The sequence below is a fragment of the Phyllostomus discolor genome, chromosome 10, assembly GCF_004126475.2.
Source record: "Phyllostomus discolor isolate MPI-MPIP mPhyDis1 chromosome 10, mPhyDis1.pri.v3, whole genome shotgun sequence".
NCBI lineage: Eukaryota > Metazoa > Chordata > Mammalia > Chiroptera > Phyllostomidae > Phyllostomus > Phyllostomus discolor.
In genome coordinates this window covers 23,956,965-25,110,397 of record NC_040912.2, presented here as the reverse complement: position 1 = coordinate 25,110,397, position 1,153,433 = coordinate 23,956,965, and the positions used below count along the sequence as shown (strand labels likewise).

General features: G+C 35.6%; 1 pseudogene; it reads right to left on the bottom strand.

Annotated features, from left to right (window-relative positions):
• Window positions 1-692,501: 692,501 nt before the first annotated feature.
• Window positions 692,502-693,091, bottom strand: LOC114507280 (annotated as a pseudogene).
• Window positions 693,092-1,153,433: the final 460,342 nt, after the last annotated feature.

Genomic DNA, 1,153,433 nt, shown 5'->3' with positions numbered 1-1,153,433 from the left:
GCAACGATGAACTTATCTTATGGCTTTTTCATGTATTTGGACATTAACATGTTTGTTCTTTATCACAGAAAATGACATGCAGGTACATTTATGTATAAAATATATGTGTGTACTCACAAAGAGAAAAGAAGTCTTGCAAATGTATAGGTCAGTGCTTGACTGTGCTGAGAATATCTCACAACATAAGTAAACTTTATAATGAAAAATAAGGCATAGAATGAGCAGAGCTGGTGACTGGCAAGGTGATGCAAGACTACCATTGGCAGGGGGCGACAGGAACAAGCAAGCGCTCAGGAACAGAAAAGTAATGGAGACTGCAAAAAGGCTGGGAACTGAAGTATCCTGAGATGTTTTGGAGTGGTTGTATCCAGAAAGCACTAAAAATGTAGAACTAGACTTTCATACTTTTTAATGACAAAACACTTGGAAAACTTTTGAAATGCTCCTATAGATAAAAGTCCTCAAACATTAGTAAAAATAATGAGTAATGGGTTGTAGCACAATGACTAATTTCTCTCATGCTGTATATATCCGAACATGCCTATCTATGCTAAACTTGTTGGAAATAAAACAATAGCATGGATGGCCCATGCTTTTATCTGGTCTGTATGTATTTAATAATTACACACTCATAACTTTCCAATAAAAATGTGTCCTTTCACAGCAATTATTTAACAATTACAAATTTAGGCCTTTTGATAATGAATTAAGGAAACGTGACTGATTTACTTTATAATATTAAAAGAAAGAACTTCATTGGTCTGATTTTTAATCCTCTAAGGGAGGAGGAAACCCTTGAGTGTAGCATATCATCTAGCACATAAATACTTGTTGAATTGAAATATTCAGCAGAAGAACAAGGCTGATTCGATGGTGATACTTAGCTTCCAGCTGGGATCAGAATCCATCATTTTGAGGAAGGTTCTCTCTGTTATAACAAATGTTAAGATGGGTTTGCTTATTCAGCAGAGTACACAGTGTTAACTGTTTTTGCTTCAATACACTTATTCTTATTAAAGCTCCAATTATTGTGGAGAGCCCTTTTTTGATTAATGTTGCTATTTCTGTTTGATGGGTTTTCCTCAAAGTTATTACTGTTTTGTGGAACATAATGCAGTTTAAGCTTGTTAGATCAATCAATTCCCATATCAGATAGTCATAAACATTTATAAATATCTTTTAATCTAAAAGTTAAATGATAATGTATTTCAGAGGTCTTTAGTATAACTCATACTAACCAGCCATGCATGTATCTGAAATGGTTTATTTTTTATAAAATATTTGAATGTGAAAAGTGATATAGCAGCTTATAGGATGTTAAAAATCACATGGTGGATGGATTAGTATATTATTGAATTCTGTGTGAGGCCTTTCATGATTTGGGGGAAATAAAAGGTACTGAATAGTAAACATCCTCAAAACATTATTATTTTGTGGTACAATATAGATAATACATGGCTAGTGTTCAAAAATAAGTATGAACACAATCAAACACAGACAACTGAAGGTCATTAGCAATCTGTACATATTTATGCAGCTAGCGCTTCCTGGAACCTGAAGAGGGACTGATATATGGTGAGGTACATTTTGGGGTCCAAGCAGCTATATTTTTCGGATGGATGATTTTATTTCGCTCATGGCTGAGGAAGATGTCAGAAATCCAAAGGGGAACTGTGAGCACTATCAATACTGGCTTGTTCAAATCAGTATAAATACTCTGTAATTAATGCAGAAATTGACTGATAGAAACAAAAATGTAGCCAAATATGAATGATCAACTATCCCCGCATAGAAACTTTGTCAGTATACATAGTACTTCTTGTATCATATTAATCAAATGAGTCAGATTGTCAATAAATAAAGCATTACCATATTTCACAAAGGATATAAAAGATGGATCTAAGATTGTACATCTTCCAGAAAGGAAAAACAAGACAAAAGTTTAATATGCTTTCTGGGTGCAGAACCCTCTGTTGACTTGGGAAAATCAGTGTAATTATTATTTTCTGTTAGTGTCCCATGGTTTAATTGGTAGTATATGTTAGACAGCAAAGAAAAAGAGACTCTTTTGGAAGAGCCACATGACTTGATAGAAGAATGTTCATGTTGATTTTAAGTATGACTGGCTATTTCCTCACACAATGGTGATTTTGAAAATATCAGGGCTGAACAATACAGATGAACTCAGTAGGGGTTCAACAGTCATTGTAGTAGGATCAATCCAAACTCCATGATTTTTTGTCCATAATACACAGAATAATACTCTTCAGAGAACTGGACATACAGTTCTATACAGCTGGACTGGGGCGAGAGAATCCTGGAGCTGCATATCTGATAATTAAGCCTTTGTGTGAAATGAAAGGAAGTGTCATCGTCTGAACAACATTAACTATTTATTCTCGTATTGTCAACTGATAGAAAATATAGCAAAGCAATAGCATATTAAAATAGCTTTCTTCTGTTTTTCTTAAATATTTTCTTCTTTATGCTATTATTGTTGTCCTAATTTTTTGCTCTTTGCCCCTCTCCACCCAGCCTGCCTCCTCTCCCACAGTCAGTACCCTCCCTGTTGTCACTGTCATGGGTCCTTCCTACTTTTTCTTTGACTAATGCCTCCGCCTTCTAGTTTCTTAAATTCTTATACCTCTTGAAATATTTATGGCACTTGAGATAATTTACATGAAATGAGGATAGTGTAATTAAATATAAGAAGTTATAGGCCACATTAAATGTAGGTATTAATATTTTATCACAAATTACTCATATATGTATATAGGAATGCACATACCTATAATATTATGCATCCTTCTTTTTACATTTGTGAATATATATGTATATATATACATGTACAAAGCAGTTATAAATTATTAGCTATTGTTTTGAAATAATTTTGCATTTATAATTATTTCTAATATAAAGTACTGTTTTAAGTAGAAACTTACAATTTAATATATACGATATACACATATCACATATGTTTCAATTTGATCACTTTCACATCAAAATGTGTGATTCATCCCAGGTGTTCCTGTTGCAGTCAGGGCTTTGGCCTGAATCAAGGGTTCTAATACTAAATGCACCATTATCTTGTTGGACTGCAATTACAAATGATTTTAAATGTTTTTCAAATTATTTAGGGAAACAATAATTCTTGCATCTCTCTCCTGCATCATTAATTTTTTTTCATCAAAGTGATTATCACATTAGTAATGAAATATCATGTTATATCTCCTGTTATAAACAATAACAATCACAACAAACATCTTTAGATTGTACTTTTTTCATTCACCTGCTGTTTCAATACTGTACTTCCCTTTATTCCAAAAGTTCTCTAATAATTTATCTATATTGGTGATCTCCAGTTATTTTCTACCTATCTTAAATCTATGCATATCTGCCCTTCTCTCAAAACCATTGTGGAAATTACTATTGCCAAGGCCGCAGTGACTCACACAGGATGGCTCATTCTCAGCTCGTACCTTATGTGACCTATCAATTTCTTCACTTGGATTTTCATGTGCTTTCTGTCCTTCTCCTATTTTGTTGTCACCCTTTTTTCAGACCCATTGCTTAAGTCTTCCTCTCAGTTCAATCCCTAAGTGTTGGAGGGCCCAGAACTCAATCATTGCACCTCTTTTCTTACAACCACCCTCTACTTCTTTTAGATTTATGTCTTTAAATACCATTGTATCACTCAAAATCAAATTAGGATACATAACCATATAGTGATTTGAAGTGTGAAAGGTTAATATAAATGATTATGCAGAACAGAGGATTGCCTATTGAGGGGAAAGGAGAAATCTAGAGAATACAGGAATGCAAATGTGAGCAGTAGGCACTATCCCTAGGGCTAAGACAGAAACTAATGTGGAAAATAATTCCTTTCCCCCAGGGATGAGGTCCCAATATTTTTGGAGAGGTTGTATATCACTTCTCGGCCTTTTGGCTAAGATCAAGTGTTATTGGAGAGGGTGTGGACATGCCACTGGGATGGTGGAACAGCCACTGAGATACTTCACCATGGAACTCTCTGGGAAGCTGTCTGTGGGGACAGTGGTCTGGAAAGCTAATTTCTGGGGTCCCAGAGAAACCTTCTCATGAAAAGGTGCTGCATGTTCCTGATTGCCTCACTGCAGAAGCCTGCCAAGAGCTGCACATTTCCAGGGAGGAAAATTCCTCCTCCTCTATTGTCCCTCCGGAACCTGCTACTTAGGAAGTATTTCCTGGTTCTAGCTGGCAAGGGGCAAGTACGCTAGTGTCACAAGCAGAATAAATAAACATAGCTGTGAAGGCAAGAGGTAATAGAGAGTGCGCTTTTTTGGATGCTGTGTATTATAATATGTGTTTCTGGCCAGGCTCCATGTCAAATAAACCATACTCATAAATAAATTGGTGTTTTAAAGTAGAGAAAATTATTTTGTGCATCTTTTAAGATTTTTATTTAGTTTCATTTCTCTAACTCTGACACTGTCCCTGATGTATCTTTAATAATTAAAAAAAATAGGACTCTATTATAGGTATAAATCTACCATGCTCATTACACTGATTATAAAAAGTGATTAAATACTATTGTTACAAAGTATACATAAAGAACATAAAGTTAATATTGTTTCATATATAATGATTTAATTTTAAACTTATTATAATTTTGTTCACCTTTATTTAGAATAACTTTCTATAGCCTAATTTAGATGCCATAGATCTTTTTAAAGTCACAACAATTAAAATCTTATCCCTTTTCCTTCCTGATGTGTTTCTTCAAAGAAAGCTAAGGGATTCCAGTCACCCCAGTGACCACAACACAAAAATTCATTGTAGCATGCACAAAAATTGTAGTCAATGGTGACATTATTTCTGCCACTACGAGTAATTTAAGAAAATAAGATCTAAAGTATTACTTAGCTATATTATCTTCTACCTCCTGTAGGTGCATCTATTCATAAGCAATGCTGCAAAACCCCCTGAGTTTGGTTAAATTGCTCCCAGCTTTGACTGAGTCGGTACAACAGGAGCATTTCACACACCATTGCAAAGCCACAGAAAGTATTTTCAGATCATTATTACAAACTGAAAGACGGCTCCCAGGATTGCTTGCTTAGCATTAATATTATCTTCTCTGAGAAGGCTCCAGTGACCAGCTTATTACCAACCCTCCCAGAGAACTCTTGGGCAACCACCCTTCAGTGTTAACACAACGCTGTGTGTAGTCCTCTATTGACACTTTCCATCTTTTATAGCACATGCTATAATTATAGCACGGTCTCTGGCTTATAGCTACCGTGCTATAGCTATAAAATTTCTCATTGAATATATATGGATGTGAATTCATATATGAGTCAATGGGCATATTATCGTAGAAACCAATTGTCTTTCTATATTTTCAAATATCTTACCAGTACACCTTAAAATGTTCAGATTTAGGTAGTTTTCAGTATTATGAAATACAATTAATTAGGCAGTTTTGATTTCTTCTTAGTCTATGCTTTGTGTCATACAAAACACAAAATCTAAATAATGACAAAATATCTTGTGTATCTTTGTTATTCATGGTTTATAAAAGTGAGCGCTTGCAGTTCAAAGAATATGAGTCCATTGTTCTGAGAAAAGATGCTGATCCCAAAGTGAGTCCTCAATTACCAACATTCACATGTGCTGCATGGGTCACAAATGTGCATCTTCTGCAACCTCATGTGTGTTTCCATGTGTGCCACCCAACAACCTATCATGTCCAGTTCGTCCCTGCCACTCTACAGCCTGTCATGCTGACTGATACAGGAGAGACAGTTAAACGCTGATTTAACTCATTCAAAACACAGTTTATTTGGAGTTTTTGTTTCAGATGTAAAAAAGTAGCTTTTTAAAAAAGATTTTACTTATTCATTTTTAGAGAAAGGGGAAAGGAGGGAGGAAGAGAGAAACATCCAATGTGTGAAAAATACATAAATCAGTTGCCTCTCACATGCCTCCAACTGGGAGTCTGGCCCTCAACCCAGGCATCTGCCTTGACTGGGAACTGAACCAGTGACTTTTTGGTTTGCAGGCCGGAACTCAATCCATTGAGCCACACGAACCAGGGCAAAGAGTAGCTTTTAATGAGGCTATTTCATCTAGAGGTAACAAGTATAATCTCTGGTAAAAATATTAAATAGCAATGTAGCCCTGGCTGGCGTAGCTCAGTGGATTGAACGCGGGCTGGGAACCAAAGCATCCCAGGTTCGATTCCCAGCCAGGGTATATTCCTGGGTTGCAGGCCATAACCCCCAGCAACCGCACTTTGATGTTTCTCTCTCTCTCTCTCTCCCTCCCTTCCCTCTCTAAAAAATAAATAAATAAAATATTAAAAAAAGAAAATGTATAAAGTTATAGAAAAAGAATTTTTTCAAAATATTAAATAGCAATGTGAAGACATTGAAAAGTAACTAAAGCAAGAAGAAACTAGAACATATATAACCTTTGGAGTAAGGAAAGACCATTGAGTGAGATATATGCTGATGTGGCTTTCTGTCAGAGATGTTCCCAATGTTGTGCACATGGAAAGCTAGAACTTAAGGAAAAAACCTGACATAGTAGAGTATGAAGGTCAGGGATGCAAAGGAACCTATCAATTAAGAGAGAAACTTAGGAAAAGGAAGAATTCACAGAAGGGGACACCAAATAGCTGTAATATCCTCTTTTCAAATCCTACACACAACCAGTGGGGACATCAAAACTCCAAGGAAAAACAAGAGCTGAACTCAAAAGTTGAACATGAATTTGACTATCTTCCCACTGTAAGGTAGACAGAATCTGCAGTTTGAATTTTCCTATGTATGAGGTATTTGGTAATGAATACTGTGGGTTTTGCATTGAAACCCAAGAATGCTTTAGGATTAGTGATTAAATTTTATAACTAAAAAATTGCCCCAGAATAAGACCAAAACAAAAACAGATGTCTTCTAAAAAATTATGAAGGCAAGATGCATCACTAATTGCTCTGGTTGCCAGAAGGAAAATCCATACACTTCAGAGAAAGATAAGAACCCCAAGCCCCTATAATGTTTTATTTACAATCTAGTACCCAATAAACAACTCGACACACACCAATGTTCCATGCAAAGACGTGGGAAAGAATGACTTATGCCTTAGGGAACAAGTAGACAAAGAGTCTGATCACAAGGTGACTCAAATGTTGGAATTAGTATTGAAACACTATTACATGCATTAACTTACATATTGTTTATGGCTATTTTTGTGCTTTATCTATTTATCTATATGATTATGCTGAAGGACTTAATGAAAGGATAGTCATAATGAGTAAATATATGGGTCATATGCAAATAATAGAAACTATAAACATGGACATTCTAAAATTAAAAACTGCAATTTTTGAAATAGAAAATTTAATAGTTAGACCTAATAATGAATTTAAGATTACAAAGAATGGGTCAGTGAATACAAAAACAGATTGATATATATTACCCAATCTGAAGACAAAAGGATAAAATTAAAAATAATAACAGTACCCCAGTAACCTATGTGGTGGTACCAAGATGTTTAAAATATGTTTAATTGGAGTCCCAGGGGGATAGAAGGGAGGAAATTATACACAGAACTTTTGGAAGAACTAGTGGTTAAATTTTTCTAAATTTCGATGAAAAACATTAAAATATAGATCCAAGTATATTAGCAAAGAGCAAGCAGGATAAATACAAACAACAATTCACCTAGTTTATGATTATATATTCAGCGAAAATAATCTTCAAAACTAAAGGTAAAATAAAACCTATTTCAGAGAGAAAAAAAACAAGACAACATTTTATCAGCAGATGTCCAGTGTATCAAATGTTGAAAGAAGTTCTTTAGGCTAAAGGGAAATGACCAAAGATAAAAATTTCAATTTACCAAAAGGTATGAAGGCACCATAATTGGTAAATATATGAGAAAAGATGAGAGGTTTTCATTTTTTTTACCTTTGCTTAACTACTTTAAAAGACAACAGATTATTTAACAAAAAATATGACTTTTTATGTTTAAAATATGTGTATAGTTAAAATATGTCATTCAATATCACAAGGAATGGATTTAGGTGGCATAAATAAAACTGCATTGCTTCAAAGTTCTTATATTTTGTGTGAAATGATACAATAATAACTCTCAGTAGCTATGATAACTTGAAAATGTACACTTAATCCTTAGCTCTAAATAATACAAAGAGGTATGAAGTAAAAACTAACAGAGCATAGGCTGCCTACAAGAGACCCACCTCAGAACAAAAGACTACACAGACTGAAAGCTAAGGGTTGGAAAAAAATATTCCAAGGAAATGGACAGGAAAACAAAGCCAGGGTAGCAATACTTATATTGGACAAAATACACTTCAAAACAAAGGCCATAAAAAGAGACACAGAAGAACACTTCATAATACTCAAGAATCCATCAAGAAGACATAAACATTATAAGCATATATGTACCCAACATAGGAGCACCCAAATATATAAGGAAAATATTGGAGGACATCAAGAAAGATATAGACAGCAACACAGTTATACCAGGGATTTTAACACCTCCTGTCAAAAATGGATAGATCTTCCAAAAAAATATCAACAAGCATATTGTGGCATTGAACAATGCCCTAGATCAAATGGACTTCACTGATATACATATAGAACCTTTCATCCCAAAGAATCAAAATGTACATCCTTTTCTAACAGAGCAATTTAAATAGAATATTAAAAGATACTCAGTTGACCCAAAGGAAAGCAAGATAAGAAAAAGAAAAAAACAGGTGGTATAAGTAGTAGAAAAATAACAAAATGGTGAACTGAGCATTGCAACATTCATAATTACATGAAACGTCAATGGACTAAATAATTAGAAGACAGAGATTGTAGGGCCAGATCTGAAGTTGGCAAACTATGGTCTACAGGCTGGTCACCTGTTTTGATAAATCAAGTTTTACTGGAATACTATTGTAACTGTTAACTTACATATTGTCAATGGCTATTTATGTCTTGTAATAGCAGAATTGAGTGTTTGTAACATATGACTCTTAAGAAAACTTAAATATTAGGTAGGTGAACTTTTAAGAATATGTTTGCCAACCATGGACTAGATAAAATACTCTTTGGCTATTTTTTATAAATTTGAATCTACCTAATGTATTTGAATTATATACTCAAGAACAATAAAAACATATATTCAGTAGTATTACTTAATGGTAGTCTTAAACTGTAAACACATCATATATCTATCAACTGGGCAATGGAGAAGCAAACTTGTTATATTCACAGAGTGAAATGCTACTCACTGATGCAAAGGGTGAGGCAACCACATGGGTGAATCTTAGAAACTTTGTGTTGAGTATAAAACCAGAGAGGGGAAAAGTACATACTGAGTAAGTCCATCTATATGAAGTTTAAAAGGGCGCAAAAGTAATCTGTGTTTAATGAAATTAGAATAGTGGTCATCTACTTTTTTGGTAATTGAGACAACTCTGCTGTGATGGAAATATTAGGTATTTTGATTGTGTGGTTGTGTAGTGTATATATACACACATCAAAACTCAGACAGTTCTGTAATTATGATCTATGTATTGAGCACAATTATATGAAAGGACAATTAAATATATTTTTTGTTTGTAGATTGCAAAAAACCCTCACAAAAACAAAAAGCCAATGGGAAAATATTTTATTCCTGAAATTTGAAATCCATACTAATTTTGACTAATTTGGGGGGTTCAGTGCAACGTTAATTTTTATGAATACTGATATAAAAGGAGCTGATAAATTCCCCTGTAGCCAATTACCTGAATGATTTTTTATTTAATTTTAGAAAGTATTTTTCTGTTAATAGTTTTATTTGCTGACTTCAAAATAATATAAATTAAATGAGAAAGGATAGTATAACCCACTCATCTGCTGGCCAGTTGCACTGAATCCAGATTTTTTTGTTGTTTTGATATTCAATCCATACAAACTGTTAAGCCTTTAGAGGAGCCTTTTAGGATACACATTTATTTCATTACCAAGCATGTATTTGATCTTTGTTTCTAAATTTTCTCAATAGCCTTGCAAAGTGTTATTTAAATTTTAAACATTTGTGAGTAAATTGTAGGATGCTATGAACTTTGTAGAATTTAATTATATCTATAATAAAGAACTGCTAATAAAGCTTATAACATAGAATTATAATAATGTTGTACTATGAAAAAATAATAATTACTCTTGGAGAGTTGGGGATGATTTGAAACAAAACACTGAGGAAAGTGAAAAATCTCTAACAGTATTCGTGAGTGAGAAAGAGAAAAAGAGATCATTTTATTTGTATATAAAGACTTAAGGTAACTTTGTATTAAGGACTTCCCAAAAGCTAGAGTTGAAGAAAAAAACTGCCAAATAAAATAAATGATAATGCCATGAAAGAGGTACTTGTACAACTTCTGGATTGTTTAAAAAAGACTTGTTTCCAATTTAAACTGTACTTTACTTCTCTTTCTACCAGAGCTAGTGACTTTGAGTAAGTATGGACCACTTGTGCATTAGTGGGAATATGCCTATGTTTATTTCCCTGCTTCACCTTAGCATTGCACTGCTGATCAAACTCTAGCCACAGTTCTAAGATAAACACATCAGGAAAAAACAGGGCTGGCAGGTGGGGAAATGTGGACCTGGCATGTTTCTTGCATAACTGGCTCCGTGTATACATTTGCTGCTCTCCCTTAAGATTACATGCAGCTCTACACTATAAAAAGAAAAGCAACCTACTGTTTAAAATGCATTTAGAGGCTACCAAGATCACAACTGAAGTGTGAATTTATTTTAGTTGGTTTGAGTTTCAGTTCTAAATGCTTTTACTTCACTGTGTAAAATCTCCCTCTTGCTGTTTTGAAAATTGCACCTGTATAGAGAAAGGTCTCATTTAATTCAATATTACTTTACTTTTATATATAGTGTTTCTTTAAAATCATGTTCCACAGGCTAAGTTAAAATAATACTGCTTCAAAGTGAAAATTAAAAATATAAAGCCAGGAAGAGGAAAAGCTGGTGTCCAGGAAAATGGTGAAATATGAAGATTAATAATTTTGTTATCCTTGTCCACATGGCCATATACTTGGAGGATTTTTTCGTATTGTTGTACCAGTGCAGGAAGAGCCATAGCTAAAGAAATACCTGCAGTGTTGGTATAGAATGTTTCCTCTGTCCTTTCCCCCAAACTTTCGGGCCCCTTCTCTGGAGTTGCCATATTTAGCAAAAACAAACAAACAAAAAAACCCCCCAAAACCCAACATGATATCAAGTAAAATTTGAATTTCAGATATACAGTGAATGTTTTGTTTATATAAGTATTTCCCATGCAACATCTAAGACATACTCATCCTTAAAAGCATATTTATTTATTTTAACCTGATGTCCTATGTTTTATTGGCATCCTACCTTTCTCACATGCACATAGTCAAGAGGAAATCATGGGCACTGTTTTTACGGGTGAAGGGCTAGAAGAGACACTAATGTAAAGCTTTGCTTAAGACCCTGATCTTTAAATACACTCATGGCATCATTATAATTTTATAAAGGGGCAATAAATACACATTAGAGGACAATGATGGCTTTACATTCTAGAACTTTTTCTGCATGACAAATTCCTTAGAGGGAGGTTGCAATAACACCCATGCGTGTGCACATTTGCCTTTGTCTCCCAAGATTCTAGGTACTTCCAAGGTCCATAGCTCTTCGGTGTTGGCTGCAGTCTCATTGTGCAGACATGTGCCTTCATTCTGCGGCTCCCGAACTCCTCATCCGACCACAGACTCCAGTCCCCAGAACCTTTATAACCACAGAACTCCACCTATTTGCCCTTTCATGAAACACAATAACATCACTGACAACAATGTTGTTTTTGTTTTATAAATATACTTGTTCAGATTTTTTTAAATAAAAGAAGTACCATTGCCAATACATTTCACTGGATTAAAAAAAAAAAAACTCTTCTCTTTAGCCACTCATCAGACTAAAATTGATGATAAGGTATCATAGTTTTTCAGGCTGATGATAGTTTCAGCTTTCATACGAGGTGATTAATTCAATAAAGAATGTACTTCCCTTAACAAGTAGGCTTATCATCCAGGACAGATTTACCCATCCTATTAGGGGATTAATGGTACTGTGAATATATCAGGAACTCAAAATGCAGACCTTTCTGTAGAATACTTTATCTACTCTTGATAAATCCTACTTAATTCTGCCATATACCATACACTTTATTTACCTTACAACAGGATTTTCTCTCTAAATATATTACATTTCATCTTGTGAATTTATTTACCATTGAGAAAGATCAAAATAATATGTATGGTAATGACATTTAGAAAAACTGACATTTTCCAAAACCTAGTGTCAGCTCACAGATAGCTGTGGGAAAGAAAAGCTCTGAACCCCACTGAATACAATTAGTACAATGAGAAGCTTATAATTAAGAATAGGAGAGTGAATACATGTGTAATCATCCTTAATATGGGTGTGTGGCAAGCAGGCTTTTCAGGATTCATTAAAGAATTTCACTGATACTCTGTAATAGGATGTGAATAATAGGATTAATATAGCTATGGGCAGTGTTAGGCCAGCTGGCAATAGATCAATCCAGAAAGCAGAGCATATTAAAAGGATTATAGATTAGCAATTAGATGGCTTCACAAAAAAAGAATAGTTCCTTGAGCATCTCTAAAGGTTAACAGAGATAGAATGTCAATTTCTTCAGTTTATAATCCAGTAGTGCCTGAAGATGAGAAAAGAGATGGGATTTAGGCTATGATCCGGACTGACACAATCAAACAAAATGATCTTTTAGCCTCAGCATCTGGATTTCAAAGGGAAGAGATCTTAGTATAAGGTGAAAAGAACCCCTGTGATATATTAATGAAGTAGTCTGAAGGACAAACGTCTAGGTGTTAGAAATCTGAGAGACATATCATAGTCATTCAGATCTTATATTCAGCATTAGGCTTCCAAGCATCTGTGAGACCCTGTGATATATGTAAGACGATTCTCAATATCTGTGGATAAAAATCAACACCGTGCATTACGACTACCACATTCTATTGGAATTTCAGCTTGACATATGCTTTAAATTTATCAATAATATATTGCTATCTGAGTTTCTCTCTGCTTTATTGTTTTCTACTGATATATTTCCAAGTGGTGGTATTATATTGCTTTTGATTATACCATTAAAAAGTCTGGGTAAGAACCTGCTCATCTTTAAGATTTGATTTTTGTTGATTTATAAGTTCATGACTAAGGAATTTGCACCAGTGAGCTACTGTAACTAAACTGTTTCCAGAAAAAAAAATTTTGAATACTCTCATAAAATGATATAAAATCACTACCATCCAGGACTATAGAGAATATACCACTATTTATTTGGCTTAAAAATCAGTGTGAAAACCTGGTACATATGCTGCTGTGTTGCATTAAACAAGAGTGTGTGGAATGGACCTGGTGTCTCTGGCATGTTAACCCCACTGTTCTGACCTCCAGCTCCTCTGAAGTCTTTGACCTTCTTGATTAGGTAATTTGGTGCTATAAAGAGAAAAGTTTAAGAGCCAAGTTTATGTAGTGGTGCTTTTTTCATGGGTAAGCTTCTCTATGGCCTTCTGAGTTCTAATCATTGATTTCAGCTGGAATTGAGCTCGTGAATTTCCACGCACAGTTGACTCTCATATTTAGGTGCATAGTCCTCATGTCTGATTTACTACATATAATTGATAAAGGAATGCAGCCTATAGGTAAGTAATACAGGACAACATAAACACTTGTAGTCTTAGAGTCCTAGTCCAAGTTCATTGACCAATTTAAAAAATATGTATAGATACATACATATATGTATTGAATCAACCTTTGTCCAAATTGGCACATTTTGTTTTGATGTTCAGTGATGCTAGCACAAATCTTATGTTAGGCAATTACCTGAGAATCTGAAATTATCTGAGAATTATCTGCTCATTTTGAAAGGCTAGATTTTCAGACTTTCGTGGACTCTTGGTAAAAGGACTTTTATGAAGAAGATGCTTGGCTTTCCAAAAGAAAGAAGAGGGACTGTGGGCTTGTTTGCCTCAAAAGGTCCAGATCTCATTCCCATGTGCACACTGTTAGCTACCTGCCACCCAGGGACTTTTCTGACAGTTTATTCTTTTTATAAACATTAAAATGGGGCTCTATAATGCTACAATCCCTCAAAACAATAAGTAAATAAATGAATAAAGAAAACAAACATCAATATAGGGAGGGGCAAAAGTAGGTTTACAGTTGTTCATAGAGAAAATAATACAATAATTAATAAATAATAATACAAGAATAAACCATTTTGCATACTCAAAAGTAAACCTACTTTTGTTCTACCCTGTAAATTTATAACTATTTATTATGCCACTCAAGTGGTTGGGTATTTTAGAGTTTGGAAACTATCACAGAGATGGTGTGGCTTAAATAATAGCCATCTTTGCAGATGTGGAATTTCCCTGTGGGAGCCCAGAAGACTCCTGAAGACTCAGGCGGTCCTGCTCCAGGTGGCTGGGAGGGAGGGAGGGAGGGAGGGAGGAAGCTGCTGACAGGACTCACTGAGCAGAGCAAGGCCCCATGCGGACGGGTGCAAACTTCGAAAGTCAGAGGATCAAATGGCAGTCATGGGTTTGCCGTTAAGCTGTTATTTTCAGCTGGACAAAGGGGTTTTTGTGTGTAAAACCATAAGACAGGGTAAGCTGGTCTGTATTTATGCTACAGAACAGGGCTTGTCATGGATAATCCTATTTTTTTTAGAAAGAGTTTATAAAATAAGGAAATAACCTGTTCCTTTTTTTAATTACTAGAAATTTTTAGGATAATTTTCTCACTTTGTATTTTCTTTATCTTTTTAGATGTACTTTTCCTGGGTTAATTTTCTGTTAAGTTTTTATATGAATAACATTGATTTCATAGAGATTTTCAGGTTTAGCTAGAGTATAACTTCACTTAATATTCTTTGGTTGTTTTTATAATAATTCACTTTACTGTTATTTTCTTTTTATAATTTCTTATTTTACAAATAATTTATAACTTACCTGGTTTCATTTTAGCTTCAATTTTTTGTATTAAATTTATGATTGATTTCTTATAATGAACACACTTAAAATTTTTGGTTTATGACTACTTCAAATATAGTTGTAAATTTTAATTATTATATTTCTATGTAGTTTTATGTTTTATTATAGATTTTATCTTTAAATTATTTTTATTTGGGGTAGCCTTTTAAAAAATCAGTGGTTGGTTTTTTGTTCATATTCTGAAGGTTAGTGTCTTGTTTTATTGTATTATGAGGGGAGAAGATAGACTACATAATTATATTAATTTGACTTTTAAGTTTTTCTTTAATAGGGTTATGAATTGTTAACAATAAGAGGTTAATTATTTTTACCTCTCACACTTAACTATCAGTTTTGTTATCTGCTTAAAAATGCCATTTAAAAGGTAGTTTTTATCTTATGTCAATGAGCATAATAGAAAAGGAATTCCAGGGAAATGATTTAAAAATCACCCAAATTTCCGCTTATCTACTCTTACTGGAATGTCCTAAGTAACATGTTTCTCAGAGGAGAAGCTTCATAATTCAGTTGTAGAGTGAACTGCTTTAGTTAGCGTCAGAAGCGAGAGGAGGGAAGGCCTGGCCATGGGAGAGCACACAAAGGCACTCTGGATAGAGAGCCCCTGGGAAAGGAAGGGTCTAGTGGAACCCCAGGTTTCTGGATTGGGTGACTCTGTGAATGCTGATGCCCCTTATCAAGGTACAAATATAGACACAATGGAAGAATGAAGACATCAGGTCCACACTTAGCTACACAAACATGCATTCATACCATTATTTATATTTTCCAAAGCAATTTTAGTATAATATCCACTTTTCTCCTCATAGCAAAATAGGGCAAGAAATAAGACAGTTGATATCACCATTTTACAGATGGGGAGATTAATTAAATTCAGTGATTTGCTGAAGGTCACAGAGCAACTTAGAAGTGGGCCCAGGAATCAAATTCTGGTCCTTAATTTACAAGTCTAATGGTTTTTCTGCTATGCTGCTAGAAATCCACATTCTAACTATTTAACATTCCCTTATGCAAATGAATTGTATACATTATTTTGAAGTGAATTAGATGCTTATTCATAGCTTTTTAACATGTATTCATATCTCTATCTAAAAGGGTTGAGTTCCTGATGTAATATTAATTATGTAACTTCTTTTTATAGATCCCTAATGTGTTAAAAATTTCTCATTTTCAACTCCAGGAAATACTACAAATGATGGTACAAAGCAAAAAAAAAAAAAAACGTGAAGTTTTCACATCATGACACTAGTTATGGAGAAAAGTTATTTCTAAAGGCAAGAATTTATCTTAACTGGTGAAATGAAATCCATTCCTTTCATTACAAATAGCTTAAATCTGTGGTCTCATAACTCCCCCTAGCCATGAACTTCAAAGCCCTCCCAGAGCAGTCCTGAAACAGGTTTCCTATTTTTCATTTGAACTTCTTAATTGATCTTTTCCACTAGGTACTATTCATGCTTTGGAACCAGAAGGAAATGCAAATCTGAATTTTAGCTGAATCAGACATAAACAAAAGCCAGGAGCTAGAATGAGATTTGCCGTTCAGTCTAGCTGATTTCTAACTAACTCTGGAAAACTTTCTGTGCTCCATCTTCTTCATAATAAACCAGTTTGGGTTAGTCGCTTGTGCTTGCTAAGAAGTCTAAACTTAAAAAAATGGATGTATTTGTGAAAAATACAGTAGCAATTTCATCTGGAACATTAAAAACTAGGTAGTGGGCTGCCATGCTGGATACATAAACTTCGTTCTATCTAGTTCATCTATATGTATGATTTCAAGAAAATACACACTTGTGATAGAGCCCAATTTATAGCAGCAGCTTGTTTACTTTTATTTACACGAGGAACAATACACAGGAGCTAGGATTGTAAAGAGGGCAGAAAGTGGCACAGGGTAAAATTAGTTGCTAACCTGAGATACGAGGATGAATATATTTTTTAAAAATGGTTACAGTAAATATTTCTGGTCCTACATATTCTTCTAGGACCTTGTCAAACAACAAAAGGGATGGAGTCAATTTTCCCTCCTTTTGGGACGGGGTGGAGCTTTGTGACTGCCTTGATGAACAGATTGTAGTGAAAGTAACACTACGTAGAACATCTGAAGGTTATGTCATAAAGCAGGATTGAGCTTTCTGGCTTTCTCAGGAAATAAGCCTGGGGAGCTATAAGGCTGTAATGCAAAAATCAGGATCCCTGAAGCCTGATGCTAGGAAGACCACGCAGAGATAAAGTGAAATGCCTGAAGACCCCCAGCTGTTCAAGCCCCCGCCTATTTGAGTCTTCCCACATCACCTGCCAGGTGTATGAGTGAGCAGCCTTCATATGATTCCATGCTCGGTTTTCAAGCTGTTCCAGCTGGCACGGAGTAGAACACAGACAAGCTGTCCCTGCTAAGCTCTGCTCAAACCACAGATTTGTGTGGAAGCCAGATATTCTTACCATTTAAGCTGCTAAATGTTGGACTGGTTTGTTACTCAGAATTTGGTAACATGAAAAAGATGTTATGTACACTTTAAGTTACATGGTATCAATATTTTGCATCCTTGATTGTTTAGGAAATAGTATCAGTTTATGTATCCCCAAGTAAAAAACTTCCCAAGGTTTTTACACACTTTTTATTCTTCATATCCCTTCTTCAGCTCATCTGTTGGGTATTGCATCCCTGTTAATGCTATACTGGGGATGTGAAAAATAACAGTAATACCAGGTTGTATTGGAGTCTTTTTAAAAGCAGTAGCTGGGAAGCAGATGTGGAAAAGCTTTTTACAGTAGTAGGATAAAGTCAGTTATAGGGAGGACTTTACTGTGATTTTCCATGGGAGTCAGTATTACTTCAGGCAACAGTAGCTACATTAGAATCTTCCCAGAATCTTCGGAGTTTCATTAAATTTATTGTACTGACATTTGTCAATAAAATTATATAGGTTTCAAGTTACAATTCTTTAATACATCATCTGTATATTTAATTGTGAATTCACCACCTTAAGTGAAGTCTTCTTGTGTCACCATTTATTTGACCCCTTTTATCCTTCTCGACCCCTCTACCCTCTTCCCTCTGGTAACCCACATGCTGTGGTCTGTGTCCATGAGTTTCAGTTTGTTTTGTTCGCTTGTCTTTTTTTTAGTTATAGATCACACATGAATGAAACCACATGGTTGTCCCATCTTGCTTAGCATAATATTCTCAAGATCCATCCATGTTTTTGCAAATGGCAGTATTTCTTTTCTTATGGCTGAGTAGTATGCCATTGTATATATGTATCACATTTTCTTTACCTAGTCATCTATCAACATGACACTTTGGTTGTTTCCATGTCTTGGTCACCATGAATAATGCTGCAGTGAACACAGGGATACATATATGTTTACAAATAAATTTTTAAAAATTGGGGTGATATCCAGAGGAGGGATTGCTAGTTCATATGGTAACTCTATTTGTCATTTTTTGAGGAACCTCCATACTATTTTCCATAGTGGCTCTACCAGTTTACATTTCCACCAGCAGTGGATGAGGGTTCCTTTATTTCCACCGTCTCCCCACTTGGACCACAATCTGTCATTTTCCTGAATTAGATTAGAGGCATAATTCAACCAAACAATTCTCCATGTTTCAAAGAAGTCTTAAACACAAGCCCATGCAATGAGAAGATGGGATTATACTATAACAATACGTGCAAAGAGTGAATTGGGCTTGATACCCAGCATGGACACCACTAAAGCCCACTAAGCCACAGAAATGCCTTTCGTTGCTCGATCTAATGGGACAAAGGCTCTACATTTTTCAGCTTTCTCCTTCCAAGATGTAACAGTTTTCAAGGGGATGGAGTCAGCTGCCTTCAGACTTCAATAGCTCTTTCCATATCTTGGCTAATGAGCAAGGATTGGGCTTCAGAACACAGGTTCATTTCTTTAAAATCAAAGTCCTAATTTTATCCTTGTTAGGGAAATTCAATTGTTTTATAATTATAGTTATCAAGTACTTCCACCAACTTCATTGTACATTTCTGGGTTGTCTCTGTGGTCTTTCTTTCTCTGTTTCTCTCTCTCTGTCTCTTTCTCTCTCTCTGACACACACACACACACACACACACACAGCTACTTCTTGACCCCTTGGACAAGGCATAGGTATTGGTAACATTTATAGGAATGCACAACTACTTTGGAGCAAGAGTATAAGGAAAAAGGTGGGTTGAGGAAGGAGACAAAGTTCAATATTCTTAAGTGAGACTGTAGCCTGAAAGAAAAAAACTATGATATATATAATTAAGTACTAGTTTTTTATTTTACAGAACCACTAAGCCACTAAGAAATGCATTGTTTAGAGAAAACAATATTGATATTTTATTTCTAAGGCCTGGATTATGCCTAGTTGCTAATTTCCTGGAAAAAATACAAATGGCTATTAAACATATGAAAAAAACACTCAATCTTACTAAAATGAAGAATAGGAAAAATACTACAAGTTATGATTTTGCTACCTATCAAATTGGCAGAAATAAAAACCTGGTATGTAAGCGAGTGGAGAAAGGGGCACACTCATGCCTCGTGCTGGTGAGCATATAAACGGATACCATATTCATGGAGAGCCCATTAGTTTTCTGCTCTGACGAAGTAGTGAACAAGTGGGGATTTTAACAACAGAAATTAATCTCTCACAACTCTGGATGCCAGAAGTCCAAAGTCAAGGTGTTGGCAGGCCCCTGCCCTTCCTGCTGTTGGCGGTTCATTGGCATTATCAGACAACCGTGGCAGCACCACTCCCGTCTTCGCATGGCCGTGTGCGAGTGTGTGTCTGTTCCCAAATTTCCCTCTTTTAAAAGGGACACCAGTCACGTTAGACTAGGAACTCAATCTGTCCTGGCAAGACTTCATCTCAACTCAATAAAACTATGGTGACCCCATTATCAAAAAGGTCACATCCTGAGGTACTGAGGGTACTGAATTTGTGGGGGAGGACAACAGTTTAACCCACAACAGAGAGCAATTTACAAATATATGTTAGAATTTAAATTTTACATGGCCAGTAAGTCAGTGCTGGGAATTTATTCTATAGATATGTTCATATATGTGGAAATGCAATAAACATGACTGGAGAATAGAGAACATCTATTCATAGAAATATTGCCAACTTATATGTTATGTAGAAAAGGCAAGATGTTCCACAGTTGTAGGGCATTTTACTATTTATGTGAGTATGCATTGTGTGCATACACACATATACACCTATGAAAGTATGTCCACATTTTACAGCTTTTCCTATGAAAAGTATGGCTATTCAGCATCCTTCAACCTGAGCTGCCTTTGTGACATGCTTTGACTAATAACATGCAGCTGAATTGACTTTGTAAGAACTCCAGGTCCAGGATTCAAAGATTTTGTATCTTCTGCTCTTGCCCTGTGGCTGTCCTGAGCCCACCGTATAAAGAAGCCAGGCTTGGTCCTTCTGGGATGAGAGACCATAGAGAGACAAAGTCCAGCTGCACCGCCGGCACCGACTGTCAGAAACGGAGTGAGGTCATAATGGACTTTTCAGCCCCATTTGAGCTCCTGATGACTGCAGTATATGAGTGATCCCCAAAGACATCTGCCCACATTGCCAAAGTGCAGAATCATGGTTAAAGTAGAGGGTAGTTATTTCAAGCTACTAACTTTTGGGTGTTGCATACCATGGTAACAGGTAACCGATGCACACAAATATATAAATGGACTTGTCTGGATGCATCTGTGCATATGCAGACACACACACACACACTCTCATTGTATGTTTGTAAATAAGTAGAATATTCTGGATGCCAATGCAGGAAATACATAACAGAGACTGTCTCCAGGAAAGGGAAAAGCTGTCCAAGGGACAGGAGAAAGAGTGAGGCTACCTACCATATTTGTCATGTATAATGTGCTCCCATGGTTTTTGTGCATATCATACATGGAATTATTAAACACATTATTATACCCATGGTATGTCATAATTATATATGTATAATGCTCATCCTTATTTTTCCCTCAAATATTTGGGCAAAAGAGTGCACATTATATATGGCAAAATGCAGTATATTATTTCTTTTAATATGCACAATTTTTAACTTTTAAATCTTGTGTCATGTGGGGATATCTATTCAAAAATAAAATTATATTTAAAAACTCAGTACTACATTACTATCAAGCAATAGCATATATTGGCAGGCTATTTGTGGATTCTGGTACAATACATGCCTCTTATAAGGAAAAAGGAGCTTGCAGAGCCAGTATCGGAGAGCGAACACTGCAGAATGGCTTTGCGGTGGAGATAGTAGGATTAATTTCTGAAGTCTTTTAATCCCCAAAACTGACACAATATTATCAGAAACTAAGTCAGGAGTGTGGCTTATTAATTAGGACCCAAGCAGTTTCTACAGAACTCATTGATATTTTGAGCATGAAATGATCATCAAAATGGATGGAAAAATGTGAAAACATCTTCTACAGTCATTTAGCAGTCCTCATCAAAAAAAAAAAAAAGCAACCCAAAATAAAGCCACAAATTCAAAACCACAAAAGCCAGACTTTTAGTTTGTTATTTTCCTATATTGTTTATTAAATTATACACATGTACATTTTGGCACAGAGTGAATAATTTCACATGAAAAAGCACAAAGAGTGAGCTTGAGTGTGTGTATTTCTCTCAGACTGTTCCAGTTATAAAATTATTAATTAAAAAATGTATGTATCTAAGACTTTCTTTGTGAGATGCTGCCTGATAAGGGCTGGAAAAAATAGAAACTACCACTTTTGGAAAAGTTCAAATTACTGGTGATTAGTGGAAGAGGAATAGAGAATAATTCCAAGTGCAGCGAGTGAAGTATATCTGAATAACTCAATTAATTAGGTAAGTTCTATTTGAAATGACACAACTGAATTTTTAAAATCCTTCTCTAAAATCTTCTTTACAGAGGAAAACTTAATAACACACACATAGAGACACATGCACACAGCACCTTAGTTTTGTTATAAAAATAGTAAATTGTTACCTAAGAGCATATTTTTTCCAGGGAGGCATGCTTTATTATTTGAAATTCTATGCTTAACAGTCATAGATCTATAAATTGTGCCAGTCAATGAAAAACATAATTTTAACAAATCACAGGAATTATATTGCTGCATTTTTTTTGTGTTAAAAACCTCACAAAATTGAAATTATAATTATAAAAAGGAACATAGTGAATTGAAAATAATGAAACTATAAAACTAATGGCTTAAGTACCTACTATGTGCCATATATTCTGTATTCATTATCTTCCATCCTCAAGCCTGCCATCCTTCCAATTGTTTTGATCCTCGTCTTTCCTGACTTCAGTAATTACCGATATTTCTCCTTCAGGCATATACCACAAATTGATCTCTTTCTTTCCATTACTATTGCTTCCACCCCTGTCTGAGTCAGTGAGCCTACCACAGCCCCCAACTCCCTGTTTCTCCGTATCTTCCCTGCCATTGACTCTCCATATAGCTACAAGCTGATTAATTACAATTAATTAAAATTCTTTAATGGCTAACCATAATCCTTTGAATAATATACAAGGTCCTCACTATGGGGTATACAGTTCTGCAGGATCTGATTCTGCTCCTCCCACCTCATCTCAGCCCACTCTCTCCCAGTGCCTGGACTACAGATACCCTGTACTTTTGTATTTTCCTAAAATGTCTCCTCCAAACACAAAGCCTGCGTTAGTGTTCTTTGCCTGGTTTACAAAGACACTTCCATTATTCTTTGGGTTTCAGTTCCTGAACTCTGTTCCAATGACCCCATAATGGATGGTTCTTCCCTAAGCACAAAATGTAATGTATCCAACAAATAGTACCCCACCCCTATATTATTCTCTCTCAGTTACCAGTGGGTAATCTCCACGGCACTGCTTACAATTGCATTTATTTTTTCCATTTGTTTATTGTTTATATCTTTCTTTTTTGTTTCTTGTTTTTCATAGAATTTTTTAATGGTAAAATAAGGCATAAGATTCCCTCACTTAGAAATGCTTAAAGGTGTTTTTTAATTAAATTTAGTGGGGAGACATTGGTTAAATAGATTTCAAGTGTACAATTCTATGATACGTGATCTGCATCGTGCATTGTGGGCTCACCATCCAAAGTTAGATCATCCCCTGTCACCATGTATTTGACCCCCTTTACTGTTTCCTACCCCCTCACTCCCCTTTCTTTTGGAAGCTACCAAACTGTTGTCTGTGTCTATGAGTTTTTGTTTGTTTTCTTGTTTGTTCATTTGTTGCTTCCAGTTTTATATTCCATATATGAGTGAAATAATATGGTTCTTAACTTTTTCTGTCTGGCCTATTTTGCTCCTGAGGAAATACTAAAAATATATACCAAAAAAGAGGTATTAAGGTAGTAAACCCAGAATACAGGAGTGGTATCAAAATTAAATTAAATAAAAATGCTATATTCATCTAATAGTAATCCATTACACTTAAAGTATTTAAAATAACTAAAAAGGGTACAGATTGTCATCTGTAAGATGAAAGATTGAGGATCTTATGTACAACATAATGTCTATAGTTGATAACACTGTCTTGTATAACTGAAATTTGTGAAGAGAACTTATTAAATGTTCTCACACATAAAAAGCATATGTGATGTAATGAATGTGTTAACTAGATGGAGGAATCTTTTTACAATGTATACATATATCAAATCACCACAATAGATAATTTGAACAGTTTTCAGCTTTGTCAATTATACCTAAAGCTGAAATTTAAAAAAGGGGGAAAGGCAATGGTTTCTTTGAAAACCCAGATTGAATGGACAATTTCCCAGGAGAAGAAAATCTCCCTTTTCATAACATTAAGCCAACTCAAATGGAAGAGTATGCTTTTAATTGGTAAAATGTATTTAATCATAGCCAGTTAATCATGACTTCTAGAGGCATTTCAACAAAATCAGAAACAAGACAAAGATGCCTGTTTTTACTCCTTTCATTCAATGTTGTAACGAAGGTCCTGGATGGTGAAAGCAGCTAAAGAAAGATGAGAGAGAGGTGAGAAGGAAGAGGGAGGGGAAGAGAAGGGGTAAGACAGTTGATTCTTGTGGACATGATAATGTGTACATGGAAAATCCATAAGAATCTACACTTACAATTAAAATAAGTTAATTAGGAAATTGTGATGTGCAATAGGAATAACACAAAATATTTCATCACTTGCAATTTTAACAAGAAAGTACAAAAAATATATTCAAGTAATCATAAAACTAATATGATTTACAGAAATAATTTTTCATGATGTGCAAAACATCAGTGAAAGAAGGTTAAAATCCTACTGAAGGATATGTAAGGCAATGTAAAACAAAACTCAGTAATGGGAAGGCTCAGTTTTATAAAGAGGTCATTTTTCCCAATTTATACTAAGTTTTCACTATAATTCCCATCAAAACTCAACATCATTTGGTATGGAACTTGATTAGCTGAAATTGAAGTTTATATAGAATAGTAAATATTTAAGAAGAAGCAAGATCATAACCAAAAGAAGGAATGAGAAAGGGAAAGGGGTGTTGTATGATACACCCATTTAGTGATCAAGACATATACTCTGGTGGATAATAGAGTACACACTGGTGAAGGGATGGAGAAATAGACCTTTGGAAAAGAAAAGATACTCCCAAGGGAGACCTGATTCTGCATGTGTTTTAGAATATGATAAGAGAAACCCAGGTCAGTAGAAAAGCAATTACCTGTTCAACAAATAGTGTCAGGATAATTGGCTTTTCACCATAATGTAATATAAAATGCACTTTTTTGGCATTTAAACATCTTTGAAACCACAGTGTGTCCCAAAGGCAATGGTACCTTATAATTGCCACCTATTGGGTGACAGTTGTCACCTAAACACAGGAATGTGCTTTTTAAAATTTTTACTCAGGTTGCTGCTAATCATCAAGTAATGCAAATCAAGGCAGGAGAAATTGGCTTATCCCCTGGAGTAGATGAAAATGTAATGAGTGTCTAGAGTGACTAGTTTGAATAGAACTAGTTACTCTAGTGTTAAAACATCAGACATTACCAGCTATTTTCTTCTTTTCTTTGAAGAGAATCTGCTTAACTTCTAGCAATGTGTGATTCAGTCAAAGAAAGAAACAAAAACGAGGGTCTAGTCAAAAAGTAAGACGAACTGAAATTTGCAGAAAAGGCTTCAGCTGATTGAAAGGAAATCCCAGATATGACATGTCACACACTTTTAAGGAAATATGTATCACAATACTAAGTATTGGTAAAAAGCCAGGGAGGGGGTGAAATTCTCTTAAACATCTGTTAGTAACAAAAATAGTTCAAATTCTTTCTAGGACACATGACGAATACTTGGTAAAAGTGTGAATGCACACATGCAGTAACTAGAAGTCCTTTTTCCTTTTTCTAGTTACACGCTTCACTTGTAACTTCATGTGAGGTCCTTGGGCCAGTAGCAGCATCACCTGGAGGGTTGTCAGAAATGCAGCCTCTCAGACTCACCCTTGAACTTGAATCAGAACCTGAAGTGTAGCAAGATCCCCTGGTAACTCCTATTAAGATTAACATTTATGAAACATTACTCTAGAGCAGGGGTGTCAAACTCATTTTCACGGGGGGCCACATCAGCCTCGTGGTTGCTTTCAAAGGGCTGAATGTAGTTTCAGGACTGGATAAATGTACGTGCTCCTTAACAGTTAAGCAAGGGCTCCGTGCTGCTGCCGGTTAGAAACAAGGTGCCAGGCTGGATAAAACAAGGTGGAGGGCTGGATTCAACCCACAGACCTTGTGTTTGCCACCTGGGATCTAGGAAATCTCTCACATACCTTTCAAGGAAAAAAGTATTAAAAATGTTCACTTCTTCTTAAGGAGACAAATAGAAAAACAACACAATTGTCATTTTGTCAGAAAACATGAATGAAATGAGATGTATGATGAAATTTATAGCAGTTAAATACTTCAACTAGATCTGTTGTTGCAACATAAATGGATTATAATATTGAATGAAACATGAAGTTAGAGGACAATAAATATTGTAAAACAGCATTTATATAAATTAATACAATAAAACCCTGTGTATATCACATATAAGTAGAAATATATAGATAGAAAATATACATTCAAATATGTGTCCATGAATTTATGTCTGGGACAGAAACCCGAATGAGAAACTGAGGAACTTCAATGCTATCACTGATGTTTTTAGTTCTTAAATATAAGGGAATAGTGAGAGATGTCACCATTATTTTTGCTTGTTTGTTTGTTTACTGGGAACAGTATTGTTACATTTTTCACTTTCCTAAATGTAGTTTTAGCTAAAAATAAAATAAAAAAAACTGGAAAAGGAATATAAGACAACTCACATAAGAAGAAATATGAAGACTGCTAAGCATATTTTTAAAAAGTGCTTAGTCTCCTTAGTTAAATAGATGTATAACAATGAAATAGTTTTTCAAAAAATATTGTTAACCATCTTAGCAAAAAAGAGAATACTTTTGATAGTTTCTAGCAAATGAAAAAGACTCTTACATACTGTTTGTGGCAATATAAAGTTAAATTTTATTTTTAGTTTACATATATCAAGATTTTGTAATGTGCGAATCTCATAGACTTAGCTATTCCACTTCCAGGGATTCAGTGTTTGCAAGCTAACACTTGTGTGTAAAGATTGTGTTCACTCATGTTGATTACAACATTACTAATAATAAGAAAAACCAGAATAAAAATGGTATACATCATAGGGGATTCATTAAAATATAGTAGGTATATTCATTCCATGAAATGTAAGAGTGGTCAAAAATATTGGAGACTTTAATTTTTACTTTATGAGACTGTTTCGTTCAACAAGAATAGTTTTATTGCTTTTGTGGTTAGAAAAATTACCATTTGTTAAAATATTAAAGTCCTTTTCATTTCTGCTCATGTAATATAAAGAATATTTTCATAATACACTACTTTAAGCCAGTGCCTCATTCTCTCATTTCTCCTCAGGTGAGTGATCACAGAATAGCTCATTGTTGCTGTCACAGAAAAATACCATGAAAAAAAGAAGGATGTTTTATTTGATATGTATTCGTTTCTGAGAATGTAGTTAATTAACAATTCTACTATTTGTTTGTAATTCTTCTCCATTCAAAATAAAATGTGTAACATTATTATGGATCCTGCTCATTCTTCATTGTTGACAGTGAGGGAAATAAGACCGTGGCCACGGTACAGAGTTTCAAGTGGGTCATGCACTTTGGTATTGTTTTATGAGAAAATACAGTCATCATCTTAAGGAATTCAATAGATTGTGCAGTTTTAGCCATTAACATGAAATTTTATGATTTATTTAACTTTAGAATCCTCACTAATAGTTAAGCATTATGATTTATTTAAATTGATAAAATTTCATTAGATTTTAAAATTTAACATTAATCAAATTAAATCTAAGTCATTAAATCTAGTGTCACTAGAGAAGGATCTTGCTGTGTAAGGAAGATGAGGAATGAGTACATTCCAGAATATATTTACATATTTTTTACAAAAGAGCACTGACTATAATGATTAATTCCTTCATACAAGTGTACTTGAAATGATCAAATTCTAGAATGCAGAGGCTGGGTTTTCATTTTTTAAGTTTATCTGCCACTGTCCCAAAATTTTATAATCGAGTGCTAAATTATTTTATTGATAACTGCTACATTTAGGTAAGGTGTAATATACATATCTCCACATTTACATCAGTATATAAAATTGCCTTTTAAAAATTATGGTGTTATGATATGATCATATTTATCTCTGTTGTGTGTGGTCATTACATGGTTTTGTGCTCCATAATACTGCATAGCTGCAGTTTGTTTATAGCCCAAATTCTTTTCTTTCACAGGGTAGAGAATGAAATGAAATAGTAGTTATTCTAGTTTCCTGACAAGTAAAAAAGTGTTACCATCTTCAGTTTCAGGTTCTTAGCAACGATGATTTCGTGTAATAAATATAATTTTGGTGAGTTTATCTCTTTTATTCTGTAGTCACTGACCTGGCCACAAAAACACAATTTCATAGAGCATTTTCTTAGACAGTACTTCAAGAAATGTCATTACAGCACTAGAGACTTGGCATTTTCCGTGCCAAGATGTCATTCCTAATAATACTGTGTCTGAGGAAGTGAGGCTGGGAGAAGTAGCTAGCGGGGTGGTGAAGGACAGCTTTGCCTCATGTGTAAATAACAGTGTTTTCTGGGGGGATGATCTCACTGATGGAGCTTCTCTCCTCCCCTTCATTAGGATATTCCACAGGGCAGAGTGAGGCCATCAAGCATCCCAATGAGACCTAATGATCGAAAACTTCTTGTTCCGTTCCCCATTTTAAAGTCATTCATGAAAGTACCCTTGCACTCTCCATTGCAGAGATGGGGTTGTGATGGAATGCCTCAGCTCTGTCTTTGCTGCTAAGTACTGTGCTTTGTGCTTACTCTGTAATTCAATAGAAGACTATTTAAGGGCCTATGGTTATGGTTTTAACGGGGTAGGTAATGCTGGAAGTGTCAGGGCCTATAACTCAGGGGAAGATTCAGTAACTTACATTATGGTTGCAACTGTCAAGTGCTCTGGAAACAGAGAAGAATTAATGAGTTGAAGTTTTCTCTAGGTAGAATTGTTGAAAGGACAGCATCTATATTCCTTTGGAATCACATTGCATAGAACTTGCAATAGCACCACACGGGTAATCCCCTAACAATTTCTGAAGAGAAGGAACTGCATATTGAGAATATATTACAAAATATAGCAGCACAATTTACAATAGCCAAGTGCTGGAAGCAACCTAAGTGCCCATCAGTAAATGAGTGGATCCAAAAACTAGGGTACATTTACACAATGGCATACACAGCAGAGAGAAAGAAGGATCTCCTACCCCTTGTGACAGCATGGATGGAACTGGAGAGCATTATGCTAAGTGAAATAAGCCAGGCAGTGAGGGACAAATACCATATGATCTCACCTTTAACTGGAACCTAATCAACAAAACAAACAAGCAAGCAAAATATAACCAGAGACACTGAAATTAAGAACAATCAGACAGTAACCAGAGGGGAGGTGGAAGGGGATAATGGGGGGAAGGGAGAAGGGTTTTCAGGAACTACTATAAAGGACACATGGACAAAAGCAAGCAGAGGTGGAAGCAGAGGAGGGAGGTGGGGATGGCTGGGGTGGGGTGTAGTGGTGGGGGGTAAATGCAGACAACTGTACTTGAACAACAATAAAGTAATTTTTTGAAAAAGGGAATATACTATAAAAGAATGATTCACTCTAGACCGAAAGGCAGGGACCTGCCTCAAGAAAAGCAGCTTTCCCCCTGGCTGGTATAGCTCGGTGGATTGAGCGCGGGCTGAGAACCAAAGCGTCGCAGGTTCGATTCCCAGCCAGGGCACATGCCTGGGTTGCAGGCCACGACCCCCAGCAACTGCACATTAACATTTCTCTCTCTCCCTCTCTCTCTCTCTCCCTCCCTTCCCTCTCTAAAAATAAATAAATGAAATCTTAAAAAAAAAGAAAAGAAAAGCAGCTTTCACTGGGGACCAAAATGTGTAATTTCAGCAGACTTAGGGATAGATAGCAAAAGAGGCCCACTACATAGTTATTTCTATAGTTCTCATTAGAAATAATGTCAGTTATATAAAAGGTTTTGCTAAGGTAGATGTGACACGCCCCCCCCAATACACTGTCCTAAGTCTCTTTCTACCTCTTATAATTCAGATTTTTTCATCCCCTCCTTAGATAAGTAAAGTTACTTCATATCTTCTATTTGGAATCAAGCATGATCCTTCCAAATGCCCCCCCCCCCTTTTTTTTCAGATAAAGAAATTAGGAAGGCTAGTTAAATTTGTTTTTTAAGTAACAAATCCTGGACATAATTCAGTAACATTTGGTGTCAAACCTGTTCTTTGTTAACACTGTTATATGGCCCCTCATTTTTTTCAATTGAAACTACCAGGAAATCAAATTAAACTTAAACGAGGCTTGTTTTCTAGTTTAGAATGACTGAAAACTCCAGAGGCAGTATGCTAGGCAGTTAGGCATTACTACTAGTGTAATATTCAGTCCTGCTCTCCCACGCCCCCCTTCACTCCACTGTTTCTAGCTGTGTTCAAAACCTACCTACAGCGACCAGACTGTGCCCTACGTGGAACTCCACTGCAAGAGTCCTAAGTGTTGTATAATTGGATTGGTCTTAATGGTCTTGAACTATTTGCCTTTTCTGCTAAAACTAGCAGAGTAGGTGTTGGTCCAGGAGCACACACCCTGTGTCCATATGTCTTTACTTAAAAACACCTGGCATTGCTCTGTCCTTAATTCTACTAGTCCTTAGCATCTGCTTCAAGATTAATGTTTCTGTCAAAGCTTTATATGCTTACCCTTAGTCCATTTGGATGAATTCTTATAGATTTGTGGATTATGTGTTATTTATGTCTCAAAAGTTATATCAGAGCTTAGACTACAGTAAATAAAATTAGCAATGAGTGTGGCAATTGTCCTGTCTCACCTAACTCTTCTACGAATTTATCAAGGATAACGATGATGCTAGCTAACATTTAATGAGCAGGATCTGACAGCCAATTTAAAGTTTTTGCATGTATGAACATATTTAATTCACATAAAAACTTTATGAGATGTCAAAATCAGTATTTTGCAAGTGAAGAAATTGAGGCAATAAGGGGTGAGTTACTTCCAAAGTTCATGGAGTTAGTGCCAGATCCAAATTTTTATAACCATCATATTGTATTTACCAAAAGATATGGTTCTTTAGTATGGCTGCTGTCTAATGGTTGCTTACCCAACAGGTAAAACTCGGGAAAGAAAAAGAACTTACAATAACTTTAAAGCCATTTTAGAATGAAGTGGGACAAGAAGACAGAGGACAAACGTGATAAGGAGAAAATGTAGCGTTGATATGTTTCCTGTCTTTAAGTATTATCCAAGCTGCCAAATAAGACAGGAATTAACTTATCTTGAATAGCTCCCCCAAGACTAGAATTAAAAGCATTAGGCACATATTCACTTAAATTTGCAAAAGCTATTTCTCCCTGTCAGATGAGTCTAAAAATAGTTTCCAAGAACCTTTTATGAGAGAGCAAATTTCTCATACCTGGAAGTTTTTCCATGTTAGTTTGGTTGACATCTTCCGGTAAAAATTTGTTGATGGGATTCAAGTATCAGAAACTAATTAAAAGACACATGTTTTAAGGGCCTACATATTCCATGAACGCTCAGAAGAGTGTTCTTTAGCAGCTGGGACTAGGAGGTAATAAAATACCATTGATATATAGGGATGGGAAGCAGAGAAGAAGTGAAATAGGAAAATAGGAAGTAAAAAGGGAAATGAGGTTACTGGGGTGATGCCTAGGGCATGAGTGAAGGTGTAAAGCTTGTCCCCTAGGTCTGTGCCAGTGAGGCCCCGCTGGGCAGAGGCGCTGACGCAGAGAGCTAAGTCACCAGATGGCCTTTCCTCTGACCTTTCAAACGTTCACACGTTTCATGGTGGTTTAGGGCTGGCTTTAGCTTGGCTGGTATTTTTTTCCCCTCTGAGGCAGCTTTTTCCTCTATAGTTAGGAAAGAAGAACTCTGTTGTGGAGCAAAAGCTATTAAAATAAGTGTGGTGTATAAAATGGAGACACTTTTTCGATCATATTTCAAAGGATTTTAAGAAAAAGACAAGAAAATCAATAAATACATGGATTCCTTTACACTTTAAAAAGACAATTCTTTCCTTTCTAAAGTCTGGTTCTGGGTGTTCCTGCTGTGAAATCAGTGCATAACACCCAGACTTAATGGAAATTTACTTGGTAAAAAATAAAATAGTAAACAGAATGGTGAAGAGTTCATCTGCTTCTTTCCCTAAACCTTTTGACAAGTGATAATACTTGCAATGTAAACCATGTAATTTTATTTATTTATTTATTTATTTATTTATTTATTTCTATTTCTTTTGTGAGAGGAAGCATAGAATCAAGTCCTCTTCATTTATCATAGTACCCAATAATATTTGGCAGATTTTTATCTATGACAATACAATTGTCTATGACACTGGAACTTCTTTCTCAATGTTGCTCTGACCTACAAAACTATAAAATAAATGCTGTAACATGAAATATTTTAGCAAAGAGAAGGTTACAATAACAATAAAATTCTTGGCAATTTGTGAGGACGGAACTCCATTTTAGATGCTTAGATGGGTTACTCACAAAAGTAATCCACCTTGAAAATGAAGAATATTCTTAGCTCAAGGGGACTTTCTCCAAACCAAATCTCTTCCAAATCTACTCTCTTCACTAAATATAAAAGACATAACTCTGCCTCTTGTAATTACTCTCTGAAATGAACTTTTGTCTTCATTTATCCACATCTTCATTTTTTTTATTCTTGCTGGGAATATTAGAACCTGTTATCCTTCCCCCCCCGCCGAGACTTATAGCTAGACTTAATTACACATTTTTATTTTGAGATATAGTAGCTTTACATTTACTGGTAAGACATAAGGTAGAGAGATCCCATGTATGATTTACTCTGTTTACTCCAATAACAACATTTTGTAAAACTCTAATACAATAACTAGTTGGTTTATCAACATTGATGGAACGGAGATGCAAAAGCTTTTCCTTACCATAGCTGTCATTTTGGGCCACATCCCCTTTTATCTTGCCCCCACCCATTCCTTAATCAGTTCTCCATTTCCATAATTTTGCCATTTCAAGAATATTAAATAAATGGAATCATACGGCATTTTAGTTTCTCATGTTTCCATAACAAAATATAATAAATTGGGTAGATTAAACAACACAAATTGATTTTCTCAGCATTCTGGAGACAAGGTGTTGGCCAGGTTGGTTCCTGGAGCCACCTGAGAGCCCTCTTCCTGGAGGATACCACCTTCTGTGTCCTCATGCTGCAGAGAGAGAGTGAGAGCAAGATCTCTGGTGTCTCTTCTTAGAAGGTCACTATTCCTATTATGAAATCACCAGCATCATGACCTTATTTAATCCTAATCACCTCTCTAAAGCACCCTATGCAAACACCATTCAATTGGGGTTTTGAGCTTCAACCCATGGATTTTGGATGGACACTAACATTCAGTCTATAATATATAGTATAAAAGTCTGGGGATTTTCCTTATTCATTTGTCATAATTTTCTGAGTCATTTAAGTGTACACCAACAGTTTGTGCATTTTTCTTGCTGAATAGTATTCTTTGTGGTGTATTTCCCACAGTTTAATCATGCCCCTGTGTACTGATATTTTATTTGTTTATATGAATGTAACTTTTCTTTCCTCTGGAATAAATGCCCAGGAGTGCAATTGCTGGGTCATATGGAATGCATGTTTAGTTTCTACAGAAACTGTTGAATTGTTTTCCAGAGGAGCTATACCTTTTCAGATTCACCCAGTGATTTCTCCATTCTGTAACTGGAGTTTTTTAAATTGTTGAGTTATGGGAGTGATATATTCTATATCCTCATCTTTGTTGGATATGTGAGCTACAAATATTGTCTACCAGTTTGTAGATTGTGCTTGTGTGTCTTTATCATCTTAACAGGACCTTTAAGCAAAGAATAAGTTGATAATGTTTTCTTTATTAATTTATGTCTTTGTTGTATTTTTTCCCATTACCAATTAGTCCCCTTACATTCCCCCCTCCCAGCAATCACCCCAAACTGTTAAAACAACTATGGGCATTATGCAATGGAATTCTACTTGACTGAAAAAAGAAGAAAATTTTACCATTTGCAACAGTATGAATGGACCTAGAGAACATTATGCTACTTGAAATAAGCCAGTCAGAGAAAGACAAATACCATATGATCTTCACTCATATGTGGAATCTAACAAACTGATCTAACCAGCAAAATAGAGATATACAGAGAGCAGATTACAGCTAGTAGGGAGGGTAAGGGGGTGGAGGTATTGAACAAGAAGGAGAAGGAACTCATGGACATGGACAAAAGCTGATAATGTTATTGATGTCTGGTTTATCAAACATTTGCTTTATTGATCATGCCCTTAGTGTCATAGCTAAGAATTCTTTGCTTAGCTCTAAATCCCAAAGATTATCCTTTATGTTTTTTCTTAAAGTTGTATAGTTCACATTTTACATCTGGACCTGTGATCCATTTAGAGTTGTATTTGTATAATATGGGTCTTAAATTGAGGTTTGTTTCTTTGTTTGTTTACTTATCGTCTAAGGATACCCCATTGCTCATCACCTTTTGTTGAAAAGGCTCTTGCATTTAATTGCACAGTCTATTTTTTTTCCAAACAGAAAGAGAAGTCCAAATAAAGTATAGAATTTAGTTTCCCATCCCAAACTTATTTTATATTTTGGGTTATTTTTTTTGGTCAAAACCTCCCAAACTCTACATGCCATCATATGCCTTTATAATGATACAGAAGTATGTACAAATTGTTGACATTTTTTTAATTTTTCCAATAAGTTACCTAAGTTATCACTTGTATAATTAACAGGGACATTAACAACTTTCCCCTTTATACTTGCATGTCTTTTATATTCTAAAAGAACCAGAATCATTTGCACAGTTCAAATGGGGTCATTTGGGCTCTTCTAAGCCAATTGGCAAATGATTGGTTTATTAATACTATTTTATTTTACTGCCAAACAATGGCATTGGCCTGACCTATGAAACCTATGCCCTGTTATACAGACTTTTTGCAAGTTTAGATCCCTGCTGGATTCATAGTGGTTTTTAGAAGAGGGCGGCCTCCCTTCTTCAGTGGTCACTTAGTTAACAGAGCTGCATGAAGACATCCTGAAGCTGAAGGCCCAATCTTAAGCTCTTCCAGTTAATATACAAATTACCTAACTATGTACAAGGTAAACGTGAGAGTAATAAATCAGCCCTGGTTAGGGCACCTGCCACCTCGCATTCTCAGAGACACTGTCTCCCCTACCCTCTCAACTCTATCCTAATCTGAGTTTACCCAAACAGTTGGTGAATTATCTTTTAAATTCCCAAAACACAGAGGTCTCCTGAACTCCTTTTCTAGAGAATTGAGCTACTTACTCTCAATCTGATCTTCCAAGAAAGGCTACTCTCACAGATATCAACATGATTTACTTCAGATCCACCAGGGGGAATTCATGGTCCTGCTCTCATCAAATAAAAAAGGAATGAGGAGGCTGGGGCGACTGGGAGAGATAAGCCAAAGGACATATCTGCGCATGTGCATGGTTCACGGCCCTGGGGGGTGGAGGAGAGGCTGAGTGGGGGGAGGGGGGATGTAGGGGACATTTATAATAGTGTCCACACTAAAAGTTAAATTGAAAAGGAAAAAATGAATATTTGACAAATACATCAAATGAAAGCCACTTTAATCTCTGAGAAAGGCATAAAATAAACATGGTTTTCATATTTATTTGATCTTATAATCAGTTTTCACAATATTTCTTGAGGCTTATGTATTCTTAATATCTGTATCATGTATTTTTTTCTAAAGCTTAAGTTAAAAAAAGAGTTGGGAATAAAAAAACAATTTCTAAAGCAAAGAAATATAGAGTTAGAAAGGTAGAAATGACCCTCTAAAAGTCATTTTAAAAGTTCTGGCCCAGTTCTATTTGCAATTTATCTTTAAACTGTGTTACAGACAGAGACCTACAAAATAACAACTATATTCTCAGAATCATTACACCAATCAAAAGCTTTAAGGAGATCTGTAAATTTATTTTCTTTTAGATTTCATGTTCAAAATTTTTATTTGAAGAATAGTGAAAGAAAAAAGAAATACAAACTTGTGTTTCATAAATATACAATATATACAGCCTGGTCCCCGAGGTTTGTCTTATTTGCAAGGTCACTTTCCCGCTCTGAGTTATCTAGGCTCACTCTTCTCAATCACTGAAATGAATGTCTGTGAGATACCCAGTAATTTTGGTACTGAAAGGAGTAACGCATTGTTCTAAGGATAGAAAAGTTATAAGGATAAAAGGCTTCATTTTTTTATGGCTGATATCTGAGGTGGCCTTTAGTGGAGGGAAAAAAATGCCTTTTGCTCCATAGAATGGGAAGTTAATGTCATAATAGTGTTACCAACTTTTTGAGTTGTTCCTTTTTCAAAGTCACATCTTAAAAAAAACAACAGAAGGGTAGAGCAAAACTATTTTGGGGGTGAAAATATATTCATTTTCTAGTCTAAATTTCTGGCTGTTATCTGTGTAATTACTGGTTTGACTTAACATCAATATACAGGAAATTCTTTAAAACAGTTTTTTTTTTAGTTAAATTGTGACAGCTGCTTTGATTTTGACAGACATCCAGTGAAGTGTTTCTGATGCAATGTGACAGTGCCAGCCATGACATTAATTGCATCTTTTGTTGGAAAATGCCACATGTAACATTTCAAACAGAATCCAATTCAAACAGAATCCAAACACCAGGATAAGTATTCATTTATTTCACTTGGCAATAGGACTCTGAAATATTAGCCTTCATTTCGTCTTTTTCAGTTTCATAATTGACTATTTCAACCATATTCACTGATCACAATCGCTGGCATGATCAGTTAACTAGACAGTCTAATCAAGCATGTCTGTTATCAACAACATATTGTACCCCGTCCACTTGAAAAGATGTTCAAGTTATAAATTGTGTTTTATTTTAAGGGTAAAATAATTTTATAAACCAAAAAGTCAGTATCATTTTCCCTAGAAAGTTGTAAAATCTGAAGCATAACTTCAGGTTTAGAAACATGGATATGAATGTATATATGAATGTATAGAAAAGAATGTAAATTAATTGCTTCAATTGAAAGTAGAGTTTCCTATGTTCTCTTTTGCCTCTTATTTTTTGATAGGAATATTTTACTTAGCGTGAGTTGCACTAGTGCTATGGCTAAATTATTGCACTGTACACATTCCCATATTTATTCATATGTCAATTTAATAAATACTACAAAATCTGTTCACTGCCCAGTAGTGAGCAAAACAATAACTGGTTGCTGCCTTCACGAGGGTTGCATGATATCAACTATTGCTGTAAAATAACACATAGTTAGTATGATCCAGTGACCCACATTTTCTTGTATCTGTAATCAGTTTTACCATTTTGGACCTTGGTCTGGGATCAGAGGTCCAAATTTTACCATGGAAGCACTGCAATAATTCTTATCCTAATTCTACTTGTTCTGGCTTCAGGTTGCTCTTCTTGTTCACCTATTGCTTGAGAGGTATTTTTTTTTAAATGTATATCCATTTACAAGATCACAGTGCCAACCTGTGGAAAGTTTTTTAAAATTTTAAATATTTAAAATTTAGGAAATTAAAATATCCCTGTCCATTTTCTAATTTGTTAATGTAATGCAATGCACAGAAAACAAATAATGGACATGATATAATTTAGGCCGATAACAAGAAATACTTCCCCTGAATCTACCATTGTTTTTTGGGTTCAGTAGTGATGCTCACTGGCTATTTCATAATAGCTATTTCTACACTGATAACAACAGTGCCTTTATCAGGGTTGTATGTATACTGTTGCGGTTTATAAAAATTTGCTTCCAGCAGTGGATGCCATTCAATGATCTTAGAAGCATTAGCCCAAATAGAAAAGTCCAATCTCCATTATTGATGAGGCACCTGAAGAAAGAGACATTTAGGAATGATTAAGAATTATTGATTATCAGATGTTATTAAGATACCAAAGAGGCTAAATGTCCTCAATTTGCTATTTAGAATTTTAAGACACTAATCAGGACTGAATCAAATGATGCATTATTTACTTGATTGCATAAGACGTTATCACAGGCTGTTCAGAAAGCATGCTTTCAGTTTTGACCCATCCCTTAAGTCTTTAAGTGACTTCAAGGTTCTATCACCAACCCTTTTATGTTTCATTTTTATACTTGCCTTGAGTGAACGTCTGTTCTTATGACTTTAAGTATTTTAATGACTCTCCATCTAGACAACTTTCCTAAAGATACTTTTTAACAGTTTGTTCTACATTTTTATATTTTATTATAGAATCTTCACATTTTAACAGAGTGGTGCTCCATATTCTATTTCATATTTTATGTTTCTCACATCGTTGTCTCCTTCAGTTAGCTGGTTTTAAATATCAGTAATGACTTTATTTATCCCCTCATCCTAATGTCTATCTCTAAGTTACCAAAATGGATACATTTTTCAATCTCCTCTCATACAGGTGTTCTATGTTTCATTCCTACTACCATTTCTCTACCTCAGGCCATATTGATTTCACACACGCATACACACATTTACCTATTACAGTAGCTTCCCAACATACATTTGCTCAGAGTTCTCATTAGAAAATCGAGAATTGGGCCTATCCATTAATTGCTAGCAAATCTTTGTTACCTCTTCACTCCAGGCTCTTAAACCTGATATTCAAGGCCCTTCACACATGAATCTCATTGGTTTTCCTGCTTCTACTCACCCCACTTCCAAAGCAGTCTAAAAATATAAATCACTTAGCATAATACTCTATAGGTCCATCCATGCTGTTGCAAAGGGAAGATTTCGTTCATTTTTCATGGCCAAATAGTATTTCATTGTGTATATGTACCATTTCTTTTTTATCCACTCATCTACTAACAGGCACGTGGGTTGCTTCTATATCTTGCCTATTGTAAATAATGCCACAATGAACATAGGGGGCTTACATTCTTTTGGATTAGTACTTAGAGTTTCTTCAGATATATCCCCAAAAGTAGAATCAGTGGGTCATAAGGCAATTCCATTTTTTAATTTTTGAGGAACCTCCATTGTTTTCCATAGAGGTTATACCAGTCTGCATTCCCACCAATAGGGCACTAGGCTCCCCCTTTCTGTACATGCTCACCAATACTTGTTGTTTGTTTATTGATGGTAGCTATTCTGACAGGTGTGAGGTGATATCTCATTGTGGTTTTGATTCGCATTCTCTGATGATTAGTGACGTTGAAGATCTTTTCATATGTCTATTGACCATCTATATGTCTTCTGTGGAGAAGTGTCTATTCAAGTCTTTTGCCCACTCCTTAATGGGGTTATTTGCATTTTGCTATTGAGTTGTCTAAGTTGTTTATCCATTTTGTATAGTAACCCCTTATCAGTTGTATTCTTGGCAAGTATCTTCTTCCATTCAGCTGGATACCTTTTTCCTTTTGTGATGGTTTTCCTTTTTAAAAAAAATTGTTGTTCAATTATAGTTGTCTCCGTTTTCCCCTCACCACTCCCCCCACCCCGCCCCATCCATCCTCACCTCCCACCATCGGTCCTACCCCACTTTGGCTTTGTCCCTGTGTCCTTTATATGTGTTCCTTGATGATGGTTTCCCCTTTTTGTGCAAAACCTTTTTAGTTTAATGTAGTCCCATTTGTCTGCTTATGTATTTTTTTGTGTTTCCCTTTCCTGAGAAGATATGTTGGAAAAAAATATTGCTAAGAGAAATGTATAAGATTTTACTGCCTGTTTTCTTCTAGGAGTTTTATGGCTTTCAGTATTGTGTTTAAGTGTTTGATTCATTTGAGCTTATTCTTGTATATGGTGTAAGATGGTGAAAAAGAAAGACAATACCATATGATTTCACTTATATGTGGAGTCTAAGAAACAAAACAAATAAAATAGAAACAGGCTCATGGATATAAAGAACAAACTGACAGTAGACAGAAAGGAGGGGAGTTGAGGAACAGGGCAAAAAAGGTAAAGGGATTAAGAAGTACAAACTGGTAGTTACAGAGTAGTCACAGAGATATAAATTACAGCATAGGAAATATAATATCATAATTACTATTTATGGAGACAGGTAGATACTTGAAATATTGGGGAACAACTCTGTGAAGTACACTATTTTCTAACCACTATGCTGTACATCTGAAACTAGTACAGACTATCAAATGTAAATTGTAATTGAAAAATGAAAATAAAAAACAAATTAGAGAAAGCCCAATGCTGCCTATAACAAATGTTGTAAGCTTCCCATTGCTCCTAGAACACAATCCAACCTCCATACCCCAGCTGAAAGGCTGTTTGTGATCTGACCCTGACTTCCTACCTTCCCAAATTCTATTTGTGCCACTTTATCTTTTGCTTGCTATGTTCTGGAAACGTTGTCCTCAATAATCAAGAATGCATGTTTAATAAGGTATTTTTAAGTACTAATCAGGATGGCAGAGAAAATAATGTGGCTTGCTGATTTTGAAAAAATGGTAGGAGAGAATTACATGGAGAATAATTGCTATAGATCACTTCACATTACCACTAACAAAAATTGAAAATAGTTTTTATCACTAGACATTTTTATTAGTATGCTCTTATTTTATCATAGAAGTCTGAGAATACTGAGTTGGGATTTTTTTACACAATTGATGAGTTTGTATGGATGCATTTATATGAATACACAACTTTGTTCACATGACCATAGTCATCCACAGACATTACAATTATACAGCTTGTTTTCATACCAAGTGTTATGTTTCTATGAAAAAGACAGACTTTTCACAATCTCAGCGGATTTTAAAATAGTCATCCCAAGTTTTCCACAGTTTTAGTTTTCTTACTCAAGAATAGTTATCCTACTCAAGTTACACTTAGCACTTTTTCTTGGTACTGTTTTTATCTGTTTCACCAATAAACGGATATCAGTCTCATTAACTTATGTTCATAGACACAATTTCTTGTTTCATAATTTAACATTCATGGAAGACCTGCTGTCAATGGAAGAACTGTGCATTGTGTGCTACAGGGAGAGAAGGAAGGAAGGTTGAGTTGCTGCAACCAAGTTGGAAGACTCCAAAAACGTTAGTAACCATCTTCTCCTGTATACTCATATTTTTCCCTTAACTCTTTTATTTCCTTCTCCTGCCCCAAAGGTAAAACTCTTAATGAGCTTAAATAGAATCAAAAGATAATAGGTGAATTAAATTGGGAGTTTGAAGAAAATCTTTTGTGGGAAGTAGATCAACCCTTAATACATTTTTGTTGCATTATTTTGTGTGTGTGTGTGTTTGTTTTACTAGTTGTTATAGCACTCTATGTGTTTGAAAAATTATTAAAAGGTTTATCATTTTTATGTGGGAAAAAGACTGAAATTAAAGGCCTGGCTAGCTATGACTTGATGCATTAATGAAGGATACACAGAACAATGTTCACTTGTCCACTAGATCCGGGAGTTGTCCTATCATGGTATAATATTTTTTAAGACATATTTTAAAATTAAGTAAACATATCTTTGGATTACATCAAGAATCAAAATTTACTCAAATTTTTGTAAACTGAGTTGCCAGATGACAATTTGTGTTACTTATGGGAAGACTGGAAACTCTGTGTCAAAATTAAATTAGGAATTTGCCATTGGGGAATTGTATTTGATTTGAAATAATTTTTAACATAAATTCATACTTTTGGAGAGATTTCTTCAAGATAATATGTAATCATTCATTTGGTTTTCTAGGATTGACTCTTCTAACTTCCAAACTTCTCTATTTCACCTGTTTATTCATTTTTATAATTACAATGCTGAAGATTTTACAGAGAGCTGTCTGTTTTTACACTGGTGAACTATGTTTGTGGATGGTTTAGAAACAGAGAATTAAATCTGCATGAAATCATCACATTTCCCTAGATGTTACCATGAAATTGGTACTTTTCCCTGAAAATTTCCATGAAATTACAAAAATTATTGCATCTTAGTCTCTGGAGAACTTGCTTGGAAATAAATATAAAGGAGACCAAGTCAATCTTTCTTGCACCTCAGTTCCTGGTATTTATGAATAGATATTTATTCATAAATCAGTTAGTTAAGCAATAGGAGTAAAATGTATCTTGTTTACATACAACTTTTTTTAGAATGTGAGTCTTATTAAATGTCTAAATCTAGTAATCAGAGATCCACAATTCCTGTTTCTTTCCAAGGAATGCAGAATATGGCATACACAAATTGTTCATTTTTGCCAGTTTCACAATTAATGGTGATCACTGCAACCAAATAATTCATTTTATTTTATGCATTATTGACTAAATTCATAATTTAACCATAATGAAGTATATTGTTTTTATTGCCTATGCAAATGCTCTTTCAAGTATGATTTGAAGTAAATACTTGTGACACACACACATCTTCTTTTGAAGTTGATATAGGAGATTTTCAAATATAATTAATGTAAGTCTCCCTATCTATGGTGGGATTACACCCCTCCACGTTTTTAATGTCTTCTTTGGACATGTGACTTGTGTTATCCATCTTGAAAAGATGACTATTGCTTCCTTCTCTATTGTCACCACACTTGATGTATGATTGGCTAGCCCATAGAATGTGAGTACAGGGCCGTTGTGTGCCTTCTACATACGTACCTTAAGAGTCACTGTATGGTTCTGCCATAGTGCTCTTTGTTCTTTTGTACCACTGGCAGTTGTGTAGATAAGGGCCGCTCCTTTCTAGACTGCCTGGGTCCTGAAATGAAGAGGAAAGAAGCTGAGTTGCAGCCAGCAGAAATGAATCTTGCAGCCAGCACAAATGAATATGACATGAGTGAGAAGCAATTCTTTTTATTCTTTTAAGGTAAATCCACTGAGAATGTGAATTTGCTGGTCCTTGCAGCACAACCTACCGGAGAGTGGACTAATGGAGTGAGCAAGTCAAATTCTTTCAACTTCTTTATATAGAAGGACATTTATGGATATATATGTTCTCACTTTTTGAATGAAAATAAAAGACCTGTTACTATAATGATAATAACATATTATTTGATATATATGGCATATCCTGATGTGTGTGCATATATATGTGTATATATATGTATCTTCAAAATTTATATATTCCTTCATATCATGGCTTTCAATCTATGAGTAGTATGCTATTATTTATTATTCCCTTTGTGCAGAAGATGAAATTACGACTTAGCAAGGTGAATCAACTTGCCCAACTCACTACACATTTAGTGTGCAGTGGATTCAGGATATAAGGGTAGCACCTTCCTTACAGAGCCAGCACTCTTCACTACTGCATCACACTGCCTCCCATGGAGTAGCCGCTCCATAAATGTCATTGAAAGCAGATTAAGTGCATTTAATTGAGGGAAAAATGTGTGCAACACAATATAATACTGGGTTGGAGCAAAAGTCGGCTCACAGTTGTTTCTATGGAAAATAAGAAAATAATTAATAAGTAAAAATATAAGAATACACTGTTTCACCTACTCATAACTGTAAACCTACTTTTGTCCTGCCCTCTATAATGCCATAGACTTATATAGAACACTAAATGCAAGTTATACTGTATGATTTTTTACTAATTATGTACTATATACACTTGAGGTAGTCAGACAATGTTCAAAGAACAATAATATTTTGACTGAAACTTATGCTACTATTTTAAGAAAAAATTTAGTTCAAATGAAATATATTTTCTTGTATCTCCCTTAGAATAATTCTTCTTAGGCTCTTTTTCCCCCTTTGGATCTTATTCTGTTTTACCAATTTATTTAGTTAGGAATTAGGAAAATATATTATAAATCACCCTTAAACATGTGACATGAATCCCGTTTATTTGCATTTATCTGTATCTTCAGCTCTACTTCTGTTGTGGAAAGTGAATGCAGATCAGAATGAATCACCACCTCTTCTGGTTGCTAGGAGTGAAGTATCCTATTGTTTTGTTTGTTTGTTTGTTTCTTTTTACATAATTTGTTAAACTTCCCATCCTTGAATTAATAGCATTTGGTTTAACAGAGTAGGCTTTTAGAAAAAGATATACTGTTTTTTTCTTTATCAAACTATGGAATTTGATGCCACTGATGTATACTTTATATTTTCAAGATTTAATATAAACTGGTGAGATAATGGAATCTTATATGCTTATCTATGAAATAATTAATGTTAAAGCAAAGCTTCTCAAATAATTATTTTTGGGGGTAAAACTTACAATCTTCATAATGGAACTAAATTTACTGATTTTAATTTTAAAAAGACATTATCAAGGTTCTTTCATTCAATTTTTAATTTTTTTTATAGTCACTAATGTTTGTGCTGCCTAACCCACACCTCCCCACCTCTTCCACTAACTTGGAATTAAAGTATAAAATAACATTTAAACATTTCAATTAAGGGAATGGTCAATGCTAAAATGAAACAATACCTCAAAAACATATTCTTTTGGGGCAGATACACTATTTCTGTGTTTAAGTGTTCTGCTATAGAGAGAAACATTTATACAGGTTTTGTGGGTTGTCAAATTATTGAAATGTAAGGTTTAAATTTCCCTAGGGTTTCACACTGCTCCCCATTCCTATTATATGTGCCTAGCCCTTGCATGTCTCATTTTAATGTTAAATCTTCATCCCTGCACTTAATTTTTAGTATACTACTGACGAAAAGGTCATCAAAAGGTCATTTGAGAAGGGGTTTCAAGAGCTATCTTGGATTTTTCTGGCGTAAACCTGTTTGTTAGTGGTGGTCCTTGGGTTCCTTACTGGATTCCTGCAGGCAGGTGTAGCTCGTCTGGAATTTCCACCTTCTCTGGACAAGTGCATCTGAGTTCATCCTGTATCTCTTAGGATATGTATTGGAGATAACAGAAGAATGTTAGTGGTTTAAAGATTAGCTGATGAAGTTGTGTCTAGCCCAAGGACAGAACCTCTTTTCCCGTTGAGAACGATTCACCAGCTTCTTTAAGTTAATATAGACATTTTCCTTCATTCTCTTCTTGATTGAATTTGGGATGACCCCAGGACACCACTTTCCCTGCCGGTTTCTTAAGCAGTCTTTTTACACGTCTATATGGCATGTGTTTCCAAAGGTCAGAAATGAACTCATTTACACTTTTCCTGACATTAAGAATGACTCATTTGAAATATGATGGGTAAAAAATATTTAATGTTAATATTTATGTGTTTTGTAGTCATTCCTTCCTCCCTTCCCCCCTTCTATCAATGAAAAATATATATTCTGTATTTTCTACATGTGAGGTACCTAAATTCTGTTTTAAGTACGCCAGACTCCCTCTTCTAATGAATTTTACATTTGTATCAGTTTTCTATTGCTGTGCAACAATTTATACGCGTAATACAACACATGTTTATTATCTCGTAAATTCTGTGGGCTGGGAACCTGGGCATACTTTAAGCCCTGGCCATACTCAAGAGAAGGGAATTACAAAAAAGCAAGAGTATATGAAGTGAGGATGAGTGAGGGGCATCTTTTTGAAATCTGCCTACAACAACCTTCCTGCAGGGAGCCTCACACTGGAACTTCTCTGTGTGTACCACCTACTCTGTGCCTCCGGGGCTTTGCATGCCTTGTGCCTCTGCGTGAAATGTGCTTCTGCAGCTGCCTCTTCAAGATACAGACCAGAGTCCTCTCTCTGGTAATGCTGTTCTTTATTTGTGCTTAAAATTTCATCACCAGATAACAAGGTACCAGAGATAACTTAAAAAATATTTTTACAATCATAGAATGCCGAAACTCAGAAACTTAAGGAAACATCTACTTGCTTTTTAGGGGCACTGAGTAGATAAATTTACTTTCCCAGAGCTATATAATAATCAAAACAAGTCTCTTTGTCCTGGAACCTTCCTGCCAATCTTACTGCTTCTCTAAAGCCAAGTGATATCCTATTTGTGCTCATTAAACTCAAACGACTGTCTTAATTTATACTAATGGCTTTGTTTTTTCCTTGAATGGTAGCCATATCTGGATAATTATCACTAGGTATTTCAACATGAAATTATATTACCATAGAGACAGGTGTATAATCAAAGCCTTTTTCCCACAGATGACCTATAATATTTTTCTAGGGTAGAAATAATTTTATAAAGGGGAAAGTGATTATTTTTAGGTTATTCATTACATAAAATGTGCTAAATTTACAGAATTAACTTTGTGAGATATGAAATAAGTTAAAAATCCTTACGAGTAATGCATTGAATAAAGAGACCAATTTCAGTTCAGAGTAGGTTTATGTTATCCAATATGAGTTAATGTAAAATATACTGATTTCTTTAAGATGCACATTGTTTGGGAAACTTCATGCAAGTGTGTATGTACATACTCACATACATGATGTTTATGAAAACCCACACATCCACAGCATTTAAAAAGGCATTTAGAAAATAACTGAAGATAGTGAACTAAGCTTCTTATCCATTAACCCATTAGGAACTGACAGAAAAGAAACCCTTGAAAAAACAAGATTACATAACTTCCAGAGTTTGAAGATCCAAGCTACATAATCAGGTGGTGAAGGGGGATATTGAAATCTGCGTCTACAAATAAAGTGACAAACATAATTTTCTCTGCTTGATTTGTGGTAATAAATAAACACAGGAACTTGACTGTAGGCCTTTTTCTGAAAGAACGGGAATTATAGCACCTAATTTTCTTTTTCAGGCATGATTTGTAATGCGACCACATTCATGTAATCCAAATATAGATGACCACAAAAAAGTTTTCTATTTATTTCTTGAATTGCCATAAAGATCAATTACTAGGAAATGAGATTATTTCAAAACTAATCTTGACTTCATCCAACAGATTAATTTTGGAACTATCTTCTCACATTGAATTTCTTTTTGTTTTAAGCTTTTATTTATTTACTTTTAGAGAGAGTGAGAGGGATAGAGACAGAGAGGGAAAGGAACATCAATGTGTGGTTGCCTCTCCTGTGCCCCCCACTGGGGACCTGGCCCACAACCCAGGCATGTGCCCTGGCTGGGAATCAACCCTGAGACCCTTCGGTTCGAAGGCCGATACTCTATCCACTGAGCCACACCAGCCAGGGCTGCACTGAATTTCTTTTTCACTAAAATTGGGAGCAATGTGTGCTAACACTTGGCAATTTAGGTGGGTAGAGGGAACTTCAGTGGCTCTGCAAGCTAGGGCATGAATGCCATGAAGCGCAGCCTGTTTTCTATTGTGTCAGCCATTGTTGTGACCGTGCTTAAACTGGCAGCGGAGTGATTTGAATTATGATGAAAAGATGTCATGGCTCATGGGAGATGGAGGATAATGATAATGAGCCAAGGCTCATAGGCTCTCTGTGCTGGCTGCCTGATTTGTCCTGATAGGCTTGCTCTTCTGTGCCTGGAGGGTTAGCATTAGTATTTGACAGCATCCCCATTAAACCTCACTTTGTGAAGAGCTGGGGCCTGGAAAACCATCTCTTGTGCTTATGTGATGTGTGACAGTAAGGGACTCCCATCATCTTCGGATATTCTAGGGACTCCACTGAAAACTTGTGCTCCTGAAAGCAGTCAAACCAGAAGGCACAAACATTTCCACTTGAAAATAGGATTTTTTTTTGAAAAAAAGTGCCATTATTAAACTCAGCATGGGAGAGAATCTGAACCAGGATCTTCATCAATCAGATTAACTACTTTTCGAGATGAAAACAGACGAGGCACAGTGTGAGGTTGAACAGATATTTATCAAAAGCCATATTAATAACCACATTCAGCTTTTTCCTGACAGTTTCATCTGAGGTTCCATGTTTAACATTTGAGTATCATATGTTTTTGTCAGGATGAAGCTGCTAAGAGCATCAATTAATTAATTCCTTTGAAGTACAGTTCAGAAAGGTAATAAAGTAACTGTCCCTAAGGCCACAACCAGTAATGGTAAGCAACATTCTGGAGCTAGATAATTTGTTACTTCAGAGGGAAATTAAAAGCAAAATGTCTTCTTGGGCCCACCTAAGAATAAATGTAGGTATATTTTTGCAAAGTAGCAGCAAGGTCTATGTGCATTTATCTATGCATAGACACAAATACATAGTCAGTATTCCTAATTGCCCACCTAGCTGAGATGTCCCTCATTTGCATGCTAGTGTACAGTCTAGCAAACAACACAAACAAAAGAATGGCCTCTTTAATTTGCTTTATCTACATGGGCTGTAAAGAGGCCAAAATTAAACTTGGAAAAATAATGAGGAGAGTTTTATATTAAGATTATCAACTGTACTTTAGTATTTGAGAAAATTAATTTGGTGGGTTCAAAAAAACCTCAGTTCATGAAAATTAACACTTCAACCAATGCAACTCAGAATGTAGAAGGAATTTGTACCTTGTCTCAGCCACATGTAGGGTCCATATACTCAGGGACGCATCCTGCCATCTCCATTCTATGCAGGGCCCATCAAGTGCATGGCTAATGTAGATTTCATCTCAACGATGTAATAACAATTGGCAATCAACCAAACCCCAGTAATCTCAGAGAGACTTTGTGTATGTAAGGCAGCAAGCCAGAGTGGGAAATAAAAATAGGGCAGGTGTATGCCGCTGTGGGTTGATCACACGTGATATATTTTTTCAGTCCAGAGGCGTATTTCCCATGAATAATTTAGAATAAGTTCACTCACTGTTACTTGAAGATCCCCATTACCCTGTCTGCTTATGTGATCCAACCTTATGACAAAAAATTGCTTTATAATATACTGGATGAGATGAAGCCCTTTGTAAAACACTCAGCCTGACAAACGCAGAGACTAATGGGAAGTGGCATGACATGGGGGCATGGACATGAGTCTGGGAGTTGGAAGGCTGGCTTATGCAAAGTAAGTAAAGTGCCTTCTCCCTCTGATCACCTTCTCCTGACCACTCTCACTCACTGTGCTCCTGCCTCAGAGGCTTGGATTATAGCCTTCTTGCTGTTGTGATGTGGGTCTATGTTTTGCTTCCCTTTTCTTTTTTTCCCCATTCCTATTCCAAGGTAATTAGTTTTTTCTTCCAATTGACTAGACAAAAACTTAGGAGACTTTGGTGCTTGATCAATTTACTGTCTAGAAGGTATCTAGCCATGTAATATGAAAAATAGAGACCTTTTTTTGAAGAAGATACAAGATTACAAAAACATCATGCATCATGTATAAGACAACAATGCCTCAGTCCCTTTCAAAGTAGGTACCTTGAAACCTCACACATTTCTCCCAGTCACCATCAGCTGCCCTGTTGTATCTTCCTGAACCTCATCAATGGTCTTAAAACTCTTCCCTTTGAAAGGTGATTTAGTTTTGGGAAAAGGCAGAAGTTGCAGGGTGCTATATCTGGGCTGTATAAGGACTGAGTCACCTGGGTAATTTGATGTTTGCCAAAAAAATAATTCTTCCCTGGACATGATGCATGAGCAAGTGCATTGTTGTGATGAAGCTTCCAATCACCAGTTGTCAATAGCTGTGGGCCTTCTGAATCATCTGAACAGTGTCTTCAGAGGAGGTCAAACTTAATGTAAAGTTTGATGCAGATTCATTGTTCTACTCGCTCAGTCATTTTGAATGCTATGGCCACACAGTGCACATGCTCACTCAGTGGTGTCTACCACCCCCACTGACTAGTACAGTGAAGTCATCATTGTTCACTCATGTAAATTCCAGTCCACTCTCCTTGGCTGACAGGTTACATTGATGTCACGCAAACCTACTCATTATATTAACAATGGTTGAACTTTTTCTGGACAGACCTCATATACTTAATCTTCAGATAGGAATATTAGCAGTTTTGTGGTCTCATTATTCTTTTTTTTGTCAGCTGGGATCCATCATAGATCCTTGAACTTGCTAGTCTCTCTGTGGAAGGCTAGTATCAAAGTTCTCCAGATACATGCACGGGGAGTAATGATAATACATTGCTGGGGAACAAATGATGAGCTTGAATGTCAGCAGTAGTATACAAGTTTGAGTCAGAAACAGGCTTTCAGACCTCAGTGGTCAGATGTTTTCTGAATCACTCCTCCAAAGCAGATATTTATAAAGTTAACATATCCAATTGCTTTGTACTTTTAAAGTGGATTCACAAATGGTATCTAATTTCCTTCTCACAATAAACCAAGGCAGGACAATTTTTGAGCAAATGAAGGAGGAGCTTGTCATAGTGGAAGGAGAGCCTGGAGAAAGGCTGTCCGTGCTTCCACCAATGACACAGGTGGCTCTATTTCAGGTGTAGAGCGGCTGCACCTGTGATGACAACAGGTGCTGAAAAGAGAATAAATGATGGAGAAAGGTGAGTGAGTGAGGGGAAAGTAGATGACATTCTCCATCTGAGAGTGGGACCTACCAAAACATAAGACTTTAAAATGTGAAACGACCTCATTCTAATTATATGGGTGATTGGTGCCAACGAATTCTTCCTTTCCCCGGACCACCCGGAGTTTCTGTTATCAATATTCAGGTTATGGGGACTGGAAGTGGTTATGCACACTACTGCCTTGATTTGTGCTTTTTCTTTAAAGTTCCTTTAAATCCTGTTTTGTCATTTGGTTTATTCATTTACTCCCTTTAAAATTACTTTTCTTTTAATCTTGTTTATTCTCATGGTTAATTCTATTTTCTTAACTTCTGAAACATTAATATGACTGAAATTTATCACCTATTATTATGAAAGTAAGAACAATTGATTCCAGACTTATTCATTGAATACTTATCATATACTAGACATTATCTATGAATAATATGTAAACTAGGTTCAATTTTGGACCATTGGTAAGACACTGTGCAGGTCTGTTATTCTGAGTGTGAGACTGAATATTGTTTCTGTTGGTTTTTACCATTTGCATTAATTTACTAGATTTTCTGTTTATGTCTGATAACTTTTCCTTGAGGTATTTGTTTTTTATATTAATTTTCAAAAAGGACCCCATAAAATCATGTAAATTAATACTAATATTTAATCTTTGCTTTACAAATCAATATTTATTCACTCACATTATGTGCCACTCATTATACTTTTAAATATATAATCCTTTATAATTTTCTTGATAACCCTGTTTAATAGTATTGCAGTCCCTATTTTATGTATTATGTATTCTTTTTGTGACTTTTTTTAGTTTTCAAAATTATTGATTTTAGAGAGAATGAAAGGGAAAGAGAAGGAGAGAGAGAGAAAAGCATTGATTTGTTGTTCCTTTTATTTGTGCATTCATTGGTTGATTCTTGTATGTGCCCTGAGGATCAAACACACAACCGTGGCATGTTGGGATGATGCTCTAACCAACTGAGCCACCCAGCCATGGCTACTATAATCCCTATTTTAAAGATGAAGAAAGAATGAGAGAAGTTTACGCATTCTGTAGATAGTCACATAACCAGTAATAGATAGGCTGGTATTAAAGATTTGTGTATATAAAATTGCAAACCCATGTTTTTAACTCCATTTTATGCTCCCTTCCTATCTATGCTGTAATTATTTCCTCAGGCTTTTACTTTTAACTTTGTTAACAGTTTCTTTCTCAAAAAATATTTAATATTTATGTAGTCAAATCCATCCATATTTCCCTTTAGGGTGTGTGCTTTTGCTTTTGCTGTTAAGCTTTAGGGAGTCTTTACCTGCTTCAGTATTACATAAATATCATTTATATGTTTCCCTACCTTAGTGTTCTAAGCTTTAAAATAATTTCAATTACAGATCCTTTCATAAAGCTTATGAAATATAAAGCCTCTCACTCAGAAACATGCACAAATGGCCATATGTAGAAAATTTTGCCTGTTATTTTGGGGAGTTCATAGAATCTGTGAAACCTGTACATTGAGATAAAAAGGTCATATTTTAGTTCTTTTTTTTAGAAAAGGTAATTTTTTAAAAATGCATTTTTATAAGTGTTATGGGCTACATTGTATCCCCCCACCACCAAAATTCTACATTGAAACCCTAACCCCCAGTGCCTCAGCATGTGCCTGCATTTGGAGCCAGGGCCTCTTTGAAAGATAATTAGGGCAAAAAGAGGACACATAGGCGGGCCCTATTCCAATTACCTGGTGTTCTTATAAGGAGAGATTAGGACACAGACACATGCAGAGGGAAGATCGTGTGAAAACATGGGAATTGCATGGTCATCTTCAAGCCAGGAGAGACCTCAGAAGGAACCGGCACCATCTACACCCTGCTCTCACTTCTAGCCCCCAGGATGGTGTAAAATTGTGTGGTGCTTAATCCACCCAGTCTGTGCTACTTTGCTGCAAAAGCCCCAGCAAACTGATACAATGAGAAAAGGATCTATTTTTTTTGTTTTGTTTTTTGCAAATAAGTTTATTATCTCAACACTATCTATTCAATAATATATACACATTGGAAAGTCACTTCAATTATATTCCAAATCCTTGCTATGTTTATATTGACCCATAGTGTGTGTGTGTGTGTGTGTGTGTGTGTGCATGTGAAGGTTTTTTTCCATTTTTATTCATAGGCTAAAATTATATGCCTTTAATTAAGCTTGTTTTTAAATATTAAAATTTTAAAAAGACAAGTCCTCCCACATATTTTATTTATTTATTTTCTCTTCCTGTATATGTCAAAGGAAACATAGAACTGTTTTTCATAGTCAGAGAAATTCAGGGTTTAGTTAGAGGTGAATTAGATTAAGTTTATTGTTTCATTTGAAGAGAATCAATGTTGTTTGCAATATTTAGCTTTAAACTGAGGGTAACATATATGGCTCTCTATTTGTTGTGCTGCTTTTTTGTTCCTCGGTATGCCTTTCTAGTCTTCTTCCCAGGCTTTTTGCATATCTCATATTTTGTTTATTCCTAGATATTTCATTTTTCTGGTGTTATTATGAACAGAATTTTCTTCAAATTTTATTTCCTCCCAGTTTTTAGTTAGTCCCAGAAAAGCCGGTGATGCTGACAAACATGAAGGAGACTAGGCATGTGGGAGAGTCCCAGTTTGGTCCGTTACCACCCCTTATTTTGTTTCCCTTCTCCTTTTTCCTTGCCTCTTCCTTATGATATTTATTTTTGCCTTTAAATATATGAGAGAGGTACTAACGTGTTCAGAGAGGTGGTCCCAAATGGTTTCACTCTTGGAGTATGGGAAGAATACTGCTTCGGGATTTTCAAAGATCCTGTGAAGACCCCTTCCTTCATGGCATCTTCGTGTCTGTGCTGAGAGCCAGCGATACCTCTGCCTCACACTTCCATGGGGGGCCTTCAGATGCCCCCGCCAGACCCTGGCACTCAGCCTTTTCTTCTTTTAAGCCAAATAACTAGAAGGAGCAAAGAATGGCAAATTTCTTGTCTGCCTCTGACCCTTATGTTTACTTGTGAGTCCAATGCATTGCCTTGGTCCATTTTATTGTATGAGGGGGACCCCCAGAAAACTGGAACTATCTTCTGGAGGCTGGGCCCCTTGTAGCACACGTTGCCCGTGAGTGTGAGTGTTCTAGGAACCCTTTGGCTTCAGTGAATTTTTTTTGTAGACTCTTTCAACACATTTGCCCATTTCATGGTGGGTGATTTGCAAGCACATCTGCCCACACTGTGCTGCATGTTCCTCAATTTTTGACCAGAAATGGTATAAGTCCCATACTCCACCCTCCCTATTCACTGGGTCTTGCCAAGAGTGACTTTATTTTGTTTCCTTGATGAAAAAAGTCCTCAAGGGGAAACATTTTACTGATGTGGAAGAGGTGAAACAAAAAATGTCAGAAGCACTAAAAGGTATCCAAATCAACAAGTTCAAAACTGTTCTGAGCAGTGGAAAAAATGTCTTAATAGGTATATTGCATTGAATGGAGAGTACTTAGAAGGCAATTGTAGTTTAAATATGTAAGAATAAATATACAATTGTTTTATAAATAAATTCTAGTTTTTGGGGAGTCCCCCTCATATTTTAATTTTTTTAATCCTCACTCAAGGACAGATTTTTCATTGCTTTTAGAGAGAGATAAAGGGAGAGGGAGAGGAGGAGTTAGGAGAACTGTTGAAGTGAGAGAAAAACATCCATCAGTTGGGTTGCCTCCATATACACCCTAACCAGGGATAAAACCCTCAACCTATGCAAGTGCCTTGATTGGGAATAGAACATGAAACCTTTTGGTCTTGTAGACTGAAAAAAAAAATGTTCTATGAAAGTTAACCTAACAGAGTGATCTGGTTATAAATTCCTAACTGGGCAGGTCATGGTGGGCTAGTCATGGCCCAGGCACATCACATTACTGAAAGGGTTATCTTTGCCTTAAGCATGCCCTGCCCATTGTTTCTGGGCATCTTGGTTAATACACCTTTGAAGTGCCCCCTTTTCACCTCTCCGTATCACAAGCACCCTTTCAGACCCCTCCCTCTAACGTGTGAGAACACATAATCTTAATGAATTTCTAATCTGGTCTTGGCCTTGCTTTCCCACCTTCATGTAATTGTCCCTTGTTTCTCCTTAATCTCAAATGCATAACTTTTCTGAAACCGCAAAACTTTTATTCTCTGGAGCATTTGAGATCTTGCTCTCAGCACATGTCACCATTTTTAGTTCAAATACTCATGAAAATTGTTTACATGTTTAAATGATTTTTATATAGACACTATTCTATCCTTCCTCCCTCTTCTATCTTCACCACATAGATATTTAAGCTACAAATGAAAGGCCAAAGTGTGAAGCAACAAGCATTTAGTTGAGATCAAAAAGAATGGCTATCTGGAAGCACTGATTCAGGCAGAAGCCCAAATAGTGTTCTGGATTAAGAAGTCAAGGCAAGTGGTATTGAGGAGAAAAGGAAAGGGAATGGTTACGTGACTAGAAGGAATGTCTGTGCTTATTAATAAGATAAGGAAGGAATTTATATAGGTGCTGATAAACTAACACAAATGATGCTGATTTGAAAGAATGCCTTTAATTTTTAGTCTGTGGTCAGGGTGTCTGCCTTCCCTTTGGCTTTGCTAACAGTCGTTTGGAATGCAGTGCTGCTTTAGGCTCAACCCAAAGGCTATTTTACCAGTTTTAACATCCCACGTGTTTGGGGCAGAAGAATTCAAGGCAGGCTCTCCAGGCGGCTGCCCTAACTCCAGATCACAGTGGGCCCCTTTAGAATATTTTCCACCATAGGCACTCACAGACTTTCACACATTTTTTAAGCTATAGCTATCAATCAAAAACTTAACTTTTTACAAGCTATTTTTCCCCTACTTAATGAACAATATACCTTTGCATTCTGTCTACTGGGCACTGCTACATGAGATCAGGTGAGAGACCTAGTTGGGAAGACTGTGGAGCCAGGGGTCTTTGTTTACTAGACAGGAATAGGAACCAAAACAAGCTGACTGTTTACCTGGGAAGGAACTTGAAAAGCATCTGGAAATCAGCTTGTTTCATAATGCTAATGCTGAATTGTGTGGGAGGCTTCCGAGAGTGGGTATTGGAAATAAAAAGTAAAGCTTAGGAAAAAGATTTTCTGATGGGCAGTACTGGGAAGTCATTCTCATTTTTGTGGCTTCCCTCATTTTCATAAAAGCCACGTAGAGTCACAAAATATACCTTTGTACTGTTTGCAAAGTTTTAAAAATTTACACCCCATTTTTAGTGCCTTGTGACAATTGGTTTAAAAAACACAGCAACATTGCAACTATTTTCAAACTCGTCTTCCTCTCTGACGTCTCTCAGGCCTTCTCCACACTTGGATCAGCATATTCACTTGTCAAAAAAAACTTGCTATAAATTGTTTGCAGAATAAAGCCTATGCCTTTTAGCAAGACATAGGAGCTTTCTGAATTCTTTCCTTTCTGTGCATGTTAACTGGGCTCCTATGATGTATCAGGTGATTCTGGGCTTGCAGCTGTGAATAAGACAGGGTCTTTCCCTTCACATCATGCGGGGTATAATGGAGATGTCAGGTTAACAAAGCTACTTTTGTAGTCAGATAAGCTATGGCACCTTAGTTTGAACCTTGCACAGCAGACACTCTCTATCCACAGCAGTTGCTCTTTCCAGAGCACATATGTCCTTGTCTTTGCAAATGGTCTTCTTCGACTACAATGCTCTGTTTTCTTCCTATTATATAAAGTGTTACATTGTGTTGGTAAATGTTTATCAACACAAATCTTATTGAAACTTATAATGGGCTTTCAACTGATTTCCTTTAAAGGCTGTTTAGCTCAGAAGTCCTGTTTGTAAGTTAAACAAAGGCTTCTCTTCAGATCTTCCCAGAAGTGCTTCTCTTCTGCACCCCCATGCCATGCAGAGTTCCCATGCAGAGTTCTTCCGTTTACTAACTGCAAGCTACAGTAAGGTGCTACCTCTGAAATCATTTGTTTCCAGTGGGTTTAGGCAAGTTACCACCATCACACAGGTTTTGTTTATAAATAAGGAATGTTTTTATTTGCCTAGCAAAGAGTATACACAAATCTGTTTAATAAGAAAAGAAAATACTATATCAAACATGTACTTGGAACTGGTATATAGTTTCCAAGAAAGACTTCTGGGGTTAATTGTGACTTATTGATACAATAGAACAGATTTTTATCAATGCTATTATCTGTGTTTGCTTTGGTCTTATAGTTTGTATTTTTCTTTTAATGTCAGAATTATTCTGCTTTCATCAATATTGCCTGATTTCTGAAAGTTCTTTTTTTATTTTAAATCTAATTGTATTACTTTACTTCTCTGTTACATAATTTTAGTGATAAAATAACCCCAAGTGCATTAATTCTGATACATTTTAAATAAATTGAGACTACCATGGTAAAAAGCTGTGGTCAGTATATGAAAGGTAGGCTTTAAACAGCATGCACAAAATAGACTATAATATAAGCAGATAGACTATATCAAATGACATATCTATTCATTTTAATTAATAGGGCAATATATTTAATTATTATCCTCTCCACTGCATATATATAGGTTCAGCTTGTGACCAAACATTGAACTCATAGTTTGGCTAACAAACACCAGAGCCAACAAATGTTTTATTTATAGTACTTGTGAAAATGTTTTATTTCTAATAATTATGAAAATGTTTTATTTCTAATAAATAAATTATTTCACATTTGTGAAAATGTTTTTTTCTTTAAAATTCCTACTTTTTCATTCTACCTGTAGCAAGAAAAATGCTTATAGATATGGATGCAGGATACACAGAAACAGTGAAAAGTCGGGCAGTGTTTATTGCCCAGTTCTTTGCGGGCACAGTCTTTGTGGTGAGAAATAAAGGTCAATATGCAACTTCGTGTTTGTGAGTGAGCAGGGGGACATTTGAAAAAGACATCTCCTGCTCGCTTTATTTGTCAAGAAACTATAATAACACAGTATGACAAGAGGCAATGAAAAGAAACAGTATTTAATGAAAAAAGTTGCTGTGGTGAAAGCATTGTAAAATGACTCAAACACACACAAATGCCCTCAGCCTGGCTGGCAGCAGCTCTGCGTGGATCGTCCTGCGTTCTGACCGAGAGACCTTCAGTGAGCCTCTTACTCTTTTCACACATCACACATCGGTTTCTCATTTGTAAAATGGACGTAACAGTAAGGCCTGCACATAGAATCATTAGGAGGAAGGGAGATACTGCATATAAAACATTGAGACCCTCGCATCTTTATTTTTTCTTTGTTAAATTTAAATTCATTGGGGAGACACCGGTTAAGGAATGTACATAGGTTTCAAGTGTACATTTCTGTGATACATGTTCTGCGCTTTGTCCTGTGTGCCCAACACCCAAAGTAGAAGCCATGGCATCTTTAAAAGTCAGCCCTGTTGCTGTTTTTGTTCCTGACGGGAATCACAGTGATAGGCTTCAGATGCACCAGCTTCACTGCAGTGCTGCTATTTTGAGGTGCAGTGAGTGTTAGTGCTGGAGAGAGGCAGTATGATGGTGGGAGGGAACGGGCACGGGGTTTGGAGGTAGCAGGTCAGTTTTAATTGGGATTTCCCCACATATAAATATGTGGTCTTGGACATGTTTCTTAACTTTTTGAGTGTGAATTCCTCAAGAGTAAAATGGGGATAAAAACAATTACCTTTCAGGGTTGTGTGAGAAATAAATCATAAACTAAAGTTTATTGCTCAGCAACATCACAAACATAAGTCTCAAATATTAGGGTTTCCTTTTTCTTTAAATCATATGGACTCATTTAGGTCAATCACCTGGGTTCAATTCGTTGTCCCTATTGACGTGAATTTATTGAGCTGATGTTATTTAGTTAAGAGGACTTGAAACCACGTACCAAGCAGTGGGTTGAACTACTTACTGCTCAGCTATTGCATATCAATTAAAAAGGCTACAGTTGCCAGCCAGTCACCCATGGCATGTCCTGACGGACCAGAAACACCCTATCAAAACGTATCAGTTTTTGTGCAGCTGGTGCTTTATGATGGTTGTTCTCCGGTCACATTTCTGTGGGGTGAGTAGAGATAACACAGTGAGAAAAATACTGAAGTAAATGGCTTTACTTATGCCAGTGCCTTAGCATACATTTGAACTTCCATGGCTTTGGCTTAGAGAGTGTATTTCTGACTATGAGATGCAGTTTCATCAAGGGGGAATGGAAAACTTTAGAACATCCATGGCTAACAACGTCCGTGCTCACTACCATCTCGGTGGTCTCCCTGTGCCTGGACTCATCTGCAGGCCATCCAATACTGGACCTGCATGTTCCTGGAAAAGTTAATAAAGTTGAAACTATTTCTCTTTGGCCTTTGACTCAAGTTTATTTAGAAAAGTATGTTAAGGTAGTGTGTCTTCACCTGGAAGGTAGGGCTTCCATCAGTATAAAGATTTCATAGAAACCACAGGAAAAACTCTAAAGATTTCAGAGTTTTGTGGAAGAGACAAATACAGTGCCAATGTATGGCAAAGGAAGGTGATGTTCGTGGCTCATTCTCTTGTCGGTCCAGAACTGAAAACTAGCAGACCGGATGGAGGCTGGGGTGGGAGGCAGTACCTATCACACAAATACTTATTTTGTCTTTTATCACTTCTGGTTTTGGTTTCTTATTGTATGGGTAGTACTAATAGCCACAGTAGTAATAGTAGTAGTATTTTTTCAACAGTATTTTCTTGGTCTTCTATATTAAAACAGTTTTTTTAGAACAAATTTTTAATCAAAGTCCCAATTATCCCTGCACGGACATTTTCTGGGTTTATGAGTATGGGGATAGCATCTCTTATACAGGTTACATCTGCTTATGTAGGGAGTGTCCCTGGGAAGAAGCCGGTGGAGCTGCTGTGGCAGAGCAGGAGTGGTCAGATGAAAGATGTGCTCCCTCTCTTCAGGGTGCAGGATGTAACCCCGGAGCCTTGTAGCCTGAGGCAGGAGCGGCACTGATGGATCATTGCAAGCTTCACTGGCATTGATGCAATCCAGACAGCAGAACATATTGTTGCATTTTCCTCAACAAGTAACATAATTAGATTGTTTTGTTTCTCTTTTTATAACTGTGCTACATTCCATTAGGCCTCAGGGCATATATTTGAACATGCCAACCATTAAGTATTTTAAATCACTTAAAAATCAGCAAAATCAAATTCACATGCTTTTTACTAATATACTATCAACAATTTCAATTTAGATTATTTTTGAAGGAGTGAGTGAGGCTGGTTACATTTACAGAAAAATACAATTTTGAAAACATAAGGAACTACTGTGTTCCTGATAGCTTGATCTGAAGATTAGGCAAGCACAAGCTAAAATATGTTAGCCGATTCTTGGTAGAGCACTCACACCAGGCCTATGAAAGTTCAGTATTTCTCATTGGTTTCAATTCTTTCCCCTAAGCGAGAGAATTTGAAGTCAGATTTTTAGTTCATTATTTCTAGAATTTTCTCTGACAGTAAGACCAAGGAAAATCAGAAAAACCTGTGTCCGATGTTATCTTTTAAAACTTAAAGATATCTTCACACTTCAAACATATCCTTTTAAATTTAATATTTTAAAAATTTGTATTTTAGGATTTCCATTTTAGTATATATATTAAATATTATGTTCTATTTTTGTCATTTGGATGATATCTCATTGCAAGGAGTTTCCATAGTATACTATTTTCTAATACTGGAAATGTAGATGGTGTTTGCTATTATAAAAGATTCTGAAACATCTTTTTCACTAAATGTATGGATTTCTGATGATTTTTTAGGAATATTAATATAAAATATCAGAATTTTTTGTTGTTGAATAATAAAATACACTTTTTTATTGCATAAATACTCACTGGACAGAGCAATATAACATTGAGACATAAGTAAAAATTTTTTTAAAAAGTTCTTGTGAGACACAAATAAGTAAAGTCAGAGATCAAAGTGGGACATTACTAATGACCTTCCAAAATAGGATTATAAGCAAGTTCCATAAAGATTATATGTAAACAAATTAGATGACTTAGATGAAATGGGCAGATTCTTAGACACAAACAAATAAAACTGGCAAATGCAATCTAAACTGACTCGGAATCAAAACGAAAATCTCAACAGTGTTATAACAAGTAAAGAGATTGAGTTAGTAACAGAATGCCCCTTAATAAATAAAAGCCTAGATCAGATGTTTTTCTTCATGAGTTCTACAAAATATTTATATTTTTAGTATTGTATTTAAAAGAAGAGGGGATACTTCCTGATTCTTTATATAAGATCAGTATTTCCTTGACATCAAGCCAGTTAAAAACATCATAAGAAAATTATAGAGTAGCATCTCTTATAAATATAGATTCAAAAGTCCTTATGAAAATGCTAGTGAACCCAATCTAACAACATGTTGAAGAATTATATACTATGATCAAATGGGATTTTTTCCAGGAATGCAAGATTGGTTCAACATAAGAAAATGAGCCAGTGTAATACCATATGTTACTCACATGAAGTAATAAACATGTGATCACTTCAATTAATGCATAAATGGCACTTAAGATAGTCCAATGCCCTCTCATGATAAAAAACACTCAATAAACTAGGAATAAAGGAATTCTCTCAACATAATAAAGATACAGCTAACATCATACTCAATTGAAAGACTGAAAATGTTCATCTATGATGAGAAATGAACTTCTTTTTGTGTAAATGGTAAAGCTGATTTTCAAACTCATATGGAATTGTAAGAATCCCCAAATAGCCAAAACACTATTTTAAAAAGAACAAAGTTGGAAGATTCATACATACTTCCCAATTTCAAAATTAACTACAAAGCTTCAGTAATCACAGTTGTGTGGTATGGGCATACATCTACTATATATGTCTAAAGAGCCCAGAAATAAACCCTTATATCTGAGGCCAATTGTGGATTTTTTTTGTACATGGTGCCATGTACATTGAATAAAAGAAAAAAAAGAATCTCATCAACACATGTTTCTAGGACTACTAGATTTTCACAAGCAAAAGAAATGGAATTGACCCAAACCTATATTATATACAGAAATGAACTCAAAATGGGTAAATGATTTACATAAAACAGCTAAACACTTAGAAGAACATATAGGGCTAATCTTCACGACCTTGGGTTTGGCAGTGGATACTTGGATATGACTCCAAGCAAGCATGAGCAACAACAACAACAAAATAGACAAATTGAACTTTCTCAAAATTAAAAAAAATTTTGTGCATTAAAGGATATTATCAACAAAGTGAAAACCTACAGAATGGGAGAAAATATTTTCCAATCATATATCTGATAAGGGTTTAATATCCAGAAAATATAAATAAATATATTTAAAAGAATTCTTACAACTCAAAAATAATTTTTAAACGGGCAAAGGTCTTGAATACACAGTTCTCCAAAGATGACCAACAAATGACCAATAAGCACATGAAGAGAGGCTCCACATCACTAGTCATTAGGTAAATGCAAATCAAAACCACAATGAAATAGTGCTTCATACCTACTAGGATGGCTAAAATAAAGAAAACCTGAAAAATAGCAAGTGTTGGCAAAGATGTGGAGAACTGGAACCCTTATACCTTGCTGATGGGAATGTAAAATGAGGTGACCACTTTTTAAAACAATTTGTGATTGCTCAAAAGGCTAAACATAGTATTATCACATGACCTAGCAATTCCACTCCTAAGTATATACCCCAGATAATTGGGAAGAGATTCAAACAGGTACATGTATCCCAGTGTTTACAATAACCAGAGGTGACAACAACCCTTCACCAAGGCTTCACCAACAGATTAATGAACACATGAAATGTGCTATATACATAAAATGGACTATTATTCAGACATCGTAAGTAATAGAGTCCTGATACATGTCACAACATAGATGGACCTTGAAGACATTAGGCTAAGTGAAATAAGCCAGACACAGAAAGACAATTATAAAATTCTACTTATATGAAGTGTTTAGAATAGGTAAAATTGTAGAGAATGAAAGTAGAATAGATGGTACCAGGGCTGGGGAAAGAGGGCGATGGGAAGTTAATGTTTAATGGTTACAGAGTTCTGTCTGGGGTGATGTGAACATTTAGGAAACCATCATGTTGCTGTTACACCATTGTGAATGTCATTAAGACCCTGAACTCTACACTTAAAAGTGGTTACAACAGCAAATTTTATGTTATACATATTTCACCATGATAAAAGTATTTTTAAAACAGTTCTTATGAGTATTCAGAAGACAATCTATAGTTAGATCCATCAGTGGCTAACCTTTATCTAGAGCTAAATACGTTTCATTGCCAGTTCTGAATGCTTAAAACCACTAATTCATTGTACACTTAGAGAAACCTTATGAGGAAAATACCCTTGCTATTCCCATTTTACAAATGTGGAAAGTCAGACTGAAAGATGTTGAGTGATTTCCCAAGATCACATAGTTACTAGTGGCAGATGCAGGATTTAGCCAGGCGATTTGTTTCCAGAGGCCACACTTACCCATGACATGGTGCTGCTTGTATTCCATCACCTGTTCTGCAGTCATCACGTCTCAGAATATTCTTTGTAATATTTCAAATATTTTACATAAAACATACATCATAAGTCAGGTGTTATTAGATAGTATATGGGGTTAAATACTGTAACCCCAAAATTCATATTCCTGCAAACCCAGGAACATGACCTTATTTGTGAATGGTGACAACACTAGGAAGAGGCAAGGAGGGGTCCTCCCTAAGGACCTTGAGAGGGAGCATGGCTCTGCTGACACCTTGATTTCTGACTTCTAGCCTCCAGAATCATGAGAAAATAAATTTCTCTTAAGTCACTCAAGATTGTGGTGATTTGTTAGAGCAGCTCAAGGTAACTAATATAGATAACATGCAACTATTGTCTTGTTAAATTTTGCAGATATGATTCTGCTAGATATCTGTAGATATGTTTTATTAAGATTCAAAACCCTTTTGACTGATCTTTCATTGTGGTATATTTGTAACTATTTATAAGGAAAGAAAATTTGCTTGTGGCTTTAAATAAACATCTCTGTGTCATAAAATTTGTAAAATTCTAGTAGTACTACGCTACTGGCATTATATTTGATGATAATAAGCCTTGTGTTCTATAGCTTTGTCCTAGCAGGTGGTGGATAGCATAAAGAATAACCTGATAAAAGAGATCTATTATTAAAATTCATTTGAATAAAAAAAGGTCAGCCATGGAGAATTTGTGATTATATATTGAAAATGAAAGAAGTAAACAAATTGCACAGTAATCTTTCTGAAGTATCAATGTTGAACACATTTAATAATCATCTGCTCTTGTTTCTGCCCCCACTCCCATTGGCATAATAATTTCAGGCCCAGTTTATTTGAAATAAACTCTGGAAAGGATATCTCATGCAGCCTGGCTCTTCTTTCCATGGCTAGAATTTACAACAAAAGAAAATTCAAACCCAACATGCACATAATTTAAAAAACTTGAACAAATATTTGAAAACAAAAAGGATAGTTATTTATGTAAATGAGATTCACACAAACATTAAGGCATAAATGTATTCAATGGATCTACTGTGACAGAGCATAGTATCAAAACAGTGGAAAACAATGCCAGAGCTTGCCCACTATTTTACTGACATTTCAAAACATGTGAACACATATATCATATTCCTTTTTTAAATGGAGTTTCCTTCTGAATAATGAACTCCCGGAGTAATTTTCAAAGCTTATTTGTGACTATTAATCTTGAGATTGCTCTTCCTTACTGAAAATGAGACTCGGACCAGTTGGCTTGGTCAGAAAATCTAATCAAGGCTTGACATTCTGTTTTAGGTTCTGGTCCCTATATTGGGAATTGAGATAATTTATTACCAAAAAAATCTGAGAGGCAGTTTACCATCACCATTACTCGAAATGTTCAGTACAGAATTTGAAATAGAATTTCCCAGGTATTTTAAAGTTCATTGGAAACTGATTCAACTGTTGACTCATTTTGACCCTCTGCTGGGACTGAGGGAGAGCAGGAAGCAAGGTAGATATGATTCCTACCTGCATGGAGTTCTTAGCCTAGAAAGGGTGACAATCATCAATCAAATACTTACAAACAATAATTTTATTGATAACTACTATATGATGAAACAATTACTTAGTTATAATTGTAAGAAATATAATGAAAAATAGTGTGCTGTATTAGATTCTTGGTTGTAAGCCCTAGAAACCCAACTTGAACTATTTTTAACAGTGTCAACTCGCTGGCTAATCTACTTGAAGAGTCCAGCGGTATCCAGCTTCAGGCATAGCTGGATTTAGGTGTTCCATCCAGCTTATTGAAAATCAGTCTCTCTCTATGATTCGACTTTGTTTTCTGTACCAACAAACTAAAGGCAAAGTCTTTCATTTCAGGCAGAAGAAGTGGCTAGGTTCACAACCAGCAATTCTAGGCTTACATTCTTCTTGTTGAATAACAAAAAGAGAGTGCAGCTTACCTGGTGGCCTTTAAATATTGTGCTTCTTGAGATGGAAGTGGCATCATTACATCTTGATATTCTGAAAAGATTATGTGAGTGTATTTAGAGCTATTCTATGCTGCATGCTGCACGATAGAAAAGATTCAATAGCAACATATGTTTCCCTTCCACTTCTGTTCCTAAGCCACATTTCTATTTTCATAGATGCAACCTAGTGTGATGACATTTTCATACATTTTATATAGATATATGTGCATGTATGTCTTTAAGATGTAAATGATGTTGTGCTCCAGGGCATGGACATGAGGATTGGTAAGTCTTAGAATAGCCAGTAAAGGTGACAGTTTCCATCAAGAATGCAGTAAGTTACTTCAGATAATGAAGACCATTGTGTACTAGGTGACAATGTGGGGAATTTGTTCTCAGAGAAACTAAAGCGTTTTGGACAGAAAATTAAGAAGTTATCTACAGTTAATAAGTCAACAATGTGTAAAGTGAACTGAAGAAGAGATTTTAAATCGGTGGGACCTGTAAGATAGATAGAAATGGAAGTATGTGAGGTAGAATGGGGGTATAGAAATGAAGAGTTTAAGATGAATGAGAGAGGTTTTAGATGTGAACATCAAAAAGGCTTGCCGACTAATTTGACAGAAGAAGTGAGAGAAAGAAGATAAAATAAGTCTGTGGTTTTGACTGTAGTACCTGTGGGGTGAGTAGTACTATCCATGGAAACAAGAATAATGAATGGCCAAATTTTGGCTAGGAATAAATCCTCCAAGAAAACTCCATATGGGAAACAATCAGAGATGAGAGAAGTATGAGCAGCCAAGGGAACCTATTAATAGCTACAGAGAACACCAAGAAGGAGCGCCAATAAATAATTGTTGGTTCTGGAGAAAAACTATCATTAAGGGCCTATCATAAACTCCGCTGGGTTTGCAGTGAGGATGGAAGCTGCACACAGGAGGATAGGAGGTGTTTTTGCTTTGCTGCTGGGCATCAGTGTTCACTCATTCTCGCTAGGCTTAATCCTTGGCATTATGCTCAGTACGCTTTTCACCACTTTTCACATTCAATCCACAAACACTTTCTATTGATTTTTCTCCCCCAGTGTCTCTCAAATCTGTCCGCTCCATTCTTTTCCATTCTCACATCATCTTTTCTCCAGTCAGGTTCACCAATGTCTTTCTATTTAACCACTGCAATAAACTCACTCACTTGGTCTATTTTCTGTATAGCAACTAAGGTGATCCTTCAAAATGTACATATTTGATTTTGGCACTATGCAGTTGAATATTGTTTAATATAATTTCATTGCCCTTTACATAAAGACCAAACTTTTCAATATGGCTCCCTTAGCTGTGAATGATTTGGGTGTGACATATCTCTCCAACTTCATTTAGCATTATTCTTCTCCAAACATTTCAAACCAGTTATACTGGCTTCCTTCTGTGTTTTTCAAATTTGTTAGTCTCCATTGCCTAATGGATTGAAATATCTGTTGGGCAGGAAGATCTATCATTTTCTCCATTATTTCCTTTTTCCTCCCTCAACACATGGGGCATAATGAAGTAGTTGGATTTTAATAAATATTTTGGAGAAATATTTTTGAAAAACATTGTATGTTCCCTCTCATGAACATCATAGTGTTCAGCATCATAGTGTTCAGCATCATAGAATGATAGTGTTCAACATCCTAGAATGATAGTGTTCAGCATCACAGTGTTCAGCATTACAGAATGATAATTTGGAAGATATTCAAGGTCAGTAATAACTGCTTTCAGAGTGTCTTTTGTGAGCAGGATGAAATCTTTTTGGATAATACAAATGAACAGGAAAACAGTTGATTTTAGATATTTAAATTACAGAGCTGCCTATTCAGAAGCATGACTTGAATCATTTTCTGAAGATATTTACTCTCTCATGGATTTAAACTAGTGAAACCACATAGTGTCTCATGCTTCCTCTTGACCTACAGTGATTAGATTTAAATTTCTGTGTTAGTTCTGTTTATAATCTCTAGGGCACACACTGGTTGGGTCAACCTGTGTCAACTTTGGTGATATCATGTACACAAATGTACATTGTCATTGGAGTGATTTTTAAATGTTTCTTAATATTTCTACTTCTTTAATGGAACTTTAAAAGACATAGGTTTCAAATGAACACCATTAAAACTAATGATTGATTTGCTAGTAATCTATGTTAACTGTTTAGTATTTTACAAAACTTTTTTCTAGAAAGTCACAGAGGTTGGAGTGAGCAGTGGAAGAAATGGGTTCAGGAAGCAAGTAGCAGAGGCACAAGGAGAGCTGGTGGAGCTTTAGGAGAGGGATGGCGGGGGGAGGGGAAAGACAGGGGCATGCTCCTGGGAGAGTGCTATTTTCTATATAATTTTTATAGCAAAAATATTTGCCTTGTTTAGGTTATTTGTTATTTAACTTTCTTTGCCTTTTCTGCCCGTCCATCCCCCTTTTGCTGTGACTGTGGGTTTCTGGTCCACTACAGTATTAGTGGGAGTACAGATTTTTACTTTCCTGAAAGGTAGGGGTGAGTGTGTTTTTTTTACTATGGCATATGCAGTAAATGGCTACTCCACTCTCTTGGTTAGGTGAGCCAGAGTTTTCCCTTTCCTTAATCCCCACACAACCCAAAAACCCCAAGAGGTGTTGTGGGTCCTGGATAATATGACTTTCTCTTTTGCTTCTCCTGACCTAGAGGTAGTAAGTCGTTTCTTGAGTTAATAAAACAACAAATGAATGATCTCATTTCCACCCTTTTTTCCAGCCCCTCCAGTACTTGATTGCTATATTAAATCCCCTGGTTGAATGGGTGTGGAAGGAGGGACTATGCTGGTTATTCTCCCTCTAGCCTCTCTGCCATATTACAAGGAGCTAGAAGTAAGATTAAACAGACTTCTCTGACAGGTTTCTGGTTAATTTCTTCAAATGGAAAGACCAGACATGCTATTAAACTGGAGAAAGGGAGAAGTACATTCTATCTGTTCCTGGTAAAGTCTGAGGCAACAGTAGCTGGGAAGGGGTAAGTGCAGGCATCTGGCTGTCAGCTTGGGCGGCATGTTTCCAGTAGTGCGAGTGGAGCGGCATCAGTGCATCTGGCAGTCCCAGCAACTCGACGCCCCACACGGAGCACACAGCAGCAGTGAGCTCTCCCTTGGTCTTAATGCAGAGTGTGTGAGGCTCTGGTTCCAGCAGCAGGCGCCACATTGATGGGCTTCTGCTGGCTTCTGCAGTGCTGTGGTTGCTGGGCATTTTGGCTTCCAGTAGAGCATCCACAGCGGTGGTTCCTAGAGCAGACTCATCAGCACAGCAGTCCTGGACTCGCAGTTACGTTGTTTTTCTTTTTTTTAATTCTGAAGAATGTGTCACCTTTCTGCATTGACTATTCTCTGAGTACCCTGGTTGTCCTTTCGTTTCTTAGCTTTTTCATAAACTTGTGTATTTAATTCTCTTTATTAAAAAATACTTTGTATGGAAAACCTAGGAGAGTTTCAGTTTTGTTTTTTAAATGGACACTAATGGGATACTTTTTTCATACTTTGAAATTATATTGTATATACTTCTTTATGGCTAGCTTTCATTTTTGTGATAGAATTAAGCATGTTGATAAATGTTAATAAAAATAATCTTTATTTTATATTACTGTATAGTAACATTACCTTATAATATATGAATTACATTGTATTGTTTGAATAAATCACCATTTATTTATCCATTCTAGCTTTTAGATTATTTCTAGTTTCTAGATATTATAATGCTATAAATATTCTTATGTATTTCAGTTATATATAAATATACATATACATGCATAATGTATATTATATATATATAAAATGTGCACATTTCATTTGGATATACAATTAGAATTGAAATACTGGTCTGTAGATTTTTGTATTTGTATGTTCATTTTTGTCATATATGACCACCAGTTTTCATAGTAGATGTACCAGTTTATATTTTCACTAGAAGTCTTTGAGAGTTCCATTTTTTTCATATTTGTTTCATCTTCATTTAGTGCTTTAAAAACAAAACACTGATTTTTCTTAGAAATCAGGAATGTAGAGAAGATGAGGTAGGACAAATTGCCTTTGCCCCACATAGCATTATCTGGGCCAACTTGAAGGCTTATGACTAGAATCACCTGAAGTTTTACTAATTTATATATTCAGTGCCTGATGCTGAGATCCCATTGGTTGCGATCTCAACTAGGAATATGGCAGAAACACATGTATACATAGGGATGTGTATATCACTCTGCGGCTTCCCACAGCACAATGCCTGGATTTCTAGGGAAAGTACCCAGAGACAGAGAGAGATTATATATATAATATTTCTCTATATATACATAGATATATATATATACACAAACTATACATATAGTTTGTCCAGAAAGTATGCAACCATGTAATATGAAGTATAGAGACATTTATTGAAGATGATACACAATACAAGAAACATTTCCTCAGTCCCCTTCGAAGGAGGCACCTTAGGACCTCATGTAGTTCTCCCAATTGCCATCAGCTGACCTATTATATTTTCCTGAATCTCATCAATGGTCTGAAATCTCTTCCCTTTCAAAGGTGATTTTAGTTTTGGGAAAAGCCAGAAATCTCAGGGTACCAAATCTGGGCTATAGCAGGGCTGAGTCACCTGGGTGATCTGGCGTTTCATTGAAAAATTCTGTACAAGATGTGATGCTTGAGTGGGTACATTGTTGTGATGAAGCTACCAGTCACCAGTTGCCCATAGCTGCAGCCTTCTGAATCACCCAAATAGTTTCCACAGAGGAATGTTCAAGCTTAATGCTTTGTTCACTCAGTCATTTTGAATGTGACAGCCACCAGTAGACGTGCTCACTCAATGGGGTCTACCACTTCCACTGACTAGTATAGTGAAGTTGTCATTGTTTACTCATGAACATTCCAGTCCACTTCCCTTGACTGCCAGGTTGCATTGATGACATGCAAACCAGTCTTGTTATATTAACAATGGTTGGGCTTTTTCCAGACGGACATCGTATATATAAAGAGAGATAAAGGAATAGACACCAACAAAAACCTGCCAACTATTATGACCAAGGGTCAGACATCCCACAGTGTCAATTTCACTGCATATTACTTGTTGTACGTAACTAAATGTAGAGATTACAACATCCATCATTATAAGAATGTATTTTAAATACTTCTACCACTTCTCTGATACTGTAAATATCGCTATGACTTTTTCTTTATTCACCCTTTCTGCTTGTTTTTGTTGTTTTCATGCATCTCATTCCTCCACATATTTTAAATAATGAGACATCACTATTATTGTTTTAAACAGTCAATATTTATTTAGATTTACATGCAGATTTATTCTTATTGGTCATCTTTGTTTATATCTGTATTATAATACCATCATTTGGAATTGTATTTCTTCTACCTGAAAAAATCTTTTGAAGATCCCACAAGTCTCCTGTCAACACATTTTCTTATTTTTTAATGAAAAAGTATTTACGCATAGTCATTTAAAAGAGCACTTTTACTGAATATAGATTGTCATTTGACAATTATTTATTTTCTGCCCTTTAAAGCTGTCATTCTGTTGTCTTTGGCTTTCAATGCTTTTGTTTAAAAGCCAGGTATCAGTCTTTCTGTTAACCCTTTGAAAATAATCCTCCCTCTCCTCATTTTTTATTGCTGTTACTACCATTTTTCTCTTTGGTTTTGGTTTACAGCAGTTTTACTATCGTATGCCTGAGTGGATTTTTTTTGTATTGATCATGTTTGGATGTCAAAGAGCTTCTAATTTTTGTAACAGAATATGATTTATCAATTTGACCAATGCCTACAATTTTGACTAACACCTACTTTAATATTGATTCTGCCTCATATTCTGTCACATGTTTACACTCTAATTAAAGCTTATATTTCAGCTTTTCATTATGTCCCATATGTCTTTTTAACTCCTTAATATTTTCCATTTTTTTACACATGCATTTGTTTATATCTAGATGTTTTCTATTTGCTACTTGTTCTGTTTTCTAATTCTTCTGCTGCCTAGTCTGCTCTTAAACATATCAGTTTATCATTATTTATTTATTTTACAATTCCAAAATTCATATTTAATTGATACCTATAGACTCTACCCTTCAGTCTTATTTTATATCTATTTATTTATAAGGACATATTAGTAATAATTATTCACCTAAACTGCCAAGTGAAGAGTCATTAAAACACAGCTATAGATATTGGGGGTGTTATTTTTTTTATTGTGTTTATTATCTTTATCATAGTAAAAGTCAATATTCACAACAGAATTCAAACTACCTTTCCTGGTAATCCCAATACTTGGACCACTGATGGTGTCATTCTATCATGTGTTTGTATTTTATTATTGTGACTTTTAGTGTCTTGGTCCTTTTCCTGCTACAACTTACAGTTTTTGAATAAGTGCTTAATATTTTATATAGAATAATGTTAGATGTTCTGGATCTTGGTATAATAACTTCTCACTATTTTGGGTAGTTATGTAATATAAAGTCACTAAATCAGTGAGACTTGAACTAGTGTTCCTAGGGGAAACATAAGGTTAGATTCCTGAGGGCCTCTGGCTACGATATTCCCATCAATCAGTTACTATGTAAGTTTGTTTTATGTGGGTTTCTCTTTGAAGAGACCTCATTTGATATACGTTGTTGATTCATTAACATTGAACACACAGCCAGCAGGATTGTAAGGTAACTTATCTAATGTGTATATGTTCTCCATGAGGCAAGTATAGCCTTCGTACACTTCAGAACACTAGATGACACTTCAGCACGACTTCATAAAACAATGAAATCACAAAAAGAGAAAAACACTGAGCGCTAAAAGGATGTTTGTTTTATGGTACGAGGCCTGAAACAAGAAAGCAGAGTGCCACCTGTTCGACCTTAGCGGAGAACGTGAGTGCTGAGCAACTCAAAATTTTCATCCCTTCGTGCATGTCCACAAATAGCCATGACAACACTTGAAGTATTGATTTTAAGGGGCTACAAAAACTTTAATGAATAAGCAAAATTGCAGACATGGAATACTTGAATAATGAGGATTGGCTATAGCTCTCCAGGAGAGAATTTAATCTTCCCCTCACAGGCATGTTATCTTTGTTCAACCAATGTGATTGAGATGATGCTAGGATCTTGGTTAAAAGCATTTAGAAATGTTCTTATTCTTTGGTGGACTTTAAACCCCCAATTTCTGTCTTAGTAACAGCATAGTATTTCCAAAATTTCATTCTAACCTATTATCAGCTGTCTTTGAAATGCTTGTCCACTGTACGCACTGCTTTAGGAATACCCGCATGCCTTCAGAAGAAACTGTGTCAAATATTGAACTCTTATTTTTATTGTCTCTGTATCTCTAGGATGATTTCAGTGCCTACCTTCCTTCTTGCTTCATTGGAGCCTCACACTCCAATTTTTAACTTCCTAATTCAGTAAGATTTTCATGTCCTCTAAACCACAACTTTCTGTTTGAACTCTGTGCCCTGCAATGCAAATTTGCAGGAAAAAAATGTCATGAGGAAAAAAGTGGTGAATATAGGGCTCTCTTCAATCCATTCTTTTATTCTTTCTTTAGAATCTTTGCCTTCAAATCCTGGTTGCCTTAGTTGCTCTTCTATGCTTCTAAAAATGGTTTTATATTGTTTATGATTTATATTTGTTATTGTAGGAAGGTTATTCTGATAAAGCTATTTCTTCCCTCTGATTTTGTGGCTGATAGAGCAAGTCTGATATAATATTTATTAGTGAATAGACATTCAGTTCACTTACCAAATGGTTTAATGAGTATTAAATAAACATTTATTTATCACCTACTATGTGCCAAGAATTTGGGGTATAACTTTGAATAAAGTGTATATAATGGTTTTCCTCAGTATTCTTAATATCTAATGAAGAATAACTCTGTATTGTAAGGATGATAAGAGTAAAGATTCATTGTACTATAGAAACACATATGAGAAGCCCTTAATTGGGACTTCTGAATTCAGGAAATATTTAATAGAAGAAAGGACATTTAAGCACAATCCTGGATATTGAAGAAAAGTTAGTCAGGTAGGAAGTAGTGGGATTTGGAAGAACAGAGAAAGAGAAGTTTTATCAATTAAAAGAAGTTCATTAAGTGTCAGAGGAGAAAAAGCTTGACTTTAAAAGAATTTAAAAAATTCCTGGGAGCCTTTAGTCACAATAGATTAAAGGGGAGAAAAGGTAGCAGCAGTTCATAAGAGGCATAAATTCTGTTAATATTAATTTTTACCCTAAGATTAAACTAATTTTGGAGTATAAGTATGAGCAATAGTGTAACTTTTGCATTTTAAAATAATCACATAGATTACATTATTAACAATATATCAGAAAAGATCAGAGGTAGGATCCCAGATAGGGAAGAGTAGCACAGATGAGTGAGGATGGTGGATTGAAATATTTATTTTATATAAAAACATATAAATAGTTTATTTTCATTGTAAAATATTGGACCAAGTCAGGCCTGTATGAGCAGACAGCTTATGAGTCTTCTTGCTCTCAGCCTTACTCCTCAGAGTTAGTTACTGTAGCTGCCATCAACAGCTTGGTGTGTACCATCTAATAATGTTTTAAACATATGTATATATATACACAAAAGAGTATGATGCAATTTTATTTTTCCCAGGAAGATGGCCATTTATGAAACATAAACTCTTCATATCCATTGAACCTAAAAATGAAAGAATTCAAAGAAAGCAAAATTGTATTAAATATAATGATTAAAAGACTAATATGAAGACAGGAATAAGGGCCTGGAAAGGAAAGTGGGGAGGAGGGAGGGAGACGGCGGGGTGAACAGAATGAGAGAGAGAGAGAGAGAGAGAGATTGAAGTTAGGATGAGAAGGAAGATGTAGAATTTATCAAGAGACAGAAGCATCTTTGAGGGTTATTAAAATATTTTTCTGTGCTCTATGTAATGTTTTCTTTTCTTCTATTTCCCTGCAAAATTTAAGTACAAAGTTATTAAAACTTTATGGAATGGATTTAATTCAGAGCAAAAGTTAAATGTTTTAGATATTGTTTCATCCTTGACGGAGACAGAAAAGCAGTGTGCAGAAGACAAGTCCTCATATGGATAATTTCTACTTATCTATTTATCCTATTGTAAGCACACATATCTATACCTATACTCAGAAAATATATACAACCTATGCACATAACATGTGCATACACATGTATATAAATTCATATGTGTACATCATGTGAATATGTGTGCAATCACATACAAAAAAGTTGTGCCCTTTGCCTTTTTCACCATATATGACAGCCATCTTTATCTGTATATGTATCAATACACTGGAGTTTTTTGAAAGAGTTGTCATGATTCCATGGTCCTACCACAATTAATTTAGCCAATTTCCTTTTGTCAACTTTTTAGTTTTTCTACATATAATAATATCTGGTCAATACTCCCAAAGAAAACTCTTTTCTGTATATTTATATTGTCTCTAAAGATTAATATGGGATAATCATCATATATCGTCTTGTTTATTTGAAGATTTTGTTATGTGTTGTGAATTTGATGTTTAACATTTTTTAGATTTATTGATTTTAGAGGAAAGGAGAGAGAGAAACATCAATTGGTTGTTCCACTTATTTATGCATTCACTGGTTGATTTTTGTTTGTACCTGATGGGAGGTTGAACTTGCAACCTTGGCCTATTGGGATGTCACTCTAATTAACTGAGCTCCCTGGCCTGGGGAATTTGATGTTTAGAAAGCCTTTACCTATCTGTATTCCTACCAGAGGCATTTGAGAGTGCTGAGTCTTTACTAGTCTGATCTTATCCTGTGGGTACAAATGCCAGAGCAGTGAAAACATTTCCTTCTGGTGGCAGTAAATTCGCTTCCAAAGCAATTTGTACATCCTGCTTTCCTTTCTAGTAGCTGCATCTGTATTTCAGTTGGAGCAGTTTATGAAGGCTCCCTTTAGAAATCCTATTGTGGGTTTAGTCCTCACTGTATTCATCTGGTGTGACAAGACATTCCACTCTTGGCTTTGTATGTTCCTGATTCTCTGTTCACCTAACAGCATTTTAGTTTATACTCATTTACCCAATTCAAACATTTCTTGGCTAACCAAGGGGAATATACATTTCCCATAATGACTTAGAGTCACATTTTGACTACAACAAGTTTTATCATTCTGATAAAATTACTCTCAAGAGTGAACTTATTTCACTGGGGTAATACTTAGCAGAATTAGTCTATGCATTTTATATTTATAAGCATACTCAATAATACTCACTCAACACCAAACAATATAGTAGAGAATTATAATTATAAAAATTAACACCATTTCCCTAAATTGCTAGTAATATAGTAAAGCATTTGTGTGCATCATGAATAATATAAAGCTGGAAAATTATTATTGTTAAATATTTAATACTTAAACATTGAAAACAATTTTCTTACTGTACGTATGAAAGTATGCAAATATTAAGCTTAAGTAGTCAAGTTTTTATCTAAAGAATTTTTTGAAGATAATTTAAAATTTGGCCCTTAAAAAGACTATGGTATATTATATCATTATTTGTACTCATTATAAGAGAGATAATTCCTAGAAAATGTGTTCATTATTGGAATTAATATGTTGACATTATAAATTTGATAATTTATTATTTTAAGAGCCAGCGTGTTATAATGTGCTTTTAGTAAAAAAAAATGCAGTCTTAATTAAAATAATTTATTAATGTAAGAAAAGCCAAGAGATTTGTCTAAAAGTTATAATGAAGGTGTAATAAGAGTACACAATAGTTTCTATTGGTAAATCAGTGATTGTCAGGCAATGAGGGTCTGTTGACCTGACAATGACTTTTTCTTTAGAATGGCCTCATAGCCTTCTGAATGAAAATATCTGAACATAGGTGGATTTAGGTTAAAACCCCAATTTGAATCAGTATTAAATGTTAAAAACTTATTGAACCTTTCAATAACTCATGGCTATGATGATATTACAATTAAACATATGGATACAAATAAAACTGTAGTTAAAGCATTTAAAGCATTTAAACTCTTCATGAACACCCTTGAATCAATTGTGTTCACCACTGTGTCTAGTATAATACTTTAGCCACAGCAGATCTTTCACTAAAATGAGTAAAATGTGGTGTTATAAAAGAGTGAATCAGTTAGAGAATAAGCCTAGACAGCCATCTAGTATCTGTATTTAAAGTAATGATTTTTAAAATCTTCATAATAATACTTCAGTACATATTATTTTCATTTTCCAGAAGAAAACATATTAATATTAGTATTAATATTAATCAGTTGTTAACATTTGGGCAATATTTTTCCAGACTCATCTCTATAAAAATATAAAGGCAGAAATAGAAGTAATTTTAAAACCTGGGATTATAGTATACATGATTTTAACATAAACCATTGGATAAAATATATCCTACAAAATGGAAAATTAGAGTCAAACTGAAGGGAACTGCCAAATGTCTGATAAATGTGTCTTTATAATAACTGACATAAGAATCTAAAGAAATTCCCTAACTTATGAGAGAAATATTATGAAGACCTTTAAGGTTATGAGTTCATTGTGTGTGCTTCTTTTAATATTACATTTCTATTTGAATCTGTATTGAATTCTTGACAAATCATCTCATATATTTCCCTTCCATCTTTATATCATTTAATTATTTTTATATCATGAAGGTACATGCCACTTATTTGCACTTATGAAACATTTATTCTCTCCTTTGTTGAGTATTAGCTATATAGTTATGTAGCTCCAAAATCTATTCACCACAATATCTACAATCTGGGATTATTCATTTTAACTAATCTGATAGTCTAATACAATTTATCATCAAATATAATTTTCATATATGCTATATTCTGAGCATCCAGGCTTACTATGCTTTTGAAAGACAAATTGCCTACATATCAATTTTTAATGCCACCATTCTTTCTGTCAGAAATTTTTAGATATTACTGTACTGTAACCCTAAAGTGTTATTATGGAAGAAGTTAAAGAAAATATTTTAAAGCATACCTGTATAAGATTTACTTGATATTTTTCTTTCAAATTCAACTCTTTAGTTTCAGAAATTTTCTTTAATTATGTTTTAAATATTTTGGCTCGTTTATTCCATCTGTCTATTTTTCCCTCCAGAGTCACTCATTATGCACTTGGTCTTTCATATAAAATTTATTTTTTGTGATGTCTTTCAGAAAATTGTACTTTTATATGACATTAAGTTAGATAAGTAGGATAAAGTTTGTAGATGGACTTGAATAATTAGTTAACTTCAGTGTTGCTACATGAATAGATATTTTTAATTTGGTCAACATCATTTGCTTTATAAAGAAAAATGTAGCCATGGCTGGCATAGCTCAGTGGATTGAGCACGGGCTGCGAACCAAAGTGTCGCAAGTTCGATTCCCAGCCAGGGTACATGCCTGGGTTGCAGGCTATAACCCCCAGCAACCGCACATTGATATTTTTCTCTCTCACTCTTTCTCCCTCCCTTCCCTCTCTAAAAATAAGTAAATAAAATCTTTAAAAAAAAAGATTGATAAAAAAAGAAAAATGTATAGGTTCTTGATGGCATAAATCAAGCTAAGAGCAATGTTATTTCTTGTATTTTGTCTTGCTTGTTTTATGCTTTTTTATATTTTATTTAAAAATCATATCTCCTTAAAATGCTGATAGAACTCTGGGTTAGTCCATTTTAACACTAACTTTCCAAAGCTTTATTTCTACTCAGTATAATTTAAAAATTAGAACAAATCCTTAGAACATTGAACCATCTTGGCTAACCATGCTTATTTTGGTACTATTTGTATGAAATAAATCTTTTTCTTTGTCATGTATCTAGTGCTTTCAATAATCTAAACAATGGTTTATTGTACAGTATTTCATTAAGATATTTTGTTTTCTCATCCTCCTGCCATAAACCTTTGCAATATCTTAACATTATCTAGTAATATCTAGGAAAGTCCAAATTTAGTAGCATTTTTGCTCTCTGTACAACTCAATTTCAAAGAGATTAAACTCTTCAGAACTACCATGATTTGTGTTTTATTTTTTAGAACTTATTGCTAAACTCTTTCTTCTGTTCTGTGAACTGCACAGTGTCTTCTAAACAGTTTCTTTTTAGTTTGTTTCTAGTACTTGCAACCAAATAAGCAATTGCAAGTCAGAAAATGAAAGGATTCTCTTTCCCTTCACAAAAAAGTCTCTGATTTTTTGGGGGAAAATCTGTATATTTACAAAATCATATTCAGAATGAATTATTTGTTTTGAAACATTTATGATAATTGTTTAAATCCTTCTACATAAAACCTAACCTTGATCTTCATTCTTGGAATGAGATTTTTCCTTTTAAATGTTTTATGGTAAATATTGTTGAGAGTTAGGAAAATTATAAAATAGATTTAAATTGGGATGTACTGTAAAACAGCAGAATTGAGGTTCAAGTTTTGCAGTGTGCCTTGGGAAAGGCAAAGAACTCTCTTGTTGTCTTTGACAGAATGGAATCCGGACTTGCCTGAAGGGGAACCCATGAGGACATGCGGTGTCCTGTCGCATCCTAATGTGCTGTAGAAGGAAGTCACAGTCATAGCATCAGGCTGTAACTAGTATATCCAGATAATTGAAGAAACACTTTGAGTCCATGTGAAACTCCCCTTATGGCTGTGCTCAGCCAAGATAACAGAGACAAGTTAAAGAGTTTGCCCTACATGTAACATCCCAACTGTGTTTCCTCCAAAGATAGCAAATACTGTAGAAGTTCCTTAAAGCCTATTCTTTGCTTATTAGCAAAAAAGAATTAGAGAAATTTAGGTTTTAAGGTTCATAATTATAGAGAATTAAATGAATGTACTATTCAGTATACCAGTTTTATATTTCAAAATATGACATAATTTATTTAAAGTAAAACCTATAGAGAAATAGGTTACCACCTAAAGATTCAATTACAATTCTATTACAACAGGTCTAATTCCATCATTTGATTTGGAAAAGAGTTACTGCACTGTGTGAATCTGGCAGTTTGTCCCAGTGAAAATTTTATTTTATTTTTTAAAGATTTTATCTATCTATCTATCTATCTATCTATCTATTTTAGGGAGAGGGGAAGGGAGGGAGAAACATCAAGGCATTGTCCCCTCTAGTACACCCCCTATTAGGGACCCAGCGTGCAACCCAGGCATGATCCTGACTGGGAATCTGATCTGCAACCCATTGGTTCGAAGGCCGGCACTCAATCCACTGAGCCACACCAGCCAGGGCCCAATGAAAAGGAGACTCAGATGCCAAGTTTGTTGTTTTGTCTTATACTCAGCTATCAACTCCGGTCCGACTCTAAGAGTTTTATAAAAATCTTAGACACAATAAAAAACACCCAACAAAAATATCATGTGCTGTCAATAGCCAATGCAAAGAACTACAAGAGAGAAAATGGAATGATAGATATGTAACAAAACACCCAAGAACTTTCTAATTGACTGTTTCACGAGAGGAAATCAATTTCATAGTAGTAAAATCAATGCAGAAACCATAACCTGGATGCATGCAGATACATTCCTGTTATGGGCTGAATTATGTCATCCCGAATTAATGTGTTGAAATTCCAACCCTCAGCACCACAGAATAGAACCAATAGAAGATAGGATGTTTTAAGTGGTGGTAGCGAAGGTTAAGTGAGTTTATATGGGTGGCCCCAACCCATGTAATTGTAGATGAGACTTACGAAAAGGTGATTAAGTGAAAATGAAGACAGTAGGTCAGGACCCTAATCTAATATGACTGGTGTCCTTAGAAGAAGAGCAAGAAAAGTGGGTTTGCTTGCATATGGGGACAAGGCCACCTGAGGACACACCAAGAAGACTGCCATCTGCTAACAAGGAAAGAGGTCCCAGGGAAAACCAGGTCTGCTGACACCTTAATTGTAGACTTCCAGCCTTTGAAACTATGAGAAATAAATTTCTGTTATTTAAGCCATACAATCTGTGGCATTTTATTATGGTAGCTTTAGCAAACTAATACGATTTCCATCTTTTCTAATGTTTCTTTTCATGGTAGTGGGTTTTTTCTTACCCTCTTAGTATGAATTAGATAATTTTTTTCTTCATGTTGAACAAACCACAGTACAATCAAACCACTATTTATGGTGTAGCTAATTTTTAAAGCTTCTAAGTGTCTGATGTAACACAGGCATCACACATGCTCAATTCACACAGTGGCATAACTATTGCTGTGTTCTTTAAGACCCCAATCCTTAATTCTATAGCATATGCTTTGACTTTTGTGGTTTGCTAAAAATTCAAGTGCACCCAGTTGAAACTCTCTCAGCAGATAGTAAATCTAGCAAAAGAAAAATGTTTTACTAAATTAAATTCATGGTGTCTACACAGCCTGGCAACATACTCCCAAAGATCTCAGTATGTATCTATCCAACTCTTCTAGTAGGCTACCAAGTTCCTCAGAATGAACCGTTGACTGAATCATTATTCTAAAGCCTCTATTGACCAAAAACATAAATTCAATACTATATTCTCCTAGCTCATTTAAGTGAAAAACAGGTGTATTAAGTAGAAAGATGGCTGAGTTAAGTCTTGGAGGATTTGCTTTTGTTTATCTACATTTACCAGGTTTTTAATTGAGACGATTGGTGACCACAGGAAAATTACAAGTAGTTTGCACTTCCGAAGTCTGATATTTTCTATTGAGAAAGCAATTGGCCACTGCTTTCATATGCACAATCCCTGGTCAGGATATGAGCTCTCGTAATCATTTACTCTTTGCAATTAAAATTCTTAAATTCAAATTTCTGGCATTCTTTAGACTGAATTCTAAACATATTTACACACACAGAGCTAGACATAAACAGCAGGTGCTGTCCTCCCAAAGGCCACCAATCTTGTGGCAGTTTTGCCCATTACAGGACTGATCCTCTCTTGATATGTAAATTAGCTTGGACTGAATGGACGTTGTCAAATTCTCTAGCTTTACTGTTTTAGGAGCATGCACAAGAAGTCCCCAGACCTGCATATGAAAAGGATGAAGGAAATCAGCAACACTGTATATCTAACTTGGGTCAGGAGCTTGCTAGAAACCTTTTCTAAAGCATCACATTAATCCCTTCCAGGGATCTCCTAAAGTGGTTGTTTGTATCCCAAATTTAGAAAAGAAAATGAGGGTAAGATGAGGTTAAAATATGTATCGAAGGGCTATTTAATGCTGTCTGAAATCTATCCCACTGAAACCGTCTGAGACAGAGTATCTGTCTGTCTCTTGTAAATACACAGTAACCCACTGTGCCTGCATTGTTCTTATGACATTTGAGGTCACTGTGGGCACTGAGATACAGCAGTTCCAACAGCAAGTGGCCATACCAAAGAAGACATGCTTATATAATAAAACATTTGGCCAGAAAAACAGTGTCAGATGGACCATGAGTCAGCACAGTTTTTTTTTTCTCCCACTACACAATCTGAATTGACTCATTGGGTTCCTCTGTTAAAGCTGTTTGTGCCCAACTGACATTATTCCACAATTTATACGTAACCATAATTATATGTAGAATTATGTAATGCTTTCTCTTCTGAAGGTGTTAACTGGCCTTAAAAATTCAACTTTAATAACTTGGGGAGAATGTTTATGTTATGGTTTCTGGTTTATCAAAACAACAATATTTATTTAGAAACCCCTGTGTTAGGCACTTGGCTGAGTGATTTTACACATGTCAGGGAGGAGAGGCAGAATAGCTGCAGCTATTTGAGAAACGAATCCTGTATGAGTGGATCATCATTAGCATGTAAATTTACTGTATTATTGCTTTCCTAGCACTTTTTTTTCCTTATTTGTCCTTTTCACAACTCAAAAGGGAATCATTCAAGTCTCAGTTACTTGTCATTCCTTTTTGGCGAGACAAAAAAGCCAAGAAAGAAATGAAGGAAGGCATTTGCTCGTGCTAAGAAAGCCTCCTTTAGGAAGCTGAAAAAGACTGTAATTAGTTCTAAAATACCATCTTATATCCACTGTGCATATATTTTTCACACACACAAAAATGAACATTGGGTACCAAAGGGCTTGAAATGTAAGACAATGCAGCTAAACTTGATTTGGAAATAGTTGTAATGCAATCCCCAGGTGCTGGGTTGATTTGATAGTCTTATCCTGGGATGAAACTGAACCCTGCCAGATCACCAATATTTTCTAACTCCTCTCTGATTATTGTTATAAACTGACAGTGATTGATTTTGAGTAATTATCCTGAAAAAATGAATTAGATTATAAAATAATCTTCCTGATTATAGAGGAGTCTAGTTCATTTTTGTAATTAGTCCTTTTTTTAGAAGAATGATGATTTGACTAACAAAATGAATTTCTTATATGCTACACTACTTGACTTTGTTTTGAAAAGAGCTACCTAAGTTAAAGGCCAAATTTTAGTGAAATCCCAGCTGTGTGTAGAGTTCTGAAAAGAAGCAGCTTATAAAGAAAGTAACCAGGACACTGGAATCCGAAGACCTAAGTACATTCTTAGCTTAGCAATTAGTTATCTTTGTGAGCCCAGACGACCTCTCTGGGTGGGATTTTCTGTATCTGTAAAATGCAGGAGTTCAAAGAGATGTTCTCCAAGGGCCTTTTCTCTTCTAAAATTCTGGGTTTTTTAATATTATATAATTCCATTTTATGTAAAGCAATGTCCATTTTCTAAAGCGATTGAGGGAGAGTCTGAAGAAAGACTACCTGATAGGAGAAACAATTGTTTCTTTATGTTTCATTGCTTATAGGAAGATGCTCTCAAGAGTAGTGCTTCTTCAACTTTAATTTGTATTCACATCACCCTGGGATCTTGTTAAAATGCAGACTTGGACTCCGTAGGTTTGAGTAGAGGCCTGAGAACTAGCACATTCCTGAGTGATATGCTTGCTGCTGGTTCCAGAGCACAGTGTGAGTGGCAAAGTTCTAGCTGTAAAACTAAAGAGTACAGAAGAATCTGGGAAACAGTGAAGCCAAATGCAGATTCCGGGGTTAGTTCCAGATTCAGAGATTGGCATGCGGTTACAAACTCTGAAATCTTAACAGCTTGTGTGGTACTGATGTCGGTGTTGCAGGAATCAAAGCTTAATACTTTTTTTTTAAAAGATTTTATTTATTTATTTTTAGGGAGGGAAGGGAGGGGGAGAGAGAGAGAGAGATATCAACATGTGGTTGGTGGGGGTTATGGCCTGCAACCCAGGCATGTACCCTACCTGGGAATCGAACCTGGGACACTTTGGTTCCGAGCCCGCGCTCAATCCACTGAGCTACGCCAGCCAGGGCATAAAGCTTAGTACTTTTTAAAACTACTACCATAGTATCATGGGAGGGATTTTCCCTACCAGCCCTTCTTTATTCTGACCAGGTTGTTCTCTATTCAAACCTAACACTCACTTACTTATTACTGCCTTTGTTTTCAAAATAACCTTGCAAAACCAATTCTCTGGTTTGCTTGTGCTGGTCTTTTCACCTCTTGAATTATCTGTTGCCTTGTTAGAATGGCAGTTGGGTGTGGGAGGTGTTTATTTGTTTGTCTTTGTTTTATGAACTTGATTCTAGGGACCTTTCTACTACTGTAGTGAATATTTGTGAAGTCACAATAAAAAAAGCTGTACTGGATGGTAGACCTTACTAGAAGAGAAACCAATCCCTGATTCTCACAGCTAACTATTCATTTGTTGCTTTTGTCATACCTGAAGCTGAGAGATTTGGGGCATTGCCAGTTAAATGCATTACCAAAATGCTTGTATAGTCATTTATACCTTCTCAATAGGTATAACTAATTATACCTGGGGGTCACTAATGACAAAAATAATGAGAGTTTGGAGAGATGACTGCTATAATTCACAGAATGCTTTAAGTAGTTGCTAAAGTTTTTTAAATTCTGAGTAAAATATTTGACCTATCTATTTCATTTGTAAGCATAGTGGAAAACATGAGATTAATATGTAAAGTGGAAATGGTATACATATGAGTATATATGTATAGTTATGTTGGGTATAATATTGAAAGCTTGTTAAATAAACAGTTGTTTTCATTTTGAAGGCTGTATCAGATGAGGTTCTCCAGAGAAGCAGAACTGATAGTAGGTAAATACAGATATAGATACCTAAGAGATTTATTATAGAAATTGGCTCATGCAGTTAAAGAAGCTAAAATATCTGGCATTGTGCTGTCTGCAAGCTAGAAAACCAGGAAAGCCAGTGGTGGAGTTTAATTTGAGCTTGGAAGCCTGAGAACAGTGAGACAAATGTTGTAAACCTGGTCTGAGTCAGAAAGTCTGAGAACCAGGAGCTGTTATGTAAAAGGGCAACGGAAGATGTATGTCCCCAGTCAACCAGAGAGCATTTGAACTTGCCCTTCCTCTGCCTCTTTGCATAGTGCAGGCCCTCAGTGGGTTCACTGATGCCAGCCCACACTGGGGAGGGCCAACTGCTTTACTCAGTTCAAGAATTCAAATGCTAACCTCTTCTGGAAACTCCTTCTCAAACACCCCAAATTATGTTTTACCAGCTACCTATGTGCCCTTAGTTCAATCAAACTGATATGAAATTAACCATCATAGAGAGAGGGGAAAAAGGGCATCAAAACTTCATGTAAAAAATATAGAGATAAAGCTGGACTATTATATTAAATATCTTAAATACTTTCTTTCATGTGATACAATAATTTATCTTCTGTGCATCTGGGCCATGAACCCCCCCCCCCCCCCCCGCCGTTGCCCTTCCCATGTTCATCTACAATGTTTCATTCAACTAATATCTACTGGTTCTTAGCCACGTACCGGAAACTGTTCTAAACTTTCTGGATAAAGTAAGGAACAGTAAAAACAAAATTACCTTCAAGTAAGTTCCAATATCCTAACTGGATATAGGAGGTCTGTCCAGAAAAATTCCAGCTATTGTTAATATAACAAGAATAGTTTGTGTGACATCAGTGTAACCTGGTAGCCAAGGAGAGTGGGCTGGAATGTACATATACAAACAATGACAGCCTCACGGTACTAGTCAGTGGGGGTGGTAGACACCATTTAGTGGTCATGTGTGCTGTGTGACCATCTCATTCAAAATGACCGAGCAAGTAGAGTAACAAATCTGCATCAAATTTTGCAGTAAGCTTGAGTGTTCCTCCCAGAAGCTATTTGGGTGATTCAGAAGGCCACAACTATGGGCAACTGGTGATTGGCAGCTTCAACATGGCAATGTGCCTGATCATGCATCGTGTCTCATGCAGAGTTTTTTGATGAAACATTAAATCACCCAGGTAGCTCAGCCCCCCTGCAGCCCCAATTTGGTGCCCTGTGACTTCTTGCTTTTTCCCAAAGTTAAAACCACTCCTGAAAGGGAAGAGATTTCAGACTGTCATTGAGATTCAGGAAAATACAACAGGGCAGCTGATGGTGATTGAGAGAACTGTGTGAGCTCCCAAGGTACCTACTTTGAAAGGGACAGGCATCATTGTTCTATGTACAATGTTTCTTGTATTTTGTATCTTCTTTAGTAAATATCTCTATTTTTCATATTACATGGCTGGATACCTTCAGGACAGACCTCATATTCCAAGGAAAGTGTAAACAAATAAGGAAATTAAATTTTTTTAGTGTGCCAGCTGCTGGTGGTGAAAATTTCGATGGAAAAAATAAAGTAGGAAAAGGAAATGGGAACTGTGGGGAGGAGGGTGATTACAATTTCTTAGAAGGGGAAGGCTTCACTGAGAATGTGGCGTTTGATCAGGGACCTGAAGAATGTGGAGAGTGAGCTCTGAGTGAGCTCTGGGTTCCATCTGCTTCTCCTGACAGTGAACAGAAAGGACAGATGCCCTTGTGCATGCGGCAAGTTCAAACAACAGCAGAAAGATCAGTGTGGCTGGATGACAGGGAGCAAAATTGGGGGAAATACTGTGTAGACACTCTGTATGTGGCATTAGGAATTTTGGCTTTGATGGTGAGTGAAGTGGGACATAGGAGCAATTTTGAGCAGAGGCATCACATGTTGTGATTTTCTTTTTTTTAAAGATTTTATTTATTTATTTTTAGAGAGGGAATGGAGGGAGATAGAGAAAGAGAGAGAAACATCAATGTGCAGTTGCTGGGGCTCATGGCCTGCATCCCAGGCATGTACCCTGACTGGGAATAGAACCTGCAACACTTTGGTTCGCAACCCGAGCTGAACCCACTGAGCTATGCCAGCCAGGGCTTACGTGCTGTGATTTTCATTTCAGAAGGATCACTGTGGCTCTAGTGTTCAGAGAGATACTAGGAAGACAGGTGAGAGTCAGAAAGATGCACTAGAATAGGTGTTGACACACTACAGCTCATAGTTTAAATCTGACCAGGTTATTGTTTTAGCAAATAAAGCTTTATTAGAACACAGCCACTCTTGCTCAGTTGCACATTGTAAGGCTGCTTTCACACTGTGGTGGGGTTAAGTTGTTGCAACGGGGACCTTATGGCCTGTAGCACCTAAAATGCTTACTATCTGATCCTTCCAGGCAAGAAGTTTGCATGCTCTTGAACTGGAATGTTATTGCAAAAATCCGAGTGAACATAATAGTTGCTAGTCTCAGAACAGAAGTAGTGAGGACAAAGAGGAATGCTCAGAAACAAATGGATGTACTGACAGAGGAAAGGTATAAGAGAAAAAGAGTAATCATGAATGACTTTTTGTTCCCCTGAGCAATGGGAAAGACAGAGTAGCCATTTAATCGATTTTAGAAAAACTGTGGGAAGGGCAGGTTTGGAGGTACAGATCATGAGATTAGTCTTTGAAATACCTTAGACATCCCAACGGACATGTCTGCTAGGCAATTGCACATCTAAGTTTAGAGTTCATCAGAGAGATCTGGGCTGGAAGTTTCCAGCATATTAGTGGTATTTAAATTCACGGATGAGATCACAGGGAAGTAATGAGACAGAAGGAAAAAGTTTTAAGATTAGAACTGAGGCTTGGGGTTTTCAGTTTTGGGAGGTCAGGTAGATATTGTAAAACCAGCAAATCAGAGTGAGAGAGAGCAGCTAGTAAAATAGGACAGGAAGCGGAGCACAAGAAATCCTTGATGCTGAGTGGAGAGGGTGTATCAAGGAGACCATCATCAACCATATTAGTCACTGCTGCTCCTTTAGATAAGATGGAGACAGAGAATTTATTATCAGCTTTGAACAATGTGGAGATCGTGATAACCTTGAGCGAAGTTTTCGTGGCATATGGGGTGAAATCCTGACTGGACTGTATTCAAGAGAAAATGAGAAGGAAGAAAGACAGCTTGTAAAAAAAACTGTCTAGAAGTTTTCTTCTAAAGAAGAGCAGATAAAGATGTATTGAGGAATTTTTTTCCCAATTTTTTAAATATGGGAGATAGCAGAAGGCTTTTATGCTTTTAGGATTATTTAGTCAAGAGGGAAAAATAACATCCAAAAGACAGAAAATTGTGCAGTGATGTATTTGAGCAGGTGTACAAGTGGAGGGGATGTCCTTCCATGAAAGCACAGGCTGTTCGTTCAAAGTAACAGAAGGGAAGGCAGAGTGTATAGGCACAGGTACAAATAGGTGAATAGATACAATTGTGGCTCCTTCCAACATTTTCTTCTGTTAGCTTTTTTTTTTTCCAGGACAGGTCAACAGCCTGAGGGTCAAAGTACAGGAGAGGTCTTGAAAGTAGGACAAGAGACTAGAGGAACAGAGGGTATGGAAATATCTAAGAGAGGGATTAAGTGAATAGACTTGGGGCGCTGGAACTTCTATGTGGTACCAAGGTTCACAAAAAAACCTAAATTATAACAACGACTTAAGATGAAAATAAATGTACAACAAGAGTATAATAAAATAAACAGTAGTTTAGCACTTTCAGTAAATGGACTATTGAAACCATTAAAATAATTTTCTGATATGTTTAATAACTTGGAAAATCCCCTCCAACAATGTTCTAAACTATTATTATCATAATTTGCATAGATACTAAGTCTCCAAAGTCACTAGCTGGGAGGTGATAGCCAGGTCTATCTGCTTTTAACCGGATTACCACACAGGGTAGATTTGCATTTTATTGAAGTACCTGAATTACATGGTCAATTGAAAGTCAGCCTTTTTTTAAACCTAAAATGTTTAAAAAATAAATAGTATTACAGAGGTGAGTATCCCTCACCTTCTACTTGAATAATTGTTTCAACTGCAATACAAAACTTTTTATATAAACTAACTTCATTTCTTTTTAATATTCTAGGTCATGTCACTCTGAACTACTGAGTTTTTGTTTCTGTCATTTAGTACCTGAGCCATACCTTTGTCAACACATTCATGACCAGCTCTTTGTCATTCATATGTTTAATTTTTTCAATGAAGTATTTAAATTACCAATATCTTTAATATGCTGATTTGTTCTTCAAAAATAGTATATAAAGTGATAGAATTACAAGAGTTCCCTTGAGCAATGTGAGAGGGGATGTATAACTCAATAAAATAAAGTTTAGGTATAGATAAGTTAAAAATTAAAACCCAAATTTAGTGTGCCATAGTGTGGGTCACTCATCTGTGATGAATTTTTTAAGCAAAAATGGTTTCAAGTTTTAGCTTTAGCCTCAAAAGATATTTTAGTTGTTCTCCAAATGTGCAACTTCTCTCTGGCCTCTGACAGCTGGCACTTGGATGATCTTCCTTCGTTCCATGGCCATAGATAATAATCACCTATACGCTGATGACTCCTACCCATGTCATGTCTTCCCCAAGCTTCAGTCACATATGCCCACCCATCTTCCTGGTATCTCCCCCGGGGTGACTCAAACCTAATACATTCAGAACAGGTCATTGGAGCTTTGTGCATATGAGAATAAAGACTAAAGACCTTTCTTAGCAATCAGGTCACTCGTGTTCCAGAAAATGTCAACATTGCTCTGGAAGAATGCAGTTACTTTCGAGCAGAGCAGAGCAGAGGAACTGTGGGAGGGACTTCAGTCACATCAAGGTAGAATTTGGTCTCCCTGGAATGGAAAGAAGAGGCTTCGTGTTGACCCTGGCTACTGTTCGCACACTCTGTGGTCACGTATGGAAGATGATCGAGCGTGTCACATTGGGCTCCTCTTACAAAGTGTGATTTGTGTCACTTCCCCATCCACTTCATAATTTAGAATGGGTCTCCTGTTGAAGTTAGACATTTCTTGGTGAAAAATATTCACAGGGTTTGGATGAGATGAGGCATTACTTGTTCAATTTCTCAGGTCCAGAAGGATGAACTAATTCTTGAAGGAAATGACACTGAACTTGTATTGACTCAGCAAAGCCACAATTGTTAACAGCTGAAACCTTTAGGATGGTATCTACGTCTCCAAAGGAGATGAGTCTGTCAGGCTTATGAATAATGTCCAAGAGTCGTCTAGCTATGGGACCAACAATATGCCAGATGGATCTTAAGATCCATTTATGACATTTTAAAGATGCAATGAAAGCCCTCTATCAAGAAAACAACACACAACAGCCAGATCATCTGACTTCCTTCTCCAGCCCCAGCTATTTTCAGTTTCTGTAAAGGAATCGTCAGTTGCTCACACCAAGAATCATCCTTCATTTCTACCTTCCTCTCTAAACCATATTTTCTCATTGAAGAAGTTTGCTAGTTCTGCCTTCAAAATACATGTCTTTCCAACTACTCTTTTTCTCCTTGCCATTTCTTAGTCCCATTTCTTCTTACTATATACTGCACAAACATCTTTTTGATAGATCCTTCAGATCACAACAGCTTCTTATGTAAAGCCTCTCAATGACTTCCTGTTGCACTAGACTAAAAGTGAAACTCCTTATTCTGATCCATGAGACACTACATGAATTGGTTCCTATCTGGATTTCTATCCATCATGCTCCCTCTAGATTTTTCTTTAGTTGCTAGTCTTTCTCCTCTTTGGAGACATGGAGCTTTTCTAGTCTTAGATCCTTTGTACCCATTCTTACCTCTACCTGGACCACTTTTCCAGTTCTTATTTAGATCTCAGATAAAATGTCACACACTGAAGAGAAGTTTCCTGGCTGTCCTTTCTGGAATAGATTTCCCAGTTTTAATTTGTTATCTCTGTGAAAACGTCTGCTTATTTCTCCAACAGAACCTATTAGAACCTTCGGGTATCTTGTTTATTGATGTATTTGATTTCTTATTTGTGTATCACCCATTTCTCATAGTGGGTCACTGAAACCCCAATGCCTGCCACATGCCATGTTCTTTATAAATACTTTTTGAATGAATGCATCCATGTACTATTTTCACTCCTTGAAGAAGCTGTAGTTCATTTTCATAGTTTATAAACCCATTAGTTTCCACGTACAGTCAATTGATATTTAGATTACAGGTGATAATTGGCTTCTCAACACTTCATTATTCCCCACTTTTAGGATAAAAGGATTCTGTTTTAAGCAATTTCTAGAGCCCCTTAATATATTAAACTTTCAAATCTTTTTGTTCTTTCTCCCTGAATAATTCCAGTGGATATTTATAGGGAAAGCATTTAGCTGGATACCCCCAGCTGTTTCTCATTTTCACTCAGGTTCCTACCTCTGGGTAGATGCTTTCCCTATTTTAACCATCTCTGAACAATTTTAACATCACACAAATCAAAATGCAAATTTAAAGAGCAAAGCGGTTTCTTTATACTCCTTCCACCATTTGCATGGGCTGGGCTTCTGCATAAATTTGTAGAAGTTAGTAAAGATAAAACAAAACAGAACTTTGAATGGGGGGGTGGGGAGCTAATCCAATACACTCATCTCAAGTGACTGAAAGCACAGCATGAATCAATGCATTTATTAAGATGCTGCATAGCCAGCTGAAATAGGTCCTATTTTTATATCACCAACCATGCCTTTGGCAAATAAACATGACTGTAGCCATTCAGTTTTAATTTTAGAGATGCCAGTTCCAAACTTGCAGCGATCTTTAACACAAATTCCAGGATCACAGAAAAATATAATCAGAAATTATATCATCTCATATCTCAAATTTGGTGTCTTTAAAACTAAATTGTCTTTGGAGATTCATGAATGTATACCTAAAATATCTACTTGGTTATCCTGTGTGTCATAAAGAGCATTAGCAATGTTTTCTTTCATATTCTATGCTACAGGATGCTGGACCAAGTGGACAAAGTTAAAGCCCACTGTTGCTGATCAATATACTGGCAAAATACCCCGTCTAATACTTCCCTAGAATTAGAAGACATGTTCAAGTTCATTATCACATTTAACCTTTTATGTATCAATAGGCACTTAAGGACCTATGACTTTGTAGTAGTCAGGGTTCTCCAGAGAAATAGAACCAATCAGATATAGATATGGGTATTAATTTGGATCTATGTCCATATAGATATATGAATATATAGATATGTAGATACATAGACATAGATATAAACACAGATATTTTGGCCCCAAGAAAGGGAAGAGCAAATTATAAGCTCAAGAAAGTAAAAATGAATGCAGCCACTCCCATTGCCAGAGAACAGCTGGTTAGGCAAAGACAGAAAGTGAAGGATAAAACATACTCTTAATCCTCCCCTTCTCCTCGGTCCACAATATCATTCCAGCAACAGAAATAACCAGATAAATTTTCCAGAATATGTAGCTAGAATAGTGTTCCTCACTATTCTGGCTACGTGTTAGAAATGATTCAAGGTTTCTTTGGAGGGAATGCCAGTACAACATGTGGCCACCTCGGTGGTATGAAAGGCAGTAGCATAACCAGTTGAGAAAGGGCAAGGACAGACTATTTTCTGCAGGATGTTCAGTTTTTCTTTAAGCCTAGAGAAGGAGGCAGCAGATAGCTGGGATGTGGTCTGGCATGCTACTTTACACCAAAGTCATCCAGTTGGGCGAAGTGGTCCCAGAGAAGAGGAAGAAAAGAGAGCATTTATGCCTCTGCAGTATCCACAATGTCATGAGGCTGCAGAGAACTTGCCCAGTTAGGTGTCTGAAGAACACTGAATGTACCACATGGCAAAGCAGTAGCCCACCTGGGCAGCCTCACTGAGAGCAGCATTGGCCTGACAGATCAGGAAACAGGCCATAGCTTTCACTTGCTGTGTACATTTGCAGCTGATGCCAGCTAGGCCTTAGGGCAAGGGATAATGCACTGGAGCCCAGAATATTTCACAAGGAACTGCACACAAGGAAACTGCAGTCAGACTAGTGGTTACTATTGTTGTGTAGTACGAGAAAAGGGAGGCATAGAAAGAGCCCTGAATTCTGAAAAGAAAAGAGTGTTCTTAATGAGCATTCAACTGTACTGACTGTTTCAACTAAGGCTGAATGTCTTCCTTTGGAATTTGGAAGTCATTAATGACCATAATAAGAAGAGATTTTATACAGAAGAGAAGAATCAAAGACAAAGTGGAGCAAGTAAGTTGCCGAGTGAGAGAGTAAGGAGTAGATGAGGAAACAGAGGCCGCAATGATGGCCCTTTTAATAAATTTATCAATGGGAGAGAAATCAGGTAATTCTTGAAGAACAAATGGAGTAAGACAAGATTGTTTTCTGTTTGTTGTAGCATTAATTTACTTTAAGGAAGAATCCTGAGCATATTCTGCTGTTTTGAGGAAGTTCCCTGCGCACAGGGAGGGTAGCTGGTACTCCCCATAGACTCTGAGGTGAGGGGGAAAGACATCAAGGCCTCTACTTTGCAAAGAAGAAAACTGAGACTTTAGATTGGCTAGCTTATTGAAGGTCACAGAAATGGATGATTTATTTGGCTAAGAAGCAAGACTGGTTTGTTAGCAGTCTTTTCCTCATCTTTCTTTACACTGAGCATCTTCATATGTCTCAGAACACTGGCGGTTGCTGTGACTGCTTAAATCACCTGTGGTATCCCATTCTACTTACATTGTTTGATAAACCCCTGGAATTTTTTGTCCTTTGCATATGAGGGAGTCATAGTTGTAATTCATTTCTGTCTGTGAGTTTTTCAGTGCTGTTTACTTCAAGCACAGAGGGCTTGGTCAACAAGCTGCATCAACGGGAGATGAGAGGGAGAGAGGAGAGTGATCTGGGCTATTTATTTCTCTGGTATTTCTTCCAGCTTGTGATCAGTTGACTGTGTCCCTTTTGGTTGTAACTTCCATCAGGAGGCCCTCTCCATTAGCTATCCTTTTTTACGTTCCAGCTGTAGATTTCTCCCATTGGTCCTTTAGACCTAGAGGGTACCTCTAGACCTGCAGTGTATTATACTATCTATCGATAATGTCTTTAAACCTTGGTCCACCCTTGGGAATAATTTCTTATTAAAGTTTTCCTCAAATTATCCTCAAATGAGTGATTGGTTTCTTGGCTAATACGTTATACTATAGAAAACAGATTCCCCAAGAGCACTGAGTTTGGGGTAATACTCTTCAATGCCAACATCATCTCTTGCCTGATTTGTTATAATAACCTCTTATTGGTCTCCCTACTTGTACCCTCGTTCCACTAAAGCCTATCTTCAACATAGTAACCAGAGTGAGTTTTTTTAAAATTGAAGAAAGATCAGATTATATCTCTTCTTAAAGCTCTTAGAGCTCTGGCTGTATGGCTCAGTTGGTTGGAGCAACATCTCATGTACCAAAAGGTTGTAGGTTCAATTTCCAGTCAGGGCAGGTACCGGAGGTAACCAATTGATCTCTCTCTCTCTCTTTGTCTCTCTCTCTCTCTCTCTCCCTCCTCTTTCTTCCCCCTCTCCGTCTTCCTGTCTCTATAAAATCAATAAACATATACTTGGGTGAGGATTAATAAAAATGCTTTTGGAGGGTTTCAAGTTGAAAAGCCCAAGACATCTTTGCAGATCCTAACAACTTTCCCTAGTCCAGTCCCCTTCCCTCTGCTCTCTGAACTCTACAAGCGTGCCCCTCACATACCCAGTGTGGAGCCCCTCACTGCTCCACACCTTTTGCTGTATTCCAGGCATTCCCCCACAGGCGGCCCTAGCACCTGCTATTCCTGCTGCCAGTTATGTTCTTCCTCATGGCCTTTTCACTCACCAGTCCAATTTTAGCTCCCAAATTAGGGCTTTAAATGAAACCCCCACATGCCTTAGTCTTCCTTACCTAATGTTTTTCCCCCTTCAAAGTTCTTATCACGTACTAACACAGGTATTTTGTACCATCTTATTGTAAAAAAAAAATAGTTCATAGCAATTTGTTTGCTGCTATACTCTGTATGTCTACCAAAGTACCAGGCACTTACTAGGATGAATGAATGTACGCTGATTATTCACTGGAGTTCAGTTATGCTTTATTAAGGTCACAGCGACTTAATTTGCAGTATAGTGTTGATTAAATTAATTGAATCAAACATCTAAGAAATTACTGACACTCTTAGTTTTATGCTGAAATTTTCGTTGTTCCCTGATACTCATATCTTTTTCACATGAACAAATGGGCAAATTGAGTCTTAATTTTTCTTAAATCAATGAGTGAGAATAAAGTAAGTAAAGCAAATTAGTAGACCTAGATGTTTGAACTAGCTCTACTAGTAACTTTTACTGCATAACCTCAGGCAAGGTTACTTTAATTTCTGTAATCTACTTTTCTTGGCTGTAAAATTAGGGAGAGAATTAGATGATTCCTAAGGTTCATTCTTCCTCTGAAATTTTGAGAGGTGGTTGTTATATAAAATATCTTTTGAATATATGATTATATTATTTAAAATGTCAAAAAAAGAAAATGTCATCTACAATTATACTGTTATCAATGCTAAGTATCACTGGTAAATGATATCTGTAGGACACACATAGATTATTAATTGTCTTTCATCTTATTTGCTAACAATATATCACTAAGTCTCCTTCTGGAGGATAAGAATGGGTAAAAATAACTACAAATGACTCATTGACTGGGATGAAAGTATAATTTTTAGTTGATCATGTTTTACCAGCATATTGGAATATACTAAAATATATATAAAATATGTAATGACAGATGAAATATGTCAGACTTTTAGATTGTATTGCAATACATATTTTTGTCTTTTATTTTTCTAGAAATTGAGTACCATATCACAGATGTTCAAATCTAAGCAAAAACTTTAAATTGTCTCAAATGAGTACTTTAAATTGAAGATGAACCTTTTATAGTTCCCATATTTTCCACCTTTAGGATTCAAAATAGACTCCTGAAAAATTTATGTAAAATTTATAGAGGTCTTCAGATGGTTCTCTTTATCTATTTATGGATCTGAAAACATGGAGCCACAAATTTCTGAATTTCTCCCAGTGCCTGTATTGTGGCAACACAGCAAAAATCAGATGCTATTTATCACTTTTGAATTTTCACCACCAGAAATATCATTAATTTTAATGATAAAATCCTGTTATAATACCTTGCATGGACTTGACCTTTTGAGCTCTTGGAATGTACATTATAACCAGAAGATGGTATTACTGTTATTTGAAAATGAAATAGAATTTCTTACCCTTTCATAACAGCATGACAGACAAAATTGTATGTATCTCTTATAATTATTTTGTGAAAAATAGTAAGTGCAATATTCATTTTGAGAATAAGTATTTCCTGTATGTGTATATGTACATCTTCTTTGAAATTACTGAAAGTAAAAACAAATAAATATCCACAATTTTTTACATGCTTCTAGCAGGTAGCTGGGAATCATGGTTTTTTTTTTTACCTTTATTGTTTTATCTGCCTCAATTGTTTTCAATAAAATCAGAATTCAAATCATTAGTTATTAATATACGAAACCTCATAAATGCTTTTCTGCCTATGAAATAATTTTCTTAGCCTGCATCAATTCATCTTGATTATGAAATTGAAACAAATTCTCAACTGAGTAAAAGATTCAGTGTCTGCCAGCCATTTGGACAGTGGAAAATTCTTTCATTTAGAAAACAAAGAAGTAACAATTTCTGGCCTCTTATAGCTTGATGATATTTGTTTCCATCATGTCATTTTACTTAGTGTACAATCCATAAGAGAATCCTTTTCACCAGCTTCAAACATGGTCTCATAACAGGCATCGTTCAAAGAAAAGGCTCTCTACATGCATCACAATTTCTTCCTTGCTGCTGCCATTTCGTATGCACTTAGGTGATACATCCATCCTCATTAGGAACTAGACTTCCTTATGGACAGTCTATTCCAGCAATCAAGCAAGCCAGTTCTTCTCTTGGTTTTAAAATATCCTCACAACATCCATTCTCATTGCTTTTTTTCCTGCGGTCTCCAATTAACATCATTTAAAAATAGTATCTCCTATACTTATTTATGCCAATATTATGTAGCAGACCTTATGTATAGGAGGAAGCATGCAATGAAAAAGGTAACATTAAGGCAGGGCATTGCCAAGCACTGGATCTAAAGTGGGTAGAATCCCCAAAGAGCAGCTCTGAAAAAGTATGTTTAATTATTGCTAGAAGCTTAGAGCATAACTATTTTATACTTCTACTCACTTATCATTTAATATTTATAAAGCACATTTCTACATTTCATGGACCATCCCAGTTCTATGATTATTATTTTTGTAATTTCACAAGTCACCCTCAGAGGAAGTGCACTGCAAGTTGGAAAATTATCTGATATGGAAAAGGCAACACCGACACATGTATTTGAGAGATGGTGTGATATAGTGGGGTACAAACAATTAACTGGGAGATAGGAGATATGGGTTGCCTTTCTGTGTCTGTCATTTGCTACATTGTACAGAACAAAACCTATGATTCCTATGTTACTTAGTTTTCATACCCAGTGAGGAAAGAAATGGGTGTCCTGTTCTACCTTTCATGTATTTGAGAGTTTATTGATAATGGGTATGAAAGTACTTTAAAAGATAAAATGTTTTCAAAGATTTAAACATCACTTAAGATTGTATATTCCTGTCCATATACCAGTACAGAATCAACATTCCTTTTCCTCCACACACACACACACTCACACACAATTGCTTCCCCCATTATATGATAAATGGCTACAAACTCCTCCACATGGACCTCCATAATTCCAGACTCTGTCTTCTTTGAACTATTGACTTTCTGTCAGAGCCCATGCAACTGTCTCATGCCACTTTTAAAAATCCTCACATGATACCGTCATCAATAAGTAATAATAACAAAACTACACATATTTGGCTGTCAGTTTGAAGATGCACTAATTCCACTATATCTTAACACAGATGTATTTCAAAACAGTTTTTTCTGAACCATGTGATCCACCAAGCTTAAGCTCAATGCTCATTCCCTAGGCAAAGATATATATATTTTTTTCCTCTGGTCAAAACATTGATGAATAGGCCCATTTCTTCACTGTACTAGCTCCTGCTTTCTCGATCACACACTTTAGGTGACATCATATCTTGTTTGCTAGACTACAGCAAATACTACTACTAATCATACTTATTATGACTGTGTCTTGTTTTCTGACCTATAATAAAGAGATGGTAATAATAGTACCTAGAATTTTTATTTGGACTAAGTTAGTAAATAAAATATAATGCACTTATAAAATCCTTGAAGGAAGTTACCATGTGGTATTTATGTATATTTGTATATTCTTCATAATATTTAACACAAAAGCCCTTTTCTGCCCATGCATATAATAGTTATCCTTTGCCATAGTGAGTGCCAGGTAGCTAATGTATATAAGTGTGTGTTCATCAATATTATATGTACATGTATATGTATAGTATTTATCCATATTTTTTCAATTTATTTTTTAGCAAGTAGTATCAAGTACTTATTAGTACTCAGAGGAACTCTGAGAGGTAGATGTTACATTCTCATTTCCCAGATGAAGACACTGTGACTCTAAAAAGTTGCAACTTTCTTGGAATTCTTCTGCTAAATAGTGCAGAACAGGATTCAAAGTTGAAGGGTTTTTTCCTTGTAAGTAAATGCTGCTTATATTACTTGATCTAATTACCAGACACTACTTTAGTCAAAGAAAACAGCATCGTAATTTAGAGCAGCCAACTGCTTCCAGTCTCCTTCGCATTCCCAAGCCTGAGGAGAGCCTCCCCATCAGTGGGTGATGCAGGACATCATTTTCCCACTTTGTAGACTTGAGCAGAGAGCAGCCAATTCAAGTCTCCACTCTGAGAACATGCGTGACTTCCACCACGTTAAATCTTATCATCAAATGATTTGGAAACACCCCTTGCCCCGCCCAAGCATGGTTAGCTTTAAGTATGTAAGTTTTCTCCTTCATGACTTGAATCAAGAATATGCTCCTTAAGAATTCAAGAATCTATCCATATAAGTTCAGATGTGCTGTAACAAAATTAGTGAAATTCTATTATCCTGTTGTATTACAACATAAAACTGGCACAAAGGACCACAAGTGAACTGAACATTTTGATGAGCTGATTGGTTTCCCTGGCCCATGATACTCTCAGTATTTTAGAAGTGAGTGTATTTCTCAAGATTATCTATGTATTATTATATCATTGCATTAACATTTTCTTAGATATTTCTGAAATATACTTTATAATGTACTTAAAGTAGAAAGTTCTTGTATTTCTGGCTGCCCATGTCCTGAAACTTAATAGTTATTCACCTTAATTCTCTAAGTTCAATGTTCTATAAAGTAAATTTACTCTAAATGAAGAAGTTTTCTATAAACATCCATGTGTAGCATTTTTATTCTCTAGTGAGTCTGACTTTATTGCTCTAAGCAAATATTCCTTGATTTCATTTGTAAACTATTTCTGAAGAAACAAAGATGGCTTTGAACATATTTTCATTTTTTCCCTTTTACTGAGATTATGATGCCTTTGAACAGTCCTCAGATGAATTTCACCTTGCCTTTCTGTCTATTTCAAAGAGAGGGAGCCTTTGAAGAGCCTTTTTTCCTTTTTTAAAAATATATCTAAAGCTTCTCTTACACATAAAATAATTTCCATTTAATGTTTTGGGTTTTCACTGAGAATATGCTATGCTCAGTGGAGACAGAGGAAAACAAACCTATTTGTAACTATTCCTAGTCTCCATGGGGACCCACGTCCCGGTCACTTGTCACTCCTGCTGCTCTGCACACAACAGGAACACGGCAGAGCCCGGTTTATCATGGGTATGGAGACTCAGGGTGTATAACGTTGGTGCCATTTGCCCTTGATTTTCATGAGTCATGGCTGGTGAAGAAAGTACTATGAGAGGAAAATGTGGGGACCATGAGAAGTCAAGTTCTCCTTCACCTCTTCTGTGCCCTTTCTAACATACCTGACCAGAAAGACAGAGAGAACGCTTCCAATTTCACGGTGGTGGTTACCAAAAGTCCTAGTCTGCTTCCTCATTCTTAATTTTTACAACAAAAGAAACTGATATAATATAAGAACTATTTTTCATGAGATGCCATATTTATGCTATGGCTCCCATATACTTTTTGGGAGTAGCTTTCTATTTCTCCTGTTTGATAAAAAAGTGAGTTCTTGTTCAGTGGCAATTCTATTTTAGGATGCTTAGGTGCCAGATGACTATACAAACTATGGTTTGATTTTAAAAATTAAAACAGGATGGGCTATTGATTTCTATCTTTGAAAAAAAGAAATTACAACTTGCATGGGAGTAGATTTTTATAAAAAGAACTCTTGGCACTAAGTTTCAGGAGATCTATTAATTAATTTAAAACTTCAGTTGAATAATGTCAGTAGTTCACAAAAATGCATGGCAATGTAAAGGTAAGAGGTTTTAATTGTCCTTCTTTTCAATATTTAAATAATCCAAAATTTACATTCATAGAACTAAAGTTCAAAAAGTAGATGCTGCAGGTCTGTGGCAATGGCCAAGACAGAAAGACCAGATGACCTTCTAAAGTCATGCCCCTGGCAGTGGCTTCTTCCTACTCTTCTCCATTCTTTTTGCTTTGAAATAAATAAGAACATTTTAATCGTATATCTTCCTGCCAAGAGAACTTTCTGTATGTCTCCATTTATCCTGAAAAAAGAAATGAGTCTCTAAACTTCTTTAATTATTTACGCTTCTGGATCATTTATCCTTGATTTACCTTTTTAGTAATTTTGACTTATTTATAAAAAAAACTTTTATGCTATCAAATGATTCTATTTGTTACCACTCAGTATTTTCACTTCATTTCAGCTTCACGTATGCCAGAAATACAATGCCTTAATGCACACTTCTGTGCCATATATATGCACCCTCATCCCATGTCCTCAGTCAAAGCCCCACTCTCTCTGTTCAAATCCAGCCTCAGACATACAGCCTTTCCTGATCAACTCACCCAGTTCATTCTTCTAATTACTTGTTTTGTCCCATTTCTGATACATTTTCTATTCTATTTAATATATTTCAGTTTATATATTTACTCAATTACACTTTCAATTTCAGGGAAAGGGCCACCAAGGTTTAATGTCTCTGAATTTCCCCAGCACTTATAGTAAAGCCCTCTGGAAAAGACATGGATCAAATAAGGAATTGCTCTTGAATGCCTCTGAAGAAAAAGCTTGATTTCCTTGATTATGAATGAAAGACTTCATGAGTTTATAGACTACAATTTACAATATTTGTATGCTATTAAAATCCATTTAGAAATTTAACCTTTTCTAAAAAATAACCGTAGCTTATATTTATTAGGTTCTTTTTCTCCCTTGTTAGTCTGCATCTCCATTCACCTTTCATACAATCTTTACCTGTTTTTAAACCACCTCACTCCATTTATCCATTAACAGACCACTAATAGATTCTGGTGTTCTTTATACAATGTACAGTTGCCTCAACCTGCCCTTTCCTTTAGTCTGGTCATTACCCTTAGGAGCTCTCCTTCTCCCCCAGCTCTTACCATTCTGGCCTAGTTTGTCTTTTCACCTTGACAAAATAATTATTTTTATAACATACATATTTCACTTTAAGATGAGGAAAAAGACAAGATGTTCTTTATACCTTTATTACTTAACATTGCTTCAAGTGACTAGCTAATGTGATTAGCAAAGAGAAAAAAAAAAGACAGAAATTGGTGAGTCAAATACAAAATGATCATTACCTGAACATAATATGAGTGTTTACCTGAAAAAAAAAACAAAACAAGAAAATCAACTGAATTTTTATGAAAAATAAACAGAATTCTGTAAGGAGCACAGAATGACATAAGTTGCCTTTGTATATTGGGACAATAAACTATAAAATGTAACAAAAGAAGCAACTTTTTATAATAGCAACAGAAAAAATGAAACACCTGATGCTAAAAAAAGGAATAATCAAAACCTAGATCAAGAAAACTTTAGAACACTATAGAGACTCATGAAAAGATATTTTAACAAATGGAAATCATACCACGTTCTTGCAGAGAGAGACAGAAACCCATAAAGATGTCTATTCACCCTTAATTAATCTATTCATTTAATGTGCTCTCAATAAGAATAGGAGCAGGACAAATTTATGAAACTAAAAGGACTGGTTTAGAAATGGATGTAGAAAAAGAAGATACACTTCCCGGTGTCACCGAGGTGCCCTTGCTTGTTTTGCAGCCTCGTCCACCCAAGCCAAACTCATCGTTCTGCAGAACCAGGCACAGCCTCACCTGCTTTGGGAAGCTTTGTTTGAAACTTGACTTCTTGCTGTTCCTAAGCATGCTTTCTTGTGACTATACATCAATTCTCCACCTAAATATTAAGTCTGTGTGCATCGTCTTATGTGTTTCTGTATGTCTCCAAGTGCCAATCCTGGTATCTGAGTAGGTATTAGTAGTTAGGAAAGGGCACTTTTATCCTACATAATTTTGTATTGTTTCCTCAATTTGTTTTAAGGTCTCACACATGGGCAGAGTTGTTCCTTACAAAATTAAGCCATGGATTTAGATTTGGTACTCTGTTCCAGGTGTTCTGGAATGTCATGCTGGGTAACGTTGGGCCTAAGAAGGTGGGCAGATGATGTGTAAGTCTGTAGCTCAAACAAACCCCAGCATTCCATGGAAATGGGTCCTTATTTCAGTTCTGTCCCATGACGAGATAGATGCAAAGTATAGGCTTTTTAAATAAAGCCAGCCTTCAGTGGCTCCACGTTCCCTGGTACAATCTGGAAGTTGGAAGATGAGGAGAGAAGGTAGATGCTGAATCTAATAAATACATAAACTTAGCTGCATGGGAGAGCGATGAAGACCTAAAAATACAGAAAGGGGAGGCTGAACAGTGTTACTCTAGCCTTGGTGTTGAAGGCAGTTCAGTCTCCATCTGCATTATGAAATGAGAGAGCACAGAAGCAAAGATCAGTTACTGTTACCATTCCCTGTTAGTATTTAGTCATAAGGAGTCCTGGAAATACCCTTTCCTTTTGGTATTGTTAATTTTTACTTAATCTGGAGCATGTAGAGTAGTGTAGTTTTATGCTTTAAATGAAAAATATTAAAGAAAATAAAGGTATTAATGAGTGGTGATTTCAGAAACCTGCGCTTTGTGAAATGGGTAGACTTAAACTTGAATTCTGGCTTTGCCACTTGCTGAGTGGATGACTGTAGGAAGTTTACTTAACCTCTCCAAGTCTCATTTTTCCATCTAATAAAGAAAAAAAGTCTACCATAAAATGATAAAGATTAGAATTTCTTTGTGAAATGCTGAACACTTGGACTAACCTACTGCATATTCAATAAATATTAGTTTAAAAATGCCACCTTTAGTTTTATAAAGTTCAAAAATATTCTTATTTTGTTAAAAATAAAACAAACTACCTGGCTGGTGTAGCTCAGTGGATTGAGCGCGGGCTGGGAACCAAAGTGTCCCAGGTTGGATTCCCAGCCAGGGTACATTCCTGGGTTGCAGGCCAGAACCCCCAGCAACCGCACATTGATGTTTCTCTCTCTCTCTCCCCCTCCCCCCCCTCTCTAAAAATAAATAAATAAAATCTTTTAAAAAATAAAATAAATAAAATAAAATAAAACAAACTAATCCCTGATAGAAAATTCTAAGAATGGGCCACTTGCTTTTACATGTCCATAAAATATATCAAAATCTCCTGTCAATGCTCATAGCATTCCATGTAGTAGAAAATTTATTTCAGGGTCAAGAGAAATGTTACTATCTCACTATTTATTTAGAGTATCACCAGAATTAAAATTTGTGGGTTATTAAAACCTTTGAATTAAACTCAGCAGAATATTAGTTTTATTGCTCTATTGTGGCAGTGAAATGACAAACATTTATTCAGGGTGGTACTTAAAACAAAACAAAAACTATCCTGAAAACTGAATCCCTTTCCAAATCTTGTACAAATCTTATAGGTGCAGAGTATTCTCCCAGCTTCTCTGCTACGGTGCAGACAACCTTATGAATGTAGTGTCTGGGGAAAGTCGCAGGTGTTGTCTGCAACCCATGCTGTTTATCTATAAAAAAGGAATAATTAAAGCTGGTTGTCAAATTATGATAGTGGCTAATTGGATGTTTATAAAAGTCTTTAAAAATACACAAATACTATAAGTCCTAAGTGTTTCTTTGTTTGTTAAGTTGGTCATTAAATGAGGAGATTTTTTAGGAGTAGTATTTAAACTATTGGAATATTATTGCTCAATTTTAGGAGATAATTAAAATACATGATGCACTGGCTAGGTAGCTCAGTTGGTTGGAGCGGTCATCCTGTACACCAGAAAGCTGTGAGTTCAATCCCTGGTCAGGGCACATACCTAGGTTTTGGGTTGGGGCATGTGCAGGAGGGAACCAATCAATGTTTCTCACATTGATATTTCTGTCTCTTTCTTTCTCCTCTTCTTTCTTTCTCTGTAAAAACAAATGAACATATCCTTAGGTGAGAATTTAAAAAAATATGCAGCACCATTATTATACAATTCCTTGATAAGAATCATAGCTCATTTAATTAGAAGATGCGGAGAGGTTAAAATCAAGTTTCTATTGATCATTAACTATCACATAGCAGAGGTGTTTCTTTATGAAGGTTATTGCAAATGAGGAATGAGGAATCCAGAAAATATGTGCATTAGCATCCCCTTTATCTTATCAAAGGAGCTTTGAGTGGATGAAAGAACTGGCCATTCTCTTTCCCACCCCTAACCTGTGATACCCTATTTCCAACACTGTTCTCCTTGGGACACCTTATTAGTTTTCATTTGATACAAAATTCTTAGCAAATTTAATTATTTTTTCCCAGTCCACACAGAAGCTCTTGTAGCCAGCACAGTGAGAACAGGAGAAATGTTATTTAATGGTAGAAGGTAGGGTAAGACAGAAATATAAGTTTCAGTCCATGAGGTGATGGTCCTGCTGCCTTGTTCAATGGCCTGTCTCAGGAAGCAGGGACATTAATGAAAATTTTAGTAGGCATATTCATCAGCAGTAATTGAAAATAAAACACGCTGGAAAGCTGTAGCCTTTGAAGGATTTAGTATCAGACTCTGGAACATTTTGAATAAGGAAGATCTTTCTGTTTTATGATGCTACATACCAGGAGACTCTGTTACATATAAAATATGCTGTAAAATAACTCTGTGTTTTGTTCTATAAGAGCAGAAATAGCAAAGTATTTTTAGAACATTGCTGTGGTAGCATAAACCTGAGCATGGGCAGGGCCCATGAACAGTCCTCTCCGGCTCTGTAGAGCTAGCAAGTCCCTAATGAGCAGAGCAGAAATTGGAGGAACAAAGAGAATGTGTGTGTCACATATTCAGGTAGTGAGAGAGGTTTTTACGAGGTCATGGCAGAGGGTGTTCTTGGATTCATGAAAAGGCCATATTACAAGTAGATGTAAGGCCTTTTGAGTTTGAATTCAGGTTGACCTGGCTTTAAATCTCAGATCCACCGTTCAGTTGGTAAAGATCTTGGGTAAATAACACCGAAACTCTCTTATGTAAAATGGAGGTCACAGGAGTGCATATTAGGAAGTGTTGGTTAATAGGAAGTGTTGTATTTATGTTAAAATGATTAACAGAATCTCTAGCAAACACAGGGTAAAGACTTAAAAAATATTGCCTATTATTATTATATCTCATTGTTAGCACAATAGTTGTAGTAATGACCTTATAAACAATGAGTTTATATTTGAGCAGTATAGAACAAAAATTACTCTTCATGCTCTCCACACCTATCTCTAACTGGTTAAACCACTGATTTTTATCTTTACTTCAAAGCAGAGCAGCCAATGGGGTAGAACATACCTTCCAGGAATTGGACTCACTTACTCATACTAACAGAAACGTTTTTAAGGAGGGAGTAGGAGGAGGCAGGTTGAGTTAGAGAGACCTGTGTAATGAATGCTCAGAAACCTTTCAGGATTTCTGATATTCATTCACTCTTCTTAGAAAGTCTCTAAGCACAATACTGAGGGAGGCAGTCATGGGAATGTGACTGCCAGTTGCCTGCAAGCTGGACCTGGACAATCAAAGGCTTGTCACCTCTTTCACTGTCCTTGGACTATACCTCCCACCACCTTCCGCACACTAGGAGCTTTCAAGAGCAGAGCCCTGAGAGAGGAAGGTATTGTTGAGACCATCTGGACTGAGCACGTGACTGAACGCCATTAAGGCCTCTGTATAAACTTAAGATTTTAGTGGACACATGCAGTGATCTACTTGTCTTACGTGACCCAAGCCTCATCTATAACTTCCCTTGCTTATTGATACTACCACCTACCGACCAGTAGCCCACCTCTTTCTTTAGTCTCTCCTTGCCCCCTAGGTCTGGGGGTTAGTTTGCAAATCAAGAAATATACAATAAAGACTTTGGGAAAGTAAGAAACAATCTCAGACTAAACTCAGACAAAACTAAACATGATTCCAGACCAAGCTCCATTTGCAGGAAGGATTCCACAGGGTCTATAATTGCAGAGTTATGTGTGGGTTGCCCTGTGAGAGACCTGCAGCGGCTGGGTCTGGAGCTAGATACCCTCTTCCAAAGACCTTTGATCCCTACTGGATTGGGTTCTTGAGCAAGTTACTTAATCTCTCTGTATCTTGGTTTACTCATTGCAAAACAAAGATAAGAATAATAGTGACCTCACAGGATTTTGGAATGAAGACCTGAAATAAAAAGTGCAAAGAACTTAGAATTGTGGAATGGTTTGAGGCTCATAATAACTGTTCAGAAGTATAAATTATTATTATTGTTATTATATTGCCCTGTGGAGAGGGTCTACTCAAGTACTATATTAACAACCATTTCATTGAATAAAGGGACTGCAGATGCTTCCAGATTTCTGGCAATTCAACTTACAGTTTTTCAGCTTTACTATGTATGAAAGCAGTGTGCATTCAGTAGAAATAATACTTTGAATTTTGATCTTTTCCTAGGCTAACGATATGCATGCACTCTGTCTCATGATACTGTGCAGCCATGCGATCATGAGGGTAAACAGCCCATAAACTACAGTGTGTGCATTGTGGTAGATGATTTTGCTCACTGTAGGCTAATGTTAAGTGTTCTGAGCACATTAAAGCTAGGTGAGGCTAACCTATGATGTTCGGTATGTTAGGTAGATAAGTGCATTTCTGAGTTACAATATTTTCAACTTAGGATAGATTTATCAGGATGTAACCCCAACATCGTTGAAGAACATCTGTATATACACTTAAAAGTGACCCTCAATTTCCTTATATCCGATATGCTATGGGTGGAGGGGTAGCCAGAGCAAAACCATTAGTTGTGCAGTTAAGTTTAGAGAAGTCAGTAACTTAAAATAATAGTAATATGTTGTATGTCTTTGGGGCTTTATAGATTACACATTTCTGTGTATCATGCTTGGCAATTTGCAGAGAACTCCACAATTATTGTGTCATTTAGCCTTGGCTACAATTAGCAACTCTGGTTATTATTTTCATTTTTAAAAAATGAGCCCCAAAGCGGTTGTCATTTCACCCCAGGCAAACACTAGTGCCAGTTAGTGTAAGTCTAATAAAACAAACAGAAAGGTTATAAACCACACAGTGCACTGCTCGTTCCTCCTTGTTTTCCCCGTTTCCATTCCTGCCCTTCCCCTCCCCCACCTTCACTTCCTTCCTCCCTCCCTTTCCTCCCCTGCCCTCCTCTCTCTTCCCCTGCCCTCCCCTCTCACCCCCCTCCCAGTCCTCCCCTCTCCCACCTACCACTCCCTCCCTCCCCTCCCTTCTTTTTTGTGTATTTCTTTTCTTACTCCCTTCCAACATATGGGCTAAGCCTGACCACAAGTCATGCCTCATGTGAGACAATGCTATGGAGTCAGGGGAGGGAGCCATGATGCCCTCCTGTTTGCAGCTAATATTCAGGTGTCATAGTCCAAAACCAGTAGTCAAGGAAACATATCTCTAAACCCAATGACTATAGATTTTGATACGAAAAGGAAGCAAATGAGGCAATTAATAAAAATGGAATGAGTTGGGAGTGGCGACCACTGTAGGCAAGATGGTCAAAACAGACTGCCCTGAGGAGGAGGCAGATGTGAGGGCTGAAGGAAGAGGAGAGCCTGTCAAGTGAGGCGCCTGGCGAGGGCGTAGGTGTGTTGCGGGCAGACGGCCATGAGTGGTTTCAGGCCTCTCAGGTCTTTCGGGTTGGAGTACCAGAATTGAATCTGTAGTACAAACCCTCCAGGGAGCTGAGCGATGCTGAGTGTGGTGCTTATCAGTCTCACCCTGAATGTCTGTCTGCTAGCACTTTATTACCCGATTCGAGAAGGGCTACCAGAAAGTTTCCATTCCGGGGGCAGCATCAGCTGTGACAAATGGGGCTTCACCTGTATTAATTCACCCCATCCTCAAATGCATCTTTACAGACCCTTGCTTGTAACTGCTATGTTCAAGGAGCATTTTAAATTTTTCTTAATGATTGTTACCGGGAAATTTAATTTTTTTTCCTGATTTTAATTCTAGAGCTCTTTGGAAATTACCAATAAAATTTTAGCTCAGCATTGTCAATGTTGAAATTGAGAATTTTCATTCTGGTCTAGTATAGGAGATATAAATCTTTTTAAAAAAAAGTAATACTGCTCTAGACAGGATTACAAAGAAATCTTATCCCCCAAAGGATGTAGTGTAAATAGAGGAGCACATGGCAAGCTGTCAAAGGAAATCTTTTTGGCTTTATTCTCCCCCCAGCAGCGCAGTGAGCAGGCCCTTTTAGTATATATGTACCAGGATACTAATAAACTGCTAAATGAAAACACTTTTAAAATATCTGTATCTGTCCATAAATCCTCAGGCTTATGAATCCAGTGGACATGACACAGGGTTGTGCTGTGGCTTGCACGGAGTGTTTGTTTTGCATCTCCTAAGTCAAGCTCTTTAGCATCAGGCACAGAACGCTGTTATGTTACCTTTATGGTTTCCTGCAGCATCTCTGGCATTTCCCATGAGACATCATCGTGTACACAGCTTTGAAGGCAGAGTGATGTAATAAAGTGGGATAAAATATGGCTGCAAAACACAGTGATGGCACGGCGACAGGCCTCCTTAGCTTTTTCCATATTGAAAATTCAGCAGGACTATTAAAGTGTAATGGCACAGAACATCTTGTTAAAAAAAAGAGCCACAACCCTGTATGGTATTCTTGTTTGTGGATGATATTTATTGCTTTTGTATTCTTATTGTGTGCTTTCAAAGTCAATTGAAATGCAAGGGCTAATGAAACTTCCACCAAACACATTTATTCTTCCCTACCCCAAATGAGTCTACAAGATGTAAATGACTTACATATATCAACCACTCAGGTTTTATTGTTTTGGGTTAATTTATTCATTGTAATATTCTTAATGAAAGTAATGACTCTTACACTAGTTTGTATATTCTCATACTACAGTTTTTATTAAATCATGCAGGGAAAGTTCACAATGAAGCCCTGAAAATAAAATTCTATGTTTAGTTAAATATACAAATGTAATCCACTTACCAGATACCAAAAATACAGTTTTTATTTGTTGTTCTCCTTAATTGCAGTTCATTAAAATTTTAAGGCAGTTTAGGTACTAACATATTAGTCATATTACATTACATTATTTTAGAAAGTATATTTGTCAGATTTACCAACTTTTCTTATACCTAGTGTTCATTGTACATATTATTGATCATGAAGACCTAAAACAATCACTTTAAACTTTTATCCTCAATGTTTACACTTATGTGAACATTTGAATTTCAGGCAAAAACAAACTTTTTGTAGGATTATGGAAATTACAGACTGGGTGAAAACAAAAGCTTTCAATGTATTGTTAATTCCAAACTATATGCCAGAAAAATAACAATAATCAGTAAATGATATTATTGTGTGATATGATTTGATAAAGTAACCTAAACTATTTTTCTTTATGTTCAACCCTTTTCATATACTGTATTTTGCCATGTATAATGCACACTCATGGTTTTGGCCCAAACCTTTAGGAAAAAATCTTTTGTTTTAATTTTTAATTCAATTTAAAAAGTTCAACAGAACTGATAAGCGTAGTCCAGGGTCTTATTTTTCATATGAATATCATTATTGATTTCCAGAATTACACTTTTAATGCACAAGCATAAATAAAAGAACTTAAAAAATAAAAATATTTATATATATACAGAATTAGTACTACCCATGTATAATGCACATCCTTATTTTTCTCTCAAAAATTTCAGCAAAAAAGCACACATCATACACAGCAAAATACGGAAGCCTGGTGCCTGCCACTGCCATGCCATCCAGGAGGCTCTCCCAAAATTTTGCTGACAGAGTGAACAACGTACTAATACTTAAACTCTTGTTGCCACCAATCTCAATCTGTCCAAAACCTGGTCCTGTTATTCCCGCTTTCTTTCCTAATTATTTATAAGAAATTACTTCTCTTGCAGGAACTTAGTCTTATCTACTTCCAGTCAGTCCCTATGCAGCAGTCTATCTGTCTTCCTAAGCTGTAACTCTGATCATGTAGCTTCACTGCTTCAAAATTCTAAGGCTCCTGAAAATCCAAATCCCCTAGCCTAGCATGTAAATCTCATGCCAAACCGTCTCTTTAGATCTTCTCCCCCCCTTCTCGTTTACCTGAGGCTGCTACTGGTCTTGAAATCTCAGTGTCCTCAGACTTCATTACCTGTAATCATCGTCCCAATTTAGATTGCCTTCTGGACCCTTGAGGTCCCGCTGCAGAGACTCCCTTCAAAGATACGCGTTTCTGACAACACTGGCCCTTCCCCCTGACAATAATCTGTCTGAAATTCCTTTAGATCTCTTATAGCATTAACAACAAACTGCAAATAATCGCCATACTTTAAAATATTTGCCTTCTCCATTAAATCCTCTGGAAGGTCAATTTCTTGTTTGTTTGTTTTTTCATATTAGGTTTTGATGCCTTATACAAAACCATGCACGTGTTCGGTGTTCAACAAACATTTGTTGAGTTAAATTGAATCAACCATAAAATACTTCACACTTTTAAAAACTTCAATTCTCCATCTAATGTCTGCCAAGTAACCCCTAGCTCATTTAATCTCCACTCAAAGCCTTGTTTTCTAACGAACAAGTTATTCTAATTGTTCTTTCATAAAGCAGAAGAATAAAGGCAGTGGAAAGATGAAGGAGAGAAATGGAAGGCAGAGGTGCTCTGAAGGCACCTAGTAAAGTGAAGTTTTGAATGTGATCTGAAGAAAAAAAATCTGAGAGCTGCAGGTCTCAGAGGGTTTGTGCATGCTTCTAGAGGTAGAGAGTGGTTTTATCCATTATATGAAAAGCATTTATCACATGGTCAGCCTTTCCATTTTAAAGAAAATATGTTTTCTGAGTTTACAAAGGCACTTTCTTCCTGGGACTGATTTTCCATCCATGTGGCAGCAATTTAAGTTCATCTCTGAGTGACAGCTAATGTTACATCAATGCGAACCAGTGAATGATAGCTTCCTAAGAAACAGCCAAGAAACCCTTCAAGGTATCAAAAAGCTTTTGGTGAATAATCTGTTTTTGATTTAGAACCCTGTATGAAAAGGGCTTTTTAAAGATGTCATGAGTTTCGCTGTCCTTTTCCTTCTCTATCCCCTGATTCAGCCTGGGGTATTTATAGCACAGTAATGGTTGCATTCTTTGTGCTCAAGGCAGAAGAGTTTCATTTCTTTATAAAATTAATCATTCATTCATAAGATAGAAAGAAATGTTTTTGTCAGACTTTGCATTTTGGTCTGCTACTTCGTTTGACATCAACACTTTTTTGTTTTTATTTCCTAGGTGACAACACTAAGAATTGATGGAAATCTTTTGTTTTTGTTTTTGTTTTTCTTTTGGCCAACTCAATGCACCCAAGAGAACCTGGGAGGACTGTCTGTTATGGAAATGCAGGTAGGAGGCGATCTTTAAATGTGATGTTATACCCCTCATTTTAGTGCTGAAGTGTTTAATTGACCATGTGATTTTGAAAGCTTTTCCTTATTTTCTGACTTTTCCATAAACAGTGACCATTCATTTTTTATGTATGTAAGTCCCGTGGTAAGTAGCTTACATACACTGCTGATAAATATATATTGGTATTTTGATCTTACAGAAGACAATAACTTAACGTTTAGGTTAAGTAAGTTGCCTAATGTTACACGGACAGAACTGAAATTGGTATCAAGGTCTATCTGACTATGAAATCCATGCTTTTAAGTACTCCATTCTGCTGACTCCCAGTATACTTTCAAGTATTTAAACCAGGATGATGTAAACAACTCTCTCTTCTCATTCTTTTAGTTTCGCCCATGGGAACATTGCCTGTTATTTGTTTATGGTCTATGGCAGTACTCTTCTTAGAGCAGTAATGCCAACTGCTAACTACCTTTTGGGTTCCCATTTGATGATGCTGATAGTTAATTGGCCTGACAACACCCATTACAACCACACAGGTTTCACCACTGTAAGGCATTAGTCTGTTGGTTTGTGTGGATTTTATTTTCCTCAAGACTCCTTTCTAATTTTAAATGCATGATTCCAGGGTTGGTTTTTATTTTCAATGCTTTGTTTTGCCCAGATGCCCATTTTGGAAGCAGACTAAGATTGTTCATTTTTAATGAAGTGCTCTGTGATGTAAAAATTGAAAGCTAGATGGAGATTTTGCATGATGGCAAATCTGTTGTTCTCAGAAGACTTGAATTTGGCATTATCCCATTATCTTTTTCTCAGTTAATTAGTCTTACTATCTTGTTCATACTACTATCTAGCTACTTGAAAGAGAGTTTTTCTTCTTCAGCTTCCTACTCTTATTACTTTTAGGGGAATCTCTCTATAAATCAGGAAATATAATTAAAATCATGTTAAGGAATATGCATTTTTTAAATCAGAGTTTATTTATGTGTTACATAATGTGGGCCATCAGTAGCTACTAAGACATAACCTTAGCCTCCATGCTAGGATAGTAGAGAGAAATTTATAGGACTATTATGTGAATTGAATGTGAAAAGGGTTATAAAAAAGTTCCAAAAATGGGTTATGGAATTTTAGAGAAAAAAATAAATCGATTTTGCCTAAGGGATGACAGGGGGATTTCTTGGAATAAGTAGCATGTTGTTTGTTTTCTGTTTTCATTTCCTTATGAGACTATGCTAATTTGATAGTTAAGCTAAATTCTATACTTTAGAACAGAGCAGATAGCATTTTGACAAGTGGATGGAAGCACCAAGGTGAAAAGTATATATTCTATACATTTTAAATACAAAACATACATTTTTCCCTTGAAAAATAAAATACATGAGCTTTGCTACTGACTTTTCTAATATCATGATAGTCAAAGAAGAAAGAGAGCAAGGAAGGTAAGGATGAAAGGAGGGAAGAATGAAGAAAATGCTCATTGGAGGAAGGAAAGCCAAATATTTTGGAAAGTTCTTCATCACAACTAAAAGCTGGCGTAAGTAGCTGAAGCATAGGAATATCTATGATTTCACACAATGTCTCAATGTTTTTTCCTCCAGTCGGTATCTACATATAAAATTCAAATTTATATTTGCAGGCATTTCCAAGTTGATAATTCTTTTAAGTATGTGAATCTGATTCTCCCCTTCAGTAAGGCAGAGAGAGTTGGAGAATTTTCTTTCTAAGAAGTTCTTGGTCATTTAACTCTAAATGTACTCCATTCCAGAGAACAATCCAATCCCTATTTCAGACAATATTAGCTTGCTCCCAGGTGTCTAACAATTTTCTATGGAGCAATTTTATCATGTCATAGCACTGTGTTGTACAAGTGATAGTTAGCTTATAAATGACAAGTAGTAACATTACGGCATTTCCAGTGCTACTCGGATTATAAAGTCAGACATCACAGAGCTTGTCTGCTGCTGAAATAGTAGAATAAATATTTTTATTCAAATGTGTTAAGTGGTTGGGGAGTCATAAATTGAAATAAAATAGAAAAGGAGCACTTACTTAGAGATAAATTTGACAGGGGAATCTCAGAGCTACTTCCTACATAATAGTACAGGAATGAGGGATCCTGTGATTGAATTTACAGCAACAGTTTGCCATGGAATGACTGTAATAAAGAAAGTATGGAGGCTGAACATTTTATCAATTATTGAAAGATACTTGAAGCTGCTCGGGCTGTCTGGATATAAGTCAGTCTCTTCAATTACAAATGTGACCCAACCCAATGCCAGAGACCTGAAACCATGAGGGGCTTTTCCCTGTCCATGTGCTGACCCACAAAGTAAATGTGCAAGGTGAAGTATAAATTCACTCTAATGTGTGTGGGGGGCTGTAGTGGTGATTATTTTCACTTGTAAATGTAGTGAAGAAACAGGAAATAAAGAGAAAAGGGCCAAAATGTGAAATGAATTGTAGACGGTCTTGTGGATTTCTTTTGAATGGAGAATGGTGTTTGTCTCTGAAATAAGAAGCAGGGTTGGAATGTGTAACATCCGTATGAACAGGAAACAGTACATGATGTGTGATGATCATTCAAAGAATGTGTAATTATCAATAACATCATAATAATTTAATGTTTTTGGTAGTTTCTGTATTATTGCTGTATTGGATCAGAAATAATACAAATGCAAGCTTGTTGACCATTTATTTTGTCCATAAGCAGAGAGTGAAAGAAAATGCAGGTAGATGCTAATATGACAAGTATTTAGGATAATTTCCAGTTCTGCTAAAAGCAAAAATACAGTACTTATTTTGCAACTTTTATAGAAGGTTTCCAATAAAATGCAAACCTTCAAACCTATCAAAATTCTATTAGTAAGACTCTAGCATTATTAACTCATGGAAATATTGATTCATAAAATCCTAATATATAGGATTTCTAATCTTTTGAGAAACCTACAAGTCTCCAAAGGCCTTTAGACTTCCCAACAAAAATGTTTAATTTTAATCAATTAGTATCTATTTATTTATTTTAATCCTCACCTGTGGATATGTTTATTGACTTTAGAGAGAGGGGAAGAGAGAGGGGGAGAAACATCAGTCAGTTGCCTCCCATTGCACCCTGGCTGGGGATCAAACCCACAACCTAGGTATATGCCCTGACCCAGAATCAAATCTGCAAACTTGTGGTGTATGGGACAATACTCCAACCACCTGAGTAACCAGGCCAGGGCTAATCGTTCAACAGTTAATGGATAAAATAATTCTTTTAAAATTTTTTAAAAAGTCATTTATTTTTATTGGGCTGGAAACCTTGTAAAACTTAAGTGATTATTACAAATCAATAGTCTTAACGAATCAAATGTTAACACACATATCCACTTGATGTGACATCATAGAACATTTAATCTTCACTTCTTTAGGTGTAAAGTAAAAGAAGTTTCCAGATAAGCAAAGGGAAGACAGCTGATACATGTTAACTTTTCCTTTCAAGTAGTACATGTTTATTCCTTTCCATGCCAGTCATACATGATGAGGTCTGTTCAGAAAAAGTCCAACCAATGTTAATATAATGAGAATGGTTTGCACAATATTGATGTAACTTGGCAGCCAATGAGAGTGGACTGGAATGTGCGTGTGTGAACAATGACTTCACTGTACCATTCAGTGGGGAGGTAGATACTGTTGAGTGTGAGCACGTGTACTGTGTGGTCAACACATTCAAAATGACTGAGCAAGTAGAGCTGCATCAAATTTTGTGTTAAGCTTGAATATTCCTCCATGGAAACTATTCAGATGACTGAGAAGGCCACAGGTATTGGCAGCTGGTGATTGGCAGCTTCATCATGACAATGTGCCCATTCATGCATCACATCTTGTGCAGTTTTTTGTGAGACATCAAATCACCCAAGTGACTCAGTCCCCCTACAGCCCAGATTTGATGCCTGTGACTTCTGGCTTTTCCCAAAACTAAAATCACCTTTGAAACAGAAGAGAGTTCAGACCATTGATGAGATTCAGGAAGATTCGACAGGGCATCTGATGATGATTGGAAGAACTGTGTGAGGTCCTAAGATACTTACCTTGAAGGGGAGTGAGGTGTCATTGTCCTACGTATAATGTTTCTTGTAACTTGTATCTTCAGTAAATGTCTCTGTTCTTCATAGCACATGATACTTTCTGGACAGACTGCATATGTTTTCAGATTTACTATCTACAATAAATTTCCATACAATTATGCTCCAGCAATACTGATTATTAACCATTCCCTTAAAAAAGTAGCACTTTCAGCCTTCATGATGTCCCTTTATTCTTGACATGCTCCTGTGTTTATGAAACTTTTTCAGCCTTAAACTCTTTCAGATTTGATGCTAGGTATAAACTTTCACTGGTCTGCTATTAATTCCATCACAGTTGCCATAGCAATTGGTTCAGAGATAAGCACATGATTTAAGATGATTTACTCAGAAGGAAGCCTGGTTCTTTTGGTCAGAAAGTTAAGAAAGAGATAAGCTTTTTCCTCTGTTGGATGTGAGTAAGGAATAATAAATTTTAGGTTATTGCAGATACTTTGCCTGTGGTATTGAAGAAATTTCTAAAGTCAGTTTGAAGTCTTTTTTTTAACATGCAACCAAATAATTTAAGTTGGTATTAGGAGCTTTTAATTTAATGTAGTCCCATTTATTTATATATATTTTGAATTATGAATATTTATATAATAGCATATTAAAGCAATAGAAATTAACAAATTGTAGCATGAATGTTATCTCTCAAACATAATATCATGCAAAAGCAAACAGGCACAGAAAAGTATACATAGTATGAGCTGCTAATATAAAGACTGAAATCAATCAAAAGTAATCCTAGCTGTTAAACATCAGGATTGTGGTTACTTTTGCTGGAGGAAAGAAAGAAGTAGTGATTGATAGGACTTCTGACAATATAAATACTATTCTTTTTCCTAAACTGATGGTGTTTGCATGAGCAGATTTACTTTGTGATAATTCACTGAGCTAAATGCTTAAATTTTGTGATTTTTCTGTATTAGTTAAATTCCAATTAAGAATGTTTTTAAAAGAAATCTATGTATTTACATGTGAAGATGTCTAAAGTGGATTGTTAAGTAAAAAGAGAAAGATGAATAAAACCATCTTTTATATTATTTTATTTTTATCACTTTATTGTTTGAACACATTTGTTTCCATTTTCCCACCACCACTTTCCCTGCCCCACCCACCCCCACCTCCCACCCTCCATCCTTCCCCCCTTTGGCTTTGTCCATGGGTCCTTTATTCATGTTCCTTGAATTTTCTTTTATTTCCCTTGACATAGGAGATACATCAGCAAAAATATTGCTACTCGAGATATCTGAAATCATATTGCCGATGTTTTTCTCTAGTATTTTTATGGTATTATGACTTATCTCTAACTATATTATCCATTTTGAGTTTATTGTGGTGTATGATGTAAGATGGTGGTCTAGTTTCATTTTTTTTGCATGTACTAGTCCAGTTATCACAAGACCACTTTTGAAGAGATTGTTTTTACTCCTTTGTATGATTTCGCCTCCTTTGTCAAATATTAATTGACCACAGGGAAATGGGTGTATTTCTGGGTTCTCTATCTGTTCCATTGATCTATGTGTCAGTTCTTATGCCAGTACTAGAGTGTTTTCATTCCCAACTTTGCCAGAAGTGAAAATACAGTATATATTTTGCAACTTTCATTAAGAGTTTCAAATAAAATGCAAAGCTTCAAAATTATCAAAATTCTATTAGTAAGACATTAGTTTTATTAACTGATGACCCTGTAGTATAGTTTGATATCAGGTATTATGATCTCTCCAACTTTGTTCTTCTTTTTCAAGATAGCCAAGGCTGTTCAGGGTCTTTTTTTTTACTCCATATAAATTTTTAGAATATTTGTTCTAGGTCTGTGAAATATACCACTGATATTTTAATAGAAATTGCATTGAATCTATAGATGGATTTGGGTAGAATGGATATTTTAATGGTGCTAATTCTTTCAATCCATGAACACAGTATATAATTCTACTTATTTGTACCTTTCTCAACTTCTTTCTTCAGCATCCTATAGTTTTCTGAGTACAAGTCTTTTATGTCCTTAGTTAAATTTATTTCTAGGTACTTTGTTTTGCTGTTGTTGCAATAGGAAATAGGATTGCTTTCTTAGTTTCTTTTTCTGATAGTTTATTATTGGTGTATAAAATGTCATAAATTTCTGATTGTTGACTTACCTGATGAGAATGGACATTATTTCACTGCCTATTTGCTATCTGTATAAACAAAACATTCATCTGGATCAAGCCAAGATGATCCAAGGAATTTCTCTAATTTTTAAAGTTCAAGTCATAAATCAAATAATGTTATATATGTACTCCTTTTATTATCACTGTTCAGAAAAGATATCATATCGAATTGACTGGCTTAATATAAAACATCTCATATTCTTTGGTTATTTTATTTTTAACCTGAAGGCCAGACAGATTTCATGGAAATTCAAAGGGACTTTGTACTTACTTCTTCTCCATAGGAATGGAGAAGCTTCTCCATGGTAAAGCTGTTCAAATAAATGCACTAATGACATGTTCATATACTCTCTCTGCAGCTACTTCATATTTTCTAATATTTTATACATTTTTGAATAAGTAATGAGAAAGCAAAAATTCTTTAAAAGTTTTTTTAATTTATTAGGGTATACTGGTTAACAAAATCACATAGGTTTCAAGTGCACGGGACTATAATATATTCTCTGCATATTGCATTGTGTATTTACTACCCAAAGGAAGTCTCCTTTCACCACCATATATTTGGCCACTTTGCTACCTCCCCATAGCCCCTTTTCCCTCTGGTAACTGCCATACTGTTGTCTGCGCCTATGAGATTTTGTTTGTTTTTTTTTGTTCATTTGTCGTTTTTAATTTTACATTCCACAGATTAGTAAAACCATATGGTTCTTTACTTTTTTTGTCTGACATTTCACTTAGTGTGCTAATCTTAAGATTCATCCATGTTATCACAAATGGCAGTATTTCATCTTTTCTTATGGCTGAGTATTATTCCATTGTACACATATACCATATCTTTATATAGTCATCTATCAGAGAGCACTGTGCTTGTCTCCATGTCTTGACCACCATGAATCATACTGCAATGAACATAGGGATACATATATCTTTACAAATAAGTGTTTTCAAAATTTGGGGGTAAACACCCAAAAGAGCCAAAGATCTGAACAGACACTTTTCCCAAGAAGACATAGAAATGGCCAAAAGACATATGAAAATATGCTCAAATCACTATTGGAGGAGTGTAAATCAAAACTACAATGAGACACCAGCCTGCACTGTTAGAATGGCTATTATCAACAGGACAAGTAATAATAAGTGTTGGAAAGGTGGTGCTTTCTTCATGTTTGTTTTTAAACATTGGCCTAAATCCACATATTCCATCTCCTGAATCTATTTGTCTAACCCAGAGGCCAATTCATAAATTTACCATCATGAAAATGTAATAGTCAAAATCTATAATATTTGCTCTTTTGTATTTACCCAAATGAATTAAAAACTTATGTTCACACAAAAACCTGTGCATAGATGTTTTTATGGCAGCTTTACTCAGAATTGCACAAATGGAAACAATCAAAAAGACTTGACTGGCTGAATAAATTGTGGCACATCCAGAGAATGGGATATTAGCCCTAAAAATGAAATGGTCCATCAAAGCATGAGCAGACATGGAGTAAACTTAAATGCATATTACTGTGGGAAGAAGCCAGTCTGAAAGGCTGTATGATTCCTTCTGTGTGAGGGAGAACTACAGAGGTATCAGAAAGATCAGGGGTTGACAGGGGGTGGGCTATGATAACATGATGGTGCATAGATGTCATTGTACATTTGTCAAAACTGAAAGAATGTATAACAGCACAAGTGAACCCTAACATGAATTATGGGCTGGGATGATTATGATGAGTCAGTGTAGAGTAATTGACTGTAACAACTGTACCTCTGTGGTATGGGATGTTGGGAATGAGGGAGGTTGTGTGCGTGCAGGGCCCGGGGTGGGGATAGTATATGTGGGAGCTCTCTGTACTTTCTGATACATTATATTGTGAACCTAAAACTTCTTTAAGACATGAAGTATATGAATTAAACAATAAGCAACAAAAACAAATATATATTATATTATATATAGTATGTAATATTATATATATATTTTTTTGTTTGTTTGTTTTGTTTTGTTTTTGGTGCTTGACTGTGACTCATTTTTTCTCTAATGGGTTGTATTGAATTTCATTTGGAAGATTATTTTTTTCTCCACAACCAAGGACATTTTTTTTTTCATTGCTTTGAGAGAAGGAGGAAGGAAAGAGAAAAACATTGATACAAGAGAGAAGCATCGACTGGTTGCCTTCTGCACACGCACAAACCGGGAATCAAACCTGCAACCTTTTTGTTACAGGACGATGTTCCAACCAACTGAGCCATACTGACCAGGGCTAATTTCATTTGAAAGATGGAAAAAAAAAACCCAACCTGTGTTCTCAAAACAGTTTCAGATGGTTAATTCATATAATTGCATAAAGCTGAATTTTACTGATTTATTTTCATTTTGCATGTGCCTATATTTCCTCAGCTATTTCAAGAACACAAGATTTTCAATGTATATTTGTGTGCCACCAACTCTTACCACAAACCCGACTTTTGATTAAGAAAGGCCCTCCATTTACAATGAGTTGCGTGAGTGAAGGTCACACTGAGTATAATCAAATCATAGGTATGTAAAGGGAGGTTCCATGTGGGCTGTGCTTATGACCATGAGATGCGGTTCTCAATGTAGACAGTGTGAGTCAGTATCTTCATCGGGGCTATCTGATGTGTCTTCCTGGGTGATATAAAAGAACGGGGTTGTACTTTCTTTGGTATTTGGGGAAATAAATGGACGGGGATGTGAGATAATGAGGAAAAAATTTGATATCAGTAGATCTAATACTCCCCCAAACCTCCTCTGCTATAAATGTACTTTACTGTTGGACCCTGTTCACATTGGTGGAGTATGGACTTAACAACTGCTTGGGATATGCCTACAGAGCTGCAGAGTTTTGGCTGTGTTTTATTCCTATTCTTTCAGAAAACATGAAATAATTATAATTTTAAAAAATCAACGCAGCAAGGATTCTTAAGAATCATCTTTTTACTCCCACTCCCAGGCTTCTCAAATCACTGAAAATTATTTGAGAACTTTGTTACCCAGTTTTAAATTACTGGTCATGTCATTTTAGCACAATAGCAGTAAACAGTAGTTACATAGCCTCCCTGGGATTAACAAGATCAGAATTTAAAAAAAAATCTGGCTGCAAAGGCCTTGGTGTTTTCCTGAGTGAAAGGAAAAAAGGCTTTCAAATGAAGCCAAATGAAGGCATTGAAAGTTGAAAATAAACAATTACTTACCTTGTATTTTTGCTTTCTCTTATAATTTTATTTTCAGTTAATAAAGAACAATCTATTTGTACCTGCTCTTGCCTTAGGAGTTAAAGGAAGATAATGAAAGTATTTTACTATCTATTTTCAAATTATAAGCTGCTGTTTCCAAAGAAAGTCAAACCTCATGTATATTATCACATTATTGTTCTCAGGGGACTGCAGTCACCATAGTGATTGTAATTACATGGCATCATTAACTTTATACATTTTACCTGATATGGGGGTTCACATTAAGAAAATTTGCATATTCAGGAAATGAATGTCGTTTGCAGGGAGCTAATGTCATTTTACATTTAGGCAGTCCCTGCCCAGCAAAGGGGTTTCCATTGGGACATACTTTTTCACATGTCCTTCATGGTCATTGTGGGCACAGGCCTCTATTTCCAAGCCCCCAAAAAAAACATTTTGTAGAGAAAAATATTAGAAAGCAACAGCTATTTGAACACATCTGGCATATGACTGGAATTTAAAATTTCTGACACCAAGATTATTAGAACCCACAATAAAGCATAATGTTACTCTGAAAAATGCAAACACTTTTAATATTTTGGACTCCGACACAGCATGTGAGTGCGTGTGCACATGTACACCCAGATTATAGCTCAAAGGGACCGAGATTTTAAAATGCTTATTGTTATATGTTGGTAGTTTTCCATTTTTATTGAACAATTTAATCTATTCACCATTAAATTTTTAAAAAATCTAATATAATTTCAGGTGAAGAAATCATGATAATCAAATAATAGACAAGAAAGAAAAACAGAAGGGAAGTGAATATCTTGAATAATAAATTCAGGCTCAAGATTTTTATAATGAATATATTTCAAACATTTTGAAGGGCAGATTAATATAAAGGAGCTTCATATACTTTTTGTTTGTTTGTTTGGAGTAGAGTCCCTGGCCTTCTTGTGACATCAGAGTTCTGTTAGTGTTTGAGGACACCTGCCAGAGGAAGCAGCTGATGAATGGTCACTCCACCTCATACTTCTGCCCTCCCTCCCTGAAAGAAAGGCTCAGACGTTCTTGATGTTCATCAGGGATATTGATGTATAATTTTCTTTCATTGTAGTGTCTTTATTGGTTTTGGAGTTAGAATAATGTTGGCCGTGTAAAGTGAGCTTGGGAGTCTTCTTTTCTTTTGAATTTTGTGGAATATTTTGAGAAGCATAAGTTATATTTTTCTTTGAATATTTGGTAAAACTTACCTGTGAAGCCATCTGGTCTAGGACTTTTGTTTGTTGGGAGTTTTTGATTACTGATTCAATTTCATTTGTTGTAATCAGTCTACTTAGATTTTCTGAGTCTTCCCGATTCAGTTTGGGAAGATTGCATGTTTCTAGGAATTTATCCATTTCATTTGGATTGTCCAGTTTCTTGGCCCCTAGTAGTTCATAATATTTTCTTACAATGCTTTGTATTTCTTTGGTGTCAGTTGTTACTTCTCCACTTTCATTTATTATTTTATTTATTTTGGTTCTCTCTCTTTATTTTTTCTTGACGAATCTGGTTAAAGATTTGTCGATGTTTTCAAAGAACTAGAGCTTGATTTCATTGATCTTTTGTATTTTTTAGATTCTATTTTGTTTATTTTTGCTCTGATTTTTATTATTTCCTTCCTTGTACTCACTTTGGGCTTTGTTGTTTGTTCTTTTTCTAGTTCCCTCAAGTGTTAAATTAGATTGTTCATTTGCTATTTTCCTTGTTTCTTGAGGTAGGCCTGAAATGCTGTGAATTTCCCTCTTATGACAGTGCCCCTGTGTCCTGTAAATGTGGGGTTGTTGTGTCTTCATTTTCATTGTTAACCCATTCATTGTTTATTCGAGTTATTTAGCCTCCATGTCTTTGTGCATTTTTATTTCTTGTGATTGACTTCTAGTTCCATACCATTATGGTCAGAGAAGACGCTTGATATGATTTTAGTCTTCTTAAATTTATTGATACTTGTTTTGTGTCCTGACATGTTGTCTCTCCCAGAAAATGTCCCATGTGCCCTTGAAAAGAGTGTATATTTTGTTGCTTTGGGATGAGATATTCTGAAAATATCATTTAAATCCACCTGATCTAGTATGCCATTTTAGGCTGCTGTTTCCTTGTTGATTTTCTGTCTGGAAGATCTAAGCACTGATGTCAATAGGGTGTGAAAATCCTCTACTGTGACTGTATTTCTGTCGATCTCCCCTTTTACGTCTGTCAAGATTTGCTTTATACATTTAGATGCTCCTACCCTGAGTGTATAAATGTTTACAAGGGTTATATTCTCTTGTTGGATTGTTCCACTTATCATTAGGTAGTGTTCTTCTGTCTCTTACTGTAGTCTTTGTTTTAAAGTATATTTTGTCAGATATAAGTATTGCTACCCTAACTTTTTTCTTTCTTGTATTTGCATTTGCTTAAAATATCTTTTTTTATCCTTTTACTTTTAGTTGGTGAATATCTTTCATTCATTCTGAGGTGGGTCCCTTGTAGATAGCATATGTATGGGTCTTGTTTTCTTATACATTTAGCTACCCTATGTTTTTTCCTCCTTTCTTAAAGGAGAACCTTTAACATTTCTTGTAGTACTAGTTCGGTGGTAGCAAACTCCTCTAGCTTTTTCTTGTATAGGAAGCTCTTTATTTCTCCTTCAATTTAAAATAATAGCCTAGCTTGGTAAAGTAGTAATGGTTGTATGTCCTTATTTTTCATCACTTTGAATATTTCATGCAAAACTCTTAAGGCTTGAAATATTTATGTTGAGAAATCAGCTGACATTTGCATGGGAGCTATCTTGTAGGTAACTGTCTATCTCTTGCTACTTTTAAGATTATCTCATTGTCTTTAACCTTTGCCATTTTAGTTACCATTTGTCTTGTTGTGGGCATCTTTCAGTTCATCTTGTTTGGGACTCTGCACTTCCTGGGCCTGTGTGTTTTCTTTCTTTACCAGGTTAGGGAAGTTTCCCATCATTATTTCTGTAAATAGGTTCTTGATCCCTTGCTTTTTCTCTTTTTCTTCCTGATATCCCAATTGTATGGATGTTATTATGCTTCAAGTCATCCCAAAGGTCCCTTGAACTATCCTAATTACATTTTTTCGTTTTGTCGGCTCTGGCTGGGTGTTTTCTGCTACCTTGTCTTCTAAATCACATATTTTATGCTCTGCTTCATCCAACGTACTGTTTACTCCTTCTCGTGTGGCCTTATGTAGTAAGTGTTTTGTGGGACTCAGCAGCACTGTTCACTTGATCACCTCAACTGGATGCTCTAGAAATACCCCTTGTGTGGGTTATGTGGCCCATCCTATTGTAAATGAGTCTTGATTTCTATTAGCTGTCTATGATGATTGATTATGATCGCAGTGTATAAGGTGCTATGCAGGTTAAGACCACAAAAAGCAGATTTTGGCTCAGTGGAGTCTCATGTCTGCTGAGATGTCCCTTTGGATATGCCACTTGTGAAGCCTATAGAATCCTGCTTTGGCGTTGTCTGAAGCTAGCTAGTGGGTGTTTTGGATTTGGGGCCTCTTGGGAGGGATGCTGGTGAAGACCAATATCGGACACTGCATGTAACTGATTCTGGGCAACCTGTTTGGAGCTACAAAGCAATCCATAGTTTGTGGCTGCTTCTGCTGGGCCTGGGTGTGCATGCAAAGGACCAAACTGTGCACTGAGGCCAGCCTTTTACAGCACCAGGCCCAGGGGCAGGTCAGTAAAAGTCCCAAGGTCCATCATTGCCTGCTGGCTGCCTGTTAGGCTCAGTCACTGGATAAAAATCACATGATTATAACAATAGATGCATAAAAAAACAATAAGATAAAATACAGCAATTATTTATGATAAAAACTCTTAGCTAATGGGAATAAAAGGAATATAACTCCACATAAAAATGTCATATATGACAACACACATCTAATACCATACTCAATGGACAAAAACTAAAAGTGTTCGCCTTAATATTGAAAACAAGACAAGTATGTCTTCTTTCACCCATCTTATTCAACATAGTACTAGAAGTCCTAACCACAGCAATAAAAAAAGAAGAAATAACAGGCCTCCATATTGGAAAGAAAAAAGTAAAATTGTCATTATTTGCAGATGGCATGATGTTTTGTATAGAGAATCTTAAAGATTCCACCAAAAAACTACTAGAACTGATAAATAAATTAAATAAAGTAGCAGCATACAATACAAATATCCAGAAATCAGTTGCATTTATATAAATTAATAATGAACTGTCAGAATTGTAAACTAAGAGAACAATCCCATTTACAGTTGCAATAAAAAATGAAACTAGACCACTCTTAAGCCACTCAAAATGGCCAAGAATAAACTCAAAATGGATTAGAGACTTAAATGTTAGATTTGAAACCATAAAAATTCTAGAAAACATAGGCAGTAAAAATCAGATACTTCTCATGGTATTGATAACATTTTTTTGTGATATATCTCCTCAGGAAAAGGAAACAAAAAAAATAAACAAATGGGAGTACATCAAACTAAAAAGTTTTTGCACAGTAAATGAAACCATCAACAAAATGAAAAGGCAATCCACTGAATGGGAAAACATATTTGCCCTTGCCAATGATACATCTCATAAGGGATTAATATCCAAAATTAATAAAGAACTTATAAAACTCAACACCAAAAAGCAAACAACCTACTTAAAAATGGGCAAAGGACCTCAATAGACACTTTTCAAAAGAGGACATACAGATGGACAATAGATATATGAAAAAATACTCAATGAATCATCAGAGAAATGCATATTAAAACCTCACACTTGTCAAAATAGATATCATCAATAAATCAACAAACAGCAAGTACTGATGAGGATGTGGAGAAAGTGGACCTCTCATGCACTCTTGGTGGAAATGCAGATTGGTGCAGCCACTGTGGAAAGCAGCATGGAGATACATCAGAAAATTAAAAATGGAACTATCGTATGACCCAGTGATTCCGTTACTGAGAATTTATCTAGAGAAACCCAAAACAGTAATTCAAAAGAATATGCAGCCCTATGTTCACAGCAGGGTTATTTACAATAGCTAATATTTGCAAGCAGCCCAAGTGTCCATCATTAGATGAGTAGATAAAATTACTGTGGTGCATTTATACAATGGAATACTACTCAACCATAAAAAAGAGAAAAATTTACCCTTTGCTACAGCAAAGATGACCCAGAGAACATTATGCTAAGTGACATAAGCCAGTCATAGAAGAAAATTCTGTATGATTTCACTTATATATGGAATCTAATGAACACAATAAACTCAAAAACAAAATAGAAACAGATTCACAGATACAGAGAACAGAAAGACAGCTGTCCCAAGGAAGGATGGTTGCATAGGGCTGAGGGTAAAAAGGTGAAGGGAGTAAGAAAAAACAAGATTCATAGACACTGACAACAGTATAGTGATCGCCAGAGGGAAAGGGGGGTGGGAGGAGCTAGAAGAGGTTAAAGGGGGAATAAATGCTGCTAGAAGAAGACTTGGTGTGGCAAACACATAATACAATGTAGAGGTGATGTATTATAGAGTTATGCACCTAAAACCTATATAGTTTTATTAGCCAATGTCACCCCAATAAATTCCATAAAAATTAAAAAATTGTTTGTAAGCAAAAAACAGACAATAGTAAAGCACTCATGTATACAGGGAAACGTAGTGACATTTGGCATATGGCACATATGGCAGAGCTGTAATAATTCCTGGGGAGCTGTTTTCCAAGTCAGATTCCAAACAACTCATGATTTCTTTGTAGCTATTAAAATTTGTAGTATTTCACAATAATAGGAAAATTACCTATTTTCTGGTATAAAATTATATCCTAGGAAATTACATTACACATGTAAATTGTGATGGTTTCTTTTCAGTCTGTATCTTTTGGGTTAATTAATTCTCCAAGAGAGGTGATATATGTCAGTATTGAATGAATTAAAAATCACTTTATACAGTCAGTTCATATAGATCTCTTCAATTAAGATTGAAAGCAACAGAGTTAACAATAACAGTTCAGAAGTAGCTGAGAAAAATCTTTTTTAATCAAATTATTCCCCTATCTTCTGAAAATTTCTCTATCTGATTAAGAAGTTTATCAAATTCATATTAAATATTTTATAAGAATGCATACACTGAATAAATGAATTAGGGTATACTTTTCCTTTTCTTCCACCCAACTAATTTTGTTCTCCTTTTTCAGGGTAAGCTTCCCTATGGTAAGGGTGATCATCTTTTGGGTCAAAATCACATCCTATTTGTGGGGACAACATCATTTAATTTATGTCTGCCTCTAAATGAAGAGGACTCAAAATCAATTGGTCTCCTATTAAATGGATTATGTACTTCCTGTTAATTTTAGATACTGCCAACCTTACCTGTTTAGATTTTTTTTTAAATCACAAAGGCTTTGCCTCTCTTCCTCTCTCTCTCTCTCTTTCAAAATAGAGCTGAGGTCTGTGGTCTCTTGCCAAATCCATCAACAATTGTTTATCTTTTACTTTGAAAGCAAGGCAACTCTTTAAATAATAATAATATTACTGTTTTTTTTTACTGGGACTACTGAAAAATATCAGCTGGTTTATTCAGCACATGTTTTTGAGTATTTACTGTTCTACTTCAGTGCTTGACAGCCCTGGCTATTCCCTGAATCATCTAGGAAACTAGCTGTGGTGGTTATTGTATTGATTGTGGTGATTATTTACATGTATATGTAATCAACACAATCAAGCAAATTAACATATGCATCACCTCACATAATTACCATTTTCTTTATTTTGTGTGTGCATAGTGAGAACATTTAAGATCTACCCTCTTAGCAAATTTCAAGTATACAATACAGTATTAACTATAGTCATATTGCTGTACATTAGATCCTCAGAACTTACTTATCTAGTATAACTTAATCTTTGTTTTCATTCACCAGCATCTTCTCATTTCACTAGCCCTAGCACCTGGCAACCAGCATTCTATGCTCTGCTTCTGTAAGTTTGACTATTTTAGATTCTTTATATAAGTGAAACCATTTGGGGTTTTTTTGTGTCTGGCTTATTTCCCTTAACATATTGTCCTCCAGATTTATTCCTGTTTTCACAAATGGATAGATTGCCATCTGCCATCTTTATTTTAAGGCTGAGTGATACTTCATTGTTTTCTTGATCCATTTATTCATCAGTGGACATTTAGGAGGAAACTTAAAAAATAGAGATGCATCAGTATCAATTTAGACCTATTACATCAGAGTTTTGGGGGAGTATGATCAGGTTTAATTTTTTTTAAGATTTTACTTATTTATTTATTTATTTATTTTTAGAGAGAGGGAAGAAGGGAGAAAGAGAGGGAGAGAAATATCAATGTGTGGTTGCCTCTTGAGCATCCCCTACTAGGGACCTGGCCTGCAACCCAGGCATGTGCCCTGACTGGGAGTTCAACTGGTGACCCTTTGGTTTGCAGGCCGGCACTCAGTCCACTGAGCCACACCAGCCAAGACAGGCTCTAAATTTTTTTTTGATGCTCCACAGGATTTCTAGTATTCAAAAAGAGCTAAGAACCACTTTTCTAGATATTGTAGAGCATATAGAAAGCATGAATGTGGATGACAAATATTCCCCGATATTGTGGACCTTCAAGAAGAGTAACTGATTGCAAAAAGTTAACTATGCGAAAAGCCATCTATAAAAATATGAACAGCAGAGACAAACTGCAGATTGGGGTGAGGAGTGTAATTTAGCGCAGTCCTCACTAGTTTCTACACATGTGTCTTGCCGATCTCTTTGAAACCTTACATTGTGTCAGCACAAGGGGAGTGGGGCCGTCTTCACCAGGAGCAGGGCAGGTGGCACTGACAACCATGGAAGGTGGGAACAGTCTTTTCACTTGCCATGTCCTCAATTACTTGGACATGGGATACTGGAAGTCAGAGGACAGGACTTGCCTAGAGATATACATTTTGAATATAAATTTAGGACATACAGATTTTACTTTAAAACCACAGAACTGATTTTACCTATGGAGAATGTGTAAATGAAGAAAGAAGAGCAAATGAGGTGGATCACTAAATACATAAAATGTTTTGAGAATTAGCCGAGGGAAGACAGGGAGGTGGAAGGGAAATGTGGCCAATCAGAAGATTAGAGAGAAGACTTGTTTTCAAAGAAAATGACCAAATATGTTCAATGCTAATGATTTTAAGTTAGATTTACATAGAAGAGTATCCATTAAATCTTGCAAAATGAAGATCAATGACAGGCATAAAACCTAGAGTAGAGTGGGTTATAAAGAAATTGGAAGTGAGGAAATGATGATGTCAAGTGTAATACACCTTTTTGAGCATTTTGACTGTTAAAAATACTAAAGCATTAAATAGTAGTCATTAGGCTCAGCATGCTGCTTACTTGTATGCCCCTTTGGACAAATCTAGAAACAGGTTCTTTGTAGATAAATTAGTAAAAATGTGTTTTCTGGTCAGATGCCATTGCATCTGCATATATTGGAGAGCAGAATACAGACAAGATTCCAACTCCTGTGTCTTTTTTTTTTTAGTCAGGTACCTTTGAATAGTACAATCCTGTATTGTATAGGAGAATGAAACTTTGTTTAAGATAAGTGACAATTATTCCATTGTTAGCTTTTTTTTTTACCAGTTTTATAACATAGCCTCTAAGTATTATGCCCATGCCCACTAGTTGGGTAAAAGAATCTTAATATTTCAAGCTCCAGCACAGAGAATTGGCTCTGGAAATACTCAAGATAGGAGTCTGGAATTGCTTTCCTGGAAGTTGAATCATATGTTGGTTATTTACCATAGCAAGTGTAAATTTACTACTGTTTGGGATAGCAAAAGTGATTGCCCAGATTGACAGAGCAGGAAGTAAGTTAATTCCAGATTTCAGGTAGTGTCCATAGGTGACAACCTTTGCAGAATCAGGGACAGTGTTTTCATCTTTGTATTTCCAGCACTTAGGGTGGTGCCTGCACATGGTAGGTGTCCAATCAGTGTTTGTTGAATTCTACTGAAATTTCAAAGGTATAGTTTAATAGCTAAAAATCAAGTTAGTGCAGGTGAGCATCTAGACAATGGGATAGATGCCAGGAATGGTGGTTAATAGTCAAAATCTGGTGTTGGCATGGGTAAACTGCAGGGAAATCTACTTTCCAGGAGAGCAGATACTATTTAACAATGTCAAGTGTGGTGTTCTCATTGAAACTCCCTTTATCTCAAGAGGTTTTTCTTCATGTCCTGTCTTGGGGGAAAGCACTGAAGGATAACACATTAGAGGGAATATACTTTAGCTTGTCCTTTTCAGATAAGTTGATAGTGTGATGGATGAAAACAAACACATACTGTGGAGAATGAGTCATACACATTAGAGACTTTTATTGGTAGTAAGTCAAGTAGGTTTGACATTCAACCAGGAAAAAGACATCAGTAAGCAGTAAACAAACATCCAAGTGGATTAGAAGGTGTAAGGAAATATGGCAAGAAAGCAGATAAGAATCCTGACAAGCGAGAAGAATGCTGAAGCAGGCAGGCAGGGGTTTGCTATTAACATGGCTGTATATGAGATAGAAATGTGTCTGCCTGAACAAGATTAAGGTCAAGACCAGTGAAAGTGTGGTTAAAAGCAACTTCAGAACTCAAGTAAATAAAAGTCCATCAAGGTTGGACTCCAATGCCGAAGGGAACAACAGGGAGCCAGTCAGAGTGTGACTATTGTCAAGGCGGACTTGATTCTTAGTTGCTTTGAACTGTCCTAGGACTCTCACTGTTGCATGAGCTAAGATCGCAGAAGCTAAGAGAACCCAGCCTGGCATGCCATTGTATCTGCACGCCCTCAGCTACATAATGCCCCATGAATTGGGCATTATGTGATATTTTTGTGTATATTTATATTTCTGTGCATTTATGTTTCATAGCACAGCGTTACCAATTTAACAAGACCTCAATAAGACCTATTTAACAAGACCTAACAAGAGACCACTTGTTGAATTGACGTGTTAACTTATTCCTATCACGAAGGTATGTTTGACTAGTCTAAATCACAAGGTTGGAATAAATATGTGGCCATGTCATCTTTAAGGGAAATTAACTCAGTGAAATAAGTCAAAGCCCGCAAACAGTTTTAATTTTGAATATAGAACATGAGTTTAAAAGAGACACTATAACTACTCTTCATCTTTGCTGCCACACTTGGCGGCTACTATCTTGACTGGTTCAAGATGTTTTGTGAAATCTACACCTTTACATTTTATAAAGGGGGAATAAAGCTCCTCTCAATTGACTTGATGCATTGAAGAGAATTGCATGGGCAATCTCCCTTCATTACACTCAATGGTCCAAGGCACAGAGTAGCTTAAAATTTTCTCTCCGAAATGATACTCTTCAGGAAAGTGCATGAATGTGGCATTATTAGATATCTTTTTAATATCTTTTCACTGAAAAAAAAACTTTTAAAGAAAACTGAGTACTTCCATTATATGAACTTTGGTAGCAATTAAATGACCATATGGGGTTTGTTCCCCATGCCCTTCCTCATAATAATTGTCCACATAGTACCTCAAAATGGAAAGGGTGGTACCCCAGGAAGCTACACCTAGAGCCAGCATATATTATGATGAATTGCGTTCCTATACAATGCCATCTCCTTATTAACATTAATTATGTGGCAAAGAAAATTGGATGATTCATAAAGGCAGAAAACATTTGGTTTGACCACACTATACAGCAGTGCAAATAAGAATTCTTAATGCTGTTTAACAAATGCCTTTTTCACTCTTCATTAAAGCCTCTTGTTGCCATCCAATCTTGATTTTAGAAATTAAAGCTAACAACCAGATTGAGAGAATCAGGAAAGTGACAGCATGGGGCAGAGTCTCTAAGCCACAACTAACAGCATGAAGCAAAGTGAACCTCAAGCTATTGCCGCTCTCCGAGAAGGCTGGGGAGGGAGGGCTGCATTTGTAGGGAAACTCAATTATAGTAACCCTCAGCTATAGGAAAGTGCTTGCGAATGTTGACACAAAAGCTTTTTCCCTTAATGTTTTAATTAAATACCTAGAAGCCAACGCTTCTTCTCAGTAAGTGTCAGAACGCTGCTTCTATGTGGATAAATGTTTACAGCAAAAGCTCAGCCGAGGGTTTCTACAAACATGACTCCAAGAACTGAGGAGGCTTTTGCTGAGGCACTTGAGATTGAGAAGGCGGTAGTGATTATGAGCTAGCTGCGCAATAGCAGGATGGCTTAATCCACCCAAATGTCAGTCATTGGTTTGCAAGTTGGCACTCCCACCTTCATCTTCAGACAAAAGGGCACTGGTTAGTCATCTGTTTAATTCTCTAGCTTCAGTGTGTCATTTGGACGTTGAAGGAAAATCCCTTGATTCACTCTGCCATTTCTGACAGCCTCCCTCTAGACCCCATTAATAAGCCTTGCAGAGAACAGAATGCGGAGCAGGCAGCAGGCAGCCCACAATCAAGATGGTGATAGAATAGTCAGTGGAAGTGTCTTCCCTTTGTGAAGATGGTGCTTAGGTGACCTTTGTTGAAGAGATGTTTTTCATTTAAAAATTGTGTCTTTCAAGGTATTAAAGCAGCATGTGCAGTGTGGTAGATTTGGGAGGTCATTTGGAATTTGGGGGTTTATGATAGGATACAGAAAAACTCAAGTGATATTTACAAAATGTGCAAACAATGGCACAGAGAGGAAGCCAGCCTGGCTTTGGGCATGCCTGGGGAATATCCTTCAGAAAACAAATATGCCACTCTTTCATGTTGAATCTCATTATAAAATCGCAAGTGAAATGAGACACACTTTGCCTCTGAAACAGTTATTCTGGAAGCAAAGCAACTGTTCTCTAATAAAGCAGTCCTGTTAAGAGTTGTAGATTTTGATGTGCTTTGAATGTACATCATTTGTTCATTCTATTGAAGCTATGTTCTATTTGTCATGCATTAATAATTTCTAGTTGACTCTGTGTGTGTGTGTGTGCATGTGCGTGCATGTGTGCACACATTCTGAACAGTATTGCTTAATGTGTCACATCCAAATTGATGTATCAGGTCTCTCGAGTAGAAGTTCTGTTCCAAATGGCTTTTCCCTAGCCATTGCCTGGTCCAAGGAAGCATTCCAAAATGTGCAATTTCCAGAGACTCAAGTTCAACCAGGAGTGTGAACTTGAGAGTGAATAAAACAACTACACAATTTCCTATGTAACTACCCCATTAAATAGGCAAGGTCTTTTGGAGACAGAGGTTGGACCAAAACCTGTGTTGACCTGATTGCGTTGCAATGTCATGTATTCTGATTTAATCAAAGATGGAGAAGCGAGTCCACAAAAGAAGTGGAGAGAGTGTTATTACCAGAGAGATCACTTTTATTTCTAGAGCAGCACTAGGGAAGTCACTTATTTTTTATGTACCTCATCCCTTAATAAAACACTAATAAAGCTTTTATGTACTTTCATATTTCAGTGAGCCATTCAGGCATGCCTTTTAGAATATACAAAGGGAAAAAAAGCTGTTTTCTGCTAGGAATTTGTTTATAAGCTGTCCTTTTATTAGATAACTTGAATTCATTTAAGTAAAACAGCAGAAGCATGTATTCTAAGAGGGCATAAAATGTGCATACCCCGTGGGTACTTCAATGTGATATGGCATGTTTATAATGCTTAGTGGGTACTGGAGATTAGGCTATTTGCATAGAAGAGATGAATTATACACATGTGTGTTCCAACAAGTCAATTTATTTTCAAAAGTAATAAATTAGGATATTGATAGCCTAAGGTTCACCCAGATTTCTGTGGGATGCTGGGTATGGCTCCCTGTTCGCTTGTCCTGGAACAAGGAGAGGTTTGAGAACTTCCTTCAAACTGCATTTTCTAGAAACATCTGTTAATTGTAAAACGATGTTTAGGCTAATGAGACTGGGAAGTCATCTAGTCATGTCCTATTACACTGTTGTAGAAGGTTTTATCAAAATATTTGGTTGGAGCCCTGGCTGGCGTAGCTCAGTGGATTGAGCGCAGGCTGGGAACCAAAGTGTCCCAGGTTCGATTCCCAGCCAGGGTACATTCCTGGGTTGCAGGCCATAACCCCCAGCAACCGCACATTGATGTTTCTGTTTCTTTCTCCCTCTCTCTCTCTCTCCCTCCCTTCCCTCCCTAAAAATAAATAAATAAAATCTTTAAAAAAATATTTGGTTGGTAACTCCAAAGACACTAATTTTTTCAACATTTTTCATTTATATCAGGTTTTTAGGGTTTTAAAGGCTGTTTATCTCATTAAAAGGGGTCCTCAGTAAATGTTCAGAGGAGAGTTAGTTGCTATATCAACTTTAATAGAACTCAAGAAAAACATCTTACATTCTTATTGTGTGCTGAATGACTCAGAAGAGAACTTATTTATTTGTAACAGCTTTTAAATAATAAATATATTTTGTTATTAAATGTAATACATTTAATATTACATGTATTAATATTACACGTATTAAATGTAGTACATTTAATAACATCACTAGGCTTTTAGTGGCATCCTTTGTAGAAAAATACATTTCAAAAAACCCTAGGTTAACTTTGCATTTGAAAGTCTAAATTCATATAAGAGGTGGAAATCATATGTTTCTTTGACATCCCATGGTTTCCTCGGGGTGGTCTCATGCCTCCTTGGAGCCTTTAAGTGGGGAGACAAAATTAAACAATTAGTAAGCTGTCTGTCATTCACCGTGAATCGCATGCACTTCCAGTAGAGCGAACCCTGCCATCTCCCAGTGTAAAGACCATTCCTTGCAGAGGGTTGATAGCAGAGGACATCAAGTAACAAGAATCTCCTACTATACTGACATTTACAGAGTAGCAAAGGAATGATGGAGAGAAACAACCAGTGTGCAATGGGGCAGGATTTCCTAAATTTGTAAGCTTGCACTTACATATGTGTTCAAACCACCACCACCAACAACAAATCCTTGTGTTGAACCATCATTGTTACAAAGGAGCACTCTGGTCTTAAACCAGTAGTCTTCAAATTAGGGCATTTGTAACTATGATGGGAATACACTGTTTTTGGTGAGAGAGGGCTAACTAGGCAAATATAGAATTGGAAGGTATTATTTTTCAGATCCTCAAATTCCATGGGTACCTTTTCCAAAATTAATCTGACCTTGCAGAGGATCTCTGTGGCTTTCCACGCCCATCTCTCTTCAAAAACCTCCTGCTACAGCTTTAGAGCAGAAAAGGGTTGCTCTTACCAACGAACTCCACATCCTGTTGTGGCACCACCCCAGGGTATAAAAACCTCTGGGGCACCTAAAAGGAAGAAAAATGAAAATAGCAATGTCTTCCCTACCCATCTGTGTGCCTGCCTGCTTCTCTAGCTAGCAATTCCCTGCCCATCTGACCACCTCCCATCTGTATATCTGCCTACTGACCCATTGATTTACCTACCCTTTTGTTGGAATTAAAAATCAGAACTGAGGTGGGTTTAATGGGGCTGCTTCTTAACATGATACTTGAAATGGAAAGTAGTCATTTTTTTCTTTTGTGAAATGAGCCTGAATTTGAAAAAAAAAATGACAAGCTTTGTCATTTGGATTATTAGACATACATTTTCCATAAACTGAATAAACTAAACCTGTTGCTCTAAATTTTAAATAAAAGTATACTTTAAGACTTTTTATAATAGCATTTTGGCTGTGAGTACATCCTTTATAACTACTAACATTAAAATAAAAACTTAAGGTGTCATCTTAAACATGTACAAAGGAAAAAAGTTTTTCGTAATTCTTTTAAGGGTACACAAAATTGTAAACAACACTCTCATAAACTGCACTGTCTCACACTTGTCAGGGTTCAGCCCACAGTCTGGACTGGGCCAACTGTCTGTCTGTCTTCTTTCTCTTCTACTTCTGCTGCTGCCACAACAACAGCTTCTCCCTCCTCCCTTCTTCTTCCTCTTCCTTTTCTTCTCCTCCTTTTCCTTATTCTTCCCTTTGCCTTCTCTTTCTCCACCTCTCCTTCTATTCTGCCTTCTCCGTCTACTCCTCTTCTTTCCTGGAGCTAGATTGATTTTTATGTTTTAAAATGGTTACATTTTAAATAACTTTATATGTGCTTATGTACACTCTTGTGCCTGGCAGAAGATAAATAAAATATTTACTATCTAGTCCTTTTTTTAAAAAAAAAGTTAGCCACCCTCTGACACAAGTGATGATATCTGTGAGAGCTGGTTTTCTTCCACAAATATTCAAGTCATATCATGCTTTCATGATTCATATATAGATATATATTTCCTTTCAGTTCTTATAGACAAAAGTTGATATTAAATTCATTTTTTTCACTCTCCTGTACTTCAGATTTTATTTCTTGGAGTTTGCCGACATGTGTCAGTGCCTTGTCCTTGAGAATAAGACACAAAGGTGACATTAACTATGCAAGAGGAGAAAACACACGTGAGGAAAAACTGGGCAGAGACAGAAGAGACCGTCCAACCTGGATGCAGGTTGAGTCTGGAGGAAGTAACAGGGAGATAAGAAAGGCTGAGTAGGAAAAGGATTACAGCAATCCTGTGGAGCAATTTTAGCCCAAATGGTGGGAGGACCTCTAGTTAAATGAGTTGTCACTGGAATCCATTGTCTCCCAGAATGCACTGTCTCTGAGAACATATGAGCCCTAGTACCCAGCTGCACTGTCATCTGGTGGGAGAAGCCAGAGGGAAGTGAGCCTCATCCTGCATTAGAGTACAGCATCTGGGGTTGTTGGTCAGTTACATTTCCTGCCATTTATAATTTCAGATATATTTTCATACTCTGTAGCAATGGACTATCAAGCCTTCTTTTTATTAAAATAATATCTGAATGTGAATACTAATATGCCTACCTCTCATCATTTTTTTGTATTTTTTTATTGTTGTTCAAGTACAGTTGTCTCCTTTTCTCCCCACCACTCCCTGCAACCCCAACCATCCCCACCTCCCACCCTCTATATAGTCAGTTTACTCTACTTTTTATATTTTGCTTTAGAAATCTTGCTCAACCCTGAAGATAGTTTACTGTATTAGTTTCGAATAGTTTTAATACTATGTAAGATTGAGTTTCCAAAATTAAGTAGAAAAAGAGAGGAGAGAGAAGAAGAAAAGAAGAGAGAATAGAGATAAAAATATTACTTTAGTTTATTTGTAACGAAAAGGCCATTTTCCAACACCATTTATCAGATAGAGTCTGTCCTCTCCTGTAATTTTAAGGTTTATTCAATTATAATCAAAAAGCCTCTTATATACTTCTATCTTTTTCTTCTTGTGGCTATTTTATTCCTTTGATCTCTTTCTTTTTCTCTTTAAAAATACCATGTTATCTTCAATTAGTATGATTTCAGTTTTAGTAAGGAAAATTCTCCCTTTTTTCTCCTTTTTTCATAACTTTCTTCACTGTCATTGACTCTTAATTATATCACATGAATTTTTATGGTCAGTTTGTTACCTTTATAAAAAAATCTTATTGGAATTTGAATAAAAGTGCATTATATATTAATTTAAAGAAAACCTCTACTGTAATACCAAATCTTCCAATCCACAAATATGGTAAACTCTCATTTTCCAGGCTTTATTTTATTTTGTGTTTTAGTAATGTTTCCTAATTTTCTCTATAAATGTCTTCCATATATTGTGTGATGCTTATTCCTAGGGCCCTTATTGCTTGTGTTACTTGTGTGATCGTATCCATTTAAAAGCCACATTTTCTAATTAGTTATTGCTGGATTGTAGAAGTTTTTGCATGTTAATCTCCTAAACCCAATTTTGCCATGCTCTGTTATTCTAAAATATTTTCTATAGGTGCTCTTAAATGTTTTATGAGTTAAAATTTTCAAATACTGGCAGTTATTACACATTTTTCCAATCTTTATTTATCTTATTACCTTTATATATATAGTTACATTGGTTAGAACCTTCCAAATATTTTTTGATGTTAGTTATTCTTATTTTTTTCCTGACTTTACATGAGATTCTTCTAATGTTTTATCAATAGGTCTAATAATTGTTTATAGATATTTTTCTTCAGGATAAGGAAATTACTTCCTATACTAGTAGTTGATCATTACATTAGTAGTTTAGATCCCTTAGACACCTGACTTACAGTGGGGGGCGGGGCTCTAGATAATCTGTGAGATCTCCCTCAGTAGGGAGAGAGTAAGCCATGCCTGAAGTTACCTTTACTGCAAGAGACACTGGTACTGAAAAGCGATTCTTCATTTCAGCAATATCCCAGCTTCAATGCTCAGCTTAACATTCTCCTGAGGTCCTCTTTTTCTCTGTTATCCCATGATTCTTACTGGCTTATCTATGCTTACATGCTTAAGACATATTTCACTCATTATTTTTGTTTCAAACAATAACATAAGTATAGTAACAAGTCCACCATGCAGGTTTTTTTTATAAAAATTATATTTCAATAATTTCAATAATTTTAAAGAGTTGTCATCAGAACAGTTGCTTGCAGTACCTTTGGGTGTATTTTCCTGTATTTGTGGGTGGGAATTTGTACAAGATTAAGTTGATGTTCCCATAGTTTCTGATATAAACATTGCATACATTGTATAATATCTAATTATTTCAATAACCCAGTAGGAATAACATCGGGATAGCTGGAGGGCATTTTGAACATTGTCTGAAGGAAGGGGCTTTGTTTTCGAGCCTGCGTTATCAACCCTTTGCAAAGTCCTTTTACAGCACCATGGAAAACAAGCTTTAAAGAAAAAATTACTTATTGTAAGTTTTAAGCAAGAGGACTTATCTGTAGTAAATTTGCCCTATTAAAATATTGGGGTGGATAATATATAGCAAAAAAAATAATTGTCAAAAATAAACATTCAAAAAAATCTGAGAGCTGAAATCAGTTCTTGATGTTAACCTACTCAATGGTACGCGCTTGTTCTAAAAATCTGCAGTATATTTTATTAAGTCCTTATGTTTCCTTTCTGCTGACACTTTAAGAGAGGACATCTGGCTAATCAAACACTGCAGGCAAATAGAGCACCATTGGACTGATTGTGAAACATGAAATGTCATTTAGTGTGTAAGAGCTGACAGTTCTTTCCTAATGAAATGTTGTGCATGACTAGTTTCTCCTGGATAATTCATTGCATCCATTCAAAATAAATAGGAATTTTTAAGGAAGACATGTTATTTTTAGTAGAATAACAGAAAAAAGGTCAGCACTGGGAAAATAAAATGAATTATTTTGATAACCTGCACATCAAACCTTGGCTTTGTTTTGATAGCAGAACAAGATCCTGTCTTTTTTAGGTGATGCTGTGATCCCAGCACTGAAGATGGGCAAGGCACAAAGTAGGTCCCAAGAAACCTTCATTACATGAGTTACTAAGATTCAATAGGTGCTAAGATTCCTTAGCACCTTGAAGCTGCTAAGGAAAATTAATCCCTCCTATAAAATTAATATTCTAGTTCTGTTTTCATAATGTTTTGCCCTTTACTCCACTGGAAAGCTCTCAGGAAATAGTCATATGGCTATAAAACTACCAATTAATTGGCTAAATTAAATCAAATTTGCTGAAATTGAAAAATCTAAAAATTAAAAGATTTAAATACTTAAAAGTAAAAAAACACAAAAGCTAAATAATGAAACATGGCAGTAATGAAACAAGCTTGTCCAACACCTCAGTTTACTATTTAGAAAATTGTTCTCATTTTACTATATATACTTGTTGGTTGCTTTCATATCTCTAAGTATTATATTTACACTAGGCTTGCTTGAGCTATTGTTATAAATAGTATTGAAATCTGTGATGCATCAGAATACTTTAGATTCTTGCATTGCCCCTACCAACTATTTTTCAAAATTATATTTCAATTTTTAATCTATTTGTTTCTTTTTGTTCCTATCTATCAAATTCTACACATTCTTCTTGTCCACCATCCATGCACAACTATTTAAAGGGCTTAATGCTAATTTTTTTATTTGTTTAAGTTCCTAAGAAAATAAAATGCATACTTTTGTCTTCATATGTTCTTCATTTAAATAGTATTGCACTATATCTCAATTTATTTCCTACATTTTACTAGTCAGCAATATATTTTAACAGCCATCTCTGTTGCTATACTTACAAGTTGCAAATGTAGTAACTATTGCTACTTACTGCTCATTCATCATACCCGTGAATGAAGATGATCACCAAGTGATATAAAGGACAATCAGCTAATGCCAAAAATAAGATGACAGGGATGTTAATATTGTCTGAAAAACTCTGAAGCAGCTGTCATAAACATGTGTCAACAATTACAAGCATGCCTGAAACAAATGAAAAAACATCTTAGCAAATGAACAAAAAGCCTCATTGAAGAAACAGAAGATATGGAGAAGAGCCATTTTTTTTTCTAGTTCTGTGAAAAATGCCATTTGTATTTTGATAGAGATTGCATTGTCTCTATACAGTGCTTTGCATGATATGGACATTTTAACACTGTCAATTCTTTCTATCCATGGGGATGCTATACGCTTCCATTTAATTATATCTTTTTCAGTTTCTTTCTTCAGTGTCTTATAATTTTTCAAGCAGAGGTATTTTACCTCCTTGGTTAAATTTATTCCCAAGAATTTTATTTTTGTGACATAATTGTAAGTGGAGTTGTCTTCTTAATTTTTCCGATAGTTGGTTATTGTTGTATAAAATGCATCCTCTTTGTGAATATGAATTTTGTATCATGCTACTTTACTGAACTCATTAATTCATTCTAGTAGTTTTTATTTGGTGGAATCTTTAGGGTTCTCTATATATAGGATTGTCATCTGCAAATCGTGACAATTTTACTTTTTCCTTTCCAATTTGGATGCCTTTTATTTCTTTTTCTTGTCTACCTTCTGTAGCGAGGATTTTCAATACTGTGTTGAATAAAAGTGGTCAAAGTGGACAACACTGTCTTGTTCCTGATCTTAGGGAAAATGCTTTATGGTTTTTCTTGTTGAATATGGTTTTAGGTGTGGGTTTGTCATATATGGCCTTTTTATGTTGAGGTATGTTCCCTATATTCCCATTTTGCTGAGAATTTTTATCATAAATGGATGTTGCATTTTGTTAAATACTTTCTCAGCATCTGCACTGGTTGGTGTGGCTCAGTGGATTGAGTGCTGGCCTGTAAACCAAAGGGTCACTGGTTCGATTCCCAATCAGGGCACATGCTTGGGTTGTGGGCCAGGTCCCAGTAGGGGGTACACAAGAGGCAACCACACCTTGATGTTTCTCTCCATCTCTTTCGTCCTCCCTTCCTCCTCTCTAAAAATAAATAAACAAAATCTTTTAAAATATAAACACTTTCTCAGCACCTATTAATACAATTATAAGATTTTTATCTTTCATTTTATTTATGTGGTATACTGGTGTACCACATTAATTGATTTGTGGATATTGAACCAATCTTGTATTCCAGTAATAAATTTCACTTGATCATAATGAGTGATCTTTTTAATGTATTGCTAAAGTCGGTTGCAAATATTTTGTTTAACATTTTTGGACCTATGTTCACCAGGGATATTGAACTCCATTTTTTTGTATTGCCTTTGAATGGTTTCAGAATCAGGATAGTGGTGCCCTTGTAAAATAAGCTTGGGAGTCTTTCTTCCTCTTAAATATTGTGGAAAACTTTGGAAGACATGTGTTAATTCTTCTTTGAATGTTTGGTAAAATTCACCTGCGAAGCCATCTGGTCCAGGACTTTTGTTTGTTTTGAGTTTTTCAATTACTGGTTCAATTTTACTTGTAGTAATCAATCTGTTCAGATTTTCTGATTCATCTTGATTCAGTCTTGGAAGATTGTATGTTTCTAGGAATTTATCCATTTCTTCCAGGTTGTCCAATTTGTTTGCATAAAATTGTTCATAGTATTTTCTTATAATCCTTTGTATTTCTGTCATGTCAGTTGTGACTTCTTTTGTTCTGATTTTATTTATTTGAGTCCTCTTTTTTTCTTGATGAATCTTGTTAAAAGTTTATCAATTTTTAAAATCTTTTCAAAGAATGATCTCTTGGTTTTATTGATCATTTGTATTGAATTTTTAGAGTTCTCTTGGTTGTAGGTTCTTGCTTTTCATCATTTTGAATATTTCCTGCCAGTCCCTTCTGGCCTGCAAAATTTCTGTTGGTAAAGGCAGTCTTATGTGAGCTATCTTGTAGGTAACTGCCCTCTCTTGCTGCTTTTAAGATTCTCTCTTTGTGTTTAACCTTTGGCATTGACTGTGATGTGTCTTTGTGTGGCATTTTTAAGTTTATCTTGTTTGGGACTCTGTGCTGTCAGCCTGCTCTCTATCAATCAGTCTGTCTCTTTTGCCTGTTAGTTCAGTTTGTTCCTAAGATTTCACATATGAGTGAAATCATATGGGATTTCTCTTTCTCCGATTGGCTTAGGTGACTTAGCATAATGTCCTCCAGGTCCATTCATGCTGTTGCAATGCGTAAAATTCCTGTGTTTTTTTCTTTTTAATGGACAAGTAGTATTTCATTGTGTAAATGTCCCATAGTTGTTTTATCTGCTCATCTACTGATGAACACTCAGGGTTCTTCCATATCTTGGTGATTGTAAATAATGCTGCAGTGAACATAGGGGTATTTATGTTCTTTTAAATTAGTGTTTCAGGTTTCTTTAGACAAATTTCCAAAGGTGGAATCACTGGATTATAAGGTAGTTCCACATTTAATTTTTTGAAGTAACTCCAAACTGCTTTCCATAGTGGCTGCACCAGTTTGCATTCCCCCGAAGAATGCAAAAGGGTTTCTCTTTTTCCACATCATCACCACTTGTTGTTTGTTGATTCATTGACAACAGCCATTCTGACTGGTGTGAGGTGACATCTTACCATGGTTTAAGAGAGCTTGCACTGACAGGCTATCCCTAAGGCACAGCCACTGAAAGAGCAAAGTCTGGGTGAGAGTTGGGTGGAGCAGGGTCTCAGGGAGTCACCAGGGTGGGGCCAGCAGCCTTTTCCAGGTTAATGCAGATTCATATTTGGCACCAACCTGCCCCTACATGCTGTATGGGGGGAGGGCACAACACTGGGACAACCGTGGACCTCATGCTAAAGAGGCACAGTTAATTCCTCTTTTGTTTCTGGTGACTTTCAAGCTGCTGTTCCCCTTTGATGGAGTTCAGGGTGAGTGTCTGCAAGTGACTAAGGCTGTGTGCAGGCCCTTTAAGAGGATGGGTTTCCAGCAGCCCTCTTTCTCCCAGTGTTGGGATGGATTTGCCAGTGACCTCCACTGCTCACTTTTGTAGGGACTACTTTTCCCAATGGATCCCTGGGATGGGGAGTCCTGAGTGGAGACTGGACACCTCACTCCTCTGTGGGGACTACTGCAGGCAAGTAGTGTGGGGGAGCTTTGTCCAGTAGAGCTCTCCCAGCCACCACGGATGGGAACAAGTCTACCAAGACATGATCTGCTTGGGGAAGAAAGGCTGACCAGTCTCTCAGAAGAGAAAGGTGTTAAGCCTCCCTCTCAATAGGCTCTGTTGAGTTTAGCTTGTATAGGGATGCATATTAAAGAAAGGATGTATGGTTTACAGATAACATTTTTGGGATCACAGGGTCCTTTTGAGGCAGGGTCTGGTAGACAGGGTGATGCCAGTTGGCTGTAAAACCTTGGGAAACAAATTTATTTTGTGCTTGAACCCTTAACATTTAAATTGAGGGCATTCTTAGCAAAGCAGGTTTCACAGGATTTAATGCATTCTTTCTTAGGCCTGATCAGCCCCCTGCCTGGAACCACTGGTTGCAGTACAGGGCCACACCCCTCTTTGGCATTGTAACAGACCTGAATCACGTGGGGGAAGCAAGGCAATCAAGAGATAAAGAGACTTTTTACAGGTAGAATGAGGACTCAGGCTATGATAAAGCCCAGGATCTGTTGTCCTTCCTCCATAATCCCCTAAGTTCTTCCCTGATGTCCACCTCACAACTGTGCCTGTCTTAGATAGTACCTTCCTTAAGGAATCTCACCCATCATTGACTATCCAGCCATCCTCCAGGGGCCAAGCAGGGTGAAGTAAAGGGAGCAGAGGCTGCATCCCTGACAGAAGGATAAGTTTTGTCTCCTTAGTGACTTATGGTCCCAGGGTCCCCTAGCCATGGGGTCGTTTTGCTTGTCGGCAGTCAGTCTGCAACAAAGTAGTAGTTCAGATTCTGATTCTCAGCCACCACACATGGGTATTGGACTAGCCTGTCTCATGTTTCTGCCTCTCCTATAGATCTGAACATGGCCTCTTCTTTCTATCTTTACTTTTAGGAGTTTTGTTCAGCTAAACTCAGGGGGTTCTTTCAATTGATTGTTCCATATTTTCATTGTAATTTTGGAGGGTGCATGGAAAGCAGGGAGGACAGTGCTTGCCTGCTGCACCACCTTGACCAGAAGCCTCTGCCATTCCTACCATGATTTTAGATCCCTTAAAACAAATCATTCATGGACTATGATTTAATCACAGCTATTAATAAGGTAGCTTTAGCAATAATTATTTGATTCAAGTCTGTATGCATTTTTATTTTATCTTTTTTTAACCTCAAACTTATTTATTGAACAGTTGTCCCATTTAAGTGCATGTTCTGTGTTGATTAGTTTGAACTACCTACATACAGAGCTCAGACTTGGGACATTACAGGGTTTCCCCTGAGAATGTCCCTTCACTATTTGCTCAGCAATAGAGGGCTATGATTCCATTGCTCTTGTGCTTAACTCTTGGCTGATTCATAGCCATAGTCTTGTGGTCAAAGCCAATGTCAATTATATGTCCTTTGGCAACTATAATAGAAAAGATACTTGCTTTAAGAAATGTTTGCCATAATACTAACATTGTGTTTTAGGGATTGCATTTAGACTTCAAATGTTTTCTAAGGAAACATTTGTGAGGAAAACATGTGTAACATTATTTACAACACCCTCTTCCTTGCTTCTAACGTTATAAATTACATTCTTCTCTTCATACCTAGCTACCTTTCCTGGAAGCCTATGGAACACTGCTGAACCGTGGTAATAGTCATTGTCACAGGGATGGTTCTGTGTCCCACACACAAACCTCTTTCATCAAAAAGTGGACTACTCTTTGGACAGCGTATGAATAGGGCAGCAGAAGGCGATTAAACAAGTTATACTTAGTAACATTGTTTCAAAAAAGTTAGGGAGTGTTTCTGTTCCAAATTCCCCAAGGAGAGAATAAACAAACCACACCTAAATTCCTGCAGAAAATGTTTCACTGGGAATGAAGAAAATTTACTTGATTTAAGTATTTACAAAGAAACCTAAATTTTGATTAAAGGTGATACATTTCTCTAACTAAAATCTTAGCATCTAGTAGAAAATTCGAAATTTTATAGTCACCTTCCTTTAGATTGGTGTTTCTCAATTTGGCACAGTTCACATTCTTTGCATCCTCGTTTGGTGTCAGAGGGCAGCATGTTCATTGCAGGGTATTTAGCACCATCCCTGCACTCTGTCCTCCAGATGCCAATGGGATTCTCCCAGTCATGAAAACAAATAGCCTGCCGACATTTCCACATGTAGCCTATGGGAGGAGGTGAGATCGCCTCCAATGAAAACTACAGCTGTAGGTTATTGGCCTATCCTGTGTTAGAATGAAATGTCTAAGAATCTGGGCACCTTATTTTCCATCCTCAGCAGTGACTATTTCTGACCATCTTTATGCCATTGCAACATGAGCTCTTTTCCTTTACCATCCCTCTCTCAGCTAATGTTCTCATCTCATACTTCCGTCAAAGTGCTCTGGTGGGTTTCCTCCCCTGTTTTAACATGGCCCTTCTCTGCATCCCCTTCGTTTCTCAAGTCCCGCACTCCTCTTTCCTCCTGCCACACTGTCACTAATTTGTTTTTCTCATTCTTGATTTTAAAAGTTACATTAGGCAAAAATATTCTACTGCCTGTTTTTAAACCACATTTACATTCTCTGTTTTCTCATATGCTGAGTGTTGACCCTGATGTAAGCAGAGAGCAGTGCCTCCAGCACAGTCGGGGTTCCACCTGCCCTCACATTCTACCTCCAGACCTGCAGAGATCACCCGGGACAATGCCCACTTTTTTCAGCTGTATGTGGTTTGTGTCACTGGAAATCGCTGGAGTCAGAAACCATAGGCATTTTCTGATAGCAAAACAGAGTTCAAGCATAAGATAAACCCAAGAAAACAACCAACAAAGTACAGAGGTAGCTGCAGTAGACTATATTATTTATTTTAATGGAGTGAACTGATTTTAATCGGATGGCCATTATTTACCTCCTAGTCCAGAGAAAATTTGTATTTCTGAGCTGTGTTGCTGGACGGAAGGGACAATGGAAACAAACAGGACTTTACATGCTGCATGGGGCTGGGCTTATGGACAGCTGCTTGTACATTAGAGACAGCAAAGTCTCATCTGTACTCCAGAATGGGAGTGCGGGGGCCGGGGGGCGGGGCACCCATACTCTCTGGATCAGCCTTTAGGGCAAGGATTATTGATATCTTGGTACCCGTCTACTTACTTTTCTTTACCACTCCTCCCTTTAAACTAGTGGCATTTAACCCTTGCTGCATATTAAAAGTCACCTGGAGAACTTCAAAAGAAAATGCAGGTGCCAGAGAGTCATCTCTGCAGATTATAACTTAATTGTTCCAATAGAGGTCTGAGCATCTCTGTGTTTTAAAAATGTTCTGTAGGTGGTTTTCATATGCAGCTGATATTGAAAACCATTGAATAAAGAGCTCTTGTATGGTTGGGGAAATTCTTTTGGTTTGTACCAAAAGAATCATTGAACATGTCTTATTTCAATTATTATAATAAATTAATCCAAATGTATATATTTATATAAATGAGAAGCATCCTACATTTTTAGAATAGGTTTTTAGACACAGGTACAGCTCTTCCCCTAGATTGTTTTTTTTTTTCTTGGTAATGTGTTAGATGTAAGTGAAATCTGGTGTGAGGATCACAATACTTTTTTACAGCTAAAAATTACTCTGATTTTCAAATGTGAAGAAATGCATTCTAAGATAATGATGTCGAGTATACCAATTTTTAAAAAGGTAGAAACTATAAGAAAGATATAAAAAATACTAGACAGTTGCTGCTCTGAAGAAATAAGTTTAAAGATATTATGTATAAGCATACGATTATATAATAGTAAATGATATATATATACACACACACACACATAATTAATATATACTATAACAATAATCATTTAAAGAGGTCCACAGCATTGGCTTCTAGAGGAAGAGAAGAGTGAGGCATGTGCAGGTGCACACAGAATGGAAGCCTCTTTGCAGGTGACCGTAGTCCGGGAGCCTGCAATGGTGAGAATTCATGAACAGTGAAGGCCATGAGTCAGGGGCAGGTCTGGGATGCCTTCCTAGGCAGAGAAGGCTCAGGGCTAGGTATAGCAGCTGAAAAAGAAGGAGTGGGGAAACGAATGCAAAAATGAGACAGTGCCAGGTGCACTCGAGGAAAAATAAACAGTTCATTTTCAATAAGAGAAGGATTTTAAAATGTTCCTTGGGATTTGTTTCAAGCACATATTAGAGCCAGTGTATGAAAGATTTTAGACATCAAAAAAAAAAGAAGTTGAAAATTATCTCTAATTAAAGGGGTAATTTGAGGAGTTTTTTAAAATTTGAACACATTAAAATAAAACTCTCAAGTCTCTTATTGATCCCATTGGCTGCAGTCACTCCCTTCTTTCATTGACATAAACTGCGCCAGGGATCCTGGCAATATGTGCCCTTTGAAAACTCTATCAAACCTGGCCGCGTGGTTTATTGTCCGTCTAAAGGAAGCGTTATTACATTGTATATTTAAAGGTCATAAAATGCTGTCAATGAAGTTTGTGATTTTTTTCTCAGATGAATGTAGTCATGAAAGCAATATGCAGGCAGATGTTTAGTATAAAATATCCTTCACATTTCAGAATAAGCAACATATGGAATAAGTCGCCATTTGACTTGATGTGCTGCAGTTGAAAATAATTCAGAACAGATCTGCTTTGATTTGGTTTATATTTGTCATAGCACAATGCCAGCCAATGCGTTTCAGCAGATTACAGCTAATAAGGGCACATATTGTTAATTTCTTCAACTTTAAAGCTGATTTTTAAGTATCTTACTTTATTCATTGTTATGGCAGCGAGAAATATATTCACAGCTAGTGGAATTTTAAAAAATTTCTCCTTTTTTCCAGTTTTATTGAGAAATAATTGGTATAGTTTAAGACATACAATATAATCATTTGAGCTACATATACTCTGAAAAAATTACCACAATAGATTCAGCTAACATCCATCTTCTCTTACAGATACAATAAAAAGAAAGAAGGAAAAAAATTTCTCCTTGTGATGAGAACTCTTAGCATTTACTCTCTTAACAACTTTCTTGTATATTATAGAGGAGTGTCAGGCATGGTCACCATGTCATACATCACATATCACATCCCCAGTACGTACTTATCTTATAACTGGAAGTCTGTAACTTTTGACCACCTTCCTCCAATTCCCCCTTCCTCTCCCCACCTCTGGTAACCACAAGTCTAATCTCTTTTTCTATGATTTTTCAAAAAAAATCATTTCAAAAAACTTTTTAATTAGTAATGTGATATGTGGGAGTTTTATTTTATGAATAAACACAGGAAGACATTCTAACCTGGGAAATGTTGGAATTGGAAAATACTATAAATAGGTTTGATCTCTTTAATTGCTCAGATCTTGTCCAGAGAAATAAATTGAGCTCAACTAATCCATTCTGTTCCTTTTTAGCATACTTGTGGAAAAGCAGGCAATTAAATGATGAAAGAGGGAAAAAATAACTGATGAATGCATTTTATAGTCACACAGACTTTATTTTTAGATAGAACTTTCAGTGTCATTTTACTGCTATAAGAAGTATTTCATATCAACTAAAGGAAATTTAACATTTAAGTTGCATGTTAAAAATAAAATATATTATTTTCTCCAAATTTAAAGCTGCTATTTTAGACAACAAGAATGCTAAGTATGTATAATGAACATTTTGACATTGAATGGGTGGGTATCATATATGGGAAGGTTGTTTTTCTTACTCATATCATGTTTTGTCCTAAATAAAAAAAGTTCATAAAGATTTAACATTTAAATTAGAATGACTTAATCCCAGAAATGAAAGGTCCCAGAAGTCCAACCATCTGAAGAGTCCCCAGTTCCAAAGTGCCTCTGACAGATGGAAACCAGCCTTGACTTTCACGAACACCATGTTGATATGGACAGGCTGCTGCCTATATCTGTAGCCTATTGTTTAATAAATGCTGATTTAGGAAAAAAAGGTGTCTTGTATTTGTTTTTCCTGTCAAATGAAGAACCAAATTGTTAAATCAGGAGTGTTTCATTGCTTATTAGTCTTGTTCATTTCCTCTTTACCTCTCTTACATATTGGGCTGACCAAAAGGTCTGCTTAGATTTTTTTGTAAAATAAAAGACACACTTTTCATTTTCATCAATAACTTCATTGATTAGGATATTTTGAGTATGTTGGCTATCTCCTGCATAGCATAATGTTGATTTTTCTCAATTCATATCTCAATTTTATCACTATCAACTTCAACTGGTCTACTCAACATTGGAGCATCATCCAGTGAGAAATCTCCAGCATGAAATTTCTCAAACAACTTTTGATACTGTCCATCAGTCACAGCACCTTCTCCATACACTGCACAAATCTTTTTTGTGTGTTTCAGTTGCATTTTTACCTTTCTTGAGATAGTAAAGCATAATATGCTGAAATGTTATATATTTTCTTCCATCTTCAATATTAGAATGGCTGCACAAAAATTTACCAATTTGATAATTCTTTAAAATGCACACTGATATGACAGCTGTCACAATACAGTCTAACACAATTCTTTCTAATGAAGTCAGAGACAACAAAGTACTACTAGTGGCATCTTACGGAAAAAAACAAAACAACTTTTTGGCCAACAGGTGTTGCTGGCCACATCTGAGGAATCTGCACATGCAACCCTGAGTTACCTAGACAGAAGGGACTTCCTCAGAGGTCGCTCCAGCCAAACAGGGTGCTGCAGCTGGTAAACTTCTGGGAACGTGAGATATTAAAGCCTTTCCAGGCAGAAGTGGGCCTGTCAATTTCAAAACCTAGCGTTTGTCACCTGTAAGAGGTCTTTTTCTTTCTTTGCTGTACCTCTTTACAAAAAGGAACTTTCTTAACTGGGAAGAAGCCTTCTAAGAAAAAAAGTGGGGGCTCTCTTACCAGACAGATGGAAATTCAAATCAATGTCTCATAACTTATGTAACTTTCTTCAACCTGTTTCTTTTTTTGTGGAGAATAATAAATAAGTTCTAAAATGTAATTGCCCGGTCTGTGGTGACTGTTACTATATTTCTATACCTGTGTAGAATAAAGCCCTGCTCTACCTCAGTCCCAGTCTAGGATGCTGAACTGGTAGACAAAGAGCTGCTGCTCTCATATGGGAAAATGAGGATGAATTGAGTTGTGAGCATGGGCTGACTGACCTACAACTGCCGTACCTGCGTACATCAATTTCTTGTTATGTCACCTGTTACTTATAAAAGTGCCTCATGTTCATTTTAGTACAACTAAAGCATCCATGAAAACATAAAAGTCTGTGACATACATTTTATTTTAAGAGAATAACATATCATCCCTGCCTATGTGACAGTATCTCTATTTTCTTAGTCTTATGTAAAAATAATTTATTTTGTTTTCATTAACCCATCCTTAGTTCATAACTATATACTCCGAAATTATGAATACAAAGCAAAACAAAAGCTTTAAAATTTAGTGACTTCATATAGGTTTCAGAGACATAAGGGAACTGAGGTGTGAGTGACTATTCAATAACTTCTAACTGACTACACGTGAACTGCAGCATTTAAATAATGTTTTCAGAAACAAGTAAGTTACATCCAAACAATCTATCAAACCATCCTTAAAAAACAGTTTAAAGGGTTCTACAATTAGTCCATTGATTTTTAGGAATCAGAAAGGAAATTAAGATGGTCATAAAGATGTAAAAATTAGTTAATTTCTAATATTCTTATGAATTTCTAAGTTTCTTATACACTGAAATCTCTCTCTCTTTCTTTCCAAATTGCACAGATACTGAAGCTTCTTCTGGGCCCCTATTTTGGATTAGTTCCTTGAGGGCATTTTAAGTAAAAAATCAAGTCACAGAAATGATATATATATTTCAAACACAGTAAGAAATGTTCTCTTTAGTGTCACATCGAATGCATGCATAACATAAATTTCTCTAATGCATAGAACCATTTTCAGAGGTGTTTTAATTTTATGCTTATAGTTTTCAGAAAAAAGACTGTCAGACAAGATGAAATTCATTTTTAAGAAAAATGTGACATTCAAGTGTTATGAAAGGCTCTATATCATGCAGTTTCTGGTATATAGAATCCATCGAGGCATCACACAGAGAGTTTGAAAATAGATACACCAAATAATCAAAATAATTTTTACAGATAAAAACACTAAAATGAAAGACACTATACCTAGGATTATTTTTAGTTGGCCTTTATTTATAACTGGTCATAACTTCATTTCTATAGGCAAACCTTAAAAAGCAAGATTTACACACATAAATTAAAAATACTAGGGCTGGAAACAATGTAATAAGTTGCCTAATTTTTAAACAAATTTTAGACAAAGTGCTAGAGTGATTGGAGGAAGGCCCTTATAGATTAAAAAGCTGTGTTCTGTGTATTGTAGTATCCTGAATTTCCATGCTCTCCTTCCACAGTAGGTCTTTAATATGCTTTGACTGGATTCTCAGCAATAGGTGGCTGCCCTTCCTGAGATCGTATTAGAAACCACAACAGTGCAATATTCCGAGCCAGTCTTGGCCTGTGGCCTCTAGGCCACATAGGTCCATGACATCACATTGGTTATATTTGGCAGGTACTTACAAAGTTTGAGTTTGGGACACAATGAGGCAAGAATACACACACAGGGAAAAGCTTATAATTTTCCCATTTTTGATCTCAGGCAGATATTATGGAAAATGTTGTTGCCATTAATTTACTTATAATAATGTGTATGAGAGTATTTCCCCTGCTCTACATATCTACACAAAAATAAGAAGAATGGAGAACTTTAGATTTATGTTAAGATTCTAAGTTGTTCTGACTCAGCTATTGACCTCAGCCAAATTCAGGGAGTTCTGCTTCTGCATTCATCGATACGGTGCGATGGATAACCAAATTTAAAACAGAAAAACTTGATGTCTTATTTCTAACTCTTCTATTTATTAATTATAAGGTCTGTGGCAATTACTCATCTGAAAATTTTTTCACATAAAACTACAGTGATAATAATAACAATTACAGTAAATTTCTACTCATCCTTCACAAATCAGTTCGGTTGTCACCGCTCTGTGTATCATAACTCCACCATCATTTACCCTCTATCCAGGCAAAGACAACCATCCCTGTGTGCTTTCATAGTAGCGCTTCCACATTGGTTCATAATTATTTGCTTGTTTCTCCCCTACTATACAGTGAAATTGTAGAAGAAAAAGGTCACTTTGTTCATTGCTGTATTCTGGTAATAGTACAGCATATGATACACGGTATGTACTCCACTAATGTTGACCAGTGAATGGATTAATGAATCCTCCTTCTCTTCACTCCATGTTTAATAAATGTTTACTTCATGCCTAGGGTATTCTAGATTTCATTTTATAATGTTAATTAACTAAATTGGTGAACTAACATTCATCAAGACTCAAATCATGCATGTCTCCAATTGTCTTACTAGTGCATCTTCAATATGGACAGAGAATGAGAGACACAATAGGTATGTCTTCTATAAATAAGTTATGATATGTCTCTATATTCCACAACTAATGTATGTATTGTGATTAAGTAGTAAATTGTTTCTCTTATTGAAGTTCTTATTTTCATTGGTCAATGTAATCACTTATATCTCATAACAATATATACATTTTTTCCCTACTTATCTTTTGATCATCATTTTTAAGTCAAGAGATCCATGGCGAAAAGGGAGGCCTACAGTATATAATAAGTTCTAAAGTATAACACTTCTTTTTTTTGCAGAGCTGTAGCACTTAGTGCTAGCAGCAAGTTGATGATAAGCACCGAATAGCAGCAGAAAGGATTTAAATAAAGTGTATGGAAAAAAAGTGTTGATACGTATCCTTTGAAAATTGTTCATTCCTTTGTGGGGCTTATCTTTTCTGTATCCATTGTAAATTAAGTTGTCTATAGAAAAAAATGTCAAAGCTGATGCTTTGAAATATTAAGAGCAGTAATCTCTGGAATGGTTTAGAATGATTTTTACTTTTATGCCTCACAATCTTCCTTAATCTATGATTTATTTTCATAATAAACAAGTATTACTTACCAACAAGATAAAACAACCATTAATTCTCTTTTACAAGAACAATTAAAACCTTTTGAGAATGATGCAGAAATGAAAATGAAAGATTAGGGGACCAGAACAGGGAAGTCAGAAACAGACATCCTCACTTATAAAATTTTCAAAATTTCTAAAAAGGTATTATTGAAAAGGTGATTTATCAAAATTAAGCTTGAAAAAATAGAAAGTCAGTTATAAAAATTTTCTTTTTGCCCTCATGACCACAACCCAAGCTCTGGAGTCATTAAGCCAATGAAATTTGTTACCTTTCAGGACAGATCAGAGTCTGAGCAGGGTTTTCCCGATTTGTGACCAGATAACTTTATCATTTTAGCAGAGTTTGGCTCTGCGGTTTCTCCTCTTCACAGTCATTACTCCTCACCATCTGCAAGCTTTCATCCAGCTGATCCTAAATATACTAAACAACTTCCTTCTCCTTAATTGCTGCCCAGTGTTCTTCCCTTTTAAATTGTAGATTGGGCCCACTTCCTTGATTTAATACCACTAATTTTCTAAACCTACTATTTAATTCTTGAATCATCACATTCAGCAAACTCTTGCATTTCTGTAAATATATTTACTTCAATTTTATATTTATCAGCCTTTGACTCACTGAAGAGGTTGGCCTTGAAGTCAGACTGAATCCTAGTTTTACTACTTATCTGAAGACTGACCATACGTAGAGTGGAGCATTATGCAAATATCAAAGTCCTTTAAAAATGTTAATAAGAGTTGGTGTGGGAATAGGTAAGCATGTTGCAAAGCTATATAAGGCAGTAGGCTATCAGTATATGACATTTGCTATTTTGTTTAAGGACAGACTTATTCCCAGATACGTGCTAGATATTGCCACCTGTTGTTTGTTTAAAACCAAACTAAATTTCATTCCGATTTCTTGATCTTACTCTTTTGTCATTAGACTAAAAAAGTTAGTGACATCCAGAGTCACTTGCCCTTTCCCAGTCAGGTGAAAACAGTTTTTGCTTCTTGTTCTAGAATGGGTCTTCCATGATCAAATTTATGACCTTTGGACCTCATGCTTCGTTGAGATGGCTTGTGGTTTCGAATCCTTCTTGACTTCAAAGAGTTCCCCTTACACGTTATATTTTCATATCATTTTCCATCTCAAAAAACTCAGAAGGCTATCCTTAGCATTTAATTGGACTCTGAGACCAAATTATTTGGTCATGTGAACCCATCCTCCTGCACACCGAACATCTGCTTTCTTCCCGTTGCAGCCTCAAGCCTCTGCGCCGGCTCTGAGACCCTCCTGCCCCACCGTAGCCTTGCTGACTGACGCACTTTCCTACGCTCCAGACTTTTCCCCATGTCCTGTCCTTATCCCAAGCCTGCCATTCCTCAAGTTAATATATTATCTATTTATGAAGACTCACTAGGGTATACTTGACCTTCCGTGATCTTCTCTTGCTCTGAACTGAAGCCCCCACTGCCAGCCCCACTTCAGGACCTTGTTTTAAACCATGTGCAGAGTCTCTCTCTTTCTTCTCCATCCCTACTCTCCTCTTCAAGGCAGGCCCCAACACATAAACATCGATCCCTTACCCACTGCCTCTGTCACACTAACTGTTCGGGAGAGAAGGTCAACCACTCTCCCGAATTCCCCATTTATGTAATGTATGGGGGGGGGGGTGAAATTTTAGAGTAACTCCAGCATTATTTTTTGACACAGGGAACTCAGAGTTTTTTGGACTCATTCAGAAATCGTAGAGTTGTTTGGTATCACAATTGGTACTAATTCCAATTGTTTTTAATTTATATCCACCAACTACATACTTTGTATTCATTATGGATGCATAATAAATATTTATTGATTAAATAATTTGCCAATATTAGGGCAAAGGAAATAGATATATGTAATATCTCTCAAATTATTAAACACATACATATATACCTCACCATGTTTGTCCTGAAACTACATTTGTGGTATAACTTACTTTATTTTGGTTCTTACAGCTTTCTCAGCATGCTAGGCCCAGTCTCACCCAGGGCCTCTGTCCATGCTAATGCTCTGCTTGTTGAACTCTTCCCCCCAAACCTTCTTTAGCTGATAGATGTCATTCTCCTGTGCAGCCTGCCATGACTCCTCTATTTAACATTTTATCTATTCTCCCCGACATTGACCACTATCCCCAGTTTTATTTCCCCATAAAATTAATACCACGCAAATACATTGCATTTATTTGCTTATTGTTTGTTACTCCTATCTGGAATGTAACTGCTAGGAGGATGAAGATTCTTTTGTCCAATTGTTTACTATTCCGTCTCCAATGCCTGGAACACAGTAGGAGTTTAGCACATGTACATTAAATGACACCATGGCAAAAGAGAATTCTAGGCCGTGTACATCACATACTTTTAAGCTTTATAAGCATCTCTTTGTTCCTTTAAATAGAAACTTAAATGGCATTTCCCATTGTAGAAACGTGGTCTCTGGATTTTAAAATTTTCCATTGTCATATTTGTTGGCCCACATATTAAATAAAAGATGACAAAATGTGGCAAGTGAATAAAAGTATAGAGATTCTGAACCCACTTAATTAAAAATAGAGCTTTCTGATTTTCTCTGTCTGTGTGTGTAAGTTAGAGTCGAACTTGATTCATTAAAAAGGCATTTTCTTGAGAAACCTTTGGAAGGTGTTTTAACTGAAAACTCAAACTCTAGCCAGTAGCGGTTTGTCCTATGACTTGCTGCGGTTAGTTTTTAAAGAGAACACATTTAAATTCCAAGTCAAGTACCTGTAAGCAAATCATTAATCTTTTAATTTTGACACAGACTTGGGGAGAGAGACAATTTGTCATGTGTAGAAACCTTATTCAGTCAATGATACAGTTTTATTACTAAATAGAAAACAGAATAAAGCAAGATGATCACTTTCTAAAGAAAAGGAAAAAATATTCAGCATATCTATGTTGTTTTTGAGCAACAATGTTAGATACAAGCACAATGACTACATATATTCTGATTTCTCATTAAATATAGCTGAGAAATAAATAAAAAGTTCCATAGTGAGCAGTAAAAGCAAGTTTAAATGACATCTAGGATGATTTTGTTTATGATACATACAAATGAAAAATAGGTGAGAAACAATAATCATTCCAATAACTGGGGTTCCATCTGCCTCGTGGGTCAGATGTTTTAGTTGTTATTTAAAATTTTTTAACATTTTAACATCATGCATAAATGTTCTTTTATAAAATAGTCATTTATCTTTAAAAGTATTTATTTCTTAAATCTATTTTAGTTGCAGAAAGAAATTATTTAATATAAGTAGAAGAATATTTTGTGCTCGATCCTGTTCTTCTTTTTAAGACTCTAGGGCTTTGAAAAGAATGCTTGCATTGTTCAGGAACTTTTTATTTAAGTCCTTGAAATTCTGTTCCCCTAGTGGTTTTGATGATTATGAAATTGATAAAAATTTCTGACTCACCTGCAAAAGGAGGCCAGCTTCCCCAAATGCCTTGATCTAAACTATTCTAAAAATACTTATATATTCTTATGATATACTTTAACCATTCAAATACAGAGATCTATTTCTAACCAGCATCATCTTATCACAGCTTAGTACCTTGGCTTATTATTGTTATGTGCAACCATTAATGTTGTCTAGTGTTGGAACATTAACATTACCCCCACGCTCATCAGCATCACTTCCAATCCTCCCTCTCCTCAGGCCCTGAACCCCTCAGGCTCATCTCAGGTAGTTTCTGTTCCTAAAGGATTCCCTATAAAAACCTTTTTAAGTAAAGAGACATATGAAATACACTATGTGAATTTTTGTGACTAGCTTCTTTTAATTACAGGAATACCTTGGTGATATTGCAGGTTTGGTTCCAGATGGCCACAGTCAAGTGAATATCACAATGAAGCCAGTCACATGAAGTTATTTCTTTCCCAGTGCACATAAAGATTATGTTTACATGATACTGTAGTCTATTAAGTAAGAGTAATATGTCTAAAAACATCCATATGTTAATTTAAAATACTTTATTGCTAAAAAATGCTAACCATCATCCACACCTTCAGCAAGTTGTCACCTTTTTGCTGGGGGAGGGTCTTGGCTCGATGGTGATGGCTCCTGGCTGGTCTGTGTGCTGGTAGCGGAGGGTTGGGGTGCAGTGCAGTTTCTTAAAATAAAACAATGAAGAAGTTTGCCATATGGGTTGACTCTTTCACAATCAATTATTCTGTAGCACACAAGGCTGTTTGATAGCATTTTACCCACAGAACTTCTTTCAAAATTGGAGTCAATCCTCACAAACCCTGCTGCTGTTTTATCAACTTAGTTTATGTAATATTATAAATCTTCCCTTGTAATTTCAACAATCTTTATAGCATCTTACCAGGAGGAGATATCTTCTCAAGAAATCACTTTCTTTGTTCATCCTTAAGAAGCAACTTCTCATCCATTAAAGTTTTATCATAAAATTGCAGCAGTTCAGTTACATCTTCATGCTCCATTTATAATTCTAGTTCTCTTACTTTTTCCAGTACGTTTGCTATTACTTCTTCCCCTAACGTCTTGAGCCCCTCAATGTCATCCATGAAAGCTGTAATCAACTTTTTTTAAACTCCTGTTCATGGTGATGTTTGACCTCTTCCTGTGAATCATGAGTGTTCTTAGTGGTATCTAGAATGGTGAATCTTTTCTAGATGGTTTTAAAGTTACTTTGCCCAGATCCATCACAGGAATGGAATTTCTGGGTCATATGGTCATTCTATGTTGAATATTCTGAGTACTCTCCAATCTGTTTTCAGAGGGACTGCACCATTTTACAATCACTCCAGCCAGATATGAGGGCACCAATTTCTGCACATCATCACCAACACCTGTTACTTTCTGATTTTCTATTATAGTCATTATAATAATACAATGTAAAATATGTTCATTATCCTGATTGTGGGGAAGGTTGCATGGGTATATATACTCCTAAACTTATCAAAATATACACCTTGGTTATACCTCAGTTAAGTTTTTGAAAAATAAAAGAGATATTAATACATTCAGTAAAACAAACAACAACAGAGAATTCCTTGCTGGCAGATCTATCTTATAAGAAATCTTTAAGGAGTTCTTATTATACACACTAATATAAAGAATCCTATTCTGAGTTACACACAATGATATAAAAAGCCAATCTCAAATATAAGTATACCAGGCAGCATAAATGTAGTATATTGCTTTTAAGTCATTTATTCTCCTAGATAACTATAAACACATTTGAAACTTACAGCAGAACCTCAAAATATATGAAGTAAAATGCAGAGTTGAAGAAAAATAAACACAATTCAAAAATAATAGTTGCAGACTATAACACCTCACTTTCAGCAATGGGCATAAAAACTAACAAAAAGACAAGAAAATGTAATGCTTGAACAATATTCTGACCCAATGGGCATTTATTCACAAAGTAATCTACCTGCTAACTGCAGAATACACATTCTTTTCAAGTTCACATGGAACAGTTCCAGAATAGAACATATAAAGTCTCAAACCACTTAAAATGATTGAAGTCACAAAAAAAATGTGTTCTTAAATAAACCACACTATAATAAAATTAGAAATTAATCATACAAGGAAATTGGGAATATTTTTAAATATTTGAAAGTTAAATAATGCACCACTAAACATAAAATGGGTCAAATATGAAATTGCACTGGAATTAAGAAAATACATTGAGATAAATGAAAATCAAAGCATAATATACCAAATCCATGGGATATAGATAAAAAGTGTTAAGAGGAAACACTATAGTTGTAAAAGCCTGTATTAAAGATAACTGATCTCACATCAATTGCTAAGTTTTCCACCTTAAAAAACTAGAGGAGAGAGAAGAGGGAATTTCAGGGGAGATTGGGAAGGGTTTACAGGAACAAATTTAAAGGACACATGGACAAAAACTAGGGGGAGGGTGGTAATGGGTGGGAAGTGGGGAGGGATGGGTGGGCGGGTTGGAATGGGAGTAAAAGGCAGAAAACTGTATTTGAACAGTGATTAATAAAAAAAAAACAAGCTAGACTAAAAGCAAATTTGTTAAAAGCAAGAAGTAAGGAAATAATAAAGCAAATATAAATGCCCTATAGATAGGAAAATATAAAAATTGAGCAAAACTAAAAGTCAGTTCTTGGAAAAGACCAACAAAGTTTATAGCCTTTAGCTTGACTCACCAAGATAGAGAACACTAAAAACTAAAGTCGCTAATAAAAGAGATCATTGATAGTGTCCTTAGAGAAATTTTGAAGAATGGAATAGAATACAATAAGCAATTGGATGCCAACAACTTACACAAATTTGATGAAGTGGAGAAATACCTAGGAAAACACAAACTACCAAAACTGATTCAAGAAAAAAAAAAAAAAGTGGAATAGATATATGTATAACAAAGAGATTGAAAAATTAATGAAAATTTTTCCATAAAAATAAGCTCAGGACAACCTTGCTTCAGTGCTGTTTAAGGAAAAAATAACACCAATCCTTCACTAACTGGTCTAAAAAATAGAGAAAAGAACAGTTTCCTACTCATTCCATGAGGTCGATATTACCCCAATACCAAAATCAAAGCCATCACTAGAAGGCTACAAACCAATGTCCATTATAAATATAGATGCAATAATCTTCAACAAAACACTAAGAATTTGAGTTCTGCAACATATTAAAATGATTTTACTCCACGACCAAGTTGGATTTATCCCAGAATGTAAGGTTATTTTCTCATAAATTTTCCAGCCAATACATCCTTCAGCTCAGGTTTAAATACGAATGCCATATTTTCTGTGTGAGTCCTGAAGTATATGTTACTTCACTTTTAAGGCAATTTATTTCATGCCATATGCCATAATGAAATCTCTTGCACTAAAGTCAGACAGGACAAGACATAAATCATGGATATTTCCTGGATTCCACACGGAAACTCAGAGATACCAGCAATGCTTCATTGGTTTGAATATTTTAGTTATCTCACAATAAGGAAGGTTGCTGACATTAAACAATTGTCTACACCTTCTCTTAGAATGAAAAATTATTTTTAAAGTGCCCCCAAATGGAAAGCATTGCCTCTTAAAGATGGCATTGTGAAAATGAAATGAGAACCATATTTCTATGCCAAAGTGAATAGCAACAAAGGCAAATGCCTGTGTGTGTCTGTAGGAGGAAGAAACGGAAGCTCACACATTGAGAGTTAACCTGTACCCCATCAAGACTCAGGCTTCGTGCCAGAAAAACCAGTTTCATCATTTGTGGCAGCTGTGCATCACACATATACCTGCATTGTTTCAAACTGGATTGTTTTGCAGCCTTCTTAGAAAAACTATTAGTATTTTAATAGAGAGACAATATCTGTTTTATCAATTCTGTATCCTAATTATACTCGCCTTTAATGAAGGGTACAGGCTGTGAATCTGTAAGTGCCAGATGCTGAAGTAATCCTGTATAATCTCAGGTACTGACCAGCGACTTCACTAAGAAACTGAAAACAGATTGGGGTGCAAATTGCAGGGCTTTATATCTAGATTTTTCTGCATAATTATCAAATATTCCACTCTTGAACTTCAAGGGACTTCTAGGAATGAAGAAATTGAAGCAATGACTCACTTCTTCAAAAATTTAGTTGCTTTGGAATACGTATACTGTAATTGTTAAAACAGAGGATGAAGAAAGAGCCTAAAAAGGGTTTTTTTGGTCTACGTGGCCATTGGTAGATGAACATTATCTTCTATCTTATACTGATATTTAGAAGAATAAGAGTAGTTTGGGTTTACGGTATATTTTGATTTGATGCAAGTGACTTTAATGCACTAAAAATGGAAACAAATAATGCTAAAAAGGTCAGAAAAATAAACATCCAACAAATATTTAGCAAAACCTAGCTTTTACAAGATGAAGAAGTATGGCATAATTCCTATCTTTGGAGAATTTAGAGAGTAATAAACATATGAATCATTGCCACTCCAAGGCAGTCCTGGAGTTAACACTTCATTGGTAGAATGGCCACCAATCTATCAGTCATTACCTCCTCCTTCCTCTCTGAATGCTCCACCTGAGACTTGTACATATCCATTTGTTTGTTGTCTAGGGATGATCGTAAACTACTTTAATTTTAAAAAAAAATGAAAACCAAAAAAACCAAATACCTATGAGTACCAACTACTTTAAAAATCATCAAAAAGTGTATAATAAAAATAAACTTAAATTTATTAATTGTAACATCTGTGATAAATTTGATGAAGTAATTTCAGTGAAATTGTGAGAGTAGATGTTAGATTTGTATTTTCAAAGCAGTATAGAGAACATGTAAACATGATTATTTCAGAAAGTTTGCCTAATAGAAATAAAACTAACATGATAACTGCAGTAAGTAAAGGAGACAGTGACAGACAACCCAGGCGGTCCAAACTGTAAAGAAGATAGCAATGTGCTACACAAAATAAGTCTTCGAGGAAGGGTTGATATGTTTGTTACTCTTGGCTGTTATATGAAATGCTTTAGGTTGCTCCATAGTGGAGAATCAGGTCAATAGATTCGTGCGCATATAAAAGCATACTGGAATCTATTCCAGTGTGAACTTGAGCAATTCAAACTATTCAGAAACAAATGTGGCATTGTATAAGGAATTTTGGCTTTAGAAGGGAATGACATGGGCCCAGGATCATCCCCTGTAATTTTGGGTAGGTAATGCAAACTTCTTGGACCTCAGATTTATCATTTGTTAAATTAGGGTGGCTTTTAAAAAGTTTTAATTGTAATGTAAAATGTCAGCAAACTGACTGGCCCATAGTGGGCAATTGATAAATATAGGCAGCTTATACTTTGCTCTTGCAGGGTAGAGAGATCTTCACTGAGAGGGACTGAGTTGAGATAAGTTGTCATGGATATTGGAGAAAAGGTTAAGATGGATGACTTAAATATGTGCTTGACATTTTAACATTTTAGGATCCCTTAATCAAGTGCCTGGGTTACCTAAGGTTCTCTCACTGGCAAAAGATAGTAAGAGATGAGATTAGGGCTGAGAAATATTGATTCTGAATGCATGCTCCTTTCAAGTCATGTCTATGTTGTACAAAAAGATATTCACAGCAAATGTGGATTCATTCAAAAATATCATAATATTACTTATTAGAAAAGTAATGTCAGCTTAATAGAAAGGATATTTTTGTTGAACTCAAACAGCTTCTTTTCTCTTCTTTGAGCACAATTTTCAGAAATTCAAATGGCAAAACATCACCGATTACATATTATTATTATTTTTATTTTTATTTAAAAAAATTTAATGTATTTTTCTATTGCCTTTTAGTTCCCTTACACACTCCTCCCCACAACAATAACCATATTGTTGTCCATGTCCACGATTCCTTTTTTCTTTTTGCTCAATCCCTTTACCCCATGACCTACTCTCTCCTTTCCCCGACTTAGCTGTCTGTCAGCCTGTTCTCTATCTATGAGTGTGTTTCTATTTTGCTTGTTAGTTCAGTTTGTTCATTAGATTGTACATCTGAGTGAAATCATATGGTATTTGTCTTTCTCTGACTGGCTTATTTCACTTCTCATGTTCTCCAGTGCATACTGTCACAAAAGGTAAAATTTTCTTTTTTACAGCTGAGTAGTACTGCATTTTGTAAATGTCCCATAGTTGTTTTATCCACTCATCTGCTGATGGACACTTGGGCTGCTTCCATATCTTGGCAATTGTAAATAATGCTGCAATGAACATAGGGGTGCTTATGTTATTTCAAATTAGTGTTTTGGGTTCCTTTGGATATAGTCCTAGAAGTGGGATTGTTGGATCAAAGGCAGGTATATTTTTAATTTTTTAAGGTAACTCTATACTGCTTTCCTCAGTGGCTACACCAATGTGCATTCCCATCAGCAGTGCATGAGGGTTTCCATTTCTCCTCATCTTGGCCAGTACTTATTGTCTGTTGATTAATTGATGATGGCCATTCTAACAGGTGTAAGATGATATCTCATTGTGATTTTAATTTGAATTTCTCTGAGTAGTGGTGTTGAGCATCTTTTCATATGTCTGTTGGCCATCTGTATGTCCTCTTCAGAAAAATGTCTATTCAGGTGTTTTGCCCATTTTTTAATTGAGTTGTTTAGTTTTTGGTGTTGAGTTTTGGAAATTAACCCCTTATCAGATGTAAGGGCAGATATGTTCTCTCATTCTGTGGGTTGTCTTTTTATTTTGTTGATGTTTTTATTTGCTGTGCAACAACTTTTTAGTTTGTTGTATTCCCATTTCTTATTTTTCCTTTTGATTCCTTTGCCTTGGAAGATATATATGCTATAAAATATTGCTACAAGCAGTGTCCAAGATTTTGTTGCCTATGTTTTATTCTTGGATTTTTATGGTTTGGGATCTAAGATTTTAGTCTTTAATTCATTTTGAATTTATTCTTGTGTGCAGTGTAAGAAGGTGGCCTAGTTTCATTTTTTCTGCATATATCTGTCCAGTTTTCCCAATACCATTTTTTGAATAAACTATCATTAGTCCATTGTATGTGCCTGCTTCCTCTGTCAAACATCAGTTGACTAAAAGTGAGGCTCTCTATTTTCCATTGATCTACGTATTTGTTTATATGTGAGTACCATGCTGTTTTTATTACTATGGGCTTATAGTATAGTTTCACATTAAGTGTGTGATTTCTCCAGCTTTGTTCATCTTTCTCATGATCCCTGTTGCTATGTGGGGCATTCTGTGGCTCCGTATAAATTTTTGAAATATTTGTTCTAGTTCTGTGAAATACATCATTGGAATCTTGATTGGAATTACACTGCCTCTGTAAATTGCTTTGGGAAGTATGGACATTTTAATGATGTCAGTTCTTTCTATCCATGAACACCGTATGTGCTTCCACTTATTTGTATTTTCTTCCATTTCTTTCATCAGCATCTTTTAATTTTCTGAGTATAGGTCTTTTATATCCTTGGTTAGGCTTTTTCCTAGGTATTTCATTCTTTTTGAAGCAATTTTTGAATGGGACTGCTTTTTTAAATTTCCCTTTCTATTAGTTCATTGTTGGCATATAAAAATGCTACTGATTTCTGGATATTAATTTTGTATCCTACTTTATTTAATTCATTTATCAGTTCTAGTAGTTTCTTGGTGGAATTGTTGGATCTCTATGTACAGTATCATGTCATTTGCAAATAAAGATAGTTTTACTTCTTCCTTTCCAATTCTGATGCCTTTTACTTTTTCTTCTTGTATGATTGCTATGGCTAGGACTTCCAGTACTATGTTGAATAAGAAAGATGAAAGCAGACATCCCTGTTTTGTTCCCAGTCTTTTTTTTTATTTTATTTATTTTTTTTTTAGAGAGGGAATGGAGGGAGAGAGAGGGAGAGAAACATCAATGTGTGGTTGCTGGGGGCCATGGTCTGCAACCCAGGCATGTGTCCTGCCTGGGAATCGAACCTGCGACACTTTGGTTTGCAGCCCGAACTCAATCCACTGAGCTATGCCAGCCAGGGTTGTTCCCAGTCTTAAGGGGAATGCCTGTAGTTTTTGCCCATTGAGTATGATGGTGGCTGTGGTTTTGTCATACATGACCTTTATTATCTTTAGGTGTATTCCCTCTATTCCCATTTTGCTGAGAGGTTTTTTTAATCATAAATGAGTGCTGGAGTTTATCAAATGGTTTTGCTGCATCTATTGATTTGATCATATGGTTTTTATCCTCATTTTGTGTAAGTAGTGAATCACATTTATTGATTTGCGAATGTTGTACCAATCTTACATTCCTGAATAAATCCTCCTTGATCATGGTATATGATCTTTTTGATGCATTGCTGTTTTTGGTTTGCTAATATTTTGTTGAGGGTTTTAGTGTTGACTTTCATCATGGATATTGGCCTACATTTTTTGTAGTGTTTTTATCTGCTTTTTGGAATTAGGATAATACTGGCTTTGTAAAATGAACTTGGGAGCCTTTCCCCCTCCTGAAGTTTTTGCAATACTTTGAGAAGGAGAGGTCTTAGTTCTTCTCAAAGACAAGCCAGTTGCAGTCACCAAGATATAAAGGATTGCACGGAAATGTCATTCACTGGACAACTTAGATGAAAAGGTCAAATTCCAAGAAACATACAATCTTCCAAAACTAAATCAGGAAGGATCAGAGAATCTGAATAGACTGATTATATCTAGTGAAATTGAAGCAGCAATCAAAAACCTGCCAACAAACCAAAGCCCTGGACTTGATGGCTTCACAGGTGAATTTTACCAATTATTGATTATTTTTAAATGCATATTTTAAAATTCATATTTCCTTTCTTGAAAAATGGGAGTCATTGAATGTTATATAATTATGTTCAAACTTTATTGGATTCTCTAAGTATCTGAGCCATTCATTAATTTGAATAATATAGATTTTTTAATAATTACAAATGTGGGACAAAAAGCATTTTTAAAGAAGCAGGATTGAAAGTTGCCTGTTTATACCCATCTTTCTCCTACTGTATGTATATATACATTAGTATTAAATTTATTTTTAAGGTTTCATGCAGTTTTCCAGATTTTACCAGTCAGAAAGCTGGATGGTTATGATAATCTTTAGGTATTTGATGATCTCTAGGTCCTTATGTTATTGAGCACAATAAGATACCTTTATCCCCAGGATGGCTTTGAAGCATATTCTACTGTTTGGGAATTTTTAAAATCTTATTTGAAAAGTAGATTTAGAGCTTTTACCTCGTAAACCCAAATATGAGATCACATTTAATGTTCAGGGAAAGATTTAATAAATGCAAATACCTCACAGCAGTGAACCATTCTAAAAGTGCAGTGCTTAGCTGTGTTTGAATCCCTCTGCAGGAGCAGCTTTTAGTTTGGGGGCTTTGATTCTTCCCCTTCAACCCTAGAACCTACAGCCTACAACCGTTATCTATTCACGGAGTCTAGTTTCTGGCTACTAGTAGGGGATGAATGCGATTACATAGGAAATAATACAGACTGAAAAAAGAGGAGGGCTAGGACAATGAATCACCAACATTCAGATATTTGGTAAAGGGGGAGATAGTTATGAAATGGCCAAAGGAGGCAAAGGCAACAGGAAGAGATTTTTAGTAAAGAAAAAGTGAGAGGGTGAGCAGGTCTGTCAAATGCTCATAAAAAAGTCACATTAGGTCAGAACTGAAATATATATATTATATATAATTATATAAGTATATGTAATACAATGTATAATTGTGTGTGTATATATATATTTATATATATAATTATATTTTATATATATATAATATTTTAAAGTGAAGGGAATGTGGAATGATTTTTTTGATGTTAGGGATTGGAAGCTGATGTGGAATTAGGAGTGGAGCCTGGAAAACAGCTAAGGAAGTTTAAGGATTCTGCTAAGTAAATAATTAATGTGAATATTTGGGCTGTAAAATCTGGTAGAAAGAAGATTAGAAAGAAGATGTTGACTTAAAGAGAGTTTTTGTTTTATTTTGTTTTAGAGGTGACAATGGATAAAATGAGACCACATTTAAATACGAATGGAAAGTGTTCAATATAAAGACAAGGTTGGTGGTTGGGCAAAGGAAGTCTATAATTCATGAAGCAAGATTCCTAAGAAGGTGGCAATTGAAGAAATATTGATTTCACTCTAAAAATGTAGTTACTGAGAAATGGAGGCAGGGGGAGGCTTTTCCTCATTAAAAAAGACAGAGGAGAAGATTGGTGCAGATATGTGCGAACTTGGAGGTGGGCAGTAAGGAGTGGAAGAAGAAGCCAATTCAATGTCCTTGTTTTCTCAATGAGTTATGAAGTGGGGACAATACATTGAAACTGACATAGTGCAGGAGAGTAGAAGAAAGTATGAAGTTTTGAAGAGAGTAACAGAGAAATTGATAGACAAGGACTGTGAAAGATTCAGACATCTAGAAAAAGCCGGCAAAGTGGCTGGCAGCTTTGAGGAGTCACTTGTGGTTGGTGACCATAAATTTATAATGAAAACAATCTGCCCCATTGTGATTTCCCCACCAAGTCTCAATCTGGGATTGTGAGATGAGGCTGCAGGTGTAGGACACAGGCATCAGAGAGTTATGGGTGTTTGCAAGAGAGTGGCAGTGGTGATGGACCGTGGGGTGCATGATAAATAAGGAAGAAAATAAAGCCAGGAACAGGCTACATGACTCAATGTAACCGAGAGCTAATATAAATTCAAGACATTAATGAATTTCAGTAATTTTTTTTACGTAAAGCATTGGAAGCTCCTTCTGTGAGAGAAATAGGAGAGTTGTTGATTTCAGGAGTGGGGTCAGGATGTGACAACTTTTGAGTGAAGTGGAGTGGATAAGAGTGTCATTAAAAACAAATAGGCTGAATTGTTGACAGTAAAAACCTTCGGAAAATTCAAGTCTCTCACCATAGTGGAAGAGGATGGCAACGGTGCTAAGGTAGAGAGTTGCTTATTGTGAGCCAGATGTATTGCAGGTATGATGTTTTCCTCTCACAGCAGCATTTGCAGGGGGTTATTTGTGCCTCACATTTACAGAGAAGGAAGCTAAAGCTCAGAGAGTTTAGGTACTTTCCCTGAAGTCACCCAGCAAGCAAGTGCTACTTTTGAGGTTCAAACTTAGTTGTATTGAACAGAATTTAATCTCAAATCAGTCTAACTGCTGGGCCTTGGTTTCCTCATCTGTAAATTAGGACAGTATTAACACCTATCTCACAGGGTGAACTAAATATGTAAATTATTGGGAACTCTAAGAAGCATATTAAATGGTGAATGCATGTTAGCACAAATATTAGCTGCTTCTATGCATTTATTATTTGTACTTGGTTGTATAGATACAGACTAATAATCTCATTTCAGAAATATAAAACACAGCATACTCTCTACAGAAACTTATTTTTTAAAATAAAAGTTACATATATGTAAGGTGTGTGGCATGATGTTTTAATATACATATACACTGTTAAATGATTAGTACAATCAAGCTAGTCAACATATCCATCGCCTCACCAAATTGCCATTTGTGTGCGTGTGTGTGTGTCTTTTTAAGAACATTTAAGATCTGCTCTCTGTATTTGCAACAGCATGGATGGACCTGGAAGAGACTGTGCTAAATGAAATAAGCCTGTCACAGAAAGACAAGCTTCATACTGCATCATCTTGCTTATATGTGGAATCTAAAAGACCTAAACTTATAAAAGCACTGAGTTGAATGGTGATTGCCAAGGGCTGGAAGATGGAGGAAATGGGTAGATACTAGTCTAGGGGCACAAAGTTTCTGTTACACAGGATGAACTCTGAAGATCTAATTACAGCAATATGAGTAGAGTTAAGCATACTGCATTGTATACTTGAGATTCCTTATTTCTGATAATTAGGAAGGTGGTCCTAAAACCATAGCTAAGTCAAGATAAAGGCCACATAACACTTTCTACACAGATTTATTTTAAAAAATATTGGAAAGAACCATATATTCAATCAATAAATAATAAGAAGTAATTTGATGATACTATTATGATGGAAGATCCTTACCACATAAAAAAGTCTGAAATTTCAGATCTTCCTTATAAATAAAAATAACTCAGCCATCTGTGCTAAGAAAAAAATTGACCGTCATTAATGGCATCCTTGCATCTACTACATTTATGAGTGTGAAGGTATTCGGACAAGAGCAAAAATGGGTAGGCCTGACTGACAATGATTAAGGAAAGTTCTGGCAAAATAGAGTATGATGGAGTATAACCACAGTGAATCCCTATGCCTGAGCAGACTTTCCTGTAGCCGATGAAGGCGACATGCATTTTGACATGGAGGAGAGCTGAACGCCTTTGAGGAGAAATGGAACGTACTTCACATGACTCTGTCAACCGTCTGTGCCAAATGCATGATTAGTGTGGGCTAGACTAGGAGCACACAATGACTAGGTTGACCTTGATAAAAGTAAATAATGTTGAATGGAACAAGTATTTTCTGCTAATGTGAACCCACCGCTTGAAATTTAATTAGCTATTTTTCTCTGGATGTCACACAATTGTTTTGAACCATAGAGTCTTTCTACATGTTTCTGATGCAGCTTCTATGAGCCCATAGGTAGCGGGGAGCTGAGGTCATGCTAAGAGAGGTATGTGTGTCCCATTTAATCTTGTGTGATGCATGTTATTTTATTACTGTTTCATCCACTTGGCTGTAGGCCTGTGATACAGCAGCTTTCCCTTCCTGTGTCAGATATGTCCTGCCTTTTGTTATACCTGACAGGCTGGATGTCATGAAGTCAGAATGCTCAGTGTTCTAGGGGATGGAAAAATATGATAAAATTCCTACTTTCCCTGGATAATTGTCTAAAACTTCCTCAGCAGCTGAGAACTGAAACCTGAATAGGGAGGGTGGTACCCAGAAGTGGAGCCGCCTCTCCTTCCCTGCCTCCACATCCTCTTCTACTCGCAGATGGAAAGTGAACTAGTAACCAGAAGGGATGGAGGGGTGGGGCATTGCTCAGAAGCAGAGCTGGCCAGGGCTGTCCCCTCGGACCCTCTTACACATTGTTTGCGGTTGTGTCTTCAAAAAGCCACACAGATAAGTCACATGGGTTAAGGAGGCATACACCAGGGGAAAACAAAAACAAAACAGACAAATAAACAACAATTTCTCCTAGGAGAGCCACTCTGGCTTTGCCTTTATTATAAGACTTAGATCAATGCATAATGATACTTTTTTTATGAGACATTTATTACAAGTGGCCTTATGTAAGTGGAATCTCACTAAAAATATCACAGAAATTGTCATGAAGGGAGGTGACAATTTATGAACTGGTTGTGGAAGAAATATAAAATACCACAGTTTCTTAGGAAGTTTTTGAGAGTGGTGAGGAAAACACAAAATCATTATTACTGAGCTAGATTGGTTTGGAGATGTTTAAAGGTATCTTTCTAAAATGAACATAAATTATAACAATGGGGCATTTAATCAATGGAATCCAAAATTCAATTTTAGGTAAAGGAAATGAAATGTTGAAAAAAGAGAAAGGGAGGTGGATTGTGTGCGTGTGTTAGTGTGTGTGTGCCGAGGGGTCAAAATGGGCACTGCATTATTTGTTGTTATTATTTCCCTGTCACTGTCCTTTCTCAAAAGCTGACACTATATTCTACAGGACCTAGTCTGTGGTTGATAAGGAAGTTATTTAAGATGAGCAAGCATTGTAAGCAGTGTTTTTGAGTTAGAGATTAAGTCATCAATCAAGAAGCCCTTCTTCAATGTTGCCTAAATTCCCAATTTCATCAAAGTATTTTTGATTTTAAATGCCTACTCATTTACTGTTTTCTGCAAAGGGCATGAGTTATAACAATTGTTAACATTTAAAAAATGCTTACTTTATAGCTAGCCATGTTTTTTAAAAACTTCACATGCATTCACTCCTTTTATTCTCTTAATGTCCCTGTGATTTAGACACTATCGTTACATCCATGTGAAAGATGTAGAATGTGATGTTTAGAAATGCTGACTTACTTGTTTGAGGCTTCATAGAAACTCAGGCAGGTGCTTCTAAAACCTTTGTCTAGAATATATTCCTCTGAATATAATGGATAGTAGAAGGTTTCCCTCCCCACTACCCCTTGTATTAAGCAGATCTTTCCCTTCATTACTGTTGGGTCATGGTTGGCAACTGAGTCAACCTCTTGACTCCATAGGAAAGATTCACATTTGAGTTGGCGCTTTCCTCTTGCTCTTTCCAACAGCAGCTGCGGAGGGCTCTAATAGACAGTCTTTCCTCTAAAAGACTTCTGTTTTTACAATCAAAGAAAAGAAATGGGGAGCTTTCTCCTCTCATTTCCACCAAGCACTGAGCATGGGAAGAATTCCTTTTCTTGTCTGTGAAAAGGCTTCTTCCCCCACAGGACTAATTAGCCTATTATTTTTACGCTGGCCTTGTGCCTTGGCTTTTTCAAGGGCTCTCAGAGTCATCGCGGGTCTTTGGGTGCAGTAACTCCCACTGATTTTGCTTTTGTCTGGCAGCAAATGTTCTGGAACATTTCAGTGTGTCCTTACACTGTGTCTCTTCCCCAGCTATGGCATGCTAACCATTACCACAATCAGCCATTCTTTCCATGACTACATTTTAGCAGCCACAGCAATACTCATCTCACATGTGCTGACAGTTGTATCAGTTCCTTATATTTGGTCAGCGATCATTAGGGATCCCCTGTCATGTTTGCACTCAACACAAAACTCCTAAGGAGGCTGATGTGAACAGTGGAGGCATCCGGTGGTGTATGATTTACAGAATCATTTGATGTTTCTTTTGACAGATGAGTTTGGTGCAGCAAATCTGCTCCAGCTTCACTGGATTATCCTGCCACCATCCTTATTATTGACTCTCACAGCTCCATGTAATTCATAGGCTTGGTAATAGTTCCTGGTACCTAGGGAAAGAGTGAATTTTGTGTTTGTCATACTCTATTTAAACTTAAATACAGTAAGTCAATCATATAAATTAAAATATGCCTATGCTTATAACTAAAATTGTCACTTACATTCAGAATCTGAATGTTCCATACCTCAGTCCTAATTAAAATAAAAAATTTTAAATGAAAATTTTAAAAGCCATAGACTTCACAAAATCTAGAGAAGGCTTTGTCTGTATATCTTTTTGCATATATGTATACACACATATAAACACAGAGCCATGCATATGTCTTTTCTTGTGCATATGCACAAATGTGTGAACACTTATTACATGCATTTGCTAGCATATAAATTATATGTTCTTCCTCTTTGTCTCTTTGTCTTCTCATTTGGGGATGAAAGCTCAATATTTCCAGATCTTTAAGCAAATTATCAACTGAGTTTTCATTTTCATTATTCAGTTGTTGGGCTTTTAACAGATACTGTCAGCCAACGCAAAATATAGATGAATTGGAATAGCTTTATAATTAAATAAATTGCAATGCATGTAATCTATACAATAAGTCATGTTTTCCAGTCTGTGGTGCCCTTTCAATTCCCTGCATGATATTTCTGTCTAAAAGGCACTAATAGAGACATTCTGATCTTGAAAGGAAAAGTGAGGAAAATCAACATCTAAAACTCAGAAAAGTCCTGGGTAGTAAAAGGTCTTTGTTCTGTGGAGTGTTCTCCCACAGAGAAACAGAATTTTCTTTTAGCTTTTACATTTGACTCCCAGGCTCTGAAATATAATAATCAAAGCTTGTTGCTACCTTATGTTGAATCTCCTGTACATGAAATCTTTTTATTCAGGAAGAAATGGAATTCTTGCCCCCAAATAATTTGATGAAAGCTTGAACATTTGCCAGTTAAAAATATCTTTTTTATTATGATGTTGCAAAAAAAAACTCCCAGTAGGCCACTGGGATAATTAGAGAAGACTGGAAGATATTTAATGAGTTTTCCAGGGTGCATGTGAGAAGGCATCGTACATTATCAGGTGTTCCTGATAATTTTATCTTTTTCTCTCTAGATGTCATGGTATCCTGTTGTTAGTTAGAATGCTTGAATTAGAGACTCAAGGTAATACTGAAACCTAAAAATGTCTAACTTTTTTCAGACATTTTTGTAAGAAGGTATGAGCCTTCATTCTCTGTCAGCTGCTGTGGCCCTTACATCCTTCCTCATGGGCAGATTAGTATGAACCAGTAATGGCTCTGCTCAAGGGAAGATGTGTTTTGCCTTTTCAGGGATTGAAAATAGCATTGCCTTGTGGTTTAATGAAAAGAGACATAACTTATGTCCTTGGATATTGTTTTGTATTCATTAGATACCTTAATGATTTATTCTGGTTTCTGTGCGGACAGGGCAGGAGTTTCAAGCTCGATCTCTTAGGCTAGATTCCCCTAATGTAGATCTCTCCACAACTCAAACAGAGCTAAAAAAATGATACTATCCAGCCAAAGCTTTGACATAAAATCTGTCCAATGAACTCTGAGGGAAGATGCTGAACTAGAAGCAAAAGCAGTAGGAAAGTGAATAGAAGATATTGGTGTTCTCTGCCCTATTACTGATAGGGTAAAGGAAAGGGATAAGAAGGCTTAATTTTTAATTCTTAGAATAAATAAAAGATGCTACAAAACCAAAAGCACTACAAGTAAAGAAGCAGTCTGTCCTGGAATCTAAACTGTAGAGGACTTTAAACGTTTGAGTAGGATTTCAGCGTAGGAGCGATCAGAACAGAATGAAAACAGCTGAACCGGGAGTGAGATGAGAAGTGGATACGCACTGCTGTGATCAGCTCCCTGTAGCTCGTGCGAGGGCCACCTGCCTCCGAAACAGCAGTCCCGGGTAACAGCGTCCATGTCCGCAAGCTGCGAAAGCTTCAGCAAGTGTTGGAGTAAAGTGAGCAATGCTCTCAGGCAGGTGGTGCCTCCAGAAGCAGGATGCTTCAGACCAAGGGCCAGCAAACTATGGACCACAAGCCAAATCTGTCAAGTTATTTGTGTAAATAAAGTTTTATTGGGACTCAGCTTCACTCTTTCCTTCAAATAGTCAAACTCATAAAAGTAGATGGTAGAATATTGGTTGGAATATATATATATATATATATATATGTAAATGAAGACAATTTGAAGAGGCTACATACGGTATAATTCTAATCATATGACATTTGGAAAAGGCAAAACTTTGCAGGTGATAAAAAATCAGTAGTTTCCAGGGATGGGGGGGGGTCAAATGAATAGATGGGCAGAGCACAAAGGATTTTTAGGCCAGTGAGACTGTTCTCTATGATAGACCCTGGATGGTGGATACATGCAATGATGCATCTCTCCAAGCCCATACAATGTACAACACCAAGAGTGAATCCTACTGTAATAGGCTTTGGGTGATAACAATGTATCAAGGTAGGTTCATCTTTTGTATCAAATGTCCCTTTCTAATGGGGAATGTTGATGGTGGGGGAGACGGCATATGTAGAAACAATCTATAGTTTTTGTTCAGTTTTCCTGTTAATATAAAAGTTCTCTAACAATTTAAAACCATTAAAACTTTTAAAAAGAAACAAGCTACAAAAAATAATGCTGACAGGTATAAATAATTTAAAACTTGGGCTATAAAAAAAAGTAGAGCTCCTTATCATTGCTAAGACCACGGCCACGACCCCGTGGAAGGTGCAGAAGCAGATATAAGGCAGTGGGAGAGGCAAAGTAAGATTCCACTAAAAGCTCTTCTTTACACCTGGGTTTCTCCACCTCTACTGTTGACATTTGTAGCTGGATAATTATTTTATCAAATATGTGTCTAGGTGTTGATAAATATCCCCTGGAGAGCAAAATTGCTCCCTGACAAAAACAACTGTGTAGACCTTGCATTTTTAAATAGCCTTATTGAGATACAATTTACACAGCATAAAAGTGACTCATTTAAAATGATAGAATTTGATGTATTTTATTTGTATTTACAGAGTTGTGTGCCCACACCACGATCTAGGTATAGAACATTTTCGTTGCCCCCAAGTAAACCGGGAACCCCCACTGACAATCCCTTCCCCATCCTCCCCAGCTCTAGAAAGCCACCCACCTACTTTCCACAGACCTGCTTCCCGTAGACCTGCTTCCCGTGGAGTTGCCCGGTCTGAACATCTTTGAGACGGAAGTCCAACCCTAAAAGAGACAACCATGGCCTTCAGTGTTGAGGCCTGTTGCATATTTGGGGGAAGAAGATATTGGCAGAAAGTAATCCTATTAGAAGATCAATGCAGAAAGAAAGCCTACCATTTGAAATAAGCCTGAAAAAGCTTCAAAGTTTTCCAAGATCACAAAATGGCCACATAAAAAGCCAGCTCCGCTCCTTAGCTTTTGTGTATGTAACACATTTAAATTCATCTTCCACTTCCGGAGTGGAAAAGCCATTATTTTACTTCTGTATTCTCTCCTTTATTCTTTCTTCTCCTTTCAACAAACTACTAAACCAGAAAAAATATTATTTTTTGTACTTCCTTCTAATTTCTACCCAGTCCTCCTCTTTGAGACTTATAGCAGGGTCTACATGACATACAAAGGGTTTTCTTTCTTTCCTTTCAAAGAGCAAGTTATGGTGTGAGTTCTCCAGGCCGAATTTTTGATATATTTAAAGGAAGAGGAATATATTTAGAAGCCTTTAGCTCTAGTTAATGGCCTGGTTTGCACGCCTATTTTGTCTAGAGCTTGCTTCTCTTTTGAGGGTCAGAGGCTAATTATTAATTGCTTTTTTGCTCTTTGTAACAAATCTTAATCCCCTCCCACGGCTCTCTTCACCCCTGCCTTGTGCTGCTTCAGCAGATGAATACTTTGGGTTAATTAACCTGACTATCTGAACTCAGACGCTAAAAAAGAAAAGTGCATTTGTTTTCCACTCTCTCACCACCTCCCTTAGAAAAAGTAAGGACTAGTCTGTAAGCTCTTTCATCTCGCTTGTGTCCTGCTTGAACACTGTATCCAGAAACATACGCTCATAACCTAAACAATTTGGTCCCCACCTATAAGAGATTTTCCAACCGTCCTGTGACAAGAGAAAGGCTTCAAGCAGAAAGACACAGGTGCTTGAAGTAGGAAGCCACCACCATGTACAGACAGCATAGCTCCTGCAGCCACAGGTAATTCCAGGTGGGTTGACAAGATGTAGGCTGGGCACCACAGCATAGGCTACAGCATATACTACTTCAGTGACACAGTTTGCTATTTGTTCCAAACAGAGAAATAAGGAAAGTTCCAGACTATCCAAAACAACAACAACAAACAACAAACCCCAGCATGCACTTGGAAACATGTACAACATTTTTGTAGCACAGTCAGTTGAGATTTATGCTAGTCTTTTTTTTTAAGATTTTTTTCTTTATTTTTTTTGTTGACACAGTTACAGATATCCCCTTTCTCCCCCTAACTTTGCCCCCCACCACCGAGCCCCGAACCCCCTTCCCTCTGGCCATCACCACACTGTTGTCTGTGTCCGTGAGTTATGCATATATGTGCTTTGGCTGAGCCCTGTACCTTCTTTACACCAGTCTTATACCAGCTTCTCGTAGATGTGCTGATTATGGGAACAAAATAGTGCATTCTAGTTCGGGATCCCTATCTCATCTTCCTGTACCCTGTGCCCTGCATCAGTGATTCACCAAGTGTCCTGGTCCTTTCAGGACTGTCGCTAGATTGTATCCTGTCTCTCTGATCTCCCAGAAACTACAACATGGATCCAAGCCCAGAAATTATTGTCCTGCTTGCCATGTGCTTGCTCAAGAAGATTTTCACTTTTTTTGGCTCCCAGGCAATAACCAGCTGTAAACAAAGTAGAGGGAGAGAGCGCACAGAACTTTTTAATAACCTGAGCTGATTAAATGTAACAAGAGATTGTCTGTTGGTCTGTCTGTCTCTCTCATCTATCTTCACATGTATCTAGACACATCTCTGTGCATGTATGCATTTACGGGTTCTGTGTAATGAAAGCATAATTTCTGTATCTGGCATTCATAAAGTATTTAGATATAGACTGGCTTATTTTTCTCCAGGCATCCTATACAAGTCGATTGCCCAAATTCTAAGCAGGAAAAAAAAAAAGCTTACCTTGGCTAATCTGAATTTCCCCTCATTAATTAAGGAATGGCGGGCAGTGAGCAGAGATGGAGGAAACAAATATCACTAAAGGCAAGTCAGTCAATTTGTTGGCCTTTTAGAAATTATAAATATTTATATACAAGCAAGTAACATATTCTAGAGTGTCCCTACTTTAGGTAAAAAAATACAATAAAGACCCAAAAGAGGCAGTTCTGCAAGCTGTGGGGTTTGCTGAAATGTGGCGCCAGCACAATGCCATGCTTTCTCAACAGCTGAAATCAATCAAGGAAGTGAAATGTGAAGTTTGACATTTTTAATAAATTACACTATTTACCTCAGTACAAGTACATAATTGAGGTAAATTAAATAGAGGGAAGGAACAACTGAGCTGTAGCTAAATCAAGTTTTAGGTGGTGTTCAAAGTTTTCTTTATGTTCAGAATTTTTTCATTTCTGGAATGATTAGAAGTTGGATTTTTTTTAGATAAGAAAGCCTGTCATTCATTTCCAGTTAATGAATTATGATATTCTGTCATTAATCTATATTCCCATGACAATAACAGATAGTGTATACTTTTAGATGAATAATGTTAACATTTACAAAAATAATTATGGTTGTAGACAGAATTGTCCTGACAAAAAAAGTTACTGAAAAATAGGCTGAAATCCTGAGAATAGAGAATGTAATATGCATTCTGATGTTAATGTTTTCCTAGAACTTTATTCAAGGTCCACTACTGACATTCTAGTCAAGTATATTAAGGAGGGATAAAAGTGAAATACATCTGAAAACATGATCACTTCTTTGTACAAAAGGTTTTTTCTTTTTTTACTTCATTGTGTGATTAAGAGATACTTTCAAGCCCACACAAAGTACAAATTGTAATGAAAGGAAAATATATGCAACTGAAAATGTTCTATGCACTATGTAATAATTTTCTTTTTTCTTCTTAGTTTTAGAAGTTACTAAAAAATCAAATTAAACAATAGAAAGGCAAAAAATAATGCAAAGATATTGACCACCAGCAGGCAAACATTTGTATTAGGGGAAATACAAGCAATAACAAGCAATGTGAAACAATGCTCGATTTCAGTTGTTTTTTTTTAAGTTAATTAAAATAACATTTTAAGATTATATAACTCCAAAAATATTTTGGAAAACATATAATCCAGATTAATAGAGTAAATGTCATGAAATTGGCACTTTCATGCTGATTACGATAATCAAAATGGGAATACTTTTATAAAGACACTTAAGCATATATTATATTGTTGTTCCTTTAACAATTTACAATAGAAAATTATTGGAAAATTCAAAAAAGAATTTGAGCTCAGTGATGTGAAGCAAAGCATTCATTTATTCATCATTCATTCATTCAATAATATGTGCCAGCCACACTTTTAGGCACCAGGGATACACTGGTGAACAATAGGAAGACTATAAAAATTATCAGTGTTTGTATCTAGCCAGAATGGAATATAGGTAATTTTTCCTTTTTCCTCTGTGTGTGTGTATACATATATACTCTTCACAATTCTCTTTTAAAAATCATAACTTAGAAAAACAATTTTTAAAATGATAATTTATGCTTCTTTGTTTTGTTTTTATTTTTGTTGCCTGCCTTTCATTCCAAATTGAAATTTCTATATAACTTTTAGTAGCTAATATGCCCCTGTAGTCACAAATATCTTGTCCTAAGTCTCCTTCCAGGGATGTCATAGAGTTGCTGTTAACTTCTCTTGTGAATTCAGACATGACTATGTGACTTGTTTGGTCCATTAGTTGTAAGTGGAATAGGCATGTGTATATGACACCAAAGAGCACCAATTGTTATATAAGATACAGACACAACAGGCAAAATAAACACAATGAAATGTATGTGTTTGTCAAGACTTCCAACATTTAGAGCAAGATTACCCTTAAAATGCTGATGAAAGTACTTGTGTAGCAAGATTTCTGATGTTTATTCACATTGACTTATGTATTTTTCCCCATAACAATTATACAAACATCCTCTCTTTAGGATTAAAGGTGTATAATCCTGTATTATAAGAATTTCGTGTTTCCAAGAAGCTGAGTAATGGCACATCCTACTAATTCAGTTTGTCATTTTTGTTTCCCACCTGCCTTCCTTTTTCATCTCTGCAAAGTTCCAGCATGACCCCATGTTTCAGGCATCAGTCAGTAAGAAAAGCATTCCTGGGAGGATGTAACTTTGAACTTACATCAAGGGTCTGTCTCAGGAGGCTCAAGTCGTCCCTGCATCTCTGACCTTACAGGCTGGGACTCCCTGTGTTCGCAAACCTCCCCTTCTGCATGCCATTCCCAGTTAACAGGCATCCTGTTTGCTCTGTCTGTGACAGAGTAATGCTTCCTGTAACTCACGTTGGTGGTAATTCATCTTCCAGATTCTTCCTAAGATTTTTAATATATGTTATCTCAAAAATAGTTTAAGTATAGATCTGAAGATCTGGATGTAAGGTTACTGCAGATAAAAGAGAGAAGTTTGTATTATTTCTACTTTGAGTACACAAAATATCTGTGTAAAGAGAGGTTTTATAATTTGGGAAGTCATGGTGCCCCACACCCCCACAAATGCACATAAGCCCATGGACACATAACTCACAGCCCTTAACTTAACAAAATTGAAGAACCAATGCTCCTCAATCTTAAGTCCATGGATTTTCTTCATTAAAAAAGCCCCTTTCTTCAAGTTTTATATTACAGAAATTAAATAACTATATGTAAAATTGCAACAATTCGACATCAATACAAGTTCAAAGTACAAAAATTTGGGAGCTGTCTCTTCCTCTCAATTTCATTATTTGGAATCAATCCACTCTTTGGGCTACCGCCTTCACCACCAGGCTGGCCTTCTGCTCCCAACTCTCCAACTTTTCCTGACACCCAGGTTTAACACATTCATTTAGATTCTCACTTTACTTATCTTTGAGGTGGTGTAATAGTACAAAATAATACTTGCTCCAGGAAAAAGAATTTATGGAACAGAATTTTGAGGTAGCAGGTAACCAGGTGGGAAAGCTATTTCTGATATTACTTTGAATCTTAAATTAGAATACTAATTATGAAGTACTAATATTTATTCATAATGAGCATTAATAGAATTAATAACACAATACCAATTAACTAATTTAAAAAGAAACCTTTGGAATCATCTTTTATTTGAGGCACTTTATGTTATAATGCAGAAGTGGCTGCCTCTGCGCCTTGAAAGTGTTGCTGTCTTGGTTTACACATTTGGCTTGATTGCTCAGAGAAGTGTTGGAATCTTGTGCAAAGGCTGCTATCCACGCAGCCTTTGAAGTGTATGTGTACTACACTTGAAGTACACGTATAGATGACTACAAGCCAGTGCAATGCCTGGCATATTGACCCACTTGCCAGATAGTTGCTGGCTGAAAGAACGAGTGAATGAATGAACAGCTAATATTACTGTGTAGGCTTGTGTTCAGTTCTTATATATTTTTAGATAGTGTCATCTGTGCAGCAGGTTACCTCTCAGTAAGTATTGAATTTCAATTCGGACTAGCTTCCACACATTACTTGATCTGAGAAATTTTGCACTGGGCCCAAGATTGAAAACAAAAGCAAGATGTACAATGTAAAGATCACAAACCTCTTCATTTGACAATATCAGAATGTACAACAGACAGCCTCCCCTTCACCCATCATCAGGGTCTCAGAATCTCTCCAGCTCATTGTTCACCATTATTCACTGGATGATATCTATGTTCACAGTTCACTGGGGTTGCTGGAGGTAGCTCTTGTTGTCACATTCAAGTTCCAGTAAACTATACAGAGAGGGCTTATATGAGCACACTTCCTTCTTTTTAAGGACATGCCTTGAAAGAATCATATAATATTTCCATTTTCATATCCCTAGCCAAATATGACCATACCTAACTGTAAGACAGTCTGGATGTTACCATGAGCTGTGAGTGAGCAGCACTGTGCTAAGGTTCTGTATGAACCAGCTGAATAAAAAAATTCTTACTCAAATGTGGACAATTTTACCTTCTAGTTACATATAAAAGTTAAAAAGTTGGCCCATGAAATAAAAATTTTTTTCTGAATAATAATTTACCTTTAAAAAAGACATAATAAATACTATGTCAAGATGTGAATGAAGTTTCTTATTACTGGTTACACAATTATATTACTTGTAATTACTTACATATAAGTAACTATATATTACTTATATATTATATACTATAATATATTAATATATTATAGTATATAAATATATCACATATATTATATAAATATAGAATATATGTTATAGAAATAAAATATATAATATATTATAAATTATTATATCATATTATATATTATATTAATTACATATTATATATTACTTATATATTATAAATAATATAATTGTGTAACCAGAAAAAATAAAACATCAGAATTTGGAATATAAAATATTAGTATTTTACAGTTATGGATAAAGTTTAATTTTTAATTCAAAGCATCCTACATATGCCTTCTTGGCACTTGTCACTTTCTTCTATGTGCCCTCCTGTGCTGCAGAGATTGAATGCTTAGAAAATAGGACTAGATCAACCAAATTGTCTTGTAGCTAAAGGTCTGGGCCCAGGTTTAATTCTTCAAAATTAGATGTGGTTGCAGCAGGTTGGAGGGTGAAAATGAGGAAGCCACATCTTGAATTTTGTTAAACAGTAAATAGTCTCCTTTACTTCTACAAATTTCTCTCCTATTCACTACCTCCAACATGCATGGGTTCACACACACACACACACACACACACACCTTAGTGGGCTCCTGGTGCCCTGTACACTCCTTGACAAAGGAGCGAGTTGAGCTGTCTATGAAAATGGGCATCTAAATGAAAGAGATCACCAGACCACCCCAATGACAGCGCTGTTATTCACCACCTTGCCCCACATACTTCAAACTGATGAGTGGTTTTGAAGGGAGCTCCAATCTTCATGCTTTATGAGAACAATTTCAAAAATTAAGTCCTTTTCTTGCCTTCTTCCCACTCCAACATTTCACTATCTGAAATAAAAATTGTGTTTCTGTAAGTGTAATTGCATACCAAAGTAATTCTGAAAAGTCACATTTAAGTTTTAGAATGGAAAACAGGAAAAAAAATGTTTCTACCTTCCATTTTGGTACAAAGATTAAAATGTGTCTAAATATTACTCTTTCAGAAATGGTTCATTAAGTGATCTCCACACTTTCAGTTCAATTCACCGATTCCTTTTCCATTTAGGAAGGGATTAGAAACGCTGTCTCTCCACTCCTCTCCCCACTCTCAGCCCACACATACCTCGAGTCCTCATCTGCTGAGCGCTTATTATAAGTCACACACTGTGCTAGGTGCTGTGGACATAAAGAAACATAAAATAAGCTTCCTGCCAGGAGGGAGCTCACATTTTTGTAGGTATGCAGATATGTAAGTGGATTAATTTTAACACATTACCTTAAAGGTTCTAATGCAGGTACTACTAAGTCATTTGAATGCCATAAAGAATAAAGGGTCCACCTCTTCCCAGGGGAATCACTGAAGGCCTATATGCATACTTTTTACTTCATTAAAATAGGAGTAATAGTGTCTACTGAGTATCATCTAGTGGCCCACGTTTTTGCTGCCTTATTACTGTCCAGTTTTACATTATGTTCTCTCAGTGAATATTAGGGAGGGGTATTAGGCAGGATCAAGTTAAGAAAGCAGAAAACACTCTAGGTATGAGACCATGACAGGGCGAGAGAGAATGGGGGGATTGAGAGAGATTTTTAAAATGTTGGAAGGACTGTAAGAACAGGAGGGAGAAGACTGGTAGCCAGCTTCTAATCAGTCTCCAGTGATTCCTGTTTCCTGGTATTTATGCCCTAGAGTGGGCTTTTCTCACATCACATCATGATGGCTGGTCTGTGTGACCACAATTTATTGCAAAAGTGATGATATATATCCGAGCGATATGTCACTTTCTGTGCTAAAATATAGAAGATATGATGGCTTCTGCCTGCAGCCCCCCAGCCTCTCCCTCTCCCCTCTCTCCATGCCTCACCCTCTTGTGCTCTCTCTCTCTCTCATCACTCTCTGGGGGAGTGCCAGCTCCTACATTGTGGTGATGCAGGCAGCCATGTGGAAAGGTTCATATGTTGAGGGACTGAGGTGTTCTGTCGAAGGCCAGAGAGAAACTGAGACTCCTGATCAACAATCATGTGAGGGAGGGAGTCATCCTGGAATTGGATTCCCCAATCTAAGTGAAGCCTTCAGGAGATGAGTCTGGTCATCAGCTGGACTGCAGTTTCATGGGTGACACTGAAGCAGGACTGCCGATCAGCTGAAGGACTTCCAGATTCCCGATCCTCAGACACTGTGTGAGATGATATTATATGTTAACATTACATATTATCTATTATGTTATCTATGATCTATTATATTATTATATTATATAATATTTATTTATTTATTTTTAGCTGCTAAAACAGTTTTGGGGACCTTGTTACATACCAATAAATAAATAATGAAAATAATTCCACAGGTGCCTGTTACTTTGCAGTTGGAGCTACTGTTTCAATTGTCCCTGGATGTTCTAAAAATATGCTTCCTGAAAATGGCTGGAATCTTTGTAAAGCTGCTGCCTTTTTGTCTGGGTAGCTAGGTTCTGGAATTACCCCAGCTCTGCTGCCATCACAGTTAAAACTGTGTTAAACTCAGATGCAAGATTTTTCCTCCTATTCCTGCATCTTGCTAATATTAGTAAAACTTAATGGAACCTGGACGGCTGCTTGGAAGGGAAAGCTACAGGCTTCTCGGGAATGTGTGCAGACTCCCAGCTCCAACAACAAAGGACAGAGGAGACTTCAGACTGATTGTATCACGGAGAGAAAATAACTAAAGGAACTATGCAGAATGCATTACTAGCTCTATTTTATGGATGAGGATCCTGTGGCTCAGGGTATATAACTTGTCTAAGGTCACATAGTTATACAGTGGAAGGATCTTTAGGAGGAATAGAAGAATCTTTCCAAATCCTCTTTCTATGAATCATTTTAAACAGTGAGAAAACAGAGAACAAAATATTCTCTTTCTTACTTTCGTTTATTATACAACTTTGTCTCAGACCACTCCTGACCTCCAGAAGCACATGGGGAGGAAGCTGAGCCAGAGGCATCTCCTAAACATGTCACCTGTGGACTGTTTCCTATTACCTTGAACTCACTTACACGACTTTGTACAGATACAACATGTTCCCTAGAAAAGGATATATTGTCATTCTGGCAAGAACCTCCATGCAAGGAGTGGTAATTTTTCTCTCCCTCTCACCATAAGTAACCTGTGAAAGTACTAGGAAGAGATGGAAGAAAAAAAAGGATTTATTTATCTTTTCTAGTATAGTAAAAAAAAGGGCAAATGGGATGAAATGTATCTTGAACATTATTTTCATAGTTAAAAACAGCCTGTTTGCCACCTGGCTGGTCCTATTGATAAAACTCAGACTGGCTACTCTCCTCTGCTCCGAGAAAGGTGAATGGGAGAAGTCGCTCTCTTTCTGCCCTGCTGCTGTTAGCAGAATGAGCGAGACAGGGTGAAAGTCAGGAGTGGGATCGTGGTAGTGCTTCCTCTACAATCAGTCCAGTGCTGATGCAGTCCATGAAGTGAAAGGGGCACCGCAGATGATGGACACACACGGGGGTAACTGTGAGTTTTCAGTAATCACCGGAATGCTCACGACTTCCTGTGGGCGACGCAATCTCTGGAAAAGCTTGTATTGCCACTGCCATGCTATTCATTATTTTAACAAATTGTGTGTTCTACAAAGGAATTTTATTTCTAAAAGATGAATGTACATTAAACCAATTCCTTAATTCAAAGTCTGTGGAGGAACAATTTTAATTCCTTAGATACTTTGATTGTCTTTTAAAATTTTCTATTGAATTAACTAACTAAAGTTTCAAAAAATATTGCCACAGTATTATCATATGGGATCATGTCATTCTCAGATTTTTATTGTGTACCCTCTCGAATGTGGTCAACAGATTATAACCTCTAGGCCAAACAGGGCCTGCCACTTGTTTGACAAATAAAAGTCCATATCTGATTAAAAAATGGGCCAAAGACCTTAACAGATGCCTTGACAAAGAAGATATGCCAATGGTCAATAGCCACATGAAAAGATGTTCCACATCATGTCATCAGGGAAATGTAAATCAAAGGGACAGTGAGATACCACTATGCACCTGTTAGAATGGCCAAATCCAGACACCGACCACACCAAATACTGACAAGGATGTGGGGCAACAAGAACTTGTGTTCTTTCCTGATGTGGATGAAAAATGGTGTAGCCACACTGGCAGTCATTTTGACAATTTCTTAAAAAATTAAGCATACTCTTACCATATGATCTGGTAATTGCTCTCTTTATTAGTTGGTCAAAGAATTTGAAAACATGTATACACACACAGAGAGACAAATAAAACTCTGCACATGAATGTTTATTGCAGCTTTTTAAGTAATTGCCAGAACTTTGAAGCAACCAATGTCCTTTAGTAGGTGAATGGATACATCAACTGTGGTATGTCTAAACTGTGGAATATTACTCAGCACTAAAGAGATGTCAAACCTAGAAAAGACATAGAGGAAACTTAAATGCATATTATTAATTGAAAGAAGATAATCCGAAAAGGCTACAAAATGTATGATTTAACTGTTTACATAGTGGAAGAGTCAAAGCTATGAAGACTAAAATTAAAAGTTCATTGGTTACCGGGGCTGGGGGAAGGAAGAATGAATAGACAGAAGACAGAGGATTTTTAGATTAGTAAAACTACTCTGTATGATACTGCCATATTTTGCAGTGTAAATTGCACAATATTTTGCCCAAATTTTTGAGGGAAAAATAAGGATGTTGATTATACATGAGTAGTACTAAGCCCATCTCTATACAATGTTTTCAATTCTTCTATTTATGCTTATTCATTAAAAGTATAACTCTAGAAAGCAGTAATGATATCCACATACAAAATAATTCTGTGGGATATAATTGGTTTTGTTTCTAAATATAAATAAATAAGAAATTGAATTAAAAAATTAAAATATTTTTTCCTGAAAGTTTGGGACAAAAACGTGGATGTGCACTATACACGAGAGTGCATTATGCATGGCAACATATGGTAAAATTTTGGAAACAGTTCATTACACATTTGCCCAAAACCCAAAATGAACTGTCAAGTGTGAACCCAAGGCAAACCATGTGTCAGTGTAAACTCATCAGTTACAAAGAATGCGCCTCTCTGGTGCAGGACGTTGATGGCGGGACAGGCCGTGCACGTGTCGCGGCAGGTGAATGCAGCGAATCTCTGCGCCTTCCTCTCCGTTTTAAGGTGAATGGTAAACCTTCCCTAAAAATTGGGTGATTGTAACCACCTTTTCATACTTTCTTGAGAATATTTTCTCTCTCCTCGTGGTTTTAAAAAATGCACATATATCATTAGTTTCCTAAATGTGGCCTTAACTGAAGTATGCATTTTTTGGAGGCTGAGCCATTTCACAAGGTTATGCAGTGTAACCGTGTTGGGGAGCTCCTCGTCCGGTCCTCATGTCGAGAGCAGAGCATTGTAACCAGTGAAGCAGCAGCGCCGTCAAGTCTGGATCTGCAAATGCCTAACAGTGGGGCGCGGGGCAACTTAGTTAACCTCTCTATGCAGCTGCCTCAGTGTTTCTATGTTAGTATAACTGTGTGTGTGTACATATATATGCACATATACATACATACATACATATATTTAGAACAAGGGCTTTAGTTTATCTTTTTCATCACACTTTGGCCAATCACTAGAATGATGGCTGATTCAAAATGGGAGCTCAAAAACATGGGTTTTGAAGATTGAGTTTTGAATATAAGTTAAAAACTTACCACAATATCCAAGCACATAGTAAAAGTGCCGTATTATTAGATATTGATGATTTACTTTATGTATTATTTCCTATATATTCTTTTTTCTTTATATGCAATATCTTATTTTGTTAAATATATGAAAAAATGTCCATTCAAAGATACAACATTGATATCAAAGGCACAAATCAAATGTGGCTAGATGTGTTCTTTGTACAGGCTTGCTCTTTCTGCTGTTCTGTTTTTCAAGTACTTTTATTCACTCTTTCAAGCGATTCGTCTGGTAATGCTGCACCCTGTTATGTTTTTGTAACTTAGGCAGTAGAAAGTGACATTGGGCTGATGTGAAAGAAAACAGCATTAGTATCACAGCCTCTGACAACTTGTTTAACCACATGGCTTTAGGCAAACCCCTTCCGTTACCTAAGGGGTTGGTTTTCTCTCCATTGTTAATGGGATTTCAAAGACCCTCTTAAATAACCTTTATTGAAGGATTCCAGAGATAATGCCTGTGAAAGTACCTAGTTCACTGAACAGAACAAAACCAATACTTGTTAGAATTTATTATTAAAATCAAATAATTCTAAGTACCATATCTATATATTTTTTCCAATTTTCATTATGAATGATTAAAATACTATTATTAGGAGGTTGTTACATATACTTTAAAAAGACTGCTATGGAAAAATGACATAGGACAAAAAAACCTGTTTTCACCCTGGATGTACTCTACCAAATTCATAAAATCTAGTCACAGCATTCTTCACTCTCAAGTAGCTTTCAGCCACTGACATGCTGGTAGATGTGTGGAAACTGATTCCCTGGGAAACAAACAAGCAAGAAAACTAGAGCAGTTAAAAAAAAAACTGGTTTGATTGGTAACATGTGTCTATTCCCATGTTGCAAATTGTTGATATCATTGAATGTGAAGTTAGGAAGAGATGCTCACAGATTTCACGTTGTATAAGCTCCAGCACACTGCTTTCAACTCTAATATTCTACAGTTCATTCCAGTAGACTCTCTATACTTTCATTATTTCTACTGCTGCCAAGAATTAGCAGAGAACTATAGACTTTATAGACTCTCTCTGGTGCCAGCTGACAAATCCCATAAATCACGTCCGGCCAATGCTGATTTATTGGTAGCGGGCACCTGGGATTCTGTACTGAGAACGTTTCTGAGGCCACATTTCAGTTCAATAAGAAAGAACTGTAATTACTTAGTGCTATTTGCCATGGCCATGAGAGGACAGACTCTTCATCAGTATTTGGAGTTTGCTTAAACAAACGTGTCATCATGCGATGACCCGAAGGCCTTTCCACTTTCCTCGGGTCTCCTGTAACTGGTGGGGCCTTCTGGAGACAATGCTCCTTTGCATACAACCTCCTCCCACCCCTGTGGACCAGTCATTTGATGCAGGTTGTGCTCAGGGAGAGGGGTCCCCTGGGGCATGGCAGCTTCCTTAGGCTGAGGGCACTTTCTGGAGTGCGATTCAGCCTAAGGAATGAATTGCACATTGACCAGTTTGGGAAGTTTTAGACTGGCTAGGAAGGAAAATAGCACCGTGGTGGATAGGCCAGCAGCCTCAGGTTAGTCCATGTCTATAATACCTAAAGGACTTCATGTAGCCAGTTCTCTCCTTCAGGTATACTGTGTTTTTAGACCATACGATACACCTAGGTTTTAGAGGAGGAAAATAGGGAAAAAATGTTTGAAGCAAAAAATAAGGTAAAATATTTAACAACACAAATAACATAATAGTTCACCGATGTAAATGTAAACAGAACTCAACAGCAGCATTAACAACCATTATTCCTCCCAAATTGGGAGGGGGAGGGTTGTGTCTTATAGTCCAAAAATATGGTATTATTGGAGAAATATAATTAAAAACAGTTTCCTCAACCTAGATAGCCTCTCCACAGAGGTAGAAGAGACAGAGAACAATTTTATTACTGGGTAATCATAGGCCAGAATGTGTTGCACATCACAAGCAATCTGTCCAGAACCTCACCCTTTTGTATATTGCGAAGCCAATACAGCTCATGTTCTCAAGATAAGCAATAACCAGTCCTCAAGGAAGGTGCCTTCATAGCATAGAGCTCATCCTAAATTCTCTTGGTAATAGGGTTAATATCAGTGTTAGATAATTGGGTTTATCGAAAGGAAAAATAAACTCCTCACATCATTATGACTGAAGGTAGCTCTGTATCCTGGAACAGGGGCACTCTGGAGTTAGCTTCCTGCCCTTCCACAGAACCTGGGAAATACAATTGCATTTTCAAAATGATGACTCCAGGTCTTTAAGAAAGACAATCCTGGGTATTAAGACAGGCAGAAGGCTAATTTATCTTTGGAAAAGTTTGCATACATTTCAAAGAGACAGAGAAAAAAATTACAATTAAACGGTTTCTAAAGTAAATGCTATAAGAAAAGGGAGGGGGTAAAGTCTTCCTTTTTTTTGAACAGTGAGAATTAAGGCTCCAGTATTTTAAATTTGTTTTGCCCCTACAATCTTACAGAGGTAACACATCTTAAATACACTTAAACACACAAGTAATTTTATCTTAAGTAAAGGTATGAGGTTACAAACATGTATTTGGGAAATGACCAGCCATAGGTTTGATTTTTCAGTAACAGGCTCTGAGATGTGCATGCAAGAGTTTTGCTGGAAAATGATCTTGGGAGTGTAGAAGGGCAGGCCTGTGGCGCTCCACAGTGTGTCCATTCGCATGGGGATTATTCTAGGCTGATTATGTCTAAGAAATAAAAGACTCAGAAAGGAAGGGTTCACCTTTCCAGGTACTGCCTAAAAGAATTTTAATGCAGGGCCTGGTCCAGGAAGAGCATTATGACCAGAGATATCTACAAAGAAAATGGGCTAGGTTTGCTAGGGAGAACTCAGCGGGCCTTAGAGACCAGAGTCCTTTCTGTGTCCCTTTGTCTCTGCATTGCATGGCTAACATTTGTTTGCTAAACATTTGTTTTCACATAAATGGCCTTCCTGCCCTTTGAAGTCCCAACTCACCCCTCCTCCTTAGTTCCTAATGGTGTGTGAGTCCCAACTGCCTGACTGCCTGTGGGACCCCATATTCTTATAGAGCCCCATATGTGTGTAATTAAATTTGATTTTCTTAGTCCAGCCAGAAGAATCGAGAAGAGTAGAGTAAGATTTTTTTCCTCCCTGACAGGAAAACATCTGTGAGCAGTGAGCGAAGCAGAATTGAACAGAGGGAAGAAATAATTACCTATACGGTGGCAGCACAGGCTTCCAGCACAGACTTCAGACAATCCCATCGGGATCTGACACCAGGGGTAGCTTTTGGAGTTGTCCCGGATGAGGCAAAAGGGCTTAGGCTTTTGCATATCACCCTTTCCCATCTCTATGGAGGACACAGCCTTGGGCAAGGTAGCTTCCTTAGGCTGAGGGCACTTGCTGGAGTGATTCAGGTATGTGTTTCCAACTCCAGCACTTCGGGAAGCAGAGGGCATGAGAGCCTCTGAGTCCTGAGTGAGGGACCCGTGACACACCCCCGTGGTGTCCACTCTGCTGCCTTGTACATCTTTTAACTGAATTGGCAGTGGAAACCCTTACTCATCTACCTGATGAGCACCGGAAACGTCCTTTGGGAAGAATCAATAAATAGAAATAATAATCCTAAAAGATTAAGAAAGTGATTTTCCAAATATAGGAAATAAGAACAAAAGTATATAATGTAATTCACTTACTCAAGTTTCACCAGTCAAGAAGTTAGATTTTTTTAATTCACACATTTCTTTAACTCCATCATCAAATGTTCATTCAGGAATTTTGTACTGCATGCTCTCCCTATTCTGTCCCATTCTGGGTTTGTGTCCTCTGGTATTCGGCATTAGTTGGCATAAGATTTGGATTTATTCTCTTTTTAAAAGAATTTATTTATTTATTTTTAGAGAGGGAAGGGATGGAGAAAAGAGAGAAACATCAATGTATGGTTGCTGGGGACTGTGGCCTGCAACCCAGGCATGTACCCTGACTGGGAATTGAACCTGCGGCATTTTGGTTCACTGCGCTCAATCCACTGAGCTACACCAACCAGGGTGTGGATGTATTCTTATAGCAAATTCTACCCATCCCTATTTACGTTCTTGCACAGGTTCCCTTATTTCCATCTGAAAACCTTTTAATCAACAATACAGGAAAGACTAGAAAATGACGACATTAACGACAGTGAAGACAATAATGATGGTAGATATGCAAATTTCACTATGTGTTATTAGACAAAATGGGTTATTACCATTATCTCTTGACAATCCTCTAAGGTACTGATCAGAATCCCATTTTATAGACACAGAAACTGAGCCCCAGATAAGTTAATATCGTAGAGTTGGTAAGTAGCAGAACTTGAATAAAGTTGGGTTGACGTGAATCTGCAGAGTCTGTTGTCTCAATGTGTGTGTTACCATCTCACCCAACCCCCACCACTCCCCACTTTTATTTCCCCATGCCTTACCATCTCCTTGCACCCCTTTACTGCTAACTCTCTGGCTAAGAGGATATGTCATGCAATGAAGTTAGCATAAGCTTTAAACTCACGCATCTATGTTTGAAACAACTCTGCTGTTTGGTAGCTGATTTAAGTGGGAAAGTTATTTATCTTCTCTGAATCCCGGTTTTTTATCTGAAAAAAAAATGATGATACTAAAAGCTACATCATAGGAAATAGCTGTAAATTTTCTGGTACGTTAATGAACACTCAATAAATAAACAACAGTTGCTGTTAACCATGAGGCTATTGACAATTATTTTGTAAATGTTAAGTAGATGCATTGACACCACCAAATCCTGAACTAGCAAGGAAGTGTACTCACGTGGAAATTATTTACAGAATGAAGATGAGCAAAATATTGGGTTAGAATACTTAAAAGTGATAGCAGCTATGGAATTCAGAATCCATATAGCTGAGCTCTTTAAAAAAATCCAGACGAATAAATTTTTTTAAATGGAGAAAATATGTAGAATTCTATATGAGGAAATGATTAGAACCAAGTAAAGAATGTGAGTCCAGAAAGTTGTGTTTCTTTTAACTTTTGTGTTTGAAAGGAATTAAACAAGTGTTAAGTTTTTTCTTTTTGGATTTACCTGTAGGAAATAATCATAAATATAAAATGATTTTGAAATCCTAAAGCACCAGTTATTCATAATGCCAAAAAATAAATTAAAATTATTACTAATAATTGACTATTAAAATACATTGTACATGTTAAAGAAAATTACATTTCCTCTGGACATACCTCTTAAACTATTAAACATGAAATATTTAGGAAGTATATCTATAGACTGTGTATATTGTTAAAATGTAACACTAGAATGTGATATCCTTTAAAAATCCATAAGCACATACATGAGACACATAATATTTCTTCCCCAAATATATATGGAAAAAATCAATGAAAATATTATTGGTGATTCTCTTTTTATGGTAGAAACATTGGTGATTTTTTTCCTTCTGCGTGTGTGCGTGTGATTGTACTTGTGTTGTGCACGTGTGTTTCCGATTTCTGTAAAAAGCAAGTAGAATCTGCCCTATACTCCCGGGCACTTGCCGCCCATGCTCCTCTTTCCCCTCGTAAGATCAGCTAATGTTTACCGCTGTGGCACAAAAAGATGCAAATATTTACTTCCTAAACAGTAGGAAGGCCTTTCAAGGCACTCGACTAACAGTTACAGCCACTCTTACAGTTTGCTGATTAAGATTTGTGCACCCATAAAAAAGCACAGAGATTAAAGGAGAGGCCTGAAAATGTATTCATAATTAGAGAAGGGACCGGGGTTTGTTTGGGACATGATTAACTGGTAGTCAGTAAAGAACAAACTGATTATTAGCCGTTCAATTTTTGCTGGTCTTAGGGGATTCCACTCAGTGGCCTAATTAAACTGAGCTTGAAGTCTTCCTATCTTCCATTCAGTGGCAATTTCATTATACTATTCAGTTCTTTGCATGAGATTTGCCTTCCCCCTCTTTAATCATATATTTTGCATTTGTGTAACACCTTCGTTGATTAGTTTCTCTATAGGATTAGCTCTTGGTAACTGCATGGTTTATGAAAGCAAATGGCATATATAAGACAATCTGGATATTAAGAGTTATTGTCAGTATTGGAATTTTTCAAAAGGGAAAAATAAACAAAAGACATGCACTTGTTTCAATTAAAATGGATTTATTTTCTTTCTAAACTGTATATTTGTTTGGCCCTGAATACTTTGTACAGATAAGATTTCAGAGGAAAAGAATCTCAAGGACTCCAGAGGAATAGAAAAATATTTTACATTTTCAACTCAAGGGATTTTTTTATTAATTGCATTATTCTCAGCACACAGATCACCTCGAAGGCAGCAGCGGGTCTTTCTGGCTCTAGCGTGCCTCTCAGATTAGAAATGCACTCAGTGCTTGGAAATAAGCAGCAGAGGCACGCTATGTGTGTTTTGTAGCTCAAAGCAAAGTTGCGGTTTAGCAATTACCCAATTAATTTGATCACTATTGATGGTTAAACTGGAATTAATTTGAATAATGTAGTCCTTCACATAAACTTTTGGTAACAAAGCATCTGGGTTGGCTATATGATTCATTGATAACCTAACTGTGTTACCAAACACCAAATCCCAAATCTCAATTTTATACTGTTTAAGATAATCATAGGTACCCAAAGTTCACCTGACTCCAACATGTGAAAAGAGAACAATTTCAAAATATGGCTTACTATAAGAGATAAACATATCTGTTATAAACAAAATAATACCATTATATTTTTTGTTCCAGATCCTTAGATTAAACTCACAAATTTATATTTATATGGGGGGACGCCCCCCCAAAACTGGAATTATCTTCTGGAGGGAGGGCACCTTGTGCTATAGGCTTCCACCACTAGGTGAGTGTTCTAGGAACCCATCTGTATCAGTGTACCAGCTGGCATTGTTGTGAGAGGCTATGTTTGGCTTCAGTCATATTTTTTTTTGAAAATTCTTTCAACATGTTTGCCTATTCCATTTTGGGTGATTTACAAGTGCACCTGCTCATACCGCACTGAGTATTCAGCAGTTTTTGACCCAAAATGGCATGACCCCAGTGCCCTACCCTCCCTATTCACTGGATCTTGCCCCCAAAACTTTTTTGTTTGTTGGTTTCACTGATGAAAAAATATCCTCAAAGGGAAATGCTTTGCTGATGTGGAAGAGGTGAAACAAAAAACATGAGAAGCTCTAAAAGGCATCAAAATCAAAGAGTTCAAAAACTGTTTTGAGCAGTAGAAAAAACATATTGATAGGCATATTGCATCCAATGGAGAATAGTTTGAAGGTGACTAATGTTTAAACATGTAAGAATAAATACACAATTTTTAATAAATAAATTTCTTTCTTGGGTCCTCCCTTATATTAGCATTTGAATTTCAAAATGTAATATATCTTAATAATGCCTTCTATGAGCTGATCAGTAGCTATCATGGATAAAATTCAGAACCGCTTTCAAAATTACTTTCATTTAAAAAATCTAGTATGTGTGTAGAATTGCTTCATAACCAAGTGATATTTATTCAATGCCTACAGTATACAGTCTACACTTTAAAACAATTTTGTTTTACAAGATTACAGTTTTATTCATAGACATTGGTAATAAATTCTCATTTATCTTCGATAAACTATTTTGCAAAATTAAAGACTCGTAGTTAAAATTTATTCAAAAACTCTATTTTCAATATAACATATTTGCACAAAAGTGATAACGAGGTAAATAAGTGCATACTCAATGATTCAGAAGTGACTTCAATCTGCAGAATATATGCTACCATTGAGAAAAATGTGAAAATAATTGAAGTTGCTGTTATATTAGAGAATTTTTTTTTGGATTTTGAATCCATTGGGTTATAATTAGCTAGTCCAGCCATAGAATAAAACTATTTTGTAAATTCTGAAACTAAAATGAATCTTATGTGACATAACACATACTAGAACGAGCTCATTATTTCATGAAGATGGGGACTTCGCCAGCCTTGCTCATGTCTATACTTCCAGCAGTTAGTGTTATGAGTGCACACAGCTGGCACTTGTGCAATTTTTGTTGAATGAATAAGCCTATGAGTTGATGCCATGGAAGGCAGAAAAATTCTAAAGAATAATCAGATCAGATTGAAATTGTTCTATATTTTTATTATTGACACTATTACATATATTCCCATTCCCACCCCCCTTTGTCCACCTCCACCCAGCTCCCACTCCTCCCTGGCCGTCACCACACTGTTGTTAGTGTCCATGGGTTGTGCATGTTTGTTCTTTGGTTAATCTCTTCCTTGTCTTTCATTTAGTTCCCCCTTCCCCCAGGTAGCTGTCAGTATGTTTTCTGTATCTATGAGTCTGTTTCTGTTTTGTTTGTTAGTTTATTTTGTTCTTTAGATTCCACATATAAGTGAGATCATATGGTATTTGTCTTACTCTGACTGGCTTATTTCACTTAGCATAATAGTCTCCAATTCCATTCACACTATCGAAAAATATAAATTCTTTCTTTTTTATGACCTTGTAGTATCCCATTGCTTAATCAAGTGTTTTCTCTTAGCTGGGGGAATAACCCTGCTATATCCTGCCAGTTTCTTAGGAATATTTTTATTTTCTGAGCCACCTCTCTAAGTTGTCACCCTATGATAGGATCAACCTTCTTCTTTGATTCTGGCCCCAATTCTTCCACCATACCATATGGATTTGAAGCAGAAGCCAAGGTTAAAAAGAGAAAAGCTATCCAACACTCAGTAAAATGACTTACATTTTAAAGGCAACTTCACTTACCAGCTGCCTGTATGAGGACAGTGTACTTACAGAACTCTGAATTCCAGGGAAACAAGCAAGGTAACATTAGGTAGCCACTGGTGCACTTAATCACAAATATGTTGAAGTACCACCCACTAGAGCTTACTAAAAATTCACTAAATAGATAGCTGTCACTACCATCATCTGTGTAATAGTAGCCATCATCATTATAGCTTCTGTTGTCATTGTTATACTTCTTAGTCCTCGATCTGTAATAACAGGTTCCCATTTCTCGTTGTGTCACTAAATTTTACATCCTTCAAAGGCATATTCAACTACCCTCCCAGACACATACTCAAATTTTAGGAATTTCTTTCTATTCTCAATTGTGCAACATAAATGCAATTCCAATAATTTTAGTAGTAGTTACATACTTCTTTGAAAAATACTTTGTGTGTCTAAGTGTAATAGCACTAGGGAATATTCCCTTTATATTGATAAATTGTACATTTTTATAGGTGCCTACTATGAATTGAATTCTTTTAAATTTCTACCAATTTTCTAACTCTGAAAAATAGGATTTTTTGAAATTTGTCAAATATTGAATTGTTAAATATTGAAACTTGCTAAATACTATTAAAGCTGATAAGTTCTGTGGTAATATGTGTTCTACTAAATATGTGCATTGGGACTACCCTACTTCTGGATGTGTCTACAACTGACAGCATTTTGAGAACATTCACCGTATACAACTGGAGATAAAAAAGCAGCTTAGTGAAAACCTGAAATGCCTGATTGGTATACTCTGATGCTTAATTCTGAATCTTGGCATTTCAACTTGGCGTACTGGTTGTTTCAAGGTTACTCTAAGTTTGATTTATTCACCTCAATCTATTTTGAAACATTATACTGTTAAACATGAAATGCAAGAACCTTACAACACTGTACCTGTATTTAGCTCCTCTGCACTCTTTGTGCCAGTGTTTCCCCCATGTTTCTAGAATGTGTTGTGATTCCCACAATCCATTGATGTTACTCATAGTTTAAATAGCCATTTTTTTCTTTTCTGTGCTTTGTCTAATTTCTATTGACTAGTATAAGTTTGCTTATACTTTTTTATTGTGTCCAATCATCTGCTAAGCTTATCTAATACATTTTTGAATTCAGATATTATAATTTTTAGTTCTACAGCTTGTTTTGTTCTTTTACACAGAGTTTTAATTTCACATGTTATACATTATGTGTTGATGTATAGAAATACAGTTTATTTTACTATGTTAATTATGTATCCTGCAATATTGCTAAACTTGTATAATACTTCTAGGAGCTTCTTCTACATAGATGATTATATCATTTATAAGCAAAGACAGTTTTATTTGTTTCTTTACAATGTGAATGCAGGGTTGTTGTTTTTTTACAGCTTAATATGACTTCCTCTTATTTTTTTATGTTTTTTAATTGTTCAACTACATTTGTCTCCATTTCCCTCCACCACTCCCCCCCTACCCCAGCCATCCCCACTTCTCCCCTTTGGCTTTGTCCATGTGTCCTTTATACATGTTCCTGAAAACCCTTCCCCCTTTCTTCCACATTATCCACTCCCACCTCCCCTCTGGTTACTGTCAGTTTGTTCTTAATTTCAATGTCTCTGGTTCTATTTTGCTTGCTTGTTTGTTTTATTGGTCAGGTTCCACTTATTGGTGAGATCATATGGTATTTGTCATTCACTGCCTAGCTTATTTCACTTAGCAGTTCCTTTTTCTTGCCTACTTGCATTGTCTAAGACCTCCAGTACAATATTATATAGATGTGGTAAGAGTAGATATTTTTGCCATGTTCCTAATTTTAGGGATAAAGCATGTAATTTTTCACCATTAAATATGATGTTAGCTGTAGAATGTCAAACATGCCATTCATTAGGTTGAACATTTCCCTTTTTTGATAGAGCTTTTATCAGGAATGGGTGTTGGATTTTAAAAAACATTTTTTCCTATGTATACAGAGGTAATTACATTTTGGTTGTTTATAACATGGTTAATTACATTGATTAATTTTGAACTTTAACCCATATTTGCATTTCTTTGATAAACTCCCCTTGAAATGTATTTTCTTTTCTATATGTTGTTAAATTTAATTTGCTAAATTATTTTTAGAATTTGGCATTCATATTGATGAATATCAGTTGGTATGTTTTAGTGTTTTGCCACTCTTTTGTCTGATTTTAGTTTCAGGACTTTTGAGTGTCAGGCAACTTCTAGTTCTTGACCTGCCAGGAAAAATTTCAAGATTGAGAACAAAGCTAATTTTATTTAGGCAGAGATATAGAAGAGACCAGGGTGCAAGCTCACTGTGAAAAAGGCAAAAAAATATGTATCCAAGTGGACGCAAGCCAACTGGCAAGTGAGCTGTCGATGTGGGCAGTTAGTTGTTGGAGTTTTCTGTGTTTCCGAAATGGTGTTGTCTCCAAGCTTTGTGGCCTCAAATTCCGACTCTACCTTCTGGTTGAGAGGGGCCTTGTTGTGATTTTAAAGACTACCATAGTGGTTTCCTGCCATCAACTATTTCCCTATGGTCATTCATGGCTGGCGGGGGCTCTGGTGAGAGGATGTCTACTTCTACATCCTTGCTCCCCTTGTTTGGATTTTTCTCTATGTTCTCTCCTGCCTCAGGATTATTATTTATCTTAAGTAGGATATTAAGAAAGTTATTAGAGCCTCTTATATTGCTTGTATTTAAATAAGTTTAGCTTCTTTAACATTCTGAGTGTTTAATATATTACTTATGTTTTCTTAAGACTTTAAAGACAGAATACCTTAGAATTGTTAAACCAAGGGCAAGAAAGTTGGTAGTAAAGTGGATAATTATAGAGATAATATCTAGTGAAAAGACTGTGATAGAGTCACAGAATCTTTACTGATGCTGCTTGCTATAAACGGCAAATTGCTTTTCAATTATTATTTAAATGATGCTACTCTTAAATATAGTCACGTTTACTGATTGAGCAACATCTGGAACTTTTGGGGAGAAAGTAACTACGAATCTTCTTTTTATTTTTTAATTAGCATTTAGTCTGAGTTATACTTATGACTCCATTTGTATTAAATATTTATAGGTCATAGCTATTGCTGAATATTTACAACATTGGACATCACAAATTGGGTTTCAAAGGGAAAGGACAAAAACGCCTGCCCTTTCTTTGACACTGATGTAACTTTAGAATTGCTTTATGGGGAGATATATTAACTATTTTTTCTTGCCTCAGTAACTAATACCAAAGTTGTGTTTCATCTTTTTATAGTTTTCTGTTTCCTTGTTTTGCTAAGTTCTCTTGTATACATCCTCTTTAATAGCATTCCTCAAGGGGCAGTGTACTGCTGGGCACAGGACATACTAAGGAGCCAGCTTCCTGTATTTGACTCCGCTCTGCACCAGTGATGGGTAGTCAGTGAAATCTCTATACTTCACTGTCCTTATTGCATAATGGCATAATAGGCTTTCTATTCAGAATATGTACACATGCATGCATGCACTTGCACAAACACAAATAAGCCTGTGACACTGCCTGACATGAGGTGAGCACTACATAGGTATTTACTATCAATAATTTTTCCTTCTTTTATCATTCACTGTTTCTCTTTTTCCTTTGACTCTACTTTGTTGCTAATGTGCAGAACCTTCTGTAGTTTTATGTATAGCTGTTTGACTCCATATCCTACCCAGGTTTCTATTAGACAAATCATTTTTAGTTCTATCTATCATATTTTCTGGACCATATGATGCATCTAGGTTTTGGAGATGGAAAATAGGGAGAAAAATGAAGCAAAAAATATGGTAAAATATTTAATAACATAAATAACATAATATTTCACCATCATAAATATAAACAGAACAAACAGCAGCATTAACAACCATTATTCCTCCCAAATTTGGGGGTGGGGTGGAAAAATGCACCTTATAGTCTAATAAATACCATAGCTATAAATTTTTGTTTCTTAAAGTGTAAATTTTCCCCTTCAGACTAAAATTAAAAACATTGTATAAAACCTAACATGTCTAAAATAGCAAGTGCTAAATATTGTTAGCTATTTACTTTTCATACTGTATTTATTTGTTTTTATGTAATCAACATATCAAGATCTATGCAAATAATCAATTAATGCACACTTCTGTCACTGCTAATGATTTAGCAGTTATTTGCTTAATTTTTGTCTCAAAATTTTTACCTGTATAATGAAATCTTAATAACTTTTCTTGTTTACTAGTTCTGATTGGGTTATAGTACATAAGAAGATATACAAGAAAGTGTCCAGAAAACCATTGAAAACTTGTGATGATGGGTAGTACTATTTTTGACCTTCCTTGACACTTGGAATTTGGTCCACATCTCTTTGAGCAGAGTGTTTATGTTAAAAATAATGAAACATTTAATACTTCACAAAATGTAATGACACGTTTTCCCTTCTACATGTACCGGAAAGTGTAGTTAGTTACGTATAAATGTATGTTTTATATCTTGTTTGTACAAATTAATGACATTAAATGTTTTTCTTTCAAAATTTCCAACCCACAGCAACACTGTGCTCAGTGGAAACACATGCAGTGGTAGGGTCTGAATGCAGTGAGTGCTGGTAGCTAAGGAAGGGAGCACTGTCTTGAGGTTGTCTGAACATTACTACTTGGTGCTGTGTGCTTGCTCTGAGCCACGTGACCAATGAGGTTAAGATGATATTCAAAGATATTTAGATGATCTTGGTGACCTTCACAACTCATTTAAATCTATCAGAACAATGTCTCCTTTCCCTCTTAAAAACATGATGAGTTTGCACGCTTTTGGATGTATCTTGTGTTTCTGGATGGCAAAGCTTCCTCCTAGGAGGGTACATTTATATTGCTACTCTTTTGTATTTTGTTCAGATAGCCCTGCGTCTGCTTTCATTACTCAGTAATTCAATTAATTCTAATTGTTTTTGTCTTTATTATTACCTCCTCCCATGGGATGCTTTCTATTATAATATATTGGATGATTTAAATTTTTTCATTGCCTCTTTAGTAGGAACAATTTAAGGTATTTTACTGAGATGCAAATTTTATACTTTTAAAATGTCATGTACCTGAATATATATGTTTAATTAAAAGGTGTGGGTGGGAGAAGGAAGAGACTTCAGAGCAATTATGCTATCTTTTTCTGAAATCATTTTCAGCAAACAGGGCCTTCCACATCAGCAAAATCACTTTTATTATATTAGTTAAATATAAAAACAAAACTCAAGATAAACTGGAAACTAGGAAGCTAAAACTTCCTATTGCAATTATTCAAGGCACAGATTAGAATTCATTCTTTTTTTCTTTTTCAGTCTCCCCCTCTTTGTTAGTGTGTGCCTATCTACAACCAAGAATGCAGGACAAATATTGATAGGGAATTTACAAGTTAGCCTCAGGTAGTTCAGTTTTATTTCTGAGGCTTTGTCCACCATTTGAAAATTAAAACATTACTCACACCTCTACTAATAATACAATAATTTGGGGGAAGATGAGACACTTTGTGCAGACTCCTGCCAATGACCATAACTCACAGCCTGTTCTAAAGCTTTGTAGGACACTCCCTCCAAAATGTATAAGGTAGTAGCGTATCGGTCATTTAAACAGTCAGAGAGCACGAAAGACCAGCTGGGTATTTTCTGGTATACAGGATCAAAGAGCTGGGAGGTGGGGATGCACAGAAGGGAATGGAGGCTTGAGTAGCGCTTGGTGATTCCACAGCAGGATAAGTGGAGGAGAAACAAAGACTGAAAAAGATAAAACAGGGACATAAGAATATATATATATTTCCTCCCCCCAAGGAGCCAGGATTCAGGGCTTTTTTTCTTAATAAATCTGCAGTCCAATAGTCAATAGTTGGTCAAGATTCACACAAATGGGTAACTCATTCGTTAATGTAGGAAAGTGGAGAACTGGCAATTTCTATTTAATTTGTAAATTCATATATGTATATATATTTTAAGTTTTCTTTTATACTTATTCTAGTGAGTTATTGTTAGGTAAAATGCACATTTGCTTTAAAATACACAAAAATGGTTTCAGGTAGCAATCATATTTTTCCCTCCCTGGAAATATCACTAAAAGAGCAGATGCACACTTTAACTGTTACACAGAAATTACAGGTTCCCAAACCAAAAATAGTTCCCTTAATATGTATGTATTGTGTCTTTATATTCATTTCTTCCTAAAATATTGAGTCTGACAGCTGCTATTAACAGGGGCGTTGATTGTGGTTGTCTTCTTCATTCAACTGAAAGACCTCTCGCTGCTCGTGGAAGAGTGAGATATTCCTCCGTATGGGGAACCCAGAGCATGAAGTTCACCATATTCTTTATAATTCACCCTTGAGCTTTGGGTACATTTTCTTTCACCAATTTACAGGATGTTTGAGTTGTCTGTGTGGCTCCTGCCTTTTCAAGGTAAACTCATTGTCCCTGTGGCAAAATGAAATGAAGAAATAAAGAATTTCATGCAAATAATTCTAGTCCACTCCCCAAAGAAATAATTTTTTTTCTGTTGTGAAGGGCAGAAACGACTCTGTGAATTTACATAGAGTAAATCAGTTTTCAAACAGCCACCATAGGAACATTAAAATAAATATTTCTGTCTCTGCCATATATTTTTTTCTCGTGGGCTCTGTTTAAAAGTAAAAATGATTTAAAATACTTTCTTATTGTAAAGGGCAAGTAGCAATTAATGGTTTGGACTTGACTATAAGTTTCATGAAGGAGGTGGCTTGTTTTCGCTTCTTGCTGAATTCCCACAAGCCAGAGTTGTGTCTGGCTTGGAGTAGCAGATAATCACTAATAAATCAGTAAATCACTTAAAATTACTTGGTATCACTTTGTATCATATTATGATTATTTTTGGGGGAGAATAAGAAATTTTCCCATATACATACATATAAATTGAAGAGACATTAGTCATTCCATCGAGCTGTTAAAAATCAATATTCACAATACTGTACCATTGATTCAATTGTGATTTAATACTCAAATAAATAAATCAGTTAGGACTATTGTAGGTGAAGCTTTAAATGTTGATTTTTATCTGTTCTCTCTTTTCATTGAAGTGATATATTTAAGATCGCTTTATTAAAATATATTAAAATATTTTCAAATTATGTTTAGGCATTATACCTTTAAAATCATCTTAGAAAAAGAGTCAGAGTTAGTGGCTCTTGTTTCTAAAACTTTTTAAAACTTAAATATAAGAGTGGAAATTTGCTACAATTCCCTTACTACATCTTTTTCATATTAACAATACAAAAGTAACCAATGTAGTTTTCTTACTAAAAATATGAGGGGAAAAGCCTCTTTTTAAGTTATTTTTATCTTTGTTTCCAAAAATTGTCAATTTATTCGTTCTACATTTTACTATAAAATGTTCATGTCATTATTTAGTATAAGGTAATTATTGATGAACATACTGAATTAAAGACTTCTCTCTTTTATGCTTCTTTAATTACATTAAGTTTATACACTTTAATAAAGCACACTATCCATTACCCATTTGGTTTATTTTTACCCTCAAATGTTAAATTCATTTAATATTGGAATTAATTAATCATCGTGATAGAAAAATTCTGAGATGTCCTAAATCAAATTACAGCTGTCCGAAGAGTGAGAGAAAGAGACAAGAGTAATTAACCAGACAATGGCTGTGGTCCGCCTCACAAGGACTGTTGGCATTCCCGCGAGTGCCCAGGAGCTTTGAATCGGCCTCCTGCTGGCTGCCTAAAAAGAAGTAGGCAGGACCACCAAATGCCACTGCCTCCTACTTGTGCATGTCCCTTTGAGGACATTTTCTACAACCAATCAAAAGTAGTAGTAAATATTTTTTCTTAGGGAATGAGCAACTTTCCTAAAACTGCTCCTGCTTTATATTCCTCCCTGCCCCCCTTTTTATCTGTAGCCAATGTAAACTGTTTCAAAACAATGTATCTCTCTAAAACATAATGTGCTAGGAATGACAAAAAAAAGGCTTACAGGTGTTCATGTGGAAAATAATACAATAATGAGTGAAAATACGAGAATAAACTCTGTGTTCAGCCTTCTCAGGACTGTAAACATACTTTTAGCCCACCCTGTATAAAGTACATCCCAGAGGGCAGATGTGTTGCCCCCCCCCCCCCATCTGGGGCTGCCGTGGGTGGTGCAGACTGCAGCCCCAGGGGCCTGGTCCTTTTCTGGCTCAATAGACTCTTCCTTTTACAAAAGCTTTCAAGTATGAAAGAATTTGTTTGCTTGTTTAACAATTGAAATTAATACTTAAAAAACCTTTTGCATTTTTAATTGTGTCCTATTTCTTGCAGGGTAAACAATTGTTCAGTCTGATAAAATTACATTAAGTTCAAAAGTCTACTTTTATATGAAAAGAAATGGGGTATAGGTTTCTTTAAGGTAAATTTCCATGATTATTGTTAGGGTGGTTGGTGACGAGGGATGAGAAAGGACTCACAAAGAGAACGTGCAGAACACAGTTTTATTTTACTTTTCCAAGAGATGGAAAGGGCCAGGTATGCAGCTGTGCTCCAGCCCTGAGGGGTTAGAGCTTTGGGCCTTTATAGGGTAATGGGGAGATTGTAGAGTAAGCAGGATGTTTCCGTGTTATCTGTGGGTGCGGGGTCTGGTCAGGGTCTCATCTCTGTGGCCTGGTATGTCCTGTGGTTACAGAACAAACAAGGGGGGCCTGGGATGATATACTATTATTGAAAGAAGGCCCCGGGTCCGTTATGTCCGCCGCCAGAGGAAAGATGTCTCTCAATGCCAGAGATTCGTGATAAGGAAAGGAAATGTTTATTTAATGCTATACAAACTTCAAGTAGTGACCTAATGTCTTTATCAAAAATCCTAAAGTCCCTAAAAACACCCACAAACACAGTCCTTCTTTCCTTCCCCCTTTGCCCAGTCCAGAGTACCGTATCTCAGGAAAGGAAATAGAAGTCCATGGCTCAGGCAGTCCTCTGGTTCTTCCCAGTTAGTCCTCCACCTTGACTGGGAGACCTCCCTGGGTTCCTGGCATCCTCTGCTGAGTCACCGGGATCTCTGCTAAAACCAGGCGGTGGTTCCCCCTTCTAAAGCTACGGGGGTCCCCACTCTGCCAGGCATGTGGTCCTCTCTCTCTCAGGGCTGCAATCTTCTCTGCACTTCCACAGCTGCATGGTTCTCCCTCTCAGGGCTGCCGCATGGTTCTGGGTCCCCGCACCTGTCTTCCTCTGCAGCCCCATATCCGACTCCTCCCACACTCGGCTTCACATGCCAGAACTCGTGTCCTTCCAGCTTTACTGGGCTACCATCATGAGTCTGGGCAGGTGTGGCCCCATGTCCTGGAGCCAATCTTCTCCAAGCTCCCACACAGGCACTGTAACTCAGGGGACCTGCCCCCCCAGTTACATCTTGGGGGGGAAGTTACTTCCATTCCCCTGGCTCAGAGCATGTCCACAGCTATTTAACATATCTAAGTGACCAGCCAAAGGCTATAGATATGTTAAATGACCACGCCAGAGGTTAGCTGCAAGGCTGTTGCTATGCAAAACAGCTCTCAATGGCCTGGCTCCATTTGTCCCTTCCCCCCAACCCACACCCTGGGGGTGGGGTTAGAGCATCCTAAAATCTCCTGGACACCTTGAGTTCTGGACCCCATTTCAAATGCCCATCTGGGGTCCCCCCTCTTGGCTGCACCCTGTAACAGTGTTTCACATGTGTCCGGAGCCTCTGTGCCTTCAAGATGCTTCCAGTAATTTTTTAGTGCTGAGTATAAAGGCTCATTAAAACAATTAGGATCAGTCATGTTTTATGGGGTCCAGCCAGCTTGGGGAAAGAGGGCCTGACAAAGTGGCTTTTGTCCTATTAATTATCACCCATAGTTTTGTTTTTCAGAATGTTGTCTAAATGCCAGTGTATTTGTTAATGCCAATGTGCTATTTTCTTTCATGCACCCCATAGAAATTTCTGCCAACCCATCTGATTTAGAAGCTACAGCTTGATTTTAACAAGGCAACATTATTTACTGTACTCGGTCCTGCAGATTTTCCAATGTTTGCCCTGACTTTCTAATTCTGCCTGTGAATGGGTCAAATTACCATTGACTTTCTGAAGAACTTGAAATAGGTGTTGGCAATCAGTGAGGCTGGGGTTGTGAAGATTAGTGTTTACAAGTCTAAAGTGGTGGCTCTAGATTTTAAACAAGGGTCCCAATTATTTAGTCCTCCAGGATACCTTTTGAAGATAGTAAAATGAGCTTCTTTTGAAGTTCTATTACCTCCTTCAGGTTTCTGAGACTTTCCTTTAAAGAAGCAGCAATACATTAAATAGCAGGCCTGTGGGCTCTAAAGACTTAGTTCAAGCCCATAGTGGGAGCATCACAATTACATTGGAAGATAACAATGTGAAATATGTTTACTTGGTAAACATTACCTGCACCTCCTTCAGGTCTGTTCTGCTGATTTGTTTGGTTATATTGAGTCCTGTTAGGAAAAAAGCATAATCTGGATATTTAAAATTAGTATTTACCTTGTAATATGGGAGTTGAGAGAATATTTTCTAACCTGTAAAGATAATGATATTGTTTTCATTCAGTTAAATATTCATTTTATTTGAGAGGCAGAAAGGTTAGCACTTGACTGGAGATTATCAGAAGAGGAGTGCCGTCCCTAGGGACTTCCCTCTGCAAGTAAACAATCCCACCGAGCTCAAGTCATTAAGTAAAATGAGTACATTTCCAGAATGATATAGATTTTCAGAGGTCTTAATTAAAGTTCACAGAACTTTAGAAAATTGAGAAATGCCCTCTCGTGACACTTCATCTACTGCATTTTTTAATGGCCTGATTTAAACTGTTTAATTGGTTAGTATTAGTATGCAACAGTGTAGGGAGAACTGGAGAAAATGCCCTCTGTCTGTGAGGGGAATGGGTGCTTTTCAGACAAAGGGAAATGAAAGGTCACTGACTAAAGGGTTCTGGCCTCTTCTAAAGATTCTGTTCTCCATGACCCCACCCAGGATTTTCACTAGTTTCCAGAATCACCGAGACCAGACAGCAGGAACCACATGTTACCTTCCCAGGAGTTAATAGCTCTTCAATATACCATAGATATGTTGTGTAGTTTCCTGTAAGTAAAACATCTAGTCCTGAGTGGATTTCCTAAACCAAGAGTGGACAGGAAGCTAATGCCAAGAAGCCAATGTAAAAGCTAGTGAGTAAATTAGTGGAGGAATCAGAGCTTTCCATCTGTAGGTCTTGAAGTCTCTGACCGCTCTGTTCTTTGCTTATGAAGGTGATGTTTTTTCTGGCACCACACTAGAGATGTCCAGGTTGCCTTCCAAACCAGCTGAAACCTTTGTCTCTTTGTACTGTTGAGGAAAGCATCCTCTACTTGTTCCCCAGGGTATTTGGGGAAAATATTTAGTAACACTACTTAGTTAAGGGATATAAACATTTAAACACTGATGAGTTAGTTTAATCAGCCTCTTGGCTCCAAACACTTAAAATAAAACATATTTCATTAATATAGGGTTTAGAGTCTAGAAACATTTTTTAAATAGAGTCTTGCACTATTCTTTGAAATTGAGGCTGTTCTTTCAGGCATGCACTGTAAAGGTGGCATTTTGGATCAATAATATTCCATCTCACAGAAAAGGGCTCATATGTTGATCTGTTCCTATGGGGAAAGATTACTTTGGAGTTTCGATTTACTGCTTGGTTTTACTTTTTTTTTCCCCACAGAACTTCCTTTAGTTGTGACTCAGGATGTCCCTGCTAGTGCTTTTAAAACCTGACAATTACCGTTTCGGCTCATAGGCTCAGCAGGATTTTACAAGTTATAGGTCAATGAATAGGCGCAGGGATCTCTGTAATGAGAACCCACCGTCCTGTGCAGAAGTAGTGCAATCCCTTTCTCCCGCCTCTGCCCAAGTCCCAGAGAGCGAGAGTCTATTCCATAAACACTTTGAGCCAAATTGTGTTTTGGGGTGGGCCAAATAATTCGGAGTCATATAACACCTTGACAAATTGTTGCTGAAATCAAGCCACAGTCAGTTCAATCTCAGTTTCTATGTTATAGGAATATAAATCTTTTAGTAATGAAACTTTCCCCCACTAGAAATATAGTGCAAGGCAAGGAGCTTTATTTTAAATCTCTATTCATAATCACTGGAGAAGACCTACCAAAACCTCTTCTTTGTTTTGTGTTATTCACAGGTTACAAAGGATTAGCTGCTTGGGGGTGTTCTATTCAAGAACAAGATGTGGTTGTGGCAAGGTAGTTTTATTTACTTGTAGCAAGTAAAGGAGACTGGTATATATTTCCAAAGCTCTGTTTCCCAAAAGATGAGGCTTAGCCATTGCTTATCTACATTATATGGTTAATTACACGTGGATTTCTTCTTCAGTTACCTGGTTAGGTTCCTGTGAAGCTCATCTTGTTTGTAGCTCCATCTGCAAAACACTGTGTTACATTTGAACATTTAGCACAAAGAGCATTTAGTAAGAATGGCCCAGACCTTGAGACCCTTGTCCTACCTAACATTAGCAACTACTAAAAGGCATATAGAGTTCAGTTTCATGAAACCATTTTCCTTAGAAGGGTCACTTGTGGAGATACAAGTCATTTCATTTAGGAGGAAATTGAAATTAGGCCCAAATTTTCCTATGGAATGGACTTTCTCATGAAAGGAAAAAGCCAATCAAGGAGAAACCTTACTGGTCACTGATGAAAACTTGAAAAATTTAATAATTAAATTTTGAATCAGTAGAAAAGAACTTTAATCTCTAATGTAACTAACTGTAAACATTTCTTTGGGGTCATGAGGTTTGTTTGAGAATTTGTTTTTCATTGTTGTTTATGTTTTAAGGAGACAGACATAAATTGCTGGTCCTTTTTCCATTAAAGATTATTTATTCTTAGGGAAAGGGAAGGGAAAGGGAGTGGAGGGACGAGAAGGGAAAGAGAGGGAAAGGAGGGGGAGGGGAGATAGAAGGAAGAGAAGAAAGAAGGCATGGCTGAAGGAAGTTTAGGCTGAACAGACTGCAGTGAGTAAATAGAACATATGTTAGAATGTGTCAAATGCTTAACATATTTAATTCATAAGCATACACAGATTACCTATATAATCTAAAGTCTTGTTTTTTTTTTTTAACAGAAGCCATTCAATTAGACCATAATCCCGAAAATTCACTTCAAAATTTTACTCTTGAATCCAAATGAAATTAATCTAATTTTTCTCTGGTTACATGTAGCACATCAGACACAAAATAAATGTTTAACACTTTTTCTTGTTGTTGAATAAATAAGGTGTCATTTTTATTTATTTTGAGGATGTACCTCCTACTAAACAAATATAATTAATATAAAATATTATAGGAAGAAGTAATGAAAATATCTTTGTTCCAATGTTAAGGAAGCTAGATGAACTCTTGGTCTATTTTGTTGTTGTTGTTGTTGGTTTTCACTTTTTCAACCAATAATAAAAGCTTCTTTTCTCTCATGTTTTTTAAAAGTAAAAAAAAAAAGTAGGAAGAATTACAAAGAAAATATTAATAATGCTGGTAGAAGGATGGTACATGGATTATTATATGTCTTTAATAATGTGGCAACAATTAAAAGCTTTGGGGTTATAATTCTAGGGTTTTAAAAAAATAAAGTAAAATGAACTCCAGTAGCCACAAACAGAAGTCCGGTATAATTTTTATCAATGAGAAACAAATTTCCAAGATCTCTATTCCCTCCCCTGTCATAAAAATCAGCCCAAACTTGCAGTATTATTTTCAAAGGAAGATTTCCTTACTGAATCATGTTCCTGTTTTACAGGAGGCCGGGTCCCAAATGGACTCAGCATATACTTTGCTTACAAAACTCCCTGCAGATTCATTGCACCTTAAGAATGCATTGGTTTGTGGAAAAACTAGTTTTCAAGAGGTAGATAGCTAACCCAGAAATAGATGGCTTTTAAAGAAATTGCATCAAGGGTGATTGAGTACATAGAGAATATTTAAAATTTGTATTTAGAATCCGTAAAATAATTCCTGAAGAATCATAGGTAGGACTTCTTCATTAATCTCTTGTGAGAGCGAAGAGAATTTCTTTAAACACCCCACAACATTGATGTATGTCTCACTACTAATTGCAATAAATTCTTACCTTCCCAGTTTTGAGTCAGTGCTGTTCAAGGTTCCTTTCTGATAATGTGGCAAGAGCAGCCTTACTTTTTCATCTACTCATGTCATATCTTGTGTGCCCGCAAAATTTGCCAGAACTGATTAGAGCAGATATTAAGTGATAATTGGACATTTAGTGCTCGTCAAACGGAAAGTGACAGATGGGGCACTAATTAAATTACAGTTCTGACATTATTCACAATGGTTTATGACTCTCCAGTGATGACCTTCATGCAGCTCTTCCCCACATTTCCCCCCCTTTGGCAGAGAAATAAGGAGAGGAGGTTGATTGATGCAAAGAAAAACTCTTAAGAACACTAAGTAAAACTAAAGGATGTATAAAATGTCGACTTTTTAAAGCTATCAAGAGAAAATATGTTTCCTGTGGTGAAATGAATAACCATAAAAGAAAAAGAAAACTTACTTTGAAGCTAATGAACTGGCAAGAAAATATCTAGGTAATCCTAAAAAATATACAAAGACATGTTATAATGACTATCTCTGGGAAGAGTGAAAACCTTTGTTCTGATTTTGAATAAAGAAAAAAAGAACTCTGCTCCTGGAAATAAGGATGCAGTGATTTTTTTCATTAATGCCTCTTTTTTGCTTGTTGACTCCAGCTTGCATTACTACCTGTCTCCACCAGCAAATGGAGAATCTCGTTTAAAGGGGTAGGGAGAGGAAGTGAAAGAAATTCTGAGCTACAGTTGCTGAACCAGAACTGCATTTTCTTTTTCAATTAAAAAAGAAAACACAGTGTTAATTACCTTCTAACTTTAGTTGCATTAATTTTACTCCAGTGTTTAGTAGTCTTAAAAAAAAACTATAAGTCCCAGACTTTTATGCTTAGTTTTATGTTTCAGCAGTGAACAAACTTTCATCTAGTGACTGAGCACAGTTTAAATTTAAAAATATATAATTTTTGCCTTGTCTCTTTTGCATTATTTTCTAAGCATTTTTCCTGCTTATTTATATATACAGCTTCTGTTACCATTAATGGTGAAACTTAGGTCTGATGGCTAATTTTAACATTTCACCTCCTCTTCCCCACCCCAGCACACACTATTATTTATATTAATGATATGGTCTCTTCAACATGTAAATGTATGGGAAAGAAAGTGAATGAATACAGAATTCATTTAGATTATTTCGCCTAAACATGTTCTTTAGTTTAGAAGTGATAACCAACTAACAAATTCAATATAAAGAATTAAATGGAATTAAACGTAGAGACGGAGTTCAAATTGGCTTGTTCTCTGTGGACATTTGGAGAATTTCTTTACCGTATAAAGTTTTAATTTGGCTTCAGTAAGTGTTTTGTAACCCTTTCACCCTTTTAAAAGTCTTACATTTGTTGCGGATGACTTTTACGTTTCAAGTCAGTAGAATCAATGCACGTCAATAGCAGTTTATTTTTAAAGACGTTTTAATAGAATGGATTACTAATAGCGTAACATTTTTGTGTTACTTGAAATGCAAAACTATTCACTAACATAGCTGAAGGGTAGTATTTAGAAAAGTTTCTGGTTCACAGCAGGCTATTCAGCTATTCAAAACCTTTACAATATTTCTAGTTCTCATGTTTTCTGTTGGATGTAAAAACTGCAGCTGTGGGTGTGGTGACGTTTGCGTATGTCTATGGAAGGCTTTTTGTTGCCTCTAATATATTGCTCTGTGTCTTTCTGAATACAAGTAGCCTAATGAGCTTTGCTCTCCTGTTTTGATAAGTCTACTAGAGAAGAATATGAGGGGTTTTTTTTGGCTGTGACGTATTCTCGACAGAGATTACGATTTCCTTCATCCTTTCTGAAGTGCACAGAGGAACACAGAATACAAGTACAGAATTTTGTTTGTGGTTTGTTTAGTTAACTAACACTTTTTGTCAGGTGGAAACAACTATGATGAATTCTATGATCTGGGATTTCCAGAATTTTCTTTTTTTCTCCTTTGCTTACGAGAACATGTAAACTTCTCCCATCTTCTTTCCCCTTCCCATTTCCCATGGTATGTGAGAAATCCCCCTCACTGCCAGTGTTTCTATGGTTCCACCGGGAAGCGTGGAATGTCGGTAATGAAGTCTGGTGTTTAGCTGAAATGCTAGGTGCTTGCTTTCTGTCATCCCAATTATTGTTGGACACCTTTCATGTAAACATTCCACTTTCAGTTTAAATACCATTCTTCTTTGTAGAAAACATGAAAATAAAATCATAGCCAATAATTTCCAGTTTTCTATTTATTTAATATTTTTTTTGCCCTGTATCTGCTCCTAACAGTAATAGTGTCCCCTTCCTACTCTGCTTCTTACTTTACTCATTGTTGAGAGGCTCTTTTGTTGTTTTCACCACGTTTCGTATTTATTAGCTTACTGAATCCAGACCCGTGTGGTTCCAGCTGACCCAGAGCAAGGGTGATAATATGAAGTATGTCTGAGCCTTGGATATGCCAAATCTTTTGTTTTCACCTACAACAGCATTTGAGTAGAGAGCTGAGCTGCCAGATGCATAGTGATACACTTATGATCAGCTTGTTATTTTAAATTTAGCTAATTACAGAATATGAACATTTTAACATTATGTATTTAGTGCATCGGTATTGTAAACTTCAGTGAATATTCAGATGTCAGGAGTTTGCATTATGAACTCTTCATTTGTGAATACATATTCAATATCTAAGAGACTTGAGGAACAAAGAATGTAGATGCTCTCAGTGGACTCAGAAGTATTCTCTACATCCCCCAGGCATTAAATGTTTTAGTAAAGACATGTTCAGGTTAGGAGGGGTCATGGGAATTATTTAATCAGTGTGAGGAGACTAGGAGCCTCAACGTGACAGAACGTGTCAATGGTCACGATCACTTCCTGGCAGGCCTGGCTCAAGATCCTGAGCCTGGACTGTCAATGCAGCAATCTGCTGGTTTTGTTAAGTGACAGTAGTGATCTATTTACCTAAGACTAAGGGAGGGAAAGTTGTTTTTGTCTTTTTGGTTTTTTTCTAGGCACATGACGGGTGTTGCAACAACTTGACTGTGCAGCCACAGGCAATAGGTAAACTAAGCATGACTGTGTTCCAATGCAAGTATATTTTTGAAAAAATCCTAATCTGTATGCTTAAAAATGGTTAAAATCATACATTTTATGTTATGTGTATTGTTTCTACAATAAACAACAAAGAACAATTCTAAGCAGATTACTTTACATTTCACTTATCCATATTGCAACAGAGAGTTGATCCATTGGGTACCTACTCTTACAATGTTAATGCACTGTGGCCAGCAGATAGTTTGCATTAATAAAATTATTTGTCAGATGATTGGGACATGATAATGAGAAGTCAAGAGAAACCAAATAATTACAGCAGAGATTTGGGGAGACTACCGCCTGGAAATCTGAAGTCTGTGCCTCAAGAACCCTGTAACTATCACATACCTGTTTTTAGCAAGAAAAAGTTATAGGAAAACACATCCGCTGGAGAGCTTTGTGTTAATATATTGTCTAGATTACTCAGTTCAAAATGAAATACCTGTAATATTTAGCATAGATGAATTGTTGGTGGAAAACAGATAAGATCCTTAAAGAAGCCAAGTATTTTCCCATATTTTTCTCATTTTTTTTATGTAAAGCCTCCAAAATATATTTTTTAATGTAAACCATCTGTAAACAGATGGTTTCTTAAAAAATTGATCATGTTCACTTTTGCTTTATTTTCTCTCCCAACATAATTTAAAATTTGGTGAGAGCTGGCTAGATAAAAATTACCTTCTTAAAATTTCCTGTTTTGATGTACAAAATCATAATCATATGATTTTCCAAAAGTCAAACATCTGATTGTGACCCCAGGATGACAAGTAGGGTCTGCAGAGAGCGACCCAGGCCACTCTGATACCCATCTTAGATGACTGGTCTAGAGAAACATGGCAAAAGGGCAAATTTCCTAATGTTTTTTCATATATCTACTGAGACACAATTGAGATACAATATTTAAATATCATATTTTACATCTTTAAAATACATTAAAGATTTACATATTATACATATTTGAAATACATAATTGGTTTTGACTTGTGCACCCATTTATGAAACTGTCACCACAATTAAGACAAGGACCATATATATCATCTCTAAACTTTCCAACAGTTGAGTCACTCTGAAATCCCCCCCTCCTACTCCTTCCAGCTTCCCTCTCATCCCATCTTCAGGGGGTCCTAATCTAGTTTATTTCACTGTACATTAATTTTCATCTTCTAGAATGTTTTTAATATATAGGTTCTCATTGTATATGCTGTTCCTGACTAGCTTTTTAAAATGGAGTCTAACTATCTTGTGATTAATCCATGCCATTAGGTGTAGCAATAGTTCATTTATTTTTATTGCCATCCTAGTTCATATTATAGCTATTCTACAAGTTTTTATCCATTTAAGTAATTATGAGTATTTGAGTTTTTTGTATGTTAGTTATAAATGATGTTTTTACTAACATTTATAGATAAGTTTTATATGAATATATACCCCATTTCTCATGGTTAAATGCCTGGGAGTGAACTGACTAGATCATATGCTGACCCGTATTAGGTAAATGTTGTTGTCTCCTAATATTTTTGATCCAAGTTATCCATTAAATAAAGGAAATCCCAAGGAATTCCAACTCACTGGTTTAAAAATGCATTAGCTTTTCATGCCCGTTATTTCTGGGCAGCTGCAGGAGAGGGCTTTGTGCACATGATGGAGACCCACAGCATCTATGTTCTATAGCTTCTCTCTACTTTTCTGTCTCAGAGCTTCCTCCATAGTTCAGAAATTGTGTCCTTCCAAATTCAGGATCAGCATCCAAAAGAATGGTAGTTCACTCTGCCAGCCTGCCTTACAGATTTCAGGCTTATCAGCTCTTAGAATCAGATGAGACAATTTACCTTATATCTCTTCCTCTCCTCTCTCTGTCTCTCCTGTTGATTCTCTTTCTCTGAGGATATTGACGGATACCCACACATGCACACATATACACAAATCACACAGTGTAAATATACATAGATGAACACAAGAAGGGGGTTGGGGTAGAAAAATGGAAGTGTTTCTTGAGAGGTATTGTCTTCCATGGAGAAGCTCACTGACTTTCAGTAAAGTTGGTATGATTGCCTATTCCATATCATGTAAAAAATGCTTTGTACGAGTTATTATTGTTTCCCTCTGTTGGAGAAATCACAGTGTATAAGATGAGAAACTACCAACATACTCTCGGGCAACTGGAGAATTTTAGTGTTCATGATGAAGTTTCTATTTCAAACAAAAGAGCTTTAAAAACTGAAAAAAGAAATTAGTTTATGAAATTGAAAGTTTTAGTCTTCATAGAACACTCATGAGATTTAAGTACTACAAGTCCATTCTTCAAAGTAGAATCCCGGTGATAAGACTGCATTCAATTCATTTCCAAATTAGGTGCCACTTACAACACTGCGGATAGGAAAAAAGAAAGGAAACTGTGTGGTTTAATTTAAGAACTTCAGCCTTGACACTGTGGAAACCTCTAGTATTCTCAGAAACAAGAGGCAAAAATGAAACAAAAGAAAAAAATACTACAAGCTCAAGACACAAAGCTTAGATAGAACTCTATTTAAATTCTGATTATAACAATTTATTGTTTATTAACTGTGTATACACTCAGTTGACTCAATCAAGAAGACAGGTTTCACTCACAGTACAGGGCGGGGCAAAAGTAGGTTTACAGTTGTGAGCATGCAAAACACAGTTTATTCTTATGTTATTATTTATTAATGTATTATTTTCCATGCAAACAACTGTAAACTTACCTTTGCCTCACCCTGTACATATAATTTATAATGAAAGCTGTGATGATTAAACTAATCATTTCCATTATTTTAGCTGATTTCACTATTTATCGTGGTTGAATTAATTGGACATAGACTGGTTTCAGTGATTAAAAAGACCAAGCAAATAAAATTGTCTTTTGTTTAGCCATTTCATACCCAGTTGCAGATTGTCTTACTTTGGCAAATTCCACATCACAGCTCTAGTGGAGGATAAAATAACAAACAAGGCAAAAATATGAAAAGAGATTATTAATGCAAATCTGGTGTAAAGTATTGAAAATAATGAGTTTGTATTTTTAAGAGGTAAATATATTTTATTACTAAAACATCAATTGATTTATTTAGGAACATGCTTATCCTGATTAACCAAAGTTTATAATAGAAAAAAGAACTTATTAAAGTTTATAAGGAGCCAAGTACTATTCTCTGTACTTAATGAAACAAGGCTTAACACTCATAAGAACTCTCTGAGGTCAGCATGTTTATTACTCCCATGTTCTTGGTAATGACCCAGAGTCAGAGATTGGTTAAGCATCTTCCACAAAGTCTTACAGCCAGAAAGTGGCAGAATCAGGCTTGGAACCTGCGCCCACTAACTACTGAGTCCAGCTGTTAAGCACTACACTATATATATTACCTCACTAGCTGAATTTTATGCATACATGCAAAGATCAGTGCCAGCTTTATTTTCATTTTTAATGAAGATGAGAATGCTTAGGGTTTAACTCATGTTCCTGTGGAATTTAAAAAAATTGTATGGAAAGCAACAGTACGGCAAAGTCATTCCTTCCTCAATAATGAGCCAGACTTCTAGTTAGTTAGCCTTTCATTTAAACACCTTTTAAAAAACGAATAATCACCACAGGATGACAACAAATGTACCATTTCATGTGAACTGCATGAGGCATGCCCAGTCCACTCATTGTGAAATAGTTCGTGCTATGTCATGGAGCTAAGCATGACTCTGTTGAGCAGTGACTTGGGTCCCATTGAAGAACATCTTTCACAGTGCCTCCCACATTTGGTTGAATTGAGCCATCAACCCCAAATAGGAAATTACTTCTAGTAGTCAGATACTCTTCTCACAAATAAATTTTGTTTTTTTCTTCAAGCCTCATTTTCTTTTTTTTAACATTTTATTATGTATTTTTAGAGAGGGGGGAAGGGGGGAGAGAAACATCCATGTGAGAGAGAAATATCGATTGGTTGCCTCTCTATGTAACTCAATAGGGGACCGAACCCACAACCCAAGCAGATGCTCTGACTGGGAATTGAACCCACTCCTTTTTGCTTTGTTGGACGATGTACAACCAACTGAGCCACACTAGTCAGGCAAAGCCTCACTTTCATTTCTAGTTCTAAACATTTATTTATTTTTCCCTTTTATGGAGAGATTGCATGGCATAGCTGACATGCTATACAATTTATGGTTTGCTTAGTTTCTTTTAGTTAGTAGGACAAGAGGTCAACCTCTGTCATGGTGTGAAATAGATTAAAAACTTAGATACCTTGATCTTCTCCCTTTGATTATGAAAATAAAAGACTTATTTAAAAGTTCCTGAAGTGATGGTAACACATTCACTTAAAATTAAAGGAGCATCAAACAACAACAGTGAACATGATTTTGTGCATCTCATTCCACGTGATGCTTTCTCACGGAATGAAAAGATGTTCTCCAGCAGCTGATGGGTGAGAGATAGTATCAGTGTCTAAGACAGTTTTGGGGGGTATGAGGTTATCTTGACAATTAATGACAATTTCTAGGGAAACTAACATTGCAAACATCTCAGAACAATAAGACAATCGGTTTCCAATGAGAACCAAATTAGTTCATGAAAATTATACATGAGTTTTACTAATATTTCAATAGGGTAAAGCCATTAACTGTATGCCCATAATATTCCAGGCATTTTGTACACTAGATTATTGCATTAACTATGCACACATTTTCTGCAGTTTAAATGCAATTATTTCCATTTTCAGAAGAAACTGGGGTTTCAGAAGGGCTTAGTTAAAATTGCCTGAAATTACAGAGCTCATAAGAGGCAGAACCTTATTAGCCTGTCTAGTAGATTGGGAAAGGAAGAAAAAGAGGGTGATTTGCCATGTGTCTGTATGCTTTGAAGACTGTTCTTCACTAGAAAGTATCTGCAAATGAGCTGCAACAAGATCATTTATCTCTCATTCTTCAGGTCTTTCACTTATTCTTTATTTTTGTTCTCTCCCTCTTTTCCTATTGCCTGAGGATCACATACATCATCCACATAAAAAAAGACCATTTTTATTTTATGATAGAATTAAATATATGGAGATATTTATTAAAAATGGTCTGATAATATGCCCTGGACAATGTTGCTCAGTGGTTGGAGTGTCATCCTGTAACTTAGAGTTTGCAGGTTCAGTTCTCAGTCAGGGCACATAGCTAGGTTACAAGTTCGATCCCTGATTCATGGTCTGGGTCTGGGCATGTATGATCCTCATTCCAGTCAATCGTTCTCTCTTGCATCGGTGTTTCTCTCTCTCCCTTCTTTGCTCTCTGAAAACAATGAAAAAAATATGTCTTTGGGTGAGGATAAAAAGAAATACCTGATGATAGTGACAATTAGAGCCAAAGATTGGAAATACTGAGGGAATTATGTGTGAGTCTGTAACTGAATTTTGACTTGAGGAATATTTTATACAGGAGAAAGAATTATTTCTCTCCATCATATCTCTATAAGGTTGATTGACTCTGTGGTTTTCTATTTTAAGATTCCTTGGAAACTGAAGCGGGAAGAAAGTTTCAAGTTAATGTAACCTGTATTATGGACTGAATTGTGCCTACCCCAAATTCATATTTAAGTCCTAATTTCCAAAGTGACTCTGTGTGGAGATAAGACCTATGAAGCAGTAATTAATGTTAAATGAGGTCAGATGTGTGGAGTTCTAATGTGGTATCACTGGTGTCCTTACAAGAAGAAAGACACCAAGGAGGCATGCATACAGATCCAAGGCTCTTTGAGGACACAGCAAAAAGGCAGCCATCTGCAAGCTGCAGACAGAGGTCTTAGGAAAAACTACTCTGCTGGCACTAACCTTAGGCTTCAGCCCACAGAACTGTGAGAAAGTAAATTTGTAGTCTGTGGAATTTTGTTATGGCAGCCCTAGCAAACTAAAACTGTTTCTTCACATCTTACTAAAATTGGAATTATCGCTAAATGGGCACAACTTGCTCAAAGACTGTGAGTTAATTTAAATAACAACAACAACATACATTGTGTGTAGTATATACCATGCATCATACTTGGTGACTTTATATTTATTTTATTATTTTATTCTCTGCAAGACCCCTTGTTGAGGTAACTTTGCCAACATATCTCCTAGGGCAAGGGAAACAAAGAAAAAATAAACAAATGAGACTACATTTATGGTACTTATAACACTTATAGAAGTAAAATAAATAATAATAACAAAAACAAAGAGAGGTTTAATATTATACTGTTATAAGTTATTTATAATTTACCTGAAGTATTATAATACAAAATACAAACTGTGACAGTGATAGTATGCACTTGTAATGTCTAATACAAGCACTCAAAGAGGGTAGAGAAGTATACTTAAAGAACCAAGAGAAATAAAATACAATATTAAAATACAATATTAAAATAAAATACAATATTAATACAATATTCAAAAATATTTGAATAATTTGAAGAGAGATACAAAAAGTGGGGCAAAGGGATAATACCAAAAGAAATAAAAATAGATAATGGAAATAAAAAAGCACTATGATAGACATACACTCCAGTTATGAGGGAGAATGGTCACGTTGGTGGAAGTGAGGTCCTGGATATACTGTCTATAAGAGAAGCACTTTGGATACAAATACACAGGCAGATGGAATGTAAAAGTTGAGATAAGGTGTTCTAATGAAAACATGTATGTATGTAGGAAATACAATGTGGCTATGAAATATGAGAAACAGCAGATCTCAGGCTAAAAAAAATTACAGAGGTAAGATGGAACATCTCATGATAAACAAACAAGTCAATTAATAAGGAAGAAATAAAAATCATACATGTGTACATAACTTTAGAGCTTTCAAGTATGGGAGGCAACACTAACAAACCTAAGAAGTGATTAGACAAAACCACAGTTACAGTGGAGGATTTTAACACTCACCTCTCAGATATAACCCTAGACTCGGATTGGTACCCTGTCCTCTCAGTAACACAGATCTACTCCATCTTTACATTCCACAGTTTGAACAACCGTAGGGATTCAGAACCAGCCTCTGTGTATGCAGATTATTTCAAGCTAAAGGCAACTGAGACCCTGTGAGCTCAAGAGAAACTTCTCCTCTCGCCTTAATTATCTAGAATTTACATAGGAGCCCAGCACATGATGAACTTTAAAACCAGTAATGGCTTTTTACCTATTTACACGGTAGGGCAAAGTGTTAATTACTGAACGTGTGCTGTTCCTGCAATTACCTTCCGAAGTCCCATGGTGCTATCTTATCTCTAGCTTTGAATGCCTTATATACCCATTTGCTCTCTCTGTGTCTGAGCCTCTCAGGCGTGTGGGGTCTCTGGCTCTCATATATGCAGGGCTCCCACACTCGTGTAAGTATTAAATTTGGTTATTTTCTCTTGCTAATCTCTCTGGTGTTTATTTGTTTATTAGACCAGCTGAAAGAACCTTGAGGGTGGAGAAAAGTTTCTCTTTCCCTCATACAACAACCTGTCAGCTACTCCTAATAAAAGACATTTCATTAATCTTTATAGCAGATCACCCTCCTCCTGTATCTACTATTATATGTCTATGAAGCCTCACTGAGATTTTAGCTCTGGCCCAGTGAGAAAAACCATCTCCATGGCTTAAAGGTCTAAATTCAAAGATTACTAGATAGATTGAATATCTTGAAATTTGAGATAGTGACCACTCATTTCCCATTTCTAGAGTACTGAGAAATTACCCTAAGGGGTGTGTGTATGTGAGAGAGAGAGAGAGAGAGAGAGAGAGAGAGAGTGTGTGTGTGTGTGTGTGTGTGTGTCTTGGAAGGGTCTATGAAGGAAAATAATAAACAGATCGTGGCCAGAAATTAGGGAGCAATTTTGATCTGGTTGCAGAGTGTTGTTGCTCAAGCCCTACTGTAGCGTTCTGAATTCAGTTTCGGAAGCAGGGGTGCAAGTTACAATCAGACAAGGCAAGTAAATCTTTTTATTAGGACACGCAAAGCACAAAAACAATTGGTAATGTCTTCCCTGACAGATACAGCAACAGTCATGGAGGCTGCAGTGCGCTGCTCAAGTGTTTATTTGACATTTATTAAAGAGAGTTTAATGGTAGTGACATTTTAATCTAATTCATCAGTTTAATAGTTTTCATGAAAATGCTCCATTTGTTTAGGCGCTCTGTGTATCTTTCTGATTCTCACTAATCATTTTTGTTCATTTGCTATTGAAGTAGGTCGTCTTGAGTTAGTGCAGTTGAATCAGAAGAATGTAGCTTCATAAAGCATTATCATTAAAAACCTATCTAGATTAAGAAGTAGTAACTAATTATAATTTTACAGGATTATTATTTTTTCATTTGTTTCAATGACGGTAAATCATTAGGCCTGAGAAGCCATCCATATGAATCTACAGATACATGCCAGAGGTCATCTCTGGTAACGTGATCATACATTATTATAAAGCCCCAATTTATAATGGTTTTAATTCTAAAAGAATCTTTAGTAGTAATCTCTGCTAATGAACACGATAAATCTGCCATTATCCAGGGAGATTTCGCTCCACATTTCTTTACCAAATCAGTGGACCCCTAGGATAAAATAGTAAGTAGACAAATGGTGTTGTTTGGCTCCTTTAGGGTACATGTTTTGTACCTAAGATATTTCTAGTGCCAACTTTATAAATTCAAGTTTCCAAAGTTATAAATAATCAGTAAGGTCCTAGCAGTGCGAATATGTGGGCTCACATGGACTTTTATTTCTGTTGATTGTGTTGTCACTGCCTGGACGTAGAATGGGTGCAGACTTACATCCGTGTTCCCTTTGCCCGCAAGCACCTAAGAATGGCCATAAAAAGACGAGATGATACTGAAATGTGAATTTCCTTGATATGGATATTACATGATGAAAGGAACATTTGTGGCATTGCTAACTTCTGACTGCTTTTTGGGAAGTTGGCCTAGTACAGATAGTCAGAGGAAGTACTGCTCTCTAAACATGCCAGATGGGTTACTTCTGAAAGACGTTGTGTTTTGAGGGTAATGTCTCTTCCAAGAAGATCAGCTGGCTGGATAGGAATATGTCAGCTTTGACCATTGCGTCACTCTGCAGAAAGCTAATACTGTCTGTACTTAGGACTTATAGGACTTAAATTGATGATAATGATCCCTAAGTTCATAATACATAGACATGTATTATGAATGAAAATAGCAACTTATTCATTCACACTGAGGAGCATTGCCATGAGGAAGAACAGATATAAGATGATCCAATGCCCCTCCTGTTTAAACAGAACTTTGCATGTGAAGCTGAATAATCAGAATTTGAAAACAGAGCAAGAAAAATTATTTATAAGAATATTGAAGGTCTTCATTGTTTTATGTATAGATTTACATTTGTTTCCACAACAAGGATAAATGTTTTTGGTTGATATATATCTCATCTTGCTTCCTGGGAAATTTCTTTTCTCAATCATGTTTTGGTAGCTTTCCCCAATATCCAGTGGTCTGCTAATACATGCTTATCAAATGGCTCTTCAAGGAAAAAGTGTCCTGACTTGTACTGATTGCCAATTTCTGTGATGTACACATTTTCCTTGGACCCACACTCAGTTTACCAATACTAGTAAACGTCCATCTGGGAAGAAATGCACCCGCCCCACTCTCACACCCAGCGCCAGCTGACCCTGTCACACGGCTGCAACGCCACCTGCCTTTCACACACTATTTCTAAGCCTCCACTATGGAACACTTATTATTTTTGAGGTATATTTAAAAATGTATTAAATACATCAGATTATAATCATAACTCAATCTTTTGAACCTAGATATGACATATTTTTTCTGACCTATTATACCCGATTTTATGGTTTGATTTTCAGAAGTACTTCAATGTTCAAGTTCTTGGGGAGCTCATGGTCATTGCTTTCATGTAATTTCTTCTCCAGACTTTCATATGATTTCCTGGTGCCACCTGCATGAAAGTCTATTTTAACATAAAATTGATCTTCAGTAAAAACCAAATGCAGTCAAAACAGAAGGAGGGAATTGGGAGTAAGCAATGAATGGCAGTTAGTTTTAAGAGCTCATGAAACTGTAATCTTGATGGATTTCACTTTGGAATGAGGACTTTTTTTTTAATTGATCTTGGAGAGAAAGGGAGAGAGAAAGAGAATTGAGAGAGAGAGAAAAAAACATGAATTTGTTGTTTCACTTACCCATTCTTTGGCTGCTTTTGGCACGTGCGTGGCATGGTTGGGGATCAATCCGCAACCCTGGGGTATTGGGTCGCTCTAACCAACTGAGTGAGCTACTCGATCAGGGCCAGGATTTATTTCTTAAAGGAGCTTTTCTTTTCTCTAGTTTTGTCATCTAGTAAACAGATTATTTATTGCGTTAGTTCTCTATCATCATATATAGGAGAATTCCCTGGTGAGGTTAAATTTTATGTAGCTACTCCACATGGTGCTAATAAGCAGGCAGAATTGAGAATCGTCCTCAGCAGGGGTCCCAAATTCCCTTGGTTCATGACACCCGCGGTCATTTATTTCCTTAAATCCCCTAGGTCAATAAACAAAACAAAACAGAACAGACCATGTAAGAGTTCTGTTTGAGCATTAGTTCCAAGCGTTTGAATACATGTGTATGTCAACAACTTAGCTGTGGTTTGAACAGCTAATTTACAGGACTGGAATTATCCAGAACGGGATGTGAGCAGGCCATTGCTCCTCAGAACATGAATTTGGGTTGGAGACCTCAATCCTTATTTCCTGTTCCACATTGATTTTCTCACAGCAACTGATGAACTTGGGACTTTGAACACAAATGATGTCATTGAAAAAAACAAAATACAATCATGGAATGATAGTTTCTGTTTCTCTTGAAAACACAAATATCTCAGAATGCCTATGTAAGGTCTCTGCAGCAATCTGGGGCACCTTGGCACACAATTTGAGAACCAGACTTAAAGAGCAAACTTTGTGTTATGGCCAAAGCAATGAAAGCAATCTCAAAACTGAAAGATGAAAGGAAAAACGCCTTGATGGGAGATAGGATTGTTCATTAAGTTTTCATTTTCTCAATTTTTCAATGATTAGGAAGATGATGACAATCATGGTGATGATAAAAATAACTGGTATTTAATAGAATCTGTATGTTAATTGCTACATTTTACAGGGGTATGCATACTCCCAATTACTTTTCAGTAACAAATCTAAGAAGTAGGTACTATTACCTTAATTTTTAGGTATGGAAAGTGGAAGCTTAGAGTTTCTGGTACTTCCCTGGTAGGTTCTAGGCATAGCTGGATAGTGAAGGTGGTTTGCTTGAAATCAGTCCGTGAGTTCTTCCTGACAGAAACTTGCCACAATCATGAGGAATAGAATTCATGGAGAATCGGTGGTGTCATACAAGTGAGCAGATCAAGAAGTGTTCCAGTGAGAACAAAAAGGACTCCTAACATAAATATGTGTCCTATAGGACTGAAGGAGGAAACCAATCGCAAAATCCTTGCAATATGGTGGAGCGGAACCCAGGGGTGTGTGTGTGTGTGTGTGTGTGTGTGTGTGTACATGAAAATACATACATACATTTGCAATCCCAGGTGTTACTTGGCTCAGATTACGTCCAGTTGCAAATGAGAATGAGAAGAAGAGGCAAAACTAAAGGTTACAATGTAATAGGGGAAAGGGTGGGTCATGGTAATAAAAGGGAAGGACACAGAAATGACTGCAGCTCCTGTCATTTTGTACCTTGCTGAACCTATCAGTATTGCCCTTTACTTGCAACATGAAAATGCTTTAAAATTTACATTTTAAGCACACTGCTAAATTTAAACACAGTTTGGACTGAGGGCTTTTTGCTTTGAAATATCCTTTTATTTTATTTTAATTTTTTTGAGCTGCATATTGTTTCAAGCATATCAGGTTGGGTTCCTACCTGACTGGGACAAAAAGACAAAGTGCTCGAGCTGTCTGTGTCCTGCTGAAAGCCTGGAGTGACAAAGTGCTCATTTGGATTTATGAGGGAATGATAGAAAATGTAAAAAAAAGACAGGTATGCCAAAAATATGAGCACATACATTAATTAAATCAGTAAACACACCCAGAGCCTTTGTTTTCATGCTTCTCTATCTGTCATTAGACTGGAAAGGGACACAAAGAAGTTACATGTTGCCAACTCTCCCCTCCTTTCCTTCCCTGCCTTCCCCCTTGCCCCTCAAACAAGTTGTTATCATAGTCACTAGGCTCCTGGGGCATGTTCTGCGAGGCTGCATTTGTACGGGAAATCAGCCCCTGCAAGGAATCATGAGCTCCTTCTTCTGTCTCTTCCCTGTGTTCGCTCCAGTGCGCACCCCCTCCTTACTGCCGGACTGGCAGGTCGTTGGAGGTCTTTGGCACTTCTCTATACCCTGATTAATATCTGCACAGCCCTGGCTCATGCAGCCATTGAATAAATATGTTTTGGTTGAGTTAATACAATCCATCCCATATATATTTATACTATTGTCTAAATAGTTTACCTAGTGTATTTAAGTTACGCCTGTCTAATTGAGCATCTTCAGGGTCAGAATTGCTTTACTTGGAGAGAACGATCTAATGACTATTTAAAAAATCACCTTACCAGACTCCTTGCTTACAAAATGTTGGCCTCTCTGGTCTTCCTGCTTCTATCAATGTATCTCCAGAGACAAGTGCTAAATGACTCAGTCCACTCCGCACTCCAGTAACAAGTGACTACTTATTCTGCTGTTTTTCAGTCTGGGAATCTCTCCTCACAACTCTTTAATTCTTCCTCTGTTGGCTTCATGTTACTACTTGTCACACTCCTCTTCCTCCAGGAAGGGCAGCACGGGCATGCTCTCTTTCTCACACATAGCCTCCACTGATTTATGTACTTTTACTCCTCCCTTTCTCTACCAGGAGGCCTTTACTTTGTTATTTCACATAGGCTTTATTTAGCCTTTTGCTATGAATGGATTTGTACATGGGAGTTAAAATGTTTGTTGAATAAGCGAATGAATGGTCTATTGCTCACTTAAAAGTAGAGTTTGTACATATATGAAAAGTAGTACATACATAACAGTAGGGCAATACATATATTAATATCTATTTCATCATGTAAACCTCGACTTTTTCACTTAATAGTTTGTGGATAAATAGCTGCTTGAAGTTGTTACTGTGGCAACTCTCTGTGGTCTAACTGAGGTATAATGAAGAGAACATTGTCTGACACCATAGTCCCAGCGCTAATGCTAGATTCTCCTTTTCTCTGGCCTAGTCACGTCTACGGTCCCTTGTTCTGGGAGGTTGTGTTACCCCCTTCTTCATATACACATGGTGACTAAATGTTGGTAAATGAATTGGAGCCCCTTCAACCTGTGTGGTATGGCATCCGGACCTGATGTAGAAGTGTATAAACTTATTTGTTTAGCCCTGAAAAATTATATATATAATTTTTAAAGAAAAAAATTATGTATGTGTAGGTGAGTTCCACAATTCTTTTTTACTCTTTCCTATTCTCCTTTTCTTCTTCCGTAATATTGTTGCTCCCAGCACCTCATGCATTGTTCAAATGTTATTTCTCATGTCAGGTAATGTTTATAATATCAGCAAGCTTCTTGAATATATTGAGTCTCTGTTTTTTTTTAAAGTAGTTATAGCAATAGCACTTTGTAAATAAGAGAAAATTGGAAGAGGAAATTCAATATATTGCTAGATGTGACCCAAATAGTAAAATGTGTTTTAATGTAGATTGAAGTCAATTGTGTCACCTGATGTGTCTTTCCACACATTCCTTTTGTGTATGATAATGCCACTCTTAGGCAGCGGAGGCAGATGGGGCCGTATAGGTAATGATGCTAATTTGCTTCACTGCAGGAACGGTGCAAAAGCGCCCTTCGGCATTTACCACGTGGAGGGGGAAAGTGATGTGCAGTTCGCTTTAGAAATACACGGTGAAAAGGAAAATTGATCTTTGTCTGTGTTTGTCCTCTTTTGTTGATATGGGAACAATATCGAGTGGTTTCTGGCAACTACTAATCAATCTCTATCTTCCTCCTGACAATCTTTGCTGTCTTTGTTTGATACTCTTTGATCTCTTTTCTCAGTACATGCTATATTAGTGCTATTCATTCCCTCAAATGTTTATTGAGCGCTTACCTTGTGGTCCACACTGCGCAAGGCGATATGGGCAGTAAATATAAATACAGAAGAAGAAAAAAGATAGTTTTTGCCTTAAAGACGGCATTAGTCTTTCTACCCCCAACAATATGACTGTTGATAGGACTTTAATGTACTCATGAAGAATGAAATGAATATATCTCTTGTTATCCAAATAGAATACATGTAAAATCTCTACTTGAAAGTATACTGTAAACTCATCTTCCATGATTTCTCTACTTTTTGGCAAATTATTTCCAATTTCTTTAAAATATAACAGATATTCTTTATGATAAGGTAACATTTTTACCACATCAATTCCATTACCATTAATCCATCTGAAATGATGTATTACATTACAATAAATTTTTTATCTTCTTTTGGAAAGTATCGTCCATTTTACTAAGCGTGCCACCTATAATAGTGATGGAAATGAAATAATTACTTTTTGTTTTTACTCCTCCTGCTCTCAGACCCTGAGGAGGTTTTGAGGTTCCCTGTTCTCCTCTGATTTCTTACGAGGTAATTGCGGGATCTGAAAGAATCTTTGACAGTGATCTGTATGACAAAGAACTGAACCAGGAGAAAGGAAGCAGGGCAAAATTTGGGCCTGGTGATATTTTTTTAAAGATTTTATTTATTTATTTTTAGAGGGGGAAGGGGGGGGAGAGAGAGAGAGAGACAGACAGAGAGAGAGAGAGAGAGAGAAACACCAATGTGCAGTTGTGCAGTTGCTGGGGGCCGTGGCCTGCAACCCAGGCATGTGTCCTGACTGGGAATCGAACCTGCGATACTTTGGTTCACAGCCCACACTCAATCCACTGAGCTACACCAGCTAGGTGTGGCTGGTGAGGTTTTAATAACTTAATGAACGAATATTATGAACAGGGAAAGGAAGTAGTTGAAGTCAACTGCTATACAGACATTGAAAAGCTAGGTAAGTAGAGTGGAATTTTATAATATATTTAGAATGCATGCAATATACTGACCCTGTTCCTTCTCTCTTCCATCCACACTTCAGTGATCCTTTGAAAGACATCAATAAATGAATATATATTTAAGTCATTCTAAATACGTTTCAGATGAAAATGAGCACAATCAATTACAAGGTGGAACTGCAAAGTATTCAAGTTAATTGGATGCCAAAAATGGAAAAACATTTTACCCATATAACGCAAGTATTTGCAGCTTCTGTGACTATTTAGTAATCAAGTGATGACCTTTTTACTTCTCTAAAAGTGTTTAAGAAAAATTCAGCCAACAGTCATGAAAATACTTTTAAACAAATATGGAAGATACTTTGGTCTCACCTCCAGGGATTCCAAGGTAATAGTCGGTGTGTGGTCCAAGCAGCTATAATTCGACAGCTTTCTGTCAGGGAGAATTGCTCTCAAAGATGACATGGTGACATGGAGTGACTGTACTGGAACTACCTGGTGGTGGGAGAGGTTGGCCCATGTTTAGTAAATATATGCACTCTTTTACACATACTAAAACTAATTTGATGAATTTTCATTTGTGTTTTTTAAAAAAAACTACACAGATGCTTTATTCCCTAAATTTCATATTCCGTCTTCATGGATCATTTTAGAAATCAGTCTTCTCCCCCAAAATTATATGGCTAGGAGCGTATGTTCACTGTGGTGTTTTCTGTGTGACATCAGTGTGTAGTTTTGTGTGTGAGTTGTGAGAAGAAAACAGGGTGAAGAAATGAGTGCTAATAATCACAAGATTTTGATATCAGTGTCATGCTAGTTTTACAAAATGAACTGATGGGATTTGTAAATATTTCTGTTTCATAGAATGATTTAAAAAGAGCATAAGTGTTTTATTTTTCTTTTTTTGAAAGTTTGAAAGAATTATCTAGTAAGCCAGATGGACTAGTGTTTGTGCTATGCTTCTGACCATTTTTAAAAATTTGACTCTTGGGGTAATAAAATATTCTGTCTTTTCATTAATTATTTTATTATTTATTTATTTATTTGGTGGGGGAAGAGAGAGAGAGATCAATTCATCATTGCACTTTTTAATGCATTTATTGTTTGAGTCTTATATGTGCGAATCAAACCCTCAACGTTGGCATATCGGTACAGGGATCTAACCAACTGAGTTACCCAGCCAGGACCTTCTTAATTATTTTCAATTAACTATATCATAAAATTATCCATTTTATACATATTTTCAAAATACTGTTTTATGTGTAGTATTTTCTTATAACATCTTTATTCCGAATCTAAAGCCATATTTTTGTGGATTTTAAATGTAATGTACTCTTATTTTTTCTTTTCTTTCTAAAAACATTTTACATTTTATTCTAGAGAGAAAGAAAGGGAGGGAGAAAAGGAGGGAGAGAAACACTGATGTGACAGAGAAACATCGACTGGCTTCCTTCTGCAGAGCCCCAACTGGGGACTGAGCATAGAGCCCACAACCCAGGCATGTACCCTGACCAGGAATTGAACTGGTGGCCTTTTGGTTTGCCTGTTGACGCCCAACTAACTGAGCCACACTGGTCAGGGCTTATTTCTATTTCTTTATAATTTTCTTTGCTGGCAGTCTTCCACCACTTTATTTATTTATTTTTTTTTTGCAGAGAAATAGCTTTTTCAAACTTTTTTTAATGGCATTTCCCCCTATATACTAATTGATTCTTTAAAAAAAGGGTCACTGAAGTATTCATTTTAAGATATGAAAATGAAAATAAATATGCTATAAGTAGTATTGAGAATTACTGCATAACATTTTTATTTTTATATATTTTTATTTTACCACAGTTGACATTACTACCAAATTTATACTTACATACACTTCATTAGGTTGTTGTAGTGTTTTTGATTGGTTGGTTTTACTTTCTCTTTCTTTTTGTGTTTTAACCTTAATGGTTTTTATTATCACTCAAGTGTTTTTAAATTTAAAAAATATTTTTCTGTGTGTATATATACAGATGTATTAATTTTCATGTAGATAAATTCCAACAATGCTTCTTGAATAAGTTGACCAATACTAATATGAAATTACAGTTATGTAGTGTGACTCCAAACAATAAAAACCAGGGAATTAAAAAAGTTTAGTCATTAATTCTTCCCTTTGAAATCCATATACCTTGTACTGTATATACTTAATAAAGCACCAGTGAATAATTTGCGTGTGTGTACTTGTGAATTTGTTATTCTGTTATCATATCATGTTTTTCCCTTCATCACACTGTGATTAACCATTATTTATTTAATGACATATCACTCACTTCAAATCACTCCACCTAAATTCATTACTTACAAGTGCCTTGTTACATAAAATATCTGTTTGTTCATAAATGCACACAAACATTCACACTTGAATTCAGGTAGGTACTCACTGGGTACAGTTTTGAATATTGGGAACATGAAAAATGTATAGTTAAATACTTGTTTTAGAGTTGAGAATGCTGGGTCTTAAAGATTTTGATGACCTACTAAATATGACACAGTGGGATGGGTCATAGGAAAAGAGCAAACTGTCTCTAGCTTACAGTTGTACAACTTACCATGCAGAGTCAGGTGTAAATAAAGTGTACATAGTGGGAAGCATTTAAAAGCAAGAGATTCCCCAAAGTTCCTAAAGACATCGTATTAGTGATAACACCAAATTAGAAATACAACTTCAAGTTAAACAGTGACCTTTATCTATTCATGGTATATGATCATTATAGTTCTAATCAAATCTTACTTAAATAAAATTATCCTCACGTTCACTTTTACCTGCTGTTGTCTTATAATTTCATTGATTTTGTTGTCTGGTACTTTGGCATGCAATTTTTATTCAGTTGACAATTTATTGACCAATGGGAACCCTCTTTTAAAACTGTAACATTTTATCAATAAACTGAAAATATCACAGTTCTATATCATGTCTTCAGCTACTATCAGTGTTAAACTGAATTAGTACATGTGAAGTTGGTTTCCTAAGCACAGAGTTCCAAGTGAGACCATATGAAAGAGTATGTTAGAATATATATAATATGTAAGAGAATTTTAAAATGTCACTGGCTGTGTCTGTGTCCTTTTAAGATTGACTAATCAATAAGTTAAATATGCCACCGCTCCTTTATACAGACTAGCCTTCATAAATAGATATTGGGTGACATTTTCTATTACTTGATGTTTAATTAAAGTCTTTTGAATTGAAATTTACTTATAAAATATAATCTTAATTTCCTGGATAAACTCCCTCTCTCTCTCTCATTCTCTTTGCCTATTTAGTGTTTAAGCTTACTTCCAAAAACTCCCACATAAAGGCATGGATGATTCTTTTCCAATAAATCATTGAAACCTCACAGTATAGAACACTGAAAAGGAAGAGTAAATGTGAAGTCAAGGTCCACAGTATCACTGTTCGACTTCATATAAAGGTCAACTGTATTAATTGGTGTTTTCCAGAATGCTGGATTACATTCACCTTAAGCTGTACATGAAGTTAAAATTGTTTAGTTGTCATGTAATTTCTAGTATTGCTGTCAGAGATTTTAGCAATAATATAGCAAGCCATAGCTTTAATCAGTATAGCAAATGTAGTTAGATATTGAGAGGTCCCAGCCATGGATGTGTTAATTCTTGGTCAAATTCTTCTGAGTGCAAAATAGGACTCCAGAGCTTTATTTGCTAGGTTTTTTTTAAACAACTTGTATAGATACACATTTTGATTGGCAAGGACTGACTGTATTTCCCAATTGCCAAAGTTATTTACAGTTGACAGTCTCACACAAATACAGAGTAAATAAAACTTTCAACAGCATTCAGATTCACAAAATTAGTTCTTCCTTTCTTCTCAGCCAGTTAGTAGTCACATAAAAACTACTTTTTGTCAAAGATAACAGACTTGAATATGGCTACAATGAGGAGCTTTTAACTTGGGTAATTGCACAAGTGCATGAAGACCATCCATCAGACCTAAATGCCTGCCATTATTTAGGTGGATTCTGATTTACTCTTTGATTCATTACTTTTCAAATGCAAAATAATGGTAGGTTTCCAAACTTTTGACCTTTACAAAATGTCAGAAGAGTAGGAAAATGCTTTCTCCAATATCAATAGGTGGTTTTTCTCCAAATTATGGAGTGATTTGTTTCTTTACCTCAGTTCATAATATTTGTGGTTAACTAATTAGATTCCCTTAAGAATAAAACAAAAACAGAGACGCCTCTTTTCTCAATTGGATTACATTGATAGCTCTGGGTGGATAAGATTTATTTTACCCAGGGGAACCCTCTATCATGGCAAAGCTCTGCTTTATGCCCGTTTCCTGGCATAATTATTAATAGTGCCCCTTTCACACTCAAAAGTCTATCAGTTTGAATGATAAATTATATGATCACTCTATTATAAATTCTATTAGTCAAGGTTCTCCAGAGAAACAGAACAGGAAGATATATAGATAGATATAAAGACTTATTTCAAAGAAATGCTTTAAGCTATTGCGGGGGCTGGCAAGTTTGAAATCTGTAGACAAACAGTCTTGAAATGCTGGGGCAGGAGCTGAAGCTGCACCTTGAAAGAAGAATTTCTTCTTTCTCAGGACAACCTCAGTTTTGCTCTTCAGGCCCTTCAACTGATTGAATGAGGCCCACCAACATTATGGAGAACAGTTTTCTCCACCTGAAGTCAACTAAGTGTTGATTTTTACCCTACCTACCAACTGCTTCATAGCGACACTCATAGTAGTGCTTGATTGCAATACTTAGGAACTAAGCTGACACATAAAACTCACCATTACACCAATTAATCTGGTTTATGAATTTTTTTTCTGTGCACTAACAACAAACTACCAGAAACTAAAATTAAGAAAAATAATCTCTTTTGCAATAGCACCAAAAATGATAGAATACATAGATGTAAATTTAACCATGGAGTGAAAAAGATCTGTTGACCATTTGGAACAGTAGTCCAGAAATTAGTTAAAATAAGCTAACAGGAGGAAAACCTGGGCCCTTCGTGCCATCTATTTCTGTTTTCATTAGATAACGTACAACTTCTTTTTTTTTTTAAGATTTTATTTATTTTTTTAGAGAGTGGGAAGGGAAGGAGAAAGAGAAGGAGAGAAACATCCATGTGTACTTGCCTGCTGGGGATCTGGCCCACAACCCAGGCATGTGCCCTGACTGGGAATCCAACTGGCGACCCTTTGCTTCCCAGGTCCACGCTCAGTCCACTGAGCTACACCAGCCAGGGCACAGCTTCTTTTAGAGTAGGTAGTTCACGTTCCCTTGGGCAAATGCCTTGGCGCTCTACCTGTAATTGTATGTTAAAATCGGTCTTGTTTCAGGTGGCCTGACACCAAAGGAGGTTGGCAGTTTTCCCATGCGGTGAATGGACAGAGACAATCTCTCTAGAGAAATTTTGCAGTAGGCTACACTTAGCCTGTTTTTTGTTTGTTTGTTTTGTTTTTGTTTTATTAGCATTATAATCCAAGCTAGGATGCTTGCCAGAAAAAAAAAAAAAACACATTCACAAATGTGTCTGACTTTGATGCTGGTGGACTGGCTGTTTTCCTTGCTCTGTTTTTACTTGTGTCTAATAATTCCATTTGAGCTGTGAATTGAAAGAAGACCTACGGGTAAAACCCTTAAGAAGCTGGATGTAAAAATCAGTGTAAATGCCTCATCTGGCTTCTTGTACTTTAGTAAACTTTTTATTTTGTCCCTGGGGGCCACACAAGGCAATGCTTATGATGACAAGCATTCTGGTCTGGCTCATGCTTGCCCTTCTTCCAGGCTGGTCATTCCAGGAGCTGAAAAAAGTCACTGCTCTCTAGAAAAAAAGTTAGGCTTCTCCTCTGGGTGGGAGTGTAGAGCTGTTGTCTCACCTGTATACCATTCTCTATAAAACAGTATCCATAGGAGATGTCTGGCTAGCCTGAGGCCACCATAAAAGGAGAACCATAGTGAGACCACATGGAGAAAGAAAGAGATGGCTGAGGAGCCACATCTATTTGAATCTCCTTAGCCCAATCACCAGCAGTGCTAGTGAATGATGAAGCAGTCATTCCCAACAAGAAGCCTTCAAAGAAGACCCTGCCCCTACAACCATGTGATTAAAACTGAGTGCAATCCCAAGAAAGGATTGCCTATCTTAGCCCTATAATCTTGGATTTAAGAGCAAAATAGATGTTATTGTTTTAAGCCACTATTGTGGGTGATTTTGTATACAACGGTATGACCAGAGCTATAAGCCGAATAAAAACCAATAAAGTCTAAACTAAGGTAGTGGCTCTTGGAATGAATCCAAATGGGCACCTTCAAATTATTGAGAAGGAGGAGCCATCTGTGGACAGTCCTAAAGGCAAACACTCCCAGCCTTGGAGTCAACCTGCATCAGCATCCACAAGTTTTATGGGTGGCAGCTTATTTAAAAATGTGAACAAAATAACTAACTCCCTTGTTTAAATTCCAAGCTTATCAAGCACACTTAACAAATGGTTCCAAATAGCTGAACTTATAGCTACTATATTTCTCCTGGAGATGGATAGGTTGAAGTTCTGTTTTTATATCCCAGTTTAAATAAGAATATTTTTAAAAATTGCATAAAAATCAGGCCCCTCGATGTGGTCAACTCTACTTGTGTTCAAATTCTAATTCTCGATTGGGACAACAATGAGGACCACAATTAAGAATGAAAGACTTTTAAAAAAATGGTTAGTAGCAAACTGCAGAGTCAGAAACCCAGAACATTCTACAGTGTAAAGGCCCTGAAGTTGTAAAGCAATTCCAGCCAAGTGATGGAGTTAGCTATTCACAGGATAGGGTGAAAGACAACCAAAATAACCCACTGAAAATGAAGGAAGGAATTAGCATAAAGAGAGCTGATCATTGATTATGTTTTACTTGTAATGTAAACTAAGTATAAGTTTTGACCAGTGTGCCAGGCATTTCTTTGATAAAGGAAAAAGCTACAGGAACGTGGAATCAGCCCCTCTCTACCCTTGCATTAATCTTTACAATACCCCTAGATTCTGTGCTCTATTTTCACAATTTGCTAAACTTCCAAGAGACAGCCCACTAGATAAAATTATTTCCATTTACCAAAAAGGGAAAAAGTTAAACAGACATATTTGTTTCTGTCTTCTTTGAAAAACTGGAGTTGGTTCATGAAAAGAGCATGAAAACCAGCTTTTGATCATAGTGTGTGAACCGTTCCCTCACAGACAGAATGTGAACAAAGTTAACAGCAATACTTAGTTGTCACATCCTGCTACTTCCTCTGTCTTCTGAGATTGGCCCTCCTTCCCATGGCTCAACCAAAGGTATCTAAAGAAGGTCTTAACATTATTTCAAAGCCCACATTTATTGCAAGACAACAATCAAATTTGAGATGATCACATTAAGAAAACCCGCAGTCACCATCAACTTTGTGAGGTTTGCCTGCTCCCAGATCCAATACTCTTCCTTGAGTTTCCATTTGTTTCTCTATGCCCAGCAGTCCTAGCCTTTTAGATAGGCTTTCATTTTATCCATGCAGCAGTGAAGGCTTGAGTCTTTCTTCCCCGGAGGGATGGTTCTCCAGTTTATATAAAGTCTAAATAACACTGCTTTTCTGAAAGCCGTTCCAGCTTGATATTTGTATTTGAATTTTATAGAAAGCGTGGGAAAAAAGCACTGCGACCTGAGGCAGACTGCACAGTTTATTTCCATAATGAGGCATCCTGTGTTTCCTGTGCTGGTGGTGTAGCTCTTGCTGAGTGATGGCTAATTTGTATTCATTTTCTACTGTCTATGACATAAGGAACTTTTATAAATCTTAATTTCTTTGGTCACTTTTGCTCAGAAAAATAGCACAAGAGGAAATTAAGGGTTTTCTCTGGAAGGATGTAAATCCAGTAACTGACTTAGATATGTAACCGAGGATCCCAAGCTGTGTCCCAGAGCTCTCAGAAATCCTGGACCAGATGAAACATATAAGTTCTTGGTCAAAGAGGATCGAACGCTTGTGTTGAACTTTGAATTTACAAGGGAGAGCAAAAGGGGTTGCCACTTCTTTAAAGCACAGTGTTTTAAAATTCCTTGAAAATCTTTCTTCAGTGTAATCTAAAAGAATGTCATCTCTAACTTTTGTTCTTTGGAGTTCAGTTTGCCCTTAAAATTACAATTGTTTTTGATGAAAGAACCTGTCTACTTGACAACCTTGGTAGGAAAATAAAAAGAAAATAGAAAACAGAGATAAGGATGACAAAGAGAGAGAAGCAAGAAAAACAAAGTGAGTACTGCTGAATTTATGTTTTGAAGTCTTAGCTCAAGACTACCAAATGCCAATTAAGCCAGATAATATTTATAATTTAAAGTGCAAATACAAACGATGGTTTTCACCTTCGCTTCAGCCGTCATTCTCAACAAGATATAAGGAATGGGCTAAGGTTATAACTTAACAAGGTCAGATGTACTTGGGCATGTTTCCTTCTGAAAAAGATTCTTCTTTGGGAAATGAGGACACACATCTTAACGAGAAAAACAGGATTTGGTCAATGGAAGCCCTTATTCTACACACATACCTTGTAATTAGGTCTCTCTTCTTCAACTAGGATTCTAGGGTTCTTTCTGTTCTCACCTAAATACTTTCTTTGCCACCATGTTTAAATTCCTAACTAGTCCTATACTCTTTCTATATTTTTAAAATATCTTTATCCTTTATATATTTTTAAAGACTTATTTATGTATTTATTTTTAGACAGAATGGAAGGAAGAGAGAAAGAGAAGGAGAGAAACATCAATGTGTGGTTGAATCTTGCACACCCCCTACTAGATACCCAGCCTGCAATCCAGGCATGTGCCCTGACTGGGAATCCAACTGGCGACCCTTTGGTTCACAGACCGGCACGCAATCCACTGAGCCATACCAGCCAGTACTGTTTTTATATTGTTTTTTTTTTTTCACATTTAAATTATTTAGTTCAATAATCACTACGTTATCTTCCTAAAGTCTGCTCTAGTCATGTGGTCTTCTGCTCTGAAAGCTGCAATGGCTTCACATTGCCTATAACATGAAGAGCCCTCCTTCATGGGAATCCCTATTTCATAGGCCCAGCCCTCAGCATACGTCCTGCTCTCTATTCCTGTGGCTCAAAGCTGGACTAGCAGTTTAGCATCCCCTGGGAACTTTTTAGGAAGGGAAATTCTGAGACCCAGCTTCAGACCACTGACTCAGAAACTCTGTGGATGGAGCCTAGCAACCAGTGTTTAGTAAGCCTTTTCAGGAGATCCTGATATGTGCTCATGCACAACAAAGCATGAGAACCACTGTTGACCTAATGCCTAAGTGCATATCGTGTGCTCTGACTCCAGTCATTTTCCCATCATAGGTCACCCATTATCTTCATATTATCACCAATTCCAGCATTTTCTAAACTTCATAGATTTTTAAAAATGTATATGTTTTCTATATTACCATACTTTCCTTGTAATTTTAAACATTTTTTTTAAATCTGTGCCTATTTTATGCAAATTTATATTAAATTATTAAAAATGAAGCTACACCCTGGCTGGCGTAGCTCAGTGGATTGAGCGCGGGCTGGGAACCAAAGTGTCCCAGGTTCGATTCCCAGCCAGGGTATATTTCTGGGTTGCAGGCCATAACCCCCAGCAACCACACATTGATGTTTCTCTCTCTCTCTCTCTCTCTCTCCCCCCTCCCTTCCCTCTCTAAAAAATAAATAAATAAATAAATAAAATCTTAAAAAAAAAACCTTGCACTTACTTTAAAAAAAAATGAAGCTACACCAGTAATAGTATTAAAATCAGTAGTTCTGACCACAAATAAATTTGATTATGGAAATAAATACAGTAGCCTAGGCTTATGAATGTGGGGTGGAGCTAAAGAAGGGAGGTGGGTGTAGTGGTCATACGGCAAAAGCAAGAACCTTTGTTTTGAAAGAACTGTTCTTGTCTTGACTGTGCTGGGAGACACACAGGCCTACAAATGTGCTACTATTGCACAAAGTAAATACACCTGCATAGACATATGAGTCCAAGTAAAACTGGGGAAAAGTTTCAATGAAACTGATGGATTGCATCAAAGTCAGTATCCTGGTTGTGAGATTGTATTATACTTTTGTAAAATATTACCATTGGGGGAACTGAGTAAAGGATTTCTGTATTATTGAAATTAAAATAGCAGATATTTCAGTAACAATGCTTGCATGTGTGTGGTTTAGAACGATCCACCCAAAGATGTGCTTCAGTGCCATGCAGATTGCTGTGAACTAAAGGCAACTTTAGCCACAAGCTGATGAGAAATCTCTGCCCCTCCCTACAACCTAGAAGAATTCGTTAGGGGCCTCGCCCATAAGAGATGATCAGAGATAACTTCTTCTGACCCATCTATAGGGCGGGACAAACTTGTATTTACTAAACATCTGTTCTTATCATCCTGTAATGACTCCTTGAAGCCTCCAAGGTAACATTACTTCATCCTTAGCTGAGAATTGTCTTGTGTACCTCAGTCCTCCTTTATATTTCTGAACCTGTCTTCTCTGTGGGTTTTGACTCTCTCGTGTATGTGGGGTCCCCTATGTATGTATTAAATTTCATTATTTTTTCTTGTTAATCTGTCTCTTGTCCATTTGATTATTACACTCACCAAAAGAATCTTGAGGGTAAAGTTTGTTTCTCCCTCACATATGTCAATAACACCAATGTCACATCAAAATGCATGGGTCAGATAATGATTGAGCTATCAGTCTATAGACATTAAAAAGGCTCAAATGAGGGAGGATCTCTGGGAAGAAAGAGCAGATTAGGTAGATGATTCCAACACATGCATATATATGCACATAGCTCACCAGCATTTTTGTGGTGAGTCGATAAAAATAATCAAATCTGATTAAAGGTGGAAGGTATAATTTATCCTGAACAGTACATTTGCTAATTATCTTTTCTCTTCCTCAAGTATAGCCAACAGAGACCAATAGAGCCAATATCTTGTGGCATATATCTATAGGCTAATGAAAAGGGGAAATTAAGTGAAGTATGTTGTATTTTGTACAGTTTAAAAAGCAGGAAGACATTAACTTCACTGAAATCTGAAGGGAAAACATTCATTGATCTCTGGTCTCTGGAAGGTTTATGGATAGGTAGTGTGTGGTGGAGATGAGGCAACTGTGCAAAGCCAAGAATCCCTGTGTGTTTCCTGCATTTGGCTGCCTCTCTAGTGGCAGCCCCCACAAACGCTGCCAGGAAAGAAAGCAGCATAGATTTTTCTAATTAAAAGAGCCCCTTGTTTTAGGAAGCATATCAATGAAGCCCTTGGTTTAAATTCTGTTTGAACAACTACCTTGTAATTTGGAATGCTCATCAGGAACCATGTGTCATTAAGCAGCACAATGTGACTTTGTCAAGGATCCATTTTAGAAATTACATTCCATTCTCTACTTGTCTTTTCCAGGAGGAGAACCCATTATTTAGGGGGAAAGTTACTTTACCCCTTGAATTCTGCTCCTGTATTTATTAGTAGGCATGGGGACAAGTTTCCTTTCTGCCTTTTTAAGACTTGGAATTACATTTAAAAGTTTCTAGATGTACTAATTAAAATTTAGATTCTGTGTTTCAAGCCAACATTTACTAATTATTGGAAAGAGAATTAACTGATTTAAGTGGAATCAGGAACTTAGATTAATTTATTATATTTTCGAGTTTAGTAAAACATGGTAAATGTGACCTACATGACTATTTTTGATGCACACCAGTGCACACACACAGTCAGATCCGTGCCTATACTTTTGTCTTCATCCTCAGATTTAGATACCTCATTGCTCTGCATTTCCTTTTTTTTAGTTAAAGTAAACAAATAATAATAGTTTTTCTAAGAGTATACAGAAAATTGGCAAAACTAGTTTTTTCAGCCATAGTCATTACTTATTCTTTTATTGACCTAGACAAGCCATTCTATTTCTGATTACCTATGCCCCTATTCCAGTATCATCATGTTCTGAAAATCAGAACGTAGTATATATGTTCAGTATTATTGAGTATATATTGTGTTTTAAGGCTTTGCTGAGGCAAGAAGAATGGAATAATATGAACAGAGAAAAAGTATAGTATTTGCCCTCAAAATAGACTTTGGTCTTAGAATCAGGCCACACTGCCTTGTAGCGATAGGGCTTAGCAGGGAGCAGGGGCCAGATAGTGTATCATGACTCTCCTTCCCCTTGTCTGAATCCTCAGCACAAGTCCTGATGTCACACAGAAACTAGGTCCTCTTCTGATCATCTTATTAAATTCCTTGCATCCCACAACTATAGAAATTGTTAGAATACCCTAAAAGCACTAGTTTCATAAACACTGATTCTACTATCAAATAGGGAAAAAAATCATTTCATCTAAAACCTGAACATCAAGAAATTTTAAATACTTGCTACTAATTAAATATATACCAAATGAAATATTTACATCTTCCTGATTCTTTTGCAAATAACCACAAGTTATTCCTTTATTCAGAATGCTACTTGTTTAGAAAATTCACAAATTTATCTTTGGCATTTCTAAAACAACAAAGTCATATATCATCTGCAGATAAAATAAGCAGAGCAAGGGAAAGGATAAGTCATTTGTTATAAAGTTTGAATATTTTGATAAAATTAATAGCTAGCTTACTATCCCTTGACCTATATGAATAGCCTTAAGAGAAAGGGAGTAGCAATGAGTGTGTATTCAGAGGAGCTCAATAATACTTGCTATAAGAATATAATTGTGATTTTATGTTTTTACTCTTCAGATGAAAGGATCCTTATCCATCCTTTCATTTTTAAGTGAAATGAACCATAGGTGTTGTGTATTTATGTTTTCTGTACTACTGATTCTTGTCAAGGCATTATGAAATTGTTTCTCTTTGGGACAGTGGGGAGAGGGGATATCCAAATGTTGGAGTGATTTGCTTAAATAATAATGTACTCAATATAAGTATTATGCTTAAAATGAAACTTCTAAAAATTAAACTTTAAGATTGGAAATAGGCTCAAGTAGAATTAGGAATAATACCAAAACTCTGCCCCCAAAAGTTAGCTAACACAAACATGTAATATTAACATAAATGAGAGTATAGATAAGATAGTACATAGTTTTATCTATTAATATGTATCATAATGGATATATATGATATAAACAGTATGTGTAATACTATAAGTACTTACAGTAAGCAGCAAGAAAGAATGTAAAACCCAGGCTAACAATGGCTCTAATCCAGAAAATTACTGAAAAGAAATTCTAAAATAAAAGTCAAGCAGTACCATTAGGTAGTAAGCAGTTGAGACAGAGAAAGAGAAAAGAAATCGCTAAGAGGAAGTTTTCCAAAACAACAATTCAAGTTATAACTGTTTAGAGTACAAGAAAGCACAGATATCAAGCAAGAGAAGAAAAGCTACTAGAAATTGCTACCCTCACTCCCTCACTACTCCCAGCTCCTCCCCTGCCTCCAGGTCCCGTAAAATAAAGCTGTGGTCCAAGTTTGAAGCCAGTGATTTTAATAGAAACAGTTAAGACAAACCAGAATTCTGCAGCTGGGTTTCACATGTGGCACAAAATGACTTTCTCAAACAATTTATCTTTTATGACTATTATTTATGTAAATAACTTATATGAATACTATCTCTATATTCTAGTGTTAATTGACTATCCAATATATATATACTAAACATATATATACTAAACATATTATGTTTACTTTTACAGTAATACTGAAATGTAGACCTCACCCCCAATTTGTAAATAAAAAAAATAAAAACAGTGGTTACTTGTAGCAAATTATGTAACTAATCAGCAAAACACTCAAAAAGAGCTAGATCTACTTAGCACCAAAAAGTTTTGATCTTTCCTTACTTTCATCTTTTATGTTTATTTAGAAAGTTTTCAGTTGCTAGTAGATCCCTCACGGCTTGGGTCGTGTCTGTATTTTCACAAACTCTTCTCCAATAATGCATTTCTTTACCTAGTACAGTCCTAATCCTATAGGAAATGACCATTACATCCCCGGCAAATAAAGTTACAAAATATTTATTATTTGTGACTATTATGTATTATAAACATTAGTTATTTTTATTCCCTGAAAATAAGAAGGTCTTTATGTGTATCTTCAAAAAGAAATGGTTATGCAGATAGACTTATTTGCTACATATTTTGAACTTGAAACTTAAAATTTTCTTCAAATGGTTTTTAAAAAGGTCAAATTCGGCATCTAGCACAGGTCATTTTAGAGTTAATTAGCTGAGGTTGTGAACTGTGGGTAGAGGGTAATCATTTTGCCAAAATATCAGTGTTCCCTACAACTTCAGTCCTGATTTTGCAAATATTCTTTTATATTTGACTATTGAATTCTTTCTAGCTTAAACCTGAGTAATATTGTTTGCAAGGGCAAGACAGCATAATTGCATGTAAGTAATACAAAGATTAATAGCATCTCCTTTCTCCTGATAATTCTCTCACTACAGTGGGATTCAAGGATTGTTTTCATTTTTAAAGTGAACTAGACCCAGGTTATTTATAACAACAATGACAATAATAACACAAATCTCTTTGTATGTAATAAGAAATCTTCAAATCTCATCTTATTAACTGAAAACTGGAATCACTTGAAGAAGAGATTTAAGGATTAATTTTTAAATCAGTTTTTAATCTGCTTTTTTATTTTTCATTATGGTACAATGCAAATTTATTATGGAAAATCCTTAACCTTTAATAATGTTTCTCATTTCAATATATTTAATTCTAAGAAATCAAAGTACTATATGCCAGAGACACAAAACGCAAAATAATTTACTGCCCACTAGTTTTTAAACTATACATTACACAATTAAACTTTTAAAAACTATCAAGTTCAAGACAATGTTATCTACACAAACACCTGTGAAATTATGCATTATGGTAGAAACTCCATTGGATATAGAATGAGAGGATTTTACTTTGAAAACATACTTGACCAACCTAGATTGTGCCGGTGTAAAATGTGTGAGACAAAATAAGCATCTTTTTTTGGGTTGTATCTTAATAATTGTTGAAACTGTGCTGAGGTATAAGTGCACATGTAAGGATTTATTGAACTATTTTCTTGGCTTTTGTATATATTAATATTTTTATAAAATTTATAAAAAGAAAATGTGTTTAAAAACTGATATGTTTATAGTCACTTCAGTAATAATGGAAGAAATGGATAATGGATGATGAAGTAAGTCATATTTTGACAGTAACTTTCTAGGTTTTCTGAAATTTTTTTTGATCTGGAAAAGAGTGCCTTAACTTATGACAAGCTGAGAGCTTAGTACAGGCTCACTGGTTGCAACACAATATGCTGGGTTCTCTGGAGAGTTAACCAAACAGAAATTTGATTTGACTCAAGAAGTAGACAGTTGAGAAATGCAATGTGACAGAGTCAACTAGTGAATACTCCAAGTATGAATAATGTTAAGTGTGACCAGTGTCTTCTGAAAAGCCCACTTCTGTGGCTTTTTGTGTCATCTAATTCACACAGGCACTTTCCTGACTGCTTTAGCATGTGTGTGTAGGTGCATTTTTATTAGGTCTTCAAAAAGCGACATCTTTAATGATATGCAGTTAAAATAGTTAATGGTTATCATGAGTTTTCAGACATGTCATGAGGCTTGCTCAGTCTGCACATTCTTCTGCTGGCCTCTCTAACATAGGCCTTGACTGTGGTTGTGAAGCATTTACATGCTCCCATTGAATTTTAGACTCAGATGGGACCCAGTAGGGAACCCAGGCTACTAACAGTGGATTTGACTAAACCATAATCAAAAGAAATAATGTGAGAAGAAAATCGTTTTGTTAGATTGTTCAGCACTGTGATTTCAGCCAGACGGTTTTATAAAACCCTTCTATTACTGCATTTGGATGGAGCCCACCAGACATAGATAGTCTCTAGTTGCAGATTTTTAATTTTTATTTTTTCATAGTGTGTGTTTAACACAGAGTAAATACAGTTTAGCAAATTTATTTTGAGGATGAGATTGGAAACATACTTTTTTATACATAGACTGACGAGAAAATATGTGTAACCTTCATTCCCACTATACTGAAACAAAAGTAAGAACTAACATATTTTATAATAAAAAAGTCCTAACCTTTTCACCTCTTCTTAAGAATTTATTTATAAGCCCGAAAGGTGATGAATGGGCAGAAAAACCACAATTGATTGATTTAATTAGAAGCTTCATTTCCATGCCTCACCCCTCATTCCCAGTCTGATCCCTCCCCCTTCCTGGTGGCCAGCCTGTGGTACGAATACCAGAGTGTTAAGTGCTTTCTAAGGCAATTGTTGAAGACAACCCATTTCAAAAATTAAACCCAAATGAACCTGTTTAATTCTCTTTTCCTTTTCTACTTCGTTTTTTCTTTCTTAGTTATTCCTTTTCCACTTTAATTGCAGGTAACTTAGTTGTGTTGGTGGCAGTTACCAAAGAAGTTATGTGAGGCATTACAATGGAAATACCACATAGCAGCTGAGCTCTCAGGCTCTGGAGTTTGACTGCTGCTTCTCAGCCTCTAAATGAGAATAGTCACTTGACTTCTCTAAGCTTCAGAGTCCTTAGATATTGTCAATAGTACCTCGTGTGTAAATTGTCCTGAGAAATAAATGAAATGGTGCTTATAAAAATTCCTTGCACAGTGCTTGGCATATAATGAGCACTTGATAAGTGTTAGCTGTTGCTGTTATTACTATTAAGTGAAGAAAATTAGATTCAGAATATTAATAGTGCTTGAACTGTTGTCGCTGCAGCTTTAAGGAATTCTGAGGATGGAAAGGAAAAAAGTCGTATGCAGTGTAACCGCATGTCTCAGATGCTTTAATAGTTAATGTACTGTCATGGCTATTTATGACATCCCTTTCACTAAATGTGCCCGGGACTTGTGGGATTCTAGGGCCAGCCCTATGTATGAGTATAATAAAGAAGTCTTGCTGTTTCCTACACTGAGACTTTCCTTCCTGTGGGAGGATCCTGAGCAGAGGCTGTACATAAAATATTTGACACAATTGGTGCCTTGAAATTTATGTTTTATCCCTTTTCTGCATCTCTGTGTGTCTTCCTAAAGTTGTAGGTATACAGCTTTCAAAGAAAACAAAATATCTAGGTATTTTTTAACACATGAGAGATGAGTTCAGAGTTGGAACTTGTTGGCGGTAATGGTGACAGGGCATATCTCCCTTACCCAACATCTAAGTAAAGCAAGCAGTCTCACAGTTAGCCAGTGTCAGAGCTAGTCCTAACTAAATACCAGTCCTAATGTCTGTGGGATTGGTAAAATCACTCTGCTTTACTGGAGCCTCAGGATAAACTTTGCAGTGTGTTTCCTCGCGGAAACAATGGGCTTTGCTCTGCGATGGTAGATTTGAAAATCAAGCTAAAGTATTAGAGAATGATAATAACAGTAATGATGCTTTCATGTACTAAATATATTGACTGCCTCCCTGGGTGCTAGATACCATGTAACAATGATTTTATGGAACTTTCACAACAAATTTCTTTTTCTTTTTCTTTTAATTGTTGTTCAAGTACAGTTTTCTTTTCAAAGGTAAGTAAACTAACTCTTAAGTTTTCTGATGATGAAATTGGGGCACAAAGAAAGTGAGGCTGTCAACAGAGAACACAAAGTCTGCCACTGGGGGAACCAGGCTCCACACCCTGGAGGTGATGACTTTATTAGAACCAACACAATTTCCATGCTGAACCAATATTATGCACCACATAGTCCAAGTCAAGTCTGCATTGGTAACTGACCCGGAACTGCTACTGTAAACATTACACGTATGTGCACACACACACACATCCTGTTTAAATGGGACAATGTATTTGGAATAAAATCACATAATTTCTTGTTAAGATTTTATTTATATTTTTAGAGAGGGGAAGGGAGGGAGAAAGTGAAGGAGAGAAACATCAATGTGTGGTTGCCTCTTGTGTGCTCCCTATTGGGGCCCTGGCCCACATCCCAGGTGTGTGCCTAAGAATGGGGATCAAACCAGTGACCCTTTAATCCACAGGACAGCACTTAAACCACTGAGTCACACCAGCCAGGGCTCAACACATAATTTCTAAAGCATAAATCCAATTGAATTCTCTTGAAAAAATTAGTAAATATTATTTTTAATGTTCAATATGGTAGATAATATACACTAGGATATGCATAGGGCTTTTAGCCTTAGAAACAGTTGCCACTGGTTTCAATAGGCAACACTGACACTCTACCTTTTTCCTTATTATCATTTCCTCTTTGGTTCTAAAACAAGCATTAAAGACCTAGAGGTCAGTGAAGCAATCTGTCCATTCGTCTACAGTGCACATCAGCACATCAGTAGAGTTCCTTGATGTTTGAGTGCAGACGTTCTCCTAGATACAGAAATGTGAAGGACAAAAGTCTTTTTTTTTTACTTGCTTTCATTGGGGTCATGAGATATCAAGAAGTACAGAGTATAATCAAATATAGTGATAGTATTGGTGAACTCAGGAAACAGTTATAAGGGATTTATAGTTAAGAATAAACTAGTTTACTGTTTATTAACTTCTACATATTTCTTTGTTTAAATTATTTTATTTATTTTTAGAGAGTGGGGAAGGGAGGGAGAAAGAGAGGGAGAGAAGCATCAATGTGTGTATTCTCTCACACGCCCCCTACTGGGGACCTGGCCTGAACCCCAGGCACGTGCCCTGACTGGGAATCAAACTGGAGGCCCTTTGGTTAGGAGGCTGGCACTCAATCCACTGAGCCACACTAGCAATGGCTTACTTCTACATATTTCTAACTGAGCTTTTTTTAAAAACCCTGGGCCCCTCTTAATCAATTGGCTCTTCCATAAATGTTTAGATGGAACTTGGTTTCTTTTCACAGGTCAAAGAAGATTGGATATTGAAGCATCACTATTAATTCAGATTATAGATTACTTCATTTTTCTTTATACTTCACCAAATTGCTCATATTTAAAAAAAATAAATATTTCCTTAAATCTGGAAAAGTAAAACAGTAAAGAAAAAACATTTCAAACAGAAAGTTATAGAAGTTATACTCATCCTCATCTGTTATTACAATTACTTCTTACTGACCTTTTGGTTGCCATTTTGTGAGTCTGTTTTTCACTTAGGACTCTGTAAATTCTTATGTAGTGCAGTGGTGTGATCTAAAAGTTATCAGAAACTTGTACTTTCCATGATTCTTCTTGAAGATTAAACACTTTTTCAGAAACACTTTTATAAAAGCCTCAGAGTAAAATAGGAACTGTCCGTAAATGTCAACTATCACAAATTTTACTTTTTTGTGATGCATTATCTTGTTTTTTTGTTTGCTTCAGTCAATATTCTCAAAAAGTTCTCTGGGACACAGTTAAGTTACTTTGAAAGACTTTGATCCAAATATGTGGAATAGACCAAGGAATTGAAATGAAGAGGGGTTTTTCCTTTCAGCCTCAAAAGAGAAATCTCTATATAAACAAATATGAAGCAATAAATGTGTATTGGTGGTACTTAGAAGTTGGTTTTGGAGAGTTCTGGCCAAGATGGAGGTAGGTAGAAGCCCTTCGCTTCCTCGCACAACCAAAAGGGGGATAACAACCAATCTAAAATGAATAAACAACCAGAAGTGCCAGATTATCAAACTGCATGGAACTCTGACAACCAAGGATTAAAGAAACAGTCAACTAGAACAACCAGACCAGTGCCCTGAGGCAAAGAAATAGGGCCCAAATGAAAGAACAGGGCAAAACTGCAGAAAGAGAATGAAGCAATGAGGAGATAGCCAACCTATCTGATGGAGAATTTAAAGCTCTGGTAATCAAAATGCTCACAGAACTGATTGAGCTTGGTCAAAAAATAAAAAAAAAAACAAAAACAAATGAAAGATACCCAAAATGAAATGAATTAAAATATTCAGGGAACCAGCAGTGACAGGAAGGAAACCAAGACTCAAAGCAACGATTTGGAACAAAAGGAAGAAATAAACATCCAACCAGAACAGAACAAAGAAACAAGAATCCAAAAAACTGAAGAGGGCCTGAGGAATCTCTGGGACAACCTAAATGTTCCAATGTCTGAATTATAGGGGTGCCAGAAGAAGAAGCAAGATATTGATAACTTATTAGAACAAATAATGAATGAAAACTTCCCCAATCTGGTGAAGGAAATAGACTTTCAGGAAGTCCAGGAAACTCAGAGTCCCAAAGAAGGTGGACACAAAAAGGAACACACCAAGGCACATCATCATTAAGTTACCCAAGACTACAGATAAGGAGACAATCTTAAAAGCAGCAAAAGAAAAGGAGAGAGTTACCTACAAAGGAATGCCTTTAAGACTATCAGCTGATTTCTCAAAAGAAACCTCACAGGGAAGAAGGGGCTGGAAAAAAGTATTTGAAGTCATGAAAGACAAGGACCTACATCCAAGATTATTCATCCAGCAAAGCTATCATTTAGAATGGAAGTGTAGATGAAGTGCTTCCCAGATAAGGTCAAGTTAAAGGAGTTCATCATCACCAAGCCCTTATTATATGAAATCGTAAAGGGACTTATCTAAGAAAAGGAAGATAAAAAATATGAACAGTATAATGACAAACTCACAACTATCAACAAATGAACCTAAAAGAAAAGAAAAACAATGAAAACAAAAGCTAAGCAAACAATTAGAACAGGAACAGAATCAGAGAAATGGAGATCACATGGAGGGATTTCAGTGGGGAGGGGAAAGGGGGGAATATGGGAGAGAAGGTACAGGGAAGAAGAAGCATAATTAGTAGGCATAAAATAGACAGGGAGAGGTCAAAAATGGTATAAGAAATAGAGAACTCAAAGAACTTGTATGTACAACCCATGGACATGAACTAAGTGGTGGTAGGGGGGAATACTGGAGGGTTGGAGAGTACAGGGAAGAGGGGGAATAAAGGAGGAAAAATTGAGAAAACTGTAATAGCATAATCAATAAAATATACTTAAAACAAAAGAAGTTGGTTTCATCTCTCAAACCTCAGTATGTGAATCCTGGGGGAGTGAAGTAGATATTTGCTTGAGAACAGTGGAATGTAAGCAGTCCTGTTGGGGGTGACCAGAGCAAGAAGTCATTCAAAGCCAGAAGTGCAGGAAAAATTTGGAGAAGAGATTTTTGAAAGATTCAACAAGGAATTTAATGTAAATCAGTAAAACAAATAAATGGAAAACATGAAAAAGTAGAATTAAAAGAATAAATAGAACTAAAAGTAGAACTAAATAGAATAATGAAATTATATTTTCTTCAGCTAATATTTTGTTTTGCTAATATTTTTGAAGTATTAAAACAATTAGTCTAAGTTTATATTTTATTTCATCAATAATTTAATATAATTTTATATAATTTTGTGGAGTCATCTTTTCATATATTTAGGATTTAAACATGAATGTTACATATTTTTAATTTCTAGTTTACCTTATGTTTTATAAGCAATAATATATATGTCATAAATATATATTAATATTTAATTATCCTTTTTGAAAATAGAATTAAATATTATAGATCATATATATGTTAGAATTTTTGGATCTTCCTCCCAATTTTTCTATTAGTTTAGTCAGGAAGGAAAACCTTATAAACATAACATATTAGACTGAGTATATTGCACTGCATCAGCCAAACCCAGGGAATCAATCACACATATTGCCAGCTTAGGGAGTGGAGGTAAAGCAAGCACAAAACAATGTGAAGAAATGAAAATGGCCTATGATGAACCTTTAAAGGATAAAATAACTATCAAAAATAATTCTTCTGTTTTAAGAAAACATATTAATGATTAAATTTGTCAAAGTGGCTGTTAAATGGGTTTTTAAAACTTTATTTCTCATGAAAGAATTTCCCCAGGGAATGCACTCCAGGGCCCCCGCTAGCAATGTGGCCCAGAAGTGTTCTAATTAACTGTACCAGAGGGTCTCCTGTGCTGTCTAGTTAATGCTTTCTATCTGCTTCTTCACTGGCCATCATGCATCATCGTTCTGCGAGTGACAGCAGTCAGGTTATTAAAGGTGTAGATATTAAATTAACAACAGTAGTAAACATTGTAGCTGTACTTCACGTCGCAGCAGAACCAATGAAGTGGATGACACTGAATCCATGCTGATATGCTGCAGTGACAGATGGGCATCATTTAACACAATACATCAGTGGGCAACCCACGTACCACAGCTGTCCTCCTCTAAATGAATTAGATCAGGGTAATTAATCTAAGGCAGAAAGTATTACTAATGTGGATCCTAAGCAGAATTAGAGAAGAATAAAATATCCTGCTTAAAAATTGAAAGGGATTTATGCATTAACATTGTAGTGCTGACATGAAGGTTTTAGATGTTATTTTACTTCTTACAAAATTATAAAGATTTCCCCTTTGTTGAGAAACAAACTTACCATGTAGGGTTAAAATGGATAATATGTATTCCTTTATTTCTCTACTAAAAATAGATGCTGCTATGAAGCTCAATCTTGTAACTTTCTAAATAAAAAAAAATCTCACTATCTTTTATCATACATATTTGCACCAGGTTAACAGAGGACTATGGATTATAGTGATAATAATTTACATATTAAATTCTCATTTTAGGTATATTTTATAGAGTTAGGTGGATGAATGAATAGATAGATAGATGATAGGTAATTTTTTCTTCTTGATATCAATTTCCTATCAGACCAAAGATAATTTAGTTTTAAAAAGTTAGTTTTACAATAAAACAAGGTACACATTCTTAACAATTTGGAAGAACTTCTTAAATATCTCATTTGTTTTAAGAATCTACTTAAGGTGAATTTCCAAAGTGATACTTAATAAATTATTATTATTAACTCTATTGCTTATTTACAATAATTCACATTTAAGACCCATACACTTAACATTAATATAGAAAATTGTCTTTTTAAATGGTTGTTTATTTTTATGATCTTAAAGTACTGATTTTGTGATATATATCTTTAAACAAGTAAATGTGCTAGATTTTATAGTTAAAATTTCCAATAAATCAAACTCATGGTTTGGATAAAAGTCAGAAACTATGTTTAAATAAATCCCCAAATAAACAAATACACTATCTCTCATATTTAGCATTAAATCAATGTGTGTCTAACTGTACTTACATTTTTTAAACACAAAGTACCCATAGCTGAGATGTTGTTTTCTCATTCATGAATACCTACAAATTTACTTTTTAACATTTCACTGTACGAAGTTCCGGTGTCTTCCTGTAAAGCATGTTTATGCCAGTTGTGGCCATTGATTAAGCAGCACGTCAGCAGCTCCATTGTTACACTTCTCTTGTCTGTGTTTTCTGTCCACTCTCCTTTCCAGAGGCTCTTTTCTTCTACCTCTCACGAAAACGAGAAAGCCTGCTGTTAATTACTACAGTTAACATTTTTACCCCAGCAGGAGATTTCCAAACACTGATCCTCTTTTTTAAAGAATTTGCTAGCTTCTTTTTAGTTAGTACTTCTTAGTTGGAGGCCTGCAACAGCCATACCAAAGTGTTGTGTATTTATTATGGATGCTTAGCAAGCTGCAGCTGGAGGAAGCTACCACATGTACAGTATTGGATTTTTAAACTTCATTATCTTGATCATCCACGATTAGAGAAAATTGTGGACTAACTGCTGGTCACATTTAAGTATTAAAATTATAAGGATGTTTGAAGGGCAGGAAAACACACCTCAGTATGCAAGGATACTCAGTCTCTCTCCTTGAATTCTCAAACTTAAAAAATGTCCACATACTTTGAATTACTTAATTATTATAATCAATCTTGTATGTATTATGTATTTTAACTGAAAACATAAATGATTAAATAAAAAGAGGAAAAGAACTATATTTAATTCAATTCCATTGAACAAAGGCTGTGTTAACTTCAAGTTTAGCTTGCAATGGTCTCCATATCTTGACCAAAGTAATGAGCTTGGGTTATTTTTAGAATATTAATAAGGCTAAATTTTCATGGATTTGAACTTTTTTAAGAGGACAGTTGTCTGCGAGATTATGAGTTCATTTTTAATGGTCATTGAGCAGAAACAATTCAAAAACTGACTTTAATTGTTGCCCACTTAGATTTTGCATTATATTCAGAAGCAATCCTCCTGTAGCTCCATATAGTTTAAGCTTTATGCTGTGATGCATGAGCAATAATAAAATACTGCTATAAATTAATTTTATTGCTATGAACTGTGATACGACAATATAGAGTGACAAAAATATACTGTCCTTCACATATAAACCTGACATTACTGAGTCACCAGTATTAAAATGTACATTTTTTTAGTCATATTCACATCCTGATTTTTCTCTTTAAGAGCTTTTTAATTCTTTAATCTGGTGAGTATTATTTTAAATATCTAAACTTGAGTCTTTTTATCTCAAGAATAACCTCAAATTGTTTAGATGCTCAAACAAGAGAAAAAAAGCATATTTCCATATTTAATATTTTAGTTGTTTATGACCAAGCAATCTCACAGATATTTTTCACTGATCAACATACAAGGACTGGCACAATGTAGTTATGAAATGGTATTGTCATGGAAAATACACATACGTATTTATAAGACAAGAATTTCTTTTTTTTAAAATTTTATGTGTCAGTTAGACTTGATACTTCATATTATTTTACGTTAGTTTCAGGAGAAGACAAGAATTTCTTTGTGCAAAGGTGATTTCTTAGTGACCAAACTGCAGCCTTTTAAAAGATGCTCTCATTCCCTGAACAGAACAAACTACCTCCTAGACAAAACCAAACCCAAACCAAACTTGCTTGGAAGTGATTGTTACCCATCAGCGCACCATTTCAAGGACCAGTGGGTTGGACTTCAGATTCCAGTCATGCAGACATAATCTTTCATCTCGAATACCAGCCATTAGCATGGTGCTTAACCATAAAGCTGATGAATGCAATTTCATTATGATACGATTTTCTATAGAACAGAGTTCACAATTCAGCATGTAAGTCTTGAATTTTAAGTCAAGGTATGAAAAAGACTATTTTTAAACTGGTGCCTCCTACAGTTCAGTTTCCCCAAACTAAATGAGAACATAGTGCCAGTCATGCACTTGAAGTCTCCAAGGACCCTGAATCATTGTTCTAGAGGCTATAGTTGACATACATAATATAGAGGTAGGAAGACAGTCTTTAGAAGCAAACAGAATTTTACTTGAAAACTACCTGTATGAATATTGACTAGATTATTAGCTATGCTTGGTTCAGTTTCCTCACCCAGGAGAATATCCAACTTGCAAATTCACTGTGAAGATTAAATAGCAATATGTCGAAGTAACATGGTCAGGAGGATATCTGACACATAATAGAGCCTCAGTGATTGTTTACTATTATCTTTAAATTCAAAGCTAAAGCAAAGGTAAAGTTACCACGTCGGAAAAGCTTCTGAATTTCTCTATCCCTTCCATACATTATCAATGATTCATTTCCCCACTTCCAAAAAGAAACAGTCTCAAGGACACTTTTATTATGCAATGTGGGAGGGGCTCTTCTGGGACAGTGGCTACTGCCTGACTTAAGAGACCAGATAGATGGTGTCAACATTAATTTAGGTAAGTAACCCCAATAAAAAATCTGATGTGGAGGGATACAGAGAAGGAGCCCACTATTAAAATCACAATTTTAATAGTGGAAAATAGAGGACATTTAGATACAGTTATTAAACATTTGTGAATGAAGTTGCAGGGCATTAGCATACATGTAGCACCTTTTAGGCCTTAAGAATAGATACAATCATTCAGAGAAGGAAACTACACAACATAGAGAAGTAAGGAACAAATTTGAAATCTGGAGAATTTGTTAATAAAGAGGAAAACAATTGTGTGCGTGTGCCTGTGCACGTGCATGCATCGGTGGCGAGGATGATTAAAGACTGGCGTCGTGAAGAGGAGAAATTACTGGTCTCCTTGGACTGTGGAAGGAAATAGAAAAGTAGCCTGGATATGTCCATTATAACATTAGAATTAGAGAAGAAAATCTCAGGGTTTCTACACAGGACAGCGATTTTGAACCTTTTTTAACAAGAATTTCTAAAACATGTAATACCTGACTATTTACGTAGAGGCACTGACCACTTTTCCCTTAGATTGTCAAATAAAAAAATAACAGCTGACTCTAGAGCTTCATCCAGTGTGAATGAGCCAAAATTATACCTTTTTTCCCCCAGATGGGTAAACTAATTTAGTAATTTCTTTATGTGTGCTATGAAATGAAAAAGATATAATCAAAATCATACCTTTTCAGTCAGATTGGCAAACTAATTTTAGTAATTAGTTAATGTGTGCCATGAGATGAAAATGTTGAAAATTGCTGGCATAGAGGATTAAGACACAGTTGAGTGTAAGAACCTGAGGGGTACTGAGAGACTAAAAAAGGGAAAGAATGAAATCAGGCTCTGGGAGGAGGAACCAGAACAGCAACTGAGGTCTTCCTGCAGGGAAGATAGGTCGGGGTGGGGTGGGGTGCAATATAATGAACTGAGTTTATTAAAGGAAGGAAGGCACTGACATTTATTTTTCCAATAATTTTAATGAGAGACCAGAAGCAATAGAAAAAATGGGTTATCTATCAAAACTAAGGTATATGCCACTCCTATAATATATCATTCAATTTATTCTTGGATTAAAAGATTTGATTATTTAATTTTGGTTTATGCTAAGCCCAAGAGATTTTGAAGGAAATTCTCTTTTTATTGAAGACATGGTTCATCAGTTTTTAAATTTGCCAAAATATAATCTTCAACCACTATAAACATCTTTATTATGAAAGTAATGCATCCCTGCAGTTTTGATAAGAGTTAAAGTTATAAATATAACAGATACATTTTTATTAGAATGATGTATGTGAAGATTAAATGCACTATTTTAATTACTTGGGCTTTGCTACCTATTCAATCCTTTTTCTTTAAGTGTCCATTTGCTCTTGCTGTGAAACAGTAATAAGATTATAAAATGCAGATGTTTGGTGAAGGCAGATGTGAACAAGCACCCAGCATTTTCTCCCTCTGCATACATCACATTTCTCACAGCGATTCCCTTCTTTTGAGTCAGAATGAATTCCCTGGTGATTATTGACGAAAAGAGTGAGCTATTTATTGGTGCTGGAATCAGTGGCCTGTGGATCCAGTCCTGGCCCTTAGTATATGCTTTGTCTTCCTGTACCATGGATCAGGGTTGTGAGGCCTTATCTTCCCCTTACCCAAGTCTTTATAATCATTTTTATTTAGTTATGATTCACATTCAAATGTTATTTATACCTTGGTATTTGCACCGTATTTCTATTAAAAAGCAAGGATTCAGGAATGCTTGTTGAAATGAAATCAAATCCTTAATACATATCCTAAGAAAAAGTGCTAACATTATGTCTTTAAGTGATTTCTAACTGAAGAATAAAAGAACTGTAATTTGGTAATGCCTTACTTGAATAGGATGTTTTGAAATCTTTTATTTATCTAACCATTAACACTTCAGCTGAAAGGTAGGTCATTGATAAATTAAAATAACTCTATTTCCAACTTTTTTTAAGAATGTGATAAAGACAAAAGAAAAATATTATTTGAGACTGATACTAAGGTGAGCTGGACTTTCATGTTCCTCTAGTTGTCTGTCAAATCAGCTAACCAAAGAAAGGCCTACACAATACAAAGTAAAAGATAACTGTATATGTATGTGCAATCATACATATACATACATACACATGTATATGTAAATAGAGGGATGCATGCACATATATGTATGCATATTATATGTCTGTGTGTGTATTCCTTGTAGGTGTCAGAAGAATATGCATAGGAGCATATATTTTCTTCATGAAAATGGCTGATTCAATTCAACCGACTCCATTTTTCTCTGAGAAAAATTTAGAACATGAAAGGTCAGAATAGGATCATTAAACAAATTTATATAGAGCATCAATGAATGTGCCACAGTGAGAGTTTCATCTATAGAATATTTCCTGGCATTGCCAGCCTTGCAACATAGTGGAGGGCAAACCCAGACTGAAGCAAATTTAGGAGGCTTGATTAGCTCAACGAAGCTTATGGAGGCGTGTGCAATTTTATAGCTATAAGGGTTATTGAGGTTGTTAATAGATGTCATCCAAACTAATGTTCCATGTTTAGGACATCTCAGTCACCGTTGTTCACTAATTCCAACCAATGAATGTATTTTCGACTCTAGTTAAACTGGTAGGTTTTAATTCATACATGTCTATTATGTAATATGCATGCTTAGATGTCAAAATGGCTTGCATTTACATGATTTACATATCAGCTTTGCTATTTGCTAGCTCTGTGGCCTTAAAGTATAATTTTACCACATATGCCCTGAGTTTCCTCACTGTCAAGTGAGTTTGACCTATGTAATTCCTTTTGCGAGGAATAAACTTGATTGTGTACATAATGCCTCTAGCATAAGGCCTAGCATGTAATGGGTACTCTGTAAAAGTTAATTCTTTTCTGCTTTTGTTCTTTCCCTAAGTGGCAGTAAAGACACAAAGGGTCTTTAAATCTTAAAAGCACAGTTCCAAATAGAAATTGAGCTTTGAACATAATTGGAGATAATGGGATCTTTGGTTATCAGAGATGTGCTGCCTGTAAGCCTTAATAAATTTACAGGCAATTCCAATTTCCAATATATATATTTAATATACATATATGACTTTTAACCATTATGTGAAAGGTTTCTCCCATTAGGACCCATCCTGATGACTTCTGATCTGTCTCATTGTAGTTGTTTAGACTGGACACCCTCAGAGTAGACATCATGTTATTGCTTATTACTGTATTATGGATGAATGACTTAGGTGAAAGTCATTAAATCTTTTTCAGTAGGACATTTTGTCTCCATTTGGACATAATGATGGAGAATTTGTCTTCTATTTCTGTTGCCGTTCTATCCACGGAAAGCCAAAGCAACAAAAAAAGGTATTTTAAATCTGTTGTCTGACATGTTCTTCTATATACATGTCTTAATGGGAAACTTATTATTATTGAATGCTTCTTAATGAAAATTAAACACGAATGTATTGGCTACCTTCCATGTGCTTGGCAGTTGGCTAGGTCCTTTACTTTGAGGGTCTCTCAGTCTAGAATAATTTTCTTTCTAATTCTCATAATGTTAACTAATTTACTACCTTAATATAATTTAGATAGTTGCCTACAGAGTGCATGCTATGTACAAAGATTTTTACTGTCTGAAAGAGGGCATTGATAGGGAATTAGCGCAGGTGGTGGATCACACACACACAGAGATCTATCATGTAGTATTTAATTCTTTTCTTCCAAGGTAACCTAAAGGCACTATATTTTTACAGACACATGAACTTGTTTGAGAACAGAAGCTATTAATCTTTCCCATAACAGGCTGCTGAATCATTCTCATTCATTCTGTCAATGTTGCTTTACAACTGAGTTTCAGACAATTTTGCAAAAATAAGACGTAAATGTTCAAAAATGCTAATAATATTCTCAGCAGAGTATTCCTAATTATGTCTTCAGTTTATATTTGCTTAAGGCTTCTATGTTGCAATAATCCCCTCTTCAGTTCCTTCTGTTTTCATCACATCACCCTTAGCTGGTGCTAAAATGATGGCATTCTTTGGCTGATAAGACTCTACTTACCCTCCCTAACAGATGCTACGTGGACACATAGAACTTTTCTATGAAACCCAAAGAATATCTTTTAAGTGATGGAAGGGACAGTGATTATTTTATCAATCCATGTAGGAGAAAATACTTCCTCATAAATACATTTTCTTTTCTATATTTTTGAACACGCAGAATCCACTATATTTTAAGAATTTTTAAATGAGCAAAGTTACCTTTCCACTTGGTATGTCAAATTAATAATAATTCCAGAAATTGAAGAATAATTACATTGAAAATAAAATTACTCCACTCTCCACAGGCTTTTATGTTGTAAGTTTCTGTGATACCTATGCTTTTTTGTAAATAAACATTTTATTTTAGAATGGACTTAGATGTTCCAAAAAATGTGTGAAGATAACACAGAGTCTTTTAATATATCTCTCACCCTATTTCCTCTGTCATCAACATTTTACATTAGTCTGGTATATTTTTTCACAAATAAAGAATGAGTTTGATCTACTGTTATTAACTAAAATCCATACTTTATTCATATGTCTTTAATTTTCACCTGTGGTCCCTTTTATATTCAAAGATCCCATTCAGGATATCATGCCCCATTTAGTCACTATGTCTCCTTGGACTCCAGTACGCCATGACAGTTGCCTATTTTTACCTTGTTTTGCTGTCATTTACAGTTTTGAGAAGAACTGATTTGGTGTTTTATAGAATGTGCTTGAACTGGGATTTGTGTAATGTTTTTCTTTTTTTTTTTATTCATGAATAAACAGGAATTATTGTTTTGTGAGCAAACCTGTAGAAGCTAAATGTCAGTCTCATATCATATCAAGGGTATAGACTCTCAACATTATTTATCTCTATTGATGTTAATCTTAATCTGGCTAAGATAGTATTTATCAGGCTGCTCCACTGTAAAGTTATATTCTCCTTCCATACTGTGCTATTTGGAAAGAAAGCAGGCACTGACAGGGGAGGGAATTATATCTACCCCCAACGGGGTAAATTGAGGTATAACCTCAATTTATTTATTTTAATAATTTCTGTTATCAGTATAGCTTCATGTGTATTTATTTATAGTTTGAGTTATAAATTGTTGTTCATTTTTTGCTCAAATTATTCCAGATTTGACCATCGGGAGGTGTTTCAGGTGACTTGTGGCCCTTTGACATATCCTTATCTTTGTAATTTTTTTAGTGGTTTCTTATTTCTGATACTGTAAGATATTCTAAATTCATATATTTCCTGCCCTGGTCTTAAAATTGCAGTTTTGCTAGAAGTTCTGGTTTCTGTTAGTAGATATTAGTGTTATAAACCAAGACCTGGAACTAACCATGCTCATTTCTATTGGGGTGTCATTGGTTCTAGGCCCTCGAAGCTGACACAGAGAGGAAATATATGTGCATATCCTAGCTGGGGTACAAACTGATATCTACATATATTTATACTGTGTGTATATATATGTTATACATGCATATATGTTATACTGTGTATTTTTAAAGCTAAACATGAGTTTATACTGATGTCTCTGACTTTCTCTTTTTGTCTGTTAGTAACATCTCATTCTGACAATGAAAACCCTGTTTCCCTCCATGCATCGCCATTCACTTCATTAATCAAAACCAGTACACATGTGTATTTTTTTCAGAATTGTTAATGACATCTCTCATTGCAAATGACTTGATCATCTACAGTATATGGATTAAATTAACCTTGGAAAATAGCTGTCTTATTCATTGTTATATTGTCAATGTGTAATCTATTGCCTGGAACATTGAGGCACTCAAGAAATATTTATGAATGAATGAAGATCAGATATAATTATTACTTAGAATGGAATCATAGCTTCAAGGATAGGAACTTGGGAAATTCAGAATGATTATGGAATAAAGTAGAAGGTTTTAGCTATTTTAAATCTAGAGATAATAAAATAAATAACATAGAAATGACTTTTAAAAGGAAGTTTTGGCATTGGATGGATGATGATACCACTGAGAAGTTCCCTCATGATTTGATAGAATTATTAACTATTAACATCACCTATCACCATGCTACTGTTACTTTTTATAACTGATAAACACACCATTGCAATATTTTGTATGGTTAGCACAAGAAGCTATATATTATCTTATAGAATCTTCACCTGCTTTACTAGTAATATTTTCCTACCACAATTCACTTCATTTGATCTATGAAGTGGGCAGATAAAATACAGTATTCTCTTTTATAACTGGGACTATTGAAAGGCAGTAAGATAAACTTACTTCCATAGTTGGGGGTATGGCAAATTATTAACTAGAAAATGAAATTTGAAAAAATATAGAATAATTTTACCAGATATTGATTGGATAAACTTAGTGGTCCTAAGTCTCTGTTATGGCACTATTGCTAAGTAAAGGTGTAACTATAATGGATATTAGTACCAATATTTATTACTAATTTTTTGTCCATTATTTTAAGTATGTTATTTGAAATAATTATCCTACTATTTGGTATCTGTATAACTATGGCTCCCTTAAACTTAAAAGGAAAGGTAAACATAAAATGAATAAAAGACACTTGATCAATTCCATGAATCTGTTTGTTGTAGCAGAAACATCTATTGATCATGTATAACTAATAAAATGATTCTTATAAACAAAATTTAATTAAATATCTTGAGGTTTACATCCCCTTATATTTGCAAAGGGAAATGCAGGCATTGTCTATGTAAAGAATGCCATTTTTCTCATCATTCCTAAATAGTACTACATTACCTCTGAACAATGATCCCTGCAAATAGATTAAGTGCTTCTTTTATAAAGATATGCAAATTACTGATGTACATTTTAATAAGTGTATACAGACTTAATTAAGTTTAGGCCTAAAACTATTTGTCTACAAATAACTGAATTGGTCTCTTAAAATCCCGGCATTTTAACACCATTCTCAACTCATCCTGTGCTGAGTGCTTGCTATAACCAGGTCTTTTCCAAAAGGGAGAAAGAAAGCAACTAAGGAACTGTCTACAAAGTATTATAACAGTAAAGTGAATATTTGATGCTCTTTACATTCTTCCTAAGGACAGTTCATACGAACTGTTATTTTAATAATGACAGGAAGAGCAATGAGTGGACTCAAAGGAACAAGAGCTTTGCACTTAGACCCTGGTTCCAAACCGAACTCCACCTCTTGCTAGCCCTGTGACCTTGAACGAAGTGTTTGATATCTCTGAGCTTATTTATGCATCCATTAAAAAATAATGATATAGGGCATATAGGGTTTTTAGAAATGTTATGGAATTTCTATAACAGAATTAAAAGAATAACTCCGTCTTTGAAACAAAGGGGATACTTCATTTATGTATCAATGTTAGTTACTACCCTTTTTAGAAATGTTGTATTTTTATGTCTTTTTACCACAAATGTTATAGAATATGAAATAATTACCACATATGAACCTACCGAATCCAAGAATGAAACAATTGTGCAGCTATGTGTTTCTTCTTCACACCAAATTATGCAGATCTGACTGTCCTACTTTACCCTAAGACAGGAGGTAATTACAATCCCAAAATTTGTGTTTTTCATTGCCTTTTCTCTATTCTTTTTTCTACACAGTTCTTGATTTTTTCTTTTTAAAACTGAAAAAAAAAGTTTGTAAAGCTTCTATGCATCTATTTGCAAGCATAATGAATTATTGTTTTCTAGACCACATCCAGTCTACTGACGGGCTTATCAGAAAAGTATTTTTTATAACATGTCCTTTTGATTCCTTTCTTTCTCTCTCTTCCTTTTCTCCTCTCTTCCTTCTTTCCCTTTCTTCCTTTCTTCCTCCCTCCCTCCTTCCCTTTCTCCTTCCCTCCCTCCCCTTTTCCTCATGTTCCAGCCTTTGGAAAACACCACTGTATTCTGTTATTATGAGTTCAGCTTTATTCTTTCTTATAATCTCTGTCTTTCTGCTTAAATTACACATCTATTCTTGTATTTTGTCCATTTTCCCCATTATAGCCCTTAACATGTTAATCATAGTTATTTTTATTTACCTGTATGGTAATTCCATCTTCTGTGTCATATTTGAGTCTGGTTCTGATGCTTGACTTTTATGTTCAAACTGGGTTTTATTGTTGTTGTGTTTTTTGTGTGTCTTTCATAGTTTTTTTTAACACACCTTTTAATTTTTTGTTGAAAGCCAGACTTTTTGTATTGCATGGTAGAAATTGACGTTCATAGGCCTCTATTATAAGAATTCCTGCTAATCTGGCTAGTAGCTGTGTTTTTAAAGATGCTTGCTGTTGCTGTAGGCACCAGATGGCTCATGTTCCTATAGTATCTTTGGTTTTGTGTCCTTGATTTAGTTTGACTAACTAAGCATTGATCTCACAGTCAGTATTTTACATTTTTGAAATTCTCACCCAAGGACATGTTTGCATGGATTTTAGAGAGAGAAAAAAGGTGGGGGGGGGGGAGAAAGACAGAGACAAAGAGAGACAGACATTGATCGGTTGCCTTCCATGCATTATACAAATTGGGATCAAACCGCAAACTTGGTATGTGCCCTGACTAGGGTCCAAGGATTTTATGAGTATTTAAGCTGTATTCCATTATTATTATACTGGACTTCTGACTGTGTGGTGACAAAGTATATATGATGGTGGGGCCATTCTATAATCTTCAATTAAATCCTGGTGTTTTAGTGGGCCATGTGTTTGGTCCAGGCCTGTCACAAGTATTTCTTCTCATATAGTTGTCCCCAGCCTTTGGTGAAACATGACTATAGGAGGCTGGAGTGAGCATAATGCCCTTAGCCACACTTCTGAGACAAGGCCAGTGGAGAGTATGCCTTTGTTATAGAGAATGCTCTGGGCATATTTCAAAGTGATTATTTCTCCTCTCCTCTCCTTTGCCTGAGACACTATAGAATCTTTCTTGCAGAATGTAAAAGAGTTAGCTTCTTTTTGGAAGCTTCAAATCGTGCATAAGTGGGTCAATCAAAACGTATCCTTGTTCTGAAGTTTAAAGGAAATATTGAAACTTGGGTTTATTACTTAAAATTTAGGAGCAGTGTAGAGAAATTTGCTATGCTAATAATTATGGTGGCTTACAAAGGAAATCATAGTTATGGCTTAGTATTGTGATCTATTGGGAAGCAAGGTTATGTAGTAAAAGTCTGCATTCTCCATTATTTTCCTACATTCTTCTGTCTTTTCTTCTTTTCTTTCTTGAAGATCATACTTTTATCGAACAAAGAATGCTGTATTTCTTTTCAAATAAGACATTTTTAAAAACTCCATTTATAATGAAGGGGAAATGAGGCTTATAGTATTTGTCATCTTAGTTGTTCTTGGATTTGGGGGAGGATACTATATAAATTATGAACTTGGTACCAGGGTATGAGTGATTCTCAAATCAATTCGAGAACATTTTCAAAGCTAATGAAAAGGATGCTAAGTCACAGGTTTGTAGGAACACACAGAGATGATACCCCAACAGAAAAATAGTTTATCAAAATTGGTAGGATGCAAATAAAGCAGTGCTCAGAGGGATATTTATAACTTTAAATACTTTATTAGAGAGGAAGTAGGATTTAAATCATAATAAAGCTTCCATCTAAAATATGTACAGAAAAAAAAACAGCAAATGTAATATCTGTAAAAGTAAAGAAATAATAAAGATCAGAATAAAAATCAATTAAATTTAAAAAATAAAAAGAATATCACTAAAGTGCCTAAACAATTTATAATAATTAGGAAATAATAGTATAAATAATTTTATACCAACAAATTAGATAAATGAAATATATAAAGATCATGAAGATAGAAACTGACTCAAGAAGAAACAGAAATCTGGATATACAAATAAAAGACAAAACCATTGAATTAGTAATTAAAAATCTTTCAGCCCTGGCTGGTGTAGCTAAGTGGATTGAGCACGGGCTGCTAACCAAAGCATCACAGGTTTGATTCCCAGGCAGGGCACATGCCTCGGTTGCAGGCCATAGCCCCCAGCAACTGCACATTGATGTTTTTCTTTCTCTCTCTTTCTCCCTCCCTTCCCTCTCTAAAAATAAATAAAATCTTTAAAAAATTCAGTTCTAAGTGAAAATAATTCTTAAACACTGTATTTGTCTTGACTAACGTCATTGAAAAAAAAATCTTTCCATAAAGAAAAGCCTAGGCTTACATACCTTTACTCGGGGAATTTATCAAGCACTTTAAAAGAAGAAATAAAAGGGAAAATTATAATAAGGTTACAGCAAAAAACAAATAAATGAGCCCATACACAAATGTTCAGACTCAATTTCATTAAAGATGTAAACTCAACAAGACAACATTTTGCATACCAAATTTAATTTCACAAATTATTAATGGATTTCTGTGTTCTAAAGTACAGGGAAGTAGACACTGCAAAGGCCTAACTCACTGCAAAACTAATAGATCCCCAGGAAAACAATTTTTATTGCAATTTTCACTTTTAGGAAATAAGAAAAATATCTAAACTATCTTTTTGCCAAAAACCAGAAAAATGTGAATAAAATTTAATATGTAGATCTCTAATTACATAAAAATGTTACTGACATAAATGGTGAGAGATAATAACAAAAATGAAATGTAAACTTACAAAACCCCCATAAGTTTTCATTCATTTAGAAAGTTACAAAACCTATTTCTAAATAACTTATGAATCAAAGGAGAAATTAAAATGGAAAAACCAACTCATTATACTTGATGGCAATCCAAATAATGCATATAAAATTTATGAAATGTAGTTAAAGTGAATATAGTTTAATGCTTACACATATAAAATAATATTTGAGGTTATTTTATGAGCTGTGTCCCAGTTATGATGCTATTAATAAATACATCACAGAATAACCCCCCAAAATGATAGATGTAAAGGCATAAAAAACACAAAATCATAACTTACTGAAAGAGAAAAAATAATATATAGAAGTACACAAAAAAGGCTTGTTGAGTTGAAGAAGAAAATAAAACAGAAGGCATGCATACATTAGAAATTTGAAAGGAGATATAAATCCAAATTCAGTTAAACTAAAAATAATGTGGGAATACTATCACCATTTTATACTTAAACAAAATAAATAAATGATAAGGCTAGGGTTTAAGCTTTTGTTTGACTCTTGGGTGTGTACTCTTCAGCATAGTGTTATAACTGCTATATCACTTGAATATGTTATCTTCCAGGTCTTTACTTCCATCTAAGTATGTATCCATGTATATCACCTATGTCTGGAAAATAGCACACAGAAGTCTGGACAGTTTGTGGTCCATGTGAAGTGGCAGGTGCTTGCCTGTAATTGTAAGTAATGTAGACATGAACAAGTGCCATATGAATTACACTCTGGTATTTCAGAGCAGAGAACAGTTACTGTGAGTTTAGGATGGGCATGAGGATGAAGTGAGAATTAGAAGAGCATAGATGAAAAAGCTTTGGGCTTTGGGGAAGAGATGTCTATAAAAGAGCCTATGTGAGGTTGAAAGAATGAGCAAAAGCAAGAAGACAGGAAATCTCATGTTGTGGTGAATTCATAGCATTTGTGATATGAAAAGAAATGTCTTTTAAAACAACTGGCTATTTGGATGCATAGTTCATGGTATTAAAAAAAAGCATTAGTATATTCCTAGTCTTAGATAATACACAGTTATAACCGTAGAGAAAATAATTAATTATTTCTAACACCTTATGAGGAATTTGGAGACAAATCTTCATGAATCTCAACTTTGTGCGCATCTTGGCTTTATTATTCCATTGGCTCTAAAATCATCTTTTCAAGAATTGTTTAATAAGGTGTCTTTGGAAAGGTAGAGATAAGGACTCTCTCTGGATAAAATTTTTTACATTGCATGCTAACAAACAGGGGACTTCCCATTTCTTGAGGACACCCAGGGTAATGAAGATGTCTCCTTTCCAGAGATAATATTTGATTACATTCCAATATAATAAAGTCTCTCCCCAAGGGGACACAATACAGTTTTGCCAGCATCTCCTACATAATATCAGGGTTTTCTAGTCTCAGGGTTCCTCTTTTTAATGAACACCCACAGTATATACTGGCAATACCTAAGTCTTACCACATCATTCTGTGTTAATTAGGGATCAGGGAAATGACACTAATGGGTACCATTGCTCTAAGTAAGTAATAAAACTGTCTAAATCCATTTGTGCTCTTTGTCTCCTTGCCAGCTGCATCTATGGCAGTGCGATAGCAGTTGCCATCATGCTGCTGCTTAGGAACAACTTGTCTGATTGACATCAGGTTCATTTTCCTAAAATCTGCAATATCTGGGAAATAACTGACATAGAGCTGCCGAGAGAACTACAGACAAACACTCGAAAGACTACACTGTATAATTAGGTCATTCTTAATAATAGTTAACTTTAGGTTTCATTTTTATTCTTCCTAAAAATCAGATGTATTAACATTCATTAGGTCTCAGCTCCTATCTTGTGGAATGAATAGTTACTTGGATATCGTTAAAATTAAAAAAGAGATTTGTGTTAACACATGAAGCTGATGGCTCACATTCCATGGCTTAATTTCACTTTTTTCTACAGGGCATCAGCTTTGAAATTATAAAGCTGAATTTTACAAAGACATGGAAAATATAGTGGATCATTTTGGCTTTACGGTTATGTAGTTTTTGTTGTTGTCTTACAGTTTAAATATCAAATGAAAATTTGATTGTCAGTGACTTGTGTGCTTTTTAGTTCTTACATGGATGAGGTTTAAATTTTTAAAGGAGATTAAATTTTTTTTCTAAATGTATTCAAAACTAGTAACTATATTACTATATACCTTATACTGAGAACAAAATAAATAATCTCTAATTAAATATTTTGAATATAATAAGTTAAGGGGGCCCCACAAAACTGAAATTTATTTATAAAAATTGTGTGTTTGTTTTTACATGTTAAATTTCAGTCACCATGAAAGCACTCTCCATTTAATATAATACAACTATTGAAATGTTTTTCCACTACTCAAATCTGTTTTTGAACTCATTGACTATGACGTCTTTTAGCATTTCTGCTATTTTTTGTTGCACCTCTTCCCTATCTGGCAAAACATTTCCCTTTGGGGAATTTATTCATCTGTGGAAACAAAAAAAGTTGCTTTCAGTGAGATCAGGACAATAGTCAGGATGGAGTCTGTTTTTGGTCAAGAATTGCTGAACACTCAGCACATGTGGGCAGGTGCACTCCTAAGTCACCCATCACGAAACGGGCACATGTGCAGAGAGAGTCTTCAAAAAACTCAGTGAAGCCAACGCAACCACTCACAACACCAGCTGAGACGCTGATACAGTTGGGCTCCTAGAACACTCACCTAGTGGTGGAAGCCTATACTACAAGGGCCCAGCTCTCCAGAAGGTAATTTTGTTTTGGGGGAGTTTCCTCCTTATATGGTTCTCTTGTGAGATTAAATAATCGCAGAATACATTTTTGTAGAATACAGAGACTTGTCCTTCAGGTCTGATTTCTTAAAGTTTTTCAAAAGCTTAGCTCTGCTTTTTGGGTAAAGGACAGGTGGAAGAAGTAATCTTTAGAAGGATATACTTGCGAAAGGCATTGTAAATTAAAATATTTTTTGAAAAAATTATAAATTCAATATTATATAATCACTATACCAAAATAGGAGAGAAAAGTGGCATTTTAGTAAATAAATAGAAAACAGAGGTCCATTCTAATAGCTGCTAGTGTGAAATCTGGAAATCTGGATGGTTTAAGCTAATACAAATATTTATTTTAAATGGAAATTATAAAATTTCAATGAAGCTTATTGCTAAACAGAACTATAAAAGCAAATCCCTGTTCACTGCCAAACATGCACATTGGCACAAAGGACCACATCTTTAGAAACTACTGCTACTGCTGAAATTTTCCTCTGTAGTCTCTAATGGTAGAAACAAAACTATGTGAATATGTACTTAATAGGTGTTATGGGTTTAATATTGTGGTGAAGTAGAAACCTGATACTATAAACATTTAAAATGAAGTTCTTGGTTTTAAAGTAGTTATTAGATATTTGATCTAATCCCCATAAAGCAATAATTTATAATACAATAAATAATGCAGATTGAAAGTATTAGACATGGTTTCAGTTTTGTTAATCACAATTTGTGTTGTCATGATTGAGTCAAGGTTTTTTGATTTATCATTTATTTAATTGTCCAGATTGTCATTTGTGAGTTTAAAAACTCATTCATATATTTACTTCTTCAGCAAATTTTTTAGTGGCTACTCATAGAACATGTATTAAAGTAGGTTGAAACAGAAACTCTGTATATGAACAAATACTTATATGTCAACTGATAGCAAATACCATGAAGAAAAACAGAGTATAATAGGTGAGTGGGATAATGGAGCCAGTGTCAGCAGCTCAAACTTACCATGCTTTTCTTCTGTCTTGAATATACAGTTACCAAGAGTTATTAATTCAATGGCATTGCCTGTGATATACTATCACACATTCATTCATCAATGCATTCTATGGATATTTAGGAAAAAAACTACTATGTGTAAGACATTATAGCAGTTACTTTTTTTAAAAAAGATTTTATTTATTTATTTTTAGAGAGGGAAGGGGATGGAGAAAGAGAGAGAGAGAGAAACATCAATGTGCGGTTGCTGGGGGTCATGGCCCGCAACCAAGGCATGTACCCTGACTGGGAATCGAACCTGTGACACTTTGGTTCACAGCCCGTGCTCAATCCATTCAGCTACACCAGCCAGGGCTTAGCAGTTACTATTTTTATGTGAATGAGTTCAATTAGTCTATATTGAATAGATTTTAAAATAATGATTCTCTGGTTTATAACAATATACATGGATTTTGTATACATAGTTATAATAAGTGGAATAAAATTACTTGTGAAATGTATTAAGTGTGACACATAGCAGAAAATAAGTCTCATATATTTATGCAAAATTAAATAAAATATTTCTTTTATGAGTTGGTACAAAGTGGTATCAGTTAGGATAACCATAATACTTTTGCAACCAGGAAAATCTTCCCATCACTTGAGAGTTGACTGTATGTCATGTTGTCTTTATTTGTTTTTTTATGTTTCACCACAGCTCCCTGTAAGTAAAAGCCTTCCTTTGCCATTGCTAGAAAAATCAGTCAACTAGAGCTTTCCCAGAGTTCATTGTACTGGGAAGGAGAAAATTTGATAGTCTAGTCTAGGGACAAATCTAGTACTCCGCCTGCACATAGTAAGTGCTCAACAAATATTTCTTGAATCAGTGAATAATTCTGTGTAAATAATTCTGTTTGATGGCATAACTCAGAAACTGGCAATAGTAGCATTGTTATGGATAAATTAGTTGCTTACTACTGATTTATGAACTTTGAGTTCAATATAATCATAATCTAAAGTTAATCTTTCAATAAGTGACAAATACAATGATGACACAACATATGAAAATCTCACTGATATTGCAGACATATCAGCATTAATAAGAAGGAGAAAAAGGAAGTTGTCATCAGTAGATATATGTCCTGTGGCTTGGTTTGTCTGACCAGCGCACTAAGGAGTCTTGGGAGAAGGTAGGCAACTGTGATGGGTATTTTGTACATCATCATGGACATATTTGGGGGTGGGGGGTTCTAACACAAAATGGTATTCAAAGAGCTTAAAGATCTGTTGTCTCCTGCCTACATGCCTCTTTTCTGCTTAGCTCTCTGTTGTACCAAATTTATGTATTTCCTCTAACAAGCCTTACTGTGGCATGACCCTGTGCCCTATACACATCTTCTTTCCATCATTATCATGATCTTCTATGCAATCTTAAAAACCTGGTTCCTATGTGTATTTCTAGAAAGCCTATCTTGGTCCTATTCTTAAAACGGTTAACAATTTTGTTATCTTTATGGCATTTATATGTTTAATATAAGTCCTTATTCTATTAATCAAACTATTATGTGGGGGGGGGCTCTGCCTGCAGGCCGCCCCCCCACCCCCCGCCCGGCTGCCACGGATAAGAATAAGTCTACCAAGACATGATCTTCTTGGGGAAGAAAGGTGGCCAGTCTCTCAGAGGAGAAAGGCCAGAAGCCTGTTCCTCAATGGGCTTTTATTGGGTTCATTTGCACAGGAATATAGATAAAGCTCATTAATCATTGTCAGGCAGTAAGGATCAAACAACGGACAACAAAGAACTCTGAGGGCCTATTTTGAGTCTGGGTCAGATAGCTAAAGAGCTGTAAAACTTTGAGGAACAAACTTACTTCTTGCTTGGACCCTTATCATCTAATAGAGAGCATTCTAAACAAAGCAGGTTTCACAGGATTTTACATATTCTTTCTTAGGTCTGATCACTCAGGGAACCCACCCTTTCCAGTACAGGGCTGCACCACCCTCTGTCATTGTTTCAGGCTTAAGTCAGGCAGGGGAAGTAAGGCAGCCAAGAGATTAGGAAACTTCTTGCAGACAGAATGAGGACTCAGGGTTTGACAAAGCTGAGGGGCAAGTGTCCATCACCTCCTTTTGCTGTAGCCCCCAAAGTCCTTCCTTGGGGGCCTCCCACGTGATCGTGCCTGTCTTAGATTGTTCCCCTTTTGGGAATCTTACCCATCATTGGCTAACAGACCAAGCATTGGGGGCCAGTTATGGATGAAGTAAAAGGAGCAGAAGCGGTGCTCCTTCCAGGGAGATAAGCTTTGTCTCCTTAGTGGCTTACGGCCCAAGGTCACTCCCTCAGCCTTAGCCTTGGTGGGGGTTATGGCTTCTGAAACCAGGCAGGGCAGTTCCCAGCACTGTTATCTTTCTCCTCAGGCCATGTGCTTTTTGGTCCTTTTGTGGTTGAAGTATATGAAACTGCCATTTTGTAATAAATCAATTTCCTATGGTTTAAAAATAATATTAATATAGCAACATAATTAGTTATATAACTATAACATAATACATACATAAAATTTTACATAATACAGTATGGATAAATACAAGGCTGGTATAGAAAGTATCCAGCCATGAAACAGAGATATTTGTTGAAGAAGACACAAGATACAAAAATCATTGTACATAGGACAATGATGCTTCAGTCCCCTTCAAAGTAGACACCTTGGGACCTCACAATTCTCCCACTCACCATCAGCTGCCCTGTAGTAGTAACTTCCTGAATCTCATCAGCAGTCTGAAATCTCTTCCATTTCAATGGCGATTTTAGTTTTGGGAAAAGCCAGAAATCTCAGGGTACCAAATCTTGGCTTTAGGGTCACTGAATCACCTAGGTGATTTAATGTTTCACCAAAGACTCTGCATGAGACATGATACATGAACAAGCATGTTGTTGTGATGAAGCTGCCAATCATCAGTTGCCAATAGCTGCAGCCTTCTGACTCATCCAAATAGTTTCTTCAGAGGAATGTTCAAACTTAACACAAAATTGGCTGCAGGTTCATTTCTCTTCCCTCTCAGTCATTTTGAATGTGACAGACACACAGTACATATGTTCATGCAAGGGTGTCTACCACCTCCACTGACTAGTAAGTGAAGTCAACATTGTTCATGCATGCACATTCCAGCCCACTCTCCTTGACCGTCAGGTTACACAAATGTCATGCAAATCATTTTTGTTATATTAACAATGGTTGGACTTTTTCCAAACTGACCTTATATATATCAAGGGTACTGCCATCATCATCAGCCTAACACAGTCTCTGGCACATAGTAAGTACTCAGTAAATGTTTCTAATTGAAACAAAGGTAGTGAGATTAGTCTTAAATGCTGAAGCACTTACAGCTTTTCCCCGAATTTGTGAACTGAAAGAGGTTTTGATCTCCGTCTCTGGGATACATGTTGTTGAGGCTGGCATTGGATGCCTCCTTATATTATTCCAGGTAGGACAGCAGAACATGAAATGAAGTGCCAAGAACTGCTTTCCTAGACCTATGAATATTGCAATTTGTTGCCTGTTGGAGGATTGGTACAAAAAATTATAACTCTCATCCAAAGTACTAGTCTAAAATCTAGTCCTTAAAAATCCTTCATTTATATCTTGAGTTCACTCCATTAATTTATATCTTGGCTTGTTGAGGTTTTACAGCCTGCAGATGCCCTGAGCAGCACAGGTGATATTGTTTAAGTGTGGTAGATACTGGGTGGTAGAAAAGATTAGAAAACACTCAGTGAGGTATATTTAGCAACAGTTTAAATAAAAATATCTTCTAGTGACCTTTCCCCCTCACCAGTTCCCTGACACTAGAAAGGTCATGACAGAGTACGATTTTATTTTTTTATAATATTTTTTGACACCAGATATGCCCTATGGAAGATAACAAGCACTAAAGATTAAAATAAAAACAACTGAAAGGTCTACAAAATCATAAAAATCTTAAGATAAGTTTTAACTTATAAAGATATCAGAAGTTTTTTGTTTACATGGGTATTTGCAGAACAAGGGTTGATAATACTTTCTCAAAATGGCTTATTCTTATGTCTTGACACAAGGAGGTAGTAAATATCCCATGATCTAAGCCTTTGGTAGTCACTGAAAAACCAGGCCTTAAAAGAGAAGAAAAACAAACGAACAAAAAAGGACTTGTGTTTGCACTTACTAAGTTGCTTTTATTACAAGGAGGGTGAGTGTGGTTGATATAGAAGCTACCAAATAATAACCAGGTGCTTTTCAATTGATATGAGCTATCCTTAAAAATCAAATTACTAGGTATTTAATTTCTTATTCATTCACTTTTTTCCAATATCATGTATAGGTGCTTTTCTCCACCTCTGATGAATAACAGAGATGAGATATACCTTCCACTTGAAACTATCAGAAACTGGAAACGATATATAAAAAATGATTTTCAATACACTTGTATACCATGCATTTCTTCTGACACTTCCAATCCCCAGTTGAAACTCCCAAATTAAAAAGGTCATTGTAATGGTAAATTTGTAATACACAGAAATACTTTCTCAGCCATAAATGGAAGTTTGTAGAAGCCTACTATTATAAGATTCAGCACTAAAGAGATAATCAAAGTACACAAAAGAACTGGAAAATAATTAATTTAATCAGCCAACTTCAAAACCATCACTATTTTTGCCAAGCATCCTTAGTAGGACACCTTTCTCAATATGCAGAACTGGATTTCTCATGAGAGTTTCTGTTGGTAACTGAATTCAACATCCCTTTGCCACAAAGATGCTGATCTGAGAGAGAGAGAAAGCTAAAAAGCAGTAAAATATGTATATGTACATGTAAATAAATAAATGGCTATTTTGACTTTAGGGATGAAAGCTGTTTTAAAACATGTGAGGTCATAATCGGCTAATTGATGCTGGTAATTTATTCAGGCAGCTATGAACTGAGAGTGTTTTGAAGGTCCTACCTACTCAGGGACTCATCTTGCATACATAAGGGAGAGTGGCCATGAACTAAGAGAAAGCTACAGTGTTCTTTCTCCTCTGACTTAGTCTGAGCATTTTGTGGAAGCTGCATAAAGAATCAAGAATCAAAAGAAAAATGACTTGGTTGCTTATTTTTGTAGAGAGGGGTGGCTTAGTCGAAGCTTTGACTGGAATACAGTGGCCTTGTGTTAAGCCCTATAACAGAGGCATCACTAATTATTTATATCCTGCTGTTAAGCGTAAAACAGGCTTGACTGCCCTTACAACAGCTGCAGTCTCGCCACGTGTGCAGCACCATGAACTTTGTGTGAGCTCTCCTGAAGAGCTTGCGGGGGCACGAGGCACTACAAGCAGGTAGAATCATTGTCAGAAGAGTCTTCTGAAGAGTCCTGGTGCATCAGCAGCAATTAATGCAGGTGGTATTTTAGACAAGGGAGCTAATGAGCTTTAATATGCATGCAGGTGAGGGAGTGCTGAATCAGTAGAGCCATTAATGAACCTATGACAGCCTAATTAGCTACAATTTAAAATCTATGGAATCTAATCAGAGAAGCTGAACACTGCTGCAAATCTGTGTATGAATGAGTCTTTCTAAATACTCCAATCTGTTGCTTAGTCACTGATTGATAGTAATTGCTTTTTTTCCTCTATTGTGTATAGGAAAATGCCCAATTTTTCTCTGATAGGGGAGGACACAACATTGAAGTTAAATGCCTAAGATATTTAGCTGCTTAAGTTTAATCAGTGGATGTTTAAAAAAATCAAAGTAAAATTAATTCTTAAATCTGAATATAGATGAATAAAAATATAATGCCAACTTCTTATATATTGGATTGGCAAAGACTTCATAATTGTTAATCAACTCCAAATAGCATATCTGAAAAGCAAGCAAGGACAATATAACATGCACATGTATAAATTGCATTTATTAATCCATAATTTATTTTAAAAGGACTTATTTATATTAGTTATCAGAGATAACAGGGCAAAAATAGTTTTGCTGAAGGCTTCAAATAAGAAATAGTTCTCTGAGTTAAAACAATATGTTAAAACTTTTATTTACAAGTGGCTGAAATAAGTGTGTTTTTAGAAATTGAGAATCATTTGCTAAGGTGTGAGGTAATACTGTTTTGTAGTGCCCATTTGGTAATAACTGATGTGTAAAAGGTACAAGCAGTTTTTCTAATCTGACATTTCACCCTTATATCACACAATTCATCTGAAACCTTAAAGAACTTTGTAGGCTCTGATTTATTGAGCCTTATAACACCACTGGAAGACAGGTCAGTGTGGCTGTCCTCGTTTCACAGTCAGCTCAGCTCAGCTCCATTTGTCGAAGGTCACAAGTGAGTCAATGAAAGAAAAATAAAAGGAGACCCAAGAAAGCTCAGAGTGCTACTCCCTTATTTTTCCCATTTGATAAATGATGTACCCAAAATTTTGACTTTTCAGATAAATATCTATGTCTCTAATTTTTGAATATAAACTTAGAAAAATACCTTGGAATTCAGGCTTGTAATTGTGTTATTTTTAAATGTTGATACAGATATCACCAGAGTGCATAAGTATGATGTTATCCATTAACCAAATGACGATAACTGCCACATTTCCTCACTGGTGGCAGTGGAAGTGACCTTGAAGTGTTGTTTCTGTTATATTAACCACCAGCTATTGAGGCTGAAACCTAGAGAAGATAAAATTGAAAGTTTTCTGTAGTTAGAAACATGTGAAATGAAAGAAAGAAAGAAAGAAAGAAAGAAAGCAAGAAAGACATGGATGAAGGTAAGTGGGGAAGGGAGATAAACAGAAAACACAACCACACAAACATAAGTGCATCTACCAAAGACTTCAAATGCAGTGGTTTACTAAAAAGATTCTGAGAATGAAGAAAATATGTATATAACCCATTAGATTTGATTTTAGTGGAATCTCTACATAAAAAAAGGGAAAGAAGGATGTGAATGAATGAACGTAGAAAACTCAAATGATATGTTAGAACCATTTTTTAAAAAGATTTTATTTATTTATTTTTAGAGAATGGGGAAGGGAGGGAGAAAGAGAGAGAAAAATATCAGTGTGTGGTTGACTCTCATTTGGCCCCTACTGGAGACCTGGCCTGCAACCCAGGCATGTGCCCTGACTGGGAATCGAACTAGTGACACTTTGGTTCGCAGCCTGTGCTCAATCCACTGAGCTACACCAGCCAGGGCTAGAACCATTTTTGACTATGTGCTAATATTTCTGCGAATCTTTATTGCTAGTTTAAAAAATATATTGCACAGATAATTTTATGAAATGTATTTAATTGATACTCAGTTCATCTTTGTTCTAAAGAATTCTTTCTTTCAAGTTTGACACCATTATGGCAATATTATATTTACTCTTATGTCAACCATTATGCCTTAAATCCATGAACAAAGTAAACTCTAAAGGAAATATTTTGTAAACCCTGCTGATGTGAAAGTGTTTGCTGAAGTGTCCATTTTCTTGCAAAACCTCTATTTAGAATGGTGTCAAAACGTCGGCATATCAACTGCTAAAATTTTATTCCACCCAACATGATACATCTTATTCTTAAATGCATGAAATTTGATCATTTCTCTTGATTTAATTAGCAGGAGTAAGCAGTCCCTGCATACTGTTTTGTTTTCATATGCTGTCATATAATAACCAACTAATTGGAAAATGGTCTAGTATGTTTTGGGATTGATCTTTCCTTTTATATTTTTGTGCATATAATGTGAGTAATTTTTCTTGACTAGTTCTCTTAATAGCTTCTTTAATGAGGCATTATGTGTATTATTAAATGTGATTATGTATATAGTATTGGACTTGGTCTATTTAAATTTGATAGATAAAACTGCCATATGCATTGCAATGGTCTGGCAAGCTAGAATCAGGAGATTACATTTAAAACACTATAAAATCATGTTTTGTGTTATTTATATAATTTTCATTACATAATTTTGCATACAAAAATCATCCTGTTCCTCTAGACCCAGAGTGAACTATCAGGAAGAGAAATTAAGAAAACCATCTCATTTATGATTGCACTTAAATGTCCCTGGGGATAAATCTAACCAAGGAGGTGAAAGACCTGAGCACTAAAACTACAAGACATTGATAAGAAACTTAAAAAGACATAAATAATCAAAGATATTCTTTGTTTATACATTGGAAGAATTAATATTGTTAAAATGTCCATACTACCCAAAGTGATCTACAGATTCAGTGCAATATCTATGAAAATTACAATGGCATTTTTTTACAGAAGTAGAACGACTATTCTAAAATTTGTATGGAACTACAAAAAACCCAAGTTGCCAAAGGAATCTTGAGAAATAACAAAATTGGAAGCATCACAGTTCTTAGTTTCAAACTATATCACAAAGGTATAGTTATTAAACAGTATGACATTGGCATAAAAACAGACATGTAGATCAATGGAAGAAAATAGAATCTGTAAATATGTGGTCAATTAATTTATGAAAAAAGAACCAAACATATAAAATATAGGAAAGAATAGTCAGTCACTTTAATAAATGGTGGGAAAACCATCTACTTGTGAATTATTTTGTCTTACAATAGAATATGGAAAAAGGGATTAAGTGAAAAACATGACAGCCACTTGCATGAGAATGGCAATAGAATCTTTTCTTATGCCATACAAAAAAATCAAGTCAAATGAATTAAAGACTTGAACATAAAACCAGAAATCATAAAAATCCTAGAAGAAAATATGGGAGATAAGTTCTTTGACATTGGTCTTGGCAATGATTTTTTTTTTTTTTTTTTGGATTTGACCCAAGTAGCAAAAGCAAGAAAAACAAAAAATAAACAAATGGGACTGCATTAAATGAAAACAACTTCTTCACAGCAAAGGACACCATCCATAATATGAGAAGGCAGTATGTCAAAAAAACCCTAAAGTAGCAAAGCAGGATATTTTTAGAAATCTTTAATTTTATAAAAACGTAAGTTGAAAGCATTTTTATACACAATTTTGTTTTTAAATATTCTCATGGTATCTGTCTCTAACACACTTCACACTTCTAGCTATTAGATGGAGGTATTGGACCCATACTGAAGGCTAAATCCAAAAAGATGAGGAAACTTTACCAAAGTCAAATGGACATTCACCGACCAAGGTGGGTGATCTAAGTCTTGGCCCAAGTCCTTTTGTTAGTGATCAAAATAAGACAAAGACGCAGATGTTCTCACAAACAATGGTATCTTAGATCATTGGTGAAGATCTATTGATAGTGGCGATTTTTTTTTCATTCAATGCACAGCATTTCAATCTTACAATATCACGATTGGTTTATAAATCAGACCAATAAAAATTGGCAAATTGAGAAACTGTCTTTTTACCAGAATTACTGAGGTCAGAAGCCATAGATGTTATAAAAATTCGATTCAAAGTATCTAACTTTTCAAAGATGCAGCAGTGCCCTTTTCTAACAAAAATGAAACCAAAGACAAACCAGATTGCTGCTGCATGGACTTCATTCCTTTTTTTAATTTTTGCTTCGCTTGGATGTGAAGATATCCTGTGTGACTGAGCCATCTCATACTGAAGAGTCAGCACGGCTGTTGCCGTTGAAAGAGCTATATTGAGAACTTTATTATGCTCATCTGAAAAGCAAAATCAGTGATAATGAACAACTTACAGGACAGCTGAAAGTAGTTAAATCATTTACTTGTAATACTCCCAAGATCTTAAAATGCTCCAATATATAAAACATGTTCAGTCACTGCAGCACTTTTACACTCAGATGAACCCTTTAGAATCTATGGGAGTTTTTCATTTACTCTTTCTCCTTATTCTGTTGTAAGACAATAGTATTCACAAGTAGACAGTTTTCCTACTTTTTCCTTTGGCTTAGATGTTTAAATCCATATAGTGTTTTCAATCCAGAGAAATGGCACGTTTTAACCAGGGGTCCTCTTATGAGTTATTGTTTATTTAGCATAGTAAAAGCCCCAGTTTACAGGTCTTGGGCAATGTGTTCCAACATGGCTGGGTCACTTATTAGCTGTGTGACTAGGAAATTCACTTACCCAAAACTGGCTCAGCTTTCATGTCTGGAAAATGGAACATAACAGTCAAATATACTTTACTTAATTACTGGCAGATTCCTGCAGGTCAAAGGTGAGATCCAAAGAGAAACAATTTATATGATCGTTAAAAAGATGAGTTTTAATTCTGGACTTGCCACCAATTGTTGAGTACTTTGGGCAGGATTTTCTCTTTTCTTTTAAGCCACAGTTTCATTCTCTATAAAAATAAGTAGTTAAGTATTTACTTGATAAATCTATGAATGTTGAAATGATAACACATATTTAAACCTACAGACCTTCAGAGACTCCTGAGTCCTATGGCTTTCTCATGGGATTAAAGATTGAAGGTCAATGCAGTCAAAGGAACAATGTGACTTAATCATCTTGGCTTTTACTTCATACTTCAAGATATCTGTCACCTTTTGGTTTGAACTCATACCCAGTATCCCTGTAGTAGATTAGAGGTAGTTTCTGTGTCATATCTCTCTTTATGAGAGAGACCATCAGAATTCCCCACCTGCTATATTTGTCATATACATCATCATCATTATTGTCATCGTCATCACCCTTGGTCTCTGTACACTCACTGATTAGACCCAGTTGCTAGGTCTTCTACGCCCTTGCAAACCTTTCCGATGTGTCTAAAGTGCACCATGTGTCATTAGGCTGAGCTATAGTGATAGCAGCCCTTCTTTTTTACAACAGCATTTCCAAAAATTTTTCTCCCTCCTACTTTGTAAACCCCTACCTCCCAAATTCTTTATCTTTACCATAATCTCCATCTCACTGAACTAACTGTATTTTCATTAATCATTACCCCTACTCTCTCTGTGTATTCCTTCACATCTAGCTGTATTTCCATGGTCTGTTACAGTGAATACCTTCTTACCTTCATCCTCCTGCCCTACTCTCCCTGTCTGATACCCCTTGGGTTCATCTACCTGTGCAGCTGCAGAAAGCCAGTTAAGAGAAAAAGGTGTATTGATGGGTCTCATTTTAAAATAATTGCCATGAATCTCAAATAGGCACCCAACATTGTCCTATCTGCCCATTAAAGCTTTCTGTTTGTACTTTTACCCCCCAAAATGATCATTTCAGACCTCCTAGGTCATTAAATTTCTGTCTCCCTCATTCTCATTCATATCACTCACATATCCCAATCCTCTTGAGCACACATATGCTTTGAGCCAAAGAACTGGTTTTCATTTTCCTTCAGGAAGGAGAGGTATTACTATATAAATTCCTTCACCCTTCCACTTTCAAATCTATCAGTCTCCCAATATCCTTATTTACTTTCTTTTTCCTCCCTTCAATTATGTTAGATAAAATGTTCTTACTCCTATAAAAACCTCTCAATTTTCAAGGTCTTCCTTCATTCTTACACTTAAATTTCAGGTTGATAACCTCAGTTGTTTATCTCCAGACCTGGCTAATGCCTTGTGAGCATCGCACTTGAATTGGGTGGCTTTGCCCCTTTTAGGCTTGTCATAGTCCAATGCATGTGCATAAACCGCCTGATAGAAGTCTCTGCTATGCCCACTAATAGGCCAACAGACTTGTGCTTAAAAAAAGGATGCACCCTGACCAGTGGCTCATTTGGTTGGGTGTCATTCCACAAAGTGAAAGGTCTCCATTTCAATTCCCAGCAGGGCATTTGCCGAAGTTGTGGGTTCTGTCCTGGGCCGGGGCACTCTCACACCGATGTTTTTCTACCTCTCTCTCTTGCTTCCTTCCCCTCTCTCTAAATATAAATAAATAAATCTTTTTTAAAAGGTTCCATGTTTAGTTTAACGTTCTGCTGTTGCTGTTTTGCAATTCTTAATAATTTATGAACCAGAGCCTCCCATTTTCATTTTACACTTGGCCCCCTGCAAGATAAGAGGCCAGTCCCACTACTGTATATCATATTTTTATACAGCCAAGACAGAAGACTTCATTTTCACCTTCCAAATCAATTTTTCTCCTACTTATCCCATTCATATCAATTTAGCTGCTCAGGAGAAAATCTAGAAGTCACATTAGATGCTTTCCACTTCTCACCGTTCAATATGTTAAAAGTTCTATATATTCTGCATCCACATTTTATCCTCCTGTTCTGTACAATATACCCAATTTCTCTATTACCACAATCAACAAAGAGAAATTGGTTGTACTGGATATTGCAATGGCTCCACTTGACTCCCTTTCCACTCTGAAATTCTATACTCTGTTCATCACAAAATAGCCAGAAACATCCGTATGAGATGTCAATCAGATAATACAACCTCGCTTTCCTAATTGGAGTTCTCCTGTTCTCCCAGTGTATTTAAAATTAAAATAAAATTACATTTTAATTATATTTTATTTATTATGCTATTAAGTTTTCCTGATTTTTCCCCCTTTGCCCTGCTCCGCCCAGAACTCCTCTCTCCCTCAGGCAATTCCCGCACCTTGTTCCTGTTTGTGGGTCATGTCCATAAGTTCTCTGGCCACATTTTACTACTGTGCACGATTTGTCAGTGACTGAGTTTCTGTCCTCATTGATCTCTATTCTTGTTTTCTTCCACCACGCACCAGCCACAAAGACTATCTTTCTATTTTGTGAGCGTAGCTAACTTGTTTCTGGCTTAGAGCTTCATTTATTTGCTGGGTTGTTGCTGTGAAATGTTCTGTCCCTGATACACGCGTGTTTGTCTCTGCCTTGTCCGTCACATCTCACTTCGAATGATGCTCATTCAAAGAGATCTTCCCTGGCCACACAGTCTAAGTTAGTATCTGTTCTACCGCTTTTTAAAGGATACTTTTGTTCCTTTAAAAAATGTTATTTACTATATTCCAATTCATCTTGGTCATATATGTACTTATTTATTTTACTGTCTCCATAAGAGAGAAAGCTACACATATGTGAAATATCTACATGCCTATGGTTAAATACCTATTGAATTTGTTGAAATTAGGGCACTTAGAACAATGCCTACCATATATTAAATGGTCAGTAAATGCCATGTATTATTGTATTACTTGTTTTTATGATGTATAAAAAAGTTTCTTTTTTTTTAAAGATTTTATTTATTTATTTTTAGAGAGGGAAGGGAGGAAGATAGAGAGAGAGAGAGAGAGAAACATCAATGTGCGGTTGCTGGGGGTCATGGCCTGCAACCCAGGCATGTGCCCTGACTGGGAATCAAACTTGAGACACTTTGGTTCACAGCCCACACTCAATCCACTGAGCTACGCCAGCCAGGGCTAAAAAAGTTTCTTTTTTAAAAAGATTTTATTTTATTTATTTTTAGACAGAGGGGAAGGGAGGGAGAAAGAGAGGGAGAGAAACATCAATGTGTGGTTGCCTCTTGTGCACCCCTAAATGGTAACATGGCCTGCAAGCCAGGCATGTGCCCTTACTGGAATCGAACTGGTGACCCTTTGGTTTCCAGGCCAGTGCTCAATCCACTGAGCCACACCAGCCAGGGCTAAAAAAATTTCTTAACTCAAAAACACTATAAAAATTATATTCAAATTGACTGTTTATGTGTAAAATTAGTAGGCCATTTGTGTTTCTTAATCTGTATATTAGGCTCCTATAGTCTAATTTTTACAAAGGAAGACATTGTTCTGTTTTTATATAGGACATCCTTTGTTTAATAAAGTAAAATAGTAATTAAAGGCATTAATGTGAAAAAAAAAAACACTTTCAGAATAGTCAAGTAAGGACTTCCAAAAATCTGCTATTCAAAACAACAAGATCACTGGCAAAATATGTCCAAATCAACTTCTTTGGAATTCAGAAAATTAACCAAAGGCTTAGAAATGTGCAGGAGTGTTAGTCAAGGACACACAGATCTGTCTTAAAAAGAACAGTGAGACTTGGGCTGTTTGAACCTGCCTTGCTCCTATAACCCTTTCCCAGCAACAAGTGCCCTTGAAAACGGGCAGCCTCACAGCAGCCGTTGTGAAAAACAGTAGCCTGGCAGCAAAAGAGGGTGAAAATTGTGATTGGACCTCCCCAAAAGATAAAAAATATAGACTTTTGACCTTTGTCATAGCTTCTTGAAGCTTTACCTGACATGTCATGGAGCTCCGTTTGTAAGAACAGAGTACATACAAGACGATTGTCCTAAAAAGGGGGAGGGAGATGGTTTAAGTTTGTAGCTGCCCAAGGCAGCAACATCAGTTGAGGCAAATAAGAGATAGGCCAATAATATTAAAAGGGAAATATGTAAAAGGGAAGTTCATAGGGGACTTTTTAAGAAAGCTCTGATAGATCCCTAGGAATATAGAAGGCCATATTCATGTACAGGGCTGTGCACATGGCCAGGAAAGCCTTGAGGAGGCTCACCACTAGCTGACCTTGAGGCACTACAGAAGGAGGAAGTGATGCTAATGAGCTTAAGAAATACTGAAGCATATATGTCATGCCATAGCCTAAATGCACAGATCCCCTGACTACAGACTGAGAGATTTACTGGCTTAAGGAATTTAAGAAAATTTGTGACCAGTTACTGGCTAACTACTCAGCTAAGTAAGCAAGACATCAGTCACCACATATGAGAAAGAATATAGTCTTTACAGAATAGGGCCAGAAAAATCACTAAACAAATAATAGAAACAATAAATCTAGGAGGGGAAGACCTGATTTCTATAGTTGTCACATTACATTATTTAAAATATGCATTTTTTGACAAAGATAAATATGTGACACCTGTAGAAACAGGAAATCTGGTATTTTTATACTCAAGAAAATTGTTATAATTTATACAGGAACAAAAAGCAGTAACTGACACCAAGGAAGTCAAGACATAGTACTTACTGAAGAAAGACTTTAAGTAAGCTATTATAATTATATTCTGAGACTAAAGAAAAGCATCATTAAATAGCAAAAAGAAAGAATGAAGATGATAACTTATAAAACAGAGAATATCACTACTCTTTATTGAAATTATTATTGAAAATTACCATAAATAAAAAGTTTACTATAGGAGCTGAACAACAGATTTAAAGCAGCAGAAAAAAGAATCAGCAAACTCTTAGGTGTCAATTGATATAAAATCTGAGGAACAAAAAGAAAACAAGAATAAAGGAAAATGAACAAATGCTAACCTATGGGATACCACTAAGCATACAAAAACATGCATAATGGGATTACCAGAAGGATAGAAAAGAAAGAAAAGGGAAGAAAGAATATTTGAAGAAATAATGTCTGAAAACTCCCAAATTTGCTGAAAAACATAACTCTACACATCCAAGAAGTTCACCAAACCCCAAGTCTGATAAACTCTAAGAGATTCACACTCAGATACATCACAACTAACCTGGCAAAAGTCAAAGACAAAGAGACAATTGTGAAAGCAGCAAGATAAAATTATTCACATTTAAGAGCTCTTCAATAAGATTAACAACTAACTTCTCATTAAAAACCACAGAGGCCAGAAGGCAGTGGGATGACATAGATAGAATAATTAGTCTGTCCTCTGGACCTGAGTGTCCCTCACTGCCCTCATCTCCACTGGCACCTCCCAGTCTTCCACCCTGACCCATGCCTGCATTCTGGCACAGCACTGCAGGCCCCACTTGCAGGGCCTGCTCCCTGTTTAAGATCCCTGGGCCACTCTGTGGCCTGTGGCAGCAGTGGTCCCTGCACCTCTCCTCTTCTCCAGGAACCCACTCATATACCTGGACATGGGCAGGAATTGCATGGGCATGAATTGGCAGCCAGAAAAAAATGAATACGTGTTAAGTGCTTAAATAAAAATTACCATCAAAGACCAATAGAAAATCTATCTTTCTTTTTTTTTAATTTTACTTATTTATTTTTAGAGAGGGAAGGGATGGAGATAGAGAGAGAGAGAAACATCAATGTGCGGTTGCTGGGAGTCATGGCCTGCAACTCAGGCGTGTACCCTGGCTGGGAACTGAACCTGCGACACTTTGGTTCACAGCCTGCGCTCAATCCACTGAGCTACTCCAGCCAGGACTGAAAATCGATCTTTCAAATATATCTTTCTAAAAAGATATTTCTAGATAAATAAAAACTGAGGGAAATCATATCTAGCAGACCTAACCAATGAGAATATTAAAAAATGTCCTTCAGAAGTTTTATTTCAATTTTTTTTCAAATGCATTTCCAATTTCTTGCTCTTTCTTTTCTCCTTCTGGCATCCCTATGATGGGAATGTTGGACCTCTTGAAGTTGTCCCAGAGGTTGCTTATACTATCCTCATTTTTTTTCTTCTTTTTGTTTGATTGGTTGTTTTCTGCTTCCTTAAATTTCAAATCATTGCTTTGATTCTCAGCTTTATTCAGTCTACTGTTGTTTCCCTGTAAATTGCTCTTTATTTCAATTAGTGTATCCTTTGTTCCTAACTGGATCTTTTTTGTGCTATTGAGGTCCTCACTGAGTTCTTTGAGCATCCTTATAACCAGTGTTTTGAACTCTGTATCTGACAGATTGCTTACCTCCATTTTGATTAGTTCTTTTTTTTGTAGTTTGACATTTTTTTTCATTTTGGTCATCTTTTCTTTGTCTCCTCATTTTGGCAGCCTACTCATGTGTTGTTTCTATGTAGAGCTGCTTTGAATCCATGTCTTGGTAGTGTGGCCTAATGTAGTAGGTGTCCTGCAGGGTCCAGTGGCACAGCCTCCCCTATCGCCCATTCTGAGTACTCAAGGTGTGCCCTTAGTATGGTCTGAGTACATCCTCCCCTTGTAGTTGAGACTTGGTTGCTGTTGAGACATCAATGGGAGGGATTTACCTAGGCCAATCAGCTGCAAAGATTAACCATGACCACTTACCACCGGCCTCCACCCTCCAAGGAGGATCAGCTGTGCCAGGACAGGGAGGTGGTGCTCTGACATGGTCTGTAGCTGTCCACTGAGTGCACTGGCCCTGGGGATTCCTGGGCGGCGCCGGCCAAGGTCAGCCCTCATGTGTGTTTTTCCTGGGGCCACCTTGCCTGGCTGTTGCTTGCGCTGTGCTTAGAGTCCCAGGTGAAGCCAAGTTGTGAAGATAGGCTGGCTGCTGTTAGTGCTAGGCCTGGGCTCACTGAGGCTAGCTGTTGCTTGTTTGGGAGGTTTCAGGAAATTGTGAAGCATGAGCCAAGACTACCTATTCATAGGGAAAAGCATCCTGGGTAGGCAAGTGTGTTGCGTGGGGAGGAATCCCTGGGGATCTCCAAGGTGGGTCAAACAGTGTTAAACAGATCGAAGGGGTCTCGGATATAACACCACCTTGCCAGCTCAGTCTGGATGGATATGGTTTTATTAATTCCATTGTCAGACTTCCATTCAACTCAATTTCTGATGGTTCTGAGTGATGGTGGTTGTAATTTTGATCTGGTTGTGTGAAGAGGAGAGCCACGCCTGCCTACACCGCTACTGGAAGTCCGAATGTGGTTACTCTTAACATTTATCACTCATAGCCTCTACAGAGAGGTTCTGGAATATTTTGCCTAGTGTATTGCTCATATTGAAAAAGCTCATTTTAAGGTTAGTAGGAAAACAGAATTGAAGAATAAATTCATGACGCATTATTTCTTTTTCTTTCTTAAATTTGATGGTATTTTACTAGTTTAATTTTAAAATCCAGGCTCTGAAACAAATTAAACTTCAAAATGGAATTTTCATCAAAAGTTGAGTAAAATATGCTATAGTCTTTGAGTTGCTTTGAGATTTAAATCTCCTAACCTTGAGCAGATTTCCAAATGTGCTTTTCGGCTAGGAAAGTCTTCTAAAGTAGGACAATACTGCAAGGGCCTTATCAGCTGCAAATGCAATCTTGGTGTGTAGCTCAGCTGTTCTGTCCTTCTTCACTAGTTACCTGGCTACGGGAAATGATTGTCAAAGTGGATTCCTGGCCCATCTCTTACTCTTGAGAACTCCCAAACTATTCCTGATTAAAATATATGACAGTATGCCACGTTCACTTTCACATTTTAATGAAAAAAAAATTATTAGTAGCCATTGGTACATAAGAAGTATAGGTACTAAAAAGAAATTTAATGTTCTGAATGGTTTTGTTTGCCCCAATTTTACAATTGTAACCCTCCAAACATAAATTATGCATCTATTCTGAAAAGATGGAATACTTTAAATAATCAACCACTTTTCTTCCATATTTTACTAATAACATACTCTATCTTATATTTCCTCTTTTAGTTATCACAATGCATATTACATGAAAATAGTTATCTTGCTTTTTAAATTTTCAAAAAACATGCCTGACAATATACATTCTATAAATTGTTATCATTACCTTCTTTTCACTTTGCTTAGTATTATAATCTGAAAGTCTTTTAAACTGGGAATAATAATTATGACAGTGTTTATCTCAAACCATGTATTGTCAGTCACTAAAGAGGGAAGATCATGCAAGATGTAGAGTCTCTACTAAGGTTACAGGACATGGTATTAGAACACTCCCCTGTCCACTGTCTTCTGGGCCATGTGGGCCTCAGTATCCTCATTTTTAAAAGTGGATAGATAAGAAGAAACATGTGAAAATGTTTAGCATAGTCAAATGTCATATAAAATGTGATGAACTTAGTAAACAATAAAGCACTCTGTAATGTCCAATTGTTACTACTATTTATATTGTTGCAGGAAAAATAAAGCAGAAAAACAGAAATGTCCTGGATCTTTATAATAATCTACCACCATAATTATTATCCTCAAAGATTCTTTCTTCCCCCAGTTTTGATCTTTGTTATGAAAGGACTCATATACATGAACCTTATAGGAAATGGGTGAAGGTTTAGCCATTTCTAATACGTAGATGCTTTTGAAATAATATCTGCCATAAGTGGTTTTTACAATGAATAATTTGATTAATGTTATCATGTCTCCTTATATAAAATGTCTTTTCATTTTCATATCTGTATTTTTGCAATTTATAAAAATAAGCAGCTCATATAAAACTTTTTAGCATTTATTTTTGGTTGAAGTAACAGTGCATATTTATTGTATAGAAAACACCAGTGAGGAAGGCATATACCATGTTGATAGGAAATAAACAATTCTACAAACTGAGTGTTTAAACAAGTTAACTTCATCACCCATGGTTGTTTCCCCCCTCAAATTTACTTTCTCATATAGAGACAAAAAGGAAATTTTCTTGCCAATCTAGATTCAAAAGGTACTTGTCATTTTCTTTGTTTCCATATAGCAAATAAGAAAAATCTTACATAGGAGCAATTTTTTAAAATATTCAACTTATACAGCTCCAATTGAAATAAATATTCACAAATGTTATAATCAGCCTGACACAATGACCAGGAGGCACAATTCTACTTTTATTTTAGCATGTCTACTGTTCTTTGGTGTGTATGTTATTCTCAGTCTGGTCAATGCTTCAAGAGAGTATTTCATTTTTGATGTTATATCTAGTAGTCTTTTACATTTCCATTTCTATTTTTCTTTCCTATGTAAGAATATATTAAAAATGTAGAGCATACTATCTATTGAAGGTCTACTCATAGCATCAAGATTTTAAATTATGCATTTTCAATATATGTGAGACTTCACTAGTATATCTATAACTTAAATCACTCTAACTGTTCTGAAAATCAGATGCTCACTAACAAAAGGTCAAGGGTCTGGTCACTCTTTTAAAAAGACACGTACAACTAGGTTCATCTGTGTTAAATCTTCTAGGCAAGGACTTTACTGTTGTTTTGAATGACACTTGCCCAGTCAGAAATGAAATCAGTACGGGCAACATCAGAAGAAAGCAACAGGAGATGATGACCTAGAACTAGGCTCATATTCCAAAGGCTGCAAGGCCTGGGGTTGTCCATAAAAAGGAGTGGGTCACCATGTGGTGCTGTTGTAACACAGCAGGCCTGGATCTTTTTGCAAAATGAAAAATAATATTATGCTTGTAGGAAGCATTAGCTGAAATGTAAAATCTTTTCTAAAAACACATCCATAATAGCAAAGGAAATGAAACAAGCCAGTGGTAATATTGTCAATAATACATCAAATTAATTTTCTAATGTTGATGTTTCTGAGTTCTTTAAGATTGATCTTGACAACATATTTAAAAATTCATAAAAATCGACAGTGCTAATTTTGCATACACTCTCCATCTTTCTTTCTCAGACATGCACACAGACACTTACACACAGAAACACCTATGCAGACACACATACACAACCAATTAATTGCTAGAGCACATCTCCTTGCTAAGAGTTTGCAAGGCAGACTCAGCAGCATCCCTTGAACTCTGAAGATGAATGCAGTATGACCACATCAGTGGCAATGAATATATCTTAGTAAATTGGAGATACAAGTAAAATACATTTAGAATTACTTTTGATATAAGATGAAACAAAATGTCTACTAGTAATCAGAAGAACATTTTTTGACAATTTAGATATTGCTTTTCAGGAATGTACAGTTTATGGTTTTCCCCATGTGAAATTATAGTCTAATCTAGTATTAAGTGAGTAATTTTTGTATTATCAAAAGAGGACTCACATTGCTGGGCTAAAACGATTTGGCAGCAAGTTGCAATCTGGTGACTATAATTTTTAATACCTCATTATAAATAGCCAAATTTTAGAGGCTTTTCAAGTTTTCTTATAATTTCCTGAAGACTAGTATCTTGTATGTATGATAACAGAAATGATACATCACTGAATGTATATCATTATTTGTGGTAAAGAAAACAAATAATTTTGTGTTCTTAGCCACCTTCTTTGTGACTTGAGGAAAAAATTGCCAGCAATAATACAAAGAAACAGACACTGGAATAAAATATTTTATGTTCAGGATCATCTGAACATCTTGACTATTTTTTTCTTCTTTCGGTACACCCAGGTTCTTTTGATCATAATTCTTGTTTACTTGTGCCAATGGGAAATCATTTGTTAACACCAGTTTTCATGTTTAATAAATCAGGTGTGTATCATGAGAGGTGAGCATCTGATTGCACTTAGGATAAAGCAGCCACACAATTGCAGTACTAGGCTAGGGTGTAAAACAAATTCCCCACGTTCTTACATGAAATGGATGTATAAACAAGGAGTCAGGTGGCCCTCCACAATCACTTCTGTGTCTCAGAGTCTGCGATGGGGTCATAGAATCTCTATGGGAACTTCAAAATTAAAATGTTTTAAAAAGAGATATTCAGGAGATAGCTGTGAGTGGAAAAATAATGGCCCACTGGAGGAGGAGTACGTGACATTTATAGTTTTGTTTCCTCTAGAGCTTGACCATGGTTTTCCTTCTGAATTAATGGCAAGGATAAAAAAAAGTATGGTTGTGAACTATGAAAGTATTCTTAGCAGCTGTGTCAAAAGTACCTTTCTCATGTTGCTGTTACTGATGCAATAGTTCCCAGTGGGAAAAGAGAGAAAACAGCCAGAGATAAGTCTTTCCTCCTGGCTTCCGAAATGGGAAATCTCTTTTCAATAAAGTGGGATTAGGCGCCATTTGCATGACTACTTCCAGGAGTTTTGAGATTAATTAGAAACCGTCAACATTAAAATTAGACTACAAAGGTTAGTGAGCAGCAAATGAATTTTATTTGGGAATGGCAGGGGAGGAATTGCAATTTGGGACATGCAAACTACGGCAAGTCTAAAGAGACAAAAGAGAGGTCAACTTTTACTGTATTCAAGGAGGAAACTAGAGAGAGATTATTTTGAACAGGAGTCCGTTAGTGGGGAACCAGCTTGTGAGGCTGGGGACGTTTCTTTTCTTTCTTTCTTTTTTTTTTAAATTTTATTTTAATCATTGTTCAAGTACAGTTTTCTCCCATTTACTCCCATTCCAGCCCGCCTACCCAACCCTCCCCACTTCCCTCCCATTACCACTCTCCCTCTAGCTTTTGTCCATGTGTCCTTTAAATTTGTTCCTGTAAACCCTTCCCATTCTCCCCTGAAATTCTCTCTTCTCTCCCCTCTGGTCACCTTCAGACTGTCCCCTATTTCAGTGACTTTGGTTATATTTTGCTTGTTTCTTTGTTTTGTTGTTTAGGTTCCTGTTAAAGGTGAGATCATATGGTATTGGTCTTTCACTGCCTGGCTTATTTCACTTAGCATAATGCATTCCAGCTCCATCCATGCTGTTGCAAAGGGTAGGAACTCCTTTCTTTCTGCTGCATAGAATTCCATTGTGTAAATGTACCATAGTTTTTTGATCCATTCATTTACTGATGGGCATCTAGGTTGCTTCCAGCACCTAGCTATTGTAAATTGTGCTGCTATGAACATCGGGGTGCAAAGGTTCTTTTGTATTGGTGTTTTAGTGCTCTTAGGATATAGACCCAGCAGTGGAATTGCAGGGTCAAAAGGCAGATTCATTTTTAGTTTTCTGAGGAAGTTCCATGCTGCTTTCCATAGTGGTTGTACCAGTCTGCAGTCCCACCAACAGTGCACTAGGGTCCCCTTTTCTCTACAACCTCTCCAACACTTGTTGTTTGTTGCTTTGTTTATGATGGCCATCTGGACTGGTGTGAAGTGGTATCTCATTGTGGTTTTAATTTGCATCTCTCTGATAGCTAGCAATATTGAACATTGTTTCATGTGTCTTTGGATCTTCTGTATGTCCTCCTTGGAGAAGTGTCTGTTCAAGTCCTTTGCCCATTTTTTAATTGGGTTACTTGTCTTCTTAGAGTGGAGTCATGTAAGTTCTTCATATATTTTGGAGATTAAATCCTTGTCTGAGGTATCATTGGCAAATATGTTTTCCCATACAGTTGGTTCTCTTTTTATTTTGATACTGTTTCCTTTAGCTGTGCAAAAGCTTTTTATTTTGATGAAGTCCCATTTGTTTATTCTTACCTTTATGTCCCTTGCTCTAGGAGACATGTCAGTAAAAAAGTTTCTGTGTGAAATATCTGAGATTTTCCTACCTACGTTCTCTTCTAGGACTTTAATGGTGTCACGGTTTATATTTAAGTCTTTTATCCACCTTGAATTTATTTTTGTATAAGGTGTAAGTTGGTGCTCGAGTTTCATTTTTTTGCACGTAGCTGTCCAGTCCTCCTAACACCATTTGTTGAAGAGGATATTTTTATTCCATTTTATGTTGTAGCTTCCTTTGTCAAATATTAATTGTCTGTAGAGACTTGAGTTTATTTCTGGGCTCTCTGTTCTGTTCCATTGGTCCGTGTGCCTGTTTTTATGCCAATACCAGGCTGTTTTGATTACAGTGGCCTTGTAGTATAGTTTAGTGTCAGGTATTGTGATCCCTCCTACTTTACTCTTCTTTCTCAATATTGCAGCAGCTATTCGGGGTCATTTATGGTTCCATATAAATTTTTGAAGTGTTCGTTCTATGTCTATGAAATAAGCCATTGGTACTTTAGTAGGTATTGCATTGAATGTGTAAATTGCTTTTGGTAGTATGGACATTTTGATGATATTAATTCCAAAACCAGATAAAGACACAAAAAAGAAAGAAAACTTCAGGCCAATATCGCTGATGAATATTGATGCTAAAATCCTCTATGAAATACTGGCAAATCACATCCAACAGTATTAAAAAGATCATACACCATGACCAAGTGGGATTCATTCCAGGCATGCAAGGATGGTACAATATTCACAAATCAGTAAATGTAATACATCATGTAAACAAAAACAAAGACAAAAAACACATGATCATATCAATAGATGCAGAAAAAGCATTTGATAAGGTACAGTACCCATTTATGATAAAAACAGTCAGCAAAGTGGGAATAGAGGGAGCGTTCCTCAACATAATAAAGGCCATATATGAGAGACCTACAGCCAACATCATACTCAATGGGCAAAAATTAAAATCTTTTCCACTAAGATCAGGAACAAGACAAGGATGTCCACTTTCACCACTTCTATTCAATATACTACTGGAAGTTTTAGCCACAGTGATCAGACAAGAAAAAGAAATAAAAGGCATCCAAATTGGAAAGGAGGAAACAAAACTGTCACCGTTTGCAGATGACATGATAGTATACATAGAAAATCCTATAGACTCCACCAGAAATCTGCTTGACCTAATAAATGAATTTGGCAAAACTGCGGGATACAAAGTCAATATCAAGAAATCAAAGGCATTTCTGTACACCAACAATGAAACAGCAGAAGCAGAAATCAAGAAAAAAAATCCCATTTGAAATAGCAAAAAGAAAAATAAAATACCTAGGAATAAACCTAACCAAAGAGGTAAAAGACCTGTATTCAGAAAACTACATAACACTGAGGAAAGAAATCAAGGAAGACACAAACAAATGGAAACATATACCGTGTTCATGGACTGGAAGTTTCTTATTGGTACCAAGCAGAGGGCAGTTGCTGTTGCTGGGGTAAGCAGGGAGGAGAGCTTCCTTCCTCCTGCCAGTTATGCAAATTACCAGGAGTGGGTAGTAGTATGTGAGTGTTCTTTGTTCATAGCTTCCTGGTACCATTTTGAATGAGATTTCATTTATTCATTTCCACAAAATGCAAGCCAAAAAAACCTCACATACCCTATATTACAGTAAATATGATTCATGTTTATTTGAACTTTGTAAAGACCTCTGGAAAAAAAAGAAAGAGAATTTACTCTCCAGTTAGAAAAAAAAAACTGATTACAGATCCATCCCCAGCAAATGATATATCAATTCAACATTTTTTCAGTTAAGCCAGATATTGGATAATCACCAGTGAGCCAGAGACTAATCAAAAGTGAGGCTGAAGGTCCATAGCAACGATGCAACACCCTCCCCAAACTGCTAGGAAAACATTTCAAATGTCTTCCTAAGACATTGCGTGTGTGTGCATTTTGACAATGGAAATACCTCAATTGCTGAAAGAAGGGCACTGAAAAATATTGAATAGAGAGAGATCTGAATAAGAATAATTCACTGAGGATTGCTAGGATCCCTACATAAGGATATGCAGAATGCACACTGCATATATGCAGCCTCACAGGATTTTTTCAGTAAACAACTTGTACACATGCAGCGGTGCTGTGTCCTTTAGGATATGATAAGTGGATGTAAGAACTAAGTGCTGGTTCTTTTCCTGCTTTAATGGTTGTAGTATTTGACATGCATCACCCTTCCTGAACTTTTTCTCTCTACCATCTGACTCTGTGCAAAATACAAACTGATATGTTACAATAATTTTCAGTTTTAAAATAAAGGATCCATGCACTTTGGGGCAGATTTTTTCCCAGTCCCCTCTGCTCATTTACAGACTCACTAATCTTGGACATATTATTTAAGCTCTGTGTCTTCAGATCTTAAATGATACTGTAATACTTTACTTCTTTGCAAGGTTTCTATGAGAATCTCTTGGGATTTTATGCAAATTAGGTAAACAGCTATGAGCTATCTGGTCATTTAAGCAGGGCTTCATTATTTTAAATTGGCAAAATCTAAGCATCTATGATACAAAAGTTAGCATGAGTTTTTATCTGTTTATATTATCTATGAAATTGATTACCTCAAGAATGTCTGATTGAACCCAACTGGTTTGCATGTGCTGAGGAATTCTAACCTTGGTTTAGAAATACTTTGCATAGATTCCTTTCTCAGTGGGCAGTGGGAGTAATAAGCAAACTTAGCATCGACTTAAACATGTTTGTAAAGATAGCATTTAAGGTTTTAAATGCAATAGTCCATTCGAATGAATACTTATTGAAAACTATAGTTTCTTTTGTATCATTTTTATTAAACATATGACTAATATTTTAAATGAGGGAATTTCAAATCCAAAACTCACTTCTCTAACCATCATAGAGGTATTTTACATATATTTTATAAATGTCTACATACATATAATGTTTATGAAACTACTGAATATCAGACCGTTGCTTCCCTGAAATCATGAGAGTATAAACTTTGAAAGCTGACAGCTTTTGATGGTAATTGTGCAAGCTCCAGTTCTATGAGTTTCATAGTAGAATAAATAAAAGGCAGTTGGTGTTTGTGCTGGATATTATATTTCCATCTGAAACACTAAGCTCCCACTTCAAGGTACACAAAATGAAACAGCAGTTCAAAAAGGGGGCCTAGAGCAAAACTCTTAAGATTGTGTATCATTTTGGAGGAACAGAATTTTATCACCAGCATATTTGTGCTGTTGCAAAATAAAGGTTCATTTGTTAATTTGAAACATGACACTGTCAGATCCTTGATTTGAGTGGAGAAAAAGATGAATATTACATAATGGAAGTGGTCTTCCTCTCTCTCTCCTCTCCTTCAGTCATCATCATCACCACCATCATCATCATCCTCTTTCTCTCCTTTCTCTCTAATAATAACTATACTACCTACCTTTCACATATATGCAGATTATTTATCTCATACTGGTGTTATACTTAAAATATATTATATACTTTCATATATATATATATATATATATATATATATATATACACACAAACACACCATCAAGACAAATGCAAGATACAGATCTTTTGTATTTCTTTTGTGTTTGTCTTGGTATCTATTGAATTTCTCCTGTGTTACTAGGCTTCTGTTCCTTAATCTCCTCTGAGAGAGAGTTTGGAGAATGTTGGAATTGTTTTCTTTGATGGTTTCTTTTAAGGCTTTCCACAACACACTTAAAATGCTATTTTTATTATTTGTTAGTTTTGGAAATGCAACAGCAACCATTGACTATTGCCAAAAATGATGGGGCAATTAGTATTTTTAATATTCCTTTTTATATTTTAGCTTCTCTCCACCTTCATGCCCAGGTGGGATGTAAATAATCTGAGCAACAGACACAATGGCCAAGTTCTCCATGTTCTGAATTTTGTTTTTGTATCTCTTTCTTTTTATTGCAGGCAACCATGCTTATATATTGTGGGCTTTCTGTCATTTTTAAAAATACATTTATTTCATTCTCAGAACTACAACAACAATTTAGCTTTGGTACTTCATCTATGTGGATTCAATGCTCCATGAAATTTCTTTTATAGTATACCATCTTTATTCCTGAGTTTCTTATTTTGATAAATCTCATGGTTGGTTAAATTCTAGCCACAAGTAGCAGTAATTGTTTTTCTTTCCATTGTTGGTTGTTATATTTTTGAGTCTATAAACATTGCATGACATTTAAAAAATTTATTTGTACATGAGGGACAATTTAGCTAGGTATCATATATTGGGGACTAAATATCATAAATTACTTGAATCACCTTCTAATATTGAATGCTGTTGCCATATTTTGCTATTTAAATGCCATGCCATGTTCTTTCTAATTTATCTATTTATTTATTCTGTAATAATGCAGCTGTATCATTAAGTTTTTCACAACTCTGAAATATTTTCTCATTCACATATGTTTAACTCCTACTATATTTACTTATTTTACTCATTTTTGTTTTTACTTTCATTGACATTATTACATTCCATTTGATTTTATAATGGTACATGTTTCATAAAAAGGTGTTCCTAATTTTCTTGTGCAAAAGATTTCCTAAATACAGTCTCCATCTACTTTTGTGTATTGCTTTCTTTAGGGGAAGGAGGTTCTTACAAATTTAGATCATGTTGCAAACATGCAGCTATAGTTTTAAAAAGCTGTATTTTGTGAACTTTAAACATACTTAGAATTGATGTCTTCTTTTCTTTATAAACTCCTCTGGTTAATGTCATGGATGTGGTAGGGATGTAAGAACAAAAGTGGAATCTGGGTCTCCTGACTGTCAGGCAAGCACAGATGCCAGGTTGTTGTAAAGTATGGTACCCAGGGACTGAAGATAAGTAGCGTAGTCAGTTTAAGAAAGACTTTTACAGTATAGAAGGATGGTGTTTTTACACTTATCTAATAATATTTTAAGACTGAATATATAGATAATGTAAGAACTGTACCAAACATTTGATATCAAGTTTTGCTCTTTTTATGTTGCATTTTAATTTGTACAAATATAATAGTAATAAACAAGAAAATGAAACTAAAATAAGATTGAAAACGGCAGTCAAAAGTAATCTCGACACTGTATGTATGTTTTACTTTTATTTTATTTTTTTTTAAAGATTTTATTTATTTATTTTTAGAGAGAGGAGAAGGGAAGGAGAGAGGGAGAGAAACATCAATGTGTGGTTGCACTCCCTTCTGGGGACCTGGCCTGTAGCCCAGGTGCCCTGACTGGGAATCGAACTGGTAACGCTTTATTTTTTAAAATTATATATGCTTTATATTACTCTGAAACTTGTTTTTCACTCTGCCATGTCACTTTCTCTTCGAGTTGCACTCATTACCTTTAATGTCTTCAACAGCATGGGGTAGAATGTCTGCGACGTAAATCACTCAACTACTGATTCATTGGTTTATATTCAATTACCTGTATGTACACAATTTTTACATTTCAAGCATTGCTGAAGTAAATATTTTTTTATTCACATGTTTAGACTTAAAATACCCAAAAGTTTACCAATATTTTCCCTAGTCTTTGATTTTTATTTTGTGTAGGGTGAATTTTATCATATAAAATATTTATTTTGTATGGTGAATTATAATATTTCAATATTTTCTCATATGGCATCTGGGTCTCTATACTTCCTTAACTCAATGACATATTCTTGTGCAATTCCACATTTTTATATTCTTCAGTGTATACTTTTCATAATTTATTTTGTTTATTTTATAATATACCTATTATCTATTATGTGTTATATATCTGTTCATCTCTATTATGTCACTCTTAGATATATAAAGCATATTTAAAATATATATGTTATTAATATCTCATATATGCATGTATGTATAAAAATTTATGCATGTGAAATTTATTTTTATATGGTATTTTACATGATAGCATATGTATTCTTCTGAATTAATATCCAGTCATGCCAGCAGCATTTATAACCATTCACCTTTTGGTTTAAATTGCACATCTATCATATATCAATTCCTCATCCTAAATTTGCTGAATAGTTTTTATATTACTCTGCCAATATATGGTTTGATCCCTGTGCCATTATAATGAGTTTTGTTATCTAGCAGGGCAAGTTCTTTATAAATATTATTTTATTTTTAAGAAACAGCGTATTATCCTATTATATAGTTGTGTAATAGTCCCACTTGATGGCAATTTAGGTTATCTTCCATTTTTCTTTCCTATTGCAAATTTCCTTTCTGTTGTTTATTCTTTAGTTCTGATGTTTTTAGTTTTCTTGTCGTCTTATTTGCTTTCTTTGAGAGCTTTGTTTATCCCTTCTTTTATAGCAGGTCTTCTGGCAACAGGCTCAACATAGCTTTCTGTTGCTGAGAATGTCTATTTAACCTTCATTCTCAATGGATGTTTTTGCCAGTTATAGAATTCTAGGTTGATAATTATTTTCTTTTAGCACTCAAAAAATGTACACATCCTTCTGACCTACTTAGTTCTTGATGAGAAATCCACTATGTTTCAACTTTTTCCTCCCCTTTTCATTGCTTTTCTGAATGCTTCAAAGACTTTTTTATTTGCCTTAAGTTTTTAGGAGCATGATTATATGTATCCACACATGGATTGCTCTTGATTTATTCTCTTTGGAGTTTTATGAGCTTCCTGGATCTGTATGTTTATGCCTTTCACCAATTAGAAGTTTTCAACCTTATTTTTTAAATAACATTTTCACATCATTTTCTTTCTCCTCTCCTACTGAAATTCTGATGACGTGTATATTAGATGTATATTATTGTTCCAGTGGTCCCTGGAGTTCAGTTTAATTTTTCTCAATTTATTTTCTCTCTGTGGTTCAATTTGGGTAACTCTCTTTATTTTGAAGTTCACTGATTGCTTTCTTGGTCAACTGAGTTCTGCTATTGAGTCCATCAAATGTAGTTTTTATTTTGGTGTAGTGTTAGTTCTAAAAATTTCCACTTGTTTCTTATTTATGTATATATATGTATGTTTGTATATATTTCTACACATATTACACATACATACACACAATCACACCACTTGATTTTATGAATGGACTTCTCAGGGATGTGGCCAGTTCATACTCGGATTTAATTGATTTCTTTCTCCAGATATTTTCTCTTTGTTTTCCTCCCCTTTCTCTATAGTTGGGAAAGGGAGGTGGTCCTTTTTTTTTTTGTACATTTATATGCCTAATGCAGAGAAGAGATCGTCAACATGATTCCATCAACATTTTCTGTCCCACCTTAGTGGGGTGGGAGAAGAACACCACCTCTACTTGAGTTAGAAAAGGCAGTGATGTTTCAATATTTTGTTAAAAGGGAATTAAAGAAAATCAATTAAAAAGGTAAGATTTATTTATTTATTTATCTAAATTTATTGGGCTAACATTAGTTAGTAAGATCATATAGGTTTCAAGTGTACATTTCTATGATATAGTCTATCTATTGCACTGTGTGTCTACCACCCAAAGTCAAATCATCTTCTGTCACCATATATTTGGCCCCCTTTACGCTTTACTAATCCCCCACCCCTTCCCTCTGGTAGCCTCCATACTGTTTCTGTATCTATGAATTTCAGTTTTATATCCCACATATGAGTGACATCATGGGGTTCTTAGCTTTTTATGACTGATTTATTTTGCTTAGCATAATACTGTCGAGGTCCATTCGCATTGTTGCAAATGGTAGTATTTCATTCTTTCTTATGGGTGGGTAGTATTTCATAGTATATATGTACCACCATCTTCTTTATCTAATCCTCTTTTGAAGGACAGTTCTATTGTCTCCGTGTCTTGGCCAACATGAATAATGCTGCAATGAATATAGAGGCCTTTTATTTTTTTCTCTTGCCTGATTGCTTTGGCTAGGATTTCCAGAACTATGTTGAATAAGAGAGGTAAAAGCAAGAATCCTGATTTAATCCTCATTTTAGAGAAAAAGCTTTCAGTTTTTCACCATTGAGTATGATATTAGGTAATGATTTGTCATATATGGCCTTTTTTTATATTGAGGCAATTTCCTTCGATAACCATTTTATTGAATGTTTTAATTTTAAATGTTTATCTTATCAAATGATTTCTCGGCATCTATTGGTAAGATCATATGATTTTTATTTTTTGTTTTGTTAATGTGGTTAGTTGCATTGATCAAGCTGCATATGTTGACCCATCCTTGTGCCCCTGAAATGAACCCAACTTGGTCATGATGTATTATTTTTTAAATGTATTAATTTAAATGTATTTGATTTGCTGGCATTTTGTTTAGGATTTTTGCATCTGTATTCATCAGAGACATTGGTCTATGGTTTTCTTTCTTTGTGTTATCTTTGATAGGTTTTGGTATCAGGGTTATGCTGGCCTCATTAAATGTGTTACGAAGTACTGACTCTTCTTAATTTTGGGGGGAAGAGTTTGAGAAGAGTTTGAGAGGTTAATTATCAAATCTGCTGTCATTGTTTGGTAGACTTCACTAGTGAAACCATTTGGTCCTGGATTTTTATTTTTGGGAAGGTGTTAGATGATTGTTTCAATCTCCTCACTGTTGCCAGTCTGTTTAAATTTACCAGTTCTTCATGATTCAGTCTAGGAAGGTTATGTATTTCTAGGAACTTCTCCATTTCTTCTAGGTTATTGAATTTTGCAGCATATAGTCTTCCATAGTATTTTAGTATGATCCTTTGTATATCTGTGATGTCTGGGGTAACTTCTCCCCTTTCATTTCTGACTTTGCTTACATGAGTCTTTTCTCTTTTTTCCTCAATGAGTCTAACCAGGGGTTTGACAATTTTACTAAAGTTTTCAAAAAGAACCAGCTCTTTGTTTCATTACTTTTTTTGTATAGTCTTTATGTTCTGTATTTTATTCAATTCTGCTCTTATTTTTGTTATTTCCTTTCTTCTGCTAACTTTGGGTTGCTTTTGTTCTTCTTTTTCTAGATCTTTAAGATATTATATTAGGTTGTTTACTTAGGATTTCTCTTATTTCTTGAGATACGCCTAAAATGATATGAATGTGTCACATGGGGACAAGGATTTTTGGAGCCCAGCTGAATTCTTTCATCCATGTGATTATGTACTCATACTACGGGTTAACTGCATTTGGCCCCTGGATTCAGAATTATCTTTGGTGGAAATAATACCTGAGCATATTGCAGCTGGTTCAGTTCTTCATGACCATTAGGCATACAGCACTGTCTCTTTATACTGATTGTCCCTTCTAAAAATGGATGCACTGAGCTCTAATTGCCTACACAATCAACTTCATATTTCTCTTTCTCAACTTCTACATTCAGACATACAATGAGCATAAGAAATCAAAAACTGGAAAAACAGCTGTGAGTGGTATTTCAGCCAATGTTGTAAACAAATCAGAAAAACTATTGATAAAAAGTGGAAAAAAGCAGAAAAATGGAAAAGAAAAGGAGAGTAAATTGAAACTGGGTCTTATCTTGTTGTTGACAATGAGGAAGCTCCCATTTCATATAAAAATTCATGAAAAACAGAAGCAAATGAGGGCTTAAGGTTAGGGAGAAAAAGTTAAATATACTCCTATGTATTAGTACCCTTCAGATTGAGTTAAGTGTGAAATAAGGTACCAGATGTTTTATTTATGAAGTTTTTATTTTACACATTTTTCTTCCCTTTGATGTTATCTAGATGAAAGCAATTTTGTGTGACTTTGGAGGCTCTCATCCATTTCTCTAAAGCATGTATCTTAGATGCAGTCATTCTTCAGTCCGATGATCACAGAAACACAGTCTTTATGAGGGTTTTTTTTTTTTTTTGCTAAATTACTAATTACCTACTGATTAAAATCAGTTACCTTACATTTTCTGGTCCAAACCTGGAAATGCAGATACTTTAAAATTTGCACATTTGCATTCATTTGCTACTAGGAATGGTTCAATCCTTCCCCTTCTTGTCTGAATATACCCTTTTGGCTGTAATTAAATTTTAAAAATCTGATGATCATTGTAGACTTTTAGAGGCTTGATAGTGATGGTGTTGGTGAAAATAAAAAAGAATTACAGTAAAATCCTGTCTGGTAACCCAAAGGTCACCATGACCTTTGGCACAGATCACTGTGGTAAAGGTTTTGTGAACAAAATGCAGCCATTCAATACTTCTATTACTATCAGAAATATATTAAGGAAATTAAGATTATTATATGATTAAAACTTGAAAAAACTCGTCTTTGTTGGTAACATCATAAAATAATTACATTAATGTGCTGCTAGAAGACAGTAGGTTGATTTTTATCAGAATTTTAATGCTTTGATTTGTGGCTGTTACTGATTTTTCATATATGGAAATATACCTACCTCTTCTGTTATAAAGCACATTTAAAAATAAATGAATTGTATTAAAATTAAAAGAGGCTTTATTAAATATAAGTGTTGAGATGTATCCATCAACAAATGTTTATTAATCATCCACCATTGGTTAGGAATATTCTAGGCACTGGGAATATCATACCAGGCAAAGCAGAACAGTGTCAGTCTCAATGAATCATACACGCTAAGAAAGTAAATATAAACATAGAAATGTCTAACAATGAATTGATGCTAAGAATTGCAAAGAGATAGACAAAGCTAGGAAGATTAAGGAGTTGCAGTGTTGAGGGAGGTGTGTTCATTTTTATAGTGTGTGTCCAGGGACGTTAACATTTTCCCACTGGAGAAAGTAGGAGAATAAGCTGTGTAGTCCTTGAGGGACAGCTGGTAGAACAAGCACAAGGGTTTAGAAACAGCAACATATCTCACCTATATAAGGACAGTGAGATTTCACTGTAGCAAGGAAACATGGTAAAAGACAAAGTCAGTCACATAGGAGGGAGGCTGCTCATCTAGGGATGGAAAACTCATACCAAGTCTGTGTTTTTCACTGAGTAATCTGGACTACACTGGACTATGTTAAGCAGAAGAGTGACATTACGTAGCTTAGCTGATGGGATGCTCTAGAATATAAAAGTATCTTGTATTTTACCCAGTGATTGGAGGTGGAGGTGGTGAGAAATGATCAAATTTTGGATACAATTTAGATATAGAACTGATAAAATATGTTTATGAAATGCATGTGGAATGGGAAGAAAAAATAGAGAAAGTCAAGGGTGACCTTCATTTAATCTGTATGAACAAGTAGAAGAATGGAATTGATATTTACTGAGATGGGTAGGCTGCAGGAACAGATTCACTGACAGAAATCAGGAGGGTTTTTTTGAAATAGTTAATTGGGTATACTAGCATCAAGGGAAAAACTAAAGCTAAAAATTTAGGGTTGTCAGTATAAAAAAGTTGTTTAAAGCCATGAGATTGGACATATTTACTTTAGGAAGAAATAGGTTAAGAAAATGTCACCTCTCAAGATTGCCAGAGCACCCTAACATTCAAATTTCGGCGGGGGGGGGGGGGGAAGAGTCTTTGAAGAGGTAGCCTATAAAACAAGGAAAGAAAGCAAGAAAGGAAATGTGGTGTTCTGCAAGCCAAACTGAAGAAAGTATTTTAGGAAAGAGGGAGTGTTAATGACAACAAATGTGCTTTTATCCAAGTCACAAGGGGACTTAGATTTGAGAATTGTGTTTGGTAAAATAGGAGCCACTGTTTACCTTGATTGTATCTATTTTAGGGGTGAAACAGTCTGATTAGAATAGGATTATTTTTAAAGCATTCTGCCTGGGTCAAGATGATGCCATAACATCGTATTTGAATATAGCAGTCCTGAAGGGAACTAGAAGAGCTGAACCAAACAAGCAAATAAAACTTCAAGGAGAACATCCTCAGGAACCGGGGAGACCAATTAATTTACTACTAAAATAGTTGAAGGTAAGAAATTTTGGTGGTTGGACTCTGAGCAGTAGCCAAGGAGATGGTTTGCTTCTTTAAGAGGAACCAACAAAATTTCCTGAAATATAGGATGTAGAATATGAGAGAAAGACAGGGCACTAAGGTGACAAAATTTTGTTTTACAAAGCATCTGGAATGGTGTAGTTGCCTTAATTGAAGTGACAGTGATTTTTTTCAGGTAACAATATCATATTTCATTGTGTTTATTAACTTTATGTATTTTTTCAACTACAGTTTATATTCAGTATTATTTTATATTAGTTTCAGGTGTGCAGCATAGTGATTAGATAACCATATACTTTTCAGAGTGTTCCTCCCCTGATATTTTCAGTACCCACTTGGTAGCATACCTAGTTATTAGAATATTATTCATCATATTTCCCATGATGTACTTTGTATCCCCATGACTGTTTTGTAACTATAAATCTGTACTTTTCAATCCCCTTCACCTTTTTCACTTAGTGTCCCAACACCCTCCCTCTGGTGACCATTTTTTTTTAAAGCAACTCAAGTCATGGCACACAGCTACTTAAAATGTTTCAATAGTTTTCTCAATTCACTGAGAATAAAATCTGAAGTTCTTATTATGATATAAACCATCACACCACATTAACAGACCTCCTCTTCAGTAATATTAATAGTCCAAACCTCTTATCTGTTAGTTAATTTTATATGATCATGTAATATTACTTATAATTTTTATTTGCATATCTCTACATAAAGGGTTTGTAGGCTACCTAAAATTAAAGATGGTATCTTGTTCAGAACTTATGCCTATGTATGTATGTAGAATATATCTTTTTAGTAGATAAAGGAAGTAATGTAACAGAAACTCTTGCTTGTATATAATTTGCATAAGTATAATATGAAATAACAAGTTCTGAGTGTTCTGAAGTGTGGAGATTTCTCCCTGGATATCTAATGGTAGCTAAGAGGCTGTTTAGGTTTTCAGGAGTATAGTAGCCAATCTTTTATTTTTTTTCTGCCTACAAAATTCATATGATATTTTATATTTCAACTTGACATGCAAAGTTGATGGGAAACTAAAATTAATAATAATAATAATAATAATAATGTGTTTCTTTTGTTAGAAGCCACTTATAGAATAAACAGCCATGATCCTATACAAGGTTTCAGTGCAAAATAGAATGAACTGACTCTTTGGAAGTATTTCCCTAAAAATCTAAACCATTTGTACTTTATGGGACAAAATCTAGTTGGAGGAGCTTGTTGGTATAGAAAAAAGCAAATTCTTGATTTACCATTCATTCCAAATCACTTACAGATTCATGAAATTGTTTTTAAAAAAGAATTTGAAACAAAGGGAAAATAGATGGGACAGTTCATAACAAAGGTTCAAAAATCTTATATATAGAGTTGTCAAGTGTTTTAAACATAACATCTTGAACAATTGAGCTAAGAGTTGTTAAAAGCATGTGTTTGTTCTAAAACTAGACTACCAGAACAATGAAAAATTCCAAGATAAAAATTAATGAAAAGAAAACTCATACATGTGTCACAAACAGATAATAGTTATCTCAAATAAAAGCCAGATGCTCTCCTGCAAATTATTAATATTCACAGATAGAGGGTTCTGTTTAGACAAAAAGGTTCTATTTGATGGGTTATATATGTAGCAGGTAGAAAAGATGGTTTATGAATGATGATATTGGATGATATCTGAACCATCAGTTTCAGATCTGAATATTTATTTGGAGATTTTTATTCATCTGGTCATAGAACTTGCTATTTTTAATCATTAATGCTTAGTCACAGTTTTGTTACTTTTGTAACTTGTAGTTTTATAGAAGTCTTTTTACCTATTAAATTCCCTTTTAAAAATAAATTACAACATGAAAATAATATGTACATATTTTATATGGCCTTGCAATTTAAGGGTAAATAAACTATTAATTTTTTGGACTTAGGTAAGGTCTTCAAGAAACAAAATTTCATTCAATTAAATAGCTCTTTAAATTTCTTAATATGTGGACTGAGAAAATGTTGAATAACAGTTGCTCTAGATCAAGGTAACTGATCAGTGATCCTAGGCAAATTAACCCATCAAAAATGAACAAGCTCCCGAATACTGACCAACTGGATGAACATGACTCAATCAACATCAAAATCAATGAGGTGAAAACAGTCTGCCTTCAGTGAAAATCAATGGTGGTGAAAATGGACTTCCTTGAACTTGACTTTTACAGATTTGGAGCCTGCCTTGAATAACAGAAATATATTTCAATCATGATAGACTTCTGCCTCTTTCTAGTTTCTTATAATACCCTAGAATTTAACAAAAATTGCATGTTATGGGACATGGAATTTCGTACTTTAAAACTCAGCCAAGGCCAGAAATTTCAAGTATAAGAAATAAGAGAATCACATGTTAGCTCTGGAGGTTGATATCATCTAAATAGGCACACCATTAAAGAGTCCTTAGATAAGGCCTCCTTATCATTTAATCTGCCCAGTCACTTCCAATCTCTTATTAGTTCTGAGAAAATACAGCAGATCGTATTTTTGCAAGGTAGCTCAAAGAAGAGTCATTAGATGACAAGTTCTCGTATTCTGTCTTTGCCCCAGAACAAAACAACTTCATCTTGTGCAATTATAGTCCTGCTTTTCAATCTGGATTCTTGAGGAAGCCTTGTGGTGGAAATGGACCAGAAGCTTTGTGTCCATTACTCAGTTTTGCAGTCTGATCTGTCAGAAATACAGGACCATTCACTTAACCTTTTCCCATCAAGTCAAACAGCACAGTCTCCAAATTCCTAATATTAAAACCCTGATCTGAGTGGGAAAGCTTTTCATTTTTGCCCATTGAGTATGATGCTGGCTGTAGGGTTCTCATATATGGACTTTATTATGTGGAGGTGTGCTCCCTCTACTCCTACTTTGTAATATTTCTCCACATTCTGTAGATCATCTTACCTTTTTGTTTTGACTGTGTATTTTAAAGGACAAATGTTTTTAATTTTGATGAAATTCAAATTATATATTTTTTCTTCTGTTGTAGATGCTTCTGGTGTCATTTTAAACTATTTGTAGCTTATAAAAATAAATTCTATGTCCATCTTTACCATGCTTTATGTTTTTATCCACCATGCTTGTTATTGAACTATAGTCAATAGTACATTAGTAAACTCAGTGTATATCATAGGAATAAGAAATATTTTTGAAAGAATCAATTTATACAACTTGGTATAGATATTACTTCACAACTGTATCAGTGAGCTTACCCCACTAAACATTTAAAAGGTAAGCAGGTGTTAGTATCCCAATAGAGGATATTATGGGCAAAAGACTTATTAAGGCTAATCAAGATGTCCATCTGCAAAGATTAGAGACCTAGGCCATACCTAGTTCAAGACAATTAAATATATATTAAGGGTTAATTCACAACCTGTTCACCTTGTACTCCTACTTAGATAACTTGTTTATATCTTTAAATTTCCCTATGAGAGATATACTAGGAAACAAGAAGAAATCTAGGCAAAAAATATAGTAATGTTAAAATTAAGGGGCTTTTCTTTATCTGAATTCAGTAAATTGAATATAATCATATTTTTGTTGAGTTAAATAATGGATGTCATCACTGAAATCATAGAGGAAGTTAAGAAATATATGTCTAAGAATAATTTTTCAAAATTGTGATGTGGTTGATTCCTGTGGATATAGATAGATGAAGTGGAGAATTTGACTGACTAATATACCAGTCCATCCATATTATGGGCAATGGCTACGGAAAAGAGGTAGGTTGATTGAGATAACCTTTAGTGCAAGCAAGGATAATAATTTTAAAACTGTACAAATTTCAGTTAATGTAGACCAAAGCTACTTAAATCATCTACTCACTGACATAGTTGTTTCATATTTGCATCACTACCACCACACATTTAAAATTCTAGAATGATGCAGTGTTGGAACACAATAGCGTTTGCTCTGACCACCCTGCAGTTACAACCCAGAACCCCGCCCCCGTGCCTTAGGCCAAGTGTAGTTGTGATACAAAAAGACCACTGATGTCACACACACACACAAAATGCAATGGAAATATTTATTGTTTACATAACTGAGATCTTTAGGTAGATCAGGGCACATCTCCCAATTAGATTCAAAGTGGCTGGATGCACAGGGAAAGGAAAGTTGCTTGGGGTTTTTACTGTGGCTAGAGATGGGGTTGGGATATGAGTTTCCACGCTGGGGCAGGGGCTTGAGTGTTTACAATCTCCTGCTGGCACTCATGGAGAAAACACCCTGGCTTTCCTATCATTTTGCAGGAAATGAAGAGGGAGGAGTGGACCTTAAAATCTGTTCGGAGTCAAATATCAGAAATGGAGTCAGCCTTGTTAGAGAGTTCATATTAAATTATATGCTAGATGTTAGACCTTGGGAAAATTACATCATAATTTTGTATCTCAGGATACTCATCTGTGTAATTCTTATAATTATAGTCTCTATCTACACTTAGAATTTTGTACTGTGTAAGGAGTTAATACTTGTAATTTGCTTGGATGAATGTGTGGGTCCTAGTAAGTGTTCAATAAATGTTATTATTTCCTGAGGCCCAGAAGGGCTAAGTTACTTACTTGCCTGGGGAATATAGTGGCAGAGTTAGGTTGAAAATCAAATACATGTATGGAATTCCCATCTTTCCTATTTTCACTATGTGGGCAACAGCTTCCATTAACCATTATCACCCTCAAACTCAGTACTCTCTTCAGAGTTAAAGTATACTACATATATGTGAATATAAAGAACTTGGGCTAAATTATAGGTATTATTGTCTACTGTAAGCCTCACCTTCTTACCTCATGTGCCACACAGACTTTAATCTTAATAGGTCTTAAACTGACTACATCATCTTTATCCCTTTGCCATTTCCTTTACACGTGTATTTGTGCCTTATCATCAAAGTCAGAAATTGGGGAATTCTCTTAGGTAACTCACTTTCTGGCATCAGTACATATTTTATGCCTACATTATTTTCTCACAAACTTTGGCTTAATTTTAAAAATTATATTCTCATTAACCTGATCAATATGATGATAGCTATCATTTATTAATTACATGTCCTTGTTAAAGTGTTTTTAAATACTTTACCTCACACAAATCTCTTAATATCCACATGGAGTACATATTTCAAATACCTGCACATGACAGATGAAAACTGACCCAGCAGCTGTTCCATTTTGTGGCAGGAGTGACAGAAAAGCCACATGGTACAGCTAGGATTTGAAACCAGTTCCATCTAATTTCAAAAACAGTTCACATGTTATTCTGCTTCTCCCTGTACGTTTTCCTGTTTAACCACTCTTCAAAATTTCATAGTTCCTATGGGATCAGGCAGAAATTTCTTGGTATGAGTTATATGCAAGGCTCTTTAAGGTATGGCTACATCTGAACATTAGGCTTATTTTTGGCCTACGTACCGTCACAGGCTATGTGTTAGTTATGTTGATCTTTCCCATCTCCAGATCCTGGCCTTTGCTTCCTCTCTTTTCAATCAGATGGCTGCCTACAGGGCCAGCTGCCGAATCTGTGGAGCCCAGTTAAAATATGAAAATGCAAGGTACCTTGTTAAAAAAGAAAAGAAAAAGACAAGAACAAAGTGCTGTTACTAAAAAAATAAAGTGCCTTTCTTTCTTCCTTGGTCTCTCTCTAGACTTGTCAAGTTGCTTTTACCACTATTTGATGTCACTCTAAGTAAAGAAATATTAAAAATAAAAGAATTTTACCATTCATCTTTACAGTGTGTCACTTTTAGAAGCAAATATAACAGCAGCATGTGGAATCACTGAAATTATACAATCCATATTTGGTAGCTCATATATGCATATATATTTTGTTCTAACAGAATAGTGGAAATGATGAACAAAATTAACTCAACAGTCTTTATTTTACTTTTTGATATGTGTGTATGCTACCAACACTCTACCTTCAGCCCACATGAGTCAGGAAGGACTGAGAGGAAGTATGGGTTGCCCTGTTGTTTCTTTCTCTTTATGTCATCATTCGCAGTATAAGTGGTTGGCTAATATAGGAAAACAACACATGAATTACAGAGTATAGGAGTATAGGAGTGTCTTTGGCCATTTGTGTCTCTGGGACACGACCCACTGTCTGCATTTGAATTAAGTTCTGGTTGGGAGTGAAAGCAGGGTCATCAACATGACACTCTCATCTCACACTCACTACTCTGTTTCATCCTTGTCTCCAGAACTTTTGGTTTACTAATGTTTTAATATGTTATCATTTCTTTAGCCTCATAGATATAGCATAATAATATATGATGATAGTATTTTCAAATAATAAAATATACATATTATGTGTATAATAACATGCATAATATAAAAATAATATACATTGGTGAAAATAAATGTCTTATCAGATAGATATTTCTCTGTATACACTTGGTGACAAATTATTTTAAAAGAGCTCAATCATTCTTCCTAAAAGCCTAGTCCACCTTGAGTGACACCTGTATTCCATGCAGTTTTCCATTTATAGGCTAAATGTAAGTATGTGGTCTTTTACCAGATTGAATTCATTTTTTCATCTAAAACATTTCTTTTAACAGGAAAACCTATTTAGGGTCAGAGAAAATCTCACCATATGGTGGGAACATTTTTAAACAGTGTCATATAAATATTTTCAAAACACATCAGGGTGTAATTTAAAATTAGGCCTGGCCTGCAAAACAGTTAAGAAAGCACAGCACATCATCTAACTCATGGCATGTTTGGCCGTGAAATGGGCTGCTGTCAGGCCGGCCACCTCGCCATCCCAGCCAGGGCCTCGCCACCTGCCTGCACTGGCATGGGACAGGTCCCTCTGCTCAAATGGAACTCATGTCTGGTTTCTCCTAAATGCAGGTTCAAACCCTAATGCAAAATCAAGTGAACATTCCTTTACCTGGGTTGATCAGTAATTGAAGTAATTTTCTCAAGGAGTTGCTACCATGTTACTACAGGAGCAGGTACCAAAGGGTTATTGGTTGACTCTCCTCCAACCAGGAAAAGGACTAGCTCTAACCTAGAAAGAAAGTTGGAAAAGGATTTACTTCTTGTTCATGAGACAGGGAAATAAGTCCTTCTGGTGGAGGGGCAGGAATGATAAAGACACATACAATCCTACCAATATTATACAGACATGTAAAAGTATAATTGGTGTTTTGGTACTAACATAATGAAATAAAGCAGGAGTTTTAAAACCAAGTAGCTGAAAAGAAAAAGGAATTGGACATGGCAAGCTGCGTCAGACTCGAGACTACAAAAACAAGCATCCTATGACATATGCCGATGGATGTCAGGGACTATAAGTCTAACGCCATGACACCTTGGACTCTTTCCCAATCTTCTTTCGCTGTTACATCAGTGCAAGGCCCTCCCTAAGGCCCCATTTCCCTTGGGTGTTCAGATTCTGGCAGTCACCTGACCATGTTGCTGTGTGCCCTCATCAGTGTAACCTCACCTCGCTGAACGGCTGCACATGCAGAACTGCAGTCAGAGCGTGTTAACGAAGCCATCCATATTTGGCAAGATGAGTGACTCCAGGTGATATAGGATTAGCTGAGAGTACCATAAAGTTATCCTCAACCTAACGAAAGTTTATACTGTCCTATAAATAGTGAATATAAAAGGTTGAAAACCATGAATTAACTAAAAAAACCAAACAAATGCTGGCTACACTTCAAAGTATGCTTAAATTATATCCAATGTAGTTTTGGTGTGAACTTCATTCTTTGCAATTTGTTGCAGTATGAATACAGGGAATTATCAAAGATTCTTGCATTAAGGTGGATGTTTCTTGCATCTTTCTACATTAAAAAATATGTACATGGTATATAGAACAGTTAGTAATATTCCAAACATTAAACATGTCCAAGTTAAATGAAATATAACTAATACTAAATATTAAGACTGTCCAAGTACATTGAAATATAATGTTAACAGATATGGAAAAAAGTAGCTTCATATGATGATATGTATTATTAAAATGAAATGTCAAATCTTTATGTGATTACCATTCAAAGCCTTTGGAAAATTATAGATTTCCAATGGTATTTTTAGTTCATTTTCAGTAGAAATATATCTTTACACCCACACATCATATTTCTTGTATCTAAATGTTTCTTGAAATTATATGGTACAATGAAATTATAATGCTAAAATCTCAGGTTCATGTTCCAACAGAAATAAAACCATAATATAACCCATATGTGAGAAAAAAATTTTATATAAAGTGCTAAAAATTATGGCTCAGAGTTCAAGAAATTCTGTGGATTTAAAAAATTAATTATGCCATCTGTGTATTCAAATCAGATTTTAGCTCATTCAAAATTAATATTTACTAAATGATCTTAAGATATTTTTTCTCCAACAGAACAAAACACTTATATTTTGCCATCTGTAATATACACCTTTTTGTCCAAATTTTTTAGGGTAAAATAGAATTCACATTATACATATGTACCATGGGCATAATAATGGGTATAATAAATACCATGTATAACATACACAAAAATGTGGTTGTGCATTTTACTAGACAAAATAAGGCAATAATCTTGATTAAGAAATATTGTTTGATAAAGTAGTAAAGAACAGTCTTAATGTATTATATAAAAATTTGCATTGCAAAAAACAATATAATATGGTATTGCAGAATTTTGCATGTTATTTGTCTTTTATTATAGGGTTTTCAACTGGTGAACAAGGGAAAGCTTCTTAAAAATTTTCTTTAGATAACATGCAGGGAAAATATTATTTGTTCATAATACATTTTACACCACCTGCTTTGCACCATGGCATTCTTCTTTTAGGAATGAAACCATTCTGCATTTGCTTTAAATTATTCTGGGGGCAAATGCTCTTTTCATGAAAACCAGCTGTGCTAAGTAAATGCAAATATGTGTCATATCACAATTTACTGAAGGGACAGAGCCAAAAGCAAAGCCTTTTGCAGTACTGATTAATTGTGCATCAAAGCATCGTCAGAGGCTATTGTCTGTTGCTGTATGAAAATCTTCTAGGGACAAGGAACAGTTTAACAACATGCCAATTATATGAATCTAGGGATACCCAAGAGTTCATAAAGCACCAGTAAACTACAACCAACTTAAAAAATGGTAATTTTCTATGAGTGACAATACTTCAAATTAAGAGCTTGCATAGGGGTGGATTATAGATTAGTTGCATACCAATACAGCTTTGAGTTGAGTGGTGACATCATTAGGAGTACACATTTATGTGAATGGCTGGTAAGCACACTTCCTTGTATCTGTAAGTCATTTCAGCAGAAATTGGTTCCAGGTAATTTAATGTAGGCAGATTTCACAAATGGACAAGACATAATTTCTTTCCATGTTGGTTTCACATTTTGTGAGGAAATAATAATATCAAGGTTGCCATGGTACACTGATTCACCATTTATATAGGTTAGGATGATCACTTCTTTAATTATAACATAGACTCTTATGGGAATGGAGCCCCCTGGGGCTGGGCAGTATACAGTTTGTGTAACCATATGTGGTAGTCTTTCACAGCAGGAACAAATTACTGCCTAGAGAGGACACTGAAAATTCAGGGGTAGGAAATGGAGGAGCTAACTGTTTCTGGAAAAGTCAGAAATCTCTACAGAGTTTATCTTTTTGCTGGTATTTGAGCTATAAGGAGGATTTTTTTTTTTCAGGGTGATAGGGGACAGGCATTTTAGGCAGAAAGTACATTAGATACAAAAAAAGAGCAAAGGAACTGGATTATTGTATGTTTAACAAGTGACAAGGTATTAGGCATGACTCTAGTAGGGAAGAATGAGGGTAGATACTAGAATAAGATAGGCAGGGGTTAATTTTGAGGGGCTTTTGTGGAATACAGTTGGGAGAATGAGGTCATCATTTTTGTGTTCTGGAAATAAATCAATTTAGGCACAGTGTTAAAAGAGAATGGAGACACTAGACACAATGAAACAGATCAGAAGGTTTGTCATAGTTGCAAGAAATGATAAGGGCAGAAACCTTGTCTGTCTTTTTCATCATTATATTCCCAGTGACAAGGATAGTACTTGAGACATAAAGTTGAAATAATGAGCAGACAGGAGGAGGGATCCAAAATGTCCTTAGAAAATAGAACTGACAGGACTTAAAGTTCCAAAGGATAGGATCAGAATGTTTCAAACTGCATTTTATATCAAGCAATATTAAGTACAACTGAGATGTTGCCAAGAGTCCAGTTACAATGTTTTTGGTCAAATTGCAATGGTCTGAAGACACAAACTGCTCAAGCTAGCTTATTTTATACAAATATTTACTATGTATGTCTGAGTAACCAAAGAGTGTACTCTGCATCTCCCTGTTTGCCACTGGCTCACTAGGAATTACCACATGCACCTCTGTCCTTGAGCCAGCTTGTATTCTGTGGGTATCTCGTCCAAACTCTCTATGTTAAGCTATTTCATGTAGGTAATTGGAAATTGCCCATGTCAGGGTTTCTAACCTTTTGGTGACTCTGTTCCTCACTGGAAGAGGAAGAGTTGCTGTGGGCCACACATTAAATGTATTGTGACACATAATCACAAACAAAGATCTCTTAAATCTCAGATAATATTCTAGATATTTGCATTTACATTGAATTTTTACTAATGTGGCTTGTGCACACATTAGTAAAACACAATTCCTGGGCATCAGGTTTTGGAAAAGGAAAATATGAAAAATGGCACAACTTGATTAATGTAAGCAGTATCTTTCATCTTTGGAACCTCTACATTTTTTTCTCCAGAGAATCATACACTATTGAATTTTGGAATAATATAGTTTATGAGAGAAATACAAATAACTTTCTTTTGTATAATTGTTGGGTTGGTAGCAGATTCAGATTATGACAATAAAAGGTTGAGGCCAGAAACAAATATAATTAATAATTTTTTTAATAATAAATTTCACTCAATGCATTAAGATTTTATAGAATAATTTTATAACTTGTATTTATTTATATTGCTCTTAAAATGATTGATTGTTACATAAGTTTAACTTGCCAACTATTTGTTTGTTTTTAGAATTGAGAATGTGGACTTTATTGGGTATTGAATAAAAAGCAACCCCATCTAAATGAGGATGCAGCAAGTTCCCTTTATTCTTCTAGGCTTTCCAACCACTACCCTGTTAAAACATTTTACATGCCCACAATGCCTTGAGCAGAGTTAAAAGTTGCAAGGATTCTAAACATGTCAGATGCTCAATCTCAGGAGAGTGTTGACCAGATCAGATGATCCCATTCCTGGAGGAGCCCACTGTTTGCTTCAAAACAGAACACAAACCATTTATAACACACACACATACACAGACACACACTAAAAGAAAAAATAGAAAGCACTCTTAATTTCACTACAAGGAGACAAAACTATTTTTATTTTGTGTATTTCTTTTTAATGCTTTCCATTAATTTTTTAAAATTTGTTAACATTGTATAGTGCACTTATATTTTAAAATGATATTTATTATAATTATTTGCTTTTTGATATTTATTTTTTACTTAAAATTGTAATTCATTTTACTGTTACAAATGAGCTCATTCATGTTACTATCACCTGTGTCAAGGAAAAGAGTATCTATAGCACCAGAAAATACGCTTGTATCCCCACCTAATCACTAATCTGCTTCTCCACAAAGTTAATTCATCCAATTTGATATAAGCAACAGTACAAATTTTCATCACATTCTTTCATAATAAGAATGTACCTCAATCTATTAATGCATTCCCAAATATTGGCATGGTATTTCATGTGTTCATTTATTAAGGTCTCCTTTAATTTAAAAAAAATATTATACAATAATCTCTGTAAAGATCTTACCGTCTTCATTAGATATATTCCTTGTTTTTTTATTCTAGTGTAAAATCTATTTCAAAAAATTTACCAATGATCTGTGCCCATTATAGGTTTTTTATATACTGAACTTATATCTAGTAAAGTTGTTTCAGTCAATTGTTAATTCTAATAGTTTACCCGTAGATTCAATAAATTTTCTACATAAACTCTAAGTTGTCTGCTTATTATGACAGTTAAATCTCTTTATTTCCAGTGTGTATAAAGTTTATTTATTTTGATTGCCTCATTACACTATGCACACTTTTAAGTAAAATATAAAATATAAATGATGATAAACCAATTATTTTTCATTATTATTATTTGTATTTTACTTTTAGGTATGAAGTTTATTGTAGGTTTTTTAAATAGTGCTTCATCAGATTAAGAATTTCATTGTATTCCTGATTTGGTGATTTTTATGATACATAGGAGTTTGTTAAATGCTTGTCTGAATCTGTTGAGATAGATATATATATTTTCTTTTTTTGTTTTGTTAATCTAATTATTTTAAAAATAAACCAAGTGCATCTTCCTAAAATATAAATTTGTCAAATTGACACAAGAGGTTTTAAAAACATTGATAGCATTGAAGTATTTATATTTTCAATGTGAAGTCTTAGTACTTATTTATACTAACAGTGTTAAATATTACTAGTATTAATAAAATTAACATAATGTTATAGCCCAAAGCAAGAATTGCAAAATCTGGTGAAACATAATTCAGAACAAAAAAATATTTTGAAAGGGAGACTATGCTTTTTAATTGTTCTGCATCAAATACAATGCTAATATATAACACCATTCTAGGATTAGGCATTTGAGAGATGCTAAGTAAATCTGAGATATTTAGCTATATGTATCTGTAGAAATTGGTGATTAATTACATGCTAAGCATAAGCAGAAATAAGAAATTTGGGATATCAGTAGCTGTTCAGTAGCTATGTGGGAAATGGAGATATGGGCTGTGAAGGAGAAAGAAAGAAAAGAAGGATACTGAGTTCTAGTTTGGATATTTTGAAATTAAGCTGGATATGAGATGTTAAACAAACTATATTTTAGTGACCAACATTCAGATAATTTTTTATTGTTTTTTATTTTCCACTACATTTCAGAATTGTGTAATGAGTATATGTTATTTTTACACTTAGAAAAAAGTGATAAAATGAGCATATTAATAGATTATAACATATTTATAATCACTAAAATAATTTTGAAGTAGTTAAGTGAATAGCACATAAAATATTACTAAATAAAGGAATATTACTAAATAAAAGAAAAATGTCTCCATGACTTACTAGCTATGTTGAAAAGACAAACTTCTTGGGCCCTGGCTGGCATAGCTCAGTGGATTGAGCTCAGGCTGCGAACCAAAGTGTCACAGGTTTGATTCCCAGTCAGGGTACATGCCTGGGTTGCAGGCCATGACCCCCAGCAACCGCACATTGATGTTTCTCTCTCTCTCTTTCTCCCTCCCTTCCCTCTCTAAAAAATAAATAAATAAAATCTTAAAAAAAAAAAAAAGAAAAGACAAACTTCTCGAAACTTTCTCCTCTTTAATATTGGAAAAAATAATGATTACATTGCCTGTGTCTGATGGTGATTATGAAGGCCATACCTGTGGCACCCATAATAAAAGGTAACTGTTTAATTATTATCACATATTTTTAATGAGAAGAATTATAGAGAAAATAATCAAAAGGTATATTCTTGTTTTCCTAAGAAGTACTAAAAGTTTTGAGGTATTACCTTAAATGTTCTATAAGTCCTGGATATTTTCTTTTCTTAGTAGCATTCAAGATGCTGATATTCTATTTACTTTTTCTTCTTTTCTTTAACTTTAACAAATCTATCTAATCTAAAAATAATTAATAAGGTAGGCATTCTCAGTTTCCTTGGTGTAAGGGAAACTGTATACCAACTTCTGGCTATTATAGTACATACTGTAAATTGGGGGTGTCAAACTCATTTTCACCGTGGACCACATCAGCCTCCTGGTTGCCTTCAAAGGGCCAAATGTAATTTTGGGACTGTGTAAATGTAACTACGCCTTAACAGTTAAGTGAGAACTTGGTGCTGCCATTAGGTAGAAACAAGGTGCCCGGCTGGATAAAACAAGGTGGAGGGCCAGATTCAGCCTGCAGGCCTTGTGTTTGCTACCTGTGCTCTAAATGATGATTTCAAATCCTGTGTGGTATTTCTCAGCCAGAGGTTTAAAACCCAGTGAGCATAATTTCAGTTGGCAGTATGTACTATCCTTGTAGTTGTCACATTGAAACAAAACATCTCTGTCTTTCATAACCTGGAGGGGCATATGTTGCTTCCAAATCCTCCTTGGGAGCTTTCCAGGTGTAATCTGAGAGCAGCTCCTGAAAGTGCAGGGCAGAGAGAGAGAGAGACAGAAGAAAGGGGCAGACCACTCCAGAGTGGTAGGTGGCGGATTTAATAAACAAAGGAACTTACTTATGAGGCTTGTCTTGGGCAGCTGCAAGAGGAGTCGATCTCTGCACCCGCCCACCCGAATTTTAAAGTTCGTATAGAAGCATGAAGGGAGCTCAGCCATGAACCCAGTTTAGATAATATCAACACCGTATTCTTACCTCAAGGCTGCATCTTTGGAGCTGCGAATGGGAGCTAGGAAAGCAAGGAGAGGCTCATTCCAAGGACACAGGAGAGGGTGAAGAGCTTCCAGTTGCTGGGGTCCCGCATATGGGTCAACTGACAATCATGTGTCCTTGATGACCACTCCGACAGAATGTACCGTTATAAAACATAATCGAGGAATGCATGTTCCATTTAAACAAATATTATAAATACTGGGAAATTACTTTAATTCAAGTGTGGATTAATACTTTTCAGAGAATTAGGATATTAAAACATTTATTCCCATAACTACACTGACTATACTGTAATTATTGGCCTTCAGAGGGGTAATGCTAAACCTTGGAGTTATAAAAATAATTGTAATTATTCTGCTGTAATTGAAAAAATACTAAGTTAAGAATACTTTATAAAATACTACACATTGTAGGTCTGCCATATTTTGTGATTTATGGAATATTTTTTCATCCTAATTTTGGAATCCTATAAAATGTAAATTGTAGCACTGATTTTGGGACAAAGGATAACATAGTGGTTGAGGTGGTAGGTTTTGGAGTTGTAGTCTGGCCTTCAATTCTAGGTTCACCAGCTTTATTACAAAGGTATGTAATGTATCTCCTAAATATTTTCATATGTAAAACATTAATTAATCCAAGGTATGAGCTTAGCACATTTCATGGCACAAAATGAAAATTAATATTGGTTGAAAGGTAAATGAAGTATGATCTTACTTTGGGGTCTACCCTTAATCTTCTTACCTGAAATGGAGAGAGTATTATAAGAGCTTCCAGAAGCCAGTTTTTCCTAAATGTTTCTCATGCTATACCATAAATGAAAATGTTTTCATTAAAATTTTCAAAATTTATACATTTTACAAGTTTGGCATCATTGACTAAAGCATTTTATATGCATTTTACTCTTTAAAAGTTCCCTAACATAAAATGTGTTTAGGTTAAAGTTGTTGTATGCACGTCAGTTAAGACTGCAATAGTGTAAGAATGTTGGAAGCCAAATTAGCTATTACATTAAAAAAGATCTCCAAAACCTACCGCATTCTTGAAATTTAGAAGTGGAAAAATCAAAACTCTGTTCATGCATCCCGTGGAATTATAACATATATTAATAGAACCCATGTCAATACTAATATTTAAGTTTACATTACATTTATTGACTAATCCTAATGCCAATATCATAGTGTTATTTTGAGTACATAGTAAATACTTTAAAAGTAGTCCATGCATGGAAATGATTAGGAGATAATACTCTATGAAAAATAACAGTGATTTGATAATTTTGTCATATATAGTGAGATACATCAATTAGAAAGTACTTTATTAATTTTAAGAACATATTTTTTTGCTGTTATATTTCTAGGTATAGTTCTCACAGCAGTTTTGAGTTTTATTCTTTATTTTAAGATGATGTTAAAGATTACAATATACAATGTGGATTAAACTTGTGCATTCCTGCCACTAAATATTGTTTGAAAATTTTATATATTTTATATGCTTTTGTGTTTTGAGCAGAATTAAAAACCAATAAAATTCTATATAGCCACTAATAGTGTTTTTTTCATATATATATTTATATATATAAAATAAAGATATTTATATCTTTATTTTTTATTCTAAGTTACCTGAATTATTTGGCCGATAAAAGATAAAAATAATTCTGGGTGCTATTTATTTCATGCCTACCATTTCCCAGGTGCTTTGTGTGCACTTTTCTTCTGACAACATCTTTACAGGTAGATGTTATTAGACATAGTTGCAGATGAAGAAACAAGTTAAATGGTATTAATTTGACTAGAAAGCATAGCTTATAAATGGCATGGTCTGTGCTGTTTCTAGGTGGCATGTTTTCTTTCTGAGAGGGGGCATCAGTCAAGGTCATGGCAAGAAACATATGACATTCATATGAGGTGATTTGGGGACACTTTAATAAAGGGATTATTTACAAATATGTGGGTGGGTTTAAGAAAATGACACGGGATAGTGTAATAACCTCAGGTTCATAACACAAGACAGAGCTGTGTGGTATAGGTCATTGGATAGAAGCTTTATCAGTTAAAGGAGGTTTGTTGTAAATGCATAGTTACCTGGAAGGCAGCTGAGAAAATAAATACTCTGAATTCCATCTTCCATTGGCCTCAGCACCTCCTCCTGGTGCCTCATATTTGCCAAGCTGGAGAATAAGGCAGCCCAGTGATGCAGTCCAAGGGTGGCATGTGGTCCTGGAGGGAGACACGATAGCTATTAAATATGTGGGCCATATTTAATAAACCCTGGAGATTTATATATTTTAATGAAAAGAAATTATATTCTTTTATGCAAATTATCAACCATGGCTAATTAAATCTAATTATATAAAATAGAAGACTTGCCAGTAAATAAATACAATTGAAATGCAGTAGTATTGATGGAAGGAAAAAAAAAAGACAACAGAAATCAATAGATTTTAAACCATACTCTATGGAAACCAAGAGATGTGCCTTTCGCTTCTCTCCACTGGCTGCCCCTTCTGTTCGATTTTCATTTTCTCCATTTGTTCAAAACTATAAATCCGGACTTCTGGCCAAGATGGAGGCGTAGGTAGACACACTGTGACTCCTCACACAACCAAATTAAGAAAAACAAAAATTTAGAAACAACAACAAAAACCAACCAGAACTGACAGAAAATTGAACTTTATGGAAGTCCGACAAGCAAGGAGTTAGACACACTCATCCAGTCTGGTAGGAGGGGTGGAGTCAGGCACCGGGCAGAAAGGGGTCACAGCAACAACAACAACAACAACAACAACAGCAACAACAACAACAACAAAGGGGTGGCTTGCAGACCCTGGGGCAAAAGGCAGTGGCTGAAGACCCGGGCATGCAAGTGGCGGCTGGCAGACGCAGTGAGGCACACAGGGCAGCTGGTGGATTGGGTGGCCCCACATTCTTGCAGAGACAAACCAGGCAAAGCTGGGGAGCAAGACAGATCTCGCAGCCCAGGGCCCCAGCTCAGGGAACTAAAGCCTCAAAACACCCATTGAAAACACCGATTGAAAACACCTGTGGAGGTTGAGGCAGAGGGAGAGACTCCCATCCTCATGGGCGAGTTCATTGGAGAGACCCACAGGGTCCCAGAACATACACAAGCCCACCCACCCAGGAATCAGCACCAGATGGGCCCAACTTGCTTGGGGGAAGCAGCAGAAGAGACTGAAATCCGACAGAAAGTGGTATAAACCTGTTCATATAGGAATGGTGGACACATGCGAAAATGTGCATTCTTTCATGTACTATGTTGCACAATGAAGATACCCACCCTTAATCTGAGTCTTATGAGTTATTAAACAGATGACGGAGTGATCTTATCATACTTTTGCAGCTGCACACTACATGACTATATCAACATAGTATATGAAAGATTGCACATCAGCTATCTTTTTGTTTTGGTAGTTTACTTTGCTGTGCAAAAGCTTTTTAGTTTGATGTAATTCTGTTTATTTTTGCTCTTGTTGCCCTTGTCTGAGGAGACTTTCAAAATATAATAGATATTGCCAAGACCAATGTCAAAGAGCCTACTGCCTACGGTTTTGTTTGAAAGTTCTATGGTTTCACCTTTCACCATGAAGTCTTTAATCCATTTTAAATTTAATTTTGTACATGGTATAAGACAGTGGTGTGATTTTTATTCTTTTGCATGTAGCTGTCCAGTTTTTCAACACCAGTTATTGAAGGGACTCTCTTTTTCCTAATGTATATTCTTGCCTCTTTTGTCACAGATTATTTAAGCATATATGTGTGGATTTATTTCTGAGCTCTTTGATAATCCCATTAATCCCTGTCTGTTTTCATGCCAGTACCACACTGTTTCAGCTACTACAGACTTGCAGCATAGTTTGAAATTAGGAAGTGTAATACCTTCAGCTTTGTTCTCCTTTCTCAAGACTGTTTGGCTGTTCAGAGTCTTTTGTGATTCCATACAACTGTTAGGATTCTTTGTTTGGGGACTGTGAAAACTGCCGCTGGTATTTTGATGATGATTGCATGAATATGTAGATTGTTTGGGATAATATGGACATTTTAACAATATTAATTATTCTAATCCAGGAGCATGGTATTCCTTTCCATTTATTTGTGTCATCTTCAATTTCTTTCATCAATGTATTGTAGTTTTCAGAGAAGAGGTCTTTCACTTCCTTGATTAAATTTATTCCTAGGTACATTTTAAAGTAATTAGAAACGAGATTATTTTTCATTCTCTTTCTAATAATTGTTACTAGTGTATAGAAACACAACCAATTTCTACATTTGATCTCGTATCCTGTGACTTTACTTAATTTATATAATTGTCCTAATAGTTTTCTTTGACAGAGTCCTTAGGGAATTCAATAGGCAGTATCATGTAATCTGCAAACAGCAACAGTTTTACTTCTTTGTTTATATCTTGATGTCTTTCTTTTCTCTTTTATTTTTTTAATTTAATTTTTACTAATTACTGTGGCTAGAACTTCTAATACTATGTTGACTGCAAGTGACAATAATGGGCATCCTTGCTTTGTACCTGATCTTCCAGGAAAAGCTTTCAGCTTTTCACCACTGTATATGAGGTTATCTGTGAGTCTGTCATTTACAGCTTTTACTATATTGAGGAACATTTCTTCTAGGCCCACTTGTTGAAAGTTCTTATCAAAAATGATGTTGATTTTTTGTCACATGCATTTTGTGCATCCATTTTACTCCTTGTTTTGTTAATGAGGTATATTATATTGACTAATGTGCAGATATACCATTTTTGCATTCCTGAAAAAATAAGACTTTTAACTTTATTTTAGTTTGCTTTTTTATTTGAAAGTCATTTTATTTAAAAATATTTCAATAATACAGCTAAACTAAGTAATAGGGGTCTAGCCTAAAAATTATAGGTGTGGCTGAGAAATATATATTAAAATATTATGAATTTAAAAATAGTATATAAAACAACTCTAAGCAGAATAATAGCTTCAATGAATCACATTATTTAAATATATGCAGATTTACTTACAGTTTTTAAGCTAATGCTAAAGCTTGAGTGCAAATATCTGGAAAGAAAACATTTGGATTGACTAGAAAATAAACAGAGTCAGTTGATTCTCCAGTATTGTAAAAAAAAGAAGATAGACTACAGTTTTTTAAGGATACAGATTTTGACTAAAGAATTCTGAACCTGGATACATTTTCACAAAAAAAAGGTATTATATAACAATGAAGAATTCAGAAAACTAGTAGTATTCTTTTTTTTAAAGAGAGAAGTTGGCATTTATTTATTTATTTATTTATTAAGATTTTATTTATTTATTTTTAGAGTGGGAAGGGAGGGAGATAGAGAGAGAAACATCAATGTGCAGTTGCTGGGGGTTATAGCCTGCAACCCAGGCATTTACCCTGGCTGGGAATCGAACCTGTGACACTTTGATTCACAGCCCGCGCTCAATCCACTGAGCTACACCAGTCAGGGCTATAGTATTCTTTTTATAAAACATGTTTGTAGATCATAAAAATAAATAATATTCCAGAATTCAAAATAACAAAATAAATAAAAGTCGTAAGTGTTGCTACAAGAATTGAAATCAATTAAGTACATTTTAAAATATTTATAATATTGATAAATATGACTAAAATTAGGTACATATCTAAAATATTGTAAAAGCCTATAAAATATGTGTAAAGAACAAATAATTGCTGAAAACATTTGTAGGCTTAAATGTAATAATTATATAATTAAAATTTAGCCTATATTCCAAATTAAAATTTTAAATTCCAGGAATTTTGATAGGTGATAGATACCTAACTCTTGCTTAGCTTAGAGAAGTGTAAAATTATGTTTTAATCCAAGAGTATATACTCACATTTAGACACATATCTAATACATATAATAAAACATTAGAAATGAATAAAAATAAGTTTTGTTTCACAATAATTTTATAAGAGAACAAACCAAACTAAACATAATTTATATGACTAACAAAAAACCCCAGGAAACATTAAATAGCATAAAAATAAATACATGTATAAGAAAAAAACTGTCAAGTAATTAAAATATAAAAACTATTAAAGTGTTTTAACTTTATTTAAAAAGATATTCTGATTGCATTAAAAGTAAAGTTTAAATTGATGGCACCTATAAAAACACAGATTAAAGTAAAATAGTAAAGAAATACTATAAAGCATTAAAAATGATCTCTCACAGAAGAGTGACATAAAATATCATGGAGGACAAATGCAAGCCTCAGAAAATTATGCTTAATATCATACCACCATCCTTACCATTTTAACTAAAGCAGGAACAACCATATTGGCTTGTGTGTGTATATGTGTGTGTATGTGTTTATAATTCATGTGCAAATGAAAAAATAGACAAACAGAAAAGTAGGAAGCAATACTGACAGCAAATAATGAAGAAGAAGTTTACTGAGGCAAATTAGCCAACTTTTAATTGGTGAAAATTAAAATCTATAACAAAGTAGAAATACTTATCAGTCTCCATTTATCTATACTATAATCCCAGAATGTGATTTAAAGTTTACATGAATAAATTCATAAAAACATACTTTACTGACACAAATATATTGCCATTAATATAGGATTTATAAAGTATTTCATAGTGAATACATAATTTTAACATAGACAGACATACTAAATCTAAGATAAACCTAAGAGAGAGAGAAAAAAGGAGTCTGTTCCCCATGCCACTGGTTCCCTTTATTCTTAGAAAACAGCTCAGTTAAAATTACTACCCTTTATTAAATTATTTTAATTCTAGATATCTATAGATTCACTGAAAATGTAGCAAACATTGTGCACACAGAGTTGTTTGTCTCAGTGTTTTTCACATGACGGAAATTGGAGGCACCCTAAAATTTAACATTAGAAGAACAAATTATAATATACATATACAGTATAATATTATTATTAAAATTATATATAGAAACATAAATATTCAATGGCCTGATACCACGTGAAAAATAATACAAAGTGAAAAATAAGGATATAACAGAATAATCTCAGCTACATTAAAATAAACTTATAATTAGTGTAGAAAATCTAGACTGGAAAGACATTATAGCAGCCTATTCATAATATTATCTAGATGTTGAGATTTTGACTTTATACTTTCTTAAGTTATTTCCTAATTTTCTGTAATATGTGAATCTTTTCCTACAATCAAATGGAAAACTCACTGCAATGAAGTAATATAGTTACTTTATTTTAAATAATTATATTTATATACATATATATGAACTTTTCATATACATATATACTTTTATATACATGCATGTGTTTTATATTTAATATTTGTATAAAAACAAATATATTTATAAATATAAAATGTATTGAAAGACATTATATATTCAAGAAATAAAATATATGAATATAAATATAAATGTATATTTATACAATATACATTTATATAATATAATTATATAAGTTATATATACACATATTAATATACCTTATACATTAATATATTTACATATAAATATATTATACATGAAGACATATGAGATATATGTTTATATAAATATATAAATATAAATGTATTTATTTAATTTTATTAAATTTATATTTATTTATTGAATATATTTATACTATATAAAATATATACATTTTATGAATATGTGAAATGTATAAAATATAAAGTATATAAATAATTATAAATATATAAAATATATAAATGTAATTATATTTATATGATATATATTTATATAATACAATTAAAATCAAGCTTTCAAGATCTACTTATGTGATACATGAAGGGCCAAAATCACCTCCTCTGGTTATGTGTTAAAAAAACAGGTTAGTTTAGTAGCTTATTTCTTACCTTGTGATGATGAACAATAGCATCTCATTATGTGTTTCAAAGGTGGAATCTCATTAAATACATCAGCAACACTTTTATTGACAACTTCTTAAGAATTACTTCTAAAATATCCTTTAAAACAATACTCTGAAATTTTTTTAAGGAAAGCTCCATGTATTGCAGCAAAAGAAATAAAACTTTATAAAAATTTTTATTCAGTTCTTATCACTGACTGTTCATCAGAATCATGTGATAAGCTTAAACAATACATTAATGCCTGGTCTGTGCACCTGACCAATTAAACCCATATCTGAGTCAGCTTTGCCTGGGCAAACTTTTAGCTTATGAACTCTCAGCAATTTAGCTCCCAAAATGTGCATTGAGAAATTATTTATTGATTTATTCTCATAAGAAGTAGAATTATGAAAATTGCCTGAATGATAATCAAATATCCCTAAGCATGACCACTGAATTCTTGAAATTCACAGATCACAAATGGGGACCGAAAGGAGATAACAAAACTCATGTGTTTCCACATTAAAAAGGATTCAAGCTCAGAGCAATATAGAAATCTAATAAAATAAAAACACATTTTATCTAGATTGAAATACAGGCTGATTCCAGAAGACAATAAATAAAATACAGTAAAATGTAAATAAAATAAATAATACATAAAATGAAACTAAGTAATAAAATGCAAATAAATTTCCTTTCCTTCTACTATTCTAAACATAGAATGGAGAATCTAGAAAATTATTTATTCAAAAACTTGTGTTTCTCTATCCTCTTTGCAAGTCTTTAATTAGTCATTTTATTCATTTTTTCCAAAGAAGTTTAGCTACTTTCAGTTTATCCTTTTAATCCACATGGGAAGAATTGCTAGTCATCAATTGCATTTTAAAGCTGAAATTGCATATATTAGCTAGAATTAGTTATTTCATTATAATTGTCAAATGTTTCCTTTCTCTATTCTACTGTATTTTCAGTTGCTATGTCAGGCATAAAACTCAAATTTTTCAACCTTTAAGAACACGTAAGGATTAGAAATGTTAGTGTTGATGGGAGTTGTCAGTCTACGCACATAAAGTGCTTCACTGACCTTTATCATTGATATAAATACAGTTTGTTGTCATGTTTGTAAAGATTAAGAGGTTTGCACTGTTGGAAATGGAAGTTTTGTATTGATGTATAACATTTGGCTTTCTTATACTGTTAAAAACCACACTTTTTTAATTTAAAACTTAATTTATATTGTACAATAAAAATGATTGACCCTTATTTCTAGCAACTCAGAATCCATATCAAACTTGACTAAGACTTAAATACCTTAACCGTTGTTTAATTTCCTGGTAAAAAATTTTCTTGGCAAATTTTAAAAGGTTTCAATAGCCCAACAATAACATTGAGGAAATCTTAAAACAATTACTGTTATTAATCATTCATTCTGGAAAAGCTGAGGACTATTAGGAAGCCTGGTCATGAAACAGCCCCAAGTGGCAGGAGCATCTTCCACAATGCCACACAAATTTGTTTTCTCTTTATAATCTTTTTCTTCCTGACTCTAACCCACACTATGATACCAAATAGTGTTTCTTCTTCTACCCACTCTTTTTTAAAACCTACATAGAGTCTTACATAATAAGTCTTTTTAAGAAAATTTATTTTGTATGCTATTACAGTTGTCCCCACTGTTTCCTCCTTTGCCCACCTCGACCAAGCCCCCCGCTTCCGGCAATCCCCACACCATTCCATGTCTATGGGTCATGCATATATGTTCTTTGGCTAATCCCATCACCTTCTTTCATCTGGTACCTCCCCTCCCCCTGGACAGCTGTCAGTATGTTCCATGTATTTATGTCCCATTTCTATTTTGTCCATTAATTTATTTTGTTCTTTATAGTCTGCATATGAGTGAGATTATTTGGTATTTGTTTTTCACTGACTGGATTATTTCACTTAGCATGGTAGCCTCCAGGTCCATCCATGCTGTTGCAAAAGGGGAGTTCCTTCTTTTTACTGCTGTCTAGTATTCCATTGTATAAATGTACCACACAGCTTTTGTATCCACTCATCTACTAAGCATTGTCCTGATATACCAACTTAGGTAGGATTTCATTCCATTAAAATCACAATTTGAGGTCTGTCTAGAAAATGTCCAGTCATTGTTAAGATAATGAAAATGGTTTGCCCAACATTGATGTGAGCTGGCACCCAAGGAGAGTAGACTGAAATGACAGCTGCACTATACTAGTCATTGGGGGTGGTAGATGCCACTGAGTGAACGTGTGTACGGTGTGGCCATTGCATTCAAAATAAGTGAGTAGAGTGACAAATCTGCATCAATTTTTGTGTTAAGCTTGGACATTCCTCTATGGAAACTATTCGGATGATTCAGAAGGCTACAGTTATGGGCAACTGGTGATTGGAAGCTTCATCACGACAACCTGCCGTTGCATCACCTCTTGTGGAGAGATTTTTGGCAAAACCTCAAATCATCCAGGTGACTCAGACCCCCTACAGCCCAGATTTGACATCCTTCAACTTCTGGCTTTTCCCAAAACTAAAAGCACCTTTGAAAGGAAAGAAGAGATTTCAGACTTTCAAGGAGATTCAGGAGAATACAACGAGAAAGCCGATGGTGACTAGAACTGTGTGAGGTCCCAAGTTGCTTACTTTGGTGGGGATTGAGGCATCATTGTCCTAGGTACAATGTTTCTTGTATATTGTATCTCCTTCAATAAATGTCTCCATTTTTCATATTACATGGCTGGATACCTTCTGGACAGACCTTGTATTTGCACTACAGCTAATACCAGTATTTATCGCATGGCCTAAATACACTTAGTGTAGAACTGCATATTGTCAATAGATTAAAATATTTCCCAATTTTATCTCCCAGGATCCCCAGAGCAAAAAATTTATGACAGATGTATGGAAATCATCTTTAATTTTTAGTTTTACTTCTCAAGATCTGGGGTAAGAGAAAGCACACAAGCAAATGAGCCTACAGTAGTATTATAGAACTTTTCCACATGCCAATAGGTGAAAATTACTTTAATGAACATCTGAAACACAATAATAACAACAAATTATTTTCTGAAATGAATACAAGTGGAGAGACAGTTAAGAGTAAAAGCAGATACTTCAGAACAATAGGAAAAGGTGAATCAAAGATTAGTACATGATTTATAGCTTTTAAACCTGAATGCAGGAAATAGAACACTGACTGAATAATAATGCTGTCTAGAATCTTAAACTATCTAATTGTGAACTCCAGTTAAAATAAATATGAATGCATACAAAGGCCTCACTTCCCTTCAAAGAAAAAGTCCTGCTTGTGATTAAAGTTACCATTATATAAGCCTATAACTCCTGGGTATTTATTTTTATAGCTGCTACAGATAGATAATATTTATACTAATAATTACTCAGACTTTATAAAGAGGTTGCTATCATCATATGTTTTCACCTTTTAATTTGATTGTGCTAATCATATAAAATTAGAGAATAAATCCGTTAATGATAACAGGTGTGCTTGTTAGCATGCTTAATGGGTATTTTGATTAGCTCATATCCAAAGTATGCAAACATTTTTGATTACTGTATACAGTGCAGCATTATAGCAAAACTCCAAGATGAAGTCATAAAAAATTACTTAATTGCAATCTGCAAAATATCCTTCAGGTTAAAGCAATGCCTCAAAGGAAAAGAGAAAAATGAGATCTCTACTCTATGCTATACAGAGTTTAAATTAGAAGACCAGTTACCTATCTACAAAACCTGTCCATGAGCTCAGCGAGCAGCTATAGATGGGAGTTTGGGATTCTAATGTTTTGTCTTGTTTTGTAATAAAAGTGCTCACAATGCTCTTTATGTTTAACTTCATATTAAATGGTGAATTCAACAGCATTTCAGAGTCACATAATTAGGTAATACCATTAATCCTGGTGGCAGTCAAAATTCTACCATAATCAGCTTTTCACTATGTTATTTGAATAAACACTACAGGATAATAAATACTCTATTCTTGAATTTATTTCTATTTTTATTAAATAATACACTTTAGACATTAATGTTTCTAAGCAATTTCCAGTCTTTAGAAATATTTGTTTTTATGGCTTATGTGGTTATAAAGTAGTCTCCAGAGAGAAGGGACAGGCTCACTGTTATTATAAAGCTCTGCATTTATTGCTATATTAAACAAAAAAGCTTTGCTTATTCTAAGACATTAATCCATTAAAATCAGAGGCAAATTTTTGGTGAAAAGTTACTTTTTCCTTCCTTAAAAATAACATAGTCAAAGAAGGATTTAAGAATATACCACAAAAGCTAAAGTTTGCTACACTGACCTTGACCATAAAAGAGACATTTCTATTTCTACTGATCTTTATGGAAATCATAGGGGAACAGTTATTATGAGACTTAGTTTTAGATTTCACTTAATTATTTGAAAATTAAGGTCCAAAGAACTTACCCAATGAAATACTAATAAAGAGAAAAATAGTGTTTTGAAATCCTCGTTATGTCTTTGCAGTACTTTCTTTGTGACATATAAAACTTCTCTCCCACATAAACTTTATCATGTAAACTTTTTTCATATATAAAATAGGTGCAGATCCACTTACCTCACATAGGCAAAGACTAGCAACTACCTGGGACTAAAATCCCTGGCATGCTCACCAAGCTGAAGTCATCATTTATTACTATCTTCACTGAGAGAATTTTCATGGTAATGGGATGAAGTCCCCAAGACGTCAACACTATCATGGTGAAATTTGGGGATTTAGCCAGCTAGTGGAAAGGGATGTGGTGATTATTGGCCTTGCCAAGTTTCTAAAAACACGCCAGGTAGGAAGTCATTTCTCCTGATTCCCTGAGTGTACTAGCAGATCTGCTTCTAAGTAAAAGCAGTAAGTTCTTCATGGCCGTCATGCATCCACATGTAAGTTTGAAGTGAGAATGTATGTTTTTATTATTGAGGTATTTTTTGCCCTGATATGATAAGTTATCCAACTGAACATGTGCTTACCAATATCAACTCATATTTCAATCCTGCTAAGAAATCTCTCAATAGGGCATATTTTAAAATAATTAAGCAAACCAGCCAATAAAACTTGCCTGCGTTTGCTGGTTGTACGTAGCAAACCTCTAAACTACTTAAAAGGCCATCTGAGATTTCCATCTGGAAGACCTTTATGCCCCTTGCCACAACTTAGAAATTTTATCCCTCATCCCGTACTATCTTCCCAGGTTCACAGTCCCCTATAACCCAGGCTTCCTTCCCCCAAATCCTAGGGCTGGCCGCTCACGTCAACTACCCGCTGACTGGCCTGCAAGAGAGCCTGTAATGATAGTGCCAGTCTGCAGACCCTTCCAATCTCTCATCCTCAAAGAAACTCAGTCAGGGTCTCATGAGGGCATTTTCCTCAGAAAAGGCTGTGTGTTTTCCTGATTATATTATGTGGTATTTTTGTGTCTAGAAGTTATTACTGCTGTCCCAAATTTTATTTTATTTTTTTTTTAAGATTTAAGTGAATAATCCCTGGCTGGCATAGCTCAGTGGATTGAGCACGGGCTGGGAACCAAAGTGTCCCAGGTTCGATTCCCAGCTAGGATACATTCCTGGGTTGCAGGCCATAACCCCCAGCAGCCGCACATTGATGTTTCTCTTCTCTCTCTCTCCCTCCCTCTCTCTCTCCCTCTCTCTCTCTCTCTCTCTCTCTGCCCCCCTTCCCTCCCTAAAAGTAAATAAATAAAATCTTTAAAAAAAAAGATTTAAGTGAATAATACAAGATAAAGGGTATCTATTTTAGGGAAGATATTCACATATACCACCTCTTGTAATTTTTTGTGGTTTTATAGGGCTAGGAGTGGTAGGCAGTAAAATTTCAAAGCCCAGTTTTGTGGTGAAATGTTCAGAAAGGAAACATGTTGTCCTTTCCAAGTTAACACACTTAACCAAAGTTGTCTGATTACCTCAGTTAATTCTTATCCATTCTTCTCTTAGCGCACACGTTTCCCCATACCCTACCCAGCTATTAGTAACTCCCGAGCCAGGTAGAGCCCATACTCCTGGAAAATGGAATTTTACTGGTGGCTTATCACCAGGAAGGGAGTACTGGATTACTCTGTGAGTGCAACAGGTCCAAAAATCACCGGATCAGTTTTATAACACTGAAACTCACAGACCAGACAACTGTGTGGTGGCTACCAGAGGGAAGTGGGTGGAGGGGAGTGAAGTGTTTAGAGGGCCAAATATATGGTGACAAATGACAATTTGACTGTGAGTGGTGGGCACACAATGCAGTATATAGATCATGTATCATAAAAATGTGCACTTGAAACCTCTATGATCTTATTAACCCATGTCACCCCAAAACACTTAATTAAAAAAACAAAAACATGAGATCAGTTCTTGATCACCTGGGCAGGGATCCTGAAGCATTTTGTCAGAATAAGAGAATCACTATTATTTTTGAAGCCTCAATTTTGTAGTCTTTTTGTGGGAGGCTGCATTTAATGAATCATTCATTCCCTCTTCCTATGAGAATTATAATTTATATAATATAATGACATCTAGGGATCTGTGTTATTAAAGAGTTTACATTCTAGTAAGAAGATGAGCATGTGATATGCATAGCACATGATTGAATATAATATGCCAAGTAATACTAGAGGTAATATGTCCAGTTTAGGAAATTTATATAAGAAAGAAACACATGAGCTGACTTTTAAAAGTTTTGTGTAAGAAAAGGCAATCCAATTCCAAGCAACAAACTAGAAAAGTAACTTTTTAAAAATACTTTGTATATTGGAAATTTCAAATCCTGGTTTCTGCCCAACTATTATTTTTCAATTGCAATAAGTAAATTAAATTAAGAAGTTATGCAAATACCTGTTCTTTATTATTTTAATTATCTACACTTTTGTAACTCAGTTAAGAAAAAACATTATGTAGATATATTGAGATAGAAAGAATGAGAACAATAGAACTATTATGCTCTGCCATTTCTCTAATCTACATAAGACAAAAGAGTAAAAATAGAAGAAGTGAACTTTTCAAATGATTAATTTGTTTAGCAGAAGTAACTTTTTACAAACTTTTAAATAAACACAAATCTTGGTAATTGAAAGTCATTACAAATGAAGGTGGGATTTGAAGATGCCCAGATGGTTGCATATACTCTCTCACTTTCACATTAGCATCCGCCTCTGATGTTACATCCACAGGTTTCTCAAAGCCATTCTCACTATTCCTATCAGTATGCATATCTGTTAACACGTATAGTATAGTTTAAAAGCTCACTAAACTTTCATAAATATTGAAAAATCATGCAAATAAGGGTGCTTGGTTTATCTGAAAATATTTCTATTTTGAAAGTTATGTCAAGCACACATAAATTTATATATTGCATATATGTGTATTTACATGAATAAAATACACCTAAGACTGCACACACATCCCATTAAAGTTTACAGAGACCTACTTTCCTTTTATTTCTTATTTGTCACTGTAGCTTATTGATACTTCTTTATGTGTGAAATAAATAATAACCTAGATATTAAAACTGAAGTGAAGTGATGTTAAGTGAAAGCTTTCCCAGGATAATAGTCATCTAACTGGTCATTCTGGCAATTGCTCGAAATAATCTTGTTTCAATAGAACATTTACTAAGTTATTTTGTGACACTGTAAACAGCTTATCTACTCTATTAACATGCAACTTGTTGTTGTTTGTTGAAATGGATAATATCTGTCTGAATAACTTCTATAATGTTTTCATTTTAAAAATGAAACTCTTCCTTTTGCTGACTCAGTTAATGTGGAAGTTTCTAAAAGTGTTATAAGCATTTGGGAGAAGAGTAAATATAAATTTGGGATATAAGAATGTCATTAGGTTCATTTTTGTTGACATGCATCTAATCATTGTAAATTATACATAATTTATATATAATAATATATAGAATCAATAGTCTATTAATATATAATCATATATTATATTGCATATACATATATAATTTATGAGGCAACTGGTTTCTATTAACTGTCAATGAAATGAGTAGTACAAATTAAATTATGCACTTAATATAATTTAGTTTATATATATTAATATATCGCTTTATTTAATAGAATACAAAATAACATAATATATAATATATAACACTATATGACAAATTACAATGTGAATATATATTAAATAACCATTTATATAGTATATTAATATACCAATATAATCTTTAAATAGTAATGATTAGCATTTACATATATAAATATATGCAATTATATTTCTTAAATATTATGAATAATTATGGCTTATTATCTATATAATTTATAATGTATTCCATAATATAACATAAACTGATATGTGTTTTATTACAAAAATAGGCATATTTATTATGACAGGTCTATTCCTTACATATTTTTAGTAAATATCGGGGTTAGATCATTGAAATAATTTTGAGATGCTTGTCACTTAGCCTGCCCAGTCAACCGCCTGCCTCCCTCTTTTAGCTCGACCTTCTTTCCAGCAGGACGTGGCTATCTACTTCCATTCACACCGACACACTGTTCAGGTGAGTGCTGGATGCTTGCCCGGTCGTGCACGTGCACTCACTAGGTGAAGTAATCATGTAAAAACTACACCTAACTGAATCATGGGAAAGCATTCCTTAGTGCTTTAGATTAATAAATTCTAGGGGTACTTAAATGACTAGACTAAGAAAATACTGGATGGATCTTATTAACCTCAGGAAGGCAGGCTGGTCCACTCAAATGCTAATGTCCTTTTCACATATGCAATATGATAATTTGTGGCTTTAATATAATAATTGTCATCTCTACCTCTATATTTTATTCTAGAAGATTCCCTTTATTGTTCCTGGTTAGAAAAACAATTTGGTCTACTTATAACCTCAACCTTTAGGAACAGTTTCATGCTATTCATAAATTTAGTCAATGAGTCATTAACATGTTCTGCCTAATCACGGACAAAAATATGTGTTAGGAAGAAACCAGAGAGACAATCTCTTTAAATTAAAAACAATGTATAAATTAATAAGAAAAATAATGTTTTATGTTATTATAATGTGCCAAAACCATATGAAGTCCTCTAGATACACTCACAAATTCTCACAATAACCCCTGTGGTTAATATTATTCAACATTAGAATTCTTTTTTATAAGTGGGACACTGAGATAAAGGAAAGTGAGGTACTTTGTCCTAGATCATATGTTTAGGTGGCAGAGCGAGGATTCAACTCCCAGCAACTGGATACCAAAGTCAGGACTCCTAATTTTATGCTAGTTTACATGTCCATCAATAATGCTCCTAATTACACCATCATTAATGGTACATTTCTACTTCTTGTCTGAAAGAATATTATGAGAAATTTGTCAGATCATGTGTTGAAGTGTAGAAAAATATATACATGACTAAGTATGTCTTTTAAACATTAACTTGCATGTGCTATATATTTAGAATGTGCTTAGTAATCACTTTGGGAACATATAGTGAATTGATGAATACATGAATCACTGAATCCAAAGCAAAGTGCTTTGATACATGACTGAGTCAGATAACTTGGTTAAGAAGTTAATCTGATGTGTTTTATTTTTCAGGGACTTATGATGGATCCTTGTCTTCCTTTTTTATTCTTAAACCATGCTTTTATTATCCTGGTCATGCATACTTACTGATATTGATATATATGATTTAAATCTGTAGTTCCCTTGATCTTTTTCTTAAAACTGGTGTATTTATCTATCTTCAGTTTTTCAGCAACCCTTCCATTCTCTATAACTCCAGATATCATGAAGAACAGTGTAATGATCTTAACTTGAATCTTTTCTGCACTCTGGGAAATAACTCATTTGGTCCAGGAGACAAACTCATTTAGAGCAGTTACCTGGCCTCTTGCTATCTCCTCACTTACCTCTGGCTTCAATTCCTTTTTTCGAAAGTTGGATCTGTGCTTTCAGCCTGATGCTCATTCCACTTGACAGAAAAGACAGAGGCAAAATAGAAGTTCTGTAATTCTGCTTTCTATTATCTTCCAACCTCACAGTATGAGCAATGAATAGCAGGCTTGATCTTTTCATTAACTTTTTCTTTTTCGCTTTTGTATTCCTAATATCACTTTAAACATTGTTTATGCCACTAATTCATCCAATAATGTATAGTAAATACTAGGCACTGGATGTTATAGGCAGATAATCGTTATGATTGACTGACATCACAGAGCATATCTAGAATAATATAATGCAAGCTGAAAAGTTCAATTAAGAATGAATGAAATTTGAACATAGCATCACATAAGTTCTTTTGAATTGGTGATTTGATATTCCTAGGGTATATTTCCAGCAACAGACTCGTTGGGTCAAAAGGCAATTCCATTTTTAGTTTTTTTGGGGGAAGTTTAATACCATTTTCCACAGTGGCTGCACCAGTTTGCCTTCCTACCAACAATGCTCTAGGGTTTCCTTTTCTCCCCATCCTTGACAGCACTTGTTTGTTGATTTATTAATGATCGCCATTCTGACAGATGTGACATGATATCTCAATGTGGTTTTAATTTGCATCGCTCTGAAGGCTAGTAATGTTGAGCATCTTTTCATATATCTATGGGCCCTCTGTGTGCCCTCCTTAGAGAAGTATTTATTCAGATCCTTTGCCCATTTTTTAAATTGGATTATTTGTCTCTTGATGTTGAGACATATGAGCTCTTTATATATTTTGCAGATCAAACCCTTGCCTGATGTACCATTGTCAAATACGTTCTCCCATACAGTCTGTTCCCTTTTCATTTTCATAATGGTTTCTTTAGCCGTGAAGAAGCTTTTTAGTTTGATGTTGTCCCAGTTATTTATTTTTCCCTTTATTTCCCTTGCCCAAGGAGATGTATCAGCAAAAATATTACTATGTGGGATATCTGAACTTTTACTGCTTATGTTTTTCTCCAGAACTTTTATAGTGTCACATTTATATTTAAGTATTTTGTCCATTTTGAATTTATTCTGGTAATTGTGTAAGTTGGTGGTCTAGTTTCATTTTTGTTGCATGGAGTGCTGGAAGCAGCCTAAGTGCCCATCAGGAGATGAGTGGATCAAAAAGCTGTGGAACATTTACACAATGGAATACTACACTACAGAGAGAAAGAAGGAACTCCTATATTTTGTTGTAGCATGGATGGAACTGGAGAGTATTATGCTAAGTGACATAAGCCAGTTCATGAAAGACAAATACCATATGATCTCAGGAGAAAGAAGGAGAAGGTTTGTCAAGAAACAGGTATAAAGGATCCATGGACAAAGACAACAGGAAGGAGAAATGAATGTGAGAAGTGGGGATGGGTGGGTAGGGCAGAGGAGAGTAATGGGAGAAAATAGGGACAACTGTAATTGAACAACAATAAAAAATTTTTTAAAAGAGGATTCTAATGAAAAAAAATAGGACTACAGGCATGAAAACATGGAACAGAATAAAAGTGACCTGAAGGGAGGGGGATAGTGATGGAAAAAAGGGGAAGGGACTAGACAAAGAACATGTATGAATGACCCATGGACATGGACAACAGTGTGGGGATTTCCTGTTGGAGCAGGGGGTGGGAAGGGCAGAGAAAGGCAAATGGAGAAAAAATGGGAAAACTGTAATTGAATAACAATAAAAGTAATTTAATTAGAAAGTAAATTTATACTTAATTTTTAATATTTAGTTTTATAACTTAATGTTTCAATATACTCAAATAATCTAATGGAAAAATATCAAATTAAGAAAATGAATGAAATTCAAGAACATTCAAGTACACAGGAAGTGTTCCCCATGACTCCACTTAAGGAATCAGGATGGCTTTAAAGAGTAGGTGACTTTTCAATTGGATTTGAAGAGTTGTTTCTATATTTTCCTCTCTTTATGTGTGCTTTGACCCTTCAGACATTCTATTTTTTTGCTCCAGATTTTATATTTACACTTGACTATGACTTGTAATCATCATCTCTCTTTCAACAATGGTTCTTTTGACCTCATTAGGGCTTAATGTATCTGTATTTTTCAAGGACTCTTGACTCTACTTTCTTCCTCTTCAGTTTAGATCCATGACTCACAACAATGGTGATTCACTGCTAACAATACTCTCAATGTTCTAGTCCTTCTGTCAATTTGCTGCAACCTATTAGCAAGTCTCACACTCTGGAGGAATATAAAATGTACACCTCCTAGTGCCCTGTGGAAAAATTCCTACCATTGGGCAGATTGGTGATAACGAATCCAGGCACACCAACTGCATTAGCTTGTTAGGGTTGCCTTAATAAAGTGCCACAAACTTGGCGACTTCAACAACAGAAACTTACTGTCTTACAGCTCTGGGGTCTGGAACCGAAATCATGCTGTCAACAGGATTGGTTCCTTCTGGGGACTGTGAAGTCCGGATCAGTTCCAGCCTGTGCTCCTTGCTTTGTAGATGACCCTCTGTTTATGCTGTCACTTCATGTGCTCTTCCTTCCAGGTGTCTGTCTCTTTGTCCAAATTTTTCCTTTTTATAAGGACACTGAATGTGTAGGGGGAGAGCCCACACTAAAGACCTCATTTTAATGTGATTCCCTCTCTAAAAACCCTACCTCCAAATAAGGGCACATTCTGAAGTACTGAGGTTGAGGGCTAAAATGTATCTTTTTGGGGGGAAGATAAAATTCAATCCATAACACCAAATTTAACATTTTCCTGTTAATTTTGTTTACCTGTATTCAGATTGCCCCCCATTTTCTCTATCAAAAGTATTTTAAATATTTCTCCTTTTCTCTGAATTCAAGACCCTAAGTCACTGAAACATTTTAGCAGATTCCCTTTATTTGTGCTTAGAAATAATAATATCACAAAAACAGACCAGACCCACTTATTTATATCTATAAACAAACTCTTTTATATATTATATTAAAAATAAGAAATACAGCTTTTCTCTTTATAAATAACCTGTTCATTCAAACCCTAAATGGCATCTCTTTCCACTTTTCAGAAACTCAGTGCCATTGACTACTCTCTCTCATTTTTATTTTCTCCTTCTTTTTAAAAGATTTTATCTGTTATTTATTTTTAGAGAGGGAAGGGAAGGAGAAAGAGAGAGAGAGAGAGAAACATCAATGTGTGGTTGCTGGGGGCCATGGCCTGCAACCCAGGCATGTACTCTGACTGGGAATCGAACCTGTGATGCCTGGTTCACAGCCTGCGCTCAATCCACTGAGCTATACCAGCCAGGGCTCATTTTTATTTTCAACATCTTTCTCTTGGCCTTTCCCTGTTCGCATGTAAACATGCTCTGGTTTCTCCCATAGTAAAACAAACTCTGTTAGTCATCCACTTGTCTTTGGTCCATTTTAAAATTTCATTATCTTTAATTTGTTACTCATACAATTACAGTTTGTATTACATACTCAGTCCTCCTCACAACCTCCTAAAATTTACAGTGATTTACTGAAAATCACTAAAATTTTCAGTGATTTACTGAAAATTTTACTAAATTTTCTAAAACCTAGAAAATTTAGCTGTTTTACTAAAATCTTGCTCTCAGTTTACTTAATATCTGGATAGTGTTTGGCCATTTATCACCTAATCATTGTAACACCCTTACACTTTTTTTTTATCAGACACAGTTATGATTTTTTTCCAATTTTCATTTCTATTTTCAAATTCACTTTTAACTAATCATGAATAAGTGCTTTCTTTCCAGTGTGTTTTTCTTGATATTTTGGCTTCTTACTGTAGATCCTCTTATTGAGGGTGAGAGTGGGTGGTGAATCCTAATCACTCCACAGCTTTGATTGTTAACATTCTGTGAACTCAGTCCTGAACTTTGAAGCTTCTTAACCCCTCCTCTTGACACCTTCTATCTGTTTTATAGGTATGTAAAACCTCGCATATGTAGAACTTGAGCTACTTCTTAAAACATAAACTTTACCCCTATTCCTCATCACAGTAATTGGCATGCTCATGGACCCCACTCGTCAAATAGAATTTATTGATTAAGGCTGTATTTGTCATAACTATTTTGCATCTCCTCCAATTTTTGTGGTATCACAGGGGGAACTTCATTCCAAGTTGAGAGGATTTTGACCATTGTGAAACAAACACATAAAAGTATAAAAGTAGGCAAATAAACTCCCCTTCGTTCTTACTCTTATGAAATACTTTTAAGCAGATTCTCTTTGTAACCCAGTTGGAGAAGTTTTACCAGGCAAGTGGTCATATCTAGAACAGACTCCTGTCTCTTCAGAGAAGGCACCTACACTTTGCAGTGGTTCAGATCTTTCCTCACATTGTTCCTTTTGGTTATTTTCATTGCCTTGCAGTTGTACTTTCAAAAATAAAAACTTAGCACTTCACTCCTCAGACTGTTTTCTAAAGACACTGGGGTATAGCATGCCCTTATCCTTTAATACCAAACTGTATTCTTTGGCCTCCAAAGTGACTGCATACATTCTCTCCTTTGCCATCCCACAGCCACTTAGTCAAAACCATCACTTTTGCTGTCTCACTGTTCTTTCAACACACTTTCAACATTCTCTCCTTTCAACTGTTTCCCAGAATTCAGTTTGGATACTCTCAGTAAACTTCAGATTTGATCTTGCTAGTCCTCTGTCTGAAATTTGTCAAAGAGTTTCCATTGTGCTCAGAATAAAGTCCAAACATTTTTAGAACCGCCTATACCAAGGCTTTGATCAGTCTGGCCTCTGCCAGCCTTGCTTCCCCACTTTTGTGTCATTTTTTTCTGTTTTCAGCTAAACTCCAGCCATACTGGTCCTCTGTAGGTTCTTCCAAAACAATATGTTCTTGTACTGTTTTCTATTTTGAGACTTTCTCCCTGGAACACCTCTCTCCCCTCATTTCCCTCATCATAACACACCTAATTCTTACTCATCCTTCATAGTATAATTCTGATAGTGCTTCTGCAGGGTTGTCTTTCCTAATATATCATTCTAATTTTTGCTGGTGTTCTAGAAAGACTGTTAAACCTCAAGATTTTCCAAGCTCATGGGAGAGTTTTCTAAGTATCTGTATCTACATCCCTTTCTTTTTGGACTATGTTTTTCTTTATAAGTTTGAATTTTATATTGCCCTGACTATTACATATAGCTTTGGGAAAGTATCAGAATTTACCAGTGCTCAAAGTGTCTTTTGTTTCCACGGGCTCTAAGATGGCATAGTCATAAGAAATTCTTCTTTGTTGTTAACAATAAGTCAACAGAAGTATCTTGGTTTAATGCCATCTCTGCCTTCTGAGAAATGAAATGAACTATTGTTAAATACCTTAGATTCATGTTTAAAAGTTTCTATTTTTTCTCAGTTAGAATACAGCATCATAAAATCCAGTTTATAGTGATTTTAAAATCACTTTGTTCCATGTCAATGTGATGGCACCAGGAAACCCTAAAACATTTATTAGGACACCCTGTACTTTTCAGTTCTTAAAAAGTCAGATAAAGAAAGTGCATATCAAATATGCTAATATGTTACAAAGCTGACAAAAGAGTACAGTAGCAAGCAAGTGAAAGATTTAAAACAGCTTTAGTTTGGAACGGCAATCCCTAGGTGGTCTAACTCGAGCAGAACATTGCCACAAGGCACAGGACCCTGGCATCGTGAGAACCCACTCAAGTCATCTGCCATCTTGTCAGATGGAGGAGCTTCCCCACCTCGTAGATGAAGCTCATCACTGTCTTGACAACGTTGGGTTCCACATCATTAGTTTCCATTTGATTCTATAGCAACAAAATAAGAGAAAATTAATTATAGTAGATGCTGGAAACCAAATAGTGGAATTAAAAATCCCAGCATTCTCATTTAATGGCCAAGGAACAAATTACACTATTACAGCGGAACAGCTTTTTTAACCTCCTGTGCTGGTTTCTGCATTTTGCACAAATGTGGAGCTTATACTCTGAAATAAACAATTTTATTAAAAATGAATCCTGGAACATTGCTGTGAAGAGTTCGGTCAGCGATTCTTTCCAATATGTGAACTCTTATGAAAAAACTACTCCTACATTTTGTGCAAGAAAACTACTTACCTCCCTCTGTTGCTTAGTAAACAGAGTAACATTTTTACTTCAAAATCATCTCTTAGATGGACTCAAGCTGGTGAGACAGACTGGCAAACAGTGGCTCCATCAAACGATTATACATTCCATTCCAATTCCACTAGAAGGCTGATTAAAACAAGGAAGTGTAAACAGATCCAGTTTTAAATGGAGCTGATCTAAATTGCTGGCTCATACTAAGGTCAAAATCAGACAGCGCTCTTTCATTGGAGATGACTCCTATTTCTGCCATCATAACTATGAGACTGCAAAAGTACAACTCTTTCCAGAAAATGCTTTATATAAATGACTTCTTGTTTTTATTTCCTTCTCTTCCCTCTCTCATAACACTCCACATTAAGAAACTGCATCGTGAGCTTTATTGACAATTTGAACGCAAGGGTATGCTACATGGCTAATAATATCTTTAGAAATGCTTTCAAGCCTGTGACATTCTTTTCTAATTTTACATTTTTTAAGAAAATATAATACTTTCCAAGTGACTGAAATCAACACAATTTTTGTTGCTCTTCTTACCTGTGGTGTGTGTATATATAGCTTGGTATATGGACAGGCAGATAGATAGGGGGATGTGGTTTTCAGATGCTGTATTGTAAAGCACCACATGATAACCTGGAAAAAAGTATCCAATTGCTATAGTCTCTTTTATTTTGTCATTTTCTACCATCTTTGTATTTCTTTTTGATTTCTTTACTTTTCTTGTTTCTCTTTTATACTACTTACCTCCCAGATGCCTATCTACTTATATAGCCTCATTGTATTGGTGATTGGATTGGCGAAACTACTGCTCTGTGACTTTGCGAAGAGTTATTTCTGTTGAAGATCAATTCTCAAATATTTGCTTCTCTTTTTTCAGCCATGTAATAAAAATGTGCTTATTTTTCTTGCCTGGTGTTGAGCAAACAAGGAAAATCCTAAGAAGGACTTTATTTATTTCTCATAGTCACTGTATTAATTGCTTATTTAATTCACAAATGATTCTAAGATGTGTCTTTTAACTGAGCCCAAGACACACATGACTTGACAACTCACACAGACAGTAATCCAAAGCCAAGCATTTTTGGTTAGTTGTAAATGTATTAACATAGTAATGATTAGACTTTGAAACAAAAGACTCATAAATATGCAAATACTGCAGAAACCATGGTTAGGTTACCAGTATGGGGAAAAAAAGTGTATGATTTAAGGGAAATGGGTTTGAGAGGGTGCAGAAATTAGAAATTAAATCATAATGAAATAGGTATTGTATTCATAATGTCATATCCACTAAACAATTTTTACAATCATCCACAAGGTAGGTATGATTATTCCCATATTAAAGCCAGAGAAGTTAAACAATCTGTCAATTTTCAATTATTATCTATTTTATATTACTATATCATCACTAGACAATAATATTGATGCCAAATTGTTTTATGGGATAACTCTCCTAATATCCCCCTTTTCAGAATCCTTTTGGACTTATTTTACCCCCCAAGACATAGAAATGTGTTTGAGCTATGGCTAAAAAAATGGCATTGTCAAGATTCATATTCATGTTTGGCCAAATACCCTTGATGCATTTTTGCTGACTCTCTGCTTCTAAACAAGAAAGCAATTTAGGCAGAAGAAATATATTGGAGTACTTAGGAGACAAATATTAGAAATACTTATTGAGAAATTTACAGTTTTTCATCAGATACATGATTATTGAATGAAACAATAAAACTTACAATGTGATGTTTAAATACAATTACCTGCCTTAGTTTCTGATGTTTAAAAATGGCTGTAGACTAAGTTTAGCTTAGAATATTCTTTTGTGGGTCTTTGTTAATTTGAACCTCCTTAGTTGTGTACTTCTTTACTCCCCATTATACTACTTCCTTAGTTATTATTCCTTAGGTCTTTTTCTTGATAAACAGGAGATTTCTCTAATGAAAGTTGCTGTTTGGGCACAATTTAATTTTGACCATAGAATATAGTGATTAGTCTTTGGAAGACACCACATTCCCAAAGTAATATGGGATAAAATTCTGCATAGCCACAAAAGTTTTACTTTGATGAGGGTTTCAGACAGGGAAAGGGACTGACCTGCAATAAACACTAATGTTTTCATATTCCTTTTTGTTTTGGGGGGGGACTATTTATGTTTTAGTTTTTCATTGTGTTTTTTTCCATTACCATTTAGTCCCCTTATACTCTCCCTTTCGCCTTCCCCAATCACCACACTGTTGTCCATGTCCATAAGTCTTTTTTCCTTGTGCATACAGAATATACTGATAGACCATATGGTTACACATATTTTCAATCAAGCCATGTGTGTTTTAAAATCTGCTTACATGCTTTCATCTACCTTCCCTTACTGCTTATCCTCCCCCTTTATAAAAAGAGATGCAAGAAAAGAGTAAAAACCTTTATTGTCTTATTTTTTAAAATCAACTCATAGTTTATTTGGCTTTTGAAAATTTGTATCTAGGGTTGCTTACAATGAACTGTCAATCTAGGTTTCAAAAATATTTTTGTAGTATTTAAGGCATATAAAATAAAATATCTACACAGGTAAAGCCACCTGTATAACCTATTTGATCACATGCCCTTCTCTCCCCACCAGAGGCAACCATGCTGTTGAACTTGTCTATCATCTTCACAGGTCTTTAGTATATATATTTTTAGTTTATTTTTACTTTAAAAATTTGTATCTTATTAATTATGCTATTACAGTTGTCTCAATTTTTCCCCCATGCCCTCCTTTACCTAGCACTCTCTACTCTGTCAGGCAATCTCCCCACCATTGTTCATGTCCACAGGTCATATGTATAAGTTACCTTTGGCTATGCCATTTCCTGTTCTGTACTTTACAATCCCAAGGCTATTCTGTAACTCCCTATTTGTACTTCTTAATCCCCTTGCCTTTTCACCCATTCCCCCACATTTCCCTCCCATCTGGCAACCAACAAAATGCTCTTACTGTCCCTGATTTTGTTTCTCTGTCCTTCATGTTTTGTTTGTTTGTTTTAGATTCAGTTGTTGATAGATAGTATTTATTGCCATTTTATTGTTCAGAGTTTTTATCTTCTTTTTCTTAAATAAGTCCCTTTAACATTTCATATAATAATTGTTTGGTGGTGATGAACTCCTTTAGTTTTTTCTGGTCTGGGATGATCTTTGTCTGCCCTACAATTATAAATGATATCTTTGCTGGGTAGACCAGTTGTGGCTGTAGGTCCCTGCTTTTCATGACTGAATATTTCTTGCCAATCCCTTCTAGCCTGCAAAGTTTCTTTTGAGAAATCAGCTGACAGTCTTATGGGAACTCCCCTGTAAGGTAACTAACTAATTTTCTCTTGCTGCTTTTAAGATTCCCTCTTTATCTTTAACCTTTGCATTTTAATTATGATGTGTCTTGGAGTGGGCCTCTTTGTATCCATCTTGTTTGAGACACTCTGTGCTTCTAGGACTTGTATGTCTATTTCCTTCAGCAAATTAGATGAGTTTTCCTCCATTATTTTTTCAAATACATTTCCAATTCCTTGCTATTTCTCTTTTCCTTCTGGCACCCCTGCGATGTGAGTTTTGGAAAGCTTGAACATGTCCCAGAGGCTGCTTACACTTTCCTCATTTGGGGGGATTATTTTTTCTTCTTGTTCTGATTGTTTTTTTTTTTTTTACTTCTTTATGTTCCAAATCACTGTTTTGATTCTTGGCTTCATCCCCTCTGCTGTTGTTTCCTTATAAATTGTTCTTTATTTCAACTAGTGTATCTTTGTTAGTGGATCTTTTTTATTCTGTTGAAGTCCTCACTAAGTCTCTTGACCAGTGTTTTGAACTTTGCATCTGATAGATTGTTTATCTCCATTTTGTGAAGTTCTTTTTATGGAATTTTGATCTGTTCTTTCATTTGGGTCATATTTCTTTGTCTCTTCATTTTGTCAGCCTCCCTGTGTTTGTTTCTATCCTTTAGGTAGAGCGTCTATGATTCTCTGTCTTGGTAGCATGGCCATAGTAGGGTCCAATGGCACAGCCTCCCCATCACCCATATCTGTCTTATTTTTAGATGCTGGCAGTTTTCTGAGATGGGAGATTTCTTTCTATTTCAGTAGCCATTCTTCCATATTGAGATAGTTCCTTGCCTTCACATGCAATTCTTTGGAATAAAGGTCTCTCCTCATTAAGTCTTCATTTGTTTTCCTTTGACCTCTGTATTATTTCTGTATCCTTGACCTTATTGCTAAGCTCCAACCCATGTGTATCCAACTGTTTACTTAAGATAGCTACTTAAACCATTCAGAGACAACTGAAATTCAACATGAAAAATCCAAACTGATGCTCTCGATCCTGAAACATTTTTTTACTCTACCAGTGAGTCTTAGATAATTTAATAACACCAACTTTTACCTAGTGATACAGGGTAGAGCACGTGGGGTTCCTACCAGATGCAGAGGTTGCCATCACCCACACATGCATTCTATCTCCACATTGTGTTGATACTTCTCTTAAATATTATTTGAATCCTACCTTTTTCCTTCAGATTGTATTCACCCCGAGTTACATTTTTCTTCATATTATATTCATTTATATTTATAACATTTTCTTCACTTTCTGGTTTATTTTTCCATTACCACTTATCCTGGGCCACTTTAGTGGTCCTTTCCTAATATTTCTATTTCATATTTCACCCTTTACCTAAAACCCTCTAATGAGCCAGTCACATGACTCACAGAGTCAAGATCAATGTATTAATAAAAATGAGACTTGGCATAATCTGACTACCATTCCTCTTTCTAGTCACATCTTGTACATTCTTTTTCTCCCTGACTGACTTCCTTTTAGTTGTTTCAGATGGGTACTTGTTATTTGACTCAGGGGCTTCATGTAAGTTTTTGCCTCTATGGAGGATGTTTGCATTCTCTTCTTTAAATAAAAAAAGAAAAATAACTATTTTTTATTTTAATTGTTCAAGTACATTTTTCTGCCTTTTACTTTCATCCTGGCCCACCTTCCAGCCCTGCCCACCTCCCTCCCATTTCCACGCCCCATTGTTTTTGTCCATGTGTCCTTTACACTTATTTCTGCAAACCCTTCCCCTTTTCCCCTGAAATGCCCTCCCCTTTCCCCTCTGGTCACTGTCTCTGCGTTCTCTTCTTTTAATCTAAATAATTGCACCTCTACCATTAGATCTCAGTTCAAATATAATTTTCTTAAAGGATTTTTTCCTTACATTCCAGGCCAGATCAGGTTCTTTGGTTATGAGCTTTCATAGCAAATAAATGATAAATTTATGTCATAATTCTTATAATCTTAATTTTAATGTATGGCTAGCTTATTAATATTTCCCAGCTTCAAAATAAACCACTACTGTCTGCATTAACTATAACTTCCATGAGGGCAACAGCATATGCTATCTAATTTATTTTACTCCTGGTATTTATCAATATATGCTGCTTGGGACATAATAGATTCCCAACAAATGGGTTGATTGAATGAATTAGAGAATGAGTAAAAGGAAAATCAGAGGGATAAACAAAAATTGTTAAAGTTGGCCATTGAAGAAAAGCAACATTTTTATAAATGGGTAACAACAAATGAGATAAATGTCTAGTATTAATTAAAAGATCCGTGCCAAAAGAAAAGGATACTTGTCCATGTCCTTCGTAGCTGAAATTTACTCTTAAAAGTAAATATATGGAGAGTTTACTCTCAGAATATACTGAAATAATATTTTACTCATATACAAGGCTGCAGTTTTCATTCTTTTAAAATTCTAGAGGAACATAATGTCTCAGTAATAATACCTTATTAGGTAATATGGCTGAATATGCTAATGCATTTTTTATATTCTTAAAGAACATCATAATACATCCTTTTGCCCTTGAGTTATAACTAAGTATGTTAAACCCAGAATATACATAATACAAAACTACTAGAGTTTTATAGCATAAAACATAGTTATAATGTAGTATTACACATCTACATAATACAAAGTACCAAAATAAAATTACCTCAGGGACAACATATCAAGCATGTTTTCAATAGGGAGATCTCAGAGAACAGAAACATCTAAAGTCAAATATGTATCCATTTGAAAACTCTATTAAAATAATACAATATAACATTTAATTTTCAAGTGTAGAGTTTCAAAGTGAGAGTTCCTATCATTATATCTGAAGAATATTTTTAAAACTTCATGCAATAATTAGAACTTTGAAATAAAGAAAGAAACAGGGGTAATTGGAGGAAGTGTAAATGTCCAATTTATTAACATCTGCCAGAACAAATATTGTGAGCTTCTTTACAAATAATGCATTCATGATTATATTGCATATTCTTTAACTTGGTTAAAACGATAAACATCAATGTCTACTTCAGAGGCAGTGTGGAAACTGGCTAATAAGACAAACTAAAACACTGGATCTCTACTTCATCCAGTAAAAGGCAACACGATAAAGGATCATTTTAATGATAGAGGACAGATGCTATTTCCAATGCTCTTTTCTTCTGAGCTTCTGGGTTTGCAATTAGGCACAGCTCTGGGATGGTTTTAGATAATCCAGTAAAGGTACAAATGGTACTCTAGAACACAATCATCATAGCATATGTTACTTTTAAATTAATTTATTTTCCAATTAGAGTTGATATTCATTATTATATTAGTTTCAGGTGTACAAAATAGTGATTAGACATTTATACATCTTATGAAGTGATCACTCCAGTAAGTCTAGTATCCGTCTGACACCATATATAGTTAATTACAATATTATTATGATCTATTATTAACTATATTCCCTATGCCGTGGCATCTGTTCTTGATATAACCTCATAATTTATTTTTCTTAGTTCCCTGGATTCCTGTGCCCACATCCAAGCTGTGATTCTAGAATCATAGGACTTGCACTTGATGTCTGTGTCTCTATTGATGTCTGAGTTGAATTGATGTTGTGTCTGATCAGAGCACAAAATTACTCTTATTCTTTCCTCTTATTGGTAGTTTTCTTACACTGAAATTATACCAGACAAATTTTATCCATGGATGAGAGTTCCTTAGATCCACAAGTGCTTCAATCACCTGTAACTGAATCTAAAAGCTGATCTCCATGTTCAAAGTTTTGGTATGATGCTTAACTAAAACATTTGAGCCGCTAGAGTCTCAAAATCTGATTGTAAATCTTGCCAAGAGTGAATTACACTATTTCAGTTCTTACCTGTATTCGTTCTTTTTGGAAGCTAGAATTGCAAAGGCAAGCACAATTTTTTAATTAAAAAGTCTACTGGATACTTTCAAATGTTCTAAAAGGTTCTGTCAGCTTCTGTTCTATAAATGTACAAGTCTATGTTTTTCCTTTAGTGGCAGCTGTTCCCCTGCCTGTAATTCAGCACAGAATCTCACAAGCATCTGGATTCCTATAAATCCGTATGAAGAATCACAGCATGTGTAAACAGATGTCTGTAGGAGATATTCCCTAATGGATGAATATTATGGTGAGGTTTTTTTAAGTCATAAATTGTCATATTACCATATGGATAAACCTGTATATTGAAATAGGTGAATGAAAACCACTTACATGCTTTTCCATACTAAATCTTAAAGATAAAGATTAATAAGCAACTATTTGTGACAGGAGGGGGAAGGAATTAAAGTACATGTAGTGAATGTGTTGCAGTGAAGGAAATCCCCTTTTTACCTAATAGGCTCCGGTTTTCATAAGTTAGGTTGACTTTAGGCTGACTTTTCATCTTGTTGGAAGATCCAATAGTAGCCAAAACCATGTTCAACTTTCTCACTACTGTGATTAACTTGTGGATCTCTCCACTCTCCTTCTCTTCCCCATGCTTAACAGTTTTATCACACAGTGAATACCAATATACCAACAAATAAGTTAAAAAATGGAACATTGACAGACCAAAAGTTCCTTCATGTAACATACTCTACTCCCACCTTCCCCAAAATATGGTCATGATCTTAATTGTTACAATCATTTTCTGGCTTTTCATTATTAGATTTACTATAGAAACATGAATCCTAATTACTACAAATCAATTTTATGTTTTTGAAAAAAAACTATGTAACAAAATAAAACATCATGTATCTTTCATTCACTCAGGATTACTTTTATAAGATCATGTTGTATGTGAATGCATTTCCTTCATTTTTTTAAATTTTTATTTATTTATTTTTAGAGAGGGAAGGGAGGGGGGAGAGAGAGAGAGAGAGACAGAGACATCAATGTGCGGTTGCTGGGGGTTCTGGCCTGTAACCCAGGAATGTACCCTGGCTAGGAATCGAACCTGGGACACTTTGGTTCCCAGCCCGCGCTCAATCCACTGAGCTATGCCAGCCAGGGCTTGCATTTCCTTCATTTTACCGATCTTTGGTATTCTATTAGTTGAATAAAGCCCAGTTTAGCTGTCCATTCTCCTCTTTTCCACTGCTCTTGAAACCATAATTTACTGTGTTTGAATGTGTGCTGGAGAGCTAATGGTAATGACATTCAAGTAATGTCACTTCTCCAAGCCTGGATATATCTAGCTTGCTCAGTTGCCTACCTCTTTATTATAAGAAACCTGTCACTACCCCATCCCAGGTTAACTGTAGTCTCCCTCTGCATTGATTTTTTTTTTTAGAAATTGACTGTGGAATTTGGTTTTAAACACTATATTCTAAGATATTTTGAAGTAGTAAAATTCAAGTAGGACCAGATACCTGCCAGTTTTATAAAAACATAGAGTATTATGATATATATAGATATTAAAATTTTGGAGGCGACTCATAATAAAATAACTTTTTTAAAATTTAATTGTAATCGTTGTTCAAGTACAGTTTCCTGTCCTTTACTTCCATCCCAGCTCACCCTCCCATGCCTCCCCACCTCCCTCCTATTTCCACCCCCTCTAGTTTTTGTCCATGTGTCCTTTATACTTGTTTCTGTAAACCCTTCCCCTTTTCCCCTAAAATTCCCTCCCTTCTCCCCTCTGGTCACTGTCAGCCTGTTCTCTATTTCAGTATCTTCGGTTATATTTTGCTTGTTTGTTTGTTTTGTTGTTTAGGATCCTGTGAAAGGTGAGATCATATGGTATTTGTCTTTCACTGCCTGGCTTATTTTGCTTAGCATAATGCTTTCCAGTTCCATCCATGCTGTCACAAATGGTAGGAGCTCCTTCTTTCTTTCTGCTGCATAGAATTCCATTCTGTAAATGTACCATAGTTTTTTTGATTCTTTCATTTACTGATGGGCACCTAGGATGCTTCCAGCACTTGGCTATCATAAATTGTGCTGCTATGAACATTGGGTTGCATAGGTTGTTTTGGATTGGTGTTTCAGGGTTCTTAGGATATAATCCTAGCAGTGGAATTGCTGGGTCAAAAGGCAGATTCATTTTTAGTTTTCTTAGAAAATTCCATACTGTTTTCCATAGTGATTGTACCAGTCTGCAATCCCACCAACAGTGCACTAGGGTTCCCTTTTCTCCACAACCTCTCCAACACTTGTTGTTTGTTGCTTTGTTTATGATGGCCATTCTGACTGGTGTGAAGTGGTATCTCATTGTGGTTTTAATTTATATCTCTCTGATAGCTAGCGATATTGAGCATCTTTTCATGTATAAAAAAACTTTTTAATTTAGAAATTCTTATAATGGTTAAGTCTTAACCAATGAAACAACTGATTCTGAAAGTATTTGATTACTTTTGTATTTTTATTTCTATCTAAGGCTAATAGTTTCACCCCATTTTAGAGCAATATCATCTTACCACTCCTCCTCTCAATGGTATCCAATAGTCTCTGGAACAGATCACTTTTCTATGACATAGTAGATCACTTGGATACTGGGCTTCTGCTTCTCTAATAGAAACCCATCTGTCTCCAACAGCAATTCCATTTCACCAATCTCAAGTAAAAACATTTTTTTCAACCGCTTTTTGTGATTCATGAGTCAAAGATCGAAAAGAGGTTAGCATTTTTGTTTGTTTTCACTGCCAGTCTCAGACCATTGTTAATCCACTATTATTTATGATCATATATTTATTTATATTATTGCATTTTTCCATTAACATTTCATCCTCTTATACCTCCCTCTTCCCTGCAATCACTGCACTGTTGTCCATGTCCATGAGTCCTTTTTCCTTTTTGCTCAATCCACCCACCCCCTAAATTCACCCCCCTTAGCTGTCATCCTGCTCTCCATCTATGAGTCTGTCTCTATTTTGTTCATTAGTTCAGTTTCTTCATTAATTTCCACATGTGAGTGGAGATTGGATTGCACTTATCTTTGTGTTTGCTTTGTTTTTGTTTGTTTTTTTTGTTTACATTCTGCATATAAGTGAAACCATGCCATGTTTGTCTTTCTCTGCTTGACTTATTTCACTTAGCATAATACCCTCTAGATCCATCCATTGATTTTAGCATCATATTCACATGAAAAAAATAGGAATAAATTCTTCTGAATTCACTCTTGTAACCTATCTTTGCTTCAAAATATAAAATAGTAACTAATATCATTATAAAAGCTAATTCAAAAACCATAAAAAGCTTTTGAACTAAGTATTGATGAATGATGTGCAGACTGTTTATTCCAGCATCCTCTGTCACGTGAGAATAATTAATTTTTAGCTTTAACTGTAGGGATAGGAAGAGTTCTTTAAACAAAGGGAATCAAAAACAGCTACTGGGATCATCACCTTCACAGTTTATGAAACTTTAATAATTAGTTGATTGCTGCTGCCTGCTTCCATAGTTCCAAAAACAGTAGCACTGATAGCTGTAGCAAAATTTTCACAACTTAAATTAATTAATTACTGGAATATGACTGACAGAATGAAGAGAGAGTATTGTCTACATTGGTTTTTATTGCCAGGCAAAAAGCCAGTGATCCTGGGCCTAAACAAAAGAAGAGGATATAAGGAAAAATAGATAAAAATAGTTTTAATTAGGTTATGGATATATTCTCCTTCTAATAAATTCTGCCAAACCCCTCCCTCCAAAAACAAACTCTCTCACTGGAGAAAATATAATAAGCATAGGAGGAAACTCATAGTGAATCTCAGAGATTTAAAAAAGCTATTTAGGATGCCATCTCTCTCTCTGTCCCTTATAAGTTCATTGTATACTAGTATAATATCTATCAATGTAATACAATATTTAAAATTTTTGATAAGTATGCTGCCTAAAGCAGATTTGGGAGGTAAGAAGAAGAGGAAGTAAGAAGATTAGAAAAAAAATGAATTCTCATTTTAAATTTTATTTGCTGAGTAATAATGAGATATTTTATTCTAATTAATTATGAAAGATAGAGTGAATTATTGTTATTATTGAAATTTTATAGTAAGTGCATATTTAATGTCATCTTGGTGTTCTGTGGGTAAGATACTCTTTAAGGGCTTTAGTGACTTTCATAATCTGATTTCTGTGCAAAAAAGCAGACCTTAAAAAAGGAAGGCTATACATCATCTGTCTGACTTTCCCTCAAGCAAACAACCCCTGGGTCCAGAAGTGCATGGCCTTCCCTCTGTGCATGTGTATAAAGTGGGAGAGAGACAACAAGCTTTCTGATGTCTCTTCTTATAAGAGCATAATCTCATCAGAACCTTATCTAAACCTAATTATTCCCCCACTGCCCCATCCCCAAACACCATTATCCATTGTCGTTTGGGGCTTCAGCTAAGGATTTTAAAGGGACACAATCCTGTCCACAGCACTATGATTCTATTTGTGAGTATGTATTTATTTTCAAATTGAATCACCAGTAATATATTGAAAATTTTAGATATTCTGTAATGTCATAGAGGTATATGTCTACATGACCAATAAATAATGCTCAAAATATGGTAATACAAAGAGGACAATCTCTTTCAGTTCTGACAAAAGTCCAATTAATATTTTAATATAATAGTGGATATTTCATCTCTGCATCAGTGGATATAAACAGGGTTTACACCATCCCTAAATGGATTTATCATGGAAGCCACAAAATTACTGTGATTCTTACTATCTAGTAATTTAGAAATATCTACATTTGGGTTTTGATGCCAGCATATCTCATTACAGTAAGTTAGCAGTTTTCTTGAGCTTCTCCAGATACATATATCAGAGAGTAAAGTAATGAAGGTAAAGCAGAGGAAGAAGTTGGGCTCCATGACAAGTACAACAGGGGCCTCGGTCAATTCTTAAGGAGCTTTGAATCTGCAATGTTATTTTACTTTATTTTGTCAATTTTATTTTATAATTTTATTTTATTTTTACTGGGTTGCATCTTTATTCATCAACAACACATATTGCTAAACTTTTAGAGCTTTTCTAAATTAGGAAAGGGATCCCAGCCTATGGGACTATGGGGTTCTTACACTGACCAGCTGTGGAATGCTGGCTTTCTTTAGGGTGGGAACATAACTCTAAGCAAACCATATCCCTTCAGTGGAGGTCAGCTCTTAGAGAGTGAGAGTGATCCAGCTGTGAGTTTTCAGCAACCAACACTCGAAGTAGATGGAAAAATGATTCCTATGTCTAATGGGGGGAACAGACTGTGGAACCACAGTTTCCACAGTTGCCATTCCAGAGGATGCCCTCTGAGCACCAGCTAAGTTCTGGAGTGCTGCTACAGTATTAAGCCCTATCCTTATAGCTCTAGCTAGTCCAGCTTCTCCTTGGACAGAAACTGGCTTTTCTTTGGGTTGGAAATTCTTTTAGTAAAAGGAAAGGATTTTAAACCAACTTGTATTGCTAAGAAACAGAATTTTACTATGGGAAGAGCTCTGTGTTTGGGGCCAGAAAACTGTCTAAGTTTTTCACTTAATTTTTGAAAAAGGTGTCAATCTGTAGATGTAAAAATAATTATTTGGTAAAATTATCGAAGTATAAGGAAATACATTTAAAAAATATAGTTCTGATAAGATAATTAGGATGAAAATATAAGGTAGCTGCACATAAAGTCAACCAACCAGCTAAACAAACAAGTAAAACAAATGCAAGAGTTCTCCAACACAACAGAAATAATCAATCCCCCCCCCAAAAAAAAATTGAATGGAAGGGATCTATTCACAATAGCAGCAAAAGCTATCATCTAAGAAAAGCTGATAATACATGTGCAGAACCTAAAGAGGGCAACTATGAAACTTTGCTGCAAAACATAAATAAAAACCTGAATAAATGGGGAGGCATCTTGTATTCCTGGACATAGTATGTTGAAAAGGTGCCAATAATTTATATATAAATATATATATATATAGTTATACAACTAAATTTAGTTGTATAACTACATATAAATATAGTGTGTGTGTGTGTATATATATATATATATATATAAAATATGAACTGAAGTTTCTATCTCTGTCATTCATGGTATCTCAAAAAAATATCGAATCAGACTTTAGTCAAATATGGTGGTTAATCTGGGATCATCATATATAAAATATAAGCATACATGCAAGTGTGCATGAAGGGAGCAACCATTAAAGTTACTCCAAAGAAAAATCTGACACAGAGGTTAAAGGTACTTTTCTAAAGTAAATGGCATGAGAAATGCTATGTGTGTGCTATGATAAAATAGAGAATATAGACAGTGGTTTCAAAATATGTACCCTGAAGAAAACATTGCCAGGGGAAAAAATTAAAATTGTTCTACCTGGAGATTGTATTGGGGGAAACATGAGTTAAAACTCATTCTTCAGGGAAAAAGAATATGCTGCTGTTTATAATAAATGAATAATGCTAATCAAATGAAAAGAGGGATTCATTTGAGAATAAACTTTTGTGATCAAATATGAAGGATCAGGCTCACATTGCCTGCCGTCATCAATTGCATGACTGTTTCCATGTGTGCCCATGACTCATTTTCCTCTGGACTCTTCATTCTGAAGGCCTGCAGCTACTCCGTTCAAGGCTTATATCTGCCATGCACAGATGAATGAATATACTTTATTTTATTATATTATTTGATAAAGAGTTTCTTGTTAAATTAGGCATTTATTTGTGGACCACTTTATTTTTATCCTTCTTATATCGTATGGCTTAGATCCATTCCTATCGGATCTAATAGGAAAGAGTCCTATTAGATAGGACTTAGGTTAGATCCTTAGATTCCTTCCTATTTTATGACAGTAAATTAAAGGATATTTTTCTATAATACTTTAAATATTCAAGAGAGTTGTTTGAGTACAAAGCACAAGAAAAAATCCCAGATTTTTCATGGAACATTTCTGGTACATTGTAGTTAGGCCTTGAAGAAATTAGCTAATTGACTGATAATCTCATGACCCTTTTATTTTTTGCTCATATCACTGAATCTTTATGAGTGCAATTTACTCTCAAGCAATTATTAAGCTATAATTAAACTATAACGTTATCAAAATATAAAGCTTGACAGAATAGCTATTGTTTCTCTACAAAGTCAACATGACTGACTTTATTATTCAGTAGGAAACACTTCCTACAAAATAATAAAATCCCATGGAGCATCTTTTCAAAAATATTCTATAAATACAAATTTCTCATTAGTTTTATGAATTCATTAAGTACTTATTAGTCCCACTGATCACTATATCCCAGTCAATCTAACATGAGCACACACTCTCCTCTCTCAACAATATACTTTCACACCCACTCACTCTCTCATATTCAATATACATATACCCTTTCACTTACAATACAATTGTCCACATACAAGCATGCTCGCACATACTCAGACTGTCATCTTTTTAAAAATGTAATTGAAACGAAGCAAAGATATACAAATCTGAGGCAAGAATATTCTTTGTAACTAAAAGCCCAGCTGTAAATGGCTCTGTTACTAGTAGAAGAAGAAATCAAGTTTTTAAAAAGGCACATAAGTATTGAGGTTACTACCTTTTGCAAAACAGACTGGCTTCATCTCTGTGCATCCAATTATCTACTTGTCTTTAAAACTTCTCAAACTGAAAATAAAGAAAAACAAAGCCACTGAGGGTAAAACCTTGCTTGTCATCCATGGACTGCACAAATTAGACACAAAAGATCATTTCAAATATATCAGAGCTTTCGAAAGCATTCCATCACAAAAATATTTAGAAATCAGCATTGAATTAAATCAATCGTACTCCCCTTTCACACTGATGAAGGGATTGTATGCTCTGTTTTCATGACAAGCACATCATTAGTGTACATACTTTTAAACTGATTATTTCATTCAGCACAAGGGACATTAGGGTTAGAGTTATATAAAAACTCAAATCACACTTGATGTTTCTCAAATATCATGCTTTGTGTGGCCTAATCAAGATTTCATCAAATGTTTTATTAAGCTCTGTCACAGGAACCAAGCTAAAGCCAGATGATCCCTTATTATTAAGCAAAAGTAAATTGCATTCTGTTTTGGTCTGAATTTCAATGAAATGGTTCCTAATATACATGGGGAGTATTTGGAAGCCCATGTAATACCACCGAAATGCTGTAGTACATTCATGTAGCAGGGGGACTGAAAGTAATGATGAACTCTAAAACTGGGAGTTTAGCCAAAGAATCAGAACTATTATGTGTATATAAACATCTGCACATCACTGAAGTTGAGAATTATTAGGCAAAGATGGATGAATGCTTACTTTTACTACAGTTTGTATTTATCACATTTCTGGTACATACCACAAAATCAAGAAAATACTGGCTTGATTAATTGTCATTAAAAGTAACTGTTTTAAAAGGTAAATTCAATTATTATTTATGATATGAAACAGACTGAAAATTAAAAACCACCTTTCAATATAAAAGTATATTCTAATGATGTGAAACAGGTAAATTTTAACTCAATCATTCTAAATGCTAGAGAATGATCAGAATCAAAGCAAAGTTGTGCTATATATAAAATCTTGTAAGTCAGAATCATCTCTAACCATGTAACCTATTTTACCTCGGACAACACTGTTACTAAAAGTATTCCCTTTTACCTTCTAAATGTTCTTGTTTAGTTTATACTGAATTAGGTGGCCATTCCCCCCTCAATTTCCAATACAGAGAAGCTAAAACAAGGCTCTTTCAACTGAGCATGAGAGCAATGTCTTCATTGTCTTACCTCAAGATTATGTCTCCTTCCTTCTTTCTCTCATAACCTAGAGCAAGCTCAAAAACTCTGATACCCCAGAACAGTATTATTGTTTTCATAGAGAAGGTGTGTTAATTATATCCAATAAGCTAGAAGTTACATGTCTCTAGGTTCTTTTATAAAAAGCACACATACTGTACAGTGAGATACAAGCAAACCCACCAAGGCCTTCCACATTAGTGAAATTTCTAGGAGTAAATGATTTAAGGCCATATTTTGCAGGATTCCCTCTGACATGAAATATAAATTTCTTTACCTTCATTTGTTCATGTAAAATGATGCACAATGCCTGGTGGATCTGTTTGGGTTTTGAGGGCCCATTGGCCACATTAGGTTGTGAATCTCAGATTACTGTGTTGAGTAATGTGAAAGCTTTTCTGAGAGAGGATCAGAGCAAGAAAGGCCTCTCCTGAAGATCCATGCTGTGGAACAGGCAACCCTGCTGGTTAGTCATATGACAGAGAATCGTGTGCTGAAGGCTCATGTACAGGGACTCCTGGGAGGTAAGCACTTCATGAACTGGGTACTGTCCACAAGCGATAATGTATACTTTAAACCAGTGACCAATATGTGGTACAATTTCCTTGAGAGCCAGAATTTATATCTAAGCACCTAAACAGATAGACACTGTAGATATTGTCTCACTATACATATAATAGTTCACTTAGGAAATTTTCTCTGCCCATTCCTGCGATTGGTCCTTGTTCTCAAGGGAGACAGACTCCCTTCAAGGAACAAAGCTATAATTCTACTAAATTGGAAGATAAGATGTCCTACTGGCCTATTAGGTCTTCTTAGACTAGTGAACCAATAAGCATAGAAGGGGGCTAATCTACTGTCTGTGGTGATTATCCCTGATTACTGAGGGGAAATTTGGTTGGCATGACATAATGGATTCAGAAGAACCATGTCCAGAGTATCTCTAAACTCACATACTCAATAATAAACATCGATAGAGCAATATGATAAAGACAGAAGCAGTAAGGACACAAATTCTTATGGAAAGATTTATCTGATCAACCCACCAGATAAAGAGTTTCAACCAAAGTGCTGGTAGAAGCTAAAGATACATTGAATGGAAATGAAAAGACCCTCCTGCCTAGCTATAAAGGTAGTGAGCGCAGCTGCTGTGTGTATTCTCTTGGACAGTTTTGTCTCCTTGCTGGCACATACAAAGTATGCTAAGTACAATTACAGTTTCAGTTGGAAGTTATACTGAATTGACATCACAGCTGTTGCAGGGTAGTTGACCTCTATGTCCTCTGTACTAGTTGTATGGTTTCTTCTGAACGAAGGATAAGAATGGAGGCTGAGTGGCATAAACAATAAACTCTGCATGATATTCTCATTGTACAGCTCACCTCCATCATCTCTCCATGCTTCTCTGTTATGCTGAGTCCCTAGAAACTGATCTCTTTAGTTGCATCACCCAGGTTCTGCTGATGCTTGTAAGTGGTGGACTTGGTTAATAGTAGACATCAAAAGGAGACTGGAAATTGAGAGATAACAGAATGTTGAGGTATTTTTTTCCTGCTCCTGAATCCCCCCTAACCCCAGCTATGTGAGTTATGTCCTCCCGTTGCCAGCTCCTACTATATGATTTCTCCTCATGATGATTCCAGTTCTCACTGAATTATGATACTTATTTTCACCCTCCACCCTGACCTCATTCTTTCAGCCTTATGGGTAACCAGAACTTTTATCATCCTTCATTTATTTATTTAACCTTGGTCACACCTCCATAAGTAGCCCCTTTTTAAAAGTTTCTGCGTATTAACTATTTGGAGTGAATTCTATTTTCTACTCTCACTGACACTGATTCAAATGAATTCTCAGTTTATTTTACGTAAGAACACACAACTATTTTTTTTTTTAGTTTCCATTGAACTAGCATAATGCCTGGTGGCTTATCACAAAAAAAAATGTATGAATGTTGAATGATTTACTAAATAAGTGAATGAAGTACTTTATTAGGCTATTCCAACACAACCAAGATACTACATTTTGCTGTAAATAGTGAGAGCATGGATAGAAGAATATGCTGTAAGAGATTATTAGACTTCTTCATAGAAGTATTCCTCTGGCCATAAGGGAAACCAGATAATTGGTACATGGGCAGTCACAAATCCCTATGTGACCTCTACTGACATAGCCAAAGTAAAAGAAAGTCTGAATTAGTGAATTATTTGATGGTCAGAGAAATATGAGATAGAATGACCATTATATTTTAAGTATCTTCTATTTATTTAACTATATATTTTAATATGTGAGGAATAAAATATATGTATTGAGGTAATTTTACAGGTTGAAACTTAATTGAATTGTCCAATATAACACTCTTACTGTGGTTAAAACCAAGACTAATATGTAGATCTTTTGTCAATTATTCTGTGCCATTTCCTGAAAAACACATTTGACACACATAGTAGCCTATACATTCTGTTACATTTTGATTAATTTTATTAGAAGCAATTGCTATTTAATGAGGTTTATAGTAAGTGAAAATATATGTACAGATTTCTCATTTATATATGATAGGGGTATAGGAGAGATAAATTGGCTCTAAATTGAGAATGCATCAGAAAGTAGTGGGAAGAACACCAACCAGGCCAGACACGTATCTGAGTTATTTTCTATCCTACAACTATATTTTGGGTACTCAAAGTCACAACATGTATGATTGTTTAATTATGAGCATTTCAAGGTGAAATACTGTTATCCCCTTGTATAATAGCATAGAACAAAGGTTATAGATGCTTTATGATGAGATATTTTAGGAAATATTTTCATAGCTATGCTGATAAAGAATATGCTAGTACTTTCAACTGGAGGAATCAGTTGGGTTCTTGACTTGTACAATAGCGACATAAATTGTAATTAGTCATGTCTGACCACTGTCACTGGTATATCAACTAGTTTTATCATAGTAGTTACAGATACATAATATAATTGCATAGCATGGCTATATTAACTCTTTGCGTTAGTGGTTTTAAATTTTAACTACTCATATACAAAATTTAAGAAACTTAGAAACTAAAAAAATCTGTGGTACTTAATTTAATGTGTAATAATATACTCAATTGTAATTCAATTTATTTTCACATTTTCTTCATTTTTGTGTGTGTGCTCTGGCACCTTTAAAGTCATTGTTTTATCTCATGCAGTTGTCTGTCTGAGACACTTTTTAAGCATAATGCTTTGCCTGTGATGTTTTCAATATTTAGCCCATTATGTTCAGCTGGGTATATAAAATTCATTATATTTTTATGGCAGTTATACATTAATTCATGTAGAGAGCTTCATCAAAAGCAGGGAATAAAACTATATTGTTGGATTAATTATTAGCACCACTCTGCTGGAATTGGCCTTATGCAAAGGATTTGTAAAAAAAAAAAAAAAAAGAAAAATCAACATGAGGTAGATTGTGCATTCTAAATTGTATCTAGGACCACACTCATTTGCTCATTAAAACACATCTTTATAATCATATTTTAATTCTTTTCCCCATATTTAAAAATTTGACATAAAATGAAAATTAATAGACTTCATACAGCAAAGGCAGCAATATTTTAATTTTAATAGAAACACTGTTCAGTATATCACTTTAATATCATATTAAAATGAAGAATTTCTTTTTTTGTTTTTAAATGTTTATTTAGTTAATTTATTTTTATTATTGTTCAAGTACAGTTGTCTCCATTTTTCCCACCACTCCCTCCACCCCAGCCATCCCCTCTTCACCCTCAATCCTACCCTCTTTGGTTTTGTCCATGTGTCCTCTATAGATATTCCTAAAAACCCTTCCCTCTCCCCCTCACCCATTATCCCCTCCCACCTCCCCTCTGGTTACTGTCACTTTGTTCTTAATTTCAGTGTCTTTGGTTATATTTTGCTTGCTTATTTGTTTTGTTGATTAGGGTCCACTTATAGACTTATAAGTCTAAGTCTATATGGTATAGACTTAGACCATATGGTATTTGTCTTTCACTGCCTGGCTTATTTCACTTAGCATAATGCACTCCCTGTGTATATTTTCAGGAATCATTCAATGAATGGGAAGAAATGATGTGAAAACAAAATTATAGTAACAAATGATAGAATTACTGAAAATTTCCTAATATGTCAGTCAATTTTTTAAGAACTCTTCTGTACACATATATTGATTGCATTTGTTTTATGTGATCAATCTGAAGAACTCCTTGGTTGTGCCTCCATTTTAAATGATCTTCATTTCTGCTACTTTCCAGAATCTGATAAATAAGGTCACTACTGGCACTATCTGCAGAAGAGCAACTACCTTACTCGTTTGATTCTTTTGAGGGTCATCTTCTTGTATACCCATCCACACATTTCTTGATAATCATCCATTTATTTGACAGGAAGTAACTAACAATCAAAACGGTGGACATCATTGTTTATGAATAAGTATAATTTACATGGCTACCTTATATTTCATCACGTAACACTAAGATAGATGTTCTCATTTCTTTTTTTTTTACTAGGTGCTTTTTCTTTTTTATTGTTATTGTTATTCTATTACAGTTACACCAACTTTTCCCCCTTTGCCCTCCTATGCCCAACCCACTCCCTGCTCCCACAGCCCATCCCCCACTGTCGTCCATGTTCATGGGCCATTCAAACATGATAAGTGCTATTATTTACAAAGAATAAGTCAGTATATAGGTAAATTTTATTTTTATAATAATGTATTTACTTTTATTTATTAAAAATACCACAGCAAATGAAAATATATTTTAGATGTGATTTGATTATTCCCTTTCTATCTAAATTGGTGTTAGATCTTAAAGCATAAAATTCTGGGTTGAGCTTCCTGAGTCTACAATCTATATACAATATGTATGGTTACTAGATCAAATCCCAAATCTTTAATTTACCATTATATTTTATTACCCAATTCCTTCTTATCTATATAATTTTATCTCTCATTATGTCCCAAGATATGTTCTTTTCTTCAATCATGTAATTCTTCTACAAATGATTACTCTAGTCTCAATGAATGTCTCCTTATTCTTTTCTCTTACCTAAATGGCTTACAATTTCATTTCCCATATTGCAAATTTCACCGATGAACCTTCCTTATAGAATCACCCTTTCAATGAAGTTTCCTATAGTAAAATCTTTTTTCTTTATTGTTGTTCTCATGCAGTTGTCCCAATTTTCCCCATTGCTCTCCCTTGCTCTGCCTACCCTGTACTCCAACAGTCAATCCCCACCCGGTGTCCATGTCCATGAGTCATTCATACCTGTTAATTAAGTCTTTCAAGTGTCACAAAATGACTGCTATCAAACCACTGACTTACCTCTGACTTCTGGCCTTCTGACTTCTACATTCTGACTGCAGTAGCAGCTGCATTAGGAGCCTCTAAATGAAATATTCAGGTTCATAATACTACATCCAATTGCTCACTTCCTTTGGAATAAGGAAAAAGCCATGGTACTTATCCACCAACTACTACTGGGCCGAGCCCAGGTACATAAACATCCTGGTACTTCCTGCCTTTTTTGGCCTGAGCATGCTGCTCTAGTAAGGCGAAGTCCTCCAGGAAAGAATTGCAGGTGCTGGGGTAGGATGCTGTCCAGTAGGTGTGCAAACTGGACATGAGGTGGATCCTCACATCGGCCTACTCTGAGGCACCTTTTATACCGTCTCACCAAGCCCCCAGTGGGACTGAGTCAAATTGATCAAAAATAGCTTTTGAAATCAAATGAATCTGTTTCCATTTCTATTCTAATACTTGTGAGCTGCACTCTGGTTGTCATTTATATTAATAGAAATATTTATCATATTACAGGGATGTTTTTGGAATGAAGTACAGAAGTAAACCTTGATTTATGATAACTGCTTCATGATTTGGCCAATAGGTCAACTGTTAATGAGTCTTCAGCCTGGTCCCTGAGACTGTTCTTTTCACTATCTGATTACTCTGGGTGAGAAACTAGTAAATTTAAAGCATAACTTGTAGTGTTTTAACCTGAGGTGTGATTATGAACTGAGTCTTCATAAGAGGACTATGTGACACAAATTGAATCTCAAGCAGTCATTGAAGGTCAGGGGAGAAAGTCCAGGTCTCTCCCAGCTGAGCTGCTAAAGGAACCTTCAGTAAGCAACTCAACCTTTTTGTTCATTAGTTTCTCCCTTGTCAAAGTAAGCAGCTAAGAATATATGACTACCAGTAGTGCATGGCCATAGTGAAGAGAAATGGAAAGATTAGATCCCTTAAATATAAAGATTTGCTGGGGAAATAAACTATGTATGTGGAAATTTTAATTGGCTACAGTGTTTGCTTTGTTATTGTGCTTGAATGGGTGATGTTCAGGTGTATTATCAATATTGGTTTGTTGCTTGTTTTAGCCTCATGCAAGTTTCACAAAATAGATTAGATTTTATGATATTTTTCCACTTAAAGGGAGCAGATAGTTACATGGCTTGTTTCACCTAATGGAGAGATTTCACTTCATGCTGAAGTGAAAATGTGATAAATGTATTTCCTAAATCAACATTTTCCTAATCTGCATATTTCACATTTCAATCAAAACTTGAAACTACATCAGAATGGTAGAAATATAAATATTAAGGAGATCAAACTGTAAGTAAAATGGTTCTTATTAATTCTGAGATCCAACTACTTGACTTTTGTATTATTACCTTGAAATTTTTTAAAAACATAAGAAACTGACAATTATTTCAGAAGTGAAATCTAACATGTATCATCTCTAAACAAGTAAAAAAAAAAGATAACACAAGTTTAGAGAGTAAGGGAAGAGATTCCATAGGTTCAAATATAAAATTATTGTATTACTTCTTTACTATTTTGTTCTTTACCCTGATCTACTAGTCACTGATTCCATAATTATTGTTCACAACTTGTGTTATTGATTTTCCATAAAAAGTTTATTCTTCTGATGGGGGGTTTGGACACAAAGTAATGCAGTAGTGTCAATAGTATAATAAAGAAGAATGAAGTTAATGTACCTTCTGTAGAACTGAGGAAGAATCTATACATAAAATTATTAATTAGCATGTATATAATAATGCTACAGGATACTGAATTAGAAAACTAGGAAGTTGGGTAATTGCCAAATGATGTTAATAGTAAGGTCCTGGTTTCATTTCCTTATTATTTAAAGATTGGGAATTAGATGGTCTGTAAGGTTCCTTCTAGCACTAAGATTCCGTGATTCTTCAATATCGTTATTCATTTGCTGTGGCAAATTCATAAACTCTTGGTAATTTAGTATTGAGAGGAGGCCACCAATCTGTCTAGATTTATGGAGGCTAAATTAGTGAAAATAGGCTCCTTTTGTAGTCCTCTCAAGGCCTAAGGATTTAAATCTTCTTCACAAGATACATGGTTGATTTCCTCATAGGAAAAGTAGGTATTCACAAGGACATTGTCTCCTGGGATTTTACTATGTTATTACTCACTGTTTGAAATCCTCACAGAATTTAGAAAGAGTCTTCATCCTAGAAGCTTGTGGCTAAATGGGTTCACTTTCAATGCTATCTGAAATTTGTAACTCCTATTCTGAGAAAATTTCTTCTAGCCAACTTCTTATTAACACTTCCCTTAGCAGATCTATTTTAGTGTTTATTTTTAGAAAAAAAACCCTAGACTACAGCATGTATAAAGTTATTTGTTAATATAAATATTTTAAGAGCTTAAAATGATAGGAATTATTCTATTTGAATTTCTTGTTATATACTAATAAGTTTATTCAGTAATTGTGAAACTCCTTACTTCTACTGTGTAAACACAGAAAGAAATAAAATTTCACTTACTTCACTTCACTTTAACATCTTGGATATTAAACTTTCACCTCTTAATAATAAGATTCAAAATTATCCAAATGATATTGACAGAAACTGAACACTTCATAATGTTCCATGTAAAATCAACAATTATGACATCTTGTGGCTTTCATTTTAAATGAAACAATGAAATCATCTAAATTTTATCTGAGTATGTCTGCAAAAGATGACTATACTTGTTCACAGATTGAAAAGGGTCCAAAGATAAAAGATAAAGCATTGTGTACATTTAGAAGTTATCACTAAAAAGAACATTAAATTATGTTTTTAAACCCTAAAGTGAATAGGGACAAAACAAAATAAAAGTCATCTAGTTGGAAAAATATATATAGCATCAATTCTTTGCCCCTTCTAATTTTATTATTATCAGTATTAAATACAATGAATTCTGTGAAATATGCTTAATGAAAAATGCTGATTTGGTAAAGTTACTGAGGAGTTTTCAGCCACTTTAAAAAGGAGTCCCCATGCTCCTCCCCAGTTTATTACTTATTTATCGTTTATACAACTGGTCACTTACTTCCACTAACCACAAGCATAATAGGAAAAAAAAAAACAAATTAAGCTCCTCCTAAATCAGCTTTAAAAACTTCTGTGAACCATTAAGTGTATGAGTATAAAGGTACAGAAATCCAGAAATTATGAATTAAAAGATAAAAGTATATAATTTTACTTTTTATCTCAGGATTAATACAAGCATAAACTAGGGAGCAATTCTTAAAAAATATTGAATTAAATTTCTTTATTTAAAGTCTATAATTACCAAGAAAGAGATACTGAGATACCAAGAGTTTTACAACAAAATGCTTTCACTTATATAGTGAGTCCATACATACATATACATATATAAGAACATATACAGAGATATATCTCACTCTAAATTTAATAAATTAAGCAATAACAGGTTTTTCCAAACTACCATTGGTGATTGAAAAATTAGAGTCTGTTAAATAATTTACATGTTTCTTTATAAATGCATATATTAATTACATGGGGGGCAGACAATAAAACCTAGAGCAAAACAGGACAAGAAAGAAATGAGATTTTTGATACTTCAAATGTTACTTTCTAAAACCATATTGGAACCTTATGCTTATTACTAAGAAGAACAAGAAAGAAAAGAAGCCTAAAAGACTTCCTCAGATGTCAATGCCCCTAGGTATCAGCAAAGATTGCTTAAAATAAATAAATGAGAGGAGGCAAGTTTTGTGATGGTCAGCCCTCTGTTTTTGACTATACACACGGTTTGAATTATGATAAATTATTTCATCAACTAGCATCACTTAGTTTATATTTACTGTTAAATAAAACAATGCCATCAGCGTTGCTTACATCTATTTACTCCAAATGGATTTAAACTTCATGGCAATGCTGTGACTCTCCTATTAAAATTGTCCAGAGTTTTGCTGCAGGATCTGTTGGAATAGTACTGAAGACAATTATGATAAAAATAGTGGTAATTTACCGTGACTGAAAGCTTAGTTAAATGCTAGTTTTGGGAACTCTTAGTTCACTGTTGCAGAGAATGCATACTAACCACAATACCTGGGCCTTTAGTGCAATATGTGTGGAAATATAAAATGGTACAGAACAGTTTGGTAAAACAGTCTGGTAATTTTTTAAAAGGTTAAAGGTATCTTTACGACTTGGTCCTGCAATGCAACTTCTGGTTTCTTACCCAGAGAAATAAAAACATATGCTCAGAGAAAGGTTTGAGTGTGAATTTTCATAGTAGTTTTATTTGTAATACCCCCAAACTTGAAACAACTCAAATGGCCATCAAGCGGTGAATCCACCCAATGGCAGAGGGAGGAACAATAAAAAGAATGGACTGGTGTTATAAACAACAAAACGAGTGAATCCCCAAAACATCACACTGAGCAGGAGCTAGTAGGCACAAAAGAATTTATATTCTAGTATTCCATTAATTTCAAACTTTAGAATAGAAAAACTAATTAATGGTGACAGAAAGCAGATCTGTGGTTGTCTGGGGTCAGTGATCTAGGGAAGGATTTACTGCAAAAGTGCCACGTGGGCCCTTTGAGATTGATGACCATGTTCTGTAGCTGCAGTTGGCCGGGGCTGCATAGGTGTGCACAGCTGCTGAAGCTCATGGAAAAGCTCTGCACTTAAAATAGGCATGATTATTATGTGTAAAATATACCTCAGTAAAGTTAGTTTTTAAATATGGACCTAAACCTTTCCTTTTTTAAAAAATAAGAGAAAACATGACTTTCAATGTGAGCTCATCACTATAGTTAGTGATTCTGAGATCTGTAGGTTACACTGAAATCACATCTGATTAATCATCTCCATACAGAAAAAAATTATAGAAGATCTATAAATAGTATGCTTTTCACCATTTTAATGCTTCAAGAAAATTGACAGATCTACAAAGTAAACATGAAAAATATCTTTAAATCTTTGACAGGATATTTAATTTAGTTAGAATTAATATAGAAGTTAATATTAAAAACAAAAGAGAAAATTCACAAAATTCTGTAGAATAGGGTTGTTATACACCCTCTTTGGTCAATTAACAATCTTTTATTGCCACTTAAATTTGCAATTACAAAACTATACATGTTACAAAGCCACTACATTTAAGATATTTTGATACAGAAATGACATCACTGTGTATATCTTGTGATTTCTGATGCATAATGCCAGGAATTTAAGTCAACAATAGTTATTATAGAGTGTATAATGGTTCTAAACTTTATAGATGATTACATTAATTCAAAATATGAATTAAGAAAATGTGCAATTTTCCCTGACTGGTGCACTCAGTTGGTTGGGAATCTTCTCACAAAGCAAAAGGTCACTGGGTTCAGCGCCTGGTCAGGGCATGTACCTGGGTTGCCGCTTCAGTCCCCAGAAGTGGCATGTGTGAGAACAACCAACTGATGGGTGTTTTCCTCCCTCTCTTTCTCCCTCCCTTCTCCTCCTTCTAAAAATAAATAATTAAAAAAAAAATTCTGAGCCTGGCTGGCATAGCTCAGTGGATTGAGCGTGAGCTGTGAACCAAAGTGTTGCAGGTTCGATTCCCAGCCAGGGTACATGTCTGAGTTGCAGGCCATAACCCCCAGCAACCGCACATTGATGTTTCTCTGTCTCTCTCTATCTCCCTCCCTTCCCTCTCTAAAAATAAATGAATAAAATCCTTAAAAAAATTTGAAAAGGAAGTGCACAATTTTCTTAATGCCGATGTTTTCTTCATTATATCCCAATATTTGAAGTGAAAAGTACATATCAGAATCACTACAAAACTTCTCTTGAGGGACCTACTATTAAAGCAGACTACCCCGCATTTCAACAATAAAAGTCATATATTACATGAGTTCAAATCTCAAGATGACTAAACATAAAAAGAATGTTATTGTTAGTCAATGAGTGCAGAAAAAATAACACACAAAGACTGTTCAAAACCACAGATAATTGAACTACCATATTTATTATATTTTAACATCCATGAAATTAGGATGTGTCATAACTGATATCACACTCCCTAACAGTCAGATGGCAGTAGTGGTGAGAAAGCATAGAGAAAACAAGATGAGCATTAAGCATAGTGCAAGATGACTAAGTTAATTAATGAATATATAGATATATATGTATATATTCTCTTGTAGTATATACATGGAATATCATTTAATATAGATTTTATGGTATAAAAGAAACATAAGGGATGAATACATAATGTCAAAAGTTCAATTTCTTTAATAAATTATAGTGATCTTAAATATCTCAAACTATATAAATCAAAATGACAATATTTACAAAAAGTAGAGAAATATGTAATCACAATGGGAGGAGTTAAACATAACTCCTTCTAAAATTACCTACTAAAGTAAAGGGAACATCAGGAATGATATAAAAAATTTGAACAGGGAAATTAACAGGCTTAATCTAACATATTTTATGTAGAAGTTTGCATTTAGTATATAATGCAGCTTCTTCCAAATACATATAGAGTATTTTATAAAATATTATAGCATAGTATCTGTATTATATAGGTTATATTTTCTGAATATAAATATGAAAACATACTACAAATAAATTTAAAACTTTATACAGTAAAACTAAACAATTCATAAGTAAAAGAGTGAAAAGAGTAAAAATGATAATAGAAATTTAAAAAAACTAAAAGCAAATGAAAACAAAACATATCAAATTATTAAAAATTAAGTTAAATTAGAACTTTGAGAAGTATAGCTTTAAATATTAATATTTGGAAAGAGAATAACACCAATTATTAGGCTACATGTACAACATGAATATAGAGAGAACAATAAAATCAGGGAAAGGTAATATGATATAAAGAGAACAAAAATTAATGAGATATGAAATTTAGCAATAATGTCACCAGGAATTAGAAATTTTTCAGCTCTATTATCATTTTATGGGACCACCATTATAAATGAGGTCCACCCTTGACCAAAACATTGTTATGTGATGCATGACATGTAAACATCTTATCTAAATAGGTTTTTTTTTAAATAGTTCAGTGCCCAGCACAGGGCAAATTCATGCAAATCATATAATTGACGTTAACACCAATATAAGAAACATCATTTTTGGTTTTTCATTGAACAATGCAAATTTGAAGTATGCCTCGGGATTTTCCTATCACTTAATCACTCAGAGAGTGAAACACAGATTGCAGCTTTAGGGTCCTAGAAATGCTATAAAAACCCTAGTAGAAACATACTTTAATTATATTATTTTTAATAATTAAAATATAATATTTGGGTATAACATCCACTTGTAGTTTTTGTGTTTTCAGTTTCCTTCCTCCATGTAGCTGAAGTGCTCCTAAACTAGGCAGCCCGGTCCTAAGGAGTATTTCCTTCCCGGCATGCAATAATAGGCTGAGGTAGACTGTTTTGACCACTTGTGTTCTCAGATTTAGCACATCAGTGACAAAAAATATGGAAAAAAGAATAAAAATATCAGTACAGCTCTTTGGACTATTGCTAGACCAGGACTCTGGCCAAAGAACAACATCCCTTATGACTTACAGGTAGTTACCTATGGCTCCTTGAGTTATGGGTTCCACTGAGGGGTCTGGGGGCAAATTGTCCTAGCATTAGAAAGTCTGCATTTGCTAACTGAGTCTTCTTTATAAAGATTCTGGGATCTAGGTTTTTGGGGCTTATGCAATGTATCTCTCAACCTCATCATGGTGAAAGTTTTAATATCATTGTTGCTGTTAGTAGCAGCAGGAGAAAAAGCCCAGAAGAAAATGAGTAATGTATGATTAGGGGAGGTGTTGGGCCAAATCTTGGGGCTCTGACAATAAGAACATCATCAGGTCTAGGCACTGGAGATAGGCTGGGGACACGTGATGCTGACCTAAGGTGGAGCTGGAGGAAGGCACGTGGCACTGATGTGCTTGATTCTACATTCCTCAGGTGGTCTCTACAGAAGATCGATCTTTGACATTTAAGTCCTGGCTCTAGAGTTTTCTGCACACCAATTATATCTAAAAGTAAAACTAAACATATGTAATGTTGAGTTAATGAAGGGTAGATAATATGTTACCATTTCCCTCTGACTTTAATCAAATATTTAAATAAAGTAGGTAAAAATAATATATAATATTTTGGAATGTGTTTCCACTTACAAATTGTCTGGGAAATGATATGGTTATCACTTCATTAATTGGCATTTTTCATTTTTTTTAAATGTGATAGCAATTTTATTTATTTTAATTTTTTAATATTTTCATTGTTGTTCAAATATAGTTGCCTCCATTTTCTCCCCACCACTCTCCCCCACCCCACCCACACCCACCTCCCACCCTCAATCCTACCCTTCTTTGGCTTTGTCCATGTGTCCTTCATACATGTTCCTTGAGGACTCTTCCCCTTCTTTTCCCGATTATCCCCCTCCCCGCTTCTCTGGTTACTGAGAGTTTGTTCTTTATTTCCATGTCTCTGGTCCTATTTTGCTTGCTTGTTTGTTTTGTCGATTAATTTCCACTTGTAAGTAAGATCATATGGTATTTGTCTTTCACTGCCTGGCTTATTTCACTTAGCATAATGTTCTCCGTTTCTGTATTTTTAGCACACATGCTTTTCAAAAGGCATTTAGGAATAGTAAAAAAAGAACAAAGATTTTACTTTATCTCAATAAAAACTAACCCCTTTTCTCGACAGAAAACACTGGTAAACAGGCTGATATATGTGTATGTTTTAAAGCTTCACAAGCTTTAAAGCTTTCAAAGGTACACTCAACTGAGATAAAATCATTTTTGGGGTGAAAAATAGCAGGTCTGACCCAGAAGTAAAGTTCTCAATACAAAATAAAAAAAGTATTTTATAAAGTAAACATGACTACTGTGAATTAAATACAAGGTCTTCCTGAAAAAACACACTCTGTTCTTAAAAATCACTGTAACGCTGCAATGATTTCACCATAAATTCCATTTTTATTTTACATTGTTGTTGTAATTCATGATCTTTGAGATAAACTGTATGTTCCTTTGAAAACTGATTTCATCCTCATATGTAATAGATGAATTTGCTTCTGGGTGTAATTCACATTTAAAAATAAAAGCCATTAATATGTCAGTAGAAGCTTTACTTTTTGTAACGCAGAACAATTCTGATCATGTATTTCAGCTGAGGGACATTTTCCCGCATAATACGGGAGAGAATACAGTCTGCCAGGCGATTTGGCTGTGCTACCATCTTTAAGAGCAGATCACAGCAATGCGCGGCACTCCCAGGAGGATCAGGGTTAGCCGTGCATTTGCCACTTTGATTCCCACAACTTAACTATAAGCAATCTGACAAGTTTTCCAGGTCTATCAGTCCAATGTTTCCATTTACAAAGGCACATATTTCAAATAATTTCAAAATAAAAAATAGACATGTAATTGTCATGTCTAGGAAAAAAAGGAGCAATGCTAGAAAGATAAACTTTCGGGGAAAAAGGGGTTACCAACAGAAGGTCATAAACTTGAAACTTTCGTAAAAAAAATAAAGTCTTTAAAAATATTACATAAAAAAATACCACCTTCAGGTAGGAGATACTATAATCTTTGATACTTTCGACTATTATGTCAGAGAGGAAATGTAATTTGTTTTTAGAAATTTTTGGAAATAAGCTGCAACAGAAAGCCAATGTTTTCAGGAATTTAAACCAAATATCTATGCATTTTGTATTTTATATATAAGGAAATGCTATTACTCATGATTAATTTTAATATTTAATAATTAATTAAAATATCAATATTTTAAATAGTCAATATCTTTTGACAACACTGCTTTATTTGTTGTGTAATATATTATCTTCCTCCATCACTTTTGTTTTTGAGTATTCCTTTATGTACCACAATTTTACATCAGCATCTCACATCTAGTCACAAAATTTTATATACATTTTCAGGTGGGTTACAGATGACCTGGGGGAGCTTACAACCCATGAAAGTAAGTCCTGTCATCAAGGAATGGTATTATAATCTTTGGGTGGCATAATAATGTTTGGTCAATGATAATAAGAAAGCATACATGTTTTAATTATTGTTTGTTTAATGCATGCATGTAAAAAATAGCATAGAATGTTAAGGATATCTCTCAGAGAACCAGTTTTTGCTATTGATTTCATACTGATATGCTGTGTTTGGATGCTGTAGTCAATTACATGCTTTTGAGACAAGCACTAGCCAGAAAAATTTTATCATCTGATTCTATGGCCCAATAAAGTATATGAATGGGTTTATTAATTAAAATATAATAGAGTTAGAGATGTTTAAGTAATCACTGAAATTCATGAGGTTACTTAAAATATTCTGTACACATTTCTAGGCTAATAACAATTATAAAAAAGAAATTATTAGACAGATGTATATTGACCTACTGATAAAACAGAACACTGGGGAAAATATTAGAAAAATAAGATCAGCTTATGAATCCTTTCATTTAACATGCTTTGACTTCATATAGTTAGTATTGTTTTCTTTTAATATCTAACATAATGCATTTGGTAACATTACATATTTAGAAATGCATATTATTTTGTTCTCTTGGATTATTAGAAAACCAAAAATGACTTCTCTTCAAAATATCCTGAGCCTATTTTTTTAAGATTCCCTGATGGAAAATTAAATGTATTTATATACCAGTGGTAAATATACTATCAGAGTCAAATTGTGAATATTATAGGATGCCATTTCTAGATTCTGACAATGCTGCATGAAGCCTCAACTTCCCCAAGTACTAGTTAAATGATATTGAGCAAGTTACTTAACAATTTCAAGTTCCAATGTTTTCATAGGTCTATTGTGGACAATGGATAATGAATGTAAATCATTTAGCATGGTGCTTGGAACATGATAAATACTCCATAACTTTAAGCTTTCATAATTATTATCATAATCATCTTCATAAATATTGTAGTTCTTGTCTTCACTGCAGTTGCATTTGGTGAAGTATTTTCAAAGAATTAAAAGGGGATTTTCTTTGTTTATAATGATGCTTAAAAAAAGATCAGATACTTCGGGATTGGTTCTCGATGACACAAGGGTAGATCAGTGAAGGATGAAATATGAAACTGGAAGGGAAAGAAATTCAGAGCATTTTTTAAACATAATCCCCTTCAGGAATATTTATTAGTATGGATTCTTGATTTCATTAATTTTGATTGACAGCTGTTTATATACTAAAGAAAAGATATTTAAAGTGGCCTAGTTAAAATTATACTACAGAAAATTTTCTAAAGGAAAAAAAGCTTTAGATAGTATATTGTTACTTTGTTATATGAAATTTTCAGTCACATAAATTTAATATTTTCTTCCTTAAAAATAATTTTATTATGCAAAATGAAGTGTATGAATTTTCTTTTTAGATATTAATATTTCAAAACAAATTTATATGACCTACAAACATTTATTGAACACTTCTTTGCATATTGATATCTAAGCTTGACTTATGGAAAGCTTAAATGCATTACATTAATAAAAACATCATCAATCTTAGTTTTAAGCAGTAAGAAATTATCCATGTAATTTTTGGAGTATTTGCACATCTATGCAGAAGCATTGTTGTTGTGGCTTTCCTGTACCATTTTTTCCCTCAGTCTATACTCTATTGTAAAGGAACAGTTTTATTTTTGTCTATATAGATTTCTTTATCTTCTTTACATGAGTAGTTCCATTTTAAAATTATGACAAATTCATAGAAACTGAGTTTATTGACTTTCATATGAAAGAGATACCTTATGATTTGTTTTACTTAACTATCAGTTAATTTGTATTGACTTAGACATTTTTCTTTTGCTTCAGATCATTCTTGCCCGTGCTCTTTGTCTATAACCCAAGAAATCTATATTCAGTGCTGCTCTCTTTATAACATAATCAACTTGAGACTAGAATTGGCATTAGGATGAGTAGGTGAGTGTTTTCACACGATTATGTCCATAGGAGTAATATAAGCAACAAAACTTTCTTGAGCAAAAAATGAGTCCTCTGGTGATTACTCCCATGGATCTTATTATATAGCATTATCAAAACTTCTGAATGAAAAAGAAACGATAAATATTAAAAGTCAGTAAATTGAGAGATCTTAAATGTTTTCACCACATACACACAAGTATTCATGTGAGGCAACGGGTGTGTTAACTAACCTTATTGTGTAATCATTTTGCTATGTGTGTATCAAATTATTACATTGCACACCTTTAACTTATACAATGTTATATTTCAGTTACATCGAATAAGCTGAAAAAATAAAAATATTATTAATATGTAAAATAATAATTCACAAGGTGAGATTAAAAAACCATAATCTATGAAATAATCAATTAGAACATAACTATAATATTTCAAAACTAAAGAATTCAAGAGATGGTTATAAAATATCAGACATAGTGTAAAAGATATTTAAATAAAAATAAGTGTTCTTTGAAAATATTCAATCAGAAAATATGCCAAATTAAGGACATACAAGAAAAAGGATATTAAAAAATAGAAAAGATATATGAGAATCAGAAAGAAAATCCCAGAATGCAAATAATTTTAGTCTTAAAATTATAGTCTCTAATTATGGAAGAATATAACAGGGACAATAATAGAAGACATGTAAGTGTGTGAAAGACAAGTGCCACATGATCTGGCCTATAAGTGGAACCTAATCAACAAAACAAGCAAACAAAATAGAACCGGAGACACTGAAATAAAGAACAAACTGACAGTAACCAGAGGGAAGAGGGGAAGGGGATAATGGGGACAAGAAGCAGAAGGATGGTCAAGGAACATGTATAAAGGTCCTCAGGACAAAGCCAAAAGGGGGTAGGATTGAAGGTGGAAAGTGGGGATCAGTGGGACAGGGGAGAGTGATAGGGGAAAATGGAGACAATTATACTTAAACAACAATAAAAAAAATAAACTCGTAACAGGCAAAAAAGACATTTCACAGCTCATGAAAGAAAGGAACCTCTGCAAATTACTAAAAAAGAAAATCACGTATAAAAAGTATTATTTAGCCCCTACTGGTGTTGCTCAGGTGGTTGGGCCTTGTTCGATTACTGGTCAGGGTACATGCCTGGGTTATGGGCCAGGTCCCTGGTTACGGACATGTGAGCAACAGCCACAGATGCTTCTCTCACACGTTGATGTTCCTCTCCCTCCCTTTCTCCCTCCCTTGCCCTCTCTCTAAAAATAAATAAAATCTTTCAAAAAATGTATTATTCAAAAATACCTGAAAACCAAAGAGAAAAAATTTAGGAGAAAACAGATATAATCATGCACCACATAAGGACATTTCAGTCAACGATGGACCACACATGTGACAGTAATGGGGCTGAAAAATTCCTATTATTGTTGTAGCCATTACATTTTGGTTAAAATGAAAAAATATCACTTGAGAGTAAGGCCTATATGTGTCCTCATAGAAAATTATGCTGAGTAAGTTATGGTGGTATCCTTTTTAAAAAATTCAATATAAAATATTTTTAATTCTAGTATTCAAATGGATAAAAAAATTTTAAAAGGCTTCACTCTTCTTGATAAACCTCACACACTGGTGTGTTCTGGGCCTACTGAAGATTTTATACTGATAACACAGGTGTAATAAATTCTAGCTCACAGATGTAACCTTGAGGTTTTTTTGACACATTCCTGAATAGATCACTAGATATTATGCAGGTAATAATGTAATAATTCACTACTTTAATGTCTTAATCTTAGAAGCTCAGGACCTACCCCTATCTGTCTAAAGCAGGGGTGTCAAACTCATTTTCACCAGGGGCCACATCAGCCTTGCGGTTGCCTTCAAAGAGCAGAATGTAATTTTAGGACTGTATAAATGTAACTACTTGTCTACTTTAAGAGTAATCTTAAAAATCCCAAGACCAACCTTTGGTTTAGACACAAGTGGTAGTAATGGGGCTTCATGAACAAATAATACTGCATAGCATTTTGGAAATAATACATTTAAAATTATGAGACTTAGAGAGTGTTTTCATAAGCCCAGCAGTTGAGGGTAGTTATGTTGGCACTCACCAATGAAGCTTACCTACCTCAGATCAGGCTTTGAATAGCATTGGATTCATGTTTATATTCCATTGAACTGTCTTATTTTTTATAATGATAATATTTAATCACAATATTTTCTGTAAATGCTTTAAAACAAGGTTATTATCAGTTACTTTTACTGCCAAACAAGCATGTTTATACTTTAGGAATAAGGGTGAATAACATTTTTGAAATAAATATTCTGTGATCAATGATAGTTACTGGTAGGGATGAAAAATTTGATAAATTTCTAGATTAAAGGTAATTCTATCTCAGCTCTAGGTATACATATTGCTCAAAATGAAGAGATGGAAAAAGAGGTTCCACACAAGTGGAAAGAGAGCAGGGGTAGCGATATTTGTGTTAGAGAAAATAAGTCATTACATAATGATAAAGGGAAAAACTCATCAATCAGATATAACAGCATTAAATATACATGCACCCAATATCAAGCACTGAATACAGGGTGGGGTGAAAGTAAGGTTACAGTTGTTTGTAAGGAAAATAATAAATAATTAATAAATAATATAGCAATGAACTCTTTTACATACAGTTGTAAATCTATTTTGTCCTTCTTTGTATATTATACAAATATGAACAGATCTGAAGGAAGAAATAGACAACAACAATAATAATAGAGGACTTTAATACCCTATATTCAGCAAAAGACAGATAATCCAGACAGAATTAATAAGGAACCATTGAACTTGTACCATGTTATAGAGAAAATGGACCTAACAGATACATGAAAATTCAATCCAACAGCAGAATACACACACAGTTTCTCAAGCATGCATGGAACATTCTCCAGAGAGATCATATAACAGCTTACAAAACAAGTCTCACTAAATTTAAGAAGATTGAAATCATACCCAACTATATTTTTCAATCACAATGGTATGAAATAAAAAAAAAATTGCTCAATGTTCCTGATGCATGTAGGTGCAAAAACTCTCAACAAAATGTTAACCAATGGAATTCAGTGCTACATTAGAGGGATAAAACCTAACCCCTATTTATAAAGCTTCCACTCAGCAGAAGAATCAATCATTGTAGGAGAAACAATAAAACGAAGGCAACTGCAGAATGGGAGAAAATATTTGCAAATCATATATTTGGTTAAGGGTTAAATACCCAAAATATATTATGAACTCATACACCTCAATAACAAAAAAGGAGACCATTTTATTTAAAATTAGGCAGAGAAACAAAACAGACATTTTTCCAAAGAAAGCATACAAATGGCTAACTGGTAAACAGATGCTCAACATCACTAATCCTGAGTATGTGAAACAAAAGCACAATAAGATGGTTGAAATCTGTCACAGTGGCTGTCAACAAAAGAACAAGCAGTAACAGTCATCGGTGAGGACATGGAGTAAAGGGAGCTGTGTGCACTGTTGGTAGGCATCTAAACTGATATAGCCACCATGGAGAACATTGTGGAGGTTTGTCAAAAAGTTAAAAGTAGAGTTACCATATGACTCAGCAATCCCTCTTCCTTATACAAAGGACATAAAAACATCTCAAAAGGATATCTGTACTCCCATGTTTTTGCTGTATTATTCACAATAACAAAGACATGGAAACAACCTAAGTGCTTATCAACATAGGAATGAATCAAGATGATGTTACATATATGAATATTATTTAACCACGAGAAAGTAAAAAATCCTGCCATTTGACAATTCAGTTGGCATGCTTGAGTACATTACACTAAGGAAGATGAGTCAGAGAAAGACAAATTTTCTATAGTATCACTTACACGTAGAGCCCAGAAAAGTCAAACTTGTAGAAACAGGTAATAGAATGGTGGTTACCCGAGGCTTGAGGGTGCAGGGTCCAAATGGGGAGATACTCATCAAAGGGTAGAAACTTTCAGTCAGAAAGTAACTTCTGGTGATCTAACGCACAACATTGTACATATGGTAAACAATACTATATTTTATACTTGAAAGTTGCTAAGAAAGCACATTTCAAATGTTCTCACCACACAACAAAGGAATCATATGATTTGAAGACAGTGTTAGCTAATGCTATGAGAGTAATTGTATTAAAGTATATGTGTATCAAATGAACACACTGTGTACCTTAAACTTACATGATGTTATACATCAATCATACCTCAGTGAAGCTGGGGTAAAATGAATGAAAACAAACAACAGAGTTTTGGGGCACATGGTTTTTATTTTTGTTCTTAACATATTCTGTGTGAAAGAAAATTATATATCCTTTACCTTCCTTTTAACAGTAGAAATATTCTTAAGTTTAGGAAAAACTCATTTTAATGGTAAACTGAATTATAACCTCAATGTATTAAAGGTGCTCACTACAGGAAGCATACCATAAATATCATGAACACTGATCATCTATTGTGAACATTTCCATTTATATACTCTGAGTTTCTCAAAGCAGAACACATCTGTATTTCTATTAATCATTCATTAAGTATAAAATTACTTCTATGCTAGTGAAAAGGAATACCTAGGGGGTAACCGTTTGAAGATTCAGGTTTTCCTGACTTTACTTCCATGCTCCCATGGCCCCTAGGAGAGGAAGTCATAATCACTGAAATGGTGACACATGCTGTCAACTTCTCATTCATTAAGAAATTGATAAATTGTGATATATAGGACTTTGGGGCATTTTAGAGAAAAGATTAATACTGTGTCAGAAGTGACTTGCGATTTTTTAAAATCTGATTCTTAAGAAAGGTAAAATGAAGAACACTTCGAAGTCAGAAATATTTTAATTGGTTAAAGGGTTGTGGGTTAGTAATCAGGGAAAACCTTGGAGTGAGACGAGTGGTTGGGGGATTTAAATGGGGGTGGGAGCAGGTGGGCAGAAGTTCTTCTCTTTGTGGGGTAAGTGCTTTGGAAGTTACTGGGAATTTTATAGCTGGCAGTTTTGAGCTACAATTTCAAGAGGACATATTTGTAACTGAAGAGAACAAAAAATAGGAACTGATTCCTATGCTTAATATGATTCCTCCCCATCCTTCTTTCTGTATTGGCAATTGAATAGCAAATGACACAAGGCTGGATCACACAATGCACATGTTCTCTGTCTGGCAGGTTAGATCATTAGGAATCCATCAATATTACAATAATGCATTCTTTACTTTGCTCCTGCTTCCCTCCTTCTTCCCCCACTCCCTTTCATTTTACTCATCATTCGACCTCTGCAAATGGTCATCGATGATCTATGACGAGGTGGTGTTTGAAGATGGCCCCCTCTTCTGTAGACCACCCTGGTTCAGTTCTAGAGGTGTTAGTTTGCTCCCAGCCATGCGCTATCAAATGCCCCATGACCTGCTCATGTCTGTACCTCCTTCTCCTTTGAGCCTGGGTTTACATTGGAGATTTCCTACACTTACATCTCATGAGGTTCTGATGTCCATCCAGCTTAGACTTGAAACCTGAGCTAGGCAGTCTTGCTTCTTCTTGCATGACAATCCCTTCTACTCCATACACAGAAGGTCCTTAGAGAGACAGGCACTTTGATTTGACCATTTCTTATTTTTCAGGACCGAACATTTCTTTTGGTGTTACTTTCAAATTTCTCTCATCATTTTAATGGAATTTTGGAAAAGACTGGAGTAAGTATATGAACTTAAATCTCCCTACTCGATTTTTAGGATAAAATTCAAATCATAAGTAGGGCTTACCAGGTTCTTCATGCCCGACTCTCATTTCACCTGCCCTCTGTTATGGCCCGCCTGGAAAGCATGGATTTTAAAGATTTATTCATAAATGCTTTTGTAAGATACTTACTGACCTTTAAGACTGAGTTGATGCCTTACTCTTTTCTGCCCCATACATAGAGTATTATTGTATTGTCTATTCCATTTTATTATACTTTTTTCCATTCATCTGTCTGTATCAATTTTACTCTAGAAAAATGAGGGCTGGAGTACTGTCTCATGCATTTAGCATTTCTAGCACAGTTCCTAACACAAATTAGAAGGCAATAGATTCTAGGTTCATGCATGAGCAAGTGAGTGAATGTATGTGTGATGCATACGTTAGGGGCACTGTCACTGGGACATAATAGAATGCCTCAGTGTGCAAACACAAAACACGGAGTATTAATGGTACCCGCCCTAGCTTGGTTGAAAATGGTGGACCCCAGTGATGTTATTCATGCTGCCAGCGCTCAAGCAGTTTTACAATCCATTTTTGTTAGAAAGGCTCTTTTACCAGGGCAAGATAATGGTTGCAATGATAATTGTTACCTGCTTGTAGTACTTTGGGCTCAGAGGACAGGGACAGTCACTTCTCTCACTGCTTTGGCAATCACCCTTCCTCATTACTGGACACTGACACTACCAGGAGAAAGGCAAAGCTAATTTTACAATCTACTCCCACTCTCATTCTTTTAAAATCCTGGGCAAAAGCAGCATAATAAAGGAAGTTTCTTAGAGTCAAGAAACTGACTTGGTTCTGCTCAAAGAGTGCATTAGTCTTGCTCCAGCTAAATTCAATTAGAACCCCTGTGTTAAGTTCTAACTATTAGAAAACTCTTCCCACAAAATTAATTTTTGGTAGGTTGCTTCTTCTAACAAGGTGAAAATCAGTACATGGTAGTGTGCTCAGTAAATTTAGGTGGTTTTTAATAAAAGCAATAGGTACGCAATAGACTCTAATATAAAATTGTTAAATATAAAATTACTCATTTGGAAAATTTTAATGGAATTTTAGCTTAATGGTTATAATGTAAAATTTTACATGCTCACATTTCTTGATCAAAACAAAACATAAAACTGGGAACTTAGATTTCATGATAAAATAAAATTCTCAGAACTGTTTTCATACAAATAAAAGTGTTAAGTGTTTTGGAGAAACACCAATGTAGTTAATCATATTCTGCTTTTCTAAATTCTTGTGGTCATTAAAAGTGAGGTGCTGTAGAAAAACTACTTTTTATTAAATAACGATTCCTGAGACTTTGCACTAAATTTTGAACTAAATAATAACCTCTAAATGCTAGAATTTCAAAATCCATGTGAAACTAATTTCTTATTACCTTTCTTTTGTTAGTGAAATGCTTCTTACTTTCCCATATGAAAGTTGAGGGTATAATTTTCAACCTGCCATCACAGAATATTAGTGATTTTGAATAACATAATGATTATAATGATGGCATTTTAAATAACATAACTATCTCAAAGCATTTAGAAAATCCCTCTCTCCAACCTGAACAAAATTTAACTGAACAAAATTTTGAATCTAACTCACTTTGCCTCACCTCCTACCATTGCTTTTTCTTCAGTTGACCATAGAACATTTGAAAGAACAGTTTGTGATTACTTCTTTTTCTCCTTTTATTCCACAAAGAACAACATTCGGGCTTCAGCTCTGAGCGTCATGGGAACATCAACACTAACATCACCAATTCCCCCATAATTGTTGACTGCAGTAGCTGCACAGTGGACTTTATTTTGTTTAATTTATATGTATATGATAATTTCCTTTTTCCAAAATCCACTTTTCTCTAGTTTCATGACGTTGCCAATTCCTTCCATTTTAAACAGGTTGGAATAGGCCATGTTTCAGTAAGAAATAAATCCTGAAATCTTAGTAGATCAACATAATCAGACCTATTTTTGCTTATATCAATTTCAATATGGATTGTTTGGGGAATTTTCTCCAACTTGGCTCTGTGCCATGTGGAGCATTTGGTCTCTCAAGCTGTGGTGACAAGGGAAGAGAGCAAAGGAGGAGACATATTGGCTCCTGATTTCCTCATGTCACTATTCGCCAGAGTCTGTCGGCCAGCATTATTCATATGGCCCTAATCCAATGGCAGAGATTCTGTGGCGACGTATTTGGAGGGCACTAATTGTCTCTGCTAACACACCTGGTTTTTACCCTAGCACACTGACCACCCTTTTTTCTACCTTCCGGACCTCCATTCACGCTAGAGTCCATTTTGAGCCATCTTTTTCAGACTGAAAATATTTGCTAACATACTTCCTTTATCTGACTTAATATCTGTAGTCTAATGAATCCCAATTATTCATCCTTGACTTTTGCAATGTTTCTAATGCTTTGACAGCTATTCCCATGTCTTGCCATTGTCCTGAAAATTCCACAAACAGCTCGACAAAGTCAACATGTCTGAGACTGAACTTACCTTCTCTCATCTCCAACTTTCTCCTCCCTTTTGTGCACACCCAATCACCCAGATAAACTTTTGCAGTCATAGCAAACTCCCCTTGCTCTCTCACACCCCACAGGCCTGGCCAATCATAACTTCCAAGTTGCATGTAAACTTTTAATCTCTGTTCCCAATGTCATAGTTTAGGTCACTATCTCTTATATAGGCTATTGAAAAAGTCTCTTTAAATGGCCTTTTTTGTGTGTGCTTGCCTTCATATTCAGCTTCAGTTATTTCAATTTAATATCTATCTTGTTTTTATTAATTTTCTTAAATTTTATCAGACTAAGCAATGGAGTTTAAAGGTAGAGATGACAGGTTTCAATGGGCTTTTTGCTTATGTTAAGGGATGTGTATTTTGTCCTGTCAGACTGACTATTTTTAAGGAATAAGCATGGGCAGATTTTGTTTTTAAAAGCATCATGTTGACGGAAAGAAAGAAGCTATTTTAAGATGAGAGAAAAGGGAAAGAAAAGTTAGGTGACTATTTCAAAAGACCAGGAGATATAGAGAGATTGTTATTATTTTTCAATAAACACATAGGTTGAAGTTCAGTATAATGTCAATGTTCTAAAAGTTAAAGATTATTATTACAAGACAATTCTTTATTACTTGTATTCATGTATTAAAAATATACCTTCCAGAACAGAATGACTTTTAAAAGAAAAACTCAACAACAGTTAACCTCTATGGCAGGAGGTAATATTATCTTTTAAATCTAACATAATGATAAAGTTCCCGTGAAATAAGTATATTTACTATAGTTGTTCTTTATAAAAACAACTTATCTCTTTCTTTCAAGAAACTAAACAAGTCAGCTGAACTTGGCTATTCTTATAACATTTACTTTATGGGAAACATGGTAACTAATCATGAAGTCACAAAAAATCTGAAGAAATTATTTCTAATTGAAATTTTGAGGAGAAACTCAAAAACTTTTATGTTTTTTCCTTGCCATATATACATTCATTATTAATTCATGTTTTTTCTCTTTTAGAAAATGAATTTAGTTAAGTGTCAAAATTCTTGTCCTTTTATAAAATTAATATAGATTTAAATTTGTTTAGTCACTGTATGTATAATAGGTAAAGTTAGGGAATACGCTAAAAGGTTAAACTCTTCTGGCATAGCAGAGCCTAGAAAAACCAATGTATCTTTGGAAGGGCAAAGTCTTAAAATTTGAAATCCAATTTCTCATTTTTGTTTCAATTATGAATCATTCTTTTGGTCGCACCTCTAAACAATCTTCACCTAATTCAGCATTGTTACCAGAAATGTTAACAGTAAAAGTTTTATAGTTGTTTATAGTTGTATGGTTTATATTTGTGATCCCTTTGAGTGCATTTCTGTATGTGGTTTAAGATATGAATCAAATATATTTTTATTTAATAGAAATATTCAATTATTTTAGCATCATTTGCTGAGAAGGCTATTGTTTCTCCACCTAATTGTATTAGAACATTGTTGAAAATTATTTGTACATACAAAAATAAAGATTATTTGTACATATGTGTCTGGGCCTCCTTCTGGAGTCATTTTTATGTTCTATTGTATTGATCTATGTATCTTAACATTAATACTATATTCTCTGTAAACTGTTGCATTAAGGATGTCTTAAAAGTAAGTGGTATTATTCCTAAAATTTTGTTCTTCAAAGTTATTTCAGCTGTTCCTGGACCTTTTAATTTCTATCTGAATTTTAGAGTCAGCTTTATAATTTGAACAGAAAAGCTTGCTAAATATATTGATTTGTTTCACAGTGAATCTATGGATCAAATCATATTGAGTCTTCCTACTCAGATACTTGACCTGTCTTCCCAGTTATATAGGTTTTTAAAATATATCTAAACAATTGTATTATACTTTACTGTATACAGGTATCAAACATCTTTCGTCAGTTTTATTCCTAAATATTTAATACATTTTATGTGATAGTAGGGTACTTTTAATTTTATTTATCATTATTTGTTGCTAGTATATAGGAACACAATTACTTTTCATGTGATCCTGAAAACTTGGTAAACTCATGCATTCACTGAAGTGGCTTTAAAGATGTATCCCCATAGATTTTCTACATAGACAAATATGTCATATTTGAATGAAAACAGTTTTACTTCTTCTTTCCTAATCTTTCATGTGTATTGTTTCCTAATTTGTATTTTACTGATTTTCTTTTTTTCTTTTTTTTTAAGATTTTATTTATATATTTTTAGAGAGGGAAGGGAGAGAGATAGAGAGAGAGAGAAACATCAATGTGTGGTTGCTGGGGGTCATGGCCTGCAACCCAGGCATGTACCCTGACTGGGAATCGAACCTGCGACACTTTGGTTCGCAGCCCATGCTCAATCCACTGAGCTACGCCAGCCAGGGCTGTATTTTACTGATTTTCAATATGATCTTATTATTTCTTCTCTTTTGTGCTTGGGGTATAATTTACCCTTTAATTTTCATTACTGAAGGTTAAAGCTGAGGTTACAATTTTGAGAACTTTCTTCTTTTTTAATAGAGTACAATAATGTTATGAATTTTCCATATGCATTATGTTGTTGACATTGCACAAAGTTTTATATGGTGTGTTTTTATTTTTGTATAATTCAAAACATTTCTAATTTCAACTTTGATTTCTTTTTGGCCTATTTTTTTTTAAAGAATGTATCATCTAATTTCAAAGTATTTAGGTATTTTCATTTCTTTATATTTACTTTAAGTCATTTGTGATCAGGAAACATAATTTTATAGACTTGAATTTCTTTAAGTTTGTTGTGTTTACTTATATAGACTAGAATGTCATGAATCGTGTTGGGTGTTCCACTGCACTTGCAGAGAATGTGCAGCCTGCTGTTTTCACAGTGGAGTGATTTACAAAGGTCAAATGGGTCAGGCTGGTGGATAGTTTTATGGCAGACTTACTTATGTTTGATTGTTCAATCAACACTCAATAGAAAGAGATTACAATCTCTGAATTGTAAACATTTTTCATTCTCTCAATTTTTAATTCACTTATTTTGAAAACTTGTTACTACATGCATTAATGTTACAGATCATTATGTCATCTTGCTGAATTAACCTTCTTAACATTATGTAATAACCTTTATTACTGGTAATATTCTTGTTCTCACACTTACTTTGATATCAATATAACTGTTCTGACTCTCGATTTGTGCTAGTACAATATATATTTTTCATTTTTACCCAATTTTCATTTTAATTTAAAGTATGTCTTTTATGGGCAGTATATGCCACTGGATCTTGCTTTTTTATCCAATTCTGGCAATCTCTGCCTTTTAAGTGTGGTGTTTAAAATGTTTACACTTAATGTGAGTATTGATAGAGTCAGATTTAAGTCTGTCATCTTGTTCTTTGTTTCTTATTCATTGCAACCATTTTGTTCCCCTTTTCTTCTTTTTCTGTCTTCTTTGGTATTGGTTAGTTTTATAATTATACTTATGATTAGTGAGTCTTTGTTGTCTTAGTTAAAACTCTGTTGTGTTAGTTTGGGGCTACTTTAGGGTTCATTTTACACAACTTTAAATTGTCACAGTTTTCCTTCAAATCATAATAAGCTACTTCGCATTTAGTATATGAACCTCAAATTATGTACTTCATTTTTTACTATCCAAGATGTTATTGTATTGCTGTTAATATTTTAATCACACAGTGACACCAAATGTCATCCCAGTTTCACCAGACAGCACGCTTAGAGTAATGCATAAACATTGAGGACTTGAACAAAGCTAGAGATCCAACAGTCAGCCATTTATCAAGTCTGGGAGCAGACACAAAAATCCACAAAAAACCTTGATTTGGAGCCAAAATGGATCTTTTTTTCATCCAAACCTTGCCTCCTTGAGGTGCTCATCACCATTTTTTTCCTCCCCTTCCCTTCCTTTTCTTCCTCATTTATTTTTAAATTAATTCAAAAGTATGTGAGTATATTTTAGTTTCAAAAAAGATAAAATAATTGATCTTAACACTTATTCTCTCTTTATAAATTAAAATTTATAACATCACAAATATGACCATTTAATTATAGTTTTATGACCTTTGAATGATTTTAACACTGAGTTCATGTAAAACCATTATCAAATGGAAATTTTAAAAAGTGTTTGAAAAAGTAAAAAATTAAAGAAAACTTGATCACTAACATGCTAGTTTAATGGCATTATAGGCACATTAGATTACTGCACTGAACACATGAATTTCAAATGAAGCAAAGTAGAATCTCAATTGCATAGATTTAAAATTCTAGAATTCCTATTAGACATATGATATTAAATATATAATTATATGTTACACTATAACCTACATACTTGGCATTTTCTGAGTTGTAAGAAAATAAAATATGATAATAGATTAAAATATATTTTAGAAAGATAAGTTTTATTTCTGTTTGCACGAAGCTATTACCAGACTTAAAGAAACTGTAGTTGCAGATTGTTTACAAAAGTGCCATCTCTGAGAATTGAAAGAAATGAATGATTTAAAAACAAACCCTTAGTATTGTATATTGATTTGCACCTGTTTAAAAGTGATAGTCTGCCTAATGCTTTGCAAAAACTAGTAGGAATGTAATTTAAATAAATGAATACAAAATGTGTCTATTAAATTTTTAAGAAATGAAATTGTAGCTTTGGTTTTTGCTTTCTCTTTTCTCCATGCCTCTACCTGCAAAGACCCCTGTGGTTTAAATAACCAGTGTGTGTACACTAATAAAAATCCCATTAAATTAAATGGCCGGTAGGCATGTAGAATGTCCTGTCGCAATTTCAGGAGACAATTTCTTACCAGACACCCTGCTATGAACATTTTATTTTATAGGGGTTAAGAAAAACATTTATAAAATCTATTTATTTCCCTTTTAAAAGTTTAGAGGATCCTGAAAGTTGTGGCTCTTTGATTTTTCTGTCAAGAATGAAATGGTTGGGTGAATTCCACATCAGGCACTATGCAGAATATCCTATAACAAATGTATATAATCAACACAATTGGTCAGTAATATTCATCCCCTCACTATTATTTCTTTTTTCCCTCTGTGAGCAATAAAAGTGGCAATTTCATGCATATTGTACTATGGGAAAGTGCTTACAACACACACCGTACCTGTGCTCTGGTGGAAATAATTTCAGAAACAAGAAATATTTTTTCTCACAAATGTTCTCTGCCTTACTTTAACATTCTTATCTTTAAAATACCAGCATGGATTCATGTTTTGCAAAGGTTGATTCTTCCTTAACAGTTTAAGGTAGTACTTGTGCAATTGATTGAAACTGGGTAATAATTAATAGGAAAAAGTTGTGAGCCTTGTATAGGGGGTGTACAAGGGTTCCCTTTCCACCATATCTTGTCAACATTTGTCTTTCATCTTTTTGATAACAACCTTTCTCACAAGTGTGAGGTGATATTATCTTTTATTTATTAAATATATAAAGTTCCTAATATGTACAAATTCACATTAAGGCCAATTGCCACTTACAAAGTAAATAAAACAGACATGTCTCCTCATAACACTTACAGTCTGAGGATATTGAAAAAATAAGCACTTAAAAATATTAAGTGATGGGCAGTAGAGGGCATGTTTTATTCTAGATACAACCAAAAGGGACTACATGACTGGGATTAATTTTTTCTTTATTTTTTTAAAGATTTTATTTATTTATTTATTTATTTATTTATTTAGTAGAGAGGGGAAGGGAGGGAGAAAGAGAGAGAGAGAAACATCAATGTATGGTTGCTTCTCATGTGGCCCCCACTGGGGACCTGGCCTGCAACCCAGGAATGTGCCCTGACTGGGAATCGAACCTGCAATTCTTTGGCTCGCAGCCCATGCTCAATCCATTGAGCTATGCCAGTCAGGGCTAAATTGTTTTCTTTAAAAGAAAATATTGAGGTCAAACCCTTGTCCGAGGTGTCATTGTTTGGCACCCATACAGTTGGTTCCCTTTTCATTTTGCTGATGCTTTCTTTAGCCATGCAGAAGCTTTTTAATTTGATGTAGTCCCATTTGTTTATTCTTTCCTTTATACCCTGCCATAGGAGATATATTGGCAAAGATATTGCTGTGTGGGATGTCTGAAAATTTACTGCCTATTTTTCTCCAGGACTTTTATGGTATCATGACTTATATTTCAGTCTTTTATCCATCTTGAGTTTATTCTGATGTATGGTGTGAGTTGGTGGTCTCGTATAAAGGACTCATATGCCTCAACAAAAGGAAGACAAACAATACAATTTAAAAAATGGGCAAAGGGCAAAGGGTGTGAACAGACACTTCTCCAAGGAGCATGTACAGACAGCACATAGACATATGCAAAGAGCTCAACATCACTAACCATCAGGGAGATGCAAATTAAAACCACAATGAGATACCACTTCACATCAGTTAGAATGGCCAAAATTAACAAATCAATAAACAACAAGTACTGGTAAGGAGAAAAGGGAACACTAGCACACTGTTGGTGGGAATGCAGACTGGTGCAGCCACTGTGGAAAACAGTATGGAATTTCCTCAGAAAACTAAAGATGGAACTGTTTTTTGATCCAATGATCCCACTGCTGGGATTATACCCTAAGAACCCTGAAACACCAATTCTAAAAAGAATCTATGCACCCCAATCTCATAGCAGCACAATTTACAATAGCCAAGTGCTGGAAACAGCCTAAGGGCCCATCAGTAAATGAATGGGTCAAAAAACAGTGGAGGCACATTTACATAATGGAATACTATGAAACAGAAAGAAAGAAGGAACTCACACCCTTCATGACAACATGAATGGAACTGGACAGCATGATGCTAAGTGAAGTAAACCAAGCAGCGAAAGACAAATACATATGATCTCATCTATAAGTAGAATCTAATGAACAAAACAAACAAATGAGCAAAATAGAACCAGAGACATGGAAATAAGGAACAAGCTGACAATGACCAGAAGGGATGGGGAAGACAGAAAACAGGGGAAAGAAGGGGAAAGGTCTAGTCAAGGAACATGTATAAAGGACCCATGGTAATGGATGACAGGGTGGGGAATGACTGAGGGAGGAGGGGTGGGACAGGGGGGAGGAATGGGGAAAATGAGGAAAACTGTAATTGAACAACAATAAAAATAATCAAAATGCAATGTGTGCTGGCTGGAACACTGATCTGGTAAAGTTAGAACACTCCAAAATCCACCTGTGGAGTCAGGTGCATTTCAGTTATTATCTGCGCATAATGGAACCCAAGTCTAATACTACCACTACCTCACTGCATGGCCTTGGGTAAGAAACTTAAGTGTTTTCGTGCCTCTGTTTCATTATTGTGAAAATGAACTTCAAAATGTCTGAAAATAGGTTTTTAACTTGCTTGGAGAATATTAGGCTCCATTGCTGAGTGGCTAAGTCCAGCGGGGGGTGAGTAAACTGGGCATAAAGAAATGGACCTGTGAGTTTGTGTCAGGTTGGAGGAGATGGCTCCGTCAGATGCAGAGGGATATCCCTATGCTGTGCATAGCCGCCTTTCCAGCCTTATCTAATGCTGGCTGAACTGCAGTCCATTTTTCTTCCAAAGGTTGAATGTACCTTGGAAACCTCACACACACCTCTGGTTTACTCTGCCACAATTATCGTTTCCTCATTTGCTTCACAGTAGAGAATGAGTCACTTTTTTGAGTATCTGACCCTTGTCCACTCCTTTGCCATTGCCTCTTGATTAATTTTGTCCTAGAAGCTCAGAAGTCATGATGGAGCCATTTTCCTGATACAGAACTTCATACAGCTCTCATGTAGCCAGAAAAAAACATAACTAGTAAAGAAGTGCCAGCTCTTCTCTTAAAAAGTTAATGTGGAGAAGGGGAATCTATAAATGTATGTGACGTTTGCAATTAGTGAAATATATACTGCATTAGATATCACAACAATGCTTTTATTTATAATAATGAAAACATGTTATGAGCAAAGATGTGATTGTTGCCATAATAATAATGGCATCGATTACTTATAGTCTATGCTGTATTTTTATGGAATTCATGTAATTCACTGGAATGTATATTTTTTATGTTTTCAAGCACTTACACTTATGCCATATTAAGGAACATGACACAAACCAACTTTGAACACTGGTGAGAGGCTGGGTGTGTCTCTCATAGAACAGTGGGCCCAGAAATCTGATGTTTCACCTTTAGCCAATATTGCAAATTTGTGTAGGTTACTTAAATTTCCTGGGCTGCTATTTTCATAACAGAAACAAGTGATAATGTTGAGTTAGGTTATAAGTAAAATCTCTACAGTTCTGCCATTGTCACCATACTTCTGCTATTATTGTGTAAATCTTTTCTTTACTCTAAAGGATTTGGTTCAACAAAGCCAGATAGAGAGCTAGCAAGAGAAATTTCTGTTAGTACTGTGATTCAAAGCACGTCAGGAACTGCCAAGGAAGCTAATTTGCTCTCTAGAGATCTATTAATAAATCAAATGGATGCTTCTCACTGATGAAGCATATAAATTAATTAAGGATGATTGACCCTGTTGTAGGTAGATGGGCTATATGAGCTGCTTTAAGCTGAGACTCATTGCAGAAGATATAGAGCCAGTTACACACTTTGACAACAGTGTAAGTCCCTCTACCAGCTGAGATTTTTTTAGACGAGTGAATAATGAATTGTTTATATAGAAGACGGATCAATAGGTACTTTTTTTTTCTTTTGATTACAGATATTTATATAATTTCTGAAGTATATATATTGTGAAGAACTGGTTTTGGGGGCTCATTTTTAATTTAAGATAGTAATTTTCGTTTTTTAAAAACAGCTCATAAAAAACACCGAGTTAACTTGGTGATGTTTTTCCTGTAGCCATGCATTCCTTGTTCCGGTCAGTGGTCTGTGTGTGGTGACTGAATGCTCTGTTACCATCTGGTGGGTGCAGCCCAAATCACAGGTCTCTAGCAAGGGGGAAAACGGCTTTTGAATTTTTTCAACTACATGTATCCTTTAAGGATAGAGAAATATGTATACACACAAAGCTTGGTATTTGTGAGATTTGTTTAAAGTATCTTACCACAAGTATTTTAACCTGTATCTTTAAATTAACACAGATATTGTTATAAATCCTTGCTACTCAAAGTATAATTTTGGACCTGCAGTATCAGCATCATCTGGGAGCTTATTAGAAATAAAAACCTCACCCCTGGCTGGCATAGCTCAGTGGATTGAGCTCGGGCTGCGAACCAAAGTGTCGCAGGTTCAATTCCCAGCCAGGGCATATGCCTGGGTTGCAGGCCACGGCCCCCAGCAACAGCACATTGCTGTTTTTCTCTCTCTCTTTCTCCCTCCATTCCCTCTCTAAAAAAATAAATAAATAAAATATTTTTAAAAAGAAATAAAAACCTCACAATTATTGGATCCTACTCTCTATTTTAATGTGTTCAGGTGATTTGAAAAGTATTGACAAATATATGTAGTATTCTGATTACTAAACCTTTAATCACATGGCATCCTAAGGCGACAGCACATCTTTAGCCTGTGATTTTTCAATCCCTTTGTCCAGCCAAGTTTCCCACAGTGAGCATGCATAGTACAGATAATCACAACTAAAAGATGTAGTAGTAGGACGTTGGTACATCACTTTAATTCCCTAACTTTAACAAGTCTAACCTAGGATCTCCTTCTATCTCCTCACTAATCTTGCTCACTCTATTCCAGGCCCACTAACCTCCACGCTTAGGGCCTCTGCTGTGGAGCCCTTACACATGTTAGTCCTCTGTCTGAACGTTTCCTTCTCCCAATGTGCATGTAGCAAACTCCCCCCTTTCCACCACTTCTCTTCTAAAATATGATTTAATCATAGAGGATTACTTCATCCAACATCTAACTACTCTACCTCTAAATTCTTAGAGATGAAGAAGTGAAACTTGCTCATTTTTTATCTTTATCAGTGCTTGCCATGGAGTAGGTATCAGTCATTATTTCTTGCCATAATGAGAAGAATCATCACTTTAATGACAAGAGTCAGAAACTTGTGATATGAGATAATATGGGAGGAATCTGAGTTGTGCAATCTAGAAAAGAGAGTAATTGGGTGGTAGGAAAGATTTTTGGCCAGTAGCATAAAATCCATTTCACAATTTGCTAGGAAGAGAAAGAGATTTACCTCTAGGTAATACTAAGAATCTTTTGGCCTGTATTATGTATGCCACAACACATTTCAAATTCTAGTTATGCCTATGGGACTCTCTCCCATATGTATGTCATCTGTCCGGAATGCCCCAGCCAAAGCAGGCAAAGAAAGAACACAGAAGACAAATTCTAATTATGGTGTGCAGTTTTAGAAAACAGAATACATAGTAGTATTATAAAGTTATAAATAGGCATATTTTATCAATTAAAAAATTTTGATAATTACAGCTCATCAATTGGATGCACTTCTCTAAGGGGTAGAAAACTAATTGTCTGGATTGATTTAAGAGATTTCCATGTTCAATATATGTTTTTCAGTGTTGTGTCTAAGACACCTGCGAAATTTGAAATACATGAATATGCTTCCATTTAAGTGGGAAATATTTTATAGAGGTAGGCCAGGATATTAATTAAAAATTATTATAGTTTTCTGTTTTATACCTTACTGCTATGACATTTTAAAAATGTATGATTTATAGTATTTTTTGCATTCTAATTAAATATTCAAATTTACACCTAGTTTTTATTCATAATTTGGTGTCATTTTCCTTAAGGAAGGATCTCCAAATTGTTTAAATTTCATTCATCACAAATCCCAGGTTTATTCCTCTGTACTCAGTGGATTCTGACAAGAATTGCTTCCTGAGGGATAAGTGACAAGCTCAGAGGAAAATATGTACAATATATACGATGTTGTATATATAAAATAAATTCACAGAGGAAAATAGATACACTAAATAAATAAAACTACTACATACAAAAATTAACTCATGTTTATGTCATAGGAAAAACCAATTATATATATATATATTTATACTTACACATATATTTATATATTTACTCATATATGAAATATATAATACATTTATATAATATATAAATATGTAATGTATGTTAATATGTAATATATTACACTTATATATTGTATATTTTATATATAGTATATATTTTGAAGAGTATTTTGAATTTTCAAAAAATGCACTCAACTCTGATTTTTTGGTTCCTAACTTCCTATATATGCTTTCCTTCGAATTAAGTATCTTAATGAAACTGCTTCCAATTCTCACCATAACACATTCATTATGAAGGATGAATTCACTCTAATATGGACATATCATGTATCCATTCCAGGGAAGAGAAAAGCAGCAGCAAATTTTATAATATAAATTTATCTGGCCATGTCATTCCCTTAAACGGAAAGGAAGGGAATTACCCACAGAAGTTGCATATGCACATGTAGGGAGAAAACATAACAATAAAGCTTTGACCAGAGATAATGCCGTTCATCTTTCCTGCAACTTCATTTTAACCACCAGCCCTTTCAATCTCTGATTTCAACTGCATCATCACCCAGACTCCTTAAAGTACGATCTATCCAAAATTGTTTTGCTTACATTTTTTTAGCTAAGGAAAAGGAATTCTTCCAAACCTCATAGGCAGTTGCATACTAGTACACCAGCTACTCCTCATTGATAGCATTTGACAATTTCCATGGTGTAAATATTTTCACCATGGTCTCTATTTCAGGCTACTAATGATGTCACTAAACATTAAGTTGGAAAAGACGTGAACCATGGGTTCTCATAAGCCAGTAGGAACTGGCTCCAACAACATATTAAAGATAGCCTTTGAATAAACCTTTAAATAACCTAGGTAGCTATCTGCTGGAAAGCTCTTTTACAATATCATTTACAACATATGTGCTTTTTAATTTGGTTACATACATAGTCTGTAGGAAATATACATCAGTTTGTATCTTTATTGCCAAATAGTCAACAGTTTGTTCACATTTCTGTAGTGCCACTCTCCAAGAGCATGAGTTAAACAGAAAGCTTTCTGACATTAATTTAAAAATAATAAGCATTGTTTATGTTACACCAGATTATACATCCTGCCCTATACTCTGTTCTATATGATGGGTGAACACATATGTCCATTTAATTGCTACTGGTTGAATACTATGTCCCTATGTTTTCTTTTACTCTTTATTTCTCCTGCGGAGCCAAATGATCTATGTTTGGCATAATAAGAGTTGCAAATGTCCTTTGGAAGAAAAGTCATTTTTATTTAGTAAATAGAGAGCATGAATAATGAACAATACAAGAAAATTATAAAATAATTAGGAAGTGGTTCAGAGGTGCTCATTTAGAGCTGAGGAAATTAAAAATGCAAATGAATTATTATCATAAATGTAGTTAACAGGCAAATGAATAAAAAAAGAGCCTTCCTTCTAATTCATCATTGTTTAAAAGACACCTGCAAAATCTAACTGGAAAAGACAAGACTGAGAAATGCAGATGGTCACGTTTTATATTATATCCATCATATTTTTTATACTCTAATTAGAGGAGAGACTCATTCTTTGTAGGAAGAAGATACTGCTTATTTGAATATTTGAGTAAAAGCCAGTTTATATGCAATTGAAAATGCTGGCTGTTTTTTTTTTTTTTGTCTTTGTGATAGGAGTGGTGCAATATTTATTTTCTTTGACCCAAGAAAACTGCTGGCAGTCTACCCCAAAAGATCTATATTTGGGCTGTGAAATTAAATGAATTTAAATGTTCTCTTTGTTCCAAGGCTAAGTTTATTGGTACTGAGTTACATTGTGAATTCACAAGATGTTAACCTACAAGCCAAAAGTTTGCAGTATTAGATTAGTTTGTCTGAAATTATATGTTATTTTAATAGATTTTTGTGGTATTTATTTTTAATTTTGTAAACACATGATTTTTATTAATACAATCATCTCAAGAGTAAGATCTGGTTTAATCTTTATTTTCAATAAATATGTAATATCCCATTTACAGTGACTAGAATCATAAACATGCAGGAAAATATATGGTTGTTTGTTTTTATTTTGAAAGTTTGATCATATCTGAGCACCATAAAAATCACCCAAATGTAAAGAGAAGCAGAAAATGTGCACACACATTTGAAAATAGCAAAACTTTAACGTGTGCATATCCATGCAGTTAGAAATGAATAAGGACAATTATACTTATTTATTTAAAATAACTCATTTTTAAAACTTTTTTTTCTTTTCCTCATTCTGTTCTCATTAGAATCAAGTAGAAGGCAATGCAAATTATGCAATGATTTTATGTAGTCTGATAGATACAATTACCTATGCAAATTATTCAATGATTTCAGATAGTCTGATAAATATAATTACACATATTTTTCTCCTCCTCTCTTTACATCTACTGTTTATTTGATCTTTTCCATTTCTCCTTCCAGGCACAGAAAAGAGAAATCTTATCACTTACGTTTAACACATTGAAGACAGTGCCTTTGTGCAGATTGCTTTGTACCACAGTGCCTAGTTCAGTTCCTGGCACACTTGATAAAATGCTACTCAATTGAATTACAGTGCCACTCATATAAGAGTCAGTTTACTGGTATGCCTGTAGACTCCTACTTCGTTTTGGTCTATCAGAATGATATAACAGTTTTTCTACTCCCCAAACTAACTATATAGGTGAAGCAATGATTGTAAACAGCTATCAAAAAAATGCTTTACATCATTTTCATCGTAGACTCAACTGTGATATTGCATTGTCTTCTAAAGCTTATCATTACACTTCCTTGCCTAGAATTAATAGGATATCCATAATGAAGATTGACTGTCAGTAGCAGAAAGTGATATAAGCTAACTAAATAAAAAAAATAATTGGACAAGATCATTAGCAATGAAAAATTATTCATTTGGAAGGCCTCTCTTAAGCTTGCTATCACAAAAGAGAGATATTATAAATATTATATTTATGATGTATATGAAAGTTTTATAACTAATAAATGGAAAGCATTCATTTTTGCTAATATCAAAATATCAAAATTATAGAAAATAAAGTTAATATACCTACAAGTACTGAGAAAATTGCTACACTCTAATATATTTGATAATCTGGGTAAACTGTGTGGTATTTTCATAAATAAAAGCTTATTAAAAACTCACAAGAGATCAGGTTAGAAACTGTAATATAAAAATAATCACAGACAAAATTGAAAAGGTGAGCTAAATTTTAACTCTGATATAAGGCAATTTTATAATCCCCCAAGATGTGTAGTTATGGTTTTGAATTTAGAAAATTAAAAAATAACTATCACTAGTACCATCACAGCAACCAAAAAGTGTTATATTAGGTAAAAATACCAAAGGAACATTCTGTATAATCTATTTTAGAATACAGTGATCATCAAAAACATTGAGCTGGTGATTTTCAAGAGCAAAAATAATTTTATAGGTGGTAATACATGACATGAATTTGAAATTAGATAAAAATATATTCAACCAAACTATTCATTATTTCCTCATTTTCATAAATAGAGCATCAGATACAAGAATTAGTTTGTTAGCTTCAGAAAGTATCTGTAATCAAGATTATTAAGACTGTAAAATAAGCAAGGTGGAGAGATGAAATTATATCTGACTTTTAATACTCATTATACTTCAATTCATCCTCCACATTTTGGCTGGAAATAGCTTCTTAAATCAAAACACTGCCCGTCTAGCTTTAATTTGGCACCAAGCTCCTTATGGAGTAGTCTTCAGATTCTTTTTCAAAGATTATTTTCACGATCTTACCTAATGTTTCACAGCATGTTCCATAGAGGTGCATCTTATTTTGGGAATTATTTTTCTATGTCTTCGCTGTTTTCCAATATCTGTTGTCAGCCATTTAAAGCTCCAATACCCTCTTAAATTTAAACATTATTTAAAGTTCTAAAATGCTCAGACTAATCTGGGCCTTCTTGACATGATGAAAGTATTTCCTGCTTGATCAAAGTAATCTACTTTCCTGTCTCCCATGCATTCGGTATGGAGTACAGAATTTGTAAATCACAAATGCCAGTTTTATCAAATTAATTTACTAATTGATTATTTTAAGTCCTTCTTGCACTTTAGCCATTATAAAATCAAAAACAAAATTCTAAAGCAAAGAGAAATAAAATTTTTAAAAGGGACTATGAAACTCTTATGAGCAATACTGCCACACATTAAAAATTTGTGATATGAAAAAAATTCCCATAAAAATTTAATTTATATACTTAAAAATAATAGAACCTGTGATAGTCTTATAAACTTTAAATGAATTCAATCAATAGTAAAAACTATATTTATACCCAAATAAACATGACTTCTTCAATGAATTTGAAGGACAAATAATACTAACTTAGGAAGAAAAATTTAGGTAAGAGAAATTAAAAAAGCATGTTTCTCATCTTTCTTTGCCTTGATTCAAACCATGAAAAGAATATAAAAAATGATCTCTACTCAGAACATCAATAGCAACTGTCCTCCATCCTCCAAAAAATAAGGCAAAATGAATAACATAAGGTATCAAAAGTATAATAAACATAATGCATCATTACCAATTTCACTCAATGAACATTTAAAAGTCCACTTCTTATCAAATCACAAAATAAAGAACAAAAATTACATGAGCATCTTAATAGATGCAGAACACATGCCACATACTGATAATTTAAACTAGTGTGAACTCTTAGAAAAATAGTAAGGCAATATTTATTAAAGCCAGATTAAAAGAGAAAAAACATATAGTTAATGGTAAAATACAGAAAATTTTTTCTTTGCGAGCACAAATATGGAAACAAAGGCTACTATCACCATTTCTATTCAACATTAGAACAAAATATCCTAGCCAGCACAACATAAGAAAAATATCTAGAATACAGATCAGAAAGGAGGAAACACACATCTTATTGTTCAAGAAGATTATCGTGTACATAAGCATCAAGAGAATATACCAAAGAATTAGTAGAATTCCTCTGTCAGATACTAATCTAATATTTGACAGTATCAGCTGATAGTTTTTTAGTCTACAACAAATAGAAAATGAAAGTTTTAAAGGGGATACTGTTTATATTGGCATCAAACATTTGGCTTAGTTGGACATTTGGTTTATGGTCATGGCAGCATTACAGATGAATGAGGAAAAATGGAATTTTTAATGTGTTGCTAAGACAGTTGGTTATCCATTCAAAAATAAAAATTAAAAGAACATTCAAAAAGAAGAAAAATAAAATTGAAAAAAAGAAGGGGAAAGAAGAGAAAACAAAAAAACCAATATATTTTGTTCCAAATACCACACAAAAAATCAAAATCAATTCCAAGTGAATTAAAAATCAAAATGCGAAAGGCAAATTAAAAAGCTTTTATAGGAGACAGTATCATGCTCCTAACCATTTTCTTCAGACCTTATCATGTTAGTGGTTTTCTGCCAACTTCCCACAGGGCCTTTTCCAAAACTGCAAGGTAGCACCTCTTGTGCGCTTGTGACTGACTGTAAGTGCTGGAAGGTTAAACCCAGGATCAGCCTGTACCCAATGATATTTAGGAGTTGGTATTTAAATACCCAGGCTTCCTCTCCCCCTGGGGAGAATAATTCAGGACTGTGTGTTTTGCACCATACCCTGTCAGACTTAAACTCCTCTCCCACCATGGAAACTGGCTTAATAGCCTGAGTGTTATTAGCTGCTTTCTCCTTACTGTATCAATTCTCTGCTCTCCTCCTGATGTACCTTGCACCTCCAAATAAACGGCTTGCACTCAAATCCTTGCCTCATGATCTTCTGGAGGAACTTGAACCAAGACAGGAATCAAAAGAGTTCCTAAGAAGCAGACTCAGGATGAGATCCTGGAGTTAAATAATTCCCCAGCAGGTGGCAACAAAGATCTGATTGCTTGAGATAAGTCCTAGGAAGCTGAAGCATCCTGATGACTCAGACTTGACCACCTATGGTAAATTGGGACGTGGTACTGGTGGAAGGGCATGACCTGGCTTATGCAATCTTTGTAGCATTTTAGCAATGCTCATTATAAGGGCTATGAAGCCGGTTAGTTATTATCACGTGCCTTCATTGTGATCAAGAAAGAAAATGGCCTGCCTGAATTAGTTGCCCCTCCACTCAGAGCGTGGTATGAAAACCAGCATTCCTCTGTAACTGCAATTGGGGGTCAAGACCAGACTGTGAGCGTAACCACGTTGCAAAAAGGGCTTATTTCACTGCCATGGCAAGTTTCCTGGGTTATAATGTGGGCCCTGACAGGGAGTGATACTGACATTTGGATATGACACCTGAGTGGATATGATAGAGAACCTTGAATATCCGGAGTTTCTGGGGCCCTTTGGATGTTCAGATTTGACTTTGTTATCTCCATGAGAGAAGGTAATAGGATCCTTTGACTGAAAGAAATTACTTATTCCTTCAGCTAAATGCCCTACAATATAATACTTATACGTCTTAAGATTTATTTCTACTTATTCCTTTTATTTGCTTTTTAAATGTCTTATTTTTTAATTTCTTATTTTTAATGACAGTTGACATATAATATTATATTAATTTCTGGAGAACAACATACTGATTAGATATTTATATAACACAAATGATCACTCTGATAAATCTAGTACCCGTTTGACACCATATATAGTTATTAAAATATTATTGACTATATACTCTACACTGTACTGTACATCTCTGTGATGATTCTGTAACTACAAATTTGTCCTTCTTAATCCTTCAAACTCTGTCACCCATCCCCAAGCTCCTTTCCACCTGGCAATCATCAATTTGTTCTCTGTATCCATGAGTTTGTTTCTGTTTTCTTTATTTTTTAGATTCCGCATATAAATTAAATCATATAGTATTGTCTTTCTCTGACTACTTCTTTCACTTAGCATAACAGATGGCCAAGTGGTCTAAGGCACCAGACTCAGGCTCTGCTTCCCAGTTATTTGTTGGCTTTTAAACTGATGAGAGTTTCACATTGACAAAACTGAACAAGTGCCATACTTGTTTTAGAAAGTAATTAATTACAAAAAAACCCCACCTGTTGTATCTGCCTATGACATATCAGCACACTGGTGAATATGCTTAGGAATGAATCTTGAGGCTGGTAGATGGGAGGGAGAAGTTGCAAAATGTAAGATGCAATGAAAGTTTATTGATAAAAGAACACTCTCCAGTTTTTTGGAGTTTAATATCCTGCGGGGACATTTGCAATCATTTCTAGTGTGATCCTCACATGTCTTATTAAAGCTGAAAAATATAGTGGCCCATAGTAAATGAGATATTTTTGCTATTGAAAAGGCTCAATGAGCTTAGAGATGTGGATGTGCTATAGTATATCATTACTTAAGACCAAAGAACCTACTTACTAATTACATGTCATGGGAGGACTCATGGGATGCTCTCTTCAACATCCAGAAATGCACTAGTGAAGATATTGCCAATATCACAGAAATCTTGGTTGTAAATGTTAATTTTATGCCAGAGTTAGTGAGAAAGGAAACTTGTATGATACAAGTATCTATGGTAATCACTAGTATACATGGCATAGCAAGGGGCAAGAAAAATGGACAGGTCAGGGCAGGTATTGCTTGAACTTTATAATCAAAAGAATCTCAGGACCAGGTTAGCTGAAGGCTAATGTCAGCAATTTGAAAAGGAAATCTTGATCCCTGACTCAGTTTCCAGAACTGAGTTTGAACCATTTCTTAAGGTTCATTCTCCATCCACTGGGGGAAACTGAGTTCCCTTGAAGTCTCATGATTTCACTCACTATGTCACAGCATCTATATATAGTAGAAACCCCCCAATCTTTCTCCCAAAATATGTTTTATTATTTAGTAGACTGTCGCAATTACCGGACGGCAGTGACCACAGAACGCTGTGGATGGCTTGTCAACACGTGAGAAAAACATACACAGAGACAACCAAGTCCTGTGGGGAAGTAGAAATGAAATGGCCATTCTCTCTAGTAGGGAGAGCACCCCATTCCCCCCACAGGGGAGGCTTTTTATTGGTTTCATTTGCATAAGAATTCAGGTAAAGCTCATTACTCATTGCTAGAAAGTAAGGATCAAACAATAGGTAACAAGGAAGTCTGAGGGCCTATTTTGAGTCAGGGTCAAAGAGCTGTAAAAAACTTTAAGGAACAAACTTACTTCTTCCCTGGACCCTCATCATTCAACTGAGAGCATTCTAAACAAAGCAGGTTTCACAGGATTTTACATATTCTTTCTTAGGCCTGATTACCCGGGGAACCTGCCCTTTTCAGCACAGGGCTGCACCACCCTGTCATTGTTTCAGGCTTAGGTGGAGCAAGGGAACTAAGGCAACCAAGAGATAAGGACATTTTCTCCCAGATGATGAGGACTCAGGCTATGTCAAAGCCGAGGAGCGAGGGTCCATCACCCCCTTTTGCTGTAGCCCCCAAAGTTCTTTCTTGGGGGCCTCCCACATGATCGTGCCTGTCTTAGATCATTCCCCCTTTGGGGAATCTTATCCATCATTGGTTAACCGACCAAGCATTGGGGGTCAGTTATGAATGAAGCAGCAGAAGCAGCGCTCCTGCCAGGGAGATAAGCTTTTGTCTCCTTGCTAGCTTATGGTCCAAGGTCACTCCCTCAGCCTTAGCCTTGGTGGGGATTATAGCTTCTGATACCAGGCAGGGCAGTTCCCAATAGCAGACTAACTGTATAATAAGAAAAGGAAATGAGCAAATCTCTCAAGGGTTTTTGGATAGAGAGTCTGCAAAGACACTGATAACCAGAGAACCTTAAGTGACTTTATGTCCTCAGGTAGAATTCAGGCATACGGTGGTCAGAGGATAGAGCATTAGACCGTCTGTTTCCCTGTGGTCCAGTGTGTCCATGTTCATTTACCTTATCTTCTGAGTGCATAAGAGCCCTCATAATCTTTGTCTGAGCTAGCAAGTAAAAACCATAATGGAAGAAAAGGCCAAGTGAACGTCCTGAAACACCCATTACAACATGACCAAGGTAGATCCAAAGCAATACTTATCATGAGTTGAAATGGCCCAGTTAGTGTTACCTTCAGACTTAGAAGGAGCAGGAGTATTAGTCCCTAGCATTAACTTCTAATTCACCAGCTTAGTCCCTGCAAAATCAAATAGACAATAGCAGAAGTCAGTGGATTGTTATAAAGTGTAGTGTCAGAGCCCCAGTCACAGCTGCTGTGCCAGATTTTCTCTTCAGTTGAGCAAATCCAATACAGCTTCCACTTTGGTATGTGACTGTTGATTTGGTAAATGTTCTCTTTTCAATTCCTATCAGGAAGGAAATTCAGAAGCTATTCTCATTTACTTAATGCAATCAGCATTAAACATTAATAATCTTACCCCAGGACTTAAGTTAATTTTCTTAGTCTCTCTTATCATACAGTCCCGGGGAGCTTGATTGTCTGGACATTCTCAAGAACATCAAATGGCCACACTAAATTAATGCCATCATGTTACTTGTACCCTGGTAAGAGGGAAGACTGCCTTTTGTGATTATTCCAGCAAGACATATAAATGTCTTATAGTGGAAGTTCAGCCCTATTAACGTTTTAGTGGCTTTCCATAATGGGAAAATTTTAGAGGTCTGGTGATATAAGGTATTCTAGGAAAAATCCTCCAGGGAGAAGAGCAAGTCAAGTGCACCTTGTGCCTCTCACTACTAAGAAGGAGGAAAAACACTTGGTAGGTTTTTTGGATTTTATTTTATTTTATGTTTTAATCCTCACCCAAGGACAGTTTTTCATTGCTTTTTAGAGAGAGAGGAAGGGAGAGAGGGGCAGGGATATGAGAGAGAAACATCAATCGGTTGCCTTCCCATACTTGCCCTGACTGGGCATGGAACCCGCAATGGGGGTATGTGCCTTGACCAGGAATCAAACCCATGGGATGATGATCCAACCAACTGAGCCACACAGGCCAGGGTGGTTTCTTGGATTTTAGGTACAAACTGTAATTGGGAATATTGTCCCAACTAATTTTTCCAGTGACTCAGAAGTTTTCCAGTTTTAAGTGGGTGCCAATGCAATGGGGAGAGAGGGATTTTAAGTGGCAGATCTCACTTGCTAAAGGTATCTATTATTGATCAAGATAAAATGAGGGAACCCTGAAACTCATAACAACAAAATCATATTACAAATACTTGGGGTTCTGGAGCATGACCGTGCTATCTTTTAAAGAACATGATTTACTATGCATAATAAAGTCCCTGATGTGCTACTGGGTTCAAGAGACTGCCATAGTGCATTAAGCGATTATGAGACTGTAAGTGCTTATCAAATAGCTGGTTATTGTCAGACCTATCTAGTCATAAAACCAGTTAATAGCAGCAATTCAGTGTCAATGGAATGGTGCATTTTAGATCAGGTCTGAACAGGCCCAGAGGTTACAATTAAGTTACACAAATAGGTGGTACAAACCCTCATGTTTCCTACCTCTAATGCAGTGTTGTCTCTCCCTCAGCTCATGCCTAAGACATGGTGGAATAGACCTCAGGGCCAGCTGTTAGAAAAGGAACCATGCTGGACCTGGAATCGTGAATGGGAAGCTCTTTATGTTGGTGTGAGGCTAAAACAGTCTATTGATGTCACTCAGGGGGGACAGTGAATGACAATGATGAGGAGAAATTCTCTCAGTGGGCAAAGCTTCCAGCAGTATCCCTGGTCATTAACTTGGAGGAAGTTATTGCTTGAGGTAAGAATATACACTGAGTTCTGAGGCCTGGTTGTTTTATCAGGGACTTAGAATGAACAGGATAGAGAATCAAGTATAACGAGTTCTGAGCAAAAGGCATTAAATGGAAGTGAGCAATAAACAAACAAACAGACAGACAGACAGACAAAGTGAGACTCTTCCCCAGGTCAAGGCCCACCAGAGGTTATCACCACAGGTGAGGCATTGACCTCAAGACGATTGCTCATCCAGTTGTGAGATCATCTCTCTCTTTGGCCATCAAGTGCTTCGACACTGAGCCCAGACATGGAACAGGTATGGGGTCAGGAACTAAGATTATTCATGGGTTCCACAGCTCAACACTAAGTCTGACTCAGTCATTGCTACCATTGATCTATCTATAAAAGAGAAAAAAATTTTAGATTTCAATATGCTGTTATTTTTGATAAAACCTACTGAAGGGTAGCAGTGAACCTACTGTAGGGTCACTACCACATTAAGGGAGTCAATATTTGATTTTTACTGGGGTTTATATGTGTTCTGTGTATAGGTTTACATGGGATTCTGTATAATTTCACCTCAATAAAAAGACCCACTTTAAATATATCAAAGTTTTCTGTAGATCCAATGTAATCATCATAATCCTTCCCCCACTCCCCATGAAGATGTGAAATTACTCTGGTTTTATTGTAGATCTTGTCAAACAAGTACCTAATGGGAAAATGTTGCTCCAGTACAACAATACAAAATAAAACAAAAAAGTAGCAAAAAAGAAAGAACCCCAAAACTAGAATTCCCAGGTATCTGGAAGCTGTAGTGTAGATGAGTCAGAAAGAGATTCAATGCCTGCTTCAGGAAAAGTGTATGTTAGTGGTATGCCTAGTATATTTGACACTTGGAGAGATTGCATTTTAAAATCAAAATATCTATCTGAAAAATTTGTTTTTAGTAAAAATAATAAACTTATACAATAGCCAGAAATGTAGCTATTTAATTTTTGTATTAAATTGTATGTATATACCTGTAAAAACATTAAAACATAATAATACAAATAAATATTGCACTGTGGAAATGGCAAATATAATAGATTAGCACATTTTAATTATATTAATGTATTTTTAAAAGATCTATTTATTAGTACAATAATAAATAAGAGCATCGCAGTATTTGAGCTCCAATCTACAAATTTGTAAATGATTTTATGAAGATTGTATATTCTTAGCATGTTAAATGGAATATTTATTACCAGATCTGTCTATTTATCTTTATTCATAGTTAATACAAGACACTGTATTTGTTTTATTCTCAAATGCTATCTTTTATGTGAGAAAACAGAAACACAATTAGTTAGGAAGAGTCTGAAAGTTTAGAATGAGGTTGGCAGGTCCTAAAATTCAGATTTATTAAGAAAAAGTTCCCAGAAATTACAATATTGTTTATTTCTAACAGGCCTCAAATGTTTCTGTAGACAAAAAGCTGGTAAAAAGAAAAATTTGAAGGCAGTACATAAAATGGCAAAGTTGCCAACGTTCATGTTTGCAATCACTGCGGCATCAATTTAATTTTGAACCTACAGTTTAAACTCTGTAGCTCAGGAGTAGGAGACAAAAACTGGTCCCAAAGAGAGCTTGAGTAACTTCAAACTGTTGAGTTTTTTCTCACAATACATGCATGTAACTGAGCCTATGTGTCAGGAATGACCATATTAGGACTACTTCAAATTAAGTTTCCATCTAAACTACAATGTTTCTGAAGCTTTCATGTAAAGATAGCATTAAAACTCAACAATCATGACAGCAATTGTTCAGAACTTAGATTGAGAAAAAGGAAGGAAATATTTTATCAAACATATTGCTTAGACATGCTGGTGTATGATTATGGTAACAAAATGAGACAAGCTGTGATACTGATGACCCTCTTTACATACAGCCTGTGCCTTGACCACTTCTACCATCCCAAGCTTGGAATAAACTGCTGTTGGGGTCAAGTTCACAACAGTGGGGAGGGAGGGCGGATCTCCAAGAGTTCCTTCAAAACATGCAACTGAACAAGTAATTACTTTTAAACATCTGCCAAATCCAAGGCTGAAGCTGCCACCTTCAGTTCTGGATGTGCAGCTTAAGTCAATGTCAGAGAAAAGAGTGTAGCAGAGTGCAAAGCAGGTAAATACTAGAGATAGCTACATCCACCCCCAGCAGAAGGCCTACCTGTATCAGGTCACAGCTTGGGAAGCATGGGGAACACAGGTGGATAGAGAGGCATTAGGGGTCACATTGTGAACCCCCAAATTCATAGGTCGACATCCTAAATCCCAGAGCCTCACAATATGACCTTATATAGAAGAAAATTGGATCTTTCCAATGTAACTAGTTAAGATGAAACCAATCATACTAATGTGGGCTGAGCCTTTCATTCGGTATGACTGTGTTCTTATACAAAGGGGTGGTGTGGACGCAGACACCCATGGGAAGGGTGCAGGTGAAGATGAAGGCAGATATCGAGGTGATGCTCCAACAAGCCAAAAAACCCCCAAACTGCCAACCAGAAACCAGGGCACAGGCATGAAACTGCCTTTCTCGGAGCCCTGCCAAGGAACCAGGCCTCCTAACACCTTGCTCAGACTTCTAGCCTCCAGAACTGTGAGAAAATAAATGTTTGTTGTTTAAGCCACCAAGTTTGTGATACTCTGTCACAGCAGCCCTAGCAAACTAAGAGAGGGGCTGAACTTTGCAACTTGTTCAGTTGCATTTGAACTTTGTGTCAAATGGCGTTTTGACTATTACATAGGAATAGATAACAAACTTTATAAAATGGGTTCAGTTACTAGAAATGATCTTGGAAATTATTACCAAATGATTGCCAAGGAAAGCAATAGGACTTGTCCTAAAGTTTATGGTATGGATGTAGTGAGAGTGAAAAAGAAAGGACTCTGTGAGTCCTACTTTGTCTTTTTCCTAAAATTAAATTTATTGGGGTGACATTGATTAATAAAATTATATAGGTTTCCAGTGTGCAATTTTATGACACATCATGTGTATATTGCTTTGTGTGGTTACCATCCAAAGTCAAATCCTCCATTGTCATATATGTGACCCTCTCCACCCTTGGTCGCCCTTCACCCCCACTTCCTCTGATGCCCACCACACTGTTGTCGGTGTCTGTGAGGTTTTTTTCTTGCTTGTTCATTTGTTTCTTTTAGTTCATATCCCACGTATGAATGAAATCATATGGTTCTTGACTTTTTCAGTCTTACTTTCTCGGTCTTTTTCAGTAAACTCATTACATGTAAATTTGAAATAACAGTACTACTTCAGTGGAATTTTTTGAGGATTAAATACTTAATATGTTAACATTTTTAATATGAAAACCTCATGGTTAGCAATCAGCACATGTCGCTGTCACTGTCAGTAGGAGAGGTTTTCAGTGACAGCAAGTGATTCAAATAAATCTAGTTTATTCTATTATAATAAATTATAACCATAAACTACTAATAAATATCAACCAGCAGTTTAAAAGAATATCAGTATAAAATAATCTAGACTGAATCTTAAGGTATGTTGATAAATGAAATTAGAAAATTATAGAGCATTATATCATATCAATTGTGTATATACCATTCATACAAATCACCTAAAATATCATGTTTTTCTTTTCATTTGTACTCTATAACTTTGCTTTTTTACAACAGGAATATATTCAGAAAATTTTATGAGTATAAAGTGATCATATAAATGAAAAACATACCCCTATGAAGAGGAAGACTAGTCAGGAGTGCAGTAGCATATTATTGCATTTTATTTAAAGTCTTTCTGTAATATATGCTTGTTTTTTTATACCTATAGACATGTATCAGTTTCATATAATGTTTTTTAAATATAAATATAATCAAGTGAAATATAAGAATATTAAAAACAAAACCAAAATAAAAAGTTAGTTAAAAATTTGAAGTCCTACTTTATGAAAAATAAAGCAAAATAACGTGCCAATAATAATAAACACTTTACTAATAGTAAAATACCTGAAAATAAACACTATTTTAATTTAGAATGGAAAAGACTTAGGTATTATAATTACTAAATTAACACCAATTTTTTGTGACCAGGGGACTTTGACAAGGATGAATCAAACTGAAAATTAGTGGCAGAATAAGGACAAGTGGAGTTAATGTAATTTCCATATTTATATTGAGATGACAATAGATTGTTAGCATTTGAAACAGGTTTTCATAATCAATACTTAATCTTAGGAATATTTTAAGATCTACTATGCTTGATAAAAATAATTGAATTTCAGCAATCTTTTATTTTCTCTCACATTTATTTCTTTAAAGAAAGTTAATTAGAATTGCAATTATCTTTACTTTTTATAAAAAGAAAGATTAAGGATGCATTTTTCTAAAATACTTTTTCTCTATATTTATTTAATTTTCAATTTGTATACACACATACAGGGATGTCTGGAGTGATGCCTACCTATTGTGAAAGATTATTTTCTAATATATGATATGGGGTGACTTTGTTCCTTTAGTTTCAATGTTTTTTTATAATTGCGTCATTCTCTAAGGAGCACACATTTTTATTGTGTTTTTCCATCACCATTTATCACCCTCACATGCCCTCCCTCCTGTGATCACTCACTCTTATCCATGTCCATGAGTCCTTTTTCACTTTTGTGGAACACACATTAAAAAAAATTATTAAAAAACATTGTAAAAATATTATCTTTTCTGTCCAAGGTGCTGAATGATATTTTATTTGATATGATAAAAATATCTCATCCTAATGGCCAATACTTCCTTTTAAAATTTATAGAATGATGTTCCTTAAATTGAAAACAAGAATTTCCACTGGTCATCATTTAACATGGATGTGGCAATTCTAGCAAGTTTAATAGTACATATATAGAAGAAATAACACATTTTTTTAGAAACAGATAAGAATTTACTTTCTTATTGTTTGGGAGGAGGAGAATTACCCCCCTCTTTAGTTCTTCCCACCATACTGCTAATAATATAATAAAATTGACACAAGGCTAGATTAGCAGGAGAAAAAACAATTTACTACAGGCGCACAGGAGAATCAGAATATGGCACTCAGATCATAAAATGAGACTCAACGAAATGATTGAACCAGGTATCTTTTTATATTTTTTAGACAAAGAAAAAACAATAAATTTGTGAGAAATTGAGAAGCCAAAGAAATTTAGTGCTCATTAGAAAGAGTCTAAGCAAGATTTGTGTATTTGTTAGTGAGGAATCTAAAAACAAATTTTGAGCTTTAGGAGTGAATGAGCAAAGGCAGTGCAGGGCTGGTTTATATATGCTTTCACCTCTGGATTCTTTGAATTCTTGGGCTATGGCTGTCTGTCAGGCCTCAGGAGCAAAGAGGGCATCTATCAAATGGGAGATGTATCTTCTGCTTTTAGGGGGATGGAGAGGTCAGGGTTTTCTTCTTCCATGAGCAGTTTCTTAAGTTACTTTAATTCAAAATAATCAATATGCTATTCTGGGGCACTTTAGGGCAGCCTGCTCTGGGCCCTGGCATTACAAACTGGCATTATAATATGTGGTGAATAGAACCAGCCAAACTGATTGAGAGTGTCTGAATAACAAAAGAAATTTAATAAAATAAGAATGTTCCAGAGGTAGGCCAAAATATCACAGAGTCTCCCGGATTTTTGGGAAGTCTCACCTGAACAAAATCTGGTCTTCTGTTAAAGGCATTTATCAAACTAGGACATGGCAGAGGGTCCCTGGCCCAAGAACACAACTGAAAACTACAAAAGCAGACTGAAACTCTCAGTTTTCAGGGCTCAGAAGATGGGAACCAGAAGCTTCTCCATAAATGCAAACCACAGACTGAGAGAAGGTATTTCCAATACCTTAATATGACGTCTCATTTTCAGTAATGAGTAAAAAATTCTTAATACAAAATAAAAATGAAGAAAAGACCAAATATCCACCTGTTGTTTCTTGTTTATTTTTGTGTTTTTATTTAATTATTTGTATTAAATTGATTTGTGTGACATAGTTAATAAAATTATGTGGGTATTCAGTGTATAATTCTATGATGTATTAATATTCACTTTATAAATGTAGATGAAAGGCTTTATTAGGAAGTTCACAAAGAAGATGTCCAAGTGGTTAATGAATATATGAAAGGCTGCTCAACATGATTTATTATTAGGGAAAAGCGAACTCCAGTGGCAGTAAGACAGCAGCACACCACACCAGTGCAGCAGATGAGCAGGAACAAGTGCTAGGTAGGTCAAGTAGGGGTAGACCTCATCCACAGCTGGAGGGATTGTAAGCCCTTGGCACAACCACTTTGGGAAACTGTTTGACGATGTCTATTAAAACTAAACATATGCTAACGCTATGGAGTAGCATTTCCACATTTGGGCATTTAGTAACAGAAAGAATACTTCTGGCTTACCAAAATACATAAAAATTATTCATAGCAACTTTACTGTTAATAGCCCCAAACTATAAACAACCCAAATGTCTTTCAATGGTAGACTGTTACACTGGGATATGTTCACACAAAGGAATAATACGCAGCAGCAAAAGATGAATGAGGAGTTGATAAATTCAATAATATAGATGAATTTGTCCATTTTTTCAAATTGGGTTGTTTGTTTTTTTGGTGTTGAGCTTTGTAAGTTCTTTATAAATTTTGGATCTTAACCTCTTATCAGGTATATTGGTGAATATGTTCTCTCATTCTGCGGGCTGTCATTTCTGTTGATGTTTCCCTTTGCTGTGCAGAAACATTTTAGTTTGAGGTAGTCCCATTTGTTTCTTTTTTATTTTATTTCCCTTCCTTAGGAATAATGTATATTGCCTTTTGAAGAATTTTAAGTCAAAAAGGCACAAAACTATCAGAAAAAAAACCCCAGTACTGTAATTGGAAAGAAATCTCAATGAATTTTCCAAAGAGTCTACTAATTACAATGATTAATGTATGTATAGCCCTGTTTGCTGTGGCTCAGTAGATTGAGTGCCCATCTGTGAACCAAAGGGTTGCAGGTTCAATTCCCAGTCAGTGCACATGCCTGGGTTGTGGGCCAGGTCCCCAGTAGGAGGTATGCGAGAGGCAGCCACACATTGATGTTTCACTCCCTTTCTTTCTCCCTCACTTCCCCTCTCTAAAAATAAACAAATAAAAAATAACTTATGTATAGAAAACACAATCCAGCTAATAGGGATTATTCTTATATGTCAGAAAAGGGATATCTTCAGCTCTCAATATTTTTCCTTGTGTACCACTAATTTAATTCAAAGCATTATCCAAAGTTAGCTGCTATCCCCAACCCCTTTCTTTCTTAGATTTTACGTGCACCCTGAGGTTGGCATTGTTTATCAGGTCAGAATTTTTTAAAGGTGAATCAGGATTAACATCATTTGTTCAGTACAGGATCATACGATTCAGGCAGGGTTTTGAAATGGAGTCTGCATAGCACAGTCTCTCTTGTTCATACTCTAATCAGGAGGATGGAGAGTCCCCTTGAAAAGCAGCTGACCACTCCATCAGGAGCAGTGTCGGCTACCTCAAACACCAACTGGGCAAGCTTCTTAATGAAGTATAATGGCAGTAATTGTGTGTTCAGCTATTTGTAAGCTTGTGAGGATTAGTATTTAATAACTGGGAAGTCTGGGAAGGTGATAAACCAAGAAACCTTCACGAAACTAGAGATTGCCTCTTTGATCTGAAAATAGAAAATCCAAACTGAGAATATGAGAAATTCAGATTCTTCAGGCAAATTGCTTCTCAGATAAAAGAGCCATGAGTGGACTTGAAAGAAAATCAAAGGCACACATCCTAAAGCTAATGTTCTCTCCTTGAATATGTGTGTACATTCTGTGATGGAACATTAGATACATACTAAAAAGAGACAAGTTTCTTTCCTTACCCTCACAAATGTATTCAGAGCTGCCTTCAAGGCATGTAAACCAGCTTACCATAGATATATTACCTTAAGGTGAGTATGTAGCTGAAATGAGCCTCTATTTTAAAATTGACCTTTCTCTTTGGTCCCCATCTTATCTTGCCTAGTTCCCTACCTACCTCTGCTATCCTTTCCATTAAAGTCACCTTTTCTTGCATGTCTCTGCACCCATTTGCATCAGAATGGTATGGAAATATAATAAAAGCCTTAGTGCTACAAGTATAACTTAGAAATAATGCCTCAATTAGTTTCACAGTGTGTCTAAAAACTCCAAGCAATAGGTATGCATAAAAATGCAGCTAACTGAAAAAAGAATTAAGCCTGCATAATTTTAAAGTCTTTGACTCTCTGGCCTCTTACCTGTCTCTGATGAATTCTGGTTCTAATAATTGGACCTCATGCATAGCTCCCCATGTGTCCAAATCCTCACTCTGGAATCCTTCTTACTCATGACTAGGTCCCTAACTTACACCTGGTGGGCTCTCCCTAAGAACTGAGTTCTAGGTCCCTGTCTACTCCGTGTGTCCCCTATGCTCTTATCTCTGACTAACACTTCTCCATTATTGCTTTGTACTTTCCTTTTTATGATTTGCCTGACTAGATTCATATTTTTTTCTAGGGGCCTACTAGATCCTTTTGTTAGAGCTTGTTCTAGGTCTGGCAGATCCTCACCACCCACTCTTGCTACATCTCTGTATCTCTCTCAAGATAACTGCTGTTAATTCCCTTGAGCACTTTTCTTTCTTCAGAATAAAATACTACCTGTCTTCAGTTACTATGTTTTCTCAAAGTTCTATGAAAGGAATATTAACACATCATTTTATTCTGTCTAGTAATAAAGATAATCAAATAGATTACTAAAATCGCTCACTGATTTGAGGCATGTCTTCAACTGTGTCTCCAGTTTTTTGAGATTTCTCTCACACACACAATAGAGTAAAAATCAATTTAACTATTTCTTAAATGGACCAATTTGATAATTCTCTGTCCCTAAATCTGCAACATGTGATGCATATACAACAGGTATCTCTTTTAAAATAAAAGCATCTGACATTTATAATTTAATGGGGAAAGGTTACAATAAAATAAACTTCTAATTTTAAAATGGTTTATCACAGAGAAAGGCATTCATCAGGGTAAAACATTCAAAATGTGACTGGATCCTAGGTGTTCCTTCTCCAGGCTTCACCCTCTAGTTCTTCTCTGGGAAAACAGGCAGGTAGTTACCTTCTACCTTAGATAAATAGTGTATGATTAAGAAACTAGAAAAATAATCCCTAAATCTCACAATCTCCACCTAGAAGTGGTTCCTTCCACTAGAGTGAGTTCAGTTTGCTTGCATGAAATGCTTCTTTCTAATGAGGAGAGTGACATTACCCTTATTGTCAATGCTTAGCAAATAATGTTACTCCTCACTGAATAAATACAGTGATTCCAAAAAATTTTAAGTTAATATGTTGGAAGTGAATTATTAATTTGATCCCATACATACTAATTTAGTGATGTGTAACTGCTTAATTTAGAATATTGACCTGTTTGAGAAAATGAAGCGCCTTATATTTTAAGCAGCTTCTAGTAATTCCATTCAATTATCTTTCACTTAACAAGAAAAGTGTCATGGAACTTGCATCTAAGTCATTCCACAAATTGAATCTAGGTCATGTGTTAATAATATAATACTTATTGTAATAATAATAATAATTAGTATCATTAATTGTTTTGTAGCAAATAATATAATAAATAAAGGGCATCTTGAGTTTTCTATTTTAATCCTCACAAAAAATCAATGAATTAGTTATTTTTGATATGTCCATTTTCCAGATGCAAGGACTACATCTAGAGAATCTCAGTAACATAAAACCACTTGGCTAGTAGTTAGCTATACAAAATTTGAATCCCTATGTATTCTTACAGTACACTTAATTTAAAAGTTTTTCTACTTTTTAAGATTCTGTGGTTTCATTTAATTAAATACATACTTCTGATTCTCTGACATTTACTTTTTTAAGGAGAGATAGGGATTTATTTTTCAAATTGCCAGGTTATCATCTCATCTCTATTGGAAAGCCTGATTATTTCCCCACTTTTTGAAATGTCAGCCTTATTTTCTCATATATTTCCTTTTGTTTGCTTATACCTACTTCTGGACTCTTTAGTCTGGTTCATTTATTTTTCTGCTGATCTGAATTTATATCATGCTATATTACTTATTAGAAATTACTGGAGGTGAATAGTATATTTCAATATCTAGTAATAGTAGCTCGCCCTTTCAAATCTTTTTTATTTTAAATCATCCTCAGTATCCTCTGCAAGTGATTGGATTAGATCTCACTGAAGAAGAAATCACACTTGTATTTGATTGAGGGTTCTTAACTCTGTGTGTGCATGTGTATGCGTGTGTGCTCTGACTATGATGTATGACTGCATTTCTGAACACACCTGTGTTTGGATAGCGTCATATGGCTTCTTTTGGAAATTCAGTGGTAAATAAAAGTGATACTCAGACTGGCATCCTTAACTGATAATGTGACTCTTTAGAACTAATGCTTCTCCTCTGTCATGGTCATTGGAGAAGTTTGAGATGGTAGTTGCTCCAGTGAACTGGACCTAAGTAAGCATGTGTGTAGCCACCACCTTGTAAATAATGATGAATCTATCACACAGAAATACATTTTATTATAAGCTACCAAGATTTTTTGTGGGGTTTTTATGCCATAATTTATACAATTGTTAATAAGAATGATTTTTCTTTTTAGATCACATATGCCTACTTTTGTTAAAATTATGTTGGAATATAGTTGTGGAATTTTCCCTTTTAATCTACTATTTATAAGAATATTTTTAACATAAGAAAGTATTACTTGGGTTTTTGAGAAAATCTATTTGCAAACCTATAGTTAGGTAAATTTTTGAGTGTTGATTAAAATTTTTTATGTTTTTAGGTCTATTTTTTCCTTCTAGTCAATATTTGCAATTATATTTTCAGTCATGAGTTTTATTTAGATTTTGAAACTTGTTGGCAAATTGACAGTTTAACATAACTATATAATGATTAATACATATAGTTTTCTAATTATTTAATGTTTATTCTTGCTAATCTTTATTAGTAGCTTCTCTTTTTAGTTCTTATTGGTCAACTATCCAGAGATTTATCTATCTTATTACTGTTTTTAAAAGTAACTTTTGGCCCTGGCTGGTGTAGCTCAGTGGATTGAGCGCGGGCTGTGAACCAAAGTATCTCAGGTTCAATTCCCAGCCAGGGCACATGGTAGCGTTGCAGGACACGGCCCCCAACAACTGCACATTCATGTTTCTTTCTCCCTCCCTTTCTCCCTCCCTTCCTTCTCTAAAAATAAATAAATAAATCTTTAAAAAATAATAAAAATAAAAGTAACTTTTGTTATATTAATTGTATTTCTTCCTTTATACTTCTTTAAATTGTTTTTGGTGTTTTTGGTGTTTATTCTTAGTTTTTGGTGTTTATTCTTATTTAATCCCTTTTGTTGAATATATATGTATATATTTATACATCTACTTCCATTTTAATATATAATTTTTGTATTCTTTGTATACATTCACTCAAGCTAGTATATTCCCTTTAGGTACTGGTTACTTCTTATAAAATTTGATAGTGACTTCATTGTCAGAACATGCTTCTAAAATTTCAACAATCATTTATTTTTTGGTTCTTTCTTATCTTAATAGTGCTTTACTCATAAAACATTTATTTTGTCTGATATAGATAATGAAATACCAGTTTCTCTTTGATAATATCTACATCATTAATCTGTTTCATTTGTTAATTTTAAACATATGATTATATATGTAATCATGCCCTCTATTATAGCTATTCCTTCTTTCCTATCTTTGATCATAATGTAAAAGAGATATCTATCTAGTCCAGTTTTTAAAGATACATTTCACTTTCAATTATTTACTTTCTTCACTAAAAATGGAATTTTTCATGTGTTTTATATCTCTGTGGAGATGACCATATTATTTCTGTCTCAAAACAAACATCAACTAAAATGAATTTTATTAATGATTTCTTAGTATTGGATCTTTTGTTTTTTTTTTTTTACTTATTCACCTCGCATGATTCTTTTAATGGAAATCATTACCCTGCTCTTTTAAATTAATTTTATTTTTTTCACTGATATTCAGAATTATATTCGCCTGTAGCCTTTTCCTTATGTGTTCTTTGCTATCAGTGTTAAACATCTTCTTAGGAAAGACTTTAAGTACTAGATCACTACCAGGTTATAAATCAGCTCGCACATATAGTTTGGGATGAAAGGGACAGAGCTAAAGAAAAGTGATAACTCAGTTTTCATTTTGTGTATTACTCTCCAGAATTCTGAGAGAAAGTAAGACAAAATAATACTTCAGCTGACAATCGTTATTATTTCAACTTTAGCCCAGTGTATCATAGAATTTCATCCTTTTACTCATTTTAATAATTAGATTTGGAGTGTGCTGTGTTGAATATGCACATTTATGATAATCACTATGATACCAAATGGTGCTCTATTCTTTCCTTCCCCAATATTGCTGTTTGCTGTATATTGCCATAACATTCAAAAAGGCCTTGTCACTTCTCAATTTCAAAAACAAAGCAGAATTCTAGTGAACAAAATGTGAAGAGACAGACTGAGCCAGACAACAAAACAAAAGAGTAAATAAGATATATACACAGAGGATTATTGGAAAAGATGTTTAATGTTTTCTTTAAAAAGAAGTCCCTTGATTAGATGAAAAATCAGATTGGCATAGTGGAGAAACAAAACAAATCAAATCTTGCATCTTTTTATATGTTAATATTAATTTTAAAAACAGATTTTAATTATACATTAAAATGAGAATTTAAAGCTCAAGTGGCTCCACAAATTCAAAAATACCATGACCTCTAAGTAAGAAGCTGAGTTTTTTTCAGCTTTAATATCATTTGATGGCAAACTTGTTAGTTAGGAAGATGCCTCATGCTGACCAACTATCCTATCCTCTGAGACATTTAGATTGGTTTGTTTGCTCTTGAGATGGGTTTATTATACTTTTGTTATTACGAAGGGAAAGAAACTTCTAAAGATGGCTCTTTCTGCAAGAGCAGGAGGAGGTTCACCAGTAGTCCAGGGGAACGTGACCCACTGGCGCAATCTTCCTTGAAAGACTGTTGAAACTAGAGGTCAGGTGAAGAATCCACATATTTGTTGCATGTATTTACTTAGAATGTAAATTTTTCACCATGTTAATTGTAACGTATGGTAAAAATTATACCACTGCTTTCTTATCTATTGATTTTAAGAAGGTTTATTTATCCGTGTGGAAGTTAAGATGCAATATGTACACCTTGCTGTGGTTTTGTTTGTGGTTCTTAAACCCTAAAAAAAATGCTACACATACCTTGAATGTTTAGAATAATCTGTACAATCCCTACACTTTGTGGGAGGAGAGTTAAATGGTTTATCGGCAATCTGAATGTACAGAAATGTGAGTAGAAAACTGTTGTACAGATGTATACTGATCTGGAGAAAATACGTAGGGGTGTTTGTGTTCATTATCATGTCAGACAACCAAAAGTTCTCTATGATCAAAACATATTTTAATTAAATTTGCTGGGGTGACATAAGTTAATAAGATTATATAGTTTTCAAATATACATTTCTGTGATACATTGTCTGTATATCGCATTGTATGCTCACCACCCAAATTCAGGTAAGTCCTCTTCTGTCTCCATGTATCTGACGCCTTTACCCTTTGTTGCCTTTACCTCCCTGCCCTCTGGTAACCACCATCCTGTTGTCTGTGTCTGTGAGCTTCTGTTTGCCTGTTTTTCTTGTCTGTTCATCTGTTGCTTTCAGTTTTATATCCCACATATGAGTGAAATCATGTGGTTCTATTTTTCTGTCAAAAGCACATTTTAAAGACATTCCCTGATTATAAAATTAATATATTTATTACAAAATATGCTGACAAAAATATTAAACAAGGAAATCAAGTGTTTCTGTTTGATTTCCTGAGAGAAATTTGATGTACATATTATTAAATTTACATTATCATTACTTTATGTATATTATGCATATGCTAATGGTTATACATTTACAACATTTTATAAAGACCATACATTGGAAATAAATATCCTCCCAAAAGAGCTTCATAGAACCACATCAACGAATGCACCTTAATTTAATAGCTCCTAATTCTGGGCACTTAGGTTATTTCCCGTTTTACATTTACATCTTTATACCAGATTTTACTCAGCACATTTGATTAATTTATCACAATGAATTTCTAGAACTGGAATTATTTATGGTGTTAATATTCTCAGCCAAACTTATTACTATAGAAGAATTTTACTGTCTATAACCTAGTCAATATAATATTGAGTACATTTTCTCATATATTCATTATTTAAATGTTTTCCTTTTAGTATGGAAAAATGTTTTTAGTGTAAAGTAAAAATTAGGGTAGAAAGTGGCTCACATACTGTGGTTACAAATATGTAAAAATAGAAATATGGCAAAAAAAAAAATAAACTAAAGTGACCAAAATGAAATAGTGGTTAAGATAGTATCAGGAGTGACATTTTTTTAGCTTTCTGGATAGAAGAATTATTTTCTTCTCTATCTAAGCTTGGGTTTTGTTTATTTTATTATTATTATTATTATTATTTAGTTTTCCAAAAAAGAGAACATTATGTAAAGTGAAATAAGCCAGAGAAAGAAAAGTATCATATGATTTTACTCATGTGTGGGATTTAATAAAGAAAAGACTCAGATGGAGAGCAGGATGACAGCTTTGGAGGGAGGGGCTGGAGGAGTGGAGGGAGTGAGCACAACAGAAAAAAAAGAAAGAACTCATGAATGCAAACAACATGTTTGCATGTGGTGATTTGGAGGTGGGGTGGGAGGGAGCTGGGTGGATGTTGAAGAGGGTATGGGAGTAAATTGTGATAAAAAATAAAGTAAATAAACTAAAAAACACTTAGATTGAAATTTTTATAAAAATTTCTTTTGAAATCAAAAAGAAGAAAAATTGTTTTTAAATTGTTTGCATACTCAGGTAGATCCAGTTTTCTCTAGGTGTGAGGTCTTCCTGAAGGCACAGTCCAGATGAATCTCTCCCAAGGTCAGGTGCAAGGGGCTTGTATCCTGCATGCCATCATGCATTCTTCTTTTCTCCCAGGATCCTCCTGTGGGGGCCAGACTTCACTGGTTTTTCTAACTGTAGCAACATTTAAATAACAGTCACTCAGTTTATATCTGTTGAATTGAACTGAAATGCTCTGAAAATGACTCTGAGATAACTTTTTACTAATTGTAACCAACATTTAGTGTATCTCACAATAATTACAGTTTGAGTCATTTTTCCGACATATATTACTTTGGACTTCATTCACACCAACAGACCCTGTGCTGTGAGCTTGGTGGAGCTGTGGAAGTTGTTCTACTCTCAAATTTCTAACTACTGAGGACCATCTCACTCCCATCCCCCACCATAGCCCCAGCTCCAAGTTGGGCAAATGTTCCTATGCAACATTTATTTTATTGAACAAAAACTAATTTCCTTTTCTTTTTTTAAGATTTTATTTATTTATTTTTAGAGAGGGAAGGGAGGGAGAAAGAGAGAGAGAAACATCAATGTGCTGTTGCTGGGGGCTGTGGCCTGCAACCCAGGCATGTACCCTGGCTGGGAATCGAACCTGCGACACTTTTGTTCTCAGCCCACACTCAATCCACTGAGCTACGCCAGCCAGGGCTTCTATTTCCTTTTCTATTAAAGATAAAATCCAACTTCCAGCCAGAGAGCTTTAGACAAATATGACATAGCACAATTTCAAATGAGAGAAAGTATATTTGATCCTTTGGTTATCCTGGACAATGACTTCTGGGGGTAACTGTTATGATTTCTAATAGGAATTTTACAATATTAAAAATGACAATGGCATTTTTATTACTTTGCCCCTGGATGCCTCAGGACCCCAAGTAGGAAAAGTTTTCCCAAAGACAAATCTCCCTCAAGACACTATGATCCACTCAAAGAAGAGTTTAAAAATCCCAATAAATTGTTTTCCAGATGTAGCCACTTCATTCCTTGGTATATAAAAGAAATTCTTTCATTGCTAAGTTCTGCATTTGGTGTCTGAGAAGATTTGTTTTCCTTTATACTGGAAAGATTCTATCATGTGAAGAGGAGAGTTGGGTGGAAGTCATGTTTGTATTGAGGTGGCTCTTTTGTCTTTTTGGTTCAAATGCAGTTGAAACAGTAAACTGGGAAGAATGCCAGAGACCCAGAGCAGCACTCTGAGGTGGGTTTATGATCAGTAACTACAAAAAATATGTGAATGTGCTTTAACTCTTGGTAATAGATTAACACGTGTGATGTTTTGTATTCAATATTTAACCACAAAGTTAATAATCACAAACATCATTGTCTTAGCTGACTTCTTCCAGAAGCTGACTCTGAGAATAGCATTCCAAGAAAAATGGTTTATTTATTATATACAGGAAATATATGAGGAATAGGAAGATAATATTTTAAAATAGAGGCAAAAATAATAGAGGAAGAAGAGCCATTATTAGGACATCTACCACAGTGGGCAACGGAGGTTGTTCCCTCAGAGAAACTGGAAATGTCATGTTGATCATTTCTTATGTTCGCTGCATTTAGTACTTTATATTGTGGTCATAGTAGACAAAAAATTTTGTTTCCTGCTGCCAGATATACACTAGAGAATGCCTATTTTACTTTATTATTTTTGTTTGCACTATTACAGATGTCCTTATTTTGGTCCCTTTTGCCCCACCCACCTGCCTCCCTCTGGCCATCACCAAACTCTTGTCTGTGTCTGTGGGTTGTGTATATATGTTCTTTGGCTGATTCCTTCACCTTCTTTCATCCAGTCTTCTACTTAATTTCCTTGTAACTGACCCTTTTCCCTAAAAGCAAGGATTTCACAAAAACTAACTAATTTGGGGTACTGATTTTCAGATACACTGAGTGATGGTAAGGTGTAGTTGTTAAGAACCCCTGGGTTCAAACTCTGTGCTTGGGCACTTTCTGGCTGTGCACCTTCAGCAAGTTACTTAACCTCTCTGGGTTTTGATGTCATTATCTATAACATGAAAATAATCATTTTACCTACTTGATAGTGCTGTGGTAAAATTTTAATGAGTTAACATAACCTGAAACAGTACCTGGCTTTTAATGAGCCCCCCTATAACTGTTAGTAGTTATTTCTCTTTTTTTCCCTCTCATCAATCATTTACTAAGTCTATACTCTGTAACAGGGGCTACAACTCAATAGTTCAGCAAAAAAGAATATTAGCAATAACAGATGGACAAACTAAATAGGTAGTTGTACCACAATGTAGTAGGAACCATAGAGCACAGAACGAGGGGCAACCAACCACTTGGGTGCAGCTGGGACAGTTTGCCGTTGGTGGTTAGAGAGCAAGCCAGCGCTATGAGATGAGAAGAGACCATGGACTCCCCAGGAAGAGAGAACGGCCTATGTAGAACAGGGGGCTTGTGAACTGAAATTGGAAGGAACGTTGTGTGGGAATAAGTGTAAGGTTGCTGGGTTTTTTAATTGGTTTGTGGGCTTTGTTTTTGTTTTTGCAGGAAGTGAGGTCTCAACCTTTTTTCTTAGGAGAAGAAATCAGTCATTAATGTGAAGGATTAGCTGGTATCAAGCTGCAAGGTACCTGCTGTGGCTCTAGTCCAACTCGGAGACAATGCAATGCAGCAGGGCCGCTGGCCCCAAAGCAAGGCAGTGGTAGGAGGAGGAAAGGGCAAGTCGAAAGATAAATATTCTGTTGTTAACAGCAGCCACTTTTATGATGAGAAGAAGTCTGATTTTTGTTTTAATCGTATTTTTTGAACTAGAGAGACCAACATATTTTAAATTTAAAACAAAACTTTATGACTCAGTATCATAGTTTTAAGTTACAATTTTTCTTAACTATTGGTTTTCAATAAGGTTTTAAAATACGCCTTGTTTAGATTATAACATGGAACCTCTATTTTATTGAAATTCTTGCTCTCTCATTTTAATTTAGCTTAGAATTATATGAATCAAATCTGAAAATAACCATTATTTCAGATTCCCACAAAATATTCTTACCACTTTTTTTAAGGTAAAGATGCTATCATATTATTGTACATTCTATTATGCAGTGGCAATGTGTTACTTAAATTCCTAAAAACTACAATCTTCCAGAGTCATTTGGACCCACATGTTAAGAAGAAATGGTGAAATATGCAGAAAATAGTGATTTATTTTAATGCAATTTGGAAAAAATATAATTAATATAGTAAGTATTGTTTCTGATTAGAATTTTGAGGATATACCAATTTGGGGCTTTGCAAATGTATAAGATGTTTTCTGTTTTAGAAGAACCTCTGAATAGTTTTACAACAATGGAAAACCTTTTTAGTCAGACATTGACTTATTATATGTATGCAGTCACTTCCTGATTAATCTACCACATCATTTTAATCATTCTCTTCATTAAGATTATTTCCCCATTATGATTTGTCTCTCACCAAAAGATAATGACAAGAAAGGGAATATGAGAATTACTTGTAACATTCAGAGATGAAGCTCAGAGAGTGTGTATGTGACTATCACGAGATGTGAGAGTATGGCACTTTCCTTCACCTCTGAGGTGGCTTATTGAATATGAACAGAATTATTAGGCCAGGATGATAGTATAAAGATACAAATAGTGTCTGGGAAGACACTACCTACTTGATACTTCAGTGAGACTGTGGGGAGTAGTAAGTAAGGGAAGAGAGATGGCAATTGGTCTGCAGGAGACCTGGATGGCAGGGAGTACAAACACACAGTAGGTTCATCTATGGAAGCATTTTTCCCTGAGGCACATCTGGAACAACCAGTACATATTAATATCTAATTAGTCCTATAGGACCTTCATGCACTCCATGGCTGGCTTAGTTCTGTATGACTTTGCCTTAGCTACCAAGGTAAATAACGTTCTCCACGAAGACAAATGGTTCCTGTTTGTTTCTACACTTCATAAGGAGCTAGAAGGCTGCTTATATAAGGGGAGATTGAAATATAATTGCTGTCTATGTTCATAATACCTTAAAAGTACCTTAATACTGTTTTTCAGTCAAGAATAAACCATAACAATATGTACTAAGAAAAATACTTAAGCCAGATTTTTTGAGGGGGACTTCATTAAAGCTACACAAAGCACAAAAAGGCCTTAGGTTTGCCTCTGAAAAGAGTTCCCATTCACATGACAAGAAAGATGCTCTTGAGAAGTGGACAGACCGCACCCAGATCCCCCAAAACTACTATGTATACTATCTCCTATAATATTATGTGTGGAGGAAATTATTTATTTATTTTAATATTTATTATTTATTAAATTATTTGAAATAAAGGTGCATTTTTATTTATTGATTACAACATATTAGATTGTTTTTGGTTATATTACATAATAATTAAACCATAGGCATCTTACATTTTTAATTTGTACTTATTTTGTCAATATCTAAAAACATGTCAATCTCCCACAATTATTATGGATTATATATTTTCCTCTGACTCTCTGAAATATGTACATATAATATATATCGTATATCATATATGTGTATGTATGTATATATGCTATACAGTTTCATGCTTTTTGTCTTAAAGGACTTTGTTGTATCCATATTTTTATATCAATATTATATCCTTATTCTTATTTTACTTATAGTTTACATTTTTCCTCAGATTCTGTTTTTTTTAAAATTTTGCAGCATTTGCTTTTCTGTATGTTAGCATTGATTTTTCTCATAAACTGTTCCATATCATTTATAGTCAGTACCTGGCCATGATATTCTGCTCACAGAGTTTTGATTACTTCCCATCCCACTCAGAGTAAAGTTCAGGGATCTCCCCCTTTGTTATGCAGACCTAGTGATTGCTCTCCCCCAAACACTCTCCACTCACTCTCACTCACTCCAGCCACACTGACCTCCTCACTACCTCTTGAACAGGCCAAGCAGTCTTATCTCAGAACTCTTATATAGCCTGTCCCTGGTGCCTAGAATGTTCTGCTGTTAGTAACTACATGACTGTCCCCTTACTATGTCATACTCACTGTTCAAGTGTCACATTATCAGAGAGGAATTCTGTGATATTCAAAATAATTACCTTCAAATAAGTTGATGTATTAATCCTCAGAAACTGTGAATATGTTCTTATATGACAAAGGAGAATTAAAGTTGCTGATGCAAGTAAGGTGGCTCATAGGCTGACTTTAAGATGGGAAGATTATCCTGGTTTATGGGAGTGAACCCAGTATAATCAAGGGATATTCTAGAGTGGAAGAGGGAGACGTAAGAGAAGGTCAGTGTGATAGATGTAAGAATTCAACCCATTGTTGCTGACTGGGATGATGGAGAAAAAGGGCCACAGAGCAAGGAATGAGGGCAGCCTATAGAAACTGTAAAACAGATCTTCCTCTAGACCACCCAGAAAGAAACTCAGCTCTGTTGACACCATGACTCTAGCCCAGTGAGCCCCATGTCTAACTTCTACCTGCAGAGTTATAATACCTTTGTGTTAAGTCACCAAGTTGTAGTAATTTGTTACAGCAGCCATAAATATGGAACTAATACACCATCCAGGACCAGCTTCTACAGAATCACAAGCCTTAGCTACCTGCTTTGTTCTCTTACTATTTTATCTCATTTTATAGGATTTACTACCACTCAATATATAGTACAATAGAATTTAATGTAATGTAATATGTATACTCATATACTTTTGTATATATGTTAATAGTAGTAATATTAATGCATTATTCCATCTTTCTCTAAGAATAATTTGGTTTTTGTCACATTTATACTAACTTTCTAAAATCAAGATCGAAATTTTATCCTCTGAAAACTTTTATAGAATTCTCGAAACTTTAAAAATAATTTATGTAAAAACACGCAATCAATTGTATAGACTTGCTCTGTTTACATATCTGAGTCTGTCTGTAATTAGACTATAAACTTGTGAAGAAAGGTAGCAATTAGTTAAGCTTATAATCCCAGAGACAAGCCACTTGTGGAAAACAGTTATTGTGTCTATTAACTGAAAGGTATGAAAACTAGACAAGTAAGCATACAAGGAAATAGATGCCTAAAAACGATGCAAGTTATGCATAAACAAAAAAAAGGTGGAGAAAGAGGAATACCTGGTGGTGGCAGGCTGAGTCAGGCCTGAGAGGCTGAATGGCCAGGAGAGGCCACTCTGAGGAGATGCTCTTTGAATTGCGATCCAAGTAGCCAGTTACAAGATGATCTGAAGGGAAGGGGTTCAGGAAGGAGGAGCAACTGGTCCAAAAGCTCAAAATGAGAGGAAAAAACTTTAGATGTTGAAATAACAGAAAGCGGGCAGTGTGGACAGATCTTAACCAACAAGGCTGGGAATGTGGTGGCGCAGAGTTGAAAGGATTGGCAGAGATCATATGGGAAAAGTAGAAATAACATGTGGATTGTGAATTAAGTGAAATGAGGAGCCACCATGACACGGTCAGTTTTGTATTTTAAAATATTGTTGCTATGAGAAGTTAGAGTAGTGCCGGGGCAAGAGTAGAGTTATGGAGCCCAGTTAGGGAACGGCTGTCATAGTCCAGGCTGGGGAGGAGGTGCTCTGTGGGAATGGTGAAAGGTGCAGAGAGCTTAGTATTTGTCCAGAAGGGACTTCTCTAGAAAGCCAAGGGAGCGTGAGCTCCTGGCCCCTCACAAGGCATCTTCTGGGCCATTGGCCTCATTGTTGGAAGCTGTATAAGATTTCATGCCCCAAAAAACCTGGATTCAAATTGTGTCTGGCACATAGTGAATAGGAAAAAATACTGAAATAGTGTATTAACTTAAACTATAAGTCATAAGGGCATTATTATTTTATATAAAGACATGCTTACAAACATATATAGTATAAATATGTACATGTGTGCATATGTATGCACACACTGCTTGATATTGACTTTCGAATCACATGTCCATATATACATATATGCACCATGCCTCATTTACTAATCTATGTGTTAGTTTATAGAGTTAAGTGTTTTAAGTTATGTATAGTTAGTTTTAGTTATATGTCATATTCGAATATAACTAAATATTTGACTATTTAGTTATATGACATAGGTAACAACCATCCAGATTTTAAGTATATATTAAATATTTTAAATATATATGTTAAAAAATCTGGATGGTAAACAAAATTCCAGAAATGATAGAAAGAAGCTTTCCACAGGTGCTCAGACAACTGGCTTTTGAATAAGTATAGCCAATTTCAATGCCAATAGATTCTATATTTCAAAGAATATCCACTTTAAAATATATATATGTATAATCTTTTGAACATTTCTTACTCTACTCTCTTGCCAAAGGATTTTTGGACAAGTACTAAAGCTGCTCCGAATTGAGGTACCCAAGGAGTAATTCTATGTCTTATCAGTAGACACTGATTACTACTTAGGAGAACGTTTCTATCTATAGCCAGGTCCATCTGGATAGTAATGTCCATTATTTAGGAAGTGGAACATGCACATGTTTTCCAACATATAATCATCTGAACTCTAAATAGCCAGTCATGCTATTTTAAGTGTCTTCATGTGGCTTTGTAACATATGGGCAAATACCAGGGACCTTAATTGTATATCCTTTTTTATATACTGGAGATAGTTTTGTATATACCCAGGAATCTGTAATTTTTAAAAAACAGTTTGTATGGTCTTAGATATAAATATTTCACTATGCACACTCCTATACTATGTGGAGGAGACTCATAAAAGGAGAAAAGTAAATTGACAGAAGCAAAGACATATTGTGATATGATTCTTTCTTATTTTCTGTATTTTGAAATTTAATTTTTATTACAAAATAGAACCTACCTATATAAAGAATAATACAAATGAAATATGCCCCATTCCCCATTTCCATGTTCCAGAAATAATCAATGAAAATAATTTGTGTGTATACTTCCAGATGATGTATTCACACAAACATGATTGCTTGTACACATACATAAACATGTTAACACATGTGAATATATATTTATTTTATAAAGATGAAACAAGAGGGTAAAATTAAATTGTCTACAATTTTTCACTTGCAATATATTATGGACATAATTGCACACTAATACTATAAAGTTTTCCTCTCTTTTTCTGGTAAGTATGTAGTGTTCCATTATACTAGTAATATATAAATTCTCTTTGTCTTTTTTTTGTCTTTCATGACAGAGGATATTATCAGCTATCTGGGAGTCCTTGGCTGTCTTTCCATATTTAATAACAGAACATTTAGGGGGGCTGAGTATAGAGGTCTTGAGTGGTATTTTTGTTGCCTCCTTTTTAAATGCTTTCCATAAGATGAATCCAAATTATTCTGCCTCATGAGTTTATCCATCAGCATGTGTGGGCTAGAGAATATTCCCTACTGAGTACGAAAGCTTCAGGATGAACTTCAGACTGGAAATCTCCAGCTCTCTATAAGATTTAGGGAGAAGCAGAGACCTGGCTACTTGAGCAGATGAGATTTCAGGGTCTAAGTGTTCTGTAGACATTCAAACATTCCCCCGGTTTTAGCCCTGTCTCACGCCTTTGCCTTAAATGTATGTGATGCCTTCAGTTTTTGAGCCTTTATTGCAGAAACCAGCTTGGTTTTGATTATCCACTCAGGCCCCCTCCCACACCAACTTGTACTGTGGAACAGCAAAACTCTGACTTTCACTCTTACTCCACAAAATTACTTTTGGCAACTCTTTCTGTTTCTTTACATGTGACAGGAAACTCTGAGGCTTCATATATACTTTATTCCATTGCTATCATTTTAGTAAAGTTTTGGAAGGTTCAGAGATAAACACACGTATCTGATCTTCAATAATTAAAATTAGGCCTACAATTTTGTTTTTTTCATTCAAGTTACACATTTCTATTTTTTAAAGATCCCTGTTGTCCTTCAAACGTGTTTTAAATTTCTCTTCATATTAGTCCTACACATTTGTATTAAGTATTTTCCTAGGATTCTTTAAACATAGCCAATTCATATACAAATGTTTAAATGTTCATCGTTTTACATCTGACAGTTTCATTTCCACAAATCTATCCTTAGAGAATAATGTAAAATTCACACTCAGAATTATGCAAAAACAACAACACAATGTTGTTTTATAATAGTCTGTTGTACAATTTAAATATCCAAGGAGAATATTTGGTAAAGGATATTACATGTATCAGTGGCATTAAAATCATGGAAGATTAGAGCAACAGTCATAAAATCTTAAACATCTTTGTCTTTGGGTATTAAAACAGTGGTTGTTTTCTCTACTTTGCCTATTTATCATTTTCCAAATTTTCAACAATGTGAAAGGAATGTTTTGAGTCTTTTTTAATCAGAAAAAAAATTATGTTATGTATGTGACATAGTGAGGAAATGAGACAAGAGTTGTTTCCAGATGGCTAATTTTAAGCTCTGAAAGCATTAAAAAATATATCAACAAAGGAAAAGTTTCCAAAATAATCCATTTCTTATTTTCCAAAAGTGATCTAAGGTGTGCATTGTAAAAATTGAAGTGTGCCATAAGAAACAGAGAGAATTTCATTCTTTGTAAATATAATTAGACAGACAAGGTAAATTGCATGAGCATTAGGAGACAGGTTCTATCAATTTTGTGACTTCCTTTTGACTGCTCAGTGCAGTCATATGACTTTTGTCAGGCAAAGAGTTCCTCATAGCTACTGAGATTCCAGGGTTTTCTCTTTCTGGAAGGACACTTGGTTCAGAAAAAGTCACCTTCAGAAAGGTTTCCAAAAGTGGGATCAGAATTCACTTTAAATATTGAGATTTGGTCCAACTGGATGATTTGTAATTTAAAACTAAAAGTCATAAAAATGGGCTATTTAGTGTCCCAGGTTAGATTCCCAGCCAGGGTACATTCCTGGGTTGCAGGCCATAACCCCCAGCAACCGCACATTGCTGTTTCTCTCCCTCTCTCTCTCTCTCTCTCTCTCCCTTCCCTCTCTAAAAAAAAATAAATAAAATCTTTAAAAAAAAAAAGTTATCTTCTTTAAAAAAAAATGGGCTATTTAACTGTTATATATAATATTTTGTTTATAAGTATAAACTAATTTTTAGAGTGAAAAAGAACTTATGGTATTGAGGATAATATTTCTGCAAAAAAATGAAGCAATAGCACTATATTTAGAATTAGCAATCTGAAGATAAAGACAATCATTTCTTGTAGAATTTGCAAGGAATTTCTTCATCAACATTCTAAAAAGCCTTTATTCTTTTGAAATTCAAATTAGTTTTTTTTTAAATTGGGAAAACTGTAATAGCCTAATTGATAAATAATTGATAAAAATGAAAAAATTGAAAAGAAACAAAAAATTAGTTTCCCTTGAAAGATCTCTTCTCATCTTTTACATTTCTCTGTCATTAATTGTGCTAACCCTGCTAGATTATTCATTCTTATGGTTTTACAGGTGATTGTATTCGTTCTGCAAAATCACTTTACTAGACTTCATGAAATGCTGCAATCTTTGCAAGATTAACAATTTGTTTACTTTTTTGCTCATTATTTGTTTGAGTAGATCTTTCCAATATCTAAACATCAGGAAAGGTGTGATGTGACAGAGATGAAACGTAATGCTGAATTCAGATGGAATACTTGAATTTGTGAATGTGCTCATGTTATGATCACAGTGGCTACCCTATTAACTACTGACATTGGAATAGACGATTTTCTTGTATGCATGTTTATTTGTACGTATGCTACATATTGTTACTGTTTAAATGTTTCTGTGGTTCTCTGGTGTCCCACGTTAAAATCAGCTCTCCATGGCATGCCAGTTCTTGTTGGTGTCAATAAATCTAACGAGAGCCAGTCTCTGACCCACTTCTCCCTGCCTACCTGAGCTCTGACATCCCACCTCCACTTGCATGCTCTCTGCTTTCTACCTTTGTGCAATGATCTCTAAAATAGCAGAAGCTAAGTTCTGGAAAGAGATAGAATGGATCATCTTGTAAATTGCATGAGATTTAGCATGCAAGTTCTATAGACATGTGACTTCCCTGTGATGCCTTAAAATGATTCTGGGGAATATCACCTCTATGAGAAGTTACATATAATACACTGATAAACACACACAGGATGCTAAGGAAAATACTGGAGAATATTTTTAAACTGCAATACACTTTAGTGACTTTAATATGCTGTTGGGCAAAATAACTCTTCAGTGTAACAATATGACATAGAGCATAGTTCCAAATATAATTGACTTCAGGTTTATTTATTTCTAATAACATTTGATAGGCTACTACCCAAAGAATACTTTGAAAAACCTAGAGAGCATATTCTTTTCCTCTCACTTATTTCTGAATCTCATTTCATCCCAAACAACTGGAAATACCACGTAGCTTACATTCAAAGAATTGCAGTATTATACATGGCATTTTAGTGTTATCACGGGATTCTATGCACTGATATTTTACTTAAGGCCACATTCAAATAAAAAATTTAACTCTTTGTTGACACTTTCATTTTTTTCCCCAACCAGGGGTAATGAGCCGTGTGCTTTTTTGGTTTCCCTGCAGTGGCTCTCAATGCGGGATGGAATGTGGAGGCAGTTTTGCCACTGAGGGGATGTTTAATAATGCCTGGTTCCATTTTTGGCTATCACAGATTGTGGGGAGAGTTTGATGCTGACATCTAGTAAGCTAAGGCCAGAGGTGATATTTATGTTCTATACTGCACAGGACAGCCTCCACCCCCAAATTATCAGTACAACTCAGGGTGAAAAAAAATGCCGTAGCTCACAGTACTTTCCACAAACACTTTCCACAACCCTCTCATGGGATAGTTTGGTAAAAACAAAGGAATACCCAACTTAAACTAAAAACTAAAAGATATGTTAATATGGATTTCTTCCCTTTCAGGTAAAATAAACACTGACTAGATAAAGACAACTTTTTCAAACCCCTAATGTGCTAGTTTAATTATAAACTCCTAAATAGTCTAAAGCAAACACTAACCAAACCTGATAGGTAAATTAATGCCGGAGGCCAATCTCATGCAATGTTCCTCCTTTGACACTTTTCTTAACGTTTCTCCTCCTTTCTAATACTTAGATTGAAAGCACATTCTAATTATTATTCCAATCATTACTTAACAGGAACACCGAGGTCACCGCAAATAAAGCGATATGAGTTAATGAAGAGCTTTAGCCAAAGAGGAGGTATTTCTCCAAGTACATCAAGTGCTTCACATATATTAAGAAACCCCAGCTGAATCGATTTAATAATGTTGGGATTAACACAATTATTACAGAACCTTCATTATTCACCCAGGCTGCGCATACCATAGCACAAATGAACATCTCCGTCTGATGGTATTAACATTGCCATTTCCTCACCCATTCCCAGACCATCTGCTCCACGCTGATCACTCACTGCTTTAACATTTAACAGTTACCCAACTGCAACTTAGCAGATTTGTGTACTTTTGAAAACAGCTGGTTTAATAACTGCTTCAGAGCTTTTGGATAAAGAAATTATTTTGTAGTGCTTTATAATAGTCTTTTTTTATCGGTGCCTCCAAGGAAAAAGTATTACACTTGCTCCATTTACGCGTATGCAACCACTCATAATATTTCTTGTCACATTTGGAAACATATTTTCAGGATTTATAGCACAATAATGTAAAAAGTCTTTATTACTTGCCTTGTTTTGCTGTTTGTTTTTTTAAATGTCTCTGAGGACTGAGTGAAACCTTTTGCATGAAGTAATTTAGAAAGGTACAAAGGTATAAATTTGTGTTGTCTCAGTTTCCACTCAGTTGCTGTATCAGAGGAATTGGTTTCTACTTCAGTGGTGTTTCCCTTTTCCCTCTTTGCTAAAGAAAATGGGAAAAAGAAAATAACTACTTGTTTTAATAGTCCAGGCCTCTAAGTAGACATATTTCCCCTGGGGAGTTTAGAAGGTAACTCTGGGAATTGGCTGCTCTGTTAATAACTGGAACTGACCTAAGGAATGCTTCTGGGCACTGACACTGTTCTGATTTTTTGATCAGTACAGGGGTTACATACGCATGTTTACTCTGTGAAAATTTATTGGCATGTACATTTTTGTGTACTCTATAGGATGTATGTTATATTTCAATAAAACATTAAAAATTAAGAAAGGCAGGGAAAACTTTACTGGATTCCCTTCATGTATATAGGCTAAATCTTAAACTCTTCCTCATGGTACAGAAAGTCTTTGGTTCTGAGTGATTGTAACATCAGTCTAATATCCCACTATTCCTCACTTTACACCTTGGATATTCAGCAATATAGAGCTGTTCACAGTTCCTAATGCAACCTGGCATTTCACCACCTGTGGGTTCACCCTGGATACTCTTCACTGGGACTGGTAGGGGAGGGCTGTGGCTTTGTCTTCATTGCATTCTCCTGACTCTTATAAACCAAATACAGTAAAGAACAGAACAAAAACCAACAGCTCAACCAACCAAACAACAACAAAAAGCCACTAATATTTGTTACTTGACATACTAGATTTAATCAATTGTTTTGAATAGAAAAAATTAAACTCTCCATTTTCCTTTTACTTATATTTGATGGGGATTTTGATTTTTTCCTGGTCCATGCATTTTATAAAATTTTTTTCTTTAAAACATATAACATTTTTGCTTAATATTTTACCTACTTAAGTTTTCTAATTTACCTCCCACTGTCCTGAGACACTCGGAGCTTTTTCTGTTTGTTTGTTTTTTTAATATGATTCTTTTCTCACTGGTTGGAAACTATATCAAAAACTAACATTTAGATACATTGAAATATAGGATAAAAGATCTGCTTTTAGTAAAAAATGAGATAAAAGAGCCTGGATTGACGTTCTCATCTGAATAAAGTATATTAAAATAAAGAAATATAAAATGATGGTATTCAGGCAATAGATATTAAACAACAAAGGAAGGGAATCTCTGACAGGCAGAAAATGAAAGAGCAAGGTGGCTAAAGTTTCTGAGACAAAGGAGCAATGGGAAGAGAGCTACATGGGAGGAGAATCCCAGAAATGTGCATCGAGTCCAAATGTAACATTCAGCAGAGCAATGATGGAAGCATACATACATGCAAGCAAACTGTCAGAAACTGTGGAAAAATTACCTAAAAGGATAGTAAAACAAAGCTCCCAGCACTCACATAGGAATGGAAAAAAAAATACCTGCTTCAACCAGCCAGAGTAAAACGTGTCAAAATTCACAGAGGGTTGGCTAGTGTACTAAGAAGGATCTTGTTTTAGTGGTGAGAAGAAATTAGAACTAGATTAAATCATCTGATCTTACTTAACAATCAACTTACGTTTTTTAAAACAAGCAAATGTGGTGCATCTCGGAACCAAGGTAATATATCTAATATAATTATAATGTAATATATACATATTGCATATTATATATTGAATCTATATGGTATAATATCTGGGATATATTAGAATAAATTATTATATTTAAATCGATTTTATATTAAAATCGATTTTAATATAATATAAATAAAATCCATTCTATTATATTCCATATGTTATACCATATATATTATACATACGTGTGATATGTGTATTAGCTATATATATTGTGTTATAAGACTATAATAGGAATAATATATTATAGGAATATATAGATACCTAGCTCACAGAAAGATTTAATTTATAATGCCTGGTATCCATGGAAGAGTAGAATCCAAAGAAACAAGAAAATATAACATACTGATAAGAAGAAATAATTAATTGAAACTCACCTAGAACTAACAAAGATGTTAGAATTATCAGTAAAAAGCATTAAATGGTTATAGTAACCATATTCCATATTGTCAAAAATAAACAGAAGCAAAGAAGATTAAAAAGAAAAAGATTCAAACTTCTAGAATCCAAAACTAAATTAATTGAGTTGAATAATACATTGCATGTGATTATTCTCAGATTAGGTATTAGAAGAGAAAATAATAATGAAATCAAAGTATAGCAATGCAAATTTTTCAAAATAATACATGTCAAAAATAAAACTAAGAAATAAAAACACTGAGGAAGCAACCTAATGTGTGTCCCATTGCAGTCCTGAAAGAGTACAGACAGAAAAACTTTTGAAGAAATAATGAAAAAATATTTCCAAATATAATACAAATCATAAATATAAAGATTGAAGAGGCTAAACAAAAGACAAAATTCAGGAAGAAAATTTCACCAAGACACAGCATAATCTAACTGCCCCCAAACAGGGACAAAATTTTTTAAAGTTTTTATTTATTTGTTCACTTTTAGAGAGAGGGGAAGGGAGGGAGATAGAGAGGGAAAGAAACATCAATGTGTGGTTGCCTCTTGTGCACCCCCAACTGGGGACCTGGCCTGCAACCCAGGCATGTGCCCTGGCTGGGAATCGAACCTGCAATGCTTTGGTTCACAGCCCACACTCAATCCACTGAGCTATGCCAGCCAGGGCCTAAGACAATATTTTTTTTTAAATGTATAGGATAATTTTAAAAAATACTGTCCTATTAGTAATTATAGTTCCATAATTAGAATATATTAAAATTTATAAAATTAATTATTTTGACAATTAGGTTAAAACATCTCACAAAATATATATGGTAAGTAATATCATAGTAATGTAGAAATTATATATTTCTTGAACATGATAGTCTTCAGAAATTCAATTGTTTTTATTAATATTCTTTGTCCATTCTTCTCTGTTCTATGCAGGCCACTTTTAAAACATGTGGTAATTTTTAGTACACAGAAACATTAGTATTCAGTATTGTGCAGTAGAATTTAATCAGTTGAATAGACAAAAGCTTGTATTTATGTGCCCACAGAGTGATGGGTGGTTTTTAAAGACTTCTTTTCTCACACAGCTATCAATCAAAGTGACAGTGTTCTTTAGATTAACTTTGGATTCCCCAGCACAAATTAATTAATCTGTCCACTACTTCCTATCTCAGTGTTTCAATCAGCCAACAAATAAGCCAATCAAGATTTCAATTCTTTGCTGATTAGCCAATAAACTGTGACAGCGGACTGTGGCAGGACTTCGGGGACTTTCATAGAAGCTTATTTATCGATGTAGCAAATGCTGTGATCAGTCCCTAAACCACAAATAAAAAGAACATTGTGTTTTCTTCCCAGTTACTTTCATCAAGGCAAAGAACCTTTCAGGTAGAAATAACACTGTTGGAACAACCAGTTGCAAGGATGCTCTCCTTGAGGTTACATTAATAACATGTTTGTGATGCTGTTGCTTTATTAGCTCCAAATTGTTAAATGCTATTGAGTTTTAGAATTTAACTAACTGCTTTTGTTCAAATGAAAGGATGTATGTGAGAGCTGTCATTATTTCCTCATTGTCAAGAGTTCTTCTGGACAAGAATCCTAAGTACTCTTTATGTCAAAATAGTGCCTCCTGCTTTTAATATATTATATATTCATATGGGTATGTTTTTAAATATTATATATTTACAGTATGTTGTAAAATTTATCCGGTATGAGTGTTGCCTCCCCCCAGTTTTTCTGATTGGGAGAATAAACCCAACAGGGGAGAGAATATGGACTGAAAGTTAGAAATGTAGGGTTAATCCAGATTTTGCTGGTAACAAGTTGTGTGAGCTAGAAAGTCACTTAATTTGTACAAGTTATGGTTTTCTCTTATGTGGACTCAAAGGTGTAGATTAAATAACCTCCAAAATTTGATGGTCCAGCAAAACACACTAGTGTATTTTTTTCCTATAAGGACAATTTTTCTTCTCTTTGTTGCTAACGTAACTTTTTAAGTTTGTCCAAATATCAGTCATTTCATGAACTTGACACTGAGCAGTAAGCAAATGTAAGATGAGGTATGTGACCTTTTGGTTCCACATTAGACTTCACATTCAATTTCTTCACCTTTTTCTTGGAGAGCAAGCGGTGAAGGAAATAAAAAGAAACATCCTATTCCTCCAAGTGGAGGGATCCCAACTATAGCTCCTGACAGTCCGTGACCTTTATCATTCTAGTCTTCTAGGCCTTCTCCCTTGTGTCTTAAAGATTTCAGTTCCTGTATAATAATAGTCTTTATTTTAATGTCTTCTCCTGTCATCTTAAAAAGTGGACCATCATTTCCGTGACATCTTTGTTCCTTGGTATAATTTCTCTTTATTAATTTTTAAAGTATATTTTATTGATTATGCTATTACACTTGTCCCAATTTTTTCTCCCCTTTATCCTCCTCCTCTCTGTACCCCCTCCAGCATTCCCCCCAATTAGTTCTTATCCATGGGTTGTACATATAAGTTCTTTGGCACCTCCATTTCCTGCACTATTCTTAACCTTCCCCTGTCTATTTGTGCTATGCTACTTGATCCCTGTACCTTTTCTCCTCATTCTCTCCCTCTTCCTCCCCACTAACCCTCCATATGATCTCCATTTCTGTGATTCTATTCCTGTTCTAGTTGTTTGCTTAGTTTTTGTTTTTATTATTTAGGTTCAAGTTGTTGACAGTTGTGAGTTTGTTGTCATTTTACTGTTCATAGTTTTTGATCTTCTTCAGTTTCTTAGATGAGCCCCTTTAACATTTCATATAATAAGGGCTTGGTGATGATGAACTCCTTTAACTTGACCTTATCTGGGAAGCACTTTATCTGCTCTTCCATTTTAAATGATAGCTTTGCTGGACAGAGTAATCTTGGATGTAGGTCCTTGCCTTTTGTGACTTTGAATACTTCTTTTCAGCTCCTTCTTGCCTGCAAGGTACCTTTTGAGAAATCAGCTGCTAGTCTTATGGGAACTCCTTTGTAGGCAACTGTCTCCTTTTCTTTTGCTGCTTTTAAGATTGTCTTCTTATCTTTAATCTTGGGTAACTTAATGATGACGTCCCTTGGTGTGTTACTCTTTGGGTCCAATTTCTTTTGGACTCCCTGGGCTTCCTGGACTTCTTGGAAGCCTATTTCCTTCACCACATTGGGGAAGTTTTCTTTCATTATTTGTTCAAATAAGTTTTCAATATCTCACTCTTTCTCTTCTCCTTCTGGCACCTCTATGATTCAGATGTTTTACCGTTTAAAGTTGTCCTGGAGATTCCTCAACCTCTCCTCATTTTTCTCATTTGTTTTTCATCCTATTCCAGTTGGATGTTTATTTCTTTCTTTAGTTCCAAATCATTGATCTGAGTCCCAGTTTCCTTCCCTTCACTGTTTGTTCCCTGTATATTTTCTTTCATTCATTTTGTATAGTCTTCATTTCTTCTTTCATTTTGTAACCAAGCTCAATCAGTTCTGTGAGGATCCTGATTATCAGTGTTTTGAACTCTGCATCAGATAGGTTGTCTATCTGCTCATTGCTTAGCAGTTTTTCTGGAGTTTTGATTTGTTCTTTCATTTGGGCCATATTTCTTTGTCTTGGCACACCTATTCCCTTGGTGTAATTTCTAACAATAATTTTGTCCAGATGACCTTAGTCAGACATCTCCAATTTTACACCAAAATGTGCATTATTTTTGAAATTTCTATTTCAAATATTTTGCCTTTACACCGACTATCCCCTCTCTTTCCATATAATTTGTTTCAGAATATTTACAACTAAACATTTTTGACTTTAGAAAAATAATGATTATAATATATTGTTTATGACATTAGTCACAACCTTGAAATTTCCTTGCCTCTCTTACCTCCCATGTGCTTTGCAAAATCTTGATCTATATATTTTTGTGTTCAGAATTTTTATATGGTTCACTTGATGTTGCCTGAAAGAAAAGTTATTCTTTACTCTTAAGTTTGCTTTCCCACTTTCTGTGATGGTACCTCTCCATCATCATCCAGAAAATATAAAACAGAAATCTGAAACTTCCTTATATTTCCACCAACAAATCTATTTTCACTTGCATAAGTACTCAACTTCTCCTTTTTCCCCTTATAATAAAAAAGGTATTACTACTCAAATCCTATTCTCTGCATTTCAGTCCTGGGCCTAATTCTCTTTCTTCTCTGAATGGATTGTATATTTCTGGTGATTTTTCTTATTTCCTGCATTTTATGCATTTTTTTTCTCTACTAAGTCAGCCCCTTTATATCCATAAGTACTTTATTATGTCTTATAAAATTAAACAAAATATTCTACACATTAGGAGCACTTTTTCTCTAATAAACAAACTAGTTTAACTCCTATAAAATTTCTTTGTTCCCTGTCAGGTCATGTTATTTTTAATGTGTTCCTTAAGTCTCGTACACTCTTGATTCTAGCTTATCTTTAAAAAAAGTTCTTATACACCACTCTTTTTAAATCACTCTTAAAACATCAAATGCCTCATTTTGCCAAATCCAAATGACACTTTGCTGTTTCTATTCCACTCAGCATATAAGCTGCTGTAAAGCTTTCATGCCAAGCTTCCACTGTGTAGCAGTACTGGAAACATGCCACTCAGATGCCCGTTCAAGAGAGAAACTGCCATTTGGCTGTAATATAAATAAGTAAGTAAGTAAATAAATAAATAAATAGAAATTAGCTGACAGTACCCAGTTCTAGTGCCTTCAAGATCTGCTTTAGCTTTCAAGATGATGTGTCTCTCCAGGCAGCCCTCACTCAATGACTGTGGATGGCTAGCCATTTCACCAAATGTAGATTTCTTTAAACAGGCAATTTATTGTTCTTTATAAGAGGACTATTTTTGTTCCTTTGCTCCACTAATAAAAAGGCATTCTTTTGTTTACATCATCTTATTTTGCATACGTGTGTGTGTGTGTGTGTGTGTGTGTGTATTTTTTCCCACTGCCTCCCAACAGATGCCATTGAACATAGATCTCTTATAAGGTCTCAAGGAATCCCAATTTATAATACAACATTCATAATATATTCCAAATAAATATTTATTAAATTGGTGAATGAATGAAAGAGCCAATAAATATGTCAATTTTTATATTTTTTCTTTCAAAAATTAATCTGAAATTCCTCCAAAATTCTAATATCTGCCACAGGCATAGCAAACTATTCAAATTGAATATAAATTACAAACATCCTGGACATTGCCTTCTTCAGTTTTTACTTATTTGGTTTCCATTTTTAAATATTTAAATTTTAAATCTATTTCTGTTTTACTTAATAAGCATATAAAATTTTAAATATTTTCTAGGTCTATGGCTAGCTATATGGATGATACTGAAGAGCAACAAGCAAGTACAAAAATCAGTCACACTGTCAACTTAGCCTACTAACAAAATCATTTCCTCTCATTACACATATACACACACAGAGTGAGATTTGCCTCAAACTTGATTTTGAATGAATCACAACTGTTGAGAAAGATTGGAGAGCAAGCAGGGGTGTGTGTATGTGTTTGAGTAGCAGTGTTTCCTCCAGTCTGTGAGGTTACTGATGTTATGCCCTCATGTTCCATCTTTTCGCTATGCTTGACATTGCACAGAAAAAAAAATGAAAACAAAAAACAAACAAACAAACAAAAAAACCCTTGGTATAAAGAAAGAAAAATGACAACACAAAGAGACTAAATCTCCTACTGAACATAATTAAAGAAAATGAAACTGACATTTTAAAGATGTTGTTTTGCTCAAATGAAAAAAAAACCTCAAACTAAAGTTAAATCAGATTACCAAATGCAATGAAAAAGCCTAACAATAAATGGTAGAAACTCTAGAAATAGTCTTTGCCATTAGTTATATAGATGAGAAAATATGCTTTTGTGTTAAAATTCAATTTCTAATGATTTGTATAATATTTAAATGACTTCCCAAAACAAAGTTTAAATTTAAATTACTTTTACTTTTACATTTAGATCCAAAGCATGCAGTGCATTATTAAAATGTTCCCATCATTTCAAAAATGATATTAATATGAGAGCCAGAAGGAGAGGAGGATTGGATGTAGGTGGAGGTGGGCAAAGATAGGGCAAGAGGGATAGAAAGAGGCTTTGCTTGGGGCAATGGGCACATGATGTAGTGTGCAGGTGATATTTTATTGAGTTGTGCATTTGAGACCCATAGCACAATAAATTAAAAAAATAAAATTAAAAAATTTTAAGATTGATTATGAAACATATTTAATATAACTCCAGTTAAGAAATTATAAACCATAAGACAAGTACATTTATATAATTTATTTACATTAAGTGTTTTAATCCTAATCTATTAAACATCATGACTATTAATGAGCAGATGTTTACATAACACAGATAAAGAGAAAAGGGCATTCTGACTAAATTTTTTGGTGTAAATCCACTGAGTAATATTTTTCATTGTCTATTTCTGATGTTATTTTTGTTTTGTGTTTTTTTGTGTGTATGTGTGTGTGTTTTTGTTTGTTTTGTCTATCATGTTACAAACTAATAAAACAGGTTCTTCCTTCTATAAATGTCTTAGAAATATAGGGAAACATAAAGAAGAATCTGTATATACTTCTCTCTCTATACAGGGGGGATTTGGTTCCAGGACTCTGTAAGGATACCAAAACCACACAAATGTGTAACTACTTTATATAACCTATTGTGTCTATAGGTTATATAAAGTATTATATAAACTATAATTATATAAAGTATTATATAAAAATATATAAATGTATTGAATTTACGTATAACCTATGCACAGCCTCCCATATATGTTAAATCATCTCTAGATTATTTACAATACTTAATATGTAAATGCTCTGTAAACAGTTGTTTTACTGTACTGATTGGAAATAATGACAAGGAAAAAAGTCTGTACATATTCAGTACAGTCTTAATCATCATACGCCAAACCCCACAGGACATATCAGCAACAATATAACATGTTTTAGAATCTTCTCAACCTGAGGTGGTTCAAATCCAGAGATGCAGATCTTGCAGATGTGGAAGGCCAGCTGTATTTCCTAGACATTTTAATTGAACTTCGGGTACTTGGAAGACATATTCTGTTGACAAGTTTCCCAGAAAGCCATTTACAATAATACTCAAATATGCTTAAAAATTACCTGGTTAAATGGTTACCTGGTTAATTTTAACCATGGTTATAAATGAGCAAACTCTAGAATATTCAGTTCGGTTTCATCACGCATCCCAGGAAGAGCAGCAGTTTGATGTAAAGAGTAATTAACTAGCAGACAGAGGCTAATGGAAGGCCGAAACCCCTAAAGAGCTGTGGGTTTCCTCCCATCAGAAAGAGAAGACATTCTATGCCATCCAAAGCAATAAAAAAGGAACCTACAAACATCAATATTTTTATACCTTTTTATATAACACCAAACTCATGATTGCCTACTGGAAGAATTACTTGGTTCCAATATAATTAATCAGAAGTTTCATTTCATCCTGTTTTTTAAAAAGATAGACTTAATTTGTAGGTGTTAAGTTGTGAAGAAATAAACTCATTATCTACAAGCACCTATGGCACTGGGTCAGGGGTTAGGACTAACACAATTCAGAGCCAAGGTAAAAAGACTGATGCATAGTAAGTGTGTGTATATTTGTGATCAATATAGATCAGTTTGCACAAATTGGCTGATATAAGAGTAACAATGAAAGAGACATTGAAGATATGTCTTCAGCCAGATGCAAATTCTTAACTTAATATTATTTAATATATTTTAAGGTATCAAACCTGGGTTTTCAATGAATAGATCTATCTATCTATCTATCTATCATCTATCATCTATGAATATTGATAATAAAATGAAAATTTGATATTTTTGCTATATTATAGACTAGAAATTTCTCCCACTAAAAGACACCTAAACAAAATAATGTTTATTTAAGGTAAATTTTCTGAAGCCAAAAATCCCCAAAGTAGCAACTTTTAATTTGATGTAAACCATAATAACAGTACTCTTTATTGGTCAATCAGTGTTTAGTTATAGAGTACAAAATTCACTTAAGCTAACTGAAATAGAAAGTGGTTTATTACATGGTATCAAATGACTAAGAGAATGCTTGGATGAACTAAAGAAACAAGCTATTATTTGAACACCCAGGAATCATTTTTATACCACATTATAGAATTGGGCCACCTATTCTTAAAATTTTATTAACAAGGAGATCAAATTTTATTAACAAGGAGACCCATAACCCAAGTCCATATGTGCATGTTACTAAGAGACAGATAATACTATAACTTCATATTAACATTAAGCAAAGAAAAACCAAGATTCAGCAAAGTCAGCTCTGGGGCCCACATTAGAGCAGAGGATCAAGAGGCATCTATAAGAAAAAGGGGAGACAGAACTGGAGGCCTAGGGGTGGGAATCATAGATCACTCTCAGAAGAGAAAATTCCGCTGTCTAAACTGTGTATCCCCTAAATTCATATGCTCTAATCCTAATCCCAGTATCTCAGAACATGACTGTATTTGGAGATAAAGCCTTTAAAGAGGTAATTAAGTTGTAATGAGGTCACTGGGGTAGGCCCCAATCCAAAATAACTGGTGTCCTTGAAGAAGAGGGTATTAGGACACAGACACACACAGAAGGAGGACTCTGTGAAGGCACAGGAGGGAGCCCAGGAGAGAGGCCTTAAACCAGCCTTGCTGATGCTTTGATGTTGGATATGGCTACCCTAACAAACTAAGGTGCCTACCGCATTGAGAAATACATTGAATAGTTAGTTCTGAGACCTGGTAAATCAGAGCACTAGCTACTGTGACAGGGATTGCCAACCTTTTTGAGAAACGGACCACATAGTAATTATATTAGGTTTTGCACTATATATGATCTCTTTGGCAGTACTCAGCTCTGTCGTTGTAACATAAAAACAGTTTCAGACAATATGTAAACAAATGGAAGTGGCTGTGTTCCAACAACATATTATTTACAAACAGGTGGTGAGCTGGATTTAGCTCCTGGGTTATAGTTTGTTGACTCTGATATGAAAGAATCAATAAGGATTTAAGGTTGAAAAAGATCAGAGGTGACGGTCTTAACAATTTCTTCATATATGCTATAGAAAACCTGTGAAGAATAATTTAAATCTTGAACCAAATTTTATACTGTTAATAAGAGCATGTTGGCCTAAAAGATCAAGGCCAATTTTGAGGTTGTCCAAGGTATATTAAAATGTCTTTCTCATAGCAAATCAATATTTTCAGGTATCATAAAAGTTACTTAACTATTAAAATGTAATTGATGAAAAATTTGTTTCTTTTAGAAAGTTTTCCACTTAATATTATATATAATGGAATATTTGAGCACCAGAAAAGAAATTCTAATCCTGGGTAGGAGACAGTGTTTGCAGCAGGTCAATGCTCCTGCTAAGAACAACTAAAAATATATACAATTACAGAAATTATATATTCAAAGGACCAAAAAGCTAACAATATTAATGACTTTGTGGCAAGCAATTGTTTTAAATAAGATAAAAAGAAAACTGATAATAAAAACATTGAAAAGTTTTCATGAAATTTGTTTTTCTGAAAAGAAAATTCACAGAATAATAGTAGTAAATAAATATAATACAGAGAACATAGAACATTGCTAAAACTCAACCACAGAAACAAAAACAACCTCATAAAAATGGATAAAAATTTAATTAGACACATCATCAAACAATACATACAAATGGCAAATAAATTCATGAAAAGATTCTCAGCATCAATAATCATGGAGAAATTTCAATTAAACCCACAGGAAGATACAACTGCATATCCACTAAAATCGCTAAAATGAAAGACTTACAATGCAGCATTTTGGTGAGGATTCGGGGAACTAGAACTCTCAGATGTTCCTACTGAGAACACAAAGGGCACAATCACTTCGGAAACAGTCTGGCAGTTTTTTACAGAGTTCACATTGACGTAGTGATTTCACTTCTAGGTGTTTACCCTAGAGATATGGAGAAAATTAATGTTTAAAAAATAGGAAATCCTAAACAAAATATTGGTAAACAAATCCAGTGATGTATACATGGGAAAATTAATTCTATATATTTCACAACCAAATGTGAATGATAAAACAATGGAACTTTGGTAGAAAACACAGGGAAGTATCTCTATGGTCTTGGAGTAGAAAAATATTTTTTAAAAATTTTTACAAGATTATTTATTTATTTATTTATTTATTTTTAGAGAGAGAAGAAAGAAGGGAGAAAGAAAAGGAGAGACATGTCAGTGTGTGGTTGCCTCTAATATACCCTCACCTCGGGACCTGGTCTGCGATCCAGGCATGTGCCCTGACTGGGAATGGAACTGGTGACACTTTGGTTCATAGCCTGCACTCTTCCATTGAGCTACATCAGCCAAGTAGAAAAATATTTTAACACATAAAAAATAACTAACTGTAAGGAAAACTTTGAAAAATTAGATTATTTTAAGGTTATGACACCATTAATAACAAAAATGGAACACTATGATTGTGTGGAGAGGTGGTATTGTCAATGTGTATATATTACTAATGACTCATATTCAGAACAACTTCTACAAATATCTTATATATTAATGTGAAAGACAGAAAACCTAACAATAGTCCAGGCAAAATAATATCTGGGCATTACATACATGTGTGCACACACACACAAACATACACACAAAACTTGCAAAAGGTCAGTGGACACATGAAAAGATGTTTTATTCTTATTGGTCATCAGGGAAATACAAATTAAATCATGGTGATACTACTGCCTGGAATGGCTGAAATGAAAAAAAGGAGGAAAACATCAAGTTGTTGGGAACCCTCATATATTACTGATGGCAGTGTGGGAAAAATATACTTATTTACTTGCACATATATGGAAGTATCTGTACTTTATATACACATCCGATAGAAAAGCACATACCTATAGAACAAACTATTTGTGCAAAAAACTTCACAGTAACATTAGTTTTAATAACTCAAAATGGGAAACTTATGCCCATCCCCCAAAGCAGTAGAATGGATGGATACATTGTTGCATATTCCAAAACTGGGATAGAAGACCACAGTAATAAGAATGAATGCATCACTATAACATATGACAATATGGATACATCTCAAAAATATAATATTGAGTTAAGGATCCAGACACAAAATAATACATAATGCAAAAGCTCACACTCATGAAGTTCAAAAGCAGGCAATGCTAAGTGGTGGTTTAAGAAGTAATGGTAGATATTTTGGGGAGTGACTAAGGAAGGGAATGGAATACTTTGGGGTTCTCTTTTTGATCTGGATGTTGGACAGTGTTTACTTTGTGAAGCTTACCAAGCTTGTGCACTTATGTATGGTATGCATATTTTTATATTGCATGCTATACTTCAATAAAAATTTAAAAATAGAATAAGTACTATATTTAATTGAAAAATTAAACATATAAAACCTGTGAGGCCATAATAAAAAAGAGAAAGCCATTTATAATCAAATAAAACATATTGTCATCATTTTAAGTAGCTTTTATATCACATTTATACATTAAACATTGTTAGTTAAGAAAAATAAATGAAATATTCTTCCTTTCTAGTCACCAAATAGCTTTATTTGACATGGGAAAACTCTTTTTTTTACAGAAGAGCACAGTCCAATAAATGCAAAGGAAAGAAAGTCTTAGAAAAATCACCATTTTATGGCTACTCGATGAAAAGTTGATGGGAACAAATTCTTCTCAGGATACAAAAATATCATCCCACCCAGTATCTCTAGTTTCAAGGGCAAAAAAAAATACAACTCTACAAGGAATGACTAAAGCCATGGTGATTAATCTGAGCAGCACAGTGATTGGGAAGCCAAAATGTTGTGTACCTTCCTGTGTGATGCGATAGAAAATACAAAATATATTCTTGCTCCAAATCTTTCCCTTGAATCAAATAGAGTCCTTAAATCAAAATTCTACTTTATACAAAATGCAGGGATTTGAGACTGAATATTTCCTTCTCAAATTCATATGTTGAATCTCTAACTGGTATAAGTAGGTAGGAACTTCGGGAGGTGATTAGGTCATGAAAGCGGAGCCTTCATAAATGAGACTAATGCCCTTATAAAGGGAACCCTTTTCTGCCACGTGAGGACGCAGCAAGAAGACAGGCCGTCCGTGACCCTGGAAGTGGGCTCCAATCCTCATCAGACATCGATTCTGCCAGTGTCTCGATCTTGGATTTCCCAGTCTCCAGAACTATGAGAAAGAATTTCTGTTGTTTACAAGCCACACAGTGTAGGGTACCTTGTTGTAGCAGACCAAACTAGGACAACAGGAGTAGAGAGACATTATTGTGGGTATTTTGAAACTTTAATGCAAAGTGTATTTTAGATTATATCAATGAATAAATAATTGTGTCATAATTATTAATTTGGTTAGATATGATAGGGCACTGCTTTTAGTACTAACATGTCCATATTTAGAAAAGCATAATAAAATATTTCATAGTGAAGATTCATAATATCAATATTTCACTTAAATATTTTAGAATCATTGAAGATATAAATATGAAAAACTGTGAACAATTATGTAATTGAGGTAATGGGCATATGGATATACCTCTCATGAGTTTTCTATATTCATGAGGGATATTCTAATATTTAGGGAGAATATGTTTCCCAGAGATTTTAACAAATTTTCCAAATTCAGTTTGTTATCATATATGCATAGTCTAGTAAACCACAGATTTCTATGTTCTTTCTGATATTTTTAACTTATATTTTGTGGCAAGATGTGCATTGCTATGATTATTTTTAATGTTTCATTATTTGTATTTTGAATCTGCAAATCTGAAGTGCTTTTGATATTTGATGTCATTATTGGTTACATTCATATTCCTTGTCTGTAGAGGGAATATATAGGGATGAGACCTCATCCTTATGTATATATTAAATTTTATATATGATTCTGTTCACTTTGATCACATGCTTTTTGACTTGATATTTTGCAAAATGGTTAAACTCACGGGAACTGACACTTCTTTCTGTTGTTTCGTTGTTTCCGTTGTTTCCTATTTGTATCCATAGCTGTGCGACATGGCAATCCTATCACCAATGAGTGACTTGAATAATTTATTGGCAAAATCAATAAATTATGTATTCATATAGATAAATATAAATGTTAACCTAATTGCAGATTTATTTAAGGTTTTTGTTTTTGTTTTAACATAGTCGTGAGGGAGTAAAATTGCCCATCAATCTCTTCATTATCACCAGGACTGACAAATAAAACCTTAATCTATAATGTCATCATGCCAAAATGAATTTTACAAGATAACATTACACTTTATTTTATGTTTAACATTAAGAGGATGATTATGTTCTCTACTATTGCTGTTAAGTACAGATTCCAATGGAAGGTATCTTCTTTGTTTGATCTTTAGTGATCCATCGTCTGTGACTTCTGAAGGGTCTCTAATGTCTTTAATTCAAGGAGTTTGTTTGATACCATGACTGGCTGGGTTAATGAAGAAGGTAGCATGCTTCTGAGGTAGCCTGAAATAAAAAAAAATGAAAGAAAGACAGGAAGGAGGGAAGGAAGGAAGGAGAAAAGGAAGGAAGGAAGGAATGGAGGAAGGGAGGAAGGGAGAGAGGAAGAGAGGAAGAAAGAAAGAAAGGAAGAAACTGACAGTTACTTGCTTACACTGGAAATTTTCCCAGACTGTAAGTTTCTTATTGTAGCATTAAAATCTAGCTAAATTCATAGTCTTAGTCATAGCTTGGATTTATTTCTAAATTTAGTGTCTGGGAGAAATACTGCACAAAATGTATTTTGCGTTTTGCATCATTTACTTCACATTTAATGTGAAAAGATGAAGTATTTTCCTTCAGACATGTGTGTACATTTGTGCTTTCATCTTCTATTACTCATTATCTTTCACAGTTTTATAAGAAAACTAAATAAAATGAAAAAATGGATCTGCTACATTAACTTACATTGATTCAATGGTAGCTACAGCCAAGGCTGTTAAAGTGAATAAGTAATTATCCCATTGCGAGTCCTTCCAAAACAAATGCTTGCACACCCAGAGCAGGCTGATTGGCCCACAGGCTGATGTTCTGGTTTTCAAAGATCTTAGAAATGCTGAATTCTCTGATGATTTGCTCAATGTAGAGATTTTTGTAGCATTTAAGCTTAAAAAATTATATATCCATTGGTTTTCTATTCTGTGTTATCAAATACCTTTTGTGTTAAGGACGTTTTAGTATCAAAGAAAAGCTAGTGATTGAATACAATGGCACAGCACAAGGTAGGGTAGGAAGAGCCGGCATCTTTTGAGCACCTACTGTGTCTGCAATGTGATATGTTTTTATGGAAGTTATTAATAGAACGATACTGTGAGGTAAAAAAAAACCCACTATTCCCTTGTAGCAATGAGGTGACAGAGACAAAAGCAATGAAGCAACTTGACCAGGATGCTCAAGCCACATCAATGTCCTTTGGACTCCAACTTATTTGCACCCATACTCTCTTAAATATCAGTGAATAGTCAAATAATTTACGTATTAGAAATAAAATGCCACCTGCTATCTTTTAGATCAGTTTAGCACATTCTGAACACCATCTTTTTATCAGTATTGTATGTCCCAGCTACACGAGAGGAAAGGTACTGTCCCTGCCTAGAGCTGGCTCACACTGCATTCAGTAAAACCAAGGAAACAAATAAATATAATGCCTCATGTCACAGTGGGAGTTGAATGTCCAGAAAGAAAAGAATATAAATAAATTTGTCAGGAGAATCAAGAAAATATGGAGTCAGTGATCTCTAAGTAAAATAGTTCATGATGGAAAAGAATCTGCCAATTAGAAGAGGGACCACAGGGGTGTCCAGACACTGATATACCAAAACACAGAGCATGAGATCACCTGTCATTTGTAGAGAACAAGTAGGAATTTTATTATTCTGTAACTCAATTGATAGGAGCTTATGCCAAGCAAGGTCTTTATGATGGGGCTTATGCACAGCATTAAGGAAATTGAACTTTAATTGGCAGGTTAAAACTATTGAAAAATGTTGCTATTGTACTGATATATGAAGATTTGCATTTCAGAAATCTTACTCTAGCGATGATATGGACAAAGAGAAGAGGGGCCACTAACCACAGGCAGTAAGATCATTGGGGAGACTATAAAAGGGCGAGTCATTTTTGATTTGTTTATGTAGCAATTTCTTCATTTGTTGTCCTCTCTATGGTGTTTAGCAACCTTTCTGCTCAAAACAATTCTTGTCTTTTTGCCTTCCCATGACCTTACCAGAGGTCTTTTAAGGCACTGGTTGATGAGGAAGAATTGGGAGATGATTAAAAGAAGCTAGCAAGTAAACATATATTCAAGAGGGTTGAATAAAGAAGGAGAAAAGTTCAGGGAGAGTTTATAAAGGCTGGAAGGGAGGATAGACAAGTTCATATTCTGAGAACTCACAAGGGGAAAACATACAAGAGAGAGAAGGAAAGCACTTCAAATAAACTAGGCAACGAGGATAGAAATCACAAAAAAGGTTAAAATTTATTTTTAAATGATCATATTTAAAAAGTTATAGTCTCTCTTCTGTCACATATTGAATTAAATCAGTCATTTCATTTTTCCAGGCCCAGGAGTTTGACATGAGTTCAACTGAGAATGTGGGAGGAAGCCTAGTACTCTTCTGTACACTGCCCTGAGCCCTGGAATAATAGGTATGTGTCTAGCTCTTTGGGAAGAATTAAAGCAGACACTACTATCAGTGTTTATTAAAAAGAGAATGAGTTTATTAAAAAGGGAAGAGAAAGAGAATGAATGAGTTATTCTGCACTTGTTGTTTTTGAAAAACATTCTAAAATCACTGGTATACAGGTAGTATGCCAGAGAAATGATGAACATGCATGTCACGTTCTTACTTATAAACTTGTGAAGTTAATAGGGCATATTTTGTCTGTTTGTTTTTTTGGTTATTTGTTTATTAGTTTTTAGAGAGATAAGGGAGAAAGATAGAGAAACATTGATTTGTTGTTCCTCTTATTTACCCATTTATTCTTGATTTTTATATGTGCCGTGACAGAGATGGAACCTGCAACCTTAGGGCATCAGGATGATGTTCTAACCAACTGAGTTAACCTGGCCAGGACCCAATAAGGCATATTTTAAACTTGCTGTTCAGCTCAAGTATACTGATCACATTGTTTTCCTTTTGTTTATTGTTTACTGATAGAATCTGGAAGAGATACCCTAGCAAAGTTTTGTGTACTTACGAAAGCAGGAGCAAGTATTTCTTACATATGTTATCTTTTCAAGGTATTAGAATAAACAATTTGGAAAATAATCATTTCTTAGCTTTCTTTTTCAGTGGAATTTCTAAAATTTATGCTGTATAATTTTTGTTGTTGTTGTTGTTGTTGATGCTATTATTTGTTTGAAATGTCTGTTGAGTTCTTCAGTATGTCAGGTAGAAGAAGCCAGGCGAGTTGGGTGCATAATTTACTTAATCCTCTATCAGTATTATGTGAGGTATTATGTGGTATTTCAAGTTATTGATTAGGATAATGGAGTTCAAAACTAATATGGTTAGTACATTGTTCTGATAGTTCTTGTTATATGTAGTAAAATTCAACTTAATATCTTCATTTTTACTTATCTCACTAACATATTTTATTTAATGCCTGCCATGTGCCAAGAAGCATGGTAAGTTCTGGTATTTAGTAGTGAGACATGCACATATGGTCACTGTGGAAAAGCAATGCTCAGACAACTCCGACACTGACTTGTGTGACATAAACTGAATGCAAATTCTGTGATTGATGTGGCAGTTGTCATCACAAATGGAGATGTGTTCATAAAGGCGGGAGAGTGAAGTTGCAGTGAGAATTTTCACTTTTAGGAATGAGAGTGTGCAGTACATCAGCAAATGAAATTCCCTGGGTTATTTGTGAAAAATATGTGTACTTAACAGTCGTTACAACTTTCCCCCAAGGCACTTTTAGCAATATGTGACACTCAGGAGCTGAGCATGTTGGTAAAATTTGGGGAAGGCCTTAAATATATGTAAGCATTACTAAGCTCTCTGGGACAGCAAATTTCAGAGAGCCAGCTGCTGGATTTTTTCTGACTCTATGCTTGGGTCTGTGATAGACAATAGGACATAAAAGGAAGAGGGGCGAAACTACAGGACATACATAAACACACTGAAAATCTTATCAGGCCAGGTTTTTATATGGGAGGGGAAGATGTCATAGAAGAGTTAATTTACCTTCATGAGTCAGGGCTAATTAAGTACACTATGATTGAGGTATTCCTAAATTAAAAACTAAATGATGGTATCATGTCTTAGTTTAAATAAAATCATTTGGAAGTGCTGGTAGGGGAAGACTGATTTCATAGTATTGACATCTTCAAATGGTAATCCCTGTTGGAAACCTCCCTGCCTGTTTTCAGAAGCTGTAACCCCCCATTGCTAAGGCTGAGCAAAAAAGCCTTAGGGACATAAGCCACTAAAGAGACAAAACTTATCCCCTCTCTCATATCCCCTTGCTTGGCCTGGGCAGATGACTGGTTAGCCAATGATGGGTAAGATTCCTCAAGGGAGGAACAACCTAAGACAGGCACAGTTGCAAAGGGACCATTAGGGAAGGACTTAGGAGACTATAGAAAAGGGGTGATGGACCTTCACCCCTCAGCTTTATTATAGCCTGAGTCCTCATTCTATCTGTAAGAAGTCTCCCAATCTCTTGGCTGCCTTACTTCCCCTGCCTGACAAGCTTTAAACAGTGCCGGAGGTGGGTGCGGCCCTGTGCTGGAATGGGGCAGTTCCTGGGGTGATCAGGCCTAAGAAAGAATGCACAAAATCCTGTGAAACCAGCTTTGCTAACAATGCCCTCAATTTAAATGTTAATGGTCCAAGCATAAGATGAGTTTGTTTACCAGAGTTTTGTGGTCCTCTGGCGTCACCCTATCTATCTGACCCTGACTCAAAATAAGCCCCTATAGTTCTTTGAATGTTATCTATTCCTTGATCACTACTGCCTGACAATGACTGATAAGTTTTATATATACACGCTGTATTCCTATGCAAATTAAGCCCAATAAAAGCCCAGATAAAGTGGTGCTCAAGGTCTATCTCCTCTGAGACTGATTGGCCTTTCCTCCCCAAGCAGATCATATCTTGGTAGACTTATTCTCATCCACAGTGGCTGAGAGAGTTCTGTGGGACAGAGCCCGCCCCGCCCCCACCAAATCCCAACTAAATTCTCCATTGGAGAGGTTATGAAATAGGTTACAAACACATAGGTGTATACAAATTTGTTGGCATGTGAAATCTTGGAGCGTTTAATTGAAGGTATAAATGTGATTACTTTTAGTTTCTGTCTATATGAGTGACTAATGGATATAGGTGATTTTGAGATTAATCAAACATGATGTTCAACCTCAGAAAATATGTAGTATAATTTTAGCATATTTAAGTTAATATATTTTAGTTACATTTAAAATATCTAGAAGAGTGATTGTCTAATTAAGAGATAAGATGTAAATTTATACAGTCTTCATGTTTTTTAAATCAGGCATGATGAAACCAAAGCTATACTCTAAATATTATTCCTTTCACTTAGAAAATACAGTGTTGAGCATATTCACTATTTATGTCAGAACATATTCACAAAGTGAGACTTAGAATACTTAGAAATTTACTCAATTTAATTTTTTGGGACATATTTCAAAGCTGTTTTTTGAAGTCAAGTAGCAAAACTGTACCTCTGGGCTACAAAAGCATTACAGTGAGCAGATGAATCTAATGATGTCATTATATCACCCTCTGTTAGGCCAGCAGCAGACTCAGAATTTGTATTTGAAATAGGTAGAATTTTCATGTGACTTCTCTTATCTTCAAAAGTACATATTATAAACCAGTCTCCCTATCTTTTAGACTGATCTTTTATTGCTTAAAAAGTAGTTTTTAACTTATATACATGTTTCCTGGGCTGAACCAGAGAAGCTAGTATGTGTTTACAAAGTATAATTACCAATACAAAATGTTATCTTGCAAACTCGAGGCCTCATAATATCTATAATCTTCTCTGAAAACACATTTTTTACAGGTATTAGTCTTACTTGGGACTTTTTATTTGAGTATTTTAAAAATGTACAAATATTAATATGAAAATATTTTGTCTATTATATGAGTATTTTGCACATTCTTGCCATTTACTAGCTAAGAGTTATTTTTTCCTAAATTATGATATTAAAAGTCAAAGAGACATACAATTGGATAAATCAGCGCAAATATTTTTTGTTTTTTGTCTTTAAAGGAATTGATTTCACCATTAGAATTTCATTATCAGAAACACCTAACAGTGAGTCAATGAGCTGCTCTTAATTCTAAAGAATAAAGACCTGTTTTACAGTATTCCTACCTAGCCATACTTCAGTATAGCACATTAGAAGGGTCTCTGGTAGAGGAATCAGAGTGCAGGATGCATGTGTGATCACTTGAGTGTTTCTTGGGGACAACAGTGTCTACCGTGTAAACTGAGAGTTTGAGAGAAAACTAAGTGAAACAATATGTGGAATTTGTATACTCTAGTATGTTGTGCACACCAAAAAAGAGTTATGGTCGAGAGAGTGGTATTTCCCAAATAGTTCATCTACTTCACATTTGCCAACATTTTATAAGTAAAGATGATTAGCTCCAAACAATTGGCTTTGGGAAGAAGTGGTGTGTGTCATTCAGAAGCAGGAATGTGAAGAGACAGTACGTAACCATGCAACTCTCTGTCACCCTTACATAGTTGCCGGTAGAGTTTTGTTTTAAGTATGAGATGTAAGAGAAAAGGGATGACTATAAGATATGTGTCCTGAGCAATTAGAAAGATGGAGTTGCTAGCAATTAAGATGAGGAACGCTATGCATAGGACAGATTTTGAGGCAGATATTTGGAGTTCAGTTCTGGACACAAAGTCAGAGATATCATGGAGGCCATTGAAGTTATTAGGAAAGTCTTGCAGAGAATTGTGGACTGGAGGAATGAATATGGAAGTTAACGTATGGTTGGTATTTAAATTTATGAGACCAAAATTCCCAAGGAATGCAATGTAGATCTATAGGAGGAATAGTGATGGCGAACGGGGTCACTCCACCATTATGAGGTTATATAGAAGAGGATGAATTAGCACAAGTGACCAAAATATCAACCAGGAAGTTAAAATAAATCCAAGAAAGCATGGTCTACTAGAGGCCGAGCTGAGTATATCAAGAAAAGGTATCAACGATATTAAATGATGCTGATCAATAGCTCAAAGAAAATAAGGGATAGGAAAACTGACCTTTCAGTTAGCTTTGAGGTTCCCATTTTCTATGATTGAATAGCACACCATCCTAAAATTCAGGGCTTAAAACATGAATTTGTCATTACCTTTTCTGGTTCTCTGTATGGACTTGTCTCTGTTGGGTGATCCCTGACTGAGACCTCAGAGGCAGTGGCAATTACGTGACAGTTGGAGCTGCAGCTGGATGCTCAACTTAAACCTTGTGATAGGCAGAAAAGTGACCTTAAATTTTTTAAATGAATCATTTTTAGTATTTCTATAGTAACACAGTAAAATAGAAAAGTAAAATTTACTGTGATTCACTTAAACTATCTGGATAACTAAAACAAATGCATAATTACATTTTTATTTGCAATGTGTATAATGCCCCAATCTATGTAATTCTTTGAGCATGAGAAAATGGGCCTTGAATCTGAACTTCTTCTAGTACGTAAACTCCCTAATGAAAATAAAATAGGTGCATCTTTAATGTGTTGCATTTTTTTTTCCGAATAACAAGAGGAGGATTTGTGATTGGCTTAGGAGCCACTTCCAATCTCCTTGGTCACTCACTCCCTGTGTATTTTTGGTTGTCTGTTTTTAAGATGGTTCCTGCAGGGTGACCTTCCCATAAATTTGAGTAGGTAAACATATTTAAACAGCTCTTTCAGCAATCACATGACTAACTTATAGGTACACATTGTTTCTTTATTTAAACCCAACATTTAATAAGCCTAAAACAAACTGTTCTAACGCTTTAGCTGCTCATGCAATAGCGTTACATGTTACATACACTTGGAGCTGTCCTCTTCTCACACATCTAGGGAAAAGAAGAAAAATGGATTATTCAAATGATTTAAAATCCTTTGAGACATGGGCCCTACAGCAATATTATAAATTTTGTTTTCACTCCAAGGTTAGCTGCAATGTTGGCTATGATTTAAAAGCTACGATTCTGTGGAAAATGGCAACGATATTGAGCTCTGACAAATTGAATTGGTCTCAAGGTATTGGAGGATGACTTATAAATCTGCAACCTGATCCAGAAAATATTCTATACAAGATATTTTTTCTTCGGGAAACACATGTGACAGCTATAAGTGTCACTACCGCGAGCTGTTTGGTTTACTTAAATTGTGTGTTTGGGAGTGATTTCATTCTTGTTATGATCAACACCTACCTGCCTATGACAATTGCTTTGGATAAAGATACAAAGGAGTATTATTTTGTTTTGTTTTCCTTGCAGGGTAGCATTATATTTTTAATGTCATCTCCTTGCAACAATTGGCAAGGTACTTTTTAACCACTGTATTTTGTGTAGTTTCTTTAAGTCATGAAAGGGAATACTATGTTTTCGTAAGCCTCTCTCAGGAATGTGACTTAAAATTTTCCATTTTATTACTATACATCAAAATACATAAAGCCTTTTATTGAGACCAGAAAGAATAAGACAACATGTCTAAAACATAATATGCATGTAATGAAGAGATTCAAAGATGAAACTATGGTTTAAATATAAACGTATTAATCTGTATTTGACAAGGCTTTTTAGAGGTCTATTTTTATGCAATAGTGATATTATTATCTGTCAGGCTATTTGCATGGGATATTTCCTCTTAAAAACATTCAAAGCTCATCTTGGAAACTTTATCACTTTTATTTATTAAATTTATTGCTATATGTGTAAATACTGGAGTTGTAAATAGCTTATTTACTATGTCTGAAAAGTCTTCGGGATCTGGCTCACATGCCTTCTCTCTTACAAAGGGTCCCCCTTGCTTCATCTCCACTCACATCAATCTCTCCTTTAGAGACTCCAATCTTTAACTGCACAATTAAAGTTTTATTATACACAGCCCTAATTTTATTTTGCACCATATAAATAATTTTTAAAAATATATAGTGAGTTCTATATATCATGTCTAATGTTCTTTTAACTTCATATCCTACCTGCTTGGTGAAGATATCCTTGACCACACTAAACTATGCTATTTGTTTACTTCCTCAAAACCATGTAGCTCTTGTTACTAGTATTATACTTTACATGTCCCATGGTATTAATATTGTAATTTATTTCTCACATGTGCATATTTTACTTATATACTTCTTTTGAAAGTCAAATGAGAGCAGACATTAAGACTTACATATTGAATAGAAAGAACATATGGCTTGATGACTATTGAGATGGCTTAAATGAATTGTATTTGCTATGCATATACTTTAATGAAAAGTATATTGTGGTATAAATTATAAGTATTCTATTATTTCAAAACATTTTATCTCCTTAAATAGTTTAAAATTAAGCTGGTGAATTCATAAAAATTAGCTTCTCAAATTATAAAATTCTATGTCATGAATGATTATGGTAAAAAGGAAAAAATAACCTTCAACTGAATTAAGATTATAAATAAAATTGCTTTAAATTGGTAAGAAAAAAGTGACAAAAATAACTGTCTAACACTAGATAACTGGTTAAACTGGAGGTTTAGTGTGTGCATGCGATGGAGTACTAGGAAATGACTACAAACTAATGAGAACATGTAATGAATTTGGAGGGTTTGTATTCAAGATGTATTAAGCTGGGAGTGTTTTTCAAGTAATAAAAGCAAGAAGCAGGGTGATAACAGTCTTCTTTTTCCTGAGACTGAGGAGTGTCTCAGGATAGGGACTTTCAGTCCCTTGCAAAACAAGGAAAGTCCCAGGCAAATGAGACTGAGTTCACCACCTAATAGGAGATCTATTTTAAATTAAAGTGTACGTGATATGAATTGTTATAGACCTATGTACACACTCTTATAGTATACTTATGTACTCTAGGCATGCCCTTAAATATACATATCTTTTATACACACACACTGAGAAAGACAAGGAACGAATGGATGTCTGGAAGAAAATATACCATAATTTATATGTGTGTATGTGTGTGCATGTGTGTGTACACACACACAGAGAAAATCTCCATTGAAAGGTGGAGGCATATATGTCAGCTTCGCTGTACAACAAGCACCCTCAAAATCTCCAGGTTTTAAAATAATTAGAGATATGTATTTTAGACTCAGAAACAGGCCAGCTGGAACTTGGCTGGATCTGGCTGGGACTGCAACCAGCATTTCGTGCAGGTCTGTTTGCACACCTCTCACTCTGGAACCCTGGGCTGACAGAAGAGAGCCTGTCTGGGGCCTGGCCATGCCACGGCGGACACAGGGAAGACCAGGGAGGCAGTCTCAGAAAGCTCTTGCTCCTGAATGGCACATCTGCCCACATCTAACATGTTATTTCTTCCCCCATTCCAGAGGCCAGAGGAAACCCTGGCCAAGCCCCAATTCAGTGAGGCAGGAAAGACACTATACCCTAAGAAGGAGCGAAGTGAGCGTATGCTGGGAAGTAATCTAATATGCTGATTGAACTATTGATTAATGTTTATTATTTCAACTATACATTTTCCCAATGTTCTAAACTAAAGATGTATTACTTTAATATTCAGAAAATATAATTTAAATGAAACAAAAAACCCTGAAGTCCTATTAAAAATATCCTACTCAGCATAGTAGAGACAAATGCTACCTAGTTTCTTGTCTGTACAGAAAAACACTTTGCTAGTATACTTTTGTGCAAATAAAAGAGATGACTATATAAGTTTAAGGTGCAGGAAACAGAATACAAATTAAATGGTGCTAGAAACAGCATCTGACTTTGAGAGGAAGTCGTAATACTTTTACAGAAACGGGCATGCATATATCCCAAGATCGAGGCTGTGTGTTATTTTTACGGTGGTTGGTTAAGGTAAGAGAAAGAGGACAGTGTGGAAAGATCTTCATTCGTAGTAGAAGGGAAAAGCTCATAAAAAGATGTTCTGTTCCTCTGGGACTTGGTGGAGAATAGTATGCAACTCTTATTGCTTTATCTGATAATTCTCTGGAGAAAGTATCCAAACTAATTCTTACCATTTAATCTCTTTAGGTGCAGCAAGTACTACTGGTTTAAAGATTAATTTCTGCTTTTAAAAAAATGTGTTATTCGAATCCACTCCCAGGCAGCTCAGCTCCTATAAAGAATATATTTGGGTTGGGGGAATCAGTCATAAAAGAATTCTTATGTTACCCGAAGTGCCACTTCTACCCACCCACTCATTTGTAATTGTTAGGCAAATGATGATAAAGAATTTGGCCCCTGACAGCATTTCGGCAATTAAACTTCTAATGTGTCAGGCTGCCAGCTGTGGAAATGGGCTTCTTGGCTTCTATTTTTTAGTTACTTATAACAATATGTTTAATTACTGAACCATAAAACAGACAAAACTAATTAAGAGATGGGATGCTAGGCTGATGGTGCAGGTGCGCATTAATCGTGACCACTGCCTCTGGCGAGTCTTGCCAGGGCACTTTAGCAAAAGCACGTGGGATATTTTTCAGAGCAGCCGTGAGTCAGGCTGCTCCTAGCTGCATCCACCTCATAAAGTGACCTGTTGTGTGAGTACATAGTCAATATGTTTAATGTTTGGGAAATCCTAAAATAAGATGCCACTATTTTTACCTTCCCATGAATTTGGAAACATACATTAAGAGGTTGGATATGATATACGGTGAGTCTATTTTGCAATGTTTACCTATAAAAACAAAAATAGCCAAGTTTGTTTGCTGGTGTATGAATTCATTAACTTGACAAAATAAAGTATTAGCTAGGTCACACATTAGTTTCCGTATTGGAAATGCAATTTGAGACTTTTTTAAAGTTACAAGAATAAGATTTGCATAAAACAGTTTACAGTACATTTTATATATGAATCTCACCAGAGTCTAACTGAACCACTGTGAGGCAGGTCAAAAACAGGTAATTGTAGTAAATTTGTCTTATTAATGAGGACACAAAAGCTGTTTTTAAATTAAAAAAAATCACATCAGAGCAAATTTATCTGAGATTTACTCATCTCCTAATACAATAGTCTTTCTCACCTCTAATTTTTATTTTTTATTATTTCATTATTGTTGTTCAAGTACAGTTGTCTCCATTTCCCCCCACCACTCTCCCCTGCCCCACCCATCCCTACCTCCCACCCTCGTTCCTATGTCCCTTTGGCTTTGTCCACATGTCCTTTATACTTGTTCTTTGATGACCCTTTCTCTTTTTTCCCATTATCCCCTCCTCACTCCCCTCTGGTTACTGTCAGTTTGTTCTTTATTTCAATGTCTCTGGTTATATTTTGCTTGCAACAAAGAAGCAAGCAAAATATAACTAATATGATAATTTGATGGAAGGAGCCCAATCTTTGGAGCTGTATATACCTGAGTTTGAAGATCACTTCATTTCTCACCAGGAATGGCACATTGGTGAAGATACTTAATCTTTTTAAACTACTCAGATTCCTCATATGCAAATGTAGGTAATAACATGCCCCTTGAATGTTTAAGACTATTGAATGGAACTGTAAATCTAAAACAAGATGTAGTATCTGGCACCTGAAATAATGACCAGGGTTGTTAATTTCCTTTGTCTTCCAACTCTAGAAAATTATTTATGCAATCATTCCTTTATTTATCTATGCTATGATTTGTTCCTAGATATACAGAATTTGAATATTCATGAGGGCCATGCCAATTATGTAAAGTAAAAAAACTTTTCCTTTCATATCCCAGATCTCAGTTTCCTCTTAATATATCCTATGTAATTTTTCCCTGTCCAAAGTCAATATTTACTAAAATTAAGTTTGTATTTGAAAGCTGTAAAAAAAAATCTAAATAAGAAGAAAGTTGTTTAGGCTCAAATGGCTTCATAGGTAAATTCTTTCAAACATTTACCAATAAACCATAAAGATTTTCAGAAAATGGTGGGGGACAGTTTCCAACTCATTCTATGAGGTCAGTAAAAACCTATTATAAAGCCATTACAAGAAAAGAAATTTAAAGGCCAGTGTTCCTTATAAATTTAGATGCAAAAATTCTAAACAAAAGTTTACCAATTTGGTTCCAAAAATATAAATGTATTTTATGACCAAGTGGATTCTATTTCAGGAATGAAAGTTTGTCTTAACATTTGAAAATTAATAAATGGAATTTACTATATTAGCAAACTAAAGCAAAAGCCATAAGTTCATCTCAATAGACATACACAAAAAAATCCATTCAACAGAATTCAAAAATCCATGTCTGATTAAAAAAAAAACACTCTGAAAAGTAGGAGAGACATTTTTCTGTTTGTTGTGTTAACATATACTTTAAATTGAATGCTTGATATCAAGTGGGGAACAGTAAGTACTGAGATAATTTGTATTTATTTCTGGAAACAAGTCTGGCTCTCCTTTCATCAGAATGCCGGTTAAGGGTTGAGTCATCTAGTCCAGAGTTGAGCTGAGTGTAGTTGTTGCTATTGCTATTATTATCTTCAGGATGCAACAGTATTCATGGTATCCAAGTGATTTATCCTGGGTGAAGTGGGACCTAAGCTACCAGTGAATTTTTCTCAATGTTCCTGCTCCAACCTGGGCATTCAGCTATCTTTGCACAACTACAACACAGAGGGTCTCTCTTTAGGAAGAAGGGCTCTTGCACCATCCCCAGGGAAGAATAGGATTGCTTGTTACTTACTGCTTGGTAAGCTGGTGGACAGGCACAGGCAGTTGTCTTTGCCCTGGTTCAGTATCAGTCTCAGCATCTGTAAGCCAAGGCTTCATAGGTGGGGCTCTCTCACCATTCTTGTGCCTCCTCCCTGTGATGGCAAATCTCTGCTGTACTGGGTCTTGTGTGGGAAGTTTGCCCTTCTGTTCTAGTGCTGAGGCACCTTGAATGCTATAATAGAGGATCAAGTGCAGAACTCTCCATGCCATTTCCGAGAGAAGTTTGTTTCTCCTTCCCTTCTTATAGCAATAGCGGCCATTTACCTGGGCCCAGGGACTGACAGAACTTGCTGTTCTTCCTCAAGCATCTTAAGGTTGTCTGTTTTTCTTGTTAACAAATCACAACCCCAAAATTAACCAGAATGACTTGAAGCTTTTTGATACAAATTAAAAAACAAAACCAAAAAAAAACCCCAAAAACAAATCTACCCAAACCCAGATCAAACTTTCGTCTTGTGTTTTAGGTTATATTTTCAAATGTCAAGCTTGAGGATGTTAAAAAAATAGGAATGCTGTGTTTAATGAGTCCCCTTAAGCAAAGTATAAAAATATTTTATAAACTTACCTTGTTCTATAATAAAAATGATTGACAATTAACCTAAATACCCAGAACTTAAAACAAGAAGTTTGAGAAACTCTCTGATAAATGTAGTGAACAGAGCCATGGGGGAAACCATTCAATGACAGTGTTCTCTTAGAATGATTCATTTTTAATGTGGTCCTGGAAGCTGTCAAGTAAGAATGTTCATTATTTCTTGGAACATTTTTTTCTTTTCCCAAACTCTCAATCTATAACTGATGAAGAGCACTTCATACCCTTTACTTAGTCATGGATTTATTGGCTATACTAGATTGGACTACTTTTTAAAGCATAGAAATATATAGATGTGTTTTAGTTCTCAGTCTACTTGATTTATGCCATTTCACATAAATGCTAAACTATTCCAGTAATTGTTTTAAGTCGGGAAAAAAGAATATGCTGCTTTCTCATTAATGATGTTCTTCATAAACTAAAGAAATGAATTGGTATTAGGAGTATTCATATGGCTATTTCATACCTTCTTTACTGTAATGCTTAGTTTGTTCTTAGATGAATACTTCCATTTGGAATCCTTTCAAAGCATAATTAAGAACTGTGATAATGCTTGATCTAGTGTTCCAAACTATTCCTGAATGTCTCCTTTTCTCAGTTAGAATACGGGAATGGCAGAATAGAACACATGTGTACTGAATGATAAGAAGCCCAGAAAATAAGAAAATAAGCCCCAGACAAAGAAAAACAACTGACCACTATTCAGTGAAAATAAGTTGAATTCAAATACCAAATTATTATGGATTAATAAGACCAAGAAATATGATCATGGACTGGTCTATATGCTTAATGTTGCAAAATTTTGAATAAGCCATGTGGTGCACAGATTCTCTGCTAGCAGTATGGCAGGGAATTTAAGGTCATGATTAGGCAAATGAACCAGGTACTAGAATATCTAATGAAGGAGGTTTTACTTTAAAATTACTTGGATCAAAGAAAAAGATGACAGCAACCAGAGGGGAGGGCGGAGGAGGATAATGGTAGAAAGAAGGGCAAGGGTCTAGTCAAGGAACAGGTATGAATGACACATGGCCACGGACAACAGGGTGGGGACTGACTGTGGGAGCAGAGGGTGAGAGGGGTAAGAAAGAGCAATGGGGGAAAATTGGGACACCTGTAAGAGAATGACAGTAATAAACAAACAAACAAATAAAATTACTCAGGTCAAAAATATCTGCAAAAAAGCAGTAGCAAGAAAAGAGAAAGTCAAGGCTTTGATATTAATGGATAGTGTGGTGCCCCCTGTTTGAAATAATTTACCCTACATAATCCAAACCCTGTACACATAATATTTTCCATATTGTCTGTGTCAGCTTTTTAGACCAAGGCACTGATCCAGAAACATTAAACTGGTGACAATGTTTGGGCAATCAAGGTATTTTTTCTTACCTGGATGGAACCCAAAAACTGCATTTCTTGATTTGGTGTTTGGGAAATTCAGTCACCATAACTACATAAGTTACGTGCATTTTCTGTATGCAAATAATGCAATACAAATAACAACACCAAAATAATTCTGAATAAAATTCGACATCATTTTGATAATACAAAACAAACCTTTTGAGGTAATGGCATCATTCTGAAGGAGTAAACTATTATAATATGCATATGCATTAGTGCTGGCCAATTGATGGAGAATTCTTATTGATAGAATATCAAGTACATAAGATGAAACATTTTTTAAGTATCTTTAGCCTTTATCTGATACATTTAGTGATTGGAGAGTTAAACAGCACACCTTAAAAGCTCATTCATGTTTGTTTAGGAAATCAGAAACTGTTCCACACAAATCAATAAAAGACTGTACTAAGTTTTAGAAGAAAGAAGAAACAACTTTGGAAATTATACCAGAGAAGCCATGTATTTTTTAAACTTAGCAGAGTGGGCACAAAGAGTAATTTTGTTTGTTCTCACACTTATTTCCTTTGAACACATTCTCAGGGCTTGTTCTTTCCTACTCCCAGGTACAATGTTGGACAGGTCCCATAGGTTTCTCTATGATTTCCAGGTGCTAACATATACTCTTACATTTTCAGGTATTAAGAAGTCCAAAATAATCAAAGACATTGTTAGTCATGTCACTCAGAATGTCTTCACTCTTCACCCTCTGCTTCCGACCTCACCGTATCCACAGTCAGATTCTACCTCAGGCTGAAGCTTCCAGAGGGGAAGGGAAAATGGTGGGAGGTCTGTTTGCCCCCTTTTCCTTCCTACATCTCACTCCAGGGCTGAGTCTGAGGAGAAGGGCAGGTAGGAGGAAGATGTACAAAATCGAACTTTATGTGGCTTACCCTATTCTTTCTTGGCAGAACATCCAAACACTGGCTCTTTCACTCATAGCTGTTCTCCCCTCCCCCACTCGTTTTCTATCCCTCTCATTTCCTCTTTTGTAGACACCTCAGATGCTTCCATACCCAGGTCCCAAATTTCAGATGAAGCCTCGCCCAAGTGATGGTTTAGCACTACCTTGTCAACATCTTGCTACTGGAGATCCACCTTCATTTAAGTTCACTCTGTTTGATGCAGTAGTATACATTAAGACATTATTTTGCAAATTAGAAAGCAGCACCCATTCTCCAGCCTGACAGGGCCATGCTGATATAATAAACAGAGGCTGGTTTCAACCTCAACTTGAACCTCTGTGCAGGGCACCAAGTGGGGCACCAGAAACCACAGCCCTGGTTCTGTCTTTTCACAAAGGTGTTTTCCATCCACCTTGTGAGTCCAACTCTGAATCACAGGGAGCTCAGATCTTTGCCCAAGCATGCTCCAAGAGTCTTCCACACCATAATTTATTCTCTTGTCTCATTCAGGCCACTCAAACCAGCCTCTCCCAAGCCTTGAGAGGTTAAAGCTTTCCTTTTATTCTCCCCATTCCAGAAGATGTATGCCAATCTTCCTAAGAGGCCTTCCAGGTATTCTTTCCCTAAACCCTTGTGACGTGGTTTAAGATGGTAGAGAAACCATTACCCATCAAATCTCTAAGGAAAGAGCAGGGAAGAGCAATAGAACACTGACTACTCTCTGTAGAAATCTCACTCCTGGTCACTTCCCTCTCCTTTTGTATTGAGACCCAGAGACCTAGAGTTGATGAATATGGGTTCTCATGTCAGTATCATAACAAGGCTTGCTGAAAACCAGCTCCTGTTCTTCTCAGCTTTGGTCAAGGCTATAAAAGCAGAAATTACCTAAATTCTTTTTCTTATTGAAGCCCATCCTATTCTTAAAGTGTTTGGGCTATATGGAGATTGCTGGTTAAAAAAATAACTACTAGAATTCTTTGAGAGGAGACAAAAATGGGACAGGGCTGGCCAGGACCAAGATTAAATCAACAAAAGTTAGTCAATCAATAGGCCACATGTAGAGAGGTCAGCCAAGGTAAACAGAAGCAATTGAGAAGTATCATGGTCCAGAAGGTAGATGGAATAATTTGACAGTGTATAGTGGTAGAGCTTCTGACTTCTAGCACTGAGTTTATAATGGAGAATCCTGGTCCTATATTTTTATAATGCTCTACTTACCATGTATACAAAGGCATGTTGTTCAAAGCCAAAACCAAAATCAGAGCCAAGCTATAATTAGAAGGAGGACATTGTTGTTAGGATCATCTTAAAGCCAGAAACTAAAAAATACATTCTGGAGGCGCAGTACTAAAATCACAAAAATTGTTTTACAGCTCTTGGTAGCTTCATGTTTTAAAGGCATGATACACACCCTGGCTGGTGTAGCTCAGTAGATTGAGTGCAGGCTGTGAACCAAAGTACCGCAGGTTCAATTCCCAGTCAGGGCACATGCCTGGGTTGCAGGCCACAGCCCCCAGCAACCACACATTGATGTTTCTCTCTCTCTCTCTTTCTCCTTCTCTTCCCTCTCTAAAAATAAATAAATAAAATCTTTTTTAAAAAAGGCATGATACAACATTTTTCAGTCAATCAGGGCTATTTATTGAATGTCAACTGTAAGCATCATTCAAAATTAGGCACTAGAGGGACATTGTGTTATAAGTTTGTCCAAGGTCACATTACAGAGAAGAAAAGCTTTGCTCTGTTTTACTGAAGCATACACTGTGTGTTGAAATCACACAAAGAAAAATATTTGAAATTGCTATCAGGAACACTGAAATTAATATTCTTGGGTGAGAAATTGTCTCTTTAATCAAAGGTAAGTTGTATTTTCCTGTTTTCCTAGTAATTTAATATAGTTTTAATGTGCAGGTACAACTAAATATGTATGAGGTAACATGCTTTAAGTATTTCAATATGCATTCACCAAAGCATGTGTTTGAAGATGTCAGCCCACATGAAAGCTCATTCAGTAGAAACTAATGGTGTCCGGCAGAATATAATATAACTAATTGAATTTGGTAATGTAGCCAGTAACATGATTTTCAGAGTGTGTGGTACTTGCAATCAAAGTGCTTTATTATCTATAATGTCAAGAGGGATCACCTCAGAGGGGACTTAAATCTTCTTTCATCAAAGTGCTCTCTGTTTAACTACTAATGGAGAATAGGTATGCTCTAATGCTTTTGATATAAATATTTTGAGTGACATTGTCCTTCTACTTTTCTTTTTGTACCAAATATATAAACTATTGTTACATTACAGCATCAGTGAGAAAGACAAAGATCATGCATTACTGGTAGATATGCAGATACTTTGTGATATAGGAGGAATCTAGAGACCAAGATTCTGTGCAGACTCCAAGTCCTCATGTAACATGGGGGAAGTCTCTTCTCCTAGCCATGACAATTTTACTTTCTGTCTAATGGAGGATTTATATCTGCACTGTGCTATTCAAACAAACAAACAAATGAACAAACACTAAACTAAGAAATATTTAAGTTAGCACTTACTGCTTAGATAATAACTATGCAGATAAAATAATTTCTATAACCATGTAGCAAATATATTTGTTGGTCGTCTGCGACACATCAAGAATATGAGATTTTACACAACTTACAAGCTGACAAGTTAGCTTGCCTCAGTTTCGTGCATGTTGACAGAAGACACAGGATTCACATGATCACATAGGAAGGAGGCAACACAGCAGGAGACAACTCCAGGCAGCTGCCCTTATGTTGAATTGCTTCCTAATCACTACGCATCTTGGTTTTTGCCTGCCATGCACCTTCTACTTTGTATGCTGTGTGTTTCATGTTTCCTTTTCTAGAAAAGATACCAGAAGGATGATGTGCTATTATACACTTTATTGTATATTTATTATACTCTGTCAACAAACATTTTTAAGGGTTATTATATGCCAGGCTCTATGCTTGATATTGAGGCATTTATAATCTAACAGGGAGATATTTAGGCAAATATCATAATAGAATGAAATGCAGTAAATGCTATAATAAAGACCAAGAAACATGCAGTGGCAAAAATGCATTCATTAATTAGGATGGACTAATTTATATTTCAGTAATAAATCTCAGTGGCTTAACACAACAAAGTGTCTTTTTTTTTTTTTCACTAAAACCAATGCTCAATGCCAGTTGGCAATAAGAGGTTTACTCAGTTTGTTACTAAAGGCTTCAAAATATTTACACAACTCTTGTGACAGGCAGAAATCTATTAAAACTTGCACACAGAAATAAGGCCCCTTACATTTGCATTTCATTGTCCAAAGCAAGGGTTTCAAAGGAACATATGCATGGAAACAGAAAAGAACTGTAATAATGGTTAATACTCCAATGAACTATCACATGGATTGAAAGGAAGAAAAAAATTGACTCTGCCTTTGAGATCACACTCATAACCAATTGAAAAGACAATTGAATAGTGTACATTACTTGTCTATATTATTCACATGTACACTTTCAATATATTTCTTTAGACATTTGTTGAAAGAGAATTATTTTTTGTCTAGTCATTTTCTGTAATATCAATTATTATTTATAGTACATAAATATATTATATTTATGTAATATTATTATTAATATTATATTTATGTAATATACATATATAAGATTTATTACATAAATATTATTACCTATACATAAACATATATGTGTGTGTGTATATATGTGATATGCATGAATATATAATTTATCCTACACAATATGTCTATTTTGAGATTTTTTGAGAGGTCATTTTAGGAGAGGTCAACCAAATGAAAAATAAACTTGAGTAAACACTGAAAGAAAACAAACAGCAGTAGCAATAAACATCTTGGAAACATCACGAATTTTCTCTCAAAACAAATGTACTTGGCCAGAGACCTCAATATTCACTGTTAAATTATATTTATGTCAACATCATTTCTCTGAAAAATACATGAAGTTAGTGAGGAAATGAGGCTGGGGTTGAATGAACCTTGTGAATTGGAAGACAACCCAACTTGAAAACGATATCATACTCTATGAAAAGCAAGTGCTTGGTTTATATCATATCAGATCACACTTGAAATCACATGCTATTCTTTTTCTCTTTCTTTTTTTTTTTTTTTATCAGGTGAGGATTTGGAGTGATTAGAAAAAAGTCTGCCCTGGCTGGCATAGCTTAGTGGATTGAGCCTGGGCTGCGAACCAAAGTGTCGCAGGTTCGATTCCCAGCCAGGGTACATGCTTGGGTTGCAGGCCATAACCCCCAGCAACAGCACATTGATGTTTCTCTCTCCCTCTCTCTCCTTCTCTCTCCCTCTCTCTTTCTCTCTCTACCCCCCCTCGTGAATAAATCAAAAAAAAAAAAAAAAAGAAAAAAGCCTATACTAGTTCCTGCATACTATGGTTTAAGAACTAAACCATAAGCAGGATTGGATTAAAAAATTATTATTTGTGAAGCAAGGAAATAAGGAGGCATATTTGTGACATTGCACATATATGGTGTGTTCACTTGCAAAACACATATAGGTGCAATATAATTAAGAAAAAGCTTTGGCAAATATCAGATTTTTTGTTTGTTTAATGTATTAGAAACCAGAAACTTGAACTCACCTCAAAGTAGGTAAAACTAAACAAAAAAAATCAGAAGATGTCATTCTCTCTCTTCCTCCCTTCTACCCACCCCCAGCACTGTCTCCCAACCTCCATCATTAGTGGGTTCTCTCACTCCCTTTGTTGGCTGTGCATGTCCCCATGTTGAAGGAACAGGACTCAGAGGACTTTAAACTCACCTGCTTTCAGACTCAATGATTTCAGGGAAGACGAGACTCTTTTACCCAACATGGCTAGAGAATCATCATAAACATGTGCAATTGGAGAGTGGTTCTTTTCGCTATGAATGAATGTTTTCTTATTTAAAATAATGAAAAATAAATGAGTAAACACTGAAAGAAAACAAACAGCAGTAGCAATAAACATCTTGGAAATGTCATGTATTTTCTCTTGAAACAAATGTACTTGGCCAGAGACCTAAGCGTGATAGTCAACCATATTACTATAATTTCTTCAAATTAACTTTCCAATAGGATATGTTTATTAACTATAAGTAACAAAATATGTTAAAGCTTAAAATATAAAACTTAAAAATATATTATTAAAATTTAACTGTAATTCAGCAACCATTTAGAGGTCATACGAACAAAATATTCTTTCAGAAAGAAAGAGTGCATCCTGGGCTCTCTAGCATCATGAAAGTCATAAAAAGCAAATGGACATTTGGTCAGTTTTATTGTTTTTAACATCTCAAGAGAACACTTGCCACAGTACAACTGGTTTCAGGTTTATCACTGGTTCTTGGTGAATTCACAGTGTGGTGGTTGTTCTAATGTTACTCTCATATTCCAGAAGGGATTTAAAACAATTTAAAAGTTAGAATACAATACGTCTATTTTTTATTTATTTTTATTTTTTAGAATAATTATTTATTTATTTATTTTTATTTTAATCATTGTTCAAGTAGTTTTCTGTCCTTTACTCCCATCTTAGCCCACCTACCCATCCCTTCCCAACTCCCTCCCATTTCTACCCCCTCTAGTTTTTATCCATGTGTCCTTTATATTTGTTCCTGTAAATCCTTCCCTTTTCCCTTGAAATTAAAATAACTTTAAATGAGTACAATATTAAATGAGTACAATATTAACATTTTCAAACAAATGCTTCTACCTTTTTTATTTTATCACAGACAGTAACAATATATAGAAAATTTAAAATTCACGAAAATAATTTGTTATTGGTATAAATTAAAGATAGTAGTACCAGTGTATTTTTACCCTTTTTTTAAAAATCAACCTAGGCCCTGGCTGGCATAGCTCAGTGGATTGAGCACGGGCTGGGAACCAAAGTGTCCCAGGTTCGATTCCCAGCCAGGGTACATGCCTGGGTTGCAGGCCATAACCTCCAGCAACCGCACATTGATGTTTCTCTCTCTCTCTCTCTCTCTCTCTCCCTCCCTTCCCTCTCTAAAATAAATAAATAAATAAAATCTTTAAAAAAATTATCTGTTTAAAAAAAAATCAACCTCAAGCTAATTTAAATGGTTAATGATAAAAATTTAATTCATTTTTAAAACTTAAGTTTCTTTGGATGACTCTCACTTTTTTCTAATAAACATTAGTAGCTATTGTTTTTTGATTCAAAACTAAGATCCAAGACAACTAATGTAGTTGGAATCCCTCAAAACAATACAGTCTAGACCACAATACAGTTGGTTTTGAAAATGTAAGCAATGTGAAACATCCTCTGAATACAAAGGTTACTACTAAATTAACTTGACATACTTCCTGTAAATAGATTAAAATAACATTTTTCTCTCAGAAGCAGATAATACAGTCTTAGTTTATTTCATTCAGAGCTAGGGAACATGGCCTTTATAGGCACTATTATCAATGAATTTGAAATGACTTCAAAGTTCAAACATCAGTGAAGCATCACATCTTATGTTCAAATCAGATGACCGTTTGGCTAGGCAAATGCCATTTATATTTCAGAAGACATCCATGTTATAATCAAAAATGAATTAGCAGACATGGAAGCTTCAAGCACTATTTGTCATCTGGAACTCATGTGCATTAACATGCCTCATATCTGTGACTGAAAAAAGCTAAGTCAACTCTGAAATTACTGTAACATTCAAAACTAAACAGCAATGCATTTTAAAGTGAACACATTAAAAACTGAATGCCAACTAAAAATAAATGATGGTACCATTTAAAATTAAATTACAAAAGGCTTTTTCCTTGTGTTTTATTCCATTGTCATCCTTAGTAAGCATATGTGCCCCATTCCCACCATTTATATCTTATAACAAAAATGGTTTAGAATATAAAATGAGACAAAACACACATCTAATATTACTTAGGTGAGTATCTGACAAATAAATTGGTTTCTCATGAAGGAAAGATCCAATGTTATTCTATTAATCAACTTGAATCTTCTACACAGGACTCCTTTAGCAACCTGCATTTTATTTTTGTCATTATTACTTCCAATGCACAATATTCCCTAAGCATATCTTCACTTCAATAAGAAGAGGCAGAAGACAACAAGCCGTTAATGTGTTAAAATGTTTAATGTACCAAGAGGGAACATAGATTTTATAGTAAAAATGAAGTTATAAAGTATTTATTTTTCTTCTTAATAAGCCTTAAAAAATGAACACATAAAACTGAATTATGTCTTAAGCCTAAAAGCAAATACAAATCAAAACAAAAGACAGCTGGAGATGAGTTTTGCCAGTAGATTATTCTCTCTTTGTATATAGATGTGTGTGTGTGTGTACCATGCCACAGAAAACTCTCCCAGAATACATGAATCATTCTAATTACACTAGGAGAAAAATTGCAAAAGCAAAACATAAAATCCTAACCAGTAAATACTATTAACTAAAACTAATTTTCAGAATTTCACACGTTTGTTCATTAACCAAAAGGATAACTCTTCTTTATCTCAAAATACTTTATTATATTATTTCAGTCATGGTATGGTATTATGATTACTTATGTAGTTATATATATTTATAGTTATATATTTATATTACTATATATAATTATATATGGGTATAATATAATTGTATTGTGCATTTCTTGAGGGCAATAATCATGCCTTATTTTATTTTATTCCATTATATGGGTGAGCATACTGCTTGCACTAGTTCAGGTACTCAAAAATCTATTTTTGCATAACTGAAATACTGTGAATGAATTAATCCCAGGCTATAAGAGGTTGCTCTTATAATAGCTAAAATTTATAGAATATTTTTTCTGTATCAGGTACTGTACTAGGTCCTGTACATATAGGATTTTCCATCCTCAAACAATGTGTCAGCATATTTATTGTGCCTATGTAGCAATAGCTACAATTATATTTTGAATTTTGTGTTAGGATTTTAAACATCTAGTTTAATCCTTATAGTAACTTTATGCAGTTAATAGGGCTAACCATGCATTAGGGATGATGAAACAAGCAGTCAGAGAGAGGTTTAGTATCTCTTTCAGGATCAGGTAGGTATTGTTAGCTCAAACAGAATATTGGTTCAGTTTGAAATCGAGATGAAAGTCTATGTTCTTTCTGTTACATGGAGCGACAGCTCTGTGATTATATAGCTAGTAAGTACTCAAGGCAAAGGCAAGTGCCCTATGTACCCAGAAATTAGATTTATACTAATATATACAATCAGGAACGTGTAACTGAGAAAAAAACAACAACATCCAAGTCTAGTCAAAGTGTCTAGGCTGTAGTCAAAAAGGGAATCTGCCTAGAAAATAAAAAGTGAAAGTCTGAAGTTAAGAACATGTAGATTGGAAAAGTAACCTTGACTGGTTTTTTAAACAGCCGATTAGAATTTAAGCCAGTTTAAAAACTACAGACTTTTGAACTCAAACTTCTCATCTCTAAAATGAAAAAAATATATATATACCTAACATTGTTGCCCTGAAGATAAAAATGTGATTGTATTAAAAATTAGCAATATCATTGTGAAATTATTATGTGACTCCATAAAATAGCAAAATTTTCATCAAGATCGTTTGTGAATACACTGGCATCATCAATATTGTAAGAACTAATTTCAAAGGTTAGATTACATGAATAAAAATTAAAATGTAATGAATGTGTTTTTATTAAGTTCACACTGGTAAAAATATGGCTGAAATTTCTCATAAAAATATTTTAGCAATTTGAACAAAATTATTAATTTTTAAAACAGTTGTATTTATTATAAATGTCAATCATTAGTTTACTGGTTTAGTCAATGTTTGTGACATACATTCTGATATATATATATTTCCAACTACTTCCAACTATGTACAATGATAATGAATATCAAATCCCATAATAACTATATTCATAGCATAGTTGTATCAACTTCAACTTGACATTTCATATTTTAACTCAAACAGGAGAGCTGTCAGTTTGGTTTTTCAGTAAGTTACTTTGATTCCTATCTCAGATGACAAGGATATAGGAGGCCATTACAAGCCTTCGGTAAAGAAGCAGACACTGTCCTGGCATCATGTCATGTCCCTTCACTTGCATTTTAGTATCAAAGGGGTGAAACTATAGGTTTACAAGCACAGTGAGAACATTTAGGAAGAGTTCATTTTTTTCCATCAAAAATGCCACTTACATATAGCAGCAGTATGTGTTTCAGGTTTTTTACACCATTAATGACATTATTATTTATGATCAGGCATTTTACACTTCAGAGTGCGTGACATGTCTGAGAGTAATAGGGTCCCGCTTTGAGGGGATTCTAATTCATCATCCCTTAATTGCCTGCTTGGAGCAAAGTCAAAACAATTCCCTTCTTACCTGACCACAGCAGCATTCCCTTTGGCCTTGAACACCTGCCTCACTTCTCTTAGTAACAAAACCCATGTCAATTTGAAAAACATTCACCATAAAAAAAGGGTGAGGAAATAAAATATCTTGAAACGATTCTTATTAATGTCATTGGCGCTGCCATTTTCAGGGGTGTATGACATTGCAAAATAAGACCTTATGGTTTCCTCAGACATCCTAAAACCCATGCCTATAGAATTCAAAGATTGATTTAGACTTGAAATCACATTAAGTAATGAAAAGTAGAGGGTAATACTTAAAAGAAGAACTGTTCTATGACAAATTCACAAGTGTCAGCTCTGTCACCATCTTTGACATAGATTCAGTATCTTCGTTTTGTACTCATCAAAAGAACATATACAGATTTTTGGTTGTTTTTTCCTTATGGGGTACCTGAAAGGGAATTGTAGTAATTTTGAAATATTTTGTTTTCCACCAAAAATCTCAAATTGAGGAATGTTTGGGGCATAAAATAAATTAAATTAAAAAGAATCTTCTCTAGAGAAGTAAAAACAAAGTTCAACAAATTGCGTGTTTATCTTCAGTGAACTTGATTTCTGTGTAGCATTTGTCTGTTGTTCTCTCTCTGCTCAGTTTCTTCTTCTCTTGTGACGATGTCTCTGCTGACATAACAGGGGTTTTCATCAGCACTCTGGAGGTCTTAAAAGCCCCCAAACTTGTAACATGTCAGTTAGGTCAGCATTTCTAAGACTCATTCCAGTGCTCTCAATACTCTTTTACAAAATATATTCATCTTTTATTCCATTGCCTGAGGCTTTTCTCTGCATTTTTGCCTCACTAAGCTTATTTAGTTTAGGTTATTTTTGCTATCACATCTGGATTTTTATATTTCATCAGAAATATGCCACCCACAAAATAATTTATTAATTAATTATTAATAGGCTATTATAGATATCTAATTTCTCTCAAATATATGACATACTCATTGGCATGTATATACAGATCTGGGCACTCTTTTGAGTCTCAGTCTACAAGGTCAGGAATATTGTTGTTCTGTTATTGCATGGTAATATAACAACTAATGCAAAAACAAGTGAGCACTCAAAAAGCCAGGATGTCTCTACCAGTATACCAGATTGAGTGCTCATGGGAGTTTGCTGCATTTTTTGACCCTCTTCTACAGAATGTTTCACTTGAACAGGCTGGCTCACAAAAACAGAGTTCGGCAAACTAAATCACAGCCTATTGAGCAAAACTAGTGTGGGTTTATTTATGTATAACCTCTAAAATAAGAATATCTTTTACACTTGCAAAGGGCAGTAAAAAAGGGGAGAAAAGAATGTGAAACAGAGATTGTTAGTGGCTTGAAAAAATTTACTTTCTTTCCTTTTCTTATGAGAAATGTTTGCTTACTTTTGCCTTAAAAACAAAAGAACAAAAGCAATGGAAGGAAAATGGAGTCATTATAATAGACTACATCAGCTCTTTAACTATATTTAGCCATGAAAAATATTTATGATAGCATTAGTGTTGCACCTCAGTTCTTCAGTTTGGCAAAGAAAGAATTCAGAGCCAGGGACTCTAATGCAAGAAGTTTATTTAGAAAGTCACATAGGTAGGAGTGAATCAGTTGGGCTGTGTGATCTCAGGAAACAAATCACAGAGGCAAAAGAAGTGCCCTTGGATCTTAGGAAAAAGAAAGCAAAAGTATGCACCTGAGAAAGAAGGTGTGAGTGTGTGTGTGTCTGTGTGTGTGTGTGTGAGAGAGAGAGAGTGAGAGAGGGGGGGGGAGAGAGAGAGGGGGAGAGAGAGAGAGATTGAGAGGGAGCTGGTGGACTGGGTCCCTTGCCTTAAGAGTTTTTATCTGTTTTCTAAAGGCAGAGATTTTAGGGGAGATCTCAAAATATTCATCAGCTTTTCAGGTGTGTCCTTTCAAGGTTATGGTCTCTACTGTTTGCCACTGCTAAAGGAGAGGGTCATTATTAGTCATCATCTGGTTCTGATGTTGAACATGGCATTGCTTCAAGTAGTTTTGCTGCTTTTCTGAACCTGAAGCTGAAACACAACTGGGCCTAGATATCACCTCTGGTTTGAAAAACTGTCTCCATGGTCAACAGAACTGAGGTTTTATTCCTAAGATTATTTGATGCTGATCAGAACCTCATTGTCCTAAGGCATTAATGCTTAAATGGGTGGTCCCACAAGGGCTTAGATGGGATCTTATGAGACTATTCTCCAGCCCTTTTGTTTCTCCTCGAAGAGGGTTTAAACTGTGTGACTAATGACATGCTAGGGGAGGAAAAGTCACCGTGGGGACAAGGTCTTAGCCTATAATACTTGTTTTCTCTAGTTTTTCCTGTTGCTAGGTACTGGAGACTTCCCATCCTGGTGACATTCCATACTTGGCTTATCATTCCTGTTCTGCTTATGCCTGACTACCTGGCTATTCTATTACTTACTGATGTTACAAAACCCCAAAAGAACCAATCTACCATTATAAACAAGCAAACATACACCAAAACCATTGAAAGCAGCATATTATGTTTTTTGATACTCAATTATAAAATGCATTAATTGGACTGCCCTACTAATATTTATTGATTTAAAAAGACCCATTGGGCTGAACATTCTTTATGTTCACCAGAGCTTACTTCATGCCATATGGATACAGATGAGTCACATATTTATTATCCCTAAATAAATCAATACATATCTTAAATATCCTTAGAAAGCTTACCTGACAGTAAATTTTTTGCTAGGAATAATTTTATTGATACATCTTTACATTTATATTTTAATATATAGGTGAGTTATATTCTTAGTAACAGAATGTCAGGATAATTTTGCTAGTGGACCTGTGAAGGAGGTACAAATTGGAGAAAATCAGTAAATCAGTAAGATTGGCAGTCATGTTTAAATAAAGTAAAATTTGAAGATTAATTAGAAAATACCACATCGATGTAGTGTCACAGCAATTTCAACAATGAAAAAATGTTATCCATTTAAATATAAAATACCTGTTTCTCACTCACAACTAATACAACATATACCATGTTGTTATTTTAGAGTAGCTCGTAATCTAACAAGTCTTGGGAGGATGATGCTGGAAATGCACTTGTAACAGGTAGTGAGGACCACAGAAGAGACCCAAGATCATTGAACTCTCATTACTTGTGCCTTCTTAGCATCCTCCTTTGTTAAATGCTTATGATGTCAATGTTACTAATAACTGAATGTCAAAAGTTTTCCAGGAGAGTACTCATTTCCTCCCCTACCTCAATATTAGTTCATTATCAGAACAACTCTGTCATGTAAGTACTTCTGAAAGAGATTATGTAGATCAGTAGTCAACATACCCTTTTTCTCTAAAAATTTGGAAAGTATTTTCTGCTTTGTGGGCTACATGACCTCATTCACTGCTACTCAGATTTACTACATGTAAACTAATGGGTGTTGCTGACTTACAATCAAACTTTATTTTACAAAGACAGGCAGCAGGCCAGACCCTAATACAGATGCAGAGCTGCTCTGACCAAAGTTTCTATAACTGTATATGCAAGTACACAGAAACCACTTAAGAATGATGCACTATTTTCTTAGTTACCAAAGGAAAATAAATAACCTCTAAAAAATCCCCATGTACACATCTAATTTTTAATTCATGAAATTAAATTTACTCCATTTGTTCCTCACTTAATCAGAGAGGATTGGTACAATCCACTGGGAGTCTGAGCGACAAGACAAGATACATTCTGAGCATTGGTTATAACAAAAGAATGGTAAACTTATTTTAAAATTGTCTCCCTTTATGGCAAAAGAGGTTCTGCTACATTCACTGTTTACACAGCAAGGGAGATGGCCAAAGAGATTCAAGGAAGTGAAAGACGCCAGAAAAGCAGATGCTGGGTGAAGGGAAAGTCAATCCCCGAATACTCTTGACAGAAGTTAACCACAAAGGAGACCCCACCTCAGTGTTCAATATAAAGGCAATTAGAAGGGAAACCACAGTCTCCTGCCCTGAGGATATGATCGTATTTAATTGGTACAATGTGTTTTAAATGGGAAAATTCTAATCATAATGACTTTTTTATAGTAACATGTCTTATTACATGGACTAGTAGTCTCAACAGACAGCAAGAACCCAAAAGCAAAATTTAGCCTACACTCTGAAATGAACTGAACAAGTTATATGTTCTTGTCTCTCTTGCCTTCCTGACATACAGCATTTGCTAAAGAAAGCAACTATACAAATAGAAATTTTGTCATTGTTTTTACATATTTTTGAAGGGATGAAGACATATCGAAAGGATAACTTTAATGGTCAATTTATTTATTTTATTCTGTCTTCCTCAGGGGATATTCACAAATTAAAAATTTGCTTGATAATAAAAAATTAATGGTCCCAATAAATTAACCTATTCTTTTTTTCTAATTCAATTATTTATTTCATTGTATTTAGCAATTACCCACTCTGAAACTACACCCTCTTATATTGGTAATTATTTGTGGGTTTTTTGAGAGGCAGTATAACAAGGTGATTAAAAAAGTCCACAGATACCAACTCTACGATCTTCTAGTCCTGTGACTGCGCATGAACATTAATTCACCATGTGAAAAGTGGGAATAATAGGACTACCTGCTCTAGAGAAGGAATGTTGGGACTATTCAATTAAGTATGTACTTACTAAAGTTATTTGCTTTCTGTTATCATCTCCTGTTTGGAGACAGCAATTGTCACGTAACTGATCTTGGTTCCACCTTTGCTACTGAGGAGCACTCTCTGGACAGCAAAGAAGCTGACCTCTTACGTACAAGTCAGCGATATTCAGCCAGTGTGCTGCAAGGATTTTTTAAATGTGCAATACCTATTTGATCTTTTTTCCTTTATATTGTCAAATAAAAATATGACAACTTCCAACACAACAAAAGCCGACCTGTGTGAATGAGCTATCTTGAATTGTAAATATATAGGTCATATAATAGAGTTACATTTTATTGGTCATGTTGCATAATAAGCTTGTGTCAAGTTGGTTAATTCTTGGTACCAGAAATCCTTATATACAAGTGTAGGCACCTGATCTTTTTTTTAAGAAAAATCACCTTTGGAGCAAAAATGTTAAGTAATTACTACTATTATTTTTTTGTAAATCAATTAAAGTTTTACCTATTTTTGTCAGATCAGCAAAAATATATTTTTTGATGTGCTGCAGAATTTTAGTGGTTTATGTGTGCTGTGAGATGTAAAAGGTTGAATAACAGATGACCAGTGGTCTACGTTTACTTCACTGAACATGAAATTTTAACAGGAAGGATTGAGTCAGTTGTCAGAGAAGCAAGAACCCTCTCGGATAACAATGTCATTCCCTTGTTTGATGTGAGTCTCATGTTTCAGATGAAACTTGTTGATGTAGCAGTTCATAACACTCAAGACACTGCAACAGGAGATTCAGCACAAGACATGGAGTATTTTAACTTCTGTGCCAAGATCTACATCTAGAGTTCTATAGATGGGCAAGGACCAGCTCAGGGTTCTATGTATGAAGTCTCTATCCCTAGAAATCACCTACCACAGCAAATTCTAACTTCCCAAGTATTCTATATTCCTCTATTTGTCAGACTTGTCTATTCTTCTTACTAGAAGAAAGAGGTTGGATAACTCAGCTAACCAACTACCTACCAGCTAAATACCCACTCTTCTTTGTTAGCAGGAATAGGTTGAGAGCTAGGGTGACCACATGAGTTAAGATGAGTTGACAGTAGAATGAAACATTTGGTATCACAATCAACCACGTGCATCTCTCCTTTCTCTTTATATTTTTGATATGTAAAACTGAAAAGAAATATTCCTCCACACTTCTTCTGTTACAGGTTCTACTTTCTACAAATTTTGTTTATTAAGGAAAACCCCCAAGGAGAGAAAAAGGTAGAGGACATAGATAGCATTTATCATATTGAAATAAAATGCATGGAATCTTCTGGCATAAAATTAATAAGCTTTGTAGAAGAAAATGTAAACACTATCAGTTAACTACTTTTCAGAATCACAAGTCACGCTCAAACTAAGTAGCTTAAAAGAACAATATTAGGTTTTGTTTGCACATCTGCAAAATAGCTGGTCTGGGTGTGGTTGTGTAGCTCTATTTCAGGTCGTGATGGCTGAGGTGTCTCTGTCCCACCCCATTCTCCTTTTTTGGTTCTCTTCTGTGAACAGCAGTCTCTGTATTTCTCATGACAAAGATGGAGAGGAAAGACAGTGTAAACACATGAGGCCTTTTACATGACTAGGCTTGTAACCAGGTCTTCCACCCATGCACCACTGGCCAATGAAGCCTTGTGGCATAAGGGGTTTACTTGTGTCCCCCAAAAATACATCAGTGTACTAATTCCAGTGCCTGTAAATATGACCTTAACTGGAAATAGGATGTTTGTATGTGATCGAGTTAAGTTGACATCATTAGAGTTAAGTTGACATCATTAGAGTGGGCCCTTGTCTAATATAAGGCGCTGAATCTTTGTGTAAATCAAGAAATACCAGAAGCTTCCAGAAACTAGGAGAGAGTCATGGAAATAATTATCCTCACAGCCCTCAAAAGGAACTAACCCTCCTACCTCCTTGGTTTCAGAATTCTAGATTCTAGAATCTTGAGGCAACTGAGTTTCTTTTGGACTTAGTAGAACATTGTGTGTGTGTGTGTGTGTGTGTGTGTGTGTGTGCGTGTGTATACTTCTACAATAGAAGGTATTGCTAATTTTCCTGCCATTCACTTTCTCGCAAAATTTTGTACTTTAAATGAGGAACCCCCAGTAAAATTCTTTACTTCTAAGAAATTTCATCATTGTAACTTCAATCCTCTCATACATTTGTATTCAACTTTATAAATGATAACATTTACAATATGATAAAAACACTTCTCTACAGAATAGAAAGCATTTTCTTCAGCTATACTTAGCTTTAGGTGACGTGAAAAGAAAAAAAAGAAGGAGAATGAATCACCCAAACAAGCAAAAGCTTTTTCAATTCAATAAAAAAAGTAAATAAAAATGGATCTAGCATTATTCAGAAAGTTACAAAAGCAATTCTGAATACAGTTCCCTAAGTGTGTACTAGGCGAATGAAACCAGTGGGTTCAATAAAAGCAGAAAATCTATTACAAACCACAGCTTGTTATGGGTGTTACAGAAATTTCTTTAGAAAATTTCCTTCCAGGAACTTTTTTCCATTTAGTTACTCTGTCAATATTTATTGCATGTTCATTGAATACCAACTGCCTAATACCTGGCATGGAAACTCAGAAGAAAATAATGCTCATTTATACTCCATGCATGTGGGAAGCTAGACTCTTGAGCACTATAAACATCTAATAAATAACTATAACTAAATAATTATTTTTCTTGTAAAGATATTTTCTATGTGTAATAAAAAAGTATTTAAACAAATCAGGTTTATATTACAGATGACACAGAACAAAACTAATAGCTAGAGAACCTTATAAACACATTTTTTATGCAAGCCTATGTAGACTTACTTTGAAAGTAGAAATTTAAATGTCAGAATGCCTCAGGTACATGAGCCCTTCCCAATGCCTCAGGGACATGTCAATGTGAATACATGATTATATGTATTTATAAGATTTCCAAGGTAAAAAACAAATGATAATTAAAATTTTATCTAAAATTATGTAAAACCATCCCCCCTTCACACCTTGGAGTTCTTGCTTTCTCCATCACCTCAGCCCGAAGCATGGCACTGAGTGGTCACGCACATCCATCGAATGTCACTGAAGGGATGTGGCGTTGAGGCACGTTTCTTTTGTGAAACATCTGTGTGTGTACACTTCCACATAGAGATGAGTTATTGTTGTTTTCCTGCCTTTTACTTTCATGAATAACTCTGTATTTGGAATTTTGTGCTGTACATATTTTATTACAGAGAGCTTGGAGTTTCCAACATTTTTTCCTAACTGACTTACTAAAAAAATGTAGTTTCTCTGACAAAATTCTAATCGCTAAGGCAAAGAAGCCTGTTTATTCCCCTCCTCTTACCTGAAATTGATGATGCAATCCTTCAAACCATTTGAGAAAATTTGTATATTTTCCTGTCATACTGCTTGGAAAGTTAGAGCAGCCAATTAAAAGTTGAGAATGACATGAGAATGATTAACCTATTTCCTTCCAAATACCCCATATCATAATTAACCCTAACATATGCTATTACAGACATGACATTTATGTGTGGAAGGCAACTTTAATCCATATCGTAGGGTACTCAATACTTGAAGAACCTTCGGAATTCACAGTGAACATGAGGTTATAGAAATATTGAAAGTTGTACCATTTTGGGAAGAAGTATTTTTGTTTTCAATGAGTATGCAGACATTAGAAATCATTTTCTTCACCAAATGACTGGCCCTTAAAGGCTGTGTTTACTCTACTCAGAAGGCCTGTGCGAACCACAGGTTTTGCATGAGCTGATGGCCAGGAGTATCTGAGTGGTCCTTAAATGCTTTGTCGGGTCTGGGGCACCCTTAGTTTACCCTTTAGTTTTTGGAGAACTCTTACCTGGCCCACACTGGCTGGTCCTGCCTTCAGAAGACCACAGCACCAATCTGGGGTTATAACTCCCTAAGTGTCTGGAAACAGATTGGTTATATTAGAAAAATTACTGTATGAATGTGTGCATAAACTAATAAATGTTTGTAGGTTTGGTAGAATACTGTTACTTTTTAAAGTGTTGCCCATTAATGAGATTGTTACAGAGAGGTACAAATTCTCTATTCATCTTTAGCTACTGGAAGCTACTGTATTTACTAAAAAAAAAAAAAATACCATATGATCTCACCTATAAGTGGGACCCAATCAACAAAACAAACAAGCAAGCAAAACAGAACCAAAGTCATGGAAATAAGGAACAAAATGACAGTGACCAGAGGGGAGGAAAGGGGGGATTGCAGAGGAAAGAAGGGGAAGGGTCAAGTCAAGGAACATGTGTAAAGGACCCACAACAAAGACAACCAGGGATGGGGTGGGGGAGGATTGAATGTGGAACAGGAGGTGTGGGCAGGGCAGGGGAGAGTAATGGGGGGGATAATAGGGACAACTATAATTGAACAATAATAAAAAATAATACTGTGTTTTGGTTTAGTGTACCCAGGACCCAGCTGACAATGACTGATGTGCATGTGCATATCTGTGTGGATGCGTATGGGTCAGTGGGTGGATCGGTGAGAGACAGAGACAGGGAGAGGGATGAACTTGTCCTGTATGAAATTTTTCAACGTGGAGGTAAAGGAGAAAATTATGCTACTACAGTTCTACCTTCTCAATTACAATTCCATTCTCAACAACCACAGAAAATCTAAGAGAGTCAAAGTAGCAGGTTCTCATTTAATTCTTTCTGTATGGTCTACAAGGATGCGGATGCTCTCATAATAAGTTTTCACCTCTGGGACCTAACACACCTCACACATAACAAGTACCAAATAAATACATCAAAAGGTGAATGAGTGAATCAATTTTATAGTTTTCAAAAATTAGGACAATATACCTTATTTCTCCATTTGTCTCTCATTTAAGTAACTCCAAGTGAAAATAATAACTGATACAATCTTACACTCTTTTAATATTTGTAAACAGCTAGGCCATACCTTTGTGCCTTACATTTTTCATCTTTAAAACAGAAATAATAGTGCTTAGATCATAGGTGAGTTATACACGGATTAAATGTATGTGAATCACAGTAAGCTGTGCCTGCCATATAGTAGGCATAATAAAGATTAATTATTATAATCTCATCTTGTCAATAAGAGATATTGCTCAAATATAATGGTATTGCTACAGTCATTAAAAATGATTTGTTTTATATTGCTTTCAATCTTTCAGTCTCTTTAAATTCTCTTTCAAATTTTCTGGCATTTAAAACTGCCACACACAAAAATATTTGAACACGGGTTAGAATTACATAAGTCATATTATTGATTTAATAACCATATACTCAAATTTGTATTCTATAAGCTGAGGGTGTTAAACTGAGGGTATTAAAGAGTTTAGTCCTGACCAGGGTGGCTCAGTTGGTTGGACGTCATCCCACAAAGCAAAAGGGCGCTAGTTTGATTCTCAATCAAGACACATGCCTGGCTTGCGGGTTTGGTCCCCAGTGATCAGAATGTGTAGAAAAAGCAACTGATCAATATTTCTCACATCAATGTTTCTCTCCCTCTCTTTCTCCCTCCCTTCCCTTCTCTCTAAAAATAAATAAATAAAATCATTTTTAAAAAGGATAATTATCTTTGAAAATATGGTTAAATATATTTAAAAGTTTAATAATCATTTCTAGAAATATTTTAACAATTTTAAAAATATCTGTTAGACTCCAATGGACAATATTTTTAACAATAATAAACTAGAGGCAATAATGTCAATTTTAGAAAGAACACTAATATGCTGTGTTTCTAGCCAGCGCAATAATTAAGAAAATAATCAGAACTGCAATGTATAAGAATTAACAGAATGACGTGAAAGTAATCATTTATTGTAATTAGTATATTAATAATTAGAGACTTTGGTAGTATTATTTGAATAACTATTAGAATTAGTAAATATGAAAATTTAGTAAGAAGGCAATTAAAATAATGTATAAAATAATATTTATTTTTATTGACTAGAATAGTTATAAATATCATATAAACTGCTGTGTTCATTGTCCACTCTCCATTAAAAATACTAAATTAGGAATTAGGCTTCCAGTCAAGATGGAGGCACAGGTACATGCAGTACTAGCATCCCTTTACAAACACATCAAAACTACAATTAAATTGCAAAACCCCCTGAAATGTAACTGAACAGAAGTGTTAAAGCTAACTGCATTGAAACTGGCAAAAGGGGCCAAGACACAGAATGGACTAGTCACACATTCATGGATGATAAAATCAGGAGGTATATCTCAGCTGCAGAGGTTCCCCCTGAGGAGTTAGGGGGTCCAAACCCCATACCAGGCACTCCCAGCCCAGGTTTCCAGTGCCAGGAAGAGAAGTCCCCATAACTTCTGGCTGAGACAACCAGCAGGGATTGTGACTGAGTGAGACAAGGGCTTCTGGAGTCTCAGGCAGTGCCTCTTAAAGGGCCCACACAAGGACTTACTGGGATTCACTCCCTGTGAGCTCCAACACTAGGACAGCAGCTTGAAGAGCACGAGGGACATACAAAAAGGAACTGAATAATATGATATCAGGGCAAGAGCTGGAGGGTCTGCTTTCTCCCAGAAAGAAGAGCTTACAGAGGCCATTGTTTCTTTTCTGGGCCCTACCCTGCACCAAGGTGGGCACCATATCTGAGTCTCCAACAACCTGGTTATCACTGTTCATACCTCCCTGGTGATTCCTCTGGACACTGCCACTCCCAACTTGCAGGCCCACCCAAGCTGTCTCCATAGTAATGGCTTGTCTTGCCTCATGCTTCACACTATCCTAAAATCTCTTAAACAAGCAGCATCTGGCCTCAGTGAACCTCATACTTCTCACTAAGTGGCCCCAACACCTGGCCTTGGTTCACAGCATGGCCTCTCCTGGGCACTCCCAACTACAGCACAAGCAGCACCCACCTGCAGATTGCTTTGTAGCTCATACCAGGTGGTCCTGGAAAGAACACAGGTGGCAGCTGACCTTGGCCTGCAGTTCCCAGGAGGCCCAAGAGCCAGTACACCCGGTGGACATCTTCAGACCACATCAAAGTACCACTCAACCATCTCCACAAATGACAGACTCAAGAGGCAGGCCCAGCAGGCACCAAAGTCTCATTGAAGTGAGCCTTACGCCATGGTGTCAGCCCCTGCACAGCTGATCCTTCACAGTAGTCATGGCCAGTCTTCACAGTCTATTCATCTGGGGATAAATCCCTCTCACTGACATACCAACAGCCATCAAGGCCCAACTGCAAGAAGCATGTTTGCAAAGTCCATAAGGGGCAGGAGTGTGCACCTGGAGTGTCAGCTTGGGTGAATGGGTAGGCTATCCCACTGGACCTTACAAGACACCTACTACATTAGGGCACTCTACCAAGCCCAGGAGACATAGCAGCTCTACCTAAATCAAAGAAACAAACACAGGGAGGTTGTCAGAATGTGGAGAAAAATATATCCCAATTAAGCCATACACTTCAATTCTAATTAAAATCCAATTTTGGAATTGAAGAGGTGTGTGTTAGTACAATAAATTATATTATAGGAAATTTATAATTGTATAATTCTAAAATTGCCATCTGCATTTTTTGAGAAGAAGCTCGTACTGGTTATAAATATTCAACTAATATGTATAGTAGGAAAAAAAGTATCAGATTAAGGGACCTTTTAAGCAGAAAAGTTTGATGAGCTTCATGGGGCAGAACCTATACCCATCTTGTTCAAATTTACACATTGAAGAGCATAGGTGATAAATAAAAATGTGTTGAATGAGCCAAGTTGGGAGGAGATGGCCGCAGCCCAGGCTGGCACCTGGGTTGCCACCGTGTGAGAGACGCGGGCTAGTCTGTGCCCGAATTCCTCATTCACAGAAAGTGTGAGGTAACAAATGTTCACTGCTTTAAGTTTCTACATTTTGTTATAGATAAATAATAGGCACCGAAATATGCAAGCATATAAATAGTAGAAGAAAATATATGTGTACACTTGTCTTTCTCCATGGGAGAATTTTCTAAACATAATGCTAAAGAAAGAAAATGTAAGGACTAAAGATTTGACTACCAAAACACTATGAAGCTTTAAACAAAGGCAAATATATAGCAAAAATTTGGGAACTAATTTTATGGTATGTATAAAAGGAGGACTGTCAATATTCTTATCTTAAAAGGAGATTTTCAATTAAACGGAAATAATTAAACACCACAATTAATGAATGGGCAAGAGACATGATAAAGCACTTTGCAAAAGAAGAAAAACAGCCAATTAAAATATGGATTACACCTCACTAGTAATTAAGTAACTATAAATTTTAAAAAATCATCAGAGACCCTGGGGAAAACACCTACCTCTTACCTCTTTTCTTGTTACTGATAGACTTTATTTTCTCTGGCACTGAGATTTCTCCCCATTCACACACAATGTCATCGTGATTATGAAAACTTCTATAATTACAGTGGGCTCCTATTCTTTGTGTGAACCTTTAAATTTGTATTCCTAGTATTTTCCTGTTCCTTTCTCATAATTTTTATTTTATTTTTTTGTTCATAATTTCTATTTTAACTGAACAACAAAAACATTCATTCAACCTCTTGTTAAGCTTAATAATAGTAATAGTAACATCCTACAGTAGTGCACTTACATACACATTACATTGATATATATATATATATAAATTTGCAATACGAAAACGTCTCATGTTCTGTTGGTGGGAATGAAGATTGAGACAACTGCTTTTAGAAAAATACAGTGATTTCTAAAAGCTTTTACATATGTGATAAGAAGACATAAGAAGGCATGTTGCAGCACTCTTAAATATCAAAGGCATATGCAAAACAAGATCTACCTACAAGAGAATAAACAAATAAGTAATGGTATATCACATAATAAAATATTATACAGCAGATAAAATAAATGAGCTCTATCAATAATAGCATAGATAAATAACCAACACATATATTTCAAGGAGAAAATGCAAGTTGTCAAAGGGCATATAAAATTCTACCTACAATTATAAAACACGCATAATACCATAACAGAGGGGGTGTGCACAAGTTGCTGGGAAGCTAGGGTGCCCTCAGTCTCAGGGAAACCCTGAGCTACCAGATCCAGCACCTTTCCCCAGAGGGCGGATTGAAACAGCTGCAGAGGTATTGGATTGAAGCAGGCCTCTGCTCTGAAGGGAGGGGCTGCCAAGAAGGGAGACTGCTCGAGGTAACTGTAAATCAAGGCAACTGTAAACAAACTGGGTGCTTCACTCCAGCAACCAAGTAGCAGGTAGTAAGTAGCACAGCCAGCAGGAAGAGGGGCAGAGAGGCAGCCGGAGAATGAAGCCAGAGCTAGGGCTGATAGCCTTCCCACACCCTGAGCCTACGGTAAACAATTAAAGCAGTTTTTGACACAAGCTGCTTGGCGTCTGACTGCAGGAGCTGTAGGGGCCAGATGCCCCAAGCTGAGGTGCTTGTGCAACCTTGCACGTGGCTAGAAACTCTGCCCCATTGTGCAACATGTCCACCAGATTAGGGTCAAAGGCACCGATGGCCAACATTAGCACAGTGGCTGAGAAACTGGACACTTCCGCTGGCTTTCAACACACATGGGATTCTGGGAGGGGACTTTAAAACAGAACGCGAGCAGAAGCTGCTCCCTCTTGTTTTGACCCACCCGGCTGGGGGTGCTTGGGGCTTAGGCCTCACATGATGGGAAGCCAGCTCACAGAGACAGAGTCCCACACTGGGATGTGTGCCTCACTGGGTGCCAGCCCTTGAGGTCCTGTGCAGGCACGTGGTTGCTGGACTGTTTCCTTTCTCTTGCCCTGAGAGCAGCACACAGAGGTGTGAGCTGGGAAGTTCCTTGGCCCCAGGGGCACACGCAGCCTCAGTGCAGACCCCCACGGATGGAGCTTCTCCTGCCCGACCATCTGAAATGCTCTGGCAGTACACCCCAGACCCTGAGAGACAGAGATTGCTGAGCTAGACGATGGCAACTCTGGCACCGGAGAGCAAGAGAGCCTGGATCTGGGGAGATGGAGATCTGCTGGAGCAACAACCCTGGGCTACAGAAAAGTAGTAACGAGGAATGTGGGTTACACTTTAATCTTTTCGTGTACAAAGCAATTTCTGTGCTTTGCAGATGAGGTTGGCTCAGAGAAGGAATGCCCCCAGCCCCTTCAAATTGGGTTCCCTGTTATTAAAAACTTACTCCATTCCCCACAATTCTTCGTGTTATGTGTGTACATGGCAGCAAGCAGCCCGACCTCTAGCGGCGTGTTTGCAATACTATCGTATTTTATAGGCATAAAAACATACATTTAATAGAGTGGTTCTCAGCACTCGTCACTCATTCGTTCCAGAACTCATGATCAGTGCTGACACCCACGAGCACAGAACGACGAAGCATTTTCTGTTGGGGGGCAGAGTTGTGACTCGTACAAGTTCTAGCCAGCGCCCCGAGTCCCAAGCAAGCCTGAGTGCTGGAACAGCTTTTTTCTCATCAAAATGCGATGCGTACAGGGTTTGATGAGTTCTGAATCCAATGAATACCAAGGTATGACTAATTGAAAAGAACACTTAAACCAGGTTTTATTCATGTGGGAGAGGAATAGCGGCTGTACCCAATGGAAATGGGCCTTTAGGGCCTCTGTTATATCCTGTTGGGATATTCAGGTTCTATAGTCAAACAGATAGAGATACTGCCCTAGTTCACTTAATACTTATAGTATAAAAATTTTTAAAAAATGTTTATTTAATTAAGAAATAAAAAAAATAACTAACTCCGAAAAATATAATTTGGTATGCATTAATTTCTACCAGGCTAGAGGAGGGTGACTTTCACATCTGGTAGGGTGCTTCCTCCTTAGTTCTTCTTTTTTTTTAAATAGTCCACGCAAAACAGGCATTTTTTTATTGAAGACTCATAATTCCTCAAGGCAATCCACTTGTGTTTGATTTAAAATAGAAATTATTTAGGAAAAATACAAGTTCTTTTCTATTACCTAATAATAGTGATATATCAAATCTCTGCAACTAGAAGTTTATACCGATGAACTGCCCTAACTCCTGATAGAAATATTTCCAGAAATACGATTAAATAATATTCATTCACTATAATCAAAATTCTAATAAGAAATGGACAGCAAAGCCATCTCTGCTTATTTATGACAGCTTCAGTCCAGAAATGAACCACTATAGTTTTCAGTGGCCCTTTGAATTTCTACAACATGCAGAAATATAATATTTCAATTCTACTTTATATTTCTTTTGTATCTTACATTCATTCAGGTGGTCTTCATACTCTATTAAACAATGACATCATATTTCCCTTGCTAGGGTGGATACTAGGAAGCTCAAGCTAATTTGAGTGTTCTGATACAATAGTTTGTCACAAGGTACCCTTTAGTATTTATTTTTTCATGTAATCATTTTTTAAGGAGCCTAAGTCCTCATTCTTCTTTTTTGGGCTTTAAATCAGTGGGTCCCTTGTACTGGTACTATTTATTATCAGCTTCCTCTTGTTATTTAGGATGTAGTCAGGGAGAGATGTTAGTCACTTATTTTTATTTTTACATTAGTTAGAGCTGAGCTTTCTTTCTATATTGGCTCTGCTTCTCTTGCCTTATCTGGAGAATGACAACCTTAGAAATAACCACTTACGTAAGTGTGCCTGAGGCTTACTCCATCAAACTCACCTCTTTCAACCTGAGCTCTCACCCATTAGTACCTAAATTCACTTCCTCTGTGTCAGGTTTGTGAATGCTGCCCGTTTTCCTCAGGCCTTTATCCAAGCTCTTCCCTTTGTTTTCCACACTCTCCCCCTCTTCCTCCTCCCCTGCTGTTTAATTGCATTCCTCCTTTAGGTGTCCCTTTAAAGGTCAGTTCTTTCTTGACCCATTAACCAATTTCTCCTCTATGTTCTTCTCCTCTCTGACATGATCAAGTGCTCCCAATGTCCTATGCTACTGCAGTCCTTGTGTCACTGTATTTTAATTATTTGTTCCTATAACTGTACTCATTAAACCATCAGCTCAATGAAAATGACTCTGCTTATCACTACATCCTCTAAAATTACATATGCTCGATTAACATTTCTTAAATGAGTGCATATATATTTCTTCTGATCCCAAAATATTAGAAATATTTAAATATAGAATCTTAAAATATATGCAGTTTATACCATCTGAAATTGAATCTCAGCTAGTAAATACATACTCCATCCAAAATATTATAGTTCAAAAGTTATTCATTGAACATTTACTTTTTCTATGTTATTCAGATAAGTTCCTAACTTTCTGTTGTGTTTTAATTGCATGAATTTGAAGGCCAGAAATACATGGGGGAATTTTATTGGTTGGATTGCTATGCTGGATTTATTCAATTTTATTTTACTTAACTGTGGTAGAAACAGTTTCAATTAGCACACTGGCAGTAATAAAATCCTTTGTCAATATATTATAGCAATACGCTAAGCACGAATGCACTTTAGTAGGGACACAAATCATTAGTAATGAAGTGGTCCTTTGCCAGATTTAAAAAACCTAACTAAGCAGAATGAGCTAACATGCATTTGCTTATCAAGAGGAGATTGGAGACAAGTTGCACCATCAGGCAGGCTATAGATTTCAGAAATCAGCAGTTGCCCCAAAGTTTTCTGAATATAAAAATGTAAGTTATGTGATGTGATTATTTTTCTTTTGTAGTTATGAATTAAAACATCAACACTTTTTACTCTGAGGAAGTCACACATTGGCAGCATTATAGAAATTAAATATATGTATTTTTCAAGGTGACAATCTTATTTACGAGATGAGGTGAGAAAGTTAAAGAGTCGTTCACTCAAGGTGCTCTAGCTAGTAAATGACACAAATGCACCTTGTGTCCAAATGTTGTGGCTAAGAATGATTTATAGAAAAGCAGATGCTCATGTATGGACTGTGGGTTCCAGAAATACATGTTTCTGACTACCAAGTAGAATTTTACAAAATTATCCTTCTGGCTCTTGCCAGTTAACTTTATCCCTTCCTGCAGAAACACCTGTACCCAGACCTCCATCCCAGATATTTGTCCACTGACGACATCGACGCATAATAACGGACTATGTGCTGTGCTGCTCTAAGGCAGAATTAATCATTAAATAAAACCTTCATGATACGAGGACTGTTCTCTAGCAGAGGGATAAGAATTTTTACATGTTAATCTCATTGTAGAATATAAAGCACTTGTGATTAAATTTTTCTGAGTCAATAAAAAACCTTAGATTAAGTATTTCCAAGAAAACAGTGTTGTTTGTTTCAATATTATAGACAGGGAGTGACTTACACAAATGAAGTGCAAGGTAGAGAAAAGTGGAGGCTCTGACACTGGCTGTCAGGACCAGAAAAGTGGCTCAGTGTTATTGCACTTAGAATCATGATATTGTTGTACCTGGAAATATTCTAAGTACCTGGAGCTTTGTGAAATGCTACGAGTTTATTTAAAAAGTTAATTTGCTTAGCAATTCATATAATTACAATAACAGTGAGCTTTAACAGAACCCATATACAAATCATTATGAAACCTGTATTATTTTGAATTAATGAGATTTTACTGAACTATACTAAGAAAGAATTTAAAGTCCTTGTCTTTCATCACTCTATTTACTTACTTTAATCCTTTATTAGTTTTCTACTGACTCACCTAAAGAAGCAAATTTCTGTTATAATTTTTTCCACCCTTGTAAACAGTGGATCTTTGCTAAAGATTTCCTCTCTAAACTCTGGATGGGTAAAATATGAATGAGGACCCATTTACTTCTGACTGTGCTTAGCTACGCTCATTAACAGGGAGTTGTTTATGGGAGGCAAGGATGTAAGTACAGGGGGACATGCAGGGCTGGTGTGGGGATGATTAGTTTGATTTTGCTCTATTTATGTCTTAGTCCTCCAAAAATCTTTCTTGCATTAATTGAGGTCATTTTAATTGTATTTTGAGATTTGAAAATGTCTGTCTAACTTAAGGCAATTATAGATATATTTCTCTGGCTCATGCAAAAGATAATAAATCAGTGAGGTTACACTATAACTTATGCAGCAACATTGTAAAGGTTCAAGTCACTACCTGGCAATCTGCAGATGTGAAATGAGCATAATGATGCTATTGGAATTTTTCAGGATTAAATGAGATAATGCAGGTAAAGCGGTTAACGTGGTGACTGACACACAGTAAGCATCAAACAAACTTAGCTATTAAGATTTTTTCAGCTGTCATTTAATTTTTGAGAACATCTGGCTGAGATAATATTGCCCTTTGAAAATTAATTAGGGTACAAAAATGTATGAAAGGAAAAATGCCTCAAAATAACAGCAGCTGCCATGAATGAAGATGATACATATTTTTAATCCATTTTCATCCCCCAAGCCTCATTCAGTACTACAAAATAAGAATAAATTACAAAGAATCAAACTCTATATCCAAAGAGAAAAGAATTTATCAAAATCGAAATCCCTGATAATGAAGAATATCTACTCCCAAGAGAAATTAGGGCAAAAGAAGAAGCTCCTTAAAACTAGAAAAGATATAGACTTAGCTAAAAGAAATGTTCAGCCTTGAAATGCTCTTATAATGAATGACCTGTGATTAGAGTGGTAAGACCTTGGACAGGCAAGACGTTTTCGGATTGGGAAGTGTCCCTGGTTCTTCCCACCCAACTTTGCAGAACAGGTGGGGGGTGGAGCTAGAAGAGGAGGAAGCACATTCACCAGTGAGGCTTTTAATTACTGCCATGACACCCACAGATTGAAGGAGATGAGAGAGAATGAAACAGGGAGAGGAAGGGAGGAGCGCAGCATGGAAATCTGAGATTTAAATGTTTTTATTTTCAGTGTATGATGATTATTTGCTGCAGGAGTATGTGAGACGATAGGTTGAATGGAACAGTGAAACAGTGCATGGCCCCTGCTCTACACAATGCTATAAAATAGTCCGACAAACAGCTGGCTCGCTCTCCACTCTAGGGTGATAAGATGTAACTAAAAAAGGAAGAGGTTTGAAGGCCAAGCCTGTATATGGATAGAAGAGGAAGAAAACACAAGCAAAATCTAATGAATATCTAATGTGTAGTTGGGAAGCACAAAGAGAGAAAGTATTAATACTTTCAAGTAAATATACATGTTTTCAATAGGAATGTTTTGCATGTCAGGATATATTTTTATTTTACCCTTATTATTGAATGATAATTTAGCTCTATATAGAATGTTCAGCCTTGAAATGCCTAGAAATGTTCAGCCTTGAAATGCTCTTATATATATTTATTATATACTAAAAATATTTTAATTTCACACTTGAAAGATATTAATTCCTTTTAAACTGGCCTCTGAGTATTACAGATGAAAATCTGTTGAAAGTCTAATTGCCAGTAATATATGTTTTTAAATCTTTAAGTCAAATTTGTCATTTTTAAGTTTTTTCTTTTGGACTTAATAATCTGCGGTTTCATTACCTAGTGACTAAGTGAGGTTAGTTGTGATCTTCTAAGTTTATTTTCTCTTTCTAAAACATTGCATTAGGTTGGTGGCAGAACCTTTCTCTGTCTCCTCTCTAGCTCTTTGTGTTCCTCCTGGGCCATTCTTTAAATGTCTTTTCCAATTTACTAATTTTATTTTCAACAGTGCTAGGTGATGCGTACACACCCCACCATGGCTGTATTACTGGTTTATAGGTGGTTCGTTACCGCTTTCATTCCTTTTCCTTGTAGCCTCTTTGCCTCACAATTTCAATTCTTTTTGTTGAAAGTTTCAGGCATACTTACATTTAGTCTCTTCAGATTATTTCATTCTCTAGTATTTGGGTCACAAATGCTCTCAAATGTTGCCCCTGCTGATTCTTTTGTCTGCATGGTTTGTAATTTTCTACACTGAGTTGATTCTCTATGATATCGTTTTCCATGAGAGTAGATGACCTGAGTTTTGGAGTCTTCTCTGAAGAGCAATATTGTTTCTGTCTAAATGAGACCTTACAATTTTAATCTACTTGATACCAATTTTTATATTAAATTCTCAGCTCATGCCTCCTATACATTAGGGATAATGTATGGCTGGTCTTCTCATGGTGAATCCTTTTTAGAGATACCATATATGTGTTGTGCAGATTGTACAGTAAGTAGACAAGAGAACCGAGCTGAGGGGATGGTAGGGACAGAAATTCAGTCTTGTGTCACTAACCAAGCTATGTGTAGGCAGGCATTCACCCAGAGAAAGATACGTTTTTTTTTCTAATTTGTACAGTCTACTGGGCTAGAATCAGCCCTGTTCCTCATTCACCCATGAACACAGGAAAATTTTTAGTTAACTTATTGCTTCCCTGGGCTAGCAAATACTGTATATTCTAACACATTGAACAAGCTAAATAGCCCTTTGGGGATGCCAGTTTTACGCAGAAAGCTGTTCCAGCTCGTGACTTGCACTGGTGGGACATATCAACACTTGCCCCTGCGTGGACATTTCAGCCCCAGCCCAGTTTAGGGCCTGTGTGTGGATTCAGTACCCTGTGAGTCATCATCAAATACCACTGCCTTCTCTTTCTTTGGGTTGCCTCTGGCACTTGAGATTTTCACTTTCTTACCATTTTTTGTCTGTTGATTTTGTTTATCCAAGATTTCTATTTGTTTGGCATGGAAAAACTGAAAACGCAAAGTATCAGTTTTTCCCACACCTCGCTGACCACTCCTTCTCAGTCTCTTATTAATTAAACATTAAATGTTGACATTGTCCTACCTTGGTCCTGATCTTTTGGTCTGGATTATTCTGTTGTTATGGCTGTATTTTTTTTTCTGTGTGGACAAACGAATAAAATTTCAAAAGTTTATTCTCTTAAAGGCTTGCCTATTCTCAGCACCCACTCATTTCCTGGAGAGAGGGTATGCCTGTATCAGGATAAGCATGAAGCTGAGTTGCTGCGTGTTTGGTGATTATCTGAGTGCCGTCTTTTGCTTAATCACATCTCACTAGAGACTACAACTTCTATTGAAAGCGTATGTCAGCCATTTTGTTCTTTCCTTCCCATTAGAATTCAGGGGTGGGCAAAAGTAGCCTTATATTTTTCATATAGAAAAAAGGACATGCAGTTTATAATACAAGAATAAACTCCGTGTTTTGCATACTCACACTGTAAACCTATTTTTGTTCCACCTTGTCTTCAAAAACTGCTGCAGCACCATACATTGTAGAGCATGGATTGCTGACCCACCTGAGTCTGTGGGTAACTGAGACCCCCGGGGGGCTGCTGCTGCCCGTCACCATGAGACAGCATCACACCGTGTACTGCTGACCGGGGAACCGATCAATATTCAAAATTCAAAGTTTGATTTCTACTGAATGTGTATGGCTTTCACACTGTTGTAAAGTCAAAAGATTTTAAGTCAGACCTCAAAAGTGGAGAACCATCTGTATTTTCCTTTTCTTAGGATTGTATGTGAAGTCGAATAGCTTGGTCACATCGCAGAGTTAATCATGAACTTTTTTCAGAAATTGTCAAATTGTTTCCAAAATTATGCCATTTTATATTCCCACTGGAAGTGTATGAAAGATCCAGTTGCTACACATCTGCACCAACAATTGGTATGCAAAGTCTTTCTAATTTAGTATACCAGGTGGAACAAATAGGTTTATAGTTGTGAGGATGCAAAACACATAGTTTATCTTTTATTATTATTTACTAATCATTGTATTGTTTTCCATATGAACAACTATAGACCTATTTTGCCCCACCCCTGTATTGTGCTTTGTGTTCTGCATTTTGTCATGTTTAATGACTACCTATCTGTGTCTCCTGATGGTGGTGAGAAGAGGAAGGAAAATACCCTTCAGATGAAATTCAAGATGATTGGTTAACTGTAGGCTGGCAAAAGTGTTCTGAGCATGTTTAAGTTAGGCTAAACTAAGCTATGATATTTGGTAGATGAAGCATATTAAATGCATTTTTTACTTATGATATTTTCAATTTACAATGAGGTTATAAGAACATATCCCCTTATAAGCTGAGGAACATCTGTATAAACATACAAAGACCTGTGCTCATATTCATAGCACTGCTGTTTGTAACAGCCAACTAGGTTAAACAAATCTAACTGAATTAAGAGACAAATGGTTTAAAAAATTGTGTATGGTCTTACCATGGAATACCACACAACAATAAAATATTGACTTATGCAAAACTATTCGTGAATCTGAAGATAATTAAGCTGAATAAAAAAATAAAAGAGTACATAGTAAATGATTTCACTTATATAAAACCACAAAATGCAACTTGATCTACAGTGACAGAAGATCAGCAGTTGCCCAGGAAGGGACTGTAATGAGGCATCAAGAAACTTTTGAGCATGAAAAATATGTTACTTATCTTTAGTATGGTGATGCATTCGCATATGTATACATATATCAGATTTTATACTTTATATATGTACAGATTTTTTGTATAGCAATTAATCCCGGTGAAGCAGTTAAAAATTTTTTTTAAACTGCTATTCTGGGAAAGAGTTATATTAATTGGTGGGTTCTCTCAACTAAGTCTGGGTGTTCATCTTCTTAAGATATGCAGATTTGCAGTGTGTAGAACACCAGAGAGAAAAGAGGGTAAGAACTGAAAAATGCAAACTTAAGTTGTGGTGGTAATTAAAGTTTAACTCAAGAATTGAAAACAACAGACGGTAAATAGTCTATGCTGACATATGAAAATTGTTTATGCATATCGTGGTGGAGATTTAGAAAAGCACTATGACTCTCCTAAGGGTATGCATTTCTGCCAAAGGCCCTTATAAAAACTCTAGAGGAGACTTGGGTACAATAAATCCAGCAAGGGGAATAAATGAAATGGTATCTCATCCTTCTTTTCAGCTACATGGTTCTCACTGTCCACGTTCCTTGAATCATGGGAAGCTGCTGTACGCCGAACAGAGATGAAGTCATATTCATTTGAAAAGAATCCAAGGCAGAAAATGATAAAGGAATGAAAGGGATATACATATGACACTGAATAAGTTCTTTGCTTAAAAAATAAAAAGAGTTGGTGGATATCCACACTCCTGTATTTTCAGCGTAGACTTCATCTCTAAACTGCAGAGGCTAAGTGATTCTTTTAGTCTCAGAATTTGAAACAAGTAATTTTTTTTCAGCACATGGAAAGTTGACATTTAAAAAAGGGCACCTCAAGTAATTATTGAATATATGCTCAGGTGTCATTTGTCTTTTCCAAAGATAGGACAGTAGTGAAACTATATAATGAAAACTGTACATTATGTACAAAGAACAACTGGTACATAATATATAGTCCTCAGGATTATTATTTTATGAAATGTATTCCTGAGGATAGTTAGCATACAATCTTATATATCTGAGCATTTTCAATGGAGTATATTCAGAAAGTTTGTCTAGAGAATTTTCCTTCTCCATTAATTATGTGAAAATCAGTAAAAATATGAAAAACGTATCCATATTAATAATTTATTTTGTGGCATTTTCTACTTTTCTTTAAGGACATTATATAGATGAGGTCAAGAACAAGAGTTCTAAAATATGTATATATGTATTTCTTTTTATTGATTCATTCTAGGATGTAATGAAGCTCTTAAATCTATACATTCAGAATTATATTTACCTCAAGAAAATTGTCACATCATATCTTTGATTAGTTTGTATTTTATTCCATTATGTCTTTTCCTTAGTAACATAAGGGGCCACATTTTTATCCTCCTTTAACATTACTTTTCCAGTGATTCTCTGATTACTTTTAATTTTGATAACATTTTTCTTTATACCCTAGAAGAAGTATCTCTATATTGTACCCATTATTTAATTCTTATCACTTAGTTTTAAGAATATCATGTTTTCAAAATGACTTTTAATTTTTTATTGGGTTTTTAGCTGCTTATTTAATTTTTAAATTTAAAATTTCTGTTAAATACTTTCCAGGTTAAAAAGTGATGATGCTCAGTACAACAAACACAACAATGCTATACAACTATCTACTTATCTATCTATATTTCACCTCCAAATGTAGGTAATGCTAAATCTCTTACTCATATAAACACAAACAAGATATATACAGAAACATATAGGTGTATTTATAAGTAGTGATTTAACATTTTTTCAAATTGCAATAGGTTTAATTCACACACACATATATAAGAACACTCTTGTTCTCTCTTTTTAAATTTTTAACTTTTAAAAGTGCAAAATAAGAAAAATTTACAATAATAAAACATTCAATACTTATATATATTTTACCTAGACTACAAATTGCTAACATTATTATTTTTGTGAGCAAGCTGATTTATCTGGCAGATATCATATACCTTCATCTTTAAAACTTCGAAAAAGGAGGGAAGTTAAAAGAGCCTATGAAAGAAATATATTATTGTTGTTTTTGCTTTGTGTTAGGTCAGAATTTACTGAATCAAATACAATTTAACATTGATAAAATAGTACCTAATACAAGCTATATTTAAACTTTCACAAATGTCCTCATAGATAATTCATAGGTTTTTATTTTTTATTTTTCCTTTTATGACTCAGGATTCAATCCAGGACCATAAATTACATATATTTTTAATGTCTCTTAAGTCTTCCTTTATCTGAAACAATTTCTTTGCTTTTTCTTGACTTAATATTTTTAAGAAAACAGGGCAAATGTTTTGTAAAATTTTCTGCAATTTCTGTTTGATTATTTTATCAGGATTAGATTATTTTATCTGCGTTTTTGGCAGAAATACCACAAAAATGACATTGTGTCCTTCTCAGGGCATCAGATCACCCTCCTTTTGTCTTACTTTTGGTCATGAAGATATTGGTTGGTTAATGTGGTGTCCACCAAACTGGCAACACTATAAGGGCACTTTTTCCCTTTTTCATTAAGTTTAACCTATGAGATTATGGAACTATCCTGTAACCCAGTGGTTTTGACTTCCATTGTCGAAATCAATTTTTGCTGTGGAGATAGTTTTCTTTGTCTTTTACATGCTTTTTACCCTTCCATAATTTCTCCTGAAGCAAAGCCTTTCCAAGACTGAAAGGTCTGATCTCTTGTAAAACCCCTCTCATCTTTCTTTTGATTCCTCCCAGGTCTTAGATGTGGTCTCAATATCTCCCTTCTCTCTCTCCCTCTCCCTCTCTCCCTCTCTCCCTCTCTCCCTCTCTCCCTCTCTCCCTCTCTCTCTCTCTCTCTCTCTCTCTCCTCTCCTCTTCTCCCTCTCTCTCTCTCTCTCTCTCTTTCTCTCTCTCTCTCTCTCTCTCTCTCCCCCTCGCCCTCCCCCTCTCCCTCGCTATTTTGTTCTGGCGTGGGTTCCAGAGCTGGCTATGGATTTGAGATATGCCTTTCACCACTTGCATGTAAACTAGATCTTGTGGTATCTTGTTTCCTACTCACATTGTAGGTCTGAGGCATGAGAGGTTTTTTTCAGCTCTTTATTAGCCGAAAAAGATTGTGTGGAAATATTCCAGTTAAGGTAACTGCCATTTCTCTACTACAAGTGGCAAGTTCCTTTTGTCCACAATGTAAAATAACCAAGGATAATGTAAAATACTTTAAATGAGATGTCTTAGTTGAGGACATAAAATACCACCTGAGGGTGTAAATGTATTGGAAAATATTTTCCTAGGGAGACAGAAGAGGAAAGAAAGTTAGGGGTGTGGGAGCCACACACAGAAATAAAAATAAATTGGGCACAAATAAGAACAGAAGTTTTGAAATGCTTTTTAAGAGAGAGACTGAGAAATAAATTAACAGAGAAAAACTGAGAAAACCAGAGAAAGAGAAGCAGATAGATACAAAGTAATAAGAGAGATAAACAAAAGATCAGAGAAAATAAAAAGAACATATAGAAGAAATGTAATTTTTATTATTCTTATTGAATATCTGACTACTTTAGGCACTTAATTTGGCAAAAGACATTACCAAAAACAGTAGTTGCTTCCATAGTTCCCAGATGAAGTTTGTATTCATATTTTTAGAAGCTTTCTTAACACTGCAGATCTTTATTTGATAAATTGTACAAAGATCCAGAATTTAGAATTGTTGGTGAATGTGACTATACAGAGGGAAAATGTTACACCAAATGGTTAACATTAACACATTTTTGGAAATTTGGGCAGGACAGAAAAAAAAAACAATTCTTCGTCTGAATTCAAGTTGTTTCCAATGGCTGTATAAAACTAAAAAAATGTTTTTAGTCAATATATGGAGTGTTATGGTCTTCTCAAGAAGGGCATTAAGGCTTCACAGATCTTAACCCATCCCCAACTCTTACACTCAAGGAATTTCTGTATATATTAAACAGTGTTTTATCCAATGCACAGAATATGACTTTTTTAAATAGTTCAATGACATTAAAGTATTAAGGGTGTGAGCTGATGCTTTTACCTCAAAATCTTCTATAACAAATGAACTGTGGCAATCAGATTTCCAAACTCTTTTAAGCACAAAATGTAAAGTTTGACTATTTTAATCTAAGCAATACAGTTAGGCTTTTTTATTTTACAATAGTGAAATAGTATCAAAATGGCCCATTATAACAATTTTCACTTAATTTGTCATGTGAAAAATACATTTAATATCTCTTATGAAAAGCAGCTCTATTAAATTGAATGGCCTTTCTCTTATTTTCAAATATCTTAGGTTCTTACAATGAATTTCTAAAAATATTCCCATGCTACTGAATTGCTAGTACAGTAAACGGACATCTCATTTACCATTACACAGATAAATATACACGCAAACCATGTTTTATTTAAGACACTTACTGTGAAATGTAGTTAAATGTGAAATATTTAATAACCCAATTTCAAAAGGTCAGCTTTCTATTTTAATTCCTCAGAATACATAAATTCTTGACATTGCCAGTATTTAGTGAAAACTTTATTGAATACTATGAATAAATTAATGAATGATTTTGTTATATATTAAAACATCAATTATTTCTCATGTAAGCCCTGAGATTAGGACCTATATAATGTTGAAAACCTCAAAGATTTTAATACCTGTTAAAATAATCACTTTCCAGCCATCTCTATTTTAGTCTCTCCTTAGTTCTAACCATTTTCCACATTTCTATAAGTTAAATAATTAATTTGATCATTTTTGGCAGTTAAACTCTGAAACAAATAAATAATCTTAACATCCAGGAACTGGACTGCTGCTCACAATAAGACCATATATTTCTCCAATTGGACATAAAAATCTCAGACAGCATGAACATCAGACAAGGTCACTCTAAGACCATCATAAAGTAATATACAACAAGGTCACTGCACCACAGCAATCACACAATCCCTGTCCCAGCTAAAACCAGGGACTGCTGCTTCTTTACCAAGGACAGCTTTGTCCTTGCTAAAGTCTACTTGCTGTAGTCTACATTCCCTGTAATAAAATTTATTCCAATACCCGATCATAGACTTGCTCCCTCTTTCAGACAGCATCCAGTCTAGAGTGAACATCTACTTCCATAAAGCCTCAACATCGCCTAACCAGCTGCCAATCTTATTTTAGGCTTTTCCCAACTCCTCTGACTGAGATGAACGTGGTTCTCCATGGTTAAGTGTTCCCCCATTCCCCCTAAAACAGAAAACCCAGCTTGCCAACTACAGGTGTATTACTGATGGCCTTTGGCTGCAGGGCATCAACACTCCTTCAGTGATTATTGTCATCTGGCTGACTGACTTGATCTGGTCCACTGAGTATGGCTTGAAAATCCTGTGTAAGCTGGTCTCCTCCTACTTGATAAGCTCATTTGCTGCTACTTTCTTCTATAGGTAAGCTGCCCCCCCAATCAACTTTCCCATCCCCCAAATCATCTATGCTCCATATTGATAACAACTAAGTAACAAGAAGGAATAAGGACTGTGAAGAGAAAAGGGAGGTAAAGAGGATAAAAAGGAATTCAGAGTTTCCATACAGTCTTATTTTAAATGTGACAAAGAGATTTAATGAAACATGGCTTAAGCATTATTTTTTTTCATAGAATCTGGAAACAGTCAAGTCAGACCTTCTTACAATGCTCATCTATCCCTTGCATAAAGCTCTCTGTAATCTTATGTGGAAAATACTACGACCCTACCAGTTAGCTACAGAGTATGAGGGTTGTACTCTAGACCAATAAAATCAGGGGCTCTCAGTATGTTTCAGAATTCCCCAGGTAATTTCAATGTGCAACCAAGATTAAGAAACACTACTCTAAAAAGAAGCAAGAGGGTAACAAAGAGAATGTCCAACTTAATGGTTGCTTCTGTCAGGGGCAATTAGAAGGCTTTAAGTAGCTTGGCAGAGCTCTGCTGCAGAGGTGGGCACTGATGGGGTAGGTTTCGTTAGTCTCACTAGTATAATCGTCATGACTGTGCTTCACATACATTCTTTTTTGAGTGGTATTGGGATTTAAAAGTAATTTATAAAATTACAAGGAAACAAATTTGTCTTATATTTTTAATAATTTACTTTAAGAGCAGTTGTGTCAGCCATCATTGATAGCATGTGCAATCACTTAGGTGCCTCTAGCCTGATGTATGCCCTGGATAACCAGGCAAGTTCACAAAGAAGTTCTTGGCATAACAATAAATTAGTTCTTTTTAAAAATAATTTATTGGATAGAGATCAATAAAAATAAATGCCCATACTGAATATTATGGCCTTAAAAATTTATTTGTGCAATAAACTGCATCTCCTTGCCTCTGGAAATGAATAGAAACCTAGCATTTCAGGATTTCCAAAATTTGGCTCTTGCTGAGAAGCTCTGGTTACATAATGGCGGGGGGAAGACCTATTTCTCAGGCTTCTGGGGACACTGCTAAGGAATAATCAAGGTTTTGCTCTTTTTTTCCCACCCAGCAGGAATACTGATTTTATGGCTCTTCTTAGGCTACCTGGCCAAGTCGTGTTAAAAATTTGCAGCTAAACCGATGCCCCCTGTTGTGATCAGGAGAATGAGGAGTCTTTTTTTGTACCTCACAGAAAATATTTACCATCAAAATGATAGGTTATATCAGGGAACTTTTTGAGGGATTTGCTGATTCTGTCCAGACTTTGTAAGTAATTGAGCTAAATCTAGTGACACTGAAGTGGTTTTACTTGCTTTGAGAGCAATGCCAGGCAGAGCTGCTCCTAAAGCCCAAGTTACCACTTACTGATGTAAGTTGCCAGGTTATTGCCAATTGAAGTAGGCATTTTAAAGATTATATATCATTACCATGAAGATGGTATTGTTGTTCTTTTGGGGTTTTTTTTAGTATTTTTATGTGGGAAAATAATAACAAAGAGAGAGAGACAGTAGTAAGGATATGAAGGAGAGCTGAATGCTATGGTTGTTATTCCAGGGTTGAACTGATGGATATGAATCAATGTGTGCATGGGAATGGAGCTAGATATCAAAGAGGATAAGATTCCAAGAGAGATAAATGCTGATCTATATTCAAGGGCTTGCAGCTGCCTGTGTCCCAGCAAACACAGACAGACAGCCTCTCAACAGTTACAGAAATAAAAGAGTCTGAGGAGAATAGATTTCTAATAATCCTTTAGGAATACTTTCTCATGAAAATTATAATAGCAACGTTGTCTGAGTTTCAGTCTGAGAGAGTATCACTAAGTAATACAGGGTCTTCACAGGGCAGTCCATCTGGCTTATCCCCTCTGTTTGTAAATAAAGTTTTATTGGAACACAGACATGGCCATTTGTTCATGTAATGTCTATTCCTGCTTTTGTGCTACAACAGGGAACTTGATGATCCTTTATAGAAAACGGTGACCGATCTTGAAAGAAGTAGATCATAGTAAAGATTTTATTTGAGTTCAGGCAGCATTACTTATAACTGTAACTTTGAACAAATTGCTTAGTGTTTCCTCTTCTTGAATATTACAAGGCATATAGAATAGTGACTAGTATGCAGCAAAATATATGTGTCTTTGATGTTATTATGGTTGTTAAAGGTTGAGTAATGTAACATATCATAGTCATTTTTATGCAAGTTTATTTATCACCCTTATTTTTTTCAAATTTTCTGGAAATGTTTGTTTTTGCAAAAAACAATGGTTTTCCATTCCCAGGCAGTCCATTTAAGGTTTAGGTCCAGCATATCTAACTTTCCAAGAAGTTGTATTTCTTAGATCACATTTCGTTAATCTTATCCTTCTCTTACAAATGTATTCCTATGCTTTTTAGCTAATGAGATTCTTCCTTTTGTAAGATTAAATGATCAGAGAAAATGTATCATTTCACTTTCTTTGGTAGGCCATGAAGGTCTAACTGAACCTTTCTTAATATTTCCCATCAGTGTTATATTTTTAATTCATTAAAAAAATAAAGAACAGCATTCATGTACCAAGTATTATGGTGTTTGCTCCTTGGGCCATTTTTTTCCATTTACCCCTCACTAGGCAGAGAAGACACATCCTGTTGTGCATTTCACTGTTTAGATAGGACCTGTTCAGTCCCCTGAACTTAATGGCGCAGGACTATCAATACAATCCTGGCAACCGGACCGGTCTCCGCGGCCCTCCTTGCCGATAGAGAAACAACACCGTCAATGACACAGTAAATGGCAAGGTTTTAACACTGCCAGGGGACTGTGTTGAGTGTTTAATGAGCCATTTCACTTTGTTAATGTTTTGCTCTTTGCTCTGTGATGTTAGGTCAGTGGGCAAATTGGAACTGTAAAGTCCACAGGTGCTCACACATCATCTCTGGTGATAGAGTGCGGGTTTTTGTCCGTGTCCTTATTCAGGAAAGCATTTCCCATGTCACTTTTCAGGAGGCAATGCACTGTCCTCTCAGAATGGTGAACATAGTCTTATGTTAATGGGTTAGTTGACCCATTACTGAGATTTTGCCACTGAATAACTTTCATTTTGTAGCTTTTACCTTGGCCCCAAATCCCTATTATAGCTCATACCCCTCAGCTCTGGTGTAAATAGTTTGTGATTTTCATGTGACAGCTGTGTAAAAGTATCAGCAAAGATTCTATTGATGGATCTCTATCTTCTGGTCTACAGTTATAATAAGTTGAACAGATAACAACAAAAAGGAAGAGATCACAGAATTTGAAACCTGATGAAGTTGTAACTGAACCACCTGAACTAACAGCAGAGTCTAATCATGATGCTTGTTATTTTTCCATACGTCATCTTTCACAGACACAGCAGTCTACAATTCCTCCTGGTCTCTCATCTATTTCATTGCCCTCGTAAGTATGATCTACTTCAGGCTGAGGAACTATGGCATTAAGAACAATACTTTCTTCATTTCTTAATTGTTTTAATTAAGACCAATCCTTCCACAAATGCTGAACACATATTTCATAGCAAATTCTCTAAAATTAAAAATAAATGCAGAATGGGGAGTAACACATTCAATCTGTTCATCCAGGAAAAAATTATCAGTATGAATTTGTTACAATCTTCTTTTGAATCTCTAGTAAATCTTGTTATTTTCTACACACATTCTATTTTTTTTTAAGTTCTGATGTGTTTTGTTGCTACTCTGAAAAGAAATGAGATTTCAACTATATAAGAAAGCAATTCATTCTTGCTTCTTTATTTGTTCTAGGAACAACATCCTTCTCTCATTAATTTTAGTCATATTTGATAGGCTCTCTTATGTTATGTAGAAATATAAACATATTAACAGACATAATGATGATTTTTCTCTTTATTTCTGATAGCTTGTTTCTTATTTCTGTTTCATATGTTATCCTGATGTGAAAATACAGAGAAATAATCAATAAAAATGAAGATCACATTTATGTACCTCACATTTATAATTGTGTCAGTTTCACATTTTAACATTGTGCACACTTACTGGATTGAGATGTCTTCTTTTATTATGCAAAAGAAAAAGTCCTTTATTGCAAGTTATATTGGATTTTCATCAATGGTAGTTGCTAAATTTAGTGAAATCAATTTAAGTTTTCTAAATGTCTGTAATTATAGGTTTAATTTCATAGTTGATCAATAATTAGTCATTTTTAAATAAATATTTGGTTTGTTTCTTGTTTCATCTGATACTAGTTGATCATTAGCAATTGTAACCTGTATTTTACAGCTTTAACAAGATTTTCTTTTCAGTTTATTTTATAGTTATTTTTGATTAATGCTCCTTTACCTGCTAAATTCTGATATATTTGCTAAATTTTATTATAATAATTATGTTTTTGAGGTTTTGTCTTGTATTTTGGTAAACATACTTCAAGTTGGTTTTGGCCAAACACTGATTTTTTTATTTGGTGAAGGAAGCTTCAGGGCTGTTATGTTCACATTATGAATCTCATACCTTATGAATAGGAAATAGTCAATGGAATTTTTCCTACTAAATGCTTTTTATATAAAATAATTATTGACAGTCACATTTGTTTTGTCTTATTTACTACTATTTGCCAGGTAAACTCTCCTTCTAATTCATATGTAACATGAATTGTGTTAGTTGGGGGGCATCTCTTTTCACAGAAGTGATTAAGGAATTCAACCTTCAACTGTCTGGCCTCATGGCCCTCCCCATATGACTGCCATGTCTAACATCCAGCTGGCTGAAGAGGAAGGGGTAAAACCCTCACTCTGATTTAAACATATATTCCAGTGGTTCCCAAGTGCTTATTCTTAAAGTTTTCTCTTTTCAAAACAACATTCTTAATCAATTAAATACAGAAAATACAAATATTGTTCTTTTTCTTCTAGTGATTCATGGGCCATAGCCAATCCTATTATTGCTTTCTTTGGCTAGTTATTTTCACCCTATTTTTATTCCCATCACCCCACCCACCTTCTCCTTTGTCAATGATTGCCTGAATCACTTCATTCTCTATATCTACAAGTATGTTTCTGCACTGGCTTGTTTATTCACTTATTCATTTACTTTCTTTTACTTTCCACCTATAAGTGAGATCATATGGTATTTGTCTTTCTCTGCCTGTCTTATTTCACATAGCATAATACCCTCTAGGTCCATCTATGTTGTCACAAATGGCAAGATTTCATTCTTTTTGATTGTCAAATAACATTTTTGTCATATATATATCTCACATATTCTTTCTCCATTTATCCATTGATGGATATGTAGATTGCTGGCTTATTTTGGCTAATATTAGTAATGCTGCAATGAATATAAGGATGCATATCTCTTTTCAAATTAGTGTTTTTTCCCAGTAATGGAATTGGTGGACTGTATGGCCTGAAGATACTGTACAGGAAATTTTGGGGGTGCCTGAGAATCAACATCTAATCTGGAAAATGGATAAAATGTTAATATCATCTAATCTGAAAGTACATGAAAGACTCTTTACTGGAGTCTATTACAATTTTTCTAAATCCTAAATTGCGATGTGACCTTTTTCATTAGTGGAATGGAGGAAAAAGCAAATACACAAAAACAGAAAACATAGACATAAGTTTTCCATGGGATGCTTCAGGAAAAAAAAATTTACATTCTGTGTTTCTTTAATTAAAAGTTTAATACAGCACATAATCATAAAGGAATAAGAGAGAAATTCAGTGTGCAAAAAACATTAAACTGCTTTTCTCTAAATGAAAATTTCATTTATTTAACAGCAAACATTGCAGAAAGCACCTGGAAAAGCTTGGCAATAAAGGGAGTTCAGTATCAATAAAAGTGGTATACAGAACAATGGCTCTGTCTGGATCACAAACTCTGGGGCGCACAGACTATCTTAAGCCAAAGGATTTTCTCACAAAGCATCTGAAATATTCATAGGTCCCGCACTAGAATAAATTTATTGCTGCTATAAGATATATAAAAGGTTGATAAACTGCTTTTCTGACCTTGCAGAACTTTGTTGGGATATTAAGAGACTTTGATACATAGTGGAATGCGGGCATGCTTTGTGGTTTGTTGGCTGCAGTGCTGGGCATGCGCTGTTAGGTGCTTGGAAAACAAGGGGTACCTGAAGAGAAGGTGGTGTGTACGAATGAGCAGCGCTCTCGCTGGCAAATGTGGCAGGTGAAAACTCCAGGGATCTGAATGTTGAACCTCCCTATTTAAGCCCACACAAAACTAAACTTTTTAACCTATCTATAGTTCTCTGCAGTGTGGGTCTTTGGTTTTCTACTGTTTTTCTGTTTTCCTCACTGGTAATGTAGCATTTGAGCCTCTGCACCCCGTTTACACAGTGTTGCCTCATGCAGCGCCTTGGGGCTCTAATGAGTGACAGAAATAGCTAGGAGAGATTACATTTGTGAAAAGTAAAGCCAAGCAGAGTTTTAATAACGTGTGGGCTGAGCCCCATTAGCTCCACAAAACATCCTTGAAACATGAAGACTGAATAACAAACTGGAGAATGGAAAGTGGGAAATGCTGAAATGAATGAAGCATTGGGAACATAAATTGCTGAAATCCATTTTTATTTTATTTCCCAGAAGTCTTCTTTTTAAACCCAAAGCATTACTACCCAATTTATAGAAAAGAGTTTAAATTGTATTGTTTATTCTATAATATTTAACATATATCTCCCATCTGTTTGATTCAAAGAGTGAGCTCAAGATTAAAAGTACACAGGCAACAAAGACACAATTAGATTCACAAAACTGATAAGAGACAATTTTAACTTTTCTAATCCATTCCAATGTATCGTTTATCATGTATTCATTAGATCAGATTATTCGGTGCTTTCCCATTTAAACCTATTGTATCTTACTGACAGTGGAACGTTCTACCCAAAAATAAATGTTTCTAGTTTTTAAGCGAGATAATTAGGGACATTCAAAAGAAAAAAAAAGAGTATCTCTTCCAAGTGAGCTCAGTGAAATCAGAGCACACTACACATTTCTTAGCTGACCAATAGTGGAATAACAGTGGGTCAAATTCCTTTCCTTCTTTCTTGCCTTCAGTTTAGCAAAGATTACCCTTCCACAGCACAGGCTCTGCCAATAAACACATTGCATGCCTTGATCATTTACCAAATAGCCAGCACAGTGGATGCTTTTCTTACACCTATGGGTGCCAGAGAAAGCAACATCAGTGCCTTCGATTTCCCTCCATTTTCATGTCATTAGCAGGTGACTTCTTGGTGTATGACTAGAAAAATAACACCTGTTCTCCCCTTCTGGTGTCTAGAGCAAGGGTGCATGCATTTATGCTTGCCAAGCCAGTAGTGGGCTAGTTAATTATTTGCATTTTCAAAAAGTCATCTATAACCTTATTTAAACAAACTAGCCTGAAACATTCGTTCTGAAGTTCTGGAGGTTGATATGTTTGGCTTTTGTCCAGCACGTTCAGTATTTATAGACACAATACCTTGGTACATTTTTCAAGTTTAGAATATTGGATGTATAGGAGAGGAAAAATAATTTTTCTCTACCCTTCTAGGTTCTTAGGTGAGAAGCTTCTGTAATAAAAAAAGACATATTAACAGGAGAAAAGCAAACAGAAGTTTAATCAAATGTATACCTTCTGTATACAAGGGAGATACCCAGGAAAACCACTGAGTAACTTCCTGAAATGGCTCAAACCATCACTTTAAATGACATCCTCAGCTAAAGACAAAAGAGGTAAAAGGAGCCAGTTATAGGGGGTTATAGACAAAGCCTAGTGAACAAGGGTAAGGTTATTATACAGGTTTAAGTCCTAGCCATCTCCATTGCCAACAGTTTCTAGAGACTGGCATCCTTATCTCCTGGTACAAAGGGACACCCTTACACATAGAGATTTTCCTCACGAATGTCAATGTCTGTTACAAAAGGGTAATTTCTACTTGGTTTTCAAAGCTTTCCCCTTGTCTACTTTTCTTTTTTAAATATAACCAGCTCAAAATAATCCTTACCCCAAAGAGGTATATTTGGGGGTAGCATATTCTGCTCCTCTTCAGATGGTACAGCTTTTCAATGATTTTGAAGGCTATATATTCCTTTACGTTATCTTAGAAATAATGTATAAAGTTGCTATCACCTCAACTATATTACTTAAATTATCCAGCCATTGCACATGTGAAAATACAATATTTTAAAAGGTTATTAAACATATGTTATTACACATAAATTTATTGATCAAACTTAGCCTGGCATTGAAGGTTTTCTGAGTAAGCTCATGGGTGCATTGCTGCCCCAATTTCTTGTTTTTTATGCAAATCATAATCTCTGCTTTATTACCTCATATTTATCACAGTTGGCTCTAAAGGTAATTATATTGTTAGAAATCAGATACTTGAGTTTTTACAATATACTAGATAGTTCTCATTTGCCTCTCCAAGTTCTTCTCCCACTCTCCACCCTGCTCTGTACTCCAGGAAGCTGACTTGTATGGAGTACAGCAACTGCTTCCTTGTGATCCAGCTTTAGGTCATGCTATTCCGGTGGGAGGCACGAGAAACAGATCAGATGGTGAAGGGAAAAGAAGGCTCACTAAGTCTTTCTACTGAAGACCACAACATGTTTTAGCTAGCCCTCCCATGACAGACACCTTCATTAACCAAGACCGCTCTGTCTGAGTGTTTGGGTTGCTGATCATTCACTACCATAGACAGCACTGACAAGGGATGGTATTCTGTGTATGGTAGCCCCCCTTATCCATGGTGTTGCTTACCACAGTTTTAGTTTCTTGAGGTCAATTGCAGTCTGAATATAGTAAATGGGAAATTATAGAAATAAATAATTCTTAAGTTTTACATTGAGTTCTATTCTACATAGTGTGATAAAATGCCATGCTTTCCTATCTGGGATGTGTGTCATCCTTTTGTTCAGTGTATCCACACTGGGTACGGTGCCTGTCTTTTAGGTACTGAGCAGTTTCTTGCTTATCAGATTGACTGTCACACTAATCCCAGTGCTGTGCTCAACTAACCCTTATTTTACTTGAGAATAGCCCCAAAGCACAAGAGTAGTGATGCTGGCAAATAAGATATATTAAAGAGAAATCATAAAGTGTATATATGTATAGGAAAAACATGGTAACATAGGGTTTGCTACTCTCCTTGGTTTCAGGCATCCACTGGGGTGGTCTTGGAATGTATCCTCCACAGATCAGGGTGGGGGATACTGTACAATTTTTAGAATTACACTGAAAACACAATTTTTTGTTTGTTTGATTGGTTGGTTTTTATTATAAACCCTTTGTTTTTAGAGCAATTTGAAAGGAAAGGAGTAGTTAAAAAATTAATAGTGGTAGTAGCTTTAGAATCAATATTTGCACATCTAAAGTAACTGCACTGAATAAAAGGTGCTCCTTTGGACATCAAATATTAGGCTCTGTTGTTATCAACCACAATACTCAATGGTCAAATCTGTTGTTGGTCTCAGAGACCATCTGGTATTATTCTTGCTAAAGTCACCTTTTAACTGCCCAAAGCATTAGATATTTCTAGCATTTTCATTACTTAATTGTGATGTGTTATTTTGACTATTTGTTTCTCTTCTAGAAATGCTCTTCTCTCTTGTTTTCTGTAACTAAGGTGTGAAGTCACAGGGCCTCCTCTCAAAGTATTTGCAATTTCATTCAGTCAATAAATTACAGACTCACAGAAAATTTCATATATGGCTTCTGTTCAGAAAATATCCAGCCAGGTTCTATGGAAAATAGAGACATTTATTGAAGAAGATACAAGAAACATTGAAGAAGATACAAGAAACACTGGGCAATGAGGCCTCAGTCGCCTTCCGAGTAGGCACCTTGGGACCTCTCACAGTTCTAGTCACCATCAGCTACTCCATTGTATTTTCCTGAATCTCACTGACCGCCTGAAATCTCTTCCTTTTCAAAGGTGCTTTTAGTTTTGGGAAAAGCGAGAAGTCGTAAGGTGCTAAATCTGGGCTGTAGTGGGGCTGAGTCACCTGGGTGATTTGAGGTTTTGCCAAAAAACTGTGCACAAGATGTGAGGCATGAGTGGGCACATTGTTGTGATGAAGCTGCCAATTACCAGTAGGAACATAGCTGCCGCCTTCGGAATCATCTGAATCGTTTTCACAGAGGAATGTCCAAGCTTAATGCAGAATTTGATGCAGATCCATTGTTTTACTTGCTCAGTGATTTTGAATGTGAGGGCCACACAGTACCCATGCTCACTCAACAGTGTTGACTGCCCCCACTGACTAGTACAGTGAAGTCCTCACTGTTCACACATGTGCATTCCAGTCTACTCTCCTTGGCTGCCAGGTTACATCGATGTTGCATAAACTGTTATTCTCATTATATTAACAATGGTTGGACTTCTTCCAGATACACCTCATACTAAGTAAAACACTACAAATATACTGAATTAAATGGTTGTTGTAGTCATTAAGTGATATGTGTATTCATAAGAGGAAGACCACAATGTATATTGCTAGGGTAAGATAGTAAAGAAAGTTTATCGCAAAGGTATCTTAATCTTAATTAGTTGGATCTTATTTAGCAGGATCTACATAGTTAAAAAGAAATGAAATACATACCCTGGGATGAGCTCAGGGGTTCTGTCAAGGTCAAGGTCTAGAAACAAGAAATTACCAGCTATGCTCAGTATATTATTTTTTGGGAGCAATAAGACAGAAGATTGCAAAGGTAACTTAAAAACAATTGAAATATTTTCCATAGGGGAGTTATTTTTTTGAAGCTATAATTTAGAAAGGTTAATCTGGGGAATTGAACAATAATACTGGAAAAATCAACTATACTCATGACTGACCCAAGGCTGCTTTACACATAAAATAAATTCTTCCATTTATTGGAAGTTTTATATTTAGGCAATGTATTCTTTATTTTATTAAATAGGTTATATTCACTCTAGAAAACTTTTAAAATGGGCACACACACCAAGGAGCTAATAAAATATAAATTCTTCCATTTTGATATGTATAATTTTCTGGGTTTTTAAAATTTAAACCAATACTTTGAAAAAACTATTGTTGTTCAATTACAGTTGTCCCTATTTTCCCCCATCAGCCTCCTCTGCCCTACCCATCCCCTCACCTTCCACTTTTAAATCTCTCTCTCAAAAAAAAAGTACCAGAAACATGGAAATAAAGAACAAACACAGTGACCAGAGGGGAGAGGGGAGGAGGGTGACAGGGAAAAGAAGGGGAAGGGTCAAGTCAAGGAACGTGTATAAAGGACCCATGGGTAAACCAATACTTTCACATAGAGAGAAACCAAAACTAAATACTGAATGATTCTATGCACAGAACCTCAAAGAGTGTCTAAGACTAATCATGGCAAATTGTGGAGTGAAAGCACAATTTAAAGGGGAAAACTGGTACTAATACATATGAGGCAGTGGCCACATATTAAATCATAAAGGTCAAGTGTTCATAGGTTTTCTCATTTTTAGGAGAAATAGATAACTGAAATTTCATGTCTGTGTATGTTGGCAAGAAAATCCATTTTAAAAATATGTGGACAAACACCATAAAGGCCCAAAGCAAAACCACCCAATAACCCCCTTTTGTGTGCTATATTTATCTCTGAAGCTGAGTATAACCAAAAAAGTTGAGCTGAAGACCCCAACTTCTGGTTTTAGATCCATCAAATTTCGAGTCTCAGTCTTGTTTCTGTTTATGTGAAGTTGAATGCGTTCTGTCACCTCTGTAAGCCTCAGCTCCCTCCTCTGTAAGTCAAGAATAAAATCTTTGCCTCCCAAAGTTATGAGGATTAAATAAGATCATGAGTATGGAGTTAACACGCCACCAGGGATCTCTTAAGTGGTCAAACAACATCATGGTGTTTTATATAAGTGGTGTCATGACTGCTTAATATTTTCTATCCTTTTTGTTTTATTTTGTAAGGTGTTTTCTGAGAATATGTTTGTTAATGGCTGCACAGCATTTTATTAAATATCTATAAGGGCAAATATTTATACTTAGCCCAGTTGTTAAGATTTTACCAATTTATCCTTTCTGTAAATTAAAATATTTTGTACTTCCAGCTCTCATAAACAAAAAGAATTTTAAAAATATATTACTCAGGAAATAAGCCCACATCTAGGCATTCACTTCTAGGAAAAAATAAGGCATGTTACCACAGTTAATAAATATGGGAACTGTAGTTTGAGATGAAATATGATTGACTTAAGTCATGCATTCCTGTCACTTCTATCATCTTTAAGAGAAATTAATATTTTCCCAAGACCTTAGAAACTACTATTTCTAAGGTCTTAGGAAAATTTCAAAAGAGATAGTGACAAGTAAGCTTCTCTTTACTGGAAGAACCTTTCTTACTCCACATTTATGGTGGCACACATTCAAATGTTTTTAATGTTTTCCTGTCTTATTTTGAATCCTATTTAACTATAGGAGTTCCTTTTGTAATAAGCTGACTTGATGTGGATGTAAATTTGTAACCAACTAACTTGGAGCTCAGTTACACATTAGGTTTGACCAAAGTCTTTTGTGTGTGTTTGTACCCATAAAAAACTGATTCCGCGGTCACATTTTGAGGTTACTTGTTGTTCAGGACAGCATCAGGGTGATATGTCATCAGGACAGGTGGCCAGTGTTGGAGGTGCAGAACGCTCTGGCCCTGCCGCAGGGTTACAGGTCATAGACCGAGTCTCTGCGGAAGATATATGAGTGCTCCCGCCATTGTTTAGGGCTCGGTCCAGGAGTTTAACAGAAGAAATCAATGAGGCACAGCTGTGTAAAATAGGGGTCAAATACGTACAGCTGTGGCTCCACATAGATCAGAAAGCACGGTTTGATTTTTTCTCTAGACAGCGTTCATTATCGAAATGGGCTTCAGAAGCTTTTTATTAAAAACAAATTGATGTTAATTAATTCTGATTGCAGTGGCCATTAGTCAGCTATCTCATTGCAGGAAACTGGATCACATCAAGACTGTGCTCTGCAATCTCCGATGGTTTGCTATCTCTAAATCTAATTTTAAATTGGAATTCTGATATTTTAACTTAGAGTGAACATCTCTGCTTTCTCTTGATTAGTAGCTGTCTTGTTCTTTGGTCACCTTAACCTTCTTTGGGAGATGTGTGTTATCCTGTTGCCTAGTCATTTACCTTCGATATTATATAATTTATATTTTCCTATCTACCATATGTTTCTGGATTCAAAGAAATTATATCTATTTTCATGTAAATACTAGGGATTTTGAAATTTAAATGCATCTTTAAATAGGAATAGTTCTTGTTTTTCTCCATTTTGCAAGAGAAATATCCTCTGAACATACAAACTCCGAAAAGTTATTTCTCTAGTGTTTTGAATATCCACATTCCGTAATTCAAATCCTGTATGTTATTCTTGTTTCATGCCTTATCTCTTTCTAACAAACACACACATGCACAAAAAGAGAGAAGGAAAAAAGCCTTGCAGAGATCCTTTATTTTTTTCCTATAATTAGTATGAATAAGATCCAATTCAATTGCCTTGTTTCTCATTGTCTTGGTCATTTGTCTCTCTGGCTGACCAACAAATTAGGTGCATACCAATATGAAATATGTTTGTTTTCTTCCTTACCTTTTTTTTAGACTGATGAGCAGTGAAAAGTTAGAGGTAGGAGGCAGAATCTCTACAAATAATATGAAAGAAAGAAAGGCTGTGTGTGAATATGTGTAAGGGGTGTTTGGAGGTGCAGAGAAAGAGTTCCCAATGGTGTGCAACAGAAAGGGGGACATTGTGGGGAAACGAAGGTGGGGGGCAGATGGTATAATACAGAAGAAATTGGAAGTAACGTGGATTTTAAAGACAATACTGCTCTTAGACTCCAGCAAACACAGCCCCATTTTTCAGGTGATTCCTGGTCTTTGGAATGCCTTCTTCAAAACTTTCTACATCCTGCTCTAGTGTCTCTGAAAAGCTAGGCTGGTGGCACCCCAATCACTGCATGTCCAGAATGGGTGGAGCACCCCAAGCCCAGACTGGGACCTACAAGTGCCTCAGTTTCTCTTTCTGTCTTATGGGATTTTCTCCTGACTGAATTTGGAGTCATTCAGATGACTAGAGGAGCTTCAGGATTTGCAATTATGGGGTCATCTCAGGATACTCTGGCTGGGTCCCCAGGACCTTCCAGGAAGGCAGCCTGGTATGTGAATTGTTCCCTCTGACTAGTGAAGTATTTCTCTGAAAGGATCACATGAAATTAGACTTTGACATGCTGATTTGAGGTGACTATAGCTCTCCTCACAGAAGCAGTTCAGGGCTCTGATCTACTCCCCCACAGAATCTTAGGCTTGAATGGATCTATGTGTTGGCTCTTGTCCACATGTTTCAAGAATAATGCTACCTTGGGTCTAGAGTATCCAAGAGAGGTAGAGACAATCTTGGTCATCCCCCATCCAGCATTGTGTCCCTCACCCCCCTCACCTGACACTGGCAACCATCAGCTGGCTTTACTCCATGTGTTGGTCGTCTTCCAGGGATTGTCATTTCTCTTTCTTCCAATGACTTTCCAGATCACTGTTCCATATGTCAATGGAGACTTTAATCAATGTCAACTCTTGTCTCCAACTTATGTGGTGACTATGTTCTCTTAGGTCATTTTTAAACCATGCCAGAGAAAAGAAGGACATTTCTTATGGGAATAGGTCCACTTTCCTCACTCCATCTAGGTAGGCCTCTTATCTATATCCATAACTAGTGATAAATGAAAAAAGAGCACATCTTAAGATTAAAATAATCATAGCTTCAAGGTTCAATGGTTAGAAGATATGCTATTCTACTTTTATTCTATAAAACTTCATACACTAAAGTTAACTTGGTCAGGTAACAATTATCATTCACAATTTCCTATGTAATCCAGGTGAAACTTGCAGTTTTGGTCATCTTCAACACGGCATAGTGACATCCCTCGAGAGAGTCATTGGAAACCAGTTCTATGGCAGCATGATGGATGGGGCAGCGTTATGAGTAATGATGTAACCAGAACTAAATAAATTGTATTAGGGAACTGTAGTAGCAAGAAGATCTATATTGTTTCAATACAAACAGGTTCCAAAGACTATGACATGGTGAGTAATAGTGGTGCTACTACCTCTTCCTCCTGGTGGGAGATGTGGAATTAGCCAGCTATAACACATTGGAAAGGAGAGACCTAGTTCTGACTGAGCATAGTGGCTCCTAGTTCTGACTGAGCACAGACAGAGCCTGGACACTACCAAGAATCTTCATGTGAACTGACCAAACAATAAACAAATACTCTAAATCTTCACTAGTAAGTTACTAAGCCTCTCGCATATCCCCTGAACTTTTAAATACATTTTAATTAAGATATTTATGTCAACATTTTTAATACACTGCAGGAAATATTCCTCCGGGATTCCAGATATACTAGTGGCACAGCTACCAGGTTCTTCGTGGTAATCCATTCAGATACCTAGAGGTATGCACCACACAGTCATACTTGGGAAATGGCAAGAGTACTTGAAATTTACACCATTGATAAAAATCATAATTTTCCCCTAAAATAAGAGGAGAGCACATTCTTTTCCTGGTTATGGTGAGAGGTTTGTAAGATAAACAGGAGATCACTGAAGAAGAGGAGAATGTGGCAGTGCACTTCTTTGGTTATTTCTACCTTATTTTAAGCTTTTAGATAAATATTATGGTTATGAAAATAGCCATTGTTCTTATGAGTTTGAATATATTTGCTTACACATTGAGTTAATATGTTTGAACTGATAGAAATTAATGTATTTATTTAGATATTATTGAAGGACCACATAAAGTACCAGATATACAAAAAAACACCAAAAAAAAACTTTGACTTTATTCTCTACTTTGGGCAACTAAAAGTTTAGTGGAAGAAAAAAATTTATAAACAAATAATTATACAATATGTTTTGAGAAAAATGCAAAAGAGAAACTGATCAGTATGGGGAAACAAGAGCAAGCTTTATGTGTGTAATTTTGAACAATCTTACAAGATTAATAGAGATTTTTAGAGACATAGGCAATTGAAGTCTAATTCAGGCTGACAGACAGGTAACAAATACTAGCATTGACTCTAACTTTGAGTTTCTCTTACACTGTAACAGATTCATGAAGTAGGAAGTATTTCTCAATAATCTTTATTCAATCTCTGTAGTTTAACAGAGAAGTAGGAGTGTTAGTTGGTGTATTTTAAGTATTTCTCAAATTCCCTGACTGTTACATAAAGTGGTATACACAATACTTGTATATGTCAATGTGTATATTAGTCATTCCTCAACATGTTGATAAATTATTTCTCAACCCCAATTCCACTTCTTACAGAAGTCAAAACTCCTCGGCAGTGTTGGTATGAAGTCCCAGAGATTTACCCATCAGGGTCCCTTGACCTCAGTCACCGTCTCCATGTCTGCCATATCACTTTGGTACCCAGTGGATAAAACTATGACACTGAGGCCCTGTGCCAGGTAGCACCTTAAGAACCTTTCTTCTTCAAATCCTCGTGTTGTTAGGATCTCATCTCCCAATGCATTCATGTAGAATTACAACAGAAGGAAGGAAGGAAGGAACGGAGGGAGGGAGGGAGGGAGGGAGGGAGGGAAGAGGGTAGGAGGGAGGAGACTTTTATTTTGAAGTCATTACAATAATTGTCTTATTTCCTCACTCAACACAAGTTGATTTGGATGGTCTAAACTAGGAAACCTTTTCTTGTTTTGTTTTTATTTTTAAATAGGCTACATCTTATTAAAGAATTTGCATGTGTGTGGGGGGTGGGGGGTTTTTTCTCTGTAAGTCGCCCACAGTGAGATTCCAAGTCCGTGTGCCCAATCATTTAATAATTGATTTCTTTAATAATACAGGAAGAATAATTCCTGAATCAGGATATTCTTAGCACATTATTTCACTGTGTACATTATAAATGTAAAGCAGGCACCAGTGCTCTCCCCACAGGGAGAATTTATGACATGGTGCTATTATAAACCCAAAGATTTTATAATGTTTCATTTTATGGCCTGCTCTGCCTAAAATGACCTAAGGTATAATTTTCCTCCCACGGATAGATGCCATCTACAAAGTGCCACTTCTATTGAAGGGCTGGGCTGAACCGCTAAGGAAACAATTCTCACCTTTGTGTCTTATGCTTCTAAGCCCAGGTGGTAATGAAAGGGTGGTACATCAGTAAAAGGTTATTCATTAAGTGCCCTTAAGCGTGTTTGTAAGTACAGGGAACCAGAAAGACTCTAAGAACAGTTCTGACCACAACTTTTGGTCATTTGAAGCAATTACTTGACGTGGTTTCTGTGAATGCTCCCAGAGCAAGTGAATTGTCTGAAGGGGAAAAAAGTAGATTCCTAAGTAGCTTTTATAGCCTATGTGGTTTCTGCAGCTATTAAGCACATCATCACCCACGAGGCTAAGTGGCTGCTTGTCTCCTCCGAATACATGTCATGTGTATTTGGGAGTCTCTTAATGCCTTGTTCAAGGTAAACCGCATTTTCTTACAAAATATCCTTAGGAATACACATTAAACAGAGCTCCAGGAAAACTGCTCATGAATTTGGAAGAACTGACTTACCTGCTTATGAACAAAATAAACCACTGGTGATACAGTCAGTGCATTTCAATACCATCAGTGTATAATGATAGGTCAAGATTTATAAATCCTTAGTTAGTCCAACCAATTAGTATCCGATGACTCAGCACTACAGTTCTCATGTGGTTGGACATATGCAAACCTGACATTAACTGCAAGTTAGTCAACCCACCAATACCCTAGAGCCACCCCAACTCTTCACTCTTCTCATTCTCTCCATAGTTGTTTCATGTTTTTCATCTGTTGTGCTTGTTTTAATGAGTTAGCTATTTGTCTCTGGTTGTATCTATCTCACTCATTTTTTGCAGTCTGTTAATGCTCACATTTTAATTATTGCATTAGCTTATATTTCCTCCCAGATTAAGGACTGTGCATAACCTCCACAGTGCCTCAGGAAGAGTTATGCACACTTCAGAGGCAAAATTGGCCTTGAGAAGCAGCTGTCTAAAGCCTCATATAAAGCAAAAGTAATACCTATAGAAGTAACAACTTGCAAGTTTAGCTTAAGCTGACTACTTTACTTAGTCAGATGAGTAGTTAAGGAAGACAAGAAAGGAGGTTTGTTTTTAGAACATAGTTTTACCCCTTGGAAAAGAGGTGGGTAGAAGTGTAATGGTCATTTTATTTATATGTTACTGAAAAGTGGAAACCAGCATGGAAAAGCTAGTGCCTTGGGTGTGCAGATGTGATCCTACAGGTATCTGCTGTGTCTTCTGTCATTTGTGAAGAATTTAAGAGAGCTGCCACTTAGGGGGAAAGTAGGGACAAAGTGGAAGGCTCCCTAGATACAGCCCAGTCTGATACATAATCTAAGGGGACTAAAACTTTCCTTTTTAGCTAGATTTTTTTTAGATATGAGTAGACATTAACCTAAAAATGAATTCTATATAATAAATCAGGGAATAACCATTGCATTTTACTCACTATGGATATGAGGGAGCAGCTTAAAAAGGCTATACTCCCGTGAACCAAGATAACTGTGGGTGCTCAGCCTTTCTACATCATTTGGTTGATGTTGAAGTTTAACCAGACTATTCAGCTCAAATTGAGTTGTTGAGGGAAAGCCCCAAAAGTCTGAATTCAGGATCTATTCCAAAGAAGTGACATGTACCCTTGTTCAATTTCATAAGAGCTTTAATAGGAGAATGTAACCTACACAGGCAAAGCAGCTACTTGCTTCCAATGGTGGCTGGCTGGGAAAAAAGTCCACACCCTCCCCAGACAGGGCCTCCTTTTTATAGGGGGTTAATAGTAAAACCATATGGTGGGTAGTTATGTAGAGCGCCAGAAAAAAACAATGCATGTCTAAGTTACCAGATAACATCAGGCAGTTACCCATCCTCTACACATTCATTAACATCCTTCCTGGGGGCATGCCATTTCTCTTTGCACAGCATTCTGTTTTTCTGGGTTGTTGGCTAAGCCTGAGGGTATAGAGAGTGAAGAGCCCAACATTTCCCAGATGCCTTCGCTGCTGAAACCATACTGAATCCCAATAAGTTCCTTTACAGAGGGTAACTACTTCCGCAGGTGGACCTCTCTACCAGTATGTTGGTTGATATGATGAAAATTCAAACGTTATCCTCCATTATTTTCTAATCCTAACTCCTCACAGTTCCTACTTGCTTTTCAGACATCTTTTCAATGTGACATCCTAAAAAAGAAGCTAAAAATAAGGAGACTCCTTAACTTTAATGAATTCATACTCTCTTAATAAGCACAGAAGAATGCATCAACATATTCCACTCCCATTCATTGCCAATTCTCAGCAATCCTAGAACAGCAGCAATGGGAAATCTCTTTTCCAAATAATGTACAACAATGACTAAGCTCTCAGACTCTGAAAGAAGCAAAATGGCCTTCAATTTCATACCCAACTATTTGGTTTTATGTGAATGCAACATATCTCACAAGATAATATAACTATTAACTGAGATACAAGTGTATGACATGTAGAGGGTGCTCAGCAAATGTTAATTCTTCTAAAATGTATTAACATAGAACAACGCATGAAAATTCTTATTAGGCTCTGTGCTTTTATACAACAGAGATAGTGGTATATTTGTTGGTATGTCATAGTATGTTACTTTCTTCTCAAATGCTTTTCTTTCATTAATAATAAACCTGATTTTTAACTGGGTATATTCTGAGCTAAAGATTCCAGGCTTTCTTATATCTTGTTAGGGACAGCCAATAAATTATATGCAGAAGTGCCATATGACACTATCATGAATTATCCTTAGAGGAAGAGGATGACATAACCTTCTTTATTCTCTCCCCTCATCCTCTTGTTCGAGTTTTGATATAATGGCAGGTGCTCCAGCCACTATTTTGGATTATGAGGATGAGCTGTGGCAAATCAGTGAACTACAAGATACAAGAGTCCATAACAACTCTGGGGACATGCCATACAAGAAGCCTTGGGTTGCTTAATTATTAATTCATGTTATATAATGAATAATCTATTTAATCTTGCCTACTATGTGATAAAGAAATTGACAAATATCTTTTCTAAGTCACTCTTACTTTGTTCTATTTGTATGAAGTTTGCTACTGCAAACAGTCCTAAAGATTACCCTATACAAGTTACCCTACCCTGGGAGTAACTGATACATACTAGAACCTGGTAGATGGCCAAAAATAATTTCTAGAGGGAAAAAAGTCTATAACTATTGGTGAATTCTGATATATTTTTTTAAAAATTAAAATCAGTCACTTAAGCCTTGGCTGGCGTAGCTCAGTGAATTGAACGCGGGCTGTGAACCAAAGTGTCGAAGGTTCGATTCCCAGTCAGGGCACATACCTGGGTTGCAGGCCACAGCTGCCAGCAACCGCACATTGATGTTTCTCTCTCTCTCTCTCTTTCTCCCTCCCTACCCTCTCTAAAAATGGATGAAAATCTTTTAAAAAAATCAATCATTTAAAAGTATAAAGGGAAGTTTTTTTTGTAAGTGTAGCATTTTTGTTCTTTTGCAATAGTAATACATGTTCATTGTAGATTATTTTTTTAAAATGGGCAAAACATAAAAAGGAAAAGAAGAATCAATAACAAGCCCATCATCTTTTTATATGTTTATAGATTTTCTCTTTTGTTCATCTTAGAGAAGATGTGTGTCTGACTAGGATTAGAAGTTGAGGCATGTTTTGTAAGAGATCACAAAGGTATTTGTTCAATTTTTTTCAAGTCCAGATGAAAGAACAAGAGAAACTATTAAATTTATTTTAGTTTTACTTTGCTGAATATAATGCTTAATAGTATTTAAAGAATAGAAAAAAATGATACACAGAAGCAGTCTTAGTGAGTTTTACTTATATTTCTAAAAGCTAATTTTCTTTGCTTGCTGTGGAAGCCTGAAGTTAGGTAGAATAGTTACCCCTTTTTGAACTGACATTTTGAAGAGCAAATTTGCCAAAGCTATTGCTTACTTATAACACTTCCCATAGCAAGTAGAAGTCAAAAGTATTGATGTGCAAGCCCTCTATCAGTCAAGTAGATCAACATTTCCATCACACCAATTGCCCCTAATTTAACCTTTACCTGGACTCCAAGTTTTATCTTTTGGTTCCTTTCCAATTTTTACTAGAAAGGTTTTCATTTCATGCATAGAAAATTACAATGTCTGTATTATATTTGGTACAAATTTTCCAAAGCTTTGGACACATAATTTAATATTTTTCTGTGTTATTAAGGGGAATAAGGATCTTTCTCTACAATTATACCATTTTGACATCAGTCACATAATACCTATGAAACATTCAAAAAATGTTTCATAGGTATTATGAAACCTATGAAACATTTTTCTTCCTGTCATCTCTTCCTCACACTGCAAGTCTGATTCAAATGTAACATCTTCAGGAAAGCTTCTCCCAACTGAACAAATTGAGTTATTTTCCTTCATTACACATTTTAATTGTACTGCTTAGGCTTTTTTTTTATAAAACTCATTACAAATTTAATGAAATTATTGTTTACTAATTCATTTAATGTTTCTCTCCCCAGCAGAATATACTTTACATGAGGGCAGGAGCCAAGAAAGCACTGTGTACTGCTGCATCCTGAGTGCAGTAACTCCAGTGCTCACTGGGCTGAGGACCTGGCCTTTTAGAAAGTCCTCTGTAAATATTCACTCAGTGGCTAACTGAATTAATAAATGCCAATAAACTTAAAAGAGCAAGTTCATTTGAAGATAGACTCAAGCTATCTTCAAAGACTAGAAGTTTATGTTTTAAAAACATATTTGCATGAAGTATTTGGGAGTAAAAACTATGGATATGAAGAACAAACTGCAATGTATAAACGAATTGGCTGTGTAGATGCCATATCTTAGACTTAGTAATTATTCCTCCTCGACAATTAAGTCAGTGCTTGTTGGTCACATTTCTCACCAGAAATGCATTATCCTGATAGAACATTGAATTCATAGCACAGGTGAGCTTTTGATATGAGGAGTATTAGTCCTGGTGTGTTGTCAAGGTAGAGTGGTGTCATGGGCTGGTCTCAGCCTGTCGGTAGCCAGGGTTGTGGCTGGACTGGCTCTTTGGGTTCCTATTATGATTGCAAGGTGCCCTCAGCAATTGCTATCAGGAAATTTGGGTGGGTGGGAAAGGTTTTTATTTATAGATCTTGGAAATTACATGGCACACCTGAGGCTGCACAGGGAGGTCACATGGGGAGTGAGGGAAGGAGAGAAAGGAAAGGAAGGGAAAGACGGGAAGGAAAGGGAGGGGAGGGGAGGGGAAGGAAGGGAAGGGGAGGGGAGGGGAGGGGAGGGGAGGGGAGGGAAGGGAAGGGGAGGGAGTATGGTCTGGGGTCCTGCTTTTATTGGAATGCATGGTGGAAGCCTTGGGTTCACCCAAGGGTTCACTCTTTATTGGTGGATTTAAAATATAAAAGCGGGAATTTACAGCATGGGAAGAGGGAAAACAAGTGGCAAAAAAAGGGTCAGTTATCAAAATTAACCAAGATCTCTAAAGCAAAGGAGCGTGATAGGTGAGTGGTGTGGGCTGGAACAGCCTGGCTCTTCCATCTAGTCTCACAATAAATTTTTTGCAGATAGCCATCTTTGAGTGATTGCCTCTTTGAAGTGTGTGGCACAACAATCAAAACTTAAGTCAGACACTTGCATAACAAAAAGAAAGTCAACTCTCAAGGCTTTCACTGGGAGTGGATTTACATAAAATGCATTTGGTAATTACCAAGCAGTATCAGACTTTAGACACATTAATGTTTCCAGATGATGGGTAAATAGTAATTCTGATTGTCAATATTCTTAATGCAAATGTATGCTAAACATGTCATTTTTTTTCTACATTTAAACATCATATTAACTCTCTGAAAGTTGTGGTTCTGCCCATGTATTATAGATTTGAAAAAATCTTAGCAACATTAGCAATTTATTCCAAATGAGACAACTCTTGAGAGTTGGTGCTAGGATTTAAACTACAGTCTAAATGAAAGATATTTCCACTTCATCCAAACTACAGCACTATTACACAATCTTGAGACTAGGTCAGATTTAGAGAAGTCACATTCTGTGATTAAAAGCAAAGGCTGCAGAGCCAAATTGCCCATGTTTGAATGTTAACTCCACCACCCCCTTTCTCTACAACCCTGGATAAGTAACTAAGTCTCTTAGTTCCTTCGTTCCAGTTAAAGGAGATAATAAAAAGTATCTAAGTCGTAGGGTTTCTCAGGAATTATTCCTTTTTCTATAAAGCCAACTGACTGCCTTGTGTTAAAAATTCCCAACTAAGGAGTTGAATTTGCATAAAGTAAAACAAACTATGATGTACAATGGTCTATGACAAATATGTTAGAATAAATTAAAGACATAAAGACACCATAATGTTGCCAAATATTTCTGACCTACTGAAGTTTCTTTTCACGTCTAAGCTTGCCATCACTAATTAACATGTCTGAAGTTCTGTACACCTTCATGATTAAGTTACTAACAACCCTCATTCCATGGTTTGTTTTTCTTTTGTATTTTTTTTTACTTTACTTTCACACTACTCAGACTAATTTGTATAAAAACTGTAAACTGGAATGAATGTGAAAACTGAATAAAATGTAGACACTAATATTGAGTTCAGTGAAGTTTAAGTGACTTGATTTTGATTATACAGAATATAGAAAATCATCCATAATCATCTGCTTCAGAAAAAACAATATTTTAAATGGTTGCACCAAAATATTAGAATCATACAAGTTCAGAGATTATTCGTTTCTCTCTTTTTGCAGTTTCTTATCAAAGACTGTACTTAATATCTCTGACACAATATTTCAGGGGCACAAAATTCCAGTTTCCATGGTAACTTTATTTTATTTCAACAACACAATAAACAGGCATAATATATGTATAGATTCAGTTGCCCAAGGCTACACCAGTTTCAACTAATTTTTACCCATATACACTTTCTATAATTTGTAGAAAAACCAACTATAGCCTTTTATATGCCAAAGCCATCCTTTGTAAAGATCCTTTATGTGTTATGCTATTATGTAAAATTAGACAAAAGATAGCAGATAATGTATAGTATAATGTAAAATATAGTATAAGCAATATATATATATTATATTAGACATATATAAATTTTCCTGTCAATGACAGCCTCATCAACTCAGCCAACAGCATCAAACCCTTAACCTTATGTGCTATTTAATTGCTCATTTATCTCTTAGACTTTGTCATAAGATTCTGCACCTCAGTGACAAACAAAACTAATGGTCTCACCCAATACTAAAGTTATTTCTAATTTTTAAAATCTTTGGCAGTTTACTCATTTAAAAAATTTTCAAGTGGTTTATTCTTTAGAAATCTATTAATTATTTTCAGACTCATGTAGCCGATGCATCTAGATGCAAAAAGGTAACTTCGGTCAACTTAGCATCAGAAGGCAGAGAGGTCTCTCCATTCTGTGCCTCTCCCCTCACCCCCATGTGGCTCTGTAGGATTCCTTTCCTGAAGGTGCCTGTGTGTCACATGGGCACATGCTCCCATCAGTTCTTCTGCAGTAGAGGCCATGTCTTGCTGGGTGATCTTCAAACACTACTGTGGAAATGGCTTGGTTCCCTACTGGCCCCCTTCATGGGCAGAGCAAAGTGAACGTAACGTGTAAAGAGTATACTATGAGGGAAATGAACTTAGTGATTGACCTCCAGCTCCCTTGTTACAACTGGGCAACACTTTACAGTATCATTAGCCACTTTTTCCCCGACTCTGCTGCTTATTTCATGCTACTAAAAACATGATATCAGGATGAAAGCGTTAGTGATGTTTCCCAGCCAGCTTTCAGTACATTAGTGTGATTCTGTGGTCTTGAAAGGCAATTTCTAAAGTTCATGACTTCCTGCACTAGAAGTTAAGAAGAGTTCATTTGAGACCATGTTTTGGTAGTTAGAATTTATGAAAATTAGTACTTATGCCTCAATTATTTCTAGACAAAATAAAGAGGTTAATTTCAATTATATATTTTCAGTATTGATCTTTCTACTGTCTTTAAATTCACTTATTTAATTTGAGGTTTGAGTTTTAAGGATTTAATGGGCAATGTAATAGACAGGCTGTACAGTGCTCTGTATGATCCACATCTCCTGGTATTCAAATCTTTTCATTATCCCCTCTCCTGAGTGTGGGCAGGAACTGTGACTTGCTTCTAACAAAAACTCCTGGTAAAGACAATTGGATGTGTTTCTGAACTCCTCTTAAAAGAATTGTTCCAGCCCTGGCCCAGTGGCTCAGTTGGTTGGAACACTGTCCTGCACACCCACAGGCTGTGGGTCACTTCCCGGTCAGGGCACATACCTAGATTGTGGGTTCAATTACTGCTCAGGGAACGTGCACAAGGCGACCAACTGATGTTTCTCTTTCATATGGATGTTTCCCTGTCTCTCTCTCTCTCTCTTGCTCTGGCTCTCTCCCTCCTTCTCTCTCTAAAATTAATAAACATATCCCTGGGTGAGGATTAAAAAAAGAGAGAGAGAGTTATTTCACCAGCCATGTTGGAGAATCCTGCATAGTTAGGAACGATGGATGATTCCAGCAACGACAAGCAATCTCCAGGAACTATATGAGACTTCTATCGCTCAGGTGGCCCCTGTCCAAATTCAGGAATCTGGGGCCTTCACTTCTACAGCCACAAGGAAATGGATTTTGTCAACAACCTGAGTAAGCCTGGATAGAAGTGGAATGATTCCAGCTCCAGGTGAGACTGCAGTCCAGCCCACATATTCACTGTGGTCTTACAGGGGAGTCCTGCTATGCTGTGCCCAAGACTGCTGACCCACAGAATCTATGAAATCACAAATATGTGTTGTTTTAGGCTGCTAAGCTTGTGGTAAATTTTTACACAGTAATAAAAAATTAATACAGACAAAAAGATTATTTATTTCTTCCCAGTCTTCTACATGTTAGTTGTTCAAGCCATAATTTTCCTTAACCTGAACATCTTATCCACAAGAAACAATTTTTCAGCTCTAATCTGCCCCACATACCCCATGTTGGTCCTGTTCTCACTGTGTCTATTCCTACAGCCAAGCTTCAAGCCGCAGCCCCTACTATCTGTGACCGGGACTACCACACTGTCTTTTAACTGGTTTCCCTTCTTTCACTCTTGCCCCTTTAGGTCTGTGTTCCACATACAAATCAGGATGATGCATTTTAAAAAGTGTCACTTCCTACTGCAATCTAATGTCCAGAGCAATTTTTATAATGGTGCTCTATTTTAAATTCTTAGGGTACATATTACTGTCTGAAACTATATTAATTTTCATTTTGTTTACAAGTTTACTGTCTGTCTCTCCTACCAAAATATAAACTCCCCATAGGCAGTTTCTTCTCACTCTTATTCAACACTGATTATTTACCACAATTCCAGAATTGGGCTGGGATCCCAAAGCCTTACCCATCCAGAAAAAAGTTTGAAAACTATTCACTTAGACAATGTTTGGAATAAATTTATAATCTCTTATTTATAAAAGAAATGACATGTCATTAACAGTTTTAAATATGCTATAATGAATAGTCATAAATGTTTTTGCTCAAATAAAATACATATGAATATATAAAGAAAATAATCTCTTAGAGACCAGTAAAAATCAGAAAATAATATCCCGGAAGGGTACTGATTGCATTGTAAAGATATTTGTGAATGACTATGGTATTGATTAAAGATTCTAAAATGAAAAATATAGATTCTATGCCACTAGAGAGAGAAAATTAATTAGGAAAACTGCTTTCAAAAGCCTTAGATATTTCTGAGTTTCAAGTACATTCTCTTTCTGTGAACACTTTTTCATATAGTATTCCATGATGTGGAGGTCCAAGGTGAGTCTGTACCAGTGAGGACCTGTTAAAATTTTAACAGAATGGATCCTCTGCCTTTCTTCTTAGAAAAAAGAAAAAATAATAACACAGCAATAAAGACTAAATGTTTAAAACCAGGAAAGGAGAATTTAAAATATTCTTAGTGGTTAGCTCAGTTTATTGGAGTACTTTCAGGGATTTTTAAAAAATAGTTCACCAAGAAAGTGATTGTAATAATAAAAGGATATCTTAGTGAAAACCTATGGATATTGTTTTCCCTTGATTTCATAGGAAGTAGGAAATAAGGAGGGAAATAATGGATCCATGCTCAAAAGACAACAAACAATATCCTTCTATTACAAAGTCGGGATACAAGAGATTTTCTGTTCCAGTCCAGAAAGACTTAGAAACTCCAAAACCATGGACATTTAGGATGCTAGGCAAATTGTTATTCAAACAGCATGTTCTCAATTTCCTTGTCTAATAATGCATAGCAAAAGAGGATAAATGCATCAGAAATACACAGACAAAAAAAATCTGTAAAAAATAAGTTTTTGTTAGGTAAATACAGGCTAAGTTAGAAGGATCTTGACAAGTTTTCCTTAAAACTCAAGTTTTAATTGCTTCAGCCCAGGGCAACCATAAACTTGAGATGTAACAATTTATATGGATTTTATGAGCCTGTTTACTCTGTTATTCATGAAAAAAGTTACTTTAGCAACTGCTCTGCCTCATGTTGCTTATGCTACCTATGAACTAACTAGCATATTCTTAAAGAAACAAAAAGCTTGTCTTATGAAGGCAGTATGTTAGTAACTTGTATTTGCAATAAGTATCATTCCAAAATTATTTTAAGTGTTAATGTAGATAAATACTTTCTGCAACAGGACATTTTTAATAAGGCTGCAGTTCGTGGGAAGCTCAACTACTCTAATTTGATTTGCTCTCCCAGTCAATATTTATAGAACATTTAACACAGAATAGAATAGGTGCTGGGTAACAAAAGATTAAAAGCAGCTGTTCTTGCCATGGAGACCCTCACTGTTTCAAAAAGAAACATTTCAAATCAGTCTCCAGCTGAGAAGGAGGATGATAACTTACATTCCTGGAAATCAACAACTTCCTGTTGAATAATTAAAGTTACAAATCAAATTTACATCCTGAGATAAAGATGAGGTTGACTTTCAATCAAAAATACGGAGCAACAATCTCTCTAAACATAAACATGTGTAACATATGAGGACTGTCCACAAAGTATACAGCTGTGTCATATGAAAAATAGAGACATTTATTGAAGAAGATACAAGATACAAGAAACATTGTAATAGGACAATGACACCTGAGTCCCCTTCAAAGTAGGCACCTTGGGACCTCACACAGTTCTCCCAGTCACCATCAGCTGCCCCATCGTATTTTCCAAAATCTCATTGACATTCTGAAATCTCTTCCCTTTCAAACATGATTTTAGTTTTGGGAAAAAAACAGATGTCATGGGACACCAAATATGGGCTGTAGGGGGGCGTAGTCACCTGAGTGATTTGATGTTTCACCAAAAAACTGCACAAGACGTGATGCCTGAGCAGGTGTCATGATGAAGCCACTAATCACCAGTTGCCCATAGCTGCGGCTTTCTTAATCATCTGAGTAGTTTCCATGGAGGAATGAATGTTCAAGCTTAACAGAAAATGTCATGCATGCAGGTTCCTTGTTCTACTCAGTCATTTTGAATGAGACTGCCACACAGTGCACATGCTCACTCAGCGGCGTCTATTACCTCCACTGACTCATATGGTGAAGTCAGCATTGTTCACACATGTGCATCCAGTTCACTCTCCTTGGCTCCCAGGTTACAATGGTGTGCAAACCCTTCTCATTATACCAACAATGGCCGGACTCTTTCCAGACAAACCTAGTATATGTAATTGTTTAATGATTTACCATGTCATAAACTGGTGGCGATTGTTTGTTAATACCTGATCTCTCTGATTCTAGTACCTAACATTCACTGGGCATTTCAAAACTGGAATATTTTTTTAACTTTTGATATGAAATATTTAAGCATAAAATGTGGCTGTCAATAATGCAATGTCCATGATTTTGGTTTGAGGGTGAAAAAGCAGTTTTAAGCCCTGGTTTTGTTGCCTCCAGTTAACTAGCGGGAGACACTTCATTTAGTGATTGTTTCTTTATGCATATAGTGATAATGCCAATAGATGAATGCTAGTCTTATAGTGTTGTGGTTATTGTAAAGATTAAAGAAAGGTAATACATGTAATAGAGTGAAGTAGTAATTATAATTTTATTATTATTAATACTTAAAAATCTACCAAACTATAAGCATGTGGACAGCAGGGATAGTGGCCAATGCTACTTAGAGTACAATCCCGAGACCAACATATGAGCATCGCCTGCCTCCACGCCAGTCCTCCTGGAGCAGAATTTCTGTGTGACACCCAGGATCTGCATTTAACAAGGTAATTTTGCTCACATCAAATTCTCAGAAGCACTGCTCTAGTCTGCTCTCAGCTTTATTTTCAGTGTCTGGAATTAACAACGGGGAACAAATAAGAGCTCAGTTAATATTTGTTTAACCATTCAATTACTAATACTTTTTTAGAAATTATTTTAGGCTATATTTTCTCTCTCTTACAATTGAAAAACATCTTATGATGAGGGAAGCATAAATTTTATTTTTTTTTTGCAGGTAACAAAAAAATAAGGAAGCAAATTATATCTGCATACATTTTACATTGTTGGAAATTCCCTTTGGGATGACAATAATAGCAGGTGCTGCATTTTAGGACAGTTGTGAACATACTGGGTAATGCATGTAAAACATTTAGCAAAATTCCTGGCATCCACTGTGAGCACTCAAAAATAACATCTTCTATCGTATTTTGGTGGTCTTTTATATTTTAGCTGAGCTAAGAAATGAATTTTATTAAAACACAAATGTATAAAAACTTCACAAAAGAAGTTCATTTTGCAAGAAAGAAATGGAATATTGCCTTTCTTTACTGTTTCTTTTTGGTCTGACTTCCCATTTTCAAGTTCACATACAACATTGCTTTGGATTCAAAAACCACCACATTAAATGAGAGATGATTTAATCTGTTTTTAAACTCTCTTATGGTACTATATGAGAGAATTTAAATAAAGCATAATAATCACTAAGCAAGTACTATTGCCATTCTTCTCAATTCTGATCTTTTCTCACATAATATGTGTCAAAATAGAATTTTTGGAAAGGAAAGTCTTATCAATGTTTACATGTATGATAATACCATGTATTATAAAAGCAAAGAATAAGTTATTCATTCTATAAACATCTGATTTTCTCAGGTAGTTATTGTGTTTGTAATGAAATGCATGATCATCAGCAAAACACAAACCATTGAATTTGTCATCTTTTTGTCATTAATAAGATATAGATGCAATATAATTGATGACTTCCTACTGAAATTAGAAATAGGGGTTATACCTTCTGCTATAAAAATGGTGAGAAGACTCTTGTAGCTTCAAACTGTTTTCTCCTGGGAAATACACTTTTAAAGCTTCAAAGAATGTTAAAGCTTTTCAAATAAGCCATAAATGGACATCTGCAGTCCATGCTGTACTTCAATAAGAGGAGAATGGTTGTCATGTCAAATCTCTACAGATCGTCTTTGCCTGTGTTATCCTGGGTAAGATATTCTACTCAAGCAGAATGAAACCTAACCTTTAATATTACATTCTGTAGAACAGGCCCCAGCGACACGTAAGTGGATCTTATCACTGGATCTCAATGGATTTGGTTTTAAAAAGCTTCTTTTCTGCAAGACAGATATCAGATGGGAGTTCTCTTCAAGAGAAAGAGCCCATTTTGTCTTCATAGAATAACTTGAAAAATGAAAAGTTGTTCAAAATAATCACAAAAAAAACAGACAAGGATATTAGCATCACGGAATCTTCATGTAGTATGACAGCAAGGCCTAAAAATCAGTATTGATCTCTGAACAAAATATGGATCTGAAAGATTTCTACCCTGTTTCAGATTATAACTACCAAGCTGTAAAATGCACAAGCCAACAAAAATGAATAAATCTGGTGTAAATGCATTTTACAAAAATATATCAATACAGGTATACATCTACCTATCTATCCTCCCTGTTTAAAATTCAGTGAGTTGAGTAATTAAAATCAGGTATGATGAAATAATATAAAACTAGTATTGACTCCAAACATAATAAAGTACATTTAAATTAATAATGAGTTTGATTAATTTATAATATGATTTCTATTTACTTATTTGTTTTCTACTTTACTGCCCTTGGAGACTAAAGTAGAAGTTGTTAGGTCCTGAGGAAATATATAATTTCTTCTTTGACCAGAAGGAAATAGATATAAACTTAATATTAAGTCTAACTTAATGTTAAATCTAACTTAATTCCAAAATTATTGACTATATATAACAGTAATATCTCAACAAAAACAATTAAATTTGTGCATAAATTATTTTGGCTTTCATTTACTTTAGTTAAAAGTGTGACCTTTTAAAATTTGGATTTTAATATTTCAAGATATCATAAAGTAATGCTTAATTAAAATAAATCTTTCAGTATAAGTATCTCTCTTTTGAGGAATACCCTATCTCCATAGAGAAATAACATGGAGATTTTATAATTAAACAGTTATTTTGATGTCTGTAGGCTGAACAACAAGAAAATTATCTAACTTACTTTGGTTTTTTAATATGCTCTCGATATCAGTGACATGAATAAGGATATTTCTAACTTTTAAAAAGTTTCATTAACAAACACATATAGTACTTACTATGTATCGGGTACATAATTCTAAGCCCTTTGATTATATTAGTCTGTTTAATCCTCAAAACTGCTCTGTGAAATAAATGTAACAAATCCCAATTTCTGATTAAAGAAACAAAGGCAAGTGGCCATAGACCCTCCTTAGGTCACAAGGTCATGGAGACGGGACTAACCCAGGTGAGTTCCTGCCGGGATGTGCTCTTAACTGCCACATTAGCTGCAGCTTCAACATGGTCTTGGCAACAGTTTGTTAAAATTGAATTTTCTTGAAGAATACACTTTAATTGAGTTGGATAGAATTTAGGGATGTTCAAATACATTTGTCCAGTTGACAAGTTACAAAAGAATAAAAGCATCATGCCATTTGTCAGAAGCCAAAAGCAGCAGAAACCTTAGAAGAAAAACCAAAGTGTCTGTAACAATCAACCCAAGTTTCTAGAAGGAGGAAGTAGAAGTTTGATCAACATGGAAACAGAAGAATAATTTTCACTTAAGAATATAGGCTCCAGTTCTCATGGGGTCCAATCTGAGATTTGTGACCTAAAGAATATGAATTTTGAAGTAAAAATCTACATGGAGTTTGAGTTTGACTAGAATATAAAACCTTAGGGAAAAATGGATATACCTTTAAAATATTCTTTTTAAGGAGTAGTAACAAATCATAATGTAGTGGTTTTTGGTGGAAGCCAAATGGTGGTGTGAGACAAAACGTTGAGGCTTGTAATGTTGGCAAAGAACACATCTCAGAGGACACAGAGCGATGAGATCTGTATCGCAGAATGCGGGTCTGCTTCAGAGAGGCACTGGCGGAAGCTGTGAGCTTGACTGACTACAAATGATATGTTTTCCTGCTCTGTTGTGAACTCCCTATGTGCAGGCCCATGTCTGTTTTATTCCTTCACCCCATTTTCTCAAGTGGGGGCCACAAATATGGATCAATGATTACTTGGACTCATTTAAAGTCACTTAAAATTTTGCAGCTGAAATAGCAAGAAGCCAGTGAGAAAATAAGGCTGTGGGTGCATGGTTCTTTTCTTTTCCTTCTATTAAAATTTTTTTGTTGTTCAGTTACAGTTGTTCCCATTTTCCCCCATTACTCTCCTCTGCCCTATCCACCCCCACCTCCCACATTCAATCCTTCCCCCTCCGTTGGCTTGGTCCATGGGTCCTTTATACATGCTCCTTGACACGCCCCTTCCCCTTCTTTCTCCCATTATCCCCCTCCTGCCTCCCCTCTGGTCACTGTCAATTTGTTCTTTATTTCCATATTTTGTTTGCTTGTTTGTTTTGTTTATTAGGTTCCACTTACAGGTGAGATCATATGATATTTGTCTTTCATCACCTGGCTTATTTCACTTAGCATAATACTCCCCAGTTCCATCCATGCTGGCATACAGGACAGGGGTGCCTTCTTTGTTTCTGCTGCATAGTGTCCCATTGCGTAAATATGCCACTGTTTTTTGATCCACTCATTTACTAAATGCATTTAGGCTGCTTCCAGCACTTGGCTATTGTAATGCTTATTTTCAATACCTCTATTATACAGCTTTGTGTGGTCAGTTCATTCCAAAGTTTGGTCACCACACCAATTTGCCTTTCTAGAATAAGAAATTTTCCAGGTCATATTAGCTTCAAACTAAAGGATCATTAATTTTTATTTTTTTCATCCTTACCCAAGAAGATGTTTATTGATTTTGGGGTGGGAGGCAGAGAGAGAGAGAGAGAGAGAGAGATGCAAGAAAGAAACATTGATTGTCTGCCTTCTGTTCGTGCCCCATTTGGGGATGGAATCTACAGTGTAGTTATATACTTGACCAGGAATTGAACCAGTGACATTTTGGTGCATGGAACAACACTCCAGCCAATGGAGCACCCAGCCAGGTTGGGATCATTACTTTTTATGATTCGTTAGGCTGCAGGAAGGGTAAAGGATAGGTACAAATGTCAGCAGTCAAAGGACAACACTATGATTATATGTGGAAATGCTCACTGTTATGTACTTCTGAGGTTTTCTTTTGTGTTATGGGGCATATTTTTATATTCAACACTAGTATACTTTTGAAGAAAGAATATATTAACTTTCAGCTGAGATTAGAAATCATATCTATTTAGAAGCTCAAATAAAAAGGGCTTATTATTTTTCACTGCCAATTCTAAGAGGCTTGGCTTCAGACCCAGGATTTAGCAAAGCAGATAAGAGAATTAAACATATTGGTGAGAATACAGTTGTAATAGTTGGAAAGAAGATAAAATTCAGAGCAGGCTGGTGGGTTTGAACATTAGAAAGCAGTCAAAGAATCTTATGGTGTGAAGAAATGGCAGCATGTAGTTAGTAGGTGACATTGACAGAAAGAATATTCCCATTAAATCTTAAACTCAGAAAGTAACATTGCTAACATATATCCAGGCAGTATACCAAGGACCATAAGTGCATTAAATTCTCAGGAATCCCATCAAAATCAGATTGTTATTGTTCTCTTGTTATAGTTGGGGTGTTAGAGACTTAGAGAGTTTAAATGCCTGGCAAAAGAACACAGGATGAGAAAAATGTCAGAGTGTGGGTTAGGTATTAGGCCTGTTTGAATCTAGATTTTTAACTTTTAATTATTTTAATACTATCTCCCAAGTTATACTGTTTTCAGTTAAAAATAGGTGAGCCTGCTGAAGTTGGTGAGATGGAGCTCAGAAACGACCTCTGTGGGTGGAGGAACCACAGTTAGAACATCCGTGTTGAACATGCGTCGCATCCAGAACTGTGCTAAGTGTGACGACGAAGAGGACAGCAGTGAGTTCCGTGCCCAGATCTAGAGGCGATGAGCAGTGCTGACAGAGAAATGTGAGATGGCAGATAAAAAGAGAGTAGAATCATTGGGAAGCAAAAACTTCAGAGAAGGAAGTCTGTTAAATCAACGATAAAATAATGGTTTGGAAATATAAATAATAAACTAGACTCAATGTGAACATTTCATTTTACTTAAGGTCATTGTATTAGGAAGACTTTCAATGCTATGTATTAGTTGTATATTGTTGTATTACTACCACAACCTTGGCAGCTTAAAAAAAACACTTATTATCTCATAATTTCAGTGGGCCATTTGTCTTGAGTTCCATCACACAGAGTTTTCTGTTTAGAGACTCTCACAAGGCTTGCAGTCCAGGTGTTGGCCAGGGCTGCGAGCTCATCTGAAATGTCAGCTGGGGAAGGATCCATTCTGAAAGCCCCATGGCTGTTGGCAGGGTTCGGTTCTTTGCTGGTTGTCAGACTGAGGATTTTAGCTCGTTGCTGGATTTCAGCTGGAAGCTGCCCTCTGATTGTTGCCTTATATGCCTCTTCATAGAGCCGCTCACAACATGGCAGCTTGCTTCACAAAAGCCAGCAAGGTAAAGAATTTGCTAGCAAGATGCAAGTCAGAATTCTGTATAGTCCATTCATGGACATAATGTCCCACCATCTTTGCTATAGCCTATTGGTTACAAGCAAGTCACACGCCCAGCCCACGCTGAAGGGGAGTGCATATATGAAGTATGAATACCAAAACATGGTGTTTATTGAGGACTATGTGCCACAATTTTCTAGTAATAACCTCCTATTTAGAATGACCTATCTTTTGCTCGCAGAGAAATGAAAGGGGGAGTTACAGAAAGACCTGGGCAAAAAAAGAAAGGTCACAAAATATGATTTCATGGCTTCAATCAATGACTGTTGTCTTCCCTCTAATTCCACAAATTTGTGGAGATGAAGGCTATTCTCTCAGGGAAAGATTTCTTGCTAACTTGACTCTTGGTTTGCCTTGTAATTTTTTCCTACTTTATTATTGATAAACTCTTTTATTCTCCCACTTTACTATGAGAAAATTCAATCATAGATAAGAAACTTACCAGTTCCTTGGGAAATCACTTTTGACTCACAGTTCACATTGCTGATTCCATCAATTACAATACGAGCTAAAAGGATAATTCTCAAAATGAAATTATCCAGCAAGTGTTCTTATGTCAGGGTGTCTCAGATAAAGAACATATTTTGTATTGTATTGGAACAGCCACCAAATAGTGAGAGGTGTGAGTCCCAGTAATACAATGTTTAATATGCTATGGGTTAAAAAATATATAGGTTTTAATGCTTGATGGCCTCTGAGACCTAACACTGCTACCAGTTATTTTACTAGAGAAGAATTTGCTGTGAAATTAATGAAGCTCAAATTTCAGGGCCCTGTACTAGGCCAGGCCTCTCCCAAGGCTAGTGTGCTTTACTCAGGGTTATGGGGTGGTGAGTGAGGGCTAAGACTAATATCCCCAGCTCTGTGCCAGAGATAACAAAACACTGCCCCAACCTAGCTGTCACTGTCTATACTCTGGTGGCGACCCTGAAGCTGCCATCCACCTGCATATCTATCAGGTCCTTAAAATCACCTGTTTTATGAAACCTCAAGGAACAAAATTGGTATTAAGCACCTTTGATCCCAAGGAGAGAGAGTTGAGCAAGAGACACCTCTCCACCAAGGTTCCCTGTGAAGTGACTTGTGAAGATCCACCCGGTGAAGGCAAGAAGAGGGTTAGGATAGGAATGGGTTAGAGTGAAATGACCAAGATAAACAGACTCTTCTGTAAGGGCTATTGGGAGGCACATCTACAAAATCAAAAGTATGGAGGTCTCCAAGAGGTTTCCTTAGGGCAAGAATCATTGCTTAAATAAGTAACTGCAGAGCAACTACCAAGGTGGCCCCACCAGTGGAAAGTTGTGAAGCTGAGACAAATTTTTCTAAGCTATCAATAACTTTTTTCAATCAATCCTGCTTGAAGAAATTAGCTTTCTATTCTCTCTATAGAAAATATTTAAAATTCACCACATACAAAGAGATAAAGGTTATGCAGCTTTTTTAAAAAAGTGTAGAGGTGTTAGGCCATTAATTACCATTAATAACAATATGTTATTTTTGAATGCTGTAATATTTGTGATATTGCCTGTTTATTTAAATTTTGATTTCTTGAGATTTAGGTACTCAAAAAAATAAATACTTATGTTTACATCTTATTTTCTATTTTTACATTTATAATTCTTTTTCTTTAAAGAGAGTCTCTTAAACAGTGTAAGTTTCTGCTCCCACAAAACCTGGATATAGCCTGACAAGTAGGAAGTATTTTATCACGATGTTTGTGTGTCTCTATCGAACACATAGGTGTGCTGTGTATGTATATTCATGTGTGGAATTTCTGAGCCATTCATTTCTAGTAAAAATCATTTTAAGATTTTATTTCTTTGTCTCCTCCAGTGAAACTATCCTTCTGTCTGTAGTTTCTGCATGCATATGCCCCCATGAAGCATTTCCTTCTTGGTGGAGATCCAGGATGCCTAGATTAGCTTTATTAATTCAGAGATTTCCAAGATAATACCAAGTAATGAGGCTCATTTTTTAAACCTGCAAATAGGAAAGGAAAAATTGGCTTGTCATCCAACATCAGGAAAAATTAAGAGGTTCTTTTTTTCCTACCAGGGATTTAGAGTAAGTCTCCGTAATCCCACTGGCGTGCATTGAAAATGTAATCACCAATAAGAAAAGGGTTAAAAAGCTCTGAAACATTGGGCTTTGCTGCTTTGGCAAACAAAGACTTCATTGTTCAGAGAGCAGAATGTGGCTTCAGGTTTTCTGCGTAAGGATGGTGGGCTGAGAAGCACTCTGAAACCCTGGGTCTACCGAGCACAGCACCGTCACAGCCAACAGAATACAAAGTGTGATAGTTAGTGCCTTCCAAAAGGCAAAAAAAGTAAAATCTCCTCCACATCACTACTCCACATCTTGTCTTGCTTGATCTGGCAGCCACTTCCAGCCAGGTTCACAGAGGTTTAATTGATGTCTAGGGTGTGGAGAGAACATAAGGTCTCCCTTAGTAAAATATGTTGTTTATTGTGCTCAAGAGAAATACCTTCATAATTCATTAGGCACTTCTGGGAATGGGAGCCATTAAGTTAGTCACAAAAGAAGACTCATGCAATCAAATGAGTTTGTTTTCATTATGCTTTTTTTCTCCTTTCATGATTGCAAACTAAAATTTCTAGAATGCCTGAGAACATAAATATGTAACAGACCAATGGGTACATGGAAGATTAGGTTAAAAAATAAGCTAAATAACATAAAGACTGCCATTTGCAGTTTCATTTTGATTTTACTGTGATCTGAAAAGCGTGTGTGATACTTGGAGACAAAATCCAACTTTTCCAATCCAGAGATTTACATGGATTGAGCCTTAGATAAAATGAGTCTGAGAGTGAATGCTGCATTCCTGTGTTAACAGTCTACTTGTAAGGCCCACTCGAGTTTCTTCAGCGCATAGTAGATATTTCAAATACTCACTCTTAAGGAAATCCCATGAGAGTACTGGGCATATCTTCTTTGGATTTAACATTTTACTTTTATTTTCATTTATTTTTTCTTTTAAAAATTTATTTATTTATTTATTTTTAGAGAGGGAAGGGAGGGGGATAGAGAGAGAGAGAGAGAGAAACATCAGTGTGCGGTCACTGAGGGTCATGGCCCGCAACCCAGGCATGTACCCTGACTGGGAATTGAACCTGCGACACTTTGTTCACAGCCCGCACTCAATCCACTGAGCTACACCAGCCAGGGCTATTTTTTTCTTTTTTTAAAAATAGAATTTATTGAGATGACATTAACTAATAAAATTATAAGAATTTCAGGAAAACCATTCTATAATATGTCACTTTCACTTTCATTTAGATTACTGTTGGTAGTTTCCTTACATATGAGCCAAAAGGTGAAAACCTCTGGAAAGTAAAGATGAAGAAAAAATGTTCTATTTTGTGTAAGGAATAAAGAAACAGAAGAATATGGATATGCATTTCTTTCATTTGTCTATAAAGAAGAGGATAAATCAGAATCTAATTAAATGCTGATTTGTAAGGGATTAGTGGGAACTAGATGAAGGGATAGGAATATGAACAAGGCTTTTCTGAGTATACCTTTTACTTTCACTGGTCTTTTGAATCATATTATTAATCAATAAATAAATTATCAAAATACATGTAAAAGCAAATCTTACATTCAGTACAGAAACAAATAAATAGTTTATCAAAATAGAAAAACAATTATCCAATGATAAGAATTAAATTGAATAATTTTAAGTTCATTTTCCTGATTGTACAACCTTAAAAGTCATGAACCCATGTATTATACACGTACACCTACAGTGAAATTTTACTCTTATTTATTAAAGGTTCTGGCTGTTTTCAGTAGTGAAATGGATGTCAAATTTTGTGTGTTTTGTTGGGCAGATGTAAGTGTATTGATGCTGAAGAATACCAGTTTTTACTTTGGGAGAAGGGTGACACAACTATGGAATGAGGAAGGTGAGAAAGAACCCTGTGTTGGTTAGTTTGGAATTGAGAGTGTTGACATGGAATCATTATATATCACTATCTATCTAACTATCTATCTACCTATTGTCTGTCTGTCTGTCTGTCTGTCTATCTATCATCTATTTATCTAGTGGGGAAACCAAAAATACTCCAGAATATATTTATTAAAAATGTGTATCTATTCTTACATGTTTAAATTTCAGTCACCTCAAATACTCTCCATTTGATGCAATACACCTGTGGAGATGCTTTTTCTACTGCTCAAAAGTTTTTGAACCCATCAATTTTGATGCCCTTTAGTGTTTCTGCCATTTTTTGTTTCATCTCTTCCATATTAGAAAAACTAAGTTTCCCTTTGTGGGCTTTTTTCTTTTCTTTTTTTTAAATATATTGTATTGATTATGCTATCACAGTTGTCCCATTTCCCCCCTTCACTCCCCTCCCCCTGCACACCCCCTCTCACCCACATTCCCCCCTTTAGTTCATGTCCATGTGTCATAAGTTCTTTAGCTTCTACATTTCCCATACTATTCTTGCCCTCCCCCTGTCTATTTTCTCCCTACCTTCTATGCTACTTATTCTCTGTACCTTTTCCCCTTCCCTCCTCCTCCCACTCCCCTGTTGCTATCCCTCCATGTGATCCCCATTTCTGTGGTTCTGTTCCTGTTCTATTTGTTTATTTAGTTTGCTTGTTTTAGGTGTGATTGTTAATAACTGTGAGTCTGCTGTCTTTTTACTGTTCATATTTTTTATCTTCTTTTTCTTATTTAAGACCCTTTAACATTTCATAAAATAAGGGCTTTGTGATGATGAACTCCTTTAACTTGACCTTATCTGAGAAGTACTTTATCTGCCCTTCCATTCTAAATGAAAGCTTTGCTGGATAGAGCAATCTTGGATGTAGGTCCTTGCCTTTAATGACTTGGAATATTTCTTTCCAGCCTCTTCTTGCCTGTAAGGTCTCTTCTGAGAAATCAGCTGACAGTCTGATGGGAACTCCTTTGTAGTCCCTTTATGTCTTGCTGCTTCCCTTATGTCTTGCTGCTTCTAGAATTCTCTCCTTCATTTTAATCTTGGGTAATGTAATTATAATGTGTCTTGGTGTGTTCCTTCTTGGATCCAACTTCTTTGGGACTCTCTGAGCTTCCTGGACTTCCTGGAAGTCTATTTCCTTTGCTAGATTGGGGAAATTCTCCTTTATTATTTGTTCAAATACATTTTCAATATGTTGCTCTACCTCTCCCCCTTCTGGTACCCCTATAATTCGGATGTTGGAATGTTTCAAGATGTCCTGGAGGTTCCTAAGCCTCTCCTCATTTTTTTGAATTCTTATTTCTTCATTCTTTTCTGACTGTATGTTTTTCTTCTTCCTTCTGGTCCACTCCATTGATTTGAGACCCAGTTTTCTTTCCATCACTATTGGTTCCCTGTGCATTTTTCTTCATTTCGCTTAGTGTAGCCTTAATTTTTTTATCTAATTTGTGACCCAAATCAACCAATTCTGTTAGCATCCTGATCACCAGTGCTTTGAACTATGCATCTGATAGGTTGGCTATCTCCTAGTCACTTAAAAATATTGGCTCTGAAGCTTTAATTTGTTTTTCTGTTTGAGCCTCTTTTTTTTTTTTTTTTTTGTCTGGTTGTGCCTGTTACCTAGTGAGGGCCAGAGCCTTAGGTGTTAACCAGGGCGGGGCAACCCAGTTGCTAGGTTGTGATGCTATATGTGGGGGCTGAGTCCAAGAAAGAATAATGGTGCTTGCTCCTCTCTCTGTCAAATTTCAGTCCCCTCTGCCACTTCCCATAAGCAAATTGGGCCCTTCTGGTGCTGGTTCCCAGGTGGGTGGGCTTGTGTACATTCTAGGACCCTGTGGGTCTCTCCAGCAAACTCTCTTGTAAGGCTGGCAGTCTCTCTCAGCACCTCAACCTCCACAAGTATTTTCAATCAGTGCTTTTAGGCTTTATTTCCTGGTGCTGGAACTCTGGGTTGCGTGGTCTGTCTTGCTGCCCGTTTTCACCTGGTTTATCTGCACGTGAATTGTGTGACTGCAGACAGCCAGCTGCCTTGCACACCTCACTGGGTCTGCGTGTTGCCTCCCCATGTCCACACCCGGGGCCTGTCACTGGGGACTGCTCGCCACCACCTGCGCCCTGCATGCCCCAGTCTGCCAGCCATCGCTTTTTCCTGCTGCAACCCCTCTCCTCAGGCTGCCAGCTCCATGCCTCTTTCCGGTCTGGATGAATGGTTGTCAGGACTTCCATGCAGTTCCATTTGCTGTCTGTTCTGGTTGTTTTTTTTTTCTTGTTCCTAAATTTTTGTTCTTTAATTTTGGTTGTGCGAGGAGGCACAGTGTCCACCTACACCTCCATCTTGTCTGGAAGTCCCCCTGTGTGGACTTTTTTCATCCAGAGAAACAAACAAACACAAAAGGTAGCTCTGGGTGAAATCTGGTGGATAGGGAGGGTGAGGCATAAGGGTCATGCCATTTTTGGTCAAAAACTGCTAAACATCCAGTGTGGTGGAGGCAGGTACATAAAGCACCCATCATGAAATGGGCAAATGTGTTGAGTCTTCAAAAAAAATTCATTGCAGCAAATGCAGCCTTTCACAACAACACTAACTGCTACACTGATACAGATGGGTTCCAAGAACACTCATCTAGTGGCAGAAGCTTGTACTTCAAGGAGTCCACCCTCCAGAAGATAATTCTATTTTGTTTTTTGGATCCCCCTACCCATATCTATGTAGTTAGCTAGTTCTTAGCTGTCCAATGAGAAAGAAGCAAAGATACCTTAGTAGTAATGAATATACCTATTATGCAATTTTTTTTCTCAGTAACAATCTCCAATGAAATGAAACCTGTGCAACTTAAGAACTCACTAATTCAGATTATGAGTTCTGGAAAGTTCAGGGTAAGCCTGAAACATTTTCTTTCACACCACAATGCAGTGCTCAAATAATAATGAAGCTATGACAAAATGATACCAAAATCAGTTTAAAGGGCTTCCACTGGTCAGGTTTTGAACAGTTTAAGTATAAAAATGATGATTTTTTAATGATAACTAATGATTTTGAACACACTGGATTTTACTTAAGTATGTGTGTGTGTGTACATGCGTATGTGTGTGCATCAGAAATTTCAGGAGAGTAACAAGCTCCAAGAACAATCATGTACAGACTCCTGTCTCTCTTTTCTCTCAGCTCTGCCCCCTCCTCCTCTTGTTAGTCTTACGAACTATACACCTCTGGTTCTTTATCCCTAATACTGTCCTCTAAAATATCAGTAACATTGCTGTCTCTCCCAGAATTATTTAAATGAAGACCTAGGGCGAGTATAATATTTACATTAAAAGAATGAACTATGTAACATTATGTTCATTAGCCTATCTGTACCTTTGAAATAATACTAATGAGAGAAAAAAACAGGCCTGTTAAGTTGATGGATAAGCCTGTCTTACATTAACTAAGTTTTAAATGTAGTACATGTGCCTCCATTTCTTGAAAAAAAGAAATTTTAAATATTTCAGTATTTACTTAGGTTAGGTGTATGTTAAGCTCATGGAATATACATGCAACTATAGATTTAATTGGACTTTTTATTACCTTTTAATATTTTTTCCCAAAGACTACCATTTCTCAAAACCAAACTTACCTGCCTATCTTTCTAACAAAGCTGATTTTTAAAAATATATGTTATAGCATGGCTAGCATCTTTACATTCTCAGGAATTTTCCTTCTTCTGTCCATGGAAGTGAGAAGGCCTTTGTCTCAGGGCACTCAGAAAGGGATGTGTCTCAGACCACACGTGAACAAGAATTGAGGTGGGTGAAAGATCATCAGTGGCAATAGCTTAAGAATGTGTTAGTGTTTTAAGGATTTATTTTTATAAGAGTTTACTACAAAAACTACCCAAGGCACAAAAGTAAAATTCTGTGGATTAAGTGGATAGTAGTAAATAAAGACGGTGTTGAACCCATGGCCTATAGTGCTTGTAATGCAAAATGCATAAGTATAAGGTCATAGCATATAGTACTAATGTATTTATATCACATGCAGACAATCATTTTTAGTGATTGTCAAGCTAAAGTGGCATTCATGCAGTAAATGTCCTTGTCATAGGGTTATTTGAAGCAAAAGCCTGCTATATATATATATATTGTTTAAGCTTGACAACATTAAATGAAGTATTAATGGGTGAATATCCTTAGCTCATTTTGACCATGTTAATGTAAATATAGTAATGCATTTGACATGCTTAGCACAGCTCTTTACACAGACAATATTTAATATATAGTAGCTGTTGTGTGTATGTGTGTAAATATATATGCAAAATATAGCATTTATGTGTATATATATATATATATATATATATATATCAGTTATTTGGGTACTATTGTGTGATGATCATTAATGTCTGTCTCTTTCACTGTACTTTTCATCAAGGTGGATTTCTCCCCATAATTTTATCTTAAACACATAGTATGCTGCCTGGAGTACCACAAGGATTCGATAAAGTATTTGTTGCTTAATCAACATCAAAAAAGCTCAGAATCCAAATTCACTAAAAATCTGTTTAATAGAGATTATCTATTCAAACAAATAATAAAAGAGTTCCTGATCTTCTAAAGCTTATAAACATAATTTAGATCACATTTCCCACATTATTAGGAATAACTACATGACAGCTACCATTTACTGAGTACTGACTGTGCTAGGCATTGCGATAAATGGTTTAGTTGCATTATCTCATTCAATGCTCAGTTTAGCCACATAATGCAGATATTACTAGTCCCATTGTACAGATGAGAACTCTGAAGTTCTGAGAAGTCAAGTAAGTTGAAAAGTTCTGCCTTTGTTTGTCATGACTTCTGAACCTCAAACTAAATTTATTTCCTATTGAATACATCTCTGTTATTAGTTTTTGCAAGGTACTTTCACAATTATTTTTTTTAAAATGAGCAAATTCTAGTTTCCAATGTGATGACTGTGTTCTACTGATAGTTATAGAAAGCTTCTCACAGGATACAATCACATTATGAAAAGAGAGCTTTATTGTATATGAACAGCTTGAAAAAGGGTGTGGAGATGCTATTCAAAGGGGCAAACATCCTTTGAAATGGGGCTGTTGTGTTTGACAAGTTGCTTTCATTGGTTAAATAAGAAATAGAATACATTACATATAAATGCCATGTAGGCAAAATGCTTTAGAAATACTGTAATCACTGATTCATGGGGATTTAAGATGCAGCCTTGGAATATAGGTCACTGAATTATGTGCCAAAATTAATGTGGAAAACTAATTATATTTAGATGAAATGGAAAAACATGGATACCTGGAAAATTTTTAGGATTAAGCAAAACTGAGCATGGCAACAGAGAAACAACACAAAGATTCAGATATTATTTTTCAGTTTTAAATGTTATTTCTACTCGCTTCCATGGAGGCAAGACATTAGCAAATCAAACAAGTCAGCATACAACTCTTTAAAATTCAACAGTGAGACCTGGCTGGTATGGCTTAGTTGAAAGGTCGCCTGTTCAGTTCCTGGTCAGGGCATATGCCTGGGCTGCAGGCCTTGTACTCAGTTTGGGGTGCGTGTGAGAGGCAACTGATTGATATTTCTCTCCCTCTCTTTCTCTCTGCTTCCCCTCTCTCTAAATAAAATATTTATTAAAAATGAATAATTATATCTGTATTGTAATGTCAGAATAACAAAATTTTGTTCTAGGTCTGTTGTTAATCCTGCATATGTCATTTATAAAATATTGTTTTGGATGGTCTAGTTCATTAATAAAATTTTTTTTGGACAGTGATTTATAAATATGATTGCAAAAGCAACTGATAGGGCAACTTCAATAATGATATGAAATTTTTAAAAATACATGTATATAAGATACATATAATAGTTTGATTTTAAAACTTTTTATGTTATTCATTAGTCTTCAGTGTAATTGTGTATATTTTGCCCTTATTTTGCATAAATATACCATGTCTATGGAGTTGCTTTTCCTTAGAAAGTAGATAGGAAGAAGTTTAAAACACTGAAGTAAAGTTTCAGGATGGATGTAGAACTGTTCCAGAAGCCTTTCAACACACATCAGTATGTGAGGTACGATTTTTTGATATTTTGCTTCACTGAAATGTCTTTAACTTTGCCTTGTGTTTGTACGTCTATATCTAACCTACTATCAGAGAGATTTTACTCTGCGCTCTTAGTGTTTCTATCTACTCTCACTGCCATCACACATTCACTTGTCATGAGTAGAAAAAATTTGCTGCCCCCATAGGCAAATTTCCCATAATCTATGCCTATACTATGTTCAGATTATCTCAGATATCATAAAAAAAGTTGTCAGGATGTAATCTGGGAAAGTATTTATTGCAAACACTTTTCTTGAAACACTTTTAGATATTTTCTCTATGACATTGGTGGATAGAACTAACACTTTGCTAAAATTTTTAATTAGAGTGACATAATAATATTACCTTATCTTTAATCTTATACTAATAATAATTGGAAAGATGTGATATAAATAGAAACTCTTATATTGCACTTAATTTCTTTCCATTATTAGAGGTCTAATATATACACTAAACTGTGGGGACTGTACAAAATATTATGGATGGCTGCTAAATTCACAATAATTAACCTATAACTCAGGTATAAACACAGCAAAATAACCGCAAGCTTTTATGCAGGTAAAGTTTGCAGTGTTAAGGAAAGAATGATGTAACTGAACCGGTTAGGAAAGACTACATGAAGAATAAATCAGGTGAAATTTACAGATAGGTAGAACTGATCATTGTGACTGAACATTTTTGGCAGATGAAATCGTTTGTGCAAGATAGGAAGGTGGGACATTGCAAAATGTATCCAGAGGACAAGACACTAAACAAACAAGCTAAATTAAAGGAGTCAAGTTGGACATAAAAGGAAGGACAGGACTTTAACTTCTAAATTGCAAGAGCTAGAAACCAGCTTTTTCTAAACCACCCCATGAAACAGCATTAATTCTTGGAAAGGTACTTTCGAATGAAGTCTTATAAGCCAAACTACATTGTTTGTCCTTCTAAAGGTCTTATGTTATAAGAATTATAACATAAAATTCCCAGGACTCTCATAGTCATTTGACTATTAAGTCTTATCAAATTTTCCTGTTCTTACACAGTGCCTTGAACAACTATAGTTGTAGGCAATAAGAAGCCATCATCTTTGGTTTTAACATAGTCAAGGGACTTGATAAAATCAATCAATTCAGAGGAATCATTTAATGTGGGGCTTACATGGGAAGAAGGGAAGAGAAATTGGAGATAGACCAGAGTCAGAGACACCGGAGGGAAAATCAGCAAGCTTATCAATGCATTAGACCTAGTGGATGGCAGTGAGGATAGATAAGAATAAGAGCATAGAATAAAAAGTCTCTGAGAGTAAATTAAATACAGAAGTACAAGCATAAGCAAAGTTAAAGATAATTCAGTGAAGCAAAACATCAAAAACTGTCCCTCACATATTGATGTGTGTTAAAAGGCTTCCAGAACAGGGGTTCTTCATCTATCCTGAAACTCCACTTCAGTATTTTGACAACTTTTCTGCTGGGGAATTGCCTCTGAGTTTTATCTTAATTATTTTAGCTATATTTCACCCCTTTTTTGTGGGAGTTTTTCAGACTTCTACAAGTAGATTTGACCCCTTCAAAATTTCTTATTAATCTGATTTCTCCTGACTTGTAAAAGACAAGCTGATTGAATTCTTATTGCAAATGATTGGGAAAAAGACCTTAATTAATATTAGGGGAGTGACTTGCTTTTGTTTTTACATGTGGCTTTCAAGTACTTTATAGTTGGTAAATTGGGAGCAAAGAAAATATATATTTTTTAATTGTTGTTCAAGTACAGTTTTCTCCATTTTCCCACCACCACTTCCCCCCTCCCCACGCACTCCCACCCTCAATCCTACCCCTCTTTGGCTTTTTCCATGAGTCCTTTATACATGTTCCCTGGCTACCTTTCCCCTTCAAAGAATATATATTAAGAGTCCTATTTATTTTAGAATACTTCCAATAGCTTCAAAAATCTTTTATTGGATGTCGGTAAATTTCTATAACCCCAAGATGTGAGACTTTATTTTATTTCTTTCTTATTTATTTATTTATTTTCCTCACCTAAGTTTGCTTTTCACCCCTTTTTAGAGAGAAAGGAAGGGAGAGAATAAGGGTGCGAGACAAACATGGATGCGAGGGAGAAGCGTGGAGTGGCTGCCTCCTGTACACTCACAGGGACTGCAAGCCCCCAGACTAGCGACTGCACATGCCTGGGAAGGAACCCCAAACACGGCATGTGCCCCAACCAGAAATTGAACCAAAAATCCTTTGGTTACAGGATGAGTAACAACCAACTGAACCACACCAGCCAGGGTGTGAAACCATATTTTATATTGATACCAGAATGTGACATGAAAGACGTGGCTTTAGAAGTCATTTGACTACCCGATTTACATCCTGCCTATACAACGTATTAGCCATGTGGGTTTAGGCAAGACATTTCAAGGATCGGTACCTTTTGCCTAAATCACTGTATTATAGAGGTGATCATACTCACGTCCATAACCATGAAATGTGTTCATTTATGCTTGCTAAGTGGCTAGCACAGAGTCAGGCGTATAGTCAGTCATTTGTGTGCTCACTTGTCCCTTCACTTCTCAGATTTTGAAGCATTAAGTGAATTTTTAAACTGCCTCTAAAGTTGTTGCCATTAATTTTTACTGAAATCATTTTGTCACCTTTCATCTTTGTCCATTTTAAAATAGTGATTCTTTCTCTGCAGCACTTTTTTTCCCTGCACATAAGGACCAGGGTTTTATGGATGTGTCACTCTCCTCTTTGTCACTGTCACTATTGCCAAGGTAAGGAAACACAATTATTTCCAAAAGAGCTGATTCAGGCTCTAAGAAAATTTAGGCCCAGACCTTTCTGAAGTAAAATGTGTGTTTTGGGGTGTAAATTTAGTCCCATAGTCCAACAAGACAAGATAAACATGTTCATTTTGTAATAGATGTTCTCCTGGGAACATCAGTCTAAGGAGTACAATCGGAAACAAGATACCAATAGCTCTTCATAACTTGCTTCTTTACTAGAATGGATATCCACCATGCAAAAATTCTTTCTTTTAAAACAAAGGACAAAGGAGAGAAATGGCTAGAATTCCTGATACGTCAATAGGCTTCCATTGTATTTTATATCATTGTTTTTAGCCTCACGGCCTCCTAGTCCTTTGGAGTAGCAACAACCAACTACTCTTGATGTACCTGAGGACTTGGCCAACGACTACTAGATACTCATCCTGTCTTGCCGGATATACCACCCACAGCTTTGGCCTGTGTTTCTTTGGTGCAAAGAATGCAGGTGATGAACCCTAACAGATTCATTAAAAAAGCTCCCCACCTGTCACCTTTCCTACCACGAGGCCTCTGTCTTTTTATCCTTCTACTCACACCATACAAGGAATGCCTCTCAAAGAATGAAACTTCTTAGCCCCAGCCTTGCACACAGCCCAGAGCCCACCACATCTGGTAGTAGGTTTGGGCTCCTTTAATTCATCTACTCATTCAACAACATTATTGAGCACCTCTGATGTAATGGTTAGGTCACAAGTATAATCACATATAACTGATTGAGGCATAACCAGGGTCCTTGCTTCCACAGAGCTTACATGTTATATGTTGAGCCAAAACCAAATATAGACAAAATCTCATAGATACAGAGCGCAGCATGGTAGTTACCAGACAGAAGAGGGTAGGTGGGGTAGTAAAGGCTAAAGGAGGTCAAATATAAGGTGACACAGAAGGTTTGACCTTGGATGGCAGAAACAACAGTGAAATGTTAAAAAGGGTAGACATTTATGTTTTGTTCTCCAATTTTATACCAGGGTCCAGAACAGAGCCACACATGATGATGTCTTAAAATATGTATGTAAAATAAAGATATGATACAAGGAGAATAGTAAGTATGTAAAATGAAGTAAAACAGAGTTAGAGGATAGACTACAAAAGGTGCACAGGTGATTGTCTTTGACTCTTTTCCAATTTTCATGAATGTTCTGCTCCCAGGTGTGAGTGGTTCACTCTGTTTCTTTTTTGCACCTCACCTGTACATCTCCTGTGCCCCATCCATATCCCATTCCTTTGGCATAACTCTCTTCACTTCTGTTTCTCTCCCCTGAAACCAGTCTTTGACTGTGTGTAGGCCAACTATCTCCCTGAAGAGTTGAAAGTACAGATTTGTCTTAAGGAGGTTATGTTTCCCTCTGAAATATTTGCTGAAGTTTTAGTTTAATCCAAACACACTTTCTAAGATAAAAGATCAGATTATTTATTCTTTAGTAGTTTTCAAAGAAAAGTGAATTGTTATTGTGAAAGCCCTCCATGACAACATTTTTACTGTCTACAATGAAATGAAATGTGAGAGCAATAGAGTAACTTTTATAAAAGCAGAATTTATTGCTTTTAAGAGGCTTTATTTAAAACTACTATATCTCTTTCATTTTTGTATTCAAAATGCTCTTTATGAAAATATGATACTCATCTCATAAAGTAATAATGTTTATTTGGTTATATATTTAGCAAAATTAAAAGTTAGTGATTCTGTATCAGTAGCTGAATTTGGGGATGGTGTCAATGACAATCCACAGTAAAAGAGTGTCTATACACACACCTGCAATGCACACACCTGTTTGATACCTTCTTGGGGGTGGAGATGGACTCTCTATTTTATATTTGAATTTTAAGTACTCAGTGTTGAATAGATGTCCATTAAATGTTTATTTACTGAATAAACAATTTTAGGCTACCATTCACAATAACCATAAAGAAGGAATGTAAAGTAAAGAACATGTATGTTTAAAAAACATTACTGGAATTTATGAAGGTGTTAACCAGACTAGTTGGGATAGAAAATAAAAAGAAATTCAGATAATGGATCTTTGTGCATAACAAATAATGGATAAGGAAGAAGAAAGAGAAATCTTCTTTATAGTTAACCCCTATCCTCCCCATTTATCCCAAGACCAGCTATACAGAAAACTTTAACTTTGCTGAAACTCAGTTTGTACCTCATACATTCTTGACTACGTGTGAAGCATCCACATACAGTTGACTCTTTAACAACACAGGTTTGAACTGGGCGGGCCCACTTGTACATGCTATTCTTGTAAACAAAGTACTGTTAGTGTATTTTCTTTTATGATTTTCTTAATAATATTTTATTTTCTCTAGCTTACTTTATTGTAGGAATATAGTATATAATACATATACGATACAAAAATATGTATTAACCAACTGTTGATATTCTAGTTAAGGCTTCTGGTCAACAGTAGGCTATTACAGTGCAACCTTGGTTCATGAACCTAATTTGTTCTGGAAGGCTGTGTGAGAAGTTATTTGTTTGAAAACTACTCATGTTTTCCCATTAGAAATACAGGTAGCATGAAAGGGTTGTTGGGTAGAGAACCCAAGTTTTAACAACTGGAGCAATTTTGCAATGAACAACTTGTGAGAACAGAATTGTTTGAGATGGGAGATGTTAGAAAACTGAGGTTTGACTGTACTAGTTAAGTTTTAGAGGAGTCAAAATTATACGTGGACTTCTTTGTTGTATGTGGGGGAGTTGGCACCCCTAACCCCCAGGTCACTTAGAGCTTTACATAGGCTTAAATTGCCACATGGAAAATCACTCAGGTGGAGTAGATCCACCTTTGGTTTGATTACTCACTCACAATTTTAGAGCTTGTGTTGTGTTTGTTTCTGCCTCTGATTAATGAGTCTTCCTCTTATCATCCTGAATTCTTATGGCCACACATTGTCTAAGTTATTGTTTCTATGATTAGGTCCACAACATTGAATCTGGAGAAATTTGGAGATGTGAGTGAATGCACTTTGCTGGAGTTTTGCAGAGAGAGAGACAGACAGACAGACAGACAGAAACAGGGAGAGAGAAACAGAAAGAAACTGGTATATCAGCTACTGTCTGCTTCTCAAGACAGTATATTTTTGAAATTACTGTCTTTGAGGCTACTCCTATCTGGCAGTCAGCTGCACTGTTTATCAGCCACTTTAACACAATAAAGTTGAAAAATAGGATAAATAACCTGAACAGAAATAAAGCTGAACAGGCACATAGGCACTAGTGTGTGCAAAACGAAAACAGGAAAAATCATCCTCACTTAAAAGCATCCCCAATGGTTCATAATGCATCTGAGATAATGATATGCTATTTCATATAAATATCTAATGGCTCCAACTAGAGAAGCTAACTATAATGAACAGTCTCATTAAAAAATAAAAATCACCGAGGGAGCAGGCAGGAGCAATCCAATCTCAGCATCACCACTTTGTGGGCAGCTCTAGGTCTGAAGATCAGTGAAGGTGCCAGGGCTTCTTAATTTATGTTGAAACTAATAATTTTTGGTGCCCTGCAAATTTTCCCCTAACGCAGGACTCATATACTTAAATGAAATCAAAGTAGCACAATATTATTTTAAGGTGTTTGTACTGATATTTAATTTAAACATCAAAGATCATATACCACTAAGGACCAGTTATAAATAAAGCTTCTAGGCACACATAAATTAGATTTAAATAGCAGATAATAGTTGAGATTTCATGCTTTGGCTTGAAGCAGTGTTTGCTTAAAGATAATTGAGGGAAAATATGATATTTACACTTTTTATAATTCATATTGGTATCACTGAGCATACCTAATAATAATAGTAACTGAAGTGTTCATGCAGCATTGACAGACTAGCAAATAAAAATATAGGGTGCCCAGGCACAACTGAATTTCAGATAAGTAATAATGATGCTTTTCATATAAGTTTGGCCCATGCCATTTGGGGAATATTTTACTGAAAGTTATTTATTGTTTATGTGAGATTCACATTTAACTGGGCATTTTATATTTGATCCAGCAAGCCTAAGTTCAGACCAATGCCAGCAAAAGTATATTGTATACATAATTGTTTGAATGAATAAATGAAATAGGCTTATTAATATAGTCCTTCATCCTTACATGAAACAATGATTTGAAATGGATGGTAATTGTGAGACAGTGCTACAGCTTAGCAATATTTGATTTGTTTCTTCTTCCAGAAAACACTAATAGACATTACTATGCAGCCCCCTTGAAATTAAGTAAAACGATATGACTGACTTCTAAATGATTCTAAGTGATGGTCCCCTTCTCCAGTCACCTTTCTCTCTCTCTTTTTCCTTGTGTGCCAGTTGGAGGCACAAGCCCTAGTGGGAAATGCTGAGACTTTGATGCCAGAGCATCATCAGAGCACCCTTTGATGGGTGCTGAGCAAACACATGGAGTAGGAGGCTGGCCTCTCATCCCCTCTTACCACCAATGTCCATTAGATGGTGATGTGAGTGAGAATAAAACAACTTCTGAGGTGCTGAGGTTCTCTGTTTCTACAGTTAGTGTGACTTAACCATTAACACAAGTATTAGTGCCTTGCAGTAGATTGCTTTTGCAATTGAAATTTCAAATATGTGATAACTGGCTTAGCATGCTAGACTTGGGTGGTGAGGGGGCAGATGCAACAGGCTGGACAGCTTCATCCCTGTATTGGTCAGCATCAGACATTTGAAAAACAGTAGAAGCGAACTCATGTGTCTACTGAGCTCTACCCTTGGGAAAAGAGGTTGGTAAAAAGAACGTTATTGGTATCTGTTGGATGTGGTTATCGATTATTCTGAGCAAGATGCTACCCCAAAAGATAAGTTTAGGAAAGAATAGGCCAACTGGCAATATTAAATTTAAAAGGAATAGAAAAAATCCAGAAATTTGGATCTTTTAAGGTGGGAAAGTCTACTTGTTTAGACTGGAAACATTTTTTAAAGAAATTTGAAAAGCCTTTGAACTACAAAGGCCTAGTAAGATTTCTTAGTTAAACAAGGGAAGTCAATTTTGAAACAGATTTAGATTAAGCATGTGGCTTTGAGATCATCTTCAGGTCATAGCCACTGAGTTGAGGAAGAGAAGCTTGGGCATGAGAAAGCGAAGAAATAAATACATCTAAAAGAGAATGTTGAATACAATGATTGTTGAGTCACATGGGCATTAAATAGATTAAGCGTTTACTAATACTTTAGGAAATTTTATATTGCCTTTGATTTTTCAAAGGCAATGCAACCTTTGGAACTCCAAGCTTACTTTTATAAGAATCGGGCTGCAAAAGCCATCAGGATCAAGCACCACACTAAAGACACAGTCAGAGTTAAAGTCAAAACTAAGATACTTCTAAGGACAAGATAATGAACAATACAGGGTTGAGCAAAAGTAAGTTTACAGCTGTGAGTATGTGAAACAGAGTTTACCCTTGTATTATTATGTGTTAATTATTGTATTATTTTCATATGGACAACTGTAAACCTGTTTTTGCCTCCACTCTGTATGCTATTCGGCCTGGAGATATTGGGCTTTGATGTGTTAACTAGATGTGACTTTGTATTGATAGAAATAAATGGAATAAAAGGGTATTTGGAGACTAGAAAGACAGGAATGCAGGTTTCTCCTATTTCTCTTAAACAACTAGACCAATTTATCACGACCTTTGCACTAAAGTGAGGCCATGTCACTGAGTCCTGACCAGTAGAAAGCTGGCAGCGAAGTCTGTGATACTTCTGGAAATGACATCACGTAGCACTTCACCATCGTCCTTGCACATCTTCTATCCACCCCACAGCTAGAGGGAGAGGAGCAGGAGAGGACACAAGCCCCTGGTGGACGGGACAGGGTGGAAAGGACTGGGTCTGAATGACAGCATGGAGTGACACAGCACTCCTCTCCTCACCATCCTATGTCACTTAGATTCCGGCAAATGAAGTTGTATTTTGGCAAGCCAATGACATTTTAGGATTAGCAATTGACCTGTGCTGATGAACACAATGATGTGACAAACGCAGTCCTACAATACTGCTTGGTGATTTTATATAAGGTTTAAAAACCAACTTCAATACATTTGGTAGATCTTAGGTTTGGTGATCTGGTACACACCAGCCAATATGGTGTCTCATTTCTCAGAGAAAGTACACAAAATGTAACATATACACTTGATTTTGGACTTTACATTTAATTAACACTCACCTTATATTCCAGTTGGATCATTTTTATTCAACTTTTATGGGTAATCATTTGAAATTCAAGGTTCTAAAAACTAAATCATTTTACAGTCTTCTCTCTTGGAACATGGTGAATTAATCTGGTTGGTGATTTTTACATTTTTCTCAAAGTTTTATAACTTGTCAAATCTAGTATCACATTTACTCTATTCTTTTTTTTGTTTTTGGGTTTTTTTTTTAAGATTTTATTTATTTATTTTTTAGGGAGGGAAGGGAGGGAGATAGATAGATAGAGAGAGAGGGGGAAACATCAATGTGTGGTTGCTGGGGGTTATGGCCTGCAACCCAGGAATGTACCCTGGCTGGGAATCAAACCTGGGACACTTTGGTTCCCAGCCCGCGCTCAATCCACTGAGCTACGCCAGCCATGGCTACATTTACTCTATTCTTGAAGAAAAGTTTATGTAATAAGACAAAATCACAACAGAATGAACCGGTTCAATGTGTTATTACTGTTTGATTTTATGTATTAAATAGAAAGGATTAGAGGGGAATCTCAATGGATTTTTGCATAGCCAATATACAATAGGTGCTATTTATAAACCTACCAAATTGAAAAAATACAACAGATTATCAAGAACTCAATGTTAAAGTGAACTTTCAATCCACTTAATTTATTTCATCAAAACCTCTAGTGGCATCCTTGTTCATTAGTTACCTCTCTTAACTGCACACCTAAAAAATGTGGGTGTCGGTACCCTAAATGTGGGTTATTCTATCATTCAATGTTAAGAAATTCAATCATTTCTCTTGATGACAGTCTAAATGTCCTTTAACTCAAGTGGTTTTCATACTTTAGTTCATATTTAATTCACCTAAGGAGCTTAAAAAATATCAGTGCCACACACCCACCCACAGATATTCTAGATTAACTATTGAGTGTAAACCAGGTATTAGAAATTTGCAAAATTTCTCATGTGTAATACTCAGCATAGTTAAGGAATCATTGCTTTAACTACATTTCTGGTCTCTAGATTCACCAGATTTAACTTGGAGGAAATATTTATGACTCTTTTGTTACTATTTTATATGAAGATGCTTGAGAAAGGCATGCATGAGAAAGAACTATAACTATCTTAGACATCTTAGGTAAGGTGAGAATTTCTAAATCATTCATAATTATAGTCAATTTGAAGATGACTTATAATTCCTTTAGTTTCATGATACAATGAAAAAAGATAAGCTCCAGTATCATCAGTAAATGTTAAAAATTTTCAATCTGGTATTGGTCATCTCCTTTGTGTTTTTTATGTGGACAGCTTTCTTTTACAAGGTACTGTCTAAATTATTGATTATAATGCTTTTTATGACAGAGGATAATAATTAATCATAGAAGAATCAATAACCGTGGCTGTTACCAAAAGTGGCTACAATGTGATTTTAAAATCTTTAGTTGGAGGAAAGTTCCTTAACATAAAACTTCTATATTGTAATGGCCAAGATGATTCATTTCTCTTATGAGCAATAATGTATAACCTATGACTTTCTGTTTGATTCTTAATTTTCAAAATATTGGAAAATTTTTCTCATATAACTCTAAACATCATGGTAATACCATAATTTTTTAAATAGAACAGAATTAAATTTAAACATGGTTATCAATTTGTTCTGGCAAGCTCCTAATATTGGGACGAAACTTCTAATAAAATGTTGCTAACTTTTTTTTCTCTTTTGCAGTAGTTTTTTTTTTCCTTTTCTAACAACTTCATAGATATTTCTCCATCTGACCTTCCTTCACAAGAGGCAGTTACAGTATATCAATCATATTTTCTTGCTGTGCTTGAGTGAAGATCATGATGTTTCATTTCAGAAATAATTTCCTGGTGCTGTGTTTAAGTAGCACATTTTACGTCAATGAAAAAAGCTGTGAAACAATGAGAATGGGGGTGACATAAAACAAAAGTGATCTGGTTTGTGAATTTCACATACTGTCTATTATCTTTGTGACTGTCCCCCTGGGAAAGGTACACTGTGCTTCCTCTATACTGATGTTTATTCTTCATGATGTTATCCCCAAAATATGAAAGATATTAAAACACTTAATCAAAGAACTCTACTCTACATATCATGGGTATGATAGACAGGGTTACTCATATTTTCACTACAAAGAATACACAAGTGAATGTTGAATTGAGAAATTACAGGAGCATCAAATACATTAGGGGTCAAAAACCACCCTTAATAATTTGTAGCAACCGTTTATTCCTACACAGACTTTACATTGAACATTTTCTTGTTTCAAAATTAGATAAGTTCTGTGCTTTACCACTATTGATAGGAAAACAATTATGGAAATTAAAATATATTTACTATTTTATTTTATTTCAGAAAATGCTAATTTTATTTGTATTCATAATATGTATGAATCTTGGGGAAAAATAAGAAATGGGAAAATATTCTACAGCACGTAGAAAATGTTACGAATACTCAGTGTTGACCCTGACCTCAACGTTCTCTTTAGCTTGAGTGAACTTTAGGCAGGCTTCCCTGACCTTCCTCTTCTTAGATCATTTACTTTAGAACTCTTGCAGTTAAAAACTGTTCCTCCCCCTCTTGGAGAGATGAATCCTCTTCCAGTCTTTTGCTAGTTTCACAACCTAAAACAGTCTTTTTCAAAGACCTGGGTTCCTTCCATTTGAAAGATAATCCTTCAGGAACATAAGGCCCTTACTTCTCCGCAAAAGTCTTCTAGTATTTTCTGCAAGCTCACCCCAGTGCTGGAACCCTCTCACTTTTTGTTTCTAGGGAGTTGGCTTTAATCTCTCTTCCCTGTACTAAAAGTCTTGGAAAAAAATCTTCCTTAGCTTTTTCACTCAATTTAATGCAACTTTTCTTTGACAGTCAATGTTCTCTTTGCCAATATCATTGGGAATGTGCATTAGTTCTGTTTCACTGTTGCTACATAATCTTTATTCATTCTTTTAATTACAACATTTTAAAGGACTTCACCCACACAATGTAGAAGTTGAGTGTCCCTGAGGACTGATTGAGAGAAAGTAGAGATAAGTAAAAGGGAAATGAAAGCTTTGACTTCATGATTTATCAAACAGATATGTTAATTTAAATGACTAAAATTAACAAATAAAAGTGTGCATTTATATACTGAAAATTATGATAGAATTTTCATAAATGTGTATATACAGGGACCAGCACAAGTAATGCCATTGAGTTAGTTGGTAGGGCATGTAAATGTCTCACAGGAGATGAACAGCAGTTTGAACATTTCACCTAAAATGGCATATGATGTGCTTGAATGTGATGTTATGTTACAGAATTACATGTTTATGATTTTATAAAAAATATTTTTATGTAATAAAAAGGGGTGATATTGGGGTCAGACCCTGTATATTGAAAAGTACCCTAAATACCTAAATATTTCAAAGAGAGTTAAAGAACACGGACACTAAATTATTCAGACACTTGTTTCACTCTTCTATCCACTTTTCATTAAATTCAACCATGGTACCTTTCCACAAGATGATTTTTAATTCGTTTGGACTCGTAATGGGAAGTATGGTGTAGTAATTTATGTAAAATGTTCCAATGGCTGAGATAACTGACTCCTCTTAATATTTTGTCATTAATTATAATAGATTTTTAATTACCATTGGAAGGTTTTGTAATTAGTAGCATCTAGCTCTATGATCAGTGACCCTAAGCTCTCTAATTGACATAACACGCAAAAATTACTCAAAGCATGTTGTAATGTTGCTTCGTGTCAAGAAACTGAGCCTGAATTATACCAGTTTGGGGCAGAATGGACTCATAAAACCCATCACAGATGTGCTGTGGCTCAGTGCTCTTTGGCATACCCACAAATGTCCTTGAAAAAAAGGCAAGGAAAAATATTTACAGAGTTTGGGGAAAAATAGATTTATCTATAATATGGACCCATCATTAGCTAGGATGAGCTATATATTTTGTTTATTAAGCTGTCTTCATAGAGATTTTTAAGTCATCAAATAATAATGACACGAGTTTCAGTGGTGGAATGCAATAAATTTGAAGGAAGATTAAATCAGTATGTTAAACTTTAAAAGACATTTTTTATCAATATTAATTTTCCCCAGCCCTTGTAGCTTTCAAAATCATATTCTAAATCATATTCTGAAAAACAGGAATTAGTGAAAATCTAGAAAAATTTTGATGAACACAGTTGCCATATGCAATGAAAGTGTATATCCTATCTACATTTAAGCACAGTACAATTACAGTTATGTTCAAATGTAACAGTGAAAATTGTAATGGTAGGCAATTGTGACCCACCCCACCATTCTTTTGATATTGTTGCTGTAAGTGCTGATTCTGACTCATGTGTAGCTTGTAGACAAATGGCATGTTTGTGTAAGAATCCCAGGAACTGACTTCAAAAGATGTGCTGACCTTAGGCAATAGACTCCAACCTTAAGGCATCTGGGCTCCCGGAGATGTGCTGACCTTCATCAGCAGAACTAGGATGATGTCAAGGCAACTAAACCAGGCTGCTGCACAGTGGACCACCATTTGCATTATGGGAATGGACTGTGTTCATCTGCATGTAGACAACTTTTCAACTCCCTTCCTTGATCTCTTTCTTCTGTTTTCCTCTTCCTTCTTATAAAAACCCCTGCCTCCACTGAAATGTGGAGATGGACCTTGAAAAATGAGAGCTCACTCTTCCAGATGGCTGGCATTTGAATAAACCACTTTCCTTTACATCAGCACCTGCCTCTGCACAAGTTTTACTTAGACGAGTTTGAATCAAAGTCACACAGCAGAAAGTGGGAGAGTCCAAATTCAAACTGCTGCTGAATAATCCTACCCTCAGTTTTACTGGCTCCGTTAGTGTTAGCACTAGGAAAAGAATAAATGGGCCTGGCCCAGCAATATCTGCTAAATCATATCTTTAAAAAGATTCAGAATGAAAGTGCCCCCATCTTGTTGAACTATCTACCTAAGTATAGGTTTCTGGTAGAGACCCATCTCTCAGTTTCACCCCTTTTCCTTTTTTGCCTTCTCTGCCAGAATAAAAATTAGAACTTATTTTTCTTATCAAATTTTTATTTTTAGTTGGAGAAGTATTATTTAAAAATTATAAAAATTTGCATAAAACCAGCCATAGAGATAAATGGGAGAGAGTAGAGAGCCCAGAAATGAACCAACACATTAATGGTCAGTGAATGCTTGACAAAGAAGGTAAGAACATACAATGGTCTAAGGACAGACTACTTAAAAAAGTGGCATTGGGAAAATTGGACAGATGCATGCAAAAAAGATGAAAAATGAAACAAATCACCTTCTCACACCACACAAGAAGAAGCTCAAAATGGATAAAAGACAAATGTAAGACTTGAAATCACGAAAGTCCTAGAAGAAAACATAAGCAGTAAAATCTCAAACATTTCTTGTAGCAATGTTTATTCTGATATATCTCCTCAGGCAAGAGAAACATAAGAAAAAGAAACAAATGAGACTACATAAAACTAAAAAGGTTTTTCACAGCAAAAGAAACCATCAACAAAATGAAAAAACAACCCACTGAATGGGAGAACATATTTGCCAATGATACATCTGATAAGGGGTTAATTTCCAAAATACATAAACTGTATACAACTCAACACCAAGAAAACAATCAATCCAATTTAAAAAATGGGCAAAGGACCTGAATAGACACTTCTCCAAAGAAGACATACACATGGCCAGTAGACATATGAAAAAATGCTGAATGTCACTAATAAAATCCCAAACAGTAATTTAAAAGAATGTGTGCACCCCTGTGTTCATTGCAGCATTATTCACAATAGCCAGGATCAGGAAACAGCCCAAGTGCCGATTAGTAAATGAGTGGGTAAAAAAGCTGTGGTATATTTATGCAATGGAATACACCTCAGTGGTAAAAAAGAAGGAAATCTCACCATTTGTGACAGCATGGACTGACCTAAAGAGTGTTATCTTGTGAAATAAGTCAGTTAGAGAAAGATAAACACCATATGATTTCACTTATGTGGGGGATATAATGAGAAACATAAACAAGCAAACAAAATAGAAACAGACACAGATACGAAGAACAGACCAACAGCTCTCAGAGGGGAAGGGTGTTGGGGGACTGGGTGAAAAAGGTGAAGGGATTAAGCAAACAAAACAAAACAAAACAAAACAAAACAAAACAAAACAAAACAACTAATAGACACATAAAAAACTGTAGAACATATTCCTGTTTACTTAGCACCCTAACCCCTAAATGAGCTCTGGCTGAACATCTTTCCTTTTACCTAGAGGTGCTAACAGGTTTCAGCTGTTGCTACTTGCTGTGGACTTTTCCATTGGGGTTGTTTACTTGACCTCTGCCACATCTCTGTAAAGACATTCTAGTAAATTCTGTTCCTTTAACCTTTGTATTACCTGTCAGGATGTTTCCATCAGAATCTTGACTGGTACAGACCATTTTCAATTTTATATTATTTTTTCCTTGAAACGATTTGATAATTTATAATTTTATGCAGTATGGTATAAACTCTTCATTGGATGCATTAAGTACACTTACTAATATTAATATTTTAGTATTCATATTTTTCATCTTTTTTCTTTCTTAAAAAGCTTATTTTTGAATTTTTCTTTTTCTTTTTCCTTTAAGCCTCCACCTCTGGATTTCTAGTAAAATAACATAGTTGAAAAGAGAATTATCTGTGGAGCTAGGATGTCTGTTTGAATTGTAGCTTTACAATATATTATTAGCTGCATGATTCTTTGTGTCTTAGTTTCTTCATCTTTACCTATAAAATACAGGACTACAGCAACCTCACATTTTTTGTATGTGTGTATGTGTGTGTGTTTTCTTTTTAAGGAATAACTAAGGTAAAGAGGCTGACATATTAAGTGACATGCGTCATAATTTTAACTGTTATTATTTTTTATTATTATTTGCAAAAGGGCCTCATTTAATAAATGCGAATTACCATTAGCATTATTCTGAGGGTAGAAAGTTCTCTTGCTTTGTGTATGTTAGGAAATATCTTTATTTTGCCCTCATCCTCGACTAAAAGTTTGCCTGAATATAGAATTCTGAGTTTGCAGATAATTTCCATCAGTACCAGGACGACATTCTGCCTAGTTTCTTGGTATCAGTTTTTACTAATGACAAACCAGCTGCCATTCCAACTGCTGTTCCTTAGAGTGCTCAGTCATTACATCGGACAGCTTTTCAGATTTTTCTCCTTAATCACGATATTCATTAGAAAGTTTGGGTTAAAATTCACTTTTACTTTGCTTCTTGGAAATTTAGCTTTGTTTTTAATCTCAGGATGGCAAAAGCCTGAGGCATCACTTGCTGAAATACCACTTCCCCACCAGCCTTTCCATTCTGTTTTTACAGATATTAGGAACTCCAATTTTGTCTTCTACAATTTGTGTAGCAGGGCTTTCCAAAACAACTTTTAGCGATGATAGAAATGTTCTATACACGCACTTTCCAGTATAGTATGGTAGCCCAGAGCTTTGAGCATTAAAAAGTCCTACTACTCAGGCAGGATAATAAAAAACTAGGGAAATTCCTTGGCAAGTGGAATAAGGGGAACTGAGACAGAATAATGAAGCAAGGCCAAACAATTTGAGTAATTTACAGCCAACTAATAAACCACAAGGTTTTATCTTTCCTAACCAAGGACACTTAGAAGTAAATGGTTTACACATTCCAGACTGTTGGGGACAGACTGGCTTCAGTCCTGGTCCCTGTGGATAACGTTCTTAGAAAATAAAACTAATAAGAAAATGGTTCTGATCCCTCCATACCCACATTTTGAGGAATCAGCATATTGAAGGGCACACCTGGAAAGCTAATAAATATTCTGTTTAGACCCTCCCCTAATATGTCCCCTAGGATACCCACACAATAAAGAATGCTGAAAAGCTTCAAGGCAAAGGATCCACCTCACCCTCTTTCCAAGGCATGACCAAGGCATGACCATGACTTTCTCCCTTTGGTGTGTATCTCTGCCCTCTGTCTCCTAAACTCTGAGGGTCCCCACGAGACTTGCAACCAGTGAAGCAGTGGGCAGTGGCAGCTCCTCCTGGGCTCATTCCTCCAAACCTGTCTCCAAGGCCAGCTTTTCCTCTGACTTCCAGTGAGCTAACAGTAGCCCCTCCTTGGCTCACTTCCATCACTGTGACTTTTACTTCTCAGTGAGTTCATGCAGCCCAGCATGGCTCACTTTTTTCCTGCAACATTTCTAAAAAGCCAAAGCAGCCCCGCCTAGACTCTCTCCTGTTGCTTCTTCTACCTAAAGCCTTTCCTTATTTCCCTGTGCCCAGTTTAATAAACTTACTCTCAGAATCACCTGAACTCATGTGAAATCTTTCCTGCACAAAGTCAAGAGCCCAAACCCTGCCTGCCAGCCTGAGGCAGACCTGCTCTGAGCTCAGTTCCCCTCTGGTAACACTAGGACTGAGGAATTGAGATTTTATTGAATTTTAATATATATACTTTTAAATAATCACATGTGCCTAGTGAATGCTAACCTGGATAGTATAGCTGCAAAATATTCATTCATCTTTTACTAATTTTTATTTATCTTTATATGTGCTGAATTCTGGATGAATTTATATAGAATAAAGGTATTCTGGATGAATTCCTATATTTTTCCCAGTAACTAATTCTGTATTTGTCCAATACAGAGTTAATATCATTATTTGGCATGTTTTTGGCTGTTATATTTTTTCAAGATTTCTAATTAATTTTCTTATACATCTTACTCTCCTGGTTTTATTTTGGTTTGCCTTTTTTATTTTATTTTTTTGTAATTTTTGTCAGACTGTCCAATGACAAACAGGTTTTAAAGTTGAGTTTTGAGGTCCTTGTGCCAAGATTGTATCAAGACTATCTCAGATCTAGGTACTGCAGTCTTGGATTTCTTGGTCCACGTTCACTTTGAGTGGCTTTATCTGTGTCTTCCTGCTTTTCTGGGTCCACCTTGATGGTGGCATTGGAAAAAGTTTTGTTTGTTCCCTTCTTCATTCCATCATTATCCTTTCCAAATAAGAAGATCCACCTGACCTTTAAGGATTGTATCAAGAAAATATTGTAAAAGTCTATGAAATTGTTTTATCTTGAAGGGAGCAAAACACCAATTATTATTGTCTTCTTCTGACCAGATCTCATTTCCATGTTTCAACTCTGCTTATAATTGTGTAGGTTCATTTTATTTTTGTTTGTTCTGAGCCTATTCTTTTCTTTTTGTTTCTACTTACATTTTATCTACCATTGAATCTAAGGGGATGAATCATATGTATTCTTACAAAGTCATCATAATGAAAGTCTGAAGTGCATGTGTATAGCATAAGCCCTCTTATCTGTTGTCTTTTAACAGAGGAGACATTGATTTTAAATCCCCAGTTTTAAATCATACTATATCTCCTATGTCAAGGGTGTGACTTTAAAACTTAGAAAATAGTTTTCTTATTATTGTAGATATACCTAAAGTATAGTTTTTTTTTTGCTTTAGAATTAAAAAAAATTTTTTTTGAGATGTTACTTTTGGCCTGAACTCACTATTTTCTGTGTTGTTGTAATGATTAGTATTAGAGACAATATGGTACTAAAATAGGCCAATCTTAGCAGAATGCATGACTCATATTAAACCACTACAGAAATGAAATATGTACTTAATAAGATTTACATCAAGCAAAAAGGAACATTTTAAATTAGTAATACTCCCAACAGATTTCTAGGTAGTACAGGGTTGGTGTGTTAATATTTGACTAAATTTGCATGAAAACTTTTGTATAATTTAACATCTTTTCATTATCTGTGACTTTCTATTTATAATGATCTTTTTAAACAATTAATACATTTTGCTTTGTGAAATAACACATTAAATGTGTGTGTGAATATCTGAAAGGCCTTATGATTGATAAGAAAATGCAGGTATAAGAGTTACTTAACCAGTACATTTAATGTAAAACGTGATGAATACTCTGATTTGAAAATCCTGTTTTTAAGGCACCTGAGGAAAGTGGTAAAAATAATTGGCTTTCAGGTAGGAGAACTACAATTCAAATGCATACCAACCTTAGTTTTCTACCTCTGAAATTTAAAGGACATTTGTGCTATTTAATGCATTTTTATTCTCCTCAGGGGAAAGTGCATTTTTCTAAGACTGAGAACAAGATTTCCTGCAAAATGCTTCTTTGTGCCAAACACAAACTATACGTGTGTGTGTGTGTATGTGTGTGTGTGTGTTTTCTAAAAGAATGCATGAAAGAAGAGACCAACATTTATATGTAGAGAATTGCTCCTTGCGCCGAGAAATGTTTGAAAAGAATTTAGAATCCACAATGCTGTGCTGAATTATTTTCTTATTATAGAAGTTCATCCTGCCTTCTCTTAAAAAATAGTGCCAATGATACATTTGGAACTGTTCTAGGCATTGTATATGTGTTTTTTCTTTTAATCTTCAGAAGAACACTCAAATATTAATTTGTGTATTTTTAATTTTTAAAAATTTTCACATTACAGTTTATGTTCAATATTACTTTGTATTAGTTTAGTGTACAGTGTAGAGGTTAGAAAATCACATACTTTACAAAATGTTCCCCTGATATTTCTAGTACCCAACTGGTACCATATATAGTTATTATATTATTGACTATATTTCTGGTGCTGTACTTTACATCCCCATGACATTTTGTAGCTACTAATCTGGCATAGCCAAACTTGAATCAGAATCTGTTTGACTCTCAAATAAATTTTGTACCAGAGCACGGGTTGTATGTATTTGGTTATTGACAGGGATAATTAGCCAACTTTGTAGCAGGATCCAATTTTCTTACTTATTAATAATTGAAGAGGATAAGTTTCTTTAACATATTTACTTTAGTAAGAAAATTAAGGTCAAAGTGCAGTATGGTTTGGAATGAGGGCTCCCAAAGCAAAAGCCAGAGCCAACGAACAAAAGGAGAAAGGCTGGACTGTTCTATCAGCACAAAAATGTTTATATCATGAAACGAAATCATTTAGCTCCAGAAGAAGAAAGATGATATGAAAGATATTGCATGAAATGTAGGTGACAAACTCCAGAAAAGAATTATTTGACAGAACTTTGCTGTTTAAAAGTTATTTTGGGGAGGATTTGTTGGAAATACCCCCACAAGAACTTGAATTTGCTGCATTCAGTGGGGAAAGTAGAGATTCCTTACTAGTGGAACACAGGTCATATTTAATTGTTCTTTTTCTCTTATCAAAAAATGCAACTTTCAAATATTTTCTCTATGCTTGGTTGCAGAGTAAAGTATAAGGGTGGGTCCAAAAGCAGTTTGCATTAGTCAAGGCTTAGAAAGCTGAAGGAACTTTAATTCAAGGTCACAACATGAGTGAATGGCGGAGCGACAGCACCCCCATTCTTGTTTTCTCTTCTCATCAGTCTCCTTGCCTCTCTGTCCTCATTTTTGGTCCTTCCTCCAACCTTTCTTGCCTCTATCCATTCCTCTATCAATGCTCTATCTTTTAATAAATTCTGAAAGTAAGGAAAATAATCAACATTGTGGAGGTCTCATCATTTTTTTTCAAAATATTCTTTAACTCCTCAAACAATTTATTGCACAAATAAATTTTCTCCCTTTGAAAATTCTCTTTGGTGAATGGTCATCAACACAATTTCTCTGATTTTCTCAGTGTGCTGCTTTTTCAATGATTCAGAAAGTTGAAGGACCAAAGATGACTATGAAGATCAATATCAGAAAGAGGGAGGGCATTTTAAAAAATAAATCAAGCAGATTAACTGTATAGTAGCATAAGCCTTAAAACTAAAAGAAATTATAATTATTAATTTAGAAAAAGAAAAAACAGAAGATAGAGGAACATGGATAAAAATAAAGTTTACTAATATTAGCATAAGTTATTTGATCAAAAGTAAAAATAAATTTCATTGAGAAATTTATCAAACATTACTTTATTAAGTAAATTCTAGTCTGATGAAGATAGGGTAATTTACCCAGGTATTTCAACATTTTTGGTGAACTTTAAGTCTGATTGACTAGAGGAACTATGACCTGGATTAGAGAATCAAAAATTACTTTAATGAAACAAATTGTTTTCTTGGTTCCATCTATTTAGTTATAGGTGTTAATTTAGGCATAAATCAATTAATGCATATGGTTATACAGAAGACAAGCGAATACTCTCAGCATTTATCTTCCTTCTTCAGCTTTTTTGTCCAAGAAGGAACTTAATAAAAAGAATATGATTCAGAAAATTATAAATGTATTTGAAAAGCATAACAAGAATGCATGTAAGAGTGTTTGAAAATAGTAGTCACTAAAAATTTGAAAGAGTATAATACATTGTGTAGCAAATTTTAAATGAAAAGAAAGCCATTATATTCATTCTTATCTGGGACATTTTATATAATAATGCAAAGAAGAAAATAAGTAAGCTAAAAATGATATATGTTTTAATTAAAGTATTTTATTGACAACTTATAAATATAGACAACTTTAGGAGGCAATTGGTTATTTATTTGTTTCCTTTAAAATACCTCTCTAGTGCACAAAATATATGAAGTTCATTTTTGGCAAAATATAAAGAGAGTATACTTCATATCCTTATCTGTGAACCACTCTTGTTTCTATCTATTTACTACCACTATTTCCAGAATTTATAGTTTCACATTTATCAGCGCCTGCACAATGTAACAGCTGCTTTTGTAAAGACCTATATATTTCTGTAGCTATAACTGAACAAGTTCCCATTGTTGCTTTTACTTGTTGTCTTCCTTGCTTAAAGACTCTAGCTATTTATCTCAGTGTTCACACACAGACATTGAAATGTATAAAAATGGAAGTTATTAAATAGAGACTGAACAGGAGAAGAAAGACCTTTCTAGGATGCCAGTGCAGCTGCCATCTCTCAAAGTTCATACAGTGGGGAAGGCAGAATTTTTATATAAAGGAAGAAGGGCTTAGGAGCTGCATTCTGGTTGGCATAGGAAAAAGTGGGTCTCATCCCCAGTTATCTAGTTATAAAACAAATTCTGTTTTTCATGTCTGAACTGGGGTTTGGGATTCTCCATTTCTGTAAAGCACCAAAGAGCTAAAAATGCAAAGGAACAAATGTCAAAGAGTGTGGGTCTGGTGAGCTAGTGTGAAGCACATGGTGTTTCCTTAGGTTCCCGATTTGTTCGGTGTGACTATGACAGAGTTAGTCAAGCACCCAAGCTAAATTACATTCCACTGAGGCCCCAGCCTCTCTGGCTCTCTCTTATTTCTGCAACTGAATTCATAAAGTCAGAACTCAGGCTCAACTTTGACTGAATCCAAAGCTATTGTAGTCTAAATTATCACACTCCTGTAAGGATGAAAATGTTCTTTTTTGACATACATGAAAATAGGTAATAAGACTCACAAATTATTCCTTATTCAAGAAGCAGCATATACAAAGCAAACTACAACTTTATAAAATAGTGTATTGGAAAGACCTAGAGCAATAAATTATTTGATATTTTATTACTCTACAATAATATTTTTGAATATTAAGCCAATGGTCACTGATTATAATTTCAACTCTTTTAAACATTTAGAACAAAACTCTGAACTAACAAGAATAGACCAGAGCAGGAACTTAGGTATGATAACATGGCTAAACAAAAAAGTTACTTTTTTGATTTTGGAATGTATTACTTATGCTCTGTGTTTGTAGGACAGTGTGCAAGTTCATAACTCTTCAAATTAAATAAGGAAACTGCCATGGATTTGCACAATTTTTTTCTGTATCATGTCCTATCACTTTCTCCAGAGTAGGAAGGATCACAATACCTGATATCAAACTATATTATGAGGCCAATATAATCAAAACAGTCTGGTACTGGCATAAGAAAAAACACATAGATCAATGGAATGGAATAGAGAGACCAGAGGCAAACTCATGTTTATATGGTCAATTAATATTTGACAAGGTGGATAGGAGCATAAAATGGAGTAAAAATAGCCTCTTCAACAAATGGTGTTGGGAGATCTTGATAGCTACATGCAAAAACATAAAACTTGACCACCAACTTACACCATACACAAAAATAAACTCAAGATAGGTAAAAGACTTAAATAGAAGTCCTGACATCATAAAAGTCCTAGAGGAGAAGATAGGCAGGAAAATCTCAGATATTCCACCCAGCAACATTTTCACCGATATGTCCCCTAGAGCAAGAGACATAAAGGAAAGAATAAACAAATTGGACTTCATCAAATTAAAAAGCTTCTGCATGATTAAAGAAAACATCAGCAATATGAAAAGGGAAACAACCATAGGGGAAATATATATTTGCCAATGATACCTCGGACAAGGGTTTGATTTCCAAAATATGTAAAGAACTCACATGACTCTACTCCAGGAAGACAACCAGCCCAATTAAAAATGGGCAAAGGACCTGAGCAGACACTTCTCCAAGGAGGACATACAGAGGGCCTACATATATAAGAAAGGATGCTCAGCATCACTAACCATCAGAGAAATGCAAATTAAAACCACAGTGAGATACCACCTCACTTCGGTCAGAATGGCCATCATTAACAAATTAACAAACAATAACTGCTGATGAGGTAGTGGAGAAAAGGGAACCCCAGTACATTGTTGGTGGGAATGCAGACTGGTGCAGCCACAGTGGAACACAGTTTGGAATTTCCTCAGTAAACTAAAAATGGAACTGCCTTTTGACCTGCCAGTTCCACTGATGGGCTGATATCCTAAGAATCCTGAAACATCACTCCAAAAGAACCTATGTACCCCAATGTTCAGGCAACACAATTTATATTAGCCAAGTGCTAGAAGCAACCTAAGTGCCCATCAGTAAATGAGTGGATCAAAAAATTATGGTGCATTTACACAATGGAATATTACTCAGCAGAAAGAAAGAAGGAGCTCTGACTTCACGACAGCATGGATGGAACTGGAGAGCATTATGCTAAGTGAAATATGCCAGAAAGTGAGGGACAAATACTATATGATCTCATCTATAAGTGGATCCTAATCAATAAAACAAACAAGCAAGCAAAATATAACCAGGCACATTGAAATAAAGAACAAACTGACAGTAACCAGAGAAGTGAGGGGAGGGTGATAATCAGAGAAAGAAGGGGAAGTATATTCAAGGACCATTTATAAAGGACACATGGACAAAGCTAAAGGAAGGGTAGGACTGAGGGAGAGATGCAGGGGTGGGTGGGCAGGGAGAGTGGTAGAGGAAAGATGGGGACAACTGTAGTTGAACAACAATTAAAAAAAGGAAAAACAAAGAACATGAAGAAAACACCTTTACTAATATTGTATGCATTTGTTTTGCATGCATACCTTGATACATTTTAATCTTCCCATTCCAATAAGAAGATATTAATTAATTTTTTTCTCTCTTTTTTGGTATTTTTAGCATTGTTTTGGAGAGGTTAGGAATCTGAGCAACTGCATTGCACTGGTGCCCTGGCTCATGAAGAAGCGGGTGTAGTGCAGTGTATCATGACAGACTGAAATGAAACTCCCGCCCTGTGAAGGTAAATTTTCCAGCCATAGTAGCACAGACTGAAATAACTCACTCTTGACTGCTGCCACAGAAAGTGTCCGTCTGTATCTCAGACTGTAGCTATCAACCACTCTGTACTGTTGCCTGGGGCAGACACACAAAGATTCCAAAGTGACAAGGAGAGGTTACTGCATGTCCTGAAGTAACTTAGAGTATTAGACAGTTTCAGAATCTTCACTCTTTCTACTAAAAGATCATGTCTCAAAGCCAGGAGCATATATATTTGTTATATTGTGTCACGATGTATAAAGATACAGTTTTACAGTATACCAACTTATTATTTTTCCCTATTAAAATGAAATAGGTACTTATGATTTTACTCTGTTTTAAAACAAAAGAAATAGGGAAACAAAGGGACAAACTAAGAATGCTTATCAAATTTCATGATGAAATTTCAAACACAATTTTGTGTTTTTTTAAACTTTTTTTGTTGTTGTTCAAGTACAGTTGTCTTCATCTTTCCCCCACCACTCCCACCCACCCCAGCCATCCCCACCTCCCACCCTTGATCCTACCCCCCTTTGGTTTTGTCCAGGTGTCCTTTATAGATGTTCCTGAAAACCTTTCCCTGTTTCCCCACTGCTATCCCCTCCCACCTCCTCTCTGGTTACTATCAGTTTTTCTTAATTTCACTGTCTCTGGTTATATTTTGCTTGTTTGTTTGTTTTGTTGATTAGGTTCCACTTACAGGTAAGATCACATGGTATTTTTCTTTCACCACCTGGCTTTTTTCGCGTAGAAACTGCCACTTAGCAAATGATGATGGCTTAATCCCCTGACCAACCAGCCCCAGAAAAGCCCTCCAGTCCCTAAGGGCTTCAACACTCTCCCACCTGTCATTTCAAAGAGAGTTGAATTCAATCTCTCTCCCCTATGGTGATAGCTTTTAATAAAGTCACCCTTGTCCAGTGTACTTTTTTATCAAAACCCAATAAAATTAATATACCTTACAATAAAAGTATAAGAATATATATATATAATTATGACAGGCCATCTTTTAAAAAAGCCCATTGACCCCCATTGACACCATCAAAATGTTTTTCAAATGACAGAAAAGTAATGTTAGCAGAAATGAGTGAGTGAATTTTCAGGTCCATAATTTATTTTAAGTCTTTGAAAATGTAATATAAGTTTGCGTTTTCACAAATCATCACACAAAAAAAAGAAAAAAGCAATATAAAAGTTGTATTGTATATGAAGCAAAAACAGGTTTAATTTGTTTAAACTTGCAAAGGAGGATTTTGATTATATTTTTCACACAGTTCCATTAATGAAACCAAAGAAATCATAGGGAGAGAAGTTAAAGTCTGATGAACAGATAGGGGACAAAGAAAAGGAATAATTAGGCAATTCTCAGGACACAAAGAATTTGTCAGTGGGGTGCTCAAGGGGTCAGTACTACACACTGCAATTCAATACATCTCTAAAATGTCTGTACTAAGAGGGAAATTTATGCTTCAGTTAGTTGAGACTTTGTAAGATTTCTAGAAAGACTTAAAAAAATTCAATAATTGGTTTTGGGTCACACATGAAATTCAACCCAAGAGTAACATATGTCATATTTAAACGATCAGCTTAAGCTATTTATACTCACTAGTACGTTTTAAATTAGTTGTAACCTCTCAGAAAATTGACCTGAGTCTTCTCAAGAATTCTCAATCTAGACATCTCAAAATGATACAGAGCTCATTTATATTAACAGTCCGAGTAACAGGGAGTTCATCTTTCACCACGACAGCCATGGCCAAATAACAAGGGACAGACTGAGCAGGACAGATTAATCCTATGGCTGCTGGCAATCTGCTGCTAACCTGTGTTCTAAACTTGGGAAGCCATTCTGATACTCTTAAAACTTTGAGGACCAAACCTAACCACCAAAACATTCCCTTGACAAGTTTCACACATTCGTTAAAACTGAGACCAGTCGCCCCTCACTTTCCACAGTTTTACTTTCCATGATTTCAATTGGCCATGGTCAAACATAGTCTGAAAATATGAAAAGGAAAGTGCCAGAAGTAAACCATTCCTAAGTTTTAATTTGCATGCCATTTTGAGTAGTGTGTTGGAATCTCTAGTTGTCCCACTGTGTCCCACTCAGGATGTTACTCATCCCTTGTGCCAGCTTATCCAGGTTGTATATGTCCCCTACCCGTTAGCCACTTAGTAGTCTGCACAGTATTTGAAGTGTTTATATTCGAGTAATCCTTATTTTACTTAAGAATGGCCACAAAAAGAATAGTGATGTGTTCAATTTGAATATGCCAAAAAGAAGTTCTCAGTGCTTTGTTTAAATGAAAAGGTACATATGTACAGGAAAAAAAACAACATAGCATATAGGGTTTGACACTATTCATGGTTTCAGGCATCCACTGGGGGTCTTGGAATTTATGCCCCACATGTAAGGGTGGACCACTGTATTTCAGCCCTAAGAAACACAAAACACTCAACCTTTTGTCTTGGCCTCTGCATTATAATTTATCAGTTCAACAGAACAAATTGGTTTGCATTAAAAGACAAATAAAATAATATAAAATGTTTGAAAAAATTTGAAATCCCAAGTAGGGATATAGGGGAAGATTCTGGAAGGGTCAAGTCAAGGAATATGTATAAAGGACCCATGGACAGAGATAGTGGTGGGTGATAGGGAGGATTGAATGTGGGAGGTGGGGGGTAGGCAGGGCACGGGAGAGTCAATGGGAGGAAAATGGGGACAACTGTAATTATACAACAATAAAACTAAAAAATAAAAATGCAAAGTAACCTTGTTATTTTGGTGCTAATATGTTTTACTTGTTTGAAAGAAGACTAACAAGCTTCCATATTCTAGCATTAAATAATTGAATACAACATTTGTTACTCTAACTTTGAATGAAAGATTTCTTAATAGAGAAAGTTGTATGAGTTCTACCCTAGGACATTAATTCTTGGTCAACAAAGAAAAGGTACTTTTGCTTAAAAAATAAGGTATTGCCTTTTGAATACTTGACAAGTACATGAGAAAATTGTTTCCATGTTCTTACTAAAATGAGTCTATGGAAAAGGCAATAATTTCTAGGTCACCCTACTAGAAAAATAAACCTAGCATCAGAAGCATGAGAATCCTCCCAACCCCAAATGGAATAGCGCCTTCGGCTGTGGGACAAGAAAGATCATCAAAAGTAGCCACTTGGGTGGCAAAGTTAGCATCAGTTACTCTAACAATGGCAGCTAAGGATTAAGAACACCAGGTATAGAAGCACAAGAGAATAATAAGCACCATAGTACAGAAAATAATAACGAAAAAAGAAATGTTTTGTGCATCTCAGAACCTTGCAAGGAAAAGGAAATGACTTAAAGTTCCAAAAGTTCTGCAAGGTGGGATTTCAAACTGAATACAAGAAAATTCTCTGTGATTTTTGTCCCAAAATTCTAGAAACAGAATGGTACAGGAAATGTTTCAGGCTGAAAAATAAATCCATTACAAATAACAAATTTCTTTCTAAAATGTTGTTTCAGTTGCAAAAAAAAAAACTGGTCAATGTTTTGATCAAGCCTTTGAGTTGGATTTTGCACTTTGCATATTGTTTTCAATGATTCAGATTTTGGTTGTTTGGTACTCACTTTACAACAATAGAAACAAAGGCAGTGTGGCTTGGTGACATGGTGCAATTAATAGTAATTTACTTAGCCTGGGTTTTCATATATCTTGATAAGCTCTCAAAAAATCTAAATTCTTAACCTGTTTCTTCATCCCACACCCATGTTCTCTCTAGTTCCTAAAAGAACTAAAATCTAGTGTTACATACAATTCTAGGTCTAGAAAATCCTGCCATTGAGTAAAATGAGAGGAGATAATACATTTTGCTGTTGAAGTTTGGATTGGAAACCAACTCGAACCGATTCATTTTTATTTCCTGTCTGTAAAGGGAAAAGTCAGTAGTGGGATAATTAGTCTGATAATGTGGGTCAAAAATATTATGTTTCCTGAAATTTTCACAAATGTGAAGTTTATTTTCCTTAAAAATTTGATCATTTTTTAGCATACATGTATATATTGCATAAATGAAAGTGTCACAACTAGGATAATTAGGCTGAACTTTGGAACAAAAATATTTTCTCCTGGAATAGTTACTAAACTGAGGTTTATTTCAATTTGCTTGAAATATTTAGGCAACTCATTTCCCATGCAGTTTACTTTGTTAGTGTAAATTAGACATGGTATAAATGAGAACTACATTAGGCTAATTAATTTCATTGGAACTTAGCTTCCAAAGGTTAAAGAGAAATAAAAAATACCTCTTATAATGAATTCGTCTAACATGTCCTTTGCTTCCTACTCCACAACATGGCCTTTAGCTGACATTTCAAGAAGAGGAAGTATTCTAAGTCAGTTAATTTTAGTTAGCTAAGTTTTCTCTCTCAGGCAGCCAAACATTTCGACAGAAATATGTCCATCTCTGCCATTAACTGAGCTTAGGAGAACACCTAGCATGTTGAGGAGAGTAATTTGAGGGTAAGCGAAACTGAGACCTGGATATAAGTAAAGGGGTCAGGAGAAAGTGAAGTAAAATTGAGAAATTTCTGTTCTGGAATCCATGTTTCCCTGCTTTTTCAAGTAGAACATATTTGATATCATTTATTTGTGGACAAATACTTAGAATCAACACTGTGCAAACCATTGGAACTGAACTGTGATGTAGTTATACTTTAGGAGTTTTTGCAGTTATGTGAAATATTAAATAAATCTATATTATCCCTAATTTTTGTTTTCAGTTTTCCCATCTGATTTTATGGGTGTCTACTTCTGTTGGCTTGTTATCAGTCATCAGTCTTTCTGTGGACAATGTCCCTACTTATAGCATTCCATCTCCTTCTCATGTTCTGTTTTAAATGCACTCTGAGCTGAGACCTTAGATGACTTTTAATGACATCAGCATGTATTTCCTTGCCACATATAAAAATTTTACACATATTCTATACTTTTTAAAATTTTATTCTGAGCACATTGAGTTAGATTAATATGGTTTATTGATTACTAAATACTTAGTAGTCATCAGACACACTTCAAATCATGTCTAAAATTATATTAAATTGAGAATGGAAGATGAGTTACATTCATGGATTTTAGTGCATGAGCTTTGTGTTATCTTTAGGTAATCTATGGCATTTTTTCCCTGCTAATTTTCAAGTTTTCATCCATATATTTGGTGGTTGAGGTCATTTCACTATTTATAAATAATGCTAAGAATTTGAAAGACATATTGAGTAAAGAAACTTTGAAGGATTTGAGTTCTGTTTCAAGTAATCTTAAAAGTAATGGGTAAATATAAGAAAATTAAATACCAGGATTTTATTTTACAATATCAGAAACTTGAAATTCCCCAGGAACTGCACTGGACATGGCATTTCTTAGGAGCAAGCTTTCGGAGGGCACCATGGTTTTCAGTCTGCTACAAAATACATGACAGAGAGTGGCTTTGAGACGACAGGGGAAAATGACTCATCCATGTGCACAGCCCCAGGGAGGAGGTGTAAATGAACACAGATCCGGCTGCCCTGCCTGCTGCAATAAAAGCCAAACACGTGAGGCAGTTGCCTGTGAGAAGTAAAGTGGTTTATTCAGATGCCAGTGATCTGAGAACTTGGGGACTCGTGTCCCAAAGCCCATCTTAACATCTCAGTATAGGCAAAGGTTTGTAGAAGGAGGGAGAGGGGACGCAGAACAAGGAGATCAAGGTGGAGGGGCTGAAAAGTTCTACACTGCACACGAGCACACGAGCACAGTCCATACCCAGAAGGGCCTCGAAACTGGTCACCAGATGATTTGGTGTGGGTCATCCTGGTTTCTGTCATCTTGGTTTTACATCACCTTGATTTTATGATTGAAAGTCAGCAAATCTCCCAGAGCTAGGATGAGTGAAGGCCGGAGTCTGTATCTTTTGAAGTTAGTCCTTAGGATTCTTACACAAACATGCTATTCGTCTACAAGCTACATATTAGTCAGAGTCAGCATGTACAGCAACAACATCAGAAGAATGATGATGGGGTAGATGACAATTCCCCAGTGTGAGAGAAGCACCTATCAGGTGTGGCACTTCCGTCACACAACCACAGGGGTTTATTTTCTTGGAATATTGAAGTAAGTGTGCACTCTCCCCTGTACACTTCATCTGTCGTCTCTGTGAAGCCTTCAGATGATATAAGTTCGTCAGTAGATACCACTTGGCCATAATAAAGCCAATCAGAATTAGTGTGAAACATCCCTTTTTTTCTAACGGATCCCCCATTTCCTTCTTTTTTTTTTTTTTTACTTCTTTTCTCAAACTGTATTCTAAAATGGACTGTCAGCCAGCATTCCTGTACTCAGAACTAAATCTCCATTTCAAATCTTTGTATACTTTCCAGACTCAAAAGACTTCTATTAGTGGAAAATGGCTGGGCTTAATTCTCACAGGCCCGTTACAGTACACAAAACTTCATACATCATGGAACTACATGAACTATGTACATGTAACTTTAATATATGAAAAATTAAATTTAACATTTTTCTTCCCAAAATACTGCCTCTCAAATTTCTTTACAGAAAGGACTTGGGGTTAGCACAAGCAACATGTTTGTACTGAGGGTCTAGGAATTTATATTCCCAACACTCTTGCCTAATAAGCATATATTGTTACAGATACTTATATAGTATGTGTGTGGGGGGAGCAGAAGGTGGGGGGATGGGGCTTCAGAAACACTGAAACCACATTATGTTGTGTTAGGAGGAGTGATGGGGGATGAGGGTGTAAACACACCTAAGCCTGTCCTTGGCCCTTGATTGGCTCTAACTTTGTTAAAGTAACAACTCTCCACTTGTGTTAGTTGTGTCATTGATTTTACGTATCCGAAACCAGAATCAAAACATTTTTAAATTCTTCTTTATTCCCTTTATCTAAAAAACCACTTTTTCAGTCTTGCATAATCCTGTCACTTGACCCTGACATCATAGCAGCCTCTTAGCTGGCATCTAATCTTCAGTTCTTCAGCTCAAATTCTGCATGGGACCATCAACAGTCTTCACCGAGCATTATCCTTAGGAAACAGAAACAGGAGGAGAGACAGGAGACACAGGGAGACAGGCAGAGATTCTTGATTTCCAATTGGCTTCAAAGTATCACATTTTTAATTGGAATATAAAGAGTATGAGCTTTGGTATTAAATAGAATTAAATTTAACTTCTGATGTTAACACTCAAATAGGTAAGTGAACTTGAAAATATCTCACCTACAGTATTAAGAATAAAACTAAATTATATTTTTTTTTTCAAAGAGGACTTCCCAATCTTCCCAGGCAGAGTTTGTCTTATCAATGTTCAACCAAGAATATTTACATTTATTTTAGTATTTGTTACATCACATTTGGAATTTTTTATGGCAATTTTTGTAGCTTTGTGTTTTTTTCAAGAGTTTAGACATTTATTTAAGCAGTGAATTTATGTTGTTAATTTTAGTTGTTACCCCTTTACAGAAAGCATGCAAAATAATTACATAATTGCATATATATTTTCTCTCTCTGGAGTATCAAAATTAGGTATTACAAAGAAATAAAATCTAGGAGTTGGTAGATAGGGATTAGGCATTAATTTCATCAATAACTTGCTCCCTACAATTGTACAAGCCATTTAACTTTTCCCCATAGTACTTACTTAATCTATGAAATAAAAATAATGTCATTACTTTGTAGTTTCCTCTTTAAAGACTGTAAGTGTGTTTATGTAGAGGTGGTGGGTCAGGGGTAATCATTTTGGAAACATCTATTTTAAAAACATCAAATGAATTTAAGTTAATATTTTCTCAAAATATCCTCATCACTACCACTTGTTTCCTGGATGCTTTATTATATTTCTATATGTTATATCTTCTTTGATTATATCTTTCCAAGAAAAATTTCAAAATGATCTACAACTGTAATTAAACAACAATAAAAATAAAAGTAAATAAGTAAATAAAGAAAAATGATTTAATATTCTTTTATTGTTTTCTACAACAAATGATTGTGTTAGAGTGCTTTATAGTTATCAAGTAAATGATGTATAATGAGGGGTTTGTGTTTTTAATTGAAATGTTTAGAAAATTTTTCAGATGTTGATTTCTATGCTATCGTTTCAAGAGAACAAACGGAAAGCTTGGCATTCTTTACAACTGTGCACACATCAAACAGATCCAACCCTTTCTGTAGCCTTTTTCATTTGTTGTTCATTTATCTTGGATGTCAGGGTTTTGTATTTCTAGGTGATGTGGTTACATGAGGAATCACGTCCAATGCTCTCCATTTTAAAGTATATTTAAAGAGTAAGATTCAGTTGAACTTCAAATAATCTTTAGAAGTAGAGAAAAAAAGATATGTTTCTTAAACCTCCTCTATGAAATATTTTATTTTGAACTTAGAATTCTTCCTCCAAAGTTAAAAGATATTGGTGTAATAACAATAACACACCAATGCAACAATGACAAAAAACACCATTTTCAATTGGTTTGAATCATCTTCTATTTTGATCCATATGAACTCTTTAATAAAACACTTATACAAATTACACAAATGATTGCCACATCAGACTCTTGCACCATGAATATTTAAAAGTGAATAATTTTCCTTTCATTTTATACATCTCAAAAGATTATGCTTTATTATCAATCACTAAGATTCTTAGTTGAAGAAAATTTCAATAAGCATTTATTGAACAACTATTATTTGTACAGTTATTTTAGTGTCCATATTAAAGGTATTCATCCCAGGTAATTTAAATAATATAATAAAATATAACCAAGGGAAATGTATTATTCAACCAAAAATATTACACAGTTACATAATAGCATTTTGATTTTAAAAATTACATTAATAGTAATGGTATCATTTATTTCTCAAAAATCTAAATAACATTAAGAAATAAAAATTCTTCAAGAAGTAACGATAATAGCTAATCTTCACTGAGTACCTATTACACAGGCACTGTTCTAATAGTTTACTTATAATAAATTCATTTCACCCACTAAACAACCCTATGAGTAAGGATTTTATGAACAAAAATTTCAAGCCACAGAGAATTTAAGTCATTTGCCCCAATATAGGTTTTTAAGTTTGTCTCCTTTTATCATTTTGTTGACTTGCCAGAGTCAGAACTTGAACTTAGTCTAGCCTAGGAAGACAAATTCGAGTTGATTGCCTTATCTATAGAAGATGGGTGTGTGATTTCTCTCTGTGGCTTGAAATTTGTTCTCTCCCTCAATGCTATGTGGTGTGTGTCATTCCTGTGATGCTGTGGCATGAGGTGCCTGTGGGAGCGGGTCCAGCACTACTGCGTGTGCATGTGGATGGGCTGCTGTGGGGGACAGGAGGGCAATGTTCAACAGTGGGGGGTATGAGTCGGTGCGGAGTGCTTTACCTCCTCTTCTCTGCAGACACTTGAGGTGCAATCTGGACACTGCTCAGAAGGTCCTGGAGGCATAGAGCACCACTTGACCAATTTGATAGCGTACTTTGATTAGCTTTCCATTTTCCCTGTTCCCTGTCCTTAGTGCCTTAGCCCTCTCAGATCACTTCTCCAAATAAACTATTGTCATGTAAGTCCTTTTCTTAGGCTCTGCTTTTAAGGAAAGCCGAGGTTAGAACACCCTTATTAGAAGTAATGAAAAAATAAAACTACAGGAATGTGGAGTCATTTTTTCCCTAAAACTCTATATTCACAAACTAAATGTTATTTTGTGTTCAGACATAACTGAACTGAATAAAATAAAACATACATTTAGTAAATGGCAATATGCTTAATGAAACACATTATTCAAATCAAATATAATATTAAGCATGTCATAAAAGTTGGTAATATATACTCTGAAAATTTGAGAAATAAATAATATTCTTCACTTGGCTTAAAAAATACATATGTATTGGTATAAGCATGTACTTCACTTACTCAAAGTACAATTTAAGATAGATAATGATGTTATGCCCTGACTGGTGTGGATCAGTGGATTGAGCACTGGCCTGTGAACCGAAGAGGTTGCTGATTAGATTCCCAGAGAGCTAATAATTTTAAAACAGGTAAATACTCAGAAATACCCAGTTTAAAAAGGGAGAGAGGAAGAAAATATGAGTTGATTATTCATGAAAGAAGATATACTAGTAATTAATTAGTATATGAAGATCATAAAATTTAAAAGAAATGAATACAAGTTAAAGAAATGAAAGATAATTTTCACTTATGGAACCAACACAAATTTAGAACCACATTCAGTGCTTGTTAGAATATAAGGAAAATGTCCTCTATTACTGTTTATGGGATAATACACCTTGACTCAGTTATTATAGCTCTAAATTATATCTTAATAAAATAATACAAAATGTAAGAGAAAAAGCTACCTTGCCTTGTAAGAACATTTTTTTCCATTTTATATATACACACACACACACACTCACACAATAGTGGAATGATGGCAAACAAACTAAACATTCACTGGTGAGGTGACTTAATAGTATTCTCTTTCTGCTGCAAGAAATTACCAAAACATAAGGGCTTAAAGCAATACAACTGTATAATCTTACAGTTTTGTAGATTATTACAGACTCTTAGTAGCTGATCAAACCATGATCCTGGGATTCCATCCAGTTAGATTAGTATCCTACAGCAAAGCTGGGAGGGAGATGCTTGAAAAGAAGATGAAGGCCTCTTCTAGTTGTTCATAGCATAAACTTAGAAAACTAGAGACCAATATCTCTCATGAGCCTAAGAGCTAAAATCCTGAACAAAGTATTAACAAATTGAATCTAACGATATTTATACATCATTAATTATATATCATTATAAGTGAGATTTATCCCAGGTGCGCCAGACTGAGTCAATACTCAAAAATCAATTAATGTAACCATCACATCAACAGACTAAAAAAGAAAAATCACATGATCATATCAATAGAACCAGAAAAACATTTGACAAAATTGAACACTCATTAATGACTGAAAACTCTCAATAAACTTCTAATGGGGTAACTTGCTCAACTTGATTAGCAATATCTATAGCTAACTTCAAGGAATGGTGAGAAACTCAAAGTTTTCCCACTGGGATCAGGGACAAGGCAAGGATGTCTCATCTCACCACTCCTTTTCAGTCCTGTACTGGAAGGTCTAATGAGTCCATAAGATAAGACAAGAAAATAAAATATATACAGATTGAGAAGCTATAAATAAAACTGCTTATTAGGGTATCTAAAATAATTAATTAAAAATACCTCCTGGTACTTATAAGTAATTATAGCAAGGTTGCAGGATATAAGGTTAATATATGAAACTAAATTATGTTCCTATATACCAGCAATAAACAAGTGGCATCTGAAATTAAACAACATGCTATTTGCAAGGCACCCCCCAAAATTAAACACTTAGGTATAAATCTAACAAAATATTACAATATCTATATAAAGAAATCTACGTATCTCTGATAAGAAGCTTCACTATTATCAAGATGTTAAATCTTCCCAACTCAATTTATAGAATCACATAACCCAAATCAAAATCCTAACTAGTTATCTTGTGGCTATCAGAAAACTGATTCTAAAGTTTATAGAGGAAGGCAAAAGACGAAGAGTCAACACAAGATTGAAGGATATGAACAGGCTGGAGGAATAACACTACGTAACTTTAAGGCTACTCTAAAGCTACCAAAATCAAGACAGTGTGGTATTAGTGAAACAATAGACAAATAGATCAATGAAACAGAGTAAAGAGTCCAAAAGTTGACCTCTGGAGTTACAGTTAACTGATTTCTGACAAAGGAGCAAAACAATATAATGAAGTAAATGCAGTGTCCTCAACAAATGACGTTGGAACAACTGGACACAAACATGCAAAAAAAAAAAAAAAAACGAATCTAGGCACAGATTTATACTCTTCACAAAAATTAACTCAAAATATGTAGACCATAGACCTACATGTAAAGCACAAAACTATCACACTCCTGAGAGGATATCATAAAAAATCGAGATGAACTCTTTGGATACAACACCATGAAAAAAAATGGGTGAGTTGGACATGATTAGAATTTTTAAATTCTGCTTTGTGAGGGACAATGTCAAGAGAATGAGAAGATAAATCACAGACAGTACGGAAATATTTTCAAAAGAGACATCCGAGAAAAGACTGTTGTCCAAAATATATTTTTGAAAACCCCTCAAACTTCAACAATAACAAAACCAAAGAAACTGACTTAAAAAGGGGCTAAAGACTGTAGCAGACACATCACTAAAGAAAGTATAGAGAAGGTATATAAACATATGAAAAGATGCTCCACATCATATGTAGTCTGGGAATTATGAATTAAAACAACAATGAGATACCACTACCCACTTTATCGGAACAGCTAAAATCAAAAACACTCAAGCACCAAATACTGAGGAGACGATGGAGCAACAATAACCCACAGGCATTGCTGTGGGATGCAAAATGGTACAGGCTCTTTGGAAGATAGTTTTCTGGTCTGTTGCAAAATATTACATACTTGTACCATATGATCTAGCAATAACACCTCTTGATATTTACCCAAAGAAGTTGAAAACATGTCCATGTTTTCATGGACATGAAAAACCAGCACACAGATATGCAGCTTTATTCATAATTTAAATATTTAAATAGCAGCTTTATTTATAATTGCCCCAAACTTATAAGCAACCAAGATATAGTTCATTTGGATAAACAAAGTGTGGTGCATCCAGATGATGGAACGTGAATCAGCACTAAGAAGAAATAAACTAATGAGTCATGAAAAGACTTGGAGCAACCTTAAATGCATATTACTAAGTGAAAGAAGTACATCTGAAAAGACTACCTGATGGCCAATCTGTATGATTCCAGTTATATGACATTCTGGAAAAGGCAAAACTGAGGAGACATTAAAAAGATCAGCGATTGCCAGCAGTGAAAGGGGGGTGAATTAGGTGGAACACCGAAGGCTTCAAGAGCAATGAAAATACTTTATATGATGTCATCATGCTGGATACACATCACTGTAACATTTGTCCAGACCCTCACATGTGGGCAGTCTCTCCTGTTATCACTGTACCCTCCCCTTAATTTTGCTGGCTAAATTTCAAAGCTAATACTTCTAAACATTTCATTAGAAAATACAAAAACTGAAAAAAAAATAAAAACTTAATTCACCCCAAACAATTCTTGACAGTTGGGGAAATTATGATGAACATTAAAAAATATCAATAAAACATTAATATTATTATGTGCACTAGTAGTATTAATATTATTTTTAAATGGTGATATATAAATATACTGAAGTTTGTCCAAGTCATATGTGTATCTTCTTTTATATCACTGAAGTAAAGGGGGGACATTTGTGTAAGGCAAATGCAGCCACTGGTAACTTTATTTTGGGTAAAGGTCATAAGTAAAAAATCTGTCAACAGTGTAGATTTGAAAAGTATTATAATACAATTAAAAATAATGTACACGGAGAAGAGAACAAGGTTTGAAGAGGCGTGCAGGAGGTTTATTACGCGAGATACTAGAGTACACTCACTCACATCTGCAGAGCTTTCCCCTGCCCATGCTCTCTTAGAGGACACGTGTCCCTCTTAATCCTTCACTTGAGCATAATTCCGACTCTTCAAAGAACACAATGTTGCCATGCATTGGTTGCCATTCCCCATTTCTCCTTGTGAAATAAATGTATTTTAGAAATCATAACTTCTAGAAGGGGCAGGGTTGCTACTACCATTTTCTAAGACAAGATCAAAGACACAAAGACATGCCCCAACAAAAATGCTCATAGCACCCCGTTTTTAAACCACTGGGTATAATAAAACAATCTGTAGGATGAAGTGCTTCTCCAGGCATCCTGGATAGAATTTTCAGAAACTTGAAACTCTTGGACTTAGACCTACTAATCATCCCCAACAACACTTTTTTTTTACTGCTCTGTTTTTACAGACACTCCAGACATTTGGTGTTTTAGAAATCCTTCAGAAAGTTTCTGCTGCCATTGCCATTTTTAAATTATAGACCTTTCACTTAGGGTCACCAGCTGAAAAACATGTAGCCCAACAGAGAATGAGGCGGAGATAGATATAAACTGTCTTATGTTTCTGTCTTCAAACTGGTGGCCCACACTGCTGTCCTATGGCTTAATTGATTACTTTAACTTTAGAGTAGTTTTAGATTTATATAAAATTTGAGAGTACACTATAGAAAGTTTCCACACATACTTTCCCTGTTTATTAACATCTTATGTTCGTGTGATATATGTGTCCCAGTTAATGAAATAATATTGATACACACTGATATGGAGTTCATACTTTATTCAGATTTCCTTAGGTTTTACCTAATGTCATTTTTCTGTTCTAGAATCCTATCTACGATACCGTATTCCATCTAGTCATTATGTGTGACAGTTTTGTGCTCCACTTAGTGTGACAGTTCTCATACTATTTCTTTTTTATTTCTTTTTGATGATCTCTACAACTTTTGAAGGGTACTGTACAAAAATGGTACAAAACACCATTTTGTGGAATGACCCTTATTTGGGACAGGTCCTATGTTTCTCTCATTATTAGACTAAAATTATATGTTGTCTTGATGTCTGTGCCTTGCAAGACCTCAACTTCCACAAGTACAAACAAATATTCCTACCGACAAAATACACAAAATCACACAGAATAAAAGGAAAGCGGCTGCTTTTAAGAGTTCAAGGACAGAGCAATATACATAAAATAAAATAAAAGTACCTCGCAGGCTGCATATTGCTGGTGTTGCTCTCACTGAAGAGTGTCTGGGAGTCATAGAAAATATAAGCACAGGGGTTAAAGGTCATAATAGTTATCTGTATATTAGTATTAGTTATGTAACAATAGTTATTGCATTGCCCTTTTTTAACGTCAGCATTCACCAAAAAAAAGGGCTGAAAGAAAGTCAAAATATGTAGAAATTAGAGGCAACAATTCATATAAAATTTCACTAGTTATTTAAAAATGCAAACTAACCCTATAATGGGATAGCATTTACATCTATGAGATTGAGAACATGATCAAGTTTTATATCACTATGGAGAGTTGTGGACATGGTTCATATGAGCACTCCTATATTGTTGGTGGGAGTTTACATTTTTTTGTAGTAAAGAAGCTGGGAGAAATTTTATCCATCACAGCAGTGCCCCCTTCAGTCCTACTGGAGTCAACAGAATGGGACAGGGTGTCTGAACTTAAAGGATAGTTCAGCCCTCAAGTCAGCCTTCAGAAGGCCTCGCTCTGTCAGGGAAGAGGACGGTGAACTTTGTCCTTGACCTCCAAGGGAGGCAAGCCCTCTCCTCTACGGTTGATTCCATAGTTGGCAACATCCCAGCAAATGAGACTCCAATCTGTTCTCTCACTTGAAGCTTTAGGGAAAAAATATCGTATTCTAAAACAATCCCTCAAACTGTGCCAGAATGTTTGCCTGAGCAATTGTAATTTCTGAGAGGAAATTTAAACAGACTTATCAGCCTGTGCTCCTGCCCCACTTACCCAGAACACACTTTGCTATTTAAAAGCCTTATTTTGAAGTGGAGGGACTTTTAGTGATTTGTTGTTACTCTTACCTTCTTCACATTTTTATGGATGTGTAAATATTTTAGAATGAGCAGACATCATTTGAAAACATAAAAACAACAAAATGAACAAAAACAAACACAATCCTTGTTCTTGACATAAGTTAAAAGTTTCACAAAGGAACAAAATGTTTTTCTTAGAAATGGAAGATACCTAATAAAATGAGTCAAAATGAAGTAACAAAAAATTCAAATAATTACTTCATAAATTGTTCTCATTTCCAGACATATACATAATTTGTAAGCAATTATTTTTCTCATTTTATAGAAAAGCATATGGGGTTTCTGAATTGGAATGTTAATGACCTTGCTCATGAGAACTGAAATATAAATATCCCAACATTTATTTTCGTGTTAGAATTTAAACAAAAAGCAAAGCTTATTTGCAGAAATTAACACATACAAGAAATGTCACCAATGAAATAAAGGTCTTTTAAATGAACTCTAGTTCATTATATACTATAATGTTTACATTACTGGCCTTTATCTTTAATCTAGTCAAATGACATTTTTATTGTTGAATGGCTTTATTGATTATTTTATAAACCTATAATGACACAGAAACTGCTTATGAAAAAATTTAAATAGTATTATTTTCAAGCATCAAGCACATAAAACTTAGAGTATTCTAGTTTGAATGTATGAGTGACATTCAAATGATTGAGTTTATTAGATATGTTTAGAACACACTTTTAGTTAAATGTACTAAAAAGTACTCTTTATGTACCTACCTGAAAATGATAATTTTCAGAATATATAATCCTCACATTAGGTTTTTTAAAACTACTATAACATAATGGTTTTCATTGACTCTATATGGTTTTCAAGGAAATGAATACTCTGTGTGGTTAATAGGACAGTGGTACCCAAATATGAGTGGGAACAAAATTTATCTGAAGCACTTATTAAAAATGAAGAGTCTTGCATTTCGTGGCCAGAAAGCCTGGTTCAGGAGCAGAATTGAAAGTCTGTATTTAACAAAATGTATAAATGTCAGGTCATTCTAATAGAAGGAACCTATAAAGGTAAGCAAATGTAGAAGGTAATAAATAGAGAAATATTTTATTTTTCTGTTGTTTCATAAATACAATTTCTAAAAACATATGACAGATAAACATGTATATGTTAATAGTTATATTATTCCTCGTTCTTATTTTTTTATCATTTTTCTAAAAGTCATTACTCAATTCTCTACTTCATGCTATACATTTAAAAGCAAAACAAAACTGTGTCCACAAAACTGTGTGCGCTCATAACCTTTTAATTTGGTCCTACATTTCTATTATGTTGAGTTGACAAAAAAGAAAAGGCTTTTCTATTCTGTGGTTTCATGACTCCTACAGAAGGCTTTGTGCTACAGTGATCATGTGGCAACTTAACGGAGAATACAGTGAGCTGAATATTGGAAATTCATCATGTGCCCATCACAGAGCTCCATGGATATTACTAAATGATGGAATGAATGAATGACCATTAGTTCCAAATCTTGACAAGTTCACACATTTATGTTATTTCCATGGCATGAAGCAATGTTTCCTAGCAAGCTTTTGGAAACATACCGATTACTAGTTTTCATCCTATTTTTCTAATTTAATAGGTCAGGGATAGGACTGAAATGCTCCACTTTTTAAAAAATCTGCCCCAAGTAATTCTGATGTAAATATAAGGAACCATTGGTCTGTAATCTTAGTTCTCAGCAGTTCATATTTTATTTACAAATGACTCTATTACATAAACAGCTGATTTTAAAAAATCCTGGAAAGATCTCAGCCTAGAAAGATACAGAAATTTCAGAATTATTAGCATGGAAATAATGAGAGATAAACTTCTAGATGGTAATCCAATTATGGTTACATACCTTTTCCTTGAAATTGTTTATATGTGGCATACTTGCTTCCCAAGTGTATTTCAGACCTAATTTAGGTATTTGAAAGGTCATCTAAAGCCTATTTACGTGCAGGCTAAAGGTGGTAGATTCTAGGTGATGAACTCCTGGGTACAGCAGAATTTTTGAACATCATGCCCTTCGGACAGTCCTCTGTAAGTCTTAACTTTCATCCTCAGGTTTTTGGTGATGCTTAGATGAGGAGTGTAAGTTTGTAGATTCTGTCAAATAACATGAAAATAGACATTCTATACTTCTAAAATTGAGAATATATCCATGTAACTTATAAAATATTTACAAAGAGAGTATTACTTTGAAAGTTAGGCACCCAATTAAAAATCATGTATAAGTATTCATCAATTCCCCTTCTTTTGATAGGTCCCTTGAAGGTTGCCTTCAGACAGAGCTTAAAACTTCTTCCCTATTATATAGTTTTGGAGTTAGCCCAACTCATGGAAAAGACCCCATTTTTCAAAACAGGTGTTATCAGTTGCCAAACTATCAATATAGACACATCTGAACTAAATACTAATTGTCAAATAAATTTATTAAATTTAAAGGACATAAAAATTTAGTATTATTATTAGAGTAAATTTTATGTGGCTTTAAAATATAATTGAACTAAAATAATAGACATGAAATTCAGTAATGATCATTGTAAATTGCAAAAATAGTAACTAAAATTACTCTACTTTTACAAAGTATGGTCAATAAGAGATTGCAAATGTCACTTGCAGGTAATATATGGGAGTCCCAGGTAACATATAGGAGGTGAATTCAATCCAGTACTATGCCATCAATACTTGTCATCAATACTAGTGTATTGGTTATGGTCATAGAACAAATGCTCACTGGCTGACAGATGCTGTTTCTCGTTAGCCCCTCTGTTACATCCTTCAGTTCTAATCCCAAGACATTTTGACTAATAAAATTACTTTAATGCTGAGAGTTTTAGGGAAAAGAAGACTACAAATTGCTCCTAAGGGAGCAATCTCTATTTGAAGATTTTCTGTAAGTATTATTTTATTTAACTTAATCAGTGTGGTGTCAAGCCATTACCAAATTTGCAACCTTGAGTCCTAGTTATTGACCCTCAAGGCCAAAACTGAAGCTTACTGGGTTGGGAGGAAAGGTATTAGTTTCACTTATATTCACAACTTCAAGGTACGAGTATGTTGTCTCTTCACTAGAGTCTAGTCTTTTTTTTTAAGATTTTATTTATTTATTTTTAGAGAGGGAAGGGAGGGAGAAAGAGAGAGAAAAACATCAATGTGCAGTTGCTGGGGGCCATGGTCTGCAACCCAGGCATGTACCCTCACTGGGAATTGAACCTGCGATGCTTTGGTTTGCAGCCTGTGCTCAATCCACTGAGCTACGCCAGCCAGGGGTAGAGTCTAGTTTTTTATAAAGATTTGTGCACGATATTGGTTAAATGCATATCAATAAAAGTGCTTATTTAAATGCATTCCAAAAGGTAGCAGATCATCAGCTTTAGAATTTATCGATGCATATAAATTTTTCCTTGGTTCTGGGCATAGACAAAATTCTACACAGCTGTTTTTGATGGTCAGAAGTATTTTGACTGAGTGTTTTCTTGACTGAAATTATTGCTGAAATGGATTAAACTGAGTAAACAAATGTAACTTATTTGTATGGTACCTCATGCTAAATAATTTGAATATTCCTTAAAGTTTGTTCTTAACTCTGTTCTCATTCCTCTCACCATCACTGTTGTTGTCATTATCAGCATCAGCATCATCATCATCGTCATCATCGTTGTCATCGTCATCATCGTCATCCTCATTTACCATCTCTAACTTGGTCTAATTGAGCTGGGCAATATGGATGTAATAGTGAGCACAGATCTTACATTTGCTAGTGCAAAATAAAACAGACAGCTGCAGTATAGTGTGACATATGCTAGATACTGTGTGGCATTAAAATGTGCTACAAGAGTACATGACAAAGGCATTTAACCAGTATTTGGAGGCTTAGCTTTTCATGAGGATTAATTCCTGTTTATTCTTCTTATCACAGTTTAGTTACTTATCTGCTGAGAAGTCATATTAGAACTGTGAAGTAAGGGAGAGCATGATGTTTTGTAGAACTAAAAGAAATTTAATATAAATGCATCAAAGTAAAGTAAGATGGTGTAGCTCAAGTACAGAGTTCGAACTTTAAAGTTATGATAAGTGAGGCAAGAAATGTCTGATGATGCCCTCATGCATGATTTTGTAAATTCTATTATGATATGTAGATTTCTTTCCTAAAGCTAAGCAGAGATTCTCCAGTTTCTTAGATTCTCTATTTTGTCTCTTACCTCCAGGCTATACACATGTTGGCTCCTAAGGCTACAATAAATCTACTCCCATCCTTTGCCTGCATAACTCTAAGCCCTCTTGGGTTTCAGGTTGCATATCACTTTCTCAGGCAAACTTTATAGTGTTAGACAGACTCCAAAGATGGTCCACAATGGCTTATATACCATATGATTTCCTTTAGTGTGGATAAGACCTATGACCCTGATGGGGTATCACTGAATGGGTAGGTTGCTAATCAGTTGACTTTGAGATAACCCAAAGTCATATTATCTTGGGTAGGCTTGACTTAGCTGAATCAGTTCTTAAAAGAAGGTGAAGTATCAGAGAAGTTCCTCAGATTGGCCTGGAGTCAAACCGTAGAGTGCCTTTGCAAAGAGCACAGGAGGCCTTAGTCTTACAGCCACAAAGAGCTGAATTCTGTCAGCAATTTGAGTAATCTTGGAAAGGACTCTGTGCTCTAAATGATATGGCAGAGTCAGCCAACATTTCAATTGCGGTCTTAACAGGATCTTGAGCAGAGAACCCAATTAACCTGTGCCCAAACTCCTGGCTCACTGAAACTGAGATAATAAATTTATTTTGTTTTAAGCTACTAAATTTGTGGTAATTCTTATGAAGCAATAGGAAATGACAGAATTGTCAAACCCTCACACCAGGAGTGTGTCTTACGGACAACTACAGCACTTGGTTCCTTCTGTGTGTTCACCAGTGCATCAGGTACCATATCTGGCATACACTGTGCACTCAAAACATATTTACTAACCAAAGGAGACAAGGGGAACCACTGAAAGATTTTCAAGCATTGAAATAAAATAGTAAATACAATGAACATTAATTATAATTACAAGCAATTTTATACATGACCTGTTCTCAACTTTTTTGTTAACTCCACCTTTCACCATTGGCAAACTATCTGACCAGTACTACATCCTGTAGACATTAATCTGATGCTTGTGTTTCTCTCTGCAACTTATTCCATTGATGATACATTGTTTTCTCTCTGTCCTATTCGTATTGATCTCTTGTTTTCTTGTATTTACCTGAGAACCACTCAGTCCAAAATGCTGCCCACCCTCCATTGACCCCAACATGCTCTTTGATCACTAAAGCCTTCCTCTGTAGCTGTGCTTCCTATGAAAGTCACCTTTGGGATCCAGAGGACAGAAATGCTCTCTTAGTGTTCCTGCAGTTAGGCATGACTCACACTGATGCCTGGCTCTGCATTTTGACAGAGTGAGATATCACCTGCTTGCTGCTTTCAGGTTTAGAGTTGTCCACTCAATAACCAGAGCCATCAATCTTGGAAGCCAATCAGCAACTAGTAGCTAAAGAAAAAGGTAAATGTTTGCAATTTAAATTCATATATCTATCAAATTAGAATGTAAGAGGACACTCCTTCTGGTTCTGATACTTTCTTATGTGGTTTTTCATACATTATATACATATTCTTGTTATTTTCATATGAATGCATTTGTGTGTGTGTTTTTAATATAACCAGTATACATGTAAATTTTGAATGCTTGTATATTATCATGGCTAAGTTTCAAGAATTGGTTCTCCCCCTAAAGCTGTCTTTTAAACTGTCTTTCCTTCCCAGTGTTTAATGTACAGTAAAAAATATAATTTACTCCATTTTGCTCTACCTCATTCTGTTTTACTCTCTTCTTCAGTAATAATTTCCCACTTCCGCCCTTTTGTGATGTCCCAAATATGGCTGCAAAAATCATTACATAGCAAGTAACCCCTCGGGTGAGGCTATTACTGGCCTATAATTTCCTAAGAAGTGGTGGGTCATGAGGCCCTTTTAAGCAAGCTGCTTGAAAATGCACACAATGAGCATGTATTATTAGTGAATAGAGCCCTCAGAGAGCTATTGTGGTGGCTAAACTTATATTATGGCTCATTCTCTGTAATTTAATTCTGGAGCAGTTATTGGAACTAAGAACTTAGAAATGAGAAACCTTTCCTCTTTCAGATCTCTCTATCTCACTCAATCTCTGTTTATGTGTGTGTGTTTTTCTCTCATCAATACAGATGCAAACACAGAAGCTGCAAGGTATTAGCAACAAATATTGAGCTACTTGTGAATCTATGGGCACTGGAATTTCTGTTACCTGTCCTTTCTATAAAGGGGGGGGGGAGGGGCAGGCAGAAGGAAGGTGAGGTGAAGAAATTGAGACACTAGGATGATTCTGGAGAAAGAGGGCCCTCCATTGTTAGAGTCACAATTTACAGAGCCCAGGATAAGTATGTAAATAGTTAAAGTGGATAGAATTGTGCCCAGGGTAGTTGTTACATTAAAAGGATACCATTCAACAAGAGGCATTATGAAACACATTCTTATAGGTCCCATGATGATTCCCAAAGATTCCTCAAGAATGTTTGTTCTTGATAAAGCCATCTTGGTCATAGAAAATAACAGTGATTTTTTTCATTAATGTTAATATAAATACTTGTAAAACACTTACACATATAAATATAAAAACAATACAATACATACTTACTATATCACAGTTGTCAGCATAAATAGCTAGATATTTATAAAAAAGGGGAGCAAAAGAAATCAGACATTATTAAGTATAACAAACTAGGGAGCATGAGTCTGCTTAACCTGGAAGTTACAGCTTCACATGCTCCCCAGGAAATCAGGAGGCCCTCACATTACTGGAGGGAGGGATAGAACACTAAACAGGGAGGTAAGCACATGCTCAGTGGGAGCCAAATGGTTACTATAGAGACTTGTTTATCTCTCCTGGGAGAGAGATTGTACTAGATAGAGGACAGGAAGCCCTCCCTGGAGGGTCTATGAAATGGATTGGTTAGGGGGTGGATCCATCAGAAGCATGTGAAAATTGATTGGTTATTTTGAAAGAGCTCCTTGCCCTTCAAAAGTCCAAGATAATATAACCTGACAGAGGCCCCTTCTCTCTCTCTTTCTCTCTCTCTCTGTCCTAGTAACACGTGGTCACCTCCTTCATTTTTGTGTTTTATCTCTGTAGCAGCCCTATGGCCCTAAGAGCCACCTGAGCCCCCAAAGACCCAATGGGCCTGAGCACAGCACCAGCCAGAAAGGGGCTAAGCTAGCTGGATCAGAACAGAGGCTTGGACTTAACCAATGGTGCAAAATATCTGGACACTGTCTTTATTCCTGGGTTTAATGAAGACAGCAATGGACTTTTTGCATGACAGAATGGATGGAGATGGATGTTGTAAACCCAGGGCACTCCTTGGATTTTGCATTAGGCACCGCATATAAATCCTACCATGCCACAGTCTCCCAAATGTGGGTCTCCTGGAATGCTTCCTTGTGACACCATAATAAGCCCGCTTTCACCACCACAAAGCCACCAGTAAGAAAATGAAGTGCCACACATATCTCTACTCAAACTTCTTAAAATTCTTCTCTACTTAAAAAATATTGGATAGCTAAAACTCAAAATAATTGCAGAAATAAGCAAAGTGTGTAAATATAAATGAGATTAATTAATGGCATGCTATTAGACATTCAGAAGGAAAGAGCCAATCTCTCCAGGATTAAAAACATTTTCTAGTTCACAGCAATTACAGTCAAAGCTAATACAAACAATTTTGATTTTCACTAAAGACAAGCTAGCTAATTTATAAGCACAGCAGAGTTCTACATCTGCATTCGACACTGGCCACAAGGAATCAGGGGAAATGTGTGCTGAACAAATGCCACAGAGGTCTTCACAGGCCACATGACCCAGGGGGACACAGTGAACAAGGTGGGTGGCGTGTTCTTTGTGTAATTTTAACATACATCACTAATTATCACTCACTTCAAATTTCGTAGTGCTTTACTTTGAAAATAAATTGGCATCCTTGAGTTTGTGATAAGGAATAAGCAACCTGGCTAAAATTCATCAAGTTCATTTTCTCTGGAGAGTGCTCAGAGTCCGATGTCTATATTTTTCATTGTCTTTCATACTTTTATCAGTTAATACAAAGCTAAAATAACTTGGAAATTAATGGATCAGCTCTACAAATGGTTCTGAGTGAACAAAGTGAAAGAAAATTCCTGGTATTCAATAGAATAATCTAAAGAAAAACAAAACCTTAATTATAAAAAAAAAATTACTTCTCTAGAAGTCAAACTTGCCATGTGGTCCATGTAGATGACATTTTCAAGTTCAGTTTCTAAGAAAGAACTTAAAATGAATGAAAAATATATTGTTGTTGATTTATAGAATATTCACAGATTCAGAGAATATGATTTTTCTCCTTCTTAATCTTTAGTTACAATATTTCAAGGAAGCTGTCTCAAAAACATTGGGAGAAAAACATGAGTACTTATTGATCTTAGAGCATGCAGAAAAAGTTATTAAAAGAGTAGCTGTTATGGGCAAATCATATGTCAGTGTTTGGAAAATAAGATGAATAGGACAAAGTGCAGGCTTCCAAAAGACTTCAGCGTGGTGTAACTAGTCACACACACACAGGTTTTTCATATTACATGGGAGTGGCAAGGTGGTGGCATAGGAAGGGCCTTGAGCTCACCTCCTCTGATGGACTCACAAATATACAACTGCTTACGGAATAATTGCCCCTGAAGGGGACCTAGAAAAAGGATGGCTGGAGCTTCCACACAATAGCCATCACTGAGAAGGGAAAGAGAGGCAGAAATACAATCTTGCTAAGCAAAAAACCCACACCACAGCCATGGCATTTCATGGTCCCAAGAAATTTCAAAGGTTCATATCTGCCCTCAGGAGCAAGGGATTTGAGCTTCCCAGGTGTCCCAATTCTTAGATCCTGCACACAGGAGAGAGAAGCCCACAAAATGCCTGACTGAAATTCAGAGTATCGTATGAGATTTTTACAAATAATTATACCACCAACAAATTGGACAAGCTAAAAGAAATGGATAATTTTCTAGAAATATGCAATCTTCCAAGACTGAATCAGGAAGAAATAGAAAATCTGAATAGACCAATTACTAGCGATAAGATTGAATCAGTAACTTAAAAAATTCCTAGAAAACAAAAGTCCAGGTCTAGATAGCTTTACTGCTGAATTCTACCAAACGTTTAAAGAAGACTTAACACAGGTTAACATACATTTACCAGATGACCTAGCAATCACAGTCGTAGTCATTTGAAATAAAATTGGAATGTTTGCACTAACACCTGTATGTGAATTCTTATAACAGCTTTATACATATTTGTCCAAACCTAGAAAATTAAAAAAAAAAATGTTCCTCAACTGGAAAATATATAAAGAAACTCAGGTACATCCATATAATATAATACAATTAATGAAAAAATAAATGACATATTGATGCAACAATGTGAATAGATTTCAAATACATTACATTGTGGAAAAGAAATTAGGCTCAAAAGTACATCGTCTCATTTGTATGATATTCCTGTAAGAAAAAAAGTGTAAGAATAAATAACAAAACAAAACCAGACCAGTGGTTGCTAGGGATGGGGTGGATGAAGACATTGACCTAAAAAATGACACAATTTTTTTTCTGATGAAGGAATTGCTATGTAACTTGACTGCAGTGATAATTATACAACTTTATATAGCTCACTAGACTTTACACTGAACAATTTATACTTCATGAAAATTATATTTTAATAAAAGGATGGAAGAAATCTACATTTCAAGATGAAAAAAGAATGATAATAAAGTCCTAATTTGGTAAAAGGAGACAGCTGAGAGCTAAGGTGAGTCAGGGTGAGTTTGGAGGGGACATGGTGGGCACCTGAAGCAGTTCAGCAGGTGGCGCGTGGCAATGTCACTCAGCCCACAGACTCTGTGGCCAGGAAATAAATTAAGGTGTGTATCAGCTCCAAGAGAAGGCTTCAATTTTCTTTAATTTTCTAATTGGCCAATACAGAGGAACAATTTTATTTCTAATTTTTCCTCTTTGGTAGATACAGCTAGAAATCAGGAGTCTATAGATTTATTTTGTATTCAACAAGAGCAAATTCAGAAGGGCTAAAATGAAATTTTTTACTGACCTTTGTAGAACCCTAATTGTGGCCATGCCTCTCAGGTCCCTGAGGTGTCTTAACCTTAGGTAACTCAAAAGTAATGAGAGCTAGTTAGATTTAGAATACTTGTTATTTTTGTCTATGATTTTCTTCTTCTTTTAAATTGCCACTAGTAATTCACTATAAAATATAAATTTGCAACCGATTTAAATTTGTGTTGGTAGCATCAAGTGGGTAATTTAATTAGTACCTATGTAGTAGACATATTAGCATGCTCTAATAAAAATATATCAAATGACATTCATAGTTTCATACAGTGTTAATGATGAAGAAACCTCATTTTAAACCACTTATTTTTAAGTATTTTTTACTGTTCAAGTAAAGTTGTCTTCATTTTCCCCCTAACTCTACCCCCCCAGACATCTGTACCTCCCACCCTTGAGAATGCTGAGTCTAAAATCAAAGTTTCCTATGTGTTAAAAGTAGATTTTTCCTATTTATATTACAACTCTCAGCTTTTTTCTTTCATTATTCAAATTCACTTTTCATCAGCAAAACAGTATATTAGATTATACCAAATTGTAACCAATAAGGAAAATAATACTTATTGTGAAGTAAGCAATTCACTATCACTGCTGTTAGTATTTTGATGTGCTCCTTTCTATGTGTTGTGTAATTTTGTATGACATTACACTTTTGTACCCTGCTTGTTTTCACTTAACGTGAACTCATAGCTTGTCAGAAGAATTTTTCAATGCAGCTCTTCCTACTTGGTAATTGTTAAATCAAATGGCTGTATAGAATTTCTTCAAGTGGGTACATTACACTTTATTGAGTTTTCTTGCTGTTGTTGGGAATTTAGGATATTGAGGACTTCAACTGAAAATTGTCACCATGATGTCTTCAAAATCCAACAATACCTGATTACCTTGCTGTGCTTCTTTCTTTGTATAAAGAAAAAATAGTTGGCTAGAAAATCCTTCACATAGAAGTCAGATGAGGACATTTAAGACCTAAGTAATAAGCATAATAAATCACAGAAACCAATCATAGTGATTGAAAGATAACACAAGAACTTTTCTGACTCAAAAAAGACCCCTGCTGTTTGTGCACATTAATAACTAATCTCTAGTTCATTCATTGTGCATTTTTTTCTCTTTGCACTCCACATAACTAATTAAAATTCAAATTTTATTAGCAAATTTCTTCTTTGGATTATAATTGCCTTCCAATTACAATATACATTTCCCCAATCATTAACCTAATGACATTTTCTCATAGATATTTCTATACTTTTAGAGATGAAAAAGAAAAATTATATGTCACATATTTATCCAGGAGACCAATAATATTTTGACCTACTTGAAGTTATGTACATGTATTTAGTTAGGGCAATGCTAATTCTCCTGGCTCTACCTCCAGAGTTCTTTCTCTACAGTAATCTATGTATAAGAAATAGTAGTAGTGATAATAATAGTACTAGCAGTAGTAGTGTTAGCAGCAACAATAGTAGTAGAAGCAGTAGAAGCAATAGAAGTAGTAGTAATAGTAGTAGTAATAATAGTAGTAGAAGAAGTAGTAGAAGTATTATTAGTAATAGTAGTAGTAAAAGCAATGACTTTTTAGATTCAACCCCAAAGGTACCAGTCATGAAAGAAAGAATTGATAAAATGAAAACCTTCTGTTCTGCAAAAGACGTTGTCAAACAAATAGGCAACACACAGACCGGGAGAAAATGTTTAAAAGACACTTGACAAAAGACTCTTATCTGACCTATACAAAGACATCTTAAAACAGCAACAAAATAAAAAAACAACTCAATTAAAAAATGAATAAAGACCTGAGAAGACACCTTACAAAAGAAGGTAGGCACATGGCAAATAAACACGAAAAGATGCTCCACAGCACATGCCATTAGGGGACTACAAACTAAACTACAATGACCTAGCTACTCCTACACAGCTTTTAGAATGGCCAGAATCCAAGGCACTGACAACAGTAAACGCTGATGAAAATGTGTAATGAATGAGAGCAATGGGAACTCTGTTTCATCGCTGGAAGGAATGCAAAGAGTCACAGCCACGCTGGAAGACATTTTGGCAGTTTCTTACAACATTAAGCATATTCTTATCACACAATCCAGCAATTTCCTTCCAAGTATTTACCCAAAATAACTGAAAATTTATATATACACAAAAACCTGCACATGGAAGTTATAGCAGTCTCACTCATAATTGGTCAAACTTGGAAGCAACCAAGATGACCTTCAGGAGGTGAATGAATAAATGAACTGTGGTGCATCCAGACACTAGAATACTATTCAACACTGGAAAGGTCTCAAGCCTTCAGAAGACATGGAGTAACCTTAAGTGAATATTACTAAATGAAACAAATCATTTGAAAAGGCTACACACTGCATGATTTCAACGATATGGAATCTTGAAAAACCAAATTCTGGAAAAACCAAAACTTTGGACATATTAGGAAAATCTGTGATTGCCAGGAGAGAGGGATGCCTACGCAGAGCAGAAAGGGTTTTTAGGGCAATTAAACTCTTCTGTCTGAGACTACAATGGAAGGAAAGATATGATTAGACATTTGTCAGATCCATAGAATGCACAACACCAAGCCTAATGTGAATATGGGCTTGGGTTACTGATGTGTTTGATTGTAAAATGTACCACTGTTGTGTGGTGTTGATGGAAACAGGGGTTGTGCATCTATGGGGACACATGTACATTTTCTGTGCTTTCCATTCAATTTTGAAGAGCCAAAAATTGCTTTTAAGTTTATTAATTAAAAAATTAGGATTGAAATCTAATATTTATAAAGATATTCCCATATGAAAGTTATTTACTTAAAGTTCAGAGAAAATACTAAACTGTAGCAGTACAACCAGTGATCTTAATACATTTTATGCAAAAAGACCTGCTATTGAATCACTGCCAGGAATTTTTGCTCTTCCAGAAATATTGAAGAGGTAACGGTGCAATCGTTCAACAGCAATGCCAAGACGTACACACTAATTCCTGATTGGCTCTTTTCCTATAGCTAAACTATCAGCATTTGAGTTCATATAAAGTAGTAACCTAAAAATAGTACATGTATTTTTACTTCTCCTCCTGCATTCTTCTCTGCCCCCTCCAATATTAGTTCCTGCCAGGCTTTTCAGAACTTCCTGTGACTCTCAGGAGAGACTCTTAATTCTTGGCTAATCTTGCCTGTATGACTCGCAGGTGCTGTAGCCTCATTTATCTTCTTCCTCACTGGACTTGTACAACCAAGAACTGTCATGCCCACCAATAAATCTAGCCATAATTGTGTTAAGAGCTGGAACTCAGCTTCAGCTTCCCACAAAGTCCATCTTATTCTCACTGACGCTTGGGGACTTGGGGGTAATTTGGAGAGGAATATACTCAGGAATCTACTGAACTGGAAGCATGTCCATTTTCCCCCCAAAGCTATAATATGTGAAATGCAGCTTCCAAACCCCTTATGCCTATGATTAGAAATTTTAGAGATTAATAAGGATTGACACGTTAATTTTGCAAAGAATCTATAATTTTACTTCAACAAATGAACAGGAAAAAAATTTTTTAAAAGGACCAATTAATTATGATGCCAGTCAGACTTTTCTTAAAATTATACAGAAATCTTTCCCATTTTATTTTCTAAAGCTAATATTAAAAAAGTGCTCTGCTGGAAAGTAATTGAATGACAGCACGTAAGCAGGTTTCCTATCTACTATTTGTATTGTGACACCCCCACACGCACCATTCTGATCAAATTTTAAATTTTTGAGTGGAACAAGCAGTTATTAAATGTGAAAAGGCTAAAATGCATGCATAATAGCTATTAATTATCACAATTTATTCAATGAATTAAGGCAGCTGGGGCCTCAGTTTGTCCCTGACACTAGAAATATGAAGCTGCAGATGAACGGTACACACAAAAGGTTATTTCTAGTTGTTTTGCAGCCCCTTGCTTACATCTCAAGCTTTTCTCTGTAGTCATATTGTGGTTGTTTTCATAAGATTATCCATCCCCATGAATCTGATCAGAGTCATATGTGCACATAAATACACAGAACTTAACCAGTCTTTTATTATTTATTTATTTATTATTTATTTGTCAGTATTTATTATTGCTAAGGAAACACTCTATTCAGAAGGACTTCTACATTCAGCATTGGCAGGGTGAGAACAGCTGCACAGAGAAGCAAAACGTTATGCAAATACTTCATCATTTTGACTTTTTAAAAGGGCAATAAGGAGTTAATGTTTGAGGCATCAAATGATTAAAAAAGGTGGCTGAAATTTTTCAGGGAAGAAAAGTGTTCCACTCTTCTATCAGCCCTGCTATCCTTACCTTTATAGCAATGCTCTGGAATAACTTCATCACACTTTTGTTAGGTAAACCTGTATTTTACTACTATTTCCTGTTAGCCAGCAGTTCTGCATATATATATAAATGATTTTACATTTCTAATTTCTATTGTAATGATTTTATCCCAATACAATGAGTGAAAAACAGTTCTGGGAATATGAAAATTTTACTTCTTTGCAGATGAGTCTGCGTGGATTGTCTGAATTAAAGTTGGAGTGGTTTTTTTTCTGAGAATTCTTCAACCACCACTTGTGAAGAATTTGCCTAAAATTAAGAAACTTTCATGCCTTGCTTCTATGACACTGTTCATTTACCAACTAGTCTATCAATTCTCAAATCATTTCATGGAAACTCTTTTCCTTATCTTTTCTTTAAACTGTTGGTATTACCTAAGATCTCTTCTCAGTGTTTTCCCTTTTTATTTTTATTGGTAATGGCTTTTTAAATTATATTTTTCCATTACCATTTACCCCTTTATACCCTCTTCCACTTCCACCCAACCCCCTCCCCACCTCAATCACCACACTATTTTCCATGGCCATGAGTCATTTTTCTTTTTTGTTCTATGCCTCTACCCCCTCACACCCAATACCCATCCCTCATAGCTGTCGTCCTGCTCTCTGAGTCTGTCTCTATTTTGCTTGTTAATACAGTTTTTTCATTAGTTTGTTCACATATGAGTGAAATCATATGGTATTTGCATTTATCTGACAAGCTTATTTCACTTAGCATAATGTTCTCCTGGTCCATCCATGCTGTTTGTTGCAAAAGGTAAATTCTTCTTCTTTTTTATGACCAAGTAGTATTCCATTGTGTATATGTACCTTAGTTGTTTTATCCACTCATCTATTAACGGACACTTGGGCTACTTCCAAATCTTTCCTATTGTAAATAATGCTACAGCGAACACAGGGGCACCTACATCCTTTTGAATTAACTTTTCAGCTTTCTTTGGTATAAATTCCCAGAAGTGGAATCACTACCTTCTTCCTTCTCATGTTTCCCTCTCCCTTTCCCTTTTCTTACTAAATATATAATTAAAAATACAAAGAATTGAGTTATTTATGAAGGGCATTGCTGAATTCAGTTCTAAGTGTTTAAATTTGAGTATCAGTTAGGTCTTTAAGAAGAAATAGTACTCAGTGGGAAATGAAAGACTGGAAACTTTGGGGGGTTGGTAGTCTTACTTAGCAACAACTTGGAATTGAACATTATATACCTGAAACTGTGGTCTGATTGTGACCTTTGAGAGGAAGGCTTGATGGATAACCTCATTAAAGTGACTAAAGAGAGAAGATGAACCAAAATAAAACCAAGATTAGGAGCATTCTTTCTGTGACATCATAAATTACACTCTCATTGACCAGGCTTTATCATTATGACCAACAATGAATGGAGGTGAAAGCTAGCTTAGACACAATTATGGTAGCTATCAAGTAAGAGAGATAGGCACGATATAACCAGAGGCCGCAAACCTCAGCAACTGTTGTCATAGTACTGATAATGTAATGAGGGGACGTAGCTAGAGTCCCATAATGACAACTGACATTAAATCAAGTGAAAATTCTATTTCAAGTACAATGTACTAAGCAGGATTTGATTGTGCCCCACACTTGAGGCTCATAGGTGAGGAGAGAAAGCAGAAAAAGGAAACTAAAGGTGACGGACGTGAGAGATGAAGTGGTAATGTGGAAGAATCTATAGAGGACTGGGTCCCAGGCCAGCACAAAAGTAAAACAAAGTCTGAATTCAAGTTGACCTTGTCTACAGAAGTATTGGTCAGATGCCCAGCTCCCCACCTCTAGCTTCAGAGGGATTTACCCAATTGAACCAGAAAGGAAAAAAAGAGTGGCATCCATTTGGTGAGCAGAAAAACTGTTAGGCCTAACATGTTTACTTGCCCTTGATATCAAAATAGAGCAGGAAGGGCAACAAGACAATGTTGCTGACAGATCCAGCAAATGATATTTTCATTCATTAGTTATGAAAGGTATACTGAGTGTGACTCACTTTATACATGTTTTCCTTATAGTGAGCAATCAATACATGTATTAATTTAAGCAATACATTCAGTCAACGAATGAAATGTAACATAAAAAAATCCATCACTTAGTTTTCTAACACAAAATATTAAAACTAGCAGTAAAGCAGTTACAATAAGTGAAAGTTCTAACTGACAAATTGTCCTTCATGGGTATTTTATAATTATTCTTCGGTGCACTGGCATCCGCAGTCTGTGAGTGCTGCTTGCAGCCACATACTAAAGTGATGTGTATGTGGCCAAGGTGCTGAAAGACCAGATGAGGAAATAAAATAGCATCTGACTTGGAGAAAACATTTACGTACATTCCAGTGGAGACTCCAGTGGTACTTCAGGGAGCTTTCCACTGTGAGTTCAATGCATTCGATATCATTTGGGGGTTCCTGATGCCTCAAGAAATTCTAATCTTTGTAAGTTCTCATTTATTTATTCTGAAAATGTTTTTAAAACTAATAAACAACAGCAAAGAGCTATTTCTATACTAAAGGGTAAAAGAAAATAAAAAACAGTAAAAAATTACTATGACTATTTTTTATTTTTCTTATCTTGAGGTCTATGTATGGAGTTCACTGGATACATTTAAAAACCACAGTAATAAAATCCTCTGCACCTGTTCGATCTGACTTTTAAAAATGTTGAGAAGGCGATGAGTCAGAAACATCACAGCATCCAGCAGTTAACTGACTCAGTTATAAATGAGGGCTTGATTCAGCTGTGGAGTAACCTAGACTTCACGCAATGGAAGAAGAGTGAATACATGCTGCAGAACTTCAGTGAGGAGAGGTGGGTGCATTTCACTTCTATTTTTTTTGTTTTATTAACTGCACATTACCTTGCTTGATTATTAATCAGGCACAATTTCTCTGTGTTAATTTAGGAGTTTGAAAATTGAGGCAAATACTATATTGACATGGATCATTTAAAATAATTACATGTCAATATTATTTTTGCACATATATTTTTGTTTGTTTTCAAACTTTTCAGGTTTTTAAAAGCTTTGCTTGGTGTTAGTGGTGGTGACCAAAGAGAGGAAGAAAATGGTGCCTTCAGACACTGGGAAAACACAACACCATCAGATACACATTTGATGAAACATTTTTTAAAGCAGTGATTTTTAATCATTTTCATCTCATGGCCACATAAACTAATCACTGAAATTGTGCAGCACACCAGAAAATACATTATTAAATTTTTTGCCAATCTAACAAAAAATAGGTATAATTTTAATTCACCCGCACCAAACAGCTATTGTGTTGGCTGTTTCTATTTTTTTATTTGACAATCTCAGGGACAATAGGTCAGTGCCCCTGACTAAATAGGCAGGTATGGCATGTTTTAAAAAGCCCTGTGGCACATCAGTTGAATATCGCCGTTTTAGTGCAATGTACATGCCAGGTTCTTCACTCACAGGTGCTGTTGATTTTTTCCTAATGTGTTTATTATGGTCTGATTGATTCATAGACTGAATTAAATTTCTCAAACATATGAGGGAATTTAGAAAGAATTGAAAAGATTCTGGTTTTATCAGAGCTAGAGTATCTTTCCAATTCAAATCAAGCCAACGAGAGTTCTAAAACAGGTGGGATTTGTTTTCTTCGGGTACATACCAAGCCAATTTTAGAATTATCCAGATGTTTTGGAGATTGAGAAAAGTCTGCTTTCCTAAGACCATCCAGTGGCCCTCACCTTGGGTGCCTTCTTCCCCTCGAACCTCCCTGACCTCCCACAACTAAAAGAGTGGTGCCCCGCAGGTGTGGGTGACCTTCACACTTCAGTGCTGGGGACAGTGTGTATTGACGGGGATGTCTGCGCCTTAGAGGCTAGTCATTGTCAATTTCTGCTCCAATTGTTGGGATCACTAAACAGGACAAATTAGATGTTGCTAAGTGATACCAAAACTATGGTGTCAAATAGAAAAAATACTGATTTTACTGAATTTTCCACTTTTTATCACTTTGTAATGGTCTTTCAACCAGCAAATCCAAACAAGAGAATTTGAATGGTTTGTATCTCTGTTCTATATCTGACACAGTGAGTGGTGAAGAAATGCTCAAAATTACTCTTCTTGAAGTAAAAATAAAACTTCTTTGAACAAAAGCAAACCTTTGTCAGTGTCATTACGAAAACTGTCAATTCTGTTTTTCAAAGGCGGAAGTGAATCCGAGTGCTCTCTGACTCCTGGCAGAGGACGGCATCTGTCACCAATCAACCTGGAGCCTCAAGGATGGGGAGGCTTTTTGAGGATAATGCACGTCGTTCCTGAGACTGGAGGCAGAACTCAGAGACAGATGGTGGGTGAGCCACAATCTTAGCTTCCAGATCACTGCATTGCACAAAGACAATCTGACCACAGGAGCATCTCCCCATGTGGCACATAAGACTATTCTATTTGTGCTGATGTTTTACCACTTATGTGTTGGAAGTAACATTCTTAATTTTATTGACTGTGAATACATTTGAAACATGCAAATGTGCTTTAAAGGTTTCAATAAAAGAATATAACAAATCTACAATGAAACACCATATTTATTTTGTAGATTGGTAAATATCAAAACAGTTTCAAAGTATACTATGTGATTGAGGTGTGGGGCATTCTTATATATTGTAGGCTTATAAATTGACATTAAAACATTAAGTAAATAAATGCTCGTACATTGATCCTTTAATTGTGCTTCCAGGTAGCCATTCATTCCACTGGCATGTGCAGATATGAAAACAATTAAACAATTACATATGTACATCCTACAGCTGTTTTGGTAATATAATAACAAAAGTTTAAAAAAGACAGCCATGCCTATTAATAGAAAACTTTCTATGAAGTAGAATAAGAATACAAAGTATAAATGCCCCTTTATATGTGCTGCTATAGAAATCTATCCAAATAATATTTTAAGTGAATAAAGCAAGTTGTTGAAGAATGTGTAGAGTATGCTACTAATTTAACAAAATGAAGAAAAACTAAATACTTTTACAGATATGTTTGTGTATATATGTGTGAGTTTATATATACACATTAATTTTCTTCACATGCATGTGCACACACACACGCAATGAACACAAGGAAACCACTAATAGTAGTTGCTTTTTGAGGTAGAGTCCTAAATGATTATGAAACAGAAGAAGGAGAAGTATTTAATTTTATTCTTTTTGAATTTTGTACAATGCACTAGGGCTACTTATTAAAAACAATGTTTAAAATAAAAACAGGTTATTTATTAACTGCTATTGGTATAGAACCAGAGCTCTGGATTGTAGAAAATAATTTCATATACTCCTCTCCTTGCCTTCTCCCTTGTCTTAACTATTAATGTATCCCGAAACAGAAGGTAGGGACTTGTGTCAAGCATTTCACATGCACTTAGACTCTCTTGGTTCTTCAATGAAAAATATTTCTTTCAATTTGATTTAGGGCTCTAAAATGCGAGACTTAACAATGAATCTATATTTACTTTGAACATTTCCTGCAAGCACTACACTAAAATCTGGGGTGAATCTCAGATAATCAATGCTCCTGGGGATTCTATGTTCTATTCTCATTTTTCTGAAGGAAGTTGCCAGTAGCTTGCAAAGACTGTTTGCTGTTTTGTTTAATACTGTGCTGGTGTTTGTTTTTAAATTATATGTATACTTTTAAATGACTGCAGAATTTGGCAGCAAAGTGGTTTTCCTCTGTAAAAGGCAATGTATTTATATTTTATTGTAGGACTTTTTGCTCCTACATGCATTGGTTTTTGAAAACAAAAATAAGGTTTAAGCAAATTGTGCTTCACGCAGAAGCAGCAAAGCGAATTGAAGCAAATCTGGTAAAGAAAAACAAGGTGACAATGTTAAAAACAAAATTATTTTTTGTTTGTTATTATTTTCAGGACACCTGTTGTAGATGGTAAAGTGGAGTTTACTCAAGGGGAGCCATGGCAATAGGTGTAGGGATCACTGCTATGGGATCTGGTAGTTGGGAGAGAGATTGGACTCCACTCCACATCCAGTAAGGACAAGTGGGAATTTATAGCCAAGGACCAGGGTTGGGGGTGGTGGATGCAAAATTATTAAGAGGAAATGTCCAGGGTAAGGGAAATTATGGCTAAATGGATTGAACAAGATGATTGCTGAAGACATCACCCGGGGAATGACAGAGGATGAGGAAGCTGACCAGATACGGAGGATGCTCAGATGTGAAGGGAAGGGCGGTTCTTAGGAAAACTAGATTGGCAAGTGAGTGCACAGAAAGGTCTAATAGAAGGTTCAGGAGTCTGACTACAGCTTGGTCCAGCAAAGAAACTTAGTCAGCAATTTCTTTTTGCCAGGTTGTAAAATTCTACAGTCTTTTTTAATATTAAGGAAGTTAAATAATCCCTACAGATAAACCTCAGTTTAAAATCAGAGACTGATTACTTCACACATTGAAATACTGGCCCTTTATTTTCTTGAGAACAACCAACAGCAGGGTGTGATAAATAAAAATAACAAAACAATTACAAACCACAAAACATAAAATCCAAGTTTCAGAAATTCCACTCCTCAAATTGAGACAAACAACACTCAACAGGAATTTTACAACACTCCCAAGAATTATAGATCGGAGAGCAGCCTGCCTTTTTTAGTAGGACATAGAAAGAGCGTTCTCAACAAAATTTCATCACTTGCTACATTTAGTTTAGAAATAATTTATTTTGATTTTTAAATAACTTAATAGATAACTACAAGCTTATAGCTTACCTGTTAAATAACTTTAAAAATAAGAGCCTACAAAATCACTTAGTTATACAAACAAAAGGAAGCACTTATATTTTATAACAAGTTGCAACTTACTGGGTCAACAGCAATCCTAAAGGAGATGAAAAAAAAAAGTTTAAAATATTGTATTAAAAGATTAAGAATCTCAGACACCCCCTAAGAGGGCAGATGACCAAGCATCAAATCAACCCAGAATTGAAATCTTCCAGAGAGGTCTTAATGTTTCCATCCTGCTTTGGACACAATAGGAGTTACTCTTTGTGCCGACTACTGGCTAATCTTTTGCCAGTCTGGGATGAGTTCCTTGGAATCACAGTGAAATAGACCTGAAATAAAGCCACAAGAAATTCCAAGCCTGGAGGCTAATCATTCTTCAGATCTATGTCACTCTTGATTTCCATCCAAAATACAAATGCACGGAAGCTAAACTTACTCCATCTCCCAGTCCCTTTTCTTAATGAAAATGCCATTGTAGCTCCTACTGAAGCACTTTGCTTGTTCTTCTCTCATTTTAATATCATATATCCAGTTTGCAAAAAGTTAACCCTACTCTCTACCCTTTCCTCTTGAACTCTCATCATCAGACTTCACTTATCTAAATCTAATTTGCCCTTATATAATCAAATTTTCTATCAACACACAGAAGATCTCCTTGGACGCTCATCTTTTCACTGCCTTGTACACTTTTTTTCCTAACTCTCTCAACAGTCTATGTACTAGTTTTGTACTGAGAAAACTGTGCCGTAATTGCTTATTAGGTCATGTTGTGGACTATAAACTCAGTGAAGCTAATAACTATAATGCCATGTTCATCACAACTTTCCTATTTTAAATAGTTTTTAATGGAGTCCCTTCATAAATATATGTTAAAGGAAGGAATGGAGGGAGGGAGGGAGGAAGGCAGGAAGAAAGGGAGGGAGGAAGAGAGGGAGGAAGGAAGGGAGGGAGGAGAGAAGGAAAGAGGGAGGGAAGAAAAGGAGAAAGATAAAAAAAATAAAAGAAGGGAAGAAAAAAAGAGATGAAAGGATTTGAAATCTAGCAAAAGTAAAAGCAAAGCACCGAGAAGTAGAATAAAATAGAATGTACTTATGACATTTAATAGTAACACAGCTTCAGTACTAACTTCATACTGATTAAGAAAAAGAAGAAAATATGCAAATATCTGCCATCAATTGCTGAGAACTCATGAGGGGTCTAAATCAGAGAACAAGAAAAATGATGAAAAAAGAAGCTCAAACCATGTTTAGAAAGGAGCCAGTCTGAGGACCGTGCCATATGTGTATAATTAATAAGTTGATTATGTTTCAAAGCCAAACAACTGAAAACAGATTCAAATGTACCCCTCTCCAAGCACTGTTGTGGTAGTTATATATAAAGTGTTGGGACAACACACATTTAAAAAGCATGTTTTGTTATTGTAAACCATAGACATCTAAGGAATAAAAATAAAAAAAAAAATGTTGTAAGGCTCCTGAGGTGTACTAAAACTTGTACTGCAACACAATTGTCCCTTGTACATGGTAGTTGAAAAATAGTTCCAATTTTGGGTGATCTGCAGCTTGAATATGCTAAGCAAAAATTGCCCATTCGTTCCAGAGTCTGCTTCTGTGATATAATGTTACTTATTATATGTAACTTCAACAATTTTGTTCAAAACTTTTATGCTAATACATAAATTTTTATATTTGTCATTCTATTTATATTTGCTATATTTTATGACATGAATTTAAAAGTTCACATCATGAACTTTAAAACTTTAAAACTACCTTATTTTTGAATTTTTATACTGTCTATTTTCCAGAAGGTAATCTGTTCTTTTCCAGAGCATCATAGAAATTTTTTTAAGAGGAAATACTCTAGTTTTAAAATGCCAGTCCAGCTGAAACCATTGCTATATTTTGATAGTCTTTAGAAGTTTACTTCTTGTCATTTAGCCATGTGCACTACTAAACTTAATGATTTAATGGTTTATGAATATAGTACAATTACTTTTAAGAGGCAAATTATTGCCAGAGCAAACTAATTTACTAGTTGTAATTTCAATGCATTGTGTTTTGGTAGGGCTGTATAAAGCATCCTTTGAGAAACTGCTATGAGTCTTGATTCAACAGCACAATATACTTATTTCTAGAAGATCAAATACAGCAGTGTGTAAATATATATTTTTTAGTATTTAATTCATACCAACTTATTTTTTCTTAATATGGTTGTTTTCTTAAAGTGTTGGTTTGTTCAGAAAAGAGAGGCTATAGATTCGGTTCAATTTCTCCAAAATAAGAACATTTTAAGAAATGTTAAAATTATTTTAAACATTTCTATCACATGCCCACTTGCCATTTTTTAGTTTTACTGTATGCAAGTGAATTTGTATCACTTCATTGGTAATTTTGCTATGTCTTGATAGTTTCTTTAAAATTTTCTCTAATCCCTATTTCTCCGTATAGTATTCTATTTAATGAAACCAGACATAAAGAATAGGAGTAGTCCAGGGCCTGCCCAAGTTCAAGAATCTATAGGAGACACTCCTGACAAAGTCAATCTCTACCCAATAAAAGCTGGAATTCCAAAGTAGTACACACATGATTTCTGAGTAGAACTAGAGACAAATTCAATTTACTAAACCACTGCAGGGGAGACTGTCTAACTTGCACCTTGGCGCTGTGTAGGGGAGATTAATGGGACTCAACATCAAGATTTCTAATCACGTGATTGCTTAGCAAATTTGCTATGTACTAAACAAACAAAAACAAAATAAAGCTTTAACTCTCTTCAACTCATTTATTTATTTTTTTAGAAATTCCAGGTAATATTTTTTCAGATAGGAGTTAATGTTCCATATTATCTTGTTAGTGTTCACCATTAATTCACAGTCTTTTTCCTCAACCAGATAGATTCGAAACTCAATTATTAGTTGTCTGAAAGTAGATTACCCTCTGTAAATAAACTGACAAATCAATATTAAACAGTGGTAAGCAAGAATAACAATGATAGCCTAAAAGGTACATATGAGGGCCAAGCCATGGGATAATCTGCAACAAGAGTGAAAGACGAGGCACTTAAAGATGTAGGTGGGCTGACTTAAGGTAGGTGATATTGTTTTCATCCTTCTTGATGCTCTGGCGAATCATCTTTCTATCCCTTCTGTATATGTTCATGAAACTGAGGCCAGTGATTTAAAATGAGATTATTTTCTCCCCTGGACAATACTAACAAAACTAACATATTTTTCAGTCTTCATCTCTACTGATTCTGTTTTCATGCCAGTATTTGCGTTTTCCTACATTCCTAGACAGAATACATATCATTCCTATGGTAATCAGATATGATTCTCCACTCTTCTGAGTGTTCACAGGAGAAAGATCACCTTTCCCTGTTTTACTTATTAATAGACTCACATTTGCAAAAACAAAACTTCTGAACCCTTTACTAGACCCAGTCATAAGTCAAACTTTGTAAAGAAATATTTGCTCCCAAAAGTAGGATCTCATTTTTAAAATCATGGTAGAATGTAGAAAGATTCTTAGAAATTTTAGAGATCTTCAGTCTAAAAATTCATATCTTCTGAGTTGAGGATTACTGTAGGCACTACCAAGAGCCTAACAAATAAATATGTAGTCAAGATGTGAGTATTGTAGAAAACTAAAAAAACATAATTGGAGAAAGTCTAGCCTATTCAGGAAATGAAAATCGGAGAGAAATTCGAGAGAAATTCAAGGTAAATAAGTGAAGTCATATAACTTTATTTACAATTTTAACTTTAGGATCATAATAGACCATCTAACTCATAGTGAATAAAGGCCTGATCTAAAGGGCTGAGAGACTGTGGGACATAATGAGGTTCATTTATTTTTTTCAGAGGATTGAAACCTGTCTTTTGTTAGTTGAAAATGGATGAGTTAAAGCTTCAGTTTGTTTAACAGGAAAGAAAAGTCCTCTATAATTTGCAAAGGATGATGAAGTTGAAAATTTTTACTCCTTGAAAAGACACAAAGTCCCACAAAATGGTTTTTAAAATAAAAGAATGAATATGATAAGACAGAAACATATTTAAGCTCTTGATGTGAAAGTGGTAAGGAAGTTCTTAAAATGTCTAATTTATCACAGTAACTTAGGTTCTGAAATTATCTGGCTAATTAAAAAACAAAGTCTTTAATGACAGCCCAAAACTAACCAAATACTTATTTTTGTCTTTATTCATATGTTTGTCATAAAAGTAAGAACAAAAGGAATTTCTTTGATTAATGGCCTCTGCTAATCATTTCAGTAGAACACATGAAGACATTTTTTCAAAATTGTATTTCACTAACAAATTTTGTGTTAACCATAAATGTCACTCATATGCAAATTATGCATAAATATTCAGGGTGATCTATATTTTATCAGTAGTAACAGAAAGCTTGCCAGTCAGTGTGGGTTTAAACAAGTAATTAGTGCATAAGTTATTAAACATTTTAAACAAATGGGCTGCACCAAACCCAAATTAGGAGAGTTCAAAGAAATTTCACAGCATCTTGATTGCAGAGGTGTCTGAACTGCTGAGAAATTCTGCATTCATAAAAGATTAAATATCCTAGTTTAACATATGTTATAATCCTCATTTCAACCCCAGTCTCTTAATAATCATTTTTGAAAACTATTATCATAACCAAAGGCTTTGCTGTCATCTATTTTCTGATGTTTATATCTTCTAGGGAATTCAGGTAAATAAGGAAAGTCCAAGGGGATCAACCTCTGAACTAGAAGGTGTGAAGCAGGGTTCTTCAGACCTTCCAACTAAACCAGGGTCATTTCTCACAGCTGAACCTGTAGGACTCAAGGGAGACAGATTTGTTGAATGGTAGCACTGTGACAGAATCTCACAGTCTGAGGTTTTACTTCCTTATAGTTTCTTTTTTCAGAGGTTTAATTCAAGACACAAGAGTCTTCTAATTCCTTCATACTCAGAAAGTACAGCCAGCGTATTTCCAATTTGGCCACTATGTTTTGAGTCATCACAATAGACTCCCTGATATTTTGTACCTGTAGGCTACTTCATAACTCCATTATACTATTTTATACTGGCACACCCAGTGAGACAAATCAGACTATTTCTCCTAGCAAAGACCAGCTTCAACTATCTTAGAAACTTGGAAACTTTTGTTGAATTCAGTAGGTGCTATTATTTAAAACAAAAAAAAATACATTTTATGAGCAAGATTATTTTAGGTGTCATCCAAACTAAACATATAATAAATCAGACTATGCAATTTATTTATGTATTATTTTAAAGATTTTATTTATTTAGTTTTTAGAGAGAGGGAGGGAGAAAGAGAGGGAGAGAAACATTGATGTGTGGTTGCCTCTCATGTGCCCCCTACTGGGGACTTGGCCCAGAACCCAGGTGTGTGCCCAAGCCTGGGAATTGAACCAGCAAGCCTTGGTTCACAGGCTAGTGCTCAGTCCACTGAGCCACACTAGCCAGGGCCAGACTATGCAATTTAGACAGCTCAGAACAAAGTGATTAAATGTTCTGGATTTAGTGACCCATGACTATTGCCTCTTTATGATACATAATTTCATAGAGAACTCTCAGCACCTATGGCCAAGAAGTGATAGCCCTGTACGACCTGACCCTACTCCCACTCATGGCTAATAGATGGCTGGCCAAGGATGGTTTCCTGCTCTGAGCTTCACCCACCATATTTTCCCTGCTGCAAATTAGGACTTAGAACGTAGACTATCTATACTGAGGTCAGCAGTGAAAGATACCCTTTAGAAAGAAAGAGAATACAAATTTGAATCAGATCTCAAAAACGAATTTAAAAAAAGATGCAACAACTCTTCAAGTCCTAGAAAACAAAATACAGTCACATTTATTGTGATGTTTCTAATTTCTGGTTCCAATCTCTTCTAAGACTTTGTGATGCATCCTGAATTTGAGTTTCCAAAAATTTGTGAGATTCTCGGTGAGGCTTCTTATTTAAAACTAGTACCAACAGGATTCTATTTTTCGCATCCAAATAGCCCCCAATTAGTGACCCTGGGAATTTTGCAATCTAATATTTTTGTACTTTCACTCATGTGGATCAGTATTTTTAACACAATCTAAATTATGGTAGAAATTAAATACATATTAATTGATTGATATTTACCTTTTTAAAATCTGTCTTTTCAAAATATAATTTAAAGCCATTTTTCTAAAAGAGAGAAAGAGAGAGAGAGAGACAAAGAAAAAGAGAGAGACCATCTTCTCAACCAAGTTAAGATTATTTCCCTTTTTTCCATTTGTCTCCAGTTCTGTGTGCCTCCACTAAGGCACTGGTATCAGTCTTTGTACTCCACAAAGGCAAAGCAGAGCGCCTTGTGCTGGCTCCCTCATAGAGAAGACACTGTGAGTGTTCATGTAGTTTGAAGTCAAAGAAGAAATGCAATTGGAATACATATATTTAGAATAATACAACAACAACAACAAAGCTTAACTCTTATGTTGTATGTGAAAAACTCGTGACAGCTGGTAGTGCAACGACAATCTCATTCTCAGCCCAACTCCACATTGAAGGGAAGGATAACAGACTTCCTGATCAGAAAAGAGAATTAGTATGATTAATTCTCAAATAAGGAGATAGTTTTTTCTAAGAAATATAGTTTTTGTTATCATTTAAATTATTTGCTATAGAGATTTAAAGTATCTCTGGAATTAACTTTAAAAAGAAATAAAATTAATTCTCTATCAGCAAAAGTAGTTTGAGATCAACACTATCCCACACTAGCCATATATACTATGATGTGTAGCTTAATTTTTCTTAATACATACAACACCTACCACATAACAGTCCTTTTAAGGGGTTACTTAGCATAGTGCCTGCCTAACAAAAATCATAATTCTGAAAATAAATGTTATCTCTCTTCCAATTTTTCTCATAAAACTGTTATCCCTGAATAATTTTAATGAGTATGTTTTGTTACTATCCTTTCCCCCACCAAAAGGAAACAATAATATTTAATTTGTTTTTAGTATTTCTTCAGTTTAATATATTATTCAGAGGACAGAATTCTAATGTCAATTGAGAATTTACTGCTCACATACCTATTCATAACTATGTTGAAACCATTGTCACCAATAAAAGTACCTACCAGCCCTGGCTGGCGTAGCTCAGTGGATTGAGCGCGGGCTGGGAACCAAAGTGTCCCAGGTTCGATTCCCAGCCAGGGTACATGCCTGGGTTGCAGGCCATAATCCCCAGCAACTGCACATTGATGTCTCTCTCTCTCTCTCTCTCCCCCCTCCCTTCCCTCCCTAAAAAAAAAATAAATAAATAAAATCTTTAAAAAAAAAGTACCTACCATATATCATTTTCACTTTCTTTCTCTGACCCCCTCTGTCTCCCCCCTCTCTCTCTCTCACATACACACATCCTCAGAAAACTGCAGTAAGAACAGAGTCAGTGAAGTGTCTGTCTTCATGCAAAATATTGGTTGTAATGGAGGCCCTATGTAAGTTTTGAGAAAAATGCATTCAATAATGCTGAGTATGTCACCCAAGACGTTTACACTGTCTATTGATGGTCACTGTACTGGGGGTCATTGGACTAAACAATTCCTTCAAGTTTGGCATGGTTTCTAACACATAATAGCATTTGATCAAGTGAATACATACTTTTGAATAATTTTAAGTAAATTTTCAGATAAGTGAATGACATTGGAAAATGAATAACTACATATATGACAAGATGAATTAACTCCAATACCCACTTTATGCCCAAATCTGTATTTATCAGAAGTACCTGTCTCAGAGTGCATACAGCTCATGTTTAGTAATCTACATGGATGGTCATTAGAAAAAACATCTTAGTAAAAACAAATTTAGTTTGTTGGTTGGAGCAAAATAAGTGAAGCATTACATAAAGAAATATATGAGGGAGTAAATATTTTAACGGAAAAAATCAAAATTAGAGTATACTAACTGAGAACTTAGACTTACAAAATGGATTCTGTGAAAGTGTTTATCTATGTTGTTATTAAGCAATGTGGTTTACTGAATCCTTTTTTCCTATATTGAATATGTAGCATTTTAATATTCTCAGACTTTAAGAATATTGGCAGGCTTATTTCAAGTTATTAAGTGTCAGAAAAGTGTCCATGACCAACATGAAGAAAACAGACTCTTCATGCTTTTTCAATGCTCAAAACATATTCAAATGTAAAAATCCAATAATTTAATTGCAATAACAAACTCAGTGATGTGTGTTTATCTTGCTTTTACACACAGGGATTTACTAGAAATCACCTTATGGAAAAGTAGTTCTATGTGCTAAAGCCCAAGTTCAATGGAGCACTACACATAAAAGTTATTAAAATCAAATGATTCTTTTAAACTTCAAATTTAAACTCAAGAGCAAGGATAATCCAAAAGGAAGTTAAGGAAAATGTCTTTTTGGGAAAGAGTCAAATACTGCCTTAGGAGAAAAAAAATGTAAGTGTTAGGATGCTTTTTCCAAACCAAAGGTAATTCCACATTTCAGTAGAAAGAATCATATTTATTCATGTGTGTTGCATTGCACACATAAGTGTATTATTAACAATTAATTGAAAGATATTATAATGTACCTCAAAGGAGAAATTCATTTCCTTATATTTTACATTTGTACCATTACTAATGTCAACTTTTAATTACCTCTTAATTTAGTTTCCACAATGTGTTCTCTAACAAACCTTAATCACTGTGCCAATTACAGTGATGAACACACAAAAAATACCTCTTAATGTTTCTTCATATATTTTAAAATTACATTTTTATCATATCTTTCGTAGTCATGTATTTATACATATATATACAGCATTTGATGTGATAATATCTTATGTCCTAAATAAAAACTCTTCCTCTCTCTCTCTCTGAAGTCAATAAAAAGAAATTTAAAAAAGACAATAAACTATTTTTTTTGCTACAGAGAAACTAAGAAATTTCCAAATTGAATAATGGTTAACTGATAAAAAAGTGGTCACAGACAGAGGATGGAATAAATCAAATCATCAACTTTAATTTCTAAGTTTTAATAACATGAAAACAGGGTCTTTATTAAGTTAAGTAAAAAAAACACATTATATAGTGTATTGTGGATATCTAAATGGTGAATATACTAACTCTATTTTAATTATGCAAATAAAATACATTTGTCAGTATCCCTGATAACCAAGCCAGTACACATGAAAACAACAGTGAGTTACATTTCCCACACATTAGATTGAAATTAGTTTAAACCACTGAAAGTACCAGATGGTATCCAGGTTGGAGGGGAGAGTGATCTTGCACATTGCTAGTAAAGGTGCTGTATCAGTGCAGCACAACCACTTTCAGAGAACAGCTTGTCAATAACTAGTCAAGTTAATGTTATGCTATTTTCTAAAACCCAGAACTCTCTATATAAGAAACATATTATAGAAAGAGGGACATGTGCAAAAGTGCTTATTGTGCTATCAAAATGCTTTAAAATGAAAATTAATCATTCATATAGAGGCAAATGATTTGTTCTCACAACACAATACCAGTTAAAAACAAATACACTAGGTTTATATGTAGCAACATGAAATATTGCAAAGAATTAATATTGAGAAAACAAATTGATAATATATATAACATTTATGTAATTTTTTTAATCTTCATCTGAGGATATGTTATATTGATGTTGAGAGAGAGTGCAAACATCGAAGTGAGAGGGAAACAGTGATCAGTTTCTTCCCGTACACACCCTGACAAGGGATTGAACTCGCAGCCTAGGTATGTGCCTGACAGAGAATCAAACCTGCAACCTTTTGGTGTATGGGGTGATGCTCCAACCAACTTAGCCACCCGGCCAGGGTTTATGAATTTTGAGATACAAGCCCTGTGGGTGTGGCTCAGTGGATTGAGCACTGGCCTGTGAACCAAAGGGTCATGGGTTCAATTCCCAGTCGGGCACATGCCTAGGTTGTGGGCCAGATCCCAGTAGGGGACATGTGAGACGCAACCCACACATTGATGTTGTGTCCCTCTCTTCTCCCTGCCTGTCCCTCTGTCTAAAAATAAATAAATAAAATCTTAAAAAAGTGTTTTAAAGATACACAAAAACACCACTACCTACCAGTGTGTGCATGTGTAAAATATAACTATAGATGCATAAGAATGATAGATACTAACTTCATAGTATCATTACCTCTGGGAAAAGAATGAGGAACTAATATGAGAAGGGACTTAGGGAATTAGCTCTAACATGTTTAGCTTATAAATAAGCTATTTATAAGCTATCTGAAGAAAATATAAACATGTGAATGATATAGTCCCCACTTATGCAACAGGGATACTTTCCAAGCCCCCCAGTGGATGTATGAAACCAATAATACCAAATCCTATAAACACTATGGTTTTCATATATATATATATATGTGTGTTGTGTGTATTATATATAATATATACATATATATATACGCATGTGTGTGTAAACTAAACATGATAAAGTTCAATTTATAAATTAGGCACAGTAGAAATTAACAGCAATAATCACAAAATATAACAGTATAATAATACCCTATAAAATTGTTTTTGAATGGCTTTGGAGCCATTATTAAGCAAAACAAGGGTTAGTTGAACACAAGTACTGTGACACCTCCACAGTCTATCTGAAAATGGAGAAGACCACTAAGTGACTCACGGGCAGGGAGCATATACAGTGTGGATACACTGGATAAAGGGGATGATTCACGGTCTGGGCAGGCTGACACAATTTCATCACACTACTCAGAACAGCTCACAATTTAAACCTATAATTGTTTATTTCTGGAATTTTTCATTTAATATTTTTGGTTGACCATGGGTAACTGAAACCTCAGAAAGTGTAGCCAGGATAAGGGTTTACATTTATAAGCATGCTATGCACAGTTAGTTACAAGCTCCTTGGTGCTAAGGCAACGGCAGGCTACTTTTGAAAGAAAGGTGATTACAGGGGTAGTGGGTGTGACTCTGCAGTGTCCCCAGGGCCAGTCACGCCCCAAGCCCCCTGCCCTGTGTGGTCCTCAGCAGCTTTTTAGAGCGGGCTGTCATCATGACACTCATTGTATGGGAATATATCAAGATTTATTCCAAATACTGGCTTGTTAAAAATATTTTCTTGGTGTTTATTAATATGAATATATTTTTACTCTATTGGCAGAAAGCATTATAACAAAAATAAAAAACATGTAACATAAAATTTCAATACTGAAAACCAGGCCAATGCTACTGAAAACATTAGCTGGAAAGGTGTTCCATAGGGTTATGCCTTAATATCGTTTTTGGACCCTTTGTTTGTCCTATTAATTTACTATTGTCAATAATACCTCAATGGAAATTTTGAAGGTAGCTACCCTGTAGTTTGAATTATTTGTTTAGCATTTCTCAAAGAGGTTTATCTACCGTATGTAAAACACATTTTCTACTTAAAAAAAAAATCTAAATTTCTTCCTGAAGCTTGTTTATGAGTATCCCGCAGAGCCTGGCAGGAAAAAACTGCCAATTTCAAAGTCATAAGCATTTCTGCCATCTAAAAGAAGATTGGAATTTACCTTTCAAGCTAACAGCTTCTTTAGATGAGGAGAATCGCTTTATCAGGTCATTTAATCAAGCAGCTTAAAGTAAACACCCTCTATTGTCCTTGGAAAGGATTGGAGTGGTTTGAAGGTAAACCAACTGGAGAATTTGTAAAATGATCACGTTAAAATTCTGCTTGGTTGAAAAAAAAAAGGGGAGGGGTGAAAATTCATCAGATAATTAAGACTCCTCAGATTTTATATAAAACAAATATTCAATATTAATGTTGTTCATCCAGGTTTGAGCCATTCCCTGCCTGAAAGTTTTTGCTTATTTTAAACAAGTGAGGTATGGCCTAACAGGAGATTCCATGGGGTCTAGACTATTGCAGGTCCGATGGGTCGGGCTGATCTTCTTCCCTTACACAGAAGAAACCACCTGTGAAGAGCACGGGACCACGGTTGTGGGAGAACACGTGTTAGGATTTACTACTGCATATTCATATTACAGATCTGTACTTTCTACAGTACAACCATACTCTGTAATTGTCCACAGTAAATTGACAGGTAAGATATTTTTTTAGTAGAAGACAATGTTATCCTGAAAAGACTATGTGTTTTCTGCCCACCTGTTTCTTTTTATTCACTTTTAATATTTTTACTCTGAGAGAGAACAATCTTCTTTTTAAATTAAATTTATTGGTGTGACATTGGTTAATAAGATCATATAGGTTTCTAGTATATATTTCTATGGTACTTAATCTGTATATTGCATTGTATATTGCATCGTTGGGTACTGGATTGGGCAGGGTGGGTTTGAGTTATGTTGGGGAGAGGAAGGAAATAAAAGAAAATTCTTTCTTTGGGTTCAGAAGTGAACATTTTTGAGATCCAAGGCAATGAGATGCTTTAGATCTGTGATTAATAACTAAATGTGCAACAGCATTATCAGAGTGGAAGAGTCTGCAAAATCATGACAAATTTATATTGGTAACCTAAAAATAAAATGCAAAGTGAGAGGCAACAGGTGTTTATTTGGGATTCAAAAGAATTGGAAATCTGGGAAGCACAGATTTAGACAGAAATTCAACCAGTGTTCAGTTTAGGAGGTGAAGGCAGTGGGTAGATATGAAAAAGGCAAGGGGAATAATTACATGGGTAAAAGAAGGAATTTCTATCGGCATTAATAAGACAAGGAAGAAGAAATTTCTACAGGTTCAGATCAGCTAACTCATTCTTTAGCTGTGCATAGCGGGTCTAATCTAAAGAATGTCTTTAATTTTCAGTGGGTGGCAGGGTGTCAGCTTTCCTGTTAGCTTTGCAGACAGTTGCTTGGAATACAACCTTGCCTTGGCCCAGCCATTTTGCTCAGTTCCAACATTGCAAAGGTTTGAGGAGTAAGATGTGCAAGGCAGTTCCTCCGGGCTGGCAGCTTTGTTTCCATTCCACAGTGGCTCCATTTATATTATTTTTCACACCTTTCACATCACAAAGTAAGGTTTTCATATAAGGTTATGATTGTATCATTTTACATTAATATCACAAGTGTATAAGGGTGCTCATTTCCCTTTCCAGATTGCTTCTTTTTATTTAAAGTGAAAAATACCCTATTCAGTTTTAGAGTCTAGACCTATTGCCCATTAATTAGTATGAGAAAAATTATACCCTATTTCTCACAAATAGAAAATCAATAGTATAGAAAAACACTTGTTTATAACTAAACATTAGAATATTGATAAACTATAGCTCCCAAACTATATAGGACTCAAATTAATCCATGGATCCCTGGGAGTTTATTTTTTAAATTATTACTATTTTAAATACTCTACAGTTCACACAGGAGTCATATGGCTCTAGTTAACAGTGATTATAAATGTGTCTCCAGAGTCTCATTATTCTAGTATTGCTACTTTAGAACTCATAAAATGATGATTAATATTGATGTAAATATCTCTGTATTGTAGAGTTGTACATATTAACACTAAGTTATGTAGAAAATTAACATTCAATAAAAGTCCAAAATACCATGTCAATGCATTTGTTGATGAAGAAAGTAATTTTTCCTCAAAAACACAATATATTTCTTGTGAATGTCTGCTTTTTAGGAACAAATAGTTAGAGTGGGAGTCCTATAGCAAGATATTTAATGAGAAATGAAAACTTAGCCAAAAGATAGTGAGTGTATTTTTCAATGAACCTCTCTCCAAGCAGGCCTGCCAGGCAGTAATGAGAAGCATTCCTGGATTCCACTCTATGCAGAGCCATCTTTGGAGTAATGTATCATCTAAACACCTTTTTCTGATGATGTATTACTCAAATGCATCATCAGCCAGATTGGTGTTTCTAATGATTTATAAGTCCACTGAATCATTAGAGTGAGGCACAGCAATAATTTAGTATTCAAAGATGTTTCCAGGTGGACAATAAGGATTCAGGAGTAAATTTTAGAGATATGTAATGCAAAATCAGACAAAAGAGGAAATAACAATATGCTGAATATCAGTCCACTTATTAAGGGAACATATACCATATTATCTTTGTTTAGTCAGTAGTAGTAACTGACTAATGTATTCTTTGCTTCCATCATTCTTTTGCCTGAGTCAGTAAATGTAGAATAATACTTTCAGGGCTAATGATTTCAATAATTAACAACAAACCTGAATGACTGTTATTTAAGAACTACATTTAAAAAGCAGAGCCTAAACTTCCCATGTTTCTATGCTTAGAGAGAATGTCCATAACAGGCAACCTTAGATTTTAGAAATGATATGGTTTTACCATAGCACTGCTTATCCATTGGAGAGAAAACTAGCTGGCTGTGTTTTTAAGATATTAGTTTTAAATGAATTGGGTATGTTAGCTTTTAAAATATATATTTTTTTACTTTTTTACAATAGAAATGTTTTAATTTTATTTTTCAATTACAGTTTACATTCAACATTATTTTCAGTTTCAGGTGTATAGCTGAGTGGTTAGGTGATCGTATACTTTACAAATGTGTATATTTAAAAAGCACACATAGAATATTTTAACTTTATCTCAGCTAATAACAGAAATATTGGGTCTTCAGTTGTAAAGTGATGTCATTTCCCTGATACCACATTTGGTGAAAAACCAATTTCAACTTCCAAGCATAAAGAAAATTTGTAAAAGCAAAGCAGTTTCCTTTTAATCATTTGATGCAAAAGAAAAGTCAAAACCTTGAGACAAATGAACACTTTTCTACTTTTAAGGAACATATTCAATCAAATATATGCTAATAGTAAAAATTCAAGGAATACAGAAATACACAAATTATAAATCGAACTTCTCTTTCAACCCTCAGTCTTATTTGTTTGCTTAAAGTAATCCCAATAAACAGTTTTATACATATATTTGTAGATTGATGCATATGATATGTATTTATATAAATTTAATTATTATATTTTAGTAATGTGGGGGCTGTTATGATTATTCAAAATCATATAGCCAAGAGCACTGGTTTTCTTGTAAAGAGAGAAGCAAATTCTTGGTGAGCATAAAAGAAGAATTGGAGTTCAGTGCTTAAGGGGGGCTGAACGTTTTTGGAATAGACATTGCAAGAAATGGGATGTCAAAGTGCAGACATGAAATAAAGGATAATCCAAAGAACTTCATGACTAAATAACATTCCTAAGTAGTTAAATTCCTTGCATCGAAACCTAATTATAATGCCCATTCTGCCATTTGCCGTTCTAGTATCTTTTTGTCCTTTTACACAGCTGAAGTCAAATATGCAATATAGTATTCATGATAACTTGGCCTCTAAAAGTTAGACAATAAAACCTTCAGATATTTGACACTGAGTTATGTAATTAGTGTCAATAAAACTTCAAATATACACCCTGGCTGGCGTAGCTCAGTGGATTGAGTGTGGGCTGTGAACCAAAGTGTCGCAGGTCCGATTCCCAGTCAGGGTACATGCCTGGGTTGCAGGCCATGACCACCAGCAACCGCACATTGATGTTTCTCTTTCTCTTTCTCCCTCCCTTCCCTCTCTAAAAATAAATAAATAAAAAGTCAAAAAGAAAACCCTTCAAATATACACAATTTACACTAGATGGTATTTGTTAAAGAGATAATTTTTGGAAAAAGGCAAAATCATAACTTCCATGTATATAAAAGGATACATGTTAAAGACTGCATTTAACTTACATGGGAACCTGGCAGATGTTATAACTCATTCAAAAAGAACAAAAAACCAGAAATGTTTATAGATCAGGAATATTGAAATACGTATGAGAATAGGGAAAACGAATTTTTCACACGATATAAGAAAGATAGGTTGAAACCTCTGCCTAACAGGACAGAATCTGTATTTCTATCAGTTACATACACAGAGTATTAAAATTTCTCAAAGACAATGAAAGACTAATATCAGAAAACTTGAATTGGTATTCTCAGAGAGTGCATATACATACATTTTTAAAAACCACTTTTTTCCTGCATATATATACATAGAGATACTAATAAGCTACTTTTTAATGAAATGTGGGACTTTGCAACCAAGTTTTTAGTATATCCATCCGCCAAAATGTTGAAAATAGTTCAATGTTGTTTGTTCATGTGACTTCCAAAGAACCTTCACAGGTGGGTTCTAACCCCATCAGAATTAATGCCATGTTTTTTCTGCTGATAACACTTTGTATATTGGTAGTGCATTTCTATAGAGTTCTGTTGTTAATCTTATTAATGCCTATATAATAGACCTAAACTGAAACATTTAAGCATACAATGGTATATCAAAATGTTAATTATTCAATCAGAATCACATGTATTCTATTATATGAATAGCATTCTAAAGTGAATAACAAAGATGACTTGCAGGAACTTTTCAGTTTTCTATAGTCTCATTCATTTATCTTTGCTTTTACTTTCCTTGTCTTTGAGGTCAAATTCATAAAATCCTCTCAAAGATCAAGTTTCATAAGTTTAGTACCTATGTTTTATTCTATGTGATTTATTTTTTCAGGTCTTATATTTAGCTCTTTGACCTATTTGGGGTTAATTTTTGTACACGGGACAAACATAGTCTAGTTTCATTTTTTGCATGAGGTATTCCAATTTTTTCTTAGCACCATTTACTGAAGAGGCTTTCTTTTCTCCACCTTATGTTTTTGGCTCCTTTGTCAACAGGACAAAAGGCAACCAAACAAATGGGAGAAGATATTTATTAACAACAGTTCTGACAAGGGGTTGATGCCCCAAATATATAAAGAACTCATACAACTCAACAGCAAACAAACAAACAATACAATTAAAAAATGGGCAGAGGACCTAAAGACACTTCTCCCAAGAAGATGTACAATTACCAGCAGATATGTGCAAAGATGCTCAGCTTCACGAGCTATTAGGGAAATGCAAACCAAAACTACAATGAGATACCACCTCATACCTGTTGGAATGGCTGTTATCAAGACAGGTAATGACAAGTGTTGGAGAGGTTGTGGAGAAAAGGGAACCCTCATTCACTGCTGGTGGGAATGTAAACTGGTACAGCCACTGTGGAAAACAGTATGACATTTCCTCAAAAAATTAAGAAGAAAGTTGCCATATGACCCTGCAATCCCTCTTCTAGGTATCTACCAAAATTTTTTGAAAATTTTTCTTCACAAAGATATGTGCACCCATGTTCATAGCAGCATTATTCACAATGGTCAAAACATGGAGACAACCAAAGTGTTCATTGGAGAAAGAAGATGTGTTACATCTACACAATAAAATACTACTGAGCAATAAGAAAAGATGAAAAACTGCCATTTGTGACAATATGGATGGAGCCTGAGACTTTCAAGCTAAGAAAATAAGTCAGACAGAAAAAGTCAGGAACCATATGATTTCACTCACATGCAGGATGTAAAACTGAAAGAAGCAAATGAACAAGCATTACAAACAAACAAAAACTCATAGACAGACAATAGTATGGTGGTTACCAGAGGGAACGGGGTGGGTAAATAATAAGGGTGAAGGGAGTCAAATATACAGTGATGGGAGAATATTTGGGTGGTAGTAACGCAAATGCAATATACAGATGATGTAACATAGAATTGTACACTTGAAAAACTGTATAATTTTATTAATCAATATCACCCCAATATATTTAATGAAAAAAGACACTTGGAGAATTAAACATAATGAGATTAAAATAATTAAATTTTAAAATCTAACTTAAACAAGTCTTTGAAAGGCATTAAGGGAACATTGTGATAAATTATTTTTCATAGCTATCAAGAGCCAGAAAAATCAGTTTATTTTTCCTATGAAAATGCACTTTAGAATATATATATGTGCCAACATTAATTTTTAAAATGCTGACTGAAAGGAATTATTGCTATCCTTTCCCTGCTTTAAGGGGAACAGGTTCTCATGTATCCAAGCTGGCCTAAAAGTAGCCCTTTCTGTTGAAAGTGGGCTAAAAAATTAGAACCACTTGGGAAGTTGTACAAATATTGCAAAGACCCATATTGAAATACTCAGATTTCAAAAGATCAGTAATAAGGCTTTAAGAATGTGAATCTATAATATTTTTCAGGTGATTTTAATGTATATCTACATGTGTAATCTTTCACAAGATATACTCAACCCTTTTTTCTAACTTATTATCCAATTAACCTCTTATATCATTAGAATTAAATAATTTTGTGCAATGTAGCTTTATGTGAATAGCGAAGTGGAAAAGGCAAAATGTGTTGGTAATTTCTGGATTTTTCAGGTTTCAGAAACCCATTACAATCCAAGATTCAATATTTATGATCTGAGATAAAAGATAAAGGTATCTTTAGTCAGATGCCTTCTTCTGTTTGGGTGTGTTGTCAAAAAAACCTGTGTGAATTCCCCTGCGACCCTAGCAATTGCCTTGGACTATTTTCAGTCTGGCTCTGTCTTGCTATATTCTATTTTTACAATGTTCCTTATTATTCATTAACTTAGCAAGTCATAATAATTTGTTTTGCTATTCATAGCCCCTCAGGATTTATTCACGTACTTTGCTGATAATGAACTGGTTCATTTCTGTTTTACCAATAGCTTATCAGCCTCCTGCACTTGAAATGTTCATCAACATTCCCCCTTAAGAACTGTTTTCCTTTGTTCCAAATGTAATCTTTCTTTAAAAGACATGTCTACTATTATTCATCACCATTGAAGCAAAAGTCATTGTGATATATAAGAATTTTCTACCTCTAATTGTACTTAGTATCTTCTTTTAAAATATAACAAGTGGATTATTGACCTGAGAAAGTCAATGCTTAACTATAGATTTTTCCTTGTTACATGTATTTAGGACAACAAAATTATTAAGAAAACTATTTTTTTAACTTGGTGAATTTGGAAGTGTTTCTATTGTCCCATTGTTGGTCAGACTCCCTCAAAAGATGAAAAATAAAATAAGGTCAGAAAGATAGCGAAATTGAAAGTGGATAAGCAGTTCTGGCAATAATAGATATGCATTTTGTAAAAATAGGTTGTGTTTATTATTAATATTAAATCTGCAATTCAAAATAATGGGCACAATTTAAATAATTATTTAGCACAATTACATATGCGTAGAAAATGTTACTGTTTCCAATCATCTCAGACTGGAGGGTAGTGAAGTCAACATTAAAATAAGAACATTAAAATAAAGTTAACATTAAAATAAGGCCACACAGCACTTGTGAATAACCTGGACTCAAATGAGATTCAATAAATTGTTACTTTTTCCAGAGTAATACTTTAACTGGAATTTTCCCTAGAAATGCAAGCATTTTTTGGTAAAAACTGAAATCTTAAAGAAAGATAGAACTCTGTGCCCAGAATGACTCTCCTGGCTCTGAGTTTAGTCCCCTTCTGCACTTGGAAGCCAAAGAGGTCCCAAAGAGGCTAAGGCAGATTTGAGTCTGAATAGTGACTGTAAAGGTAGTCAAGGTACTTGATCTACCTAATCTCAGATTCCTCCTATATCAAATGGTAAAATATATATATATCCTAACTCAAAGAAGGAAGAAATGAGCTAGTTCATGTAAACTCCTTAGCTTAAAGCCTGGATTACAATAAACAATCATTTTCTGGTAGTTATCATTAATGTTTCTTAATACTCTCCTCCTTTTTCTTTGCTGAAAATTTTCCTAAACAAGCAAACACACAAACAAATAAAAGTGTCAAGAATTTAACTAAGCTACTCCGTGCTATTGCTGCTTCAGTCTCCATTTTTTGGCCAATTGGCCTTTGGGGACTTTAAAGCCACCCTAGCCCCTCATACAAGTGCATGCCCCACCTAACAGCCCAGGTCACATGATAGGACTTCTTTAACAGCCCTGGTGATAAACAGCGGCCCCTACTTCACAGGGTCTTCCCCTCGTGCTCCCCTTAGAGAAGACTCCCATGAAGCTTATTAAAAACAATTGACTAATTTAATCAATTACAATCCAAGATTCAGCCAAGATTTAGTCAATTCTAGTTTGAATTGACTAATTTAGCCTCAACCCAAAAACTGCAAAGCATTCCATCCATGATCTCTAATAACCATGTGCTTCTCTCTGTTGGCACTGGCCTTGACCTTTTTGTGTAGACCCTTGAGGCACTTAGGATCTGTGAGTGATAAACTTCCCTATCTCAATTACTTTTGTGGTCTTTTGTTGAACCACAAAAGCTCACTATTGGGCTCCCCAGCACTCTACTTACTAAGGTTAATTTAACAAAATCCTAACACTAACATACAAATAAAACAAAAACTCACTTTGCTGGAAGAACCTCTGAGTGGCCCTGTTTGTGGTATTATACTGACCATACGCCCACTTTGCATGGCCTGGAAAGTCCAGACCATTTATATTTAGGTTTATATATTGTACATTTAAAAATTAGTACGTTCTGCCCTGACTGGTGTGACTCAGTTGGTTGGGTGTTGTTCTGAAAGAAGAAAGGTAGCAGGTTTGATTCCTGGTCAGGGAACTTGCCTGGGTTGCAGGTGCAGTCAATCCCAGCTGGAGCACAGGCGAAAGGCAACCAATCAGTGTTTCTCTCTCACAAGGATTATTCATGCCTTTTTCCTTGAGCCCTTGAGTTGTTATATAGCTTGGCATCTAGTTATGTATTCACTAAACATGTGCTGAGTAAATGATTAAAAGTAATGAAAATGCTATCTTCTCTGTCCAGCTCCACAGATTTCTTAGGACTCCAAAGAGGAAAGGCATGAAATTATTTGCAAAATGCATACTGCACATTCATAGTTGTATATATATTTTTTATTTACAAAATAAAATATCTACAATGAGGATAATCGATTAGCCACCTATTTGATTGACTTCCTTTTTGGCTTATCTGTACTTCACTGAAAATTAAAGATTTTAGAAGCTATTTTTAAAAACCCTGTATTGACCAATTCATGTACACTATGTAATAGTATTACATTTTGAAAAAAGGTGGAAGGGCTTGCCATAGCAAACCTATGTTCACATCTATCTGGAATCACAAGTCTCCTTTGATACTAAGCCATGGACCATGTGGCAGGAATCCTGATGTGCTGACAACTCATTTCTATTAATTTAATAGTTGAGTGAACAGCAGTTTAGAAATCAATGGATACTACCTCCCTTGTATTTTAAACAACAGCTGCTCTGTGAGTGTGGGACATGGAGTTAAGAGCTGGAGTGGCAATGCAAATAGTCTAAGGGAACTACCTTCTTATCTGAGCCCTGATCACAGCTGGGCAGAAAGTTCAGATGCTTATTACCTGACAAATTGGAGCACTTAGTAGGCAGCAGAAAAATACTCTTTGAGTTTATACCTGGGTTTTATGAGTGTTTCAATAAGTCCTATTTAGATAAAAAGAAACTGCCCTTGAGAACAATCCAAATGTAATGTAGTTGTTTACAAAATAAATAGATCAAAAAGAGCCTTCCAATATGCTAACATCTACTAAAAATGAAAAAAAATCTCTTCATTAGTAATGAACATGTACATTTCCTAAAAGTATACTTGAGAAGCTATAATAATTTTTAAAATGTTTTCCAATAAGATCTGTATAAATGGAAAGATGCATCATGCTGATGAATGAAGACATTTCAAGTTGTTTGAATTCCAATTATCCCTAAATTGGTTTATAATTTTGATCCCTAATTTTAATCGTTGAATTACAATATTCATCAAAATATTGAAGTTATTTATTAACATGACTAAATAATGTTTAATTTTATTTTTAAAGGTAAATAAGCAATAGTAGATAACAAATTAACAGTAAAAACAATGTGAAATAACTATTATATAATATTGAACTCTATTAAATTTTCCCCCAAATAAATGACAGTACCAAAAAAGAAATATCACAATAGAATTGAATATAAAACTCTAAGACATTATTAGGAAAAAGTCTTAGTATATCTTTAAGACATAATTTCAAAGCACTAGAGAGAAGAGAATGATTCAATAAATGGTGTTAGAAAATGAGGTAAGTTTGGAGCCTTATCTCATGGAATGTAAATAAAGTCTAGATGAAATAATTAGTTAAAGAAAGAATTGGAAGGAGGAATGAGGAAGGAAAAAAGGGAGGAAGGAAGAAGGGAGGGAGCGGGGAAAGGGGGAGAAGGAAGGATGGACTAAAAGCAAATGTTTATGAGCATGCATATAATACAAAAGAGCAAGGAAGGTAAAAGGTCTTTAGCAAATGAGGAGAAAATAAGTTCATAGTTCTCTGAAGAGTCAAGCTACTATATTTGATACTTGAACCCTATCATGTAATTTCAGGGAGTTTTTTCTTCTACAGCTTTTATCAACTCTGTGATTTTTTTTCCATAAGCATGCAAGTGCTTACTTAGTCCAAAGGTGTCAGTAGAGTTATAGGTCTAGAGATAAAAATATGAAAAATGAGCCTGAAATGTCTTGTCATACCGAAAAGCAGCAGAGCTCTCGAAGACTACCATAGGAATTATAATGGCAATGAATGATAATACATCATGTATACTTTAATTAGTAATATGATTGTAATACCAAAGAAAAATAAAGTTTTCCTCCCTTTGGTCCCTAATAAATAATGCCAAGGAAGCATTATTTATTATTTTGAACTTATTTTGAAAACTGATATTATATCATTCTACCTTTTGTATTCAAATTCTACCACAGGGTAACAAAATATCTGTTCAGAGGTTTCTCTGTATAGAAGTATCTCAACAAATAAATGAAGAAGAAATGGCTAAATTAGAATACCACTCTTTTGGAATGTAAACTGTATTAATAAATCACAGCAATCATTACCAATGGCTGTTAACATTCCCCCAAGAGATGTGTGTTTTGATGAAAGTGCATACCAGCTATGGAGTATTTTTCTCAGTATAATTGCAAGTAGAGAATTCATGCCAGAAGAACATGAACACTACAGCTTGAGGTTATAGTAAAAGAAAAAAAATTCCTAATTATGTAAAAGTCTGTAGAACAAATGATCTGGTTTTTCCAAAAAAATAAAGTGCAAGAAAAAAGAAAAGAGATGGAAAGGGAAGTTATAAAGTTTTATATATAATGTATAGAGTTTATTCGGATCCTGTATTGAACAAATAATATAAAATTTATGAGGCAATCAGAAAGATGTAAATACTAACTGAATATCTGAATATATGGGTTGTTTGTTAATTACTGGGCATGATAGTATTTTAGAGATACATACTGAAATATATACAGATGAACTAATAGAAATCTGGATTTCAACTTTAAAAATCTAGGCAATTTTGGAAATGAATGTGAGGACTAATTCATGACTTTTCTGAATTATGGAAAAAATATCTTTTTATACATTTATTCATTCATTTATTTTTTTCATATTGGAATAGGTTACTCCTTGAAATGAGTATTCTTTTTTCCCAATTTAAAAATATAAAAAATAGATTTGTCTATATTAGATTTGCCTTTTTATTTTTCATTCAATAGTTTATAATTACAGTGAACTGATTGATGTATATCAGACTTAAGGTCACAAGTGTCACTAAATTTTCTCTGATATTTGAAGAGGCAAACAAGATATGAAGAGGCACCATGTGCTGACTGATACAAATAATTGAAAACACTCCTCTTATTATTACTTCGATTCACTGTGGACATACTTAAAAGATGCTGTACGTCAAGTATGGTTAGTAGGGAAATAACACACAAACATGGTAAGAAAGATGTAACTAGCTGGTGCCTATATCAGTACCTTAGAAATAAGAGAATATATTTGAGAAGTATATCACTAATTAGATAACATAAGACTAAAATAAGCACAACTTTTGAAAGAATGCTTCTTTTTAATGTCAAGTAGATTGTATTAACTTTCTGTTCAGATATAAACTTGAATATAATGGGAAGAATAGAAATTAAATTTTTGTTTTTTTTATATCTAAAAAGCTTATCTATTTTCTACTGAAGTTTTTCTCTTTATATGAGAGGAAAAATATTTTTTAAACCTATGGTAGAATTTTCTTCTGAAACAAAGTATATCTCTCACTTCTAAATCAAATTGACTAAACTTTTAAAGAATTCTAATATTTATTTATTTATTTTAAATATTTTATTTATTTACTTTTAGAGAGCAGGGAAGGGAGAGAGAAAGAGAGGGAGAGAAACATTAATGTATGGTTGCCTCTCACGCATTCCCTGCAGAGGACCTCACCTGGCCTGCAACCCAGACCTGTGCACTGACTGAGAATCAAACCAGTGACCTTTTGCTTCACAGTCCCGCACTCAGTCCACTGAGCCACATGAGCCAGGGCAAGAATTCTGGTATTTAAATTTAAAAGTATTTACACAAATTATTTGAATAGTTACTATTAAATAAATAATAATGGAAACCCCCTGTGTTTTAATGTGATGGATATATTTTGAAAACACAAATGTTTATGAAATATTTTTTTAAATGGGAGACTAAGAAACTTACTCTTAAACATTGTATTGTCTATAGTTCTCAGTTTATGATTGCCTTGTATACCAAAAAGGAATTTAATTAAGTAAATCCTATGCCTTTAAGTCATAGTGGATTTTGGAAATTAATTTTTATATTACATTGTTAACTTTTAATCCATTGCCATATTATAGTGAATCATTTACTGTGTATTTGAGAAAAAAGCTCTAATCAGATAATATAGACTGTATTATTATATCTAAATAAAAATTAATCTTTATTAAATAATGTTTATACTTTTGAAAAATGAAAAGAAGATGAAAGAAATGAAGGCTTTTAAAGTCATTCAAATTAGATTAGCATGCAGCTATAAAACCCCAACTACAGATAAGTGACAAAGTAGATGGCTAAGATTAATAAAAAATGATCTTGTGTATGATTAACTGTAAGGGATGAGTGACTGTTGAGGATGTTTTAAGTTATTCTGGTTTTTAATATCTCTGAATGTAGTTCCAACCAATAGAAAATAACTCAAACCATTCATAAACTATTTCACATTTTCAGATTTTTATGTTCCTGAAGGTATTTCTCTAAGTAAGAATTAGCTATTTTACTAAGTCTCAAATTGCCATGCATCAGTAAAGACAAGACATAAATGTGGCTTTTGTTGAGAAAAAATTAATGATTATTGATGACAATATACATACGGAACTGAGAACTAAGATATGGATCAAATATCCAATGTGTACATAGAATTCAACTCATTTAATAATTGCATCAACTATATGTTTTCTTATTGATGTTCAAGTGTAGTTGTCTCCATTTTGCCTCAAATAATTGTTGTTTTTGGTTCCCAGGCTAAGAGATCCACTCAGAGGTTCCCAACAGAAGCCAGCAATAACAGTGGCTCAAAAAAAAAAAAAAAAAAAAGAAGCCTTAATTAATCTTATATAAAATAAGCTCTCAGAAATATACTCAAGGTAGGTTTAACACCTTCATTGTGTCATCAGAACCCAAGATCCTTTTACTTTTCTGCTCTACTCTCCTTAATACTTGTTTTCTACCTTCAAGTGAGCCTTATGTTCCAAAATGTCTGGAGTTGCAACCATTGTACCTGGACACAAGCAAAGAAGTGGGGGGATGGAAAGGAAAAGTCCAAAAGGGCTTATACTAAGTGTGCATCCCAGTGTGGGGGACCATTCTTGGAAGTTCCTCTCTGTGCCTTCTGCTTACAAACAAAATATGACATCATTGGCCACTTTTACCTATGACATAGTTTATAGTCTTTGTGTGCAGGTATCTCACCATTTTGTTTTGCTATTGTTTCTGGTTTTAATTAAGGAAGAAGAGAATAATGGCTGTGAAGTAGGCAATATATATATATATATATATATATTTTTTTTTTTTACTCTGAAAAACACATCATTATTAGATGTACCAGCCAAATATCTAAAAGTTTAAAGAGTACAAGTCCCCATTACACTGGCTCTAAAATCTTAATTTTGACCATTATTGTTTTATTTTTGGCTATTATTACTGGGTACAAAATATCTATATATTTATGCTCAAGTACTTATGAAAAGCTGTTGATAGAAAGAAGGGTAGGAAGACTACATTTTCTTACTCTTTTTTCCATTAAAAGGAAGGTGCCCAATATAGTAAATTATACTACAGTGTATTTTTATATTTTTCTTTAATTTTTAAAAACGTTATTAAGGTCACAGAATTTTTTTTTGGCCATGTACACACAGCCTGTAGAATAAATCAGTTAGACTTAGGCTAAATATTTTTGCTAATAAATGCGTCTGTAATTGAATTTGGTTATCAATCTGGCTGTGTATCAGGCAACTTTCTCTAAAGAAGTGCCCCTCGGGAAAGTTCTCATCCTATTGACGTGAATGAATTCTATATAAGGAAAGTCAAAGGGACTAGTTCAATATAACAAGATCATGTGAGGAGTCAGTGTGACACCTGCATCAGTCAGTCCCTACTCACGACAGGGCTCAGACATTTTGTAAACTCAATACTGTCCCACCCTCTCTTCTCCTAGAACAACTTTCTTCTCATGGTTACTTTCCTTCAGAGTTTTTACGTCTGAAATGGTGGATTGCTTTTCCTCAGCTTATTTACTTCTAATAGCTGTTAAGTGAAGTGGAAACTTAATTACTCTTGATTGAACTATGATCTTCTCCTTAGGGGACTGTTGTTAGGGATCAAATATCCTTGGGATAAAGTTTGGACGAGTAGTATAAACTGTATTCTCCACAAGAGGATGCTGAGATGGAGATTGGGGTAGAAGATGCTTATCGGGTATCAGTGCCTGTGAAGTGAAGGCACTGGAGTTGAACAGAGAAAAAGAAAAAGTGACAGAGACCCATAGCCTTGGGAAACCCAGTGAGGAGCTCTGGGGCAAGAATTGTTCATCAGGCCAATATGGCTGTACCTTTCCATCTCTGGGTCACTTGGTCATTGGATCCAGGATTCCCTGCGAAGGTTCAACCTTAGTAAGGCAATTCTGAGCTCAGGCAGACCCTAAAAGAAGTGAGAAATGGAAGGCATTCTTACCACATAATCCAGAGTGAGGCAGAAAATTCTTTCAAAAGGTGATCTGGGAATTGCATCTCCATGTCTACCAAAATCCATTCTGCATCACAACCTCCAAGATTCTGGTGAGCTGGTTTTTCTAAGAAACTTGGTGTTGGGGGAAACTAGTGGGATCAATTATAACCATTGCCACTGCGGTGGTTCTCAGGCTGCAACTGATACTCTCTTTAACTATCCATTCTCATTTCCCTCACTCTCAGCTATAGTCTTTGCCAGGCTCAGTAGCTCACCCTAGTGGTGTGACAGAGCCTCATCTCTGAGGAGCCTGAACCCCTGGTTGTCAGGCACTTCTCAGACCAGTTGTACTTTACCTGAGCACTCATAGTCACAATAGGGCAGAAAAGCACAGAGGTACCACACTGGCTCAACTGGGTTCCTCACACATTCCTCTCTTTCTCGTGTATAACAACACCTCTACCTCAGTCCTCATCTGGACTGAAATGCATCATAATATTTCAGCTTTTCCAGTGGGAAAAGTGGTGTACATCCTGGCCCAGATCCGTTAAGGAGAGGACGTTCCATGGACCTTCAGAGCAGAATTTAACATTTTGAAGAGGGAGGACAGAAGGATGAGGGAGAGGAGAGAAGATATTCATCTTTACAGATTTGAACATCATCACAATGGAACTACAAAATGAAATAACTAGTAAGGGCAGATCTGGCTATTTAGGATATTAGGTGGTTATATTTCAGAGCAAGGCAGAGGTACCAAACAAATAGGAAGGTGATGCTGGGAAGGAATCATGCCATTAGGTTGGGAGGAATTATTATAGGATTCATTTACATTAAATCTTATAGAAAAATTCATGCACAGGTCATATTTTTAGATGATAGTTTGCATATATCTCAATGGAAGCTTTCAGTCTGGAGCCCTCACAGTATCTAATCAAGCCATGTTGCCTATCAATATCTGTTTATTGAATTGAATAGGAATAAACAGGAGGCATTCTTGAATGAATTCCCTTATTCAAATTTCACTTACTTAGAATTATCCTGTAGTAAATAAAAATAATATATTTCCACTTGCAGATGTCAGCAAGTGGGTATTTTAAAGCAATAACTGCCAGAGTAGAACCAGCTAAACCACAGCGTGGAAGGCAGTGCCTGCTGTTGGAGAAGCCCACTTCTCTCTGGATGATGGGCTGTGTTTTCATTGAAAAGTGTGTTCCCTGTTGGTAGCTTATTCAGACAAAATTCAGATGGGTGAAAATTGTCGAAGAAACTTGGACAATATTCCATAATTCCTAAAAGTTACTGTGGATTCATTCTTTCTAATATGTACAACCTAAAAAGTATAATTAATTTTGCCCTAAACTGTTGCTGTACCTATACACCTGAGCCTAATCCATCCCTGTTCCTTCCTTCTAAATGCCTCTTCTCACATTTATCTCTAGCTACAATCCTCTGAATATTAGCCTTGGCCTGGGCAGTCAGCCTAATCATTTCTCAGTGGATTAGGCACTACTGAGCTGTGTCCACTCAAGAGACTGCTGGTAATTCTCAGCTTGCTTCTCTCAGCATCACTGAGCAAAGCTGTTCTTATGGGTTGGACTAACTTATCCACCTTAAAGCATGAGGCTTTGGGTGGTAAGATAATCTCATTTCTTCCTCTTTTCAGTTTATCACCTGATCTTTGGCAGCCTTCGCTTTCATTCCAATTTCAGATTTAAAACATTAAATATTACTAGTGTGCATACTCTACCACAGGGACTCTATCCTGTTCTTAAACCTCAGATTAGGTAAATATTTTAAAAGAAACTTTGTGTGAGGTGAAAATTTAGTAAGCATGAGTTGCATAATGATAAAGACTGAGAGGTTAATCTAATAATTTTTCATGTTTGAAGTTTTAAAGTTTGGCTTCTCATTTTTCCTGTTACAACTGTCCTCAAACTAATTGGAATTGTTTCTGGAAAACTAATTTAAAGAACTACCTCATGGTATAAGACCATATTGATTTCCTTCATTTGAGTGTTAACACAAAGTAGAGGATTTCTACCAGGGGAGAAATTGAGTAATCATAATTTGTTGGGTGAAGATTTGCATGTTTATGGAAAAAAATACTGGACTCTAAACTAAAAAATATGACTTTGAGTCTCAAGTCTGACTCTAACTAGATGTGACACATTATTTAATATTTTTGGACTCTAGTTTTCTTATCTCTTAAGTTAGGGAATCTAAAAAAAAATTATTTCAAAAGTCATTTCTGAATCTAAAATTATAGATTCCATCCTATGGAACATTTTTATATCAGATCATTAATACTTTATGATAATTTTTATTGGGCAATGATTCCTGCTAAGTAAATATTTGCATATCAGCAGGAGGATGAGATTCTATGAAATCAGGACTAATTTTTCCCACAATGCAAAGGCAATTGCTTTCATAATTGGATGGTTTTTATGTTATTGCAAATAAAGGCATTAAAAATTCTAATTTTGAACTATATTATGTACTTTGTATATAGTAAATAAATTAAATATGAAGTTTTTCAAAGTTTACATTCAGATTTATTCCAAACTTTCTTGAATCCACTTTATACTCCCCGGTAAGACAGATAAATATATCTGGATGAGGAAACAATACACACAGGAGGCTGTCCCCATAGGATGGCTACTCCTGAGACAAATCCTAAATGATAAGAGGATTTTGAACAACACATCACTACCAATTAAAAAAACCTGCTAAAAACCTGTGTACCTCTCTTCTGTACAGATTTTATTTTAAAATGCTCTACCTGAAAAAAATTTTAAGATGATATCTTAAACTAATTAAAAATTATATGAAGAATGAACATTGTCATTCAATCTACTTGGGGCATCAGACATTTTAATATGATCATTGAAAACTACTACCCCCAGCTAGTGTGGCTCAGTGGATTGAACACTGGCCTGAGAACCAAAGAGTCGATGGTTTGATTCCCAGTCAGGGCAGATGCCTGGGTTGTGGCCTACGTCCCCAGTAGGGGGTACATGACATGCAATGTCTGGGCAACCAGACATTGACATTTCTCTCCCTTTCTCCCTCCCTTCCCCTCTCTCTAAAAATAAATAAATAAAATCTTTTAAAAACCTAGCATCTTAGGAGATTGGGTTTTCTAAGGGAGTCATAGTAGTTCTGATATGTCTAAAAATTATTAACTTTTTATCATTTCCTTACATTTTTTCTATACTGACACTTATCACATGTCTAGCACTGAGCTATTTGTCATGGCAGTATAAAATTGTGTTAGAGACTCGGCTTTCATGACCCTCTTTACAGTTTAAAAGATGACAGTAGCTTTATATAATACATTTTAATATTGCCTTCTGATAAACTTTACTCTCAGACCCTATTTATGTTTTATATTATGTTTCTACTTATGTTTGTTAATATCAATAAGGCAAAACAATATGTCCTTATGCTTTCATAAATTTCCTGAGTATGCATTATTGACTACAATATTGTAAAATAAAGATCTAGTTGATTTTTCCCTTTGTTAGTTTTTTTTTTTTCCCTATGCAATAGGCAAAGTTTCGTTTAAAGCTAAAGTCAAGGGCTTTAGTGAAGTGCATCCATTTTAACCTGCTGAGTGTGTCATATCTTGGAAGATGACATTTTATAATTGCTGATGAAACCAGGCATGATGTGTTATACTGATAGTGCATAAAGCTTATGATCACTAAAAAGAAATGGTTTACTGAAAATGCATGTAAGAAACCTTTCGTCAAAATTAATATTGCTTTTCTTTCATTTAAACCAGCCATCCATGTTTATAACTATGCTAGCAAGGAAAAACCAAGGACTGATAAACTATGAGGTATTTTTCACCTTAGCCCTATATGCTCAGCCCTTATAAATGGCTTTATTAAAATACACATACATGAGTTAACACACATTTTGAATTTTTTTATGCTTTTACATGTTTGATATTTTTATGTAACACTTTGACTAAATCAAAACATGGTTCTCTCAGACAGACATACTCTGTATAAAAAATATTTTTAACACCCCCTAACAAAACATAGTTTAGAAAGATATTAACATTATATTTAAAAAAAAGAAAATGTAGCTTAACCTGGCTATTGATAGAAGATTTCACAGGTCTTAAGGATTTAGAAATAACTTTTAGCTGTTACTGCACAGAATAATTCTATAAATAGGCCATATTATTATCTTCTGCTAAGGAAAACATTGCTAACAGAGGTCTAAAGGCCCTCTGAGTGAATGTCCTAAAAGTTTAATGTGGTATAAACCTCACTTTGTACAAAGAAATTGATCCATTTAAAAATAGGAATTTAATGGTGAACTATATATGTGGTTCACTCCTAATTCTTCTTGTAAAGCTTGTAATGCCAGTTTCTTAAGATTAGCAGTAAAAAAAAAAAATGTTTAACTTCGCTCTCCCAAGTACATAGGAAATGACATCTTAGAAAATAGCTTTAAAAGCTGTCAACAGCTTCTATACTTAACAACTGCTCTGTCAATTTTCAACAGCAAAACTTGTCATTAGGGGTTTAGATTGAAACAGTGGAAGGTGAATCTGTGTGCTCAACAAATTTACGTATTTTTCAAATGTACTAATCTGTATTTATTTAGGTTTCAAACTTGCTGTTGGCTAAATAAATAAGTATTGCATGGAGCTGAATTTTGTCAAATGTATGTAAGCTTCGATAAAAATCCAATTGGCTAATTTAAATCTTCTGATTTCTATTATGCAAAAAGCACTGTACTAAGTACTGGGGTAAGGAGAATGGGAAAAAAAATTTGAAATCACATTTTGTCACTATAGTCTAGTGCACATATTTATTTGTGTAAATGTTTGAATATTTGAGCGTTTTATGAGAAATTCATGTAAAGCAAATAAAAAGAGACAATTTTAAAGGACATTCCAATAAATGAAAATTAATGTTATTTAAACACAATTTCCTCTTGGTGCTGAGGTATTACCAACTGAGAATAAACTGAACAAAATTGTTTAGTGATAATGTGTTTGCTAGGTGAATTGAGCTCTTTTCTTCTTTTACTTAGTATCAATACAAAATCTTACGCTTTGGCACAGTGTGTGATCCATGGCCAGTTTTGATCACCTATTGGAGGAGAAACCAATCAAATTACTGTGACAACATACACTCAATTTGGTTCAATACATGTTTCTTAGGATCACAGAGGTATGCTGTTTCTGCTCAGGGTTCCATCAGGCCATCTTGGCCACTTTCAGAAGCAGGTCATCATTTCTAGTCACCTAAAGTGGATCACCTGATTGCTTTTCTTTTCCTGTCATTTTCAAACACCAATACCATTTCATATCTTAAACAATCCCCAATCCAATTTCTTTGTTTCCTCCCTCTTTTTTGTTCTGCAATTATTGAATGCAAATTAAATTGCTGTTACATTTTTTCAAAACTCTGCCTTTAAACATATTTTCCATGCTATAAACAATTAGCAATATGTCCCAGGTGACTACTTAAGTAGGGAGATGAGAGGAATTATGCAAGCAACTGGGTTTCTGCCACACCTGACAAATTTTATTAATGATTAAGATTCTCATCTTAGTTTATTAAAGTGCAATCACTTATCTGCAGTTACACAGCAACAAATGGTAATGCTAACGGAGTTTCTACATCTTTTACACATCTTCATTTTCTCCACTTAAAAGGGAAAATTATTTTAAGTGAGAATTATGTCTGCACATAAAACCCAAGAAAAGAGTGATTAGCGATTGAAAACTATACATTTCAGACATAACTCTATTTGAATGGGAATTAAAACCTATGTCTTCTATGAATTAAAACTGGCTTTTGTTTTGTTTTTCAAGAAGCTATCAGTTTAAAGGCTGATGATTTGCCAAAAATTTGGAAGTAGTCTATAAACACAATTCAGAAAACAGGATGGCAAGAGATAGAATACTGATCTGCTCCTTTCCTCTGTGCTGTTATATGTAGATGGTTAACTAATCTAACATTAATATTTTTAATTAATGAAAAGTAGATAGGGTAACTATGTGCATGTATGTCATCCATTGTACCCACCTGAGCCCACGACCACGCTTTATTTTATTCTCTTCCCTCGAGAAATAGTATAATAATTGCACGTTCAGAATAAGTAAATAAATAGGTAAAAGAAAGGGGTGTGTCTTTGGATACAATCAAATCTGAGTTTAAAAAATGCTCAAGTAAAATTACCTTAAGCAATACAAACGTTCGTTTTCCCACATTACAAGCTCAAACTTCGGTAATTCCAGAGTTGCCTTTCTGTGATGTTAACATGAAGCCAGGTCATCCATCACCTGTCTCTTCTAATGTTTTCAATGGATTAGAAGTATCTCCTGCCATGGCCACAGCATGTCTGTCTCAACTTTGGAATTCACATTCTCACATAACAATAAACAAAGGAAGGAAGAAAGGAGTGAGAAGCGATTGTTTCTCCTATTTGACATTTTAGCAGAAAGGATAATCTTCCTCAGTAGTCACCCCAAAGATTTTTGTTCATTCTCATCACTGAAAATTTGGTCATAATGCCTACCCTGGAACCAAGGGCTGGAAAAGGTGAATTGCTTAGTTTCCTCCATTAAGTATATCCTTTCCAACCGGGGCGGGGGCATGCCTTTACTGAGTACACTGCTGCCAACTTAAAACCTAAATAAACATGTCAAAAAATTATGACCGTTGGATAAACTACACACCACTTCTGCATCCAGAGCTAAGTAGTTTCAATTACATTCTCATAACCAAACTTGATTAGAAAAGGTAAAAATGCATGGATGGAAGGTTCATAAAGATGGTGTGGGAAGTGAATGAAATATGAAGTTTTAAGTACATATTATGATAATCCTAAAATGATTCTCAGAAAAAAATATTTCCAACTTAAATGGACTTGTAATTAAAGGTTAGCCCATGTAGAAGAATAGCATTCGTGCACTGGGAAGAAGGAAATATAAAACGATTTTTGGGAGCAGCTGTCTCACCACTGATGCCTGATAGTAAAGAGAATCTTAACAGTTCATTAGCACTTACTTTGATCCCACTTTGTCCAGTGTTTGTCAGAGCAGGCTACTTTCCTTAGCCTGTTGACCTTAATTCATCCCTGCCCAACCGTGACAGGTCACCTTCTTTACTGCGCCTGCTCTTCTTTTGATACAGACACTGGCCCATAGTGTCCGAGTCATTATGGATGAAATGAGACATTCACACAGACTACTGAGTCTGGTGGAGGAAAAGGGACAGTGTGGCTTTTCTCTCAAGGGGAGCAAAAGCCTCAGACTCCGCCATGACAGGCCTTTATTAGATTTCTCCACCCGTTACATGGTGGTCGTTATACATGGTGGTTCTTATGTACTATGCACAGGTTTGCTTTAGGTGGTTACCTTTTACAGAAAACAAAGGAGCCAATGCTGCTAATCACCTCACTGAAGAGGGATATTTGCAAATGAAAAGGCAAAAGTGGTTGAACCGGTTACACTCATACTTGGAAGGTTTAGCATGGATTTTAGGAAGTTACTTTGCAGTAAATGTCCTCAATTTAGGGTGAGGGAGTTTTAGCAAAAAGCAAGACTCATAGCAGCCTAGGTACATTGCAGGCCTGATTCCCCATGGGAGAACCTATCCATGGGCGTGGGTCCTGCGCATCTTTGAGTGGGAACTGGGCCCACACCACACAGAACGGTCTCCTACATTCTTTCACTTTTTAAAAGCTGTAGCAAAATATATACAACAACAATTTTGCCATGTTTACCATTCTCTTTTTTCTCAGTCTTTTTTTTTTTTATTTTAATCATTGTTCAAGTACAGTTTTCTCCCTTTTACTCCCAAACCAGCCCGAAGAGTAAAGTTCGGTGGTATAAAGTAAATTCACATAGTTTTGCAGATATACCCACCATTCACCCCATAACTCTTTGAACATGCAGAACCAGAACTCTGTATCCATTAGATAGTGCCTATCAATGACCCATCTCCCAGCCCCCAGCAATCACTGTTCTTTCTAGCTCTATGAATTGGACTACTCTAGGTACTTCATAAAAGTCAATTCTACAGTATCTGTCCTTCTATGACTGGCTTATTTTATTTAGCATAATGTCCTTGAGGTTTACCCATGTAGTAGCAGATATAAGAATTTCCTTCCTCTTTAAGGCTGGATAATATTCCATTGTATGTATATACTGCATTTTGTTTATCCATTCATCTGTCAATAAACACTGGGTTGTTTCCACCTTTTGGCTGTTGCAAATAATGTTGTTACAAATCTTGATGCAAAAGTATCTGTTCAAGTCCCGGTTTTCAATTCTTCGGGGGTCCTTGCATACCCAGAAGCAGTGTTCTGGATCATATGGTAACTCCATTTTTAATTTTTTGAGGGACTTCCACACTCTTATACATAGTGGCTGCACTATTTCATATCCCCACCCACAGTGCACAAAGGTTCCAATTGCTCAACACCCTCAACAACAATTTTTATTTTCTTTTTTTGTTGTTGTTGGTGGTAGTTATTTTTGTTTGTTTGATAATAGCCATCCTCATGGACATAAAATGGTACCTCACTGTAGTTTTGATTTGTATTTCCCTAATGATTAGTGATGATGAGCATCTTTTCAAGTACCATGTTTTACTTTTAACTCTGTCTTTTTGTTCTTTGAATGCTTTAACATCTTTTCATCTCTGTTTCCTCTATTTGCCATGAAAAAATGTACGTTAGTTTCAGGTCAAATCACTATTCTTTGTAAAAACATCATGATTACTGTCATCATCTTAATATGTCTTTTTCTGGAAGTCAATTGGGCTTTTTAAGTCACTACTATTATAATTTCCACAGCTTGATTTCAGTTATAGTTAGATGCATGTGGGTGTTTTCCTTCTATTTGACATAATTTTGTTTTTATCCATCTTCCTTTTCCTATCTATAACGTCTTAATTAACTCATTCAAATGGAGAAGGCTTTTATTCTAAATAATCATTTAATTATTTTGTATATGAGTGTGTAGTTTTACTCTAAGAGAATAAGGTCAATAAAAGAAATAGGGAAAGTTTTTAAATATCCCTGCCCTCAAAATGACCAATCTCTGAGGGTTTCTTGGAATTTTATTTCAATATCTATAAACTTAAATACTATCCCTGCTACTTGATTATTTCAGTGAACTGCAACATAAGAAAACTGTATGAAGCATCTGTAAAGTGATACCTAATAAAGGTGGTAAAAACAGGAAGAAAAATACTACTTATGAATAATGATATGAAATATTAAATATATTACTTGAAAATTAAAGATTTATTATAAAAATAACACCAAATAAGGTTTATTTCAGAATGCAAGGTGGGAATTAAAAAATTTTTAATGAGAAAATCAGTTTAAATCTGTCATCTTGGAAGATCTAAAAGAAAAATCACTTCTTTAGAGTCCCGAAAATTCTCAACAAATATCTGTTAGAACACTCAGCAAAATGGGTATCAGTGGATACATCTTTAATATGAATACATATATATGTGTGTATATATGTATATAGATGTATATATGTATACATCTATATACATATTTGTTAAGCAGACACACACATATAGACAAAAGGCCAGCTTATTTTACTTAATGGGGAAGTACTACATTCCCCAATTAAATCTGAAGTTACTGTTAAACTATTTCTTTTTAAACAGATAATGTCAGTAGTAGCAAAAACAGTGAAAGAGAAAGCAACTGCATTTTGGAGTAAGAAGCAAAAAAGATTGAAAAAAAATTGTAAGCATATCTATTTTTATTTGATAAGACGTTATGTTTGGAAAACCCAAGAACTTCGACATTTACAAAACTGCTGCAAAAATAAAGGAATTTAGTAAATTCTCAGGATATTTCAATCAATTTCATTTTTTAGCATTCATTCACAAAAAGATAAAATACCTGGGTGCAATTTTAACCAAAAAATATGCAAAACTGGTATGAGGATAAATGTAAACAAGATGGGAGTTTACTTCTTAAAACTACTCATTTTTTTACAAAAACCAAATCACTGATTTATGCTACAGTCTAGAGTGAAACAATGACAGGACTTAAGGATCCTAACTAAAGACTACTCACACTAAGTGCCAGGGGTTAAACCAATCAGAACAAGGTTTAAACCAGATCAGCAGTTGTCTGATGAGAATATCAATCTCGAGAATTTACTTTTTCTCTTAAATTACTGCATTTTTGTTTGTTTTTATATTTTTAATGCCTTGTCTTATTCTAGAAAATCTTCACAAAAATAAGATATAAAGATAGCATTATAAATTAGCACAAATAATGACAAATTTATGGAATTAAAAAAACTTCATGTAGGCACAATCAGTTGTTAACTCTATTTCCAGACTTTCTGCCTTCTCTAGAAAATGAAGGATGGGCTGAAAATTTTAAGCTTCTTGTCCTGGCCGGGTCTTCCTGGTGACTAGCCCCTGTCCATTTCACCCAGAGTGGCCTCATTGAAACAAAGGGCTCTCCTAACACCCAGGAAATCCCTAGGGATCAAGAAGCCATGTATCTGGAACAGGGGTCAAACACCAAATATTAGAACAAAAATGCTCTTAGTACTCTTTTTTAAAATATTTATATATTTATTTTTAGAGAGGGAAGGGAGGGAGAAAGAGAGAGAGAGAGAGAGAGAGAAACATCAATGGTCAATGTGCAGTTGCTGGGGGCCATGGCCTGCAACCCAGGCATGTACCCTGACTGGGAATTGAACCTGTGATGCTTTGGTTTTCAGCCCACGCTCAATCCGCTGAGCTACGCCAGCCAGGAGCTCTTAGTATTCTTATCACTTAAGACATTACAAGAGTTTTGAACTGGGGTCAAAAACTAAATGTTAGAACAAAAATTCTCATTGCACCCCTATTTACAAGGGTTTAAGGAACCTGTGTTAAGAACTGGGAGCAGAGACCAATATATATTTCTTATTATTTCACAAAAAGTTTTATTGAAATTTCTTTTTTAGAGAGGAGAGAGGCAGTTATCAAGTTACCCCCTGTCTCCTTCCTTACTGCTTGAAGAGCTCTGATCCTCAGTAAAAAATTTAAATTATCATCTGGCTAGTCTAGTCATGTCACCCTTTCTCCTTGTGTAAACATGAGTACATTTTCTCAGTGTCAGTGAATTTCTGAACTAAATATTGTAACTGTTGTATGAATATAGACCCTCATTTTCATTTTCAACTTAGACTAAGTGAAATAACACATTCAAAGGAGTTTTACTCTTATTGAGGGAAAAAGTTATCAAGCACTAAATCTGTTTTGATAAATTATTAAAATAATGACAAATTGTATTTACATTTAGTTGAACATTTTAAATATGTTGTGGTGTATTGCATTATTTTAATGTTTATTTCCTGGAGGACAATTGATGGTACTTGTTTTCATTAATGACATAGGTACTAGATCTTATTTTTAAATCAAGTGTACCCAGATAAAAAATGTGAATAAATTTAAAGATAAGCAAATTATAGTATGTATAATGAGATTTGACAAAAATTGTGAGGGTGATATTCAAATGGCTGAAATGTGAAAGATATTGGCCTACTGATTACAGGCTTAACTGGACCCCATTTTCCACATATGTGTCATGAAATCTCTCTATTCCCAAGTCCGTTCTTATTGCCCTGCTTCTTAACCTGGTTATTGGCATTACTATCTATCCAGTCTAAAAGTGATTCTTCTCTGCCTCTCCTGATTATTATTTCCCATTTATTGTGCTATAAGTTTTAATATGATCTTTCTATATTATATTTATCACTATCTCTATTTATATCCATATTTTCACTGAAAAATGCACACATTTTTATTTCTATGTCCTCAGTTCAATCCATTAGTTTGTTTAAACTAAGTATTATAAACCTTCTGTCTCATTGCTTTGTAACTCATGTTGTGCCTCTAAGCAACCTTCACACATTCCGAGAGTTTTCATTCTAAAACACAGTTCTGACCACATAACTTTCTAGATTTAAAAGTCTTTGTTAATTTTGCCTTGCCCATAAAACAAAACTTGAACTCTTCATCTGGCAAATAATTTCATTTATTTTTAGCCCCAAACTAAATGTCTAACATCATCACTCTCTCCATACAAATCCTGGTTTGACACTCAAGCAAACCACTATTATTTGTAGTAATAATTTATCTTTGAAAAAATTGATTCTGCTGATGTAATTGCTTTTTCTTCTATTTTATCTGTTAAATTCTTGCTTTAAAATATAACTTATTTTAAAGAACTGTACCTATAAAATATAACTCCCTTATCATCTCTTCTATGAAACCTCCCCAAAATTCTGAAAGCATATTTCATTATTCATTCTTTGTCATATTATAGAATACCCTGCATTTTATTGTTTCTTCTTTTATTAATTTTTATTTTTTAATTTTTTTAAATTAAGAATTAATTTTCTTAATTATCATTTGTTTTTTTGAATTTTACTTGTTTCATTACCACTTGTCCTCTATTCCCCTTTTATTATTGTAGACCAGGTCTTATTCATGAGAAACTTCAATATATAGTTACAGATCTAATGTTCTGTGGTCAAGTAGGGCTAGGTTAAATCCCTAGAATAAGTGGATTTCTAGTAAATATTAGAGAAATAAACAAGTGAATAATCAAAATGAACTATAAACCATCCCGTGCATTAGTCTCTTATTTATCCTAGGAAATTCCTCCCTTTTCATAAGATCATTGCATTCCTTGTTCTTATTCCCTTCTGTTTTTTAAAAAACTAATATCAGTGTATTGAGATAAAAAATGAATTTAGAGAGAAGCTGTGCAAATGTCTTTCATAACTTGGTAAAATATTATTGTTAAATGAATGTGTTCAAGTAGACAATATATAGTCCCAGTCTCTGACCTCAGAGCACACATCCCTGCTATGTGGTATGATTATGTTTAGCCTTGCCTCATAAAGATTTTATGACATCATTAGAATTATTATTATGCATCATCCAATTATGTCATTAACACATAAAAATTATGTGATTAGAGATATTTGCATTAAACATGCAATTAGATCAAATCATGCTAATTGCCCAAAATGCAAGATAATTCACTAAAATTAATTTTAAAAGCAGAGAAATTAACTCAGTTAAACCACATTCAAATATCATTAAATATTTAGAAATAAACAAGTAAATATTCTTGTTGTATCTCTACTAGGTCAAGCTCTAATCAACATGTCTTCTTGCCTCATTTTTCTCTCTCCAACTCAAAATCTGTACGTAGCAGAGTTACTCATCGCAATTACAGACCCAGCACATTACTTCTCTGCTTAAAAATTTTTGGTGACACATTTTCCTGTTAGAAAAAATCCATACTTCTGCCCCTTAAGACCTGAGGTAGGGTTGACCTAAGCTTTCTGTGAGTTCTCTAAATCTTTCTAGTGAACTGCTGGACCTGAGGGTCATTTAAGGAAACCCCTGCACTTGTGGTTGGTGTTAGAAGGGAAGGTGGTCTTGTGTGGATTCTTCCCTCCAACTTCGTCATTAGACCTTAATTCCCTGAAGTCAAAAGTCTTGAGCAGACTTCACAGTCTGGAGAACTGTGCTCTTATTGAATTTTGCTAACTCTGCAGCAGCTTTTCTTTGAGTATTTTCAATAATTTCAATACGTAAAATTTATTTCTCAGAATAGTCTTTTGGCTTCTCTCTATAGGTTTTAATATTTAGAACTACCATCATAATTCTTTTAAAATTAGTTTGTAGTTTCTATTTGATTTCTTCTTTATACCTAAGAATAATGTTTAGTGCGCTTTATTTACACATCCAGGTTAGAGACTTTTGAACTTCCATTTGTTTGTTAGTTTCAAATTTTCTAAACTCAGCAAGACCTATGTCAGGGTTCTTTATCTTTATATGTAGCTTAATTATGCTGTGCCTGAAATAGATTTCCTTGAGTTTATCCTTTAAGAGTTTACTTAGCTTCTTGAATTTCTGTGTCTTTTGCCAGACTTTGGAGTTTCCAACAATTATTTAAATATTTTTCTAGCTTTTCACTTTTTCTTTTCTCATTCTGGGACTCTGATGAAACATATGGTAGCCCTTTGGTTATGGAACAGGCCTTGCAGCTCAGTTCATTTTTCAATATTTTTTCTTCTGATTCTCAGATTGGGTAATTTTTATTGATCTGTCTTCAAGCTCACTGAACTTTCCTTTCATCACCTCCATTCTTCTCCTGATTTCAGTCAATAAGTTTTTATTTGAGTTTTCTAATTCTAAAACTTCCATTTTGTTCTTCTTTATGTTTATTTTTTTTTCTGATGCTATTTTAATTTGTCAAATATTGTGATTGCTTATTTGTCATTTTTATGATTACTACTAATTTAAAAATATGTTCAGATAATTTCATCATTTATGTCATCTCAATTTGGGGAATTGATATTCTTTTACCCTGAAAATTGAGATTTTAATGATTTTTTTCATTTCAGGTAGTTTTGTATTGTATACTGGCCATGCTGAATGTTATGTTAGAAGCCTCTGCGCCATATATATGTTTGCTGGATAATGTGATCATTATTTTTGTGTTGATGGCAACCAGATGTAGGTCATGATATTTTGATAGGCAATCAAGCTGCACATTCTAGCCAACCTTCTCTGCATGGTGGTTCCTGTGTTAGGTCAGTTTTCAAAGATTTTGCACTTCTATTCTGATTTGTTCTATAGGTGCACCACTCAATGGTTCATCTGGTACCTGCATAAAGTTTGTGCATTCAAGTCTTTGGTATATAAATTAGGTTCAAGCTCAAGAATGTATAAATTAGGGTAAGCCCAGGAGTTCACTAACAACTGTATGGGTCAATCTCTTGAGCACTTTGCTTTCTGCAACCACTTTGATAATTTCTGGTTACCTGAAATACCTTTTTATCCTCCTGAAATTCTTTGGCTAGAAACCATTTATTTCCACAATTGTGTCATGTCCAGGGCCAAATGGCAGGAGAGCAGAGAATAACATACAGACAAATAGCAATGTGGTTCTGCCTGCCTTCTTGCAATTGCAGGTTCATCACACAAATAAGGAGATTCCACATCCTCAAGAACTTGGGGTTATGCAGGATCGTGGTGAAACTCTTACTCTTATGTTGTCACAACTGCCACTATAAAATTGCTTTGGGGCTAAGGAGCAAGATAATAGAGAAAAAATGAGTGCAAGAGAAACAAAAGAGGGTTTTCCTCTACTTTCTCTGAGCATAGGAGTTCTCTTTTCTGCTCCTAGACTGAGAACAAAAGGTTTTCTCCTGAGGTTCTCTCTATCTCTACCACAGTTCTCATTTCAATATCTCTGAGTGTGTTAAGTTCAATACAGGGGTTACTGGAAGAAAAAAATGATGAAGTCAACCCTGGTTCAGTGGCATATCTAGTTCTGGTGTCAATCTTAAACCTACCAGTTTCTGATTATTTTAAGAGTCTCCAAATAACAATCAATTAATCAATTAATCAATAAAGTAGTATTTTAAATAGAATCTGAATATAGAGACTGTAGTGATCGAGAAATCCTAATAGAATCATGAATAGCAGTTTGTAAATAAATTATTTTAAGGCAATTTTATGAAAATAAGCTTCCAAAATTGAATAAAGATTAAATATAAAATACCCAATTACCTATAACATCTTAAGATTGTATTCAATAGCTTTTAAAAATACAGCCCCTAAAAGCACAAGAATTTGAGGATTTATAAATATTAACAAAACTTTAATAAACGGTTCAGCATCTAGGCAGAACCTGAAGACCCCTCAACTTTGTTTATTAGGCTTATCTTACTTTAATGCCAAAATAGGACAGGCAAGAATGGAAAATGAGAAATGTAATCCAAATTCACCTGTTTCATAGCTGTAGAAATCTCAAGCAAATATTAGCAAATGAAATCCAAGATATATACATAAAGATATTATGTCCAACTAAAGTTTAATCCTTGAACTGCAAAGATTATTTAGACTTAGAAAATTTAATAATACAGCTCACACTTTTGATAAAGAAGAAAATCCATTTAATTCTTATAAAGAATGCAGTAAAGCACCAATCACTGATAAAAATATCTTTTGGAAAAAGAGGAACTTCTTTAACTTGGTCATTGGCATCTACCCAAAACCTGTTGTAAATATCATATTTTCATATAATACACTTGAAATATTTATTCTTAAAGTAATAAATGTACATCAGCCATTTGGTGCTACATTTATCCTATTGATTTATTATTAGTTTACACAATGAATTACTATGTGAACATAAAGAAACTTTTTGATATCCTTTAATATAAGAGGTTTACTTTTCTGTTGCAGATTTCAAATTCCCTAGTTCCTATACAGACATCTGTTTTTGCTTGATCTAAAAAATAACTCTTTATAACACTGTTCATGTGTTTTTCTGATACTGCATGCGGCTCTATATTATGTAATGAAGCATTTCTCTTCATCACTCTGAGAAGCTCTGAAATGTTTTCATGCTGTGCACAAAGATGAGAATTTATAGAATATGCTTGACTCTCTCTCTTTTCTTCTATATTTAAATCAATAGATTTGAGAAGTTGATGATCTACTTAGTGTTTAGCTCATATCTTGCTCACAAAGATTTAGAGGAGCTATTGAAAAAACGTATCCACATACTATTAAGCTTGAAAAATTATTCCAATTACACAGATTTCCTTTACCACCTCAAGGAGGGAAAAATAAACAAATCCACTCTTTATGAGTTTGGAGTTTGAATTCTACACAATTTTTGGGTTTTGATTTTAAATATTTCCCCGATGGATTGTATCCACATGGATGGAACCATGTTTGCAGGAAAATAGGAGGCAGAGTAGCTACAGATCTCCTTGTCTCAGAGTATGAAAAGACTCCTGGGTCTGACAGACACAGTTTTTTTTTAGAAGATTAATTAGGCTTTATTATTTTTTTAATGCTTGTCAGGCATACTTTTTTTTAGATTTTATTTTTATTTTATTTTTAAAGAGGAAAGGGAGGGAGAAAGAGAGAGAGAGAGAAACATCAATGTGCAGTTGCTGGAGGCCGTGGCCTGCAACCCAGGCATGTACCCTGACTGGGAATCGAACCTGTGATGCCTTGGTTCCCAGCCTGTGCTCAATTCACTGAGCTATGCCAGCCAGGGCTACAGATACAAAGTTTTAGATAGTACAGCAACAGTATATTTATTGCCTATATTTTACTTCATTTTTGCTTGCTGAATAAACTTTATTTCACCATATCTTGAACATATCCGGTTTCTCACATCATGTAATAAAGAGGAGAGAGCACAGTCTGAGACACACAATGCACCATCATTTCAAATGTTGGCCCTTTTATATCTGATCCAAATAATTTCAACAAGCATCCCTGTTAAGAGTTGGGTGGGGGGTACAGGCAACAGTGAGGGGAGGGGCTGGTGTCTGTAGATTACCATATTACATTTCCTTATTTTCCTGTCATGGGAGAAGAAAAATAAAGTTAGACTTCTTATGGCATAACTTAAGTCATGCCAAAAAAAGCCTTATGCCTTTAAGCTGTCATGCCTTATGAAATGATCAAAACACAAAGACAAATTATATTTTGAATTTACAAAAATAGCAGCCGGGGGACTTTTTAATAGCATCCATTTTGTTAAATTTCTACACAGTGTCTTACACTGAAGCAATGAGGTTACAGGCATTCATAGTCAGTAAAGCCAAGAATGCTGGTTGTGGTCAGATGATTCACTCATCATCATTACAGTACATATGCAGGGAATTCGGTTATTGTGTTCCCAGCTGGCAGCTTTCACTAACATCTGGGCTATTAACATCAGAATCAGCAATCTAGACAATTGTTCCTTCAAAGACAACCAGCTAATCCTGGAACCAAATTAGTTCTCTTCCAAACCCACCTGCAGTAAAATCTAGCAGTCAAGTGGATTACCCTTGCATAGAATTCTTTTACTTAAATGTAAGCATATAGTAGAATGAAATATTCCAGAAAAAATCCAGGCGTGGCTTTCTAAATGTAGACAACATTCAGTATCATGTTCTTGGAAAGTGAAAATCAAGATATACATGCTCACTTAGTGGGAAATTTGAATGACGATTCTGAAATTCTCACTGCTACTGAACAAGAGCCATTTCAAAAAAGGACTTTTTTCTCATATTTGAGACAAATAACTACATGTTTCCTTACTGTAAACATACAGACAGTTATGGAAGGGTTCTCTTACATGAAATGCACCCATAGTTCATTTAAAAGGCAGCTCTGCTACTGGTTGAGCTTCCTGGTCCTAAAGACATACAGCCTTTATCCAGTTTAATAAATTTTTACAATGGAGTGAAAGGGATCTAAAGCCTCTTTCAATTATCTACCAGTTATCTTGTTGTAGTCACAAACCATTAAGGTAGTTTAATGCCATGCCATTTAAAAATTAGATTACTCAAATGGGTTCTTAAGATTTAGTTGATTGTATTGATTGTACCTGCTAAAGTTGCTAAGGGAAGATGTTTCTATATAACGCGTACACCTGCACATAATTTGAGATTCTGGATGACCCCATCATAAGCCAATATAGGTTTTGTTTCTAAAGCCTCATGGCATGAATCACATCACTACTATTTCCTCTGATTGTGTATTTCTTAACAAGAAACTTGCTTTCCCACGGAACACTGCTTTGGGTTCAGACACAGCCCAGCTCTGGCTGTTGTTGACCAAACCAAGCTTTGCACTCTTTGTGTTACATCCTATCCATGCCTCTTGTGTCTTGATTAAAAGTTTCCCATATGTTCCCCTGTTCCTTTGCTCATGCTGTTTCTTTTATTCAAAAATACCCATTTCCTTTTTCAAACCCCACATCATAGAGTCATTAAAGGCATAATCTGAATACTACACCCTTTAGTTTTTCCTTTTCATCAGAGATCTCTCGAGTTCCCACGTTGTGCTTTGTGTTTATTTTTGTTGTAGTTATTTTGTTTTGTACTGTTTTTTTCTTTTACCGTGCAATTGCCAGATCTCTACAGCATGCTGTACAAGTTTTCAGAGAAGGATCTTCACATTAAAATTTATTCAGAGAAAAAGTAACTATTACTTAGTTAACCACTCCATCCCTTATTTGGTTCCCCTCCCATCATCTGACCCCAGCACAAATTTGGGGAGTCAAAGTTTAGCTTAGGCCACAATTCAAATATTTTTCTATTGTGTACCCTTGACTTCGTAGTTGTACATCTTTTAATGATTACTGGTTTAAAAATCATGTGAAAAATAGTCCATTGTTGTTGTGATTATTAATACTGACACAAGGACCCAACCTCAGGATCAGCAGACCTAGAAGTAGAGCCCGGGAACCTGTGCTTTAGAAACACCCTCTCTCCCGCCTCTACTGTGAGTCTTGTGTAACCAATCAGCCTGTGATCAGCAGGTGCCTAACAACCTCTGAAACATACAACTGCTTGAAGAACAGTAAAGTCCCCCCAGTTATAAAGCCCATGTTAAGCTTATTAGGCACAAATATAGGGCCATTTGTGAAATTACTCTTCTTTGAGCTGTATTTCAAAGACTTTATTGTACTCAAACTCCTTTGTAGAGTATCTTAAAGCCTGATGCTTTCATAGGTGTTAGGTAAAAAATAGTTCCCATAATCAGTAAGATTGCTAAATGTATCTACCAATATTCCACTCTAGGAGATGTATAAAATACAATGTCCATCTTCAGAGCATGAAGTTTCAAAAGAATATCCAGTGAAGAGCCCAAATGTCCTTAATTTGTTTGATACTGAATCCTTCCATGGTATGACACCAACTCAGACATTTAATGTACAGAAATGGACTTTACAAATCATTGAAATGTAGACTACACTATAAAATGGAACAAAGATATACATATGGCAAATTGCAAAGAGAGAAGTAAATAGCTCTTCTCCAAAATAATTAGAAGTAAAAGTTAAAACAACCTTAGTTCATTTCTTTAAAAAAATGCATGTAGAGGGCATCTCTTGCTGAAACTATAGTAAGATCTTGCAGGTGGTTTGCTTAGCTCCAGATACTTCCCCCTCAGACACTTCCTCCAGATACTTTCTCCACTAAGAAACCTGTGATTTATTTAAAACACAGTCTTAGTTTTTATCCCTGAGCTTAAAACCTTCATGATATATAGTCCAAACTCAAGGGGCCCATGACCAGGGACCCTCGCTTGCTCTTCAGCCTTATGCACCTGCACTTCTTATTGCCCACTTGAGTGTCTCAACCCCACCGACTCCCATTCCCCCAAATAATCCATGTGGCCTCCTGTGCTTATATCTTTGTTCATGCCGTCCTTGTCTAGAGCATTTTCAGTCCTTTTCTCCACCTTGTTATGTTCTACTCATCCTTTAAATTTCAGACTGGTATCTCCCCTTCCTGGAAGCTTTTCCTGAATGTTCCCCCCTCTTTACCTGCTCAGTTCTCCAAAATTACCTCATGTATCTCTACCTCTACATTTCATGTTGCTTTACAATGCTGCTCTGATTGTGTTTATCTTCTCAAACAGACTGTGAGCTATTCAATGGCAGTGACTATATTTCATTTCTTTACATCTCCCGTGTTTAACACAATGCCTGTAGTGTACTAGCGACAGGAGAAAAATTCTGGGATGTCAAATTAAATTACAGCAGGCCAAAGGGTGGAAGGAAGAGACAAGAAAGGTTAATCAATTAACAACTGCAGGGCAAAACCAACAAAAGACTGTTTACTTTCCTGATTATATTTTGAAACTTTGAATTAACTTCTAGGTGGCTATCTTGGGAGTTTATCTAGAAAAAAATTCAATAGCCAACCACCAGGCACACAACATCTTGTTTATGCACGAACTTTCCGGACTGTTGCCTACAACCAATCTGAAGAGGAAGCATCTATTCCTTCTGGACTCTGCACCTGTGCCAGAACTAGCCCCACTTCATCATCTCCCACCCGCTCTGTATGAAAGAGCCTGTCAGTTCCAGGGTGGTGGACCTGTTGTTTTCTCCATCTAGGCCTGCAGTTGGTGGTTAAGGCTGCATCCCCCAGGGCCTGGTCCTTTTCCTGGCCAGCATAGGGCTCAATGAACCCTTTCTTTCAGATAAGCTTTTGCCCAGGAAGGTGTTTTTGTGCAGTAGGAACTCAATAAATGTTACTTTAATGAATACATTAAATTTCTTAAATGAGCATAAATTTAAAAAATGAATATAGTAGTAAACTTGTAAGCTAGTAGTGGGGTTGGAAATTGCTTTATATTTCTAAAAAACTACTTGACAATGCTTAATAACTGTGTTTAAAATCTGCACAAATTTTATTGGTAATTTTTTAGAGAATTTTATCTTACAAAAATAATGAACAATGTGCCTAAATTTCTCTTCTATGACATTGTTCATTGCAGTAGAAGTTGAAAAACACTTACATGTTCCACCAAATAAAATTTGTTAAATAAATTATAGTCTATTTGTATTGTGGAGAATTATAGACAGTCATTAGAAAATCACTCCAAGTGAATATTTGTTTATATGGAAATATGATCAAGAAAAATTCTAAGCAAGAATGTAAAGTATTAAACACTGAACACAGCATAATTATGTGTTCTTGTTACAGAACACAACAAGAGGGGCCTGGGATGATATACTATTATTGAAAGAAGGCCCTAGGTCTGTTATGTCCACTGCCCTAGGAAAGACGTCTCTCAATGCCAGAGATTCATGAAAAGGAAAGGAAATGTTTATTTAATGCTATACTAACTTAAAGTAGTGACCTAATGTCTTTATCAAAAAAATCCTAAAGTCCCTAAAAACACCCACAAACACACAGTCCTTCTTTCCTTCCCCCTTTGCCCAGTCCAGAGTACCATATCTCAGGAAAGGAAACAGAAGTCCATGGCTCAGGCAGTCCTCTGGTTCTTCTCAGTTAGTAATCCCTCTCGACTGGGAGACCTCCCTGGATTCCCGGCACCCTCAGCTGAGTCGCCGGGATCTCTGCTAAAAGCAGGTGGTGGTTCCCCCTTCTAAAGCTGTGGGGGTCCCCACTCTGCCAGGCCGCGTGGTTCTCTCTCCTCCAGGGCTGCCACGTGGTTCCCTCTCTCTGGGATGCGGGAGTCTTCACTCTGCTAAAGCTGTGTGGCTCTCTCTCCAATGGCCGTGATCTTCTCTGCACCTCCACAGCCACATGGTTCTCTCCTCTCAGGGCTGTGCATGGTTCTCCCCTCAGGGTTGCGCATGGTTCTCCTCCCAGTGGGTGCCAAATCTGGGTTTTAAATCCCCGAGGCCAATCTTCCTCTGCAGCCTCATTTCTGACTCCTCCCATACTCAGCTTCACATCCCAAAACTCGTATCCTTCTAGCTTTACTGGGCTGCCATCATGAGTCTGGGCAGGCGTGGCCCCATGTCCTGGAGTCAATCCTCTCTGAGCTCCCATGCAGGCGCTGTAACTCAGGGGACCCGCCCCGCCCCAGTTACATCTAGGTGGGGAAGTTACTTCCATTCCCCTGGCTTAGAGCTGATCACGGCTACTTAACATATCTATGCAACCAAAGGTTATAGATATGCCAATGACAACGCCAGAGCTTAGTTGCAAGGCTGTTGCTATGCTAAACAGCTCTCAATGGCCCTGCTCCATTTGTCCCTTCCCCCAACCCACACCCTGGGTGGGGGGAATGGAGACATCCCCAAATCTCCTGGACACCTTAAGTTCTGGACCCCATTTCAAATGCCCATTTGGGGACCCCCCTCTTGGCTGCACCCTGTAACATTCTCATGACTGCATTGTATAATGCAAATATGTATGTACACATATGTGTTATATAAGTCTGTATGTTTTTATGCATATATATGTGTGTATGTATACACGTATATATACTTTTTTCCACCAAAAAAGAAAGGTACTTACCACATTGGCAATAGCTATCCTTGAGTGGTGAAATCATTGATGTTTAATTCAAACTTGCAGTTTACAAAATTTTCTCTAGTGGAGTTAAATTTTGATATCATTTAATTTTTAAAAATATTTTATTAATTTATTTTTAGAGAGGGAAGGGAGAGAGAAAGAGAGAGAGAGAAAGAGAGAAACATCAATGCATGACCGCTGGGAGCCAAGGCCTGCAACCCAGGCCTGCGCCCTGACTGGGAACCAAACCCGCGACGCCTGGTCCGCAGCCCACGCTCAATCCACTGAGCCATGCCAGCCAGGGCGATATCATTTAATTTTTCTTACTGGTACTTTTGTAGTTAAATGCTCTTTCTTTCATCCACCAAAGGCGCTTTGCTCATCGTGTCAGTGTGAATGTACAATTCCTAGACTGATTCCACCAGAACTGAGCCTCTTAAAAGTAAAGGTTGTGATAAAATTGTCTCAGTGTGCTCTGGTATTTGCACAGTGCTTGACTCAATATGGCACTGCTCGTGATTTTTGGAATGAATGAATGAATAAATCATCAATCAAAGTTTGACCAACTGCAAAAAAGATTACTAAAATTGATCTAATTATGCCTGATTATCAAAATCTACATTAAGTAAAGCTAAATGATAAAGATATTTAAAGCATTTCTGTCTTTTAAATTAAAATAGCTCATTCAGAACCACATACACAGTGAGCCCTCAGTACTGATTGAGATAATTCTATGAAAGGCATGAGTTAGGCCAGTAAATGACATAGAGACTCTTAATTCAAACCATGTTTCTAAATGATAACTAAAGCTTTAAGTGAATCTCTTAGGTGGCAATTCTATTCAGAGAGAAGAATTTGGACTCAGCTTTGAACTTATTTAATTTTTACTTACCAATCTAAATTAAGAAAATCTACTACATATTATCATTTAAAATATATTTGCATTTTATTCTACCACGATAACACAAACCGCAGAACATTTGTCCCTGCTTAAAATAATAATGATGATAATAATATATGCTACATTAGATATCTTAATTAGTTATTTATACATATTGAAAATAGAATAAAATGTCTTCCATTATTTATAATGACTAATGCTGTCAAATATAATAATGATTATAGCAAATATTTTCTCCCGTTATCAGTTGGCTTGACCAGGACTATTGTTAACTAATTTATGTATCATTGTGATCATTTTAATAATGATATGGGTAATTATAATTTCAAATATTTTACAGATGAAGAAACTGTGATATAAGAAGTATAATACCTCCAGGGTCATAACAAGTGATATTTTATGAAACCAAGGCTTTTTGACACCAGAATCTGTGTTTTTAAATGCAATGTCAAATTGAGAAAAATTATCATAAACTAAAGGAAAAAATTCCAACTTGTGGGAAAATAATCAATCTTGTGTGTTACATATTAACTAGCATTTTTACATACTTAGAATTAACTTTGTACATTTTAAAAATTACTTATGTGTTGAAATGACTTCTAAACCTCTAGACATCTAGAAGGTAATCATAACATCAATTAAATGTCTGAAAGGTGCTTCTTATTTCTTGTAAAAAAGCAAGACATAAAATGTGAAAGGTATTATATTAAAATTAATATTTCTATGAGTATACTAGAACTACAGGTAAATATTGAAGCACATTTTTTCTGGATATCAGAGATAATGCATATCCTAAGTAAAATTAAATATGTGTGTGTGTGTGTGTGTGTGTGTGTATTTCAGAATTTTTTTAAATCTCCATAATATTATACTCAAAGAATTCTGGCCCACCATAAATAGCCTCTGGAAAAGAAAGACAATAATTATCACCAGATGTTTGTAAAATGACATAGACTGCACCTTGGGAAAGGTGTCTAAGATACAAAACCAAGATCAAAGACACTATTATTATTACTTTACTCAAAAAAAAAAACCCCAACAATCTGCCACCAAAGAATTTTCACATCTTAAAAGAAAGATGGAAAAAAATCATAGAAACTAGAAATGGAACTGTATTCATAGCCTCCAATGATAAAACTTTAATATTGTTTATACTCAGCATCAAATAATAAACTTAAAAGAAAATTCCAGCTCCTTTCTCCATTAGTTTGTGAGGTATATAACATTGTTCTTGTCTCAAGTCTTGAAAAGGAAGCCATATATTTGCTAGTAATACTTTTAAATAGCCCTAGATATCACGGGTCCTTAGGTGAACCTCAAAGAGCTGGTAATTATCCTGACTGCATGAGTGCAAGTGCCCACACCAGACGGCAAATGGGATTATGGCAGGCAGTGGAGTCTGTTCAGAGTTTCCTTCTGGAAGGGCTATGAGCCAAGTTAAATTTGGTTTCACCTGCTGCAATATACAGCAGCACCTATAACCTGGTGAATATTTCTAGAAACCTAAAAGCAGTACATTTTCACAAATAAAAAGATTGCAGATTTTTTTTTTAAATAGACACCCTTGCCTTCTTTTTTTTTTTTTTTAAGATTTTATTTATTTATTTTTAGAGAGTGAAGGGGGGGAGAGAGAGAGAGAGAGAGACATCAATGTGCGGTTGCTGGGGTTATGGCCTGCAACCCAGGCATTTACCCTGGCTGGGAATCGAACCTGGGACACTTTGGTTCCCAGCCCGTGCTCAATCCACTGAGCTATGCCAGCCAGGGCTAGATTTCAGATATTTTAAGAAAACTGTGGTTTGCTCTCTAAGCATCTTCACATGTAAATTCATTCACTAGGGCCTTATTAAAATAGTAAGAATGAGCAATGAGCTTAAGATCCTTAACACAGAGGAGTTGTTGAATTAAATATGCTATACCTATATACTGAAAAATTATGCTGCCTATAAAAATCTGTCTAAAACCATTTTAATGGCATGGCAAAGTCTTATAAAACAAATTCCAGATGAAATATGTAATTTCTTAGATGTTTCCAATTTCATCACCAGAACTAGCAGTTAGCTTTGCCACTGTGGTACCCAGTTATCTTTATTCCAGTTATCTCTAAACAATGTAAAAGTGTCTTGGAAGATTAATTATGTCACCATAAAGGATACAAAGAGGGACTGAGATGTGAATTTTAGATGTTTAGTAAATTTAAAAAATTCCTAAATCTTGCACACCTGCCTTCCAGCAGTGCTGTTTAAATGCAGGGCTCAGCTAAATTACAAATTCTCACCACTCACGGACTTTTAATTGTGCTAATAAATGCACAAATATAAAAAGTTATATTTAGGAATGTTTTATATATTTATATTTATAAATGCATAAACATATCTCTCAAAACCTGATGCATGGGTCACCGGCTAGTAATGATCACAGAACGCTGTGGATGGCTCATCAAAATGAGAAAAAACATACACAGAGACAACCAGGTCCTGTGGGGGAGTAGGAACATCAGGGCCACTCCTCACGTGGGGAGCACCTTGGCTACCCTCTCTCCTGGAGGGTGCCATGGCCACTCCTCACGTGGGGAGCATGCCACTTGGCCACCCTCCCTGGTGGGGAGAGTGCCCCACTCCCCCTCCTGAGAGGCTTTTTATTGGTTTCATTTGCATAAGAATTCGGGTAAAAGCTCATTACTCATTGCTAGGAAGTAAGGGTCAAACGATAAATAACAAGGAAGTCTGAGGGCCTATTTTGAGTCAGGGTCAAAGAGCTGTAAGACTTTTAAGGAACAAACTAACTTTCTCCTTGGACCCTTCTTATTCAACTGAGAGAATTCTAAATAGAGAAGGTTTCACAGGATTTTAACATATTCTTTCTTAGACCTGATTACCTGGGAAACCCGCCCTTTTCAGCACAGAGCTGCACCACCCTGTCATTGTTTTAGGCTTAGGTGGAGCAAGGGAACTAAGGCAACCAAGAGATAAGGAGATTTTCTCCCAGTTGATGAGGACTCAGGCTATGTCAAAGCTGAGGAACGAAGGTCCATCACCCCCTTTTGCTGCAGCCCTCAAAGTCCTTCTTTTGGGACCCCCTTTTGCTGTAACCCTCAAAGTCCTTCCCAAGTGATCGTGCCTGTCTTAGGTCATTCCCCCCTTGGGGAATCTTACCCATCTTTGGCTAACCGACCAAGCTTTGGGGTTCAGTTATGAATGTAGCAGCAGAAGCAGTGCTCCTGCCAGGGAGATAAGCTTTTGTCTCCTTGCTGGCTTACCGGTTCCAAGGGCGTTCCTTTAGCCTTAGCCTAGGCGGGGGTTTCAGCTTCTGATACCAGGCAGGACGGTTCCCAACAAAAACCTCCTCAAGTTCTAGAGGAAATTTCTTTTCCTATAATCTTTTTTTTTTCTCTCTGCACAATTTCTGATGGAAAAATATGTGTACTAATATACACCTATACCATACTGGAAGAAGACAAATAACATCATAAATTTACCATTAGCAAGTCTTTCTCTCAGTTTAGCAAGCCTGACAGTTGACTTTGCAAGTGTTTTTCAGAGTAGATGCTGACTCATGTTCATAAAGTTCCTAAGAGACCAGTGTTTAAAAGGAGTGTCAATAAATTTGTTGCAAGAGAAATAAAGGTGCCAGAGGGACTGAACATTGTGGTTAGTCCGATTAGTGGTTCTCTCTAAAGACAAATTAAGTAGGAATCCTATTGATTAGGAGGTAGCTTGGTGAGCTTGAAACAACTATCAGAACAAAGAGAGCAGTTCTCTGATTTGGATGTATAATGAACCTCATTTAGCTATTGCAGAGAGCCTGCTGCCTCCCATTCGCTAAAAGGGCACAGCTGAGAGGAAGACTCCAAGTTCAAAGCTTTGACTGAATATTTTTTTTCCAATGCTAGTACTTAGAAGAATGGGCATAACCTAAAATGCTTATTTTTCCTTATTAATAAGCCTTCTTCCAATAAACACTCACATACACATTATTTTGGAACACTCTCATTAGGTGCGTTAATATCATCAGTCTACTCAATATATTTCTGCTTAGAACCATTAAGTTTTGGTTTTTTTTTAACTCAATTCTCAGAAGACAAGTTCTTGGTCTGTCCATGTGATACATTAGTATTCTGTATTTTGGGAATTTTTATCAGGAAGAATGCAGTACATTTTTAATAAGAAAAAATGTGTATTTTAGAAAGAAACTATTTGCAAAGATCATCTGACCTAATTAAAAATTTACAACAATAACCCTGACAGGTGTGGCTCAGTTGGTTGGGCATGGACTGGGTTCCATTCAGGGTCAGGGCGCATGCCTGGGCTACAGGTTCAGTCCCAGGTCGGGGAGCCTACGAGAAGCACCTGACGGATGTTGTTCTCACACATTGATATTGCCCTCCTTCTCTCTCTCCTCCTCTTCTCCTCTCTCTAAAAGTAAATAAATAAAAATCTTTAAAAACTTTTACAACAATAACATAGTTTCTAAAGTTGAATAATCTACTTCATATAAGTTTTTCCCAATTCAATACATTCAAGGTTATCTCTCCGTTGCTGTGAAGGTTATGCTCCCCTTCATACAACCCAAATGTTAAGTCATTTTTGTATGCCTGGCTGTTTCACTCATTGTCACTAGTAAGATCATTTTCTTTCAGTCTTTACAGGTCTCTTAATTATTTCAGATTAATCTACTGTATCACTCAAATCTGTTCATTGTTTCTAGTTTTCCTTTTAGACCTGAATTCTGTGTCAACACAATAGGGTTTTTAGCTGAGGACTGAACCACAATTAGGCTCTGATGTAATTGCACTATGTTTAAAACGACATAACAGGGAAGCCATTTGAGCCCCATTCATCCTGAAGCCTGATTCTCAGTGCTGGTATACCAGTGGTGCCCCTCTGCTTCCTGCCAGAGCCTGTTGTCAGCCTAGTATTTTAGACAGGGTTTACAGTTCAGATGAAGGGACAGTTGTATAACAATTATATTACAATTGAACCACAGAGAAATCTAATTACCCTTTCATCTGAGAATTTCCAAGTAACCTACGAACCATGGTTAACGAAGCCTCAGAGTTCCCCAGGAAGATATGAACTTGGACTGTGTGCCTTTGAATGCTGTTGGCAGGTAAGCATCCGGACTTACCTCGTCCCTTTCACTTCGGTCTGGCATTGCATTACATTGATAAGTCAGCCCTGCGGCAGCACTAAAAAATACCTCATCTAACCCTTGTTTGAATGCAACCAGAGAGACCTGGTCATAAGTCCTTGGGATCAAGTACAAAACAACTAAAATACTATGCCAGACTAAATTTGATGCCTCTCCCTTCACAAGAAATTGCCTTCCTAAGTTGTCCACTGTCACTTTGAGAAGATGAGAGATGACATCAAGCACCAACAAAGGCCATTTGCTTTTTCCTGTCTAACTCATTTATTAAATGATCCGTTATAAGATTGCCTTTTATTCTCTTGCAGCAGTTGTTTCAGACTCAGATAATAAGCCTTATGGCGCAGGCATTGCATCTTTAATTCCAGTTAAAAGCTGGACTCCCATCCATTCGGGCAGAAGGGTGAATATGGCAACTGACTAGGGACTCAAATGGGAGGAGGGGAATTGGTGAGTCATCTGTGACTGAATGCTGAGCAGGTTGCTGAATTGTGGCACTGTATTTGGGGGAGGGGTCCAAGGGGGAACAATGCTGCTTGCCCAGCTCTCTGCAGACTTTCAGTCACTACCTCTGCTCCCCACAAGCAAATTGGGCCCTTCTGATGCTGATTCCCAGGTGAGTGGTTTTGTGTATGTTCTAGGAGGATGTGGGTCTGTTCTATGGGGCTGGGAGTTTCTCCCACCACTGCAACCACACAGATGTTTTCAGTTAGAGGTTTTGAGGCTTTATTTCCCCATGCTGGAACCCTTAGTTGCGCATTCTGTCTCACTCCCCAGTTGTTGCTCCCGGTTTATCTGCACACAAATGTGGGACCACCCACTCTGCTAGCCACCACCTCACCCAGTCCATGAGCTGCCACCTTGCCTTGAGTCTTCTCCACCCCAGCTGTGCCCATGTCTGCCCCTCCTTCCCATCTAAATAATACTTCTTCTTTAACTCCTTGGTTGTTGGACTTCCATACAGTTCAATTTTCTGGCAGTTCTGGTTGTTTTTTTTGTTTGTTTTTAAATTTGTTGTTGTCCTTCTTTTGTGCATGTAGGCAAAGTGTACCTACTCTTCCATCTTGGACTGAAGTCTCTGGTGGTAATAATTTTAATTAATCATCTATTTTGTCAGGACACTGGACAAATCCCACCCATGGAAGGACTTAGTATATTTAATCACCCTAATCAAATTCTCTCTTCCTATTTCTTCTTGTTTACTTCTCAACAGCTTTGAAGGGGAAGAAGAAGAAAATTAACATTTACTCAGTTTAAGATTTCTGGTAGACATAAATCCACACATTTGACCTAAAACATAAACTTTACTATCCTTATTTTATAGGGACGGAAACAGCAGCTCAGAGAGCTGTAATTACTGGGTTATGGTTAGATTTGAAGTTTGGGTAGTTAGAAAGTTATGTAACTTGAGAATTTGACTTTAAAACTCATGTTCCCATGCTCTTTTAAATGTACTATATCTAACATATTTTCTAATCTAGAAGAGTTGCATTTGTTAACATGGTGTGCAATTTTGTGGCACATTACATTTTCCAATTTTAAATGAAATGATGATGAAGAAGAGGAGGAAGATGATAACAGCTAGTATTTGTTAAACTCTTACTGGTCTGTGGGCCCTGGGGCCTGATTGTCTGCATCTACTTTTCACTGTGCTACTGACTAGGCAGGTGACCACGAGAAAATTCTTAATCTTTTCTGTTCCTTAGTATCCTCATCAGTACCATGGAGGAAATATAATCATGCAGTTTTTACATTGTTGTGAGGAATAAATGGGTTTCTGTGAAGAACAAATGGGTATTTGAAATTAACATCAATGATGAACCCTCCATACAGGTTAATTATTGTTACCGACTTTTGTGTTAAATGTTAAACACATGTGACCTGAGTATACATTCAGGACCAGGTCTGCCTCTTGGAAAGATACACCGGTGTGGCTTCCTCTGGGCCTCATGATTGACTGAGAGGTATTTATATGTCCTTAGACTTACTCTCTTCCCTGGATGTCATTAGAACTCAATTTTAAAATTTTGGTCTTGAAAGATACCCCAAGGGGTTTCTAAAAGATGTCTCCAGTGGAGTCCATTTGCAGGTGTGATTAACATGATCTGCTTTCTCCATTGAGTCACCCCTTTAAGGACTTTCTCCTGAAATGTCCTCAGCCTCATCTCATTACACCCAATTTACCTCCAATATGCAAGTGCTAGTGTGGTAATGGCAGTGGGGAGGAAAAAGTTGTCTGTGTTTAAGAAGAATTTGGGGAGGTAAAATAGATGGTCCTCCATGAATGATGTAGCCTATCTATCTGTGAGGAACCTTTCCTTTGCCTCCTTCATGTCTCTGCATAAACATAACTTTTAGGGAGTTTTTTCTGGGCTGTAGGACTGGACTGGTCAAGGGTTCCCTTAGAATACTCCCATTGTGCCTACAATTCTCATGTGTAGTATTTTCCACACTTTTTAATAAATAATTGTAAGTACACTGTTTAATGTATTTCTTTCCAGTAGATTCAAGATTTATGAAGGGGGCAGATAAATCCTGCCTTGTGGACCACCACATCCCAATACCTGGCACAAAACCTGGCCATACTAGGCATTAAATAAAAGTTGGTTGGATAACAATTGACCCTTGGAATATCAATATTTCCCTTGCTTTTAAATTGATTTAATAACTTTTAACTTTTGGTTTTCTGCAGTAATTAAAAAGTATTCCCAATCTATGTTTAAAAAAAAGAAAGAGTATTCTCCTTTGAGTTTGTGTTTGCTGCTTCTTCTCAACATTCTTTTATTGCTTTTTTTGTTGTCTGCCTCTTTCTCTTTATTTCCTTACTCCCTTCCTTCCTCCTTCCACCCTCCCCCTCCTCCTCCTTCTTCTCCTCCTCCTTCTTCTTCTTCTTGAGACAGTGTGTATATTGTTACCAAGCCTACATCAAAACTGGGTGTTTTAAACACCTGTTGAACCACTTCAGTCCCTGAGTCTTTTGTGTGGATGACACCACTGAAGTGATTGTTTCTGTGAGGGTCTGGGCCAGCCTCATGTGGGGCAACATGACGGCATCTAGGTTGCAGCATGAACTTCACAATTTTAGCCTCCTGATGAGAAGCAGACTAAAACTCTAAGGGAACCAACTGATGAAATGCCTCATGGTCAATGGGAGCTGTAGGGTAAATAAGCCTCCTTTTCTCTCCCAGGGTGATGGTCTGGAAACATCTTTCAGAAGGCTTCTCAGAAGGCTCCATACTGTGGAGGAGCCTGTTCCCCATAGTGATGGCCAGATCTCTGCTTCATCATTGACCTGGCCCCTGTCCTTCCCTGCTTTGCTTTTCCCCACCTCCCTCCCCAGTACTGGGTCACAAATATACCTTTGCTTCAATTCAAGTTCTTTTTAGGGATGCCAGCTGACAGTGGTGGCTTTAGAAGGACAATCTGCTAAAATGGCACAGTGAAGATAACCAGGAAAAGTTCCATAACAATAACAGTTATTTTATTTTTTTAAAGATTTTATTTATTTATTTTTAGAGAAGGAAGGGAGGGAGATAGAGAGAGAGAGAGAAACATCAATGTGCAGTTGCTGGGGGTCATGGCCTGCAACCCAGGCATGTACCCTGACTGGGAATCGAACCTGTGACACTTTGGTTCACAGCCCACGTTCAATCCACTGAGCTACGCCAGCCAGGACAATAACAGTTCTTATTTTAATAAGTTCCATTAACAAAGCTTTGCAGTTTAAATTTTCATTGCAATGAATCCATAATCTTATTTTTGTTGCATATAAGATTTGTCTGTTTTCTCAAAACCAGGTACATTGTTTTTTTGTCAGTTTGCTTATGAAATAAAACTATAACACAAATTTTAACTTTTGTTGTTTTTATATGCAATCAATAAAAGTGCATTAAGAAAAGATTAGTCTGAACATAAGTTAGCATGGAATCTCCTGGGGACCCCTGCACTAAATATGTGACTTTAGGAAGATTCCCCCTTCCTTCCAGGGGGTAAGAAGTGGCACCAATACCAGTTGGAAATGCGTCAACTTTCCACAGGTTTTGTTTGTTTGTTTAGTCTTAAAATAGATTATATTTGTGACAGCAACTAAGTTAACATTTCTCTCCTTTCACTATTTCCTGGAAAGAAGCTCAAACAAACATGCAAAAGACATGCTAAAACTATCTCAAAAGAGATTGTGAAATGTGTTTTCTGACTGATAGGACTCAAGACTTGGAAAATTTTAGCTTAAAGTAAAAAGTTATAAGTCTAGCAAGTAATATGTATGTTAAAGCTTTTGTTTCAGAAACTGCAGATAAGGTTCTGGTTCCTGGGAAAACAGCCAATCTCCTGGGGCACTGCTAAAGACTACTGCCTGGGATGACTGGAAGTATCCTGACCTTTGTGTTCCAGAGAGAGACAGATGACCACCATCCCTTAGGAACAGCTAACTGCCCAGGACAGGAATGTTGCAGCTTCTGTCACCTAATCCTCCCTTAATCTCAAAGCCCTCACTGCACCTTGTTTATTCCCTGGTATAAAAAGTCTGGCCTGAAAAGAGAAGGCAAGATGGCCTGTTCGGGTATGAACCCACCATCTTCTCAGATCCCCAGACATCTGAATAAAGGGCCCATAAAGATTCAATCGCTGTCATTGTTTATTGGGTTTGGTAGTGACAGGCAGCCCAAACACCAGTGTCTTTTCTGGTTACATGACTGTATCTCTTTTAGATATAGTAGCAAATTTGGTAGTATTATCCCAGATAAAAAAATCAAGCATTTCCAGAATCTTAGGAAATTTAAAGCATTTAATTATGCTCTCCAATTATTCAAAATTATCTCTGAAAGTGAAATAAAAGGGGAGATCTAATAAAAATACACCATTTAAAATTGCGTGGTATCAGAGGGTACTAGATTTATCAGGGGGACCACTTTGTAGGTTTTATAAATGTCTAACCACTATGTGGAACACCTGAAAATAATATCATTTTGAATGTCAACTGCAACTGAAAAATTTTGAAAATAAATAAAATTGCATGTTCATAATTGCATAGTCATAGTTCAGCAAATCTATTTTAAAAAGGTGAACCATTTTTAAAAATCCTATTCAATGTTCTAAATATAGCTGGAAAGAAAAAAAGAAGCAACCTGAAATTTTATCTGCAACCTCATTTGTTTTAATATAGCTTTTGCATCTCTAGATCTTGATTCAGTTGTAACTTGTGCCACTTCACGGGCAATTTGCCTGGATAATGCCTGCCTGCATGACGCCACTTCCCCTCGCATTAGCCGAGAGGGTGACTTGGATTCGGACACTCAGAAGTTATCTCACAGCAGGGCAAAAGTTCCTTATGTCACTCTTCCCCACCGCCTCCCTGCCACCGCATTACTTGTGGTTAGTTTCCTGCTGAGCACATTTTCTTTCACGTTAACACTCATTTTTTTTGAAGTGACTTTGCAGAACAGATGTTCTTGTGTGAGTTCCCATCCTTCTTCTTCCTACCTGATATGTTTTTCACAAAAGTCTCCCTTGCTATTCCTCTACTCCTTGTTTAGTCCAGAAAAGGGTGGGAGAGGGGGGAGGGGAAGAGCGGGAGAAATGAAAGGCTCGTTCTGAGTATCTTTTGAAAAGTTGTTCCTTAGATATCTTCCTGTTTATGTTGTTCCCATCTATTTCTCCTGATACACACACATACGTTTGTGGAAAACAAATTTGCTTCTTAATTTTTGTCTACTCTATGTATAATTTTCTCCTGAAAATTAGTGTAATTTTATTTTAATTTTTTATTTCTAGAGCAATTTTATACAGAAATCGCCAACAGAATATATATCTTATTCCAATTTTCATCCACCCCTAAGTCAGTGGTCACAAGTTATTCTTAAAGAGAATTAGCTTTCAGTATTCCTTTCTGTCAGTCCTGATTTAAAATTTAAATGTTATATGTCCTCATTCTTGCTCTCTGTCACTTGTCAAAGATGATTTGTGTTCTATCTGTACATTTAATCAATTAAAAATGTGTATAATTTTTTCTATTTCTGAAATTCATGAACTAGGGAGAGGTACTACAAACTTGGAAAGAAAATGAAAATTTTTCTCTGGCTTCTTTGGCAGTAAAACCAAAGCTTTTGGTCCAGAGACCCAGAACAGTTGAATGATTCTCTGGCCTTCTCTCCCTGGTGCTAATCTCCTCTGCAAAACTGTGCACTGTGGGATGAAGTACATCCATGTTAATCCTCCAGGTGTTATAGCTGGAGTCAATCTCAATTTTTCAGAACTAAAGATATTTGAAGTCAAGCTTTAAAAAGCATTGTTGTTCTGATGATTCATTTATTTCAAATATTTTGTCATTAGTTCATCCAACAGGAAACAAATACTAAGAGTTCCTGAAACCAACTTCTTCCATCTGCTTTTGAGATAAACTCTTGACAAAGATGTTACAAGTTGCAACCTGGGTCGATCAGAAGTTTGATTGTAAATCAGAGATCATTAAATTGATCAATATGACCCACTAGACCAATATCTCTCTGTCTCTCTCTCTATCACTGCAGAGGATTGGTAAATGAAGAATAAAGGGCTTCTGCATGTTGTTTCATATTTGTAGATTGTAAAACATCAATTATTTCTCCTCAAAAAATATTTTTAAGAGAATTGAGAATTTTTTCCAAAGATATTATAATTCAAAACCCTTCTTAGAAAGGTATTTAAACCTTTTTCATCAATAACCGTAATTTGGAATCCTAGAGTTTCCTTTCACTTTAAAAAATGCCAATTTATTTAAAAAAAAAAGAAAGAAAGAAAAAAATCACCAATCCACTACAGCCCAGCATTAAACCCAAAGTCATTTAACATCTGAAACATGCCATCAGCCACTTCATCCTGAGAAAGAGGGTGGCTTGCTGTTAATTCATAGCTGTCATTCACACTCATGGCTGTTAGACAATGGAGAGAAGGAAGGGAACCATTAGTCTATAATTCTTAATATTTACATCCCCTGTAATTTTCAGTGAAGGCTTTGCTTCTTTGGCATCTAAAATAGACTGAACTACAACTCTTGCCCCCAGTTCATGGCATTTTCCTGGAGTGAAGGCAGGCAGCCCAGTTAGCAATTTTAAGACCAAAAAAGAGAGGCTATTTTGTTTTCCACCTCAACCTTCCTGTAATGTTCAAATAACAGAAATTTGTTTATCTCATCTGCCTTCTTTAATGATCATGAGCAGCGACAGATCCCAGAGAGAATGTGCACCACTTTCTGCTTTCTGAGGCTCTGCATTATTCTCTGTCAGGGGAAATTTACAAGTTGGCTTTTGTGTTTGTAAAGTTCAATTCCCAGAATAGTAAGTTATAAATAGTAATTACCATAAAGTGCTCACATTTAGATTGTGTTTTAAGGGAAAAGATTTGGAATTGATTTTTTTCTATCTTATTTCTGCAAATGTACAGATGTGATATAGTTGTTCCTCACTCTATTCTTTATTTCAAGAAGTGTGTAACTCAAGCATGTTATTTTACTTAAAACATGAAAGAAAACAAAGTATTGACCTAGTCCATAATATCAGTTATGAGACCACACAACTCTCTGGGGAGTCTCCCCTCACCCTGATCTTTGAAGACATACCACAAGGGCCTGGAGAAATGGATGCTGATTTCAGGTAACCTGTGTTCTAAATTTTAGCTCTGACAGGGACCTATGATAGGTCACACAGATCCCCTGAGCCTACATTTCTTCATTTCTTAAATGAAACCATTAGACCAGATAATTTCTAAGTGTAAATACTAATAACCTTTGACACATTTGAAGCCAGTAAGAAAGACATTGGAGGTGATGGATCTCCAGTTTTCACTCTGAAGTTCTTCTAGTCTTCAGCTCTATTCTGAATAGTCCAGAAACACTGGAAGTGCTACTTGGGCTCATGAAGCTTTTGTGTCCCCATTTGTCGGACACAGAGGATAGTTGCCCTCTTGTCTATACTGGTACGGGAATCCATGCAAAAGGATGCAGCAGTGTGCCGAGAACCTGGTGCTCCTCCTATCAGTGGTGACTACTGTTACTGTTTCAGAAAATTGGTAATACCTCCTAAAACCATTTGTTTTGCTTTCTTCAGCGATTTCTTTCTAAAAGATATCTTCCCATATTCTGGTGTAATCACTTAAAGTATGACTACTTACTTTACAGCTAGTTGTATTTATGTGAAAAATGTATGGCAAACTCCAAAACATTCATTATTGATGAAACAAGTCACACACATTAATCATAAGAAGAAAAGGAAAAAAGCAGTGCGGTCGGTTCTGCTATCATGCAACATGTTGTCCCTAACCCTGGGCTATGCAAAATCGTGCACTAAAAACAAACAAACAAACAAACAAACAAACAAAAAACATAGGATTTATGGAAAAATGAAGTTAGGAGGACAACACAAAGAAAACTTCGTCAGTGGCACACAAAGGACAAGTAGTGATCCAATAAATACAGTGGCACAATTAAATGATGGAGAGATGCATGAATCCTAGAATAGCTATGATGATACTTTACTTTGAAAACGACACAAGGTTGCCATGGGAAGGGCTGTTGCTTGTGAGTTCGTGTGCACTTGTAGAAGGAGCATTGTCTGCTGTAACACCAGATGTGGTGGGTGTGGCTTATAGCACATATGATGGCTGAGGTTCCTGGCAGACTGTTGAGGTATGTGCGTTTTGTGGATTCCTAAGGGGCACCATTCTGCTGAGAGTGGCTTTCTGCCATTTCTTGCTGACAAAATCAGAATAAGCAAATATGATTTGCATTATGTTCGAATTGGTCCCTGATATATCGATCACTTTGGAACAAATTTGCATTTTCAAAACAAGTGTTATAGCAGTGATGCCTGTATATAAATTCTAAGCAGTGTTTACCCTCCAATCTGTTTATTACATAGAGTATGCTCACACATGCCCATGTGTATACGTGACAACGTTAGATGAAAAAATGAGTAGAATTCAGTGAATGATGATTTTTGTACAAGTCCATAATAAAATTGTTCATGGTGGAATATTTCTACAAAGTGCTACATTTTCCTGCCACACCAAACAAAAATATTTGCTCTAAAAAAATTCTAAATATCAGGAAAAGATAGGTCTTATATAATCCTTATAAGCACTCTTTTTGCTTGGCACCTTTTTTTGAGTTCCATATGTGTCTCAATTTCCAGCTTCTGTGAAAACAAGAGAGAAGATGGTGAGGAAGGAGAGATACAGAGAAGAAGAGACTAGGGTAATGGAAATTCAGTTTAAAATGCAGACAAATCCGCGTTTCTGCTTGATAGCCTGTAACATTTCCATGTAGTGCACTTTGCATGGCAGAATAGCTACTAGTAATAGAATTCTCTCACAGAGGAGGTTAATTACTTTTCAGCTACAGCAAAATAAATTTCCTGTCAAGCTCATGGACAGGGATATGCCAGTGTCTCCGTTTTTACCTGCAGTTTTAATTCAACCTTAATATCTGACACTTGCTTGTACTTAGTGAGCTCTTCCTCTGAACAGTAGGTGCCCTAAAGGAATATTGAGAGATTGTCAATTATGTAGTATTGAAAAGTGTGTTAAAAAAAAAAGAGGTTCACCTCTCCCAAAGTGCGCTGTACAGAAGATTAACTGAGTTGCCTTTCACTTGAGCAGAGTTGACCCTCTTGGTGATGTGGAAAAGTACAACTTAAAACTTAACCAAGACATCTGCCCCATGCACAGTGGAGCAAAGGCTGGCTGTCAGTTGCATCTCAAACTGACCGTAGGGAGGCTTTAAGAGTCATTCATTACAGTCTATTCTCTATTTTAATATGGCCACACCCACTACACAATGTCTTGAACTTTATAGGATAAAGTATCAGCAGCTTCCCTTAATTATCCTATTTGGGACCTCAGTTATTTATCCCCAAATGTAATCTCCTGTCTCTGACCATAATTGTGTCCTATCATTGGGACAGACACTGCCACCATCAATTAATTAATCAATGTCAACTTTTGCAATCTTGAAAGACAGATGGAATAGATAAATAAGCCTACATCACATCCAACTACATACACAGCTACACAGGGCAGGAAGGGGGCAGAATAAAGAAACAGAGCTTTACTCTGTTCAAAAGACCAGACTCTGTAGCTGAAATAATTGTGATTGTCAATTAGAAAATAATTGATATGGGGAAGATATTTTCACACGCGTTCTTTCTATAACAGCTCTTCATTTTCAAAATCCTCCACCCTGCATTCTCTTCCCATCAAGACTTTTAACTGTATATATCTATAATTCTATTTAAAATGCTTCCTGATTCAGCTCATTCTACATGGTTCCCTCTCCTTTGATACACTATACCTTCTGCTTTATTCTATCCTTCATAGATTGTCTCATATAACTTTAACACAATATTTAAACATTCTCTTTTCCAATTAGATTTCAAGTACCTTATGATTTAATGTTTTGTTTTTAATTTACTGCATTCTTTTAAAAATTATTTTATTGTTCAATTATAGTTGTCTGCATTTAATCCCAACTCCCCCCACCCCACTGCAGCCATCCCCACCTCCCTCCCTAGGTTCCACCCCCCTTGGTTTTTTCCATGTGTCCATGGTTTTCCTGAAAACCCTTCTCCCTTTTCCCCTCCTTCTCCCCTCCCCCCTCCCCTCTGGTTACTGTCAGATTTTTCTTAATTCCAATGTCTCTGGTTATATTTTGCTTGCTTGTTTGTTTTGTTGATTAGGTTCCAGTTAAAGATGAGATCATATGGTATTTGCCTCTCACCTCCTGGCTTATTTCACTTAGCATAATGCTCTCCAGTTCCATTCATGCTATGGCAAAGGGTAGGAGCTTCTTCTTTCTTTCTGCTGCATTGTATTCCATTGTGTAAATGTCCCATAGTTTTTTGATCCGTTCATTTACTGATGGGCACTTAGGTTGCTTCCAGCACTTGGCTATTATAGATTGCGCTTTTATGAACATTGGGGGGCATACATTCTTTTGGATTGGTGTTTTGGGATTCTTAGGATATAATCCCAGCAGTGGAATTGCTGGGTGAAAAGGCAGTTCCATTTTTAGTTTTCTGAGAGAATTCCATACTGTTTTCCACAGTGACTACACCAGTCTGCATTCCCACCAACAGTGCACTAGGGTTCCCTTTTCCCCACATTCTCTCCAACACTTGATTGCCAACTTACACTATACACAAAAATAAATTCAATGTGGATAAAAGACTTAAATATAAGTCCTGACACCGTAAAAGTCCTAGAGGAGAAGATAGGCAGGAAAATCTCAGATATTCTACCCAGCAACATTTTTACCAATATGTCCATTAGAGCATGGAATAAACATAAAAGAAAGAATAAACAAATGGGACCTAATCAAATTAAAAAGCTTCTGCACAGCTAAAGAAAGCGGCATTAAAATGAAAAGAAAACCAACTATATGGGAAAACATATTTGCCAATGATACTTCAGGCTAGGGTTTGATCTCCAAAATATATAAAGAACACACATTACTTCACTCCAGGAAAACACACAACCCAATGAAAAACTGGGCAAAAGCCTGACTGGCATAGCTCAGTGGATTGAGCGTGGGCTGTGAACCAAGGCATCGCAGGTTCGATTCCCAGTCAGAGCACATGCCTGGCTTGCAGGCCACGGCCCCCAGCAACCACACATTGATGTTTCTCTCTCTCTCTCTTTCTCCCTCCCTTCCCTCTCTAAAAATAAATAAATAAAAAATCTTTTAAAAAAACAGTTAAAAAAAAACTGGGCAAAAGACTTAGACACTTCTCCCAGGAGGACATACAGAGGACCCAAAGACATATGAAAAGATGCTCAGCATCACTAGCCATCAGAGAGATGCAAATTAAAACCACAATGAGATACCACTTCACACCAGTGACAATGGCCATCATAAACAAGTCAATAATTTACTGCATTCCTGACCTAATGAATATTCATTGAGATTTTGTTGAATTCATTTTCTTGAAGTTTAATCCTCTTTTGATGCAGATGAAATTGAATGAAGGGATCCTCAGTGCATTAAAAACATTTTAACTTTTCTATCTTTAATGCTTCACAATGAATTCATTTGCAATTCACAATTCCTGTAAAAAATAACATTTGATATGGATTTCTGAGCATAAAAATATTATCCATTTATATTTTGTTGAAGAATGGAAACAAATAACCAGTACTCACTTTTTCCCTTTCTGAGGATGAATCAAACAAAAAATAAAATACCTGAGACAAAATGATAGAAATCATAGCATCACTTCACTCAGACAAATGTGATGGGGGAACATGGTTAAATCAAGCTCCCTAGCACTTCACCTCTAAACAACTCTATGTATTCTTCACAAGAATAAAAGAAACCACCCAAGCGAAATACATAATGAGAGAGTGGACAAGACTGGGCTTGTTCTGGGCAGGTAATATAGCCTGCGCCAGGCACATTCAAGTTTTCTAAACTTACCAAGCAGAACAGTTACTTCTTTCTGGTGACATGCAGAAAAAGGGTGGGGAGAGGGAAATAGATTGCTTCTGAGAGAAGTTGAAGCATACTCCAAAGGCTTTTCTTTGAAAAAGAGTAAAGAAAAAATGTAGGACTGAAGGAGTGAGGAATTATCATTGCTTCCTAATACGGAGTTATGTTCATTACCCTGCCCCGACTAAACCTAGAAAAAAAGTACTGATACTTAGCATTTGTCTACTACATAATCCTCTGTAGCTTAATTTTTTAAAACTTCAGTGCCTCCTCAATTACCATCAATGAAGATTTGCAAAAGCTACTATCTGAGGTTTAAAAACAAATCTACAAAAGGAAAGATGTTGATTATACATTGTGATTATTGGCAAACCACCATTTCAGTGTACGTTCAGACAGACCTTAATGTTATTTACGACAGTAGCAGAAAAGGTCAGGGAAAGAAGTCTGCCCAGTCACGGGACTTCAGGGATTAGTCTAATTTAGGCACACAATTCAGACACTTGGAAGCTCTATGAGGGGTACCCAATTACAAGGAAAATGTTAAGCAAAGGCAAACTGGTAACATTTATCTTCTTGCTTATTTCGCGAAAGGGCAAAGAAGTACACTTTTACTAGACAGCTTCACTGTTTCCTGCAGAAAATAAAGCTGGAAGTTTCTACGGGTGGAACACGAGCTCAAGCTAAATTTGTCCTGAAGCTCTGCATGGTTACCACCCAAACAGAGGGGAAGGACAGGCACCTCCACCGAAGGGTTGGTTGCACACCCACTTCGGCTTTTTCTCCATGTGGCAGAGTTGTGTTAATGCACCCGAGTCTTGATTCTCTTCCCTCCTCATTTTCACGGTTTACCCAGTTTTTGTTCTTTAAATTATTTTTGCTATGTAGTAAATACAGTACATTTTAAATAAGGAGTAGCATTATATTTTTCTTTCTTCCTTCCATTCTTCCTCCCATGGAATAAAAGCAGCTAATGGTTTATCGTTATACTGATACACATTTTTAAATAGGAACATATAAATATTTGAGAGTAGCAAATAGTAAGACTTTGGGTTATGTTTATTTTAATGTTTTGCAGTAATGGCGCTTACTACTATTTTTGCAACTTACAGCAGGTGTCATTTATGAATATATCATGGATAGCTCTCTAACTCAGTACAAATTTATTTTTTCCTTCCTTTTTTCCCCTTCATAGATTTTCATAACATGTATAAAGTATCATGTATATAGTATGCTCCTAGTGAGTGGGTGAGCAGTGAAAAAATTCACTTTTCCCTTTTTTTAAAATACATATAATAGGGAATTTGAACTACTTGCTGTACACTGTTCTTTTCAGGTCTAAATCTTTGTCATTCCCTGAACACATTTCTATTGCATTTTGTCAGGTATTTTACCAAGTGTAGAGAAAAGCTTTGTCCTACAAGCCAGTTTTTAAAATATGTAGACAAGGAAGGAAAAAGGAAGAACATGCCTTATAATAATAATAAAATAATTGTCTGTAAAATGCTTTAGAATAAAATTATTTATTTTTATGTTCTGGTTATTTAAAATTTTAAATAATAAAAAGTAATAAATTAGCCAAAAATGTATGTTAGATAAAAGTATAAATTTTATGTTATTTAGACACACATATGTGTGTTTTTAAGGAAAATCATTATTTAAAAAATTTATAAGAACCTTCCAGTGTATCTCTAATTCTTTGCTCTAAAGTTTATTGTAAGTGTTAGAAAAGGGAAGGTAGCGTAATGTCAACACATTTAAATAACTTCTAAGCTCAATTCCTCACTAAACGTGGACTAAAGTTTACCATGCTTACATGAGCCTCCACAAGGCCCAGGTTCTGTCTCTGGGAAGAAGGCCCCTAGGAAAAAACCAAAGCAGTCGGTGCTGAAGAAGAATGTAGTGGTTTATGCATTGCTACCCTGCTCATAATTTATCCAGAGTCTGTAATTTACAGGGGGTCTGTTGTTCACCTCATTCATCACCGAGAGACACTAAGGAGAGGAAAGCTGTACACACAAAAATTAAAAATCTATTTGTTGCCCTTGGCATGCTTTCATTTCTTGTTCAACTCAGTTCGTGGTGTTTAGCTCATATTGGTTTACTGTGGGCCCCACAGAAGAAAAATGAGCCTGCTTTGTTGATCTATAGAAGCTGCCTCCTAGGGAGTCTCCAGTATCCCTTGAAATTCTGCATCCTTCCTAATAATACTAGAAAGTCAGATTGTTGTGGAATAAAAAAAAATCACAATTTTTCCCACTATATACCCTATTTTGCATTGTATTTAAAGTAACTGCTGCTGTTTTGGACATTATGTGAAATACATATAACAACTGAATTTTCTCTCTTCCTCTTTCCAGTAATTTTTGCTACAAAAGAGGCAGTATAATATAATATTTAACAGTTTACAAATCCTTTCATCTGAATGACTTTATGCAAGTTACCTAGACTTCTCAGACTTCCATTTCTTTATTTATAAAAGGGGATAATAATATTACCCCTACCTCCCAGGGGAATCAAGAGGCTTAGGGGCGTTATTGGTTAAAAAACACTCAGGAGTGTCCCTAGCACACCTTACAAAAGTGATAGCAATTATTACACATCTGGAGACATTTATGAGATTAGTCCATCTGCTAAAATCTGAATGTTTGTGTCCTCCCCAAATTCATATGTTAGAGCCTTAACCCTCAGGGTGACTACACTTGGAGATAGTGACACTCAAGATAATTGAGAAAGGTCTGAAGGCTGGGGATCTGATCCCATAGGATTGGCGTCCTTATAAAAAGAGACACCAGAGAGGTTGCTTCCTTTCTCACCCACAACCAAGGAAAGGCATGTGGGCACGCAGTGAGAAGACAGCCACTGCAGCCCAAGGGGAGAGCTCTCCTGAGACATCTCCCCTGCAGCCGCCCTGATCTTGGACTGCCAGTCTCCAGAACTGTGAAGAAAGTAATTTTCTCTGGTTTAAGCCATCCAGGCTGTGGTATTTTGTATGGTTGTCAGAGCAAGCTAATATACCATCTATCTATTCCCTAAAAGGATTTGAAAAATTAGCTAAAGTACATGCTGTAGAATAGCTAACACAATCTTGAAAAAGGAGAACGAAGGGGAAGGAATCAGTCTACTCCTTACTAGGTAGACATTGATATTGGTGGAGAAGCAGACACAGATTAATGGAATAGAATTAAAAATCCAGAAATAAACCCACATAAATACACCCAACTGGTTTTTAGCAAAGTTACAAAAGCAAACCAATGGAGGAAATATAAACCCTTTCAAACAAATGGTCCTGAAGCAATTGAATACCCACAACCACAGAAGTAAACTTTGTACTAAACTTTGCATCTTAAAAAAAGATTAATCAAGAGTCTTATAGACCTAAATGTAAAACTTTTAGAAAAAAATAAGATAAAATAATTATCTGGGTCTACACAGAAAAATTTTAGACCAAAAGCATAATGCACAAATTGATTCATTTGACCTTATCAAAATTAAAATCTTTTGCTTAGTGAAGTGAAATAGACATATTGCTTCTGTTCAGAGAATGAAATGACAAGCTATAGCTTAGGAGAAAATATTAGGAACAAACCATGTATCTGAAAAAGAAAGACTATACACAATTTTAAAACTCAATAATGAAAAAAAACATAAACAATCCAATGAGAAAATGGGAGAAAAAGATATGAACAGAAATTTTACAGAACCATATACAACTGTCAAATAAGCACATGAATAGATATTTGATATAATTCACTTTTAGGGAAATGCAAATTTAAACTTCAGTGAGATATCATTTCAAACCTATCGAAATAAAAAATTTAAAAACAGTGACAACACCAAATGCTGGAGAAAAGGAATCACTCCTACATTGCCAGTAGGAATAATATATGATACCACTACTCTAGAAGATAGCTTGACAAATATTCAGAAAATTAAATGGGTAATTACCATATGATCCAGGCATATGCTCTTGGCCATTCAATCTCAGACAAATATAAACTTATATTTGTGTTATATTAATGGTTTGTGTGTTAATGTTCACAGAAGCTTTATTTGTAATAACCCCAAAACTGGAAACAACCCAAATGTTCTTCAATGGTAAGTTTTAAAACAAATTGGTTCGTTCATGTTATGGAATACTATTCAGCAATAAAAAGGAATAAAACATTGGTACTTCAAACAACTTGAATCTTCAAATAATTATGCAGAGAGAGCCAATCTTAAAAAGTTACATACTGTATGATCCCATTTACCAAATGCTTCTGAAATGACAAAAGGAAGACCAGATTAGCAGTTGCCGGGTTCTGAGAGCAGTTAGAAGGAGGCAGATGCAACTGTAAAGGGGCTACACAAGAGACCTCTGTGGCAATGGGACCATTCCTCATCTCCCCTGCGGTGGATGAGGTGGAGATGAGGTGGAGATGATTCCCTGCATGAATGCCTGTAAGCCGGCGATGTATGTGTAGTACGAGGGCATTGTAATGAGGAGAACTGGGTGAGGATATGCAAGATCCCTCTATTATTTCTTAACTGAATGTCAATCTACAATTATCTCACACAGGAATTTCATTGGGAAAAGAGATGAGATCAAAATAAAAATACAAGATAGGTACTATTAATCAATTTCTTAGCTTTGTAATTTTACGGTCACCAGGATGTTCAGGTGTGACGAATACCTGATTCAGGGTTCTGTACGGTGTGGTATCTAGAATGCCCATAGTTCATATATTTAGTTGTTCTCTTAATTTGTTCTCCTAATTATGTGAGAGCTTTCTGGTCTTTGAAAACTCTAATTTGTAATTGGACTTGATAGAATAATTAAGACTACAGAAATTACCATGCAGAGCCTTAGTCCCAAGTGATCCAGCTAAAGAAGAGTTGAACTTTTGACATGGATATAAAGCAAGCCCAGAAGGCTGCTGTTCAGCATAGTTTGATTCTTGGATTCAATTTCTGAACACTGTTAAGTCATTTTATGCCACTTGACTCAGATCATTCATCTCAGTGAACATTTGTTAGTTAAATGTCAGCTCCTTGGTGTTAGTCTATAGACTTCACAGAGGGAACCGAGGCTGTCTAACAATTTTTAAAAAGACACGTCTAGCTCAGGCAGCATGCCCGAGCTACAGAGGGAGCCTTCTACTGCAGAAGATCCTGGCCAGAGGAGAGCTTTACTGTTCAGTACATACGAGTGCACCAAAAAGAAATAAATAACACACTTGACACAAAATGAATTGTAGCATAATTCCTGCAGAGACAAAAATCCCCCTAGTTTGTTAAATACTTTTATTCCCATTCTATTAATATGATAATTTAGAAGTCACTATTACTGTAATTTGTTAAAGACATAATAGGAATTTGTTGTTTTGAGTAGCGCTCTCATTGTGCTTTGGGCTGTCTTCTTTGAAGATGCTATCTTTTTCCCTCTGATTTCAAAGACAGCCTCTGTGATGAGTGTGTCAGCAGAATCAAGTCCAACAACATCTAAGCAGTATTAATTACAAGTAAGTCGAAAGAAATGAAATGTTTGTTTTTGGACTTAAGTTACTTTCAGTTATCAAACAAAGGCAACAGAAGATTATAATTATACATTAGTGTATTTAAGAGGATGTTGGTAGTATTTTTAAAGCATCAATAATGTACATGCTTTTTTAGGGACAAACTCTTCCAAGACCTCTTTTCTTTTAAAAAAATTATAGCAAGTGGATGTATACCTACTCGTGTCATGAGATCATGTGTAATTGCCAAGTTAACATAATTTTCAATCAAAATAATTCCTAGATATCAATATAACCTGTGATATTTTTATCACATTATCACTTAACAGCAGGACAATTATCATGAATCATTATTTTAATTTTATTGCCCCTCAGTTTTAATTATTACCATGAGTATATGTTGTCTTTATAAGCAAATTCTAAAAAAAAGTATTAAGTCCTTTGATGCCATAGGCAACTGAAAATACAGGCATATGAGAGCTTATTTTTGTTTGAGTGGAAATAAAAGAGTAGGCATTAACTTTTACATTTCTGGGGAAAAAAAGAAACCAAGATTTTAAAAATCAAGTGCAGCTTAGACAGTATCTTTCAAAACTAGAAGTAACTCCTTTGTCATTCTCTGCATGCTCAGATTCCTTCCATGCAACATACATTTATTAACAAGAACTCTATCTTCTAATTTTGGCTGCTTTAAAAACATTAGCAGGGGACATTTATCATCATATTTCTTATTAAAGCTTGGAAATAATGCCACACAGCAGTGTATCTTGGAAGCTAGAACTGTGAAGAAATCACTCTATTATTTTCTCATTGATTGTGGCTAATGTTAAAAATAATTACTATTACAAGATTTGTGTGTACTTTAATTGTCAATTTCAGAGATCCAGTGGTTAAGTACTCCATTCCTATCCTCTAGAATTCTCTTTTTTTTAAACCCTCACCCAAGGATATGTGTACTGATTTTAAGAGAGAGAAAGGGAGGGTGGGTAGGGAGAGAGAGAGAGACATAGGTGTAAGAGGGAAGCATCAGTTGATTCCCTCCCATATGCACCCTGATGGGGGAACAAACCTGAAACCTAGGTAAGTGTCTTGACCAGAAATCAAACCCACAACCTTTTTGGTGCATGGATGACGCTCCACCTAACTAAGCCACCCAAAGAGGGCTGACCTCTAGAATTCTTCAGAGTTGCCCTTGATCTCCTTTATTTGGATGCCTTAGAATTACCCAGGATAGTGTTTTCAGTTTCTATTCTGAGCTGTCCCACCAAAATCTGTTGCCTAACAAGGATGCAGGGAACAGCCATTGGGTGCTTCCACAGTATGTACAAAATAAAAACAGAAGCAAAAGCTAAAACAAAACCCTAAGTTTGGTGTGTTTAGGTTGACAACACAGTGAAAAATTGGACGTGTGGCTTCAGTTGTTACTTAACTGCTCTTTTCCATTTTTATTCTACTTACTAAGAATTCTTTAGCAAGTTTGTCTTCTCCACATTTTGCCCTTAAGCGATACTTTTTAGTAAATAATTGATCATTCCTCTCATTCATAAAGAGCTTATATTGGTTTTCAGTTCTAAACATTCGGTAAAATAGAAACCAAACGTCCTGCATTCATTGTTCAGAATCTTTCCAGAGCTTCCTTATAACATAAAAACATGAACATAGGTGCTTCCTCATTCCAATATCCAGGTTGGTGTATTATAAACCACTGATCAGAATCTCAATTTTTGTTTTAGCTTAGTAATACATCTTGGAGGTGATTCTTTCATGAAACCATAAAATCACCTGCATTCATTTACAGCCACTTATGTAAGGATACATTATAATTTAGCTGATTCTTATTGATGAGCATTTAGATTGTTCACTTTTTATTTTGCTATTCCATGCCATGCTTTATTGAATAACCCTGTGTTTATTCTTTTATTGCATTTGTCTGCTAATGGAGAATAAATTTCTGGATACGAAGGCTATGCTACATAATATTTAAGCAATATAATAAAATTGCAGTGTAGGGCAGTGTTTCTCAACAGCAACACAGTTGACCTTTTTGGGCCAGATAATCCTTTGTTGTGAAAGACTGTCCTTTGCATTGTAAGGTCCTGGGCAGTGTCCCTGGCTTCTATCCCTAGACACCAGTACTACCTCCCTCACTCCATTTGTAGTAATCAAAAATGTCTCCAGATATTGCCAACTGTCCCCTGGGAAGGCAATATTGCCCCAGTTCAAAACCATTGCTCTGGATAGTCGTATGACCTATAGCGCCACCAGCTGGATGAGACTGCTCAATTTCCTTACTGATAGATGCCAGACTTGAAAATTTTGCCAATTTGATGGAGAAGGGAATGGAATTTCAGTGTTATTTTGATTTCCATTTCTCTTATTATGAGAGAATGAATATCTTGTAAATTTTTGCCTTTTTTCAATTGCATATTTATACTCTTTACACTTTATATTTGATAGTCTACTTAATGATTATTTACCTTTTCTTATACGTTTCTAGAAGATGTTTATATATTAGTGATTACTGCTTTGCAATGTAAATTGAAAGTTTTTAGGCTTTATTGTTGTTTTATGATTTTTTATGATACTTGGATGGTGAATATTTTTATTGTTTCATATAATTGAATTTATCAATCTTTACTTTTATGACTTCTGAATTTTTGGTCAGAAAGTCTACTCATTCCATGATTTTTCATGGAAATATAGAAGTTAACTTACATGTGTGTCTAGCACATTTATGACTTCATTTTTTATGTCTCTTATCGTACTTCAAATTTATCCAATATATAGTGGATCAATATTGTTTCTGCAGATTTCTTCATGGTAATTTTTAACTTACAGCATTCTTTTATAGATTATTTCCTTTTCACTGGATAAACCACATGACAAATCAAGAGACCATTGATTGAGAAGCCATTGGTGGGTACAGCCTATACTATACTAATTCATATAGTTTTCATAAAAATGTTTAGATTCTATTTCATACTCTACAAAAAGAGTCTATTTACTAGAATCAGGATTCTAATTTTTAATTTATAAAGCTTTTTAATATTTATTTTTAATAGTAAAATTATATTTTTACTTAATTGTATGGTTTGGGGTTTGTGGGGGGTTGTTTTGTTTTGTTTTTTGCAACCCGTCAACATCCAAAAGCCTCAAATGGAGATTTAAGAAAAATTTTATTACTATATTAGAGACACATGAGATGACATATAATAGCTCCCTTTAACTGCTTTTTGGCTTTTAATATGAGAAGTATAAAACATATCTTGTGAGGATGGCCTGTGCCTTCAAAAGAAATTCTTTTATAATAACAATTGGTGCATATAGATAAAAACTTCCTTCTGAGCCAGGTTTATTTTTAGATAAAACCCACAGAATCTAATCAGGTGTCCTGTTATAATGTAAAGTGGAAATATAAAGATGCCTGATTATTTTGTTAGGACCAACCATTTCATTCTATCATCTGTCTTTTTCTATCACCTCAAGTGTGATATCCTGGAAGGGGCTCCTGACACATAATAGAAAGTTGTAGAGGAAACATTAATATGTTCCTTAGTTCAAGTCGTTCATGTTATCACAGAAGCAAATGAAAAGTCTACCGACCTTTTCATTTACTTCTATGACAACACGCTCTGCGAGGAAGGATTTTTGCCAGCTGTTTTAGTTTTAAATTACAGTGCCATGATTGGTTTCATTTCCAGGTCACCCATAGCAACCACTATATGCAAGTACAAGATGCACAAAGGAGACATGTGAATTGCTCAGAAATTTCAGTTCAAATGCTGTAATTTATTATCAAGAAGGTTTTGTTGGTTTGGATCTGGTGGGACAGGAGAAATTCACGTCATCTGTACATTAGCTTCTCTTGGGGCGAGGTCAGTCTTTTAAAAAACATTTCCTTTTAAAATTATTAATTATGCATTACCTTTCCAGCAGTAGAGACACATAACTTAAATAGCTTTGAAGTGCGTTCTACTGGCCTTCAGACAAGCTTCCCAAAGGGAGTAAGAAAGTGGAGTAAAAATCAAGATTCTACACCTGCTCCCACCTCCACTATTTACCACCTCATATTAAAAGTGACAGGTTTTAATTCACCCTGGAATTGCTATTTTTACCTGACTCACTTTTTCGCTCACTTGTTATTTGCTTAGTTATTACTTTTCTCCGTACAGTATGTCCCTTCCTAGTTCTTGTCAGAAGCCAAAAGCCCTAATGAATGCAGGGACTTGCTTCCGACAGAGCTTTACCCCCCAAATGTATGGCTTTACACTAAGACTTGATAGCGGCTTGGAGGCAGGGCTCCGATCTCAGTGGCACATTTCTAACATCTAAGGTCTCGTGTTTTCTTACTATTCAGTGATACTGTAAAATACATTTTCATAGTGTTTAGGGCCAGATGTTGGAAAATTTACTTATGAAGTGCCAGATAACAAAATATGAGGCTTTGCGAACCATGTGATCTCTGTTATACCTAACTACTCAATGCTGCCATTGTAATGTGAAAGCAGCCATAGACACTATATAGGCAAACTGAACATCAGTGTTCTGATAAAACTTCATTTATGCACACTAAAACTTTAATTTCATATAATTTGCATGAGTCATAAACTATTCTTCTTTTGATATGTTCCAATTATTAAAATAATGTAAAAAACTATTCTAAGCTTAAAGGCATACAGAAAGCCAGAAGGAGGGCCAGACTTAGCCCATATAAGCCATAGTTTACCAAACCTTGCTTTAAGCAGTGACTTTCGAGTTTGAGTGTGCATTAGAATCACCCAGAAAACTAGTTATAACAGACTGCTTGTACCTATCTCCAAAATTTTTGGTTCAGGAGTTCTGACTGGGGCCCAAGATTTCCCATCTCTAAGAAATATCCAGGAGATACTAATGTTTCTGGTCCAGGCACCACATTTTGAGAACCACAGATCTCTATCAAGGATTGGAAATCTTTTTCTGTAACAGGCCAGATAAATATTCTCAGCTTTGCAAACTATTTAATACCTTTGCAACCATAGTAAGTCCTCACTTAATATTGTTGACCGGTTCTTTGACCTTAAAGACAACAGCATACAAGTAAACTAATTTTGCCATAGGCTAACTGATATAAACAAGATTCCTATGGCATCTCATCAATGTTATAACAAAATGACACTGAAGGAAACAATTTTGAGGACCTGCTCTAGTAAACTTGCCACTGTGGTACAAAAGCATCAATAGGCAATGTGTTAATGAATGGAGATCCTGTGTCTTAATAAAATTTTATTTACAAAAACTAGCAGGGACTGGATTTGTTTTATGGATGGGGTTTGCTTACCCATGATCTAGAGGACTTCCTTTTATTCAAGAGGAAGATAAGAAAACTATTTTGACCCTGGCTGGTGTGGCTCAGTGATTGAGTGCCGACCTGCAAATCAAAGAGTCGCTGGTTTGATTCCCAGTCAGGGCACATGCCTGGGTTGCAGGCCAGGTCCCCAGTAGGGGGCGCTTGAGAGGCTACCACATATGATGTTCCTCTTCCTCTCTTTCTCCCACACTTCCCCTCTCTAAAAAATAAATAAATAAAACTTTTAAAAAGAAACCTATTTCGATGAACAAAGTTTAAGTCTTGCATAACTTTCTGAGTGTATAGTAATAAAAAATAATTTCAAAAAGTATATTTTTTAATAGTTTAACAACATTCAATTAGGTATATCTGTGTCAGTCTTCACTGCTAATAGTGAAAAATAACCCACAGTAGAAAAGAATTTGAGCTAGCTGATAAAACATACATATAAACAAAACTTCCTTTTGTTCTTCCTTTATTGCTCTGCTAGCTGCTAAGAAGTAGGTTTAATTGTTTTCGCAAATGGACATTTTTTAGATATTTATCAAATTAGCCAGAAAACTGGAATTACAAAACGCCACCCTCTAAATTATAATTGTCCTTCAAATTTTCTGATTCTGTTAATATTGTGTAGTCAAACATTACCTTCGCTTTATCTTCCAAATATTTTACTGAGTTTTGCACCATATTTTTTTAGATGCATGCTATTATCAAATATCTCAGAGAATACCAGGGGACATGTGTCTGTGTGTCTGGATGTGTTTGTGCATATGTAAATGTGTACACATGTAAAACTCTTCCCTAAACTGTTTCAATGTTCCATGTGTCATTTCCCCTGAATGGCAGGCAAGGCTAATTTTTTTCTGTCATACATTTATCACATATCTGGTGATCTTACATTTCTATGCACAGTTTAAAATGAAAAGAAAGGAGTATTGATTGAGACCTACAGGTGTGCAGGTTGATATGCTTACATTAAGTGAAATAATCCATAGACACCAATGCTGGGAGTCCTCTCAACAGCAGATTTGGAGCTTTAAGAGCTTTACTATGAAGTGCAACATTAACTGCCCTATGTTTTCCAAGTACCCTCCAGCCCCACCCTGCTCCAATTCTTTAGAAGAGTATCCTTTGGGGTTTTGCCTGATGTAAATACCTGGTTGCGTATACAGTTGCCAGTCATAGAATTGAATGTAGCACTCTTGTATTTAGGCTCTCTCTCCAGTCTCCATCTTACCAGCTGTCTTTGATTCTGAATACTTTAGAATGGATATATGGTGTCTTATAACTTCTATAAAAATACAATATCATCAAAATTGGTTTTCAATTATTATTGGTTTTCAGTCACAATGAAAATAATATATATTGAAAAAATAAATAAAAGATTCTAAAACTGCAAATCATTGACTGAAGAGAGTACATTAGTATCAAAGAAACAATCTCTTAAAATTAGCTTATCAGTAAACACTGCAGTCTCTACCAAATGAACTTCACAACTGAGTGATTAGGTTAGCACAATTGTGTATTGCTAACATTTTTTTTGCAGGTGCAAATGTTTGACTTTAGAAACCCAGGCTGCCTTTCACAAATCCAGCCCAGACCATCAGGCTGCACTTTTCATTCTCCTCTCACACAGGAGCCGCAAACGCCCCTCAAGACCTCTTAAACCTGTGCATCTCATTTTCGCATCACATTACAGGGACAATGCAACAACATGCAGTAGAAGAAACTTTACCTAACTACATTATCTGAAACAGTTCTTGAATTTTCTTAAAATCCATTGGTAAGTTCTCCACCCAAACTCCAAGAAGATTACAAGTGCTGCAAAATGCTTTTGGTTTGATGGGGTGTGACGGCACACGTCAAAGTCAATTGCCATCAAATCTAATTGATTACTTTATTGAGAAGTTGGACATGTTGAAGTTCAGCTTAATTGAGATTGCTCATTACAAGCTATCTTCCCTGAATGGAAATATAAAGTGAATGCCACTTTAAGTATGGGAGGAAAACATTTCAGCAGCAATGTAAAAATAGCATCTGATGAGCAGATAAGAATCTTATGAAAGGCACACTATTATCAGCAAACACAACTGCTCCTACTGTAGCAGCTCTGTAGCACAGGCTCTGCAAAGGAAGCCAAAGCAATCATAAGCATTTTTATAGCAAGGCTGTTCATGCTTTTATAGCATTCATTGTGTCAGCACTTTAATTATAAATTCTTTTTTATAAGCTTACAGCAAAACTGAACACGCCCCCCTACTGCAAATTATTTTAGAAAACTCACTTGTGTTTAAAGTGAAATAACAAGAATATTTTTAAAATGCTGATCAGAGATGGCCATGTGTTAAATAGCAAACACATCAGTTAGTCTGTGCAGCTGAGGCCCGTGTAAAGGTAGATGGCCGATAAAAGCAAAACTGAGTAATTCAGAGATGTTTAGAAACATGCAGTACTCACAGGCAACATGAAAATGAAAATTATTAGGAAATATAAAATATGTTGTTTTAAATCTTTAAACAATATTTTAAAGCCACCATTACAGATTTCATTGCATTTACACTTTTAGTTCATAGCATTTACAACAATTGTCATTAGTGAAATAATATTTGTGTGCTTTTAAAAACATAGCTCGCATAAGACTACAAGTAGAGAGAGGCAAGAATCACATCACTACTGGTTTATTCCTGGTCATTCATGTACATTGAGTTTTCCCCATGGTATGTGCTCAAGTTGAATGAAGAACACATTTATATTGAGAAAAGCACTTGTATAGTTTAACAAATAACTTATTGATCAACGGTATACATAAATATCATCACTTTATTATAATCACTCATTTTATTGTCATTTCAGTTTCTGAGATATATTTTCTTTTACATATGAATAAAATTATACTTGTAGAAAATTTATTTCGTATTAGTGTATATGGATCTCTTTACTCCATTTAAATAATATTCCTATATTTATTCTAAGTTTTTTTCTTGTAAATCTATAGGAAAGCAAATGTAGTTTTGAAGAGGAATTATCAACTGCATCCAGATATGTATAGATTTAGTTATTGAGAGAAACATTCAGCCCCAGCATTTGAAAACTTTATTGTGTTCAGCTTCATTGAAGTATAATTGACAAAATCATAAGATATTTAGAGTGAACAGAGTGATGATTTTATGTATGTACCCAATGTGAAAGGATTCCCCCATCTAGTTAGTTAACACATCCACTACTGCATACATTTATCTTTTTATGTGGCGACATTTCAGTTCTATACTTTTAGTAAATTTCGTTGTACAACAGTTACCAACTGTCATCACCATGTTACACATCAGATCCTTGGACCTCACTCATCGTCCACTGAGGGTTTGTAATCTTTCTCTAACCATTTCCAATCTTACCCTGACTCAACCCCCAGACTCTGGTTATAGCTGTTAGACTCTTTTTACTTTTCTTTTTCTTCTCTCTTTTTTTTTTTTAAGATTCCACATATAAGGGTCTGATACATTATCATCTTTCTTTGGCTTATTTCACTTAGCATAATGCTCTCCAGGCCATCTGTTTTGCACAAATGCCAGGATTTCCTTGTTTTCTTTTTAAATTTTATGCCTGTGTTACTTGTATGCTACTGAGTATGAGTTCTTTGTATATTTTGGATATTCATCCCATTTGGGAAGGTGATTTGAAATATTTTCTCTCATTCTATAAGTAGCCTTTTTATTTGGAGTTTATGATTTTCTTTACTGTGAAGATCTTCCCAAACTTGATATAATTTCACTGTGGCTTTGCTTCCTTTGCTTTTTGTATAACCGCACCTCCCACCTCCAAATTTCCAAGATAAATGCTGAGGAGTCTACTGTCTTTGTTTTATTTCAGGAGTTTTATACTTTCATGTCTTATGTTCAAGTCTTTAACCCATTTTGAGCTGATTTTTTAGTATGGTGTAAGATAGAGACCCAGTTTTAATTTTTTTTGCATGTGGGTATGCAGTATTCCCATCCCATTTATTGAAAAATCTATCTTTTCCCCATTTTATATTCTTGGGTTCTTTGTTGACAATTAATTGATCATATATGCATGGGTATATTTCTGGGCAGTTTATTATGTTTTATTAATTTATGGGTCTGTTTTTGTGCTAATACCATACTATTTTGATTACTATAGCTTTGTAATATGATTTAAAAATCAGGAAGTGTGTTGCCTCTTAATTTTTTCTACTTTCTCAAAAGTACCTTGGCCACAATACATAATCTTCTATAGTTCTGTACAAAATGTAGGATTTTTTAAAATACTGCGACAAAATGCCGTTAGAATTTTTAAAATTTTTTTATTTTGTTCAGGTACAGTTGTCTTCATTTCTGCCCCCTCAGCCACCCCCACCTCCCACCCTTGATCCTACCCCCCTTTGGTTTTTGTCCATGTGTGCTTTATACATGGTTCTTGAAAACAGTGAATGCATTCAACCTGTAGGCTGCTTTAGGTTGTATGGACATTTTAACAATATTAATTCTTCAATACATGAGCATAGAATATCTTTCTATTTATTTGTGTCTTTTTAAATTTCTTTCATCAATGTCTTATAGTTTTCAATGTACAGGTCTTTTACCTCCTTGGTTAAATTGAAAATTTCAATGTGATCTTTTACTTTAAAATGGATTCTAGAGCCCTGGCTGGCATAGCTCAGTGGATTGAGTGCGGGCTGGGAACCAAAGTGTCCCAGGTTCGATTCCCAGCCAGGGTACATTCCTGGGTTGCAGGCCATAACCCCCAGCAACCGCACATTGATGTTTCTCTCTCTCTCTATCTCCCTCCCTTCCCTCTCTAAAAAATAAATAAATAAAATATTTTTAAAAAATTTAAAAAAAAATGGATTCTAATGGTGAAGGGGTTTTTTTTGTTTGTTTGTTTTTTTGCTTAAAATGAGTTTTAATAAGTCGATGCTGCATTAATGCTCCATTTTCCAGAAAAACTCCAGAGGTATCAGGGACAAATCAAACATGGTACACCAACTTAAAAAATGCACAGCATAACTACCTAAGGTAGGCAAGGCTAAGAGATACTGTTGAACACTCAGCATACAGCAACCTTGTTCCCAAGATAGCACTAGGCCTATCAGCAACATCAGACACAAAACTGCCATTCCTGGGTCATCCCTACCCAAGAAGAAAGGGGCAGATTTACACAAGACTTTTTATGTATTCCTTAGGACACGAAGGGATAATATGTGGGATATAACAGTATGTGTGTTATGTATGTCTGTTATGTTATGTATATATGTATGTTATCTGTGACTTCTACAGACATTTGCCTGAATTCCCAGCTGGGAGTGAATGGAGTGATGGGGCTAAGTTCACTGGGGGTGTTGGTGGGTTTTGTGATATATGTGGCAGTGTCTCTGGGGTTGGGGAACTTAAGAATGAGAAAGCAAATACAACAGGATAAACAAAGAATGGAATGATCAAGATTAATGGGGGCTCTAACTGGATGCACCTTGCCACTGTTCCCTCCCTCCCAAACCCTCAATAATCACATGAGACTTCAGGCATGCACTATACAGATATGATTAAATGATATACCATACTGAATTCATTTGTTAAATATTGCCCCTCCCTTGCCCTCTGCCTCCAGCTTACTCCCTAGAGTAGTACAGGCAGAAAATACCTAACTACTGAGAGGAATTCCAAACACTTTTCCATGGTAGAATTCCAGCTAGTCCAAAAAGGGTCTTTCTCTTAAGGGTTTTGGGGACCTAGATAATGCAATTTTATTAGTAATGATGATGTTTGTTTGGAGCAAATTCAGCTCCAGGAGCCACGTGGTTGAATGCAGAAGGGGTTCCACCAATTGCCCCATTCCTCCCATCGTAGCAACTTGGTCCTTTCAATAGTTGGTGGGGATAATCCCAAGGTTCCATCTGGCATTATAGTGGCAGGTCCTGGAGGAGCTGGGGTACAAGCAGGCACAGGAGCAGGGGGCACAGCACCTCTGTTATTTATGCCCATAGCACCCCCCGTAGCCATCTGGCCCATCTGTATCTCCTGCTCTCTCTCATCAGGGAAGGTTCCCTTGAATCCTTCCTGCTATCTCCACATCACTTCCTCACAGTGCCTATGCTCCTCCTCCTGCCTGAGCTCCATTTGCTTTTGCACTTCTTGGTTGTGCAGCTCTTCCATCCTCTGAAGTTCTTCCTGATGCCTCATCAGATTCTGCCTCATTAGCATGACCTGGTGCTCATGGTGAGCAGCCTCTATCTCCATTTCCAGCTTCTCCAAGGAGAGCTTCCTTGATGTTAAGGTCCACTTGGTCCTGCTGCTGTTTCTCCATCTCAATGAGTACCTTCCAGAGTGCAACTGTCATAGTTAGATTGGCACATGAAGTTTTCTATCTGACCACAGAGTCAACCATGTTACCTAGGGCTGCTTCTCATTATTACTCAGGGGGAAATAACCTGGGGTTAGGGGAAAAGAAGGGAAGAATGTTTTCACTGTTATCAGTGCCACCATTATACTAAATTCTATTATGATTAATATAGTTCAGGGTAATTCTCTACTAAAGCTAATATTCTTAAAATTGAACAAATAATAGTAATGCCGAAAATGTTATAAGCATTTTAACCTAAATTAAGGAACAGAATTTGTAAGTGTATGTGTTTTCATTTATACAGAATCATGATAAAATAATGCTAATATAAAAAATTAGTCCTGGCTGATATGGCTCAGTGGATTGAGTTCCAGCCTACAAACCAAAGGGTCTCAGGTTCAATTCCCAGTCTAGGGCACATGCCTGGGTTACAGCCCAGGTCCCCAGTAGGAGGTGCTGGAGAGGCAATCATACATTAATGTTTCTCACCCTCTCTCCCTCCCTTCACCTCTCTAAAAATAAATAAATAAAATCTTTTTAAAAATTAAATAATCTTTTAAAACATCCAGGAGATCTGGATCCTGTCAATACATTAACAAAGCAGATCAAACCCTAAAACCTCCCATTCGATCTGACACAGCTTTTTGCCTCTGTACAACATTGCTTTTATTCCCCTCGTCATATCATTATTGGGAACAATGCTTGTTTCATTTCCAGAGCCAATGGCAATTGTTAGATTAAGTGACAGCATTAAATTATTTTCCTATGAACTATGTTTATAGTAACTTTTTTTATAACAGTACATACAAACACATATCTGTAGTTTGCTTAACAGGACACCATAAAGATGAATTGTTGCTGAGAATGGTTAAAGAAAGTAAAAGAAGTTTATGGAGAAGAGCCATTCAAGTGCTGTAAATTGTTGAATCTCAATCCCACAGCCATCTGTCATCACTACTGTCTTCAAATAACACACAAATGGTCTTGTCTTTAGTGACTGAGACACTAAACTTGTGATATTATGGTTGGTGGTATGAAAGAACATTAATCATGTTAACTTCAATAAAGAAATGCACACACATTTTGACATGAAGAAATATATGGAATATGGCATATGGTTATTATATAACACTGTAATTGGATGTTTTGACTGGATATTATATGCTAGGTTGTATTATATATACTTTATGTGTTCAGTTGAGTCCTATTCCCATGACTGCAACAATTTTGTTTTAGAGTTTTCTTCAGAAAGTTTCTATTTAGCCATCAATCATTATATAAATATTGTTTCCTCCATCTATTTCAAGGTGTCATTACAGATGGTAATTATTTTCTATATGTAGAAATGTGTATAATACTGTTAATGTTGAGGCTTGTGCACATAACTGTCTTTTTACATTACAGTTTACAGAAACAACTACAAAGGACACATGGACAAAAACAAGGGGGGTGGAAATGGGAGGGAAGTGGAGATGGCTGGGATTATGGGGAGGGTGGGGCAAAAAGGCAGAAAACTGTATTTGAAAAACAATAATACTCAAAAGTATTTAATAAAAAAAGAATCTGAATGTGTTGGAAAGCATTACTTACTTCATTTTGTCATGTCTGATGTGCACTTTTGCCCCAATTTTTGAGAGAAAATAAGGATGCACATACATGGGAAGTGCCTGAAAAACCTTGTATCTGTTCTTGTGTTTTCTCATTATTTGTTACATAAAATTTCTTGTACCATAATATGTTCTAAAATAAATGCTAACAGTTATTTACAATACAAAAAACAGTTAGTACAAATTGGATAAATAAATGTTATTTCTGACATTTTGTTTTCTGGTATAATTAAACACAATATATGAGCAGTAAAGATGCAATTTCTTGGAATGTCTAAAGAAAGGTAACCCCCTTGCATTGTTTGGATAGATATTTCTGCTTTGGTAGAGCTATACAGACTTTGAAACTATTTCTTAGGAACTTTCTTTCAACTAATTTTGATGACTTTATGCCAGTTAGCCTCACTACAATCATTTACTAGAAAAACACATTGTATTGTATATAATAATACTACAATTAGTTTAAATCATGTCCTTTCTATTTCTTACTCCTATTTCTGTTCAAATCAGTATGTTATATATGTTGGTATGTGGTAGACATGACTCCAAAAATATTGCTGGGGTCTGCCATGTTAATGTTGAATATTGTATTATTCCCTTGGAAGTATAGCATAAATGCATGTACTACTTGCTCTCACTTTATATTCAGACATTTGATGTATTTTCCTTCTTTCCTTCCTTCCAGGCATATAGATGACCTTTGACAATTGGTAAAATGAGATCATCTCTCTCATAGTAATAATAAGTCTTAGGTATCTGATTAGTGAAAGACATTTGAAGTCATAGGCCATATTATGGTTAATATATTCTTTTCTTAGGAAAAAATAGCTGCTGATATAGTATAAAATAATAAACTAATTGATTAATCTATCTATCTCTTCTTAGAAACAGAGCTATATCTTTCTCTAAAACAGATTTTTATCTATCACTTGTTTAAATAACATCAGCTAAATTGAGGACCAATTAATTGAAACATGTTAAATTTAACCCAAGAAACAAGTGTCTCGTCTTCTTACATTGTCACGCAAGATGCTGATCAAGACCATAGAGAAGATAGAGGTTATTTATAACAATAAGGTTTATGAAGAAAGTTGAATGTTACTTGTAGATCTATTCCAAGGATTCAAGGATTTGAAACAATACAGAATAATCTTACTCTTTGGCCTCTGTTACTAAGTTCCGCATTCTGAAGGGTCACAGTTTCCATATACTCCTGTTCTTGGCATAGAATCATGGAACCATAGAACCTTAAAACTGGAAGGAAAAATTAAGGTTTTAAGATTGCAGATTTAAAATAATTTTATATATATAAAGATGGACTTCCAAGCACAGTTTGAATGATTTGAACTATAGTGGTTTTACTACCTCTGAAGGTGTTTTTCAATAAGATCAAAGAGGGAGAGTATAAATAGACATATTCCTGGGTACCTCTGGAGGATTCCTTGAAGACTGTTAGGTTCTCAGTCTAGATATCTGATGAGATCTGAGGTGCCACATAAGCAGATATGGCATAAGAAAGCAGATTTGTCAATCTGATTGGATTCTTACTCACAGGTTGGTGAGGACAGAAGACACCCAGCCTTCAGCGCAGGTATCCATCTGGTGCTCAACCTCCTTTCCTGCACATCACCCCATGCCATCTCCTAACATTTTTCTTCCAACTTTGTACTTCCAGTACCAATGTGCTCCTACTAGAGACCCAGATTCATTGTCTATAACAGTAAAACATATCTAAGATCAGGCTATAATTCTAACACAAGTTCAGTATGTCCTGGATATTTTAATCAATTAATATTACAAAGCATTAAAGATTAAGAAAGAACTCAATAGACACAGACTCTAAACTGTATGTGAATATCCCTGAAACAGTAAGCGATCGTCCTCCACAAGCCAGAGTCATAGTCTTTAGAAGTTCCAGGTTGTTCAAGATAAATGTGTATTTTCCTCCCCTCTTTCCCATTATCTGAGCAGTCACCATAAAGGTACAATAAAAATATCCCTTATACTGATCTTATCCTCTCCATCCCAATCATATTGTGTTGAAAAATATATTTGCTAACTTAAGCCTTTTATCATTGTTTAAAAATGCATCATAGTGGGAGACGGTCTAGTATAGTTATTAAATATACAAATTCTGGACTCTCAGAGAAGAGCGGGGTCAGAGAGGATTGGGTTGTAGAACTGGGTCAAGATGATAGTTGCAGTTGTTAGAACCATGCTATTTTTCTGCATCTTATTGGTGTGCATAGAATGCATCAGCTTAAAAAAATTATTTATTGTTCTTTCTTTGCTCATTCTAAGGGAAGGTTTGTATTTAAAAAAGGGAAAAAACCAATTCAGTAGATGGTCTGATACACAGTTCAAAAACAAAGAATATATTCACACTGAAATACAGAGAGACAAAACAGGAAAATAAAAGAAACAAAGTAAACAATACAGGAATAAGGTGAAAATATATAACACACATTAGATTCCTTAAAGGAGAGGAAAAAGAAGGTGGGACAGACTCAACATTGAAAATATGGTGACCGAGAACTTTCCAAAAGTGGTGACTAACAGCCACAAATCCAGGAAGTCCTAAAAATGTCAAGCTTAAAAAGAAAAGAGAAATGTATTTCAAATGACATTATATTAATACCTCTGAAAAACAAAGAGCTAAAGTGGAATATCTCACAGACAACCACAGACTCAAAGACCGATTGCCTTTGAAGGGGAAACAACAATACTGAGAGTTATCAAGCAATTCAGTAGAGACTGGAAGATAATTAAATGACATCTCTAAAGTGATGAAGCAAACTAACTGTTAAATTAGAATCCTATGTCCAGTACAAAGATTCATTAAGTATAAAAGTGAAATAAATACATTTTCAGGTACACAAAACTGAAAAAAATACATCTCTAGAAAATCCGTAGTAAAGGGAAATCTAAAGGGAATTCTACATGAATAAGAAAAAAATGAATACAAATAACATCTTACAAGAAGAGATAAAGAGCAAGGGAAGGGAAAACACAATATCATCTAGAGGCATTTACATGTGCTAACAAACATAACTATAGCATATAAATAAGGCAATAAATAGGTATAGGAATCAAAGGTCCTTGAAAGAAGGCAAGGGTCCAATTAGCATTAGACTTTGATAAGTCAAGATTCACGTAATAGTCTGTAGGTTAAATATACAAAATATTTTTTAAAGTAGATAATGAATGAACAGTGGAAATTACAACAAAGATGAAAATGTAAAAACTTCAATAAAATAAATTTAAGTTTAATTATATTGGTAATTACATTAGAGAAAAATGGATAAAACTCATTAAAAGCAAAGTCTGCTATACTTGTTTTAAAAGATCGCAATTCTTGGCTGGCCTTGATGGAGGTGTAGGCAGATACACTTTGTCTCCTCGTACAACCAAAAGAAGGACAACAACAAATTTAAAAATAAAACCAACCAGAACCGCCAGAAAATCAAACTGTATATAAGTCTGACAACCAAGGAGTTAAAGAAGAAATATTCATCCACACTGGTAGGAGGGGAGGAGATGGGCAGCTGGGGCAGAGAGGGCTTGTGGCAAGGTGGTGGCTGGAGGATCAGGGGGTCCCACATTTGCATGCAGATAAACCGGGAGGAACAATTGGGGAGTGAGATAGACTGTACAACCCAGGTTTCCAGCACAGGGAAATAAAGCCTCAAAACCTCTGCCTGGAAAAATCTGTGAGGGTTGCGGTGGCAGGGTGGCAGGAGAAACTCCCAGCCTCACAGAAGAGTTCATTGGAGAGACCCACAGGATCCTAGAATGTACACAAACCCACACACCTGGGAATCAGTACCAGAAGGGCCCACTTTTCTTGTGGGTAGCAGAAGAGGGTCCTAGAAGCTGGCAGAGGGTGGAACAAGTGGCACTGTTCCCTCTTGAACCCCTCCCCAACATACAGCATCACAACACAGCTAGTTGCCCTGACTGGTGAATACCTAAGGCTCCGCCACTTATAATATAACAGGTGTGCCCAGAAAAAAAAAATGGCCCAAATGAAAGAACAGATGAAAGCTCCAAAAATAGAACTAAGTGATAAAGAGATAGCCAACTGTTTTGCAGCCATTCAAGGCCAGGCAGGTCCACTCTAGCTTTGGGGAGACAGAAGAAAATGAGTAGAGTGATGGAGACATACCTTTATTCACAGGTAGGCAAGCCATGCACACTGCAAGCTGCCTGTCTGCCCAATGAGAAGCCCCTACTTGTTTAAGTACTAGAGGTGAACAAAGCTGGCTAGATGCCAGAAAATTGTATAACATAACATAACATAACATAACATAACATAACACAATTCTGCACATGTGAGCCTACTTCATGTTATGAGAACAGTTTTTGAGACCCAGTCTTAAGGCTATGAGAACACTATGCATCAGCCTCCTCCAAGGTTGATGAAGGGAACACTGCTTCCCTTGGTTACCTAGACACCTGTGTGAGGAGGCCAGACTGCTTCCACTTAGCCTACACCGATCTATCACACGCAGAGTTCAAAATGTTGGAAATCAGGATACTCACAGAAATGGCTGAGAATGGTAGTAAAGTAGAGGAAAAAGTGAAGGCTATGCAAAGTGAAGTGAAGAGAAATGTACAGGGAACCAACAGTGAAGGGAAGAAAACTGGGACTCAAATCAATGATTTGGAGAAGAAGGAAGAAGTAAACATTCAGCCAGAACAGAATGAAGAAATTAGAATTCAAAAAATGAGATGCGGCTAAGGAACCTCCAGGACAACTTTAAATATTCCAACATCCAAATCACAGGGGTGCCAGAAGAGGAAGAGCAAGAAATTAAAAACTTATTTGAAAAAATAATAAATAACTTCCCAAATCTTGCAAAGGAAAGAGACTTCCAGGAAGCCTAGGAAGCTCAGAAAGTCCCAAAGAAGTTGGAGCCATGGAAGCACACACCAAGGCACATCATAATTACATTACCCAAGATTAAGGATAAGGAGGTCTTAAAAGCAGCAAGAGAAAAGGAGACAGTTACCTACAAAGGAGTTGCATAAGACTAGCAGCTGATTTCTCAAAAGAACCCTGGCAGGCAAGAAAGGGCTGGAAAGAAGTATTCCAAGTCATGAAAGGCAAGGACCTACATCCAAGATTACTCTATCCAGCAAAGCTCTCATTTAGAATGGAAGGGCAGATAAAGTGCTTCTCAGATAAGGTCAAGTTAAAGGAGTTCATCATCACCAAGGCATCATTATATGAAATGTTAAAGTGACTTATCTAAGGAAAAGAAGATGCTCAAAAACATGAACAGTAAAATAACAACAAACTCAAAACTTCCTACAACTGAACCTAAACAACAACAAAGCAAACTAAGCAAACAACTAGAACAGGAAGAGAATCACAGAAATGGAGATCACATGGAGGGTTCTCAGCAGGGAGGGGAAGGAAGAAGAATGGGGGAAGAAGTACAGGAAATAAGAAGTCTAATTGGTAGGTACAAAATAGACAGGGGGAGGTTAAGAATAGCATAGGAAATGAAGAAGCCAAAGAACTTATATGTATGACCCATGTACATGAACTAAAGAGATGGGGGAGATGTGGTGGGCAGGGGTGGAGGGCGGAGGGGAATAAAGGGTAGAAAAATGGGACAACTGTAATAGCATAATCAATAAAATATATTTAAAAAATAAAAGATCACCATTCTGGTTACTGTTTATAAAATGTTAATAGTACAGAAAAGATAAAAGTAAGGAATGCATGAAGTTACACCATGTAAAAAGAGATTAAAGTGATATAAGTATTAATAGGAGGTATTAAGGCTAAAAGCATTCTTAGAGAAAGAGGGGGTGTTTCATAATGATGAAATATCAAATTTGACAGAAATACGTAACAGTTACAATTTAGTTTGCACCATTAAACTCTACGCTTACTATATGTGAAGCAAAAGATTATTGAACTAAAAATAGAGAACTCTGTAATTCCATTAAAGCGTTTAATAAAATTCTTCTATAATGCTGATAGAACAAGAAGCAAAAACTCACTAATAAGTGATTAGAACATCTAAGCAACATGTTTAGAAATGACTTAATGGTGATTTTAAACTGTGTGTGTGTCTATGAGGTCAGTCCAGAAATTATCCAGCCATGCACTATGAATAATAGAAACATCTATTGAAGAAGATATCTTGAAGATACAAGATACAAGAAACCTTGTACACAGGACAATGACCCTCAGTCCCCTTCAAAGTAGGCACCTTGGGACCTCACACAGTCTCCCAATCACCATCAGCCGCTCTGTCATATTTTCCTGAATCTCATTCATGGTCTGAAATCTCTTCCCTTTCGAAGGTGATTTTCATTTTGGGAAAAGCCAGGAGTCATGGGGCATCAAATCTGGGTTGTGGTGGGTGCTGAGTCATATTATGTTTTGCCAGAAAACTCTGTATGATACATGAAGCATGTGTGTTGTCAGGATGAAAATGTTAATCACCAGTTGCCCATAGCTGTGGCCTTCTGAACCATCCAAATAGTTTCCACAAGAACCGTGCAAGCTTAATGCAAAATTTGATGCATATTTGTTGTTCTACTTGCTCAATCATTTGAATGCAATGGCCACAAAGTACACGTGCTCACTCAGTTGTGTGTATCACCCCCACTGGCGAGTACAGTGAAGTTATCATTGTTCATTCATGCACATTACAGTCCACTCTCCTTGGCTGCCAAATTACATTGATGACATGCAAATCATTTTCACTAACATATTAACAATGGCTGGACTTTTTCCTGACAGACCTAGTATGTGTGTGTGTGAAAGTGTTTGGTGTCTGTTTACTGTTATATGTCACTGCACACAAGAACTGAAGAATATTTTTTGTTTACAACCACACAAGAAATTTCAAAATTGAATTCATAGTGTTCACTACTACAATCCAATTGAGTTAAAACAATACTAGAGTGTTAAATATTTAAAGATAAGATATATACATCCATTGAAAGATAAAGAAAATGTGATACCTACCACATAAATATGATATAAATAATATATATGATGACATATACATCAGCCAGCAAAAAGATGGAAATCCTGACACTTGTGACAACATGGATAAAACTGGATGATATCATGCTAAGAAAATAACCAGACCACAAGAAGTCCCTAATTTGACAACGCCCTAGCTTGAATGTCTCAGCTGTTCTCTGTTTTATACACAAGCCTGCACCGTCCAGCCTTCTTCATCTCAGTTCTTGCAAGTCTACACTGCCAGATCCTCAAATAAAAACCTTTGATATTTTCAATGTCTTTCTTTTTTTTTCCTTTTTTTATTGTTGGTCAAGTACAGTTGTCTCCATTTACCTCCCACCACTCCCCCCACCCCACCCATCCCCATCTCCCATCCTCAACCCTAACCTCTTTGGCTTTGTCCATGTCTTCTTCATACCTGTTCCTTGATGGCCCTTCCTCTTCTCCCTCTCCATGATCCCCTCCTCCCCTCTGGTTACCATCAGTTTGTTCTTTATTTCAATGTCTCTGGATGTATTTTATACCCTGTGTTCAGTCTATCAGGGGATACTGTTGCTTCTCCCTTTAAAATATATGCACAGCATGACTACTTTTGCCATGCCCATGGCTACTTTTCTAGTCAAAGCTATTATTGTCTCTCACCTAGATTACATTAGGCCCCTAAGTAGTCTTTCTGGTGTCACTCTTGTCCCTAAAAATATATGTTCTTAGAGAATGCTAAAATAATTCTTTAAAATTAAAATTAATGTCAAATTATTCCTTCTCAGAAAATCCTGCTACAGTTTCCCATTTAATTCATAGTTAGAAGCAAACTCTTAACAATGACCTGTATAGCAGACGTAACTTCTCTCTCCCTTCCAACCTTCTACCCTCATTGTTGCTATCAACTCCTATTTCTTTTCTATCCTCATCTGCTGTTAATCTTCCCCCCTCTTGTTTTATTTCTGCCATTTGAGTCTTCCACTTTTTCTTAAAGAGTAGCACATGTAAAGATCACAGGGCTTTTGCATTAACTCTGTCTCCTGTTTAGAAGCTTCTTTTGTCAAATATGTACCCATCTCACACCTTCACAAACTTCAGGTCTTTGTTAAAATTTGACATTTCAGGGAAAAGTACTAGACCATTCTATTTAGAATTATTACTGGGCACTGAAATCCACTTTTCTATACTTTGATCTCCATACTTTGTTCCATTTTATCTTTAATTTTTTAAATTTAAGTAGAGTCGGTATATAATCTTTTATCAATTATATTAGTTTCAGCTGTACATTATAGTTACTCAACATTTTTATACTTTACAATGGGATCACTCCACTAGTACTAGTACTCCTCTGTCACCCTGGAAATGTATCGCAATGTACTCGACTGTGTTCCCTTTCCCCTTTTCACCCATCCTCCCAACCCCCTTCCTACTTGTAGCCATCCCTTTGGTCTCTATTTCTGAGACTGGTTTTGTTTGTTTGTTTTCTTTTTAGAGTCCACATATAAGTGAAACCATATGATATTTTTCTTTCACTGCCTGACTTATTTCAATTAGTGTAATTTTTCTGTAGTACATATCGCAATTTCATGAACTCTCCATTGTTTGGTTTTCTTCTTTGACACAGGTTTTATAAGCACTTGTAATTTGGCCTAATGCATAGTCTGTGATCAATACATATTTGTTGAATAAGTGAAATATAAAAGTAAAAATATTTTAACATCAGTTTCAGAAAATAAAAATGGATATTTGTCCAACATTAAGGAAATGAAACGTTTCCTTAATATGACTAGATGTACAGAAACCACAAAGGAAAACATAGATATTATGACAAACTCAATTCTTGAAATTTTATTTTAAAAATATACATAAACAAAGTTAAACTATCTATTCTAGATGCTAAACATGTATAATGCCTACATGTATAAGAAAAGCAAACAATTCCAACAGAAAAACAGGGGAAAGTTACAAACATTTTACAGTCAATACATGTTAAAAGGCAATGAAATATTTAAATGTTTTTGAACATTGAATTGAAGCAATAATGAGACACTTTCCCCCATAACATTGACAAAATATTAAATGATGATTGTTTTCAATAATAATGAGAATGCAGAACAAGAACATTGCTAGTAGGGTGTGATGGCTTTAGCCCTTTTGAAAAATAATTTAAAAATACCTCCCAAACATTAAAATACAATGATTATTTGATAAAGCAATTTCACATTCAGAAATTTATTATCTAGAAATAAATATATGTGTACATGAAAATACAAATGGAAATGTGTGTCTAGAGAGAGCAAGAGGGGGAGAGATGCAGATTGAAGCATCACTAATAGTTACAATACTAAATATAACATAAATACCTATGAATAAGAGAATGGACTACAAATCTGGGATATACATTCTTACAAAAAAATTGTAAAGCTGCTAACAAAGATGAATTACTCTAACAAAGATGAATGGGTCTAAAAAAGATCAGTCGGCCTATGTTTATTGAGCTAGAGATTTTTGCAATACACTTTGTTGTAAGGTGAGGAAAGTAAGAAAGATGTTCACCAACCTCATTAGCTAAATAAGTGTTAATTCAAAGGGATTATATGAATATAAAAGGGCACAATATCATTTGATACATAATGGATACTTTTCTTATTATATTAATCCTTAGACTGTACAAAATAATAAAGTGAAAGTATTGTAACTAAATAACATGATAGTAAGAGGAGAATGAGAAGGGTGAGAGGAAGGAGGAAAAGAGTGGTTAAAGGAGAAGATGAGAAGCAGGAAGAACTGACTTATTATGAACTCACTCACTATAAACCAGGCCACAGTGCAAAGACTTGCTTGTACCAAACCCTCACACTATGTGACTGTACACATGAAGTTTTGAGAACTGTGAGTTATAATCTGCTTCACTATAATAATATAAAGAAATGTAAGAGTTATTCTGAAAAATCAGTGTCCCTTGTATTTCAAAGATTATATATCATCCAAAGTCTGAGAAATGAGCAATAATTTTAATTCTTTGGATCCTTTGAGGAAAAATTCTATTTCCAAGAGAAAGCCTATTGTTTATTAAATACATTCTGTCCTTAGTCTAAAGGATGCTCATTGTCAGAGTGGCAATAAGTACCACATCTAAACTAAACTCATGAGTGTTTTAACAAGAGGAATTTTTACTAAATGAGTAAATATATGAAATCAGAAAATACATTATATCAATGTAATAGCTTCTAAAGGAAATTATCAATATGTAGAGTTGAAAGAGAAATAACTATTGAAAATAAAATGTTTACCTTTCCAGTTGGAGATAACAGAAATCTTTTTGATAGAAAACAAAATGTAATGAATGTATTAATATTTTGCATTTTTGGCTTCCTTCATTCTAATAGAGGTTAAAAGTGTCAAGAGGTATTTAATATTAATGCCTAACAAAAATGTACTGCTATTTATATATTTGTGAGCTTGTTATTTTAATTATATACTTGATTTGAAACTTTGGTAGAACTGGCAGTTATGACTACAAATAAATATTTATTTTTGTAGTTCTATATTTTATATACATACTAACAAAACAAGAGCTATGAAAATTGACCCACTAGGCTTTGTAAGTCAGCTAATGCTGTATTTTTAATAGCATTCATTCCTTGTTTGTTGAGCATGTCTTTCAAGCATTTGAAAAATTCACTACCATCCTGACTGGTATGGCTCAGTCGTTTGGGCATTGTCCAGTGAACTAAAAAGTGGCCAGTTGAATTCCTAGTCAGGGCATGTGCCCGGGATTGTGAGCCAGGTCCCTGCCTGGGGGTGTGTGAGAAGCAACAGATCAATGTTTCTCTCATACATTGATGTTTCTCTCCCGATCTTTCTCCCTCTCTCTAAAATTAAAAAGTAAAATCTTTAAAAAAAGAAAGAAATATTCACTACCAGATATTAAGAACCAGACACTTAAGTTTGTACTGGTAAAAGTAATTTTGTAGAATTTTTCATTTGCATATGACAAATGCAGTCAACTTTATTCCCTTAAAAATAAAATATCCTTATAAAATAAAACTGGTATAAAATAATTTTAAGAACTATGAATTATTTGAAAGACTGTGGAAGATATTCATAGCCCAAAACCAAAAGAACCACAAAATGAATATTCATTACATAATAAAATGAGATAAATGCTAGAAAAAAGGGTGCATATGATTAAAGCTTGAAAGTCAATATGATTATATTTCTTAAATATCGATCATACTTCCTTCATATAGTATATGATCTTTTTTCCACATTTCATGTTTCATATCTTTCTTTTATTTTCTCTCGTTTGTGTTTATACCAACTTTTACATTGCATTTTATCCACTGAAGAATTCAACTCTTTATTCAAAAATATTATTCAGGCTATTGTCCTATTATTTGCAAAAGCAACAAAAATAAAAGGAAGCCCGTACTCAGCTCTACTAAATTATGTTGCATGTAAATGAGAAATTATTTCAAACATTAAGAATTGTGTTTTAAAAACATGTTTGAGGTAGGAAACTAAGACTTGACCCTTCAGCACTATTTGCCACAGCTTCAGTTTCCTCGTGAAAACTTTGCTCAGCTGGTGTCTGCAATACCGGACCCCTGGGATTCATCATTTGCATTATAGTTTGCCCCTTCCTCTTCTGTCTTGGATTCTTCCCTCCAAATGCTGAGGAGTACCAGAACTTAGTCTTCATTCCTCTTCATTTCCTATTAAAATTTACTCTTTAGTGACCTCACGTGCTTTGTGCCTTTAAGTATGCCTATTCATGAAAGATCAGCAAATTACATCTCTGGCCTGAACATGTCCCCTTCATTCCCCAAACATATATCCAACTAGCAATGTCATCTTTATTTAGACGTTTATTTGGCATTTCAAACTTTTCATGCCCAAAGCAAAGATCAATTTATCTCTTCCCTAACATTCTGCATCTCAGAATATGACTCCAACATTCATCCATTTGCTCGTTTCTAATTCCCACTTCCCTTTATTTTTCTTTTATTCCTCACATCTATTGCATTATCAAAATCTCTTGGTTCTATCTTCAAAACATCTATCTCTCATTTCTCTCTATTTTGCTGCTACTGTAATGGGAGGCGGAGCAAGGGACCCCTGAAAAATAGGAGAAAACCCTCACAGCCTTTGTTTGGGGGAAGTAGATTGTATATCACTAAGGTAATTTTTATGACAATGGCAAGTTAATAGCCTTGCTTTTCTTGAAGGAAAAGGTCTGCTGCATGGGGGTGAAAGGTGTACATGACTCAGGGGCATTTTGACATTGTGGGAGAGCTTATACAGTGCCTACACGAGAGAGAGGCAGGGGGCAGATGCCCACTCTGGAAGTCACTGGGAACTCTTGCCCTGACTAAGGATGGCAGCCAAAAGAAGATAAAAGATACAAAGGAAATGGCAAAAATGGCACATCATAGGAAGGGCCAAACATTAGGTCACATAGGAAGCTCTAGGCTGAGCATTTAAAGGGCAGGTTGAAAGAGAAAGAAGAAGAAGCCACGTGGTCTAAAAGGGTATAGACGGGAGTTGGCTATGAGGTCTGGTATGTAAGTTTGAAGCCACGCAGCTTGGAGTAAGAGCATGCCATGGGGTCTTCATGGGGTCTGGCATAAGATGGAGAAGATGGTGGCAGAGCTGATGGAGCTATGCAGGGACCTGCCTGACCAAGCACAGATTTGTGGGAGATGCTTGAAGCTGAACTGGGACTGGGAATGCAGATTTCTGCTTCTCTGAAGGACGTACAAAGAAGCCACTCTCTTGGGCTGTGTGCCTGCCTGCCTGGACTCCACCATGATCCAGTGTAACAGGGCACATGATTTCGTGAACCACTACAAGGAGGCTGAGAACAATGTACCCCAGATCCTGAAGGAGAGAACTACTGAGAGAGGATGGCCACTGTGTACAAGTGCACATTTCAGAGATCTGTTTGCACAACTGGCTTAAGGACAGATATGGATATGGGGAGCTCCCGGGCATGGTTTTGGCCTATAGTCTTTTAGTGAGCAAGGGAAGTGCTGGGTCATATGGGAGAGGAGGGCTCTGAGCTGAAGTGTTCCCAGTGCCCCCTCTCCCAAGGTTGGAATCCTGTTAATAAAAACTTGTTTCCTTCAACACAAATTGTTGGGTCATGTGTCAAGGCACCATGTGGCCATGCTCTGGTTTGCTCAGATAACTACCACCTAGTTCAAATCATATATTATCTCTCCTGTGTCCTTAATAGCCTCTTTATTGATCTCCTTGTTTCTCCTCCTGACCCCGACATTCTACTCTACACACAGGACCCAGAGTACTTTTACTTATGCCACTGCCCTGACCTAATGTGCTCCAGTGAGAGAAATCCAAAGGTGTTAACAGACCCTTCTTCATAGATTACATTAAATTTGCACTTAATATTTATTTCTAGAGTTGTACATTTTAAAAAATTTTCTATCATAATCATATGACCATTTATTGCCTCTAAAAAAGAAAGACTACCTATAAAGTGGTTTAGTAAGAATAGTTAATAGTTATAAAAAGATAAGAACATTTAGAGGAGATAAAAGCAGTGACAGTTTGTTCTACTATAAAACATGACTATTTTATTTTACTTTATATCTAGAAGAGTGAAATTAGATTGCACAGAAATAAAGTGTCAGGTGAACATTTATTCTCTCTTATGGTATATGAATATAATTCATTTATTTTATAATATCCATAAGCATATTGAATTGTTTGCATTTGTATTTCTAACATTCTGGGAATATCACTATTGGAATCTTCCATATTGAAAACCTACATTAAAAATGAACGCTAAATTACCATATCATTAAACTGATCAGGTATATGTTAAAATTAAGTCAGATAATTAATATTTTTCTTTTCCAGTAATTTTAACTAAATAGAAATTATAGATAAAATTTTGAGAAGATATGGGTTGCATGACCTCATAAATTTACCATAGACTCATAGAATATTAAAGATTTAAAGAAATTTACTTCCTTAACCCATGGACACAGGTTAAGAAGACTCTAGATGTTCAGGAGTGGAGTTGATGGTCTCAGTTTGAGTCTCCAGAAACTCAAGCAGAAAAGATAAAAGGGCGCCACCCAAGGGAGATATCTTACACAAAGAAAATGAAGTGGTGATAGCAAGCTTACTTTTCCAGTGTGGCATGAAATAAAAGATAATAGTGATAGAAGAAAATATTTTTCTATTTTAGTTAATGAATAGATGATTTAACAGTCCCCTTTTTGAGTTGTGCTAGAAATATCCTAGTGTTTTTTTATAATTGAGCAGGCTATCATAAATTTGATAAAAACGTGAGTTTGCCAAGCATACTAGACTTTCTCTTCTTTAAGTCACCTGTAGGTCACTAAGCTTACTGATGAAATAAGGGGATTCTTCGATGCCATTCAAAATTTATAAACTAATGAACTGAGTTAAGGCATTAAGCTGCTTTCCAAATGACTTTTAATCCTGTTCACCTGAATGGTAATGCTTTTTTTTTTACCAATATTTTAGTGTATATTTGTAGAGTAAATAAATGCCTTGCACTTTCTGAGAGAGAGAGAGAAACAGAGAAAGAGATAAACAAAAATAGAAATTTCAAGTCCATCTGGGACAATTCCTACCACCATATTAAGAAAACTCAGACTAGGAGAACAGAAGCCACTTTTCTAAAGTTGCATGCTCAGGAATTAATAAAACAAATTGAGGTTAGTATCCAAAACTTAATCTAATATTTAAACCTGAGCAATCTATGATGCTAAATTTCCTTAAATAGTAATTGTCACCCACACTTTGACTACCTCTTTCTTACATAAAGAAGAGTTCTAAGCTAGCATCTAATCCACAGAATACACAAACTGTTAACCCAAGATGGACAAGAGCCATCCATGCAGGGGTGAGGAGACATCATTGAACATCCTTCTGCCTTCCATGCTTTCTCCCCATTCCACCGGCAGACCTGTAGTTGCTAGAACTACTGCACAGTCTCAACTGTGTCAGTATTGTTAGAAGTTATCAAAGGGATGGAAAAGAAACAGGGAATGGATGTGAGAACATGGCAGGCCCCGGAGTCGTAGCTGCCATCTTCTGCAGTCTCAAAGTGGAAGTGATCTTAAAGACGATTCGACGCAATTCCACTGAGTGTCTGCAAATCTCTACGACGTGCTTGTCAAGTGCTCTCTAGGTTATGACTGGACACTTTTTGGTGTATCTTTATATAATCCCAATATAGAATTTAAATTTTAAATAATTTCAAACATATCTTCCAATGAATTTCTCCCAATGACCCCAATTTATTAAATTTGTTTATTCTCTCAATATGCACAGATATATAAAAGTGTGTTTGTGTATGTATGTTTGTGTTAGAGTTAGATAACCCCTCCAGTTGAAATCTAAATAGAACAGAGTTCCAAATGTTATCACCTTAATAACAATAATAATTTTATTATATTATAATAATATAAGAGTTAAGACAATTTACTTTGTTCCAGACTTTACAGAAGACATTTTACACACATTATTTCAATGGACTGTACCACAAATTTATGAGCTTTCTAAGCTTTATATAGGATAAATAACTTGTCCAAAGACACACACCTTGTAACAGCAGAGTGATTTAAATTAAGAGTCTTTGCACTCTAACACTTCCCAATGTGAATACAATAACCTAGTAACACAGACTAAACTTGAATTTTTGTTAAGCTCCTTGCACTACATACTTACATTGAGCTTACTGTTGCTTAAAAATAGTGAGAAAATGAAAAATATCTAAAGCCTGTAACACAGAACATTCTCACAAATATGCGTTTTCCACCACCTCTAAACTTTTGAATATTTCTGCTTAGAAACAACATAAGCTAACTTAAGATTTTAATGCTTTACCTCTGTAGACTTTCTATTTTGTTGTTACAGTTGTTACAGCGATAGTCTCACAAGTTGAGACTGTCACATAAGGACTCAAAAGAAAAAAACCTGGCAAAAAGACTTGAGCTAATATTTGTTCTTGGCTAAAACATTAAAATATTTCTTCATGCAAGGCATATGATTTGAGTCTTCCTTTTGTTTAAAAAAAAAAAAAAGATTGATTGAGCCTTCCCAAAATTGCATGGTTTCTTGATTTTCAGCCATTACCTCACTTTTTTTCTCTTGAAATCACAGCAAAATGCTAAGTACAAAAATTCACAGTCTACCTAGTTGCCAGTTTTGAATTCAATACCATGTAATTAGTTTCTTGTATAAGTTTTGTGATCTTGTTAAACAATTTATTTAGTATTTTGGCAACTTAAAGTTGTTAGATTTCAGAACATGTGCATTTTCTTTAGAAATAGCAATTATTCCCCCAAAAGTTTGTTGTTTTTTTAAAAGTAAAAGAAATCTTGCTCTAAATAGTCTTAATGTGTGTAATATTTGAAAGTTATGAGATCTATTTTTAATTGCATGCTATCTTTGTAGTCCCAAGAGATATGCAAAGCAATATGTACTTTCGATTATTTTTATAGGTTCAGATAAAAGACACAATAGAAGAGAGATATGATTTCTCATACAAATGTTCAATAATATAAAATTTGGGCTACTTTGTATGAGTTTTATTTAACCTAATTCTCTTCTTAACAAAGATATTGTGATGCATTTTCTAATACTGAAGTTAGAAGAAAATCATTATTAATGTTTTATGCAGATGTCTCAGGGTGCTTGCTTTTCCAGCCAAATATTCTAGTCTAACACATCCTTGCAACAGAGCTTAACTCTTCATTAAAAATTACTTATTGTTCATGTTTCTATTCTAGAAAAAGTGGAATTTTCAGACAAATTTTTAAATTGCCATAATGTACTTTTATTCACTCACCTATGCTGGAGCTTTATTCTAATTGAAAACATATAGAATGCTATCATATAACATAATCGTACAACTGTTTGAATTCTGTCATATCAATAACTACAATGCAAAGAACAAGGAATACAGTGATAAGATTTTAAACATTTCCAGTTACTTGAAGATTTTAATTATATTTTTTGTACTCTACAGTTATACCTAAATATCTCCAGACATAAAATGCAAAGAAAAATAAATAATTTTAATTTTTTCCATATGCAAAATCATGTAATTTTTTCCTAGAATTGTAAAAAAATACTCTAGTACAGTTGATCCTTGAGCAATGCAGGATACTGACCTCCCCCCAGCTGAAAACCCACGTATAACTTTTGACTTCCCCAAAACTTAAGTTGTCCTTCAATATCCACAGAGAATTGGTTCCAGAATTTCCCCCAAATACCCAAATCTGTGAATGCTCAAGTCTTGTATATAAAATGGTCTAGAACAATGTATACAGCCTGCCCTTCAAGTTCACAGTCTCCCAACCATAGATCAAAAACTATATGGAAATTTCTTTTTAAAATGTGTGTATAAGTGGACCTATGTTGTTAAAACCCATGTTGTTCAAGGGTCGGTTGTACCTGAAACATCTTTATTTTAATATCCAATATCTCTGTCTATAGTTTGAACTCAGTGTTATCAAAATCTGCATTTCTCAGTACCATGCAATCTGCAGTGCCACTGAGAGTGTTGATGAGGGACATTTCTTAAAGGAATCTTATGCTACCATCTTTAGGATTTTCTTTTAAGTTACTGATTGCTATTATGCAAGTTTTATTGTTGCTGTTTTCTCAGTCTTAGCATGTTGTCAGATAATAAAATTTATATTAAATAATCTTTTAAAAAGGCGTTTACTTATTTTTAGAGAGAAGGGAAGGGAGGGAGAAAGAGAGGGAGAGAAAAATCAATGTATGGTTGCCTCCCAACTGGCCCCCACTGGGGACTTGACCCATAACCCAGGCACATGCTCTGGCTGGGAATCAAACCGGTGAGCACTTGGCTCACAGCCCAGCCCACACTCAATCCACTGAGCTACACCAGCCAGGGCTATATTAAATAATGTTATTTCCTGCTCAACAGTGATTACAAAATATATGCTCATTCAGACATTTAATAGTTTAAAAATGCATCTTAAAATTAACAAAATAGAGTATATACAAATATGTTTATCTGCCAGTTCCTATCATCCTTACTGGACCATAAAAAAAAAAAAAAGACTTTGCCCTTCGCACCACTGTTACATCCCCAGCCTACCACAGTGTCTGATACATAGTAGGCACTGTCTGTAAGTTTATCAAATCACTGAATTAATATATACACATATACATAAAATTAGTGAATAATACACACTTAGTATAAACATTTTCTGATTTGTTATTTGTGTAAAATTTAAAATTTACCCAATTAGTATAGCAAATTGCATTTTCAAGACGTTTATGACTAAAAATCATCAACATTACTGTAAGGTCACCTAAGATAATTATTTTATTTGATACCTTACTTACTATTTAACACTCCTACTACTATCAGTCTTATGGGAAACAGATGCTCAGGAAAACTTCAATAGAAGTTCTTTTCAAGAAATCCACTTATTTTAATTTCTAGATTGGGTATATTAGTCAATTTCCATAAAGTAAGTGCTTATACAGGACATTATCTCATTTAAATATTTTCAGGTTTGAGGTGTAGTATATTGAGAGAACTTCCACTTCACAGTATACTCCATTTTGCTTTCATACAGTGCCAACTCATTCAGTATTTTCATCTTTGTATGAGTCAGGTATTTTCCATGTTTATATTCTGAACACTTCATCAAAAACTAAGAACTCTCTCTTGTGGCACATACTTCCCAAGAACTGTGCCCATTTTGCAGAGAAATGATATTTTCATCACCACAAGGATGACTGAATATGTAATCAGGAAACAAAGGCCAGGTCTCAGCAACTGATGCCTACAACGGACTTTCCTGTGTAGAGTGGCCACAATTAGTAACAGTTTCCCAGTCCCGCAAAGCTCAAAAGAATAGGCTTCTCTAGAAAAGACAAGTAAAAGGTATATTGCTTGAGTGGAATGTTAATATACTAATGGAATTGATGACATTAGTGATTTATTTCATTGACAGAATTTAGAATGAGATTCATTTATCATCATCCCCTAGTCATCCATCAGTAGTATATTGCCTTAAGCATTTAGCCTCCTGTTAGCAATTTAAGTTTTCTTTGTAGTAATTATATTGGAGAAATAATACTTTATGTTTGTGGTGAGCTTGATTAGAAATAAAATATAAACAAAATTAAATTTTTATGAAAAATAATCTTTTATGTTCTTTAAACAATAGTTGTTCTTCTACTTCATTTTACATACATGACATTGCACTATCTTCCATCCTCCCAAAATTATCTGGTTTGAAAAGGCAATTAATTTTACACCACAGTAATGTTCTTCTCTTCAAAAGGAAGCATAATAATTAAGCTCCTGGACACATGGATAAATTTCAGATATTGTCCACTTGATATGTAAGATGTCCAACAATTAATCAGATAACACCAATAAATCACCATCATGCCCACACACTCACTCATACACACAATCACAAAGATATTAGGCAAGTATAACCATTGATTAGTTTGGAAACTTGCTCTGCTTCTTCAAAGTTATAGCTCCTAAAAGACCCATTTAAGTTTGAAAGGTTTAATGAGACTGTCTCACAACAGAAACAGATTAGACTATAAAAGTCATAATAAAGCAGCTTATGGACAACTGGCCATAATTTATCACACTGAGATCAAGTCCTGAAAACATGGCACTTGAAGACTCTACTCTGTAGATTTAATTTAGTCCTCTTGTCCTTTTATCTCATTTCTCAAGCTAAGAATAAAGGTGACAGTTCCTTCTTTACTATTCAAGGAAGTTTTTCTAAGAAAATTCTTGAGCTGTCCATCAGTGATTTCTCTTCTATATACCTTTCCCAGCTGCTAGTAAATAACAGGTAATAAACACAGGATAGACGTACCAGACATTGTTCAGTGAGTTTTTCTTGAATTTCACCATAGCAAGCTAGTATGCTGTTCTGAAATGAATGTAATTGCATTATTTTGAAATGAAAAAGAGGTACAGCATAGATACATATAATACATTGTGATATCCCACAATAAAGTGCTAAAATTGTAGAAAGGACAAGCTGTTCAGTGTTAGGGACAAAAAGAAAGTCCAGAACCTGTAATGAAATCTTCACACAAGAGTTGAATTTTGAGCTAGAGTTTTAAAATGAGTATGAGTGCATTAGATAGGAAATGTTGGGTTGAGGGTATTTCAGCTATGTGGAATAAAACATAAAATGTTCGGAGATAACATGAGAAATGGTGAAAAGTTCAGTGGGTAAACAATCCAGAATGCATGATGGAGGGCACATGGATATGTGGGTGTGTGATATAGGGTATGTGGATGGAGGGAACGGGGATGGATGAGTAACAATATAGGGTGCACAAAGAATATAGGGAGAGTACATGGATGGATGGGAAGAGAATATAGGGCATATGGAGACAAACCTATAGAGAGAAGCTGGGGCAAAAATGTGAAGACCGTGTGGATGCTACTGTGGAGTTTTGATTTTATCCTTCAGGCAATGGAAGAGCCACCAAAATGGAAAGAAATGATCAAATGCACAAATTATGGAAAGTTCATCCTGACAGCTGTATGCAAAATGGCCAGGAAACCAGAGGTGGTTAGGCCACCAAAATAGCCCAAGTAAAACTTTTAGACTTTTTACAAGCTTCAAGATTCAAAGAGATAAGTCCCTAATTATAGAAGTTTAGGCATTATGACCTGAAAATGCCCTGTGTGACTAAGATTTTATCCAGTTTATTTAGATTACAACTTATAAACTTAATGTTACATCGTGAATTAACAACAACAACAACAACAAAATACAGTGAGGAGGTCAAAACACACCTACTCACCAAAACTGTGTTGGTGTTAAACCTTATGTGTTTGACACAAGAATTGTAAACATATATTTCAACAAAGCCAACATATTTTAAAAATGCACACTTGGGAATGATACTTGATTTAAGGCATCGTGTGAGATGCAGAGGTGTTATGTTAGATAAAGAGGCATGAGTGAAAATGGAATGAAGATCATGAAGTAAGGACACACAAAAAAAGACCTGCTGGCAGACATGAATTAACCTGTGTGGTTCCATTTTTAGTTTCTAAATAGTTGCATTGTTTTTCTTACCATTTGAAAACATTTTATTGTAGTTTGGAAGGAGAATTTTTAGAATCCAAGCACCAATAATCTTAGTGACAAAAGGCTTCTATGAGATGAGAATGAAAGGACTCGGAAAATATTTTTGTGCTCATCTACTTGACCTGAATGCTTTATGCCCTACTGACTGATTAAATCAGTTCTTGGTGCTACTGGAGTTTGAAATAATGGCTGAGAAAATTAGAACAAGTCTTAAATTTACTGATAATTTTGGCAAGTGTTAAAATCTGGCCCATGTGCAGCTTAGCACATTATGCTTCAGTGGCTCTTAATGTACAATGTACTTTTAAATTTTTCCCCCAGATATAAATCGCCTTCCTTACCTTCAGCGAAATTGTATCCTCAATGAAATATCAGATTAAATGGAATAAGCACAATACTTATAAATTTGGATTAGAAGAACACAGCTGAAAGGATGCTTAAAATATATCTTTAAACCTAAGTGCGAAAATTTCCACACATACCTTGAAGTATGTACTGGGGTATTAAATGTGCTCAGTAAGCTAAGCCATGTGTTAGATAATTAATAAACATTTAACAGCATTGATTTTTATAGTCTGCTTTATTAAACTTCTTATCAGTATTGAGCAGATGGGTCATAAGTATGAAAAATTATATTTTAAACATGATTACTATATGTGGATTATATTTGAAAAATACTGTTCAGTGAAGCATTTACGAATGTAATTTAATGCACAGAGCAAGACCCCAAAGTTAAGGTATTTTTTTCCTGCATTAAATACAGAGGTACTTAACTGATGTATGAAGAACATTATGCAGTTGTTTAAAAGTAATTTTTAGATGAAAAAACTATCCTCTATGTGAAAGAATGAAGTAGTATGTACAGTGTCAATTAGGGGTAAACATTTTGATTGATTTTGTTTTTACTTAGTATATAATAAATCCATTCTCATTACCCTCTAAAATCATCCTTAATATTTATTAAGAATTATGTTTGAAATTTTATGACTACAGTAAAAATTTGTAAACTAATATAATAACCTTTTTTGAACGATAGCCAGTGTTTAATGATTTCAATTGCAATAAACACATACACACACAGGAAAATGCATCAATCATTAACTGAACCCTCTCATGGGACTGAAAAAAAAATGTGAAAAGGTATAACATATTTAGATTATTGTCTAAATGGATTTATTTGTTAATAATATTTATGTACTTTGGCTATTGGTTTATTATAGTACAATAAAGAAATAATGTAAAGCACAGGTAGTTTTTTTTAAGATCTTACACTAAGACCAAGTTATAATTACACAAGTTATAATTGAGTCTATCACAATTTTCAAGAGAGGTAAGCAGTCCTCAGGATGCTCCCAAATGATCTGTACCACCTGGTATTTAAACCTTTGCGTTGTTGCACCCACAGTGCACCAGAGTTAGTTAATATGACCAATAGCATGTGGCAGAAGTCATAGTATCTCACTTTTGACATTTGGTTATAAAAAGACTGTGGCTTCCATCTTAGTCTCTCTCTCTCTCTCTCTCTCTCTCTCTCTCTCTCTCTCTCCATTCACTCTGAGAGAAGCCAAGTTCCACACCAAGCATACAGTGGCAAAAGGCCACTGTAGCAAGGAATTGGAATCATTGGCTAACAATAAACAAAAAAAATGAGGCCTGTGAATAACCTTGAGAGTAGTTTGGAAGTGGATCCTTCCCTAGTCAAGCCTTCAGATAAGATTGTAGCCACAGTCTGAGACCTGGAGTCAAACCCACTCTGATAATCATCTCCAAGATTTCCCACTCAGCTAATCCTCTCCAAGATTTCTGATTCACAGAAACTGTGAAATAATAAATACATATTATTTTAAGATGCAGACTTTTGTAGTAAATTGTTAGGTAGCAATTGACAAATATATCAGCTAATCCTCTCCAAGATTTCTGATTCACAGAAACTGTGAAATAATAAATACATATTATTTTAAGATGCAGACTTTTGTAGTAAATTGTTAGGTAGCAATTGACAAATATATCAGCTAATCCTCTCCAAGATTTCTGATTCACAGAAACTGTGAAATAATAAATACATATTATTTTAAGATGCAGACTTTTGTAGTAAATTGTTAGGTAGCAATTGACAAATATATCAAATGACATATCTAGCCACTAGTACCTGAGAAACACAATGCTAGATAGTACAATCTATATGAAATCTACTTTTTGCATTAGAATCCGTTTTTAAAAATAAGATATACAAATAACATAAGATAATATTAAAAGTGCACAAATGTGTACTAAAATAACAGCAAGGATATGACATTGAAATACCATTGACAAAGTCATTTTTGTTGAGTGCCTACATCAAGCTTTATAGAAAAGCCGTAAGTACCAGTATATTGATATGTGAATGGTGGCATGATTTTGTCAGGTTAAGGCATTCCAGGCTGAAAAGTTTTCACAAAAGCATAAAAGTGGGAAAGGGCAGAAAGTATATAGGAAGTAGCAATGAACCTTATTGCATTAAATATACTATTTACGTGCATACATATGTATGCACATGGTCTGACACAAATAATGCCCTTTTTATTCCAAAATCAAAAGCATGTGATTATGTAACATAAGAATATCATACTGAAGCACTCCATGTGAAATTTTAGGTGAAATTGTCAAATTAAAACTTTAAATTATTACACCCATATTATTACCCTACCAACCACACTCAAGCAGGTGTTACTTCTGCCAGACCCTGTATGTAAGTACATAAAACTTATCTTTGAGACAGAGAATGGGTTAACATTTCAGATGTTACATAATTATGTGGTTTAAATACTAAGCTTTGGTTTATGTTTTTGTAAAATGTATGTAATATTATCGCAAATCTGTTTTTTTCTTTTTTTAACGTCAAATGCTCTTTATATCCAAACAAATCCACCTTCTTGGTCTGACTTCAGACTTTAAATGGATTAGTAACAGAACAAATTTTTCTTCCCTTCCATATCATCCAATTCTTATCTAGATCTATTGTTCATTGTACATTGATTTGGTCTGACAGAAGATTTTGATGTGCTAACCTAACAGAACAAGAAAAGATTTCTAACATCACCAGCTAAACAGGACATTTCTATAACAAAAGGGGGTGGTCAAGGGCCTGAGAAAGTATGCTTTTTGCAGGATTATTCAATTGTAAAATAAGTTGTATTCATATTTTCAGTACTTTCTCATAACATCAGTCATTGTAATTCATACATGGTTTTGCTAAAACATGTATATTGTGAGTCAGGATGGCCTTGCCGTGCTAGATCACTAATGATCTATTTACAACATTCAATTGAAAAAAAGGCACCAAAAATAAAATAAAAACAAAAAAGATAAAACTGACAATAGTCTGTGATATCAGGTTGTTTGTATTTTAGCTTAGTCATGAACATTAAGTTATGTCTATCATTCTAACTCCTATACATTGGTAGTAACCAAGGAGCTGACCACTGCATCTGGGTTTAGAAGGAAATGATGCCGTGATCTCTGTGGGATGTCTGCCCTGCAACAAAAGAGAAAGGAGGTGTTATTTACCCACTCTGTCCTCATATCTATATCTGTAGAAGAGGTTAAATGCGTACACAGAAAAGAGAATCCTGGGTGATAAGTTTAACCCAAACTGTAATACTCTCAATAGCTGTTATCAGAAATATTGAAAAGGCCCTGGCTGGCATAGCTCAGTGGATTTAGCGCGGGCTGAGAGCCAAAATGTCGCAGGTTCGATTCTCAGTCAGGGTACATGCCTGGGTTGCAGGCCATGACCCCAGCAACCGCACATTGATGTTTCTCTCTCTCTCTCTCTCTCTTTCCCTCCCTTCCCTCTCTGAAAATAAATAAATGAAATCTTAAAAAAAAAAGAAATATTGAAAAGATACAAGATTAAGGTTTAACAGTTAGGGAAGACTTTAGATGAAGAAAGTTCAAGTTTAGTCCTAGAAAATAAGTTGTATATTTATAAATAAATACTTTAAAATGAGATCTCCCCTTCCAATATATAATGTAATGTTACATTATTCAATATTTATTCCCATTCAAATTGGTTTTACCATATTATTTTGTTGTATTGTCTCAGGATTTTATGAGGATCCTGGGTCAACTTCTTTGTAAGTGCTATATTTGGTCAATGCTATTTCAATCTCAGTAATAATATGCCCAGTGTTATCTAAACATGAAAAACTAAGCATATCAATTCAGAATGCATTCCTCTTCAAGTAATAGATAACAGAATAACAGTAAGTTGAACAAAGTTCTTTTTTTTTTTTTTTTCACAAATGAAGAAATCCAGAGGTAGATAGTTGACATTCCTTTGGCTGCTCAGTGATGACATAAAAGCCACAGATATCTATAACTCCATGATTCACAAAAAAGCATGTGAGCATATCATTTCACATTTATTGACTTGTTATTGCAATGACTCCTATATAGAGCTCGGGACGCCAAGCTCAAAGTAGCAGAATAGTGGAAAGGAAAGGGAAAATCTAGGTATATATTACTCACTGTAGCACAAGAGCTGCTTAAGTGTTCAGAAAAAACCACCCCAGAGGACTAGCTGCTGTGGACACGCCATTTAGTACTCACATTACAAGGGAGTGCACCCTAGGCGGCGGATTGGTGCGAGAGACCGCGCCTCTTCCAGCCTGAGGCTCATTCTAAGGGTTCCCAGACAAAGAAGGCACGTGTTCTACATGTGACTCTAAACTACATCACCTCAGGATGTACATGCGGCAAGAAGCGGTTACAGGACAAGAAGCTGCTCCCAAAAGGAGATAAAGAGGGTGTTACAATCCATTCCCCAAACAATACACATTCCTTCTAGCCAGTGGTCGTCTGACCAGCCCTCAGTCATGGAAGTGGATAGGGCCATGTCCATCGACCCCACACTCTTTGCAACAGTACATGAAATTTCACCATAGGTTTCATTGTCCAAAATTTGATTGTTGCAAGGGAGCTATCGCTCAACACATAGATCTAAGGACATTGCCACTTCAACCTCAGCACACATAGTAAAGAAGAGGGGGAGAATAGGTAGTGAACAATTAACGATGTGTGTATAATTCAGCTCAATATTACATAAAAACAGCTGCAGTGTACCTGTGGGATTTACTTTCAAGAAGGATTTAGTTCATGATGTCATACATTGCCATTGTAAAGAGAATTACTGTTGATTCAATAATCATTTATTCATTGTCTACTAGTGATATAAACTTTGCCAATCTCTAGGGATACAGAAATTCTGAAGTTTATTTCAGATGCAAGATAGTTTTCCAAATTCAAATATATTAACCTTTATATTTCAAAAAATACAGTATTTGGAAACAAAAGCATGGAGTCTCTCACAGCTATAATAATAACTAGCATTCACTATATAAAACCAATTGTATTTTTATACCCTAGGGAAAAAATACATTTATAATAGAATCAAAACCATCAAATGCCTAGGAATAAATCAAACTAAAGATATCTAAGATGTTTATATTAACATTACAAAAGTTTCATGAGGGAAATTAGAGAGTGATCTCCTGTTCACAAAATGGGAAATTTATTATTATTATTTGTTTTTAAGATTTTATTTATTTTTAGAGAGGGAAGGGAGGGAGGGAGTGAGAGAGAGAGAGAAACATCAATGTGCGGTTGCTGGGGGTTATGTCCTGCAACCCAGGCATGTACCCTGGCTGGGAATCGAACCTGGGACACTTTGGTTCCCAGCCCGCACTCAATCCACTGAGCTATGCCAGCCAGGGTGGAAATTTATTATTTTAAATATTTCATTTATATTCAATTTGACATTAAATTTAATTCAACTCCAGTGGAAAGCCCGTCACATTTTTGTATATTTATCCACTAATAACAAAATTACATACAAATATAAAGTATCTAAAACATTCAAGACAATGATGAATAAGAAAAAGTTCAGAACTGAGCCTATCTGACCTTAAGACTTACTACAAACATACAAAAAATAACACAGCATAGAATTGGTGCAAAGCTATACATATAGACTAAAGAAGCACCATAGAAAGTCCATAGACACACTCATGGTTATTATTTAATATGGGACTACAAACTATTGAACAAGAAAAAGCAGATACAAAGAGCACTCATTGTATGATTACATTTGTATAAACTTCAAAATCAGGCAAAACTAATCTATAGGTTAGCAGTTACTCTAGCAGTTATTTGGAGAAGGGGAATAGACAGTAACTGAGAGAAGACAGAAGAGGACTTTGGAGGTCCTTGAAACAACCTTGCTCTTGACTTGGGTGCTGGGGTGATTATTTTGTGGAAATTAATTATACTTATAACTTGGACATTATCTTTATGTTTGTTATACTTCAGTAAAAGTTTTCATAAAATCAATAGTTACTAATCAACAATAATCAAATGCAAATATTATTTTAAAAATAGAACTACTCCAATTTATAAATAATAAAAATCTATAGAACAAATTTAAGATAAGATGCAAAATCATTTCAGATTTTTAAGTGCTACAATAGAAACACTTGAATGAATGAATACATACCCTACTCATGGATAAAAAGACAGTATCATAAATGTTGACTAAAATTCAAGTTAATATGCAAATTCAATGGAATGAAATTTCAGTATCATTTTAAATGAAATTTTTCACTTTGACTCTTATCTACAATGAATTTCAAAATAGCCAAGCAAAACCTAAAAAATAAAATAAGAGAGGTTATTTGGCCCAACATGTATTAATTACCTTTAAAAGTCTTAAATTAGCCCAGAGGCAGACCAACAGATCAAAGAACATATGAAAATACATATAAGAAAACTTACTATATGTCAAGTACAGCATTAAAAATGGAGGAAAAAAGGTAAACTACTCAGTATCTGATCTGGTAATAATTAACTTTTGATACAGTATGGATCTCTAATGCATAAACTATTCAAAAACTTCATTATTGATCTAGTTTTATTAAAACTCCAATAAAATTTAAATACCATAACTATTAGAAGAAAATATAAAATAATGTCCTATGACCTCTGTGAATGAAAAATATTTCTTAGATAAGTCATTCAAAGCAGAAGTCACTAAAAGTAATAATTTTAAATATAACAAAATTAAATATTCTATTTAACAAAAAGGCCTAAAGACAAGTAAAAAAAAAATGTGATAAAATAGCTAGAAAAAGATAAGTGTACAATAAATAAATAAAGAAATTGTATAAATTAATAATAAAATTATAATAAATTAAAATGGATATATTAAAACAGTTCAGAGAACAATAAATAGAAATGACACATGCACTTCAAGATTAGGCTATAGAAAATTCAGGCAGAATTTGGGAGAGTGGATAGAAGTTGGTAGCAATTGTCCAGACAAGAGATTGTAGTGGTACAGATCAGGGAAGTTAGAGTGAAATTCTGATACGTAGATTCTGTCCGTGTTTTTCAGACTGTACGATAGAATATGCTGAGTTGTTTCATATAAAATATGTCAAAAAGAGGGGATCCAGGATGATTTCCAGGTTGCTAGCCTAAGCAATTGGAAATAAGAAGTTGCATTTTCTGATATGGGGAGACTACATGAGGAAAGAGTCTGAGAGGAAACACCTGGAGTTTAATTTTGAATCTGCTACATTTGAGATGCCTATAAAATATTCAAATATAAATGTCTATTGGGCAGTTAACAGATGAGTCGGAATTTCAGGAGCAAGTGTGAAATCAATAAACACATTTGAAAATCTTCAGGTGTTTTGTACAAATACTTGTCTTAGTCTATTAATAACCAAGGTTGTTGTTGGGCTGGTCCTTGTATTTCTTACTATGATCACCATTTGTGTTTCAGTAATAACCACCAGCACACTGAAAAGATACAGGCTTATTACTTGCAAAACCTGGAAATCACACAACCCACTGGGGCCACACAGCGAGCTCTCAGGTAGACAGAGAGTGCACAAGTCTGAAAAGTTTCTGCTTTTATTGAGGTCAAGGGTAGGGGCCTAAAGTTTTGTGGGCTTACTTGTTACTGGTGAATTTAAAATATAAGAGTGGCAATTTAAAACAGAGAAAGAGAGAACAAATAAGTAGCCCAAATCCTCAGTTACTGAAATCAACCAAGATCCCTAAAACAAAGGAGCCTCAGTAGATGGAGGCAGCTGGGCTTTTTATCTAGTCCTGTGGCCATGATGATTTTATTGGAGACAGCAGGCTTTGAAGTGGGTAGCTCTTTGAAACAGGTGTCTCCACAATCAAAGGTTAGGTCAAACACTGACATTAGTTAAAAAAGAAAAAAAGCTGCCAGGGCTCACACTACTTCAAGTTATATGTGATTAAGCCCAAAAGAATCCTTAAAATCACTGAGGGTGTGAATGGAAAAAGGAGAGGACCACGAACTGAATCCTCATGCACTCTAAATTTTGGAAGGTGGACAGAAGACAAGCAAACAAGCCGAGGAGTGAAGTAGGGACCACGGACAAGTAAAGTATTGCAAAGAAAGTGTGGGGTTGAATATATGTCAAAGGCTGCCTTTAGTTCAATCTAAAGGCAAGGACTGAGAATTTGCTCTTCAAAAGTAGCAAAATAGGTCTTTAAAACATGTCAAGAGAAGGTTTGGTGGAATGGTCAAGATGTAGGAAAGAATACAAGGAGAGAAAATGATTATAGAAGTTTCTTTTCAGAAATTTTGTTGAAAATATGGTTGTATCTGGAGAGAGAAGTAGGTTTGTCTACATAACAATGTCCAAACCTGTAGAGATATTTTATAAATATTTATTTAAATCATAAAAGAGGATATACCTGGAAGCAAGATCTCAACAGATTGAGATAAATGCTTCAGAATAACAACTTGCATTTCTTTTATGCATGTGAAATTAAGGAGGGAATTTAAGGCAAATTACATGGAAATGGGAGAAAGAAAGTGGGGAATTGGATTATAGGAAAGTTAACCAGATTGATCAACGCACTCTTGAGTGTGCTTATTTCAAAGGTGTGTTAACCTAGATGCACAAAAATATTTGTGAACTAAAATTGAATAAGTGATAATATCTTCAATAAATTAGAAACTCTTATTTCAATAAAAAACAAATAAATTAGTAGAAAAATGAGCAAAGGAAACAAATGGCCAATTTATAAATGCAGAAATAAAATATTTACTAAAATTGTTTCTATTTTCTACTAGAAATTAAAATTCACTTCTACTTCTGTAATTAAAATAATCATTATAATATTTAAGCCCAACTCACTTACCAAACTGACAAGGAATAAAATTTAGAATAAATACAAGTTTTGGTATGACCATTTGTCAGTATTATCTAAAGTGAAATATATAATCCCATATCTATGAAGGTACCCTAAAAGAAATCTTAGAAAAATTTTAGGAGATTAATTTCTAGAGATGGTAACTTTTAACAATACAATTAAACTATAAATAATACTAAAAAACTGAGACAACCCAAAAATCTATTAATAAAATCTTGATGAATAAATTATGGTATATATTTTCTACAGAATAAAAATCAGTCATTAAAGTTACTGTATTGATGTACATGTAGATAAAGAAATTATCAGCAATATATTAAGTAGTTTGCAGTGGAATATTATTTTTAATATAATAAATATGCATAGAAAAAAGTTAAAGACATGCTCCAAAATGCAATGTTTTGTTTCCAAATTATTCAATTATAAGTGTTTTTCAATATACACATATTCTATAGTTATATACCCTTGATTTTAAGATAAAAATAAAATATTTTAAATAATGAAAATAAATTTACAATTTAAAATATAGCTACCAACTTTCCTATTAAAATATGTTCCTTAAATGCAAGTTCATAGTAATGGATATTGTCCAAAAGTACCTAGTTCTTGAAATTTATTTCGCTTCTTTCACTTATAAGAACAATATCAGCCACTTCCACCTCAGAGAACAACACCGTCACTTTTCTACAGAAGTCAGTACCTCTCAAGAAAGAATCCAATCTCTCTTCATTACTCACACCTGAACAAGATGTCTATTCAATTTTCTAGGCCAAGAGAAACAAAGAGTTCCATAGTTCACTCTAAATTTCAAGAATCCCAAATGATTATATCAAATAGATGGGGTCAAAGTAGAGAGTTTTCAGAAACTAACAAAAGCCATTTTGCCTTGAAGGTACCCCTGCTTTTAGAACTTAAATCATGTGAATTTCCATAAAACTCTGTCAGCCGAGATTTATGAAATTCAGTCTCCCTTGGGACTGTTGATTGCTCAAAGTATTTTGTATCATGATGCCAGACTTGACTGTTATAATTTTTAACATTTTTTAATGACTAAATTGAAATTTTGAAAACTGAGCCATTGTTTTCACTGTGCTAGGGTATGTAAAATTTAATGATTACAGAAAAGCAAACTTTAGTAGACATTTCCATCTTGGAAGCTCACAAAAGCCTGAAATGACAGGTGACCATCGATCTTCGTTGGAATCGTTGATTTTTGCCACATATAGATTCTTTTGCCCTCTTTTATCTTTATATGGGAGTCTTCTTAATTATTCAGAGTATCTAAATGATTCATGATTCTCCCTTAAGGACATTTTTTAAGATCACCTTAAGGCAAAAGCAACTTTGTTTTAAATTTAATGCTTAAAATGTCTTATTGTACAACCTGCATAAATTATAAATTTTCACTTCCATTTTTCAACTGCTTAAAAGGGACATGCATTATTTTAGTAAAATCAGCCTTCCCCATAGTATCAATTAGAATAATAATATGAATATGTCATAACTGATGTTAAAAAATTAAAATAACAAACAACTTTGTTTTATATAAACATATAGAACCATGTATAAACTTGACTCTGATTCCTGCTGCCTAAGTATCTAAGTATCCTTGCTTATTTTCTCAGACTCAGTCTCTACACTTCTTTTCAATTCTGTGGGCATCTTCTACAATTTTTAAAGAAATTATTTTAACTAACATATAATTATTTTCTGTTGCTTGTAACCAAAAAGCTGACTGATATACTAATAATCAAGCTAAAATGATATAATTCTACTGGAAACCTTAGTAAAACAAGCACATGGTGCATAATTTAGCAATGTAATTTCTTATTATATTTATTATACTTTTGTGATTTTTTTTCACAAAGCCTTTGTGAATACTGGAATCATTCAAACATATTCTTCATGTTTCTCGGAAAGAACATCTCTATGTGTAAATCATATTGCTAAGAACCTAGAATAAAACATATCTGTTTTATTTGGCATTTTAACACAAGATTTTTAACCACATGCTTTATACATAGGGGTGCCCCCAAAACATTTGTGTAGTAAATTAGTTAATGTCTGGTTGAAAAATGAATAAATTAGTGAGTGTGAAAGAATGTTCTATTTTACGTACTCTGCTCTAGTCTTCCTGAGGATCATGTGAAGAATGCTGGACTAAACGTGAACAAAAACCTAATGGTACATATACCATTTCAGTTCTGTTTTCAAATAAGATTAGAGAGACACTGACTTATGGACTGGTGGTTATTCATTTTTTTTATTGTAGAGCTAAGGTAAACAATGAATAAAAGGAAGCCAGTATAGGCTACAATGGCACTATGCTCTAATTATTTAATTTGAAAAATGGGGCAAAAAGGTGAGAGTGTAGAAAAACTAGAATAAACTTAGTGATTCAACTATAATTAAAAGAATATTGTTTAAAATGAGATGATGAAGAAATAAAGAGTAGATGGGAAGACATGGTTACTAGCTAAATTCAATATTGTTTTTAGAAGTAAACCTCTTTTTGCTAAGAGAAGGGGTGGAGCCAAACCTATTATATAATCATTAGAATGATAGCAAATAATGTGGAGGTAAGAGGAATCATTTTTTCAAATGTGTTTATACATTGAACATATGAAATTGAGTGGAAGGGACAGAAATAAAAGCCAGACTTATTAGAATATGTTTTGATTGGCAAAATTGACTTTGGTAACATGTGTTTTACATAATTTAAAATTTATTTTCTAAAATTATAAAGGAAATAAAACAACTACCCTAATTATATATTCAGCTGGTGGTATAACTACACAAAGATCTTATACTTCAAATTAATAAATTGTGACTTGTTTTGCAACTCTAAGAAGATATACCCTAGGGACTTCTTTTTTCAAGTCTTCCTTTTTAAACTACTTTCAGTAATAATATTGTTGGTCCTTTTTACTTACTTTTACTCTGAGATCATTTTGTGAGTAGAGAATGTAAAACAAATGAATATTTAAGTTGATGTTCTTTATAACTGGATATTCAGCTTGTAAAGAGAGACAAGGAGAGAGAGAAGGAGAGAGATGGGGGAGAGAGAGAGAGGGAAAGTGAAAGAAAGGGACACAGAGAGAGCTTAGATCTGTGACCTTGGGCTAAAACTCCACTGTATAGAATTTAATGTTAAAAAATCAGTATGAACTCATAATGTATTTTATCTCTCAAATATATATACACCTGATATCACTGTTTCCCAGGAAGGCCTAAAAGCAATACACTCATCAAAGTGGCTCAGACATATTCCAATGACTGAAAGCAAAGATAGCATTGGGAGTATTACAATCATGACAAAACCTTTCAAGACCAGGAGCCAAACGAAATAGGTTCATCATGTAGGCTGCACTAAATTGAAACAAATCAAATGTGTTTAATTCTATGAGTTCATAATGACACCACAAAGGGAAAGTTTTAAAACTCTTGTGAGTAATTGGAAGGTGCTGAAGAATCAACTCATTATTTTGGAAACTAGTAAATTTATCTTTTCTGTGTGAAATGTCCTTGAAGCTTATGAATGAGAAGATAGATTTTAAAATATCTCCCTGGCTGGTGTAGTTCAGTGGATTGAGTGTGGGCTGAGAACCAAAGTGTCGCAGGTTCGATTCCCAGTCAGGGCACATGCCTGGCTTGCAGGCCACAGCCCCCAGCAACCGCACATTGATGTTTCTCTCTCTCTCTCCCCCCCTTAACTTCCCTCTCTAAAAATAAATAAATAAATAAATAAAATCTTTAAAACAAACAATAAAAAACCCTCTGCTTTATCTCTCTAAAAAAAAAATTACTGAAGAATTGCAGCCAATAAATGAAAAAGAAATGAAAGAATATCACCATTTTGGAACTCATAATTAATTATTGGGTCTAAGCAATTATCAAGAGATTTTACGAACATGAAAAAGGTATAAATGTTATATACATCTTTATGAAATAGTCTCATCAAAAAATGTGTTTCCCCTAAATTTAATCAACCCTTAGACATAATTACCAATTCACAGGAAATCGAAGGAACAAAAGAAATTAAAATATTTAGGCTCAATAAGGTTTATGTGATCATGTTATAATAGGCAATGAAGTTTTCTTTAAAATATTTTGAGGAGTATAGTTATAGGTTCTTAAAAAGTAGTTATAGATAGAAGGTTATAAATAAAACAAAACTGGCTAATGGTAGACTATTTATAAAATTAGGTGAGGTGTTCATGGATATTTATCATATTAATGCTACTTTTGTACATGTTTCAATTTTTTTCATATTAAAATATTTAAAATAAAATTACATATTTACTTATCTATAACTTAATGATAAATGATGTATATATAATTTTTTTAAAACTCTGTATATAAATGTAAAACATATTTCATGTGAAATATATGATATATACAATTATTAAAATATATGTTTTACATTTTATGAAATATATACAATATATATGAAATCAGTTAACATATCTGATGGGTGGAAATCCACAGACAAAATCTCCTTTGTCTGTGGATAAATCAAGTTTTTAAAGCAAAGTGTAAGATTTCAGGGTCATGCATGAAATTAGGAATTGATTTTACTGATAGAAGGAGGAACTAGGTTCGTATTTTTTAAAGACACTAATTAAAAGGCAAAACATGCATTCCTGAACCAAATGTGTCACTGCACCTACATAGCTAGGCTTATAATTTCTATAGCAAATGTATCACTGAAAGGAATGAATAGCGCACACATGCATACATATTACTTTGAAAAAATACTTCATAGTGATATTTAAATCTCTCCTCTGTGTCCTATGACGATTCTGAGTATAAATCAATACAAATGACTAGTTAGCATTTAAAATAGCTCTAGCTGTAATGAGCTAGACAGGAAAATGCATAGACTTTGAAGTCAAATAAATGGGTTAAATTTTGTCTCTGCCACATCCCAGCTGTTCAAACTTAGAAAGTCTATTTAATTTCTCTGAATATCAATCCCCTCCTCATATAAAATGAGGAAAATAATGTTATATATATTATATAAAACATCTAATACATAGTAAATACTCCTTAAGTTGTTATTAGTAGTAGTAATTTTATTGGAATGAGTATATTTCTGTAATAATACTTCAATTGCCTACAAAAGAATCTTGAAATGATTTTTTCACTATTAAAACAATAATTTATATTTATAGTCATTTGAGTGCATGTTATCTCAAAACTGTTTATAGATAAAATGAATTAATTCACTCAACATCTGAATACAAATGTGCTTACACATTCATTTTTCACCTCTGGAAACTTTCACTCAAATCCTTGTTTCTGTCTTGAGTGAAAATGAATTGAATGGTCCACCTCATCAATAGCTTCATTATCACAAAGCTGCCATGCAAGGCAGTATAATTTAGTACGATTGCCATTCTGTCAGTCTCTGCTCAAAATTAAGCCAGGATCAAAAAGTAGTAAATTGTACAGTTCTCCCCAGCATGTTGACAGAAATGTAACCATAAGTCCTGCTGCCTATACTATTTTAGCTGCAAGCAATGTCATAAAGATACTTCATTCATGGTTCTCATATAAGCTCTGGAGGTTCAAGGCTGTCTAAATATTATAATCAACTGCAACATTTAAGAAATATTTATGTCCAGACTTGAACCCAGAAATTCTGATTTGTTTGTCTTAGGTGAGCATTGGTATTCAAAAATAAATAAGTAAATGTCCAGGAGATTTTCTTTGACAAGAAAGCTTAGACTCTTTCTACTCAAAGTTGGTCATAATCCAGAAGTTTTGGCATCATCTGAACTTGCTAGAAATGCAAATTCACAGATCTTACCACAGAACTACTGAAAAGAACTTGCTTTTGGCAAACTCCCCAAGTGAATGACGTGCACATTATAGTTTGTGAAGTGCTACCCAAGTTTGCCTAGAATTCACTGAATTTCCACAAAGGCTATAAGTGAAAATCTGCATGAGGCCCACTAATTAAACATTTTGTTTACATGAGCAGAAAAGTAGGAAACATAATGTAGAAGCAATATTCACATAGTTATCTCTTTTTAACCCTGAAAAACGGAATATTTGGGTGTTTTAAGAAAAAACTCATACAGCATTTTTAAGCATCATCATCATCATCATCATCATGGAGTAGCCTAACTTTCCATTGAAGGTCAAGAAATGTCTTCTTAATCATACCTTTGATTTATAATCGAGCATTTACATTAAGAGTAAGTAAAATTGCATAAGTTTTTGTTAACAGATTGAATCAAGTAGCTTATATTCAGTTTCTAAAAGAATGTACATATCTATATATATAGATAAATGCATATGGTATTTGTTTCATAGTCACAAGAGGCTATATGGAAATTATCATAAATTCATACACTTCTGAATCACTAGTATCTGAAACCAAAACCTAGGCTCCAGATGTCCTCATTGCTACTTACATACCATCATTTAGGCCCTGTCAGCTAGTGAAGAAAGGAAATATAGATATTAATATTTACCTGCATATAGAAATATATCTATAAATATTTCTAAACGTAACAACCTATCTCAAGCTAAACTTAAGTTCATTTTTGTTTCCAACTCTAATCCATGACCACACAGATGACTCTAGCATCCTGCTCTTCCTTATCTGTGACTTCTCACACCCAGAACAAAAAACCTGGCTCACAACATCCACTCACTCAGTTGTTCAGTTCCAGTATACATGAATAGTATATCAGAATTACTAACCTACAACCCCTTGGGAATGACTTTATCAACTAGAGGATGCTGTTCATGTACAGTTTCTTAGGCCTTTAGTCTTATATACTTCACTCATTTCCAATGTTAGTTAGGCCAGTAGTTTCTCCCCCAGATCATTAGGCAATATTATTTTGTACATTTGTGGTAGAGTTAGGTTGTCACATTCTGCACTCCATCCTGAGAACCCCTGATCTCTTAAACTGTTTTCATAAATCTGCATGCATAAATTCAGGTTCACTTTTTGTACTGTGAAGTTCTGTGAGTTTTGACAAATGCATGGTGTCATGTAACTGACATTAGAGTATCATAATAAATAGTTGCATCATTCCCTACTTAAAATGGGAAAAAGCAAAACAAAAATTTTTGATAATACAAAAAGCAATACTACATACATGGAGAGACTGCAGAGATTAGTGTCACCATCAGAAACTTGACTGATGCCAGGGTGCTGCTCAATTAGATCCAGCAGATCCAATGGTCCCTATAGGGCAACCATATTGTAGACTCAAGATTTTAGAGTGAAACCCTACCATCTTCTGTAGATAATTGTTCTCCTTTGGAAAATCAACTTTTGGCTTGCTGTTGAGCCTTACTTGGGACTGAATAATTAACCATGGACCATCAAGTCACCCTGTGACATGAGCTGCCCATTATGAACTTTGTGTTGCCCAGTCCACTAAGCTATACAGTTGGGCAGGCATGGCAGCAATCCATCAAGACCAAAGTTGTATGTGTATGAGAAGAAGCTCAGGCAGGCCCTGAAAGCATATGGCTTACATAGTCCTTAGTCCTGCTACATCACCTTCTCTCCTCCAACCTGTGCTTATGTCCTGACAAGGAGTTGCCTACAGTCTGCAGAGAGAAGAAGAAAAAAGTTGGGTCTGATTTACTGATGGTTTTTCAGTGAATAGGTATCACCTAGAAGTGGACAACTTCAGCATTCCAGCCCCACCCTGGGACATCCCTGAAGGGACAGCAATGGGGTGAAGAGCTCCCAGTAGTCAGAACTTCCAGCAGTGCACCTGGTTGTTTATTTAGTCATTTTTAGTATATAAGGAGCATATTGAGAATCCTAAGTTCATAAAGAATATGTTTCTGAGAAGAGAAAAATGAATTATTCTTCTAAAAATTCTTAAATTTTATTTATTCAGTTATTAGGAGAATATTTTGTCCTACATTAGTAGGTTGAGTTTTGGAAAAGACGATCAAAGTCAAAAGGTCTAAAATGCAATTGTTCTAAAAAATCTTCACCTAGAGATTTGTGGTGAACATAGCCAAAGCAAAACCACTGTAGGATATATTTTTGTATCTCTTTTCCTAATAGGCTATTACATAATCCTTAGGGGAAAGTAATTTTTCATAATGATGATAATTTCAGTAGAGTTTAAAGTGGCTGAAAGCCAAGGCCATATGAATAGTAATGTCAAAGAAATAAAAAAGTAAAGAAAGGATGGGGCAGAGCAAAATGAAAGTAGTGGGAAAAGAAGAACCTGTGCATTCCAGTATTACAGACATGGAATGAGAATGGAGTGCACCAAGTTCAAGACAGTTCCCATGAAATTTGCATTCTAGCATTTTTTAGTGTGAATATACACAATGAAATACTATTCAGCCATAAAAAAGAAGAAAATGTTACTTTTTGTGACAGCGTGGATGGACTTGGATAACATTATTCTACGTGAAATAAGCCAGTCAAAGAAATACCATATGATTTCACTCATATGTAGAATCTAATGGACAAACTGAACTGACAAGCAAAATAAAGACAGACTCAGAGAGCAGGCTGACAGCTCTGGTTGATGGGTTAGGGAGTAGAGAGATCGAGCAAAAAGCAAAAGAACTCATGGACATGGACATCAGTGTGGTGATTGCGGGGGGGTGAGGAAGAGGGCCATTAAGGTGATAAATGGTAAAGGAAAAAATACAAAAAAACAAGTCTTAGAAAATAAAAAGTAAAAGCATATGCTTCGATGTGTGTGACAGAAAGTACAGAATATTTCATTGCCAATTATTCCTTCTAGTATTCAAAATACATTTTGACAGCAGTATGATGGGAAATTCAATGATCTATACTTATTTTTGCACTTATCAATGGTCAGCATAGTGTTTTAATCAACTGTAAAGTGAAAGCCTACACGGCCACAGGGAGAAGGAATGGCCTTTTTGCCATAGGTTCCAACAAAGTAACATCCTTTCAATATAAAAAAATGTCAGCTAGTCCTTAATAAACATCACAGTTCCTATATAATAGAACCTTACTGAAGACTTGAAAGCAAAATCTTCTTGCCATCACATGACCAAAGGAATACTAGAAGTCAAGTACACCTGAAAATTGAAGACCCAGGTAGACTCTTCTTGTCATTTGATATGACACAGAGTAGGTCAGCAGTCTCCTGGAGAGAAGAATAACTATCTCCCTATTTTCTGATGTTCACAGATGGCTCTCCTAGACAAGGATAGATATATTTTTAAATATCACTTTCTAACATAGTAAAGAGATCACCTAGGAGTCTTTTCTGCTACATTTTTAAATACTCAAATGATGTTTTCATGAAATTATATTTATGTTGAGACCTAGAGAGAAACTATGAACCATATGGAGGATAGCAAGATATGATTTTGATGACTAGGAAAGTTTTGAGGGGAGTGAATTAAAATTACTATAGGATTACTATAAGGTCCTCAGATATATGGACTCTGTTTCATTCATCTAGGTAGCTGTCATATGGGAAATCAACTTGATTCAATGGAATTTTCTGAGTGCACTACCATGAAAAACGGTGTGGAACATACTGTCATGGAGCAGAAAGTCTCATAGACCAAATTAAAGTATTCAAAGCACACAGAGTATCAAGTTGATTTAAGAAGCAAGATTGAAACTTGGGTAACTTAATGCATTTAGGATAAGCTCTAAGTGGATGGCTTGACTTTTGCTTGGGATTTTTTTATTTGTGAGCATGAATGCATGTCTCCCAAGGGCACTGTATAACAATATATATTTTTATTTTATATTTTTTAAAGATTTGTTTTGTTTTATAAAATACACATAAAGTGGGGTTTCTCCTGTGTGTACTCCCAATATCACCACCTCAGACAGTATGTATCACATCTAATTTTCATCATTTCTCTCAAACATTTTTTTGTTATTTCCAGATTATTATGCTCAAAAAATTACAGCTGGTGGAATTTTTAAATACCTACTGAGATGTCATCTGGTCTCTTGGAAACCATCACTTTCTAACCAAATTTCATTCTCCAATCTCAGGAGTATTCAGCAGCCTTTCTTGGCTGTTTTTTTCATTCCTCCAGTGCAAGTGCTCCATCTCTCCGTCGTTAAATGCAGAGGGCAGAGTCATCTTCACAGGAAGCTTTCAACCAAAAACTGTAATAGCATTTTAAACAGACTCAAAAGGCATTTTTGTTTAATTAAGATGTTACTATGTACGGCAGAATGGAAATACATCAAAAGTTCCCAGTTAAAGCTTAAGATATATTACAAAGCCAGTCTCCAGCATGGGGCTGCAGGGATTGGCCCATGATGACAGATCAAATTCCAGAGAAAGTTATGTCACAATTAGAATTAAGTTACAATTCTAGAGATGGAGCAGTTTACTGAAATTACTACTCAAAACAATTAGGAAATCATGTCAAACCATGTTATCTTGTTTTATTTTGTTAAGATGCAATACAAAATAAAACCAACCATCAACAACCTATTATATGCCTTTATGAGTATATGTATATGGGTGTATGTATATAGAGAGGAGTTTAATATTTCAAATTTAACAATCCAAGTTTATGTACCTTCAAACTCAATCTGGAAATGCTCTTGGAAAAAAGAACATACTTTTATGAACAAATCAAATTTTTTTTTCTTGAAAATGTTTGCAAATCACATATCTTTTTTAAAAGATTTTTAAAAATTTATTTTATTTTTAGAGAGGGAAGGGAGGGAGATTAAGAGAGAGAGAGAAACATCAATGTGCGGTTGCTGGGGGTTATGGCCTGCAACCCAGGCATGTACCCTGGCTGGGAATTGAACCTGCAACACTTTGGTTCCCAGCCCACGCTCAATCCACTGAGCTACACCAGCCAGGGCTAGCAAATCAAATTTTATCACTGAAATTTGACACAAGGGACTTATTTTAAACTTTCAATGTGTATTAGAAAATACTGTCTTTACTAGAGTTCCAAAATTATCAATTATCTCACTTTTGTAGATTTCTAAATTATGAGCTGCCTGTATTTTATTGATTAAAAAGTGTTTTTAAAACCAAAATATTTATTTATACATTTTTAGTGGAAAATTTTGTACATATTATATCCTGTCCAGAGCAAATATAACATAGTCTCTGGTCAAATCTCCCTTCTGCATTCAGGAACTACTATTTCAATCTTCGTCTTTCAAATGTTCCATTTAAAACATACTCATAACCCACCACACTCTCAGAATGCTACCTTATAGAGACCTTACCTAACTTCTAACTACCAAATGTATCAAACTGCCTTCCAAACCCTTCCCCATTCTTGCATCTACTTCCTCCAAAGCAGAAGGGTCAAACACATCTTCCCCTCCACAGACCACAACCTCCCTGGGCCTTCTGCAAAATCTTATTCTATCAATAATCCCTAATCTGCCCTCCACTGTCTTTTCTGTATATAACTGCTCCCTCTCAAGTTCAGCTGCCCAATAGCATTTTAAACATGTTAAATCTTTTGTCCATTTCCCAAAAAGTTAAAAGGACTGCTATCCAATGTCTCCATCCTATCCAGTTACCACCGTATTCATTTTCTCCTTCTCTATAGTCATACTTGTAAAAGGAGTTGTCTTTTTAGAAGTTGCCTATTGCTCACTCTCCAACTCACTGCAGTTTGACCTGTTACCACTACACCAAGCCCAGTTAACCGATGTCAAACCTCAGCTAATGTGTCTGTCTTCTCAGTAGTATTTATCACTGAGTATTCACACTGTTCAAATATTGATATGTGTTACTGTGCATTCATTCATTCATTTACTCATCATTTCTTACTCATTCCTAGAAGGCATACTATGTGCTGAGTCTTAAATTAGGAATAGAGGCCACTATAGTGAACAAAAGTTACAAATACCATAACTCATGGAGGTGGGGAAAGACAGACAATGAACATACTAGCTAAGTAGTATAATAAATGAAAATAAAATAAATCAAAACAGAGAAATAAATAGATGCCTGGGGAAAGTTTGGGTGGGGAATCCAAATTTCATCAGAGTGATAAGAAAAGCTTTCAAAGCAAATGTGATGAAGTTGGTGATGACGCAAGCATGTGAGTAAATGGGAGAAGGGCTTTCCATGAGAGGGGGCAGCAGTGTTAGTGCCTAAGGTCAGAAATTGTTGAATTTTCCCCCCTATATGCCACACAGCTCTGGTTCTTCTAACCCTTGTCAGTTCTCGTTTTGCTCGCAGCATTCTTTTCCAGCCCTTAAATGTTAGAATGCCTTAAAAATTGTGCTTGGCATTCTTCTGTTTTCTTTTTGAGCCCCCTCTTGAAATCCCATCCAAAATTATGGTGTTAATAATCAACATGGATATGTAATTAAAAGCTGTCCTTTGAATTTGTGACTTGCATATCAAACTGCTAACTTGACATTGAGCTTTGGGTAACTCAAAGGTACCTTGTACGTATTCACTATGTCAAAAAATGTACTCTTGACTTTTAGAAAGAAATATAGTCTCCCTTTAGTGTTGTCTAGTTTTAGTGAATAACACTCTTTTTCTTTAAGATTCTTCAGCCAAAAACTTGACAGTCGCCATCAATAACTCATACCTTTGTCACACTACAGCCCATCAGTCAACAGGTTCTTTCAATCTAACCGACTTAATATGTCTCTATTCAATTCAATTCTCCATCTACATTTTCTCCTTTCTAGTCCAAGGAACCATCATCTTTCGCCTGGACTGTTAAGACATTCTTCAAACAGTTTCCACCTTTAAAAAGATCTTCATGTGGCAGGTTAATCATGTATTTCATCCTACTGCTTAAAATGTTCTATAGTCCCCATGCTCTTAGGATAAATTCTAAAACGTTTAACATGGAGAACAAAGCAACACAGGCTGACACCAGTCACCTCTCCAGCCTCATCAGCCACCATTTCCTTCCTTTTGTTCTGTGTTCTGTGAATTTTTTTTAGTTTCTCAAATATGATGTCCTTCTACACTAAGGTTTTTGTATATGCTCTGTGAAGTCTTATACTAGAATTTTATCCTCAATCCCTCTGTTGACTTGAGCCATTTACATCTTACATACTCCATTCTAAAGGTGATTCTCTGCATCAGCCACAAACTACCAAAAACCTTGGATCCTATTTTTGTTATATACTTCTGCAGACTGCACGCTTCATTCACAAACATCATCATAGTTGTTGTATGTCATATATGTGTGTTATTGTATAACAAACATCTATCTCCTCAACTCAACTGTGAATTCACTAAAGACTGAGACTGTTTTGATTTTGTTTTACTGCTGTGCTCCTAAATCTTAACACATTGCCCAGAACTAAGATCACATTTATATTATTGTTGGATAAACAAATGGATGAAAAAGTAGATGAGTAAACACATGTAAAATGTCATTTGCCTTTGCCACTAGACCGTTTTTAGCAGTAGTTGACTGTATCTTTTGTTTTGACACTTAGTAAATGTGTTCCTTTAGGCAAGTAACGTAAAATTTATAGATCTTAGTTCTGTCATCCATAGATGAGAATTTGAGAATAATTGTAGTATTTTCATCATAGGTTAAAATGAAAGTAAGTTCATCCTTTTGAAGGACACAGAGTAGTACTTTGCACAAAGTAAGTGCTCAATAAATAATAGCCTTTGTTAGATTTTGATCTTCTCTAAATTGCTAAAAAGCAAAGACCCTTACTCCAAAGTTCCACTTTTATTCTTAATTAACTCTGGAGGTTATTCTTTATAAAAAATAATTCCCCAGAGATTAAGATGTTTGAACTGTAATTGAACTGACATAGGTGTAAGTTTTCATTATAAAGTTTTAATTACTTCTTATACATGTGGGGTGAAAAGGTCTCTCCAGTTTCTACAGTTTGTCTTTTCCAAAAAGTATTTTTTAGCTCTAGGGAAAGAAATCAATTAATTAATGACTTTCTAGCAATGCAATCAGCCTCTAGAATATCCTCGACTGAGAAATACTCATCTGAAATAAATGAGAGACAGAGAGGGATTTAAAATGGCACCTCTCCGGTCTGTTCCATGGTCCAGAAGCTGTGGTCCATTCACAAATCAGAAATCTCCCTAGAACAGCAAAGGAAATAAAACAGAAATGAAACTTCTGTCATTTACAAAACTAGAATACACATATAGTCCCAAACACTAATATAAAATAAGGGGATGCTAAATTAAAAAAATTAATCTTGCATACAACAGATGTTGAGAAAGAAAACTGATAGAATAGTGCTCCATATGTAAGTGTCATACTCAGGGGCATAAGCCAAATATTTTCTTGGAATAATAAGAAAAGAGTGCATGGGTTATTGGCCCAACCTTTCCTCGAGCAAATTTATCCCAAAGAATAATCCAAGACAAGAACACAAAAAAATTCTTAAGAAGCTACATGCTTCTGCACCATTTCCAGGAAGCAGTGTTTTCATGAAGAAGACACATCTTCCACATGATGAGTGACTCAATCACTGACAGTTTCTGTTGGTTGAGGAAAGTAAAAGTTAGCACAGCAGAGAAATTTATGCTATAAAAAACTGTGTTGTGAACAGGAAGAACTGCTGCTGGAGTAGAAATCATCTGTGTCCATAACTTCACAGTAACCTACTTCAAAAAACTTGTCCAGTCAGATCTTACCTTGCTTCAGAGTAATGGTCAGCAAACAAGAATTACTATTTGATGGTCCAAATGCTCCTTAGTCTATTGAAATCATAGAGTTATAACCTTTCCAGAAAGAAAATTTCAGGCCCAGATCACTCCCCTAGCAAGCTATTAAAGTTTAAGAAAGAACACAGGGGTGCATATATTCTTTCAAATTAGTGTTTTGGGTTTCCTTAGTTATATACCCAGAAGTGGAATTGCTAGTTCAGAAGACAGTTCCATATTTAAATTTTTGAGGCATGCTTTACTAAAGTATGTGATTGTCTCACTACTATGATGTACATCTGAAACTAATAGAAAATAATGTTAAATATAAACCATAATTAATTTTTTTAATTTAAGAAAGAAATACCAATTGCATATACAATCACTCAGAATATAAAAGAGAAATCTATGTTTAAGTCGATATAGACTGCAATGCCTTTTTTATATATTGTGAATTTATAACACAATATTGATTTGTGTATCTACCACTACAATCGGGATACTGAAAAGTTCCATCGTCCCCCTGAAACCATCCTGCGCTGTCCCTCTGTGATCACACCCTGTGTCAGTCCTGTCCTCTCTGTAACAACTGCTCAGCTCATCGTTTTAGTTTTATCTTTTGGAGAACATTGTCTAGAACCTTTATCTACATAACTTTTTGAGACTGAGTTATTTTATGCAATGCAATAGTTTTGAGATTCATCAAAGTTATTGTGTGCTGCAACAATTTATTTTTGTTGAATAGTTTTCTATTGTATAAATGTAGTGGTATTCCTTCATATGGGTTTACTACAGTTTCTTTTCCATTCATCCATTCAGCCAAAAACATGCTGCATGTTTAGTTTGAGATGACTTTGAAGAGACCTGATAACAGTTATTTTTGTATAGGTTTTCCTGTGAACATACTAAGTTGCCCATCCTCCTGATCGGGATTTCCCAACCTTGGTGCTGGTGACGTTCTTTAATGTTGGGGCTTTTGTGTGCATTGTCTGTTGGATGTTTAGGAGCCCCCTTGGCATTTACCCATTATACAGTAGGAATGTCCTAATTCATCACCTTTGTAGTAACCAAAAAATGTCTCTAGACATTCAGAAATACCCTATGGGTTCTTGTGCTCTTTTGAGAACATCTACTCTAAGGTAAATACCTCAGTGTGAAGTTGCTGGGTTATATGGTAAGTGTATGTTTCACTTTATGAAAACTGACAACTGGATTTTATAGTAACTACACAATACATTTCACATTCCTGCCAACAATGTATGAGTGATCCAGCTTCTCTGCATCCTTACCATCTTTGGGTATTATCACTATTTTAAAAATTTTTAACCATTCTATAAGTATTTAGTGGTATCTCACTGGAGTTTTAATCTGCATTTCCCCAAATCTAATGATATTGAGCATCTTATAAAGTGTTGATTTGCTATCTGTATATCCTCTTTGATTAAATGTGTATTTAAATATTTTTGTTCATTTTTAAATTAGTCTCTTTACTTTCTTTCTGACTAGTTTTTAAAAATAATTTTATTACATTTATGGGGGTGACACTGGTTAATAAGATCATTTAGGTTTCAAGTATACAATGATATGATACTAGATCTATATATTGCACTGTGTACCCACCACCTAAAGTCAAACCACCTTCCACCACCATATAGTAGGTTCCCCACATCCCCCACCACCCTACTGCTTTCCCTCCAGCAATCAGCACATTATCATCTGTGTCCTCAAGTTTTAGCTTTATATCCCACACATGAATGAAGTCACATGGTTCTTAGCTGTTTCTGATTGTCTTATTCACTTATCATAATATTCTCAAGGTTCATCAATATTGTCAAAACTGGCAGTATTTCATCTTCTTTATAGTTGAGTAGTATTCCATTGTGTACATGCCACATCTTCTTTATCTAGCCCTCTATCCAAGGACACTTGGGCTATCTCTGTGTTTTGGCCACCAGGAATAATGCTGCCATGCCTGTATATACATGTTTTTGGGTTTTTTTGGTTAGATACCCAGGAGAGAGATTGAGTTTTGAGTTCTCATGTTCTGGATACAAGTTTTTTAGATATGGAAAATGATATTTTTTCCATTTTTGTTATCTGCCTTTTCATTTACTTAATAGTTTCACAGAACAAAAGACATTTCGTCCATGCATATATACTCTCTAAAATTGAGAGATAAAAACTAAGAGAATAATAAGTGAGTCAGCAAACAAACCAATATTAGAGAAAAAAACTGAAGTTTTAAAGCAATGTCCTAGACAAATTGTGGTGTAATATTAAATTTAAATATCTCAAGATTCAAAATTATCTTTGCATGTTTATATTAAGTTAAACTGTGCTTAAAAATAAACATAATATAATAAAATATTGATGATGGTTATCTATTTGAGTGATTTTCATTTCTTTTTGTAATATGTTTGCTTTTTAAATTTTACATTATGTCTTACTTTCATAGTCAACCCAAGCGTTTGAAAAATGTTCATGAGTATTCCACAAATTTACTGCAACAGAGAAAGTCAAGTTCACTGAACACAGGAATCAGTCACCTTTTAAAAAATCCTTACCTGAGGATATGTCCATTGATTTTAGAGAGAAAGAGGAAGGGAGATAGAGAAAGGAAGTGAGGTGGGAGAGAAACATCGATCAGTTGCCATCCCCCCACAGGTGCCCCGACCAGGGATCAAACCTGCAACCCAGAAATGTGCCCTGACCAGGAACTGAACTCTCACCTTCCGGTGTGCTGGACCATGCTGCAACAACCCCACCCTCTGGCCAGGGCAGTCATTTATTTTTTAAATCTAGCACATAGAAAAACATCCTGTACTTGGATGAAGCCTGATAAATATTCACGGAATTTAGTCTTTATTTCATACTTGTTCTCACTGGATTTTGTCTCCTATGAAATGCTTACATTTTAATATACATTATGTTATGATGTGTCAACTTACTCATAGGCTGCTGTAGCCTGGAGTGCAAGGAGCATTCTCTCGTCTCCCATGAACGGCAGGTATGTCATTTGTTCTAGGTTCTCAATAAACTGCTTAGAATCTATTTTAAAAGACCATGGTTAAAAAGAATAATAAAACAATTTAAAAATTCTCTCTATTAAAAAATAATGTTTTACTTATATGTTGCAAATTTGTTTTCAGTCATTTTTTCAGTGCCAAAGAAACGTTCTCCCTGACTGAATATAGCTCATCTCCTTCTGGGCAAAAAGACTACTTTATAATCTGTGAAACATGGAACAAACCTTTGGAATCCCCTGTTTTTATGCCTGTGTGGCTGACTGTACAGTCTAAATGACTGCTTGCCTCCTCTGAGAGCAACTCTCACTGTCCTCTCTCAGTCAGCAACACATTAGAAGAAAAGATATAAAGGTTGGGAGAGTAATTGGGAAATATGCGATGTTGTTGCTCTTGCCCTCTATACAACAGGGAGGCAACTGAACTCAGATTTGTCATAGTGTTGTAAACCATGATTCATTCATTATTTTTCACCAAAATCTTCTTGTAACCAGGTTAGATTTGAGAGAGTGTGGGTGACTTCTAAATGTGAGGGTTTTTTGTTTTTTTTTAATGCGGAACACTCAGTGAGACTTACTATGCATTCCATCACTTGATGTTGTCATGCATATTAAAACTATGTTGTTCTCTTTAAGTATTGGTTCACTGTTTTTCTAATTAATTTACATTTAGAGCATATGACTGATCACAGGAGACAAATTTCCAATTAAATTAGCCTGCTCACAGACACTAGTATTTTCAATTAAAACAAAAACATTATTGATATTTTTCACAGGAATCAGGATGGACCCAGAGCTATCATTTACCACTACACAAAGCTGGCTTCTTGAAGCTCATTAAAGACCTAGTGTTAAAGGACCCATGGACAGGACAATGAGGGGGAGGATTGTATGGAGGAGGGGGATGGGAAGGTCAGGGGACAGCAATGGGAAAAAATGGGGACAACTGTAATAGAACAACAATAAAAAAATTACCTCAGTGTTGCTAAACCCAATGAAGCCACATAATTATTTGACTTTTCAGCCGTGTTTTGTAGCATGTCTTTTTTTTTTTTAACTTTCTCCTTGCCTTCACTGAGCACTATCTTGTCATAGTTTGCTCTTACTGGACACATATTCCTTCCCCAGACATTTCAGAGTTCTTTTTCACCCATTACTTAAATATTATTTTTCTAATGGTTCTGCTAATAGCCATCCTCCCTTTAACTCTGGTGAATAATCATATATTTTCCCATGGCCTCTTAACCACTTACACACAAATGATTCTGGAAAATCTATTTACAGGAAGAATAATAAAAGGCATGCGCTGGCGCGATCACCATTCAGCAATGACCACGAAACACTGTGGATGGGTCGTCAATATGCAAGAAAATATACACAGAGACAACCAGGGCCTGTGGGGGAATAGGAACAGCAGGGCCACTCCTCACATGGGGAGTGCCTTGGCCACCCTCTCTCCTGGAGGGCGCCATGGCCACTCCTCATGTGGGGAATGCCCTGCTCCCCCTCTGGAGAGGCTTTTTATTTGTTTCGTTTGAATAAGAATTCAGGTAAAAGCTCATTACTCATTGCTACGAAGTAAGGATCAAATGATGGATAACAAGGAAGTCTAAGGTCCATTTTGAGTCAGGGTCAAAGAGCTGTAAAACTTTAAAGAACAAACTTACTTCTTCCTCGGACCCGTATCATTCAACTGAGAGCATTCTAAACAAAGCAGGTTTCACAGGAGTTTACATAGTCTTTCTTAGGCCTGATCACCCGGGGAACCAACCCTTTTCAGCACAGAGCTGTACCACCCTGTCATTGTTTCAGGCTTAGGTGGAGTAAGGGAAGTAAGGCAGCCAAGAGATAAGGAGATTTTTTCCCAGACGATGAGGACTCAGGCTATATCACAGCCGAGGAGCGAGGGTCCATCACCCCCTTCCGTTGTAGCCCTCAAAGTCCTTTCTTGGGGACCTCCCACGTGATCGTTCCTGTCTTAGATCATTCCCCCTTGGGGAATCGTACCGGTCATTGGCTAACTGACCAAGCATTGGGGTTCAGCTTTGAATGAAGCAGCAGAAGTAGTGCTCCTGCCAGGGAGATAAGCTTTTGTCTCCTTGGCTTACAGTTCAAGGCCACTCCCTCAGCCTTAGCCTTGGCAGGGGTTACAGCTTCTGATACCAGGCAGGACGGTTCCCAACAATGCCCACCAACTAATCACTTCTGATCTAGCCCAACCAGTCAGAATGGAAACTCACCATAAACAAACAGGTAAGGCTGGAATGTCGAAACCTAAAAAATAGTCCCATCTCCAGACCAGGCCTTTCTTCTGAGTTCTAGCCCCACAATTGAATTGTATACATCTCAAAATTAGGACCTTTAAAATACAGTAAGTCTATTATTTATCTATAGCAGTCTTTTAAAAAAAACCCATTTCTGAATTCAGTAGTTTAAAACAAACATTCATGAGTCCCTGGGCAGTTGTGTAGATCTGAGCTGGGCTCAGCTTGTCACAGGTGGATTTCCTCATGTGTCAGTGGTTAGCTGGTCAGCTTCTGGAATACGGTTGATCTAGGATGGCCTCAGATGAAAAAAATCAAGTTTGTCTAGTTAGAAATGTCAAAACCTGTAGCAAATTATTTTTTTTAGTTTATTTGAGCCAAACTGATGACAATTACTGGGAGCATAATCTCAACAGATTGAGGAAATGCTCTGGAGAATGACAATTTTGCAGCTTATTTTATACGTTAGATCAAAGGAGGAGATATAAGGAGGGTTCCATGAAATCCACTGGTGATAGAGTAAGGAGGTGGGAGAAAGCAAAACAGGGAAACCTCCGGGATTGAATAAAAAGTAAAATGAAAACACATACTTCTTTTACACTGGTGGGCACTGAATAGTTAATATCTAACACTCACAGTACATAGAGAGGGTATGGGGGGAACAAGATAACAATGTGGGGTTCTGTGGTTTAGTTCTCAGGAGCAATGGGTACACCCTGAGGGGTCTGCAAAAGGAGATTACAAGAAAAGAAGGATTTTATCTTAGATGCAAAAAGATGATAGACAGGTCACTTAAGATAAAGATTGGCCTTTGTTAAGGAAGCTGTAAGTCTAGAATGTGACTACCTGCCATGACCCACTCTTAGTTAAGAATTTTTGTTCAGCCACCCGATATGGTTTCTATTGGTCTCTGAGTTTGTAGGGTCTGCCATGCGGGCCTCCCCTAAGTTTGTCAGATTTAGTGTGTTGCTGCTTTTTCACCCACAAGTTGATTCTAATTGACTCTCACATCCCTCCAGCAGGGTGGCCCAGGCTTATTGTTACGATGGAGGTATGATCCAAGAAAAAGTAGCATTGTGCAAACCTGTCCCAAAGCAAGTCACACCACCAAGCCCAAAGGCAGGTGGGAGGGCTCTCCAAAGGCTGTTAACAGGAGACACTGATGCAGTCTGTTGACTCAACTGAGCATGTCAAAATACCAACTTATTGTCTGCTGCCTACCTCTTCCTCTACTCTGGACCTCCAGCTGGCTCACTACCACCTACTCAGTCATGCTGTTCTGTTTGTCCCCACCGCTTGCATTTAATAAATCATAAATTTCTGTTGATGCTATTGTATAAACATCTATTGAATTTATCATGTTTCTTCCATCTACATTGTTGTAAGTGAGAGATCTACTACCATCTTTTACCTCAATTACTGAAACAGTTTTCTAACTTGCCAGTTGATCCCCAGACTTGACCCTGACATTCAGCATTTAAACAGAAACAACACTTACCTTTCTGAAATGCAAATAGTATCAGGAGACATAATTTGTTTCTCATTACCCTTAGTGTAAACTTCAACTTCTCATTTTGACTTACAAGCACTTTCACAGTCTAGTACCTGCCCTTCTAGCTTTGTTTCTGGCCACTCTTATTCTCAAGTTTTATGTTCTAGCTATAATGAAGTACTCCCAGTTGCCTTAATATACCACAAGTTTAGATGTACCTATCACTCTTTTTGACTAGAACATACTGAAGAAGAGCAGAAATTGCCACTCCAAAATATGCTTCTTTGGCATAGGGATGATTTTAAGCTGGCTGTTTTTAAGACATACACAAGAGAAGCTTTGAAAACTGAATAGACATTATCTTTTTATGAGCATTTACATCTATAAGGGAAAACTTTATTTGTAAGGCTGTCTGTCTCTGTACCAAAAAGAGAAGGTGACCGCAAATCTTTGGAAACTCTTATCAATGTAAAAAGTAACGACTTAAATTGGCATAAAAGCCTGACCCTTCTTTACTGTGCTTTTCCTGGTAACTTCTCATAACTGAACACCACCCCCCAATGTCTTATCTTTAGTTGGAGATGGTATTTAAGGTGATGGTTTGGGCTTTTTCAGAAAGTTACTTGGCGTTCTGGATCTCTCTCATATATACAGGAGGGATACATGTTATTAAACTTCTGTTTGTTTTTCTCCTATTAATCTGTCTTTTTATTGCAGGCACATCTCAGACAAGAACCTAGAAGGGTAAAGGGAAGATTATTTTCCCTCCCCTACAGTACTCTTACATGACTGATGAGGAAAGAGAACACAGTCTTATTCTGCATATGCAGCTGAGAAGTTTAACCTAGGATTTGAAATTTCCTGAATATAAACTAGAAATTAAATTATTTTACATATAGATAATGATGTTTCACTATCAATATGCCACAACATAACCTAAAATTAGTGACATAAAATAATTACAATTTATTATGCTGATAGATTCCTTGGTTCAGGTATATGGATAGGGCACAGCAGAGATGGATTATTTTTTCTTGGTACCTCAGTTGGGAAGAGTCAAATGTATGAATCCCCAAGTACCTTCCCCACCTATCTTTCTGGGAAAACTGTTTCCAGTGACTTTTCAATGTGAATGTACTATCTTGACTCACTCACCAGATTTTCCTAAAATCCCAAACAAGCAGCATCTGGCCTGAGTATGTCCTGTGCCTCTTGCTAAGTGGCCCCAGGCCTGGCATTAGCAGAAGCCAGCCTTGGTTCACAGCTTGGTTGGTTTCATCATGGCACTTCCAGGTCCAGCACAAGTAGCAGCCATCTGCAGATCACTTTGTAGCTCATGCCAGGTGACTCCAAACAGAAAAAAGGCAGTGATGGACCTTGGACATGCTAACAGCAATCAAGGCTCAACTACAAGAGAAGGGTGTGCCCAGCCTACAGAGTGGACACATATTGAATACCCAGCTTGGTGGTAGGGGAAGTGGTACCCCTGGACCTTATAGGACACTTACTACATTAGGCCACTCTACAATGTCTGGGAGAGGCAGCAGCTCTACTACATAGAAACAAACACAAGGAGGCTGCCAAAATGAGGGGACAAAAAAGCATGTTTCAAATAAAAGAACAGAGCAGAACTCCAGAAAAAGAACTAAATAAAATGGTGACAAGCAATGTACTAGATGCAGAGTTCAAAACACTGGTGATAAGGATGCTCAATGAGCTTAGTGAGAACTTTAGTCGCATGAAAAAGGACATAGAAACCATAAAAAAGAACCAGTCAGAAATGAAGGATACATTCACTGAAATGAGCAATAATTGACAGGAAATCAACAGTAGAGTAGATGAAGCCAAGAATCAAATCAGCAATTTGGAAAATAAGGAAGCAAAAAATGACCATCAAGAACAATTAAAAGAGATCCCTGACTGGGTAGTTCTGTTGGTTAGAGCATTGTTTCTATACACTAAAATTGCTGGTTCAGTCCCTTGTCAGGACAGATATAAGAGTCAACCAATGAATGCATAAACTGAGGAACAATAAATCGATGTTACTCTCTCTCTCTCAAAATAGATAAATATTTTTTAAAAAGGAAAAAGTAATTAAAAAAAATGAAGACTTTAGGCATACCAACAGTTGCATTATATGGGTGCCAGAAGAAGAGAGAGAGCAAGAAATTAATAATCTATTTGAAAATATGACAGAAATCTTCCCTACCTAACTTCGTAAACCAAATAGACTTACAAGTCTAGGAAGTGCAGAGATTTCCAAATGAGACAAACCCAAAGAGACCCACACAAGAGACATCATAATTAAAATGCCAAAGGTTAAAGACAAAGAGAGAATCTTAAAAGCATCAAGAGAAAAGCAGTTAGTTAACAACAAGGGAACTCCATAAGACTCTCAGCTGATTTCTTAACAGATACTTTTCAGGCTGAAAGAGATTGGCACAAAATATTCAAAATGATGAAAAGCAAGGATCTACAACCAAGATTACTCTACCCCGAAAACCTATCATTTAGAATCAAAGGACAGATAAAAAGAAAAAGAAACACTTCTGTAGATAACATATCTTTGCTCTCTTCTGTATACTACCCATGAAAGAAAACATAGGGCACTTTAGCATTTATGCTAAAACTATCTAAACATTTTCCCTTTTCTTCTATATAAGTGTTTTTTTCTATTTCTTTTTGTTTCTAAATTTCATTTTTTTAGTTAACATGGAAACAACTCTTGCTAAGTAATGGTGACTGCCTATTATGTTTCTGGAGGAAACTAATTACATCTTTGGTGATACACTCAAATTCAACTTATTAATTCTTGTATCCTACAGGGAATACACTCTCTTGTCTGGGGTCTATAGACAACTTTTAAAGAAAAAAAGTCAAGAAAACCTAAAAGCAGAAATTTATCCTATTATTCTTTGTAACACAAACTTAAACCAAATTCACTAAATAGGCACTGAGCAGTGACAAAATTAATATTCACAATGTTAAGTATGATTTGTACATTTCTGCAAAAATTTTATTTTTTTTCTTAAGTGTTTCTGGGCATAATTTTTTTTCAGATTAGCACTTACATGCCTTTAAAAGAAGTCACAGAGAGCTGCAACTGAAAAAATAACATAAAACTCAATAAGCACAGGGAATTTGGGGTCATTCAAAATATAGAAACAGTCTTAAAAATACTAAATTATAGCCATGGCTGGTGTAGCTCAGTGGATTGAGCATGGGCTTGTGAACCAAAGAGTCACCAGTTTGATTCCCAGTCAGGGCACATGCCTGGGTTGCAGGCCATGTCCCCAGTGGGGGGTGCATGAGAGGCAACCACACATTGATGTTTCTTGCTTTTTCTCCCTCCCTTCTCTTCTCTCTAAAAATGAATAAATAAAATATTTTAAAAAATACTAAATTACAAATAAATTTGAATGCAATGAAAGATTATATTAATAAATTGAAACAAAAATCTTAAATGATCAACAAACATCAAACATGGCCAAAGTGATCTATGTTTTATGTGCTAAAATTAAGAGAAAATGAATAACAAGCTCAGCTTCTTGCTCAATAATTTAAACAAGTAAAATATGCTAAAGGAAACCATGAAGAAGTATTATATAATGAACATAAAGGCACATAGACTTTAGTCACACTTCCCTGTGATATCCCCATATTACACTAAATAAAAGGTCTCATCTCTTTGGCATTATTAAAGTATGTATTCCAATTCTGAACAGAACCCTGACAAGATTATTATAACTTTAATTCATAAGACCAAATCTCTATTTTTTGCAATGCATTCTCTTTCCTTAGCTCCCATGATATAAGGCTTTCTTCATTTTTCTCCTATATATAAATGCTTCTTTTCAGTGTCTTGTATTAGGTTTTACTCTTTGATTTAAAATATTAGTGTTCCTCAAGACAATGTTTTAGGCCCTTTTAAGATTTAATGTTCAGTTCATAGAAAATATGCTCTAAATCACACTTCAACATCTTTCTAAAAGCTATGAACTACTGTCGCATTCTTCAATGAAACCTCTTGTCTATGCCAGCATTATATTCCATTTTCTGCTCAATATATCCACAAGGATAGCACCCAAACCCATAGACTAATGAGTCCAAAATCAAACTCATCTATCCCCCAAATGGTGCTTGAGTATGGTTCCTTCTGTCTATAGAGCTTACCATAATTATACCCAGTTTCACAAAAGATCCCAGATCATGTTGGCTACCTCCCTCTCATTCAACCCTGTTAAAACATTCATCAACAAGGCATTTGGTTTCATTTCCTAAATGTATTTTCAATATATCCTCCACCATTTCTTCCACCAATTTAGACCAAGTTACTATTATCTTTCTCTTTGAATTTGCCATAACCTTTTGATTGACCTATCTTCATCAGTGTTCTTCCTCTATCAGATGTTTCTTCATGTCACATACCAAAGTGAGATCAGTGTCCTATAATATGCTCACATTACTTTTATGAGGACCATCAAAATTCCTAAGTTTGCCTATATGGTTTTGTGTGGTTCACCTCCTGCCACTCTTTGTTATTTTGTCCTAAACTATATGCCAAGCTATCTACTATGGCCACACTAGCCTTTAGTCAGTGCTATGAACAACCCAGATCTCTTTCTATTTTGTGGCCATTGTCTCAGTCATGCTCTCTCCTATGTTCTCATATAGGAGTTTTATAGTTTTGGGTTTTACATTTAGGTCTATGATCTATTTTGAGTTAATTTATGTAGTTTTAACTTTAGCAAAAAATAGAGGATAAGACCTTCCCAGTAGATAATTTGGCAAAAAACATGAAGTGAATATTAATAAAGGGAAAATAAACCCATTAAACATATAGTAAGATAATCTGATAAACAAAAACTTCAAAGAACAAATAATACCTTTCACCTATAAAATTACTATAATTTTAGAAAAAGCCCAATGTCAGTGAACATATGGTAAAAGGACACTCTACTACTACTATTATTTGGAAAGTCATTTTTAGTATCAAAATTCTTGAAATATATTCTCCCTCTCATTCAACAATTACAAGTACAGAATTGATGCATAGCACAGGCTGAATAATTCCATATACTGAATTAGATACATATTTTTCAAACTGGCATTTAAAATAACAAATTGGGAGGAAACTTCTGGTCAAGAAGAAGACATAGGTAGATACTCTTTGCCTCCTCACATGATCGAAAGAAGGACAACAACAAATTTAAAAACAAAAATCAACCACAACTTCCAGAAAATCAAACTGTATGGAAATCCAACTACCAAGGAGTTGAAGAAGAAATATTCATCCACACTTTTAGGAGGGGTGGAGACAGGCAGCCAGGTGCAGAGGACTCATAGGAAGACAGTGGCTGGGGGACTGGCGAGAGCAAGGTGGCTGCTGGTGGAGTGGCTATCCTGTATTTGCATGCAGATAAACTGGGAGGAACAACAGGGGAGCTAGACAGAGCACACAACCCTAGGTTCCAGCATGGTGAAATAAAGCCTCAAAACCTCTGACTGAAAAAAATCCTGTTGGAGTTGAAGAGGCAGGAGAAACTCTCAGCCTCACAGGAGGGTTTGTTGGAGAGACACACGGGGTCCTAGAATGTACACAAAACCACCCACTTGGGAATCAGTACCAGAAGGACCTAATTTGCTTGTGAGTAGCATAGAAAGTGACTGAAAGCCTGCTGAATGCTGAACTAGTGACATTGTTCCCTCTCAGGGCCCTCCCCCATATACAGCACCACCCAACCTAGCGATGTGGGTTGCCCCACCCTAGAGAATACCTAAGGCTCCACCCCTTACAACATAACAGGTGCACCGAGACAAAGAAACATAGCCTAAATGAAAGAATAGATCAAAGATCCAGAAAAATATAACTAAATAATAAAGAGATAGACAACCTACTGGGTGCAGAGTTCAAAATACTGGTAATTAGAATGCTCACAGAAATGGCTAAGTATGGTTGCAAAATAGAGGAAAAAGTGAAGACTATGTAAAGTGAAATAAAGGAAAATGCACAAGGAACCAATAGTGAAAGGAAGAAAAATGGAACTCAAATCAACGGTTTGGAGCAGAAGGAAGAAATAAACATTCAACCAGGACAGAATGAAGAAACAAGAATTCAAGAAAATGAGGAGAGGCTTAGGAACCTCCAAGACATTTTTAAATGTTCCAACATCCAAATCTTAGGGGTGACAGAAAAAGAAAAGGAAGAGCAAGAACTTGAAAATTTATTTGAAAAAATAGTGAAGGGAAACTTCCCTAATCTGGCAAAGGAAATACACTTTCAGGAAGTCCAGGAAGCTCAGAGAGTCCCAAAGAAGCTGGACCCAAGGAAGCACACACTGAGGCACATCATAATTAAAATATCCAAGATTAAGGATAGGGAGAGAATCTTAAAAGCAGCAAGAGAAAATGAAACAATTATCTACAAAGGAGTTCCCATAAGACTAGAAGCTTATTTCTCAAAAGAAACCTGGCAGGCAAGAAGGAGCTAGAAAGAAGTATTCAAAGTTATGAAAGGCAAGGACCTACATCTAAGATTACTCTATCCAGCAAAGCTATCATTAAGAATGGAAGGGCAGATAAAGCACTTCCCAAATAAGGTCAAGTTCATGACCAAGCCCTTATTATATGAAACGTTCAAGGGACTTACCTAAGAAAAAGAAGAAGATGAAAAATATGAACAGTGAGATGACAACAAACTCACAGCTATCAACAACTGAACCTAAAAATAAAAACAAAAATGAACTAAGCAAACAACTAGAACAGGAACAGATTCACAGAAATAGAGATCACATGGAGGATTTTCAGTGGAGTAGGGGAATGGAAGAGATTGGGGGAAAAGGTACAGGGAATAAGAAGCATAAATGGTAGGTGTAAAATAGACAGGGAGAGGTTAAGAATAGTATGGGAAATGGAGAAGCCAAAGAACTTACATGTATGACCCACAGACATGAACTAAATTGGGGAATGATGGTGGGGGGAATGCAGGGTGGAGGGGAATAAAGGGGAGAGAAAGTGGGGCAAGTGTAATAGCATAATCAATAAAACATACTAAAAATAATAAAATAAAATAATAAATTGGAAACAATTTAGATACTCAATAAAAGGAAGTGACATTAAATTATCAAATATCCAAAAAGGGGAGTGACATTAAGCTATAACATTTATATAATAAAACATTTTAAAATAAATAAAAATTTAGTCTTTAGGGAATAATTTAGAGAAATTTCTACACTTATTCAAAGTGCAATAAAGCAGAATGAGAAAGCTCTCAAATCACATGATCACATCTATTTAAGCCAAGGTCACTGAAATTACCACTTGTGTGAGAATCTCTATACCACACAATTTTAAACTAAGTGCACCATGCTAGTCTTTGCATTAGGTCAGGAAATTAGATGTGCTTTTTTTATTCATATAAATTCCAAAATCACTGAGAGGCACTTTTTCTCTAGAAAACAGTATATTGAGGAACATCATGGAGTTCAATGAATTTAGTGTCTGGTATTTCATAGATTCTATCCAAGAAATCTTTTAATTACCAAAAAATATGAGGACATTAGTTTATATCAATTAAAAAGTGGCCCACATAGGAAAATAATATTAATTTCAACTTAATAATGATCTATTTTCATTTATCATGATTTATAGATAATAATATTAATAGCTAAAATGTGTTGAGGCTATATTGTTAAACCCTTTACACACATTTCTTCCCCGAATCTGCACACAACCCTAACAAATAAATGCTATTATAATCCCCATTTTATCAATGAGGATACTGGGCCATAGAGAAAGTAACCTACACAGGGTTACAAAACTGGCTGCTGAAATAAGTATCTATGCTCCATTGGAGGCATGCAGCTTTCAGAACTAATATTTCTCTAAACTTTTAAGCTTATCTTTCTTCATAAATGATGTATTGATAGTTATAAGCAAGTGAATATTTTTGGGTTTATTCTTGCACTGCATGCCAAAACTAGACTTCCGAAAGATTTCCTGACTCCTGGTCCTATACTTTACTCACTAGGCTCTGATGAGCTGTATAAGCTCTCTTGCAGACTAAGACAAATCCTGCTTTGCTGCACAGCTGGTACTCAAAAATGTCACTGTTGATTAGATATTTTTAGTCATTTAACTTTTGCTTTATAAGCTGGATTTCAGTTTTCCTTTATGACTGACACATATTGTTCCTGTCTTTTTCTTCTGTCCACATTTTTCTTCACAGTAGTCATTACAGGAAACCTGGCATGTTATTTTCAACAATATATCACCTGCAGGAGGAAAGCAGGGAGGTAGAATCTCGTCCAGGAAAAATATTGCTTTAGTTAACTTATCCTAAATTGAGTTAAGTTTGTAAAATATCTGCTACAGGATTAAAACAAGAAAAACACTACATATGAAGTCTAAGTAGAAATGGAGAATAAAGCATTATAACAATAAATCCATTAGGAAAATGTGGAAAAATCTCTCAAACCTTACAAAGGCATAGTCTGCTTTTGTTTTTGTTTTTTCAACAAATATCAAGGCATGTGCATCAAATCTGAAACTGAGTGTTTACCTTGTAGGAATAGATGATGCTTTGGGTAAAGGAGGGCAGAATTTAGATTTCAATATCAATTTTATTAAAAAGGAAAAAATCAGTAATTTATATTCCATAATTCTAAATTCATTATGCATTATACTAGGAAACAGGATACTTTTCTAGACAAAAATGAGTAAAGAAGTTAAAAAACAAAATGAAAATTTCATTCTTCTGATCTAAATCTCACTTTTCATACAATTTATATTTTCAAATAGTTTGGTAGAAATTAATTAACAATAATTGGTAAATTTTAAGAAGATATTTATAACTGCCAGAAATACTTACTACTCTCTGCAATTCATTTTTATTTGTATATATAACCTCATTTTAAAAAATATAAAAATAATGAGCATTGTAAATAAGCCAACCAATACATAAACCTCAAATATGAAAACCATATCTTAACATTAGAATAAAATCACTTTATATACTATATCTGCAAGTGATTCATTTCCATAAATAATATATACATACATACACACAAATTCAATATATAATACATGGCAGACCCTGAACTGAGGATTTATATTTATTATCCATTTTAATTTTCACAATATCACAAAACCCCTGTGAGCTAGGAAGTAGTACTTTCCACACTTTACAAATATGTCTATGGAATTGTTGATTTTTTAAAAGGAAGATGAGACATCGTGAAGCCCGTGGTCTGCAGAGCCAGACAGCCTGAGTTTAAATCCTGCTTCTGACAATTACCAGCTGTGTGACTTTGGGTGAATTATTTACTCCCTTTGTACCTTGCTTTCTCCATCTATAAAAATGGGAATGATGACAAAGCCTACCTTATTGGCATAGTGAGGCTTAAAAACATCAATGAATTAAAAATAGTTAACAGAAGGTATTGGATATCTGAAATTTCAATTAAGAAAGGGTAGAGCATCTACAGATAAAGGTTATCTATTATCTTGCTTTAGGTCTGATCACATGTTACCTGAAACCCTTCAGTGAACTTGATTACACTGGCACGCGGAACAGGTCAAAACAGGAAAATGTTCATTATGCTTTATGCATTAAACTCTTTATAGCACCTTTTTAATTTTTCAATATGGTTTACGACCTTGATTTTCATCTGATACTTCTGTCTTCCTCATTATCATGAACAAAAGTAAGTGATAGTGCTCATGTCAGCTGGATTTACAGTGTGGAGCAAGAGGGTAGCATGGAACTGTATGTTCTAACTTTTCTGAATGGATGGTCTGAATTTGTGTTTCCATTTACACGAGTAGGTACCTTCTCACAGAGAGTATTAGCTCTGCCAGCTCCCACCCCTACCAAAAGTCACCTACATCAAATTAAATATGTGCAAAGTCTTCCCTTTTAAATCACACAGAAGCCAAGCAAGATCCCAAGGCCATTTCTCTTTAACACAAGTAATTATATATTTCCATTGGCCTCTGACTTCTGCAGGACCCAGGGCAGTTCAGTGTGGAAAATGAGCCTCATCAATTCTCATTTCTCTAGTTCTGCCCAAAAACTGTGGGATGGCGTTATATTTTCCTACTGTTAACTAAAGCAAATGTTACAGAGACTCTGATCTATTTCACCATTTAAATGATCTACTGTTGCCCAAATAAATGGATTAGAGAAATATTCATCAATTATATTCAGCAGCACCACCTAATCTTGCCGCACACTCCAGTCAAATGGGTTCTTATTCCCTGTGGCTAAGAAGCAGAACATCTTCAAAAATTAGGAGTATTGCTACTCAGTACTGGTTTAGTCTTATTCTACCCTACACTGAACATTAAGGGCTTGAGGATAAGGTCCTCTGAGCTACACGTGCCAGGGAAATATTTGATGATGTTACACAGGAAGTGTTAATCTGATCCCTTTTATCTCACTGCATTTCATATGTCAGTGTGGACTAGTAGAAATATAAGCTACATGTGTAACTTTACATTTTTTAGTAGCCACATTAAAAAACATAAAAGCAAAGAGTTGAAATTAATATTAATAATTTTATTTAACCCAATGTATTTGAAGTATCAACATTTCAACATGACATGTAATCAATATGAAAATTGTTAAAGAGATATTTTACATTCTTCTTTCATACTAAGCTTTTGAAATTTGATGCATATTTTTCATCTGAATTCAGGTGAACCATATTTCAAGTATTCAAAAGCCACATGTGGCTGGTGGCTGCCATGTTAGGCAATGTAGATATCTTTATATTTATACCTATATCTATCTGTATCTCGTTCCACACTGTAAATCTAGCTGAAATGAGTACCATATCTATCTATCATCTATCTATCATCTATCTATCTATCTATCTATCTATCATCTATCTATCTATCTCTGTAGCTATCTCTCTTTCTGGCACCTAAAATTTTCTCTGGAACAAGAAAACATCAAAGTATAAAGTTTAAAAAAGTAGCTAACATTTTTGCGGCAGGTAACAGTTTGCTAAGTAATACTCTAATGTACACATTTGTATTTGACTTGCAAATGAATACCATTGCTAATTGTTTTCTGCTGTAGCGTAGCAATTTTTAGGATAAAAAGTATGATGTATCTGAAAGAGAAAAAAATAAACTTTATTTAGAGCTAAAATTGACAGTAGCTATTTCTACATTCAAGTGGGGTTACATAGTACATGATTTACGTAACTAAAAGGCGAATAAGTCTTTATACCAACCTTGCCCCTTGGAAAGTCTTGGTCAGAAGACATAAAAATGAAATTCCAAATAGATGCCTCTTTGTTCAGCAAGGCATAGGAAGAAGTTCAGGATCATGCCCACAGACCCAGCTAAGTCAGGAGGCGGGAGTAGGAGGGGAATAGCTTGCATTACTTTAGAAACTGTATGTCTTTAGTTCCTTTGGTTGGTTCCCTTGACAGGTTTTTGGTTAGTTCCCTTGGTAGAAGGGCCAGGAGGGTAGCATTTTGGCAAAAATATTCATGGAGATTCTCAGAACCAGACCTCTTAGCCTTATATTAGTGGGTCTGATTTAAAAACAAAAACAAAACAAAAAACCCTTCTCTTACTATTTTTGCCAGAAATAAATTTATTTTGTTTCAGTTTTAAAAAATCCTTATGTCATGTGAGAATGTCTGTATTTACTACTCCCTGCTTGTCTTTCTGTCTTTATCCTCATCCATTTTCCTGGCCTTATTTTTGAATCTTTTTCTTTACCCAAAGAGAACTGTGGTGTTAACAGGCTTCACCAATGATTGCCTGCATTGTTTAAATACTAAATTAGCCCTGGCTGGGTAGCTCAGTTGTTAGAGTGACGTCCATATTCAATCCCAGATCAGGACACATGTGGGAAGCAACCAATGAATACATGAATAAGTGGAACAACAAATCGATGTTTCTCTCTCACTTTCTCTCTCTGTCCTCTTCTTCTCTTTCTAAAATCAATCGATAAAAAATAAAAATAAAACACTAAGAGTATAATCTATGAACTGCTGTGGTATTTATTTGGTTTTGTTGTTGTTATAACTACCCAACTTCAGGCAATTCTTCATCTAGACAGAAATAAAATATTTTCATAAAGCACAGCAATAAGAGTATGGTTGCTATTGCTTTGTAACTTTTTGCTGAGGATGAGGCTGAGTTTTAGTGGGGAAAACAGTTCATAAATGCCTCACTGATAACTCTTACTTCACCTCTTCCCTTTATTTTTAATTGTAGCTCTGTTATCACTGCCTTTACCTCTGCTTTTAATGTGATAATCATAGAGAAGCAATGGTCAAAAAAAAAAAAAAAAAGAAAAGAAAGCTGCTATTTACTATTTCTCCAGGCTGGCTTCCTGGTTCCTACTTTCCTTGTGATGCCTTATCAACCATAAGACAAGTCTTTGAAAGCAGGCAAGGGTGCCAAACTCTATAAAAAAGTAAATAGGGCTGGCTGGTGTAGCTCAGTGTATTGAGCGTGGGCCTGCGAACCAAAAGGTCCAGGTTCCATTCCCAGTTAGGGCACATGCCTGGGTTTCAGGCCAGGTCCCCAGCAGGGAGCACCTGAGACGCAACCACACATTAATGTTTCTCTCCCTCTCTCTCCTTCCCTTCCCCCTCTCTCTAAAACTAAACAAAAACTCTTTAAAAAAAAAAAGTAAATAGGTTTCAGAGTGATCTTGCTGGGGTTTTACAGCACATTAGAGCTGATGGAGATTTGAACCTCCTTCCTAGGTCCTTAACTTGGAAGCTATTTGGCATGCAGGATTTACTTTGGTTATTGACCCACCTCTTGAGAAACCACACTAATTACAGCAAAAACACCACTGTTGGTAAAGAAACAAACTCCTTGTGGCGTTAGGAGATAATTTAGGTTAGAACCTAAAGTGGAGGCCACACTTTCCAGGAACGTCACAAGGAGGAAATAAAAAGAATATTGGAACTCAAATTTTTGAGATCTAAAATTGGAACAATATTAAACCTTCTATTTAGTAGTAAGGTGACATATTGGAATTATGTAATTTATTAATAAATATGAATATATTAAGTAGATCACCTCAAAAAATATTTACTGGTAACTATGTAAACAAAATGTTTGGAAACCACTGGCTTTAAAAGTTGACTTTCTAACTGGATTCGAACAGTTACTACTTACCATAAAAATTGTTTCATCTTTATTAGATTTGGGAAGTTAAGGCTAGGCTAATGGAACACAAAATTCATCCAAATTCTCAAAGATGTGAACAAATAAGTGGGAATAGCTTTTTAGGACTGCTATTGATTATTTTTCCACACACGCATATGAAAAACTAATGTAAGTTATGATCAAATTCTATGTTCGAAAAAGAATCTTAAGCCACCAATACACTTCTTTATTTTTGTTTTTATGAAAGAAAATCATATATGTGGCAATGCAAACTAGTATAAAGGACTTAAAATGAAACATTGTTTGGTTTGATTATTTTTAAGTTTTATAATGATAATTACATCATGCTATGTATATTCTTTTAACTTAATGTTTTTAATGGCCCATTAGGTTTCTAAGACTTACCCCTGGTGATGTGTGAAGCTGTTGTTCATTCTTTCACTGTTGAATAGTATTTCATTGTGTCGATACATTGCACAACAATTCATTTAACTATTTTTTCTATCAATGGATACTTTGGTGGTTTATAAGTTGCTTGTTGGTTTGTTTTGCTATTAATAGCAATGCCACCATGAACACTCCTGCCCATACTTTTTGTTTACATGTGTAACCATTTCCTTGGGCAGTGGCTTCCAAATCTTCTAGCCCACAATCCACAATAATATATAGTTTACATTTTAACACAGATTACATACACAGGCACACATACAAATAAAACTGAAACAGGTTTACACAAATAACCTTTACCCTTACTACTTAGAAGATATGCTAATGTTTTCTCATGTTATATTCTATGTGTTATAATTATGTGCATCATTTTATAGCCTATTTTGTTCTATTTAATTTTAAAAATGTGTAAAAATACAGCACCTGGTAATAAAAATGCTCAGTTTTAAAATATATACTTCTTCAATTTTATGATGATAATTATTTTCAAAATATGATTGAATCACATCAAGTTTCAAACACTTCCATAAAACAATTCATCCTGTTCAACATTCTGGAGACACTTGGTATTATAAGACTTTTTTCTTACCAATGTAGATCACATAAAATATCTGATTTTAATTTTCATTCCATTTTTTTATTGGCAGTTGAACATCATTACGTATTTTCATCTTCTTTGAAGGGCTATGTTGCGCGTGGGTCACCGGCCAGCAATGACCATGGAACGCTGTGGATGGCTCGCCGAAAAACACGCGAGAAACAAAACACACACATGCACAGAGACAAGACTAGTTTCTGTGGGGAAGTAGGGACAGAATGGCCACCCCTCCTAGTGGGGAGGGCCCTGATTTACCATCCATACATGCTTTTATTGGGCTCATTTTGCATAATAATTCAGGTAAAGTACAGTACTTATCAGGGGGAAGTAAGGAACTATAGAAAATAAGGAACTCTGCTGGTCTATTGAGTCGGGGTCAAACAGCTAGCTGTAAGACTTGGAGGAGCAAACTAACTTCCTCCTTGGACCCCTCTCATTCAACTGAGAGCATTCTAAACAAAGCAGGTTTCACAGTAATTTACATATTCTTTCTTACGCCTGATCACCTGAGGAATCTGCCCTTTCAGCACAGAGCCACACCACCCTGTCACTGTTTCAGGCTTAGCACGGGAACTAAGGCAATAAGGAGATTTTCTCCCAGACGATGAGAACTCAGGCTATGTCAAAGCCGAGGAGCGAGGGTCCATCACCCTCTTACGCTGCAGCCCCCCAAGTCCTTCTTTTGGGGGGCCTCCCAAAGTGATCGTGCCTGCCTTAGGTCGTTCCCCCCGTGGGGAATCTTACCCGTCTTTGGCTAACCGACCAAGCTTTTTGGGGTTCAGCAGCAGAAGCAGCATTCCTGCCAGGGAGACAAGCTCCTGTCTCCTTGCTGGCTTAGGGTTCCAAGGGCGTTCCCTTAGCCTTAGCCTAGGCGGGGGTTTCAGCTTCTGATACCAGTCAGGGCGGTTCCCAACAGGGCTATCTGGATTTTTAGTGATTTCTAATAGTGTTGCCTTCCATACTGATTTTTAAGGAAGTTTAAAGTACATTTGGTACTAATTTTATCCTAATCCTATAACATATTTGGTGTTTTTTTCTGTTTGGTCTTACTTTTCACATTCTTTATTTTGTCTTTTAAGAAAAAGAAAATAGTATTTGCATTCTTACAGAGAGGGAAACTGAGGCTCTTGATTCCTTGTTCAATACCATACAAGCAATAATTAAAATAACATATTCAAACCTTAACGATTTTGATCTTGGAACCCACCAAGAATAGTGCTTCTCTCTTACTGGCAATTATATTTTGTTCCCTGCTTAATTTTTATGCCACCCTGCTTCATGTTTAATTTTCTTCCTTGCTCTTTAATTTTTATTATATCTTGTTCTTTTTTTTTTATAATTTTTCAAATATCTTAGTATATATTAATTACACTAAATTTTTTTAGGTTCCCCAAATCATCTCTTTCATTCAGACTCAAATATTTTGTTTTTCTAGTTATTATTTTGAGTGCTGCTGATTCCCCTGATCCTTGGTTGTTTGTTCATATTTACAACCAAAGACCTGAGCATTTATTTGGGATTTCTGATGGTGTTGTGTATGTATGTAAGCCTATGTCTACCTGGATCTGTCTTACAAGGGGAGATTCCCATTAGGGACAGTATATTGCGTAGGGTGAGATACAAACATTAATAAACTTCACTTCAGGATGAATAGTTATGGCATTCTCGGTCAGGATGCAAAGCCCAGCTTTCATATTTGTGTGTGACTGCACGTTGTATGTGCATGTGTATGCATCAGAGTGAGCAGATAGGGAAGTATGGCATTACTTGCTCTTGAAGTTGTCATATGTAGACCTGCTTCATACTCTGCGCTCACTAAATCAATGGCCTCTTTGAAGTTCTACTGAGAAAATTGTTCTCTGACTTTTCTTGTAGTTTTTTTAGTAGATACCACTGCTCCTATACCTAACTCCTCTATAACCAGGACCCTGACACTATCTTCCAGAAAATTACAGACATCTTTTATTCTTTTGCCATTTTCCTCTCTTCCTCTTCCATGGGTTCATTTACTTACTTATAATACCTTTTATTTTTATTTTAGTTTTAACTCAAGAAGGACATGAAGCAAATACATGACCCGTCTTTCATCGTGGACTAGATGACGCATGAGTCATTAGCTTTACCTTTGTTTTATCAGTGATTAATTAGTACACAGTGTGTGAGCTTGAAATGTAGGAAGGAATGAGAAGTAATATAGTGGGAGATTCCTTTATTCACTCAGCAAATACTGAACATCTTGCAGAACCTGGTTAAGAAGCAGAGGCATGGTAGAATGAGAACCAGCAGAAAGCCATGTCAGACTTGTCAAGGTAAGGAATAACTTCAAGAATCATTAATGGTTAAAACTATCTATTGCTGAGAAGTATATAAACAAGATAAAAACTCTAAAATGATGCAGCCTAGTGGAGGGAGTCAGTGAGTCCAGGCTCATTCACATTTATATCTTCTACTTATACTCTGTCAACTCGAATGCAATTTTTCTCAATAAGATGCCACAAACTGAAAGCATTCCTCTATAACTGTATATCTAGACACTGCAAATCATCTGTATTTTACTTTTGTAATTGCACTTCTTTTAAAATACTGGAACTATAAAATATTTCTGTAACTCTCAAATTCAATAACTCAATAATAAGATGCACTTTGGACACTGACTTCACCTTATAAAAAAATTGAATGAGAGCTGGCCCCTTCCAAATGAGACTTCATAATGATAGAGAAAATACCTGTGGTCCTTTCATCATCCTTACACTATATTTTTAGGACAGTTGCATGCTTTTTGCTAATCTCTGAACCTCAATGCCTTTCCAGGTGCAAAATAATAAGCTAAAGAAGTTACATAAATGATATTAAAACTTCCGCTGAACTGGACATAATAGAATATAATTTTCTTCCAAATCTCAATTATAAATCCCTAGAATATACCCAATAATCTGCTGAAGCTAAGATAAGGAAATGCTAAGAACATTTATCTCATAAATTTGAACTTCAAAGAGTTATCCTGAACCCTTTCACAGTCACAGAAGTAACCAAGCAAAGGTCAAGCTCTCATTAAAGCTTATCTGAAGCCAGAGTTTTATGTTATGGTTTATTGCCTCAAGTACCAATTAACAGAATTAAAGAAATGAAGAACTAGTGCTTCAAACCTTTGCAGACAAACTCTCATCCTTCTGCATAAAGCTAAAATATTGTCATTTTAGTCATGTAGTATTTTATTAGGTGCTTAACTCTGTAGGTTTTATCAATAGATATATAACCTTCATTTTTAACAAGATGCAGAGATTTGAGGAACATTTACTCAAAAGCTAATAAAGTAAAATCTTAGAAGTATTTTCTAACCAGTGCCTTAAACGTCGACATAAATTATTAATGAGTTTGAAATGCCTAATAATAGGGACCTGGAAAGAGACTCTAAAGAATTGCTGAAACATCCATGATATCGAGGGTGATTGTCTTCAGAGGAGGCATATAAAAAACAATAAAAGGTACAATTGCATGCTACGACATTAACAAATTTTGCCCACAAGGCTGTTGATGGGGAGGAAGGCAAAAGAGAAGATAGTTATAACCAGGAGGGAGCGTACACAGGTTTCTGTCCTTTGTTCACTACTGTTATTTTATGTGACCTAGAAGTACAGTCAAACCTCAGTTCTCTAATGTCTTGGCTCTTGAATGATTTGGCTATTGACTGAGTTGTTTACTGAGAAAAGTCTCGATTGCCTTACAAAACAGGTCTTGATTGCCTACCCGGCAGCCCCTTCATGCTGATACCTGTATGATCAGTTACATGTCTCTCGGGCAGCAAAGGAGATTCGGTTTTCAAACAAGTTGATTCTCAAACAGTTTTCTGGAATGAATTAAGTTCAAGAACTGAGGTTCCACTGTTCTCACTGTTCTTGTGGTTAAATGCTAACCATGTATCACTAATAATCTCCTTCAAACATTTGCAGGTGCATTATATATATATATATATATATATATATATGTATATATGTATATATGTATATATGTATATCCATCCTATGGTGTGTATATTTAAAAGTATGTATATGTGTGTACACACACACACACACACACACACATATATGTACACACACACACACACACATCAGTTTCATGATCAGCATAAGTTCCAGACTACCAGGGGCTTAAACTAGTAAGTACCCTCCCACAAGCCAAACTCCTTATGCCTTTGCTCCCAGAGATCCCTAAACTCTACATCTACTGTCCACTTTCACAATTGGAACTAAAAGCATACCCCATGTCTGCCTCTAGGATAGGAAAGCTGTCCCTCCAAATATTTAACACCATTGTAGCAACTGAGTCTGCAAGTGAACTCAGGGGTAAACTTTAAAGAAAGATTCCCTGTGAACAGCAAGCAAGCAAGGTTGCAGGAAGAAAATTATCCTCGACAAACTTTGTCTCCTTGAGCTGTGCACAGATGTAGATGGGTTTTTACATTATTAATGTCATTGAAGGGACAGCTGAACTTGTAAGCCTCTTAGGACTTTTTGTGACTGAGACAGCATTGCCCTGTTTTGAAAATCCAGCTTTGTAAAGACCTTCACATTGGCACTAGCTTAATATCTAGTGTACATTGCCTGTTTTAATAAGGGGTACATAGTTAAGAGTTGATGTTTTCTGTCTATTGCTTTATATTGAAGAAATATTTTGTCACAACAATTTGATCCTCTGTGACTATACTACTCTGTCAGTAGCTTCTTACTCTAAGTCTCCCCTGTCCCATCATCCTTTTTGCAGGCAAGTACAGTAAACTCATCCTGGCTACTGAGATAGATAAGATTACCCACAAAGTATCTAATATCTTTTTTTGTAGGGATGAAACATCTTCTTTCCTCAGTGTTCAAACCAAATATTTTGTCTGAACACATGGGGTGCACCCTAGCTGTGATGGATTTTATGTACTATCCAGCAATGTAAAAATCCAGCAATAAAGTCAATTTACCTCTAAATTCTCCAAGCAAATTAAGTCTCTCTGCTTTGAAACAGAATGGCTGACTTGCGCCAGCTGAGTTCCTCCATCGCACGTTCCATGAATGAAACAGCGCTGCAGCTCAAGCAGATGGTGGAAACAGAAATGACATAAAACAAATGTAAAGGACACATGGACAAAAACTAGGGGGAAGGTGGTAATGGGAGGGAAGTGGGGAGAGATGGGTGGACGGGCTGGAACGGGAGTAAAAGGGAGAAAACTGTACTTGAACAATGATTAAAATAAAATTAAAAAAAAGAAAGAAAGAAAAAAGAAATGACATAAAGCAGCCTATGCTTTTACTTAGAAGTTTGGGATTCAAGTTCTGCCATCGACACATCAGTTCTAGGTCCAGTAAACTTACTTTCTTTTTTCTCACTCATAGAGTAGGAAAAATAGTGCCCACCAATAAAACAGAAATATTATTTGAACTAAGTGAAGGCTTTTAAGAAAGTCAAAAATGATACTGATGATGATGATGATGATGATGATGATGATGATGATGATGATATGAAGTCATTGCCTGGACAGAGAGTACTGTCTAACCATGTTTCATTGCTGTTGTTGCCATCACTGTTCTTGTTCCCACCTTAATTTCTATGACAGAAAAAGAATAAAACAAAATTTTCAGGGCAAAGACTAGTAAATTGGATAGAATTAACCCAAAACTAAAAATGCACCCTCCAATGCCCCCTTTCATTTTAAAGCTACACTAATTATCAGGGTTTATCTTAATCTCCTCTTTAATTTCTAATTTGAAAACCCTGCTTTCTAACCACAGCTTCCTTTACTCCATGCATATTCTCACTTTCATGGTCATGAAACTTTCTGTGGAGCCTGCTGAAAATCCCTCAACTCTTGAATTTCCAAATACACTGTTCCTTAGCGTGACTCTTCGGAGTCACGTGCATCTGCACTTGTCATATACACTGTCTCACTCCCTTGACCCACCATCATTCCCTCACGTAGTCTCTCTTCTTCGGAAAAATCAAGGTCCAATTTTTCTTATGCCCATTACCAAGAACTGCTAAAGGAATTCCTGAAAGGTGCTGACTGACTGTGTTCCACATTTAAGTTTTCTCTGGACTCATTTGTGTCTTTAAAGTTGTCTGATAGTAACCCTCTGGCTCATTTCTATCAGTCACCACATACGTTTAATACAGATGTTATTCCAGACTTTTACCATTCTCTGAAGCTCTCTGATCCACACCAACCCACTGCCTTGAGCTAGTGATCTAGCTTCTTATTACTTCATGAAAATGGAGGAACCTAATGGAAACATTCTCCAATATCCTTGCATCTCACTCTCAACAAAGGGTCTCAGATTCTTTTGTCCTGCTTTAGCGGCAAATAAACTTTTTTTTTGTATCCTTTTGAGGCATAGGCCTTTCAGCCATGCTCAATATGATAACACTTTCTTCACTTCCTAGTCCTTTGGTCTGTCAAGTTTTCTTGTTCCTGTGTCTATAACTCCTTTCCTTCCACTGGCTCCCTCTTTTCAGCCCAAAAACGTGTTCAAATAAATGTTAGCTTATACTTGTCTCTCATCATGTTGCTGAATCCTCACTTTTTTTCCTCATTAACATCCTGAGAAAGTGTTGTAACTGGAAATTTTGGGTTGTCTGTAGAGATAATTTTGCTTTAAATGTTGCTTCATTACCCATACTGTCTCTTTTAATTCTCTCAGAGCTCACTCATTCTTTCCCATAGTTTCAATGTGTATATATATATATATATATATATATATAGCTTTAAACTCTTTCTAGTGTTAATGTCAATTACAATTTTCTACATAATATCTTCACCTAAATTGCTGTAAGCATGTCAAAGTCAGAATGTCCTGGAGTAAAATTTCAGAGGCTCTCTCTTGACTGTAACTCTTCAATACCATTTCTTAACCACTGTTCGAAATTAGGCCTCCTTATTCTTCTGAACCCCTTTAATTGCTCATGAACCCCTTTAATTACTCATGAAAATTCTTCAAAATCTAACTCTAATATCGATTCATTCTTTATTATTTTCAATTACTCAACTCCTATATCGAATTCCTAAATTGGAACAGGAACTGTTGGTAAACACTGGAAACTCAGTAGGGACTGAAATAGATACCCTTTCCTGGCCTTTGGAGCTCTGTTAAAGTCTACCTTGACCTTCCTGTTATTAATAGACCCCTCCATCTTGTGGTTTTTCATGAAGAGTTGTATAGTCCCATATTATAAAAATTATTACATTTTTTAAAATTTACATAGTTATTTTTATGGCTTCCATCTATCAGCTGGGCTCCTTGAGGACAAGAGCTGGTTTTATACAGATGTGTCCAAAGAGCTGTGTTATTGTTGCTGTTATTTTTCCCCAGTACATGAACTACAGGAGTCTCATAATTACTTCTTTATGTTCATTGTTGCCTGAGGAAAGTAGATGTGGAGTCTGGGAACCAAAATATAATTATGACCCAAATGTTTAAGAGAACTTGCTTTAAAGAATGGTGTTTGGATAGGTTGGTTCCCTTGGAAAGAGTTACCCTTCTCAGAATTTAATAAATCTGTTTCATAATTCTGCTTAATATATAAGGACTGGTAAACAGGAAAATAAAATAGTCAAATAAGTTCTTTCAATTTAAGATTATTAAATTACAAATTCCTGGTCGAAATATTGTATCAAATTTTATATCATTGATTAACCCACTATCTTAAAATTTTCTTATTATTTTTACTTTTCTTTTGGGCACAATCTCAGAAAAAACAGAACTACATTTAGTTTAACTCTAGAGTACAATTAAGAGAATTAGCTTTGGTCTGTGGAGACACAACAAGTCAGAAATTGCCACAGAACTCAATATTAAAGAGAAAGGTCTTATTGGGGGCATGTGCAACATTGTGACTTGAAAAGAAGAGGCAGAGACCAAGACAGTGAAAGATGTTATCAGTGAGCACTTGAAGAAAATGTCAATAAAATGTACCTGTTATACTGAAAACTGTTCCCCCGTCTGTCACTTAAATTTTACATCTGTATATGGTAGATGCAGCTCATTCACCCACCCGCAGATATCACCTTACTATAGTACTTGGTGACAGCTAGTCAAGTATTCATTAAGTATTCTAATGATTTTAACCATTCTTCTCTGTTTTCTACTTTTTCTATGAGAAGAAAATGAAGCAAGACTGCATTACATCTTTATAGAAACTTTCTTCAAAATGCTGATACCTAAATCATAAGATTTTTCAGGTTAAAATTTAAATAAAATTTTACATTATTAAAATATTAAATGCTTGAATAATATCTACCACCTCTCGGTTGATGAATAGTCATGTTTTTCATTCAAATGATTGTATGAAATAGAAAACAGGCATTGCTATAACTACATAATCTGTTTATACAATTACAATGGCATATATTTAATAGCCTATGGAAGAAAATAGAAAACTAAGGGATTTTAAAATAGGATGCTTTATTTTATTAAAAAATCTTATATTAGATTTATGTCCTTGAGTTTAATATTTAATCCCCCAAGTCACAGCCAGAAAGAGAAAATTCGAATGGTGTGAATATGTGACTCCAGGGTGGTAGTTTCTTGTAGCTTAAATAGACTGCATTATGCCTGATGGATCTGCCTCTGCTTTCTTTGTTGAATCCCAAATTAGAACTTTCTTTTCTGTCTACATAAAAAAGAAGGAGAAAGATGAAAGAGGAAAAAGGAGAAGAAATGAGATAGGGAGAGGGAGGGAGAGGAGAAGGAAGCCAAGTGTCTCTTCCAGACAGTGGTCCTCCAAGAATTTATAGCCTCTCAAGTCTTGATTTCTTTAATTTTTTATATCCTCTTTATGTTCTAAGTCTCTTTGTCTTCCCTTTATTCCAAAAGTCATATTCCTCTTAAATTATGCTGTTTATAACTGAACAAAAGGTTGGAGGAATAAAACTACCTCCTTAAACCTTTAATTTTCTTTTATCATCATTTGTTTGTTTGTTTGTTTAAGTGTTGGATTCCTCAGGATTCTACCCTTAGTCACTTTACTTCTCACAGTACCTTCTCTTACAGGGGAATGGCACCCACCTTCAGGATTGCAACTGTGCTGACAACTGCAAATTTTACCTCCTATCTTCCTTCTGCTCACTACATTGATTTCAGGTCATCTGACACCTCAGACACTAAAGGCAAAATGAATATGTTGTATGTCCTTCAATATTATTTCTCATCCTTTGGTTCTAGTTTCTCCCAATGCAAATGTAATCAACATTTTAAGCTCTTTGTACTTTGCAATGGTCAGTAGCTTCCACCTCTGGGCCAAATTTGACATTCTTATTTCTCATCCTCAGTCTATCATTTGAAACCTCCTGCATATCCATGCCTCCACCAGAAATTTCAAACTGCTTGAAAAAATCTTATAAAGATGCTTTTTATAATATCACAGCCTTCTTCAAAATGGATTTTCCAATTTACAGTAAGGTTAGCATAACTTTAAATTCTTTCCATAACGTTTGGCCACAAAATATGGTACAAACTTCATCTTAGACTACATTATAAGCATACAAGCATTAAAGGTGCCACTTATTGAATTCCAGGCCCAGTATCAGTATATTGTATATAATATCTCAGTTAAATCTTTACCACAAATCTGTTATGTAGGTTTTACAGCTGAGGCTAGGAGAGGCTAAGAAATGTTCCATGGCTGAGTGGAAGTAATAGGATGTGAACTGAGGTTCTGCTGAGATCCCTAATCATTATTTTTTTCTAATGCCATGCTGTCTCTAAAATGTATTTTAACCAGTAGGTATACTACACTTTGATTCAGCTATCACTGATATTTGTTTGCTAAACAACTCATGCTCAATTTTTCATAGCTATGCTGTTATCCTCTACATGCATTCTATAAGTCAGTCATCTAGAATACAGTGTGAGTTTTAATAACTCGGCCCCTCATTCATGATTCTCTCCCTTACTAAAAATCTGACCCTTTTCAGGCTTTATGCAAATGCCAATTCTCATGAAGTCTTCTAAAATAAAACTAGTTGAATTTGGTTGCCTCTTCTTTGGTTATCCATTGCACAGTGTTATTATGTCTATTATTGAGTAAAATGCAGTTTTACTTTTTAATATTCTACTTGTTCCATGCATGACAGAGATCCTCTCTTCTTCATTTTTTTAGCTTTTGCAAATATTCTTTGACATACCCTGTGGTCCAAAATTGCCTATTAAACAAATACTCAATAAATTATATTTGCAATCAGGTAAACTCTGGGAAAAGGAATTTTAAAACAGGAACATTGGGTGCCTTTCTATTATTCAACATAGAATTCAGACTTATGATGCTTGTATGGAATATTCTAGAAATCTGAGATTTCTTTGAAAAGTGAACATAATCCGGATAGGGGACTCAAGAGTTGGAAAATTTTAGTTTAAGATAAATAGTAATGTATATGTTAAAGCTTTTGTTTCAGAACTTACAGATAAGGCCCATCCTGGCTCCAGGGAGAAACAGCCAACCTCCAGGGGTGCTGCTAAAGATTACCAACTGGGGACAAGTGGAGGCATCAAGTGGAGACATCAGGGCCATTGTGCTTCAGGGAGAGACAGAGGACCACCCACCCCTAGGAACAGCAAACTGCCCAGGGTGAGAATACTGCAGTTTTTTAAATCTAATTTTCCCTGAATTTCAAAACCCCTCACTCTCACTGAAACTTGTTTATTCCCTGTTATAAAAACATTGGCCTGGGAAGAAAATGTAAGACTGTTTGTTTTTAGAGTGTGAACCCGCCATCTTCTCAGATCACTGGCCACCTGAATAAAGCACCCATGAAGATTCAATCTCTGTCTCTGCTTATTGGGTTTGGTAAGTGACAGGCAGCATGAGCTCCAGTGTCCTTTCCGGTTTCAGTCCTATGCTGTGGCCCAAGATCTTGTCATGTCCATTTACTAATTCACTTTTGGAGGGTAAAGGGAGAGCAAGATGAAGCGTTTGTGCCTTTCATCTTCCATCTCCTTCCCTTGGCCTTGAAAATTCTAAAGTAGTCAAGCACTGAATGGGCAACAGAAATGGCACATTTTACTCATTTGGTTATCGGGAAACATGTTGCCAGTGTCCAGTGGTTCACATTCTTTTGGAATCCATATAACTTATAAGAAATCCATATTTTATGACCATATATGAGCAAAACTTTTAAAATATTGGTTACCAGGACCCAGTTTGGGTTATTAGGCATAATAGAGAACTTATTTCAAAAAATAACACCAATTTGGGAAAAAAGTTACTGTGATAGATCAAAATGTCAAAATTTATCAACAAATCAAACATTGTACCATATTTTGCTTAAATGTGGGTTTTTTTGTTTGTTTCTAAGATTAAGGTTGCAACGCGGGATTCACATTAATACAGTTTTCCTTTAACTAAAATATTTGGAAATAGAAAGTCACACAATAGCAATAAATCAAAGACACCTTTCTATCTAAGTGACACAATTGTGCTGACAAATATTATCGTATGTAAAAACACTCTTTTTTTTTCACAAAATCTGAGTAACTGTTGTTCATTATTTTATTATTCTGAGGCACAGCTGAAAATCTTTCCTTTTAATGGGAAGAAGGCAATTTTAAAATGAAATAATGGAGTTCCTGCCCTTTCTTTCCCTCCACAGGAAGCAAACTATGCCAAATCCTGCTTTCCTGAAAATACTGCCGAGGAGGGCCGGCCAATCAGAGCTCTCACAGAAACAGAAACACAGCTGCCCATATTACCTTTGGCCAAGGCCTCCTTTCTGTTGCTGCTTCCTACATTCGGTGGCCTTCTGAATAGCGCTGGTTAATTAGCATGGGGAGACAGTGTGCTGGTCTGGGGCACGTGCCTTCAGGAGTCATGCTGTGTGGGCCATTAAACAAATGACAAAGAGAGAAGAAAACAGTCCTCCTTAGCATAAATATCCCATGATTGATGATAGCCCTCTTTATTTATTCCTGCCCAGAGTGTTTGCAAGCCTATTCAGAGTCAAATACTGGCTTTAATACAAATCCCCGGAAAAACATTTCATATTTCACGTAACAGTTAAGTCAGTTCTCTGAAGTGTATTTTCTCTCTTGTGCATAAAGCAGTCCCAGCATTATCCTTTGCTTGTTTTGCTTCTTGCTTGATTTTAGCTATTAAACCTCAATCTTCCCCCTCCCTTTTATTTTCTAAATAGTTTAATAGATTGAATAATGACATGATTAAGTAATGCTATGAAGAATGAGATGTGTCTATTCAGAATTCAGCAACAAAATCTTATATTTTTAGGTAAATCAAAGGTATTAAATTGATAATGACTGGACAGCAGTTCAATATGCGTGGGACATCTTACTTTCTCTAAAAAACAAGAGCCCCTCTAAAAGCAATATAGTCCATACGGTAGAGGTCTGCCCACCCCACAGTGTAGGATCAGCAGAATGGTGTTCCTGCTCCCCTTCTTCTGTAATTCCCAGCACATTCAGTGGATTACATACTGTTTATGCATCTTGCAGCCTCCCTGAGCCTGTTTCTTTACAGTACTTAATCCTGCTGCTAAAAGGAAAATAGGCTCTGACAATCCTCTTTGGCTGCCAAAGCTGTTGCCTCTGAATGAACACATCCTGCTCCCAGGAGTCCAGCTGATCCCTGTGATCCCTGAATCCAACAAGAGTTCAAAAGAATTCTGTGTGCCTCAAGGGGCAAAAATTGCTATTCGTTTAGGATTTAGGGATGAACCAGAGCTCCCATCACCGAAGAGCAGATGCTTCCCTGCCTCCCGGATTTTGCTGCTGCTGCTGCTGCTGCTGCTGAACCAGCTCAAACTGCAGATGAGTCCAAAGGCCACAATCTGCCTCTGACTGTGGATCTCCTCCTGCAGGACACACCTCAAATCAGACACAAGAATGAGGCCATTGAATTTCCTTCTGCCACTGGGAGCTGACTGTAAATGCTAAAGTTAAGTTGTTGAGATGACTGTGTCAGGGGACTTGCAAATGAATCTACTGTCATTCCAACATAACCCAGTTTTACCCTGTGTTCAAAGTGAATGGTTTTAGACACTTAGTTTAAAGTCTTACTATGATGATGTTTAGCAAAAACATCTTCAGAACACAGTCTCAGAGGAATATTGACAGCTAAGATGACAGTTTAGAATCACAATGGTAGAGTATATTTTATGACACTTTTCATAAAAGGATTTAAAGATGTTAAAAAGTGAATGATTTCACAACAGCCACAAGAGATAGGTGGCAAATATTCTTTGATGTAAACAATTACAACTCTGTGCAAATTCAGAAGTGCAAGTACATTTTTATAAAGTTTATAAATCTGTTTATTTCAACAGACAGCATTCTAGGACAGGGTCCAAAATGAATGCAGCATACTTGCTGTGCTCCACTAAAATGTAGCTTAAATAGAGTTGAAGGCCCCCATTTAAATTATTTAACATATATTTTGATACATCAAAAAGATTGTGAGGGGTATCTACCTTGAGCTTAGTATTCATAAAATGATTTGAAGGAAATTTTCATAAAGATTTCTAGAAACAGAGATTCTCAGTGACTTCATATGTTCTAATTATAGTAAAAATATATGTGTACAAGGATTTCATGATAGATGTATGTGTCAGTAATTAATTGTATCTTCTTCTAGATAGTATCTTAGGTATAGATTGGCTTATGGTATGAATATGTGCTTGCCTGAATAAAAGAGGGTCATTAACCAGGATTTTATCACATATGTAAAAAAGTTTAAAGTAAAGATTGATTTTTTCCCTTCAACAATGTGTAGCTTTGTAGACTAGTAAATGCTTGTATATTAGGAAAAGTAATACAAACAGATTAATAATTTGTTCCCCCTGCTTTCTCCCCAATTTCCATCCCCTCCCCTCCAGCCCTCTAGAATGTGAGCAGGACTTGGTAGAAACACAGCTCATTCTTCCTCCACTCTATGTCAACTGGGACAGCTTGAAAACTGGGGTTAGAATCATCTGAAACCTTCTTCACTCACATTTGTGGTGTTTCTCATTGGCTATCAGCAACGATCTTTGTTAGGCTGTTGGCTAATTCATCAAAGCATGATGGCCAGGTTCTAATGACAAATGTCCTGAGAACGAGAGAACCAAGCAGAATACATGCCACCTTTTATGGAAGTCATGCAACATCAAGTCCAGCAATCCTATTTGTCAAGTCAGTTACAGAGCCCCAAGTTCAAAGTGAAGGTAACTTCCCTTAATGGAGGATTGCACAGTTCTATAACAGCATGTGGTAACAAAGAAAGTTGTGGTCATTTTTTGGAAAATGCCAAAAAAAGTATCTTTAGTGTACCAACATTAAGTGGAAAATAAATGGACTAATTATTTGTGTTAGGTCTTTGCTGTTTAGTAATAAATGTACTCTTGCATTTTATTCTCTAATTCCTGTTAGTAGTAGCCAAATAAAACATAAAGAAATGTGGGGGGGGCTCCACCCACAGAACCCTCTCCTCCACCCCCAGCCCACAGCCACGGATGAGAATAAGTCTACCAAGATATGATCTGCTTGGGGAGCAAAGGTGGCTGATCTCTCAAAGGAGAAGCACCAGGAGCCTGTGCCTCAATGGGCTTTTACTGGGTTTATTTGCATAGGAATATAGGACTTATACATAAAGCTCATCAATCATTGCCACACAGTAATAATCAAATAGATAAAATTCAAAGAACTCTGAGGGCTTATTTTGAGTCAGGGTCAGAGAGACATAAAACTTTAGGGAACAAACTCATTTCATGCTTGGGCCCTTATCATTTAAGTTGAGGGTATTCTTAGTAAAGTAGGCTTCGTAGGATTTTATGCATTCTTTCTTAGGCCTGATCACCCCGGGGAACCGGCTCTTTCCAGCAGAGGGCCACACCCACCTCTGGCATTGTTTCAGGCTTAAGTTAGGGAGGGGAAGTAAGGCAGCCAAGAGATTAGGAGACTTCTTGCAGACAGAATATGGACTCAAGCTATGTCAAAGCCGAAGGGCAAGGGTCCATCACCCCTTATAAAAAACTATAGCTCCTCATGTCCTTTCCTTGAGGCCTCTTCGAGACTGTGCCTGTCTTAGGTTATCCCTCCTTTGAGGAATCTTACCTGTCATTGGTTAACCAGTCATCCACTCAGGGTCAAGCAGGGTGAAGTGAAAGGGGGCAGAGGCGGTGCCCCTACAAGGAAGATAAGTTTTGTCTCCTAAGTGACTTATGGTCCCAAAGTCTTTTTACTCAGCCTTAGCCATGAGGAGTTACAGTTTCCCAAACCAGGCAGGGTGGTTCCCAACAAACAAACAAAAGGCCTAGATTTTCTATAACTCAGGTTGCTTTCTAGTGCTTGAATTTTTTGTAGTTTCTGGACTGCAAATTTGTTTCCTTTTTTGCCTCTCTGTGGTTTTAGATTATTGTATTGCACTAAAAAATGGGTAAAGCATGAGATAAAAATCATAGCGTCAATGTTAAAATGCAAGACATTTCTGACCCTAGTCATAAACAGTAATCCAGAATTGAATTCATGAGAGTAACTTTGAATAACATATTTTTAACTCCTACACAAGGTTGGTGATGGTGGTAGTAAACATGGACTGGTAAGAAGCAGTGATAATTTTTTTTAGTTAAGACATTTGACTTTCTTTTCCTTTTAAACAGAGTCATTCACAAACTTAGAATACAGTTAAAGCCTGTCAATTGAACATTGCTGGTATTTTTGCAGATCAGATGGGTCTGTAATGACTGCCTGTACATGAACCTGGGCAGCATTAGATGTCACTGGTATTTTCTCTCTGACATCTATTTAAACATTTATTTAAATGACTTCGTTTTTTTCCTGCTCATATAGTGTTTAACCTAAGCCATGACAGGCTATTGTTTATAAAATAAGGAACACTCATTTTAGAAAACAATTTAATAAGATCATAAATTTTTAAAATTGATTTTTAGAGAGAGGAAGGTACAGAGAGAGAGAGAAAGATTTTGCTTTTCTGCTTATTTATTATGTATTTATTGTTTGGTTCTTGTATGTGCCTTGACTGGAGATTGAACCTGCAACCTTGGCGTATTAGGTCAACACTCTAACCAACTGGGCCACCCAGCCAGGGTGATTACAAATTATTTGTAGTCTAAATTCTTCTATGGCACATCAAATTGTTTGTTATATCTCATGAAAAAGAGAGATAAATGAAGTTATGATTATGTCCATTTTTTATTTTATAAGATTCAAGACTGTCCATATTTACTGTGTTGTTTGAAGAATGCTTATATAAAACTAAAACTTTCTTATTTTTCACTGAGAAAACACTAAATATATAAAATTATTTTAGAGCAAAATATTAGAATTCTAAAAAATAAGATCTTGAAATCAGTATATATTTTATTTTGTACGAGTAGTTAAATTTCAATCTACATTTAATCCCAAATTAAACCTGAGATAAAAATCTAATTTTCAGCATCTATGTTTACAAAGCAGACTTTTTCTTACAACTATTAAATAAAGCAATTTTTATCAGCTTTTAAAGGGGCAAAAATTAGTTATCGTTATATATGTCAATTATTAAAGATATAATTAACATAAGACATACACAATAATATGCTTACCTAAAAGTAAAATTTTGCTTGTAATTATCTTCACTTCATTAGGTATCACATATGAAATTTGCTTTCTTTTTCAATTTTTAAAAAGTAGTCCACAGAATATCTGTAATGTTAAAGGACTTCCAAACTAATAATATTTGGAAACTATTTGAGAATAAATAGTAGAAATTATTGATTCAAAGAAGGGACTGTTCCTGTAAATTTATATATTAATTTAGTAAACATTTGTGAACTACACAAGAAAAATTCTCCTTCTCTGTCAGTTCAAACTTAAAAGGTCAGCCCTTTACTTTTCAGGTTAAATTTGCCTGAAAATTCTGAAAAGTTGCTCACATTAGACAATTGTTTCACATCAAAGGCTGTATTATCCCCTAGCAGATATTGGAAGGTGGCTGTGGTTTCATTCTGTTTCAGTTGGTACAACACTTTGAAGGCACTGCCGGTATTTAGTTGGGGCAGGGTTTACATATGCCTGGGCATGTTCCATATCCTCTGAGAAGGAGAGACTCTCAGAACAAAGTATTATTCTAGATTCCATTTGACTTTTTAATTGCTCCCCAGGTAACAGACATTCATGACTTTGTACTCTCTATTTACACTTAGCTGAACCTAAGACCTTACTAACAGATTGTTACATCTGTGTAGAGTAGTTTTGCATAGTTTTAATTATATTTTCCATATATTACTCTCATGTATATGAAAAAAATTTGAGTGTTTTGTTTTAAATGAAACTTTACCTGGAATTGTTTATCACATTCACCAGGTCAGAAAATCTTGTTTCTGAGTGTGATATTCTTTTTGCAGTTAAAGCCACCACAGCTACTCTTGGATCCGTCTACAGTCACATCTTCCACATTCACAGGAAGTCTCTTCAGAGGTGTGCAGTGTCTGAGTGCCTCATTATGTCAGTGGTGATGTGGGCTCTCGGTTCAGCAACCTCGGATCTTAAGTTTGGCAAAGAAAGAACTCAGAGCCAAGAACTTCAGTGCAAGAGAAAGATTCTTTAGCACAGAGGCAGAAGAACTGAGCCAGCTGGGCTGCAGGGACTCAGGAAACAAGTTTCAGGGGCAAAAGCAGGGCCCTTGGAGACAGCTTCAGGGGGTCAGTCTGGGACAAGCTGCTCCCCTGGTAGTAAGTCTCCTGGAAACCTTTAAAGCTTAGGAGAAAGAAAACCACAGATTTGCACCTGAGGAAAGACAGGAGGGAGGTGTGGGAGTGTTCTAGAAAGAGGGAATGCAAGCACCCTGTGTCTTTTGTCCCAAGGGGTTCTATCTGTTTTCTGAAGGCAGGAATTTTAGGGGAGGACTCAGGGGACAATCTCAATAGAATATTCATCAGCTTTCCAGGCCCCTCCTTTCAGGGTCTTGGTCTCTACTGATTTCGTCATTCATTAGTTATTGCATCTGGGCCTGATGTCAGCCAGGGCACAGCTTCATCTGGTTTTTCTGCTTTTCTGGGCTTGGAGCTAAAACCCAAATGAGACCTAGATGTTATCTGTAGTTTGACAAAAACTCTATCTCTGTGGTCAAAGCCCTGAGGCTTTGTTCTTAAGACAATTTGCTGCTGATCAGAACCTCGTTGTCCTGAGGACTTAATGCTTAAGGGAGCGAACTTGAAAGGGAGAGGGAGGCAGGTGAGTCAGGGTCTGGTGGAGGCTGGTCTGAATCAGCCGTCTCTCTCGGTTTCCCCATTCCACTTGCCAAGGACATTTCCTGACTTCTTACTACCCTCCTTCAATGACATCTTTTAATATAATCATCACCAACCATTTATTTTACACTCCTTTAATCCCTCTTCATTAAAACTGTGGGAAGTGTGTATTTTCTTAATTATGTGTATAGGTGGGTTATATTACCTTCAACTTTCATTTCAGTTTTGGAAAACGAATATTAATAGAACATTTGTGATAGGAAAAAAGCATTGGGTATAATCGAAGTTCAAAGACATAGCTCCCAAAACATCACCGCAGGCCCATTTAGGAATTGATTCTAGTCCCATATAAGCCTCAGAATAGCCAAATATTCATTGTAGACTTTAAGATCAAGAAGGGCTTTGGTAAAGCCAGGCCTTTTATGCAAGATGTTGTAAACTCACCCCTCAAGGGCCAGGTAGTTAATATAAATGAAGCTGGTCAGCTATAAAGCAGTAAGGAATGGAGTGGATAATGGCAATTATAATACAGTATATTTTATGCAAAGAAAGCAAGAACTACTTGTCCCAGCCACCACTGCCTTGGAGGAATAAGAATTCAGTGTTGCCATCAGTTATTTTTTAACAGTGTAAAACATCCAGATGAACAGGTACTATTTCCTAAATGTTAATACATTGTGCGTGATAAACAACCACAAACTTGTTTACAAACTGTTCATGGGGATGCCAATTTGCAACCGCTGTTCTAAATTTTTAGTGGAAAGAAATAACATCTGGATATAAAGCCCCAAAGCACAAAAATTGCCCACTAAATTCCTTTTCAGTCAACCTTGTCTTTCACTTAGAGTCAAAGCAATATGCTCCTTGTACAAGTATAAACATATTAGAATAATGCTGCATTATCTGTTGTTTATAGTGTTTTACAGATTCTTTGATATATGCTATTGAAAACCTATGACAAAACAAGGTGTTCTATAGGTTTTAATGTACTTTGAGCTCAAAACTCTTTTCAATTCATGTCCATTAATTTCACCTTTTATAAGTAAATCTCTTGAGAATCAATGAACTCATATACAGTCTATACATAATGAACTATCCCAAACTGATTTTGTCTTATCATTACAAAATGTGCTTTATATGATTTGCTTTTTGCATTTTGTATGGGTGTACTTCATATATTTGAAATATCATTAATATAGAAAATAGTTATAACAGTGTACAGGAGCTTAATGTAAGAAAAGAGAAAAAATATTTTTGACTCCTTTGTCCAGTTTTTCCACTTTCCTCCCAGAAATTGTTTCTGTCAATTTTAATTTTCACTGAGTTGAATGGCAAAGGGATGTAACAACTACCTCCGACTGCAAATTGCAATAAAAGATTAGGGAATGTTTTCAGCAGGTCCAAGTTTCATTGAACATGTCTTGAATGGCATGGACCAAATAAAACAGCATTTCTGGAAAAGCGGTAAGAGACATCATGGTGTTTTAAGTTTAGGGATTGAACACTCACTCAGAAAATACTCCAAAATTGCAAGTATAAAAGATGCAAGCAAAAAAAACATTAAAAAAAACAATCCCTGAAACTCTACCTAGCATAAAAATGTGAGGCAAGAGTAGCTCTTATAAAGAGAGGAGAGTTAACATAAGACAGGAAATGACACAAGCACATTTCAATGACAACCTTTGTATGAGCACATTAGGAGGATCGTCACAGCTGCTTCTCCAAGGTTGCTACACCCTCAGCAGTTGTGAGCAATTCATTAATAACTTCAAAGTTTCTGTTGTTGCATTAGAGGTCATTCCCATTCTCTAATTAGAAACAAAGCAAAACAGAACCTATAAGAACCTTTTTCAATAATATAGAATAAGGTAAAAAGAACCTTTTTGAATAAAGTAATAAGGTTATATGCCCAAGACCAGAGGGGAGGTATTTTTCAAGAGAAGTTAAAAAGCAGCCCGTCAACCGCCCTTAACCTCATCAGGCCTTAGCACCTCTTGACTTCAGGCCTATTAAAGAAACTTCGTGGTAGTTTCACTCATAGTCCATTTAGAAGGACTCCAGGAACACTGTAGAACTGTATTTTGGAATTCCTACACCATAACCTATTCATAGCAGATCTGAGGGTTTGCTATGTTCAAGTGGCATACGAAGTCTGTGGAAATCTTAGCTGAGTGTTTAGATAAAAATACCCTGACCTCAAAGCCAAGGATGCCTCCTGGTGGGGTTGAATATATAATCACCAATATTTTTTTTTCATCTCAGAATTACACAACCAACAACAATTTAGTTAATTCTAGTCTTTTAATGTCCTCAAATATGAAAATATATATTTTAGATGAAATAATATTTCCCCTCTGAAAAATATATTAGGCTAGATAAAATACTAGGGTGCATTAGTGGGAAAATGAGTAAAAATGACATTTTGGCTCTACCAATAAAAATGAGCCTCAATACCATTTTTGATGGCCTGTACCAAGTATCTCCTACAGAAATTTACAAAATAGTATTTGCAATAGAAAAGTACAGATATACAAATTATGGACTGGATTACTTTATTTACAGGTCAAAAGGCTCTTACTTTATTTTTAAAAGATTTTTAAAAATATTTTATTTATTAGAGAGAAGAGAAGGGAGGGAGAGAGAGAGGAAGAGAAACATTGATTGGTTGCCTCTCGGATGTGTCCTACCTGGGACCAAACCCGCAACCCAGGCATGCATCCCCACTAGGACTCAAACTAGCGACTCTTTGCCTTGTGGAACGATATCCAATCAACTGAGCCACACTGGTCAGGGCAGAAAGGCTTGTTTAAGACAGAAAAGCTGTTGCCATTAAAAAGGAGACTATTTTATTCACTGGCTATATGGCCAGCATGATAGCACTCAGTTCATCTGCAATTTTGCTTCCCACAGTTTCAGTCACCCGTAGCCAACAGCAGTCCAAAAATACTAAATGAAAGATTCCAGAAAGAAACAATTCATAGGTTTTAAATGGATTCTAAGTAATGTGATGAAATCTCCTAAGTAAAGCGAAGTTCTAAGTAACATGAAGAAATCGCCTCCTGCCTTGCCTCTCCACCCTGCCCAGGGCCTGAGTCACTCCCTTGTCATATCCACACTGTAACATCCATCCACCTATTGGTCACTTAGTAGCCTCTCGGTTATCAGATCACTGCCACAGTATTGCAGTGTTTGTGCTCAAGGAAACCTTGTTTTACTGAATAATGGCTCCAAAGCATGAGAGTAGTGATGCTGGTGTTTCAGAGATGCCACAGGCAAGTCATAAAGTGCTTCCTTTAAGTGAAAAGGTATACGTTCTCAAAGTAATAAAGAACAAAATCTGCATGCTGAGATTGTTAAGATCTACATTAAGATAAAATCTTCCATCTGTGAAATTGTGAAGGAAAATGAAATTCATGCTAGTTTTTGCTGTTGTACTAATCCTGTAAGTTTTTGCTGTCAAACCGCAAAAGTTATGGCCACAGACATGGTAAGTGCTTCAATAAATAGCAAAGGCATTCAACTTTATCATGCGTATACATGTATAGAAAATATATATACATGTATAGATATTCACATATTCAGTACTATCTGTGGTTTTAGGCATCTACTGGGGACTGGGGGTCTTGGAATAAATCCCCCATGATTAAGGGGGATCTACTTAATCATAGGCCTGGGATATAGGATGGGAAATAAGTCCCCAAAGTAAAAGAAATGATGACCAAAAAAATGGGTTCATTGAGAAGAAATAGTTTCTGCAAGAGGCCTCAATATAGGATAAAAAGCAATTGTTTCAGTTATGCTGAAAGCCACTATTGCTAATGTTGTTTTAAGAATGTATATATGGCCCTGGCTGGCGTAGCTCAGTGGATTGAGCGCGGGCTGCAAACCAAAGCATTGCAGGTTTGATTCCCAGTCAGGGCACATGCCTGGGTTGCAGGCCACGGCCCCCAGCAGCCGCACATTGATGTTTCTTTCTCTCTCTCTTTCTCCCTCCCTTCCCTCTCTAAAAATAAATAAATAAAATCTTAAAAAAAAATTTACCCTTAAAAAAAAGAATGTATATATGCATGTGCATGCATATATATTCACTATACTAATATACTGAAAATAAAATTATATTTATAAAATTACTGAACAAAGTTGAATCTATCTTAAATTTAATATAGATATAAAATTCATATCAAGCATATGCTTTAACAAATCTTACTCTTAAAGTTTAAAAATTAGGTGAATGTGATAAAAATAATACTTCCTAACAGTGTTAACATAAAGTGAAATTAATTAAACTTTTATTTAAAATACTTCATTTCATAAATCCTGGTATACTCAGAGGATATTTGGAAAGGCTTCATTGCACTGTTAGTCAAACCAATAGGCAGTGTCTAAATCGGTATCCATGTGGTTATGCATAATATTCACTCTTTTAAAATTTTCTTGCCCTTATTTCATAATAAATGTGATATTCATACAGCAAAAGCTTTATTTATTCCCTGAAAATAAATGCTTTCTGATTACACATAAAACTTCTAGAGAAATTGGACCTTGATAAAACTAAATTTCAAACATTAATAGGTAAAAGCATAAAGTCAAATGTTTTCTTAGCTGCAAATCAAATTAAAATATTTTCATATGGATTCACCATAAATTGCACTAGACCTGTAAACCAATGGTAGCTTAGGAAGGTAGCTTTTATTTTTTAGACTTTAGACATTTGGGAAAACATTTGAGATACTCAGTAAACCCAAAATATGCCCAAGTTCATCCATCCTTAAAAGTAATTAAGAGATAGTTTAAATCCTTTTATTTGAATTAATATCCTCTTTAGCTTGAGCTATATTTTCCCTTTCCCCCCAAAATTAATAAAAGTCCTTGTGACTGCGAATGAAATATATGGAATGGTACTTTTCCTTATTTATCTCTCCTCATTAGCAGGGACAGCCTTGGGTTCCAGTTCTGAGGGCATGCAGTCGTGGGTCCAGTGAGCCTCACGTTGCTCTCAGTCTGTGCTCAGTCTAGCAGAACATTGATTTTTTTAACAGGGAGCCTTGAAGAAAATAATCCAGTACTCTATTAGACAATGAATATAGGCAGCCAAATGGGTGGAAAGGAGTCCTTTCCTACATGTTAATATGTATTTACAAAGGAAGAGGTGTTTTGGTTCTTGTTAGAATGTTTTCCTGTGGACATATTTAGTGGGTGAATCATTAGGGAATCTTGTATTTATGGGGAGAAGGGGAGAGGGGGAGGAAAGATAAGTCAAAGGAAAGAGATATAGAAAATAGTTAAATGGTATTGGAATTTTGTTATTGTTTTTAAATTACATTGTATTGATTATGCCATTACTGTGGTCCCACATTTACCCTTTGCCCCTTTCCCTGCAGCACCCCCACCCCCTCAGGCCATCCCCACACCATTGTTCATGCCCATGGGTCATGTGGGTAAGTTCTTCAGCTACTCCATTTCCTGCACTGTACTTTACATCCCCGTGGCTGTTCTGTAACTATCTGTTTGTACTTTTTAAAAAATTGTTGTTCTATCACAGTTGTTTTTAATCTAAAAATTCCGGGTTGGTCAGTAAGAGTCTCTCCTCAGCAGTTCAGCTAGCCTATATTTGGAGGTCATCACAGCTTCATGAACTCTGACACCACAAACCAGGCAAGTTAGCTCAATAGGACAGGTTTTCCTACCATATCTCTAGTGCGCCTCTTTTTTTAGTTGAATCTTAAGGGAATGTTGTTCAACTTTTTCCCTGGGATCTTCACATTATTTCGACTCAGACCCACGAAATACAGAAGGAAAGTAATCCAGTGAAAATTTAACAGGGAATAAAGTTGTTTAGATTTAGAAAAAAGAGTGCACTGAGATTTTAAATCCAAATACACAGGGTATTTATGTTGCTGAAAAACAAAATTAAACTGAGTAAATTTCAAACATCTTCTTGGCTGTATTCCACTATTCATGAATCAGGCAGCATGCAACCTAGCAGGTAAGAAAGGAGCACCAAGGAGCTGTACAAAATAAAAGGCTTTTATAAGCAGAAGGGAGTGGGAACGAGGAAGTCACAGTGAGGAAAAAGCAGGTTGTTTATTGCATGGTTACTTCCCTTTAGAGAGTGACGGGTCTATCAGGCAGATTACCAGAGTGGTGCTGACCAGTTGATTCCTGATTGACTGGTTTAAACTTCCATTTCCGGGAAGCCAACACTGTAATTAAGGTTTTTTTTGTTTGTTTTTTTTTTTCAGTTTGATGATGTAGGGCTTAGTGTAAGTGACACCATTTTGGGCCTGCTGCCTTATTTTTAACCATGTACCTAAATGTGGATGGCAAACTTAGATGATATGATAAGCAAGATATGCGCTAAGGCTATGCTATAAAGCATGTATAAAGTCTAAATTAAAAAGCCAAGATATTTAGTAACGAAAGAAATAACCTATATGTGCAACATTCCCCTGGAACCAACTTTTTTCTTAACTCTTGAAAATGTCAGAAAGTGGGGAAAAGTATATAAGAGGCTGCTTATTGGCTGGACTTTTAGACCCATCTGCTTCTATTAGCAACCCTTCCATTTTTGCCGAAAAAGTGTGAAAATGTGAATTTAACCACCACATAACCTTCTCATATCTTGTGTGTTTACCTATGTGGATACTAAAGAATGAACTATTTCAGTTACATTTACAAATTAGTTTATTTTTATGTCTGCAAGGGTAGATGTCTACAATCAGTCATCTCCAGATATACCGTTCAGTCCCTAGAGTTTCTATCAATAAGTTCAACATTATTAAGTAAAAAGCATTTCAATATCTAACATAAAAATTACATTAAATGGCAGAGGAACGAAACATAGCATAAGAAAGAGCATCGTTTCATTTCTTTAGACTCTGGTTTTCCACTTCGCTAAAGTGCAGTATTGAGTTACAAACCCCAGAGTCACACCTACATGTACGAGGCGACGCTGACTGTATACACAGTAGTAGGCACTGTTTAACACTTGCCGGTGCCCGGCACAGAGATGGGCGATGTCTACACAGTGGAGGGAGTACAGCGGGTTTGAGAGTTAGCTGGATTGAGTCTCAACAATCAAGGCTCCAATCTTATATATTGGCCATAGACTTTGGAGAAGATATTTACACTTTTAAGTTTCAGTTCTTCCTCTATAAAATTGGGAACATAAGGGTACCTACCACTAGTGCTAACCATCACATGGCACCCATCTTTCCAGACCATTCATAAGTGGTTAATGGTCAAAATCACTTCTGGTTGGTTAGTATGTACATGTACCTGTTTGTAAGTCTTTTGAATATTAACTCTTAGAACAATCTTGGTATTTCTTGATAAATATTTGTTCTCAACAACCTATAGTAGCAGTAACAGTATAGACATATTGATTTCTTCACAAAATATGTCAAAAGGAGTCAGAAGATTATTTCTTTGCTTTCTTCAGAAGAGCACCTTCAACTCTGAATATGATTCTGGTATCCTTTACACTATACATTGAACAATTAATACAATGGGGCAAGTACAATGGGACACACAGATAATGTTTTACTGAGTTGTACACTTGAAACCTGTGTGGTTTTGCAAACCAGTGTCACCTCAATAAATTCAATAAAAAAGAAAAAATATGGCAAATACAGTTTGAGAAACTAATTTAACATATTACTTGAGAAAGAGTCAAGACTTTTTTAAGTTGGATATTGTTAAAGGGGTGGCATTTATTATAGGAATCCTAATGCAGTATTTGACTTAAAATATTATTCATTGTTTCTTACTTTGTTAAACCTTGCTGAAGTACAGACACACTTTTCTTCTCCAAAGGAAAATTCGAAGACATTAAAGAATGGTGTCAAAAACCATTAGCACAGAGGGAAGGTTCTTTATATACAAATAATAAATTAAATTAGATTTTTATATTTGGTTTCAAACTAATGCTTCACAACTTTGTATTATAAGAAATTCAAAATGTATTACTAAGAAAAAGATAAAGACTAAAATAAGTATTCATCTGTGGGAATCCCTAGAATCTAGTCCCGGATATATTGAGAGTTTACTTTTCAACACTGGTGTGTGTCTAGGCAGGGTATCCATAACAAAGAATTCTGACAGTGCAGTTTTGACTGGTATGGCAAAACTGGAGGGGTGACATTACTAAACAAAAATAGTGGAAACTCCTTGCATTTTACAGACTTTAATCCATGGTTACAGATGTGCATCAATGGGTTGACAACACTTCAGATCTCCCTTCCCAATTTAAAATGTTCTCATTCCAGCTATCTTAAAATTTGCTAACAGGCTACTTCCAAATGCTGCTCTCCTCCGACAGGTGCAGATTCTTATCACAAAGTGAACTCATTTGCACCTGCTTATGGCTCTGCATGGAGTGCGGTAACTGTGTCAGTATTGCTTTTGCTTATCCAATTTACATTTCAAAGTGACTAAATTGTTTCGAAAGCATATCCCAGTGTGGAGTATTTTGCAATCTTGGCTTGATGTTTAAAATGCCGGGTATCTACAGAAAAATAAAGAACTACGTGTTCTTGACATTCCATAAAGCACAAAAGAAAAATGAAATTGCTCCCAAATAGGGCAAATTTACAACTAGCTCTTTTTACACAGATACATATGCCTTATATCACTATTAACATTTAGAGTGAAATTGAGTTAAATGCTAGATGCTGAAGGGATTTTAGAGACCTCTATGTCATTTCATCCTCCTCATTTTATAAATGAAAACACTGTGTTCCCAAGGGCTTAAGACATTAGTAAAATAATATAGTTTGGAGTTGGATATGTCTCTGTTTGATCCCTGTCACTTAAGCTGTGGGAACACTAAGCCTCAGCTTTATGAGCTGCTAAATAATAAATAAAATATCTTAAACAATAAAATATAATTAAACTAAGAAAGGAAATCCAGTGGTAAGATTTGAGTAACAGCGGTGGCAGACCACCGAGAAGATATGAGATGATAGGATGGTTATAGACCTCGCAGAAGGAAGCAGGAGGCGCGCAACAGGAAATATATTCATGTCTATTACCAGTCTGCTAGCGTGACCTTTTCTAAACCATGGACATGGCACTATGTGTTTTTGTCTGATTCTCCTGTTCCTTCCCCTCCCTTCTTCTTGAAGTCCTCGAGTGCTGGCTGGCTAGCATGAACCTTATCAACCTGGTCCTGTAACTTCTAGTGTCCTGTTGGTTGCTGGTAACTAGTTACTCCATCTCCTTGTCGTCTCAAGCCAAGGCTGGAAACAGGTTGTAGTATCTGCTATGGTGCCCTATACCTATAACTTTGTGAATAATCTCTGAGTAAATAGATCTTCCCTGAATTATCCCAATTTCGAGTCTATGCTTTTCTGGCTGTGATGCTGGCTAATACGCCATCTAATAACAGAATCCCAGGGCAGCTTTCTGGAGGTGTGAAACAGCTCAAATGGACACGACTCCAAATTGTTCCGCCTGGTTTTTAGTCAGACAAATATTATGGGTTACAATCATTCTGGTTATACTTTTGAACCAGGTTCGGAGCAAATTTCTGACCTGTACTAATTGCAGGGTCCCATGACCACATACATTAGATTCCTGGGGTATAGGGACAGTGTCAGTTTTGAGAAAGTGTAAGGGGTATTAAAAAAGACTGTAAGCACAAATGAAATAAATGTAATTTAGTGCTAAATGAACTTCTTAAATTCTATAAAAGATCTCATTTCCTCTATTATGATCTATTACACTAGAAAAATACATCATCTTTGGTTCAATAAATTGTTCATCAGTTTCTGACTATATCTGTAAGGACAACTTCCAGAAAAAAGTAGATCGGATTCAATAGCCGATCCAATATCTATGTCCACAAAATGTAAATCAGTAGCTTGATGTCAGCAGATAAATATTTCTAGAGACATTTCCAGATTTTCCTGCTGTGCAAAGACATGAAAAATGGCATGGAATCTGTGGGACTCATAGGCAGACAGCAGGCGGACAGCTCTCAGTGTGAGGGTGGCTGGGTGGGGGTGACTGAGGGAGAAAGAGAAAAAACAACAGTGCGGTGATTGCCAGAGGAAAGGGGCCGGGGGACATGGAGGACGGTACAGGGGTGATAAATGGTGATGATCAGAGACTTGACTCGGGGTGGTGAACACATAACACAGTGTACAGATGATGCACTGTAGAACTGTGCACCTGAAACCTGTACAGTGTTGTTAACCAGTGTCACCCCAGTAAATTCAATCAAAAGGAAATGATAAAGGTTTATAAGATCATACAGAGAGGAATTGTTAATATACACAAATTAAGACTAAGTTTCTCAGTAATAGGAAAGAAGGGCTAAAATTTAGAAGATATAATTTAGTGAAAAGAGAGACAAACTCCTTAATTTCAGGTACAGACAAATACAAAAATGTTTCAAATATAGCATCACTTTAGATTTTGTTTAGGAGTAGTTTATGTGAAACATATTAGTGTGGTTTTAGTTGGCCACAAGTTCAAAATAGGCTTACAAAATAAGAGCTTGACTAAAAAAATACAAATATAAATAAAATAAAAATGTAGTGTATAACATAGTATATATATGTAAACATTTAAAATATATTTAAAAACACAAAATTCTATAAGAGTTTTGGACTTCTCTGCTCGGATTTTATCTGGAATACGAATGATGTTCATTTCTCAGTGGCACAACCTGAGAGCAAGTGCAGACCAGAGTAAAGGAAATACACAGAGCAATGGCTGAAAGTGTTTTGTATTGCTAAAACACTTTTATTATTTAAAAGTATTTTAAATAATAAATAATTGGATATTTTATTATTGGATATTTATTAACTGAGGTCTTGATTATAAGGGTAGTTTATTGGGAGACAAAAGAAAGCCATTCTGTGTGTTCCAGTGAACGAAGACCAATGGGCAGAATTATAGAGGCAGGATTCCATCTTATTACAATAAAAACAGCAACTACAGATGCCCAGTAACACACCAGTTGAACACCCAGAATAGCAACCGAATGATCATACATGGCAGAAAAATGAGTCTATAATCTGGAAGAGAATAAACTAGAGTGTTAGAAGTTCTGAGTCTTCCAGGGACAAGATCTAACAGAGAAAATGATCAGCTCCATGTTCTATTAAAAACAATATGCCTATACTTCAGGTTAAGATGTGATATATATATATATATATATATATATATATATATATATATATATATAATTTTTTCTCACCAGGGGGAAAGAGGGAGAAAGAGAGATCGATTTGTTGTTCCACCCATTCATGCATTCATTAGTTGATTCATGTATGTGCCCTGACTGGGGGTCAAATCCACAACCTTGGTGTATCAGGACTAAGTTCTAACCAACTGAGCTACCCAGCCAGGATGCTAGGTAATATTTTGTATTTAACCTCACCACATGTTTAATATTCTCCCATATCTGTTGCATTCATCTCTTTTATATTCTATATATAATATTCATTTCCATCTTAAATCTATAGAGTTGATCATCTTTGCATTTAATTGGTGCATTTTTCTATTTCATAATTACCAAATATAAAAACACTGTACTTTTGACATCAGATTAATGTCTATCCAACTTAATTTGAAAAAAAGGAAAAGTTAAGCCCCTAAATTAGGATTTTACTCTGTAGTAGTCTTATAAATCATGATTTTTTTCCAGAGAAAGAATTGATACATTGGCCATGTTTTATAAATTTGTCAAAAATATATTTATGTAAGCCTTATGAAAATTCTACATAATTAAAACCAATGTAACTATATTTAGTCATCATTTTTGTGGAAAATGTTAAAACAAATTTATAAAATGCTTGCTGAAAAGAAAGTATTGCATTGAACATCCACACACAGTGAGTTTGATGTCAAATCCCTTCTATTAGCTCCTGACATATTCAGCCTTGAAGACCCTCCACCTATTCTTGTTTTAAATATGCCAACATTTGCTCTTAGATTCTATTAATTGATAGGTTTCAGGCTAGTGAAAGACTTCTGTCTACCTATTCACTTATTCTAACAACAGAGAGCTGAGGCAAACAAAAAATTCAGATTAATATTATAGTAAGGATATAATTTCAATCAATATTTAAATTCTTCTGTGGACCAAGTGATCTATATACTTTTATTAATCCTCTTATTTGCAGAGAGGCAAGGATATTGAATTAATTGGGAATGAATATTTGGAAACATATTCTGTCTGGTAACCATAAATCTTATGTTTAAAATAATAGCAGTTTAACACCATCCTGTCCAAGCCAGACTCTAACTTAAGAAAATATCATTAATTAATTGATTAAAGTTGATAAATAGAATACGGAACAGACATGATGATAATACAGTAGAATTAGTTCTAAGTTCATTTTGATAGAATAAAGTGGTGGTTTACAATCTTATTTTTTAATTGAATTTATTGGGTGATATTAGTTTTTAAAAAAGTATATAGATTTCTGGTGTGTAATTCTGTAACACACCATCTGTGTGTTGTACTGTGTATCACCACCTTGAGTCCAGTCTCCTTCCATCACCACTCATCCCCCCATAGCTTCTTTTACCCCCCCCTACCTGCCTTTTCCTCCTTGTCTTCTGGTAATCATCTTACTATTCATACTGTTGTCTGTCTACGAGGGTATTTTTTAATTTTTTAATTTTTTTTGTTTAATCCCTTCACTTTTTTCACCCATTCCTGCATTTCCCCACCCCTCTCACAACTGTCAGACTGCTCTCTACCTATGAGTCTATTTTGTTTGTTAGTTTATTTTGTTCACTAGATTCCACACGTGAGTGAAATCTATAGGACTTGTCTCTCAGATTGGCTTGTTTCACTTAGCATAATGCTCTCCAGGTCCATCCTTGCTGTCACAAAGGGTAAGTTCCTTCTTTTTCACAGCTGAGTAACGGAAGAACATAATCACCAATAATACATCTAATAAGGAGTTAATATCCAAATTTTATAAATAACTTTTACAACTCAACACCCAAAAAACAAACAATCCAATTAAAAAATGGGCAAAGGAACTGATTTGACACTTTTCAAAGAGGACTAGAGATGCCCAATAGACATATGAAAAGATGCAAATTAAAACTGTAATGAGACATTACCTCATACCTGTCAAAATGGTGGCAATCATCAATAAATCAACTAACAATCAGTGCTGGCAAGGATGTAGAGAAAAGGGAACCCTCATGCACTGTTGGTGGGAATCCAGACTGGTGCAGCCACTGTGGAAAGCAGTATGGAGTTTCCTCAGAAATTTAAAATGGAACTGCCTTATGACCCAGTGATTCCACTTCTGGGACTGTATCCAAAGAGATCTGAAACACTAATTTGAAATCATATATACACCCTTATGTTCACTGAAGCTTTATTTACAATAGTCAAGATTTGGAAGCAGCCCAAGTGTTCATCCATAGATGAATAGATAACACCTTATTAAGGTTTTACTCAGAATCTCAAAATCCTGGAATTCTTTTGGGGAAAACACACACACACACACACACACACACACATACTTGTATATAGAATAAAAAAAGCATAGTATACTTGCTGTTAAACTGTCCACACTATTTTCCCCTTGAAGCCAGAAAACTAAACCTATTCAAATTTACTGGAAAAAAAATCTTTCATTAGAAACTTAAGACCCAAATGTACTAAGTTAGCATATAAAAAACACTGATATTTTCCAAGATAATTCCACACATGCCATACAATTTATTCTGTCACATACACACATATGAAAGAGTGATCTTTCTTCTTAGTAAGAAATAAATGGGGTCGTACATGGATAGTCTCCTTTGCTTTCTTCTCACAACATCATTCGTGCTGGCAGGAAGATCTTTGCCTTAGAAAGTGCTAAACAAAGTATTTTTCTCCCCTGAAACCATGAATGTTGCAGGATGTCAAGAATCACGCTGAACTCTGTTTTCTCCTCTTTTCATCTTTCCAGAGACAGTTCTACTTTTGTCCCTCTGAGGAAAATAAAAGATTTGGGGGGAGGAAGAAGCTATCAGTTTTTGTATAACCAATGATACTATCTAGTGGTTAAAACCTTGAATATTAGGAAGAACTAGGGAGAATGAAAAGAAATCAGTAAAGCTGGGAAGGGTGACTTTTGTGATATTTAATGCTTTTCTCTCATGGATTTCAAACCTCTGGCTCAGAGAGTTTTAATTTCTCAAGTTCTAATGTTAAACCTTGAGGTTAGCCCTAAATATAATGAAATTGGCGGATAAGCCGCATTGCTACAATATGTTTTTAGTCCTTCTTATGGAGCTTTATTTGCTCTCGGTAGAAAATGTACTTTAGACTATTCCTGGTAGAAGCAAAACTTCATGCTGACATATCCAGATATCTACCCAGAATCCCTAGAGACTAATGACACCCACTCACAGGATGGCTCAATCAGAAAATGAGTCCTGTTTTCAATCCGTTTAACAGAGGTCAAATAACTGAAATTTTAATCTCATAAAAGTGCCTCCTTGGCCTTTCTTTTAAGCAACTGTACTAAACTATCCCAGATTTTATGGTTTTACATGTAGTCTTTCCACACCTGAGTGATAGCATTGACGTTTATCCTAGGACATTTTAGATCCAAGGACCCATTTGGGTGGTAGCCATAACCTTTGCATGCACGTGCAAGCTAGACAGTTAAAAAACTGGCATCTTATGTATAGACAATTGAGAATTCATAAAGAGCAAAGCACACATATTAAAAATGTTTTGGTGAACAGAGATAAGCAAGCAATATGCTACATTAATTTTGAAGAGTCTGCATATTAATTTCCCGAAACAATTGCATCTTTTATCCTTACATCAGTTTTGAACACATTTCTATAAAACACCTTTATTTAATAATATTTGACCATGAAAAATGAAATACACTCAGCTTTTCCTTTTTCTGGTAATAGAATAATGCTCACTTAAGATTTCTTCTTTAACTCAAGACAGTTTCAAAGGCCCAAGGGCCCTAGATCCTGGAGTACCTATTAAAAAACTACAAACCAGGGGAAATCTCCTAGCTATCATTGAATCAAGTTACATTCTCAATTTGAAACTCTATTCACCCATCGTGAGATGCTTTCTCATAACTTTAATGGTCTGAGCAGAAGTAACAGTCACAATAATCATATTCTTGATCACATAGAACCATTTAAAAACTGAAAAATGAAGTTTATTTTAGGTGATTCAACAAAAATGATTGTCTTTAAAATAAAAAACAAACAGAAACAAAGTAGCAACATATGTTAATATAAAATTTATTTTCTCCTAATTTTCATAATTTATATAAACTTTTTATGGCTGCTGGTTACTAGTCTACTTCTCTACCTTCTTCACCTTTAACTTTCCTGTAGTCAAACTCCAGACCTACCAAACTGCTTGTCATTTTCTACAACTGCTATACTATTTGGTTCCTGGATGCCTTTGCATATGCTTTTTCTTCAATTGCAACAGTATTCTCCCAGAACTCTTCTGTATAAATGGTACTTTAGGACCACAATCCAGGATTTCTCATAGAAATATCTGTGGTACTCCCCAAAGTCATAAAGGTCCTTATGCTGATTTTTGTATAAATCTATCAGTATTTACACACTGTCTAAAGATCATGACTTTGATCTCCATTGTCTTTCAGGAGATATGAGCTCCTTCACAAAAAGACTGCCTGGTTTATCTAATATTGACTAGCATAGGCCTGGAACACAGAGGCTTTAGAATTGCAGAAATGACTGAAAAAATGAAGAAACAGGCAACAGACTTTGGTGACTTTGTATTCATACTATAATTTAGTTGAATTCCAAAGAATACATATATTATAACCTAAAAGAAAAAAAAACCTAAGCGAATAATCAAATCAATTTATTTAGTTGTTATAATTGCCAGTATTTCAGAGGTGAGTCGTTTCAGTTATTTAAATGGGAAAATTACTTAATTTTTTTTATTCTTACCCCAAGGCATTTTTTTTTTCATTGCTCTTAAAGAGAGAGGAAGGGAGAGTGAAAGGGAGAGAGAGAAACATTGATTGGTTGCCTCCCATACGTGCTTCCACCAGGGATTAAACCAGCTACAGTACATGCCCTGACTAAGATCCAAACCCGTCACCCTTCAGTTAGAGGTTTGATGATGCTCCAACCAACTGAGCCACACCAGCTGGGGCTAACAGCCAAATCACTTTAATCACAGATTTAGTTACTATGGTTCCAGCCCCTATGTGGGGTCAAAACTGGCCTGGAAACTTGGAGTTCCTCTTGAGAGCTGAAATCACCTCTGGCTAAGACACAGATTAACCAGACCATTAAAAAAAATCATTAGAAAGTTGGTACAGCAGTCGCCTCTTCTCAGGAGTAAGATGTGGTATAAAGGATATAGGTTTTGCAGCTAGACAGATATGGCTAAAGTTCCTGAAAACTTTACTTTTCAAATGGGTGATCTTGAGTAAGATACCTCCCATAGCCCTCTGTTCATTTATTTTTATTTTTGAAAGTTGAACCCAATGTCAGCTCATGAGTGAGGGTGGAGAAATGGCATGGGACTGATGAAATAACATATGGAATATGCCCAGTCCATGTCTGATGCATAGTAATTAAGAAATATTAGTTTAGTTCTATTACTTCCACTTTTTCTTAAGCAAAACGCCTCATGGATCTTCACCTTGCCTTGGCAAAACTTCTAAATGAGGGGGTTATTTTCTGGAAATCACAGATGACACAAAAGTTGTCCTCAATGGCAGAAGGTGAACCAGTGGAAGTGTACTCAGCGTAATCAGTATTTTTCTCCCTTTCTCCTTTTCTTCCTTTTTTCTCTCTTCCTCCTCTTCATCTACCTCTTTCTCCTCCTGCTGTTTCTTCTTTTATCTCCACGAATCTGAGCAAATCTAAGAAATACAAATACATTTTAAACTAAAAGTTTATCTTTTTAAAAAGATTTTATTTATTTATTTTCAGAGAGGGAAGGGAGGGGGAGAAAGAGAGAGAGAAACATCAATGTGTGGTTGCTGGGGGTCATGGCCTGCAACCCAGGCATGTACCCTGACTGGGAATCGAACCTGCAACACTTTGGTTCACAGCCCATGCTCAATCCACTGAGCTATGCCAGCCAGGGCTTAAAAGTTTATCTTTATAAAAATTTTATATCTGCTCTCATTTCATCTAAAGGTAGTCAATCATATTTAATCTTCATCTATATAGGAATTATTTTCTAGACATTTTTTTTCAGTTTCAGGGTACAGTGTTTTAAACTCATCAGAAGGTGATTAAAATATTTTGAGTCCTCTTCTCATTTCAAATGCACTTAAGGCTGCATCTTTATAAGTCTGCTGTTTTTCATTCAGCTTATTAGAAAAAATAGTATTAGCTAATTTGTTTAATTTTGTATAAACAAAACAACCAATTGATTGATGAATCTTTCACTTTTCAGCTCATTGTTTGAACATTAGGAAGGTAGATACAAATTAAATTATTCCACAGGAGCAGGCATAATAGGATGGCATTTTCTAGCACTGGCGGAGATTATAGCTGCTCAAATAGACTTTTAAGGTGTTAGACAAGTATTTGGTGAAGAATGGTTAATAAACACTAATTAAGTCAGCTACAAAAAACCCTTGGGGGAAGATCAATACTATTAAGTGTTTAAACTGGCTTTTCACATTAACCCAATCTATATGCATTTGAGCAAGCTGCAATGTCTCCTTTGCTTTCCTGCTTTCTCCTCCCCTTTCCTTGAAACTGAAACTTGGCTTGCAGATCACATTCCTGATCATCTCTTGCTTTCTAAAGGAACTTATTTAAGTTGCCATATATCTCATGGTCTTGTCTAACTCATTGTTACGGAGCATAGTCAAAATATAAAGCTGATGAACATGCTAAGATTGAGAATGAATATTAATGAGACCAAACAAGGAAGGTTCCCACTTGTTTTTTCCAAGGTAGAGCTCAGGATGAAACTCCAAGGTAAAATTGTATTTGATTGACAGTGGAAGTGAGAATAATCCTGATTTTAGTACTAACTACTACAAACTAGAGAAAACCAGAAAAATGTGAATTTTAAAAACAGTTCATAAGCATCAGACTGGTAAAAATAAAAAAATGTGTAATTTCAATTGTTGGTTTGGATATGGGACACATGGTATAGATCACTTCAAACACTGCTACTAGGAGGAAAAACAGGTATTCATTCTGGAAACCAGTTTGGAAGACAATTAAAAAACTCATAAATTAGCAATTCTTATTTTTTATATATATCTTCAAGATGTATATCACAAAAGTCTACAAAGATTTTCATTAAATTCTTTCATTGTGATAGTGGAAAAGTACAGGTGTGCATCACAAAAATGCCAAATAGATAAAGTATGGAAGCAAAGCAACATGGGGTGTCATTTAAAAATGTGTTCATATGTGTCTGCCCGAATAGATCTGAAAACATTACATAGAACAGGATAGAATATTTGCAAATTATATCACCTGGTAAGGAACTTTTATCCAGTATATAAAAAGAAACTTGCAACTCAGTATTAATAATACAAATATTATAACTTAATTAAAAATGAATTAAGGATCTCAATGGATATTTCTCCAAAGGACATATACAAATGTCAATGAGTCCATGAAAAGATCCTAAACATAATTAGTCATTAGGGAAATGCAAATTAAAACCATAATGAAATACCACTTCACATCAACTAGAATGCATATAATAATAACAAGTGTTGGCGAGATTGTAGAGAAACTCTCATCCACTGCTGGTGGGCATGTAAAACGATGCAATGATTTTGTAAAGAAAACAGTTTTGTGCTACTTTAAATTGTTAAACAAAGAATTGCCAAGTGATTCAGAAATTCTGTACCTACGTATACATCCCAGACAACTGAAAACTATGTCCTTACAAACTCCAAATATTTATAGCACCATTACTGATAATAGCCAAAAATAAAAACAACCCAAATGTTCATCAGCTGATGAATAGAACAAAATGTGGTGTAGCCATACAGTAATATATTACTCATCTTTTTAAACAATGCAGTATTACACATAGAACTGCAACATGGATAAACCTTGAAAACATTATGCTATATGAAGAAAGCTCGTCAAAAAGACCACGTATTATATGATCTTATTTACAAGTAAAGCCCAGACTAGGGATATCTGAAGAGATTTAAAGCAGATTAGTGGTTTCCTAGGGCTGGAGGGATGAGTGAGAAGACTGCAAAGTGTCACTACATGGATATTATTAGGTGTTTTGAGGGGGAATGAAAATGTAATAGAATTGTTCTGGTGATGGTTGCACAACCTCATACTGATAGCTATGAAAAGATGCTCAATGTCATTAATCATCAGGGAACTGCAAATTAAACCACAATGAAACATCATCTCATGCCTGCCAGAGTGGCTGCCATCAATAAATCAACAAACAACAGGTGCTGGCCAGGACGTGGAGAAAAGGGAACCCTGGTGCACTGTTGGTGTGACCACTGATTGGTGCAGCCACTGTGGAAAGCTGTATGAAGTTTCCTTAAAAATTAAAAATGGAAGTGACTTTTGACCCTGTGATCCCACTTCTGGAAATATACCCTAAGAATCCTGAAACACCAATTTGAAAGAATAAATAAATAAATAAATAAATATATGTGTAATCACTATTTACATATATAGTGTATATATAGACTATTTATTTAAACAATATATGGAATAAATATTTATTTATAATTTACATATCATACAATTCCCTGATTTATGGTATACAATTCAATGGTTATACACACACACATATACACACACATGTCCATATATATGTGTATATATATAAGACTTTATTTGTATTGTTTACAATATTACAGATGTTCCCACACCCCCCCTTTCCCCACCACCACCAAGCCTTGCCACCCCTTCCCTCTGGTCATCACCACACCACACTGTTGTCTGTGTCAATTAGTTATGCATACATGCTCTTTGGCTAATCCCTTCACTTTCTTTTATCAAGTTTCTCCCTCCACCCCCACCTCTAATGGCTGTCAGCCTGTTCCATGTATCCACACCTGTGTTTCTATTTTGTTCTTCAGTTTAGTTTGTTCACTAGATTCCATATATAAGTGAGATCATGTGGCATTTGTCTTTCACGGACTGGCTTATTTCACCTAACACAATAATCTCCAAGTCTATCCATGCTTTTGCAAAAGGTAAGATTTTCTTCTATTATATGGCTGTGTAGCATTCCATTGTGTAAATGTACTATAGCAGTTTTATCCATTCTACTCATGGACACTTTGGCTGCTTCCAAATATTGGCTATTTTTAAATAAAGCCACAATGATAGTAGAGATATATATATTCTTTTGAATTACTGTTTTGGAGTTCTTCATATATATGCTCAGAAGTGGAATCTCTATGTCACAAGGTAGTTCCACTTTTTCAAATTTTTGAGGTAACTCCATACCACTTTCCACAGTGGTTGCACCAATCAGCATTCCTACCAACAGAGAATGAGGGTTCCCTTTACATCACATCCTTGCCAACACTTGTTTTTGTTGATATATTCATGATTACCATTCTAACAGGTGTGAGGTGATATCTCACTGTGGTTTTAATTTGCATTTCTTTGATGATTAGAGACATTGAGTATTTTCTAATGTGTCTACTGGCTATTGGTATGTCCTCCTTAGGGAAGTGTCTATTTAGGCCTTAGACCACCTTCTTGCAGCATATACAAGAGTAAACCTCAAATGGATTAATGACTTCATTGTTAGACTCAAAATCATAAATATTGTAGAAGAAAACAGAGGTAGTAAAAGTCTCAGACATTTTTCATAACTATACTTTTTCTAATATATTTTCTTGTGCGAAGAAAAGAAAAAATAAACAAATGGGACTATGTCAAACCAAAAAGTTTTTGCATTTTTGCACAGCGATGGAAATCATCAACAAAATAGAAAGAAAACTAACTGAATGTGAAAACATAATCTCAAATGATACATTTGACAAGGGGCTAATATTCAAAATTTATAAAGAACTTATAAAAGTCAACACACACAAAAAAGAAAAACAATCCAATTAAAATATGGGCACAATATGGAGCTGAATATGACCTTCACTTTGGTATTTATTTTATTTTATTTAGTTAATTTTAGAGAGGGGGAAGGCAGAGAGAAAGAGTGGGAGAGAAACATCCATGTGAGAGAAAATCATTGATCAGTAACCTCTTACATGCACACCGACCAGGGACCAAACATTCAACCCAGGCACGCGCACTGACTGAGGAGTAGAACAAATGACCTTTCTCTTATAGGATGATGCCCAACCAACTGAGCCACACTGGTCAGGGCATGACCTTCACTTTTAATTCACTTCAGCTGCCTACCCCAATGGCCTCACCACAATCTTCCACATCACTCCAAATTGCTCTTTCCCTAAAACAAGAAATTCATTACCCACTTTCTCCATACAACCCCGATTCTTATGGCTACTTCAGTTACTCTCCTTACAATTATTCTTCATCCTCATTAAACTCCATTCCCCCATGTCCTTGATCCCTCAACTTTATTCTTTCTATTCTTCCTAATTCAGTTTAAATTTTCTGTTCTATCTTTTCCAATCTATTGATTCTTTTTCATACTGTCCTTCTTAATGGCCTAGTTTGCCAAACTCCAATCTTTCCATATGCCTATACTTGGCTATTATTGAATATATGTTCAAAATGTATGCATTTGGCTAGTATAAAATATATTTAAATAATATATATCTCATATATATATATATATATATATATATATATATATATATGAGGAGTATACTTATTTCTTGATCCTGATGTCGTGGGTACTACTACATAGATGTTGTATATCTATATAGTATGTGATTACCTTATGTGTGTCCTTCATCCTCAGAGGACCATTCTCCCATATCTCCCTATCCAGTTACAGTTTTCATTCTTCACAGTACAGTTTTTTTTCCTCAGAATTCTTTCTTCACAATCCTTTAACAGTGTCATCTCTCTCCTTTCTCTTGCTAGATAATCTCAGCTAAATCATTAATTATCCCCTTCATGTGCTTAGCATGCCATTTGATAATGGTTCCTTCTCATCAACACTTTAACATACTCAAGTATTTTCCAAGCCTAATAAATCTCCCTAAAGTATATATCCCAGTATCTTCACCTCAGACATCACCCCATACCACATTCTATAAATGCACACTTCTTCAATGGTTTATCCTGAACTTTCTTTATATCCTTAGTCCTTAACATCCCCTTAATGCAATAAATATGATTTTCACCTTCTGAAGTCCAAAAGCTCTTCTTTCCAATGTGATATCTGAGATACAAGTGGCTAAATTCAAGACACAATCCACATATATTATGCTACATAATTGTTTTTAGTATTTGTACTACTTACTAGTCACACTTTAAAATATATTTTTCTTGGATTTTATGATATCTTATACTCCTGGCATTCTCAAAAAAAATCTCTTCTTGGTTTTCATTTCTAATTTTAAATTTGAGAAATTAAGGAATCCTTGCCTTTTCTTTTTTTTATACTTGTAGTTTTTTCACTCCATATCTGTGACCCTTACTTGTTTTGGGTATTTGGGGTGAAAGTTTTGTCTTAGTTAGCAGTAGACTTGCCATAGCAGTAGATCTTCATTTTTCTCATCAATAACAATGTCAAAAGACACTTAGCTCCATCATTGGTAGGGGTGACAACACTTAAGACCCACAGAGATTGAACTCAACAGAGCTACTGGGAATATGAGAAATAAAAAGGAAAATATAGCATTTTTGAAATGCAGGCTTAACAGGGATAAATGATATCTTTACTCACTATTGGGTGATTATTTGTGGACAGATGGAAGGACTCATGGAAATTAATAGCAATATTTGAAGAAGGAGACTTCTACTTGTAAAGGAGGTAGAAAATAGCCCTGGCTGGTGTGGCTCAGTGGATTGAGTGCTGACTTGGGAACCTAAAGGTCACTGGTTCAATTCCCAGCTAGGGCACATGTCTGGGTTGCAGGCCAGGTCCCCAGTTGGGGGCATGCAAGAGGCGACTAGACTATGTATCTCTCGCACATTGATGTTTCTCTCCCTCTCTTTCTCCCTTCCCCTCTCTCTAAAAGTAAATAATTTTTTTTTAAAGGTGGAAAATAAAAGCTATCAGGTTTTGATTTGTTTAAAATGGCTGGTAAAACCTGATATATACTGATGGAACATAGGATCAAATAAGTAGAAACATCTAATGGCAAGAAAACTGGCTTTGTGTCGTTGGCACTAAGTAAAAAGAAGTAACTGTCAAAGCAAACCTCACTCATTCACCACTCTAATATAATTCCCATTTAACAATTATTTCCATTTTAGAGGAAATATTTTGTTTTTACCCTTTCCCAGCCATAAACTGTCATCACTCACTTTACCTGCTGGAGCATCCCTTCTGGCTCTCAGGGAACAAACTCAGGTTGTGGCGTCCTCTCGCATAAATTTCAATCTATTACGGTAGAAGTTTTCCTATAATTTGTTTATTTAGGTAAATTTCCCCTCTAATTTAAGGAACAGTTATGTGAACAAGGCATCTTTTTCAGGTGAAAGCTTTATAGATTTAATATTTTTGTCTTAAGAAGAAAATGGACTTGATTAAAATAAATCAATAAGAATTTCTTGAAAAAATGATCATGGTTAGCATGTAAATTGGAGAATTGAGTAGAAAAAGTTCATCTTTCTGCATTATGTCTATTGTCATATTAAATATCTGCTCAAATCAATTAACTGCATCCGTATCAGTTTAAAAATTCTATAAGCAAGTAATCAAGGCTCTCTCCAAAAATTACCCCAACCTTTATTTCTAGCTTTGTTATTACAAGATTATTATACAAACAAAAGACAAAAGGAGGCTTGCTTTCTAATACTCAAATATACTCATTATCATCTAGACATGTCTTCTCATTTCCAATATTATGGTTTATTTACCATATATCTCTCTCTTGGATGGCCACCCTTACTCTTTACCTGTTTACATGGTTCTTATACTTTAAAGCTTTAAGTAAGTATAATCCCTTTAGGAAAAATTTTTTACTGAGTACTCAGCTGATTATTTTCTATTTCTTTCTAGACTCTCTTGTACATAACAGGATTATGTTTTAAATACAATAATATATAAAATATGCTATATCTAAGCATATGTGTTTTCCAGCTCTTTATTTTTTTAAGGATTTTATTTATTTTTAGAGAGGGGGGAGGGAGACAGAGAAGGAAAGAAACATCGATGTTCGAGAGAAACATCAATTGTTTGCTTTTCACAGGCTCTCAACTGGGGACCTGGCCTGGAACCCAGGCCCTGACCGGGAATCAAACTGGGGACCTTTCAGTTTGTGAGGAAAACACACCCAGTCCACTGAGTCACACCAGTCAGGGCTCAGCTGTTTATATTGGGAGTATATTATCATTGAAATTCTCATCATTTGACTGTTCCTTTACAATATATACTGGTCTTTAGTGTTATTTAACTTCTTACATTTTTCTATGTTCCCTGATTAGTTCGTATTTTATTACTTAAGAAACATAACTTTACTTTTTCACACTGATTACAGCTAGCAACACACAACAAATGTTCAATGAGTAAGTGAAGAAATAAAAACTGAAAAAAAAAAAAAAGGAAAGGAAGGAGGGAAAAAATGAAGGCACGAAAATAGGCAGAAGCAAACCGAGTTTAAACCTAGAACATGTAAAGTGGCCTGATTGAATTCTAACCCCCAAGTCACTTTATAAACATGTCACCAAACAGCCTGAAGATGAGATTAGTGAATTAATGTTTGTAGAGTTTCTTAAACATTATACAACACTATACAGATATGGACATTAAAAACTCATCTGAATCTGAAACCATAATAGCTTCTGCTCTCAATACTATTGCATTGAATTGTCTTTTGAATTTGTCCCATACTTTGTTCCTTTCCAAACTTAGTGAAAATTACACTCTACTTGTGGAAATTAGAATGGTTCAAAGAAATTCTGATGAAATTCTGTGAAGAGCAAGTCATTCTATTACTAACTAAGACATACTCACTTTTTTTCCCAGAGAGACAACTTAAAATCCTTAACTACAGACAAGAGATTTGCTTTATAGCCAGAATGTTAAAAACTCATTTCAAATTTTCTTACCACTTTAAATATACATTTAAGAAAGCAAGCTATGATTGCTAAAGGGGTCATTTGATTTTTAGATCGTTTAAAAGTCCCCATTACATATTCCATAATAGGTATTTTGTAAATACATAAATGTGTATTTACACAGAAGAGGTCCTTTAGAAATATACTTTTGAAAGCTAATCTAAAATTTTATATATTTGATCAGGACTTCTATTGACAATTGTTATTTATCATTAAAATAAAGAAACCATAGAGTTGCTATTATATCCTAAGATTTGTTTTAAATAATGCTAAAAATGTGAGAGGAAGAATAATTTTTTAAAAAAAGTTTGCTAGATACGAAACATTAATTAATAAAAAAGGAATACATGTTAAATAAAAGAAAATTGATATGTCTATACATTTGCAAAAATATTAATATCACCTTGAATCCATATACAAAATTTTACATTCTTTTCTATTCCCTTTTTGTTTGTTTGTTTTTTAAGATTTTATTTATTTATTTTTAGAAAGAAGGGAAGGAAGGAAGAGAAACATCAATGTGTGGTTGCCTCTCATGCATCCCCTACTGGGAACCTGGCTTGCAACCCAGGCATGTGCCGGCAACCATTTGGTTCTCAGGCCCACACCCAATCCACTGAGCTACACCAGCCAGGGCTATTTCCTTTTGAATATCTTTAAAATATTGCCTACTTGAAGTGCCTCTTATTTGCATTTCATGGTTGATAATTTTTATTTGAAATTTTTTAAATTTATTATAGAGGATATTTAAATTTAAATATTGTAGCAAAGATGCTAGTTTGAAAGTACTCTTTGCAATAATAATGCTAAAACAAAGTGGGTTAAAAGTACCTGGTCAACAGAGTACTGCTTTCAGCAGTGTATTGGGCAAGATATTCTGAAAAGTCTTCCTGCTATAAAACAACTAGATTCTAGATAATACATATTTTTAAAGTATTGTTGGCTTATAAGCAGTAAGCATGTTTTTAAAGATGCACCATTTCCGCCCCTCCCCTACTCCACAAAAGGAAAATCAAACAAAAGCCATGAGCCAAAAGATGAATGAGGAACAATGACTACTAAACAAGCCAGATAGAGCACACTTCCTGAAAACAATGGATTAAACATGCTCATGTTTGTAGACTGAGCCTTCTACCAATGCCCATGAGGAGGCAGCTTAACCAGAATCACTCACATAGAATCTGCACTGCATCCTTGTGAGTGTAATGTGAGTGAAAATGCCTTGAGGGCATTCCTAGTATCCTGGCAAATACAAATACAACTCTTCTCTGCAAAAAAAATCACCTACAATTTGGGTCAAGTGCAATGTCAGAGAAGAGATGACTATGAAAGATCCCCAAGCTACCATACACAAGAATATATATATATATCTCCAAGAGTGTGACCAGAAGAAAAGTTTTTACAAATGTGATTATGTAGAGAGAGATATATAAATATGTACAATTATATATATATTTTATATAATAGAATTATATATATGAAAGGTTTAAATAAATAAAATTATATTTAAAGTGAGTATTTAAAATAAAAAATAATTTAAAAAGTAACAATACTTTTTGAAATGAAAATATAATTGATGATTTAAAACTTAAGTAGGTTAAAAATGGATAAATACATCTGAAAGGGAAAATTACTGATTTGGGAGTTAGATGGAAGAAATTACCTGAAAATAGCACAAAGACATAGAAAAAAATAAGGAAAATGAATATAGATATTAATAATAGAATGAGAATGTTGACTATAGGTCCAGATGGAAATCCTAGTAGAATGAACTAGATAAAATAGAGGTATAAATTTATTTGAAAAATAAGATATAAGAATTATTGATGAAAAACTTGAATGTGAAGATATAGGAACTATAGGAACTATAGTATAGTTTTATATATATAGTATATATAAAACAATAAAACTATGAGGTCTGTCTGGAAAAAGTCCAAACATCATTAATGTAATGAGAACAGTTTGTGCAACATCAATGTAACCTGAAAGCTAAGGATAGTGGACTGAAATGCACATGCATAAACAATGATGACTCCACTGTACTAGTCAGTGGAGGCAGTAGATGCCATTAAGTGAGCATGTGTACTGTGTGGTTGTCACATTCAAAATGACTCAGCGAGTAGAGCTACAAATCTGCATCAAATTTTGCATTAAGCTTGAACATTCCTCTGCAGAAACTATTCAGATGATTCAGAAGGCTGTGGCTATGGGCAGCTGGCAATTGGAAGCTTCATCACAACAACACACCCACTCATGCATCACATTTCCTGCAGTTATTTGGTAAAACATCAAGTCATCCAGGTGAATCTGGCCCCTACAGCTCAGATTTGGTGCCCTGCAACTCCTGGCTTCTCCCAAAATTAAAAATCACCTTTGAAAGGAAAGAGATTTCAGACCATCGATGAGATTCAGGAAAATATAACAGGGCAGCTGATGGTGACTGGATAAACTGGGTAAGGTCCCAAGATGCCTACTTTGACGGGGACTGAGGCATCACTGTCCTATGTACAATTTTTCTTGTATCTTTTTAATTTATTTTAAATTATATTTTATCTTGTGCCTTCTTCAATAAATGTCTCTATTTTTCATAGCATATGTCTGGATACTTCCTGGACAGACCTTATATACTGACAACTAAAAAATCCAAAACAGCAAATATAAAGAAAAAATATTTAATTGCACCCAGAAAAGAAACAGAAAAAGAAAGACATGTAAACAACATTCTCAAAAGCAATAATAAAGCCCAAAAGACACAATAATTTCATGAGAGAAAATTGCTTTTTAAGAATTGTTTTCCTAAAAAAAAATCATTCAAAACCAAGGATAAATAGAACGTGTTCAGGTAAATAAGTTCTGAGCTTATTTCTGTTCTCTACTAAGGAAAATCTAGAGAATATGCTTCAAAAAGAAAGAAAATGATCCCAGTAGGAAGGTTTAATACGCAAGAAAGACTAGTGGGTAAATTAATTTGTAAACAGGGTGCTTATTAAAATAAATTACAAAATAATGTCTAGACTGTGAGTTGGAAGGGGGTCTGATTGAAGTTAATGAACTCTAGAATCATTGCATTATTTGGAAGGTGGTTATTATATTGATTGACTTGTGGGATTCAATAAGTCAAATCATGCACGACAGAATTCCAGAAGCAATCAAAATAGGAATGTAAAATTTATGAACACAGAGAAAAGATAAAGTAAGGAGGGAGGAAACCTAATGCACAAGGACTAAGAAAAAAGTAATCAGAAAATATTTGGGCAATAAAGATAAAATAAGTTGGAAAGCAATTCCAAAATATCAATAACCATGATACATTAAATAGACTAAATTCTAAGTTAGAGATTTCAAATTGAATAAAAGAATAAGTTTTAACATAAGCTATTTACAAAGGATATGAGCAAATAAAATGGGCAAAAATGTTTGAAAGTAAAAAAAATTAAAAATGTATCAAGCAAATGTTAATAACAACACTGGAACACATTTATTAGTATTATTAATTAATTAATGAATATCATTACTAGTTATTAGATATAGATACTACATATAGATAGAAATTAAGGTAAATATAGAGAAATAGTTTAGCTGACACAAAATATACAATGTAAGAAGTGTAACTTTACTATATATTGGTTGGCCAGAGCTGACATAAAATTCCACAAACCGGGTGACTTAACAGAAATGTACTGTCTCACAGTGTGGGGGCTGAAGATTGAAATTTAAGTGTCAGCAGCACCAGTTCTGTCTCAAGACGGTGAGAAGAATCTACTCTATGACTCTCTCCTGGTTTCTGATGGTTTGCTAGCAAACATTTCTTGGCTTGTAGATGTTCACCCTGATCTCTGCCGTCATGTTCACATGGATGTTCTCTCTGTGTGTATGGCTCCCTGCATCCAAATTTCCCCTCTTTTTAAAGGTACTGTCATGTTGGATGAACGGCCACACTAATAATCTAAACTTAACTTGATCACCTAAAAAGACTCTATTTCCAGCTAAGGTTTAATTCATAGGTCCCAGAGGTTAGAACATCAGTATCCTTGAGAAGGGGCACAATTCGACACACAGTACTATATATAAATATTAAATGGATACAATTTTTAGAACAATCTACATGGGACTAATTTGAATATTCTCTAGATATGTACTGACTGATATCTATAAAAAAGAAGAAAAATGAAAGAAATGCAATGAAAAATGAATTACATTTTCACCTTGCAGAGCTGTGTTATATATTTTTCTTTTTATCCTTTTTCATTATCATTAAATTAACATAGATTCACAAGAGGTGTCACACTAATTGGGATATCTCTGAATTTGGTTGTTCAAAAAGGTCACATTTAATCAAAGCAGATCAGATTATTCACTAAGTCTTGTTCTTGGCCATAATGTATGATAATAGGTTTCATACTGAATTTACATTGTGTATACACTCTTATGAATTAATTAGATTTTGTTTATTTATAGGTATACAATATCTAAATGTCACATGCCTACAAGTTAAGAAAAAACCTTCCTCATATATCTACACATACGCTCAAACTGAGAAGTAATAAACAGATTTTGTAGTGTTAAATAGATGTCTAATATTCTAATTTTAAAAATACTATTTGTTATGATTAATTAGAAGGGCTAATTAAAATATAAAATATAAAATTAAAATTGATTAATTCAATGAAATAAGTTTGCTAATATCTTTATGTAGAAGGATTCTAATGAATCAGCATAGAATTTCCTCATAATCAAGCCTATTTTCTCTGCCTTATCAGAAGAAGCAAATAAAATGAATATTTATTATCAATGAATATGTGCTATTTGACAGATTGACTACATGTATAATACAACAAAAAACATTTAAAAGCCTTTGGTTAAAAGTAAAAGTGATAAAAATTTGGAGGTTTGGGTGAAGTCAAAGCAGAGGTGTGGGGGCGCATTCTCTGATCTCAAGTTTCACAGAGAGGCTCCTTCTGGTTAAGGGTGAAAAACGAAAACTCCTGAATTCTCCAGGGGATAAAAGACATCAAGGCATTGACACACGGGATTCTGGACAGACCATTCCCATGGACATTGCGTCATCCTGCACTATAGTGAGATTGTGAATGAAGGGAAGTGATAAGAATGCGAGGTAAATGACAAGGAGGATGGCAGAGCAGAAATGTCGATTCTAGGGTCAAGGGAAGTGGTGTAGAATTAGGATAGGGATTTAAGGCAACATGTCCACTCTGCCCTCTAGCCTTACCCTGTCCCTTAACACTAGTGGGTAATGAAGATTAAGTAACATACTTTAAAGAATTCTACCAGAAACCAGTATCTTCAGAGAAATCCAAGTTTTAATCAAAATCATGAAATGTAATTAGAGTTCCACCAATGGGCTAAGGCTGTGTGGGAATTTTCTTGTCATGAAATAAGAGTTCCAAAAAGCACAATAGGAAAGAGGAAAATAGCCAGAAAAGTAAAATTCAAAACCTAGAGGCATATAGAAATGAGAGTTAATGAGTAGATTTTAATCTGACAGACTTATATTGTAAGTCATAAACTAGAATTAACTTATGGAGAGGCTGCGATTAGTGGGCTTATGGTCAACTGTAGTAAGGAGAGTGTTATCTCAGGTCTGTTTTGGGACTATACATTTTCCTTTGAAATTGTAGACATATTAATACGAACATTGGAGTCTAACTACATCTTTTCACTCACACTGAATTTTAAAAAGTACACTGATTATAACCTAAAATAAAGTTGTTTTCAAGATCTCTTTTTAAAGTAGGAATATGGACAGACTGAAAAACAAGATCCTTTTCTCCTTCATGCTATTTTAATGTTTCTCATTTCTCAAAGCGCGCCCTCAGGCCAAGTCTTGTATCTGTTACAGAGACATTAAAAAAGAAACTTCAGTTCTTATAAGGCATTTGCACATTTTAGAAAAGATTTCTTTTCTGCATTTCATTAGTATCATCAATGAAAAGGATGACAGAAAAGATACAGTAATTAATGCATATTAAATGCATTATATTTTACTTGAGTCTATACTTAAAGACAGAAAAATGAAGCTAAGCATTCCTACTTTATTTCCCTAGCTTCTTGTATAATGTGGTAAGTGAACTGCATAGCTTTAATGTTTGGGCTAAAAGAAACCTGTTCATGCTAACAAGCTCTAGGAGATACCACTAATGAAGATCAGAATATAATTCTACTTCCTCAACTTTATCACTTACATTTTTTTCACATGATTCCTACCCCTACTTAAAAGCTTGAGCAAAAGAGATACTTATGTTTACTTATTCATGTTTTATGCTTCCTTAAAAAAGATTGTGATTGCTTCTGAAATGTATCCCTCCTGTGTTTACCAGTCCTTATTTACCCAGCTCTACTCCTGCTGCCAGAACAAAGAGAACCCTAAGCAAACCAGAGTCAGAATAACCAAATGGTTTGACCATCATGTTATTAACCAGGGCTATTTTCACAAAGGCTGTGGATACTTTGCTTTGAGAGAAATGATTATTCCAAGCTCTAAATTAGAGCACAGGCTCAATGAAGAAAGTGAGCAGAAACAATTTGCAGGCTTCTTCCCTTACAGTAATACACATGGGTCATCAGCCCATATCTAAACTAAACGCTGACAAGTTCACTGACTACCCTGCTTACCTTAAAACATCTCCTGGCTCTGCTAGAGGCAACACATTGTTGCTCCCTCTTTTTTATTCTTGCTTTTTTCTTCATTCTTTTCTTACCTTTTTCTCCCCTTATCCCTTCCTTGTTTCCTTCTTTCATCTTTCTCTTCTTTCTAGTCTTCCTTCACCTTTTGCCCCTACTTAATTAAAGTGGTGCATCTGTGTTCTCCAAAGCACTTGGGACTACATTCAGAAGGAACACAGATTCAGTCTTGAACATGAAGGAGAGGCCAAAAGGTCAGGGGTTTAGGCCCTCCACCCCATTTTAATCCTGGAAGGTTAGCCTCAGTCTGTTTCATATATTATGAAAAATATCAAATATGACTGAGTTGAAGTATAGTCTTTAGATTATCTAACTGAATTTGATTCTTATTATCTTACTAGCAAAAGTTATTTTCATAGGAGAAAACAAGCCTTAAAACATAAAAGATCACTTTAGGAGGCTTTACTAGGCTAAGCATGAAGAAAGACTACAGTACAAAAATTGCTAGGGTGGGAAGTCCCTGCATACCATGACAAATATTGATAGCTGATTGTCAGTACAGCAGCTCTGAGAGGTTACAATGAAAAGGCAAGATGATCTTGACCTTCTTGGCAAACAAGATGAGGACTTTACTTAATCACTGAAATTTAATTCAACCCAAAAGGCTAAGTGTCTACTTTGTAACATTTGATATATCAAATAACCTATACTTTTCCCAGTAGATTTTTCAATATCCAAAGTGACTTTTGAGAAGTTAGATGAAAAAAATAAATAAAATAGAAATTCTACTTTCGACTATGATGGATTAACTGTATCAACAGATCTATTGTTCGTCCAACTGTTGAAAATATAAGAAATCAGTTTTAAAATATTGTTATTAATAAGTTGAAGAAAAGAGATGAGAAGATAAAAACATGTCAGAAAACTGAAATCTAGAAAAATAGAATCAAATGGAAATCTAGACCTCAATTACATAGCAACTTAAATTAAAAACAAAATAGATAGATTTAACATACAATTAGAGAAAAAGAGAGAATTAATAAATAGATCAGGATCATAATTTCCAAGATCCTGGCATAAGGAACTGAAAATAGGAAGCCAATTGGAAATGTTTAATTTTCCTTAATGTAGGACATGGATCCATGGATTTCTGTATTATTTTTTATTTTGTATGCTAAATGTATTCCTTTAAAATATTAAAAAGAAGAATTTTTGCATTCATTCTTATTTGTTGCTGAATTATTGGGGGATTTCTACTAATTTTGATGACAATTAAGTAGAACAAAACATATAACTGGTTGACTATTAATAATTTCCTCCCTGAAAATAGAGCGGGTCTGCAAGTATCAGAGTATTTACAAAACACTATTTCTCCAGCAATCATTAAGTCAACAAACACAAAGATGACATAAACCAGAAAAAAAGTATATAGATACATTTTATTAGGGTGAAGCTAAACTTTGAAACATGTAGAAAGAGAAGAGTAATGGAAGAAAACTCCATTCCCGGAGAGAAAAAAAATCACATTCTTTCACCCTTCTGCTAGCCACATGTGATTTTTAAATAAAAAGCCTTTGTTTTTAACATCTTTCCAATTTTCCTTTGTTATATAAAGAATGAAGCCAGATGGAAGAGAGTGCAGGCATTTTCTGATTGCTTTTTGGTTTTCCATTAAGCTTCTCATCACAGATTAGATATGTAACAGGATATGATGTGAAATTTTTCCTGGTTGCCCACAATTATCAGTGTTGCTCAGAGGTAAAAATAATACTCCACAAGCTACTAATCACTGCCAAGAATTGGGGACGGGCCCATTTTATCAGTTTATTGAGAAGCCCCTCTACCACTCTCACGAGCAGGAGGAGACTAGAGAGAGAGAGTCATCAGGTTTATGGAGGGTTCTTTCTTCCAAAACAATGTATTGCTAAACTCACTATCCTGTTGTGAGAAAGAAGCAGGAAACCACTTCTTTTTCTATATTGAGACCAGAGTAGAAAAAAGAGCTTAGGCGTGGCTGAAATAAGGGGGGAATAAACATTCCACTCCCTACTTGCATGTGTGCTTAGGCATCCAAACTCTACATCTGCCTGAGTAGGGAGAAGAAAATTGCAGAAGCAGTGGGGAGAGGAAGATGTGGGAGAGCTCCCCATGCCCTGTGCTGTGGTATGGAAGAGAATGCCTGAATTTCTCTTCGAAAGTCAGTAAGTGCACATCATAAAATCATGTACTGTGTTGCTGGCCTTCCATTTGAGAGGAATGCCTGCTAGTGGGAAGACTGCAGGAAGTGCATTTCATCTGAGGGCAGGAGCTGGGTATACCCTTGGAAGGAGCTGGGCCAGAGCAAGACCTACAAGAGAGGTGTTTGGAGGAGAGGCTCTGCAGGTTCTCCAAAGAACAGTGGACTCTACTTCTGAGAACCATCCTTTGAACACCTTCGAGAAAGAGACATCACTGTGTCATCGAAGTGGTTCCAAGAAACAGTGACACTCAGCAGAGGGAGCAGAACAACTGTGACCAATCCTCCTTCTCTTTCCCACTTCATATATATATACTAGGGAAGCCAGGATTCAGAAGAAATGGGGAAGGACCCAAGCCTTTGCTACAAATAGACAAATAGATGAGTTTTAATCTGATATTACATTTTAAATTATAAAGTATGCCACATTTTAATGACCTAACTTTCTATAGTCTTTTTAAAATCTGCTTGAGATTTCATTAAGGAGAAAAGGAAAATGTATAAAAATTCTGGTGAAAGTGAGGATTGCAAAAAATAATTGTTGAAGGTTTATATTTCACTGATTTTAGACTTCTTCAAAAGCTAGTCACAGATCATGAAATAGGGACAAAACCAAGCAAAGTGTTTCTTAGCAATTTTTAATATTGCAACTTATAGAGCAAAGGATTAAAATAATGTACTACTTTTTGCTTCAATTTAACTAGTCCGAATGCAGAGTCTACTTCCACCAACTTCCAATTAAAGCAGCTTGACAGTTATTTGAAAAGTTAGCAGAGAGGAAAGAAACTAAGTGAAGGAGATTTAAAAAAGGCCATAAACACATGTTATAAAAAAAAAAGCCAAGTTGCTTTCCCATCATCCTTTGCACAGCTATCTTTCTACTCACTCCCATTTTATTAGCAATTTAGTGTTTAGCATGTTGGTTATAGTAGCTAAGTGTTAATTGGCTATGTGGCATGTTATGCCAAGATGAACCTGATTAATTAAAAGAGGAAGCACTAGCCTTTGAGCAACATGACCAGGGCACCGATGTTGATGCCTCAGGTTGAGTGTATAATGAGACTTGTAGCTTCAGGCAAAAGGATGCTGCGTGCTTTCAGTGTCTGGCATAGCACCGAATTAAGTATTAGCTCTGTAGTGGACCCCTGCTTATCAGCAACCTTGCTATTACTCTTCCGACCCTGATGTGCATAAGCAATATTTTCATCTTCTTCCCAAGAGATTTATCTGGCTGTTGAAGTAGAAAATGAATATTTTACAGTTCACTTGTCTGATCAATTACCTACAAGCTGCTGCAGTATTTTATAGCCAGTGGGAGAGCTGTGTAGGTGATGATAGAGAAACCTGGAGGGAATCTCTTAGCCAACTACACAAAAGGGAATAAAACGGCGAATGAGCCATCAGTAACAGTTCTTTGTGTTCATACCAGTCTCGCCAAAAATCACAGTGTAACCAATTAATGTACTTAAATGATAATCAGCAGAATGTGAATTTTAGAGGTGAGGAAACTTGACTGCTTGATTAGAGGATAATGAAGTGAAAAATGGTTCAAAGCCAACCCTTCCCTAGGCAACTCCTAGTCCTGCCATTCTTGTGTTCAGTAATTGGATGGAAATCTTTTTGCAGTGACACTTTGGAAATTAAAATAATAAAAGTAAGTAAAATGTACATACCTGAAAAAATGTTGTGTTCCCAGTCATATAGATGAGTATGTTATCATTGTTGACTGTCTATGAAACTTGTTTTTAATGGAATAGCTTGATTTGTATAATGTTTGTAATTTAATATTATTTGTAGGACTATGATTGAATGACAATTATCTTCTCAAGAGAATGACTATCAAAAGAATGACTCTTTTTATCCTCTAAAAGAAATATTCTTAAAACTCTCAAAAGCATTAAAGTTAATTCCTTAATATTTTGGGATGTACCTCTCTTCAATATTTATGTATCATGTTACTGGAATGACAATTATTTTTTACATAATTTGTCCCTAGCAGTACATAAAAATGTAGCAGAGCGATCATGAGAAATTGTAAATGATACAATGTACAGGATCTTCCATCTGTTTCACAAAGTCCACCATTCTTTTCAAAATACAAAACTAGGTTTGAGTGACAGACTGAAAATTATGCACCATCCAGGAAGGTCAAAAATGACTGAGATTTTAACAGAGGGATATTCTGTAGGTTTTATTTAGTAATAGTGACATTATAAGGTAAAGATGATCTCAAAGGAAGAAACAGAAGTACTTTCTTAAGTATACATTGGTTTGGAAGAATTTCATTTATATTTGAAAAAAGTATAATTTTAAATTTCATAGTAAAATTATACTTTATCGACCCAAAGGGGAGAGAATGTGGACATATGTAATAATATCAACAATTAAAATAATGTTAAAAAATTCCATCAGGCAATGCAGTTCACATATAAAAAGAAAGAAAATAAGGTCTATATGTCAAAGATTAAGGTATAAGGAGACAGAGACAATACAGAGAGGGATAGGGAGAGTATGTGTACACACACACACATGTATATATATATACTCTCACATTCAAGGTTTGGCATTTTTCCCTCATACTATCAGTTTACATTTTGTTTTTTGTTTTTTGTTTTCTGCATAGCTATGGAATGACAAAACAAATCTATATGAAATAGAAGAAATTGGAAACTCATTTTGATATATCAAATATAATTTTGGATCAGTATGTAAAATTTAGGATAATTTTTAATTGCTCTATAATTGTACTAATTTCTTGCATTATGTAGGGCTCATACATAATGCAATATGTATGGAAATATCCTAATACACTTATTAGGATATTTCTTTTATAAAGAAATTTTAATGACTGATATTAACCTGTTTCACAGAATGCCAACCGTTTGAAAATAATACAAATTAATAATACATGTATGAAAATACACATCAAAAATATCTAAAGCCTTTGATATAGTGAACCTAACAAAAATACTGAGCAACTATAAAAATTAAGGGGATTTTTATTTCACTATATCGTATCAAAATAACTTTATCAGTTAGCTGATGTCTCTTGTTTTTATTTTTTATCTACCTACTCACTTATTGCTTTTGGCAAAATCAAAAAGAAGGTCCATCAATCTGTGCTTTGCTGCTTTTGTAACTAGGTCACTTTACCTCATTAGGTTTTGCTGCCTTTTGAGGTTTTTTTCCTGCATATTTTAAGGCCCTCCATTTATTCCTTATTTCTTTTTTTGCCTTGTTTTTGTGTCTTTTCAATAATAAAATTGTGATGAGTTTATAGTAGAATAGCTTATTACTTCTTCCATAGGAATTTACAAAGACCCCTCTAATTGTGACTTTCTTAAGACTTTTCTGGCATTTAGTCAACAATAAAATATACCATGAATTAATATTTGTTAGGTTGGTATCTTCCTCAGATTTCAAATTATACGTTATTAGATATCTATCCTTTCCTAAATTAAACTATCTCTCTCTCAATAAAAGATATTTGAGAGGCAAATGTATAACATAGAGGTCAAGAGTGCAGCTCTAGAGATCCAGTGCCTGGTGCCAAACCACGGCCCTGGTTTTTATCAGCTGTGAGCCAGAGCAAGACACATGACTTCCCCACACTTCTGTTTCCTCATCTGCTGCACAAGAATAAAGACATTAATGGCTAGTACCCACCTCACAGGTTGTTATAAGGATAAATAAGTCAATGTCTGAAAACCACTGAGACAATTGTTTGTCAAATAGCAAACATACAAAAGGTTAGTGATTAAAAAATAGTTCCATTACATTTGCAACTTCAGAGAAAGCTTTAAGATACAAACATTATTTGAAATAGTGCCCAATTAATGTTTCTCTGTGTAGATTGACTTTGTGATTGACCACTATAGTATGCAGGGAGCCCATCTTGACCTACTGATCCTGCCACCAAAATGGCCTTTGCCTCTGGCTTCCCCTCCCATAAAATGGCCTCTTTGTAGGACGTCCATAGACAGCCCCAAGTAGGTCACCTAAGAAGTTTGCTTGTTAAACATGCAGCCTTCCGGAACCCCGTCCAACATACTAAAGCAGAACTTTTGGAGATACAGTTCAAATATGTGTATTTTTAAAAAAGAAGCCAGCTGACTCGTTTGGATGACACTGCCCACACCACCATACCTCTCTCATTCTTGTTCACTTTTTCCCCTCACCCCTGAACCTCCTTCACGCACCCAGTTTTCTCTTCCACCAAAATTGAGTGAGATGCTAAGACAAATTATTCCTTGCTCTAGAGCAATTTCCTCTTATGTGCATTATTTTAATGGTGAAATAAAAGTCTCTATTTTCCTCTAAAGGAATTTTAGACATAGGGTAATCTGGGGGCCTTCCCCCAAGTGTCTAAACCATCTCACTACAGCCAATTGTCCTGTTTGTTAAATGACTCCCACCCCCAGGTCTAATGGCCAGGGGTTACAATAATCCTCAATAACGCATGCTTATTGCAAATGTATGGAGTTGAACTGGTTCTCCCAAACAGAATGGAAGGCTAGACCATGTCTAGTCAACAGGATAAAACATAAGAATTGAAAACTCAGGCTCACAATTTTAGTTCTGCTTCTAACATAGCATAGTTCTGAATAAAACTTTTGAATAAATTACCTGAAATAGAAAATAAGAAAATGCCTAGTCCACAGATGGTATGTTTCTATAGATTGCATAAAACAATGATTAAAGCAAATAGTTTCTAGAACATTCACATAACAAATTCTTCTGAGTATTAGATCTTTATTTTTACCTTGGTGAAACAATATGATTTTTTAACTTATGTTTCCCTTTTTGCCTTGGTTACTAAGATGGATAAAATTACAGTTTATTTTCAATTATAAGAGTATTTCTTAAATTGTTCATTTTGGGACAAAACTATTTATCTGACTTTAACTGTCTTACTTTTTTTCCACTCTAAGTGAAAAGTATAATACTTTTACTATACTAACTCCCTGTAGATAGGGGAGGTAGAAATAATAAATAAATAAATGGTTAGACAATTAGAAAATAATTTTTTTTCTTCTTCAGCATAATGATGAAAAAGCTAGTGAACTATCTCTAAAACAATTTCAGAAAAAGTAACACTATATACATCTAATATTATGTTAGATATAAGGATTATAATATAAATTTTCTGATAGTTTTTGCTTATTGCCAATAAAAATTCACCCTCACAAAAAAAGAGATTTTATGCCCTTTTACAAATGAGAACAACATCTAGAAGTGATATGTTACAATGACAAGGTTTATGACAAGTGATTGTTTTATATAATTTAACTCTTTATTATGGTTTTGTAACATTATCTTGACATAGTTGATAACAACATCATAGGGCAACATACATTCAGGTTAGATTTACATCTTTTAATAAAGTTCATTGTAGAAGCTTTTTGGAAACTAGCACAAGCAAAACAGGTGATGATATTGCCACCATTAGGTAACAAATTGATACAAGAAAACCTTTTTTAAATAAAAAATATGGTCACTCTTTATTCAAAAAAGCAAAAATACTATTATTTCCCATTTCTGTTACCCATTGTGAATAAGGGAAAGTAATATATTTTTTTTAAGTAAGCAAAGCACAGAAAGCCTGAAGGGATGCAAAAGAGCTTTCTCTAGGATGTTACGATTATTGTGTTCTCCTATTTTCTTTGGAAGTCGGATCTCACTTTTTGTGCTCTGGTGCACTTGGCAACAAAGGAAGCCTGCAAAGGTGGGTGGGATTTTAAGATTATGACTTCATTGTTCAAGGATTTTTTTTCCTTATTTTAGAGTAGAGGCCATTGTGCTACGAAGCAAATCGCATTTCTATGAAACACGGTCCCATTAGGTCTCTACTGCACCTTTACAGCTTCTAGCAACTCAACTAAGTTTTCGAGGAAACACAGAGAAATTCTACAAATGAAAAAAAGATGCCACATACATGCCCAGACACACATACCAACTAAATGTTTGGAATGGGAGCACTGTTTTCACTGTAAGGCAGGGTCACTGCTGTATCACAAATCTCCCGATGGCCTGTTTTGAATGGAAAGACTTGATCCCAACCCACAATGTGAAGTGTAACTCGAGTAGAGCAGTATTGACTAAATGTCTTCTTTTTTGGTAGCCTTCTACTTCCCTTACCCTTTGGCTTAAGAGAATAGGCTTTCATGACGGGGTCAGGGGGTGAATTTTGTCTCTGCCAATTTGCTTCTCAAGGTTGCTGGTGTCTTCAGCTTCACATCTTGGGCATTTAAAGTTAGAGGAAACCCATGGTGCCATTCCTTGCTTCTGAGGTCCTTAATCAGTTGGCTTTCCTCTCTCCACGTACTGGAGTTTTTTTCTCTGTTTGTTTTATATATAATTCCCAGGGGTTTTAGTTAAACTTAGCAGGAGAAAGGAGGAAAACACATCTACTCCATCTTCCTTGAAGTGGAAGTTCAAGATTCCCGATTCTCTGTGTGATTTGAGATTATTGGCATGAGAACTTTTGCAAAATTACTTTCTGTCTCATATATCTGAAAATATTCTTTTGAGAGTCCTTCAACATCACAGATTTCTTCTTGTGGACTTTTTCATTAAAAGGAGAACTTGTGCTGTTGGATCAAGTAAAAGTTATATCCTCTCCCGTATTCTAAGGCTCAGAGCACATTTTAGGGTTGGCCTCCCTAAAATTACAAGAGTTAAATGTACTATTTGGCAGCAACAACTCTCCTGTCAATCATCTATTAAATTAAGATGTATATATTTATTACAACTTTTACCCATCTATTTCTGATTGGAGACATCAATGTCTTGTTTAATGCAATGAAGTTGTTAATGGTAGCAATTATATTGACACTACTAATAAATATCCACCCACTCTGTGCTAGGTATTATACTATGTGGAGGCAAAAATGAGTCATTTTTTTATTATTTTATGCTCCAGTGGAGGAGACCAAAATGCAAACAAGTAACTATAATGCTACAAGAACACAAAATATAACTGAACAATGTTTCAAAGATGAAGTGGGCTTAGTTAAGTGCTGGACAAAGCTCCACACATACATTGAGAATTCTATAGTAACAAGTGAACATACAGATCACTATGTCCCAGTAATGCTGCATTATGTAGTATAAGTGGTTTTGGAGCTTATTGTACTTTTAGAATATCTAAACTTCATAGTTTTGATAAACATGTTGCTTATATTTATTTATAAATGTTGTTTGTTTTCAAGTAAGGTGCAATAATTATTCTTAAAAACAGAACTCTGTCACTCATTAAAAACAAGAAATTTAAAAGTAAATTTTGATAGTGACTAATGACTGACTTGATTAACCAGACTGAAGATAGAAGCATTCATTATACTCTCAATGAATGTTTCTTCAATCAATATCAACCATACTGTCAATAGTGAATGAACTAAAGAGGTGATCTAAAAATGTTCATGTGAATTCACTCAAAGATAAGAAAATAATCATGTGTCTTTTATCTTTTACATATATGCAGATAAATACTACCCAAATTATAAGAGAATGTTATATTGTAAACTTTTACCCAATAGTGTTTTGGTTTCCACACAATTATGTATAATTGTGAAACAGAATAAAGAACATAAGGAATATAACTTCCACTTCTTTTTAGCTTACTGTGACTAGCTTAATATTACTAAAAGAAAAGTTTAATAGATAAGGTGATTTGAACTCATCACATTTGAGACAGACACAATTAGGGAAAATGATATTTAAATCCCAGGTGATTAACATTGCAACAAATATGTGGGGTGGACTCACTGGGAAGAAAACACAGTTAGTGTTGCCAGATAATTCAGAGCAGATAAGATTCCAGGAATGCTCACCCAACAAGACTGATACTTCATCCAAAGTCTGAAATCATTTGGCATCTTTGTTAGTGCAGAACATATTTGGGGTATTACTTTATAATTCTTTTTACTTTTGTATTTTATTTCATGATTTTTTTCCATTCCCATAGTCACTCCTATGCTATGGGAAATGGGAGATAGTATAAAAATATAAAAAGTTTGTTTTGTCTACATTAGTTTTTATCTTAGGACCATTCCTCCACAGGCACCCTTAACTCCAATCATATTGACCTTCCTGCAGTTCCTAAAACCAGCTATGTCCAGCCTGCATCAAGGCTACTGAACTCACTACTTTTTTTCTTTCCAAATTCTTTATTTCATTCATGCTTCTGCTCAAGTATTCCATAAAAAAGAGCTTCTCTTTATCTACCTTCTTACATTGCTTTATCATCATAAAATTTTTCATTTTCAGGGAGCACAGTTTACATTTATTTGTTAAGTTGCTTATTTTCTGTTTCTTCCACGAGAATGTTAGTTCCATGAGGGCAGAGACTTTGTCATTGTTATAGCTAAGTGAACGGGACATGTGATTGGCACTTAGCAGATACTCAAGTACTTGTTGACTGAATGGATGAATATTTTGGAAATCACAGCCCTTATAAAACGTAGAAGATTTGAGGTTTTTTCCATAAGAAGCAGAGAGAAAAGAGTAAAATGTTCTGTTCCTAAAGTAAAAACAAACAGACACCAACAAAAGAAATAAACAAAAACAGAAATGACTCCAGGAAGAAAGAAGAAATACAAAAGTGATGGGAGCAGAGAATAAATGGAGAGAGGGAGATCGCTCAAAAGGAAGTAACTATTGGGAACTGTGTTTTGGTGCAAGATTATAGATTCCCATGTGCAGATTCCTGTGGCCTAGCTTTCTATGCTTTAGAAGGCATGGAGGTAGCAGAAGTACTCACAAGACTTGAAAAGGGAAGTGGAATAATTTCTGTAGTCACTAATGGGGCTCAAAGACCAAGTGCCACAGTTGGCAGCCCTAACCTCTGGTAATGTATAAACTCCCTGTGACCTTGAGATGCTTCTGGGGAGAACACTCAAATAACTGGTTAAGCTACTTCCATTCTAGTAAATGTGGGGTTGGACAACAAACTGTTAGATTAGATATTTATATTCCTTGTGTACTTGAATTTGTGGGCTGAGCTTCATAACTACCACATTTACATTTCAATCGACTGAGACTGCATGTATTATTTGATTTCCCTTTGCTTGTTCTATACTATTCATGCAGGTGAATGTGAGGAGGATGCATTCGTTTAAATACTTGAAACTTAGACAACGAGGAGATTTTTTTTTTGCTAGTATTTGGATCAGTTCTTAACAGATCATAGAGGATGCTGGCAAAAATGTAGTGGCATCTGTACTGACAGTGTGAAAGCTCTGAGGTAGGTCAGCAACTGCCGAGGTGGCATGTGAGGCTCTATCGCTTCAATGTGTTCAAGTCAGCAAGCAGCACACGTTGGAGAGAAATTACAGAAACCAGCGTCTTTCAAAAGCAGTTTCAGGAAATGTCACAATATTGCCAAATGTATTCACAATCTTATCAAATGGTAAACACTTTAAGAAATGTTTCGAAGGGTCTAGAAGCAAGGTGGAAGCTTGAATATGTTATATGAGACAAACTCATTATTTTTTGCTGATGAAAACATTCTGCTTAATATCTCAGACACACCATCTCTCTCAAACATGTTTGTACAATATGTTTGGGAAGGGTTGGAAGTGTTTATAATTTCAACAGGATACAGGGCTCATTTTGGCAGTGGAGGATCGTACTGTTAAAGTGCACACTGTGGCAGATGCAGTTCCACTTGACAAACGGAATAAATGTTGAGTGCCTTGAGAACTGAAGTCAATAGCTGAGACAAATGCCACTAACCTGGGGTTTAATTTAAAAATCATCACTTCATTCATAATAGTTTAAGATACATTAGAAAGTTACTTTTCATAAAACATGAAGTTCCAAACTGGCCAAGGAGCCTACTCTTCTACTCATTCTAAATCTTTCATCTATCAGGGGATATAAGCAGGTATTAAAGGTTGCTACTGATTGAACTGTTAAAAAACAAACAAAAGCGTCTCGGCTATCTAGGATTCTGCTACGTTTTTAATGAAGCACGTCCTATGAGTGGAAAGCTAACTGTTCATGTTGAAGCTACTTACCTATATATATTTGGACTTTTCACTGTTCTTAAATTAAGCAAAACAAAATTGAGTTTGTTTGATTTTGGATTTTTAACTTGATTGACAGCCTGAATGGTGATGGCATATATACATCATTCTAAGGCCTCTTTTTTTTTTTCTGGTGTAAAATGCAGGGATTAGTTTCTAGTGTTGTCTCCAGGTCTAATATTACATGGTGGACTTAAAACCAACTCGTGGGGTACTCAGATAAAATCAGGTTACCCATAATGCCCCACAAATGAGATCATCTTTCCTTTAGTCTCTTTTCAGTGACATACCATGGCAGATATGACATACAGAAGGAGCTAGAATAAAATGTGAGATCTAGCTAATAATGTAAAGGTTAAACTTAAAATGGCTTTCTATTGATACTAGTTATTTTCAAAGAAATGAAATGAAGGCTTTTTATGCCCTTAATTTTAAAGTTTGTCTGTACTCTTGCCTCGTACCATTTTCATCTATTCATGCACTGACTTCTTTTAAAAGTGTGGAATCACTCAGTTCCACGAACACACCCAAGGCAAAAAGAATCTCTAAAACTCTCAAATTTTTCATTTTGCTCTGGTAACCCTTTGAAGAGCTTAAAGTTCTTAATATTTACTTGCGATTTTGAGGATGATGGCATTTGCATAGTTACAGTATAGACTTTATACTGTATGTGTTACCTGTTGAATGTAACACCACACACTCAGCTGTGATGTTTGCTTTTATAGTAATTATCTTGTTGACCATGGAAATGAGAAAGTAAGCCTTAGTTTCTTAGGGAAGGCAAATTATTGTCTTCCCTACTGGAGATTGAAGACACAGCATGAAAATAAAGCTGGACCTAGTTACAATTTCTTTAATGCCTTCTAAAAATGTACTTTCATTATAATTTCTAAATTCATCTCTCCCCTTTGATGACCTTTAGAAATGTAAAAATATCGAAATGAATATTTTTGGAATATATTTTAATTTAGTTTTTCATTCTTTCTATTTGTCCACTTCTAAGATTATATTGAGCTATTTCAAAACTACTTATTTATGATCTCATTTCAGAAATCTTCATTTATGTTCTGTGTTAAATAGTACACTCCATGTTAAATACATAAATTCTGATAAATCTTCTGCCCAATTCTTTCTTAAGTGAAGAGGACCCGGTATCTATCAATTGATAAGCTGCTGTTTAACATGAACTTAAGGTAGAAAGTTTCCTTTCCATGATGAATTTTCTGTTTTCCTTGTTTAAAGGGATATTTGCCTGCCCCTAAATAAATGTGGTCTGTTTTGCTTGTTACAGATAATTTTTTGAGTTCTTTCTAAAGAATCAGGACTATATAGAGAGAAAGCACTAGGCAAGGGGTAAAAGAACCTGTTTTTACTGCAAGTAAGCTCCCTAAGTTTCAGTTTCCTCACAAACAATATTCATATATCTTTCTTGCTCACCTTATAGAATTATTTTGAGATTCAAATGAGATAATTTAAAAGCACTATAAAAATCTTTGTATAAAGTACTATATTAGTAAAAATATATCACCATTTGTGGGGAAAGCTTTTATTATATAAACCTTGCATGCTTATTAGTTTTATTATTACATGATTATGCTAATATTGATGATTATTGTGTGTTTCTTATGGCTACTATAACAAACTACCATAAAGTTGGTGGCTTAGTACAATATACATTTATTTTCTCATAGTTCTGGAGGCCAAAATGAGCTTTATTGGGCTAATGCCAAGGTGTCTCCAAGGCTGGTTTCTCCTGGATGCTCTAGAGAGATTTCCTTTCCTTGCCTTTTCTAGCTTCTGAAGGTCACCGGTGCTTCTTGGCCCATGACCCTTTCCTCGCATCACTCCCACTTCCTGCTTCCATCATGTTGCCTTTTCTCTTCTCCACTATAGTTACATCCTCTGTGTTCCTCTTCTAAGGACGCGTCTGATTATGTTTAAAGCCCAATCTAGTCCTCTGGGATAATGTCCTCATCTCAAGATCCATAACTTAACCATTTCTGAAAAGCCCTTATAAAGTAATATTCTAGGGAATAGAACGTGAATATATTTAGGGCTATTATTCAACTTACCACAATTGTTAAAAGATTATCATGGTAGCCAAGTATCTGTGATGATAGGAAATTTAGGAAATCGGATGAATGTAACTAGTTAACCGTTCATGGAAACATTCTCCCACAGTGCATTGCCCAAGAGTGGTGACAGACTTCCAACCTGAGCCTGAAAAATCCCGGGAACATATTCCATATAAAAATTCATTGGCCTATTAATGAATAGGCACTAAAAGTGTCACTACTACAAGGTGGGCAGCCCTCAGATATTTTAACATGAAAATGGCTGTCAGGTTAGAAAAGTTAAGAGTGGCTGAGCCCCAACAGGGAGGGCTAGAGTCAAGTAAGTGCAAACATCAAAAGAACCAGGCTCTCTCAGCCCCACTTTACAGCAGCAAGAGTATTATTGTCTGCTTTGAGTATTGCACTTTCAAATACCTTTTTGGTTTAACAATGGGTCCTGGAGATCAACATAATAATGATATTAATTGTTTGGAAAAGTCAGTGCCAAAACACTATCATTCTGTCAAGCAATATCATGACAAAATATAAGGGAGGAACATCTTTCCATATATAAATCATTAATGGTTACAACACTTTTCTAGAAGGAACAGTTAGTTTCCCCAATGCATAATCATTCTAATATTTCTTTATTCTAAAAGCACTAACTAGTCATAGAAATTTCAGGTATTTTTTTTAACTTTACTGTTCCTCGGTAAGTGATCAATTATGATAATGGTTCTTATTAGAATTCAAGGATAAATAGAAGTGTTGAGAAAATTACAGTTCTTTGCAACTGCTGAATTCCTAAATGAGTCTCATATGTTTAGGCCTATGCTGGAATGGCAATATTAATTTTAGTCTAAGTGGCTTAAAAGTAAATTAGCATCCTTTCTCATCCCACCCACTGTTCACTTGCAATTCTTAAACACCGTGCAAATTTAACACTTTCACTGAGTTATAGGTAAAATAATGACTATTGGTGGTTTTTCCATTTGTACAGAGATTATGTTTTTAAATTTTATCTCAGAAGCTCATGAAATCCTAACATATGAATTAGAAAAGCTGGATTGGGTTAATAAAATTTGAATTCTTGCCTTTTACATTTATCTAAATTGGCTACATTGCTGTGTAATTATCACCTAGAGAAAACAATTGACAGATGTTCATAGAATAAGATAGCTGATTTTTGCAAGTTGTGTTTTGAAAAAAACACATACTTCAGACTATGCTTGGCTAATAGGTCTAGAGCCAAAAAATATTTGAACATAATATCAAATATCTACCTTTTTAATATTTTTGATTCTTTGTTCTCTGTAAAGTAACCTCACATTCTGACCTTCCACCTGCTCATTGCCATTGAGCTTTCTGGACATGACCTCAGCCTGAGCCCGTTCCCAGCCAACTCCCAGATTTCCCTGTGGTTGTCAGTCATAACTTCTCTGAGGCCTCACACTGTGGATATCAGTCATTTCTAACTTTCCCCTGCTCTTTCTTCCAACGTACTAATAAACATCAAATATCCTGATTTCTTTTAAAATATTCTTTCATTTTTATTTTATAATTAGTTATGCCATCACCCTGGACCAAAGCCTTGTGACTATTTACTGTGACTTCTTCAAAGGCCACTTAATTTAAGTACCCGGGTTTAACTCTAATCATCCCATTTGAATATTATGTAAATTATTTTTAAGTATTAATTTTATCCTTTTACTCTTAATGTTTTGGTTGTTCCTCAATCCTTCATTGTTTAATTTGTCTGTCTGTCTGTTTGTTTGTTTTTGAGTCCTTTTATTTTTGAGTTTTAATTTACCAATCCATCATTATTCCTCACCCACAGGACGTTTTAATTTTCCATTGCTCCTGATTTGATCTTCCATTTATGTTCCTTTACTTTGTTTTCATTCTTCTATTAAAATTCCACAGGTATGCAGATTATTCTCTACAGTGTCCTTTTATGTTTGCCATATTTCACACAATCATAAAACACCACCTGGCCATCAAGACTGAAGCAGGAAGATGAGTTACAAAGCTGTGAGAGCACTCTACACAAGAGGTGCTTAATTCCTTGATATTTGCCAAGCTTTGATAGACAGTAGGTAATCTATTATTAGATACTATTATTATGGCTATAGTGCTGATGATAATCATCCAATTTAAGAATTAGGTTTTTGCCTGTGTTTTAAAACTATATGTGTATTTCTAATTTGTATTACTAAAAATACCTCAAATGAAGCCAATGGATCAAGGCAAAAACTTATTTTCACAACTTTTCTAAGTCATCATTTAGCAAGGTCAAGAGCACTTTAAATTGTTAACATTTTTCATAAGTTAAACAAATTTATAAAATGTATTTGTCTAGTAAAAATATAGGTAGCAAAATTCTTGTGATTTCTTAAAAATTAAATACTTAAAAATTAGAGTGGAGGCATCTACCCTTTTCAAAATTTCAGAACCATCCATAAAAGATTATAAATGTGAGATCACTGGGGTGTAGGGAGTGAGTCCTGAGCTGCAAACTGTTTGACTAGAGAGACTATAGATTTTGATATTTTGTGTATTCCTTCAACAATTTCATAAAGGAGTCAGGTTGACTTCTTTGTGAGGACACCTAATACAAACATGGGCACTGCAGTTACCAAACAAGCATTTTTATCTCCTCTATAACCAATGCTCTATCATTAAAGTCAGTAAAACAGAGATTGTTTTGAAGAATGCAAGTAGTTATGCTTGGAACTTACAAATTACTTTAAAACTGCACTTACTCTTTTTCCAAATTAACTCCTCTGATGAAATTTTTCCCTGATGGTCTTTTTCTGCTTTCTCACGCTATAATTAGACATTGAGAATTGTCTCAATGCATGCTGGGAAGACATTATAAACTCCAGTTCTCTCTCCTTGTTAAGAAAAGGCTCTCTCTGAATGATATAATCTCAGTGACCTAATGACCAGAAAGTGACTGTGGAACACCATGACCACTAGTCCTCTTTGCTAGAGCATAACAGTAGCACAGGTACCAAATGATCTGTACTCTGCCTTTTTAAAGGTACCAGTAATGCAGACATGCGGCCAGAAAATCCAGAACAAAAGTGTGCCTAATTGTGCATATTTTGGTGAACAGAAAAATAACCCTTCTTTCTTAAGTATTTTGTGTGCAAAAGCAGTTATAAAACATATAATTATTGAGACTGATAAAAATCAAAACCAGTTATTCAAAATGTATTTGTAGTTACTTTGCAGCTCATGTTGACACTCAGGCTAAAATAATATTTAAATGCTACATATTTGATATCCATAATTTTGAGAGGAAATGCTGCTTTGGGTTAAAACAGCTTCAAAGATGTAGATATTCATCTGGGAATTAATTGGCAGGAAAATTGCAGAAATTATTTACATTTTCCTGTGTATAAAATCTCCTGGGTTTCACAGTAAATATTATCCAATGTTTAGCTATAACTTTGGGTACTTTTTCTTTAATCACAGCTAAAACACAGAAGTTCTAACAATAACAATTGTGGAATGTATTCCACTTTCTTTGTGTACTTGTGATGAGGAAAGCCATACAAAGTTACACAAATAAAGCTAGTAAGTCACAGTATAAGAAAAGAAAGTGGTGTGCTCAGAAATAGAACTACTTACTTCATCAGTCCAAATGCATAAAATCAGATTTTCTGTATCCTAATCTGGGAGACAGACTTCAGTAAAGCTGAATGCTTAAGTTTTTGCTCGCAAACAACACAGCTTAGTCTCTAATTGCTGAGTTTCCCACATCTGCTAATTATTGTTGGGTCTCTATCTAGATTAGACATCATGGAAACTGATTTACATGTAGTATACAATATGTATCTTCTACTAGAAGTCAAACTTTTTACTTGATTTTTATACCTTCACCCTGGTATGTGGTGGAATACTTTGCAATAAATTATTACTAAATAAAAATAAACTGATAATAAATAAAAATTGTAGCCTGCCCAAATATACTTTCTAGAATTTTTTTAAAAGATTTTGTTTATTTATTTTTAGACAGAGAGGAAGGGAGGAAGAAAGAGAGGGAGAGAGACATCAATGTGTGGTTGCCCCTTGCACACCCCCAACTGGGAACCTGTGCCCTGACTGGGAATCGAACGAGCGACCCTCTGCTTCACAGTCTGGTGCTCAATCCACAGAGCCACACCAGCCAGGGCATTTTCTAGACTTTTTGAACTGATATTAATGTTTCTCTTTTAAGAAATCATTAATGTATACTGCATAGTATTTTATGTTTTGAAGAATGTGAACTAAGCAAAAAACCTGGATGTGTGCTCCTACAGATGCATGGGTAATGGAACAATAAGAAGAAAACTTTAATAACAACAGCATAAAATGTGTAAGAGTTAAACCACACATACATAGAAACTAACCAGGATTAAATAGATACATAAAGCAAATCCTCATGCTTTATGAATTTAAAAATGAATACAAAAATAAAAATATAATTAGAGCTTTAGAAAATAAAATGGAAGTAGTATTTCACAACATAAAGTAAAAATAAAACTGATTATAACTCAAGAATAGAAAGAATTTGGGAGCAAATTCATGAGACAAATATTCAATTAAATAACTATCAAAAAAAGAAAAATAAACTTATGGAGGAAGACAATATGTGAAGACATAATCAGTTGAAGAAAGTGTTTTCATTTAAATTGAAAAGGATCACTGAGCACCAGACAGGATTCATTCCTTCAGTTGTGCAGTCTTTCAATGATTACTTAGTAAATACCGTATGTCCAACACTGTTGTAAGTAGTAGGAGTGGAGTGGGGGGTTACATGATTATCAGCGGAAGACATGCAATAAATAAACTAATAATTGCTCTATTTTATGGAAAGAGTGCAAGTTAAGGGTCTAGATAGTGCTGAAGAGATGCTGTTTTTCTTCTCTAACTTTCTTTTCCACTTGACCTGACTTGTACATAGAGTGATGTACAAAAGTCTCTTTTAAGCAAAACGAAAAAGCTTTACAGAAAGAAAAACGATCCAAATTCTGTACTGAAAGGTCCTGCTATGTTTCCGGAAAAACTGTCTTGCAATGATCATTGTATGACTTTTTATTTCTTTGTTTTTATCTATGAAATCCTTACCTTGTGTACTTTCTGTTTTATACAGGTGGTAGTTGCGCTTCCTAGGATGGGTAAATAAGTGTGTGTGTGTGTGTGTGTGTGTGTGTGTGTATATCTATTTATATGTATAAATAGATATGTAGACACATAACTGCTATACACACACAACTGGTGTATCTTTATTATGAATTTTTACTTTTAGTTAGCATTTAAAGTCCTCATCTTTAGGTTTAATAATTTTTGAATTAAATTTTATTGGATTGATTCCAAAATCAAAATCTGTATCTATGATTCCTTGTTACTTCAATTTTGAGGGCCTACTTTATATTCTTTTATTTTTAGAATTTCTAAATTATTTGCTTTAGGAGTGTCTCTTATATATAGCATATCACAGTGTTTTACTTTACAGCTAAATTGAAAATTATTTTATTTCATTTTATGAGATGAACTAAGCCCATTCACATTAATCGATATGACCATGGTGTTTGCTCCCAACTCTGTTATGTTAGTTTACATTAAATTATGATGTGTATTAAGTGATATTTGATGTTAGTACTTGAATGATTTCCTTTGTTTTCCAACAGTTAAAATTTCTTTCGATAGGTGGAAGATTTGTATTTTTGTTCTAGTGGTCACCTCATACTTATAGTTCTCAGAAATGCCATTAATTTCCTGTCACCTTTTACTACTTGTTTCATCAGTGTTTAATCATATAGTTAACTCTCATCTAATATCTATTTTATACCCCTCTTCCCACATCCTTTTCCCTGCCTCATTTTATTTGCTTTATATTTACTTTTTAAAATTAAATTTATTGGGATGATAATGGTTAACATGATCATCCAGGTTTCAGGTGCACAATTGTACCATACATCATTCATATGCTCTATTGTGTGTTCACCACCCCAAGTCAAATTTCCATCCATCACCATTCATCCCCCTATAGCCTCCGCCACCTCCCTCCATTCCCATCCCCACCTGCAATTACCACACTGTCATCTGTGCCCATGAGTTCTTTCTCTTTAGCCCCCACATTTCTAATAAGCACCCAACTACTCAGGACCACACTTTGAGTAGAAAAAGCTTAAAATACTTGGTTGCGGCTTCCAAGGAAATATGGAACTGGGCCATTTTTAAGATGGCAGATTCTTGTTTCTTTATTATTCACAAATTGTTCTATTTCTGTACCTTTCTGGATATAAAGTAACTTTCTGTTTCATTGTTAAACCAGAGGTTATTGTTTATAGAGACACTTTAAACAAATATAGTACACATAATATACCGAGTTCAATTAAAATGAAGACAGTCTGAAGAACTATAACCAAGTTGTTCATAGAAAAATATTGAACTGAATTTGAACCTTGCATTATATTCAATTATAAGACAAAATGTACATATTTTGTTCTTCCCTACAATATTTATGTTGTTTCTCTCTCTTAATGTCCTGCTTTGTTTGAGTCATGGATCTACAAGGATTGTCACCAACAGTCCCTTTGGCAAAGTTTTCCTAGTCATGTCATATTTTGATGTTTATTCTCTAATTAATTACTAAATAAGTTTTCATGGTTAAACATTTTCTGAGTTTTCATATGACTAAAATATTTTTCTATAGCCTTGATATTTGAAGGATAGCTTAACTAGATACAGACTTTTTGGATTCACAATTTTTTCTTGAGTTTTCCTTGCTTTGCATGCTACTTTTGCTAAAATCATACCAGTCTGATTTTTCTTATCCTTGTGTGTTATTTTATTTCACTTGTCTGAAAACATACAGGATTTTTTTTTATCTTCAAGCTCTAATAGTGTTACTAGGATAGGTCTCAGAATTGATCATTTCTGTACTTCCGTTCTGCATGTATATTAATATGGTGAGCAGAACTTTTTATACAGAAATATTCTTGTAGGCACTGCTTGTGTTAGCAAAAGATTGGAAACAACATAAATGTCAACCAATACGTGACTGATCAAATAAATTATCATACATCCACAGAGTGGAATGTGCTGTACTTCTATTAAAAATTGACAGTCTTTCATGTTCTGAGGCAAAACTGTACGCACCAGTTACTCTCCCCACCCTGTTACCCAGTCTCACTTCTATTCCCATAGCTCCACCAAAATGGCTCTTGTCAGAGTCACCAAAGGTTTGTATGTTGCTGAAAATCAATGATCACTTTCTCTGTTTATCTTACCCACCTATGAATGGTTAAAACTCTCAATACTGCTGCTTTTTGAAACCACCTTTCTCCTTGAGATTTTGTGATGCATGTTGGCCATTCTTTTCTCCTACACCTTAATCATGTCTTCTTTCACTTTCTCCACTTAATTTCTAAATGTAGCAGTACCTCAGGACTCAGTCCTGAGTCCCCTAATTTTCCCTATAAGCACTCTTCCCCAGAGATCACAGTCAGCAAACACGATTCAAATCACATTAGAACATGCCATTCTCAAGCCCAGAATTCTCCTTCAATATTTCTTTTACTCTTATAAAATCTAAATGACTTGCATGATCCATAAGATGCAAATGCTTGGTGCTCCTTATCCTTACCTCCTCTACTCCACTGACCTGTCCACAATGTCCAGCAACACTGCCTTGTGACATTTTCTGGGATACACCGTATTCTTTCTAACATCAGGGATTTCACTTGTTGTTATCTATTTCTGGTGTGCTCTTTCCATGGCTTCCCTGTGGCACTTTTTATACTTCAGAACTGGGCTTAAATCTCATCTCATGAGAAAAGACTTTCCTATCATTCTACCTAAAGCATTGCTTTAGCCTCCAATGAGGAATATGTATACTTCAGAGGAAGGACAAAATAGACAATCCATTGGGATATAAGAAGAAAAATTAGCTTGTCCACTTGTATTTATTTTTATGTCTTAAAAAAATATGTACCATGTATCTTTATATTATTTACAAGATAAAATAATTGTATGCACACATATATGTACAAATATATATATTTAAATGGATATATTTATATAAGGAGTACACAAAATAGTATGCATAGTTGATAATATGTTTAAGAATACTCTTGCAAAAAAAGAATACTCTTGCATTACTGTTTATATATTTTGTGACTTGACTAGGAGCTAGAATTATTTTCAATATATCTATCTATTTTTGTTTTTTTTCTCACTAGAAAACTCCATAGAGTAGAAATCATAATTGTCCTATTCACTATTGTATCCCTAATACCTAGCATTATTGAGTGACTAAAAGCAAAAATAAGCTATAAAAATATACATTAATGTAATTTATTTGGTATTATTTAGTATGTATAATATGAAATATAATAAAATACTATATAATTGTATATGTAAAATAATTTTACATTAGCAAGAAAAATCAAAATTATTGAGTTGAAACACAAAATTTTAAATGTTTACAAGATTAAAATATACATGTTTATTTATAAACCTAACAGAAACCCTGAGTAGATGAAGAGTGATAGTGTTTTCCTAGCTCACACAACTTAAAAATTATACAGTGTCTTTCTGAGTATGTAAATTTTGGGCAATTCCCATTAGACTTCTAATTTTCACCCTAACCTAGACAAAATGATTCTACATTTTATTAAATTAATATTTAAACACTGCTCAAGAAGTTTTGGAAAATAAAACATAAGTAATGAAAAGCAACTTTATAAAAAATGTTTAAAAGCTGCCACAACTAATAATTGTAGTGGGTAAATGACTAGAGAAGAGACAGTTCACTTCAGATTCATACAGCATCCTTCAAGGTTCCAATATACCTCTTTGATTAATCTGAAAAAAAAAAAGGAATCAACAGTACTTGATGGAATTGAAATTGAATACTACAAATACTACTGCATACAGTTCTCCATCATCGTGGTTTAAAAAAAAATCATGGTTTGGTTTTCAAAGGGCCTTAATTTGGCACATATCAAAAAAGCAAATATTAATATTGTTTCTACAACTTGTTGAACAATCAGATTTCAACTGTTAAAGAGTCCGGAGACTGAAGGATACTTTCAAAATTTTTGGATAGGGGCAGGTACATATCTTCACAGCATAATCATGCCTATATTTTCAAATTTAAAAATGGAAATAAAATGCTGCTTTAAAAAAAAGGAAAGAAAAGTTAACAAACTATTCTTTGCTGGTGGGAATATATTAAAGATGATCCATTTCTTGTCAAGGAAATAATATGAAAGCCTGTACACCCCAATACAGAGTTAAAGATAAATATGAAGATACAGATATACACACACACACCTCAAAAGATGTACAGTGGACCCTTGAACAACAATGGTTTGAATTGTGCACAGCCACTTATGTGTGATTTATTTGTTATACATACTGTAAGTGTGCCTTTTCTTTATCATTTTTTAATCTTTTCTCTAGTTTACTTTATTGCAAGAATGCAGTATATAATACATATAAGACACAAAATGTGTGTTGTAACTTTATGTTATCAGTAAGGTTTCTGGCCAATAGTACGCTGTTCTGAGTAGTCAAAAGTTATACATGGATTTTTGACATTGCTCAAGAGCCAACTGTACATATTTCACAAGGAGACTTGGGATAAATCTCTTTGACAAAGAAATAATTTACTCATAATTGAAAAGAAATATTGAATGTTTTAAATATCTTACTCGTTTTTCCAAATGTTAGCCTGTGACTTATATTAAAGTAGACTGTATTGAAGACTTTAAGGCACAAATGCTGGAGAGGTGTTGCACACATAGCCCACAGACAGACTGAATTTAAAAAATCTATTAGATGCTCCCCTTCTCCAAAGTCCCTCCTGCCATCTTTATGCACATGTGTCATAAATACGTGTATATATCTAAAGTACCTAAATATAGAGAGTACATATTTAAACTCATATTTCTCCCTAACCCTGAAGAATAATTTCTGATTAATTCTCTTATGTATAAGCTAGTCTCAATGGCTTGTGTTAATCTCTCACTGAGTTTTGTCCCCCACCCCATTAAATTCCAATTTTACTCAGTTTTAACTTCTAATCCCAAACTTGCACATTCAAATCATCAAAGTGATCAGAGTAAAAAGCCTTCAGACTCTTAGGACCAATTCTCCTGGGAGTGTGAAGTGGCTGTTACAAAGAATGCACTTGTTCTCCCCTCTTTTTCTTTCTCTTCCTCAGGCCCCTTCCCTGGCCATCCAGTCACATTAGGCTCTTTGCTTATAAGAGCCTCATATTTGGGTTAATGTTCTGCCATTTTCTTCTTGAAATCCATAATAACATTTGTACAAAGGATCCTACATTTTTTATGCGGCACTGATCTCTGCAAATTGTGTAGCTTGTTCTGAATTGTCTGTTGTTTCTCTTTCTGTCTCTCTGTCTCTCTCTCATCTCCTCCCAACACAGAGAGGGCTTAACAGACTGAAAACTCATAAGTACAAGCCTGTAAAACTGAAACAATAGTGTTACACCAAGAGAAATGTACATGTTATACAGAAAGCTTTTTTATGGGGAGGTGGTGAAAGGTATGTTCATATTTAAACATGTTGTTTCAGAACTGAGTAAAGCTTAGTATTTGAAATGTGAGGTTTTATTTTTAACATTGAATTATATCCTTTACTATGATATATAATTACAGCATCAATGTCTATATACACCTTTCATTGCAAACATATGCTAATTATTTTTCCTGTTTCAAGAAGTTTTAAGAAGAACAATAGAATTAGAAAGGTTTAGCAGAACTGACCCAGGTCGATGTGGCCAGATCACAGGGTAGAGGGGAGGGGCCCCAAGGCAGTGGGAGAGGCTGCAGCCCCCAGGTAAACAAGGTAGCATGGCAGCATCACATTGTGCGGGTAACCGACCTAACAGGCCTGGTGACAGATTTCTTTGCCCTGGGCAGAGACGCAGCAGGAGGAAGCCTTGCATGAAGTCTGCACAAGGCTACAGTGTGATGGAGAAAGAGAAAAGTCCTCCAACCCCCTTATGGTTCCTGACTGAAGGGGGAACAAATGGTCACAGATGCTTGTGTACCGTAAAGGTTAACATGGCTGCAGGGGGAGGTGCTGACGTGCCAGTCTAGCCTGGGAAAAGAACACGATTAGCCTGGAAAGCTGAATCCTTCTAGTTCATGGAAGCTTGACTGAGAGAGTTAAATGAAGGGAAGCCAGAGACTAACCCCTCTCTTCTTCTAGGATCTGCACATGGGGGTGTAGGCCAGAGCATTCTCAGGATCAGTGGGCCCCGAAAACTGTGTGGCCAGGTGATGGATGTGTGGGCCCCAATGACAGAGACCCAACTCGGCTGGCCCTGGGCCCCCAGCACAGAAAGCTGCTGTGTGGTGATGACAACAGAGGCCCTATACAGAGATTCCAGGGAGCCTGAAGCCAGAGAGCTGTTCGCTAAGCAGCCTTAGGCTCCAGAAAGACAGATAAGGATGGGCTGGGATTTCTGGGCTTGGTTTTGGGTGTCAGTCTTTTGGGGAACAAAATTTTTTTCTGTGTTTTGCAGAAGAGAGAGCCTGGAGCCAGGGAGTCCCCCGTCTCCCCAAATTGTACAGCATTTTTCCAACCCCACCAAACTTTGTCTTATGCCTGTGTTCCATGGTTGGCAGCCTTCTGTTCAGCAAGAAAACCAGAAATCTTAATATGTTAATGTTATACATACAAAAAAGCCAAACTGTATGAATTCTTAAGATTTTGAGAAAAAATCCTATAGGAATTAATTAATAAATGTTCAGAGAGTTCAAGGTCCTTTACTAAATGAGATTAGTATTGATTTTACATATGGAGTTCAGAAATTATTTCTTCTTCCTCCATCACTTCTTGTTTCATATCATTAAGACTCCTGTGAACTAACTCTATGTGGATTCAAAAGGAATGCTATAAAGTGTGCAAACTTTAGAGAGTCTGAGTCATCTTTTATTGTGCTCGATTTCCAGCTAGTCTTTTATTTTCATGGTGTTGCTAAATGCTTTTCCATCTAATTGCATAGGAACTGATTTGTTTAGCAACCTCTGTTTAGAGTCGGGCTTTGTTCTTTCCACTGTGGGTGCCATTCTGGCATTGTTTTCTTGCTCCCATTGTTTCACAGTGCACATTTCATCACCAGCATTTGTGATTCAATTATCTTCCCCTCACCTCTCCCGAATGTAAGTGATATTACCCTTTGGCTGTAATACATGCTTCTAACAGCTGCTTTGGAACATTCATTGCAAAAGACAGAAAGCAGAACCCAAACATCTATGTAACCAAACCTTAAATATAAAATAGTCATACTTAATTAAAACAACAACAGTAATCAAAATGGAAATAGAGAATATATGCATTTCTGAAGCACCAGGATAATTGTAGTTGACATCTCATCACATTGCATAAATTCATATTATGATTTATTCAAAATAATTGTGAAAAAATGTGTACCTCCTTTGACAATTCACTGAATGCTTTATACTTATATGCATTTAGATTGCGGATTATCTCATACCAAGAAATGTAAAGCATGGGACCTAAGTACAGTGACAATTATGTCACTATATTAGGAATGATACACAATGCAGGATAAAGTGAATATCATTTAATCATATTTCCCGAAGGCCTTTATTCCTTTTAGAAACCTTTATGTACTAAGGATCTCACAGCATGAAAACAAAAAAAGAAAAAGTAAATCTGGAAAAAAAAAAAGACTTGACTTATCCAAACCATACCTTGCATCAGGGGTGTCAAATTCGTTTTCACCATAGGCCACGTCAGGCTTAAGATTGCCTTCAAAGGGCCAAAATAATTTTAGGACTGCATAAATGTAACTACTCCTTAACTGTTAAGGAGTTGAAATTACATTTGGCCCTTTGAAGGGCCAAAGGCTGCAACTGCAAGGCTGATGTGGCCCCTGGTGAAAATGAGTTTGACACCCCTGCCTTAAATATATGTATTTATGAACAAGATAAATGAATGAGCAAAGAAAAAATAAGATCTTTGTTTCATTTTTTAACATTACGTTGAGTAAATGCCATTTGAAATTCTCATCTTGAGAAAATTATTATCATAATACTAATTTTTTTTTAATTTGGGCAAAGTGTACAAGTGAAATATGTCAAAAAAAAGTCTAAGAGATTAGAACAAATCAACTCTTTAATGTATGGTATGCTACCTGGCTTCTTGCCATAAACTGGGTAACTCTTCTTTCTTTTCTTTTAAGATTTTATTTATTTATTTATTTATTTATAGAGAGGGAAGGGAGGGAAAAAGAGAGAGAAACATCAATGTGCAGTTGCTGGGGGCTGTGGCCTGCAATCCAGGCATGTGCCCTGACTGGGAATCGAACCTGCGATGCTTTGGTTCGCAGCCTGTGCTCAATCCACTGAGCTATGCCAGCCAGGGTGGCAACCTGCTTTTCACTTAGGGATTTTGTTGGTAAAAAGCATGAAGCATAAATCCTGAAAACAAATTAGGCAGGGAAACAGTTACTGAAGCTCAGGGCTATTGAAACAGTAAGGACATAAGGGATAGGAATCTCCAGAAGGAAAGAAAACTTCAGAGGAGTGGGCATGGCATCCTGCAAAAATTTCCCCTTGAGGCATTAGCTCAGTGACAACATTTGAAGGATAAAATTCTAAGAAACCAAGCAGGTGGCAGTTGCTAAGATATTAAACGTTTAAACAGATATTGTGGCTGTCTTGTAGTGCTGGGGAGATGAAAATGGGAGTTTAGAACTACAGAAGAGGACCTTAGAAAAACATCAGCCTGTCAGCTGACCTCTGAAGGGGCATCATCTATGCAGTAGAAGCAATCATAGCTGAAACAGGGTGATGTGCACATACTTCACTTGTTGGCAAGAAGAAAGACAATATCCTCCAGAGCCCCAACCCTTTTTCATTTACAGTCTCTGGCATTCAGTCAAAACTTAGAAGACATGCTAGGAAACAGGCCCAGGTGACGGAGAAACCTAAGAGTAACAAGACAAAAACAACAGAAATTCCAGATAACTTGAGTTATCAGAAACATATTTTTAAATAGATTCCAAAATAAATATAAATATGAAATATTTTTACCAGAGAACTAGAATTGACTTTAAAATAAAATAGAAATCTGAGACCTTACCAAACACTGATATTAAGATATAAATGAATTTAACAGCAGATTAATCACAGTAGGAGAAAGAAAATGTAGACCTATAGTATATATGAATGTATATGTATATGTACATACACACAGAGTATATGGTTGAAGCAAGCAAAAAAGAAAAAAGAAATGGGAAAGAGGACATAAGCAGAACATGATGAAAAAGCCTAGCATATCTGTAAATGATTCCAAAAAAGGAGAAGAGATGGAAAAACAGAAGTATGAGAAAAAATATTGGCTGATCCTTTCCTAGAACTGATGAAAAACATCAGGCCATTTGAGCTATTCAGGAAGCTCTATGAATCACTACCTGGCTAAATATGAAATAACAATACCAAGGCACATCATATAAAGCTGCTAAAAAATAACACAAAAAGAAAATCTTAAAACCTGCAAATAAAAGTGACACTCATTGTAAAAGAGTAAAAAATAATGCCGAGAGATGATTTTGGAAACAAAACAATTGGAGACAGGTCATTTGGGGACTAAAAGAAAATAACTGAATCTGTACTTAGGAAGAATAGTATATTCTTCAAACATGAAGACTAAATAAAAGTCCTTTGGACAAACAAAAACTCTGACAAGTAGAGGCCATAGCGCTTGTCCTAAATAAAATAGCAAAAAGAATTCTTCAGACGGAAAGAAAATAATCCCTGATTCAAGTACAATGATACAGAAAGAATAAAAAGCACTGGAAAGGGGAACTATGATGCTATATCAAAAACAAATACTGAATGCTGAAACAACAACAATAATATATGAAGTTCAAAATATATGTAGAATTAATATTCATGTATTAATAGTATAAAAATTGGAGAGGAAGCTTTAAAGTACTTCTATTGCTCAGAAAATGTGAAAGTAATAAAGGTAGATTCTAACTGAACACATAGTATAATATACAGGGTTAGCATTTAAAGCATTAAAAGAATAAGAAACAATATATTGTCAAAAATCTAAATATTGAAATATACAACAAAGAATAGATTGAGACACACAAAAAAACATGGTAAGATGATATAAACCCAAACATGTAAGTAACTGTTATTTATATTAAATACCTTAATTCATAGACAATTCTGTGAGGCCAGATAATAAAAATGAAATTATTTCTGTTTTAAAAAATTGATAGATAGATACATGCATACACACATACTCATATATGCATATATACATACAGGGCAAACTATAAGAAAAATATTACAAAAGATAAAAAAGGAATTTTGTAATAATGAAATCAATTTATAGCATTATATTTTTATGCACCTAAAATCATATTCTCAAAACAAAACACAAAATTAAAATTTCTAAAATGAAAATGCAATTCATATAATCCAAATAAATAACAGAAAACTTTAATATATTTCTTTCAATAACTTACATGAGCCAGGGATGGGGGTGGGGAATAAACACACAAAAATGTACACCTGACATTTGTAGAAAACCACACCCAGCAACTGCAGGTGCCTATTCTTTTCAAGAGCATAGCTCTTGAACCTTTACCAAAATTGATAAAGGTTAGGCCATAACCTGTATGTTAGGCCATAAAGTAGTGCTCAAGAAAGTTAAAAGGATTGAAAATATACACAAAATATTCTTCCATCACATTAGTATTAATCAAGAAATCAATATCAAAAGGAACTTTAAGAAACCCTAATGTTTGCAATTAAAACATAGAATTTCAAAGAACCAATAGAACAAAGGAGAAATTAAAATGGTTATTAGAAATATTTTGGACTGAATAATACTGAGTATCTGACACATAAAATTGATGAGATGCAGTCAAATCTATACTCAGAGTACAAAGCTGTGCCCTAAATACATATATTGGGGGAAAACACTGAAAATTCATGACCTTAGCATCTATCTCAAGAAGAAATAAACAAAAACCAAGTCCCAAAATTTTAGAAAAAGGAAAATAAAAGAAAAAAAGAGACAAAAATCAAAACAGCTCAAAGAATAATAATATTGCTAAATCCTCTGCAAGAGAGAGAAACAGAAAGAGAGAAAGCAAAAAAGGGGGATGTGAGGAACTGGGAGGGGAGGAGCCGGGGAAGTTTTTCAGGTAGTTTCCTCCCAAATGTATGCTGAACAGTATGCATCCGAATACCCTAGAAGGGTTCTCCTCATCTCTCCAGAGTTCTCTCTCGATGCAGCTCTCTCTTATCTGGTTACATTTCCTGAAAACTCTACCTGCTTTAGTCCGCAGATTCTCAGTTCATCTCCTCCATTCCAGAGATCTCTGTCAGGAACCTCTTTCAAGAGGCACTCACAGGGTCGCACTTCATTTGTTCCCTATCAAAATCATCGCCTAATGTCTAGTATCACAGACACTGTTGTTTCTCTTATAAGTTCCCTTTTCTTGGTGTTTTGGAAGGGGGTTGTAAATCCAATACTCGTAATTCTATTTGTCAATAAGCAAAAGTATTAAAAATTCTTTAAAAGCAGTTATAGGTAAAACATGTAAGTCTCTAACTGAGATTTTCAGTTATGTAAAATATCTTAGTTATATAATACACAATCATGTAATAAGCCAGTTAACCCCCTGGTCCTTCTGAATGCAGATTGGTGTAATTAGTGCCTGAGCCCGGGAGGTACTCCAGTGTGATGAGCTACCTGCCAGCTGTGAAATGCCTTCCTGATGAACACAGAGCTGACAATGCCCTTCGCAGACATGTCAGAATCCATAAAAGAAAATGCTCACTCTTCACTGACCTGCATCACAGGAAAATCCAAATACATTTGCTTGGAATAAACTTTGTTTGCTGACCTGATATGTGGTGGAGTTACAGGACCACATTTTCCCTTTGATGGTCTCACAGTGGATAATAGTGATTCTACTGTTAAAAGCCTGGCTTCTTGAGGCTCCTCCAACATAAGGTCACTCCTTTGCCTCTCAGGCTGTCCTTCGTGTAAGGGATTGTGTAATTATGAGAAAGGAGTTACCAAATGAAATTGTTATTTCTCTCTGAGATAGACCATCAGTTATCCAGATGCTTTCCTCTAAGTAATGATGGCAAAGCAGACCAGTGTTTTTTTTTTTCAGAATTGAGATAACAAAAAAAAAATAGAAAAAGTAGATTTACATGTAAAATATCAAAAACAAGAGAAAATATGCTAATTTGATTTTCACAGAAAATAAATCTCAATTGATACTCCAAATTCTTTTTGAGTTTTATTGTGAAAAATCAATCTAAATTTATTATTCCAAATGTCCTTCCTTACATATAACGTATTTTGGCAAATATTAATGTTCTTTCTTTAATGATTTTGTTGGATTAGCTTTTTCCAAATGCAGACCATGGGACTAGGATTTGAGAAATTTATTTGAAAGATGGTTCCAAGAATCACTGGAGGGAAAACGAAAAAGTGAGACAGAAAAAGGAAGAAAGTCAGTATAGGGTGTGTAAATGAGCAGATAGCTACTGTAAGCAACTGGGGTTTGATTCCTCTGGAGATTTTAAAAATTGGTAATACAACGTGGAGTTCTACGAGTACTTGAGAATGCTGAGGGAACCATTGTAGCATTTGCTGCAGCGACTGAGGATGTTTTTGCTACTTAGTTTCTTTATTCTCAACAATAACAATCATCCAATAACTCAATTGATTTAGAAACTTCAAGAAGGTTAATTCTCTACTGGACACAAACTATGCTTTGAAAATTTCTGTATTTTTAGGAATGTTCGTATTGGCGAAAGGAGGTTACCTAACTGTATTTCTTATTTTTAGTTTTCAGGTAATTAGTCTGCCTTAGGAAAGTAGCAAAACTAAGTTATATCAGGGTTCTGCTAATCTGATTTTTGTTTTAGGAACACTTTGACTATATTATACTTGGTGTCCTGAACTTTTATCTAAAACTTTCCAAGTGAAAACTGCTTTTTTATCTGCAATAAAATTGTGAACAGCCATTGTGCCCTATATAATCTTCCATGAGGGAAGATTTTAGCATATGGCTAGGAATAAAACAAGTCCCTTTGGTAATTAATATACTTATTCCATTCTGTTATCTTGCTTTATTTTGAGTCCTGACTTCCAGATGCTCAACTTTTTTTTTCTTCATTTACAGCAACAGTTTTAATCTTAGTGGTTGTATGTTTATTTCCTACTTCTTTATTTCCTTTTTTGTTTCAAAAAAAGTTTTTAAAGAAAAACTAATTGCTTTATGTACCTTAACACAATGATACTCCAACATTTACATAGAGCACTTTGTGATGTATGCTAGAGGAAAATATTTCTAAGCTGAGTACTTCTCTGTGGAACAGGAAAAAAGGACATTTCCTCCAAGTGAGCTCTTCTCAATCTGCTATGTCTGATGGTTGTGAGATAAAGCATCTGTGGCGATTCTCCACCCAGCCTTGTACGAAAGACTAAAGATAGACATGGCATCCAGAAAGAAGCAGGAGCCACAGAGAATGAACGCCCTTCATGGATTTGGTCTTCCTGTACCTCATCAAAGAGTTATCCCATGAGTTGACAATTTACATTCTTTTTCTCAAAGAGTATATGACTGAGGAAAATAATTAGCAATCCTTTCTCACAGCAATTTTAGAGGAGTTTTTCAAACTCTTGATGGCTACCATATGGTGAAATGAATTATGTACTTCCCTCCTAAGCTGTTATGGCAAAATGGCTCCAAGACAGGATCCAGACCCAAGAGAAGCCTTTTAAGCCACTCACTAAGCAATGGCTGAAGTCAAGATTCAAGGCCAGGAATAGCGGTTTCCAATAGAGACACAGAAACCAGGATATAGGAGAATGAATATACTGTATGCCTTAAATTGGTCAAGAATACTGGCTGCTTGAGGCAGATGGTCCAGACCAAGAGAGCAACATTGGGGAGTCCACTACAGCTCTCCCGGTGCCCTTATTCACAGTCAGCCCCCTGTAAGACTTGTTCACCTCTGAGTCCGTCTCTCTCACTGAACTGTGAGCCCCTCCCTACTGGGCACCTGTTACATCTTACTCAGCTGAATGACACCCATTTTGCATTTTGTTTTATATATAGTAACTCTGCCCCCTGAGTGTTAAACTCAATTGTACTGAAGGAAAGTTCAGAAAAATCAGCCTTCACAGACATAAAAGGAATGTTGCCAATCAAATTGCAGCTGTATACATGACTTCCATAAAGTATGTTTACTTCTTCTTTTAAAAGGATAAGAAAAGACGGTTATGCTATTACTGTCATTATTTTACCGGGAAATTGATAACCCAAAAGAGTCTGTTTATGACTACGCTAAAGACTTCTGTCTATCAAATTAAGTTATTCTTCAATGAGATCATTACTGCAGGCAAGTAAATATATGACAGCATATTATTTTTAGAAGGTTCAATTCCTTTGATGTGTTAACTTAAAAGAAAAACAGTACTGAACCAACTTGAGCTAATATTCACCTTCTCTTCCTACCCACATGTTTGAGTCACAGAAACTCTGACCTGCACTCTCTATCATATCTCTCTTAAACAGTAGAGCTTTCCTGCATAAGATTAAAGTACAAACACTGTAGCTGCATCTACCATTTAAGAGTTCTATCAGGTGTTTGGAAGAATTAAAGATAAAATAATAGGGAAATCAAAGAATACCAGGATGAATAGCATGAGGCTAAAATAAATCAATTGCTTCATGTTATTGACAGTCTCAATGTTATATTTCCCAGCCAAATAAGAAGTAGCTGGGGTTTTATCTGAACAGTTATATATCAGGATAAACATCACATTCCTACTATATACTTCTTCACTTGTAGAACAAGTGCAGTAGACTTGAATGACATTTTAAAATAGTTATAGGACTGATATTCTAAGTTTTAAACTTATCCCATTGATACTAAGAATTAATCTCATTTTGATTATAGTGTGTTCTTGCTTCTGAAGATGTTGACGATACCTGGATGTCAGGATTGGGGGAGGGGGCAGAGGCAGCTGCAAACCTGACATGCATAGAAGATATACAAGTTTTTTCCCCTTTTTTTCAAATTTAGATATAATTGGTGCACATGACATTATGTTACTTTCAGGTATACAGCATAATCATTTGATATTTGTTTATATTGCAAAATAATCACAATGACTCTAGTTAACATCCATCACAATACATAGTTAAATTTTTTTTCTTGTGGTGACAACTTTTAAGATTTACTCTCAGCAACTTTGAAATATGCAGTACAGTATTATTAACTATTGTTACTATGCTGTGTATTATACAGGCATTAAAATAAGGAAAAGGATTTAAATTTTTTTTAAATGTACAGAAGTTTATTTTCACCAGATATATTAGATTTTCAGTCTGACAGTCAGTCAATAGTATGGTGTTTAAAATTCAGCCCATCAAAAAAGAGATAAAGTTGAAATAAACTAAAGAATGTTATTTTAAATAGTAAAGCAAATACAAGAAATCCCTTCTCCAGGTCCCAGGCTAACCCCTCTATGGTACTCTCAATCCCATCTTTCCCTTTGACCTCAAGACACTGCTCTGTGAGTCATTCCTTCTCTCTATCTTCAATTGCTTCAATTGTACTGAATTATTTCCCCATTGCTTATTATTGTGACTAAGCCTCTTCTATCTTAGAACCCCTTTCATCACCTCTGAAAAAGAGAGAGAGGAATTGTATCATGCTCTCCTTGGGTTTACCATCTAATGAGGAAAATGAACTTTAGTCAAGTAATCACACAAATTAGTATACATTTAAAAGCTACCTACTTGCCAAATACGCAGAATTATTTTCAGTATAATTCTCCTTTATCAGTAGTGTTGATATTGGCCATTTCCTTCTAAAAATCCCCCTTTCTCTTACTTTCTATGAGAGTCCTTGAAGGATCCTTGGCTTATTTCTCTCCTGTCTTTGTAATTGTGTTTTACTGGCCTTTGTTTGTACCTTCAAAGCAGGTGCCTTTCCCATGGTTGTGCTTTTTCACTCCCTTACTGGTATCACTTTCTAGTCCTGTTACCTTCAAAAGTGCTTGTTTGAAAGCTACATAGACCTTTCCTAATGATAAACCCACTGGTGATCCTTTTAGAATATATCCTAATTCACTTATGCTTACTTACTTTATCGATTACTTCACCATAAACCAGTCTTTCTTCATCGATCTGTCTACTCCCTCCTTTCAGTGACAATCATGTCCCATAGTTCTCCTTCAGATACTTCCACTTGTGATATTTTACTGGAGGTACATGAGAGGACTGGAGTAGAAAATGCAGATAGACCTACAGAAGCAGAAATTAGTTTCTTTTTATCATCCTCCCATTACTGTCAAGCTGATACAAGATGGCTAAAGTATCCTAAAAGTACTAGTATTTGGTGTGGAATAAGTGCTCCATTCTCCTAGGATTTAATTGAATAAAGCACAGTTCCTGACACAAAATGACTCTCCTTTCTAATTGCATTTCATGTTTCTGCAACAAAGGCAAAATAAGGGATATTTTCCCCCTTGGTCTTCTGCATGGGCATTGTGGACATAGAGTCTTCTGTTTCCCCACCACATCCCAAGGACTTCTGCATTCAGGTAGGTGATGCTCAAAATAAGCAAGTAAGTAAGTAAATAAAACCTGTTTGAGTGTTTAAAAACACATCAACATATTTTCCTTGACAAAAATAAATAAAAGTAATTGTGGAGTCCTTGGGGTAAGATATAGAATAAAGCAAGACCAGACTGAATCTCAGTACCTCAATAGCACATGATGAAGACTGGCTTTGGTCTCTCTTCTCTTGCTCTCTTTTCTTTTTTACTCTCAGCAGTTCAATATAGAGACTATCAATATGAATTGCCTTTAATTTTATAAAAATACCTTGAAACGTTCTGAAAAATTTATACCTTCATTATTTTATAAACAATGAAGAAAACAACTGCTCTAAAAACACTGAACAAGAACTCACTAAGCAGCCTTTGCTCATTCTAGCATAAAAAGTGCTCATGCTTTCTTAAGGAGAAAAGGAATAAAAATGGTGAGGAAGAAAGAAAAACTTAAAGCTAAAAGACAGTGGGAAGACAAAAATATATAAGAAAAAATGTAAACAATAAGATCTTAGAATAATTTGAAAAAATAAAGCAGTTAATTTGTTATCTATGTCAAAATGTTATTTTTATTCTATCCTTGCTTTTCTTGCTAATAGGACATAATTCTATTACATCGCAGCAACATCAATGCTACTTTCATTTGACATAAAATCCATACCCATTGGAACTTTGTGAGCACCAGACACAAGTTTCTGTGGACAATATCTTAAAATACGCGTAGGAAATGATGATTCTCACACAAAGGGGTTGCTAGATTCTTTCAACAGGCATCGATCTAGCAGGCAGGTTTCAATGTGGTAGTTTAGGTGATTGAAATATTTATGAGTCCTGTTACAAATCGTTTCTCAACTGTGAATGCAACACTTTCTGATAAACTATTGTTCTATTTTTTGAGTTTGTATTATCTTCAAATAACCATTGTTGAAATGGAGGCTTTTTTCAGTATCAATCAAATCAGGATATAGAAAAGCAAATTAGCTTAGGATAAAATGCCTTCAAAAGACATGTAGGGAGAGTGTGGGGGGAGGCAGACAACTGTACTTGAACAACAATAAAATTAAAAAAATGGAAAAAGAAAAGAAAAGACATATATTTTCTCAAGATGTGCAAAACCGAAGATGTGATCAATAGAAAGACAGTAATGCTTTACACTTACATACTACTCTACACCGAAGTCTTTCAGAACATTTCTAAAACACTATTATTAAGCCACACACCTATAGATGTGGAGATGAACACACACAAATTTTATAAAGCAGTCCAGAGGCTGAAAATTTAGTAAATCCTCCAAAAGATGTATTACCAGTCCTTACCTTCATTAATTACAGTAGAACCTTCACTCTCCAGACCTCTGTAAGAAATTTTCAAAGCTCTACTACTTCTGTACCACATGTTCTTACATTTCGATTGCCTCGGGAAGCTCACAGTATAATTAAGGAGTGGCAATTGCCTGAGCATATCAAGAATCTAAAGAAGATGAAAAAGAAAGAAGTATTGAGGTATGAACACGGCAAGCGGTAAGACTATAGAGCAGGGGAGAGACCAGATGGCTATAGTTTGTGGACATCTGTTGTGAACTGGATACTTATTCGAAGGCAGTGAATTATGGAATGGCTTAAAGCTTTAAGCTGCAAGATTATTCTACAGACATGGTTAGAATGACTTAGAATAATTGGAGGTTAAACAAGAATATCACTGTCATCATCATCATCATCATGAGAGCATTTTATATTCTTTAAGACATTTAAAATACAATGTTTCACCTCTTCCTTCCAACATCTTCATTTTTAATCTCAAAAAACTGAAACGGTGTTTAATGTCCCACTCAAGTACAAATTAGGGCATCGGTGATACGATAACAAATATCCTTTTCCTTAGACCTATATTTTGAAATTTCCAAAGCAGAGTAAGATTGGTTTAAAGTTAAAATTAACTTGAAGGTAACTAGAGAAATAATTTTGAAAGTACACATAAGCTAGTTAGAACTTCACTAAATGGAGGATTAAAGAAATGACATTGGTTTTTTGTATGCATCAAAGGAAACACTCCAAAGCAATAGAAAAAGAATCCCAAGAGCTCATCAATAAGGCAGGTTAATTAATTGCAAGTTGCTTCTAAAGAGTTGAATGTGCAAGGTGTTACTCTTTTTGTTTTACACAAGAAGCTTATAACAAGATCCAAGTATTAAACAGAGTATGTTATGTACTTCAAAATTCTGCTAATGACTTGTATCTCCTACCATATACCAAAAAAATGAATGACACACATACATGTAAAACCAAAACTGCAGCACTCTCCCCCTTATTCTTGGTTTTGCTTTCCACAGTTTTATATACCTGTGTCAATCATGATCCAAAATATTAAATAAAAATCCAAAAATAAATAGCTCATAAATTATAAATGGCCAGCTGTTCTGAGTAGTGCAATACAATTTTGCTCCATCCTTTTCTGTCCCACACAGGATGTGAATCACCACCATACTCACTCTGTACACACTACTTTCCCATGGGACACTTAGTTGCCATCTAGGTTATCAGATCAACTGTGGAGGAATCACAGTGCTTGTGTTCAAGTCACCCTTATTTTACTTAATAATGTCCCCAAAGCACAAGGGTAGTGATGCTGGCAATTTGTATATGCCAAAGCAAAGTCATTAAGAGCTTCCTTTAGGTGAAAATTTATGTATATATGTATGTATGTATGTATGTATGTATACAATAATATAGTATATGTAGGATTCAACAATATTAGGCAGTTTTAGGCATGAACTGGAGTTTTGGAACATATTTCCCATGGATAAGAGGAGACTACTATATAAAGCTTTTTGAAGAAAAAAGGGGAAAATGTGGCTTTTGCTTAGGCAAAATTTTCTTTGAAAGGACATAAGAACTAGTCATAAAAAATAATTGGACTGCATCAGTATTAAAATTTCCATTATTCAAAAGATGCTGCTATTAAATGAAAAGGAAACCCAAGATTGGAATGAAATACTTACCAAATATGTCAATGACTAGTACTAAGACACTTCTCCAAGGAGGACATACAGAAGATCCAGGGACACATGAAAAGATGCGCAGTACCGCTAGGCATCAGAGAGATGCAAATTAAAACCACAATGACATACCACTTTACACCAGTCAGAATGGCCATCATATAAACAAAGCAACAAACAAGTGTTGGAAAAGTTGTGGAGAAAAGGAAACCCTAGGGTACTGTCAGTGGGATTGCAGACTGGTACAACCACTATGGAAAACAATATGGAGTTTTCTCAGAAAACTAAAAATGGATCTGCGCCCTGGCTGGCGCGGCTCAGTGGATTGAGCGCGGGCTGTGATCCAAAGCATTGCAGGTTCGATTCCCAGTCAGGGCACATGCCTGGGTTGCAGGCCAGGTCCCCAGCAACCGCACATTGATGTTTCTCTCTCTCTCTCTATCTCCCTCCCTTCCCTCTCTAAAAATAAATAAATAAAATCTTGAAAAAAAAATGGATCTATGTTTCGACCCAGCAATTCCACTGCTAGAATGATATCCTAAGAACCCTGAAACACCAATCCAAAAGAACCTATGCACCCCAATGTTCATAGCAGCACAATTTACAGTAGCCAAGTGCTGGAAACAACCTAGGTGCCCATCAGTAAATGAATGGATCAAAAAACTATGGTACATTTACACAATGGAATTCTATGCAGCAGAAAGAAAGAAGGAGCTCCTACCCTTTGCAACAGCATGGATGGAGCTGGAAAACATGATGCTAAGCAAAATAAGCCAGGCAGTAAAAGACAAATACCATATGATCTCACCTTTAACAGGAACCTAATCAATAAAACAAACAAACAAACAAGCAAAATATAACCAATGATACTGAAATAGAGAACAGGCTAACAGTGACCAGAGGGGAGAGGGGAGGGAATTTCAGGGGAAAAGGAAAGGGTTTGCAGGAACAAGTACAAAGGACACATGGACAAAACAGGGTGGGTGGAAATGGGAGGGAGGTGGGAAAAGCAAGGGGGGTGGGCTGGGATGGGAGTAAAAGACAGAAACTGTACTTGAACAACAACTAAAATAAAAAATAATAATAATAAAAAGAAGAAGAAAGAAAGAAGGAACTCCTACCTTTTGTGACAGCATGGAAGGGACAAGAGACTCTCATGCTAAGTGAAATAAGCCAGGTGGTGAAAGGCAAATATCGTATGATCTCACCTACAAGAGGAACCTAATGAATAAAACAAACAAATGAGCAAAATAGGACAGGGGCATGGAAACAAGAAAAAGTTTGACAGTGACCAGAGAGGAGGATGGAGGGAGTAAGGGTAGAAGGAGAACAAGGAACATGTATGAATGACCCATGGACATGGACACAAGGGTAGGAATTGTCTGTGGGAGCAGGGGGTGGGTTGAGCAGAGGAGAACAAAGGTAGAAACTTGGGACAACTTGATAGAACAGCAATAAACCACTTAATAAAAAATATATAAAAATGTCTTAAAGTTCAAAAAACAACTTAATAAAAATGGCAGAATCAAACCCATTTGCTTTATGCAACAAAGCAAATGAATGAAATAAGTACACAAAAAAGTATTCAACTACTCAACTTTCTTAGTCTTAAAACTCACTGAGATACCACTGCATGCACATTAGAATAGGAAAAAAGAAACCTTGACAATGTCAAGTGCATACAAAGAGTCAGAACAACTACAACTCAAGTATCCCTGATGGGAATGTACTATAGTACAATCTGTCTAGAAAACAGTTTGGCAATTTTCATAAAGTTAAACATATATTTAGCATATGATGCAGTAATCTCACCCTTGTGTCTTTATCCTAGAAAAGTAAAAACATATTCACCTAAAATCCCTATGTGAATCCTTTTAGCAGCTTTATTAATAATCATCAAAAAAACAAAAGAAATCATAATTTCAATCAATTAGTTAATGGATTAAAATAGTGGTATATTCACCCAGTTTGAAAACAATGTACTTACAGACAAAATACAAGCATTACGCTAAGTGAAAGAAGTCAGACCCAAAAATCTACATATGTACAAATCCACTTAAATGAAATTCTACAAAATGTAAACTACAAAGGCAGAAGTCAGATCACTGGTTATCCATGGCTAGAGTGAAGAGAGGAGATTAACTATAGAGAGAAAAAAGGAAACTGAGGGTGACGGACATACACCCTTTTTTGGTTATGGTCATGGTTACATGATTCTATACATTTGTCAAAACTCAGAATTGCACAATCCCTGCCTTTTGGGCTCCCAGGAGAATGATGAGTTGAAATATAGAATGATGGACATGCCCAGGTGGTTTGTGATCAGGATTAGAGGAGAATGCTTACCACAAGGAATTAACAATTTTAGTAGAAGAGAAAGGGCAACATATGTAATGTATAATTATAAATAATTAGCATTTGGGGACAGGATTTTGATGTGGTTGAGACCACTAACAAGCTCTTAAAACTCACTTATCTCCTTTAAAACAAAAACTCTGAACTGTCCATTTAACAAGGATAAATTGTAACTTTGTAAACCTGACTTTAGAAGAAAGCACATGGGATTTCATGACTGGGTTGCTAAATGTGCCCGTAGTAACTGATGTCTAAAGACGGCCTCCATATTGAACCTGGGTGGCCTCTCTGACTCACTTTCACAAAGAAAATATGGGGGAAATGATGCTATGCTAAACCAAATAGCCCCTAGGACTGCATCCCCAGCTATTATCAAATGAAGCAAAGAACTTTCCAGTCAATCCACAGCATCATGAGAAATAATAAACTGATGTTACTAAAAGCTCTCTTTCCCAGTGAATTTTCCCAGACTAGCCACACTTTTCATTTTGGATCAGTATATCACTAGTGCTTGAATACAGTAGCGATGCCAAAGACAGTTAATATTTATTGACTGCCAGCCACTGCTCTAAGCTCACTATATGTATTAGTTCACTTAACTCTGCGAGGTAGGGTTTGTAGTCAGTCTTCCAAAGCAGTGTGACACAGAGGCTGTGCAACATGGTGTTTAAGGCATGGGTTCAGGTACCATGCTGACTGAATCTGAATCTGAATCATGTCTTTGCTACTTACTAACACTATGATATTGAATAGGCCATTTAATTATTATTTATATTTTAAGATGAGATTTTTTATTCATCTCAGCATCTATTATTTTCTTTTAAAAATATTTTTATTTTATTTTTTTCAGGTTTTGTTATTGTTCTATTACCATCGTCCCAATTTCGCCCCGTTGCTCTCCCCTGCCCTGCCCACAAGCCCCACAGTCAATCCCCACCCTGCTGTCCACGTCCATGGGCTATTTATACTTGCTCTTTAACTAGGCCTTTCCCTTCTTTCCTCTTATCCCCCTCCCTGCTCCTCTATGTTCCATGTCAATCTGTTCCTTGTTTTCATGCCTCTGGTTCTGTTTTGCTAATTTGTCATTTTGTTGATTAGGTTTCACTTATAGATGAGATCATATGGTATTTGTCTTTCACCACCTGGCTTATTTCACTTAGCATAATGCTTTCCAGGTCCATTGATGCTGTTGCAAAGGGTAGGAGCTCCTTCTTTCTTTCTGCTGCATAGAATTCCATTGTGTAAATGTACCATAGTTTTTTGATCCATTCATTTACTGATGGGCACCTAGGTTGTTTCCAGCACTTGGCTATTATAGATTGAGCTGCCATGAACATTGGGGTGCATAGGTTCTTTTGGATTGGTGTTTCAGGATTCTTAGGGTATATTCCCAGCAGTGGAATCTCTGGGTCAAAAAGCAGTTCCATTTTCAGTTTTTTGAGGAAACCCCATACTGTTTTTTATTACTCAGGTTTATCATCTTTAAAATTTGGATAATTGAAGAACTACTTCCTAGATGTGGTGAGAATTAACTGATTTAATACATGAATATTGCACAAGAGAAGCACTCTAAAATGCTAATTATCATGAGTAATGTAATTTCACCGCTATCCAATATGGTATATATGATATAATCTTAAAAATCACAAAAGTTTGGATTGAGAAGAGCAGAGCTTGAGTTCTGTTTTCCATACTTCTTATCTGCTAGAATGTAAGTCATCAAAATTGTCCAATCTTTTATGTAATCACTCATGAGATAAGGCAAAGAAAATACCCCATCATTTTCACATAATTTCTTTGTGACTGAAATGTGATAATTTTGTGGAAGAGCTATATAAATTATAAAGCATTAGAAGTAATTACTGGACATTCCTACTACATGATTTCTTTTATCATTTTCATATTTTATCTCACTATTAAGTGCAAATTCCCTCCAGTTCAGAAAATATAACATCAACATTTTTTCTGCACACTGTCATCCAACTGTCATTGGACTCTTGCTTATTCCCACTCTGAGGCTTTGTTAATAGGGACTGGCCCACTTAGGTATTGCCACTATGAATAGGGTAAGTACGTATTATTCAGAGCTATTCCAGAGAGCAGTGTAAGTTGATAGAAGTAGCTATTCTCACTGGTAAACGGGATGAAAATGCCTTCCTTGCATAGCTGTTATGAGCATTACTGAAAATTTATTTTCATGCCAAATATAATGTTTGGTATATTATAGATGCTCAATAAACATTAGTGCCCAGCCTACCTTAGCTAAGCTTTGAAATAAACTATTCATCACACAAAAGCAAGTACAACGTAATTTGTTTCAACTGCCTACACTCTAAAAATAATTCCTTTCACCACTAAAAGTTACCCTCTGTTTACCAAGCTGTAACTACTCTCAAGATTGTACTTACTGCCAACATAATGTTTTGGGGGTTTCTTCTTGGCAGATACAGAGAAATAATCTTTTATTCCCTTCTATTTTACCAATCTGTGCCATCCTCTCCATCCCTTTGTTACAAGGAAAAGCTAAGAAGGCCATTTCTATGCCAGAGAATTGCTCTGTACCCAGAGATCAAGTGGGTCACTGAACAGAAAAACATGGCAATTCTGGTGGTGAGCTGCAGAACTGTATTGTTTGTAGTGGAAGGAGCCGACCAGGATGTTCTATTGGATAATCATCATAATGCAGATGCTGCTAAATTGCAAGGTATGCCCACGCAGGGAACTGTCCAGAAAATTGTGCTACCTGGCAGCATTATAGATCTTGCTAAAATTCAGTTTTCCAATTAATTTTTATAATTCTATCTTCTATCTAGTAAGCATGTGAGCAAGCTATACCTCTCCCGTATCATTGTACTGACTTTTCTCCATATTCTATTTTTTCAGGGATCTCACAAATATCAACATAAAAGATTTGCTATTTTAATAGCATACATTTTGAATTCAACAAGCTGGTGAAAATCACACTTTAGACTCTAGTTTCATTGAAGCTTACAGTACATAATGCTACAGTAACACTCTAAGGTGCTTTTCAAAAACTGCCAAGAATAAATGCATTTTATCTATTGTTAACCATCCTACAGGCAGCAAGATCCTGGAGTGTGATATTGGCTTTTCATTGTTGTTCAAAACAACAGTATCCCACATGCATATAATAAAACATCAGGAAAACAATAAGGAGTCTTTTTAACAAATTATAACTAAACATAAATGCTATTGTGCCAGCTTTATGCATGAGGTGATTTGTTATTTTAACATAATACAGCCAAATGGAGAATCCTGATTAGATGAATACCAAATAATGTCTATCTGAGGAACAATGGTAAATTTTCTGGATTACAAAAAAAAAATGGAATTCCCTTTGCAATGATCATTTCAGCCCCATTTATTCACTGGAAATTCTATGGATCCTAGCAAAAGTATATACACATAATCTTGCCATAAATTGTGGCAGAAGACTTTAAAGGGAGGGAGAAAAGACACCTATTTATATTAGATTAATTAAATTACATTCTTATTGAAGTGTTTAAACAATTACAATCGAGGAGTTAACAATACAACTTTGTAGAGTCATTTGTTGTACATTACATTTTGGGCAGTGTCTACATCTAAAATATTTAAGCTGATTAAACGAAGTTTTGTCTATTTTATTTTCTCTGGAGAGTACATATCTGATTGCAAAGGTAACAAGCAGCCAAGTTTGCTGATTATGTGTTCATTGTCTGGAAGCAAAATCACTATCTAAACCTGTCTACCATAACTTACCATGTAACCAATTGTGGTTGTATTCACCTGAAAAAAATGATTAATAATTCTGTCTCTGGAAATCATGTTAGTGTGGAAAAGATTATGGTTAGTCCAAATGGTTTTATTGCTATTCCTGCCACTAGCACAAATATCGTCAACAGTCTTCATACAAGCTCTGTTGGACAAGGCTGGCCGAATTCACAGATGAGCCATGGTTACAGATTGGATGGGCGTGAAAATCTGAAGCACAATGAGACAATCACATACATCATTTAATCACTTAAAATGCTCTTTGTTCAAGGTAAAAAAATGTTCTAATGAAGCCAAAGAGTAAGGTGCCATCTGGCTCTAATATTGGAGGATCTCCTGAATAAAAAATCTGAAAATTGAAATAAAATGACACACAGGGAAAAAAATAGTCCAGAAGAATAAAACTTAAATGATGCATGTGATTAAATGGTTGTGAATAAGATATATGTAGCCATGCTTCTTTTTAAATCTCTTGGGCCCTAAAGTAAAACACCGTTTAAATAACCAATCAGATGATTTGGGGGAAGAAGTAAATGTAATATAATAATATTAAAATAATAAATGTTATATATTATTTAATACATACATGCATATATATCTTTGAAATTCTAGTGAAATACTAAGATTAAGAGAAATAACACTAAGAAATTGAGATCAAGCTAAAAAACAGAAATTAGCAAATTTGTTCTCTTTTCTCCAATAAAGTTATTCCCATAGCTCAAATCCACTATTAATACATCTCCAAACATTTTGTACAGTGTAATTATGTGTCAGGGGACATCATGCCACATATTGGATCATGGCTCTTTTTTATTCGGTCAGAGGTTTCATGCCAACATCCTTTATAGTCACAGTTTGAATCATATTAATGTAAATTCATCACGTTTTGATGTTATTTAGAGGAAGTTACAAACAACTGGAAATAAAATATAACTGAATATAATACTTGCATTAGAGTTGCATTATCAGAAAAAAATGGCAGCATTTCTTCTGCAAAAATTGTGCAAGCATTAAACTAAAATGTATTGTTTGCCTGTAAAAATATCTGCCCTATTCTTCCCTAACAAAACATAGCCAGTTTGTATCACCTTCTGTGAATGTACCTTAAATTGTGCAGATACATCATCAAGCCCACTAGAGAAACGTTAAGGTGATACTGGGAAATCACAAAACCTAATTGCTAATTTTCATTTCTTTTAAAAGAATCTTCTGCTTAATACTGATTGAAAGGAATTCTCAGAGGGTACTAAATTTTATTGAATATTACAAAAGGCAACCATTTATATTCATTCTAAATTTAGCTGAATTTTCTAAATTGTGTCATTTTGTTGTCATTTTGTAAAAGCTTACTTTAGACATCTGTTTATTGTACTGTCAGTTAAATTTCTGCCCTTTGATCTCTAAATCTCACTGCCTCATTTATAGGAAGAAATAAAATTCAAAGAAACAATTAGAGTTAGAAGGTATATTAGTAGATTATTGCTACATCAGAAGAATACACTCCCTGTAACAACAATCATTCATACCTCCGAGATTTTCCTGAGTACATATTCAAGATTGGCTCCCTCAATTCTAATGACACATTTGGGAAACTGTAGTTTTTATGATGATTTTCTTCCTTTTGGGGGAAATTAGATTAGATAGATGATAGATAGATAGATGATAGATAGATAGATAGATGATAGATAGATGTAGATATAGGGGTGTGTGTGTGTTTGTTTCTACACAAGAAGAATATAGAGAGAGCGTATACATAATGTGAGCCCCAATGGGACTGTTTAAGCAGAAATAAGTATTAAAATACTTTAGACTCTTAAGATATAAGATACACTCTCAAAACACTGGTAACTGGGAGATGTAACTTTCATGGTATATTAAAAGTCACTATATGTATTTAGTAAATAAGAAAATGATGAGGAATTTTTATCTGGGGATAAATTAAGTACATTATGAGTATTATTATCAGGAAAAAAGAAAATGTTGCTGAGAGAAGATTAGAAAACATACACAATTTAAATATAGTTTGAAAACCCTGACGCTTCTAATAAGATACATGAAAATAGTCTGTGCCTTTTTATTCCAAAAGCTGCCCTAGGGAAAGTAAAACCTTATTGGACGAATCTGGACAACTATGTCAAAATTAATTGCAGTGAAAGCAGTTAACTAAACTGAAGTGTTAAATCAAAACTTATTTAAAAAAAGACAAAATAACTCTCACAAAGTTGATTTGGAGATGTTTCCATTACATTCACATTGTATCACATAGCCTGTAAAACTATTATCTCACCATTGTCATTTGTAAATACGGCCTCAAATGAGATATTTCCCAAAATTGTTTTCACAATCTAGAAACTTCACTATCTCCACTATTGGTCAGAGGTTAACACCATATTGACTCATTTATTCATTTACTCACTGCTTCCTGGGGGTATATGCCATGTATTCTATTCTAATGAGTGGGATTGAAAAGATATATTCATGTTTGTTGCAATCTCTGCCTTCAAAGACATCAAGTTTTAGGAAAATAGGTAAACCTTGTAAAATATATTAAAGGTTGATGACAGATTTTTGGAACAAAGCAAAGGTAGGGAGATCAACATACTTCAGAGACAGAGAAAGGTTATTCTGGTGAAAGGACTCTCAAGTTTGTATTTAAATAATGAGAAAAAAGGAGAGGCATTCTTTCCATGGGAAAGAAATATTGCAAATGCAGTAAGAGAGGTTATTCATGAATTACGTGTTCTCTAACATTAAGAGATGATAGAATTTTGAGAGGTCACAAAATCAGAACTGATTTTGAAATTCAAGTTTGCAGAATATTTTGAAGTATTAGATGCTGGATTTTTCTGGCATTTACCAACCTAATGCATAAAATGGAATTTGATACTGCATGCTACATTAAGTAACCTCATAAAGTCTTCAGGTATGTCTTTGCATACTTACTCATTCCCATTTTTTAGTGGTTTATCACAATTTATCTTTTACAGAGACATTTAATGAAATACAAAATTGCAACTTCAATCTTAACTTTGTGACAATGTGTGTGGCAAGGAATCTCAAAGCTGCAGTTCTCCTGTATTTCCTGGTGAGAATATTAAGCTTATTAAAGCTTATTAAAAGAATGAATTACTCCTAATGAACATTTTACAGAAGTATACTATACACACAGAAAAGTAAAAACAACAAAGTATGCAGATTAATACATTTGTATTCATATCCATGTTATTACCACCCAGATCAGCAGTTGGGACATCACCAGCATCCCACAGGCCCTGCCCAGTCCCTTCCAGCCACTACGCCCCTCCCCCTCTCTGAAGTAAAAAAGTACACTGAGTACATCGAGGTGAGTTCCCCTTGCTCCACATTCTGACCAACACTTGGTATGGTCAAACTTTTTAATTCCAGCAATCTGATAAGCATGCAATGGTATCTTACATTTATTTGTATTTATATTTCTCTTATGATAAAGTAAATTGAAAAGCCTTTAGTATGTTTACTGAATATCTGAAATTCCTGTTCAAGTCTTTTGCCTTCATATCTTGAAAGCTGTCTATTTTTGGTGTTGATTTCTTTTTATTCCAGGATTAGTCCATTTATATGTGGGGTAAATACTGATAAATTAGGGCTTAAAATTATCACCTCATAATTTGTTTGATATTTTTCCTATCTACTCTGTTTCCCTCCCTTCTTTCTTCCTTCCTTCCTCCTTCCCTCCCTCCCTCCCATCCTTCCTTCCTTCCTTCTTTCCTTTCTTCCTTCCTTCTTTTCTTTCTTCTTTTTTTGTTAGTAGGGCAAGGGCTGGGATGGGGGAGTGCATTGGATGGACCATAAATTTTTTCTCCAAGTCCTTGTGCCCCATATTTCTTATACTCTGTTTATATTTTTCATTATTATTTCTATATATACTTTATTCTGGATATTTTCTAATAACCTATATTTCAATTTATTGACTCTCTTCAGTCCTCCACGTATTGACTATTGAATTCAGTTGCATTTTCATTTCTATAGTGTATAACCTTGGGTAAGTAATGGTAGCTTAAAGAGTGTGCAAAAATCTCAGTGTCTGATGATTTAGAGATCAAAAAACAACCTCACCATTACCTTTAGATTTTAAAAAACTCTAGAATTCCTATGCCTTTGATGTTTCACAAACCTACTAATTTTATTATATAGTTAAAAATACAAATATTGCTTATAACAGACATTATGAATGTCTGCCAAACACTTATCCCTCATTCATTGATCAGAGCCCAGATTTTGTTGAAGAATCTGCTTCTCTTGTGTGTATGCAACTCAGGAAAGCTGACTGCATCCCCAGCTACTGGATGATGGGCCAAAACAGAGGAAACATTATGATAAACCCATAAAGCAGAGCTGCACAGATCCCTGCTGATGTTTTTCATATGAAAAATGTTGGTGATATTCTGTGACAAAAAATACCAGAAAAGCTTCATAATTCAGGGTAAAAAAGATTTACTTTTTGGGGGGTTTTGCCTCTGGCCAAAATTCTTCCTATAGTTGCAATAACCTCATCAGTCTGTGCAGAAGACGAGCTCTCTGTCTGCATTCAGAGATCTGCTTCTCAGCTTTTATTCACTAGTTCACAAACAACAATGCTTGAACATAAAGGTAGAGGAAGTATTTGTTTTCTGGCATTTCTGAAATGGGTACCTTGAATAATACCTTTTTTTTTTCTCGTACTCAGAACACACCAAAATATAGAAATTAGCTGCCCCAAGACTTAGCTGCATTTCAAAAGGCCTTTTAGGATTGAGTAACCTGTCATTGATGAAGCGGAAGCATACTTTCAATGCCACCATTTATTCCTAAAAAGGAGTCTGTGAAGAGTCAACAAAAGTGAGACTGAATGATTTCATTTGAAATTATAACCACTGTTCCTTCAACAAAAAAAAAAGAAAAATAAACTCACTGCCTAAAGGGGAATGAGAAAATGTAGCTATTTTAGGAAAGAAAAGAAAATGCAGCACTTGTTACCCAAAACCTGTTTGGCGGAGTTAAAGGAGTCATTCACAGAAAATCAGTTCTTGCAGCCTGTGGAGTTCAGCTCTTTTCACTGCGGCATGGCCTCTGCAGGCTGTCAGGGCCAGAGGGGAAACAAAGTGACGTGTTGGCAGTTTCTGTGCAGGTGACACTAATTTAAAACCTGAGAACCTGCATGCCTTGAAAAAGAATCACTTTTCTACATGAACAAATGGCAGTGGGTTCCACGTCATCTCTCTCTCAATCTCTCTCTCGCTCCCTTTCTCATCATCCCTCTGGTCCTCAGCGGTAGCCAGCCCTCCACCCACCCAAGTTCTATACCAGAGCTCAGCATTTCTCTGGAAAGAACATGGGAGTCTGGGGCTGGGGTAAGATGCCAACAGTAAGAACCTTGCCATCTGTAGGGAATTTTATTTTTTGGATGAAGTGGGTAACCGCTGTTGATCTTACCAATTAGCTGCACAGCAAAAATGGCCAACATATTTATTTGGGCAAGGTTGAGCCCATTGCAGTTTACTACTTATTGCTAAAAACTGCCTTTGTCTTCTGAGACATGAGCCACTTCAAGGGGGGCAAACAGGTATATTTGGGGGTCTGAAATCTACTCCGAAGGAATGAAGATGATGGATATAAACACCAGGGAGTGGGAAGCTCTAGCCACTTGGACAGCGCATGCTGCAAATACGACATTTAAAAACAGAGAAATGGACATGCTCTGCACTGGATTGCAAACACCATTTCATGTAATAATCTCTAGGTTTCTGCTATAAATACCCCATTTGACCAATATTTTTTCATTCACATTCCTTAGAGAGTGAATCTAATCGGTTAATACTGAATTATGACAAGGAAGCCCTCGAGTCTTATGCCTATTCTTACCCAGTCAGTGAGCAAAGAAGAATTATGGTCACGTGATACTTAAAATATCAACTTAACCAGTACACATTCATTGGTCAAGGCTATTCCTTCAGACAAGGCTATGGGAGAGGCAGGCCTCCTTATGGTTGGCCTCCCCAGTACAATGGTGTTTCCTACAGACTTAGAAATAGAGACATTTACACCTGCAAGAGACTTTAAGATGGGTGTGAATCAGATTTTCCTAAATAGATAATCTATAGAACAGGGTCCTGTATGACACTGGGGAAACACAAAGGAGTTCAGTACTTAGGACTTTTCAGAAAAACTGAACATTTACTTAATTCAGAATTTCTCAGAGCTCTTAATGTATTAATATATACTGTGAACCTCTAAAAAACTATTTGTATTTCCCAAAGTTTTATTTTATTGCTATTCTTTTTTTTTTAATTTTGTAAATTTTAAAATGTTTCTGCCCTCGCTGGTGTGACTCAGTGGATTGAGTGCCGGCCTGTGAAGCGAGAGGTCATTAGTCAGGGCACATGCCTGGGTTGCGTGCAGGCCAGGTCCCCAATACAGGACGCGTGAGAGGCAGCCACACATTAATGTTTCTCTCCCTTTCTTTCTCCCTCCCTTCCCCTCCAAAAACAAATAAATAAAATCTTAAGAAAAAAACAAAACATTTCTATCACAAGCATTTCTTAGTATGCTTAGAACTTGTGCTTGTAATCTGCTAATCCAAAATCATTTATAGGTAAGGAAAATGAGACCTACTATACTTCTTTAGGGAATATTCTTTAAATATCTACTATATACCAAAAATTTTACTAAAAAATAAATAGAGTTCCAACCTGTTATCTGTCCAGGCAGGATGAAAACAAGAATTGTGTGGTGTTAGATATTGTACACTCAGTGCCTACTAGCATCAGGATTTCAAACAAAGTTTGTGGAGTAAACTTTAAGTAAATGAGGAAGTTATTTAAAACCTTAGCCATGAACCAGGATCTCCTATAAATACATTTAAAAACAAAACAACAAGAACAACAACAAAAACTCTTATTCTCGGGCACATTCCAGAGCTGTTAATTACAGTTTCTTACTAAATGTCCCCCACATTTTTAAATTTAGGAAATTCTGTAGGTAATTGCAATATCTAGCCAAGATTGGGAAACATTAATTTTAAAGCAGGAAGTTTATTAGTGGCATAGACAATTTAAAACTGAAGGTATTTCATGTCCAATCCAACATATTTTCTGTTACACTATGTCAATTAGGGGCAGTATTGAGGGTAGATCATATATACTGAAAATGGCAGAAAATCCCACTGCCCAAAGTAGACATTCACGTCTATAGGCCCATGGCAAGGAATTGAGAATGAACCCAGTTTTAGGCAAGTAAATGAAAGGCAGACAGTCAAAAGAAGGCTCACTTAGCAGAACGTTGGTAGACAGCATGCTTAGCCAATTACAACAGCCAGGGAACCAAGGCAAATACTGAGAATTAGTGACAATACTGAGAACTAGGTTTGCCCTAGAAAAGATGGCAAAAGCAGCTACTTAGAACATCAATATTATTACCAGTGAGTCCTGACCACATGGAATATGCTAGTTCTATGTACCCATTTTTTACATGGAGTACCTCAGTTTTCACAGTATTACTGTGAGGTGGGACTCTTGTAATCCCCATTTGGGGGAACAGGAACATATAGCTTGGAGAGATTGAGAAACTCCCTAAGATTACTGATTTAGTAAATGTGGAGCCAGGATTTCATCCATAACCCTCTGAAACTAGAGCAGACTGTCAGATGGATACCAACAGCAAAAGGGGCCACACTTCTCATGGTCTTAAAAAGAATTGCTTAAGTCAACAATAAAAAAATAAAAATAATTTTTAAAAAAGGAACTGTCTAAGTCTTTGTTACAAGCAGTCATGGACTGAACCTGTTGGTGGACTTTAAGGACCTTCAACAACGGACCTCACAAATTGAAAAGAAAGAAAACTCGGCAATTACATAAGAATTTTAAAAATCTATATTTGTTAAAGCCTGAAACAAAACATGGCTGTTGACAGAGCCAGCCCTCTTGGAAAGAGCTACACTGTTAGAGGGTCTGGATTATCTTCGGAGCTCATGGGAGTTTCAACAGTCTTCAATTTCAGTTCTTACCAACTTTCTATTTTATTTGTTTAACTCTGGTTCAATATTTCTAAGCAATTCTGAACACATTAGTAAAATAATCCCTTCTCAAATCAAGGCACAAAAGCTTACATACACAAACTGGTTATTTTCTTATCTGTCTACATGATTTCCATAAATATTTATCACAAGCTTTAGAGCAATCCAATTCCTCCTTCCTAGCAGTTGTGTATAGAAAATTTTATTTTCACTGAAGAATAAAATCTACAGCATCTCCTTTCTTAATCAAAGTTGCCCATTTCTAACATACTTTATATAAATTCTTAAATGACAGGAAATGCATTTTTTTCTAAATGACAACAATATGCCTACCAAATATGTACTTTTTTCCCCACTCATAAAGGTCAGATGATCTAGTTCTAACAGTATAAATTTTATGTATACATGTTATGCATTTTGTGCTGGCTTAACCTCATCAGTAGAAGTTTATTCCTTATTTTTATTCTCACTCTTTTTAAATATGATCTGAAACCCCTAGAGCAGCACATTGCATGGGAAGATACAAAAACTCCTGGTAGCAAAAATATAAAAATCTGATGTGACAACAAAAGTGTTTTAGCATGTGGTATTAAAATCCAATCCAGCCTCGTTTTTATTCATGAGCATGGGGCAGTGATTTGCAACAAGCTCTCAAACGACATGCAGAACATTACCTGTTTTATATTTGTTTGTTTTTACAATATTAACTTAGTGGGTGAAATTAAATAAAATATCTTAAAATGTTGCAATCGATTTTTGCTAAAATATTTCTAGATGGGGCTTTGTATTTGTAATCTATTGCTATGTAACAAGTTACCACAAACTTAAAAGATCAAGATAACTAACATACATTTATTATCCCAAAGTTTTTCTAGGCCAGGAGACCAGGATTAGGTTAGTGGTTTCTCCACTTAGGGTCTTACAATGTTGCACCAAGGTGTTGTGCTCTCTCTTAGCTGGAGTCCAGGTTCAAAGAGTTACCAGCTTCCCAGGTCACGTAGGTAGTTAGTGGATTTTATTTCCTTGTGCTCTGGAAGCCTAGGCTTCTTGCTAGCTGTCACCTAGAAACCACCCTTTGTTCATTGCCATGCAGCCCTTCCCACCTGGCCTTTTACTTTTAGGAACGCAAGAGGCTGCAGAGTGAGCCAGCTAGTGGAATGGAGTCTTAAAAATGTAGCATAATCACAAGGGAAATTCCATCATTGCTTCCATATTCTATTGCTTAGAAGCAAGTCACAGGTTTCACCTACACTCTAGGGGAGGAAATTATACAAAGGCATGCACATCAGGACAGTGGCAACCATAGAGTCACAGAATGGTAGGAAAAACCAGGGTGAGTGTAGTTTAAAAGCCTCTCAAATTATACAAGTATAGTCCTCTTTCCTTCAGAAAATCGTTGTCCTCTCCATGCCATTGTTTTTTGCTTTTTGTTTTGTTTTGTTTTGTTTTGTTTTGTTTTTCCTTAAAGCAGACTTTTGGGCCTCGATGTCAAATTCTCATCTGAATATATATCTGAAATCCACCCTAGTCTCACTTAATGAGAATGCCTAAGGAGAGGTCCCTGGAATCTACCCCCACATGTTAGACTAGCTAAAACTTGAGAGCATCTTACATACATCCTTTATTGAAAGGATTACAATTTCCACCTCTTTGTTATGCTTTTTCTCATAAATTTAATAGAGTTTTAACCTCACCAATTTCTCTAAATTTTGGATTTTCCTTGGAAAACAACAATAGCAATAGCAATATAATACAATGAATTTTCAAAACACATTAACAAGCTAAAATCTTTCCAGGACTCTAAGTCTTGAGAAATTTGAGAGGCCCTTCCTTTAGTCATTAATTTACTGTGTTAAAAAACTATAGATTATATTCATAATCGGGATACCCAAAATGCATAGAATATTATGGGATCATTTTAACATGTAAAAAAAAGAATTCAAAAAATAAAATGGGACAAAGAAGTTTAAGAATTTCACCAGGCAATACCCTTTTGAAAAGAAAAGCCAGCAGCAGAGAGAATCGATGGTGTTTTCCACATCAAAAGAGGCTAAACAGGTGTCTTCCTTTTTGTTCAACCATGTGATCTATGTAACACTAGTTCACAATTTTGTCTACCATTGACCTTTCTTCTTCCAACACCAAGCTTACAAACACTGTAGAGAATACTTTTCCCCTTAAAGGCGAATCCAATTGATTATTACTATTTCAAAGTAACTGCTTCAAGCAATTTTTTAGGTCCATGGCCTTAAATAAGTGTCTGATCTTTGACTACTCTCTTGCTTTGAGCATCATTTTCACTATAAAATTGTAACCATCCTTTAGAATGTGTTCTCATCTTCTATTAAAAATTGTTTTTTTCCCCAGAAATGTATGATTTCCTGTCTTCTCATCAGATTAAATGATCTTATCAAGCATGATCTTTTAAAATTTCATCCATTTCTGTTCTGGTCCTCAGTATGCTCTACTAGTAGACTAAAGATAAAAAACCTAAACCTCTTTGAATAATACTTAAATAATTAAGTTCTCTTATTTGAATATATAAACAGAGTTTTGTGTGTTATTTCATTAAATAGATTTATACTGTCTTAAAAAAAGAAATAATATTTCAAACTCTAAAATATCCTACATAAATTTTCAGGCCAGGTGGTAGGCAATGATTGGCAGAGTCATAGGTCAAGATGTGGAAGAAACAAGTAGAAAAGAGTGTGGGCAAGATGAGCCAGTTCATCAGCCTTTATCACAGTTCTCAAATTCCAGTAAAATCTTCATTTACTAAGTCACTTGATTTTGTCCAAGACCGCAAAGCAAGGAAAATGTTATGGAACTATCAGTACAAATATTCAAGAATGATTAGGATATAGTTCTCATAATTATAACCAAAGAGAAATTATCTTTGGTCTCTTTTAATTTAGATTCAGTTGCGTAGATTTACTAATCACCATGAATTATTTTAGCTACTGTCTAGTTTTCTCTGTATCCAACATGTATCTCATACATGCTATTTTACCATAAATAACCTATTCAAACCTTTAGTTGGCTATTAGCACTAAGCAGTATCTTGGCTATTTGCCTAAGTTACTGTTTTAGAATAACAAAGCTGTATGGGTTATGAGCTTCATTGGCTTACTGGTTTAGGAGAGCAGTCCTCAAATTTTTTGGTCTTAAAATCTATTGTATAAAGGAAAAAAATACTATTTTTTGACAGATCCTGCCTCAGGTTTATTTGCATGAAGAGCCCAGGAGGACACCAGCTCCATGCAGACAGCAGCTCAGGGGGCACACCAGTCCTTCCGTCCTCACATTGGCAGACAGAGGTCTCTATTGTGGAGCTTTGGTGGAGGCCTGGGCACCTTTGGGAGCTGGAGTCGGGGTTGCAGCCACAGCCTGCAGCTTGGTTTGAGCCTTGGCCTGGGACATTGGTGGGCAAAGCCTGACACCCTTGGAGATAGACACGCAAGCATTTTTCCCAAGCTTGGGGGTAATGATTTTGGCAAGTTGACTGAGCTTGCAGCTGCCACCCTTGAGGATTTGGTCTTGACCTTCCTGGGCTTTACCAGGACGTTGATAGCCTCAGTGTGTACACTCATGGCCTTGGTGTTGTTGGCCTGCATCTTCTACTGGCCTTTCTTGTTGTGCTTTTGACAAAATGCATATTTCACAGGTACTTGGGGTCCACTCCCTGAAGAGATTTTTATCTTCGTGATCAGGGTTTCCTGATGTTGCTTCGATGCCATTTTCAGAACTGCTTTGGCATGGTATGATTCTTGAACTTGGCCATATCTACACCAAAGACCTTGTAAAGGACAATTTTTTTAATGTGTGCATCTCTAAAGATATTGAACAAATGAGAAATTAAAGGGTGATGTTGAAAATATTTATTCATTCATTTTAAGCAATAATAATAAACTCTGTATGTTGATATTAATAACTCAGTATATATTAACATAACATATTTGGAACATGCAATGAGAAGAATGTTATTATTATTTTTTTTTACAAATATCTTTAATTCCTGGCTTAATAGAAGATAACTGGATTCTTTTATCTGGATTCTGCACTCAAAATGACATGATATCGTATATCATATGGTTTCTGCAAAACTCCACTCATAAGAGAATGATAGTACAAAAAGTAAATAGCTTCTTAGTATTATTATGACCTCAAAGACCTCTTAAAAGGCTCTTGAGGTCACCCAGGGATTTCTCTAACACACTTTAAAAACTTCTGCTCTAGGATGATAAGGATAAAACACAGCCTTTTCTCAAAGGTGAACAAGGTATGATAACTCATAAGCAACCTCAATAAAAGTAGTGTGCGTGCCCCAACTGTGCCCCCAAATCTCACTCTTTATGTCATTTATTGTTAACAAGTATAGAAGGAAAGAAGAAAATAATTTCCAAAGGTATGTCATAAAAAGGAAAAAAAATTTTGTAAGATTTTGGAGATATCTCTAATGTATTTACATTTAATAAATTAATTTATTAAACACACACAAATATCCTCTTGTTAGGAGGAAATAGATATTTGATTTCTCATGTAATAAAGTAGAAGACACATACATTGTTTATAGAAACATTAAAAAGTTATATTAAAATGCTTTCAAAAAGTTATAACTAGCTTTTTTGTTAATATTGTTATCTCAGAATAATTCATAAAAGAAGATCCATTTTGAAGTGATACAATTATTTTACTTAATTTTTATACTAATCTACTTTTTCTAATTTAAAAACTAATTTAGGGAAACAGGACTGATGACTTTCAGTCAGTCGTCCCAGTTCCATTTCTCAGAGTGCCCTTTGGCTAGAGTAATAAAAGTTAATAAAGGCTGGCTTTACTTAAGTAGGAAACAGGTAAGAAGCACTGACAAAGGTTTCTAGCTTTTTTTAACATGAAGAAAGAGGTAGTCAGTTAATAAATATTTGTGGTTGTTTGTACATAAGAAATACAGCCCTTAACAGAATGGCATGTGAATCCTTTCCAATTGACTCTCATTTTATGTAGAAGAACATAGAGTTCAATGATAGAGAAATATATGTGATATTACATACAAATTAAACAAACATTTAAAATATTTACCAAGTATGTCTTAATATTCCAAAACATCAAAGGCTAAAAACACAGCTAGGAGCACATAAAAGTGTCAGGTCTTAGAAAAAATTTATTGCACAAAGATTGATTAATCTCAATTTATAGCAAGGTCCCCATGTCTTTTTTCTAAGGTATCTCTAAGCCCTTTTATTATCAAATCACTACTCACTTGTAGTAGGATTAGTTTGTACTTTTACCACTATATTACTATTTTAATCTTAATTATTTAATTGTAATTAGTACTATTTAATTGTAAATATTTGTGGAGCTGGCAATTCTAACAGAGCAGAAACTATTTTTATTTATATCTTCAATGCAATAATCTAAAACAGTGACTGATGTGGAACTGATTATCAGCACCAACAGCTGGAGATGAAATGATGGCTTACAACCTCTGCAAGAGGGTCCTTTGCTGTCTTGTCTCCCTCATACACTGCCAACAACCTATACTTATTCGTGAGCAAGCCACTCTCCATTTTCAGGCTATTTATTTTTCATATTTAAAACTAAGTGGTAAACTACCTGGTTTCTAAGTTTACCTCTAGATCTGGCATTTTAATTATAATATTTATTTTGTTGCCCATTGGATGCATTCGTACTGTATTTGTTACAATAGGTCAGAGAAAGTGATGCTTTTTGCCCTTATGTGATATTTTTCAAGTTGGTAATATTTACCATTATGAAAAAAAGTAACATAGTGGTAAAAATACAAAATAATCCTACTACAAATGAGTAGTGATTTAAAAGACAAATAGGACCACTACTTCCCATTTTGTGTAATGGCTTCATCACTATCACTTGCTGGTCATTTTTTTTCAAGTACCATAAAAACTAAAGTCCTTAAAATTTTGGATTAACCAGCAATCTCATTTAGTGACAACTGGACTCATGTCCCTTCTTGTCACAGGCTGCTTCGGGTTGTACTCTACATATTCTAAAGCTATTTACCAAGATGATTACTTTCTAAATATTTCTTCTGCTTCTAAAGCATTGAAATAATCCCACAGTTTCAAAAAATCAATTTGATAAGTATTTTATAATAGGACTTCTTACTCTTTAAAATGTGCACTATTCAATACAAAACAGGATAGGTATTCATAAAATAAAGTGGGAAAATTGCTTGTAATGAAGGTAATCATGTGGTCTGGCATTCATTCCTTTTAAAAGCCAACCTTTGGGTTTTATGTAAGGGAAATGGATAACACATGCTTGGAGAAAACATGAAATTTAAAAACACATGGAATTTCCACCATTTCAGAAACTTTCTCCTAGGATGTTTACTGATATTTTTTCAGGAAACTATCTTTTAAAAACAGCACAGAGTCACGGTTAATAACTTGGGTCATGTGGAAGCACACAGCCTCAGTTCAAATCTCGGCTCTGCCCTTCCTGGCCTGTCTTTGGGTTAATTACTTAATTCTTCCTTACTTTAGTTTCTCTGTAAGAGATACTAAAGAGATATACAGTACCTATATCACAGTCTTGTTGTAAAAATTAATGTTAATTGTAAAGGGCTTATAAAAATTCTAGGCATATAGTTAACTCATTTTGAGTGCTTGATTAATAAATAAATATGATACTAATGGCTTTCTATATATACTTGGATATAACAGAAAAAAAATCAACCTATAACAAAAACTAAACACATTGCATACAACAGTTTATGATGGCCAAGTGGCTAAATGGAAAAAGCTACACAGACAAAAATAGTGACTACAAAGTTCTATGGAGAAAACAAACCGTGTCCATGTCCCATATGCAGCTAATACTCAAAATGGGTAATCAGAATCATCTAACTTTCTGTAATATGCATAAGCAGCAATAAATGTCTGCAGCTTGTTTTAAGGCATGCAATTTTAAACTGCTCTAAAAAGATCTATAGGATTTTTTGGTAAAGAAAAAATAAATCAACTATTCTATATTTCAAATGAAATATCAAATGTAATGTTGGAAGTGTTTCCTATCATAGAAATGCTTTGTGTTATATTTTACACCTGGATAAAAAAAATAAATGAAAAAGAACTTTCATGTGTGGAACACTAAGAAATTTAGGTTTGCACTGATGCAGGATAATTTCATAACAAAGTACAGAATGACAAGCTTGGACAGTTTGCCACCAACTATAATTACTTCTAAAAGAACACACAAAAAGAACATTTTGATAAACACAATTTTATAGAAGAGACTAAAACAAAGTATTTGAAAAGAAAATGAGGGGAGGAATGATACTAAACTGAGAGGCATAATCATGGTTCTATAAGCAAGTTTGATAGAAAATAAATCCAGAAGAGTGAAGACAAGTCCTGGGAAATCTGAGGCAAAAAGAGGTTTCAGATTTTTAAAGAAAGAGAGAAAGAAGGGTTAAAAGAACATTAAGATATCAAAGCTTACCGTGTGTAGCAGGGGGAATTTGGAGGAGAAAGGATGTCACATAGATAAATATATGCGTGCAATTAAAAAGGCTTGATTGATAAAGACAAGAAGATATACTCACATATTCATGTATTTATTTTAAAATTATTTTATTTTTTTTCTTTTTTAATTACTGTTAACACACAGAATTAAATTACTTTCAGGTGTACACCCCAGTGATTAGACATTATAAAACTTACTAAGTGATCCTCCTGATAAATCTTGTACCCTTCTGACACCATACATAGTTATTAGAATATTGCTAATTATATTCCTTATGTGTGCTTTACATCCTCATGACTATTCTATAACTACCAATCTGTACTCTAAATCCCTTCACCTTTTTCACTCACCCTCCCAAACCCCCTCCCATCTGGCAACCATCAAAATGTTCTCTGTATCTATGAATCTGTTTCTGTTCTGCTTGTACATTTATTTTGATTTTTAGATTCTGTCATTGATAAATCTGTATTTATTTCCATTTTAGTATGCATATTTTTCCCTCCTCCTGCTCCTCACTCTTCCCCCTCCTTCTCCTTCTCCTCCTCCTCCTCCTTAAAGAAGACCTTTTAATATTTCATGGAATACTTGTTCGGTGGTGATGAACTTCTTTAGCTTTTTGACAAAACTTTGGAGTGCAACAACACACTGATTTTTACATTTAGGTTTTAATTATTTTAGAAATATAACAAATAAACCAAAAAAGAAGATTAAAAACAGGATCATTAAAGTGGAAGAAATTTAAGTATTGTTCAATTAAATCTGATTTCAGAGATTAGGGAAATGAGGCTTAAAAAAATGTGATGACTTGCTTAAAGTCACCTACCAGTTAGCAGAATTGGAACCTGGATCCAATCACTTGATTCATTGGGGCAATGCTTTTTACAGTACACCTGCCTGACCTATCTTGACCCAGGGCTGATTTTTCCCCCTCACCCAATTACCCTGAATACTGTTATTCCCAATAATCCAGAGAAATCCCTAGATTCAAAACAGCTGTGAATGTGTGCCAACTCCCCCAAATCCTCCATAGTACACAGTATTAAAATACTTATAAAAAGCAAGAAAAATGTTTTTCAAATATAAATACTGTGTTGTTTAACTACCTGTTAATTGTTAAATGAGAATTAGCAGAATCACTGAACTTGCTAAATGAGATCCCTGGAAACTAAGAACAGTAAATATGTTGTATCTGAAAATAACGGTAACCCCTCAATTTGTTGTGCATTCATTCATCACATATTTTTTGAGCATTACTACATGCCAGCCACTGGGCTGGGACCCAAGAGTACAGGAATTAATATAGACCTTTCCCCTACCAATAGTGTGCTGGTAACTGATTAACAATGAACTCTCTCAAGGGGAAGTCCTGACTTGCATCATTTGCCAATTTCCATGGTACAGATACTCCACCATGATCAATTTTGAGCTACCAGTGTGACATCCTCAAACATGAAGTTGAGGAGAGATGTGCAGTCACACACCATTGTGTAGTGCTTCCAGTATAACAGTCAGCCTTTCCAAGCCAGTATGAACTAGCTCCACCATATCACCAGAACTTCATGGAATATTCTGTTTCTGAGAGACAGATAATTAACAGGAAAACTAAGAATTACATAAGATCACATACTGTAGTTAAGTGTTGTGAAGGAAGGTGATAGAGTGATAGCATACTGGGAGAGGATTGTTTATGGTGGAGTGGACACAGCTTTCTGAGATGACGGCCTAGGCATTAAGGGGTGGAAGTGAGCTGGGGGAAGAGCTTTCCAGGCAGAAGGAAAACAATAACAGGGAAGGTGATCAGAAAAAACCACATTCCAGGAAGCAACACAACTTTCTGTAGTTAATCACTAATAATACATGTTGATTCTGGCAGATAAGGTAAAATACTGATTTATTTTTCTTGCTTATTCACCTTTTAATTCAAAGTTCACTGAGGCTGAAACTCAGATTTTCCTCCCTCTTTCTTCCCCCTCTACCTCACTAGCCTTTTCCTACTTTCCTACCCTCCTTCTGAGGTTCTAAAGAAGTGGCACAACATCCTTAAAATTCTGAGTGCCCTCTAAACTCCTTTCGTGAAGTAGGACCCGACAATGTATCATAGGAGGGGGCTTTAAGTCTTTCAGACTAATCAGAATGAAATATGTACAGAAGAAACCATCCTTCATAACACTCACCACTCCATAGCATAGTGATCATCAGTAATCACACACACAATGTATATTTTACTCCTTCTTACCAAAGACCTTTGCCCTCTGGACAGTCAATTGTGTAAGGTAGGAAAAGAAGAGGAATAAAAAATAAAATTCATTTCTGACACATAGATTTTTAAATTATTTTAAAATTTCATATCTTTTGAAAATGAAGAACGTCATATGCTATAAGCAGTATTTTACTTCCCTGCCCATGGTTTGACATGAGGAGAAACTGAGAACACAGTAGTAAAAACAGTAGATTTTATAGTACTGAATATTTCAAAATCCTTTAAGATGCCTTGTTTCAAATATTGTTAAAAACACACTCATTGGTAATGCTACCTCGTGTCTTCAGTCTACTAGCCCTTCCATCTGTACTCAAATCTTTGGCATACATCCTCTCAATTTAGAAAACATCCTACTAGTTCTCATTGAGTGGGGTGCCAGGAGCACCAGATTCCTGTGCCCCTAACAGAAATATAGCACAGATCTGATTGCTGTAAGTCTATAAGGATTCCACAGCAAATAAAGCCCAGATAGTATTGAATCACCAGATATCACAAGCAAATTGGGAAATTTTAAGATTTTCTATACTATAGGTTTAAATGCCCTTTTCAAAAAGGACCTTAAAGTCCTGACCAAATGGCCCAAACTTTTACTGAAATTCTTTCTATGGCTTCTGCCAGAGTTGCTGTGTCCATTTCCACATTTGAATGAATAAAAATGGGGAATTACTTCATCAATTTGGTACTGAAAAAGATATTATAAACAGACTTTTGGTTTTCAAGAATAAATTCTTAAAATATTCTAAAAACACTTTATGAAAGAAAAAATATCACTTCAGCTTAGGGTGCATTGAGAATTTAAAAAGATTGTCTTCACATGTCTAGAAAACTATTGTCAGCCATTAAAGCAGCCATTAAAGCAGACCTGGAAAATCAGGGTTTTAATCCCATTTAAATCAACCACTGCCAGTTGATTAAGTAAGATATATCTATATTCCAGATGTTCTCACATTAGATGAAAGATGACATAAGTAAAGCAATAATTAAGAATATATTTAATTAAGTGTTCCAAAGAAATCCGTGAGAGTAATAAAAGTGTTCCAAGTGGGAGCATGGTTGTGGAAGGTGTCAGAGGTGGCATCCCAGTACTGCTCAGTTAAATCCAAAGGAGTATGTACAAGTTCAACAGCTGGATGCAAAATGGTAGAACATTCCAAAGAAAGAGAATGCACTAAGGCATCGGACAGATAATATGGCTGCCCAAGGGCATTTCATATAATTCAGTTGAGTTCATGAGCCAAACAGTGGCAGGAATGAAGGAAGGAGAAATAAACAGAGATCAGTGCAGGAAAATATTTATCCCATGCATTTAGAAAATCAGAATATGAACTATGAAAATATGGTCAAAATGCCAATGTTGTATTATTGAAATTGAACCCAAAATCAAGATCCACCACTTCATAGTGATATAAATACATTATTTATTTATTTTAAATGGGGGAGAATAGACAATCTTCTATGAAGAAGATTCCCAAGTAATTGATGTGACACTGTCCCTCCTAAGAAGGAGTCACAGCACTAACCCCACCCCCAACCCTCAAAGCCATGGAAATAAGGGAAAGTCTGGGGAATTGTTGCAGCCAAGAGAAGCCTAAGAAATTCTGTGACAGAAAAAGGACGTTAGGTTAAGAAACAAGAAAATCTAATTAAAAGATGGGCTTTTCTTAATAATAATGATCTATTGATACTGGTTCACTACTTGTGATAAATGTACTACACAAGTGGATGTTTCTAAGGAGGGGGGTGAGGAGAAGACTGTAAGTGGGGCATCTGGGTATTCTCTGTATCATCTTTTTTACTCCTTTACCTTATTATATCATAAATTTTTCCTCAATTCCACTCAGTATTTCATATAAAAAGATCTGCCTTCCAACTAGGCTGCCCAAAAGCTGAAAATATTGTGCTTTTAAACTCCACCTTCAGAAAAGCTAGTAAAATTCTATAGATGTGCTGTCCTCTCTCTCTGCAGTAAGCAATAAATTTGTCTTTTTTGGACAATGGTTTATTTCATGGTATCTTCAGTAAGTGTATAATCAACATTATGGAAGACTCATGTAAGCACAATAAATTTTATCCATAATTTTTTTGGTATAGGAGTACATAATATATTTTGGTAAATTGTCATATATATTCCTACCCTGAATACTCTCTCCTATTCTAATTAGCATTGTGTCATTTGAGTTACTAATCACACAAACCAGTCTGGGTTCTTTCCTGAAATGTAATATAAAACTATATACCTTTGTTTCCAGGCCACTATACCCCTGACATTATGCTAATAAGAACAACAACAAAAAAACACACAACAGTTTTATGCGTTACGTGCCTACATTGAAAAACAATGACAGTTAAATTATAGTGGCCATTAAGTACTCCATTATTTTATTCTTAAAAATGATACAGTATATTTGTGAGGGAATACAAAAATGACAAAGAATGAGGAACAGAAGGCAAAAAGAGGACATTTTAAATTGCTTTCATCCAGAAGTAGAAATGGGAATATCACAACTAATTATTAAATCAAATCATTTTAAATCAGCACTAGATTGTAGTAACTGCTTAGTAATTTGATAGCCTAGCAAAGCAGCCATTACCTAATGATGACAGCTATTTACCCAGATGGAAAGTCACAGGAGATTGGAACTACTGCCACACCACACAGCATTAATCAGAGTAGCCATCAGTAATGGCCCCTTCAGCGTAGCAAATCAGTCATGATTAGTGGGGGTGGTTCAAGTTCAAAGAGTTGAGAAATTAGACAGCAGGCCTCTTGGTCCCAGGACCAGGACTCTGCTGTTCACCAATCTGTTTGCCTGAGTTTTATGAGCTGGTAAGACTATGGATCATAGGCTGCAGAGGCCTGTGTGGGCTAGTAGCCTTGTCCTACTCAACTCATTCAAAACGCCTCTCCCAAAATGTAAAATATATCACTCATCTCTGTCCCCCCAGCCTTTACCCAACTCTGACCCTCAAATCATCCCTGAGCCATGGGCCTTTTATGAATCTTAGTCATTCCCAAATATTATACCAACTATGAAATAATGCATTTCTTATCTCAACTCTTCTTGAGTACATCTCTGAAACTAGAAATAAACTGCTACACATATTAAAATAGTATAGGAATAGAAATTGTAGTCTAATAACTTATTTTCAAGTTCATGACAAACTGTTTGTGTCAGAAAATATTCTTGGAGTCAAAATGGTTAAGCAAAGTGACTTATCATACTAGCTACATTTAAAGTGCTCAATAGCCACATACAGATGGTGACTATTATATTGGAAAGCACAGATATAAAGCATTTTTATTATGCTAGAAAATTCTATTGAACATTGCTGCTTTGCAATATTTAAAAGTATAAAAGATAGAATAAAAAGATAAGCAAACAATAATATATCATCAAAAATTACTAGATTTTGGTCCATTAATTTTTAAGAGTACCTTTCAATGTGATCTCACAAATATATATTACTTTATGAACACAAGAATCAATATACAGTTGTTCCTCAGTTTCCACAGGTAATTGGTTGCAGGACCCCTCCCCCACCATGGATACCAAAATCCAAAAATGCTCTAGCCTCTTAAATAAAATGATATAGCATTTCCACATAACTTACCCACATAACTTTACCCTCATAACTTCCCATATACTTTAAGTCATTTCTAGATTACTTATAATACCTAATACCCAATGCAAATGCTATGAAACTACTTGCTATGCTGTATTTTTGTAAAGTAATTATTTTTTAATTGAGCTGTTAATTTCTATATTATTCAGTTCTAGTTTTGTATATGTTCTAGATACAAGTCCTTTATCAGATCTGTTTTGAAAATTTTTTCTTCTAATCTGTGGCTTGTTTTTTCAATTTATTAATTGTCACTTTCAAAAAACAAGATTTAAATTACAATTGATTTTTATTTAACTACTTTGTTCTTCTGTTATCAACTTTTTCCTTCTATAATGTATGCTCCTAATGGCCTTCTCTAAGAAATCTTCAATTAATCAAATGTGGTAAAGATATTTTCCATTCAATTATCTTAGCAAATATTTCCAAAATCAATTGACCATGTACTTATAAGCTGATTTCTAAACTACCTTGTCTGGTTCACTGAACTATTGGTATTTACTCTAATACCACATGTTTTGATTATTGTGGCTTTATAGTAAGTTTTAACATCTGGTGGTGTAATGCCAACTTTTGTTTTCCAAAATTGTTTGATTTATTTAGTTCCCTTACATTTCCATAAACTTTGAGAATCAACTTGTAAATTTTGCAACATCATGAAAAATAGCCTGCTAGTATTTTTGAAGAAGTTGTGTTGGATTTATAGGCCAATTTGGGAAGAAGTGCCAGCTTAACAATATTGAGTCTTTTTCTCAATGAACATGGTTTATCCATATACTTATTAGGTATTTGTACATTTATTTCAGTAATATTTATTATTTCGGTGCACAGCTTATGTTAAATTGCATCTTAACGCCCATCTCCCTACCAAATATAGGCATGTCATTTCCACTTCATTGGAACATATAACTTAAATTCTATCCTCCTAATCCTATCATTGTGGTTATAATTCTACAGTTAAGTACTTTAATTTTTTTCTTGCCAGTCCTTTAGCCATGGTTTCCCCAGTCATCTCTTAGCCATGGAATGTTTGTCCTCTAGCAATTTCTCAATGGAGAAAAAAATTGTAAAATAAAATTCCTAACTATTGCATGTTCCAAGTAGCATGACTGCGCCCTTTATAGATGAAGAGCAATTTCATGTTTATGCTCTTCAGAACAATTTTTCTGTGTATATACTTCTTCATTGTCTGCTAATATCAAATGTTGGTGGGGGAAAAAATGTGAAGCCAATCTGACATTTTACCCTTATAAGGGATTTGATATTTCTCTTTGGATGTCTAAAGTTTTCTCTTATCCTGTTATTCCATAATTTTACTAGAAAATGTCATGTTGCTAACCTGGGACAACTTTCCCTGCAATATACCATTTTTCAACATGTAAGTATATTAAAATACTTGTTTTATTTTAGGAAGTATATCCTTAAACAAAGTATTTAATTGCTTGCTTTGTTTTATTATTTTGTAATTGTTCTTTGAGGTATTCTCCAAGACGCATCTGGTTCCTGCAAGGACAAGACTGAATTAAATGGACATGTGATGGGATGACCACTCATGCGCCCTTTGAAGCTTTGAGCATGGCAATCACGTCCATGCTCACCTCCAGAGGTAATCTTGTTTTGACTACTATGGCTTAGGGCTCACTTCCAGAGGCTTTCACTTGGCCTTTCATATATATATACTATATATATATATATATATATAGTACATATATATATATATATTCTGTCCCAATTACATATTCAGGAACCAGAACAATGATCTACAATAAGTCTTCAATACCCCTGCTGTGAAGTGGGCCATGCCCAACACCCTATCCATTGTGTAACTCCCATATGCTCCAATTTTAATTAGGAGACCATGACTACTATTTAGACCTCTGAGTATGAACGGCAACATGAACCCTTTATCTAAGAGTCTTCAGAAACCTTCCCTTCCCCCAATGTACTGTTAATCAAGTAAATCACTGTTCATTTCTCTAGGGAAGAACATGAAGGTTTGTTACCATAGACACCTGCAGCCTTTACTTCAATTAATAGATTACAGGTCTGAAAACTGGCTGAAGTATGGAAACTAGACAGGGATTGTGGTTTTTTATTGTAACAACTTATCTCAGCCTACGATCATCCACCCTGTAATTCTTCTGAGAGTACACGTTAATTGGTTCTCTTTCTGGTTGCCCCCCTATTGTGCCCCCTGTGACACCATATTCTATTAACAATCTTCATAGTTCTCTGTGGGTAAGGTCTCCTTGACTGTCCTTTAAACCTTGACATTCATTATAATAACTATAGCTACCTCACTTTGGACAGGTAAGCCCTACCTATACACTTCCTGAGGACTCTGTGTCTAGGTTCTATCATCCTCACTCTATCAGTGAGCCCAGTGAGTTCATGGACTCTCCCCCCACCTTACATGAACAACAGAGGATAATAACCATTGGACTTCTCAGTGATTCTGATGCCTTTCTTCCCAAATGCTAGCCTTATGGCCTTGGTAAATGGTATACCAAGAAGAGAGTAATCTAGTAGGTCTTACATTACTTTAGCATACACACTTTTTTGAGTTGTTAAATCCCTTCTTTCATTGTTTTACACATAAAAATTTGCATTTTAACCTCACTTAACATAGTCATAGCATGTTTTCCCATATCCCTCATAACATTTGGCAGAATGTTAAATTCTGAATTATAGGAAAATGCTTCCAAATCAATAAGCTTTTCCTTATTTGATTTGTGTCTTGACAAAAAGCATCCTCAGGATCCAGTCTCTCATGGAATCCCCAGCCCCTGAGACTAGGTCTGGTAGTTTCTTTGTGGTAGAGACCCTTTTCTTCCTTAGTGTTATTTTGTATCCCTGGCTCTGATTCAGTTATGCTATGAATTCACCCTAGTTATAGTACTAGTAAAAGTAGGAATACATCCTGAGAAAGGCACAATTATCTTGCTAGGGAGAGAAATTTGCATGGCTTTTTGACAATTACTGCTATACTGCTAAGAATCCTTTCAGAACTATATGGTTTATGACCTATTTATGCTTCTTTTGACAAACTTTACAGATAAGGAATTTTGTCTGTTTGTTCTATTTTTCATTCTTCTCTTTCCTCCTGAATATTTTCCATGGAGAGAAATTGAAAATTCCAGATTATGCAAAAATATTCAATTCAAAGCTCAACATACTTTTAATATAATATGGTTTTAGGCAATTCAGTAGAACTTGAAAAACATGCATTCGTGCAGATATTTCCATATGTCTATGTAATGCCTGTTATTATTGATATTAGAAAAAGTTCTTTCAGTTTTGAAAATTAAAGCTGAATCATCTGGAATTCATAATAAAACAGCAGGAAGCCCAGGGGTATCTAGACAATATATGTGGATTTAAAGGAAGATAAATATTTTATTTTACAATCTCTTGGAAAATTATCCCTCATTATCTTTTAAAATTAAAAGTACACAAGACTTTGATCTAGTAATCCCCCTTTTTAGGAATTTATTATACACAATATATGTATGTGCACAATGTACTTACTAAAGCATTTTTATGATGGGAAAAATCTGGAATAAACTATAATATCCATCAATAAGACAATTAGTTAATAAATAATAGCATATATGTTAGAAGTAACATAGGTAGGAGATAGTTTTATGTCTCTGGATTAGAAGGATGAATATGACATATCATTAACAGAAAAAATAAAATTATATCATAGTATGCAGTATGATTCTATTTTTATTAAACATGTACAAGTAATGGTTTATAGACATAGAGAAGCATATAAGTGACATTATAAAATAATATGGAGGTATAAATAGATAAAATTATTCATTTATTCTTTATATATTTTAAATTAGTTTACTTGTTGCAATAAGCATGCATTATTGCTCCAATTAAAAAACAATGAAGAGGATAAAGGATAAAAATAAGTATGAGAAATATTTTAGGAACATTCAGGAAATATTCAACTACCTAGTTCTGGAAGTTTAACAGTATACTAGTGAAGTTAGAGGAAAAAAACAATAAGTTGGCTTTAAGTCTAATCTACTCCAATTATATGGAAATCTCAGCTTTCACAGGCATGGCAACATGGCAGGAATTAGCATGCTAAAGTTCCACTGCCAAGTTCAGCAAAGTGGTGGCTAGAACAGGACACGAGGTAAGGTTAGGACTAAGGCAGGATATTGACACAAAGCAGCTCTCCTGAAGTTTAGTCCCAGCTCAGCAGTCAACCAAGGTTTAGGATCTAATTCAACCAGCACTACCATTCCAGGAAATGTATTTAGTCTTTTCCACTGGTGTAAAACACCAATGATAATACCAATACTTTGTTTCATAGACATATTTAAAGAGTAGTAACAAAGCACTTAGAGCTTCATGGATGCACCCAACACTGAAACACCTACATATAGAAAACAAAAGCTAATAGAACTAAAAAGAAAAATAAACATTAATATAATAATAGTAAAAGAGTTTAATAAACTCTCAATAATGGGTAGATCATCCAGACAGAGAATCAATAAGGAAACAGCAGATTTGACTGTAGACTAAAAGGGCTTAACAGACATATAAAGAATATTCTGTTTACCCAAAGAAACCTGAAACACTAATTTGAAAGAATAGAAGCACTCCTATGTTCACTGCAGCATTATTTATAATCGCCAAGATTTGGAAACAGCCCAAGTGTCCATCAGTGACTGAGTGGATGAAACAACTATGGTACATAGACTCAGCTGTAAAAAAAGAAGAAAATTTTATACTTTGCAACAGCATAGATGGACCTCAAGAACCATGTTAAATGATATAAGCAGTCAGAGAAGGACAAATACCATATAATTTCACTCATATGTGAAATCTAATGAATAAACTAAACTAACAAGCAAAATAGAAACAGACTCATACAGAGCAGACCAGCAGCTCTGGGCAGGGTGGGGGAGGGTTCAGGGGCAGAGGAATTGAGCAAAAAGTAAAAGGATAGCAGTATAGTGATTGTTGGGTGGTGGGAGTGAGTGGAGGTGGAAGAAGTAACAAGGGGGATAAATAGCAATAGAAAAAATACAAAAAATAGATAAAAAAATATTTTATTAAATACCAACTGGATAAACATCCTTTTCAAGCACACATGGAACATTTTCTAGAATAGATAATATATTAGGCCATAAAACAAGTTTCAACAAATTCAAGAAGATAATAAACTACACTAAATATTTTTTCTTACTACAGTAATATGAAACTAGAAATCAATGACAAGAAGAAAGCTGAAAAATTCACAAATATGTAGAAATTAAACAATACATACCTGAATAACCAGTGATGAAAGAAGAAATCAAAAGCAAAATCAAAGTTATCTTGAGGCAAACAAAATGGAAACACAACACACCACAACTCATGGGATATGGCAAAGGAAGTTCTAAGATGGAAACAGCTATAAATGCCTATATTTAGAAAAGAAAAAATATATACTCTGCAAATTTTAAGACGTGATTAAAAGAAATTGAAGAAGACACAAATAAATGGGAAGGTATCCATGTTCATGAATCAGAAGAGTTAACATTGTTAAAATATCCATACTACTCAAAGCTATCTAAAGATTCAATGCAATCCCTATCTAAATTCCAATAGCATTCTTTACAGGAACTAAAAAAAAACAATTCTAAAATTTTCATGGAATTATAGAGGAGCCCTAATATCCAAAGCAATTTTGAAAAGAAGAGCAAAACTGCAGGTTTCACATTTCTGACTTCAAACTACTATAAAGCTGTAGTTAACAAAACAGTACACATACACCCATGGAACAGAATTAAGAGGCCAGAAATAAACCTATGCATGCACAGTCAACTATTATTTGACCAGAGACCCAGGAATATTCAATGGGGAAAAGATGATCTCTTCAAAAACTAGTGTTGTAAAAGTGAATGTTCACATGCAAAACGATGAAACTGGACTTCCTGTCTTTTACCATTCACAAAAATTAACTCAAAATGGATTAAAGACTTAAATTTAAGACCTTAAACCATAAAATTCTTAGAAAAAAAATAGCTTAAAAACCTCACTGACATTGGTCTTGGCAATGGTTTTTTGGCTATGACACGAAAAGCACAGAAAACCAAAGCAAAAATCAATAGCAAACTACAAACTTCCGCACAGAAAATGAAAGGATCAAAAACAATGAAAAGACAACCTATGGAATGGGTGAAAATATTTGCAAATTATATATATATATATTGAGAGAGAGAGAGAGAGAGAGAGAGAGAGGTGTTAATAATGAAATACATAAGAAACCCATACAACTCAATAGCAAAAATAATAATATGACAATTAAAAAACTGACAAATGGACATGAACAGATATTTTTCCAAAGATATACAAATGCCTAACTGGGTACATAAAAACATGTTCAACATCAGTAATCATCAAGGAAATGCAAGTCAAAATCACAATGAATTATCACTTCATACCTGTTAGAATCACTGTTATCAAAAAGTCAAGAAATAATAAGGATTAACAAGGATGTAGAGAAAAGTGAATCCTTTGTATATATAAATAGTGGTACAGCCACTATGGAAAACAGCATAAAGTTTCCTCAAAAAAATAAAAATAAAAATAAGAATACAATATAATCCAGAAATCCCACTTCTGGGTATATATCTGAAGCAAATGAAATCACTTTTACAAAGAAATCTTTGCCCTTACATGTTCATTGCAGCATTATTAATAGTAGATAAGACATAGAAACAACTTCAATGTCCATCAGTGGATGCATAAATACAACATATATATACATATATATGTTTACATATTTATTTCTTTGTATTTATTAATCATATAAATATGTATACATTTGTAAAAATATATGAAATTTGAGGGCATTATTCTGAGACAAATAAGTCAGACAAAGACAAATACTGTATGATATCACTTATATGTGGAATCTAAAACTAATGAACTCTAGAAATATAGAGTAGATTGGAGGTTTCCAGGGCAGAGGAGGTAGAAGAGATGGGTAAGGGTTTACAAAGGGTACGGGCTTCCAGTTATAAGAATAAGTTCTGAGGATCTAATGTACATCATAGTGTGTGAGGCTTACAATACTGTATTGTATACTTGAAAATTGCTGAGGATAAATCTCAATACACTTACAGAAAAAAGAGAAGACCTTAATACACATACATGAAAAATGGTAGCTATGTGAGATCAAGGATGTGTTAACTAACCTTACTGTAGTAATCAATATATTGTACACCTGGAACTTATGCAATGTTATGTCAGTTAATCACAATAAAGCTGGTGGGGAAGAAGAAAATAAATTTAAATAATGGAGCTTACGTTAAAAACAGACAAAAGGAATTCATGGGAAGGAGGAAAGAGAAAATGCAAGTAAAGGAGAGAGATTAGGTGCACATTTCAATGTGTGTTAATGTCTCAAGTTGTTCTAGTCCATGTTTAATGAAGAACAGTGGACTTGGTACTGCACTCTTCCAGATACATGTCTTAAAGTGCTTTCTAGAGTTTTACTAAGCAAAGCATGATTCTATTTTATTAGTGGAAAATCAGAGAGAATTATTTGCCATGAAAACTATGAAAAAGTGTTTCTAAATATATATATATATATAATGTATATAATATATGTATAGATTCATATATACATGGGTCCTGTTGGTGAAATTAGTTTTACTTATTTATTTTTTTCAAGTTCTTATTTTGACAATTATCTCCTCAGTATTCTGTACTAGCTCCCAATCCAAAGGGAAGCACCCAATGCTAAAATGCCCTACTTTGTAATCATTGAATTAATTGCTGCTTATTTATAAGTGTTCCTGGAAATATTGGAACATTGAAGAAAAGAAGTATAGTTTTGAGGGTGTCCAATTTGTATGGCCTTGCTGAAATGTAAAACTGCTGAAACTCTGTCCATGATGTTCAGAAAGTCAGAAGGAGCTGATGTCGCCCCTGTTCTGCCTTCACTAACACACACATGTGCAGAGACACTGACACACAAAAAAGGGTCATCTGTTTCCCTCACACTTGAGGATGATAAGGTAAGCCAACAGTAAATATGAGAATATGAACAGAAGGGTCATATTAACAGGTACCACAGGCCATTTCCTTGAGAGCAAGAATAGCTTTAATTGATTCTAATTTCAATGAATTGTAAGGTTTTATAATGGGTGATGGATGGATCTCCTGTACTTAAAGAACTGCTAGAACACTTCACAAAGCACAGTCAGTAATAGTTTCAATTATCTCACTCATTCCATCCATGAACACTGTACATGTTTTTCTGATAGACACAAATCCCTTTATACCTTTTCAGGCTCTGTGATTCCAAATACTTTTGCTCCATCTCAGAGGAAGGAAATCTGGCTCAGGCACTGGCTCAAGAAATTGGAGGTCGTTCCTCAGTGTACAGTTCCTATAATGGGCATGTCAGTGCTACCCATCCTTCTTTTAGGAAGTTCTCCTCTTTTTTTTATACAAATGACACTGGTAGAGGCTGCCAATCAGAATACCCCACCTGTCCCCGAAGAGGTGAAGATATGACCCATAATGGGACAAATTGTATCTCCATGGTATTTCTCCAAACTGGAAAGAGAGAGGATTCTTTTCGTTCTGTTTCCAAGTGTGTGCTTACATGAGCTCCAAAGCTTCCCTGGTTGTGGTTTTTGCCCAGTGGAAATAGAGGGTTTGACAGTCTGAAGTTGACACACACACATCATCATCACCATCCAGAGACAAGAGAAAGACATTAACACCTTGATGAAATTAGTCTCTGTTTGTATCTTCATCTCAATTCTTTCCATTTTCTTAGTTTGGTTACAGGAGTTAATAAAAAGACTTTTAAACCTAAACTAGTTCAAATGTAACATGTTTCTAAGCACCAGAATATGGCAGATTGTTAGAATATCAGTACTATAATTATATTATATTATATTATATTATATTATATTATAATCTTCAAAGGATTTTGCAGGTGCAATTAAGGTCCCTACTCAATTGATTTTAAGTTAATCAAAAAGGTGATTATCCTATGTGGGCTTGGCCTAATCCAATGAGCCCTTTAAAGAGGGTCTAAAAGTCAGAGAAAGTGAAATACATAAAAATTTCTCTTTCCTGCTAGCCTTAAAGAAGCAAGTCATCATGAGTTGTACAGCTACAAGGAACTGAATTCTGGCAATAAGCACATGAACTTGGAAGAGAATCTTGGGCTCCAGTAAGGAACTCCGACTGACTGGCATCTTGAATGCAGCTGTGGACTCTGAGCAGAGGACAGAGCTGCATTCTATCATTCTAAGCTGTGCCTCTATCTTGACCCATGGAAATAGCAAGATAAAAAATATTTTTTAAGCTGCTAATATTGTGGTAATGTTTTACTTAATGACAGAAAACTAACACAATATTCTATTTATTATAAATTGAGTATGAAATTGAATACTAAGTAAGAATATTTCTCAAAAGAAAGTTAGGGATTGTAATTAAAAAAAAAGGCTTGGAATTTTGGGATATTAAGTCAGGAAGATTCCACTCTCTCCTCTGTACCACCTGTGGATAAGGAGGCAATCATAATCAGAAAGATCAATGGGTAACAGAAGGCAGTATAAATCTTCTAAGTGGGGTTGAGAGTCATTAGAATTAATGGCATTTTACTTCATCAGGATTGAAGAAGCAAACTTGGCCTTCAGACCTTGAATCCCTAATTCTTAAAAATAGCAACAACAAAAACAAGTTCTTGGCATTGAGGCTGTATTTTTCATGTCACAATAATGAAATGTTCTACTTCTAATACAATGATATCTATAATATAAACTATTACTTTGTGTTAAACAACATCAGCTCCATTGTAGGAACTATGACTTTATAATAAGCAGGAAAGCCTCCTAAGAAACTTAAAGCTGAGAGTTCGTCAGCATCACGTTAAGGAAACAGCACATCAGATAACTCACCCAGGGGTGGGCTTGGTTATACACAGGTCATTACAGGCCAGGACCATGGCTTGGAATAAGATAGCTTAATTAATTATAAGGAAAAAAAAGTATTTACTAGGTATTCAAACTTATTGCCAATCTTAGTCCACCAATGGCTAATTCATTTGGTTTGTGAATGTAAACACTTTAGAAGTAGGGATAGCATACTCTGTAGACTAAAGGCATTGTCTACAGATAGGCGACTTTTCATCTGTGCCTTCAGTTCCAATCTACCTGCAAGATCTAGCATAACATAGTTAACCATTTTCTGGGCATTGTTTTCTATATGTGCCATTAGCTTTATAACATTACCCGCCAAACTAAGTCTTGTAATCTTTCTCTAATGTACTGTCCTCAGATTGTTTTTCCAGTGGATTAGAATTCAAGCTTCAAAACTCAGACTGTTTTACTCCTTTTTATCAATTGTCTAGAATCTTCTTGCTTATAATCTCATTAATATTTCTTTCTTTCTTTCCCAATACCCACTGTTACCTCTTCTGTATAGGCCCTTATGGATACATTTAACAGATTACAAGTAGGTATCCTAGCTCCAGGCATTCTTTCATATATAATCATCCTGTATATCACTGCTAGATTAAGTTCCGAAGCAACATTTTGATTATAATACTAGCATTCTCTAGGGCAGGGGTGTCAAACTCATTTTCACCACGGGCCACATCAGCCTTGTGGTTGCCTTCAAAGGACCAAAATAATTTTAGGGCTGTGTAAATGTAATTACTCCTTAACTGTTAAGGAGTTGAAATTACATTCAGCCCTTTGAAGGCAACCTTGAGGCTGATGTGACCCCCAGTGAAAATGAGTTTGACACCCCTGCTCTAGGGCTTAAAATTCTTTGTGCTTTCTGAAAGTGCAAAACTGGAAGGTTTCCTTCCTTACTGACCACAATCTATCCTGAAATTATCATTTAATTTTCTACCACTCTTTTCTTCATGTGCTAAGTTTCATACAAATTAAACTATCATATAAACCATCACTATCCTATAAATATACCTTCCATATAATAAATGCCCCAGGGTCTTTCTCTGGTTTTCCTAGTAATAGACTGACAGGAACTGAAATTCTCTTCTTCTTCAGCATGAGAGATACCACCCAAACACTGACTTCTGGTGGTGCAGTCATCTTCCCACACCACTGGGAAGGATGGCAATATCCCTCATCCCCCAAATCTCCAGTTTGCACAAATGGCTTTCCAAGTATTTATAGAAATTGCCAGTATCTAATTACAGATCCTGACAGCCACATTCTAAACATTTATTCTCCCATTTATGAGGTTATTCTCATGGATTCCCCTAAGTCTAAGGCAACACATGTGGCCCAGGATGGATGAATACGGCCCAACACAAAATTGTAAATTTACTTAAAACCTTTTTTTGCTTATCAGTTTTCATTAGTGTTTGTGTATTTAATGTGTGGCCCAAAACAATTCTTCTTCTTCCAGTGTGGCCCAGAGATGCCAAAAGGTTAGACACCCTTTCCCTAAGACATTGACCCCTACCAATAACTAGTTTCTTGCACATACATTGTGCTATTGTGAGCTTTGCCCTCACTCACCTCTCCACACACACACCTCCTAGTGTCCTCAAGCCCACTTGTGCCCTCACTCACCTCTCCACACACACACCTCCTTTGCTTCTAGTGTCCTCAAGCCCACTTGTGGCTCTCCTAATACCTTGCCAAGATTCTTCATTGTCTCATTCTATTCATCAAAATTTACTTACTCTGTGTCTTATTCCCCTTGTTATACAATTAAAAGAAGCTTTTCTTTTATAAATTCCAATGCATTAAGCACTTACCCCACACTATCTATTATTATTTTTGCTGTTTCTTATCAGATTCAGAAACCACCAGCAAGAATTCACTGTATTTCCTAAATGTGTAAATATCACCACAGCATATATCACAGAAGTTTAAGTACAGCTTGTTATCTTATTATAATTTTTTTAAAAAATTGCAGGAATACTTCTTTCCTGAAAGATAGAAATTGATACCTTTAGTCCAAAATCTTTGGAGTAGCATTGATTCTTCCACAAAAAAATTGACTGATTTCCCACAACCTAATCTAGATGCTTCAGTTCTGCCTGGGTTGGTCAAGAAGATAAAACTATAATTTAATATAAATGCCACTTTCATGCCTATGAGAAAAAAGCCCATTTTATATCAAAGGCTCAATTCATTACAATATTCTTCATATTGTTCTTAAACCCTTAGGGTATTTAGGATGAAATTTCACAAACTCAGAAGCCTAAATATATGAGAAAGTGTTGACTGAGATTCAAAAATATTGTAAAGCAAATAGATCCACATTATATTTATGATTCTGTTCATTTAAATAAACACATGAGTGGGTTTCCAAAGCCTTTGATTGTTTTACTAGAATGCGGTGGATTTTTCCATCTGGTTCTATACATGAAAGAATAAGCACAAAATCTGAGAGCTGACCAATTTTACAGAGAGAAGAACATAAAAGGCAGTTTCTTATGATCTTTCAGTAGAAAATGCACTTGAAATACTGTGAGAAAGGCAGTCTTGTGATATTTCTCATTATAAAAGGTCACTGCTCTACTCATTTATCACTATTTTATGGAAGAAGCAGAGTGGATTGTGTCTAGGGGAGAGCAATGTTGCTTAGAAGAGTTTAAAAAATTACCTGGTGTTAAGAGGAACAGAGAAATTATTCAGTATATTGCAAAGTAGAGTTTAGAAATATTAGTGCTAAAATTCAGAAATATTATAAGATGTGAGAAGAAAAAGAGAACTCTACATTGAAGGGACTATTGTCTTATAAATAATTCCCCTTCTATAAAGAGGGATTGTTCATGAGGCTTTTTATTTAAAGGGTACCCTCTGTGCAATGAAATTTCAACTCCCCATTAGGGATAACTGGGAAATATTCATGTATCATAATGGATACTAATATAGCAAAAGAACATCGAAGTGTTTCAACAGCTTGAGTAAAGGAGAGTGTTTTTTTACTCTACATAAATGCGAGAGTATCTAATTTTATGTATTGTCCTGCTGTTGCATCATTGTGAAAGCCCATAAGACACAAAATTAGTGCATAATTCTAAGGCACGCCTGCTATGTATTAGGTGCCACTCTGAGAACTCTATAGGGAATATCTTGTTTAATCCATAACCTTTGTAATAAACGTGTCTGTAAAGCACCGATATTACCTCTAATAGACAAGAAAGCTGAGGTAGTTGCTCATGGATGCGTAATTAATAAATAATGGAAATGGAATGCAAACCAAAGCAGTGAGTACCATGCAGCTATGTTCTGCTTTTGTATTTAAAAAGTCTTCTTTAAATAAAGAAACAACAAAAAATCACAAGAAGGAACTTTAGTCAGGGTTTAAATGGGAAAGTTGGAGTCCTTAAAGAGAAATTAAAAGAAAATTTTCAGTTAAAATTTTTTTATTTCATTACTTTCTGTAATGTTCATTATTGTAGAATTGATAACTTCACAGACTAATAATTCAAATAAATTTAACAACAGTTTAAAAATATATAGAAACTGTTCCTCAAAAAACCCTGTGTGTCCAAGCTACCCAGTCTTTCTGCCACACTCTTTTGAACAAATGATAGAGGGGAGAACACTTTGATGTAAACCTATCCCATGTTAACAGTTTAGTAAAAAGAGCTATGTCATACAAACAATCACAATTAAATTGGTAAAATATAAAGCACAATACAAATGGTGTCAATAACATTTCAAGAAACTTTATGCATAATGACAATGAGCAGGAAAAAATTGCATTTCCCAAAATAAAGGGAAACAGTTTCTCACTATTATTGATTGATTACTTTGATAGCAAAAGAATATAAATTACAACCTAATCAATTATTTCACCTTAACATGTAAGCAACAATTTGCTGAATTTACTTTTAACAGAAACTGAATACCATTTTAAAAGTTATATTATTGTCAATCTCATAAAAGTTAACTTGGTAAAATTATAGCCTGAATTTCTTGTGAAGAGTGAGCTGATTTTCCTTCAGTTAGACAAAGTTTCTAAATTTAAAGAAAGTATTTTAGAAGAATATACTTTCATTAATAAAAGCTGGATTCTATTATGAAAAGAAAGAACAGTCCTAAAAATATTCACATTGAGTGCATTTGGCAAGGGAGCAGAAAACTTAACTTCTGAGTTTTCTATGACAATGCTGTTCATGAACGTGACTTTCATTGGGTAACAAAAGTCTCCTTAATGAACAGGTGTTCATGAACTTTCCCTCTTTCACAGCTAGAAGATAGGGGAGAGCAAATATGCAAGAAAATTATATTGTTTTATTTGGATATATTTATATTTATAAAATCCTACTAGTGTTATAAATCAAAATTTTGTACCATAGTATTGATGTGTGTTCAACATATTAGTGATGTACATTAAAGAGTTTATGGTGGGGGGAAAGTGGAGGCAATGGTACTTAAAGAACAATAAAAAAGTAATAAAAGGAGTTTATGGAACAAAAATAGACTTATGGTCATTCTTTGAAGTCTTAAATTTTCTTATTTCAGTAGAAATTTTTTACACTAGAATTCCTTTCTCTTTTGACTAGTCTACTGTGCTTGTTTGTTTGTTTTTTAATTCTAAGTGTTAATAAGTAAATTCAGTTTATGATAACTTCTCTGGGAAGAAAATTGTATAACTCTTCAAGACATTTCAAAGCCAAATGTATTTTTTCACCACATTTTTTCACCTTAATTTTTCAGCTTTGAGTATGGTCCTCTTAGGCAACAAACATAAAATAACTATGAATTCTGGTCAAAATAGAAAAGAAACAATTATCTAAAAATGATACACAGTGATTAAGAATAGACAGTAACAGAAGGGATTCTACCTATAAAGAAGAGAATAGCACTGGGTAAAACTTTTTAAAATATATATTTTTTAAATTTAGCCTGAATTCTGCCCTGTCAGCACCATGTGATGTAACTAAAATTTAGAAAACCTAGTCTTACTGTTTTGAAGAGCCAAGGAGGCAAATCTAGGAAAGGAAAGAATTCTTGAGGTAAAATTTCAATTCTATACATAAGTTCTGTCTAAATGTCTGCTCCCTGTACCACACAGACAAGGCTGACTGCTGCCCAATTCAAGAAATACAGAGCTTCTGTTTGAGACTTGACAAGTTCAATTATACTTCATAAAGCATGGGGGAAAGAATGCAGAAGTCAGTGTTCTCAAAGAATATAACAGGACCTAGATTCTCTACCATATTCTACTCACAATGTTCAGGATGCAACTCAAAGCCAACTGGCGGACTGGCATATAAAAAATACAGGAAAACAGCATCCTTTCTCAAGAGAAATAGAGTGTCTACCTATACCTACTTGCTCAACCATAGAAAGAATTATGACCAGATTTCAAAAACAACACCCAAAACTGTCAGAAAATCAAGCTGTATCCAACAACCAAGGGTTTAAAGAACCCACATTCATCTATATGGGTAGAAAGGGCAGAGTTGCAGAGATGGGGCAGATAGGTGGTGTGGCACAGAAGGGCAGTAGCAGTGGAACAGATGGCCCCACATTCATGTGTGGTAGATAAAAATCATGAGGGATACCTTGGGAGTGATGGATCCCAGCCCCAGGCCTGATTGCACAGTCCATTGTTCCAGCACCAGAGGATAAACCTATATCGCATCTGTCTATAAAAACCAGGGGGGGTTGGGGTGGCAGAAGAAACAGCCATATTTTTGCAACATGAAGGCCTGAAATGAACTTAGAAAGTGTGCAAACCCCGCAGCAATCACATATGGGAGGTGAGTAAAGTGACTGAAAGTGGGGTCAATGTCAGACAGGACTCCAGAAGCCAGGCAGCAACACAAACTCCTGCCACCCCCCTCCACACACAGAGCCACAAAGCAGTGAAGAGGGTTGCCCCATCCTAGCAATTACCTAAGGCTCTGCCCTACCCAACTTATAGGTACTTTTTTTACCTACACTACCAAGACAGAGAGTAAAAGCGTATCTACCCAATACATAAAAACAAACACAAGGAGGCTGCCAAATTGGGGAGGCAAAGAAATCTGGCCCAAATAAAAAAGCATAACAAAACCCTAGAAAAAGAACTAAGCAAAACGGAGATAGCCAGCCTATCAGGTGCAGGGTTCAAAACCCTGATGATCAGCATGCTCAGAGAACTCATTGAGTATGCCCACAAAATAAAGGAAGAAATAAAGGATACACTAAGTGAAATAAAGAAATATATACAGAGAACTAACAGTGAAGGGAAGGAAGCTGGGATTCAAATCAACAATTTGGAACAAAAGGAAAAAATAAACATTCAACCAGAACATAATAAAGAAACAAGAATTCAATAAAACAAGAAGAGGCTTAGGAACTTTTGGACAATTTAAATGTACCAACATCCAAATCATAGGGGTACCCGAAGAAGAAAGGGAAGAGCAAGAAATTGAAAACTGATTTGGAAAAATAACAGAAGATATTTTCCCTAATTCAGTGAAGGCAATAGACATATTAGTCCAGGAAGCACAGAGACCCAAACAAGCTGGTCAAAGAGGACTACTCTGAGACACATCATAATTAAAATGCCAAAGGTTAAAGATAAAAGAGAGAAGCTTAAAAGCATCAAGAGAAAAGCAGAGAGTTACCTACAAAGGAGCTTCTGTAAGTCTATCAGCTGATTTCTCAAAAGAAACTGTAGGCAAGAAGGACTGGCAAAGAAGTATTCAAAATAATGAAAAGCAAGGACCTACAACCAAGATTACTCTGTCCAGAAAAGCTATCATTTAGAATGGAAGGGCAGATAAAGTGTTTCCCAGACAAGATAAAATGAAAGGAAGTCATCATCACCAAGCCGATATTACGTGAAATATTAAAGGAACATACTTAAGAAAAAGAAGATGAAAACCATGAACACTAAAATGACAACAAACTCCCAACTATCAACAACTGAATCTAAAAACAAAAACAAACTAAGCATACCAGAACAGGAATAGAATCATAGATATGGAGATCATTTGGAAGGTTATCAGCTAGGACAGGGAAGGGGGAGAATGGGGAAAAGTTTCAGAGATTAAGAAGCATACTTGGTAGGTACAAAAGAGACAGGAGGAGGTTAAGAATAGTATAGGAAATGGAGAAGCCAAAGAACTTATATGTACAACCCATGGACATGAACTAAGGGTGGGATTGCTGGAGGGAAGGGGGCTACTGGGCAGAGGGGGGCAAAGGAGGAAAAATTGTGATAACAGTAATAGCATAATCAATAAAATATACTAAAAAATAAAAGATCTACTTCTCTCCCCAAATTAATAATTAAGTGGGAAATCTTCATACTATTTTTCCTAGTATGCAGATATAAACTACAACATAGAGAATATGGTCAATAATACTGTAATAACTGTGTATGGTGCCAGGTGGGTACTGGAAATATGATGGAACAACACCCTGTAAGGTACATGGTTGTTTAATCATTATGCTATACACCTAAAACTAATATAAAATAATATTAAATGTAAACTACAATTGAAAAATAAAATTTAAATTAAAAAAATAATGAAGTAATTGTAGTGTGGATTAAGAAAATTTTCTGTATAAAATCTGACCAGATCTCCAAGAACAGAAAGATTTAACAGCAGAATGGAAAAAAAATGGAAGAGTCAGAAAACTTAAATGTACAAGAATATAAATTGTCCAATATGAAGAAACAGTGAGGAAAAATATTTATAACAATGAACACCACCTAGTGCCTACATCTTCTTTTCTAAATACCGACAGAGCACTATTAATTTTAATCTTGGTGGTTTAAAAGTAAATTAGCATCATATCTCATCACACCCACCCAAAATTCAGTTAAAATTCTTAATCAAAGTCTCAATTTGTTTAACCCTTTAACTGACATAAAGGTAAAACAGCTTTCATTTTTATGCAAATGATGTAGTTTAAAAGAATTAACTCAGAAATTCATGAAATTTTAACATATGAATTAGAAAACCTGGTTCAGGGTAATAAAATTTGAATGCTTGCCTTTTATTTTTATGTATATTGGCTACATAAATGTGTGATTATTAGCTAGAGAAAACAATCAACTATTGCTCATAGATTAAGAAATCTATCCTTTACAATTTGTGTTTTGGAAAACTTCAGAACATTAACAAGCCAAAAGTCAAGAAACAATTGAAGGTAACATAAAATATCCACATTTTTATCTTTCTGCTCTTCTGTCTGTTCTCTATAAGATTTATAACTAACCCACCCACAGGACCATAACCATTGTTACAAACCCATATCCAACACAATCTCCAGGAAACTTCAGCAACTTGCTGTTCCTCTTTTCAGCACTTCGATTTCTACTCCCACATTTTAGTTTAATCCATTCCTACCATATGTCATGGGTTAATTTACCTCCCTACCTCAAATTTCCATGTATTCAAAACCTCCCCATGCTATAAACTTAAATGTTACCTCTTCCCAAAAGTTTTACAGTTATCCTAGCCAGAGCAACACCTTCCTTTTCTACTTTCCACATTTGTTTTTCATTCAACCCTCTCTTTTAGGTATTTGTGTTATCAGCACTTAACCGTGAAAGTTTCAAAGGCAATAACATCTAATTCTTGCTTGTATTATTTATTTATTACCCATAAAACTATACAATTCATTTTACAAAGCAATGTTCCAAATGGCTCCAGTCAACCCAAGGTTTTCCCTCCAGGCTGAATTCTCAACAATATATAATTTTGTTCCTCCTTCTCCATTTAATAGCAATTGAAAGACCCATTGTAGCATCCATATGGACCACCTAATGAATAATTAGTCTGAATCATTTTGACAGCCTGCATAAATTACGAAGTTGTCCTAATCAAAGAAAGGGTGGGTGTCATAGAATTTGGAGGTCAAAGATACTTCAGCTCACCATCCATTTTTCAGCCTTGTCTGGTTATTGGATGCCACACGTCTGACAATCATGCAGTGAACATCACAAAAATGAAACATTAATTGGAACACTGATAATCTGCAGAAATCTGAAATCATTTCTGCTGAAGGCTATAACATTTCTGATACAATAAATGTCTTTTTGCTTGAGCAATATATTTTCTTGTTTAAGTAACAGATGGTTGGGTTTGTTACTTTTGCTACCAGAGAAAAAATGAATTCCCTGAATGATCTATAGGATCCAATACTAAGATTTGGGCCCAATAACTTAGTTAGCCCCTGACCAAAAATGCAGTGAATTTTGTTAAATTAGATTTCAGTAAATAAATAAAGACTGAATGCATGAAAAGATTTTTAACAACATGAACAATTTCCAAGGATGAAACAGGCCAGTGAGAGAGATTTTAGAAATCGAAAGTACCCTGCAAAATATAGCATTGAAGAGACTATCTAATCCACCTGGACATTGAGCTGGCACTGTAACAGACTCAAGCAATGTAAAGAAGTACATTTTAATGACTTTTTATTCTGGACTAATTCGATGTGATGGAAATAAAATAGATCAAGTAGGAAAATCAAGAAAGATAAGGTTTGTGAAAGCACATTGAACATTACCGAGCACAATATGAATGTCAAGAAGTCTATAATAGAAGCAAAAGTAAGCTAGGAATGTCAGGGAAGCAGTTCCCTGTTTGTTTCATTTTGTCACTGACCCATGTGACTCAGTTTCAGGTAAGATGCAACAGCAAGTCTAACCTTCTCTGGGGGTCTAGAGTTGATACCATCATTTGATGAAGTATCTTATATGCATTGTGATAGAAGGCTTTCTGAATGTATTTGTATATTTAAGAAATTTTCCTTATATCAAAGTAAGCTTTTTCAGTTTCTGTGAAATTCCTGTTTTGAAAAAATTTCGTTCAGATAGCAAAAGCACCCACACTTTCTCTCTACAAAAATAGCATTGATACCTGGGGCAGTATATGTTATGCAAAGTATTCGCTTTACCAGCTGAAATGAGAATCCTCATTTCAGTATAGCTTCCAGAGGCTCACACCATGGTTTGAACTGTAATCACCTTCAGGGGGAAATTTAAAGATCAAAAATGTCTATTCGCTTCCTTAGCCCAAATCTAGTATTTTCTCTGCTGCAAACAGACTTTGATTTCTCCTGAAAAAATATTTAAGTTTCAGTGTATTGCTTAGAATTGCCAAGGAAAGTAAGACAGTATAAAATGTGACGGACCATACAATTTTATTTAAAGAATATATAGGTAAACCTATAGCTTTTATGAGTTAAAAAATAATTGCAACTTATATTTTGTTTGGAATTTATGCTTTCAAGTGATTTCATTATTTATACAATACATGAGGCTGAGAAAAGATTTGGTGTACACCAACAGCATCTTATACTTACTTGTTTTAGGAATGTCCCTATGACCCAAAATGTTGAATCTCTACAAAGATCACCTAATATACATTGTTCAATGTATGAAATACTCACATTTGAACACATGATGTTGCTGTCTGTATAATTTGGGTGGCTATAAGCATTTGACAGAGTAGTAATTTCCTCTAAATCTTAGTCTTATTCCACTATGGAATAATTAAATAAGTCCTTCTTGAAAAACATTACTCTGTTTGATTAAACATGTCTTGTTTCTCCACTTATCTTGGTCTCCTTGGTCTTTTCTGGGTTAATCCTTCTCTTTTTGTAAATCCTTCAGTTATCTTTCTCGCCTAACAGAAAAAAAGCCTAGATGTAATATACTAGGAGCAATATAGTAGCATTAACATTTATATATTCCATTTATACCTTTGTAGGCTAAGTCCTTGCAAAATCTTTTGGTTCCAAAGTATTTTTGTATATTAGCAAAAAGTAATTATATTTTTAAAGCTTGGTTTTAGATCTCTAAATTACTAAATTTAAAAAAAACACTTTTGCTTTGGAAACCCTTATACTACATGGAATGTCCATCAATTATGTAGCCATTTATAGGTAATGTAGTCTGTAAAATAGTAGGAAGTGTAAAATAATGATGAATTCAATTGGTAATAAAATAAGTATGTTCTAATTTAAGTTGTATTTTAATAAGAGGCAAACACAATCTGTGGGGGAAAAATAAGACCAAAAATATAAATAAATAAAATTACAAGAGTGCTGGAAAATGATAGGTGTATTTTATAGTTCTGACATCTACAAGATATATTAAAAAGTAGAAGATTCTTTACATGGGTGCGTAAAAATTTTTGCCCTTGTTAGATCATGGTCAGGAAGGAGTCTGTACATGCTAAAGTGATATTATTACAAGACACCAAAACATTTCCTATATTATGATAATCAAAAGAATTCTAAGTGGAGGCTCAGATTGGTCTCAAATAGTTGACATTATAAGATCACATAAAGTGAGTAACCAGATAATGTTACTAGAAAAAAACGATGAAAAAGAAATTTTGGAATTTATATACAGTTATCAATCCAAGGATGTATGTTTGAGCACAGTTGATGTGGAAAAAAATGTGATTTTTCCTTGTTGATCCAGAGAGTGTGATAGTAAATGAAAAAGTTGTAGATCCAAGTCCCCTTTGGTTTCACTTGCTGGTTTGTATCTCTGCTAGGGAAAAATATATACCAGGAAAAGCTGAGGCTTGGGCCAGGACCCACCCAGGCAGTGCACTGCTTAGAAGGTCCTATTTGCCCTTATTATTGTCCAGAGGGTTAGCCCTAGTCTTTAGGGATAAAACCCATTCATCTTGATAGAATGCTTTCTACATTTACTTATATATTTAAGAAACTTACTTTATATCAAAGTAAACCCAAACTAAATTTTACATCATAAAAATTTAGTGGGTATCTTAAAGTTCATTCTTTTCTCCCTGTTGGCAAAAAAATGTTTGGAATGGTACAAAATAGAAAATTATCTTTAACATTAGGAAATATTTTTTTAATAATGAACATTTCAAAGCTCAGGAACATTTGGTAATATTGGAGAATGAGAGAAGTATTTTAAATAAAGTATCTGGTACTCAAAACTCATTATCTTACAGAAAGATAAAAACAGGGGTAAAGCAAGTCATAAAGCTACTAATCCTCACCCAAGGATATGCCCAGTGATTTGAGAGAGAGAGGAAGAGGGCGAGAGAGAGAGAAACATTGATGTGAGAGAGAAACGTGGATCGGTTGCCTCCCATAGGCACCCTGTACCCTTTGGTGTATGGGATGACACTCCACCAACTGAGCCACCTGGTCATGGCCAAGAGAAAGCATATTAGCTTCCAGGTGATATCCCTGTGTGTTAGTTGTACTAGTATTAGCAATATCTAAGATACTATGGAAAATAATTGGAGAGGGAAGGGACTGGAATCAGGGGAAAAATATCTGTTGGCAATCTAGACCAGAGAAGTGGTAGAGGATACACAGACCAGAAATGTGAAGGGATGGAAAAATTCAAGCACTATTTCAGAGTGGAATGGTGTGAATTATCAGCCATTGGGATGTGGTGAGTAAGCAGAATGAACACAGAAAGAAGAATCCAAAAGCTGCCAGTTTGGTGAAGAGAGTCAATGGTGATGTTATCAACTAAAATTAAAAAACAAAACAAACAAAAATCAAGAACGACCAGTGTTTATTTGGAAGAAAGAGAGAAAGTTATTAGATTTTTTAGTTTGGCAGTTGTTAATAATTTTTTAAATGCTCAATTGGTTGTAGAGACTGTTAGTTATTGTAAATCAAGGAGAACATTTTTGGTGAAAGAGCTGACATGTAGGCTGCTCCTTCACACACTGGAAGGTGGTGAAAAGATGGAAGTGAAGCCTCTGGCGCAGTCAAGATCAGAGAAAGCGGGGTGTCTATTTCATGTTTGTATCCTTTTTTTTTTTTTTGCATAGGAGTATCTTGAGAAACCAATGAAGATGAAGTTGAAGATTTAGTAAAGAAAGAGGATCATAATGGTGGCAATGGCCACAAATAGAAGAGAGAAATTTGCTGGGGGGGACAGAAAAAGTCTGACTTTAGAAAAAATAATATTCTTTGGGGAAAGGGAAAGAGATGTAAAGTCATGTGAATACAGAAAGAAGCTTTAAGGTGGTGTTTTAATTTAGCTTCCTTCCAGTGTAGGCCCTGAGGAAGAATTTAACATCAGGAAACACAAGTGATGGCTGGGGAGGTGAGCCAGAAATAGGAGAAGGGACAATAAAGGGTGTGCCTGTGCTCATGCTACAGGTTTTAAACCTCTAATGGCACTCTATGAAATTGTGGAAAGCACCCTTTAGGGTAGTTTCACTACAGGTGGAAGATGGGGCCCTAAGCCACCAAATTCTGTCTTGTATTGGATGAGGGTTGACCTCAGAGAAATTAAATGCCTCCTCCCTCACTTCTGGCTGTCTGAATTTGGACTGAGGAAACTCCTCTGGCCCCTGAGAAAGCCTCCAGGCAAGGTGTGCATGAAATAACAGCCATCAGTTCCTTTCTGAATGGTCTGCCGCTGCAGCAGGTGAATTCAGAGGTGAGGAGAAAGAATCTGGTCAGAAGGCCATAGTTTCTACTGCAGATGGAAAAGGTGATGCTCTTACCAGCAGTTTAAGTGTCTTACTATGTGTACCTATATTCCAGGACAATGAAAGTGTACCCTTCACCAAACACCCCCCTGTGCTACAAACCCCTGCCTCTCTACCTTCCCTTCAGCTCTGCCCAAAGATCCTCTACCACTGCCCATTTATTCAAAAAGATTAGAAGAGATTGGCCCCCTCTCCATCTTTACTTCTCAGGCCACACATACTCCCCATGACCTTTTGTTTTTCTTCCATCCAAATGGGGAGGACTTACTAACATAAGTAAAACATCAACAAAGACTTTATTCCCATAATAGCACATCTGGGTGAAGCTTTGGAAGGTGATCTATAAGGTGCAAGAGAAAATTTTATTTACCTTTTAGGGTGTTTCAGTCTGGAGAAGTGGAATGATTAAGACTCCTCAGAATAAAGGCTAGGCCACAACTATCTTGATGCCCCATCCTTCTGGTATAGAGAAAAGTACTAGAGGTGGGAGGCAGAAAAGAGACAGAGTTCTTAGGGAAGCCAAAGAGATCCCAGAGTGTGGAAGGAACTTGCAGATGCTTCTCTGAGATAGATTCTACATGGCGACCTGAGACATGATAGGGGAGGGAAAGGTACATTTTGCAGCTGACTGTGAACACTGTGCATAAACTATTTATTGACTAGGAGACTGTCTCTCCTCACTTTCTTAGGCATTGTAGGCACACAGAATGGGTTACCCATGCATGTAACTGATTTTACATAATGCATGTCCTAGGTGCCTGGAGTCATGCTGAATGCTGGGGACACTAGCAAATAGACAAACTCAGTCCCCACCCTCATGTCATTTACAGTCAGAAAAGGTTAGAGGATACCCCATCTGTGATTTCTTTTCCTGCTTCTCACAGTTTACATGGGTCGTGTTTGCCTCTTGAGTTGTCTTGTACACCTGCCATATAACTATTGCGTGCATGCCTGGCCTCACCTAGCTGATTAAGAGCTCCCTGTGGGCAAAGACTGTTTCTTCTCAGACACAATTACTGATTCTGATGGACTCAAATGGAGGCAGCAGACACGATTGAGGGAGGTTCTCATTTGAAGTCTAGATATAAGCACTTTAAGCCTACAGTGCGTGTGACCCAATCTGCTCAGCTATATCCAGAACTGTGGGAGAAGTTTCTTTGCCTGAAGGAGTCAGCCCTCCTCTTACTTTATATCTTCAAAGCAACATATTTAATGATCAAAGCCATATCTGTCCCACTTCTTCTGGGATCAACATTACATTGAAGTTGGAGCTTTAAAAAGGATGGGAAAAAGTTTGTCTTTAGGCCACTGCTTCTAAGTTTGTAGAAATGAATATTCAAATGGACGTTGTTCAGCAGAACATTTCAAACTTTCTGAAGGCGTGTGATTCTATGAGTAGTTATACTATTAAGGAATAGCTCAGGGACTGAAACCGAGTAGAATGGTGAAAAGAACAAGGACTTTGGACTTAGAATGAACACTTTCATGTATTAACTGTATGAATTTGGAGAAATTAACCTCTCTGGGCCTCAGTTTTATCTTTAAAATAGGGATGTTAGTATCTTTTTGAAAAGTCATAAGAATTGAGATAATTCATGTAAGAGTACTTTGTATATTGAAACAAATAGTTCTCATAAATGAGCCTCAGAAACTATTTATTTTGGACAGATCTCACAAATATTTGCCAAATGTCCCTATTTAATTCACGACCAGATAAGTAATAGAAATTCTCTGAAAAAACTAATTTTTATAGCAATTACAAAACTAAATAATAATACACATAGCACAGGACCATACATGATAATGAAGAAAGGGACAAAAATAGAGTTAAAAATATTCTTCAGGTAAATATTCTACAGGTAAATATTCTACAGGTAAAAATCTTGTTTTACCTGAAGGATAAAGAGGCCAATATATTTATGAGGAAAATGCCAAAAATATTGTATTATATACACTTTGCCAATTTGTTAAATTAAAATCAGTGGAAAGGCTTAAAAATAAAAATTTTCAACTTTTGTAATTTCTCTGAGGAAAGAGAGTTAACAAAAAGAGTACCATAATTATGAGGCAAGCAAATATATGATGTCTCATAAAGCATTAATCATGTAACTACTTCCAAGCCCTTCTTGAAAGAAACCAGAAAAAAGTTGTATACTAATGTTGTCTGACCATAAAAATCAATCAAACCATGTTCCTCACTAGATGCAGGGTTTTCAGTAAACAGAGATGGATCAATTCTCTCCAGTATGTGGAAAGTACCCATGTATACCTTAGGAAAGATACAGAATTGGTACTCTGAGTCCAGACACAATGCATCTACTCAAAGATTATGAAATGCACATGCCAGCATGCTATAAACTGGAAACACACACATTGATAAGCTTTCATAGCGTTCTGTACCCCCCTGACGATGCTCATTACAGAATACTTGGTATTTCAGTCAAGCATGCAGTTTTCCCTTTTCCTTTTAGACTACAAACGACTTGAAAGTTAACACTGTGCCTTGCTCAGTTTTTCCCCTGTTCTATTACCTATTATGCCAACATCAGGGATCAGTCTCTTATACAGCTCAACAAAGTAAAGAAAATCATTTCTGGGTGTGTTTAATGCGTGCCAGATACTAAGCTTAGAGTTCTTATAAAATATCTCATTAAGTATCTTACTGAATTCAATTTTTGAAGTCACACAGATCTCTTTGGCCCCCTACAAAAGACAGAATGGTTTCCTTTTCTGCCTTGCCCATGCCAAAGCCAAAGCTTTACAGGCTACCAGTTACTGGGTAGTAGTAGTTTTAATGCACAGCCATCACTGATATAATTTTATCTCCTCCCAAGTAAAGTCTGAAACACAAACTCATAAGTGAAAACCTTCATACTAATTAAATAAGTTTCTCTTTTATGTTACAAATCAGAACATTTAACATAAAGGAAGTGTCTAAGAACTAAATCTCATTAAACTAATGAGTCTATAAGTGTCATCATGTGTCAGCTTCCCAATTTTATTTTCCTTTCAAACTCACAGGTTATGCAGGATTGTGAAAAAATAACTGGTACAATCCTTAGAAATAATAAGGAATTAAAAACAAAATGCCTTACAAACATGCAAAAGTGTCACATACCCCACAAATGAAATGCAGGTTCCTTTCTGCTCCTCCTTCTCCAAATATAATAATTAATCAAAAACATATATCCTTTGAATATGGTGTATTGAAGTAGTTGCCTCATATATTTGCCAGTGTAGGCGAAACAATATTTAATGAAGTCAAAAACTCTCCTTTGTGTTCTCAGAAGATGAAGAAGTGCAATTCCTATTACACAAAGATTTCACCTTTATCCAGCAGTTGACTCATATGATAAACTGAGACTGCAAGGGCTAATCTGACACTGAGAAAGGAAAAGTTAAATGCAGGATTCTGAGTTCTGCTCAAATTGAACAACACCAATGAGAAGACTAAAGCTCCTCTCTTTACTGAAGCAGCAGTTTGAAGTACTCTTGTGTAGTATAATAGAATAATTGACCCAATTAGAGCCCTATTCATCAGAAATTAGATTTCTGCAGGTGCCAAACACAAAGGCTTTTAAGGGCTTTCTCAGCTTCTCACTGGCTACACTGGGAAATTGCAGGCACAACAAAACTGCATAATCTTCAATGTAATATCTTTCCTCGAGGTATCTGCTGAACCTCACTTCAATTTTACAGGCAGATGTAAGGGACACAGCTTAGGGTCTCTTCCCTTGCCAAAACATCCCTTTTCTTGTAAGCCTATGACCGGCCATCCTCTCTAACCCAGCTTTAAAGAAACACACTCAAAACAACAACTGTAACCTGTGATTGAATATTGACCTTTCACAGAGAGACTCATTCCAAAGCCTGCCCAATTCAGGTCATCTTTTTTGAAGATTTATCTTCCATTCACCATTTAAGGTCATAGAATTCAAAAGAGCTTCAAGCAAGTCCTTTAGATGTTATTTTTTCAGATGTGATTCATATTATACAGTTAAATATTTTATGTTAAATTGAGCCTGACAGTCTCAAAAAGAAACACTGATGATATTTCAAGCTTTCCTGGGAGTATGGAACAGGAAAGAGGCCAGGAAAACCCCTTCTCTCAAGTGATTGATAAAATGAATTTCGACCCTTTTGTTTTTCTAATAAAAATGTTTTCCTTCACTGACAGGATATGAAGAAATTCACTCCATTGACCTTCCTATCTTTTCTACCTTGAATACACACACATTCTAATTTTTTTATTTTCTATTTTTTCTACCACTTATTATTATTTGAATCATGCTTATATATGTGTGTGTGTTTACTTAACCATGATTTTTGTATCACAAATTACAATGCATGTTCCAAGGGAATAAAGACATTGTTTAATTTAACGCTTGGTCCCCTATTCCTAATGCCTAGAAAAGTATGGGTCACATGGTTGAGATCCAATGGATGTCTTTGAATGAAAGAGTAAAAGAAATTGGTTTTCTGTAGAGAAATCTGAATTAGTGCATTAGTGGTGTATGGATACTAAGGAAACCATCACCCCTTGCCTGCTTAAGGGGTTCAAAAAGAATACGTCAGGTCTCATAGCAAAACAGTACAGAGTTCAGTTTAGCTTCCAGCCAGACTGTGAGCTTCCCTCTACTTCCCCAGAACTTCCTAGCATTGGCTCCATTCCCAGGATGAGCAGGGGCATCATGGCTGAAGCAGTAAGAGTCTGATCTGATTCACACCTAACCAGAAAGAGAAATCATCTCAAAGCCAAGGTTTTTTCTAATTTTTAAAAAGTCTACAAAATTTTATCTTCTCGATCCCAATTATTCTAACTTGTGTTATGTTTCTTCCCTGATTAATTTGGTTTTTGCTTAGTTTATGTTATATGCTTCACCCTCAGTTGCTGGGGTACAGTCAGCTGTACCCAATGCACATGAACTAGGAGTGAAAGAGGTCCAGGTCAAGTTCCCCCCAAAACAAACTTGGGGTTCTAATGCTGTGAAGGATAAAAATTAAAGTGCCAATCACACCCCTAAAATCTAAATCAGTAGATGCCTTTTAGTAGTTTTCCTAATCGAACTCTATGTCAAAATGTATGATTTCTCCCATTTCTCTCTTTTTTGCATTGACCTGACCCTTACAACTCCACCCTGCTCCTGATGGTTGGTTTGGTTACATACTTGGCTATTTTTATGCTACCTTCCCTTTACATGCTGGTATGTTCTGGGATTTGGTCCTCGTGCCCTTGTATATGTATCAATATATTCTCTCACAGTGATTTAATCTACATCCATGATATCAACTAAACGGAAATCCTAATGACTCCTAAATCTTCATCTCTACATCAGACCCTTCTCGAATGCTATGGGTGCTACATATCAAACTATCTATTAGACCTTACCACAACTGAAAGGGAATTACACCCCAACTAACTGTCACACTCTTCTCCTTTCTCCAGCCCTGACTACAACCCGGTTGCTCCACTTCGGTGATGACAATTAACTAGACCCCACATAGTCAAAAACCTATATCAGCTCCAAACTCTCCCACCAACACAGAGACACCAAATCCTGCCAATTCCACTCCTTAAATATCTCTCCAATATGTCTATCATTTCCTCTCCATTGGCTTTATTGCCACTGTCTTAGATCAAAATATTATTTTGATCTAAGCTTTTCTTGCTTAAAGCTATTGGAAGAGCCTCCTAACTAGTCTTCTTACTTCAGTTTTTTTTTTAAATTTTCAATCTCAAATGCATTCCATATTTTTATTCAGAGTAGTATAAATCTGATCACATCCCTTCAGTGGTTCCCATTGACCACTTAATAGAGAATAAAATTCTTAGTACCACACCAGGGAGTGTCCTGCCTTGCCTGTTGTCCAGGCTCATCTCTTGCTGCTCCCTATAAGCTGTTACTTTCACATTTACCTCAGCTCAAGAGCCAGCAGACCTCCCTGGAGACAGGCTTTGGTCCCTGGTGAAAAGAGAGTAGACAACCTGCTCTGCTTCAAGGGCAACTTCTGCACACTTCCTAAGCATCATTTATTCTTTTTTTTTTCAAGTGTTAATTGGGCCACAGACCCCTTTGTGAATTTTTTAAATTTTTATTTATTTATTTATTTTTAGAGAGGGAAGAGAGAGAGAGAGAAACATCAATGTGCGGTTGCTGGGGGTTCTGGCCTGCAACCCAGGAATGTACCCTGGCTGGGAATCGAACCTGGGACACTTTGGTTCCCAGCCCGCGCTCAATCCACTGAGCTATGCCAGCCAGGGCTGCATCATTTATTCTATTGGTGTAAAAGTGTGTACGTTTTCTCTCTCACACCAATATGAGACCTCTTTAAAAGCAGATGCTATGTCTTGTTCTCTCTGGGTCCTACAACCTGGGAGAAGGCATTATACAGAGTACGCACATGCTTCTGGGAGGAATAATAAAGTGGCCTCTTCTATGCATGCCAGTTACCTTTCACAACCAGCAGGAGAATCTTTCTGAAGTCAAGGAAGGCTCTCGTTCCTCTAAAGTGCTCTTCTATTTACACCAGGCACATGCAAGGTAACACTTCATTTGATTAACACAGAATCTACTGATTATGAACATTAATTACATCTGCAAAACCCCTTCACCCTTCACCTTTGCTATGTAATATAATGTAATCATGAGAGTGACACCCCACTGTATTCACAGATTTCACGTACCCTCAAGAGGAAGGGATAAAACAAGGGCATGGGTTATTGGGGATCATTTCAGAATTCTGTCTGTCATGGTTGGGTACCTCTAGACTATCGCTTCCCAGTATTCAACTAATATTACTGGGCTAATCCCAAATTTTCACAACCAAGCTGAAATTGAAAGGAGCAAGCCAAATGAAATCAGGAGTCTGGGGCTATCTTGAGTTTATTAGCTAAGAAATAATTTATTATGTTAATTATTTCTAAAATTCTCTGTTAAGTATTTTTTAAAGTTCATATAGGAATTGTCAGGTAAATTTTACAATTGTATGTATGGCATCTTCCTGATTAGTAGCATTTTTTTTCATTTTCAGAAAGCTTGTATATCTCTGTGCCCATATCAAGCTAACCAGGTGAACATTTGAGACCAAAGAGCACATGTATCACTTTCATTTTTATTATCCAAGTGCCTACATCTCAACAGTTAATCAAGATCCACCACCCCAAAACAGTTCTTTCTAATTACTTCTGCTTAATTTAGGACCTTGGCCTCATTTGTCTTTTGAATTGCCTATGTCCCTCAAGAGATAGATGAGAATGGCTTTTTTAAAAAATTTATTTATTTTCAGAGAGGGAAGAGAGGGAGATAGAGAGAGAGAGAGAAACATCAATGTGCGGTTGCTGGGGGTCATGGCCTGCAACCCAGGAATGTACCCTGACTGGGAATCGAACCTGGGACACTTTGGTTTGCAGCCCATGATCAATCCACTGAGCTATGCCAGCCAGGGTGAGAAAGGCTTTTGATGTTTGCTTAAAATATTGTTTAGGCATCTATATTATTTGGTCCCCAGTCATTTCTACCAAGACTGTTGTAGTTTTCTGTCAGACAAAAAAAAAATGAAATGTGTATAAGCTTCAGCTCTGACAACAAAATGTTTTGGAAGTTTTTACTGTTTCTTCAAAACCAGTTGAGGTCAGTGATATCACAGCAAAGTCAGGCTGACAAAGGCCTGTGAAATCACACTCCCATCCTAACAGTGGAGAAAGCCAGACTCAGCCCCATGTGCACCGGGGATTGGCAAACCTCTAAACAGGAGAGTTGGCCTCACTTTCAAACTTCCCACAGACATTCTCCCTCACAGTGCTGCTTCTGCTGGTCCCACATCAAAGGGAACAAAACAATAAAAGCAAGGAACTGACATAACACTTAAGACACTATCAGTGCCCCAAGTCTATAAAGGCAGTGGCTTCAATAATGAATTTGCTCAATCTTCAGTGATGCGTGAAGGAATGACACAGACACACAAAAGGAAACTCAAAGACCTCCTCAGATTCGCATACAAGGGTCACATTTTTGACATTTGAAGCATCTAGTATTAGAGAAACATCTTTGTAGGTCAAGGATTTAACCTATGATATGTGGATATGCTTCAGAGATTGCAAGAAGCCCCTGAAATCATAGGGGGAAAGTGTTGCCAGTACACACACATACCACAAATGCTATTCAGAGTCATCTCTGCCCTTCGAGACTTGGGGAATTTTCACCCAAGCTCCAGATTCAGGGTCTGGAACAGGGAAGAGCCCTGCCCACCTGTGTGTGTCTGATTTGCATTTCCATGGTTTTTTTTTCTGTCTTGATTTGGAATCAAGGCCACCTGCTTTGCACTGGCCTACCTTTGGTCCAGAAGGGAAGCTCTGTTCTTCTCATGTGCTTCCATGAGGCATTCCAATCACAGTAAACATGGCAGGAGTTTTATGGGCATACTAAAATGTGTGAGGTCATAAAGAAGGAGCTCATAAGACTTCACTGGATTTGTTTTATTTCCTTTTTTATTCTTGTAGTTAGTATCCACACATTCTCTCCTCTGCAGTTCTTTGTTTATCACATAGGACCCTCTCTGTCTTATCAAGATCGATGGCAAATATCCAGTCCTCACTTCCTTGTAGGACCCTTTCAAGATGATATGCCTTCCTCAGTTCTCCTGCATTGTTGGAAAACAAACAATTTTCTATCTGGATATATGATTCTGCATACTTTCTCCCTAGAGAAAGTAAAAAGCTTCTACCATATTCTCAACAAGTGTCCATGATCCAAATGAGTAAGGACAATTGCTTAGAGCCTATTTCCAACCACATTTCATCACCAAGAAAAAATGAATGTTATACCACATAAGATCCCCTAGTAAGAAAGAAGTGTCCACCTCCTCTCTGCACACTAGAAGTAGCAGAGCTCTAACTGCAGGTTCTCTTCAGAGCAAGGTGCCTGCACTTCACATCCCTAATCACCATCCTACTGCTCTGGGCCACCTCCTTGTCTTTTCCATTGCTCTTATCCACCTGCATCCCTGCCCAGTGTGCTCTCTGAAATCCCCTAATGTTATGAATGAAAACTTTTTCTTTACACCTTCTTTTCAGAACATCCTGTCTCCAGAGGAGCAGTACAGCTTAAGAGTTTGAGATTTTAAGTCTAAAATTAGACTTTCTGTTTTCAGATCCATACTCTATTATTTACTAGATGTGTGAGTTTGTTCAACTTCACTTTTCATTTGTAAATTGGGATAATAATAGCATTCATTAGAGTAATAACATTGCCCTGGCCAATGTGGCTTAGTTGGTTGGAGCATAGGGTTTGCAGGTTCGATTCCCAGTCAGGGTACATACCTATGTTGTGAGTGTTTGATCCCAGATCCCATTGCGTGTTGGATGCAACCAACTGATGCTTCTCTCTTGCATAAATGTTTCTCTCCTCTCCCTTCCTCTCTCCCTATATCTCTCTCTAAGAACAATGAAAAAATATCCTTGGGTAAGGACAAAAATATAATAATAATAGTATTCATTTGCTAGGTATTTTGAAAGTTAAATGAGTAAATATATGCAGGGAGCACAGCAAATCTACAGAAAGTATTAGCTCTTGTCTTCATTATTATTACATCATCAGTCATCATCTCCTAGTTCCACCTAAGGGGTCTACTGTGAAGATACTACTTCTCATGCAGCCTTCTCTAGTGGAATCTCTCATGTCCCACAGCCCTCAAACCAAAAGCCAACAGCCTGGGCAGAAGAATTGGCAGAATATTGGCATAGCAATAGAGTTTTACATTCACATGAATGACCAACTCAAAATATTGCATGGAAAACTGTTTGAGTATATTCTTTATTATAAAGAAAAAAAGGTGAGATTTCATAGGTGAATGTGATAGAAATGAGAGTTTCACTAACACCAGAAGTACTTTGTAATATTGAGAAGCACCAAGGAATGAAACAGTTATTTGAGGTTTCTACTGTGGCTTTGTGACTCACTCATGTGACCTTGAAGATGTCACTTAATGTCTGTCAGTGAAGGAGAAATAAGAGATTGCATCCATGGTTTTCAAACACTTTTGACCTAATAAAAGCTCATTGAGAATCTCAATATGTAACAAAATAAATTCTCAGCTGGAAAGACTTTAGTAGGTCTAATAGTGTCCTAACTAATTTCCTGCCCGACCTCCCCACAAACCCATGTCTCTAGGGTCAGCTCTTGGGGTGACTTCATATACCTTCAAAGTCAACTTTCAAAACAACCAAACCAACTTGAGCAAAATGGCATTTCACTCTATCTGGGATTCTCTCTCTCTCTCTCTCTCTCTTTACACACACACACACACACACACACACACACACACACACATATGGTTTCAAAGACATATATATCTTTGAAATAAACCATGTTTTATCCCTGTTCAAAATTTTTCTTGTCTGATATTAACAGTCAGCTATGACCAAAGGAGTTTAGCATTGAAATGGCATTATTTTATAGTATATTTTAATATTCAGGAAAACATAATAAAATAAATTGATCCCTTAGTCTTTTGCCTCCTTATTTATATTTTAATTAAGTGGATATGATATTTTTTCTTATACTATTATTCTTATATCATTGATATGTAGCTACATGCTTTTTGCCAAATATGAAGCTTTGCATTTTCACATATAATATATATTTCATATATAATTGATAGCACATGTTCTATATAATCATCAGTATATGCATATATATGTATACACACACACATTTTCTACAGAAAAATAGTTTTAGCTGCTTTTAACCTCATTTAAATATATCATCAGTTTTCAAGTAGTGATATAAAATGAATATACAAATAACATTTCTAAGGAAAAGGAATAGCGTAATATTTTGTACATGATGCACTTTTAGGATTTAAAGGGACTCCAACATGGACATCAAATATTTAGTTGGGTAGAATTAAGTTCATGACCAGTGATGAAATCTCCAGGTAGAGTATTCAAAAACATCTATTGGGAGAAAAGCTTTTCTGGATTTTACTATTGTCTGGGAATAAGATTCTAAAACTCAACTTGTAAACCAGTAAAAGAAAAATTAAACTAAAACAGTCCCTAATATAGGTAGAAATAATAAGATACAGATGAAAACCAGCAATAACAAGAAATAATAAGATGCTGATGAAAACAAGTAATTACAGGACACTCATTTTCCATGATAAAACTGATATTTCTTCAGTGTTATCATCACAAGGTACTTAGCACTAGACAAGACTTTATTAAAATACTCAATCTTGTTTAGGGTGAACAAATTAAGTTATCTGTAGGACTACAAAGAAAGCCCTGAAGAAAAAGTTACAAATATCTACCGCTAACAAACTAGAATATTCCTTAGGGCAGAATTTAAAGGATTTCAGCCCATTGCTGCCGCATTCAACTAGATGATCGTTATTGCAAGAACATCTATAATTCCATATCATTAAATTTTTGACAGACAGATCCAACAGGAGAGCACAAATATGTACTATCATTGACACTGGTATTTATGCATATGCTACTTTAGTAGAAAAGAGTGAACATGGGCTTTTGCAGTTAGCAATACTTCTCCTGAAAATGACCTCATACAGGAAGCAATTCCTGTTTCTGTGTTCTCCTTCTTTTCCTTCATGAAAGAGTGGTTTATACTCTGTCTGCACCTCCTAACTGCATTAATGACTTGGCCATCTGTAATCTGGTATTTTTCTTCATCATTCAACTAAAAAGTCCTCATTTCCAATCAGAAATGGTCTTCCAGTGGCACATTTAATAGGCACTTTTAAATTACTTAACTTAATGTTACTCTAGTACTACATGTAATATTTTGCAATTCTATTCACTTTTGGCTCAGTTTTTACCCATCTGGGTATTATTTTCTCCCTGTTCACTGATCTCCCATTGGTCATTTGTCAATAAATGTTATCATTCCTCAAAGTTCATGTAAGACCCTCATCTTCCCTCTCTGTACCTGGTCTCACCAGGTGAACTCCTCTATTCCTGTGCTTTCAGTTTCACCTGTATCACAAATACTCAAAAAGTCCTGGCCGCCACCTGTGCTGTCCATCTACCTTCCAACCCCACTTTTTCAACTAAATGGTATTTCTCCACTTAGATATTCCAAAGTGAGTCAAAATTAAGAATGTCTAGAATGGAACTCACACTTCAAACTTCTAATACTTATTTTTATCATGCTTTCATCAGTTACCCAAATTAGAAACTTTAAATATTTCTCAAATCTTCAATTTACATTGTCTTTCATTTTCTACCCCCAATGGATTACTAAACCCTACTGATCTTCCCAAGTTAATGTTTCAACAACTATTCCTCTTGCCCATCTCTCTCTGCCTTATTTTCCTCAGTTGTTCTTGCCCCAAGTCATACTCTAATTCATTCTTCCCACTATTAGCTAAAATAATCCTTAAAAAATAAAAAATATTCAATGTTTTAATTAAAAATATTCCCTACCTCCCTATTGCCTGTAGTATATCATTCAGCTTCTTCACCATGGCATACCAGTGCATGTAAAATTCCTACTGCAGCCCCTTCCCCATCCCACCCATACACACACACCACACACAACCTCTTTTGCCTAATCTGGTATTTGTCATTTGTTATTACCTTTTTGCATTTCAATGCCTCTTTATTAACTCTTTTCATCAGCATAGATAGATGCTTATAACGTTTTCTTTGTAAATCCTCACCCAAGGATATTTTTTTCATTGCTTTTAGAGAGAGAGGAAGGGACAGAGAGAGAAACATCAGTATGAAAGAAAAATATGGATTGGTGCCTCCTGCACATGCTCTGAGCAGGGACTGAACCCATAACCTTTCAGTATTACAAGATGAGGTTTCAGCCAACTGAACCACACTGACTAGGGCCTGTTTTATGATGTTTCAAATTTAAAATTTATATATTTCCTCCACGTTCCTTCCTAGCTAATATTTCCTCTACATTTACTCTTCTATCTACTATGCCACCAGTTATGTTAAAGGCTGTTCTTCTAATGAACAAATTAACTTGGCATTTATCTTTGTGAATACTCAGCAGGATTTGATATTGTTGATCTCTTTCTCCTTAAACAACTCCACCCCAAAGAGAACCCTTATACATTGTTAGAGAAACTATAATTTGGTCCAATGACTATAGAAAACAGTATGAAGTGTCAGGACCCTCAAAATATTCAAAATGCATCTCCCTTGTGTCCATCAACCCTACTTCTATGTATCTACCCAAAGGAAATGAAAACAGGACTTTGAAGAGATATATGTGCTCCCATGCTTATTGCAGCATTATTTATAACAGCCACGATACAATGGGCAACAAATACCCATCAAAAGATGAATGGATAAAAAACATATGGTATATACACACAAAGGAATATTATTCAGTTGTGAGAAAGGAAGATACTCTTCCATTTGCAAAAACATGTTGGACCTTGAATATATTGTATTAAGCAAGAAAAGTCAAACAAAAAAGATAAGTACTGTATGATATCATTTATATATGGAATCTAAAAAAATTAAACCTGTCAAAAACAGAAACTAAAATGGTGGTTACCAGAACATTGATGGGGGATGGGGAGAACCATGATGGTATTTCAGGGTACAAACCTGTAATGAGTAGTAAATAAGCTATAGAGGTCTCATGAACAGTATATAAAGTACAGGAAATCATATTGTCCTTTAAAAAAAATCCCATCCCCTTGACTGCCATCATATGACTCTCCTGGCTCTTTTCCTACTCAGTTTAATTGTGTGCTTGTATGTATGTGGGGGTGGAGGCAGGGTTCTTTCTCTATCTGCCTTTTAAATGATTACATTACTGAGGATCCTTAGCAAGCTCCGTTCTTATATATTTCTGAATCTACACACTAGGTCTGGACAGACTCCTGTAAATCTATGGCTTCATCAATCACCTTTTTTGCTCTGATTCTCAAATTGAGATCAGTAGCTCAGTTTTTCTTTCTAAACTGACAACTTAAATCCTTATAAATTGTCTACTGGAGATCTGTGTGTGATAACCTCGCAAATACTTCAAACTCAGAATATCTACAAGTTGACTCACATGTAAGTAAGGTAGTGCCAAAACCATCCATTATTGGGCAAGCTGAAATTTGGGGACCATCCTAAGCTATTCCCACTCTCTCTCCACCATCATTACCACAGAAAATGTAACCAAGGCCTACCGATCCCATCTCTTGAATATCATCACATTCACCATCTGTACCACACCCTCTGTCTTCCTTCACATCTCATGATTTTCTTCCCTAGATCAATATGCAGTCTAAATTATAAATTCTGAATTTAATTTCCAAATACTAAATTCTCAGTCACAATTCTCATAACCTACATAAGATAGAAAGTGATAACAAACACAGTGTAAATGAACTATAATTGTGTTTATAAAATAAAAGGGTACATCTACTTATTTATGTTTATCATAATTTTAGAACTAAAAATAAATTCAGATATGACCCAAGGTTCTCAAACTATACTGAAATGTAGAAAAAAACTGAAGATTGTTCTGGTGAAAAAAAAAAATAGCAAAGATTAAAGTACATTCCTTACTTTCTGCTTACAAATTCTTTTTGGTATGAACAAAGGAAATTCTGAGTTAGACAAACTCATATGGAAAATACTCTTATCCCTGTAGCCCAGATTGAGAAGAGAGGGACAAAGCAGTGTGGTGGATCATCATTCATCTTAGACCTCCTATAAAAAGAAAGCAGATTGGACTTTTTTGCAAAATGATTTGAGCTTAGAACCTTTGTTAATGACCTGTGTATTGGAAGACTGAAAGTCTGTGTCCTTCCAAAATTCGTAAATCTCAGTCTTCAGTGGGATGGTATTTGGATCCGAGTGCTTTGAGAAGTAATTAATTTTAAAAGATTTTATGAGGGTGAAGCCCTTATGATGGAATCAGTACCATTATAAGAGAGACACCAGAACTTCTTTGTCCCCTTCCACACCCTCTCTCTCTCTCAGGTGAGATACAACACAAAGGCCATCTGCAAGCCAGGAAGAGAGGCCTCACCAGGAACTAAATTAACCAGTAATTTGATCTTGGCCAGTCTTGAGAACTTTGAGACTATGGTATTTTGTTATAGCAGCCTGAACTGATTAAGACAACTAGTTTATTCAATTTTAGACAGTCAAGCACTGCTAACATGCTATGCAGGCAATCAATTTTTGTTACCATGTCGTGTTTCTTTGTCCTTAAAGGAAAATATTGTCTAACAAAATAAATACCTGGTAATGGGCCATATTCTTAATTCCTTTGTGGCTATTATATTTAATATGTAATTTATTTACTTCCTGGGTCCAAAAAAGACTTACAGGAATGTTTATATCTCTGTATTATACCAATATACCCAAAATTTTTGTTTTTAGTTTTGAAATAATTTACTAACTGTCGTATCCCTTCTAGAAAGGGAATGACTGATTAACTTAGAATTAACTTCAGGTGAAGTAAATTATAATATATCTAAGAGTAAAAATAAAGAAATCTGGAAGTAGGCATTGATTCAGCAACTCAGGAATATCTAACCTAGTATCTCTCTGAGTTTTTACAGTTATAAAATGGCTGCTATGGCTCCAGTCATTGGGCCTAAATCCAGGCAAGAAAAAGGAAGGAAGCTGTCTGCTGTATCTGTCCCCTTTAACAAGAAGGTGAAAGATTTTCCTGAGATATCCCCAAGGCATTTTTTTTACATACCATTAACCAGAACTATATCACCTGGCCATTCACAGGATGAAAAGAGACTCTAACAGCAAGTATGCAGCTTTTCCAGCCCTTACAGTAGAGGCAAGAAAGGGAGAAGGCACCTGGGGACGAGTTTGAGGTTAATCTACCAACAGTATCTGCAACTCGAATTACCTACCAGTTGATCCAAAGTTTCTTTTGTAAACAAAGAAGTTAAGCAGACTTGTAAAATGCCTCAAATATCATCATCTTTAAAAAACACCATCTTTAAAATTTCAGTTCATGGAAGGGATTCTACTTTTAACCACCTTTCATAGTATTAGGCCAAGTCATGGTGACTTGTCTCCTTAATAAATCAAGAAACAGCAAAGCAAGCAGATTTTTAAATCTTTGCAGACATCTTGCACCTATGAATTTTTAAAAAGGTTACTGTATGTATACTTCAGCCCAGGTTTCCTGTGTGTCCTCCAGAGAAATTAATTCATCTTTGGAATCCCGTGCTGGTTCCCTGAAATAAAAGCCAACAAGAGACCAGGAGCACTAGCTCAGAGAATGAGGTGCAGTGGTGAAGGGCTTGGCAACTGAGTCAAGTAGAAATAAGTTGAATTCCTTGTTCCACATCCCGCTACTTACGTGACTGCAGGTGAGTTATTTAGCCCATCTAAACCTCAATTTCCTCATCTGTAAAATGAGAGTTTTAACAATATCTACCTTGTAAGACATATATAGGAAAAGGTATGCAAACTTGGTCCTAACAGAAGTGTTCAGGATTGTTGAGCAGACTGCTGGTTGTCTGCGTAATAGCATTCCCCCCTCATATGTAGATGTGTGTACAAAGACCCCACCTCCCTTGCAGATAAGGGGGGACATGTGACAAGACTCTGACCAGGGATGTGTAAGCAGTGGGGTTTCTGAGAAAGCATCTGTAAGAAACAATACTGAATAGTTGGCAGAATTTGATTCATCCCATCTTTTCTTTTGATGTCTGGTGTTTTAGCCACCATCTCGTGACCAGGGAAGGTAAAATGCCAAAGGATAGTCTAAAGTTTCTTGAAATTGTTTGTGAAAATTTTTCAATAGTACGATATTCTACTTTGGAGTACAATAGAAAATTATGCACTCAGTTTTGGGGCTGTGACTTTAGTGTCACAGAGATGGTCAGCAAAAAAAGTCATTCACATCTTGAGGAGCATAGCAACTCTTTATAAGGAACTCATTATACTGATTATCCTAAAAAAAAAATCTGTCTTCACCAAAATGGTACAAAAAAGAAGGGAGAGTATCATCTGTTTCTTCTGTTCTAATGAGAATGTCTTATAATATGAAATGAATTATGAAAGGTATGAAGAATATTATATCCCCTCCTCATACCTGCTCCATTGCTTTTCTCAGTAAATATTACATGACTCATATTCTTCGGGCATAGTACGAACTACAAAATGAATGACATTAGAGGAATTCAGCTTTGTTCAAAGTTTTCCTGACTACAAATTAATAATTTTCCAACCTTAAAAAGGTGGAAAGTGAATCCTAGGCTAATAACCACATATAATAAGCAAGTTTAAAAGATCCTAAAGTGAATATTTTGACTTCAGTGAAAACTCCCTTCAAAAACTGCCTTGTGAGGAATATTTTAAATGATATTTAGGACATTATTACAGGACCTATAAGCTACAAAGAAAAACAAAATTTGAACTTCAAATGGAACACTGGTGTGTGTATATTTCTCCACTTAAATGTCTTTTACTCCATATACTTCAATATTTGATATTAATCCATTTGCTTTATTTTATGGCAAGCTACTTAAAAAGGCAGAAAGTTTTTCTTTAACCCCCCATCCCCTAAAACAAGCAACATAAAACATAAGAGCTTGATCTTAATTCCACACAAAACTCAACTGCAGAAAAATTCATATACTGGTTGCCTGAGTTTTTTCAATGAAAACCTTTACATGTGTGTCCATTCATTCTTCTTCAATCACTATCCTTACTACTTAGGAGTTATCGTTAATGTGACAGTAACTGAAGTGAGAAAACACAGGTGAAATTCTTGAGGAAGAGGCAAAAAGCAAAAACAGCAACAACAACAAAAAAACAGGGAAGAGACTGGTCCCTGTTATGAGCAATCACTGTGGAGTAGTGGGAGGAGGGCAGTAGGAAATGCAAAGGGATGGATTGTTAAAATCAAAGAAATAGAAAAATGAGATGGGTCAGAGCACCAGGATTTTCAAATGCTGCAAAAGTCAAGAGAAGACATGAGTTATTTTCTGTTTGAAATGCATCTGAGACACTAAAAATAATAGAGTTTAAAAAAATGTCATTGAACCTAGCAACAATCTAGATATTCTTAACCTCAGAAAGACCAGTCTCAATGGCTAGTTAAGGTAATATGTGTGTGGGTAGGTGATATATCAGTAAAGATATCAGTAAGAGAGAGAGAGAAGATCCTAAGTAAAATAGCCGATACAATCGAGGAGGAGATGATTTTGTTGTTGTTACAATATGGTACCATCTTCTCTGTTTAACACTTTTATCTTGCTTCACTTTCATATATCTCTTCTTGTTATTTCTGATTTGCCTACCTTAGTAAATATCCTCTCTGCAGACACCTTCTAAAGTTGTACTAAGGACGTACAGAAATTGTATAGCATATATTCAAGCTGCACAGAGTTGTTTACAAACATTAAGTAACTTAAACTTGATGGACAAATAGCTCTGGCCCAATAAGAAAGTACATGTCAAATTTATTTTTGGCATTTAAAAAACTTACCTGTTTATTACTTGACTGTATTCTTTGTCTTCAAGGTTATCAGATAAGTAATATCTGACTGACTAAATCATTCCCATACATAAGACCTCTGTTTTATTCTTGAAAGATCAATCAGGATACAGGCCCTGAGATATAACCCTGGATAAAGGCAGGAAAAAGAAAGTAACTGAGGATTTCCCTTGGAAGTTTATCATCAACATGGACCACTGCACCCCTCTGAAATAATTTCTTACAATCTTTCTCTTTTCATCTTTTTGACTAAAAACAAATATTCTGAGATATTTCCTGCTAGAAATTTCAGAGTAGCTAATTTTGTAACTACTTAATTAAATCTATGTAGGTGGGATGGCATGTGTCATTTGAAACAAATCCCACATTTATATGCAGCATACAAAATGATGACATGGGTTAAAACTGGCTCAGGATTCAAACCAAGTTCTAGTTTACAGAATCTGGATACCTATTGTTCAAATATATTCGTATTTCCAAATGTGCACCTAAATACTAAAAAGGCTAGCAGTTTTCTTATGACACACCACCACTTCATCAATCACATTTTAATGCTGCTGCTTGAGTTGACATATTCTCTAACAGTAGGGTTTTTTAAAATTTCATCTTTATTGTATTTTTCCCATTACCATTTAGTCCCCTTGTACGCCCTCTTCCCAGCAATCACCACACTGTTCTCCACGTCCATGAGTCCCTTTTCCTTTTTGCTCAATCCCTTCACTCCCTAATTCCCCCCAACCCTAGCTGTCACCCTTCTCTCCTTCTGTGTATGAGTCTGTCCCCATTTTTCTTGTGAGTTGAGTAAGTTCTAATGAACAAACTGATCTATCAGAAAGTTTTAATTGTACATCTATTTGATACATGCACCCAAAGCTTCTACAGGCATCATAAGAGAATAATATTTGTTATGTGTGTTTAGCAGTATCTGTTTAGCAGTATCACTCACTATTTAAAAATTAAATAGCTAAACCCTGATACATGCCTCAATCCAACATAAAAGAATACATCTAAGACTTGAGCTTTGCCAGGAGATAAATCTATTTCTTATAATTGCTTTAAATGCATTCTGATTTTAATAGATAGTGTGGCACAAGAAGAGAATACCATTTTTGATATGCTTATTAACATTTTCTATGGATTAAAAATAACTATAATAATGATAACTAAAAGCTATTTCCCTATTTATCTTATATAATGCATTGTTAATGAACACCACTTAAATGTCTAGTTTCTTTGTTTACATAAGTCTTATGGGGTTTGAAATTTTATCTGAAGTTTTTCTAAACTAATTCTTCATGCAAATTTCACTGAGCATTCCAAAAACTCAATTCTGTTTTTCCTTTTTCTGTGGTTAGTTTGTTTCAGGTCACACTACAATGAAGTTTCTGTCCTATAGCATACAAATATTTATAAAGAGAAAATGAGAATACTAAAAGAAAAAATTAAAATATTATGATTCTAATTCTAATTTTTGTTGTTCTATAAAAATGTAAAAGAACAAAATATTAGGTTAGATTTATACTACAATGTATTCTATTAAGGCTATTCTAATGAGTATAGTTTATCAGTCAGATAAAAATTAAGAGTGGTTGAAAAGTTATCATCTACATCTAGCCACTATAGTGGGAAAAGGGCAGTATGATTATTTTTTTTTTTTGGACTCAGACATAAACAAGTCAGTTCCCAGCAAGAAAGAACTGAACAGGCATATGGTTATCTGAATTACCATTTTAAAGGACTGCAAGATACACTGTAGTCTTGGTGACAGAAAAATAGGAGTGAGAATCACAGGTAACAAGAACATAGAGATGAGAAGCAGAGCTGGAGAAGGAAACAGAATTAGATAAGCTACATTCAGAGAATACAATTCCCAAAACAGAATGTTCAGGGGAATGAATGATGATGGTTGACTGGGAAATACAATATCCTCAAATAAACCATTTTTTTAGAAAATATAGCACCCTCAAATATAACACAGTATTTATAAAGGTGAAAAGAAATCCTTGCAGGCAGTGAATTACAGGATTGTAGTTTTCCATCTAATACCCTGGATCAAAATGAGAAAGAAACAGGCCCTGTAGGTAGGTGATGCCATCCTAAGAGAGGGGCAGAGCCCAGGTGCACATCTGCTGGACCGCAGATGGACTCCTACCAGACATTAGGAATTGGAATGAGAATTGCGAACACCAAAATGATTTCAATCTCTGCAATTAAGAATATATTCGACAAATATCCAATTGGGAAAAAAAGTGTAAAACCAAGGGTTTTGTAGCCATTTGTTATCTATTGGTCAAGAGTTTATGCGTAAGAAGGAGAAGTGAGAAAGTTAAATGCAAAATTTATAAAATAATATTGCAAATCAAACAGAATTGGACCTCTTCAGTGAACATTCACAAAAATAACATGTCTAAATGCAACAAAGTACAAAGGCATAAATATTTAGAAAATGGTTAGAAATCACAGGAGTTGACAAGAGGACATGGTTCTTTGAAACAGAAGCGAATACCTAAAGGTGAAGAAACAGGCAAAATTTTAAAACACCAAAATAAATGTAAAGACAATGAGAAAAATAAGGTTAAACATAAGTATAGAAAATTGAAAATTAGAAAAGTAAATTAACATTCTAAACCATGGTCTGGAAAAACAGAACTGACTTCCAGGAAATCATTTTAATCAAAGTAGAGAAAAATATATATAAGTTCTCTCAGAATTCACAGGAAAAAAATCAAAGAAATTAAAATGATGCAAGAGAAGATAAAAGGTATGGAAATAACAATAAAGTTTCAATATAAGATTGGACATATTCCCAAGGAATAAATGAATGAAGTAAAAATAAAAGTATTAGTAAAAAGACAATATTAATTATTTTTCTGATAAAGAAGAATTTGACTTCCAAGTGGCAAATTCTTATTTCAAAACGACCATATCAGACAACATTTAAAAGATATATATTTTTTTATCTGCTTGGAAGAATAGGGGAGTTACCAAGTCAGAAAAGAGTTAGAGAAACTTCTCTGCAGGTGAAGTTAAGCTAATTGGTTGGGCTAGGTAAGTTTTGCCATCTAGAACTAGCCATGAAGTCCATTTCTAGAGAAAGGATTGTTAGGTACAGTTGTCCAGGTACAGCGGATACTAAAATGTCTTGAGCAGAACAAATACAAGTTAAATTGTGGAGAGTACTGGTTGATTCTAGATTGACTACTATGTCGATCCTGGGAATCAGGAGTGCTTATAATAATCCCAAAGGAATGATTGAAAAGAAAGGATGTTCAAACATTGAAGATTTAGTTTCTTCAAATAAAATGGTAATCAGTAAAACTATAGAGTAATAAAAGTCACAAACACTAAGAGAAAGATAAGATGAATTCATACATATATTTTTAAATGTTTATTTTAATCATTGTTCAAGTACAGTTTTCTCCCTTTTACTATATATTTTTAACATATTGCAATAAAAGTCAAGATATGGGATACTAACATGCGCAGTATAATCACCATAAATAATATTTACAAATAAAAGGTTATATTTCCATCCAACAGTTGAATGACTGTATTTCCTTTTTCCTTCATTATCTTTATGTTGCTCAAGCACAAAAAACAAAAGGAGTCAGTGTATTTTATAAATGTGAAAAGGTTATTGGGAATTGTGTTGATCAATACTCACAAAAACATTTTCTCTCAAGGTCAAATGGTCACCTCAGAATATGCAAAGTGAATAACAGGCAGCAGTTTCTATTTCCAGAATTGACTTTTATTTTACCACAACCTGGCATGGTTCCATTTTCTAATGGTGACTCTACAATTTTAGCTACAATAATCTCATCCCAATGACAGATGCTCATATGGGCCTATTCTTCCTCAAACGACTTATTTAAAGTCTTCCAATGTGTATACAGATGCTCGTTGAACAAGTACTGTCACTAGCCTATCTGCTTTCAAAAATTCATGAAAAAATGACATGTTAATTTATGTTGTAAATGAATGAAGAAAAACATTTCAAATAGCACTGAGGGAGGCAATAATCTATTAAAATCAAGTAGAAAAAATTCTGAAAGGTGCCATCAGCTCAGCTATTTATTTATTCAAAGACAGTGTCTAAATGAGCCAGAACTGACACCAGAGGCATTCGGCTACATATTTTAATGTCATATCAAATTTACTGGCATTCTAAGAGTATAAACAATATATTTGCATCATATTAGTAGCAAATGTCATGCTATAATACCATAGCAAAATGACTACAAGAGGATTTCATAACTTACAGAATGTGTTTCTAGGTACAAGAAGTCATTTACAATTATCCAACAACCAGAAAATTGCAGGAACTTTCAACCTTTGGTTAGAAAAGTTTTATTTCATTGCAAATATGTCATTTATATTATTTAGTATAATGAATCCTCAACGTCCTTCCTGTGTTTTGTACAGTCAACCATTTTTATCAGGTTCTTTTCAGCATTTCTGAATAAGAGCTATTGGCTTTTGAACCTATTTTACTGAAGGCCATGTATCAGTGACCCCCAAATACCCCTAAGTTGTCCATCGTTTTTCCTTACTAAAGTCATTTGTCAAGAAAAGGTAAGTTACTGGAAGTACTTCAGTACTTCTCCTTCTATACACATGGGCATCTTTCCTACTTAAGCATGCATCTGTTTTCCTTTCTTCTGACCTTGCCAAATTTTTCTTTATTTACTGGTGCCATTGAAACCTGTGTACCATGAAACTGCATGTTCTTGCTCCATGAGAAAGGGTTTTATAACAAATATATCCTGCGCCAAACTGTTCTAAATCTCTAAAAGGTACATGCCCCTTGAACCACCACAGGCACATGCAAGATTTATCTGTTTTAGAATATTTTATGTGATATTAAAAACATTAAGCTGTTCCAAGGTAAATAGGCTTAAAAGAAATTTTTACCTTTATAGGCAATTAAAGCAATCATTCAGGTGGCTGACTTCACTGGAAGCAATAGCAGTCTAGTCTTATCTGATCAAACATAACCACAGAGAAATATGTTTATGGAACTCATGTCAACTGCCTCTCTTCTGTCAAATAACCCTGGAAATATGAGGGTGAGGAACCACCATGCACTGCTCTTGAAATTCACATTAAAGTTATACTAGACTCTAAGGAAATTCTCTACCTTCATGTTTGTAAAATTAGTCATTAATGATACATGTAGAAATATAATGAATGTTCTCTCTCTCTCTCTCTCTCTCTCTTCTATAAGGCATTCACACTTTTGAAAACTCTTGCTATTTCCACAGCGAACTATTCACTGACTTCAGTTAAAGCTCCCACTGGAGTCTGAACACCGATGAACTTGCCCCAGTAAACCTGTTTCAAACATCGCAGCTCCTAGGAAACAAGATTTCCACTCAAAATTATTTCCACTTTCTACAAGAGCCAGGTGAGAACGGGTTTCTGTCCCTCTCACCTCTTTTGACCAAGTGCCAGACTACTGCTAATTTTAGATCAAAGATCGTATTGCTTTTCACTGCCCTTGAGCCTTGGCAAGAGGCCCTCTACTGTCCCCAACTGTAAATCCTGGGAGAATTGTCTGGGTGGATGTCAGGTCCTTCACTTCCAGGAAACCTCTAACATTGTTTGCAAATTAAAGCTCAGAAAACCTTTGAAAGGGGCTTGAGAGGTCAAAGGAAAAGCCCCTTAATGTATTTTTTTCTTTTCATTAGACAAAGGTCTTTCTGTTATACTTTTGTATAGTAAAAACGGACACGTAAAATCTGTTCCCAGGTGTTTGCTGCCTCAGTTGAGGTGGAGAGCATCTAACCACTTTCTCTCAGAGAAAAACAAAAAAAAAAAAACAAGACATGAAATCCCTTTAGCATGTCCTTAGATCACTGGCAGTCTTACCCATGATAAAAGTGATTTGCACAAACAAGTCTCTAAGATCCCTGAGATTCAGAACTTGAAGAAACTTTCATTCATGAAATCATCACTAAAAAGAAAAAGAAAAAAAGATAACAGAACTGCATCACACTATTCTTCAGATAATGTCAGATTCAAAATGTCATCTGTTGGAACATGAAAAAAGGAAAAGAGGACTCACACTCTGTGATCATACAAGTAATACACATTTTCAAGATTTTTTTCCTTAGAGACACAGAAAGGGGATTACATCATATAAAAAGATAACTTTCTACAAATCCCCTTTAAACATCTCTCTTGCACCTGCCTCATCTGTCTTTCCCAACTGTTTCTTCCTGACCCACCAGTGACGTGAACAACCCCTCTCCCCTCTACTGTCTTGGTCAGTCATGCCAAGTGAAGGCTTTTGTCCACATTCTGTTGCCTACCTGGCAAAATGGTAGTAAAAATTTATAATTTGGTATTTCTCTGTTTTCATCATCAATAAAGAAAAGAGACATTTAATAAAAACTGGTGTAATTTGCTAGTATTCTGTGTGATTATATATCTCTTCAAATGTGGTACATGAAAAGTAACATTTAAGGAAGAAAATAGCACTTTTTGCTTTTGACTGGTAGAAATGTACTATGGACATGTTATACAAAGTTATATGGAGTCCTTAGTGACCAGGAGCTAAATATGGTAACTGTTACCCAAACATCTCATGCTGCTGGTCTTGTTAAATAACTTTCCTTCTAAGAACATAAAATAGTTAGAGAAAATCATATTTAAAGATATCCTAAGAGATTGCACACTATTTAGAAACAATGAAATAATATTTCCTACTTTCCCAAGTCTGAAACAAATAGTGTTATAAATGTACTTCACCAAAGAGGGATTGCAATGAAATCTACCTTATTGTTTTTATTTTTAACTGGGATTAGAAGGAAGACATTTTGATCATTTAATATTAGGTAAAAGAAAAATATCCAAGCACTAACAAACAAAATAGAAACAGACTCAGCTGTCAGAGGAGGAGGAGGACTAGGTAAAAAAGGTGAAGGGATTAAGCAAAACAAAACAAAAAAGCAAAATCTCCTCATAAATACACAACGGTATGGTTGTTACCAGAAGGCAATGGGATAGAGGGAGTCAGAGGAGAGAAAAGGGGGATATGATAAATGGTGATGGAGAGAGATGTGACTTGAGGTCATGTGAACACACAATACAGTATATAGATGATGTATTATAAAATTGTACACCTTAATCTTAGATAATCTTATTTACTAATGTAAGTCCAATAAATTCAATAGAAAAAGAAAAAAAGACTGTTCCCAAATCAAATCCAACATATAAAAAGCTATTTTTCTTTCGTCTTCTATTGCAGAGTTGGCAAACTACATCACACCAGTTGAATCCAACTACCATCTGTTTTTGTAAATAAAGTGTTATTGGCCTACAGCAATACCAGCATATACTTAACATCATGCTGCATCCAAGTTAACTAGTTTGTGACAGAGACCATGTAGTCTGCAATGCCTAAAATTTACACTATCTGGTCCTTTACTTATAAAGCTTGCCAAACTCTGCCCTGTCATACATTAATAAAAAAAAATTATCTCAAATCAATACACAAGACTTTTTTCAATTTTTCTCATAGATGGATTTAATTTTATCTACTGCATAAAGATAGTACACTACAAAATCATTCAAAATTCAATATATTATTCTCACAACTATTACAATGCTATTTAAAATTGACAGCATTTTACTCATTTAAGATGGCTCTTGACTTCCGACCAAGATGAGGCACATGGAGAGACACCCAGCCTCACAGGAGAGGTCCTCGGAGGGTCCCACGGCGTGCACAAGCCCACCCACATGGGAATTGGCACCAGAGGGGCCCAGTTTGCTCAGGGGAAGCAGCAGAAGGGACTGAGGTCCCACAGAGAAGAGCAAGCGCCATAGTTCCCTCTCGACCCCGCCCCCACATACAACATCACAACCTAGCGACTGGGTGCCCCACCCTGGTGAACACCTAAGGCTCCACCCCTTAATGTAACAGGCATGACCAGACCAAAACAAACAAACAAACAAACAACAACAACAAAAAAACAGAGAGATGGCTCAAACAGAAGAACAAATCAAAACCCCAAAACCCATCCTTTTAAGCGACTGAGAGATAGCCAACCTATCAGATGCATAGTTCAAAACACTGGTGATCAAGAAGCTCACGGAATTGGTTGATTTTGGTCACAAATTACATGAACAAGTGCAGGTTACAATAAGAGAAATTAAGGAAAATGCACAGAGAACCAATAGTGATGGGAAGAAAACTGGGACTCAAAACAATAGAGTGGACCAAAAGGAAGAAAGAAACAACCAAACAGGAAAGAATGGAGAAATAAGAATTCAAAAAAACGAAGAGAGACTTAGGAACCTCCAGGACATGTTTAAATGTTCCAACATCCAAATTATAGGGGTACCAGAAGGAGAAAGGGAAGAGCAACAGATTGAAAACTTAATTGAACAAATAATAAAGGAGAACTTCCCCATTCTGGCAAAGGAAATACACTTCCAGGAAGTCCAGGAAGCTCAGAGAATCCCAAAGAAGCTGGACCCAAGAAGAAACACACCAAGGCACATCATAATTACATTAGCCAAGGTAAAAATGAAGGAGAGAATCCTAGAAGCAGCAAGAGGTAAGGGGACAGTAACCTACAAAGGAGTTCCCATCAGATTGTCAGCTGATTTCTCAAAAGAGACCTTGCAGGCAAGAATTGGCTGGAAAGAAGTATCCCAAGTCATGAAAGGCAAGGACCTACATCCCAGATTGCTCTATCCAGCAAAGCTTTCGTTTAGAATGGAAGGGTAGATAAAGTGCTTCTCAGATAAGGCCAAGCTAAAGGAGTTCATCATCACTAAGCCCTTATTATATGAAATGTTAAAGGGACTTATCTAAGAAAAGAAGATTAAAAAAAAACATGTATAGTAAAATAACAGCTAACACAATTATTAACAACCACACCTAAAACAAAACCAAAAGAAACTAAGCAAACAACTAGAACAGGAACAGAACCACAGAAATGGAGAACACATGGAGGGTTAGCAACAGGGGAGTAGGAGGAGGAGAGAGGGGGAAAAGGTATGGAGAATAATAAGTAGCATAGATGGTAGGTAGAAAATAGACAGGGGGAGAGCAAGAATAGTATGGGAAATGTAGAAGCTAAAGAACTTATGACACACAAACATGAACTAAAGCGGGGAATGTGAGTGGGAGAGGGTGTACAGGGTGGAGGGGAGTGAAGGGGGGAAATGGGACAACTGTAATAGCATAATCAATAAAATATATTTTTTAAAAAGATGGCTCTCTTTCATTCAGTGTTGTGAATTAGTAGCACCAAAGAGAGGACTTTGAGTATCTAACCAAAATCCTCTATAATTCAAAGGTAAACTAAGGAGATCTGTATGTAGATTTTTTAAAAAATTGCTATAAACTGTATCATGAATGCTCTAACATTATAATTAACTATTTTTGTGTATCTGTTTTTTCAAAAAGCTTCCAAATACTATGGTGGAGAACACGGTTTTCTCTAAAAACCCACTTCAAACTCAATGCTTATCTTTTTTCAGTATAAAACTCTCCACATAGTTTCTGTTTTTATGTTGTAGCTGATTTCAGCAAAAGCATTGTCTTAGCGAGAACTACTAAAAACAAAGACTGGGTGGCTTAAACAACAGAAATTTATTTTTTTCATGATTCTGGTGGATACAGGTCCTATATCAAGGTGTCAGCAGGTCTGGCTCTTTCTGAGGGCATGAGAGGAGGATCTGCTCAGGCCTCTCCACTTGGCTTGTAGAGGGCTATTGTATCTCTGTGTCTCTACATTATGTGTCTGTTCAAATTTCCTCTTCTTGTAAGGATGCCAGTCATATTGCATTAGATTCCTCCATCATGACTTCATTTAATCTAATCATCTCTTTAAAAAGTGTCTCTCTGCAAATATGGTTACTTTCTGAATTACTGGTAAAGACTTGAACATATGAATTTTTGTGGGGACCTAATTCAGCCAATAACAAGCATAAGTGCTAACTAGGGTATAGTGAATTTTGTATAAAATTTGCACCTGCCAATCCTTATATTATAAGCCCAATAACAAAAATATTGAATTTTAGATCTTAATGCTGCAAAACTTTCCTTACTATTATCTCAGGGTCAAAAATTTTGTAATTTTCTGATTGTATCATTTTATGCCTTTTCAGAATTGTTAATTTTGACACATTCTAGGAACTTTCAAATAATACTTGCTTTGTTAAAATGCAGTCATAAGAAAATAATACTTTACCCAATTCACTAAACTTCTTAAGCAAATACTGTCTTTGGACTTCATGGAGATAAAAATTAATGTTTTATGGAAGTTTTTTGGATTAATTATTTTCCAGGAATAATATACTACATAAAATTCCTGTTGGATATTATATAAAATTCAAAATGGTAGATATGTTTAATATATTAATGTAAATGCTCTGTACATTCTATGATTCTGAGCTGGAATGAACCAAAGGTCTTTACCTCATGAGGAATATCCAAAATTATTATTTTTTTCCTATCTACTCCATGAATTACTTTTTAAAGAAAAATAGCAGATCTAAACATGCGAAGATATAACCTAAAAAGTCAGTATTTAAATACTTTTTTGAGAGCTTTGTTGTGTCAAGACCTAGTTACAAGTAAGACTACTTTGGTATTTCTGTTTTTGTTACCTGTTTAGTTGCATTTTACTTTTCATAATTCTATGTGTCAGCTTCCTTGGGACTGTAAGGAAGAGACATTCACAATTGACTTTGAATAATGAAGATCTCTTGGCTTTGTTAAATGCATATAGGAAGTCATCTCATCAGAACATCAGATCCTAGCTCTTCCAACATGAGGATATTCAGCTGACTTCATATAGAACTGAAAAAGTAACCTTTTGTGTGAATCAACAACTTGAACTTAGGTAGCTTGTTCTCTTACCTTCACTGACAAATAGCTGGTCATGGACGGTTTGTCTGGCATGGAGCACTCCCCATTGGCAAATTTGATGCCAATCCTGTGCTGACATCCCAGATATCCCTCCCACCTAGCCTGTTTGTGACTTCTCCCCACACGTGCATCAGTTCTTGTACAATCAGCTATGGTGAGAGTTGCAGCATTCTTTTCACTTGCTTCATAATTTACAATAGTTTAAGAAGAAAATAAATGGTCAAGGACACTTTCTTAAGGAGTAGCTATGTTGCATCCCTTGAGGGTTTGTGAGCTCTTCTCTAGCCTTCAGAATATACTCAGAAACAGAAGATATCCAGGAATGCAGAGGTGCAATAAAATGTACTGTACTGAACACTAAGAGTACGTGTTTCAGAAGGAAGAACAGAGGTTCTCAGTATGATTTTCTAGTATCACTTTTTGGCACAATCAGGTAATGCACATTTGTTTGTTTTTTTTTTTGGCGTAGTAAAGGAGAAATCAATTATTCATAACATATCAATTATGTCTTGACAAAAACAAAAAGTAGATTTTTCAATGTTTGTCTTTTAATAAAGTTAGACAATTAACACAGAAAATTAATACAAATGCTAAGTTGTTAGCTTCCATAAAAAAGACTTAGTTTAAAGCTTCAGGAAATTTACTTGGAAAATTAAATTAAATGAATATTGTAAATAAACGGAAAATTCTATTAAAGACCACAATAAAACATTATATAATTTTACTTTGTCTATTTGAATGAAGTCAGAAATCAGAGTCTGAAAAGAGTGATGCCCTGCCTGGGTAGTTCAGTTGGTCAGAGTATTGTCTCGATATGCCAAGGTTTGCGAATTCAATCCCCAGTCAGGACACATAAAAGAATCAACCAATGAATGCATAAATAGGTAGAAAAATGAATGAATCTCTCTCTCTATCACTCTCTCTCTCTTTTCCTTTCCCTCTCAAATCAATCAATAAATAAAAAGAAAATTTTAAAGAGTGATGATTTGAAGTAGTTGTATTTAACATTTATACTTAAAAATATGTAAACCATAATTTTAGTTGAATATAGATGTAAGATACTGAATTTTTATATATTTTGACAACTGAAAAGTCATAAGTAAATAAATAAATAAAACTTGGAAAGAGAGGTGGTAGATGTATATTATATTTTATCCTTCATAGTTGTCAGTAGGGAAAAAGACTATAAAAAGTAATTGAGGAGTAGCCTACTTTAATAATTATGATAAGTCCTAGAAAGCCTAAGAGCTTTATTAGTCTTAATTACTATATCTGCTCTGGATTAGCCTTAATTACTATATCTGCTTTGGAACTTTATCCTCATTCCTAAGGATGAAACTGGTATAATTTCAAGATAGTTATCTATGTCCTCTAGTTTATTTTTAAGATTTTATTTATTTATTTTTAGAGAGAGGAGAAAGGAGGGGAAAAGAGAAGAATAGAAATACCAATGTGTGGTTGCCTTTCACACACCTGCTACTGGGGACCTGGACCACAACCCAGGCATGTGCCCTGACTGGGAATCGAACCGGCAACCCTTTGGTTTGTAGGCCAGTACTCAATCCACTGAGACACACCAGCCAAGGCAATGTCCTTTAGTTTAGTCTCTTGAAAAGCATTTACAGCAATGCCAATGAAAGTTCCACCAATTTTGCATGTAAACACATGAAATAATCAACTTCTATAATATTGGTAATTTGACTAAATTGACTTAGTAGTAATCAACACTAACCATTCAGTTCAGTCAGATTAGGTGATAATCCATCGCCAAAATGTGAACATTATACATGTGCCCATCTTTGACTTTTGAGCTTATCATTTTAAATATCCTCCCCTATGTGACCTATGGACACCTTCTTTATCTACGTGCTGATGGCTCACAGAGCAGGAACTTTAGTTTGGATGTTTTCCTGCATCTAGTTTCATACTAAATAACTTCACAGGGATGTTTCACAGATACTTCAAATTTAACTGGTACAAAGTGAAGCTTATATTTTGGGGGGCAGAGATACTGATTTTATGAAGCTATAATTTATACACAATAAAATTCATCAGTTTTAAGTGTACAATTTAATATTTAATAAAAATATACCAAATTTAGGTTGAAAACTTGAAAAACGTATTCGGTGAGGATACAGGACATTCCTGTCACACCAAAATGTTCCCTTTTGCCACTTACAATTAACAGTCTTTTCAATTCTAGCCCTGGTAACTAGGGATCCCTGTATTATCACAAAAATTTTGCCTTTTCCAAATTTTCATATGCATGGAACTTTACAGAATATAGTCTTTTGTATGGAACCTTGCAGTTAACATAATGCTTCTGAGATTCAGTCATGCTGTGCATATCCATAGTCTATTCTTTAATATTGCAAAGCAGTATTGCATTGCACGGATGTACCACAATTTGTATATCCATTGATCAATTGATGGACATTTGAGATTCCTTCCCAATTCTGACTATTATGAATATAGCTGCTAGGAACATTCACATAAAAGTCTTCACTAAACACCCAGGAGATGCTGAGTAATATGGTAAGTTTAATTTCACAAGAAATCTTCCTCTGTTTTCTCAAGTGTCTGTGGTGTTTTGCACTCCCAAAAACAATTTGTGAGAGTTCCATTTGTTACACATCCTTAGTAACACTTGGCATGGTCATATTTTTCCATTAGAGGAGTCATTCCAGAGAGTGTGTTTTGATATCACATTGTGCATTTAACTTGCATTTTCATAGTGAGAAATGTGCTTATTTGCCAGCCACATATCTTCTATACTAAATTGTCTGTTCAAATATTTTGCCCAAATTTTGTTGTGTTACTTATCATCTCATTATTGATTTTTTAAATTTTATTTAAATTGTTGTTCATGTACAGTTTGCTGTCTTTTACTCCCATCACAGCCCACCCCCCAGTCCTGCCCACCTCCCTCCCATTTCCACCCCCCTCCCTAGTTTTTGTTCATGTGTCCTTTATACTTGTTACTGCAAACTCTCCCCCTTTTCCCCTAAAATTCCCTCCCTCTCCCCTCTGGTCACTGTCAGCCTGTTCTCAATTTCAGTGTCTTTGGTTATATTTTGCTTGTTTTTTTGTTTTGTTTTGTTGTTTAGGTTCCTGTTGAAGGTGAGATCATATGATATTTGTCTTTTACCACCTGGCTTATTTCGCTTAGCATAATTTCGCTTAGCATGGTTTCCAGTTCCAACCATGCTGTTGCAAATGGTAGGAGCTCCTTCTTTCTTTCTGCTACATAGAATTCCATTGTGTAAATGTACCATAGTTTTTTGGTCCATTCATTTACTGATGGGCTAAGTATTCTTTGTATATCCTGGATATACATTTTGCAAATATTTTCACCCATTCTATGGTTTGATGTTTTATTTTATTGTGTATTTTAAAGAAAAAATTTTAATTTTAATGAATTCTATTTTTATTTGAATGGTGCCATATCCCCAAAGCAGTAAGGTAAAGTGATTTTGAAAACATTTTTAACAGCAAACTATGAATAAATAGATGGAATATAAATTTAGTTGCAGGCATGAAGAGACCCAATGAAGTTTATTCCCCTCATATCTGTTTTTGAAAGGAATAAACATATACTTGACTATCCCAGCAAAAACAAAAGAGCAAAAAAGGAAACAACTCAACAGCACTAAAGAACAGTAATACTGAAGCAGAACTGCAATGAAAATACATTCCTAAAACACAGCTGAGAAAAACTCTACAAAGCTGTTGATCTCAATGATTAATAGTCAGTCAGTAGAACATCTTTGAGAATAAGATGGATCCCATTCAATAAGTAGTGGTGGTGATGAAATAGGGCTAATCTCCACATACACATTTGAAAAGAAAGTTAGAAACTCTAGGAATAATGAAAATGCATAGATGCAAATCACAAAATCACAGCCCACATACGCAACCTCCTAAAATATAGCTTCATTTGAGCCATTGACTAATAGGATGTAAGAAAGGAGTCTACATGTGACTGCACAGATTGAAGCAGTATCTGTTGGGTGGCAGAGGTTTCCTGATGCAGGATTGATTACATATCCTCCTCGTCAGGGTCAGTTACATTAATTGGTTCTGTAGTGAATAATATTCCATATATTTAATACTGTTTATTATTTTAACTCTTCTAAATAAAGCTACAAACAATGAATAAAATAAAATTATAATTACAAAAACTATAGCCCTGGCCAGGAGGCTCAGTAGGTTGGAGTGTCATCCAGTACACTAAAAAAGTTGAGGGTTCAATTCCCTTCCAGGATGCATACTTAGGTTACAGATTTGATCTCCAGTAGGGGTGCATATGGGAGGCAAACAATCTATGTATTTATCTTGCATTGATGTTTCTCTCTTTCTCTCCCCTCTCTGCCCTAAAATCAGTAAAATATATCCTTGGGTGAGGATTAAAAATAAACTATAGAGGTTATCAATTCTGACATTTTGAAAGCAATTGAATAGTGGACAGCAGTAAGGGTATATAGGTGGGAGAGAAACATTTGGGGAGTCAGACAATTATCACATAGATGATTATCAAGAAATACCTGCAGTTGTAAAGAGTTTCAATAAAAGAGCTAAAAATACTGTATTATACATTTTTAAGTGGGTTAAGGGTAAATGAAAGTAGTAAACTAATCTTTCATAATCAGGACTCAATATCATATAAATTAGATAAATTCAAAAATGGAGCTATACCCATATTATTTAGAGTGGTGGTAGCTACCAATAGACCAAAATGGTGTGCTGACTGATCCAGTGAGGTTGTGAATTTGAACACCCTCAGGGGTCAAAAAGGTATCGCAAACAAAGAAGGCACCAGTGAAGAGAAACCAGGGCAGAGAGACCACGGCCGCCTACCTAACTCCAAGCACTTGCTGCGAACCAGAAAGCAGGCCCAGTGTTGTTAGGCTTCTAATTATACAAGAAAACCTATATGTAAAGATTTTTGCAAGACTTCAGGTTCGTGTATCTGAGACTAATTTTAAGATGCTTTGAAAATCAACACTGGAAGAGCCAAAGAAAACATGACTTCGTGCTATAGCTGGCTTATGTATTGCTAGTTTTCCATGCTGGTAACAAAAGTGGTCTTGTTCTATAATGAAAGCCTGAAAGTATAAAATTATGAGTGGTTTCACAATTTCTCAGGATTTGCGACATGTTGCAATCACAAATGTTAGTGATTTAAAACAATTAGACTGGAAAGAACACATACCATGTGCTAGCTAATCAGGTAAGCAGTTAAATTTTTAAGTACCTATCTTGTACCCCAATTTTCTAATTTTAATGTGGGTAATAACAGTTGATTTAGCTATCTCATGGAACTTTTGTAAATCCCAGGTAAGAGAATATACATGAAATTTATTTTAGATTATCAAGAGCTACACAAACATAAGACTATATTTTTTCATATAATTATGTCCCCACTCCCCCCAAAAGAATCTAAGTTCCTAAGAGGTTATGATGGTTAATTCAATGTGTTGACTTCACTGGATGCCCAGATAGATGGTACAACATTATTTCTGGATATATCTGTAAGGGTGTTTCCAGAAGAGATTAATACATGAATTAGACTGAGTAAAGAAGATCACCCTTACTAATGTAGGTGGGCATTATCCAATCTGTTCAGGGCCTAAATAGAATAAAAACAAACAAACAAACAAAAACAGAGGAAGGGTAAACTTGCTCTCTTCCTTAAGCTGGGACATCTATCTTCTCCTACCCTGATTCTGGAACTCCTGGTTCTCAAGCCTTTGGACTCAAACTGGTACTTAAACCGCATTTTCTCTTGGGTCTCGGGCCTTCAAGTTTAAACTGAATCTACACTACTGATTTCCCTAGACCTCCATCTTGTAAGTGGCAGGTTGTGTGGGACTTCTCAGTCTCCATAACTGTGAGTCCCTCCCTCATAATAAACCTCCTTCCATATATTGATCAATAGGTAGGTAGGTAGGTCCTACTAGTACTGTTTTTCTGGAAAACCATGATTAATACAGAGGTAGAGACCACTTATATTTTTCCTTACAAAATAAAATTAATTGTCTTGAAAATAATAAATGGTTAATAAACACATGGTGATTTGCTGCTTTCACTACAAAAAAATGCATTATTATAGTCTGCTCTCTGTCTTATGATATACTAAAATGAAAAACATTGCATGAGCTAAAACATGCAGAGGGGAATTACAATGAATGGCTAGTTGTCAGTTTGGGGTTTTGAATGTAGCATATAAGTAAAGATAGCAGTAAAAAAAAGCGAACTGAAAAAAGTACTGCATTTTAAGTGGGATTTCCAAAAGAGTAGATCTTAAAATTACTCATCACAAGAAAAAAAAAGGGTTTGTAACTATTATTGTGGAAATCATCAGGCAATATATACAAATAACTAAATCATAGTGTACATCTGAAACTCATATAATGTTATATGTCAATTATACCTCAATCAGAAATGAATAAATGAAATGAGATTTCCAGTAAGAGAATGTTCAGAATACAACTTTATCTACTTTCCTCTCAAAGTTATACTTGGAGCTGGGGCAAAGTGGTTTTTTTTTTTTTTTTTCTCAAGAAAAAGTTGAATTCCATTAAGCAGCCCATATCCTAGGATAATGTATGAATAATGTGCATGGAATGAAATCTCTCTTCTCTCCCAGGAAGAATGAAAGAAAATAAACTGGAATAGTGAGGAGTGATAAGAAATTACGAAATCTGTAGACACCAGGAGGGACTGGGTGTGAAGGAAAGTAACGGGAAGAGATGGAGTGGATTTCAAGAGTTGCTCAGTTGGAACCATCTTTAAGAAATAACCAAATTTCCCAAACGATATTTCCTTACTTTGTTAGAAATTCATTCACCCTTCAATCTACACTGGAATTGACCACTTGCTCAGCAACATGTGAAGAGACGCTATCTTGGTCTTAAACAGCCCTAAGTGTCTGTAAGAGGAAAAAAAAACATTATTTATACTTTCTTGTTAAGCTGCCAAGAGTATCCTAGGGTTGTTGTTTTTTTTTTTTTTTTTTTTTTTAATGTCATAGTCCAGCTTTCTTTCTACCCCTTGAGATTCTTTAGTGCAGCAAGGAAGGAACACGCTGTGTCACATTCATCATGCCTGACTCTACTCAAGCACAGTGAGGTTGAAAACACCTAAAAAGAAATAGTGGGTCCCAATGGAGCATTATTGCAACTGAAACATCGCTGAGAAGGCAAAGGAACCACAGAAAGTTGAAAGGCGAACATTCATTTTGTACTACTCGTGTGTCTAATGAACTTCAAGTTTCAATAAATAGCATTTTTTATATTTTAATATGAATAACATTTGCATAGGAAATAGGTATATGAAATGAAATTTAATTAAAATGCTTTTGTATGCACAATTTATACATTTTAAATCAAACAAAAATATAAAGCATTGCTGCCACATGCGTGCATGCCTCCAAGTATGTGTGAATGAGAGTGTGAGTTGAAATGAAGGTCTTAGTTATAGGAACACTGAAAAAACAAATTTATTAACAAAAATAAAAATGATATATGAATGTCATATTACAATAGAAAGAGGAAATAAATATTTTATTATACACTGAGTACATCAGACCTATTATTAAGCTGTATTTAACCACATCCTCTTCTGTTGTTATTTTTCAGGCAGAGCAATTCTTTGGAATCCTATTTGATGTGCTGGCCTATAACATTTGACCACACTTACAGCACAAGTGTAAAATCAATTTTCTCTTCTCCCATTTATCTCTGTACTGATGTTAGTTGGCTCTCTAATGGAATGGCTCTTCTGGAGAGGTAGTTATTTTACTTCAGAGTGGCATTTCAGAAGCCTTAAATGGGCTAAAGAGATGGCATGTGACCTTTAGGAATATTTTAGTTCTATATTTCTTTGAAAAAGAACTGTTTAACTCTGTGTATGTTATTACATTGCTGACGTCTCTTTTGTTACTCTTTGCATTCACTATACTGCAAGCAAGTCTGCTTTTCTTTATGTCAGAACAATGTTGGAAATTCTATTACCTGCAATATTTGATACTTGTGTCTTTGTTGAAAGGGATAATCTCACAATTAAACAATGTATATTATGATCCAATTTTCTGATTATAGTTTCTTCAAGCACAATATCATGTTCTTAACCATGCTAATGATAACCTTTTAAATTGTTATATACAAATGCCAAATGATCTACATGAAAAGAATAATAGTTAAAATGCTGTATTGCAGCTAATTTGCTTCTTTTGAGGATATGCTCATAATCCTCATACTTTAAAAATTAGGACAGTGCAAGAAGTCTCTGGGACAACACCAAGTGTACATGGGGGTGGCAGAGGAAAAGGGTGAGCCCAAGAAATTGGAAGCCTATTTGAATAAACAATGACAGAAAACTTCCCTAACCTGGTAAAGGAAGTAGACATAGAAGTCCAGGAAGTGCACAGTCCCAAATAAGAGGAACCCCAAGAGTCTCACTCCAAGACACATCATAGTTAAAATGCAAAAAGTTAAAGACAAAGAGAGAATCTTAAAAGCAGCAAAAGAAAAACAGTTAATTGCCTACAAGGAAGCTCCCATTAAATTGTCAGCAGAATTCTCAAAAGTAACTTTACAAACCAGAAGGGATTGGCAAAAAAAAAATCAAAGTGAAGAAAAGCAAGGACTTCCAACCAAGATTACTCTACCCAGCATAACTATCATTTATAATCAGAGGACATATAAAGAGCTTCCCAGATGAGAAATAGCTAAAGGAGATTATCAGCACCAATCCAGTATTACATTTTCTTTGAGAAGATGAAGAATGAAAAGATAAAAAAATATGAACAGTAAAATGGCAATAAATACATATTAATCAACAATTGAATCTAAAAAAAATAAATGAACAAGAAGAAAAGGAACAGACTTATGGATACAGAGAACATTTTGACAGTTGCCAAATGGGATAGGGGTTGGAGGGATGGGTAAAAAAGGTGAAGAAATTAAGAAGTACAAATTGAGTGTTACAGAATAGTCTTGGGGATATAAAGTACAGCATAGGGAATATAGTCAGTAATATTCTAATAAGTATGTTAAGGTGTCAGATGGGTATGAAATTTATTGGATGATCACTTAGTAAGTTATATACTGTCTAATCACTGGGGTGTACACCTGAAGCTAATATAATATTGTATGTCAACTATAATCAAAACATAAAATATTACTTAAATTAAAAATAAGTAGGATTATAATTTTCACTATAGTTTTTATGTATTTACCTGTTATATAATCTATATTTTCTTTCTTAAATATATAGCTATTTAATTAAGAATTGGATATTAATTATAAAATCCTAAGACATATCTTACTCTAATTTACCTTCTGTAATTTTAGAAATATGAGATATTAAATACTGATTATAATATTCTTCTTCAGTTGATTTTCTTCCATAGTTTTACTTTGTCTCTTTTATTAAAAATTGCTGTACAATTTTTAAAAATTTTCTCCTAGCAGATATAATCTTTGAAAATTTTTGCCTTTACCACAGGTAACTATACTTTCTAACTCCCACTCCATTACCCCAAGAAGGGATGTTGAAAAAAATTAACCCCTTGATATGTGGGGAGAGGGTTTTAGTATTAAACTTTAGAAGATGATAAATATTTTCGTATGTTCATTTGGAATTACAATTGCTTATTTCCCTTTTCAAAATGTAAATAGTTCATACTAACAAAGGTCATGGGGAAAGATTTTTTATGGAAAGGTTTTTTGACAATAGGAAAATAAGTATATTTATTAAATCTTTCTTTTGTGCTCTTCTAGAAGACTTCATATGTACTTCTGTTACAAAGGCACACAAAATCCACATTGGTATCTACCAAGCATACACCAGTATGTTGAATACCCGTGTGTATATTCTATAAATATCTGTTGGTCATAGACCTACTTACCAATTAACGAAGACACCAGGGAGTTGTAAATACAGAGTACACTATGATTTGGAACCCTCTGCCCCCAACTACCACCTCACTTCCAGTAAAGACATTTCATACAGTAAAAAGTTTACAAAAAAACTCAAGAGGGAAAGAAATGACCCAAGCAAAGATATCTACTTTAGATGATGTGATAGAGGGAGGTTGTTTATTTGGCAACAGGTAGATGAACTTGCAGTCCAGGGTCCTGAACTTTTCTTTTTCCATTACCTACTTCTGACAAGACCAAACCCTCTCACTGAAAACACGAAAGATTTGCTTTGCTTTTAGTAAGGGAGGCAACCAAGCTCTTACAAATAATAGCCAGGATCAATCCACCCCACTAATGGCAGTCATGTTGGTCACTAGGTCCTTGAAGATGGTAAATTCTGGGGAACCAGATATGAATCTTCAGCCTTAATATTAACAAATGCAATATATTTTATTGAAGCACAGTCAACATGAAGATTATATGTGAGAAAAAGCAGAAGCATGCTTTGCTGAGACAACCTTTTAATGGTTTATTCTTTCATTTCTTTTTCTTTTCTTTTTCATTTGCATTGTGAGACTTTTAATTTTCCCAGCAGATGGTACTTATACTTTGCTTCTCTCCCCAACTTGGCTGTGGTTTCTAAACTAAAGCAGGTTTCCTTATTCCCATCTCCCATACAGGTGACCTAGGATAATATTTTATATGGTACTTAAACAAGACCTTACTATCTACACTAGAGATTTTACTTAACTTAAAAGTGGGTTTGAGTTTGAGAATAACTCTACTGATATCTCAAATTTTACCCCTCCTCCCAATCTGGGTCCTATTCAACTTATTTGAACTCGTACTACATGTTGAAGTTAGTAGCTGCTTAATGGTCTGACTAGCAAAACATGAACTCACCTCAAGTCTCTAAGCTGACATTTGTCTACATTTATTTACAAATCAATGTTACATAAAACAAATTGAAAAGCACTTGAGAAATCTCATTTATGAAATATAATTTGAGTTACCCAGGCTTTTCTCTGTTCTTTGGAATTCTGGATGTCAGAAGTTTACAGTGTTTCTAAATTTTTATGTCCAGGCAGAATAGTGCTAATACATAAATAAGAGATATTATACTTTGAGACCCATAATAATAATTTAACTGTATTAAAAACCATCAACATATTCACTCATGAGAAAACTATAGTCATGTTAAAATAGGATTGTTAAATATTAAATGTAAAGATTTTAAAACATTTCATGGCCAAGAAGCAAACATTTATAATATACTGTTACTGCTGGTATTAGAACATCATTAGGATTTAAAACAGATCCTTAAAATAGTATGTTTTACTTTAATATTTCTGGTGAGCACAAGTGTTTACGAAGTTTCCCATCTTTGGACCTGGGATCCACAGACCTGAAAAGGGCAGAGCACAAGATGAGCTCGGTCATTCTGGTGGTCTTGTTGGACCTGAGGGCAGAGAGACTGACCGTCTCATTGAAGGGTTCATTCCCAGCTCCCAGAAGAGTACCTCACATATAGCAAATGCTCAATGAACAGTCATTTATAAATGAATGAACATGCAGTCTGACACAATCAACTTCATCTATACTGCCTTACTAATAATAATGGCAAAAATTATTAGACAAATTAGGTTGTCTCTGATTCAACCTGATAAGACAATTGTGGTCTCCTGTAAATAGCCTCTATATTTTCCTCATGCAAGTTTCATTACAAAAGACTTGAAACAGAATAAAGAACTGTTTTTGATTATGGAAAGTACATGTGAAGAAAAACTACATGCTGTGAGAAGAAACACTTTCTTCTTAGAACTATTTTACATACTTTCTACCCAAAGAATTCCTCAAAGACATGCAAGTAATTCTGTTGACAATTTATGTCACACACTTTCTTTTTGTGCAATGAATTTCAACATAAAAGCATCATAGATATTGTCTGTCTTTGCTTTCCTCTTATTGTATCCTAAAATATGTGAAAATATCATTTGGCCAGAGTTGTATTTGTAATCTCATTTTTGTTCTTTATACAACAGAGCTCTCATGAAGCAAACAAGCCCCACACAGAAAATTGAAAAATGCTTATCAGTGTAACCAAAGCACGGGCCTCGATCTACAAAGTCAGAGACACACTTCTTTTCATTATAAAACAGAGGAAGTCAAGCCTTTATATCCTGGGGAAGTTGCGTTTCTACTTATGTAGTTGCTAGAAATCTGAGAAGCCCCGTGACAGAGCAGTTATCTCCAATATAGTAAGCTTGGGATCATTATGCTAAACTTGTTTATTGGGTCAGCATAACCTCCCTACTTCTTGTTTACTTTTTGTTCTTTCACAAAAAGAATTCAAATGAACCGTAAATGCACTTCTGGGATGCCACATATGAACTTCTTAGCAATGAAATCCATGGTACAAAATTTAAATTTGCATTTTGATCCAATAATATGAACTTCTAAGCCAAGTCCAATTTTTAAGTACATTTTTATAAGGTAAGCACTATTTTAGTTGCTTAGCAGTAATTTTACAAAAAGTGCTGTATTTTCTATTTATTGGATCTAAAGAACTTTTTGTAGTAGATAATATTTATAATATTCTCTAGTTCTCAGTAATCATAAACCTCACAAAATATTTTTTTTGCTAGAGCTTTCCAGAAATGGAAAGATTTCACTATTTAGAATGTCTTCATACAAAACACAGACACACACAGTTGTATAAGGGTAAGTCAGACGAAAAGATCAAAAACAACTCCATGAATTTTCCTATATTCCCTAATTCCCAAGGTGGAAAAGCAATTTTTATAAGTTTTAGGGGCATAATGAACAGGAAAAGAATGGTTATTCAGCCTTTATTCTTTGGAGTATAAATCAAGAATTCAAAAGCCCCTAAACACATAGTAATGTATCAGTGGTATATTCAGCACAAAATTTGTTTAGCAAACATGGGTTTGATATGCTAAGTCTTTCAATTTTCCTGGGTAGTTAATGAAGCTCTCTAAAGGAACTGACTATACAGGGTAAAAACACAAACTTGCCCCTTGGGGTTCCCGTGCTGGAGCACTTCACGTTTGTAATTTTCAGGAAAGCTTTTTACACTATGGTCTCTTATGCATCAAAGGATGGATAAATTTTTCTCCTACTCTAATAGCAGTTTTACCTTTCAGTTTGTGCACCTGGATTCTAATTAGTTGACCTTTTTGTTAATGTATTCCTAAAATGTGGATATACTGATTTTTCTAACCTACTATGTAGTGAATTCCACAGAGTTTTTCATCTTTGGCACTATTGCCATTTTTGGGAGAGATAATTCTTTCTCAGAGGGACTATCTTGGGCATTTTATATTGTTTAACAGGGGTGTCAAACTAATTTTTACCGGGGGCCACGTCAGCCTCTAGGTTGCCTTCAAAGGGCCTAATATAATTTTAGGACTGTGTAAATGTAACTACTCCTTAACTAGGGGCAAGGAGCTTGGCACTGCTGCTTGGTAGAAACCAGGTGCCAGGCCGGATAAAACACGTTGGAGGGCCAGATTTGGCCCACGGGCCTTGTGTTTGCCACCTGTGGTTAGCAGACACTTGCCCCACATTGGGAGGCAATAACACTTTCCCTTCTGTTGTGACAACAAAAATGTCTCTAGACATTTGTGCAAAGTGCCTATTGAACTGAATGAAGCAGGTATCAGAAGTCTGTCCTTAAAACTAATTGGATGTGTAACATTTAATGGAGTTGGAGTTGTGATACTTTTAGCTTCAATAGCTGATTAGTCCCAATATACCTGCAAATGGACCTGATTTCTTTTATAACTTCAAAAAATATATCAATGTATTTGTTTTCATTGTGTTAATGTGTGTTCTTGTTATGAAAGACACAATGGAACAAATAAACTAATCAATTGACACATAGTTACTTATACATTTTCAAGGATGCAACAAATTACACAACAACTAGATACTCTATTTAGTAAAGGCCAGCACACAGCGGAACTGGCACACTTGGTATTGCCAATACCTCTGATCCTCAATTTTACAAACCTCTGTAGTAGTGCTGTGCCCTATTTCTAAATAACTATAATCCAGTCCTGTCGTATAGCTAAATGGAAATCTGTAAGAAATCAGTAAAGTCATTTCTTTAAAACATCCCCAGGGATAAAGAATTAGAAATGTTAATTTACTCAATGCATTATTACTTCCCAACCTCCTTCAACAAGAAGGAAATCAGTTATTGGTGTACTGTATGTACGCATATTTCAACACAGTAGAATAAATAAATGCACTATACATATAATTCTAAACATAATTGAATAAAGTAATTTGTTTCTAAAGCAGAAAATGGAGGCATCTATCAATCAGTTTAAATACACTGTATTTTATACAACCCTAGTGAAGAATAAAGCATAAGAGTTATAACTTGTGTGATTTTATGTGCTTTCCAGTGAGAACTCTCTGGGAACTGCTGCCACCTGTTGGTCATAGATTACAGTACACAATATCAGGGCTCCTGCTGCTAGAGGTTCTATAAACCCTTTAAGAATTTTACTGCATGCATTTCTATTTATCAATTTATGAATATAACTTTTATCAGTTGCAATCTAATTATATTTTATTAACATAGTTACGATGCAGTTGCATACAATTTAAGTTATAAAAGTTTCTGCAAAAACGATTAGGATTTTGAAACAGAGTCAAACCTTCCTTGTGATTGGCTATTACAAAGAGCAGACAGTAAGAAGTGGTGTGGTAGGTCAGAGAACATTTCTATAACTAATATTGAACGGTGCTTTCTGCAACCCCTATCTTGTTAACCTGCACAATAATGACAATCCTGTTTCAATGCAGAAAATTATTTTGAGAATAATAACTTAGCTGTGGAAAAAGATACAAAGCTGTGAACAAATCAGGAACAATGAAGCCAAACTTAACTCTGAACAAGAGTATGAATCTATATTTTACCATAAGGTCCTTTATATGCAAATAATAGAATAAACATTTTAGTAGGTTACTGTAAAACTGACAAGGTTCCAGAATATGACCATTTTGAAGAAGAGCACAGAAAAAGATGCGAAAGTGCCAACATCCTTTTGGATATGCTTCTATCTCTGAATGAAAATATATGTAATAAATTCACTCAAGTTCAAGAAAGCTCAACTTCAAAATGATATCAACCATTACAACAATGCTGCTTTTAAAGTTTCACAGTTATTTATCCAAATAAGTTTCTTTAAGCAAATACTATATGCTATAGGTCGGTACTCTGTTAGGTACCAGAGACTCTCTTAAGGCATCAAATATAAAAAGGCCATTTCTCTAATTGAGAAAAACATGTTTGTGCAAATATTACTCCATTTTAATTATTGATGGTTTGATGAAACCACTTTGCCTTTATCCATAAAATAAGCAGGAATTGAAAGAATTCTGAAAGCCTCGGACCCTATGAGTTGCCCCACTGTGGCCAAGGGCAACAGAAGGGAGTGGAAAAATCATCTCAAAGATTGGCATTGTGCAAAGGGCCTGTGCAGTAAATAGTATGAAAAAATCATGACAACCCCAGTTCTTAACAATGACTTAAACACTTACAAGCTGAGTAAACATGTTGAAGCCTCTTAACTTTTTGAAGACTATTTTCATTCAATATCAAGAGGCAGGCTACATTCACTGATATTTAATTTTCTTTTCAACCATAATATCCCACTATTCTAAATAAGTCTCAATAGTAGCTTTGTGTATAAAAACTATCATGATCATTAATCTTGTCATATTCTTAATAAATCTAACACAAGGGGTTTAATGCTTATATCTTTATAGAGGTAGTAATTTTTTTATATATTTACATAGTTCTGTCATTTATAAGGCATTAGTTCCAAGATATTTATTTTATTTTATTTTATTTTTATCTCTTTTTTATTTTTTAATTAATTTTATATTTTAATGTTGATATTAGTACAGATGTCCCCCATTTCCCCCACCTCTTTCTGAACTCCAGCAAGCCTCCCCTCCCCCAGCCTCCAGCACGTTGCCATCTGTGTCCATGGGCTGTGCATATATGCATACATGTCCTTTGACTGATCTCTTCCAGTCCCCCATCAATCCCTCCCCTCTGAGATCTGTCAGTCTGTTCCATGTATCCGTGCCTCTGGTTTTATTTTTTTCACCAGTTTATTTTGTTGTTAGATTCCAAATATGAGTGAGATAACACAGTATTTGTCTTTCTGATTAGCTTATTTTGCTTAGAATAATCTATTCTAAGCAAAATTATTTTGCTTAAAATCTTCTTTGTGCATGTGTGGAGAGAGATCTGACTCCATCTGCTTCTAAGGACACTAACCCTATCACAAGGGTCCCGCCCTCATGACCTAATCTAAGCCTAATTGCCTGCCAAAGATTCGCTCTCCACATATTAATATCATCATACTGAGGGTTAGCAACATATGAATTTTGAAGAGATACAAACATTCAGCTCACGGGACAGACATCCCACATCCAATACTGTCTCTCACCAAGAAACTCACTTCAGCACAAAGGAAGTAATGCAATAAGTTGAAGTCCGTGGGATTACTTACTGGTCTTACTACGTGAGGCATCAGCCAGCAGTGATCAGCTTTATCAATGGCAACATAACCTATTGAGAGACTGGCTATCACATTCGCTGAAAGACAACGTCTTTCAAACATGGAGGTCTATCCTGTGGAATGAAATATATGCTTTGTACCAGAATATAATAATAGTTTTTCATAAATTAAATGCATGTTCCCAGAAGAAATGGGAGCAGTACATATATACTGCACATACCTAATGGCCCTCTCATTTCTGCAAATTGTTGGGCATCATTTATCCAATTACACGGAGATGAGAAAGTCTCTCCTCTCTCCCCAGTATTCACATACAACCCCCTTCCATCCTACTGCTGGCCCCTCTTTGCTTGTTCTCACACACAGCCATTTTTCTGAGTAATACTCATGCTGTTGGGACAGCTGATCTGAAGTGGTCCCAGCACCAGGCAAACTCTGCACCTAAAACTATCCATTACCAGAACCATAAGAAACACTTATTTTTCTTTTATATAACTAATTATTTGTATTCTCCACAATGCCCATTCTATAATCACAGCTAAGGTGTGCTCCTGGGAGTTTTGGAACTTCACCTCTGCCACCAGCTACAGTGTAAAGAGAAAGACAGAATAATACAACCTCTGGAGTCCGGCTTCTCCAGGGTGGCTGCTGTAGGAGACCTACTCTGAGCCGTAAGGCCTCGAGCAAGTTACTGACTCTTTGGTCCTCGGTTTTGTCTCAGCTTCCTGGACATTTCTCTGAAGTGTGTGCTCATCTTACATGAAAAACTGGCAAGACAGATTACTCAATTTGTCTGTGAAAAAGTGCTGACCAAGTATGGATAGGGGATCAGGCTTTTGAACATTTATGTGTTGTTTTTTTCTATTGACTAAGCAAGAAGGTATGTGAGAATGACTTTGCAAAATAAGCCCCAAAATGGTTGATGTCTCAGATGTGGATCTTCACAGAGGAGGTTCTCTGGGCTCAGGTTCGAGCACTGAAACTGCAGTGAAGACCAATAAACCTGTACCCCCCAAAATCCAAAATGCCCAGGTCCTTAATAAGCTTACATTCTAAGCAGCAATAGCTAAGCAAGAAAACAAATGGTAAATCAGTCATTTAGCTCCTAATAGTAAGAAATGCCATGAAAAAAGTAAAACAGGGCAATGTGGTCATCCGGTGACTTGGATGTGAGGCTGACTTAGCTAGAGTAACTAGAAATAGAGACATTGGGTGATGACAGGTAAACAAAGGCTGCAGGGTTGAGGAGCAGTCTTTTGAAAAAGTTAAGGAGCCTCCCAAGCAGAGAAAACAGCAAATGTGAAGAGTCTTCAATAAGAAGAGGCTTAGAATATAGTCATTGTCTGTTGTGGTGAAGTGGAGAAAGGGCAGAGCACAGAAGATAAAATCATAGAAGGGGGAAGCCCATATCCTATAGAGTCAGGGAGGAGGGAGAGGCTGGGTGAGAAAAACTGAACTGTATTCCAATTGCATTGAAGCCATTGGAGAGTTTGAACTAGGGAATGGGTATGATCTTATTTAAGCTTGTAAGGATCACTGGGTCTGCTGAGGGGAGAAGGAGAGGAAAGAGGGGCATCAGGGAAACTCGTTAAAAAACAGAACTGTTGGTGGTGAAGAATGAGGTTATACAGATAGAGACAGTGAATAACAATCAAACCCAAAATATTGGAGGTAGAGTCAATAGGCTTTATGAACATGAAAAATTGTTCTAATGCTTTGATCAGCTTCTCAGGAATGAGACTACATACATGTGAAAGTATGTATGGCCACCATGTGTGATTTTCAACATAGAATTAACTTCAAGCCTTCAGAATTGCTATTCTACTCATTCAGTGCCACTGATATGAGTTCCAATTAAAATCTTTCCTTGTTTTTTGAAAATACACAATACTTTAGTCTCTAAGTTCTAAAACACAGTCTATTCCAACACACCGCTACTGTTAACACATTTATTTCTACAAAAAAATGTTCATAAATTTACGTAGCAAAAGCAGCAACCTCCTTCCATGCTAATATTTTACATGTTTCTTCTCTCTTAGGTTTTATTCTAGTCTATTTTTTGCTTGTTTGTTTATTCACTTATTAAATAAATGTCTATTGTGCATATCCAATGTGGCAGGAGAGATATGGTATCTAAGAATAAAAAGATGAAACAAAGTGGCACATGGGGATAAAAGACCTTACTCTACATCAAGAGCCTTAGAATCTAGAGGAAGAAAGGTACACCCATGTATGCACACAAAAATTGTAATTATGAAACCCTAAGAGCTTGTAACTTTTTCAACAACTTTCAAAAGTTGTGTGCTATTTCATCAAAAAAGTGTAAATTGTAAGGCTTCCGAATTATGTGATGTTCAGAAATCCACACTTAACAGCTTTGGATACCACAGTGAGACCACTGAAAGACACATATGGGGGGAGTAGAGGAGAGTGCAGAGAGGACCAGTGTGGATGCACAGAGACTTGACCTGGGTGGGGAACGGCGAACACACAGTACAGTGCACAGATGATGTGTTGCAGAATTGTGCACCTGAAATCTGTAGGATTTTGTTAACAAGTATCATCCTAATAAGTTCAATAAAAATAAAAATAAGACATCTATATATATATATCCTATTTGTGGTTTAAAACTGTTTAATTAACTAAATCTTACTAGAAATACTTTTGGTGATTGCCTTGTAGGGTCAACGCCATTCCTTGTGTGCCAAGCCAACTAAGAGAGGAGAAACATTCATAACTAAATACAAATCTACAATGCTTAGAGATGAAAAATATATTCCTTGAGCATTTAAAAATACAAATGTCAAAATGGATTAGATTTTTGCTGATGGTATAATCAGCAAATATAAATGTTAAACAACTATTAAAAGCAAAAGACATCTTTCTCTTTGACTTTTTTTTTCACATACTGCCTTTAGTTCCTTTGCATACTTCGTGCAGTTAGTTCCTTTAACACAAACTCCTAGCAGAGAAAAGGGAGGCTTCAAAATCCTAACTCAAACTTTTTTAAAAAATTAAGCACTAGAGGAAAAAGAAATAGAAATTGAAGAAATTTCATGTCCCCATAGTGAAAAAATTGAAACAATAGAAGAGTATTTTTATAAATAGCTTCACAATCATCCACTGATTATTGTACAGCTTCCTTGTAGTATTTCAACATGTAAAATTAGAGCTTAAAGTGAGCCAGGAGAGTAAAATCTCAATGACGATAAATGCTTCAGCCAGGAGGTAATTTAGACAGCGCACACATTTGCACTTGCAGTCCCAACCCCTCCAAAAAGCAGCGTGGTTTCCTGGTGCCACGGACACTAGCACATGTCAGAGTGCATTTGGGAAGGAATTCCCCCCAGGACCTTGATAGACACATGCACACAAAATAAATAAATCTGTCAATGTGAACAAATTACCCACAAAACCTGTCCTCAGGGGCTGCTTCTCCCCTCTCACTCAGGCCCTGTGGTACCTGCGGCTGTTCCTTACCCACAGTGAGAAGAAGGGACAGGAGAACAGCGCGGGTACCGACCAAGTACACGTCCTGAGACAGGGATCTTCACAGGCACGTTTCCCCTTGGAGCCTGCTGCCCCGGCCTCTGGGCCTCCCTCCCTGACAGTTTGCTCCTCAACTCCTCCCTAAGGAAACTATGTGTTGATAAAGTTCCGACGTGGGACTGTCTCAAATAACATCACACCATTAAAAGCTCAATTCATTTCACTTAACATAGAAACGATATATGGATTTCATTCAAATACAGTTTGATGGGTGCGTACAGCATGGAATCTAACAAAAAGTTGTGGGACACTTTCATTAGCATTTCACTAGATCCTATTCACAGAAGATGCTCAGCTTAAAAGCCAGCACTTGTGTATTGAAAACTGCCGCCTCTTTCTTAATCCTTTATTTCCTCCTAGTTTCCTCCATGTTCTATTTCTTACTTTTTAAGGCTCTCCAAATATTCTAATGACATAAAAATATGTCATATGGTACAGTGAATTGGAGTTTCCAGTTTTGACGGCCATACTAATGGATCCTGGAAATGAATAACAAGGGGATAGGGTATACAAAGAGATTTGTCATTTTGGTGGTAATGGATTCTCAGTCTCCAATATTATGTCACTATTTCAGTAAGTTTACTTTTCCTTTAGACTAAAGATGGATTAACATAGTTATAACTCAAATGCTATCTGTCTCCTGGGTGAAGAGGTCTGGTATTTCTCAGAGACAATTTATGGAGGTGAAAAAGAAAGTTTTCCACTTCCCTTCAGCTTCTTGGCCACCCTTTTATTCTTTCTAACCCCCCCTCTCTAACATCTGAAATATGATCTCTGGACCACAGAATATGAAAAAAAGTTCTCATTTGTGATGAGAACAGATCTTTTTGCCAGACATACCTGAGAAAAGAACAGAAAAACACAATTAATAAAACCACTTGTACATGAAAGAGTTATGACACATCATGCAGGTCATTAACCAGGGAAAATGCCCCTCACTGCATCTCCAGGTTGACGTGGGCAAACTCCCACATCCATGTGGAGAGACGCTCCAGGTCTCTGTCATGGCTGCTCAGCCCCATAATTATATTGCTGAAACAGAGAAAAATATAAACACATAGATACAGTAGCATATATTTGAGGACAATAGAATTACCTAATTTTTTAAAGTGTCCCAGGTAGCACAGTACTGAGTTCAAGTTACTGAACATGTTATACAGAAATGATTTTGCTCATTATATGCTGACTCCAAATTGTATTTGCCCTTAAGACAAATGGTGCTTTCATGCATTTAAAACAACTTAGAATGCTCATCTTAATCTCCAAAAGAATTGTGTGCATTCTTTCTGTCGTTGTTGGGTTTTTGTTGGTTTTTGTTTTGACACACCATGGAATAAAGAGCCAGATTCTACCCAATTCCAAACTAACTCCCTGGTTGTAAATTGTGAACTTAACTGGCCTGAGAATCTTTCTGAACATTAGAATAACATCTGACATAATTTGAAGATTGAATTCAAATGAGAAGAAACAGATATGTGGCTTATAAAGCCTTTAAAAATCTTTACCTTATCTTATTAAAGAATCCTTTACTTGGTATGTACTCTGTGCAAGGCAGTGTGCTAAGCAGTAATGATACAAAGTTAAGAAACTTGCAAGTTACTAGAAAAATTTTGGAGGGTACTCAATGCTTATTGAGCAACTTTCAATGGCAGGTACTTTACATATATCATGTCATTTAATAAACACAATCCCATGAGCTGGTTTTACAAGACACAGAGGAAAGGACACACCCAAGAAATCTCTCTTTCACACACACAAGTCTGTATATCTGGTAGGTGGCACAGCTTAGATTGGAATCTGGATCTGCATAACCAAAAGTCATCGACAGCTCTGTTATAAAATTCTACTAAATGGCTTGCAATGATAATTTGTAATTATCAGAAGATTCCTTGGTTATTTGTTCCATATATTTAGCTTCACAGGAATGGATACAGTCGAGACAATCATGGAACTAGGAAGGACTTTCATGTATCCAGGTGAGATTGAGCTCAGCTGAAGAGAAAATCTAATAAAAACAGTGATTTGAACAGGTTGAAATTTATGTATTTCAAGTAAAGAAAATCTGCAAGAGGTCACCCTAGCATTGATGTGGATGCTGCCCAAAGTGTTCAGGGATGTGCGCTTCTTCCATATCACTGGTTCGCCGTCCGTGGAGTCTCCTTTGAGATTCAACTTTGCTGCCTGAGTTCCAGCCCTCACCTCTGCATTCCAGGCAGCAGTTGGAAAGAAGAAAAAAATGAAGGAAAGTTCAGCCTCTCTCTTTAAAGACCTCTTTGAATTTACTCCTCAAACTACTGCTTGTTGGCTAAAGCCATATATGTCTACACCTTGTTGAAATTATTCAGGAAGAAAAAAGGAATGCATATGAGGAAGCAATAAAAAAATGCCACGCTTGAGAAATAAAATAGGAAATGCCTGCTTTCTCTTCCTGGTAGCCAAATGTGTATCAAAGTTAACTATCTCATCAGACCTGAAGATTTAGCTTTATTTATTTATTAATTTTTTAAGCACCGAGTTTCATGTGGGGAAGGAAAGTGGGGAAAATACAGTGGTTTCTTGTTTTCTCTCTCCCTGGTATCCTCAGTCCCCTGAGACAGGACGCTATGTAGGGATGGGCTGACGTTCAGCCCATACGCTGACGGCCAAGCTAGGAACCCCTCAGTGCTATGTCCACTAGAGGGGTGTTCTGTTTTTGTTTGTTTGTTTGTTTTTTCCCACAAACTCTCATCAATGCCCTGTACATAGCCTTGACTTCAGAGGCTCTTTGGCATTGAGGTAGCCTGGCCTTTCTGCTTGCATGTCAGATCTGGCTTAACGGATTTACAGGAGTCTCTGAATTATTTCCAAGCCATACCTTAGTCAGTACAATCATAAATAAAAATTTGTCAGAACTCTAGGCATATGCATTGGCTTTCTTATAAGTTATATTCATGTTCTAGTAACCCAATCTACTATTATGCATAAAGTAAAACATAAAATAACACCATCACATCAATAAAGGAATAATTTAATGTAAAACAAATTTAAAAAACAAGCAGTAAATGGTAGTTCTAATCTCTTCTCCCTGGTCAGCAACATGACCTCTTGCTCAATCTTTAAGAAAGGCAACCCCATTTTGGACAATACTGTTCTAGAATGTGTGCCTTGGTTCTCAAATCCCCTCCTTAATTGTACCCACCCTCCTCTGAACTCTCTTCCCCCTTTAGGTGGCACCCTTCCAGCTGAATCATCTCTGTTGAACGTGCACAGACAGCTGCAGCTCTCCACAGAAGCTCCCTAGCAGCATTTCTAAAGGAAGGGCTGCTGCTTAAAACATTACCACATATTTTAAAAGTACACAAAGAGTTTTTAAATGCACACTGATTTCCTCTCACTGACCTAAATCTCTCTCCATACAGTTTAAGGCTTCTGTATCCTGATCTGTCAATAGTGGGAGTGAAAAACATCTGCTACTGTTCTATGGGTGTAATTTCTTCAAATAACATGAATATCACTATCATATGAAATGGCCACTTGTCTAATTTAAAGGCATTTATTAATTTGCTATTGGTGCATTTTGCTGATCAGAGTGATAAGAGTTATTAGGATGCAAATCTTCCCAAGATATGAAACCATCTAGGGTAATGAATGCTCTTTGATTGTTTTAGCAATTCAAGATGAAGCCTGTGAATTCAGTCCGAGCACCCAACAAACTTTGCAAAACTACAATTTTAGGCAGGCACATGGATCCATTCAGCTCCACGATATACAGGCCCTCGAGAGATTCCAGGGGACTAGGGAAGGTTTAATTGAAGGTTTCTGTGAGTTGTAAGATTACTCCAATGCTTTTAGGTCATCCCAGTAATTCTTGGGAGCCTGCATTCTCCAGAGGAGTCTTTGAACAGTGAAAACAACCCTCTGCAGGATTTGCCAGTCTAGCTCCATCCTCCTTGCCTTTGAGAGTGATTCAGAGCAGAACTGCTCTCCTTTCATACCTCAGTCCCTCTCCAATGATCCCTCCAGGGGACCAGTGAAGCTCTCTGTCATCAGGTATGGCATGTTTAGGAGCATGTATAATGTTAAAAATTAATTAGGCAAATCTGTATGAATGGAAGCAAAATTCAGAAAGAGTAAGCTTCTGAAAAGTATAATTCACCACAGTGGTTACTGAGAACTATACCAGGAATCTGGACAGTAAATTATGTATTCTTTCTTCTCTGTATGATTAAAAAAAATCATGAACCTGACTGTTACCAGAATCCCATAACCTCAAAAATTAAAGTCTAATTATCTGTATTTAGAGATTCACTGAAGTAGGGTGAATGGGTTGAGGGAATTATTTGGTCAGACCAAGCCCCTCATGCTCACACTTGATTTGGAAAAAGTGAAACCAGACCACTGGGATTGGCAAATAAGCCCCCAGAAGTAATTAATAGAGGAAGGAGACAGAGGACCCACTTCAAGTGCTCCAGAAGAGATGTTGACAGCAAGACAGAAATTGAATTTCTTTCCAACCTGGTGAGTGGGTCTGAAGCAGATTTCATTTGATTTAAAAAATCAAGATTGAAAGAGGGTGAAGGGATTAGTCAAAGAACATATATTGAAGGACCCATGGACATGGGCAATGGTGGGGGGATTGACTATGGAAGTAGGGGGCATGTTGGGCCAAGGAGGGCAAAGGATGAAAAATTGGGACAACTGTAACAGCATAAACAATAATAAATATAAAGTAATATAAAATGCTTGGGTAGAAGAGTAAAAAAATTCAAGTATACCAACAAGTAGGGGAAAAATTTTACTATGCCAATAATAAAACAATATCTCATGTCCATTTGAATTTATTTATTTATAGCCTGCCTCATTTGAAATTCAATAGAAAGAAAACCATTGCTACTTTAATAAGGATGTCTCTTTTTTTCTAATCCTAAAGTTGGGATAGAAAGCATTTATAAATTTAGCATGGTAATTGTTATTATGTTTGTTAACCATAACTAGAGCTGGCATCACATATGTACCCTGTTGATTTTCCCTAAGCTAAAATTACTATATATATAGTTTATGTACTCTTACAGTATTATTTTTCTGATATTATTTGTGTAGAAGATATTTATCAAAAGTAAATAATTAGACATTTGCATTATCTTCAATGTTTTTTAATTATTAAATATTTTAGGCATATTAAAAGCATGGAAAATAAGATGAGAAACATCCACATCTCATTACAGAATTGAAACCCCCTGTCTAATTCCCAAGTTCTATCAGATGTCATCAAAATTCAGATTTTGGCATACAACTCTCCTGAAATGTGCTTCCTTTGCTCAAATTTATATTTTTGTGATTTAGCCATGTTAATATAAGTAGTTCTAGTTAATTTACCTGCTGTGTACTATTCCATCAGATGAATACACATTATTTATCCATTCTCCAATTGATAGAAATTTATGTTGATTCCAAATTTTCATTGAAAAGATATTGAAAACAGACAGAAATTCTCTTAAGATAGCAGTTCTCTTAAGCAATTCTTTTTCTTTTCTTTTTTTAAAAATTGTTGTTCAAATACAGTTGTCTCCATTTTGCCCCATCCGCACCACAAACCCCTACTGACCCCCACCTCCCACCCTCAATCTTTCCCCCCTTTGGTTTGTCCATGTGACCTTTATACGTGTTCCTTGATGACCCTTCTTCTTCTTTCCCCCAGTACCCTCTCCCCGCTCCCCCCTGGTCACTGTCAGTTTGTTCTTTATTTCAATGCCTCTGGTTCTATTTTGCTTGCTTATTTGTTCCATTGATTAGGTCTTATTGACCTTACATGTCATACTTTTTCTAAAATGGACCTAGAAATAAATAACTGATTCTGAGTATAAACATATTGAATGCTGCAAAATTGCTTTATAAAGAAGGTGTACTGATTTATTATTATCACCTACCTTGTATGACACCCCCTATTTTCCCACATTCTTAACATATGACATTGTCAGATATTTAAATGTTTGCTATTCTTGTGGTATGTCATGGTATTGCATTGGGGTTTGTATTAGTTCACTATTACTGCTATAATGAATTACCATAAATATAGTGGCTTAATAGCAACACAAATGTATTATCTTCCAGCTCTGGAGATCAGATATCCAAACTGAGTCTCATGTCAGGGGGTCAGCAGGGTAGCATTCCATCCATGAAGGGGTTCCATAGAAGGACTCATCTGTTTGCTTCTGGCTTCTACTGGCTGCCTCATCCTCCGTCTTCAGGGCAGCTGTGTGCTATCTTCGTATTTATCTCTGACTCTGACTCTTCTACCATCCTCTTCCACTTACAGGGACCTTCGTGATTACCAATAGCCCACCCACATGACCCAGGATAAGCTCCCTATCTCAAGGTCAGTTGATTAGCAAACTTAATTCCATCTGCAACCTTAATTCCCTTAGCCTTGTCAACGATCACATTCACAGTCTCTGGGGACATCTTCAGGGGTCATTATATTGCCCACAACAAGGTTTAATTTTGTGTTATCTTGATTACCATAGAAATTAAATATTTTTATGTTTATTGATTATTTGGGTTTCATGTCTGTGAATAGCCAATTTTTCGTATTGAGTATTTTTAATGGAATTTGACAAGCCTTTATATTGTCATGTTTCTAATTATTTGTCAATTATACTTACAGTAGTCTTTCCTTATCCGTGATTTTACTTTCCCCCACCTCAGTTACCTACATTCAACATGGCTCAACAATATCAAGTAAAAAATTCCATAAATCAACAACTCAAGTTTTTAATTGCCTCAGTTCTGAGAAGCTTGATGAAATCCCTTGCTCTGTTCTGCTGGAGTTGTGAAGCATTCCTTTGTCCACTGAGCCCTTATGTGCTACCTGTATGTGCTACCTGCCCGCTAATCATTCACTAGCCACCTCAGTTATGAGATCAACTACTGCGGTTTCTTAGCACTCGTGTTCACGTCACCCTCATTTCACTGAATAACAGACCCAAAATAGCAAGAGTAGTGATGCTGGCAATTCAAGTGTGCCAAGAAGAAACTATAAAATGTGCTTCCTATAAGTGAAATGTTGAAAGTTTTCAAGTTAATAAAGAAAGAAAAAATCATATGCTGAAGTTGCTAAGATCTATAGTAAGAAGAAATCTTACATCTGTTGTATTGTGAAGAAAGAAGAAGAAAGTCATACTAGTTTTGCGGTCACACGTTAAACTGCAAAAGTTATGGCCACGATGTGTGATAAGTACATATCAAGGAAGAGAAGACATTCAATTTATGGGTGGAAGATAAACAGAAAACATGTTCCAAATAATGGCAAATAACTGCATTTAAACAAAAGGATGCCCTCCAGAGAACAGGATTTTTAAAAACAATAAATGTCTTTATTCATATGTTTTCTATCAGGCATGTCCAATCCTTTGGCACCTCTGGGCCTCACTGGAAAAAGAAGAGTCATCTTGGGCCAGACATTAAATACACAAACACTAATGAAAACTGGTGAGTGAAAAAAAATGTTCTAAGTAAATTTACGATTTTGTGGTGGGCTGCATTGTACACATCCTGAGCCTCAAGAGGCCTGTAGCCTGTAGGTTGGCCATCCCTGTGTCCAAATGCTATTTCTCACCCCAGCTTCAACAGAGAAATATAATGAACAAGAATGAGACTTGGCCTGAGCCATGATATTAGCTTAAACCAAAAAGCAGACACTTTCATAGTCAGTTGCTGCCTGCAAACCATACAGGAGATTACAGCAATTTGGCAACCCTTGTTTTTCTTAATGTAGCAAGGTTACTAGAATCAGTGTCTAATTAAAGCTGATGTGCCTTGTGTGTCTATTTCATAGGTGAGTGAGTAAGCCCCCGTGTCATACACGTGGACTACTTGAAGAGGGAGGTTGAGAGAATTAAGAAGGGAAGAAACCTGTTTTGTTTTGTTTTTTAATACAAGGGTGGATCAAAAAACCCAGAATTTATTTATAAAACTATATTTATTCTTACATGTATAAACTTCAGTTACCTTCAAAGTACTCTCCATTTGACACAATAAACCTATCGAGACTTTTTTCCACTGCTCAGAAAAGTTTTTGAACTCATCAATTTTGATTCCTTGTAGAGCTTTTGCCATTTTTTGTTTTACCTCTTCCACATTGGCAAAACTTTTCCCTTTCAGGAACTTTTTCATCCAGGGAAACAAAAAAAAAGGTAGCTCAGGGCAAAATTGAGTGGATAGGGAGGACGGGGCATGAGGGTCATAGAGTTTTGGGTCCAAAACTGCTGAACACTTAGCGTGGGGTGGGCAGGTGTGCTTGCCCATCACCCATCGAGAAATAGCTAACATGTCGAGTCTTCAAAAAAGATTCACAGAAGCCAAATGCAGCCTCTTCACAACTACGCCAGGTGGTACACTGATACAGATGGGTTCCTAGAACACTCACTTAGCGGGGGAAGCCTGTACAACAAGGGGCTTGCCCTCCAGAAGATAATTTCGTGGAATTTTTGCATCCCCCTCCCTAGACTCATAGCACCTTAAATGGTAACAGCACTCAACATAAGGAAAAGGTGGAAACATCTGAAATATTCACCATTCTCTTAAGTTAACTCATGCCAAATCAGACAGGGTTGTAGCCTTTCTTAAATGTGTGTGAGGCTGCTAGTTGGAAGCCACAGTGGTATTCTACCTTACTTTTCTGAGCGTCTGCTATTGAAACTATCACTGTAACTGACAAGAGCTCTGTACTCTCTTGCCAGGAGCTAGGCTAGCTCAGGGAGCAGCATTCAGAGCGATTGCACATTCTTTCCTTGGAGCTATGACAAGAGCCGATCTGTGCTGCCATGTCCACTTAAGTAGACCATCACTGCCCCCTTGTTTCTCAGAGAGTGAATGCTAGAAGCCTTGGCCTCTTAAGAGAGTGCCAAAATGAATCTGCCATATTAAATAAAGAGGAACATAGATTTATACATATTATCCTAAGAGCCTTGGCAAGTCATATCTTAGATTGTATCCTGTAAATAATTATTTATAGAGAGAATAAACTCTTCCACTGGAAAATATACAGGACAATCCTGCTAAGTTAATCAACTTAAGCAATTACAGAAATTAAATAAATTTTCTTTCCGTCTTTCCTTTCAAGTCACTATAAAAAGACTTCAGCCTATGTCCCTACTTCCTTTCTGCCCTTTCACCAAACCTATACCCTTGAAGTTAAATGAGCATATTTTCTTACTTAGCTGATAATTCTACGGCTTTCAACAGATTCAAGTGAGGAAAACTGGCTGTGCATTAAAGGGCTCCTATAATGATAAAATTACACCTGCTGATGGCAGGGACAAAGGATACAGAATAAGGTATTTTTTTTTATTTTATGAGTTTCTCAACTAACAAAAAAAGAAATACTATGTAAATGTGCAATGTTGCTTCAAAGGTTATTTAAGTGCATTTTTAACATAAGCCAATAAACAAGATATCAACAGAAATAACCACAGATCTCTCTTCTTTTTAGGTTATAGATATTTGCATGGTTCTTTATAAATAATATTAGCTTGAACAATGAGTCATTACTCTTTGATGTCAAATGGTAAAAATCACTTTATCCAGTATCTACTTTCACACAGTGGCTCACTTTTCACTCATTAAAACATTTTCTTTCGTGTATGCAAAGACATCTAGTCTTCTAATTAATTTGATATGTTTGGCCCAATGTAACAGCGTCTGGCTTATAATATCACGAATCTGTATAATTTTGGAGATTAACACATCCCTAGGCATCATTCACTTGTCTCAAATGAGGACACTGGGATGGAAAGAAGTTCTGTGACACACCCAAGGTCAAACAGTCTGTAACCACAGGTCCGAGCTGGAACCCAGCTCCCTCCAGTTTGGTCCAGTGTTCCTCCCTTACAACCTACTCCCTGAACATGCAGAACAGAGCCCCCTCAGAGCCCTTGAGAAGGACGGATTTCAAAATATAAAATATGCCAAGCTTGGAGAAACTGTTGTTTTAAAATGCTAAAAAGAGAAAAACTACTGCAAATCATTTTATTAAAGTGAAATAGACCATCTTCAATTCATCATGTTTTAAAATAATTAGTATTTTAGTATTTATATTTTTTCATAACGTAGCTAATGTGATAAATATGGTGTGCTATATGAGAATATTGTTAAAATGGTGTGTGAGAATATTGAACTTCTCTTTTAAAAGCATTATCTGCAATAAATTCTAAGTTAAAATACTCTGTGCATGAAGGCGATGCTGATTGCATAATTTGCTTATATAAAATGTAGCCCAGGAGGGTAATCTAAGAAACTCAAGCACTCAATAAGGTTGGCTTTCTCATTTGAATAATTCATCCTTATATCTAGCTGCCATATATCTGGCAACTTTCCATGCTACTGCCCTCATGTTACTCATTATCAAATATTAATTACCTTAAAAAAACTCATACCACTAGTCTGCAAAAAAAGCCTGCATTTACAGAAGAAATTTTTGTTAACAGCATGGAGTTGGTGCCTTTAAAAACAAAGTGAGAATTTTTGATATAAGACAATTTAAGGTTACTCAAAAGGCATTATAAAAGTCAGTATACACATTAAAAATTAACACATTTACTAAGTAATCCTAAAAATAATAATTTTATTCCACAATAAACAATGTTAGTATATCAAATTACTTTAAAAGTTTAACTTTCATACTGTAGTGAAGATTCCAATGTGAAAACAATTTGCTCGAAACTGATTCGCTGTTTTGCTGTCCTGTTCCTTCAAGTCTGCCTATCGCCAGTGTGCCCAAAGTCCCTACATGCAACCGCAATACATACAGGTGTCCACTGCTCAGAACCACCTGGATTCCCTCCACTTTCTCGTAATCCACCAGCAGATGTTGTAGGTTATCCAAAATACATATTAAACCCTAATCTGTGTCCCATTATTTTTTTAAATAGCTTCAGAATACTCTTCCTGCTTTTGTTCTTGATCCTCTGTAGCCCATTTTCAGTCAGAGTGATTCTCTGAAAAAATGCGTGGAATCTTGCATGTATCTGACTAAAACCCCTCAGAGGTTTTCTCTCGCACTTAGAAAATAATTTTTACAAAAACAGTTGTCACAGCCCTGCCTGATCTGTAATTACAGACCTCTGCAATCTTACTGACATCTTCCTCACTCCCACTAAGCCTCCTCCAAACACGCTTCCCTTCCCACACTCACACTTGCCAATTCCTCTTCTGGGAGCGCTCTCTCCTCTCTTCTCCGCATGGCAAGTTCCTTCTTGTTGGCCATATCTCAGCTGAAATTTCTTCTCTCAGAGAGACCATTTCTTTTACCTCTACCTAAAATAGGTCCTCTGTTCCATTTCTGGGTCCAATGCACCCATTCCATCCCACTCCCCCATGCTCCATTTCCATGTCCAGTTGAGGCTACTTACCTGGCATAATCTGTAATTTTTTATCTGATTGTACACTGCTTATGGTTTAGCCTCTCCCCTCACCTTGACTATGCCCCGCTTGAGCAAAGGCACCATATCTCTATAAGTTTACCAAAGCATCTGCAATGTTTAGCAAGTTTAATTAGTAAATAATAGTTAAATAATAATTGATACAGATGTAGATAAAATATTCCTACTTTCAGAGTACTTGATAATTTTCATACTTATTAAGAACCAAAAAGAGGGAAATATATAATAACAAAGATAACAAAAATCAAAACAAAGCCGTCTTAAGTGATAGTAAGTTAAAGAAAGATAATATTCATATGGGTAAATAATTTAAAACTAAGCAGAACACATTTTAAGTATTTCTCTTCACATGTCCTGATGACTAATCAGGGTAATTTTACTGGAACCTCCCAAAGGCACTGAAAGCTAACAGAGAATTCCAAATAAAGTCTTTTTTGAGGTACAACATACCTTTGTCTATTTAACTCCAGAAAAAAATTCTTTATGGAGAGCTGTCTTCTGAAGAACAGCAATTTCATGATCAAATAATAGGCAGTCACAAGTGACAAGTTATTCATAAATTGTTATGGATTTCTGTTGATAATGATTAGCTCTTTTGCCCCTTGTAACTTGTATGCATTGATGATACATCTGGCAAAAGTTAGAGCGCTCTCTCAGGCTCTGGAACAGAGCTTTTCCTCAGTATGAAGCTAATTAAGCCACACAGGGGCTCTAACCCCTGAACTTGCCCTCATTAGCACCATGCTGAAACCAATGAAGCCAACTAGCCAGGAAGACCTGACAGCCAAAATACTCCTATTGACATTCCATCCCTCCTTTGCAGTCAGGAATCAGCTATTGATATTTACTAGAAATCCTGGTGACAAATTCCACAGCTTAATTAACCAGATACTTTGAATGAGATGTCAAAGTAAAAGTCAAACACCTTAAGACTCTGCAGATAAGACCTGTTTCAGTGTACTCTGAATTTCATCATTACCCCCCCAAAAAACCTGCACTTCAGACATGAAAAACTCATGACCAGAGCACAGAGGGCTTCAGTTAGCATATAAAGAATATAGATAAAAATAAAGAAAAGGAAATACCCCCAAATCTATTTGACCTTTTAAAATTAAATAAATACTATGGTTAATGTCACTAATTAATTGTGGTGCTATTTTTCTCTGACATATTTTCCTTAAAAAGGTGAACAATCACATGTATGTGTACATATGTATGTATGTTGTGTGTGCATACATGAAAAGCAATAATTATTAAGTATTTTAAATCCAAAATGCCCCTCTAACCTGGATGCCATCATATGCATCAAAGCAACAAGTGTGTCATATCAATTGCTTTCAATAAATGGGCATTCCACTCTGAATACCAGTGCTCTGGAACCTATATTGTTTACTCCACTTGCACTCTTTTTGTTCTGATTTTGTGTTCAAGTTAAAAATGTATCCCTTGATGATCTGCAAAAGGAATGTAAGTGATAATACTGAACCTATCACAAAGAAAACAATGGAAGAATACCTTAGGCTGATGTTAAGTTTGCAGAAGATGAAGGAAATAGTACAAGAAATACGAGAGTAAAAGGTAGAACACTGATAAATTAGGCAATGTAGGAGTCCTGTGACATTTAAAGGGCATAATGAAAATCACTGTTGTCTGGGTTGAATAATGGGATGACCAAGAGTCACTTACATGGTATGTTGATGAAATTTCAGGCAGTATCATGTTATGCTTCAGAGGATTTGAAGTGAACCAAAGAACAACAAAAAAAGATGCTAGATAATATAGCTTCTCAGAAACTATATTGTATTGTCCCTGCATAGCCCCCTATTTTTAAAAATGCCTTCCCTATGCTCAACAAGATATATGTATACTATTAGTCTTAGAGCAACTCAAAAGCATTGAACTATGCCCATATGAATTTAGATCATCTGAAAAGCTTCATCAAAGAATTGAGAGAATGGCTGAATCTTGCATTAGAAGAAAGATCTCATGGTCTCAAAAAATAATTTCTTTAAAGATTTTTGGCCTAACATTCAATGTAAGTCATGATAGAGTAACTGGCTTCCTGGCCTTTCCATCATAAGTAAATACTAACAGTCATGGTGTGTTTTTAACAGTATGCTTGTAAGCAATCCAGGAGTCGAAGAAGTGATCACAGGCAGAATTAGAAAATAGTTTAAATAAAATAATAATGGTACCACCACATATCAAAATGTGTGGCATGTAACTAAAGCAATGCACACAGGGAAATTTACTATGTTCAGTGTTTATATTAGCAAGAAAAAAAAGTTTAAAATCAGTGATCTTTAAACATATTCATCTTAACAATGAAGAAAAGTAGAGCAAATTAAGCTCAAAGTAAGTAGAAGGAAAGAAATAATAAAGATATGAATAGAAGTTAATAAAAAATCAGTGAAGAAAATCAAGGAAATTAAAAATAGGTTCTGTGACAGTGTCAATAATTGATAAATACCTATCAAGAAAAATAATACAGACAGACTGCCCATGGCAGGAATAGAAGAGACAAAGCTATAAACCCTGTGGTAATTAAGGGTATAATAAAAGAATATTATAAATACTGTATGCCAACAAATTTGAGTATTTGGTGATTTCAGTAGAATACTAAGAAAACTTAAAAATAAAAAAACTACTAGAACTAAGTAAATTTAACAAATCAACCTAGTAAAAGGTCAATACAGAAATTCATTGTATTTCTATTTATCATAAAAAACAATATAATCAAAAGCATAAGACAATTAGGGATACAAATAATAAAAACATGTAAAATTTATGCCTGACAATAATAAAATATTGCTGAGAAAAATTAAAGACCTTATTTAAACAAGATATACCAGGATTATGAAACAGAAGATTCAATATTATTACCAATAATGTTATAATATTATTATCAACTATCCCCAAATTGATATATAAACTCCATGTTGTCCAAAGTCCCAGAAGACTTGTTTGTAGATATTGACAAGCTGATTTTAAATTTTAAATGGCAATAAAGAAGCACCACAATAGCAAAAATAATCTTGAAGAACAAACTTGGAAGATTTACAGTATTTAAAGGCTCACAATAAGCTACAGCAAGTGTAATATGGACATAAGAACAGACGAAAGCTCAGTAAATCAGAAATAAGCACACACTTGCATGATTTTTTTTCAACAAATACACCAAAGTAGCTTTATGAGGAAAGAAAAATCTCAACAAAAATTAATTCAATATTGACTATAGACCGAAATATGAAAGGTAAAACTTTAAAGGTCCTAAAAAAACTAATTCAAAAGATATATTTACAACCTGGAGGTAAGAATTTCTTAGAACCCACAAAGCAATAATAAAGAAAAATACTGATAAATTAGACTTCACAAAAGTAACAGTTCCTCTTCAGAAGACACCATTTAAAAACCGAATTAATAAGCCACAAGATGGGAGAGAATATTAGTGACACCTACATCTGAAAAAAAGGGATTTATATCTAAGCAATATAAAGAACTTTTGTGATTCAATAGTAAAAAGCCAAACCATTTAATTTGAAATGAGTAAAAGACATGAGCAGGTACCTCACAAAAGAATATATACAAATGGCCAATGACTACATTAAAAAGTGGTCAACATCATTCTATATCAAGGAATGTAAACTAAAACTCTAACAAGGTACCAGGATGGATAAATTTTAAACCTACGCCACCATCACATTTAGCAAATATGTGGATGTTTAAGCATGGATGTGTAAAATAATACAAGCAGTTTGGAAAAGGATTTGGAAATGTCCTGTGAAGTTAAACATATACTTACCTTATGATCTAGCAATTCCATCCCTGGGTGTTTCCTGAAAAAAACAAAAATATGTGTCCACACAAACACTAGCATGAGCATATTCATGGTAGGATTATTCATATTGGGTTGGCCAAAAATCTATATGTTTTTTTTCTGTAAAATAAAAGATATATTTTTCATTTTCACCAATAACTTTATTGATTTGGAGAATTTGAGTATGTCAGCTATCTACCACCTGGTAGAACATTTGCAATTAATGTCTCAATAAGATCGCTATCAACTTCAACTGGTCTACCTGACCATGGAGTATCATTGGGCAAGAAATCTTCAGCAAGAAACTTCACAAACCACTTTTGCCACATTTGATCAGTCATAGCACCTTCCCCATACATTGCACAAATCTTTTTGAGATTCAATTGTTGTTTTACCTTTCTTGAAATAATAAAGCATAACATGCTGAAAATGTTGCACACTTTCAATATCAAAATGGTTACACAAAAAAATCACCAATTTTGATGTTTTTTAAATGCACGCTGCTATGACAGCTGTCACCGTACAATCTAACCAAATTGTTTTGAATGAAGTTAAAAACAACTAAGTGCTACTAGAGCCATCTTATGGACAAAAAACAAACAAACTTTCTGGCCAACCAATAATAATTAAAAAATGGACATGATCCAAATATCCATAAACAAAGAGTGATATATTCATACCATGGATCAATAAAAAGGAATAAACTACTGATACAAGAAACAATATAAATGAACCTCACACACATTATGCTGAGTGAAAGCAGCAAAATCTATTGGCTTAAAATTCATCAGAAGCTTCCAGTCACCTGTGGGATAAAGAAGAAACTTCTTTGCCTAACAGACTAGGGCCTTCTTCATTAGGTTCCAGCTTTACCCATCTCCACCTCCCTCAGCACTACTGTGACTTCAGCAATACCATATATATTTCATGAGATTGCAATCTTTACTTCAAAGATTGTAAACATTTTAGACATTGTGAGACACATTACTATCACAAATACTCAGCTCTGCCATTGAGATGTAGAAGATGCTATAAACGATAGGTAAAAGAATAAGTGTCTGTGTTTCAATAAAACTATACTTAGAAAAGTGGGTGACTGGCTGGATCTGGCCTAAACCCGTAGATCATAACTCTTTAGTGATAGTATTTATTGATCCCTTCACAGAACACAAATCTGTTCCATACACAAACAAATGTGTGTGATTGGTTCCATGGTGGGACAGACAAAACTAATCCACAGTCACTGACATGCACACAATGGTTGCTTCTGGGGGTTGTTCAGGAGATTGCCTGAGAAACAGCATAAAAGAAACTTCTTGGATGATGAGAACTTTATGTCTGATGGGCATGTGGGGACATATGGGTAGTTACAGTTTTCAAAACTCAGATTGTGCCTCAATAAAAAATCAGAAGTGAAACTGGAAACTGTTACATAAAAAAATAAAAATCAACACTGATACTAACATCTAGAGTTTATGATTAGTGTTCTATTATGTAACTACAGTCTGTTGTAAGGACTTTAATTAAATGTTCCTAAAAGGAACTCAAAAATTTTTCTCAGGTTTATATAATAATGAAAATGTTGTGCATAATGAAAACTTACTTGGAACAAATTTCCATCTTAAAAATATTAGATTAGGTGGTATAATTTTACCCCTGATGTGTAAACCAAGAGGATTTCCATGTCACCAAATCCACATACAGAATTTCTAGGGAGAGGCAACTTTTTACTACCAGATATGAGGTGTCAGCAGAAAATCTGAATGAAGCTAGAAAGAATAAGATTGCCATCAGATGTAAGTATATATTTTAAAGGCTCCACTCTTGTGTATGGGTGTGTGTGTACATATATACATATGTATATATTTATATGGAAATATAGCATCTTTTTTTTAAAGATTTTATTTATTCATTTTAGAGAGGGAAGGGAGAGGGAGAAAGAGAGAGAGAGAGAAAGAGAGAGAGAGAGAGAGAGAGAGAAACATCAATGTGCGGTTGCTGGGGGTTATGGCCGCAACCCAGGAATGTACCCTGGCTGGGAATCAAACCTGGGACACTTTGGTTCCCAGCCCGCACTCAATCCACTGAGCTACGCCAGCCAGGTGGAAATATAGCATCTTAATAGCTTGGGTTTTGAAACTTGTGTTTGAATGTGTGTGGCTGTAGGTAAGTGACTTCTTTTGGTTTCAGAGTTTCTCTTATGTAAAATGTAGATAATTAATGATATCTAACAAATATAGTTTGGGGAAGAATATACGAGACAATACAGTAGAGATGAGAGCAGTACTTTAGACATACTGTGGACTGAATAAAAGTTACCTGTTATTGTTATTTTTTAAAGAATTTATTTATCTGAGCCCTGGCTGGCATAGCTCAGTGGATTGAATGTGGGCTTCGAACCAAAGTGTCACAGGTTCGATTCCCAATCAGAGTACATGCCTGGGTTGCAGGCCATGACCCCCAGCAACCGCACATTGATGTTTCTTTCTGTTTCTCTCTCACTCTCTCTCCCTCCCTTCCCTCTCTAAAAATAAATAAATAAAATATTTTTTAAATAACTTATTTATTTTTAGAGAGGGGAAGAGTGGTAGAAAGAAGGAGAGGAAACATCAATCTCTGGTTACCTCTCATGTACCCACTACTGGGGGACCTGGACCACAACACAGGCAGGTACACTGACTGGGAATCAAACCAGTGACTCTTTGGTTCTCAGGCCCACACTCAGCCCACTGAGCTAGATCAGCCAGGGGCTACTGTTCTTATTTTATCAGACATGACCATAGATAAATATATGGATATTGGTACAGAAGTAAATACAGATATGGATAGAAAATAGTATTAAACATTTTAATAATGGTTTTCCCTCAGTGATGAAGTTATAAATAATTTTAAAATACTTTTCTCCTTTCTACACTTCCTGAATAAATATTTTTATAATAAAAAACAAATCTTGTTAAAAAAATGGTTATCTCCCCAAATCCCAGGCAAACATTCCCATGCCCTCCAAGGTAGTCAAGCTGTCCTTGAGATATGCAGACATCATCCTAAGTGAATTCTGTGCTATGACTGAGAAAATATCTCCTCAATAATTAAAACATTAGCCAGTTGGCCTTTTCCATAAAATAATAACAGAAATGGACAATCACCACATTATGTAGGAAATTCTGTATCCCATGGCTGGAGATTAATAGAATGGCATATTCCATTGACATTGTCATACTCAGCAACAGTGTTCTCTCCATGCAGCCACAGAAGTGGGTACGCTGTTCTGAGCCAATCTAAGGTGATTACCACGGAAACAGCACTCATTTTACTAACAGCAAGGCATATTATCCTTCATGCATGGTGTAGCATCCAAGTTTAATAAGATTCTGAAAGTGAAACTGAGGACATTTGGGAAAAGGACCCTAAATCCTGTGGAAAGTATTTTATCACTCTTATTTGTTTATCACTTGTGTGTCAAATAGCCATCTCAGTTATGCTAATGAATCAGTTTCATAGAGGGCAAGTAAATACACCATAACAGAAAGAAAGCAAAGTTAATATCACAGACTTGAGAGTTTGATTGAAGTAGTAGAAAAATCATCTCTCTTATGCTATAGTCATTCCATGGGGGTGTATGGAATGCGTGGAAACAAGACAATTTTACTTTTGGATAATATAGACAAATCAGAGAGTAGCTTTCTAAATTATAATTTTTGGTTAGGGTTAGTGAGTGTCAAAGATCAGGACAGGCTTAAGGAGCATTCTAGAGCCCAGGATAGCAGTGCAACTCTCCAACCAAGCCCACCAGCTGCTAGAGTGCTCTTTCTAAAACACAGACCCTTCAAGTTTAAAACGTATCAGAATCCCCACCATCACCTACAGGATCAAGGGCAAACTACTTTACTTAGGAGGCAGGGCCTCCACAATCAGGCTCCAGCTTTATCTACTTCCACACCTGTCAGCATTCCCAAGGCTTCTGCAATAGAAGGGTATGTGCTGATCCCCTTAATGTCTTGCTCTTCCATATAGCAATGCCTCAGCTCCTGTTTTACCTACATAAAGTGTCTCTCCCTCCCTCATTCACCTGAATTATTCCTACTCATCCTTTACAATCAGGTGTTTAAATATTACAAATGCTAGACTGAGTTAAATACTGTCTCCTATGTGTGACTTGCACCAAGCACATGAGGACCCGATTAACAGGGATTATTGGTACATATGTCCCCTTCCCAGGGAACAGTGTATTTCCAAAGAGCAGGTAGAGCTTGTGTCTTGATTACATTTGTATCTCACTGCAAGGTAAGTACTAGATGTTCAATAAAACTTATTAAATATTGACTGTTAAGTAAACTAGAGCAAACAAACAATACTATTTTGAAAATCACCACAAAATTAATTCAGAGGAAACATATAGATTCATGAAGAGAGGAGCAAAATGGAATCGCTCAGTAGTTATGACACTTCTTTTCCTAATGTTTTATCAATTTTGTCTCTATAAACTAATGTATTTCTGTCCATAATCCTTCAAAGTTTTAAGATAGGACTTAGAGCAATATTGCTTCTTTGACATAACTGATGCCCAAAAGCCTAAGAGAATCATAATCCAAGTGGAAGACTAAGGTCAGACAGGACTGACCTGAGGCTATGACTGGTAGGTGTGCTTGCAAATGAGCAGGTTTCCATGCAATCTCGTGATGACTCCCACATGAAAGCATCACACCAAGCCTTTCAACCTCCAATTAAGATTAGTTTTTCAAAACTATGGTACATTTACACAATGGAATACTATACAGCAGAAAAAAAGAAGGATCCCCTACACTTGCGACAGCATGGATGGAAATGGAGAAGATTATGCTAAGTGAAATAAGCCAGGTGGTGAAAGACAAATACCATATTATCTCACCTTTAACAAGAATGCAACAACAAAACAAAAAAGCAAAGTATAGCCAAAGACATTGAAATTGAGAACAGACTCACAGTGACCAGAGGGGAGGGGATAATGGGGGAAAAGGGTGAAGGGTTTACAGGAACAATTATAAAGGACACATGGAAAAGAACAAGGGGGGGTGAAAACAGGGGAGGGAGGTGGGAAGGGCTGGGGTGGTGGGGAAGGGTGGGGGGGAGAAAGAAAACTATACTTGAACAACAATAAATAATAAAATAAAATAAAATAAAATATAAAATAAAATAAAAATTAGTTTTTCAGTTATCATTTTGTTTTACTGAAATGGGGTAAAACATAGCCTTTCTGATTTTTAAATTATAATGGAAAGTTCCATATTTAATATAGTTTCCTCTTTGAGTAGTTTGATGACTATATTTCATCAGTCTCCCACAGTCTTTTTCCCTCCTCTTGTTTCAGCCCATCAGAAGAACCCAGAACCTAAGCAAGCTTTCCAGTTCTCACCAATTACTATGAAGTTCCTAGGATAGTATTTACCGAAGTATGGTATGTGCAACCCCAGTTCCACAGGATGTTAATTTTATTATATGAGGAGAGGATTTTGCGGCCAAGTAAGTAAACAGTACAAAGGTTTCTTTCATCAGGACTCTGCACAGCCTTTGTTATATTAAAATGCATCAAAAATCTCACATCTCACCGTATGTGGATATAGCACACAGGAATTTCTGCATATATGACCATGACACATTTTTTCCAGGATACCTCTCAGTGTACTAGTGGTCTATAAAATACACTTGGAGAAATTCTGCTCCCTCCACCAAAAGAAGATGCAAGGAGTGTGAGATATTTCAAGAGTCTCATGGCTCTCTACTCTCAGTATGTCTCCTCCCAGAATGACAAGACAGTCAAGGGAATGACACCTGCTGGCACTGGACCATCCCGGCAAGGTAATAGAGGACCCCAAATAAGAAAGATGCATATACATGAACAGCAGGGTGTTCAGTCATTTGCTTAATCACAATTAGCTTGTTTACAAATGAAAAAAAAATGGAGACAGTTGTAGACAAAGTAAATATCTATATTGGTTAAAATAGAAATAGAAAATTTAAGATAAATACGTTTGGAGTCAGAAACAGGAAATGGAGATGGAATGTCTCATCTAAAATTCTTATTTTTTTCTTATTAAAGTATAGTTGACACACAATATTATATTAGTTTCAAGGGTATAACATTGTGTGCTTTGGCATTTTTGTACTTTATGAAGTGATCACTATAATAAGTTTAGTAACCTTATGTCATCATACAGTTATTACAATATTATTTACTATATTCTTTATGGTGTACATTACATGCCCATAACTTACTTTAAAAAAAGAAGAAAAAATAAGTGAAATAAAATTCTATTTTATAATTTCTTTTTTTAAAGATTTTGTTTATTTTTAGAGAAAGGGGAAGAGGGGGAGAAAAAGAGAGAGAAACATCACTGTGTGGTTGCCTCCCATGCACCCCCCACTGGGGACCTGGCCTGCAACCCAGGCATGTGTGCTGATGGGGAACTGAACCCTTTGGTTCACAGGCCAGCACTCAATCCACTGACCTACACCAGCCAGGACAGAATTTCTTATTCATGGTAACTTACCTACAAAAAAAGATCACAGTAGATATTTTTCTGAATTAGAATATAAACAATATTACAGATGCATCCATCAGTTTTTCACTAGAATGCTAAATAAATCATATTATACAAATGACATATGTATAGCCTGTCACTTGTGTATGAGTGCAGATATGGAAATGTGACTTTCAAGAGAAGCCAATTGAAGGCCAACAATGATTAAGGAAGGGAAAGCATGGAGTGGCACAAATTAATAGAGATTTGAAATCTAAGATGAGGTACTAGGAGCCCAAGGCATGGGTAGACAATGGTTAATACTCAAAATTCCAGGCAAATAGTTGGCCCAAGTCTGTCCCTGTCAATAGAGGCTCAGCAGCAAGACTTCACTCTGACATAAGAGAAACTGGTTAAATTTAAAACAGACCTGGCATCTTAGGGATGCTAGAGATTGTTCTGGTCTAAATAAAAAGTTTACAGAGATGGTCCTGGACCTAATTTTGTATTCTATCACTACCTAGATCTGAGTCATTTGAAAAAGCTCCTTTGGGGAAACTCAAAGATTATTGGGACAATTAAATGAAGTAATGTATATAAATTAACTAGCACCATCCCTGTCATGCAAAAGCTGTTCAGTGAATATTGGCTGCCATCCTTGACAAGTTTCTAGGAGAGTAATTTGGGATGAGGATAAAGGTGGGGGAGCCACTAATACTAAATACTCGAGGAGAATATACATTGGGAACTTGTATTGTAGGCATCTCTTTATCAGATGGAGGTCCAGAGAAAAAACAAGATGTAGTCTAAAAGTGCAGGGAGCAACACTGGACCATGACCGAGGTCTAATTCACAGCCGAGTATCTCAGGGTTATTATTGTCAGGTCTCAGTGTTCCTTGTGGAGCCACCATCACCCTAGTCAATCTAGCTGCGGGTCCTCAAAGTTCTTCCTGCTGTGTGAGGAAGATCTCACAGTGCAGAGCACGGGCGTAGGTGAACACGGCCTGCCTCTGAGCCTGCTTCTCATCAATGAGCAGCTATGTCACCTTTAACAAGCCTAGTAATATGTCAGTTTTAATTTCTGGGCTTCTTGAGATGGGAGAAATGCTTGCCCCAAGGCAGAGCTTGATCAACACCTAAGGTGAGACAGAGTTCATAATTAGAAGGTGGCTGGAGATCCAACTGTCTTAGGACAATGACAGTAGTGATAGAGGCTGGAGGCAACAAAAAGGGGTTAGACTTGCTGTTCACTTCCTGTCTCACTGAATCTAGCACTGAACTGTCTTCAGTGACTTGTGGTGTCAGAGGCCCTCTGCGAACTTTCTTCAGTTCTCTTTTTCTAGTCACATTTCTTATTGATCTTTTGGTACAGGCCTTCATTGGGCAAAGAGTACATAGGGTCGCCTAGGATGTCTTGGTGAGTTAATGTTGCCCTGATTGGTAAGGATGGGATCAGCGGTGTGTTTTCCTGGATTCTGGCAGGCAGCGTCAACTGTGGAAGGTGATCCAAGTGGTTATGAGATGAAGCCACAGACAAATATACACTCGGCTTTCAAAACACTGCTCTCATCCTGAACTTTTGTCAGACAAGGAAATATAATTACGCAATGCCAGGTTTGGATACGTACACACACATCCGTGCTCACCCACCTGGTTGTCATTTTGTCATCACTAATCTGTGTCTTGTATTCTGTCCCTATATACTTCAGCTCTAAATGGAAACTCTAACTTCGAGTTTTATAACAGACAATTTTAGATATCTGATATGCAGTTATCTCCCTAAGAGATACTATATAAACGGAAGCAAAATATTTGCCCTTCTCACACTTTTCCAGTGCAAATTCTTAGAGCCATTGCATCACCCCTGACGCTGACACTAATGCTAAAAATCAGCCTTTGAATTGTTCTTTCTTTGGTTAGAGTCATCCTTTTGACTGGCATGCCCCCTAAAAGCTTTGTGAGTAATGCAAAGAGATTGCTAAGTGGAAAATATTTCAAGAGCTCTGAAAATATAAGCTTGACAGAGTCCTAACCTTGAGCTCTCAGTTTACAAGAAAATTTATTGTACACACATGTCGTAGCACTAGAATGCAGTACGTGGCAGTCAATCAAAAAGGAAAAGCCAAACACCTACAGTTCTATGCTGGAGTAGAAACTGTCACCAAGAGAAGGGAAAAAAACAAGATAAGTACCAGGGAAAGAAATGACTATAAAAAACACCATGGGAATGTTGTAAACTATTATTTTCTGGGCTCTGAGTTTGAGCTAGTGAGAGACCATTGGTTTCCTCAAATGGCTTCAACAGATGGAAATAAAAATTGCCAATGAATACACTGAAACCTTGTTTTAGAGCTCTGTGTGTTTGAGACAGATTACAAAGCAAGAAGTAAACTAAATATCCTATATAAATACAGATGGTAACGCTTATAGAGATGACAAGTATGAAGTTGGTCAGAGGGGGGAGACATTATAATTTTTGTGCTTTGTGGTGTGTCAGTTTGCACAACTAGAAAGCCACCATTTCCAGAGGAAATCACAACAGGTATGTCTGTCAGCCATACTCTGCTTTGCACACAGCGACTCACCTGGCTTTCCCTGGAAGAGAGCTTAAGGTTTATTCCAAGTCTTAGAAATATATGCAAGGATCATCATTAGGAGGAACAGTTGAAAAAAACATATATAGTCCATTAAATCAAATTTAATAATTTTTGAAGAGGGAATATCTTCATTAGTACTAGTTCTTTGTGGCCTGAGAATTTAACAAGCCTCTGCGTTGGCCCTGAAACTATAATTTACTCAGTGACACCATTACAATCTCTAACTACTCATTACCACCTCAGGTGTGAAAGATGTATTCAGAACAAATAATTAAAGACTGTTCTCAGTCACAGGAACTCAGCTAGAATCCTAATTTAGTGCCAAAAAGAGAACGACAGAAAATGTTCAACACTCAAACCAGCAAATCACCATACCTTGGCTTTGGGCATAGTCTTTTAAATTAGAAACATGTACTGTGGCTAGCCCCTTATGTCACTGTTGCACAATAAACAGCAACAGAACATGAATGGTATTGGTGAGTATCATCGAGGGAATACAAGATGTTTTTAACACACTGAAGTCAGAATACATTATTTCAAGTGTTCTCCGTAGACTTTTCCAAGGTCCAAAAATGTTTAAAAATTCTAAATGACAAAGGACAAATAAAGTTGTATGCTTTCAAAAAAAAAAAGCTTCATGTTTCCTCTGAGTTCTCAATCAGATTATTATCGTTCCTCTCACTTTTCAGTAATAGTATAGTGCAGCTGCTATATTATTTTACCACACACATCCTCGCGTGAGCTCTTTGTGGGGGTATGTACATGCTTTAAGTGAAAGACTCAGCTACTGGTGTTCAGCGAGGAATAGCAGAGCCCTACTTACAATCCCAGCAAACACAATGGATATAACCAAGTTCAAACTGTGCCAACTACATTGTTACACTCACCCTGCAGGTCCATTTATTGTGTTTCAAAGCAACTATTCGTAACATATGCAAACAAAATGTGGGGTGGCTTAAATTTTAATTTGGAGTGTGCACCTGGTTCTATTGTTTACCTGCCATCTATTGACTGTTCTTCCCTCTTATCAAAATGTGGAGGCTTTTTAGGTACTCCACGAAAAGCCCAAATGACCTATGGAACACAGCATTTCTAACTGCCAGTATTTGTTTCTGAAATGCTCACCTAGCTAATGCGACATCCAGGGGGGATGCTGCAAAAACATAGGAAGTAATATCCATCCATTATCCATTACATTGTTCATACAGATAATGCCCAAACTTAAGCAGCAAATAAAGCTTTTTATCAAATCCTAATAGTGCAATTTATTCTGATGTCCACCAGACATTCCAAGAGAGTCGAGGTAAGGTCCTGTTATGGGCCTTGTTATAAACAACATACACTTCCTTAGCCTCAGGTAAAACCCATCATCCCGAACCCTTGGAATACGGATCACGCTTACATTGTTCACTATCAGCCCAGGCAAAACACTGCCCCAGGATTATCATCTATTGGATTGCACTGTCATCATGAAATTGGCATTTAATGAAGTTCATTCAATAATAAAGCCATAAGATCATTTTATTAGTTTGGTTTTCTAAAGAAACATCCAAATACAAATTGTTCTGGAAAGTGGTCAGCTTTTAAGATTATGTCACATGCTTCTAATGAGACTTCCAGTGTTCAAATATTTTCGAAACAGCTCTAGAGAAATTCAGTGTCAATTAGAAGCCCCAGAAAAAGAAACTGTTTCATTATATACTGTGTACAAAGTGATGGTGACCAAAACCAAGATTATCTACACAAACGCTCAAGATATTGCGTTTATTGACCAGCCCTAAGCCATGCCACCTGGGTACTAAGTAGGATAGAGACATGTTTCAACACGTTGGAAAGGGTCGAATTTTAACATGAGAATGTTTGCTTTACTTGAAGATTTTAAAATATATCACCATCAGTTAAATAAATTTTGAGGCAAGTTTCATTAGGTGGCCAGGTTTACTGGGTTTGGCAACACTAACTTGGACACCTTTCCTAACAGGCTACTTATTTCACTTGTTCATTTGCTGTCACCCTCACTAGGATATAAGCTCCCATAAAGCTAGGGGGTTTTGTTTCTTATGTATCCCCAATGAAGAGAACCATGCCAGTACATAGTAGGTACCCAAGAGATATCTAATGAACGAACGAATGAATGAATGAATGAGTGAATGAACTGAGAACACAAGCCATGTACTCTGCAAAGGAACATCCAAGTTACACTGTTCCAAGCATCTACTAGGCACAGTGCTCAGAACAAAGATAAATAAGCAAATTATCGTAGCATATCACTGGCTCAGTAACTTGGCAAAGATTTCTGCATTTTCACACTTTAAGCACAAGAAGCATCTTGATACACTATGACATTAGCATTAATATTAAAAGTTAATCCAACCTGATAAATTGGTAATCACTTGTCATCTTCGATTTTTGGTTAAGAGTTTCTAAATGTCTTAAGGGAGGAATTCATGAACAATTGCTGAGCATGACATTATGGTCATCAAATCATTTCATTCATGACACCCAGGGAGCCACTAAAACTAAATTATGTCAAGTGTATCACTTAAAAGTAAAAGGCAGAGTTCTTGGGGACTGGAGACATTGCTAACAAGATAAAAATACAGAGCTTTTGAAATAGTGACTAAACTGGTGAAGACTTTTAAGAGATGAAACTGATGTCTTTATATTTAGGCACCAGAGCTTATATTCAATTAATTGTGAGGTAAAAAAAATGAATATAAAAACCATATCTTGTGATAAACATATCACTAAAAATAAACCATCTTAAACAGGTCAAAAAGTGTGCCAAGAGAGATGCAAAATGAAAATGCTTTAAAAAATTAATCCAGATCTGGCTTTACTTGAAGCGCACAGTTCACATATTACTGTGTGTTACTTGCATTAAGATAAACCTAATTTTATTGTCAATAAAATTAATCATCAAGACAATCTTGTTTCCTGATATCTGCAACTTGCTTTATGATTAAGATACACATACATGCACACATACGTGCATACACACACACACACACACACACACACAAACAATGAATGGGTATGTCTTCATCCTCTATACAACATACCTGAGAAAGATTACTTCTACTCTTTACATTATGATCAACTATAACACCTAAGTAACTGTGGTATTGATTAGCAGGCACGTTTATAGCATTTTTCATGTGGCTCCTTCATGTCCTTCTCAGTGGCCAGCTCATAAGCCCATATGGCATGGCCCCACTCACATTTTCTCATGAAGTCCCCTTTCCTCACAGTAAGGTGTTCCAGGGCTCTCTTAAAGTACCCAGACAATGCTACCCTATAAAATTGTTCCTATATCACTACATTGAAACAAAACAAAGCAAAATGTATTCAGCAAATCTATCCCTTATGACAGAGTTAGACCCTCTAGCACATACATGTCATTTCAACCTTCACTACTCTGTGAGATAGAGATTAGTAGGCCCACTTTATGAATTATGAAGCTGAGGAGTCGTGACATGCGGAAGGTTAGACAGCTGGTCCTTCAGCTTGTCTATATTGATCCCCAATCTTTAAGGCCAGAGCACTGTATCCTCTCCACAGCAGCCTTCCTAAAGCACTTCTCAGTTGTTCCCTTCTGACGATACACTTTCACACTCTGTCATTGTAGTGATTGTTCAGTGAAGATTCTGAAATAAGTTCTCCCAAGAGTCAATACCAAATTTACAAATGACAACATCCATGGCATGAAAAAGAAAGCAGCCACACCGCAAGTGGAACAGACCATTCCTCTCAAAAGACTGCAGTTTGCACACACAGATGAATGATTAGTCCTCCCTGATTTGTATATAGAGGGCAGCTTGTCTAGACCCTTCAGGTTATGACCATGACACTGGGATACTTTTGATTTCTGTCTTAATTGAAAAGCACATGGTAATGATGGGCAAGTTCCCTGTAGCACCATCTGCTCACCCCACAGGGGCAATCAATGACTTCAGGGCCATCCGGCCCTAAGAGAGGTGCACTCAAATGGCTTTTGGGAGAGCACAGTCATCATCTCCTCTTTTCTAATTTCTCAGAACTATGGTTTGGAGCATGGGGGCAGGAAGGGGGGAAAGGGTGGCAGAAAGAGTGTGACTAGAAGACATGTGAGTTTTTATCTTGACTTTATTTATTACTTTCTAACTGGGTTACCTCGGGCAAGTCATGTAACCTCTCTCTGGGCCCCAACCATCTCATCTGCAAGACCTGGAGATAATGACACTTGACCTGCCAGCCTCACAGGGAAGTCAGGAGGATGGAAAGTGGTACGTAGGTATAAAGAGCAGGCAAGCCAACCTTGTGATCATTCAGCCAAGAATCTGACTTTTACTTTCCTACCCTATGTTTTTATTCCATTTAACATTCTACAATAGCAAAATGAGAATTTTTGCAAGAACTGTCTTAAAAATCCTTGAGGAGCCCTGGCTGGCGTAGCTCAGTGGATTGAGCGCGGGCTGGGAACTAAAGTGTCTCAGGTTCGATTCCCAGCCAGGGTACATTCCTGGGTTGCAGGCCATAACCCCCAGCAACCGCACATTGATGTTTCTCTCCCTCTCTCTCTTCCCCCCTCCCTTCTCTCCCTAAAAATGGATGAATAAAATCTTAAAAAAAAAAAAATCCTTGAGGTTTTCCATCAAGGTTTATATTTTCCTTGAAGTGTTGTTATTTATTTATTTTTTTTAATTTCACAAGTTTATACATGCTCCTGAAGAACAAAGTTTGGAATAATTACTATACAAAATAGTGAGAAAAACTACTCACAACAAATTTTACAGATAACATTTTAATTTATTCATTTCCATTCCATTTTCCTGCATGTGTTTGTGTGAGCACATACATTTTTTCAGCGTTCAGCTTCTTATTGAATGTGTTACGAAAGAGGTTTAGTAAAAAAGCCCCAAGCCCACGTCATCCTGCAACTCCTCAGATTCTTCTTTCTCAGCTGGGGGGTGGGGAGGGGAGGGGAGGGGAGCAGACCTCCTGCTGGGGCAGGTCCACCCTCCCCTACATTGCAGATGAGGCTCCGGATGTTGACATTGGCCAGAGCTTTTGCAAACAAGCCTTGCTGGAAAGGTTCATTCATACCAGCTGCTTTAATGACAGCGTGGATTTTGCCCTTGTCACCATCACCTCAGCATCGTTGTGCAGGATAAGGGCAGAGTAGATGCAGGTGAACTTTGAGACAAAGACCCTGGTGTGGGTGAGTGCTGGACCAGCGCCGCTGGGCGTGCGGTACTAGTCACTGGATGAAGTGAGGGCCTCACCCCGGTGTGGCCCTAGCTTCCTTGGAAGAATCGAACACCTTACTGGCAACCTGGGAAAGATTAATGTAAAATTGAACTCATTCTTTAGAAATTTGTTTTTTCACCTACCAAGAGGTAATTAGTCTATGGAAACATGAGATTGTTAAGCAAAAACTCAATACCCCATTGAATAAATGTAACATTTAATTTTTGAACAAACATTGGGGTTTCTCTCAAGTTAAAACATTATAAATAATTATGACAACTATCTTGATATATAGATTGTTGCCTGTGTTTTTGAGAATTGTTTTTAAAATTATTGCTTAGAAGTGTGTTTTCTGAGTTAAACACTGAATGTTTTGAAGGCTTTTATTACAAATGAAAAAAATTGCTTTTATAAAACTGTATTAATCTACCTCCCCATATGCTATGAATAAAGCACCCCCTGTCACCTACACCAAAACTGAAAATCCTATAAAATAGTCCCAGACACACACATCCACACAGCGCAAAGGTCAACACAAAACAATATGTGGCATCGACAGAGATGACAGATACATATCAGTTTGTAGTGAAGTCTCAGACTGGTAATGAACACTTTTTAAAAAGATTTTATTTATTTATTTTTAGAGAGAAGGGAAGGGAAGGAGAAAGAGAGGGAGAGAAACATCAATGTGTGGTTGCCTCTCACACACCCTCTACTGGGGACCTGGCCCACAACCCAGGCATGTGCCCTGGCTGGGAATCAAACTGGCGACCCTTTGTTTCACAGGCCTGCACTCAATCCACTGAGCTATACCAGCCAAGATGTGGTAATGAACATTTTTATGTGGCTCGCAGACATGATCTCATAACCTGTGGTGATAGTACTTAAGGGACTGAGATTATGTACCTTTTTGTCACTGATTATTAACTTGGTATAGATTCATAAAAGTGAATTTATTGGGGTGACAATTTATGAACAAGTAAGAAAAAAACTTTATGTACATTCTCAAATTGCTTTCCACAATGGCCATGTTGATTTAGTTTCCCAAAAAATGATATTTTTAATTCATTTCTTTATTCATTCATTCAACAAACACGTATTGCTTACTTACTCTGCTGGGCATCATTCTACCAATAGGGATAAAACAATGAACACGACAGTCATAAATTGCATCCTTCATGGAGCTCATGCTCTAGATGGTGGAAGAAAGAGAAAATATAGGATCAATAAATAAAATATCTAGATGGACATAATAGCTAGAGTAATGAGGGTGAGACTAACGATTCCAGATTGAGTATTCAGGGAAAGGCTCAATGGAAAAGTGATACTTGAATAAAAATGTCATTCTGCTACTGGTGGGTGAGGTAAGGTGAGAGTCAAGAATTAACCAATGAATTTAGAAATGCAGTGGTCTTTGTTGATCTTGATAAGATCAGTGTCAGTTGGCTGATAGGGATCAGAGCAAGGACCAAAGGATAAGGTAAGGACTCAATCTGCAACTACGTACATACTTAAACTAGCGGGGGAATAGACATCTAATCCTAGTTAGGACAGGAGAGAGTGGTCTAGGATCAAAGTCCTAGCCCAGAATAAACTGTATTTGGCTTAATGTCCTCTGTGTCAGATACCAATGTAATATCATCAGTCTGGTACTTTAAAATACTTAAATATGATATATAAATTACACTGACAAGGTAATCTATAGAAGTAGCTTCACTCAGAATCTGCACTCAGGGGGGCTACCCAAGTACTTCAAATTCATTAAAATCTCTCCTAAGAACATCCATTAACTACCATAAGGCAAGTTAATAATAAAGTTGCAGGTTCAATGGGGGACTGGGGGGTCAGGGCACATATAAAAAGCAACCAATGAATGTATAAATAAGTAAAACAACAAATTGATATCTCCCTCTCTCCCTTCCTCCCTCCGTCTCTCTAAAAAAAATCAATAAATAAAAAATTTTTCAAGAATTAAAAAAAGAAATAATATCAAGCATATTACAATGCCAATGCAGAAATGCTATATAAGCATGTACAATCCAAATATTAATACTTAAAAAGCATTTAAAAATAATTCATATATACCAAATTTATTACAAAATTAATTATTCCCCTTCACAAGATTCTAAAAGAACCCTTAAAGGTCGATTTGATACCGTGCTTCAGCAATACCTTGGCCCCACTGGACTGCACCATTTTCACACATACACCTCAGTTTGTTCGTTCAAACAGCGTCTCAAGAGAAAACATCACCACGATTAGACCGATACACAACAGTAAGTACCTATAAAGTACGCAGAAAAGGGAAGCCTAAAAATGTTTCCATTATACATTGCTACAGAAAGCCTGTGAGATTTCTTAGGGAAGAGCTCTTCAAGTAAATGAGCTAACAGCTGACACATTCTCCCAAAGAAACTGAACAGAACCCTTACAAAACAGTTCAATACACATCACTGCGCAGGCTCCCCATGAACACACTCGGCAGTGGAATAAAACTCAGTCAATAAACCTCAAAGCTTCACAAATCATTTTATTTCATGACCTCTTCAACATACACGCACCAAGAACTGAGTATTTGCAAGTTCTTTGGGGGATACAAAAAGTAAGAAACGTGGCCCAGACTTCTAATGAACTTGCCCATAACCCAAAGGGATATCAAAAATATTCATTAAAAAACAGGGGCAAAATACAACCAGAGACATTGAAATTAAGAACAAACTGACAGTAACCAGAGGGGAGGTGGGAGCGGATAATGGGAGGAAGAGGGAGAAGGATTTTCAGGAACATGTATAAAGGACACATGGACAAAACCAAAGGGTAGGGGTAGGATCGAGGGTGGGAGGTGGGGATGGTTAGGGGCAGGGGAGTTGGAGGGGGGGAGAATGGAGACAACTGTACTTGAACAACAAGTAAAAAATGTGAAAAAAATAAAATAAAATACAACAGGGAAAAAAGGCACAAATTCAAAATATTGAATATGCTGTGGAATAAATGTTTGATAGAGACAAGTTCAGTCACAGACTATAGGAGAGATCTTCTCATTGGTTGAGAGATAAAAGCATCTTCAGAGGGAATTTGAGGAATACTGTACAGGCAAGCAAGCTCTCCCGAACTGTGATGCAGACGGTGACAGGTATTCCCTTGACAAACAAGGTCTGTTCAAAGCGAAAGAAGCAAGTATGCAGCGAGTTCATGTGTCTAGTTACACTGAAAATATCATGTAAGAAAATCACTCAGAGTAAAGGCATAACTACCAGGTGGAGGGTTTAAGTTAAAAATAAGACAGTCGTATATATACACATTCTATTTTCAGTTAAAATAGCAAGTGTTCAATTGCCTTAAAAAGAAAATCATTCTATACAAACACTGACACCAGAGGAAAATGGCAGGGTGTGAAGCAGAAGAGACATTTAGTCTTTTTTCTTACTCCCTTCGGATTTACAAATCTGCCACAACTCCCGAACCCGCAGTGACACCTTCCCTTGACAGTCCAGTTCAGAGTCATTTCTCCCTTCTCCCCAAGTCTTGTGTCATTGCTGTCTCTCTCCCACACTTGACAGTTCTATTTCACTTCACCTTTACCTTTTTATGAATATTATCTTCTTGGCCAAATTTTAATATATCCTGAGAGCAGGGACCATGTCTCATATTTTATATTCTTTATACTTATTTTCATTTATTAATCTAACATTTCTAGTATTAATGCCTCTGAGCTATGAGAAAGTTCACAGTATATACTCTGGTGGAAACCAAGGGGAATAAAAAACTCCACATCCTCACTAACTGCTAAATAAAGTGAATTGAAGAATAAAAATAGATGGATCTGTTTCTACCCCAACCATGAAAATGCTTTTAAAATAAGCATTCTTTCAATGTTATCTCCAACTTCCTTAGATGAAAGGATACAGACACATTTTAGTGCTAGTATTTACATTTAATAGACCAGAGCTCTATAATTACTTTGGAGTGGGCCTGAGGGAGTATTATACCATCATTTGGTGAATTTTCTTCTCAGATTACATCACCCTGAGTAAACCTCAAGGGGCTTTTAAAATAGGGTAGTCATCCCAAGTTGCTAGGACACTTAGTTGTAAAAATTTTATTAAAACATTGTATTTCAAAGTAAAATGGTTAGAATATCAGAAATTCCTGGACCAAGCATATAAAGCAATTTCATACAAATATGCAAGTTTAAGGGACATATTAAATAAATTTATTTAATCTTTGGCCCAGATAAAAGTGACTGTTTAATAAACATAGGAATTGGGTAAAGAAGAAAAAAGAATTCTTAAGTGAAACTTTAAACAAACACAAAGTTAAAGGGAATAAGACAATGGTCCTCCATACCCCATTGTCCACCTTCAATAGCCATCGATTCCTGGTCCCATTTCTTTTTTTTTTTTAAGATTTTATTTATGTATTTTTTTAGAGAGGGAAGAGGGGGAGATAGAGAGAGAGAGAAACATCAATGTGCGGTTGCTCGGGGTTATGGCCTGCAACCCAGGCATGTACCCTGGCTGGGAATCGAACCTATGACACTTTGGTTTGTAGCCCACGCTCAATTCACTGAGCTATGCTAGCCAGGGCTCTGGTCCCATTTCTTCCATACATATACTCCTATCTACTTCTCCTTCCACGACTGGGTTATTGTTAAGCAAATCCTAGACTTACTATCAATTCATCAATAAATACTTAAGAATATATCAATAAAATATAAGGGATATTTTAACATAACCATGATTTCATTATCATTCCTAAAGAAAAAATTAACAATAATTCCAAAATATCTGTGGGAGAGAGCCTTTTAAGATGACCCCCAACAATCCCAATGGTCCTTATACCCCCATATCCAAGCCTTTGTTGTAATCCCTGCCCTTAAGTGTAAGCTGAACCTATTAAAGAAATAAAATAACACAAAAGTGATAAGATATCACTCTGAGACTAGGTTATAATGACACTGCAGATTTTATCTTGCAAATCTCTTTCTCCCCCTCCCTCTCATTTGTAGGAAGCAAGCTCCCCTGTGGTAAGTAGTCCTCTGGAGATGCCTGGGTAGCAAGGAATTAATGACTGTCCATCAGCCAGATTGGCACTGAGGCCAGCCAGCAGCCACACTAGTGAAATGGAAGCAGATCCTTCCCCAGCCAAGCCTTGAAATAACTGAAGCCCCAGAGAATGCCTTAATTATAGCCTTACGGAAGACCTTGGGGCAGAGACACCCAGAGTAGTCATGCCCAGATTCCTGCCCACAGAAACTGTGAGACAATAAATGTTCATTCTTTTAAGCCACCAAATTCTAGAGCAATTTGTTACATGGACATAGATAATTAGTAAAATATCATTAAATAATCAGGCATGGTTTATATTGTCTCTTTGTTGTATATATGATGTTTATAATTGGTCTGTTTGAAGGTCTTCACATTATATTTAATTATATGTCATTAGATGACTCTTTCATTTTTTATTTGCCATTTTTCAATTTTGTCATTGATAAAGCTAATATTGGAGACTATGACATGGTGGAAAGGCAATGGGTTTGCCAGCTCTTCCTGCGACCCCATCCCAGACCTGAAAACAGCTCTCCAGGAGGGAAGTTTAGTTGACCTGAACAAGTACACTTCCCCAGAGTCACACCTCGAACTGGTCTGGCATAGACATAGCAAAGACCAATAGTCCCAGTAAATGGGGCATAAGTTATCAGCCATAGCAGAACCATTTTAGACTGAAGCGAAATGTGACAGCTACACAATCAAATGTTTAATTTCTTTATATCAAAATTACTGTAGAGACCATTTAAAAATTACCTCTTGTTCTTACTACACTTGAATAGATGAAGCTTCAACTAAAGAATGTTTATCATTGTAGTTTCAAGGGAAAAACAAGGAAGACACATTTTTTTTCAATATTAAACAAAGTCCCTCCCTTCAATGAGTTTACAATCTACTAGGCAAGTTAATCAAATGTTCACTCATATTCACATGCACACACATAAAGTGTGAGAAATACATGAATTTAAAATTTATAAAAAGCTTTGAAAGAAAAAATCAGGTTGCCTTGAAATAATAACAAAAATCTCACCTAGTCCAAGAGGTTAAGGAAGGCTACCCTAAAAACAAAACATTGAATCTACATGATAAAAAAAAGATGTCATAATGACCATATTAGACATTTTGGTTTTTATCCTAGGATCAATGACAAGATACTGACAAGTTTTAAGCAAGAGAAAGATGTGAAAGCCTTGGATTTCAAAGAGACAAGACAATGGCTTGCATGCTCGAGCATGGATGTGCTTGGCTCAACATCTCTGTCTTTGACACCATTCCTGTGATTTGACATAGGTGACACTTCCAATACCCTCGCCATTCAGTTCTTTGACTCTCTTCTCCAGTGATCTTCTCATCCACCCTATTTGACCAACACTGTTCTACTCTCAACCTTGTCATTATCAACCTCTGCCTTCTCCCCATAATCTCAATTCCAAGCAACTCACTCTTTAGCCATCACCTCCTAACCTTTCCAAGTCATTTCCTCCAGTAACCATATTAGTTTCCTATTGCTGCTATGACATATTACCACGAATTTGTGGCTTAAAATAACACAAGTTGATTATCTCAATATTCTATCCTACAGCATCTCCATAATTGAATGTAAAATGAGCTTCACTAACTAAAATCAAGAGGTCAGCAGGGTGCCTTCCCTAAGTAGCCCATCAACAAAATTTGGAATAGTTAATCCCTCCTTCTTGTTGAAATACTTTCTTCATTGGCTTTCAAGACATTAGTCTCTCTTATGGTTATGCCAAAAGTTTTTATTCATGAGACTTCTTCATCTTTCTAAGATCAAACATTGGAGTATTCTAGGACCCAGTTCTTAGGTATCTTCTCCTCTATCTAATCTAAGGTCACTGTTCAAGTGACCTTATCTTGCTCACAGTTTTAATTTCCACTATAATATATGCTTTCAGAATTCACTACACTTCCACTAGAATGTGTGTCACTCTAGATGTGATGTAGTGTAGTGGGTACAAATCACAAGCTCTAGGAGCAATTCTTGAGTTTAAGGCTCCTTGCTGCTACTTAGTAGCAATGTGTCCTTGAGCAAGTTCATACTCTGTGTCTCAATGTCTTCACCTATAAAGTGGGGTTAATAATAGTGAACTCACAGGGATACTTCAAGGACTAACTAAGTGAATAAAATGTAAAGTGCTTAAAACAGTGCCCAGACACTTGGGGAAAGAAAAACTAGGAGTTATTAATATTTCTTTACCTTATACTAACATCTAACCTTCTCAGCAAACTTTTTGTTTTACCTTCAAAACACATCCAGAGTCTTATTGCTTCTCACCATTTGCATCAAAAATACCTTAGTCTAAGTCTAAGTCATAATCCCAGGTCATTCTCTCTCATCCTGTTGAACCCATTAGCCTGATAACTGGTTTTATTTATCACATAAATACATATTTATTTATGTCAGTATTATTTAATAATATTGACATTCAAGGAACTCAGAAACTCCAAAAGGAGTATGTTTGGTTTAAAAATAGTTGGCTTGGTGTTGGAAATGTTGAGTTTTAATGTTATAGCAAAGTGATTTTCAACCTTTTTCATCTCATGGAATACATAAACTACTGAAATTCTGCAGCACTCCAAAAAATATTTTTGCCAATATGACAAAAATAGGTATAAGCTTGATTTATTTAATAATAATAATAATAACCTACCCTTCTGCAATAATAATTACAATAATAATTGCCCAACCATTTTGCTCCAAGGTGACTTTTTAAAAAATCAGGTGCCTATACCTGTATATAAGGATTTCTCTCTCTTTTTTAAGATTTTTTAAAAGATTTTATTTATTTATTTTTAGAGAGGGAAGGGAGGGAGAAAGAAAGAGAAAGAGAAACATCAATGTGCAGTTGCTGGGGGCCGTGGTCTGCAACCCAGGCATGTGCCTTGACTGGGAATCAAACCTGTGATGCTTTGGTTCACAGCCCGTGCTCAATCCACTGAGCTACGCCAGCCAGGGCAGATTTCTCATACCAAGAATTAACCAGTCAGATGCAACTTTATCATGAGACATGACCAATAAGAATTAACTCTATTATATGGCCCATGTATTTATGCCTAAAACAAGGCATTCACACCAGAAGGCTATTGTGTTGTTGTTATATTGGCTATTTTCATTTTTTTTATTTGACAGTCTAAGGGAAAAGAGGTCACTGCCCCTGACTAAACAGCCAGGTATTGCATGTTTTAAAATTTCTTGGGGCACACTGATTGAAAAATCACTGTGATGATGCTTTTGTGACACCCAGGTGAGCATGTGTCTAAAGCCCAGAGGAAAGAGTGAGTTGTAGATACCAGTGTGAGGTTCATCTACAGAGAAAATGATCATTAAAATCACACAGAATTGATGGAATCCCCCAGGGAGAAACACACGGTGAGCATGGAGAGGAACATCTAATGGAATGGGAGGAACTCCAACATAGAGGAGGAGCCAGGAGAAGAGGATTCATCAGCAAGGATGAAGGAAAGTTAAGGAAGAAAGGTAAGGGGCAGCACAGAATGAGCAGGTGACTCTGCACTATTGGTTTGACGTTTCCCAGAAAGAAAATGTTGTAAAAGAGAGTGATAACAGCAATGCTGGAGAGGGACAGGACCCAGAGGTTTGTGTTGGGGACACTAGAGAGTAGACTGGGGTCTCTAAAGGCTCTATGAAAAACAAATACAGTCATATTGAAGGAAATGGATGAAGAGCCAGGTTTCAGAGAAGCACCATGTGCAATGACATAAAATAGTGAAGGCTACTATTTTGACTTTCAGCATTTTTTATCTTCAAATGCTCAATAAATAGATGTTTGGCAAAGGACTTCTATGTGTGTAGCCTCATTAAAATACTTTAGAAACACTGGGAGAAATTCCTCAAAAGAATGTGTTTTGGTTGAATTACACAAAGTTTATAAAGAGTTTACTATCAGGATGTCTCAATCTTTCCATAGTGACTGAAATTTCTCTGTTTTCAATCATCTAATAGGAATTCACATTATATAAACCAAATGAATGGTTAAATGTGTCCTGTTTGTTTTTTCTCCCTCCAATTGACCTTAATAGCTTTAGAAATAACTGTTATGATTCCTCAGGCTTTCAGAAATAAAGTGGATTTTTAAGTACTTTGTACCACATAATAAATTTACATAAGAATATAAAAAAAGTCAATCAGATGAAAGGGTTACCATCAGGAATTAAAGATGACTTACATATGCAAGAGCAAGCAGGGGGCACTGTTTATCATCAAAACAGCACCAGAATATAAAGTGGCAAATACCACAAACCTTAAACCACTTCTAGCATCAGTTCAATCAATGAATGTTTTATTCAACAAAATGATTACTCAATCACTGTAGTGGGTTTTTTTTCTACATAAGTGCCCTGGTCTCTTAAATTTAGGCTTTGTCCAATGAATACAGAGAAGGGTTTTCCCACAGATATCTGACTAGCTCTATTACCCACTTTCTTGAGATATTATGTCACCCAGGTGGGCTTTCTCCAACAACCCATTATCAATTGAGATCCTTCTGTGATTTTTTCACTTCAACTATTAATTTATGTGTTTACTGTCTTTGCTGCCCACTCACCCTAACTAGAATATAACATCTTTGATAAGCAGAAGTTTTCTTTTGTTTTGTCACAGGTATAACTCCAATACCTAATATATAGTAGGGATTCAAGAAATATCAATTGTTTATTTGTTTGCTTGTTTGAGTTAATTAACAAAACATATTTATTTGAAGGAGAAGCTATGGACAAATTAATTTTATGCTGTTTTTATAGCTACCTGAGGTTTAAAACTATTCTAGATAAAAATAACATTCATTCAAAAGAAAGATATTGAAGAAAGTCTTTGCAGATAAAAATTTTAGAGGTTTGACTATTGATCTTTTATTTGCCATTGCCTAGCTATGCTACTTGGGCAAATTCTTTATCTTCTATGCATCAAGTTTTCCATTTATAAGTGTAACCAACATTCTTTCAGGACACCAGCAATAAAACCTGTTGATAAAGCAAAGCTAACTTTATTAGACTCAATTGCAGTGGGAGAGACCATAACAAAATCTTGATCATGTCCCAGATTTGAAAAGTCAGAAAAGAGAAAACATTTGTACAGTTTTAAGGCCTGGCTGGGTGATTACAGAGAAGGTCTTTCAAGAACTAAGATGGGCAAACTGTATGACATAATTGTTTTGGATTGTTTGGCCCATTAAGGAAAAGGTCTTGAAAGAATTCTTGATAAACAAACTGACACTCTTGAAGAAAATAATATTTCTAGTGGGTTCACAGTTTTATCTTCTTTGATTGAATACATTCTGGGATAGGCAGCTAAGATACGTTTCACTTGTTCTCAAAATTGGGAAAATAATATATGCCTGTATCCAGTAATTTTTTTCTAACGCAAAGACAAGAAATCACATAGGTTTCTGTCCTCAAATGTGAGGGCAATAATCCTTGCCCAGCTGGAAGGATGATAAAGATCAAATCAGATAATGTGTTTCAAAAGTTATAGAAAGGAATGCTGCTATTATTATAAAGCTCAATACAATAAATATTTATTGAATTCTTATCTTTTACAGGAAATAGTATTAGTCCCTGAAAATGATAGTGAGACAAATAAGATGTGGTTGTTATCTTCAGTGAGTTTCCAGTTTGGTCAGATGTTTAAAACCAATAATACAAATAACTGAACAAGAGTGGAAGTGAGATATATGCTATTAGAAAGTTACCCCAAAAAGTTCTTCAAAAGGTTAAATAAGTAGATCTATGTTTGGTAGTGATTCAAGAATAGATTTGTGGAAAAATGGGACATATGAGATAAGCTTTAAGAGAGAGAGTTTTGCAAGTTGCATAAAGAAGCAATGAGAATGAACTCATACCAGGCAGAAGAAACAGACTGAACAAAAGAACATGACATGTTAAGGAGTTGTTTGCACTGAAAAGAATTCTACAATTCGACAAGTTTTAGGAAATCTGGTCAAATTCAAACATGTTTCTTTATTTTAGGCCACTGCAATCCTTCATATGTAAAAGTGTCTTCCAAGAAAACAGAAAGTGCACCCTTCCTGAACACAACTCCCTCCCCATTTTTAGTGTTTCTTGTGCACTTGTTGTTACCATGCACATTCTAGTTAACATTAGAATGAAGAGAAGCAAGAAGTTATGATAGAGTATGGGGAGAGGCAAGGTCAGTGAACAGTAAATAGTTCTGTTTTCCTGGAGCTAAAAGAAGTTCTTGGGGTCCAAAATATTTTTTAAAAACCTTGAGTACTACAATATATTCATTCAGTAGCAATGCTGAAAACTATCAAGAGAGTATGCAAAAATTATGATTGAACAATGCTTTATATGAATCAGTTCATCAGAACTGTGGAAGATACACTAGGGCAGGCTTCATTGTCCCACAGTACAAATAAAAACTAGAGAGACATATCTTGGGGCAAGTTGGTGGGGGGGGCAGTAGTGATAGAAATAAGATTGAAAACAATGAGGTAAAATCTATAGAATATGGTACATGATAAGTTAGAAGAGGATGAGTAAAAGTCAAAGTTGATACTGAGCTGTGTGAGCTTGATTCCTGATAAAACCCTGGTACCAGTATCACTAGAAAATCAGAAAAAATCTTCTGAGGTAGGTGGTTAGAAAAATGGATTAAATCAATTTTTGATGCAGTAAATTTGTTATTTGATGTCTTTTAAAAACACTGTGTTGGGGTTTTTGTTAATACTTCTATAATGTTAACACTTCTATATGCAGCTATGTAAAAAGACAACACTTTCAAGAAATTATATTTTTTCTAGAAGATAAAAGTTTCATGATTTTAATTTTTCCATGAGAAGTCTAATGATATTAAAACATATTTTATAATTTAATAAAATATTCATTATATATTCCATTATGCAAAACATACCTCATAGTTATACCTTCTATGGATTTATTAGAAAGTACCTTAAAATTATTTGTCATGATTTACCCAAATTAATTCTCTGTCATTGAAAGTTTCAAATCAGCAGAACCATACTTTGCTCAGATTATCAGCACTGTATAAATAACTAAGTATTAGTCTGATTAAGAAAGAATAAGACTGTAAATTGAGAAAAAAATATCTCCTCAAGTGGGTGCTAAACTCAGTGCTGTAATGAAGTTTTAAATTCTACCCAAATTGCTTAGATGCTCTCCCCAAAACTGTCTTGCCTTAAAAATCACCCATTAATTCAGCCCAAAATGTCTTCATTTAATTTACATAACACAAGCTCTTTCACAGTATGAAGTTACCTAAAATAGTTATTGTGTCTTTGGGCAAAAAATAGGCAGACGGCATTGGTGAGAAAAACTTGCGAGTGTTTAGATCCCCTACAGAGACAGAAATTGTATGTCTGGTTTCCTAATACCAGAAGCAAGATTGGATTAAAACTGTGCCACTGAAAGATTCCCAAGTGTAGCTGGGTTCTCTCTGAGGTTCTTGCTTCTTAAAGTTACCTGATTCCCAGAGGCAAGGAGGGAGGGAGTTGCAGAATTATAATTTTTCTTCATTAATTATTGAGGAGGCAACCTTGTTTGAGAAGATGATGCAAGGAAATAAAATACTCTTTCCATGAGTATGGATTGGGCAGTTTCCTGGGACCTTGGGAAAAGTTTCTGTCTGCACATAGCAATCTATGAAAATCTCAGTCACTTAGCTTTAGGGGTTTGTTTAATTGGTAAGTGCTCTGAGGTACTAAATAAAAAGTGCTAGACAAGTATCATGTGTTTTTCTTTTAAGTCCATTTTGAAAACACAGTGAAGCATGGTGTTAGAAGATCCTACATCCTGCTAATCAATAGAAAGAGGAGCTACCTATAGATCAATTTAAGGCATAGAGTATAGAAGAGAAATCTCTGGGAAGGATTTAAAGATACATGCCTTTAAAAACACATGGGGACAGAGAGTAAATGAGGGAAAAATAAGATAAAGTGACCATGGACAAAATGACCAGTTTCTAAGGAACAATAAATATATATGTATATACATACATATATATAAAGCATATATATATATATATATGCTTTACAAATATATATATATGTAAAGCATGGGGTGGGGGTAATAAAACTATTCAAAACGTAGAGAATTTTACAACACACAGAATGAAACTTGAAGTATGAAAATATTTTTTAAATATTTGTTTAGGGCATCAAGGAATCCCAGGAAGGAATGCAGACTATGACAAGGAACTCCAACACCTACACAAAAATAAACTCAAGATGGATAAAAGACTTAAGTATAAGTCGTGACACCATAAAAGTCCTAGAGGAGGGAACATAGGCAGGAAAATTTCAGATATTCCATGTAGCAATATTTTCACTGATATGTCCCCTAGAGCAAGGGACATAAATGAAAGAATAAACAAATGGGACTTCATCAAAATAAAAAGCTTCTGCACAGCTAAAGAAAACATCAGCAAAAAGAAAAGGGAACCAACCATATGGTTATATATATTTGCCAATGATACCTTGGACAAAGGTTTGATCTCCAAAATACATAAAAAACTTCCATGACTCTACTCTAGGAAGATAAACAATTAAAAGATAGGCAAAGGACCTGAACAGACACTTCTCCAAGGAAGACATATAGGGGGCCCAGACACATATGAAAGGATGCTCAGAATCACTAGCTATCAGAGAGATGCAAATTAAAATCACAGTGTGATATCAGTTCACACCAGTCAGAATGGCCATCATAAACAAATCAGTAAACAAGTGCTGGCAAGGTTGTGGAGGAAAGGGAACCCTAGAACACTGCAGGTGGGAATGCAGACTGGTGCAGCCTCTGTGGAAAACTGTATGGAATTTCCTCAAAAAACTAAAAATGTAACTGCCTTTTACTCTGGCAATTCCACTGTTGGGACCTTAAGAATCCTGAAACACCAGTTCAAAAGAACCTATGCACCCAATGTTCATAACAGCATCATTTACAATAACCAAGTGCTGGAAATAGCCTGAGTGCCCACCAGTAAATGAATGGATCAAAAAACTGGTACATTTATACAATGGAATACTACACAGCAGAAAGAAAGAAGGAGCTCCTACCCTTAGCGACAGCATGGATGGAACTGGAGAGTATTATGCTAAGTGAAATAAGTCAGGTGGTGAAAGATGAATACCATATGATCTCACATATAAGCAGAACCTAATTAAAAAAAATGAGCAAAATAGAACCAGAGACATGGAAGTAAAGAACAAGCTGACAGTGACCAGAGGAGGGGAAGGGTCAAGTCAAGGAACATGTATAAAGACCCATGGACAAAGACCACGGAGGGGAGGATTGAAAGTGGGAGGTGGGACTGGGTAGGGTGGGGGGGGGGAGTAGGGGGGCATAAATGGGGACAACTGTAATTGGACAACAATAAAAAAATTTAAAAAGAAAACAAATGTATAAAACAACCTCACCAAAAAAAGGAGAAGAAAAGTGTTGTGATCTAAGTAATGTGAAAAGGAGTGGAATCTGTAAAACTAAAGGCAGTAGTAATGACATATAAGCACCATAATCAACTGATAATGCTCTTTTCAGTGGGATTATTGGTTAACAATTCTTATTCTATTTATATATGTAAACTGGAATGGAATAATTAAGTGAGGTTTCTCACTGTTGGAGTAGGAGCTTACAGGTATGCAAAAGTAACAGGCTAGAATAAGCCATGTGGCCATAGTTGAAGACATCAGTATAATGTCAGATTTGGCTGAATATAGATATAAGCCATTATCTGTAGAAATATTTATAGATATGTTTATATACATGGATTAATATAAGCACAAATATTTCTACTCTATCATCTGAAAGGGCCTGAAAGAAATGACACCCCAATAACAATGATCATAACTAACATTGGTCTTGGTCTCTAAAACCATTCTCCAACAAAGGAACCAGGATTCTGAAAGAAACAGCAGATTTTAAGACTAAAGTGGAAAATGTATAAGAGCCTTGTATAAGAGTAAACAAAGTACTCAAACACACACACACAATGATAGAACAGGTCAAAGTAATACAGCGGCCAACTGAAAATCTTCCAATGGACAAATACGGAACATTTTCATCAACACAATTAATTAATTACTATTATATGATAAGCCAAAATAGAAAATGAATATTTATGAACCAGTATCAATATAAGTAAATAAATAAGACAAGATAAATATTCTTACAGAATTCCAAATATTCAGTGCAGATACTCTGCTCTCAGGCAGCATTTTATAGTCATCCTTATTTTTCTTTTGCAGTAACATATGAAGAAAAGAAATCCAATAAGCATTTGTGTAACTTTGAATCCAGAAGTGTCAGAGATGTTCGCTAAATGGAGGTATTCTGTGGGTCATTTATGAAAACAGTTCTCAATAAAATCACACGTGTAACTCAACTATTCACTTACATAATCATATGGTGGAGTATGATTCAAATATGCTAACAGACAAATTCTTTGTTGGAATTAAAACTTGATCTTGAGGTCAGGGCATTCCAAGCTCATCACCTCCAGGAAGGGCCTAAATAGCCAAATCAGAAAACAGAAAGACAACTTGTTGGCTTTAGAGTTTCTAAGTAGACTTGTGATATTCATTAAAAAAAAAATACAATTCAGAAAGCCAGAAACTTTTAGTTTTAAAAGCTACAATTTTGGAGAAAAAAGAATAAGGCTTACATTCCAAAACTTTGATTTTGGCTGTCAAATGCAATTTTATGAAGAAAAGGGGGTATAAAGTTTGGTACATAAATAAAGGACTGGAAAAAGCCATTGTACTCAATGTAGGTTCATCAGTTATAATGAATGTACCACTCTGCTGGGAGATATGGTAACAGGGGAAGCTATACATATGTGAGGTACACGGGAAACTTCTGTACCTTCTTCTCAATTTTTCTGTGGAACTTATACTGCTCAAAAAATGTTTCATTAAGAAATAAATAAAACTAAGTCTTTTATCCATTTTAACTTTATTTTGGTGTATGGTGTAAGTTCACAGCCTAGTTTCATTTTTTACATGTACCAGTCCAGTTCTCCCAACATGAATTACTGAAGAGACTATTTTTCACTTCATTGTATTCTCATGCTCCCTTTGTCAAACATTAACTGACCATAGAGGCATGGGTTTATTTCTGAGCTCTCTATTCTGTTCCATTGATCTATGCATCTGTTCTTCTGCCAGTACCAGGCTATTTTGATTACAGTAACCTTGTAGCATAGTTTCATATCAGGTATTGTGATATCTCCAACTTTATTTTCCTTTCTCAAGATTGCTGAGGTTATTCATGGTCTTTTTTTGGTTCCATATAAATTTTTGGATTATTTGTTCTAGATCAGTGAAATATATGGTTGGTGTTTTAATAGGAATTGCACTGAATGTATAGATTGTTTTGAGTAGTACGGTCACTTTAATGATATTAATTTTTCCTATCCATGAACACAGTATATGATTCCACCTATTTGCATCGTATTTTCTTTCTTCAGTGTCCTATAGTTTGCTGAGTATGGGTCTTTACCTCCTTAGTTAAGTTTATTTCTAGGAACTTTATTTTTCTTGTTGCTAAAGCAAGTGGGATTGTTTCCTAGTTTCTCTTTCTAGTAGTTCATTGTTGGTGTATAAAAATGCCATTGACCTCTGAATACTGACTTTGTATCCCACTATTTTGCCAAATTCACTTATTAAGTCAAGTAGATTTTTGGTGGAGACTATAGGACTTTCTATGTATACTATCATGTCATCAGCAAACAATGACAGTTTTACTTCTTCCTTTCCAATTTGGATGCCTTTATTTCTTCTTCTTGTCTGATCACTATGGCTAGAACTTCCAGTACTATGTTGAATAAAAGTGGTAAAAGCAGACACTCTTGTCTTGTTCCTGATCTTAAGGGAAAAACTTTTAGTTTTTGCCCATTGAGTATGAAGTTGGCAGTAGGTTTCTTGTATATAGCCTTTATTATGTTGACATATGCTCTCTCTATTCCCATTTTTCTGGGTGTTTTTATCATAAAAGGGTATTGGATTTTATCAAATGCTTTTTCAGCATCTCTTGATATGATCATGTGATTTTTGTTCTTCATTTTGTTTATATGGTATATTATGTTTACTGATTAGTGAACCATCCTTGCATCCCTGTGATTCCACTACTGAGAATATACCCTAAGAATCCCTAAATACCAATTCAAATGAATTTATGCACCCCCATGTTCATAGCAGTGTTATTTACAATAATCAAGTGCTAGCAATAGCCTAAGCACCTATTAGTAAATGAGTGGATCAAAAAAATGTGGTACATTTACATAATGGAATACTATGCAGCAGAAAGAAAGAATTTCTACCTTTCACAACAGCATGGTTGGAACTAAAGACTGTTATGCTAAGAGAAATAAGCCAATTGGTGAGAGACAAATACCATATGATCTTACTTATAAAAGGAATCTAATAAACAAAGTAAACTTATGAGCAAAATAGAAGGGGAAACATGGAATAGACTGACAGTCGTCAAAGGTGAGAGGAAGGGAGATAATGGTGGAAAATGGGGAAGGGACTAGACAAAAAACATGTATGAATGACCCATGGACATGGACAACAGTGTGGGGATTGACTATGGGAGCAGGGCTAAGGAGGGCAAAGGGGGAAAAATTGACACAACTGTAATTGAATAACAATGAAAGAATGAAAGAAAGAGGGAGAGAGGGGAGGAAGGAAGGAAGGAAGGAAGGAAGGAAGGAAGGAAGGAAGGAAGGAAGGAAGGGAGGAAGACTGGGTGAAAATTCATGCTAACCCACTCTCAGAGTTTGACTAGGTCTTGGGGAGGAAGGGGATCTGAATGAAGAGAAATTAATCATTGGAAAGATGTCTCTGTTCCATAGCCCCTAATAGTAATTGTTTTTGCCTGAGCATGGGACCCAAGGGAAGTTGTACATAATAGAATCCACAGGGGACTTTTCTATCTGGTTCCCTGAAGCATAGAAGGGAATGTTTAGACAAATAAAATTGAAGTGTATCCTCAAGTCTATCCAGAAGTTTACCATAAAGTCAAGAGATGTTATAAGAGAGACAGAAGAAAGGAAAGCCTTCAGGCATAAAACCACACACCTGTCAAAATTGATGACTAAAAAAAAAAGCTGATGATTAGGAAGGTGGTGACATTGGTCAGTCTAAGAGAAGCCACATTGCCCCAGTGGGATCATTTTAGAAAAGAAAAGTCATGTGGTTTCAAAGGGATAATGAGCAGACCAAAAAAAAAAAAAGTTATCACCAGAATTGCATTGTGAACATTATACACAGGAAGTCTGAAGATTCTTAGCACAGTGCTACATACTAGGTAGTGATCAATCAATTATTAGAGAACAATTAGAACCCATGTAATATATGTTTTTAAACTTTAGAGATTATAATTGCTGTTATTGCTTAGAATTTTTATGAATATTATATTAGTACTATGGAAAAAATGGTCCCCTAATACCTCTCTGTAAGCAAATAAACTCCCACCCTTCCTTTGTACTCCAGCTGTTCCTTGAATGCATCCAGCACACTTGGACCTTAGCAAATACATGCTTACTAATTCCCCAGACTTGAACACTATCACTGCTGATATCTGCAGGAATCTCTGTACTCAGAATTTGGTCTCTGATCCAATATCACTTTATCAGAGAGTTTTTACCAAAAAAAAAAAAAAACTTATCTAAAAAGTAAACATGAACATGCAAATGTGCGCACACACACACATACACACATATACATACAATCACACACTTCCAAAAAATCCTCATTCTAATTATTCAACCTTATTTTCCTCTATAGCTCTCATTACTATTTGGTATGGTATATCTGTGTTTTCCATCTGTCTCCTGATATTACAATGTAAGCTCTAAAGGAGGGAATTTTGTCTGATCTGTACAAAGCCATATTCCCAATTCCTGTAACAGTGTCCAGCACACAATCATTCATGTGCTAATGAAGGAATAAAACTTTCAAGGGACAGCCAAGTACAACATGATTTGACTTATATGTGAACCCTAATGATTGAAATGAACTAACAAGCAAAAACAGAGGCAGACTCGTAGACAGAGAGCACTGACAGCTGTCATGGGTTGGGACGCAGGTTGGAGGGATGGGGGGATTGAGCAAAAAAGAAAAAAAGAGGAAAAACTTATGGACATGGACGAGGGTGTGATAATTTCTGGGGGCAGTGGTGCAAAGGGAGGTGGAGGAGGGTGAAGGGGGGATAAATGGTGATGGATGGAGACTTGACTTGGGGTTGTGAACACACAATACAGTGTGCAGATGATGTGCTATAGAACTGTGTCTAAAACCTGTGCAATTTTGTTAACCAGTGCCACCCAATAAATCCAATAAAAAGGATAAATAAACAGACAAGCCAATAAATAAATACTTGGCTAATAATGGAATAAAATTTTCAAGGGACATCCAAAACTCTTCTGTATTAGAACTTCAGGATATAAATTATTTCTTGAAATAAGTCTCATACCAGCTGGAGCTTTATAATATGTTTTATTATATAGATTTTTATTGTTAATGCTTTTGATTTAATGGAATGTGACTTGCTGTAGAATGATCCTTTATATTAGTTTTTCAGCACACCTGGAAATTGACCATTTGCTTGAATCTGGGATAACTGCATTATTTTCTACACATAGTTTTCTTATCCAATGCAGGTTGTATAATAGTGATTGCAGTTTTTTAAAAAGTGCCCTTTAAATTTAGGATGCAAATAAAACAGGTACAGGCCTAACTTTGTTCGAGTCAAAAGGCAACAAGTTAACAAATATAAACAGGATTGGTGCTTAGCCAGTTGATACGTGTATTTATTTATCTACTGGAAATGTTAGCATCCATCTTTGGAAGCCCATACTTACTCTCCCGGCACTACCACAGAAATCTTTATCTTGTGCATTTGTTTGTGATGCTGTATGTCCATCAGAACACATAAGCACAGACCCTGTCTGAGGCTTCTCATCATTCCCATAATTAGTTCTTTTGGTTACTTTTGGTGGCACAACATCTCCACATCTGGAAACAAGCTCTTCTCAGGCTCTGCTGTTTATCATTCAACTCTGTTGAAACTGAGCCCAGTTTTCTAGTCATCCTTGGCAATGCATCAGACATGAGAATGAAACCATCTTGAACCTTCCAGACCAGCCCATCCAGAGATGCCACACAGAATAAACGAATCATCTAGATCAACCCTGTCTGAAATTCTGACCCACTAAACTGAGTTGGTAACTGAAACAGGAAGTCTTAAAAAAATTTGAAGAGTGAAAAATTATATAGACCATATTCTCTATTTCAGTGTAATCAAGTTTAAAGTTAGTAGTAGAATGCTAAGTGATTTCACTCATATGTGGACTCTAAAGAACAAGCTGAAATGAAAGCAAAATAGAGACAGACTCATAGCTAGAGAGCAGGACGACAGCTATGCAGGAGAGAGTTAAGAGGGAGATCAAGCAAAAAAGGATAAAGGGACTCATGGACATGGACAACAGTGGGGTGATTGTGGAGGAGAAGGAGACATAAGGGGGATAAGTGGTAATGGAAAAACACATTAAAATGAACATTCTAAAAAAAGAAACATAAATTGAATACTTCCCTTATGTTTAGAAAATTAAATCAAAATGACTTGTGAAGAAAAGAAAAAGTCAAGGTGAACATTTTAACAATGTTTACTATATTATCCATTCACTAAAATTTAACATATGAAATGTGGGATAAATCTCAAAAGTGATAATTTGAGGAAAATGTATAGCTTTCAATATTTACATAAGAAAAGAAGAAAAAATGAAAAGATTTAAAAAATAGCTAAATATATAATTTAAGAATTAACAAGAAACCTTAGAATAACCTCAAAGGCATCCTATACTTAGCTAAAAACTTTGCATGTAGCTATTCAAATTTAATTACATGACCTGTAGAATTCTTATTCCAGGATTTAGGGTTAGTCATCTTCAACTAATCCTTTTATCTTCATAAAGGCTTACTAAAGTGGGTTAACAGGGCCAGTTGGACCAAATTAACCTGTGAGCCAAAGTTCAGTCCAGGTTAAGAGTTCCCTTGTAGAAGACTTTGGTCATACAACATATTGATATCTGGATAAGGTTTACTTAAATGACTTAATTTTTATGGTTTACCGTTCCCTCTCATTTTTCTTCCCATTTCACAATTATCTTCTGATCCTTTTTGTCTGTAAATTTTTTATAAGCTGTGTTGATATTCTAATACATGACACCAAAACTTACCTAGTAAATTTTTGCTGATTTGTACATAAGACAAAAATGTAAAGAATGATGCTATTCTCATAGTATTTTCACACATGGTATTTAAGAAATGTTAGTAAATCAATAAATACTATAATCCAACTCAATTTACCATATCCTCTCTTAATCTTCAGTATTTTCCAGGGTCAAGGTTTTTTTTGTTTTGTTTTGTTTTGTTTTGTGTTTTGTTTGTTTGTTTGTTTGTTTTTACCACAGCTGTACACCTACCTTCTCTCTGTGCTGAGAGTGTTTAACCTCAAGAAAACAATTCAGCACATCTTGTCCCTTTAGTGCTGTCTATGAGCAAGACTCGGCCTTCTTAAATTAGTCCCCATTCTTCCCAGGTGCAAAGTTAATTTTCTTCAGTTATATAATAAGCTACAGAAGAAACCTTCATCTGTTAGCAACCCTGCTTTAATAAACACTAGTGATGGTGAGAAAATGGGTCAGCAATGCTATGCAATAATTGTCAAGATCTTCCTTTGGTAGCTGATACGCTGAGAAATAATTTTTATTACCAATGTTGGTGTGTTCAAAGATGACCAGATACAGATAATTTTAAGACTAAACTTCCCATCTCATTGGCAAGTCAGGGATGATTGTCACAAACATGTTCAGTGATGATTTCACTTTTGTCCCACAAGATTCCTATTTCCCCATCAGCTGGATTAATCCTTGGATTAACAATCCTGGATTGTTACCTTGATCAGCACGTATTTCTTCCTTCTTAACAAATTCATAACAATAATATGGATGACTATTGAGCACTTACTATAGGTAAAATATTTCTTCATGATATCACAATAAAATAGGTGATATTTTTATTCCTAGTTTTGAAATGGGTGAAACCAAGGCTCTGAAAGGTTAAGGACTTCATACAATGTTCCAGTTAGTAAATTATGGAGCCTGAATTAAAATACAGAGGCCAGCCCTGGTTGGTGTGACTCAATGGATTGAGCACTGGCCGGTGGACTGAAAAATCACCCATTCAGTTCCTGGCCAGGGCACATGCTTGTGTTGTGGGCCAGGTCCCCAGCTGGGGGCCTGTGAGGGGTAACCAATCAATGTATCTCTCACATATCAATGTTTCTCTCCCTCTCTCCCTCCTTTTGTGTCTCTCTAAAATAGATCATCTTTAAAAAAATGAAATAAAGAGGCCAATCCTTTAACTACCTTATTATATCATGATAAAAAGAGAGAGAAGAAAGTTTCAGAGTTGTGTGCCAATGACATTGCACAAGGTGGTGCAAACATGGAATGGTCTTTTCCTCCCTCTCCCCCATCCCTACATTCTCCCTACCTCTGCTTCCTGATTGGGTTCTCATGCAGAAAAAACAGCCAATGCTTCCTCTTGAAATGTACTCTAACATTCAGACAATCCCAACAACAAATAAATTCACAATGGGATCATGCAACCAAGGACCCCCTTGTCATTTTTCATGAGATTGAATGTTTCTGCTTATTTAATCATCAGCTTTGCAGTGCTGAGTCAGACACCAGGAGAAAGTAAAAAAGCAAATAAAAGGCATAGTTCTTCCCAGTGAAAAGGCACAAAACCATTGACTATCTGTAACAAAAAAGTAGGAGGAAAATGATTATAAATGTTTTCAAAGCAATGCATGAATAGATCACAAATGATTATATTGTAAATAGAGTAAGACAATACAACAGAAATGCGTGATGAATTTCTCATCACAATGAAATGGCATCACAAAAGCAAGGTTTCCTAAAAAGCAGGTTAGAAGCAGGTTTAAAAGTGTGACAGAGGAGGAGCAGGGAGAGTCACTGGTAACAGGCTGCTTTTCTCCCCGGACAGTTGTGGCAGGTTTATTTCAGGTGCAGAATGCATAATAGGTTCCCTAAAGTGTCAACCTTCATAATCCTCTTATTAGATATTGTTTTCCTCTGTGTTACATGGCTTGAGCACTCCATTCATTATGCATCATCCAAGGGGTTGTAACAGAACTGTTATAAACATTTAAAATATGAAAGATTCTTGCAAAGCAAAGCAGAGAAATACAAGTGCCATTCATCCTCTATCGCTGCTCACCAAACTCTCTTGAAGAAAAGTATTTCATTTTAGACTTTCTCATGGAGAAACTAAAATTCTAAGATTAAGGGCCTTGAGGGCTAGTAGTGGAAACCCAGAGCTGAGTTTAGCAAGAAAAAAAGGAAAGGATGAGAAAAAGAGAAGAATGTATAATGAAAAGAGGCAGAAAAGAGGGTGTACATCAAAAGTGCAAGGCAGAATCCTACATGCCAAATTTTTTTAACTTTAAGAATTTTATAAACATATTTCCTTCACAGATTCTTCCTATTTCGAGGTGTCAGAGGACGCACAGCTCCTTTACAGCCTCCCAGCTCTGCTCATCTTTCCACTTGACCTTTTGCAAAGTAAAAAGCTGATGGTGAGAACAAGTGGTTTCAGCCGCTGCTGCTCTAGGCTTTGATTTGCAGAGAAGGAGGTTCTGGTATCTAGCCTTTGGCCTTATAGATTTGGTTGTATGCAGCTCTTCTGACCTTCAATTTTGTAGCAGTGGAAAGCCATACATTTTCTCCTCCCCTTTCTTGGTCATTTTTGTCTAGTTGTTCTGACATCTCAAGATTTGTCTCATGGGCAAGTTTCATAACTAAGAGATAAATCTCTACTAAGATCTAAATAAATAAAGGACCCCAACTTCTCAAGAATACTGACACTATGCCTTCCTTTCCCTTCTCTTCCCTTCTCTCTTCTCTCTATCTCTACCTCTATCCATCTCCATCTCTACCTCTATCTCTACTATATCCCTCTCTATCTCTATCTCCATCCCATCTCCATCTCCATCTCTATCATCTCTATCTCTATCTCTATCTCTATCTCTATCTCTATCTCTATCTCTATCTCTCCCGTGTCTAAATACAGTGTGTTACTCCTAAATCATTGAGAAGTTACAGAATTTTTCAAGTCTGCCTGCTGGAGATACTTAGGAAAATAATGCTCTCTGATTTTTGTAGCTTTGCAGGCAGAGTCAGGAAATCCTTGTTACACCAAAAGATTCACCTAAAACTGTCAACTAAATTAAGTCAGCTTTCCTATATCCCTCATATTTCTGCCATATCTGACCTCTCAATCACTGAGTCAAAAGGGCATAGGCAGCTGTCCAGAGAAAACACTCAAGTATTTTCCCACAAGCACCATTTATACCCCAAGTATTATACTTAATTCTGTAGCCCATACAAGGGTATCACTCTTCATTCAGAAAATGACCTTGTTTCATAGTTATTCCCTTAGAGGTAGATACTATATTTCCATTACTTGGTAGGGAAACAGAAATCAGGGTTCCTTTAAAGTTTAGGGACTGACATTATGGAATAGAAGGATAGAGCTCAGAAATATAGCAGGACCTCTCTCATCCTCAAGGATGTATCTCAGATCACAAAATAGTCTAGATATCACTAAATCATCATTTAATGAGGAAATAAATGATAGCATTAGAAGATACAGATAATTCTGGGTGATGAGTACTCCCTACTTAAGTTGGCAGACAAAGGATTAATTAAAATAGCTATTACCACATCAAAAGAGTTAGTGACAATGGCTTCTGCTTAGCATAATCTGATTTTATATTCATTGCAAAATTAATAAGGAATTGTAAATTATACATACACACACTGAGAGAGTCCATGGAGTTTTGTCATTGAAAGTTATCTTAGAGGTTATCAATTATCTACTGCCATCTTTAGGTGGAACCAGAACTAGAATGCTTAGTCTTTCACTGATAACTGACCAATATGTAACAAGAAAAATACAGGCTAACACTAACATGGTAGAATGCACTATTGTCAGTTATTCATTTCCTCTTTCACTGTAAAAAAATTCTGTATCTCTGCCTCATTAGGACTGGGCTTGGTTATATGACTTGCTTTGACCATGGGATATGAGTATATATAACAAATACCATGTTCCAGCTAAAAATTTAATCGTAAACTCATAGTTTGACATAGTCTGATTAACAAAGTGATTGAAAGTAATATATTTATAATGGTACTCTTTTATCTGCTGAAGACCAACAAATGGAAATGACATTCCTATTAAGCAAAGCAGCCCATTAATACCATGGCTCTTCACATGATGGTGAAGAGGCATGCCTCTCTTGTGGGGAATATGAATTTTCATGGGTGGCTTAAGTATTGAAAACAGCATCTTCATATTCTCAAGAGATATGCCCCCAAATGGGAGTATGGGAAATTACATTGCTCTGAAATTAATGTTCCAATTTTGCTTCCTAAAGTAATTCTCTCTGGGGAAAAAGTATACAGTCCAACCCTGTAGTGTTCAGAAATGCCCAGGTAACTTGCTGCAACCAATGAAATCTGTACAGAAGTTACATGTGGCCCTTGCCATCTGTGGTTCTCCTTCTCTCTTTACCTACACCACAAAACTCCAAATGTTCAAAATAGAGACAGCTCTGTCACCCCATGTTTGAGACAAAGGAAATGTAAGCAAAATCACAGATGACCCATGATAGACAGGCGTTTCCTGCATAAGTGAGAAATTTGTGACTTTAAGCACAGAGAACTGGGTTGTTTTGTTGCTGTGGCATGGCCAAGCTTATTCTGACTAATAAAAGGGAATATATTCTTTCCTGATAATCATTGATATAATAGACATTATGTCCCCTAAGCACTCTTCTCTATATATTGTTCCTTTCAATTGACTTTTTGAAAGGTATTAAGCAACACATGGTTCAAGACTATGTTCAGACAAGCACTTGCAATGCCTCTATGCCAAATGTTCAGTTTAAGGTTCATTTTAGTTTTAATAATTATTCAATGTGGATATATAATTTATATCCTTTAGGACAATCCTTAGGACAATTTACATCCTTAAGACAATTAAGGATCCTAATGAAGATGTTTGCTTGAATAAAAGCAATAAACTAAGCAAATGCATATATCCATCATTTTCTTATGAAGTAATGGTAGTTAGTCCCTGACCAAAGCAGTGGGTGATAGATGACAGATGATAGATAGATATAGATAGATATCCAGAATTCTGTTCCTAAATCAAGACAAGTTTTGATTTAAGTAGCTATAACTGAGATTATTTTCCAACAGGCTTTTTGTTTTGTTTTCAGTAAAGCATCCATAGCTTCAAATCTAAAACAGCCTCCAATTATAAACTCAATATTAAATAACCTAATATAAAATTATTCATATTTCTAGATTGATATATGTGAGATTATTGTAATAATAAATCAGTTAAAATAAAACACCTACTGTTGATGATGACTTTAATTTTAAAGTAGTTGATCTAGAAGCCTTCTATCTTCTAGGATGAGGTATCAGAGTCACTTCTTTATTAAGGCCACCCCTAAGTTATGATGCTAAAATCTAGCCATCTTTATTTTGAGAGAATACCTGGCTAACTCTTCTTTCTTAGATATGAAAGTGCTTTGAGAAATTCTGAACATATTATCAAATTATTGAGGAAGAGATTAAAGAGACAAGAAGGGAAATGAAAATACATTTTTTCAATGACTTTGGAAATTATTTTTAAGACATAAATATGCCATTCTTATCAACATTCCCTTGACTTAGATGCTATCTAAGGTCTATATCGATAGTCAAATATAACAAATTTCTACCCATGGAATGAAAAAACAAAGAAAAACCTTTAAAATCTGCAATATTATATTATTATCATATTATTTCTGTATTATTCATGGCATTTCATACAAAAGAGTACAGATTTATATGGCATCTTTAGTGGAAGTGCTAGGTCTCCTTGAACTCAATAGAGCCTCACATCAAATACTGAGCTAAGCATAAGCTTATAATTTATGAAGCACAAAAGTAGCACATGTTTTAGATCAAACAACTTTGATTTCAATGTGTTTATAATTTAGAGAAAGGGTTGTTCTGGTCTGAGTGAGGCAGGATCTTGCCCACAAAACTGGTAAAGGTAAACAGGTTCATAAGACTGGAACTCAGCATTTCACAGTCACCTTTCAATACTCATGGTACAGCAAGCCTATCCTGACACTGGCATTTGGCTATTGACCGCAGCACTTCACCATCATGCTGCTCATTTCTAAACATATCAATTTCAGTTTGACATTTGCTTTAGGGACATTTGTTTCTCAGAGTTAAGAAAACAGCTTAACTAGGAGAACAGATATGCAAAATTAAAGTTATTTATATAATCACTAACACAGTGATGTTTAAGACCTTTGAAACTGCTGTGAAATTTTAGGGCTATGATATCATGCCATACACTTTGAAAAATTAATTCAAATTAGTTTGGAAATGAGCACTTTTATACCCACTGAAAATTTTAATAGAAGTATGGGGTTATAATCAAAGAAATAACAATAGAAATATAGGGTTATAATCAAAGCAGCACACCCGAAAGATGTCTACAGAGGTTAAAATTGTGTTTTTTAATATCTTCATTAAAGAAGTTAAGGTAATAATGAGCAAATTAATCAAATGTAAAAATATTAAGAAAGAATGATAATAAAGTCATTAGAAAAGGATTGTAGTTACTTAAAAATTAGATCTCAAAATTAGATTAATTTTAAAAGGCAAAGATCTGGAAAATAGATATACACATTAGAAACAGAGAGAGGGTAAAAATGTAGAAAGCAGTAATGTAAGTAAATAAATCTATAATATTATATCTCAATATTGTCTTGACAAATGCTCTTTTATAGTTGAGCAGGTAAATACTTCCTTCATCTAATAAGACTTCAGCTTTCTGTCCCATTAGACATTGCAATGAAGATTGTTCAATAGTCATTACATAGATGGAGAATAATATAAGGCAACTATAAACCACACCTTGTTTTTTTGGCAGTATGGCATCAAAGCTTGTACATAAGCATTTTCAAAGTCTGGTGGGGAAAGTACCATTTATTTAATACCCAAGATTAGGCAAATCATCTATAATGTCTTTCCTATTCCACATGTTACACTCAACCTGTAATTAATCCCCTCCATTGAAACCACCCATTTTGCATTGATTCTCAAGGCTTCTATGGAAAACAAGACTACAAACTGACTCTTCCTAACCTCCCATCTGAAAAATGTGGCTATATCAGAGCCAAGACCACTACAATCTAACATATTCCCTCAAAATGGTACATGATGTATGAGCTTTCCTGATTATACAGGATCACTGTCTGTCAGGACAGAGACAAAAGGAATCATGGGAGATATTACTCTAAATGTATCAACAGAGAAGCACCAGGGAGGGTCCAGACCAGCAAAGCTCTGGAATCTGTGGTTGGCAGAGTATTCTGATGTGTTGACCAGCAGCGAATCACAGTGCTGTGTTTACCCAGACTGTAGCCTGGCGTACAAGTTCATGCACTCAGTTTGGCCATAAATTGTCTTTGGGAGGGCCCTGAAAGTATCACTGGAGCAATATTTTTCTAAATTAGTGAGGAAAGGGAAATTTCAAAGTATATAAATAAATGGTATTCTCTTTGAGGCTAAATTGGAGCAATTAAGCAATGACACACCCCATCAAAAGGGTCAATGCTGTTCTGATCTTTAAGCTCAGGCGGCAGAGAAAGAGGAGCAACTCTAGTCCTAGCCTGAGAGTAGCCCGTCTGAAAGATGATCAGACCATGTTCCGACCATTAATATAGGCAAGAGTCAAGCGTGATAAGGGCAAAAGAGCAAAACTGCCATTCTGCTTAGATAAACCCTTTTCTAGCTTTTCCTGATAACAGAGACAGACAGTCTAAAAAGGTTAATGCTAATGACATTCACCATTGAAAAATGAGTTTAGGTGCCCCCTCTGCCCAACCCTCTTTTCTCTTTGGGATAATCATAATAGATAGCTGTTCCCTGTGGTTAAACAATTGGGAAATTACTAAAACAATTTGCAACAAACATACATTTATAACATAGAAACACAAGAAAGGAAAAGAAATGACATTTCAAAGGCATTCCACAGGGGGAATCTTGCAGTTTTCAAGTTGAGAAGTGTGTTTTGGCACAACAAACTTGAAGTGCATAGACAATCCAATCTAAGATACATGTTACTTTCTTTCAAAACTCTTTCACAGGAAATAGTCCAGTTTTGTGATTTTCATCAGCATATTTTGAAATTAATATTTTAATATCTGGTATTTCCAATATACTAAGGCCAAGCCAGTCATTAATTTGTTATTCCTCAATAAAAATACCAGGAAAAGTAAGGTTGTGAATAGCCATATTTCAAAGGTCTATAAGAAAAAAAGATGGACCTATAAGTTGGCTCTACAAGATGGTTCTATTGTCACTCAGAAAATAATCATAAGTTTTTTCTCTGGAGCTTCATAAAACTTCTATTATTTTTTTACCATATCTTTCTCTTAATTGTGTGTATCATTTATTACATTGTAACCATTTCTGAGTAACAGATTTTGTCTTCATCATGTCACTGTCGATCGAGTACCTGACATTTTGTAAATATTTTAAGAATGCTTTCTGAACGAGTGAAGCAGGAGAGTCTTGTGCTCTGGAACGTACCCTCTCATGTTCTACTTCTGGATCAACCCAGTTCTCTTTCCTGACCCCACAGAACCACTAAGCCACGACCTCACATTTCTCTTCCTTGCTACATGCCCCCCAAAACTTATAGTTCTGCAGTATAGGTAGCTAGGTACTAATAAAAGAAGGAAGCAAAGGGAATCAGACATTATTAAGCAAAATAAACTAGGGAACTGAATCGGATACTAAACCTGCTTTGCTAGGAAGTGGCAGCATAGGGACATACAGGGGATCACAGCACTGCCCTGTAAAGAGGGTTAACACTCCTCCCTCTCCAGTGCAGGGAAGAACCAGCTTTCTAAACTGCTGGCAGGTACCAGATTATCAGAAGGGGAAATTCCTCTACTGGGAGCAACACCAGTAGAAGCCAAGATGGCACAGGGGAAGACACTTCTACCACGAGGCATGTGCAGTAGAAGCCAGGATTGCAACTATAATGGGTGGAGCCTAGCCTGGGATTGGATAAAGGACACTGAGCCCAGAAGATCCAGGCCATAAAGAATTGGGAAATTGGTTAATTAGTTTGAAAAAAAGCCTGGTCCTACAACAGCCTGAGATCACCTATAGCAGCAGCATGGGGTTCAGCAGCAAGTGTGGTCCTGGGCACAGAGTCAGCCAGCTGCAACACAGACTAAGCTAGCCAGATGAGGACAGGGACTGAACTGGACTGAACCAATGGCACAGAATTTATGGGCACTGGACTTTGTTCTAGGGTTAATGAAGACAAAGTTAAACTTTTTCCACAGGAGGACAGACAGAGATGAGACATCGCAGCTGAACCCAGGCCAGCCCTTTGATTTTGCTTCTACAATAAATCTTACCACTATACCTTATCCTCCCACGTGTGGGTCCCCTGAAGACTTTCGTTGTCATTCTAGGAAAGGGCCTATCTCCACAGGCAACAGTTCCTGTCATTGCTTTGTCACTTCTATTTATTCTTCCATCCACTACATTAGATTTCCTACCCTAACTGCAAAGACACTCCTGATTGAGGCTTCAACGGCTCCCCTGATGAGAATCCCAATGGATGCTTCTTTGTTTTTACTCAAAATTCTCATGCAATATTTATACAGCTAATTATTCCCTCCACCTTGATTTACATTTATTTTTAGAATGCTGTCATATCCCTCTTCTCTATCAATATTCTTTCTCTCAATGATCTCATTCATTTCTCAGAGTTAAAGTAAATTATTCACATACTGGTGACTTTCAATTTTTATCTTGTTCTTAATTATTGTCTACATGCAGATGAGTTTCAAATACTTACCATCACATACTTATGACCCTGAGCTCTTTCTGAGCCCCTTACTCATGTAGCCAATGGCCTCAATGCCATCACTACTTGGATGACTTAACATATTCAAAGATATCATTCTTGATTCCCTCAACTTGGTTTCCCAATGAATTTTTCCATAATAGTAAATGATACTGATAAGGGATGCAAGAGTGAGAAAATTTTAGTTTAAGGTAAATAATTATAAGTCTAGTAAGTAATGCATATGTTAAAGCTATTATTTCAGGAACTGCAGACAAGAACCGTCTCCTAGGGCACAGCTAAAGATTACCACCTGGGGAGCAAGTGGAGGCATCTGGGCCATTGTGTTCCAGGAGAGGCAGACCACCACCCACCCATGAACAGCTAACTGTCCAGGGGCGAGAATACTGCAGTTTCTTTTTTTTTTTCATCTAATTTTCCCTGAATTTCAAAACCCCCCACCATACTTTGTTCTCTGTTATAAAAAGGATGGCTTAGAAGGAAATGTAAGATGGTCCATTAGGGTATGAACCTGCTGTCTTCTCAGATCACTGGCCATCTGAATAAAGCATCCATCAAGATTCAATCCCTGTCTCTGCTTATGGGGTTCAGTATGTGACAGGTGGAACAAATGCCGGTCTTTTCTGGTTTCATACCACTATCTACTCAATTGCTCAAGGCAAAAACTACAAGACTTAACCTGCATTCCACCTTTTCCCTAATATAACTTCATAAAATCCATAAGCAAATTGTCAATTCTACCTCCAAAGGAAACCCAAATCTTGCCACCTCACCCCATCTTCATTGCCATCACCTTAGTCTAAGTCACTGCCATTAATAGAAAGTTTTCCTGTCACGGCCTCCTAACTGCAGTAGTCTCTCTTCTTGTACTGTTGTTCCCTCCACACCCAATTCACTCCCCACCCAGCAGCGAGCATGAACTTTTTAAAAGGAAATCAAATTACAATGTTTACCAGCAGCTTAACCCTCAAAGCTGCCCCAAAACATTTGGCAAGGAGTTTGGATTTTTTTTCCAAACTCTTTTGGGGAAGTAGGGAGACATCTTAGTATGTTTTCTTAAGTAAATTATCTCATTTAAGCATCAAAAAAGCCTTGTTAGATCATTATATTATCAAATATTACATCAAAATGGAAAAGCTGATTCTAAAATGAAGTCTTAAAGAGGTTAGTAGGCTTGCCCAAGGTTACACACCTAGTATAGCGATTAGCCTGCAGTTTTGGTAAAGGATAAAAGAAAACAAGGAGAGTAGAGGTGCCTTGTGAACCGGAGAACTAATGTATGTATCCTAAAGGACTCAGGAAACAGCAGCAGCAGCTTCCAGTGCTCAGAAATGATCATTCGTTATCAGACAAACCTGCAGGATCTTACCTTGGACTTCCACTACGCTAAATTATTCTGCTATTTTTAACATTAAATGTTGTTTAAATACATTATCTTTCATGTAGTAACTAATATTTAAGTGTGAACAAATCTTAAGATTTGGGAAAATGGCTGAATTGCTGTAGTAAATATATTCTTTCTATAAAAGTAAACATATATACATATATATATATATATATATATATATATATTCTTTCTATAAACTGATAAGGAAATTTGAAGGTGCACTGCACATTTAATAATGCCACCACCAAGACGCAATGATGTCCCTCTCAGTTTGACTATGCCTTAGCCAGGCCTTTTCCTGTTCCCAGGTTCCTAATCTCCCTTTGCTTAGAAAGCTTCCTATAGAAAAGTTGTAACTGTAAATTCTTTCTCTGTCTCTTTGAAATGTAAATCTTTTTAAAAGCCTCTCACTAGTTTTATACCCAGGAATGTCTTTGTCAAGGACCTGGAAACCATCTCTCTGAAATGTCATCATAAAAGGAGACAGCACCCCCATTTCCCAGTTTCTGAGAAGATGTAGAAGAAGCCGAACTTCCCAGGGCGCTTTCCTCAGGATACAAAACTAGCTCCTGTAATGAAGATATAAAAAGTTCATTTTCCTTTTACATAAACCCACTTAGAAAACACAGGTAGTTTGTGACCCAGCTCAAATGTCCTCCAGGATTCCTCTCCGAGCTCATGCCAGACCCTAAAGAACTTTATCCCCTGTGTGTCAATGAAGTCGAGTTCAGACTTATTCTGCTCTGGCATCTCTCCTCTTTGTAATAGCTTTGAATAAAGTCTTGTTTGCCTGTGTAACTTGGTCTGGTGCAATTTTTTCTTTGATACCACATTTTTAGAAGAGATTTTCATGGTGTAGGGGGAATGTCATGTATGTACATAAAACACAAACAAAAAGCACCTTACTTACCATTAAGGTAGCAGCTCTGGGGAAAAAATATAAATTTGGTAAAATCAGGTTTATAAATTATTGCTTGGGATAAATTAAATGTTTCTGACTAAATAATTTTTTTCCATTCAAAGAGCCATTTTTACAGGTAAAGAACAGACATGGAGGCTATCTATTGAAACTCATTAATATTTGTTGTAAGCAGAATTCAAGTAACTTTAAAGTGAAAGAAAATAGAGCATTTGAATTTAGAAGCATAAGCAGGTATTAATAATTAACCAATCTATAAAAATAACTTATACCAGAGAGTTCAGCAGCCAACTGTGCTCAACATTAGGCCCTCCCTGTACCTCCAACAAAATGCCACACCCTTTTCCTTTTCCACTCTGGATTAAAAGAACAATAGAAGGAAATCTAATTACTTGTTATAGGAAAATGCAAATGAGAAAAAATCAAAAAGATTGAATATATTAGGCAACAGAGCATTCAGAAGATAAAGTAAGAAGGAGGAAAATCAATCTGACTGTCAAAACCAACATTCAAATTAACATCATCTAGCTTGAAAAATATCTCTTCATATTTATACAAATTGAATGTAAAGATCAACTCAAAGATAAGCTAGAGGTATTCATAGCAAATTTTTCCTGTCCTCATTGCTCAGAGTAGCAACAACCAATTTTAAATGATAGCTCTTCAATGTGAGACTTCTGAAGAAGACAGGCCAACAATTTAAAATGTAATCTAATTTCTCATAAACTATAAAAATCAAGTGAGATTTCCATGTCTTATGGGAAAAAATAATGAACTAGAAGAGTGGGTAAGAGACACAGGAAGATATAAAATACTTTTCAAACTGTATTTCTCAATTCAATTGAGAGAAGTATGGGGCAAATACTTCTCTCGATTGAATTGAGAGAAATAATCTGTCCAAAAACTTTAATCATGATATTTGCCCCAAACAGACCAACAGTCTTGAATAATGAAAGTAGCTCATATTCACTAAGAATCTGAAAACTCAGACATATCAGAAAATAACTTGACAGAAAAAGTATATTGTTACAGGAATCAATTTTATGTTTGGAAACATTATTTGGCCTTAAAAATATCCAAGTTAGGGTTAATAGCTATAAATCAGAATCATCTCTATTAAAAGGCTACTATTCAATTACTTTTACCATAGAAATTTGACTGTCAAAAAATTGAAACAAGAACCATGAAATAGGAAACATATCCAATCTATTAACTTTCTGTGTGATTTATAAAGCACAACACAATGCAAATAAATATAATGAAATTCAATTATACAGTTAATTCAATTCAATGTTTATTTCTCAAATTAATTATATGAAACCAAGAGTAGCAATACTCCAAAATAATTTTTAAATCATAGACTATTTATTCAACAGGTGTTAGATTGGATATTAAATCTCTCTATATAAATCTCATTTACCATGTCAAATTAATGTAAAGAATTTACAACACAGAAATTGCAAAATGTATTTCTAATGCATTTTAGATCCCAACAGATTGCTCTCAAAGACTTACTAATTCAACAAATAAACACAATCAAACAAAATAACATTACAAGCATTGTCATTAAGGTATTCATCATACATTCTCTACCACAATATGATTGAAATTCAATGCAAGATCTGTACCAGAAATAAAAAGCAAATTCATTTGTGTTCTTTCTCTTGCCTATAGTAATATATACCATGAATCTCAATAGGTTGTTTCTTATTAAATTTTCTTTGTTTCTAGGATCATTTAGTGCACCACCAAAAACCACCATACTGATATTTGTAATTCCATACATTTAACAGGCATGTTTTCTACTGAAGAGTCAATAAAAAAAACTCACATTCAAACAGGAAGACTCTATATTAGAAGCTGTAATTCCTGATTATAGAAAATGTGAAAGTTGACATTGTGGAACCATTTTAAAATGGAGCCAGAATAGCCAGTCCAGAGGCACTGCCTTGCACATCTTGCTCCTTGAACTTTTGGACTGTTTGAACAGGACCAGACCTTTGGACTGGGCCAACCCAACATTATCCCACAAAGAGCTGTTTGTAAAACCAACAAAAGGAAAATGCACATGGTAACCACAAAGAATGATTATTATAGGCTCTTTATCAGCACCAATCGTTTATAGCTAAAGAATGACTCAGTTATCCTATAACTCAGCACCAACAGCAATTTTGCTTAATTTCATGTGCTTATTGTTTTCCTTCTCTCATAAAAACTCCTTGCTCTCACCCTGTTATTGGGACACTTTTTGAGCTTTTGTTTAAATATGTACTCCCCAAGTTGTAATCCTGTGATCCCAACAAATAAACACTTGTTGACTCTCATCTCAGATATTTTATTTCAGGTTAATAGAAACCAAAAGAAATTATACATTTTTTCCCTTAAGGAATATTTTTCCCAGAATACAGTTCAATCTTTGAAGGAGCAGAAGACAGATGCAGTGGTTTTTCAGTTGTTGACATTGTCATCCACTTCAGTTAAAATCAAACACTATGAATCAATTAAACACATCATATCATAATTAATCAGTAGTTTATTCCCTCACTAAAATTCCAGATTACCACTTGCAATTTTTATAAAGGGTTGACCTACATAATGTCACACTTAATTTTTACCAATCGATAATTTTCTTTTAATTTTATGTATGTTTGTTGATGATGAGATAGAAAAATAGAACTGCATTGTGCTGTCTCAAAGTTTAAGCTTCTAGAAATTAGAAGCTATGCTTTTTGGTTTTTGTTTTTACTTTCAGCAAATATATTACAATCTTTTTAATGTTGTATACCTATCAGAATTTATAGTGATCCTAGGTATTCGCAATGATAACTCCATAATTTTCACTTATCAAAGAAAAATGCATTCCTGATCCCTATGGTATTAAAAAAAGAGGAACCAAGTATTTGAGAAAGATTTTCAATAATAAGAATTAAAAATTTAAAAAGGTGTGTGTTTCATTACAGAATTAAATTAGCCAGAACATTCCATTCTTCAAGCATTTCTGTTCATCAAGGGTTTTTTTGTACTTTTTAATTTTAATTGTTGTTCAAGTACAGTTTTCTGTCTTTTACCCTCATTCCAGCACACCCCCCAGCCCTCCCCCCCCCATTTCTACCCGCCCCCTTGTTTTTGTCCATGTGTCCTTTATACTTGTTCCTATAAACCCTCCCCCTTTTCCCCTGAATTTCCTTCCCCTCTCCCTTCTGGTCACTGTCAGCCTGTTCTTTATTTCAGTGTCTTTGGTTATGTTTTGCTTGTTTGTTTGTTTTGTTGTTTAGGTTCTTGTGGCACAACAAAAAAATAGGTATAAGTTTAATTCAATGACACCAGACAGCTATTGTTGTGTTGGCTGTTGTCATTTTTTTTTAATTTGACAATCTAAAGGAAAAGAGGTCAGTGCCCCTGACTAAATAGTCAGGTATTTTATGCTTTAAAAATTCATGCAGCACACCAGTGTGCTGCATCACACAGGCTGAAAATCACTGCCTCAATCATTTGAAAACATTTTTATAACATTCTCTCATTTCATCTTGCCCTTCCTATATAATTGGGCAAATTTGGTTTTTAAAAACTAATGTATAATTTCACAATTATCTTTCAAGAAATATATTTCAAACTGTAAACAGTGACCACACTAAGAAGTCTTTAATGAAAGTGGACCTAAATCAGAGAGGCCACGTGAGGTCACATCACAACAATTAGTCCAAACAAGAAACCGTATATACACTTGACCAAACTTCCTTAACTAAATTTTGAGGGTTTTTTTTTTTAATCTGTTCCCAAAGCCACTCTCCTATACTGGTAAATGTAAATAAAGAGCCCAATTACAGAAGGATGTTAGGTGTCAAATATCAACTTGAGTATCCCTAAATTAGAGGTATCAAAAATTCAGTTTTAAATATCTCAGCTTATAGTTATTATTTTTTGAAAACCAAGCACAAATCCATTCTTTGGTTACAGTATACTTATCTTCCTTGTGGGTAGTGATCAACTTCATTTTTTTGTTGTTGTTTTTGTTTATGTGCTTTCCAAGGAGCTGACTCAAGAGAAGGCATTCCAATCAGGAATGGACAATCAGAACATTTCATTTTCCTCGCGCACAAAGATAAATTCAGCTTTAGGCCTGTGAACCAAGTATGGAGAGAATCCGGGAATATTTGCTGATATTATAGAGAGTACTGCATACTTTTTTCTTCCTATGTGAAACAGGGAAGGTATAAAACCAGGGTCACTGTCAGCCATCCTGCTGACCATGAAGTCTAAAAGAGGAGCCAACCAAGAGGTGGGGTAGTAGGCTGAATAATACCCTTTTTCCCAATGATGTCCATGTCCTAATCTTTTGAAGCTGTGAATACATTACCTTTTATACCAAGAGGGACTTTGCAGATGTGAATACGTTAAGAATCTTAATGGGGATCTTATCTCACATTATCAAGGTAGGCCCCACATGTAATCCTGAGGGCCTTTATAAGAGAGAGACAAGATCATTGGGGAGAAGGCAGCAACGTGATGATGAAAGCGATGTAAGGGATGCAGCCAGGAGCCACGGAATGCTGGCCGGCAGCTTTTAGCAGCTGAAAGAAGCAAAATACAGGTTCTCTCCTGCAGCCTACAGAAGATTCTGCCAACATCTTGATTTTAGCCCCTTTACAACTCGTTTAGGACTTCTGACCTCCAGAACAGGAAGAAAATAAATTTGTATTACTCTGACTGACTAAATGTGGGGTGATCTGTTACAGCAGCAATGGGAACTAACGCAGAAGGGGAAACACTGAGTCCTGGTGGTTTCTTTAATCCTTGTCTGGATAAAACCAACACTATCCCCAGAACTCTTCAAGTTTTAGGAGTTTGGGTTGAGTTTTCTTTCATTGTCAATCAATTATTCTCATAAAGGCCTCAGCTGAGATTGGTTAAAACAATCTCTTTTTGTCAATCAAATTCCTATATGATATTCATATCCAATAATTTGTCTTCCTTTTATTCCCTTACTTAAAGTCCTTTTGACAAATTTCACCATCTTAATGACTCTATCATTTAAACCTATTGAGGTATTTTGATACCTAATTTTCTTCCAATTTATTAGTTAATTTTATTAGTTTTGTGCCATTCATTTATTTTCAAAATACATGCCAAATTACTCCTTCACTAATTAATTTAATTCACATGTTCATTGACATAATTTACATATAGTTATGTTACCATCTCTGAAACAAATTGAATTTGCAATTTATTTAAATTACATTCTATATATGTTTCTAACATGTGTAACTGCTAAATTATTTGATGTATTTTTAATGCTTACTTCTATAGAAGTATTAACATAAAATTTAGTTTGAAAATTCTCTTATCATACTCATGTCAATTACACTGATCACTAACTTTTTTTTGTTTGTTTTATGTAACTTACATTTTATTCTTATTAATACATCTCAGACCACCAGTCTACACCAGTTTGTTTTTTACTTTATTGAGATATTATTCATGTTTCACAAAATTCGGCCACTTAAAATGTACAATTCAATGATTTTTAATGTATTTATAGAGTGTAACATTACCGCAATATAGTTTTAGAACATTTTATCACCCCAAATAGCAATTGTGTACCTATTGTCATTCACTCCCATTTCTACCCCCTGCTCCCCTCCCCTGAAACTATTAATTTACATCCTATTCTCTAGATTTACCTATCCTGGACTTTTCATATCATGGAACCATACAATATGTAGTCTTTTGTGACTGCCTTGTTTTAGTATTTATAATTTAAACTTACCATTTATTAACAATAGTAATTACTTCTGCAAGTGTTTCTGAGTTCCATAAGATAAAATTCATCTAGACCTAGTTTTTCAAATTAATTTAATCCAAACAGATGTTCCCTCATAAGTTGGCCTCTCCTTACCCTTTATAATGTTTGTATTATCTTTTAGACTTTTAGAGCTTTTCTCAACGGAAGAAAAAGGAAACAAGGCAGAAGCTGAATAGGTCTGCTTTACCCTGCTGTCATTAAGATGATATTTGGCGGAGCTGGCTATATACATTTTTATTTATCTTTTTCTTCCAAGGAAGGGAAACTTTCTTTGTTGGGAAAGGCCTTCTTGCCATGGGTGAGTCTCTGCAGGAGAGCAACTGCTATGTGCTGCTGCTAACACTCCTCAGAAAGGTCCAAATCAACCTGCTACAGTGCTGGAGAGACTTGGTTTGCTCAGCAGGAGAGAGAAATGAAAAACAGAGAAAAATAGATAAGAGGGTAGCGGAGAAGATAGCCTGAAGGGTAATGTAAACTCGTGTAATACTGATATTCTCCTCTGATCTCACAATTACTTAGTGAAGTTTCTAAATTCATGAAGTGTTTACTGTGCATGATTTTTTCTGGAAATGGGTGAAGCATCAGATTTTCACATGCAGATTGACAAGGGGCAACATAGCAACAGCAAGTAAAGATTCAGGAAAGAATTGCTGGTAAGAGGAGAGGACCCTGGGAAGTTCAGAGAAATCTTGCAGAGGCTTAAGGTTGTGGCATTGGACTTCTAAATAAATCTCCCTAGAAGTCAGGAGTCAAAGAGGCATGAGCTGGCAGCCAAGTCGGAGACAGCTCTTTGGCGGAGGAAGCTTTTTATCAGGGTGTCAACTTAATTAGTTTTTGCAAGTTGTAATTTATTCTTGGATTCAAATATATAACTTCTAATTAATTCTACCTCTTTTAGTTGTATTCTTCTTGTTAGATTTAGAGTTTTCTTCCTCCCTAATATTAGTGAGAATCATACTGGTTGGAGTGTCAATTCTTTTTTAGCTGAATTCCCACACAGAAAATATCACCTTAGAAACTATATTGGTTTGCTAGGGCTGTTATAAGAAAATACTACAGACTGATGGCTTAAACAACAGAAATTTACTTTCTCACAGTTCTGAAGGCTGGAAGTCCAAGACCAAGGTGTCAGTTGGATTGTTTTCTTCTGTGGCCTCTCTCCTTGGCATGCATATGGCTGCCTCCCCACTGTGGCTGCACATGGTCATCCTTATATCTGTCATACCTCCTCTTCTTATAAAGACATTAGTCATATTGAATGAGGGCCCACTCTAATGATCCCACTTTAATTTAATTACCTCTTTAAAGGTCTTATGTTCAAATACAGGCATGTCCAAAGGTAGACTGTGAGGTACTACAGATTAAGGCTTCAACATATAGATAGATTTGGGGAGAACATAATTCAGCACATAATAGTAACATAATCATATTTTGCAGAAATTATGTAATCCAATTTGTCAAAATCTTCTGTATCATATGTCAGGTGAAACCTCTTTATAATGTGTATATTCCCTTCTCATCATAATGGCAATGAGTGTTTTCCATCAAAAATTACATATATCTAAAAACACACATACCTACACAATCAGAATTCCTAATCCAGGTAGGTTTACATCCTGTTCATTCTAGATTAGAAGCTTTATTCTCCATATACTGAATTGTGTGGTTGGTATCTTTGTGTGTGTTAATCTTATGTACTCACAGGATCTTAATTATGGTTAAAATAGATTCATTTTTAGTCTTTCCATAGAACTTACACATTTTAATAAAATATACACTGAGTTGTCTTTTGGACAATTACCTATTGACAATGTCAATTGCTACTGGAGTTGATTATTTGTGTTAGAAATCTCAGATTGTAAGGACTGGATAAAGATGAAGAAGAAAGAGACAAAAAACAAGAGTACAGAATTTTAGCCAAGAGAATGCATGGAGCCCAGTGACAGACATGAAAGTAAAACTGAAGTCTTTTACCACTCTGTGACATGTTTTTGCTATTAGACCATCATACTTCGATATGGATTATAGAAATGTCACTATTCCTTAAAGTGCCATTGCACCTTCTCCTATATAATTTCTAACAAATTACAGAGGTTTTATGAAAATTAATTGTAGGAAAAGGCTCAAAGTACTCTGAGGTCCTCTGAAGAAAGACATGAAACAAAACTAAGTAATTGTCATTATTTTCATTACTATGTATTAAACATGTTTGGTAGTTGCAGGAAAGTCACTCATGGGACTGAGAAAAAACTAGTATTAAAGTCAGAAATACATTAAATTGATTAATATTAAAAAGGGTAAAAATCATTGGCCTCAAAAATTTACCTTTTATTAAGTGAATTACTAAATATAAGTGTTAAAGCAGTACTCCATGCATATCAGCAAACTCAGAGTTCTCAGATCACCCATAAAGATTATGTCTGCCTTTAGGCACATGTAGGTTTGTCTTCACAAGTAATAGTCCACTACCAGAATATAAAGTATGTACAGCTCTAAGCTTAGCACCTGACTTCTTAAGTAATCTTACAAGGCACCACCTGAATAATTATTAGAAATGATATGATGGTACATAAAATCAAACCTATAGTTTTGGTAAGTATAGAGCTTTTTAGTAGGTGTCTTTGTGGTCTCAAAAAATGTGAACTGTTTAAGCCAGGAATCTAACCTTCAGCAAAATGAAAATGAGAAGATCAATTGTTTTTATATATATTGTCAGAGCTATCCACTTTGCATACTCATCAGAGACATAAACTATAAAAGAAGGTGTATATTAATTTCAATGAGGCATTTTGATGCCCTAACGAGCTTGGATGAATCAGAATTCAAAAATGTTTGCCTGCCCAATGCATCCAAAAGGCCAGCCAAAACAAATGTAGCTGTACAAGCTATACATTTAAATATCTGAGTTATTGTACATCTTGACAGAGCTACATTATTATGTGCCAATAAAAATGTCAATTTGTTATACAGACTTCTAAAGTATTACTCATCTCTTACAAAATGTGTGCATTTGCTTATTTTTATGTGCACATGTAGCTCACTTTTTAAAAACTACAAATAAACAAAAATAAAGAAGTTATTGCCAGCAGACCAGCCTTACAAGAAATACTAAAGGAAGTTCCTCAAGATTAAAGCAAGAGAACTCAGACAGTAATTTTAACAAGAACAAAGAGCACCAGTAAATATAATCATGTTTAAAATGAAAGAATATAAATACTTTTTTCTATCTTTTCATAACTTAATTTAAAAACAGCTGAATAAAATCATATGTAATGATATAATGCTTGGCTTGTAACATATAACAATGTAATATATGTGTAATGTAGTATTTGCCAATAATAGCCCAAATACAGTGGGTGGCAACAAACTATTTGAGCGAAGAGATAGCTATAGATGGTAAGTAATAATTGTAACAATTATATTTTATAGCATTAGTTGATATAATATGTAAGCAATAATACCACATAAGGAGGAAAAGAGAATAGCACCATGTAAAATAATATTTCTGTGTATCACTGGAATCGAACTAGCATATACCTACAGATGATTCTAAGTTTAGATGTAAATGGAAACACTAGAGCAACCACTATATATAAATATAGTGAAAACCCATTAAAGAAATTAAAATGCTATATAGGAACATATTTTACCTAATGCAAAAGAAAATACAAAGGAAGAATAGAGGGGCAAAAACATAAAAAAAATAAAAGTAAAATGGTGTATGTAAATAAAATTATAAATAACAATAACATTCAATGTGGATGGATTACACAACCCAATCAAAGCACGGAGATTGTCAGACTAGATTTTTTTTTATCATAATGTTGCAATTTTAATGCCCATTGTGATGGTATTAGAAGTCAGGGCCTTTGAGAGGTGCTTAAACCATGACTGTGGAGCCTCTGTGAATGCTACTAGTGTCCTTATAAAAAAGACCCCACAGGGATCCCTCCCTCTTCCGCCATGTGAGGACACAACAAGAAGACTCTGGCTATGAACCAGGAAAAAACCTCACCTGGCTAAGGTGGCACCTAGTCTCAGACTTCCAGCCTCCGCAACTGTGAGAAATTAGTTTCTGTTGTTCACAAGCCACCTGATACGTGGTGTTTTGTTGTAGCAGTCTGAATGGGCTAAGATAGTACCACCCTTGCAGGAAATACCATATGCATAGAATATATCACTTTAGTCTAAGCACATGCCAAACTAATGATAATTTTGAAAAATCAACATAATTAAGGGCATGTGAAATTTTTGTTTCACATAAGGGAACAGCTAATATGTACACTGGCAGCTTTTGATTTATTTGGATAAATTGTTCTACCATGGATGCTGTTTTAAATAACCTTTTCCGTTTTTTGTCCTATATGTCCACAGGTGGTACTTGAATTTCACAAGACATAAAAATAGTAAAACAAGGTCATTATATAGTGGAGTTTGCTTTACAATGTTCATATTAAGACCAAGGTTACCATCTGTCCCACAGGCAAACTTTATAACCACAGGAAGATGTTGGCTGTGCATAAGATATGACTTTACCCATAAAATTAAATATTGATGACCACTGCCATGATATTATAGGACTTTTTCAATATTGAATAAAATATGGAATCAAATGCTATTAAATGGGCATAAGTAATAGGTCACATGCATAACTAATAGGCAAGATTTTCACTTGTCAAGAATGCTATCACATTTTTTGTAAATATTGTATTTGCATATTCATTGTACAGGTTCAAAGTGTTTTTTTGCATATGGTGTTTCATTGGATCCCCACAATTTAGTCTAAAATCCAGGATAAAGCAAGAGAAAATATCCCTATACCAATAATATTTTCATTTTTATGGTGAAACATGGCTAAAAGTCATTCAGTGTCATGTATTTTATAAAGAAAAATAATGGTTTTCCTTCCGATATTCAAGAGGGTCATCAGATCATATGCTTAACATTTAGCTAGTATAGATTTATGTCTGACCTAGGCTATTATAAATGTATGAACTTTTTTCAAAAAAGCAATTTCTATTTGCAGTTAATCAAATGAGTTACTTCTTTAAGATAGTATCCTAGCAACTTCAGACAAAAGAGGAAGTCCCTGCTGATGTTAGAAAGAGATTTGTTTATCACATGCCCAAATCTAACTTCTGAGTGTGCTTCAAAGTGTTTCTTTGATCAAACAACTATCAAAACTTTCCTGTTATAGAACTAACAAGGGTGAAATAATCTTCATTTTACAATTTCTGAATTTGAGACGCCCAGGGAGAAAGAACAGTGGTTGTCACTTACAAGAAACAGGCTTCTTTAAGGAATTTTTTAATGAGACAGCATCTCTCAAATAAATCCGATAAGTTGTCAATAACCACATATGTAATTAAATCTTTTAAAATATTATTGGTCTGATAACTAAGTAATTAGATGTTTTCCAAACTTACAAAATAAACCTTTCCTGACATATTGTCTAATTATGAATTTTCATGCAGAAGTACAAGAGCCCCTACCCACTGGTCAGAATATGTCAGAGAAAGGGGCAGGAACTTCAATAAGGAAGTCCAATTTGGGGGGTATTGGTATCTCAGGAAATTATCTAAACCACACCATAAAATGATAGAACGAGAACTGACCCATGCAGAACTTTGCATCTGTGTTTAAGGAGAATACATCAATAAGATGTGCGGAGAAAATCCCAGCTTTGCCAAGTTTTATCATTTGCAGTGGCACAGACATATTTGCAAAGTGAAGATATTTACTTCTTGAATTTTACAATTTAATTCTTAAATTTTATAATTTATAATTAATTCCTAACAACCAAGGAAAATGAAAGTCTGCAATGGTTAAAGTTTCATTCCCATAAATGTTCCCTCTCTGAATATAGAAAGAAAATTCCTAAAACTATTAAATAGCTTTCTTGGTTGCCTCCCCTTATCACTCTATGAAATAATCACAATGAAAGGAAGTAGGTTAGGACAGGAGCAAGGCTGAACTTCATGCATACTGAAAATAATAATGTTAAGAAGCAGGTATGGTACAATTCAATTAAATCAGGAAAGAAAAGAAATCATCTACCCTTAACTGGTGATAAAAATTAGCAGTAACAACATCTAACTTGGTGCTGGGCTCTGGTGGTAAATTCTTTATATATATTAGCTCATAGAATTTTTATAACAAACCTACAAGACAGAAATGATTATTATGCCAAATTTGTAGATGAAGAAAATGAGACCTAAAGAGGTTATGCAACTTTCCCAGAGTTAACAAAAAAAAAAAAAAAAAAGAAAGAAAAAAGACAAAATTGAGATTCAACTCAGGTTTCTTTCGTCTCAAGCTTTTGGGCTTATATATGATGCTACACAGCCTTCCATTGACCCAGCAATGCTGAATATCTCTTGGTAATGTGGAATACCTGGTTCTGGGAGCCAGCAAATCCTTTGAGGTTATATTTAGAAACATAAGCAATGCATTGCCTCCCACAAACCATTTCCCCCTATCAGTAATTCCAGTGGGCATTCATCAGGTAGAATTGACTTTGTCTACAACATAATATGCCTATAACATAATACCCCGTCTCAAAATAAACATGGTTTAAGCAAGATAGATGTTTATTTTTTCATTCAGTAGGAAAAGTTCAATTTCACAAAGTCCCAGAGCTGATACAGCAATACCATAGGCTTGTTGCATCCAAACTTAGTCTGTCTTTACATACTTTAATCATCAGAACTGGCTTCCACTGACAACATTGCCTCATGGTCCAAGATAGCTGCTCAAGTGTTAACCATCTCATTCGGAGCACGGATAAGGAAGAGGAAGGAAGGGGAAATGAGTACCCCTCCCAGATGAGTCCACATGCTTAAAAAAAAAATCCTTCTTTTAAAAACACCAATATCACCTCTTGCACTCATATCTGATTGGCCACCCATAATTTCATGGAAGTTTGAAAAATGTAGTCTTTCAACTGGTCTGGCTTTTATTAGAAATGTAGAAAGGCAGTAATAGATGTTATATCAACACCTAGCAATGTCAACCACTGAGAAAGAGATAATCACCAGTGGGGCTTTTTAATACCTTCTTAATAAACTGTAAGTCAAAGTCACTAAATAAAACATGGCATCTCATAGAAGGAGTATTTATTGATTCCCTTAGAAACATGTAAAGGGACACAAATCTCATAATTAGAATTCTATTACTGGTTTAGTAAACAAACATTCTTATAATCATTTATAATTTAGTTTGCTAATTCAATATGAAATACGAATGTGACACGAGTAATAAAGAACTCATAAGAAAAATCCTAAGCTACTGGATAACACATCTGTCTCATTTCTTCTACTTCATTTGGCTCTGTTCCCCAGAAAAAGTTCATGAAATGTAGCAAACTCCAGCCTGATGCCTAAAATTAACATCCCCAATCTCATGCTCTGAGTTTCCGTTTTCTTCATTAACATATGTTATCTCAAACACAGCATCCTCTCCTCTGCTTCCGTGAACCTAAATAGATCAGAATAAATCTCTGGAAGTATATTTAATCCACCTCCTCAGCAAATATTCTTTATCCTCTGCCACTTCACTGAGAGAAAATCACAGTCCCTACCCCTGTTTCCTCTTCCAAAGCCTTACTGTTCTTTTCATTTTTCTTTCAAGTAACCACACATGTACTTGTCTTCCCTCAGTTACAATATCTTGAATAATTATCACAATAAAATGTGCTGGAGTAAACATCTGATGTGGCTTCATGGTATAGAAGGGAAGCTTATAGGTAGCAATGATAGAGCAGCATATTTTATTAATTACTTTCCTAACCTTTGGCGTTGCCCCGTAATGAATAAGACCATCTCAAGGTAGAGACTGTGAATACCATAAATAATCAAGCAAAGGCTAAATGCCAACTAGTGGGGACACTAAAAAGGGAATTGTTATATTGAGCAGAGGGTCAACTGATTCCCTAACGTCTTGACCCACAAAAATCTTTTGTAGAAATTCAAAATAAATTAAGTTGTATGACAACCCTCCAAATGATAGCTAATAAACTTCATTTTTTTTATATATTAGTCTAGCTGGTAAAATTACACTCAGCCATCTTATGGGATGCCTGTGTAAAACAGTTAATTCTAATTATACAGTAGATTTCAGATCTAGCATTGACATAGGGAAGAGAAGCAAAGAGGATTATTAAATAGAGGTGATAATTGCACTGATTTTTATTGCTTTTAGGAGAAGTTAAAACTTAATCAGCTTTTCAAGTGTCTCATTATCTACATTGATGACAAAAAATTAAATGTTAGAGAAAATGCCAAGAGCTCTGAAGCAAGCTAGATAAAAATCTATCTATCCATTATCATCATTCACTGCATTAAATCTAGTTAAGTAACATTGCAAAACAAGGTAAAGGCCTATGAATATACACTAAATGACTTCATTGGTTTAAACTATTGAGCCAATTAATATAATTTTACATTGTTTCAAGATAAAACATTTCTATTTTGACATAAAAAATAATAATTTTTTTCTAAGATTAATTTAATGACTTTTTATTTCAAAAATATCAAATAGATTAAGATCATCCTGACACTGGGCTCCCAAATTTCAACAATTTCACATTTATATATTTACTCCACACAGTACAAAGCAGGATTTGAATGCAAAAAAAGAGTGGGATTAGGACATGTGCTGCCTCAGACATTTCACTTTAGATCTTCCTGTCCATATTACACTTTAATAAAAAATGAGGCTATTGCTCCTGAAATATCATGTATTTTCATGAGTAAGATAGAATAGAGGCTAAGGAAGAAGGGTTATGGCCTAGAACTCCTGAAAACTATTGAAAAAGACAATTAGCAAAGAAATTTCTTTAATTTATGAAGAGAGTTATGGGGATACATGAGGCACAGCACGCTGACTCAATTTCATCTGTAACATGGAAAACAGCAATATTAACATGGTTATTAAGAGAAAAACAGTTTGTTTATATTATTGCAAAGTACTCTAACAAATAAACTGATATGATGTTTAATATTAAAATTGTATATGCTTTAAGGTTTAGGTGCTATTTTGTTAACTGATTTTAAAATGGTTTTATCTTTTACTGCATCAGCTTGCCACAGAAATCTCTGAACTAATCTCTTAAAGGAAATGTGTTACAATGATATGTGCAATAAACCAAACCAGTAAAACTTGTAGTCTAGACTAATAGATACTGTATGATATGAAGACAGTAATGAGTACTGGAAAGAAAAATAAGTATTTACATTAAGGTATGAATTTTGGTATAACCTATTAGTATGGGAAATTACCAAGGTAAATTGTCTATCAAAGCTTCAGTAAATTCATATGAAAAATTAAGATAACACAAATCTTAGCTATATATTCCCTACCTCATATATCCAACAAACCACTTGGAACATACCAGATACTCAGTAAAGTCATGTGCCCCCATTCCTTTTGGTCACTTCCCTACAACAGTCTTTAAGAGGAAACCAAGTGATTATTTCTGCCACACGAAAATAATACATTGAGACGTACCCATTTAAGATGATTATGAGAAAGACACTAATTCCTCTTTGCCAAGACACCATTAATATAGTTGTAAAGTCATTTTAACTCATTTAAATGCATAACATACTTTAATAGAAAAATACTGAGTGATGAAACAGGGTGAAGGAAGCCACAGTCTTAAATGCAGAAGGTAATGCAGGGGGAAGGACAATGGGACCAAGAAGACAACACAAGCCTTAGTAGGGGAAGTGAATCCTAATGAGTCATGGATGAAAGCTGTGGAAGAGGGAGGACACAGCTGTACACACTTAGTGGATGTGTGTGGACACACTGCCAGCTCGCTCAACACTGCAAATCAAACGCTGGAGATGAAAGTTGCCCAGTTGTACAGAGTTCTAGTTGCACATGAGGATCCCAGGAGTTGGTTGTTAAAAACTTCAACTGCAAAAAAGCTTATCCTAGTAGAGACTCACAAACAGAAGGACACTAATACAGAAAACAGTCAAAAATTAACAGAAGTACAGAAAACAGACAACTCTGTTTGCAGATACATGAGCTGAGTCCTTATTCCTCTCATCCCCAGAACATTTTAAAATAGTTTTCATAAATATAGCGCCATTAACAGAGCGGCAATACATACAGTGACAGAGAGGATCTGTCTCTTCCACCCCGAGAATAAGAGCCTCCTACTCTGGTTTCATTTGTCTGCTGTCTCAAAGTGGAGTGATCTCACATCTTACAATAAAGGTTGCATTTGTGCTTTCTCACATACCAGTGATTGTCTATAGGATAAAACCTTACAGTCAGGTTTGTTAAAAAAATGTTAACAGAAGGGGTAGAGGTATTTATTCCCTTCTCTCTTCCCCTTTTCCCTGTACTTTGTAATGTCTGTGTTTACACAAGTATGGCTTTCATTTGTTTTCCAGTTTAAAAAATGTATTGCCCCCCAAAACGAGACTCCTTGAAATAAAACATTTCATTGGAAGTTCCAGAAAATAAATTTTAAAATATCTCCTAAAAATCGACCTGGGAAGTGTGGCTTAATTGGTTGGAGCATCATCCAGTAAACTGAAAGGTCGCAGGTTCAATTCCCAGTCAGGGCACATGCCTAGGTTGAGGGTTCTGTCCCTGGTCAGGGCACATGTCAGAGGCAGCCAATCAGTGTTTCTCTCTCACATCGATGTCTCTTTCTTTCCCCCATTCTTCTTTTTCTAAAAACTAAGTTAAAAAATTTCGAGCCCTGGCTGGCGTAGCTCAGTGGATTGAGCACGGGCTGGGAACCAAAGTGTCCCAGGTTCGATTCCCAGCCAGGGTACATTCCTGGGTTGCAGGCCATAACCCCCAGCAACCGCACATTGATGTTTCTCTCTCTCTCTCTCTCTCTCTCTCTCTTTCTCTCTCTCTCTCTCTCTCCCCCACCCTCCCTCCCTAAAAATAAATAAATAAAATCTTTAAAAAAATTTCTTTGAGTGAGGATACAAAAAATCTCTTATGATATAAATAAAAGAATCAGTCCATATGTATTTCAATTAATAGGTATTCAAGAAAAAAAACATGTACTAGAGAAACCACTTAGGAGTCAATTTCGGGAATCCAAAAAAAATTATGGTGACATCTGCCATGGTCACAACAGTAGAGCTGGTGATAAGTGGTCAGATTTCTGGATATATTTTGAAATCCTGATAGCCATTCCTTCTAAATATAATGAATAATTTATTTTTATGTTATAAGTTACAATTCACATGCATTGTTAGATTTGAACTTTAAAAATCCCTAAAATACAAAAAAAATACTTTATAATAGACAAAACTGAAGTTTGAGAAGTCAGATTGGTTCTTCTGGTGCCATCACTAGTCAAGTTTTGGCTACACAAGTTTCAAGGCTAATTTTGATCCTTTTTGGCAAAGTCAGAGAAAGAATTACTATTTGGAACAAAAAAATCTATACATACATCAATCTAACAGCCAAAACAACATTGACACAGAAGCATTCTAAACTTTTGTTTGAACTGACAAGCCAGTTGTATCTACTTGGAAGTCTGTTTGACATCACTTTCTAAATAGGAATTATTTTGATTCTTCTGCTCAATTAATGATTATAGTACATTGATTCAGGAGAATGTTACAGTAGAAAAAGACCATGTTATAGCTTGGATCCTTTGTCCATACTCACAGTCTATGAGAAATTTTGTTATCTGTCAACTCATTAACATAAAAATTTTGAATATGCTAATCACATTGAATCATAGCTTGTTATACCTATTATTAATCATGGAATAATACCTATTGTCATATTAGTGTAATGCAAGGCAATATGTAGTCACTTCTTATAGGAACAACATCACCTTCCCTTTTCATAACTCTTCTCATTCATGGCTCCTAGATTGTTTTACAAACATTAATTAAGACTTACAATACATCATCTCTCCGCTACTGGGAACTGCCACAGTTGTCACCCTGATGTGAGGCTAGAGGATAAGCCATGTTATTAGAAACAGCGCCAGGATTAAAGCTCAGAGCATCTCAAACCTTGACTTCTAAACAATATAAGAACTACCTGTTCCATCATCCTTTATTCATACCATGGTCCCAAACTTAGGTATTTTGGAGCAGATATTCATATCTTTGTAAAAACTCTGCACACTAATTGTCAAAGTATTCAAATTAAAGTGTACTTATTTTGTATTATCTTCAGCTTAACATTTCCAAAGATGAAAATATATTTAATAAATCATCTTCATTGGTATCCAGAGTTATTTATCTTTCACAGCCATTTAGAGAAGGCAGTCTGTCTTCCAGGTTGTTATTCCAGACCCCAAGATTACACAGCAATTCAGAGGGTCTGGGATCGAACTTCCATCCCTATAACTTTTCATCTGACTTGCTCTAATGAGCAGTGCTGCGCTGCACTAAAACGGAGCATGCTCACAATTTGAATTTACATTAGAAGGTCAGCTTTGCTGGAAGATGACTGCTCTTTCCTTCACCATTAGAAAAAAATAAGTAAAAGTAAAAAGCTCTGTTCCGAAAAGTCGTCTTATATTGTCTCCTCTACAGTCAAACTGAAAAAATTTTCATTGTTGTTACTGGATCACACTGAAGAAGTTTCCTATCTTCCCACAAATTATTCAGTATCTTCTCTCATCAAGCATCCTATCGAAACACCTAAAAGCATTTATTCTCATTTGCTTTCTCAATTTTTTATTACTTCCAAACTCTCAATATTTAATCTAAGATTATTTTCACTGCCTGTAAATATTATCAAAGCTTTATTATGCACAGTTCTACATGTCAGTCACACTTTTAAAGGTGGCTTTCCATATAATTGCTGTAATTGCAAAAAAATTGCTTGACTTCAGGGCTTTTTCCCACAGAGTCTAAGCCCTCTAAGTAGTTCTGCACAGGGAGAAAGAAGCAACAAACAATAGAGATGCCAATTGTGCCTTTTAACTAAACCTGCCTTACGTGGACAAGGGTAAAATGGATTGCCTCTTTTATGCACATTACAATGAATGGAACTCTCAAAGACAATGTGGAATAAATACTAACCTATACAAACATTTTCAGTATTAAATTACTGTCAACAATTGGGGACTGTTAAACACTGCCAACAACCACAATCCTTATACAGAGGAAACTTTAGCATTTTCTAGTTCATAATATTGGTATTATGTTTACTTTTTTAGCAAAAGAACACTGCTTGGGAGAAACACAATTCAATTAAATGTAGATTGTGAGTTTCTGTATTACACTATTGTAGGTACTAATTTTTCAGGAATGTATGAGAAATAGAAAACTTCATTTATTACTTTGAAATGTTTTTGAAATAAAAAGAGAGATCTTTCACTAGACCTTTACAGAGCTATTAAATAGCTCCTGGCTAACTGAATAAAATATATATATTCACTGCTTTTGCAACATGCATTCAATTTAATATAAATGCTACAATTATATAGATATAAATATGTGCTTTCTAAAAAGACTGTCTGCAGTATATAGGGCCTACATTATTTAATATTGCTGTGTCATTATTGAGCTTTGACTTCTCTTTAAAAAAAGAATAAAATGTCAAAGTATAGTATAAAAGTATTATCTATTTTGTAATATAGTTATTCCATTGCTCTTCCATTAAAACAAGGCAAATATCATTTAAAATTTTTTAGAAGTCATACAGGCAGAGAGCTTGATATATTAGTTAACTAAGTTATTTATTTCTTTTATTTATTTGAAGAGAACTTATTTCATCTGAAAAATTAATACATTAATAATATATTAACTTCTGGTTAGTAATTCTGACACATGAAAATACAGAATCATTCTAACTACATTAATAGAATCATTAATACTAGAGAGGCAGCATATTCTGTTTAAGTAAAAATTCCTGAACTAGATCTTGACTGAGGTTTCATTTTAAAACTACAGATCATGATAGAAATTATTTTACATGTAAAAATTTAGAACAAGTGTAAATAGTTGTCTCCTTGATAGCAAAATAACATTCTGCATTTTCTTGAATACTTTTAGCAATACTGCTTTCCAACCTGCCTTCTGCAAACTCTATCCCATGGCAATTAAATAATTTGATCCAAATTGGTAATAAAATAATTTTATTTATTTATTTATTTATTTATAAAGAATGTATTTATTCATTTTTAGAGAAGGGAATGGAGAGAGAAACATCAACATGTGGTTGCATCTTGTGCACCCCCTACTGGGAACCTGGCCCACAATCCAGGCATGTGCTCTGACTGGGAATCGGACCAGTGACCCTTTGGTTCACAGGCCGGCACTCAGTCCACTGAGCCCCACCAGCCAGGGCTTAATATTGTCTATTTAAATTTTGAAGAATGTCTGCTCTAGACAACCATAAAACTGTGGTTTTGACTTACTAAGTTGATTGAATTGTTTATTCCTGCAATAGTTAGACAAAGGGGATATTTGCTTCCATTGGCCAGTTCTAATTTATTCATGTCATCAGTAAAAGTGGTAAACTGGTTTCCCTATTTCAACCTTGGGAGGTTGGTGATAGTGTTCATCTATCTCACATGGTGTACCATCAAGGTATTAGGACACAAATTAAACAGAGATGGCCTAAGACACAATTGTGTATCAACTGTAAGTCATATCTGCTGAGTCAAGAAACAGATCAAAAGCACTGATTATCAAAATGTTTAACTTACAAGATAATTCTGCCAATCTATGTTGAATTTATGCAACTAGTTTCATAGCTGATGCTTAACCAAAGTCCAATGGACAAAAGAACAATAAATATTTCTTTTGTAAACACTTGCATCTGTACCTCAATATCCTCATCCATAGAACAGAAGTCTCACTTATCTATTGACAAGGATAATGTAGTAATAAATTAAGCAATTAATGAAAAGACTTCTACTTGTTTTAGTCTTTCATCTCTCCATTTTCCACCTTTAAGATGGAAATAGTAATTATCATGTTTTCTCTTTCTTCAGGGAAACTTTGAGAATGTCAGTCATCTATTATTTGCAAGATATTCAACACATGATATTTTGTTTTTTCTGTTTAATAGTAGATGGTACCATGATGTGAAAATTTGAGATTTTTTCTTATTTAATAAAGTATCAGAAGTTCTTGACATAAAGCTATTGATTAAACCCTGCTGAGCTCAAACATAATTTTTAACATTTCCATGAAACAAACCTCAAGACCCTCACCCTTTATGTAATCCAATCTTCACTGAAATAACTTGGATTTTTAGGACAGATCCCTGACCAACCACCTATGAGAACTGTGTCACTCTGTCTGAAATATCAATAACTATCAACAGATAATTGGGGTACATAAATCAGCCCAAACAGGTATGAACAACTAACATAAAACTCCATGCTTCCACATATGAATAATTTTCTCTTTTTAAAGATGTATAAAAATAACCCTATAAGTATAAACCCAATGATCTACTCATACATACTAACACTAAAATGTTTGGGGAAATAAGCAATGAACCAAAGCCTGTAGTAAGAAGCATGTCTATTGCTCATTCCTTTCTAATATATACAGAGTGGGGAAAAGGTAGGCTTACAGTTGTTTGTATGGAAAATAATACAATAATTAACACATAATAACACAAAAATTACTGTTTCATGTATTCACAACTGTACACCTACTTTTGCCCCATGCTGTATCTGTGAACTATATTTCAGTTAATCATGGTTCCTGATCAGAGATATCAGGCCTGTCACCTTCTTGCTTGTACATCTGTTCAGAGTTCCTGATCACCACGACCAGCTCTTGAAGTTTCCGAATCTAAGACCTCTGAGGTAGTCTACTTCTAAGAAAAATTTGATAACATTTATCCTTACTGTGAGCTCCTTCTTATCTTTCAGTTTCTGAAAAAGTTGCTCAAACTCAGTATTAATACCATTTGGGGCCAGATAATTTCTTCTTGGGTTTTGTTTTGTTTTTGAAGTGGGGAAGATGGAATGTCCTAGGCATGGTAAGGTATTTAGCAGCATCCCTGGCCTCTACTCACAAGATGCCAGTAGCAATATCTCCCAGTAATGATGACCAAAAACATCTCTCCAGACGTTGTCAAATGTTGACAGGCATGGAGCAAGAGTTATCCATGGTTGGGAATCCGTATGATAAAACTTTAACTGATTTTTCACTCTGGCCTTAGTACCACTGCTTTTTTTTTTTCTTTCTGAGTTAAGCCTGAGACAGAAAAAATATCTTTTATCTATAATATTACTTTTTCTACTTAGCTTAGAGAAACTGGTTTTTCTTTCTATTCAAGACCCTACTCACTCTCTTCTTTGAGAATTACAATATATATTTTTAATTAGGACAAATTTTCAAGAAAGAAGTGAGTATAAAATGCTTTAATGTATATGTACATTTTAGCCAAGCAATTCTACTTCTTTAAGGATATTCTAAGAAAATAGACAACATGATATGTGTGCAACCAGTATAGATTTTCATAGGAATAAGCTGGAAACCATGCAAATCTCCAATAATAGCAGGAAGGCTAGACAAACTATGTGTCAGGAATATTGGGAAATGCTATGCAGAAAATTTAAAATTTTTAAGTAGCAATATTTATGGAAATTTTAAGTAATATTTAATTTACTTATTTCAGTAATATTCAAGGAAAGTAATCAAAATAGTTTATGGAAAAAAACTACACACAGCAGCAGTGGTACCACTTGGTAAACTGTCATGGAAAAGAATTTGGAAGTACAAAACCAAATTACTAACAATGATATCTTGGTGGTATAGATACTGAGTGAGTTTTCTTATTTTCCTTTGAGGCTTTCACTTGTATACATTAGGCATTTGTTACTTTTATAGGAAGAAAAGAGGGTTGTTCAAGAAAGCATTCATTTTAAGCTTTAAAGTTGACAATTAAAAATTATTGGTGGTTATATGACTTTGGGTTTCATCAAACTCTCAGAACTGTACACTATAATGGTTCAACTATTTGGATGCAATTATGACTCCTGAGTGCACCATGCCATTTTAAGTTATATTTCCCCAACACAAGCTTCTTAATTTAGTAAAAAACATTGTATTTGTCATAATGCTGTGTCCCACCAAAGTTGGTATTTGTATTTTGACAGTCCTTCTGTTTGGATTGAAGTAAGAGTTGCTAGCCAAATAGCATCTTAGAAAAAAATAATAGTACTGAAGATCATATTTGTAGATGCCCTACTCATTCAAACATATATATTACAGGCTTGTATTAGAATTAATTCAGCCATTTCTCTACTGAAAATCAGTTTTGAAACAGTATATATTTTTTCATGAATGAATAAAAAAATGTTTTGTTTAGAAAAAAATTACAGATGCTCAGCCCATTGTTTTTAAGGAATGTAAAAGGCATAATTGTAGACACTAAAATTGTTCCATTTAGTAATAAAGTGGAGTGCTATTTTCAATGAACATTTCTTAGAGTAAAATTGTATTTGTGAAATGTTGCCCTCAAAGCTACCACTTAATTATATCTGAAATCTAATCAGGCCACTTGTTTAAGGAGATTGTAGAACTCCATTAAACACTAAGCCAAGAAACAATTGAATTTTAGAGTTTATTTATTCTTCTAACGGTATAGGAAGTTATCTAGAAATATTACTTCAATTAGAGTTCTTTGTATTAGCTTTTCCCTTCCTTTCAATGTTAAAATAAGTATTTTTATATCTAAATAATTTAAAGAATTTGTTTCCCTAAGGCTGAATAACTGCTATTTTTCTATGGGCTATTTTTCTTGGGTTAAAAATTTTGTGAGGTTCATTATAAGTAAAATATCAATAAGGAGATAAGAGCCAGCATAGAGCCATCACGTTCCACAGACTGCACAGATTAAATGCAAATTGACTCAGGGGAGGGAAAAAAATTCTCCCAATCTTCACTTGTTATCTTTCCTCCATGACACCACCCAAAAAAACCCTTCCAAGTAATCTCAACAAATTTTCATAGTCAAGAGTTGTCTTTAAGGAAGTCAATAAAACCCCTCCTTTCATAACTGTTTTATTTTTTTCTCTTCATATGATTTGACCATGTTAAAAAAAAAGTAATTCAACTTTGCTTAAAACGGTACCCTTCAAATCTTGTCCCATCAGTCTGTGACAGTTCAATCAATATTAGATAGCATCAAAAATCTATTTCCTGCCCCTGACAAGAGGAGGTCCATACAATTATCTGTTCTGAATGGCAAATGCAAACTCCATACTATCTCTGTTGCCAACTATGTTGTTTTTACCTCCACACATTATTAGAATGATGGTCAAAGCTAGGTTCTTTTAATTACTTAATACTTCAATTACTTACTTTAATTACTTTCAATCATAATTTTTCATTGTGATTGAAAGACAGTGATAAGGGAAGCCACCAAATCACCTCAATGTTACCGAAATGCTCAGATTATTTCCTGCCAGGTGTTTCATTCACATTAACTGATTGAAGCTTTGTAGTTCCTTAAAATTAATTTCCTTCGAATGGCCATCAAAAACAAAACCAAGGTGCCGGGGAAATTCTTAGAATGGTGTATGCACAAAAGTACAGAACACAATTTATCAGGGGAAAAACAAACAAACAAACAAACACCAATCTCCACAGTTTTCCATTTCCTTTCAAGGAAATAATGAAAGTATAGAAATACTTTACTGTCTTTAACTGAAATACCAAGGCAGTAAATACCCAAGACTCACATGCTAAATTAAGATTTCTGCTGTTAATTTCCTTTTCACTTTTATAACATCTATATTTAAAAAGATAATAATTATTGTGAAAAGTTTAGAGGGGAAAAAGCAGGAAAAGATGACAGTCCTTAGCTACACAGCACACAGTCTGTGTCACGGACAGAAGGAAGTCTGTGAATTCGTTTAACACCTAAAACAATCCTTTGCAGTTGGCACTAATACCACTCCCATTTTCAGGACGTAAAAGCTGAGGTAGAAAGAAGCGCATGTGGGATTCAAACCCAGACAGCCTTGCTCCAGAATGCACACTGCATAAAAAAAAAATTTTTTTAATTTACCTACAGTTTTCCTCTGCAGAGAACAAACTTTATCTATTTTCATCCATATATTTCTACCAAGAAATTTTCAAATCAATTTATGGTTCAAAACAATACAAAATGAAGAATGTCAGCTTTACTGCGAAAACTGCAAAAACATTAACACTAAACATTATTTGTTCACTTCATACACTAATTCATAGTTGTTACAACCTATTTTTGGTATATACGTACTGGAGTTGAAATTTGCACACTAAACTCAGATACATAAAAATAAGCATAGCTTTATTTATTGTTTTGGATTCCCCAAATCCTACAAAAAAGCAAGAAAAAATAGTGAACTGCTAATTAGAAGTAAGTACATTTCATTTTGTTTAAAAACAATATTTAAAAAAATATTCATTCAATTCTAAGTTCAAATTCTCTAGATCAATTTTTTACTTCTTTGATTCTCTTCCCAACCTCTTTCCTTCTCCCAAAATGGTGACTTTGCCATTTTGTATCCTCGGCCTCAAGGAACTGGAGGAGGAGCCAGGCCAAACCCTGTCAACCTGGCCTTTCCCCCACCAATCCTCACCTCTGCATTCGCAAGGCTGCCCTCCTGGCTCTTCCCTCGCTCTCTGGAACACTCTGGTCTGGTCTCCAGGCAGGGGAGAAGCTCTGCAATGGCCCCTGGGAAGCTCAGCTATCTCAGATGATGATGCCCTTGTCTCAGCAGCAACAGCCTCTATGAAGCTTCTGAGTCCGCCGTCACTATCATTCTCTTCCTAGTATAGGAGAGCCAACCTCTTCTAAAGGACCTCTTTGACCTTCTCTAATTCAACATGTTCCACCCTAAACCCTGCAATAACCTTTTTTGGCTCCAATCATGACCACCATAGTGGGTAGTGATATCTTTGGGGTATCATGGGATACTCATAGTCTATGAGGAATTGGTTTATACTAAATCAGTGATACCAATCCTTGTAGCCATATCTACCATCTTGCACTTACTGGGATTCTCTGGAGGCTTACAAACTCCCTGAAAGCAGAAGCAATACCCTTTCATTGGGAGTTTTCTGTCAGACCGAAATGGACTTGGTTTAGTTCCTCAAGCACTTGAGAATCCTCTGAGATTCATACCTTTTGATAGAACTAAGATAATCAAGTCTTACCCTTACACACACACACACACTCAAACACAACCACAAAAATGACCTTTCATGTTCTCTTCCTGGCATGTCAGTGATTCTCAAACATCAAGAGGCACCAAAATCACCTAGCAGGATTATTAAGGCACAGTTGCAGTATGTCTGCAGTGGGGCTTGATAATATGCTAGAGCTGTAATTCTGGAGACCTTAATTAGAGGACCACTGCTCTGGCCCTTGCTGCTCAAAGTGTAGTTCCCAGGCTGGGAGGTACAGCACCACTGAGGCTCATCTTAGAAATGCAGGTTCTTAGGACCCACCCAGACCTACTGATTCAGAAAGTAGGTCTGATACATTTAGACAGTACTCTCAGCTGGATGCACATTAAAGCGTGAGAAGCACTGCTCTAGATGAAATCTCCCTTCCTCCTTATTTTATGATCCTTGATACTACCCTGTTTCTTGGACAATAAACCTCATGCCTTAGCCTGTCTGTAGACATAGCTCTGGAAGCAAGGGGAAAATATATTTCAGAAACAATTCCCAATACATAAAATAAACTTATTTTCATAACTTTAGTTATCAATCAAAACTTTTTTCTCCACAGTTAACTATGAATTCTTGCTTCCTGTTTTATGTGAATTAAGTTTTCATGCAAATATGGGATCTTCTTTGTTTTTTTCCTTCAGTTCTTTAGTCCTCACCACGGATATGTTTATTAATTTTAGAGAGAGAGGAAGGGAGGAAGAGAGGGAGAGAAACATCAATGTGAGACAGAAACATTGATCCGTTGCCTCCCATACACACTCCAACCAAGGACCAGACCTGCAACCTAGGTGTGTGTCCTGACATGAAAGCAAATGCACACCTTTTGGTATATGGGATGATACTCCCAAATGAACCGACCCACCTGGGCAGGGCATTCTGTACATTTTTTAACTTATTAAAAGTTTTATTTTACATGCTTGAGTAAAGTATTTTAGTTTTGTTTATATTAGTTCAAACTATATTTCTTATTAAGTTTATCCTTAGATAGTTAACTTTGTCTTTGCTATTGAGCGGATCTCTTTTCCATTATGTTTCCTACCACTCATTGTTAGTATATGGTAATTGTTTTTAAAGCCATTGTTTTTATTGTTTTAGCAGTCATTTTGTAACAAGCACTTAGTGAACAATTTTATGTGTTCCAATGTATATTATTGCTTGTTCATAATCCATATATACTATTCTTAACAGGACTTTATAGGTTTGTTTTATCAGTGCAGGTTTTTATGTTTTTGAAAAAGGGTAAGAGTGGAGTTTTTGTCTTTCAAAGATCTCTCAGATTGAATATTTCTCTCATTTTTTGTCATTGTCTAATTTGTTAGTTTCTGATTTTATCTTTATCATTTCTCTCCTGCTTTTCTGGAGTTTGTTTTGGGGTGATATTTCTCATTTGTCTGATACTAATGTTATAAACCTTGGTTTTGTTTATGTGATAAATCTTTCATGTTCTGTAACGTTTAAACAGTCAATGTCCTTTGTTTTAGGTGTAGTCAAAGCAATGTAAACAATGGTTGTAGGTTTTAGCAAATTCATCAAGAGAGAATTTTTAAACTTTTTAAATCGTATTTCAGGCCATTTGCACATATTACCAAAGGTGTTAAGCTTGGCATTATACTATCATCTTGCTGCTTGTTTTATTTTTAAACGTTTAACATTTTTTTATTTTCCCCATTTGTTAAAAAATTGATTCAATTTAGTTTCTTTTACTTCAGTTCTTAAAAAATTGTGTGTATTACTAGACTTATCAGGGGATTACTTCATAAATTATGTAATGTCTAACCCTTAAGCTGTGCACCTGAAACTAATACAAAGTAATGCTGATTTGGGGTGGTAAACTGACAATACAACACAAAAATGATGTATTGTAGAATTGTGTACCTTAAACCTATATAATTTTATTAACCAATGTCACCCCAATAAATTCAATTAAAAATAAATTAATTAAAGTATTATTTTTAATTTAAAAATTAAAAAGAAATATAAGATGTTAAATTAATTAGATTAAATGGAAACTATATTTGTGGGGTTTTTAAAGATTTTATTTATTTATTTTTAGAAACTAAAGGAAGGAGAAAGAGAGGGAAAGAAACATTAATGTGTGTTTGCTTCTCCTGTGCTTCCTACCAGGGACCTGGCCCACAACCCAGGCATGTGCTGTGACTGGGAATCGAACCAGCGACCCCTTGTGAGCTGGCATTCAATCCACTGAGCCACACCAGCCAAGGTAAATTGTGTGTATTTGAAGTACAATAGTTATGACTTCCCAAAAGCCTTATTTAAATCTATATTTCCCTAATTGTTCATGCAGAGAATATAGTCACATCTACTCTTCTGCATCTACACTACAGAAGTTAGTTTTCTTTTATTTCAAATTACTTCCTGACTTTATTGTATAATTGAATGTTTTAGAAGATGTTATTTGTTTTATATTTTTAGTATTTAAAATAGAAAACTATAATCATTAGAATTATAGATGTTAAAAATAAACATTGATTAATACAAATCAACAGGTCTAACCAAAGTTACACCATAGCAGACTGGGAAGACTGCTGCAAGGTCAATGGAATAACGAGGAAAGAGCTAAATCCTCTATGAAAAGCCAAGAAATAACTCCTGAAATAAGGAAAGAGTAGAAGTAGCAATGTATGAATACTATTTAGAGGTGTGGATGCAAATGCCAGAAAAATCAGCTCAACCATAGAAAGGGGTGAAGCATGGAGAAAGACAGAAAGAACTCCATTTTATGACAAGAACTGGTAGGACCGTTTCACTTCCTAAATTGATATGCCTGCATGATTTTATTTTACATATAAAAATTAAATTAAAAAATATATATATTGTACAGGTTACTGCAGCACAAAAATGCTAACTGGTATTACCTTCGCTATATTCTCTTTTAAAGAGTCTTCATGGTTGTTCTATAATTAGCTATATAAAACAAATACTTTCTAAAATCTCTGCTTTTTTAAAATAAAATTTTTATTTTACAAGTACTCCTTAACTCCATCTAGGTACTGTGCTCACTTTTTAATCATTGACAAATATTTCATAAGCATCATTGCTGTTTATTTCTTTGATTTTCTGCTTAGTCGTTCTTGAGCAGAAGTCTCCTTATGCCTAGAATTAGACCAGAGGTAGTGGTGACTGGATCTACTGGAGACGGTAAAAAGTCCACACCCTTCTCTAGTGAAGCCACCTTTTTGGAAGGCAAATTTCATCTAGTTTAGTTCAGTTGCCATGCTTTGTGCAATATCAGTTGTGCTTCTGACTGGCACCTTTCCTGACGCTGTGACCCACCTTGTTGGAAGCAAACCTCCATCTGCTGCTGCTGACTTTCTGCTCGTTTGTGTCTGGTGTGAAAAACTCAGGCTTGCTACTGGCACTGTGATGCTGTTTATCTCTAGAGAAGGGAATTCTCCAACTTTGCCTCCAAACCTCACTTTTTTTGAATCCTGCTTGACTTTCCTGTATATTTTAAAGCAGAGATAGAAAAGAGGAGCTGTTCATTAATCCTCATAGACTTCCTTTGACCGAGGAGGATCTGAGTCCTCTCTAACAGAAATCATTTCTTTAATCGTATACAAGGATCAATACATTTATTTAATTGTATACAAGGATCTGAGAAGCCTCTGCTTCCCAGAGGCAAAGATTCTTACATTTGGGGTCAGTTCCCTGGGTTTACTCTGTGGTGCAAAATGTGGGTGAGGGGTGAAGTGAAGAGAAAATAAAACCAGAAGAACAAAAACATAATGCTGATTTATGTGTTTAAGAGGAAAATATTAGATAGTCAGGAAAGAGTCATATTGTAATGCGTAGAGAGCATGGGTCCCCTGAAAATAGGGGAATCCCCCCAAATCCTGCACAAAGGCAGGAGAGGGTTGTGGAATGGCAGCCACAAAGCAGAAAGTGCATCTTTGCATAACAAAGGCAGATTATCCTGCCTTCCTGAAGGAACAAGACTGCTGTAGCCCAGGGCAAATTGTGTAGTGACTGTGAGAACATGTCCAGGCAGAGTGCTCTGAAGAGTGACCCCTGACATAGCTGTGGAAGTAGAGGAGGTGGGGAGGGAGGAAGCTCCTACAGGCCTGGGTGAGCTGTTGGGAGTGGATGCCCACCTTGGATGCCTCTGTGTAGCTGGGAACTCTTGCCCTGACTAAAGATGGTGGCCGAAAGAAGGTTAAAGACACAAGGGAGCTGACAAAAAGGGCGGACACTAACACACCATAGTAAGAGCCAGATGTTTGACTGCACAGGAAGTTCTGAGCCGAACATTTAAAATTAGGGCAGCTGAGAAACAGGAGGGCAGCCACAGGGTCAGGAGGTCTGCCTGGAAGTCTGCCTGGGAGGGTGACAGAGCTGGTGGCAGTACGGGGGACCTGCCTGGCCAAGCACACAGAGATGTGAGTGATGCTTGGAGCTGAACTGTGACGAGGAATGCTGAGCTGCAGACTTCTGCTTTTCGGAAGGATGGTACTTCTGAGTGGCATATTCTGAAACTAGTCTGGTTTGGCAGAGGGAAGCAGGGCTATTTGTCTTTGGATGTTTCAAAGGAAGCAGTACTTAAAGGCAGAAATCTGCCATTATTCTAAATCTGTATAACCTTTAAATGATCAACCCTTTTCATTTTTCACCAGACTCTCACTCTGGGAGTCATGTGTCTTGGTGGTAGGCAATCAAATCCCACAGCTGTTCTAGAACACCACTGGTGTGTTCTATAACAATATAACTTGTGTATTGGGAGAGTTTCCAGGTTAGGATTTGAGAGTAGGAGAGAGTTTTAAGGAATGAGTGGCATTGTTGGGAGGAATAAAAAGTGTGGTCCTTATCAAGAGGAGGGATTTTGCATTAATAATTGTAATGTGCTAATGGTGTCCTCAGAAAGACACAAATGTGTCCTGGATTTTGAAATCTGTAACTGTTACCTGATTTGTGATTAAATTAATGATTTTGAGAGGAGGAAACTATCCTAGATTACTTGCATGAGCTCTAAATTGTCATCAGAAGTGTCCTTAAGAGAGAAATAAGATGGACAACAGAAGAGATAGCAAGATGAAGATAGAGGCAGAGACTGGAGCGATGCCATTGGAAGACAAAGAATACCTGCAGTGACAGATGTGTGGAAGAGTTAATAAACAGATTCTCTTCCAGAGCCTTCAGATGAAATGGGCCCTGTTGACGTCTTGATTCCAGACCCCTAGCTCCCAGAACTGTGAGAGAGTAAAATTCTGCTTTTTAAACTACCCAGTGTGTGGTAATTTGCTAAGGCAGCCCTGAGAAATTAAGACAACAATGCATTCATGCCTTTGACAATTCTCACAGGAATATGTAAGAATCTTAAGTATTTTAATTATACTTTAGCTACCAAATTGTATTTCTTTAAATACTGTTTAAGGATGGTGCCATGCAAAGTGATTAAGTTGGTACAAAATGACAACTCATATTAGCTGAGTGCTTCCTATGTGCAGGTCCATGTCTAGACATTTTTATATACAGTAATTCTTTTCCTCATAAAACAATAACGTGAAGCTTAAAGAGTCTGAGCAATTTTCACAAGATCCCAAACCAAATAGTCAGTGGTAGAGCTGGAATTAAAACCAAGGTCTTCTGAATTTGAAACCCAAGCTCCTAGTGGCTAAAAGCAGTCACACTGCTTTTCATTTCCATTGGCAGCTGAAGAAAGATGTTAGATGTTCATATGCCTATCCCTTTTTAATTCAAATCTTCTCTTTTACCAAAGAAATTGAGATGATGTCTTAGTTTGTATAAAAATGAATCTAAGGCCACACACTGATATTGTATCAAGACAACTTTTGTGGAACAAATGCCTCCACTATAGGGGATCCCCACAATTGCTACTGGAGGTACCCAGTTAAAGCCAGTTGTGCCCATCCCCTTGCTGCTCCCTAAGTCTGAGAGCTTCCTCCCTGCTCTCTAGATCAGTTCGCTCTTAAGGAAAGGACTAACTCTCATCTTTCTTTGAACCTCACTTATGAACCATAATCTTTCCTGCCATAATACATAATCATTTCTTAAGATGGTTATTGTCTAAACCAAAACTAAATTGAAACTCGAAGTGTGTCCTTTTGATAAATAGGATATGATATAAGGACAGAATGTTCAAAACAGATTGTGCTGGGCAAAATGTCATGTGTGGGCACTCAAGGTATTTATTTAGTATGTTGAATATTACAGTCCTCTCTTTCCTTAGGGACTGTAAGTCCCAGAGAACAGGGACATTATTCATTTCTGCTCTTCACTGTACCCCCAGTGCCTAATATGGTGTCTAGCACTCACTGAATGCTCCATAAATAGTCGATGAATGAGTAAATCAACCTTGCTAATATAAGTTAGAGAGTTATTTTATATGGCAATGAAAGGCATGTCTGGTACTCTCATACTATATGATAAAATTCTTTAAGATCCATCAGTAACTATATTGAAAAACACTGAAACTATGAAACAACTTAAATTGTTGAAAATAACCTAAGTCAAGGAAAATGAACACATCCAAATAAGGTTAGCACCAATTCACATGGGTTGTTTTAGCATGATGAGCCGGTGTTTCTTTGCTTGGGCATAACACAGACACAGGCATTTGTTATGACAAATCAGGCTTTCCTCTGATCCAGTTGGATCTTGTTCCTAGAGCCACAGGCTGAGTCACCTCTAATATGTAGTCCAATTTATTATAGCACTACACACTGAGGACCCTGCAGCCTAGAATTCTGTAATATATTAAAACACATATTTTCACTTTTAGAGAAAAAAATATATTTTGAAATGTTAGAAAGTCATGGAAATTATGTACAGTCATGATGTGGAAGAACTAAAGCTATTGCATGATTCTTACTAAATCGCCTGTAAGCCAGTATTTCCATAGAACTCTTACTGCGCTACTTAGTCACCTTAGAAGGGCTTATTCCACTTGCTACTTCTTAAAAATTTAAGCAGATAATGTCCAAGTTTTACATTAGAAAAGAGTAACTCTAAAGGTCTTTACTACTTACTAATCTATGACTCAGAAGCAGAAATCAGTTGAATTTGTTTCTCATTCACTAACTTGCAAATTTTAGCCTTCTTAACATGCCTGAGCCACAAGAAAACACACTGGGCACCACACAAATAGATGTGAAGATTGTCCTGACTGTAGGTTTGTAATTAGACTATTAATAAGAATGAAGTGCCAGGCTGTCCTTTTCCTGAGAAAATATGATAAGGGTGGCACAGAAATCTGGCATCCTTACAGTCCCATTATCAGGTCCAGAAAAATCTTGGCTGAACCGAAGCAGAAAAACAATTTACCACATCACCAGTTGAAGTAGGATGTTCCAACTCATCCAAAGTCTACTCACTGTACATTTGAGTGTCTCCTCCAAGAGGCTTAGAAATCACTCACGGTCAGATAACTTGTTATCCAAAGACGGACTGACAGGCACAGTGCCAGCAACACAGATGCTTGCACTGATTAAGTTCCAGCCTATTACGGTTGGGCTGCTAAACTTCTAAGGGAGTAAAGAGATAAGGAATAAGTGTATGGACCAGATCTTAGCTTAGAAAAGTATCCACGGCATGAAAAATTCTAATTAAATAAAGGATGCTCTCTTTATGTATCTGACTCTCAAAAGTTCTTTGACCATTTTGAAATGGAAATAGTCTTCCTCCTAATTCCAATATGTTAAGATAGCTGTAGCACACGTCTCTTGGAACTTATTTATTAGAAATACTTGCCCATGATTTTATGAATATTAAAAACACTTTACACCTGTGTTGGCTAACATACTTAATCCTAACAGAACTGAAAGAATGTTAGAAATTAAATATTGATACAAAAAGAAGTAGAATCAAAAACCTTGGTCTTTACTTGAAAGGCTTTCTGAAGAGAATGATCAATGGAAAGATACTCAAATATGGAAATCAATCCAGCTGTCAGGAAAAGTTTCACCCTTGTCCTTTAGAAAAGGTTAATAAGAATTTATTATTAATGGCCCTGAACTTATGGTTCCAAATGAAATGTGAGTAATAGTAGGAAGCCAGGTACGTCATTTGAGAAGTAAAAGAATAGTATGAGGTTATTTCCAGGGCAGTAAATGACTATTACCTAATCAGGGCAAGAGAGAACTGTGAAACACTTTCTTCAGTGGATGTAAGACAATCAAACCATAGTTTTGCAAAGACAGCCCTGAAGCACTCAGCCTCTTTGCATCATCCGTGGGCATCTAGACTCCTGGGAAGCTATGAATCAGCATTTAAGACCCTCCCGTGGTGTGGCCAGTTTGATGTGCCATGGCCAGCAGATGGGTAAAATTTTAGTTTGATCTTATTCCAAACAACTCAGCTTATGTTTGCTCACAAATTGTGTTTTTCCAAATACTCTTCATTAACACTAATATAGATTTCTAGAATAAAAGAGTATATATTCTGCTGACATATAATCCTCTACTACTTCATTCCTATCCAAAGCATATTATACCTTTCACTCCTCATTATCCTGGTGTCATCATAGATCATGAAAGATTCTGTACTGCTTAAGTTATACACCCATTATATTGCTAGTCATCACTTTTTTGGAAAGTAATCAATATGGTAGGTGATATAAATGATTTCAGGTGAAGAATTTGCTGAGGAATATGAATTTTATCTCTTCTTTCTTTTGCTTACTATACTTTTGTAGAGTTATTCATCACCATTGAAACAGAAGAGTATGATATTCCAGGAGGGAAAAAAAGAGTCTCTGGAAATTATAAATGAAATAATGAGCTCTTACAAACTTTTAGGATCCTCTACTTAGAGAATTAACATCTACTAATACTAATTTATAACCTCCCCCACTAAGCTTCTTTACTACAAAGGGGAAGTCATATTTAGAAAATAGCTTTTCCCAAATTAAAAAGAAAACTTTCTATTTAGGACAGAAAGTCCATGTGATTAAATTATTTTTAACTTGCTTCTTCAGAAAGTCAGTACAGGATAAAAGTACTAATGTAAAGAAAACTGGCTTTAAGTAATGGTACAGATCCTTTGTATTAGAAACACATAGTAGCTTCCGAAAATAGATAATGTAAACCTTAAAATGGTATTTTTTCATCATGTATGAAATTATGGGGTAAGGCTTTCATTTTTTGAATAGTCAGAAAGTCAAAGGAGAATAAGTCAATCTAATTTCCACACGTATGGCAAGTCAGTTGGTAGGGAGTTCCTGAAGTGTTGACTTCCCAAGGTCTCTGCGGCAGCCGTGTAACTGCTTGCTGCCATCTGTAAATAGGACCTCCTAAGTCACACACATGCTTAATCAAGACAGGGCCTCTCCATGCTGAGCTGCTGTCCACTCAGGATCCTATGCATCCCACTCGGGGCCCTATGTTGCCCAAAAGATCTATTCTAAGACAAATCATATAAAAGAATGTGCCAAAATTCTTCAAAAGGACTATCGAAACTTGAATGTCATTAAGCCTTACTTCTTTGTTTCACTCATGACACAACAAGAAGTCCAAGGCTTCCAGTTCATCCCTCACTCACAGACAAATCTAAACACTCTTCCAAACTGACCCAGGTTCTGCTCTTCCCTACAGTTCACTCTACCACTGGGCTACATTTTTTTCTCAACCTCTTCCTCTTTCATTTTTTTATCATTGAAACCTGGCTCTCCATGAAAGATCTATTTGTCCTTCAGCAAATAGACATCAAGACTTCTTTTCTCTCACATTCCCATACTATAGCATTTGGGACTGTGCTCCTTATTTCTCTTTTTCTTCCTGATAACCGGCATTTTATTCTTCCTTTAAAGCTCTCACTTCCTGGAAGGACATCATCAAACCCTTCACCACTAGTCTTCCTTGTTGCACTTCTATACCGACCTCAGGTCACAACTCTCATTTTTTTTACTCTTTTAGCACCTGAACAGTACTCTTACTCTGCTTGTCATCATCCTTCTAAGATTGCCCAGCTGACTCTTCACCTCTGACAGTCTGATATTCTACCCCATCTCAGTCAACTGTTACTATCAGTAAATGCACCATCAGTAAAATGCCAATTTCTAGCATTCCACTTTCTGGCCCAAATCCCCCATCTTTCTAGTTTACTTATTTTTAGTACCCTCCCATCCATCTTCATCCTCACCGATACCTCCAATCATTTGACAGTCTTCCCTTCTATTAGTTTCCTATTGCTGCTAACAAATTACCACAGATCTAGTGGCTTAAAATAACATCTGCAAGTTACCTCTTTCTGTAGCCATAAATCTAGGCACAGTGTGGCTCAGCTGGTTCTCTGCTTAGAGCCACACAGATCCAAAGCAAGGATCAGGCAGGGCTGCCTTCCTTTCTGAAGTCTCTGAGGACCATTCCACTTCCAAGCTCTTTCAGGTTGCTGGTAGAGTTCAGTTCCATTCCATTGTAAAACTGAGATCTCATTTCCTTGCTTGGTGTTCACAGGGGTTATTCTCAACTTCTGGAAGCCACTCACATTCTGTGGCTTATGAACCACTCCATCTTCAAAGGCAGCAACAGCAGACTGAGTCCTTCTCATTCTTCAAATCCTTTTCATTGTCCCTATGTTTTATTTTTTCTCTGATTCCAGCCAGAGAAGTTTCTTCACCTTTTAGGGTTTATGTGATTAGTTTCAGGCCACCAGATAATCCAGAAAGAACTCTCCATCTCAACATCTATAATCATAATTACATCTCAACTTCCTTTCTGTCATATAACATAACATCTCCACAGATTCTGGGGGTAAGGTTGTGAATGTCTTTGAGAGATCATTATTGTGCCTGCACACCACTTTTCACCACCCATAATCCCCCTCATCTCCCCTCCTTTCCTTTCTTACCCAGTTTTAGATTTCATGAAACATTACTATAATCTCCTTTATAAAATTCCTTTTCATTTATCTCTTTCCCTATATTTTATTTGCCTAAAAAATCCCCATTTTGGCTAAGCCCAGGTTTACTCCAATTCTATGACTCTAACAATCCAAACATGACTAGAGAAAAGCATATGAGAATTAACAGTACGTATCTCATTTCATCCACCCTCTGCGTATTAGCTGTAACTCCAGTTTTCCACTCTTTGAGACAATGCTTTCACATCTTTCCACCATGCTCAAACTTCCAACACTCTCTTCTCCAATTCCTTCTCAGCAGATGATCTTCTTTCTAATTTCACTGAAAAAAAGAAAGGGAAACTACTCTCATACTACCAATACTATATTTACTCTATATTTCATGTATTTTACTTCTATTATATTCGATAATTTTTTCCTTCCCTTTTTTTTGTCTAAGACCACAAGCACATTAAATCAAATACAGGAAGGAGGTAGGCAAAAGTAGGTTTACACTTGTTCACCTGGAAATAATACAAATAAATAGTACAATAAGTGATATGAGAGCAAACTCTGTGTTTCACATACTTACAACTATAAACATACTCTTGCCTACCCTTATATTCAATTATTTTTTTCAATGTGCTAACTTACACAGTTATCATCAATCCCTTTCCCACATCATAAATTTCCCATTCTTCTATAACACAACAGTCAGAATAAAGCATGGCACATTATCTCCCATCTTAAAACCTACCCCTAGTCACCTCATTTTTTGCTCCCACTTATAGAAAAATTTATCAAGAGTTTTCTGTACCAACAATTTCTTCTTAAGTCTCTGTAATTAGGCTAATATGTCTTTTCTTTCACTGAAACCCCTCTTTTCTTCATCACCAATGACCTCCATCTTTTTAAATTCAATGGTCAATTCTTTGTTCTCACTATACCCAAATTCTTGGCAGTAACTAACATTGAGAACCACTTTCTCCTTGAAACACTTTCTTCATGTGGCTTCCAGGACATGTTTCCCACAGTTTTTTGGTATATCACTCTCTTTAATCCCATGGTGTGGATACCTCTCTTCTCCTCAGCCTCTACCTATTGGAGTGATCCACTTCTCAGCAGTCCTGGTTCCTCTACTATCTATAAACTTATTCTCTAGTTAATCCCATTTACTATCATGGTTTTAAATAACATCTACATGTGGTAACTCACAAATCTCCAGGCCCATCTTTTCCTTAATTAAATATCCAATTACACTTCTTCTCTCTACATAACTGGCATTTCAAATGTAACAAAGTCAAAGCCAAATTCTTGACTTTATCCCCTGTGACAGAGGCAACTAGTAGTTTTCAAATACTCATTATCTCTTTCCCTTAGTAAAAATCCCTAATTTTTAGCAGGGCATATGGCTACCTAGAATCAAGACTATATTTCCCAGCATTCCTTGAAGTTAGATGTGGTCATGTTACTAAGGTCAGGCCAATGGAACATAAGTAGAAATGTCATAACATTTCTGGAAAGTGCCATCTACAATTTCTGGGAGTTACCCTTAGAGGGAAGGAGGACACCTCCATTGCTCCTGGCCATGCCAACCCTCAAAATGTTGCACATTTCTCCCCAGGCAGGAACTTTATGACTAGCTTATACTGCCACATGGAGAGGAAGTTATGTCTGAATACTGCCTCTTGACTTGAACAGTTAAGCTTTTCTTTGCATGGTAAAAGACTATTAATTAGCTTCTCATTCAATTATGTCCCTTCTCTCCTCTCAACCAACAATAACCCATTAACCTGGATCACATAAAATGTACACTGTGTTTAAAAAAATTCTAAAATTGGGATTTTAAGCAGAAGTGTAATCATAATCTCACCTTTAGTTTAGGGCTCTCATTCCATTCCCTGTCAGTCTATCACTCTCTAAACATCTGAGAGTTCATTGTGTACAGAGCACTGGCTTGAGAACAGGGCTCCTTACTTCAGTGAGTATCCTGGAGTGGCTAAGCACAGAGTGAAAGCCATCCACCCTGGGAGTTACAAGGGCATGCATATGCTCTATTCATCTGTGGACTTAGTCCTGAAATAAGAAGTTAACCAATTCCTGATGCTCAAAGAAGGTATCACACATTACTCCAACACGTATCTATAAATTGAACATTCCACTATAAGTCTTCCACATCTCTGTGGCATAGATGCAAACAGGATATCTTTTTTTATGGACTAGATTAAGCACGTAACTGATCAGTTGACTTTATTCATTAGTTTTTGCAATAATATGAAATTCTGTGTGTACATTTCCACGTACTAATCTTATTCTACCCTTTATTATTTTGTTGTGGCCTTTTCATATTGTTCATTCCCACCATTATTTATTATGTTCCTTTGTAATGACTATACTTTTGTGGATCACTTAAAATTTTCATGCAATAAGGTGAAATGATTATGCAAATAAAGTAAAAATCTTGTTTCAGCAGGAAGTGAGGGTGTGAATTCAGCGCTGATAATCCATTTTAGGCAACTTGACTCTTCCTTACCACACAAGTAAGATTCTAATTTCAAGAATGCTGCCTTTGCTTAAATTTAATTGACTATGCATCGTCATCCTTTTATATTAATCTCTACTTTTTAAATGTGTTTTAAAATAGCTAACTGCACCATTGAGACAGAGACCTGCTATCTTGAATAGGCACTTCATAAATCAATCACTTCTAGACTTTTCAGGCCACCAACAATTTTCTCATATAGAAAAGCAAACAAGCCTTACCAAAGCCTTTCATAAGTAAAGGTTGAAATTATTCAGAACAGATGAGGTTCAATTTGAACAAGAATGGTATAAACAGAGAAAGCTGGAAGGGTGATGATATATGAGAAATCAGCTAAGAGGATATGAAGTGAAAGTATCATGTTATATGTTATATAAATAATAAAAAATTATTCAAAAGAAACTATGCAATAAATGTTAGCATGGTGTTTCCTTTATGAGTAGAGTTATTGATGAGAGTGGGCATTTTGAATATTCAAGGGTGACTTTTAAACTTTATTTGAATTAAAAGAAACTGGAGCAAATGAAAGGACTACCTGTGTCTTCACTTAGACTTAACGTTATCACAGAGAAAGAAAAAAGAGAACACTCATCCATCATTCTTCTCCTTTTATTTTTATATGATATTATCCAGTCATGATTCCCACATACTTCAAAGATTATGTATCAGTATTTTTACACCTTTTAGATATTAGAAAGCCAAGCATGGTCTACATTCTGTGCACACAATGTTAACTGATGTGGGAGAGGAGCACAATCATGACCTCATTCATATGGTAATTTTCACATGATACAGACACTTTCCAGGGAAGCTCAAAATCCAGCAACTCAAATAATTATGCAGAGAAAATAGGCTTCAGGTACATCATTTATTTTGAAAACAGAAAGCAGGATCACTGGATGAACTTAATGCTTTAGGTGGGTGATTAATTTAGATTACAAATAACTCAAGTGAAATTTCTCTGCTTGTCGTAAATAGCAATCCCATTCGTGTGATAGCTATGCATTCTATCAACTTGGCTAAGCTGATCTACATTTCCAAGAAATCCTTGTCCTGAGTGTTTCCCATTAGGATGGACCACAGAGATTGTTGTGGGAGGTAAGACAGCCCAAGTGAAGAAGAGCGCCATTGTGTAGATCACACACATTACTGTCAATCAGCACACTCATCTAGTTGGTGTGCAGTAGTAGCTAAGCCTGCAAGTATTCCACCTTCATCTGGATAACCCCGTAGCTTCTCTAATTTCTGGGTCAAGTGTGTGTGTTTAGACCCCTGACAAAGAGCTCCAGCTCCACAGTACCTCCACACCACCAAAGGTAGAAACAATGAGGCCTGGCAGTGGTTTCAGTCCATCTGTATGGACTACAACTCCTGTTTGTAGGTTTTTGCTCGCTCTTAATCTCTACCACTTTACATCCATCTTCCCTCACAACTCCTGCCTTGTGAACTTTGAGGTTCAAACTAAAGTAGGAAGACAAGAACCTTAAAGTAATTGCTTAACCAGCTCAAAAAATTATATAGGGTCAAGTCCCCATAACAAACACAAGTCCCTTACTACCTATGTATATACATGTACTAGTGTTTCTGCTTCTCTAATTGAGCCCTGCTGATAAATCAGAATCACGTGTGTGTGTGTGCGTGTGTATTCACATAATGCAACATAGACAGACATTTAACATATGGGTCCTCTGTAATTCCATAGCCCACTCTACATGGGCCAGCTTGCCTAGAAGAAGGGAAACAACATCACTTATTTTAAGATGCAAAGCATAAATGCAACTATTTTGTGGTTCTAAACCGCTTAATGGCCCCATTTTCTCCCTGTAAACCTCTAACAGTTCCAATCTAAATTGTGTGGTGACCATTAAACTCCTGTCAACACACTGCATAATCTAGGGTTGTAAACACTCCCTCACTCCTTGATTCTCTTTTCTCCTGCACTGGCCCCACAGGGATCTCACCATCACTCCTTGACAGAACTAAATGGAAATTTGTGCAGATTATTCTTTGCAATAAGAAATGTTATGTTTTGGGATTCATAAAACTAATGTATAAGACTGGTTGGCTTTATTGTATCTAAATTATTTCTCAATTTTTTAAAAAAGAAGCCCATGTTTTATGTTGCAGTCATTGCCACAGCATGTATTTTATTATAAAGAAGCCCTGGAAAAGCAGGGTCAGGACCAAGGAGCCAAGATCACAGTTTTGCATAAATTAAACCTAAAAGTATGTTTGCTAATTGCACACAATATGAAAAGAATAACCATATCAGTTTTATAAAAATCATAACTGTATTGGCTTCTAATAAAATCAATATGTATTTGTTATAAAAAGAATAAATCCAAGCAAGTCAGGACATTTTTTAAAGGAGGAAATGCCACCACCCAGCAACACTCAGTAACTTGGGAAATCTCATTCTTGAAATATCTCTCAATGCATACATACATACAAACATACATATAAAAATAGCTAACTAAATAACTAAACACAGAGATAGAAAACAGTATATGACAATGGTTTCCTACTGTAGTTACATAAAGAGCACTGGTTTGCTTGAGTACAAATCCCCCAAACCTCAAGTGAACTGAGCAAGGGTCACAGGTTTGATTTCTGGTCTAGGGCACAGGCCTGGGTTTCAGGCCAGGTCCCCAGTGGGGCGCAGGGGGGTGAGAAGCAACCACATATTGATTTTTCTCTCCTGTTCTTTCTCCTTCCATTCCCCTCTCCCTAAAAATAAATAAATTTTTAAAAACAATAAATTATTAGATGTAAGATGCTGAGAATATATAACAATATATGTTATTATTTTGCAGATAAATATATTTTATTCTATGAAACTTTAATAGAGGAAAAAGAAACTGAAGAAATGGCTGATTAATGTTTCTTCAATACTAGTTCCTAAAGATTTCTATAACCTCATTTAGATTTCTATAACCTCATTTCTATAACCTCATCTCATTTAGAAGAGAACTTCTAAATGATATCACATGTTATTTTTGGGTATTTCTACTTAGACAGCATTGCTGTTAGGTTGTTAGCAAGAAAAAAAGGGTATGAAGATAAGCACTAATACTATTACACTCATATGTTAGTTATATTATTATAACTATATATTTTATTTTAATGTTTACATTATTTTAGGGTATATCTACTTTTTATTTTGTCAAGATTTACAAGATAGTTTTTCTGTTCTGTAATAATTCTCCCAATTAATTATGGTACATATTTAAGCAGATTCAACAGTCATGACCAGTCATTTTATTGTTATTTTTTTATTTCTAGCCTCTTTACTTGGGTTTATCTCTTGATGGGGTGAATTTCAGTTTATTTATTTTTTTCCTAAAATAATTTGGGGGTTCTATAATATGTCTCCTCAGTTCTTCCATGTTTGAGATGCTTTTCTATTGCTTTAACTTGAAAATAAATACTTAGCTCAATATAAATAATGTTTCTTTGATCACAGTTCTTCTTTAGAGATGGCCATTGTTTTCTGATATTGACTATGCTTGGAGAAAAATGAAAGCAGCTATTATACACAGAAATTATCTTTTATCATTGTGCTTATTTTTTTGGTTCACTTGTTGACTTCTCTACTACAAGAGTGCCAATTATTCTTTTTTTTTTTTTTTGGTCCATATCTGTTACTGTCTCCAGAATTGTTTTGATATGCTTGCTTTTCATGCCTTCTCCTGTCACTGTGATCATCATTCCTCTATGTCCGTGATTTACTTGTAGCTACTTATTCTAGTTTGGCCTTTTCTAATTTATTTGTCAGATCTATAATGGAGTTTGCCATTGCTGTACTCATTTTCTTTCTTTTATTCTTCAATCTCACTTTGTTCCTCACTCTATTGTTTAACATCGGGTTCTTGTTTTACAGAATTTATACAAGTGGGGACCCCCAAAATGGAATTATCTTCTGGAGGGTGGGCCCCTTGTAGTATAGGCTTCCCCCACTAAGTGAGTGTTCTCAGAACCCATCTGTATCAGTGTGCCAGCTTGCACTGTTGTGAGAGGCTGGGTTAGTCTTCAGTGAATTTTTTTGAAGACCCTTTCAGCCCATTTCATGATGGGTGATTTACGAGTGCAACTGCCCACACCATGCTGAGTGTTGAGCAGTTTTTGACCAATAATGACATGACCCCCATGCACACTCTCCCTATTCGCCTGATCTTGCCCTTTTTTGTTTGTTTGTTTCCCAGGTGACAAAATTCCTCAAAGGGAAATGTTTTGCCAATGTAGAAAAGGTGAAACAAAAAACAGCAGAAGCACTAATAGGCATCAAAATTAACAAGTTCAAAACTGTTTCGAACAGTGGGAAAAAATATCTCAATAGGTTTTGCATCAAATGGAGAGTACTTTGAAGGTGACTGCAGTTAAAACATGCAAGAAAAAACACACAATTTTTCATTAATAAATTCCGGAATTCGGGGTCCTACTGTTATGCCTGTCCATCTCATTTATCTATCATCTTTTCTGTTATAGTGTGTTTGCCTAGTCTCCCATATCAGTGCTTCAATCAATATAACTTGGCAGCTCTTCCCAGAAAGAGGTAAAATCTATTTACCCACCCCTTAACTTCTGACAGGACTTTGGCTTTTTTTTGGTCAAATGAATATGGTACCTTTGTTCAAAGACTAGGCCTCAAGAAGCTTCACACACTTCTGGTTCTTCACTTCCACCTCTGTCCAGACATAATGCAAACAAGACTGGGCTAACCTGCTGGGATACGAGAGGCCACATGGAGTCAGCTAAGCAGTCCCAGCTGAACAATCAAAGACCAGTCAATCTCCCAATGGTCTGGCAGCTGACCACAAACTCACGTCTGAGCACAGCTGAAGACAGAACTGCCTATCTGACCACAGGCCAATTTGCTAAGCTGCACAACTATGAATTAAACAAAAGCTTGTTATCTGAAGCCTCTAACTTATGGTAGTTTCTTATGGGTTGGAATATAAGTGATACGGGCTCCACAGTTTTTCTTTCCATCCTTCTGTGACTTAAACATTGGCATCATGATTCAGAACTCCTGTTTTCTCTCAAGTAGTACAAATGAATCGTCTTCTACACTTCCTTCTTTACCTGGGATAATTAGTCCCTCCTACACTCCATGGTTCCCCCACACTTTTATAGCAGTGCTGACTATTACTCCTTGTCTACTTTGCTGAAGCCTCAGGGCATGGAGATGGGGGAGCATTCAGCTAGGAGGACATTCAGCATTTTCTGGGTTTCCAAACTTATTTCATCCTCTGAGGTGCAAAACGTGTTTCATATCCAGGCCCCACTCCCATTGTGCAGGTCTTATCTCACTCCTACGGGTCTCAGCTAATTCTCCTAACACTAAGAACTTTTGGCACTGATTTGTCAGAGCCAGATAGGAATGTCTACTTAATTTCCTTTTTTACTTTCATGTATTTTTCCAGGCTTTTCACCAAGTCTTAAAAGACTGTTTCTCTCCTAATTGGGTCATTAGTAAAATTTTTCAGAATTTCAGCATTTATGTTTATTTCTGCCATACAGAAAAAAAATGTGTTAGGATTTAGGGGCTGGACTATATAACCAAAATTTTCTTTCCCTTTCCTCAGTTGCCACTTTCTAAAGTTTATGACCTGACATTGTACCTATTTTCCTTCATTTTTGGCCACTTTTAATTTGAAGATAATTTTTCCCACAGATTTTTATTTATTTTTAAGTATAAAGTGGAGAATTTATGTATCCATAAGTTGGTAATAGATTTATCATGTTACACAAGATCGTACACAGTAACATCACAATTCCCCATTATTCCAAAAAGAAGTAAAACATATAAAACTCTTCATAAGCCTGAAAAGGTGACGCTGTCACTTCAGTTGTGTAGTTCCTCCTGCCCTAAAGATTGTTTCCACTTACAAGATTGGTGAAAAGCCTTGTGATTCCTAACTAGGGTGACTGATAACACTTAAAACAAGTGTTCACCATGGGAGAGGTCTAACATGCACACAAAATTAGGATGAACTGTTCTAGGAAGCCAGCTTGAGGCATAAAGGATTCTTAAACCTACCTAGGTCTTTTTCTTTGTTCTAGCCAGAACCCTGAATGATGAATAACTTGTTCTCTGAGGCCAAACACTTTCTGTGCTTCCTTTGTCCTCCTGCTTAAAACCCTTTACACTGGAGAATCCCTCATCTCCTGCCTTTTTTTCCTCAAAGCAGAGACTCTCACATTCAGCTGAACAGTTTTGTATTTGCAGCTCATTTTGTGGTGGAGATACAGTAAGTTAGCGACCTCCATTCCCCTATCTGCTATGCACAGTTTATTTAATTTAGTTTTTTATATAAAGCTGGCATGAACTGGAAGAGGGCAGAGAAGGGGTTAAAGAGTTCCGCTGGGCCACCACCTTAGAATTTCCAAATGCCTGTGGAACTTGTACAAATCAAGAGGAGAAAGACTTCAAATGGAGCCCTGAAGAGAAACATCAAAAGCTCACTCTTTTCTGTCTCTCCTTCAATGATTTTCTTACTATTATATTTTATAGGTTTCTATGGTAGAAGGATAAAATTGGAAAGGGTCTGGGGAAAATATTATAATATAGGTATAAAATAATATATAAATTCTTTGTGAAGTCTGCCCTTTAGAATCAAACCGAAGTTGTCACATTTCCCGTTCTTGTGTTGACTCAGTTGGACAGCACACAAATGATTCCTAGGATCTCAGGAAAAGAGAAGATAGGGTAACATTAAGATTCAAGGGTTTACACCACCATCCATGCATTATTTCTAAAAAACACACACAATGTTACAATTTACTATAATAATAGTAACCATCCTAAACAAAGGAATAAATAATCTTGCCATCATAAGCATTAAAACGGAAGAGGAAAAATATGAAAGCATTGTAAACAAAAGAATTTTCTAAGTATTCTTCCTTCTTGTTCAATATATTACTTAATTGCAAAGGTAGTTGTAGGAGATTTCAGCTAGTTTTAGGTAGCCCCTTACATACACTGTGGTCTACTGTGGTTCATTATATCTTTCCCTCTCCTGTCTAAGGGTTAGTGGGTACAAGCCAAAACTTGGACAATTTCTCTACCCTAAAGAGATTATTTAAATCTTAAATATAATGACATAAAGACTGAAATCAATTGGCTTTCATCATCCCAAAGATGACATCATGAAACATTTTTCACCTGGGGAGTTTTAAAAAATATTAATGTTTTTGCCACCAAAACACCCTAATTTAATTGGTCTGGAGGGTGGCATGAGCATCAGGATTTTAAAAAATTCCCCAGGTTATTGTGAAGCTTAACAAGAACTGAGAATAACTGTTCTAGGTCATAAGAGACCCAGTTAGTGCCTGATACCTTGATCTATGAAATGCTCTGACTCATATTTTTTCGAAAGCTGATTATTCAGCTTTTTTTAAAACACTGTGAACTATAACACCTTATAAGATTCTATAAATATTGCCTACATTTGCCAAAGTCTGTTACTTGCAACCAAAGAACCTTGTTAAAGTGATGAAGATGAAATGTATGATCTTAGCTTTCTGAAAAATATCTTCCCAATAACTCTTCCATTGAAACTCTCCTCTACCATTCACAGAACCACCATAAATGGTTACACAGAGTATTTACTGCCCAAGCCCATTGGCCAAAAAGTTAGTAGGGACTATCATTTAGCATACAATCTTCTTGCTGAGTCATGTACTCTGGCAACAGATTGCATCTGCTCAAAGGAAAAGTACACTCTCTTAAAAATGTTTATACAAAGGCAACATCCAATTTTCAATCCACAAGCCCATGGAACTAACCTGCAAAACGGGGGTGCCTTTATCTATTTTGCACAAAGAAGACATACAGGTAGTATTCCTGACTATTCACTTTCTAACATTATCGATCACTTTCTCTTATAAACTTCAACACTTATTTTATCCACTTAAAGACCCCATCAATCAAAACATTGATAAGAAAAAACAAGGTATTGCTTGCTTGGCTGAAAAACATTAAAACTTTTCACAGAATTCAGACTCCTTTTTAAGTAGCATTTATTAAAACTAAAATTTTGCTTTCAAATGATTTGGCATGATTGGACAGTTTCAACATATTTAACCAACTGGCAGGTGCAAGTTGGAATATATTCTCCTAATGAGTTTCTCACACCAAAAATCCTAACTTGCTTCATCGTGAAAACAGAAGATTCTTAACCATAATCTGTATTGCATACCCAGCCTGAACTGAAAGATGCAACTCAGAGTATTTCAGATATTAATGATTATCAGCTTTTGTTTGCATTAGATTTTATATCATTGACACATAGAATTTTATTAATAACTTCTACATGAGGATAATTTTCCTCTTATAGTTGAAAATGGCCAACTAAAGTTTTCCTTTAGTTTCTTTATTTGATTTAAATTTATATTTTATTAATCTCTCATTATAAAACTTTAACAGATTAAATTGGTTTTATAAGTTGACTTGAGATTACCAAACAATCAAAAATTTTTTCCATCACAAAGTCACTTTATTATTTGAGTAGATCAGCATGAAATGAAAAGTGTGTTCCTTTTAGTTAATGTTGATTAAATCTTGCACAGAGTTCACTGACATCTAAAAGAAGGAAATACATCAATCAAAAGAGTAGTGTTTCGTCTCCAAGATACAGAAGTAGCTCAGTGTCCATCAGTAGATGAGTGGATAAAAATATTTGGGGACATTATACAATGTAATACTACTCAGCCATAAAAAAAAAAATGAAAATTTCACATATTGTGACAGCATGTATGAACCTGGAAAACATTATGCTAAATGAAATAAGTCAGTCAGAGAAAGACAAATACCACATAATTTTACTCATATGTGAAATCTAATGAACAAACCGAACTAACAAGGAAAATAAAAATAGGCTCATAGAAAGCAGGATGACAGCTATTGTGGTGGGGGGAAGTGAGGAGGTACAGGGATCGAGCAAAAAAGAAAAAGGACTCATGGACATGAAAAACATAGTGGTGATTGAGGAGGGTAGAGGGTGTAAGGGGGCTAAGTGGGAATGGAAAAAATACAACAAAAGATTAAAAAGAAAAGAATAGTTCATGTTTCCATCAACTACATAGGAGATATAAGGTGAAAATAACTGAATTCATGGATTTAAGCCTTAGATTAGCCCTGTGGTTTTATAGGACTCCATAGGACAGTGTTTAAAATACAGGAGTGGGGACATCACTCCTAAATTACAGCTAAAATATAGAACAAGCATCACTTAGAACTACCAGAAATAAAGTTGAATGGAAGTCTGACAACTATGGAAGTAAAGGAACCACGTCCATTCGGGCTGGTATGATGGGTGGAGATGGAACAGGCTAGTCCCACATCCACATGTGGTGGATAAAAATTCAGAAAGGATGTCTTGGGAGCAGGGAGTCCTAGCTCCACACCAGACCCTGCAGCCCAAAATTCCAGTGCCAGGAATATAAGTACCCTGGCACTGGCAACCAGCAGCAAAGATTGAGTTGGTGGAGGAAACGTACAGAGTCCCAAGCAGTTCCCCTAAGAATCTACATACAGACTTACCGCTTCTGAGCTCCAGCACCTGGGTAGCAGCTTGAAAGGCACCAGTGGCATACAGGGAGAAACTGAAGTGTCTGGCATCAAGGTGGGAGCTAGGGGACAGCTTTGTCCCAGAGAGAAAGCCAGACAGAGGCCTTGGGTACTTTTCTGAGCCTCCCTCCCTCAAGGAAGATGCAACCTCAGATACTCAGGGAACTGGTGAAAAGAAACCTGTAAGATCTAAATAAGCAAAAGGATAAAAATAAGATATATTTGGAAGTCATAGTATTTATTCACTAAAGCACTCAGGAATTATCAAGGGGTTACATGTGTCAAAATTAGTAAAATACTGAGGATCTACAAAGAGATTGCAGTGTTCACCCCCCGAAATAAACATCAAGAATCTCTTGGCTGAGTGAGACTTTATCTTTTAGTATAGATGGCATGAAGTTCTGCTTATGATGAATAGGCTGAGTTTGTTAACATGTGCTAGGATACCAGGAGATTAGGAGAGAAGCCTCCCCAGGCCCTTATGGTGAAAGGATAGGCCTAAATTAATCATTGTGGACTTATTACCCTTGCCAGCAACTGGCTTAGGAATGGAAATGTAAATAAGACTTGGCTGTTAAATATGAGTTCTTGGTGAACTTGAGGGCCATTTTTGCAGTCAAAAAAAAAAAAAACTATTCATACATTTACTTAGATTTTTAAAAGTTAAAATTCATATTATTAAAGTCACATATTTTAAAAACCACTTGTCTTTAAGTGTTCAGCTTTTAGATTTATTATAATTCTATTAATAACCTAAGAGGTTTTAATAATTGGTTTTAAAGTTTCTTTTATTAATGTTTGGTACCATTTATAAACTGGTACCATTTAGTTAAACAACATCAAAAATTTCAATCTGTATTTATCATTTAATGTATTAACATTTTAAAGTGTTTAAATTATTTTACTTAATGCAAACTTTTTGTGTTTAAAAATAACTTATATTTAACAAATAAACTTATTAGTATGATGAACCATGTATTCTCATAAATGTTTCAATATTGTATATAAACCTAGTTAGATTTTAATGTTAAACACAGATGAAATTGATAATTTTGTAGTTTAAATGGTAATCACGAAGCTCACTTGTAAGTATACTCAATTCAATCTCTTAAAATTACATTTATATAATATCAATTATATAACATCATGGTTTGATTTTGTTCAATTTTTGACACTGAATTCTTGATCTCCCCAGAGTATAAAGGCACTTAATTACTTAGGTAATAGTTGTCATAACAAGCAATTTGAAGAATAACTTCTCCAACAGTTGTGACTTCTTAACAAAGATATATTTCAGCTGAGTCACTGTTTTTGTTTCTGTTTTTCAACAAGCCCTGATAGAGCTCCTGACTCTTTCAAGTCTGGAAATCAGGGATTTTATACCTAGGGGAGCAGTTGCTCTCAGGGCCTCAGTGTCAGCAGAATCTCTGTCTCCAGTTTACATACATGTTAATGACATGATTGTATGGGGCATTTTTAGCTCCTGAGGTGGGAAAAGACATGTTTTGTCAGTCTACCCTAAAGATGATTAAACTTGATACAATCTGATCTTCCTTCTCTTTATCAGTTTCTTGTCTTTAAGGACCATACCACTTTTATGATATAAAATAACTTCTAATAGAATCTTGGAGATCTCTCACTGTTTTATCCAAGACATCGCCAACCACGATCATTAGACAAACAATGACCAATGACTCCAGATGGGAGCCCGTTACGGGCTTTGGCAAAAAGGAGATGTACCGGAGAGAAACAATTTTTTGTTAGCTGAGTATTTCCCTGTCTCATGTGGTACCCCAAGAACCTTTTTGTAACTTTGAGAAAGAAAGTCTAAAACCTAGCAGTCATGCCAAAGTTGACAGAACCAAATCTGAGGCATCTACCTCTAAGCTTCTTACTGTGTGAGAGTTGAGTTTTATGTCACTTACAGCCAAATCACCCTTACTAATAAAATGATCCACAAGACTCCCACATAATGAACAAGTTAAGAAGGTACAGGGAAACATACTGGCAAACAGCACACAGCCACGCCTCATTTTATTGCTCTTCGCTTTGTTGTGCTGTATGGGTGTTGCTCTTTTAACCCTTTTCTTTTTTCTTTTATTTTCTTTTTTCTTTTCTTTTCTTTTTTCTTTTCTTTTCTTTTCTTTTCTTTTCTTTTCTTTTCTTTTCTTTTCTCTTCTTTTCCTTGCAAATTGAAGGTAAGACCCTCTGCCAGAAAAAAAGATTATGACTTGCTGAAATCTCAGATGATGGTTAGCATGACTTAGAAATAAAGAATTTTTTAATTAAGGTAGGCACATTGTTTTTTTGAGACAATGCTATTGCACACTTAATAGACTATAGTGTAGTGTAAGGATAATTGATATATGCACTGGGAAGCCAAAAAAAATTGTAACTCACTTTACTGCTATGTTTGCTTAATTGCATGGTCTGGAACCAAACATGCAATATCTCTGAGGTATGCCTATGTATCAAATAACACTACTAGTTTTCCACATGTTGATGTGTTTCAGATTCAGGGGATTTGTAAAGCCCTGGCTGGTGTAGCTCAGTGGATTGAGCGTGGGCTGCGAACCAAAATGTTGCAGGTTTGATTCCCAGTCAGGGTACATGCCTGGGTTGCAGGCCATGACCCCCAGCAACCGCACATTGATGTTTCTCTCTCTCTCTTTCTCCCTCCCTTCCCTCTCTAAAAATAAATAAATAAAATCTTTTAAAAAAATGCAGGGGATTTGTGTAGAACAGATCCTATGCAAAAACATCCTCACAGCATTTATCAGATAGTTATGCAAAAATAATGAAAATAATGTAAACAGACAGAAGCTAAATAGGTTCTATCAATTGTGTCTCAGCCTAAATACATAAGCAAATGGTCAGTTAAATTACTGTGTGTTCTCGTTATCTATGACTGCATAACAACCCCCCCCCACCAAACTTAGTGGCCTAACACATCAGCAACACATCAGTGATTTATTTTACTCATGAAGCTGGAACCTAGGCAAGTGATCAGCAGGGACAGCTGCTCTCAGCTGCACTCAGCATCAGTTGGGGCCACTTGAAGGCAGGAGGCTACATGTAATCATCCAAATGCTCAGCGTTATGGGAGAACTCAAACATCTGGAGCTGGCACAGCTAGGGCTCCTCAGGCCTCTGTCTACCTCCACAAACCCTCTGCATAGGGTCTTCCCAGCATGGTGGCTTCAGAGTAGTTGGACTTCTTACAAGCTGTGTTTGGAAAGGGAACGATACATTGCTCATATGGCCTAGCCTAGGAAATCACATAGCTTCACTTCCACCACATTCTTTTCAGTATCAGAGTCACACAGGCCTCCCTGAGTTCAAAGCAATGGAAATACATTCTATCTCTTGATAGAAGAATGACAAAAATTATGTGGGACCAGTAATATTCATGCACCCATTTTGGATACAGTCTACCACACTGTGACATCATAACTATATCTCAGTTCAGTCAAGGTGATTTCTTGAAAAAGATAGGTTTTTAGTCAAACCTTAAAGAATTTGAGGGACCTGAAGTGTGTGTCATACTAAGCCTGTTTTTTGAGATAACATATTTGTAAGTAGTCGATTCTTAAGTATACAGTTTATATCAAGAAGCAAAGAAATATTTCTACTTCGACGTTCTCAATGGCTTTACTATCCTAGTTTACCAATACCCAAAATCAAGTTCATGTCCCTCTTATCTACATGAGCAACACAATCAAAAATAAACATTGTAGAAGCTTTTTATGACACAGAATTTAACTAAATAAGTAGAAATATCTTTAACCTTTTAAATCTTTCTTTAGTCTTAGATGAAAATAAGCTATAAAATAAATTCTAACAGAGTAAAAATTAACCTTAAAATTCTTGTTTTGAACTATCTTCTGTCACTTGTACTCAGTACTGTATTATAGTCCCCACTCTGCCCAGAGTACTGCTTTGAAAATAATAAAATGAATGCATGAATAAATAAAACCAGTGTATATAGGATACTTTATAGTTTATAGAGCACTTTCATATATATTTACCTCACAATAACTTGTGACATAAATATTATTATTGCCCCCATTTAATAAAATAGAATGGTAAGAAATCAGTAAGGTAAGTAAATGTCCCAAAGTCACAAAAATTGTGAAGTGTAAAAAATTAGTGTTGGAACTCAAATATTTCCCTATTCAAAAACCCTTACCTTTTTCACTGACCACTGATATATTTTACATATTTTCATGACTTTCACTGGAGTATTATTTCTGGCATGGACTGGTGATTTTTGCTTCATCTTCACAAAATACTCCCAAAGTAATCACTTTCTATAAAACCGTCACCCAGGGATGTTGTAGCTCTGCTGGCATGAGGGCAAGGTGGGGCAAATGCAGGTTTACAGTTGTTCCCATTCAAAAATTACACAATAATTAATAAATAATAATACAACGGTAAACTCTGTGCTTTGCATATCCACACTGTAAACCTACTTTTGCCCCACCCTGTATTATTAAATTTTCAAACTCCTACATGTATAATCTTTTAGGTATTTATCTTCCATTTTATTTATTTGTTAACTGTTCTAACATGGCCTTAGCAAATGTTTTCAACACTAATACCTAGCAAGCAACCACAACTTATTTCAGCCAAATATAGCTATAGTGATAAGATTATGCAGACCTCACAATGTGAAGGTTAGAAAAAAATTTAAAGGGTCAATAATCCCTTGTAGCATGTTTAACTTATCAAAGCAATGATAAATATTTAACACATAGAAATATCTAATAACAGACCAATTCTGTTACCAGGAAGGGCATATTCATATGTAATACATGACCATAATTAGAGCACATTTGCATATTTACCTTGGGGAACTGTTCTCAAGGAAGTTAATTTGCATTTTGACCCAGAAGTCTCTGAAGAGAGATATATTAAAAAAAAGTGAAATAATTTTTCCAAATCCATGTATATAAGAGTTAGACTCTCTGACCCTCATTTTTCCCATAATTAAGAAATGTTGAGCCCTGGCTGGTGTGGTTCAGTGGATTGAGTCCCCGACTGCAAACTAAAGGGTTGGTTCAAATCCCAGTCAGGGCACAGGCTTGGGTTGCAGGCGAGGTTGCCAGTAGGGGGCATGTGAGAGGCAACCACACACTGATGTTTCTTTTCCTTTCTCCCTCCATCCCTTCTAAAAATAAATAAATAAAATACTTTTTTAAAAAAAGGAATATTGAAATAATTAAGTGAAATCATGTGTTTATAACAAGAAAGGGACAGTCATCACCTACAGTGAAAGGCACTAACCTCCTCCTCATATGTGAAACACAGAATGCCTGCCCCAGACCCAGGGCTTAGAGGGAGCTCCTTTATTGCTAAGACTTCAGAGAAGATAGGACAAGGGGGTAAGAGAACCCAATGCACCATGGGTGGTAACACTGGCACAAAGATTCCAGATTTTTTTTAAATTTAAAATATCTTTATTCATCCATATGGTACAGTACCCTACTAAAAAAGCAATATTTATCTTTTAATCTGTCAAGCTTAACTAGAAAATGTATGTGTTTCTTTTTTATACTATATTATCATGATATAGGAGGCAGGATGCAAAAATCAATTTAGTAGGCATTATTAAATAATTTCCCACATATGCAGAATCTTGGGAAAAGTTTGAAAATTATAGATGAACATTCTGTTTGGGAAATATGGAGAGTAGAATTTAACTTTAGAATAACATGCTCTCTCTTTCTGGGAAAAACTGCCTGGAAGCCTGATGGTGAAACAAACATGAAGAAAACCTGGTGGGTTGTATTAGAATAAGGATCCCAGGAAACAGGCTGGAAGAACACTGTGGAAGTCTTGGTAACTCTATTGCCAGGTGTTGCCTTTTGGAGTAACAGTTAGGAACCAGAACCTAAGGCCTAGAGGTAACACCTGTACCCAGACACTTAGGTAACCTCTCCCTGCGTTCTGAGGATCAGAGAAAGATGGCTTCACCCTGCCAGGAAGCAGCAGAGCATATGACCGGGTGGGGACCAACACAGACACTTGAAGACAAGGAACAGGTTAAGGCACACCTGGAACTAGAACGAGACATCATCTATGTGCAAGGACAGGGAAGAGGGAGGTGTGTGAAGTCACAAGGCAGATACCAGTTTGGAGAAACCAGCACAAACACAAGTTTTGGATGGTTCTGGATGGAACCCTGCCCCCGAATCTTCCCTTCCCCTCCTTGGAACAGCTGTTTCCAAAGCCTGAAGCAGCACCCAGCCTGCAGATGGGCATTATATGGTCTTAGCCAGTGGGTGCCAGAGGAACATAAAGGTAAATTCAAGAAGAATCACTCTAACTATCCTAAATTGTGCCACAGATGAAAGAGCAGGAAGCCCAGATCAAAGCTGCTGCTTGTATCCGCTCCTGCCCACTGAAAGCAAACACAGGAATACAATCCCAGTCATGAGAGCCCCCGCTGGGAGATAGTACTGGGAAGAGTGGCTGAGGGTGGGCTCACGGGGAACTCTAGCCCTTGGGCATTTCCTGGAGCAGCAAGTAGTTTCGCCTGAACAACCCTTGCTACTTTAGACACATCTGGCTCACTCCATGATTACCTTTGGGAGAAACAGAAATTATTCCTATATCTAAGAGAAAAGTGGAAATTACTGTATTTCATTTCTTTCTTATTACAGAGTAAGAACAAGCTTTCCTGCCAATGTAAAAGACCCAAACATGGCCTGAACTTCATAGCTGCAGCCAGAAGGAAGGGGGACAGGAAAAAGGGAGTGACCTACATGCCATTCTGTAAAGAGCACGTTAAGAATGAACAGGTTTCACTACATATATCAAATCATCACACTGTCCACCTTCCATACAAACAATTTTTATTTTTTCAATATGTAAACAAATGGAAAAAAGAATGAGTGTGTTTTAGAAAGCCTTTTTTCTAAAAAGGATTATTCTTTTGTCTAAGCCTCTGGACTTGAGGTCAGTCATATCTAAATCTAGAGAAGATGAAAATTAATTCTCAACCTTTTCCAAAGATGGTATGGTATTCTTGTTGTCATGGCTAAAAGCCAATTAATCCTGAGCCGTTTCTCTAAGTAATTGACTTTTCAGGTTTTTAGAACATAGGTCTTTGTTCTCTGGTTTCACTCAGTCCCGATTTTATTAAAATTATCACACCTTAGATAAACCACCTAAAACTTTTTTAGGCTTTAAATATATTCCTAGTTTGTGCAGACTCTGTCCTCTTCCAGGAATTTTCACTGAACTTTCAGTGCAGAGAGAGAGAGCTTTATTTCTGTAACAGACGACAAACAAGAAAATCTGACACCAACACTCAAGTTCATCCAAAAAATGACCAGACATTTCTTCAAGCAAGAAATATAAGCAGAAAACTTACTTTAAAAAGTATTTTTACATCAAAATCAAGACTCAGAATTTACCTCACATAAAAGCTTGCAGTATAATTCTAAGAAATTAGTTTAATGCGAATTTTCAAGTATAAAAAAGTAATAACATTGCTTTGAAGCAAATATTATAGAGACACTTTTAAAGTGAAATGAGAGCTATTTCATTGAAATACATTCTTTCTCTGCTCAGTTCAAAGCCTGATTCGAGTCAAGAGGTCATGTGGTGCTTCGATACATCACTGGGTTTTCCTTTGACTCTGATTCCTCTGCTCATTTCTACCTTCAGGAGTTAGAAAAACTTTAGGAGGAGACAATGAAAACCTACCTCTCCTCACACGGGTAGAAGATTATACATATCCCTTAAGTATTTGTTGGTAGTCACTAATTCGAGTTATTATGCCTAAATCTTGCTGTGGATCCACCTGGGTAGTAATTCCACTGTGTTAATATACTCGATAATATTCGGACTGTCTGTCTAGGCCTGGTTGTTGCATTTAAAAGCCTCCTTTCATTATCTTTTGATCTCATTTGAGATGAGAATACATAAAATAAGATCTGGCGTGGCTCTCTGTATAATACAGTTAGCTACACCTGGGTTATAGAATGTCTTTGATAGACCCAATAACTATTACAGCCATAGAATAGCTTAGGTGCACAAGCACACCAAATATTTGAAGTGGTAAGTGTAAGTACAGCAAAGTATATCAAATACATTTTTGCAATGTTGAATCACAGGTTTTTAAAAATTTCTTGCTCTTTGAAATTTTGAACAATGAACATGTATGATTTTATGATAAAAAAATCACGTTTGTTAGAAATGTAAGTTATACAGGGGTAGAAGAAAGTAGGTTTACAGTTGTGAGTCTGCAAAACACAGTTTGTTCTTGTATTATTACTTATTAATGATTGTATTGTTTATTTGTATTAAAACTGTAAGCCTCCTTCTGCCCACCACCGTCTAATCAATGAATAAATCAAACAACCACTTAAGTGAAGTTTCACACTTACATCTAAAAGAAGTCAAACCCCTTCCAAAGGCACGAGGAGAGAGGAAGCTCCGTTCATGCCACCATTTCCTGTGCTGCACTACGTGGCCGTGGAGCTCTGCCCCACCCAGCGCAGTACACCCTGGGCCGCCTTGCCGTGACGGCGGGCGCCGCACAGCTGCAGCAGTGAGGAGCCCTGCTTGGCCTCCGTAGGGCCTGCTCAGTCACAATCACGGCTTTAACCGTGGTTCTCTGTAGGGCTCTCAGCCTCTGCCACTGACTGTTCCACCACCAGTTTTCACCCATAACTTAGTTTCTGTGTTACCTTCAGGTAACTGACTTCAACCCACCCCTACGCCTGCCTCTGGGATACTGTACCTTGCCAAATCTTCCTAGGGCTAGGAGTTGAAATAAGGCATCTGTACTCGTAATTAAAATTAACCCACACCCTAGTGGTTAGAATCGTGTCCGTTTCTCAAGGAGTAACTGCTTTACTCAAGTCAACAAAAATTGAATAATGTCTTATGCTCAGGACCAGGGCTGCTTCCTGACTCTACCTTTGATTAGTTCTCAGGTGTCATTCAGGCGTTCTTACTTCAATAACAAGTCTGAGTTGGGTAACTTGAAGCGTGTCTCCTGGACTGACATTTTTGGTGCCTTCAGAGTGAACAGCCAATTAGCCTCAGCTTTAGAGATAATTCTATTACATGTACTTTCCAATCACTTAGCAAATGGCTTAGACTATTTCCAGGACCAAAACTCCAATGTCTTAAATAAGTCTAACATTTCCCATTGAGAAATATTTTGTCTGCTTCTCTCTCTCAATTCTAATAGATCACCAAAATATAAAACAAATAATCCACACACCCAAAAAGGACATGGATGTAGTCCCCTTTCCTGGGAAAGTCTCAAGGCTCTGGTCATCACCAACTGGGAACTATTGTGAAGGTAAGTGGAACAGACTAACAGTCTGTAGATACGAGTGGTGACTTTTGCAAATCGTTGGTTATCTTTCAAGTGTGCAATTGAGTTGAAAAAGTGAATATTCTATTTCTTGTAAAGATAATCTCAATACAACAATTTGCCATGGGAAAAAATAACCAAAAGAGGAAAATGTTCTCCAAACTCTATTAAGATGACTTCTACAATCAAATAACATCATCCTTGAGATGCTTCCCACACATATAAGAATTTTAGTTATTCTGTTTCATATGAGCGGTTACTTGAAGAGACAATGAAGCATTTCTATAAAATGAAATCCAAGGAATGAAATGTAATAAAAATTATAAAGGCAGAATAAACAAAAAGTCCTAGAGTACTCCACAGGAAGTGGTGTACTTCTGGAAAAGATGGTGAAAAAATGATGTCCTGGGGTTTGTAGCAGGAAGAGGGGAAAAGATTCGAAGGGAAAAGTCACCAGAAAGAATAGGAAGTGGTTTTCTCTGCTTTTTCTGAGAAGGAAGAAATTGTGGGAGGAGAAATTGTAGAAATGAAATCCTGATATCATTCACCCACTAAAATTAAGAACCCTTGAGAAAGAGCAGCTTCTGCCTGAATGAATAAGAGGATTTGACCAGAAGCTTCCATCAGAGCAGCATCCTACTGAGCGGAAAATCATAACAGCTCACATTTGTTGAACACATGCTATGTGCCAGGCACCGTTCTAAACACTTTGCATAAGTTAGCTCATTTAATCCTTATAATAACTCTGAGGAACTGAAGCCAAAGAAAATCTGGGAACAGAGTATGGGGTGGAGGACAGAAACCTCTCCTGGCTCTTTGAGGATTATGACTGATCTGGTGTCACATTCAGCTTGGGACTTCATGAGCCTTGGGATTATGGGTTCTTGATCAGCTTCTGTGGGCTACAAATCCCATGTTTTATGTAAAAAAATATTTTTAATTAAAAAAATCTCCTTAATGAAGTATGTTAAGGGGTGAGCATTGGAATATTTAGTGTATTTTCTAGCAGATGACCAAAGTGAAATATGATACTGGGAATAGTTCTGACAAAGGCTTACACTGACATTCAACAAATATTGACTGCTTCAGCCTTGTGTTCAGGATAAAAGAAGCTGTTCAACCAAAGTAATACTATATAAAATGAGAAGACAGAGCCATATCTCTCAGAACGGTGCCTGGTCTTTTGGGGGCTATTTTTTGTTTTGCTCAAGTTTTAATGGAAGTATGACCTCAAAAAATTGAAGCTGAGCATGGGGAATATATAAAATATACAAATAAGTGGCAATAGCAAACGCCAGCTGAAAAAATATTGATCATATCTCAGTGATTTTTGAGTGTCGATTTAGATAACCAAGAAAATTTTGTAAATGTGTTAAAACCCAATTTTTGGTAAAAAAAAAAATTCAGTCCAGCCACTTCACAAAGGTTACCTTTTCTCTTTATTTCAATTGTATGCAAAAATTTCCCTCTGCTCTCTCAGCAGTATTCTTTGCCCCTGTAAATTTCCAAGCCCTCTTCTAAAGCTGTTCCACGATTGTTTTCAAAGACTTCTGGTCAAGTATCGGAGGGTGTATTTGTGCGCGTGTGGGTTCATGTTCTCACACACACAAGTGCATTCATGTGTGTTTTTAACACTAAAAATAAGAAACCACCTTTCCATTTGGGTTAGAACTGAGATGAAATGAGGAATGGCCGCCACCAAGCAGAAAATGTGCTCACTTTATGTGTGCCAGTTAATTACGACACTTCAGAGGCGCTTCCGAAAGGATAAGGCGAGCTGCATAAATTTAGCTGTAATCCAGGCAGGCAAAACTAATTTGCAGGGGATGGCCTTATCTAGCCGCTGCAGCTTTCTCAGAAAATTAACCTTGGATATTTGGGCCCAATTCAGAAAGTGTTTGATTTTTTTTCCCTTTCCCTGCTCAGCATAAGAGAATTTTCGAATTCAATACAATACCTGACTTTTAAGAGGCATGATGAATGCTGTAGGCAGTTCAGAGTTATTACTGACAAGCAAAAATATATATTTTATATATACACATAGATGATTGTCCTTCATGCCCATTATCCTGCCTTCTTACATGTGCACCAGAGGGTTTATCACTGAAGGTATAGGGGGTTTCTCGGATTAAGAGAGGGATGCAACTCATTTTTAATGTACTTAGAAAAATTCATCAAAGTTCATTGCAGAATAAGTCATGCATACTGACTTGTTCATTCCAGTGGAAATGAAGAAATCCCCATAAAAGTATAAGTTTAATGAAGTGTTGGAGCCAAGTCTTGCTTGTCATTGCAATTATCACTGGTTTCGACCCTTCCTTGATCTCCCACTATTAATTAATCTCACACAGCCCAGTTAAAAGTTTACCTTATTTTTTTTATCATGCAATCATTCACTCAACCATCAATTGCTGAGGTTGGCACATTGTCATATGTTTTCTCATTGAATCCTCATACTAACCTTGTTCGTATTTTAATCATTTCACCACTGGACAAAGACAAAGATTTCATATGTCAGTGTTTCCAATATATTTTCTAAATTTCTCAAAGCAATAGCCATATATTAACATAGAAGAAGCTCTGGTGTTTGCATGATAAGAGTTAAGTGTCCCCTCCAAAATTTTAATTTTGTCTTAAAAATAGCTTTAGAATACAAAAATAACTAGTACTGCTTTTCTAAATTTTAAACTGTGACTGAGTTTATTGATCAGCTTTACTAATTCATAATAAGTCACACACAACCATCACTAGTGGCTGAGTTGAACTTTAAACAAAACTTTTTATACATCCCATCTACAATATAATTATTGTTTCACTCATTTCAAACCATAGGAGTTACTTACTTTAAAGTGCCACGAATTCAATTGGCAATAATTGTTCTGGAGGATGTCACAATTAGGCAGAAAAGAGCACATTTATAACAATAAAAGAGCCATTTTAAAACCCAGATTGCACACTGAATCATGGAATGTGAAGCAATGACTCCCATTTGGATCTAAATTTTCCTCATGCTTGTTCAGTAGCCAAGGCTAAATGTTATAGCTATTTATAGTTATACTCTAGGGTGAAAAGGGGAGAATTAGATGTCATAAAGAATCATACATAATGCATAGAAACTTAAACTATATTTTATGAGAACTGAAAAATTTAAGAAACGTTGGTTGAAAAACAGAAATCTCACACCAAGCAGAACTTCCTCTTACACAGCCACGTTTGCGAAGATGTAGCAGGCAAGAACATAGTCAACCCGCAGACCGTCTTGGTTCGATCTGCATTTCTCCTCCATGTAATATATTTTAATGAGAAATTTGAATACATATATTCAGTCTAAGTTTGAAGGTCACGGGGAAGAAGACGTCACTATTGATGTCAATGTGTTCAATATCTTCTGTCTATGGAATAAAATGAAAAAACAACTAAACAACTCTTACCGACCAGTAAACCATTTTTAAAAGACTTTATTTTTTAGAGTAGTTTTTGGTTTACAACAAAATTGAAAGAAAGGTAAGAACATTTCCATATACCCCTACCCCACACAAGCAGGCCTCCCCCATAATCAACAACACTCGCCAGAATGGCACAATTTTTACCAAGGAATGAAACTTCATGAATACATCATAATCACCCAAAGTCCATAGTTTATCTTATGACTGTAACTGACTTTTTAAAAAGTTTTCCGTCGATTTTTAAAAAATTGTTGAAGCTCGATTATAAAGAATCCCAATTCACTGTAACAAAACGAGACAGAATGAGATTCTGCAAGGGATCCCGCCGTGCAGCATCGCCCACAACACCTTGTGGGGGAGGTTCCATGTGATCAATGACACTGATTCCCCCGGGGTCCAATTCAGGGTCCTAACATAGAAGACACATAGTAACTGCTGGCCAAAAAATGTGTGGTTGGATAAATGTGTGAATTCTGGATGAATGAATGAAAGTTCATTTTTTTTTATTTTACAAAGAAAGCTCAATTCTTTGTCACCTCAGTGTGCCAAGAAGCTCTGTGGTATGTTGATGGTGTCGAAAACTGCACCCACTAGCTCCCCTGCCCCTCCCCACCACCCGCCTATTCCTCTCGCCTGAGAATTCACTTCTCGTGTGGCTTCAGCAGGAGGAGCTCTGATTTTGGAAGTTGATAAAATATGGGGATGCTTTGAAAAGAACGGTTCACGTAACAGTTTGATTTACCTGAAAAGTTCCAGGAACACTCCTAGATATAAAATAAAGTGCAGGTGTTTTCTATTTGTTCCGCCTTTCTAAAAAAAGCCATTAATCTTATGTCACATTTGTTACACAGAATGTGATTTTTGTTTTTGTTTTGTTTTAGCAATCATATTTACTGTTTCATAGTTTTTTTCAAAAAAATCTGTTCTTCAGCCTTCATTTATTCAATTATTCTAAAAGGATCTCTCATAATTTACCAGAATTTCCTAAGTTAAAATCAATAACATAACTGTTCCTTAGACTACCATGGAGTTTTGAAACTTTATTGAAAATGATTTTTCATTAATAAGCATACTCCTTCTTTTATTCAACCAAATTTTATAGGTTGCCTACTATGGACTGGCCTTGCATAACACTGAAGGCATAATAGTATCTGCTTTTGTAATCTTTTATAAATATCATTTTTGAATCATAAGTCAATGCAATTTTTAGTAATCAAGTCAGCTTCAGTTTTACAAAGCTATCTTTAAAACTGTAGCACTCCCCAAATTTTCATCTTTGCCTCACTTATTGGGGACACAGCAGAAGTCACTGTTTACTGCTGCTTGTAGCATCAATGAGTACTTTAACAGAAACACACTAAAAAATGGAATGGTATAGCTTTTCAAAAGTGGGATCCCAAATCCATAAATGTAAACATAAATTTACACATTTTCTTGAGAGACATACACTTTCTTAAAAAACTACCCTTTATCCCTATACCTTCATTTTGGACAAATGCACTGTTTTATTTTTTTGTAAAACTTTAAGCATTGCCATAATTATATTGAGGAATATAGTTCCAATTTTTCTGATTCTCTGTAACAGAGTTATAGCCTCCAAATTTGGGTTCACATTTCTCGGGATGTGTCCACGTGAATTACTTAATTGGGGTGCAAGAAAACCAATATTAGTATTTTATATTTTTTTATATTTTGTTATTGTCATTCTATTACAATTGTCCCAGTTTCCCCCCATTGCTCTCCCCTGCCCTCCCATCCCCCACTCCCACAGTCAACCCCCACCCTGGGTCCTTGGATCATTTATACTTGTTCTCCCACTAGGCCCTTCCCCTTCTTTCCTCGTTTATTCCCCTCCCCACTCACCTCTGGTCCCTGACAGTTGTCCACTAATTGTACACAGATTGGCACTCATATCCTGCTTGGTTCCTATACCAAAAGCAAGGGTCCTTCCACGTAGTAAGGAGGTGCCCTGGGACAACTATAGACATTCTACCATGTGGAGGGGGCAGCAGCACTATCTTCCTAACATGTCATAATGTATTGCAACTTACACATGCCCTGTTACATTAATTTATTGATCACCTACCATAAAACAGTCTACCATCACAAAACAGACACATGGATTTACAAGATTCATACAATGAACCTCAGACTGAGGATACTCCAACCTCAAATGAACAGTAATACCTGGGCCAGCTTCCCAGTGCAAGCTCCTCATCAGTCATGTTAAAAGACCAAAGGACAATCCCATCTACCAAAATAGCCTAAAACATCCAAGTTATAGACTTATATACACTCTGGTCAACTATGTTTTGTTAAACACAGTGATTTCTCAAAGGTTTTTTAGTCCACCTTTATCATCTTTTTACTTTCCACAGGTATGTATGCAGTATAAACATAAAGTAGGTCAGCCACATAATCTATACATAAATATGTGAATAGTAGGAGCCATGCACAGAAATTTTTGCTAGTAGGGTTGCACAATATAAACATTTTTGGAGCCCACTAACCCGGGGATTGTATTCTGCTAGCAGTGCTCCAAGCAGAGGACACAAATGCCGCTTCCAATGTTTGTGAGCATAACCAAACTCCCCTACCACCAATAACAAAGAATAATGACTGAGAAAGAAACACAACTATTACAGAAATGGCACATCCCCAATCTATTATACCAGGTAGCCTGCCTCGCATCTGAGGCTCCCATACAATAAGTTCATGGAAAATGTTCCTTTCCCCATCCCCATGCAAAGAACTAGAAAATGGATTCCAAAATAGGTAACTATTAATCCCTTTTATTTAGCCTTATATCCAATAAAGAAGAAATCTGAGAAGGAAGTGGAGGTTTATTTAACTATTTTGAAGCTTTGTACAAATGAGCCTTCAGTCCCTAAGCTTAGTAGTAAGTCAGGCTTTATTATTCAAAATGCTGATATGAACCTTCTTGGGTTTTGGGACTGGGGATCTGTGCTGTTACTAGTGGGCACATCAGCCAGATGGTCAGAATGAGCCTTTGGAGTCTAGCCGCCCATGCATCCTCTAGTCTGGGGAAACCTCGTGTCGGCTAAGACTGCAAACCTTACAGACAGCAGGCACTGGAATCAGTCCATAGCTGAAATGGAAAATAACTCCTTAGATCGGAACTTTCCCATGGAACATTTTTAATTCATATTCAATGTCCATTAGCCAAGCTTTCCCTGAACCTGTAATTTGGGCCTATGTCCTAACGCTCAGATCACAAGCCCAGGCATTTTACTATCTTCTAGGCTTACACATTCAGCACTCAGAGTATTGGAGGAGCCCGAATTGTGAATAAGCAGTGAACAAATACTATGGAGAGTGACACCATACACGTGTGAACAAAGTAGTGTGAAGCCCAGGGGCTGACTGACCAGCCTGGCCTGGGTGACTCAGAAAGGTTTAGTGTCGTGCAAAAGAATGAGGGCATGGTGGTTGACAGGTACTGAAAACTTACCGGGTGGTTCAGTGGGGCTGGGAATTGCACGGGCAATGCTGGGCGTGCAAACAGAGAAAACGTGTGGATAGTGTGGCAAAAGGTGAGGCCAGAAAAGTAGGTCAAGATAAAAATTTAAGAGGCTTTTAACATTTGTGGAGAATTTACCATAGATTTTTGCCCAGGGGTCCTAGAGAACCATCACAGGTTTTTAATTATGAGAGTAGTTCAGTTTCTTTCTTAGAAAGAACTCTTCTAGGCCTCTACTTGCCACCCCTTTCGCAGCCTCTGACCCAGTATTTACTATGAACTGCGACTGTGTGTTTCTGAATCCCTGACATTTTCCTCAGTGGCTGACCCCCGACTCTTACACGAGGACTTTAGAATGTGCTCTCCCAGTTCTAGCCTCCCATGTTACCTGTGTCCTTCTGGCAGCACTCCAGTTTGACTTTGGTTTACACCAAAATATGTACATGTATTTGGATAAATCTCAAAGATCTAATTTAGAAAACATTTGAATATTACATTTTTCAGATCCAAAATTTGTATTTTAATATTTTAGGGAATTTAAATATTATGGAAATGTCTCCAAAGAGAACTAAAAACAAACAAACAAACAAAAAACAAGTCTTTACTGATCCTGAAAATTTAGAAAAGCAAGTTAAGAACAATGTCTTGCTTTATTGGTTCTATAAAATTATTTTTTAAAGTGAGTGCCCCTCTCTACTCTGTGTAGGGAAAACCATGGGCCTGCACAGATAAGGAAGGGAGTTACTCAGCTGCCACGAACAGCTCCAATGGCAACATTGTTGTTAAGAATTCTCTATATATGCCCTAGTTGGTGTGGCTCAGTGGACTGAGTGCAGGTCTGCAAACCAAAAGATGCTGGTTTAATTTCCATTCAAGGCACATGCCTGGGTTGCAGACCAGGTCCCCAGTAGGGGGCACGTGAGAGGCAACTACACATTGATGTTTCTCTCCCTCTCTTTCTTCTGCCCTTCCCCTCTATCTAAAAATAAATAAATAAAATATTTTTTAAAAAGAATTCTTTATGTACATGTTCAGTATGTAGCACTTTGGGCTGTAGGAGGTCATAGAGAATGGGATTATCATGGCAGAAACAGCTGAAACACTCCTAAAACTGTTCATAGTCTCACCCCCCTTCCTCAAGCATCCCCTTCCAACTCTCCACCTGTGTCTCCACAGCCAGGCTAGACTAAAAGAAAAACCAACTTATAAGTAACACTTTCTACCTCTTTAATTTTCTTTCCTTCATTTTTAATGTTTGAAGTTCAGTCATAGAAATTGTCAAAAACAAATCCTCCACATTAACTTTTAAAGAAGTGAAAGCACTAACTATGCTAACTAAGAAGCCTCTTAAAGTTAACTAGTTGTTAACAATTCTACACGCTTAGTACCTAAAAAATATTAATTCCCTGAGCACTATTTTCAAAAAATAACTTCCATACTTTTGCTTTTCTAAGCAAGACTTTGCAGAGATTGCTGTTCCTGATTAGCCATGCTGGTATCTAATAAAGGAGAATTCTGCAGCTTAAAGTTAGTGATCCATTGTGAAATTCAATTTCCCAATTACTTAAGTAATTTATGTATACAATTTAATGATACTTAACATGGTATGAATATTCGAAATGCAGAAGCTTCTTAGTAAAAATCTAGGACAGGATTCCAAAAATACCTGAGATTTTATGATTTGTTTCTGAAGACAACCAGCAGGCATTTAAAAAATTAATTTGTTTTACTCATTATGAAATATGTACAATTAGAAGACTAAATATAGTCAGCCATTTACTTGTGAACTATAGAAATTAATAGATGATACCATTTTCCCTCTTCCCCATCTCCAAACTCCCTGTGAAGCTGCTTCACCGTTTATGCTCTCCGAGTATCCCATGCAAACATCTTAATTAATAGTTAGCCTAATTTTATTTCTGTCATGTATTATTTATTTGACAAACTTTTAAAAAATATTTTTTATCTATTTTTAGAGAGGGGAAGGAAGAGAGAAACAGAGGGAGAGAAACAACAGCCTACGGTTGCTTCTGGAGCGCCTCCCACAGGGGACCTGGCCCAGCAACCCAGCCATGTGCCCTGACTGGGAATCGAACTGGCTGTGCTTTGGTTCACCGGTCAGTGCTCAATCCACTAAGCCACACCAGCCAGGGTATTTGACAAACTTTTAAAAAATATATAGAATACTAGATAGAAATACTAGTAACAAATTAAAGGAACAACTCTATTACATTAGCAATGAACAAACTAAAGTCACACAAAAAATTTGTACTATCAACCAAGTGACTACAAAATGACATGATATTGTGAAAAACTATTTACAATATAAAAATATCTATAGTGATATCGGTCTCTGATATTTTTGCCTCAAAATGCTTATATGAAGTTCATACTATTAAAAATTCCTTTTAAAATATCGATAAATGGTATATAATTGTAAATTATACATTTTGAATGGAAAGCGTATGGATATTAGGGTGACTTTGACTTGAGCCCATACCCCCACTTTGTCACTTACCCATGTGAGCTTAAATTTCTTTATCTGCAAAAATATCTGCTGATTCATTTATTCACTCACTCAACAAATACTCACCTGGCAACTACGCGAGCAAAGTACTATGCAGAGCTCTGGAAATACATTATGTGTTAAACATTTGCCCCTGCCCTTCTGGGTCCTACTTTGTAGCCAGGGAAACATATTTAACAGCTAATCACACAAATATAAGTTTAATTACCATTATGGCAACTCTGAATGAAAATCATTTAACAGAGAGTCTTGACCTCTCTAATCTAGAGAGTCGGGGAAAGCTCCTGGAGGAAGTGATACCCAAAGCGAGTGTGAAAGGACAGGGAGTAATTAACTGTGTACACTGGGGAAGAGGGACCTGCAGAGGAAAGGAAGCAAATAGCAATGGCCTTAGGGCAGGAAGAAGCTCTCTTTCTTCAAAGAACTGGAGGACAGCCAGAGGGCCAGAACGCAGAGAAGGGAGTGATAGGAGAGAGGGCTGGAGAGGCAGGAAAAAGCCATAGCATTTTAGTTAACTATTTTCATTTCTGTCCTAAGGACAAGGAGGAGCTACTGGAGTGATTTTAGGAATAAAGTGTCTTGAGAGCTTTGACATTTTTTGAGCTCGATCCAGCTACAGTGGGGATAATAGATTCAAATGGAGAAGAGTGGGTTGAAGTGTAGTGAAACCAGCTAGAACACCATTGAGCATTCCAGCTGAGACTAATGGTCATTGTAGTACAGTAGCGGCAATGAAAATGAGAGAGGTCAAGAGATGTGAAAACTATTTAAGTTACATTTGGCAAGATACAGAGATAGACTGCATTATGCCTGAGGGGGCTGGGGTGGGTAGGTTCATTTTGGGCATCCTGAATGCAGGGTGCTTGTGATGCATCTAAGTAGAAATGCCCATTATGCAGTGGACATATATAAATACAGAATTCAAAGCAGAATTCAGAGCTACAGATATTAATGTAAATAATAATACTACCTCATATATCTGTTAGGGACATTCAACATAAAAAGTGCCTAACCGTGCCAAAACTTGTCTCCTGTCTCCTAAACAACCTTCTCTTCTACTTGGTGAATTTGTTCCCTGAGAGAAGACAAGTAGTCCTGGGTCCAATTCCCCAGATTCCTAAGATAAATCAATGGACAGGGTAATTGCTTTATGTCCAGGTAACATTCAAGTCCTTTGAAAAGACCTCTATGGTGATTCTTAAGAACATCCCGCAGGTTATCAAAATAGGGGAAGTTGCACATTAGAGACCTATCCAGCCACTTGGCAGGAGAGAGCAGGAAATGAGAGCATCAGGCTTTCTGTTGGGAAGGCTCTAAGTGGTAAAGCATATGTTAAATCAACAATGTTCAGATTGCTAACCACCAAGACGAATTTCTCAAAAGAATATACTACCCCCCAAAATAGCCACACTTCTCAGCTTGTGTGCTTCCTCATCAACTCTAGTGTATGCCCAGTCATTCTGGGATTCATATGTGCTAATTATACCTACAGTTTAGACACAACCCTTTCAAAAACACATCATTTGGGAGAAAATCAGTCCCCATAACAAGACACTACTTGCCATAACTCTAGGTAAAAGGCTATTCCCAAACAAAATGTTTACAGACTTTGGCCAAAAGACTGGTTATAAAAATAAACATTTTCCCCCTATCCAAGCAAAGATCTTTCCTTTTTTTCCCCCCTAGAGCGGGTTATAATTAATCTCAAGAAATTGAGTCGGTGAGTGTATATCACCCATGTTCAGACTTGTGGCATATGTCCAAACTTTGTACATTTCAGTTTTAAAAAGAATCTTCAGAAATATAATTCTTGTCAGTCAGCCAGTAACTGCCTACACACTGTTCTAAGCACAATTAGTTAAAGCTTTCTCTTACACTAAATTGGGCTCTTTTGCACCAAAATGTTTTGACACAGCTCAAAAGTTACAAACTTATTCTACAGAAAAGAGCCTTGAAATCTAAAGCTAGAATTATTTTTATATAGATAGACACATGGTAGATAGATAGATGATAGATACTCTATATTAAAACATTTAAAATTTGTGTGAACCCACCAAATCAAGATCATTCCCCTTTTTAGTCCAAGAATGGCAGATTTCCACTGAGATACACATTTCAATCAATTAAATTTTTATGAAACAAAATTCTGAGAAATGCAAGGACACAGTGTCATATAAGGAAATTTTTCATGATCCCTTATGAAAAATTTAAAGTGAAATGAAGCATGATCCATTAACTTGACATCAGAACATATACATTCTCCAAGATCAAGGCCAATGGTGACTTGCCCTTTGCAGAAAACAGTGCAGAATATTAGAAACACTACCTACAGCGGGGCTTTTGCCAAGTCACTTGACTTCTGTCAGCCTGTTTGCCACCTCTAAATGAGGTGACAAATCCTACGTGAGTGAAAATATATGAAGCTAGTGTCACATTGTAAATGCTCATAAATGGGGTGTTATTGTTTACTATCATTATGATTATTATGGATCTGAATTTCATTTTAAGATAACTTATTTAAGCATTGTACCATTTCTTGCCCAATATCAGTTCAACACAGGGAAAAAAGCGATCATTGTCAGGAGTCCTCATTTTGTATTACTCAGTAACTACTAAGTAGCCTGGGCTCTTTTCTATCAAAATATCATAACGAACTTAACAAGATTAGTCAGACCATTCGTGAGCTATCAGACTACTATGTTCCATCAAGTTGCTATACTCGCTTAAGTATTTTATTTTTTAATCTGAAGATAGTTGCAATTTTGCTTGCTGATCCTTTATAATGAATTAAGGATGGCCTTTTTTATTTGCTAGGTGAAGTTGGATTAATCATCCTGACTTATATTAATATGTATAGAGCCATAATTTGTACTGAGACATTACCCAAACAATATGCTAAATCATGTGTTCCTAAAACTCTGGAGTAGATATCCTATAACAAGAAGAGAATACATCTTATCCAACCTAAAAATATGCCAAGGCCACTAGAGTAAATAAATGGCTGAAAAGATAAACCTAGAAATTAAATTTTTGATTTAAATTGACTACAATTTTTTCCTCTTATTTCAGTATGTAAAACTAAATTCTTGAAATGGCATGTCATATTATGCATGAGAATACTTTATAAGTTACTGTAATTTAAAAGAATTATTTTTCATAGTGAAACCATGACACTATTCCACATACCATATGTGTATGAAAATTGTAAGTGTTGGACAAACTCGGAGATGTTCCCTTTACTCTATGGGAAATTATTATTAGAAACATTAAAGAAATTAAATAGATATTTCTTTTTTCATACAGATGTTTTGTATCTTTTAGATGAGTCCTGTATTATTTGACTATAAACATATAAACACAAAAGGAAAAGAAAGTTATATTTCTTATTTAACATCACAAAAGCAAAAGTGAATTTTAAAAAATCCTCAATATCAAGTTAATAAAAAGTTTTAACTTCTGCAAATCACTTATACATGCATGTGTATACATATCTCTGTGTGTATATGTATACATACACACATACACATGTATATGTAGTATATATATTCCTTTCTGTTTCTGCTGCAATCACACTTAAACTACCCAAGTGTAGGTTTATATTTCCTTTTGTTCTTTTACTAAGACTTCCTGCCTCAGAGTTGTTTTTTTATCTGCTTCCCCTGGCAGTCTGGACCTAACATAGGATGCAAGGTCATCTGCCGTAGAGCCCAGCTATGTCATACACAATCTTGCCAAAGCTGCCAAAGGCTTTTACTGCCTACCAAACAAATACCAGATATTATAGCTTTGACAGTCAGGACCCAGAATGTCTTTCCTTCCTTATCTCTTATTATTTCTTAAAACAGTCCTTCCCGAAGCCTGTTCCTCAAACACTTGTCTAGTTAGATATCTTTGGAAAAAGAAAGGAAATGATTTGGGAAGAATTGCATGCTAACACCTCTTCTGGCTTTCCCTAATATAATAAAATTAGAAAGAAATTAATAAATTCTATAGTAAAGAAACTTGTTTCTTTTCTTTTAACCTAGCATATTAGCATTTTCTTTCTTACCTGACTTCAAAACGACCATACTCAAAGAAAACTAACACAGTCTCTCTCTCTTTCAGAAATACTAAACATATGTTCTACAGACACACTTGAGGAAATTCTGTTCTTAAATCTACCCTGTGCTCCAGGCACATTGACACCTGTCTATCCTTTGATTACTCTTGTGCTTTGATACTCTGGGTCATTCCCATGTGTTCTCCATCTACAGCACCTTAGTCTCTACTGTCTGACTAATGATTGGTGCATGTATCCACTTTTGCCATACTGGAAGCATTTTGAGCACCAGGTTACATCTATTAATTTTATAAAATCTTCCAAATGTCACATATATTGCAGACATGTTCATATTTGTAATCTTAACGAATGCATCATCATAGCTTACATGGCGAAGGCCCCTGTGGGGGAAAGACAAGAACTAAGGAGCTCTGAGGCATGTATGTCTGGGGGAAGACAGAAGCTCTATCGGCCATTTTGTAGACAGAATAACATTGCTTATAGCCCTGATGGTGAATATAGAAGACTCAAGTGGAGCTTTGTTGCTTGCAGTATAGAGGATGCAAACCTAACAAAAGAACTACATACAATGTGCAGAGGACTCTGCAATGGGAGACACTATTTTGAAAAGGTGAGAATTTTAAAGAAATAATTTCCAGATTCTCAACTGCTGTATATACTGTGTCCAAAACTTAATTTGCTCACAGAGCCACTAAAGTTCAGGTCCTCTTCCCTCCTCCCCTTTCACACTCACCAGTTTGCCATGTGACAGAAGAAGGTCACTGCTATCTCATGGCTTGTTTCTTTCCAAGATATAGATCTTCCCCCGCAGCCAAGGAACAACCTTACTATCCCTTTCATCAAAGTATGGTAATCAACCCTCCCACTCATCCATATAATTTGACATGTTACATTAAATAATTATATATGAAAATTTATGATGTTTATATGGTTTTGATCAAGTGTATGTTAATATTTGTCATGATAACTCAAAGCAGGAAGTAGTTTAATACTTCAATATTTTTGTTATATGAAAACAATTTTTCAATTTATAAATGATTTTTGTTACAGAGAAGTATGATAGAGTGACCAATGAAAGTCTTTCAAGCATAAAAGTATACTACTTTAGGATAAAATTCTTTGTAGAAAGTGGAATAGAAGTACAAGTTAAAGAAGAAAGAATAGTATAAATTTTTCAACTCTTACATTACATCTTATATATACATATATAATATATACATTTACAGACATAGATACATATATTTTAATAGATAATGGTAATCAAAATACTTATTTTTTATATTGATTTGAATATATTAAAAAGTGATGGAAACTTTTATTTCTTAATGTCAGGATTTATAGTATACCCATCATTGCATATTTTCTAACTATTTTAAAAAGATTTAATGATTATGTAAAGTTATAAATATCTATTTAAAAATGCATGGTGGTAGTTTTTTAAAGTTTTGTTTGTTAGTTTTGTTTTCTTTTAGAGGCACATGGGCAAAACCAGACCACTGGCTTAGGACCAAGGGGAAGAGGTTTGAGACCACCAGCTATATCTGCCTGCTCCCCCTCCTGACACCTCAGCCTCTTCCTTGCCTGTCTCCTCCACCAACTCTGCCACTGGTCCACCTGGTGGATAAAGCCAAGAGCTTTGTTCTCTGATAAGAATCAACTATCGGGAATCTTAAATTACTCCTGACTAATGACATGGGTATGCCACCCTGCCCCCACCCTAGAAGGAGCCACACTCGTGTAGCCAGAGGATGCTGCAGAAAATCCATAGGCCCCCGAGGAAGTGGCAACAAGGATGTTGACCAGGTTGAGGAGGCCCGTGGAGGTCCTCATCCACCTGGGAAAAGAGTACAAAGGTATTTTGAGTGAAGGCCACTTCAGAAGATGAACAGTCCTGAAGACACTGCTGTGACTGGAGGCAGTGAGCAGCTCCATACAGGCCTGAGAGATGAAGGTGTCAGCTGAGGAAACAGGGCTCTGTGAGGAGGGAGGAAATCGGTTCAGTGACCAAGAGGGGGGCTCCTGGTCAGAGGACATGCTGATATGGCCCTGAGGCCAGGGCAGTGTTCCTTGGTGCTTTTCTTCTCCTGGTAAAGCCCTCCTGGATGTATGGGGCACACATCTTGAGTTCTGAAAATGACCCTTAGAAACACTTTCCCTCTGTCCTCTTTAATCCTGGTGTCAAAATTACACAGGGGGTTAAGAAAATATTTACTTAGGATTTAAATACCTATAATTGAGGAAAAATTATTCGAGGTGCTAAAAGTTTCATGTTGATTTTCTACATGAATCAAATTCTGAAAATAATTACTTGACCTTCCACTTCATTGACCTGTGTAGACCAGGCTGCATCTTCAAGGCCATTTGCAGACCACAAGGTTGCAGGTTCAGGCCTGTCAAGGGCCATCATGGACAGGAACAATGGAAGCTGAGATCCAAGTGTTTATTATCATCAAAGTATTTTTGGCAACAAAGTTTTTCTGCCTAACTCACACACAAATACACATATTTTCAGATACTTGCCAAGATGTGAAGTCATTTAAGGTTGCTGAAGTATATTTCTGCATACAACTAGTCAAGGAACTAAGCTTTCGCCCTGGCTGGCGTAGCTCAGTGGATTGAGCACGGGCTGGGAACCAAAGTGTCCCAGGTTCGATTCCCAGCCAGGGTACATTCCTGAGTTGCAGGCCATAACCCCCAGCAACCGCACACTGATGTTTCTCTCTCTCTCTCTCTCATCCTCCCTCCCTCCCTTCCCTCTCATAAAAAATAAATAAATAAAATCTTTAAAAAAAAAAAAAAAGCCAGTGCCAATGTGAGCTTCTCCTAAAAAAAAAAAAAAAAAAGAACTAAGCCTTTGAAATTTATTTCTGAACGATGGAAAGTTCTCTGGAGTTCTCTTGGATACATCTTTGCCTACATCTGGGAATCATGTACTGCAACATGGAGAAATGAGCATCACCTTGGAATCAGATGACCTCAATTCCAACCCACCTCTGTTATTTGTGTTACTTCAGCACTTCAAACACTTCCTCCTGAAAATGAAGCAGTGTCTGCCCAATGGGCTGTTAAATAAGAATGCAGGTAAAACTGGAGTCTGTGTTAATTTTCTTTCTTTTGACACTTGAAGGTATTATTACAGCATTAAGTGCTTGGATTTGAATTAGTCTCCACCTGTGAGCAAAGAAGAGTGAAAAGAAATAGAAAAATAAAAGAATAAGGACATTTTGTGAGTTCAGCAAAAAGACCAACATTGGAAAAAGCCAAATTTGCCAATTATATGAATCTAGGTTAATTGTTCAGGAGCTTTTTCTGGTTGCTGTGAACACTTAGAAACTTAAATCACTTTCATTCATGAATATTAAATAGTATACATCTAATTCAGCCTAAGTTGATTTCCCAACATTAATAAATGAGTCATATAATGAGCCACATAAGGATACTATTTTTTTAAAATGAAAGAATACCAAAAGGATGATTTTATTGTAAGGAAATAGTTTTATTTTTAGAAAGCTACTAAAGATATAGAAATGCCAATGGAAAATATTTGACATAATAGTAGTGATGGTGATGATAATGCTGATAGCGACATTAGCTAAGAATTAAAAACATTTATTATGTTCCAGGCAATGAATGCTTTATGCTTTAGGGGCATTGGTAGGGAAGGCTTTACATATTAACTACTTTCAGCCTCACAACACACTACAAAATAGGTATTATTATTACAGTTCGGTTGTTGTTATTATTATTATTATTTCTACTGTAAAAATGGAGACCATCGGGCCCAGAAAGTTCCGCCTAGCTACAATGGGAAGGAGCGAGGACCAAAGTCAGCTTGCCCAGTAATATTATGGAAATAATCTGTGAGACCTGAGGAAAGTGGAAATAGAAAGTGACCTGCCAAAGGAATCCTTCCTTCTGATTTCTCTCTCACTCCTTGTCCCATGGAGCTAATATAAGCACAAATCCTTTGTTAGAGCCAAGAAAGGAGCATATTCTGCTTAAATCAATTTTTTAGTATAAATTTAGTTACCCCTCTTAGAAGCAATATGATTTGAAACATTCATGAACATAAAAACACTGATAATATTTTCATTGTTGTTTGTGTGAGAAAGACAAATATCAATGAAATACAAATATAATTGAGAAGCTTTAAAATGTACACCTATTTTTATTTTATTATTCTAAATAAACCCTTTTAGCATATTGTAAAATACATGTTATAATAATAGGTTCCCATACGCCAAGTCAATACATGAAGTGGTAACAATTTCCTATAACACTCGACATGAAAGGTGGAGATGTGATGAGTCAAGTCCGGCCTCACTTAGTGCTGTTGCTGCTGTTATGGCTATTTCTGTCTCCAAATTTATGGTACTTTTCTCAGGAATCGTAACCTGTTTAAGAAAGTGAGTTCTGTTTGCCTTGAGCAAGACAATCACTCCTAATTCTTGCCAAAGATTTTAAGTGATCATCAAATGTTCATGACACTTTGAAAATTCAGTTTGCATGACTGTCAAATTCCACACCAGTGTCTGGGAGCCCTATCTAAATGTAATGCCATTCATGGGTCACAAGCCCTCATACAGTTGCATTGTCATAGAAAGGAGAGACCAAGGCTGATTAGTTATATAGAGAAATAAAAGAAAGCTCAAAACAACATAATTTCTGTGTTAAGGAATCAACTCAAATCTAATAGAACAATGGCATAGCAATGGTAATATCAAAACCAACCACCAAATGAACATATCTAATGTCATAAACAAAACCTATTTTGACTTGGCCTAACACTCCCAGACTGTCTTCACTTTGGAGCTACACCAGACTCAACATTCTTTTAGACAGCCAGCAAACCCTGGTGCCTGCTATGTATCAGTGATAAGACAGTCACCAGGGTCAAGTGGATAATTAGACACAAGACCACAGTCCTCTAAGCTTGCGGAGCTTATGACCCATCTCCGCTCACACTGATGAAGACTGGATTCTGTGAGGGAGACAAGGGATGATGGAACCGTGGGTACGATGGTGAGTGAGAGGGAGAAACAGGAAAGAAAAGATGATCAGAAAACAGTGAGAGTGAACACATGAAATGTATTTGAAAGTGAGAATGAGAATGGTGCCCCAAAGGCTCAGGGAATACCCAGCCCTGCCCTATTCATTGATCTGAGAGTTCCTTTCTTACAACTATTTTATAATACCCAACCTTTCATTATTACAGCAGTCTTGAGAAGGCTAACTTTATATTTTTAGATTAATATTCATAGTATCTAAGGCAATAGTAAGTTCCCATATTTTATTATGTTATGTTTCTTTTTCATTAAAACTAACATGCTGCAGAGATCGGGATCTAACAATAAGGTGATAAAAAGTGAAAAACAGTAAATGTCAGCTTCTTACGAGGCCAAAATAGATTAATGACTGATGCTGTATCAGCAATACACACAATATACATGTAGTTTAATCACTTACATTATCTGAACTGTGTTTTAGAGAATTACCGTAAGTAGGAATAAACAAAATTAAATTTTGTGTTGCTATAAAATTATTTATTCTAAAATAAACAGGTTTTACTATTAAGTATATATATATATAGTATGTATAGTATACAGCGCTCTATAGTACACATCTCACTATATTTAACAGTGAAAAGCCATAGATTATCTAGAAATGAATCATTTTTAGCCATTAGGAAACCATGACATTTAATTCACTGAAATTTTCAAACATTTGTGTTCTAAAAAATATTGTTTTAAGCATACAGTATAGTATAATATTCTCTCCATTCCTTTACAGCCTGTCCTTTAATTATTAATTAGAAAAATAATCTTTGTCTTACTACTTATTTCACAGTAACTATTTTGTGAAAATAGTGTTAAATCTCTAAGTCAAAAGTGTTTACACGATTGGCTTTCACAATAATCATGGAAAGTATGACCAAAACAATATTCTGCATGGAAAGAAAGTTAGCTGCAGCACAGGCTCAATATCTCTGGTGCTGTATGAAAGATGATTTAAATAGGATCTTTTGGTAACGGATAACTTAGGTAAAATCAGCACTGGGAATTCAATGGTGAGTGAAACAGACAGTGCAGTGCAGCCTCCTGAAAGGAATAGCAGTTTCGAGAATGGATTTATTTGGGCATTATAGAAAAAACAGAATGTTTCAGAATGGCTCAATTTCCAACCTCTATACTATAGAGTTTATGAGACACTTCATGGAAGACAGAACTTTGTTACTGTATCTTAAATTAGTGTGGTGCTGGTGTTACTGCAAGCCTAGTTAAGTTGTTACATATTTCTAAGATGTCACTGGTTATAATACAATTTTTTTACTGCCTGCTAGAATGAAAGAAAGAGCACTGCCCATTGAAGATGGCATGGCTGGTTTGCAAGACACACCATTTTCGGAAGTATTAAAGTATACATAATGTTCATCTTAAAAATCAATGAAATACAAAAAAGAAAATCTCACTCAAATCTCCCTCTGGTCTAGCCTTTTCATCATCAATCCTTCCCCGCTGTTTTAAGTTGATCCGCGTCTCACATCCGGTGTCAGAACAGTGACTCCCTTGCTGCAAGTCTTCCTTACTAAATTCTGCATAATTCGCCCCTTTTCTTGCAATAGATAAACACAGTCACTTCAGAGAGTGTCCTTAATCACATCTCCATGCCTTTTCCATGACTGCTTTAATGTCTGTAGCACAAATTTTTACAGTTCTCGAGACTACGGAAGCTGGTGCTTTAAAAGCGCTTCCTGCCAAATGTCTTATCACATTACCCACCGAGCGGACTGTTTCTACAAGGTATGTTGGAGTGACTGATAGAAAAAGAATGAAACCAGTAACTTGCCTGGAAATAAACAATGCAAGAACATGTTGCATCGACTAAGGGGAGGCAGAGCAGGCAATATAAGTTTTACGGGAGCTCAAATCTCTACAAGGCTCCATGCTGACCACGAGTAAAGATCCTGTCTTTGGATTTTGAAGACCTCCCAGTCCTCCAGCCTATCAACCAACCATGCTAGTGACCCTGGTATGTGGGACTTGCTTGTCCAAAAGGCACAGTAACTAGTACAAGTGAAGCCCATTCTTAAGTAACTGCTAGGGCTAAGTAAAACAGAGGTAAATTCCCCAGATCTACCATCCTCTAAAGAACTCTATTCTGAACTTGAAGTGGCTTTTTTAAATCCCTGCATATATTTTATTTCCAATTCCATTTTATTTTTGTATGAAAAGAACACCTTTAATTTTGAATGTGTCCAGAAGTCTCCCTCACTGACCAGGCACTGAGGACTTTGTCACGTCCAATTTGATGGAAGCAGCCTGTGTCCTGTCACAACAGGACCGGGCATTAGTATTTCTGTCTGTCTGACCACTTCAAGTCCACTAACAAGAGGAATGGTCTAATAATAGTTCCACACGTGGGGCTCACCGGCCTTGGGAGTTTTGATTCTTTAGGTAGAACTTACTGATATTCTAACAGCCCTGTGTTAAAGAGAGATAAAGTGACCATTCAAATCACAGAAAGTTCACTTCCAGCACCTACCCAGGGACACATGTAAAATGGCTAGTGAGGGGAAAATACAGCTTACCAAGAACGGATGTTGTCCCTGAATTCTTTCAGTTCTGTACTCACATCAAGAAAACTAACCATTAGGGGTAAAAACCTACAGTGTTTTATTATTAGCTTAATTGAGGAGAAACTTATTTCTTTCACTCCCTGGATGAGACAGAAAATATTCTCTTACAGTCTAACAGTATAAGTAATTCTATTGATTTCTTTCCAATGTGGGGAAACACCTATATTTTAATGTAAATGAAGATAAATTATGCATCACAGAAGGATTATTTATATTTCTAAAATTCTACTTTGATTACAGGTGAGACCAAGGACAAATTACTGCAACATGTGGTGGTGGGAAATGGTCCTAAGAGGATTCTGGCACAGTTGGGGTTTGGGTTCATTTCTCTGTGTGTCACTGCAGTGGGGTGGCAGTAGGGAATATGCTACTTGACTTTTGCCATTTTCCCATACTTCAGGCCTGGGGAGAGAGTCAACAACAACGAAACCACATGATATGGATTTCTCAACAAGAAAGGGAAGAGCTGATACCAGAAGTGTGCTGGGCAGATGTTAACAGTAGAGGTTACCCAAAGAGACACGTTTCGGTGATATGGGTTCATTATCAACTCTAAATACACTGCTTGTCCCTTGGGTGTCTTTCACTTGTCTGTATTCTCCCACCATGAGGCAGCATGGTAATACTCCCTTCCGATGTCAGCAGAGTGAGTATGTTCCCCACATATCTCTTCAAATAGATGGTGCATCAAAATCAATACATAGGGAGATCAGCAACTTCCACCTGATTCTAGCCACACCTTTGGCTGAGTTTCAAAATGGAATTGACTTCTGATCCACTGAGTAGAAGCATGACAGTGTATTAACTACCATTGTTTAATTAGTGTTAAATATTTGAAATATAACCCATTTCCTATGACCTAGCTGCTTGTTCCAAAGCTATAATACACCTTCTTAGTATTTTCAGTCTTGTGGGGTTTTGACTATCTTTTATACTGGATGCTGAGGGTATTTTTTTATGTCTTTGAAGTAGTTAAAAATACATTTATAGAGCACTGAGAATTATATGATATACCAAAAACTACTGAAATTCCTGAAGCTATATCATTTTCTGATCTTCTGAGAAAGCTAGTCTAAATAGTTAATGTATATTAAAATGGTTTAAGAAAAGCAATTTAGAACTATCATTGGTAAATAATGAGATATAAACAGGAAAATGCTAAAAATTGACAGAGTTTCTAAATAGGATTAATTATTATTAATGGACTATTCATTTGAAAGTTCAAATTCAATTTATGTAACTGCTTGACTACAAATATTCTTTAGCTTTAACATAATAAGAATGTAATTATTCACTATTTTTTCATATTGACTTAGCTCTTTGGTTTATAGTTTATGCTTAGGCAATTAGCCAGACATTTTTATCAGATATCTCTCTGTTAGGATGGCTTCCGCATCAAGTAAAAAATATCTAACTTAAATAGGCTTAAATACTAAAACATTTACTGGCTCACCTACCTGAAAGACCAAAGTAGGATAGGCTTAAATTTGACTTACTAAGAGACTTCTCTCCACTTTCATATTTCAGCATCTTGTTCAGGCTACAGAAGTCTGGGCCTCACATGTGTGCAGAACAACATGTAGAAGGGAAATCATTTCCAGGTTTTCTTGAATAGCAAAGCAACTTTGCCAAAGGCTTTCAGAAAACTTCCCTTCTATTCGTCAATCCAAATTGTATCACAGGCCCATTTCTACACCAATGATCAATATATATCACGAATAGATTATGTTCACTCCTAGAACTTGGCAAAGGGTGAGCTACTAATGAGCTGCTTGAAATTAGACTTCTTATAGGAAGGAAGATGGGGGAAGTGTGTGTTGGGTAAGCAACTATCTACAGTTCTGGGATGAAATACAACAATATATATTGCTAGAGAACATGGATGGAATTGCATCATTTAAGAAGCTGTTCAGTATGTTGGCTTTCCTGACATTCTGAATGCTATGTCATCCCAGCTTACCACGGGATTTGATATAGGCATCATTCTTGCAACCTTGCCAATACCCAGCATGAATCATGCATTTGGGTGGTGTACAGATAAAGGCTATCCTCTCTTTTTGATTGTTATCTTTGATTCATCTGCATAAAACATTCATGATTTGGCCAATTTGATTCAAAGTCATGAAAAATAACTGTGTATTTAACTTATTTTGAATTTTGTAAGAATTTTTAAACAATGAGAGCAACATTATTATTTACAACATTATTTTTTTTAAAGATTTTATTTATTTACTTTTAGAGAGAGAAGAAGGGCAAGAGAAAGAGAGGGAGAGAAACATCAATGTGTGGTGGCCTCTCCCGTGCCCCTTACTGGGGACCTAGCCTGCAACCCAGGCATGTGCCCTGATGGGGAATTGAAGCAGTGACCCTTTGTTTTGCAGGCCTGTGCACAATCCACTGAGATACACCAGCCAGGGCACAAAATTATTTTTAAATATTTAAAAATATTATCATTTAAAATATTTTCTCAAAGAAGATATACAGATAGACAACAGGCACATGAAAAGATGTTTAATATCAATAATTATTAGGGAAATGCAAATCAAAACCATGATGAGATACCACCTCGCACATATCAAAATGGCTACCAACAAAAAGACAAGAAAGCAGCAAGTGTCAGGAAGGATGTGGGGGAAAGGGCACCCTCATATACTGTTGGTGGAAATGCAACCCAGTACAGCCACTATGGGAAACAATGCAGTGATCCTCAAAAAAACCAAGAATAGAACTACCATATGACCCAGCTCTTCCACTTCTGGGTACTTATCCAAAGAATATACTAATTTATAAAGATATATGCACACTTAAGTTCACTGAAAATGGATGAATTGTTAAAGAAAACATGATTTACATATACATAGTAGAAAACTACTTGGCCATAAAAAGGTAAAATCCCTCCATTTGCAACAACATGGATGGAAGTTGAGAGCCTTGTCCTAAGTGAATAAGCCAGATGAGAAAAGACAAATACCATATATTTTCATTCTGATGTGGAATATAAAAACAAAAACAAAAACAAATGAACATACACAAGTTCATAGGGGCAGACAACAGATCAGTGGCTACCAGAAGGGAGAGAAAATGGGGGGGGCAGGGGGGAGCAAAACAGGAAAATGGGCAATTGTATGGTAGCAGCTGAGAACTAGACTTGTGGTTGTGAGCACAATCTAGTGTATATAAATGTTGAATTCCAATGTTGCACACCTGGACTTTTATATGTTACCTAAATAAATAAATATTGAAACTTAGATTTGAAAATCACTAGTAATTGCATCACTGTAAATCAATCTTTATTAAAATTATGTCTTTTTTCTAATAAATATATTATAAACTTCTCTATATGTTATATAGTTCCCATACTATAATTCATGTCTGCATAAATTTTTGACAATTGTATATATATAATATAATTAATGATATTTAATATGAAACAATAACTCAAAGATACTTGGTGGTTTTCTATATTTCTTATTGCTTTTAAAATTGGAGCAGGACTTCCGGCAAGATGGAGGAATAGGTGGACGCACCGTACCTCCTCGTACAACCAAGATTAGAAAACCAATAATTTACAACAATAATTTACTATCAGAATAACACCCAGATCCGGCAGAGGATTTATCTGAATGGAAGTCGGGCAGCCAAGAAGTTGAAGTAGACGCGTTCATCCGGACGGGTAGGAGAAGACGAGCCGGGCAGGCGCGGGGCTGGCTCGGGTCGGCGGCGCGCGGAGGTCGGGGGAAGGTTTGGCGCGAAATCGGCGCAAAAGCCATCCAGGGGCGCAAGAAGGCAGCGGTGATCCCTGAGTACGCAAGCTGCGGCTGGCAGACCCAGAGGGGTAGCGATTGTGGACCAGGGCAGAGCTCGCAGCCCAGAAGCCCAGACAAGGGTCTGAGTCCAGGGGAACGGAACTGCTGCCATTGTTTTCTCCTGCCCCGCTCCCGCCCCTCCCCCACATATAACGTCACAATCTAGTGACTGGGGTGCCCAGCCCCGGTGAGCACCTAAGGCTCTGCCCCACACCGTAACAAGAGCAACCAGACTGGGGAAAAAAATATGTTTTCAACAGAGCAGATCAGTCCCCCAGGACTCATCCTTTTGAGCGACCAAGAATTAGCCAATCTATCAGATGCACAGTTCAAAACACTGGTGATCAGAAAGCTCATGGAACTGGTTGATTTTGGACGAAATTTAGATGAAAGAATGCAGATTACCATAAAACAGATGCAGGAAGACACGCAGAGGAGAGCCAATAGTGAAAGGAAGGAATATGAGTCTCAAAACAATACAGTGGACCAGAAGGAAGATAGAATCAACCAAGCAGGGAAGCATGATGAAATAAGAACTCAAAAAATTGAGGAAAAGATTAAGAGCATCCAAGACACCTTTAAACGTTCCAATATCCGAATTATAGGAGTACCAGAATCGGAAGGGGAAAAGCAACAGATTGAGCACGTATTTGAACAAATAATAAAGGAGAACTTCCCCAATCTGGCAAAGGGAACAGTCTTCCAAGAAATCCAAGAAGCTCAGAGAGCCCCAAAGAAGTTGGACCCAAGAAGAAACACACCAAGGCACATCATCATTACATTAGCCAAGGTAAAAACGAAGGAGAGAATCCTAGAAGCAGCAAGAGGTAAGGGGACAGTCACCTACAAAGGAGTTCCCATCAGACTGTCAGCTGATTTCTCCAAAGAGACCTTACAGGCAAGAAGGGGCTGGAAAGAAATATTCCAAGTCATGAAAGACAAGGACCTACATCCCAGATTGCTCTATCCAGCAAAGTTCTCATTTAGAATGGAAGGGCAGATAAAGTGCTTCTCAGATAAGGTCAAGTTAAAGGAGTTCATCATCACCAAGCCCTTATTTTATGAAATGCTAAAGGGACTTATCTAAGAAAAGAAGATAAAGAAAAGACATGTATAGTAAAAGGACAGCAAACTCACAAATATTAACAACCACACCTAAAGCAAAACCAAAAGAAACTAAGTAAACAATTAGAACAGGACCAGAACCACAGAAGTGGAGGGCACATGGAGGGTTAGCAGCAGGAGGGTGGGAGGAGGAGAGAGGGGGAAAAGGTATAGAGAATAAGTAGCATAGAATGTAGGTTGAAAATAGATAGGGGGAAGGCAAGAATAGTACGGGAAATGTAGAAACTAAAGAACTCATAAGTATGACACATGGACATGAACTAAAGGGGGAAATGTGGGTGGGAGAGGGGTACAGGGTGGAGGGGAGAGAAGGGGGGAAATGGGACAACTGTAATAGCATAATCAATAAAATATATTAAAAAACAAAACAAAACAAAAAAAAAGAAAATTATACACTGAAAACTATAAAATTTCATTAAAATAAAAGAAACAGGTAAATGAAAAAAAAAATTGGAGCAGGATAATTTCTTGATTTCAAATCTATCCTAGAAATAAAGTCATTGTTCCCATGAGACACAAATGGCAACATCGCTGCCTGTCTTTTTACCTTAAGGTCACTTTTTTCACTAAATTTATTGGGGTGACATTGGTTAATAAGATTCTATAAGTTCCAAGTATAGATTTCCAGGATACATAATCTGCATATTGCATTGTGTGCCCACCACCCAAAGTCAACTCATCTTCTGTCACCATATATTTGGCCCCCTTTCCCTTTACTACCACCCACCCCTAGTGTCACCTTTAAACGACAAACTCTAGACCCAGATATAGGAAAGAAGCATCCCATGATATAACACAAACAACAAATATGCTGGATTTGAATGCCAGAAATATCAAGAACATCATTTAGAAGGAAAGTGTACTAGACTGTGAACCAGTGCAATGCTGGGGAAGTCTTGTAGAAGCCTCTTAACCTCTATAAATTTAACCCATCCATGTAACACATTGTCCAAGTATAAAATAAGCACAATAATCACTGCCACTCCATGCTGCCAAGAGGTAGGGGGAACTGTTTCATAGTACTCTGTAATTTTTGAAATAGTATTTATTTTTCTGGTTACAAAAGTAATATATGATCATTTAAGGAGCTTTTTAAAAATTAGGAGAAAGGTACAAAAGCCAAGGAAAACTACCTGTAAACCTACTATTCAGAAATAGCTTTTAATATATTCTTTAATGTTGTTGCTACATTTTGTATTTTAATGGTACAAAATTAGATATGGCTGTGTACACTCCCTGTGGCACTTCCCACTCTGAGTGTTGACTTCAAGCACTAGCACACCAATTTAAAATTGAGTGACATATTATGATAGACTGCACATTAGGTCAGGCTAACAAAGCAAAGAATGATCTGCAACACACTTCCCTCAAATATTTCTCTAACAAAGTGGGCAAAGCAAATTCCTCTGGTGTGGTCACCAGGCAGCAGTCACAGAAGCAGCAGATTCCTGGCGTTGCTGTTCCCTTCCCCAAGAAATACGAAAAATTCAGGGCACACAGTAGGTCCCCAGGGTTGGACTCAGGGCCTACTAAGTTGGCATAGTGCTGTGCATTTACAATATAGAGAGGAAAATCATCTGTGTGTTCTAAGGGTCTTAATTCTAACTGAAAACTCTAGAGTCAGAACCCACATGACACCTGTGGCGTCACCCTGGGGCTGCATACACCACCACCGGGTGTCTAGTGCAACAGGCTCTATCCCAGTCTCCTGGCTAGAGCCACCTGTCCCTACTATACCAGTCTGACAAAATGTCTTATGTAGTGTTAACCTGAGAAAGACAGAGCAAAGGACCAGAAATCTACTTGTTGAAAATAAGACTTTTTAGTCACTCATGCATACTTTTACATTTCATGTAGATGGTACATCCTGGAAATCAATCTAGAAATAAGGTAGAATGTAATCTTTTTATTTGTTTCTACCAAAAGAAAATGTATTCTTCTCCCTAAGATTTGGGAGAATATTCTATGGTCTGTCTGCACCTGGTTGTGACAAGTGCCAGTGCAAAAAACAAAAACAAAAACAAAAACAAAACAAAAACAAAAACAAAACCTACCTGGTTTCTTTTCTATGTGTGACAGAGATGTGGACCCTTCTATATAAGAACATAACAGTGGTAAAAAGTTCAATATCTCCAATTCTTATCTCTCCCTGACTGGCTTTGTAATTCTATACTTCCATCCCTGTCAGTGGGTGTGGGTAGGTAACCTGCCCTCTCGGATGGGAACTGTGTTTACTTTTTACTGCGACCCCTCATGAAGCTGCATGGCAGGATTTGGAATCAGAACCGGAGGCTCAGCCACACCAAATAGTTATATGACTTCAGTCAAGGGACTGGATACCTCTAAGCCTCAGTTTCCTCATGTAAAAAAAAAATGGAGCAGATGAGGTCAAATCTTCTTAGGTTAGAGTTACTTTGAGGTTCCAGTGAGATGATGTTTATCTGAATGTCTACTCACTGAAATGCTTTGTAATCCAGACTTCCATGCTTAAACCCTTGAATGGCTCCTCTCTCACTTTAGAACAAGGCCCAAAACATGTCCACAGTCCTTTACTTTCCTGACTCATTTCTATCCAGCCTCTTCTGCTATATCTCTCTGCAGGCACTCGACATTCCAGGCACACTAACCCACCTCACAAGGTCATTTCATTTTCAAATATAAATGGGGGGAAAAAAGTCAAATTGATTATCTTTTCAAAACATCTGCTACCTCAAGGCAAGGTCTTCCAAAGCTTGCCTCCAAACTGGCCTTGTAGGGTACAATCACAACCGCCATGTCTGCGAGCTGTTCTGCAGATACTGAGAAAGACCCTTTGAATACCAAAACCGTAATATTAGCATCAGTGATCTTGTTATTATGACTTTACATTTGGCCTGCATAGCAGATCATTTACTCATTTCAAAACTGTTTATAAATCAACAGGTGCTGTGCCCTGTTTAGCTAATTCAGTGTGGAGTCAACAGCAGACGGATAAACAGCTTGGCATCTGGCTTTGGCCCTACTGCAGAATTGCCAAGAGAAGCCCAAGCCTCCTGCATCACCTGCCTTTTCTACGGCTTCTGTTGTCAGAAGAATGGCTCATTTTTTTTGGCTCCAGCAATGCTTGAAATTGGCTGTCTGGTATCACAGAATGCTTGACCCTGACCAGGGGGCAAATGTCAGGCTGTGCCAGAATGCACAGCTTGGTTTCAAAATGACTAGGAAAATTCACTTCTTAGGAGAAGGACATTGTACTGGCTTATTGCCAAGAACTATGGAAAATTTGTCCATATTTAATTTAAAAGTTCCCTCTGTTGCTTGCCAGTCAGCCATTGTAAATACTGAAATTACAGAATTGCATCCCCTTCTTTTATCCTTTCTCCTGCCTTTAGTCACTGGATTCAGTAAAAACAAGAGTGGAAATACAATGTGCTCAATGTAGTCTGATTTTGCCATGAGTTTGTCTTGTGTTGGGTTCCTTAGGGGCAGAGCTCTGAAATGGGTATTCTTGAGCAACTGTAAGCTATTGAGGCAGTGCTTTTGAGAAACTAAGGGAAGCAGGCAGGGCAGAGAAGGAGCTGGACAATGATGTAGCTTCAGGAAATGTCTTGTCTGACGCCATAGGGAGTCTGGGAATGTGAATTGAACCTCACAGGTTGTGTCAACCACAGGCAAGGGGGCTGACCTGTCACCCTCCCATGTCAGCCAGTCATTGACCTATGGGTCCCATAGGTCATTTCAAGCAAGTTAGCTCTTGTTGGCCAAGAGCCAACCCCCAGAAAGTGCAACTATGAGCTCTGAGCAACCAATACCTACAGCATCTGGGGATGAGTACACCAGCCTAGCAAATGAATTTGGGCAAAAACTGTACCCACTTCACAGGCCTGTTATACACATCTTGTAAACCTTTGCCATTGTAATTATTACAATACTGTTATAATCACCTTTTTACTGAGGAAACCCATATATAAGTAAAAACTATCTCTGAGCTCCAAACTCAGCCCTACCTAGTACAAACTCATAAAGATAGCAAGAAACTGAGAATCTGGAAAAGATGTTACTTACTTTTAGCGCAGCAAATTACTGATCAAGGTCTATAGGAAATTCATATAAAACAAGGAATATGTAAGGGTTCTTTTTCTAAAGCACTTTATTCCCATTCCACTATTGTTATTACAAAGGATTGTTCTAAGAAAACAAATAAATTACAAGCTAATCTGTGCTTCAAGACTCATAACTTGTGACAATGAAGTAATGATTTATCTCACCACTTAGAATTCAGTGAAACTCATCTTTATTTCACAGGAGCTAGTCCAGAACCACAATCCTCAATGCAAACTACAGTGCATTAGATGGCTTTTTACTGAAATATAGTTGTATTATTAAAGCCCAATGATTTAAATAGTTATTCAATCCCTTTTATCCCTGTCTTATTTTTTAAAGCTTTCAAACACCCACTAATGACTGTTTCCAATGTTCTCATATCCAAATACTCAGGAGTATTTTCCTCTGTTTTGCCAGATTTTTTTCAAGCTTAAATAAATAGGCATTGGGTGTTTTGCTTCTCATCTAACATTTTGTTTTGTCTTGCACAGGACATAAGGGTAATAGTTGGCCAGACCTAAAAACCTCAGACAGGGGGTGAGCACATTGCAGTCAACCTTGACCCTGCATCAGTGCCTTGGGCAATATTGCAGGTGTACTGTAACACTGCAGACCACATGTAATCAACTGAATCAACAGCTTAACCTGGGACCTAAACTACCAAGGAGCAGAGAAGTTGTCTCCATACCTTAGCCCTCCCAAGCGTGCTAGAAGCAGAAAGAGCTTTACCTCAAGAGAATGAAGCTTTAATTTCAGTACCTTCCCCTGCTTGCTCCTGTCTCATCCGAGGCCTGCGAGGGGTCCTACAATGTTTGCGCACATTCATCTATTGTTTAAATTTTGCAGAAGCAATATATTTGATTTCTTTTTCTTACAGAAGATCTCAAAAATTTACGTTTCATGTGCTACAAAACTTTGATTCTGCCATGCTTACCAAGACCTCATTTTTCGATCTAAGTAGCCAGGTTGGGAGGTGATGAGTGGAAGTGATTCTTTGTCACCTGAGACGCTGTATCTTCAGGGGCAAAAGATTCACCAGTTCATCAGTTCATCATCTCTATGGCTAAAATTTTTATTTAGCAATGCATAGCATGAGTATTCCCACCCCATCAAATGGAAATACCCTGTAAAGCACTAGAATGTGCAAACTTCAGGGTCTCTTGTGGTTTCCTGTCCTACTTGCCACACATTGTCAAATGACAGTCAGGTAAGGGGCTCCAAAGCATTTATCTGAGGATACAAGATTGCTCTTTATTAATGTGTCTGCAACACCTGAGTCTGCATATGTCATTTAAAATTAAAAGGCCACAGCATTTCTGATTCAATCATAAGACTCCCAATTAAGGTATCATTTGTCTTTGCATAAAAATCATTTGCGGCTGTTTTTCTTCTATCCCCAGGCTCTTATTTACTGTAAATTTCCAGCAGGCAGTGTGGACAACAGCTGCTTCAACCTATTTGAAAACCATCCAGCACTGATCCATCTGCAAGCGGACACTAAATAAATACTCACTGGTGGTATGTGACGATTTGGGGAAGATTTTCATTAAAGGTGTTTGATGGGGGTGGCTTCTGAACCAGGGTGCCTTTCCCAGCATCAGAACTGAACCACTTCCACCGCTCCTAGGTATGGAAATTATGGAAATTCCTACTCTTTACACCAGCTCCATGAATTATATAATGCCTCTGAAACCTGAATCCATTCATAGCATCAGAAAATACATTTCAAGATGAAAAGAGCTAAAAATGATTTCTTCTCTTCCACCTGGGAAACAGAAATACTAATTTTGTTCAAAGAAGATCACTCACCCGTGTACACTCCTCGGCTTGCACATTAAATTATGCTTTTGACTAGATCTCTTCATTTAATATTTTCAACAAAATACATTTCCAGTATTTTTAAACAAGAAAACATGCACGGAGACTCAGAACAATAACATGACTTTAAAACAGTTGTCCTTCCCCGTCGGGTAATGCCTGTTTTTATAAAGAGTGATGTTGAGTACTTTCTTTCCTTCCTCCCTCCTCTCTTGAGTTAATAGACCTGAAGCGCCCAAACACATCTTTTTCTGCCCTATCTCTGCTCCCTGGGGAAAGCTTGAATTTCATTTTGAAGTCATGTAGTAGAGGCAATATGATTTTATAAAATCAAAGGAGGAAAAACCTGAATTCCTGCCCTCTTTCGTTTCCCCCTTCGTCTCTATGGATAAGGGCAGAGGCCTGGGTCTCCCTGCTTGCATGCTCCAAGGGGGGGCCTCCTGGCCTCCTCTCTCCCTTCTCCCCTTTAAGGGTTTCAGGGCCCTGGAAGCAGCTTGTCTCCGTCCCATAAACCTTTTCATCAGAATTTGGATGTTTAAATCAAATTTACACATTAGGGGAAAAAATTAGCAAATCTGGTCACCAGTTGTTCATCATTGTTGTTAAATGTGATAATCAAAAATAGTAGATTTGCTGCCTATCATAACAATATTAAAATAGGGGATTAAGGGATTTCTTTTGGTCATATCTCCAGCTGACCTAAAGCATAATGAATTCATTTGAGCAATGAATTTTTATTTATGGCAGCCACCTCTGCTAGTTAAGTAGGGAGGCTGACTCTTCTACACTTTCTGGCCCTCAGGAGGGGCACACACATGTCAGTACTTCCCCTGCTCAGCACAGGTCAATTTCCAAGGCAAGTGCCAGCTTAGCACTATATCCATTCCATTTTCTGTTGCAACGGCTGTTTGGGTTCATGCCCTATCTGCAAGTCCAGAGACTCAAAAGAATAACAGCCTCTACCCAAGGACTCAGAGCTTTAGGCGGTGATACAGACAGCAAATAGCACACAGAGGATGAGCAGCCACAGACACTGTTGGGGGAGATGACAACAACGGAACAACTCAGTGGCCGCTTCATCCTATAATACTGAGAGAACCAAGTTGCACACTTCCCCAAAGCCCTCAAACCCACATAACTCTCGACCCATGGCAAGATCCACAGAGAAAAAGGGCCTGAGAGTCGAATATTTGAGGATTTTGAGGTGTGCACTGGTGCAGAGACACAGAATATCCTCTATTCAAGTATCTAATTTTGAGCTAACAGAGCCATTGAAAATGTCACAAAGGAAAGAAGGGCTGGGAATTATCAATATTTCTTTGCCCAGAAGCCTAAAATACTATTCTGGTTATATTACCTATATAGTACATTATTTATACTACAACTTACCATTAAATATGTAGATATTTTAATAGTGTTTCTTCATATGCAAAGAATCTGTGTCACATACAATAGTAGTGGTAATAATAACTAGCATACACTGAGCACTTAGTGTGGGATGGGACCTGACCTAGGGCTGTGTGCATTATTTCAGTTGACCATCATGGCATTCATATAAGGTACCAGATATACTATTGACCTTGTAGTTAAAATATTGAGTTTGTATCTTTATTCTCACACTTACATATAGTGTGACCTTGTGTAAGTTTGTGTGATCCTGGGCAAGTCTCTTCATCTCTTAGCCCATTGCCCCATATGAAAATTAAGAATCTCATTACCTGCCTTCCATACCCCTAGGATTACTGTGAGGATCAGAGACAATGCATGGGAAAGCTTTCTAATAAACTAATAAGCTCACAAATAAAATTATCTTATTACCTACCAGACAAGGTGTTTTTTATTAAAGTATAGTTGACATACACTATTATATTAATTTTAGGTGATTTCACATTTATATATGTTATGAAGTAAGGATAAAGTATTAATATTTGTGTCCACTTGTAGTCACTTACTATCATTTGAAGAAACAGTTTTAAATGCATCAGTGTTTGCTTAAAAATGGCAACCTTCCCATTAGCATGTGTCATAAACCTCATTTAACATGACCCATCAAAATAGAGAGCACATAATCTAGATAATAATACCTGTGAAGATTTACATGAAGTGGGTAAAAGCTTTTACAAAAGCCAAGGAGCTTGCCCTGGCTGATGTTGCTCAGTGGCTTGGACAATCGTCCCCATAACTGAAAGGTTGTTGTTTCTGTCCCCAGTTAGGGCACATGCTTAGGTTACAAGTGTGATGATCCCTAGTCAGGCATACATGAGAGACAACCAATTGAAGTTTCTCCCTGACATTGATGTTTCTCTCTCTCCCTTTTTCCCTTCCTTTCCCTCTTAAAAGCAATGGAAAAATGTCCTCAGGTGAGGATAAAAAAAAATAATAGAAAATACTGCCAAGCAAGTTTCGTAAGAGCTGCAGGTGGTGAAATTATCAATTCCATCTAGGCTTTATTTTAATAAGTTTCTTTAAAGATGGTTTTTTATTATATCCTACAGCTATTTAAAAGGTGTTTTAATAAACACTTGTCTTTTATAGCTGCCAATCTTTTTCAACTCCCTATGTCCCACAGAAGTTATCACATCAACTTGGCATATCTTAGAAGTCTTCATTAACCAGGGCTAATTATTTGAGACCCGGGTCTCTCTTTTCCACTTCATGTTCTTAATCAATGATTCTGTGGAGAGTTCCTTCACGGTGTGGGGGTTTTGTGGGCTGGGTTTTTTTCTCCCATTTGGGTCACACTAGGGCTACTTCCATGAAATTCAACTAGAACCTTATAATAGTTCTCTGTAAATTTCACTACTTCAAAAAACAAACGGTAAGATCTTGAAAAGAACCTACAACTGCAAGGGAGAGTTATTAACACTTTGTCAGAAAAATATGTTTTAGTCTGAGGCAGTGCAACCACACCTGGTTCAATCGGTAAATCCCTCGCTCTCAATGTGAAGAACGTGGGCTTCTCTCGTGCCCTCAGAAACTGTGAAAAACACCCCAGTTCTTCATAGCCATGACACTGTTGGGGAATTTTTCTACTCTCCATTTGAAAAAATTCATTTTTCATTTGGCATAACAATTATCTAGGAACCCTAAATAAGTTAAGGGGGAAGGATTATTTTAGAGTGAAGACAGAGACAGAAAGAAAATTCTGCAATTTTAAAACAAGATTAAAACCTCATTTGCCACACTCTTTAACAGAAAGAGAAGAGGAGGCCAGCTCAGCCAATCAACACAATTGTGAGAAAACCACACACACGGGAAGCAAAACTGATTAAAATGAGGTAATATCAACATTTAAAATTTAACCTGCATCCAACAGCCTGAAACATTAATACTTTTGATTTTGTACAAAAAGAAAAATTGACAGCAATTTATTTAAGAAGTGACTAAATTTTGAGATATAACTTACAATAAACCAAGTAAACATAACAGCAAATAAAAAGACAAAACCAAACAAACAAAATACACACACTCACATATACACAAAATTTCTATTTACCATATCAACCAAGATCTTTCATTGTCCTCAAACTGTAATGAGCCAATTCCTTCTGAAATCCCTGCAACAAGCAACTCTAAATACTCAGAAGGACTAAAACATTAAGAAGATTGAATAACAGCACCCTCAGGGTAGACGTGATAATCCGTGTGGACCAGAAAAGAGGATGATACAGAAGTCTGACCTAATGGAGAGACTGTGAACAGAATACAATCACATTCAGACAGTATTGGGATGGGGAAACAACAAGCAGTTCTAAGGAGACTTTCAACAACTATTTTGACCAATTAAATGCATCATTTATAGCAGCCAGAGTTGGCGATGTACTAGTTATAGCTACTCTCACATATACTCCCAATAACTCATTTGTGTCTTTGTTTCTGCTTTCTCTCCCTTTTTAAAATCCTTGCCCAAAGACACACTTACTGACTTTAGAGAGAGAGGAAAGGAGGGAGAATGAGAGGGAGAGATATACTGATGTGAGAGACGAACATTGATCGGGTGCAACCAACTGAGCCACACCGGCCAGGGCTCTGCTTTCTCTTCTTAAACTATAAGTTGCTAAAAGACAGAAACACAGCGTCTGTTTCCTTTATAACTAAATCCTTTACAGCGCCTGGTTCAGCACTCTTGCAATATTTTATAAAGTGCGTTAAATTTCTTTGACAAACTGACTGGCTTACCAGTAGGTCAAAAATTGTGTTAGTATTTACACAGCAATAAAATCAGTAAAAATCACGTCAATTTCTACTCACTTTATGTACAGTCTCTACATCACAATGGCATCACTTTACTAGCTGAAAAGTATGCTTCTGACTGCCAGTGTCATGTAAATAACAAATGGTTACATAATGACATTCTCTTTAATACTTCTCACAATAAATATTTAGGTAATGCTTTATAGTTTACCAAGTGCTGTTTTTGGGATGTTATTCTGTTTAATCTCACTTTATCCCAGAATATTTTGTTGAGCTTCCACTAATTTTTCTAGTAACTTCTTCATCTCTATCTCCACTCTACTTTAACATCAAGTGGCATGAAATTGCTAAGGAAAAAAACATTCATATATATCTCTACAATCAGTGAATTATAATTTATACTTAGTTCCTTCCATTAGTTTAATTTGTAGGTTGTCAGCTACCTTTAACTGCCTAACTATGTCCACCAATTTGGTAAATGGAATTCAATAAGAATAATCATCACAACTAAAAATATACATCTAAACTATCAGACAAAAAAGTAGGTTTGTAATGTCTTGATGAGTCTTCCTTTTTTCTGGTTTTTATTACAATTAGTCCTGTTGACAAAGGTAATTGAATTATGAAAATGATATATTTACTCCTTGTTATATTTCTATTTTTGTCATAAAGTCTCTGATCTCATCTCATAAAAAACTAATCTGCTCTAAAGAAAATTAACACTAAGGCCACATTTCTGGACTCTACAGCATAAATATTAGGTGCAAATACTAGAATTTCAGCTGCTCCTACCAAAATTCGTAATAGGCCATTGATTGTGGCATTTGCCCCTCCAAAGTCCTTCCTTACAAATTTTGGTAGTCTTAAAGCAGTTACATTGGCATGTTAGACCCCAGATTCCAATATCTCATTTTTCAGACCTCAGAAACCATTAATCTCATGGTATTCCCTAAATTTGCTCACCCAAGTCTATTCCTTTAGGGCCGATCTGATGAATTAATCTGAACTAAGGTGTCACTGTGAAACAGTGTATTTCCATTTAAATAAGGGCCTTCTGGAGAGCTTATGTTTTCAATGTAAAGAAGGACTCAATACACATTTCCCATTGTGATGGAACTATGTGAGAACCATATCCATACTGCCCTGACGTCCAATCACCAACTCTGGCTACTCACAGGCTGGTTTGGACTACAGACCCGAACATGTTTGTTGACTGTCCACTAAAAAGAATACCCTTATGGGTCCTGCTCTCAGAGAGTTTACACTATAGAGCAGTTTTCAATTAATGAGCATACCTGGGGTGGCCTCTTTTAGTAATTCTGCTGTGCTACCTGGGGCAAAGTTCCTGATAATCTGAGATAGATTTGGAAATTCTGTCCCAATCAAGAAGGGATACTACCCGTACATACAGGGAAACAAACAAACAGTTTGGTCCTTGAATAACACATGTTTGAATTGCCTGGGTTCATTTATCCTCAGATATTTTATTCAATAAACAGTCAGTCCTTCATGTCCTGGGTTTCAATATCTGTGGATTTTGTATCTGTATGTTTCACATCTGCAGATTCAACCAACCTTGAATTGAAACCAGTATTTTGGAATTCACAGCCACAGCTTCTCAGCCGCAGATTCTCAAGCATGGGTCAAAAAATACTATTTTCCAACTGCAGCTGGCTGATTTGAAATCCATGGATGCAAGAGCCACTGTGGAGTCAAAAGTTATACTCGGATTTTCCACTGCATACAGGTCCACACCTCTAGCCCCCGAGGTATTCAAGAGTCAGATATAAATATCATACATATCTTCCTGTCTGCACTCAATGAGTTTCTCCTTTCCTGAAACACCTTTTTTAGCTTCTATGTCACTGTGTTCTTTAATTGCTTCCTACCTCAAATGGTCTTCTTCTCCAATCCTCTCTAAAATCTTTAAATGTTGTCATATCTAGGCCTCATTCTCTCAGACCTCTCTCTTTGTTTCTTTAACTATGCCCTCTCTCCTCATCAGTGATTCTCAAGTATGGTCGTAGGACAAGCAGGCCTCACAACATCAGGGAAATTAGAAATGAAATTATTGTGTCTCATCCCAATGCTACTGACCTGACCGAGAAACTCTGTGGGTGGGGCCAGCAATCTGTGTTTTAAACCCACAAGCCCTATATGTGATTCTGACACACACTAACTGTTGAGAACCACATACATAGGTTATCTCATCCCATGAAAAAAGTAACAATATCACTGTATGATTAGGATTCTCTACATGCATATAGTTCACCTGATCCCTCCAGATAGTAAACCCAAATGCTAGCTTAACATGCCCACTTAACATATCCAAGCATCTCACACTTAATATGACCTAAATAGGTTTCTTGATTGCTAACTTTTCCCAACTTTGATCTCCCACCTTCTCAGTAGATGACACTATTCAGTTGCTCCAACTAAAAACTTAGAATTCATCTTTGATTCTTCTCTTGCATTCACCCCCATCATCAAATCCATCAGCAAGTTTTGTCAATGCTACATCCAAACCATATTCAGATCCAATAATTTCTATCTTTTTCTCTTCACTACTGTCTTAGTCTAAAGCACTATATCCAAGAAGATAAGATCAGCAAAAGTCAGAGCAGAAAATTAGGAAACAGAGATTTTAAGATTTTAAGGAGTTAGGGGCAATATAATATCACAAAAATCAAAGAAGAAGAGAGTCTCAGTTAGGAATCAATAATCTATATAAATACCTAAGAATGTCAAGAAAGAGGAAGACTTAGAAAATAAGTTTATGGTACCTTAGAGGTCAAGGTAGAATTTAAAAGACTGTATAGATTAAAGGCATGCACAAAGAAATGTTTGAAGTTGCACAGCAAAGGAAATCATCAACAAAATAAAAAGACAACCCACAGAAGGGGAGAAGATATTCACCAGTATATCTGATAAGGTTAATTTGGGTTAATATCCAAAATTTATAAAGTACTTACAAAACTCAATGCCAAAAAAACAAACAAATTAGAAATGGTCAAAGTACCTGAACAGATACTTCTCCAAAGACATACAGATGGTCAACAGACATATGAAAAGATTCTCAAAATCACTAACCATCAGAGAAATGCAAATTAAAACCACAGTGAGATACCATCTCACTGGTAGAATGGATCATCAATAAATCAACAGCCAGTGCTAGTGAGGATGGATCATCAATAAATCAACAACCAGTGGCTAGGGAGGATACGGAGAAAAGGGAACCCTTTTGTACTGTTGGTGGGAATGTACATTGATGCAGCCACTGTGGACAGCAGTGTGGAATTACCTCAAAAAATTACAGACAGATCTGCCTTTTTGACCCAGCAATACCAATTCTGAGAACACATCCAAAGGAATCCAAATCATTAATTCAAAAGATCATAAGCACCACTATGGAAGAGGGTTTAGGGGGCATAAATGGTAATGGGGAAAAAACATTTTTAAGTAAAATATTCAAAATAAATAAATAAATAATTAACAAAAATCATTTTAAAGGATTTATATATTGTGTCTATCTGTTTTTATCTCATTGTGCCTAGTAATTCACTTTTGTTTTGTTTTTGGGAATTACTGGTCTGTAGTATACAGGAAATAATAATAAAAAAAACTGAGCTGAAAACATGTCCACACAGAAACCTGCATGTGAATGTTCACAGCAACTTGATTCATAATTGCCACAATTTGGAAGCAACCAATATGTTCTTTAGTATGTGAATGGATACATAAATCATGGTACATCTAGACAATGAAATATTATTATTCAGTGCTAAAAAGAAATGAACTTTGAGCCGTGAAAAGACATGGAGGAAACTTCCAGGCATATTAATAAGTGAAAGAAGCTAATGTGGAAAGAGTGACTACTGTACAATTCCAACTACATGATGTTCTGGCAAAGGAAAACTTGGATACAGTAAAAGGATCCATGATTGCCAGGGGTTAGAGGTAGGGAGGGGTGAGGAGGCAGAGCACAGAGCATTTTTAGGTCAGTTAAATTTTTCTGTATGATGCTCTAGTGGCACCAACATGTTATTAGACATTGTGAAAAGCTGTAGAATACACAACACGGAGACTGAACGCTGCCATGAACTACGGACTTTGGGTGGTGGTGAATAATGCGTCAGTGCAGGCCCGTGGGCTGGAACGAGTGCACCGCTGTGGGGCAGGATGCTGATGGGGAGAAGCTGTATGTATACGGAGGCAGGAAGCATATGGGAAATGTCTGTAACTTCCATTCGATTTTGCTGTGAAACAAAGACTGACATAAAACATTGTCTACTAAAAAACATCCGGTTTACACCAGAGTTGGTGTAGGAGACACTGCTCTGTTTTCATTACTCTTTGACTCCAAACTCTGTCAGCAACTCGGAATATATGAAATATCATGGTAACTCCTTCTAGGAGCCAAGAAAAATGAGGGGCTGGGGGTGATTATGCACCACATGCCACAAAGTTTCCCATAAAAAAATGACAGTAATAAAATTCAAACATTTTAGAAATATATAAGGTAAAATGAGACAGCCCATCATAACCCCATGCCCCACAGACAACAAGAATTATCACTATAAACAATATTACTTTACTGCTTTTATATTTGTGGGAGAGTATAATCTATACTCATTTAATAAGTTTCCTTTTTTGCTTTTATCTTGCATATTTTCTCATGACAATACAAAAATAAAAGCACTGACTTTAAAGAGGTAACATTTATCTATTATGTGTCAGGTGATGTTCTAAACACTTTACAATATATCATCCACTTGCTTCTCATGAAACCCTTGAAGGAGAGATGATTATTGTGTCTCTTATACAGATGAGTAAACTGAGGCACAGAGGTATAAAATAATTTGCTCAAGTTCACACAGCTATTAAATGGCAGATCCCAACAATTAAAATGCATATAATTTTACTTTTTTTCTTTTTATTGACTACTTAGCATTTTAAGTTTTTAATTTAATTATTTCTATCTTAGTAGACATTGGGGTTATTTTGTTTTACTATTATAAATAAAGGTGCAACAACATCCTGTACATATCAATTTATTCATTTATGTTAGTGTTACCATAGAGTAAATCCCTAGATGTGGGACACTTGGTGAGAGGGTTTAATACATTTTGATTATAGCAGGTGTTGGTGAATTGTCCTTCAAAATGCAGTACACACTCACACCAGTCATGTGTTAGCATTCTGTTACTTATCCTTTACAAATACCATATATCACCCCTTAAAAATCCTTTCAACCTGAGAATAAAAATATCTTATTGTAGATATTTACAGAAACCTTAAAACTTCATTATAAAGATATGAAATTTCTGAAGATGGTTGCACATGGCATCTGGGTTTATGAGTCAAACTGCTCTGTCTTACTCCTCCTTCTGCTCCGCCTGGGGAAAGAAGGAACAGACGCAGACCTCCCTGGGAAGCCCTGGCACTAACTGCAGCTCCCAGGGATTGGCCAAAACTGAACCAGCTTTTGGAAAGTACTAATTTAACGGTCATCCAACTTGCTGCAGTCAACCCCCCCGTCAGCCCCTCAATGCAGGGCATGAGGCTAGAGTTTGAGAACTTTGCTAAGGGCTGCTCAGGGAAGAAAGAAATCATACAAGACCATATCACCAAGCTGTATTCATTGCTTTTCTTCTTTACTGTCTGCCACCTTCAGTCCATCAACTATTTCATTTGCATGACATTTCTTCACTTGAACTGCTATTTGCCCTTTAAATGGCATCTTAGCACGCAAGGTCCTCTAGCTGTCTTCTTTCCCTTCTTCCATTGGCTGACACTTTCCCCGGACATTTGTGAAAGGTGTGACATTCACGAAGTTTAAGGTCTTCTGGTGACACCAAAGGTAACAGCAATGGAAGTAAGATTAGCACTGCATGACATTATGTCTCTTTAGCATGGTTTGGCTCAGGCTATAGAACCTGGGAAGTTGTAGCACACAGACAGAGGCTGTAGCCATTTGCCTTCTATTTTATGATCATCCTATTTCATTACTTTGTGCTTTCACTACATCCTGGCCTCGCAGTCTGTAGCAGCAGGCTAGAGAGATAAGGCCTTCTGGTAATAAATAAAAGTAGAACATTAAAACCACAGAAAGGGAATGGGGAAAATTGTGATGACAAGGCCATATGTTTAGCTTTGGATATGTGCTCCAAGAGTAGTTGGGAGCCTCTTTACCCTCCTTTAAGAGGACTTCACATTCACACTCTGCCTATCATCCATTCTTAAAAGCACAGGCTTCAGCCTGGGAAAGAAACTGTTTGACGGCACCCATTTCTCGTTCTAGAGGGTTAAGTACAAACAACAGGCATAGTGCAAGCAGTTTCCACTCAAGATACAGTTCAGTGTAATTCTGAGTGTTACGAAGGAAAGGCATTGGAAAAATATCAATTTACTGATGGTTAGCCACAGACAGGATCACCCTTCTACTCGCTTTAGGTCCCAACATGTGCAGGTAACAGAGTTCTGAAAAGAAAGGGTACAAAGAGGCAGAATAAACACAAACATGTTTAATTAATTGAACAATATGACCAAGTGATAAGTAAATAGGGAAAAGAGGAAAATCCTTGCTAATAATATTCATCATGTAATCTTTGACACATACTGGCTTGCATGACAATTGCAGGAAAAAATTCCCCATAATATGTAACATTTTATTTTACTTTTCATTCGAGTCCTCAACATCAAATATGGATCTGAATTCCATTGTTCATAAGGAAGTGTATTCCAAGAATTGGGAAACCAGAGAATAATGAAAAAATTTAAATCTCTTTCCTCTGCAGTGAAGAAAATATTTTCAATGCAGATTTAGTAATATTTAGGATTTTTGCTTTGCGTAGCTCAATTTTTTATTTTTTAGGTGGGGTTTTTTTTTTCTTACCACATCAACACACTGCTTTTTTGTATGCTCAAGAAAGAAACAATCAGAGGTTGGACAAAAAGCTACAAATGAAAGGAGTGGCCTGGGAAGCATTAGATGTATTTACGAAAGCACAAAGGCTCCCCCTCGTGATGTGTTGTGGACAACTCAGGCGGCCAGCTAGGAGACAGCAGGGACCAGTGCGAGCTGTCAGGAGGGCGTTCGAAATGCTAGTCACTGTATCTTATCACTGGCTTTTAATTGATTCAGATCCCCTCCACCATATGTGACTAACCATAGAACCCAAGTAGTCCAGGTAAAAATCATTCAAAACAGGTGCAAATATTTTCTAGAAACCACAGCAAATTCTAAATTAATTAAAGTACCTAATAAAATTTTGATGAATAACTTTATGATCTTTCATTGGAAAAGAACTTTCTACAACAGGATGTCAGAGCCACAACCCATAAAAGAAGAAGCTGCTAGATTTGATACACAAAATTCCTAACTTTACCTCAACTAAATGAAAAAAAAAACAGAAAAAAAAATGTTTACAATATGTAGAATAGACTGGTAGTCAATAGACTTATGAAAAAAATGAACTCTTACACAATTTTAAGGGATGAATATCTTTGAGCATGGGCTGGGAACCAAAGTGTCCCAGGTTCGATTCCCAGCCAGGGTACATTCCTGGGTTGCAGGCCATAACCCCCAGCAACCGCACATTGATGTTTCTCTCTCTCTCTCTCTCTCTCTCTATCTCCCTCCCTGCCCTCCCTAAAAATAAATAAATAAAATCTTTAAAAAAAAGGGATGAATACCTTATTATAGCTAATGAACACTAAGATACATCCAGCTTCACTACTTATATAAATAAATAAATAAATAAATAAATATTAAAGGGACAATGAGATAGGTTTGTTTTGTTTTTTTTTTCTTTTGCATATTGGCCCAGATTCAAAACAATAATAATACTCAGTGTTGAGTTTGTAGAAATAGACATTTGAATACATAAATAGGAATATATCTATATATATATATACATATACATACACACAAATTTTCTAGGTGGCAATATGAATATATATACTTAGATGTCTATCATATATTTGTATTTAGACATATATATTGAAATGAGCATATTCTTTTAACTGGAACTGCAATATCCACAAATTTATCAAACATTCTTACATAAATAAGCAATGAATATCCAAAGCGTTGCCTATTATAATGAGGTATTGCAAACAACATTAAATATTCATTGTTTTGGATTTGGTAAATAAATTGATTCATTTTCACAAAAGAAATACAATGCAGCTATCAAAAACAGTAATATAATCATTCTGTATGATTCCATTAAGTGTCAAGAATAAAAGTGTTTAATCAGAAAGGCAAATATTACATAGTCCTACTTTCTATAACTATATTTGTATATGCATTTTTTAAATATTTTACTTATTTATTCATTTTTACAGAGTGGGGAAGGGAGGGAGAAAGAGAGGGAGAGAAACATCAATGTGTGGTTGCCTCTCACACCCCCCCTACTGGGGACCTAGCCCACAACCCAGGAATGTGCCCTGACTGGGAATCAAACCAGTGACCCTTTGGTTCACAGGCTGGCACTCAGTCCACTGAGCTACACTAGCCAGGGTGTATATGCATTTTAAATTTCTGTAAAATTCAGTGTTTAATTTCAAGAATGGTTATCTTGGGGATAGGTGGGAGGGAATTTGTAAAGAGAGAACAGATAACTGGTGATTTTCACTTTTCCTTGATAGCTTCCTCTGTTTTCTGAGTTTGATACAATAGACAAATATAAATTTTATAACAAAAGTTACCAATTATTAATTTGTAAAGTAAAAAAATTCTTTTTTTTAATTTGTAAAGAAAAAATTCTACACTATTTTCTTTGCTCTAACTGCAAACACTTCAGATAACGAATTAAAAAAAGCTACAGACCTAAACAGTTGACCATTGTTTGTTCAACACACAGCTGACCAAACAGTCTGTGTGTTGAGTATTAACTGTGCAAGAGCTTTGTTCTAGCAGTTGCTTCTGAATATGGCTAACCTTCACTGAAATGAAACTTTTAGAGTGGAGGAGTTGTCTGCAATTATTTCCTCCAAATGTTCCATTTTACAGATAAAATTTTTTAGATTACGAAGATGAAATGCCTTTCCCATGTCACAGAACAAAGGGCAGCAAACCAGACCAAAAATTCAGATAATCTCACTCCTCATCAATTTCTTGTTTGACTCCAAACCGCACTTTTGTGACGTTTATTGTGAGTGCATATGAAAACAGAATGTAACGTAACATAGTTGTCAGAGCATGCTGGTGTTTCCTTAAACACTGCCATAAATAATGATACTGACCGCAATAGTATTGCTTTATTAGGAAGGATATAACCAAACCTCCCATAACCCAAAATTCCCACTGGAAACAATAAGCACAATGGCAATGCTGATGACTGTGATGATGATGGTGATGGTGATGATGAGCTACTGTAGTGTGTGAATCATTTCATTTTCACGAGATAGAAACATTATTGTCTGCATTTTCTTGATGAAACCAAGGTTTAGAAAAGTGAATGGATCAATATCACAAAGCTAGTATGACATTCGAGCACCTTGTAGGAATGTCTGGCTCCAAAATTAAAAAATAAAGGATGTTCTATAGTTACCTTAAATTGCTTCAAAGATTTAAGACATATCACATGTTTCCCTGATTCTAGATTAGAACTATGTACCACTTTCATAATGTCCAGCACATTATAATGTATTATCTGCTATGTTGCAATATATTTTCATGCCTCCTTTAAAACTGGTCTCATAAATAATGTGTTAATCAATAGTCGACCTCTATATTACACCTAGAAGCACTGACCCATCACATACTCATCAGAAGATGGCATGTCTCTCCACTAAACTGTCTTCAGACAACTTAAGAGAAAGTAGTGAGAATATCATAAATTACTTCCTAGCATTTATTCAATTATACGTGGACACTGGCTTAAAATAGGTAATAGATGTAAATCTTTAGGAAATCTGACTTTACTAAATTTTTCTGTAAATCTTTTTTCTTCCTCATTCATTTTCTGTTTATCTTGCATTCCTACCTATTCTTATTGCATTATTTTCGTTTCAATTACTGTGTTTATATTTGTCTCCAGCAGTCTTAAACTGTACTCATTATTTCTCCATCATTCATATTGCAGGCACCATGTACTATTCCTCACCCAATCCTTCAGAAGCATCCCTGGGAAACAGCAAGGATGGGCGGTGAAGGAAAGCAAGGAGAATCACTGTAGAAATGCTAAATGGGCTGAAATGGAGGCATTTAACATTGTGAATCAGCTAGCTGCAGAGAGAAATTAGAGATCCTGAGACAGAGTCATCCCTCCTTCTCCTCAGGTTTAAATGCGACAAGGATTGTCCTGGACCAAACTCTGATCCCTCTTCTCAACTAGGCCTCAACCTTGGCGTATTAAAGACTTGAACAAACACTAACAGTTTCTAACAACTCCAGGTCACTGCCCAAGGATGACCCTAACTCCATCCTTATAGTTTCTGCCTCAGAAAATTCAAGATTTCCAAAGGAATTTGCTGTTTGTTCCAACCAACGTCTGAAGAGAGGGCCTTTCTCTGTGGGAAGGTAGGACCCTGACTTCAGTAAGTGCTAGCAAGCAAACCCAGATCAATTTCACGTAGGCCAGCTTCCTACTTCCTGATTTTAAAATTTTTCACTTCCCTGAGATGACTGAGCCCCCACTTAACATCCTCCTGTTTCCTAATTCATCCTTTAAAATACCAGTCACCTCTGTATCAACTGAGGTTGAGTTCAGTTCACGCTGAACTCTTTTCCCTATTGCAATAGTATATTGCACTGATTAAAATCAGTCTTTACCTCTTTAACTATATGTCTGGCTTTGTTCCCTTTGACGTGGGAGGGCATCACAGGAGCAAGGATATTTGGCAAGAGGAAATCAGGAAGGAACCTGGGGTCCTTCCAGATGAAGTGAACAGGCATCTCCTTCAGTTTTCTAAGAGCTCTTTTCCTTTCAGTCACTCACCCTGGAGAAGATGATGAGTGGGACTCAGAAGGGCAGAAATAGGGTGTCACTTGAATGAGGCTGTTTTATGCTCAAGGGAAAAAGAAGCAGAGGAGGCCCTCCAGTTTCCTTTAAGCCTCCACCAGTCAATTCAGCAGGGTAAAATATGAGACAGGAACTTTAGCTACTGAACAATAAAGATTAACCACTTGCCGTTAATCATAGTGAACTCCCAGGAGAAAGTTAGAATGCATTACAGTTCTGCGTCAATGGTGGGAGCAAAAAATCCAAGTTGGTGGAAAATGGCCAGTGGGAGTGAGAAGAGGCTATGAATAGAGGGCAGGGGCTGGGATTCCTGGGCCTGGCCAGAAGGAAGGAAAAGATAACAGCGAAGTGTGATGAGTGTACAGAAGGATCAGGAGCTACACCCAGCTCACCTGAACCCATACCCTCCCTCTGGCCCTGACCAGTTGTGTGTCCGTGAGTGATCTTGGGTATTTCATTAACATTCTCTGAGCTCCGGTAGTTTTCTTTCTGTCAAGGGAGGATAATAATACATGCCTACAAAATAACACAGAAGCTGTATAAGATGCTTAGCACAGGACCCAGCACCAAGAGAGAAATCAGACACAAGGTGGGATTTTCCTGATGCTCTGCATTGCCAACTCCCATAGAGGATTGCCAGATTTAGCAAACAAAAATATAGGACACTCAGTTAAATTTTAATGTCAATAATCAAAGTATAAATAAAGTTCTTCAATTTAAGTATGTCCCATGAAATATTTACCTCTTATTTTTCTAAAATTCAAATTTAACTGCACTTCCTATATTTCATTTGGCAATCCTACAAGTTTCACTCCAAGCTGGAGTTAATTAGAACATTAATATAGTATCTTTGTGAAGAATCTACAAGCAATTGGGCCTCAAAGTTCCTCTCTGGGACTCACTGGAATGGAGGCAAACTGGTTCTGCTGCTCCCAGCCCTCTCTCACACACTCTACCCATTCCCATCCCCACCCTACAGAGCTGTGGAAACTGTTGGAGATTTGTTGGAATAAGGAATTATCAGTTTAGGCATACAGCACTTTTCACAACTTCCACTAAACCAAATGCAGTGGGAGGCTATCTCCCCTGCTCAGTTGGATGAGTTGATTATACACCTGAGGTGCTGGCATCCCTGGACTTAGGAGATAGCAGAGCATTTTTGTCATGACAAAGATGCTTGAGTTTCCTAGGACACAAGCAAATACTTCAGAAGGCCTGGGAGCCCAGCAAGGGGATTTGGAAGAGTCTTGAAAAGGAAGTCAGAGCAGGCTGTCTTCTATCACATTCAGTGCAGGGATGAGGCACCTGTGCATCATCTAAAGAATTTGCATGCAAGATAACAAGGATTTTTCTTCTTGCTTTTATTATTTGATGTGTATTCAGAACTAACAATATATACTTCAAAATACTATGTATAATGTAATATACATATAAATAATATAATATAATATAATATAATATAATATAATATAATATAATATAATATAATCAAACCCAGAACTGTAGTTTCACTGGTTAATGAAATATTGCAATAAGATTTGCTGATCTTAGGGAGTTTGTCAAGTAAATTTCAACACTTAAAATACTGAGCCCTGGTGCAAATTTCTATTTGGTTTGTTGAAATTTTTGTGAAAAATGAAAAATCAATAAAATATGCCCACAAAAAAGTTAAAATAACAAAAGAAGGAAAAACACTTTAATTCAAGAAGTCAGAAAAACTTGTGCCAATTCTCAGATATGTTCAGTAGGAACAGAAGCAAGGATCTGGCTATCTTTGTAGTAAGTACACAGGGGCTTGGAATAGTATTACCAAGTTCCTGCCACATGGAGCACCTACATAAACAAAATACCCCGAATCCAATTCACCAACACTAAGGAGTATGTGTGGTAAACGTAGCAGACTGAATTCTTAGATAGCCCCCAAGATTCCTGCTCCCTATTGTGCGATCTGAAAAACTATCTGCTATTTTGAGCCAATAAGTTTGTGGCAATTGGGATGCCACAGTAGAAAACTAATACAGACAACAACAGTTACCACTTAAAATTGGTTTGGCAGAAAGGAGGTGATAGTTGAATTAACCTTACAAAAGGAAATCAATCATAACCCTAGTCTAGTTATTAGGAGAACATTACATAACCCAAATTGAGCTATATTCTACTAAATACCAACCAGTACTCCTCAAAATTGTCAAGATCATGAAAAACAAGGGCATTGTCACTGACCAGAGGAGACTAAAGAGACACTGGGTAAATGCCATGTGCTATCCTGGATGGCATATTAGAAAAGAAGAAAGACATTAGCAGAAGAAGTGAATAAAGCCTAGAGTTTAGTTTTAAAATAAATTAACTAAATAATCTAACCAGATCTGCAAAGTATTTTATATATATATAATATTTTAATATATATATCTTGTAAATGAATTTAATAGTGAAAATGTGAAGTTTAAATATATATTTTATTTCATATACAACAAATGCCTTTATTTTGATCATATACTACTAATTTGGTAAAATATTACAAAAAATAGTTTTACAGTCACTATAGTAGTAAATACAATATATCAGATTTTTTAAGCAAGTGTAGCATGCAAAAAAGGTATAGTTCTGGCATACTGATCTTTTCTTAATGGCCTTGGTGGATCCCCAAGGTCAGTCCAAAGCAAAAATAAGAAGTGTAATATCCTAAGGTGTTGTTATATCATTCCATTGCTAACATAGGTCAGGAGATAGTGAGATCATAAAATGTCACCCTCTAATCTGAGTTTCTGATACTTAAGAGCTCACTAGAGAACCAACAAGTTTAAAGATCCTCTTCCAGAATGTTTAATGTGCTTTTTAAAGGTGAACTCAAAGATTTACCTGCAGAGGGGAGAGAGATCAAGCCCCAGGTTCTGCAGAGACCAGCATGACACTATTAACATCGAATGCAATACAGTCCTTACACTGCTTTAATTATCAATGCTAATAGAAGCAGCACAGGGCAATAAATTCAGAGTTTAGCTGGCAAAGGAGGCAAGTTTTCATGTTTCATTTTTAAAAGCATCATACTCCTATCTAAGTTGAAGTGTCCTTGCCTGCTCTTTCAGATTCATTCTTGCCAACTTCTCTAAAGCTCTTATTGAAGCAAAGGGAAGGGAAGGGGAGGGGAGGGGACCACTAGGTTTTAATTATTTGTCTTCAATTATTTACTGTCAACACGCATAGTAAAAGATTGAAGACTGCAGGTATACTGCCCTTTTTTGCCTTAAGATGATGAGGATTTTATCTGATTCTTGAGCTATTTCTCCATTTGAGAACATGTATATATGGCATCAGGTTTACAACACATTTGCAGATATATTATCTCATTTTTTTACTCAGAACAAACTTCGCCAAGAGTTAGAAAGGATAAAAATTACTATTCCCTCTCTACAGATAAAGAAATTGCAACAGTTAGAGTGAGTGGACTACAAGTAGATTTGAATGAGATGCTTTGATCTCTGGTCCAATGCTGCTTTGTAAGTAAAAATGCCTTTGGCTTCTTTTATTTACCCCTTTTGCCATCCACATCTATACCACCCATACTCAGTAGGGACTGCAAGTCATTGCTGAACCTTGGCTAGTGAGGTTCTCCAAATTTCAGTCCTTCCTGCTACCATTGTTGAGTACTGTGGGCCTCTTAGTACCTTCCTCTCTTTCCTAAGCAAAACTTCAAGATCCTGCTCAAGTTCTGTTCCCATAGTAAAGCCCTCTGATTTGTCCCAGGTAAGGCCAAATTCATGGGTAACTAGAGTGCCACTTGGCCCTGGACCTCTCACAGGGCCTAAAGTCTAGACATTGACATTGTCTCTGGGTGAGCTTATATGGACAGTCACAGAGACATTCACAGAACTTTAAACTTGTATCCAATCCCTAATCACATGACCTACCTACACACTTGTACCAACACACTTATACTTTTACAATTACTATAATTGACAGTCAAATGACAGTTACAGTGCATTTGTACAGTTACACTGAATTTGTTCATATAGTAAATTATGAAATTTACTGTAATTTTTAAAAACCTGCTTCTATTATAAATTACTTCATTTTTTCATTAAACACAGAGTTTCAACAAATGCAATAGTAACGCCTTATCTCTAATTCTGGGAGGTCCCCTTGTCAGGGAGATTTATATCACCATAAATAGAAGGATGAATAAAAGATAGATAACTGTGTATTCAGAAATATATGTATCCTGTGCTAAGTGACTTACTACCTTTTAGAATAAAGAGCTGCCATCAGGCCTACAGACCACCATCATTAGTAACCATTCTAATAGGTACATTGATTGTAAAGAAACCATGACCGAAAATGAGCAACAGATGTTGAGATGAGGCTTGTTGGTTAATTCAGACAATTAGCACTTCTTTTCTTCAAATATGAGTGAGCTAAGTATAATTTGTTTTCAGAAAGTGAAGAACAACTAACAAAGATTAAGTTAATGAAGTGAACTTCAACAGAAGGGCAAGCTCAATCTCTTAGCATTTAGAGGAATTCCGACAACCATTTTACATATGTAACATCAGTCCTTTTCTAACCCATTTCAAACACACCCCCCACCTCAGAGACTCAGTTTCCCAGTGTTCATCAGCCCCATCCTCTGCTTTGGCCAAGCCAGTCTCCACGAGTCACTATTTTTTCTCAAACATCTTATGCCTATGTTCCTTCCACAGTCTGTGTCACACACCCTCTAGAGAGTCCCTTACTGCTCTCTTTCCTTCACAAAACATTTTCTCAGGAGATGCGCTTTCCTGGTTTTGCCCTGACAAACCAACAAATACCTGTGCAGTCACAGAAAAGCAGCGTGGCAGCTCTGAGACGTGGTTAGCCACCAACCACCAACCAAAACTCTTCTAACTAAATGGTGGGAACTGATAATGTGTTTCACACAGAAATCTGTTTTGTTTTCCACTTCTGCAATCTGCCCTTTTATATCCAGCAATGCTCTTCTCATTGGAAACTCTTTTCTCTGAAAATCAACTGCAGGAGACCCAGATGGAGATTTAATTTGCATTGATCATGAATAAAGGTACACTTCCATTCCCTCCCATTGTTTGTAATTGCAAACAATGTAGTTCTTAATTCTAAGTAATTTGTTTTTCTCCTTTTAATGAAGGAGCCATGCTAACTAACCTGATTTGAACGTTTTCCTTCTTGAGGAGCTACAGCAATAAAAATTGGTCTTTGTCTTCAATCCTGGAGCCAAAAATATTTACCAGTGCCTGCAACCAAATACTTACAAGGCCTACAGGCCTTATAAGAAGTAAGTAGACCCTGACTTCTCTCTCTTTCTCCCCTACTCCCTCTCTCTCTCTCTCACACACACACACACACACACACACTCAGTTTTGTTTTCATGTGAATCTTTTTGGCAGAAACATAACATATGGGGTGGGGCAAAGAAAAGCTACAGTTGTTCATATGGAAAATAATACAATAATTAATAAATAATAATACAAGAATAACCTGTTTCAAGTACCCACTGCTGTAAGCCTACTTTTGCCCCACACTGTATTTCCTTTAGTCAGATCCACTGTTCCTTTAACCTAGAAAGTTCCCTGGGAATGTCGAAGTCGAAAGAGGACAAGATGGCACAGTTGCATGTGGCCAAAGGTGACGCATACTGCGCGGCCAGATAGAAATTTTTCTAATGATCTGAAAGACTAATTTCGTAAGCCAAATTCTCCCCAGTGCCTTGACAGCAGCTCTTCAGAGCCCCATGGAAGCAAGGGAGATAATTCTCCTGTTCTCGGTAATGAGGAAATTAATGCCCAGGAAGGTTTATGACTCAAGCAAGAATCTATACCCCTGGTTCAGTTTTCTATCTCTTGGACTGACCTGAAATAAGTCAAGAATTCACCATTCTAAGAAGGAATTTAAATACGCAAAATATTTAAAATTACTCCCAAGTGATTGTTGATTTGGGTCATTACCACTCTCATTATTGTATTATATTTATCGATGGCAGGCAACAGAAAACACAGAGAAACCAAAATGTCGGCCAAACAAAAGAAAGATGTGCAGTCGCTGATTTCAGTTCCATCTCACATTTAGAAGCTCAGAAGCTGAGCAAAAAAGCAAGCATGTACCTTAGGCTAGAAGCAGTAGCAACAACACACATTTACAGATTATGAAAAGGGCAAAATGTTCAGAGTCTGCATTGTTCAGCACAAAGAATCCCCGAAAGCTTCGGAGACATGTCCTTTTAATGAGAAACAATAGTTTGCAGCCAGATGCTCCTCATCATTATGAACACTTTAGCACCAGAAAGAGGCACAAAAGGGGGCTGGGAGCCCAGCGCTTTGAAAATAAAGGCCTCTGTGGATAAGTGCACCTATTAATACAAATGGTTCTGAATAGATTCAGCTTCTGCTCCAAGTCTGTCAATTAACAGCAATAAAAATAATATTTCCATACCATTCCAAGAAAAAAACAAGACATCAAGCATATCTGGAGATACCTCATTTTCTGCTAACTGGGCTCGGATCGGTTGCATGAATATAAAAATAAAATACCTCCCTTTGCAAATATTGAGGCCCCCTTAGCTGGGTTTTACACAAGAGACAAAACGGCTAACACTATTCTGATTTGCAGCTGTTTTACCATTGAACAGGAGTAGTATAAATACATTTCCATTTCATAATAGAAATGAGAATTTGTGTTTTACGGCAAAGTAGCCATGAAAGAAACATGAGTAAGTGAACTAATGATATCATACCGTATTGGTACTTTCTTTTTTCCTATTGACTTAAAGAAAGAGCAGTTTAATTGATAATTTGTTTACCTGTGAAATCAAAACAAAGTAAGTATATGAAAGTATCATCAAATTAGCTTACTACCTAAGAAATTGATGTCAGATAGCATGAGTTTAAATTTCAGCTGTAACACTCCCTAGCTGCAGGACCTTGAGCCTGCTTCTTAAATTTCTCTAAACCTCTATTTTCTCACCTGTGAAATGGGGTTGGTAAAAAAAAAGTCCACATCATTGGGGCTGTTGTGAGGATTAAATTAAATAATCCATATACAAAATTTATCACAGCCTATGGCACTAGGATAGCCTCAGTATATGATGACTATTTTTATTAAAGGCATCTTAAGAGAATTTGAGAATTGTCATCCAGGAATTTCACAAGCAATTTTACATTTGAGAATTGTGTTAGGTATATGTCCATAATATTTTTTTGAAAAATCACTGTCTAAGCTCTTTTTCCATGGAGGTGCATTAATGCAAATTAGACAGAATGACTTTTCCCCATTATAATTGGGCTGAAATGAGGTGGAAGGAACAGAAAGACAATTAACTCTAGCTTTTTTTTGTAATCTCCAGCAGTTCGAAGTAGGTTTTAGTGCCTGATGGTTGTAGACTGTCAATGCTGCCAGGAGAAATTATTCAGAGACCTTCAAGGGGCTTTGTTTATCTCATTTTTCAATTAACCTTGGCGTTTTAACTTCATCATAATGCCTATGCCAATTCACACCAAAGAACAAATAAAAAATCCCACTTTGCCATCATTATTCCTTTGTTTCATAAATCAAGTGTTATTTTTTCTTTTTAATGCATAAAGAAAATGCATGAAGAATGGAATTTCAGATAGCAAAGGACCAACGAGGTAGCAGATGATTTAATATAAATAAAGTTTTCATGTTAACCTCTTTCCCCTTTCTTTTTTTTTCTCCAGTGTGCGGTAACAGCAGTTTAGCACTGCTGAGAGCAAAGATCAAAGGGTGCTTGAAGGCTGGGGCTTTGCTATGGCCTTAGTTTGAGATTTCAAGGCCTGCATGGCTACATGTAAAACAAGAGATCAAAATCTATCTATTCTTCCTTGAGAGTCAATGTCACTAGACTTCACATCTAAATCTGGGTATCTCCTTCACATGAATGTGAATGGCACTAACATACCTCCCCCTTATTTTTATTAAGTCAATACCAAGATATAAATGGCTCTTAGTTAAGCATGTCCAGATTTTTTCACATTATTTGAAATAGCATTGAGTTTTTAATTTTTAAACTAATAAAGTTTCATCCAGAAAATTAAAATCCCCTTTAAAAAAAGTGCCAAACACAGAGAATGCACATCATATTCTATTTTACTGCTCAGGGACTAAACAATATGGAATCTGGTCTGTTCCTTTTGTATTTTATTTAAGATTTTATTTATTTATTTTTTAGACAGAGTGCAAGGAGGGAGAAAGAGAGGGAGAGAAACATTAACATGTGGTTGCCTCTCACATGCCCCCTGTTGGGGACCTGGCCCACAATCCAGGATGTTCCCTGACTGGGAATTGAACCAGCAACCCTTTGGTTCACAGGCCTGTGCTCAATCCACTGAGCCACACCAGCCAGGGGTGTTTCTTATATTTTAAAATCTTCCTTAAAAACACATGAATTTTAAGTAAATGCGCCAGGTATTATGAAATCTACAGGTATTGAGTGGCTGTAATGGGTTAGCTTAGGGCTAACCTGGCTGTTTGCAAGCATTAAGTAAAGGCAATCAAGAACACCAGCAATTGGGTAAAGGTGCTTTCCAATGGACTGTAAATTGCAACATAAAGAAAATAAGTGTTGAAGTAAATCTTTAAATGATGGATGTGTTCAATTGAAGGCTCCACAGAAGCTCTACATATAAGGGGAGCAATACAAATGTGATTCAAATGGGTAAAAATAGAAACATGAGTTTCTGAAGGTGACAAGTAAGCATGGCCAGATGAGTGGCATTGTTTACTTCTGAGACTCAATATTGTTGGGCCCAAGAAATTCCTTAATTATTTGCAGGGCTCTTGCAGTTAACTTCCTTTCTTTATTATTTCACATTAAGAAATTGGATTGTATAGAAAGTTCCCATAATTACGGGATTACAGACTTAATTCATATTTCCACCAAACTGAATCATTAGGAGACCTTAGAGCTTCCTCTGAACCAGCCTAAGCCCTGACCTGAATGGATCACATCTCCATGTAAAAGTTAAGTGCAATCTAATGGCACCACAGTACTTTTCCTTACTAGACACTAGTCCTGACATAAACATTTCAATATTCTTTTTTTTTAAGATTTTATTTAATTTTTAGAGAGAGGAAAAGGGAAGGAGACAGAGAGGGAGAGAAACATCAATGTGTGTTGCCTCTCGCACACCCCCTACTGAGGACCTGGCCCGCAACCCAGGCATGTGCTCTGACTGGGAATGGAACCAGCAACCCTTTGGTTCGAAGCTCATGTTCAATCCATTGAGCTATACCAGCCAGGACACATTTCAATATTTCTTGATTTGTCATCACACATACTATCAAAGTAAGAGCTGGTCTAATTTCACAAATGTTTTTCTCCTAAGATGCTGAAAAAAAAAACCATCAGTAACGGCTTTTGATCATTATAAGCTTACAGTGGATTTGAGCTAGATATGTAACTTATCAACTAAAAGTCTCTATATCCTACTATTCACCCCTATAAGCCAGGCAAAAAAAAAGAATTTGATATTTTATTCTTTAGAAGTAAAATAAATAATTGAAAAAATCATTGTAAATAAAAATATTTAATTTCAATAAACAATAAAAAATTAAAATATAATTTTATAAAGAAATTCTGTGAGAATCCAAGTACATTTTTAAGTATAAAATGTTGGAAACATAATGCTAATTCAGAAAAATGTTCTGTACTCAAAGGAAGTGAGCCTCCAGATTCTGCACTTGAAACGGATCTTGAATTGCTACAGCAGTAGCCCTAAGGAAATTAATATGGCACTCTCTTTCATCTTTGATGTTAGGAAATTTTTTCCTAACTTGCACAATCCAACTTTTAACTGGGGTACAGTCAGAAGGACCTGCCAACTTCTGTGCAAATTTTGTCTGAGCATATGATGCTGTCACAATGTTTCCATCTTTCTCAAGACAGGGTGGCTGCCAAGAGATTATGAACTGTGCCCTCATCAATACTAGAGTTCTCACTTTCCAGATCACTGGACCCAGAGATGGGACCCACAGAGCATAACGAGGGTGAAAAATCTGACTCAAGAATGTTCTTGTTGACATCACACACTTCAGCATGGAAAAAGCCATCACGTCCATCACTTGCAAATGCAAAGCACAGGAAAGAATGCTATAAACTCAATGTTATACTTTGGCTTTTTAATTGTACAAAGAAAGTTGCCCAGCCACAGAGAAATGTGTTATGCTTTCCAATATTGCTATATAGATATTTCAGCTCTGTATATACCAACACGTGTTCAATGTGTGTGTGTGTGTGTGTGTGTGTGTGTTTATAAATCAAAGGTTGAACAAATAGTTGAAAAACAAGTAGTATTCTTTCCTTTTCACCCAAGTTTCATTTTGAACAAAGCCAAAACTCTAAATAAATATTCCATAATCCAAATATAATATTCATTGGTTTGTAAGAAACTATTTTTATTGATTACTTATATTTTTCTGATTCTTTCCATATGCAAGTTAGTACTGAGTTTTCCAATGACAGTATTTTTATTGATAAATATAATAGTTTGTATTAGTACCAATTTAAAAATTTGTTTCATATCCCATATGCAGACTTCCTCATCAAAATAAGTTTCATGTTTCAATCAACCTTACAGAGCACTAGAGAAGATAAAAAGAATACCTAAGAATTAAAGATGTAACATCATAATAATTTTTAGTGAGTTTTTCAAAAGGATTATAGCATCACCTTCTAAATCTTCCTCTTAGCAAGTCTAAGACCATATAAGAAATATCAGCATTAAAAAAAAAAGAAAATAGTAAATTCATCAGCCTTACCAGCATAAATGAGCAAAGTAAATTTATATAAAATTTTTATTGGAACTAAAGATGTTCCAATGAAGATTTTATGAAAGACGTTATTATAACTACACAATTTAATTTTATTTTTATTCAGAACCACAAATATAACATCAATTCTGGTGGTATAAGAGCCATAAGATATAAGATATAAGAACTGCTGATGACATTAATTAGAATACTTTTGCACTTAGTACCATCTCAGTTTTCAAGTGATTGACTTTCACAACATACATTCTTATTTTGTCCAATTTTACTAAACCTAATTTTATTTAAAAAAGAATAAATAGATCAATAGGAGATGGCCCATACATGTAAACCAATAACCAGCCTAGAGTTGCAGGCTGATTTATAAGTAAATTCTTATGTCCTTTGATCCTATGGATGGTAGAGATCTACACAGGGTTCTGTAGACCTCAGTGAAGGGGGTAATTCACCAGTAAGGGGGTAAGGCACACTGGGAGACCTGTGAAAAACCAAAAGCCTTCTCCACTCAAGAAAAGGTGAATAGAGGATTCTCCTCAGGAGAACTACCATGTTAGCTCATTGGTACCCTCGGGGCTAAAAAACACCATTATTTCATGTCCTACAAACAGTATTTTTAGGTTACCAATCATAATTGTAAACCAATGGATTTAATTTGTGTTCTTACCTCAGAGATAGTCAAGTATGAAAATTATGAATTTTAGAATCATTTATGTTGGGGCACAGAAGAGGGCTCATTTGAGGAGCTTAAAAATGTAGTTCATGTTCCAAAGGCAGAAATTGCAAACAACAAAGTCTAAAGGGTTGTTAAGAAGTGAGTGTGTGTTTGTGTTTGGGATGTAGGAGAGAAAACAAGTTCCAGACAGTTTGAATATACAATTAAAAAGCAGAATAGGAGACTTCCAGCCAAGATGGAGGCATAGGTGGATGCACCATACCTCCACGCGCAACCAGGATTGGAACAACAACAATTTAGAAACAGAATGACATCCAGAATTGACAGAAAATTGATTTGAATGGAAGTCAGACAACCAAGAAGTTGAAACAGACCCGTTCATGCAGACAGGTAGGAGGGGTGGAGACGAGCAGCCCCGGATGGGTCGCAGAGTGAAGAGCAGAGAGAATTGGGCCTGTAAGGCATCCAGGTTTGCGTAAGGTATCCGGGGCACGCAGGACCGCAGCGAGTAGACCCTGGGTGCACAAGAGGCAGCTGGCAGACCCCAACTGAGGGGTGGCAACCGTGAGGTGGAAATTGTAAAGCGAGGCAGTGCACGCAACCCAGGATCCCAGCTCTGGGAAATAGAGCCTTGGGACACTGATTGAGGACACCTGTGGGAGTTGAGGTGCACAGAGAGACGCCCAGTCTCACAGGAGAGGTCCTTGGAGGGTCCCATGGAGTGTGCAAGCCCACACACATGGGAATTGGCACCAGAGGGGCCCAGTTTGCTTGGGGGAAGCAGCAGAGGGGACTGAGGTCCCACAGAGAATGGAGCAACTGCCATAGTTCACTCTCGACCCTGCCCACACATACAACGTCACAACCCAGCAACTGGGGAGCCCCTCCCTGATGAACACCTAAGGCTCCACCCCTCACCATAACAGGAGCGACTAGACCAAAAAAAAAAAAAAAAGAGAGCTAGAGATGGCTCAAAGAGAACAAATCAAAGCCCCAGAACCCATCCTTTTAAGCGACCGAGAGATAGTCAACCTATCAGATGCATAGTGCAAAACACTGGTGATCAGGAAGCTCACAGAATTGGTTGATTTTGGTTGCAAATTAGATGAACAAATGCAGGTTACAATAAGAGAAATGAAGGAAAATGCACAGGGAACCAATAGTGATGGGAAGGAAAGGGGGACTCAAAACAATAGAGTGGACCAGAAGGAAGAAAGAAACAACCACACAGGAAAGAATGGAGAAATAAGAATTCAAAAAAATGAGGAGAAGCTTAGGAACCTCCAGGACATCTTTAAATGTTCCAACATCCAAATTATAGGGGTACCAGAAGGAGAAGGGGAAGAGCAACAGATTGAAAACTTATTTGAACAAATAATAAAGGAGAACTTCCCCAATCTGGCAAGGGAAATAGACTTCTAGGAAGTCCAGGAAGCTCAGAGAGTCCCAAAGAAGCTGGACCCAAGGAGGAACACATCAAGGCACATCATAATTACATTAGCCAAGGTAAAAATGAAGGAGAGAATCCTAGAAGCCGCAAGAGACAAGGGGACAGTTACCTACAAAGGAGTTCCCATCAGACTGTCAGCTGATTTCTCAAAAGATACCTTGCAGGCAAGAAGGGGCTGGAAAGAAGTATTCCAAGTCATGAAAGGCAAGGACCTACATCCAAGATTGCTCTATCTAGCAAAGCTTTCATTTAGAATGGAAGGGCAGATAAAGTGCTTCTCAGATAAGGCCAAGTTAAAAGAGTTCATCATCACCAAGCCTTTATTATATGAAATGTTAAAGGGACTTATCTAAGAAAAGAAGATTTAAAAAATGTATAGTAAAAGGACAGCAAACTCACAATTATTAACAACCACACCTAAAACAAAACCAAAAGAAACTAAGCAAACAACTAGAACAGGAACAGAACCACAGAAATGGAAATCACATGGAGGGTTAGCAACAGGGGAGTGGGAGGAGGAGAGAAGCAGAAAAGGTACAGAGAATAAGTAACGTAGATGGTAGGTAGAAAATAGACAGGGGGAGGGTAAGAATAGTATGAGAAATATAGAAGCTAAAGAACTTATAAGTATGACACATGGACATGAACTAAAGTGGGGGAATGTGGGTGGGAGAGGGTGTACAGAGTGGAGGGGAGTAAAGGGGGGAAATGGGACAACTGTAATAGCATAATCAACAAAATATATTTTTTAAAAAAGCAGAATAGGTCAGTAGGATGATGTTTCATATTGGGAGGCATTGTAGGATGGAGAGAGCAATAGGCATGGAGACAGTGATGTGACTTCATCTGTCTTATTGGGCCTTTGGGCTAAAGGTCTTTCTGTACCAGCCCAGGCTGGTATCCCAGGTTTAATAATTTTCACAATCTTGCAAGAGGCTGAAGTTGCAGTACCCAGCACAAGCAGAGATGCAAGAGGTCACCATCCTTACAAATGTTTCAATTTGTTTCTGGGCAGCTGTCCATGGTCTTTGTTAAGACTTCAAAGAAGATAAATGTAGGGGGTGAGATGCCATAAAAATTGTTTATCCCTAGGTGCAGATATTTAGTCATATGCTTAGTTTTAAGTAAACATTACATTAAAATGTTAGTAAAAAATATTTTCAATATTAATTCAAAGTTCCTACTAACCTTAAAGTATAATTAGGTATAACACAACTGTCCTGAGAGAATTAATCATTTCTTTATCTCTAATCGGGGACCATTTTCCCAAATGCCAATTCTCTTGCCCGCTAATCATTCACTTCTACCTTCTGTGGATCCTTGGTTGCATGCCCAAGCCCTCTCCCTGACCTCAGCGGAGCGAGTTGGCTGCTGTGCGTCAGGCACAGGCTGTCCTTGAAGACCACCTGGGAACCTCAGATTGTGCCCAGTGCAGCAGCCTGCCGGAAACAGGTTACTGCCAGCGCGGAGCAAGGAACACCTGTGCAGCACAGTCAGCACTGGCCACTCTTCCACTCTCAAGGATCTTGTAAGATACAGGTCGAGTCTTCGTCCAATGATACATTAGGTACGGATATTCCTCAGTTCATCTTGTCCCTCCTGCACCATCTGTACTTGTGAAATAGGTAAAGGGAATTACAAATCAGAAGCTGAGTAAAGTTGCCTGTAATTCCCAAACTGCCATGATATGAGTAGGATTTCATTGCCTGACCGTACACAGAGAGCATCCCTCTTATTGTAGGGCCCCCCCATACACACTCCAGACACACCATACATGCGCACACCACAGTCAATTAATTTGTACTGTGTCTGGTACAATTAAATTAAAACTCAAGTACCAACCCCACAAACATGTGTGCAGTTTTCTATTTTGACTTAGTGCTTTGCTGGGTACTCAGGCTCCAGGCACAATTTCTGCCTTCAAAGAGCTCACAGTCTCAATGGAAAGACAAAACATAGGTTCTTATACTTAAGGACCTGTAGAACAGATAGAAAAACACTAATATCTATGAAATCACTTTCCTTCTCAAATCACACTTTTAAAAGATCTATCAAGTAAGTCCTTATATCAGTACACAAACAGAGTTCACAAATGAAAGACGCTTCTGTTTTTCTAAGCCTGTTCCAAAATGTGGCTTCCTCACCTCCCTAAATAACCAATACTTCAGGTTTCAAAACATCTTGAAGTTATTAATTTCTTGCAAAATAATTCAAGGTTTTCCTCTGTATCCTGCCTTGGAATTTAGGTAGGAAAAGACAGTGTTTTGTGAATTTTTTTTGTATTCAAAGCACAGTGATAGCTCAGTAAAGGTCAGCTGACCAGGTACTCTGCTAGGCAGTCTCCCCATTTACCAACAATGGCACCACCCACCTAGTGGTCTCTCCTTCATATGTAAAAACAAGCATTTTAAAATCTTACATCTTTATCAGCATGGTTAAGAGGAAGAATCCTAATTGGAAATCTGTTTATTAGGCTCCCCATATTGTGGGTATATTTGTTCCAAAAATGTGCAGGCTCAGCACCATTTTTCAGTGGTTATTCCTTGGGTGATACAAATAAATCACACTGTTCAACACAAAACCACTTTGGAGTTCAGAATTTTCTTAGTATCTATCAAAACAGAAGTTCGTGTAAGGTATCATGCTATTTTTTTTCTTTGTCACTCAAAGAAATTCAATTGGATTTTAAAAATCTGACTGGTTAACCTTGACGTACTAATGAGATCATTACCTCATGTGACAGTATTTTATTTTAATATAAATACTTCCACCCAAAGTAGTCATTCCACTTTATTACCAATGTAAGAAACAGGAGTTTGCTTTTTCAAAAAAAAATGCCTTTATACAGTTTATAAATAGCTAGAAAAGCATAATATAAAAAATCATTTGGCATTCCAAAAGTAGTAATTCTAACTGATTTTAAAAATTAATATTGAGCACATTAAGATATTGAAACATTGGAAAAATTGGAGAAGACCAAAGGCCTAGATTCCAAACCTTGTTCTACCACCTGACGGTGGCATCACTTGAGCAAGTCACTTAAATCTTTTCTCCTCTTTCATAAAATGAGGCTGATAGTACCCCTAAACAGGATTTGAATAATTAAAAAATTTACTGAGTACTTACTATTAATTATTAACCCTCCTAAGCACTTTAGATGTACTAACTCAAACCTTGCAATTATCCCAGTAGTAGGTGTTATTATTACCTCCATTTTATTGATGAGGAACTTCAGGCCCTGACAAGTTAAGTGGCCCACCTCAGGGCACCACGGGCTCTCTGCTAGCGAACAGGATTACAAGGGTATAGCCATAAACTCTGTTTACAGTGCAAAGCAAGGAGCTGCAATCAGCTTAACTGGCTTCTCCATCATCAATAAAATGACCTTGAATAAATGATAGCTTACTTTCGCTACTGAAAAGCATTTTCAAAATGCATAGTCCCCCTCTTCTTGCTCACGAAAGACACAAAGTAAATGCATGACACTAGGTGCTCTGCAAGGTAAAATGTCATTTCCATCATTATTTTAAGAAACGTTCAGTTAATGGTGAGAAGCCAGAAACTAAGAAACATATCAAATTCATACCATAAAACAATTTCTCTTTTATACTTTCCCTCATATTTGTATGCTTATGAATAGAAAACAATTAAAACATAACAGGGAAATGTAATTTCTAATAGTATCAATTCTTGGATTAATGAGGTAAATCATTTAGTATATATTATTTGCAAAAACATAGGAAACTCAAAACTAATTTTCCCCCAAATCTTCCCCTTTCCCCCTTTGGTTTTATCAGCTGCCAGCACATCTCCTGAAAAATCTCTGTGTAATTGTATATTCTACTCTAGTCTTAGCCAGAAAAAGGATTTGTCTGCAGTCTCTAAAGTCTTTGTGGGGCACACGCAGAAAATAATGTAAAACAGGGTAAAAGCAGACAGTACCTGCTGGAGACTAAGAGTTCACATCGTATTTGCAGTGTTGGACTTGGTGACCCCTTCTGACCTTTCAGACTCTAAATTCTGCTTATTTCTTTCCTTCTGCTCTCCAGGCTAGACATTTGCTGTTTTGAGTACACTTCAGGCCACTTCTAAACAGCCTTTCTGTCTTGCCACTACATCCCAATACATACAAAGAGCCTAATAATTTATCTGAGCCCATTGAGAGGCATGGGTGCAGGAGAACTGTTTCAGCTTCAGTGTAAACAATAAAAGATGACAGCCCTGGGTCAGTTGTGATATGAAAGACAGTGGCTTGGGACAAGAGATGTTAAATCAAAACCAGGGCTGTCAAGACATAATCCTTAAAGAAGAGGAGAAACAGTAGTTTCTTTACCATACATATCCTGATTCTTTGAGCTTTCTTTTGGAAGTTCTGAGTGAATCCAGAAACACACAGGTGATAGCCCTGTGCTGATCCCTCCCCTAGTGTCTTTGTTTCCTACCTATTCTGGTTTCCTCTTCGGGTCGGATATACTTAATTCCCGAAAATAAGGTTTCTATATGCACAGGGACACTTCGAAATACGAGCAGGAGGATTTAGGCTACTTTTCTCAGCACTGGAATGAAAGTAAGAAAATCATGACCGTGAGGCAGAAGCCTGGTCTCTCCCCAAAATGAGGAAATGTGGAACTATGAGAGGAACTGAGAAATAGTCTTGGGCACTGGCTTTCCCTAAAGAGGATATATTCAATACAGAATGCTGTCATACAATTTGAGGAACTTAGCCTTTTCAGTGGTATATTTTGTCATTCACAACTTTGGTCAAAAATTCTAGGTTATTGTTTATAAGTAATTTTGTAAAAAATTTATATTACAAAGGATATCAAAATAGATGTGCCTATAATGTCAATAGCTGTTTCTTGATATGCTTTATCTTAAAAATATTCTGATTAAGGCAGCTTTAAGGTAATCCCCTTTCACTGATCTTGGCAAAGGATTTTTAGCAAGTAATTCTATTTAAATTACAACACAGATTAATCCTTTTCATTGCTTAAGGCAAAAGGAAAATGAGAAAAAAACAAAGTATATAAACTGGGGTTGAGATAGTTACAATGAATTCTTTCTTTCTAAATTGAAAAAAGTGAATGAGGTATTTTTATTATAAGTAAATCCTTTATATTCATTTTGCTTCCTCCTCCAGGAGCAAAAGTCTGTTTATAAGACAGGTATAAAATGCTAATTGTGTAATGGAATGAAAACTTATGATCATTTTCAGAACACATAAAACTAAGATTCTTGTGTCAATCAAAATGAAAGGTAATAGAATAACAACATGAAGACATTTTTCTCTTATTCTTAATTCTGGAGAAAATTCTAAATTGTGCCTATCTCTCTGAGTTTGACAAAAATCTAGTTTATAAATTGTTGCTGACAGGCTAATCATTGAAGCTTTACATGCTGTATTTTCAAGTCTAGGATTTCTTGGAAAGAATTTTAAAAAGATGATCAATGAGGAAAAAAATGAGTTCTCATGGTCCAAGATGGTGATTATCAATATGTCAAGCAAGCAACAGGAGAGAAATGCAGAAGAAGCAAAGGGCATATATGCATTGTCTTTAAGGAAGTTTCGTCACAACATTTATGCTTAAGTATCACTGGCCAGACTTAGAACGCCATGTAAGAGCAAGGTAAACTGAAGTGCAGTCAATGTTGGGTTGTGTTTAGACAAAAACAGTGTTTTGGAACCATGAAAGAAGTAATAGATATTAAGAAGCAACTGGCAGGTTCTGACACACTCCACTTCTTTGGCTACATATAGATTCATTCTCCCCATATGGTGGAAAAAGCTCTGCCCCTCCACAGGGCACCCTCTGTCCAAGTCCCATCTAGTTGCAGCATCCAGCTTCAAAGTCCAGGATGTCTGGGTGATATGATGCATTAACCCTGAATATGAGAGATAACTCATGGTCTGACAATCTACAAAGTAAAATACAGATTATTTCCCCCTCGCAGTATCCAATGGTAAAGTGAGAATAGGATTTCCCTTTAGGAAAGTGGGAAAATTAATAGTCCAAAGCCATCACTGATCCTTTGTAATTATCAAAACCTGCTGGTCAAAAATTATGAAGACTCCATTCCCTAGAACTAGAATAAGTTCCTTTAGTAGGTAACCTGGCAACCCTGGTTTTGCTGTCTGGGGGTAACCTCTTTTTCTATTATTTTGGCCCTCACTTCTCCCATTGGGGAGCTCCTCTCTGCTATATTGTACCCCATGTTCACATATACAGTAAGCATTGGGCTTTGACCTTTGGGGTGGCTGTATAGATTCTATAACCTACCTCCTGCTGGTACAGTTTAGTGAGCCTGGGAATAACGTTACACACTGAATAACTACAGGTTTTTGCAGTCCAGTCTTGTTGGTTGAGATAGAGATATGCAATGGTCAGTATTTATGATTCCTTCAAAAGTATTCACTTATAGTCAGTACTAAGTGCAAACAACTAGAACACAAAACTTCATCTGGGCATAAGCCTAATGAATCTGGCTTTCAATTATGGTAGGCTCTAGCCCTGCCCATTCCATCTCCCTTCCACTGTCAGACCATGAAGTCGCTACCTTGGGGACATCTGAAAAAGTAAGTGTATTAGTCTGCTCAGGCTGCCATAACAAAATACCTGAGACTGGGTGTCTTCAACAACAGGTATTTATTTTCTCACATTTCTGGAGGCTGGAAGTCCAAGATCAATGTACCAGTACGGTTCATTGCTGGTGGGGCCTCTATCTTCTTGGTTTGCAGACAGTCATCTTCTCACCATGTCTTCACATGGCCTGTCCTCTCTGCCCTTGTGGAGATAGAGCTCTGGTGTCCCTTCTTCCTTTACAAGGCTATCAGTCCTAGGCAGGGGAACCCCATCCTGTACTCCATTTAACCTCAACAACATCATGAAAGAGTCTGTCCCTAAACATAGTCACATTGAGGGTAGGACCTGAACACATAAATTTGGGGGGGAAAAACACAAATTTAGTTCATAACAATTGGCTTGAGAAAAAGACAACCTTTGAACTGATCTTTGCCACTAGCTTTGCTGTCACAGTTGGCTTGGAAATTGCTTGGAACTTCCAGCTCAAGTTGCTGCTCTATTTTGGACTATAGAAGCTGCTGGCTAGTTTAATCCTGCAAGGCTTTAAATTACCATACTCTCAGTTTGTGTTACAGCCAGAGGCAGAGATCATTGAATTGAGCAGAATAATATTTCCACTATCTCTGTTTGCACCCTGGCCAACTCTAAGTGAACATTTTACTTTTAAGGCCTGTTGAAAGCAACCAAAAAATGTTTTTTTAATTATTATTACCATTTTTCCTAAGGCTTTGAGGATAAACAGGCAAATAAACTACCTTTGAAGAGACTTTTGGGGATGATGTCCATAAATGTTTTTATTGACATAACAGGGGTCACCAGTTTTCCAACCTGCAACAAGTTCTTGTTAGATGGCAACTAACCCTAATCCAATGTCACATGTTAATTACAGCATCCCATTTAATTATATTTATGGATTATGTTATTACAGCAGTCCCAATTTTCCCCCTTTGCCTCCCTCGACCAAGCACCCCCATTCCCTTAGACAATCCCCACACCATTGTTCATGTCCACAGGTCATGCATGGAAAGTTCTTTGGCTACTCCATTTGCTATTCTATCTTTTTACATTTTCATGGCTATTCTGTAACTACCTATTGAACTTATTAATCCCCACAGCCCCCTCCCATCTGGATACGACCAAAATGCTCTCCATATCCATGATTCTGTTTCTGTTCTGCTTGTTTGCTAAGTTTGTTTTTTAGATTAAATTGTTGACAGATATGTATTTATTGCCATTTGATTGTTCATAGTTTTGATCCTCCTTTTTTTAAAAAGGCCCTGTAACATTTCATAATGATTTGGTGATGATGAACTCCTCTAATACTTTATTGTCTGGGAAGCTCCTTATCTGCCCTTCAATTATAAATGATAGCTTTGCTGAGTAGAGCAATCTAGGCTGTAGGTCCCTGCTTTTCATGACTGAATATTTCTTGCCAATCCCTTCTAGCCTGCAAAGTTTCATTTGAGAAATCAGCTGACAGTCTTATGGGAACTCCCCTGTAACGAACTTCTTTCCTCTTGCTGCTTTTAAGATTCTCTCTTTACCTTTAACCTTTGGCATTTTAATTATGATGTGTCTTGGAGAGGGCCTCTTTGCATCCATCTTGTTTGGGACTCTCTGTGCTTCCTAGACTTGCATGTCTATTTCCTTCACCAAATTAGGAAAATTTTCTTTTATTATTTTTTCAAGTAGATTTCCAATTTCTTGTTCTTTCTCTTCTTCTTCTGGCATCCCCATTATGTGATTGTTGAACCTCTTGAAGTCATCCCAGAGGTTGCTTACACTATCCTTGTTTTGGGCAATTCTTTTTTCTACTTGTTGTTCTAGTTAGTTGTTTTCTTCTTCCTTATGTTCCAAATCATTGATTTCAGTCTCATTCACTCTACTATTGTTCCCCTGTAAATTGTTCTTTATTTCAATTAGTGTATCTTTTGTTTCTGACTGGATCTTCTTAATGCTGCCGAAGTCCTCGCTAAGTTCCTTGAGCATCTTTATAACCAGTGTCTTGAACTCTGCATTTGATAGATTGCTTATCACCATTTTGTTTAGCTCTTCTTCTGGAGTTTTAATCTGTTCTTTCATTTGGGCCATGTTTCTCTGTCTCCTCATTTTGGCAGCCTCCCTGTGTTTGTTTCTATCTATTAGGTAGAGTTGCTATGACTCTCTGTCTTGGTTGCATGGCCTAATGTAGTAGGTGTCTTGTAGGGTCCAGTGGCACGGCCTCTTCTATCACCCAAGCTATATACTCAAGATACGCCCTTTGTGGACTGAGTATACCCTCCTCTTGTACTTGAGCTTTGGTTGCTATTGGCAGATCAATGGGAGGGATTTACCCAGGCCTGTCAGCTACAAGGACTGGCTGTGACCACTGACCAAGAACCTCTACTCCTCTTTGGAAGATCAGCTATGAGGGGCATTATGGTGGTTCTCTGACGTGGTCTGTAGTTGTCCACTGGATGTGCAGGCTCTGGGGTTTTCTGGGTGGTACAGGCCAATGTAAGTCCCTACCTGTGTTTTGCCTGGGGCCACGGGGCCACCCTGCCTGAAATATAAAACAATCTGAGATGGCTGCTACTTGTGCTGGGCTTGGAGATTCCCAAGCAAAGCCACATTGTGAATCCAGGCTGCTTGCTACTAGTGCCAGGTCTGGAGTCACTTAGCAAGAGGTATGGGGACTAGGACTCACTGAGGCCAGCTGTTGCTTGAGAGAATTTAGAAAGTTATCAAGCATGAGCTGAGACCCACCATTCATATGGAAAAACAGCTTGGGTGGGTTGGGTGGGAAGGTAAGGTGTGTGGGATGGAGTGTCTGGAGATCTGCATGGTGGGACAAAAAGTATTAGCCAGGTTGATGGAGTCTCTCAGATATGACAGCAGCCTGTTGGCTCTGTGGTTCTGAGAGTTAAGGGTTCAGAAAAGGGACAATGGCCTCTGCTCACCTTTCTGTCTGGGAGAAAGCTGTCCCCTAGCTCTCACCTTGATGCCAGACAGTTCCATTTATCCCTATATGCCACTGGTGTCTTTCAGGCTTGTACCCAAGTTCTGGAGCTCAGAGTGAATGAATCTGTAAATGTCTGTGTGTGGGTTCTTTAGGAGGAACTGCTTGGGACTCTGGAGTTTCTTCCACTGACTCAATTCTCACTGGTTTTTGCAGCCAGAAGTTATGGGGACTTACCTTCCTGGCACTGGAACCCTGAGCTTTGGGGCTTGGTGTGGGTCTGGGACTCCTTGCTCCTGAGGTACCCCTCCTGAATTTTTATCCACCATACATGATGTGGAACCAGCCTGGTCCACATCTCTGCCCCTCTTACAAGTCTGGATGGATGAAGTTTCTTTAATTCCATAGTTGTCAGACTTCCATTCAACTCAATTTCTGCTGGTTCTGAGTGATAGTTGTTCTATATTTTAGTTGTTATTTTTATGTGGTTGTGCGAGGAGGCAAGTCATGTCTGCGTATGCTGCCATCTTGACCTGAAGTACCAGCATTCCATTTCTTATAAGAAAATTGGAATTAGTTAAGATTAAGTTACAAGTAACAGAAAAACTCAAATAATAAAGCATTAAACAAGGTAACAGTTTATTTCTTTTTCAATTAAACTCCTGCTTTCTATCCACAACTGGTCAGATACTCCACAGGGTCTAGGCCCTAGACTCCTTCTATTTGTTGTAATAGCTCAGTGCTCTAGATTTTGATTTTTGATATCTGGAATACATTGCCACCTCTGTATCACAATGGCCAAATAATAAATATCTATGCTTTCTAGACTGCCTAGCATCTAGGGTTGTTACACTGGTTGTGCCAGTAAGATGCATCTGTGAGAGATATGGAAGGTGGAAGGGAGGCAGAGATTATCTTACAACACTAGACATACTGGTGACTCGCAATCAATTTCCAAGAGATGTGAGTGTTTGCAGAAGCCATATTCTTAACAGAGCTAAGGTGATAAAATCAGTCGCTGTCCTCTGCCTCACAGGTAATGATGTGAACTTAAAACCAATTGCACTGTAGTGGTTCTCTGACTTATACTTTGATAGCTCTTCTGATTATTTTGTAAGCACTTAATTCACTGTATTAGATCCTTTTCTGCATTGGATACCTAGAGTGGTTTCTATTTCCTGGCCTGAGCCCTGGTTGATATACCTACTGTGTTGTGCTTATCCACATGTCCAAAGCTGAGCTGACTCACCACTCTCACATCTACATTTCATCTGAAGAAAGGAGGGAAATGTAGTAAAGGGCAAGCAGTTCCTCTTGAGGTCATGACCTCAAAGTAGTATATACCACTTCCTCTAACATTCCATCAAACAGAATCACATGGTCACATTGAGTTACAAAGCAGGCCAGAGGAGTAGACACCATCAGTACAAATATAGGATCAGCTAAAACTCAGGGAATTTAATTGGCGAAAGGAAGAAGAGGAGAAGTGGATATTGGGGGGTAACTAGCAGTCTCTACCACAGATCCCCTCAGTACCTCACCCACTTTCAGCAACAAAGTGATCTTGCTTTTCATTTAGGAAAGGGAAGATATCGACTGAAAAGAGAGTAAAAAGGGTTAGAACCAAAACCAGACAATGTTTTGACAAATAAGTGTCACATTTCAGTAGTAGCCAACCACAGGCTAGACACAGGAAAAGGTCATCTTGTCATAAATTTAATTCTATCCATAAAACACACATAAGTTATTGAATTCCTTTCCTCTCGTTCTGGTCCTCTGAGATGCACCACAGCCGACCCCACACCCCCAGGTGGCATTAGGTAAAGCAGCACATTTAGGGTTTCTGCTTTGTGTTGGGCCCTCTTCCCCGATGTCCCCAGAGCACTGAGTCACCAAGGTCTTTGTTGTTTGGGGCAGAAAATTCAGTATCATATATATTCAGTTATCTTATTTTCTTAAGATATTTTTATTATGACCCTTAGTCATAACCTTTATTATCTCTTTTTTGTGGCCTCTCTTCTCAAATTATTCTGTTCAAAAAAGTCAGGCCCCAATTAGGAGACATTTTCTTTACTTCAGAGAAGGTGGTGGCATTTTCAAAGCTCTGAGCTCAGAGCCTTGAAGAGTTTGGACAGAGAGCAGCACTTGAATCCTATAATTATCCTGTGTTTTAGAGCATGGATTTTGACAGGTGTACAAGCAGGACCAAGTAATGAGAGAGTTGGCAAAACAGTTGAATTGTCACTTAATTCACTGGTCAAAAGCTAATCATTGATAGTAATAACAATGGTCTTCAGGAGAATGAGAACTTCAATTCTGGCTTAAAGTCATTTTTCCAATCATAATGTTAAGTACATTTTAATATACTAGCTGCAATGTTTTATCCAATCTTTTGGCTTTTAGCTCACTCAGGAAATGCCTCGTATAGTACTGCCATGTGTTTCAGCACAGGGTTGACGATACTGTAAATCCTTAAAGACCACCTTGTTCAGCACCCTCACTTAAGACGTAATTCCCTTCTAGTGACCCTCTACTGACCATTGTTCCACTGGTCTTGTCAAACCCCCAGCCAATGGTGCCTCAGGTCTCCATCTGTAAAACTGCAATAATAGAACCTACTTCAAAGGGTTGTCAAGAGGATTCATTAGTTAATATTTGTAAAACCTTTAGGAGAAGGCCTAGAAAATACTGAATACTAAATAAGTGTGCATTAAATCAAAATGAACTACTTCAGAGAAAAAAACTCTGGGTCCAAGGGAATGGAGCCTAGAATGGGAGTCCCTGTTCCATTTAGAGATTCTCCCAGAAGAACATCCCCCTCAGTGGCCTGCAGTTTGGTTTTCCATCTTCCTTATCAGCAGCACTGGCTTTCTGCCCCTTTGATGGTCCAAGTATCCACCCCTGTGATGGATATTTCCCTAAGACCAACACTCAGCTCTCAGATGAGGGCACAAGATAATGCCTACAGGAGTATAATAGTTGATGAGTTCACAGGAGAATTTATTAAACTATATTAGCTTATTTTGATTAGACTTTTCACTGATGTTCAATCTATTCTCAGATCACGATGCTCTTCTGCTCAAGTTCACTCAAGGTAAATGCCAAAGATCTTACTGGACTCTACAACATACGGCCGCTTTACACTTCTCTGACTAACTAGGCTTCCTTTGCTCTTTCTGCCCCACCCCACCTTACCCTTCCCACTCATACTGCCCCAATCATTTTGAAATCTTCTGTTGTTCTACTATAACAATGATACTCCATCTCAAGACTTCCTTTTGTCCTTCCCTCACCTAGAACACCATGGCTCTGTACCTCCATATCTGCATGGCCCACTCCCTCACCATCTTCAGTTCTTTGCTTACAATGATTATTACACAGGCTACCCTATATGATATAGAGCCAGCCTGACCAGACCTATATGCTCAGTACTCCCCATCCCTCTTACCATACCACATTTTCTTCTGCAACAATGACCGTCATGCATAGTACATATTTGCTTACTTGTTTGTTCATTTTTGCACAACCATCTCTATACTCTGCCTCCATGAGGCCAGAGCTCTGGAGTATCCATCCTATCACTGTCAACTAAAAAGAATGCCTAGTATGTTGTAGTTGCCCAATAATATTTGGTGAATAAGTAAATAGATGAATAAATAACTATATATTCATATATATTTAGAGAATATATAGCATAGTATCTAACTCTTTTTTTCTTCATCTTATAATCCTGCCACATGTACAAAGCAGCCCAGTTTGGGCAGGGACTTCCAATATTAAATAGGTAAACCAGCAAAGCTTGGCAAATACTGTCCTTCTCAGAACTGACCTAGTCACCATATCCATAACATTCTCAGAGTCAAGTACCCCAAATTCACCTGCAACCACTCTCTTCCACTGAGAATCTAATTCGCTAAGCACTCCAAATCATTCTGATGCAGAAGGCCACGGCACTGCACCTTGATAGAGGCTACACTATATGCTTAAAACAAAGAAGAATTTCTGAAGAAAAACATATCATGTGTGGGGGGGAAAGGGGACATTAATCTTAGATTTGTAAGCTCAAGTCTTTCATGGCATGTAGAAAAAGTCTGCACTCAAATTTTTATAGTAAAGACAATGCATAATAGGTAATTAGAATTTTGCCTGTGTAAAACAGTACACATAGCCTGGAGATACTGTGGACCAAGTTGCAGACCACAATAAAGATAATATAGCAAAAAAAGCGAGCCACACAAATTATTTGCTTTCCCAGCACATATAAAAGTTATGTTTACACTATACTGTAGTAAATTAAACATACAACAGCATTATCTATAAACAGTGTACACATCTTAATTGGTTGCTGACTGATCAGGACAGTGACTGCTTGAAGTTTGGGGTGGCTGTTGCGATCTTTCAAAATAAACACAACAATGAAGTTTGCCATATCTGGTGACTCTACCTTTCCCTCGGACACTCGAGACCCCTGTAGGGTTACTAACTGGCTTAATTTCAATACTGTTGTGTCACAGGGAATAGGAGGGCCAAAGTGAGAGACAGGGATAGTGAACGGCAGGAGAGCTGGTGGAGAAATCAGAACACAAACAATATTTATCAATTAAGTTTGTGGTGGGCGTGGCTTTTGGTGCCCCCAACAATTACATTAGTAACATCACAGATCATGTAAAAATATAATAATGACAAAAAGTTTGAAATATTCCAAGACTTACCAAAATGCCACACACAAAGTAAACAAACGCTGCTGGAGAAAATGATGCCGTTAGACTTGCTCAAGGCAGGGTTGCCCTAAACCTTTCATTTGTAAAATAATGCAGCATCTGTGAATCACAATGAAACAAGGTATGCCTGGGGTCACAGTCAGAGTCACTAGTAATGATTAAATTTTAATTTTAATTAAGGGGAATCCAAGACAGTGGTGGAGTAGGTGGATGTTACACTCACCTCCTTCCAGGACCAAACTGGAACTACAATTAAAATATAGAACAATTGACATTAATAACCCACTAAAGACTAGTTGAAGAGAAGTCTTATAACCAAGAGTTTACAGAGCAGAGACACAAAAAGGGCTGGTCCCACCCCCACAGGAGGTGGCTGTGATTCCAGAGGGATATATCTCAGGAATCAGGCAGGTGCCCCCTGAAAAGAGTGGGATCTCAGCCCCAAGCTGGGCTCCCCAGCCCAGAGCACCAGAGCTCGGAAGAGGCTCCCATATGACATCTGTCTGTGAAAATCAGCAGGAATTCTGTCTGCCAGAGAGAGACTGGAGTCTGCTACTGACACAGGTACCCTCTTAAAGGGTCAATGCACAAAATCTCTTTCATAGACACTCATGCTGGGCTCCAGCAGAGGGGGAACAGAGCTGGCTAGAGTCACGTGAGGTGAGACTGGAGTTGGTGGCTCTGGGGATTGAACTGAACAGACAGCAGCCAGAATCCCCATGCTGAGTCACTCCCCCACACTGCAGAACCATCTTTCTTTGGTGGAACATTCCCCCTCTATATGGCATCAGTCTGGGGGAAAGCAATAGCCCCACCCTCTGGATGCCCTGTGGAGCTTACACTCTGCTGAGGCGTCAGCTGCCTGGGCCGCCTACAGACTCAGGGATGTCAGTGCCTGGGTTGGGCAGCCTTGCAGTGGGGGCCATTCCCCCATTTTCCCTAAAAACACAAGTTATCAAAGGTTAGATATCTTGATTTTCAACTGATAGCCAACAAAAAACAAAAAAGTAGAGCTTAAAAATTAAATTTTAATTTTACCATGCAGCATAAAATGAGGAAATTAGATAACCCTGGGTACTGTTTTCTCATGCAGACAATAATAAGTGAATTCTTTAGATTTCTCCTTACCCCTATACTTTTTGACTATTTAGCAAAATTTCCAAAAAGTGTCAGTATTCCAGTAAATAATTTCCTCTATTTCCTATCACATGCAACTTGTCACCCATATTCTAATTATTTTCATATTTTTATTTTATCTTGAGATAGACAAAGAAAAAGGAATCTATGATCCATCCATATGTTCAGTATTATAATCATCTGGCATATCAGAAGTACAAGATGAGTTTTACTTAGGCATAAAATTCATAGCTTTCAAGACTGAGAGATTCTTTAAAGATGCCTCTTCCAATTTCATTAGCTTTTAATTTAACCTTTTCCAGCAAGTTGATCAAACCCATGGGAAATTGTTAGCTATTGCTGTGTGATGCTGTGCAATAACCAATCTCAAAATCACAGTGGCAGGAAACAGTGAACACCCATGTATCACTCCTGAATTTGCAGGTCAGCGATGGGAGCTCTGCTTTATGTGCCTGTCCTCTTCTTAGACTAGCAGCTCACCAAACATGCTCTTCTCCTAGTGGCGGCCCAAGCTCAGGAGAACAAGTGCGCATGTCACGTCCCTCTGCTAACATCCCGCATTAGGCACCATAGATACAAACCATGTCTTCCTCAGATACGTCATCTATCTTGTACATTATACCCCTCACTGCAAATTGCTTATGTTAGCAGTATGAGACGTTTTTTTCCAAGCCAAGAGGTACATCCATTGACATTTTTCTCTGAACTAATCAGTTCATGCATATATATGTAGAGAATTAATGAACTCACAATAACCTAGTATTAATGGTATGTTGTCATTATTAATACATTTATCAAAAAAAAGGAAAAACATTTTACCAACAGGTTTGTTAATCCAGAAAATTGCTTTTTGAGGAAGTATAACTTTTTCCCCATCTAACAGAAGCAGAAATCAAAGTCTAAAAAGATTAAGTTTTGTAAAAAAAAAAAAAAAAGTCTCACAAAGGATATATGTTCTTATGTCATAAATGTTCCACCTTGGTACATAAGAATCACTAGGCCTCACCACCTTTGCTGTCCATGTGTAACAGATACTACAAATACTGTACACAGTTAATACTGCCCAAATGAAAACATCAGTTCCTAAACCAAACAAAGCTTCTATCAGGTCAACATTTACATAGTTTCTCTTCATTTCTAAAGATAGAATGCAAAGAATTCTCTTACTTTCAAGGAAACAAATCTAGAAAAATTTTCCATGAAAAACTCAGTTATATCCCAAAAGAAAATCAAAGAAGAAATATTTACCAGAAATATCAGACACACATGCATCAGCTTCGAGTATCTCAAACACAGAAAGGGGCCACAAAGAATGCTTTGTCAACAGAATGTATCTCTTTGTTTAACAGCCTTTGTCAACTTTGCTACACAGTGAATAGACAGGTTGAATGACAGTTCTTTCTCAAAGCCATCTGCTCCTCTGAATCAATCCAGTGGGAAATCATTTACACTGAAATTGTCACATCACACCTTCTTCCAGGTCAATAGAGTGATAGCAGTAGAATTGCAACTCTTTGGCTTATTCTATCTAACATGAAGATTAGTATGGCCCAGAAAATATGTCTTGAAAGTTTGGGGACCACAATAGGGTGATTGGCTTCATAGCATGTAGCCCAGCAAACCTGACCAAGACTCCCTCCATCCTTTCCACCAACAGATGCCTTCCTTAACAATGAACCCCTTTCCTATTGCCTATTGCTTTGCTTGTCTAGGCAAACACTATGAGTAAGCTTTAGGTGAACTCACTTATCTATTCTATCTGGAATAGATGAGTAAATAAAAAAAGAGAAAGTGTTCTGTTACAAACAAAATACTGTATAAGTGGTATTCATGAAGATTCTTTTGGGTACAAGTTACTGAAGCTCAACACACAATATTTTAAACCATGGAGGGAATTTATTAGAGAGGCACTAGAGTATTTCACAGAGCAACCAAATCAAGAAAAGGGCAAAGCTGAGGTTGGACCCCAGGAACTATTAGAACCGGGGGCTTGAGCATCATTAGGATGCATTGTGCATCTCTCGCCTCTGCCTCAAGCATGGCCTCCGTCTGCTTTCTTGCAATAAACCAGCTTTCTCTATACAATGGGAAAATGGCCACCAACAGTTCTTGAACTTAATAGACAATATTTCATTAATTCTAATATATATTTTCACCTGTTAACATTTCCAAATTGCCAAGGTATTATAATCACTAGCAGTAGTGGCAATGTAGGGACTGACCTATTCATGTCCATCATCGCCAGGCAGTAATTCCAACATAATGATTAATGACTGCTCATATATATCAATAGTGTGTAGAATGAGAGTCTACAGCAGCTTAAAAGAGAATGCTACAGACAATCCCAGAGGACCCTCAAGAAATGCCAAGTCACCATTGTTTGTGATGCCTGAGGATGGTATTATATGGAAAACAAAACAGCTACCAACAACTCTTCAAAAACCCATTCAAAGTGTCAGATTCTTGAATACAAAGAATTATTAAGAATACCTTAACCAATTTTTTCACTTACATTTTTATTTTTATATAGGCACAAGTATAAATATGGTATGTTTTTATTTTATTTTTTAAAACAAATTTATTTTCTCATAATTATGGAGGTAAAAAGTTTAAAATCAAGGTGTAAATATGATATATGATTTTAAAATAGATATATAAGTAAGATTAAATGAGCTTTTTTAATAAGTAAAAGACCAAAAGGCATTATAGTTTAATAGCATTTTTTTTCCTTCTTAGTAAATAAAATAATGGTGCATCCTAGACACAAAGGCATCTTAAATTCAATGAAATACAATTTACAACTTTAGTCTCTGGACAAGCATGTGTCCACCTTCTACAGGAAGTCAGCTTATTTCAGATGTGTACGTCTGACCACTCGCCTGCCCCAGGAAACAAGGTAGAATAAGGCAGCTCTGAAGGGCACATCTTGAATGAAGCTGCAGCAAAAGGGAGGCATGGAGAGGCAGGGGTGCTAGGCACCCCTGGTGGGCCGTGATCTTTTCTTTCAAACCTTTGATACTGGCTACAAACATATCACAACAAGAAAGCGCAAAGCCTAATTCAAAGTTTTGGCCACTTTAATAAATTGCTATATAATCTGACTAATCAATACAACCATTTGATAATCTAAACACATAAGGATGAGCTCTAAAATCTTCACCTCTACCACGCCAACTCGGTCTTTCTCTTCCTCTAGATTTCATTTATAGAGTGAAGCTATGTCCTAAATCTCTTTTTTTAAAAAAATAATTTTGTTGTTTTTTCTGTTGACTTAAATGCTGGATTATTATTCTGTAATAAACTGGTACATCCTGGATTCAAACACAATTGTGAATAAGAATGGCATTGAAACTATAAAGAGCATGTTATTCATTTAATAAAGATTTTCTAAAATATAGACGAACACTACATTTTAATACATGAGTCTTGTTTTGAGTCACTTTTAGTTGCAGAAAACAATTCATTTGATTCATCCAAATAAGCAATACACTTTGCTTCTTCCTTTTACTTATTCACCTACTGTTTCAAATTCCTCTCCCACTAACATAAGACACATTTGAACAAATGCAGTTTTCAGCCTTTTAAATATGATTATGTATATAAAATCGTGCAATATATTTTATTGCAATGTTATATATTTATATGTAATATATGGATTATGTCATATACATACCAAATGATTTCCTAAAGTGCATTGTTTTTAGGAATGTCTTTATAAGGACCTATGATTAAGAATCAAAAAGAACCCATACCAAAAGTTTATTGTGTAATGTCCTAAGTCATTTGCTTTTCCCTGGCCTCAGTCATGTAAATTGTACTCCATATCTTCAGTGTAACATGAAAATCTGAAATCGGTGCTGGCACCTTTTCACCCTTTTATCTCCTAAGTATACATTTCTCATAAAAGATGTTAGAGTGGCCCAACATTCACTTTTTTCACATACAATTTTCTTTTTTTGAGTACTTATGAGTACTTTTTTAACAGTCTAATTAAAACTTCAAAAACTACAGCAAGAGTCAAGAGACCTAAATCCTAGAGCTAGTTCTACCCCTGACATTAATCAAATCAATTGACCTCTTTGGAATCATTTTAAAATGAAGATGTTAAACATTCCCTCAAGCTTGAAGACTACTATTATCAAGATTTATATTCATAAAATTCTAGTCATCCTTAGAGATACTCTGTAATGGAAACTACATAATAGCTGGTAAAAATTATTGAGGGACTTTTTCTATAATGTCATTCTTCTACACACTCTGGAGACTACTACATCTTCTCTGAAAAATTAGGAAAGAAAACAATTATTTTGATAAGGCAGAAGTAGATATGAAGCCAGAAGGCTCATGCAGAAGTAATTAGGTCAGGAACCATCTTTTGTAAAGGGTTTATTGAGAGTGACCAGCTATCATTCACTTTCCATATGGGCATTTTTCCCTAAACAAACTACCAATAAATTATTTTTAAAACTGAATATCCTTCCAAAAGTGTATAAACACAAGCAAAAACTCCATCATAATGTTGATAGACTCACTGATAAACCAGTTATTGTTTACCCTATTATCAATGACCTTGTTGAACAATTGACACATATTATCATATTTAGCTCTTACAACTAGCCCATGTGGTAAGTCGCTTTATTCTCATTTTACAGAAGCCTCAAGAGGTCAAACTATTTGCCCAAACTACTAAGTGTTGGAGTTGGAACTCAATACTGGGTCTGTCAGATTCCAAGGCTTATGCCCTCACCATTTCTGCTATATTCTGTCACTTCACTTTACAACCACACACAGCAATTGCAAATAGCAAGACTAAATACACAGACGAGACTGCATATGAGGATATTTCCTTTGCCCTTTTGGAAACAGGCAATGCTACATTTGTCAAATCATACCACAAACCCCACAAATTACAGAAATTCTAGTTTTAATGTTTAAATATTCCAAACACTCACAAGCCTACATGAATCTATCACCTGAATTTAACATATGAAAATATACTACCATATATTTTTCAGATTTTTCTTAAAGAAATAAGAATGGGTCTTAGTGATGAGAAAGTGTTTTGAACAAAGGTAAAATATCTGCAGGTGTCAGCATTGCCTTAGGTACTTAAATTACCACATGCAGAATGTATCAGGAATCTTAAAAGTCTCTTCTCTAATTCAGTTTTCCAAAATGTTAAGTTTCTTCTCTAATGCTTATTTTCCTAAACATTATATTTCCTAAAATAATGTTTGTTTTACGTTAAAAATCAATGTTGTGTTATTTTTCCAGAAACAAATTTTTATTTGGATCCTATTGATTTCTAAAAATGGTATCATAAGAAAGCTCTGCCTTTGGAAAGTCAGAATGCCTGGTGCTTGTTTGGAAACAGCTATTTCTAAGGTATTTAGAATAATGAGCATAGCATAGTGTATTATTGCAACAGGGTAAGCTGCATATATGAGAAGGTAAATTTTTTTTATTTGGTGACAATAAAAGTTGATGTTTAGTTTGTGTGACAGGTAGGTCATTCGTATCTTCTTCACGACTTTAGAATGGGGGCGAGGGTAGAAATAATGATGACCAATGAAAGATCACCAAGAGTTTATAATACATAATAAGCCTGGGAAAAAAAGGTCCAGATTAATCATAGGAGACTTTACATCACTAATAAGAAAAGATTGTACTGTGTTTTCCACAAACTGTATTTCATATTTTGGCATAGGAAATGCTCCACAGTCTTTTGTAAATATTTTATATATAGTTTTACATTTCTTGGTACTTTTTTGTGCCATAATTAAGAACATAAAAATGAACTGTCGGAGTGGGGGGGGTGGTAGGGCAAGGGAGGGCAATGGGGGAGAAATTGGGACAACCATAATTGAACAACAATAAATATATATACATATGCACAAAACTGACTAAGTTCATAAAGTTTATTGGTATAGTCATCACTCTCTCTGAGTTAATAACTTTAAATATTTTGGTTCTCAATAAATTATTAATATTCTTGTATAAAAATATATAAATACAATGAATGCTCCACTTAACCCTAAATCCTTTCTCCCCTGAAGTAATCACTACCTTAATATCCATGCTATCATTCCATGTACATTGTTATGATTTTACCACAAAATGTATGTGATATTTTAAAATATTCTGTGTATTTTATATATTTTCATAAACATAATCACATATTATATATCACTTCATGACTTGCATTTTTCTGTCAGTTTATCATCTTGAGATTTATCCACAATGATACCTGTGATAGTACATCATTTACTTTGCATTAGACTTCCATTTTTCCACCTTCAGTGATTTCTTGATTTTCCAATTTTATGTATTTAATAGACTTTATTAAGTAAATTGCAAATTATTAACAGGCCACTTAGTCTCTGGGGACAGTAATGTTTAGTTTGTGAAAGCATATTATCTAGTAGCAACAAGATGTTCTGTCTTACCTAGTTTTAAAAAAGTTACTTTCTGGGTCCACCTGACTTGCATGTAGGCATGAAACTCTCTCAATGGCTATATTTCATTAATCAAAGCCAATTTTATTTGAGTTACTAAAGTAAAAATGTTCTTCCTTATGAGCTAGAATTCAGACGCCAGTCTTTCAATTTGTGATAGTTGCATGTGAACTAGCAAATAAGGTTATGACGTCAACGGCAGAGTTCTTAAAAAAGCAGAGGTGCTAGAGGTAGAACAGAAGAAAAATACAAGATTAAAAGAAAAATACATTCAGAAAAAGTGATCAGGTTACCCACTCTGATTTGGGTTCAGCATTCAAAGAATGTTCATTTGGCCCTGGGTCACTTTTCCCTTCTCTGCATCAGAGGCATCAATTCCAGTTGGCCTGGTGCTCCCTTGCCCCTGATCATTTCAATCAACTGACCAAACACTTCCA